Source organism: Peromyscus eremicus, chromosome 15 (genome assembly GCF_949786415.1).
Source record: "Peromyscus eremicus chromosome 15, PerEre_H2_v1, whole genome shotgun sequence".
Classification (NCBI taxonomy): Eukaryota; Metazoa; Chordata; class Mammalia; order Rodentia; family Cricetidae; genus Peromyscus; species Peromyscus eremicus.
Genome location: NC_081431.1, coordinates 32122673 through 33276105, shown reverse-complemented (window position 1 = coordinate 33276105; position 1153433 = coordinate 32122673). Strand labels below are relative to the sequence as shown.

At 40.4% G+C, this 1153433-nt stretch overlaps 7 protein-coding genes, 1 long non-coding RNA gene and 1 pseudogene across 18 annotated transcripts; 5 read left to right on the top strand and 4 right to left on the bottom strand.

Moving 5' to 3' along the window:
- Positions 1-20532: 20532 nt before the first annotated feature.
- LOC131925903 (U2 spliceosomal RNA) lies at positions 20533-20699 on the top strand (annotated as a pseudogene).
- Positions 20700-51323: 30624 nt separating this feature from the next.
- On the top strand, positions 51324-71741 carry Tnfsf4 (TNF superfamily member 4). Its single transcript, XM_059280078.1, has 3 exons — positions 51324-51482; positions 69395-69437; positions 71386-71741. Exons 1-3 carry the CDS (start codon positions 51324-51326, stop codon positions 71739-71741), a joined length of 558 nt encoding a protein of 185 aa, XP_059136061.1.
- A 76680-nt stretch (positions 71742-148421) lies between these two features.
- On the top strand, positions 148422-157556 carry Tnfsf18 (TNF superfamily member 18). The gene is made up of 3 exons (XM_059280138.1): positions 148422-148556; positions 155537-155570; positions 157204-157556. The coding sequence occupies exons 1-3, from the start codon at positions 148422-148424 to the stop codon at positions 157554-157556; spliced, it is 522 nt and encodes a 173-aa protein (XP_059136121.1).
- A 274583-nt stretch (positions 157557-432139) lies between these two features.
- On the bottom strand, positions 432140-439223 carry Faslg (Fas ligand). The gene is made up of 4 exons (XM_059280782.1): positions 438806-439223; positions 438038-438083; positions 433567-433623; positions 432140-432598 (listed from the first exon to the last, which is right to left on the bottom strand). Exons 1-4 carry the CDS (start codon positions 439160-439162, stop codon positions 432204-432206), a joined length of 855 nt encoding a protein of 284 aa, XP_059136765.1. The 5' UTR covers positions 439163-439223; the 3' UTR covers positions 432140-432203.
- Positions 439224-474668: 35445 nt separating this feature from the next.
- On the bottom strand, positions 474669-533601 carry Suco (SUN domain containing ossification factor). Of its 3 annotated transcripts, none has more exons than XM_059281006.1 (24): positions 533279-533601; positions 520945-521056; positions 519358-519468; positions 516764-516918; positions 515251-515388; positions 514703-514853; positions 511385-511508; positions 510490-510614; positions 509940-510007; positions 505587-505694; positions 504132-504237; positions 502047-502067; positions 501788-501843; positions 501232-501323; positions 500454-500519; positions 495112-495180; positions 494043-494133; positions 490309-491466; positions 488841-488928; positions 486200-486304; positions 485048-485202; positions 484539-484630; positions 477401-477456; positions 474669-475862 (listed from the first exon to the last, which is right to left on the bottom strand). In XM_059281006.1, exons 1-24 carry the CDS (start codon positions 533338-533340, stop codon positions 475419-475421), a joined length of 3753 nt encoding a protein of 1250 aa, XP_059136989.1. In that variant the 5' UTR covers positions 533341-533601; the 3' UTR covers positions 474669-475418. The 3 variants fall into 3 exon arrangements, 2 of the variants coding, with proteins under 2 accessions (XP_059136989.1, XP_059136990.1); XR_009383310.1 differs by lacking the exon at positions 474669-475862 and adding an exon at positions 484157-484254 and having other exon boundaries at positions 533279-533456; XM_059281007.1 differs by lacking the exon at positions 502047-502067 and having other exon boundaries at positions 533279-533560.
- Positions 533602-592388: 58787 nt separating this feature from the next.
- C15H1orf105 (chromosome 15 C1orf105 homolog) lies at positions 592389-636402 on the bottom strand. Of its 3 annotated transcripts, XM_059280135.1 has the most exons (8): positions 636188-636400; positions 621631-621716; positions 618462-618549; positions 610559-610633; positions 599770-599837; positions 596321-596385; positions 593294-593435; positions 592401-592528 (listed from the first exon to the last, which is right to left on the bottom strand). In XM_059280135.1, exons 1-8 carry the CDS (start codon positions 636206-636208, stop codon positions 592492-592494), a joined length of 582 nt encoding a protein of 193 aa, XP_059136118.1. In that variant the 5' UTR covers positions 636209-636400; the 3' UTR covers positions 592401-592491. The 3 variants fall into 3 exon arrangements, with proteins under 3 accessions (XP_059136120.1, XP_059136118.1, XP_059136119.1); XM_059280137.1 differs by lacking the exon at positions 610559-610633 and having other exon boundaries at positions 592389-592528; positions 636188-636402; XM_059280136.1 differs by lacking the exon at positions 592401-592528 and having other exon boundaries at positions 593091-593435; positions 636188-636399.
- Pigc (phosphatidylinositol glycan anchor biosynthesis class C) lies at positions 622895-625364 on the top strand. Of its 3 annotated transcripts, none has more exons than XM_059280132.1 (2): positions 622895-623023; positions 623982-625364. In XM_059280132.1, exon 2 carries the CDS (start codon positions 624193-624195, stop codon positions 625084-625086), a length of 894 nt encoding a protein of 297 aa, XP_059136115.1. In that variant the 5' UTR covers positions 622895-623023; positions 623982-624192; the 3' UTR covers positions 625087-625364. The 3 variants fall into 3 exon arrangements, with proteins under 3 accessions (XP_059136115.1, XP_059136116.1, XP_059136117.1); XM_059280133.1 differs by having other exon boundaries at positions 622965-623044; XM_059280134.1 differs by lacking the exon at positions 622895-623023 and adding an exon at positions 623128-623396.
- A 4296-nt stretch (positions 636403-640698) lies between the features above and the next one.
- Dnm3 (dynamin 3) lies at positions 640699-1129798 on the bottom strand. Of its 5 annotated transcripts, none has more exons than XM_059280851.1 (21): positions 1129432-1129798; positions 1052309-1052382; positions 997788-997937; positions 996573-996776; positions 965890-965988; positions 965153-965313; positions 960604-960746; positions 955590-955725; positions 953369-953436; positions 950407-950545; positions 938177-938263; positions 928740-928810; positions 916364-916415; positions 915493-915522; positions 881776-881889; positions 783434-783543; positions 737081-737192; positions 677396-677560; positions 669209-669435; positions 668112-668348; positions 640699-640820 (listed from the first exon to the last, which is right to left on the bottom strand). In XM_059280851.1, the coding sequence occupies exons 1-21, from the start codon at positions 1129590-1129592 to the stop codon at positions 640784-640786; spliced, it is 2577 nt and encodes an 858-aa protein (XP_059136834.1). In that variant the 5' UTR covers positions 1129593-1129798; the 3' UTR covers positions 640699-640783. The 5 variants fall into 5 exon arrangements, with proteins under 5 accessions (XP_059136834.1, XP_059136837.1, XP_059136838.1 ...); XM_059280854.1 differs by lacking the exon at positions 640699-640820 and adding an exon at positions 644457-649973; XM_059280852.1 differs by lacking the exon at positions 640699-640820 and adding an exon at positions 663600-663851.
- On the top strand, positions 685275-726971 carry LOC131925498 (uncharacterized). Its single transcript, XR_009383267.1, has 3 exons — positions 685275-685389; positions 724936-725019; positions 726698-726971. It is a non-coding gene; the product is annotated as an uncharacterized LOC131925498 (long non-coding RNA).
- Positions 1129799-1153433: the final 23635 nt, after the last annotated feature.

Below are 1153433 nucleotides of genomic sequence, written 5' to 3'. Positions count from 1 at the left end.
AGTGTAACTCAGAAGTGAGCTGGTTATTACAGGCATGAGTACTGACATGACTTTTTTTGTTAAGTGGAAAAAAAGTATGTCAGCGCTGTGTTTGATTTGACTGATGACGGGTTTAGCAATGACGGCTTGCTTTGTTCAATTACAGGGAAGACATTTTCTATAAATAGCCTCTGCCTAATCTGAAACATCAACATTTGGAGGAAAATATATGAAAATGTTACAATTAAATGAAGTATTTAAGAATGATTGTTTATTTGTATTTATTTTTAGGACTCCCTTAGAATACTTATATAACTAATACATAAGAATTCTACACACTTCTGGGGTGCTGTGTGAAGTTTTAAAACATGTATACATTGTGCATTCTCAAATCAGGCTAAGAATCAAATATTCACAATTTCAAATATTTACCATTTCTTAGTGGTACAAACATCCCAAACCCTCCTTCTAGATCCTCTTTTGAAACATACAGTACATTATAACTACTATACTTGCCATATGGTTAAATAGAATAATGGAATGCATAATCCTTTCTCCAAGTGGCACAGTTGTATTATTTTATTTGAACAGTATTCATAATGTCTATGTACCACACTATCTTTACGTAGTCATTGGTTGACCATTCAAGTTGTTTCCATTTATTATTCTTTTGAATAGTGCTATGATAAACATGGTAATACAGGTGTTTCTTCAACACACTGGTTTCAGTTTTCCTGGTTATGGACCTGGTAATAGGACTCCTGCATCATACAAACTCTTGCTTTTAATTTTTGAGAACCCTATCATACTGTTTTCTCCAATGACTAATTTACATTCCCACAGATAGAGTGTAAGTATTCCCTTTTCTAATGGTCAAACCAACACTTGTGATCATTTGTCTTTTTGATAATGGCCATTCCTGCTAGATTGAAGTGACAACTAATTGTGTATGAATTGTTAACAGTTATATAGAGCATGTTTCATATCCCTGCTGGCCAGTTTTATGTCTTTTTTTAAATAAAATTTATTTAATTTTATTTTCTGTGCATTAGAGTGAAGGTGTCAGATCTCCCTGGAAGCAGAGTTAGTCAGTTGTGAGCCGCCATGTGGGTGCTGGGAATTGAACCCAGGTCCTCTGGAAGAGCAGTCAGTACTCTTAACCATTAAGCCATCTCTCCAGCCCCATTCAGTTGTATATTCTTTTGGAAAGTGTCTATTTAGGTCGATTGCCTTAAATGTCTATATTTAAATATGTGAATAGTGTGTCATGCATTTTCTCTTCAGGGCCTTTGAAACAAAGTTGTCTAGAATAGTGGGAACCCTAAGGTCCAATCTGTCTATGGATTACCCTTTGCTGATGGAGTCATCATCCCCAAGGCTACAGCCCTTAGATCAGTCTATAGTCAGTGATGTCCCATGTTGGAGTATAAAAGCCCATTTGAAACATGTTGGTCTCATACTAAAGGAAATGACTGTTCACAAAAGAGTAACAGATACAACTAATGAGCATTGGTTAAGCATTGTTGAAAGCCTTTTGGGGGTTATTTCCCAAAAATTAAAAAAAATAAATAAGTGTAATTCTTTTGAGCAGGTTAGGTAGTTGTCGAGTTTTTTACTTCCAACAAAATTCAGGAGCATCAAACTGAGTTCTCATGTGATAGATATTAAAAAGAATTTCTGATGATGACATTCAGTTTAACATATGAAATTTAAAATTGGAATAAAATTCATGAAGAAGCTTGTCTCATTTTACCATAAAATATTATTCATTGAAGAGTAAACGAAGGCCGGGCAGTGGTGGCTCACGCCTTTAATCCCAGCACTCGGGAGGCAGAGCCAGGCGGATCTCTGTGAGTTCGAGGCCAGCCTGGGCTACCAAGTGAGTTCCAGGAAAGGCGCAAAGCTACACAGAGAAACCCTGTCTCGAAAAACCAAAAAAAAAAAAAAAAAAAAAAAAAAAAAAAAGAAAAGAGTAAATGAAGTACCTTTAAAATGCTTCTATCTATTGTATTAGTTACCTTCTTCACTGCTGTGACCAAAATACCTTAGAGAAGGAACTTAAGGAAGTGAGGATTTATTTGGCTCACAGTGTAAGGAGACAGAGTCCATCCTGGCAGAGCACATGTTGGCAGGAGTGTAAAGCAGGGGGCCACATTGTATCCATAGTCAGGAAGCACAGAGAAATGAATGCTGGTGCCCATCAGGCTTTCTCCTTTTGTTCGTTTTGGGACTTTAGCCCATGGGGTTTTGCTTCTCATATCTAACACGGGTCTTTCCTCCTCAGTTAATCTTCTCTGGAAACACCCTCACAGACATACAAGAAAGTATGCATCATTAATGACAATCCAAATTAATCACTATACTATCTGAGTCATGCAATTACAATAAAATTATTACCTTCTCCATTATTGCTAGGAGTTTTAGCTGGTGTCATCCTTGTGGATTCCTGGGGATTTCCCTAGCACCAGGTTTCTCCCTAACCCCCTCATGGCTCCCTCTACCAAGGTATCTCTTTCATTGCTCTCCTTCTCTGTCCCTCCTTCCACTCGGCCCTAATTGTCATCATAGAACCTACATCCAGTAACTGATAGGAGCAGAAGCAGTGATCCACAAGCAAGCCCTGGGCTGAGCTCCTAGACTTCAGTTGAAGAGAGGGAGAAGGGATCACAGGAGCAAGAGAGGTCAAGATCATGATGGGGAAAACCTCAGAGATAGCTGACCCAAGGTGGTGGGAGCTCATGGACTCTGGCCTGTCAGTTGGGGGACATGCATGGGACCGAACAAGGCCCTCTGAACATGGGTGACAGTTATGTGGCTAGATCTGTTTGGGGAGCCCCTGGCAGTGGGACCAGGACTTATCCCAGGTGCATGAAATGGCTTTTTGGAACACATTCCCTAGGGTGGGATACTTTGCTCAGCCTTGACACAGTGGGGAGGGACTTGGTCCTGCCTCAATTTAGTATGCCAGACTTTGTTGACTCCCCAAAAGAGGTCTTACCCTCTCTGAGGAGTGAATGGGGAGTGGGATGGGGGGAGGAGGGGCGGCTGGAGGAAAGGGAGGGGAACTGGGATTGGTATATAAAATGAAAAAAACTTGTTTAAAAATAAATAAATAACATAAATAAACATATAATTTTTTTCATAAAAATTATATTTTATGTATTATTCAATGGATTGCAATATAAATTAACTATCACACAATCTGAGTTGTACAATTACAATATATTTTTTATATATTACTCAAGGAATTGCATACTACTAACAATTACAGTTCAATTCAGAACAAATCTATTTCAAAAGATTTATTTTATTTTTAAGTATGTCTATGGGCATATGTCTGTGTGTGGGTACATGCTTATGAGTATAGGAGTCCATGGAGACCAGGAGAGGGTTCAGACCACCTGGAGCTAGAGTTATAGACATTGGGAACCAAATGTAGGTCATTTGTAAAAATAGTAGTAAAGGCTCTACACTGCAAAGCCATTTCTCCAGGCTTGTAATCCAGGACTACAAATATAAGAAATAGCCAGAGTCCTATAGTTACAGGAAAGAAATAGAAAAGATATCAGAGTCAACATTGAAAGGAAATATGAGTGGGTAAAAACCAAAAGTGTTTTGAATATAAAAAGCATTAGAAAAAAAACCTTAGGGGAAATTGAATGGAAATATGCTTTCAAGGAGAAAAAGAAATGATGTAAAATTTCCAATCACAAAGCAAATACTCGTGTATTTTAAACAATGGGTGACAGTAAAAGTAAACTTAGAGAGTTTCTGACCCAACCGTCACACAAAAGTAACAGTTGCAGCTTTAGTTTAAGATGTCAATATTTATAATGCAGTTGGAGTTACATAATTTCCAATTGTCTTAGTTGATTGCCAATTTGACAGAGCCTACAGTCACCCGAGAAAGGAGTTGAAGTTGAGTGATTGCCCAGATAAGATTAGTCTATGAGCATGTTTGTGGGGAATTATCTTGATTATCAATTGATGTAGGAGGGCCCAGCCCACTGTGGGCAGCATCATTCCCTGAGCAGGTGGTCCTGGTCTGTATAAGAAAACTAGCTAAGCATGGGTCAGTGAGCCATCCAACAGCATTCTTCCAAAGTTCCTTGGCTAGAGGTAATCTGTAGAATAGCAAGTAGTCCTGCCTTCAATTTCCTGCCCTTACTGCTCTCAGTGATTGACTGTGACCAGAGTGCAAGCCAAATAAACCCCCTTTTCCTCTAAGTTGTTTTCAGTTGTTTTATTACAGCAACAGAAATGAACCTAGATCGCCAATTATTTAACTGAAGAAAGCTTTGATTATATAGTTAAATATTTTTGATGAGAGGTTATTTTTTTTAGTCCCTTTAAAGGGGGTGTAAAAACAGAGGTTGGTGACCACTGCCCCAGCTAGGGCTGCTTGCCACATTCTACAGAAAACTTGCAATCATCTAAATTTCATTTTAGAGTGTATAATTTGACATATTAGTTTAGCAAAATATAGTATCTTAGGAAAGGAAAATGATTCCTTTCTTATAATTTTATCTCTAGAAAGGGTTAAATGCGATGGGAGAGAAAATAATCTAGGGAGGGATAAATACCACAAAATTCCTTTTAAAAAAAATCACATGGAAACCTACTACTGTAGAAGGATATATATGCATTTATACATATATGTATATATCTCCATATATATTCTTTAGTTTAGAAATACAGATGCAGCTTTATATTTATAAATATCCTTTAGTTTAAAAATACCAATAGTTATTATATATAATGCATATCTATCATCTATCTATCTATCTATCTATCTATCTATCTATCTATCTATTTTACTTTTGTAAATAGTTGATGGTTGAGTCAGAAACTCTCCAAGTTTACTTTTACTATCACATACTGTTTAGAATATATAAGTATTTGCTTTGTGATTGGAAATTTTACAACATTTCTTTTTCTCCTTGAAAGCATATTTCCATTCAATTTCTCCTGTTTTTTCTAATGCTTTTTATATCCAAAACTTTTGGTTTTTACCTAATAATATTTTCTTTCATGGTTGATATACAGGGAATGGGTTACTACTTTTAGAGTTGCTGGCCAGTGATGTCCTATAGTCCCTCAAATGGTATAGGCTATTGCTAATCATCTTGGTTACCACCTAGAATTTTTTGGTAAGACCATATTGCTGAAAGCATTGTACACTTGAGTCATAGAACATGGAAATATCAAGCTGATACTGACCTAGAAGCTTTAACCCTATTGGATAATTTTTATAGTTTTGGAATGTGTTTGAATGGTACTAGAAAAGAAAAGTGATAATCATTCTTATCCATCAGTGAATCCTGCAAGCTACAATAATGACTAGCTGGCTAAGACATGCCCACTGGGGCAATGTGTCATGAGCATTAGTAACCAAACATTTTTGATCAGATTCAAGTCCCACTCAACAAAATTAAACCTATACCAGGCATCATCATCAGACCAAAAGCTTTTTGATAGACAGATCATAGGCACTAGGGTAAAACACAGAACTTTATTCTGCTAAATGGACATAATATTAAATTGATTCCTAATGATTTACCATTATACCCATAGATTAATGTGTATCTCAATCCTCATCAGAAAAGCTTTGTTTGCAGTATATGGTGGTTAACACAGAGGGCAACAACTGGCCAAGGTACAGAGAATAAGAAACTGAAGAATGGTCAGCCCCAAATGGGACAACTCTACTCCCAAGGCTCAGGAATCATTGTAGAAGGAAATACAGAAAGAGCAAGCCAGAGGCAGAGGATGACTACAATGAGACAGTGTGTACTGAACATAGCAGTGTGGCGGTGTAGTTGGAAGTTTTCCTGTGTCCCAGCCGGCCAATGGTAGGGACAAATCTCTCACACTCACGCCCCCCAAGTAAGCACACAGAGGCTTATATTAATTATAACTGCTTGACCATTAGCTCAGGCTTATTACTGACTAGCTCTTACTCTTAATTTAACCCATAATTCTTATTTATGTTTAGCCATGTGGCTTGGTACCTTTTCTCAGTTCTGTCTTGTCATCTTGCTTCCTCTGTGTCTGGCTGGTGACTCCTGGCTCAGCCCTTCCTCTTCCCAGAATTCTCCTTGTCTACTCACCCCACCTATACTTCTTGCCTGGCTACTGGTCAATCAGCATTTTATTTATCAACCAATCAGAGCAACACATATTCACAGAATACAGAACAACATCCCACAGCATATTGGTACATGTGAATTCGTAGTAGTTATGACAGTGTGTAGAAAACCTGTGAAAGCCCAAGCCAGACCAAATACCAGCACGGAAAATAGAGGTGGGTGTGAAGTCCCATCCCTTAGTCAAGGAGCTATTGGCAATTCATAGCTTCTGGAAGAAGGAGAGTCCATTTTCTCAAGAGTGTAGCCCCTGGTAAGTTGACCACATACTAGTGGAAGGCCACATACCCAAGAATATATGGGGAGCTCCAATTGGACTTGATATGTTTTTTTAAAGTTTGATATATATATATATGTATATATGTATATATGTATATATGATATATGTACGCACACATGCACACACATATATTTCTGTCCTTCAGATATATATGTGTGTGTGTGTGTGTGTGTGTGTGTGTGTGTGTGAGTGTGTGTGTGTGTGTGTATTACATATGTTCTGAAACTCAAGAATAAGGCATTTGTAAAGTCTATTCCCTGGGAGGTACAGAGAGAGAGAGATTCAATAATGTAATCAGGACTCCAGTTGCATAGGATTTTATAATAGACCAGATGTCAACCATTTGAATTTCATTTGGCAGTAGGCAGAGAAAAATGCTACATTTTTAAATAAACAACTTGGATCATGTACCAAATTTGCTTCTGAATATCACATGATAGAAGCTGCCAGATTTCCAGTCTGCATTAATAGGTTTAGAATTATTTTGTTGGAGCTGGGGAAATGAACTTTTGGGTTTGTAATTTGTAATGTTTCTTCTGGATTTTGTGATTGCTATCAGCTGTTCTTTCTTACTTGCAGAAATCTAATAATAATAAAATAAGAACACTGATACAGACCAGGGGAAGTAGTGAGAAATAGGGAGCAATTCCTAAAAGCTATTGCCTTGCTTTCTATTGAGTTTCTATGCCAATAAAATAATCACAAAATTGAAAGGTTTTTTTTTTTTTTTAAAAGAGAAACAGTATTGGGTAGGTAGGAAAGAGGTTTTTGAATCTGGAGGAGTTAGGGGAGAGGGGGTGAATATGTTCAAAACATGTTGTATGAATTTCTCCAAGGAGAGAATAATATTTATTTTAAGTATTTAAATATTTAACATATAAATAAATACTGACAAAGATATTTTTACAAAAGAAAATAATCCTTAAGAGTAAATTTATAGTCTCTGAGGATGATGTCAAAATTTCACAACTCACTGAATTGGCACAATACCCCAGAGAATTGCACTTGATCTTATTTTCAGTACTTTAATTCTCTCACTATGGGATTGGCATTGGTTTCAGTGTAACTTTTCTTTGGGCTTATGTAGCAATATCTGCTCATCAGATATGTGAGTACTAATGTAATAAAAATAATAAAGCAACTAATGTACTCAAAAAACAGATATCCTTTCCACAACAAGGGAATGTTGTTGCAAGTGGTATCTCCTACAGCCAATAAGTAACCCAGAGTGTCTATTGGTCTCCTTTGGATCTTAGATGTTATATAATCCTCAATTGGTTGTGTTGCTCTCATTCACTTAATCCTCCCTACCCCTTAAACACTGCTAGTTTTGAATGATGTACAGAATAAAAGCAAGTGCTGTAAAATTTTAGGCTGCTGTGGATGTTCTGTTCTATAGCCCATATCAAGTAGCAGATCCATTGGTACTTGATGTACCACTGGCACGTTCAAATCCTTTGACAAGTCCCTGTGGATAAATTACATCCCAGATGCTGAGGATTTTGGAACAAGACCATTATATTCTCTTCAGACAAAAGAGGCCTCCAAGAAGTAGTTCTTGGCTTTATATTTGGTCTCAGAAGAGAATAATGGTTAACCACAGGTCACCAAGTAACCACGCAACCTGAGTGTCCTATCATGAACTCAGTGTTATTAGCCTCCTGCCCCCCAAGCCATAAAGTCAGCTACAAGAATTAAGCAGCTCAAATGCCCATGGTCTCTAGCATTACAATAGTTCTCTTCCACCTTTACCCTGGTCTCCCAGGGGAATGCCCTCTGATAAACTGACAGGTTAAGAAAAGACTTGGCCTATTTTAGAGATGCTATCTGCAAGTGGCTGTGGTTGTGTTACAGCCATTTGTAGGGGTAGATCTGAAGGATAACGGTAAAAGGAAATCTCAGCAGGCAGAAGTTTGAGCAGTATAACTTCTTGTTCACTTTACTTTGGAGAACTAGTGGCCAGCCAAATGAGTCCACACCAATTTGTGGGCTGTAGCTTATAGTGTCACCGGGAGGGCAGCAACTGGGATGAACAGGACTAGATGGCTGGAAATTTAGAGTAGGCTTTCATGAATGGGGGAAGCATGAAAATATGTGTATCATGTAAATGTTCACCAAAGAGTTACTTCAACGGAAGACAATTTAGCAATTGAGTATATGGGAAGACTCATCCTTTGGGTACCAGTTAGTCTTTTTCACCAAGCATTCTTTGCTGTCACCCAATGATATCATGAGCAAAGTGGTTCTCACAGTAGAATAGAGATTATCCATGAATTCAGCAACCTGACTTCTGAGCACCGAGGTTGACCCAGTTATGGCTGTTGAGCCACTTTGTCAGCAGCTGAGACCCATTAGCTGCCATAGGGTTTATTTTAGTTGGCTTCTTCCATCATGAAAGAGGTAGCATTTCCTCCTTGCTGGACTAGCCACTAAATAGATCAGATAAGTTGTCTTCTTTGTGTATAATATTTCTGTCTTGGAATTTCCTAGGCGATAAGGACCGTCTCTTTGTGATTCATCATAGACCCTGAGAGTTTAGCAGAATGACTCATGGTGGGACATTTGGTAGTTAGCATTAATGAAATGACTCAGGATACGGATCTGGTCACTCAGAAAAGCCAACCACATAATTAGAGGGATTGGGGCTTTGAGCCACAGTGATACATATTGACCTGGCCTCTAGAAAGCAATGGAGGGAGTTGAGTTCAAACACATGGACTGGACAGTATTCCTATCAGTGTTGCTCATGTATTGAAATTACAATAAAACTCTGGAGCATGGCAAATGGATGGGCTTCACTAATTGGTACTTCTCTGCATGCTGTCGTGCATGAAAGGGCAGGAGAATAATGACAAGTATGTGGGGGAGAGAACAGTAGAGGCTTCAAATCTGGAACCATCCCAGAACTTACCTTGTGCATATAGTTGGTTTTTTTACTCTTTGGTGGGCCTGCCACCCAGCACCCAAATAAATACACAGAGACTTATTCTTACTTATGAATGCCTGGCCTTAGCTTGGCTTGTTTCTAGCCAGTTTTTCTAACTTAAATTAACCCATTTCTCTTTGTCTACATTTTGCCTCTGGGCTTTTTACCTTTCTTTATATATCTTTTCCCCCTTCTTACTCGGTTGCTGGCTGTGTGGCTGTGTGGCTGGCCCCTGGTCTGGTGTCCTTCTTCTTTTCTTGCTCCTCCCTCCTCTTCTCTCTTCTTCTATATATTCTCTCTGCCTGGCAGCTCCGCCTATCCTTTCTCCTGCCTCACTATTGACTGCTCAGCTCTTTATTAGACCAATCAGGTGTTCTAGGCAGACAAAGGGACACAGCTTCACAGAATTAAATAAATGCAACATAAAAGAACTCAACACACTATTGCATCATTAAACAAATATTTCACAGCATAAACAAATGTAACACATCTTAAACTAATATTCCACAACATGTGCATTTCTCTCTTTAATTTGGTCATAAATATTGTAATAATCAATATACTGCTGTCAAGTATTCTAGTAAATTATCCAGCCTGTAGGGATGGTAAGAAATGGCCTTCCCAGAGTTTTCTGGTGGTTAGTCAGAGTAAGGATGGCCTCCACAGTTGACCCCTACACTTGTAGATGGTGCCTACAGGGCTGTGTTTTAACTTGAGAAGTTTGGCCCAGCTTAGGGTAGTTGATGTCCAATTGATTTATTTAAGCATATTGATGGGGTATCATCTAAATCCTTTTCCTTACTGTTCATACGCTGTGTGTCGAAAGCACAATGATGCTGAGAATGGGGGTAGGTCAAGCAGAACAAGATTAATATCAGAATCCCCACCATATGGAACCTATAGCTTTGAGGACTACCTATCCTTAAGTGCATAGAGACTCTTTGAAGCAACGAGACTACATTAACTGTTGAGCTGCAGAATTTCTTTCTGAGGTTTTTGAAGTAGAGATATTGGATGGTATCTCCTCAAATGAGATTAGATTTTAAGAACTCACCACAGCCATGGGGGCAATGAGTTTAATTAACCATAGAAAGGTAGTGGACATCTAAGGGCATTCTATAACTTCTGCTCAACCACCAACAGTTTTAATGTGACCCAATTATAGCATTTGGAATCTGTTAATATATTTAAATCATACTGACACTCTTCTTTGGAAGGTTATGAACTCAAGACGAAGGGATGTGTTTGAGAGCTGTTTTGAGGTAACTGTGTGGCTAAAAGATGGAGCAGAAGGAGTGGCTTGACTGCCTTGAAGATCTATAATAGTTTTTTTGGTTGTTGTAAGTCGTGCTTTTAAGGTGAAGTAATGGGATAAGTGTAAGATGAGAAGTAAGAGACAAGTAGATGATAGGAAGAGATAAGTGGAGGCCTCATTCTAGTCTCTTTTTATTCAAGTTTACTCTTGTTTTCCTGAGTCTAGGTTATAAAGACTTCTGATTTAACCCTCCCTTATCTCTTCCCACTCCCATACGAAATTCATGCGCTGAAGTCCTGACCTTCAATGTGATGGGAACTGTTAAGTATTCTGAGATGGGTCCTTTGGAAGATAATTGGATTTAGAAGAAGAGGTCAAGGTGGAGCCTTCATAATAGGATTAGTGCCTTCCTGACTGACAGACAACAGAGTCCTCATGTGCAGTGTCAGGACACAGCAAGAAGGCACCTACAAGTCTGGAAGAGAGCCCAGGAAGGAAAATAGACAATTAGGTGGCACTTTGATTGCTGTGGGATGTTCTGTATGGCAAATGTGTTGCTCTGATTGGTCAATAAATAAAACACTGATTGGCCAGTGGCTAGGCAGGAAGTACAGGCGGGACTAACAGAGAGGAGAAAAGAAAGAACAGGAAGGCAGAGAGAGACACTGCCAGCTGCCGCCATGACAAACAGCATGTGAAGATGCTGGTAATCCATGAGCCACGTGGCAAGGTATAGATTTATAGAAATGGATTAATTTAGGATATAAGAACAGTTAGCAAGAAGCCTGCCACGGCCATACAGTTTGTAAGCAATATAAGTCTCTGTGTTTACTTGGTTGGGTCTGAGCGGCTGTGGGACTGGGGGGTGACAGAGATTTGTCCTGACTGTGGGCCAGGCAGGAAAACTCTAGCTACATTTGATCTTAGCTTTGCTCCCAGTGTCTGGAGCTGTGAAAATAAATTTCTATTCTTTTTTTTTTTTTAATTTGAGACAAAGTCTTATACTCTACCCTGGGTTGTTCTGGAGTGATGTATCACACTCCAGCCTCAGACATGTAGTGATATTCATGGCTGGGGCTCTGCTAGGATTACAGATGTGATACATTATACCCAGCTAAATTTCTGTCCCTAAGCCAGTGGTATTTCACTTCAGAATCTCAAGCAGACTGAAGTCTGGCCACTGCTGTTTTGGCCAGAATCTGGTAATTGTTTACTAATAAATAGTTTAGGTTGACATTTTTGTCTGTTTTTGGAGGTGGGGACAGAAAGTGACAATCCAAAGTGAAAGTGTGTGAAGAGGACTCGGGAGCAAAGTTTCTCTCTGAGCTTTTCCTCTCTCTCTCTCTCTCTCTCTCTCTCTCTCTCTCTCTCTCTCTCTCTCTCTCTCTCTGAAAAGACATAGAAGTAGAGTTTTTTTTTCCCCAAATCAAGACAGAGAAACCTGCAATCCTGTTCCCCTAAATTATGACACACAGTTTTTCCCCTACCTTTCAGTGAAAGGATTGGCAGTAAAGATAACTTCAGAGCTGCCTTATGTGATTGCACATCATGTATCTCCCACACTCCCCAAAGGACCTGCTCTATACCCGGAAGAAAGGACTGCTCCAGAAAGAAGTCATGAAGAATTGAAACAGAGAGACCTTGCCTGCCATCTGTTACATTCCCCTTTGTCCAGACATCTCCCACGTCTACATGGTTGTCCGTATCTCATTAGCTTATTCATAAAATGGGTGGTTCATCCTGATTCTACAGATCTTCAGCTTGGTTTCCTTTGTCAAGTAAAACTATGGTTGAATAAATTTGCTATGCTTTTCTCTTATTAACCTGCCTTTTGTAACACAGGTACCAGCCACAGCACCCATCATGAAGGCATAAAAGAGATCTCCTTCCTTTCTGCACATACAGAACAGTTCTTTAAGTCTCTGTGGACATGTTGATGGGCACTGTTATCATTCTACTACTCAAACTAAGAGGTTCAGTGCTGGCGTTTGAGACTTCCTTCATCTTTCAAAGATGAGTTATGAGCAGTGGCTTTTCTTTCTCATCTCCAATTTTCTCTTTTTCTTTTAATGAATCTAACAGCATTTCATCAGGGAGCTTCCTGACTTATATTCCCACACTATGTGTTCTCTGGAAGCTTGAAGGGAGATGCTGGGAAGCTGTGGTCAGGGGGGGAAGGGGGAAAATCAGACAGATGATGACAATGATGTATGACAAGGTAAAGCAAAAAAAAAAATATGTTCCTTAGCTATGAGGTTAGGGACTAAACTAATACAGAACTCCAAGAAGTCTCAGTGGGTTCTGGGAAGAACTTGTTGCTCCATTGATAACGTGTCTAATTAGTCAATGCTATGAACTACTTGTCTCCAAACAAAAATCCACTTGCCATCTTACTCTATCTTTTCCACTGAACTTATTAACAAAGGAGTCCAAAGAAGGCCACACCCTCATTATGACAACTGTAAATTTGACAATGCAGTGGTATGGAATAGGAACTAAGCAATAACATCAGAAAAGTAAGCAATGCTTCTCCAGGGGATTGTCAAGAAGGGAAGTAGGTATAAGGAGGCTTGAGCGCCTCCTAGAGGCCGTCAGCAGTAACATTTCTATAAATTAAGTTTATATTATAAAACTTACTTTGCTTACAACTTTCCTACTCCCATTATCCTGTCAAAGCTTATTCACTATGTTGAGGAGCATTAAAAGAATCTGAGAAATAAAAAAGAAAGTGTAAATAAACAACAGAATTTCAAGAAGGAAGGCATAAGGTAGCACTGTAATTATATGTGAATTAGACCTATGCTAAAAACATTGTAATATGGTCCTGCTGACCTCAATTATACACACACACACACACACACACACACACACACACACACACACACACACTGGTTGCATGAAAAAAAAAAAGAACAGAACACAGAGTAGTCTTGTTCCGTATTCTTTGTCCTCCTCGGGACAGTAAAATCAGACTCTCTGGTGATGGGAGAAATGTATTTGATTGTTTGTTCTGGAGAAAGCCTCACTCTACAGCCTAGGTTGCCCAAAATTCATTATGTAGTCCAGGATAGTTTCAAACTCTTAGAAATCCTCCTGCCACAGCATCCCTAGTGCATATTGCAGATGCCATTTTGTAACACTTAGCTGATGCCATTCTTTCTAGATGAGTTCATTCACTGATGTTTCAGGGTCCTTGCTCTTGACCTCCATCCTAAACAGATGGGTTTCAGAGCTGAGTTCTTGTGGTTGGGATGGATGCTACTGCAATGCAGATACAGAATTTGAAGAAAGGTTTGAAGAAATAAACAAAAAATAAAACAAAACAAACAAACAAACAAAAACCAGCACCTGGTGGCTGATCTGTCTGTGAGGAAAGGTAAGGTTTAAATTGAGCAAAATCGAGGAGTTGATAATAACAAAACAAGATAAAACACAATAAGAGAAAAAACACTAAAAGTATTCATAAATGCACAGAAGTAGAGGGATGGAATTTTCTATAGCTGCCTGTAGCTGAGTCCATGGATAGAAGAAATACAAATGTTCAAGGTGCTTCTGAAATTTAGCCCATTGGAAGCTTGTATGAAAAGAAACCCCTTTTCATCTGTGACCTCTCAGACACATTGTAATTGGGATTTAAAAAAAAAAAAACAACTTTTTTTTTTTTTTTTTTTTGAGATAGGGTTTCCCTGTGTGACAGTCCCAGTGTCCTGGAACTCATTTTTTAGACAAGGCTGGCCTCGAACTCACAGAGATCTGCCTGCCTCTGCCTCCCCCAGTACTGAGATTAAAGGAGTGTGCCACCACCACCCAGGATAGTTAGAATTTGTATCAGAAGTATCCATGGAGCTACTCCATGGTGTTCTGTGAAATAACTCCTGCATTTTTTTTCCTTCCTGAAGGAGAGGGTTCAAGCCTAGGGCCTGAGCATGCTAGACAAGTGCTCCATGACGGAGCTTAGCCTGCTGCAGGTTCTTCTAAGCTTAGAGGAGTCTCCTTGCCCTCACTGCTGCTCACTTCTCCCCCTGATGCCCAAGTGCTGTTTTCTATCAGGGTTTGGTGGGGACTGCTTCCAGTGGTCAAGCACACAGCCTGCTCTGTTTGGAAGGGCTGTTTTCCTAACCCGAGCCCATGCTATCTTGTAGCATAGAGAAGATAGTGAGTGCCCTGTGCAAACTAAACAAGCATCCCTCCACCTGGACTCAGGACAAGGCAGCAGCAAGCATCCATTTCATATCCTATAAATAGCTATTCCAAAGGAGAGGGAAATCAGAAACCCAGTTATGGGAGGGCTCTGTATCCATCTGTGTTTATTCAATGATTTCAACAATTATAAATTTTGAATTCCGGGTGAGGTTTCACATACATAACTAATGTATGAAGATGTTTTGATTTTGAAATGAAGCTGTTTAGTCTTAATCCCGTTCTCCTGTAACATATGTGCTTTAAACAATTAAGACAAAATAACTTCAGGAAGATTCGCCCTTTACTTCCTTCCTGTCTTTCTTTCTATCGTAAGAGTGAAGGACTGGAATTATCACAGAGTGGAAACTGGACACGTGGATATTTTGCAAAGTTAAACACGAGACACTGGACCTTGTTATTGAAGCAAGAACTTCAGTAGGGACAGTTTTGTTCCTTTTTTCACAGTGGTGGGCTTTATAAGATGGATTGAATGATACCAAGGCCTTAAACATTGCATCCTCAAAAGTGCTACTGTTGTAATAATCACACCGATGTTATATTCCAGGCACTTCATTATGTCTTTTCCATATATTTCTATTCTAATCCACAGAGTAGTTCTGTGGCATAGAAATTGTTATCAAGGAAAATAAAGCTTAGAAGAGATTAGCTGGTGCAAGGTGCCGTGGCTGTCATTGATACTCAGATCAGATCTTCTCATCATTCTGATCAGATTGCTCAAGGGACCACGTAAGTGAGCCCTTCCAGCTGTGTCCCAATCATCCGATGAGAAGGCACTGAGTACCATCGGTGGAAAGGGGGGAGGGGTTCAAGAAGAAATAAGAGCACACTCCGCCTTCAAGGACTTAAACAGATCAAGTTCCCTTACTTTGTCTTGTAACAAATTCCTTTCAGATCTTTGTTGGGCAACCAGTAAGTAGAAACTATGAAGTGTACAGGGCACCTGCAGTGAAATGGTGGGGATTGCCTCAGGTGAATGCACAATTCTGGGAGCAGAGTCACTGTGTCTTGACCAATTCCACATTTTGATGTTTTAAATACTTCTAGTCTCTATGAGTCTCTGGGCTCCCTTTTTGCTTCCTCCTCAAAGATTTTTCAGAACATAGGTGTTTCAGGATTGGCTGTGGAGCTCCAATGCTGACCACCAGTTTCTATAGGGATCTTGGGTGGAGCCTCAGAATTTACACATCTGACATCTTACCTGTTTATCTGGACAATGCTGGTGTAGGTACTATATGTCAAGAACCCTTATCAGGTCATATGTGCATATTTTTAGCCTTCCTGGTTATGAAATGATTCTTTCTGGTGGGGTTCATAGTAAGCTTAACCTGTCTACAGATGTTTTATCCTAAAGCCCAAGATCTCACCCTACTTTCATACTTTCTATTCTTCCAAAAATATTTTTTGAGATATTTGTTAAGAAACTGTAGATATTAAAATGAATAACCTTATGCTTGGAGGTTTTATGTATCTAAGACAAATTTCTGCTCTTAACCTCTACTTCATATTATCAATATAATCTAATAATTAAAAATGATAATGCTCTAATTTATTTCAAGATGATGAGCTACATTATAAATCAAACTAAAAATATCATCTAAATTTTATTAATGTATAGCTGGAGTTTTCCTGTGTCCACCCAGCCCCTGTAGCTGCTCAGACACAAGTAAACACACAGAGACTTACATTACTTATGAATTGTATGACCATGGCAGGCTTCTTGCTTTCTAGTTCTTATATCTTAAATTAACCCATTTCTATAAATCTATACCTTGCCACATGGCTCATGGCTTACCGGTATCCTTACATCTTGCCTCTTATAGCAGTGGTGGCTGGTGGTGTCTCCTGACTCAGCCTTCTACCTCCCAGAATTCTCTTCTCTGTTTATCCCACCTATACTATACTTCCTGCCTGGCTACTGGCCAATCAGCTTTTTTATTTATCAATCAATCAATCAGAGCAACACATTCACAGCATCCCCAGCATTAATGTGCTATGACTTAGTTAAACAATTCAAAAGTTTTTGTAGAACAACTGAATAAAAACCCTCAATCAACAGACAGAAATGAAATATCTTAATTTACCTGCTTGATGTTATCCAGAGAATAGTTACTGACTATCCATATATGGTTGCATAGATACAAGGTAGTAGCCATATATGGATGTATTGGTCAACTTTTAAAAGTTTAAACTATGATGATGTATGCTCAGTATTCAGCTTTTGGGAATGAATATGTGTATCTAATTTCTTAAGAGTTTTGGTATCATATTGTGGTTATGAGTTATCAGTGTGACCTTTCTCCTTAGCACCATCACTAATATTTAATGTGCTTGCTAAACAGGAAGTATTGTGGCTGTTGTTAATCATGCATTATTTTTTACTTCTCACAGAATCTGTTAAGCAGGTACTGCTGTTATTTCCAATTTGCTAAAGCTGAATACTACAGTGTTGGTGATGAGTTGGTGGTGTTATTGTGAAGGGCAGAAAGTTTTGGTGTCCCAGTGTACAGGCTTGTGCTTTGGGGGAGGGGTTGTCCTTCCAAATGAGTGGGTGGACTCAGATCACAGCCTGGCAGTCACATGTGCTCTGCTCAAGTTTTCCCCCTGACTTTTGTGTCCTCCCACCCGCTGGCATGCAGGATGTGGCATACTGCAACAATGGCATTACAAGAAACAGGACATGTAGTACTACTAAAGACACCAAGAGCATAGTTCTCCCAAAGCAAGGATGGGTATATGGGAAGTTTTTGAGGGAGGAAAGGGAAGGGGGAAATGATGTAATTATGTTATAATCTCAAAAAAAATAATTAAAAATATTTTGGTGACATTAAATGGATATTTTGTATTTCAACCTTTCCCTCAACCTCCCAATTTGATAAGAGGAAAGTAATCAAGACCTCTTTCTTGATATCTAGATCAAATTATCACATTCACACGTTTTCTTCTTGCCTCAAAATCTATCTAAACTTTCATATGTCCCAACCTGAACCTGCTGTGTTCCTACCCTGCAAACAGGTTCAATCCTTAGTCAAGGACTGACAGAGCAATGTGTCAGACTTACTGCTCACTCAGCCACCCGAGACATAGCTCTAAAGTCATTACAAATGACTGAAGAGAACTAAGTTGAAAAAAGAAATCCAAAGGCCGCCCCCACTCCACTTTGAGGACTGTTATATTATGTTATATTATATTATGTTATGTTATGTTATGTTATGTTATGTTATGTTATGTTATGTTATGTTATGTTATATTATATTATATATGACAATAAAAGAGCCATGAGCCATCTGCAACATAGTGACAAATGCTTTAGTTCCAAACAAGGTAAAATTCAAGCTCCCTGCCTCCAAAATGAAAAATTCATCAGCACTCTGGGGTTAGTATTACTATGTAAAAACCTATAGGCACAGATGAATCGCACTTTAGAATCCTTGGCTTAAGCACTAGACATTAAGTCTGGGGCGTTTCTGAACTTTTCAATTTAGACTCCTAACACACCAAAAGATACAAATTCCTAATTTTTTTGTCAAATTTGAAGCAGTTAATATCTAAAAACACATATAAGGAGCCATGAACTTCTAGCATGCTTTCTAAGGAGTCAGTTCCTCTGACATCTGGAAGCAGGGAGAAATTACTGGATTCCTGATTCTACTGAGACACCTTGCTTCACGTTTCCTTTTACAGTTCTGTCTCCGTCCACAGTTACAATGGTCTCTCCTGTGATGGTTTTCTTTATAGAGAGCTAAAGTCTTTCCCGTCAGTTAGACTGACATCAAAGAAGAGCCAACCTTCACACTTGCTTAGTATTTTAACCAGTCCCAAGTGTGTTCAAATTTTCATTTTTCGTCTTTGTTTGCAGAGATGGCAATTGACTCCAGAAATATCATCTCAACTTTTTCTTTCGAGGCCTTGACATTTAGAAAACAGATTCTGGGCTAAGGAGGTGTGCTGGTTAGTTTTATGTAAACTTGACACAACCTAGAGTCCTTTGGGAAGAGGAAACCTCAACTGAGAAAATGCTCCCATAAGGTTGGCCTGTGGGCAAGCCTGTGGTGAATTTTCTTGATGGATTATTGATGTGGGAGAGCCCAACACTGTGGGCGGTACCCCTCCTGGGCTGGTAGTCATGGGTACTTTCAGAAAGCAGGCCGAGCAAGGCAGTAAGCTGCACTTGCTTACGCTTCTGCTTCAGTTCCTGCCTCCAGGTTTCTTCCCAGTTTTGAGTTCCTGTCGTGACTTCCTTTGGTGATGGACTGTTACCTGGAAGCATAAGGTGAAATCAACTCTTTCCTTTCCAAGTTGCTATTGGCCATGTTGTATTATCACAGAATAGAAACTGTAAGACTTGAGTGTGGCTCGGTGGTAGAGTGTTTGCCTAGAAAATAGATTTCCGAGGCCCAACTCATTTTGGAATTGTGGCCCAATTCCTTGACCCTGCAAGAATTTCCCTTTCCAGTCTGGGGTTTATTCCTCCATTATGGTTGCAGTGTTAAAGCCTTGCTGTATAAGGAAGAAAGGAGAAAAGGTAAAGCCTGTACCAAAGGATCAGCTGCCATGGAAAGAACGTGAAGGCTTGCTCTCTGGGGCCAGCACAAGGTGCTGCAAGAAGTCTATGTCATCGTCATCATGCACTTGAAGCTCCACACTATCCAGGTTTTAGCTTTGATCACACACACTGTTTGAAAAATGTCAAGGACCTAATCCCAGACCTCCATTTTTAGTACTTGTTAGAAGTTCTTAGTGTGAGTGTGAATTAGTCTCAGCTTAAGATCCTTCTAGGACAAGCATGATGGCTCACTTAGCAAGAGAACGTGCTTGCCGTGGGAGCCTGACAGCCCGAGCCTGATCACCTGACTCCTATTAAAGAGGGAAGGAGCTTACAAATGTTTACACGGAAATAAAGAAAGGAAACGTTTGATCAGTCCAAGCACGAAAACAATGCATGTGTGATTTTAATGTATCTAATTTAAAACAAGAAAAAGGTAGACACCACTTTTAAACTACTGCACTCTGTGAAGGTTAGTTATTCTTAATGCAAATGATTTCTATCTATAAAACCACTCATGACTGAGCAGTGACTGTTCACACAGGAAACATTTTAAAAAGCTGGTGTTTTGATGAAACTTGGAATGGAACTTCTAAGTCTGTCCACTTAATTCCTCTTACTGCCCAAGCCAAGAGTTCTTTTAAGTTTTGTTTGAATACTCTTGATATAGTACAACTCACGCCAGTCATCATATAGATGGTGTTAAGATCATACCAGCTGTATCTTATCCTATCACGGCTCTTCTAAAGTGATGCAGGCCAGGAAAGACCCACAGGAGCAGAAGTGAGAAGTATGTCTATAAATATGTTACTTCTCTAGACATACACATGTGGCATTTGTATCTCCACAAAATTCTATATTATATCTGTATATATATATATATATTCTATATTACATCTCCACAGTATTCTGTATTACACAATGCAAAGTAACTTAATGTGTACACATATCCTCATGCCACCTGGAAGCTGGAGTCACCTGATCTCTTATGAAAGTTCTAGGTGCTCCCTAGTAGATTTACTGACTCTAGAGCTTATGTTTGGCAGTCACCTTCAGTTCAAAGCTCTTGCTTCAGTATAATTAACTGGGTTTATGAGCTGCAGCACCATCTAGCTAACACTTCTGACCACGTCATACCAGATACAAGACTCAATTCTAAGACATAATAAAGAATCCGTTTCATTTAGAATGTTTTGTCTTATCGCTTCTCGGCCTTTTGGCTAAGATCAAGTGTAGAACGTTTTGTCTGAGTCTCGTATCACTGCTCTGAAGGGACGGATAATTTTCTTTTGCAAATGCATTGTTCTCATACTTGGACTGCTTTAAATGTTTCCTCTTAATTCATTACTATGTAAACATTTGTAAGTTAAGAGGAAGAAGTGACTTTTGTAAGGCTCTTACAAACAAAATGTGCTATCTAGATCATCTGCTCCCAAACTTACGTGTACTGATGTAAATTGGAAGTTGCAAGTGACCACATCCACTTCTGGAAGACATTTCCCAGTGTTTGTCTAGACTCACTTTACTGATCTTACTCTCAGTGATATGATTAAAACTGTTGTGAGTAGAAGTAGAAGAGGAGAAAATCAAAAGAGATATGAATGAGGGAGCCTCCCTAGAGGAAGGTGAAGACAGGGACAGGCAAAGAGTGGGCAGGTCTTGATGTGTCCTGGAATGTGGAGTCAAAGGAGACAAGCCACCACTGTGAACTGGTGGGCGAGGTGTGAGAAAGTAGTGGGAGAAGGCAGTAGTAAAGAGGGGCAAGTCGTAGGGACTCAGGAACATTTTTGTCAGGCGGCAGTTGTGATTTGCTTTCCGTGTTTTGATTCGGGGGTGGATAGCTGCTGATTTAGTTCGGGACTGCCAAAAATGAGGAATGTGTCTCAGTTTCCTATGGTTGCTTCAACAAGTTACCATAAACCCAGTACTTAAAAAGAACACCACGTAGGAACTTTGCCTCGAGTCTCACTGGACTACATCAAAGTGTCTGCAGGGTCTCCTTCTGGAGACTCGGGCCACAGTTATCTGTTTTAACTGCTAGGAGCTGCCCAAGTTCATTGGCTCCTGCCCTTCCTCTGTCTTGAAACCCAGCAATGTTACCTTTCTCTTTCTCAGCATTCTTCTGTAGTTACAGCCCCTTGTGGAGAGATGGTTGATCTTTGGAGACTCACATGATTAGTTTCGCTATCTCCCTATTTCCTTGTGAGGAAATTCATTGTCAAGCAATACCCTCCTATTGTCTACATTTCTCCTGCCTTGTCTAAAGAGGGGAGTCTCCAGATAGGTGAATGGTCCAGGATCTAAGGGCTGACTCAGTTTCTTGGAGTTGAGAGGTAGATGACAAAGCAGGAACAACTGAGGCTTAAGAAGTTTAACCAAGGGATGATTCCAGAATGAGATGAGTGTTTTGACCACTATCATTTTTACATCATTAAAATCGAATCATTCGAATAGCCCTGTAGGGCTATCCTATCACAACAGTCCAATTTTATTTCAAGGTCTGAATGGTACATTTCCCCCCACCCCAATTTAACAACTACTTATTTAACAACAATTTGCTGCATAATAATGTTTCAGTCAACAACAGATCGTACATATGACAGTGGTCCAATAATATTATATTATAGAGTGACATCATAGCAATCACAGCTTGTGTAAGTATACTCTATGATAATCAGACAATAATAAAATAGTGCAAAGACACATTCCTCAGAAAGCATCTTCATCATTAAGCAGTGTTTGTATTTAAAGTTTAGCAAGCACAGAATAGCACAAGCAGGATCATCTTTTTTCCTTTTACTATTTTTCTTTTTCTTTTAGAGATTTTTAAATTTTATACAGATGAATGTTTTGCCTGCATGTATGTATGTATGTATGCACAACTGTGTGCATGCCTTGCCCATGAAGGCGAGAGGAGGGCATTGTGTCCATTAGAACTGGAGTTATAGAAAGTTGTGAGCTGCTGTGTGGGTACTGAGAACCAAAGCCCTGCCCTGCAAGAGCATTCAGTGCTCTTAACTGCTCAGTCATTTCTCCAGCATCAAAGGAGGAACTTATTGTGAAATGATGAGCACAATATGTTATAAAAACTTAACATTTCAAGCACTGCTTTGACATCCTTGAGCCTCATAGGACTCCAAAGGCCTGGCTGTGAGTTTCCATGTCTTTCTCATTTATGCCCTCTGCTCAGGTGAAAGGCTTTCCATTGATGGGTGACAGTATCATGCACACAAAGTGGCAGAATTGAGCCTGGGATGTGCCTGATGCTGTAGTTCATTATTTTGTCCTGTATTTCCACAGGATCTTATAAATCTAGTGCCCTTCCTCTCCTCAAATACTCTATGTCTTAGTTACTGTTTCATTGCTGTGAAGAGATCATGACCAAAACAACTTATAGAAGAAAGCATTTTTTAGGGCTTTGCCTACAGTTTCAGAGGGCTAGCCCATAATCTTCACAGCAGGGAGTGTGGCAGCAGGCAGGCATGGTGCTGGAGAAGTGGTTGGGGCTCACAACTGATGTGCAAGTCTGAAAGAGAGAGGGGGGAGGGAAGGAGAGGGAGAGAGAGAGAAAGAGAGGGGGGAGAGAAGAAGAGGGAGAGGGAGAGGGAGAGAGGGAGAGAGGGAGGGAGGGAGGGAGGGAGACAGAGAGAGAGAGAGAGACAGAGGGAGAGAGAGAGAGAGAGAGAGAGAGAGAGAGAGAGAGAGAGAGAGAGAAAGAGAGAGAGAGAGAGAGAGAGAGAGCGCCCAAATGCAAGACAGGGCATGGTTTAGGCTTTTGAAATACCAAAGGCCACCCCCAGTGATGTACCTTCTCCAATGAGGCCACACCTCCTAATTATTCCCAAGCAGTTCCACTTGCTGGGGGCCAATCATTCAAACATATGAGTCCATGGGGGCTATTCTCATTCAAACTACCACACTGCATTTTCAGATGAGGATACTGAAGTCATCATTTTCATACTTCGTGTACTGGGTTATGACAAAACTGGGACTGGAATCCGAGTGTATGGAATCCTATGCTATGTCTCTCTCTCTTTTCAAAATCAGACTATAACTAATCTATTTATGATGAAAAAAAAGACCAAGTAATTTTTTCCCCTTACTGTATCTCTTAATGTTCCTTTTTCTAACCCTTCCAGGTTCCTTTCATCATGACAGCCTGCAGTATTCCTTGGTTTTGGAAATATTGGTGGTTTCATAGAGAGATCCTCAGGAAACACTCATGACTGGGAGTTTCTAGGCCATTGCAATCTACAAACATTAAAGAACTAAAGGCTGGAGGCTGGATTTGAGGCACTGTAAGGATGTTTCTTACAGATTAACCCAGGGGTAGTACGGTTCTCCAAGAAGATGCTGAGTCTTGGCCATTGGGTTCATGGAAGCTGAGACTCAGAGGTCACTTGGTAGGAACAGTCAAAGGTGATGAAATATACATGGGGCTTGGAAAGATGGCTGAATGGGTGATCAACTCTATATGGATTATATCTGATTTTAAATCTAATTAGTTACATAGGCAAGAAGTTGCTCTTGAGTAGAAATAGAAACATATTAGTGGTGCTTGAAAGCCTCAATAAACCATTCTATATTTTATGTGACTTCTGTTTCCTTTAAGGTGCTGTCAGACACTGGACATTTGTCCTATGTCTTTGTGTCTTAAGGCTCTGGACTCTACTATATTAGAAGAGGTTAAAGTTATCCATCTCATTTTCCATTTGGCCCTATCCTGTGATAGTCTTTTGGGCTGACATGACAGCTTAATTATTATGTAAAAAATCTGATGGCCTTTTTTTTTTTCATCAGGAAAAGTAAATGATACACAAATCCCCGAAGAGAAGAAGTTGCTCTTATCCAGAGAAAAAAATGTGGGAGGAAAACATGGGAAAGAGGATGTGAGTCTGAAATAAGTCATTCCCTCTCCGGAAGGAAGGTTACATGACACAGGGAGCCCCGGGGGAGAGCTGCAAAAGGATCACAATAGAAACTTTCATGGCCAGGTTTTAGTGGGAACAGGCATGGAATAAAATGGCTTCGTTCATGAAGAGAAGTTGACTTACAGAAAGGGGAGTGATCGATTTGCTACCCTTCTAGAAGCTGACTATTGGATTTTCAGACTTGCTGTTGGTGAAGCCTGTTACAGGAGTATTTGACTTAAGCAGATCTATTCTGAAGACGTTGGATGATTTGAGTTTGAATTGCCATGAGTTTGAACTGGCTCTTTGCAGCAGGAGAATGGTAGGATTGATGGATGGTGATGGAGTCTAATGAGATGCATCATAGAATAAACCTGCAATGATATGACTCTCTGATTCCAAAAGAATTAATTAAAAAAGTAAAGCTGAACAGTAAAGCCCTCTAAGATCCTTGTTCTTGTTAATGAGAAAAGGAATACATTACTCTACTTTTTGCACTCTTTTATACAAAGAAGTGTTAAGGTTTGGGCTGGGATGATGGATCAGGTTGTAAAGTGCCTACTGTGTAGGCATGAGGACCTGCATTTAGATTCCCAGAACCCATGTAAAATCCAGGCCATGCATCTGCAACCCCAGTGCGGCTGGAGAGTGACAGAGGAAGACATCTGATGTCAACTTCTGATGTATGCATGCATGTATATAGGCACTGTCATGCATGCAGGTACACCCCCACACAATGTGCATGCACCACAGATACATGTTATAGTTTAGTTGTAAAATGTCTCTACCAGCTCATGTGTTAGAGCCAGTGGTACTGTTTTAAGACATTGTGGAATCTTTAGGAAGTAAGGCTTCATTAAAGAAAATGGGTAGCCTGGAGGCAGGTCTGGAGGTTTATAGACTGCCCCTCCCATTGAGCTTTCTTTCTACTTTGCTAAGATGTGATCGAACTACCATCCCAATACCACAAACAGGCACTCACTCCCATGACTACCTGCCTTCCCCACCAATAAACTGAGCTAGCATATATCCTTCCCTGCCTAAGTTGCTTCTGACAGGTATTTCACACCAATGAGAAAATATGAATAATGCAGAAGATTGGTACAGGGAAGTGGGTCTGTTGCCGTGACAAATCTTACCATGGGGCTGATTTATGGGAGAAAGGTGAAAGAGTTTGGGGCTGCTGCAAGCTGTAGAATCTATAGAACACCCCAAACAGAGCTTAGTGGGCAACTCTGGGGGGATCCAGGAAACCGTAAAGTCAATTAAATGTAGACAGTAAAGGTCAGGCTTGTGAGGTTTCCAGGGAGAACATGGACTTTGTGGGGAGCTGGACTATAGGCTTTCCTGATACATTTGGGGGAAAAAAATCTAATTCTGCCTATGTCCTGATAATTAGAATAAAGCTGGATTCCAAAGCCACTGACTGATTTGTTTGGGGGAGGAAATTTCAGCAGAGCATTCAGGCTGTGGCTTGCTCACTGCATTTCCAGATTCACAATGGAAGAGAACCATTGTTGCTTGTTTTTGCTCTTTTCGGGGGCCGCCACCCAGCTCCCAAATAAATCACACATGGAGGCTAATTCTTAATTATAAATGCCCGGCCTTAGCTTGGCTCATTTCTTGCCAGCTTTTCTTAACTTTAAATTATCCCATCTATCTTTTGCCTCTGGGCTTTTTCCCTTTCTTACTTCTGTATATCTTACTTTCATTCTTACTCTGGTGGTTGGCTGTGTGGCTGTGTGGCTAGCCCCTAGTGACCTCTCTTCTTATTCTCTTGCTCTTTCTTCTCTCTTTCCCTCCAGATTTCTCCTTCTATTTATTATCTCTGTCTGTCAGCCTCTTGCCTTGCTATTGGCTGTTCAGCTCTTTATTAGACCTCAGGTGTTTTAGACAGGCATTGTAAGACAGCTTTATAGAGTTAAACAAATGCAACACATCTTTGCATCATTAAATAGTCCATAGCATAAACAAATGTAACACATCTTAAAATAATATTCTATAACAGAGAACAGTAAGAGGAGCAGAGAGAGGTGAAAATGTGCAATTTTTCAAGGAAAGGATCACAAAGCCAGTAAAACTGAGGGCAGGGTAGATGTAAACAAGGTATTTGTGACTGTTAAAGAGTCAGTGTCCTTGGAAAAAAACCATACACTTTGCACAGGGAGAGTAGGTTCTTCGAAGGCAAGACTCCATCCATCAAATGCTTCATGCTGTAAAACTGAAAACCCATTAGGAAAATACTTGTTTTTAAAGGAAAGTGCCTGAAAAGATACCAATTCCAGCATACTTTGCTGGAAGTGCACATAGTGCATGAACACAGAATGCAAATGTTATGGGTTCATAGAGACTCGCAAGAAGATCTCAGAAAGCCACTGAGGGCAGCCAATGCATATGTGTGAGGGCATGAGGGATACGTCGCTGTGGGAGTACCAGAATATTGCAAATCCCAGGACTGTGAAACATTGCCGACAAAAGCTTCAGGTACTAGGAGTACACTTGATCTCACTCAAAGGGCCAAGTTGTGATAGCTTCAGTACCGAGTGTCCCAAGATAGAACTCATGCTTCAGGGAGCAGAACTGTAGCAAGAGGCTAGCCAAACCTGTTGGAGCTCAGATGATGCCACTACAAGCCCCTCATGCTGAACTTGGAGCTGCCAACTTGGTTTTTTACCCTGATGGATGTTGGTCTAGATTTCATCCTTCCTTTCTTTCCTTTGTCCCTATTCTTCCCTTTTGGCATGGGAATGTTTACTCTGTGCCATCGTATACTGGAAGTATGTCGTCTTTATTTTATTTTGTAGCAGATCACAAGTAAGAGACAAACTCACAACTAAGATTATAAGAACTCTTCAAGTTGACTGCATTTTACTTTATAAGATTAGCTGTTAGCCAGGGGCAGAGAACTATGGTTTGAGTGTGAAGTGTTCCCTGGAAGCTCAAGAATTTGAACACCTAGTCTCCAGCTGGCCGCTGTTTTAGGATGTTGTGCTACCTTAGGGAGGTGGTGTCTAGCTGCAAGGAGTGGGCCATTGGGTCAGGGAGGGAATAGGCATTGAGGTCTACAGCTTGGCCCAAGTTTTCTCTCTGCTTGCCCATCTGCTGTGGTGTGAGCAAGCCACCTTACCATCCCACTGTCACAGACAGGAGCAGCTCCTGTTCTCACAGTGCTGCCATGCCTTTTCCACCATGAAATTTTGACCTAAAATTTATGCTTTCTTCCCTAAATTGTTTCTGTGAGGCGTTTGGTTACAGAGATAAGAAGAGTAACCCACTGAAGGAAGTTTCTGGGAAAAATGAATTTTTACCACTAAAGGATAAGTCTCAAAGCTACAAGAAGTGGGACACATTTTTTTAAAAACTATGTATGTGTGCCTGGGGCATATGAGTGTGTGTGTGCATATGGAGGGTCAGAAGAGGGTGTCAGATCTCTTGGAATTAGAGTTACAGGAGCTGTAAGCTGTCCAGCAGTGGTGCCAGGAATCAAAATCAGGTCCTATGGATGAGCATCAAGCCCTCTTAACCACCGAGTTATTTTTTCAGGCTCCATGGAAGACTTTTTTTTTAACACATATAAATCTAAATTTTGAAATTCCTCTCATTGAGACACTTCTACAAGCACTGTCTACATTCTACTCTGTGGAAGTTTTCTCCTCTTCAAACTAGAAGCTGTTGAAGCTTCATTTTCTAGACTACTGTCTTCAGTAAGGAGGAACACAAATTTGGTTCTGCTGAAGTTTTCAAAAGATCTTTACGGTCTGTTATATAGAAGTGTATTGAATGTTATAGAAATCTTAGAGGTATGCCAGAAAGACACAAGCTTGCACACCACAGACCTGAGTATCCATTCTAGATCTACTTCTTACTAGCTGTTTCTGCCTCAGAAACGTAATGCTTGATGCTCCCTTTCTCCACATTACCCAGGTATTTGTTCACTCACTCCCTAGCTTCCTACTGTATTTGGATCTCCTCATAGCTCTTCTAATTACCTGTTATATCATTTGTTTTGTTGTCTTTTGAGTAGTCTTTTACTGTTTGTTACTATATTAAAATGATGTCTGGTATAGGGCCAATGAATGGCTTAGCGGGTAAAGGAATTTGCCACCAAACCTGACAAGCCCTGGAACCTGCAAGGTGGAAGGAGAGAACTGACTCCTATGGGTTGTCCTCTGACCTTTACACACACACACACACACACACACACACACACACACACACACACGGAATATTCCTTTACATTGTGTGAATATGTCTCTGTGACTGGTTTAAAAAAGAAACTGACTGGCCAATAGCTGGACAGGATAAGGTTGAGCAGGAGAATCAGACTAAGGACACTGGGAAGAAGAAGGGTAGAGTCAGAGGAGTCTTGAGCCAGATGTGGAAGAAGTAATATGAAAAGTTTATAGATGAGGTAAGCAAGCCTTGGACAGCACATAGATAAATAGAAATGGGTCAATTTAAATGGTTAGGGCTAGTTAGTAATAAGCCTGAGCTATTGGCTGAGCATTTATAATTATTATTAGGTCTTTTGTGGTTATTGGGGAGTGGGCTGATAGGACAGAAAAGTCTGCCTACATATGGTGCCCAAATGTCTGGCATTTACATCCACATTAGACCTCAGAAAGCTTTAAAAAGCTAAACACACAAAAACAGAGCCAAACATGACTTCCTAGTCTCACATTTCTCATGCTGACTGTGGCACAGAGAAGCATCTCCCAACTGCTGCCTAAGGGCTTGAGCTGCCAGTGTAAGCTCCACCAGTACACTGCATGGCAGGTTTGGGGTTTTGCTCATGTAGACAGAAAAGCAGACAGATGCTCAGTAAATACAAATCCAGATGGAAAAAACTTCTAAATGGATTACAGTGTGTTTAAAATGTACAAAGCCTTGGGAGAGAGAAGAAAAAGGTATAGACAGTCATTATATATATATATATATATATATATATATATATATATATATAGTTTTAAAATAATAAAGTCCTTAAAAAGGGAATAAAGTAATATAAAAGAAAAAAAACCACATAAAGATGGGAAATACACAGAAAGTCTGGATCCTATATGTTATTGTGTTGTCTTTAGATTTTCTGATTGCTAATGAAGGAACAACAGCTGCTAAAACCCATTGGATTATGAAAACTACTGGATTAAACCAACCTATATATTTTAAAAATATCTTGTTTTCAAAATTGGAGTCAAAAGGTGTGTTGCTTTGGGAGAGAGGTTATGCTTTTATTTCCACAGGAAATGAGAGGTTGTAGATTCATTCCAGGTTAAAGATGACCAGGTTTGATCGGGGAAAACCCTCTGAAATTTCTGACTACAGACATAAAGAAATAAACCTAAAAAAACTACAAAATGGGTAACCTATATTTTACCTGCTCAAACATAAAACCAAAAATCATCTTTGGCTAGCTAGTATACAACACACAATCTGTACTTGTACTAATATAGATATGTATGTTACCTTTAAAAGGTTATGTATTTTCAGAGCAAGAGGACCAGATACCAAGGAAAACAAATGGCCCAGGTGATCCAGGATCTCAAAATGCCTCTGTTACAGTTTCCTCTGAGTTCTGCATCCAGAACAGCTTCAAGGCTGCTGGCTGAGATGGTTCAATCTCACAAACTACTCCAGCCAAGATCTAACAATTATCCTGATTTTTCTCAAGATTCCTCTGAAGATACCAGTGCCCACAAACAATAGGAAATGGTCTAGAGAATGATGCCCACATTCTTAAGAGATAGGGTATGAGTGGGTTTTGGTTATTCAATAGATTATGGATGTTTGTCATTGTTTAGGGTGTTGATTAGAAGTTGTTATTGATCTTAGTTACAAAAAAGCTAAACAAAGGAGTCAAATTCAAAGATCTCTTTCTAAAAGAAGAAGGGGATATATAAAAATGAAAAGATAAAAAGGTAGATTATTGAATATACTTAAAAAAAACTACCAGTCTCAAATATTTCACATTGGTATGGATTTTAGTTTATTGATACAAATTTAAAGTTATTTTTGCCATACTATATGTATGTTTCTACTCTTATTTGGGGGAATTGTGTTTATGTAGCTCATTTAAAAATATATGTATAATTAAGAAATACAGATTAATAGTCATCTATAATAGTGAAACTTATAGTCATGTAGGTATGTTTTTAAGTTCATAAACATATATTTAGATAGACAGATGGTCTTCTAACACTTCAAAGACCTATAGAATATGACATTTAAAATGTTTTAATAACACAAGGCTTTTCTTGACAGTGAGACACAGCTGCTCCTGGCAGTACCAATTTACTTCAAAGCAGATGATGGGCATAGAAGAAACTCCTTTCTTAGAGTTTACTTTCTTTATGGCAAAAGCCCTTGCTTCAATTTCTGACAGTATACTGTTCAAACTGGACCAGCAGGATGAAAAAGAAAGTGACTGCCAAACTTTGCCAAGACAAGATAAGACAGTCCTTCAAAATTCCATGCTTCAAAAATGTCTGTCAGAACTGGGTGGTGGAGATGCAGGTCTTTAATCCCAGCACTCAGGAGGCATAGCCAGATGGATCTCTGTGAGTTCGAGGACAGCCTGGGCTACAGAGCGAGATCCAGGACAGGCATCAAAACAACAAAGGGAAACTCTGTCTTGAAAAAACAAAACAAAACAAAACAAAAAATGTCTGTCAGATATTCTAGAACAAAAGATGGATGCCTCAACATTACAGAAGAACTTCAGGTGACTGTCCAGACATCCAGATGTTTTGTTGTTAAGTAACATTTCACCCTTCTGGAGTATTTGATGAAGTTGAAGACTAGATAGTCATAGTTAAAATTTTCCTTATTTATGATAAAAGGCAAATTAGGTATAAAACTTTAGACTCACAAAGATAAGATAAATAATATATTATTTTTCTCTAATTTTGCCAAATATAAATGGACTGAATATTATAACTGTAATTCTTAATAACTGTTTTTGTTTTATATAATTTTACCATGTTAAGTTAAAAACCTTCCTTTTTAATTAGAAAAAAAAGGTGGAAATGTGGACTATTCCTTTACACTGTGTGATCATATGCTTCTGTGATTGGTTTAATAAAGAAGCTGACTGACCAATAGCTGGACAGGATAAGGTTAGGTAGAAGAAGCAGACTAAGGACATTGGGAAGAAGAAGAGCAGAGTCAGAGGGTTCACAACCCACACATGGAAGAAGCAACATGAAAAGTTCATAGATGAGGTAATGAGTCTCAGGACAGCACATAGATTAATAGAAATGGGTTAATTTAAGTTGCAAGAGCTGGTTAGTAATAAGCCTGAGCTATCAGCTGAGCATTTATAATTAATAGTAAGTCTCTTGTGGTTATTTGAGAGCTACTGCTGGGACACAGAAAAACTCTGTCTACACACATGGCATGTAGATGTCCTCCCAAATAAATAAATTAAACAAATGAATATGAAAAAAGAGTGATACTTGGCATGAAGCAGGTACTAAATACGTATTTATTAAGTTATGATTAAATGAATGAAATAGTCTTAGTAAATTCCTTTGAGGTTATTTTTCCTTGAAGTATTTCATTAGTGACAGAATAGCACATTGTCTACATACACCTAGCACAGTGCTTGCCATATCAAATGTATTTAGGAGTTCCAGCTTTTCTTTCTCTGATGAGAAAAATTTCTTATTCAATATTCATCTAATGAATGCTTTGAGAACCACTGAAAAATAATTAAGTTTGTATCTGATGATAATAAATTTTGAAAAATATCAATGCTTTTAATGAACAAATGTGGCAGCAAGAAAGATAATGAAAATATATGTAGGATATTTTATGTTATGGTTTCTGAGAAGTCTTTGGTTTTCTGATTACTACCTGTAATGGGCAAGGCAAGAAACATGCCAGAGGTCAGGTTGGTTGCCCGGTAAGTCACACATCTAGGGCTAGAGCCCACATGTAGGATTCCTGGTCTGTGCTCTAACCTCCTACACTTCACTTACTTACAGATACAAGTTTCTTTGAACCGATTTCAGAGGACAGAGGCTCAACAGATGGCTGACACCAGTCACCTGCTTTTGTGTTCTCTGCTGTTTTCTAAGTGCCTTCCTATCTCTTCAGCTATAAATATCTCTTCACTTTTGTCACAATAGCCCTTTACTAAGACATTAATAAATAGATGAGTAATTAAACTGCAATAGGGAATTTTTCTTTCTTATTAAATTACATGATCTTTTAAAAATTTTTCTTGGCTTCTAAGCCTAAAATTATGTTGTAGAAAGTAATTGAAAAGAAGGTACATAAATAAAGGAAACACAAAAATGAAAACAATACATCAAAATGCTGGAAACACTTTTGAACCCTTGTCAGATGAGTGACTGAAGTGTGAAAGTACCAACAACCACAGTAAATACAACAAATGTGGAAAGATGAGACCAAAAAAAAATGTGACTGGGGACTATAGTAGAAAATAAGCTCAGTAATGTTAAAAAGTGTGATTTAGAGTCTCACTTTTAATTTTTAGACATGGGTAAACTAAGAAATTTGATTTGTGATATATATTTTTATAATATTTAAAATAATTAGGCATATTTTATATATCAGCTTTATAGACAATTTAAAATAGGGTATATATTACACTCTAGGTTCCAACTAGATTATTTGAGATGAAATCATAATATATATCTTTTAAGGACCTACCCTGTAGGGGCACGGAGGTCTTAGTGCTCACAGAAATGCGCTAGAGGAACCTGGAATGTTAAGCACACAGGGTTGTTCCTTCAAGAGAAGGAATGCAAAAGCTGCTTTCCACCCAAAAGGCTGGAGTGGATGTGTTTCCTAGCCTGGTGACCTTTATGCAATCCGTATGGCCAGAGACCATACCAGACTCTCCCCAAGACCCTTCTCCTTGAACTTGTTTTTTTCAGTTTTATCTGCAAAGAGAGAGTCTATCTTTATGGAAGGTGTCACATGTACTTTGCAAAGAGTTCCCATACTATTGGATGTGTGTGATTTTCATGCCATCATAAAGCTGAAAACTTTGGAAGTATTCTTGTTGAGGTCTGTTTATATATTACATTTAAGATTCTAGTTCTTTCCTTTAATCACGTTCTTTGCCACATGACTGTGACGTTCAAGGTACCATCTTGAAAACAGTGTTTAGTCCTTTGTCAAAGGCTGAACTTGTCACTGCATTGGTTTTGAATTTCCCATTCTCCAGAGCAGTAAGAAACAAATTCAGCATTTACACATAACTCAGTTGTTAAAAGCATTTGGTTGTAGCAGCCTATCACGGAACCTTGACATCATTCTGCTTTTGCTGTCATTGTTGCTATGACAACAAAATGCCCAACATCTCCTTCTGATCTCTAGAAGACCATAGGAGACACACTGGGCAGAATCATGCAGCCGTTGTCAAGCCTCAGCCAATTGGTCCCTAGCTGACATACAAATGCCAGAGTTAATCAACTACCTATTTCTATTGTGTGACTGAAATTTGGTGGTTATTTGCCACCTATCATTGTAGCCATAGGACCTTGACATGCTGTCTAACCCAGTGTCTTCTATTCAGAACATCTGGAGACTGAGGCCAAGAAAAGTCCAAGGATGCAAATTGGTTTTTGATAGATCCAGAAGTAAGATTCAGAGCTTGGGATCGCTACATCTATAGATGCCTTTCTGAGAGAGTCTGAATCACTATGGTAGAATATTTGAGAGATACAATTTAAGAGGAACATTTATTTTAGTTCATAGTTTCTGAAGTCTACATCCACGGTCATGTGGTCCAGATGCATTTAAGCCTGAGTCAAAGCAGAAGCATCTGACAGAAGGTGTGACAGAGAAGAGCTGGTCCCTTCCTGTCACCAAGGAATCAGGAATGAAAAAGACTCAGGAACAAAAGATACTCCCATGGACACATCCTTGGTGATCTGTTTCCTCCAGTCAAGCCTTATCAGCCAATAGCCCATCATTATGACCTCTTCAGTGGGTTAACCCATTGATGAAGGTAGCACTCTAAGATCCAGTCACCCCTCAATACCACCAACAGTTGGGTACCAAATGTTCAACATACGAACTTTTGGGAGGGCTCTTCATTCGTATGTTCAGTAAGTTCCTGGGCCTGATTTTTCTGATATGGTTTTAATATTCCCATGTGCCCACCTGTTTCCAATCTGCTTTGATTAAGTTTATAGGTGGTAACTTCTTTTAAGTGCCTCTTGGTTGGTGCTGGGTGGGGGATGGTGGTTATGTGCACAAGCAAGATGTCCAATTCTGCTTTGTAAAATGAAGTCACTCAGGGCAAGGCACAGCCTAAAGGCCAGTTTCACACATTTACTTTTAAGTGCCTGTTGGTTGGTGCTGGGCAGGTAGTGTTATTTACGTACACTGTATGATATTAAATTCTGCTTTGTAAAATGAAGTCACCCAGGGCAAGGCACAGCTTTCTAAAGGCCAGTTTCACACAATATAGACTAACTTAGGGCAGCAAACAGCCTGACCACCACAACTCTGCTGAGTGCCTTCTTGCCAGAGACAAATCTCTATGGAGATTTGGGGGGTAATTTATGATTTTTTCTATTTTTGATGAAGTTTTCATTCCACCATTAACGTATGAAAATCGAGTGTTGGTGGTATTTGGATGTCAAGAAAAGGAGATGTGTATGCACCTACAATAGTGACTTCTGTTTCTCATTGCTAATTCCTCTTTCACTGTGAGGGTGGAGGAAGGAGATGGCTGTAACAACCTAACCAGTGGTATTTAGCTAACCTTTTGCTGCGGGACCTTCACTTCCCAGTTGTTATGGATAACAAAGACAGGAAAGAACACTGTTCAGAAAGCTGCTTGGCATTCTGTGCAAAGAAACACTACAGCGAGAACAGATAGAAAAGAGAATGGCACTGTTAATGCCCAGTAATGGCAATGAGGACTAATATAGAGATAGGAAGGGAGGACCAGGAGATGATGGGAGAATGGGTCACTTTATTGCAAAGGGGTGCCAAAGAACCTGGTGGACAGAGCGCTTAGGTGGCCATGGGGACAGGTCTGGCTAGAGCTGAGGTTTGGATGGGAAAGCTGTCTTCTGGTCAGGTCCTGTCTCCACCTGCTGCTGCACCATACAGTAAGCACACCCCGGGGTACTCATGACTCTCCACTACAACCTGTGTGTGACAACTCTGGTACTGTTGCCAGCGAGGACCAGCGAGAACCAGAGTCTAAATTTTGTGTAGTGTGCGACTCTGAAGACATCATCCAGCTTTCGTGAACCCCCGTTTCCTCGTTGTTTTGATGTTTTTGATGACTCAATGAGCTACTATATGCAAAGTATTCAGTGGGGTTTTCAAAGAACTCAATAAGAATAGCTCTCATCACTAAGATCTACCCGTGAGTGGATGAGTATTGGGACCAGGGTGGTAGTGTGGGTTAAAAGGGATGAAATGGTGAGGTGGAGAGATGGCTCAGCAGCTGAGGACTCCTATGGCTCTCCTGGAGGAACTGAGTTTGATTTCTAGTACCCACATTCATTGGCTCACAACTGCCTGCAACTCTAGCTTCAGGTGACCAGACATCTCTGCCTTCATGGACATCAGCACTCATTGGCTCATACTGTCTGTCTGTCTGTTTGTCTCTGTCTCTGTCTCTGTCTCTGTCTCTCTCTCTCTCTCTCTCTCTCTCTCTCTCTCTCTCTCTCACACACACACACACACACACACACACACACACACACACACACACACGATAAAATAAAAATAGAATAAAATCTTTAAAAAATGATGATGTGTTTTAGCTTTAGAGGCTTCTGAGTTTATGTTCCATCTATATCACGTCCTCTCTGATTCTCAGTGTAGAGGAAATCACCCCGGGGTTTGGGTTGGGTCATATCCTTGCAGTCACTGCTAAGTTGATGGCGTCCCCCTCAGGCAAACCCCTCTTTCATGTCCTCTTCCTCTGCAGAGGTGTTATGGGATCAACTGCTGGCTCTTTGTGCTGGCTACCCCTTTCCCTCCCTCTGGGGCTTCTCTCTTTCCCCTGGACTCTTGCTGAGACAAGATGCATATGCAATAGAGTCCCTCCCTCTCTTCTTGCTTCTTCTCAATACATGGCTTCTCCTGGTTGTCTGTTTTTAAGAGATGTTTGTAGAAAGGAGAAAAAAAATTCTACACAAGAGGAAACCACAATTTGACGTGATCCTGACCCTCATATTTGAATTAAAGTTAGGGTTGTTTTCTCTTAGCCAGTCCTCCTCATTATTTGTCTTTCCCAATGAATTTCTGAATCCACTTTTACATTCTCTCTCTCTCTCTCTCTCTCTCTCTCTCTCTCTCTCTCTCTCTCTCCCTCCCCTCCCCTATAAAACAACTTTCTTCATTATTTTCTTTAGATTTTTTACATGAATGCTCAATTACTTCTTCTCCAGTAATTCTAGTGTGTGTCTATCTGACATAAAACTAGCCAGCACATGTGTGTATCACCTGGATGCAGTGCCTGAGGAGGCCAGAAGAGACTGTCAGATCCTCTGAAGCTGGAGTTAAAGACAGTTGTGAGCTGCCCTGTGGGTGCTGGGAATCGAACCCAGGTCCTCTGGAGGAGCAGCCAGTGCTTGTTACTGCCGAGCGACCTTTCCAACCTTGAGTTTCTTCTTTTTAAAGGTTCATTCCCACTAAAAAACAAACAAACAAACAAACAAACAAACAAAAGCAAAAACAAACCCGTTCCAGTGAGATGAAAACTCCAGATTGTGAAACAAGTGTAAGTACTTACTAACAGCTGAGTGTCAGGAACTCACAGGCACCTTAGTAGCAACTCTGTGCAGTTAGGCCGAATGTGAAATCGTTGTCCCCACCCTCCTTTCTCTGATGGAAATTAATTTTCTCCTGGGGGAAAGAACTACAAGCCCAAGGTACCAGCACGGTTTGCTTCCGGGAGGCACTTCCCTGGTTTGCAGGTGTCTATGCGTAGCATCTTCACAAAGCTTTTCCTTTGTACACAAAAAAGAGGCCAGGGTGAGGGAGTCGTCATCCTCTTTTCCACATTCACTGATGAGAAAACCAAGGATTTAAAAAGTTAAGTATTTTACCCACTTCCTTCAATGACTCTTCCATTATGGCTGAAAAGCTATGGCAAGCCAGGATTCAAAGAAGTCCTGTTGTGCCAGCATCCCTCACAGACTGAACGAACCAGACATTCCAACCAGAGACTTCGTCTGGATGGAACCAGGAGAAAGCCGGTTGAGACTGGCACAAGGTCTGTGGAAAAGGCACAGGATGGGTAAAAAGGCCTCATGTTTCCAAAGCGCAGCAAGACAACTCCCCATTTCTGTCTGCATAGTCTTGCTTTTGCCCTGCTTCTTCTGATACTTTTCTGTATCAGTTGTTTGTTCTTTCATTTTGATGATAGGCTCTCACACAGCCCAGGCTGGCCCTTAACTCACTTCATAGCTAAGGCTAACCTTGAACTCTGGCTTTCATCTGCTTGCCTCCTAAGTTCTGGGATGCTAGGTGCATACCACCACGCCCGGCTTTTGCTTTCCCTGCCCATTTTGATCATTACATTCTTATTTGACCTTTAAAAGTCATTAAAAAGATGTCACTTGGACGAGTGGCTGACTGGAGGGCTGGTCCTCCTTACTGCTCTTGCCACAGAAAGTACGACAACAGAGAAGGAGGAACAGAACACGCAGCTTCCTTATGCCAGGATGCCCCGTGGTCCGATGGAGGAGGAGGCTGCTGTACCTGTGTGAGCTCAGGGAAGTGTTTCCTTTTTCCTTTTGGATTTCCAGTTTCAAGATTCTTATGACATGACATGAGTGATGATTATAGTGCCTGTGGCTTTTTTTTTTTTCTTCACTGATGCAACTAACTTTCCCTGGGTTCAGTTGGGACTTTTCCTGTTTGCTCATTTCAGACCTGTGCGGTGGAGTTTTCCTATCTTGTCTTTTGCTTTTTATGTTTCCTCTGCTTAGTCAGACTTTATTTCAGGTTTCAATCAGTACCTTCCCCACCCCTGAGAGACCACTTACCACAGGCAATCAGATTCTCATATTGATCTGCAGTCATAACAATGAGAAATAAGCCAAGGACCAGAGGCTAAAGCCAACAGGATGGAGAAAACACATCTAGGTGGTTGGTTTTTTGTTTTTTGTTTTTTAGAGTGATTCCAGGATGGTAACGTTGTTATAGTCTTATCTTTGGAGACGAACTGCTATAATGCAAACACCTTTAAACTTTTTGACAGTTTCATGTGTGTGTGTGTGTGTGTGTGTGTGTGTGTGTGTGATTTTCACCTCCCTCTATTTTCCTCTCTCATCACCTTCCTATTCCTGCCAAGCCCCTTCTTCCCAGAAACTTCTTTTACTTTAATGCTTTTGTTTTGTTTTTTTCTTGTGACCATTGACTTTGATTATAATTGCTTGCCTGAGCATGGTTGGAGCTTATTTAGAAGAGTTTGGTGCACATCTTTAATCCCAACACTCAGGAGAGAGAGGTAGGCAGATCTCTGTGAGTTCAAGGCTATCCTGGCCTACAGATGGAGTTCCAGGACATCGAGGGCTATAAGGAGAAACCCTGTCTTGAAAAACTGGAAAAAAAAAAAAAAAGCGTGGGCAGCTTAATAGTCACTCCACCACTGAAGCAAATGTCATCATAAACTGCTAACAGCACCTCAGGGAAGGGGTGGTGGCTCAGGAGTCCCTCCCCAATCCATGATGGAATGTTCACAGGCCGCATCTTGTGTAGTTCTTGTGCAGGTAATCACAGCTGCTGAATATTCATGACCTTCTCTTGAACATTTCTTATATACTATGTTTTGCATATTGCCTATGCAGTTCCACTTAACTTTCATGCAAACCCTGAACAAACAAATGTTCATTTTTCAGAAGGAGAGAAATTAGGGCCTAGTGAAGTTAGGGAAAAAAGGTCACAGAGATAGTAAACAGTGCCTGGGATTAGAATTAGTGATCCTAACTAACCTTCTGGTACTTTATAAAGGAAAATGTCACACAGGCTGAGTGTGCCAGTAACCACTGCCAAGTTGTGTAAACTCTTTGCTTTTGTTTCCTTGCCTATGAAATGAGCAAAGGAGAGTGGTTCTTGGAAAGCATGGTGTGCGTAAGTGAGATGCACAAAGCTGGCTTCTTTGCCTGCCTGTCTGCCATCTAACCTTGGCTGTGGTACCAACTCAGTTACTCAGCCCAGCCAATTAGAAATGACCTCGATTTTTTTGCTTTTCCTGTGTAATCCAGTTGATCCTGTTGCTCAAGCTCAATGGTCTATTGAATCTGGTCATTTGTGTCCTCTAGTGCCACACCCCAGAAGTTAAGGCATTTCACATCTTGCCTGAATGATGACAGACTCCTCACTCATCTTCCTGTTTTAACCCCTGCCTTACTGTGACTACCTGCCACACACAATCCAGACAGCTAAATTTCTAAAGCTCAAATCTGATGCCAATTCTGTTCTGAAACCACTCCTTCTTTGAAAGCTTCCAGCAACTTTCCATTAAATACGTGATAAACAGGCCCTCCTCATCCTAGCTGCAGATGTCACCTCCTCATGTCGTGCTCACTGTTTACCTTTACTGTGTGTGGTCATTTTGTTTTCTTTAAGCATCCCCCCACTCCTTTTCATTGAGAATAGATTCTCTTCTCATACACTATATCCTGATCATGGTTTCCCCTCCCTTGACTCCTCTCAGTCCTTCCCCATCTCCCCTCCCCTCTGGATCCACTCCCTTTCTGTCTCTCATCAGAAAAGAACAGACTTCTAAGAGATAACAACCTAACAAAACAAACTAAAATACAGTAAGATAAAACAAAAACCATCACATTGAAGTTGGATAAGACAAATCCACAGAAGGAAAAGAGCCCCAAGAGAAGGCACAAGAATCAGAGACCCAATCTTTCACATACTCAGGAGTCCCATAAAAATACTAAAGTGAAAACTATAATGTATATGCAGAGGACCTGGTGCAGACCTGTGTAATGTAGGCCCTGCTCATGCTATTCTCTGTGAGTTCATATGAGGTCTGCTCAGTTGATTTAGAGGACTTCGTTTTCCTGATGTCCTTCATCTCGCCTGGCTCTTACATTCTTTACACTTCTTCTTCCTTAGAGTTCTCTGGGCTCTGAGGGGTAGTATTTGATGGAGATATCCCATTAGAACTATGTGTTCCATAGTCTGTTTCTCTGCTTAATGTCTGTCTGTGCATCTCTGTATTTGGTGCCATCCGCTGCAGGAGGAAGCTTCTCTGATGATGGCTGAATAAGGCACTGATCCATGAGTATAGCAGAATGTCATCTGAAGTCACTGTATTGTTTCCTTCCTTCCTTCCTTCCTTCCTTCCTTCCTTCCTTCCTTCCTCCCTCCCTCCCTCCGTCCCTCCCTTCTTTCTTTCTTTCTTTCTTTCTTTCTTTCTTTCTTTCTTTCTTTCTTTCTTTCTTTCTTTCTTTCCCAGTAGCACTTGGTTTCACCTGAAGTCTCTGGGCTATCTAGTCTCTGATTCTTGGTAACCTAAAAAAATGTTGGGTATGCATTCCATCGCCTTAAGTCAAATCAGACATTGGTTAGTTCCTCCCACAAGCTTTGTGCCACTATTGCCCTAGCAATGGGCAGGACATGTTGTAGCTCAAAGGTTTTGTGGCTGGGTTGGTGTTTACGTTTCTCTTTTAGTAGCCACACAGTGGCTCCCAAACATTGGTAAGTCCAGTTTTAGTGTATCTGATGCCATTTTCTGACCTCCTGGGGCACCAGATACACACATGGTGCACAAACATACATGCAGGCAAAACACCCATACACAGAAGTTTAAATAATAAAACAATTAAATATTTCTTATTGAGCTCTGAATTTTATTTAATCCCTGTAACATGTTCCTTTTTGTAGCAACAGTGGATATGTACACGTCATACCTGACATCAGCTCCTATCCCCTGCCTAGCTCTTCCTCCCAACAGAGAGGGTACAGCTCAAATGCTTTTCTTTTTGTAGGAGGTGATTTGAGGTTAGAAATGGTCTAGTTAATAATCTCAGGCACTCTCTCAGTTTGGATTGTGGTCTATTTGGTCTGTTAAATGCTTCTTACTGCTTAAAACTGTAGCATGAATCATTTTCCTCCATATGTACTAAACCTAATCAATTAGCTTTCATTCCCTTTCTTTCTTCTCAGCAACAAGTAAAGGGCTAAAATATTATTGGAAAATGGCAAGAAATAATATTTTATGTGCTAACTTTATAAAATTCAAACCCCACAGTTTACCCTTATTGAGATGCCATTTGCAGCAACTGGGAAAGGGATCTAATTCACAATAAATAGGAACAGAGAAATAGATCAATGTGGGATACCAAGGCAGTTAGACCACGCAAGGGCCTGAGGACCCAAGAACAATGGTCCAGAGAGAACTTGGGATGAAGGTGACCAGCATTATCCTGGACTGATCTGTAGGGCCCTCAAGCCCTCCCTGTGATGCCCAGAAATACCCAAGGACCATACTACCCTGGGTATGATGGGATCATCTTACTGTGTGGATTAAACCAGAACTGTCCAATACAAATATTACAATGTGCTTTAAGATTTTTAGCAGTCACATAAAAGAGTAAAAAGAAGAAAGTAAAATTAATTTAATAATGTTACACTTACATTAATATACCCCACTTCTTAACATTTTGATATGTGGCCCTGGTCATATGCTGCTGGGCAGCTCTCTAGAAAAGAACAATTCCCATTTGTTCCTTTGCTGATTTTCATGGTATAAACATACTTGCCATAGTCAGCTTCAAGCTAAGATAATGATATGTATGATGATAAATAACAATCATTGAATTCTAATAAGTGGCAGGCTCATATTTGAATTTATGTCTCTCCTCTTCCATCCTTCCTTCCCTCCCTCCCTCTCTCTCTTCCTTCCTTCATTTTATAGTACCTAATGAAAGCTAAGAGGCTAGCTAGTTTGTCCAATGAGAAGCAGTGAAACCGATTTGCACATAAATCTACTGACTTTTGCCAAGTGTCAAGAACAGTGAGGTAGGGTAAAGAAAGGGCTGGTAGCCATGGTGATGGGAGTGCAGAGGCCAGAACACAGAAGCACTGACTAGACAATAATGAAACGATAGCTTGTGATATAATCTAATTGTATTCAGCTATTGAGCTTGGCCGTGGATTGGTACTAGGATGTATGAAGAGGGATGGGGTTTAGAGTTCCTCTAGCAAAAGCAGACAGACACATATGGGCATAGCTCTGACACACAACATCGTGATCTGTGTTTAAAAAAAAAAAAAGCCTTCATCTCTCTCCCCCAGGCTGAGCCTACAGCAGAGGGAAGGTATTGGGGTAGGAAACAAGGTGAGACACAGGGCTGTGGGAAACTGGAACATGGATTTTTATTTATTTATTTATTTATTTATTTATTTATTTTTAGCAGAGTATCCTTCAGGACTTCTGGGTCAGTGAAGCGAAATCTTTCCCAATATTACCAGGCCAAGTTGGGAACCTTGAGTCAATATAGGAGGATAAAAAAAACCCACAAAGGATTATAGCGTAAAGTCGAAAGGAAAAGCCCTTAGCAATTCCCCAGGCCGATTTGCATAAAGCAGCAGGGTACTGATGAGTGTGCATGACTTTTGCAGAGAAGTCACATTCCAGAGACTTCTAGGTACAGCTGAAGGAGACAGAAATGGAGTGGGGAGATAAGCAGTATCATTTTCAAAGAGAAAGAAAAGTATAGCTCATTACTCTCTATTCTCTGTTTCCTTTCCCCCGGCTCAGTCAAGATGTCACTCCACGCTATTCTTGATGACTTATGTCAACACTTTAAAATCGGTAATTTACTCCCCTTCCCCACCCCCGTGCCCCCCTCCCCTGTCCCATGTCATACCCCCACTCCCCTCCCCGCCCCCTCCCTGTCTCACTTAGTTATCCAGTCTTTAGATGAAGGAAAGTGCAAGCAAAAAAGGGAGGGAAAGATTCCCCTGACTTTTGAATTTCAAAGCTCAGGCCTTAAATGGGGGGAGGGGCAAGGGCAGAAAATGTTTGATGAGGGCCTGAGAAGAGAGTTCGGTGGGTAAAGTTCTTACTACATAAGTTTGAGGACCCGAGTTCAAATCCCGAGAACCAACATAAGGGCAGATGTGGTAGTGCAGCTGTCTGTAATCTCCCAGCACTCTTATGGTGAGATGGAAGGCAGAGACAGGAGAATCCCTCTGGGGATGGGCCAGCACATGGGCCAGCCAGCCTGGCAAACACAGTGGTAAATAACAAGAATTGTGTCTCAAGCAAGTAGAAGGTGAGGACCAATACCTGATGGTGTCCTCTGACCTCCTCACGTGCCATGGAACACATGCACCTGCAGCCATATACATGAACACACACACACAAACACACACACACACACACACACACACACACATATGCATATACACACACAGTAATTAAAAATAAGAGAGAAATGTTGGATGAGTAAGTGGAAGGCTTTTCTGCCACTCAGATGAAGTTAAGATGCCTAGATAAAGGTAGATTCCTAAGGAAGTGGGGAGCCCTGTCCCTGATGATGGGGGTGGAGGTGGGGTTTTGCCAAACCCTATGTGTGTTGTAAGATGTACGATTTTGTTCTGGGAGTTTCTAGCAGCCTGTTAGGGATTTGTTTGAGCCTTTACTCATTTCTCTGTCCACCCTCCTACCCTCTACTTGAGGTTAGTGCTTTTCAGATTTCTTATAGTTATACTTGTTTCGAAGAAGCACAGACTCTGGGATTCTGCATTTTCCAACAAGTCCTGGGTGAGCAGACACTGATGGTGGATGGACCACACTCACTGCACTTGTTATACACTTCTACATGTACGGCACAGACATTGCCTCGTGTAAATCCTGCAGCATCTCAGAAGAAAATCCTCCTCTCCGTTTTGAAAATGTGGGAACTAAAAGTGATCAAGGTTCATTGTCCGATTCAATGATCTGCATAAGGATAACAGTGATTGATGACTGGACCCAACGAAAACTCCCTAGGATACTCAGTGCGGGCAGTTAACATTGAAAGGGCCTTCAAGGTTAAAACAAAACAAAACAAAATACCAAACCCAAGTAGCACTGTTATAATCGCCTAGGGACTGATCTATTCAGACATGTTGGTTGGGTTATTACGTTGGTGATTTCATTCTATCCTCAAAATAAGAACAATATTTAAGAAACGAGTTTTTGCCAAAGAAGTTGAAGCTGACAGGATAAAACTTTTCCTCTCATAGAGTGGACATATCAGAAGGGGTAGTAGAGAAATCATGTTATTTTGGCACAATTGTTATAATTTCCAGATGTCAGTCTGTTTGCGGCACTATAAGGACATCATAGAATGTGTGCGTAGTTGTCGAGGGTGAGGATGGCAGCCTGCTCACAGTGGTCATGGTCACAGCAATCACAGAGACAGAACAATAAACACACACAGGCTCGGAGTGAATGCTGCAAAGCCTGGTTCCTGGTAAGTTATGGACAAGGGTATATCTACACCATGGTTTCTCATCCTCAGCATCAGTCACATTTTATGTTGATAATCTTGCAGTGTGTGTGTGTGTGTGTGTGTGTGTGTGTGTGTGTGTGTGTGTGTGCCCCTTGTGGTATGTTTAGCAGCATCCCTAGCTTCTGTACAGTAATGTTTTATGCTCAGTCTCAATGACCAAAAATGCCTTAAATATTGTCAAATTATCTCTCGGGGACAAACCTGTCTATCAGCTTTCTTATGAACTCAACATAAAGTTGCTTTTGCATTTGTTAAATTTAAAGAAGCTTATATTTTGAAGTTCTTATTTTGGTGACATTGTGGCTATATAGAATTGCCAAAAGTTGTTTATTTTATGTCTTAAATAGATACATTTATTGTACACAATTATATTTCTGCATGATAATGTTCTTTAAAAATAAAAGTGTATGTATTATTGGCTAATACACTCACAGTTTTCCTACTCTCTTGGTACTGGACACATATTTTGGATATACAGTTTAAAACGTAATTTTGTGAGCACTAGCAGTTTTATCTAGTTGGTTGTTTTTCATAAGGGGAGGCTGTACGATGGGCTTAGTCCCATACAGGAAAAAATTATTACGACTGTTTTGTACCACTGAATTTTATAATGTATCATCATGCCCTAAAATAGCTGTCAGTGGTCAATTCAAGCTGTAAAAAGAAGCATCAACTAATGCGAAGAATGGAAAGGAAAATTAGCCCCTGAAGAGAAGGGATGAGTGGTTCCGAAACCCAAGTGGAACCCAAGTGGGCCGTCCTTCTGTGAGTTCACGTTTGCATTTGGACTGATGTTGTATGACTGGTTTCAGTGAGCAGCATACATCGCAGGTGCGTTAACCCCAAATCTAAGATCACAGTCCGGCAAGCAGGAGACTTCTATATTTAACAGTGCCATTTCCAGTACTCTTCTCCTCTGCTCCTGTAAATAATGCATTTCAGATCTATAAGCAAGAAACTCAAATTAATTTGACAAATCTTTATAGAAAGCTTATTAGGGCCTTGTGGGAATTCAGTACAACATCCCTGGACTCAGAAATATACAACATCACGAGGAAGACCGAAATAATTTAAGAGAAACAACAGAGTGTAATCAAATCTCCCTACACAGGGTGAAAACACTTCTCTGGGGCCCTGGGAAGAGTTCTTATCACAGAGGCTTAAGGCTTAAATCTCCATTTGCTTCTAGGGAGACTCATAGTTCTGGTTCTGATGAGATCTTTCAGGAATACAGTTTATCATACCCCACTCCGAGTGTTCTGGGTCGGAATTTTTAGGAAGAAATGGGGGGTGTGAATCTTTGTAAAGCTCTTGTAATGACTCTGATGACCAATTAGGCTTTGGGAGCCATGGATGCTAACAACCCTCTACTGAAACCTCAAGCTCCCTCCACAGTGTTCTTCCAAAGTTTTTGTTTGTAAGATTTGTTATATTTTTAATTGTGTGTATGTATGTGTGTTTGTGTGTGAATATGTGCTCTTGAGTGCAGGTACCCTTGGAGGTTAGGAGAGGGTGTTGGGTTCCCTGGAGCTGCAGTTACAAGCATTGTGGGTCACTGGGTATGTTCTGGGAAGAATAGGAAGCCTCTTAATTGCTGAGCTGTCTTTCTGGCCCCATCTTCTAATGTTTTTGTTTAAGTCCGTACGTCATAAGGCATCCCTCTTAGGGAAGTGTGTAGGGTTTTGGTGGTGAGAGATGAAACATAAAGGTATCTGAGGCCGAGTGGATATCAGAAACAGTCAGAAAATGAGGAAGGTGAGTTTGAAGAGGGAACTTAGAGAGACTAAATGTGGAGGTAGAGAATTTCAGCTCGTGTGTGTGTGTGTGTGTGTGTGTGTGTGTGTGTGTGTGTGTGTGTGTTTGCATGTGTTTGAACTTAGGTCATCAGGCTTGGCTGCAACTTCTTTTATCTACGGAGTCATCTCCAAGCCCAGAGAATTTCAACTCTTCATATGATTATGATCTCACTGAGCATAAGAAATAAATGGTTTGGGAATCAATGAGAACGGAAGTAGAGAGAGGGGTTGGATGTTTAATTTAGGAGTTCAACTGAGAAGGAATACAGATTTGGGTCGAAAGCAGTAGGGATGGACCGAGTTAGACAACATGAGTCCAGGAACCACATGCTGGGGACAGACAGCTCTGCAAAGTTGGACTGATCAAGGGTAAAGACAAGCCAATGCTAATTCTAAGATGCAGAGCTTCCTGGGCCGCCAAACCCAGGACATCAGGATCCACAGCAGGTGAAAATACTTAGGGCAAACCTAGTATTTGAAAATGCATTTGACTCCATCATTTCCTATAGATCTTACTCAATCACTCAAGATAGTTCGTTGTAACTCCTTGTGAACGTTCCAAGTGCATGAAGAGCTACTGCAAATACCTCTGCGTTCACTAGTCTCCTTACTTTGGTTTATAATGATATTATTTCTCACTTAAAGAGTTGTGTGAATTGGAACAAGGCAACCTCTCTGGGTTCATGAATTAGAAAATGAGCATTAATCTGCATAGATGCAGCCCTTCAATATTTGGGAAATAGGATATACCACTCTAGGAAGGTAAAAGATGAAGGGGCTTGGAGAGCTGAAACAGAGGTGATATTATAGAGCACGCTTACATTTTCACCTGGCATAGAACACTACCCTGCCATTTGCATTGGACCTATCCAGAGTCCTTATTAAAAAAAAAAAAAAAAAAAGTCTAAAATGTAATTCCCATCACCTTTTACTTAAACCTGTAAGGGTTTCCCTAACTCCTTCAAGGAACATTCTAAAGTCCTTGACATGTAATAAAATTCATTTCAGGAAAGCTTCCCAGGCACTCACCCACCATTCACCTCTCCAGCTGCAGTTCCCTGAATGTACAAGGCACAAGCAAGATTTACTCAGAGTCTAACAGGCTGCTTCTGTCCCCGTGTCTGTCCCTACTTCCTTAGAAGACAAGACTTGTGGTTTCTCTAAGATTTACCCAACTCATCTTATGGAAGCTACTCCCTTTTAAATTTAAATTTCAGTGTAGAATGGTACCCTCCTGCTGCATCCTTCCTCCTTTGGTGACACCTCAGCTCCAACATCTTCCAGGCTGTGGCTATCCTGCCTTCCTATCCGTGACTCTTCTTGAGGATGTGTTTTAGTCATGTGTTTTTCCCCAGCACCAGGATTAAGGCACCTGGTCCAGGCTTACTATGTGGAAAACGATGACGTACATAGATATTTCAAATGGACAAACAAACAAACAAAAACCCCCAAATACCAAAAACCCCAAAACAACAACAAAATCCCCAAACCAAAAAAAAAGCCCCCAAAAGTTTTGCTACTTTCTGAACATGAGATATTCTGTCAGTTTTGAAGTATTTTTATTTTCCATACTTCTCTATAGTTTTGGTTATTTCTATAGGAAGTTAATGTCTATGAGAAGTAATCACTTTGGTTTGTTTTGCTTTCTAGGCTACCATTCAAAGCTAGTTTATTCAGGCAGACATATTTATTTTTGTAAGATGTTTTAAAACACACTGCCCACAGAGTTAGTAATTCATTCAAGTCTTTACAAACATTTCAACTATGTTTTATTAAAATGCGTTTACAAGATGGAGATCCCTGTCCAGTCTTCCCTGAACTGAAATGCCACCAATGATGTAATTGACAGTGGTTTTTAATCAGTGGTGTTCAAACGCTAGAGCAGTCTGTGATGGGCTTTGAGGCACTCACATAGTCTATCAAAATATCTCATCCGGAATTCCCAGCTTGTTTTCTAATATTCTAATATTCTCTCTCTCTCTCTCTCTCTCTCTCTCTCTCTCTCTCTCTCTCTCTCTCTGTGTGTTTATGTGTATGCACTCATGTGTGTACATTTTTGTGTGTTCTCCCTTCCACAAGGGCTGTGAAGAAGCTGAGAGAATGTGGTCAATAAAAAAGAAACAAGTGTAAGATACCACTTACACGTCAGTAAAGATCATAGGAGCCAAATCATAGCAGTATGAGGTCTAGAGGGAGAAACACAGCATGACTGTGCAGCTTCAGGGCTGGCTCAGCTGCCTCTGCTTTCTTGGCCCAAGATACCAAACAGCTCTACAGTTCCCACTGTGTATAAGAAAAAGGTATTTGTTAATTTTTCTTCAGAGGGGCATGATGCTAATGATAAAGGAAGCTACATGCATGGTGTACAGGTTTGTGTTCATAGATGTTTGTTTATTTATTTACTTGTCCTTTTGGCAGTCATTTAAAATATCCCCAAGACTCGGGGGAAATGGTTCGTCAGTAAAGAACCTGCCGTGCAAACATGAGGTCCTGAATTTGATCCCCAGCCTCCATGTAAAAGCTGGTTGGAGTCCCCAGTGCTAGGGAGGTTAAAACAGGAGAATCCTTGCATGTTTGCCAGTCTAATCTAAATGCTAGCTCCTGGTTCAGCAAGAGACCTTTCCTCAGAAACTAAGTTGGAGGGCAACTGAAGAAGACACCTGATGTCCATTGACCTCCACCACTACGTGTATACCCACAAGCTTGTGCCCTCTCCACAACCCCCCACTTGCACACTCCCCCATGCACATGCTCCCCCCACATGCAAATACCTGCACACACACACACACACACACACACACTCACACACTCACACACTCACACACTTACATCTAGCCAGACTATTCCTTATGATTTTCAACATGAATGCACTTTCTACTTTTTCAGCTTGTGTCTAGTTTCTATTAGAGTTTAAGGCTTTTTTCCCCTATCATCTCTTTCAGTCATTGTTTGAAAATAGATGAGTAAAATGTTGCTGGATATAACTATTGTGTATTATGCAAGGCAGGAGTTACACACTGATTTTTCTTTCACCTTTTGTCTTCACACTGTGCCTCACGCACACTTGCTGAGGGAATCTCTGTGGCAGAGTAGCTTATGCGGGACCTCAGTTCCACTTTTGGCTTTAAAACTTGGACGCATGCCTTAGCTCCCAGGATGTTCTCAAATGCAAAGCACCATTATTACAATGAAGGCACCAACTTATTTAAATTATTGACTATTGTGGCAAAGTACTTTCTATTTCCTGCAACTTGTTTTTCTTTTGAATATACCTCATAGCCATGATTTTTTTTAATTGTGAAAAATATGAATTTTCATGTACCTTCTTATATTTTTAGTATTCAGGATATTTTTCTCACACTTCTTTCTTTAATGTCTGTTGAAGTCTCCATGAGAAACCATAAGACACACTTTCCCATAAAAGAGAGAGAGAATTATGTTCAGCATCCCTGTGCTATCTCATATAGCACTGACTTCATATCACATACTCAATATTTTGCCATTTTGGACTTGACATTATTATTTCACATTGTGCATGTCAGTGAGAAAGGGTAATCAATGTCTATTGGAAGGATAAAAAGGATTTTGTTTTTTTTTTTTCAATATATGGATGTTCTGCTTGCATGTATGTGTACTACTTGAATGCCTGGTGCCCATAAAGGTCAGAAAAGGTCATCAGATCCTCTGGAAGTAGAATTACAGGTGGTTTGTGAACCACCATGTAAGAGCAGAGAATTGAACCCCAGGCCTCAGGAAGAACAGCCAGTGCTCTTAACCACTGGGTCATCTCTCCAGCCCTGGGAAAATATTTTTACTTAGCAGGTTCTGAGTCCAGCCAGCACTTCAAAGAAAATAGCAACGCTCAAAGGTTACTTGAATTACTCATGCAGAAATTATGTGTGGGGAAAATATAAAGTGGAGTGAAGGGGTGGGGGGGGGGAAATGACAGAATTTTCTTCTGCTTCTTTTCTGATATTAAGAAAATTAATTATGTGTTTATTGAGTTTCCCTGAAATGAATAAATATGATGGCTGCAAAGTCATTTAACACAGTGTCCGACACACAATAGTTGCTCAATAAATACTAATTTATTTGGTTTAATGTAATGTGCTATGTAACTATAAGATCTCGCCTTTATACCTATCTGCATAATCCTATTTTCCTTTCAGTCCTTTTCATCTCAGGAACAAGCTGCTTGGATTTTATTTCTTATCTGTAAAATGGGCTGGGAGAGTAATTGCATAATAGAGACAAGGATGTCAGGGCAGCACTTTCCTCAAATCTCTTCTGTGGTTTAAAATGTCTTGAGGGATTGATAAGTGAACTGCTTAAAAAAGAAGAAGAAGAAGAAGAAGAAGAAGAAGAAGAAGAAGAAGAAGAAGAAGAAGAAAAGAAAAAGAAAAGGGAAAAAAAGATGATCTTTATCTTTACTGGTGCAATAAAAAAACTTAACTGCAATAAAAAACTTAACAGCACATGTTTGTGACTGTCATTTAGAAGTCACTCAATTCATAACTGGAATGCCACAAAAACAACTCCCTGTTAGCCCAGAGGGAAAAAAAAAAGAAAGAAAGTAAAGGGGAAATTCAGATTAGTCACATAGAAGTTCCCCCGCCTGCAAAATCTGCAGAGTTAAAACTGAGAGAGTCTGGCCCACTCCTTCAATCGCCTTTTGTCTCAGGTTCTGGGACCTTTGTCTATCTTCTGACCCACAGGCTTGGCTTTGCCCTTATCCTCTGTGTGGTAAAGGCCAGTCTTCCCCAGGTTCCCCTTCGCCACATCTGCATCTTCTCTGCACCGGGACCGTGACGATGGAAGGGGAAAGGGTTCAGCCTCTGGATGAGAATCTGGAAAATGGATCAAGGCCAAGGTTCAAGTGGAAGAAGCTATCAATGGTGGTCTCTGGGATTCAGGGAGTGGGGCTACTCCTGTGCCTGGTCTACATCTGCCTGCACCTCTATCCTTCTCCGGTAAGATGCACCAGTGGGTGCTGCTTTTCTTCCAGCTCTTGCTGAATGGCAGTTACAACAGCTGCAGTCACCTGGAAATAATCGAACGCTGAAACTGTTGAGGGCTCTGCCACTGCCGTCAGGTGACTGTAAAGTGTGGTCAGATACCCTTCGGTGTCTCCTTTCCTTCCTATTTCAACAGTAGCAGTGTGAGGGCAGACTGAAGGGCAGAGAGACCCTGCTCTAGACTTTTTTTTTGTCTTTTTCTTTGTAATGCAAAAATCCCAATGTGTCTTGATGAGCTGTCGCCCTGAAGCTTTGGGTCATTGATTTGTCTATTCATCCTGGTGGCTACGTGTCTGATCAAGCGATCAATATAAAAAGGAGATGAGTAACAGTAACGGACCCATTGACTTCCTATCATATGCATCTGCAGATGCTCAAGGGGACCTGGTTTTTTAAAAATCCTGAAGGTGTCAATAGTAAGTCCTTTCCCATCACTACCCTTGTATCTGAAGGGCTGCAACATGTGTGTGCGCTCATTTGTTTGCATACGTGCTCACACACTTGCATCGATAACTTAATCTCGTAGTCTTTTTTTGACAAGCACCCTAAAACCCCATTTTTTTTTATGTCCTTCATTGTAGAAGGTAACTCTCTATAGCCTCCCCTTAACCCCTTGTTGGATCTCATAATTCTTGTTTCCTCAGTGATTGCTTTATGTCAGGAAGTCTTTCCCTGGTGGATGACAGACAAAATGGGACTTATTTTTAAGGGACATGTCAGAGACACAGCTACCTCGAATTAAATCAGGATATGATGAACTGTCCAGGCAAATGCCTGGGCTTGTCTCTGTTTACAGGAAGTGAGATTTTCGGTATATAGAAGCTGGTGGGAGTGTATGTGTTCATGACTGCTGAACCGTGTAGAGTGCTTTTTTGCTTGTGTCTACAAACTCCAGAATATAGCTGGTGTGGTGCTTGGCCAATCAGAGCACCACCATACTGGTCCTCTTTCCTCCATTCCACACAGGACTCTTTCAGGACTCTGGAAGACAAGTAGGCACTTTGGGGAGAAGGTGCCAGGGTAGAGTACTGTGTCCGTGGTCAGATGCCTAAGATGCAGACCGGAATTGGGCTCTTCTGAGAAGAAAGCAAACAGAGTAACCAAAAATAGACCAGCGTTGAATAGGTCAGGGAGTCTTGAGCCTTTTCAAACCGCAGGGCTGTGTGTTTCCTTACTCTGTGGGATGATGAAGACAGGATACAAGGCCCCAGTCAAGGGTAACCAGGCACACAAAGGAACGGGGCAAGGGCAGGGGAGAGTAAAAAGTGAAACACAGGCGTAAACTGCTGGTGTCTGGGGCCTCTGTGGACAGTCTTACCCAGGGCACGGTAAGAATAGGTGTCCTTTCTTCAAGTCACCCAGCAGCTCTGTGGCAGAGGTGGGGAATCAAGCCAAGGCCATATCTCAAGGTCCTTGAGGTGAGCTGCAGTCTAGGAGGGAATTTGTTTCCGATGCTCTTGGCTCAGAATGGAATCAAAAGTAGGAGAGGTACGTTGGACATTGAAGCTGTTTGCTCATGAAATAAGCAACCTGATTGCTCTTGATAGAGATGATCTGGGGGCTTAGTTATTTAGACTTTTTACACTGTTCTAGGACCTGGGAATGCGCTGGATCATTATATTTAATCTCACTTATTAAGGGGAGGAGAGCATGGATAGATGGAAAGCATTTTCTCTGGAGCTTGGTCAAACTGTGTTGACAGAGGAAGAGATGAGAGGGGAGAAGATAACGTCTTTGACCAAGGGACCGGTGAGACTTTGAAATACTAATGTTTGGCGTGGTGGACCAGGTGGTGGGGGATGATGCACTTAAGCCTCTCCTGGGAGACATACATTGTAGTGATGTGTCAGAGGAAACCGAACTGCTCAGCTTATTCTGTACCCAGGAAAGTGGGTTTTTCTGTTGTAGGAGCAAGGTATTTTGAAAAAAAAAAATAATCCTGCCCCCCCCTAATTTCTTAGCTTTACTTTTTAGCCTTAATTTCCTACATTCAAGATTCTGAAGTTACAGCTTCTAAACTCTATCTGGAAGTCATCTTTCTCTTCAAGTTTATTTAGTAATAGTAATTACTGGGTTAAATTTCATTCACATATATGAAAAGCAGTTTTTGTCTTTGGAATGTACTCCCCACCCCTGGCCGAGAGAGAGAGAGAGAGAGAGAGAGAGAGAGAGAGAGAGAGAGAGAGAGAGAGAGAGAGAGAGAGCCCTCACCTACATCTTATAGAGTTCTTGGTTTTCCCACTGGTAACAGGAGATGGCTGTAAGAGATGGACATTGAGGTCTCTTTCAGCTCAGCAGCTAATGAGCATGTCATTTCAAAGAACAGGCCCGAGGACTGAAGGAACTGAAAGGGTGCATTAGCATATTTTTGTGCCTAAATGTACAGCTTTCTTGGCTCTTAAGACTAGCCTGGAAGAAAACCTATTTTCCTGCATATACTTTCTATACTTAATTTATGCTCTCTGTAGTTATTGAAATAACCTATTCTGAGTTCACAAAATACCTTGTTTAGATTGAGGAAAAACACAAAAACTCTAGAACATCAGTCACTTGAGTTATAAAACCAAATGCTGCGGCTGCTGACTCTGCGCACTGGGTATTACCCTGGGGTGCCAGTTAAGGCGCCAGGCTTCAGTCTTACCTGGAACTTTAGCTAGCAAGCAATGGCAGAAGGAAAGCTGGTCTAGGAGGTGAGAATCTTTTTGTTCTTAATGTGGTGTCTGTGGCTGTGTATATGTATATGTATGTGTATGCATATGTATAGGTTTATGTGTGGGTGCTTGTATTTGTGTACATGGCTGTATGTGTGTGGGCAATTGCATGTGGAGGCCAGAGAAGGAACTCAAATGTCACCCTCAGAAATGCCTCCCACTCTCTTTAACAACATCTCTCATTGGTCTGGAGTGCACCAATTAGGCTAGACTGTCTGGTGAGTGGAAGCCAGGGATCCTCCTGGCGTTGCCTTCCCAGCACCAGGATTACAAGCACACACTCTTTTTTTTTTTTTTTTTTTGGTTTTTCGAGACAGGGTTTCTCTGTGTAGCTTTGCGCCTTTCCTGGGACTCACTTGGTAGCCCAGGCTGGCCTCGAACTCACAGAAATCCGCCTGGCTCTGCCTCCCGAGTGCTGGGATTAAAGGCGTGCGCCACCACCGCCCGGCTACAAGCACACACTCTTATGCCTGGCATTTGTATGTGAGTTCTGAGGATTGAATTCAGGTTCTCCTATTTTCTAGGCAAATACTTTATCATCTGAACTATCTCTCCAGCCTGTGAGGAGCTTTGGTAAATTATATCTATATGTTCCAGGGCTGTTGAAGTCTTCCAAGCTCTGTGTTACTTTTATTGTGATTTTTTTTTTGAGTTGAAGACTTTTTCCTTAGCCAATCCCACCTGCTTGTTGCTTGTTCTGCTGGGAAAAGCAGAAGTGGTCTGTGTGAAGGAGAGCCAGAATTAGAATTCAGTTTCTTGGTGATGTTTCATATCATAACTTGAACAGTTTATTTTTGTATTGTTAAATACCGGAAAGAGGAATTTGCCTTAACTCTTCATCTAGAATTAGCTTAATTTAAGTGGCTATATGTACTCTAACATGTGTTTTTCTTAGAAATTAGTCAACCATATACATAAAATAACTTCAAATGAAAGTAGGATTCGCTTTTTCTGAGCAACTCTTTGAGAATTAAAAAAAGGACATCTGGAGTGTTGAATTAATTCCTCATAAAGAATTTTGAGGCTCTGGTGGTGTGTATTAATGAAATGGCCCAAAGACCTTGGGTTTTTGAGTAGGTATTAGCCACAGTCTTTTACAAAAAAACAAAAGCCAAAAGAAGGTAGGTAAACTGCTCATGATCACCTATATACTTAATTAACTAGACAATTTTGACTCCTGTACTAGGATTCTTTTTATCAGGTAAAGCATCCTTACATTCGTTCTGAGTGCTTTTTTGTATAGACCACTGTTTGAACCTTTAGAATAATAATAATAACAAAAAACGGCATTGAAGAATGTTTTTTCTTTTTCTTTAAAACTCTTTGGATTAATGGTCAAGATTTGAGGTGAGGCAAGAAGACAAGAGACTCGGACACTTGCTCAAGGGTCAACAGGTGGGGGTGGGGGGGGAGAAGAGGAGTTGCCTGAGATGTCTGGAAATGTGTGTGGGAAGTCAGAGGAACAAAGGGAAGAGATAACACAATTCAACCGAAGTTAGAGGGAAGACAGACAGGAGGGGTGGGGGAGGATAGACACAACAGCAAATCATTCCACAGGACTGATGCTGAGTGTTCGTAGAGGATGGAGGTAGAAGCTGAAGATCTAGGCAGGCGTGGATGGCAAAGGATCTTAGAAACCATGCTGAGAAACTTGATGTATTCTATTTTATGCCAAAGGGGGCAGTTACTAACACTGATGATTCTCCACATTTTCCTTCTTATATGGGTTCTAAAGATTGGCAATACAGAAATTAACCTAATCTCACCTGGCACTAGGGGGCACCACAGTAAAACTAACTATGCCCTCCTGCCCTCCTTTTTAACCAAATTCATTTAGTAACCTTTGCTGATCTAAGATGAAACCATCTTCTTATGAATCAAGTGCTCACTCACATAGATGAGGAGGAGCATTATTGGGCAATATTATTCTTGTTCATACAGTGATGGTATTTCCTAAACAAGCAATTTAGGTACATGTGTGTTCTGACCCAAGTCTTTAAAATAGAATAGACTAATGTGAATTGTGGGAATTATGCTGAAAAAAATGTTATACACAGTACACATATGGACACAAACACACGCCAACCTATGAATGTGATCTCCCTACTTATCTTTGTTGACCATTGCCTGAAGCTACGAGCACTGAGCAGACCCAGCCTTACCAAGGGGCTAGCAACCTGGCCTTGCTTATTCTTTTCCTCTTGGTAGCAATTACCTCTGTGCCCTATACTCTCAAAGAACATGCCACTTTCTTCCCATTTCAGGGGGTTCGTGTTCATGGAAAACCAGCACTAATCCTTTGTGATCATGTGAGTCAGAGGAACCACAGCAGTGTTATTTTGATTTAACACATAAACAGAAAATGAAGACAACTAAATCCCAAGCTGTGGTATAGCATGCTTCTCTCTCCATAGTCATTAGTGAAATAAACAGAAGAGTCGGTTTGAAATTGGAATCTCTAACATCCTGTGCTTTGCTAGTTTTGATGCTTTTCAAATGAAGGAGCAAAAATACTTCCTTATGCAGAAGTATGGAAGGTTGTCTTAGACTTTAGGGAGAGGTGTTGAAGTATAACGAAGTATGCAGTGAATGGGAACCAGAAGTCTGGCTTGTTCCAGACTTTTAACTTCATGATCCTGAGTAAATTCCCTATACGTCAGTTTAATACTTTTGAAATTGGAACTTGGTTGAGAGGATCACCCATTTGAGTACCAAGCTTCATTAATGCCAAGATTATTATTACTATTCATGGACATATTTACATAAGCACACTGCCACATAATCATTTACTTTGTAGTGGGTGTGTGCACATAAACACAGACATTCAACTACACCTCATAACTCAGCAAACATACCATGTTAAGATTAATCATAGCTTCATAGACTTGATTTCTGTATTGTAAATTTGAGAATTAAAATAATCCACCTTGGAAAGAGTTCTGTCTTCTTCTTCTTCTTCTTCTTCTTCTTCTTCTTCTTCTTCTTCTTCTTCTTCTTCTTCCATAGCTTTCTAATTAAGAGTTGTTTATAGCTGTAGTAGAGAATAAAAGAAGACAGAAAGGGAGAATTTATGAAGCTGTGAAGTGTTATTAGGTTCAGTGTCTGGTTAAATGTGGTTCAAAGAAATTCTACAATTCAGGGTTGGAGAGATGGCTTAGTGGATAAGAGTGCTTAGTGCTATTCTGAAGACGTCATTTGGCTCCCAGCACCCATATCGAGTGTCTCATAGCCCCCCGTGACTCCAGTTTCAGGGGATCTGACACCTTTGTCTGGCCTCTGTGGGCACACGCACATGTCGCACAAAAACTCAGGCAGGCACATCCATATAAATAAATAAACAAGTCATTATTATTTTTTTAAAAAAATCTAGAATTACAGGATTACAATACATGCTATTTCAGTTTTTATTGACTTTCATTCACATTTTCCAGTTCTCTAGAGACTTGGCTGTTGAACGGCAGAAAATTATATCTACAAGAAACATGTGGTCTGGCTCACAATATTGGGAACACTGAAATGACCTGAGTGACTGATTTCTTTTAGATTTCTGGAATGTCCCATAGATGGGTTAATTTATACAACTTTATTTGTCTTTGATAACGGTTTTATTTTTTTGTTTATTTTTAATTTTTGGTTTTGGTTTTTTGAGACAAGGGTTCCTTGTGTAGCTTTGGAGCCTGTCCTGGAACTCCATCTGTAGACCAGGCTGCCTCTGCCTCCAGAGTGCTGGCATTGAAGGTGTGTGCCACAACCGCCTGGCTCTTTGATAATATTTTTAAATATGCCTGCTAACTAACAAAGATAGAAAAAAGAGGCTCTCACATTAATTATTTCCATACTGCTTAATAAATATTATGGATAAAAGCCTTCCTTACAAAGTATAGCATTGTGTTGGTATGAAACAATTGAGGACTCCAGTGAGTTTAAGTGATGTGCACTGAGAGCTGGGCTTCCCTGCAGGCAGCCGCAGCATGAGCCTGGAATCCAGATAAGTAATCAGACGAAGGTTTTAATAGTGACAATTAATATTATGAATTATAAAGAAACATCAATATAGTCCACAAGGGAGGAAAATAAGGCCTTACTGCATTATAAAATAATTTGTAAAACACGTGTTTAATGTCTCTAAGACACCAATTCAAGTAATTAATGTGATGATATGTTGTGTGATTTCTACACTACCTGCAAATACACATTCAACCGTTCAGTGGTTTTTCTGGGGCATCTGCAGTTAGGTATCACAAGCTGGGTGGCGTTAAATGACAGGAATTGATTTTCACAGTCCTGAAGGTAGGAGATGCTGGCAAGGTCATGCTCTCACTGAAGGCTCTAGGCAGGAATCCTTCCTTCCTTCTCTCCCGCTGTGGGTAGCTGCCAAAACTGCTTCTGGTTCTTTGGCTTCCCACCAACCTCTGCCCTCTTCATCACACGGCCATCTTCTTGTCTTTGTAGACCCTCTCTCTTTCTTTGAAGAGCACCAGCCATCCTAGGTTTAGGACCCACCCTAATCCTGTTGATGTCATTTTGACTACTTATATCTGTAAAAACTCTATTTATATCTATTTCCAAATAAGGACACATTCTGAGTTCTAGGCAGACATGCATTTGAAGGGCATGCTGTTCAACCCACTGAAACCATTTATTCATTTTTTTTTCTAAATTAATGTTCCTGGTACATCCGTTTCCTACCAGGCACTGAGGATGACACAACGGTGAACAAGAAAGACATGGTCCTCCTTGTTGTGATAGAGTTGGTAACCCAGTGGGAAAAGAAGGCAGTTAAATGAGAATGGTGGGGCATATGACAAGCACCCGTTAGCCAAGCCGGGCAGAGATATTTAGTAAGGAATTTCTCAGGAAACTACACCTGTTTTGCTTTTCAGTTGAAATTTAAAAAGTGAGGATCTTGTCCTCTTGCATTAGGCAGTTGGTTTCTCTTCTGTTAATTAGTTGAAAAGTTTTAGTTTAAAATGGCATTATCATCACTGTCACTGTTATCCTTCCCCTGCTGCTACAATCTGCTGATTTTACCCTTCACCAACCTCATTTCCCTCAGAGCTCATGCTGAGAGTTCAACCTCATGCAAACAGATCTAGGCACCTCACTGCACCAGGTACCTTGAGTGTTCATTAGTTATCAGAGGGAGCTCTCCTTCTCAGGAGGAAGAGGCCTGCAGCTTTTCTTCCATCAGCAGGGTCTGTTAAGATCTGTGGTCCGGAAGGTCTTCTTGTCACACAATGTTTGGAGATTACTCTTTGGAATTCCATGACATGATTTGATGAACTTCTGCAGTGGTGTTGTATCAGGCACTGCAGTACAGCCATTTTGATTGAGGTTAAACATAGAGATGAGGCTATTAAAAGACAAGGAAGGGAAAGGACTTGTTCTAGACTCAGTACAGAAACCAGGAGACCCCTACTGCTAATCGGATGCCCAGTCCACTCTACTAGGCTGCCTTCTTACGGCAGTGGTCCCTTCTTCTTATATAGTATGCGAGATTAGAAATGGGACACCAGTGGCTTTCCTTATACTCAAAGATGTCCAGGACAGTTTCAACAATCGTGGGCAATGTACAGTGTTCCAAGAGACACCGTCAGCTTTTATGTGACCGCACAGCTGCTGGCTTAGGTCTAGCCGGGTCTGAAAGACGAAGTGCCAGCACAAGTCAGTGAATGTAATTACTGAGTGCCGTTATGTTTGAGACCCAGAAGAAAGTGTGCTGATACAGTGGGTGCATTGTAAAAACGTACCCTTCCAGTTGTTTAACTGTTAAACTAGTGCAAGTATATTTTAGTGGTGACTCTCTCAATCACTAAGGGGAGGTGAGAGGAGTAAGAGAGAAATGTTTTGGTAGATCCCTCTATCAGTGTTACATGAGGAATTCCCCAGCTAATTTGGAGTGGGAAATCCTAGTACAAGAATATCTTGCATTGGATCTCTGCGAGTTCCAGACCAGCCTGGTCTACAGAGCTAGTTCAAGGACAGCCAAGGTTGTTGCATAGAGAAACCCTGTCTCAAAAAACCAAAAAAAAAAAATACTGCTTTTGAGGATACAAAGTATTACTGTATTAGCTCAGTGACACACTTCTTCATGTATTCTTGTGTTCAGGTTGCATGTATATGGACTGTTTTTGTTGTTCGGTTGAATATGTGAGATTACTCCTAGGAACCAGAGACAATGAAACCACAGTTCCTGTCCTCTGGGACAGAGAGTGGTGAGTCCCTCTAGGGACCACAAACAGCCAGCACTAAAGTAGCTGGGCAACAGGAGGGGGAACACTCAGAAGAGGGAGCCTCTAGGTTATCAGCACACTGGGGGAGTGGGGAAGAAGGCAAAGATGAGTTAAGGAGAGGTTGAATGGAAAAGGTGCTGGCAGAGGTAGTCAGGGTAAATGTGAAGAAGATTTTTGGAGGAGAGATTTAATATTCATAAAAAGCTCTGTAAACTTTTTAAAGCAAGGTTTACGAAGTCACTGCCTTTGTCTCTAAGACGATGTAACTTTAGGGATACATTCTTATAAATATTACAGATTTCTTGGCCAAGATTTTGCCTGTTCCTATTCCCAATCTTTTCCCTAAATGAGGTTCTGGGTTGTTTTGATCAGAAGCAGAGCCCACTCTTTGCAACAGGCTGCTTCCGTGAAGTACTCTGTAAATCCTCAAGCAGGGAATTCTACCCTCCTAGTCCACTGCAGTGTGGAAGTGTAAGACGTGCCACTTCTCTGTTTTGAAATGCAGCCTAAGAACTTATTAGGCTGTGCTTTCCTGACCTCTCAGATCTCTTCTGATGGCAGAAGTTCAAGGTGGGAACAGCAACTCTGTCACAGTGAAGGTGGTATGGTGGGCCAAGGGAATATTGTCTCAGATTTCTCAGTCTCCTCAAGTGACTCACAGCTCATTCATGTGCCCCCTCAAGATCTACACATTGTGCCCTGATAGCAAGCTCCACATATTACTGCAGAACCTACTTCCTGGTTTCATATTTGATGAGTAACATTTGCTCCTGGCACAGTTGCCCTCTTCCAGACAAATGCCAGATGAGTATAAGGTCAACAGCATTATGTCACATCCCATTGAGTCAGAATCAGAAGCTCACACTCTCTAAAGATGATCTCTTAAAACATTATCACCTTCCCGGGGACATGGTATGGAGAAGGGCCATGCATTGCATTCTCTCATCTGTGTTATTGAACATGTCAAGGAATTATCTAATTCCAACTCTTCCATGCACCCACTTTGAGCTTGTCTGTGGGGTTGTTATCCCCTTCTCGGACAGGTACACCCAGTCAGAGCCCACATGATGATGCTGTCAATGGGATCTACATTGAAAACCTACAGGGGTTCTGTCTGAGGAGTTACTTTGGAGAACTTCTAGGTATTTTTAAATCTGAGTATTTTGACAGTTATCCCCAAATTCAAAATTTTGATCTTATTTAATAACAAATATAAAACAGTTCAAATCAGTCTTGTACTCCAGATAAATGCTTTCTTGTGAACTCTATTTTTAAAGTATCCTGGAATAAAGAGAAGAGTGACTTCTGTAACTCTGAACTCAGTACCTTTTCCTCCTTAACACGTTCTAAACAGCATTTGTACTCATTTTCCGATTTCTAACTACAGGTAATTGTTCTGTGTCATAGAGTGATTTTAAGCAGGGGTTGGGGGAAGGTGATGGATTTCAACAAGATTATCTCAGTGCAAGGCACTACCAGAAGTTCTCAGTTCATTGTTTCCCCTTTTCTTAACTATACAGAGAATGGTCTCATTGGTAGGTGTTTCCTTCAGCTCATAGTGGAGTGTCTTTTGCTGATTCCAGTCTTCACTCTTTCAAAACCTAGAGCCAGGTGTTTTCTCCTCGTGCTACCAAATCATGAGATGATTGTGTTTGCATTTTCTGGCACTCTATGGAATACATTGCTTGTTAATAGTTCCTAAAGGTTTCATGTAGAGAGACCACTTTTCCGAATGGAATACAAGTCTGCCCAAACCAAGGAGTGTGTATGTTCTACCTTTGTGTTCACAAAGTTGAGTATAATGGCTGTCACATAGCAATAATTTGTTTTTAGTTTTAAAGTACTTTTATTTATTTTTTATCAATTTGCTTTAGCTAACATACAAAGTAAAGCGTTTCACTGCAGCATTTTTATATATTCGCATCATTATGCTTTGCTCTTATTTGCCTCACTCACTGACCTTATCGTCCATCATCCCCACCCTTTGCTGGTCCTTTTCGTCCCCACAAATGGCCCCATGTCTGTTCTCATGTCACAAATATTCCTTTACTGTTCATGCCCTCTTTCACCCCTCTTTTAGACTCTCCTTCCTTTCTCAAGGGCCTCTTCTTTCCTTCCTTTCTTTTTCACTGTGTAGCCCTGGCTGTCCTGGAACTCACTCTGTAGACCAGGCTGCCCTCAAACTCACAGAGATCTACCTGCCTCTGCCTCTTAGGTGCTGGGATTAGAGGCGTGCACCACCACCACCTGGCCCCTTTTTCTATTTTTATGAGCTACACATAAATGGAGATTCCACATTATTAGAGAAAACTTGCAGTATTTGTCTCTCTGGATCTGGCTTATTTCATTTAACACAATGACAAATGAGTGGTTAAAGACAAAGTAGTACATATATAGAATGGAATTTTATTCAGGGATAAAGAAAAACCAAGTTATACTATTTCAGAATGGATATAATCTGATAACATTATGTCAAACAATACTTAATAACTTGCTGCTACTTTTAGCCAAACCACCAAATAATATGATAATCATGCTATTCTTCACTATTGACTAGCTCTCTAGGAACAGCAAGCATTTCTTGAGTACCAGTTTTTACCACAGGGCTTATTGAACAATCTTCTCTCTGGATTTTGGCCTCCAGAAGTCGACAATTTAGTGATTTCCAAACGGTGAGCCTTGGATTCTTGTAGGAATGTACACTCCTGGCTCCACCCAGATTTTTTATTTCTTTCTTTGAGACAGGGTCTCACTATGTAGCCTTAACTTGCCTGGAAGTTGCCCTATAGCCCAGGATGACCAGGATCTCTTACAGAGATCACCTGCCTCTGCCTCTCTGCTGATATTACATGTGCCACCATGCCTGGCAAACCAGACCTTTTGAGTTGGGGTTTTGTGAATAAGTTGAACATCTCTACTTTAGTTTTTCAAAAATTTCCCAGGAGATTCTAATGCACCTTAGCATTTAAGCACCACTAGACTGACAAATCTTCCTATGATGTCATTAGCTGTCCTCAGTGGTGTTGAGGAGAAAGAATGGAATCTGGGTTTTCCCTGGGTGCCATCATGATGAGGTCATTGCCAATCTGCTGTGTGGCAACTTTTCTTCTTCAGTGTTGATGCTGAAGTGGATATAAGAACACAGGCATGGAATATTAATACAATCTTCAAGGCAGTTTCTTTTCATTACATATTTACATGTGCAGGAAATTGATGTCAGGCCTGGTGACAGAGAGCTACATTCTCCAGTTAAGAGGCTGAGACAGGAGGATCAAAGTTCAAGGACATCTTGGGATAGAAAGTAAGTTCTAGGCCAGTCTGGGCAACTTAGTGAGATCCTCTCTTTAAAAAAAAGAAAGAAAGAAAGAAAGAAAGAAAGAAAGAAAGAAAGAAAGAAAGAAAGGAAGAAAGAAAAGAAAGGGCTTATGACTCAGTGGTAGAGCACTTGTCTTATATGGACAAGACCTTGGATTCAGTCTCTAGCAATCTAAACAGGGAAGAATAAGAATAAGAATAAGAATAAGGCCGGGCGGTGGTGGCGCACGCCTTTAATCCCAGCACTCGGGAGGCAGAGGCAGGCGGATCTCTGTGAGTTCGAGGCCAGCCTGGTCTCCAAAGTGAGTTCCAGGAAAGGCGCAAAGCTACACAGAGAAACCTTGTCTCAAAAAACCAAAAAAAAAAAAAAGAATAATAATAATAATAATAATAATAAGAAGAAGAAGAAGAAGAAGGAGAAGAAGAAGAAGAAGAAAAATCATTGGATGATATAATAAAATTTGTAGTGGAATTGGGGACAGGAGTCAAGTCCCTTCACTTTCATGGGCTTTACTTTCTTCCCCCGAGACATTAATTTCAACAGAAGATGGCTTCTTCTGTACCTTTTTGTGCTCCTGAGACAATCCTATTTAAACCCCAGGGCTGTACTCAGTGCTGGATAATTCTGGAGTTTGAGCTTCAATTGTGAGGATGATGAGTAAGGAAACTGTTCTCTAAGCTGTGATTATGTGGAAACCCTCTGGCTTTTCGATATCTCCCAGTTTCCTTGGTGTCTGGATATGCTCTGGGGTTTTTTGTTCTTTTTGGTATTCAGACATGGTATTTAATATGCGGGGGTTGACCAGATGTCTTTGGATTGTTTCTGGAACACTTTCTCATTAGGCCCAGGTCCTTTCTGGGTTACAGATAGAGAACTTGATTCAAGGACTTTGGTAGTTTTGTTTTATTCTTTAATTTATCCTTCCATTTTTTCATAGATCAAACACAATATTAGGGAGAATAAATCATAAAAATGACATTGACCTTGTTTTCTGTGTATCAAGGAATAATATCTGATATTTGTTGACCATTGAAATATTTCCTGTCAAGCTTTGACCATTTGCACATACTATCTCATTCGGCCTAACACCAGCCTTCTGAGACAATAGACTTTTTCTATTTCTACTTCACAGATAAGAAACTGAAAATCAGCAAGCTAAAAGCAATTTTCTAAAGATCACATCAAAATATTCTAAGCAGAGGAGATGAGACTTACAACCATTGAAAACATTATCAGTCAAGAGTGATTTTGTTTTACTATAGGGTTCACTTTTGATATTTTACTTTCTGTATTCTACGGTTTAACTAATGTATAACAACACATATTCCCCCATTATAGCTTAATTATCCCCAAACATCTCCTGTGTTGCCCCTACTCAGCACCCCCCCCCCCCCCAGTTCCTGATCTGGGGCATCCCCAGATCTTTTAGTCTGTATAGACTTGCTTCAACCAGAACATTTTACAGTTGGAATCACACAGAGTGTAGCCTTCTCTGATGATTCTTTAACACAGATATACAAAGTGAAGTTTTCTCCACAGCTTTTCATGGCCAGATGACTCACTTCCTATTAGCTCTGAAGGTAATCGTCTCCTTGTGGCTTCTCCATAGTTTTATCTTCTCCAGAACTTTTGGTTGAATCCAAGTATTGGTGGTTATAACCGCAGCTTCTGTAAGTTTTTGTATGAACAAAGTGTCTTAAAATATTTGGTATGGGGATACAGTTGTCAAGCGTCACGGATTTGATTTGGGCCTGGGCTTGTGATTCTCATGGGCAGAAGCAGATAGGTAGACATTCTAGAAATAGAGAAGAGAATAAGCAGGCATTTCTGAGCATTTGTGTCAGGCAAACTGCTGGGTGGTTAACATTATTTTCCTTAAACCACATTGTTAGTTCTTGGGGCATTCCATTTGCAGTATGAAGCCTTATAGTCATCTATATAAAAGCTGAGAAATGGTTTATATCTTTTCCAAATTCACAAAGCCAGAAAAGCCACAATTTGAACCAAATTTGAGGCCAATTAATCTACTCTTTGTCCTGTCCTATCTGGTTCTTCATCTAAAGGGAAGGGGATTAAAGAAAAGAGTTGATTTAATTATAACATGCAAAAAGGTATATGTAAAGCTTAAGAATGAGGTTGCAGCCAGGCCAAGCATGACATTGGCTTTGGAACTGTGGGGATGTCTCTGAACTTTGTAGGAAGTCTCTGGGCAGTGTGGGAGTGTTTCTGGATATTGTAGGAGTGTTTATGGGAAGTGTGGGAATGTCTCTGAACTTTGTAGGAAGTCTCTGGGCAGTGTGGGAGTGTTTCTGGATATTGTAGGAGTGTTTATGGGAAGTGTGGGAATGTCTCTGGGCAGCTGGCAGCTGGTGCTGAACATCAGGTGTGCAAAATGAGAGCCAAAAGTTCTGGGAGCAGGAAGGATCACCTTTCTCCAGTTAATAAAATTACCAGAATTCACTAAATTGTTGTTTCTAAGAGACTTGCAAGAGATATGCAAATTTCCACTGTAGGCGACCTTTGGGAGAAGGAACAGGATATCCGGGGTTGCAGTAGATCAAACCAATGGAGGAAGTCACATGTGCTCTCCTGGCTGCCTCTCAATAGATAGATATCTCAGTCCCAGAAGATGCCCTTTTGGTCATTGCTATCCCTACAACATCCGGGCAACAAAAAGATAGAAATCAACACACACACACACACACACACACACACACACACACACACACACACACAGAGAGAGAGAGAGAGAGAGAGAGAGAGAGAGAGAGAGAGAGAGAGAGAGAGAGAGAGGAACTTTTTAGAGTCTTTTGCAAAGTCAGTCAAAATAGTTCAAAGTTGACAAGACAATGTCACAAACAGAAAGGTTTTTAGAGGTGTTAGAAGTGTGGCTTGGTGGTAGGACTGGTGAAGCACTTTCCTAGAATATGAGAGGCCCTGGGTTCAATCCCCAGCACCATAAAAAAAAAGACACAGAAAAGAAAGAAATCAACTCACAAGAGCTTTGAGATCAGAGAGCTTGAAGTCAGGCTGTGAATTGGGAAACTTCCTGTTCTCCCCATTTGCGAGTAGCTCATTAACTCAGGGTTGCCACTTCTGTTTTGTTTTTGTGTTTTGAGACATAGTCTTACCATGCAGTTCTGGTTGGCCAGGAACTCACTATGTAGACCAGGATAAGATTTGTCTGCCTCAGCCTCCTGTGCTGAGATTAAAGATGTGTGCCATTACACCGGACTAGTTTTATTTTGTTGGTTTGTTTATTTGTTGTTTGTTTGTTTATTTGTTGTTATTTTCTTTTGGGGGGGGAGTTTACACACACACACACACACACACACACACACACACATATATATATATACCATGGAAAGCTGGTCCTGAAATTGATGCCCGTAGTGTTGTACTGATTTTTAAAGATGACAATCTGATGCTTAAGGAGCTTGTGATACTTAACCTAAGACTATCTGTTACTTGCTTTTCTGGTATGAAAACCCAGAAGGTGCATGTTGTGCTGAGCCCTGGACCACTACATAGACTGATTCAGAAAATGGGTCCTGGTACCAACCAGTCCTAGAGCACAGGGCCATTTATTTGTCTAAAAAATTACAGTGGTGAGGGTAATGGGTCTTTTGGAGGTCTTCTAGAACACTTCCTAAAGCACAAAGAAGCAGCATGCAAGGGGTAGGAGGAGACAAGACTCACATTCCTCCCCAAGTCAACACTTCTCTCCACATGCTCACCACATTGCATCACTGTGTTCTTCAGCCTAGGGACTAGCAGGGCTGGGGAAAGCCCTCCCTCATCCCTCTGCAGCCTGTTGATTTCAGCTCAGGAAGGCCCAGGATCATATTTAAAAGAGAAGTAGGGGATTCCTCATTTGTGTGGGGGAGTCCCCGGTGGAATCCTCTTGACTGAGGCTACTAGTCTGCCAGGAGAGTGGGAAGTAGGGATTCCACTGCTCAGGGCATGAAAATAAATTTCTCCCATGCCTCCGATCAGGACATTCTGCCAAAAATAACCTTGTGGCTGTTGTTCTTGGCGGAAAGAGTGGGCATTTCTTTTTCCTATTTTCTTTGTTAGTAGGGAATACACCATATTGTAGAAAGGATCCCTACTATTCCTGACCTCAGGCTTCTGATTAAATTTTTCAGAGACAACGTCTGTATGTGGCTTCTTGGTGCATTCTTTGAGATATACTCAACGTGCACAGAAATATTTCTGGTTTTTAACAGACATGAATGTTCTCTACATATGGTTCTAAGCCCCTTGGTATTTTCATTTAATAGATCTTACCAAGTCCTGTGCGTTTTTATCTCCAAGCTTCTTCTCCTTACCATTTTACTTCTTACTCTCATGTGCTGACTAGGTTCATGTTAGGTTTTTAAAGCTGTTGATGAGAAGGGAAAGATCCAAGGCTTAAGAATAGCTAATTGGGCCAAGTGGCAGTGATGCACGCCTTTAATCCCAGCACTCGGGAGGCAGAGCCAGGAGGATCTCTGTGAGTTCGAGGCTAGCCTGATCTACAGAGCGAGATCCAGGACAGGCACCAAAACTACACAGAGAAACCCTGTCTCGAAAAACCAAAAACCAAAAACCAAAAACCAAAAACCAAAAACCAAAAACCAACCAAGCAAACAAAAGAATAGCTAATTAGCTGGTGGGATGGCTCGATGGGTACATTCACTGGTACCAACATGACAACCTGAGTTTGAGCTCCTGAAACTATGTAAAGGTGGAAGGAGGGAACTGATTCTACAAAATTGTCCCCTGACATGCACATGTGCCATGGTATGCACATGTGGGGACACACACACACACACACACACACACACACACACACACACACACACACACTACCCCAAATAATACATAAAACTAACTAATGAGAAACTACATCTTTTAAAAAGGGTTCTTGGTGTTTGAGCCTAAGGACCTGATATTGATATGCTGAACTCCCATAATGGAATGAAAGACTGACTCCTGAAAGTTGGCTTCTGACCTCTACACATGCGTGCATGTACATATGCATGCATGTATACACATGCATACATACAAACATGCACACACATACACACACACTTGCACTCACGTGCATGCACACATACTAAATAAGTAAGTAAATAAATGAATGAATAAATAAGCTGGCTATGTTCACACACATTGTGTTTTGAAGGGTTAAAGTAGGTTGTTTAGCCCCTTGAGAACAGGATGTGCTTCCTCCTGTAGAAGAGAAAGCACACAAAAAGCTCCCAGAACTTTCTCCTAGTGTGTTCTGGGAGTCTGTGCCCCTGGTGGATTGATTCTCCGTGAGACTTTCTAATGAGCGCTGCTATTTTAATGGAGAACTGGGGCCCTGTGAATCAACACAGTATCCCAAAGAAGAGTTTGGGGAAATGACATCAGTTTTCAGATGCTTGTGTAATAGAGCAGAATTATCTTTCCCCATCAGAAGAGATGTTATAGCAGGAGAAAAGCAAGGGGTGGGTAGCAAGTCTGGGTCAAATCCTCAAAGAAAACACTACGGTCTTTTGTCAAGTATTTTTTTCTGTGGGCTGCTGTATTCATTTCACCTTTCTTTTTTCTAAATATCCATCTTTTCTCCTTCCTTAGGTGAAGTATCCTCCAATCCAAAGTCTCAGAGCACAAGTTACCAGTAAGTATTACCAAAAGTTACCTTTCTCTAGTTCTTTTGTATATCTGTGTAGTACATGTATGTCTGTGTTTATGAGTGCACGTGTGTGTGTGTGTGTGTGTGTGTGTGTGTGTACGCACGCGCACACATGCAGAGGTTGGCACTGGGTGTCTTCCTTAATTGTGCTTCTGCTTATATTTTGAGACGAGGTATCTCACTGAGTGTCTTCCTTAATTGTGCTTCTGCTTATATTTTGAGACGAGGTATCTCACTGAAACTGGAGCTCACCGATTTAGCCGAACAGGCTGGCCAGCATACTCCAGGGATCCACCTGTCTCTGCCTTCTCAGAGCTGTGATTATAGTCATCACTGTGTCACTGGGCCTGGTATTTTTCTTTTTCTTTTCTTTTCCTTCATTTCTTCATTCCTTCCATTCTTTTTGGTGTGATGAACTGAAATCAGGTCTTCGTCTTGTGCAGCAGACAGCTCACTGACAGAGCCATCTCCAAAGCCTCATATCCATGCTTTTACTAGGCTCTTTTCTTTGGTATCTTAATTTTCCTAGAACACAGGATCTGTCATTTCTCTTAGGCAAGTGTTATATTCTCAAATTGTTGGAGTCTGAATATTTTTTATTTTCAGGGAAAAACGGCATTAGAACCAAAGCAGTTCCTGTCTCTGTACTTAATGTGCCTTTCTTAATCCTCCTAGAAATGTTTTTAGGGTAGCAATTTCATTTTGTTTTCATCTGAGGATTCTAAGGCAGGCTGGCTGTAAGACACCTGCCAGTTCTACTCTGTAACATGATAATACCTTAATGAGAGCTAGGGGATATATATATATATATATATATATATATATATATATATATATATATATATATATATGTGTGTGTGTGTGTGTGTGTGTGTGTGTGTGTGTGTGTGTGTAAAGAAAAACTGATACTTTAATCAAGAGATTATTATCATTTGGGTCCTTAATTTCTACCAAGCATTGGAAGTTTCTGTATGAGTTTTCGAGTATTTATTAAGTTCTCTGAGCTGAACAGGAAGTATATTTTGTCTTAATAAGTCATTCTTATTTTCTATTCAAAGTACAGCTCCTGGGTCTAATACAAAGTAAGAATTATTGAATTAGGGACAGCACTGGGGGCCTGTTAGTTCCTATCACTGAGGAGCATGAGCCAGAGTAGGTGAATAAAATGCAGTTGCTTAGCCCTTCAAGATGCTATTCAGGCTGATGCAGAACTACAAGAAAGTCAGGCTTTGGGCTTGCTTGGGAAAGGCCAGGCACAAAGCCACTAAAGCTGCTACTTGTCCAATTCTCCCTCCTCCTCGTCCTCATCCACCTCTTCCTCTTCTTCCTCCTCCTTTGCTCTGTCTGTGGCACTGACTCTTCCCAAGTTACCTTCCAAGAAATGCTAGTTATAGGAGGTAGAAGGAAGAAGCAAGAAACATAGCTGTTTCCCTGGGCTCTTTCTCCCTGCTCCACGGGACCGAGTCCACTTCCATCCCACAAGCACCCTGTGCTTGGCTGCATTACTAAGCTTCCTTGACTGCTGGCAAAGACCGCTAGTAATGCCATCAGTGAGTCTGGTTCTGGGGGCATGTGGAACATTTGTATTTTGTGCTCAGGTGGGAAGGTGTAGGAAATGGTTAAGTGAAGTTGCTTTGAGTTAAGGTAATAAGGAATGGCAGGACCAAGGCAGTGAAGGTCCTCTTGTTTTTGAAAAAATCAGGGAAAATTGGAACCTGTCTTTCCTGCCACACATCCGAGGTGACAATGGCTATAACCTCTCTACTCTGTCCGTGGGTACAGCAGGTTCCAGATTTTGGTACACCACAATGCTCCCTTGCTTTCCTTCCAAATTCTCCTTCCCTATTAGTTTTTCTTCACCTGATCTAGCTGTGCTGGAAGATTCTTGTCTCATATTTTGCTTAGGAATAATCTTATTTTCAATTCTTTTTAGGATGTGAGAATGGGAGACTATTCATCAGCCTACCCAGGAATGAGTATCAAACCATGGAGGTGAAGAACAACTCAATCGCCATCACCTGTGATGGGCTTTATCTCATCTACACGAAGGGCTCCTTTTTCCAGGAGGTCAAGATCAACCTTCATTTCCGTAAGGGTCGAAGTCCCATCTCTATGCCCATGATGAACAATGGTCAAAGGGTTGACTTCACTGTAGTAGCTTCTTTGGCCTACAAAGATATAGTTTACTTGACTGTAAATGCTCCTGACACTTCCTGTGAAGACCTCCAGATAAATGATGGGGAATTGATTGTTGTCCACCTAACTCCTGGTCGATTCTGTGCCCACTGAAGATCTTACAGTAGTGCTGTGAACCAGGTGCCTCTGTGAATTCCACTCCAAGGGTGGACAGGACACAGGTTTTTTCTTTGGAGAGATGAGTCCATCAAGTTCAACTCTAGGAGACGTGACCAAATGCAGATCCTACCCTACTTCCTCACTCACGGATATTTAAAACCTGTCTTACATGACAGTTGACCGCTCAATCCCATGATTGCCTTGAGCCTACTAAGAGACCTTCTGGGAATGAGAAAATAAATATCTCTTTGAAAAGATTGTCTCTGTTGGTCAGGAGATTATTGTAATAAACGTCTGTCACTGAAAACAGCACTTGATTACTATTTTCTAGACATTGTTTGGCATTGTCAAAAGAAAGAGCAAGGAATGGGGCTATGCATCTGGAAAGGGTGGTGTCCACCAACTAGTAGGAGCTGAAGTGTCCTCTCCAGGGTTACAGTGATCAATGTTTACATGTTGCCTAGATCCCCCTCTCATTTCTTGAGAGCTCAGAAGAAAGATCACCCTGTGGAAGCCAGGACTTGAAGACACTGTTTAAACTATACAGTGCATTCTGGACTTCTGTTCTTACTCTTCTCTCCTGGCCTCCAAACACACCCAACAGAAAACTCCCTTCAAAGAGCTGTCCTGAGGCTATGATATCACTGAAAAACTTCATCAAGGATGTAAAGAAAACCAATAGAGCTTTGTTTCTTCTACAGGGTGGGAGAGATAGTTGACTCCAAAGTTTCTTTTTATTATACAGGATATTAGTGAACTTGATGTGTCAGGATGAGGACTTTTACAGTCTGAGAACTGGTTTGTAAGTTCTCTCTTCCAAAACTTTTATGTAAATTTTTGATAATTTTTTAAATTGTAGTATTTTCTAGCTGTTTTCAATAGAAGACACAATACATCACAACATCTCTAGATGATCCTATGTCTTCGTAAGGATCACGTTGTGCTACAATACAGCCCTTATCTCTTGAACCTCTAGGAAGTTAGAAGTCTATTAATCCTTGTACAAAATGAACTCAGTTATATTTGGATTTTTTTGTCTGATAATTTTATATATTCTCTTAAGCATCTATCTATAACTATTCCCACTCTATTTCAATCTTTTATGAAAAGAAGCTGAATAAAAATGCTACATAAAAGAATTTGCTTATGAGATAACCATGGTGTTACTATTGGAAAGCCTACTGTGGGCCACACATTGGGCTGCATGTGTTACATGAATTACTCAGGGTGATCTTTGTCTTGGTGACTCAGGAGATGTGTGTGTGTGTGTGTGTGTGTGTGTGTGTGTGTGTGTGTGTGTGTGTGTATTTAGTTCTGGTTATTTACTATGCTTTGTAAAGTTGTTGTTATCTAATAAGTAACAGCTGAAAAAGTAATTGTTTATAACTATGGGTTAATATTTAAGAAAATGCATGTTTTGTTTTTGAAGTTTGGGATTTAAGTCTGTATAATTTTATGGACGTGCAGTGCACAGGCCTACTCTAAGCACCACTGTTGTGTTCGTTATTGTTTTGTTGTCTTGAGTGCCATGGTCTTTGCTCTGGAACCTCACTCCCTTGGAGCACACCTGGCCTGCTCCTTTTGTGCTGGCCTCTGATAGGCACTCTGGGATAGTGCTGCCTTGTGCCAGCCTCAATCCCCGGCCTGACTCCATGTATGGTCTGTCTGTGTCTCAGTTCCCTTATCAATTCCTTCAAAGGAATAATTAACCCTGTACTCTACACAGGGAAGAGCTTCATGGAATGACTGTGAAATAGAAGTCAGGAATTCTAAATTTGATTCAGTCACTAAGCAAGTGACCTTGGACAAATGACATTATGTTTCTGCGTTCTGCCTCCCTATATCATCCTGTAACTGAAAGTCATTCGATTATAGGATGATATAGGGCGGGCAGTCTGTTTTTTTTTTTAAATAAAGGTAAAAAAATTGCTTTATTTTTAAGATATGTCTTAACTACACACTGTATTAAGCCAGTTTTGTAATGTCAATCATAATGTGTTCTTAAACTTATGAGGTGGTTTCCTGGTTTTAAGCCATAATTTTGTATTCAGTTCATTCCTGGCTCTCAGAAGAGTATAAATATCAATGTTAACAATATAGATAATAATACTGTTGGTATTTACATGGATAGAATAAAAGACCTTAGAATCTACTGGTGGTTAGAGTGTTGTTTTTCTTTGTGTTTCTTTTCAACATGTCTTGATTAACTAATTCCTCATAAGCACGGAGGATGGGACAAGCTTTCTGACTTCCTATCTGCCTCTGTCCAAGGGACTGTTGAGCTGGAAGTCAGTGACCCTGTTCATGGTTCAAGGGAACCGGCTATGCAGAGTCCTTTCAAGGACATGTGGACCTTCTTTCACATGGGGCTTTTCATCTCGTATCTAGCCCTGGATGATCTGAGAATTAGGTCCCTTCTGCCTGGTAGTAATTATTTGCTGTTTTAAAAGGAGGTCACAAGTATGAGTGGCTTTTGTGACATGGTATGACCACAGGAATCTTGGTGCCACCTTGGTGTTATTAAGTGCTCCCTATCCTCAGCTTCTTTGGTCTCCCTTTCCCCCTTTCTCTTGCCTTTTCTTCTCTCCCCTCTCTTCCCTTCTCTTTATTTTCCTTTCCTCTCTTCCCCTCCCCTCCCCTTTGTCACTCTCTTTTCCCTTCCCTTCTCTTTATTTCCCTTCCCCTTTCCTTCTCTCTCATCCTTTCTCTTCCCCTCCCCTCCTCTCATCTTCCCTCTCCACCCTTTCTTCCCTCAACTTGCCTTTTCTATGCTCTACCTTTCTTGATCTTTACACTCTTTCTCTGTCCACTGCTCTGGCACTGGTGTTGTGTGGAGCTATACCGCCTCCTCCTCTCTCTGTGACAAAGGCCACTGTTAAGAACTTAACAAGCAATGATCCAGCCTATGCATGTGTTATATTTCTTTGTTAGATTGAATTTAGTTCCCAGTATTTAAACACTGAGAAATTTCTCAATGCATTGAACAATAAAACAACAGAATGGTCTTGATTTTCGGCATTCTAGTAACCATCTCCAGTTGGAGAACAGTTTTCCCAAGTTCACCATCCACACTTTGTTCAAAGGTACTCACACCAACTCACTAGCTTCCTAGCTTTGAAGCATTTATATGGCTATATCTACTCTGTGTACTTGCCAGTGCCATTGCTTATATACTAAGAATAGCTAAAGTCATTTTTTTTTAACCCAGATACCTTCCATCCTAATGTCACATGTATGGTTATTATTTTTATTATCAGTAAAACAAAAACAAACCCTCACAGTATTGAGTACTCAATCTATTCTAGGCATTGTATTAGCCATCTTCTGAGACTTGTTTAATTCTGTCCTTCCAATAACTCTTTCAGGTAGGCATTACTGTGATTCCTCTTTTAAATACTTGAGACCCTCAGGTAAACTTGCCCGAAGTCCCACAAACTGAAGACCAAAGACTGCTGACACCAAAGAGCATGTTCTTAACCACTGTACCTCTGGCCTTCATGAGCATCTCTAGTGGATGTAATGAGCACTTCTACACAGCATGTTCACTGTAGAAAAGTATGCCTTCCTAGCTAAGCCCATCCTCCTGGTCCATGGTGTTGACTGAAGGCATCATAATCATTCCTGAATCTACCTCTTCCCTCCTTCGCCCTTTCTTCATTGACTATGGCTTCACTTATTCTCCCTCTTAGTCCTGTTTTATACTATTGTAGTAAGTTCTCACAAGGCCTACTTGTGAGTTCTAGTTTGATACACATTAGTTCATTGAATGAGTAAAATGTATAAACAAAACAAGGTAGAGGATAGAGAACGCGCAGTGTTGAGAATACAGTTTTAAAGACTTATTTACTAGCTAAGTGATTTTGGCAATTTTGTTCTAACCACTCAGAATCATATTTTCCTCCTCTATCAAATGAAGGTATTAATATATGCCTTAGTTAGGGTTTCATTGCTGTGAAGAGATGCCATAACCACAGCAATTCTTACAAAGGAAAACATTTAACTGGGGCTGGCTGACAGGTTCAGAGATTTAGTCCATTATCATCATGGCAGGACATGGTAGCACACAGGCAGACATGGTGCTAGAGTGGTAGCAGAGAGTCCTTCATCTGGATAGGCAGATGTAAGCACCTTCACTTACTTACCTGACCAAGGTCGCCTGATATGGCCACAAATAATAAAACCAGGTTTGGACTGGAGTGGCCACAGCAAGACTGAGGCTGTGACCATTTTACTGAGAGAAATCAGACTTTTTATACCTTTATCAGAAACAAATTACAATGGCATTTGACAGTATCAATACAGCTGTAATTGCCAGGATACAATGATGTTTGCAAGCCATACAAGGTACATGAGATAATGTCTTAAGAACCAATTGTTCTGTCAACTTTCCATACATCTTTGAATACTAAGGAAACATTCAGAGAAACACAAAGCAATGTGAACATTTTACTACTCAAGGGAGTGTGTTGGTCTCTCAGGAACTGGAAGGCATGTTGTGCCCCAGAAGCCACGGACTCTAACCTGAAAAACCTATGACACATGTATCTCAAGGCAGCTAGATCAGGCCAACTCCATGGTCCCCTGCAGGCAGTCAGCAGGAAGAGAGAAACACTGGGTCTGTCTTGGGCATTTAAAACCTCAAAGCCCATCCTCAGTGATGTACTTCCTCCTACAAGGCCACACCAACTCCAACAAGGTCACCTCCTAATAATGCCATTCCCTGGTGACCAAGTATTCAAATCTATGAGCCTATGGGGGTCATTCCTATTCAAACCACCACACATCTTATTTCTGTACTGTTGTGAACATAAGAGAAATTCCTGTATAATGCCTGAAAAAAGTTGGTTTCAATAAATAATATATAAAAATCATCTGTTCTATAAGGCAGTAAAGGTCAAATGGATAGCACAACTCTGGTCTTTGAGAACAGAGAAGTCACTGAAGCATGAATGTTTAGATAAGAGAAGAAGGAAAGAACCTAACGGGAAGGTTCTCGTGTGTGAGGCTCAGAGGTGGGACTTCTCATGGCATGTTCTAGACACAAGGAGTGTGTCCACTATGGTTGTTCCACTTATTCACTCATTCCCTTTTCACTCAGTACCATATTCTTATTTTCTAAAATGAAATTTTGTGTGTGGTCATGATTGGAAATAAGGATTAATTGGGGTGGCTCACCTACAATTCAGTGTTTTTTTTCCATTATCATCATGGTGGGAAGCATGCAGGCAGACATGGTGCTGGAGAAGTAGCTGAGAGTCCTATATCTTGCAGGCAACAGAAAGTCAGCTAAGACACTGGGTGGTATCCTGAGCATAGGAAACCTCAAAACCCATCCTCACAGTGACACACTTCCTCCAGCAAGGCCACACTTATTCCAACCAAACCACACCTCCTAATAGTGCTACTCATTCAAATTACTACAACTGAAGGAATGACCATATCCTATAGTACAACACTGAAAGTTTTCCAGTAGAGTGTTTACTGCAACTGGGGAAAAATTTAAGTTCTTGCCAATATTATGTTTTTCATTTTGACTTAAAATTCCTATGAATATTTTACTTTCTGTCAATTGAAAAGCACTGAGCTATTTTTGCTAGACAAGAAAAAGAAATGGCATGGCAGCCAAGTTCATAATATTTGGCAAAAGATGTTCAGGTCTTACTAAGTTCAGACTGCACGTTTAATACAGACCAGGCTGTGTGGTTTTCAGTAGATTATGTCTTGAATGCTACATAATCCCACAGGATTTCAAACATTCCCATGTACAAATTGCTCAATTCAATATGTCCTGTTAAAAAACTCAGTTCGAGGAAACACTTTGAAAAATTTTGTTCTCATAGTGTCCCCATTACATACTAAGGATGTGGTTGCAGTCTCTCTCAACAAAATTCCTAATAACCCAACATGGTAGTTATTAAAGCCAGTCATTTATTCTATGGTACCAAAGCACGGAAGGATGCCATGAAGTATAAATGTAACCTAGGGAAAAGCTACATGGAGGCTTGCTAATGATTAGTCTTCCACAAGACTCCTAAAAAGCTGGTCCAATGGCGCATCCAGACTTTAGGAAATGGGATGTAGGGTCTTCTAGGTTTGACCAAGTCAGGATGGTAGTTGGGGACAGTAGGTGCAGCACATGAAATAGAGATGGACAAAGTTGCCTGAAGAAGAATCTGAAAATTCAGAATAGTGAAATATTATTCTGAGCCAAGAGAGAAGGATGGTGAAAATTAGGGGACATGGGAAGCAAAAGAGGCCATTTATACCAGAGTCTGGCTGAAGTCTCTTGCCAGCCCCAAATTAAGAACTCCATACGGTTTGCTGTGAAGGTTATCAACACGGAGACAACATCCCTTTTCATGGAGATATTTCTTTCTTTTTTTCATTTTTCTTTGTTAAGAAATTTTCTACTCACCTTACATACCACCCACAGATCCCATCTCCTCCCTCCTCGCACCCCCAGCCCTCCCTCCCAAGCCATCCCACATCCCCACATCCCCAAATCAAGGTCTCCCACAGGGAGTCAGCAGAGCCTGGCACACTAAGCCTAGGCAGGTCCAAGCCCTTTCCCACTGCACCAAGGCACGGGGCTCTTAAAAGCTTGCCCAAGCACCAGAGATGGATTCTGATCTCCCTGTTTGGGTGCCCCCAAACAGTTCACGTATCTGGAGGGCCTAGTCCAGTCCAATGGGGGCTCCACAGCCACTAATCTATAGTTCATGGGCTTCCACCAGTGTGGCCGGTCATCTCTGCCTGTCTTCCCATCATGATCTCGACGTCCCCGCCCCCCGCGCCCCGCCTGCAGAGTTCATTAATATTTTAACACTTATTTCAAATAAGAGTGTTGAAATATTAATGAACTCTGCTTAAGGCCTAAGCCTGACTACTTACTATGCCTTTTGACTTTTCTCAGCTATAAACCTATGGCATTCAGGGAACTCCACAAGAATCCTCGTTTATCGCAAAAGAGTTTTTTAAAAAGTACCCCCCTCCTCCGTGTATGGTTACTGCTGAGACACTGGGGTCTGACTGTCCTTCCCCTGAGCACCTTTCTTCTGATCACTGTGTGAATCTATGTAAATTGCTTCCCGATAATGAACCCCAGCTCTGTTTCACGTTGGCTTGTCCTGAAATCTTTTCTGTGAGAAAGTCAAGGGTTCCTGCTTTACTGTTGGAAGCCTGCGAGAAGAACTCAGCAGGCTGCTGCAGGCAGAAGTGTGGAGCTGTGTGTCCAGCCTACACTCCACCCCGCAGCTGACAATTTCACAGCCCTTGCAAATGTGAAGCCCTGCCGCTGGGGCGTGGGTGAACACAGGCCTACATCCAAGTCTGGTTAACAGGATGGATTGATTTTATTCATCTTGAGGCCTGTCTACAGGAGGAGGTCAGAGTGATATTAGGACCCTAAATTGGAATGGCAAGTGGGTTTCTTTTAGGGAGTCTTACCAAGCCTGAGAAAATGCTTTTTATTTTATATACATTCTCTTTATTGTTGGTAGAGAGAAGATCGTTCACTTTTCTTCCTCATTCATGCTGTCTTGATCTTCTTAGGTTTTTGAGGCTTGAGCTTAGGATAATAATGAGAATAACAAAATTAAAAAGTAGTTAATATAGATTATAAAAATGTGAGCAAGCAATGTCCCCCAAATTAGTGGTCTACTTTATTTAAAACGAGCTAGTTATTAGTAAGGAAATATACTACCTTCATAATTTTAAGATATAGTAACATACCCTGCCTTTGTAACTGGTTTTAAGATACAAATTTCTATAATCTATGACCATTCAAGGCAATTAGAGCTTTTAAACTTGTGAAAACCTTATTCATTATTTTAAATCAATCAGTAGTTAGATAACATAAATTAATTCTCCTATTGTACTATCATTCAGTGAAATTTTATTTCTTTAAGGAAATGGAATTTAGCTATTGGTCTCCTTTTATTCTCAAGATCAAATACGTCTGTGCTATTACATCTATTACCCGTCCTACTCTTAGCGTGCATACAACATTATTCCAGCTGGGTATGGTAACACAAACCTTTAATCCTAGTACTCGGGGAGGCAGAGGCACGTGGATCTCTGTGCGTCTAAGGCAGCCTAGTCTACCAAAAGAGTTCCAGGACAGCCAGGGCTGTTACTCAGAGAACCCTGTCTTGAAAACCATCCCCCTTCAAAAAGCCAATCCTCCCAAAAGATCCCAAAAATTATTCCGTCAAATAAACAGTATTGATAAAATACTAAGTTAGTTTTACTCTGTCATCATTACCATTTTCACGTCCTTAAAGCATGTTCAAACTATTTTAAACTCTTCAACATTTATGCTAACACACTTCTTTTCAATGAGTAATTAATTCTCTTATTTAATGTACAGTTAAACTTCATTTCAGTAGTGGTCGAATACACTGATTATTATTATTATCATTTAGAAAGCAGGTATTTGAAAATTCAAAAATAATTTCATCTATGAATTTTCATCTTCGGGTATGGAATAGATAAGATATCCAGAGTTAGAAACAGTAGATTTCCTAATGCATCCCTTATATAACTAATGGTATTTTATTTATCCACAGACACTTATTTAATTTTTACTTTGTGTTCTGACATGCCAACTGTGCTTTATACTAGAAATATAAAGATGTTATGATAGTTTGTTTTCACTAAGCATTGAATACACTGTCTGTGGTGGTTTGAATAGGAATGGCCCCCATAGACTCATGTGTTTGAATAGTTGGTCCATAGGGATTGGCACTATTAGGAGGTGTGGTCTTTTTGGAATAGGTGTGGCCTTGTTGGAGGAAGTGTGTCATTACTGGGTTGGCTTTGAGGTCATAGATGCTCAAGCTAGGCCTAGTATGACATTTGCTTCTGCTGCCTGCTGATCAAGATGCAGAGCTCTCAGTTCCTTCTCCAGCACCATGTCTGCCTGTACACTGCCATGTTTCCCACCATGATGATAATGGACTAAACCATTGAAACTGTAATTCAGCCCCAGTTAAAAATTTTCCTTTATAAAGGTTTCTGTGGTCAGGCTGAAGAGATGGCTCAGTGGTTAAGAACATTTTTTGCTCTTCCAGAGGATGCAGGTTCAATTCCTAGCACCCACACGGCAGTTCACAACTGTCTGTTACTCCAGTTCCAAGGGATCTGACACCCTCACACAGACACACAGGCAGGTGAGACACCAATGTACATAAAATAAAAATAAATCTTTAAATAAATAAAGTAAATAGAAAAAAATATTCCATGGTCATGGTGTCTCTTCACAGAACTGGAAGCCCTAACTAAGATAGTGCATAACATGAGGTCAAGTAGATAGAAGCTAGGATGATTGATGAAAAGCTGAGTGCTGACAAATGGAAAGAGAGAAGTGGACCTGAAACATACAAGAAATGAAAAGCTTATGGCACTTGGTGATTGATATCTGCATGTAGTAAAAAGAAAAAAGAAGGAATTTATTTGTTCATTCAAAATATTATTTTTAGAGGCACAGAGAAATAGGAGCAAGCTTGCCTTTAAACCCAGCACTTAGGAGGCAGAAGCAGGTGAATTTCTACGAGTCCAAGACCACCCTGGTCTATGTAGGGAGTTCCAGGCCAGCTGGAGCTACACAGTGAGATCCCATTTAAAAAAATAAAAACCATACACACACACAAATATACATCTTGAAAGAAGAACATCGGAATGTTAAGAGAAGAAAGATGAAGTTATCTACTTTAAATTAGGAAGAAGAAAGAGGATGATATTGAAGTGAAGACTTCAGGATGAGAAGAAACCAGCTCTGTGAAACATTGCCAGTGAGGTGGGAGTGGAGAGAAGGGACAGAAGTTCAACACTCCACCTAATACACTGTAGTCAACTTTGGAAGTGAAGACTTGTCATTGTTAGTACTTCTTCATTATTTTCAACTATGCTTATGCATGATTATTAACTGCTGCCTTGCTTCAACTCTCCAATTTCTCTTCCATCTAATATAACATGCAGTGATGATTGGAGTTAGCTTTATAGTTTACAGCATAAATTACAGGATATCAAAGAGTGTCTATAACTCAGCTACGAGGAACAAACACCTTCTGAAGATGGGGTAAGATTCGTGTTTCTTATCTCAAGGGAGAACTAACATGGTTTTGGTTACTTAGGAGACACCTGCATCGGTGAGTAGAAGCATCATTTTACTACTGTGGTGAATTGAAAGTTATATCTAATTAAAGATCTGTGTATTGATGCCAGGGTGACAAATGCAGAAATGTGGTGGTTTTGTGCTAGTAGAAGCTGGCTAAAATGGAAACACTACTCTTAAAGTTATTTCTCTCTGATAGTTATAGGGAGAACTCTGTAGGTGGGTTTTTTCTTCAGGACCACTGGCTCTGCAAATAACCACACAGAGACTTAATATTAATTATAAATGATCAGTCAAAAGCTTAGGCTTGTTACTAACTAGCTTTTACCTCTTAAATTAACTCATATTTTATCTGTATTCTACCCTCTGCCACGTGGTGATACCTCTTCTCAGTACAGCATGATCATCTCCTGCTTCCCCTGCATCTGACTGTTGAACCCTGAGACTTCATCCTTCTTCTTCACAGTGTCCTCCTGGTCTGGTTCTCCAGCCTAATCTCTTCCTACCCATCTATTAGGCAGTCATTTCTTTTATTAAACCAATCAGGAGGTGCCTTGGCCAAGACACATCTTCACAGTGTACAGAAGGATTATTATACAGCAGAACTCTGCATGAGATTGGAAGTATAAAGCAAAGGGCATCCATGTTGTCAGTGTAAAGGTCAATGCCAAGCAAGCTCATTGCTGTTGGCTCATCTTGTTGTGGTGAAGCAACATCTAAACCCAGCTAACTCATCTGGACTCACCTAGCTCACCTGAACCTAGCTGGCTTCATAGCTTCCCTATCTCAATTATCAGCTTCTCCAAGCCATGTCCAGGTGTGTGTATCTTTTCAGTAAAGGAACCTAATTCATTCTGCAAGTCTAAAATGTCTTTAAAGTTGGAAGTTCAATATGGGTTCCAACTTGTCTATGTGGGATCCCGAGTTCAAGAAAAAGTAAGAACACTGAAACTTAAGCAGAGAAGTTTTAATATATATGAAGATATGAATCTTCTAAGACTGAAACCAGTATTATAAATGGAAGATTCTAGAAACTATAATAAAAAATTTGAAACTACACATTGAAAAGACATACTGCATACTGATCCTGAATGGCCAATATGAAGATACGCTAATAAAATTCTCACACAGGGCCTTTAAATAATTCCCAAAACAATGAAATGTCTGGAGGGTGAGTATTCTCATCAATAACAGCTCATCATTAAATAGTAAAATGTTCCTTGTGGAAACCCAGATCCTGCCATGGTGATTATTTTTTCCTTACCAGTAGCATGGAATAGCTCCCTGAGGGCCCGTAATTTTGTCATTTTCCAAAGGTAGTTAGTTCTTAAGCATATATTTGTAAGACAAGCTTCATAAACCACAATTATCTACCCACAAAGAGAGCACTTACATCATTGCTAATTACCTGCTACAACCTCTTTATACATAGGGTACAGTATCTTATGTAAGATGTAAGAAAGTTGTAGCATGCATTCTGAGTTGCACATAGGCCGTAAGCTTACAATTGGAAGACATTTGTGAGTGGAAACAAGCCAGCTAGCCTTAGACTAGATCAAAAGCAGAATTTCCTCTTACTTTGGCAGACCTCCACACTAGTCTAGTGTCAATTGAAAACATAACTCATGTAAAATTTAACAGGAATTTTTCTGGAAGAGAAATGAAATCCCTGGGAGCCTGGAGAAAAAAAAAAAAAAAACTATTCCAAACCAAGCTAAGTCTAGACATGCAGACAATTGTGTCTAGATCCACATGTTACAAGAAGTTCTGGTCTGAACTGACTGTTGTCACCATAGACTTAAGTCAGGAATCTCTCCCAAGTTACAATAAGCCATGCTCTTCAGGGGAGTACTGCCAGAAATTCTCAAGTGAGTAAGTACAATGTGTACCATGACTACCTCAATAACATTCTTTCTTCTCAGCAGCCCATATGAGCATGAGGAAGGGAACAAGGGACAATGATGGAAGTAAAATAAAGAATAAAGCAAGTACAAAGAAGAAAAGAAATCAACAAAAAGTTGATGCAAGTGACTTTAATGAGTACAGATTCACATTGGAGCTTTTTAAAATTTAAGGTGTGGATTGTGGATGGCTCCCCAAAGACCCATGTGTTAAATGCTTATTCCCCACAGTGATGCTATTTTTTTTTGGAACTTTTAGGAGACATGGGGCATCATGGGAGAGTCTAAAGTCATGATGGTGTGTCTAGTTGAAGGGCATCTTAGGGTTTCTATTGCTGTGATGAAACACCATGACCAAAAAATCACGTTGGGGAGGAAAGGGTTTTGGCCTATGCTTCCATATCACTGTTCACCATCTATGGAAGTCAGGACAGGAACTCAAACAGGGCAGGAATCTGGAGGCAGGAGCTGATGCAGAAGCCATGGAGGGGTGCTACTTACTAGCTTGCTCCTCATTACTTGCTCACCCTGCTTTCTTATAGAACCAGGGACCACCAAACCAGGGATGGCCCTATGCACAATGGGCTGGGCACTCCCTATCTATCACTAATTAAGAAAATGCCTTACGGGCTTGCGTACAGCCTGCTTTTATGGAGGTATTTTCTTAATTGAGGTTTCCTTCTCTCAAATGACTCTAGCCTGTGTCAAGTTGACATAAAACTATCTAGCACAGGGGAGAATGGTGGGATCACAGCACTCACTTTGTTTGTTTGTTTTTCCTTCACTTTTCTGCCCCAAAGTGAATGTTTTTGCTTTGTCATGCATTCTTGCCAGCTCCAAAGCAGCAGGACCAACTGAACAAGGGCTGAGACCTCTGAACAGTGAATCAAAGCAACCTTTCTTTTCTATTGATTTAAATTGGCCATTTGTTAACAATGACCAGCCCAACAGTTCAAGGTAACTTATTCAAGCAGGTATTTGTTCAATTTCTTTTAAGATGTGACTAGTCCTTCTAGCTGATCTGGAGAATCTGAGAGATTAGAAAGGTGGCAGAAGGCCAGATGTGGCAGATGTGGCAGTATATGTTTATAATCCTAATACTCAAGAAACAGAGGCAGGAGGATGCAAAGTTCAGTCTGGAATACACAAGAAGATTTAGGTTTTTTTTTTGTTTTTTGTTTTTTGTTTTTTTTTTCAGGTAGCACAATATAGTTGGTAAAAAGGTCCCATGATTTAGTGTGTGTTCAAGTTGGAATTTACCTATACTTTCACTTAGCAACTGAATCCTTTGCTTAATCACTTAATTGTGGGTTTCTTACTAACTGCCAGTCTGTGACATAGTGCAAATAAGAAGAGAGAAGCTTCTAACAGGGTCACTGTGAGGACTCAATGAAACTTTGAGAACAAGTCATAGTTTGTGACATTTTCAGCATTTAATATTTATATTTACTGCTTGTAGAAACCACAGTCTCTACCCTGAAAGAATTTATTTCATACACACCAAAGACATAGGTACTTGTAAAAGAAGTACAGAAAGTTAAAATTTATGGATTTACAAAAAAGGTGATAAAATGAAAAACTCTAAGAGGTACCCCATGCTTCTCATAGTAAAAACCATAGGAAATAAAATGACAGGGATCAAAATGCATACCAGTGTAGAAGAATTTCCTCAGCATAAAGAAAGATGTCAAGAAAAGATAAGACAAATAAATAAAATAAAAGGTCTGCTATATCCAGAACAAAGCTAACCAAATGGCAATAATCTATCCTTAACTGTCACTAACAACATAGAAAGTGTACAGATTCAATTCTCAAATCAACAGAGAAAGGCTGAGTGGATAATAAACCATGCCAAACCAATTCACCACAACACAGCCTTGTGTAACATCTTCAAGAGATTGGTGTTGGCTTTTAGGACACACATATGCTATAAAGATATGTAAAATATATGCTGGGCACTAAAGATATGTGAAATACATGCTGGGCATTGTGGCCTATGCTTTTTAATCCCACGATTCACTTGGGAGGCAGAAGTAGGTGAATATCTGTGAGTTCAAGGCCAGCCTGATCTAGTTAGTGTGTTTCAGGCCAGCCAGGGCCATATAGTGAGACCCTGTCTCAATATACACACACATAGACACACATGGACACACACACACACACACACACACACACACACACACACACACTCATTCATTATAGTGGTAACCAAAAGAGAGGAGTAGATATAATTATATAGAAAAAGTAGACATTAAGTAAAAAACTGAAAAAAAGTTATTATACAATGAAGCTATAGTTATATTTAATAGTTTTGTATTTTAAGTTTATATAAAGGATTTAAGTGATTTGTACATGATCATCATGTTATTAAGAGTATTCCTAACTTAATTACTTACATTGTGATTTAAATATTTCAGACATCAACATATAAAGAGACAAGAATTATACGTAAGATAGGAGCATCTAATAAATAATATAAGCAAATATTAATGTGTTCAGATGGAGAGTTAGACAATAATGCAATAGTAGTACAGACTTTAGCACCTCCCTTTCAGTAATGAATTGATCATCTAGACACAAAATTGAACAGAAACATTGAACCTGAGCTATACTTTAAAACAAAGGGACTAAACCAGTATACACAAGCCATTTTATCTCCAATAGGAGAATACAAGATAGATTGTATTTTAGATATTGGGCCACAAAACAAGGATTTCCCAATTTAAGAAGATAGAAATCAAAGAATGCCTAATCCTAATGATAATGGTATCAAATCTGAAGTGATCTAGCAGGAAGAAAAATGGAAAATAGACAAGTGTGTGCAAATTAAAAGAACATGTTCACGAAAATCCAAATGGGTCAAAGAAGAAATCAGAAGGGAAATTTTAAAAATCTTGAGGCAAATGAAGATAGAAACATAATATAGCAAAGCTTATAGAATGTACCAAAGGCAATTCAATCAATAAAAGGAAAACTTGTAGCTATAAATGCCTATTTTTAAAGAAATGATTTTAATTGAACAATAGACCCACAAAGAATAGAGAAGAATAAGGAAATGACAAGGATCAGAATGAAAATAACTGAAGTACAGACAATACTTCAGTTGTCTGAAGGGCAATAGAAAGGCAATAGAAAGAAACCCGATCCCAGAAAAGGCCCTTTTAGCTGTAGATGTGGATTGGGGAGGAGCCCCTCTAGAGATGTCAGTCTGCAAGTGGAAGCTGGGAATGTGCTGGCCATTGTAAATCTGTATCAAGTCCAGAGATGAAATTGTGACTTCTTGAGCAACCATAGTGTCCCAATCCTATACACACACCTATGTGAAAGAGACTTTTTCGGACAGATCTTCATGCACTGTTCCCATTCTAGCCCATCAGTTACCTGTTTTACACCAAGAGTAGTCTTATTTCTTTTGTGCCATTTTAGGGTAGAGAGGGTGGGCATGGTGGACTTAATTCTTTCTTGTGTTGTGGTATAGTTTTCTTTTTCTTTTTCTCTTCTCTTCTCTTCCCTCTTCTTTTCTTCTTCTCTTCCTCCTCTTCAATTCATCGTCTGTAGCTAGAGTTTTCCTGCCTGGCCCACAGTCAGGACAAATCTGTCACTTGCCAGTCCCACAGCCGCTCAGACCCAACCAAGTAAACACAGAGACCTATATTGTTTAAACTGTTTGGCCTAATGGCTCAGGCTTCTATCTATCTAGCTCTTACATTTTAAATTAATCCATTTCTATAAATCTATAACTTGCCACGTAGCTTGTGGCTTACCGGCATCTTCACATGCTGCTTGTCATGGCGGAGGCAGGCAGTGTCTCTCTCACTCAGCCTTCCACTTCCCAGAATTCTCCTCTCTCCTTGTCCCGCCTATACTTCCTGCCTGGCCACTGGCCAGTGTTTTATTTATATAGAACGATATCCACAGTAATCATCATCATCATCATCATCATCATCATCATCATTGCCATTGCACCAGAGTATGAAATAGCATCCTGGATCTCCAGCTTTGAGCTGGGCAGGTGATTGCAGTCACACCATGACAACACTAGGAATCTGAACTGACTTTTGTTATAGCCACATTACTCTATTTTTTAGTAGTTTAGTGGATACATTATAGACTCTTCCATTTTGTGTAGAATTAGCTCCTCCCCTTCAAATGTTGTAATTAACATCACTTAAAATAAAACTCTGATAAAATATTGAAATCTCAAAGAAAGAAAAAAGTTCGATAAGACTGAGTTGGTGTTTTGAAAATTTTTTTAAAAAGTTGTCAACACTTTAGTTAAACTAATGAAGATTCAGACAAACAAGATGAGCAGTGAAAGAGATGCCATTACCAATGAAACCACAGAAATACAATGGATGATAAACACTTATCGTGAACAATTATACCTACCGCAAGTTGGGTAACATGGTAGAAACAAATACTTAATTCCAAGAACTGATTTATCAAGGCTGAATCATGAAGAAATAGAAAGTGTGAATATACAAATCATGAGTAAGGGGATTGAATCAGTAATAAAATAATCTCATCAGAGAGATGCTCAGGGCTAGATAACTTTACAGATGAATTATATTAAACATTTAAAGAAATATCCTCAGATGCTTCTCAACTTTTCAAAAAAAAAAAAAAAACGATGGGGAAGGAATACTTCAAAAATTATTTGTATATAAGGTCAGCATTATCCCATACCAGAGCCAAAGACACTATAAGGAAAGACAATTACATGTGTGAACAAACAAATGAAAAAAAATTATAACCAAACAAAGTAGTGAATGAGTTTAGCAGTACATTAAAAGAAACATTTGTTAAGATCAAGAGGCATTTACCCTACAGATGCAAGGATGGTTCAGAACACACACACACACACACACACACACACACACACACACACACACACTATCACATTGACAGAGAAGGACAAAAAATACATGAACATCTCAACAGACACAAAATAAAAATGATAATATTAAACATCCCTTTATGATTATAAGAGAGGAAAAAAGGAAGGAAGGAAGGAAGGAAGGAAGGAAGAAAGGAAGGAAAAAAACCTTCAGCTAGGGGCTGGAGAGATGTCTCAGCAGTCAAGAGCACTGTCTGTTCTTCCAGAAGGCCTGGGTTTAATTCCTAGCACCCATGTGGTGGCTTGCAATTGTCTATAACTCCATCTCTAGGGATCTGATGCCATCTTCTGAACTTTGAGGGCACCAGGCTCACATGTGGTGCATAGACATACACATAAGCTAAACACTCATACACATAAAGTTATAATAACAATGTTTTAAACCTTCTACAGCTAAAGAGTATGCAAGGAATACATGTACCTCAACACAATGATATCCATGTATTACAAGCCTGCAGCTTCTTAGCTTGATGCACATGGACAACTGGCCACTGATCTCCAAACACTGTTAACCTGGTGTGGCATGAGAAAGACTAGCTAGCAGTTGCTCTAAAAATCCCTTTCTCCTTCTTTATGATCAGAGTGTGATTTTGTTATGGAAAGCAATCTTGCAGAGGTAAGAAGGTACCTTTCCTGGCATCACTTGCAGAAGTTATGGTCATATGGCCAAGCTAAATTCATGGAGCTAGGAGTCAAAATTTAGAGTGTGGTGCCTAGAAAAGATCTGTAAAGTAGGGCTAACTTTCAAGAGTGTTTGTACTCTGATGCTCCTGTTCTCATTTTTGCCCCCCTCACTGACTAGCAAAGTACTAGAGGAAGCTAACACAGCCAATTTGAGACCTCACCTCGAGATGGCCGTAGGAGAGAAGAGTTAGAAAAGAACACTTGTAGTAACAGCAGCAGAAACAAGACAGGATGTGTGGGAATGCAGGATGTTGTCCATCATGGATCGAGCTTAGACAATGCATGATCTTAGGGGAAAACAATTATTTCATTTAACTGATTGCTTTGGTGATTTCCATTTCCACATCACACACAATCTCTAAGTTGTATTTGTGGCTTTCTGGTCTAGCTGCGGCCTGTCTTTCCAGACACATCTCCCACTATGTCTGCCCACCTTTTGCCCTCGACTGGTAAAGACCTACATCCCAAGCAGAATGGATGACTTTCAGCTCCCCCATCTTTTTGCTCTGATCATTCTGCCTGAAATGTTTTATTCTCTTCAAGTGTCTACTTTTCCTTACAGTCTTGTTGTTTATTCTGGGAAGGCTGTCTTTTTATCCCAATACCCATAATACATGTCTGATATTGATTGTAATTACTAAATCATCTGTCTGCTTCTTCCCTTAGGTCTTAGATATTGTGTCTAAAGTTTTACCTCTAATGTTTAGCAAGAACTTTGGCATTGTAGAGCATTAGGAAATGGGTGGTGACTAGAAAATGACTGAGTAAATGAACAGGAAAAAAAAATCCACGTCAAAGTGAATATGGAGGACTTGTCTTCATGTGTTCTCTCTGACTGTGCTAATTTCCCTGTACAAAGAGGTCAGAGCTCCAAGAAGCAAGTGTTGGCCTTGTGACCTCTCCTGTTCCATAGATGTCAGTGAAGATGGCAAATTTCCATTTTCATCTCTGACTTACCTTTGCCAAAATGCACACTTCACCTTTCCTCCGCTTGCTTTCCTTACCAGGAAAGCCATATGTTGTGGCTTAGAGGTAAAGCTAACTGTAGATGGCTGTTTCTTCAGAGAAAACACTGTCTTTAAGCAAGTTCTGAGGTGTTAGTCTGGCCCGTTTGGGGTTGAGCAATGGATGGGAGGAGTGTGCTGTCAGCCAAATGCTTCCCCAGTGACCAACTCAGTGCATGCTTGACTCTCTTCCTCCCAGTCTTCTCGTTACTCACACTTTCATGTCCCCCTTTTAATCTTTTCTGAAGAAATAACCATTTATTTGCATAAGTTGTCTTATTGTGGGGTCTGTCTTGAGAAATATTAAAATCTGCTTGGAAATAATAAGTGTTGAATCATGCCTTGCCTAGCACCATATCACACCATGTGTACTACTCACTCATTATTCACTTAGCAGCTGTCTGGATTGTCAGATCAACAGTGGCAGTACTGCAGGCTAGGTTTAAGGAACCTTTACGCTGTAGCATCACATGACACCATAATGGCTACTGCTCTTTTTTCTCATCACGTGGGCATTGCACTGTACTCCACACTCACAAGACAGATGGGCACTGGGCAGTGGTGGCGCACGTCTTTGATCTCAGTACTCTGGAGGCAGGGGCAGGTGGCTCTCTGAGTTTGAGGGCCAGCCTGGCCTACAAGAGTGAATTCCAGGACAAGCTACACAAAGAAACTGTCTCTCAAAAAAAAAATGAGAAAGAGAGAGAGAGAGAGAGAGAGAGAAGATAGCCAGTCAGAATAGTACAATAAGACATTTCAAGAGGGAGAGTCCATATATTTATATTTTTCTAGAATACTGTTATAATTATTCCATTACTATTAATTGTTTGTTCCTAGCTGTTCATTGTGCTTAATTTTAAAATTAAATTTTACGAGACTTGCCACAAAACAAAATGCCCACCTTCAACGGTGACCACCAAAGTTGTCAACTTTTAAGAGTGTGTAAAGTTAGTTCTTCATTTCTTTGACTTTATATTCTGACACTGAATAGAAAAAAAAAATCTCCCTTAATTTTGTTTTTAAATGGTATTCAGATAGAGTTCTGAACCTCTAAATAGGGATTTTGAAATTGTGAACGAGAAAAGCTACATTTTTGAGATTTATATAGCCCCTTTGTTGAGCCTTTAGAAAAAATATCCCCCAACAGTTGTATGCTTTTATCTTAATGCTTAATGCCCCAACATGACGAAAACAACTAAAATTCATGGTGTATCTTAATTCTTTTAGGAGCTAGAACAAAAGTTGTCAGAACCACTCAAAAAACTTAAAACTCTTTGCAGATACTCCTGAAGTGGTAAGCTGAAAACAAGGTTTTCCTTTTTTTTTTTTTTAATAAAAAAACTTTTTATTGATTCTCTGTGAATTTCACATCATGCACCCCCATCCCACTCATCTCCCCATCTGCTCACTTCTGCCCTCTGCCCTTGCAACCTCCCCGACAAAACAAAAATTTAAAAGACCAAACAACAACAACAACAAAAATACCAAAACCAAACCAAACCAACCAACCAACCAAACAAACAAAAAAACAAAATTAAAAAAAAAACAAAAACTCAGTGTGGCCCAGTGACTCACACAGTATAGTCCATACATCTCTACTTGTAAGTGTTCATTTTGATGAGTCATTGGTCTAGTTTGAGGCCTCTGGCTTCTGCAACACTATCAAGACTGGGCCCCCACTGGGATTCCTTCCAAATATCTTGTTGTTGCCCTGTATCATGGAGATCCTGTAGTTTTGGATCTGCAGATCTGGCCCGTCCACATGCTCCAGAAGTTTATAGATGAGGTGGATGTTGGGGTGGGTTACTTTGTAGTCCTGGTTTTAGGCCTGGTGGTAGCTGGGTTGGTCAGACCACCAGCTTTCCCTCCTTGTCACCACCCTGGAGAGCTCTCCAGCACTGCCCTTGCTAGCTCACCCAGTGCAGCAGACAGCAAGGGCCAGAACCCCCTCTGCTCTCACACCCTTGGGTCCAGCTCACCCACACTCACACCACCTGGGCCAGTTCTACTGCTTGGCCTGGGCAAGGTACAGGGCCTGCTCGCTGGTTTGCTGCACTTGGTGAGGGGCAGGGCCAGCTCTTCTGTTTTCATGCCCTCTCATCTGCCATATGGTGGAGTAGGGAGGGAGAGATGACCACCACCCTTTCCTGCCCCTCACTGCCTGTGGCAGGTGGGAGAGCTAGTCCTGAGGTCATGAGAGTGAGAGAACTGGCACTGTCTTCCCCATCCCCCCCCCCCCCCCCACACCAACAGCAGGCCCTGCATCTCGCCCAGGCAACACAATAGAGCTGAACCTGTTGGTAGGGGTTCAGGTGAGCTAGCAGGGGGTGGGGATATGGGAGCAGGGGGGCTAATCCCATCCCTTGGCTGCCATATGGTGGCCTGGGTGAGGAAAAATGCCCTCCCTCCCTTCACCCCATACCCCCTGAATCAGGTGGGAGAGCTGGCTCCGGGGTCACCAGACTAGGAGAGCTGGTCCTGACCCTCACTAGCTGCAGCACTTGGGAGAGTGGACATGGCACCTTGTCTGAGCAGCACACTAGAGCTGACTCTGTTGGTAGGGACCTATGGGAGTGAGAGCAGGATGGCTGCTCCTGGGCCCTCACTCGTATGCCATGGGGTGACAAGGGTAAGGGAAACATACCCTCACCCCCAACCCCTTGCCACCACAGTCAGGAGAGTCAGCCTTGGGGACATGAGAACAGTTTTCCTTTTTAAAATATCAGAAATAAGCAATGCACTCAAGTCTTACACCCATGATGCAAACTTAGAAAGGAGAGAAGATGGTGAGGAGATATGGAAGCAGGTGGAGTTGGAAAAGAACAGGCGTGAGTGTCCCACACACAGTCGCTAGCTTTTTATTGCGTGGCAAGCAGTACTGATTTAGACTTTCTATTGTTGCCGTTGTAGCTTCAGAAATCTTATTAACCTAGTATTCTGAGTAGACACTCACACTGATTGCATTAACAAGATAAAGGTTTGTCACTAAAGTCTAAAGGTGGAAGGATTAAAAAAGCAATGAAACTTAATCATGGAGATGAGTGCCTGTGTGCCTATGAGGAGCAATGTGAGTCCTGAGGTGGGACAGTTGTTCCAAGGGGTTGAGGGAGTGAAGAAGGAGATCTGGCTTTGTGCTGCAGGGATGAGCATCGTGTGGCTTACCAGGATGATAAAAGCTGCATCATCTTCATTTTTGGCTCTGTGATTTTGCATACATTGGTACAGTTCCCTGAGCTGTTGTATCTCCACATGTAGAACTTCATGACAGATTTGTAAGGATGAAATAAGATTATCCAAAGGGTATTTTCTTTGTAAATTATGAAATGTTATAGAAATTTAAGATCAAGAGATTATTGATTTGTAGTCATCACTAAGATTGTCATTACACTGGTGAAATGCTGAGAATTATTGGAAGACTAGAAAGTCCTTAGTGTAACCAGTCCACTAAAAATAAAGTGGATTAATCACAGGTAGGAGGAAATAACCATTAAAGCAGAGGTTGTTGGGACCTCTAAGCCCAAAGTTCACTAAGACAAAAGTTCTAAGAAGAGCTTAGAGCTGTGGTTCTCAATCTTCCTAACACTGTGACCCTTTAAGACAGTTCCTCATGTTATGGTGACCCCCAACTGTAAAATTATTTTCGTTGCTGCTTCATAACTGTAATTTTGCTACTGTTAATCATAATGTAAATATCTGTGTTTTCTGATGGTTTTAGGAGAACCCATGAAAGGGTCGTTTGACCCCAAAGGGGTCGTGACCCACAGATTGAGACCCACTGCCTTAGAGGCCTCAACAGGGTGATAAATTTGAGTCTGTGTTTGAGGTAACTAGGGTATTGTGTTAAACAGTAAGGAGTCACTGTACCATGTGTGGATATAGAAATGATAGGCTAATGTTCAGGTGCACATCTGGATCTTACTCCACAGAAATCTGAGGCAAATGAGATTATCCAGAAGACAAGCCCGTCAGGTTCCTTAAGGTGGACAAACACTTATGGAAAACTCACACCATGGAAAAAAGGGGCCAAAGTCAAGAAATAGAACCATTCCCTATGACTAGAAAACTCTAGGCCTGAAGAAACCTTCATATGAAAGAATAAATGGATTTCAGAGGAAAGGGACAATTTATCCTAACCCAGACCTAGGTGAGGATTTAAGTCCCCAAGCTACTGAACTATGAACTACATCAAAAGTTGTACACCTTGCTGCTGCTGAAGACTCATTGCTCATGAATTATGAAGTTGTTATCAGAGAGCTGTGAAAATGTTTGGCAGCTGATACTGATTCTGGAATAGATTTTGGAGTGGGCTGAGATTCTGAGATGAGGGGGTTGTGGGTAAGCACTGAGTTCATACAGCCTTTGGGTAGGCTTCTCATAAACACTACATAGGGGTTCATGCATGCTGAGAAAGTGATAAACCCTTGGTCATATGACTTTGGACTATTTCTTGGAAGTTTTCTATCCAGGGACTATCTATGACTACTACATGATGTGGCACTCACAGAAGATAATGACAAGTATTTTTTTCCTGATGATTTATCCCATTTATTATGATGTATTAAGAATAGGAAGTTGATGGGAATGTCATCTGTATGCTGTAAATGTGTGTTGCTCTGATTTGGTTGATAAATAAAACACTGATTGGTCAGTAGCCAGGCAGGAAGTATAGGCGGGATAAGCAAAGAGAACTCTGGGAAGAGGAAGGTTGAGTCAGTAGCCACTGCCAGCTACCACCATGAGAAGCAAGATGTAAAGATATTGGTAAGCCATGAGCCATGTGGCAAAGTATAGATTTATAGAAATGGGTTAATTTAAGATGTAAGGGCTAGCTAGCAAGAAGCCTGGGCCAATAGGCCATACAGTTTGTAAATAATATAAGCCTCTGTGTGTTTAATTGGGTCCAAGTGGCTGCAGGACTGTCGGGTGAGAGAGATCTGTCCAGGTGGGACACAGGCAAACTTCAGTTACAGGAAGTAGACATAAGAAAGTGTGAGAAATACTCATGGGTGAATTTCTCTCCATTTTATTTCAGCTGCTTTTATAAATAGAATAAATGGCAAATAAGTAACAATATGGTGACAGGAACCCAAGGGCCAGGTGAACAGTACAGACATGAGTCATGGCAGTGGTAGCAAAAGGAGAGGCCATTGTCAGAATTTCTAAGAAAATTTCATGTATGTGGTGAGCCACCATTAACCTTTAGGACTTCCAGGTGATAGAAAAGGTGAAAATATTGTGGCCAGACCTGCAGCTTACAGTCTGTGTGGACTGTGGTCAGGGACACAGCTCCTACTGTGAAGGAGTTGCTAAACCCAGCCCTTCCTTATCAGAGTTTGCTGGCAGGGTGGAGGTGGGGTGGGAGAAAGAAGGCATTTCATTCTGTGGCAGCAGACTGGAAGAGAAGAAATCAGTGTAGGGATTATACTTATTTATCCCCCTTGAATCAGGACATCAGTTATTGAGGCTGGCTAACAACTTCTAAGTAGATGTCTTGATGTCTATCTATTTCTATTCTTGCCTGCTGTACTTTGGATCTGGAATCTCCTTATGTTAATAGTCTACAGCTTAGTGCTGTTGGGAGGTGGTGGAGCCTTTAAAATGTGGAACATGGTAGGAGACCTTATGTCACTGGGGATATGTGTTTGAAGAGGTCCTTCCCTCTGTCTCTCTTTTCGGCTGACTGTGAAGTGACTGCTTTACTTCCTATGGAAGTGAGCTGCTTTATTTCCTATGGACTCACACCATAATGTGCTGCCACAGTTCCATAAGCAATGGGGCCAACCAACCAAAGACCCCTAAACTGAGAGCAAAATAAACTTTTCTCTGCACAAGTTGACCTCATATATTTGTTCCATTAACAGAAAGCTGACTAAAGTGGCACCTTTTGGGGGTAAGGTATTGCTGACATATGGTCCATCAGACTCATACAATTTTGAGATGAGTTATATAAGGAAAGCATGAAGGCAGGTGGTGGTAGTGGCTTGGTTCAAGGGGCAATAGAGGAATCATGTAATGTGTGAGTTTCAAGAAGCAGGCATGGGAAACTCAGACATAGACTTATTTCTCTGGCTTTCTGGAGTTGCTAAAGTTGAATGATCAACTCTTTGTCTGTTTCAACTAACAAGAAGGGCTCTCTTTTTGCAACTGAGAGGCTTAGCTGACATTCTCTGGACTGTAGATAACCTTTGCAGGTCAGGGTTTTACATCTTCATCTCACATGAGTATTGAGTGGATCACATGACATCAATGATCACATGACTCAGTGCAATAGAGTGATCACATATCAGACAAGGCCTGAGTTCATTGTCTCCTTCCACCCCTTTCATTGTTTATTCAGAAAAGACAGTCCTTCTTTGTAAATGGACATTTCCTGTCCTGACTACCTGGTCCCAAATAACTGACTCAGAGGCTGAATGAATTGTAACTGCTCAGCCAATAGCTCAGGCTTGTTATTAGCTAACCCTTATATTTAAATTAACTCATATTTCTATTTATGCTTTGCTATGTGGTGATACCTTCATTAGCATAGCACATTCATCTCCTGCTCCCTCTGCATCTGGCTGGTGACTCCTTCTTGGTTCCCTGAGAGGCTAGTCTCATGGTGGAGGCACATTTACTGCCAGCTCTGTTTATCACCCCAACTCTGGAGAATTTCTGAGTCTATGCCACCAATGAGTAGTATGCCACCCACTTCTCATAAACTCCATTTAAGTGGTATCTCTGAAAAGAACCACCTGGTTTTTGTCACTAACACTGAGCCAGGAAGCTGTCTCTTAAAGGAGCCATGCAAACAGTCCACCAAGAGAAAAGGCAGCTACGAAGAAGCTGTACTTGACTCCATTCTTGTGTGTCTAGAATCCTTTTTTAAGCTTTGTCAGGTTTTATGTGGAAATTTCAGCCCCATGTTGGGTGCCAAATGATGTGTAAATCTAATTAATCTTATCAATAAAAACCAGGAGTCAGATATCAGGGTGAAAATCTGAAAGATCAGAGAAGTAGGGGAGCAGTCACTAGTGACTTCCTACCTCTTCTGGTTCTTGGTTCAAAAGGGCTGAGATACTGTCTCAGCTCTGCCTTACCACTTCCTGTCCCTCTCTTTACAGTCCTCCAAACATCTATGGATAACTAGTGGCTAGCTCCATTCTCTGACTCCAAGCATGCTTTATTTGTTATAGCACAAACAAAATATCACACAACACTTCCCCATTCCTAGATTAAAAACTCTGGAGGAGTCCAAGACTGTGTTACACAGGACACATATCCATTTTGAGTTAATGAATGTATTCAAATCAGTAATGAGAACATTTACTAACAGATTTTAAAATATAGCAGTGGCACACCTCCTCCCCCAATGCCTAGATCAGCCTGCTTCTTCTGGAAGCCTTCTGAGGGGTGGGGACAAGGAAGTTGATTGCTTCTCTGTTTCCCTAACTTCTTTTGTTCTTTCCAAACCTTGATGGACAGAGAGTGTAAAATGGAAAGACGGGAAAAAGTGTCCTGAACAAACCAGATAGGATCTATTTAAGTACTGCAAAATTTTAAAGCAGAAACAGGAAGTTCTTCTGTGGTCCTTCAGAAACTAGGATCCCTTGATCTCTTGGTGTTCATCTCCTTTTTCTTCTCTAATCTGGATGGCCACTTGCTCTTTCCTGGCAATCCAACAGTCATTTCTAGTTTGTTTGTTTGTTTGTTTGTTTTAATGATTTATGATGATTACCCAATGTGACTCCACTTTGATCTTTCCTCTGCAGGATTTCCCTCTTTATTCTTTGCCCTGACAAACTCAAGCAGTAATGTCTGATTTGGACATACAAGCACCTTTCTGGCCCTGCTCCCTGAGCAGTTATGTCATATTTTGAATCAATATTTTCCCTGAACTTCAAACTCCTATGTCTTACAAACTATAGTGGTTATATATCATTCTTTTCCTTGGAAGTCAACACCTCTCCTATGTGTGAGATAAGGAGATAGACATTCCTTTTTCAAACCTCAATGTAAAGGGCAAGCATGTGTCTTGCAAAAAAAAAAAAAGTGCTTTGAAAATACAATGAGTTGAACCCAGCCCATATGCATCAGAAAGGAGCTAGCCAATAGGGATGCACAAGTGGCTAATACATGGTGCTTTCTTCCTGCATAACAGGAATAGCGACACAGATCACTCTATTGGAATGATGTTGGTGGAAGAATAGATTCTCAAAGAATGTGTAATGACATGACCAAGGGAAAGTAACCCATAATAATTCCATGGAAAATGCTTGGGTGTATGATTGACAAGAAAATATGGGAAAATTTGAAACGGAGAGATGATGATATTATGCTAGGAATTTAGCTTGTTGAGGAGGTGGTTTCCCTTCTGCAGCAGCTCTGGTTCGAAATTTCTTATCTTGAGGAAACACCCCAGGTGATATCTGGAAGTCTCATGGCATCAAATATTTGCATATTTTGTTGGCTTCCTGTGTCTGCATAAGTTGTTTGACTGTGAACACCAGTGAACACTGACAAGACTTTTGTTTCTTTTAAAAAATTCCTTCAGGGAAAACAAAAGCCAAGCAGTAGAAATTCTTAATGGGCAGAATTATTTTCTCAGTGAGAAAGCAAGGGCTTTCAGAGGTTGTGTTAGCCTTCATAGGGAAAGAGGCCTCATTACAAATGTCTGTTAGCCAGTGAACCAGAAATGATACAGGGAAGAGAGGCCAGAGGTGATGGTAGAAAATGCTGTGGAGAAATAATGACAGGTGGAACTAAGACAGTATCAGTGTCTGCAACTTTTTGTCAGTGTTTGCAACTGAGAGACACTGTATCTGGAGGGAAAGAAGTGAGGGGGAAGAAAAATCTGGGAAGTAATAAAGAAGTGTCTGGAAAACCTAAAACTGCTTGGAAAATCAGAACGGTAATACAGACCGGGCTGCGCAATAATTCACAGCTTCTATCCTGGCTCCTGTACTGGGGGCAGGGGACAGGAAGGGGAGCTGCAAGTATAGGGTAAAATGGGAACACAATCACCACCATCACCCAGCCTGGGCCGCTGCCCACAGTCCTTTCAAGTTTTTATGTGACCTGCACAGCGAGGTAGCAACTGGGGAAGAAAATCCATCTCAACAGTTCAGTTAAACTCTCAAAGAACTCTTCGAGAAGCCTTTTTGAGAAGGGTCCATTTGTTGAGGACTAACCCCTCTGTGGACTAGAAGACACACAGAAATTACAATTTTGTGTTCCAGTGGGCGGCCTGTGTTGACTTTGATGTGAGGAAAACCAGCCATCCTGTCGGATAGTTTTAGCTGACGGTGTCTTCCAAGAGATTGGAGTGGCAAGGGGAATGCGTGTTAGGGCAGAGAGGAGTGGAAAGTGCCGGTCAGTCATGTTACTGTAGGAAGTTTCCTTTTTTTTTTTTTTTTTTTTTTTTGGTTTTTCGAGACAGGGTTTCTCTGTGTAGCTTTGCGCTGTAGGAAGTTTCGAATGAGACCATTTGGTATTGGATAACCAATTGGAGATATGGATATAAATGTAGGAACGATTAAATAGACAATGAATTTGAGAAAGAGCAAAGGGGAATTATGTGGAAGGGATTGAAGAGAGGAAAGGAAGAGGGGATGGTGTAATTATATTGTAATTTCAAAAATTAAAAATATTATTATTATTATTATTTTTAAGGGGGAAGTATACTTGGAGTGAACAGCTGGCCTACCTCCTCGGCAGCCACTCTCTGGTTTCTGGGGTTTGCATGCTAACCATGACCCCAGGTGCTCAGTCTAGACTCATCTGCTAAAACCATGTCCAGCCTATAAAGTATGCTGAAGTCACTTTTAGAAGGGGTCAATTTAAAAGAAAAAGCCTCTGCTGTGGCCCAATTTAGGGGCGCAGCTGGGTGCACAGAGTCTTGGGGAGAAAGTGAACAGAGCAGGACTCTAAGCATGCAGAAATTAGAGGGCTCCCAGCTGGTTCAGTTGCTTGGGATGTCTTGAGGTCCCCAGGAAACACACCCCTGACATGATCAACAGTCTCTCAACCTGCCCAGTGAGAAACTTCAGGGGAGCTTGCTGGGGCCCTAACTGGTTTGACGACTTGCCCTAAGCTGGAGAAAGCGGAAGCCAGCTGTCTTAGCATCCCATTCTCCTCCTGTACAGGCAGAGGCTTGCAGGACCAGGAACGCTGCACCTCTGGTCCGAGTTCCTGACCAGAATTTAGAGAAGGGGTTCTGCATTAACTAGACTTTGTTCTTTTCTGCTCTCGTTCCCTTTGTCTAGTTTAATTTTATTTTTTTTCTGCATTTTCATATGTTTAACTGTTTTGTTCCTTTATTTCTTTAATTGGATTTTATTGTGACTTCTTTCCTCTCTCATTTTCCCCATATTTTTGTATCATTCTCTGGCATTCTTTTCTCTTTAAAAACCACTTCCGCAGTCTTCTTTGTAAACCCCTTACCTTTCTTTAGTTTTGTATTCTTACTATTTAAAAAAAAAAACTTTTAGCATATATTGCCTCTTTTTAAAATAGGTGCTGTAGTTACAGTTTTTAATGTATTTTTGAATTATTTATATGAGCAGGGTTGAGTATCAAACTTGGCACCTCAAACACTTGGTGGGTATTTCTCCATAGAACTGTTCCCTAAGTCTAGTAGAGAAGAACCTCACTCTTGTATAGAACACATTTTAGTTCTGCTGGAAATCTGGCATATTTTAAGTAACAAGTGAAACTAAAGCAAATAGACCTTAACGTGTATTTAAAAAGTAAGCATCTCAAATAAAAGTACAGAATGAAGTGGAAGTGTTAATAAAAAGTCTTCCTACATAGAAAAGCCCAAGGTTATTGATGGACTCATGCTAATTTCAGCAGATTTTTTTTTTTTTTTTTTTTTTTAGAAAGAACCAACACCACTGTTCAAACAATTCCATACAATATAAAAGAAAAAAAAAACCTTCCAAGTTAATTCTACAAAGCCAGGATATTCTGGGTACTATGCAGTCAAAAAAGAAAAATTAGAAAATTATAGATGGACTCCCTTGATGAACATAGATGCAATAAATAAGTGAATATAATAATAACCAGCAAGCAAATAAAATGCATACAACTCAAATTCAACAACACATTTAGCACAAAGACTCCAAAAATGCACATCAATCTTGAGCAAAACAATGCTTGAAGATAACACAGTATCAGATTTCAAAATATACTCCAGATCCACAGTGGCAAAAACTTTATAGCGTTAGTATAAATAAGCATGTAGATCAATGAAAAAAACTGTCAGAAATTTAGAATGAAGTGGTGACAATAATTAATAATAATTAATTAATAGAAAAATGACATTTCAAACAGTCTTTAATACAGAAGGTATGGATAAAATTGGAGACTTGGCTTTCTTATGCGTAACAGAAGTTTTGTGTGTTGCTATCAAATAGATTAGGTTTGATAAGGTTACAATAGAATATGAAAACATCTATAAGGCACCAGAGATAATAGCTACTACATATTTATGTTCACTAATAGGATTAAAACATGGATGGTAGCAGTATATAGAATTGTATATCTCCAAAAACATACTTTCAGACAGTTATAAAACATATACAAAAACTTGATAAAAAATATAAATACTTTCTGGTATTTGCTAATACCTATTCAGAGCAGATAAATATCTATTGATCCAGACTAACAGAACTCAGAAATTATTCTCTAAAGCTTTTGAGTTGCCATGCTTCAAGAACACCTTAAAGACAGATTACTTATACCTACAAATGCTAAAGGGCTAAAAAGACTTAACTCTTTTCAAATGAATAAGCAAACAAACAAAACAGGGTGTTTGGGGGCTGGTGTTTGGTGGTTAAGAGCACTGACTGCCCTTCCAGAGGTCCTGAGTTCAATTCCCAGCCCACATGGTGGCTCACAACCATCTCTAGTGGGAACTGATGCCTTCTTCTGGCATAAAGTTGTACATGCAGATAGAGCACTCATATACATAAATAAATAAAACTTTATTTTAAAAGAGTGTTTTAACTTCTTAAATAACAAGGTAAGCTGTGTTTATAAAATCTATTGATAGATTTAAGCATATTTTATGATTTGTTTTTTCTCATTTTTCTTTTGAATTAATACCTGAGAGTATGGGGGTGGGGAGTAATTTCTTACTCAAATAACATCTGTTGGGGCAGAAGAGTAAGTAGGGCTTTGGGAAAGAGGCATCAAGACTAACATATGAAGTCAAGTATGATGATGCATACCTTTATGGATCTCTGTGAGTTCGAGGCCAGCCTAGTCTACAGAGTCTAACAGCCAGGGCTGTTACACAGAGAAACCCTGTCTTGAGAAACAAAACAAACAAAAGAGATGAATGTATGAAAGAAGTCAGTTGTCAGAAAGACTACCATTTACACTCGCCCCATCTCCAGGGATCCGTGTAACAAAATAAAGCATGTATGACAAACAGCCAAAAAGGTCTCCCACCAATGCATGTAGTATGTGGTAGGTATGTGACCCACAAAGGCACACCACACTCATGGCTGGGGGCCATTAGAGTTCTAACTTCTTAGGTCTCTGCCTGCTTCCATGCTTGGGAGTGTTCTCTTGCTCCTACAACTATCCATTTGCCTTCCTCTAATTCTTTGTGTTGCAATATAAGAAACTGGGAATCTTAGCAGGCTCCCTCAGGACTCAGACTCGGACCCATGCCTAAACAGTCAGAAGGCCTTTTTGCAGGAGCAGAGCCCTCAGAGACTCTCAACTTCATGGAATAAAGGTGTATAATTATAGGGGTTTTTATGTTACATTTCATGGGATTTGGAGGTAATTTTTATAAGCAGGGTTTCTGGGTCACTTGGATAGTGCATGCTTTGTCTTGCATCCTGTTTCACGTAGTTTCCCAAGTCTCATTCACATCTTAAATCACTGCAGGAATGTGCCTTTGCCTTTTAGGATTGTAATGAGTCAGGGAATCACCTTTAGACATTGGAGTGCCTCTGCACCTGCAACCACTGACTTCAGCTAGCTGTCATCAGCTTGTGAGCAATGATTTCTCCAGCCCTTTTCTTTGCCAAAAGGTTTTCAACAAATGTTAACTCCCTTAGACTTTCTGGACTTTATTCCATTAATTTGAATTTGAGAATTTGAAAAATACGTTTGGGACATTTGGTGGGAAAAATAAAATACAGGTTGTTATATATTTTTTCTTCTGCAAACTGTCCCCTGAGGTTAAAGTGCAGGCTAACTATGTTTGGAATGCAAGAAAGAATCTCAGGAATCAAATGAGAATACACCCATTATCAGCAAATCATCCCTTTTAGGCTTCGAGATTGAGCAAACTTGTGGTGTTTAAAGTTGGGGTGTGGAAAGTTCTACTAGAGAAATTTCCCATTCATTGTTAGCACAGGCCAATACCTGGGAAGCCACTTGGGGAAAAAAAAAAGCACTGGGGTGTGTTCTGTGATGATGACTCTTTCGTTTTCATTCACAAGAACTTGGCTCTGCTCTCACCACATGTAGGCAGTGGTTTATGAGTCTGTGCAAAATATGTAAACAGAGCCAGGAAGCACCACAGACTGCAGCAGAGAAAAGAACAAATATCAGAATGAAATGGAAGCCAACGAGAAAAAGGCCGACATAGAGAAGACAGCTGGGCCTCTCTGTGTCTGTGTCCTAGGATGTTAATCGCTAAAGCTGTTGCTGGAGAATTTCTCTCCAGCTCCCGCCATCAAGTCCCGCCAGTCCCAGAGCCCATTTATAAAATAAACATATAGATTCTTACATTATTTAAACTCTTGGCCATTAGCTCAGGCCTGTTATTGTCTAGCTCTTACTCTTATATTTAGCCCATTTCTATTAATCTTTATTTTGCCATATGGCTCATGGCTTACTGGTACCTTACATCTTCCTTGTACTGATGGCGGCTGGCAGAGTCTCTCTCTCCGCCTTCCACTTCCCAGAATTCTTTTCCTTATCCCGCCTATACTTCCTGCCTAGCCAATGGCCAATCAATGATTTATTTACTGACCAATCAACAACATACTTGACATACAGACCATCCCACAGCAAAAGCCCTCAAATTGGGGCATTTCTTAACATGCAGGTATACCAAGGATCAAGGCTAAGGTAGTCTTGTGAAAAATCAAGATCCAGATTCAAATTTCCATAGAATGTCTTTTAAATATGTTGGGTTGTTCTTTCCCAAAGTCTGCTTTTTTTTTTTTTCTTTTCTCAATGAACCTCTCCTCTCACTTACATCCTGGCAGGAGTGAGGATATTCTAAAAAGAGACATTCTTGCTCTTCCCTTTGGCTATCAGATTATTGAAATAATAGTTACCAAAGAATGGGAATTTCCAAAGGAATCTTACGCTGGGAGAAGGGGCAGGATGAAGCATGGTGTCAGCTAGAGAGGAACTTGTCTCCCAGGAAGAGATTTCACACAGTGCTGACAACTTGTCAGACTACCTACAGGAGAGACAGGGACACAGACATTGATGGCTTGGCTATAACCTTGAACAGGACTGCTTAGTTATGTGTGGATACTTCTTGCCTTCTGTTTACACCTAGACCTCTTGTCAAGACCCCAAAGGTAGACTTGGGTCACTGTATGGCAGGGGATGAAGGAGGGTGAGGAAAGGAAGGCATTGAGGTTAGCATATGAATGAAGCTAGTTCAAAGAAAGACGGGAAACTCTCCCCACCAGGGGCAAGCCCACAGTCTCCAAAATTCAGGAGCAGGATGACACCATGAAGATGACCAATAATGGGTTATGACTCTACTGGATCCACGCACAGCCCCACACCACCCCTTTCTTGCTGGTCTATTACCACCCTCCGAAAGTGCTATTTTAACTGCCTTTGTTTCTGCCACTGTCCATTTGTCCCAGGTTCAGTTCTTTGTCCCAGTAAATGAGAACCTTGCAACCGCAGCAGGTAACTTCGAGCCACACCTGTGAAGACTGAACCTTTTCATCTGCTCCACTTGCAAATGTGACAGTATTGAATAAGTCTCCTTTCTCTGATTTTCACAATTATTTCTCTCTAGTTGGTATGCCAGGGTCCAGGCTCTGATCCAGATCCAGGAACAGACTCTCCCCAGAGGACCACAGTCAGTGAGGGGTGATTCAGAGGATTTGAAACATCAGGATTGGTAAATACTCTTTTAGTTAGGCACCTCTGAGGCTCAGAAAACCACACTGCATTTTGGACTTTGGCACTGAACTCTAAGTTCTCTCTAATCCCCTTCTTCTCCTGCTTTATGTTTTTCTTTGTCCCTCAAAGGACATGGAAGCATTTTCTCTGCATTTCCTCCATCTGCCTAAAGGGAAAGCCTCTAAAAAAGAAATCAATTATCATGTATTCCTTCCTTAGAATTTTACCAGCTAGAGTGGACTGGTTCACTAGGCAGACAACAGCATCACCAGACTATTTATTGCCCATTTTCCTGATGGACTTTCTGAGACAGCTCTTATTATGTAAGAGACCCTTTAGCTACATAAAGCAACTTTCCCCCTGCCTACAAATTTCTTCACATGCTCCTATAATTTCTTGCCATCTTCCCCAAGAAACTCCAAGTCCTATTCTTTTTTTTAACTTTCTTTCTATTTATTCTCTGTGTCTTTCACATTATGCTTCATGATCCCGCCCATCTCCCTACCCCCGCAAAAAAAAAATAATAAAAATAAAATAAAATTTAAGAGAAATAAGGGGAGGGGAGAAAGAAAAAGGAAGAAAGGGAAAATCTTGTTACGAAAGCTGCAGTGTGACACAGTGATTCACACAGTAAACCCTTTTATCCACACATTTTTACATGAATCATTGGTCTGGTTCGAGGCCCCTGGTCTCTGCTGCTACACCGTTGATGCTGGGACCTCACCTGGACTCTTTCTGGACATCCTGTTGCTGCCTTGTGTTGTGGAGATCCTGCAGCCCTGGACCCGCAGGATTTCCCCCTCCCCCCACACTCCAGCAGACCAAGTCCCATTTCTTTAAAAAAAAAAAAAATTATGTGTAGGTCTGTGCATATGCATGTGGGTGTGCACCAAGTCAGAAGATGACATAGGATCTCCTGGAGCTGGAGTTACAAGTGGTTGTCAGCCACTGGACCTTGATTTTAAGGACTGAACTCTAGTCCTCTGAAGAGCAGAGAGCTTGTTAAGCCATTGAACTATCTTTCTACATCATTTTCTACAATCATTCCTTTCCACAGTCTTAAATGCTTAAAATCTTCAAACATATGGTCCCTGGATTCAGATATTTTGTGGGATAATATTCATACTCATTGTGGTGGTTTAAATAAGAATGGCCCCCATAAGCTTATATGTTTGAATGCTTAGTTACCAGGGAGTGTCTCTATTTGAAAGGATTAAAAGGATTTAGAGGTGTGATCTTGGAGGAAGCGCATCATTGGGGGTGGGCTTTGAGCTTTCAAAAGTCCACACCAGGCCCAATGTCTGTCTTTTGTCTGAAGATCAGGATGCAGCTCTCAACTACTTCTCCAGCACCATGCCTACCATACCTGCCACCACAGAACAACAGTAACTAAGGCAGAAGCTGGTACCAGGGGTGGGGTATTGCTGTGATAGGTCTGACTGTGCTGTTGTTCGGAGAAATATGGAAGACTTTGGGACTTTGGAGTAGAAAGGTAGTTGAATACTTTAAGTGGGGCTTAATGGGCCATCCTAGTAGGAACTTGGAAGACATTAGTGCTGAGGGCAATATGGACTATGGTGGCCCGTCTCAAGAAGTTTCAGAGGGGATTAATATTGGAGACCATTTTTGTGATATCTGGCAGAAAATGTGGCTTTTTGCCCTTGTCCTAATAACCACTGTGTCATGTGATGATTAGTGATCACTCTTAAACAGATCTATCTACTTAAGAGAGACAAGTTGCCAAGAGAAGTACAAAATGTAGAATTTGAAGAGAAAAAACACACCAAGAAATGTAAGGTTGGAGCCCATGCTTGTGCTCAAAGAGATCAAACGTTTAAAGAAAGGCCTGATGTGAAATAGAATAAAGGGAGTGGTGCCCTCAGAAAAAGACCTCGCCTAGCTAAGCTTCCAACTTATGAAAGTGATTAAAGGAAAGCTTAAAGCAGCCATAGACAACGCAATGCTTGTGCAAATGTAATTCAGGGAGGGGGGGCCAGGTCCCAGCCCCAGCAAGCAGAAGAACTTGGCAGCTTCAGCCACGTGGTTCTCGTTTTAGAGTCAAGAACTGACACAGGAAAGGAGCTATGGAATCTTCCTCCTTTGTTAAGGAAAGCTGCTGAGGCCAGGCCTATGGGGAATCCCTGCATAGAGGCCCACGGAGGCCATTTCATGAAGCTGTGAAGGGGAAGCTTGGATTGCCTTGGAGACACTAAGATATTGGAGATGCCAGAGCTGTGGGATACCTGCCAAGGAGAACTGTAGGCAGGCTGTGAAACCAGCCCAAGAGAGAGAAGTGTGTCACAGTCAGCAAAGCTGGGAAGGAAGAGTCATCTAGGCTCTTGGACATTGGACATAGAGGGCTGCAGAATTTGGGGTTTGCCTTTATGGCTTTTAGATTTGCTTTGGTCTAGTATTTCCTATGTTCCTTTTGGAATGGTAAGGCATATTCTGTGACACTGTATGTTGGACATATATGATTTGCCTTTTGACATTGATTTTATAGGGAGTTATAATTAAGAGATTGTTGTGAGTCTCAGAAGAGACTTTGGACTTTGAAACAGTCTTAAGACTGAAAACTATGCAGACTTTTGAAATGAAACTGAATGCATTTTTCATTATGATATGGTTTCAAGTCTATAGGGGTCAGAAAGTAGAATGTGGTGGTTTGGATGGGCATCTGCCCAGCATGCCAGCATGTTTCCCTGCACAGGCGGGATGCCCCTGACCAGCCGGGGTCTCCCAGTGCAATATATCAAAACATCTAGTATTTGCAGGATGGCATGGAGCCAGACTCAAGATAATGATCTGAATGAGACGCTCTGTCTGTAGCAGGAACTATAGCCTATTATGACTGCCAGAGGCTGCAGGGTTCCCCCTCAGGATCCTTCACTCAGGAAAAGCAAGATCCTTGACTTCATTGCAGATAGGAATTTTAAGGCAAGTCAGAGTAGAACAAACTTAAGTTTATTAAGTAGAGATAAGAAATAGTGCTTGCTTTAAATTTTAAATATGGAGAGAGAGAGAGAGAGAGAGAGAGAGAGAGAGAGAGAGAGAGAGAGAGAGAATATCAAGAAAAGGAAAATAGTACACACACAACAAATTCTTGAGAGAGAGAATTGCACCTAAGTGTCATTAAGTAGCTAGATATATGATTTTTGTGTTGGCTCTTGAAATTATATTGCTCAATGGATGTAATTTACAACCAGACTCAAAAATTAAGCAAAGTTTAAAAATTAAGAAAATAATATATGAAATGGTTTACTTATTTCTCTCTTTTTTAAAAAATAATTTATTTAACTTTATGTGCATTGGTGTGAAGGTGTCAGAGCTCCTGGAAATGGAGTTACAGACAATTGTGAGCTGCCATGTGGGTGCTGCGAATTGAACCTGGGTCCTCTGGAAAAGCAGCCAGTGCTCCTAACTGCTGAGCCATCTCTCCAGCCCTTACTTATTTCTCTTACCTTAAAAAAAATCCTTCTTGAAAATGATCTTGCAGGTGTGTTGTTCAGGTGTAGGGATGAGAGAGGAGTGTTGATATAGCTGAATTCAAGAGTTACAGGCATTCTGGTCTCAAGGAGAATAGTCCATTTGTTGTGTTTAATGCCCATGTTTGAGCTATAAGACCACTACCACATTTTTTAGCCAGATTTGAAGCAAGCTTTATTAAATACTGGCCAGGATGATAGACACTGGCCAGATCCTTACCGGGAATCCCAGAGTACGGTGTCAAATTATGTTAGGTGCTTATAAAGGCAAACCCCACAAAATTACATACTTCCTGTCTTCATCCAATTGGGAGCAAGCATGCATCCTGACTCTGCCTCCCACCTTTGTGTATTAAATACATCCTGTGCAGATGGGATGACCAACTTTGTTTACTGAAGTGAAAGCATGTGTCTTGTTATCTTACATGAACAACTCCCAGCATTCCAGGAAGCTATCTGTCCTTGGGGGAAGTGGGGTTTACAGGTTGGGGTGTTTTTGTTTTATAGATCTCTTAAGTACAGTAATTAAAACTTAAAACTTAACTTTAGCCCTCACACTAGCTCTAGGGAAAGAAATAAAGTATCTGTAGATAATCTTGGTTTGTAATAGCTGGGTGAAAGTTTTTGATTCTGGGTCAGAAAACACAACATGTGGAGAGAGAGAGAGAGAGAGAGAGAGAGAGAGAGAGAGAGAGAGAGGAGAGAGATGCTGCATTGAGAGGCTTTCCCTTCCTACGTCCTCTTACTCTCTATTTTTCTATCTTACCTCACATTCTCACATTCCGGGGGCGCAGAGAAGGGAGAAGTCAGGCTGATCATACAGTATGGAATGAAAGATATTTGCTCATTTGCCTCATTATGGAGAAGGACTACAAAGAACATGAAGGACGACAGGGCAGGGGTGCAGAAACAGAAGAGATCAGGCTTACTTCACAGGAATGACCATCACGGGAGGCAAGGGAAGCAGGGAGGAGTGGGAAGCTCTGGTATTCAGGAGCAGCAAATACTTTTAAGGTAGTCTGAGGTCTTGAGATGAAGAAAGAGGAAGTCCTAGAGTCTACTCAGTTCTCATTTGTTGCTCATAGCAGTTTGCGCTCTCTGCTCAGATGACTGCAACCTTGCAGTGTGTCTCGGCCAGCTGGGCCAAGTCAGGTGCCAAGTCTGCAGGTGTCATCCAGGCCCTTAATTCCAGGTCCAGAACCAGACCTCATGTGTTCACTTGAGTAATAGGGAGGTAGGGTCTCAACTGCCTACTAAAGGAAGGTGGGAGAATTTAAGACATGTCAACAAGTTTGAGGGGTCATCTGGAGTTCCTAAATCCCCCTAGGAGAGAATTGTCTATCATTGTTGAGGCCAAACCTCCTTCTTTGCTTGGCTGATGGAGCAAGCAGCTGTGGCTCGTCTGGAATGCAGCAAGCCAGGGAAGCAGATGGTTGGTTTCGCTTTTAAAGGCCCCATTAGTATTGGCAGAGAAACTGTCTGAGATAAGATTCCTCTGGGCTTCCACTTCTCAATGATGCAACTGCAGCCGGGAGCTAGGGTGGGTGATGCAAACAACTTGGGCCAGCCCAGGAGGAATCTCTCTGGTGGGCAGTACAGTCAGAGGGGATTTTCTGTTAGTTTGAACAACTGGCCGTCAGCGCTCAGTAGGAGGGGCAAGGCCTGCAGACGTTTGCGGTTTTGAATCCACATCAGAATGGAGACAGCCCCAGGGAGGAAGTCTATGTTTCTGTTCACTTAGCTTAACTGATTTTTAAGGAGTAGAGTGATTCCCACCCCCACTCTGTGGAAGGGACATAGTCTTGACCACCTTAAACAAAGAATGAACTGGCTTGTTCTTGAGCAAGGAAGTGGACCCACTAGATCTGTGCCAATGCCTTGACTTCTCACTGTGTATTTTGGACCCATCTAGAAAATCAGGGAGCTTGCGGCGGCGGCGGCGGCGGTAGCACACAGAACTCAATCCATAACAACCAAATGCCAGCCTGTAAACTGCCTGCCCAGGGACCGAACTGCGAAGGTCCCCAGGAGGAGACACCCTCTTTGTCAATCCAGGACTGCTGACTTCAGCAAAAACGACATTTCCAGGAGTGATGACCGAGTTGTGATGACCGTAGACGCTCATGTTTTCATTTACATAAGTCGAAAGTTACACCCTGCTCATAAAGGAAGACCGTGGTGCTGTACAAACACAAACCAAAGGAGCAACCTGGTTATCATTGGAGTGGAAGCTCTTTACACAGGAGAGGGAGGCGTCTGGTTTGCACACATGCCAAAAGGAGAAGTGATACTATCCTGTGCTCTTTGCATGTCCGAGTAGGAGAGAGAAGGCGGGCAGAGTAGCCAGGCAGAGCAAGAAAGAGGACATAGGAAAGGAAGGAATTCACACCTACTAAATTCTGGATTATGCTGTCATTAACCTGGGTGCTTTCTACAATTTATTTCCTCTGGTTGGTTGAAGAGTCCCAAGAGGGAGGTATTGTTGTGCATATTTTGGAAATGATGATAAAGATTAATCACCCCAGGTCACAGACTTGCAGCTTTTTCTTTCTGTGCACAGTGTGGATTCAGAGGGAAGAATGTCTGTGTAGCTGGTGTGTGGGTTTTGGAGACATGGATGCCTGGCCTCATGTTACAGCAGCAGTAAAGGCCCAGTAAGGGAAGACTTTACTCAAGAGGGTGAAGTCTCTAGTCTGAGTGGAGACCTAATAATTCGGTTGGGCAGGACCAATGGCCTGACCAAAGACTATCTTACTCAGGAAGAGGGGGCACCCCTAGAAGGCAGGTTTACCCTAAGTCATGCTATGGCGGTAGGAGGAATAATTCATCCTTTAATAAGGTAATATGCTTTTTCCTTCCCAGAATTCCTGCCCCCTAGAGCCATCCCTATAAGCTGCCGTGAGATTTGTTGTGTCTGTCCACTTTTCTGAAACTCAGAAAGGTCCAACATTTCTTTGTTCTGTCTCTTTCAGACACTAACTAGAACTCAAACTAACTTATTCTGGTACTTCGGGCTCCCTTATTCCACCTCTAAAGCCCTTCCTCCCCCCATGTGGCTGACCTCCTCCGTGCCAGCTTAACTCAAATGGTATGGCTTTCCCCCTTCTCTCCTCCATTTCACTCCTCTGGACAACTGCTGGGGCACACAGTTTGCCTGCCTGTTCTTGTGCGTTTTTGATCTTTTTTCGGGGGGCCACCACCCAGCTCCCAAATAAATTCACACAAGAAGGCTTATTCTTAATTATTCTAGCCAGCTTTCCTTAACTTAACTTATCCTGTCTACCTTTTGCCTCTGGGCTTTTCCCGTTCTCTTTCTTCTGTATCTTACTCTTATTCTGTGGCTTACTGTGTGTGTAGCTGGGTGTCCGGCCCCTGGAGTCCTCCTCCTTCTCTGGCTGCTTCTTTCTCTCGCTCCTCTCAGATTTCTCCTTCTATATACTCTCTGTCTGCCAGCCCCACCTATCCTTTCTCCTGCCTTGCTATTGGCCGTTCAATTCTTTATTAGACCATCAGGTGTTTGAGAGAGGCACAGTATCACAGCTTCACAGAGTTAAACAAATGCAACATAAACAACCGTAACACACCTTAAAATAATATTCCACAACATCTGCCCTAGGGCGTTTCTCTCTTACATGCTAATAAAATTACCTCATATTTTTTTGTTTGAGTCCATTCTTAAATTCTTTTATTAATGGGACTAAAAGCCTAAAGAGAGACCCTGTGTTTCTCTGGTCTCACTGGCTCCACCAAGAACCGGGCACATGCCTTTTGGGACACTTTTAAAATCTCTCTGTGCTCCATCTTGCAAATGTCGATGAAGAGCATTGCTTGGATAATCTATACAGAGCAAGCATAGTATCTGGAATACTGTATTGCTCTAACATAGTTAATGATTATTCCACAGAGACTGGTGGTGATGGCTGAGGTACCAGCCATGCTCACATTTTCTTGTGCTCTTTTTTCTATTTCCAGATATCTCTTGTAGTTTGAATGTAAAATGCCACCCACAGGTTTGTGTGTTTGAACACTTGGTCACCAGCTGGTAGCACTGCTTTGGAAGATTGTGACACCTTAGGAGATAGAGGAAGTGGGTCACTGAAACCCACCTTGAGGTTTTATAGACTGGTCCCATTTTATGGCCATGCTGTTTGATGGTGGACTCAGTGTGGCCAGTTACCGAACAGCCCTGCCACCATGCCTTCTCCATCACAATGAAACTGTGAATCCAAACAATTCCTTCTTCCTTTTTTTTTTTTTTAAATCAGGGATCAGTCACAGCCACATGACAAAGAACTAATACATCTCTTACAAGTGGATTGAAACACTGTCCCGCACTTTTAAAAACAAGATTATCTGTATATCTCTGGCTGCACACTCTGTTCATTTTACTATGACAATGCATTGCAGTACTCTCTCTACAGAGAATGCAGCCTTTACTCTAGCATGCTTGATTAAAATGGGCTCCATTTTTTTAACCTTTAGCATTGATTTAAAAAGCCACAGCTGTAATATAGATTAATATAAATGGGTTAACTTAAGTTGTAAGAACTAGTTAGTAATAAGCCTGAGCCCTCCTCCATTGATCACTAATTGAGAAAAAGCCTTACAGCTGGATCTCATGGAGGCATTTCCTCAACTGAGGCTCCTTCCTCTATGATGATTCATTCTAGCTTGTGTCAAGTTGACGCACAAATCCAGCCAGTACACACACATATAAAGATTTTACAGGATTCTTGTAAAAACTGATCATCAGAGGTTTTCTGGAGCTTCTTTCATGTTTTACTGCTGTAGGACATTTTCCATTAAAAAGGCATAACTTAGAAAAAAAAGCTTAGGAAAAGGGAAGAAATCTTCTCAGAAAATGGGAAACAAATTCTAAAAATAACATAAATCATAGTTTCATTTTACCCTTCAGACATGATGCAAGCACCATGAAATTTAGGAACTGCTGACACCCATCACATTATTTCTGGATCTTTGCTATTCTTCTTTCTCATCAATGTTTTCTGAAATCCAGGCTCTATGCAAGGCCTCTTGAATGCATCCCTGTGACGAAGTAATCACAGATGTCTCCAAGAAAATCCTAGAGCCACAAGCTCTTCTGAACCTGGAGCATTTTGAGTGAAGTGTGGAGACTATGGAAGAAGAGATAAATATTCAGATTGCTTCCTCAAGGACAGGGGAAGTCAGCTAGATAGAAAGAGGAAGAGGCTGAGGGTCTTTAAGGCAGAAGAAAGGGATGCACTGAGGTCCTCATGGAGGGCCTAGATTAGTGAAACTTGATCATAAGTCCTCGTACGGAGATTCCTCATGCTAAGAGCTGACATAGAAATTTACTTCTGCAAGACAATCATGGCACTTACAAAATATATCAAAAGGGACACAGTGAAGGAGAGGACACAAGGACTGTGAACAGAACATAGGTTCATGTTTAGATGGAAGGGTGAGCAGCACATTTCCATCTAACTAAGATGGCATGTTTTCTTCTAATGTTGATTCCAAATAGATCTTAAAAAAAAAAACCCAGCCCTTTATATTTCTAAGCATTATTTATAAATTACTAAGCTAATATGAATTTGTGGTGATGTTTCACATATGTCAAAATATTTTAACACAAGTCATTTTATTGTTCAGAAAAAGAAGTATTATCAACGGCTCAAAACATTTTCAATTTCTTTCTCTCTCACAGTGTTTTATAGTAACTATAGTAAAAGACTCAAATAATTAATACAGAAGGGGTTTCAACAATAATTTAATGTCTGTTGACAAACATCAATTTTGCCATGTGTCTTGGGAGAAAAAATAAAAAAGAAATGTGTCTTTAGTTAGGGTTCTATTGCTGTGATGAAACACCATGACCAAAAGCAACTTGGGAGGAAAGGCTTTATTTCACTTACACTTCCATATCACAGTTCATCACTGAAGGCAGTCAGGGCAGGAACTCAAACAGGACAGGAACCTGGAGGCAGGAGCTGATGCAGAAGCCACTGAAGAGTGTTACAATTAAGAAAATGCCGTATAGACTTGCCTACAGCTTGATATTTTGGAGGCATTTTCTCAATTGGAGTTCCCTCCTTTCAGATGACTCCAGTTTTTGTCAGGTACTTCCCTGGGCATGGGGGACACAGCAGACAATTTTGATTTGATGGAACTTGCTGTTCCAATGTTGCACAGAAAAAAAAATGATTTAATTAAATACCTTCCAACTTATCTAATAACAGAATAACTTTTTCAAGAGATCTCATTAGCATTCTTCAGAATACACTTTCTGAAATATGAATCTACATTTATCCATACCAGCTTACTAATGGAAAGACTAAAGACAGAGCAAAGCACCATGACAAATGTCCTGAATCATGTAGACTATATTTTTTAAATGATTGCTGACGATCAAAAGGCAATGGAAGTTGGAACTTTATCTTTGAGAAAGAGAGTAGCATGTGATTATGGGAGAATATGAAGAAAATCACAAGAGACAGGCAGTACAGGACACATGGACAATGATGAGATGACCCAGTTTTCTAGATCTTGGCAGGTCTAAACTGATTGACAAATGTTAGACAATGGCATCGGGGAGGAGCAGGCCTGTGTACCATAAAGTAAGATACTTTCTGAGAAATTCAGGTGCCAAGAATTGTAAATTCTCTCTTTCAACTGTTAGATAATTATGTAGAATTATACATGTTCTCTGTAGAATGTTACAAGTGATGGCAACTTTGTGGGGATTTGGGCATAAGCCTAGGTGGATCTTGATAAAATCACTGCCAGGGAAGATTTAGAAATAAATACTTCTCAGAAACAATATCAAAATCAAAAGTCAGGAGTTTTTCATTAAGCACAAACCAACTCCTGTCAATTGGAGCCCATCTCCAATCTCCACACCCTTGACCCTCTGCCACGGTTGACAAACAGTCTCATGTTTGATCAACGCCCCTCTTAGCATCATGCCTCTAAGACAGCTTTTCTGTGGCCATTTCCCTTCCCTCCTCACTTCCTATCAGGCTATCCCATCTACACTCCTTAAAGATAAAGACAAAGTCCTCCTTGTCTTCCTTTTCTTCTTCTGGTAGAATAGAGAACACATACACTGGCCATTTTATCTCATCTCAAGTATCAGTGGCATTACGAATGTTCTCAGTGACATGTAACATTTTATTATCATTCCCCATGTCTGCCCAGAACCTTTTCATTTGAATGTTGCTATAATAGAAAGAAATGCTGATAATATTTCCATAGCCATGTGGGGAATTTTGAGAGCCAAATAAAAGAACGTGTCTGAATATTCTCCAGGGGCTTTTAAAATACCACTCAAATGTTTAGCTGAAATAGGATGAAAATGTACTGACTCTAAATAAAATATTGCTATTTATTTATTCAACACACAAATAAAACTCTTGTTATGTCTTATTAGGCAGAAGAGAGAAAATAAGAATTTCTCCTCCCTACCCCGGAAGCCCTCACTATTCAGACAGAGAGCTCTGTGCATAAACTCTGGGTGAGATTGACAAGTGACATCTTGGGATGTCACAATGATGAAGGTTCTTCCTGGAGGTAATGTGAAGCCTTCCTGGATTAAATATATTAGATGGATCTGGACGGGCTTATCACAGAACAAAGTGAAAAGAACCTATGTGTGGTAGAAGACGTAGTAGTTGTGCCTGGAGAGAAGGCTCAGCAGTTTAGAGCACTTGATGCTCTTTCAGAAGACTCACATTTGGTTCTCAGCACCCCCATGACTGCTCACCACTGCCTCTAACTCCAGTTTGGGGAGAACATAGCAATCATAGGTATAAAATATGAATAAATAAATCTTTAAAAGCAGAAATCTTTTAAAAACAGCAATCTTTAACGTGAAGAGGTAACTACTCTTTGGAGTTTAGAGCTTTGGGGATTCTTTGGAAAGAAAAACAGAGCTAGTGGCAGGGAAAGCAGGCTCAGTTTTGTCCTCAAGCTTGTTTGCTAATGCTTCAGTTCCCTTCTTTCAGCTTTCTGTGTGCTGGGGGATGTCTTTCTGTATGCCGTGATATATGTTGTTCCCATTGGTTAATAGACAAGCTGCTTTGGTCTATGGCAAGGCAGTTTAGAGGCAGGTGGGAAATCCAAGGAGAGAGATGCCAGCCTGCTACCAAAGGAGCAACATGCCAACAGATGGGTAAAGCCATGAAACACGTGGCAAAACATAGATTAATAGAAATGGGTTAATTTAAGATATAAGAGCTAGCTAGCAAGAGGCCTGTCACGGCCATACAGTTTGTAAATAATATTAAGCTTCTGAGTGATTATTTTATAAGCAGCTGCAGGACTGAGGGGCCAGGTGGGACTGGAGAAACCTTCAGGCTACACGGTGTGAATTGAAGTTTCTATCCATGGTTGGCCATTTGCTAGATCCACGCCTATTGAGTAAGGCGGCTCTGGCTCCTCTCTCCTTCAGAAAAGAAAAACTAACAATAACAACCAGGCTAATAACAAACCAGAGGACAAAGGATCACCATTTCACAAAGTCAGGCCATGGTACCATGTGAGTTAACTTAGAACTAGCTTCTGGGGCTGCAGGCCTTGAGACTGCTCAACGCATTGCAATGGTCTGTAGTGCTGCTGGAAATATGTGTTTTTCTTTCTCAATAGTTTCCAGAGATCTAAACTATGGGGGGAGCGGGGAGGTGAATTGAGTCCAGCTGTCTGATCAGGAGGTCATTTGGGAACTATCTCTACAGGAAATGATCAAATTATAAAACACTCTGAGAAAGATAAACCCAGAAAACATTACTCACCAACTTTCTCCAAGCAGGCAACCCTCATCAGTGTTTAGATTTAAAAGAGACGGGGCCCTGGCATTATCTCTTATATCATTAGCTCTAAAGCCCACTGAAAGGGACCTGGTGGGCCGAATCCTGAAAAGGTCCTTGACTAAGGAAGTACTAAACCCAAAGCGAAATCTGGACAGCAAAATAACTTCATTATTAAGAGAACAATCCCAGTATTGATACTTCTTTTTCTTCCTCTTCATTTGTCCTTTGAAGAAGAATTTGTGCCCTAGAAACTAAAGATGAGGACCAGTGAGTTGAGTGTTCTCCTTGTTTACCTGTTGGTTCTTTCCCCCAGACTAGAGTACATGAAGACCTCACTTCATGTGGGAAAATGCCTTGGTCATGGTGCCTCTTCATAGCAACAGAAAATTAGCTAAAGCAGTTATTTTATGTCAAAGGCCAGGTCCTACAACTCATTAGTTAATTTATGCCTTCAAATACTAGATAATATATCAAAAGACAATTTTTTTTTTTGCTTGAGACAGGGTTTTGGCTGGCCCGGTACTTGCTGTGTAGCCTAGGCTGGCCTCAAACTCACAACAATCATGCACTAGTCTCCAAAGTGCTATTAAAGACATGAGTTGGTTGTCAACTTAACTATTTCTGGAATTAACTAAATCTCAAAGTGGCTGGGCACATCTGTGAGGAATTTTTGCTTAGTTAGATCATTTGAAGTGAGAAAATCCACTTCTGATCTGGATCTTTAAGGTGGGAAGACATACCTTTAATCCAGATCTTTTGAGGTCTCTAATCTGGGCCATACCTTCTGCTGGCAGCCTATATAAGGACATAGAAGAAGGAAACTTCACTCTCTGCCTGCTTACTCTTTCTTACCTTGCTAGCAAGCCCATTCTTTCACTGGCATTAGAACTTACGATTTCTACATTCTGGGATATATTGAAGACCAGCTGAGACATCCAGCCTCTTGGATTGAAAAACTACTGGACTCTTGGACCTTCTGTTCACAGGCAGCCATTGTTGAATTAGCTGGACCACATCCTGTAGTTTGTTCTAATAAATTCCCTTTTTATTTATAGAAAGATTCATTCTATAAGTTCTACTACTCTAGAGAATCCAGACAAATACACCCATATTCAAAAGCCATGCTTTAAAATCCCAAACTGGTGTCTGACACTTCTCTAAAGAGGAACTTGTAGAATTTGTAGAGCCAGATTTGGAGATGATGACAATCCAGCCTGAGTTATTGGAGCTTCCAAATTGGCCTTCTTGTTTTAGAGTTTATCACCATCTAATTGAACAGAATCTGAGTCAGTGGCATAGCCCTCACAACCATTTGGATGGAACTCTTTGGCAGAATATGTAATGTTCTGGCAGGAAAAAAGTGACAAAAGATGCCCTAGTGCATGGCATATGTCTGTGTGTGTGGGGCAAGGCTCCCTCTAGGGTGCTGATGCTTACCAGCCTATGATGGAACACTTCAGTATCATCATTATGAGTGGAAGTTTACATTCTGAAGCCACAAGTTCAATTTCAAGAATGAATGGGCCTGTCAACTTTAGAGCACTTCTTGAGAAACAAAGCCCAGAAGTTAGGCTTGAAAGGTTTTATTTCATAAGATTAGGAAAGCAAAAAAGTAATTTTTCTGAGCTGTCTGTCCTCTAAGTAGATTCTGTCTAATTCAACTTTAATTACGGATTTTAAGCCAACAACATTTAAGAACAGCAATGGGAGGCTTCCCAGTTAATATTCTGTTGAGAAACTAATGCAGTAGATCTGGACAGGCCTTGATTCGAGGTTCTTTGAATCTCTATGCAATGCCCAAGGGGAATGGTAATTTGTTTCCTCAGCCAATCTCACTCCTTGTGTCACTTAGTTCCTATTTGCATGCAATGAGAGAGAGAAAGAGAGAGAAAGGCAGAGAGAGAGAGACAGAGAGAGAGAGACAGAGAGAGAGAGAGACAGAGAGAGAGAGAGAGATTTTAGAGTTCTCCTTTAATATTTTATGTCTAATTATAAGCCTCTACATTATTTAAGAACTTCAGGGTCATTGATTAAGTATTATTCCATACCTTATTGGACTCTTTCACCAGGCTAGATGACCATGTCAATCTGTCCTCTCAATGGCTCTGTAGAAAACCTACCTCCTCTTGCCTTCCCAATTGGCAACTTCTGTCATAGTTTTATAAATGTGTCCATCTGAAGAAGTATCCTGTGCTCTTGGTTTGGTACTGACAAGAGATTAATTCAAGAGATTAATTCAGATGTAGGTTGATCTGAGTAAATTTAAAACACATAGATACCTAAAGAAATACATTTAAATATATTTATTCTTTAAATATAGTTCTGGATTATAGAATAAAATTCAATACATATTTTTGAAATATATACAGGTACACACAGATATATATTAGACATATTACAATGAGCTCTCGTGGGATAAATAACATGGAAATAAGAAAGAGAGAGAGAGAGAAATAGAGAGAGAACACAATGACTACCTGTGATTCAAAACAAGATAAAAAATGAGAATGGGGTTGTCTCTTTGGGTCTGGGTTATATCATTCAATATCTTTTTTAGTTCCATCCAATTACCACAAAGTTTGTGATTTCATTTTTCTTTATAGTTGAACAGTATTCCATAGTGTTTACATACTAAATTTCATCATCTGTTCATCAGTTGTAGGACATTTAGGTTGTTTCCACTTCCTAGCTATTGTGAACAAAGCATCAATGAACATGGGTGAGCAAGTATTTGTGGAGGATGCCAAGTCCTTTGGGCATATACCAAGAAGTGGTATAACTTAGTTGTTTATGGATTGATTATTAGCTTTTTGAGAATTCTCCACACTGATTTCCATAGAGGCAGTTACTAACAGCTCTCTAATTGGATTTAAGACCTGCTCAACAAAAGAAAAACCATGCCTGGTACTGGAAACCTAGTAACTACTCAGTGCTAGTGAAGTCATGGGTATTGGAGAGGAATCTACAACTATTAATTTACTAGAGCGGCATGGCCCCTAACAACAATCTTTAAACGTTTGTCCTTATACCAACAGATAAGTGTAGTCTTCACCTCTCAGATGAAGGAAACCTCTTTCAACAGACAGAGAAAACCACAGAAAACCACAACCAATCAAAATGCAGAATTGTGGAGGCCAGTCCTAGTGGATACATCTACAAAGCACTCCCACACTTAAGATGGACATTGTGGGAGATGGGGTGGAAAGAGTGTAAGAGCCAAAGGATCAGGGATTTTGCTGTGAAATGTGTTTTCTAGTAAAGTCAAAAGCTACACCCATAAAGGCTCCCCAACATGATTGCCCAAATGTGAGTTAAACAAGAGCAACACCAGTGACATACCAAAGTGGATTGGGAAAAGCCCAGGAGGCTTTAGTGCTACACAAGGAACTATAAGCAACTAAAGAAAGATGGGAGTAAAAGTGGTCTTCTCCAGGGAAGAGCAAACCATTTGGACACCCAGTACCAAATGGTTGGCCCTGAAAAACATACATGCAAGTAAAACTATATGAACTGAGCAGGTTATATTTAGGAGTGTGTGTGTATGTGTGTATACATATGTGCATGAAATAGCAATTAATGAAAAAAAGAGGCCATGAATTTGAAGGAGAGCAGGGACAGGTATATGAGAAGGTTTGGAGGGTGTAAACTGAAGGGAAAAATATTGTAATTATATTATAATTTCAGAAATAAAAAATAAGAAAGCTTTTATTATATGGGAAGAAGAAATGAGGGATGTGTTATGTAGAGGGGATAATCTAAATTTACTTACTTACTAATTAATCAATCCATTGTTCACAGAGCCTCTACTGTGCATCCAGTACTATGGTGGGCATTAAAGACATGACAGTAAATGACATGCCATTTTTCCCACAATTAATAAATCTTCCTGGGTCAGGAGGAGCAGACAAATCTATATTCTGGACAACTGATGCTGCAGCAAACTCCCTTCTTTGAATCTAATTCTCAACATGCCTGTCTTTGATCACTGTTCATATCAATTTTGTATTTAAATACCACCTATTCCAGCCATTCCAGGGCTATTTATTAAGTATATTTTCTACAGAGTTTTAAAGAATCTTTGGGTATTAACAGAGAGAGGAGTCTGAAGAGAGGCTGACAACTTGTGCAAACTGATAATTTTGACATGTGTTGCAAAAGTTCCATGCTCTATCTTGCTGCCAGACAGTGTCTCACACTCTTTCTAAATACTCTTCATAAAATAGCAAGTCTCTAAGCCCTGATTTGCCTTTTTAGCTTCCGGTGAATATTGTGAGAGGCATACCGTCAAGATTAGCTGGTCATCTGAGCGAGAATGACTCCATTTCAAGAGAACGCCATTTTGTAACCCTCCCACGTATGTTCCTAGTTTCTAGTTCCCAGAATGTTAGGTTCTATTCTCTTGAGTCTCTCCTCACTGCCAAAATGTCAACTTCTCCCCAAACCCTGCCACTCTATACAAACTAGCCAGTGCTCACTATTACTGTGTACCTTTCTGTAGAAGTCAAATTTTGCCTTTTGGATCATGTGGTCATTTCTTACGATGCCAGCCACACGTCTAACAAGAGTAATTCTGCCCACTGAAGGTTAATTCCCTAACCCAATCTACTAATTTGGGTAGTAAGCAACTGTATATTCTACAGCCAAAAGATTTCAAACATATTTTCTTTGTCAAACATCCACCTCATCTATTACGAACTTATGACACTGCCCTTGTATGAAGGCTCCTATGGCAATATTTTACTTCAAATATGTAGTGTTTCCCTCTACACTGTCTTAGGGGCAATTATAGAGCATTCAGCTTAGACTACAAGGATTATAGAGAGGATGGCCAGCAGAAATAATAAAGATAAGGAGCAGTGAGCCAAGGGAAGGTTGTGGGGACAATGGTAAAAGTATCTGAAGCCAAATAGCTTAAGCCAAGATCCAGGGGTGAAAGAATACCACATAAGAACCAAGGGGATAATTTTGTGTTATTATAGAGACTGATCAAGAGTGTGATAAGGTATGAGGAAAAGTCAGCACAAGAGCAGCAGATAAACCAGGGATCAGGACTTACCTGAAGGCAGTAAAGGCGTAGCAATGACCACAGCGTGACTAGTGCAATGAAGACTGAAGGGATCTAGCAGGCCTGAGCATGGCAAACATGGCTCTGACAGGTCTTACCCCTTCCCTCTCCCTTGTAAACCATGAATTCCATCCCTAAAGCTAGCCACCAAAGTGTCTTATTTGGACACTTTCTTATGCCAGACTCATTCCTTAGGCTGACCACCAAGGTACAATTATCAAAGTATTGAAGTCCAGCCATCAAAAGCCCCCCTTTGGCTACCCTAATTAATATGCCCAATCAAAACATACCACTGCATCTTAGTCCATTCTAACACAGACCTCCCCCCCTTTTCCTCTTAAAAATCACACCTCAAGGTCATTTGCTGCTGTTTTCTGCCTGAGTCAGAAATGAGCCACTTTCCTTTCCACCTCCCACTTAGTAAAGGCTCTCTCTGTGAAAATAGGTGTTTGGGTGTGGTTTGTACCTAATCTGGGGACTGGGAGGGAGTCTCCTGCTGTGTTCAGGTCCCTTCAAAAACTTCACTATCAGTCTTCCTTCCCTCTTTTCACCTCTATTTCTCTCTGTCTTCATCTCTGTTTCAGAAGATCATGGTGGCTGTAGTTTATGGACAATGAATAAAAAAAAGCAAGAGTGGAAGTCATTGCTGTAGTCATTTAGGCAATGCCATTAAAACCAGGAAGCAATGTGCCCACAAGATTTATTCAAGATTGTGATGGAGAGAAGAAGTGTGTAAGAAAGTGGAATAAAGAATGAGCTGTTGGGTGGGTTGTAGGTTGAGCAAAGAATATTTTAATGATCAAAATTACAAGGAAGAATTATTTTTATGGTCATTAAATGAATTCAGTTTTAGACATGATGAGTCATGGGATTCCAAAAGGAGATGGTGAGTGGGAAGCTGGATCCATGCACCTGAATTCATCCAATTGTCATCTTGAGGTATAGTTTAGATTTGTCATCTGTGCTTAACAATTACTACTTGGCTAGCAGCACAGTCTTCCCGCCTCTCAAATACTCCAAGTTCAGATTCTTCTAATAGCACAGGTAAGACATTTGTTTTCCTCTGTGAAGAAGACCTGATCCTTCTCTTGAAGAAAACTTTATGAAAAGCATGAGTCTGAGTGCACACAAATAAATATGGCAGCAATTAATTTCTTGGCATGCTGCCATCTTGCAACATGACTAACATAATGTGTTTTGGAGAACCCAACTTTCCCCCTCAACCTTCTATATTTCATAGATTTCCTGAGTGAAGCAACCAGTTTCTGTGGCAACTAGAACTGATTTGTTATTTTGTTAATAAATAAGGGAAATGGGGCTGTGGCATGTGTGATAAAGTGTTGACATCACCAAGGGTGGTTGGTGTCACAAAATTTGCTAGAGTTGATCCTAAGGACTCATAAAGGTTTGATTTTGTGGTTCTTTGAGGAGTTCCCATTAGGACTCAAAGGTACTCGGAATCAGCTGACTCTTCAAGGCTAGTCACATGGTCACAATTCTAGAGCAGGGGTGGCCCACCAATTATTTAGAGAAAGGAAAAATGTGTTTGCAAACTATTTCTTGTAGTTAGAAACAGGAATAAAAAGGCGTTTACTTCCTTTAAATGGTGTGAAATTTATCTCTCTGCTTTTTTTCTTCTTCCTTTTTATCCTTCAGTTGCTTTTGATCACAGTGTGTGGCTTTGGCAGCCATACTTACATTTCTTCTAAGAGGATGTGGAGACCAGATGGTTGGGATCTCTAGAGGTAATAATTGTTACACAATGTATAATCTAGCTTGCCTTCAAAATATGCCCGGAAGTCTGGGAAAAATAGAAGTTATCGTTAAATTATATTAACAATTATCTTCCTTTACTCAATAGTGTCTTTTACATGTCAAAAAGATGAAGAAAACCTACTCCTTCCTTTTTTACATTACTCACTCACCAGTAGGTAATGTGTGATGTTAGTTTTCTGTTACTGTGACAAAATACTGGAGATGATGAGTTTAAAAAAGAAGTTGATTTTGACTCAAAGTTTTAGAGTTTTCAATCTATGGCCAGATGGCCCTCTTGGTTTTGAGCTCATAACAATGGATACATTATGGTGGGACCATATGACACAACTATTCATCTGATAGCCAGAAAACAAAGCGGGGGGGGGGGGAGGCGGTAAGGGAGATGTAAGGTCCACCCCCATTGTTAGAAGACCTCCCATTAAGCTCTGCCTTATGGCCGGGCAGTGGTGGCGGACGCCTTTAATCCCAGCACTGGGGAGGCAGAGGCAGGTGGATCTCTGTGAGTTTGAGGCCAGCCTGGACTACAGAGTGAGTTCCAGGAAAGTGGCAAAGCTACACAGAGCAACCCTGTCTTGAAAAAACAAAACAAAACAAAAACAAAAACTACAACAAAAAAAAATACTAAAAAAAAAAGTTTTGTTATGATTTAACATTTTAGGCATTATTCATCTGCCTCAACAGAGGGTCATTTGATACATTTGGACAGCATTTTAAATTCTTCTGTAAAACCATAATTAAAGATATGATCAGATGTCCTCTGTATGGCAGTCACAGAGGGTCACAGTTCCAAAAACTACTTTACTTTTTTGTGTAGATAAATGGATACTGTCTTTTAAATTTGAAATGAACACTTCAGTAATTATCATATTTGTTTTGCATGGCAGCCAGATATAATTCACAGCCAGATATAGCTCACAAGGACTGCAGCTCTGGTATTTTACATGATGATGCTTACCCCCTTGCTAGATGGTATTCCAGAGACTCTCATCGTAGAAGTAGCACGGCAGCCAGACTGTATATGTTTGCTACTTTTCTTATTACTGAGGTGAACTGGATGGTTGAATATTTTATGTCAACTTGACACAGGCTAAAGTCATCTGAGAGGAGGGAACCTTAATTAAGAAAATGCTTCCAGCTAGGCAGTGGTGGCACACACCTTTAATCCCAGCACTTGGGAGGCAGAGGCAGGCTGATCTCTGGGTTTGAGGCCAACTAGCTCTACAAATCGAGTTCCAGGACAGCTAGGGTTACAACAAGAAGCTCTGTCTTGAACTCCCCTTATCCCTGCCTCAAAAAAAAAAAAAAAAGGAAAAGAAAATGCTTCCATAAGACCAGGTCATAGGCAAGCCTGTACAGCATTTTATTAATCAGTGATTGATGGGGGAGGGCTCAGCCCATTGTGGGTGGTGCCATCCCTGGGCTGGTGGTCCTGGGTTCTATAAGAAAGCAGGCTGAGCAAGTCAGAGGGCAGCAAGCCAGTTAGCAGCACTCTTCCATGGCCTCTACATCTGCTTCTGTCTCCATGTTCCTGCCCTGTTTGAGTTCTTGTGCTGACTTCCGCCAATGATGAACAGGGATACGGAAGTGTAAGCAGAATAAAACCTTTCTTCCCTGACTTGCATTTTGGTTGTGGTATTTCATCACAGCAATAGTAATACTAACCTAAGACATGAGGCAAAAATACCCAACAAAGGCAGTTTAAGGAAGGAGGGGTCTACTGTGGCTCATGGTTTCAGGGGACACAGTCCCTCATGGAGGGGAAGTCACACTGGCAGGAATGTGAGGCAGCTGGTCATATTGTATTCACAGTCAGGAAGCAGAGAGAGAGATGAATGTTGGCATTCCACTTTCTCTGGTATTCCAGCCAGTGGAATGATGCCATCTATACTTAGGACAGGTATTCTGACCTTAATTAACCTACTCTAGAAGCTTCATCAAAGCTATTACCAGAAATTTGTCTCCTTGGTGACTCTAGATCCTGATGGGTTGATGATCAGTATTAACTGTCATACTTATGGCGTCATCTCAGCTCTGCCCCTTGGCACCAGCAAACTTAGCAAGCCCTTTCACCTCTGTGCACCTCCTTACATTTCCTTAAGTACAAAATGGATAGATTTAGCCTATCCATTTGTGAGTATTAAATTAAAACTAACTTCATGGGTACAAATATGAACTCCAGCTTACTTCTTAAAAACAATTATTCATGTGCGTCTGTGCACTCATATATAGGTGTGAAGAGTATTTGCAGGAGTTGAATGTGGGTCCCCAGTCTTGGATGTGATTACAGTAGGAGTCAGTATTACGCAAACATGTTTGTGGCAAAAAGAAAGTCCTATTAAAAGTGACTTCTTAGTCTTGGACTTCCTAGCTTCTAGGACCATAATCCAAATAAACTTTCATTGTTTGTAAATTATCCAGTCTGTGGTGTTCTACTATAATAGTGGAAAATAGAATAAGGCAATCAACATAGTCTTTAACTTATCTATTCATTCCTCTTGTACACATTTAACAGCAGCCACAGTACAGATGGAGATAAAGCATAGTTCTGGTCTCTGAGGGGCTTTCAGCCTAATCCAAAGGCATGGTTAAAGGATAAGTACAGTGCCTCACAGCAGGTGAAAGGCAGGACTGAGCAATACTACAATTACAAGTTGACAACAAACTCAAGAGTTGCTTGGAAGGCATGTCAGCTGTTCAGTTCATCTTGGATGAGTGGATTATTGTCGTCCCTCTTGGGAAGCATGTGCTCCCTGTACTTACTTCTTTGATAGGGTTGTTGTTTTGTAGCAAAGCTTATGTTATTGCACAGCTCAATACACGTTAGGAAACAGACACACTGTGATCACTCAAGATCTACAGTAGTGAGGGCTAGGCCCTGGGTGGATCTCTGGGAGTCCAATTAGCGAGAATGAGGAGGGTTTATATGAGCAAGTATTGTTGAGACCAAGGTTGGATAAAGCACAGGGACAAATAGCCAAACGAATGGAAACACATGAACTATGAACCAATGGCTGAGGGGTCACCAACTGGATCAGGCCCTCTGAATGGGTGAGAAAGTTGATTGGCTTGATCTGTTTGGGAGGCATCCAGGCAGTGGGACCGGGTCCTGTGCTCATTGCATGAGTTGGCTGTTTGAAACCTGGGGCCTATGCAGGATTGCTTGGCTCAGCCTGGGAGGAGGGGACTGGACCTACCTAGACTGAGTCTACCAGGTTGATCTCAGTCCTTGGGGGGAGGCTTTGCCCTGGAGGAGGTGGGAATGGGGGGTGGGCTGGGGAGAATGTGAGAGGGTCGGGAGGGGGGAGAACAAGGGAATCCGTGGCTGATATGTAGAACTGAATTGTATTGCAAAACAAAATTAAAAAAAAAAAAAAAAGATCTACAGTAGTAAGTTCCTGCTAACTAGAAACCACCGCCAGGATACTTCTGGGCTTCTAGTATGGACATGACTAATATGAGTCATGCTGTTTATGTGACAGGCTTAGGCAACACAGTGAGTACACACACTGCTTGCTTCCTTTGCTCAGCCTCACCTTAGCAGTCATAATCTCAGTGGGGAGAAAGAGAGTGAGGCATGATAGTCAGATATGTTGGTCAGTATAGGTAGAATGGGCACCAACATAATACCTATAGATTCAAGCCATGGAAACTAAATCTGGTCTGGTTGCTGCTCTATGATGACCTAGTGTTAGTAAAAAAAAAATGTCCATCCAGTGTTTATTAACTATGAGACAGCCTTGGGTCGACTTTGAATGTTAAGTGATTTTCAAAAAATACTTGCTCCTGGAAGACATATAAATAAGCAGCTGATTTTACTGTGGTGTGCTATGTACTACATGGATAAACATAATGGGATCTGCGAAAACACAGAAGATAGACTGAATTAGGATGACAAGATCAAACTGGTAAGATGGCTCAGCCCATAAAGTTGCTTGTCACCAAGCTTGATGACCTTGGTTTAATCTCTTGCACCCACACAGTAGAAGGAGAGAAGCCACCCTCTACAAGTTGTCCTCTGACTTCCATGTGTGTGCCATGTCAGCTCCCTGCTTCCCACCTAATATAATTTTAAAAAAGTTAAAAGATGGCAAGATTAGAAAGTTGTCACTCTAGAAAGGATTGAATTTCTGAGTGTAGCAGTAGCTGATCATCACAAGGTTAAGAAACAGACACTGAAAAGGCAGCTTTTTTATTTTAATACTTGTCTCTGCCATGGGGCATTCCAGGAAGCAGATTCTAGACTTCCCCTCGGTGGGAGACTCTTACTGAAAGAAGGGAAGAAACACCCTGAGAATCCTTCTCACTACAAATAAGTGTAACATACAATGGCCGAATCCTTTCTGCCACAAAGCAGTGCTGAGCCTCCTCACCATGTTGGGTAGTGACATCACTCAGCGGAAGTGACATTAGGAGGAGAGCAACAGGTAGAGTTTGAACATCCACTTGATACAAACTTTCAACTCACATCTGAATCACTATTATGTCTGGTTTTGAGCCCAAGTAATAAGCTGGAGTATAGAGCAACAGTGAGGAATAATGTGTCTAGAAGTCAGGGTCCACTTGCTCTGTGGGATCTTTGTCACACCACTTAGCACCGATATCTATGGTCCTACTACCCTGAACTTGCCTGATCTCATCTCTTTTGCACCAAAATTTGAGAAACACATGTGAAAGTACTCGATGATGTATTACTTTTTATGCTTCTCAACATTTAAAAATTCTGAAAACAATATATTGCTGTATACATTTATTATAGAGCATATACATATTGATTATTAACTTATAGATTATTTACAATGTGACAATAGTTATTCTAGATTAAGAGAAAATGTCAGGTATGGAGAATATAAAAATGTGGTCATAGATTTGGATATGAAAAGTGTTCGTCATCTTCTTAAACATCTTGTATCTTGGTGACTGATACAGCTGTCACTGTTGACATCTCACAGCTAAGGATATACAAATGGATGTTTTGTTCTAAATGTAAAATTGTAAGCCATACAACTGCCTGTTCCAAGTTTTACAAAGAGGAATGGTGTAGCTGGAAGGCCCTGCAGTCAGAGCAAATCTCTTGCTCTGGTGTCCCACAGCTGCTTGGTCCCAAATAAACACATAGAGGCTTATATTATTTTCAAACTATATGACCTAATGGCTCAGGATTCTCACTAGCTAGCTCTTACATCTTAAATTAACCAATTTCTATAAATATATCCTTTGCCACGTGGCTTGTGGCTTGTCGGTACTTTCACATCTTGCTTCTCCTGGTGGCAGCCAGCAGTGTCTGCCCCATTCTTCCTTCTCCTCTCTCTCCAGCTTGAATGTACTGCCTAACTTTATTCTGCCTCACCATTGGCCAAACAGCTTTATTTATCAACCAATCAGAGCAACCCATATTCACAGCATACAGAAAGATATCACACAGCAGAACAGCCTATCAAATTTCAAGCAACCTCCCTTCTTAATTGATTTCAAACAGCTGGAGTCAGGGAGAAGGGGCCATGGCAGAAAGGGGGAAGGATCAGAACAGCTCTGAAGAAAAACCTTGTGATGGGGCTACCTGGTGTGGTGTGTGAGAACATGGCTCCTCTTCATGCCCTAGTCCAACCTTCCATCTCTGTAGAGACCAGGTCATGTCATAGAGTGAGTAACAGTCATGGTGGATGATTCCTTCAAAGCCTTCAAAAGCTGAGCCTGTGGCAGAGGACTCCTGGAAATATCCCATTGCACATAGAGAATGCAACAATACACTCCCTGGGACTTTCTGATGTTTTCCTGTGGAAGTCAAATGGTTTCCTGTGGAAGGCAGAAGGACCACCCAAAGATGTACAAACCATAACCAAACTATCACTGTAGATAGCCAGAAGGACCCATCAGATTTGATAAATATATGCACTCATAAATTATTACAGACTATTTAGTGGGCCCAATGAACTGTAGGGTGCCTTAAACACTGAAAACATTGTGTGGCTGGTGTCAGAGAGATTCACAGCATGACTCTACTGAACACCTGAAGGTGGATGAGAACAGAATCCTGCCAGCTGCCTGGAGGAACCTAGAAGCAGATTCTTCTCAGTAGCCTCAGTAAGTGGCCATGATGATTGATGAGTTTATGACAGCTTTGTGGGTCTATTAGATTTCTGGCCTATAGAATTATAAGATGGAAACTGTTTCAAACTACTAAGTTTGTAGCAAGTTGTTAGGACAGCAATAGATAGATACACATGCCTTTACCCACTTGGTACAAGACCTAAGACTGCTTACAGGGCAGGGCAAAGGAGTCCCAGTCTTGTAAAGGAACTCTAGATCTCCACTGAGGGCCTGCACTGGTCTAAGTAGTCTCCCCTTCCTACTTCTAATTCTTTACCTGTCTTTCCTGTAGCTGGGGTTGAACAGCTGGCCCCAGGCATGGTTAATATGAGAAAACAAGAAAGTGGGTCACATCCAGACTCCCTGTTTTTCAACGGTTACAGTCTTACACATAGAGGGTGGGGTAAGGGTGAATCAAGAAGGGAAAACTTTGGCAACAGTTGGTGAAAAGTCTCTTTGTGTGTATTGCTGAGACTGTTGCTGAGTTTGAGACTTTAAGTCATAGTTCTATTATAGTTATAAAGAAATAAAACTTGTATGCTTAGAGTGCTTATATACAGGTTATATAATTACACATGATCTCAATTATCCACTGTGCTTTTATATACCGTTAAAATATTTTAAAGAAAGCATATATATATATATATATATATATATATATATATATATAGAGAGAGAGAGAGAGAGAGAGAGAGAGAATTCATTTTGCTTACATAAATGGCTTGTACCTTTTGAGGATGTGGCCTAAGACATAACATTTTCACCATAATTTTCTGGAGTATTTAGAAAAACATCTTGGTCCTTGAAAATCTGAGGAAAATAAATGTTTAAATATATTTTCAATTAATCTTGAATATATTCATACTTATCAATTAGTAGAGCAGGTGTTAGTGCAACACTTTTCAAGTAAGTACTTAATTACTTAACAGAATAGTGGCAGAATTTTAGAAATACAAACTAGATAATCTCTGTGCCTATAATCCCATTATTGGGAAAATGGGGAAGTTAAAGCAATCCTTTACAGCTTTTACATTTTATGGTGAGAAGACCTCAAAAGAGCATCAGAAGAATCTTGAATCCTGTCCTGTCCACCCACACCGCAGACTCAACAACTCTCCAGGGTCTGCTCTATTTGGCCAGTTTCTTCAGAAAAGTGAACACAGACAATAAATAAACACTTAGGAAATGCAGCGACTTTATTGTTTATTTGTCGTCACAGACGTGTGTGTGTGTGTGTGTGTGTGTGTGTGTGTGTGTGTGTGTGTGTGTGTGTGTGTTGAGGAGGGAGTCCATAAGAAAGAAGAATCTAGTTGTAATAGAAAAAGAATAAGTGATAAGTAGCCTGGCAAGTTAAATGCCAAAGGCAGAAAAGCATGGCAAATATTTCACATTTGTGTGTGGATTTATAGTTTATAACATATTTGTTTTATATTTTACAGATAAAGAAGCTAAAATCTAAAGAGGATTTTTTCCCTCATATTCAAGGTCACACATTAACTAGATACTATCAGACTCAGAATTTGAAATCCTTGACCTGTTGGCTGGACTCTTTCTGCCTCACTAAAGTGTTAACTATGAAATACTTCCCCTCTCCCTCCAAGCACAGAGCACAGAGGAACCCTAGCAGCAAAGAAAGTCTACATGTTTATTAGCTTTACGTGACCATGTGAAACAGAGGAAGGCAAGGGCAGGTTGAGGTTGGAACAGGGAAAAGATGGAACTAGGGCACACTTTTCTTCCTCTTAGTTCGTGCATTTCAGAAGTCCATTCTGTCTTCCAGACAAACCATGTACCTTTCCCACTCACAAGAAATACATAATTCCTGCTTTACAACTAAAAATGTCTTGTGTATTGGTTGACCTCAGATCAGCCTGGCCAAGTATTTATTTGGGGTGATCAACTCTTGCTTAGCTGAGAGGACAATTTCAGAGGATGACATTTGTTGTTACTGCTGTGATTAGGTAATGTCGTCACTTCCAATGTAATTATTCAAGCCAGTTTTTGTGTGTTCAGCATATTCCCAACTGACTCTGAAGGTTCCTGGATCATCTGTTAGCCCTATACTCTTACCACCCCATCTCCTTTCTATTTGAATTCTATTTATTTTTTAAAAAGAAATTACTAAAATTAGATCATTCATCTGTTTCTCACAACTCTCCTTGGTTCTACATTTCTTTTTGACAATTCCTAGTTATTCCCTTGGATCAGTGTTTGCCAACAAATTTTGCTGTGGTCGTATTTTACTTGTACTGAAATGTGATTTTAATTGTACGTTAATAAATAAAGTTGCCTGGGGGTCAGAGCTATTAGAGCCATAGCAAGTGCGTGGCGCACGCCTTTAAGGACCTGGAGGGCGGTACATACAGGCAGTGACGAGGCAGTCACGTGTTTGGGTTTACAACCAATGAGAAGGCAGAACAGCTAGACTATATAAAGACATACACACAGGAAGTAGCCCCTTTTCGGAGAGCTCTCTTGGCTGAAGAGGATCGCTGAATCAGGAAGGGTGAGGCTCTTAGCTCTGACCTCTTGGCTTTCTTCTCTGAATCGGCTCTGTGTTTCTTATTTAATAAGACGGTTGGTTACATCTACATTTTGCTATTAGTATTCTTATCCATAAATTAGCACAAAAGGTAACATTTATAATATATGATATTATATAAATACTATCAAGTAAGGGCTTCCATAATGTAAATTGATAGTATTTCTTTTAAGAACAATTGAACATGGCAAAAATTTTGTGCCTGGAAAAAGTTATGCTATTTCTATGGCATTTTGTATCTTCATTGTAATTTAAAACTTGACATGAAATGGCCCCATTTGGAAATTTAAGTCATTTTTAGATTAAGGAGGAAAATGAGAAAGAATACAAAACTGAACACAGAGCCCAAAAAGTTATTTCTGTCTGAAAATTACATTTAATTAATAAGTTTTTCTTTCAAAATAGAGTATTAGCATACCATATTAATAAATGCCCTTTATAAGGATGTTTAACATTGCCAGCTATTTTTTATTTAAAAGTCCTTTCCTAAGTTCAGATATTCATCTACATATCAAGACATAGAGGGAAGAATAGATTTTAGAGTTAAATTGATTTATATTTGATTTTTATCAGTCGTGTGACTTTGGGTAAGTTGTCACAGTTAACCTTGGGTTTTTATGAGTCCTAATGAGACCTGCTTTGTAATAATGCTAAGAATATCAGGTAATCAAAATAGTCCACGAGGTTAAACTTTATATATGGTGCCTGTCAGAGGACATGTCTTTAACACAAAATTCATTTCCGGTTACTAATTCATCATTTTTCAGTCTTCCTTGTTTTTTTGTGATTGACACTAGAAATCACTACTCAATGGCACTGCAACCTGACAGGCTGAATCCTGATAGGGTCCAGGAATTCACAGGAGGAAGAACTGAATGGAGATTTCATGGGATGAGGGACCAGAGCTTCTGGGGATGGAGGAAGCAATGTACGTGTGGGGAGGGGCAATAACTTTACCTGTAGCCAAGGAGATTTCCCTTAGGCTTGCTTGGCAAAGAATGACTTGAAATAATTTGGATCTTATCGTGGCATAACTTTCTCATGTAACTCTTCAGGGGTGTTTGTTCTTTACTCAGTGAGTGGAAACTGCCTGTTGCCTTCAGCTAGCTCCATTTCAAACCAAAGCTACATTCCACAATCGTGCCTGTGATTCAGTGTTTTTTCCACTGCATGTGGGCCTGAAGTTCCCTCTTTAGAGAGGAACATGCTACTGTATGCATAGCTAATCACCAAACTGGATAGACAGATAGTTTGGCTTGAACTCTGGATGCTTGTCCAATTATAATCTGAAATTGAATTACTTAGGAACTCTGAGGAAGTTACATAAGAAAGAAATTCATCATTACAGACTTACATTTTTGATACAAGTTTGGGAAGCTTTCATATAGAAGAAGACTCAGCAATGACTGAGCAATGATTCCTTAAATTTAGAGAATTTTGATTTATTCCTCTATTTTCAAGTAAAATACTTAAAATCATTGTAGTGCTCTATATAATGTACACATATACATACATTAAATGCATTTATGAATTGTGCTCTACATAGTAAGTATGGTATAGTGCTCAACAAATTCATTAATATAAACAGTAGCTGATTGGCTAACCTTCCTGACTTTGTGACTTTGTCTCATCCCAGACATTCCCTCTTTTATAAAACTTCTCATTAGATATTGAGTACTCAGCTCAGCTGTACAGTGCTCCCTGTATTGATCTCATATATGTGTTTCTTTCCCCAGTTGCCAAGAAGAGGAAAACAACAAGAAATTTGTAGAGATTGGCCTTTATCTATTAGCACTGAAGCCTCTAACATTGTATTAGTACAAAGAAGATGTCATGGAATATTACTTTAACTATGTAAAGATGTGATGCATTTGTTTATGCTGCATTTGTTTAATGATGTAAAGGTGTGTTGCTTTTGTTTATAATTTATTTGTTTAACTAGGTAAAAATGTGTTGCTGTTTTACCTTGCCTGCTTAAGTCATCTGGTTGGTCTAATAAAAAGCTGAACAGTCAACAGCTAGGCAGTAGAGGGATAGGAGGGCTGGCAGGCAGAGAGAATAAATAGGAGGAGACTTGAGAGAGAATGAGGGAGAAAGAGAGGGAGACACCTGAGACCAGCCAGTCAGGCAGCCACTGGCCAGCCAGACACAGAAGAAGCAGGAAAAGTAGAACATATAGAACGAAAGAAAGGTAAAAAGCCCTGAAGCAAAACATAGAAGAAGAGAAACAGGTTAAATTAAGTTATAAGAGCTAGTGGGACAAGCATAAAATAAGGCCAAACATTCATAACTAAAAATAAGTCTCCATGTCATGATTTGGGAGCTGGTTGGTGGCCCAAAGGAAAGCCTGCTACAAGAAGGTATTAATTAGTGTTCCTAACGTATTCCTAAATAAATAAGGGTAGTATCATAGTCTCTTGTATTTAGGAATCACAGAAGTACCCAAGTCTTTCTTGTTAATTTAACTTTTCAGTTCAACACCAAACGGTCGAGCTGTGAGTTACAATATGTGAACTGAAATGTAAACAACAATGTCAGTGGATAACCAGGAGAGAAAATGTCTCTGTTTTTATAGAATGTATTTATGAAACCACAACTCAGGGTTGAGCACTGCACAACCTAGAGGACATTGGCTGTTTCTACACTGGAGGACATCTGCTTCTACACTGGAGGACATCTGCTTCTACACTGGTCCTGTTAGGCCATCATTTATAGAGGGAACTTTTAAGATTTTCCTCAGGTGGAGAGGTCAATAGTAAGTTAAGAAAGTAATTTCCCTGAACTCCTTTCCAGAGATGACCAAGGAAAGCCAGGAGAATGGGGTAAAATAATTTGTCAGAAATCTTAAAACCTTTTACTTCAACTAGGTTGACAGGTAAAATACCGAATTTTCTGTGGTAGTGGGCAAAATACAATTTAACAGCAATGGAGATGTATTACAGCATCTAAGGAAGTGTTCATGGCTTCAAGTAGCTTGTGTCACGTCATACTGCAAAATGGGATGATCTATTCTCAGTACAAATTATGAGAAGGAAGCGTTATCTCTCATCAAAGCCTGTTTTAAGAAGTGCTTCTCCCACAGTTAGGATGTTTACACAATGACTGACACAGTGGATTCAGGCTATAGAGTTCAGAGTCAGGAACTTGAAACCTCACACAGCCATTCTAAAAGATTAATAGTAAAGCATAAGGTTAAGAAAAATAAAGATTTCCATGGAAATTGGACAGTAGACATTGTTTCTTAATGCCTGTACTTGGGCAAATAAAATATATACAAGTAGCAAAGAATTTTTGGTAAGAGCTCTAAAAATGTTTACAAGCAAAGATAAAACAAGGAAAGATCATGTGGAGCATAAAAACAACTCTCGCCGGGCGGTGGTGGCGCACGCCTTTAATCCCAGCACTCGGGAGGCAGAGCCAGGTGGATCTCTGTGAGTTCGAGGCCAGCCTGGGCTACCAAGTGAGTCCCAGGAAAGGCGCAAAGTTACACAGAGAAACCCTGTCTCGAAAAACCAAAAAAAAAAAAAAAAAAAAAAAAAAAACCTCTCCAAGTTAAGATATTAAAAAAGTTTGATTGTATCCTGCGGCGCGCCCCGACCAGCGGGGAAGCAAGACACGACTCCAAGATTCTTCCTCTATCACGGTTTTATTGAACGCTGCTCGGTTATGGCTTCTCGGGAGAGCTGGTACGGGAGGAGGGCCCCGGGCGCCGGGGCAAGCTGGCTTATATGCAGGTTCTGGGGGCGGAGCTTGGGCGGTAAGCTGATTGGTCAGTACTATCTGGGGTGATACCACGTCAAGGTTGCATCAGCCTTCGGGCGGGAGAGCGACACGTTAGCATTCGGGATAAACAGGAAACCAGCGCCATCTTGTAATGGCGTTTGAGCCAGCGGACTGCTGCAGTTCCCCCTTTTTGTTTTTGGCAACCCAGAGCTAGGAGTCTCCTCATGATGAGCTTCCTGCTCGATGGGCGAGTGCTGAGTAGGAGGAACAATGATACTCTCTAAACGGGTGCAATGAGCATAGCTCTCCGTGTGCAGGAGCAGTATCATAGGCTTCCTAATCGGGTGCAATGGGCAGAGCCCTCCGAGTGCAAGGACAGCCTACAGTTCCCTCAGCTGGGCCAACCAGATACTTGGGGAACCGCCAGCATCCAGGGCGGCCATAGCATAAGTGTACGCTCTGTACGATTGCGCTTTATCAACCTACAGAGGATCCAACCCAGTATGACTAGACCAATCAAGCCCACTGTTCCCATCGCCCACACCCCAGCCCATTCCTTCACATAAGATGCAGCTGTGACCAAAAAATCAGTAAATTCTCCCAAGGTGGTCAAATGAGCACGCGTCTGATTTAGGGCAGCAATAGAGGCGGTGAAATTCAATTGTAACATTTCAAATTCTCTCTCATAACCCAGGGGTACCCTGCCAGACTTTTGTTGTTATATGCCTGAAACAGGGATCCTAACTTATTCTTGGCTGGTTTAAAAGGTTTACTGTTTAAGCACTGTTTTTGAACTGGAAAATAAAATCAGTGCTATTATAGCTTGAAGTTTGATAGGTGGTAGGATAACAAACTTCATCCTCCAGCCTGCAGATGGTGGAATGAAATTGTGGAAAGAGAGTATCCGTTAAAAACACAGGAGCGGGCACAGGCCAGGCTCGAAGGAAAGCCCAGAATATGTCATCCTGAGTCCAGGCCAGATTCAGGGAGAGGCTGATCATCAGGAAGGTCAGCATGCCTCAGCTGAATGCCAAATGCCAAATGCCGTTTATTGAAAGAGGGAGGAAACCTTAAATACAGGCTTACAGTACAATGGGAGATCCCCGGAGGGCAGAAGTTTGCTACTGAATGTTCTACATTCTTGCATCTAAGCTGTTAACGCCCAATATGCAGGATACACAAACAAGGAACTTCCCTAAAGCATTCAGGAGGGTGGATACTGGCAGGGAATTAGCATAGGGAGGAGATCTGGTCAAGGTCGGCAAGCAGGCAACGGCTTTACTCAATATGGGAGGAGACCAGGGCCCTACAGGTCCCCCCTTTTTACTAAAAAATGAGCTTCTGACTTAGGTTGCGTGGGACGTCAGCAGGTCACCTTACCCGTCATGGAGACACCTGCCCAGGCCCCGCAAGTGCTCTGTCTTAGGTTGGTGAGCGCCCCCCAAGCATTACCCGTCTCTGAATACTCATTATCATACAGGCTCAACCACGTGAGCTGTAGAGTAAACTGTTGCCAAAGATCTCAAAGTGGCGCTGGGCTTGCAATCTGTGCGACCCAGAAAAGACCAACAGTAGTCCTAACCCACCCATAGCCAGGAGGCTAAAGGCGATTGAGCCATTCCCTTCTTAAACGAGCCTTACTGCAAATTGGAGTCCTTGTAAAGTGGTATCCCATAAACAAATGGAACTTGAGTTTAAATAATTTTTACAACTTTTAAATGTATAAATGTAGAATTAAATTTATCATGCCCAATAAAATAAAAGATTAACTAACTGTGGTAGCTACTTTTGCTGCCAGGGTCTCCATTGTGCTAGCTGTAGAACCCAATTATGAAATAGCCATCCCAGAAATAGTAGCAGCAGTGGCCACCACCGCTGTAACAGCAACAACGGTAACAGTGATGTCAGTCTCTTCTGGAGCGTGTTAGCATCATCTGTGTCTAACTGCCATGGTCCACTGGCATGGACACAGCTCCAGGAACACGAACCACCAAGGCCCATTTTTCTTCATCCCAGCACTACTTAGGCTGGCAGGTCTGCAAAAGAACAACTAAGAACCATAAAGAAAACAAAAACAAAAACAGCAAACAAGGAGCAGAACTAATGGTCTCATTAATGGCTACATTCAGGCTCACAAATTTTAAGGTGTCTTCAAAAGAGGCTAGAAGAATTTCAGGAGGCCAATAAATGTTGCACAGAGCCATTCCTGAAAAGTAGGTACTACACCAGCTTGAAGAGGGTTGCAAAATGTGAAAAGGCTTAGCTGGCATGCTACTGTTAACAAATGAAGGTCATTGACCTTCAGAGTTATCCTTAATCTCCAAGGTGTGACACATTCTCAACATTTTTGAAAAAAGGTTACCATACATTACCTTCTGAAGAATCCAACCACATGGCTACACTTCCTAGGCTTACAATAATGTTTGCCAAGGCTGGCTGTATTGGGCTCTCAATCCCCATTGGCATCAGAAGGGGAGAGTTTTTTACGAAGGCCCAATAGGTCTCTGCCATGTTGGGCTTCAGCAGCAGCCACAGGGCACACACAGTGCTCAGGAACCCGAAGAGGAATTTCATTGTCCTGTGGAAAGACACAAACAGATCCCCGGGCCCACGCCAACATCGGATCGGGTCCCCTCTAAGTGCCAGTAGAAAGATCCTTCCATCGCACCAGAGGATGATTTGCAACAGGAGCCCTCCAGTGCTTATCTGCAGCGGATACTCCAGCAGAATCCACCGATAAAAAATTTAAAATATATAAAACAAGGGAAAGAATAGAATGTGGAGAGGAGAGATGAGCCCCTAGCTCCCCCCTTTTTACTTTAGCAATATATGTTTTTAAGGTACGATGGCAGAGTTCTACTATAGCCTGTCCTTGAGGATTAAAAGGAATACCAGTCTTATTAACAATAGAAAAGTCTTGGCAGAATTTTGAAAATCCCGTACTGCTGTAGGCGGGACCATTATCAGTCTTTATGCATTTTGGCACGCCCATGTAAGCAAAAGCATTAAGGCAATGATTCTTTACATCCTTAACCATTTCCCCTGAATGGGCAGAAGCAAAAATTAGAGAAGAATACATATCAATAGACACATGGACATATTGTAATTTTCCAAAGGAAGGCACGTGCGTGACGTCCATCTGCCACACATGATTAGGTAAAAGTCCTCGGGGATTAACTCCCAAATGAGGAACAGGTAAAAATTCAACACAAATAGGACATGATTTAACTATCTGGATGGCTTGTTCCCGGGTTATGCCCGTATGATAACTAAGAGATCCAGCATTAAGATGATAACATTGATGCAACTGAGTAGCCTTATCAAAGGCAGAACAAACTAATGTGACAGCCACACGAGTAATGGCGTCAGCCCTCTGATTACCTTCACTTAGAGGTCCAGGCAATTGAGTGTGAGCTCTAATATGGCCCACATAAAGGTTATGTGAGCGGGACCATATAAGTCCTTGCACTTGCAATAAATATTCATGAATGGGAGAAATGGATGGTATGTAGGCTGTTGTCTCCAAAGGCATAATGGCATGTGCCACATATTGACTATCAGTATAAATATTTACACTCTCATCAGAAAACATCTGTAAAGCAAGCAACAGTCCCTGTACCTCTGCCATTTGGGCAGAAGTGCCCTGAACTTTCATTCTCTTCACTATGTTACCAGAAACTACCACAGCAAAACCATGTGAAGTGCCATCAGTAAATACCACACGGGCCTGAGGAATAGGAGTCATCTGTACTATCTTGGGAAATATAACAGGATGCAATTTAAAAAAAAAATGACACACATCATTGGAGGGGTAGTGAGTATCAAACCGACCCTGCATGGAGCATGTCAATATGGTCCAATCATTATCATTAGCTTGCAACCATGCTATTTGAGACTGGGTGTATGGGGTCACTACAATATCTGGCTCCTTACCAAAAGTTTGAACACTGATCTTGATTCCCTTAAATATAATCTGAGCAATAGCCTGTGGATAAGGAGTGATGTTTTTTGCTGGAGAAGCTGGGGAATGTACCCATAGAATAGAACCTGTTTGCCAAAACGCTCCAGTAGGTGAATGAGAAAAACAAAATATTCATGACCTAAATAATGATAGGGAAAAGATACCTGTACCTTTTCTGGGGCAATCTGTAAATTAGCCAGGCTAAGAACCTCTTGTAATTTAGAAAAGGCATCAAAAACAAGTTTTTTATCTTTAGCAGCCAATAAAATATCATCCATATGAGTCAATCACAATTAAATGCCAATGTTTAGGAATTGCCACAGGAACAGGCAAGCCAGGTTGTGTTGCTCCCATGAGAAGCATGGTTTTATTTACAGCTCTAAGATCCTGTAATAGCCGCCATTTTCCTGACTTCTTGTAGAGGCCAGTTGGGATCTCAGGATTCTTGTGAAATTATAGATATGCCCAGCACCAGAATCCAGTAATCTTTTAATCTCAATCCCATATAATTTTATTTTTAATTTAGGCTGTTTATCATTGATAACTGTTTGTCAAAACACCTTTTTCCTATACTTTCAAAGCCTCCAGTTCTACATATAGGTGCCATTTTGCAATTAAAATAGGAAAGCAATATTAATCGAGCAATTTTATCACCAGCTTCTATTTTCATGGTCCTTTTTACATATACCAATTATAAAAGCATTAAATACAGTCTCTACAGGATTAAGAGGTAACTTTAGGTAATACTTCTGAGTATTTTTATAAAATCTTAAAAAGAGGATCCTTTTTTATAGATTCCAAGTAACATTAATGTAAATTGCCAAATATTAACAATGTGGACCAAACAATTTACTTGTATTTTATTTACTGGAAAAATAATTTTGTAACCTCTTTATCAGTAAGAGATTATTATTTATGGGTTTATCTTAGCAACATTATTTAATAAGTTAACAACCCAATCCATTTCAGGTGTTATACTTCTATAGAATTCTAGAAAGCAACTTAAAGAGCAGAGCCAAATTTTCAGTAATGATCAACAGACAAGAGCATACCTAATATATAGTTCACAATTATGAATTCTGTTCCTTAGTTTATCTACCATGAGAATCCAAACATTTATTAAGACAATCAAAAGAACAGAACATCCTTTATACAATGAATAATTAATATCCCTGGAAATTCAACAGCATTGACTTAGTATTCCATGTCTGACCAAAACCATTTTTCACCAGAAGTTGGGCCCGTTTAAACTTTTAGTGATAGTCCCTCTCCTGGCCTTTGCTTGTTTGCCTGCCCGCGAGTCTGTTCCCCTCATCGGCCTTGTGGCTAAGCCTCCTGCCTGCTGCTCCAGGCTATCTCACACACACCTTCGCCACCATGCTGGGTGCTTGCCCCGCACACGTGCACTCACGTTTAAACTTTCTCTTACTTCCGTGAAGGGACTACCTAATGAGTTATTCCCGCCATAAGGGAAAAACAGAAAAACATTTCCCACGAAGGGATCCTAAATATTGAATTATTCCCATTCTGAGGGAAAGAAATAAAAAACATTTGAACCAAAATTAAGCAAACAGACAGCAAAACTTTAAGCTCTGGGCTTGTTTGCTAGTTCAGCCAGCAGCAATGAGGCCTACCTGCCGATTCTTTGTAATTCAGATGCTGCACTACAGAAAGAGCTCAGAGTTTCAGCTATCCTGAAAATTCTACAATTGGAAAAAGTCTTTTCTTCCTCCATTATCACTTGGAAGAGGCTTTTCTCTTTCCTTCATCCTTCCTCTACAGAGCCCCAATCTTTAGGCCTAGTTTCAAAATTTTTCCCCTTTTTACCGGGAAAATCCTTTTTTCTTGATTAAAATTTTTCTCCCTTTTCTAAGAGGAAATTTCCTTTCCTTCCCTTTTCTCTTTTATTTTCTTTATGTTTAGAATTTTCTTTGCTAGCTTCTGTTTCCTTACCGGTTTCGGACTGACTATCCTGCCATTCTGCCATAGCCTTTCTCCCCTTTGCTACTGCTTCCTGTGCCTTTTCCTCATCCAGACAAGATTTCACCAATCTCCAAAAAGGCAAGGTGGCTTTTCCTAGATCTCGTTTGTGTTCCGCGCGGTGGCAGCGCAGCCAAAAGCAGCACCCAATCACCAAGATAACCCACACAAAAATTATCAACGGGAAAAAGTCCAGCAAAAAGGCAAGATTGGTGTCATAGGCGTCAGTCATACCTTATGAGTACTCACCGTTCCCGTGTGAGGTTCTGAATCTTCGGCCCTCCTCCGAGTCGTTCGCAAGGTCCGAAGTTTCCCGGGTTTCGGCACCAGTTGCGGCGCGCCCCGACCAGCGGGGAAGCAAGACACGACTCCAAGATTCTTCCTCTATCACGGTTTTATTGAACGCTGCTCGGTTATGGCTTCTCGGGAGAGCTGGTACGGGAGGAGGGCCCCGGGCGCCGGGGCAAGCTGGCTTATATGCAGGTTCTGGGGGCGGAGCTTGGGCGGTAAGCTGATTGGTCAGTACTATCTGGGGTGATACCACGTCAAGGTTGCATCAGCCTTCGGGCGGGAGAGCGACACGTTAGCATTCGGGATAAACAGGAAACCAGCGCCATCTTGTAATGGCGTTTGAGCCAGCGGACTGCTGCAGTATCCAGCTATGAATCCTGAAATAAAGGCTTGCCAGGGAAGATGTGCCTTCCTAGTGTGATAATGGCATGACTGCTATCATGGAAACCAACCACTTTCTTAGTGGATTTGAGGCAGGAACTCATGCCTTAGTTCTGTTAATCTCATCAAGAGTCCATGGCAGGGGAAGTCATAGGTCCAACTGAATACCTGATATTGTTTTGCTAAAGGATCACGTTGTTTTACTGCCTTGTAAATACTCATGTTAATACTTACAGATTAGTGCTATGCACAACCTCCATCAGGAAAGTTTCTTACTGTGGCCGACAGCAATTAATATAGGAACCCACAACTGGCCAAGAGTAAGAAATGGTAGGGTCCTAAACAGGGCAGCTACATTATTTTCTCTAGGACTCAAGGAACATCATGGAAGAGGGGATGGAAAGAAAGGAAGAGCCAGAAGATGGGGAAATGTGCAGCAAAAGATGTTCTCTGGATAAACTCACTGCAGATGTGGTTATCTGCACAAGCTTGCATCTGGAGGAGCCCTAAGAGGTCCTACCCCTCCCTGAGGGATTGTTGGGAATGAAAAGTTTTGGGAGCATAGCTGTCATTTTGTTCATTAGTGTTGCCATGATAAATTGTCTTGCTTCAGTAAAATAAACCTTCCACCCACTCTCAGGCATGAAATGCTCATTGACTTTGTGGCCCACACACAACGAGAAGTTATGCAGACAAGAGGAGACTTATGGAGAAATATTCCAGTAAGAAAGAAATTGGGATAAGAAAAGGAAATAGGAAAATGAAAATGATCAAAGTTCATTATATAAATGTATAAAACTGACAAACAATTAAAAAAATAAAAATATAGTTTGAATAAAAATATTCTTTAGACCACCTTGGTTAGGGCTGTAGCTAGTTCTTTAGAAAATATGATCTGAGGATTATTATGAGGAAATTCTGTATAATTTAGAATTATTGTAGATATAATATACACATGTATGTATACATCTGCACATACAGACATACCATATATATATAAAAATATATATATATATATATATATACATATATTTACTTATGAACAGTGAGTTATACACTATCATCTTTGTTTTGATGATGGGTAATCAAACCCAGGGCCTTGTATAGGTTAGGCAAGCACTCTACCACTGACTGGGCTACAATTATTTTTTATAGACTAGACATTTATCAATCTTAATAGTTCTAGCCTTAAAATTCCAAGATTGAAATCCTAATTATTTAATTGTGTCTCTCTCCTCTCCTCTCTCTCCCCTCCTCTCCCCCTTCTCTCCTACTTTCCCCCCTCCTCTCTTTTCCTCTCCCCTCCCCTTTCCTTTCCTTTCTTCCCTTTCTTTTTCTCCCCCTTCTCTCTTCCCTATGTAATTATATCCATTTATTTATCTCAAATGTGCCATATTTGAGAAAATATGATAAGAAAGACTCTACTGTCTAGAGTATCTCCAATCATGTGCATATCATTCCTCACTAAATTCTGACATAGTATATGTTTCTGACTGGGTGTGTGACACCATACACTATCAATGAGAATGAAGTCATAATAAACAGTTGTAAAAGGAGATTGGGCTAAGGACTGTAGACCTGAGTAACACAGGACTAGGGAAGAAGCTGATCATGTATTAATGCTATGTCATAGATATAACACATTTCTCACATTATCTAGTATAGAGAGATACACACAACATGGATGTTCTGGTCCAACAGATGAGGATTCAATCCCTCTTCTACTTGTACGAGCTAATGAATTATCCTCCCAAGTGTCAGTTTTATCATTTTTATAGAAAGAACATTCAACAAAGGGATTCTTGATATTCAAATGGAATGATTATGCACAGAGTAGTTGCCTAATGTATTTTAGTGTTACTTAAATTATTTTAGTGTTATTAATAACTTAACTACAACCACACACACACACACACACACACACACACACACACACACACACACAAAACAAATTGATTCTCAATTTAAGACAGTAATGAGTATAGTTAAATTACTTTGTGGAGTGTATCTTAGATCTTTTCATTTCAACTTGACCAAACATGGAAGGAATTTATTTTATTTTTTTCTGAACATTTTCATTTAATTTCTAACATTTGCAGGTGTCCATGCCTCTTAACATATTCCTTAAGTTTTATTATTCCTTAGAAAAAAAGTGTTTTTCTTCTGCCAAGAGAGCCATTCCTCCTCTGCCTTTTCAACAATTTCAACTTATCTGGATCTGTTTTCTGAAGTACTGTCTTAGATGTAGAATTCATTGGGGTGCAGATTTCCCTGTGTATATAATTTTAATGGGTTTGGGTGGTAAATCCTTTGGTGACTGTATTAAATATTCTTCCAAATCTCCTTGCAAGTAGGGGTATATGGGAGGGGTTGGGTGGATGAAAGGGAAGGGAGAAATGATATAATTATAATCTCAAAAACAAAAGAAAAATAGATTTGCTAGTTGGCTTTAAGTTTTTTTAAAAAATATTATTTCTAACTATCTAAGCCAAAGGAGGTCTTAAATTAGCACAAATCCTGAGTTTGGTACTCATTTGCCTTTGGTGAATCCTGAGGGGCCACAAAATATTCTTTCTGGCTTATGCTAACAAAGTACCAGTTATGACTCAAAACTTGAGAATGTCAAAATCCTTCCCTACTGTCTCCTGTGCTGACTTGAAGTTTCATCATTTCTGAGTCCTGTTTAATGGAAAGACGCCCTGGAGTGTACATTCTTCTCATGATAACTGTGTCAATTTTCTTTAGATACCGCCACAAAGCTAAAATAAGAATAGACCCAAGCCAAATCTCATCCGAAGGTGGATGTAGATTTTACTTGGCCTAGTTCCTCATGTGAATGCATCTCTACTGAAGTGAGTAAGCAGAAGTTCCATCTAACATTTGGACAGGAGACAAGAAAGGAGCTTTAAGAAGGAAAGGGCTCTGCTTCTCAGGGGTGGATTTAAGGTCTCTACTTGTGTCGCACAAGGGCAAGGGGTACAGGATCAAAGTATTCTTCCTCAAGAGTCAGTTTCTCATTCACCCCGGTGTGGTATTATCTAGTAGGTAGTCATAAAAGGTCTGTTGTATTGATGAATTATTCTTGTGTAACCATCTTCCTCAAGAGTAGTTTATTGGTTATGATACAATAGGGTCAAGTTGAAATTTGACAACTCAGTAGGAAAGACTGCCCGAAATAGTGTGACACTAAGACAGATCTGGCTTTGTTACAAAATGCTACGGTTTCTGGGCTAGGATTTCCACTTCATCAGCCATTAGTGGTTTGAGGAACCCCCAATCTCTAGTGACCTTAGCTTCCTTTTCCATAAATGAGGGCATTAAATACGTTTCTGCTTTCAAAAAACTTTTGATCTTCTCTAAGATTAAAAAAAATTCTGTCTCCAAAATACTTTAATTTAATTTAACTTAAATTGAATCATTTCCTATGAAAAATAATAAGAAATATTCATTCTTTTCTAGGGTTTTATAATTGAGTTTATCTCCATACTTCTAAAGAGGGCAGAGACTATACTAACCCTTATGGGATATCTTTTGTAAGACATTTATTTTACTTTTGTACATTTATTTTACTCTTGCAAAACTATTATGAAGTACAAATCCAGGCTCAGAGAAATCCACTAATGTGTTGTACAGCAAGTTAGGGCTGAGCTGTGCTAGGCAATGCTCTCAGGCATGTCTAGATTAAAAGCCCACAAGGTTTCTAGCAAATGATACTGACATTCTAGAAGACAGGTAATAATTTTGTTTTAACAGATAAGGAGGCTAAGGTGCAGAGAACAAGGGACTTCTTCAGTTTTATGCTAAATTGGCATTTTGGTATCATGAGGAATAAAAAAGATCTATATTTGGGAGTGAAGGACAGAATACAAGCTGAGGAAATAACCCTTTAAAGGATAACTATATTTCTATTTGATGCCAGCATTGGAATTTAGTTTCAACATGGCCAAGGTATAAGAAAATTCACCATTGTTTTATTTTCCAAGTTTCCAATATTTACTAAGTTCTTTCAGGCTTTTTAAAAAATTTTTGGATTTATTTTATGTGTATGAATGTTTTGCCCACATATATATGTATGTGCATCATGTGTGTGTCTAGCACCCTCAGAGGTCAGAGAGGGGGTTGAATGCCCCGGAACTGGAGTGATAGATGGTTGGGAGCCACCATATTGTTGCTAGGAACTGAACTTAAGGGCTGAGCCATTTCTCCAGCCCCCAGTTGCATTTTTTTTTCAAGACTATTTCAGGATGAACACATTTTGTAACCCAGAAAATTAATTTTTTTGTGATTATAGCTTTGACTTGATATTTTTAAACTGCTACCAAGGTGTAAGTGTTAGATAAAAACGGTATATATATATATATATATATATAAAGGTACATATGTAAAGTGTGCAATGTGATGACTTCATGAGAACTATATTGTTCAAACCATGCATCCTTGCTTCTTCTGCTCCCTAACTCTCTGTCTTACCCAGTCATAACATCTGCAGTATGATAAAACTTGGTTTTAAGTTTTATTTATTCTTAGAAGAATTTTTCTTTATTGGAGGTAATTTGGAATGCACTGAGCGTCTTACAGCAGCCGAGGCTGGCTGTGCATGCACACAGTACTTCCTCTTGCTTCAGGAAAGACTTTTTTTTCCTCCTGAACTTGCCTCATAGTGGCTTTTTTTTTCCTCCCGTGTTTCTGTTGGCTCTCGGCCTTCCCATTCCTTTGTATTTTTGGCCTGGTGCCATGGTGACTGTCAGAGCTCAGCAGTGTTCCAAAGGAAAACTCCACCTCCCACACCCACAGCTAATTACTATAAAACATGACATTGCATCCCTCATCCATCACTTGTGCATATCTGCTTTCCAGAGCTCTCATCCCTCCAGAGAAAGAGTTCTAGCCTCATGGAGGAAATTCCTTTGAGCCAGCCAAGTCCTCGAGGGGAACAGAGGTTCAGGAAGCCATGGCTCTTATGCATAGTTCCTCTGTTGCTGCTGCTGTTCTACGCCACGGGTGCACTGATCTTTACTTCACTCAAGGTAAGGTGGCAAAGGAACCTGTAGGTGCTAATAATATTATCTAAGGGTTATTTATTGGTTAGTCTGATTATTACCATTGCCACTCTGTATTGCTGGAGGTGGTGGGAAGGAAGTGATCCGAGGGTACAAACAGTGTGAACACCTCCAGTCTTGTAATGACATAGCTCTTGAAACTCATCAGAATGTTTTAAGACAAAAGGCACCAGAGGATACTAATTGTCCACTGTGGGCTTGAGCTAGATGGGACTACATGTTGAAACTGGGCTTTTAAAAGGTGCCTGTGGGGGCTCTTTTTCCCTTCCTGGAACTCCACTAGTACCTTTTTGATAGGCAAAAAAAGAGACCTGAAACATGGTGGTGCTCTTCTTCATGTGATTCCAGACAAGCTGTGGTCTCAATGGGGGAAGAGACACAAAAAGACATTGGAAGTCAGAGCGAAGTGACAGGAAGCAAGCGCATGTGGGAGAGGGAAATGGTGCTGAGCTAGAAGAAAGAAATCCTGCATTCCAGTTCTAGTTAATCCCACTATAACAACTGCACACATTTGAGAAAGTTGGTGACTGTTCTGATTCTAGTACTTTAGGTCTGCAGCATGGTGTTAGGAGAATGGATCCATTTACTTAATGTCCTGCTAGCTATCATTATATTGCTCAATAATTTACCTAATTATAGGACACGACATGTAGCTGTGGCTTAGGAATTCTAAGGTGAGGACAATGACTTTGGGCTGGAGTGACCAGGGAAGGCTTCATGGAGGAAAGAGGAGCACATGTCTGTTTGGGAAGCCCCTGATGGTTATCAGGAATTTCCCAGTGAACTGCAGTCTAAATTGTGGGTCTAGATGGGATCTGCACTGGGAATGTATATAAGTTAGGCTCTTTCTAGAACTTTTTTTTTCTGTTCCAGGAGCTAGGGCTACACAGAGAAACCCTGTCTCAACTCCCCCACCCCCCGCAAAAAAAAAAAAAAAAAAACATTTGAGCAGAAGAAATTAAATATAATTCAAAAGTTAGCCCATTACATTAAGATTCCAAACCTTGGGCAGAATGAAATGATGAATACCTGTGTAAAAAAGGGTTGGAGTAGAGGCACAGGAACGTTTTTCTAGGGAGACCAAGCAGTGATGGTTTGAAAGGTGTGGTTCTATACCAGGAAGGTATTGAGGAAAGATGCAGGAGGAAGTAGTGTGCTGGAGATCCTAGGTTAGCTATTATGTACTGGCTAAAGGTTTACATAGGAGACCGTTATTTTGTAGTCTGTAACTGTATAAATGGATGGATGAGATGCAGAGAGAGTTCTAATCCTAGCCCTACACTTTCAAAGAAGGAACCAAGAGTGAGCTTTCTAAAGCAATGGATGCTGAGCAAAAGAGAAAGGTCTATCAGCACTCTCAAGTGTTTAAAAAAGAGGAAGAATGAGAAACAGCATTGATTTCACACTGCTTTCTCTTCCTGTCAACCTCCTCAAGTTTTATTAGTCAGGTGGCTCTGAAGAGCACTGAGTCTAGGTGTCATAGACTCCTGCATGTGATGAGTGGGGGAGGGAGACTTTTTTTCTGAATGACACCTCTTTTCACAGTCAAACTCAGTTAATTCATGATATTTTGAGCTTTGATTATAGATTATCCCCTCAAAAGAACACACCCCCTTTCAATGAAGTGTTCCACCTCTAAAAATACCTATAAGTATATCCCAAACTTAGGGAAGTAAAAGAGGTTTTGGAGTCTATTTTCCTGCCAGAATGCTTGACAGCTTAGTTACTAAGGAAAAGCCACTGGCCTTCAGTATTAGCCTGAGTATTATGCTTTCCTTATTAGCTACAAATAAATGTCCTGAGCCGAGATATCTGAGTGGATGGCAGATGGTGGGTCATTATGAGGTAGTCACTTCCATCTTCTTATACTTAAGAACTTAGAAGTTTTTATTTTTTTCTCCATTTCATTTTTTCATGCAAATCTCCATTTATAAAAAATCCCTTCTAGATGGTACTATTAAAAGTAAGATAGGAAGCTTAGTTCCTTTCAGATTGGCAGAAATTTTCTTGGGAGAATTTTTTTTCTCTCTTCTAGAAGACATCTCGTCAATAGACTAGGTTCTGAGCTCAAGGAGTTTGGCCAACTCCTCTATGAAAGTAGTTCATGGCAGTTCCCTTGAAGAGTCCAACTATTCAGGAAAGTCCCTTTCTTCAGTGAAATGAAGGATGGAATTCAAGAAGGGAAAATGGAATTTGTACAACTGTATTTGCAAACAAATAGAGTAGTTTGTTTCCAAACAGAGGCAGTTAGGGTTAGTCTGAAATCTGTTTTGGCCAGTTTGAGACAAACCAAGTAATCCAGGCTTAAACCAAAGTGAGGTTAGAAGAGCAACTGACCCATCTAAATAAAAGCAAGCAAAACTAAAGAAAACCCGGAAGGCTTGTGTGCAACTTTTTGGTAACATCACCAGAATTATAAATAGAAACTGCCTCTGTGAGTGGTAGGGGTGAATGAGAGTTTTGAATGAGGCAGTCTGGTTTTGGATCCCAACCTCGCCTCTTATCAGTCATGTGACCTTGGACTGGTGACTTCACCACCATGTCCTCATTTCCTCATCTGCAGAAGGAACATGCTAATTCTCACAGAGTTGCCTTAAGGAATTATGAGGCGGTGAAGCGCCTGACATGTCTGACTCATGGCAGGCTCTGGATAGGTGGTAGCGATTAATATTCATATCACTGTTAGTTAGAAGGTCACAATGAATACAAACTAACAAGGTCAGTTAACACATTCATCCCTTATCTGACCTCATTCCTTCCTCAGTAGAAGACCACATCTTTCAAACAAACTGATGTTTTTCCAGTTAGATTTATAGTTATGACAATAGTTAAAGATGAACCCAGTGGTGTTTTCTAACTCTAAATAGATATAAAAGAAGCTTGCAATAGGCTTTCTGGATGTTTGACTGTCAGTTCATTTTTCTATGGATTTAGATTTTCTGTGTCCTCTTACACATGGTAATAGCTGGAACAAAATCCATGACATTTATGTTTAGATGGCAAATTGTTTCATATATGTGATTGTGTTTTTCTAGTTAGATTACAAACTCCTTGAGAGGCAACAATTATGCATTAAATTTGTCTCTCCTGCTTACAACATTAGTATAATGTTGGGAATATAGGTACTCAAGCCGTTTGTTCAATTCTTTACTATAACCAGCATCGTGATCAAAATAGCTGGTATTTACTGAGCGTGTTCAAGTAGAATGTCCGGAGAAGCCCTTCCCAAGAGTCAGCACAGTTACACAGAATAACAGGTTGAGTGAACTCTGCTATTATTCCCTGGTTAATAGATGAGGAAATGGGTTATGGGAGTCCCTGCTGTGAGCCTATGAGTCATTCTGAATTGAATTTGGACATCTCTTCTAAGAAAAACCAAATGGGATGAAATAATTGCAAGAGTAAAACTAATTTCAGGATATCCATGACTTACAGTTTTTAGATTCATGGCTTCCATCATTTTCTGTTGCACCTCCTTATCAATAAAAACGTTTTTATTATAATTTTCAACATACGTATGCCAAACTACACCATGTACACAAAACAGACACACAAGACAGAAACTCACAACTCTAAAGGTTTAAGATAGATTTTTGAGTCTAAATCTACTTTGTTTTAGCTAAAATGTTGTTTTCTATAATATATTCACATGTGATACAAACATAACAAAATAATCGAGATACTGTTTTTGTGATGCTGGGGTTCAAGTTCAGTGCCTCTACCTCCTTGTCACATTCAAAGCCCCAGTAATTTGAAATTCATTTTATTTTCTTAATTTTAGTTTAACATTTTCTAATATAGCAACTTAAAACTTATTTTCTAATTTATCTTGATTTATGATTTTTGACTATAACAATTGAAAATTACCTTGCAAAGAAGCATAAATAAAAATTTACTATGACATCCTTGTATATTCTTAATTGCCATGACACTCAATTATCACTACCATTTGGTAGGGTAGCTTTTCAAAATTAAAATAATGTTTCGTTCCATCAATACCTTTCTTTTTCTCATTACACAACTAAACTCTAAAGTCTTTAATTATATCTCTTCCCTTACACAAATTCACTCCCTTGCTTCTTTCTCTCATCACTACACTCCAATGTCAAAACCCAGCAGTCAACAGCCTCCAGCACCAATTAAGTCCAACTGTACCGGGTCCAAGAAAAACACAAGGCCGTTTGAGCATTCTTTCTTTATATGCTCATGGCCACTAGCTTCAAGTGGGGGTTCCTTGTTGCTATGGAAATGGTCTGTGCTTCCCCATTCTGTTCATTCTCCTTCACTAGACTACCATACACCCTTGACTCCTCTCTAAACTTTCTGGAACCATTTCCCATTCTCTCTTAGTAGGAGAGAATGCCTGCATTTGTGTTCATACATACAGTTTCCTTCATCTGCATGGATGCATTATCCATGTAATTGCCAAAGCAACCTCTGAAATAGATCCTCTCATGCCTCACCTGCTCAGATCATGGCCGCAGTTCTTGCCTAGTTCTTCTGTACTACCTCTCTTATTCAATTAGAATAGCCCCATCAAATGGCAACAAACAAACTTGCCATCTCCTTCATATTAAAACAAACAAAACCAAAGACAGAACCCAAAACAAAAGAGGGAAAACATCTCTTTGACTTCTCACCCGTATCCAGGTCCCACTCACTTTTACTCTACTCCTGTGTACCAAGTTTTCCATTTTCTCTTAAATTCATCCGAGTGAAACTTGTGCTCATATCATACCATACAAACTATTACACAACTGTTCTGTCAGGAACTCTTGTAGAAACCATGTTTCTAACTCTATCAGTCAAGTCTCTGCCCTTTTCTTTTTGGATCAGTCAGTGACATTTGACACCAACTTATCAATCTCCTCTCCAGAAGACTTTCTTCTCTTGGTTCCCAAATGTCACACACTTCCATTCTTTTCAGACTCACCGATCTTCCTTAGAAAGTTCTTCCTTTGTCTGACCTCTAAATACCAAAGAGTCCCAGTATTCATCTCTATCTACACCCTTGGATTTGATGTTCATATACATTGTCATGTCTGAAAGCAACGAGTCTCAGCACTGTATATGTAACCACCTACTTGATATCTAATAAATACTACAAATTAACACGTTCAAAACTCATGATTGTTTCTCTCTTACTTTATTTCTCTTAGTCTTGCCCATCTTGGCAATTAACTTTATTTTTTCCAGTGGCTACAGTCCCAAATCTGTGTTTCTTCCTATCGTCTCACAACAGTATTCATGTCAGGAACACCAGTTACTTCTTGCTTTCTTTGAAATATAGCCTAGCTTGACCTAAAACCCATGAGCCTCCTGTATTAGCTTCCTAAGTGCTATTATGTCAGGTACACATCACTCTATCAGACCAGTTGGCCCGTTCCCCCTCTGCGAGCACCTTGGTCAGAGGCAATGTGCATTCCCGTTACATGAGTACAGTCCATGCTTAACTGATATCATTGCTTTTGCCTTTCATTCTTTTTAGTCTTTTCCTAGTACAAGAGCTGGACAGTTCCTTTAAAAGGAACATGTATCACTTTCCATATATTTTTTTTTTTTAAAAGTCTTTGGGAGTCCAATTAGCGAGAATGAGGAGGGTTTATATGAGCGAGAATTGTTGAGACCAAGGTCGGATAAAGCACAGAGACAAATAGCCAAACAAATGGAAACACATGAAATATGAACCAGTGGCTGAGGGGTCACCAACTGGATCGGGCCCTCTGAGTGGGTGAGACAGTTGATTGGCCTGATCTGTTTGGGAGGCATCCAGGCAGTGGCACTGGGTCCTGTGCTCATTGCATGAGTCGGCTGTTTGAAACCTGGGGCCTATGCAGGGTCGCTTGGCTCGGCCTGGGAGGAGGGGACTGGACCTACCTGGACTGAGTCCACCAGGTTGATCTCAGTCTGTGGGGAAGGCTTTGCCCTGGAGGAGATTGGAATGGGGGGCGGGCTGGGGGGAAGGTGAGGGGGGCGGGAGGGGGGAGAACAAGGGAATCTGTGCCTGTATGTAGAACTTAATTGTATTGCAAAATAAAAATTAAAAAAAAAAAAAAAGTCTTTTGCGCACCATGCTCCAAGGAAACCAATAATTTTGAGTACCAAAAACTTTGGTGGGTATGGCTTCTTACTTTACTCTCAAGCATTTGACAGCATTTACGTGATTGTATTTGTAAATTAGCCACAACTAATGTCATTTTTCAGCATGTAAGCTGTGGCATGTTGCAGACATTTGAAACAGTTGTATCTGATTCTGAGGGTATCTCAGTTAATGTACAGGGCATGTGATTTTCTAAACATTAAATATTTATAGAGTCAATTTATTGTTATTTTAAGTAAAGAGAAACATAAGCAGAGGTTCCATTATCTTCTTCCCACATGCACCAGATAATCTTGGGAAACCATATGGATATAGAAACTGCTGTTTGTTGTAAACTATAGGGAAAGAACAAAGCTCCAATACTTGCCTTGTGGGTCAGAGTTAGATGACCAGAATGAAACACAAAAGTCCCGAATGAAAGACCCATAAAGAGATCTGCTGTCTTTCTTCTCATTATCAAATCTATCATTCAATGATACCATTTTAAAAATTAAATTAATACTGACCATCATTCTAGTCATGCTTTTCTTTGTCTCCTTACACAGCTAAATTCCAGTGTGTCTAATTATACCCCTTCCCTTGCACCCATATCTCACTTGCTCACTTACTTGCTTCTTCTTACAGTCCCTAAACTCTAATGTCAAAGCTACTGTAAGTCAAATGTAAAGGAGAGAGCCAGTCATCTGTAGAGGGAAGCAGAGAAGTAAGACAGGTGTCTATGTGTGGTGGTCCCCCCCCCCCAACTTTGGAAAGTAGTTTGCTTCAGAAACTTTAAGCTCTAAATAATTCAGTCAAGCAAGTAGCAACTGTGCCATTATCCTGACCAGTTCTTCTTTTCTTTCTACAGCCAACTGCCAAAGACCCCTGCATGGTTAAGTTTGGTGAGTAACCGCCTTTCCTTTTTCTTAGTTTTTGATACAAGAAGGCAGCTGCCAGTGCCCTCAAAAAAGCCTGCACGTCCTTTTGCCCACTTTCACTTATTTTTTTATTATAATCACTAATTCTATATTTGGCCATCAGCCTAGTGAGAGCTGAAGCTTCTAGAGCTGAACCAAATTGACAAGCCCACATCCAGTAACACTCCTGGCAGGCACATTCATCACACTGAAAAACTTGTGCATCTGTATAGAGTAATCAGCTTTTAGTCTGGTAGTTTCTTAAGGATATCTTTCAGATTCCTACCACCTTTCCTCAAAGTACTTCTCACATTTCACAAATTTCTCATATCTAGTAGACCATATGGGAAACATTATTTCTATTAGTACGTGCATAGAAGAGGAGTGGAGAGTTAGAGGAACAGGCACTTCCTCTTAGCTTCTGAGTCATTTTCCTTTATAGTCAGCTGATAGCTGCTCAGAAAACATATGGAAAACAGTGTTGCTGAGTGTTTTAGTTTCATTTCTGTTGCTTCAATAAAGTACCACGACGAAAAGCAGCTTAGGAGAAAAAGGATTTATTTTAGCTCACAAGTGCAGATTATAGTCCATCATTGCAGGGAAATCACAGAAGCAGGAGCTTGAAGCATCTAGTCACATTCACAGTCAAGAGCAGAGAGAAACGAAATGTATACTTGCTTGCTTTCTTATGCTCAATTCCACTTCTCTACTTTCTTCCAGTTCAGAACATCTTGCCTAGGAAATGGCATCAACAATAGCAGGCTGGATTTGCCCACATCTATCGACTTAATTAAGACAATGACAATCCTCTATAGATCAACTCAATATAGACAGTTCTCACTTAGACTCCTTTCCTGGGAGATTCAAGGCTGTGTCAAGTTGACAAGTAAAGCCAACCATCACATTGAGTCTCAGAATATTTTTTAGAATACATTCAAAATATCAGGTATATACATTTTTGATTGGTTGTGTGGCCAAACACATTTTCATTTGTGACTAGACAATTTGTATAATTTAGTTTTTTTACTTTTCCACCTTTTGCTCCAGGTTTTCAAATACCTTGAATTTCAGAGGTTAGGGCATTCTTTGAATGGGTCCCTGATTTTGTATTGAAAGGAATAGAACATACAGTATGTTTGAAATTTCTCCTTGATGTGACAAAAATGATGCTAATGAAGCATCTTTCTTCTATGAAGAAAATTAAAGGAGTATAAAGCAAGAGAGTCACAGGAGAGCAATGTTGAGTGTTGACTGATCAGGGAATGTGTTATTGGTAAGCCACCATAGAGTAAATAGTATTCATATAAGAAAGACATGGGGATGCATGAGTCATGAGCAGTCCTTATTCTGGTCTTTCTGGATTCCTCTCTCCGCTCCCTCCTTTCTTCATTCATATTACCTGAGAAGAGGTACAGAGCCATTAGGACCAGCAACTTTTCTAAAACAGAGAGATGGTTGATTCTCACAATGTATTTAAAATATGGTCTGAGAAAACTAGTATAGGCCAGGTAAAAAATCCACTTGTAGGTAGTAAAGAATGTACTACAGCCAGGTAGAGGATGAAGTAATAATATAAACATGATTTCTTTTTTTACCTTTATTTTTCAATTTCTTATAGAACTATTACCCTCAAAATGGCAAATGACATCTCCTCAACCTCTTTGTGTCACTATGACACCTGACGGGAAGCTGGAGATACTTCAGGATGGCGTGTATTTAATCTACGGTCAAGTGACTCCCGTTGCTAAAGAAGCCATAAAAAACCCTGCTGAGTTTATAGTAGAGCTAGTTAAAAAAGGAAATGTTTTACAATCTGCAACAAATGACTTTCAAATATTAACTATAGGTGGGATTTATGAACTGCATGCCAGAGATACCATATATTTGAAGTTCAACTCTGATGACCATGTTCAGAAAAATAATACATACTGGGGGATCATTTTAATGCCAGAGTTGTCATTCAGCTCCTAGAGATTTAGTTTGGTCTCCTCCTCCTCCTCAGTGTATCCAGAAATGCTGGTGAGTGGGTTGGAGGGGTTGACTATTTGCAATCCATATAGTTTATGAGGGCTTACAAATCAATGCACACAGAACCTCTTGGCATCATAAGATTTTTAACCCTTGTATCTGTCTGAAGAAGACTCAGCGAATGGGCCAGATTCCCTGATGTTGAGTCTAGAAATACATTTTTATAATCCATGATAAAATGAGTATGGGCAGCAGAAGACAGAAACTCTTCCAAAGAATGTCTGTCTAACCCTTGAATCTCTGGGTGGAAAATGAGGTCCTATTTCTATGGGAATCTTACTTGGCTTGCAAAAAGGGTGTTGGGCAGTAGCCTGGCCTTTTTTTCATCATAATTTCCTTGAACTCTTTTACCTTAATCCTTTTATACTCTCACCTTCTGAGAGCCTCCCAATGAAAAGCTGTCAGACTGGTGGGGTGGCCAAGATATGCCAACTACACCCCCCTTGGTTGTGGTATTTTTAGACAATAGAGAACACTATGAAACCTATTGGGACAGAAGTAGAGCTAGCATGGAATGAAATTTATCTAAGAATTTTTCTTGATTTCGTCATTCTCAGGATGCAGGTCCATTCTGAACTTTCACGTAAGCCTTCATTGTTTTTGTATGTATGTGTGTATAAATACTGCAAATAGCAAAATGAGAGTTTGCACTGGTAGTCATTAGATTTAACCCCAGAAATTGGTACTTCTCTGGCTGTATTATGTAATGATTCCAGATTTTTAGTTGGTGTTACCTAATTGGCAGCTACATCGATTTTCCTATACTATACAACTTTATGATGTTAGTGGGGCAGATATTTTTAGAAAAAAAATCAATGAGAACATGGATAGATGGATCATAAGACTCTTACTTCGACTCAGAACTCACAACAAATTGAGTGGGGTTTTGCCATTCACATGGTCTCTGCCTTGAAACTAGTATTTCTACTGTCTCATTATACATCTCTAAAATGGAATAAATTCAACTTTAAAATGGATGCATCACCTTTACCCTAAGGTGGCCAGAATGAAGCTACAAGAAAGCTTTTCTTTACCATCAGACATTTTCCTCTTCTTGCCTGGAGCAAGAAAAGCCAGGATCCTGTTGGAAGAGCATCTCACTGAAGCATGCTGAATTCTCAAAGTAATAAAAAACAGTCTGTTCAAATTTTGGACTCTGTTAAATTTAACCAGCTTTTAAGTTCTTGTTGGAAAGTATTTTAAACCAACTCACAATATTTATGGGTATTTGTGAAAAGCTATATTGTAATTATGTTTTATATAAGGCTAATTTAAAAATATTTTTATTGTATGTAGTAAAAGTACTTATTGTAGGCTAAGCTATTTCTTCTTATTTTTTTATGAATACTTGCTGACTTGCTATAGAGTACAAAGACTCTTGTGTCTGCATATCTTCTCAGGAAATTAAAATTATATCATATGTATTTATAGAAATCTGTTAGTGTTGATATTTGTTGTGTCGCAAGCAGCCCTGTGCTGGCATGGGCTGACATCACTTCATAAAAACTGACATTTAATTTTTTTGAATTGTACAGTCTGAGAATTTTTAAACCATGGAGATCGACAAACACTACCAACCAAAGCATTTCGTTTGGAAAACTGGTTCACTAGGACACCATTATTTTTAAAAGGTGTGTGTATGTGTGTGTATTGTATGTGATGTATGTGATTTGTGTAGGTGTATGCACATATGTGTTGTGGGAGAGCCTGTGTACGTGTGCATGTGCTTGTGGGTGGAACACCGAGTGTCTCCCTTAGCTGCTCTTCACCTTAGTCTTTGCACATGGTCTTTCACTGAAACTAGATCTCATCTATTTGGCTTGGCTGGCCCACCATTTAGTTCTTGGGATCTACTTACTGCTGCTTTACCTAACCACCCACAGGTCTTGGATTACAGATGTGTGCCACTATGTCTGGCTATTACACAGAATTTGGGGATCTGAACTCCAGTCCTTATGCTTACGTAAGAGGCGTGTTTTCAATGAAGCTATTTCTTTGAAACTCAATGATGTCATTCTGTCCCTGCCTCATTCTTAGGACAGTCACGGCAGACAAAATGACAAAATGATACTGCCACACTCCCAGCAAAGGCCCAACAGAATTGTGATATTTTAGAACCAGAAGAGGTTTCTGTACTTCAGACAGAGGGATAGCTACCAACATATAGCATCTGAATTTCTCCCAATGTTATCATTTCAGCCTTTGCTTTCAATGTATACTCAGTTCCTTTTCTGTATTTTAAAACTACAATAAAACGTGTATTTTTAACTGTACTGCAATTGATTTGTCTTTTGTTTATAGTCAAGTTACTGATTTAAATTAGAGCACAGAATTACATCAGAGAAATCCTTACCCATACAGACACATCTTGGCAAGTGTTAGAACTTGCAAAATTGAGAGCCGGGTGCACATAGTGTTGGCCTCAGTTGCCTACACTCATGATGAGTCAGACAGTTCCACTTTCTGACTGCTACCCTTCTCAACTACTCCACCCTGCTCAGACTCACTCATCTAAGACTCAGCTCACACTAATAGCCTTTTGCCTTCTACAATCCCTCATCCAAGCTGTAACAAGTGTTACAGTACTGTGGGTGAACATCTGATTCTATAGATAGTAGTTAGGACAAAAGTGATGCAACCTCATGCACCATTTTAGTAAAGCAAATTCCTTAGATGAAATGTATCTATAGACCTTGGAGATGAAATGCCTGCCTTTTTGTTTTATCCCAATGAGACAACTTCACTGAGGGGGGCATTTTTGTTTATTAGATAGGAGAAGCAGAAATACGACTGATGGGCCAGCAGTTTGAAGATTCCCTTTGAGTAGAAGCAGACACAGAATGCAGATATATTCTAGCATTAACCTACAACTTCATTGGTCATAACCCTCTTGTGAGTCCCACATTTGTTCATGGTACACATGCTTTGCCCCTGAGAGCAGGAATGTGCAGTCCCACTTCAATGCAAAAAGATCTTCTTCTCTACTAATTAGCAGTTGGCCTTTCTCTTCCTAACAGATTTCCTGGGTGGGGTTAAATCATAGCCCACAGTCACCTGCAGTTAGCTTTCTTTGGTGGGGGACAGACACTGATTTTTTGCATATCCCAATTTCAAGAAATTCATTTTAAAGCTCTCTAGGAAGTACCCTGAGTCTTCTTACTAAGCTTATGTTTGGAAAGTTCTGTTGCTCCCTTTCCTTTTGGTAAAAGCAGTGGGTAGTGTCTTATAGTACAGCCTAGACAGCCGTGATGCTGCCGTCACTCTCTGGGCAGGCACTGGAAAGGTCTCTTTATAATTCCTGCATGTTGGAGAGGAAGGGGTTATCTTGGTGTTACTCTAGGATCTCGCCACCAGATCACATTGTGCCAGTTAAAGCCAACTCCTTGAATCCTACTTTAGCATCTGGTTTTACTCTTACGTGTTTAAAAGACATATAGGGGACTCCTAATAAATATAGAAATTCTAAAAGCTCCAAACTATCATCACAGAATCAACCAAACAAAAGCTAAATTAAAAGTCAGAGAGGAACACAAAGTATCGACCAACAAAGTTGGATGTACTAGAACACTATTAAAAACAAACAGAAAACATCACTTTGAATTTCTTGATAGCTAAAGAAAATCAGAGAAGCATTCTTTGTGTGTGTATGTAAACTTTTTTTATTTTTTATATTTTTATTAAGAAAATTTCTACTCACCCTACATACCACCCACAGACCCCACCTCCTCCCTCCTCCCACCCCCAGCCCTCCTTCTCAAGTCATCCCCATGCCCACAACCTCCAAATCAAGGTCTCCCATGGGGAGTCAACAGAGCCCGGCACACTGAGCCAAGGCAGGTCCAAGCCCCTCCCCGCCACACCAAGGCTGTGCAAGGTGCCACACTGCAGGCACCGGGATCCCAAAAGCCTGCCCATGCACCAGGGATGGATCCCGATTCCCCTGCCCAGGTGTCCCCCAAACAGTTCAGGCTAAACAACTGTCTCCTGTATCCAGAGGGCCTAGTCCAGTCCCATGGGGGCTCCACAGCCACTGGGGACACTGAGATCATGATGGGAAGACGTGCAGAGAAGCATTCTTATCTATCCGTGTTTTACTAAGAGAAATTATTTTTTTTCTAGACTTGACATTAAGCGCATGGTACCATGTCCACACTGAATGTCCTAGCCATCAAGATACAGAGTCCTTTCTTCATCCCATTTACACTTATTGGCTTCTGACACCAGTCAACAACTATATGGAGTTCAAAATAGTTGAGTCCAAGACTCAGAAGTATTGGGGAGCATTGTATTGTCTGTAAAAACGCACATGTCATATGCCCCTAAAATCTTGGCAAATGCCTAGCCACAGAGAAATGAAAATTCGATGGATAAAGTATATAAGATTAAAGCAACTTCCTCATGTTTTGGGTACCACATCAGTACAGAAATCTTCAGCTTCAGGTTCAGCATTATTGTTCCCATTCTGCCCTTTTACAGTCCAGGGACACTGTAGAGATAGCACATGTCTCTCTCAGGGCCTCAAAGACCATTTTATTCAGACACATCTGTTCCAGGGAACTGGGATGGTTTAGTTTTCTAGAGTAAAAGACACACGAGTTTTGCAATCTCCTCCTGTTGTCTTTGTATTGTGCCTCTTGGCTGACGGGCTGGTCTCCGAAAGGGAGAAGTTCAGGGTTTGACAGTACCTGCCTAAGTGTCCTTATTATCTGTGTAAGGAACCAATAAGTGGCTCATAACTTTGATTACTAGTTCTAACATAGCATTTCTTGTACACCCCAGATCATGGAGGCCCTCAGCCCCCTTTTCCTCACTGTCTCCCACCCCATCCACTATTATTCTCAAATACTTTCCTCTCTTGTCAAATCGGTCTCAGGAACATAGTTAACACAATTAAGGAGAGGAAACTTGTAGACTCTCTTGTACTAAAAGGAAGTATCCTAATGGTCCACCTTGGCTTGCATCCCTCAAAACAACAAAATCTTATTTTAAACTGGCTGGGCTGGTTGCCCAGAGAAGCAGTCAAGACCCAGTGAATCATTCAGTGACCAGCAAGAACGCTTTTCAGAGTGAGCTCATCATACTCATCCAGGATGACTGGAAACAGCAGGTGAGTCCTCGGGTTCCATAGAAAAGGGCTCCCAGAAGTAAGGCCTGGGAACCAGTTTTCACAGCACTGACACATAGGCTGTATTTATTAGAACTACATCTAAAAAAAACACCACTGCTTTATGAGCACAACACTGAATCTCAACTCAACATTTCTATTTTCCTAGGTATTTCCCCCTAAAGTCAAAGCTTCTAAACAAATAAGCAAAACAAACACAAAACCTAAACTTTACCATGTTCATGAGCCTCAATAACCCATCTCTCATCATAAAAGCAAATGGCCTATATCTTTGGTGAGTCTGAATGGAGGTCTGGGCCTCCAGTATTCATAACCTGATGCTAACTTACAGCTTGAATATTGGCAAGCTAAAGCATACGGACCTTGTCACAGTGAATACCACATTGTCTACCTGTAGTCTATAATCCCTAAATACTTATCTCTGATCAGAGATGTCCCTTCTACTTCAGATTTGCAAATACAACTTACACGGAGGAAAAATGGACACCACAGCTCATTATGCCACTGAGACTCTTAAGGCTGGCCACACCAAGTCTTCACTGTCCTTTGACCTTTGTCTTTTACCCATCTAGCCGATTAGGGAATCACATACATATTTATGTCTCCCAACTCTTTCTTCCCCACCCTCTCTCTCCCTCCTCCCCTCCCTACCCTTAAATAGAATCTGATCTCTTTTCTGTGCCAAAATGATTATTTGAATAAACTTCATAACTAATTTTGTAGTTACACAAGCCTATCACTTATGTGAAGCTACATGCAGTATCAGAGTTAACCTGAAAAATTAAAGAAGTATAGAGCTAATGAACATCTTATATTCTGTTCCCCTCCTCACTAGTTTCCTGAATTCTACAGGTACTCCAAGCTAAACAAGTACTTTAAAGATTCAACGTTAGGATTCATGTATGAGTAAAAGGATGTAAAGTTTGTATTTCTGCGTCTGTGTTACCTCAGTATAATGTTTTCCAGTTACATCCATTTTCTTGCAAATTTCATATTTCTTTATACCTGAATAAAATTTCATTGTGCATACACAGCACAGGGATCTAAAGGGAGGGGGAACAGTAGGACACATGTGGATAGAGGAATAATGGGAAGGGCGGATTAAGTGGGGAGAGGGGCAGGAGGCTAGGGCAGGATCTTTTAAAAAGCTCTATGTAAACCTATTACATTATAATATATATTTCATATAAAATAATCTAATTTGGTTACTGTATCCTACACAGGAGACAGTGCTCCTCTCATAATCCTTATGTTGCCAAATAAGAAGCTCACCCCCAGGTATAGGATAGCTCCCCTTGAGTTGTTCAAGGTGTCCCAGAGACCCCCAAACAATATAGACTGTTGCCATGGTTCTTGGTTGTGATAATCAGAATGTGACCTTATTATCAAGGACACCACACACCTTAGTCACAGGGCATGGAGAAATGAAGTTGATACTGACTAAGAAGCTTCCTTTCTGTTAGAAACTTTTCATAGTACCAGAAGGTGCTACATGGCTGCTAGGTTGTGGGGAGTCACCAATAGCCTTGCCCAGCTGTGAACTCCATGAATTACAGTAAGGATCAACATGGTAAGATGTGACCAGGGGTGAAATAGTGGCATGAATGTTATGGGGGTAACCAACTGCTTTCTGATTGGATTTAAGGCCCATTCTACAGGAGGAAACACATGTCTAATATTATAACTCTGGACAAGTTATGAATCAATGACTGTGGAGCTCATATGCCCCAGGTGTGAACCTACTACTAATATTTTGCTAAATGGACTCAGTATCAAACACTTCTCCAAATTCATGTCTCTATTTCTGCAGATTAGTGAAATTCTCAGACCTCACCAAAGAAGCTTCTTGGTATAGTGGAGAGCAGTTAATGCAGAAACTCTACAACTGGTTAAAGTGCAGAGAACAAGTCCCTGTAGAGTGCTCGGCCACAAAGGGGACATCTATATCAAATTCCCTTCCCTCAAGGCTCTGGAGCCATTGTGGAAGAGAAGCAGAAAGACTGTAAGATCCAGATACTGGGAAGGTCCAAGTTGATTTACTGCCTTCTGGACATGATAGGACTTTGGCACTTATAAACTCACAGCAGCTGTGATTGCCTACATGAGACCCACGCAAAATCAAGCCAATCAATATTCTAGGATGAAAGGGATAGGTGCTCACAAGCCTTCACTCCTCGCTGAGAAGATGCTGACTGTTGATGACTGCTTGGGGAGGGAGAGTCAATTTTCCTTAAGGGTGTGCTTAGATCCATCATGTTCCAGTACATGGCCACACCTGTGAATATATGGGAAGCACAAAATTTACTCCGTGGGTTATTAAAAAAAAAAACAAAGGACACAAGATTGGAAGGGGGTTCACATGTGGGGGAGTGGTTTTGGGAGGACTCAGGAGGATGAGCAGTGAAAACTGATAAAAACTATATTAAAAAGATAATTAATCTGAAATCTCTCACTTAAAAATGCAAAAACTGACACACAGTGATGTTAATGCAATGCAAGAATAAGAATCTTCTCGAATATTATTAAAGACCAGGCTTATTAATATTATTCACAGGGGCCAACAAGAGAAGCTATGACCAGCGAGAATTATTTTTGGGAAATGAATCTAAGTACATCATGCTCTTTGTCCGTTTACCTTATTCCTTATTCCTCTGGGATAAAATCCTATCTACACATCTTCAGTTCTGCTCTTGTGCCTAGCTCCTTTCTTGCCTGATTTCTCTCTATATTTATCCGATGTCTCCTCTAAGTTCTACCTTAATTCTCTCATCTTAATTCTGCTTCATCTAGGTCCTTCTCATCTCGTTCTTACCCATCTGGTACTTCCCCATCTGGCTCTTCCTCATCTTCCATCTCATCCTCGAGTCCTCTAGTCAAAATCCTTCTCTAAGTCTCCTTATAACTCTCAGTTCTCTCCAAGTCTCTGAGGTATTCAGTTATAAACCCAAGCAATAGCAATCCTCCCCTCCAGCCAGGTCACCAGGCTTGAATTTCTACAGGGTCATAAAGGCAGGTAAGAATTTTCATCAGGAAGTGACTGTCAGGCTTTCTTTTGCAACCCAAAAAGGGAGTGGTTAAAGGAGGAGGTCAACTGAGAGCTAATATCAGTTATATCAAAAAGGGAATTTATGTGCTCAATCTAAAAGAAATAAAGCTATCCACCTGACCTAGGAGACAGGCGTTGTTTCCAATAGGGTGTTATCTTGGTTCAGGAGATCATTTGACCTTGGATGCTTGATAGGTATTTTAGATAAATACACTGTTAGGAGTTCTTGGAAGCACACATATCATACAAGAAAATCATTGTAGGAATTGGCTAATATATATACAAAAGCTAAAATATTACCAAGACTTCTTAAGCCATGGCTCGACCTTCAGAAAAGTCCTTGACCTTTCCAAGTAGTAGCTTTTGTGATAGTAGCTGGATTCCATTGCATGTTCCTATGGCTTGCAGCAGAATCTAGATGGCCAAATGCTAGCCCCATTCTTTTTCTACCCGATCATCAAAAAAATGGGTTATAGAAATTAGAGGACTATAATAAGGGAATATCAAATCTTAGGTAATTGGTAAAAGGAGATGTTCAAATTTTATGTAATAAAAAGTAAGAGGTAGGTCTCCAGACAGAGTGTGAGAGGTGTGTTCCCAGGGCCTAGGAAAGGGTATGTGTGGGGATACTGGTCAGGAACCAATGCTGGACAGCAAGGAAGTCAAATCCCAGGAATGATTTTTACTTTGCTACTGAGAAACTTAGTTTTAGATTTTTAAAGCTTGATTTCACCTGTTTTGTGCAGAAAATGGATGGGACATGTAGAGCAAGACTGCTCAAGAGGCCACTAAGATTTCCTAGGAAAAGAATGATCTTTTGTGTCAGAAGTGATGGAGAGGTGGGCAGCTTTGCTATAGATACTACAGAAACAAACCAAACCAAACTGTGGACCTCAAGCAATAAGCAACAGCAAGATGATACCCTCATTTATCACAAAAATGCTTTCATCTTGGATAGCTTTGCTTTAATGATAAATGGATAGAATTATTTTAATTAAAATAATCAGAGACATCTTGAAGTTGTGACAGTTCTCATACCATAGGAAGGTGTTTCCCCAAATCATTATAATATTAAAAAAATCACAATTCAAAATTATTTCAAATACCTTTTCCCTGGGATCCCTTTGCCTTCCATAATCATTAAATCAGAATTAGTGACACTGTTTTTATGTGACTATGAGCTGAATATTTATTCGTATTGTACTACATAGTTGTAAAAACACCCATTTTTCTTAATCTGTTATAATATCCTCTAGAATATATACATACTTTGATTTGCTTTCCAGAGAGTCTAGTTCTTCATATGTGCATGCCACCAAAGCTTTTGGCGTTCCCATTTTCCTATTATTCTACAGGGATTCCAGCTACTGAGTACATTTGCTTGTGCTATGTCAACAAAATTCCTTTTTTTTTTTTCCTTTTTTTTTTGGTTTTTCGAGACAGGGTTTCTCTGTGTAGCTTTGCGCCTTTCCTGGAACTCACTTGGTAGCCTAGGCTGTCCTCGAACTCACAGAGATCCGCCTGGCTCTGCCTCCCGAGTGCTGGGATTAAAGGCGTGCGCCACCACCGCCCGGCTCAAAATTCCTTTCTTGTCGTGGCAAAACTTGTGCTCCAACAGGAAATGTGTGTGGGGTCTGAAATGACTTGTTACTCATGCACTTGTTCTGGTCTTAATATACTACCACTTCCTTTTACGTGTCAAGATTCTTTCAAACATTCTATTTTGAAATCTTGGTGTGACTAAGACCAACTATTTTGTCTGTAACATGAACAATTGTAGAATGGATCATATTTTTTTTGAAAGATTGTCATATACCAGATATTCTGCATTTTTATGTGCAATCCTTTGTATGTTAATTACCTTTCCTGTGGTTTTGACAAAAAACCCAACAAATGTAATTTAAGGAAAGAAGATTGGGGTTGTCAGGGAAGATATGGTATGTGGAGAAGGAGGCAGCTGCTCACATGCACCCTGGTCATAGTCAGGAAGCAGAGAGGAATGAATGTTGTGTTCTGTTTACTTCCTTTTCATTCATCCTAGAACCCAAGCCTAGGGAATAGTGATGCCCACAGTGGTCAGGTCTTCCCACCTCAACTAACCTAATCTAGATAATTCCCCACAAGCATGCTAAAAGGCTTGTCTCCCAGGTGATGCTAGAGTCCATCAAGTTGACAGTTGAGATGAATCACTGATACCCTCACAACAACTTGTTGAAACATCCCAATTTATACGCAGAGGACCCAAAGGAGAGAGATGTTAGATAGCTTGGCTAAATTCACACAACTAGTTAAGAAGCAAAGCCTAAATTTCGTGCTCTAAATTCAGCTCTCATTCTTTTAACCCATCCCTACAAAAAAAAAATCATTAAATTGCCCCTTACAATTGAAAATACAAATAGCATTTACCAATTTTTGTAGCCTTCTAGAAATTCTCTAGTTCTCTCTTATCTCTAACATTTTCTAGGTATTATGACATCTTGGTAAATTTTATTTTTAGCAAGGAGAAAGAATTAAGTAAAGTGAATAGAGGTATGCCCATGCAAAAATCACAGGAGGCCTAGTGTATTCTTATCTCTTAAGTGGGTTACACCAACTAGTCTTGTAGGATTCCATTCAATCAAATGCTTCTATCTTAGATTCTTTTCTTTCTTTTAATTCTCTGGATATCTAGACAGGGTTGGGTATATTTTCAATTGGTTCTGCCTGAGTTTTATACTCATTCTATTATAATTATTTTAGTATATATTTTATATTTATTTTCATGTTTTTTAACTAGACCCTCAATCTCTTAATAGAAAAAAATGTTTTCTTAGTATTAGTGTCAGCATTTGTATGATATTTGATACACAGCTGTTACTTAATAAGTATTACTAAGAGAAACAGAAATAAATGCTAATTAAACTTAGTGGGTCAGACATAGAAAGAAGACATGAAATGAAATAGGGACTTGTTGAAAATAAGGGTTCTAGAAAGAGGAGAGAGTGATGAAAGAGGAGGGTGCAGGAGAAAAATAACTATAATTTATTATGAAAATGTATGAAATTGTCGATTTAAAAATTAAAAAAAGAAAGTAGAGAAATTAATATGGGTTCTGAAGAATTCAAGATTTTACTTTATCATAAATGCTTACATGGCTCTACTATCAAATAAGGACTCAAGTATTTGTTTAATGAGTTTTCTTTAACCAAATAAAGGGAAAAAGCACAGATCATCAGTTCCCTTTCTTAGTACAGATTTCCCCCATTACAAACTTGAATTCATCCTGAACTGTAGCTTGTTGAACTTTCTTCAGAAACTTTGTGTCACTATTTAAAGATTGCCTTCATCATATGTCCTGCCTCCCAGGTTTTTTTATTGGAATGTTTTAGATGGGAGCCCACCAGTAAAGCTATTTGTCTGCTCACCTTTCTCCTCTCTGCATCCTTCTTCCTTAGTCAACTGAGTGATAATCTGCAGAGACTTTCTCAGCACTCTTGATCCTCCCTCTCTCCCTCCCCTCCCAGTTGTACTTGACTGTATTCTTTCAAACTTTTTTTTAGCCATTTATAAAGTCTGCCTTCTACAAAATACAGGAATTGTGACTAGTAACTCTTTCCTGTAGTTACTTTTGTGATAACTATATTGCTTTCCAAATCTACAGGCAACACATGGAGGACCTTAAGGTAAAGGGATGAAGTCCATAAAATACTATGTCTTTCAAGTGATAGGAAATTGTTTATAGATTGGTCTTATCTGAGGCAAAAGCACACACATTGGACTAATGTTACACAATGTGTGCTCATAAGGTCTATGTAAGGTACAGGGCCTCAGGAGCTCCACTGCCTAGGGTGAACCTTAGTACCACATTAGTACTACCTAAGGTGAACCTTGGTACCACCCACATTGGTACTGCTATAGTAATATTAGCTCCATTAGGTCATTCTAAACTTGAAGTCAGCTAAAGCACTCAGATCTTTTTCTCCAAGCCTCTTTATTTTACGCTTATGTAATAATGATATTCATTCTAGTTGCAGGGATTTAACTTTATGCTAGTTAAATCTGAAACTGTTGGTCAGGTAGTACTTATCCAAAGTAGGGTTAGAATTAGCATTTCCAGCTGCTAGCTCAGTTTTCTTTCTTGACATTCTCTGCTACTGAGATTGGAGAGAGAAACCAAATGCTAGCATGGTATTTTGAAGGACCAGAATGAGCTTTAAGTGTGTGAGACAGACAAGTTATCTGGCTTTCATCATCTTTTCTTAATGGAGTGACAATGATTGGTATGCCCCAGGAAAGGTTTTGCTGCTGTAATCCCAAAACTTTAAGCAAATGAGACTATTGATTCCTTTTCCAAGGTCATTGTTAATGTGTCTTCTATTTCATCTTTCCACTTCTGCTTTCACAAGGGAAATAGAGAAGTTTATCTACCAGATGAGAGGAAAGGAAAAACTTTTGCATAAATTCTTGTTCTTTTGAGCTTCTAGGAAAATCAGGGCTCCATTAGGACATGCAATTTCCTTTTATTCCTACTGATTTATGCTTTATAGCCTTGTGGTGGTTTGAAAAAAAAAATGGCTCCCAAAGAGAGTGGCACTGTTAGGAGGTGTGACCTTATTGGACTAGGTGTGGTTTAGTTGGAGGAAGTGTGTCACTGTGGAAGTGGGCTTTGAGGTCTCATATATGTTCAAGCTATATCCAGTAAGACAGACAACTTCTGTTTCCTACAAGATGTAGAACTCTCAGCTACTTCTCCAGTACCATGACTGCCTTCATGCTGCCTTGTTGCACAATGATGATAGTGGACTGAACCTCTGAACTGTAAGCAAGCCCCAATTAAATGTTTTCCTTTATAAGAGTTGCTGTGGTCATGGTGTCTTTTCATAGCAATAGAAACCCTAAGATAAGCCTCCTTCCATTTTATATGCCTTTGGTGATATTCATTCTGCCTTTGATGAATCCAGTTCTCTTAGCACTGATTATCTCTTCTGAGTAATCCTTTCTCATACAATAGCCCTTTCATGTGTGATGGGTGATAATAATCACTCAACCTTTTCTCTCTACACTGAGCATCACACCTGGAATATAGTAGAAATGACAGAAGAGAGTCCCAGAAGTCAGCATTCTGTTTTTTGTCATTTTTTAAACCATGCTTAGTTAATGCCTTTCAATATTGACATTGATATCTATGAAAAGAATATTATAGCATGCTTTTCAATGAATGGTAAGACATTTATTTCTCACAGTTCTAGGAGTGAGCAAGTCTAGATCAAGACACTATTTGCTTCAATGTCTTGTGAGAATGTATTTCTAAGATGGCCATTTTTGCTGTAACATCATGTGGTAAAAGTGGTAAGGCACTCTTTGAGGCCTCTTCTTTAAAAAAATATTATTTTGAAATTAAAATATAATCATATAATCTTCATCCTTTCCTTACCTCCCTCCAACTCTGTGCATGTACTCAACCCTTTGCTCTTTCCCCCAAATTCATGGCCTATTTTTCTTTGGTTATTGATATGTACACACACACATACATATGTACATACCTACATTTTCCTAAATATAGAAATACAACTTGCTTAGTCCATATGTTACTTATATGCATATGGCTTTAGGACTGACCACTCGGTATTGGTAACCAATTGGTGTGCTCTTCCCCAGGGAAGACTATTTCTCCCGCTCTCGGCATCCCTTGGCTGCCTGTAGCTGTCTGTGGTTGAAGTCTTGGGCCTCTTTGTAACATCATTACTCTTTTTATAATTTTTCATTTTTACTTTATTTAATTTTTAATTTTTTTATTTTATAATTTAATTTAATCTTACATATCAGCCATGGATTCTCCTGTCCTCCCCCCTCCTTCCCCCCATTCCCATCTCCTCCAGGGCAAAGACTCCCTTGGGGATTCAGCTCAACCTGGCAGATTCAGTCCAGGTAGGCCCAGTCCCCTCCTCCCAGGCTGAGCAAAGTATCCCTGCATAAGCCCCAGGTTCCAAACAGCCAAGAGACCTACTCTGGTGATAGGGTGGCCGAACACCCTAATTTTTCATTTTTGAAATATTGTAACCTATTCTAGTTTCATTTCTGTTGCTGTAATGAAACATCTTGACCAAAAGCAATTTAGAGGAGGGAAAGGCTTATCTAGTTACAATCCTTTATTTGGGAGAAGTCAAGGCAGGAACACAGGCAGCTAGTCACATGACTCCCATAGTTAAGTGCAGAGAGACATGATCCCATGCTACCTGCTTGCTTCCAGACAGCCTCTTGCACTCTTTACTCTTATACAGTCTTAGACACCATGCCGGTGGAGTGATGCTATCAAGAGTGGGCTGGGTTCATTAACAATCAAGACAGTCCCCCCACAGACATGTCAGCAGGCTAATCTGATCTAAGCAACCCCTAATTGAGACTCCCTTCTCAGGCTGTGTCAGCTGACAGTTAAAACTAACCAGCATACTTCCCAAAGACTTCAGCTTTCTCACACCATAATGTTAGGATGAGGATTTTAATATAGATTTGGGGAAAAAAACAAATAACAGATCATAGCAATAGTTTTGCATTGTAGGAATGTGCCATCATGCATATTCAGTCTCTAGTAAAGATATCTTGGCTGCTTCGTGCTATGAGCCACAAATATATGTAGTAGGAATTCAACTGATATTGGCAAAGCTATTACCTGGAAAAGTTATGGACCTTTCCAGAGGAAAGCCAAAATTCAAAGAGTCTTGGTGATGTTGGCTTTTGGATGTATTAGCTGTATCCTGCAATGAATTTCTTGTGTGCATTTGTAGCTTTCCCATTTGATTTTTTTTCCCCAAGAACTTCTAACAGTGTGATTGATCATTTATTGGGCACAACTTCCCCCTAAACATTTGGGGTAATTGGATAACTTTCCCCAGCTGTGTTTATTCTTCATTAGCATACATCTAGCCAGAGCCATTCTCCATTCTCAGGATAAAAGTATTTCATCTAAGACACTTCCCTACAAACTGCAGATAGGTAAGTATTAGCTCATTTCACCTACAGATAAGAGAAAATAACCACTAACAATTAAATCCTTACCTCCTTACCTTCATCCTCGTTTATTTACACAAGATCCTAATTTAAGAGATTTACTGATTTCATTTTTGGGATGATGTTTTGACCATGGGCTAGTTACTGTGTAAGGCAATTATTTTCCACTGACCCTAGGAGACTACTGATAAGACCAGGAATGATTAGGTGACAAGCTTCATTTCTTGTGCAAATTAAGCTTTTATCCTCCCTCCTTTATCTCAGCCAGGTGCTATTCCTAGATTCTCTTTTAGCAATGAACCCAGAGCGAAAGTGCTTTTACTAACCAAATGCTACATGCTGTGACATAGGTTGCCTAGCAATGAGGTGTGTGTCCCTTGCCCTCCCAGAAAGCGGCTGGGCAGCCCGAGAATTGCTGTTGGTATGTGTATATAAGCTGGATACTTCAGAGATTTGGAGAGACCGAAGATGAGAACGAAGATGGAAAGAACTAAGTTTAGGACAATGAGAGAACAGCAGAAGGGACAGAGAGGAGCTAAGTATGAGAACAGAAAAGAAGCTGTGTAGATGGAATTGACTTAGAAGAATAAAGTGAATGGACTAAAGAGCTCGATGTACTTAGATTCATTTGATACCCCTCAGATTCCTAGGACTCTGGGAGAAATCTCCTCAGGGCAGGCACCTGAGGGGAATTTGGTAGCTTCCAGTTGGGTGATGATGACTAAGCCTGTTACAAATGTTCACATACATTTTTGTGTGAATGTGAGTTTTCAGGTTAGTTGAGTAAAACTCTCTCCCTCTCTCTCTCTCTCTCTCTCTCTCTCTCTCTCTCTCTCTCTCTCTCTCTCTCTGGCATAATGTTTAATATCCTATGATGATTATATGAATCAAAATCAGTATCCATATGTATGTCTAAGATGTGAGTTTTCAGGTTAGCTTAGTAACTCTCAAGTGTTCTCTCTCTGACATACAATTTATATCATAAGATAACTATGGGAACCATAATCAGTATCTGAAAGTATGTCTAAGATGTGTAGACTACAACTGTGTGTAAATGTGATTATAATCACCTGACCCTGCTCATAGCCCAGCTGTTCCACCAAAACTGAAATAAAGTACTCTAGAACAGGCTTAAAGGATCCAGGGAGATCATTTGTTCCTCATCAAAGCTCTACTCTTCCTTGGTGCCTAGAATGGCATTAAATGTTAGGAGCTATGCTAATTCATCAGTTAAAGCATCTTCTCCCTGACCACTCTTTTGGTCATTTTTATTTTATTCATACATAATCATGTTATTCAACCCAAACACTGCAGGGATTTATCTTTAGGCTAGTTTCACATTGCTCATCTTTACTCAATGCAGAAATATGCTGAGTTTTCAGGTTAGCTTAGTAACGCTCTTGAAATTGAAATCAATTTCTAGAAGAGTTTTAAGCTAATCTCAGCGTTGCAGCATCTGTAGATACACTAGTTTACTTTTCATCCTTCACTTATATGTACTTTTCCACTGCAGAACTGGAAGACTCTGTAGCAGGCCAGACCCTGACAGACTTTTAGAATAGAGTCCCAGGGTGTCTGATGCCTCATAATCACTTGAAGCCTAAGAAAAGTCCAATTACTGGCTTTTCTTGTAATGGGGGAAGGGAAGGTAAAACATATGCCATGGCACACATATAGAGGCCAGAGGACAACTTTGTGGAGTCAGAAGTTGAACTTAGGTTACTACATTTGGGTGGTAAGTTCCTTTGCCCATGGAGCCACATTGCCAAATCCAATCACTAGATTTTTGTTGTTAGTGTTTAGTTGGTTGAATAGACAGAAACAAAGTGGTTTACTTCCCTTGCCAGTTCTTATGAGAGTTCTTGCCTTTTGGATGGAAAACTGATAATTTTCAGCATTTTCTATTTTGTTTACCACAATGATGAAAATGTCTGATTCATTAGTTTTCAGGTTCTGAAGTCTTTTGCACCCCCATTTACTGCATATGAGAACTTTCTCTTTTTACAGGAATGAAGAGCATATTGTACTCATCAGAATTTATTTTCTTTCTGTGCTTCTGTAGCATAATGCCAGAGACTGTAGAAAGCAGAATTTTATTTCTCACAGTCTGGGGTTTGGGATGTATAAAAGCAAAGAGGCAATGTCTTATTGGACCTTACTTCGCCCTCATCCAGCAGAAGATGGGGGGAGGGGCAGGATAGAGCAACTCTACTGCCTACCAAGTCCTTTTTGTTCTAGCCTCAATCCATTAGTGTTGGAGGGGCCTTTATGGGCTCCACACTCTCCCAAATCCTCAGCTCCCAACACGCTGGAGACTAAGTGTCTAGTGCATGGATTGTGTGTGTGTGTGTGTGTGTGTGTGTGTGTATGTGTATGTGTACTTTTAGATCACAGTAAGTTTCTTATTGTAGCTCAAGAATATAAGACTCAGTAGCACCTATCTCCATCCCACCTTTTGAAATGGTGACTAACTATAGGAAATGTAAACCACATCTCCAGTTTTGGACAGCAATATTTGACTTTACATCACATATACAATAATGGCTTGATTAAACACATGACAAGCACAGTATCAAACAAAACTCAGTTTCCTCATCCAGAAAGAGAGAGAGAGAGAAAGAGAGAGAGAGAGAGAGAGAGAGAGAGAGAGAGAGAGAGAGAGAGAGAGAGAGAAAGAGAGAGAGAGAGAGAGGGAGAGAGAATTATGGTTATGGTGGTTTTAAGTTTGATATGGATGCTTACTATCTTGGTTGAGTTTTTTTTCTTTTAAAAGTATTTACCATGGAAATAGCTGTAGCCCTAAACATTGGACTTTATTAATAAACTTAGGGACTAAAAATCCTAATATTGATGCCATTGGAACAACCCTGCTAGTAATTGACAAAGTAATGAAACACAAAACTCTTTTTTTTTTTGAGACGGGGTTTCTCTGTGTAGTTTTGGTGCCTGTCCTGAATCTTGCTCTGTAGACTAGGCTGGCCTCGAACTCACAGAGATCCACCTGGCTCTGCCTCCTAAGTGCTGGAATTAAATGCTTGCACCACCACCACCCAGCTTAAAAGACAAAACTTTTAAAGAATATTATCAAAGATCAAATAGCCAGCTGGGAGATGCTCATAGGATGACTTTAGCACTTGGGCTTTGAAAATAGAGACACAGACCTTCTTATGATGCTTCCTGCTTCTCTGAGCATTTACCCAACCTACCCTGTACATCTCATTTAGTCAATCTTTTATGGATTTGTGTCATCGTAAATTCCACTGTTAAAACCATCCTTTACCTTACACTATTCAAACACTGCTAGAGTTTTTTAATCTTAGAAAATATTATTTGACCTCACAATAAACATGCTAGACTTTTCAACTCACTTTTCAGGCTCATTGTTTTGACTTTCTTTCTGTTGTTGTTGTTTGTTTTAGTTTTTTACTTTCTTATCTTTTGATCATGCATGGAGTTCATGTTTAACTTCTATCATCAAACTGAAAAAAGTCAAGCTTACCTTGGACATTGCAAATGGCCTACTCTTACTTCTTCAGGGCAAGGTAGGAGACCGGAAGTGGCTTCTGTGTGACCTGGGGAAAGCAAACAATAAGAGTAAAAGAAAAGTTGACTACATTGCTAAGAGAAAGGAGATAAAGAGCTGTAGAAATTCACAAAATGGGCCTGCAGTGATAGGACAGCTGGCAAGCACATGTTCATGGCCACTAAGCCAAGACTGTAGAAGATTCTGAAAGGAATACTGTACACAGACGGGAAAGAAAGACAGTTTCCATCATGAGAACACAGGAAAGAATGAAGTTCATGAGTGGGACAGGTAAACGAAGTGGGGGGGGGGTCTAAGAAGGAGTTTATCATGCCCCAAACAATAAACAAGCAATCCCTGATAACAAGAGAGGAAATAAATAATAATCCAATCAGCCAGAAAACAGCAATGAAGTTATATGAATTACTAAAATGTCTCCCAATTAGAATTTTAAGTGTAAATGACCTCAACTCACCAATAAAGAGATAGGCTGATCCGGGCGGTGGTGGCTCATGCCTTTAATCCCAGCACTCAGGAGGCAGAGGCAGGCGGATCTTTGTGAGTTTGAGGCCAGCCTGGTCTATAGAGTGAGATCCAGGAAAGGCGCAAAACTACACAGAGAAATCCTGTCTCGAAAAAAATCAGAAAAAAGAGAGAGAGAGAGATAGGCTGGCTGACTAGACTGAAAAACTAGATCTATTGATATTATCTCAAATTTCCTTAAATTTTAATTTTTGTAGGATTAACATGTTTGACTATATTTCTGAAACTCTCCCTGGCTCTTGGTCTTTGAAATAAGTTAAAGGAGAAATTAAAAGAGAGATGTTGAAAATATATCACAAGACAATTGAAAATGTGAACATGACATGAAAAAATTAATTAATACAGAATAATACTTCTAAAAAGGAAGTTTTGAATAATAACTTTGAAGACATTAAAAGGAAGAAAGGTCTCAAGTAAACAACCCTAAGTTATAATCAAGGGGCCAGAAAAAGAAGAAAGCAAGTCCACATATAGGAAAAGAAAATAATAAAAATCAGAGCAGAAACAAAGAACTAGAAAATACTGAATATATCAGTAAATGAAGTTATTCTATTGAAGGACAAAAACCAAACATTTAGATATACTAAGTAAACAGAGAGAGGACCCAAAATCAGAAGTGCAAATAGACATGTTGTGTAGATATTTCTGGGGAAATAGAAAGGCTTGCAAGGGACTGCATGAAAACCTACAGGTCAAACTACAAAACATAAAGAAATGAACAAATTCCTAGAAATACATATGAAGAAATAGAAAATGTGAATAGATGAATCATGTGTATAGATACTGAACCAATGACAAAAATCTTATCAAAGAAAAGCACTGGATTTGGTTACTACATTGGTGAATTGTACCATTTAAACAACTGATACCAATTATTGTCAAATTTCAAAAAGCTGTAGAGAAGAAATACTCATAAACTGATTTTATGAGGTGGAAATACTTAAACTAGTTTTATGACATCTGCACTGTCTGATAGTCAACACAGGAAATGAGTCTAAAAGAAAATATAGTATCACCAATGAACATAGATGGAAAAATCCTCAACAAAATGCTATAAAATTGAATTCAACATCATACTAAAAGGATCATTCACTATTCTCTAGTGGATTTATTCTCAAAATACAGTGACATGAAAAATTCTGTTACAAACACAAATCTGAACAAATGCAAAAAAATAGCATTCAACAAAATTAAACATCTCTTTATAGTATATTAAAAAATTAAGGTAGAAAGGAATGTACTTCAACACAATAAAGGCCTTGTGTGACAAAGTCATACCAGCATCATACTTAACGGTGAAAGGTTAAAAGCTTTGTCTTCAAGATTAGAAATAAGAAAAGAGCAGGATGCTCACCCTTTCCACTTCTATTGAACACAATGTTGGAAATCCTTGTCAACAGAGAAAGCAGAGGCAGACAATAAAGGAAGAACTAGAATAGTCTGTTGTCAAATAACATGATCTTCTATATCAGAAATCTTAGCAACTTCCTGAATTCAGTAAAATTACCAGATATAGAGCTAGTGTTTAAAAATAACAGCTTTTCTGTATATTCAACTATCTCAAAGAGAAATCATGAAAGCAATCCCTTTTAAAATAATAAATAAAATAAAATACTTATGGATAAATTTAACCAAGGAGGTGAAAGATCCACACACTGAAAACAATAAAATACCCATGAGAGAAATGGAAAGAGATGTTAAATAGGAAGACAGTCTATGTTCACAGACTAGAAGAATTAACAATGCTAAACTGTTGATTTTATCCAAATCAATCTACATGTTTGATGCAAACTCTATTAAGTTCACAATAGAAATAGAAGAATAATTCTAAAATTCATACAGAACCACAAAAGACTCAGAATATTGAAAGAATCTTTGCAGGCTGGAGAGATAGCTTAGCCATTAAAGGCTAGGCTCACAACCAAAAATATAAGAATATTGAAAGGATCTTTGCAAAGAGAACAAAGCCTGAGGCATCATGCTACCTAACTTCAAATTATATCACCAAGTTCTAACAATCCAAACAGCATGGAACTGGCAAGCTGGTGGACATATAGACAACGGAACAAGAGATTCTAGAAATAAATTCATATTTACAATTGCATGATTTTCAGTAAAGAAAATAAGAAAATAGAATGGAGAAAGGCAGGTTGCATTAATAAATGTTATCAAGAAAACTGAATAAACACATGTAGAAACAAGAAAGTAGAATCTTATTTTATATCACATTAAAACACAAACTCAAAATAGGTTAGAATTGAAGGAAAAAAACCTATAAAGTTACTACAAGTAAACATGGGAAGAAAATTCCGTGAAATTGTTTGAGAAAAGTTTTATTTTGCTAACTCAGCAAAAGTACCAGTCAACAAAAACAAACATAGCCAAACATGGAATCCTTTCAAATTTGAAGTTTCTGGCAGCAAAGGGAACAATCATAGAACTAAGTTCCTCCTCAGGAATCAAAAGACATTGCACAAGACTGTTGTTGCCTGGTAAGAGGGATGTTGTTTCACAGACCAATGCTGTGAGTGCTGGTAAGGACATGGGTAACTGAACTCTTGGCACACATTTGTAGAAATGTAAAGTTTTACATACACCCAAGCATGGTAGAAAGTTCCTCAAAAAAAAATGAAAAGCAGAACCAACATATAATCCAGGAACCCCACCATTAATTATATATCCCAAAGAAATGAATTCAGTATGTTGATGAGCTATCCTCCCTCTATATCCACTACAGTATTCTTCTTGGTGGCACATACATAGAATCAACCTAAGGATCCTTCAGCAGATGAATGGATAAAGAAAATGTGAAATATATGCAAAGGAGCATTATTCTGCCTGAAAAATGAAGGAATGTTGTTATTTCCAACAACGAATGCTATTGGACCAATAGATACTATGTTTAGTGAAATAAGCCAGATACAGAAAGACACTGCACGACCTCTACTCGTGGCATCTTCAGAACTTTAACTCCCTGAAGTAGTGAGTAGAATGATGACTGCAGGAGACAACAGGAGGAGAGAAAGGAAACTTATTCTGTTAGGGGGAGTAAGTTCAAGAGACCCATTGTACAAGTGACTATAGTTACCATTTACTGTATCCTTGAAAATTGCTGAGGCAGTAAATTTTAGATGTCCTTCATACAAACAAATCATGAACATTTTTAAAAAAATGTATTGAACACCCATCACTTACAAATTTTCTGCTGTCAAATAAAGGTGATCAAGTCACAGGGAATTTGCCCTTAAAGCACATTCCATATACATAGAAAAAATCCATGTTTTATAGTGTGGAATGTGTTTTGAATGACAGGGCAAAAAGAAGAGGTTTGTGCATACTTTGAAGTCATTTAAATAAGCTGTTCCATTGACTTTCTAACAGTAAGTAATGGGGACTGGGGCATTAGCCTGGAACAGTTTTCAATGGGAAGGTGGGACAAGGAGGCAGCTATAGACTGTGAAAATCTGCGGCTGATGTGTCAATAATAACTTGAAACTGGGATTCCCACACAGTATGAACCTCAAGCTTTCCCCATGGGGTTAACACTAGATCTTTTGGAAAACATCTGTCTTCTATTTCATCTGAAGTTTCTTGTCTTTTTCGATATCAATGACACATTCTTTCCATGACACAGGAGCTGTTACAGTATTCCCAGGAAAGCAAACAAAGTCAGCTGATTTATTAGGGCTATTGTTGCATGTGTGGGTTTTTTTTTTTCACTTTTTCTATTGCGTATTAGGGACATTGATGGCAAAATCTGTTCTTTCTTTTTCCTTAGGGAATCCAGAAGACATTATGATTGAAAAGATCTTGCTTAGCAAAGAAATACAAAATGTAACTGCAGGATGGGGTACCTCACCTAAATCCATCAACCATCCATCATTTGCCAGTTGTTAGTTCAAACTCAACACAGGCACTATGTGTTTGTCCCCAAACACGTGCTATATAAATACAGTCTCTGATTCTCATGAACTTTTCTGTTAATAGAAAAAGCACCTGTGTAATGATAAAACAAAAAAGTAGGTATTTCTGTCTAAAATATTTAAAGAGAGGAACAGTGAGCAAGGGCTGGCCCTTCCAAGAGGGAAGTAGAGGTTACATGTTTGAGCACAGTGTATGAGTGATAGTGTGTAGGGGCTGGTAAAGTGTTAAGCAGCAGGAAGCTTGAGGTTCTACTGTGTTCTGAAAGCCAAAGGAGATGTCCATAGTCATTGGCTTCATGAATTTCTTTGTTCTTGACTTCACCATTCTATATCTGTTTACTTCTGGATAATTAATTGCCAATTAACTAAATGTGATGTTGCTAGGTGCTATGTCCTTTTAAATACTGGTATAGAATTACATAAGATTATAGTTAGCTCTTGAGTTGATTATAACAAATACTAAGGTCCACGTAAACAAACAAACAAATATAGTTATAGCCTTGTTGGGAAAAGATGTAAGTAGCTGGGGATGTTCTCTGTTACAAAGTAGTCCTCTAGAGAAAGTCACTTACTTGACAACTTTATTCTGGCTACTTTTCACAGGGGATTTGCCTGTAAAACAGTGTGCAGGATCTTGACAGCTTTTCCGGTGACACACATTTTTATAATCCTCCAGTTCTCCATATGGTTTGAGAATGTCATTGCTCTCTGTTTCTCATGGAAACTATTTCTTCTTTTGGTTTGTGCATTTCATGTTTGGAGGCAGGGAGGTGTGGTGAACTCTTAGCTAAGTTGATTCCATAATCAGTGGTGGAGGGGATAATTTTTAGGATAAATGCCTTGAACGTGGCAAAATTGTACATCTTCATCAGCTCTGGAGTGAGCGAAGAAGAGCTAATGCAATGGTTCTCAACTTCTGGGCTGTGACCCCCTTTCTGTGTTGAGTGATCCTTTCACAGGGGTCACCCAGAAAACACAAATATTCACATTACAATTCATAACAGTAGCAAAACTTTAGTTATGAAGAAACAACTAGATAATTTTATGGTTAGAGGTCACTACAGCATAAGGAACTGGATTGAAAGGTTGCAACACTAGGAAGGTTGAGAACCACTGATCTAATGTGTCTTTTGAGCCTTCCAGCTCTTTCCTTGTCCCACTCCACCCTTCATAAGCATAGAGCCTTTCATTTTGGGTATCACCATCTTCTACTTTTTTAAAGAAATGTCCCCAACTCTTAGCAAAATTGCCTTCTGTGACCAAAGCAGCTAAAGGCTACTTTGAGAAATACCTATTTAATCAAGACATCTAATTCTTTTCAATCTAAAGCAATCTTCAGTCTAAACTAGAGTGTAATGACCCTGACCCAGTAGAGAAGTTATTTCTTTCCCACATGTTTCTTCATGATGTGTTTGTCCTAGAGAGACTTAAGGACAATGCTAGAAGCTCTTCTCTTCTCTTCTACAACATTTTTCCTTTTCGTTTTGTAGTACTGGAGAATAGCTAAAGACTCACTCATACTAGACAAGTGCTCTACCACTGAGCTACACATTCATCCCTCTTTCCATTTGTTGAACATCCAGTATAAATCAGCCACTCCGTTCAACTCCGGGGAATGTGTCTGTTTAGATCAAGTTATGCCTTCCTTACCTGAAGTTCCTCCATATTGCGTAAAAACAGTCTTTGTTTTTTCTCTCAGATTGTGCAACTTTTGACTCCTTCTGAGGATGGAGGATGATGATGGACATGGGATGACACTATCTTAGTTACTTTATTATTGCTGTGATAAAATACCATGATCAAGGCAACTTAAAAAATAAAGCATTTAACTGGACTTATGGTTCTAGAGGGTTAGAGTCTAGGGAAATGGGGCCAAAGAACTCATCAGACACACCAGACCAAGGAAGGGATATAACTCCCTTCCCTAGATCCCATTAAAAGATGGACACCTAGCTTTGTGATGGTAACAACTGCCACCAGCTTCTCATCTCTCCATGCCAAGGCTGACAGGAAGAAAGGGCTCCAGCTCAGCTTGGTCCCCATGGTTGATGTAGCCTACTCAAGTGCTAGTTCTGCCTGTTCCTTTGTCTCTCTCTACATTGGCACTTGGGCTCAGTTCTGACTGCACTCTCAGTTCTGGGGCACTCACGACCACTGCTCTTCTGCTTCTCTGCAGCCCTGGTTAGTTGTTAGCATCAGTAAGACTGTCTACATTTCCATGGGCCTACTTCTGAAAGCTCTTGAACTCTGCTTTGTCCCCTCTACTGTTTACAGCTACTTGACAACCCACATAGACACTCTTAGATGCAGGTATTTACTGTGTGATGGGGTGTGTGTGATCTGAGAATTAATATTGGTAATTAAGACTGGAATCAAAGAATCTGGGCTTGCCTCAGCCAACTTTACCAAGGAAAGCAGAAGTTTCTGGCAAATGGCTGCCATTGGCACCATTGTCTCTTGTAAAGTTACTGTTACTCAATACACTCTGACATTGTAAAAAGACACACATGTGTTTATTATTTTTTTCTGAAATAAAACAATCATAACAGTAGCATAGTGTCTTGTAAAAAAAATCAAACCAAACAAAAAACCCTGCAGTCCAGTCAGAGAAATATATACATAAACCTTGCTTCCAGATTATGTCAGGGTACTAAAGCAGATGTAAATTCATGTTCAAGGGAAAATGGAAAAGATGTGTTACCGAGAAAGACAATTTTCTCTGCCTTGTTCACCGAGGACTTGTTCATCGCCAGGAGGACTGAATGCTGGTTTTGCTACTTTGAAACAGTGAAGTCTTCACTAGAAAGCAGTGCCCCATGCCCCAACCCCCAGTAAGCCTGATGCCAGACCGACTTGGAGTTTGCACAGGTGTCCAGTCTTGCCTTCCCCACTAGCCACATGGGCCTGCTCCTGCCCCGCTTGGTGTGAGCATCTCCTCCTGAAGATGGTGGGATGGGGTGGGGGTGAGAGAGGAGTACAGGGTGGTGAGAGCATCTTTGCCAGCCTTTCTCTGTAGTGCTCCATTATGAAGGAAGACACAGCAGCTGGCTCTCACTGCTCCCTTCTGGCTTCATGAAGCTCCTTGAAGAGTACCCTGAACTAATAATATCAAGGAAGATCCCCGAGCTTCTGCGAATGCATGGCGATGAATAATGAGGGCTGGCTAGGAGGGCGTGGAACTAGATTTCCTAAAGCTTTCATTTTCTCCTAAATCACAAATTGTCACCTTTCTCTTTTCCGTATCCATCTGCTCTGAGTTCTTTGTTTTATGTTTACTTTTTGCAACACTCTCCCTACTTTCTCTCCTCTAAAGTTGGACACTGCCAATGCTCAGATGAATCTTCTTCCCTATGTTCTCTTTATGGCATGATTAATGTCCACCTCCAACCTCATTATCTCTCGATTCTCATTAGATGTTCACATTACTATTTAGAGGCTGCTTTGGATGTCTTTGTCTAAACTTCACAGAAGGGAACTAAGTCACAGAGTTCTTTCCTAGTCATAGCAGAAGGTGCATAGTACTGGTCCTATCAATACTAACTTGATTGACTCTGGAGGGAACAATTAGAATGGGTTGCGGTCTCAGGACTGAGTGAAGATGCAAAGATAACTGAGATGTGGGTAGCTAGCGGTGGAATCTTCAGGGGGAACACCTGCTAACTATGAGTATATATCATGGCTTGTTTACAGGGATTTTGGTAAAGTTCTATTTCATGAGTGTCATAAAAGGAAGAGATCTCTGATAATCAGATAGATGAACCAGGTGATCTTCAAGGGTTCTAGTCAGAGGCAGGTTAACTACCAAAACATGCTGTCACTACCTCCTTGCTCAGCCCTTACTAAGCTCATTCTACCCTTTGCCTTCATTAGCTAGTTCTTGTATCTACAGTACCAGGAGTCATGAGGCAAATATGCTTTATTCGTATGAATACTGCACTGGCTTGCAAAGGAATGGTGTGTGTTTTCTATCTTTTAAAGTTCATAACGCACTTGTGATGTTATTGGAACTCTCTGGGCACATGTGAGAAAAGAAACTTTGGGTGGCTTTGGTACATCATGATGCAATTTTTGATCATGAGACTTTCTTTCCTCAAGGATCCAAAGCACAAAAATCACAAGACAATCAGGAAGTCACATCTGGGGAATAACAGTTATTGCTTTGGTTTAGGTTGAGAGCTATATCAGAGATGAGGGTGTGACCATGTGGACTAACACCATCCCCTGCTTTTTTTCCCCCAATACATAAAGCAATCTGTAGAGAAGTCAAGAGGACATTCTACAAATCCTCTCTCCTTTCCTAAGTGACCATGGGGAGTGCAAAAGTAGAAATACTACAAGTTGTATTCATCAGAGAACAGCCAGGATTAGGACTTCCCAAGAATTTGTGACATTGTGTGGGGCTTTCTGTTACAGCATCTGCAAACAGTTTCATTCAGTAAGACAAGATAAAACCCTAGACTCTGACAAAATTTCCAAGGAAAAGTCCCTTATAATAATAAAAATAATATCAATTAATTGAGAGATTATATTGATAGGGGCTGACTTTAGCACGTTATAGCTTAATCTTCACAGTGGAGCTACAAAATAAATAATATTAGCATCAGCCTACCAATAAGTAAACAGAGACATGGAGTGGGTAAAGGGCTTGTTGAAGGTTGGCTTTCAGCTTCAAAGCCTTCTCAAATAATTGAAATATACATACACGTCTTGAGCTTCTCAAGGGTAGAATCTAAGGCTTCTGTATCTTTGAGACCTTGTATACTATTTAGCTTAAGAAGATTAATTAATTATGTCTTATGACAGGTTAGTGAGGACCTCATCCTCCCACGTGCCCTGCAGGTTTTATAACTATGATGGTGGATGTTTAGGAGCTCATGCTAAGAAGCCAGTAGTTGGATTCAAGGTGGGCAGCAAAGCCATGTACTTCCTTCTTCATATTTCCCTTCCTGGAAGAGTCGAGAGAGAGCTGTAGCTATGCAGCTTCCAAATTACAGTTAATCTGCCTTTCTTAGAGGCCTTGATGCTGGAGCATGTGGCAACTGGTCATGTTGTGTCCACATTCAGAAAACAAGCCAGCTTTGTGGTTTTGTGGTGTCGTACTGGAGCCCACAGAATGCTGCTATCCCCAGTTAGGGTGGTCCTTCCTACTTCACTATCCTAGACTAGAAGCTCCTTTGCAGATACATTCCAAAGTTGTTTCCCAGGTGATGCTAGAGCCTATCAATTTGACAATCAAGGTTAATGGTCACAACCTCACCTACCCTTTACCTTGCTTGGAGATTCATCATCTAGGTGATTCTAGATTTTGTCAAGTTGACAATCATCATCAACTAACTATCACGGCTTCCTAGTCTTTGCCTTACTGGAGATCTGCTGAAGTTACTGTTATAAAATTAGGGTATAGGGTCAGAGACAAGCCAAGTCTCAAGATCAAGTTGAGCTGAATCAGCAAGGTGTGGGACCATATAGACTATAGAGGCAAATGAAAGATGAGGTCCCAATGAATCAGAAGGTGGAAGATAGGCAGAAGGTCCAGATAGATGAATAGGTAGATACATAGATGGTAACTCTAACAGGCTGTATCAGTGGTAGGGATTGAGGTACACTGAAGTCCTTGGGACAGTTGGGACTTTTCTGCCTATCACTGTCAGAGGGTCAGATGATAGGTCAGTAAGGTGTCAGCCTCACAGTGTTAGGTGCTTTCCTCTTTATGGGCTTTATTTGAGGGCGTTGCATCCTTCCCACAGTTTGGTGTGTTAGGTAAGTTCTCAGGCCGGATTTTCCTAGTGTGATTTTAATGTACTAATATGCTCCTACAGTCTCAATTCACTTTGATAACTTTATAGGGTGGCAGCATGTCTACTTTTAGAAATAAGTTATTTGTCATCCCATGCTGGATAGATGGGTTGTTTATATGCCCAATGGAGTGCAGAGTTATCATGTCTTGTGTTCACACTCAAAGTGTAGTGAAATGCTGCTTATAAAATGCCTTTATATCCATAGATAGGTGTAGTCCTCACCCCCATCAAGAAAATGTCTTCGGCAACAGGCAGAGACCACTACAGAAAATTACAAACAATCAAACTGTAGAGTTGTGGAGCCAGTCCCGAGTGATCTGTCTCTAAAACACAGTTGTTGTGTGGACATCTGTGTACAAATGGGACCCAGATGTCATGATTTTAAAAGTTACCCAAAGAAATTTACCTCCTCCCACTCCAACATTTATTTCCTTTTGGTAAAACAAAATCAACAACAAAAGCCCATTTAAACTGAAAAAAAAAAATGGAAGAAATCCAAGAATCGTCCTGAACACTTTCTTTCATTCACACCCTGCAGCCAGTGGCCTGTAAGTCCTTTTATGTTTGCTTGTTTGCCATTGCGTTCGTTATCTAGGCATTCCATTTATGATCTCTTAGCTAGTTTTTCATATTAGCTTCATAACCAACAATCCCTCCCTTATACCTAGCCATTCTCTACACTGACTCCATATGCTTTAGAACATAGACTGTTCCATTGCTTCCGACTCGTTGAAGACTCCTTCATCATGCAGCTGATAAAGTCCAAAGTATATAACACATTTGAACTCACCTGACTTCTTTTGGTTGCAGTATTGGAAATTCATTCCCAGGTCTCTCAAGTAAATCCCACGTATATAACTTGAGTGTCTTGAGACTGATAAAAAAAAAAAATCTGTTTCCTGGCAGAGGGTTTGAATGATGCCTCCTTTTCTTGTTCTTTTTCACTGTTTCCAGCTCATGTTTTCCTGTTTGCTTCATTTGGCAAGCAACTTTTAGGCAGCCACAGGAGCACAGGAGGTAACTACATACAACTACATAATCTGTAGAGGCTATGATTTCAAAAGAACAAAGATCTTCATCTCAGTTTTTCTCGGCAAATCTTAAGAAAGGCTCTGATAGTCCTAGTCTGTAGTATGTATGTACCTTTAATCACCATAGCAAAGTGCTATTCCCTTCAGCTTGGCAGGTTGAGTTACTGTCTACCCACGGAAGCTTGTTGCATAAGACAGCTCATCCAAGATCACAAGGAGTAGGTTAAGGTTTCAAAAGAACAAAGGTCTTTATCTCAGTTTCACTCATCAAATCTTAGGAAAGGCTCTGATGGTCCTAATTTGTGTTATGTGCCTTTAACAAACCACTATGAAAAAGAAATACTCCTTTGACTTGGCAGCTTGAGTTACCGTCTACCCATGGAAACGCGTCATGAATGACAGCTCACTCAAGATCACAAAAAGTAGGCTGCTGATCCAAGATCACAAAAGTAAAGGGAAGTATGGTTGTGCTTTGACTTGAATGGCAAGAGTTATAGGACACATAAACAACATGAGGACACTACCCATAGCATGTTCATCACACCATAGTCGTGGGTAATCCCAGCCTCCCTCATTCCTACTCTGCTCCACCATGGTTGGTTTTAGTGTCTTAGAGTTACTATTGCTATAATGAAACAGCACGATCAAAAGGAAGTTGGAGAAGAAAGGGTTTATTTGGCTTTCACTTCCACATTGTAGTCCACCCCTGAAGAAAGTCATGACAGGAACTCAAGCAGAACTGGAATTTGGGGGGTAAGAGCTGATGCAGAGGCCATGAAGGGGTGCTGCTTACTGGCTTGCTCCTTATGGTTTATTCAGCTTGCTTTCTTAAAGAACCCAGGACCATCAGCCCAGGGATGGCATCCACAGTGCTGGGCCTTTCCCCATCAATCACTAATTAAGAAAATGCCTTACAGCTGGGTCTTATGGGGGCATTTCCTCAATTGAGGTTCCTTTCTTTCAGATAACTCTAGCTTGTGTCAAGTTGGTATAAGAATAGCCAACACAGCTAGTTGTCCTGAAATATGTCATTGACCAAGCTTTATTTCTCTGTAAAAAGTATAGCTAAAACTCCTTCACTGAGAGGTCTTTGTTGACCTCTCTTTGACCTCTTCTTCCCTTGTGCCAATAGGATACACATTCTCTCATTGTTTTGGGTTGTGGTTACTTATTTGTGTGTCAGTTCATTCTTGGTGTGACACTGTTGGATCCCTAAACCACTGGACAGGGCACAGAGTAATTCAACAAATTATTGCACTGATAAATAAATAACTGAGATTTTCAGGAATAGAGATTGTATTAAAGCTTTTAATTGTCCTGGATGTAAGACTCACCCCTCAACTCACTCTTCTATTTCTTCAACCTTCTCCTTGAACACATGCACACATATGTACAACAATCATTCCAGAGGAAATACAGGGCCACCTCTTAAGGACAAAGGATTCATCGTCCTTTCTGGTTGTTCCTTTTGTTTGGATGCAAGCAGAAAGACTTGCAGTTCTTTAAAATCCTTTTACTTTTCTTTTTGGATAAATGCAAGAGTGTGGAGAAAACAGAGGGCTGAAGGGCGTCTGGAATGAAGACAAGGGGGGTTGGATAGAAGGGAGAGGATGAAAGAGAAGAATGGGGTCACAGATAACAATCTCCCATTTTACTTCTGTTCATGGTTGGCTCAATTTGGCTTAACAATGAGAAAGTGGTTCGTGAAAGTCCTTCCACTATGTGCACAGGTAGCACAAAGCTTTTTCCCTGTGATACATAAACAAACCTGGTTTCACCTACTACCACCAAATTCTTCTTACAGAAGGCTGTTCTTGGAAAATGCATTAGTAGACTAAGAATACTTGGGTTTTCCCAATAGCACATGTGAGGTAGAGCTGTAGTTCCTAAGCTCTCTGTATCTATTTAATATCCTGTAATACAGAGAGGATTAATCTTGCTTTAGGTTTTGTATTTAAAGGGTTATATAAAGTCCCCAATGGGTGTGTGAGAAAATATTTTGTAACACGTCGAATACAATATGAGTCATTAATATCACAGAATACTAATGCTAGACCAGGCAACGTGAGGCACTAACATGTCTCCTATGAGGCAATGCTAATAGTGAATACAAATAGCTATATTTTTGAAGTTTCACTATGATTTTTTGTTTTACATGATTCTTGAGCAACTTTATTTTTAAAGAGCAGCAACAAAATTGTGCATACATTTGTTACATTTGTCTACTGAACTTGTGAACAACATAGACCGTTTTTAAGAGAATTTATCAAAATTTGGCCAACAACAGACAAATTTGTTTTATCTAAGAAAAAGAAATGAGGAAAAAACAAAAAAGGAAATAACTTTAGATGCAAGCACAAGATAAGAATGAGTGATAGAGATAGGGAGCTTCGTGCAGATTCAGGGAAGAATATTTGTTAAGCAGGTTGATGAGTGTGGGAGTTAGGCACGGGAGAAAAGGAAGAACTCTTCACACACTTGACCCCTTACATGTTGAGCAGTTTAATTTTTCTCTTTGCTTTCCCTCCTGTTATGTGTAGCAAAGGTGATTTTTTTTTTTAAACGTTGAGAATTAGTAACAAAGAAGGCTGCTGGTCTTGAGATAAAAGTAACCTTACTGTTATGCTTTGGAAGTTCATGTTCCCTCCAAAATTAATGCATCAGAATTTATAAAAGTGTGATAGTATTAAGATTGTAGGTTGTCTAGGTAGTGACGGAGTTAGGTATGAGGTAGAACCATAGTAAATGGCATTAAGGCCTTTGGAAAAGAGTTTTCACATAACACCAGGCTCCCTTTCCCTTCCAATATGTGAGCTTGCAACAACCAGACACTGTTTTGGATGCATCAAACAGACCTTACCAGACACTAATGTTGGAAGATTTGTTATAGTAACATAAACAGTCCAGAACACTTACCTTCCATATTTAGGCTCAAAATAGTTTGAAGGTCTTATGCGTGTATTCTCCCAACTGAAACTCATTTGAACAAAGAGCTGTCAGAGCCTTAATAGCTACAACATTTATTTAAATGTATTTGGCTGTTTTTCCTTTGGTGAATAGCATCCATCCATGCATCTATCTCTTCTGTCTTTACCTCTCTCACACTCAGAGAATGCTGCAAACCATTTCAAAGAATGATGCCTTGTTCTTGCTGCACTCTAGCAGGTGTGGGCAATTAGCATGATAAGGTCCTTTAAAGATTGAGTCATTTACCTTGGTCTTCTTGCCTCAGCTTGGCTGGCCATGACCTAAAGAAACTCTTTCCTCAGACTCACCCCACCCTTTAATGCTTCTGCTGTGGCATTGAGTGAGTGCAACCGAAACACTGCAGGAGTGGAGCGGAAGGGAGTGGAGACAAATTTAAGCACAGAACATAGCAGATTACAGGCGATAGCCCTAAGATAAATATAGCCACTCCCAAATACACCTCCTCATTAATGTCATCAGCACACTTCCCATGTTTCATGGCAGATTGCAACATGGGAGAAGGAGCCATATTTTTCAAATGGTCATGGAAAAGATAATTTTTTCTGTGCTTCTTCACATATAGGGTTCAGAGGTATGGGTGTGCTCGTGCATGACTCCATTATGCTCTTGTGGAGCTACAGCCTAGATGTTGAACTCCACCATTAGAACTGTGAGAACAGAACATGGACTATCTTTTAAGATTCTCTTTTGCTACCTCAAGTTTTCAAACAAGAGGCTGGAAATAGATGAAGTTGGAATCATTATATTGGACTGCTATGAAAAGAAGAGATATGGAGGGCCAACATCTCTGGGATTATACTCACTGTGTATACACTCACCCATGACTTGGTTTTCCTCATCTTTGACAGCACCAAGGTCATGTACAGCTCTTTATGTTTCTAAATCATGAGCCGTGGAGGTGCTAATATAGTAAATGCTGGTTGATGTTGATTATTATTGATATAAATTTGCTTTCAGCAAACCAAAAACTGGGGGTGGAGTGGGATTTAAGGTGTCCCAAATCTTGACTTAGGCCCTGTTAGTTGTCATGCTAAGGTGCATCTGAGCCAGTCAGTTCTTGGAATAGTGGAGGAGAAAGAGTAAAATCCAGCAAGTGACATTTTTTTTTCTTTTAGATTTTTTCATTCTACCAGGCAAATTTTCCATAAATTGCTTTTCATTAGTTCAAACTGGATTCACTAGCAATGGTCACACCCCATTAGTTCTACAGTGCCTTGAAAACTACACAGAACTCATGACTCCCAGTCTTTAAGTAACTGCTCAATGGAAGCAGTTTGTTATGTTGCCACACAGGATCTTAGGTATACTTGTAGGATTCACATAGAATGTCAAAGAGTGACAGGTACCTCCTTCTGGAAAAAGCAATATTATAGGTAAGATTGCTTAACTGTATTGAACTTAGCTATAAAGTTCAGCTATACAGGACCAGCAGCATATCCCAAACCTATATGCTCTTTAGGTTGAAAATGAGGATATGAAATCAACCTGTCACTCAAAAAGCTTCAAGTATCTGTTATGTGGCAAGCACTGTGGTAGGTCATTAGGCTACTGAGATGTTTAATATTGTCTCTGACCTCATAGAGACAGACAGACCAAGAGGTAATGGCAGTAAGATCTGCATGCAGTGACAGGTGGATAAAGTGGCAGAGACTCGAGAGTAAGGTTTCCAGGAAAACTTTACAGAAGGGAAAATATTTGAGCCAGTTTGGGAAAGATAAGTAGAGGTTCCCCAAGTCACCACATGATAGGACAACTGGGAGGTGGTATCGAGAACTTTCCAGGCTTTCCAGGCTGGGGGATGATTAACCATACCTCCATTTTTCTTTATCATGCAGCTGCTCTTCTATACACATCCTCTTTTTCAGAACATTTTCCTTATCAACATTTCCTTTTCAAATACAAAACATTGTATAAAAATATCAGTTCACTGGACTTTTATCTATAAATTAAATTTAAATCCAATGAAAGTTTAATCTGGATCTTTGAGAAACTAAGAAACATTGTTCAAACAGCTTAGAAAGACTATAGTCTCCCATTCAAGTACTAACCAGGCCCAGCTCTGCTTAGCTTCTGAGGTCAGATGAGATCGGATGCATTCAAGAATGAGATCAGGTGCATTCAGGGATGTAATATATAAGAGAAGAATAAAAAAGAAAAGAAAAGAAAGAACAGCTATAGTCACAAAGAATCCAGAACAACAACCCCAGTACAGACAGCCCTGCATAAGCTATAGATTTCATATCCAAAGTTTAGCCACTGTGCACTGGAAAAGACCTTTAAAATTTTTTTATCTGTACTGAAAACGTAAGATTTTGTATTGTAACTATTCCATAAACATACAATGCCAAGTACTTTTACAGTATTCATGTCATATTAGGTCTTGTAAGTGACTTAGAGATTGTTTAAAATAAGAATGTATGTGGCTTATATGTACATATGTACTTTTATATTAAATAATTGAGATTTATATGATAATATTAATATATAATTATATATGACAACTAAATAATATATATTATCATTATATAAAGCACAAATGTGCATACGGCTTATCTAATATATAAAACATATCATATATATATATATATATACACACATAGATAATGTATGAAGAGAGAGAGGAATTTCTACCAACCAAATAAGAGTATAGAATAGAATAAATAATTAAACTTCCATTTTTTTATATTCTTGTGTATTTTTTTGCATCTAGAATAATTTTCTTCGAACTCTGCTTACTTAGCTTATTTAACTTACTTAATGGTCATGTCCAAGAGGAAACCGAAGAGAAGGCAATAAGTAAGCTCAAAAAAACAATCTAAGTACTATTGACATCAATAAAATAGAATGTAATCACCATAGTTATTCAAGGGAAATAAATTTAAGCCAAGAATTAAAACAAATTTTACACTTCCATAAAATAAGGCTATTTCTAGACAAATAGTTTAGTTCACTCCTGGTCACAGAACTTGGTAATCTTCATGGAGACTAAACACAGCCAAGCAGACTAAATTTAATCAGGATTCATGGAATATTTTGCTGTTGGTCAGGAGCATCCTTGGGGTGCTCTCAAGACAACTGGGAAATTCCTCTTAGGACATGACCTCTATCTCCGCTGGATGTAAACTGTATCTGGTCTCTCATTTTTGATACCAAAGCAAAGGAAGCTGACTTTCATCAGTTTAAAATTACATATGTGAGACATGAATTGTTCCACAGCCAATTTTACGAGCAAATAGCAGCTGCTTCTGACAGACGTAAGCAGACACTGATACCCAAGCAAATGGGTTGGCTCCTTCTAGGAAATGTCACAAACAGGATAACAAACATTCCTTTTATCATGATCTTCTACTTCCTCTTTGGTATTTGTTTAATGTCTTGATTAAAACTATGACTACACAAAACTGCCTATTTGGAATAAATTGTAAAATGTCAGAAACATTTGATGAAAGAGCCATTTTACCATAAAGTGTGTGTGTGTGTGTGTGTGTGTGTGTGTGTGTGTGTGTATGTGTGTGTGTGTGTGTGTGTGGTGTGTAAAACAAAACAGACTTCCCATTGCAATTGAAGCAATTAGTGTGTGGCAGAAACATTCATTCTAGAGCTTCCCTTTTTTATCTACAGTGTGTCAAAGAATGGTTGATTCACCAGGCATTGTTCTCAGAGCTGTAAACAAGACCAGCCATGCCTGGGATCTGTTCATGGACAAGAATGTCTAAGTAATTTGATTTTATATACCATTGAGAGAAATTGAGGGAAAGTAATAGTAAGAAAGGAAGAGGAGAGAAGAAGCAAGAGGGGAGAGGTGAGAGAGGGGAAATATGTTTTGATGGTGGTGGCTATCCTGGCTGAAATGACTAGGGCGGACTACTGAGAGCTGGCATTTTTGTTGGACCAGGATGATGAAGCAGGTAGAATGTTCTAAAGAGAAGAAAGCAATGGAATCAGGAAGGAGAATGGCAAGTGTACAGATGCAGTCAGTGTAGCTGAAGCACAGAGAATAAGTTCTAATAAAATTAGTAGAGTAATAAAAGGTAATATCAACAATAGACAAGGGGTATATTATGTAAAACTTACATCTATGAGAAGAGGCGTGGTGGGGAAATGATCTAGTTCATACTTTAAAAATCACTCTGGCTTCTGAGCATGAGGAATAAGAATAGAATCAAGAAGAAAAATTGGAGACATTTGTTTTTACAGCATTCAGTGAATAATCACCCTGGCTAGGACTAAAATCCAACAGCTAGAAGTAGTAAGTTGTGGTTTAAGTGGACGGTTGCTGATGAATTTGAAATAGTGTTTAAGCAGAGGGAAGAAGCCAAGAACGGATTGAATCTGAGATTTTCTATGTTACATGGTAAGCGGAGATGTCAAACAAGCTACCAGGGATGTAAGAGACTGGACGTCTTTGATGACTCAAGAGCTAGAAAAATAACTGTCATTTACCTGAAACTTTCAAGAAATGGGGTGCTCTCATGTATTCATTTTTCTGAAGAATTGAGAATTGGCCAGATACCCATCATGATTTTAGACTCTTCTGAAAATACATCTGTTTTCACATGTCAGGGGGGCTTCATAATCCAATGTAGCATGTGCCTGGTGCATATGAATCTGTCTTATTAATGCTTATTAATTAAGTGATTAATCAAAAAGTTATACTGTTATTCCCTATCTTTTCAATCTTATGGATGCACATCTTTGGGTAAAGGGCATGCTAGGACAATTTCTGCATTATGAAATGACTGTAGCAATATTCCCTTACAGAATTACTTTAAAAAGAATAAATACATATGAACCCCCTGTACATAGTAGGAGGCAATATACAGTAATGTTCATTATAGATTGAATTTTGGACAGGTAGGTTTAGTTACAAGATAATCTCAAAAGTAAAGGCTTCAAAAGTCTCCTTAATCAAAGTGACATTTCAGGAGGAAATACTTAATAGGCTCGCATTTCCTTTTATAATCAATACAATCTGAAGTTTATTCAATCATTGACCCATCAAATAACTGCATTATTGTCCACAAAGCCCAATCCCAACTTTAAAAAATGTATTTATATTAGTCAGAGTTCTTAAAAGAGAAACAGAAATGATAAAATGTCAGTGTGTGATGTGTGAGGTGTACTTTGTGTATGGTGTGTATGCAGTATAATATAGGTATATGATATGCCATGTGCACATGCATGGTGTGGTCTATGTGTGTGATGTGTATGATAAATGATATGTGTGTAGTATGTTCTGTGTCTAAATGTGGTGTGATCCCTGTATGTATATGTCCCTCCCCTCTGTTGTCCATATGATATGGTCTCTGTGTGTACAGTATATATTTTGTGTTATTGTATGTATGTATGGAATGTTCCGTGTATATGCTATGTATGTGTGTATGAGGAAAGAGAGAAAAGTTAGAGCGAATTGTTTTCTGTGGTTGTGAGCATGACGACATAATTTGTGCAGTCTAGGCCAGCAGGCTGGAGAGAAGAGTCAATCTGCGGATCCAATTGAAGGCATTTTGGAGGCAGAATTTCTTCAGGTGGGAGGATGTCAAACCTTTCTTTTAAGATCTTCAACTGATTAAATGAGGAGGCTCACTCGCATTATGGAAGGAGGGACACCAGCTTTACTCAAAATCTGCTAATTTAGATGCTATTCTTATCTAAAAGATGGTAACATCTGGAAAGATGCTTGATCAAACATATTGTAATATAGCATAGCTGAGTTAACACAAAAAGAACATATCACAATATTGGTCCTTATAGTTTACCCAATATAATACTTTTTTATTTTGCACAACAATGTGTTTCTAAAAAGCTCCAGGAAGCCCATGTAAGGGAAAACTCTCAAAGTCGAACAAATTCATTTCATATTTCATTTCTGGGTCTTCCTTTTTAGCCAGAGTGGAATTCTTTGATCTTAGGGGATTTTCCTAACAGTCTAAGCTTTCTCTCTATCTCCTTTTTGTCTTGTCCGTTCCTATATTATCAAATAGTCCTGATGAAATACAAGCGCAAGAAGAGAGACGTGTCTTCTGGGAAGAAAGGAGTCCACAGCCAATGGCTCTGCGTCACAAATGTTGGTGATTATGTTGGAGGAGACAACAGTGCAACCACATCCCAAGCTCCTGCCCAATGCTCTTGTCTCCTAGCAGGCCATGAACTGGGCAACACCACTGATTCACAGCCGAGAAATGGTGGGGGAAGTGAAACTTTCAGTTCTACTGCATGGGTTGGCAGTCGATAGCGGACACATCAGTGACTGAAAGGAATCAGATAATTTAAACCAAATGTATTAAATGATTGGCGAACACCAGAATGAACTCCCCAGCTTATCTATTTTCAAAGCAGCATATTTTTAAAAAATATTTTATTAATTCTTTGAGAATTACAAACATTGTATTTTTATTCTATCACTTCCCCCAACTCCTCCTAGGTCCACCGCACCTTTCATATCTACCCTACTTTGTGTCCTCTTTTCTTTAAACCCACAGGGTCCAACTGTTGCTTCCTATACACTCTTGGGTATGTTCTCATCACTGGAATGTGGTTGACCTAACAGAGGCCACACTCTTAGGAGTCAAAGACGGTAGATGACTGCAACAGGACAGTTTAAAAAGGTGCGTCAGGGAAGTTGCACAGACGAACTCATAGCAGTTGTGAGTTCATGGACAAAACCTGGACAAGTCAAACTAGACAAAATGCCAGCATGGAAAAAGAGGTGGGCATGACGTCCCACTCCTAGCTAAAGAGCTATTGGTAATTGATAGGTTCCGGGAGAGGGAAAATTAGTTTTTTTCAAAGCTGAGAGGAATCTGAGGCTTGTGAGGCATAGTCTTGCTATATTTACTAACTAAAGACTTATAAGCTCAATTATCAACTGTCAATCAACCCAAATTTATTTACTCCACTAATCCTTGGAAGACACAAAGCTCCTGAGAGATTGTGATAAATATTTTAAGGTCAGCAAAAGGTGACTGCTAGTTACCCAGGCATTAAGTACAGGCAAACAAGATTGGTCCATGTGGTAGTTTGAATGAGAATGGCCCTCATAGGCCCATATGTTTGAATCATTGGTCCCCAGTTGGTAGAACTATTTGGAAAGGATTAGGGGATGTGGCCTTGTTGGGGAAAGTATGTCATTTGGGGTGTACTTGGAGGTTTCAAAAGTCTGGAAGCATTCCCAGTGTGGTTTCTCTGTCTCCAATTCATGAATCAAGAAGTAAGCCCTCAGCTGTTCCTATCACCATGTCTTTGTTCTGCCACAATGGACTCTAGCCCTCGGAAATCATAAGCCCCACATTAATGCTTTCTAAGTTACCTTGATAGTGGTGTTTTATCATAGCAATACAAAAGTAATTAAGACACTCTGTGTGTGTCAGTGTGCTAGGGGAGTAGTTTCACTGGAAGGTGGTTTCAAAACATCCTTAGGACACTGTGATTTTTAGTACAGCTGAGGGAAATTCCATTTAATCAGAAAATACTTACTGATGGGCATGGTGGTAGACACCTTTAATCTCACCATTAGGGAGGCAGAAACAGGTCAATTCCTGAGTTTGAGGCTAGCCTAGTTTACATAGTGAGTTCCAGGCCAGCCAGGAAACATAATAAGACCCTGTTTCAAAATATAAACAAGACCTTACTGAGCTGTATACAACATGGACATGAATCACTAATATCTCCAAGTACTGGATAGGTGAGATGGGAGATGGGCAAACCATAGTCTCTATGTTCCTTGCAATTATAGTATAGTAGGAAGAATCAAAACAATACATCTTATAAACCAAAATATAATCAATAACCCAAGAACAGAAACATTCATATTTGTTCAAATTGTCCATGTGAAACTCTAGAGAAAGAAAGTTGAGGCAACCAATATTTATTTACCTTAAAAAAATTTATTCTATTATCTTTGTTCTATTATTACTGTTCTATTGCTGTGAAGAGACACCATGACATGGCAACTCTAATACAAGAAAGCATTTAGTTGAGGCTTGCTTAAAGTTTCAGAGGTTTAGTTCATCATCATCATCATGGTGGGGAACATGGCAGCAGGCAGGAAGTCCTGGTACTGGAGAAGTAGCCAAGAGTTCTATATCCAGATACTCAGGCAGCAGAGAAAGAGAGACTGGGCTTAGCATGGGCTTTTGAAAATTCAAAATCCACCCCCATGACATACTTCCTCCAGCAAGGCCACACCTCCTAATCCCTCTCAAATGGTGCTGTTCCTGATGTAACTAGCACTCAAATATATGAGCCCATAGGGGCCATTCTTATTCAACCCACCACACCTATATCCAGGAATCTTGGTAGTAAACTCAGCTTACTTTGGAAAGAGTCTCCAGCTCTGAGGGAGAAGCCTTCCACACCACTTTTTTTCTGTTCTCAATCTTTCCAGAATTAGGTTTCCAGGAAGACTTTGGAACTCTCGCAGGTGGTAACCAGACAAAGTGATATGCATCTAGCACTGCAAATGTCTTTTGGGGAGACAGCAACATCTCTTCCTTGCAGAAACCCAGAGCTCCAAATGCATACTGAATGTGACTGAATATTCTGTGTATACTTGTTCTTGACTTGAACCCGTCTCTCTCATCTAACGTCTACTCCCTTGATGTGGCCCAGAACAAAGCCAAGAGTTCTTTGCTTAACTGCCCTTCATTTCCTCCTTCCTTCCTCCTCCCTTCCTTCCCTTCTTTTTTACCCTTCTCTCCTTACTACTTTCTGACAAACACTACCAAACTTCTTCACTTTGGCCTATCCCTATGCTAACTTTCAATTTCATTGATCATGGACATAATACCCACTTTTCCTGTATAATCTGGCTTTAGACCAGATTGGTAGCTGACTGCTGCTATACCCCAGCTGCTGATACTACAGCAGTTGTGTTTCTTGGACTCTGCTGGTAGCACCTTGCTGGTAGCATTGTCAGACTACACCTGTTCTTAGTTTATATTCCAGTATAAATTGATTACAAAATTATTTCAGGTGCTTTCTTTTGAGAGGCCCTTAACACTTGCCACAAGTAAAAAAAAAAAAAAAAATCCAGGTTTTTTCCTGACTTGATTCTTTTTCATTCATGTCTATATGATTTAGTTACCTTACTGTTACTCTGATAAAATACTCTAAAGCAACTTAAAGGAGAAAATGTTTGTTTGTTCTGGATCACAGTTTGAGGGTGTAATCCATCACGGTGGGGAAGCCAAGCTCCTACCTGAGCTTGATGCATAGCATCTCATCCTTCCAAAATCAGGGAGTAGAGTGGGATTAATAAACACTACTGCTCAGCTCCCTTTCTCCTTTTAGGCAGTCCAGGATCCTAGGCAGGGTAATGGTACCACCCACAGAGGGCAAGTCTTCCCACCTCAACTTAAACAATCTAGATAAGCTCAGAGACATGCTCTGAGTCCTGTATCCCGAGTCTATCAGATTGATAATTAGCATTAACTATCACACTACCCTATTTCTAAATTCAAGGGAAACTGCCTTTGAACCCTGAACTCTTGTAAGTCATATAAAACAGAGTGTTCAGGTCCAAAGAAGACTGTCTCTATATTAGTACAATTAAAAAATTTGGTGGGATATGTCTTTCCAGGGCCTCTTGCTATTTCCCCTATCATTTCATTCATCCAATCGACCACTCAGTTCTTTATTAAAATGTCAGCGACTGTTCTAGTATAGAGAATATGTCAAGAGTTAGACAGTAATCTCTGCCTTCATGGAGTTTATATCCCTTATAATAAAAGAGGGTGAAAAACAAACACAGCAAATTATATGTTATTAACCATAGTCTTGATTGATAAAAAGAAAGAGAAAGGGACCAAAAAAAAAAAAAAAAAAGAAACAAAACCCAGGTGTGATGAAGCACGCCTTTAATCTCAGCCCTTGGGAGGCACAGGCAGGTGGATCTCTGTGAGTTCAAGGCCGGCCTGGTCTACCGAGCGACGTCTAGGACAGCCAGGGCTATACAGAGAGGCCCTGTCTGAAAAAGAAAAAAAGGAATGAAGAGGTTGGGGACAGAAAGAAGAATAAGAGTTTAATAAATCACTGTATGTCAAAATGCTGAAGTATTAGGAAGAACTGGTCAAAAATATTGAGGAAGAAGGGCCATTGAGGTAGGAGCAAAACAAGAAGTGTGTGGTTTTGGAGGTCAAGGGAATAAGAACTGAGAACTGATTTACCATCACGAAGGCCATTTGTTACTGGACCAGTGTGGTTTTGCTAGTGTGATAGATGGGAAAGCCTATCTGGAGTGATTCAGGAAATAACAGCAAAGCATGTGGGAAAAGTTTAGCATCCCTGGCTGAAAGTGCAAATAAAGACCATGACGAGAAGCCAGTGCACACCACCAGATCAAAATCAACTAAAACAACATTCAGTAAAGGGTTGGCAAGGGTTTAGTGATTCACATTATGTTGCTGGTGACCATGTAAATAAGTAAAATTACATTAGAAAATGACAGTACCTTCCAAAACTTAGCACAACCTCACAGCCAAGGGATTCTACTGCTGCTTTATAACTAACACAAATGAATGCTTACTTATGTACAAATGAACATACACAAGGGGGTTCTGAGAAGCTCTAGTCATAGTGGACCCCAAACTAGAAATAATCCACAAAAGACCAATGAACTGAGGTGTATTTGTTCAATAGAAGACAGAAATGTAAAAGGAAGGGCTATTGATCAACTCAATGACATGGATGCACCTCATAAAAACAGTATTGCATATGAAAATGTAGACAGAAAAGAATGTGTACTGTATGGCTTTATTAATATAGCATTCAAAATCTATGATGGCGGCAGAGTAGGAAATAGATATTTCTCTCCCGGAGATAGCCCCAGGAGGGGCGTGAGGAAGCCTCTCCTGTGAACTAGCATTGTTTGAATCTTAATGGTAGTGCATAAGTGCTCATACTTTAGATCTTCCCAGTTTGTTGGATGCAGGCTATACAGCTATAAACAATTTTGGAAGTGGAATTTGAACAGGTAGTAGGCACAACTCTTTCATTTCCACCTCTAAATCTTAGAATGAAGCTATAAGTACATACAATCTTAGTGTGGGGATGGTGATCCCATCCAACTTCCTCCTGGAAACATCTGTGAGTCATGTTTACCTACAGATGCAGGCTGGGCATGTGGCATCACTTTTCTCAGTGCCTACATGTTTATTTTTGTTCACATTCGACTATGGTAATAGAGCAGTCAAGAAAAAAAATAATGTGAACTTCAGGATTTAAAAAAAAAAAGGAAATGTGTTCCTTGTGGAGATGGGCAACAGTGACTAGCTTCTCTCTGACATTTTAAGAAAAGAAGCACTATCTATGGGTTGAGAAAGTGTGTTTGTGGTAGAGGGCATAGGGGAGGTATCCCAGAGAAGTTTAGATTATTTCAACATGGAGTTTCTGTGCCATGAAAGGAATACAAAGATATTTTAAGTTTGATCATCTTTTAAACATTGTTAGGCAAACTGGCTTAAAGCTAATACACAAAAGAATGACTTGAAGCAGTGTCTGACACCAAATCATCCAGCCCTGCAACTGGTGCTAAGGCTGCCTTTCCTTAAGGAAGCCTTTCCTATATGCTCATTCAGAAGTAGCTAATGATGTGGCATGAGCCAGACACTCCCTCCTTTGAAGCCACGCCAGCTCTCCGAGCTATACCCTTTCCTGCAAAGCAACACATCTTCAGCTCCATGAACTTTCTTTAAGTGGCAATGTAGCAACAACGAACACTGATTTGGTGTTTTAGGGATTTACTCTTAAGCTTTGAATTTCATTATCTTGTCTCCCCGCTCCCTGCCCACCACCACCAAATTCTAGCTTCCCCATCAAAGCTAAATACACAGTTAGAACGCTTGCAGCTGGAGTTTGATCCCCAGCACCTGTGCCAGATGGGCCCACAAATGCCTGTGACCCCAGCTCCAAGGCATCAGGCACTCACTTCTGATGCTTGTGAGTATCAGCACACACATATGAACACACACTCACACAGATGTGTACAGCACACACAAAAGTAAAATTAGTCTTTTTAAAGAAGATTATTTTGGCCTACAGAGATCTACTCAATCAGAAACTCCAGAGTGGGACCAGGAACTTGGGTTTTAACACATCCTCCAGCTGCTTTCCATGCACAATTTGAGAAACATGGCCACAGGGAAGTCACAATGGTACCTTCAGTTCTCAACAGATTTGCTACAGGAAGCCATCTTTAAAGGCACTTCTCAGAGCTCTTCCTGCAGTTCAATTTAATGGTCTAGTCTAGATGTCATTGTCATCATAAATAATACATTTTAAAACTTAAGGATGGGAAATGCTCTTTGGGGTGCTAATGCATGTAGGCATTACATTCCAAGTAGCAGTATTTCCAAGTAGCTAGACACGCTTGTTAGAAAGTTTAGTTCCCATTCAAACACATGATCAATGTGTGGTCCCAATTATTGGAAATGTTAAATAGCTGTTGCCAGTGGATATTCTCTCCCACAACAACACCCTCTGTTTTACAGCCAAATGAAAAACTTCACATCCAACAGTAATCACACCATTTTAACACTCTGGCTTAAAAAATCTTTATGACATTCCCATGCCCACAGGCTGAAGATATCCTCAACATGGATTAGGAAGACTCACACATTCTGACTCTGACCTGCTTCTCTGTCTGTGTATCACACATGAATTATTTGTTTCTGGCCACAGTGGCTTTCTTTCTGTCTGTCTATACACTCTCATTATATTTCCAGATGGATTCTTTGGCATATGTGGCAGTTTGAATGTAATTGGCCCCCATAAGTTCATAGAGAGTGGCACTTTTGGAGGTGTGGCTTTGTTGGAGTGGGTATGGCCTTGTTGGAGGAAGTATGTCACTCTGGGGTGGGCTTTGAGGTTTCCTATGCTCAGGATACCACCTAGTATCTCAGTTGACTTCCTGTTGCCTGCAAGATGTAGGACTCTCAGCTACTTCTCCAGCACCATGTCTGCCTGCTTGCTTCCCACCATGATGATAATGGACTGAACACTGAACTGTAGGTGAGCCACCCCAATTAAATGTTTTACTTTGTAAGAGTTGCTGTGGTCATGCTGTCTTCTCACAGCCATAAAACTCCCAACTAAGAAAGCATGTTTTCTTCCTCTTTGCTTATTTGATTCCTTCCGGTTCATGCTTCAAATCTCAGTTCTGTCATCACCTCAACAAGACATCTTTCTCTGGCTCCTCCTTTACTCCAATGAGTTCACACTCCTCTTGTATGGCTGAAGAACACAGTCCCCTATTCCTAGGAGCACTCTCTCAGGTATACTCCTGAATTGCTCTGTGAACTTCTCTCACTAGAGTTTTCCCCACCATACAATCAGTTCCATATGAGAAAGTTCTGCCTTATCTCCTTAGTGAGTCAGCACAGGGCTTTTCATGTAGTAGCAAGAACTCAGGGACACTTTCATAAGGAACAGATAATGGATGAATGAACAGCAGTTGGGATATTCATACAGGATCTCTCTCTCTGTCTCTGTCTTTCTGTCTCTGTCTCTCCTCTTTCTCTTTCTGTCTCTCTCTTTTTCTCTCTCTCTGTATGTGTGACTGTGTATGTGACTCTGTGTGTATATGAACACATCCAAGGGCACACATGCATAGGCCAGAGGAGGATTTTCAGCTAGGCTGGTGTGGTCACCAATAAGCTCCAATGACTTCCCTGTCTTAGTCTTTAGTCCACCCTAGTCTCAGCCCCACTGGCACTGTGATTACAGGTACACATGGCCACAACCAGTTTTTTATGTGGGTGCTGGGGATCCAAACTCAGACCTTCATGCCTATCTATACACAGCAAGCACTCTTAGCTACTAAGCCATGCCTTCAGCACAGGGACTTCTTAATATTTAAGATCTTGACAGTAATGTGATTTTCATCATAACATCCATATTTCCTCATTTAAGGCCCAGGTAGTATTACATACAAGAAGCAAGACATTCTAAAAGACCATTGTGCCCCTTGAGCTTCTATCCAGTTTGGCATGAGAATGGCTTGAGGAGAGAGATGAAAGTAGAAATCAAGTGTTTTTCTTGGCTTTGACCATCTCCATCAGTGTGTGCATGCTAGCCTTGCTGCAGTGGATTGGCTGTGAAGATTATGTTGCTCTCTGGCACCTGAGAGCAAGCCCTGCCCATCAGTTTCTCTCGATTGAGCTTGTTCTGACAAGCTAACTTTCGCATAGCAAAAGTCTAAGATAGTCAGAAAGTAATGTCTTTAGCCAAAGTAGTTAAGGACATAGGCAGTACTGAGAATGATCATGTCCTGTTTGAAGGGAAAATCATGGATTATCTAAGCTAAGAACAGATTTTTGAGCAGCAATAGTGGTTGGAAAAAAAAGGGGGGTAGGATTCTATTTTTAAAATATTGAGGGGCCAGCAAGGTGGTTCAGCAGGTACAAGTGCTTGCTGCCAAGTCTGATGACCTGAGTTTGATCTCTGAGATTCACATGGCGGAAGGATAGAATCAACTCTCACAAGTTGTCTTCTGACTTGTATATGCTTGTATATGTGCACAACAGTGTGTGTGTGTGTGTGTATGTGTGTGTGTGTGTTCATGTACAGAGAGAAAGAGATTAAAGAATAAATAAATGTGAATATTGAATGAAAATATTTGCACCCAATTACATTTTCTTTTAAAAAGAAGTTAAGTATTCTTAGGTGTAGTCTCAAGTTTGTCTCATAAACATATTTCATTGACTATAATGTTGGAGAGTTTCCTAAACAAAGGAAACACATCATAGAACTAGTGTAAGAGATGAGGAAAAAAGAGTGATCCAATATCTCGGTGATGTTCATTTTATTTAAAATGTCAACTAAAGAAAAAAGGCCAGATGCTAATTCAGCACCAAAATTTAGACAAGATGAATATGAAGGCAAATTAATATTTTTAATGATATGATAAAAAGCACTGATACATTAAGCAATCAATAAAACTACAAGAACATATAAATATAGATCTTTGAAAAAAATAAGAGGAGCTGGGAAGATGGCTCAGGGGGTAAAGTACCAGGCACCGCATACCTGTAATTCCAACACCAAGGAGGCAAGCTAAAAGGATCTCTGGGATTTCCTGGCCAGCCAGTCTAGCCAATTATTGAGCTCCAGGATCAAGGAGAAATCCTGTCTCAAAAAATTCTCAAAAAATAAGATGGAGAAGAATTGAGAAAGACACTCAATATCAACTTCTGCCCTCCAATGTCTGGCTTCCATACATATGTGCACACATGTGCATGGACACCAAGACATACATGACATACACATACAATAAATAAAACACTACTTTTAAAACAGTATATGGGGCTAAAGCATATACTAAGCTTGCAGAGGACTCAAGTTCAACATCTAGCACCCACGTAGGGCAGCTCACAATCACTTGAAACTAGCTTCAGGGGGATGCTGAACTGGGGGCCTCCAAGAGTATGGACACTCATGTGCATATCCATACACAGACACATAATAAAAACAAATTTTCTGTTTTTGTTTTTTTGAGACAGAGTTTCTCTGTGTAACAGCCCTAGCTGTCCTGGAACTCGCTTTGTAAACCAGGCTGGCCTCAAACTCGCAGAGATCTGCCTGTCTCTGCCTCCTGAGTGCTGAGAGTAAAGGCATGCATCACCATGGCTGGCAAAAACAAATCTTTAAGATAACAGAAAAAAGACATTTTGAAATGTATACTTTAGGCAGGAGAGGAGAATAAGGAAATCAGAGGAAGGTATGAGAAATAAAGACTAACTCTTTGAATCATGAAAGGGTAGTGGATGTGATCTGGTAGACACCCAAGGGAGAGGTAGATTTACAAAAGCATTCTATTTTGGAGAATAAATCCCTGATAACCTCACCACAGTTATTTGTCTTCTGGTCATGATAAAATGGAGGAGCCTTGATGGTGTTAGTTGCTCATAGTTAACCACTGTGTCATCAAAAGAAGTTATTGGAAAAATAAGAATTTCTTATAATTTTCCTATTTCAGAGAAGTTCTTGGAAGCCTTCCCAATGCTCAAATGTCAAGACAGGGAGCCAGCTGTCAGAAACAAATGACTAGCCAGGCTAATGAACCTCCCAACTAGTGTCCTGAGTATACTAGACATACTGTCTCACCATGGAGTGGCCTTTTTTACAAAAATGAGTTATGTACAATGTGTAACTAACGTAATTATTAACTAATTGCAAAATTCTGGGCCAAAATAACCTTAGGATTAAAAAAAATCCTGAAAATAAAAACATTAACCTAAATCTTTCAGCACTGGAAATTTATATATTTATTTTTTTCTGTCCATATAGAGAATTGGAGGAGTAGCTTGATGGGAGGGGATTAAATTTCTAGTTTGGATTAGTGTGTAAGTATTAAAACTATTTTCCTTCAACATTCCAGTTCTAAGGGGATGTATCAAAGGTAAAATCTCTCAGGAAGGAATGGTGGTGTATTACATTTGGGGCATTTCTGGAAAAGACAGGCTTCCAAGAGAAATTCCTGATAGTTTCTGAATGGGGTGCTCATTTCCTGGTGTTATCTTGTAATCACTGCCAGAGCTGAAAAGGGGGTAGAAAACCTCAGTTTGTGGGGTCATGAGCCCTCTACACTGAGTCTGGATGACTTAGGCAGGACTGCAGGTCCTATTACCCCTTTTCCTTTCTTTTTTTAATTTAATTTTATTTTATTTTACAATATAATTTAGTTCTACATATCAGCCACGGATTCCCTTGTTCTCCCCCCTCCCGCCCCCTCCCTTCCCCCCAGCCCACCCCCCATTCCCACCAACAGGAAACGAGGCTGAGAGTCGCTGGTGCAGGGGCAGAGCTACCTGCGGTAGCATCTTAGTCCAGGACTTATGAAACAGCAGGACATCGAGGAATATTTGTGAAGGGATGGATGTAGAGGTAGCCTGGGCTGGACCTGTTGCTTTGTGGTTAGGGGGCAGTTCAGCAAAATGCACTTAACATTTTCTGCCAGAAGCTATACTGAGCGCCATGGAAGCCGTTTTGAGATTGCTGGCATATCCCCGTTTCACCCTATTACCCCTTTTCAACAACATCAGTTCCAGGGACAGATGGAGGAGCAAGCTGGAGTGGCGGCGTACTGGAACCCAACACAAGCAATGGGCAGTTCACACTCACAGCGCCTTATTTCTAGGATGCGAATCATCTTTCCCAGCACACATTACCAGCTCTCAAAAGAAAACCAAAACTTTAGAAATGAAAGGAGCCAGAAAAAGGAAGATTAGCATCCACTAATTTCTGTCAAGTATATTTAATATTGAATTCCTCTTAGGTTCTGGGGAAGGGGGCAGTTAAATACATGTAACTTAAAATTAAAAAAAAATATTCACTTTGCATTTTTGAGTGTTTTACCTGAATATTTGTGTGTGCCTGGTGCCCATGGAAGTCACAAGTGGGTGCTAGATCCTCTTGAATTGAAGTTGCCAATGGTTGTCAACTGCCATATGGATGCTGGGAATCAAACCTCCACTAAAACAAGTAATCATTCACTTTCCTGTACCTTTTTCAAGATAATTGTGTGCAGAGAACATTGCTGACCATTATATCTTGCTTACCTAAGCTTTCCTAGGGCATTATAAATGTTTGAATAATTATTCTTTTATACTTTACAGATATATTCAAAATTTTAATTAGTAAAAATGCTACACAACATATATACCCCATGTACAGCTTTTGTGAGCCTACCCATACATGCTCCTAGCCCTCTTAGCCTGCACAGCCAATGAGCCGGAAGTCAAGAGTTGTGCATCTTTGTGATTTAGGCCTCACAGCTTAGCTCTCTGAAATGTTACAGAGTTTGTTGCTTCTCAGTGGGAAATGATCACTTGTAGTTAGTTCCAGAAGGACTTTCAGAGGCTTGAACTCTGGCTCTCTAGAATTCCTGGACTCTAAGCCTATATGAGTTAACATGGAACAGCGTGTTAGCTACTTGTTTGCCATACTGACAAATTCCACTCTTTAATTTTGCTCTTTTATCCTCTTCTTTCAATTATGAAAATCAAAAACAACAAAAAATGAACATACTAAAAAAGAAATAGTTTAATACTACCAGGTTGTTTATACTGTGTAAATATACACTTTCTCTCCCTCCCTCTCTTCTTCGCTTGCTCTCTCCTCCCTCACTCTCACTCTCTCTTTCCCCACCTCTGAATTCCTTTGAAAGTAAATTTCTCATGAAACTTGATCTTCCTTTATTATCTTATCTCAATTATCCCAGTATATTATAAAAATAACATTCCTGTCCATAAACACAGTAGCATGACCCATGCTAAAACAACAGCCGCATCCTCCTAATCTGTCTAATAAATATTCAAGTTGCCGGCCTGCCTTTAAGATAACTTTTGGTTATGATCCAGTCTCCGTTTATTTAGAACAGTCCCACACTATTTGGCAGTGTGGTGTTCTTACGGTGGTCACCCCAGCGTAAGCAGTCAAGTTGCTCTGTAGAGTATCATTCCACCTTCTGGATATTTGGATGGTCTATCTCACAGTGTTGTTTTTATTTCTCGAGATCTAGATTTGCTACTGAGTGGAAGTTGGTACTAAGTAACTGGAAGCCTTCCATCACCCTACCTGTTTTCAAAAGGGAAATTAAGGGCTTAATTCGTTTTGCTAAAGGACGTCTTTTTTCTTCATTATCTTTTTTCCTTTCTCACCAAGTCTCTCCTTCCCAGGCCACTTTCTCCTGCCTCCTCTGCTCTTACTTACACATCCCTGTGCTGAAGACATCTCCCCCTTGTTTGGAGGCTGCTTCCAAATAGGAGAGAAGAGAAGTTCCAGAAGCCTTATTTTCACAAATTTTTCATAAAGATTTTAGATCTTTTACTCCTACACCTAAACTGTCTCTTTATAAAATATCCATGGTTTCCATAAAGGTGAGTCTATGGTTTTAGAGTTTGAGAGCCACTTAACATTTCTTTAGCCCAGCCTGTCTAGGTTTTCATTATTTCGCTCATTTATTCAATAAACTGTGCTCCATGTACACCACTGGTTACAACAGGCAAGAATGATTTAGATTCAGTTCCTTCCCTGGGTGACTTAAAATCTGAGTGGGAAAACATATACACTAATAAGTGCCGTTTCACTCATGAACACTTTCCTAGCTTTCTCATTCTGGATGCACTCGGCTCTTCTACTTCCCTTCATGTTCCCGTGGTACCTGTGTGTGATGAGCATTGTGCTTCTATCGAAGCATTGTGACTGTTAACTTTCACTTTTTCCTACACAACTGAATGTTTCTTGGGTTCTTCAGGCTTCTTCATCATCGTGTCTCCAACACTTAGAATTCTCCTTGAAGCCTGATAGGTGCCAAGTAACGTCTGTTGATGGTGGTTTGTAGCCTGTAGTTTAAGAGGATGGGCCAACTGGTGTAGACATGACGAGAAGGTAGTTTTTTAATTGTGCTAAAGGATGAAGATGGGGGGAATATCACAAGGAGAGGGAACTCCATATTGAACTGCTTATAGATTCCCCCAGAACAAATTGACATTTCAGAAGGCAAAATGGAAGGAATAAATGATCAAAGTACAAGGTAGATTGGAATTGGACTTTAAAGAGTCTTGATTGTTAAACTAAAAGTTTTGGATTTTATCCTATAGGTTATAAAAAGGAAAAAAAAACCAATCCTGTGTGTACACAATTAAAGAACAAAAGATCAAAGGGCATGAATTTGAGAAAGAGCAGGGGTGGGAATGGGGGCACATGGGAGGGGTAGAGGGAGGAAAGGGGAAATGATATAATTACATTTTAATTTTACAAATTTTAAAATGGTGTTATATTGTATGTATGTGTTTATGTTTGGTGTGTATACATACAGATGTATGTGTACATGCATGCACATGTGGGCTTGTGTATGTCATGGTACACGTGTGGAGATCAGAGGACAACTTCTGGAAGTCAGTTCTTTTCTTCCACTTTTATTTGGAGTCCGGGGTTTACATGGCAGACTTCTTTGCCTGCCATGCCATCTCACTGATCTCTCTACTGTGTTTTCTGAGACAGGGTCACTCACTGAACCTGGAGGTCCACAGTTCAGCTAGGTTGCCAAGCCTGGCTTTCTACATGAGGGCTATGGGTGGGAACTCAAGTCTCCATGCTTGTGTGACAAGTTCTTTACTGCCTGAACCATATCCCCAGTCCCCACCCCCACCCCCCAAAAAAAACTTTTGAGCATTAAGAAATAACATTTTTAGAATGATTAATCTTGTATTAGGTAGAATGAAGAAACTCAGTGGCTAAGAAGGAAAACACTAAGACAGCTATACTGACGTATGTATATGCAATGTCTCAGGCCTAGTCAGCCATACTTACTACAGAGGGAGAACAGGGCAGTACTGTTGAGTTTGAGGTTATGGGATGTGGGCACAAGTGCAGTTCCAAAGGCAGTGAGACAAGAGAAATGAGTTACTCCAAACAAAACCATGAGTGAAGAAGGAATTAAGTGTGATCATAAAAAGAGATACAATGATTATTAAAGAGGCTGAAAGGAAAACCAAGTATTCTAAGTACAGGATACAAAAGAAAAAGACAATCAAATTGTAAGCTCTGGCTGTGGTCTAGGCATGAGGAGGAAATAGAGCTGTGAAGATAACTAAACATTAGTTTGCATGTAGCTCCTGAGTTAATAATGTTCTCCACCTACATTGTTGTTTCCATATATACAAGTAGACATATGCGCACATATGCGCACACACACACACACACACACACACACACACACACACACAGAGACAGAGAGAGAGAGAGAGAGAGAGAGAGAGAGAGAGAGAGAGAGAGAGAGAGAGAGGAATTTATTTGTTGTTTAGATCTACCACTGTATTCAGGCTACCATAGTTTCTCTGTATAGCTAAGGGATTGTTAGTCAACTAGTCAGTTACCTCAAAGCAACATACTTTATAAAGGATTGTTAACTGGTTATTCATTTTTCCGCTGGTTGGAGGTGGGTAGGCTCTACCTCCTGTACAAAGACCAAGCTATCTTATTACTTCTCATTACCATTTACCACAGATGAAATTGCAGTTGAAACTCATTGGCAGGTTGATAGGAAGAACATGCTAAGACAGGACTATGAGATGGCGAGAGTATCCTGAAGACACTGGCACATCTCTGCTCAATCAGGGTTAAGCTTCACACTCCACGTCACTAATCCCAACCCAGAAGGGAAGGTGTGTTCCAGAGGAATTTGCTCTGGGCTTTGTTTCCCACAGATCATCACATCAATTCTTTTGGTCCTTGCAGCCACCAGAGATGAGCCACCAATCCTGCGTGGTTCAGAATTTGGGTAAGGAGCGGGCTGGGATGCAAGAGTTTGCCTTGGGAGCCTAAAGCAAGCCTGTAGCTCTCAAATGAGACTAAGAACAGCACTGGCCCTAGTCTCCCCTTTCTGTGAGTTTATGTTTAAATTTTCTGTGAGTGGAAGATGACTGGCCAGGAAACAGTCCTTTAGAAGGCATGTTGCTTTGAAGTAACCAACAAGCTGACTCTCTCTCTTTCTGAGCTTGCAGAACAGGCCCTGGAAGCAATAGTGACCCAAGTAATTAGAACAAGTGAAGAACAATGCTAAACAATTATAGCCCCTGTTTTATTTGATGAATCGATTAACTCATTCATTCATTCATTCATTCGTCTTCCCATCTTTTAAAGATTATTCCAACTACATGTCCAGCATTGTTGCAGGTATTAGAGATATACTAGTCAACAAACACATTTCTTTGCTTTCATATAACGTAACTTCAACAATGAGAAACATTAAATAAATAAGCACACAGGCTAAATGTAGACTATTTTATAAGGTGCTGGGTACCACAGAGAATGAAATGCAGAGGAAGGCTCCAGAGCAAGAAAGAGAAGAAAGGAGGCCGTGAGAATTGCAGTTCATATGGTGATGTTCACAGAGGCACTTTTGCATCAGTCAAAGGTGCTGTACTCAAGGTGGTTTGGAAGGGAACCTTGAAGTACTGTAGCAATAAAGCCAACACAAGCAGTGCTAGCTGCCTGCACAGCTGGTGGCCCTGTCAGAGGAGCAGCAGATGGCAACTGAAGTTCAAGGTGTCAGCCCACCAGGAGGCAAGTCCCTGATGGGTGAATCTGGGTTAGGCAAGGCCTGTAGGGGAATGTCTTTTGCTTCTGCTGTGCCTTTACATGTTTGCTGCTGCTATCTTTCTCTGGTATCTGGCATGGTGTGAATGGATGTGGGGAGATCCCCATTGCCTTTAATATAGCATGTTTATCTCATGGAAACATCCCATTCTACTGGGCACTTTTACCTATAGATTATTATGAAGATGATTCCTTCCTAAGCTGTACTGTCTGATTGATAGTAATAGCATTAGTTTATACAGAGTTTTGATGAATAAAAATAAAACAAGGTAGTGTCACACAGCTAGAACATATGAGTTTCTATTGAGGAGCCATATAGACTGTGACTTAGGTTAATGATTAAGAAAAACAATTGATATAAAAAAACAAAAAACAAAACTATTGATGAGTGGGTTTGCAACCTAAAGGTTTAAAGAGCTGATTGATTCTTTTTAATGTATAAAAGTTTAGGTCTGTGATTCCTTTAAGATTCCTTATAAAATTACCTTTCAAGATAAGTAATAAAGCAATTGGTCCTTTCTTTGTAACCGCAAAATACAACCTGCCCATAAAAGAATACTTTGCTTGCTTACACTGTTAATCTGTAACAAGTTGCTTGGGTATGCATGTATGTAGGTTCTTGGGATAATTTGTTTTTCACCTGTAATACATAAAATGTTTAAACATGTTAAGGGATATGGAAAACATGCTGTTTTTTTACATGTATTCATTGTAATCATTCATTTGAAAAACAGAATGTAACCACACTGTAATTTTTATATTGCCTGAAAGATTTTACTAGGGTATAGAAGCTGTAAGGGAAAGAACAAAGATAGAGTTAAAATGAGTTAGAAGGAAAACAGCAAGAGAGTTACAGGAGAACCTGAAGAGAGACAGAAGGGACATTTCTGGATAGAGACAAGAATGGAAAAGAAGAATAGAGAATAAAGAAGGAAACCACCAATAGAGTGTGAATGCCATTTTCCCTAACCCCTCAGATAGAAAAGTCTAGCATGTGTGGACTCTGTGGATTTCCCTCTGAACCCTGGGCTGCTGCAGCAATAGTGCACCCTGCTGAGGAGGCAGAAAAGATGGCAGGAACTGGATTGACTGAGCATGGCTTCATGTTCAAATATTCTAGTTGAACGTTAAAACAAAAACCCAAATGGAAATTTCTATAAAGAAGCATCTGTTCTGGGATATTTCTTTGGCACTCCAGTGTTCTCTGCTGTTCCATGAAAACCTGCATCCCAAAGATGCAAAGGCAAAAAGTTAGCCCTATGAGAAATAGTTTGAATGGATGCTGCAGTGGGAAAAGCTGGAAGGGAGGGAGGCAGTGGGGTGTGACCATGACCTTCAGGAAAGTGGGAGGAATGGAGCTCCTGCTTTGAAGAAACTAACAGTGCAGGGTGAGGAGGGTGGGCGTCTGTGTCCTGTTTGCCCCAGTGGTTCACTGTCAGTGTGGTTTTTAGGTTTGACATCTTCTAAGCTGGGACAGGAAGAGAGGCTTTATCAGCCTAGGAAGGTAGGCTAGTGACTCTTCACCCAGCTCCCCTGCTCCATCATGCACTTTTCAGCATTTCCCGCTTCATCTAGGGAGTAGATCTGATAGGAGTTCCACTCAGACAGGGTTCCCCTAACCTGGTGCTTCGTCATTCATGCTCTCAGACATTCCAAAACGGAAAGTCCTTAAACTCTCAGGGGGAGAGCCAAGGCAGTTTTCCTAGGGAATGCTTCATATTTCAGTTCTACATCAGTCTTCAAATTCCATTCAGGTGATTGTGCATACCTGCAAATGTAATCCTTGGTCTACATACACTAGTCCCTAGGGGATGATGATTTATGTGCTCACCCTGTGGATTTCCCTGGAAGAAAATAGTAATGAATATCAGAGCTGCAGAGACCTTTCACAATATTCAAGACCTGTTTGAGTTAGCTCTATTGCAGACAAGTCAATGCCTGGCCCACACTAGGCAGACGGGTGTTTACCATGAGGGACAGAAAGTGATGCCAGTTGGGCTGGGTTCTCAGGCAATCTCTGGCAGTACTCCGCTAGTGCTCTTGCTTCTTCCTGATCTCCAACAGATGATAATCCCTCACCCAGGTCTGAAATAACGAGTGCCCAGACTTGCTGAGCCCTGTCCTCATAGTCTCCATTTCTTATGATTCTTCTAACACCTCTGAAGAGCATGTGTCAAAAATCAGACATATCACTTTCTGGAAGATTCCAACCCACCTTTTATCAGTTGGTCTCTGGTCTAGAAATAACTACCAATAGGTTTACAACATGGATAGAGTGTATACAATAACCTAGACTTTCTACATGTGTTTTAATAAATTCAGTAATCTTATATAAAAGTTGCCTGCGAAATGTAAATAAACATCTATTCACCCTCAGTGGGGAACCAATGATAGAGCAATGTAACGATTCCACCTAAGTCTAGCTTGATAAGCCAATGAGTTTATTTGGCCTACTTACAGGAGCATGGGTGACTCCAAACAACCAAATCACCCAAAAGTCCCTCCCCAGCATAGATGATGACTTCCCTCCCTGTGGATACAGAGAGGGCATTCCCACTTCGGTTAACTTCCTACACTCTACACCTTCCCCTCCCAAGACCATGAGCAACTGGGGCAGAGTTACATACAGTCAAGAGGAGGGATGCAGGAGGGAGTGGCTGGAATCTCAGGAGAGAGTAATGGTTCTCTCCTTCTCTGAGGTAATGCCAATAGGTTCTATCCCGAGGGGCCCTTGCGGAGAGTCACAGCCTCTCTGATTAAGATCACAATGTCTGCTATGTGCAGATGGCGGCATTCCATAAGGAACAAGCATAAACATTTAAGATCCTCCTCTTCATATTTTAACTTCTGTTATGTATTTTTCCTGCTTTATTTTGTTTTCATACAGGAACATACAGAACTAAATGTCTTTGTGTGTTTGGCCCATGTTACAATAAGCTGGACACAAAATGCTTATCTGTGTCTTAAAATCTATCCATAGGATCCTCACATGTAAGTTCAGGTCAGTGCCTCTGAATATAGGCAGGAGACTGGGAAGTTCAGTGCTTCTCTGGAAACCTTAACCTCATAGCTCGGATGATCCAGCCTGACAACTGTCACAGTGTTAGTGTAAAACAAGAGGTGACACAGAATCAGTTATAAGGAGACAACTTTTGGTGAAATTATTAAGGCCACTCCACGTAGTTAAAAGGGAGATTTATTTAGTGGCGTAACTTACAAATGAAGGGATAGGTAGGTTGCAGGTTCTGGGAAAGACGCAGTGCAGTCCAGCAGTGTTCTTTGGAGAACTGTGCTCGGTCTACCTCTAGCGTCCAGGGTCCAGGAAACAAGAGAGGGTGGCGTATCCAGATCTCCGGTCTTCAGGGCCCTCTCTTGGCCCCGCCTTGTAGGCGTGATAGTTACCGAAGCCTCAATGGGGGTTGGAACTTCCAGACCAAAGCTGGAACGGCTACCCACTACAGACAATGATGACAAAAATAGCTGAGAGACGCTGTAGAGTAAGTAGGGATGAGGCTTTTACCCCCCTCCCCCAACCTTGTTCACCTCTCCTTGCCAAGACTTCTGAAAATAAAAATATTTCCTTTAAGTTCTCCACATGTGCCCAAATAAACATTTGTGAGGGTTTCCCTTCTATTCATTAGGAAGAAGTTTCATAGGATGGAAGGATCCAAATAATATAAGATAGTCATTAAACATTCAAGTTTGGAATCAGACAACTTCGAATGCAATACTCGCTCTGCCACCAACTGTGTTATTTAGGGCCCTTTCGTCTCTAGGACTTACTTCACCATCTATAAAAATGGGAATGGTACATACACACGTCGGTTCCTGGTGAGGACTTCCATGGATTGAAGTGCACATTGACGCACTCCAGCAAAGCTCAGCTCTATGCTGTTCCTTAGAGGATGATGACAGCTGGGACCTGGTGAGGCAAGGGCCAGGGAAAACAAACATTACCTTGGAGTGATCCAGGTTTGTTTTCACTGCAGGGAAGTAGGACTGCTGGTTACAGCTGCTGGAGAGAGCTCCTCCACGCCCTCAGGTGGGAGGCAGCACAGCGGAAATGATTCACAGCCCCTGCAGGTGAGTAAGGCTGCTGTGGGAAGGGAGACTGTGTGGGAAGGTCTTTGGTCACTTTCCCTGTTTCTCTGCCCTGGTGCAGGATCTGCTCTGGGACTGTAACAATGGCAAGGGTGTCTGTAGTTCTTTGGAAAGGGATAGGGCAAGGTCACAAGGCTGGCCACTTTACACCCAAGGCAATGTTTCTTCAGGTCTAAGACAACCCTGTACAAAACAGACAAGTTCCATACAGCCCTGAGAAGAATGGGAAATGTTTCATCAACGGCTCAGTAATGGAAACATTTAGTTCAAGTTTTAGTATTTGAGCAAATGTCACCTAACATATCACAAAAGTGCATTCCCCCTCTACTAGGCCTTGAAAAGGTCAGCATTCATCCCATCCCCCCAAAAAAATCCGTATTCTTGTGTGTATATGTTTGTGTGTGTATGTGTGTATGTGTGTGCATGTGCACAGGCAACTGTGGAAGCCAAAGGATGGTGTTGGGCTTTTCCTCAAACTCTATGCACCTTATTTTTTCTTATTAATTAAAATTGTTTTTAGACAATTTTGTACCAAAATGAAATGCATACTTGACCAGTCAACTCCTACCTCCCTATCTCCCATTCCTCACTAGAAATCTTTTGTTCACATTCATGTCTATCCCTTCCTTTTCTTTTTTCTTTTTGTGACCAACTGAGATTAACATGGTTGTCTGGGGTCGCATATCAGGTATTTACATTGCAATTCATAACAGTAGCAAAATTACAGTTATGGAGTAGCAACAAAATAATCTTATGGTTGGGGTCACCACAACATGAGGAACTATATTAAAGGGTCACAGCATTAGGAATATTGAAAAACCACTGGTTTAGATGTTCTTTCCTGTGACACCTATGACATCATCATCTCTATGATTATTATGATGGGTCTTATGTTTTATTTGGCTTAAACAAATTTTATACTTGCCACTAAGGTGGAATACTCTCAGCAAAAGTGGTATATTAGCTGATGATGATTATTATTATGATTATGAGGATTATATATTCAAAGGTAATATAGTAGTTTCTCAAATTCCTAGAAAGTAAGATGGGGAAATGAAGCCTTCTTAAGGAAGTTCTTAGGAAAGCAGAAGTCCTGGGAACTAGTTCTGTCTTTTGAAACAGCGGAGAGTGTCATAGTTATCAGTGTGGACTGCTGGGAGTACCTATATCTGTAACATCCATACATGCCCTGTTGAGATCCATCATGTTGACTCAGAAGTTTAAAATAAATAAAACACTAGAGAGAGCACCCAGCACTCTATAATGTAGGTGTTCATGCCACTGGGTAAGGAGGTCAATGACGTGCCATCTCGTTAATGCATGACTACTTTTAGATCATTATATTTTTCCACTCCAAAATTATTTCCCACCTCAGAGCCGTGTATCTCATTTGACAGTTTCAAAACATGGTATCCAAATTCTTTGCTAGTCCCTTTATTGAGAGGTAAGGTCACTGTCCTCTCCTTTCAGTGTGTCTTCTGAGACTGTTGGACTGCTAGAATTCAATGGCTGCCAACCTGCGGCTGTTTCTATGTCTTATCACCTCAGATCTGACTTTTGAAATCTGACCACTGTACATCCCGCAGCTCAGCCAAAGCAGAAGAAAGGCTCAACAATGTTCTGTCTTCAGTTCAAGCTGAGCTCTCACTCAACAGTCAGCACCAACTGGCTACAAAGTGAGCTACTCAAAGGCAGTCCTACATTTCTATTCCAATATACTTTCCTTCTGACCCCAGGAATGTGTGGGGTTTTCCTATATACTAAGCCATTCTCCAATTATCTGTGGACACCATCTAGATTTCCTATAATTTAACATATTTTTGATGGCCAGTTACCTCGAATGTGGTAACCCCACAGGTTAAAGTCTTAGAGTTGGTGGCCCCACAGCCTGGACACCATGTGGTCAGCACAAAATGGACTCGGGTTCTTACTGTTGCAATTAGAAAGAGCTGACTGAAGATTTTCACATCTCCCTCTGCTCCTCCAGATCCTCCAATCCCCCAGTCTCATCCTCACCTCTGCAGCAGAACACCTGCTGCAGCCGCCCTCCCCCATCTCCAGTGGATCACAGAGATCTTCCCCTCTAAACTTCCTCCCCCTCCCCCTTGCTTTTTCCCAAACCACAACTCCAGCAGGTACTCCCTGGGAACCCACAGGCTGCTCTGACAAAGGAATCAAGTATGCTAACTGCAGATCCCCACCCCCCTCCATTCCTCCAAGTCCAATCCCCCAGTCTCATCCTCAGCTCTGTAGCAGACCTTCTGCTGTGGCCTTCCTCACCCTCTGCCCCCATTCCCAGGGGACTAACTAAACAGATTCTGGTGGAACGCCCTGCTTTTCTTCCCCCTGTAAACTCCCTCAGCTGCCCCCCCCAGTGCATCCCCATTCCTAAGTGTCAGCTCCCAATACCCAGAAGCACATTTTGCCTGGAACTCAGTGGCCACACTTATCAGGACGCCAAAAGAATTTCCTACCAGGCAACACACAGCCATCAAACTCTAGTAAGAACCAGAAGAGAAACAGAAATCAAGGAACAAAACTCCTACCTAACAAAGACAAAACCAGATATTAGAACCTAGAATTATAATCTTTGCAACCCCAGATACCTAGGTCCCAGCATAAAAACAATCAATAACAGCCAGGATAATATGTTTTCATTAGAGGCAGCAATCCTACCACAGCAGGCTTTAAATATTGCAACATAGCTGAAGCACAAGAAAAAGACTTTTAAACAGCCTTTATGAATATGATAGAGGTCATTAAAGATGATATGAATAAATCCCTTAAAGAAATCTATGAAAACACAAACAAACAGTGGAAGGAAATGAAGATCATTCAAGACCTGAAAGTGGAAATAGAATCCATAAAGAAAACCCAAACTGAGGGAAATCTGAAAATGAAAAATTTAGGAACTCGAATAGGAACTACAGAGGCAAGCTTCAACAACAAAATATAGGAGATGGAAGAGAAAATATCAGGCACTGAAGACACAAAGAAATGGATATATCTGTTAAAGAAGATGTTAAAAAAGCTTCTGACATAAAACATTCAGGAAATCTGGGGCACTATGCAAAGACCAATTCTAAGAATAATAGGAGTAAAGGAAGGAGAAGAAACCCAGGTCAAAGACATAAAAAATGTTTTCAACAAATAATAGGAGAAAATTTCCCTAACCTAAAAAATGAGACGTTTATCAAGGTACAAGAAGCAGAAAGAACACCAAATAGAGTGGACCAGAAAAGACAGTCCCCATGGCATATAATAATCAACAGTAAATGTACAGAACAAAGAAAAAATATTAAAAGCTTCAAAGGAAAAAGACCAAGTAACATATAAAGATAGATCTATTAGAATTGCACTCGAATTCTCAATAGAGACTCTAAAAGTCAGAAGGCCCTTGACAGATGTGCTGCAGACTCTAAGAGACCACAGATGCTAGCCCAGACTACTATATCCAGGAAATTTTCAACCACCATAGATGGAGAAAGTAAGGTGTTCCATGATTAAAGCAAATTTAGCCATATCTATCTACAAATCCATCCCTTAAGAAGGTGCTAAAAGGAAAAGTCCAACCTAAAGAAGTTAACTACATCCAAGAAAACACAGGGAAATAATCCTATATCAGCAAAATCAAAAGAGAGGAAACACACACACACACACACACACACACACACACACACACACACCCCTACATCACTGCCACCACCATCACTACTACCACCACCACCACCATCACCACCACCACCACCACCACCAACAACAACAACAACAAAACAACAGGAATCAACAATCACTGGTCATTGATATCTCTCAATGTCAATGGCTTGATTCTGCCAATAAAAAGACACAGATTAACAGGATGGATGCAAAAACAGAATTAATCTTTCTGCTATATCCAAAAAACACACCTTAACACCAAGGATAGACATCACCTCAGGGTAAAAGAATTAAGAAAGATACCCAAACAAATGGACCTAAAAAGCAAGCTGGTGTAGCCATTTTATTATCTGACAAAATAGACTTCAAATGAAAACTAATCAGAAGAGATAGGAAAGGATATGACATACTCATCAAAGGAAAAATCTACCAAGAAGACATTGCAATTTTTAACACTTATGCAACAAACACAAGGACAACCAAGTTTATAAAAGAAACACTATTACAGTTTAAATCATATATTGACCCTCACACACACTGATGGTGTGAAACTTCAGTACCCAACTCTTACCAATATACAGGTCATCAAGACAAAAACTAAATAGCAATGCTGGAGCTAACTGATGTTATAAACCAAATGGACCTAACAGATATTTTCAGAACCTGTTACCCAAACACAAACAATATGCCTTCTTCTTAATGACTCATGGAACTTTCTCAAAAACTGACCACATATTTGGACACAAAGAAATTCTCAAAAGATACAAGAACATTGAAATAACATCTTGCATCCTTTCTGACCACCATGGATTAAAGCTGGATATCAACAACAACAGAAAGAACAGAAAGCTTACAAACACATGAAAATTGAGTAACTCTCTATGGAATGAAAAAATGGGGCCAGACAGAAATTCAGAAAGAATTAAAGACCTTCCAGAATAGAATGAAAATGAATACACAACATACTCAATCTTATGGGACACAATGAAGGTAATTCTAAGAGGAGAGTACATAGCACTAAGTGCATACATTAAAAAATTGGAGAGATCTCATACTATCAACTTAACAGCACACATTAAAGCTCTAGAACAAAAAGAAGAAATCACACCCAAAAGTACTAGATGATAAGAAATAATCAAACTCAGGGGTTAAATCAATAAAATAGAAAGAAAAAACAAATACAAAGAATCAATTAAAAAAGAGTTGGTTCTTTGAAAAAATCAATAAGACTGACAAACCCTTATTCAAATTAACTAAAAGACACAGAGGGAGAATATCCAAACTAACAAAATCAAAAATGAAAAGGGGGACATAACAACAGACACTGATGCAATCCAGAGAATTATAAGGACATACTTAAAAAACCTGTACTCCATCAAATTGGAAAATATAAAAGAAATGCATAATTTTCTCTCTCTCTCTCTCTCTCTCTCTCTCTCTCTATATATATATATATATATATACTCTATATATATTATATATGTATATATATTCTATATACATATCACTTACCAAAGTTAAATTAGTTAAATCAAGATTAGATAAGCAATTTAAACAGACCTACAACCCCTAGCAAAAAAGAAGAAGTAATTAAAAGTCTCCCATCCAAAAACAAAACAAAACAAAAAAACCAAAAAACAAACAAACAAAAACCAAAAACCAACCAAACAAACAAAAAAACCCAGGACCAAATGATTTTAGAACAGAATTCTACCAAACTTTCAAAGAACAGTTTACTCCAATACTCCTCAAATTATTTCAAAAAATATAAGCAGAAGGAACATTGCCAAATTCATTTTACAGAGCCACAGATAACCAAAACCACATAAAGACCCAACAAAGAAAGAGAATCACAGACCAATTTCTCTTATGAACATAGGTTTAAAAATTCTCAATAAAAGACGTGCAAACTGAATCCAAGAACACATCAAAAAGATCATCTATTATGATCAAGTAGGCTTCATCTCAGAAATGCGGGGAATGTTCAACATACATAAATTGATAAATATAATCCACCATATAAACAAACTGAAACACAAAAACCACATGATTATCTCATTAGATGCAGAAAAGGCCTTTGACAAAATCACACACCCCCTTCATCATGAAAGTCCTGGGGAGATTAGGGATACAAGAGATATACCTAAACAGAATAAGGTACTTTACAGCAAGCCAATAGCTAACATCAATGTAAATAGAGAGAAACTAAAAACAATTCCACTAAAATCAGGAACAAGGTTGTCAACTCTTTCTGTACCTATTCAGTACAGTACTTGAATTCTTAGCTAGAACAATAAGACAACTGAAGGAGATCAAGGGGAAAGGAAGAAGTCAAGGTATCTTTATTTGCAGAAGATATGATAGTATACATAAGTGATACAAAAAATTCCACCAGGGAACTCCTACAGCTGGTAAATTCTTTCAGCAAAGTAGCTGGATACAAAATTAACTCATAAAAACCAGTAGCCCTTCCATCTATGAAAAACAAACAGACTGAGAAAGAAGTCAGGGGAAAAAAATACCTTTCACAATAGCCTCAAATAATACAAAATATCTTGGGGTAACTCTAACCAAGCAAGTGAAAGTAGAAATTGAGGAAGATATCAGAAAATGGAAAGATCTCCCATACTCATGGACTGGTCAGATTAAAATAGTAAAAATGGCCACTCTACCAAAGGCAATCTACAGATTCAATGCAATCTCCATTAAAATTCCAACACAGATCTTAAAAGGACAATTTTCAGTTTCATATGGAAACAAAAAATCCAGGACAGCTAAAACAATCCTGAATAATAAAAGAACTGCTGATGATATCACCATCCCACTTTCAAGTTGTACTACAAAGCTATAGTAATAAAAACAGCATTGGCTGGGTGGTGGTGGTGCACGCCTTTAATCCCAGCACTTGGAAGGCAGAGGCAGGTGGATCTTTGTGAGTTCGAGGCCAGCCTGGTCTCCAAAGCGAGTTCCAGGAAAGGCACAAAGCTACACAGAGAAATCCTGTCTTGAAAAAACCAAAATAAATAAATAAGTAAATAAATAAATAAATAATAAAATAAAATAAAAACAGCATTGTACTTGCAAAACAAACAAACAAAAACAAAACAAATAAAAAACCCAAAAACCTCCACCACCAAGAGCAAACCAAAAACAAAACAAAACAAAACAAAACAAAACAACCAACAAACAACAACAAAAACTACCACCATCACCACAATAACAACAACAACAACAACAACAAAAACCCAAATATGTTGATGGAATCGAAGACCCAGACTTAAATCCACTCACCTATGGACATCTGCTTTTTTATTTTATTTTTATAAGGAGGCCAGGAAAGCATCTGGAAAAAGGATAGCATCTATAACAAATGGTGTTAGTCAAACTGGCTGGATGCATACAGAAGAATGCAAATAGATCTGTACTCATCATCCTGCACAAAACTCAACTCCAAATGGACCAAAGACCTCAACATAAAACCAGATACACTGAATCTGAAAGAAGAGAAAATGGGAAATTGTCTTGAACACCTTGGCACAGAAAAAGTCTTTCTGAGTAGAACACCATTAGCACAGGCACTAAGATTAACAATGAATAAAATGGGACCTCATGAAACTGAGAAGCTTCTGCATGTCAAAGGACATCTTTCAGACAAAGTGACAACCTATAGAATGGAAAAAGATTTTTACCATCTCCACGTCCAATAGATCAATAATGTCCAAAATATATAACTAAAACAATTAGATATCAAAAAACATCCCAATTAAAAAATAGGATATAGATCTAAACAGGGAATTCTCAAAAGGGGAAACTCAAATGCCCGAGAAACACTTAAAAACATGTTCAACATTCTTAGTCAACAGGAAATGTAAACCAAATTACTTTGAGATTTTATCTTATACGTATCAGAATGGCTGATATCAATGAAACATGTGACAGCTCCTGCTGGCAAGGATGTGGAGTAAGGTGAATACTCATCCATTGCTGGTGGGAGTGCAAACTTGTACAGCTACTATGCAAATCAGTGTGACGGTTCCTCAGGAAGATGGGAACCGATTGACCTTAAGATCCAGCTATACCACTCTTGGGCATATACCCAAGGATGCCTCATCCTACCATAAAGATGCTTGCTTGCTCAATCAGGTTGATTGCTGCTCTATTCATAACAGCCAGAAATTGGAAACAACCTAGATGTCTCGCAACAGAAGAATGGATAAAGATAATGTGGTACGCTTACACAATGAAATATTACTCAGTCATTAAAAAAACTGCATCAAGATATTTGCAGGCAAATGGATGGAACTTGGGAAAAAAATCATCCTGAGCAAGGTATCTGGGACCCAGAAAGACAAATATAATATATATTCACTTACATGTGGGTATTAGCTATTAAGTCAATAATAAACAAACTACAATCTGTAGAACCACAAAGGGTAGATATAAAGTAAGGGACTGAAGTGTACAGACAGAACTCATGAGGAAAGGGAAATAGAACAGATAATTATGAATGATAGGGGTGCTGGAATGGGAGGATCAAGTAGAGAGGGCCAGAGAATTGGGTGAAGGAGGGAATGTGAGGAGCGCCAGCTAAAATTAAGGGACACTTGATGAGAGTAGCATGGAAACCTAAAACAGTAGAAGCTTCCTAAAATATATGCATATTTGAAGGTGATCTAAATGAAATCACCAAATAATGGGGGAGATAGAGCCCCAACTAGCCATCTCTTGTCACCAAATGAAGCTTCCAGTACCAGAATTGGGCTACATTTAGTTGAGTTGTTAGCCAAAGGGGTCCCATGGGGATCCCCAAACAAACCAGGCTGTTGTCAAGACTATAGCTTGCTCTCCACAAACTGACATCAAGGCCCCATTGCTGAAGACAACATCTACTTACCTTATTGAACATGGAAGTTGAGCTGGTGTCAACATAGAGCCTTCACCTCTATGTTCTAGGCCTTTGGTATAGGAAGGTACTCTGCATGCTACCAAAGAAAAATGTGAACACCAAACCAGCCACAAAACCTTTGATCTACAATGCTATCCTGCCTGCATGATCTGCTAGGGCAATGGTGGCACAAAGCTTGTGGGAGTGACCAGCCAATGTCTGATTTCATTTAAGGTCCACTCCATGAGATGGAATCCATACCTGACACTGCTTGGGTGACTGGGGATCTGAGAGTAGATAGCTGACAGCCCTAGGGCAAAACTAATTACTACTGGTCTAAAAAATTAAAAATAAAACATTGTGATAAAATGACTACTGATGATATTTTGCTATACTCATAGATCAGTACCATGCTCAGCCATCAGCAGAGAGGCTTCCTCTGGTGGCAGATGGGAACAAATACAAAAACTCACAGCCAGACAAAAAGAAAGAGAGTGAAGAGACCTTGGAACATTTAGCCCCAAATGGGATGTCTCCATCAAAACCCTCCCTCCAGACCTCAGGGAACCCTGAGGAAGAAGAGGCAGAAAGAGTGTAATATCCAGAGGGGATGGAGGACATCAAGAAGCAAGGCCCTCTAAATCAATATGAGCAACGCTCATATGAACTCACAGAGACTGAAGCAGCATGCACAGGGCATGCATGGGTCTGCACCAGGTCCTCTGTGTATATATTATGGCTTCCAGTTTAGTGTTTTTATGGGATTCCTGAGTGTGTGAATGAGTGGGTCTCTGATTCCTGTGCTTTCTTGTGGGCTCTTTTCTTCTGTTGGCTTGTCTTGTCCAACTTTGATGTGATAGTTTTTTGTTTTATCTTTTATATTTTATTATTATCTCTTAGAGAAGCCTGTTCTTTTCTAATGATACAGTAAAGGAGTTGGAGGGGAGGTAGGGAGGGACTGAGAGTGGATGGGGGAACTGTAGTCAGGATATACTATTTGAGAAAAGAAACTATTTTTCAATAAAAGGGGAAATGATTTAAAAAAAAAAGAGAGAAATAGAAAGCATAGAAGTCAGAGCCTGATAATCAGAATTCAAATTTGTGCTCTGCTGCTTATGAGCCATAGAACCTGGGGCAAGTACCTTTCAGGGTGTGAGAACTCACTTCTGGTTAATTATATTATTTATTTCACAGAATATCTGTGAAATTTAATGAGTTGAAAAGTATATAACAGTGCCACTAATCAGGGATGGATAAACCCCTCTGTCAAGTACCATACAGTACCGTACACTAAATATTTTAGGTTTTATAGGACTAAATATTAAGGTTGATGATTACAGTGAGCAAGCAGACAGGTAATGTATAGACCAATAAGCATGGCTGTGTTTCAATAAAACAGAGAAAGAGAGAGAGAGAGAGAGAGAGAGAGAGAGAGAGAGAGAGAGAGTAGTTTTGGCTCATGAAAATTTGAAAATCCTAGCACTTAGCCAATATCAAAGTCATCTTCATTTCTCTGATTTGTCTTTTCAGATACTCACGTTTTCATACACTTAAGGAAGGAAACAAGACCTGCTATGGTTTATATTTTAAGCATCTGTTGGGTACCAAAAGCTGTGTCAGATTTATGAACAAAGAAGCAAATAGGACTCCTATTTGCCCTTGAGGGTCTTAGGAGATAATGGAAAGTGGCTAATCTTCACAGCTGTGAAGTGGCTTGATGCTATTGATTCCAAAGAGTTACTATGAGACTGAAATACAGTCACGTGTTCCCAATATAGGTGCATTTCCAGCCATGGGGGAGAAATAGTTTTGGACTTCCCTTTTGCTATGAAAACCTATAAAATCAGGCCAATTCTATAAAGAAACTGTTTCCAGACATTGGAAAGCAGCTAGCACAGAGCTCTGAATCTTGGAATAGGGAAAGAGATCATATTTAACTTCAGCTCTTTGCCCAGGACCACTATCCATACATAAAAGCCAAGTGGAAATGCGTTACAGACGTGAACGTAAGTCCTGAAATAAGAACCACCAGAAGAAATAAGAACAAAAAACGTCTAGGCATTAACCTGGGCAACTTTTCTTTTCTTTTTTTTTTTTTTTTTAGATGAAAATAAGATCACAGAAACAAGACTAGAAAGCAGTGTGGATGAATTCAGATGGTGGCCTTCTGCAAATGAAGGAAGCAACAGAATTAAAAGACAACCACGGAACAGCAGGAGATATCTGATTCGCAAGGTGCGTGCATGCGTGTGTGCATGTTTTCCTTCCATAGTTTCACTATTTTTAGGCCTCACATTTTAGTTTTATAGTTTATTTTGTGTTGGTTTTCATAACTAGTAATGAAAAAAGAGGCCATGAATTTGAAGAAAGGAGGGGTGTATGGGAGAGTTTGAAGGGAGGAAAGGGAAGAGAGAAATGTTATAATTAAATTACAATCTGAAAAATAAACAACCAAAGAAAATAAAAGGCTGTTATAGATAACAACAGATGTTCTTCTCACCGCTAACCCAGGAAATACCAATCGTTTGGGAGCTCTGTAAATCAAATACATATCTCTTACTATATAGCTCTATCACTTCCACCTTGGGAGTAGATTCTCCAGATCTCAGCTGATATCACACACATCAGAGACAAACTTTCCCCGCCAAAGCCTGACTACATCGGAGATTTACAAGCTATACGGATAATCGCTACTTTAATCTGCCAGGTTTGAGGTTGCTGTGCACCTAACCTCCCTCTTCAGCTGAATTTACACTTTCACTAGAGGCCAACTTTCTGATTTTTAGGTTGAGAAGCCAAGCCTATGAGTTGTTTGTGGACCATAAACTAGTTCTCCAATTCCCTTATTAAAATAAACATCCTCTGTAGCTTCTCAGACCAGACAATACTGTTGAAAAAGACAACTATTCTCACTTGAAATTGGATTTAGGTGCTAGTGATGAGCATTCCTTGAAATTTAGTTAAATTGACACAGTCTACCCTGGCTTCCTTATGACTTGTTTCTGAACAAAGTAACATTTGTGCTTTATACTTGTTTAGTGTTTAAAAATAAGCAGACAGGGCTTCTTTCCAGTGACTCCTCACAAAGTCAGTAAGGACTAACTAATACTCAACTGGAGAGAAACGGATCTTAAAGCGAGACACGTGGGACATGTCACAAGAGAGTGGTCCTTCTCACCTTATACCTTCCTATTTTCCAGAAACAATTCAAGACAATCCTTTTCTTCTGTTGCTGCCTCTTTCATGGGGGTGGAGATGGAACAGGAAGTGATGGTGTGGACTCACTTTTTCCTTCTTTATTTCGCTCTTTTTGTTTTCTTTCTTATTTTGAGACATGATCTCACTAAGCAGCCCTGGCTGTCCTGGAACTCATGTTGACAAGGCTGGCCTTGAACTCAGAGAAATCTACTTACGTCTGCCTCCTAAGTGCTGGGATCAAAGGTATGCATCACCACACCTGGTGCTCTTGTTTTTTTTTTTTTTACTTAATACGGAAGTGGAGCATGGATTGGAGACCCACAGTCCCCGTGGCCTCTTTTCTGCTCTTGTACTCTTAGGAATCCAGAACAAAGAGTGGTGGCTGTGATTAGAACAGTGACCTAGTCCGCACTTCCTCTTTCTATTCATATCAGGAAAGTAAAATGAAATTATATTTCCTTGTAAAAACAGAAATGGAAATTTTTTTTTTCCCAAATAGAATGAAGGAATCTTGGAGATGTAGAGGACAGCAATTTCAGGCTTTTTTTTTTTTTTTTTTTTTTGTGTAGCCACTGGGTTCTGTGCCAGGGAAGCTTTGTGTTGGGGATAGGAACAAACTGGAAACCACTTGACTTACTTCTACCAGTTCTACTTGGGTTTGAGTATTGACTGTGTCATGGCTTTTGAAAAGATTTTATTGATGAAAAGCTGTCTTATTGTTTGTTGTGCGTACATATTCGTGTATGTACGTGTGTGTGTGTGTGTGTGTGTGTGTGTGTGTGTGTCGTACATACATGCATGTGGAGTCCACAGTTCTTTGTCAAGCATCTTCCTTTATTGTAGTCTACCTTATTTTTGAAGACACAGCCTTTTACTGAACTTTGAGCTCACTGAATAGCTGGACTGGCTAGCCACCAAGCCCCAGGCATCCTCCTGCCTTTGTCTCCCTAGCTCTGGCATGACCAGTACACTCTGCCATGTCTTACTTTTTGTGGGGGCAACAAATCTGAACCCAGGTCCTCTGGCTTGAGTAGCCAACAGTTTAGAGGCTGAGCCACCTCCCAAGCCCCACACTACTGTTTGTAAGAGGCAGGCAGATTATCTATCTCCTTCACTCACTCTTTTTACAGAGGGGGAGATAAAGAGGCAGTAAGATAAATCTGGACTTAGGCCTTTTAACCTCCTTTCTGGTATTCTTTCTTCCCTAAGGTTTCCAGTCTTTTTACTACTCGAGCTGCACATGTTTCACGATTCTGTTAGTCATGAGGAAGCAGGGATTGGGAATTTGTGATGATAGAAACAGCCTTGCTTTACTCTCCTGAGGTGATGTCATTGCTCTTACTTTGTAACCTACTACTCATCGTGAGCTAGAAGCATAATTATCTACTCCATGGTGAACATCCCACATGGGCAGCAAGTGTAAAGAAAGCAGAGTCACTGCGGAGGTCAGGGGCCTATGGAGTCCCCCAAATTCCAGGCACCAGATCCCTGAAGACAATGACAAGTCTATAGCTTTAAAAGTGTGAATGGAAAAGGAGGTGGAAAGATTATAAGATCCAGAGGGGATGGAGGACACAAAGGGAACAAGGCCTTCTACACAACAGGACCAACACACAGATGAACTCACAGACGGTGGCAGCAGGCACAGGGCTGATGGAATCCCAATGCTGAGAGTGGAGATGGACACAAGCCAACATCCCTAGCCCAGAAGCTATCTCCAATTAATAACATAATGGCGTGCAAATGAAAAATTAGCTTTCTCCAACAGAGTCTAACTGGGTATACAAACTATTCTTAAGTACAGGCTTCATGCCCAGTGGTCCATGGCCAATACAAAATGAACTTAATGATTATTTTTGAAATTTTTCTTTGGCTCATAATGCTTTTACCTGGGCATTTTTTCTTTCCATGAAGGTCTTTTGTTTATACATCATGGTTTGTGATTTTGTGTTTTTATGGAATTTCTGTGTTTGCCAATGTCTCTGTGTCTATATGTGTTTCTTGTGCTTTTTCTTTGGCTCTTTGTTTTCTCCTATTCAGATTTATTTTTTTTTAAATTTTTATCCTATTTTATTATTTTATTTTCCTTTTTAAAGATGCCTGTTTGTTTCCTAATGAGAGAGGACAAGAAACTATGTGGAGCTGGATGGGTGTGGAGAAATTGGAGGATGGGGGACCATAATCAGAATATATTAGAATATATTGTATGAAAAACAACTATTTTCAATTTAAAATAAAAGTGTGAATGGGTATCATGACCTGCTAAAGCCATGTCTTTGTGTTTAGTGTATGAAAATATTTTCTTCTATTCCCATCTCTAAGCTGCCTGGAATTGATACCACACTCTTAACTGCATTAACTACTGTGACACTTAATTTACAGTCTTATAGGTGTTGTTTTCTATTTTTTGATGATACAATAGAATGGAAAACTCTTGAAACCTGGGACTAGATTCTGAGAGCCATTACCAAACCTCAAAATGGGACCCATAAATAAGAATGTACTTAGAAAGTGTAGACAATATGTGAGAATTTAAGTATAATGTGGAAGATCCAGCATTTGGAACAATTGATAAAAAATATAGATTTCTATATTCTCCATAGATTTCTTAGGAGGAAAGATATAAACTATGAAAATTCCATATAGCTCTATCAACGACCTAGAGAGCCAACAATGGCCAAGTATAAAATGAAATGAATGACGAAATCTTTGATGATATGCAGAATGAAGATAACTACACATTTGGAGTATGATTGTAAGACATTTGCTATAGATGAGAAAGTGATACCAGAATTCCAACATAATTGTGTAATACAGTTCCAGGACAGAGGCAAAGCAGGACCAGATAGGGAGCCAGAGTAAACAAGTTGCTTGCCAATTCATAACAAGATTTAAAATGAATTGGAGTTTCTGCAGGGCCATTTGAAATCATTCAGGCCCTGGCAAATTTTACTGTGAGGAAGGATACAGTATTGGTTTCAGTGTTAGAAGTTATTTTGAGATGGTTGTTGCTGGAGGAGAGGAGGAAGCAGAGAGGAGAGGTCTTAGACTCTATCCTGCGCTTTTTTGACAGTGAAACATGCAATCTGTTGGTGACAAATCTGTCAGTGTGTCACTTGGCAGCAGTGACAGTGTTGATCTCAGTTGCTTAGGAGCAAAGTGATTAATTCTCCTTGTGTGGGAGGAGGCAAGGAAAAGGGCAAGTTCACATCCTTGGTGAAATAGCAATGTCTATTTTTTTTTCTTAAATCCTAGCATGGAATTAGGTAAATGAAAATAGAAATCACTAGGCGTATTCATAAAGAGGTCTGAAGCAGGGCTTTGTAAAACAAGACATTTGTTCTAAAGTCTTTGGGATTTCTTTTCTTTTTCTTGGCAACAATGTTTTTAAAGGGCCCTGGATACCGAGGCTAGTTAAGTAGTACAGAGAATATATAGGTAGGATGAGTTCAAAGGGAGGTGTAAATACAACATCGCAGAAACCAAGAAAATAGTAACTAGAATTTAGTCTTAAAGGATGGTATTATGAGAATTCCTTCCACAGGGAGATGTGAACAAATGTCTATCCCTCCTTATAAGGCCCCCACAATGAACCAAAGTATGATTTCCCCAGAGTCTAGCCTGGAGGACCAATGAGTCTATTGGGCTTGCTTATAGAGCATGGATGACAAGTTACTTGCAGAAGCATGGGTAGCCCTACAGAAACTGCACCACTGGAAAGTCTCACCCCAGCATGGATGATGTGTGTGTGTGTGGGGGGGGCCTGCAAATGCTAACAGTCAACAGAGAAACCGTCATGTGAGGCAAGAAGGGTATCTGTTTCAACAGGTCTTAGTTAGCCAGTGTTGGTTCAAACCCTAGAGTCTGACCCAGAACAGTTGATTTTTGACATATTTAAGCACAGTGCAACCTTGGAAAAAAGTTTCCTAATGATAATTATCACAACAAAGCTTAAGGTGTGACTACATTTGAACTCCTTAGCAAAGTGCATGTCTTTTGAAAGAATCTGTGACCTCGTCCATTAGAATGAGTTCTATCGACCTAGAAACAAAGCTCAAGAGTCTGGGGGATTCAGGTGAGGCCTAACTCTGCACATAGCAAGAGATCACTGGGCTAATAACAACATCCACTCCCAGCCTTCTGGGATGAAAACAGGTATACATATCCCTTACACTGAGGAGAGGAGCCTGAATGTTTAATATTTCTGGTTTCTCTAGAGCTTATCTGTGAGCACAAAGACCTGTGTCCTCTACTATCTCTAAGCTTTTAAAGAGAAATTAGTGGCTGTAATATAGGCCGTGGTTGAATGCATTGACTTTATGGCTAGTCTAATTAATATGGCAAGCATAAGAGAATTATAAGAATAGCTAACAGAGGACCAAGGAAAGGGGAAAGCCATCTAAACCATAGTGGCAATTCAATGGACATTTGAGAGATTTTTATCTATATATTTATGCAAACTATTAATTTGACCACCAATAGTATGGGAAAAATCTGACACATTAAAGAAACACATGTCAAGAAACTGTTGACAACCAAGATTATGCTTAAGCAACAAATAATACATAGTAGTTCTGTTTTCTAAAACTGTGCTTCTCAATTCACTCATCTCTTGATTAATTTCTGCTAATATTTTTGCTGTAATATTAGTAGTTTATTAATCACAAGACCATCTTTGAGACCTCCCTTTGTATTCCAGTAACCATTCCTGGGATACACAATTAAAAAAAAGATGTTGATTTAACCATCACAAGATCCAATAGATGCAAAGAGCCATCACAATTTCATGGAGAGCTCTCTCAACTCTATTGATTGATTGTCATCCATAGCATTTGCAGGGACCCCCATAATGATGGCTTCCCCATAGATGTATAAATGGCATCTCCCTGCTTCTCAGTCAACCTTCTAGTGTCCATACACTCTAGCATAGTCTCAAAGACCCAAGACCATGTGCACTAGGGCAGAGTCATACATAAGAGGTGCAAGAAGGGGCTGCTGGAATCTCTTCTGAGGGAATATCCACAGCCAGCTAATCCTATCTTGGATGTCTCTTGCAAGTGGCCACAGTTGTTCTGATGAAGATGACTGCTGTTTTGCTTGGAGGATAGCATTCATCCTACAGCAGATGAGAAAGATGCAAATCAAGGAGGAAGGAGGGTAAAAGGAAGGACTTGCCAGGTCAAGGGAAATGGCACACACTAGAAGCAGACAGTATCAGGACACCATCCCTCCCAATTTTAACAGGAAAGAAAATACAGGTTCCAAAACGTTAGCTTATTTATTTAAGGATACACTACTTCTAGGTTAAAATGAAGCTCCTTGATCATAAAGCCTCTCCCAGAGCCCTCTGTCTCAGAAGCTCAGAAGGATGACAGACACACAAGTACCATGTAATAAAAACCTGTGAACTAAGAACCACTTCATTATTTTTCATTTTCATCTAGTTAAATTTTGTGAGATGGGTCCAAAAAGAATCAAAGTGGCTTTCTACAGAAATAATATTTCCTGAACAGATGGAGCTCAATTGACTCACATGGGAGGGATAACCCTCCAAAGAAGGAATAGTGAAATGATGTGGCCTACGATCTGGCAATTAGCTGAGGGAGAAGAGATGTCAAGACAGAAGAAGGAGAGAGACTGAGACCTAGAAAGCTGCTTGGTTACAAAAGGTTCTGAATTAAGTTCATCATCCTCTGAGAGACAGTGCAATTTCCACCTTTGACCTTTAAGAGTCATGTGCTCTGAGTGTTTCAAATCAAGGCAAATGGCCAACCTGGGACAGATCACAGCTGGCCCCGGTGAGGCAGTATCTAAGTTACTTTCAGCTGCCTCTGGCTTTTGTAGAATGAAGCAGGAGATCAGGCAAGTAAGTAGGAAAGAAAAAGACAAGAGAAGAAACTGATCTCTTCGTGGAGTGTAGCTGGAAGTTTTCCTGGCCCCGAGGTTCCATAGCCACTTATAAAATAATCACTCAGAGGCTTATCTTAATTACCAACTGTATGGTCTATGGCAGGCTTCTTGCTAGCTAGCTCTTTCATCTTAAATTAACCCATTTCTATTTATTTATGTATTGCTATGTGTTCCATGGCTTTACCTGCATCCCATTAAATGTTGCTCCTTGGATGGCAGTTCGGCATCTCTCTTCACTCTCCTTTCTCCTCACTATCTCTCTTGGATTTTCCCGCCTGGCACCATCCTGCCCTGCCATAGGCCAATGCAGCTTTATCTATCAACCAATCAGAACAACACATATTTACAGCATACAGAAAGATATCCCACAGCACTTGAGTGTGATTTTCCCAATATCGTTCTGTCTCTGAAGTCTCTTACCCATATCTGTAGTGTCCTGGGCTAGCCTCACAAGTAAATGTATAGTTGACTGCATAGACTGCTTAATTACCCATGAACCTAGGGTTTGATTAGCTCAATCTTCCATGTTAGAAAATTAAAACTGAGTAGGTTGGCTAACTGGTCTATTGATCAATCGATAGATATACAGATAAATACTAGGTGTCAGACAGAGTGACATACTATCTGTATGCTGGCCATGGTTACCCAGGGAAGTGTGTACAGCACCCTAGAAGGTGCTAAAGAAAGAGTAACTGCCTCTTTTGATACCTTTGAGCTGAGGCAGACCAAATTAGACCTAGTTTCCCCAAATTTTCCCCAAACTCTACTAGTTTCTATCAGAAACTTTGTCTCATTGTATTAGCAGCACCTACTTACACAGCAGTCATCCTTAGCAGCCCGAATGTTTGGGACCAGTGACACTATTTTGTCTGGCATTTCTATATCTTTGTGCATAGTAGATGCTCATGAAATACTGAGTATGTAGGTGGGCTAGTGAGCAGCTGGATGGAGAGAAGTCATCAGCTGATATGGTTAAGTGACTCAAATCCGACAGCAGAATGTGCATTAGCCTAAAGATGAAAAAGAACGAATACCAGACTATCAAGGTTTAGTTTCTATGAGATGTCTCGGGGGAGCTGAATGACAATGTGCTTTGGAAATTAAAGGGCTAACTGAAAGAACACTTGGGTTTCAGAGAGGTGTATTCTCAGGGAAGGCAGCTTCCCCATGAGGGTATTTCTATCCTTTCAGTTTTAACTGTAACATTGCTAGAGAACAGATTGAGATATGGGTAGGCCTATGTTCCAGCAAAGGCCAATGAGAGTGGAGAACTGAGCGTTTGGCAAGTCTTTCCTTTGATAACTTCATTATTCAAACTGATAAATGAGTTTTAAATACTGTCTTCTAGAACCTTATGTTCTTTGCTAGTCTGCACCCCTCTTCTCTCCTCCCCTTCCTTCCCCTCCCCTGCTCTCTTTTCCTCCCTCCTCCCTTTCTACTCCTGACTACCTCACCCCCTCCTTCCTGTCTCTCCACCCGTACTTCACTCACGCATCTGTCATCCTCATGTTTAGTGTCTTGGGGGAGAAGCGTGACAGGGTAGAAGGCTGCCAGCAGTTTGTGAGCTTTTGTGCCGGAAATCCTTTATGTCCTCACCACACAGGGGAGCTCGGGTTCATCCAAAAACAACTGAGCAGCAAAATCGGAAGAGGCATCGCCCCTGCACTTGAGAAGTTCCTCCAGGATGGGAGAATGTAGAGAAACACACACACACACACACACACACACACACCACACACACACACACACACACACAAATATGATCACAGGTGAGTGGGTGTGAGGGCACAACGCCCTCCTTCCCCGGGAAAAATGGTGACTAGGAAAGGGACAGGAACCCCTTACCCTGGAACCTGATTGAAGCTTCCACCAGCTAAGAAGCAGTAATTTCAACACAGCTACTAACACTGTGAGGGTTTCTGACAGACAGACTATTCCTTTCATACATAGATACTTTATACTAAAATACAAATGGCCCCAGCTTTATGCCTTAAGACCTTGGGCAGGGCCTCACTCCTTCCTCCAGACAGTTTCTGGGGATCTCAAACAAGAATATTAACTTTGTTTATCGTGAAGGTAGCATACTTTCCCACATCTTATCACCTGTAAGCCTGTCAGGGGACCCTGAGGAACCACTTTGTGATCTCATTTAGATTTCCTATCAACCTTTTGAAGATGCTAACTTCAAAATGCAACAACAACAACAAAAACATCCTGTATATAACTATAGGAAAGACAGTGAGGTAGACTCTCTTAGAGAAGTCACAGTCATGCTTTGTCTTTCTTTCTCAGTGACTTTTTTTTTCTCTCTTAACCAAAACTGTCTTTAAGAAAACCCAACTCCAGGTCAGTGAATAAAAAGTTTACCTCGCAAATACAAGAACCAGATGAGTTCTGGTCCTCTAAATCCATGTAAAACTGAACGTGGTGGTACGTGTCTATTGTCTCAGCACTCCCAAATCCAGATAAGGGGAAGAGTCAGGAGAATCCCAGAAACTTGAAAGACACCAGTGAACAAGGAATCCTATCTCAGACAAAATGGAAGATGAGGACAGAAAGCTGAGACTGCCCTTTGACCTTTACTGTACACATGCCCCCTGGAAGATGAGGACAGAAAGCTGAGACAGGCTGCCCTTTGACCTTTACTGTACACATGCCTCCATGCCCCACATACATGTGCACATGAGCACATTATACACATGTGAATGCACACACATGAGAAAATAAAACATAAAAACATCCCTGCTTCAGATTAGTTAGTACTGAAATTCTTTTCTGTGTCAAAGCTGGGAATCCCACTCTAGCCTAAGTTGAGGCCCCTAAAAGCTTAGGGGACCTCCTCAAATAGCATCATGAGACAGAATGGAACTGTGCCTCCTACTTCTGACTCCCTTGCTGATAACATGTGGACCCCAGAAAAAGGGTATTTCTGAGAGTTAGTTAAGATTCCTGTGTGGTTTAGGGGAGTGGAGTGGATCTGCCCCCATCAGAAGAAAGGGCAGAGTCAGTAGAGACTGACCAGGCAGGCAACTGGACAAGTATCTTACACACTTCATGAAGAGGATTTAAATACCATGGAACACATACTCATAAGTCACTAAAGTTAGAACATACATAAGACATACAGTTTAGGCGATGGATTCACTTTACTATGACACATTTCATTTAATTGATGTGCTAGCTGTCTGGGTATCTGAACTGTAATGCCAGGACCAGTTCAAGGATCTATGAGATTCATCTTTTTGCATGTGCATATATGTGTTCAAATGTGTGCAGCTGTGGGTATGGGTAGGAGTACACATATATGTGTATGTGGAAGAAGGCTTTCACAACTCCATCTTATACACTGAGGCAGAATCTCTCACTTGAACTCAGCGCTTAATGATTGGCTAATCTGGCTACTTAGTTTGTTGCTGGGGGGCGGGGGGGGTCCTTCATCTCCTCTGCCTCCTCAGCACTATGAATACAGGAGAGCTGCCATGAGTACCCAACATTTATGTGGGTTCTGGGGACCCAAGCTTAGATCTTCAGGCTTGTATTTTACCCACCAATCCATTTCTCCAGCCCTGCTGGGACATTTTTTTAAATCAAAGATTATCCTAGGTTCTTTCTTGAGGATGGAAGAGTGAGTAGACAGAAAAACAGATGAACAAATAATTCTAAAGACTCTCAACCATAGTGGGTATTCAGGACATACCAATCGCTTATATTTCATAACTGTTTAGTTAGGATTTTGAGTTCATGAGTTCACTCCAGAAGGAAAACAGGCTTGGTCCAGCTTATGATTCCTTCTTCTTTTGCAAGGGCACTGGCTCAGTTGGGTTTGGGTTGCAAGAATGATCTGGTTCTCGCATCTTTTTTTTTCCAAAGGTTTTTCCTGAGATGTTATTGCAGTCTGGTCCTCTCAGTCCTTAGTCTATTAAAAACATTGCTGAACTGCCGAGTACATCACAGACCTCATCTGAGTCATGGACAGAGGGCATTTTTCTGCTATCTAATCATCCTGGGTCATGAAAAATAACCTCATAAAAACAATTCAAGTATTTCCAGATAGTTTGGAGGGTGATGGGTAGTTAAGACAAACCAGACATAGATCTGCTAGCATTATCTGTTGTTTGCTTACTTATTGTTTTTCTGAAATAAGGCCCTAGGTGTCCTAGGCTGGCCCCAAATTCCCAAAGTACCTAAAGATGATTTTAAACTTCTGATCTTCCCACTTCCATCTCCCAAGTGCTAGGATTCTAGGTGTGCCCTACCACACTGGTTTTATGCAAGGCCGGGGCTTGAACTCGGAATTTTGTCTATGTAGGCAAACGCTCTACCAACTGAGTCACATCTGCAGTCTCAGTTGTTTATCCTTTAATACAACTAATTCAAACTCATTCCTTTTCAGTGAGTCTGACCAGGGAGCTGCTGGCTGACAGTTAAGTGTCTGAAGATGTTTGTCTAAAGGTCAGAGTGTCTTCTTCAGCCTTTTTCCCAAGCCGTTCTGGTTATTACGCATTACCATTCCTAGCCACTTTGCATTGCCAGGGATGTTGGTTCCACAAGCTTCCCAGCAGCCCTTCTTCCCGCCCTGCTGACTGTAACCATGTGTGCAGCTCACAGCGGTGACCCAAGTGAAAGGCTGGGTCAAGTGCAAGGAGTCAGGACATAAGGAATACTGTCACTTGGTGCATGACACCCTGGCTACACTCGGGAGATATGTAAGGGGTCTTCGATGATGAAAATTGCTAGATGATGTCAAGGCTGACATGTTGCTGGCTTTTAAATATATTTTTATTTTTTGAAATTAAGATATATCATCTCTCCCCTTTCTTTTCCTTCCTTCTTCTCATGCATCCCCACTTGTTCATTCTCAAATTCATGGCTTCTATTTCTTTAATTGTTGGGTGGTCTCTCAAATCTTGAAATTGCCAATTTTATTTTCAACCCTACTGCTGTATGTTCCTCCAAGCATAACAGTCATTACTGTCTTATTCAGAACAACTGTGATTACCTCCAAGAAACCATCAGCAAGGTTGGGCCTGTTGACGTTATCTCGTAAAAGAAGGGTGTGAGAGGATCACTAAACACCCACATGAGACTCCAACCACTCCCTTCTGTTCCCCATCTCAGCTGTAGGTAATTCTGTCCCAGTTGCACATGGTCCCAAGATATTCAAAAGTACAAAGAGGTAAAATGGTTCACTGAAGAGAACTCTACGTGAGCAGCTAAGGTGAAGTTGTCATTTGCTCTGGGATGGAATCTTTGAGTGATACAGCTCTTCTGGGATTATTCATGCTCCTGTAAATAATCCTTCACCCATGCTCATCATAATAACTAGTAAGTTATGATAAAAATCACTGGTTTACCAAGTTACACTTGAGCAGAACTGTTAGTTTGATCTGTTGTTGGTGGCTTTCTGGGGAGAACAAACACCTCTCCTAGAGAAATTAACACACCTACAGACTGCCACTGTCCTCTTCATGCCTGTTTCCTTAGTCATGGTGAACTCCTGGAGGATGAGAATGCGCTTTTATTCCTATATCTCTACTATAGAAATCTAAGCCTATATCGATTTGCTGTGTGACTGACTTTTCCTGGATAAATGTAACATACCTCAGATAGGGAACTGATGACAGACCAAAGTACAGATTGTAGCTAGAGAGTTTTTCCACCAAGCCCCCATAGTCCCACAGCCCACTTACAAAATAAACACACAGACGCTTATATTATTTAAACTGTTTGGCCTAATGGCTCAGACTTTTAGTTAGCTGTTCTTATATCTTAAATTAACCCATTTCTATTAATCTATAAGTTGCCATGTGGCTCGTGGCTTATGGGTACCTTACATCTCGCTTTTCATGGCAGTGGATGACAGCGTCTCTCTGCCTCAGCCTTCCACTTCCCAGAATTCTCCTCTCTCCTTGTCCCGCCTATACTTTCTGCCTGGCTACTGGCCAATCAGTGTTTTATTTATTAACCAATCAGAGCAACACATTTAACATACAGAACATCCCACAGCAACAGATATCACCAAAGTCTAACTTAGTGAATCAATGCGCTTTATTGGGGTTATTTACAGAAATATGGGTGAGGGGTTACTGTTAGGAGCACAAAAGACTCAAAGACAGCTGTATCATCAAGGCCCACCCTAGTATGGGTGACAGCTCACAAAAGCTGGGAACCTGGAGCACACTGCACAGCCTGCAGGCAGCTGTGGGAGGGTGTCTTTTCCAGGCGCCTCAGCTAGTCTTTTTTTTGTTTTGTTTTGTTTTGTTTTCTGGGTAATTTGGCTGTTCTCTGTTACTTCTGCACCTGGGCTTTTCTCAAAAGTCTTATGTGTAGCTTGGGTCCCCTCAGAGTGATTCTCAGCCTTTACTACTTATATAACTTTGGGGAACACCAGGGACTAGTGATTCTGATCAGCTTCAGGAACTTCCTAAAGCTATTTTGAGTTTTTTATTTCCTGTATTAATGGAGTTTCCCTATAGATAGGATGGAGTGTTTCACCTCCCTTTAAAACAATTGTTCTCAACCTTTCCTTTAATATAGTTGTTATGTAGTGGTGACCCTCAACCATAAAATTATTTTCATTGTTACTTTAAAACTGCCTGGTCACTGGCCAATCAGTGCTTTATTTATATAGAGCGATATCCACAGCACTGTAATTTTGCTACTGTCATGAATCATAATGTAAATATCTTATAAGCAGGATATATGATATACAACCTTTGTGAAAAGGTCATTTGATCCCCAAAGGGGTTGCGACCCACAGGTTGAGAACTACTGCTCTAAAACATCCTTTTGTTTAATCTCCTTGCTAACATTTGATAAAACAGGCTGCCTCCATCTTTGGTTTAAAAGCCATATTATAGTAATAACAAACTAGGCTCATTTCTGTTTATGATTAAGCCTATGTGTCTCAAAAATTAGAACATGCCCCCACTTATAACTCTAACTACAAATAGTTCTGTACTGCCTGTTCCAGGAAGCAGCAATGATGCCTTTGTTTCAAAAAGTTGTTATGATCACCTTGTTATGACTACGTTATTAGGACCACCTTGTTATGACCACATTTTTATGACTACCTTGTAACCATGTCTTTGATTCAGGAGATTTTTACAACCAATTTGTTATGTTTACATTGTGCTTCTGTAACTCTGCTTACTTGCCTACCAAATCCCTCATTTAGAAACCCTGTACTACTGAGCTATATCTTTCCCATATCTAATTCTGATCTCTTGAACCCTGACTTAGGGAGAGACAGCCTGTGTATACCACAAAAAGCTAGCTTTAATTAATTTGGCCATGATTTGGGTCATCAGTCTTTCTCCTTGAATCTGTGGGATTGACACACCCTGTCTTAAAATATCCTATTGTTTTGTTTTCCCTTTACATCCTTTGTCTTAAGAAGTTTCCCTCCAAAATGGAAGGTTTTAGCCTTAGAGGAAACTGCTACACAGCACAATTGGAAGCTTAATTACCTCCAAAAGTTTTAGCCTTTAACAAATGTTTATTGTGTTAGTTTTTCACCACTGTGACAAAATATCTGACACAGACAATTAACATGAAGAGACACTCGTGTTGATTGTGGTTTCTGAGGCGTCGGTCGTTGGTAGGCTGGTTTCCTTGTCCATTTCAGCACAAAGCATTGCTTCTGCTTAACCACACGGTGTGTAAGGAAATCTACAGCAGTTTTTGTGCAGGTATGCAATGCGTCTGAGTTTTAGGCTAAGTGTTAGTTCAGGAGCAGAAAAGTCTTTAAAAAGTTAAAGTTTATCCAGTAGTAAAGTTATAGTAAACTCTAGCTAACTTATTGCTGAAGAACTATTTTTAAACAAATTTAATGTGGCCTAATTGTACATGTCACTAGTTGACAGTAGTGGATGACAGTGTTCTTCATGGTCACTTACTACTCATTCATTGGCTCAAGAGCGATTTTTCACTCCAGGAAACTTCTTTAAAATTTCCTTTTATACTCTATTTTATGGTGTTTTCTGTAGTTAGATATGCTTACTCTATGCAAATATTTACCACTGTGTTTCAGTATTGCCTATAGTATTCTGAATAGTAGCTGGCTGGGAAGATTGGAAGCCCACGAGCAATGGGCTATAACAGTAGACTAGGGGTGGAGTAGTAGGCTACATCATCTAGCTACATCCATCACTACTGTATAACTCTAGTTTGCCAGTGCTTAAAGAAGATAAGATGTTTTTTCCAGCCTGAGTTCTCTGTACGTAGGATCTAGTTCAAGGACATCTAATTGTATCTCCCCACCATCAGAAATCCGTTCTGTTGTGGACTTGCCCCATGTCCCCTCAGAAATAGATACAAGCCCATTCAGGTCCACCAAATCTGATGCTTTCACCACCTCCAACAGCTATAGATTCTCTCATAGCTTTTTTTGGGAAAGAGCCCGTTTGGGAGACCAGTTCTTACCTTTGAACCATAATGGAAAGATCCCCATGAAAGAAAGGCCAAGGTCCTCAAAAACTTCTATACTATTTAAAACCTTCTACTTCATCTAGAGCACGAACAATTCAATTTTTAATTTATCAAGAGTCTAATTAGTAATTTTTTTGTTGAATGCATTGTTCTTGCTGAGACCAGACCAGTGAGATCCTATGATGTAGCAAAGCAATGTTTTCAGTGACTAGAAACTGGGGAAGGTTGCTGTACAGTTTTTTGAGACTACAATTTTTGGTGACATTCATTTTAGCATTTTTAAAATTCAAAATATAAGCTTTTAAAGATAATTCTTGCACATGAAGAATTAGAGCAACATGAAGCCAGCAATAGCAGCGAATACTATCACCATCAAAACTGGGATTTTCCTAGCTTATGAAAGAATCCTTAAAAAGACACAACCCAAAAGTGATGGGGGACCTCATAATTGTGAGAAGCCAACCAACAGTAGACTGGATAGGCAAAGATGGACAAAACAGTTTTGAAAAACAAATAGGATTTTGTCTTTGTAGTTTTGTTATACATGCTGTTTACTGGAGTGGTCTTCTGGGAAACTTAAAAATCTAAATGGAGAGCCCTGGGTAACTGACAGGTTCTCAAACACAAGTTTTGATTGGATACCATGTGAACTCCCTGCAAAATTCTAAGAGATCTCTAATAAAAACTTGGCTGAGGAAGTGTATATGGGGAGAGGGAACATGTGGGGAAGTAGAGAAAGGAACTGCACTAGAATTTTGAATAAATTCTTTCATTTGCACCTGACTCCAACTCTATTAGTGGTGGGCATTTAAGCCTCCTTAATGGCTTAGAACTCCTAAGTAGAAAAGTTAAATAACTGGTTGCTTAAACCATATCACAGTCAAAGGCCTAGCAAGAAGGCTGCAAGGAGGATAACAGAAATATAAATCCAACTCTTTCATTCTCTAATTCTACACACTGAAATAAAGAGAAAGTTTTGCTGAAGGGATTAGGTTGGGATCATTTGATAGTGTAGTCAGGGATCATTTTAAGTTAGAGTCACATGCTTTCTTTGTAAACAGAATCAATATACTATAGAAACAGGAAGAATAGCTATTGGGGTGAAGTAATTTAAGCTAGGGTCTTAGGTCTCCAAATTATCATGTGTGGAGCATTATCTAACTTGTCTATATATATATATATATATATATATATATATATATATATATATATATATATTCCTTCATACTCAAAGAATAATACCAGTAAATATTGCAGAGGGTAGATTTTAACAGCTGTTAAAATCAAAACACTACATATAAATTTAGATCAAGATATAGAACACAATAACTATTCATTAATGCTTCTACACACACAACATTACAGAAAGTCTTTAGTAGTTTGCCCCAAAGACAACCTCTTCTAAGATACATATTTAGGGGCTATCTATTTTTTAAAGTTATAGATTCCAATATTGCCTTACCCTGAGTTACCTGGTCATCCAACAATTCTTCCTGGGACGCAGGTTTCTCACTGGACACAAACTATTACAAAGAAAGACAATAGCTATGGTGGCCTCTGGGAGGCTAAACAATGGAGACAGGGAACCATCTAGATCATATATAGGCTCTTAAACAGCATGAACACCTTTTGCTTAGGACATTATTTCTTTTTCCTCTTCCTCTCATAAATACTATTCCAGAAAAAGTGCAGCATAATTCTTAGGTAATTGATTTCTATGGGATTGTTAATTCCATGGGTCATTTTGGCAGTGAGTATAAATATTTAGTTAAATGTTTTTATGGGTGTGTCTTGTGAGGGTGCTTTTGCATGAGATCAGTGTCTAAGTTGGTGGGCTAGGTAAAGTAAAGCATTTCTCTAGCATGCCTGATGCAACTGATCTGGTGACATACAGGTCCACACAGAATGAGAAGTCTGGCCTTGCACTAAACAGATGAGATCTTCCTTAGGCTGACCATTTTGAACTTCCATGGTTTGTTAAAGCTCAAAATGAAGCATTGGCTCATCTGGGTCTCCAGCCTGCTGTCTGACATTTTTAGAATTCCTCAGCTTTCACAACTCTTATTCTCTCTTATTCTCTCCAACCTCTCTCTTTCTCTCATTTACAAATTACATTGCTTCTGTTTTATGAAGAATCCTGATACAGTATCAAATTTTAATATGTTTTAAAATCTGTTTTACAATTTGTTCATTTTCAGTGGCAATAGTTGGGAAAGAAAAGTTCCATACTTCCCTGCAGAGCAAATGGTTTTGTTTTCTTATTATTTTTTTTAATTATGTGTATATGTGTGTGGGGGTATGTACACATGGCTGCAGGAGTCCTCTGAGGACTGAAGAAACATCAGATCCTCTGGAGTTTGAGTTACAGGTAGTTTTGAGCTGCCACGTGGGTGCTAAGAACCAAACTCTGGTTCCCTGGAATAGCAACAAGCACTCTTAACCTCCGAACCATCGCTCCACTCCCAGCCTTGTTTTATAAAAAGACAATAAAGTACACGTTGATGTAATACTCTCTTGCCAGATTGTAACATGGGGTGCACACGACTACCCATGTGAGTCTAAGGGGAATGGTTAGAGAAAGGTTTGATTCCTAAGGAATAAAGAATGAATGAAAACTATCTACAGCAGGGATACAAGTTATTTTATGATAGTTTACAACTTCCTAAGATGCTGCTTACTTTCGGTCGAGACCTAACTAGAAGAAGTGTCTGAAAATGTGATGGAACTGTCCAGAAGAAGCAGGCTCCAATAGGATGCGGGTGGGAACTTTTCTTTAAGAATCTTCCTAAAGGAGAAATGATGACATTTCCCTCTAGTGGCTAAAGAGATATGACATCAGTTGAGAATTTAGGAGAACTCGGCAAGATGAGAATGTTTCTGCAAAGAGTAGGACCTGCCGGCTGGCCTTCTTTGCTTGCTCACCCCCACCCCCACAGCCTTCTATTTTCTTCCTACCATTTTCTTTCCTTCCCACCTTCCTTCTTTTTGAACAGAATAGTTGCCAGTCATGTGCTAGATATAATTGCTATGCATACTGATCCCCTGGACCTTGACTCTGTCATTGCACTGGGAAAGGCTGATGAAGAACAAAGGGAAATCTGGATCCAGGAGGACAGTCAGTGTGAAGTGAGAAAGAAGGTGTGAGAGTGTTTTTCTCTCACCTGGATTCCACTGAACACCAGAAGATAACATAATCTGCTTCTGCTCTAGTTCTACCTCTAAAAATATTCTTTTTCTGTCCATTTTGTTTCTGTACATTATTCTCCTCCACTGACACAAAATATAGTTATTTTTCCAAAATGAGTAAGAGTTAGTTTATTCTGAGCCAAATATAAGCAACTATGATCTAAGAATATGTGATTGAAGTTGCCTTCAATGCTATGTTCTTCTGCTGTGGAGGAGGGTACATGAACTTTTAAAGTCATAGAACAAAAGAACAAGTTTGAAGTCAATGTATTTACCAGGTACATTGGTAGGGACATCAGATACTCAGGCCATGTAGGACAGAAAGATATCAACTAAAAGGTTCAGGTATTTTAACAAGCTTAGCTTTAGTGTTGGTTGAGTTAATTGTCTGCTAAGCCTAAAGATAAATTCTAAAAGTTGTACCTAGTAGTCACAGGATATTAGGTCAGCCATAGAGTATGGTGGTAAATGCCTATTGAAGAGACTTAAGACAACCCAAGTTAACTCTGGCCTTCATCTACAGCACCCACCTCTCTGTAATTATGAAGTTCTAGTCAGTCATTCTGCACCATCTTTGACACAGACGGGCTTCTTCAGAGAATACCAGGCCACACCATTAAAACTGACTTCTCTGTGTTAGATTTGCTAATTCTTCTCCTTATTACTCTTCTCATCAGCCATTCTTGCTCTCTTTTAAAACTACATGGTTTGTGTCCAAAAGTAGGGTACTCTCAATACTTGAGTTCAAATACATGGGTTTTAAACACCAACAGCCAATACTGCAACTTTTGGCCTTCAATAATATACACAATGAGCCAAGTGTCCCTGTATAAGTCCCAGGTTTCAAACAGCCAACTCATGCACTGAGTACAGGACCCGGTCCCACTGCCTAGATGCCTCCCAAACAGATCAAGCTAATCAACTGTCTCATTTATCCAGAGGGCCTGATCCAGTTGGGGGCTCCTCAGCTATTGGTTCATAGTTCATGTATTTCCATTCACTTGGCTCAGCCTAGGAGGAGGGGACTGGACCTGCCTGGACTGAATATACCAGGTTGAACTCAATCCTCAGGGGAGTCTTTTCCCTGGAGGAGATGGTAATGGGGGGTGGGCTGGGGGGGAAGGCGGGGGGGGGGGGTCAGGGGAGAACAAGGGTATCCGTGGCTGATATGTAAAATTAAATTATAAAATAAAAATTAAAATAAAATAAATAAATGTAAAAAGAAAAAATATACACAATGATTCAATTTAATTCTAACACCAACAGTCCAAGGTTAGCACAGATTCCACAGCTAAAGCCTTAGTCCTACAAGTCTGCCTTCACTTCAGATGCAAAGCACAAGTTTAGGCCACCCACATTTCCTAGAAAGAGAGGATTCCTGTGAGCGCCCATCCCATATTCAATAATATGCTATAGTTCACACAAGTTAGGAAAAATGCTTTACTAGGTATAGCTAGTTTATTGCAAAAGACCAGTCTTCTCACTTTCCTTTTCTCCCTCTGGTTTTCTTTTTGTTATTTAACTTTCTCCCTCTCCCCTTTCCATGCCTATCAATAAATGAATCCAAAGAAACCAAAATGATTGATAGTCAAAGAACTAAAATTTTAGTTTGAAAGTGAGCAATCAGCTCAAAGAGAATTCAAATGAGCAGATGAGTAACTTCATCCAAGACCCAGATGAGAGGCCCCAACACTTGAATGAGATCATAACTCAACATGATAAAGGCTACATACAACAAACCTGTAGCCAATATCATTCTGAATAGGAAAAAATTGAAACATTTTTTCTAAAATTAGGAATAACATAAGGGTTTCCCCAATTTCCACTCTTATTTAATATGGTGCTTTAAGTCTTAGCCAGAAGAGCAAGGCAAGAGAAAGAAATAAAAATGATACAAATACGAAAGAAAGAAGTGAATTTATTCCTATTTGTGGATCATATGATTCCACATTAAAAAACAAACCAACAAACAAAACCCTAACAGTTCTACCCTTAGATGTGATAATCATTTTCAACAACTAAGAGGCTACAAGAACAACAAAAATAAATAAATAGTTTTTCTGTGTAATAATAAAGAGTTAAGAAAAGAGTTTAAGAAAAATTTCTAAGCCGAGTGGTGGTAGTGCATGCTTTTAATCCCAGCACTTGGGAGGCAGAGACAGGTGGATCTCTGTGAATTTGAATCCAGCCTGGTCTACAGAGTGAGTTCCAGGACAGCCAGGTGTGGTGATATTTTATCTGTGTATCCCAATAAAGTTTATCTGAGGATCAGAGAAAAAAGCCAGCCACTATAGTAAACATAGAAGTCAGGAAATGGTAGCACACGTCTTTAATCCTGTCACTCAGAATGCAGAGATCTGTCTGGATCTCTGTGAGTTCAAGGCCACACTGGGAACAGAGTCAGGCATGGTAGTACATACCTTTAAACCCAGCACTAACCATAAAGGTCTGGAGGTCTGTACAAACAGACAGGAAGTGACAGAGCTGGGCAGGAAGAGGAAGTGATGTAGCTGGTTAGAGAGAGGAAATGAGATGGCAGAATAGAAATGCATATAGGTGTGGGTACACAGGAAGTAGGTCTCTTTGGCTGAGGATTTCCAAGTGGTGAGAACATGGCTGGCTTCTTTCTGCTTTTCTGATCTTTTGGTTTTAACCCCAATATCTGGCTCCAGTTTTTTTTTTATTATTATTAATAAGACCGTTTAGCAATTCATCCACAGCCAGAGTTACACAGAGAAACCCCATCTCGAAAAACCAAACCAAAACAAAATTTTCTAGTTACAATAGCCTCAAAAATAATAAATAAAATACCTAGAAATAAACATAACCAAAGAGGCAAAAGAACTCCAAAAGGGGAAGCTAACATGCCAAGGAAAGAAATTGAAAAGGACTAGAAGGTGAAAAGCCGTCCCATGCTCATGGATTGGTAGAATTAAATTGGCTGCTTATTCTTAGATCCACGGCCAAACCCCAAGCAGAGCTCCAGGAGTCCAGTTGGTGAGAGAAAGGAGGGATTACATGAGCAAGAGATATTGAGACCATGATTGGAAAAAGCACAGGGACAAATAGCCAAATTAGCGGAAACACATGAACTGTGAACCAATAGCTGAGGAGCCTCCAACTGGATCAGGCCCTCTGGATAAGTGAGACAGTTGATTAGCTTGAACTGTTTAGGAGGCCCCCAGGCAGTGGGACTTGGACCTGTCCTTGGTGCAGGAGCTGTTTGTTTTTGAACCTAGGGCCTATGCTGAGACACTCTGCTCAGCCTTGGTGCAGGGAGTGGGGAACTGGACCTGCCTCAGCTGAATCTACCAGGCTGGGCTGACTCCCCAGGGGAGACCTTGCCTTGGAGGAGGTGGGAATGTGGGGTGGATTGTGGGGGAAGGCTGGGGGGTGGGAGAAGGGAGGACAGGGGAATCCGTGGTTGATATGTAAAATTAAATTAATTATAAAATAAAAATATTTATAAAAAATAAATGAAATAAAATGGCTGTATTACCAAAAGCAATTTGCAGATTCAATATAATACTGGCTAAAATTACAATATATTCTTCACATAAATAGTAGGAATAGTCCTACAATTCATATTGAAGCACAATAAACTCCAAATAGTCAAAATAATCTTAAGGGGGAAAAAAGCAAAACTTGGAGGCACCACAGTAATTGATTTCAAATTATATGATATATGGTTAAAAAAAGTCACAAACAGCATAAAACCAGATGTAGAGACCAATGAGATAGAAGATCTGCAAATAAACCCATGCAGCTACATACACAGCCATTGGATTATTGACCAAGAGTGAAAGAAGAAGGAGGTATTGAGCAAAGACTCTTCAACAAGTAGGTCTGGGGAAACTGGATGCCTACATGCAGAAGACTAAAATCAAATCCATTTCTTTAGCTTTATTAAAAAAAAAACAACAACAACTCAAAATGGATCAAGGAATTTAATATTATATTTGATACTTTGGAATAATTCCAAGAAATTTGGAAAAAACACTACAGATGTAGGTATACAATGACTTTCTGAAGAGAATGCCAATAGCTTAGTATGTAATAGCAAGAAGTGAGCTGTCATATATCAAAAGGCTGCGGAAGATGATGTGGGGTTGTATATAACTTAAAAAGCTTTTGCATAGAAAGGAAGCAGTACATGAAGAGGCAGCCTAGAGAATGAGAGAAAGTCTTGGCCAGTTATTCTTCTTGTAGGGGCTTAATATTCAGATAATATAACTAATAAACTATTTCACTAACTTAATGCTATACTAATAAATGTTAAAAGAAGAAACATTCTAATCAATTGGCAAATAGATTGAACAAACAGTTCTTGAAAGAAGCAAGAATGACAAAAAAGTAAAGAACTGTTCAACATCTTTACCTATGAGAAAAATGCAAAAACAACACTACACTGACAGTCTGTCCCTAGTCAGAATGGGCATTATGAAGAAAAGGAACAACAAATGCTGGCATGGATAAAAGAGGTAAAGGAGCAGAGTAACCCTGAACCACTGCTGTGGGAATATAAGTTAATGTAGCTTTTAACATGGTGTAAATCAACAATGGAGTTCCTCCGAAGGTTAAAATTAGAATTACCCTCTGATTGAATTATAGGACTTTGGGAGTATATATCCCAAAGAATGCAAGTCAGCATACAAGAGAAATTTCACACATTCATATTTATTGTGACACTATTCATGGCAGACAAATTATGGAATCAGCTTCTGTGTCATGGATGGATCAATGGAGAGAGAAAAGCTTAGAGATAGGCACAATGGAGGATTATTCAGCTGCAAAGAAGAATGAAATTACCATTGCAGGAGCACAGTGGAAACAGATACCATGTCATTCTAAGTGTAACAAATTGTATTCGGAAAGATAAATATTGCATATTTTCTCTCATATTTATGTTCTGTATTTAATAAAAAAGATGAAATTAAAAGTGGGACTATTTGAAAAGAGGATGAGAACAATGTGAAGTAGGAAGGGTACAAGAGACATTAATGAGGGTGAATATGATCAAAATACATTATTTGTATGAAATGTCATAGCAAACCCATTGCTTTGTACAGCTAATATACACTACAATGAAGAGGAATTACTGAGTGAGAAAGTCTTAAAAATGTAGGTTTTGGTGCTCTGTGTTAGAGCAGTAGGTTTGTCCTAACAATAAGCATCCAGGAGGTTCAGAGGCACATTGATGCTAGAACCGTGTTTCTAGAGATTGAGCAAGCATCTGTATGGACCATTTGCTCACTCAGTGTTGATGGCTATGATTCCTTGATCATGGAAGCTCCCACTTTGTCTCCTGGGTAGTTATGCTGTTTTCTTTCCAGAAAACTTGCCAGCACTCTAGTACCTGGAGAGGTACTTCAAGCAGTCTTTTCTATTCCAGGTGTTCCATGGGGGAGGCCTGATAATTTGCTCTACTTTGGGATAAAGTTTCTTATATCAAACTCATTTGTAGCTAGAGTTTTCCTGCCTTGCCCACAGTCAGGACAAATCTTTGTCACCCGCCAGTCCCACAGCTGCTCAGATCCAACCAAGTAAGCACAGAGACTTACATTGGTTACAAACTGTATGGCCGTGGCATGCTTTTTGCTAACTGTTCTTATAGCTTAAATTAATTCATTTCCATAAATCTATACCTTTGCCACATGGCTCGTGGCTTACCAGGATCTTCACATGCGGCTTGTCATGGTGTTGGCTGGCAGTGTCTCCCTCACCCAGCTTCCTGTTCTCTCAATTCTCCTCTCTGTTAGTCCCGCCTATACTTCCTGCCTGGCCACTGGCCAATCAGTGATTTATTTATTGACCAATCAGCAACACATTTGACATACAGACCATCCCACAGCACTCATTCATTAAGACAAAGACTCATTCAAGAACCTGGATTCCACTTTCTGTACTTGGAAGAACAGATCAAGAGAGTTCTGACAAACAGTCCAAAGATTAATTGTCTAGAGAATTGCCTGCAACACAAATAAGCAGGACATACAAAAAAAACAAAAGCAAAAAAAACAAAAAAAAAAACCACCTCATCTACTTCCTCCAGAGTTGAGCAGGAAACCCTCCTGACCGTCATCTTGCCAACATGTCTTAGCATGGCTCTGACTCACCTCCATTCTCTGCTCTATTTCTAGTATGTACCCATAGCCTGAGCTGATGAAGGCTGCCAAGTGATTGCAATTCCCCTTCTATCCTTACCCTTCATTTCCCAGGCAGCCTGAGATCTGGCAAGTATGGGCTAACAAAATATAAATGTTCCAAATAAGTGGCTGGAAAAAGTGATGTCACAGGCGAAACAAGAACCAAATACATAGGCCAAGCCTGTTTGTCTCTATTTCAGGAAGATGAGAGCCAGCCTCAAAACCAGCCTTCTACATGCACAGAAATCTGCTTCTTGTTGTTGCTGCTGTGGTTGTGTGTATCTGTTGAAATGACCCATATAGGACTAAGACCCAATGATTTTGAAAAGTAATTTTCATTCTTTTATACTATAAAAATCTAAATCTTTTATGCTATACAGATCCTCAAATATCTAAAAATACCTTACTTTGTAGAAACCGCTGCCCAAGAGCCAGTCTGGTTGTCCACTGTCACATGCACCTTTCTTTTGTTTTTGTTTGTTTGTTTTGTTTTGTTTTTTGCTGTTCTTAGGCTACTTTACACAAGCAGGAACCCTGAGAAATCAACCTTTGTCCCTTCCACTCCGCTCACCACTCCACTTTGGAACTTGGAATTGGTTTCGGGGTAAAGAAAGTGTTTGCAAACAGAATAAGTTAGAGGCTATAGTAACAGCTCTACACACAGACCTGGAAAGCAGTCAGACATCCCGGTACCCAGACCACATTCTTGATCTTGGCACAGGTCACATGGATCAGTTAATTTTAAGAAGTCCTGGGTTATCTTTTTAAAAAGAGTCAAATGTGAGAACTACTGGGCCATTGTAGAGAACTATGTTGCCAACATCTGAAAATGGAAAGCCATGGGAGGTTTGATTTCATATGATTATCCTGGAATCCTAGGCTCCTAGCCCTGCCCCTACCCCAGCCAGAGTGGAATTTACCTCGTTGGGATTGCATTTTTCTAGCTGGAATTCATTATTTTAACATTTCCCCATCTAGAATACTTTTGAATTTTGAGTCAACTTGATTTTATCTTTATTCAGCTATTACACAACTGTAACAAACATAGCTCTACTTCAATCACAGCCATCTCTTTTCCATTTCTCACCTGTCACTCTATTTTTTTGTACGTCAGCAATTCTCAGTGCATGTTTCCCTAGACTGTACCACCATCATGACTTGTGAATATATAGAAACACAGATCCCTGCACTCCCTCTACTGAATCTGAAGCTGAAATGGGACCCAGGAATCTGTCTTCCAACAATCTTTCACATGCTTCTAATACATGCTACATGTAGCTAGAGAGCCCCTGCACTGGTTGGGTCTTCCCAAGATAGCAACATATACCAATGTATTGTGAAGCTAACCAGACAATACAGAGACTCTATAAAGGGTGTAGGGAAGGTGTCTGGTGCTGCTGTAACACAGAAGCCACCTTTAGTTCAAATAGCTCCAACCACAGGCAGCATAAGAAGCCAATGGGCTTACTCAAGGGTCCCCAATCGTGAATGACTTTCTGCTGTATTTTCTGCTATCATTTTCTGTTTCCTCTGTGTCCTTGGATTTCCTTTGAGTGAATGACTCCCATTGGGGACTTCCACAAACCGATGTGAACATTGTTCTTCTCATAGGCATCTTATAGTCATAAGACAATCTCTTCTGAGTTGCAAATTGGGATGTGAACAGAGTATCTATAATGTCCTTACCTGGAAGCCAACAAAAAGCACATTTCTGAGAAAGAACAAGAATTTGGCTTCAGTCAAAGATTTTTTTTATTTTAGAGGTCATTGTTATGGTAGTTCTTGTTAACAACTGGCCTACAATAGCATGTACAATGGAGTATTTTGATTTTTAAAAATGCTTTTATTTTTGTATGTTCAACAATAGTCTACTAACCTATATTCTAGATTTCACTTCCCTCCTCCCAGTGTGCTTCCTAGATGAAGCCAAAAGATTTTTTTTCAAAACAAGGAAATTCGTTTTCATTTCTTTTCTTTAACTATCGCTGATGACTTCAAATTGTAATTGAAATAAAAATCAATTACAGACTGAATTCAAGGCAAGTCTGAATATCTTGACAAAAACCAGTCTCAAAATCTTAAAAAAAAAAAAAAAAAGTGGGTGGGACTGGGAAAAGCACATGTATAAAACACACAAGGTCCTTGGTTTGATCCCCACTACTGACAGTGTGCTTGTGTGTGTGTGTGTGTGTGTGTGTGTGTGTGTGTGTGTGTGTGTGAGAGAGAGAGAGAGAGAGAGAGAGAGAGAGAGAGAGAGAGAGAGAGATGAAAGAAACATCACAAATTCCTCTGGGAATCTAAATTTAAATATACATATATGGCATTGAAGCAGGAGAAAGAGCATTTGATAGAAGGATGGGGGAGTGCGGGCCAGCAAGAGAAGGTTCTGAGGGATGACTATGAGAGTAGGCCAATAATATATGTATGAAAGTGTGATGATGAAACCCATTATTTTATATGCCAACTAAAAATATTAGTAATAGAAAATTCACTTGGTTACACTCTTTCCTTGGGGCAAGAAGGCCCTCAAACCACTCAATAATTAGATATGATCTCCTTGAATTAAATCAGTCTCTACTTTTATCTTCAACGAAATGTCTGGAACCTAAAATGCAGCATATTCTGACCCCTCTTTCAAAAAACATCATGAAAGGGTATTTGCAAACTACAGTCATGTTTTCTAATAAATAATTGTAACTTAACAAGTAGGTAAACTTACTTGCCTCCCAAGTGTACATATCTATAAAGTTAAGGAAGAAAACAAAGAAAATTTCCAAGTGAATTTTTTCATTTTAAAAATTTGTGCTAGCCGGGCGGTGGTTGCACACGCCTTTAATCCCAGCACTCGGGAGGCAGAGCCAGGCGGATCTCTGTGAGTTCGAGGCCAGCCTGGGCTACCGAGTGAGTTCCAGGAAAAGGTGCAAAGCTACACAGAGAAACCCTGTCTCGAAAAACCAAAAAAAAAAAAAAAAAAAAAAATTTGTGCTAGAGTTAAGTGGCTTGAGAGATAAGATGACCTAATTTGATACTGTGTGTTACCTAGCTCAAACTCCCATTAAAGTGCCCTTCCCCTTGTAACATCCTTAACAGCTTTTCCTTGCCCATTTTCATCCCATTATTTCAGAAGACAGCCCATGCCATATTTGAAAAGTTTGAATTACTAGCTGATTCTTTCCAATAATGAATTGAAGCCTGCCTTTCTAAAACTTCTGCTGTGTACCTGCAAAGCACTCAGCTATTCACGGTGCCATGTGGCTACTATTCTTTTGATGTTGGTACTGTGCCCAGAGTAATTCATGTTTCTACAGCCATATTGCAACTGACTCATATTTAGAAATAAAAAATCATGTACCAAGATTCTTCCATGTTGGTGTTATCCCAAGTCCTCTGCCAGATTTTATGTGCGGATATACTTTACAATGAGGGAGGATCAATCTAGTTCACTTTGGGATTTTCCCAGTTTATTGAATTAAAAACTAAGCATTACTTTAGGTCTTTGGCTTCTTTTTTTTTTCCAATTCTTTATCAGCAAATTCTCTTATAATATTCTGGTTCTCAGAAAGAGATACCCAGAAACCAACACAAACAACCCCAAGAGCAGCTTCTACAGCTTGTTTCTTCCCGGATTTGAACTCCCAACTCTCATGTCTAGGTGCTAGTTTTCCTACTTACAGTTCTGCCCCGCTTCCATCTAAACAACATACATGCTTTAACCCCACGAGGCAGAATGCACAAACCCCAGAACTTCAGTTCCAGATGACCACGTGTAACTTTGTCAAAACTTTGGGAATTTCCTTCACTTGTTGTAACAGGCACTGACACTTTGACCTTCAAGGCATTTGGTTAGGTTTGTGTTTATCAGTATTAATCCTAAACCTTGGGGCGATCTAACTCACATAAGACCTTTTTTGCTTGACTTTACATTTGCTTCTGGCAAGTGAAGTGGAAAACTGGTCTGAAACTGAAACATTCCTGAGTCAGGAATACACTATGATTATCAGCTTTTCCGATCTGAGACATTAACCTTGGTTGTGTCTGCATCACGTGACACAGTCAGTGCATATGTTCACAGTAACACCGAGACTGAGGTGACAGACTTCCTAAGTCTCCCACACATGCCTACGTGCACAGGACACTCAACATCACTGGGACATATGGGTTAATTCTCTGCTTTACTCACCAAATTCTGGAAGGAACCCGGCAGAGAGCCGTAGTGATAAGGTTCTATCCGTTTTCTGCCCTCATTTCTGAGTCCTTAGCCTCTCTTCCTAGGACTGGAATGCTCCACCTGCACCATGCTTTTTCCATTGTCCACAGCCACTGTGGCAGCATCTGTCTCAGGCTTGCAGCTAAGGCATGACCGTCATTCCCTCCAACAAAACCCATCTGTTTCATGCTTCTGCTCCTCAGGGCCTCAAAATTTTTCTGGAAAAGCCAATGAAGGAAATCCAGCAATGTTAAGCTAAGAACAATAGCGATAGTCTGTTAGGTGATGTTAAGTGGGAGTTAAGCTCCTGCTGTTGCACCCAAATTCACTGGGTTTGAAGAATAGTTCCATCACTTACCAGTGAAACCATAGGCAAATGATAACCTGTAACCCTGTTTCAAAATCAGTGAATTGGAATAATATGTACTTCATAGTGTTGTTAGTAGTTTAAACTTCATGGAAATTCTTCTTAAAATAACTTGGACATAATACAAACACAAGTACTAGGCCAATTATTATTTCTCATCATTACTACCAATAAAGCATTTTATATGTATTATTCAGATGAGTGATGGTAAAAATTCTGGGAATGAAAATATATAAAGATTTCAAAAAGCTAGACATTAAAAAAATGGGTTACAAATCTTAACAGAGAATTCTCAACAGAAGAATCTCAGATGGCTGAAAGACATTTAAGAAATTGCTCAACATCATTAGTCATCAGGGAAATGCAAATCAAAATGACTCTGAGATACCATCTTACACCTGTCAGAATGGCCATGATCAAAAACACTGAAGACAGCTTATGTTAGAGAGGATGTGGAGCAAGGGGAACACTCCTCCACTGTTTGTGGGAATGCAAACTTATACAGCCCCTTTGGAAATCAGTATGGTGGTTTCTCAGAAAATTGGGAATCAATTTACCTCAGGACCCAGCTATACCACTTTTGGGCATATACCCAAGGAATGCTCAATCATACCACAAGGAAACATGCTCAACTATGTTCATAGCAGCTTTATTTGTAATAGTTAGAACCTGGAAACAACCTAGATGCCCCTCAACTGAAGAATGGATAAAGAAAATGTGGCACATATATGTAATGGAGTATTACTCAGCAGTAAAAAACAGTGATATCATGAAATTTGCAGGCAAATGGGATGGAACTAGAAAAAGTCATTCTGAGTGACGTAACCCAGACTCAGAAGGATAAACATGGTATGTACTCATTCATAAGTTGATACTAGATGTAAGGCAAGGGATAACCAGACTACAACCCACAGCTCCAGAGAAGCTAGCTAACAAGGAGGACCCTAAGAGGGACACATAGATAGCCCAGGGAAGGAGAAATAGATGAGATCCACATGAGCAAACTGGGAGTGAGGGTAGGTAATAGAGGGCAAAGAATGGGGGGTGAGAACATAAGGAAATAGGAGGTTCGAGCTGGAACAGGGACAGAGTGGGAGAGCAATGAAAGAGATACCATGATAAATGAAAACATCATGGGAATAAGAAGAGGCAGGGTGCTGGGGAAGTTCCCAGGAATCCACAAGGATGACCCCACCTTGGACTAATGGCAATGGTCAAGAGGGTGCCTGGACTGGTCTACTCCAGTGACCGGATTTGTGAATACCCTAACTGTCATCATAGAGCCTTCATCAAGTTACTGACCTGACAGAAGTGGATGCAGAGATCCACAGCTGGGTGCCAGGTTGAGCTCTGGGAATCTAATTGATGAGAGAAAGGAGGGATTCTGTGGGTAGGGGATGTCGAGATCATGATGGGAAAATGTGAAAAGACCACTAGCCACACTAGTCCTATAGCTGTGGATCCCCCATGGTACTGGACTAGGCCCTCTGGATATGCAAAACAGTTGTTTAGCTTGAACTGTTTGGAGGACCCCCAGGCAGGGAGATCAGGATTCATCCCTGGTGCATGGGCAGACTTTTTGGAGCCCAGTGCCTAGGGTGTGCCACCTTGCACAGCCTTGGTGCAGGGGAGAGGGGCTTGAACCTGCCTCAGCTGAGTGTGCCAGACTCTGCTGACTCCCCATGGAAGACCTTGACTTGGGAGAGGTGGGAATGGCAGGTGAGTTGCGGGGGGGGGGGGGGGGGGGAGGCTGGGGGATGGGAAGAGGGGGGGATCTGTGGTTGTTATGTAAAGTGAATAGAAAATTTCTTAACAATAAAAAAAGGAAGAAATTTCTGAGTGGAGTATAAAACCTACTAATCTCAAGGCATTATATGAGGAAATATATGTGTGTATACATATATATATATATTACATATGCATATAAAATTTTACTTATATTTTTCTTAATGCACAGAGATTTTTTTTTGATCCCCATATTAAAGTAAATGATAAGGGCTGGAGAGGTGACTCATGGGGTAACTGCACCTGCTGCTCTTTCAGAGGACTGGAGTTCAGTTCTCAGCCCTGTGGTGGGTGGCTCACAACTACCTGTAAGTACAACTCAGGGTGCTCTGATGCCCTCCTCTGGCCTCCACTGCACCTTCATACACGTGCATACACACACACACACACACACAATAAATTAAAAATAAGTTAGAAAAAATAATGTTATAAGTAACAACTTAGTAATATTTACAATAATCCATTTTGGTATATATCATATAGTTTAATACAAGATTCAAATATTATTCAAAAGAAAATACTACTAAGCATAGATTTGAATAAGCTATACATGTATCAACATAAGTAGTTACCTTCTCTGAGGTGAAACTGTGATATTTAAATTATTCTCTCTGATTTTGTGGTTTTATATTTTTGATAAATTCTTATATTTATTACTTTATGTAAAAACTCTGACATTGAAAATAAAAATTATTTCCTTGTTTTAAAAAAAATTCTGAGAATGACTGGCTTGATAGTAATTTAGAACTCAGAAAACAATTTTGGAGTTCTTCAGGGCCTATTAATGAGACACATAGTCATCACTTAAGAAAAAGACATCCAAGATAACTAAAGCCAGGGATTCTAGTGATTTTCTACATGTTTTACACATACCACTGGTGTGTGGGGACTTCTGAGGGATATGCAGACACAGAGACAGTCACACTATGTAGCCAGACTGCCCTCAAATTGGCTGTGTGTAGCCTAGGCAGGCCTTGAACTTGCTGTCTCCCCGGGTTCACCCCTCCTAGTTCTGGGATTAGAGATGTGTGCCACTGCACTGTGCTGATAGAGGGGTTTAAGGGACTGAGTTTCCATGTATAGAGTGCCCAAGACAATGCTTACAATAAAGCAGGAGTGCCCTCCTCTATCCTAAAGCTGTAAAAACACCACAGGGAAAGGACAAGGGAACATTTAAAACTCTTGGCGATGGTACTCAGAAGGCAAAGAACTCTTAATAAGCCTTTTGGGGATTTCAAGTCAGGCAGCTTCGAGCTCCTTGGTTTTAGAAGAGATGGCTAGGACTTAATCGGTTTTTCGGTTGGCAGATCATTAGGCGAACTTTCCTTACTCAATATTCTGAGGTAAGCATTGGCACTTCACACCTAAGGAGGATGGTTGTTGGACTGAGTGACACTCTGTTCCCACGCCTAACTGCTTAATTATGCAAGTACAAATTTTCTGACAAAATTGTTATGTCTAAAAACTAAGAATGGGAATGAATTTGGATGCTCAAGATTGTCATATTTTAGCAATGAGGCAGATTCATTCATAGATGCCTAAACTAAATATTATAAAGGAAAACAGTCCTGTTTAAAGCTTTATCCATTACATTACATCCCACAAATTTTATATACATATTTAATCAATAGTTTACTAATTAGTATAGTAATACAGCCTGGGGAAAGTTTCAAATGTTGAAATTTAAATATATATATATATATATATATATATATATATATATATATAGAGAGAGAGAGAGAGAGAGAGAGAGAGATAGATAGATAGATAGATAGATATAGATTTATGTTTGTTACAAACAGTATTATAAGGTAATTAATGTAAGATTTTTAGAATAAAGTAGCTATTTTAGGATAAAATTATGTGGCAATGAGAATATTAATTCAAAGATAAATAATAAAAAATTCAAATAGATATGTTCACTTATTTTAATATGAAAGAGTGTCTAATCATTATGATATTTGGATTCCACTGGATATATTTTTAAATGATTTAAAGTTTGATAGCAATATGTAAAATACGCTGAAATAATATATCTTTCAGTATCTAAACTTATAGCTAAAAACATTAGGCTTAAAGATGTGAGGTGTATTACATCTCACACCTTCAAGGGACTGTGCATATAAAGTGTTTGCAGATGGGTACACTTTCGCATCCTGTTCTTTAGCTGTTAGCAACCACGCTGAGACCAGCAGGTGTTGTGCTGAGGTCAGTGAGTGGCCAGGATTTAAGGTTGCCGGATTTTCCCAGAGAAATTCTGTCACATGTATATGAGGTCTGATGTCATGCCACATAATCTCTTTTCTCTGCCGAGTCTCAACTTCATTCCTCTTGGAAGAGCCCTTGGGACAACTAACCACTGGAAATCTGGAGAACCCCTAGTTTTGTTTTGATGTTTTCCCCCAGAAGACTGAAGTTTAAGACTGAGTTTTCTACTGTTTCTATAATTCCTTCCCTAGCTAGGGAGAAAAACGCCATGCTTGTAGAAAATGTTGCTTACACCCAACTATGAGCACACAGATCAGAGAGAAAGGGTTTGGGAAATCTAATTTAGAAATGATGGGAGATGAGCTCAAGTAGGCAACATGGGACAGTGTGAGGAGGAGGGGCAGGATGGTAGAAGGGGGAAGTAGACTGCAGTTCAGCCCACGGTGCCTTCTTGCATTAGCCATTAGGCAGTTTGCAGTGAGGTAGGGCTGGGGGAAATGAAAGGAGTACAGATATGAGCCTATGAAACTGGGGAAGCTTTCACTGGAGGTTTGAGGAGCTCTGTGGGCTGGCCTCCAATCCTGGTGTGGACGAAATAACTGCAGTGGTTTAAAAGACGCCCTTTGGGCTTGTTTCCAGGTAAGTAGATGCCAGCTGGTAATTGGTTTTATGCATTAATCATTTGTTTGTGGAAAGTCTATGATGTACAGGGCACCAATCAAGACTCTGGGTAAACAGACATGACTTCCTTTGTCTAGGATTTCACAGTTTAGTGGGAGACAGTCATTGAAAGTAAAGAAATAAAAACTACTGAGGGTGTGGACTGCTATAAAGACAAAGGAGAGAGTGCTATGAGATCATGCTAGAGAGTATTTTATGGTACTTAATCAGTGCATAGTTTTTATTTATTTTACTTTATTTTAGTTTTTGAGGACATCATGCTGCCTGGTACCAAAAAGAGTCCTAAAAAGTAAGAGTATAGACATAGTTAAGGCTTGATTATTTTCTAAATTAACTGAGAAGACTGATGGAGGCAACAGGAGAATGGGATTGATTCCCAAAGCCATCCAAGAAACCGTTCATTACCTTCATCACTTACTTCCTGTACACATGTCATGTTCTTGCTTGCATGCAACCTTCTCTTAAGTCTAAACCACAACTAACCTATGCACTATCATTGAAGTGTGAGAAAATATTGTGTGGCCAACATTTTGGAAGAGAGATAGCAGGTATGAATAAATGGGAAAAGCCCAAAGTGCATTTCCTTTTTCTGGGTGGAGGCAGTGGAAAGTCGCCCATGATAAAATACAGAAGTGCCTTCTGCTGGAATGTGCCCTGGGTCCGTTGAGTCATCACATGCTCCGGTGCAGGGATGGACTTTTCTCCCTTACTGTGGTGGGTCCCTGTGACTCACAAATAGAAAATGTTTGAAAGAATGCTGGTACTCATGGAAGAAAAATGTGACTCCCTGGGAAGAGCACAGCTGACAGGAGAATGTGTGCCAATGAGAAAACACCAGATTTATAAATGCAGTTCAAGAGAAAGCAATGGTGTGCGGAGAGAATGTGGCATAGCCACCTCCTGTCACTGGAGTGTGATGTGCTCCTTCTAGGAATTCACCGGTCCCCAAAGACAGGAGACCTTGTAACATTTCTGTAAGGCCAGCATTGGCAAGAGTGAGGTCTGGATAAGCCTTAAAAAATTCCCAACCTACTAACTGAAAACTAGGACAACTTCCAGTTTCCAGGATAAGAAATGAAACATCTCCTCAGCCTGGGGACTTTTAGTCAGTATCCCTGGGAGCCTCTCAGTCAGGAGAAAATTAAAATTTGAGTAAGATCCACAACTACTGGACTGGTGGCCCAGCTGAAGTCTCAGAGAACCCTACAGGAAGCCAGGTGCCTCCTGGGATCTTGGTTATATCTACCAAGACCCAAAGCAGTGAGCCCAAGGGAATGTGGTAGTGCTGGTCAAAGGCTGTGCAGCTGGAGCTAGGAGGAATGGATTCCAAACATCTGCAGAGCTGATACAGGCCTGGAAAGCTGCAGAGACTGGATAACATATCAGTGCAGAATGAGAATCATGTGAGGTTGTGTGGTGATATTGTATCTCCTAATATATTGTGCACCCTAATAAACTTATCTGGGGTCAGAGAACAGAACAACCACTAGACAGACATAGAGGTCAGAAAATGGTGGCACACACACCTTTAATCCTAGCATTCTGGAGGCAGAGCTCCATCCGAATCTCTGTGAGTTCAAAGCCACACTGGAAACAGCCAGGCATGGTGACATACACCTTTAATCCCAGGAAGTAATGGCAGGAAGCAGAAAGGTATACAAGACGTGAGGACCAGGAACTGGTCCTGTTAATATTTTAGGCTTTTAGCAGTAGGTCAGCTGAGATCCATTTGGGTGAAGACTCAGAGGCTTCCAGTTTGAGGAAACAGGATCGGCTGAAAAGTTGGCAAAGTGAGGTTGGCTGTGGTTTGTTCTGTTTCTCTGATCTTTCAGTGTTCACTTCAATACCTGGCTCCGGGTTTGTTTTTTATTAATAAGACCTTTTAAGATTCGTGCTACATCTGGTGCCCAACTTGCCGGGTATAAATTCACAAAAAAGCTACTTGCCTGTGGCCTTGCGGATCCCAGCTTAGGCCCGAGCTGCATGCGGCCAGTTGTGGTGGCACATACTGGTAGGATTTGCTAAAGGAGACAGAAGCAGGAGGATCTTGAGTTCGAGGCCAGACTGGGAGGCTTGCTGAGAAGCTGCGGCCGGGGCTGAGCTACAAACAGTGGCTCTAAGCTACAAGCTGCTTCTCATGTTGATGCTGATGGCAATACTGCTTCTGAGATGAAGGGTTTCCCACTGCTTGTTGAGAGAACAATTGCCAGGACCATAGTGTTACAAGAAAGCATCGGCAAAGGTCAGTTTAGAGAAGTTTGGCAAGATAAATGGGGAGAAATTTCTGTGAAGATATTCTCTTCTAGGGAAGAACGTTTGTGGTTCCAGGAGACAGATATTTATCAGACTGTGATTGCTCCAAACCACAGAGGAGGCACACACACACACACACACACACACACACACACACACACACACACACAAATTCTACAGGGAACCATGACCATGCCTAACAGCAACTTTGAAATTTTCAAAAGACAACATGATTTCACAATCACGATTCTACATGGACTATGATAAAGCCCTTAAGCTGATTAATACCACCCAAAGATCTATTTGGATTACAAACTACTCAGGATAATTTTGAGATGGCTAGCTAAGATGATCCAGATTCATAGACTACTTGAGCAAGGATTTGAGACAAGCCCTGCACTTTCCTGTTAGGCAGAGACTGGACAAATGATACAGCTAACTCTCCCAGGACTTGACACTTAACCCAAAATTTTCATTTCAGGATTCCCTAAAGATGCCTTTGCCTCCAGACAGCAAGAAGTAATTTTAAGAACATAACGCCCACATTCCCAAGAGGTGGGGTGGGTGTTATTTTGGCTGTTTAATGAGTTATGGATGTTGTCATTGTTTACAATCGTTGGTTACAAGTTGTTAATTGTTAATGGTCAAAAAAAAAAAAAAGCTAAACAAAGGAGATTAGATACAGGGTTCTTGTTTAAAAACAGAAAAAGAAAAAAGAGGATATAGAAAAGGGTAGATTACTGAATCTACTCTGAAAAGAAAAAAGGGAAGATATAGAAATGATAAGATCAAAGATAGATTTTTGAATCTACTCAGAAAAGAAAAAAGGGAGAATATGGATATTATAAGATAAAAAGGTAGATTTAAAAAGGAATTGTTTTAAATAGGATAAGTAATGAAATTTCATTACTTATCCTATTTGTCTGAATTTGTCAAATGTTAATGGACTGGACATTGTTAATATATATAATGGAGTTTTTTGTCTGAATCTGTCAAATGTTAAAGGACTAGACATTGTTAATGTAATTCTTGACTGTATATATTGTATATACTTATTGTATATACTTTATCTTATATTAGTTATAAGCATCCTTTATTATTTAGACAAAAAAGGGAAATGTGGTGATATTATGTCCCCCAATATATTGTACACCCTAATAAACTTATCTGGGGTCAGAGAACAGAACAGCCACTAGACAGACATAGAGGTCAGAAAATGGTGGCACACACACATTTAATCCTAGCATTCTGGAGGCAGAGCTCCATCCGGATCTCTGTGAGTTCAAAGCCACACTGGAAACAGCCAGGCATGGTGACACACACCTTTAATCCCAGGAAGTGATGGCAAGAAGCAGAAAGGTATATAAGGTGTGAGGACCAGGAACTAGGTCCTGTTAAGCTTTTGGGCTTTTAGCGGCAGTTCAGCTGAGATCTATTTGGGTGAGGACTCAGAGGCTTCCAGTTTGAAGAAACAGGATCGGCTGAGAAATTGGCAAGGTAGGTTGGCTGTGGCTTGTTCTGTTTCTCTGATCTTTCAGTGTTCACCCCAATACCTGGCTCCGGGTTTGTTTTTTATTAATAAGACCTTTTAAGATTTGTGCTACAAGGTTGTACATTTGTTAATTAGCTACAGTTAACCACTCCACAGTTCATATCCAAAAATATTGTGATGCATGATGAATCCATACAATCTTCACTAATTCAAAATCAACTTATGTGAAATTCAGCATTTAAGTAAAAACAATTGCTGCCAGCATAGAACAAGATTACAGACCCATAATGCAGCTATTTCTAGAAAACAAAATAAAAAACAACCCAAAATATCAAGAGCAAGGTATTCTGTTAATTCAGAACCCTTCACACTTCTCTTCGTACCCACCCATTCACCCATGCACGCATCCATTCATCTATCCATTCACCCATTCAACCATGAATCCCCCCAATTCAACCATCCATCCATCAGTTGATTCATTTGGCAAATGTTAACTAAGCCATTGCTAAGTTTCTACTTGGGGTTTACAAGTTAACAAGAGGGGGTTCCCTTTTTCAAAGAAATAATTGTCATTTTACAATAAACTGTTGTACAATCACATTAGCTCAGGTGCTAAGGGAACTCATGATGGAGTAAGGAGTTGGGATAGGGTGTCTTTAGGGAAGTGTTATACATGCTGATGTGGAGAGAGTAAACATTTGGCAGAGGAGAGAGGAGAAGAAAGAATACTGATAGAATACAAGGATGTGGGCTAGAGAGACAGCCATTGATAATGTGCTTGCATAGCACGGGGACCTGTGTTTGATATCCCCAAACCCATGCATAAAAGCTGGGTATGGCAGCACGTGCCTATAATACAAGCACTAAAGAGGCAGAGATAGGAGAATCCCCAGGGACTTGCTGGTCAGACAGGCTAGCTCCATGTTCAAGGAGAGACCGTGTCTCAAAATATAAGGTGGAGAGCAATTGAGGAAGACATCCAATGTCAGTAACTGGCCTATACACACATACACAGAAACATGCACATGTACTTGTATGCACATAATATGTGTACAAACAAACACACACACATGTATGTATGCACACACATGTTCACAAAGAAAATGAGGATTTCATTCCTAGGTAAGATTCACTCTTGCTGGGCTTGTAGCTCAGTTGGGTTTTTAGTGGGCTCTATAAGAAGCTAGGTACTTCTTGAGTCTTAGGCAGGTGCCCACAGAGAATAGTTTAGCAACCTGAACTTCTCCTTGGCTTGGGCTATGCACATGCCTCTCTTCTAGTACACTTGGAAGCCTGAACCCTTCAACTGAACATACTAAGTCTACATACCTGCACATACTAAATCTACATAATCCTTTCTGCACAATGAAATCATTAATAGCCTAGAACTTCCACTAATAATCAATCTGCACACCTTCCCTACTTTAGCAGTGGAATATGTTTCTCTTCCCATTATCAACCATCAGACTTGGACAGTTTCTATTCAAATGTATTTTCAATACATCTAGGAACAAGAAGGAAGGCCAGTCTGGCCACAATCATTTTTGTACATATGGTCAAAAAAGGAAAACTGTGTCCTCTAAGCAAATTCTTATTTAAAAAAAAAAAAAACAACAACAACCCTATATCTTTTTATGCCTCTGTGTACTTGAGTGTGCCTATGACTAAAATGAGGTACATTACAGGAAGGGACCTTTAGCAAAGATTTACACAACCCCAGCCTCTCAATCTAAACAGAGAACCACCTTTTATACCCCAAGCAAAGGAACGCTGCCTTATCTTGAACCCCTAAAATGAAGTCCCTGACAATAACTGCAGCCCTTGCGGCTCACTGTCAAGAGTGACATCAAATTTGATCTGTATATTGCTTTGAATAAAGTTACCTTGCTAGTTGTGTGGTCTATGTGCCTTTATTTCATTCTGGAAGGAGATACCAGGAACCCTGTCCACACCTTGACCACCACTAACAAGTTTGTAATGTCTACTCAGACCCAAAACAGTGATCCTAGTGGTCCATGGGAATATGTGGTGGCATAGTAACTGTTTTCAGATGGTAACCTGAAATAAAAATAAATTGATGAAACCTGGAGCCAATCCCCAGCTGGTAATGCTTAATCTCTTGTTTTGAAAAAAATGGCATTTATTTAAAAGAGTAATAATGTTAGGTGAATATGAGAATGGAATTAGAATTCCAAGTAGAGTAAATGCTACATGCTATAGTGGGGCCTGGGGGCAGCACAGAGCTCAGTTGGGCAAAATGAGGCAAACAGGATGCTGGGGAGACCCAAGGTAAGTAGAAAGTTAGGGCAAATGCGGGAAAGTACTTTGAGGACCTCCTAAAGTGGCAAATCTTTGGTCTGTGGTGGTCATTGAAAGCAGCAAGGCCTTTGAAGGCCAAACTGATGACAAGGTGGCAACCAGTCTCAAAGAGGATCTTCCAGAACAAATTGAAACTTAAGTTGTGACATGACAAGACTAACATTCCCATATAAGCTGGAGATGAAGGTCATTCAAACAAGCAAAAGCAACCAAAGGAACAAGACGTCTGAGATATTCTTAGGAGTGGAAACTTCCTAAAGTAAGCAGGGAGCAGCCAAAGGTGACCTCTGTAGTGTAGCAGCACTCAGATGCCTGTGAATTCAGCCAGGGTTGTTTATTTCTTAGGTCTGCTTTAGTGATCTCTAATCTCCTAAGAACATCTCCTGACTGTAGGATAGATACTGGTAAAAATGATGGGTGCCCTGAAAAGCACACTCTACAGTTAGATTGTAGATGGTTAACTTTTCCTGAAGGACAAACGGGGACTCTTCCCTCTCTCACCTTGAGAGAGCCCAGCTTTCACCCTGAGCAGACTGTCTTAGACTGCTCCTGGACTTCTTATTGGAGAAGTAGGTGGAAGGTTGGTTTCCCATGATTACCAGGCATGAAACTACTCTGAGGAAGTTCTCTCTTGGTTTTTTAAAAGGAGACAAGGCAGGTAGCAAACCACAGCAAAGAAAAGGATTTGGGACATATTGGGGATTCCCAGCACACCTTCATCACATAGAAAGGGTAGGCTGAGAAACCCATTTGCAATGCCATTCAGAGTAAATATTAAATCAAAATGAGCTATCTAACTGGGGCAAGGTTGAGCTCTTTCCAAGTTCTTCTCCAGGATTTCAGAAAATCATGTTCTTGTTTGCTTTATTTGTTTAAATTTATTTCTTCTATAAGGCAAAGCTATCTGATGGCCAAACCATTTTTAACCATATTAGAGACCTAACACATTTACTGTCTATTTATTCTACAACACAGAACTAAACCAAGGGATAAAAGTGATGAGAGAATGGTAGATTTCAGTCTAGAACACTGCTGAATTCTTGGATAATTAAAAAGGTGTGAAGGAGACTGCTAGATTTATTACATACTGGAAACCACCCATTCTCCCTCTCTGCCCATCAAGAAGGGTTGATGTAAACAAAGGCTGAGCAGATAGATGTTCAGGAAGTCCTTGTGTGTGCCAGGGTGTGGATGCTACTATGGTGAATATTTTAGAACCAGAGAGAATTCTATGAGACAGAAATAATTAAGACTAGGGAGGAACACAGCAACCCTGACTTTAACTGTCAGCAAGTATGATGTGCAGCCGTGCAGGCATAGAGACTCTATGGAAACATGTACATCACTGGGTAAAAAAGAAGTATTTTGTCATATCTTTCCATATCCTGTAAAATCTTTCTATTCCTACATGCTTAAAGTTAATGTTAGAAAGCCATTATTCTGCCAGTCTGATCACAAAAAAATCTATGACTGAAGATTAATTTTTTTTTTTGTTTTGTTTTTTCGAGACAGGGTTTCTCTGTGTAGCTTTGCGCCTTTCCTGGAACTCACTTGGTAGCCCAGGCTGGCCTCGAACTCACAGAGATCCGCCTGGCTCTGCCTCCTGAGTGCTGGGATTAAAGGCGTGCGCTACCACCGCCCGGCCGAAGATTAATTTATTAACTCACATTGTTCCAGTAAGGTAGGAAAACCCACCAACTTGGACTGAATGTACTCCAGTTGGATGTGACTTACTTTTATGACTCACACAACACTGGGTTCTAAAATAAATTGTTGGGTATCTTCCTCAGGATATACTTGAGCACCCGTAAGATGGGGGAATGTCCGCAGAAAGAAAACCTTGAAGGTCCTCTCAATTCCTATCAGTCTATTTTTGAATGTAGCTTACCGAAGAACACAATATTTATACTACATCCTGATTCTCACTTCCTTGATGGAGTCACAGAAATAGATGCTTCCTATTTTGGAAATAAAATGTGTAATAGGGCAGCCAACATCAGAGTGTCTCTGACCGCCTTAGTTTTCTGTAGCAGGCTTTCTCTTGGGCCACCAACCAGCTCCTAAATCATGAAAAGGGGACTTATTATTAATTATGAATTCTCAGCCTTAGCTTAGGCTCCTTTCTTGCTAGCTCTTATAACTAAATTTAACCTGTTTCTCTTCATCTATGTTTTGCCTTGGGGCTTGTTATCTTTCTTTCATTCTGTATACCCTACTTTAACTGCTTCTACTGTGTCTGGCTGGCTGGTGGCTGCCTGGATGCTGGCCTTGCACATCTTCCTCTCTTTCTCCCTCATTCTCTCTTCTCGAGTCTAGATTCCTCCTCCTACTTATTCTCTCTGCCCACCAGCCCCACCTATCCCTCTATTGCCTAGCTATTGACCATTCATCTTTTATTAGACCAATCAGGTGCTTTAGGCAGGCAAGGTAAAACAGCATAATTAAACAACTACAGCATAAACAACGGTAGCACAACTTTACTTGGTTAAAGTAATATTCTCTTCCACAACAATTTTCATTTGTCAATAAGGCTATTTCTTGTTATTGTTCTGACTGGTAACCCCAGCATGGGAAGATAGAAAGCCTTTCTTGTAGTTACTTGCTCTTACTTCCCCAAGGAAGACAGAGTGAACCAGAATTCAGAAAGCCCCATTTCTTTGACAATCAACCTGAAGAGAAGGAAACAGGTTCTCTAAAATGGGCAGTAGAGAGTTGAGTCCAATACCCTAGGAACCCAACTCATTATCAATCCTAATTTTTTCCAGCTTAAATCTTTTCCGCTCTGTAATAAAAACTCCTATCCAAAGAAGTGCTAGAAGAACATTATTCTGTCTTTTCCTTATTCCTATCAGGATATAACATGATCCAACCCCCACCCCCAAAAAATGTTTGGCTGTTTTCTATAATTTTACCATATACTTTGCAAAGAAAATAAAAGTCAATTAAGCATCCATTCCCCAAATTCTCTCACAAACTACATCTATAATTTAAAATTCAGAAGGCACTACTAAAAATTTCCAAATAGACAGTGCATGTTAGGGCAATGTTAGCTTAATTTACATAAAGTAACCTTTTTTTGAAAAGGTTTGTTAAGTAGTTTAAAAATTTGGTAAGTAGACTTCTACATTTTTAAGGCTATGTATTGTCTTAGTGAGCAGCCTACAGAAGTAATGTCTTATATAATCAGAATAATTTCAATATATTTAACCCATGTAAACCACCCTAAATTCCTTTAGGTTTTCCTAAGGGGGAAGGAACATGAATTAGTATTGGGTGAAATTTCTCCTTCCGTCAGATAGATCAGAGAGGTTCTCTCTTTGATGAATTCTTCCCCATGAAGTGGAAATCCATCTCTGCTTTGTCGCTAACCCATGAGAAGTGCAACTGTTATGGGGAGGTAGAAAGTGATGAAGGCTTAATTTGCAAGAATTATGGTGGGAAGGCCTCCTTGTGAGAGAATCACTTCTTCCCAAGGATGGAGGGAAGTTTCTGTCCTAGGGGAACAGGTAATTGGAAAAGAAAAACCAATTTGCTAAGAACCATCTGGCGGTGACCACATGGCTCTGAAGATGTGCAAGTGAAAGGGACTAGAGAGAAGAAGGACCAATTCTTCATAACAACCATGAGTGAATAAGGGAATAGAAAGAGATGACTTCAGAAGGTTTTAGGGAGTTTGACCTATGATTTCCTGAATATATCTTCTAGTATTGCTTTAGAGAAGAAAGGAACATTTTTCTTTCTTTTTTCCCCCATTTATATAAAAACAGATTTTTTTCATATGATATATGCTGATTATGGTTTCCTCTCCTTCTACTCCCAGTTCCTCTCTACCTCCTCTCTGATCCAGATCCATTCCCTTTCTGTCTCTCATTAGAAAACAAATAGGCTTCTAAGGGATTATAATATAATATATGATATAGTATAACAAAAATAATACATCAGAATTGGAAAAAAACAGAAAGAAAATAGTCCAAGAGAAGGCACAAGAATTAGAGACCCAGTCATTCCCACATTCAGGAATTCCATAGAAACACTAAACTGGAAGCCATAATATATACACAAAGGACATGGTGCAGATCCATGCATGCCCTGTGCATGCTGCTCAGTCTGTGTGAGTTCATATGAGCTTTTTTTAATAAAACAGCATGGTTCTGGCACAAAAACAGACACTGATCAATGGGATCAAATTGAAGATCCAGACATAAGTCCACACACCCATGTATATCCAATTTTTTCTGAAGAAGCCAGAAATACACACTAGAAAAAAAAGACAGCATCTTTAATAAATGATGCTGGTCAAGCTAGATGGCCACGTGGAAGAATTCAAATAGACCTATTCTTATCACCCTGCACAAAACTCAAGTCCAGATGAGTCAAAGACCTCAACATAAAACCAGATACATTGAAACTGATAGAGAAAGTATGAAATATACATCCTTGAACTCATTAGCACAGGAGACAACTTCCTGAACAGAACACCATTAGCACAGGCACTAAAATTAACAATTAATGAAAGGAACCTCATGAAACTGAGAAGCTTCTGCATGTCAAAGGACACTGTCAACCAGACAAAGTGGCAGTCCACAGAAAGGAAAAATATTTTTACCAACTCCTCATTTAATAGCAGGCTAATATCCAAACTATATAAAGTACTCAGAAAACTAGATATCAAGAAAACAAATAACACAATTAAAAAGGGGTTCAGATATAAACAGACAATTCTCAAAAAAGGAAGCTCAAATGGCCGAGAAACATTTTAATGCTTAACATTCTTAGTTATCAGAGATATGCAAATCAAAACTACTTTGAGATTTCATCTTACACCTGTCAGGATGGCTAAGATCAGTAAAACAAATGACAGCCTGCAAGGATGTGTAGTAAGGAGAACACTCATGCATTGCTGGTAGGAGTGCAAACTTGTCCAGTCACTACGGAAATTACTGTGGTAGTTCCCCAAGAAGATTGAAACTGACCTATCTCAAGATCCAGCTAGTCCACTCTTGAGTGTGTACCTTGATGCTCTTGAGTGAGTTCATTGATGCTCTATTCATAACAGGAACTTCCTTACAAGATTGTCAATGTTTGTGGAATTGGATGATGATTATCTGTAAGTTACACCTACAGCACTTCACTGTCAGAGCTGGCTGGTCTAATTTCACGCTGATTAAATAATAATTTTTAAACCAAGTCTATTTTTAACAATGGTCAAGGCATTAAAAACACATTTGAAATTCCTGTGCTCAACTGTGGAGCCTCAGCTGCAAGAAAGCCCAGTCTAGGCTTGATGGAGTCCTCTCTAACAGGATGTTGATTGTGAAGCCCATCTTTGTTCCTGTGACTCTGAGTTTTAATTATATTGTTATTTTAAATAAGCAGATAGCCCCTTTCTTTCTTTGTATCTGCTCTCCGATTTAGTACAACTTCTCTTTCCCAAACTCTGGGCACAAGAAAGCCAAAGGACAGGAGAAGAAACATTAGACTGTCCGACCAACATCCCAGATTAACTTTTCTAAAATCTAAAATAGGAATCAGGGCAACCACCTCTCTAAATTATCTTTGATGATGTCATCTAAAATAGCATTATGATAGGAAGGGAAATTATGATCATTAAAATAAGACACAAGTTTCATTTGTGTGAGGATTTAAATATGGTCTGGTATTTGTGTTGCATGTGAAAGTATGGAATCCCTGAAAAGCTAGGTACCTCCCCCAGCTTTCAGGACTGGGTAGTTGGAGTAAAACTTAAGACTTGTCTGCATCTGCTCAGTACATCATGGAGATGACTTTAAAATTCTGTTACATTGCACAAGACTAGTCTGACTTCCTTAATATTTAATACTTCATTTCTAAAATGTTGAAAGGCAGTAACACACCATATTATTACTTAACTTTACTTGTTAGAGTAATGTTAATTTCTATTGAAGAATACACTTGAAAATGTTACTTGCTTGAAATTTCTACTTTTTGTTAAATCTAATCTAGGATAATCTCAAATCATGAGAGCAGAGAAAAAAGTCTAATGCTGCTTAAAAACTTCAAAATAGGGAAGACTTTCCACTGCTTTGTGGAAAGCCACAGTAACACAGACACCAAAGTACACAGAGAGAAAAACCTTTCTGATTAACTTTGATGCAATGATACATGAGTGGATATCAATATACACATTCAAGTTAGGGGCTGGGAATAGAGCTCATGGGCAGAGCATTTGCCTAACATGAATAAAGCTCTCAGCACAGCAAATAAAAATTCAAGTTAAGATATCCACAAATAAAATCCAACAACATATTTTTAAAAGGCCATAGTAAATGAGATTTGTTTTCAGAAAATATGAAATAATTTAAGAAACATATGAGCATAATTGGCTGAGCCAAGTGGTGCACAGCTTTAATCCCAGCACTGAAGCAGAGGCAAGTGGGTCTCTGGGAGTTGATGAGAGGTGGTCTCCACGAAGGGTCAGGAAGGGAGATGCTGGGTTTGAAGTTATGCCCTAAACCATGGCAATTGCTGTGGCCACTGTGCATTTTACCAGTCTCTCTGGACTACTAGGGCATAGGTATTTCCTTTAATTCCAAGGGGTCAGAGAGTCATATGCACACTTTTAACTAATTTTTTTCCCTTTTGAAATGGAATGTTACATAATTTGGACTTACTTTTGTCTTAAAACAGTTGTCTGTATGCCTGAATGTTGGTCCTTCCAATGCCATTACACTTTTATCAGGAGTTACTGGCTTAAATAAAGTTATTCTAGTCCTCAGAATTACGGCTTTAAATTTTAACAACCAAGATCCCAATTGCTTATACCATTAGTAATCCAAACCATCAGACTACATTCACACTTAGTTGATGAATTGTGGATAATAATTCTTGTATTTTTCATGGTTCTCCTCCTGCACAATTTCCCAGACCCTAACACAAATCGGTTAGTGCCCATCAATTGAAAGCCAGAACAGAAAATACAGAGGAAAATTCTGGATTTGCCAAACCAGAGACCTCACACTGCTACATAACTGAAAGAAAGCAATTACAGAATGTGTGTGTGTGTGTGTGTGTGTGTGTGTGTGTGTGTGTGTGTCTGTCTGTCTGTCTGTCTGTATGTATGTATGTATTACATCTACGTGTGTCTATGTGTGGGTGTCTCTGAGTGTGTGTTTGTGTGTATCTGTATGTGTGTTTGTGTGCATCTGTATGTATGTCTGTTTCTGTGTGTGTTTGTGTGTATGTGTATTCAATAACATGAGAAGATTTGTTAAATTCATAAGAGTAATTTTGTCTCTGAAAGATGAAAGTATATTTAAAAGAAGAATCTGAATCTGATTAAAGGGGAGTCATTTATTTACCTAGCTCCTTGTGCTTCTGTCACAGGGCACAGGAGAATTCTTTATGAGGTTTGCCAAAGTGAACCTCTGGAGACAGCTTCTCAGTGTGCTCTCAGACCTCATACCTGCGAGCAGGAAGCGTTTCAAAAACACAAAGGAAGCAACGGTTTGAAAGCGATTACTTGGGCTTGCAGGTAATAGGAAATGACAGTTTCTGAATTCTGGTAACAAATAAATGAACCTTGACCTAGTCAGGCTTTAAGCCATCTTACGTGCATAGGGGGGTGTGGGATGCTGGTGAGGAATGACTTAAGAGCAACATCCAAAGGAACACAGTTAATAGGCGTACTGACCTCCTGTTTCATTTGTGCCTTTATTTTTTTATTAAGAAATTTTTTATTAATTTTTACATAGCAACCACAATCCCCCTCTTCCCTTCTCCTGGGAGGAAGCTAGCCTACTCACCAGAACCTTGGAGATCCAAAAGTCACCGGGGTAGGTAGATCATGTAAGTAGGGATGCCATCACTAAAGTATGCACTACCCTCCTATGCTGCCTGACATCGGTATGCCCCAACTTGTCTTGAAATCTATTGAAGACAATACCTTACCAAAAAAAAAAAATCATGAAAACAGAATTCTGTAGTTCTGAAATACCCTTCACCTCTAAATTATGTATCTCAGCCAATATAGATTAGAAATATACAATTTTATTCAGTGGTAATTGAGATTAGCCAAGCCACTGCAGATATTATTTTAGATTTCTTTGTTCTCATCTATCCCATCTACTCACAACACTTTTTAAAATTAGATTCTTCTCTAGTAAGTTCCATCCTAACTGGATCCTGGAACTTGACCTTTTCCTGCAAAGGTCGACTGTGGTCTTTATTTCCTGGTCTTTGAAGCTGCCATGTTTTAATTTTTAAATTCCTTACTTATTAACTATGATTTTCCCCCTTGGTGAATATAAAATACAAGTGAACATATACATTTAGTTAGGTATATGTCAATTAATTATCCATCAAATTCTTACTCTGTTTCTCTCACAACCCAACTAATCCCATTCAAAACATGTCTTCCTTCAGGGGCCAGACAAACTGCTTGGTACTTCAGGAATCTTATAATATATATGGGCTAAGTAAGGGGCCCAACAACAGAGCAGAACTCTCTAATTCAGTTCATTGTTTTTGACACTGGATTTTCCGATTTTTCTTTCTGATTCTCTATTTTTCACTATGGGTGGTGGCAAGTTCATCGCTTCATCTTATATTTGAAAAATGTCTGAAATCAGTAATGTATAGGACTACATCGTAGCTTTGTTAGTGTTTTTGAATAGATAATGACTGGGTTCACGGTGATGGCATGGGTAGTCTTTTTCTTCCTTGGTAGTGATGGGTTCCAAGTCAAGGCTTTCTAAGAGCTGCCTTTCCCCAACCCCTCCAATCTCTTCTCATGCTTTTGCTCATCCTTCTAATGCCCACATCAGACGCTTCTTTTACACACTCCTTTGACTGCTGAAGCTATTTTTCCTGCAAGAATAAAAAGCCAAAGCAGTGCTTGGAAATATCTTCCAATCCTCCCACCCACATCCCCCATTAGACAGTGACTATGTGCAGAAATAGGAACACCCTTATATAACTCACAGCCCAGAGTATTCTTTGAGATTACACTGAATCCAGTCTTTAGGGAATTTTACTTGAAATTATATCCTTGCGGATGGACTGTCATGCCTCTGGAACCATATGCCCAGAATAAGCCTTGGTCATGGTGTTTTATCACAGCCACAGGAAAGTAACTAATTCAGGCTGTCTCTTGGCCCAACTCCATCAGCCTGAAGCTTTTGCTGGCAGATGTCCCACACTCCTGACATCACCGGCACCCTTTACATATTGGTCCTCAGGGACTTCATCCGTGGTTCCCATTGCCTTTCCTCACTAGTATTTTTCCGGTACCTTAATGTAAGTCTCCGCGACCTCATAACTCTTGTATTCTATGTGCCTATAAAATCAGCACCATATGAACAATCAGATTCTGTTGCTAGCTCAAGATTCACCCCTATCATGGGCTGCAGAGCCACCAAGTGATTGTTTAGTGAAACCTGGGAAAACATTTTCCTTGGTGTCCCTGTTTGAGCGGGGCATTCCTGCAGTGGATGTTTGAGCGGGGCATTCCTGCAGCAGGGTACTCCTTTTTAAATGAAAGCTTTTGGAAAATGGTGCTTACACAGCCTGAAGCCTTGGATCTGGGAGCACTTACCTGAAGGTGCTTTTTATACTGTCAGAGTAAAAAGTATGAGGTTTCTCTTTAATAGGACTCATCTCCTTAAAAATTACAGCAATTTTGCAACACTTACCATGAATATAACTAAAATTTATATTCAAGTTTACATTCCTTTTCCTTACCAAACTAAATGTATTCCCCCTTTTAATTTTTATAAGAAATCTGGCTAAATGTAGTAAGTAGCAATGACACAGCCTAAATTCTATGCTGTCATGAAGTTTCATCTGACAAATTAATTAGCCCATTACTTTTGAACTCAACCTCACTCAAGTTATCAGGACCCAGATAGAACATAGCTAGAGTCTTACAACTGGAATTTTCTTTGGACCACCAACCAGCTCCCAAATGAATACACGGAGACTTATTATTAATTATAAATGCTCAGCCTTAGCCTATGCCTGTACCACTAGCTCTTTTAACTTAATTTAACCTGTTTCTATTCATCTATATTGGCCTCAGGGCTTTTTACCTTTCTTTCATTCTGTATGTCCTATTTTCCTGCTTCCTCCATGTCTGTCTGTCTGGCCCCCGACAGCTCCCTGTCATCTCTTTTTCTTTCTTTCCTTTCTCTCCCAAGCCTAGATTCTTCCTCCTACTTATTCTCTCTGCCCACCAACCCCACCTATCTTTTCTCTACCTAGCTATTGGCCATTCAGCTTTTTATTAGATCCACCAGATTCCTTAGTAAGGCAGGGTAAGACAGCAACACATCTTTACCTAGTTAAACAAATATTTTATTCCATATTTAGAATATCACATGGATTCCTTCTAGTCCAATTTCCAATAAAGACTTGTTTCCTTCTGACTACAGTCTTTACTATTTGCATTTCTACCAGAACTCGGAGCTTCCAGACTCTTATGAGAATTGCCCATTAAAATCTATGTACACTGTTATAGCTCATAGCTAAAAATCCTTCCTGTGCTGGTTAGTTTTATATCAAGACACAGCTATAGTCACCTGAGAGAGGGAACCCCAACTGAGAAAATGCCCCCATAAGATCAGGCTGTAGGCATGCCTGTAGAGTATTTTCTTAATTAATAATTGATGGGGGGAGGGCCCAGCCCATTGTGAGTGGTGCCATCCTTGGGCTGGTGGTCATGGATTCTATAAGCAAGCAGGCTGAGCAAGCCATGAGAAGCAAGCCAGTAAGCAGCACTCCTTCATGGCCTCTGTATCAGCTCCTGTCTCCAGGTTCCTGCCCTGTCTCGGTTCCTGTCCCAGCATCCTTCAGTGATGAACAATGAAATGGAAGGATGAGTGAAATCTTTTCCTCCCCAAGTTGCTTTTTGTCAAGGTGTTTCATCATATCAATAGTAATCTTAACCAGGATACTTCTTAAACACCAGTTCTCGAATCTCTAAGGATCACACAATAGGTCTCTCTGATATTCTTAAGTTTTTTTTGCAATGGTTACTTTTATTGTCTGTGACAAAAAATACCCTAACCACAGTAGTCCTCAACCTTCCTAATGCTGAAACCCTTTAATACAGTTCCTCATGTTGTAGTGACCCCCAGACATAACATTATTTACATTGCTACTTCATAATTGTAATTTTGCTACTGTTATGAATCTTAATATAAATATCTGTGTTTTCTGATGGTCTTAGTTGATCCCAGTGAAAAAGGATCATTCCCAAAGGGGTTACAATCTACAGACTGAGAACCGATGCCCTAACAGAAGAGAGAGGAGAGTTAACACACACACACACACACACACACACACACACACACACACACACACACACGGCTTAGGGAGATACACTCTGCCATGTTTGGGGAAGGATGGCTGCTGAGGTTGCATTGTCCATAGCGACAGGAGCATGAGATAGACACCTCACATCTTAACAGATTGAGAAAGCAGAGAGCTAGACTGGAAGTAGAAGTAGGCTCCACCCTTCCAAAGCCTGGTTCTGGTGACCTGTGTTCTCAGCTAGCCTCACATCTCAAAGGCTCTACAGCCTCCCCAAGTAGTGCTCCATGTAGGGATTACACGTTGAGACACAAGTCTGTGAGAGATATTTCATCTACAACCTCCCCAAAAATGCTACCATGTAGGGATTATGTGTTGAGACACGAGTGTGGTGATATATTGTTTGTAATCTAGGAAATAAAGTTTGCCTGAAGATCAGAGGATAGAACTAGCCACAGAGTTAGCCATAGAGGTCAGGCAGTGGTGGCACACACCTTTAATCCTAACACTCAGGAGGCAGAGGGGAGAGATCTGTCTGGATTTCTGTGAGTTCAAGGCCACACTGGGCTACATAAGATTACTCTAGTCTTTAAGAGGAACAGAGCCAGGCAATGGTGGCACACACCTTTAATCCTAGTACTAGGAAGGTTAAGGCAGGAAGTGATATGACTGGGCAGAGTATGGAGGCCCACAAAGGTTCCTAGTAAGATCTGAGCTTGCTTTACCCAGCAGAGCTGCATTAGAGAATTGCTTGACCACATGCGTGGATACCAGGTGTTTGGAAGGGTCTGCACTTGGCTGTGCTAGGGGGAGGTCTTTTGCTCCACCCCTTGGCATTCTTTTAAAAAGTGCTTTAGAAGAAACAGAAGGGGCTGGTGGACAAGGATCTAGGCCTTCCCCCGGCTACCCTGTGTTTCTATCTATCTCTCTCCCCTCCATATTTCTATCTAAATCTCTTATCCCTCTCTCCTCAAGAGTACCCTGAGGCAGGGGTGGGGGAGTGGGAGCAGGTCTCCCACAGCAGAGAAAGGAATTTAAGGCGGGAGGAGACAGGAACTTGCGCTCTTTCAGGCTGAGGAGTTGGTGAGGTAAGAGGTGGTACCTGTGGTTTGCTTTGCTTCTCTGATCTTTCAGCTTTCACCCTGATATCTGGCTCTGGGTTTTTATTATAAGACCAATTAGGATTCGTGCAACACTTGAGTCTGTGGGAGACATTCCAATTTTAAACCATGACATTAAACCACCAGGAAAATCATCCCAAGTGACTTGACATTTGGTATTCTTTTAAAAATTCTAACTTTCTTAGAGCAGACAATAATAAATAATCAATTTTACATCTTTAGGAACTCAGGCATCAAGCATGTGTAGTTTAGCTATTCAGATATGCAACCAGAACACATACAATTTAATTAATAATATCAGCTTGAATGACAGAATTATTTAGAAACATTGGCATTAATGAACTCTTTCAAAGAGGGATGCACTCAACACTTTTGATTGCCTGAGGCATCACCATGGGGACTCCCTGAACTCTTAGGTTAGTTTCTAAGCTCTGAAGTCCCAACACTATGAAGCACAAGTCAGGAAATTTAGATACATGCTATTATCTAACTTTTAAAAGTAAGAATTTTAGAAAGAAAAGGAATAAATATGCTAAGAAACAATGGTTTTCAACCTTCCTAGTGCTGTGACTCTTTAATACTGTTCCTCATGTTGTGGTGACCCCCATCCATAAAATTATCTTGTTGCTACTTCCTAACATTAATTTTTCTACTGTTATGACTCATAATGTAAATATCTGATAGGCAGGATATCTGATATGGGATCCTTGTGGGGGTTGTGACCCCAAGTTGAGAACCACTGGCTTAGAAGTCATGCACAGGAAATATAGTCATGATTCACTCGGCAGGCAGTACGTTTGGAGTTTTGATTGAGAAAAGGAAGACTAAGACCAATGACTCTGGATGCAGATATATTATTAGGTTGAGTAAGAATGTCCAAAGAACAAGAATGGAATTCCCACGGGATATGAGATTTATGAGTTGACTTGCCTAAAAATTAATGGCAAATTTCCCTCTAGATTTTCTCTATCAAGATTGATTTATTGTGACTAGGTTTCTTGCCCCCAATTTGTTTTAATTAAAATTTTTTTTTCCTAACTGGAGATTAGAGTATTCAAACTTAAGGGACTGAAGAATGAAGACAATGACTCTTAGGTGTTTTGGTTTTATTGTTAAGTGAAATCTACGAAAGTGAACTTGTGGTCCTCTATGACTCCATGTAGAGAAATGATATATTCACTTAACAATATGAGGATGCATTCCCTTTGAATTGGTTATACCCTTTGACCTAACCCTAACTCTTGATTCTTAGTAATATTCATTCTGCTGAATAATTTGGAGAGTCATGCAAAATGTTAACCCATGAAATTATTTTGTGCTGTGTACTGGTATTGCCACATGTGGTTTCATAAAACTTCTACAGATGGTCTATGTATCTCTTCAATACACATACAAAGACTCAATGACTAATGGTGTCTATTAGTGAACATATATCAATAGCAGTGTTAGTCACTGCTTTCTAAAACTAGCTAGCATGCATTCTGAAACCCACGTTAAACAGCAGAGTCTTAAGCTTACCACAGAGGCAGGGTTTTCAAGGCTTCTATAAGGTCAACGTTACATCATGGCATTTAATTTTAATATCAGAGAAACTAAATGGCATGACTTCAGGCTCAACATACTGCTAGTCATTTGTGAAATGTCAAAATATGACTCCCTCTAAATTGAAGCATATCAAACATGATTTAGGGATGATATTAGCTGTGGACATTATAAGCTTTCAGGACAAGCCCCAAAGCTTGAAGCATTAAAAAAGTGATTCATATCTTTATTTTCAAGGCATTCCTAAAACACTTTCACATTCAGCAATTTAAATAAGCATACCTCATAACATATAGAGACATCTTGCAATTATTAATATGATCAAATTCTTACAGTTGCTCCCAGACCTAAATATTTAATTTCTTCATATAAAATGAAACTTTCTTTTTACTATGTTATTTGTCCTAATTTTGTGACCTAAGGTGACATACAATATAAAATGCTCACTGATATATGACTGGGGATAGAATTCAAATGCAAAAAAATTGAAGTCTATTCATGCATTGTTAAAAAGTTCAGGTTTCTTAAATTATGCTTTAGAAGAATTCACAACTGTTATGTTGACAACACACACACACACACACACACACACACACACACACACATCAAAGTCAAAAAGAAAATCATGCCTGTCAATTCTAAAGCACTGATACTACTGGCAAATAAAGCTTATGTGGTCAACATTCATTTAAAACCTCAAGTCCTTTCCTTTATTTATTTTTTCATTTGTCTAACATTTAAAATTTAAAAATAAATAGCAAAATGAATGCTTCATTTTTTCATTCATCTTCTATTTTTCTTTCTGAAGTTTTGATTACCAAAGAGATACTGAATGTCCCTAAACCAGGAACAAATAAGCAAGCAAGGCTGGATAAACATGACAGTATGCAGAAGAGACAATCTAGAAGAGTTAGCCCTTGGTCACCTAGAGTGTGGTCAGCATAGCCTTCCTGCTTTCCCTTCCTCTTTTAAGTAACTGAGGAAATTCTGACAGAAGGACTGGAGAGTACTGCAGAGTTTCACCCACTTATACTAAATCATCATTGTCTTATATTTTGTAGCCATCCAAGGGTCTGTGAGCAACCCTCTACTATTACCTGAAGTCCAAAATCCACTTAGAAAGACAATGATTTCAATAATTGCAATTGCAGCTTCATTTTAGTAACTTATAATGGAAGGAGATAACTGGATTTAGTTAAAATGTTCTTCTATCATACAGTAAACAAGTAGCATATAGTAGAACATATAACTTGAGGTAGGCAGTGCTTGTATAAAGCTAGCCCAGGGTCACAAAGGCCATTCTTAAGAGTTTGGAAGAGTCTCTTGTGGTAAGCAATGCCTTAATACAACCATGTGTGATGGCAGGAGCCCAGAAGAGTATACCATATGGAGTGATTCTCTGTGTCCTGCAACCAAAGCGTGGCATTTTCAGCAATCTAGCTCTGGTGGGCAAATAAGAACAATGACAATAGATTGTATTATTTGGGGGATCTCGGGGTCCTGATCTGGCCAGATTCTCATCAGAAAGTATCAAGCAGGAACTGACCTAGAAACATCTTCCTGTTACTAGCTTTTATCATGTCAGGAGGTGCTATGCAGGTCACTTGGGTAAGAACTGTTTTTATGATCTCACCTAGTAGTGGGCCCTGCATCTTGCTACAATGCTGGCCTACCTGGTACGTTGTGCCCACTGACGCAGCAATGGCACAGGTTTTATTAGGATAAACAATCACTTTCAAGGACATACAGTTTCTTCCAAAATATTACAGGACCTAAGTCAGAGATGGAACAATCTGAATATTACACTATATACTTTAATTCAGCAGAATAATGAGGAGGTGCAATGGAGCACCTGGAAACGGGGGAGAATGAAGACAGGAAAATGCCTGGAAGAATAGAACCACACCAAGAAAGTCAAAAGCCAAAACCATCTCAACAATAATGTTTAGTGGATGTGAAGGCAAGAAAAACATGAATAATAATAAGTAAATTTTAGAGTTGAAACCTAAAAGCTATGTTCTTTCAAGTGTTGTTCAAGTCCAAGCCAAAGTATGTGTGTTGCTGAATGACCAAGAAGTGATAGCTGTAGAAGAAAGATAAAATGACTTTGATGATATCAAATAAACCAGCAGGATGGGATATCCAGAACCAGTTTTGAAGTTAGGGGTGTGTGTGTGTGTGTGTGTGTGTGTGTGTGTGTGTGTGTGTGTGTGTGTGTGTTGGTTGGGGGAATGATCTTTGGGGAAATGGCAATGAAGGAGGGAGAGAGAGGAATCTATTGCACTAATTATGTACTGGTTGCATCTCACAGAGTGAGTGAAAAGCTATTGTGAATACACTAGGAGGGTAGACAACAAGATTGACAGAATGGACCCTCGGAGCTTCAGATGCTGTGGTTGTCAGTCGTGACTTTAGAATAATTTTGTTTGCTACTGCAAGGAAGGACCTGAAGTTGGGTGAAGACTGTAGGCCCAGCTTCCTCAGGCTCCAAAATATAGGCTACAATAGAATAGTGTTTTAAGACAGCTTCAAAGAGCTTGGGGTGGAATAAAAGAGTGGAATACTCAAAAAATGTAGAAAATGTAGGAGAGAGAAAAATAGAGATTTGTTGAAAGCTTGGTGCTTAGAGATAGTGTTAAGCAGATGACTAAAAGATTTTTTAAAATGCCTTTTAAAATCATGAGATTTTCAAAGTCTTTAGAGTATTTATATATAATAGGAAAGTATTTTGTGAATAAATTGTTGGAGTATTTTGGCCCAACATCAGCCTTTGCTCCTATTGCTTTGTACCTGATTTTATTACAGAAGCCCAAGTTTAAAGTTACAAGATATGTCTACAAATCTAAAGCTATGAGATATGGCAAGCTTGTGTATCCACCAAAAGTCCATGCTGGTTTTGTAAAGAGAGAACAAAGTGTTGATTTCTAAAATTCCAGGTTAAAAAAAAAAGATGTTCCGGAAAAAAATGATCTCCTTGGAGGTCCTTTAGGAATTACCACAGAAGCCAGGAAAAGGCTGAGGAGGTGCAGTGATGCTTCAGTCCTCAGCTGCTTGCTTTCATTTATTTTGAATTTAGAATTTCTCCATTAAGGTTTACCTTTTTTTTTAGCATTCCTTAGAAAGAGCCCTCGAAGTAGGGGTGGAATAGAAACAGAACTGTCTTTACAGAGTGTGCAACCCATCTCAGTGGTTCCAAGGTCCTCACAGAAGCAACCTTCTTTGAAGGATGATAAAATTGTCTCAGATCTAAACATACTGAAAATTTTCAAGTACAAAGTCTAGCAGATAATGGGAATTAATCAGATACACATGGAGATGAGGTAATACAGGTGAAAGCCAACAGAAGCAACAAAAAGACCATGAGTGTGGAGATATGAGTCGTCATGCACAACCTTAACACAGTTTTGCTTGCTACTTGTGTGGGTCTGTGCACTTATGTACATGTTCGTGTGTGTGTGTGTGTGTGTGTGTGTGTGTGTGTGTGTAGGGGGAGTGCATGTAGTATGTGCATGTGTGTGAGAAGGCCAGAAGTCAACTTCAGGTGTCCTTCTTCTTCAGGATCCATCCAAGTGGTTTAATTGAGAAAAGATCTCTCACTGACTCGGCACTCATCGAGTGGGCTAGGCTGAGTGGCCCATGAGTTCCTAGGGATTCATCTGTTTCTGCCTCCCCAATTCTGGAATTACAGGTGTATGTCACCATGCCCTGCTGTTTTCATGTGGGTTCTGAGAATGCAATTAATGTCTTTGTGTTTGTAAGGCAAACACTTTACCAACCGAGCTATCCCCGCCTCAACTTGTCATTTTTAAGGACATAGAAAATGTTGAAAAGCTCAGCAAGGATTCAGAATTATTTTCTTCTTTCATTTACATCTTCATCATGTGTTTGTGTGTGGGCAAGTGCACACGACTTCAGTTCCACTTACGGCTGGAGTTACAAGTGAAGTGAGCCTTCTGACATTGGTGCTGGGAACTGAATTTGCGTCCTCTGGAAGAATAGCAACCATTTTTAACTGCTGAGCCAGTTCTCTAGACATGGAATTATTTATTTAAAAGTAATAAGTTAGCAAAAAAGTTTCATAAGTCTTAGACTACTGAGGTCAGCTGGATCTACTTTGTTGAGTTTTGCTTTGTTTAAGCTAACTAGAAGATGAAAGAGGTAACTTACTGAGCTAGGCAGCCTAAGTAGAGTGGACTGTAGTCACCATTAATAGAAATGGAAGGTTGCACTGATGAAATATTTGTCTGAAAGGCTGACTAACATATGTGGTAATTTATCTGACCAATTATTTAAGATGGACTGGCTAGGGTAGGGAGGTTATATGTAAACTTCCAACGATCATATATTTCTGGCCTGAAATTTTTAAAATGAAGCAGGATACTCTTCTACATAGTCCCTACAGGATAAAAAGATCAGGGGACACTGGGGATTTGTGGGAGCAGAGCTGAATGAGGGGAGGCTAGAGTACAAATGGGTGAGCCATGAAACTGCAATACTTTGTCTTTTCAGTGACACTTAAGGACTCTGAAGGGTGGGAGAAGGATCAGGCTCCAAAAGCAAATTCTGTTCACCATGTTTGATATCCCAATGTCACATTTATAATATTTTTAAGTGCAGCTATGGTCCGAATGACTTCATCCCTGTCAAGGCCAGGTTCAACAGGTGAGGAAACAGACACTACTCCGTGACAAGGGAAGCAGTATAGTCACCCTGAATAAAGGAGAGCCAGTGGTAAGAAAAATGCTTTGCGATTTTCTTTCCCTTTGTTTTTTGCTTGTTTAAGGGTCTCTATATGTAGCCCTAGATGTCCTGGAACTTGCTAGGTAGACACAGTCTATCCTCAAACTTATGAAGATTCCCCAGTGCTGGGATTAAAGGCATGTGCCACCACACCTGACTGTTTTACAATTTTCAAATTAATACACTTACAGATATAAATAAAAGGTAAGGGACATTCTGTTACACACTGACAACATTATCTTCCCAGGGAGAGGATTAGTAAGTGATAATGCTTTCTTTACCTGTGCTTGGCTGATTCACAGTGAGTGTGCATTACTCTCAGCAGCAAACTTGGACTAATGTAAAAGCTATGAAGGTTATACAGTTACCATTAAAAAGTTATATCAATACTCTAATAAATTAGCATAGAGAAGAACAGAAAGTGGAAAGTAAAATGTCCAAGTCTATGGACCAACATCATAGCTCTGTTGGGGAAGGAAATCCAACAAAGAATTGACTTCAGTGACTTATTCACAAAATTGTTTTGCAGTTTCACAGCTCACAGATTGTTTTTCACCGGATACATACAGGCTTCTAATGCTGAGTTTCACTTTCAAATGTTAAAGCCACTTTCAGGAAATAAGCACTGCTTGGCCTGTTACCTTTGGTTATAAAAAATAATTACCACTTCAGTTAGCAATGATGAATGCAAAGATACTCTCTGGTCTTTGCACCAAGAACCAATCCTACCAACTGTCCTAGGAACTCTAGAGTTTATGACTCAGTATTTGCAAAGAATTTGATCAGGTGTCCATTACTACTTTAGGTAGGAGCTGATGTCACACCAGTCTTTAAAAACTAATACTATAATAGTCTTAGTTTGTTAGTTCTCTGTGTCTCTGAAAACATTAATATCCTTTATCTACAACTTCACCAAAGGAATGGAACACATATCAAATTAACATATGCAGATCAGTTCTGCAGCGTATTGTGTAGAGACTCCTTTTCTGCTGAAGTGTTTTATTGTGACTTATTTTCTACTGTCCTCCAGTACACAACACACAGGCTGCAGTATCCAAGTGGTTTCCCTCTTAGCTTATGCATCCAAGCTTGGTAGGACTTTCTTCAGGGTCCATCTCAAAGATCATGCCTTTGGCAATCATCTTCCTGTTATACTTTTGCCCATTTCAGCCTTCTCTGCTTAACTGCCTCACAATCACACATTGATGCTGTCCTGGTTAGTTTTCTGTCAACTTGACACAAGCTGGAGTCACTGGAAAGGAGGGAACTTCAGGTGAGAAAATCCCCTCCCTCTCTTAAGATCTGGCTATGAGGCATTTTCTTAATTACTGATTGATGAGGAAGGGCCCACCTCATTATGGGTGGTGTCATCTCTGGGCTGGTGGTCCTGGGTTCTATAAGAAAGCAAGCTGAGTGAGCCATAGGAAGCAAGCCAATAAGCAGCACCCCTCCATGGCCACTGCATCAACTCCTGCCTCAAGGTTCCTGTTCTACTTGAGTTCCTGTCTTGACTTCCTTTGATGAGGAACATAGCCATGGAAGTGAAAGCCAAATAAACCCCCTCTTCCCCAAGTTGCTTTGGTCATGGTGTTTCATCACAGCAATAGAAATCCTGATTAAGACAGGTGTTAGGATATCCCAAACCACATGGACATCCAAAGACAACTTCCTCAGATAAGAGAGCAAGGTGCCCATCTACCAGACATTAACTCTAAGCTTTGTAATTTTAGATCCTGCTAAGTCATTTTGGAAAGCAAATATATGAAAGTCACTTGATCTTATAGCATCACCCTAGAAAACAAATGACTGACCTTCCCATATTTCATTACCCAACTTTCTCTAGACAAATGAATCACTTAAAGAAAATTAACTACAATCTCAAGATGATGAAAACAAAAATCTTTTCAGTACTCTGCCTCTTAATATATATGATTTTTGTGAACTGTAAATTTGTTTCATAGCTTTAATGTTAGAATTCATTTAAAATCTTTTCCTCAGAAGTTATTTGGCTTTGGGATTATTTTTATTACATTTCTTTGTAAGTTTTTAAAGCATTTTTGTTTTAAAGCATAAGTCATTTTATTTAATTAGCTTTTTAATTGAAAGCAGATTTTTCTTATACAATATATTCTGATTATGAGTTCCCTTTCCCCAATGTTTCCAGATCCTCTATACTTCTCCACCCACCCAAATCCACTGTGTATATAAATCACTCATATGTCATTTTAAATTCATTGATGTTGCTTTCAGAAATTACATTTTTTTCCTCTGTCTAAATTATTTAAAAAAATGGTAAAAATCCATTAGAACTGTCTAGCCACTTCCTCACATTCTTTTTTAAACTTAAAAATACACATTTTAAAACCATTTTGTTCATTTTCTGTGATATTTAACTGTAGAAGTAACCGTCTTATTCAATAAGAAACACAGAGCCAATACAGAGATGAAAGCCAAGAGGTCAGAGCAATAGCTAAGAGCTAAAAACCTTACCCTTCACTGTCGCTGTTGCACTATTTCTCCGAAAGAGAGCTATTTCCTGTGTGTCTGTCTTTTTATCATGTTTCTGTTCTGCCTTCTCATTGGTTGTAAACCCAACCACATGACTGCCTCGTCACTGCCTGTCTGTACAGACCTCCAGGTCTTCTATGGTTGGTATTGAGATTAAAGGCATGTGTCTCCATGCTGGCTGTATCCTTGAACACACAGAGATCCTCCTAGCTCTGCCTCCCAAAAGCTGGGATTAAAGGCATGCACCACCACTGCACAGCTTCTGCTAAGGCTTGCTATTAGCTCTGACCCCCAGGCAACTTTATTTATTAACATACAAATAAAATCACATTTCAGTACAAATAAAATATCACCATATTGCTGGGTGGTGGTGGTGGCGGCGGCGGCGGCGGCGGCGGCGGCGGCGGCGGCGCACGCCTTTAATCCCAGCACTTGGGAAGCAGAGCCAGGCGGATCTCTGTGAGTTTGAGGCCAGCCTGGGCTACCAGGTGAGTTCCAGGAAAGGCACAAAGCTACACAGAGAAACCCTGTCTCAAAAAAACAAACAAACAAAAAATCACCATATTTAACTATGCTATCTTGATGTTTTTATGAAAAGAATCAAACCAAAATATTCTTTATTTTTTATTATTAATTAAAACTTTTCATTTATTTCACATCCCTATTACAGTTCCCCTCCCTCCTCTCCTCCTGTCTGACCCTCATCCCCTCTGCTTCCCCCCCACCCCACCGCCATCAACTCTTCCTCCCTTCAGAAAGGAGCAGGCCTCCCATTGGTCATCAACAAAGCATGGGCATGGCATATCAAGTTGAGGCAGGACCAAGCTCCTCCCCGTGCATCAAAGCTGGGTAAGGCAACCTAGCATGGAGAATAGGTTCCCAAAAGCCAGCTTAAGCTCCAGGGACAGATCCTGATCCCACTGCTAGGAGCCCCACAAACAGACCAAGGTACATAACTGTCACACACATGTAGATGGCCTATGTAGGTCCCATGCAGGCTCCCTAGCTGTTGATCCAGAGTCCATGAGCTCCCAGGGGCTCAGGTCAGCAGTCTCTGTGGGTTTCCCCATCATGACCTGACCCCTCCTCCCTTCCTCCCTCTCTTCAATAGGACTTCCAGAGTGGAGCTGAGCCCAGTGCTTGGCTGTGGATCTCCGAATCTCTCTGATGACAATTAGGGTAGTCACCAATCTGATTATAGAAGATGGCAAGTTCAGGTACCCTCTCCACTATTGCTAGTCGTCTTAGCTGGGGTCATCCTGGTGGATTCTGGGAGTTTTCCTGGCACTTGGTTTTACCCTAACCCCAAAATGTAGCCCCCATCAAGACATCCCTTTCCTTATTCTCCCCCTCTGCAACCAAATCTGCCCAACCAGACTCCTCATGTTCCCATCCCATTTTCTGCCTCGCTCCTCCACTACCCCCTCACCCCTCTACCACCACCCCCAGTTTACTCGGGAGATTTCATCTATTTCTCAGGGAAATCCATGCATCCCTCTTTGGGCCCCCCTTGTTACCTAGCCTCTCTGGGACTGCGGATTGTAGCATGTTTATTCTTTACATCTAAAGATCCATTTATGAGTGAGTACATACCATGTTTGTCTTTCTGAGTCTGGGTTACTTCACTCAGAATGACTTTTTCTAGTTCCTCCATTTGCCTGCAAATTTCATGATGTCATTGTTTTTTACAGCTGAGTAATATTCCATTATGTAAATGTACCACATTTTCTTTATCCATTCTTTGGTTGCAGGGCATCTAGGTTGTTTCCAGGTTCTGGCTATTACAAATAAGGCTGCTATGAACATAGTTGAGCAAGTGTCCTTGTAGTATGATTGAGCATCCTTTGGGTATATGCCCAAGGTTGGTATAGCTGGGTCTTGAGGTTGATTGATTCCCAATTTTCTGAGAAACCACCATATCAATTTCCAAAGTGACTGTACAAGTTTGCAATCCTACCAGCAGTAGAGGAGTGTTCCCCTTACTCCACATCCTCTCTAACATGAGCTATCATTAGTTTTTTTGATTTTAGCCATTCTGAAAGGTGTAAGATGGTATCTCAGAGTCTAAAACATTTTTCTTAAGGGAACGTCAAATCCCCAAAAGTAACACATGAATGCCTAAGTTTCTTTTCTCTTGTCAAATATCTTTGAGAAAACTATCATAATTTGAGGTTCTATTTTGACACTGAGCAAAAGAAGAGATTATATGTACTTCCTAAATCTCTTTCATTAATTTGATTTTTTTAAACAATCACAGACACTGGATAATTTGTCTTGATTTCAGTGACTGTTTTCAACCAATTTACATTTAGAAAATTGCCTGCCTTCAATTTATACATCATTTGAATTTTATAACCCACATGCTACAATTTCTACTTGGAGTGTTAAGAAAAGATTTCTCTCCTGTCTCCATGGTCTCATTATTTATGGCATGAAAGGGCTTCATTTGATTTGGTAATGAAACCGATGCTAGTGACAATCTCATCAGAAGGTCTCACTGTAACAATCCTAGAGGCTTGCATGCCTCTTTTTCTGTGGAATGCTAGGAGTTCCTTTACACCAAGGCCTTTTCCACTTGGGACTCCTTTCACCCCAAAATTCTTTTGTGACATCAAGTACATAAAATAGGTATACAAAGTAAACATTGAGTAATAATAACAACTCACAAATAAACTTATTTTTAAAAAAATTCTCTGATCTAAATGTAATCTTACTATTCATTAAAGACTAAAGCAAATATGTGCTACTTGAAGTCGATGTTCTTGTTTATTTCCACAGAAGCATTAAATCTTGGCTGAATATTTGGAACTACAGGAGGCAGAGCATCTTTAATGTTTCAATGTTTTTCAGAGTTGATCAATATTCTGTTTTTACAGTCATCAATGCTGAAAATACCATGCCATACACATATGTAGTGCAAAACTGCAGAAGTTTGCCATTTCAGAACTTACTGGGAATTCTGTGCTAATCTCAAGCTAATAATATTCATTGAACAAATTTTCAAACAGTGACTTTTAAGATTCAACATTCTATGACAATATAATCTAAAAATATACTAACTTGATGATAACACACTGAGGAATGTCAATAGGAAAACACAAAAGTCTTTGTTTTCCATAATTAAATGACTGTATTTATCTAAGAACAAATCAAGCATGTACAGTTAAAACACTGCAATCCATAACATACAATAGCCTCAAGTCTGAGCTGATATGCTTCAGGCAGTGTTTGTTGGCATTGTATGGCATGGGGGTACACACAGGGCAGAGTGCACATTTTATATGTTTAGAACCAAGGCTGCTGTGAAGTTATCCGATGCAACACAGGCAAGTGATTCATTATACACTTAATTCTGAATTACTATGTGACAGTTCAGTTATGACCTATGTGGTATCATGACCTATAATGTAAAACCATGCTTTAAGATATCAGTTTTGCCCTCCCACTTCTTCAGACCTTTAAAAGATTTTTTCCCCATGGGAGTCTACTAGGGATTTCTTTAGCTATTACACACTGTGTAACTATCTTTCTTTATGCATTTCTGTCTTTGTCATACAAAACTAAAGTTAGGAGATAGATGCATGAAATAAGAGACAGTAGGCAAAGAGCTAAACACTATCCTGATTCTCTTCAATGCAAGTACAACCCTGAAGTACAGGAGGTCTGTATTTGTGTTGGTAAAACTTGTGCAGACACAGGAGAACAATATCCTTGGTCCAGGCCCACCTCCATGGAACCCTTCCTCCTCTATATAGGGGCTATTCTGCAGTGTGCTCATTACCCACAGCAATATAGTAATTCTGAAAATGATAACTGGTGTTTCTTGTGCTTTGGGAATACCCTTGTTCCTGGAATCAGGGTGCATGCTAGCACTGGTGGCCTTCTCTTCTACGGCCTACCATCAAGAAGTCAGGTATGGAGGCTATCAGTCTTGGGAAGGAAAGGTCATCCCAGCAGCTTTGCCATACAAAATCTTCCCAATGGACTAGAAAATGAGACTCCAAGATTATGTTGATCAATAACAAAGTCAAACACCAATAGCAAGTAGAATAAAATTGTTACCAAAGCTAGTTCTTAATCAGTAAGCTTCCAGTTCCAAACATATATGATGCCCTTTTATATCACATGGATTGGTTTCTTTACCAACAATTTTATTTTCCTTTCTAGTTATCTAGGGCCTGATTCTATTATGCATGAGTCTATTCCATTTTATCATGGGATTCTCTAAAAGCAGAGCCTGAGAAATGGATTCATGTGTCAATGATTTACTGGGAGGGTCAACTAGGAGTACATAAGTGAGTCAGGGAAGGGAAAGCAGCCAATGAAGGGTGTGCTATTACAAAACAAGACAAGATTAACTGTGGAGAAAGCCTGGGAAATGGTCTGGGAGACATTCTTCAGAGAAGACTTATGGTGTCAAGGAAGCATCTGAGAAGTTTAGACATGAATTTCCTCCAGCTCTTGTATCAGGGTTGTTCCCGGGGGCATGAACAGTCTAATGTATTTGTCTGACACAACCCTGGGCACAGCACCCTTTAATGTCCATTTAAAATGGAATGGGATGTGTGCTAATCTTCTTTGTAAACCTTTTCCATGTTAATTGGGTAACATGTTTCTTTGAATAGAAACTTGAAAGGTATGAACCACCACAGCCTAGAGTGCATCTTCAAAATAGTATCAACTGTTGAGGCCGCCAATCAATATGAACTTTTTTCTTTACAGATAAGATAAACATAACTTTTCTAGGTATTTGGTCACACATTTCCATCATGAAAGATGTTTTTCAAGCATTGGTTTGATTAGATCAGCAGTGGTAGCTAACAGAATTTCTTGGTATGAATGAAAGAAATGAGATGACTTTGTACAACAGTCAACCAGGTTAGCTAATTTCTCTCTCTCTCTCCCTCTCTCTCTCTCTCTCTCTCTCTCTCTCTCTCTCTCTCTCTCTCTGTGTGTGTGTGTGTGTGTGTGTGTGTGTGTGTGTGTGTGTGTGTCTCAATTTCATGGCTTTTAAGGCAAGCAAGAAAGAAAGAGAAAGAGAGAAAGAAAGAAAGAAAGAAAGAGAGGAAGGAAGGAAGGAAGAGAAAGAGAGGAAGGAAGAAAGAAAGAAAGAAAGAAAGAAAGAAAGAAAGAAAGAAAGAAAGAAAGAAAGAAAAGAAAGAGAGAGAGGAAGGAAGAAAGGAAGGAAGGAAGAAAGGAAGAAAGGCTAAAGTGTTCAGTGCGAAAGTGCTAGGTTTGATACCCAAATATAGCAAAAATAAAAATTAACAAATATATAACTATGTTCAAAAACAAAAGGAAATCATTTCTAAAGAATGAGAGGAAGGGCTGAAGAGATGCCTGCTTAGTAAATACCCACTGCTCTTGCAGAGAACTCACTTTCAATTACCAAAACCCACTTCAGATGGTTCACAGCTGCCTGTGACTTCAGCTCTTGTGAAGCCAATGACTTTTTCTGGCATATGTGAACACCTGCACTCATGTGCTCATATACACACAGACACACACATATACACATAACTTCTTAAATAATTTTTTGAGAATATAATGTATTACATCACTTCCTGTTTCCTTCCTTCTGTCCAAATCCTTCCATGTGCCCCCCCTTGCTTTCTTTCAAATTCATGGCCCCTTTGTCTTTGTTTATATAGTAAATACAACAACTAGGCAGAAGATCAATAAGGAGATTGATAGTTTTAAAAAGATAAAGCAACTTTATGTAAGAAATGTGTGTGAACATGTAACACTCCACCCAAGGATAGTAGAATTCATATTCCTCTCCAACATGCATTTTCTGCTGCAGATTTTAATGTATGTAGGTCATAAAATTAGCTCAACAAATTTGAAAAGTGAAATTATGCAATGCATTCTCAGATCAAAATAAAATCAAATTAAAAATAAACAATAATTATCCACAAATAAGTAAAACAAAGTTAACCTCCCAAGTAAATGAATCAAAGAAAAATAACGCAAGTTGAACTAGAAGAAAACATGATCCTACTAAATGTTATAAATGAAAATGAAAACAACATAATTTCCTGTAAGTTTTCTATGAAATAGGAGAAAGGTTGAGGAAAAAATAATTTCCATAAAAATAGATAATGGCAGATGAGAGCAATGAAATCAAAAGTTGGTTCCTTGAAATGATACAAAATTGGCCCACCTTTAGCTAGGGTGGCCGAGAGAAGCAGAAAGATGCTTTTGGTTATTATTATACCAGCTACCAGTTATCAAGGAGGGGGACAATGTTTGCTAATCTTCCAGAAATAAAACAATAGTAAGAGAACACTCTGAAGAACAAATTGGATAACTTAGACAAAATAGGAAAACTTCTAAAAGATACATGTTTCTAAAACTGACTGGTGAAGAAAATTTAAAATCCAAATACATTTATTACAAGTAAAGAAATTCGATTAGCTATTTAGAAACTTTTCATAATGAAAGGCTCAAAGATAGACAATGCCTTTGGTAAATTCTAAGAAGTAATATCAATTCTTTATGAGCTCTTCCAAAAAGTATAATTAGAGAAAGCACTGTAATGTTTTCTATGAGGCCCAAATTACCCTGATGTTCAAACCTGTCATTACAAGAAAGAAAATCAAACACCAATATCTTTATAATACTGGTGCAGAAATTCATAAAAGTACCAGCAAATCAGCAATATTTAAGAAGTGTAATGATACATACCAAGTGTAGATTACCCTGGAAACTCAAGGTTGGCTCAATGTAAAAAACAAAACCAGCTAATGCAAATACACTTGATAGATCTATAGAGTCATATGCTGATGTTTCCCAGCACTGTGTCAGAAGCACGTAAAATCACCAACAGGCTTAAAATTTGCTCTTGGAGTGGAGAAAGGATACTAAATCTAGACTGTGGAAGTGACAGCATAATTCTGTGACTACACTACACTACTGAGTAGTGCTTTCATAAGCAATTCTTTTGATATGCAAATTTTATCTTTTATAAAGACGTCAAAAGATAATAAAACATAAACCATTGATTTGGTCATAGGTAATATTTACTGAAAAATAATGAACAGTTAAGGCATTTAAATGGAATTCTGTACATTTTTATCATCACTCCTGACATCCAAAAGACTGAAGTGAGGTTCCAAAGTCTTAAATTTATTAGCTACTTCTCAGGTCTTTGGAGTTTTAATTTAAATAAATTTATCAAATACACACTGTATATACACACATATACACACATATACTACATGTAATCTAATATATGAGTATATATTAGATAGAGATAGATGAACACATAAAGCACTGTTGAAAAACCTAGATTTAAAGCACATATATAAGAATATCTACTCTTAGCCGGGCGGTGGTGGCGCACGCCTTTAATCCCAGCACTTGGGAGGCAAAGCCAGGCAGATCTCTGTGAGTTCGAGGCCAGCCTGGGCTACCAAGTGAGTTCCAGGAAAGGCACAAAGCTACACAGAGAAACCCTGTCTCGAAAAACCAAAAAAAAAAAAAAAGAATATCTACTCTTAATGTTTATAATTTATGGGCAGTGGTGGTTTACACCTTTAATCCCAGCACTTGGGAGGCAGAGGCAGATAGATCTCTGAGTTCAAGGCCAGCTCAGTTTACAGAGTGAGTTCTAGGACAGTCAGGGCTTCACAGAGAAACCCTGTCTCAAACAAAACAAAACAAAAAAGACCAAAAAATGCCTAAAATGATGATAATTTATTTTACTAAAAACTTCAAATCACATGACTCAACACCATGAGATTTCTGCTTCATTAAATATTGTAATTTATAAATTATCTAAAATTAACATCTATTTAATATATATTCTGTATACCATTTTTATTTTTTAAAATTATCTGCATTAATACCAAGGTCATGACATTAGATGTTTTATTATCTGGATATAGTAAGAAAATGTGAACTGGAGAGCCTCTTGAAAGCCCTGGGAAATTGTTATTCCATTACAATTTCTGTACCTGGAATCATGTATATATGGGTAAAAAATTATGCCCATTAATAGGAAAGCTATGGTCATAGTGGTAGTTTATTACCTGTGAGTAATTGGGGCTTATTTCTTCTGACCCTAACTCCAATGCTCTTTCAAATATCCTCAAGACCAGAATCCACCCTTGTTTAAGAATTGGCCTTCAAAGGAGTCAGGTGGAATAATACATCTGAAACTGTTTTGTAGTTTCCTTGGCCCAGGGAAGGAGAGTACAGTATGGTATTAGGATAGCAATGCCAAGGGGGTGAGGGAATGACCAGTGAGATCCTGCCACACATTCCATAAGCAGCTTGGGTGAGAGATCAGAGCTGGGTTTTATCTGGGATCTGCTACAAAGTCCCTGTGAACTGTGAATCATTCCAACTGTCCAGTACATCATTCAGCAGCAAATCATAAATTTAATTAATTTTCCACTTTCTCCCATGTTTTTAAAATGCTAGTTAAACTCTTTCAGCCTCTGCTTTTCCTTCATTTGTGAACTCCCTAGACAGTCTTAGACCTGTAGCTCTAAGCTCCTTCGTGTTCATTCTACTGCCAGATTGACATTTTTATTGCCTTGTTTCATCTCTAACCAGTCTTTATTTTTCAAATGGCATTTCCTTACATGCTTGAGCATTCTCTTTTCTTGCGTATAGGAAGCACTGGTAAATTTTGTAAACTTTCCTCTCTGCCTTTATCTTCAGTTCCATCAGTGACCACTTGAACTTTGATATTTTTCATGGGCTTCTTCAAAGGATGTTGACACTTTAGTGGGTCTAAGAATAATTCCTGGGCTGTGTACTGGATGAGATATTTTTGCACTGCTGGGATGCTGATAGATCAGTAACAGTTTTTAGAGGCATGAGATCTTAACCTAACCAAGAAATGTCACACTGGATGACTCCCTTGGCAAGGTAGCTATCCTCTAGGGTAGTGAGAAGTTATGTTACTGACCTCACGGCATTTCTACTGAGCTGCAGTTGGAAGAAATGGACTGAAATCAGCATGGCAAATTCTTTTTGCCAGTGGAAATCTACCTGACCTCTCAGTTGAAAAGTTTCTAGCATCCTGACTTTAATTAGTTATTTGCTCTGTTTGATTTAAACCTCAGAGAAGTTGATTTCTCCATCATACCTCCCCCCATCTTGTCTATGTATATGCATGCTGTATTCATGTGTATGTACATGTGTGTTGCTGGCACATGTGTAGAAGATAACATCTGGTGTCCCGCTTTATCACTCTCTGCCTTATACCAAAACATAGGGTTTCTCCCTCAACCTGGAGCTTGTCTTTTAGCTAGGCTGGCTGACTAGCAAGCTCCCAGGATTTACTTGTCTCCTGCCCCAAGTGCTGACAATATAGGCATGTACAACCATGTTTGGCTGTGATTGGGTTCTGGGAATTCTAACTAAGGTTCTAATGCTTGCAAAGGAAATGTTCTTACCCGCTGAGATACCTTCTCAGCCCCTAAGATGAATGGTTTTTTTGTTGTTGTTGTTCAACAATGATGTAATATGTATATTACCTGAATAAATTAACATGATGCAAAATACAGCCAAAACATTTGTGCACATAGGCAAGTTGCCAGTAGATAAGGAAGAGTCCTACTTGTTAGCATTTAGGCATCTGTACTGGCTTGCCCTTAGGCTCCTGACAGGATACACCCTCAGCTGCAGCCACTAAGAGCACCCTGTGTGCATTTGCTATATTTCCTTATAAAAGATGGGCCTTGCCCACCTCTGGTCTCTTTCTCTTCCTTTGCTCTAGTCCCCAGGGACTGTTCTCTGTCCCCTTCTCTGTCCCCTTCTCTGCCCCCTTCTCTGCCCCCTTCTCTGTCTCTTCTCTGCCCCCTTCTCTGTCTCTTCTCTGCCCCTTCTCTGCCCCCTTCTCTGTCTCTTCTCTGCCCCCTTCTCTGTCTCTTCTCTGCCCCTTCTCTGCCCCCTTCTCTGTCTCTTCTCTGCCCCTTCTCTGCCCCCTTCTCTGTCTCTTCTCTGCCCCTTCTCTGCCCCTTCTCTGCCCCCTTCTCTGTCCCTTCTCTGTCCCTTCTCCGTACCATTCTCTGCCCCCTTCTCTGTCCCTTCTCTGCCCCCTTCTCTGCCCCTTCTCTGCCCCCTTCTCTGCCCCTTCTCTGCCCCCTTCTCTGCCCCCTTCTCTGCCTCCTTCTCTGCCCTTCCCCTCAATAAACCTCCCACATGAGCCTGTTGTATGATGTGACTCCTTTATGCCACTTTTAAAATACAACACTACTGCTAACTACTTAACTCAAAACCCTAAAAACATTTTTAATAGTCTCAACATTTATACCAAAACTGTTTTTCCTTGATTCTTGGGTGTGACTAGCAAGCTCAGTATCACAGGTTCAAGGCTGGGGGCTTGACTTATATGTAGAAACTTTTTCTGAAATTAAGGCTAGTGTACATTCCTGAGGTAGAGTAGCGGGGAGTTAGCTACAATTAAAAACTCATAGGCTCTTCTTTCCCAGTTGGAAGGAGCTTAACACAGCCACAATTCTGAAACTGGAACATGGCGTGCTCTGGTTTGTAGGTGTCATTCTATTCCTGCTTAGAGGGGTTTATCTAACTATGTGGGTTCTTCAGTGCCCTCCCCCTCCTTCCTCCAGGTTAATTCCCCATTTGATTCACTGATATCTGCTGTGGGATGTTGTGTATGGCAAATGTGTTGCTCTGATTGGTTGGTAAATAAAACACTGATTGGCCAGTGGTCAGGCAGGAGGAAGTATAGGCGGGACAAGGAGGAGAAAAAAGCTGGGAAGTGAAAGGCTGAGTCAGAGACACTGCCAGCCACCACAATGACAAACAGCATGTGAAGATGCCGGTAAGCCACGAGCCACGTGGCAAGGTATAGATTTATAGAAATGGATTAATTTAAGCTGTAAGAACAGTTAGCAAGAAGCCTGGTATGGCCATACAGTTTGTAACCAATATAAGTCTCTGTATTTACTTGGTTGGGTCTGAGAGGCTGTGGGACTGGCAGGTGAGAGAGATTTGTCCTGACTGTGGGCCAGGCAGGAAAACTCGAGCTACAGATATCAATCCAATTAGCATTCCTCTTCTAGCAGTGCTGATATCTGTAACACTAAGATTCACTTCTAATTTGGAGCTACAATGTCTCCTCTACCTACTCCACTCCTCACATCCAGAACTCCAAATAGTAGTCAAGGGGTGGTCTGCGGTGGCATGTCAGGGGTTCAAAAAGAGGCTTTCAGTAAAGTCTGTCTGATACCCTCAAGGGTCTGCATGATATCTAGAGGAGGTGGCCAGAGATGTTCTGTTCCAACAAGGCCACCATGCCACTCATAAAATCTGACTTGGGTTGTGTACTACTGTTTCATAATGACATTAATATGACAATTTGATGGACAGTTTAAGACCAGGAGGCAACTTGACTCTTTAAGAGTCAAACGAGTTTATGACTCGAGGTGGAACTCTCTCACCTTTTGAAAGCTGTCTTGAGGCTGTTAAGAACCACACAGCATCGGTGTCCCCACTGCCAGCTCATTCAAGGCAAGCCCAGGAATGGTGTGAACTGTCTCACTAAGGCACATTCCTCTGAGAAGCTGCTCAGTGCGGCTTCCCTCAGCATCTGCAGACCCCTAACAAAGTTGAAAATAAGAGAGCTTGTGTGGGTGCAAGCACTCGCTCCTGCCCGCCGGCCATGTTTACCTCCTCTGTACTTCAGGGGAATCACGTCTTTCATTCCACTCTTTAATCCTGGTTTTCTTAGAAAGAAGTATTTTCTAAAGCTAATCAATTGAATGCCATAAATCTGGTCAGTGGTACGACATCATCACAGATCTCAAACTCTAAACCCTGGAGAGACTCTCTTCTCTAGAGCTGACTCTTCCTCTTCAGAAAGACAGTGTAGGGTCAGCAACATATTCAATTGACAGCATCTGTCTCCTTCAGGCAGGTTTCCCTCTCTATCCATGTGGAGGGTTTTGGGGGGGAACAATGTGAAAAGACTCACAGGCATATCAATATCTTCATGCAACATATAAACCCTGGTGAAGAAGGGAGAAGTGGCTGAAACAGGGAGTCCACGAGACTTCATATTGCTGAGGCTATCCTAAATGACAGCAATACATAGGTGCTGGCTGGGCTGGTAAGAAACTCACGCAGAGTGGGAGGGAGAAAGGTTCAACGCACATTAAGATGGTGGGTTTTGTGTCTCGTCTTCCTCACCAAAGTATAGTGCCCTGAAAATGCAAGAACCATATCTTCTGATTCACTCATATATCCCAGGTGCTTGGAAGTGTGCCTGGTATACTAGAGGCTCAAACATTTGTGGGATGAATGAATTAATGAATAATTAATGAATAAAGCTGGTAAAGGTAGTGTTACAAAATATGTTCAGAACCAGAGTCCATGACACCTTGGTTAGCTCCTTTAAGTGCTCTGCCCCATATTTGCATAAATATAGTATTAGATAAATATAGAACATAATATAGAACACACGTGGAATCAGACTTGTCAGGTATAGGTCAGGATGACCAAGTAAAGTAACTGACTTCACTATATTGCATATCCACATTCATTTCTCCTAAATTCTAGTTCAGCCAAAATGTAAGTATCCAGCCTGCCACTGAGGAGCACTTCTGAGTTTACGACCCTGGTTACCTAACTGGCTTAGCACTGTGATCTCAGGTTCTTTGCTTGTAAAGTAGAGCAGATCACTTCATTATGTTGCTGTAAGCATTAAATGAACTAGTTAAGTTAGTGACAATGTCTAGTATGCCATTGTTCTACTTAGTTATTTTCTATTATCACTCTCACTTAATGAGAATAATTCTCATTTCTTAGATTCTGCCTTTATTCTTGGAAATTTCCATCTTTTTTGTGCTATAAATTTTGACATTCTAGTAATGCATGTTGGCCATTTCTCATCATAATATTACAAAGACATAAGTTGCATAAGCTAACAATAAAACAAATTATACATCAAACATTTTTTGACTGATATGGTAATAGCTATTCTCCACAACCTTTTTATAGCAAGAGATACCAACTAAATTCACAGTTATCATAATTTTGAAGCAATGACAGGCATAAATGATACTTTTTCAAGTTACTGGCAACACAATGGAAATATTTGTGATCTCCATTAATGGCACAGTCTCAGCCACTTCAAACACTGTGGTGGTTGATGTCAATAATTAAAGGGAAATCTAAATTTTAGTTAGAATTTGGGGAAAATGAAAGTTTTTCCCCTATTGAGGTTCACAAACAATGGCATGTACAGTCCCTAAACCCAAGTTGAGAACTTATGCTATAGAGCTGTGCTCAGCCACTTTAACAGCTATCCAGAGTAATTTTCCAAACTGTGTATCATGTGTATATATGTACTTCAGAAGTAGATATGAAATATATGTGATTTGACTCCTAGGCAGAAATACACACACACACACACACACACACACACACAATTGTATACAAAAATAATCATTAACATAATGTCTAAAGTTGCAAAAGACCCAAACAGCTCAAATACCCAGCAGTAGCAGTTGAAAATAATTTCATTAATCCACACATTATGAAATACAAGTTGATATTTATTAATAAGAAAAAAGTAAAGATTGAAGATCATCTCTGTACTGATAACGTATATATCATATTCCATCTTGGCTAAAAACACAGTTAATTATATAGAGTTACTGGTTAACAGTGGTTATGAGGGTGGCTGATTATGGGAAACTTCTACTTTCTACCCATTTTGGCAAACATTTTATTTCCTTCTAAGGCTGTATCTCCTATTATAAAAATATAAGAATGTTTATTATGGGATAAAAAGTCAAGCCTAGGCTTTCCTAGAACCCAGAAGCCAATATTTTATAGAATGTGTACAAATCAAACATCTCTAGTGTTACTCGAATGTCTGCGGGTAGTCTGAGAGAGATAACCTCTGGGGATTTTCCCATAATTCCTAGATAAGGATGATACCTGTGGTCCCCAAGCAACAGCCGATGGTTTTGTATTACTCAGATATGAGCTACCATTAATCTCAAAATCTTGTCAACACTTTTGCTCTAAGTCTGCAAATATTTCCTGTTGGTGGGTCTCACCATCTCCACATTCTTCAGAACTGCTGGTCCTTGATGTAAACCAAGGATTCCAACCATGGCCATATGCACATTTCACGTCCTTTCTTCTCCCTGTAGCACTCCTTCCCCAGGCTTAACCCATGCCTGTAATTTGGTCTCTACAAGACCAAATGCCCTTTGAGTCATCTCCACCCATAGTGCTACCATGAGAGAAGAACAGATTTCAGTACAGGGCAACTTTTGTGGGCTTAACAGTGGGAAAGTAAGTAAAAAATGTATGTGCTTTTATTTCCATGTGTAGTAACTTGTTGGTTTATAGCTATGTAGTTCTGTGCCTACCATGCTTCTCTTCAGCTGCATGGACACTTACACCACTCCTCTTTACCCTCAGAATGTCTAACTCTGTTGCTCATTCACAACCATGAACATGTATCCTCCCTCCTGTGGTCCCCAAGTAACAGACTGATGGTTTTGCATTACTCAGATATGAACTACCATTTAATTTCATAGGGACCACTTCTGTGACACTGTGCTCTTGACTTCCTGCCTCTCAGAGAACCCTCCACTCATCTCTTAAATGTCACGGTTCCCTAGAATTCTATTGATGCTCATAAAGCAATGACTCGTAGCATCTCCAAGCTCAACACCCTAAACTCATCATTTTTCTCCCCAAATATTCTTGTTCTCTAGCTTCCATTTCCTATCCCAATTCACGCCATCTTGATTTTCTATTTATCTTGGGCCAAACAGTCATTCTACTAGAAGACTCCTCACAAAGCATCTTGTATCCAATCTATCTTTTGAATCTATAGATTTCACCCCATGATTCTCTTTGATTCAGCTTACCCATTGTTATTGTAATCCGGGGCCTCATTACCTCTCAGTGGGGCAACCGCCTTCTTTACTATTGCCTCTAATTTGGCTACCTTCTATTTACAGGTACCTAGCTATTTCGCTAAAGGCCAAATTTGATTAGGAGCTATGCTTTGTTAAATATCTGTCATTAATACTGATAGGTTTCAGTATACAAATAAAATCCTGCTGCTGCAAGGCCAGTTTTCAGCAGGCCAGAGAAATTGGAGAGGAGATGTGGACAGGCAAACTACTGGACAAACCAACACACTATGGGGACTTTTTCTGAGGAACGCAGCTCGATTCTTCATTTTATTTTTCTTTCTGCTGCTTGCTCTACTCTATTCTGTCTCTGTTCTGTTCTCCTACTGGTTGCTTCACTTTGTCCCAGTTGCTCACCCTGTATATCTTTCCTGACATTATCCTTTGTAGATGAAATTCTAAACGGTCTTATTAAATAAGAAACACAGAGCCAAATGCAGAGTTAAAAGCCCAAAAGATCAGAGCACTAGCTTAAGCCTTTAGCTTACCAGCCGCTGCCATCCTTCCCCTCAGAGAGAGACCCTCTCCTGTGTGACCCGTCTCTTTACTGCCTTTCTGTTCTACCTTCTCATTGGCTTTAAACCCAACCACATGATTTCCTCGTCACTGCCTGTCTATACAGACCTCCAGGTCTCTATGGTTTGTACTGAGATTAAAGGTTCGGGTCACCGCTTGGCTGTGTCCTTGAACACACAGAGACTCTGCCTGCCATGTGATTGGATGTGTGTGCCACCACCGCTGGACTTCTGCTAAATGGCTTGCTTTTAGCTCTGATTCCCAGGCAACTTTATTTATTAATATACAAATAAAATCACATTTCAGCACAAATAAAATATCACCATAATCCTTCTACATCTTTCCTTTTGTATCCCTTTATTTATTCCCTTACAGCTTATATAACTCGGCAAAATCTTTTAAGAAATTTGAAAAATACAATGGGGTTACATTCTGTTTTTCTTCACATGAATGATTACAATGAATAAAAGTAAAAACCAGCATGTTTCCCAATACTCTTACATGATTAAACATTGTACATATTACAAGTGAAAACAAATTATTCCCAAGGACCCACATACATTCATGTCTAAGCAACTTGTTACAGATAACAAAGTATAAGCAAGCAAGGTATTTTTCTCAGCCAGTTCTTTTACTGGCAGGATGCATTTTGCGGTTACAAAAAAAAAAAGAGCAATCATTTTATTATTTATCTCAAAAGGTAATCTTATAAAAATCTTAAAAGAATAACAAATCTAAATTTCTTATATAAAAAAATCAGTCATTTCTACTTTAAATCCTCAGGGTGCATACCCATTTATCAACAGTTTTTTATTAAATCATATCAGGAAACTGAGGGCAAAAATGGTACAAGGAATAATCATTGCCTTTGATCACCAACAATAGCCAGGCTACCTTTGTTCTTGTTCCCTGACCTCAAGGAGTCCTTTGCTCAACTAGTAAAAGTGTACCTTTCTAAACTTTAAATTGTTCCCCAAGATTTTCTACATCAAAGCCTTTGAAAAACCATCTTAACCTAACTTTACTAACAATCTCCATGTCTAAATTCTTTTTAAGGGCGGTGGTTAAATCATTAATCTGCTTCAGCAGCAATGCTTGGAAAAAGTCAATGACTAGTATTGCGAATACCCATAGCACTTCCCAGTGAGGGGCTAGAAACCCCCTTAGAGCTTTTCATAGAACTCATAGATTATGAGGGATGTGTAATAAGTGGAGCTCTGCTCAATAACAGCATGAGGTCCATAGGACACGTAGTCCTTGGGGCTCTGCCCTTCCGGTGTGTTAATGCTGACTGCTGAGTCATATTCCATGAGTTCCAGGGCTGCTTGCTGTTCTTCTCACATGGACCCTGATAAAATCCTTTATTGATCAACCAAGACCATTCATGATTTTATTTCTGTCTCCCTTTCTAGGTTTATTTTCTTGCCATTTCTGCTGCATACTGCTCCATTCACCTTTGTGAAATAATTTACATGTCTATGTTGTCATGCATGAGTCTCTGTACTTGAAGCACCTGATTGCCATGCATATCACCACCATCAGCATACATGTCCACATGCACACACTCGATATGTCTAGCTGATGTGTACCCATCCTTCAAAACTCAAATACAGTGTCACTTACCCACATAGCATTTCTTCATTGTTATCCCTCCTTACCAGTCTGAGTTTAGTTTTCTTTGTACTAGAACTCTCAATGGTACTATGTCACCAGCCTGGTCAGAAGGAGTTCAGAGAAAGATGCCATATCTTATCAGACTGAAGATCACCAACCACTGGTTGCTCAACAAATATGTGTGGAATAAATAAATGGACAGACTGTAATGGAATTTACCTTATGACTTCAATACTGCCTACTCTACCACACAGCTCCCAAACTGGTAATCAGCTAATTTCTCACTTTCTTACATGTTTCCTTCATGCTACTAAAAAAATATAATCTGTGTTAGGTTTTCATCACTATGGCAAAATATCAGAGAAAATTGACTTAATATGAAAAAGTTTCATTCAAAGTTCCAGCACATTGTCTTGGCCCTGCTGCTTTGAGCCTTTGGCAGCATAGCCCATCAGGATGGGAGGACCTGGCTGATGAAGGTAATAAAGAAGCATTAGGAGTTGAGGTAGGGAAAAGGCTGCTTTCCCAATATTCCCTTCTAGAACATATCTCTAATGACAAGTGAGCCTTCACAAATGGGCCTTTGGAAGACACTTGAGATGTAAACCACAACAAAATCTGAGCTCTCCAATCATGAGCCCAGGGATCATGATCCATTCTGCAACTGCCTTTCTTAAATTATTTCTGACTATGGTTCTTAGGGCCCTTGTGCTATAGCCTTATCCTAGCAGGCTTCCTCTCCTCAAGTCTTATACTTCCCAACTTTGGCTTACTGAACTAATGAATCAGTCTTATCTGGGAAACTTGGTTCTCTCCAGAAAGAAGTCAATTCTCTTTCCTATTTATTCTTAACCCAATGATGACTCTATTTGGTGCTAATTGTATTTTATTCCATTGTATTTATTTGCCTTCCTCCTCCATTGGTCTTTAGAGGCTATCCTTCTCTAGTTTCAGCCCATGATAGTCATTTTAATATAGTCATTATAATACTGAATTAAATTACTCAGCTGCTAAATTCTACTTTATTTAGAAAAAATACTGTAAAATTTGAAGCTTTCTAAAACAAATCTCTACCCAAATTCCATATAATGGTCTAGTGGCTTCTAGACAATGGAATATCAAGAAAAACTAACCCAGGAAACTATTACAAACCATATATAAGATAAAGAGTCTATGTATAAACTATGGAATGCTCTCCAACAATTGAATATTCCCCTGAAAATCTGATTAAAAGTTTGACAACGGTATTATATAGACACTGAAGAAGACATGCAAAACTGAATCCAAGGAAACACTCAACATCACTGTTACAATGGAAATGAAAATTGCAAATGAAAATCATGATGAAAAAAATAAATCATCTCATAATAGTTAGAATGGCTGTTACTCTAGATGTGGAGATATGTACTGCTTGCCGCTCTATGAAAAACTGGAAGACAGATATTGATGGGAGGAAGGAGATCTATTCAAGGCTGGCCCTGAGGAGAATAGTGGAACCTTTTCTGTCTCAAATCTCCATCTTCAGGAAGGTCCAGGGGTACAAAGGGCCTACATGAGATACATGAGACAATGCGTGGGAAATCCCTGTGCTTGGGAGTCATCATACACAAAAACATTTCCTTCCTCTTCTCTGGCAAAAACCACACAATAGATTTTGCTTTCCTGCAATTAGTCAGCCAGAACCTGAGGAAAGACCTTCCTTCAGCAAGAAGGGATCAATAATGGGAAGAAAGGGCAATTTCAAATGAACCAATGCTGTAGCTCTGGTACAAGATCTAATGGCTTCTTCATTTTTGGACTTTGCTCATCATAGTGGGAGTGCAGAATAGAGAAAATCTCCTATTTCAGGAGAAGGAAGCATAAAAGAGAAACAGGAAGAAGTCAGTATCCCAAACTTTCCTTCAAGGGCACAGCACCTATGACTGAAGGACCTCCCAAAGCCTTCCCCAACATCAGGATTCTACCACCTCCCACTGTAGCACCACCTCGGGGACCAAGCTACTCAATATCACAAAGATTTATCTACTAGTGCTTCAGGATGGTCAAGAAGGCCGTGGCAGGCTAGTGGGATAGGAAATGTCAAATCTCTTCGTGAACTCAGAGCCAATGGCATAATACAGTACTCAAGGGAGAAAAGAAAGCATCGGATATCCCTGGTTATCTTAAAGCAGCCTTGAGAATGGACCTGTGAAAGGGTATTTTTCTCAGCCTGCCCTGCATTCTTCCATCCACATGGGGAAATTCCAAGGCTCTCTTAGGCCACTGACCAGATGACCACAGTGAATGCAATAGGACTGGGTGGTTCCCTCTGCTGGTGTCAGAAACCCAAGTATCTCTCCAAGAATTACTCAGCTTGCAAATCCCCTTAGTAAATAAAGGGCTTTGGCCTCAGACAATAATGATGCAGATAAACGGAGGTGAAGGTGACAGATGTGGGTAGGGATGAAGTCAACTGATAAAGGGAGGAAAGAGAAACTAGGATGCAGGGAAATCCCCTTCCTGGTCCTGGGTAAGGCTTTTTTTTTTTTTTTTTTTTTTTTTTTTGGTTGTTGCTATAGTATCAGCTTGCCTTAGAGTGTAGTGAGCCTGTCTGCGAGCTTGGGAAGTTACTAACAAAATTTCACAAACTCCTGGGGTGGCCCATTATTACACAGGAAAACAACAGGAAATTCGGTTATCGAAGTTCAGCTATAACCAAGTGATTCAGAATTCCTGCTTTGAATAATCACAAGGAAGAGAACCGATGGCCAAAAGACTTAAGAAGGCTGTTCTAGAGAATCTTCAGACTAAACTTGCTTTGGAAAAATAAATTATTTCCACAGGAAAATGATGGGAATCAACCCACCAGGAGCTTGGAGAAACTAAAACTTCTCATTCATATGAAATGTTAGGAAGCCTAAATCTTTGAAGAATTGTTTCAGGGGTCATTTTGTTTTAAACTTTAGCTCACTTCTACTTTCCTTCTCCATTCCTTAAAAGCCTTAATAATGAATCTGCATTTATGCTATGTGACCTCCTGGTCCACCCCTGTCCACCCTCAGGCAATGGATTTTTTAACCAATAAAGCAAGAAAAAAATCTTAAGAATTAACTAAACCCTTCTTATTTCTCTTCCTGAGAAAAGCAATCCCCAAACCATCAGACGGGAATCTACATGTTGAGATCTCAGGGGACTATCTTAATGCCAGTTGGTGGATCCAATGAATGATGGGGGTGGAGGCTATAATATAGCCCACGAAAGGTAAAGAGAATGTGTCTGCAGAAGTTAGCTTGACTTGGGTGCTGAAGCCAGAACTACATTAGTAAGGATTGTGAACTTAGTAAGGTGATCAGCAAGGAGAGTATCCTTGAAAATATGTGGGCTGAGTATACTCATAGGGAGCCAGGCAGAGGTGAGTCAGGATGTGTCAGAGCCCAGGAAAGACATAGAGGGTAGGGGATGTCAGAGATCAATTGATGGATGAGGAGAGAGTCTGCACAGAAGGAAGACCCAGTTGTGTAACAGAATCCACATGCGTTGAGGAGGGCACCCACAGGAATGGGAATTTCTATACAGGGTGGTCTCAATATGGTGCATCAGGGCAACTTAGACTATACATGAGAAATGCCCCCCCACAAACACATACACACACAGAGTGAGAAAGAAATAAAAAGATAAAAAGTCTGATAAAGATTAAAAATAAACAAAAGAATAGTGGTAATGGTGCATTATGATTTATTGGATAAAACAGAAATCTACAAATTTATGTTGATTAATAAATGTAATTAGAAAATATGAACTTTAGTCAGGAATGGTATTGTTTACATAGTCTCAAAGAATTTTCATATTAACTGTGGGGGGGCCTGCCCCCACTTTTTCCTCCAGGGTACTCTTGAGCAGGGAGAAGTGAGAAATATTTAGATAGAAATATAGAGGAGAGAGACAGATAGAAACACAGGATAGCCTTGGGAGGGCCTGGGTCAAAACTCACCAGTCCCTTCTGTCTCTACTAAAGGGCTTTTATAAGAATGCCAAAGGATGGAGCAAAAGACCTCCCCCTAGCATAGCCAAGTGCAGACCATCCCAAACACCTGGTAACCATGTACATGGTCAAGCCATCCCCTAATGCAGCCCTGCTGTGTGAAGCAAGCTCAGATCTCACTAGGAAACCTCTGTGGGCTCCCATAATTAATTAAATATGAATTACAAAGGGGGAAAGAGTAAGGTTTTAGTGGACAAGCCTGAATGATACACAGGTCCACTTCAGTTCATTAGAAAAGCAAATCCTCAAAAGTAGCAAGGTAAAGAAAGTCAAGGAAGGCTAAAGACAGAGGGGAACTAACTGACTAAATTCAACATGCATTGCAAACTAGAAATTCTTACTGTAAGGGTGTCTGCTGTGTAGCAAGTTCCTCCTCTGAGGTACACACTTCCATCTTGTAGAGAAGCTTGTTAAAACACAGGATGTTCTAAGAAGAGGTGAAGTGTCCTATACTTCAGAGGAGCTCTTCAAGCCCAGAAAGCAAACAACTCAAAGGCTTCAGGAAGTCCCTGAAACTGACCAGATTCGCTAACCACCTCTCTTACCAAGCACATTAAACAGTAAATACTGCTGAGAGATGCTCTCAAATAAGCTAAACTGCCCAGAATACTGTCAGAGCATCTGGGCTGCCTGGAAAAGGCAGAGACCAGCCATACTGCCTAGAAGAGGCTCAGACAATCTGAGCTGCCTAAAAGAGACAGGCTCTAGCCAGGTGAGCTGCCTGCAGTTGTGTGATGCAGTCCAGGTTTCCAGTTTTTTGAGCTGCAGTGGTCTTTAGTGATACAGCTGTCTTTGAGTCATTTCTGCTCCTGTAGGTAACCCCTCACCCATATTCCTGTAAGCAATCCTAGTAAAAGTCATTGGTTCACTATATTGAACTTTGACCCTTGTTCTGGTCTGCCTATCTGGTGTGAGAGATGTTTGTTCACAGATCCACAGTATCATTGTGACAGTTACTGAAACATCAATGGGGATTAAGATGGGTATTAATGTGAATTTTTATTTTAACAAATGTTTTGTGGTGAGGGGTTGGAGACGTGTGTGTGTGTGTGTGTGTGTATGTGTGTGTGTGTGTGTATCCATATATCTATATCTATATCTATCTATCTATCCACAGATATATATATACACACACATATATATATATATATATATATATATATACATGTGCATATATACACACATACACACGTATATACCCATATATATGTGGATTCTAATCATAATGAAATGAATACCTTGAGGTATGGGGAGTATCCCTAAGTTTTATCCCTATACAGTGGGTATACTCATAATCACTTTGTATCAACAAAGGGAATATGGAAACCCCTGGGGGCATTTTCTCTTGATTTAACCATATTCAAAGGTATGGCCTTTCATAACATAGTTGCATGTTTATAGTAAGATTTGCATTAATGTCTAGAAATGACCAGCTTATTTGGAGAGTACCGAGAATTTAAGTATTAACTGATTTATGCAAAATAATAAATCCTTTAAAAATAAACACAATTGTGGAATGCTGACCATTTTCAGTGACATTTTCTAAGTGCATTAGTGGTAAACATTATGTTACCATTTACAACAAAAGCATACCTTAATTATAGGGTTTTTTGTGTGTGTGTGTGTGTGTGTGTGTGTGTGTGTGTGTGTGTGTTTCTTTTCGTTTGTTTGTTTTGAGACAAAGTCTCTCTACCTAGCTCTGGCTTTCTTAGAACTCATATGTAGACCACATTGGCTTCCAACTCATAGAGATCCACCTGTCTCTGTCTCTAGAGTGCTGGAATTAAAGGTGTGTACCACCATGCTCTCCCTGCATATTTTCTTGATTGATAATTGGTGTGGGAGGGACCAGCCCACTATGGGTGGGGTCATACCTAGGCTGTGCACTGAGCTGTATAACAAAAGTAGATGACCATGAGCCTGGAATGAGCCACTATGCAGCATTCCTGTATGATCTGTGCCTTGGGTTCCTGCACTGACCTTATCCTGGCCTCCCTCCATGATGGAGTGTGGTGTGAAATGCAAGCCCAGACCAAAACAAAACAAAAACAAAAACTTTCTTCCTCCAAGTTGCTTTTGGTCAGTGTTTTATCACAGCAACAGAAACCAATCTGGGATACAGCCATTTCAATTTTAGGAAAACCCTATAAAGGCTATATATTTATCTAAAATATCTTTTACCTTAGGTCAATTTCTTCAGAGTATTACAATTTTTTAAATATAAGTTTCAATCAATAAATCAATATCTAATAGTTTTTACTATAACAGTAACATTCATTAACTTGGGTATTTCATAATTAATATTAGAAGTGCACACATTAGTTTGGCACCAGGATTCAGTTCTCAGACCTCTACTGATTTCCTACACTGGATTTTCCACAACGTGGCTTGCAAATATTAGTGTGTTCTGATATCAGTTTAGAAGGTAGTAACCAGTATCTCAAAAATGAAATAAAATTGAAAATGTCAGAGCATAACATTTGTGCACTCAGACTGGGCCTTTGAAAAAATTTTTATCAGGAGGTGTGTGTGTGTGTGTGTGTGTGTGTGTGTGTGTGTGTGTGTGTGTGATTGTGTGTGTGTTGTAAGGTAACATGCATTTCTTACTGTTGTCCAAAAAGTTTAAAAACATTGCTTTAAGGTCTTCTTTCCATGTCATGCTTTTGAATGGCACTGCTATGCTAATGATTTGTAAAGCAAACTTACATCTTCCCAGGAACTTAATATTGCCAAACTCCAGATCTAGCTCTATCCAGCTGCTGAGCTGATACACAAATTTGGATGCTCATCACATTCCTCAAACTAACCTGAGCAAATCTGAAGCCCAGGTTCTTCCCCTCACATGCTCTACCTGCTCCCCTTGCCCTCTTCTCTGGGACAGCAACTATGTATTCTCATTCTGCAATCACCTGTAACGTCTTTGTCCCTCTCCTACTGCATATTCATTGAACCACCAGCCCCACCTGTTCAAACTGTTGCAGGCATCAAGAATCAGACAGTTCACAGAACCCAAACTACTGCTCTTATCCTGTTGTGACTTGATAGCTCATCCAGATTGCTATGATGGCCTCCTTCTTCCTGTGCATTACATGAGGTGGCCCTGTGCAAATATCAGACAGAGCATCTCTTGCCTCTATTTAAAACCCTTTAATGATTCCCTAATATCATGAAAGTGAACCCACAAGTCCTACACAATAAGCTTTGAGTGTTCTTATTCCAAGTAATCCCACGATTATGCCATCATTGTATTCAGTCCTCTGTGAAAAGGCCACCTTACAATAAGCTCTCTCAGTCACAGCATGCATGGTCTCTCGTGACTAGTCAGTGCTCTCCTTACCACCCTTTTCCCTTGGAGATTACACAGCAGGAGAACTAACTGCTTTGCAAAACTTTAACTGCCCAGGGAAACCACAATATCAAAAAGTCATTTTTTTTCGGATATGCTCATCTTGAAACACTCCTTTACTCTCCTGAATAAAATCAGTAGTCTCTTCAGGAGCTGCCTCTTCAGGGAAGCTCTCTGAGAATGTACTCCTACATGCAGGTGCTGTGATTCCCATTAGGGTTTTAAAAAGTAAAAAATGCCTGAGCCATCAAGGAGCTGCAGCCTATGTCTGGTGTGTGTAGTAGATAGAGTGGATATGCAGATAGGGAACTAGTCAATTCTGGAGGGGTGCGCTGGCAAAGAGAAAGTGTTGGGAAGAGCTTCAGTTTATACAGTAAATATTTGATTGAGTTCATATTGTGTGGCAGGCACCGAGGTGGTATTGGGAGGTCAGAAATGAAATGTGTTAGATAGTGTTACTACTCTCACGGGATTTATGATCTGATTGGAGAGTCAGTTAAGCAAGTTTCCACCTCCCTTCACTAGCCCACTCCTCCAGAAATGGCTAGTTCCCCATCTGCATATCCACTCTCTCTACCTCACACACCAGACATAGGCTGCAGCTCCTTGGTGGCTCAGACATTGGTTGTTTTTTTTTTTGTTTTTTTTGTTTTTTTTTTTTAAACCCTAATGGGAATCACAGCACCTGCATGTAGGAGCACATTCTCAGAGAACTTTTCCCAATGAAAGGTGACAACATGGAGAGATGGAAACCTGCTTATCTGACTCTCCCATCAGATCATAAATTCTGTGAGAGTAGTAATACTATCTAACACTTTTCATTCCTGACTTCCCAATACCACCTCAGAGCCTGCCACACAATATGACCTCAATCAAATATTTACAGAATAAATGAAAAGGGATAAAGCTAACAAGACCATAATAGTGTGGTTTCCTCGAGAACAAAGTCGGAAATAGGACTAGGAGAGTGTTATTTATAACGATATCTTACTCACACTCAGAAGCTGTGAAATTGTCACGTTTCTGTAAGAGGAGACAGAAATGAAGAGTTGAAATGGTTAAAGGAATTTTCTTTAGTCAGTGCATCGATCCTCCCCGTCTCTGTGAAGAAGGAATAGAGAGGGAAGACAGAGCCAGGGAACATGGGCAACAGAGTTTGTATTCTGTAGAGAAAGCACTGCTCAACAAAACTGGTTGAACGGTGCTTAACCAAAAACACATGGACAAACTGTCATCTGGGCTGACTCTAAGGCATGCATTCAGATTAGAAACAAATTTAGTATGAATTATCAAAATTACACTAAATGAAATCTCATTCTCTAAGAAGCTATTATTCAACTAATAGGAATAAGTAATGAAGCTGCATGGGAGGCCTGAGTTAGCAGAAGGAAGAGGAGTACATGGCTAGGAGATTAGAGAGAGAGAGAGAGAGAGAGAGAGAGAGAGAGAGAGATGAAATGGGGAAACCCCAAAGAGGTAGGAATCAGGAAGAGACTGGAATCCAGGAAGGGCAGACAAACATCAAAAATTTGAGTCGAAAGAGCTTTTAAACAAGAGCAGGAAATGTTCAACAGCTTAGAAACAATATGAACATTATCAAAAGCAAACCCACAGGGCCTTTCTGCAACTTCAGCACCTCCAGCTGCTAAGCCATTTACTGTAAAAATCCAGAAGTAGGGCAGAAGATCACTGTGTGGGAGTTCCAAACCACACCCTAGAGTCAGGGGGATTACCAGGGGTGAGGGCAGGGACCTGTCCAGGGTTTGAAAGTTTTATCAGAGATGGACAGTGGCAAAGTTGGGGGGGGGGGCGCTGTGTAGAAAGTTGGAACATGGTCTTCATGGTAGGTGTCTGGAGGAGCTCACTGGAATGTTGAAGGAGCTTGTAAGAATAAATAAGAAGCAAAGACATTGTACAGGGAGAAGCTTCATGATCCCGTGGCTTATTAGGCAGAAGAGAAGAGAGGGAAGAGGGTATTTTAGAAGCCGTACCCTGACACCCTGAACAAAGACTCTAATGCAGGAATTATTATGCAAGTGAATGTGTGTGAGTATGCACACATGTACACAAGGGGTAGAGAGAATCATCAGGGGTCTTTAGATTTCACTTTGGTTTTGCTTTGTTTTTCATTTCTATGTATTGTGCACTCACGTTTTGTATGTGCATATGTGCATGTGTGGAAGCCAGAGGAAGGATGTGGGATACTGTAGCTAAAGTTTTCCTGTGTCCCAGCTGGCCGGAGGTCAGGACAAATCTCTCCCATTCATGTCCCCCAAGTAAACACACAGAGACTTATATTAATTATAACTGCTCAGCCATCAGCCAGAACATCCCACAGCAGGATACCCTGTTCTATGGCTCTCAGCCTTATTCCCTGGAGACAGGGTCTCTCACTGAAACTGGAACTGGCCCTTTTTGCTCCAGTAGCCAGCCAGCTATCAATAGTGACCCTCCTGTCACTATCTACTAGAACACAAAAGTTACAGAGGTTATGCCTGGCTTTAAATCAATTAATCAAACAACAACAACAACATGGGTAATGATGGGCACTGGAGATCTGTAATCAGTTCCTCAGGGTTGTACGAAGAGTTTTCTTAGCTCCTGAGTCTGTTCCACAGCCTTGTTATTCAGATTTACATAAAGAAACAAGAGGAGACAGGGTTGGAGACATACCTCTCACAGATCACAGCATCATTTTAAGACTGGATAGAGGGGATCAGAGAGATGACTCAGTCAGTAAAGTACTTGCTATGGCAGCATGAGGACCCAAGTTTGTTCCCTCAGTACCCACATAAAAAATCTGGGTGAGACAGTACACACATGTAATCCTCAGGTTGTGGAGGCAGAGACAGGAGAATCCCTGGGAGTGAGCCCAGGCTCAGTGAGAGACCCTATCTAAAACTTAAGGTGGAAATCAACTGTAGAAGTCACCTGACATCAACCTCTAGCCTCCGCATGCATGCATACGTACACGTGCATACTTTGAACATGTGCAATTTTACATATGTCCCCCCACACACATTAAAAAAAAAACACTAGGTGGAATCCTATAAAAAGTTCCCCAGGGGACCAGTGAATTTATGTGAATTGATGAAGGTTGTATGAAAACATGAACCGCAGAACATCATTTTCTGTTATGAAACTATGATCAAGGTAAAGATAAAGTTTATTATTAGAACCTTTCTGTAAAAGTACAAAGCCTCCCTCTGCCTCCTCTCTATTTCTCTTTCCCCCTCCCTCCTGCCATCCTCTTCCTTTCTTCTTCCCTCCCTCCCTTCTTTCCTTCGTTCCTTCCTTCCTCCATTGCTCCTTACTAAATACTAGCTGTATGCTAAGAGCATAATGAATGAACATGGCTGACATGATTGATGTTTTCAGGGATCTTTGGGGTAAAAGCAAGAGAGAACCAGAGCACCAGGGGAGGGTCAGGCTGCTGTGGTCAAGTCCAGTGAGCTCAATTTGGTCCTTTCCTTTTTTTTTTCCAAGCAAGAAGCCGCTCAGTTCTTGGTTTTCCACTTTCCTCTCTGCTTCCTGAGTGTGTTAGACAACTTTCTATGAAACAGCTGAACTTAACAAGAACTTAAGTAACACAAATAGTTTATAGGTTGGTAAACATTGTGACAAAACTTTAAAAAAAAAAGGTTCCCACTCTGTAATAGAGATGCAATTTAAAACAAATATGAAACACTATTGCATATATTAGTTTAAAATGTTCACTTGACATAGCTATGAATAAAATAATGAATTAGTTTTCCACTTCAGAGAGCCACTTGAGATATAATTATAATCACAGTGATTTTCATACCTCCCATTTTGTCCATGCATCTCAATATAAATAAATGAATAAATAAATAAAATCATAGAGAAAGAGCAGAAATAATACTGTTTGTAAAAGTCAAGAGAACCAGCAACTCCCACAATAAATTAACATAACTAACAGGGCTTGTCAGCTTCCCTTAGACTCCTAGCCAACATTCAGTCTTCACTTCCAGCTCTTCGCATCCATCTTCCAAACAGAGTCCAAAGGAAGAAAATTCGATGCATTCAATTATGGAATCATTTTTCTAACATCAGTCAAAATAGGGCGGCCAGAATGTTCCCTCTTTACAAATGAACTCATCACAGATTGACTCATTTAAATGAGACTCTCTTTTCCCATGCCCCACCTGAGTTTTATATCATTTTATTAGTTATATTTTTTATCTTTTGAGGTTATAATTTGATTATATCATCCCCCTCCCATTTCCTCCCTCCTAACCTTCCCATATATCCCTCCTTGTTCTCTTTCAAATTCATGGCCCCTTTTTTTCATTAATTGTTGTTCCATACACGTATGTATATGTATATACATATGTATTTCTAAACACGTAACCACAATCTGATTGGTCTGTATGTTACTTATACACATATGTTTTCAGGGCCCATCATTTGGTATTGGATAATTAGTTGGTGTGCTCTTCCCTGGGGAAGACTATTTCTCCCACTCTATTTTATAAGAATTCTAGGAAGAGAAAAAGAGCCTATAGAATGATCTTTTGAAATGTCTCCATTTAAATTATTAAAGAGATAAAAATGAAATAGGATTTAGTATTGAGCACAATTTCAGCATGAGCAGCTCCTGGTGAGAGTCACCAGGTCTTGCACGTGGTATGCAGGGCATGCCTGGGATCTGCTCTCCTGGGGTTCTTTCGCAGATAATACTTTAGAGGAAGGTAATAGGTGCTCTGTGTTTTCAAATGGGTTCAAATCCAATTATCATTAGGAAAAAAGGGGGAAAATAATGCTGTCCATAGGATTCTGCATTCTGTACATTTCCCAGATGGGACTGAAGCAGTTCTAAAGACTGACAAGGGCACTCTAGAAGCTTCCAGAGTGTTAGTACTGTACAGAAGTCACTTAAGGAAGCACCAAGATTTTTTTTAAGTTTTTAAGAAAATCGTTTATAAGCTTTAATATATATATATGCATTATATTTATGTATATTATAGTCACCTGATATATATTGTATTTACACTATAAATATATACACATTACATTTTGTTGTCTATTATTTCCAAGTATTTAACATTACTATTACTTGAAATATCTATATAGCTATAATTTTGAAATATCGTGGCACATACAACCATTCTTAATCTGATTCAATGAATGTTCATTATTACTTCATAAAATCGAGATTCTCAAATCTTTCAAAACGTTCTCAGGAAAGAACAGCATTTCCACTCGTACTGAAATACACACAATAAATTACAAGGCTAGACAAGAGGTCAAATGATATTATGTGTAAAAAAATTTTTCAAGCTGAGCATAATGGCACACACCTTTAATCCCAGTACTTGGCAAGGGGTAAGAGGGTGGTGGGGTGGGTGGGGGTGCTGGGCACATCTCTGAGTTTGAGGTCAGCCTGGACTAGTGAGTTTCAGAACAGCCAGAGCTACATAGTGAGATCCTGTCTGAAAACAACATCAACAAAAAATTTTAGTTGTAATATTCTCTACAGAGAAAAACAACAACAACAACAATCTCTGCTTGGAGATTCTGGAATCAGTTTTGTAGAAGACACAATCTTTGTCTTCTCCTTTCGCCCATGGGCTCAATCCTTCAGTACATCTTACAGGTGCCACCTTCAAAATCTAAAGTAGAGGACATAAGAGTGCTTCCCATGTGCATGGCCACTACAGTGCTACAGGAGCCCCAGCCTGCCTTCTCCTCACAGTATCCCTAGAGGCGGGTATCAACACCCAATTACAGATCTGCTCCTCCATCTTACCCTAAGTGCCAATCACCAACTCCCTTCCCTTTCCAACAGGACTCGACACCATCCAGTTCCCTCTCTACCTAGAAGGACACTCTGGATTCATCTCATGGTGTTCCCATCATATCTATTAGACCTTAGTGTTGGCGTCCCTTTTCAGGTAGCCTTTCCCTGGCCTTGCTGCCTGAGTCCCTTCACCCTTCACTCTCACAGCCTTAGAATCTTGCCTCTGCAATACCTCTATTTATTCCTTCATTATCACATTGTCCCTACCCTATTTAATCTCCCTGAAGGACTGGTGTAATCTACCCCTGTTCTCTAAGAATCTAGCAGTTTCTAGGTTAGGGTTAGTGTTAAGTACTTCTGGGATGTATTAATAAGTGGGGGCAGGGGAAAGCCTGTAATAAGTAATGTATTAAACTGAAGTCTTACATGTCAGTCTGGCTTATCAGCTGTTTTGGGGTTAGTATGATTGGGAAAAAAAGTGAAAAGCCAAGAAATACACCAGGAAATAATGCCATCTAGGCTTCACTGTGTGCTGTCACAGGACAAAGACAATGAATGTTGGCTGCTGAGAGCTTCAGGATTTGCCAGGTTATTGACATATTTTAGAAGATGTGAGGGAGAATAGGAGAAAAGTAAGGGATAATGGAAAGAAGGCAGAGGAAAGGGAGAGGGAACAGAGAAGGAAATGCTACTGATTATCAACCATACCCTGCTTAAATGCATTTTGTGTATGTACTCACTTGCTTACTACGACAGTCCACAATGGTGTCTATGGCAGCATAATTAACTATCCTCAAACTTAAAATCCAAAGCAGCTTGTGCCTCACAACTATGTAGTTCAGGGATCTGGGTACCTGGGCTGGGATATCTGCCTCTTCTTCAGGGAGCAGATTTAGTTTCCAGCGGGCAGTTCAACAGGTTGGAGAGGCCAGGATGGCCTCCTTTGCATCCCAGCTACCATGCCAGTGGTGGTTGTAAGGCAGCATCTGAGTCCATCTTCCCATCCACTCAGAATCTCCAGAGGTAGCTCGAGTTCTCAGATGAAAGCTCAGAGCTCCACCCTAAGGAATAATCTGCTTAGTTACCTTAAAGCTAGGTACAAAGCTGGCACGCCGTTGCCTATGAGACATGCTCTTGGTCAAAGCAGTTGTGCCGCAGAACCAGATTCAAAATGAGGAGAAATAGATGGCAGCTCTTGATTGGAAAAATGGCAAAGAATATATGGCTGTCTTCAATCTGCCATATGAAATGACTCCAGGCAAAAAGATACTGGCGTCTTTGGTTTTCAAGATGATTTTTTTATACTTATTAGTGTGTGTGTGTGTATATGTGTGTGTGTATGCATGAAATTTAGTTTTAAAAGATCAAGGTCATATTTTTGGTTGTGGGACCTTGGAGAAATCACATTACCTTACTGAGGCTCTTTAGCTATGAAATAAGGATTATACTAAGTAATAAATAATTCCTCTCATATCTGTGATTCAGAATCTTATTTATTTATTTATTTATTTATTTATTTATTTATTTATTTATTTATTTATTTATTTATTTATTTATTTATTATGGTTTTGGTTTTGGTTTTCTGAGACAGGGTTTCTCTGTGTAGCCCTAGCTGTCTTGGAACTCATTCTGTAGATCAGGCTGGCCTTGAACTCAGAGAGATCTGCCTGCCTCTGCCTCTCGAGTGCTGGGATTAAAGGTGTGTGCCAACACCACCTGGCTCTATGGTTCAGAATCTTAATGATGCTTTTGTGTTGCCAATTCACATTTTCTATGAGACAGATTCTCCTGGTTCGGGTTCCATAGGGCAGTCTTGTCATCTGCTCCAGGTTGGAACATAGCCATCCTTACAGAAGGAAGACTCTTGTGGTTCCCCCTCCATAGCGCGCGCACGCGCGCGCACACACACACACACACACACACACACACACACACACACACACACACACAGAGAGAGAGAGAGAGAGAGAGAGAGAGAGAGAGAGAGAGAGAGAGAGAGAGAGAGGAGAGAGAGAGAGAGAGAGGGAGGGAGGGAGGGAGGGGGGAGTTGTTGTTCGGGGGCACCAGAAGTAAATGTTCTCAAGAATACATGGCATGTGTAGCCTTCACATTATCTCAAAGAACGTATTCCACACAAAACATGCTGGTTTTTCTTGCTTTGCCTTGCAGGAGGCAACTTTGGAGAACCAAACTATCACAGATAAACAGCATCAAACTTTCGTTTTCCAAGGTAGTCACCACAACAAATGCATATTCTTGTCCTGGGCTTCGAAGAGCTCCCCTCACTTCCTCTGTTACTGGCTAAGAGTGGGTTTAGGTTTGACACGCCTTCTCTCTCACTCACAGCTGTGAAGGTAAAGGGTACAAATAGAGAAAGTAAGACTCACAAAGCCATGACTCATTTTTGCATCCTCTGGGTTTTGATCAAATGCCAAGAGATGGCAGGAGATAAATGAGTCTTGGGGTATATGGAAATCAGTAACACCATGGGTGATAATTCAAGTTTCATTATTAATTTTCTTCCTCACAAAACTGTAATGAATTTTAGCACAGCAGGCAAAGGATGCAGTCCTGAGAATTCCTGGGAATAAGGAGAAGTTTCCTTCCCAGCAGCATTTTGTCAGAGACACTAGTGATTTACTGACACACGTGTCATGTTGGAGGCAAGGAAAGAATTGTTCACCACAAAAACCTGGGGTATCAGATCACCTGTGGCAAAGGAATACTACTTATCTAAGAATGTACGAAAGGAGTTTTCTCTTTTAAGGTGCATTTGATTCTTTCCTTCAACGAGAGAAAGAAGAAAACATTTCCTAAATAGAAGTATTGAATGTCTCTGGAACTTAACTAGGATACAGACTGTAAGGGTTGGGGAAGAATCTAGGCTCTCTTTTATATTTTGTTCACTATTAAATTATTTTTAGAGCTATGGTCTCATGTAACCTAAGCTGGCCTGGAATTTGCTCTATATGTGAGGATGACCTTGAACTTCTGATCTTTCTGCCTCAACCTCTCAAGTGCTAGGGTTAGAGGTGTGCACCACCCTGACCCAGTTGTGATACTGGGGATCAAACCCAATATTTCGTGCGTGCTAGGCAAGAATTTTGCCAACTATATCCTCAGCTGCTACCTCTTTTAACAGAAGATCAAACTATGGTTCAAGATAATGAGCTGCCCAAGACAACAAATCTAAAAATAGCCATTCATAAACCAATCAGTATCTTCTTAGTTTCTTCACCTTTCCAGCACCTTCATGCTCCTGACAGTGATGCTCTAAAGATATCTTAATCTCTATCCCTGTGGACCATGATGGTTTGGGACAAAGTGAAAAAGCAATCATCCTTTATATGCATAGTGTTTGGAATATGTCATGTACTTAGTGAGATCTGAGAACTCAATATATAAAAATGAATCTTGAACAAAAAAATAAGATTTATCAACATGTAAAGAAAACCCAAATCAACCAAGCAAACAAAATTCTTAAGAATAGTACCAAGTGGTAAACTAGTCTCTTTGTAGTTCTTGGAGTAAATCTTGCCTCCTCAAAAAATAAGTCCCACATGTACTGAGACTATTTAATTATGTTTCCCTCCTTGACACCAGAGTGCTAGAAATGCTATTACAAAGAATGTATTTGTGCCCAAAACCAAAACATATAATATGAAAATTCTTTTTATGTTGCCTCTGGAGTGTTGAGCTGTGGCAAATGGAGATCTTTTTGTTATTGAAATACAATTGAAATTATATCTCAGCCCCACTGAAATATAATTCACATACAATATAACTGAGTCATCCAAAGTCTATAATTTAGTGGTTCACCATTTTTCCAATACATTTTAAAATATCTTCACACTCTAAGAAACCTCATCTCCTTTCATCGCTGTCTGTCTCCTCTTCCACTCCACCCTGTTCACCAACCTCTGGCAACCACTCACTGTTTTGTCTCTGTAGACGGGGATTTTTCACACACTGTTCAGTCCTTTGTGTCTCACTCTACTATACTAGCAACATTTAGATCGTTGCTTTCAGGATTCATTCATGCGGGCCGCTGAAATGGCTCAGTGGGTAAAAACATCTGCCACCAAGCCTTACCATCTGAGTTTGATTCCCTGGACACACGTGGTGGAAAGAGAGAATTGACTCCAAAAAGTTGTCCTCTGACCTCCACTTGCACACTGTGGTACACGTGTACATACACACAGGCATACACACAACCCAAATAAAATTTAATGTAAAAAAGATTCATCTATGCTATTACATGTACCACTACCTAATTCTCTTTTATGACAAATAATATTCTGAAATATATATATATTTCATAATATATATTATATAATATATATTATATATATAATTTTATTCATATATTCATCAGTTTAGGAGTATTTGGGTTGATTTTGGCTTTTATCAGTAATGCTAATATAGACATTCATGGACATATTTTTGTGAAGATACATTTTTTTGTTTCTCTTGATTACATATCTATAAATGTTGGGTCATTAACAAATGTAGTTTCATGTGTAAATATACAAATTAAGAAAACTGGGACACAGTAATTGAAAGAAGATTGGTCCATTGGATACCACTGCCACGCCTAAAGAGGGACTTCCTCATCTTTCTTGAACTGGCTAAGGCCAGGGACAACGTCTACCATCCCCCTGTTATAGACAGCTCTTACTGGAGAGAGCTGTCCCTATTGTAGACAGATATATTTGTCCCTATTTACACATGTGTACCATTTTCTCATACACTTCTCGCATACAATAAATCTATGGAATGGTTCTGAAAATATATATTTAATGCTGAGAAAACTATAAAATGCAATATGCATATGCATATATACAACACACCTGTTAGACTTCCTCAGACAGTCCTCCAAGAGACCTGAACAATCTGGTTAATATTAACAAACTTATATTCTAAAGTTTCAAACAGAATGATTAATCACTACAATGAACAGATTGTGTTTGAAGTCATGGTTATGAAGCAGTAGAGAAATGATTTATGAGCTATGCTTCATACTGCACTAAAATGTTGTTCAGATTCAAAGTAAACTCAGTGTTTGCATTCCCTATAGAAAAATCTATAAGTTGGCGTTATTTTGTTCCGAACTTGTAGTGGGATTTATAGTGTACGTATCTTTGCCTTCAAGAGTAGTGTGGTCATGTGTTTGACTTAAGTGGTGTTTGATAGCTGCATAGTCTGCACTTGACATATAGCATTGTTTGTCTGGCAAAATGTGAGGTACCTCATAATGGTCTGCTGTATGACACCGTTTCCAGGAACTGACTGTGGTGCTCGGTGGGGACTTTCTGCACCACGGTGTTGGGCTGCACCTCGCCTGTTCTCATCCGTTGTCTTGAAGATGATTCTCCAGATGTGTTACTGAGGTAGCTAGACTGGCAGGAATGTGGTATGGTGACCCTGGGGATGCCAGACAAGATTCTCACTGAACTGTCTCACCAAAAAGTACCTGCTGGTGACAAGTATGTTCTTTGTGTCTCTACTTTCAGAGAGAAATCCAAAACCTTTGTGAACAGTTATTTTCCAGGCTATTTGAGTCTTTCAGGGCTGTTATGCTTAAAGCTTGATAACACAGCTGTAAAGTCAGGAACCTTCCCTTGCAGTGTATCAGTGCCCCAATTGTCAAGCTGAACCATCTCGTCTTTTTTAGAAAATAAAATCTTTATTGATAAATAATACTCACAACATTCAATGTGCCTATTTATACCATTTGATGGGATTTAGTATACCATATTCATAGGCTTATAAAGTCAGTGCCACTTTCAATTTTAATGCCTGGCACCATGATTAGAGCCAAGAACGTGAGGCTACATAGGTTATAAGCCTCAGGAAAGAACCTACTACTATTGTCTTGCTAAATTGACATAGTATCAAACTGCCCTCTAAGTTCATATCTTTATATGATAGATATAAAGATCAGTGCATCCATCACCTCTCATCAGAGAAGCTTCTACTTGCGATCGATAGAAATTAACACAGAAACCACAAGTGGTCATTATGGAGTGTTCAGCCCTGAATTTTATAACATATTTTTTTACAATTTTATACATGTATAAAACATATTGTGATCGTATCTCTCACCCCAGTACCCTCTTATCTCTCTCCCACTCCTGATGACCCCTCTTTTATCCCAATTAGTCCCCATCCTATTTTTATGAATTATTTTTTTGTGCAAGTTCTGTTGTGGTAGCCACAGCCATGAGCGTTCATAATCACAACGGCCATGACATATCGAGAAGACAGTATTTCACAATATTCCTCCTGTCTTCTGAGTCTTGCAATCTTCCCACACTCTCTTCTGCAGTGTTTCATTCCTTAAGCCTTGGACAGTATGACATAGACATCACATTTAGGGCTGAGCACTTAACAGTCACTTGTTCTCAGCACTTTGGCCAGTTAACATGTCTGCATTTACCTCAGCCCACTGTAAAATGAAGCTTCTCTGGCCAAGGCTGAGACAGCACTAGTCTATGACCATAAACATAAATATGTAGAAGGCAGTTTGATGACATGTCCATTTAGCAAACATCAGAAGTAGATTTCCCTAGGTCTTGTGAGCACCCTAGCCATGGTTATAGACAGACAGATTTGACATTTGTAAACTCCTCAGAGGGAGCCCAGATCTCTCCCCTTCTGTTCAGCCATGCTAAAGTTGGGGGCCAGGTGTTGAAATGTGTTCTGTGTTTTCATAGATTCTATATTTGTCTGCAGAGCTTCCATTAATCACAGTTCCTAATTAACAGCTGGAGTTGTCCATACCTCTTCTGGAAAGCAGCCTTTGAAAGTGCACCATAGAAGTCACATTCTAAAGTAGCTAAGCCTGAGTCCATATTCTGCCACCTCTTACAGCTAACTATCACATCCAGGGCCATAAGACAAGCAACTAGAGACTACCAGACCCAAGACTAACCCTTACCCAAGCTAGTCAGTACTGATCTGTTGACTCTGACCTACTTTACTGATTCCGCAGAAAATATAACGAGGACCTCGGGCCTGTTTTCCTCTTGCTTCTAATTCTGCTTGTTGACTGACTTGGATGCCATAAGGTCTTTGTGATGAGTCATGCCTCTTACTTCTAGGAAAATTGTGAGAAACACTAACCTTTCCTTTTAAATGGCATTGGTCCCTTTATGTTGACACTAACCTGTATCAGGAATCTTAAAAGTTCTTATTAATAAAATCAAACCTGAGCCAGGTATTGGGGTGAACTGGAAGATCAGAGAACCAGAACAAGCCACAGCTAACCTCACCTGGCCAACTTCTCAGCTGGTCTTGTTTCCTCAGACTGGAAGCTTCTGTGTCCTCATCCCAATGGCTCTCAGCTGAACTGCTGCTCGAAAGCCTGAAGCTTAACCAGCTAAATGCTTAACCAGCCAAATGCTTCTAGTTTCTGGTCTTCACGCCTTATATACCTTTCTGCTTTCTACCACCACTCCCTGGGATTAAAGGCTCGCTTTCTGGGACTAAAGGCGTGTGTCACCATGCCTGGCTATTTCCAATGTGGTCTTGAACTCACAGAGATCCAGAGGGATTTCTACCTCTGGAGTGCTAGGATTAAAGGCGTGAGTGCCACCATTTTCTAGCCTTTGTATCTAGTGCCTGTTCTGTCTCTGACCCCAGATAAGTTTATTAGGGTGCACAATAGTTTGGGGAACACAATACCACCACACTAACCAGCCAGCTTTATAAACCGAGACTTTGATACCATTGATATTTGACTTTATAAGAAGAAGGATCCTTGGTGACCAACATTAGATTTTTGGTAGATGATAAACCTTTGCTTTGCTCAACAACTGAAACTTGGGGAGGTGATACGTTGTTACTGTAACTTATTGAACCTCACTTTTCAGGATTTTTTTTTAATAATAAGAGGAGGGGATGAATGTGAAGTATGCAATGGTCATGGTACAAAATAGCTGCTCAGAAACCAGTCATTCCTGGGCACTTGCCTTGCAAGTATGAGTTTGGTTTCTAGAACAAATACCAAGTGCAGTGTCACACACTTGTGGGTAGTGCTGAAGGGGAGGAGACTCCTTGGCACTCACTGCTTAGCAAATCTAGCCTAATTGGTGAGCTGCAGGCCAACAAGACTGTTTCAAAGCAGGTGGACAGTGGGGACAGGTGGATCCTGGGGATGACACCTGAGGCTGTCTCCCAGCCTGAACACACCTGCACATAGACATTTACATGTCCACAAAAAAAGTAATCATGATGATGATTAAGATTCAACATCTACTGAAATTAATCTTTGTAAATAAAGCAAATGTAATCCGCCTATGTACTATCCCATCAAGTGAAAACACTAAACAGATTTTTCCATTGAGTATGAAGGAGACAGTCAAGATAATCTGGCCTGAAACAGAGATTGGTACATACAGAAATACACTTTGGCAGTTTGCTCAAAGTCACAGGGAGTTGCCCTTCGGAAAAGCCAGAGGCAAGGCTAAGAATAACTACTTGTTGGGAGGGGCACTGTGCCAGACAGACAGAAAGTGTCGGTGACTTTACCAGGGAATCCATAGTCAAAAGACAAGCACAAACGTTTTAAATTACAGTTATTGCTTTGATGTCCATTTTTTTCCCCATAAGACAGGGCACTCTTTGGCAGACAGACAGAAAATGTTGGTGACTTAACTAGGGAATCAATAACAAAAAGACAAGCACAAATGTTTTAAATTACAGTTATTGTTTGATGTCCATTTTTCCCCATAAGAAATGGCACTCTGTGGCAGACAGAAGATGTTGGTGACTTAACTAGGGAATCCATAATCAAAAGACAAGCACAAATGTTTTAAATTACAGTTAGTGATCTGATGGTCATTATTCCCCCCATAAGACAATCTACACAGCCAGGAAGCAGCAGAATTTACTCATTAGGAAGTAGTTAATGATAGGTAACAGGCTACTTAATTTGTGTAACTCTTCATGGTTTAAACACCCAGCATACACAACATCCCAACAAGAGCCATCTGAAGTACTCAGGGAAACCTTGTGCTAGTAACAGGGAAAAACAGTGGCCTGAACACAATTGCAATTCTGTTCTGCACAATTTTCTGTCATTTGTCTGAGCTCTGTGGACCTCTGTGCCGAATCGGGCCAAATAGCAAGTGGGAAAACAAGACTCACATATGAAACATGAAGAATGTAACCCTGGGGCTTATTCTCTCTCAAAGTGGAGCCTGTGGGTTGGAAGGAAAATACACTCCTTATGCTTTCTTCACTAGTGAGCATGGTTTTTGTCTTGCCAATCTGCATTTACTCTTAGAGATGTCAGATATATTTAATCATCCAGTTGGGACCACAGAACCTACTCATAATCAAATGCCATATTTTCTATTAATTTTCTGATTATAATTTGATTTCCCCCTTCATTTGTTTTTTTCTACCTGGGTGGGGAAAAACTAACCAATCAAAACAAATTATAATATCATGCATTAAAACTTAATATGTTGACTTTTTGTTTACTAGATCAGTTGATTGTGAACATGATTTTTAAAGACCAAAACATAAATCAATGTCAGTGAACTATGACTATGCTAATAAAACTCAGGGGGCATGTTTGGACATTGATGACCACTTTTCAGAAACACCACTGTGTTTTTCTGGTGGAACCACCACATGATATTGCTGGACGATTACGACATTTACTAAGGTTTTAGTGTATTCCAAAAGTAGTTCTTCACCATGAAGTAATTCTTATGAATTATGTTTTCCACATGTCATAGATAAGAAAGCAGAGGAAGAGAATCATTAAGTAACTTCACTAACCCATGATGTGACAAAAACACAATTTTAATCCACACAGTGAGACATCAGAGTCAGTTTTCATGATCACTATGCTAACCTGTTTTCATTCTGTCTCACAAGGATCATAAAATCTCAGCATCTTTCCCCAACCCGAGTGTGTGTGTGTGTGTGTGTGTGTGTGTGTGTGTGTGTGAATTTAGTTTAAAAGCATTAATAGATCTAAAGTGCCAAGAACCAGAGTAATTTACATAACCAAATAAGTAAGTAAACACTAGATGCCCAAGTTTCAATAGGTGACATCTCTCTCTTGTGTGGCTGAGGATGCTGCCTGTGGTTTACAGATTAAACTATGGATATTCTGGGTCCTTAAAGACACACTGCAGCTAACACCTCCTCAGATTTGCTGCTTCTGGCTCTAAGAATAGACCGATGCAGAGCTGAGGCTGAATGAGGCTAGGAAGGAGTCAGGGGACAGTTTACTTTGGTTGGTGCTTAGGAAAAGGAAACAGGTGAACTTAACAAATACCTCCATGTGGCTTAGCAGAAAAACTTTCATAGAATACAGATGTGCTTTGCATTATCTGGATTTCTCTGGGTACATCTAGAATGTGGGAATTTTCAGTTCTGGATTGCTAACCAAAGCATATTCAAACTACCCACAGAGCAAACACAGCAAGAATAGCACCATTTTGCAAATAGGAAAATTGATTAACCATGGAATGAACATCTGTGTATCTATGCCTATGAAAAAGGCAGGGTTGCCCTACAGACAGTTCTTCAAGATGTTTCCTGTAACCTTTGTAGTCTTCTCCATATATGACTGGAGTGTCTAGTGAATTATCCTAGTGTCATTAGATCGCTGGCTTGTCCATCCTTTCTGTGTGTAGTCATGAGATACAAAACATTTCCATAAGGTGTAAGGCACCCATGTCTCCAGTCTCAGCACAAAACAAAGAAGCCATCTTGCCAGTATTTTAAAGACATATTTAGCAATATATTCAATGTACAGCAGTGGTTTAGGGGAAGAAAACAAGCTGAGTGAAAAAAGAGGAGCCCCATGAGACTTTGTATAAAGTAATTGAGCCTGAGCATTTAATAAGTCCAGCTATGCCTACCATCCAAGAAGTGAGCTGCTCTCATTTCAGTCCTGATTCTTGACAGTGTTGAAGAAGGTGTTATCAAACAAGCAATGACTAATAATTGTGGCCACCCATTAATAATTTTCCTGCTGTGTATTTTCTCAAATCTATCATATCTACTTATCTTCCTATCTAACTAGACAATACATAGGACCACTTCCCAGGAATCAGAAGGGCATGGCTCGCAGATAATTGCCCAGCTATATTCTAAAGCCAGATGTGGTGGTGCACACCCATAATCCCAGCACTCAGAGGGCAGGCATACAGAGGGTCAAGACTTTGAGGCCATCCTAGGTGATATAGCGGGACTCTGTAAAAATAAAATCTAGTGTTTACTAATTTATTTATAACTGAATGCCATGGTCGTTGATGGATTCTTTTGCTACTTATACAAGTCATCTAAGCCTTTAAGTGCATACTTAATGTTTTTTTTGTTTGTTTGTTTTTTTGTTTTTCGAGACAGGGTTTCTCTGTGTAGCTTTGTGCCTTTCCTGGAACTCGCTTTGGAGACCAGGCTGGCCTCGAACTCACAGAGACCTGCCTGGCTCTGCCTCCCGAGTGCTGGGATTAAAGGCGTGCGCCACCATTGCCCGGCATACTTAATGTTTTTAAAGACTAGAGTTGGGGGGCTGGAGAGATAGCTCAGTGGTTAAGAGAGCATACTGCTCCTCCAGAGGTCCTAAGTTCAGTTCCCAGCACTCATATCAACTGTACTTATGTGCACAGAGCCACAAACAGACACACATATACACATAATTTTTAAAAATAAAATCTTTAAAAGAAAAAAACTGGAGTTAGAGCTATACAACTTGTAACTGTAATCAAGCCACCTAGTCTTTAATGTAAAATGGAGCATTAAAAGATTTGAAAAAACTGAATGTATTTATGGTAATTTACTTCAAGTAGTCCATGCATTTTTGAAACCACTGTTAACTGTTGCTTTAAAAGAGTTTAGAGTTTAAAAGAGTGTAAGAATACTTGACTAAATCAGTCAACTGGAAAGCAAGATACTTTGAGGAACTGTGAAAGACTTATGCATGAAACTCAGAGGGAAGACCAGATAATCTACTACATGCAAATGAGACTCTGCCACAAGGACCCTGAGAATTTGTAAGAAGGGGTTGTACAACTGTAAAAGAAGAGAGATAAATGCCACAGATTAGACTATAAAAATAACTGTGAAAATATGAGTTGTGCAAGTCACCACTATGACAGCTTTGGTGAGAGATACTTAGAGGGGGCAGCCAAGCACACGTCAACACAACAGGTGGCCATGTTCCAAACGACTATTCGGATCAGCTCAAGCGTGTGCCTTGCTTTGCATAGCTGATATATAAAACTGTAATAAACATGTTTATAGTTAAATATTGGTGCCAAACCACTATTTCTTTAAGATAACTTGCAAGAACTTACTGAATCAAATATGATGTCGTCAAATCCTTAGAGGGTTTATATGAATTTTGTTTGTTTTTTAAACAGGGTCTTATGCAATCTAGTTTGGCCTTGAACCCGATTTGTAGCTGGAGCTAGCCTTGAACTCTTAGTCCTCATGCCTCCACTTCTCCTGTATGCCAGATAAACACCACCGTGCCTGGTTCACTGGGTGCTAGTGACTGAACCCAGAGCTTCACACATGCTGTACTCTATCAACTAAGCTGCATTCTCAGCACGAGTACTGATTTTAAAGGTAAAAGTTTCCGATTTTCTAAACATGAAGATCATATTATTTTAGCTTTTCTAAGTAAAGCTGGATATTTATTGCATGTTTCATGGTTAGTTTCTGCCAATGTGTGCATGTTCCTGTGTATGTGTGTGCATGTATTAGTACATATACACATGTGTATTCAGGCACATGGAGACCAGCAGTCAATTTGAGAATGCCCGGTGTCTTTTCAAGCTCTTCACCTTTTCATTTTACACAGGGCCTCTCATTTTGCCTGATGTTCCCCAGTTGACTATCTGGACAACAAGCCCAGACATGCTCCTGTTTCTGCCTTCTCAGCTCTGGTATTAAATGCACGTGTATGCCACTATAACCACAGGAGTACTTAAGGTATGAACTGAGTGTTTTTTTACTGAACTATTTTACCAGTTGAATTATCTCCCCAGCTTCTAGTTTGGCTTTTCTGACCTATGGAAGTTTTCATACATTCTAAGAATTTTTATTGTATGTATTAGAACATTTATCATGATTAGACCTTTTCATTTGTTCATGAGTGTGGGTGCTTTGCCTGCACGTACGTTTTTGCACCCATGTGTATTCCTGGTGCCAGTGGATGTCAGAAGAGGGCATCAGATTCCCTAGGATTGGAGTTACAGAGGGTTGTGAACCACCATGTGAATACTGGGAATTGAACCCAGGTCCTCTGGAAAAGCAGCCAATGCTTTTAACCTCTGAGCCATCTCTCCAGTCCTGGATTTTTTTAAAACTATCTTAAATAGCTCTTGTATGTTTGAGAAGCAAGTAACTAAGAGTCTGCTTCGATTCCAAACAGCAGATCTATGCCTAGCTGAGCTGCGATACTGATTGGCTCACAGTGGCTTGTCTGGCTGTCTCCAGATTAAAAGTATTACCCACCCACCCCAAGGCTCACACCTCTGAGCCCTTGCCGTTCACTCCTTGCATCTCTTCCTTGAGAAGTCCATGTTCTTTCAATCTTCACAATGCTGAGCTAACAATTCCTAAATCACCATGACTCAATCTACCCTGTAAGCTAGTTCTGTGGTCTTAGTGCCTGATAGAACTGGATTTCATTCATTCATCCAGCTAAAATGTATAGTGCCCTTAAGAACACTCACTAAATATGAAATACTATATCTCAACAAGAACACTCACTAAATATGAAATACTATATCTCAACACCTCAAATTCAAAGATGTTAAAGCCAGAGCTGTCTCTATAAGCCATCCCTCCCTTTGTAACACTCCCCCATCCACACACTTTAAAAATCATACCCCTACTTCCTATTGTATTTTCTCAAAACTCTCTGCCTTCGCTCTGGGTATTATCACCATGCAATCACAGTCGCTGCTAATGTTCCCTCAGGAGGCTCCACTAGAATAAAAATCAACTCTTTCTGTCCCCCACACACACACAGCTGCCATTCCAGTCTGAGACCTCACCTGATGCCTGTCAACCTAGCATCCTTTCCCTCCGCCCTTGCTGATTCTGTCCACTTCCTACTTCTGTTCTCCTTGCTCCCCACGCTACGTCACTCCTCTTGCACTATGGAAATGCCATCTCTCTATTCAGGGATCTCTAGAGCTTCCCTCTGCCCAGGAACGCACTCCATGTCCATCAGCCCCTCATCAGAGTTTCCAATGAGCTGGGCTCCAACCTAACACTCCACCAATCTGCTCAGAAACCTGAAGTTTGCTTGGCTCCCTTTCATCCCTGTCCTCGACACGAGTCTTCTCACTTTGCTCAGCCAAATTCTTTCTAATTATACCCTGTTTCTTTCTACTAGTCCAAACCCAGTGAACTCCTCTTTTTCAGGAAGCCAGTTTTGGCTAAAGAAAATCTTAGTTTTCTCAGCACTAGAGCAGGCTTCACACTGCAGAAGGACTCTGGGCCTCCAACATGTCCAATTCTATATAACAGAACTTTATCAAACATCTGTTATGCACTAAGCCCAGTGCCAGGAACAGGGGTGTAAAATAGAAAATGAATAGATATGACCCCTCCTTTGAAGGAAGACTTGCCTGTTAGAGAAGACACATACAAGCATCTCACGCTATGAACATAAAGGAAGCCCACAAGACAGATATCAGCATGGTTCTGTGAATGTGAAAAAAAAAAAAAGAGAGAGAGCAGTCAGCCCAATAAGAAGCTGAAGGAAAAACTTATAAGAGATGCCATGTGATGAGGATATTGACAGATGAGTTAAAAAACTTTTGAGACAAAGAACATTTGGAAGAGAATTTGAGACAAAGGGCACAAAACAAGTAAAACCAGAGACGAAAACGCGGATGAAGCAGGCGTGAGGAGCAATGAACATCTGAGTGTCATTAGACAATGGTGTAAAACAAGAAGAATGGGTAGAAATGAGGCAAGAAGTGATGAGAAGACAAGCCAAGCAAGTGACATCTGGGAAACGATACTACAAACTTAGCACTCTAATCCGGAACGACTGAAAGTGTCTGAGTAAGGATGTTACATGCTTCGGTTTTGCTTTAGAAGAAGTATTTTCTCTGCAGTGTAGAAAACATTCTTAAGGACTCAAGTCAGGAGGAAGGAGGCTAGAGTAAACAGTGCTCCACGCCAGAAAGGGAAGGGCAGAGCACTGGTGATGGGCACGACTCCAAAGACAGATTCAAAATCATTAGGGGCCCAAACTAATGAACCTTAGTGACCACCCTGATGCCCAAGGCTCAGACAAGTAAGTTTTGCATGAGTCTTCTGTCTGTGGTTTGGGCAACGAGATGGAGATAGTAGCCGTGGTGATTAACAAATATCACATTTTAACCTTTACCTCGTGTGTAATCTTTAGTTTCACATATTCCACAGAGATCTCAAACTTGACATCAATTAAAACTTCCTTCCTCGTTATTCTCTGCACATTGCCTCCTGCGTGCGCCAACAGTCTCCAGACAATATTAGTGATAGGATTCTGCATGTGAAGTATGCAAAGATAAACAAAAACTTTGAGGCAAGGATAGAAAGAACCCTGGGATATACCAGTAGTTAATGGATAGAGAAAATAGAAAAACTCATAAAAGCTGGAAATGAATGGCTAAAGATGTATGAGGGGGCCGGCAAGATGGCTCAGTGGGAAAGGGCCCTTGTAGCCAAGCCTGGTGCCCTGAATTTGATCCCTGGAACCCACATGGTGGGAGGAAGGCAAGAGAGGGAAGAACACTCCAACTGGTTGGTTGTCCAGTGCCAAATGGCCAACCCTGAAAACATACAAATGGTATTATACAAACTGAACAGGTTATTTTTAGGAATATATGTATATACATATACATGCATGCATGCAATAACAGTCAATGAAAAAAAGGCCATGAATTTGAAGAAGAGCAGGGAGGATTATGTGGGAGAGTTTGGAGGGAGGTAAGGGAAGGGAGAAATATAATTAAATTATAATCTCAAAAATGAAACAAAAAAGAATGGACTCCTGATAGCTGTCCTCTGACCTCACACACATGCTGTGGCATACTCCTACCGAACGTGCATGCATATTAAAAACAATAAATGTCAAAAAAAATTATTAAGTAAGAAGGGTGCCAGGAGAGATTACAGTCAGCAAAGTAAGGTGGCGACGCAGATAAAGACTGAGAAAGCCACCTTCAACTCAGCAGTGTGAAATTCACCAATGACATTCAGAAAGTGAGGGTTAACCCCAAGCTGTGAGGAGCTGAATAATACATGGATTACAACCATGACACATAACTCAGCTGAAAAGGGAATTTAGATCGGGTGGAGGTGAGGCAGAGTCGATTCAAGCCAATTCACCAGAACCCAACTCAAGCAGAAGCACACGGTAAACCAGTGGATTCTTAATGAAATCCATCACTGTAATCAGAACAAGTAGCTACAAAGATACAAAGATACAGGTGTCTCTTACACACACACACACACACACACACACACACACACACACACACACAAACCCAGAAGGGAAAGTCTCACGCACTGCCTCTGGGAGAAGTCCAACCACATTTTAACAGAAATATTAGAACAACTGTGTCTGTTCTTGGAAGCCAGAAGCACACAGGACCGGTTCCTCTCTTTCTGCAGGTTCCCCTGAAGTCCTCAAGCCCTCCCTTTAGGGATCTAATCTTTTTGCCTCTAGAGGCTGAGAGCCACTTTTACGAGGTGTCACTGTGCCCCCATGTGGTTGCTCTCGGAAGTAGCAATTTTCCCCTAGAGCTAAGATTCTCACCCTTCCTAATGCTGAGACCCTTGAATCCAGTTTCTCACGTTGTGGTGACCCCTCGATCATAAAATTATTTTTGTTGCTGCCTCAGAACTGTATTTTTACCACTGTGATGAATCTTAGTGTAAGCATCTGTGTTTTCTAATGGTCTGAGGTGATAGGGTCTTCAATACTGGGGTCGCAACCCACAGGTTGAGAACCTCTGACCTAGAAGCAGGCTATTGGTTTGAATTACAGAATTCTACAGCTGAGATTTTAGAAACCTTCCATTTTGCACCGATAAGAGAGTAGCCTTGCTGATTTTTTCAAATTTCTTTTTGTTTTATCCTCCTCGTGGATGCCATATGCAACTATTAGTAATTCCAAGTAAAATGAAAACACATACAAAATCTTATAGTTTTTTTTAAAAATTAGATTTGTTCTTTGACAATTCCATGCATGTGTACAATGCCCTGTGATTACTTTATTCCTGTAGTGTCGCTTACCTGCCTCCAAACCCCATTAACCCTTACCTCTTATAACAACACCCCTTTTGTGACCCGTTCAGTTTCACCAGGGCCATCTGTGTGACCACTGGAAAATCTGCTCATTTTCACTGAAGCCCAGAGGTAGCCTCTACCCTCTGCCTTAAGTTCAGGATGTTGACAGAATGATGTTGAGAGAGGCGAAGCCTTGATCTCGACTTAATCTTCAGCCGCCATCATCCTGGCATGAGAGTAACACAACGTTTGTCTTCATCTGGATTATTACCAAACAACAATTTGACATGTGTGCACATTCAAACGCAATGGGGAAATGGGGATGGAGAATCAGCCTGATGCGATAATTACAATGCGCGTATTGGGAGCTGCGAGACCCAAATACACCAGCACTCAACCCACTCACATCTCAGCCAGCTAGTTAGTACCATGGTAGCCTTGACTATTTGACACATTGTTTGAGTGAAAAATGAAATAATTTTATTTTTTTAAAAAACAATCCTTTAATATCTTTACCACTTTGCTTTTCTCCTTTGATCATAATTTTTCTGATAAGTAACAGATATAATTAAAGAAAATGTGTAGATGCCTTGTGAAGGGAGAAAGGATGAAATCACTCAGAATTTCATAAGCCAACATTAGTGTGTCTCCATGTTTGGAGACTCAATTCTTATAAATGTTTTTATTAAAATATAAGATATTATATATACATCTCTGTATATATATATATATATATATATATATATATATATATGCATACACACATACATATAATCAGGTGTTTCCAATGTCTTTGGGGCATGACAAAGACATTGCACTTAGGAACTTACTTGCAGATGTGTTTATCCTGGCAGTTGATAGTTGCTGGCAGAGGAAATGTCATTTTCCCATTGGGGTAGACATTATTATGTTGCCCATGTTCCAGTAAACAACCTCCCACTCACACAGGGCCAAGAAACCCTAATTAGATTCAATGGGTCACATATCAAAATCAGACGGGAAGTGTCTGCTGAACAGAAAGGGTTCCATCAGGAGTGAGGATGAGAGAAGGGAGTGAGGGACAAAAACTGACTGAGGGAGATTGTTAAGCAATGATCCTACTTCACAGGGCTAATACTCAGATAGTTTACTTCTGCCCCAAACCCTAGAATTCTGTAGCCCCAAATCTCTGATTCTGTAACTAGAATCACTGCTCCAACACATTGTCCAAGTGCCAAGTGCTTCATGGCAGACAGGCTTTCAAATTCTTTTCAAACTACATCCATGTCACTCCATCAGGACTGAGTCAGACAGCACTTGGAAAGTTTTTACTTGCCTTTCTCTTTTTCCTTTTTTTTCTGAATACAACAGACTTGTGTCCATTTTTTTTGCAGGGAGGAAGAACCAAAATATTTTATAAAAAGAATGCAAAGAGAAAAAGTTATCTAATACCCAACCTTTGAAAAATACAAACAGATGCATTGGAAAGGCATTGTTGTACTGTCCAGAAAAAGAGTCTTTCCAAAATATTATACCCGTATCAAAGTCCTCACTCCCAGAGATGGGAACGTAGAGCCTGGCAAACAGCCAGTGAGCCTTTCTGCTCCAAGATGAATAGAAGATATGGCCCTGGAAACAGCCATTCTCTTATTTTTTTAAACAGGAGAAAAAATTAGGGCAGCAGGAGAGCAAGACTCTTAACCATGTGGGTGGTCCTGGTTACCTGCATTCCAGGGTTTGGTCCATAGTAGAGGAGGTTCATAATCAGTTAACCCTGGGGACAGTGAAACTTGCCTAGTGCCTAGTCCCTTCTGAGTTCCTGCATAATACTCATATCAATAGTGTGTGGACACACAATTAAGAAACTCAGTGTGGAGAGAATGTCTCCCTCCAAAGCAACCTTTACTTCCCTTGGAGTATCAGAGAGGAATCAACATCCAACAGACCACCCACTGACTTCACATTAGCAGTAACATTACTGCAGAGGCCAAGGCAGAGCCGTGGACAAGTGGATTAACTGGAAGAAATGGTGGAGACCCCAGGGATTATGGCCAGTGAAAGCCAAAATTAAGCCAGGCCAGCAGATGGGTACTCACAGGTTCTGAACAATTCAGATCAAGGTACCAGCTACCCTGAAACATGCTTTGCCAGCAAGGCAAACAGCAGCCAGAAAAACACAAACATCACATGGTTCTAGAGAACATGGTCCCAAAGCCTCCTTATCAAGATCTCCTTATCAAGATGTATGGAGAGTATATAAAGTAGGAACACAGAAGCAAGGAAAAGTGGTAAGAGAACACCTAGTTTTACTTCCTAGAGAAAGAGCATTACTTAAAGTGATTTTAAATGATCAGATGTAACTAATTTAAAACAGGTTGAAAATATGATTCCCCTCCCCCAATCAACAGATGAGTTTCCCAGAAAAAAAACATAAAGAAGGTTCTAGAGAGAGACATGACTTCCTTAAAGGGTCCAGGAAGAGGTGGCAAATTTCCTGTGTTCATCTCTTTCATTCCTTAAACCTGTTTCTACAGTGAAGGATGTGTTCAAAAGACAAATCCCCCAGAATGGTAGAGCAGGAGAAAAGACCAAAGTAACTTAATGCAGATGCTTTGAAGAGATGGACCACTCATAAGGAACTGGATATTTGAGAGACCCAAACCTCATGGGGACAGTGGACAAACCTGAGGAGAATTAACACCACAGACAGAAAGTTCAGAGTTCTCAGAAACGGGAGGCGCCAGTGTCTCTGGAATTGAAGGTGAGGCGGCCTCTGAGATAAGGGCCGAGTGAGCACTCTTTGAGGGGAGTTTGGAATGCCTGGGTTCCTTCATCCTCGCCACACTTCTTTCTCCACCTTGACATAAAACTCATTCTTTGAAAAGCTAGCACAAAGATTTCTAGATCTCAAGGAACAGCGGCTTCGATGGCGGGTGCAGCAGGCTGACCCAGCAAAGAGGAAAGGGTGCCTAGTGAATGCGGAAGGCGTCGGCTGACTGCTGCCCTCTTCCCTGCTCTGCTCCTGCGGACAGACTGTTACTCTCTGGGAAGAGACGAGAATCTAAGGAAGCAGGCTAATGTGAAGCACTGGGATGCCGGAGATAGGTTTAGAGATGGCTTTTCTAAGACCCTTGCCTCAACTGAGCGGGCCTGTTTTGTTGTGTTGTTTTGTTTTTTGAGACAGTGTATCACATTGAGCCCAGACTGACGTGGAGTTTATTATGCAGTCCAGACCATCCTCAAACTCCTTTTGAGTCTCCTGTTTCAGCTAGGATTTATAGACATGAGCCACCATGCCCAGACTTTAAACTTGAGTGTGAATTATGTTGCTAAGCCAGGTTCAGCCCTTACCTGTCCTTGGCTTATTCTAATCATGTGCTGAGTGCTGTTTGTATGGTCGCCCCGCTTCGCTTCAGTTTAGACTAGCTGAGGGGTCCTTCAGACAGCAGAATCTCTCTTTGCCTGACTCCTAAAGGTTATAAGAAGATGACAAAAGGAAAGAGAAAACACAAAATAGACACTCACTCAACCTCCTTGGTCAGCTGCTCCGAGCCTGTTTCTCAGCTGGGATGTCTATTGCCCACTGATCTCTATCCAGTCCTCTCAGGGGGACTGAAAACTCTCAGGAAAATTAAATCTAGACTGTAGTCTAGAGACTGCTTAATAACTCCTGGGAGAGTCAAGTAATGGACACTGATATGCTTTCAACAGACTGCAGTATCTATACTCATCACTCAGATTCCGAAAGCAAAGATTCACACTGTTTATGGATTCACACACAGAGGATGAGTGACAAAATCAAGTGGTAAAAACAATCAAGACATCCCCACCACTCTGGTACACGGAGCTATAAACATCACTGAAGGCCTAGGTGACGCTCTGGGGAAAAAAAGGATGGAGATGACGCCTGTCTGGGCCTTCTAAATCTTCATATCATGAGGAAGACAGAGGTCTCTGTGTCACATGAACCCAGCTCTGCCATCAAAGGGCTCGCTGGGCACCGATCCGGCTTCCTGACGAGAATGGGAATTTTTTTGTAAGTACGTAGGAAACATCCCTTGAAAACCCCCAAGCAGAATTAGGTGATGAGGGAGGTGAAGGTAATCATAAAGAGTTGGGCTCAGACTGAAAAACCTATAAGCAGTCACCATAAGCTATTTCAGAACATCAGTGTGCCTTGACCTTAACTGTAAAATAAGTACTGTTATGGGCACACACTTGTTCAACCAAGGATATTTGCTTAGCAAGCATCTATTCTGTACCAGATCATTCATTGGCATTTAGGATGCAATAATTAAAATATTTTTAAAGTCCTTGCCTTTGTGGAATTTATAACCCAAATGGATCAGGGAAATAACAAATACATACATAAACAGTAAACATATACAAAAAGTATGCCCTATGGAAGAGCAGAGTCAGGAGGATGGACAGTTGGAAGGGTACAGTTTTTAATTTTCATAGTGGCATTAGAATAAGCTTCAGTGAGAAGAAGACAGTTGAGCAAAGCTTGGAGGAAGACATAACACCATGTGCACACTCCTCTTACTAGGCACCAAGTGGGCCTGAGGCTGTTAGTCTTGGGTACCATGCAACTCTGCCTCTCAGATCTGTTCCCAGACACCAGAAAGATGAATGCAATGGGTCACAGAGTAGAAACTGGCACAGACTCTATGGGCCTTCATTGGCTTTTGAGGACGTCTTGCTGAGCAGGCCTATCCCAGATAGCATATAAATGAGCTATGAAGTCTAGACAAGCTTCTGAGAAGACCACAGAAAGTCAGAGCAGAATCTTTCTCCAGGTTTGTTATTTTTCAAATCATGCATTAAGCCTTCTCTACCCTAGACAGCCTGTCCCAATATGTGTTCTTTAGAACTCTAGACCCAAGACATGCCATACAACAAAAGGAAAGCTAGTGTTTGCAGGCATGTGAGAGGACTTGGCCTGCAGCCCCCACCCCCACAGTGTTGGCACATGGGAATACTCAATAGTGCATATGTGTATTAAATGACTAGCAGAAGGAAATAAATAAAAATATGAAAACAAAACCTCCAAATGTCCTTGTTAACTGTAACCTCGCAGTTGCAGGCCAAGAGAACATTGGCTACCTGACATCGCGGGCTGTAGGGAACTCTGTGATGAGGCATGCCACCACGCACAGAAAGGAAATGGATAGTTCATCCAAGGTCCCTCCCAATCTAACCAAAACACTGAGCTAACGTACAAGATCAAATAAAATGCAGATAGAAAATGTTCTCATGCATGAAAATGCTGGGAGAAAGACACGGAGACCTTGGGACACATTAAAAACAAAACTGAGAAGTTTTACCCTGTGCCTTGGTGTCACAGGGTAACGGGCAGAAACCGAAAGCAACAAGTCTTTATGTTTGATGCATTCTTCTGGGACTCAAAGGCCCTGCAAGATTCTCAAACATTTAAAATAAGAGGTTTCTCACTGTGAAGCTGGGACAAAACAAGTCTGTCAGGCTGTTTAAGGCATCAGGCAGGTTGAGGGACTCACATTAAGACAGAAATACTGAAAAGAAAGGGAAAAGGAAGCCCAACACCCTCCCCCCCATCCCCCCACCCCGGCCGGGGAGTCTGTGAAGTCTGTACTTTCTGCTTGAGTGACGGCAAAGATACATAGCCAGCTCCGACACATTGAAAAATGGGGGAAGTTGACACTAGATGACATTCTCCACTCAAGAAATGAGTAATAATGTCAAAGAGGGGCACAGTCTGCTACCCCTACAAACTTTAGCGTGACACTTCCCCCATAGAAACGGTGAGCCAGCACCAAGTACCAAATGCCACTGAAAACAAATCTGTTACAGTCAGGTCACACTGCTCAGCTGAAGCCCGGGAGGGAGGAGGCCAGCTGAGAAGACGAAAGTCACACCACATCTGCACCTGCAGGACTCTACACAGGCAGGCACCAAGTTGAGTGTCCCCATGTGCCACGCTCTAAGCTAAGCTTCTTTGCCAAATACTTCACCTCCTTTAAATGAACACCCGCGGCGGCCACAAGCAGCTTAGTGTAACATTGAAAGCACTGGAAACCAAAGGGAAGAAAATAGAAGAGATGAACACTATAGATCTGAACACATACGGACTCTCTCTCTCTCTCCTAAATAACTCGTAAAAACAAGGCAACTTCGCAGTAGATATTACAACTCAAGGAAGCATGTCTTACCTGAGTACACCCCAACAAGGAATGGTCATGGCTGCTATCACTTCAGCATTTCCATTTCTGCTCCTGGTTGGAGCCACTGCATAGATCTGGTCACACGTGTTCTTAGTGTGGACAAGTCATCCAAACACAAGGCCCTGTGGGCTGCAAAGCTGGAGCCACTACTTACACTTTTGCGAGATCAGAGATATTTTCACTCGGACCTTATGCAGGGTAATGAGGCCACCCCTTGCTGGATGTCTCCAGCGTAGCCTCTTCCCAGGCCCCAAACTGCACTGCATAAAGAAAGAGACACAAATTTCAGGAGGAGAAAAGGATTCTACTTCCATATTATTCTATTGCCAGGAGTACATAGGTGTTAATCAGTATAGTAAATGGCATTAGTAATATTAGTCTGCCTAAGATGGATAACAAGTCAATCAGAAATTTGATCAAGCTACTCATAATTTTCTTGTGAAGAAGAGACAGAATCCAAGAATGGAGTTTAGGAAGTTATTTCCACTGGGTTGTAGCGCACACCTTTAATCCCAGCACTCGGGAGGCAGAGGCAGGTGGATCTCTGTGAGTTCTAGGCCAGCCTGGTCTACAGAATGAATTCCAGGACAGCCAGGGCTACACAGAGAAACCCTGTCTCAAAAAACCAAAACCAAAACCAAAAAAAAAAATTGGAAAAAAAGATATTATTTCCCCCATTCTGTGTGTGTGTGTGTGTGTGTGTGTGTGTGTGTGTGTGTGTGTGTATCTGTGTGAATTATCCTCAGGTGTGATGTGTCAATGTATAGATCACATACAATTTTCTCACAAGAGAGTCTCTCCCACAATTACCTGCTGCACAGAACAGTTAGAATGAAGGTAACAGATCTATGCTACAGGACACAGGAGGAAACCATTTGTATCCTTAGGTAAGACAGAGACCCCCGAGGAACTGAACAGGTGTCAGGACCAGGTATCCCCAGCTGCCTCCCCTTGACAGCTCTTTGCCATACTTTAATAAATGAACAAGGAAACTGATAACTTCCCTTGATGCTGTCCAAGAGTCGAAGGCCCACTTTCTCTGCCAGCCACTGTAACTCTTTGTCTCAGTTTTCATTCACTTACAGAATTTAACCTCTCTTATATCCTAGACCATCCCTTCAAAGCCCAGTACTATTACCCTTTACTCTTCCTTGTTAGGGTCTCCATCTACTGCTCCTGCTCCATGAATTTCCCATCCTGTCTTGATTTCGTTCACTCATTCTGTGTTCTCACTCACTCAACTCTCCCTTTGTGCTGGTCCCTTCATGGCGTTACCTATATTTATCTTCATTTCTTCTTAACATCTTTCCAACCCTTACCCTTTCTAACCCTTGTACCCGTCTAGATTCTCACTCCTTTGTTCTTTTAAGATGTGCTGTCTTTCTGCCCTTCTTGAATTATATAAGGTTTAACTTCTAAATCCTTACACAGAAAGAAAACACAGCAATTCTGAAACAGCCATTGCTCACATTCTCAGATTTTATCCCAGGCTTTACTGAGGTACATCTGTGGTTTTTATATACAGCCTCTCCTTTTTGTTGCAAACTTTTTCCCTCCAGCTGAAAACTTTCTTCATTCCAGGAGAGGAAGAGGTGTATGCCTTAGCCTCTTAGAGGGACAGTGCTCACAAAATGCTCAACCTTTTCTTCCCTTGTGGTCCCCTGTCTCAAAGGACATCTCTTTGGAAAATAATATTCATTTTATATCACTCTTAGTCTGACATTTAATGACTACTATAAATAATGACTACATTTTTAACATGCATATAATCTTACAAATATTTGTGTATTTATTGGTCCCAGTGACTTAAAAATCAAGGTGAGGAATAGAAGACAGAGATCAATAATGGTTTCAAGACTATTACTTCTGTCTAATAATTGATCAATAAATAGTACTAAAAGTTAGTAGAACTTTGACAGTGTTGTACTGACTCTGCAGGAAACTATAGAGTTAAATTAGATGCAGGAAAGACACAGGGCACTTCAAAAAGAATTCATGCTATGACTTGGATACTATCTAAGTCAGGGCTCATGAGCTAGAAACTCAATTCCTAGTTGGACAGTGACGGGAGACAGTGGGAACTTTAGGGGGGTGGCTATTGAAACTGATTAGATCCCTGGGCATGCCCTTCCAAAGACATTAATGTAGTTTTATAAAGACTCAAGAGAGCAAGCAAGACCACTCTGTGCACTTACACCCTTCCACATACAGCTGCTCCCTTCCAATCCTCTGACATGTACTATAGCCAAGAGAACCCTCATCAAAGCCCAAACAGATGTGTCTACCTAATATTGAACTTTCAACCTCCAAAACTATAGGCTAAATGAAGCCTTTCAATTGACAAGTACCCTCCTTCAGGTATTGTGTTATAGTCACAGAAAACAGAATAATACAACACAAAGCAAGATAATTTCCATGTTTCATTCCAAATCAAATAGAACATATTTGTCTCTTAAGAACAATTATCAAATTTATAAAATTAAACACAGCTTCATGGATCTTGACATATAATATTAGTTTAGGTATACTAAATATTGCATATATGACTGACACATTAATATTTTTTCATATGAAATGAAAATATAGCAGAGAACGCTAAGCTGTGTTTTTCTTTTCCACTCCACATCACTCTAATTAACTGTGCATGATCTCTATTTGTTGAAGTCCTTGTTCTTTTACCTTACCTTTGGCTAAATCTTGAGGAAAGTGTCTGTATCATGTAGGAGGCAAAAAAAAAAAAAGAACTGAAATGTATTGGGTTTTCACAATGGTATAAGCACTCTACTACCTGCTCAACTCATTTTACACTTGTTACAATCCTGGGAAGTACATACTGATGTTTTTAATTTTAGGAATGAGGAACTTGAGCTACAGAAAGTTTAAACATTGTACTTTAGGTCACATCTCCAGGACAGAAAACGAGAGAACTGAAAATCTCAGACGAATCTGATTTTAGTAATCTAGTCTTCACAGGAACGACTCCAATATTAGACATATAACAGTTATTCATAGAATGCATAGCTAATTCAGCTATTATGATAGGCACGGTAGTACCCAACTGTAATCCTAGCACAGGAGGCTGAGATGGGGGTGTCACGAGTTTGAGGTCCACTTGGGATACAAAGTGCAGCACAGTACTGTCCTGTCATTGTCTTCCACATCATCCTGACCTTGATTGGCATGATGGCCACACTAGTGTACTCACTTTTTGAAAATTCACAAATCTAACATATAGTTCTACAAATTTTCTTTCTATAATGAAAATAGAGAAAATATGTTTAGACACTTCTGCTTTGAACTTAGTAATTATCCTTGTAAAGGTGTAAGTACTTATTATAAACTTTAAAACTTCAAATTATAAAAGACTTGTAGCAATTTATCTCAATTAACTGATCAGAGATGCAAAGTCTTTACAGGGACATTCAAGGCAATATTATTTTTAGTATTAAGTCGGAAGTGGCATAGCTGCCCTAGATGAGGAAATTGTGCCTCATTAAAATATGTCCTTTTTTAAAAATAAAGTTGATAAAGTTGAAAATTTATATACATAGTTAGTGGAATATTGTACTTCCAAATATTATAAACATGAAAAATAGTCTTTGTATGTTCATAAAAATATAATCATATGACAAACATTTAATTAAAATATATACACACACACACACACACACACACTGAATATAGGGTGTGCAATAAACAGAAGAATTCTTAGAATAGTGAAAATGCCTTGGTGGTGAATCACAAGTATTTTTCCTGGAGAGTGAAATTATAAGATGTCTTAACTTTTACTCTTACGTTATTCTATGCTTTCTAACTTGAACTCATTTTTGCCCTAAATCCATCTTCTTGTTAGACACTAACACAATACTCCTCAGCAAACTTACTTTATAGTCCTCACACTATGTCACTACTATAGTCAGAAAATATCAGCAAATGCTATGAAAAAGGCATAAAACAGAGGAATGATATTCCAAGTGGTGATAAACTTTTATGTGACAGACTTATTTTATTTCCGTGAATGTTTATGTCCTTTCTAAGTTTTCTTTTATAATCGAGTTGTGGGAGAGAGCTTTGAAATACCAGGAAAGAGCAATGTTCCAGATGATGGTGTAGGAAACACCACATTTTTGCCTCTCCACAGAAGCAAAGACCATAGTAGAGAAAAATGCTGAAATCGACATTTCCAGATCTGTGGAAGTTAACCAAAGTTTTAGGGTTTTCTTTTGTTCCCGAGGCCATCTAGTTTTGTGGCATCTGAATTTGTCCTATTCTCACCTCCTCTTCTAATCCCCATAATAACCTCAAAATTCTACAGTGTTGAAACCAGAGATGCTGTGAGATCAGCAACCTGGCACCCATGGAAGGGACCAGAATAATTTTGGAATGTCCCCCAATCTTCATCCCTAAAGAATCATCACTATTTGACTTGTCTGGCAGATTCCCTAGGAAAACTCTGCTGTGAAGTTTGTGATTTGACTTAACTCAGAGCTCACTCAGTAAGGAAAGCAACGTGGAGGGAGTGGAGTCCTGGTGCATATGGCAGGAACCTAGGTAACTCTGCTAAGTAAAGGAGTCCATCACAAAAGCACACACGTGATTGTTTCTGCTTATACAAAATGTCCAGAACAGGCAAATCCATAGAGACCGAGAGCAGAAGTGTGGTCTCCAGATCTGGGGAGAGCAGTGGATGACTATGAATGGGTGTGGGAGTTCCTGTTGGGGGGTCAAATGGTCTATAATCGGAGTGGTGAAAAAGATGGCATTTTGTCAATATACTAAAACCTACTGAATTGTATATTCTAAAAGGTAAAAGTATCGTGGTATATGAGTATCTCATTAAAGCTATTATTGAGCAACAGATATAGAAGTGTGTAAGAGTATAAAAGGAAAAGTGACCAAATGTGCCTGCCCCCGTGAGTCCCCTCACTGTCCTTTACACCTTCCTTCTTGGCCCTTGGGCTGCTCTCCTTGCCCTTCATCCCACTTCTGACTCCCCTGGTGTTGGTAACCTACTCAGTTCTGAGTACCATGCTGCACTCCTGGCCTTGCACAGAAGACTCATGAGCCATGAAGGAGAGGTGACTTAAAGGGGGCCAGCAGTAAGAAGCAACAGGAGCAGGAGCCTGCACTGAGCTGTTCCCTTGGTGGCTCCCAGAGCTTCCTCTTCATCTGTGATGGAGAAGGACTTGCATAGGGTCTCAGCCCATCTTCTCTCTCAGCTTCCAGAGCCAGAATCCAACCGCTAGATCTGTCAGCATCCACTCCCTTCTCCTTAGGATCTCTCTCTCTCCCCCCTGGTCTCCCTCCAACCTCTCCCCATATCTCTGCCAATTCATCCCCAGGACCCATGCTCCCAGTGCATCCACAGGACCCATGCTCCCAAATTCCAAACTGAGCCTTCCAGCAAGACTGTATGAGTAGCACAAGGTACGTCGTGGGAATAAAGATAATCTCTGTTTTTCCCCTGCAGGATGTACAATGGATAAAAATAACAAGTAGTTTTCTCATCTCTCACCCACTACCCACAACTAACCTGAGTAATACCCGACAATCATTATTAAGCATAAGAAAGTAACCCGAGAATGTGTAGCATCAACATATTGAATAGACTCAGATGCATACTGTACTCAGATGACTACTACTGCAATTCTTTTTTCTATAGAGTGACCTTCTGTCCCACAATTGTGAAAGTTTCCTAAGAACTGAAGAGTTTGACTGTTTCAGAATAATTCAAAGGCAGCTTCTTCCTAAATCCCCCAGGAGTGGGTGTGGTGCTACCTCTAACATCTCATACTTCCAGACTCCAGGCTTCCAGGAACAGAGTGTTGTTTATGGCCAGCAGTAAATACATAGGGCTCACCCTTGTCACCATGGCTTTAAGGTGGAAAGAATAACCGAGCTGACTTCTCACCACAACAGACACAATTTCATAACGTTTTGCTGCCCCAGGATGGGCAGTGGGACCATCTTCATGGGCATGTAGTATGTGCCAGTCACAGAGGCCATGGACTTGGAATGACACTATGCTCTGTTCCCACTGTCCTAAACTGGGTAGCCTTAATTTTCATTTTGCCCTGCAACCAACAAATGAAATAGTCAGTGGGCAGCTAGAACAAGATGAACCGTGCACACAGGCACTGTGGAGATAACTGAGTCGGTAAAGTGCAAGTGAGGCAAGCGTGAGGACTGGTTTCCACACCCCAAACCACGTTAAAAAGCCAGCATGGTCGGTCATGCGAGTTTGTGATCTCAGCATCGAAGACGCAGAGACAGGCAGGGCCTGGAGCTCACTGGCGAGCCAATCTGTTCAGTGTCAACCAGGGAGCTCCAGATTCAGTGAGGGACTCTGTCTCAAAAAATAAGATGCCTGATGTCAACCAACCTCTGGTCTCTGCATACACACCACAACACACAGACACACAGACCACAACACACACATACACCACACACACACACACACCACCACAACACACAAACACACACATGTGCACACACACACACATGTGCACACACATGCACGCACGCACGCGCACACACACAGAGAAGGGTATATAATATGTCTACTTTGCTCTTCCTCCTTCCAAGAGTTTCTCTAGGTTTTGGCTTCTGCTCCTGCTCTGGAGGCTATCAAGGTGGAGGGTGAAGGAAGCTGAGGAGAGTATGTAAGTATCTAGTTTGGGGGTCATGATTTTGAACAATAAAAGGTTTCAGCTTTTCTTTATATCTACCACATCTTCTTTATTCATCCATACACTGATGGACACTTACACTGATTTCTATGCCTTGGTTGTGCATAGTCCCATGATAAACACAGGTGTGCAAGTAGCTCTGTACTGTGCAGTCTTTGATTGACTGCTTTGGGTAATCATAATCAAGATTGGTTGTAGCAGGAATCTTAAAAGTTCTTATTAATAAAATCAAACCTGAGGCCAAGTATTGGGGTGAACATTGGAAGATCAGAAAGACAGAACAAGCCACAGCTAACCTCATCTGGCCAACTTCTCAGCTGGTCTTGTTTCATCAGACTGGAAGCTTCTGTGTCCTCATCCCAATGGCTCTCAGCTGAACTGTGCTACTCAAAACTTAAAAGCTTAACCAGCCAAATGCTTAACCAGCCAAATGCTTCTTGTTCCTGGTTCTCACGCCTTACATATCTTTCTGCCTTCTATCATCACTCCCTGGGATTAAAGCCTCACTTTCTGGGATTAAAGGCATGAGTCACCATGCTTGGCTGTATCCTTGAACACATGGATTTCTGCCTAGCTCTGCCTCCCAAGTGCTGGGATTAAAAGTGTGTGCTACCACTGCCTATCCTCTATGTTTAATATTGTGGCTATTCTGTCTCTGACCCCAGATAAGTTTATTAGGATGCACAATATTTCAGGGAACATAATACCACCACAATTGGTATATCTAGATCCTATAGTAGTTCTATTTTCAAGAACTTCCATACAGATCTCATTGTAGCTGCACTAATCCTAGCAACAGTGTACAAGGATCTCCCCACTCTATATCCTCACCAGCATTTGTTTTGATGACAGCCATTCTGGCTGGCATGAGATAGAAATTCAATGTAGTTATCACTTGCATTTCATTAGTGTTGACCATTTTTTCATTCATTTATTGGCCATTAGTACTTTTTTTGGACAGAGGTTTTTGTTTTGTTTTGTTTAAAGTGTCAGTCATGTAAGGTGAAAGTAATAAGGGAGAAAGAGAATTTACTCCATGCCAGACACTGCATGAAGCATTACACACTTTTTATTTCTCAGAACAAATTTTGAAGTAAAATGCCACTATGACCATAATTTACAAATTTACAAATGTAAATGTAACAGTTGAATAGCTTGTCCCAGGTCTCACATCAAGCAACAAACACAGATTCCATGTCTGACTTAACAGCAAGGTCCATGTGTTTGGACTGCTAGGCTCTCCAGCTGAGTGTACACCATTTTCTAGAGAAACAATTATTGAGTACTGAGTGTTGGCCATTTTATCTTTTAACTCATTCAATCCTTCTGACACTCTGAGATAGATGCTTTTAATATTTCTGTCACATAGATGAGGAAATGGAGAGACACTTCCCAGTCACACTGCTAGGCAATGGTAGAAGTCAGGTTTTAGGGCATTCTTCCCTGCTCCAGATCTCAAGCATAACCATCACTGTATACTCTTTCAATGTATAGAAAACTACCTAGTAGAATATAACCTAAGATCCCTTCTGAGCATAAAGAGACATGGAAAAATTACCAGATTCTTTGTTAAATAGCCCTTGAACTAAATTGACTAGGGAATATAATATTCTGATACCAAACTGTCCTTATGTCATTTCCCAAGATGCACCACTTGGAAACTGATAATCAGCAAATCTCCCCAACCTAGTCATCATAGCCTATCTCCCACATGACTCTTGAAAATTCCCCTGCATCCCATGAAATTATATTGTGAAGATCTTTCTTCATCACTCATTAACAAGGGTCTCTTAGTAGCCATCTTCCTGAGGCTATTAATATGGTACCCTGGACAAATAGCACCCATTCCACACAGGGTGACCAAAGGGTCCTCTTTCACACCACCATGATTCACTATCCTTCCTCAGAACTTGCCTGTTCATCTAAAACAAGAACCATTCACGCAAGAGCCATATGGGGGCCAGTGAGAGGACTTCTGGATGAGCAAGATGGCCTCCACACTTTCCTATACTTTATCAGTCCATCATCCCTAATCAATCCATTCCTCAGTGGGTACCTTCCTCAGGAGTAATCAGTCATGCTCTCTCTCCCAGAGCAGCCTTGGGATTGGAAACTACACACTTGTCTAATGTAGAAATGACTTCAATGTTGGTCTAGAAACATACCAATGAAACACAGGGTTGGGTCACTAATTTCAGACATGCTACTGGATTATTCCACAGGCATTTTTGTGAAGTTTAGAGACAGAGTTTTCCTTGCTGTGGTATAGAAGAAAAGGAAGAATGAAAAGGGGCAGTATTTATTATACCTTTCAATTCTATTAGATGATTGAAAAAATACTTTTGAAGGATATCAGTCAATAATAGTAACTGTTCTGGTCCCCATAATTGGTTGAGTTACTATAATGTAGTACTCAGGGTGACAGTTGTTAAACTTTTCCTACGAAACTCCTAAACCATGCCAATAGAGTATCAACAGGTGTCTAAATTAGTACCAATTCATATTGTGTCTGTTCATTTCTTAGATACATTCTAGCTCCCCCAACCTAGACAATTATCTCTTTGAGGGAAGACACTCTTTCAAAACTCTTCTGCATAGTTTAATGATTTCATAATTCTGATCATTGCCAGGGGTCATGCAAGAGGAACAGCAAGTAGCTTTGGAACTCATAAGACGTGGCTTGGCAGCCAGCAAAACCATGTCAAGTGAGCCTTGGAGAGGCAGAGTCCTGAGGACATGTCCTGAGGACCTCGTGCTGTTATTGAGCATAGCTCTGCTTATCGCCCTCATGGTCATCATGTCTCTCATAATCTATGAGTTGTATGAAAACTCTAAGGGGGTTTCTAGCCCCTCACTGTGTTATGTGTTACTGGTACTTACAGTAATAGTGATTGACTTTTTCCAAGCATTACTGCTGGAGCGAATTAATGATTCAACTACCACACTTAAAAAGAATTTAGACATATATATCGTTAGTAAAGTTAAGATGTTTTTGTTAATGGCTTTGATCTAGAAAATCTTGGGGAACAGTTTAAAGTTTATAAAGGTATACTTTTGATAGCTGAGCAAGGGACTTGTTAGGTCAAGAAAGAAAAACAAAGGCAACCTAGTCATTACTAGCTGATGTGCCTTTCTTGATAGGATGGGTTGGTGATCAAAGACAATGATTAATTTCTAGTGCCCATTTCTACCCTAAGCTTCCTGATATGATTTAATAAAAAACTGTTGATGAGTAGATATGCACCCTGAGGATTTAAAGTAGAAATGACTAGTTGTTTTTCATATATAACAGTTTAGATTTGTGATTCTTCTAAGATTTTTTTTTGTAAGATTACTTTTTGAGATAAATAATAACAGGATTGATCCTTTCTTTGAAATCATAAAATACAGCCTACCAGTAAAAGAACTGGCTAAGAAAAGTATCTTGCTTGCTTACACTTTGTTAGTCTATAACAAGTTGCTTCGACATGAATGTATGTGGATCCTCAGAAATAATGTTTTTCACCTGTAATACATCAAATGTTTAATCATGTAAGAAAATGAGAAACATGCTTTTTCAATGTGTATTCATTGTAATCATTCACTTGAAAATCAGAAGGTAGCCACATTGTAATTTTTACACTGCTTGAAAGATATTACTAGGGTTTATAAGCTGTAAGGGGAAAAATATAAAGATATACAGAAAGGATACATCAGGAAAGTGGTAAAGAAAGAAACAAAGAAGATAGGAAGACCCTGACATGTTGAAGGGGTGTGTGTGTGTATGTGTGTGTGTGTGTGTGTGGTGTGTGTGTGTGTGTGTGTGTGTGTGTGTTTCCCTTTTTCACCAGCCCTAGAAAACTAAGTTTTGCTCCACTCACCAGTCCCAGAAAATTAAGTTTTACTCCCTCAGATAAAAAAGTCAATTGTGCCGGGCGGTAGTGGCACACGCCTTTAATCCCAGCACTCAGGAGGCAGAGCCAGGCAGATCTCTGTGAGTTCGAGGCCAGCCTGGGCTACCAAGTGAGTTCCAGGAAAAGGCGCAAAGCTACACAGAGAAACCCTGTCTCAAAAAACCAAAAAAAAAAAAAAAAAAAAAGTCAATTGTGTGAGTGATTAGTTTGTTGACCCCACACCTCCCCTTCAGTTTCTGAGCTTCCAAAAGCTGGCCTTACAGCAGCAGACCATACTATATGAATCTACCATCAAGGATCACCTAGTTAAAAATAGAATATGCCAAGAGCAATATACCCTCTTTAGAGTGCTTGAGAAAACTCAGTTTTCCCTCACAGTTTTGAGACTATAAGCTTTTGGTTTATTTCAGCTATCCTGAAACAAAACAATATTTGTGTTTGAAGATGATTGTATGAAAAGGGACTTTGACATGAGATTCATCAACTAAGACATTTGCACAAGAATAACAAGTGTAAGCATAAATTAAGGTATAGATACAACTGGAAGGGAGGTACTGGTTGGTTACCTTCCTCAGGGATGCACTTGCATCCTTGAGTTCCTGATGAAGCTGGAGCAGGATACATCTATCACATCCACCCCCGCTAAGCCAAGTAAACTATTAATTACATTTGTACAGAATTTCATTTTCTAGGTTTTTAAATATCCGTTATTAAATCAGAATGGGTTTGTTATGAGTCTCAACATTTAATAATACTAAAATTAATAAATATAACATTAAAAAACTAATTGATCTTTCAACTACCAAAAGTAAAACCCAGATTGTTTCTAAGGCAATATGTTCCTCCATGGCCATCCATCTCACTGACAGCCATTTCTTCTGTCTGTCTGAAGTCCGTAATATCCTGAGTGGGCTTTTGCCCTGACAGCCTCCACGGCATACTGTGTCATTGCATATACCAAACTCTAATCATGGGTTCACTGCAGTGAATCTTCTTGGGTTTGAATCAATATATCTTGTAGGGTTTTTTTTTTTGCATTAGTCATATTTTTTTAAATGTATGTTCTTGTTCTGTATCCAAGGCTGGCCTCAAACTCATGACAATCTCCTCCCACAGCCTCCCAAATGCCAGAATTACAGGCATGAGCCATGCTGCCGACTTTGAGTCAACTGTTTGACTACAGTTCACAATAACTTCTAACTTGCCATTTCCCTCCTATAATGTGAACATTTTATTTTCTCACTTTGTGTTTCAGTGTTTTACTTGTTATTTCCTACTTGATTAGACCAATTTGAATGGGGGTGGGGTGTGATTATGTGATACAACCACCACTTAAGATTTATTTGACTTTTGATTTTTTTTTAATGATTTATTTTTCCTTTTACCAAAAAAAGTGCATTAATTTTGTTTTCCAGTGGTATCATCACATCGTTGTGTTGATTTCCACTCCTCGAGGATCTTTTGAAGATTATTTTCTCTTTAATTGTTGTTGAACATGTATTACATACTGTGTATTCCTAAACACATAAATACAACCTGCTCAGTCTGTCTAATGCTACATTCTCAAAAATTTTTTTAAAAAAGAAAATATAAAAAAGATCACATATATTTTTAAAGTTACTCAAAATCAGACACTGACTCAAGTTCTCAGGGAAAGGAAATGTGTTTGGGAAGCTATCTCAGAACTGTTAAAAAATTTGGAGAACAAAGTAAGAAGGAAAGGTCAGGGAAGGGTGGATCAGCAAATATGTGACTGAGTGTGAGCAACAGGGATCACACTCTCCCTAGGCCTTCTGGGAACTTTGTGGGGCCTGCTCTAAGTCTCTAATTCATGAACACATTTCTCACAGCTCCTGCTTGCTTTGATGATCAACTTCATCAAAGTGATGAAGAACAAGGCCAATGTCACTCAGACACCACAGGAAGATTAGAGCATCATTGTGCCAGGAATACAAAATAAACGTCAGCTCTCACAGGAAAAAGTAGCTGGCAAGAAGTAGCAAAAGAAAAGAAAAATTCTACCAGGTAGACAGACCAACTTTCCCTTCTATAATTAATCAGAAAATGGTAGCAAAGAAAGTAATCAGATGTTAACAAGTCATTAATTGCCTCAGGGAGCATTTACATTTAAAGTCCTTTGCCATAAAATATGCCTGACTTCTGCTTAGACGGCACAAGAGAAGCGGCCACGTGTCCATGGTTTGTAGCCGATGAACAGCTTAGTTGCAAGAACTGAGGTGCTGCCTGCTGGGTTGGATATGTTTCTCCAGCACTATGTACTACCGTCACAACAACTGCATGGGACAAATATTAGAGTCCTAATTTCTGGTAAAACGGAAGCTCAGAAAACTCAAATGAGTCACGTAAGATCACTCAACCAAAGGGCCACACTGGAACCCTAGGCAGTTCAGCTGTCAGGAGCACAGTACTCTGTAAACAAGTCAAACCTCCTACTGGGATGGACGAGAAGACCTCGGGAAGTGGGGAAAGTGATAACTTCCCCTTGGAAGTTCTGTGCTCATGGAGTGACACACCTCTGAGGGACAGATGGATCATCCTAGGCATGGGTTCCATTTCACTAGTGATAAAAGGGAGCCCAAGGGAGTAGGAGAAGAAAGAGCTGGGAATAAACACGGCCTGGGTTCCAAGTCAGAGGGAAAATCTACCTTTAAGACTCCCTCCCAGCCTCTGTGAAGGGATTACAACATACAGGTAAGAACTAGCTCTAAATCCTAATCTGAGCCTCAGGTGGCAAGAAAGTTCCAGATAAGAATGTGAAGGAGTGACACATGAAGGAGGGGTTGGAGAAGGAGCTGAGTCCTTGACAGTTTCCCCTTCGGAAACTATAATGCATTAGGTATGCCCCAAGACAGGTTGGGGAAGGTAGCTTTTCCCCCGAGGCCTGCTGATTACAAAAATCACAATTGTCTGTGGCTATGCCTGGAAAATCACACGTAGGCCTGTACTCAGGAGCTGAACTCCTCAGGAACTTCTACTGGAATCTTGAAATCCAAGCACAATTTTGTTCCCTCTTTACTAGGCTGGGGAATTTCATTTATACACGCAGGAACTATGGTTGCTTTGGGCCCAGGAAGATTTAAACACATTAATTATTGTTCCAGCGGTCACTGAATCTTTTAAAATATTGACACAAGAAAAGGATAGAAGAGAGAGAAAAAAATAACAGAAGTGATTTTTTTTTAGTTTTGAGAATAATAATGTTGACTAGATTAAAATAAATAAAATAAGCAATCACTTTTGAAATGTTAGTGATAGTGCCAGGTACCTATATGTCAATTATAGGGCACCTGTACCAATTCTTAAATGAAAAAGTTCTTACTCAACCTTAGCCTTGCACAATCATATGGGCATGTAAGTGAATTGAATGTATCTGGTATTAATCACTTCCATTCTGATGGGCACACGTGGCCTTTGTGATGACTGTCAACGAGCCAGCGCTTACTAAGAATCATTCCCCAAATATTCCATTTTGAAGAATTGTTTACAGATGAAAACCCTTTTTTATGACCATTGTTAACGATAGGCGGTATCATTGGATATTAATGATTTATTAGATGTAGTAATAAATGGATAGGAAAATCACAAAATTATAGTGAGATGTACAACACATTGATAACCCTGACTTGACGTAAAGTCTAAAGCCTCTAAGCTATGCTCTCTTTATTGGATTGCTTCTGTCTTCCAAAGGCTGCATTAGTCTGGAACCTCTAATTCCTTTCCTCTTACAGATTTTAGTCTTTCCTCAGTCCTTTCTCCAAATCACACTCACGAAAGAATCACAGCCTAAGAATGTCCCCACTGAAGGGGTCCCTGAGAAAGTCACACTTCACTGAAGCCCATGTACATAACAGTGAAGGTTTTTTCATTGTATATTGAAAGCTGGCATGTGTACATGGCCCTCAAGATGGCCAATTAGGGCCAAACTTCCATCCTTCTGATCTCCCAGATTCATCTTACTAGAAGGTAATGAAGGAAGCAAAGGGGGAAAATGTAACAAATCTGTAAGCCCCTTCTATATTACGAAGTCTCTCTTGCTCTGTCTCTCTCATCTATCTCTATCTATCTATCTATCTATCTATCTATCTATCTATCTATCTACCTATCTATCTACCTACCTATCTATCTATCTCCCCCTTTCCCTCTCACTCTCCCTCCTTCGTGTGTGTGTGTGTGTGTGTGTGTGTGTGTGTGTGTGTGTGTGTGTGTGTGTGTATACTACAGAGAGATTAGAAACAACCAAGATGACCTCTGAGGGACATCATGGCATCAATAATGCTGAAGTTCGAATCCGGCTTTGCTCTCTGTCCATACAGGATGGTGAGTCATCCAGCGAGGAGCATCATGTGACGGAAATTACATGTGTGGTAATGAAGAAACAAGAAGGAAATAGTTTGCACAATCCAAGTCAACTCTCATTTCAAAGGGACAATGAAGCGTGGATCCTTTAAAACCTCAGCTTAGCTTCCAGATAAAGGCACGTAGCCATGGAGTGTGTGAAGCGCTCCTCCTAGGGGCTGTGAGACCTTGCATTAAGGCAGCTCTTGCCAAGAAACACTTATGGTGTAAATCTGCTGGGTGTACACTATTCAGATCATAGAAACACATTTGTGAAGCTCACCGTTTGGAAGGAGTCAAGTGCTGTGTGGTCTGCTGTTGCCGGGCCTGGACTTCATCGGCTGGATGGTGCTGCTGTCTGCTGCTCCCCACAGGCAGAAAAGGCTCTCTGTTCCGCCTCTGCACCACCGAGGCCTTCCCTCTGCCCGGTCCACCACTGCCATCTTGCTTCTCTGCTGTTACTGTTTTCCTTCCTTTGAGCCTCCTCTGCTCCCCGAAGCAGCCTTCACACTCTTCCCTCTGCCGACTCACTAAAGGTACAAAGGACAAGTGACACAGCGTCCCCGGAGTCTTCGTCTCGATTGCCTGGTAACAAACAAACAAACTATAAACAATGTGGTCACGTTCCACTCTAGAGAAAGTAGGTCACTTGTGATTTCCAGAAAGATACAAAGATCTGCAGAGGCTTCAACTCAGGATGTTAGAAAGACAACACATAGGGCTAGCCTGACCTGAACAGAAGGCCTGTTTAGTGGGATCTGGGGCTCTAAACAGGCTCCTGAGCATTAGGAGAGAGTATCTGGGATTTGAATTAGAAGATAGCAAATGCTTTAGTGTTGCAGACCTGTTAGGTGCCAGAGATCATTTGATCTACAAGGTTAATATTTACGAAAGGAGAGGCAGAGACCCACAGGCTAAGGGTACCCAAAGTCACCTCACTAGTCCCAGATTGCCTGGCGTTAATGATTCAAAACAGCCATGTTTGAGGTGGTTTGGCTGTTTTCGTCTATTCTTTGCTCAGTTGTTTTGTTTTTTAAATTGCATAGCTTCCGCGGGGAAGAAAGCAAGTTTTAATTACCAGACCAACTGGAAGCCATGTTATCAGGCTCTCCTCTGTCTTATCCCTAGCAACTGGACTTCATTTTTTACCTAGTCCAACCGTTCTTTCCTTTCCATATACATGACCTGCTGATCTTCTCGTTTTAGGTTCTCAATTTAGTGACCCGGAAGTGATTTCCAGTTCTGACCTTGTCCCTAGCACGCCTTGGTTCCCTGCCCAATCCTTCAGCTCAACACATGATACGCCAGGAGCACCTGTTCTCTGTTTTCACTTTCTTGTCTCCGTTCACTCCACAGGGTACCTAGTAACAAATGGAGTGTAATCCCCACTCGCCACCAAGGAGACCCAAGCTTACAGAAATCCTCAAGGAGAACACGTTTGAAGGGGTTCGAGGCTAGCTGATGATAAGGCGTTTTTTGTTGTTGATTTTTCAAGACAGGGTTTCTCCATGTTGTTTTGGAGCCTGTCCTGGATCTTGCTCTATAGACCAGGCTGGCCTCGAATTCACAGAGATCCGCCTGCCTCTGCCTCCCAAGTGCTGGGATTAAAGGCGTGCGCCACCACCTCCCAGTGACACTGCTGTTTGTAATTACATGGTTTATGATGCCAAGAGTTGAGATCCTTTATAACAAGGGCCTCTACCAACTGCTTTAGCCCAAGATTGACTATTAATAACTTTGACTCCAGAGCCAGTGTGATGCAGACACACAGAGGTTTGGGTTCTGCATCCTCAGCAATTGACATTACCCTGAAATGCAGCCATCCAGGCTAAGCCAATAACTCCACACAAGGCAGTCTCTCTGGGGACAGGTGGGGACAGCTGTCTTCTCAACTCTGCAATCTCCACGCCTCACAGATTTGGAATCCCTACTTTACTTGCCTCCTGATATGTAAGCCTCTTGGTTATTTTTCCTTTTCTGAATCCACATCACTGTGGTTACTCTGCCGGCTCTCCTCACCCTCAGTCCCTGAGAATATCCCCACATTTACATTCGATCCGGCCATCTCACTCTTCACACAGACTTTCACTCCTCTGTATCTCTCACTCAGCTATTCCTCACTCTGCCAACTCTTTATCTTAACCAAGGGATCCCTCCACTTTCTCCCAGTTAATCCCATTAGCTGTCACTTCTTTCCTTAGTTGGCACTCTAAAGTACTAAAATGCAACCTACCTTTTTTGGGCAACCTCCTTCATCCCCAGTGGATGAGACAATATCAAATATTTTGCTTGTAGCCCAGAATCCCCCCTTAAACTCTTGTTCTATGTGGCGAAGGGCTCACTGGCCATTTGATTACTGAAGAGTCTATAACCACAAACGGTTCAGCAGCTCTACAAGTGGACCATTTTCTTGATAGACTTTTCTTCTGAAAGGCAATGTGACTTTGGCATCACTTTGGGAGTGGGCTGCTTTCACCCAAGAGTCAAAAGAGTCCCTGTTTTTTTTAAAGATCTAAGCAGAAGAACCAACAATAAAATGTGTTTTGTGGCTGTCTTCCACTATTGGGGATATCCTAAGAAAATATGGACTCAGAGGCAGAATTACTGTTGAGGCCAGTGTGGCACAATTCCAAGACAGCCAGTGCTACACAGTGAAACTCTATTTCAAAATGTGTGTGTGTGTGTGTGTGTGTGTGTGTGTGTGTGTGTGTGTGAATTATCTGATGTGTAGGTTATCATGATATCTGTTATCGTGGTTACTTTTCAGGGATTCAAAGACACATTTTATTGAAAACATTGACTCCTGATTTAGCATGCAGATGTCCAGTGGGCAATTGGAATGAGATGAAACTGTATATAGCATCTCTAGTTTTATCATGTGTTTCTCCTTGGCTGTCTGAACCTTTGGATCAGATTATTACACAGTTCTTTATGTAGACATATTGATAATTTGAGAACTTTTTTTCTGGAGCCATAATATGACCAACTTGCCTTAGGACTCATCTGGTTTCTCTTCTCCCCCATGAAGGCTAAAAATAAACCCCACACAATAGGACAGGAAACACCAGACCATGAAAGGGGTGAGAAGTGGTAGTGCTTGAGTTCCTGGAAGATGGTAACTTACTCCAAGAAAAGGTCTGCTAAGTTCTGCTCCATTACCTTTGGGCTCTCCCTTGTTATTCTCACTATTCCCGAGAGTCCTCCACTTCTTGGAGTGACAAGCTGATTTGCCAATGATACTCCCACTTCTTCATCTTTCAGCCTTTGAGTGAATGTAGGCTGTTGAAGCTCTCTGTTCTGTTCCATTCCCATTAGCTTCGTGATACCAAGAAGAAAAAGATTCCACTGTAGGAGCTTCTTCTACCAAAGGGAACCAACAAATCATTGGTAACACTCTTTTGTATCATCAGTCACCAAATCCTATAGACATTGTTACTATCCAATTTGACTAATTTATTGAGCAAGTATATATTATTAACTATATGCCAGACATCAATCTAAGTGCTTAGGATATAGCATCAAACAAAATAGTCAAAGCATCATGCCCGTGAAACTTAGGTTTTGTAGTGAGCACATAATGTGTGCTCGGGATTGAATTGTGTTCTTACTTACATACTGAAATTCTAACTCTCAGCACTTCATAACATAACTGTATTTGGAGATAGGGTTTTTACAAAGACAAGATAAAGTCCTTAGGGTGGACCCTAACCTAGTATTATTGGTGTATTTATAAGAAGAGAAAATGTGGACTTGAGTACAGAGGAAAGACACAGGGAAAAGCTGACTGTCCATACTTCAAGGAGAGACATCAGAGACAAACCGATCCTGCCAACACACTAATATCAGACTTTTAATTTGCAAAGTATAGAAAATCAATTCATGTTATTCATCCTGTCTATGGTACTGTGTTGTCCCATCCTTGGAAAACAAATAAAATATTTTATTTTGTGCTTTAAAGAAAAGAAAATTATGGAAGGTGAAAGCAATTTTAAAAAGAAAAAAAAAAAAGAGGAGACATGGAAAGTGGTAACCAGGAAAGGGAGCAGTCCAGTGTGTTCCTAGGAAGAAAGGGGCTTTGTGTAGGAAGAATGCTGGAAGGGAGAGGAGACGGAATATGAACTGAGAAGTGGGCCAGATTCCAAAAGGCTTCTTAGATGAAGACAGAGAGTTTGGCCTTTCTGTTGGCATCTCAACCTCAGCACTATTAAATTATTTTTATCAAATAATTCTTTGATGTGAGGGGCTGTCCTGTGTATTACAAGGTGTTAGTAGCCTCCGTGGATTCTGCCTAGGAGACACTGACAGCAGGCCTTGCTCGTCTGTGCCACCTCATGTAACAACATTTGTTGCTGCCAACTGTCACCTGCACACTGAACAGCCTCTGCTTGGGAATCAGTGCCACAGATGAAGCAGAAAAATCACTGAAACAGTAATCAGGCAATCAAATGGTTCCAATTGTGTTCTTTGAATAAATATAACAAGAATGGATTGGGTCAGAGAGAACAAAGGGAGAAGTGGAGAAATCTGGGCAAGGTGCTAAAAACAGAAAAGAGGACAGATTCAAGAAATATGGGTGTTAGGCTCCATAGAAGTTGTGTGTGAGGGGGAGGGAGGGAAGAGTCATGGATTCTCTTCAGTTCATGTTTTAAGCCCCTGGGTGAATGCTAGGGGAGAGAAGCAGGTCTGAAGGATGTTGGAACATCATTCTTTTCCAAACATGGAATTGTCTTTTAAAAAATATTTGCCATTACAGAAGAGATGTAAGTGAGGATGGATATGTGAATCTAATGCCCTAAGGAAACATTAGAACCAGAGATGAAAAACTTGAGAGTCCTCAGTTGTAGATAGAAAGCCACAAAACAGATTACATCATCTAAGAGTAGCATGAAAATAGTAAAATTAATTTTCCTTCACCTACTTCTTTAGTGAATTAGCAGTACATAGCCTTTGCTCATCTTTCTAGTTGAAGTGTTCTCCATTTTTGTCATGCAGAGGATGGCTTTAATACTATGAATATTAGTAGTCTAGCTAATAGAAAAGCCAAACCATTTTTTTCCTGTATGGAGTCTAAAATGAGTACCATGCCTTTAAAAAAAAATCCTAGTATTGCAAAACTGTAGGACTTCACATAATCCCCACAAGGATGGGCCTAGTCACTGTCTCCAATTCTCCTCCAGAGTAACCCACATGCACACTAACTGTGCATTAATGAAGGCTCAGCAACACTATGGAATTACTGAGATACTTACTAAAATACTCAGCATGGACCAGAAGCCAAATTGGGTTTCCCTAAGTCAAGAGCTGGGGCATTAAGTCTACCAAGATGACAAGAAGTCCTGCCTGGCTGACTGTCCCATAGGTTAACCCTGGAACCTCCATAAACTGGTCTCTTCAACAAACAGCAATGATTGTGCAAAAAAAGAGCAGAGTGTACACTCCTTATCCATTTCACAGTCTCCACAGGAGAAAAACCCTGAAGTCTGGATTTGTTTCTTTGAGGTATCACAGATCAAATCAATGTTCTCTTACATACTAGGCAAGTACCCTCCCATTGAATTCCAATTCCACTTTATTTCTGCTTTTAATGCCTACCCTACCTCCTAGGAAGAGGACCCAACTCAGAGAATAACAGACTCTTAAGCATAGATTAACTATTCTTCCCTTAGCAAGAAATATGTGTGAGGTGGGAAGAAATGAGAAAATGCCCCTTGGGTGCTTCCCAAAAAGGATAGAAGGAGAGATGGGGCTTCCCTTTCATGTGAACAAGGGAGAAAAGAGATTTCCCATCAGAATCCACATAAATTTTCTATTGTTAATTTCAGAAACCATCACACTTTCATGCTTGTTACTAATAAACGAAACACAACCATCTTCACTTCGTTTTTCAGCAAGACTGGTGCTACATGATAGGCTGAGGGTGATGGATTTGAGAAAGGTTTAGAGCATCTCAAGATGGACATTTCTCTGAACTAGTGAAGCTGGCTATTTAAAAGGCACTTCTACATATGGTACAGGTCCTAAGAACTGTATCAAGTTAGACTGACTGAACCTATTGTGTTCATCAGCAATCATATCAAGGGTAGCAACAAACCATCAGGAAACATCTGGTCTACCACCTTGCATTATGTGGGGTGCCGAGTGTTAGGGCTTAAAGTTCTGTCTCCATCTTTAAGAAGTAGCCAGAGTCACTGTGGTGTCTTCAGAGGGTTATGACATGACTATTCTTTTTTTTTTTTTTTTTTGAGCTGAGGATCGAACCCAGGGCCTTGTGCTTGCTAGGCAAGCGCTCTACCACTGAGCTAAATCCCCAACCCAACTATTTTTTAACTTATTCCAGTTCTTCTTCTTCTTCTCCTTCTCCTTCTCCTTCTCCTTCTCCTTCTCCTTCTCCTTCTCCTTCTCCTTCTCCTTCTCCTTCTCCTTCTCCTTCTCCTTCTCCTTCTCCTTCTCCTTCTCCTTCTTCTTCTTCTTCTTCTTCTTCTTCTTCTTCTTCTTCTTCTTCTTCTTCTTCTTTCTTCTTCTCCTTCTTGTAATATCCCTCCATTCAGAAGATTATATGTCATGCTCTACAACTTGTGGCTTGCTTTAGACCACTACATAGAAGCAGAATTGATATTTGTCACTTATAAGCAGAAGTTTTAAGAGATAACATGCAGTCACTGGACTCAGTTTCCCTTATCCATGCCCCAAGTAGAAGCTATATTGCCACTCTAGATTCCTCAATGAGGACGTGGAGCAGAAACTCACCTGACCCATAGTGGACATGTAACTTGAATAAAAACTATTACTAGAGTTCAAGTCACTCTTAGTTTTGGGATCATTTGCTACTCAAACATAACTTAGCTAAAAGGATTGATACAGGTGTTGTTACAAATGCCAACCTCGGCTGGGCAGTGGTGGCGCACACCTTTAATCCCAGTACTCGGGAGGCAGAGCCAGGCAGATCTCTGTGAGTTCGAGGCCAGCCTGGTCTACAGAGTGAGATCCAGGACAGGCACCAAAACTACACAGAGAAATTCTGCCTCGGGAAAAAAAAAAAAAAAACCTGCCAACCTCTTTAATAACAAGGACTCAGTAAGCAAGTCTATTTGAAGCAAATTTGTTTAAATGAAGTTATATATATATGACTATTTGGAAATGCAGAAGGAACTTACATGGCATTATATAGGGATGGAAAATTGCCCTGCGTAATAAGTATATCGACTAAGGAAAGTTAGACTATTTCATAATAGTAGATGGATCCCCAAATCTCAGAAGTTCACAAAATAAAAACTCATTTCTCTTCTACACAGATCCAGGGCAGGTTGATCTCTCTTAGATAGCTCACTCCTACATGATGGCTCAGGGCTCAGGATGGCCTCCACTTGTGATGCTACCATGTTTTAATCCTGTACTTCCAGCCTCATGAAGAACACATGGAAAATCTCATGAGAAAGATTTTGTAGCAAGGCCACAAGGTAAGTCATGTGGTCCCATGCTCTCAGTATGTATCTCTCCACTCTCACTCCCAGATGCAAGAAAGGCTGGAGAATAAAATCTTCCTTCAACCAGAAGGAAAGGAAAATGGTTTCATAAGCAATCATATTTTATCTTCCACAGCAATGCTTTTATATGAAGAGGATATGAAAGACAAGGATTAAAAAATATAGTGTTTCCACTTAGGTGGCAGTGGTCACTAGTATAAATCAGAGTATGGACTCCAGTCTTTGAGGTAGAGAAGAGTTAGTAGAATGTAACCAGATCTCAGCCCTGGTAAGCTATTGCCCACAGAATATGTTTGTATGGGGGAACCCAAAGAACTTTCTGTTGGAGACAGCAGGACCAAAGATGGGCATAGAACCACTACAGAAAATAGGGGCTCATGACCACCAACGGCACTACTGCTAGCAGGGACAAATCCTGCTGGGAGATACTCAGGCCTATGGGAGCAGTGGTGTGAGGAAGCAAACTCCAGCTGTTGCTATATTTAGCACCAGAGAAGGGCTGTGTCCTTCTCTGTACCACATAAACTCTGGAATTCTTGGGGAATTTAAGTGGAGAGCTTCAAAAGAAAACAAACAGCTGCCCTAGCAAAGAATTAAGAAACAAACCATACTTCAGTTTTGAATAACAAGTGGGTTGAGCATTTCATTCTGGTTACATAAGGAGGACTATAGGAAAGACTAAGAAAAAGGAGAGAATGCGTGAAATCTGATGCAAAAAAAAAAAAAGCCTAGAGTATACTTTTACTAATTTTATTTTTTTAATTAAATTTTATTTTTAATCACTAAAACTCAATCCTGCAGCAATACAAGGCAGTTTAACTGGCCACAACAGGGCACATTGAAAGATGAATAGTTTGGTATGAGCTGAATCCGTTTTACAACTTCAGAGTCTACAGAACAGAGTAAGATTTCTGTTCTAAATATTAAGAAACAGGAGCGGGCAGAGGATACCCTTCCAGGACGTAATTCAAGTTCTTATGTGACTGCAGGTGTCTGATCAAAGTTCTTACACAAACAGGATCTCTATGTGAGACCGCTCTCAGAGTTCAAATGTGGAACGTCGTTAGAGGCAGAGCAGAAGGTGGGCAGCCAGCCAAGCAGCCACACGACACTGAAACTGATGTTGGGCTCCTCACAGCCTTCCCCACTTGCTCAGCCCACTCAAACACAAAACCAAACAAGGTGCTTCTCACCTGCGGGTTGCCCCTACGCAAACCCCAAGTCCTATCTGATCTAATCTGAGAAGGCCTTTTACACAGAGAACATCGCTCACTTAAACACACCTCCTTCGTGAGAAAAGATGGCTCCTCTACCCCGAAGTATGATTTTCCCTTGGGAACTCTTGAGATTATTTTCTCTCACTAAAAGGGAAGCACCAAGGACTTGTTGAGAAATCCAACTGCTACTTTGTCTATCAAATCAAGTGACCCAAGGGCTCTGTCATAACAGTGATCTAGCAGTAACTCTGGTTCTTTGGCCCAAGATGAATAGTAATTATAGTGTCTTTGATCTCCCCAGTCCCTGAACTATGCTGACATGAGCACCAAAGACCCACAGACTTATTCTTTCTTCTCCAGTATTCAAGGGTCTTCTTCCTCTCTATGGGATGGATGAGCACCTATTTTACTATGAACTCTGTCTTCGAAGTTGCTGCTTACTCAACACAGATAAGAAGACAACCACCTAACTGAAAGGCCCTGCTCTCACCACACAAGTAGCTCCCATGATAGCTCCAAGGCCTTCAGCTATAATGACTGTGGTTCTTCTATCCCTGATGTTACAGATTTTTTTGTTCCAGGTTTGTTCCTAAAAGAAAGGGGGGGTTAGTATTTTTAATTCATGGTGTTTTTGTTTTAGGAGAAAACCCTAAGTTCATTGGAAATTTCTCACATTCAACCATAAAACCAAGAAAATAGTTCAATTCCACTTGTATTATTTATATGTAATTTAGGCCAGAGGTAAATAAAAGGCAAACTTGATCTGAAAATCTTTGATGGTCTTTCTTTTATCCTCCCAACTTCTTAAGGTTTAGGAAATCTTATGGGATAAGGTACGTATTCCCCCAAACTAAGCTATGACTCATTAGAGTGATGTTGTAATTAGATCAACCCAAAAGTGACCCTCCCGATGATTATGAGCAGGCATCTCAGTCACCACAATACTCTACCTCAGCGATGCTCCTTGTCATTCCTCAATGATAACCACTCTCCCTACTTTCTTCCTATTGTATTCCTTTGTCTGAACTCTGTTCAGGAGTACTAATCCTAGGATGTCTGTCTCCAATTTGCCCCAGAGACCCTAATGCAAACACTACCCCTGGTCTATCCTCGTATAGCAGATTTTCTAAAGTAGTATGTAAATCAAACCCTCAGCCATTGTGATTAGTCTTCCTGCACTTGGTGGCAGCCCTGGGCATGAAGGGATGAAGAAGGCACGCTGTATTTGTCAGGCAGGCACACCACTGAGCATCATGGGGTTGGAATGCTCTAGATTACTGCAGAGTACTGACAGTTCTTAGTAAATTAAAATAGTTGGAAAGAACCAAGGAATTCCCCAGCTGGGATCAGGGGCAGCACCTTATGAAGCCTCCTGTGGATTCAGTGAGGCAGGGACAATCTGAGCTTGAAGGAAAGGGAAAAACATGTTTCACTTGGTTGTTTGGTTTTCCCTTCTGACAAGAAGCCAGAATCATTACTTTCAAGAATAAATTGCTGTTCTAAGGCAATTTGTACTTTCTGTGTAGCTCCTTAGACAGCAACAGATCTAACTGTGAAGCAAAAACTTCCAGGAAAAAAAAAAAAAAGAGCTGAAACAACTGCATTATTCAGTATGCAATTAAAATACCTAGAATAATAAACTATAATGGAATATAATGTTGGAAGGAATAATGGTAGTTAGGGTAATTTTACAGTGAAGTTTCAAGTAATTTAGTTCTCCTCATGCCATAGAATTCTTTGTTATATATAAAAACACTCCTACGTTTCAGAAATTTCCCAAGGTCAGAACCTAGAAGAGAACTACATTTTAAAATTATCTATGCAAATTTTAAGCTTGGTAAATAACACAGGGGGAATGTGACCTTAATGCCTTTCAGATATCTTCCTATGCGTCTTCCAGCACAGGAGATCTTGGGGGAAAGGCGCATTTAGGAGGCTGCAGCTCTGCACAGACTCAGGGAACCAATCCCACTCTTTCTTTTATTAATGCAAATATCTAGATGCCATCATTTCCTGAACTGATGGCACAGGGCACAAGAAGAGTTGGAGGGAGGTGGAGGGAAGGTGGCACTGTTGAAGGTTGATAAGACAAACTGGATTTCTCAAGCTTGTGAAATGCCCCAGGAATGATGGTCTTTGTGATCCAACTGAGTCACGCTCCTGTCCCACTCTAGAGTCTTTACAGTGAGGCTCCCGGATTTTGCTTGCCATTGTAGGGTCTCATTTCCTTCACAGCTGAGCTGCCCCAAGCTACGATTCTTGTAGTCCTTCACCACAAGTTTCTTCCACTTAATACAGACCGTCCTACCTTTTGTGTAAGATAAAGGTCATAGTTAAAACCAACGAGTTTCACAAAAACAATAACCTCCTTGTTCCCCACAACTTCTCTCTACCATTCAACCTCCTCAAAGGGGAAACAAATGCAAGAAGGAATCTTGGTTTGAATAGAAATTGATTAAAGCTCTTTTTTTTCCAGTTTCAACACTACTTTTTCTAAACTCTTAGTTTCCAGTGACCTTTTGAATAAAAAAAATAAATGCAGAAATTGCAATAATTGAAAAAAATCTAACTTTAAATGCCATTTAACAATTTTGCCAATTCTTTTTGTTTGTTTGTTTGTTTTATTTTTTTGATAAATTGAGGCTGAAATTCCAGGGAGTCAATACCTCCACATCCAACAGCATAACTCACGAGGGGTACTGCCACCCTTAAAATGCCGAAACAACCATGACTTATAGTCCAGAAACTTCTCCTAAGAGTGTTACTCTATACTTAGAAACCTACTAAAGAAAGTTCAGGAAAGGTGTGCAGCTGTAGATATAATTATCTACAGATAATTATCTATACTACAAATGCATAAGAAAGCTTTCAAATGATTAACCATAATATATATATATGCAAATATATACACATATGTATATAATTATGTACTCTCTCTCACACACACACTTAAATGAAAAATAAAAATAAATCTTTTTTTTTTTTTTAAGGAAAGTTCAGGAAGGATTTTGGAAAAGCTGGGAGACTGTTAGTCACTGCTGTCTTCAAATTTACTACCATCTACACCGCAAAGAAGAGTCCGCGTTCTCCAGGTCTCCTCTGCCGCCTCCTGAGCATCCTGCACCGGCGCCTTGCACTTTTCACTTCCCAGTCCTCTAGGCTGTCCATGTACATGCAGTTGTATCACTTGGTACCCAGAGTCATTCACTTCTCTCCATGTGTTCTACTTTCCGACCAAAACCACTCATTTACTTAGGTGATTTTTTTTCCCCTAAGCAAAACGTGTTTGTTTAACACAGATTTATACCGTACCAAAGGAGGAGAAGGTAAAAATGACTATAGTGGATTTTTTGTTTACTGTTCTTTTTAAATTATATATTTAACAGAGACAGTTGGGGCAGAGAGAGAGAGAGATGGAGAGAGACAGAGACAGTTAGAGAGAGATAGAGAGACAAATAGTCAGAGAATGAACACACAAATATTCTGGAAGAACGCTGCCTGCTGATGTGCTGATAGGCTCCCATGCTCTCTCACTCATTCTCCTTACAGCAGGGTGAGTTTAAAAATCACGTTACAATACTTCCCGGCTTGAAATTCTTTGGAGGCTTTAATAAAGCCAAACACCTTCCCCGAGACACTGCAGACTCTGGCCCTGACCTTCCTCCATGACCTCTGCTTCTGCTCACACTGCTCTACATGCACTGATCTGGTGAGCATTCAACTCTCTCCTTCAGGACTTCACACTTGCTTAGCTCTCTTCATGAGTCCACCTTCTTTTTTGACTGTCTTAACTTCAGCTGTAATGCCTCAGAAGACCCTGAAAGCACAGTCTGAAGCTGTTCACAGTTATTCTCCATTGAGATGGAAATAACAACTTACTGATGCTAAAATACAGATCTGTACCTTTCATAGAAGGGAGTTCGACTCTTGGATTAACCTCGTGTGCCCACCATTACTTCCCATTGTCTGTGTCAAAAATGGTTGTCCTTCTACTACATCAGTTTATTTTCTGACAAATTCCAGAAATATTATAATAAAAAATTGGGTTTGCTTTTCTTATCCATGCCTCAAGAGACCCTACTTTAGTAGGTTCTGTAGCATGAATTTAGTGTTCTGTTTCCACTCCTGGATCTGCTTCAGGAGCCCACCCTTTTTTAATTTTCTTGTTGTTTCTATTCATTTATGTTTCTTTCTCTAGGCTTTGTAAGCTTGTTTATATGCTCTTTGAAAGAAGGCTGGATACCTTTCAAACACTGAAATACAAATTAAATACTATGTCAAATGCAGTTCTTACTAGACCATGTGTCCATGGTCATGAAACTGGTAATGAGCTGACAGGAAGAAAGAAGGAGGACAAAGAAGAGGTTTCCTGTTCTGAGAGCCTATGCCTCATGGTCAGGCTCTCCCCACAGAAAACCTCCAGCAGTTACCAGCCTCCACACCCAAACCCACTCCCACACTGAATTATTTTGTCTTCATTGTCTCACCATTAACCCCATGCCCATTACCCTGAATTCTTTTAGATGGGATATGTCCTTCTTTCTCAGGGCTTGGGGCTCAAGTCTGGACAGTGACCATGTGGGTACCAATTCCAGTGAATCCCATAGGCCAGCAGCTCACATTCTGACTGTGCCAAACCTACCCACACACTATAGGTGGTGCTGAATTTGTGTTAAGTATAGACCTGACTCTCTACGTAGACAATCTTAAGGGAAGATTCCTGACATTGATTTCTTTTGAGTATCTTGAGCATGTCACAATGATGGGGCCATTGTAATTCATCACTGAATACTTCTTAATAGAACGTACTCCTGACTTCAGGGCTCCTGTGATAGTTCGACAGAAGTATTCAAATTAGCAAAGATTAGGGGAGAGAGGGAAGCTGCTGGTCCAATATAATCTCAGTTGAGTCTGTAGGGAAGGCTCACCATGAGACCAGAAAAGACACATGGAACTGAGCACAGAGCACTTGAGAGAGGAAGCCAGGAATGGTGGGGAAGGGGGTTATTGCTCCAGAGGGATGGGTGTTAGCCTCAAAAAAGGAAAACTGGAAATCCAAGAAGAACAGCAAAAGCCATTGGCTATAAATGTGGACCTGGCAGAAGGGAGAAGAAGAAAACAGCATTTGCAGCTTACCAGTGCCAGACAGCCTGCCAAATGCTTTACATATCCCAAGTTTAAGAAGCTAACAATCAGGCTGGGCGGTGGTGGTGCACGCCTTTAATCCCAGCACTCAGGAGGCAGAGCCAGGCAGATCTCTGTGAGTTCGAGGCCAGCCTAGTCTACAGAGTGAGATCCAGGACAGGCACCAAAAACCTACACCTAGAAACCCTGTCTCAAAAAACAAAAAAAGAAGGAGGAGGAGGAGGAGGAGGAGGAGGAGGAGGAGGAGGAGGAGGAGGAGGAGGAGGAGAAGAAGAAGAAGAAGAAGAAGAAGAAGAAGAAGAAGAAGAAGAAGAAGAAGAAGAAGAAGAAGAAAATAATCCCCTGATCCCCTGAAGTCCAGCTGTCCATAAAGGATAGAACTGAGAACTGAGGCCCAGTCTACTTAGCAAGGAGGCTTCAAGTTCATAAATAAATATAAAGGGTTCAGAGAGGGATATGAACAGAAAGAAAAAATGCCTCTTGATAGAAGAACATTTAAAGAAAGGAGTGAGAGACAAGACAGAAAAATTCTGAGGCTGAAAGATTGGGAGCAGTATACCTGTGCAGGGGCTACAAGGATGGGGGCTTCCTAGAAGACACTAAACACTCCCGGAGCATACATATTAATCCACAACAGTTTTAAGTTCAGATACTTACTCTGAGAAATAACTCACCTTGAGCTCTCATACTTACAAGAACTTTGTGTATGTGTGTGTGTGTTTGATACAGGGTCTCACTGTGTAGCTCTGGCTGACCTGGAACTTACTATGTAGAACAGGCTAGCCTCAAATTCAGAGATTTGCCTGCCTCTGCATCTTCAGTGCTGGGACTAACAATGTATGCTAGCAATCCTGAAAATGTAATTTCAAGTTTCCTTGTTTTCTTCTTGTAATGTATTATAATAGAACATTCCCAGGAATGAAAAAAAAAAGTGTCCAACACATCTCATTTTAAGGATGATCCATTAGAAGAATGGGAAGACAAGCCATAGACATGAAGAAAATATTTGCAAAAGCAAGCATGTGATGGAAGAATCATACTCAAAATACATTCCTGCCCTTCAAAAACCTTCAACAATAAAAAAACAACTCAATTTTTTAAATGGGAAAAATGACAATTACATGAAAAGATGTTGATTATCATGTTGTTAGAGAATTTTAAGTTACAATGAGCTACTACTGAACATCACTTGCATAGGAAAAGTCCATTAAGTAGATAACATCCAAAATGGATGAACATGTAAAACAACAGCAAATTTTAATCTTTGCTTATGAAAATGAAAAAGGACACCGACACTTTGGAAGATAGCATGGAATCTCTGAATAAACCCCAAATACTCATATACCATAATCCAGCAATCGCACTCCTGGATGGTTACCCAAATACACTGAAAACTTATGTCCACACAAAAATTTGTGCGTGGCTGTTTATAAATCTTATTCAAAATTGGAAGCAACCAAGATGTCTGACCATGTGTGGATGGATAAAGAAACTAGATTATGTTGATGGAGTAGAATGCTTCCCAGTAATGAAAAGAAGTGAGTATGTTGATGGAGTAGAATGCTTCCCAGTAATGAAAAGAAGTGAACTGTTAAGTCTCATTTTTTTTTTTAATAAAAGAAGGGAAGTTACATGCACATTGCTCAGTGGGGGGGGGGACATCTAAACAGGCTAAAATAGTCTGATTCTAGTCACATGACATCCTGGAAAAGGCAAAACTACAGAGTTGGTAACAATATAATGTGTACCAGGAGTCCAGGAAAGATAAAGGGATGACTAGGTGGACTTAGGGGAATTTCAGTGTGGTACAACCATACTGCATGATACTATATCAGTGAGCATATGACATCATGTATTTCTCAAAAGCCATAAAAATCTATAACAAAAACTACAGTGCTTTGTCACAAATATATTAGCTCACCAGTTACAATAAATATCTCACAACAGTGCAAGACATTATTGATTACAGGAGGGACTGTGTATGTTGAGTTGTGGAGAAAGAGTTACGTATATATACTTTCTCAATTTTTCTATAAACCTAAAATTTCTCTTTAAAAAAGTGAATTAATTTTAAAAGTACTATGCCAAGGTAAATCTTTCTACTAAGCTCAGGAACTAGTCATCTGAGAGTATAGACAAGTATATTTAGCTAAAATATAATCACATCATTTCCCTTCCCTCCCTCAAACATCTCCCATGTCTTCTTTCTCCAGTCCCTCCCATGACGCCCCCCATAATCCCTCTCAAATTCATGACCTCTTCTTCTATGGTTATTGTTGTTATTAATATGCATAAATGCATAGCTATATAAAGACAACCTGCCTTGTCTGTTCAGGGTTGACCTCTTGGGTAAACGTGTACTTGAAGGAAATTTTGCTGAGCTTTGCTTGGCCAAGCTTAATTTCTCTTTGCCCTGAGGCCATCCTTCACTCTTAAGATCAGTCCCATAGATACACATCATTTAAAAATTCTGCTTATGACAAATTCATCATTTTCATATTTATTTAGTTTCCTAATAATTTCTTGCTATTTCTGAGTTAGAGTAAATTTAATTTTAGTAGCATATTTTTAAGGACATAATCATGAGATCAAAGGATGTATTTTCTAAAGATATTAACAAAGAATTACCTTTGAAAATATTCATTTCCTTTTGCCCTTACCCAGAAAAATCTCTCACTGGGCTCCAGGAAGTTGTAGCAGTACCCAAAGAAAAATAACTAAACGCTTAGTGATTCCATAGCTCCAACCAGAAATGCGATTCATTTGAGTCAAATGCCTATTACCCCAGCCCAAGTCACAGAAAAAGAAAATACCTGTAATGTCCATGCTGGAGTATCATCATTTGCTCATTATGACTTTATGTGGTTTCATGAAAGGAGCGGGACAGTCATTGTGTTCCAGTGTTTGCAGAAACAGGAAAGGAAGAAGAGGAAGCAATAGAACCCTTGGAAAGCTACAGATCAAGTGCAGAGAGGATCAGGGGGGCCAGCGGGACATTGGGGAAATTCCTCCAAGTCTGAAAAGCAAACTGAGATGACACCAGGTTATAGTGCATTCAAATCAGCTGGAGCAGGAGGGGACTAGCTGGACTGCTCACTGTGGACTCCCTGACTCATGGTGGTGGTGTGTCCTTCCTGACTTGTGGTGGTGATCTTTGTCCCATGTAAATGTGCTGAAGACAGAAACTGCAAGTCAACTTTCCAATGAGAGGCAAAGCATGATCATTTGGACTGGGGCAATCAACCTCTCCCATGATGCTCATCCATTCCAGGAGGCCCCATGTGAGATCAAGTCTTATTTAGAGTCAAGAGAATAACTAGGCAAAATATTAAGAGCCAGGCAAGGTGACTCATACCTGTCCCCCGGCACTTGGGAGGCAAGGGTGGAGGGTAGCTGTAAGGTTAAAACCAATCTGGTCAACAAATAACTTCAGGCCAGCAAGCTACATAGTAAAACCCTGGAAAGAAAAGGGCCCTGGGGGTGGGGGGACTGGGGGCTGAGGGGTGTCTGGAGGAGAGGAAGAGAGAGAGAAGTGAGAGAAAGAGAGAGGAAGAGAGAAAGAAAGGGGGAAGAGAGAAATGAAAAGATTTGGGGGAGGGAGGAGAGGAGGATGCAAACAATCTCATCGTCAGAATCCTCTCGCTTTGCTTAGTTCCCAAGAACCAGAACAGGCTATGAACAACCAGCCTTGCCACAGCTCCTATGTGCCACACAGGCCCCGGCCCATGCCACTCCGCTAGGGCACTCTCGCTGGCGTAGCTTTCCAAGGCTGGAATTCACTGGACGCACAGGTCCTGTCAGGCATCTCCTCTGAATTCGTTGTTGTTTGTTTTAGAATAAGCAGGTGTGAAGGACTATAATGGTGGAAGAAGACCAAATCACTCAAGCACAGTGACCTTTGTGCTAATGCTGTGACACATGCCTGTCCCTTCAACACACACACACACACACACACACACACACACACACACACACACACACACACACAATGTAAAAAAGAAAAAAGGCAAGAAAATAAATGTAAATTAAAACTTAATTCATGTCCATTTTTACTGAATAAATTTTATTTGGGGACATGTAATGGGACTTTTAAAACTTTCAGTTTTGGGACTAGCAAGCTGGCTTAGTGGGTAAAGGCATTTGCTGCCACACCTGACCACCTAAATTTGATGTCTGTAATCTACACAGTGAAAGGGAGGTATAATTCCCTCAAATTGTCTTCCACCCTCCATACCTGATAGGCAAACACCTAAACACACACACACACACACACACACACACACACACACACACACACACAGAGCACACAAAGCACACAAACAAACAAATGCATGTAATAAAAAATTAAAACTTCCACTTTAGTTAACTAAATAGAATCTTTGGGAACACATGAATTTCTTCAATAAGGAAACACTTTATGGTTAACCTACAGTTATCCACTTTCTGCTTTAATTTTTATTTCTCTCACGTCTCTAGCATTCGGGACTATAAAGCAAATCAATGGTCACTTTTTTCAGATCACCCATCAGCCCCTCCATAATCGCATATATGAACATACATACAGGAATAGATAGCTGGGGGGACTGACTTGAATCAGGACTGATTCCCTAAAAGTCTTACTGTGCCATTCGACTCTTTCTCCCAAAAGTGTAATTTTTCCAAAACTTAATCAATGGGTCTGTTCAGTTGTATGCCAATGAATGGGCGTTTACTTCAAGTGAACTTGAGAATAAAAAGCTACCATATAGGTGTGTGAGAAGCTGGCATGGGTACAGGTCCCACTGGCATAGCATCCCCCACACACATACCTTTTAACACTCTATTGAACATTCTGAAAAATCCCATAGGGCTTTGAGCCTCCCCTACGGCCTGATCCTGTTAGATGTGAGTTTACTGGCATCACCCAGCGCAGAAAGGGCAGAGTCCGTGTGGGAGTAAAAGGAATTAACAAGAGTGATCAGAGTTTGGGGGGCTGAGTAGCCGAAGCTGTGGTTTAACTACCAATTTCAGATCTGAGTTGTTGCCCCCACTGAGAACGAGAAACGTGCTGCTTGGTTGGTGGAGACTGGGTCTCAGGAACTCCCACCAGCACCCTCAAGATCACTAAAGAGGAAATAGCACGGTCATTTTCGTAGGGGCCTTGTTCCAGAGACGGGGCCAGATTTCTCTGTCATTGTCTGGTTCTCGGTGCTTACGTTTTCTTTTCCCCTGTCTGGTTAAACTAACCATCACCAGACTCATGTACTTGACATCTGTCATCTGTTCCCTGGGGGGACATGGAAACTTTAATTTACAGGTATTAATGAGCAAGCCATTCTCCAAGACCAATGATGATTTTACCCACTTAGTAAACCTCCCTTAAAGACTCAGGCCTGTTTGCTTTGCCCTGCCGCTGGATCTCAGGGGGCTCCTTATCACTGTGAAAACAGAGGACACTATATGTTATGTCCTTCGTGCAAACTTCATGCTTTATTCACGTCCGGTCTTTTTGTTCCTTGATCAGGTCTGAGCTCAGTGTTCTTAGGAAAATGAAATGAATAATGGAAGGAGAGAAAGGGAAGGTGGTTGGGAAGAGGGATATTAAAAGGCAATTACTTCATGTTCAAACGTCTATTTCCAAAAGACAAGAATTCAATGCGTGTGTGCTCGCAGTCACTGGAAAGAACCAAAACCTCACTCGGACGCGGTGCGGGAGGCGTAGCAGGTCCACTCTTCCTCAACAGAAGTTAGTCAGACATACCTCCGCCCAAGACTGGGCCTAGCAACATTCCATCATGGATGGAGAGGGGCTCGTCAGGCCCCACCCTTCCCTGAGCAGCTCTGAGCAGCTAATGGTCGCTGGGAAAGGAGGAGTCCTATTCTGCAGCGGTAAGGCCCTGCTGCGTTGTCCTTAGTTGAGTAAGTAACTGCCCACCCGTGCTCATGCAGGCTGGCAGACATCCCTAATTAAATGTAGTGGGGCACCAAAAAACAATTAAAAAAAAAAAAAGACATGAAAGTGGAAGGGGACTTGGTTAGAGGAAGGGTACACAGGAAGGGAAGAGGGACAAAGATGAGGATGGAAAGGAGGTAATAGGATAAAGTAACACAGGCACATACACAGGTATCTATATATGCTGTGTGTGTGTGTGCGTGTGCGTGTGTGTGTATACATATACATATATGTGTGTGTATGTGTGTGTATATATGTATATATATATATAAAATGTGTGTGTATATACATATATATGTATCTGAAATTGTGAAAGAACAATTAACTCTTAAAACCAGACAACGATGTTTGAGAATTCTATAATGTCCTCCTCAAGAGAAAGATCAGGCTGTCTGTCTAGCTTAAAGCCCTAATTGGCCAAAGCTATACATATCAGTCCTCAGAATAAACAAAAATTTAAACCCTGCAAGTTTCACCCACTCAAAAAATATTTATCAAAACTGCATGGGAATGCCTGGAAGGAAGAGACCATCTGGCTGCAGTGAATTACATCGTCACTTGAGGCAAACAGAAGGCTGTGTCCGCTACTGTAGAGTGAGTGAGAGAACAGACTTAGAACCAGCGGGGCCTGGCAGCACTGGCTGCCTGTGCTCATTCGAAGAAAAGACAAAAAAATTAACAGTGGATAAACTGCTGGTTTTAGAAACACTGGAAATTTTATTTGAAGAGGAGATGATAGATAAGGGATCTAAAAGTTACTTTACCGGTAAAACAGACTTACACCCGATCTTTGAAACAAACACTTGAACAAAAATTCAGAAGTCCAAAGCCTTAGTTCTGTGTCAACATCAAATACATGACTTCAACCATATCATTTCAGCTTCTGGACCTCGCTTTCCTTTTCTATTTAAGAGAGCTATGATTCCTGATGTGCCACAGGGTTGGGATTTTAGACGGATAAGATAACATGCTCAAATTTTCAGTAGTTTAAACCCTACATATCTCCTTAGCATTCATTCTCTGTACCTAAACAATAAAAAAACACATGTGTGAATAGAGTTGCGGTATAATAAATTTGGGGCTTAATTTTCTGAGTTAGAAGCAGCTAATTCATCCTTCCGTGTGTGTGTGTGTGTGTGTGTGTGTGTGTGTGTGTGTGTGTGTGTGTGTGTGTGTATGTACTCATGTGTGCATATGCATGTGTTCATGGGAGGGGTACGCACACATACATGCATGTGAAAGCCAGAGAACAACCTCAGGTATCGTATCTCAGGATCTGTCCAGATGTTTTTGAGAGTCTCCCTGGCTTGGAGCTTGCTATGTAAACGAAACTGGCTGGCTAGCAAGTCACAGGTGTGCCTGTCTCCACCGCCCCACTGCTGGGATTACAAGCATGTGCTGTCACACCCAGGATTTTACATGGTTTCTAGGAATCAAACTCAGGTACTCTTAACCTCTGAGCCATCTCTCCAGCCCTCCTCCATATTTTGTATTCCTTACAAATAACGTGTTACTAAGGTTGTGTTATTCAAGATCCACGTATGCTCATCACCACTGAAGTCACATCAGGAATTCAACCCACTGGTTATTGTCTACTGCTCTAATAAGGAAACACATCTATAACCATGTATATTTTGAAAACCATATTTCAATGTAACTGGCTCCTTTGTAATCCTATGTGCTTTGTCCTATACGGGCTTCATCCCATTGCCAACAGGTCTCACACCAGGAGAATCTAGAACCGTGTTTTAAAAAGAAGTTGGACAAGAAGGCAGATCCTGGCCAGCCTGACATCCTTTTAGTGACTATAGTTTTCTAGAGGTCTGGTTTTCTAACCATTTGGTCACTTCCGGCTGCTACTTCGAGATCCCTCTCTAAGTCCCTTTTCCAGATCTGTAATCTAGAGTTCATGCCATTCATGGCAGCCAAGACTCTCAGCTAAAACAATACTTACCAGATGCTTATAAGATGAGTTCAACACTTCCTAGAAAAGGGCTTAAGGGGCTGGCACATGCTGAAACTCATACGTCACATCAGTTTCCTATGTCTCTACTAAATCTAGTCTGTTTTAACAGATGCTACCGTGTAGTTCATAGGAATGGCCAACGATAGGCCTAGCACCTAAAAGTAGTGGGTAATTCTCCTCTGTGAGGTGGAAGCAATTTTTATACCCTTATAAAACACAAAAGCCTTGAATAGCTGAGTGATTATTTACTGTATCGTTCTCCGCTGCTTCCTTAATTTTCTCTTCCCTTCAGCCATGACTTCGAAAGACATCGGTAGCAAAGATGCATCAGGGCTGTAAAATTGGAGAGTTCTTCCATTTGCTCCTTTTCAGAGCCAGGTAGGTTTAACTCTTCAAGAAAGAATGACAGTTCTACCATGACCACGAGGACTCCAAGGAGCAAAGTTAAATTGAAACTCTAGAACAGACATGTGAATAGGCTTCCTCTTAAGTACTTACCATTTCTGCCCGCTGGGAGTCACTGGCCAGAGCGCAGGATGAGAAGGAGCTCAGCATGAAGGAATGCCACAGTGAACTGACAATGCCCGTGAAGGACATGGAAGTGATGGCATGTGTCACAGCATCCCACTGATATGCTTGGGGAAAGGAGGAAGTCACAGCAGCTGCCAAAGGGAATGAAGAATTTTCATGAAAGATCAGTGGTAGGGGACCATGAAAGAGAGCTAGACTCTAAGAAACACCTTCTGTTTATCAGCTGGCTCACACTCAGTAGGCCTCCAAGATTTCTCAGGTCCTGGTCAAATGACTCAGTATCATGAGCTTCCTAATAGGCATGAGACTTAAAGACCTCATAACAGCTAATAATCCTCTTGGAAACGTCTTTATCATGACTAGCTGATTAAATGAAACTCTGAGTCCATTTTAAGACCCTGCAGCAAGAGGATCACTCCCAAAGATGAGTGAAAAGCTCCCAACAGTTTACCTTATTTAAAGCAATTACATGTATGACACCCAGAAACCAGTGACTGTTATAATGGTAAATGCTCTCGTACTCGTGGCCTCTGGTGTTTCTTCTTTCTAGTCACAGTGTCCTTTTGAGCAAGGGTCACTCTTACTCCTATGAGGAGAGTCACTCTGACTCACTTTCTGAAACTGAAAGCATACCGTGTCCACATGAGCAGGGATGCTTACTGTAAAACCACAAAACCACATCAGAATTCTTCAGCTGCTCAGGAAGGAGACAAGGCAGTGGGCTGAACAAACGCATCCTCTCTTCCAGATACCCCACCCCCAGGAGGATTTGTGGGCGTCTTTGTTAACGGAGTCTTGGAGGAAAGAACTATGTCAAGCAAGCAAGTGTAGGCAGGGGCTTTGGCTTTTGGTTACTGCAAACATGAGACCAGCACCCTCCCAAGGGTCCCTGAGGAAGCAGTAAGACTCTGATATCATTGTCTCTTCCCTTTTCTTGACATCTTCTCCAAATACTCATCCCACGTCTAAAATTATGCTGCTTACTTAGTTTGTGCTACGTGGTACGACGGGGTTAGGAAACAGGGCTTTGCTCTGGGCTGGGTATATTCAGGATTCCAATAAGATATTTTAATAATTTTATTCTAAAATGCATGGAGAACTGATGAAACAGGAATCATTTATATTAACAAGAATGATGATTCTGACTCTTTACCCCCCAACTCCCAGTACTTCCTTCCTTTACTGGGGGGGGGGGGGGGAGTAATTTTGGATCTTGTGGTTTCCCAGTTCTCTGCTGCCCCCTGGTGATAACTCACAACCAAACAAGACACTCAGTTACAACTGACTGAATTTCTACCAGGGTTGTCATTATGCCAACACATGGCAATCACTCAAAGACCAGATAGCGGGTGCATGAACACTCTGTGAGCACTCAGCACCCCCAGAGGAAGCCTGGTGGCAAGAATTTACAGGGTGATCCTTACCTCTCTCCCCTTTCCCTTCTCCTTAGCCCAAGTAGTTACTACAGGGTGAGGATGGATGAGCCCAGCTCTTCCCTATGTGTCTCCACGGGGACTACAGAGGGACTCAGAATAAAAGGGTCTAAACCTCTGAAAGAGCTATGGCTAACTCTCCGAGATAAGAGCAGCCAGAAGTCACATTCTGTCCCTGTAATTCTGTCTATAATTGGTCTTGAGAAATGAATCCAAGGCAGGTGTGGTGGTTGACAACGGTAATCCCAACACTCAGGAGGCTGAGAGCAGAGGATTGTGAGCAAGCCTAAGCTACATATCAAGACTCTAAGAGAAAAAAAGAGAGAGAGACCAAAAGAGGGCAATGTCAAAGAAATGAGAGGGTCGATGAGATGGCTCAGTGGGAAAAGGAACTTGCTAACAAGCCTGATAACCTAAGTTTGAGTCCCAGACCTGCATGGTAGAAAGAGAGAGCTGAGTTCTCCAAGGTCAACATGCATCTCATCATACACACACACACATACACACACACACACACACACATACACACACATACACACACACACACACACACACACACACACACACACACCCCAATACATAGACAAATTTAATTTGAAACTTTTAAAGAAATTGCTGATTACTTTTTACTTCTATTAGGCCACATATCTTATATAATCTTCAAAATGTGTGTGAATATTACATATAATTAGGTAAGTATATAATCATGCATCTTATTTATGGGATGTAATGGAATGTTTGGATCCACCACTTAAGTATTGTAGAAAGACTCAGTCAGGCTGATGAATGCATCTATCACCTTGGAGGATGACCCTTATCTTCTCTTCCATCTTCTCCCTCTCCCAATCCTTGTTGCTTGCTACAGAGTCTAGATATGTAAAAACTGGTCCTTTAGCATTTTTGAAAAACACAATACATTCCTACTGTGTGGTACAGCTTGTCACTAAGACTAGAAGTTTACAGTCTTTGACTAACATTGTCCCTTTCCCCATCCCTCCCCAATAACATGTACTTATGTCCTCATTTCACAAGTTGGGACGGCAGTGGGAGATGAAGGTGTACAAAAGCTAAGCCATGTGTCCAAAGGTGACACTGATGCAGGGAAGAGGAGACAGACCCTCAGGAGAAACGGTCCCCTAAGGATTTTGGTCTCCTGACTCTCACTGTGTCGCCCGAAGCACTGAATGCTGGAAAAGAAGAGAAACTTCCCATTGCCCACCAGAACCTACATGCTGTGCCTCTGTGTGCCACAGTTCTAGGTACCCTAGCTCCATCAAAATGGATGCTGAGCTTCTTTGGCCTCAAGAAACATCCTCTTCTTTAATCCGGTACCTATAAAAATGAATAGGAAAACAAAATGTAAATCCAAATTCCCTTCCAGTTCTAACTAATAAAGAAAATAATAATTATTGGAATCAGTGTGTAGGTATGTAAGTAAAATAACCATATTGTAATTATAACCTAAAAGCTTAGAGACTTTTAAAAGCTTTTAAATAAATTTGAAAACTGTGTTTTTAACTTTTATTTTTCTATCATATATTACATCCCAACCGTCCCCTCCCTTTACTCCTCTCAATCCCTCCCCTCCACCTCCCCTCTCCCCTAGATCAACTCCTACTCTGTTTCCCAACCCCCACCCCCAAAAAGCAGACCTTCCAGGGATATCCATCGAACATGGTCTAACAAGATTCAGTAAGACTGGTCACAAACTCTCATATCATGGCAGGACAAGGCAAGTAGGAAGTAAAGGGTCCCAAGTGTAGGGAATTTCCACTCTACTAGGTTTCTACATCGCCCTGCCCCAATGCCTACAATTCCAGCCATCTCTCCCTCTGTCTCTTCCCTCCTGCCTCCGCCCGGGATGTGTGTGAATATTGTTCTTTTATAGAACCAGCTCATTTCTGAGTAAAGTTTTCTGGCACTAACACACTTGCAGGGTCGTCAGATGCTCGCTCACACTGATGTAGCCAAGATGCAAGCAGGACCCTGGGAATGAGTGCTCACAGCCTTAGCTGACCAGACTGAGGACTCCTTCCTAGTGGAAGGTGCGGACACACTAAGCCAGAAGGACCCAGGAAGTACAACTCCCAAAGGTGCTTGTGAGAATTTTTATGCATACAAGAGACAGAATTAGAAAAGGGAGGGTCTTAGCTCTGCATCTCAAACATGGCAAAGACCAGGACAGGACTCACAGGTGACTTTCTGGAATGCAGACCAAGTAACAGCCAAAGAGCCCACTACAACACAACTCAGATGTTTTGAATGGTTTATTTGTTACTTGCTTGCTTTCTTATCTATCTATCTATCTATCTATCTATCTATCTATCTATCTATCTATCTATCTATCTATCATCATCTATCAACCTACCTATCTATCTATCATCTATTTATTTAGTGTGTGTGCATGTGTGCACCTGTGTGTGTATGTGTGTATGTGAATGTATGTGCGCATGCACGTGCTCGCTCAAGCCTGAGGCCAAAAGAAGACATCAGATCCTTTGGTACTGGAGTTACAAGCAGTTGTAAACCTCTTGACATGGGAGCCAAACGCAGGACATTTACAAGAGCGATAAATGCTCTTAACTGCGGAGCCATCTCTCCAGCCTCATTCATCACTTTCTAAACCTTGAAAATGCCTGTGTTTGAAAATCAGGGAAAGTGTAAAGTGCAAAACGAAGCTATAGGACTTCTGAATCTCTGTTGTAACTGTATAGGAAGTTCACTGAGATGTGCAGACTCTGGGATTGGGAAGTACTTGATTGAGTGACTGTGTTCATCTAACTTTATGATTTATTTTTGTTTACAAGTTCTTTACAATAGACTAACTTATAAAAACATTTTACAACTCAGTAAGCTTTACTACAGTTTGTATTTCTGGTTTCTCTTGGAAAATGGGAAGATAGGGTCATGCTGGGCCTGTGTCTTCACCTCATAACGCACTGAGCTCATTCGGGTCCTCCAGAGAGGCTGAGCCTGAAAAGAAGCTAACCTGACCTCTGGCAATCCCTTAGCCTTCCTTTCAGAATTCCAAATCATTTGAGGCTTTGTCCTTGGTGGATAGACCTACAATACCATTGCTACCCTCTGGTTTATATCATGAGTAGTTGTTCTCCTCTTGTTGACTTGGGAACTGTTGACACTCAGAAGGCTCCTCTCATTTATCCTTAGATTCAATCACCCCCACCTTGCTACATCCCTGATAAAGAGCCTTGTCTATACTATAGTAGGTTATCTAAAAAATGCTGACTTTACTGTCTAAGGGTTACTAAACAGGCATTGGCTTCTACTGCCATCTACTGACCAAAAGCAGAATTATGCCTAGAGCCCATTCTAAACTTAACCAATTCATTCAAATTTTCAATTCCTTCCTGTTTAAGCGTTTATTTTGTTGTTGTTGTTATTTTATTATTAGATTATTCATTAATTCTTTCACTCAACTAATGAAGTTCATAGCTTCTTGGTGCATTTTAAATCTTCATGATTTATGCTCATCTTTATTATTTCTTTGTTTGATGTTTAATTTTCCTCGCTTCTATTTTTACAGTTTAATACATTTTAATAAAGTGTGTGTATGTGTGTGTGTGTGTGTGTGTGTGTGTGTGTGTCTGTGTCTATGTCTGTGTCTATGTGTATGTGTGTGTGCTATGGGGTTGGGGCACCTGTGGAGGCCAGAAAGGAACATCAGGTCCCTTAAAACTAGAGTTTCGGGTGCTAGGAACCAAATCCAGGTCCTCTGGCAGAGCCACAAGCCCTTTTAGCCATCTCTTCGGGTCACATTAGTATATTTTAGTAGCAGATTTACAGGAACAGCACAATAGTGTTGGATAGAATGGGGAAAAATGACTATAAATCAATAAAACAAGGATTTAGAGTGTCGATAGGACAATTTTATAACTTGATTGTAGTGGTAATTACATAACCATGCATTTATCAACATTCAGAACAACATATACACAGAGGGAATTTTAATGTATGTAAAGATAAATAGGAGTAAGAAAAAGTGAATGACCATAATATTATTCACTGAGTTTTTTAATTATTAGAGACTATTTGGGTGGACTTGGACATTATCAAATGAAACAATCTATTTTGAATGCATAGCCTCTACAATCCATTTCAGCTCTGAAATTATCTTGTGATATATTTGTTATAAGGGTCCCCATGTGGGAAGACACATCAAAGTCATTGATGGCTTATTTCATCTTTACTGATAACGATGATAAAGAAGACACACTACCTCTTGGGTGGATACAGCAGCTTCGTTAACAGAGCTCCATATCTGCTGTGCTGAGCAGAACCTGTGTAACTACATGCCAAGGAAACCAGCAAGAAGCCCCCATGTGCTATTTTTCCGGTGGTTGCTGGAGGAATCCCTTCTTTTATTTGAATAAAATCTGCAAAGGGTATCAAGTGTCCCTCTGAGGAAGCATCATGTGAACCTGAAACTATTACATACTTGGAGGAGCTTGAAATAGAATAAATCACACTGCACATGTAGCTTTTACATAATTCTTAACAAACTTCTGTCAGTATCCGGTATGAAATATAAGTATGCATTAAACATACTTTCAATCATAAGTAATTTATCATTAACATATTTATTCAAAGGCTAGAAGTAGCTATACATGTATGGAGATAAGAGTTGAGATACCCAGAAACCATGTAAAAACCACATAGGTTTGGAGGTCACCTGGAATCCCAGCACCTGGGAGGCAGAGACAGGGGCTTCGCCAGGTCAAGGGCTGGTTAGACCAGCAGGGGTCGGCCTGCTCTAGGTTCAGCAGGAGACTCTATCTCAGTATATAAAGAGAAGACAGAGGAGACCAACATCAACTTTGGACCTTCACAGATATGTGCATGAATGTACATTAGCATGTGCCCACACACATACATACCACACACATGCAAAATAAAAATAGCATATTTTTTAGTTTTGATATTTTGGCTCAGTAGACCCGTGGAGGGATTCCCAGAAACAAATTTCATAAACTGTAAAAATGAGCTGTGAATGTCATAGAACTCAAGGAATCAGAGCTGAAGCAGACTGCAATGATCATCAGGCTGAAGTATATAAATGTACAGGTCTGAAATCTGAAAGCTGTAAGAAGGAAAATGAGGAGCTTGACATTAGATGAACCAGAACTTCAGGACTCAAGTCAGCTGGGAAGCAGTTTCAAGCATTAATGGCTCAAAGTGAAATCCCAGGACAGCTTTAAGGAAGTTAACCAAGACATTTAGAATATTTCAGAGTGTCAATGTTTAGTTTTAAGTCCAATCAGCAATAACGTTTAACACACTCTACTCTTTATTATAAATACATACCAAAATGTTCTCAGAACTTGAATAAGTTGACCAAAAGTAAGATATATTATCCATCTTCTTCCATTTTAGTTTATTGTTGCTCACACATCTAGAACAGCATGGGGAAGAAGGAGATGCCTGATCTGTACTTGGCACTCAGTTGGGAGACGTACACACATATCCCCTGTGCATTTTACACCAGCAGACGTGTTTGGGTCTAAATTCAAAACAAGAGCAGTGCAGGGCTACGCAGCTACCATAAGGGACTCATGTAATGTAAGTGAGTGCGGGGGGCGGGGGGGGGGACACGACACGGACACACACACACACACACACACACACACACACACCAACTTTATTTTACAAAAGGAAGTTTAACACATTTTTCTAGATAATTAAAATATACCTGAAAAAATAAATCTATCCAATTGTATAGAAAAAACATCACTGAACTCTTCTGGGTACTGTTCAAAAATCAATAGCAGACCAAGAAATAGTTGTGAATGCAAGTAGCTTAAGTGCCGAGTCCCCAACCCTCTTATAAATGTCCATTCAGGCCCCAAGGATACAGGCTCTTCCTATGTCATGGCAACTCCTTCCCACCAGCAGTGGCTTAGATAAGAAAGTCTCCTCAGATTTATCACTCGAACTTGTTTGCTGGTAACCGACCTTTGCTACTAAGGGACAAAACCTCACCAGTATAAAAGCACATGACAACTGTCCGTTAAGCATGACACACAATACCAGAGGACAGCATGAGCTTAGGGCTAGGTGGACCTGGCTTCTGACTGCTTTTCTTTCCATTTATTTCTCTAGTGACTGGCGAAATCTTTTTGCTTTCTTTGAAGTGCCCCATGCAATGCCAGGGATGATACATGCTGCGTCTGATGTCGTAGTAATAGTCCAAACTGGGAATACTGGACGTCAACCTTGTGGGAATACATCGAGAGAATCCACCAAGTGACCTCAAATGCAGAGGAAGTTATTCAAAAGCAGGAGAGTGAACACGCCTGACCCTGGACCACAGGCAGGACTGACAGACAGAACACTCATGTGGCATGTCAGAGTCTTTGAGAGGAGGACTCTAATGAAAACAGGGGTAGCAGCAAATGATTTATCCCTAAATCTCTGCCATCACATCAAGACTACAGAGGTTCCTTACTTAAGATCTATGAAACAAAATGAGATGAAGGCAAGTTTTGTAGGCTTTCTTAGCTGAAAGACACACAATGGTGTGAAAGCCACTCACCATTTCCCCACACAAACATGATTACAGAAGTAACTCGATGTGTCTCCCCGGACTCCCAGCACCTTCTTAGTCTCCCCTCAGCCCTGTTCACCTTAATCTCATCCCCCTAGGAAGCACAGTCAACACATCATTGTATAATCTTAGAGATTTCATTTATGCTTCTACATAAATACATCCATGTATATTTTTATCTTGTATACTTATATATCCGCACTTAAAATGAGAGTGTTTTTATATATTTGGGACTGAAATTGAGTTTTTAAATAATATGCCATAGTCCTGTTTCCAGGTCAGTATTCCTTAATTATTTTTACTTTAGTTTATTATTTTATTGTTTGTTAATTGCCACATCTGGTGATCAAACCCAGGGCCCTGTGTGTGCTATCTTCTACCACTGAGGTGCATCCCCCAAGTCTGTATTTATTTTAGAATTCCTAGATATCCGAGTTTACTCAGCCATTTCTCTATGAAGACACACATCCCATTCTCAGCTTCCTAACCAAGAGTACCAGAGAAAAGGAGGAGAGGACTGAGGGTCCTGACATCCTAGCTCAGGTAGAAGAGAGGGGAGTGCCCTTCCATTAAACGTTCTTTTCTGTAACAACAGGAAAAAAATGTTATTCTATCACTATGAAGCATAGGTGGACTGCCAAGGACCAAAAGGACAATATTCCCACCAAGGGTACTGTGTCTGGATAAAGGACAATATTCCCACCAAGGGTACTGTGTCTGGCTAAAGGACAATATTCCCACCAAGGGTACTGTGTCTGGATAAAGGACAATATTCCCACCAAGGGTACTGTGTCTGGCTAAAGGACAATATTCCCACCAAGGGTACTGTGTCTGGCTACAGGACAATATTCCCACCAAGGGTATTGTGTCTGGATAAAGGACAATATTCCCACCAAGGGTACTGTGTCTGGCTAAAGGACAATATTCCCACCAAGGGTACTGTGTCTGGATAAAGGACAATATTTCCACCAAGGGTACTGTGTCTGGCTAGCATTAAGGACCTACATCTCAGCCACAGGCTGTCTTGGGTATAACAGGGCATGTGGAAAGGCTACTTTTGCTGGCCTTTCTCTTGACCCAGAAACGGAGGGAGCAAGCAAAAGGTGTAGATGTAGAAGCACTTGCCAGACTAGAAGAGATGTACAAAAAAATGTATTAAAAGAAAACACGGTGTAAGGAGAAACAGAGTGTACCTGGTAAATTCAGAGACAGACAGACAAAGAGACACAGAGACAGAGACAGAGAGAAAGACTTGCTCCCCCTGAGAGGGAATCAGTTCTTTAGTAATGGTTAAGAACCATTACTCAGTCTTATGTCTTGTGACATTCCTGCAGGGTTCATAGCAATAAATAAGCAGGCATCTATCTTGCTGTCTCCTTACAGAGTATGTCTTACTGCATCAGCCATCTGTCTTCAGACTGACCATTGAAGGCAAGGGTTGTGGGTCATTAGTAATGAAGCTCTGTATGTTTGTATGAGACATCACAAGTGCTCCAGGTCGATGTCCAAGCCGGGTCTGATTCTTAAAGATTGGGAATTTCCACCTTCATTTGGGGCCCTTTGTCTCTACACTTCGTAAACCTTCTAAGCAACTCAAGTCTTTGTTGTATCATTCTAACATCCAAAGAAGAGCCTCTCTAATGCTTCCTCTTGTTCTCAGTTCACATGAAATTATTTCCAGAAAAGTCTGGGAAGAAAATGCAGGTACTGGTCACAGACTTGGAAGTCCCAGTCCTGATTCCAAAAGAGGAGACGGAGGCAAAGGAGACCACGCACTAGGAAGATGGAGTGGACCCAGTTTGAGAATCTTCTGCCTGTGGTTTTCTATAATCTGCCTGTTGTTTCCCATTCTGTGTCTCCTAAGTGCCCTTTGTCCTCCTGAATCCCCCAAGATGGAGATTTGAGACATAATGTCTCCTCTACGCTTCTCAAGACCAGCTGTGAGTAAAATCTCTCCTCCCTCTAATTTCTGCCTCCTAGGGTTTCCACCAAGCTGGGAGCAAGATAACTATAGATTTCCATGACAATAGGGAGTGTGTACAGAGATAAAGGGTACTCTAGTGCCTTCCCTGCAGGGGCTGTGTACAGAGATATAGGGTACAGAATTTTAGTGCCTTCCCCCAAGGGCTGTGTACAGAGATACAGGGTACAGAATCCTAGTGCTTTCCCTGCAAGGACTGTGGCTGGATGTGCTTCCTCCAATGACAAGTACACGGAACTACTTGGAACCAGAAATCTCAATGTGAAGTTTCACCTGGAGGCTTTTTGTAGTTTTGTTTTGTTTTTTTTAATCACTCAGGCATACCCCTGCTTTGTGACTGGCAGCTCTGGAGTTCTCCCTGACATCAAATCATGCCAATCAGCAACCTCACTGTTATGAAATATAAAAAGCAGGTTAAAACTGCCCCAAACTTCTAGTTTCAGTACTCTGTCCGTTGGTTTCAGGCCCCTACCGAGTGAATGGCATCAAAACAGCAATTAATTCAAGGCCCAGAGGCACTGACCCTGTGGAACACCTGCCTTCCTTGAGGTTAGCACCTAGAAAGCAAGGAAGTGTCATCTCCAAAACCAGAACTGCCTTACTTCCTGACAGTCACCTTGTTGAAGTGCCTGGATTTGTCCCTGTTCCTACTGTGACAGGGATGCCATGAATAAGAATTATTTCCAAGTCAGTGGACGTTTGATACATTAGTCACGCTTTAACACTACCTACTTCCTAAACACACGGTTTGCTTTTGAGAATCTAACTCACATTGGTTCCTACTCCCGAGCTGGGTAGCTCACCTACTTATCAGTCACATCTACCTTTTCAGTAATCCCTGTTCTCCCAGCAATCTCTTTTCTCCTCTTAGTTTATCAGACCATTTTGGTCAACTCTGCATGTTACAGTAAGATTGATGATATTTTTATAAAATTTCCAACCCCAGGAATCAAATCTGATTTTTTCACTAAGCTTCCTAGTGTCAGGAAAACCAACCACTGGCTGTCAGTACAGGCTTCTCTTCAATTCCTCCAGCTCTGAGTCTCCAGGAGGGTGCTCAGCTTGTGAAGCTGTTATGGTATCCTTTAAACATTGATGCCAAGATTGAACTGAGTAATGCCTATAATTGCCACTAGGTAGTATGAGTGAGGCAGAGATACATGCAGTGATGGAAAGGAAAAGAAAAAAGAAGAAAAGGGATGAATGGGTGGATGGTTAGATGGTAGGGTAGATGGGTGAGTGGGTGGATGAATGGGTGAGTGGGTGGGTGGAGGGGTGGGTGGGTGGATGGTTAGATGGGTGGGTAGATGGTTAGGTGGGTGGATGGATGGATGGATGGATGGATGGATGGATGGATGGATGGATATAAGCAAGATTGGCTGCATATTTACCTACTCTTCATAATAGCAATCTATGTGTTGAGCACCACCAGCTTGGTGGGGAGGGAGAATGCTCCCTGAGATTCCCCATCATAGGGTATCCACACATATCCTCCTTATTAAACTGAGGAAAATAAGCCATCAAATTATAAGGCATTGAACGTGGGAGACGAAATCACCCACACATGTGTCTAGTTTTTCTTCCACTTCCACATCTCAGCTTGTGCTTCACTCCAGCTCTGCCATGTTCGTTTAGGTCACCCTGGAAATTTCCAAATTATACACCACCACTTCTTTCTTTGTAATGCAAAGGTGCCCAGGTTCAGCTCAACCTCCCCACAGTCATAGCACAAGTAGATCTAGAATTGAAATCCGAATCTGCATGACTTCCAAGCCTTCTGCTATTTAAATGACCTATTTTATGTGAAGCTTCCTGAGGAACCTAAAAAGAAGGGAGCCACTTTATCTTAAAAACAAAACAAAACAAACAAACAAAAACCAAAAACGGATACTTCAGGATACTTCAGGTCCTATTTCATTCAAATTCCTTTTCTGGTAAGTGGGAAGAAAAAGACTTGATTTATATCTACCAGCAACTCAGCCCAGGGCTGGGACTACAATGACTACAATTCAGCTCTGCAGGTATGTTTAGACATGCCCAGAGGTTTGCAGCTGTGGAAGAGGCCTTACAGGAAAAGGTTGAGAGAAGATAAGTGATGAGTTCCCTGGAGGCAGAACCGGTGGCTTCAGGACACAGAGATCCTGGTGAGTCAGGCTCTCTGCTAAGCCCCTTACAGTGACACCTTTATGGGCACCGGTGCTGGTTGCTGATGGCATCACCGGCATCATTCTCACCCCTTCCCCCTGTAAGAATGCATTTGTTTATGTGGAACTGCCTTTCCTAAGCCCTTAACCAGGAGGTCTATGTGAATGTGCCTCCATCCTCAGATCTAGGAGCTGAATGAGTGTGAATCACGGTGAGAATTAGGGCCTGGGACATAAAGATAAGTTTGCTGAGGGCTTCTTAGAAGGAACACATGCATTGGTTAATTTCTGCACTGCTGTGTCCAAACACCTGACGAAGGCAGCCTAGGGAAAGGAGGGTTTGCTTCACTCACAGTTGGGGGGTCCAGTCTATCATGGAAGAGAAGCCAGGCAGCGGGATGGAGCGGGAGGCAGTTGGCCATGTCTTATTCATGGAACCAGACAAAGGTGAATGTATACACTCAGTTCCCTTGCTCTTTCTTATTCAGTCCTGGACCCCAGTCCACTGGATGGTGCTCCAACATTTAGGGATCTTTCCATCTCAACTGGCCCAAACCAGATACTCCCTCATAGACAGGCCCAGAGGTTTGTCTCCTGGGTCATTCTCGTTCCTGCTGAGGTGACAATATTAACCATCACAAGACACTTCTCTCTCCTACCAGAAGAGAAGGTCCCCTACCTATAAGGATACAAAGTCCAGGGCCACTGTTACTGCTCTGAGACCACGTGGCCCCATGGCAGAGCTAAAACAACATGGATGACATAACCAGAGAGATGCAGAAAAAAATCCAGAGGCCTTGGAGTTTCTGGATCAGACAAGACCTGAAGCTTACTCAGCATAGTTCAGAACTCCACAGACATTTTCTTTAAGTTAGCTGGAGTTAAAGCTTCCATTACTGAGAGCCAAAGGCATCTTGATTGCTGTGTGTAAGTACCAGCATGAGAAAAATTAATATTTAGAAAATATCTTAAGTCAGACAATTTGTAAGAATAAGATATGTCCCGGAACAATCTGACCCTAAAATGCTTTGTTGTTGCTGTTTGCTTGTTTGTTTTGTAACTAGGATCTCCCCTGCCTCCACTCCCTAACTTCTGGGATGTATAGGCATCCACCATCATAGCCAGATTCAAACTGGAACTATAAACCACAAATGATTACTTTCATATTCAAACATCTTTCAAAAAGGAAGCTTCTTATTTATTCCCTGTGGCTTTTAACTAGTTGATGCTTAGCTGTTGCCTGGGGCCTCTCATGCTTCCTATGGAAACTCCCTTAAGCATCCTTTTCCTTGTCACAGGTCCACAGGACTGCAAGATGGTGATGGATTAATGATTTGGGCTCATGAGAATAAGCTGCTCATATTGGATCTCGGGCGTGAACTATTAGGATAATTCAGAACCCAGCGTCTGATCAGGTGACTTCAGTGTTTGCCTGTGGTGCTTAGCAGCAGTCATTCCTGGAACTTTGGTGACTTCACAGAAAATGTTGTCTAGTCATTGACATTGCCCAGCAAAGCAACCAAAGCAAACAGTGTGGCAATGGCCTTGTAAAGACGTTGTTTATATCACATTTGCCAAGAGGGTGAGAGGTTGGTTGATCAGCCAGGGACCACAGCACCATCAGAACACCTGCATGGTGCCAATTCAGAACTACTCCCTTGCCTCTCACAAAGTCCACCTGGAAAAGATCTAAGCAGATTCTCCCCACACACACACACACACACTATACCCAAATCACTCATTGCTCACTTAGCCAAATCCATGGAACAACTGTTCCCTAAGGTAGAACTACTGGTATGATTTAATGAGATGGGGAGGGAGGGAAGAAGGGAAAGAAGGAGGAAGAGTGGAGCAGAGATGGAGAGAGTCATCAGGATGTCTTCCAATGAAAATGTCTTCTCACAAAGTCAAATTACCATAGGGAAGAATTCACTTCTTAGACACTGAACCGCATAGTCTCTGTTTCAGCAATATGTTCTCTCCCCGAGCTTGTTATTCAAGCTTTTTTTTTTTTCATTATCACCCTGACCTTTTGTCTTTCTTCAAAGCCACCTACACCCTATAGGCCCCTTCCCTGCATGTGGCCTCTGCAGCTATGGAATTTGAAAGGTATACCCCAACAGCTGGGCTTTTGATGTGGGCTGGGCTGCTCGGCTTTCTTAGTGCTTTTCAAGCTAACTTCAACTATGTTTTTTAATCAGTCTAACTGGTTTTCTATTTGTTCTTTAGGTCTCCCAGGAGAATGGCAAAACATGATAAGTCTCTGCTGCATTCTTCCGTCACGTGATAGAAAATCTCAGAGGAGAGGAGGGGGTAAGGACAGTGGAGGAAGATGAAAGACAACACCCTAAGTGCCACCAAGTGTATGTCAAGAGGGAGAGAATGACTTCTCTGGGCTTTAGCTATGGCTCTGAAGGTAAAGTCTAAAAGTGTTAGCAGCAATTCAATCCTGAGATCAGTGACTTTCTTTGCAAAGCGGCTGTTACAAAAAGTCCCACCCCTAGCTGAGGAGCTACTGGCCCTGGGGGAGATGTGGCCCCTGCAAAGCTACCTATGCTCCAGTAGATAATCCATAAACATACAAGTGGACTCTGTGGGTTGTTGTTTTAGCCTATGAAATTGAAAGGAAAAAGTGACGGGGGGATAGAGAAGTGGGGGGAAGAGAAGGGCATTTGATCAGAACTCATTTCACGCCTGTATGAAATTCTCAAGCAAAAAAAGAACTTTATCTCTTGGACTATGGGCAAGTCAGCCCATCTCAACAACAGGTTTGTGATACACATCAAAATGACCTGTGTCTTCCAGGGGACCTTCTATGCTGTCCTTGTCTCATGTCTGTCCATAGCCCTACTCTCCTGAAGATGTAACTGGTTATACATAAGACCTGTAGCTGAGGCATCAAGGAGCGAAACTGACATACTGTAGCATGAGTCTTAAAAGTTCTTATTAATAAAATCAAACCCGAGGCAAGTTATTGGGGTGAAATGCTAGTAGATCCGAGAGAATGAGCCACAGCTAACCTCACCTCACCAGATCCTCAGCTGGTTTTGTTTCCTCTGACTGGAGGCCTCTGAGTCCTCATCCAGAATGAATCTCAGCTGAACTGTGTTGCTCCAAAGCCTGAACGCTTAACCAGCCAAATGCTTAACCAGCCAAATGCTTCTAGTTTCTGGTCCTCACGCCTTATATATCTTTCTACCTTCTACAATCACTCCCTGAGATTAAAGGATGCTTTCTGGGATTAAAGGCGTGAATCACCATGCCTGGCTGTTTCCAGTGCAGCCTTGAACTCACAGAGATCCAGTGGGATTTCTGTCTCTGGAATGCTAGGATTAAAGGCGTGTGCTAACATTTTCTAGCCTAAGTATCTTGTGGCTTTTCTGTTCTCTGACCCCCAGATAAGTTTATTAAGGTACACAATATTTTGGGGAACACAATACCACCACAACATACCATAGCTTGTTTCCTTTATCCAATGTGGGAAAATTCCCACAAACACAAAATTAAATTTCCTCAGGCAGAATCTCAAGGTTTGGAATAGGAATTTAAAGGCAAACTAATCAAACGTCTCTTGATAGAACATAAATCTTGATACAACATAAATCTTCACCACTGGCAATAGAATCCACTGCCTTCCAAAGCAAAATATCCTGCACATAAAGAATTGTACTTGGTTGAAAATATTTCTTGAGCTGGAGAGATGCTCAGCAGTTAAAAACCTTTGCTGCTCTTCCAGGGAACCCAGGTTTGATTCCCCACACCCACCTGGCAGCACACAACTGTCTGTAACTCCACTTCCAGGGATCTTACAGCCTCTCTTGGCAGGCAGCAGGCACGTACATGGTACACAGACATACAGGCAGGCAAAACACCCATATACATAAAATACAATTTTTAAATTAGAAATATCTCTCCCTTATACTTAAGTCTGGCTATCTGCAACTTGCACCCAGGGGCCCTAGATTAGCGTCTGGGTCATATGGCTGCAAAACTAGACCCTCTTATGTCAGGGTCCTAAGTCACTGGCAGAGGTCTATAGTTTCTTTCTTCTCATCTGCTGCAGGGTACCCACACTAGCTCCCTAAACACTCTAACTGAGGCTGGGAAGATGGCTCAGTGGGTAAGAGTGCTTGCTGTGAAAGCAAGAGGATCTGTGTTCAAACCCCAAGCACCCATGTAGAGGTGGGACATGGCCACACATGCCTGTAATCTCAGCGCTGAGGGCTGGGGAGAAGTAGATTATGGACACTCACTGATGACCCAGGCTAGCCAAAATGGCAAGCTTTAGATGCAGTAAAAGACCCTGTTCCAGAAAGTATATGGCCGATAGTTAGATACCTGATGTCTTTCTCTACCTCCATACATGTACCTCTCTCTCTCTCTCTCTCTCTCTCTCTCTCTCTCTCTCTCTCTCTCTCTCTCTCTCTTGCACACACGCACGCACATGTGCACACACACACACACACACACACACACACACACACACACACATACCACATACTTCCCACCCCATGCAAACAAAATACACCCTATGTACCTAAGAATTCAAATACCCTCTTGCATCCTGGTTACCCTCCAGTATCATGTCAGTTTGCCCAGAGTATTCCTGCCTGGAACTCACTACAGTAGACACAGAACCCCATGCCTAGTCAAACAAGTGCGGAGAAGGGAAGAGCGCAGAGACCCACAGACTCATTCAGATCTGCCATGTGTAACCGCTCTCTTTCGCTTTTCTCCACAGCCTTGTCTCCCCAGGAAAGTTAAAATTCATACACAGCATAGTCGCATAGTGAAAGTGTCCAGTTGTCCTTGGAAACAGCACACTTCCAGACCAACCAAATCCAGGCACAACGGGCAGTAATGAGCATAGGAGATCAAAGGAAGAAGGTGGCGTTTGGTGATTGGATAAGGCAGACACACATCAACCCTGTCTGACTAAAAGTGACTTGTAACAGGCAGTTGGTAAATGTAGCATTTTTTTCCATGAGACTTGAACATAGAAAGGAAAAGAAGCAACCTGATTGATGTTACCAACTTCCGGGGAATTACTAAAACATGAGCAAATACAAATCTTTGCAGGACAGTTTGGACCCTGGGTACACAGAAGGATGGCTGTTGGTTGACTTCTCGAAGTCTTTTTCAAGCTGTTGAAAACAATGAGTGCAGTAAGCCAAGTTTTAAGATATCCTGTTCTTGGAAGTGATGCTGTGCTGTGAAGTCCACAGCAGAGCAGAAGGTCAGTCAACAGTAGAGACAAGCTCGTTCTCAACACACAGGCTGTCCTGTGAAAGCAGCGAGGACGGTCATTGGGGTGATAGATACAAAGACATTGTCATTCAGAAACAGACCATTCTCCCAAAGTTGGACCTCTTTTCTTTAAATCACAATGGTCCTGAGAGAACTGAGAAAGTAGTGAGGGCCTGAGTTTCATGCTCTCTAGCCATCTTTGAACTTCCATCAATGAACACACTTTCATCATGGAAGATGACAGATTGCAGATGGAGAAATCCAGCCCTGGATCATTTCAAGCGCTCACTTTGTAAGTGAAAGGAAGACAAATGAGAAACTCTACACAACAGTCACTTTCTTTGGCTTCAAAAGAGTAGTAAAAAAAAATCTACAGACTGGAGTTATCTTTTTAATTTTTTTTTGGTATTAGAAGGAGATTGATCATTTCTCTCTTCTCTTTGAATTTTGCACATTTGACTGGTTTCACTTCTATCCTGTTTGACTTTCTGTTAATGTGATGAAATACCACGACCCAAAATAACTCCAAATAGGAAAGCACTTATTTCAGCTTATACCTCACAGTCCATCGCTGAAGGAAACCAGGGCAATAATTCTAAGCAAAACCTAGGCACAGGAACTGAAGCAGACACCAGGGAGGAGCACTGCTTACTGGCTTGCTTTCCACGGCTTGCTCAGCTTACTCTCTTATACAACCTAGGACCCACAATGGGCTGAGGAGAACCACATACACACACACACTCACACACACCCACATACCAATCAGTAATCAAGAAAATACCCTCATAGATTTGACTACAGGCCAATCTGATGGAGTCCATTTCTCAATTAAGGATCCCTTTTTCTGGATAACTCTGTATTGTGTCAATTTGACCAGTACAATTCCCATCTCATTTTGTTTTACTTTATATCTAAGGAAGATTTGGTTGTCATCTGGGGTGTAGAATGTGGCTAGAGAGGGAACTGGGTAGGAAGAGATCCTTTCAGTGTTGTGTGGTTGTTTTTGGAGATGTAAAGAAACATGTGGACTAAAAATTACACGGAGATGTGCCCTGGGTAATTTCTACAGGAGGCAAGGCTGCTTTAGACCTCTCAGCCCAAGTGGCACAGAGTGTCTTCACTGCTAAAAGCAAAACAAAAAGCAGTACAATAGAGGCCATGCTTTTGAAACTGAGTGTATCATTTGAACCATCATTACAGTCTGGCTTTGCCTAGAGAATAATATAAGTATATTTCAATATATAGATTTCTACCTCTGTAGTCTTTTGTCTGAGAATGACTGGCAAAAAATAATAACACTCACAGATTCAATACCAGTAAGAGAGCTTGCTTCTTTGACTTTTATTTATTTATTTATTTATTTATTTATTTATTTATTTATTTATTTATCAATATGATCTCACTCTGTAGTCCAGTGTTGCCTGGAACTCGATATATAGTCCAGGTTGAGTACATGATCCTCCTGCCTCAGCTTCCCAAATATTGGAATTACAGGTCTGTGCCACTACACCTGACCTACCCCTTCTTTTTTGTAGAAGCTGAAGAGGAAAATAGAAAGCCTCATGAGTTAAGTGTGCTCTCCACCATTTCTGCTAACTGAAAATGGGCTAACATAAACATTATCTGACGTTTAGCAAGCTATCAAACTCCCAATTCCTGTACAGTTGGGTATGTGTGGGTAAATTATTTTCTTTTTTGCACACAAAAAGGACTATAGTTACACTCTGTCTTAGCTGGAGTTTTCCCTATTGGAAGGGTCAGGGGTTTGCCTTGAATTAACTTCCAGAGTTAATTCAACTTCCTAAGTTAATTCAAATTCAGTCCCATGGGGAGTCTGGTGGACATTGGCTAAGAGGCCTAGGAATCCCCGTTTAAAACAAATACCATAGGTTGTCCTCAGTCTATGCTTTGACATATACCATTCTAGAAACCAAAAGGGCTCCCTACATTCAACATGAATCAGTTCTAGAAAATCCCTAAGAGTGAAGAGCAACAGTGTCTCATCAACACCAATGAAGACTCCTTGCCCTTTTCCTCCCAGCCACTCCTTGTCTCTCCAGTGTGTTTCTCTCACTTCACTACCCTTTCTGTCTGCCTCTTCTCCACTCTTTCCCACTTTTCATCTTCAGCTACGGTCATGAAAAAGGTAAATGAGAGCAGGAAAAAAAGGCCTGGCTTGTCTTGACTTTCTTAGCACCAGGTAACCGTTTGATGCTGTTCTTCTCCATTTAAGAATTCTTCCATGAGTCTGGTGCTGATGATGCAAAAACCTTACTACACAAATTCATGCCTTTTCCCCATTATCATTGTTTAAAGTACCGAAGTCTCCATAATGAAGCAGATTGGAGATGTAAAAGGAAAGAAAAGCCAAGCTACTTAGTTTTGCTTATTCCTTGTTAGCAGCTCAGGGATGGCTTTATTGGAGAAATAAAGCTAGAGTTCATGGACACCAAGGAAAATCCATTCACCCCTCACTTATTCAAATATTCACAGCTATACTTTTGGTGAAGACGTGAGATAAAGATAAAATAAAATGGATGTTGTTGCTATTAAAGAATTGTTCAAGGGGGCTAGGGGAATGGCTCAGTAGATAAGATCACTTGCTGTAAGCATGAGGACTTGAGTTCAAACCCAGCATCCACACAAAAGCTAGGTGTGGCCGTGTATGTGCCTCAACCCCAACACTGTGGGAGGCAGAGACAAGAGGGTCACTGGGGCTTCTGGCTGCCAGCCTAGCTCCAGGTTCAGTGAGAGACTCTGTCTCAAGGGAGTAAGATGAACAGTGGCCGAGAAGCACACTCAGTGTCCTCCTCTGGCCTAGTTTATGCTTAAAAACACGCATGTACACACACATGTGCACCTACACAAACACAAATAATTGTTTGAGAAACAAAAAAAGCAAGAAGAGAGATAAAAAAAAGGCAGCTGATATTTGAAGTGAATTCCCTCATCACAGCAACTGTGTTTTCCTGTTATCTAAGGCCGATAGCTCTCTATTCATAAGAAAGTCTTAAGTCAATCCATGGCCCATGTCAACACATGGCCATGCCCTAAAACAGGTTCAACTGAGGGTTCTTCTACTCAAAGATGATGCAAAAGAAACACTCAGTGGGCATCATTCTTCAAGCTTTGAAGCTGTTCTTTTTTCAGAATTGCAATATGATCAAATACCTTCTCAAATGCTGAGTGAGCATTGATGTAATGAACTGCAGCTCCTAGCCAACCATGTGATCACAACACACCACACTGTACAGTGTACACTACACTACAGTGTCTGGTGCTGCTATACTGGGTTGACTCCTACAAGCTCTTAACAAAAACAGATGAAGAGGGATTGTTTTACACACTTCTTTCTATCTAAAGCATTCCTTATTAAGGGCTGCCCATAGATCCTAAGAGCTTATTGGTAGATATCAGCAATTCCAAGAACTTAAATTTAAGGAGAAAAAAATACATCTTTATTTTAATTAATATATTGCATTTCTTCATCTTAATGTGGAAATACCATTTTTAAAGGAAGGGCCATGGCATGAGAAAGAATTCTAGCAAAAAATCACATCACTCTAATAAAGCATCAAATCAGATGTTCCAATGAAAATCTTAACATTTGTTAGAATTCTCCGGTGAGAACAACTCAGCATTATATGCTCTTGGATTTTTTTTAACTTCTTTTATTATCTTTTTATTGAAAATATATTCTCCTCTCATACAATACATCCTGACCACAGTTTCCTCTCCCTCCACTCCTCGCAGTTCCCCACTACCTCCCCTCTACCCCCCCCCCCCCCCGTTCACTCCCCCTCTGTTTCCACTTCAGAAAAGAGCAGGCCTCCAAGACATGACAGGCAAACAGGACAAAACAAGATACAATAAGACAAGGTGAAAGCCCTCATATCCAGGCTGGACAAGACAACCCAATAGGAGGAAAGGAGCCAAAGATACGCCCACTCTTACTGTTAGGAGTCCCATAAAAACACCAAACCAACAGCCATAACATGTGTGCAGAAGACCTGATACAAACTCATGCAGGCCCCATGCTTGCTGCTCCAGTCTCTGTGAGCCCTGCTTAGTTGATTCAGAGGGCCATGTTCTACTGGTGTCCTCCATCCCCTCTGATTTCTATGATCTAAAAGCCCCCTTTTCTGCAGGATTTCCCTGATCTCCAGGGGGAGGGATCTCCAATTTAGACTCTCTCCATATAAGGTCTGGCTGTGAGTCTCTGTACTCACTCTTATTTGCTTCCAGAGGAAGCCTCTCTGGTGACCACTGGCCAAAGCACCAACCTACTGAGTATATCAGAATAGCGTTGTGAATCATTTCATTGGTGTGTGTGTGTGTGTGTGCACATGCCAGTTGTATTTGGATCTATCCTAGGTCTCTGGCTATCCAGTCTCCAGTTCCTAGCCATCCAGGCAGTGTAGGGCATGGGCTCTCTCTCATGGTATAGGCCCTCAAGTTAAACCAAACATTGGCTGGACACTCCTACAAGTTCTGTGCCACCAGTGCCCTAGTACATCTTGCAGGCAGGACAGATTGTAAGTGGAGGATTTTGTGGCTGTGTTGGTGTCCAGGTTTCTCTTTCTGTAGCCTGGAGACTACCTTCTCACATCAAAGAGACTAGAACATAGGGTGAAGGCTCCATGCAGGCACCAGATTGACCTTTTGGATTTAAAACCATCATAATGTAAGCAATATCTACCACTGGATCATGGGACATCTTTTCAGATATTGTCCATTTCTTTATTCCTCTCTCATAAGAAAATTCACTAAGTTACATTCTCTCACAAAACCAACATATATATATATATATATATATATATATATATATATATATATTCTCCACTTGCATTTTATAGACCCCCCCTACCAATTAACAAGAAGGATGTTACCTTTTGTATCTTGTTTTGTTTTGATTGTTGTCCAAGTTGTTTGCCTAAAGCTGCCCAGTAAAACCAGTGTTCACTGTGTCCTGATAATATTAACACCAGCATCTCAGTTTGGCTATAAAACTCTCCCTTCCCTACAGTTTCAGTTATATTTTTAATCTCTTGAAAAATCACAGCTTTTAAACCCCTTTAAAAATAGGAAAGGTGAGAATTTTGAAAAAAAATATTTTAACAGCTTTAGGCCATATCAAAGCCACACTATCCAAGCTCTGTCTCTCATTCTGGGAAAGGAAATCAAAGAGTCTCTACTTCCACCATATAACTGCTAGAAGCTTCTAAGTATTCATAAATACTACAGTCCTAATCAGCTACAAGTGAAGAAGGGCTTTTGTACCCAAATATCGCAAGCCATGCCCATCACAAGATTCCACCAAACTTCATAGAAATAACCAGTCCCCATGATAGAAATAACCAGCCCCCGTGGCATTCCGATGATTCAGTTCTCCCAAGCATTAATTAACAGTTATGCAAATATTCCTGAGCCACAGAAGGACTTTGCCTTTTAAGGAGTTACTAATGAAACCAACACCTGATATTTAAAATAAACGTAATTGCTAACCACACTCAACCTTCTTCCTCCCACAGCCATTTGTCTTCTTTATATTCCTCCAGTATCCACATTCACTCACCTAATAGAGCCTCCAGAGACTTCCTGAAGATTTCGAAAGAAAATCAAAGGACTTAAGAGTACAAGAGGGAACTGGGAGTTGGATAGCACCACACCAGGGATGAGCCCATAGAGTCTTTGCCCTCAGAAAGTGCCCACGGTCTCCACCCACCAAGACTTGATTTGGGCCTGACTCACTCGTGTTGAGGGTATATGCTGAGTTTTCATAGTTCCCAGTGAGAATGAGAAGAGCTGAGGTCACTCAGCTCTGCCCTTGACCTCTGGAAGAGCTACAAAATGTTTTACTAAGCAGTTTCCAGAAGGGTGCTCAATGAGTTCCCAGGAAGAACTCTGACCTTTTGGGAACTAAAGCTACACCCACAGTCAACATGAAGCTCAACTTACAGGACCCAAGGTAAGAGGCAAGAAAAAGCTTTCGGGTGGGGCTGGAGAGATGGTGCTTGCTCCTTCTGCAGTGGACCTGAGTTTGGTTCCCAACACCCATGATGGTGTTAGGCCATGATGGCCTATAACTCCAGCTCCAGTGAGTCTGACACCCTCTTCTGGCCTCTTTGGGCACCTGCACTCACATGTACACACACACACACACACACACACACACACACACACACACACACACACACTTTAAAAGAAAAGGCTTTAATGGAGGCTGGAGAGATAGCTCAGTTGGTAAAGTGTTTGCCAGACAAGCCTAAGGACCCGTGTACTGGTGAGGTAGAGAGAGGTACGTCTCTGGCGCTCACGAGACAGCTGACCTGGCCTACTTGGTGAGCACATGGCCAGTGAGAGATCCTTACTCTAAAACCCAAAGACAGACAGCTCCAGAGAGACAATACCTGACGTCATTCTCTGGCCTCCCCACACATGTATATACACTCAGACACACATGCAGGCACACTCAGTTATACATGCACACACACATACATACACACTCAGGCACATTTGCACACACATTCTGACACATGTGCACATATATGCATACACACAAAAAAGTTTTCTACCTACAGAATAGTGAAAAGAGGAGGAGGAGGAAGAAAAAGAAGATGAAGAGGGAAGAAAAAAAAACAAAATTCAGCAGAAGAAAATGCTTGAGTTTTACCTTAGAGTCATATTTTCTCCAAAAAAGAAAGAATATTCAGGAACAAAAGTCGACAGGTGCATCTTATAAATCAGAACACTAAAAACAACAGCAATAGCTCATTCATCAGAAAGACAGTCAACAACTGTGTATCAAACCTCAAAATAGAAACTGAGAATGTTTTGTCACTATATCAAACCTGAACATGTTTCTAGTCATTTTTAAAATATGACTAAATATACATCTACCCTGTAACCCAGAAAGTTTAGATATTTGCCCAAGAAAAGTAAATGTCTATGTCCATAAATATTTATATATAATAAGCATTTATAACAGCCTTCCCACAATAATAAAAAAGCAGAAACAACTCAAATGTCACAGACATAGAATGGAGGGGTGATTATTTTGGTGCCCTTCCATACACTGGAAGGAAAAGAAATGGAGTTCAGGTGTGGAGATCAACACGAATGATGTGTTAGCAGAAAGAGGACAAGTGCCGGAAGAAGAGTGTGCGCTGTTCTGAGTCAGTCAAGGGTGGCCTTTGTGATTAACTAGCTGGAGACCGGGATGAGAGCATTGGAACAACTCACTTCTTCACATCAATGGCTCCTAAACATGGAAACTCTTATTTTTTTTTATTGTAGGCAAATTACAGCAAAAGACAGAGAAACAAAGAAGAAAAATACTAGCGATAGACTTTGTTGGCCAACAGGGAAAGACAGACAGTGAGAGCATGAACAGGTTGATAACAAACGTTATCGGTAAGTGCATGGTATAACAGAATAAGGACATGAGCGAATAAAGGAAGCTCTTATTAGTGCACTCGAAGGCCTTTCTTAAAAGATGGCCTGAGAACAAAACAGTGAGAGAAACAAGCCAGGTAAGAAGCACACCAGTGAGGAGCCACTCCAAGGAACTGGAGCAGCATCCAGTGGTCCCTTGGGGCTGGGAGTGCAGGGGAAGCTGGCACATGATGAAATGGGGGAGGCAGGCAAGATGGGAAGACCAGCAAGCTGGCCAGTGGGGTCCAGAGGATGCTGTTATCCTTGGAGTGAAGGAAGAGAAGATAATACAGTGGAGTGGTACAATTGCACTGATGTCTTAAAGAGGTCACTCTGACGTTCGGGTAAAATGGACTGAAGGGGTCCAAGTGCTTTGTGACCTGGTTTCTCTCTTAATAACTATTAATTAACCTATTTAAAATAGGATTTAATTTTTCAGTGGTGTATATCAATTCTACCCTACCATATCAATCTTATAGTCTTGAGTGGGAAATGGGAAGCAAGGGTAGTTCTCTACTCATTGAAATGGGCGGGGCTTTTACTAGTTTAATTTTATTCCTTAACAGGAAGAGAGAATTACTCAGCAACTCCAGAATGGAATTTGGACAGTAACCAAACACAGCCTTTACTGTTGAGATTAAACAACCTTCTGGAGGGGCTTTCAAAGAAGTAGGGTGAGAAAGAGGTTATCCTAACCTCCCCATCCCTTGCACTGAACTATCCAGAATCAGAGGATGAGGAGAGGACGAGGTACAGACCCACAGCCAGAACACCTGCGTAGGCATCTCACACGTATCTTAAGCATAAAGTGCAGAGGTAAGCAGAGAAGGAAAAGCCCTTTTCTCATCCGTCCTCCCCCACATTCCATTTGCCTCACCTCACAAAGGGGAGGAAGCTCAGTCTACAGGCCGGAGGCGGGGAAACGGGGGGGACACCTGGAAAACACCCATCGTGACTGTAGCTGAGGGGCCCAGATCCCCAACTACCTTATGCACCAAAGACATCACACCTCGGGTTTGTCTGATTGTGCATACATAGGAACAATGGTGGATTCCACCCCCGCGTGGGGTTGCCTGACTAAACAAAAGTAAAAGTTGACAAATAGGGGGAACCGGTGACAGGTTCAGACATCTTCTATCTGCAGTGGAAATCAGTGCTCAGCAGACTTGAGGTGGGGAAGCACCACTCAGGGGAGAGATGAAAAGAAAAGGCTGCTGCTGTGCAGTCTGCTCCAGCCCGTCAGCTGAAGCAGGTGTCCTCTCACTTAGCAACCATGGCTGCCGGAGGGAATGCCCACCTCCCACTCAGGCTTGGTGAGAAACGGAGGATTCCCACCAGGCTTTACAGCATTTGCTTGTTTAAGAGTGTTAATGAAGAACACTTGGAAACAAGAATGGAGTCTAATGAAGCAGGGGAGAAGGACCAGTCAGAGAGAAGCTTCAATAGAGCCACAGTGGAGCCTGAGTCCACACCTCTGCTAAGACAGTGCGTTTCTCAGAATCTGAGGAGCCAGGGCCATCCTCATTTGAATCTATTCTTGTCTGGACACTCTCAATCCAGTGTGAATGAAGCCCTAGCCACAACATCAGCCATTGCTTTTACCACTAAGGTCATCTTCCCATCTCTGTCTCTATCGCTCTCTGCCCACTTCTGTCTCATATATACATAGATATCTTTAAATTTAAATATTTTGTCAAATAAAATAATCTGAAGCCTTATTATTGATTCCCACAGGATACAGAAAATGGAAAAAGTTTTGTCTCTAAATTAAGCCACAAGACTCAGATCCAGTATTTAAATTCAGACCTAGACTAGGTTAAGGCAGAAGTAAATGCTGGATACTGATGGTACATGATCAACCCTAAATACCGTCACACTGTTTCAAGATGGAATGTGGGGTTTTATTTTGCTTCATTGCTGTCATGGGTACAGAAGTGAGCCTGCACTTGCTTTAAAGAAATCACATGTACTATAGGAATCCTGCTGTGTGCTGGCAGAACCACCGTGATTCAGAAATCCAGTGTTGATCATAATAAGTGTTTGTGGGAGTGCATCTCTGTGCTGGACACAGCAACCGGGTACTGGAGACAGGCGAGGAACTCTCCTTGAAGTTGAGTGGGGAAGACACATACAAAATACTCAAATGTATGTGATGAAGAAATTTATGTTGGGCAAAGTACCACATGGGAAAACATTGGGGCCCATGGGTATGTATAAAAAAAAATAGAAAGGAGGGAAGTTAATTAAGCAAAGAGTGTCTGCATGTGTGACTGGGGGTAGGGAGTTACAGGTAAAATGACAGCCTGGAGCAAAGAGGAGACTGCCTTGAGAAAGTGACCATCTCCAGTGCCACTGAGCAAAGAGAGATGAGGCTCCCGGTAAAGCTGCAGGGCAATAGAGACAATGTAGCTACTAGCAGGTAAACTACAATAAGAAGGCGGTACTAAAGCGAGGCATGGTGGCTTATGTGTGTAATGCCTGCACTTAGGAGTCTGAGGCCAGAGGATTGCTAAGAGTCTGAGGCCAGTCAGGACTATGCAGTGAGTTCCAGGTCAGCCTCAACTACAGTGTGAGGCTGTTTTCCAAAATGAATGTGGAACTGAAGTCATGCTAGTGTAAATAGGAAGTCCTAAGCAAAGTCATGAATGGCAGCCGCAGGTGCATGATTATGGAGGGATGTCCCAGAAGCAAAGAGATTGACTCCTGCAGGGTGAGAGTGGATCCAGAGAGCTAGAAATAGGCAAAAGAGGAACCAGGTGGGAACCTGTCCTAGTCGATGGAGAGCATGTAAGAGGCAGACTTGGTACTGACTGGTAAAGAGAAGTAGGAGGTAGGAATGACTGCTATCAATGCAGTCTATTAGTGGAGACCAGTTCCATTGCTACGATTCAGAATGGGGGAGGCTGAGCATGTGAGAGGGATGGGTAGGGGGACCAGAAATTCAGCTTAAGGAGCATTCATTTCGGGCAGTATAAGGGGCAGCAAAGATTGTGTTCTTCTCATTAGTGTGTGTGTGTGTGTGTGTGTGTGTGTGTGTGTGTGTGTGTGTGTAAAAGAGAGAGAAATACTTAAATGAGAAATCTGGGAACTTTATTTACAACACTGTGGTGGTTGAATAGCAATGGCCCCCATAGGCTCATAGGAAGCGGCACTATTAGGAGGTGTGGCCTTGCTGGCGTACTTCACCACTGTTGTAGGAAGTGTGTCACTGGAGACACAGGCTTTGGGGTCTCAGATGCTCGCTAGGCCCAGTGTGGCACTCTCCTCCTGCTGCCTTCAGATCCAGATGTAGAACTCTCGGCCACCTCTCCAGCACCCAGTCTGCCTGCCTCCCACCATGCTTCCTGCCATGGTGACAATGGACTGAAGCTCTGAACTGTAAGCCAGGCCCAATTAAATGTTTTCCTTGCCATGGTCATGGTGTCTCTTCACAGCAACAGAAACTCTAACTAAGGCAAACAATGAGTTTGAGTATCTGGAATAGTTATGCTCATGGAGTCCCCACGACCCACCCATACACCCAGAGCCTTCTGGTTGGTTCTCTGGCTAATACGACTACTGGTTGTGACATGGGGATCTTCAGTGAGTCCCCAGAATAAAACTAAACCTAAAAATGTGTTCTGTTCTGTTGCCTAAACTTTTCCATGTTTATTTCAGGTTGTCTCTCTCCTTAGAAGCCACACTGTCTGCTTACTCTGTTCCCAAAAAGCAGTACAAGCACTTCGGCACAGGGCCTTTCATTGGTCCCAGAATTCAGTTGTACACAGAAGGGAACAAAATAACAGAAATTAATGTGGCTGCTTCACATGTGGATGTTGGTGTGTCACCTGGCATGATTAAGTAACATTATTAAGCTGGGTGGGGTAGCACTCACCAGTAACCCAACTTTTCCAAAGGACAAGGCAGGTAAATCATGAGTTGGAGGCTAGCCTGGGCAACTTCATAAGATCATGCCTCAAAATTTAAAAGGACCTGGGCTGGACCTCATTGGTAGAGCACCTGACCCAGCATTTGGGAGGGCCTGGGCCTGATCCTCAGTACCCCAAAAACAAACAAACAAAAAAATCACACATGTACTCTTAGGGAAAATCTATTTTGTTCATATTCTCTATTAAATATATTAAATATATATACCGAATAGTCATTACATACAGGGTACAAGCCAATGGTCTAGATTGTATTCTCCTTGAAAAGTAAAAAATTCAAAGTAGCCATCCACCATGTGAAAGCATTTCAGGGCTCCAGGGAGCATCCTTTATTATGGATTGCCATGGTTTGGAATTTAATGGTCTTTTCTACATTGAACGGATAGATTCTAGGGTTTGGTTTGGTTTGGTTTTTTAGTTTTTTACTTTCTGTTCAGGACTAGATGAGGAGCACAAAATACATAGATGATAGTATGGGAGGGAAAATCTATCAAACTAAATAAAACATATCCTCTTTTTAAAAAAGTGCTTCTGGACACAGCAGGGCAACTGCACAGCATATAAACTCACAGTAGTTGTGACAGAACGCATGAGACCTATGCGAGCCCAGGCTAGACCAAATCCCATCATAAAGCAGGGAGTTGAACACAAAATGTCCCACCCACTAGCCTTGGAGTTATTAACAACTTTTAGCTGCTGGGAGAGGGAACATTAGTTAGAATGTAGCTCCTGATAACTCAACCATGCCCCAGTGGAAGGCTACACATCCAAAAATATTTGGGCAGTACAAATTGGCTGTGGTGGGAGTGGAGCCACAAAGATGGGCAAGTGTTGTGGAATATTTGTTTAACTAGGCAAAGGTGTGTTACATTTGTTTATGCTGCATTTGTTTAATGATGTAAAGATGTGTTACTTTGCTTGTCTAAGGCACCTGATAGGTCTAATGAAAAGCTGAATGGCCAATAACTAGGTGGGAGAGGGGTAGGTGGGGCTGGCAGGCTGAGAGAGTAAGTAGGAGGAAGAATCTAGGCCAGGGAGAAGAGTGAAGAGAAAGAGGGGGAGACACCCAGGGCCACACAGCTGCCAGCAAGACATGGAGTAGGATATATGAAATTTTAAAAAGATAAAAAGCCCTGGGGTAAAACATCGATGAAGAGAAACAGGTTAAATTAAGTTATAAGAGCTAATGGGCAAGCATAAGATAAGGCCGAGCATTCATAACTAGTATTAAGTCTCCATGTGATGATTTGGGAGTTGGTTGGTGGCCCAAGAGAAAACCTGCTATAGGCAAGTATGGAAGGGGTGTGCATCTGAGAAGAACTGGGAGAGAGATGGTGAATACGATCAAAATACACTGTACAAAATTCTCAAAGGAACTAAATCTATGTAATGGTTTATAATTGACAAAATTCATAAATAGTTACTGTGTAGAATTTGGTGTTTTAAATACATGTTCATTGTAGAATGGCTAAATTAACCATATTTTCTATCCAATGCCTAATAAGAAGGTAATGCCTTTTCTATTTGACTTCAATAATCCTTGATGCGTTCCTGCTTTTGCATAATCTCCTAATTATTGTAAAATGGCAGCAGGACATGTTGAGATGAATCATCCCCAACCCCATGTCTGTTTATCAAGTAGTTCTACGTCTTACCATCTTAACACCTTTGGTCGTTATGAAAATTCTTTAAACCTCAACCAAAGCCCACCTTCAGACAAGACCACAGCACCCTGCCAGGAAACGTCTCTTCTCAAAGAAGGGCTCACATGAAAGCCACCACAGACTCTTCTTTTGTTCAGGGAGCAAAAGAGTTTGACTTCTAGTATAGAATGAGAGCTCTGAAAGACAGAATGCAATGGGGTTCAAGACCTTCAGGATGATTTTGATAAATGACAGCTCCTCACTTTGGGCAAACAGTGCCTGTTTGCCTGTAGTGACATTTTGGAAGGGAACCTAGAGTGTATTTGGAAGGGGCCGGGAAGTGGTCACTAAGAGTGCTAGGGATGCCATGGAGGCTTGGGACAGTGACTGTGAAAGGTCACAATTTGGGGGCTTCTCTTTGCTTGTTTTATTCTGCACACTGTGACTGCATTTCTCTTCTTTGCACACACACACACACACACACACACACACACACACACACACACACACTCGATAATAGTATCTAACCTATGAACAGCCTGAGTGGTTCTGAGCTGGAAAATCCACCAAGTTCCTCGTTTCTTTCTCCTTATACAAAGTTTAAAGGCTACCAAAGTTGAAAGATGGAGCATGCATTTTAATGTATGGAAGCATTTATACATTTGACTCACCTACAAAAACATTTCTTTCTTCTATATCCAGGTTAAACCAGGAAGACAATGCTCATGGCTGAAGATCACACTCTTAAGATTATAGGCAGCCAGTTGTCTGCCAATCCCTTGACCCATCCATCTGAACAGTCACTACACTCCCTGTCTCTTCTGCTCGTGGTGGGTGTGTCTTCCTTGTAAGAACCACCCATAGGATCAAAGGGGTGAGGGCACCCAGTGTTAAGATGACGAACAATTTCTTGTTTCTTCTTAGTGATTTAATATTAAAGGTTCTTTGAGTTGAGACATCACAACATTGACCAAAATGAGATTTCAAAATGATTTGTCCACTTATGACTTGTTCCCAAGCTTCTCTGTCTGTAAAACAGTTGCTCAACTCTGGGGACAGAAGGACCATATATTTGTTCTTGCACAATCCAAGAGCCTTCTGCCTTCATTAAAACCTCTCTGCCAAGTTCATCTTATCCACTTTTTAAGCGCAAGGTCTTAATCCACATCCACATCCAGAAACAGATTACCACCTTGTACCACAGATAATCCCCCTCCTATAATTCGTACTAGAGCTGATTTGGAAGATTATGTGGCACTTAGCAAGGCCAGGACTGCCTTGGTTCTAAATGGATGTGGTTTGCCCAAGGTCACAGTATCAATCAGAACTTACCCTTGACTGGTCCCCATATCTGCACAAATCTTTAAACTGTTTGCTGAATAGATTTCACTTTCTATTCTAGTAACCCATTACAAAGAGCAACAATACAAGAATACAGATATAAAGAAAGAAATTACTCAATCCAGTTAGAATCTTGTGTATATAAAAGTAGTTGGCCATCAGTTCTGAAAACATTTGGGGAAGGATGAGGTTCTGGAAGAGTTGAAGGGACTGTATCTTACTATTCAAAGTTTGATACTCAACAAACAGGATCAGCTTCTTCACCTGGAAGATTACTAGAAATTCAGTCTCAGGATCCACCAAAGGTCTCCTGAGTCTGAAGATGCTGTGCCATGACATCCCCAGGTGAAATATCTGAAGTTCATTGCCTTGGAACATCCCACAGAATGCAAGCTCATTGCTAGTACATACATCGTGGACAAGGAAAATTTGATGAGTAGAAAAGCAAGAAAATTCTTTAGGTTTCCTCTTTATTTAAGACCAAGGATCTGATATCATGAGTGACAATAGGAAATGCGATTTTAAAAATTCTAGGTTAATGTTCCAAATCACTTAAAAATTCAGAAGCACAACTCTGGCCTGAAAGAAATGCATGGCCACTTGCTAATACCTTGTGAAATTATAAACATTAAAAGGACACCATTTAGAATTATCTGGGCATGTGTGGGTTAGTACTGATGTGATGAAACACCATGACTGAAAGCAATTTGGAGAGGAAGGAAGTTATTTGGCTTACACTTCCACATCACTGTTCATCACTGAAGGAAGTTAGGACAGAAACTCAAGCAGGGCAGGAACCTGGAGGCAGGAGCTGATGCAGAGGCCATTGAAGGGTGCCTCTTACTAACTTGCTAACCATGGCTTGTTCAGTCTGCTTTCTTATAGAACCCAGGACCACCAGCCAAAGGATGACACCACCTACAATGGGCTGGGTCCTTCCCCATCAATTACTAATTAAGAAAACGCCTTACAGTTGGGTCTTATGGAGACATTTTCTCAATTGTAGTTTCTTCCTTTCAGGTGACTCTAGCTTAGTCAACTTGACTTAAAATCCCCCAGAACAGTGTGTTTAACAGCACAGACTCTAAGATCAGACTTCCTGACTTCTAAGCTTGTCGGGGTGGTGCGAGCCGTGTTTCCTGAGCCAGTGTGTTTGGCTTCTGTTGTGTTTCAGTTTCCTCTTCTACGCAGCAGAAATAATGGCAACAGAGCTTGTGTGATAGGTTTTTGATGAAGACAAAACAAGGCAATGTTCATTTTAAAAAGAGCGTAGTGCCAAGCATACAGTAAGCACTCGATAAATGTTATTATTTCAACTAATACTGAAATAATATTTTAGTGATGAGATGGAAATGATAGAGAACATTTTAATGGAATATGAAGAACCCACCTAGATAAGCTGGCCAATACAGACCCTTAAAAGAGAGGGCTTTACACAGACACCTAGAGAGTAGGAGTCGCAGGACAATTAATAGGGTCAAGTGGGTGAATAGAAATTCCAGGTGAGTGAGGACCATGCAAGTCTTCATAGTCCAGAAGTTGGTGAATATTTTGTGTATTCATTTTGCATGTTCATAATCAATTGCAAGCCATTGAATTCTTTTAGACAAGAAAAATGGATTGAGCAGAAATGTTTGTTAGGGCTCCCAGTGGGGAAAGTCCCTGGGACACATAAAGATGAATCCACAATCAAAACTGTCATTTGCATAGTCTGATTTGAGGCATATTGCCAGAGTGGAACAATTCTCCATGTCCTCCTACCCTGCATCTGTTCCTAAGAACCTCCCCATTCAGCTCTGCTAGAAGCTGTCACATGCTGGCTTTTTGCATTGACTTCTGTGCTTTCATGGCTGGTTTGTCTGACCTCACAGAGCTCCTGTTACCTCCCTCTGTGATGGAGAGCCTCCTCCTTGGGCAATCACTATGAGCTCTGCACCCTTCTCCCCTTTCTCACCTTTTTGAGGCTGAATATACCCCCTCGAGCTCTGCAATCTAAGTCCTACCAAAAGACCAGCTCATGGGATGTACTCAGCAGATGTTAGCTTGAATGGCAGAACCAGTATTTGTTCACCATTTCTTTTATTACAAACAGTGGGCACCTAATTCCATTTCCACATAGCAGTGAGAGACCCTGAGGCTTACTTCAAGATACTATTTTTTTTTTTAGTGACAATCCTTAGAATAATAAAAAGATGAAGGAAGGAAGGAGAGAAGGAAAGAAAGAAGGGAGGGAGGGAGAAAGGAAGGAAGGAAGGAAGGAGAAAGGAAGAAAGGAAGCATTTTACTAACCAAGGGGACTAGGTGTTTCTTACTTGATAGCTTTTTAATTACTTTGTTTGCTTTACTTTAGTCCAAGCTTATTACCATAGAAACCATGGAAGACTTTTATACAGCACCCATGTTTTCTTTTGCTTAGTTTGGGTTCCCATGGCTCTTTGTAGTTCTTTTCATCTTAGAGAGAGGAAACTAACACAGGAAGAGCTGGCCACACAATGAGTCAGTGATCAGCAGGCTTCCTGTGAGTGAGGTCTCTGCAACTCTGAGGCAGCCACACCCACCCTTGACATCATCCTCACCTTCCCACACTTGCCTCTGCAAATCCTCCAGGGTTCAGCTTCACTTCTTCCTTGTCTTGTCAGCTGATCCTGTGTTCTAGGCCAACTACAGAAAACCAAGGCTGTCCACCCTCTCATTCTGTCCACTTTCGGGTCCTCTCAGATCCACTCACCTCCATATTGCTACTTTCTCCTTCTGCTCCTCTATCCCCACGAAGCCCCTTACCCATGCTCTTTGAAACAAAACCAAAACAAACAAAAAGCAGTCATTCAATCTGGCCCATTAAAGTAATCTTCCAAACTATTAATAACAAATCTGACCTAGCGATTGTTCTAATGGAAAGTTTAGAAAACAAAAGGGAGTTTCAACCAGGGGGAGCCAAAGTTAAATACCCTTCAGCATTCTCTCACCAGGCAGGTGTGTCTGTTTGGTTGGGCCCACCACGCTAGCATGGTCATTGGAAGAGTTGGAGCTCATCTCTACTCAAACTTTCTCCAACCTGAGAAGATGGGACAGAAGATATGAAGACAGTTCCTTACGGGGCAGTTATCCAGATTTGGTTACCTAAAGTTTAAACAATTTGGGTAGCAACTTTCAGAAAACAATGAACACAAAAGAAAAATATATAAGAGTTACATATAAAAGTAAGCATTAGAGTTGGAACAGAAATTATTACAAATTATGCTTTAAAAACAAAAGCTGATCCTAGCACAATTACCATGACATGCCGAACCAGAGCAGTGAGAAACTCCAGTTTATTTCCCAACTCACAGTGACTATGTTCTAGACTTCCTTTCTCTCTTCATTTCCTGCCTCTGTTTTTGGAAAAGTTGCCTGTCCTCCTCTCCCATTTCCTCACCACAGAATCACTTCCTAATCGTAAGTGCTCAGTCTCCATCTACATCCTCTTACTGAAACTGTCTCATATGGACCCAGTGGTTTTGGTCACCTAGTCACATGGCTTCTACTCATTGCTCGGGCTCCTGATCTCTCTTTAGCCCCAGACGTTAATAACCACACTTTCCTTCTCAGAATTCTGTCTGTCATTTGCATGAAAGGGGATATATTGCCACAACTCTCGGGCTGCATAAGCTAATCTTCCTCTTTCACTGGCTTTACTCCATCATCCTCCAGGCCTAGTATAATCCCAGGTTCAATCCTCAGCCTCCAGCTTTTTCCATTCCATGTCCTTCATCTTCTCTCAAACCTTCAAACATCTAGGTAGCCCTAACCATGTATTAATGGCTCTTCCATCTCTCTCACGTGTCAGTCCTGCCAAGTGGACACCACGTGAAAATGCCTTGACTTCAACTCCAGAATTCTCAAAGCCAGACTAGTTGCATCAATTCCCAAACTGAAAGTGGGTATTTCTAAAATTATAGGTATCAGCTTTCTCATAATCAGCTGTCTACTAGGACTCCCCCGTTTTGTTGAAGGTTTCAGCCAAGTCACAGCCTCAACATAAGAAACGGCACCGCCTTCATTCTGTCTTCCTTTCCTGCATTAAACAGTTCATTTTAGTTTGTTCTTCTAGAGGAGGGGAAGTTTCTGTAAAGGGTGGGCTAGAAGGAAGAGCATCTTCAACCCATGGAGTGAGGTTTTATTTAAACCCAGTGTGTCTGTCCCATCTAGACAGGGAGCAGAGGCTCCAGGCCCCATCAAGATAAGTACATTTGTGGTCCATGATGTGACTATGGTTCTGGCACCTAAGAAGAACCGTGGCAATTAAAATGGAAAGTAAACTTTTATGACTAGGGAGGAAGAAAGACAGGAAAGAAGGCAAAAAGGAAGGAAGGGAGGGAGGGAGGAAGGAAGGGAGGAAGAGAGGGAAGGAGGGAGAAAGGAAGGAAGGAAGGAAGGAAGGAAGGAAGGAAGGAAGGAAGGAAGGAAGGAAGGGAGGAAAGAGTGATGGAAGGTAGACTGAGGGCATGACTTGGTCAACAAAGCATTTGCTACATAACCATGAGGACCTAAGTTTATTCCTCAGCACTGCTGAGTATGGCAGTGCACCTTTTTACTCCCAAAGTAGCAAGCTCCATATTCAATAAGAGATCCTGTCTCAAAATATAAGATGGAAAACAAATAAGGAAGATGACCAATGTCAACCTCTAGCCTCAGCAGGTGTATATACAAACATGCACACTCTGACACAAGTATACACAGAAAGAAAGAAAGAAAGAAAGAAAGAAAGAAAGAAAGAAAGAAAGAAAGAAAGAAAGGAAGGGGAAATACAGGGGAAAGGAAGGGAGGGCAAGAGGGAGGGAGGGAAGGGAGAGAGGAAAGGATGGAAGTCAGAAGGAAAACTTTGAAGTTTCAGGGGTGGGACACAAGAGGGGAGAGAAGAAGAGGAGAAGAGGAGAACAGAGAAGGAGACTAGGGAGGAAAAGATAGAACATTAACATAAAACAAGAACCTCCAGTCTTGGTGGAATAAAATGAGATTTTCAATATTTTAAAGGAAAAACAATACATCACTTTGATTGAATATTGAGAAAAGATAGGTAAAAGTGGACAAATTCATCTCTCGGGGAGATATAGAGTGGTTTCTAACCCTGACTGACCTATGAGTCTAGAGAGCTTTTGTTGTAGAGACAGAACTCAGCCAAAAGCTAGAGTGGCAAGTCAAGAGAAGTGGGGGCTACTTTCCTTCAGAATCAGAATAGCAAATCCTACTCTGAATCAGAAATAATGCAAGTTTGTCTTTTATTGGGTTCAGACAATCCACAGTCCATGTGAATTTCTGAGTTTGAAATAATTCAGTAGCATAGACAGAGGATTCTTATAGTAGTCTACATCCTGATTTACACTTTAAAGCTGAAAATCCTCATCACTGAAGATCTACCACCACCACCACTGAGAGTCAAGCATGTCCCACAGAAGCCACCACTACTGCTGAAAGTCAAGCATGTCCAAGAGAAGTCACCACCACTACTGAGAGTCAAGCATGTCCCACAGAAGTCACCACTACTGCTGAAAGTCAACCATGTCCAAGAGAAGTCACCACTACTACTGAGAATCAAGCATGTCCCACAGAAAGATGGTTGGTATGTCAACATCGCCTATGGTTCTGCCTCCAGTCCTCCTTTATTCTATTCATTTTCACTTCATCATTACTATATGATTTTGAGACCTGTATATACAATTCCCTAGTATATGATTTCATGGATATATCCCTCAGTTTTAAAAGTTGCCATCCTATTAACATTTAACAAACTTTCCAAAAGTCAGTGATGGAAAGCATTGATTCTTGGGCTCATGAACCAGCAGGTTGACTGCAGTTCAGCCACCTAGGTTGGACTTGCTTGGGCAGCTCTGTTCTAGGCTGTGGGTGAAGCTCAGATCTCTGTGTGCACATGGGCTATGGAGCACAGATTGAAAGGATATATTCTTTTTTAATTTATTTATTTATTATGTACACATAAGAGGGTGCCAGATCTCATTACAGATGGTTGTGAGCCACCATGTGGGTGCTGGGAATTGAACTCAGGATCTCTGGAAGAGCAGTCGGTGTTCTTAACCTCTGAGCCATCTCTCCAGCCTGGATATATTCTTCTTATAGTAGCAGTTCACCAAGAAGAAATGTGCAATGCTTCTTTTTTTTTAAAAAAAAAAAAAGGAAAAAGAAAACCTATGCAAAATTTCATCTACTTCTCAGTAGACAAACCCAGTCATCCAAACACATCAAAGACTCAAGAAAAATAATTCCTATGGAAGAAAATACTTGCTGAGTGATAGTTTAGTCTCAAACTTGGTGTCTTCAAACCTCTTTTCCTTCTCTTTTTTTCCTTTTATTTAATGACTGTCACAATCACCCATGCAGTAAGAAAGCTTCAGCCTCAGACTTCAGCTTACCTGTAGCAATTACTTATTGCCAAATCTCAGACGTAAATTTTCAACTACCCAGACTTTAGTGATGCAAAGAAAGTTATATTTTTCTAACTCTTCTTCCCACCATCCCAGCCTACTGCTAGCCATTATATCATTCTAAAATGAGGACCTTAGAGTAATCAAGTATGCCTAGATGATGATAAAGGGCTCTTCGCAGAATTTGAAATAATAAACATAGAATAAATAACAAAATTTGCAGAATATTTTAGTCAAGCAAAGATCATCAATGGTTGGAACCATTAGCTCAGAGATTCTCAGCCTTAGTACTACTGACATTTCTTACTCTTGATTTTATTATCTTTCTTCTATAGAAGTAGATATTTTCCCACCTTGGATAAGAAAATCTGATCCTCAACCCTTCCAAATCAATCATAATTGTGCTTAGCATGATTATTGAACCCACTGAGATGAAGACTACTGATAGTCCAAAACCAAAAGTTCTTAATTCAAAATAAGATGTTGACACATGGTCACTAAGAATATGATTCTTTTCACTGTTCAGGAAATAAATGTGCATTGAATGCTACTATGGACCAGCTGTTGGAGATTCAGGGTACAGACCTGGAAAGAAATCATTTCATCCTGGGTGTTTAGAGCCTAATGGAATCATGCTTTTGGGAATATTTCTAGAATAGCCCTTCCCTAAGGCAGAAACCATCCTGGTTCGTTGTGCCAAGGCAAGGGGACTTACAGGTGAGTAGAAGGGGAAAGGGACATGTGTTAAGTAAATGTTATACCACTGAGGCCTGTGCAAAACCCTTCATGAGATGCCCTATTCTTACACTGCTTGCAGCTCTTCCACAAATACTCTATGCTCTAGCTGCTTGTATCGTTTATCAAGAAATGTGTGTGTGTGTGTGTGTGTGTGTGTGTGTGTGTGTGTGTGTTCTGGGGGGAAGGGTTGGCACCACATGACAGAGTTTTTGGAGGTTCAGAGAGCAACCTTTAGGAGTCCCTTCTTGCCTTCCATCTTGAGGAAGGACCTCTTGTTTCTGCCATACTACACACTCCAGATTGTGGTGGTATTGTGTTCCCCGAAATATTGTGCACCCTAACAAACTTATCTGGGGTCAGAGAACAGAACAGCCACTAGATATAGAGGCCAGAAAATGGTGGCACACACACCTTTAATCCTAGCATTCCTAAGGCAGAGATCCATCCGAATCTCTGTGAGTTTAAAGCCACACTGGAAACAGCCAGGCATGGTGACTCACGCCTTTAATCCCAGGAAGTGATGGCAGAAAGCAGGAAGGTATATAAGGCGTGAAAACCAGGAACTAGAGCTGGTTAAGCTTTCAGGCATTTGAGTAGAAATTCAGCTGAGAGCCATTCAGATGAGGCTTCCAGTTTGTGAAAACCAGGAACTAGTGGTTAAGCTTTTAGGCTTTTGAGCAGCACAGTTCAGCTGAGAGGCATCCAGTCTGAGGAACCAGGATCAGCTGAGGAATGGGCAAGGTGAGGTAGCTGTGGCTTGTTCTGCTTTTCTGATCATTCAGTACTCATCCCAATAATTGGCCTTGGGTTTGTTTTTATTAATAAGAACTTTTAAGATTCCTGCTATACCAGATTAGCAGTCTGCCTGAATGACTATCCCTGAGAGGCCTTCCTCCTTGCTCACCAAGGCTGGCCTAAGGGCCTCTTGTTGGTGTTCCTATGGTATTTTGTGTTTATCCCACCCCATAGCATTTGTCCCATGGAATTTTGAATGTGTTTGATATCACCAGCCTACCATTAGTGTGTGAATACATGGAGCATAAGATTTGTTTACTTTACCTCTGTATCTTCACGCCTGGCCCCAAACTTACCACACAGGACATGCTCTAAGAATATTGGTGGTTATTCATTGTTTTCAAAATGAATGTTTTTTCCAGATTAGCACTTACTTAATACAGGTTGAAATCAGAAAGGAAAGTATTGGAGTGATTTAAGGAAAATGCCAACAAGAAGCACTATCTGATGTTCTGAAACGTTGAAATTTCATGGGTGAAATGTAAGCCTCCAATACCACAGCACCCTGCATGTGATCCTCTGAAGATCCCACCCTCCGGAACATACTTCTATTTATTTTCAGTGTGAATTGATGAAAAATACATTCATATTTCTCAAAAGATAAAGCAAATATAAGTGGAAAACTTTCCCTAAGAACACTGGGTTCTCACTGATATCAGAGGAGAAAATTTCATAGTCACAGTCAAAGTTTTGTAGACCATCAAAAGGCAAGATGCCCAGTAGCATAAAAAGCTCCACCTGGACCTTGTAAATGCTTCATTTGGAGAAGAGGGCAGGGGACAAGGGAGAAAGCAGAGTATGTGATGTCAAAAATGTCATCATTATATTGATGCTATTCAAGGCTTGTTCATTGCTTTGCCTTCTCAGATGCTAACCTCTGTTGAGCAGGGATGTTTTGGAGGCAGGCGGATCACCCTTGCTTTCCCCCTTACTGAACGGCTCTACCCCATGAGCTGGTCTACAAACCACTCAACTGTGAAATGCAAGCCATGGCTGCCACACAGGTTGTGGTTAGAAAGTACATAGAATGGCCACGGCTAGAAACCGTGCGGGCACATTACGGTATTTCTCTTCCTCACTGCCTTAGCAATTGCCCCCCCCCCCCAATTCTCTCTCTCTCTCTCTCTCTCTCTCTCTCTCTCTCTCTCTCTCTCTCTCTCTCTCTCTCTCCACAATGTCACCTCAATTCTTAGCCCCACCACCACCACCACCACCCGGTACTAAGTGTTTAAAACAACGAATTTTGCCGGGCAGTGGTAGCGCACACCTTTAATCCAGCACTTGGGAGGCAGAGGCTTGAGGCCAGCCTGGTCTACAGAGAGAGTTCCAGGACAGTCAGGGCTGTTACACAGAGAAACCCTATCTCGAAAAGTCAAACCAAACAAAAACAAAAATAAACAAGCAAACAAAAATCCGAAATTTTGCACCTGTGACCAGAGGACAGAGAATGGTGGGCTGGTGACAGCACCAGCCAGAACGGCAGAGGATGGAGCTGTTTATTCAATAGCCGGGGGTTTCTGGAAACCATCTGGAACCCAGGCTAGCTTGCAGCTGCTTTGGTGCTGTGGTGTGAATCAAGAAGGACTTCCCCTGCTCTCCCCTGCCCTCCCACCATCCACACCAAAGCCTCCAGGAATCTGACGAGCACAGGAGAACAGACCAGGCAGAGTGGAGAGATGAAGGGACCGATCTGAGGGCAAAGCCCCTTCCCACTGGGCCCAGCACCTAATCTAACAGCAACCGTTAGACACGTTTGTAACCTCAGCAATCCGAAAGCCTGAGCTCCTGAGAGAGCAGGATTAGATGGTTTGAGGTCAGGGATATGGAAGCCATGCCCAAGAAAAGAAGAAAATCCAGCATTTAAGTCTAGAATATTTTTAATAAAAGGTCCCTGTAAAGTGACCATGTATAAAATATACATTTTTATGGGTTTCCTGAGTGTGTGAATGAGTGAGTCTGATTCTAGTGCCGTCTCTTGGGCTCTTTTCCTTCTGTTGGTTTGTCTTGTCCAACTTTGATGTGATAATTTTTGGTTTATCTCACATTTTATTTTGTTATATTTTTTAAATGAATGAGTGAATTAGTGAATGAATGAATGAAAACCTAGCCACTAGAAAGGTTAACAACTGAACTGTCACTTATACCTTCTGGGAGAGAGACAATCACTTTTCTCCAATAGAGTGATACTGGGTATATCAACCACTCCAGGACAGGCCTGATGTTCAGGAGTTAGACGACTCCATAGGTTTTGGAATGCTTTTCTTTGGTTACAGTTTTATGTTTTTTGGGGGGTGGTTTTGTTTCCCTGGTTTTGTTGTTATAGTGAGTTTTTGTAGAAAGAACTTAAAGTTGGGTGGGTAGGGATAGGGAGAGGATCTGGAAAGACTTGGAAGAGGGAACAAATATTGTCAAAATATATTCAAATTTTAAAAATGTTTTAAATAATAAAAAACATAATAAAATAAAACTATAAAGACTCTCAATAAAAATATTAAGACCCAAACAAAATCTACATGGAGGCAAATAAAGCCTTTTCCTCGAAGGAAATGAACACAAATGAATACTGGCCATATAGCACATTTTTCATGAAAGATAAATTTTTTTTTTCAAGACAGGGTCTCTCTATGTAGCTTTGGTGCCTGTCCTAGATCTCGCTCTGTAGACCAGGCTGGCCTTGAACTCACAGAGATCCGCCTGGCTCTGCCTCCCAAGTGCTGGGATTAAAGGCATGTACCACCAATGCCTAGCGAAAGATAAAATTTATAGTGCACAGGACATAGATTTTTTTCCCCAACACTTGACAAGCTGATTAGAGAGTCTACAAAGAGAGCAAATAAAAAAATTAATTAGCAGAGACACTCTGAAGGAAAATGTCATAAAGACACAGCTATTAGAGCCAGTAGTCTAGTCATAAGGAGGTCCAGAGAACAGACGGACAGATCTCAGCAGAAAGAGAAACGGAGAATAAGACAGCGCTGTGCTGTCAAAGCAGCAAAAACCCAAAGATGGTGCTGCTGTGCTCAGTCTGGGTTCTGGAAATCTAGTTCACTCCCTCCACCACACCATACCAACACAGATCGTAAAGGCATTGTGGAGCCAAAACACAGCAGAAACTTTATACTGGAAAAAAATGTATAATCATAAAATGAGGTAAGTCTAAGATTGAGTGATGAGAATTTATAAAAGGCAAAAAGAAATGTATTTTTAAAGCTTAAACATTTCTACATGGAAAAAATTAACAGACAGATGACAGGTTTCACGAGACATTTCTATACATTCATATAATGTATTTTGACTGTATTCACATACAGGCTCATTAGGGTTAGGGTTAAGGTTAAGGTTAGGGTTCCTAACTTCAGAGTGTCCTCTCTCCAGAATCATTATCTAGTCTCTTTGGAGGAAATATCTGAAATACTTACAACAGATGTTATATGCTATATTATCTTGCAAAGGGTTTTTATGCACCATTGAAGAAAATGGTGGTGGCACACGCCTTTAATCCCAGCACTCGGGAGGCAGAGCCAGGCAGATCTCTGTGAGTTCGAGGCCAGCATGTTCTACAGAGCGAGATCCAGGAAAGGCACAAAGCTACACAGAGAAACCCTGTCTCGAAAAACAAAAAGAAAACACAACAGCCTAATTTTTAAAAGATAAAATTATGTTGGATAATTCACTGGCAAAAAAACAAAAATAAAAATCCCAACATTCCAAGTATTTTTTAATGTAAATGGTAATAAGGGAACTATGTGAAGTGATACACAGTTTTTAAATAATTTGACAAACCCATCAGGAGTTGTAGTAGACAGTATGTGCTTAGCCCCTTTAATTCTTTCTTTCCTCGGGAAAGACTAGCAGAAATATTGATACATAAACATAATCACTACAACATTTTTTGAAAGAACAAACATTTAAGAACAATCTAAGAACCTTTAAGGAAATGATGGATGGTGCGGTGGACTGTGTACGGTAACTAAGAAGAAAGAAGCTCTGTTTGTGTGGAAAGGAGATATTTTTATTGCTTTTTATTGAGGCACTTGATCTGAGAATCAGAATACAAACAGTTGTGCATCTAGTTGGAGAAACAGACAAATGAGTCTAGGAAATAATTATGGTAAGTGCTACAAAGGAAACAGAGAAAGGGTGGGTGTAATCCTTGATTCATTTCTTTCCAGTGCACCCAACACCCAATCATCAGACCTGAAAGCCCTGCTATCAAAATATGTACCAACATTTTCCACTTCTCTTCCATTCCCCTTCGATGACTCTTGCCATCAGCTTCCCTTAGTCCTATTAATAAATTTGAAACTCCTCATCCCAATTTCCAGAGCACTGCCCCATTGTAACCCTGCTTCCTTCTCCAGCATCCATCTCTTGTCCTCCCAGGAGTCCAGTCATACAGTTCTTCATTCTATTCATCCTACAAATGAAGTACACTCCTGTTTCAGATCCATCGTCTACTGGATTTCAGTAAGAGAGGAGAAAGACACCTCCAGTCGGACAGATGTTTAATGTCACAATGACAGGTAAATACTACTACTTAAACCTTAGGAATGCCCCCCCCAAAGCAAATGGCCAGGTACTGTATAGCCCCCTGCCATCATGGATTGCTTGATCCAAAATGCCAAAAGCAGGCCCACAAAAGGTTTTTTCTGCTCTTGACAATGCTGTCTATCTAATGATTGTATTGGCATTTTATTTTGTTTATGCTATCTTGTAATTGTGCTACTGTGATAGTGTTAGGGATGAAACCCAGGGACTCCTGCAGGCATTCTACCCCTAAGCTACATCTTTATCTCTGCATTGTTCCTTTTAAATGGTACTCCCTTTACTGCAATCACTGGCTTATCTTGAATATATACAGTAAAGGGTTTCATGAGGCATTTCCATATATTCATATAATGTATTTTGACCGTATTCACACACAGGCTCATTAAGGTTAGGGTTAGGGTTAAGGCTAAGGTTAGGGTTCCTAACCTCAGAGTGTCCTCTCTCCAGAATCATTATCTAGTCTCTTTTTTAGCTTATCTTCTATTTTAATCATCAGAATGGAATTTTTTTTTTTTTTTTGGTTTTTCGAGACAGGACTTCTCTGTGTAGCTTTTGTGCCTTTCCTGGATCTCGCTCTGCAGACCAGGCTGGCCTCGAACTCACAAAGTTCCCGAGTGCTGGGATTAAAGGCGTGCGCCACCACCGCCCGGCTCAGAATGGAATTTACCATTGCCTAATAATTTCTAAGTTTGTGTTTATTTTCTTGTTTAGTTTTTTTCTCTCATTTTTCAACCTCATTTAGGATTAAGTTTAACAAGAATTAACTAGAATTTGTGGGTGTACTTAGTAATAAGGGTGCTTGCCTAGCAAGTGCACAGCCCTTCGGTTGCTCCCCAGGACCCAAAAAAATTAATAAAAGAATAATCAACCAACACCACTCTTTTTTTGTTCACCATTCTACCCTCCAAACAATGCTTGATTCCTAGCATGTACATGACAAATGGTTGTTAAATAATTGAATATTGGTAATTATGTGTCCAGATGGCAAACTGATAGTTTGCCTTCAGATCTGAGAAGCCTAGTCTTGAGTTCTATAACTCTGCTACTCTGTGGCCCTGAAAAGTTACTTAATCTCTGTGAATGCCTAGTGGCTTTCTCACAAGATGGAGTCAGTAATTCTTGGCTAAGGTGGCTGTTATGAGGACGACCTAACCTAAATATATGCACATTATATAATTCTTACTCAAAGGGAGGCAATACATTCTTACCATGTACATAATTCATGCTTTGAGGGCAATAATAAGTCTCAAAACAAATGTTCTATCACTTTTAAATTAAAGGTTGATATATTTACCCATTCAGTGAACCATAAATATAAAGAAAAGACATTACTAAGTAAATGTGGATACACTATGTGCTCACCTCAACTCCCTGCTAGAACAGAAGCAATCTTCATATTCATTGGACAGGTTGGAAAAGTTGACTGGCCAGCCTAGTCAGCAACAACAGAGCCCCCAAAACACAACTCTAACAGAACTCTTTGCAGAATCCATCCTTGCTGGTTTCTTCTCATCATCACCCTTCCCAGACCCCTGCAGAAGCCTTCCGAATTTCTTAGAAACCAGAACACAGACACCTAAATGATGCAAAGAGGATGCTGAGGTTGAGATAATTCTTCCATCAGAGCTCACACTTCAGAGTTCTGTTTAACACCTCTGTGTCTCTTTCTCACCATTTAGTTAAAGGGTGTTGTCTCTTCTCAATGAATCTAAGGTGTCTTCAGTCTAAACTTTAATATTTTGGTAAAGGTTTAGGAATCTGAGTTCATCTATTAAGGCCAGAGAAAGTCTCTTTGTAGATCTATGAACTTTCCATGAACCTTCTCTTTCAATGATTGACAATTTCTAGAACTTTCCCTCCCAAAGAATGTATAGACATTTTTCTTCTACAGATTAGAAGTGAAGTAAGAACAGTGTTGGGTTGGAATATGAAGTCTAGAGGAAATGAACCCAAAAGATCTAGTCATGCTCATAGAAGCCTTGGAAACACCAACAAATGGCTCTTGTCTCATTTGCAATGGTTCTTGTCTTGTGTGCCTTACATATTTGAACACTTTAAAAGTTGATAGCATCGAGGGTGTCTTTTACCAAAACTTCACACAGTCTTTGAAGTGGTTCACCCACAGAAAGTGGGGCTGCAATGTGAAAATGAAGAGGTTCTAGTCCCTCTATGACAAGCTCTACTGGAGGAGGGGGATTCCCTTGATAGCTCTCATTTCCCAGTGTGATCCCAGGCTTAATGAAAAGGGCAACTACCATCAAGGATAGCACTACGTTTAAATGTCCTGTTACCCCAATTAAATGTTTAAACATCATCTTTTGAAATTGCATTTTAGGAATGAAAAGACACAGTCATCAGGATAGCAAATCATATCTGCAGGAAAATGAATGCAACTGTAGATCATGTTAGGCAAAATAAGCCAGACTCAGGAAGTCAAATGGACAAGTATAATATTTTATTTCAGATTGAAAACATAGATTTAAGTATATATACCTATTTATGACAAGAGAATAGAAGGGGGAAAGGGGCCAGTAGGAAAGGAGAGAAAGGAACAAGATAAGGTAACAGGAAATTAATATGAGCAAAGTACATGATATGGATGCATGAGTATGCTATGAGTCCTATTATTTTGTATGCTAATCAAAACATGGCTAATCATACTAGACTTTGTATACAATGAGCACAGAATATATCCAGTATCTCAACTAGCACATAGAGAGAATTTGACACAAACCAGTTGCTCTTATATGTATAATGACATACTTAAAAAATAAAAAAAGTTATAAAATAATTTTAAAGACTACAGTTAATGTAAAATTGTATTCTTTTACTTTCATACCTCAAAAGATGATATTTTCCTATCAGTTGCTCATTCAGGTCATTTTTACAGTTGATGAGACTTGTTGTTATAGATCTTATGAAAAAATTAAAGAGCAAGAAATCTTAATTTTCACTGTGCATGTGTGTATAAATACATGGTGTGTGTGTGTATGTGATGTGTGTAGGCACATATGTCACAGCACATATGTGGAGGTCAGAAGATAATTTTGTGGAGCCAGTTTTCTCTTCCCACCCTTATACAGTTCCTGGGGATTAACCTCAGGTCACTAGTCTTGCCTGTTGAGTCATCTCACCTGCCCAAGAATTTATCTAATCATGACTATGAAGAATTGAAAGATATAACTGTCCCACTGATGTCCCTCCAGTAGTCTTTCCAAGTCCTGAAGTGGTTTCTTCTCATTTGGCATCAACAACATTTCTATAGAGGACTAAGAAAGTGGTAGAGTGAAAAAACCTGCACCGACTGAAGAAGTCAGGGTTCCACACTGAGAGAGAGAAGTGGACATGGACATCCACCTCTAGCCAAGAAGCTACCTGCAAATGATACCCACTGGCAAAAGAAAAATCAGTTTTCTCCAGTGGAGTCTCAGTGGGTGTATAATGATCACTTCAGGGCAGCCCCATGCTCAGGAGTAGTTAGACAACATCAAACAATCTCAATGGTATTTTGTGGGCTTTTTTTCTCCTTTTGCTTTGTATGGGCATTTTTTGGTCTTATTAGTCCTTTACTTGTTTATTTTGATGTCTGTTTTGGTGAGGTGATGTGTGTGGGTGTGGGTGTGAGTGGGTGTGGGAGAGAGAGAGAGAGAGAGAGAGAGAGAGAGAGAGAGAGAGAGAGAGAGAGAGAGAGAGAGAGAGAGAGTTGGTTTTATATTTGTTTGCTTGTTTGTTTTAGAGAGAGGGGGTAACATAAAGTTGGGTGGGGAGGGAGGTGGGGAGGATCTTGGAAGAATTCAGGCCAGAGAAAAACACAGTCAAAATATATTGTATGAAAAAAAAATTTTAAATAAAAAAATAGTATTGACTGAAGCACACACACACACACAAAGAATAGGAATCTCACAGTGTTCGTGGGACTTACTTAAAGTCACACACATAGTTAGTCAAGTAGCAGAGACTGGACTCAACCCAGGCCTCTCACCCCGAGTTCAATATCTTCCTTTCTTACCTTGAGACAACTGGGTTGCCATTGACAGCATAGTGGTTCTTCTGGGAGTTCAGATGGAATCAGGGAGTACATAGCTTTCAGGAAGAAGCTAGAGGAAAAACTAAGAACAACACTAAGACCCTGTGATCTCTATCTACAGAGTTACCTTAACTCTGTTTTCTATTGCTACAATACAGTGCCACAGATTGAATAGTTTATAAGGTGAAGAATGGTTCTAAGGGCTGTGAAGTCCATGGGTATAACTATGGGCAGGACATAGTGATGGCATTTGATGACAGTCTTTGTGCTGCTCCATAACTTGGCAGAAAATGAAAGGTCAAGAGCACAGGTTTTAAAAAAGCAAAAACAAAAAACATACTGTACAGATTATTAGTCTAGTCCCGCAGAAAACAAAGTAAAATAAATCCATTCCTGAAGGTTCTGCTTTCATGACCTAGTCACCTCTTGGTAGGTAGGTCCCACATCCCCAAGCTATCACTTCAAGGATCAAGTTTCCAACATCTGAGTCCATATTACACTAGATTGAAACTTAAGACTCAGAGAACATTGTGAAAGAGGGACTAGAAAGAGGGTAAAAGCCAGAAGATCAAGAGAAGGGATGCGAAATGCTATCACCTGGATAAGACATAACCATTGCAACAATATATTCACAATAGCTACAGATGTTTGCACTGGGGCTGCACAAGACTAGGACCATCAACAAAAGTCAAACACAGACAGAGGTGTGCTTCATAGGTCCCTGCCCTTCACTGCAGAACTGTTTGCTGCTGGTAGATTTACTGAGAGGGGGTAGTAATTGCCTTCAGTTGTGTGCCCACTGATGATCCCACCAAGCTCAAATAGATAAAATCTAATTGTTCATGTATATGGCCTGGGTTAAACTAAATGAATCACAAAACAAAATCAAAAGTCATATTTCTTGTTTAGGGACTGGCAGGAGATAAGCGAGAATGGAAAGAAGTAAGAAAGTGTAGGGGGAAAGTAACCAGTATACATTATATACATGCATGAAATGGTCAAAGAATAAAATTAGTCATTAAAAAAACATTTAAAAAAACACTTGTAGAATAAGTGAATGTCATATGCTTACTTTAAATTACCAGAAATTTGAGTGTCTACTCAAGGAGATATTTGTGAGTTTGGAAATGGTGACATCTAATACTCAATCTCAAATGTAGCTTATACTGTATGTATCATAATTATCTATCTATCTATCTATCTATCTATCTATCTATCTATCTATCTATCTCTGCATTACTCTAAACCTTCAGTAAACTTTGTCTGCACACATTATTGTAGGAATTCCTTGAAGGCAATAAATTACTCTACTTTGGGAGTGGCAAGTGCTCTGGGAGAGCATCCACAGCTAGAATTCATGAGAGCCAAGAAACCTGCTAGAAATAGCATTGCCCATTTGTAGAGAAAGGTAATCTCCCTTGACAGTCTTAGAAAGTGTGAAGATTAGAGCTCCTATAGAATGTGAGCATGAGGCTCATGTCATTCTAGAGAATTAGAAGAATGAGTGACTCCACAACTGTGAGGAAACCTCTGAATGGGACAGGATGAAAGTCGTATTGCCTTATTATGAAGATGTGTTTTCAGAAGTATGGAGAACTGTGTCACAGTTTGGCAGATCTGGGGGCAGAGGTGAGCAGGTCAGCATTGAGATGATACTCTGCTGCCTTCTAAGTGAACCATAAGGAAGAAGATGCCTGCTTAGCTTCCTATGTGGCCAAGTCTGGCGGGTTTCTAGGTGAACCCTAAAGGCCCCTGGCTCTACCAAAGGCGGGGTCACTTCTCAGCTGGGCTCACTGCTGAGTACAAATACCCTAAATGATGTGTTCTACCTCCCATTTTCTAGGTCATTTGTAACCAATCACATTAGGTAAGAAAAAGAGCCCCTAAAGTAGAACTTTTACCCAGGCACCTTTAAATATATATAATTTAACACATGGCCTCTGCATTTCTTTTGATAAAGACCAGGGAATGTCTAAGCCTTAGCCCATGAAGGCGAGCATCTACTTTAGTTTTGAGGGGGCCAGGCTTCCCCCTCCATTTTTCTTCTGAAAGTGTCTCAAAATAGACACTCTTCTGATGATGGCCACAGGAGAGCTCTTTCCTGTTCAGCTGTGGTAAGTCAAAACCTACTTCAGAGAACACAAAGCCACCAGTCTGAGGGGCTTAGAAAAGAAGGGGTGTTGTGTGCTGTCAGATGTTAGAAAAGAAAACCTCAAACTATTGAACTAGTGACTTTTCTGTGTAGATCTGTGTTGAACGCTGTGTTTGATCATCTTTCCTTAAGAAACAAGGGGGGATCCCATTTTCAATGAATACATTCAAAATTGTTTGGGTTTTAACACTACTTGTGTTTTAAATTAAAGAAAAACAACTTAAAGTTTCTAAAGGTGTTGTCAGCATCTCTTCACTGGAATTAATACTATACCTGATCTTCACCAAAAGGCCAAGAATAAGAACACTTAAAGTGTAGTGAGCTCTTAATATAACCCAAAGGCACCTTTGAGAGATGGATATGAGAGTAATTCGACTGGTAGATTATAACATCCACCAATCTCAAGAAGCCTCTGCTTCCATACTTACTTCTTCTTTGCTCTAGTGTGATTGTCTAGAAATGCCCATTGACAACAAAAATAAAAATATCCAGAAAATGTCCCATGACCCTTGGAATAGATATCTTTGGTAACTGAGGACAAAATATGAGGGAAAAGATGAAGGGAATTTCACCATAATGACTGGAAAGACAAATCTACAACCAAAAGGCCAAACACCTCCCAGACATTCTCCATGAATGAACCAACCCACTCAAAACAGATGTGAGACAGAAGAGCCTGAAGACAAGAAGTTGATACTTTCTAACCTAAGACTTTGGTTTTCGTCCCTGGTTTATTCAGGAAGCATTTGTTGACTCTTTTAAATGACAGATCGGGCTCTGTTGACTTTCCCTTCTTCCTCCGCTATTTAATTCCTGGAAATGTTGGGTACCTAATAATATCTTTCTTGTATCTAGTGTTAGGCACTGGGGTGTGTTTCAGTTTTCAACTTTTCCTCCCAACTGTGGCTTCAAAAGCCCCATTGGATCATCTATACAAAGTTCTATTAAACATACACATTAAAGAGCCTGCACTAATATTACACACATACCAACTCTTTCCTGCACATCAGAAGGCAAGTGATCCATCAGACTGCAAAGTGAGCTAAGAACAAGAACAAAAAAGATCAACTCCAGGCTTTTTACTGCAAAGCATGTGTCCTTTCCACTTTGCCATGGTTCTTGCCCCAAAGAAGAGTTGCCATCAAATATGTAGATATTTGGGTCACCTTAACATTGGCCATAATGTTGGTAAACAAAACTCAGGGTAATGCGAGGTCCAGAGGAAAGCAACTAGAGAGAAAAAAGAGAAACAGACAAAGATGGGAGAATTTGTCACACAGCTCTACTCACCATTGCAAATTCTTCTCAAAATGCTCCAAAGTCATTATGAATGAAGAAGCCATGGAGAAAAGAAACAATAAGCACATCTCACTGATTTCCAGACACTATATCCTTAACGCTTTTTCTATATACTACAATATAATTTTTATTTGTCTCTCCATTAAGATACACAAAATATATAAATACTGGTTGTATTAAAGGAAATACAGCATCAGTAGCTGATAATAAAAGATTTTTGAAGACTATTAGAGTTTATTGCCAAGAAACATTCAGATATCTACTACCATCAAGTGTAACACATGTTTCTAATATGTACTTCATAATGTTCACATTCTATTTATATGACTCTCTAGAATCTGTCTGTCTTCTCTCTCGTACATACAAACACACACAGACACCATTGCACTGGAGGTACACATGCTGTATAGAGGATGATTTGTGCCACAAACATCTCTCTTAGTTCTCTGTTAGCATCAAAGGTTGGCTCAGAAAACACCGGTTAAAAGTAAAGATGCTGCCAATAGAACATTGGCCTCTTTCAGTCTCTAGCTTATCAGTCAAACCTGGCCCCCTTTCCCATCCCTTGTATATTCAAATCACAACTATATGTGTAAAAGACAGTCTCCTCTGAGGTAGCAAGTAGACCCACCCTGAAAGGCGAGTTTAAAAGTGTCCTCTTCAATGGCTAAAATGCTCTTGGCCATTTAACATCAGACAGTTCCATCTCTGTGCCTCTGCATCACCACATGGCAGCCCAAAGCTTTATGTTCCTCCATCACAGTCCTCCTTCCATCTGGCTCATGATGGAGGCATGAAGGACCACTCCATGGACCTCTGGGAAATGAAGGATAGCTGACCTGTTGAACCTTGTGATCACGAGGTCTTTGTGGCTCATTTAGTCTCAATCTCAATTGGTCTTAAGAAGACTCTCATTCAAGGCAATATTCCCAGTGTCCATAATAAGGAATAATCATAATTCTAAAGTGCTTTTTCTCTTTAAAGCTTATATAGGCCAAAAAAGGTCTTAGATTCCTCAAAACTAATCAGAGAGAGTTGAGATACGTTGACATATAAATGGTCAGCACTGGTAAGATTGAATACTGCCCCCAGATAGCTGCTGTGGCCCCACATCTTGCCAGTAGTGCAGTAGTTCAACATCTTCTCCTCCATTAGCACCAGTTCCCCTGGATACTTAGAGTTCCTCATGAAGACCTTATGGTTTAGGGGCTGATTGTTGCAAGACTGACTCCGGAAGTATACTTTGGAATATACAAAGTACAACCCAGTGTCATTGATCACAAGGCCACCTTTCTTATACTTCATTCCAGAGATCAGAGCAGTTCCATATGTGTCTTCCCACTCCAGAAGGACGGACCTGGAGTTGGGGTTGCCTGTAATAAACCAGAGGGGAACTTTCAGCCAGAAAGTCTCACACATCTGACAAGCTAAGCTTCCAAGGCAAAACTGTGGGCCCTTCCTTAACAAAAGCTCAGAATGTGGCAGCTGATGTAAAACTGACTGAGGAGTCAAAGCATGGTCCATCACTGAGGTTCTTCAGCACCTTTGTCAAACTGCCCACCCCAATGTAATCATCCATGTGATTGGGACGAATTTAGTGTGGGTCTCTGATCAATCTCAGGGAAGGTTGTTAGGATAATTTCAGCTCTCTGGAATAAACATTTTATGATCTAAACTAGATCCATAAAGGAAAGGATCTCCAGAGTTCCACACTGGACAAAGTCTCATGATTAAGTGGTCCACTTCCTTGTTTAGTTTGGATGCCTTGGCCTCTTATTTTGGGTTAATCCCCTTTCCTTTTATTCACACAGCATTATGTACTCACACACAAGTACTCAATAAGTGTTTGTGGACCCAGATGAACTTTTCTAGTCTCCAAGTAATTACAGGAGCCATAGTATAACTCTTCTTGTGATATTTACCTGCATTTTTAATGTTTATTTTTCTAATGGAGGTGCCCATAGTATATTGTACTAAACCACTTCTTCATTTTATAATATAGGCTGAAAGCCCACAAATGCCAAGACTATCTCTTCTTACTCAAAATAGTGCATCAGTCACCATCTGGTGCTCCACTTGGACTTATGCCACAAGTCCCCTTGCGGACTTTGGAATGGTTGAAAAGAGTGTACATTTTATGGGCAAGATCAAGTCATACACAACTTCATAGCATTAGGATTGACAGATTAGGGTCATGAGATCCCAGAGATATGAATGGTCTTGAGTGGTAAACACAACTGTCAATAATACTTTCCAAGAGACTACATGGAAATTGAGCAGTGAGTGGGTCCACATTTTTCCGAAGACTTTCTGTCCCCACCCAGTCCTTCCAGACACAAACCTGTTAAATGGGCCACACACCTCGGCTCTTTTTTTTCAGAGGGTGAACTGGGGTTCTCTGCATCATAGAGAGATAAAAGAGATGTGAAAATTATTATGAAAGATGTCAACTGCTACCTTGATGGGACTCTAAATCCCACCATTTAAATACAAGATTTTCAGAGCATAGGGAGAAATATTCTACTTGATTTTCTCATCAAGAAAATCTAAACTGTCTGACTCATGGTGAGTCTGTATTTCAAAAACAGTTTAAAAGGACAAGATAGAGAAAGACAGATGTATACATAAATTATATTATGATCAAACATTGTGAATACAAACTTGGCTGCACAAAGTAGCCGTTTCAGTTACCCCATTTAGAACTTGCCTTGGCCCCTTTAGGTCGAGATTATTGCCCTAATTATAATTGGCAAACAACATTAGAAGCTGACTGACTATAATGGTGGATGCAGTGAACCCCCCAGGCTGACTGGACACCCTGATTCTGCTGACAGAGTCTAGAAAGGACTACTGATTCTACAGTCTATTCCCAAATTGATTATACTAAGACCTCCTCACCGATCATGAGGTTGTCCACAATTTTACTCCATCATGTGGCCTTAGCCTGAGTTCCTCTTTGCATGGCATCAGCTTTACTCCCCAACTCCATCCCATCGAACACTTGCACACAGCATGAGTCTCATGACCTGATTATGCCCCCTTTTTCCCTGCCCCTGACTTGTGCTCATTCTGTCTTGAATGCCCTTCAGATGAGATCTCTGTGTTAAATTCCTATCAATTCTCTAAGAATCATCTTACACTGCTCTTCCTTTGGGAATCCCTTCCACCCCTTTTGTCAAATATGATCCTTCAACCTTTGAAGCCTAAGATCCCTCTGTCTTTGCCTCTCTTGATAGTTCTGGCTCCTCCCTGCCGGGGCAACTATAAAAATTGTCTTTATTTCCTTCTTGTCCAGGAAAACAGCAGCTCTCTGGAACACTTGATGATCTAAATGAGTACCAATGCTGCTGGGCTTTGGGATCCTGGCCACCAAGTCCTTCCCTAATGTCATTTTACTATCTAGTAAAGTCACAAGAGCATTTAGTATTATTTAGCACAGCATCAGTAAAATAAATTGAAGTCATTAAAATTGACAATATCTTTTCAAAAAAAAAAACACTATTTCTCTAACTTCAAATATTTCAGCTAAGGTAGAAATCTAGTACTGAGCTTCATGAATTCAGCTAACCAATCCATTCAAAAAATATTTATAGGAAGGTATTTGTGAACCTTAGGCTTAGGACTAGACTATAAAACACACACTGGGTGTGAAAATATCCCAGTCTACTGAGAACCTTATCTAAATAATCGTGACCTCTCTAGCACCTAGAACAACAAATCTTGAAAGAAGTGTGAGTGAGCAAGATAGACAAGACTGGACCTCTTGTATACCACAAACCACCCGAGCGGATGACCTGGCTTTCTGCCATGCACTAACAGGAAACGGAGCAAAGAACCACATGTTGCTTATCTTTATATTTCTTATAGAACCTAGTATAATATTACTTTCATAAAATATACTCCTATAATATCTGCTGGATAGGTCCTTGTATTTATCTAGAAATACAAGGAAAGACTTTTTCCTGCCTCGGGCTCTTTGTATGTGCAATGTGGAATGAATGCTCTCTCTCTCTGCTCTATGACCCATACACACAACTCTTCTCTTCAAGAGGCCTCTGATTGACCCCATGTGCATCAGCATAAACACTCTTGGTTTTTTGTTTTTGTTTTTGTTTTTGTTTTTTTTTTTTGGTTTTTCGAGACAGGGTTTCTCTGTGTAGCTTTGCGCCTTTCCTGGATCTCGCTCTGTAGACCAGGCTGGCCTCAAACTCACAAAGATCTGCCTGCCTCTGCCTCCCAAGTGCTGGGATTAAAGGTGTGCGCCACCACCGCCCACCCTGAAAACGCATTTTAAATGGAAGGAAAAAAATCTATAATAGCTATAGTATCTCTCTCAAAAAAAAGCACTTACTATATTGATTTGTTCTTTTCTTAGAAGTTAGAAACATGCATATGTACTTCATAATGAGTATTAAACTAAAAATGGCCTTTGATAACTTGTCTATTTACCTAACAATATAAAGTATGCAATATTCATGGCATTAAAATTTCTACTAGGTGGTCCTAGTAGATATTTTAGTTGTCATTCATGATGTTCTTCTATTAATGTGCCATGGTGTATTCAATTCATCTCCTATTCTGAGGGTTAGGTTTCTTCCAAATTGTTTTATAAGAAAGTGGTGGATAGGGCTGGAGAGATGGCTCAAAAGTTAGGAGTACTAGCTGCTCTTCCAGAGGACGCAAGTTCAATTCCCAGAACCCACATGACAGCTCACAACTGTCTTTAACTCCAGTTCCAGGGGATCTGGCACCCTCACTTAGATATGCATGCAAAATACCAATGAACATTAAAATAAAAATAAATAAATCTTTAAAAAAAAGAAAAAAGCCAGGTGGTGGTGGTGTATACTTTAAAGAAAGGAAGGAAGGAAGGAAGGAAGGAAGGAAGGAAGGAGAAGAAAGAGAGAGAGAGAGAGAAAGAGAGAGAGGAAGAAAGAAAGAAAGGAAGGAAGGAAGAAAGAAAGAAAGAAAGAGAGAGAGAGAGAGAAAGAAAGAAAGAAAGAAAGAAAGAAAGAAAGAAAGAAAGAAAGAAAAAGAAAGAAAGGATGGAAGAAAGGGATGAACACTATATATATAAATGTTTGTCTATACCTCCAACTATTTTCCTAAGAGAATCTTTTAGTGATGGGATTACAAAGCAGACTAATAGTTCAAGCCCTTGGAACAAACTTTCCTAGTGTTTTTCAGGATACCTACAGCAATTTCCATGCATGCTGGATGAAACTTGTGGCAGATATGGCTCTTTTTTTCTCTCACATATTTGAAAATCTTTGTTTTCTTATTTTTGTGAATTTGATAGAAGAAATAAATATCCCTTTCTTTAATCAGCTCCTCTGAGTAGTAAAGTTACTCTTTTGACTTTCTTGTGACACTTTATCAACTTCTGGCCATCTACATTGATATAAAGAAGACAACGATTGGGGTAGGTAGAGCTGACTCATCTGTCCATTTGACCTTTATTCACTAAAATGACTCCATGGAGTGGGTGACGTGTGGGGGGGGGGGTGATCAACACCTGTACACAAGCCACGTTCCACCGACTTTCAAAGTGATTTCACTTTAGAAATCCTGAGAGGTTTCGTTTTTCTAACAAGACATTTCCACTGTGGCTCTGTAATCTGGGCTTTCTGGTACTTAGAGACTTGAATGCAGAGCTGAAAACCAGAGCACACCATGGTGGCCTCTGCAAGAGCATGTATCCTCAGGCAGGAGCTGATTGGTCACTCTCTGAGTAGGAAGCCAGCTCTCCTTAATGGATGGCCACTGTTGCCTGTTGCCTTTCAGCTGCCTTCAAATGTATTAGGATAAAGCTGCTCTATTGCTTTTGCAAAGGCAACTGCTTTGTATCATTTCAGGGCCATTATTGAGAGGTGAGAGTTTCTCTATGAATCAGAAAGCCCTATAGGTAACAAGGCACAGAGGGGGTTGGCTGTTCTCCTGGACGACCCAGTTTCATACCAGGAGGATTGGGTATTGCATCTAATTGGTCCAGTATTTTGTATCTCTTCTGGAAAATGGAAAATAGACCACCTTCTCTATAAGCTCCTTTCCAAATTCATGAACCTGACTCCAAGACAAGCAAAGCAGATCCTGAAATCTCTGTTCAATCTCCTGAAACCATGAGGTTTTATGTTCAAACTGGTCATTTTCCTCTTAGCCTGGATTTAATATGTATATGTGAAGGGGGTGCTTTATCATCAAACTCATCAAGGGCATCTTAAGTCCTCTGTGGGAAAGATGTACAGTCCTATGAACAATGGCTAAACTCTTCCCCAAGCTTTGTATGATATCAGAAGAAACACACTAAATGAATACAATTCATTTACTTCTTAAAATTGTTTTTTGCATCTTACAAAACATTTAAAAAATACAGCTTAATTCTTGAGTAGTCACTTTCAGTTTAAAAAGAAGAGAGGACATCCTAAGAAACACCTGTGTCTGCCTCTACCCCCCTTCTGTCCCGAGGAGTCACAGTCACCACTATGTGAGATGGGACCAAGATACCCAGGGAAAGAGCCAGGGGAAAAAGTCCAGGGCTATCTACATATGTGTCTCTTTCCAAAGTCAAGCCCAAATTCATTTGCATCATATGCAGTGTTCATTGAGATACACGACTATTGAGCAATAAACTGCATCCAATATTTTCGTGTAGTTCACAGAACCAGGCTGAACGCAGAGTCGAAGTTCCCCTGGATCTCTTGCCTAGGAATCCTAAGCCTGAGAACGGAGCAGACTCCCAGGCATCCTCCCAACATTGTTCAGTGTTGAGGACCACTTTAGGGAACTCAAAAGACACACATAAAAGTACTTACGTATTTGCTTTTCGAAAGATGATGCTTTGAGGCTTTGGTTGGTGAGCTAGTGAAAGAGAAAGATTCATACAATGAATGTGGAGTTATTTAAGGCAAACAGGCAGAAAAATCCCCATTAGTCCCTAGAAAGAGAACTCAGATCCTTTGGATCCTGCCTGGCTTAGACTCGGGACACAAAGTGGTATCTGGAGTAGTACTAAGACTGCCAAGTCTTTTCAAACAGATTTAGTCCACACTTCAAAGCAAGATTCAAAATTGTTTTTTCCCCTTGAATTGCTAATTGTGAAGGTGTAGAAGCTCAACACACTCTTGACAACTGAGAAAGGAATAATTATTTGCCTCAGATTCTCTAAAAGATGGAAAGTATTCCCTTTGACCAGTGGTCCTCATGTTGTGGTGACCCCAAACATAAAGTTGTTACTTCATAACTGTAATTTTGCTACTGTTATGAACCATAATGTAAATATCTGATATCCAAGATATCTGATATGCAACCCCTGTGAAGGAGTCATCCAACCACCCCAAGGGGTCGCGACCCACATGTTGAGAACCTCTGCCTTTAAGGCCGTGAGCCTGTTTCTCCAACTATAGAATAGAAATACTATAACAACCCTTTCCTAAAACGGAGGAGATTAAAAAGATCTTTACCATTAAAACAAACAAACTAACAAAAAAAAAAAACAAAACACCCAAATCACTGCAAGCAACACAGTGGCCCACATGCAGCAAAGGGACTTGGGGCCTTAGTAGTCCACGTGCCAGGCTTACCTCACGGAGTTCTGCCAGCTCCTTCTGCAGATGGAAGAGCTGATACATTCCTAACCCCAATCCAACCAAAGCCACCAGAACCATGAAAAATACCACTGGTAGCCATAGGTCTGGGTTGTGCTCATTCCTCTTCTTTAGAGGGGACAGTGGCGGCAGAGGTGGTGGTGGTGGTGGTGGTGGTAGTTGTGACGGAGGTGGTAGCGGTGACGGAGGTGGCGGCGGTGGTCTCCTCTGGTCTGGCCTTCCAGGCACAGAGGATGGACAGGGGAAAACTGACCCTGGAGGAGCCCAAGGAGAAGCGGCACTGCTGTCCACCCAATAAATTTGGGGACACGGATAATTCACGGGCTGCTGCATGGCACCCAGCACCGGGGAAAGCTTGTCTTCTCTCAATCTTGCGGAGACTCTTGGAAGTGTGAAGGGCAGGACTCCTGACGCGGACTGTTCCAGAGAAGGTGAGTTCTCTTTATAAAGTTTCCATAGTCAAGGGAAACACCTCTCTCTCTTTGCGTCTCTGTGAGACACCCACTCACTTTGCACCGAAGCCGAGAAGCCTCAAAAAGCTCTCAGCAACCCCAGGAAGTTTCCGCCCACAAATTTCTGACGAAAAGTCTTCGAAATTCCAATTGGCGTTTCAATGCGGCCCGAGAAGGCTGAGAAGTACCTGCCTGAGGTCCCGTTCAGCAAGTCAGCCCCGGATTCACCTTGAGGACATTAGCTGTTCCTCAGCTGCAAAGAATGAATGTCCCGTGTGGCATTTTGGTGCTGATGCTCTGGGAAAAGACCGTGGAGTTTGGCTAGAGAAGCTATCCTCATGTCTTAGCTTTTGCATGGGTTATTTAATCCCCCGCTGCTGCCCCTTCCCTCAGCTGAATACTACCTCCCAGAGCCTTGCAGATCACCTTCACTACATAGTTGAGAGGGTAAGACCTGCCCCACCCGTTCCACAGATTAGATCAGAGGTTGCAAACCACCGGCCTATGCGTCTTGTGGTACCAACAATGTTGTTTCATTACTTGCCTTTTTCAAAACTGGGATCACACACATTAAAACTACATACTTCGATTCTCTTTGAAAACAGTGGAATATTAGACACCCCGGCCATCTCTGAATGCTAGTTAGCTGCCACCCCAAATTGTCGCACTTGTTCCCAGCTGCCCTGTCCCCACTGTTGCCTCCTATCCCACTGCCCTTGAGAAGTGGCCTTCCAAGCCTCTGCAATCATTTGTCTTTGCAATCCCTGTTATGGTCACCAGATGAAACTTGACATGCCCAACTCAGAAGCGTTTGGGATAAGCAACCAATAATTTTTATGGCAACTGTGCCTTAACCATCCCATAGAACATGCCAAAACTTCATTCAACAATTACATCAAATTGAACTCAATATCTTATGCCTTTCTAAAACTGTCCCTTCTGCCTGGGTTGACTTCCCTCTTCTGGCCACACACACACACAACATTTACGTCTAATAAGCTCTAAGAACTCAGCCTTGGTTCCCCTCATTTTCCCATATAAGCTGTGTAAATCCCAATAAACTCCTATATACCGCCTTTGGGGCAAGCTCTTCTTTTGAAATGTTCTTAGTTTTTATTTCATGCTTTGGGGTGTTTGAGATGGTCATCCTGCCTCTCTCAACTACGCCAAGCCAACACTAAAAGTGTCATTTCCTGGCAACTGCCCCACCCCAGCTGCTAATCCAGCCCCTTTCTCCTGAGGCCACTCTGTGGGCAAGCTCATGCTTCCGGTCATCAGGCCTGGCTTTTTTGTTTTCACCTGAGACACGTTTTTTAATCCTTCCCTCATTCGCTGGTGCTGGTTAGTCTCTCCTTACTTTCCTACCTCCCACTCCCGGCATTCTTCAAAAATCATCATTCTGCCCTTCCATATCTCTCCTTACCCCTCCTTTGTTTCATTTTTTTGCTAGAGGAATCAGAAGCCCATGCCTACCTGTCCTCTACTGCCCTCCAGTCACAGGGAGAGGAGTACCTAGTCAGAAGAGACAAGAGAGAAACCTATGAAAACTGGTTTGGAGTTTGGTAGTACATTACACCCTGGCAAGATGAAGCAAGAAGAAACAACCCTGTGAACAGTCACAGAGACCCATCGCATTGGTACCCAAACCTTAGTAATGAACAGAAATCCTCATTCCAAGTAGATCTTAGCACTGTGGCTCCTGAGGGGAAAACTAACGCATGAGCCACCAGGCCGGTGGCCCCCATGTGCCAGAACCTCAAGTTGAGTTCTCTCAGTCTCCTACTCCTATGATTCCAGGGAATCAGCAGGAAAGTTGACTCAATAGGCTACAGGCTAGAGCTCTGGAAATGACTCAGTGGCAGCAGAGGAGGGGGAGGCATAGTCAGACAACCTGCTGTTTACCTTAACTAGCCTAGAGAAGCCCTCCAAGGCAAACTGCCAAGTAGACAGGACGATTGCACCTGTGAGCCAAGACCACAGTACACTCCAGGTTTGAGTTTACTTATGAGCATGAGCCTACGAGTTCAACTTCTCTAAGTACTTCTAAGATGCTCATTTAGCAGCTCAGTCCTATAGCACAAATTTTAGAAGGTCTTATTAATAAAATCAAACCTGGAGCCGGGTATTGGGGTGAATGCTGGAAGATCAGAGAGGCAGAACAAGCCACAGCCACCTCCCCTTGCCAATTCCTCAGCTGATCCTGTTTCCTCAGACTGGAAGCCTCTGTGTCCTCATCCGGAATGAATCTCAGCTGAACTGCTGCTCAAAAGCCTAAAAGCTTAACCAGACTCTAGTTCCTGGTCCTCACGCCTTATATACCTTTCTGCTTCCTGCCATCACTTCCTGGGATTAAAGGCTCATGTCGCCATGCCTGGCTGTTTCCAGTGTGGCTTTGAACTCACAGAGACCCAGACAGATCTCTGCCTCTAGAGTGCTAGGATTAAAGGTGTGTGCTACCACTGCCTAACCTCTATGTTTAATATTGTGGCTGTTCTGTTCTCTGACCCTAGATAAGTTTATTAGGGTGCACAATATTTTGGGGAACACAATATCACCACAACGTCCCTTGACACCAGCAGCAGTTCCAAGAGGACCATCCTAGCCTCTGCTTTGGTCTTTGCTTTGTAGTATCCACCTTTCTGATTTTTGCCAAGCATTATGAAGCCTATGAGGATAATCTCACTGTCTACTAATTGCCTTCTCTCTGGTTTCTTATGAGTTTGAACATCACTTACATATTTGCTGGGCAATCCATTCTTTTCCTGTTCTGTGTATATTCTGTTTGCCACTTAAAAGTTGTTTATCTCCTCCATACTGATTTGCAGGATCTTCTTATACTTCATGTATATTTTAGATGTAAACCCATAGCTGCTTTCAGACATTGCACATGTCTTCTCCCATACCCATAAAGATTGCACATTTGGGTTTTAATACACCCCAATCTCACTTTTGCTTATGAGTCAGGAGTCTCCATATTTTTGTCTATATGTGTGACATAAAGAACTAAGAGAAATCTATTTAAAAGACAGGAAGATTAATTTGGCTCATTGTTGGGAACTGTGCAGCCTAATTTCAGACCAGTATATGAGTGCTTGTCCAATGGATCTCCAGATAAGGCAAAAGCCCATGGGGACAGTTTCACTTAGCAAGGACCAGTGGACTTTAGGGACAGCACAGAATACTGCTGGGACCATGCAGCCTGCATGCTCTTTTCTCTCTTGTAATATTGATGATTCTTGTGGTGGTTTTAGTATCATTTTGTCAATCATGTATTGGACAGATGTGATCCTTCTGGGAAAACCCATTTTTTTTCCTTGAATATCTTCCCCTAAAATTCTTTGGGAGCTGATGCTTCTCAGGCTTCTTGTCTGGGGATGCCATCTGTCACTTGAGACCCCAGGAGCTGTTCTAATTCAGTGCTGACAGGATCGGAGGCAGATCATCACTATTTCTGTATATAAGTTTTGAATGGGATTGTTGTTCTTGCAAATGTGTACCTATGTCAATCACCTTTTAGTTTTGTAAAGACAGAATGTACCCAGCTCAATATTTGGCCAAACTAGCAAAATGATAAATGTTGTTTTTGGTTTAAAGATTTTTTGAGGTAAAAGTTGTGGGGGGGGGGGGCTGTATTTGACAAACTTGTTTTTGCCGGAGGTTAACATTGGAGGATGGGAAAAACTTGTTTGTTAGTATGGAAAAACATGCTTGTTTTGATGTATAAATAAAGATGGCTGAAGCTATTTGGGGCCGGCCACTTGTGTGAAACTCATCTGGTGGCTGGACACTTCATTTCTTTGCACCGACACCCCTTCCCTGTCTTAGGACCTGAACTCAGGCTGTAGCTGGACCGCAGCAGCTCAGGACTTCAGAGGGTTCAGTGCATGGGTGGTGTAGGTGAACCTCGTGGGTGGCATGGAGCTTATTATAGAGCAAAGCTGATCATCTCATTGGTGGCCAACCAGCACAGGGCCTGCTTTTATAACAAAGCTCTTTCCCACAATTATTCAGTTTGGTCTTCAAGAGGAAGAAGTTTGGTTTTTGTCTTTTTCTAATATGAAAGGGAAAGCTATCAAGAGTAACTTGTTTCTTATTACACCAGACTGAAGGGGGCTGTCAACAGCCTGTGATGACAATAACAATGGGTAGAAATTATCCTTCAGCCCTTTATACCACATGCAACAGTACTGTTGTGACCTCAGAACTATTTGCTTCCCTTCTGCAGCCCATGGATATCATTCAGGGCTGGTCAAGAAAATGGAAGTTACTCTAAGTATGAGGAGCAATGAAAGACTTAATATAATGAAAGGCTGGGTTTAAAAAAGTAATTAAGGCCAGCTTTTAAAACCTTTAAAGGATGGAGGTCTTGTTACAACCAAAAATTCTAGTTCCTAATAGCATTGAGATTGGTGATGGTTAGATGGCCACCCAAAGACCATAGGAAAATACCCGATAGCCTCTGCTATATTCACCTGTCCTCCAGGAACCACTGTGAAGAGTAGGTGCTTCTCCTTTCCATCTTCTAAGCCTCACTCAGTTGTCACTTATCGATGGACTCTAATTAGGGGATCCTTCCTGTAACGGAGAATAGGAATGATAATCATAATCTCTAGACTTTATCTTCCTGGAGGCAGGGTAGGGGCGGGAGTAGAAGGATGGAGATGGTACTGAGCATTAACAAATTGTATGTTGTGCTCTGTGTCTACTTTTTCACCATCACTGAATTCAGAAGTAGATCTTGGCGGATGGGTGAAGGCAAGAGAGTCCCAGGTTGGGAACAGGACCCCTTGATAAGAAATGAGAGTCTTCTGCCACCTCAGGCAGGAATACTATGTGCTCCATGAGCCAAGGACACTGTAGGTGTTAGGAGTCGGTCAGCGGGTGGCTTTACTGTTGGAGCAAGATTACACTGCATTTCTTCCACTAAGGTGGATCATATGATTCTTGAAGTTGCTACTTCTGCAAATTTGAATATGATCTTATCACGGTACTATTTCAAACAGCACATCAGTGGCTTCTCGTTGATCTTAGGATAAAATTTGAACTCTATACTTGTTTGAACTTGTTTACTTCCAAGGCCATGAAGGATCTAGGCTGTAACCACAATACAAGTTGACAGTCAAGCCAAAATTATAGCCCAGAGAGGGTCTAATGTGAGAACAATCATAAGAATATTCAAGACTAGTTCATAAAGCAGTATCTCCAAGTGCCTAAGGGTGAAGAGTCTAGTGCCTATGGAGTAGCAAGGAAATGAGACAGTGTGTGAGGCACCCCTTACAAGTATCTATTAAGGCTGGAAATGTGTGGGTCTTGTGGGCACCTATCGATGGACAATGCCTCACGTACTCCAGGCTGGCCTCACACTCACTATGTATGTAGCCAACAATAAATCTGAACTTCCAATCCTCCTACAGCCACACCCTAAGTGTTGGGATGGCATATGTGGCCACCACACTTGCCTATCTTGAGGGATCTTTTACGGGACTCTTTTGGATGTTTGAACTTCTTTATTTCAAAAACACATGTCACGGTGGGTTTGTGGGAAAGCAAACTCACCAAAAGCTGACTTAAATGTCAAGGTTTTTGCTTTTGTCACCCACTATTTCCTCTGAGTACTTTGCAGATATTGGGCAGGGCACGCAGCTGGATGCTTTGAGAGCCTCCCAGCCTTAGGGGAAATCTCACGAGAAATCACTTTTAAGCACACACTTAATCTGTTTGTTGCCGATTTACTTACTGTCTGTCAGGGACCTTGGAAGAACAGGGAAATGAGAGCCTCTCACAGTGGCTATTTTATAACCCTCCCCAGAGCCCAATGTGAAAATTATCGCCACTGCTGCTGCTTTAGACATAACAGAGACTTGGTGACATAAGCAATAGAAACACTTTTCCTCCCGGTTCGGAAGGCCAGAAGCCCAAGGTCCGATGGCCACAGCAGGCGGGTTCTGAGGCCCCTCTTCTCGCCTTGCCCCGTATTTCACAAAGATGAGAAGATTTCCCCAAGATTCCAAGATCCCACAGGCAGAAAGAATCAGGAAGAAAACATGGCCTGTTTCCTGGTGTCTTTCCACCAAGTTAGAGATGTCTGTAAATGAAAATACACAAGAGTTGGTCTCTGTTCAAGGCCACTCTCATGTGTGTTCAGCACCTAGTACACTCAAGGCACCATGGAGGGTATAAGGACAGGTCAGAGGTCATAGCCCCAGGACCCCGAGACACTGAGTGGTTCATGTTCCTACTATTATCCTCACTCTCTGGACTTCTGCACATTTGTGGTTTGCATGATCAAATATGAATTCAGTGTTCTTTTGAGATGAATTGAGACCAAGAGTGGAAAGAAAGATGTATTTATTCAGTGTCTACTACACACCAGGCAGAGTTCTAGGAACAATCTACACCAACTTTGTTTGATCCTCAAGGAGTCTTCTTAGATAAGTATTATTATCTCCACTTTGCAAATGATTCGGAGAAGGTAAAGAACTCAGGAAATAGTTGAACTTGAGTATGAATTCAGGTCTTTCTGGCAGACCTCTTTGCACCCATTAACTTCATCTTCTCATACCTGTCTCTGCTCACCTGAAGATGCTCACACCCTCTCAGGATGCCCTTCAAAAGTAAGGTTCCCCAAATATTGCTTACTTTCCTTACTGTTACCAAATACTTGACCAGGAGTCACTTAAGGGAAGAAGGCCTTCGGTTTCGTTTGGTTTTGGCTTACAGTTAGATACGGCCCATCCTGGCAGGGATGGCATGGCAGTGGTTGGTCACATTACATCTGCAGTCAGAGAAACACAGACCACACAGAAAGGGGGGCAAGGCTATGAAAGCTCTGCCCCCTCCTCCAGCACATCCCACTTCAGAGGCCCCACAGTCTCACACACCAAGTAACTGGAAATATCTACGTTCTAAACTCAAGCATCTTAGTGGGGGATGTTTCAAGGTGTGAACTTTAGAATCTGTCATCTCTTCGAGGCTGGTTCATAGGACATCCTCAACAGGATCATCCTGAGATCACTGCTCAGCTTTCGGCTGAGGTCAAACGACTTACAGAGCACACTGCTGGCCTGTTCCAACTCTGTAGGTAGAGCTAGAACCAGACTGCAAAGGCAGCTCCACTAGACGGAGTTACCTGAGAGCTGGAAGAAATACAGCTTCCATCGCTGGGTCCCATTGTCATAATCATCAAGGAATGACACACAGAGAGTGAGCTACCCTGTGTAGTCACTGTCCCAGACACTCCACTACCAGGTAAGTTATGGTTTGCCAAGGTTCGGGGCACAGAACCATACAAAAGGTCTCTGAGACCCCTCCTATCTCCAAAGACTATGGTTCCAAGTTGAGGGAGAGGTTGAGTAAAGGATGAGTAGAAGATGGGGTGGATGGAAGGAAAAGAGGCACAAAAGGAAAAAAAATGAGTCATTAAGGGGAGAAAGTTGGAAACTGGAGCCTGGAAGGTAATTGGAGAGGAGAACTCAGTGGGACAGTGGGCATTCCTATCACCTTCCCCACATAGGTGCTTATGAGGCATGATCAGATTCCTGGGTCTCCCTAACCCATAGCACAAAATCACAGCAGTGAATAAGGAGTTTGCCTGCTGCTGCTACTGCATGTCAGTCCTAAAGAGATTTGACGCCTACCCCACCCAAATAGGAACCAAAGTGCAAGGAAAGTAAGCTACACGTGACACAGCCAAGCCCCGCAGGAAAACCACAAAATCCTTTCCTAGCCTCCTCCTGTGTGTTATACCTTAATACACCCTAAGCTAACCATCCAGAAGCATCAGCCCTCAAACAACAAAATAATGGGATGGCATAACCGACCCCCACAGCTGTGAACCTTGGGTGGCATACCCTAACACTCTCTCTCTCCTCTCTCTCTCTCTCTCTCTCTCTCTCTCTCTCTCTCTCTCTCTCTCTCTCTCTCTCTCTCTTTATTTTTTGAAACAGGGTTTCTCTGTGTAGCTTTATGCCTTTCCCGGATCTCGCTCTGTAGACCAGGCTGGCCTCGAACTCACAAAGATCCACCTGCCTCTGCCTCCCGAGTGCTGGGATTAAAGGCGTGCACCACCACCACCCGGCCCTAGCTCTCTCTTTCCTCAGAACTTACTGCACATTCTGTCACTGTCCCCAGGAAGCTCCATGCTGTCTCCTGTGGATGCTGTGGAGGCCAGCTTGCTGTACTTTATTGCCAGCACTAGAAATCCACCAACATTGTCACTACAGAGCTGAACTTGAAACTAATCATACACTCCTAGTCTATTCTCCCTGTTAGGTCTCTTTTTAACACACACTGACCCACCTGATTCCCAGGACAACTGACAGCTGGGTGATGTAGTGCTACTGTAGGCTCAGGCCATCCTATGCATGGGAACCAGTCACACTCCCAGGCAGAGGAAAAGGAGCCTGAAAAAAGATTGTCTTCGTTGTCCATTCTGGTCCAACTTCATACTCAGGTGCTTACCCAGTATCCATTGATGTCTCCAGGCATGGTTGCAAGGTTCTTATGAGTGCTAGATACCGAGCTGCATCCTTTGAATGGACTAGCACATTTCTTAGAATAAAGTAGTGTGGCACGTACTGCAAATGCCCTGCTTGGCAGAAGAGGGGGCAGGTTCCAAAAGATGCAGTAGCTTCTACTGTTACATAGGCAAGTTTCAAATGGCAGTGTCTGGACTCAAACCCAGCCTGGTGGGACGGCTAAATGGGTAGAGGTCCTTGCCAAGCCCGAGGGAATCCCTGGGACCCACATGGTGGAAGGAGAGAACCAACTCCCTCAAGCTGTCATCTGACCCCCACATGTACACCACATGTACACCATGGTACATGTGTCTCCGCCCCCTCCACACACACATATACATACACACAAAATAAAAATAATTTTTTTTGAATGATTCAATTTCTAGTGTCATAGTTTGCTTGCTATTGTTTCCATAGACATCATGATCAAAAGTAACATGGGGAGCAAAGGGTCCATTACATCTTACCATTTAGAAGCCATCGAAGAGGGACGTCAGAGGAGTTCAGCGCAGGAACCTGAAATTAGGGACTCGGTGGAGGCTTTGAAGGACTGATGCTTACTGACTTGTTCCATGGCCTGCTCAGACTGCTTTCTTATGACACCTATGACCTCCTTCCTAGGGATGGTAGCACCCACAGTTGGCTGGGCCCTGCTTCATCAATCACTAATCAAGAAAATGCCCTACAGACCAATCTGATGGATGCATTTTCCCAACTGAAGTTCCTTTTTCTCATATGACCCAAACTTGTGTCAAATTGACAAAATCCCAACCAGAACACAAAACAGCCTGACCGGCTCCGGTGTCCATAACACCGCCATGTAGGAGCAGAATCCTGTTTCCCTGTTTCTCTGGGGCCGTATTCACCTCTTCTTTGCTCTGACACAGGGCCCTTCCTAGTCCTTCAGTCTGCCAAGTGCTGGTCTTCTGCCCCAGAGTCTCCTACCTGTGCTGAGTCTCTGCCACCTACTGCCTGAGTCTGCTGATGCAACATCCTAAGAGACGCCTTGACGCTGTCTCAAAGTACCTCCCTACTGTGTATTCTGTGGCCGTACGGAGGTCAGCCTGCTGGACTTCCCTTGAGCATCAGAAAACCACCTCTGCATTGTAAGTATGGAGGTAAACGTTCGCAACTTATTGTCTACACCTGGTCCACTTTTCCAGGATGGAAACTTTGTAATGCACCCTGAGCCATATTTCCATATTTCCAAGATGATTGCCAGCAGGGTGAGTCAGCGGCTTCATCAAAGATAAGTAACTCTTGAAAACCACCAATCCAACAATGCATTTCCTCCTTTGCCCTCGAATTTCTCACATATCAAAGGTATTTGATCATAAAGATGAGGAGACCTCAGCCCTGGACCCCATCACTCCTTTGACATATATCTCCTAAGGGGATTCGGCAGGGTTTTCTTTTCCTCTGAATTTAGCTCCTCATAGCGCTGCACATTCTTTATTCCTACAACACTGCCTTCACTAGCTCTCCCTCCCTCCCTCCTCTCTCTTCCTCCTCTCCCCCTGCCCCTCCCATATTTCCTTGCACACAGCATGTGGCCTGCCCTGCTTCAAAAATGCCTTCTACCCAGCATCACTCACACAGAAGGGCTGGAGAAAAGCAGGAGGCAGAGAATAAAAATAATAAACCAGTTTCTCTTCCCCCTATCTCTTTTGAATGATTCTCTTTGGGTTCCACCGCAACAGAGTAAAGCAGGAGCAAGCCAGTAGGTTGGGTTACTGAGGAACTGGTCAAAGAGGTGGCAGCAGGCATTTCCTGTGACAGAAGGTTTTGGGGGCAGAAGCTAAGTGGCATGACCTCTCTGTGAAACATCTTTTCTGCATTATATTCTTTCCAGTTCATGGAATTCAGTCATATGTTTATTAATTCATTTACTCACTCATTTTTTTTTTTTGCTATGAAAATACAATGTATCATAGTGCCAAATGTAGGACCTGCTTCTAGATCTCAACCATAAAATCAGCTACTGTATACCCTTCTCATTGTCCAGGTGAAAATCTGAAATGGAACCTTCCCAAACTGTGCCTAGGATTATGGTTAATGCTGTATTGTTCCCAACAGTGAAATGTCTGTGTGCAAAAAGGAGAATATTAAATGTTAAACTTATTGGGTTTTCAGGTCTCTGTGTACAGAGCTCTCCTCTATTTCCTGCCCTTCAGAATTCAAGGGATATTGGATCATTTTTGGTGAGCAGTTGTCTTGGTTACTGTTCTATTGCTGTGAAAAGATACCATGACCAAGGCAACTCTCATAAGGAGAGCACTTAACTGAGGACTTGCTTACAGCATGGCAGCATGCATAGCAGCCTTGGTGCTGGAGAGGTGGATGAAAGCTAGCTACATCTTGATCCACAGGCAAGGGGTGGGGAAGTGGGGAGACTGGGCTTGGCAGGGGCTTTTGAAACCTCAGAGCCCAGTGACCCACCTCTTCCAACAAATTCCTAATCCTTTCAAATAGCACAACTCCTTGGCGACCAAGCTTTCAAATCTATGGGCCTATGGGGGCCATTATCATTCAAACTATCACAGCAGTTCCACTCCACAAGGTCAGCAGACACTGATGGTTAACAGTGCCTCCAAAACCAAATATGGTCTTTCCTGGATCACAGTCTTCTAGAAATACCTCTTGCCCTGAAGGAAGGGTTGTTTGTTACTCACAGACTCACACTCACCTCTCTGAGTCATCTTGACATGTCTTCCTTTTACATTTTTACTTAATCCTTGTAGCACCTAAGCTTCCCTGTCTGTGACTATAGAGGAAGCAAGAAGGTTTGCAACCCAGATTATCACAGTTTTCAAGGATCAATCACAACAATGACAAATAAAACTATTAGAAATGAAATGCAACTACACTGGGGGAAAAAAGTAGTAAGTTTAAAACAAAACTGTAGATGAGAAAACTGAATTTCAAGGGGCAAAAGTGGATTAATTACTCAGACAAATCCAGGTGAAGAGCCTCAAGAGAATTCAAACCTCCAATCTCCCAATACTGGTCAAGGCCACCTTCTGCCCACAGGAATTCCAAGAACCTTGCCTGGCCTGGAGACAAGCCTCAAACTACATGTGATTTTGCTTGCATTCAGAAAATATAGGAAGTAATTCTGTTCAGATAACTGGTTTTAGAAGCTTTCATATGCTCCTTAGTTAACAAGCAGAGATTATACTTCTTATTTCTCTGGACTGAAAAAGAATGAAATGGTTTGCCCTGTTGGTGATTGCTCCAAAAGGAACACGGCCATCTTTTATTAAACCTGCTACTATATGGCAAAGAGAATGTAAGACCCAACTTTAAGAACTCAGCTTTTAAAGATCAGGTGAAGAGAAGTGAATGTTCCTACAGGGAACACTGTTATACTCTTACACATGGAATCCTTATTGAGTGGCTGAACATGTTCATCATGATATAAATTTGTCCTATAACCACCATCCCACCTTTGGTAACAACAGTCTAATTTTCTTTGAAGAACTACCTATCTTCCCCATCTGTTTTTGTGGTCTAGTTGCTGATGACCCAAGATGAACTCCACTCAACTCCAGTCGTGAGCACAGGACCCACTGTGTTCTAATACTATCTGGAACCCTAATCACGTCAAGTACCCTAAGATGGTCCATTATGGGGCTATTTTGGTACCTAGAGTGGGAGTAGCATATACAACAAGGTCTGTGCAACTGGGCTTGTTGATAATGTAGATGCTGAGACTTGAACTACTTCTTTTAACCACCTATCTGGGGAAATATGAAGGCTGTAGCGAGATGGACAGAGAAAGACTCATGGATTTCCTTGGGGAATCAGATTCCCCAATTTGAGAAATCTATTCCTCAGTTTTATAAATTGTGGAAGTCATAACATTTTCTCTTTTTTTGTTTCCAGCATAAGACAATTTGAGTTGGGCTCCTGTGATTTTCAAACAAAAGAGATTCAATACACACCCACAACAAAGACACTGGGGGTGCTTGAACAGATCTCAGTGAAAGGGCGGTGGCGACAGTTTTCTGGGGCAGCTGGCAGGATCTCTGGTAAGTTCCTCAGAAAGTTGTCCCCACCGAAATGGGGGTGCTTGGTCCTAAACAGGAGACCCCCCACTGCAAAGCAGAGCTCCCCAGGAGGAGAAGGCTCATCTCACGTGACATCTTGGCTGACACCTCGTCCTACACCCACCTAACATTCCACTGACTTTTAATTTGAGAATATGAAACTGATCTTGATGAGGCTTTGCTTGGTTGGCTCCCACAATGCTTTCTGGGTCCCTAGAATACAAGTTTTAATTTAGAGGCATTCAAAAATGCCCGAAATTGTAGTTCATCAGGAGATATAGTTTCTGTATCGCTGAAACCTGAGTTTCCTCCATTCGTGAGGAAAATCCTGATCTGAAAGCCCTTCTTGCCTCGTGACTGCCTCCTTCAGCGTTCACCCACCCACAAGCAGGAAAGACTCAACAAAGGCACAACATTGGACCTTCATGGTTTATTATGAATAGGAACTTGACTCTGTGTCCTATTTCTTGGGTGATTTGTGCTAACCATTAGTCCATCCTCTCCAACCACTGTTGAGGCGAGTGGTACAAATTACAGATGAGCCTCTGCAAAGCCAGGTTGCTCACCTCGTTGTCTCACTAACTACTCCTGAGCACCATGTGCCACTGTAGAAATATAATGGAATGCAAACTATCCTATCCTTAGGAAAGTGGGGCAGAAAAGCATTACTGAAGCTTTATCAGAAGCTCTTTGATCATAAAATAGTTACCAAGATCATGGGCAGTCAAGACATGACACACTTCTGAAGTTTATGTCATTAAATGTGCTCGGTGAAAGCCCCTCAGGTTTGAAATGTGACTTTCCTGTGTCAGCATGTGACAACCATAGGACACAAATCCCTCAAGGAGACATGAAGGTGGCCAGAGGCTGAGTCCCGTGGCTCTATCATTGATCACTGAGTGAGTCTAAGATAGACTCTACATCAGCCACTGCAGGAGGCAGAGGGCCAAACCCTTGAGTTCCAGTCCTCCACAGCATTAAAGCCGGAAAGTACCCATGTGCCAGGAACTATTATTATGACTAATTGTGAAGAAACATTCTAAGAAACCAATAAGCTAGTGTTAGTTTAGAGAGAAAAGAGCATATTGGAACAGATCATGGAAGAATGGACAAAGTTGGGAGCTAAAGAAACATTTCATGGAGGAGTTCACATTTGAGACGGTGCTTTTAAAAGATCATAATCTTACTGGGCATGGTGGTACATGTCTTTAATCCCACATGTGGAAAACAGAGGATCTCTGTGAGTTTGAGGCCAACATGGTCTATGAAAGGACCAAGCAGACGCCATAACAGGCTGCTCAGTTTTCTCTCAGAGATCAGGCCTCAATTTCAGTTTCCTGAGACTCGGGCAAGCAGTTTCTGGGAGGGCCATGAACAAAAGACATAGTTCTTGCAGTAGCTCCCTTTCTGTACGTACTCTGACTGCTCAAGGTTCAGCCAGTTGTTTACTGTCTGGGACCCCTCACCAACTTAGAGCTACGTGCATGTGTCAAAGTGAACTTACAAGGCCAGCCAGCCCCCACGGCAGCTCAAGAACAAAGCCTGGGACTTGTCTAGGCCTGCCCAAAAATGATAACTGTAACCCCCAACCAGTAAATTCAAAGGTTACACACCCTCACCCAACCATACGATGCCAAGGCGTGTACCAGCCTGCTTGCAGTTTTTCCCTTTAAAAACCCCTCACCCTGAGAGGACCTGAGAGGTCCTCCTCCACCCGCTGTGTCAAGTGTTGGACACGGACCAAGCCCAGGCTTGCTTGTTATCAATAAACCCCTGTGTGTTTTGCATTGGATATTGACTCTGTGGTGGTCTTGCTTAGGGGTCTCTTGACATGGGCACAACAGTCTACATAACAAGTTCTAGATCAGCTAGGATCACAGAGAGACTCTGTTTTTTTTTTTAAAAAAAATCATAATGTTCATTTAATTGTTTAAACAAACAAGATACTTTGACTTGGTACATTGAAAAGATCATAGGAAGAAAAAAATTAGCCAGAAGTTATAAATCTGATACATCGTTTGAATCCCGACTGCTAAGGTTGCTGGGACTATTTGAATATCCCTGCCAGCCTGGCTTGGCCTCCTCACTTGACTATCCTGTACTACCTGCAACTGCCCTCTTCCAAGGAAAGGTGCATAAAGACACCTTTTGTCCATCATTTCTTTCTTAGCCACCTTTTCAGGCCATAGACATCCCAGGCAGCTAGCAGTCTGTGGCCAGAGGCAACTGCTGTCCTTGAACAGAGTTCAATCCTGGCCATATTCCTTTACAGAGGCTCAAATCAGCTTGAAAGTCAAGGTTTCCAGAGATGAGAGAGATCAGAGGCAGGTCTGCCCACAGTACTCTGTGGTCTAGTTCAAAAGCTCAAGTGTTCCAGCATACGGTGGAACATGTGTGTCCTCCACAGAACAACAGAAATTCAGCTTCATCTTGTTCCATGGAGCGGCAACACATGAGGCCACGGAGCCTCAGCCTCCAGTCTTCTAGAAAACCCAGCTGGTCTCCAGACACCTCAGACTGTTAGGGAGGCTTAACTAGCGGAAACACAGGCAGCCAGAGTCAGACCAAACCACAGTGAGCAGGTCAGACACTGAGCAAAGACAGAGCTGTGCTGGGAGAAGCTTTTGTGTTTGCCTGCTGTGGTAAAAATGCATCCTGTTTGTCTAAGTGGAGGAGTCAATGCGCATATAATTAAGTCCCTATGTTTAGATGTAATGGCCACATGTTTAACATGTTTATGTGCATGGGATATATATGAACATGCATCTGATATCTCTCAACCAGGTGATGGTAACATGGGCTCCACCAATATGCTGGAAATAAGACAATATTTCACCCTCATGAAGAACCTACCCCAAAATGAGGAACATACACAATGTCTCAAGTTGGTTTTCCAAAACACCAAATGTACAGTTCTGTGTTGAGACAACAGAGGAAAGAACTTACTTTTCTTTAGGGAGAAATGAAAGTAGAAAGCAGTTCAGCAGAGTTCTCTCCAAGTAAGCGCTCCCTCCCTGAACATCTTCAGAAAGAAGATATCCTTTTGATCAACAAAGACAGGAAAAGAAATGCAGAAGCCATCAAATTCTTCTTACTCAAATAGGATGCAAGCATTAACTTTAAAAAGTTATATCTATTATGATATATTGCACGGGGGACCCCAGCTGGCCAGGGTATCCCGTGTGTGCAGGGAAACATGCTGGCATGCTGGGCAGATGCAGCAGCAAGCTGGCGGTCGACCCACATCAAGCGGGCATGGCAGCAGGGCGGTGGGTGGACATTCACAACCCAGACACTGCATCCATGCAGAAATGGTTTATTATAATAGAGAGACAAAGAGAAGATAGGAAAGAGGGAGAGGAGAGAGAGAAAGAGAGGAAGAAAGAGAGAGAGTGGGGTTGAGGGGTGCATACCTCCTGGAAGGAAAAATGGAAGAGAGGAAGGGGAGGAGCCTTTCCCCAAAATGAGGCTTTTACATCAGGATGAAGGGCAGTGCCAAGGAGCAGGTCAGAATACTAACATTGGCTTCCAAGCGGTGGGTCAGAATATTAACATTATCCATGGGGAATGAGCAGGAACAGGCACTTGGAAGCAAGAAGAGGGGTCACCAGTTCTACACTGGCAAGATGGAGGCGGAAGACAGAACACATTTCAGTGGGTGGGACAGTGGAGCTCCAGTGCAAGCAAGAAGCAGGAGGCAGACAAGCCACAGGGAAAGGAGGGTCATTCAAGGTAGACAAAGATCATGGCAAAGCTGAAAGGAATGTTCTGCTACTCACCCACTGGAACCCAGCCAAGTTTATTGTTTTCCACGGCACTTGGTGTGATCTGACATTGTAATTTTGTTTGCTGACTGTCTCCCTAACTAGAATATAAGCTCCCTGAATGCTGAGACTGTTTTATTCTATGCTGTATCTATACACCTAGAACATTGCTTGTCACATAGGAAGAAGAGTCAGGAATCACTTGTACAATACGTGCACATGGAGAGGACTGAGAAATGAACCTGAATGAGCAGGTGAGGTAGTTGCCACCGGTCACCAGGGCCTTGTGTGCTATGTTGAGTGTAGGCATCACCTTGGATATGTAAAGCAGTGTTTCCATGCTGGTAACCCATGGGCCAGTCACAGGAGTGTTTTGCTTGACCAATATCATATTTTCACTAGATATTTTATATAGGAACCTAGACCGATGTATTTCCCTTAAAAATTCAGAGGATACAGTACTATGGAGCCGTTAGCCTTGAAGGCAAAGTCCTGTGATGAGTAACAAATGTTCCTTTAACTTGGCCTGTGCTCTCCAGGTCTCCATAGTATGCCCTCATCTGGATTGTCTTGCTTCATGTCCTCCTTATACACACACCACTTTCTCGTTCCTGGTGGACGAACATTGAGCTTGCAACTTCAGGCCTGGATTTAGAGTGTAAGGGTTGAGAATTCCACTGTAATTATGAGTCTCTGAAATTATCTCCTGATGAGCCAGGCCTCCAGGAAGTACTTACGGAATCTGAAGTGTTTCTGTGCACTAACAGACTGTAAGGGAAGCGAGAAGACCAGCTCTTTAGAATCCAACTGTTACAGGAGAGTCTGACTATCCTATGGTCTCCATGCTGTGAGAAGGCCCACTCTAACAATGAAGAGGCCACACAGAGAGTGTGTGATGCCCTGGAGTCCCTAAGTGTTCTCCCATCCATCTGGTGCCAGATGTGGGAAAGCCATGTTTACGCTGGGGTCAATTATTAGCTTCCAAGACAGAAGTCTTCCACCTAATTAGAATACATACAAGCATATGAGATATCTTGAGAACTATTCAGCTGTGGCCATTTGACTTAGGGAATCATGACAAATAATTGTTTTGAACCACTGCATGTGTGTGTCTTGTCACATGGCAATGTACCTACACTCATATTACCACTCATTAGCTATATGCCTCTATGCATTTTTTTCATACAAATAAGGGTCAATCATAATAACACTGACTACAGGTATTATTAAAATTCATATTAGATCATAAATGGAAATATACTTAGCCTTGAAATTAGACCAAGTAGTGTCAATAAATCATAAGTGCTCCATAATTTGATTCTCATTATTATGGTTGTTGACGCTTACCTAGTGGGAAGCATATCTAAGTCCAGCATTCAGAAAATAAAGATAAAGACAGAAGATTCAGGAAGATTAGGCTCAAGGAAAGTGTTATTCATATGGTGTGTATATCTCCATATCTCAAACTCAGGTTTCAGGCAAGGGCTACTCACTCTATTAGTATTCTGTACTAAGACTCCTCTACCAAATCATGATTTCTTAACCCATAATTTATTCAAAACTATGTATGCAACACAAATTGACACAGCATGCAGTATTCTATATGCTGGAGATGTAGCAGTAAATAAAGATACCCACCTCCCATGAAGCTTCCAGTCTGTGTTAGGGAGCAGACATAAAAGGAAATAAAATGTACAGTCTGGTCTATGGTGATACATGTGATGGGGAAAAGTAAATAACGGAGGAGGTGAGCATGGAGTAGAGGGAACCAGACTGTGATTGTAAGTAGGCAAGCTGAGGAAGGCTTTCTCTGTTATAATACAAAGAGGGAAAGGTACCTGGAGCAGAAAGAAATCATCAATTGTACAGACTGGAGAAACAAAATACAAAAGGTTGTGTTTTATATTGTTAGATATATTGGTTACCAGTTACACAATAGGTATGTTTTCCCCCAACGACTCAATAAAGCAAATGTCATGATACATTATCCTTAATCATTTTTATTGTTATCTTTTGAGACCGGGTCTCACTATGTAGCCCAGGCTGGCCTGGAACCTACTACTGTAACCCAAGTTGGTATCAAACTCATAATTCTCTAGTGTCCACCTTGCCAGTGCTGAGATAACAGGTGTATATAACCCTGTCTAGCATTGATTTACTTTTTTATCCTATTGTGCAGTAACTTCTTTGAAATATTTTGGAACAAGGCAAGACAGTGTGTTAATAAGCTTTAATAAGATTAAGTGAGAAACAATTCCAAAACCCCCATATCTGACCACAGTAATTGGTAGTTTTGTTTCTACAAAGTCTACAGTATGTAAGTGCAGAGTTAAGGGGCCATGACCAACTGAGGCCTTGCCATTTGCATTGCTAGTCACTGTAGAGAGAAGAAAAGGTAGAAGTATAGGTTATTTGCTTTTAAATGCTTCTTCTACAAACAAACAAGGTGTCCCTTCTCCTTGTGATTCACTAGCTAGAGCAAGTTAAGGGTAAGTGCATGTGTGAGCCAGCTATGTGCCTAGAATTAAAATGAAATAGATATTGATAAATATTTTAACATGTACCACAGCTAGACATATTGATAAGTAGAGTTGACATGTAGATGATAATTGATCAATAAAACAATAGGTAGGTAGGTAGGTAGGTAGGTAGGTAGGTGGATGGATGGATTGATGGATATACAGAGAGACAGACAAATGTATATAAGAAACGGGGCTTTAGAAATAGCAACAATTTACCATTCAACTAGCCATATCTCAAAAATACTTGAAAACAAAAATGAACATGTACAGACATTTTTCCTTAATGTTATCTTGAAACAATAGTTTAATTCACACAGCATTTGCATCATACTGATATAAGTGATAAAGAGAAGACAAGTATGCAGGAGAATGCATAGGCTACATGCAAACAGTATGTTATTTTATATAAGTGTTAAGGATATGAGAGGTTTGGAACCATTTCTGTTTGGATATTTAGGGATAATTACTCATATTTACTAATTTATATATCTTAATATTATAAAGGATACAGGTTCAGTATCTTTTGAAGAGTCCCTAATGAAAAGCCTCTGATCTGATGGAGGTGGGGACCACCATCTTGTGGGTACATGGGTGGTTTCACCAACCCAGAAACTCTTATGAGTCATGCTACTTAGGAATTTTATGGAGGCTTCACTAATTAAATATGATTCTATCATTGGTGTGTGGTGATTAACTCAATCTCTGAGTTCCACTCTTTCTCAAAGGTCAGTTAGTAGGGGTGAAATTGTAAATGCTCTAGGGCACTTTGGCTTATCTGTTACTAGTTTGCATCCTGAAGCTCTCTATGGGCCTCCAGCATCCAGTATCTTTTTTGCATACAAAAGACATGCTTATCACTCCTGAGAGTCTAAGGATTTGAGGAATTACATGCCATTGGTCAAGAAAAGGTCAAAGATTAATTTTTTTTAACATATCATACTCACCAAGCTCAGACTAATTCTAGACATTAGTGAAAGCGGAGATCAATACCCAAATGATTTTTAATAGGCAGTGTTTGAATGGTCTCTATACAATGTTTTATTTGTTGAGTTGTAGAGATCTATTTTATATCACACATACACACACACACACACACACACACACACACACACACAGAGAGAGAGAGAGAGAGAGAGAGAGAGAGAGAGAGAGAGAGAGAGAGAGAGAGAGAGACTTACAATCCCTCTTCCATAAAGATCAGAGAACTTTTTTTCCCATAATTCATTTGGCAACAAAACACACACTGAATTAATTTGATTCTAGACTCGAGCTTCCAGCAGGTACTGAGACAGGCCCTTAGAAGCTGCTTTTGCTAAAAGGCACTGGCTTATCACTTGAGTAACTAAGAACAGGATGAGAGCCTGGCATCTCTGCCTTCAAATTTGTACCTGTGATGGCACAGAGATAAATTACTATCCTTAACCTTTCCTCTTACATCACTTTGAATTCCAAGAGGACAAAATCTCCCAGGAAAGAGCAATTCCTACATGAGGACAACTGTGGAGAAGATGAGGCTGCACTCTTACTGATCAACAGATTGATAGTTAGTCATTTATGGACCACTTTGCAGACTGATACGAGTCTGCAATGGGCAGGACCACACCCTGACCAGAACTGCTTACCTGTCTGTACCTCCTGTTCTTTAAGCCTAAACCTCATGCAGTAGCCCCCAAAGACTTGGGGGTCATTGGACCCCTTTATGTGTTGCTCTTCCCAATGTGGCCACATTCAACAATTCTCCTTACTTTGCCTTTCACTATTAGCTGTCACTTTGACAGATTGGGGAAGAGCTGCAAAGTCTAACCTGGTGGGGCTCTGAAGCCCAGCTTTTATCTTATGAGCTTTAGTAACAGTGTTTAGACTATTACCCCCACCACTGTATTTATATAATTGTCCAAATGAGAGCATCGATAAAATATTAGCTCGATGAGGTTGGAACTGTGTTATTTATAATGAATTGAACATTTTAATTTCCTCCAAATTCCTAATTTGAAACCACTACTCCTACTTAGATCATAAGAATTACATCCTTATGAATGGAATTAGCCCCTCCTCAGAAGGGGTCCATTCATTAGCTTGCTTTCTGTCATGGAAAGACACAGTATGATGACTCTCATAAATCAGAAACCTTTATCCTAGACTCTCAACTGCTAGAAATGTAAGAAATAGACATTTTGTCTAAGCTGCCCAGTTTATGGTATTTTTTTCTTGGCAGTCTTAGCTAAGAAGTCATTGTTGATCAATCTAAACTCAGAAAGTATCAAAGTAAAAAGAACCTTATTTGAAGCTTTAGTGTCCTCAAGATCCAAATCTGGACACCCTTCAGCTCCCCAGCCCCTCTGGTCTCCATCAGCAAAATTCAGCTAAGATATACAAAGTGATGGCATAGAAAAATAGGCAGATGTTATCATACAAACTCAGCAGAGCCTGTCATCAAGGGGTAGGTGTAGGCACATGGCCAAAGGGACCACTGACCTGATCTACATTTTAGGCAAGCTAATTTATTCTATCTTTAAAATCACTAGAACAAGCAATCTTCCCAAGGGCCCTTGTCCTTTCTGGGTAACTGATAGGCCTGTTTGGATTGACTATTACAGAAGTGGGCAGTGGTATGTATGGATTCACTTCAGAAAGCCTCCTGCTGGACAGCAGCTAGAGAAAATTTAGGACTCTTCGAGCTGGGCTTAGGCATCCATTAATGACCTCCAGGAGGTCACATCTTCTCTCAGGACCAGAGATATGATCTGGGTCCCTTTCCTCTGACTAGTAATTAGAGTCTTAGTCTTACAGCTTGCTTGCTTTTCCAGGCTGCAGGGTATAAGGGAAGGGTCTGGCCACAGTGCCATCGAAGTCTGCTCATATCTGACTTCCTCATGCAAGGAATTATACTTTAGGGTAGCTTTCAATCATTGTTCCAAAGAAAGCAAACCTTAACAACAAAATGTTAAGAACAGGGACAAGTAAATGATAGAGGGTTTAAGACCAACACTGTATAAACATGGAACTGTCATAAAACAAAGGCCCAATGACTCTTGATATGAATCTGGCCCTTCTAGGCAAACTGTAATTGGCATTCCAGATGTCTAGGGTCAAAAGTTGAAGGCAACCAAAGTTCATGTTCCAGGCAGCAGCTGGAGACAAGCATAAAGCTGTGCTTTTGCCATGGCCCTCTGCTTCCATTTTGAAAAGCTCTTTCAGTGTTATTTTTATCTCCATTATTTTCATTTTATTTTCACAGCCTTTCTAAAAGTAAAACACAGAAGCTCATGGGACTGTATGGCTTGAGTCAGAAACTGTGACCTAGGTCATCATAATCTTTCCAGCTATTTCACACACTGAGCCAGCCTCAAAGCCATTATCCTACTTCTTGAAATATAATTCTAGAGGAAACCTTATACCACCACCTTACTAAACCAGTGTGATTCCTAACTGCTTTCTAAATGCTTATCTTTATCCCCAAAGACAAGCATGGCTCTCATTCATCATCAAAGAAGTTTCTCTTTGCAGCTGACAGAGACCATTACAGAAAACCACAACTAGTCAAGTGTAGAAAACAACTGATCCTAGGGACCCATGCTCAGGGAGCATCCCAGAAGAGGGGACAAAACGAATGTAAGAGCCCGCAGACCAGGAAGTCTACAGTGAGATCATGTCTCTAAGAAATGACAGGGGAGTCATACCCATTATACCTCAACAATATGGCTGTTATCATCAAAGGGGGAAGTCTCACATGTCCTACAACTGGTCAGGCCTTAAGCCATATATATACAAGCAACATTAAACAGACTCAACAGTTTGTATTTATGTATCTATACATCTATACATATATGTAACAACAACAAGAACAAGATGCTATAAATTTGTAAGGGAATGAGGGTGTGAGGTATATGGAAGGGTTTGAAGGAAAGAGAAGGGGGGAATGATATGATATTTTAATTTTAGAATGTAAAAATACATTTTTTTAAAGTTCAAATATCCAAAAATAAATATATCTTTAACAAGTTCCTTACCGGGCGATGGTGGAGCATGCTTTAATCCCAGCACTCAGAAGGCAGAGGCAGGGGGACCTCTGTGAGTTCAAGGCCAGCCTGGTCTACAGAGCAAGATCCAGGACAGGCACCAAAACTACATAGAGAAACCTTGTCTCAAAAAACCAAAACATTCCCAAGACTCTAGGAAGACTCTTAGGTATAAGTCCTCATAGTTTCCAAAAGAACATTTTTTTATTCCCAAGGTCCAATGGCACAAAGTACAGATTTCCATCCCTAATGGGAAGAATAGGAGATCCTCGAGGAAAGATCAGACCAAAGCAAGATCAAAACTCAGTGGGAAAACATTATATCCACAGAACCACATCCAGCATTGGGGCACATGTGGATACGATGCTCTGAAGGGTTCAGACAACCTCTCAGCTGTGGTGTTGCCATCTGCAGCCCAGGTGGCCTCTCTCCTGTTAGGGCTTTGCTCTCTGCCTACAGCTTTCCTCAACAGGCATCCATCTCCATTTCCTCACATCAACATCCTAGGAATTCCATCAAATCTTTGGCTCTACTCTCTCAGTCTCACCCATTGCCTTCTCAGGGCATGCCTTGTCGGGATCCTTTACCTGCCACAGATTGCTGTGACTCCCAGGCCTTTCTTTGAAATTTAAGTGGAAGTCTTCATGATCCCATAAGTCATGCATTTTCGTGCCTGCACAACCAGCATAGATGACATCCATCTGCTGCCAGCTCAAGCAGTATCCTGGAATCCCTTGGACGATAGTTACAGTGACCTTTGAGTGTCTGGATGGCTAAACACAAGGTAATGCTCCCCAGGCCAGGTGGCCTCTTGTGAGCAGGTCACACTAATAGTCCCTTCTTCGCAAAGCATAGTGTTTTAAATGAACTTGTAGTACCCTTGAGTCCGTGAAGTCTGGTCAATTCCTAAGATACCGTCAAGGTATCTTTCCTATTGTCCACATGCAAAACACTTGGCTTATTTTTAATTACTCTAATATCTAAAAAACCACGACTTCCTTAACCACAGGTTTACACAGACCCACTCTCTGGCTCCCTCCATCACTCATGCTCAGCTAGCTTTCTTCTATGGTCAAGGTCCACCTGCTGGCATGGTGCCACCAAGTGTTTTGAGCCCTCCCACATCAATCACCAGTCAAGACAATCTCCCAGCAACATGGCTATAGAGCCATCTGATCTGGCAAACCCTCAACTGAGAACCCCTCAGATAAATGGCAGTTTTGTAAAGTTGAGGGCAGAAGGGGGTTCCTTGAGCTCCTTCTGCATGGACTGCTCCAAATGCTCTCTCAACACCTACCCTCTTCAGGCAATGTCTATCATCACTGAATCTATTGCTGCTGAACTCCATCCTTCAAGACACAGTGAAGAGCCTTTTTTTTTTCTGAAAAAATTGCTGTCCCTATGGAGAATTACTCTCCTTGTTCCTCTACTTTTCAATTATAGTACTTGTTGAACATTACATAGTATTATATTAGTGGCTATTTGGTTGCATTATTTTTGTCTAGCCTTCTCTCCAGACTATGAAATTCCTAAAGTTAAAGACTGTGTCTGGTCCATATAACAGGACACTCAAAACCACTCTGCTGCCCTAAAGCATCTTCATTGGCCTTGAGGAAGCCTCTTAAATGCAAATGTAGAAGTTTCAAACAGAAGTTTTAACTAGAAATCCACCAGTTCAGGGATTTGGCTGAATTATACCAATCTTCATATTGTTCTGGAGCTTCAACCTTACTGCTGTAATCAGGAAAAGTATACCAACATATAAGCAAACTGTCATTAAAACACATGACTAAATAGAACACAGGCATGTTTGAAGAGACTGAGGTTAGAACTTTTTTTCCCCCTAAACATGTATTTAGTTTTTGTTTGCAAGTTACAGGATTGTTTTTCTGGAAAGTCATATGTCACATGCATGGGCAAATATGCCTTTGAGGGCTTGTCTGGGAAGTACTCATGGGGGACAGGAGCAGGCCCAGACCAAGACTCGGGTACAATTAAGCCTCAGTTACTCTTCTGTGTCTCCACCATGGAGTAATGTATTACCCAGCATGGCCTGAACCTGCTGGATCACCTGTGGAGCTCTGTATATTAGAGCTGAATTACTGGATTGTGAAAATTAAGCTGATGTATAGAAGAATGTTTTGATATGTGCCAAACAATAAAAGAGCTTTCTCTTGAGCCTCCTTTTTGAGCCAATTGCTAATACTTGGCTGTTATTATACTCCACAGAGTATAGAGAAGGAGCCCGAGACCTATGAAATTGTGGTAAAGTCAGGAACATTATCTCAATTACCAGTGGAAATGTGTGTGTCTATACTTCATCTTGAAGTGTGAAGTGTATAAAGTGAAAGTGACAATACTATAGATAATTCATTTCTTCACATTCAATGTAATGGCTACCTTTTAATTATACTAACTCCTCTTCCATACACATTGTAAAATGGTGATGCAGACTCACAGGACTTTTCAAAATCAGAATTATTTTCTTTGTGAAAATAGTGTATGAATCAGTTTAAAAGAGTTACCATATGACCTAATAAAACTGAGTGAATGAGCACCAGCTCCATTCCTGGTAACATACAGAGATGCACTAAATGTTCATTCAAATAGCAAAAGATGCCTTTAAATGAACATATCTCATAGGGAAGAAAGTTAACACTGCAAAAACACCTAGTTTTTAATTATCTTCTATAACTCCAGCTATCGAGACAATACTGTGTTAAAGCCTGTCTGCACGAGCAGTAAGTACAGCTTTGTATTTCAGCTTGTTCAGTTCAGTTGCTCCAGAACAGAGATGCACAAACCATGTCTAATGAAGCTGGGATGGGGCAACATGTGACACATGCCAACAGTGTTCTGGGATTTTGGTGGGAGATCAGAGACTTGGAGGGGCAGAGGAAAGAGCCCCAGCTCCTGTTCTCTGCTCTGCTTGCTATTGTTAAAGTGGGGCCTCTTTGATTTGATGCATTTTAGCTTCTCAGGCTCCCTCAAGTACATATTCTTTTTCATGTGGGGACTGAGTTATTTTTGTACTTCCTCTCTTTATGCTTCATAAACCCTGATAATGAAGAGTTTGATTCCTTACTGCTGACTACATCCACATCTGGTTGCTGCCTCCTTTTAGAACTTGATAGTCTGGACTTTCTGACCTCTTAGGGTAAGAGATGTCCGCCCTTGCCTGTCAGTTGTGTTCATGTTTTACCTCATTGAACAAAATGTTTCTTTGAAAGGACTTATGCCACAAGTAAATGTTATACATACTCTTAAACATGTTTTTTTTCCTAAATTGGATGTTTTAAATTAAAATTTCACAATTGTAATTCATTACATTAAACCAATGTCCACTTTGTGTGTAAAATGGCGGTGGCACAAGCCTTTAATCCCAGCACTTGGGAGGCAGAGCCAGGTGGATCTCTGTGAGTTCAAGGCCAGGCTGGTCTAAAGAGTGAGATCCAGGACAGGCACCAAAACAGGGAAACCCTATCTTGGAAAAAAAAAATTATCTCAATAAAATTTTTGTTGCCCATAACCAATTCAAAGAAAATTATGCTTTTTCTTCTAAACACTATTGGAAATTATCATTTCAAAGCTTATTTTTTTCAGTGCTGGGTGGATCTCAGGGTTCATACCTCTTGGATGAATGCTTATCACTGAACTACATCCCCAGACCCTGAAACTATTCTTTTGGTTTTCTTTGTTGAGACAAGGTCTCACTTCCTAGTAGAAGTTTGCCTCAACCTCACAATCACTCTGCCTCCACATCTGGGCTGTGATCACTGGAGTGTTCATGTAAGTATTTTTTAGAGGATAGATAATGTGATCTTCTGTTCTAAGCAGTTACTGGTTATAAGCCTAATGTATTTCTGAGCCTAAGCCTCACTGGTTATGACTATAAAATAAAACTTTATGGGGAAAGTTTTGCTGACCTCATGCCAGGAACTGGTACTTACAGTGACACCATCCTTGTCCCTGTGAGGAACTCAGCAGTCCAGCAAGCTAAAATCACAATATTGCCCACAATACTAGAAAGTTTAAAGGAAAGGCTTGCTGCTAACTACTCCCATAATATGAATGTCGGGTTCACTACTGTGTTAAGCAGCATTCCCAGAGTTTGTGTGCCAAGAATGAATATTTTCTGGAGACAAAATGCCAATCTCATATAAGAGCTGGGCTCTCTCCAATTAGGCTGCCTGAAGGAGCAGAGAAAGGCTATGGGTAGTTGTGTTGATTATATTTGGTTGTTAATTGGATCTGGAAAGAACTAAAAGGAAAGCCACTGGGGATTTCCATGATTCCTCATTTATTTTTTTAATTAATTTTTGTTTGTTTTCCAACACAGGGTTTCGCTATGTAATAGCCTTGGCTGTCCTGGAACTCACTCTGTAGACCAGGCTGGTCTCAAACTGAGTGATCCACCTACCTCTGCTTCCTGAGGGCTGGGGTTAAAGGTGTATGCCACCATAACCAGCTCCTCATTTCTTGATTAGATTATTTGAATTGGGAAGACCCACCCTATCTATATATGAGCGGCACCTTATACATACAGTGGCAAACCATAGAAAAGCGAGATAGAAGACTGCTTTTTGTCTGCCTGCCTTCACTCATGTTGGCAACCTCATCTGTTCTGTTGCTGCCGCTGCTGCATTTCCTTCCAGCTTCTTCAAGCTTCTAAGCTTCCAACGCAGACTGAAGACCAGCAGCTCTCCAGAAATCCTCCATGGCTTTAGGACCACGTTTGGACTACTGAGACATCCAGCCTCATGGAGTACGCAACTATGGGTTCTCAGCCTCTCCAGCATAAGTCCACCATTGTTGGACTATCCAAACAGTATCCGTAGGCCAATCTAATTAATTATGTTTTAATATATAGCTAGTCTGTTCCCCTAGTGAAGCCTGACTAACACAGGGGAACTAGATCCTTGGAGCTGGATAGGAATAAGTGACAGGCAGGGACATTTTATTACCTATATCTCCTAGGGAAAAAGAAAAACCCAAAATAAGAGATAAGAAAACCATGAGCTTCCACCAAAAACTCAACAATGTGCATAAGAATCTTTATGTGCATCTTTAAATTCATGGCAGACCCAGATGAGTTGTCTCACCACAGCACCAGGTTAGAAAGTTCTTGTTCACTTTACCTCTCTTTACCCCCACTCCAATCTACAGACGTCTATGACTCACCCGATGAAGGGAGAAAGTAGAGCCCGTTATCCAGGCTCTAACCCATCTCTCTGCCCTGGCATGGGATGGGAGTAGCTCAACCACCATGAAATAGTACTTTGCCTTTTATCTGGGACTGGGTGCTCTTGTACGGTAGTTTGAGACTGTTTTGTAGCTTGTGGTACCCATAGCAACAGTGAGTTCTGACCAAACCTAATACAGAAACACAGGCAGAACTAGTCCCCTGAGAAGCCAGTAGCTGTTTTTCTAGTTCTCTTTATTAACACACTACTTAAATTTATAACATCCCAAGAAACAGCAGTCAAAAGGCAGACCTGTTTTATAGGCCCATACTACTCTCCTTTGGATCCTTTAAGGAGGTCAGCTCACCATTTGTCCTAGAAAAACTCCAAAGCATCCTTTTATGAAAGTTAGGATTTAAGTCTTTAATAGTTATGGAGGTAAGTGATTTCTGACAGGTATCCCCAGTGCATTTCCTAAAACTAGCTATGAAACTACAAATGTGAAAACTATGTGTATAATACATGTATGTAAAGTGTATATATATATATATATATATATATATACATATACACACACACACACACACACACACACACACATATATATATATATGTGTGTGTGTGTGTGTGTGTGTACATATACCTATCTTGGGTTATATATACACACATATATAGTTTTTATGTATATATAGCTGTGGTTTGGAGTAAAATGTCCCCACAGGCTCATGCATTTAAGAACATAGTCTCCAGGCAATGGCACCATTTGGAGAAGCTGTGGAACCTTTATGACATTGATTCTGGCTGATAGAAATGGGCCATCAGGGGTGGATCTTTGAGGGCTATACCCTGCCCCTGATTCTGGTCCCACTCCCTGCTTCCTGGTACATAGCTGTCATGTAAACAAGCCTCCACCACATGCTCTGCCTGCCATAGAACTTCTCTGTGGAACTGTGAGCCAAATAAACTCTTCTTTCCCCAAGTTGCCTCTTTGGTCACATCAACAACAAAAATAACATACCTAAGCATTTTTATTTTGGCTCACAGCTTTGACTTTGAGAAGTCAAAGTCAATAAGAGCTTAAAGCAGCTGGTCACATCACATCTATGGTGAGGAAGAGGGGAACAATGGATGCCTGTGCTCAGCCCACTTTCTCCTTTTTATGCTGTTCAGGATCTCTGCTAGTGAGCAGGTCTTCCCACTTCACATAACCTAAAATAATCCTCCACAGGCAAGTTCAGAGTCCTGTCTCCCAGGATTCTAGATCTGATACTAGATCTCATCAAGTTAAAAATGGAATTAACCATCACAATATGTATATTATATATAAGCCATCACATACATATATACTATATATAAGCCATCACATATATGTATGTATACATACACATGTGCATGTGTGTGTATTTGTGTATGTATGCATATATAACTGAGAATAAACTGTCAGAATGCAAGAATGCACAAACCCATATATCCACATATAGAAAGGAGGGGAGGAGAGACAGGGTCTTATTGCCATCTAGGTGGATAGGAATCATGAAACAATTTATGTAAAGGGAGGACAAAGACTAAAATGTACCTTATAATTCATGTATTATATGCCCCAGGGCTCAGACAGAATACTAGCCAGAAGATAAGATGGGCATCTTTGTTGTGCAGGCTGATTTTTGAGATTTCCAAATTTATTTCTATATCCATTAAACAGAGCGTGTCCCAGGAGATAGTGGACATGAAGTGCATGAGGTACTGCATTCTAGAAAATAGAGCCCCTACAACGAATATAGATAAAAGCAGAGAAAGCAAGCCTGCAGTAATTCCTGAATAATGGAATTAAAAACAATTACATATCCCATTGTTTCAGAATAATCAGTTAATATAGGCAGTAAAGACATTACTGGTTTTGTTTTTATTTTTGTTTTGTATTTCTTGCCTAGGAAAACACTAGGCAAGAATACTGGCTAAACAGTAAAGGCCTTAGAGCTAAACTAAGCCTGATCTTAAGAGAAACAGATTCTAAAAAGTAAGTGAAATGCCAAACATAATATAAATAGGCATGAGAACTGGTTCTGAATGTGCCTTTTTCTCTTACAAGGCAGGGATAAGAGAAATGTCTGACAACCTGTAGAGAAGTAAGGAAAGAGCAGTGTGAAGATGCGGATGCAAATTTTAATGGGGAAAATATGCCCAGAGCAGCACCTTAGCAAACTGTGACATCGATACCAGCATTAAAGCTTTCTATCGAAATAGGAAGAGGGATGATTAGAAAAGTTTCAGAGTCTGCTTACCACATTCCCTCCCACTGAATAGAATTCAGTAAATTGTTTAAGATGATTAAATCAAACCTCTGCCTCACTATTCCCCTATACGATTAAACATTATTCTAAAACATATTGGGGCAGAGAAACAGGGAGATCCCCGAAGTTTGCTTTGTCTGGGGCAATGTCACTGACTTCAGCGTTGAAAGGAGAATATGATTTCCATTCCACAGTTGAGGTGCTCAAACAGGTGTGCTGCTTCCACGCCCACTCTCCCCTTTCTGCCTGAGTTTTTCAGAGTCTCAAGACAACAGAGAAAGGCCACCAGGCTCTGTCAGACTTTACATAAATGACAAATAGATTTCATGTGTTAATCCACTGAGGTTTCAGATTTAATTTGTTATGAAAAGATAGCTTACTCTAGCCAACTAACACAGAGTCAATACACAATAGCAGATTCAAAACCCAAGTTGATTTCTCCAAATAATATGAAGGATGATTTAGTACTGAATAGCCTCTTAGTAAATAATTCATTTCACAAGAGAGATCACAGGAAAAGTGCTAACTTGGTTGATAATCAAAAGATTTTAATAAAATCCATCATGTATTCCAAACTAAGAAAGAACTTTCATCAAAATAATGAAGTATGTTTTTTGTTTGTTTTGCTTTTTGGCAGGGTCTCTCTCTGCAGCCCAGGTTCACCTCAAAGCCACAGCAGTTTTGCTCCACAAGCCTACCCAGGTGCTACAATTCTATCGTGAGCCACTGCACCCAAGTATTAGAGCATCTATCTGAAACTGACTGCTATTATTAATTACAAAGCATTGTAAAATTTCTCATTTATACACAGGAAAATGATGCCTACTAGCATCCCTACTGCTTAGCATTGTTTGTGAAGTCACAGTAAATGTGAAATAAAAGCAAAAGGAATACAGCTGTAAGCATAGTAATGCGGTAAATGTGATGAGGGTAGACTACCTATAAAAGAATCAACAGAGAAAAAAAATGTAATCCAGTAAGGTAAAGTGATAAAAATGTTTAAATAAAACCTGTCTTTTTATCATATTATCAAAAAATTATTGCAAAATATACTGGAAGCACCTCATTCATAATAGCAAAAATAATATAAAAATATGAGAATTGCATATTACAGCAATCCTAAGATAATTACATAGCTTCAAAAGGACTTGAACATTTTGAAATAAACATTTCTCTACATATTGATTTTTATATTTTAATTAAAAGTTCAAAGGGAAGCCATAGTAATTTGACAAAGTAATTCTTAACATAAACATATATAGACTATCACAAACGTTTTTAGAGTTATAATTACACATCAGTCATTAAAATAGTGAGCACAGGAGAATGAATTCTGGGTCAGGCAGAGGCTAAACAGATGGTTCAGCAATTGAGAGCACTAGCAGCTCTTTAAAGGACCCAGGTTTGGTTCATAGCTCACATACTACACAGCTCATGATTACCTATAATTCCAGCACCAGAGGATCCAACACCTCTTCTAGCCTCTGTGTACAATCACACACAACGTGGCATTCACATACACACACACACACACACACACACACACACACACGTGCACGCGTGCGCACATGCACACAAAATAATAAAAGTAAATCTTAAAATCAGAACTAAACCCAATAGATCCTGTTCGTCTCTAAGACAGGGTTCTCAACCTGTGGGTCATGACCCCTTGGGGGGGGAGAGTGAATGACTCTTTCACAGGGGTCACCTAAGACCCTGGGAAAACACATTATAATTCATAACAGTAGCAAAATTACAGTTATGAAGTAGCAACAAAAAGAATTTCATGGTGGGGATCACTACAACATAAACATATTAAGGGGTTAGAGCATTAGGAAAGCTGAGAATCACTGTTCTAAGAGAATGATTTAAACAAAACAGAAACCTAGGTGGGATTTTCTCTGCAAAGAACCCATCTGGTACATGAGCCACACCACACTGGTCACATCAGGCTGTGCCTAGCTGTAGCTACTATGGAAGTATTCATGGATACCATGAAAGCTAGAGAAATGTGGTCTAGGCTGCATACACCCAAGTAGTAGAGGAAGGCAGTTATAAGTACCAGCTAACTGTGACCAGTTGCAGAAACAAGGATTATAATTGAAATTAGTGTTCCTGGTGTTTTTTGTTAAGAATGCATTGGTACAAATACTTGTATTTTCTTTCCTCACTTTATCATGTGATGTTAACATTAAGATTAAAAGCTTATCAATGGTTATCATATTTGAGATACTAAAAGAATGTCCTTAAAGGAACATTGCCACCTATTCTAAATTTATAATGCATTTGTGATTATATGAGGGATAGTTATATTTTGTTAGGTTTAATTATGACCTGGTTAATACATAATACACCTGCAACGGTATGTGGGATAGTTATATCAGTTTAGGTGTAATTATGGCCTTGTTATTGTTTTCATTTGGAAACTAATCATGACATAAGGATATATGATTATGTGTCAAGTTGACAAAGGATTGACTTGTGATGGCTATTCTTGGTTGTCAACTTAACTACATCTGGAATTAACTAAAACTCAAAAATGGAGGGGCATACCTGTGAGGGATTTCTGCTTAATTTGAAGTGGGAAGAGCCACTTCTAGTCTGGATACTTGAGGTGGGAAGACATACTTTTAGTCTGGATCTGGAGGTGGGAAGACACAACTTTAATCCAGATCTTTGGTGGTAGGAAGATCCACCTCTACCCTGGGCCATGCCTTCTGCTGGAATCCTATATAAGGAAATGGAAGAAGGAAGCTTTTGCTCTTTGCCTTTTCGTTTTCACCTCTCTAGCAAGTCCATTCTTTCACTGGCATTAGAGAATCCTCTTCAAGATTCCAGCATATACTGAAGACCAGCTGAGACATCCAGCTTCGAGGACTGAACAACTACTATATTCTTGGACCTTCCATTCACAGACAACCATTGTTGGATTAGCTGGACCACAACCTGCAAGAAATTCCTTTTTATATTTAGAGAGAGACTCATTCGATAAATTGTTACTCTAGAGAATCCTGACTAATATAGTCATGTAAGGTGAATATCTTTATTCTAAAAAACACAAAGTTATTCAAGGTGAAGGGTCATGATTTTCCAATGTCCCAGTACATCTACCAAATATGTCTTACACATATACACATACCACTATGTACCCCTAATATCACATGTATGTAGGTATATGTATATATATGCATACATACATATACACACATATATAAAGAAAACTAAAATATTAACTGGTAAATACAGGTTAGGTAATGGTACATGAATGTTCAACTTTTCCAGTTTCAACATTTCTCAGATTACAGTTGAATAAAAGAATTTCAGGCTTTAAATAACTATTTTGTGAAATATAGTTTAAGAATTATATTGTTTACTGTTTTATGCCTGTTTCTGTGTGCATACGGCACAAGCTAAGCACTGAAACTTGAGATACAGAACTAAAAATGAATGCTGCTGGGGCAGAAGATACGCTGGGTGAGAGAAAGTAGGTGTGACAGCATGAGGGAGAGAATGCTCTATCTCTGCACAAGGTTTGTAAAAGTGATTTAATTCCTCAAATCATACGCATATATAACCCTCAAGAGATACTTTGCTCGAGTTCAGTAAATTTCATTTTAATACCTTATTTAACACTACAAGTAAAGTGAGTTGGCTACCAGGGAATGTTGAAAATCTTTTAGATTTACATAAAGGTTTGAGTATGTCTTGTCTGAACCACTTGGGAGAAGTGTCTATAATTTTGAAGGTTTTGGGATTCTGTTAATTATATATGCTGGGTAGGCATCCTTAGTTCCAAAATTTAAAATCCAAAAGGGCTACAAATCTTCCAAAAACTTGAGCAGTAATTCAAAATTTTAGGATTTTACAGCCCTTGGATTTTGATTGTAGCTTTTTACCAGACACAAGTCTGCTGCTGGCAATAATCCTCACTCATTAAAAGTTTGGGTTTTTGTTGTTTTTTTTTTCCCTCTTATGTGTAGTAATAACCTGGAAGAGAAATAAAACTCAGACTAAAACTTTAATTCTCTGGGTAGATATGCATCTTACGATCATTTTAGTGTTTGAAAAGGTGAACTATGATTATTAGGGAACATGATATTTAAGTGAAAGTATATACTATGGTTGCCTGAAAAGTGAGCAATGCTGTTATATTTAGCCTGAAAGATGGCAAAAAACCCAAACAACAACAACAACAACAAAAAAAAACCCTTAAATCTATGATCAGAGGTTAGTAATAAGTGTGTGCAATCTTTTAAAGGACAGAAGAGCCAGTAATTAATAAAGACACGTGTTCAGATTTATTTGGAAATTCACAGTTTCTAATGGCACTACAGCTCTGTAGTTACATATTTAAAACCCTCTTTTCACAACACACAACAGTGTGACTTCCCACTCTAGCTCGGCTCTCATCTGGACTTCTCTTCAAAGGCCTGCCATACCTTCAGGCCCTGAATGCTCTGAATGGCTAATTGTGCAGACTGAAAGGGGGAAAAATTCATCTCCTAAAACATACTGTTAACCTAAAGCAGCAAGTTAAACAAAAAAGGCTTTAAATAAATCACATTACAAACAATACCAAGAAAGGTATTAGACACATTTAAAAACAATTATTAACAAAAGTGCTCAATAAGTTATAACTTAAATTTTACAACACAAAATGGTCAATTCTCTCTCAAAAAGAAACACATTTCACTTTCACTCATCTCTGTACAACCACACATCAAGAACCAATTTATTCAGACACATTGCCAATTACTTAAGGGACAAAAGGACAAACTAAGACAGATGCTGACACCACATACACATATATCTGCACATTGTAGCCAACAAAAGCGAACATCAAGGAATCATAATCCTGTTAGACTTGACCAATTGAACTGAGTAAGGCCTGACACACTCACTGGCTGCTTCTGTGACTATATACAAAGGCAGTGACTGGACCATGGGAAACCTGGTCTCAGTGAAGTGAACATTTGGAGGATTAGTGTTTACTGTGAACATTTAGAATACAATGTAAAAAAAAAATCATCACAAATAGCTAAGTGTGTTTAAAAGTGAATTTATAATAAATTTGTTTTCAGATACCTGTCATTTCCAAGAAAATATCTTACCATTTCACTGAGTGAGTAACTCAGGAAAAAAATAACCCAATCCAACTAAGTCAAATGAAAGCAAGGGTGAAATCATCACCTTTTATGTAAAAGGACTTTAGAAAATTTCAGCAGGTGTTTATTTCCAGTGAGATTGCTGAGTGACTCTAAGTTGGCAAGTCTTTAGGATTTTTATGCAAATGACCCACACTGTTGAGCTTCAGGCATGGACTACCTTAAAGCCTTGTAGTGTTTGCAACTTCAAAAACCTAACAGAGTTACAAAACAAATCAAATGACAGAAAGTCCTCCCTCCTCTTCCAGTGGCATTATAAATAGACAAAAGGCACATAAATATGGGAAGGTGCAAGAAATAGGAACCAAGCTGAAGGAAGAGGTTTAGGCTTTCATTCCTATCCCACCCAAGGAACACCGGGCTTCCAGATTGCTTCTGTCCCAGTAATTATCTGTGAAAAAACATCTTTATAAAATGTCTATCATCATCCTTATAGGAAGAGATCAGCCTTGTAAAACTGTAGCTTATCAGCCAAGATTGACACAATCCTGTCTCTTTTTTAAAAAGGCAAAAAAACATAATTTCTGAATACTTTCCCCAATATTTTATCCCTCCCCTAAACCCTTCAAATACCACAAGCTGTTCTTCAAAGAACAAAAAAGTCTCCAGTATGAATGTTCAGCTCCTTTTAGATATGTCCCGAGACTGCTGTAACACCAAATGCTCCCACGGTGATCTCCTTGTTTCCTTTGATTATGTCATGCAGGCTCGGCAACGACCCTGACTTAGTCTGTATAAGAGCTTTTATTAACTTTCCTTGGTCTTGGACTTTAGACCGCCTTCGTTTTAAAGCCCTCTTTTCAGTTTTTGTCTTTTGGGTCTGTCCATTGCACAGACTTGTACAAGCTGAAATGCCACAAAAATAGGACTCTTCTGACTGTGATGAAGTTTCTGAGCTTCCCTCGGATGGAGGGCCCTTGTAAGAAGAGTGATAAACTTCTCCCATATTAGAGAAATCTCTCTGGTTCGTAAAGGGCTTTCTTCCTTTTATGTCTCCATTGGCTATAGGGTGCAATGGATCTGCAGGCTTTATTGTCTCAATTTTTTCAGTTTTGTACTTGCAACGTTTCTTCTATAACAGAAATGAAAGGAAGCACAGAAATTACTTTCCTTCTTATTAGATATGAGATATAAAAGAGGAAAGTATTACTGCCTGTGGGAAGTAAAGCAGTTTTATTCTTTCCTCTCCCCCCTGCCTCCTGTTGTGAATAGTATCACTGACATCGCATTTTGTAAATGCTACTCAATTCAGAGTTTCAACTGCTTATAGCCACTTGTGCATAGTTAGGCAGAGATAACTGACATCTGAATACCACCACACGGCATATTGGTTACTTCCTTGTATATTTTATATGTTAACCTTGAAAGGTTTGTTTTTAGCTCCTACATGAGAAAAACCAAGTTTTAGAGATTTAGCTCCCTGTCTAAGTTACAAAACAATACCAAAGGTAGAATCAAATCGTAACCTACTTCACACTAATCAGAAATTCTATTACCTATTGATAATTATTGCTAATCAAATAAATATGTAATTTGAGAGGTTAAAAAGAAAATCAGGCTTTACAGTCAAGGTGGAGGGGAATCCTAAGACACTAACCACTGCCTGCTGTCTAATGAGACACCGAAGTAAACCAGCCTCTGTCAAGCTGTCATTTTTAAGATGGGGGTGTTACCACCAATAGGCTGTTGAGAGGATTACAGGAACAGTGCTTGCACTGTGCCCAGCATCCATCAGAAGCTCAGTAAATAATGACTTTCTCCCAAAGATCAGTACATTTTTTTCACTAAAGGGCTGGATAATAATATTTTAGGCTCTGCAGGCCTCTTAAATGTCTCTTTAGTGTATTCTTGATTTTTACTTTGTAATCCTTAAAAAATGAGAAAGTACTTATTGGCTTCTATATTGTAGAAAATAGGCCAGAGTTTGATGACCTCTCTAGACATTAAACTAACATATGGGAACTGGGAAGACAATTCAGTTAGTAAAGTGCTTGTCCAGTAGGAATGAAGACCTAGGTTTGATCCCAAGTACTGCATAAAACATGGTGATGCACATCTGTAATTGTAGCATCAGAAGGTGCAGAGGATCAAAGTCATTCTCAGGTATGTAGCTGGTTTGAGGCCATCCTGGGATACATAAGACTTTTATCTCAAACAAACAAAAACAAGGAAGAAGAAAAAAAAAGAAAGAAAATTAACATTCTGGTTGGGTATGATAGCTCACATCTCTTATCCCAGCCCTTGGGACATTGAGGCAAAAGGACTGCAGTGAGGTTGATGCCAGCAGGGATACATATTACTGTCCAGGCAAACCTGAGCTACAATGTGAGTGAGAACTTGTCTCAAAAAACAAAAAGCAGGGCCAGCAAGATGGCTTAGCAGGTAAAGGTACTTGGTGCCAAGAACTACAGGGTGGAAATTCTGCAAGTTATCATCTGCCCTTCACACCCTAAATAAATGTAAAAACAAAACCACCCAAACAACTAAAAAAGAAAAACAAAAAATTAAAATAAACATTATGCCAAGAAATACACATTAACATTTTCAGTATCTGTTTTCTTATTTACTACCATACAACTTACAACAGACTTCAAAAGAAAGAGTATTTACCTTTTTCTCTGGAGAGAACTTGAGGGGTTCTACGATGTACAAATCATTTGGGTCTACTGTAAGGAAGGAAAGAGGGTGTAAAATGAAAAGTGGATTATGCTATGACCAAACACCCCAAACAACGTTAGTGACTATTTTATTAATGAAATGGATAATAGGTATCAGGATAACCATTATTTCTACATTGAAAATTAGTTAGCCAGAATGGGCACGGTGGGCTCTGAATTAGGTCAAATTAATGTGAAGGTTGGTCATCAACTCTGAAGAAAACCAACATTCAAGTAAGTATATTTCCATTTTACATTTTGAATTAACAGTATCAACTGATACAGGAAGGGTCCTTCTCTGGGACCAGATCCATTCCCCACCTGATGATAACAGTAAGATTACTGGGTAAGCCATTACCAAGCCTATAGGTAATTCCTAAAAGATGGAGTCAAAAAGGTACATTAATGATGTGTGTCAAGCAGTTGGAATCACATATAGATGCTAGTTAGAAGAACATAAAGAGATTCAGGAGTGCTTTTTTCTAACTTTTTATAGTTCTGATTAAAACTATTAACTCTCGCCGGGAGGTGGTGGCGCACATCTTTAATCCCAGCACTCGGGAGGCAGAGGCAGGTGGATCTCTGTGAGATTGAGGCCAGCCTGGTCTACAGAGCTAGCCCAGGACAGGCTCCAAAGCTACAGAGAAACCCTGTCTCGAAAAACCAAAAAAAATCCAAACAACAAAAACAAACAAAAAAACTATTAACTCTAAAATACAGAAACAGTTTGAACATGTAATACACGTGACCCCATACTCATGAAAAAAACATTCTGACATGATGAGTATATTAGATCTATATATTTATCTCTAAGTTTAAAAAATTCTGTTACTCAGAACACTCCTACCTTTCCCTACAAGCACACATCTCTAAGCAGAGCTATAGAACTTTAGCCCTATTCAACTTGTTAAAACAACTCATAGTCCAACACAGACTAATTTAGTAAACAGCAAATTTATCATAAAACTATACATACTAGAAAAGTATTAACAACATGATCCAATCAATTACAACTTATATTATTATTCCCAAAAAGCTCTTGAAAAAATCACTAAATACATAAAAGTATACGATATTCCTCAAAATAGACATTTCTATCAAACCATTAATCTCCAGTTACTCTTTAAAAACATCACAATGCCTTCCTCTAGGAATGCTGCTGTTAGTCAGATTGACTTCCACACTGTAAACAAACGTGGTAGAAAAAGAAAAAAAGCAAAGCTGCCAAGGACATGACAATCTAATTTTTAAATTATCCCTACAAATAATTTTCAAAGTGGAAAAGCACACAAAGATGAACAAGCAAACAAAGACATAGTACCCCTTGAGCAAGGGCCCACAAACACAATTAAATGAAGATTTACAAATATTCAGGATATTAGGATGATCACAGATTAGTATCATCTAATAGCCATACCACTGTGAAAGGGACTGATCTCAAAAACTGATCTCAAAGACACTACACTTAACTGTGTTTAAATATTAAAAAGTTGGAAAATATCTCAAGAAACACAAAACAAGAAAACCAAACAAGGCTTTTTAACAAAACACAAGGATTTCCTAAGAACAGAAAATGTGGTTAAGTAAAATTTAAAACTCAATGGATGAATTTAGTAACAGATTAGATATAGCTGCAGACTGTGTAGCTTAGAAAATGGATTAGAAAAAAACCAATCACCAAAAATGTATCATAGGGAAGCAAAAGGGGGCTGGATTAAGAGCACACACTGCTCTTGCAGAGGACCTGAGTCGGGTTTCCAGCACCCATGTCAGAAGCTCACAGCTCTGGGGACCTATTGGCCTCCAAGGGTACCTGCATTTACATTCACACAGCCACACATATTTAATTTTAAAAGAAATCTTAAAAAAAAATAAAGACAGAAACTTTACAAGACAAAGAGGATACAGAGAGCTGGATTAATACATTTATGAAATTGGAGACTTAAGACACTGAGGAGTAGGTAATATATATAGGGGACAATTCTCCATTACTCAAAAGATATCTATGTAGAATTTTAAAGAGCCCAACAAACCTAACACAGAATTCAAGAAAAATGAAAACAGTAAGTAGTTCAAGGGGCTGTTGTGGTGGCAGGCAGGTCTGTGAGTCAGAGACCAGCCTGATCTACAGGGAGTTACAGGACAGCCAGGGCTACATGGACAGATCCTGTTTCCAAAAAAAAAAAAAGGAATTCAGAGGTTTAGAGACATAATGACAAATGAAATATGCAGGCAAATTTAAATAAACAATGAATGTAATATGTAAAACCATGAGTTAGAATTAAGTAGAAAAACTAGAATTGACATAAATAAAACATAAAAATGAACATAATAAACAACGAAAGCATGAAGTTAAACAGAATAAGTAAGGACTTGTTAATAAGATCATTGTATTGATTCAGAAAAGAGGTAAAAAAATGCTTCTTTAGACAGGAAATACTTGTACCTTCCTGAAGTGACCAATAAAGGACAATGACTGTATAACTTCCAACCTAAGCGCTGTAATAGGGAAATAAACATCCACTTCATCCTAACAAAAGGCCTCAAGTTAAGATGATGAAGGAGAGTACACTAGACCACCACAACACCAAATGCTCTAAGTATGTGTTAGTACATACTTAGCAAATGGGTAGATTCTTGGAATTGTGACTTAACATTACCAGAAAACTTCATTCCTACAACTTAAGCTAAAGACCCTAAACTACTCTTATAAAGAAAATTCTATACCCATGTAACTTTACTAATTAAAGAGGAAGCTATGATCTATAACTATAGCATATCTCAACAGGATGAAACAGAAGCTTAATAAGAAGACAAGAAAGGACAGAAGCAAGATCTGAAACAGTAAGATGTGAATTCTAGAAATTCTGGTTTTTGAGGGAAAAAAATCAGATGTAATTCTTATCTTATTTATGCATTCTTCAAAAGAGAAGAAATAGACTTCTATAAACAAGCAAAATTGAAGAACTATTATCTGCTTTGCAAGAAGTATTAATATTTCAGAATGAAGAAATAAGAAAAAACAATATTTTTCTTATCGTTAACTGGTTAACAGATAATTATATTCAAATTAATGCCAATATGTTTTTGTATGTGTGTATAAGCTATGTATTATATGTATACACGGAATGAATGATAGCAATAATACAAGTGATGGGAGGCAGGATTTAAGATTACTTTGTTGCTATAACCATACCTGTGAAAGGGTATGGCTTTATTTGAAAAGTGGAGGTAGGTTAGCTGTAAATGTATACTGTAAACAAGCAATCATCAAAGTAACTCTATAAAGAAATTATACTGGATATGCTAACAAAAAGAATCAGATAAAATACTCAATTATAACCAAAAAGAATAGAAATAATATAGAGGGCAGCCGGGCGGTGGTGGCGCACGCCTTTAATCCCAGCACTCGGGAGGCAGAGCCAGGTGGATCTCTGTGAGTTTGAGGCCAGCCTGGGCTACCAAGTGAGTCCCAGGAAAGGCGCAAAGCTACACAGAGAAACCCTGTCTCGAAAAAAAAACAACAACAACAACAACAAAAACAGAAATAATATAGAGGGCAAAAATAAAAGCAAACTCAACAGATGTAAAACAATAATATGGTAATATTTTTAAAATCAGTGGTCTAAATAAACTATTTAAAGGAGACTACCAGTCAGTTGGGCAATGAGATCCAACTATCTATTACCTTTTAAAAAATCATTTACATACAAAAGAAAGAGCAGCCACATTCACTTGAGACAAAGCAGAATTTTGACCTTGAAATAAAAACTGCATAATGACAAGGAGTTCAATATTCCAAGAAGACATACTGGTCATTTAACAACAGGGCATCACAGTATGTAGGCATATGGTCTAGTGATTTTAGACAAGGGTGACTGGACGATTGTCAGTAAGAAATGCATAATCTAGTCAACAAATTGTGCAGAAGAAAATGGACCCTTATGTCATATATACAAAAATTAACACCAAGTAGAATAAAGATCTAAACCTACTAAACCAGGGGAAAAAAAAACAAAGGTTTTAGGGCTCTGGACTTCACAAAGATTTCCTAGATAGGACACTGACAACAAAAGCAAAATGGATAGTGAAAAAGCTATGTGCAGAAAAGAAGAAAATACTTGTAAATAATATATTACATTTGCATTTATATGCTAGTGTATGTGTTTGTATTTGTGTGTGTGTGTATATGTATATAGACATATATATAATGAATTAGCAAATCAAAGCACAGTAAAATAACTCACAGACATTAGAATAGCTATTATTAGAAAAAAAAGCAAAACAATGGAACACTGTTGCTGGGGTTGTAAAGCAGTACAGCAACTATGGAAAATATGGAAATTACTCAAAAAGAAATGAAAAACAACACTGTCACAAGATCTAGTTACCCCTTTTGCAGTCATATATCCAGAAGAACCGACAATAGGATTGTCGAAGTGGTATTTGTACACCCATGCTAACAGCAGCATTACTTAAAACAGCAAAAGACATCAGAAGAGACAGCTTAAAACATCAGAAGGGGGCTGGAGAGATGGCTCAGCGGTTAAGGGCACTGGCTGCTCTTCCAAAAGTCCTGAGTTCAATTCCCAGCAACCACATGGTGGCTCAAAACCATCCGTAATGAGATCTGGCCTGTAGGCAAACATGCAGGTAGAACACTATATACATAATAAATAAATCTTAAAAAACAAAACAAACAAAAAACCATCAGAAGACAGAGAGCTGATGAGATGGCATATTGGGTAAAGGCACCCGAACCAAGGCTGACAAGCTGAGCTTGATTTCCAGGATCCACAAGTCCATGGCAGGAGAGAACTTTGACTCTCAAAGTTGTTCTCAGCCCTCCACATGTGGCTGTTCACAAACGCATATACAGATGAAATAAAATAAAGAGAAAAATGCAAAGAAAATGAGATATTTACACAAAGCAGACAATTATTCAGCTTTAAAAAGGAGGTCTTATTGCATACTATAACATCGATGCACCCTGAAGGTATGTTATATAAAACAAACCATGCATAGAAAGACAAAGACTACATGATTCCATGGATATGCAGTATTTAAAGTAGTTAAATTAAAAGGGACATAAAATACAATAGTATTTAGGAGATGTCAGGTAGAGTGGAGACTGAGGGAGTTATAGATAATAGACATAATTTTCAGATTTCCAAGATGAAAATATTCTGAAGATCTGTTTTACATCAATGTGAACTTATTACTGAATTTCATACTTAAAACATGGTTAAAATGACACATTTTTATGTTGTTGCTTTAAAAAAAAATTTGAGCCAGGCGGTGGTGGTGCACACCTTTAATCCCAGCACTCGGAAGGCAGAGGCAGGCGGATTTCTGTGAGTTCAAGGCCAGCCTGGTCTCCAAAGCAAGTTCCAGGAAAGGCACAAAGCTACACAGAGAAACCCTGTCTCAAAACAAAACAAAAGAAAAACAAAAACAAAAAAACTATTTGACATAGTTCCTTCCAAGCTAAGAAGTGAAACTACGTATAAAATGGGAAAATTCAAGGCAGATTAAGACAAATGCCCTAAGAGTTTTAATTGAAGAAAAATAAAGAAATGAATAATAGAAATCAGGACTGAAGTCAGTTCCTTCCTGCCTATTTCTTTCAACTTTCTTTAAAAGCAAGGATAAGTCAAGACCACATCACTGTTTATAACAGAAGCAATTCTGTTATTAGAAAGAAAGCCTATTCTATTTGTCTTTAAAGAGATAGAGGGAAAGAAAATTTAAAAAATGTATTAGTTCACCTAATTTAAAAGAAGACTAGAACTGATGAAAACAAAAACCATCTGAACTATCTCCCAATTGCATGAATATTAGCTCAAATAAGAAATACATATACACCAATCAGAATGACTGTAAGACCCAAATTATGAAATGATTACTAGGATGTAAAACAACTGGGAAAGTTGGGAAGAAGCCATCCAAAGCTGATGGGAGGTCATCCATAGAACACTCTAGAAAACCATGCTTTGACATTTACTAAAGGTGACACATATGCTATGACCCAGCACTCCCACTTCCATTTCTGTTGGCAGATGCATGTATATGTTGACTTAAAGACATGGAATAGCTTCAAAATGAAAATAGTCCAAAGGCAAATGTGTTAGTGTGCAGCATCTGTACAGTGGGATACTGTACTAGAATTAGAACGAATAAACTATATTAAACAGCATGGTGACTCATAACCATTAGATGTTAAAATACTGGCTACACGGGGAGGGGGAAATGCACAAAGTAGTTTTGGAGGTGTTAAGAGCACACTCCACTTTGTAATTAGGATGTGGATTACACAAGCATACTGAGTTTGTAAAAACTAAGCTTGCACATGAGTGGATTAAGTATGAAAAGCTTACACTAGTGAAACTTAGGAGTCTTATTTGAAGACATAATAATGGAAACATTCTGCTCAATTACTAAAATCCTAAAGAAAGGGAGAACAGCTGTTATTGAGAAAGCACCCGTAAATGAAAAATATAATTAACTGGTTAGTTTACTATTGCTTTAAGGATAAATTTTTAAGTTTCTTAATAAGCACTAATTACAAAGGAACTAAAACAGGAAAATAGTCACTCAGTATACATCTGTTCACCCAAATGTTAGCATGTCTTGAATGAAACCCAATTATAAACTCTGGGGCAAAGAAAGTGCCTCAAAAGTCCTAAACTAGAGACAAAAAGGGTCCTACCTGCACAAGAAGAGGAGGCAGAAAAGCACAGGATGCTATGGGAGCACATTGAGCATTCAGGTTTTCCATAGCTGCTGAACTTTCTCAAACATCCCTTTCTAAAAAGAAATACTTCTAAACAGGAGCATGTGCAAACAAAACTACTCATTGCTAATTAAAACTAAGTCCCCCTCCCCACCCTTTGGGCTTTCAAAGGAACAAAGAGGTTTAAAGTACGAAAATGATAAAGTGGCTTTGACTAGCACAAACACAAAGATAACTTTCATTTTTTTGGTTGCAGATGGTCACAAACACAGCATGTACATTATACTTATGCCAGAAGCCAGTTTCATATTAAATATACATACATTCATACACACATATCATATTCACAGAAATCTACCTTCTTTGCCAGTAAACTGCAGAGATTTGGATCTGATGAGGGGGAATGATGTTCTTCTTTTCAAATTCATGTCATCATAGGAAGAGAAACACCTAGTACATTAAGAAAATGACATAGCATACAATGAGTGTATGGCATCTAACTTACTATATAGCCCATTTAAATGGAGGATATTGAGAACTGCATAACAAATGGAACAAGCCTAAATTAACACGCCACACACTGCTAATGTGAGTAAAAGGAATCTGAAATGGTCATATCTTACAATGTGGGTTCTCTTTCATCTTTGAAGACCACATCTGAATACCTTTCTCAACCAAAATAATTCAAAGGTTTGATGCATTTATTATTGGTTCCTCTCAATTATTCAATATAGCAATCTCCATGTATAGTGACCACTGGTTTCAAGAGGGAATTACTTCATGTCCTTTTATCTGCTCAGCATTTCTTTGAGGGAAAAAAAGTGGTGAAAGAAAGAAGAAAATTGTGAAATATGATGTTAACCTTACCTTTTAGGGCTTGGATACTGATTACTTTTAGGAAGTTTTGAAATGTAATCTCCATCAAATTGAGAAGTGTTTCGACAACGTTGCATACAGAGCATCAGTCCCAAGACAACACATAAAATCAAAGACATAACAAGGTAACTCTGTCGATCTGAAACCTGAAAAGATAAACAATAATAATTATAATAAACTTCTTTAAAGAATATACAGTGGACCCTAAAATTCAGAGAACAAATAATTTTAAATAGTCAATGTGCTCCAAAACCATAATACAGAGCATGCTGCTTGAAAACAAACTATCAGACAATTGTTCTTGTTCTATTTTCTTCCTATCTGATTCTTCCTTGGAAAAATTTTCAACCTATGAAAGAGATGCAGCAGTACAGTAAGCACATTTTATTTATGCCTTAGACCTATGCTCACAACATTTTGTTAACATTTAATTAGTCCTCCCTTCCGCACTCTCTTCCTCAGGGATAAGCATGCTAACACATAGCCTTTCCCATTATATACAACTGAACCATTTCTCAGTTATCAATCCCCTCAGATTCAACCTCAATTCCTTAACTTTGTATACTCAGTACTTCATTAAGGCTCATATTTTAAATATATACTTTTAAATTTATACTTAATTCGACTAACCTCTTATAATTTTCTACTTCTAAAATCCTAGTCCAAGTTAACTTCACCCACGTTACTGCAATTGCCTCCTAACAACTTCCTTTCCTGTTTCTGTTCTTGTTCTTAACAGCCAGTTTTCAACAGGGCAGCAAATGAGGAATTCCTCAACATGTTAAGCATTACTGAGAAGATGTAGATAATGTCTTTACTTAATAATTTCTAATCATTTGCAATGCTCAGAATAAAAATCAAACTAAATTGCTTTTTCCAAAAGACCTGACAAAATTAACATACCTGCCTTATAGGTAAGACTAAATCATGAAAGCCATGTTTTATAAAAGACTATCAAAATGTAGTTCCCAAACAATAAAATAATGCATTTTGGTGTTTTGAAAAAGTTCTATATAAAAGGTTCTATGTAAGTGACAGTTATGTTTGGTTCAAGCTTTGAACTATCATTTTCACAAGCTTGCCCTTCTGATAACCTCCCTAGGGCACCGCCGTGTCTTACAACAGAGGCAGCTGCACAATTACCTCTCGTTTTAATTCTGCTACAGTTGCCGACAAATTTGAAATAAGCTGTGTCATGTTGGTCAGTTGTGCCTGTAGCAAGTGGATCGCTTCAGTTTGCCGCTGATCCTATAACAAAAGATTATCATTTTTTTAATATTTCATCTTGTACATTAACTACATTATAAATTTAAGTAAAATATATAATTTGGAAAAACCACTAAGTTCTTTCAAAATGTATTTTTACAAAGATCTTAATAAATAAATACAAACTTTGATGAAAAGTTTAAAAAAATATAAAACACTTAAGAATCTGGGATTATGTTCAATCCTCTCTTCAAAAAAAGAATTATTTCATCACTCACTGCCAGGATGTAGAATACCGTATAACAGAAGCTAATGCACTTTCCAAATTAATACTGTTTCCATAGGTAAGAACTGTGGATCACCAGTCTCATACCTGCTACCCTCACCAAGTGTTTTTAAAAGCAAAGTAGCCAGTAAAAAGACACGCTGAAACTTCTTTGAAGTAAGTTTCTGGATACAGAGTATTTTAATGTAAAATTAAAAAAAAAAATTTTTCCTTTCACATCAAAATACAATGAATGAACTCAGGATATCACACCTACAAGTTGTTATCTAATAGATGCTATACTCCTACCAATGAAAAGAAGATCATCAAAGTCACCTCTCTGCATTTATTTCAGAAACTTTTATAATCAACATGTCTTTATTTAAATTATCATTCTCAGGCATACTGTATACTAGACAAATGGTACTAAAAATTTATCATTTTCATGCATACTGTATACTACACGAATGGTACTAAAAATTTAACCCTGGCCACACTTTTAATCCCAACACTTGGAAGGCAGAGCCAGGTGGATCTCTGTGAATTCGAGGCCAGCCTGGTCTACACAGCAAGATCCAGGACAGGCACCAAAACTACACAGAGAAACCCTGTCTCGAAAAACAAAAAACAAACAAACAAAAAATTACACCTATTAATGAATCAAAGAAAGGAAGGTAGGTAGGAAGGAAGGAAAGAAGGAAGGAAAGAAGGGAGGGAGGGAGGGAGGAAGGAAGGAAGGAAGGAAGGAAGGAAGGAAGATGTCCAGGAAATTGAAAACTCTAACTTAAGACCTCACAGAAACTACATAAGCAATTATTATTCTAGATCTATGATTTTCAATTTCAGATTCAAAAAGGTTTTAAGTCTCAACTGTGTGTAAGGGAAGAGGGGTGTATAAAACTAACAAAAGGGTTCATTAATGCAAACCTTTAATCTTTTCTAGTATAGTTTACCTTCTTAAAATACTAAGTTAGTGATTTATTATATCACTTCTTTTGAAACTCAACTCACATACACCACTGATTAGCCTGAGATAGTTACAAACACCTAAAGACAAGTCTAAACTGGTTAACACTTCTAATCAACACATTTGAAGATTGTAATATAAGATTACAAGTACTTAAACAGGTCTTTGAGACATAAAATATAGATACTTTATATAAAGAGAGAGAAAATAGAGGTGTTATCAGATTAAAACTCTGATATATAATATTTGTTGGTTGTGGTAGCACACACATCATACTTAAAAGTGTAATACTGAAATTTTTTTTTGAAGACAGAGGAGTGAACTTATTACCAGTCATACTATTATCATTATCTACATCTGGCCAAGGGATAAATAAAAAAGAAGGATCAAAAAGAAATAAAGCTGTTATTTTCTGTAATCAACAAGAGTATTACAGAGAAAAACCACAAAACATTTTGCAATTTTAGAAAGTTGCAAAATTATACACAAAATGTAATATTCAATGTTTAAAAAATATTTTTCTGGATGAGATAATGACACCAATAGCAAGATACCTTCCCAAACATGATATTGTATCCAGCTATCAGAAGAAAACGTGAGTAAGAATTACTTTTTGATACTTACATCCTACCAAAATCAATGGATATTTACATCAAGGGTAACATGTAAATCAGAAGAACCACTATGGAGAATAGCATGAAATTAATCAAAACGTTTTAACAGACTTTCCATATCATCTAGCAATTCACTGCTGGGTATGTAGCCAAAGGAGATAAAAAAATTTCCAGCATTTATAGCAGAATTATTAATAACAGATAAAATATGTGATTAACTCAAGTTGACTTTCAGTGGAACAGACAAAAAAACAAAAAACACTGGTATATTTACATAATGGGATACTATTCAGTCATAAAAAAGAATGAAGTATCATTGTTTATAGCAATGTGGATCAATATGGAGGTTATTACTTCAAGTGAAATAAATCATATAGACAGACATGTGCCAGATATTCTCACTCATTTGTGCAAACTATTAAGTCAACCTACATAGGACAGAAGGTGAAAAAATGAAAAGAAGTTCAATCAAGGGCACAATAGAGTGGGAGAATTTTTTCCATTTCTTCTCTAGCACAGTGGAAAAGTACTGGTTAAAATAATTTGATATATTTGAAACTAGAGAGTACTGACACTGGTTGAAGTGACTTATTACCCTGATTATCCATTACACATTGTACATGAACAGTAATTACAAAACACTCCATAAAGATGTATGCATATCACATTATACTCTAAAAACTATATATATGATAAAATATATATAAAATATATGATAAAGAAGAAACCAACCTGTTCTTCTGCTATTCTTGAAGTATTCTGAAGCTTTACTATTGTTTTATTGAAAGCCTTTTGCATTTCTTCCATTTGTTTTCGGTACCTACAGAGTAAAGAACTGCTTTAAATTCACTTTCTCATTCATTAAGTACTGGAAAAATACTTCTGATTTTGAGATTGGACAACCCACTTTTCTTAAAATGACCTATTGAGGACTGTACAATACAGTAATACATATAAAAAGTATTAACCAATAGATCCTGAACATCAAGTCTATTCTTCTAATTGTTATAAAAAAAATGTAATGTGATTCCTTCAGGATGGAGTACAGTGGGGAAAAGCCAGAAACAAATTCCCCTTTCCGTACCTTACTGACATCTCATTAGCAGCATTTCAACTTAAGAGGGTTAAGAAAAAGTGGTATGTCAAGAACTCTAGGCATCTGGTGCCCAAGTAATGGCAAATGTAGGAGAAAGAAACTCTAGGATAGATATTGGACATTTATAGAATAATGAAACAGAATACAGGCATAAAAAGAAGAAGACTGTGCCTACAGTCTTAATCACTGCCTGAGTGTACTGACACTAAGGAATAAAGAATATAAATTAGGACAAAAGAACTATGATTCTGTGATCTGTATAAAAGTGTGTTGATTATAAATGCTACATATTTTGTCTGATTTTCTCTCATCTTTACATATCTAAACTTTTAAATATCTGGTACAGATGCACTACAAGCCTTAAGGTACTTTTCCCATGTTCTCTCTGGGAATCAGTAAAAACTGCTGAAGTCAAGCAACATACATCTACAGTCCCAGTTAATCAAGAGGTTTGTAAGATCACATAAGCCCTTCAAAAGCTCAAGACTAATCTCAGCAACATAGTAATAACACAAAAATTATAAAGGAGTGAATGAGATACAGAAAATGTATTAGCCTAATAATAATGGCATGTCACTAACTACTTATAAAAAACAAAACAGCTAACAATTCTGGAAAGCTTTGAACACCAAGGGGCTTGCCCTCTTTTTTTTTTTTTTTTTTTTTTTGGTTTTTCAAGACAGGGTTTCTCTGTGTAGCTTTGCACCTTTCCTGGAACTCGCTTTGGAGACCAGGCTGGCCTCAAACTCACAGAGATCCGCCTGCCTCTGCCTCCTGCGTGCTGGGATTAAAGGCATGTGCCACCACTGCCGGGCTAAATAGGAGACTGGACTTTTTTTTTTTTTAAGATTTATTTCTTTATTAGGTACACAGTGTTCTGCCTGCACACCAGAAGAGGGCACCAGATCTCATTACAGACGGTTGTGAGCCACCATATGGTTGCTGGGAATTGAACTCAGGACCTCTGGAAGAGTAACCAGGGCTCTTAACCTCTGAGCCATCTCTCCAGCCCTGCTTGCCCTCTTTTTTCCAGTTAAAATCATGCTTATGACATTACCACACTGTCTTTGTAGATCTTATCAGCTAATGTATATGAAAGCTTACCTTTGACTAAGTTCCTCCAGATAACGGCCACTGAGAGACATGTTAACTTCTAAGGCTTTAATACGATTATTAAGTCTCATAAATACTGACTCCTTTTGATTTGATCCATGTACAAGATTCCCATTACCATATCCCAGATCTGTAGAATTTTGTAATTCAGCATAGAAATCTGTAGCTGTCCTCTGTAACCCTCTTAAAAGGGCATCTTCTGGAGACTGTTCGTCCTCTTTTACTTCAGGCAGTGAAGGATCTATAACCGGAGTCACTATTTGCTTTGGTATATCAGCTATACTCACTCTGGTTTCTCCATCTTCACTATCTGGTACAGTGGCTGTGTTTATAGGTGGTGGTACTGTTTCAGATAGCTTGATGTTGACTTCTGTGGAGGACATGTCTTCTTTCACAGTATTGTCCACTACCTCATTAACTTTACTTGTTTCATAAATAACAGAGGGCTTCTCTATAGAACTAAAGCTCTCAGGCTTTTTTTCCATTTCATCATCAGACTCAACAGAACTCTCTTGGGGCATTACTTGTGATGGTGTAAGTCCTCCCTCATATTTAACAGACTCAGATCCTTCTACTTTAGTCAGTGAATTGATTTCTGGAGTAATTTCGAAGAGAAGAGACTGAGAAAGAGTTTGAGGATGGCTTGGTTCAATTTCAATTGCATCCACTGTGTGATTCATCAAATCACCCTGGTGCACACTACTTAAGTCATCAAGAACAACAGTTTCAGCTTCTCTTTCCATGTTCTCATTGTCCACATCTCCACTGGGAGGCTCCACTACTGAAACCTCTACTGATTCTACAGGAAGTAGTAACGACGGCTGAACTGGCACAAAATCTTTTCCTTTACTCAAAGCAGTTCTGCTGCGTTGTCGATAAAGAGCGATTCTAACTGAGCACCATTTATATATGTACTCCGAGAAACTAGAAATACAACAAACTGAGGTCAGTTCACTACAAAGTATTTGTGTCTCAGACTCAAACCAGGATGACGACTCATCCTCCTGTTCCCCGCTGCCCAAAAGGGTCACTGTGGATGGACTTGCTTCCTCTTCTTCCTCTTGAACCAGTTGTACAATAGGACTCTCTTTTGGAGTATCAGAGGTTGATGGTTCTGTATCATGTGTACCAACTTCATTGATTACATATCTAGAAACACATATACATAATTAGATATCACTTAGTTAGAAATCTAATGTTAAAATAAGCTTAAGGAAAATGTCTTTGCACAACATAAAGGAAGACCAGGATTTCAAAAGTAATGGTGTGTACAAAGCTGTACTCAATTTTCCCCATTTTATATCTTCCCATTTTATTTTTTAAAAATGTATTTAAGTCAGAAATGGCAACACAAAATCCCCTTACCAAGTCAGAAATGGCAACACAAAATCCACTTACCAGATAATCAGATAGATCAAGCCACTGTATTTTACCACATCAAATTAGCTTCCTTTTAATGTTTGACTCTAAAGTGAATACTTCTCTTCCTTGCATGTACAGTGTACCTTTCTTTCTGTAACATTTACTAACTTTTTACAAGGCTTATCACCACTCTTTACAGATTAGAAATTCAGATACCCAAGAGCTAGAACTAGAATCCAGGATTTTAATATCATCTGCAGAAGGCAACTCAAGTTCTCAATGATGTTTCTGTAGATGCTGTGAGGAATTCCCACACAGAAGACTCTCTGCTTTTAAGGAGATACAATCTTAACATCACCAGACAAATACCTGACTACTTTAATAAAAAGTCCTGGCTCATCATAAGCCAACAATGTCATTAAGCCTGTCTCACCATTGGCTCTAGAGTACCAGGTCTGTATGGTTGGGCCTAACTAGGGGGGGAGTAATAGTAGAAAATTACAACGCCCATGGTTCTGTCTGAGATGGACAATTTCTGAGTACAATCTTAAAGAACAAATAAAAAACCTGAAAAACTCAGGAAATATGAATATCAAAATTGAATTATTTTTATATGCAAAATCTACTTAAAAAATTCCTACCAGGAAGTGTTTCTAAGTACAGACTACTGTCACAATGACAAAAGCAAAGACAAAGAGCATTTAAGAAGCAGACTTTCATTTTTGCTGAGAGCAAAATACTAACCAATTAAGATAAAACAATTAAATTACGCTTCTCTAACCAGAAAGAGCTATCTATAGCCATATAGATTCATTTAGTACCTAATTATGTTTTTCACATAGTCAAGGGCACATCACCTACTAGTTACAGAACAAACCATGACAGTAGAAAGGAGCAATGTCTGAAGGAAGGAAGAAGAAAATCAAGCAATCTGGCAAACGGTAAGTTACATACTGTTGTACATACTCTAGTTTGTTACAGCTAAAACACTTAAGCATAGGAAAAGAAAGTAATAGCTTTCCATAACTTCTACTAAGATTGCACACGGAGTCCTGCATTTTTTGTTATCTCACCAAGTGATTGCTCTATAATTATTTAAAAAAATCAAGAGCAAACAAATGAAGAAACCTTAAGTAAAAACTTTGCAATAATATATAATAAAAGTCAATGTGGGAGCTTGTGCTTGTAAGTCCAGTACTTGGGAAAAAGAAACAGGAAGATCTCAAGTTTGGGACCAGGCTGAACTGCATAGGGAGATCATGTCTCAACAACATTCCTTTTCAAATATTCATGTTTGCATGTGTGCACATATAAGTATGTATAAATAAAATTAGCTTGCTTAGTTTGTTTAAAAAAAATGTTAACCAAAGAAGCCTAGTTATAAAATCAAGAGTAGCAATTATACCCCTAGATAATTAGAAATACAAGAATGTCTCTATCATTAATATATATTTTTAGGTACTTTTACAAATCAGTAACATATATGCTATATTTTTCACTCCAATCACCTAATAAATATCTTCAGTCACTTTCAGAATATAAATATCTTAACTCTGCTCTTCAAAGCCAAAAAAATCATTTTTTAATTAGTATGCTGTTTGGGAATTACAGTTCAAAGCATACTCACTGCAATTCTGATTTTCTACTATTGTGAAATAGTTCAAATTCAAATACCCCCTCTACTAGAGTTCCTGGGGGGAAAAAAAGATTTTCAGATTTTACACAATAACCATAACCCATTAGCCAAATTACTGAATTTATTGTCTACTATAGATAGCATATACCTACAAATAATATGTACCTATAATGTAAATGTCTTTGATAAGACCCCCCCCCCAAATTAAGGTATTTTATGTTATGTTATCTATATACATAGCACTGCCCCAAGTGTGCCACTGCAAAAAAATTCAACAAATCAGATTAAGAATGGAAACAACTTAGTTTGCTGGGTGACAAACACAAGTCAAGAACCACCGCTCTAGGCAGTTTGGGTACCTTTTGTGGTTTTCTAGGGACATCATATATACATATACAATGCTTTAACACTTAATAAAAAACAAGCTTTTGAAATCTGTCCTCAAGCCTAGAGTAATCACCTTCAGTGAGGAAATGTTTTTCTTAAGATCCAATGTGTAAAAACAAAGCATAATACCAAAACAACAAATGTGTGGAATGCAGTGTATTTTTAATATACATACACACAAATGAAAAGAAGCAACTGAAGTGTTCTAAGTAGCTGTAGGAATGTCTGCCCTATGATCAGGCTCTCATAAATTACTAAATATATATAATATATATATATATATTACAAGCTCTTTTTTTGTATTCATAAACTCAGCTCTGTTTGTCGCAGTATAACTTACTCAGGTGATGGAACAGGAGTGGAAACACGACTTGATTCAGGCATTTTAGGTGCAGTTGTGGCAGTGGCATTCTCAGATATACTTTTATTTCCTATTTTAAGAAAGATGCCCACATTGAGTTTAATGTTTAAAAGCTGTACCATAAAATATTTTACTGTAACAAATTAAAAAGAGCTTTAGCCTTGTGGGGGGAAAAGACGGACAAATACATTTGCTACTGAGGAGATTTTGCTCTTTTAAATCTAAATTCTCTTAGAAAGACATGACTGCACACGATCACAACTATAAAGAATGAACGTTATTCCTCAACTTATTTGATATTATAAATTTTGCATAATCTTACATAATTAATATGCTTCTAGAACAGAAAGCTATTGGAAAATGAGGAAATAAAATGGGTAATTTTGAAGCTTACCCTTGGAGTAGTGGTTTTTAAAAAAATAAAAGGCACCATTTGTTACTCTTTGCTAATGATATTATTTGTAATTCTCTAAAGAAAAAGCCGACTTACTACATTAGTATTTTTGCTGCACAAAAGGAAAGCTAATATAAAGTACCACTAGGACTTCAAATACTCAGTAGAGATGAGGGCATAGAATTACTACTGTCATAGCAGGAAGGATCAAGTATCAATTCAGTTGGGCAGCACCTGTCATCACCCAGACACTAGTGAGACTGAGATAGGAAGATTGTTAAGTTCAAGGCCAGCCTGGCAACTTTAGACCTAACTCAAAATTTAAAAAAATTTAAAGGCTAGGTATAATGCTCAGTCAAAGATTACTTGTATAACAGATGTGATGTCTTGGGTTGAATGAATTCTACCAGGGCGGCAAGGAGGTGTGTAGAGGGACAGAGATCAATTCATGAACTTTATGCAGATGAAGTTCATTCATTAAAAAAAGAACTTGTGAAGTTCAATTAGCAATGGTTAATGTGGAACTGCTTAGTTCTTTTCAACGGTCTCTCCATTTCTAAATGAAAATTCTATTTTATTGGTTTATTACTTCCTTTTTCTAACTTAAAGGATCCATGAAGTACTATTTTAAAGACCCATAAAATGATTAGGTACCTTCTGTCAAGTCTTCAGTTTTTGCTCCCAGAATATTAGCAGCAATATTCACCATATTTAGAATGGCATCTAAAACAAAATTCAATCAGAAAACAATACCAATATACCTAAACAGTCTTATTAAAATCTTAATATAGTTTTTAAAAAGTCCATAAAGGTCTTTAAGCCTTTTTCTTTTGACTAGTTATCGTTGTATTTCCTATCAAAGTCCAATATAGGACACAGATTTTAGCCAGAGTAAATTGAAATTTTAATGTTCAGAAGGAATTTTAAATGCAATTTTTTAAAAATAAAACTTCCTCCTATCTTTTACTAAATACTGTCTTTAACACATTACAAAATTCAATTATAATTCAACATACAGCCTGGACTGGGACATAGAGGAAATGAGATGATCAAAATTCATATTTCAATTTTTTTAAGGTTCTACAGTTTTTTTAAAAAATCAACTTATATAAACAAAGCAATTTTCTAAATGAGTAAAAATAAAATGGGAAGATTATCCAAAGAAAAGCAGAAATTTCTATTATTAATTTTATACTATCATATTATCATGTATCTATCAGTCACATAAATTTGTAATACACATAATTAAATTTCTTTGATGACTTTTAAAACTAATTAGGCAAAACAATGTTTTGTGGGTTGTATACAGCACCCAATATCTTTGATTGTGTGGATAAGGCAATTTTTTTTAAAAGTTAAAGTCAAAACTAAAGTTAACAGGTAGAACAATTTGCAAAGTTGGTTGTTCTGATTTTTTTTTCCCCCTCAGTGGGGATATTTAGCTAAGAAATAAAGGTGGTACAAACCTCCATTGCTACATAAAGACATCTATGAATACATGAGAAGCACAAAAGAGCAGAATTCCACAAGAATCTGGTGATCAGAGTGGGGAGTCTTCTAATAATGTAACATAACTTCAGAGGAATTTCCCCAGTCTACCTTCAACTATCATTTGAAGTCAATTCTTCACTATCGTGCACTTCTATTAAAGCATTGAGTGGGAGAGGCTATACTGTAAGCCTCCCAAGTTATTTCCATCTTAGACCCCTCATAAAAATCATTCAGAGAGTTTGTATTACACTTTCAGTGAAAACCAAAGATGTGAAAAGAAAAGATCTAAGGGAAGGCACATCAAGAAGGCTGAAAGCCAGCTCAGCACGGTGACACAGACCCATATATGTGTGTAGGGTGGGAAAAAGACTTCTGACTGTTTAGAGAGGACTCCAAGTAGAGTAATTTTAATATGCACATAAGTGTGATTTATCTGAATATGAAACAAAAAACGGACTTTATTTATAATTGTCAGAATAACAAAAGCTGCCACTTTTAAATGTCTTGCCCTTAGATGCGACAAGCTGGTGAACAGAGAAGTACAGCCCTAGTCTTTTACTCAGGCTAAGATGATGCTTCAGTTGAGGTATGACAGGAACAATAACCACCATCGCCTCACAATCCTCCACATCAGGAATGGAAACTCCTGCTTTGAATAAACCTACTTTGAATGCCAATAATACCACACTATTGGACATGATCTTCTACTTACACTGCCACCCAAAGTTCAGTCACAGCTGCCTGATTTACAAAAATCAAATTTTTTAATCTATAGTTTATATTCTCTTGTATTCAAAATAAACTTGTATCTCAGATTTCCAATTTAGGTCATCATTAAAGAATTCAGGGCTGGAGAGATGGCTCAAAGGTTAAGAGCACCGACTGTTCTTCCAGAGGTCCTGAGTTCAATTCCCAGCAACCACATGGTGGCTAACAACCATCTGTAATGAAATCTAGCACCCTCTTCTGTATACATAATAAATAAATAAATAAACAACAACAACAAAAAAGCTACATGAAGAAACCCTGTCTTGAAAAAAAATAAAAAATAAAACAAAACAAAACCAAAAAAAAAAAAGAATTCAATGAACAAACATCTACATTAGCCTGTATAAAGAATTTATTTTACTGTTATTTTGGACTTAATTTTACTAATAGTTTAACAATAAGAAGACACACAGTATTTTACATCTTAAAGACCTATCTGTCATCATTTTAGGGGACTGCTTGGTAACAAAAGCAAATTTTGGAAGATTTCTATTTTCTAGATCATCTAACTAAAAGAAACAATTTCCTTATGTTCAAAGAACATTACTTTTTTCTCTCTCTTTTGGTCTTTTGAGACAAAAGAACTTTGTGAACAGTCTATATTCTGAACGTTCTACACTTAGAGCCAAATGTGGGCAGCTTTAGATCTTTTTAGAAGGACTAGAGCTGTAACATCAAGCACAATCTCAGACTGTATTAATTTTCCCTCATTTCTCTGAGTTGGCAAGTTACACATCCCACATAATTCCTTTAGGAATGAAATACTTGTAGGGACCAAACACCTCTACATTATTGTTGAGTCTCCAGTACTTCAATGGCATTTTGGCTACAGAAAACTAACTCCTGTCTAAGATGCAGAGATGGGGGAGTTTTTGTCTATGCTTCAATATTCCAAGATGAACCAACCCAAACACTACCTTCTATGTGCACTCCGTTCCCTTTGGATAATCATTTCTACTTTCTAAAACGGCAATACAAAATCCACTTACCAAGTAACCTGGTAGCTCAAACCACTGTATTTTACCACATCGAATTTCAAATATATTGACTTAAAAACTGCATTTTCTCCTAAACGTGTATATGAATATATTTGGCAGATATAGAGATTTAAATAAAATGTAAAACATGTATCTAAGAGGAAAGATAAGCTAATAAGAATATCAAGGTAGAGGGCCATATAGTAAATTCACAAGACAAAGCACAAGTGAAACAGGATGCATTAGGGAGAATTCTTATTGATGTAAAGATATGTGTTTTAGTTCAAGAATGTAAGCAAGAGTCACAAGAGCTATCAGAATGGGTGTGCACACACGATGCTCTAAGACAGCCATTTCTCCCTTTTATAATAGTAAAATTGCACAGTATCAAGCATGTCTAGGTATAGACTGAGTATGTATTCTGGTGATGTATACTTCCTATGAATACTAACTATAGGCTAAGCATCCCTATCCCAAAACTGGAAGCCAAAATGCTCCAAAATACACTTTTTGAGCACTAACAATTCCTACTTCCAAAAGCAGAAAATTTAAAATACAACTTCATATGACGGATCATAGTCAAAATTCAGGCATACTACAAATACTGTATAAAATTACCTTCAAGCTATGTGCATAAACTACAAAACAAGAGAATTTCATGCTTAAACTTACATCTCAGCCTCAAGATACCTCATTATGTATATGCCAATATTTTGAAATCCAAATTTTGAAATTAAAATTACAAAATTCTGCTTTATAGACTATATACACAATTTTAAAAAGGGAAAAGTTTGTGTATGTTAGTACACATCTCTAATTTCAATACTTTGGAAGTAGAGGCAGGAGGATGACAAGTTTGAAGAAACCTGGGCTACATAGATTTTGTTTCAAAAATCTAAAGAGTGGGAAGATAACTTAGCACAGTAATAGAGTGCTGGCCTAGCATGGGCAAAGCCCTAGGTCTGCTTTCCAGTACCAAAATGCTGGGTTCCAAATAAGCCCAATTTCAAGCTCATTTAAAACTGCCAAACTTGGATATTCTATTTTTAGACATGGGTTCTTTAGACTAATTCTACACATGTATGCACTCCTTACACTATTAGTTATCCTATCTTAGAGGATGTAACTAAGTCAGGTATGTCATTTCAAAAAGCTATTTTCCATACTACAGAGCAAGTAACATCTCCCTCTCCCTATCATTTCACTATGCAAATTCTTTAAATACCCAGAACACACAAAGGTAAATGAACTGCCTTTCAAGACCGATAAAAGAAAAAAAGTAAAAGTTTTAGCAAGAATCACATTTCTCAAAGAGAAAGAAAGAAAAAGTTGAATATAAAAGTCTATATATAATTAGTTAAAATAGTATATGGTCAAAGAAAAGACTACAAGTAGGGAAATGTCCTACACTGGCATATAACTATGTTTTAATGGCATCTGTGAACTAATCCCATAGTAATAAGAAAAATAAAACCCAGAATATTAACAGGGTTTTCCCTTAGCTAAAACTATGGTAAAAAACTAATTACCTCCTTTCTGGTAACCATCAGAAGCTAAAGATCTTTTAATCTGGTTCTAACTCCATGTAAAGATCTTTTAGTCTGGTTCTAGCTCCATGTATAAAAAGAAAAGAAATAGATGCTTCCTCAGAACGAGTTCATCATTAAGAATAATGACTACTACATAAAACAAACATATACTGAAGAAAATGATACTAAAATTCAGATATATAACATACCATCTTGTTTTTCACCCCTAAAATAATGTTATATCACAGCACTATTTTTATATCAGCAATAAAATAACAATGGATTCTAAGAAAGAATAGTTGTTCAAACCTAAAAAGTCAAAAATGATCAACAGAGGCTAGGGTTTTAGCTGAGGGCTTACAGTGCTTGCCTCACATATGAAAGAAAATAAAATCAACAATTATAAATGAGGTATAATGAACTAATATGTAATGAACATTATATAAATGGGTTCTCCTCTCGCAGGTATTTTTAATATTTTTATTCTCATCCCTTAGAGACTCCTCAAATGTACAATCCTCCATGGAGAAGAGATAAAAAGAGAAAAGGGAAGGTGAAAAGAAAGAGAAGTGACTCAAATCCATATACACGACATATAAACTGTCTATCAAAGTACACATTTACTGATATGAACTCTAGTCATTCAGTTATTAATCTCTAAATATATAGAAAATGCTTAGTTAAGTTTTGTATTAACCGCAAAAATAATGTTCCAGTTGGTAGGATTTTTCTGTAAGTATCTTTAGCTAGCCTATGCCTAGGTTCACACTAGTTTGGAAGAAGAACAAACTAAACCACTAAGTAGGTATCATATTCATTTTTCAGTTGAAAACACCATATTGTATTATTACTATTATTGGCACGTATTGGAAACAGCTTTTATATTTTACAGTTGAACAGAAAACTAGGCATATGCATAGATTACCAAGTCTTCACTCACAAATAATTTACTGGTGTGCTGCTTTCTTAATAATTTTTCCCCCAAGAAATTTATAGCCCTTTCTTCACTACAAAGAGATTGATCCCCTCAAATAAGATTACATATGATGCTTACATTTTCCTCCTTTTCACCTACTATATTTCATTTCCATGAAAATTCCTTTCAAAAGCTAATGCAGGTCAAGATTGGGAGTATAAGCATCTTAAACTACACTGCAACAAATAGCCTGTCAGAAGGAGAGCAAGAGACTGAGACTTTAATAATATAAATAGGAAACCCCCAAGTACTTACTTGTAGCAGAACCAAGAAGATTTTTTGAGGATTTATCCTCCACAGTATTATAATCCAGGGGATAATCTGTTTTAAGAGAGGATAAAAATAATTTTGATGAGAGCTAGTTCTAATAACAGATTTAAAATTCCTGAACTTTGTCAGTCAACTGAAATACAAAACACCATATAGTAAGAATTAATTATAAACCTAAAGCATGTTCACATAAAGAGGTTCAGAAGAACCTTTAACAGGTGTAAATCAAGGAAAATATATGTAATGCTGACCAAAAGTATTAAACACAACGTATTTTTCCAACTTTCAGCAAATGTCTTTGTAGGAAAATGTCAAAAGAAAATCAAACAAAGTAGTCAGGGGATTAAAAACCTCTCCCCTTCTGATTCAAAAGAGCATCTAAAAAACGCAGGTCTTAATGGGATTGTTCCAAGGCTCATGGCAAAGCAAAGGAATCAATATTTACTTCTGCTGTTTTAGTATCTTATTAAGTTGAACAGATTCTTAGGCCCAAGAATTGGGATATACTCATAATTGATAGTGCTGGTGTAACAAAAGAGAGTTCCAGTTACAAAGAACTCACTGATGGGTTTGGAATGCAAGTTCCAAAGCATTCACATTAGAAGATGCATTTAAGAAAAAATTGGCTATTAGAGCTAAAAACAATGAAATAAACTAAAGTGACCACAATTGTTGATTTACATAATCCATGACTCACCCATTACTATTGGATTACCAAACAAAAAATAAAATTATTAATAGTCACCTACTTAAAATCACTTACCATAGTCCTCATCAAATAGTTCTTGACGTTCTGACTGATACTGGGAGTCAGCAATTTCCTCATATTCTTCCACCATGCTAGTACCGAAAACCCTAATAACAATTTCATTACAGGTTTTCATTAACATAGAAGTTACTAAGGCTCAGCACTACACAATACATGAGCAAAAATGTCACAAACACTAATTCTGGTAATGCTTTACAGGCATTAGCTTTTGCACATCAAAATAATGTATTTCTTATATTTATTCATTCACTACTTCATTAATATAAAACAAAGCATTTAGAAATATAATGACCAAAATTTCCTATCAATTTGTGCTTCTATGTATTATCAATACACTAAAATAGAAAGTAAACTAACAGAAATATTTAAAAATAAGGTTTATTTTTCAGACTATCTTGGCATTTTTGCAAAATACATTCAAATGGAGGCTCAATACCTTATATTTCTATAATATTAATTTCACATAAGAGAAAGTTATCTCTTTAATTTAAAATATATAAGTTTTTTTTTAATCACTTGTAAAAACAGGAAATATTTTGTTTTGTATTACCTTATTAGGCTTAAAGGACAAAAGTGCTCTGATCCAAAATGTGATACTAATTCCACCTGAAAAACAGAAGTACATGAACTTGGAAGCCAGCAGGGCATCCATTAGGTTAACAGTATACTCAGTCTTCTCATTATAGCATTTCTAAAAATAAAATCATTTCCCCCAAATCAATACTTGTAAAGCCTCGGGAATTTTTTTTTGCAACACATTAATATGCCATGCTCTGTTATTCAATATTGCAAAAGAGAAGGTTGCTAACCTTTATGTACTTGATGAACATCTGAAGCAAGAGAAAGGAAAAGAAAAAGGAATCAGTTCCAAAGTCTAGGTAACATGCCATAAGTAACTTAAGTATCTGCTCCCATATGATATGAAGTGTAGAAGGCAACCCATTGTAACAGGTAACATTGTAGTACTCCTAATTCTTTGCAGAAATAAAAGTCATAATTTCCATTTTTTTTTTTTTTTGGTTTTTCAAGACAGAGTTTCTCTGTGTAGCTTTGCGCCTTTCCTGGAACTCGCTTTGGAGACCAGGCTGGCCTTGAACTCACAGAGATCCACCTGCCTCTGCCTCCCAAGTGCTGGGATTAAAGGCGTGCGCCACCACCGCCCGGCCATAATTTCCATTTTTTACCATAAAAGCACAATTTGAATATATGTAATAAATTAGCTTTAAGCTGATACAGTGAAAAAAATCTTTAAATCCATTGTAATTGTTTTGTTAGATTAAAAAAGGATTCTAAAACCAATGGTTTCTAGAAACAATCATGTCTTAAGTTAAATATTACAGCCATGTAAAATGCATGCATCTACAGTTTAATGTATATATTAATAAACAAATTAATTATTATGAAGTGTTTCTGGTAGTTATCAAATGTGTTTCAGGGAAAGTATAAATTTTTCATACATAACTAACACAAGTGAAAGATGTTTCATTTACAAAATGCAAGTTTTATTTTTATTATTGTTATTGTTATTGTTATTTTATTTTTGGTTTTTCAAGACAGAGTTTCTCTGTATAGCTTTGTGCCTTTCCTGGATCTCGCTCTGTAGACCAGGCTGGCCTTGAACTCACAAAGATCCACCTGCCTCTGCCTCCCGAGTGCTGGAATTAAAGGTGTGCGCCACCACCACCTGGCCAAAATGCAAGTTTTAAAAAGTAATTTGTATATTTGTATTTAGTTCCTTTAGAGGAACAAAAACCCAGGTAAGAATTTGTGTGTATACATAGCATTCATCACTGTAAGAATCACAAGCAAATGGTTTTTAGACTTGTCTTTACTAAAGAGGGTTTTTCCAAAAAAAAAAAAAAAAAAAATTCATAAACCTTCTATATATATAATTTTTCTCCATAAAAGTAGGGAGTTTTACATGGCAATTTTTATACTAAAAATGCAATTTTTATACTGAAAATATCAACTGCATTTTCAATATAGAACCCAGCACTTTCATACTGAAATTAGGAATACTACAAGTTTACCCATTTGAAGAAATCAATTTAAGTCATGCTTTAAACAGAGAAAGTAAAATCCCAGAAGACAAAATCAAGTAGCTACAAGTTCTTACAATTTAAAGAAGAAAGAACAGAAATTAGAAGCTCTGCAATTCCAAAAGGCCTTATTATTAACATCATGGTACTTTAAGATGTGCCTATTACTTTCTATTAAAGAAAAAAGGGGGTGAGAAAGAGAAGCACAGAAACTTCCACATACTATTTAATTCAACTGAAGAAGAATGTCACTTGGTGAAGGAAGCAATGGGAATATTTATGTGTCCAAATTTTTATCTGAAATTGCTAAATGGGCATAGAATGTTTCACTTGAATATAAAAAGGGACATCATAAATAAATTGACATCAGAATTGAATCAATCATCTAGGAATCAGATTTTTAAAAAATTAAAAACAAATCAGACCTACTTAAAAGATTCCACTGTAGCAATGTTTTAAGTTTCAAAACAGAGTACAATACCAGGTAAATGACAATTTACAGACTCTAAGCATGCTGGGCATGGTGCTGCAAACTGCTGTACTTCAAGACACCTGGTCAGTTAGGCCAGAGTGAGCTATACATGAACTGCCTCAAAACAAAGACAAGACTCAAAAACAAAACATAATTTGGCATTTTATTACAGCCAGAAATAAATTGCTTGGTCTTGATTACCAATAATACAAAAATGCCAGAATGACAGCTGTCTCAAAAAATAATATAGCCTATTAAGAAGTATTTAATTAAATAGTATTATGCTATAAATTTCCTCTTAGTTTCTCTGATTTCTAAACAAGCAGGGTGAATAACTAGAATATTTTCATTATAGGACATAATTCTATATGCATAAAGATTACCTTCACATATTTTGCATACATCTGTTCATCCAGAGGGAAACTCTGGACATTTCGCTCATCTCTACCATGGAAAGTACCCAGCTTAATCCATTTATTCGTGGGATATCTAGAAAACATAAAAATAAATGTATCATGTAGAGTTTTTCTTCTCATGTTAAGCACACTGAATTTTAAAAAAAACAGACCCTTAAGTTACTTTTTTTAAAACTGACATGTTCCACTTCACTAGGAAGGATTATTTGAAAAACCACTTTAACAAACAGAAGACAAGTGGAGACAAAAGAAGGAGCAGAGCAAAGTAACCAAGAGAATCTCACGGAGAAAGAAGATGCCATTATACACAAGCAGTGATGGTGAATGTGATGAAGAAATGCATGAATACGGTACTAACAGAAAGTAGGCTAGAAAAGACACTATTTTACTGCATTTACAGATACCCTATACAGCTAATTCCTTTAAAAGGAAATCTACTATTCAAACTCTAAACCTGTTATTGTTTATAACATTTAAAGAGCTCAAAATACTGAGTTCTCTCTTCTCATCTTTAAAAAATATGCATACTTTAATTTTCAGAGTTAGGTATGGCCATCTAACACACACAATGTTAGGAAGCATGATCTGAAAAAAAGGTTAATATCAAAATAGTAGATGGATTCTCAAGAAATATTGAATATTGCTTTAAAAAGCTGTAAAGATACAATGATGACTTGAAGAAGAGGAAGAAAGACCACTGGAACTCTGATAATCAATGACAGCAGCATAGTGAAGTTACAGTATCCCCTAGGGCAATCACTGGCACACTAATGTACTTATGGAGCAAATAAACACCTCCACTGTCGAGAATAAAATTAAATTCTAATTAAAACTGCTATACTTAAAAAATAAAATATTCTCAGGATGTAAGAAATAAAAAGATGCATATTTTAGTGGCATAAAAATATACAGGAAAAGCTGAAAAGAATATATTACAAGCTAAGAACAATAAGTTTTGGTTACCAAGAACAGAATATAGTTCTTTTTCTAATTTCTTAGATTTTCATTTCTTCTATAATCATGCAAGCAAAAAAAATTTTTAAAACACTTCACCAAAAATAAACATTGTGATATAAATGAAGCATGCTTTTAATAAGTCTTAAAGAACTGCCTGGAAGCAATAAGCATTAATGATTAAAAGTCACATAGTTCTAGATTGGAATCTTGCTTCTCCCAAATAAACAATCATGTGACTTAAGCAAGCTAACCCCCATCTGTGTCTTCAGCTTATAAGGGAGTAACATAACACAGTTGTGTATTTCAAGAGCTAAGATGAATGATTAACAAGAGCCCACAATTAAAATATTACTACAAACTGAAAATAAAAACTAAAATGATGGAAGACAACAGACTGGCATGTGTGTTTAATTTTAATTCTGAAATTCTATCATGGACTCTATAAAAAATAGTTTAAGAATTTACCTGTCACTGATAGAAACCAGAAAGTCTTTGGGAGTAGAAGAAAATAATTCATAATTTGCAATATCAAACTGTTTCACTTGAATTGGTTCACAAAGTTCAATAACAAACCTTTCAAAAGAAAATAAGACAATTATTTACATAAACCAATAAAGCGGTCCATATTAAACATCTGTACAAACTAGACATCCACAAGTTACTACAATGTAACCAAGGAGTAGAGTTTGTAACCCAACTTTATCCATTGGTAAAAATGCCTTGATCAAGACAAGCATTATCTAGTGAGAAGAAAGGAACATTGGTATTTGTGCCTATGATATTCTTAAAATTACCTTTCTTTTAATGAAATGATTTTACTAAAAAAATCCTGTGATGTTACAAACTGGCAAGAATAATCTGATATATAGTTAGTATGAAAGCCTTTGATCCAGCAATATACTCTTAAAAATTATCTGAAGGCAACACTGCTCCAAATGTCCATGTCTGTCTTAATATTAAGCCAAAAAGATTTTAAAAATTATGGTCTTCCCAGACAATGAAGCAACTAATGTCCATTAAGATTAAATCAATGGTTCAATTCCTACCATTTAAAAGACATTTCCTGCCACCAAAAAAAAAAAAAAAAAGGGATGTGAGAGGCCTACTGAGATGATAAGATGTCACATTACAACTACTTAGAAAAAAAGGTAATAAGAGTATGTTTCCACAGACACAAAAATAGAATTGTATATAATATTTGCAGAAAAAACATTTCAAAAAAAAAAAAGACATTCATGGCTAGCATTCCAACCTGTTCTAATCAATTTTTTTCACCAAATGCAATTTCATTTTTTAATTATACTCATTCATTCATTCATTCAGTGTGCATAAGTGTTTGGGCACACCAATGCCATAGTGTATGTACGTGGCAGTTAAGAGGGCAACCTGCAGGAGGGTTAGGTGCCCCTTTCACCATGTTGGCTGTTGACTGAACTCGGGTCACCATGCTTGGCAACAAGTGCTTTATGCACTGATATTGCCAGCCCCAAATAAAATCAAAGATATTAAATTAACAGTGCTTAATCTTAGAGAAAAATAGAGCCAAAGTTCCAGGAGATGGTAAAAACCAATCAGGCTTCAGAGAGAAAGGTCACAAACTAATAGTTGCATAGCTACTAAACAGTGAAGTTAAAATCAAAATATTTATCTGGGGCTAAAGCCTGAATATTTTCTAAACTACCCTGTAAAATCCTTGAAGACTGACTATTTGTGATGAAGAAAAGAAACCCAAAACACAGTATAGAGAAAGAAACTAAAAGCTAATTTCTCCCTTCTCATTTTTTCACACGGAATTTTTCCCTATTTTGAAGATTAAAAACTGTATTAATATATGCTCACTGATATAATTAATGATATCCTAATAACTGTATATCCCCAATAAAAAGTTTCATATTATATAAAATACTAGTAAGCTGGTGACTATACCTTGTCAGGTTTTTTTTGTCAGTCTTTCACTACAACTATTCCTGTTGTATCTCTCATGTTTTCTCAGAGAGAACAATGTATAAATTTAAAAGAATGTTGCATAAAACTATGTTAACAAATCCAATTTCAATATATTCTATTAAGCATCCATAGTCAGGATTTTTTTTTTTTTTTTTGATTTTTTGAGACAGGGTTTCTCTGTGTAATAGCTCTCAAATCTAAAGAATACTTAAAATTCATGATTTAGGCACATTCATGAAAGAGGAAAAGATAAAAGAAGGAATAAATGATGACAAAAGAGATTTTTATGGAGATAAAGGTGGAAGCATAAACATTAGATACTATTTTTAAAAGAAAAGCTCTCTAAGGCAAAAAAAGACAATACTGTAAAAATTTTTACTGTAAAACTTTGAAAATATGAAGGCAAATTTATTTCCACAATATGTAATTTAACAAAAAACTGTTGAGGTTTAAATCTACAGCTCCCACAGTGTAAGATCTTGTTACATACAGGCTAAGCTTTTGAAAGGACACTGGATATAAGGGCTCTAACTTTATCGATAGATTTATCCACTGATGAGCTGAATGAACTATCAGGACATAGGGTCTACTTGAACAAAGTAGGGGTTGTGTTTTACAAGGATATATCTTTTCCCACAGACCTTTCACCTGTCTCTGATTCTTGTCCCTCATGAGGTGAACGGCCTTATCTAACAGACTGACCACAATAATTTGCCAGGCCTCAGGCTCAAAATCCTTGATCCTTGGACTGAAAGTGAAGTGAAAGTAAGTCCTTCCTCCTTCAGCTGTCTTTTTAGGCATTTTGTATTATAGATGAAAAACTGACTTCCACAAAAGCTAATTCAAGAAGAAGCAGAAAACCTAGTCACTTAAAAAAAAGCTTAAAATATTTAGAAATATAAGCTAGACAGAATATAGTATATTCCTATGATCCCAGTGCATAGAAGGAAAAGGCAAGAAGATTTTTGAATATGAAACCAGACTGGGCTAAAAAATAAATTCAGAGCTAGTTTAGGTTACCAACTGAGGCCCTATCAATAAATCGGTTTGTCAGTTGGTATTCACATAATACAGGACACTAATACACAGGCAGCTAACAATACTACTGCTTACCCTGGGAAAATGATTACAAATAATCCAAATATCCACTTAGAGAGGACTCACTAAATCTCAATTAGTAATCAAAAAGAATGAAAAAGTTCTCTAAAAATAAAAAAGGCCCAAATACTTCTAAGCTATAAATATGACATATAATACACTAATTTACATGAAAAGAGATACATGTATTTGCAGTGACACTGAAAATGCAGATTGAACTTTAACAGTGAATGGAAAATGAAAGCTGGAAATTTTTTCTTTTTAAAGAAATTGAAACCACGTGAATTTAATCATTATCATAAACAGTAAACATTTCATTTAAAATTAATAGCTTCCACAAGGGGGATAAGCAGATGAGCCAAACTTTAAAAATTTAATAGTGCATGGGACTAGAGAGATGGCTCAGCAATTTGTAATAAGGCAGATAGTGGTGGTGCACACCTTTAATCCCAGCACTAGGGAGGCAGAAGCAGGCGGATCTCTGAGTTCGAGGCCAGCCTGGTCTACAGACCAAATTCCAGGATAGCTAGGGCTACACAGTGAAACCTGTATCAAGAAACAAAAAATTGTAATAAGTGTATTATTTCCCCTGTATATCTGCTCCCATGTCTATAGTATTCATTAATCAAAGAATTAAAAAGCAGTGAAGCCAAAATAATAGAGTATTTCTTAGATGGTTTTCTCTTCTACATACCTAATTACTACGAGCTGCCAATTTTACCTGTCTAAATGTCTTTCAGATAAATTCCTCTCTTCTGTACTCAAATTGCCAATTATATAGCTCAAGGTCATGACATCAGACCAAGGCTATGACAACAGTCTTCCATCTCATTTCTCTACTTCAACTGCATTTTCTTTTAGGCATTCTTTGAGGACAAGCTTCCTTGAAATGTTAATGAGATAATGTCACTTCTTTAAAATAAATATTAACCTACCTGTCTTTTAAAAAACAAAAAAATTTACAAACTGTTAAACTGGAGAATGCTCAGCAGGGATGTGCTTTTGCCAGGCAAGTTTGAGGACCACTGTTTAGATCCCCAGCACTCAAGTAGAAGCTAGTAAGTGTAATAGCTGCCAGTAATCCCAGAAAATTCGAGGAGAGAGTCAGCTACTTAGACTAATAGAATCAGCAAACTCTGGGTTCAATTGAGAGACCCTGCCTCAATATATAAACTGTAGAATGGTCAAAGAAAACACACTAGGCCTCCATCCACACAGCAAACATGTATGCCCACACACAAGCAAACGGCACTGGTGCGGACACATGCACACTGTCAAATTGAGTACATCCAGCACCAAATGGTCTGACTGCAGTTACACTAATGCTCTGGCCTCATCATCTCACTATTCTAATTTTACCTTTATTTTTGCAACTACTAAACTGCTTAAATATAGTCATCGAGAATAAATATAGTCCTTTTAGAGTACTCTGCCTCCATCATCTACCATTTCCCATGTGTCCTTCAAGATTCAGCCTAAGAATTACCACTTCTAAGACTTTCTCCTTTAGTTATCTCTTTCTAGAAAATTCCTCCAACAGTACTTTTGATCAGGCCTTTCTAGAAAATTCCTCCAACAGTACTTTTGATCAGGCCTGTCACTGTTAGCATTTTTGTTACCTCCTTAAAAGGAAAAGCATTTTGTTCTCAATTCGGAAGTAATAGCAATACTAATCAGTCATAAATACTTATTAAATTATGCAAATATATCAATCTTAACTCAATAAAGATGTACACATATAAAATATACTTTGTAAAATTTTACATTACTTACCAAATTTTAGTGCTGCAAGGATTCAACATATAAAGGTCCATATTTTCTATAAGAATAGCAGATGTGCTCTATTTTGAGACAAAGAAAACATATTAAAGAAAAACAGTTTAAAAATATTTCAATTCTAAAATTTTGTGAGATTTCTGTATTTTAGACTTTTAAAATAAGCTTAAGATGGAATACTTAAGGGGAAAAAATAAATTAACTGACTAAAATTTTCCATTAAGGCTATAGCATTAAATTAGCCTTATATCAACTGTCCTTTTGAAACTTACAATGCCTGTTATTACAAAGGAAAAATAACTTTTTTATGAGCTATTTTAAAAGTTACATTGTGTTATTAAATGATATTTTTAAAGGTGCAATATTATCAACCAATATAACTAAAAACTGACACTATAAAGTATTTAAAAGCATAATCTGGTATTAATTAGTAAAGTTGAAAAATAACTCATATGAAAAGATAGTTAACATCATAACAATGTCTATTTTTAATAAAGTCACTAGTTTCTTATAGTTTCTTTGAAAAGAACATATATACTTTAAGTACCTTGGCTTCTGGATTAGCTGCCAAAATTTTGGCACCACATTCTACTGAGGCATAATTATTTCTATTTTTCTGGACCTTTTTGGTGGCATGTGGACCTCCATTAGAAGATGGATGCAGTGATTGACCTGTAGATAAACCTCATTATAAATATATATATGATGATTATGATTATGAAAATATCCCCCAGTAACACTATGATCTCAAAAGTAACAAGCTACTTTCCAGAAAGGAACAGGTTTTAACTATTAAAAATCTAGCTTTAAAATACATGAGAAATCTCAAGGCACGGTGGCACATGCTTCTAATCCCAGCCATGCAAAAAGGATTGCGATGAATTTGAAGCCAGCTTGTACTTCACAGTTAGCTCAGGGCTGACCAAGGTCACATAGAGACCTTATCTCAAAACTAACAAACTAGAAATTCAAAGTGCTTTAACATATTTGGAATAAACTACAAAAATTCACATTACCTGAGATTTGTCTAAGAACATAAGATGAAAATTTTCCTTGAGAATAAAGCCTTTTTTTTTGGTTTTATTCTTTCTACTTCTAACTCCAACATTAAGAATTCTAAACTCTAAATTAGTATAAAAAAAGTTTAAAACTTTCTGACTAAACTTTCCATGTCCAATTTTTTTTTCCCATAAATTGGGAGTTATAGCATTACTCTTTCTTATTTTACTATCAGTGGATAATCTCTAATAATGGAATTCAATTAAGATTAAAACTGTACACTACCAATAAATGGCAGGTAATCAGCAGCAATGTGGTAAATCTGATGAAGTTTTTAGAAATTTTATTTTATGATTTAAAGAGAAAAAGCAATATTTAAATCACTCCCTCAATAATTGAAACATTAGAAAAAAATGTTAGTAGACTCCCAGTGCTTTCCTTACTTTTTTCTTTTTCTACTTCCATAACTTTCTTCTTCCACTCATCAAACGTTGGTATATCTTCTGGATCTTTGGGACCTGTGACAGGTGTAGGGTCAGTTTCTCCTGGCTTTGTATATTCAGAGCTCTGAAAGAAATGCCAAAAAACCCAAGAAACTTCAATCTTTAAAAAAGATTAATAAATAATGAAGGTAAGCACAAATGTTTCTGTAACACTAAATATTTAAAGTTTAATTTTTTTTTTAACCAAACATTTATTTATTATGTACACAGTATTCTGTTTGCATGCCAGAAGAGGGCATCAGATCTCATAGATGGTTGTGAGCCACCACGTGGGTGCTGGAAATTGAACTCAGGACCTCTGGAAGAGCAGCCAGTACTCTTAACCTCTGAGCCATCTCCCCAGCCTCCCAATAAAGTTAATTTTATAATGAGTACTACTTTAAGATGAAATATTAATTTGCTTAAAAGTTCAAGTTCATATAAAAGAACAAACTTCAAGCACTAAAGAATATACTCCTTCACATGTTAGTGATATAAACACTTTTAAAAATAAAACAAATAGAATGCTGTATCCTAAGCAAATTCTTTACTCACTCAAAAAGAAATCTATCCATCCATCCATCCATCCATCCATCCATGCATCCATATATATAGTATTTGCAGTACAACCACCTTAAAATAAATCTAAGATGTACACATCCACTTATCAAAGGAGTAATTTTAGATGTAGTACAGTTTTTACAAAATCAGTAACAAGTATTACATGCACAAAAATTTTAAAGTAGATTTTAAAATGTTATTTTAAAAGCCCCAAGATTATTATACTTTAAAAGAATAGAAAAAAATGTGTTTATAACTCCTGCTAACAAAAAGACTTTGAAAAAATGGATGAAATACATTTTTAAAAACTTGGTAAACTAGTTATATAAAAATTAAGCCAATAAGCTGCATGAAATAAGCCTCAAGAATGAAATATTTATAATATATTCAACCAACAAATGAATGTATGTAAAGAATGATGGAAAATCAATAAGCAGCAGAAGGAACAGAAGCAATAAATTTAGCAAAAAGAAAATACAATCATAAAAATAATCATGAAAAGCTAAGAAAATCAGAGACACAAAAAAATACCAATCGGAGGTTAAAGTGTGACAATCTACTGAATCATGGGGAATCTATCAGATTGCTGAGGGAATCTTAAAATTAGTATTAGCAAGATGTACATACCCACTAATTCATACTTATGTGCAATGTCAGAAAAATGTACGCATGGTTTTTTTTTTTAATGTGTGTAATTGCATAGTGCAGTACTACTTCTAATATAAGGAAATCAGAAACTTGAATATTCCTCAAATGAATAATTATAACAAAATAATCAAGCAGTAACAAGAGACAAATCTCAAAGTCAACATTGAGTAAAACTCTAAATAAAGACAAGAATGTCAGTACATACTGTTTCAAAGTCCTGAAATGAAAACTTTTAAAATCACTAAATGCATGATAGCATGGTCTGAAGAGAAGCTGTAACCAAGAAAGAGCACACTATCTTCCTTTTTTTTTTAAAAGCAGATTCATTTACTTACCTATTCATTTCATGGCTTAACCATTTGTGTATTACAAAAAAAAAAACTTATGTGCTTATGAACAAAGTCTGTTGAGAGAATTAACTCTGGTAAATAAGTAATTATAAAAATTCACTTGGCTGAGATGGTGAAGCCCCCCTAGACAAACAAAATCAAAAATAACATGTACACATTTTTTTGAGTTCCAGGTAACAAAGTTCCTCTCACCAATTAAGAGATCTAAACAAAACCATAAAATCAATTTCTAATGCACTGTCTACAAATGGAGCCACTTTCTAAAACACTGTGTGTATAATTGTGTCAGTGTCCTGCAAACCTTTTAAATAACAGCAAAGAACTGCTTTCATTGGAAATCAAAGTGGCTTACACAAACTTAACTGGGCAGAATCATTCTGAATTGGATGCTCACATGTTATCTCTGACAGTCTTTCTGGGATACTAATTTGTTCAGACGGTGATTATACATTTAATTAAGATTTTTTTCATCCTTCTGCCTATTAGTACATGCTACAGTCTAAGGTCTTGGGTACTATAGTTGGCTACTAGTTGAGAACAAGTAAATTTAGGACAGAGCTGGCTGCCAAGCTTCAATTCATATTTGATACTGAAAGAGTCCAAAGAAGCCATGTTTAATGTTTGTCTTTTTTACCTATGGGTGTAATATTTGACAAATGAACCTTAACACTCGATATGGTTCCACCGAGAAAATTAAAAGGAGCTCTTTTAAGGTACTGGACTACAGAAAACTGAACTGTGTTTCTAAGAAGCACCACAGACAGACACATCTAATCCTATAAATGGTATAAAGCTCTGAAATATAGGTTAGGAAGTTGAAGTAAAAATTCACTAAAAAGAATAGAACATCCCAAACTAAAAGGAATAAATAAATGTGTGGTTGGCACTTTAAATTACTCTTTCATTCAACCTATTTTGCTTTCAAGTTGATGAAAAGATCTTCATCTCTTTCACTTAGTTTTTTCTTGCCAGAGGGGAACCTAAGTTGCTGGGTAACAGTTCCTCAGGAACTTTTTTACTTGGCTCTTCTCTGCAGTTAAAGTGGATTTCAGAAAGACAACTGCTTCACTGTGCTGAAGTCCCTCTTTATTGTAAGAATAATGTTTCAAGACAGAAGTTTAGCATCTAGTTGCAACTTGCATATAAGTAACAAAAACAAAAATATGCCCTTAAACTATTCTAGCTGAGAAGCATGTATTTGTCCTTACTGAATTAAATGATATTCTTTAATTTAATGGTTGTGTCATCTATTATAGCTCTAAAACATTGCTTAAGTGAGGGCTTTACTTTTTTATTTTTATTTTTTTGGTTTTTGAAGACAGGGTTTCTCTGTGGTGCCTGTCCTGGAACTCACTCTGTAGACCAGGCTGGCCTCGAACTCACAGAGATCCGCGTGGCTCTGCCTCCCAAGTGCTGGGATTAAAGAGTGCGCCACCCCACCAGGCAAGGACTTTACTTATATGACCCCAAACAGTCGATGGTGGGCAGAAAGTCGTGTAATTATATATAAAACCCGAGAGAATCTATACCAGAACACCTATATATGTAAATACTAGTCAGAACATCATAAAGTAACTACTTGCTATATATAGAAGCAGAGTTCTTATCAGTTTTATGCATATCTCTAATTTCATAACAAATATGGTTAGCAACTTTTTTCATGATTCCAGTACTAAAGTGCATTACATAATGGTAGGAGACAGCTAAAGTTATACCTCACCTCATTTTTTAAAGTATCTGAAGCATTCAACGCAGACTTTGGATCATCACCATCTTGTTCACTCACTGAAACTTTTGATTCAAATTCTGATTTTGTTACTTTTTCTTTGCCATGTGAAGACGACACATTCTCTATATGCTGGCCAACAAGGCTATTTAAAAGCAAAAGATATATTTAACATAGTTTTAGCTAGATAACAAGTTTTATACAATCATTATGATTATCATATACAAAGAAAACCTAAACAGAAGCACAAAGCTGAAATTCCAGTCATAAAAACAGAATGAAGTTTGCACCAAAAACACCTTTTTAAAACAATCACACTGCAGTTATTACAGAATCCTATCACAATCAGATGTGGTGGTGCAAGCCTGGAGTCCCAGCATCTGGAAGGCTGAGCCAGGAGGATCCTGTGTTTGAGGCCTGCCTGGGTTACACACTAAGTTCCAGGATATCCTGGGTGGTCTACATAGCAAGATGCAGTCATGATAAAAAACCAAAATGATAACAACAAAAGAATCACACTAAAAACAACTGCTCACACCCACCTTTCAGGCGGACTAACAAAAGCAGGTTGTTCAACTGGAGCGCCTGCATCAGGAGCCTCAGCAGCATCACAATCAGCTTCAGACTGCTCAGGTTCACCTGGCTTGGCTACAGATAAAGTACCAGATGTTTCTATTTCACTAAAAGAGGAAAGAAAAAAAATGATAATCCAGTAATTTAATCAACTGAATCTAAGTTTAAAATGGTAATAGTGGCACTGAAACATAACCTAAGCTTCCAAAAGAAGAATGCTTCGCAGATCTATGGAATGTTTTCAAAAATTATTTTTAAATAGGGCACAATGACACATGCTTTTAATCCCAATACCTAGGAGGCCAAAACAGGAGGACTGAGAAGTCAGGGCCAGCCTGAACTATTTCTCTTAAATCATATACAACCAACTATTGACTGATCTATGAGTGTACCCAGGTCTAAAACAGTACTGAATTTTAAAACACATTAAATCAGTATTTGGTCTGATAAAAATAAGATCTTAAGTTATTTTTCTAAGTGTATCTTCTCTAATATTCGATTTTTGTTCATATTGAATCTACTAATACTGTTGCATACAGCAAAACTACCAATTATCTCAGGCCACTTCGCAGAAGTCTTACTGCACTTTTACCATTTTACTTTAAAAAATGTGACAATATTTTTCCCTGCCTTACTTCTAATTCACAATTAAATAATTTTTAAAAAATGGGAGAATTAAGAACATATTGTTCAGATAAATATTGTTCTGGTATTAAATTGTTTCTGAAATAGTATTTAGTCTTTTCTCCACATGCTTTCTGTTCCCTTTTCCTTAACTAAGCAACATTCATTCCCAAATGATACCATCTTTGTACACAACTTCATCAGTCCAGCCCCTTATATTCTTGAGGAATACAGACATTTAAAACCTGACTTACTACAGTATAAGGGTTTTTTAAAGTGGCAATAAATAACATTTATTAAGTATTCTTTTACATACCTACTATTATCAATTATTATGATAAAGTAAATACATGATGTAATATTAAGAGAGGGGTGTTTGGCTTTGCTTTCTGCACTACAGATGAAGGAACTCAGAAGCACAAACCCACTTGCTAAACTAAGGATAACTTAAGCTTAACTATTCCAAATATTATTAAGTTAGGAAAAGATAGCTGGACACACAAAAACATAACTATTACTGGAATGCTAGTAATACTTAACGGAAATAAACTGACACTTGATTTTTTTTTTAAATAACTACACAGATTATTAAAAAATGCATAATTTCTCCTAAGTAGAACCTGTGCTATATAGAAATTCATGGCCAGGTCATAATCAATTTTATTTTCTCAGCTAAGTAAATAAGCTTACTATTAAGATTACATTCAATACACACAAATAAGACACAGATACTATAAATTGTATCTGCTATCTAGTCCAAATATCAAACGAGTTTATCAAGGTGTCTTATTAAGGAATATTTCTGATTTGTTGTTTTTCCTTCTCTCCTAACCCAACTTCCCCTTCATAATGACTTACTCAAGCTTTGAGACTGGAGTCGTTTCTGAGGTAGATGAGCTGGAACTATTTTCAGTGTTTTCACTGCCCACAACTACACTGGAAGAATCTTCATGTAAATCAACTGTAGGGAGTGCTTCAACCACAGGGAGACTTAACTTTGTCCTTTCCACGTCCTGTTTTTTTAAGATTATATTAAATGTAAAGGTTAATAAACCACTTTTTTGACGGACAAAAGTTTATAGAAAGCTGAAAAATGACTGTATAATGTTCACAATCTAAGAATATTTAGTCTAATGGTAAAGTGCTTAATATACATGACACCTAGAATCCTGGGTTTAATTCTCCAGCACTAAAAAAAGAAAATCACTTAAAAGAAATACTTTTAAAAAAAGATTTATTTATTATGTATACAGTGTTCTACCTAAATGCCAGAAGAGGGCATTAGATCAAATTATAGATGGTTGTGAGCCACCATGTGGTTGCTGGGAATTGAACTCAGGACCTCTGGAAGAGCAGTCAGTGCACTTAACCTCTGAGCCATCTCTCCAGCCCTAAAAGAATACTTTTTACTTACACACACACACACACACACACACAAGAACATTCATTCTACCCTAAGAAATTTATTTCATTTATTATTTATTACTATTCTAATATGTGACCTGTGTATTTTTCATACATCTGCAGACACAGCTTAGCTTGCCCATTCTCCTTTCTTCCTAGTTTGTATCAGGTCCTACAAGTAATCCTACTTCTATTTAATTAATGAATACAAAAACTAAGGAATCCTATGTAAATATATAAAATGTTATGATATAGTACTTTTATCCGTAAAGAATTTATGGAAAAATGTTTATCAATAAATAACAATATAAGATATGTGCAAGTATTACAATGCAATAAAAAATTTTCTTTCAGTCTTGAATGTTCTAGGTCATTCACCCCTCCCAAATAGAAATCGATTATCAGCACTCCCACACCCAGCTATAACAGGATTAGCCAGCCCCTGTCCTTTCTGCTTCCACTATTCTCTATTCAGTCCTTTTTTTTTGGTTTTTCGAGACAGGGTTTCTCTGTGTAGTTTTGGTGCCTATTCTGGATCTCGCTCTATAGACCAGGCTGGCCTCGAACTCACAGAGATCCACCTGGCTCTGCCTCCCAAGTGCTGGGATTAAAGGCATGTGCACCACCGCCTGGCTTCTCTATTCAGTCTTATCACATCTATAATAGCTCAATTGTTATTATGCCTCCCTCTTATTTTCAATTCTAATATAAATGTATTAAATAAGGAAAACGTTCTTTTGACTAATTTTCCCAGCATCTAAAGTTTAACAAAGAATATCAAGTGAGAAGAATTCACATCAAGTTCAAGGAAAGAGAAAAACTATGAACTATTATGGACTAGATGAGGTAGGCCTTGCAAAATAGCTGAGCTGGTATGGAAGCAAAAAGAAGACAGAAGACAGTGCAGCAGGATACAATGCGTGTGATCATTTGGAGAATTAGTAGCAGTGAAATTTTCACAAATAACACTGGTTTGTTCTTTAAGGTAGGAAGTCTTTAGGAAGGACATTATCAAAAACTATATTATTCCAGCATATATTCAAACTTTTCAAAAGTAATTATTTTACATTTTTTTAACCTAAGTCCTTATGCCCTGTCCCTTTAGTACAGTTCCTCAGGTTGTGGTGACCCCCAACCATAACATTATGTTCATGGCTATTTCACAACTGCAGTTTTGCTACGGTTATGGATTTTAATATAAATATCTGATGTAGGATATCTGATGTGACCCCTGTGGAGATCATGACCCACAGGTTGAGAACTGCTGTTCTAGCTGCTTCAACATACTCAAGGCAATAGACAGCATTCTTTTAGTCTATGAATAAATCTTTGGCTAATATTTTCCAAAAGCTAGTAAGATGAAACGCCCTCATACTAAGATGAACATATTTTTTAATCTATAAGATGTTTTGTTTTTTCCTTAATCTTTCTATCTCCAAATCAAATATCCCTAGTTCTTTCAACTACTGTTGCATTAAATGGTTTCCAGATGTATCAGCATTCTACTGGGTTTACAGTATATTTATTCAGGGTTTTAATATCTTCCATTAATTCTGGTGCATAAAATAGAAAACAATACTCAGAATGAAAAAAAGGGGTAAAATATTTTATTTTAATCTATTCTTTTAATTTTATATCCTATATAAATTTAAATATTGATACCAAAAATGATCTGTGTTCTACATACAATTACTGCTGTAAAATAAAGCAGAAAAAAAAATAAAGTCAGAAAAAAATTATGGTACCTAGAAATCAGAAAATATATATTTATAATGAGTCAAACAATAGAATTTAGGAAGAAATAAGTATTTGCATTCACATTTTACTTCTAAGAAAACAGTCATACTTATTATTAAATCTATAATTTTACATTTTCTCAAAATCAGTACTACTATTTCAAAGTAACTAATTTTACATTCTGCTATATGGTACTTTAGAGTGAAGAAAATATAACATCACATAACATGTTGCCCAAACAAATGCATCCAATCCTATGCAAAAAGACTATAAAGTTATATTATTAAAAGCAAGAGCAATATAGAGCTTACTTGTACATCCACAGCATAGTCATCTTTTAATTTATTTTCTTCTGGAGGAATAGGTAAATATGAATCCAATTTTCCTGATAGCTCAGCATTACTAGGTTCCTCTTTTTCATTCTACATTGTGACAAAAAAAAAGACTAGTAAAATTATTTTATTTAAAAAAAATAAATCAGTCACCAAAAACTATCTCCTCCTTTGCTGCAAAACCAGTCTTTGTGAATTTAAGAACCTCATTTGATTATTTAATAAAATCCTATATGAAGCATTATGTATCAGACACAAAGTAAAACTTCCATAATTACATGGAATATACATATCTCATCTCTCTTTTGACATGCTCATTAAAATTTTCTATAACTGTACCTTTAAATATGTTTCCTAGAATACACAGTTCATAAAAGCAAAGCTCATGTTTGCCTTTTTTAAACCTGAGTTTACCTAGCACATACAAAATATCAAAATGTTCACTGAAAAAATTTTTCCCCACTTAATATTTGCTTAATTCATTTTTATAACATTTTAAATTTAGATATCTCATCAAGTAAGAAGTTAGAGACAAGTACTATTGACTGTGGGTAAAAGCTAAAATATTATGTTTTGTTTTAAAGAAACATTTAGACAAATTTTCAAAAGTTTATATCATTCATCCCAGAAATAAATTCTATACAACTCAAAAAATTAAATAATCCAATCCAAATATCATATCTCAAACCTCTAAATATGTAAATAAAAATGTCATAGTACCTATATGTTTAACATGTGTATATATGTATATACATGCAGACACAGCTGAGGAACAACACAAAAGTCCATGAAGGGAAAAATACATCCTCATGTATCTATTTAATATAATGAAAATGTAGCCATTCTGAAGAAATGATCAACATAGAAAGATCATGTGGGTATATCCTTGGAGAAGGAAGGAAATCACTTTGTGGAACATTGTTGTTATCTTAACAGAAATAAAAACATTAATTTGTATTACTCTTTAAATGTATATCTATACCCACAGGAAAACATTTGAGCATTCACAACAATCAGTAAACTATGATTCCTTAGAGGATACAAAGATGATTGTTTTATAGTCAGCCTAAGTTACTTCTATAATTCAAAATACATAAACTTGGAGGCAAAAGACAAATACAAATCAATATTTACCTTTATCATTTGAAATAGTAAAATTATGATTTCAAAACTATTAGGTGTTTTAAATCTATTCAATGTACTTAATTATATCTAAGGAACTACAAAGCCTCCAACTGCAAATTCTCATGCAATACTTATTGCTGATAGTTTTTAATTTATAAGAGTATATTTCTTTGTAGCAATAAAAGACCAATTCTTATTGAATACACAACATTCTTATTCCCTACTGTAGAACATAGTATGCTACCAAAATCTGAAATACAAGCAACAAAAATTAATATACAAATATCTGAGCTATTGTAATGTCAAAATTACCTCAGTAGCTCCTCATAATATAATAAAACAGAAGTCTCCACCAAATTTGTACCCAGTATTTCTCAAGTTACTTTCATTCTAAATTAAGATAGCCTTAGAAAGCAAGACTGTCAATTCCATTTAAGGTACCTTTTTCTGGAACTGTGTGTCTTCACTTCCTAATGCACAACTGTCATCTTGAGAATAATAGGCTGTTGAAGCTGAAGAACTCTCTTTACAGCATACATGCCAACTGGGAAGCCTGTGGACACCCGCCACCAGCAACAAGGAACAACGGAGAAGGGAAATTATTAAAACATAATACTTTTTATGGGCTACAAGCAGAGGCAATAAAAACAAGTTCTTATCCTATCTAATATGCTCAAGAACACAACTTTAGAGTATGAATATCTTAGAAGGAAAAAAGTTAATTGATTCTATTGTTATCACTGCCAAGTAATATATAAATTCTAGAGAGTACAATAAAAACAACTTCACAAAAGCAGCATGTGATAATTATCACAGAAGGTACAGAAAGTTGTCAAAGTTAGCCTCCTGAGAAAGTGTCCAGATGTGAAAGACATGTACAAATATTTAAAGGTAATTCTAAAACCCGCCTCAATTAAAGCATGGAAGTAAAGCTTGTAAACTATTTTTACATAAAGGACATTGATAGACAGAAGTAATAGAAACTGTATAAGCACAAATACTACAGTTTGACAGTATTATGAAATAGAAGCAAAAAAAACTCTCCACAAATATAACAAAGGAGGAATAGAACACCTTATGATTGTTTAGCTCAAAACAAGCAATAAAAATAAATACACAAATATCTCTGAGCTATCTTAATGTCAAAATTATCTCAGGAGTTCCTCCTAAAAATAAAACAGAAATCTCTACCAAATTTGTAGTCTACTATTTCTCAAGTTACTTTCATTCTATAAGACAGTTTAGAAAGCAGACTGTCAAAACTGGTTTAAATATAAATCTATTTCATTTGTAATTTATACCTAGGATCATGACCATTCCCACTAAAAGGCATCTGGATAAACCTACCTAGCTATAAAGATTCTTCAAATGAATAATACACACACACACACACACACACACACACACACACACACACACACATAGTATAGGGAACATATATGCCATATAACCCAAAAAGTTAGCATATCTTTTTTAAAAATATAAAAATAATCTATGTAGTTCTGAAACAAGATCAGCATCACTAATCTACTGTCAATAGTATCAATGCTATGAGGATTAAAAAAAAAAAAGGAAGTATCCCACAACAGGACAATGTGCACAGAGTGAGATGTTGAAATACTCAGCAATACATGAGATGTCTCCATCAAATCCCTTCCCTCAGAGCTAATGGAACCCTTCAGCAGAGAAGATAGAAGGATTGATTGTAAGAGCCAGAAGGGATGAAAGACACCAAGGAAACAAGGCCTTCTAAACACCGGAAAGACTGCCGCACATTTGAACCCCGAGACTGTGGCAGCAAGCACAGGGCCTCCACAGGTCTAAGTCAGATGGGATCCCAGCACTGAGAAGGAAGTGAACACAAGCCAACACAAGTCCCCATCCCTAACCCAGAAGCTATCTCCAATTAATAACCACTCCCAAAGGAAAAATTAGTTTTCTCCAACAGAATCTCACTGGGTATACAAAGCACTCTTAAGGAGAGGCCCCATGCCCATCAGCAGGTAGCCAACACAAATGAACTCAATGGCATTTTTGGAGGTTCCTTGTCTCAGGAACATTAATGGGACATTACCTTTTGTTTTGTTTTGTTTTGTTTTCCTTACAGGTCTTCTGTGTATATATTAATGTCTGGTATCTGGTATTGTGTTTTGCTGGGATTGCTCTGTGTCTGTATATGTGTCTGAATGTGCTTCTTGTGCTTTCTCCGAGAATTGCCTACCTCTGCCTCCTGAGTCCTGGGATTAAAGGAGTACACCACCACCATCCTGTCTTTTTTCTTATGTTTGTTTCATTTTATTCTGGTTTGCTTGTTTTTACTTTATTTTACTATTATTTTTTGGAAGTCTGTCTGTATTCTAATGAAAAAGAGAAAGAAGTGAACTTGAGTGAGTGGGAAGTTGGGAGAGAGTAAAGGGAAGAGAAAACCTTAATCAGAAATACTACATGAAAAAAAAAATCTATTTTCAATTACGAAAAAGGTAGCAAAGTGGAAAAGTAAACAGTAAAATGATTATGAGTTACAAATAATGAGTTTATCTGTATACAGGTGAGTTCACATAATGTAAAATACAAAGGAATTAACTATTACAAGTAAGGTATAAAATATACATTCCTAGTTTTTGTTAGCAATAAATAAAAGATACAAACTTAACATTAAAATTATTAAATCAAACTATTTGAGAATGCCAACATTAGACAACTGCTTTACTTGGAAAAAAATGTCATTTTAACACGACTCAAAGTATTGACATATAAGGAAGATTTGAAAACCACATCCAGAAACTACAAGGGCCAGGCGGTGGTGGCGCACGCCTTTAATCCCAGCACTTGGGAGGCAGAGGCAGGCGGATCTTTGTGAGTTCGAGGCCAGCCTGGTCTACAGAGCGAGATCCAGGAAAGGCGCAAAGCTATACAGAGAAACCCTATCTCGAAAAACAAAAACAAAAAACAAAACAGAAACTACAAGGATGTAGTTTTGAAAAAAATAAAAGTAGGCTAGTAAAGGCAGTTCTAATGCATACAGGGACTGATTAGACCTATATGAAGCTACAATTACAGCAATATTATACTGAGATAAGAGGGCCAAAGGGACTCCATCTTCTATGTCTAAAAAGAGAAGCTTCAGGATGACAGCTAGAAACAAGGAACATAGGGCAACCAGTCTAGACAGAAGGTTATCAGAAGTTCATGGGCCTGATAGAAGGTAAAATTTATGACCTAATTGATCCATCTTTGAAAGTCTGAAATATACACTATAACTAGAAAAATTTGTAATTAAAGAAAAAATAAGCAAATTCAATAAAAACAAGTCAGTATTTCTGGGAAAACGATAGAGAAAAAAATTATTAGATTGTACAACATGAAGCGACTGAGAGTAGCATTTATATAGCCATAACCATATAAGAACTAAATACCTGAACCAAACTACAATGTGACTGTATTTGCAGCATGTAAAGGAATCTAATCATTTACAATATGTAGAAAAGTAGTTGACATTTACACTAAAGAAATTATATCAGCAGGAAAGATTGCTTCTGACACCAAATTCACATCTTATTCTTGATACAGAAATACAGTGTTGGCCATTCATTTAGGGCAGTATGGTTCAAATTAACCGTGAAAAAATACCGGTTGTATTCTTTAACATCACTACTTAAGTTTTTTTCTTTAAAACTACAAAATTCTGTAACGTATTACAAGACTTGTGAGAAATGAGAAATAATACGGAAGCCACTCTGGTTAAACACTGGTGATAAAACAGCAAACTGTCATTTGGCCTCCAGAGTCTTTGCTTAAAAGGTACACTTTTTTCTTTCAAATACTTGGCTTTAAAGAATATATATAATATTATATATATTTTTACTCTTAACCTTATAGTTTGGGGCTCTTAAAAAACTGCTTTGCTTCTGCTTGGTCTCTTAGTAGGTAAGAGCACAATGTATCCCTTCTCCTTTCAGTCTAGCTGAGAAAACTCTATTCTATTGCTGGCTGATAATCAAACCTCTCAATTTAGTAGTTCAGATCATTACTAGTCGTCACTCACATATGACTGCTCTTGGATTTTCTCAGCCACTATACTCCACATATCAAATTCTATTCAACGACTGATGACTAAAGATTGGCCTATAATTTCAATGATCCATCATAAAGAAGCACTGAGAGGGGTTGGGGATTTAGCTCAGTGGTAGAGCGCTTGCCTAGCAAGCGCAAGGCCCTGGGTTCGGTCCTCAGCTCTGGGGGAAAAAAAGAAGCACTGAGCAAGGTAGGCCATGTTTTATATCTTATTCTACCATTACTAATTTTGCCAATAAAATCTGTCCTTTAAGCTACTGGTATTAATAATATTCTGATCCGCCCCTTGAAATCTCACCGCCCTGTGTCCTGATGTAAAAATCTCATTCTAAGGAAAAACTCCTCCCCTTCCTCTCTCTCTCTTCCACTTTTCCTCCCATGAGGTGCGCTCTCTCTCCTCCCTCTCTCTCTCTCTCTCTCCTTCCTCTTCCTCCTCCTCCTCTCTTTCTGTCTCTCTCTTTACTATCTTTCTCTTCATCTCTCTATTATAATAAACTCTCCACATGGATGCAGTATCTGGGTTGTGAATTAACGGCCTATGCCACCATGTTTCCCTGCACATGGGATGCCCTCGCCTCCACCCCTGCAATAATTCATAACAACTGGAAATAACCATACACTAATTATAGTTAAAATGATATATTTTAAGAAATTGTATAAAATGTATTTATCCTATAAAACTCAAACCACAGTGCATTTTCTATAGTAATTTTCAGTTCAAAATACAAAGAGTTCCCAAATAAATTAGTGCCAGGCTAACACTATAGTCTGGGTAAAACAGAAATCTACAAAGAGAACAATAAAAAGTTAAGCTTCAAAAGTAGGTTCAGGACTAAGCCTTCAAATTTTCATCCTAGGCAAACAGGAGCATTTAAAAGAATTTCATTAAGGGACTGACAAAAATCCGAAGTATGGGGCTAAAGAGATGGCTCAGTGGTTAAGAGTATATACTACTCTTGAATACCAAAGTTCAGTTCCCAATACTCAAATTGTGTAGCTTACAACAGCCTCTAACTCAAAGGAATCCCAGGTCCTTTTATGGCCTCCATACACAACTGCATTCACATGCACATACCTACACAGAGACATGCAAACATATACAACATTTGATAAACCCTTTTTAAAAATTAAAATAGAAAGCATAAGGCTACTGTATCCATTAACTTTTTATTATAAGTATTCTTTTTCCTCCAGGCTACCAAACAAATATGCAAGAATGCATGCCTGCCACCTCCCAAACATCTTCTATTTCAACTCCCAAAAGTTTATCAACACTTCCCTCTTAAAAACAAGATATTTCTGTTTTCAACTTCTTCAACCTTATCAGACCCTAATTGTCGACAAAGTGATCTTAAATGTCCTTCCATCTTTGTTTCCAGTTTCCTCCTTCCCATCCTTTTACTGGGTCTCATGTAACTAAGACTGTTCTCTATGGAGCAAAGGCTGGCCTTGAATTCCTAATCCTCCCTCCCGCCAAATGTTAGGATTACAGGAAGGCATAACAGGCCTTCAAGGCTGTCTTTCTTGGTCATCTTTCTTGACTCTTTTTTTTTTTTTTTTTTTTTTTTTTTGGTTTTTCGAGACAGGGTTTCTCTGTGTAGCTTTGGGCCTTTCCTGGAACTCACTCTGTAGCCCAGGCTGGCCTTGAACTTCACAACCTATTACATAACCAGATCATTTACTTCCATAAAATTTATGCTTAATGTACTTAACTTTCTTCATTTCTAAAACCACATTCTTGCTGTGGCAAACTCAATTACTCTGCTTTGATGTATTTGTCCCTATAAGTCTCTCTTCTGACACATCTAACACAACGATGTCAAAAAACAAAAAAAAAACAAAAAAAAACTTCTCAAAACAATTTTCCTTGCTGGATATTTATCATCTAGCTCTTTGGCTTTACTTATAAAATTCACCATAATCTCACAAATGTATCTGCTACTTTTCCTTAAGCTTACGTGTATTACCACTTCTATCCACTCATTATCAATTTACCCACACTCTTTCCCTTGACAATTAATTAAATGCCATCTGCTCACTTTGGGCAGTGAAATGCATACAGACAGATAGAGCCATCATTCATATTAGCAGCATCAGAGCATCTTATTTCAGCTCATGAAGCACCTGTTCACACAGGAGAGTTTATGACTGGCATATACCTAGCAACTCCAGCCCTATTTTTTATATTTAATAACTATGAAACTTAGGTTTCTGAATGATTCATTAGTATTCTAGTCATAGTTCTAGAATGTTGGCTGTATAAAAATAGGTGAGTTTATCTAATCCAGTAACACTAAATTGAATACAAAAACAAAAATACCCATAAATATAGTCTGTTCAATGTAGGAATCCTAAGAAAGTGTACTTTTTTGTTTGCTTTGTCTTTGTTTTTTTGAGACAGTGTTTCTCTGTGTAACAGCTCTGGCTGTTCTAGAACTTGCTCTGTAGACCAGGGTGGCCTTGAACTCACAGAGATCCGCCTGGCTCTGCCTCCAGAGTGCTGGGATTAAAGGCGTGCACCACCAATGCCCACCTAGAAAGTGTATTTTTTAAACAAGTTTAACATTGTTAAATCCTCTCTTGCTTCATCAGATCAAAAAGAAATCTGACTATAAAGAAAGAGGTAAAGACACTAGCCCAAGGACATCAACTGGCATAGAGGCAAAAAAAAAATAAACATAGGAAGGAAAAAAAGAACATAGGCTCACGACTCAAAGCTGAGTTCTGGATCCATCCCATGTTAGTTGCGAGAAAACTTGGCCAAGTTGCTTAATGTCTTCATCTTTAAATGAAGATGTCTATACTAAAAGGCTGTACATTTCACAAGAGTTGTAATGATCATAAAATGATTATCAGGCCTTCTCTACTACTCTAATACAGGTATCGATCTGTATTATGACAAGCAACTTGAACACAGGGCTCAAGTCCCACACTTACACTGTTTCCCTTTATGTCTCAAATATATTGTAGGTAACAAAGTATTATTTTAAATAAATTTGTGAAAAAAATTGTAGAATATTCTAAATTCTAATATATAGCCTTTCCTGTTTTACTCAATAAGCTACCAAAGTCACCAGAGTAAATGAAGCACAACATACATACTACCACTTAATACAAGATACAAAATGAGCTCTGTACCTAAGAACCATGGTAACACTATAAAACATCGACAAATAAAGCTAGCTGTCACTTTTACTTGTATGTAAAATACAAAATCCCTTTAACTAGTAATTCACTATAAAAATAAAGTTATGGGCCTGGGGTGTAGAATATGGTAGAGCACTTGTCTCGCACTTGGGAAGCCCCAAGGTTTTATACCCAACACACAAAAATGGAAGACAGGCCCTTCAAAAGCAAACAAAACCAAAAAAAAAAAAAAAAAAAAAAAAACAAAACAAAACAAAAAAAAAAACTGACTCCATTTATCAAACAAGTATATCCCAAAGGATTATATTTTTATACTGCAAATACTCAAAAGCAATTTCCCATTCCCCTGTGACAGGTAGAATTTTACTTTGCAAAAACACTTCATAATATCGTCTTGAAAACAAAATAGGTAATAGAAGTAAAATTGTGTTTTCTGCTCTATGTGTTATATAGCTGGCACTAAAATCTGCAATGTGTAAATCACTGTTTCAAGTAGGGTGTTTTATGTATTTCCATATCTAGATAAACTATGAAAAATGAGCATATAATGTTCACAGCTGAGGATGACTAGAGAGGGAAAAAAGCAAAGACTTCTCTAAGCTTATTCCTTTTCATTAGAAGTGCAAGAATGTTAATTATATGTAATTTATTTCTCTGCTCAGATTGAGAGAGGTGAAAGAATAATTTACTAGTCATGAACAACAAAATTATGAAATGATAATGTTCAAAGATAAGTAAATATCTTTGTTTTTTTTAATTGTCTGCCAAGCCTATTTTTACTTACATTCTAAAACATCTTCAAATGTCTAATAACCTTAAAGGGCAACATGAGCCACATCTCCAGCTCCTAAAAATAATTCAAAGAACATTATAAAGAATCACTGGCCTTTCTGTGTTTGGACACAGATGCTGTACTACCTTTCCCAGATCTATCACCATTAAAGCAGCCTAGTTTACCCAGTTCATATGAAGGATCTGCACTGTTGATAATGACCCCACACTCCTTATACAAAGGACTTAGCCCTCTTTATAATGACCCCACACTCGTTTCAAACACCAGATGCTACCCTCTGACTATACATATCAGCAAACCTGATTTTTTCCAGTGTTTTTATATTAAGTTTATTTATTTTGAATATCATTTTATTCAGGAAATAGACTCAAAGTCTTTTTTAAAGTCCCCACAGAAGCAGAAAACAAGCAAAAAAATTTCCAGGTAAAAGAATAGGAATTTTCAATTTTTCTATGATTAAAAAAAGAAAACAGCTTACATATAGTTTATGTTTCTTGTTTTTCTGCTCATATATTAACAAAAATAAGAAGCTGGAAAAATTATCAGAGGAAAAAACAAAATTAAGAATACAGAAACAGAATCATAACCCAAGGGGAAAAAATGGGAAAAAAAAAAAACCTCTTCCATCCATGAAAACTAGACTGACATATGTCTCTGGTCAAAAAAGGTCATCATCTTGATTTACTCCCAATGCTCCCCTACTTTATCCCCATTTATGGACTACCACCTCCAAAATCTGTCAGCAAATCAAATCTAATTAAAATATCAATATGGCCTTCATTTGCTCATCCTCTGTCTGGTTATAATCAGAGTTCACCTGCACAATAATCAAATCTCTTTAAACCCTAACAAACATTCCTTTTCAACTCTTCTCCATCCCTACTAAGCACTCTAGATAACCCACAAAATGTTCTCTCTGCTCATAATTCAAGTCTCCCACCTTCAATTATCCACCCTGGAAATCATTAACAGGTGAAAACTGATATCCACAGAAATAACTGACCCAAAGGCATGATTCATTGATAACAGAATGACAGGAAGAATACCCTAAAATACAAATTCTCATTTGATGCTTCTTATGTCTTTTGTAAGTACCTTTATTGTATTTGTCAAACACGTCAAGAGTTGTTTAAATGGCAAGCTCTTGTCACTAGTCTAAATATTAGCTCTTCCAAGATCATCCTTTGAGGCACAGAGAGGAGAGATCTGTTACTATTTAAAAATAAGCCTTTACTAAGATTGATGTATGGATTTATTGATCTTAAGGGCTAGCTGGACACACATCAAAAACTGTAGAACTATAGCCAGAAATCCAAAGGAAGAGTGGAAGTTCACAAGCAGTGGGATTTATCTCAAGCATACCATGATTCACTGCAGTTTACAGGTGTCCAGCTAAGAAGACTGAGGGATTATCTTGTTTTAACTAAATAAACCCTTACAACATGTATTTTTTTCTCAAAAAAACAGCCAAGAAACATAGTATTACAAGCATAAGCCAGTAAGAAAACAGCAAGACTAATCAGTATAAACCATTCTTCATCTACATTTGATATAAAATAATCTAGTCAATCATACAGCTCTCAGTGAAAATTACAACTTTAATGAAAACAAACGGTAATATTAGCAAAATGTTTTTTATCCTTCTTAAATACCTACCTTATGTAACTATATATATACACTAAAATACTGATGTCATATGGGCACATGTATATAACTTACAAATAATTAGACACATTTTAAAGGCACATGCATTAAGTTTTACTAATTAGAGGACACACTCAGAATATCTACTCAAATGCATGGATCACATCTCCCACTTCATTGTGATGATCAACTTCCCTGTGCCAATGATTGACAGTTCTGCATCTCCAGTATCTGAAAATCATACTTTATATTGTAAGAGACTTTGAAGACCTCAACAAATTAAGAGTTCTGAGACATGGCAAGTCTCCTAGATTGACCAAGGATACAGCCAATATAATATGTCCTTATAGGAGAAAGAGGAGGCAGGAAGATGATTCATAAGCAGATGTTGAGGGCCAAAGAAAGAGGTTGAAGTGATGTGAGACAGAAGACAGAATCCAAGCAATCCCTAGAAACTGAAAAAGCCAAAGAAATGAAGTCTCCTGCTCTCCCCACCCCCCAATACCCACCCCCAACCTGGGCCTCCAGAATGAACCAGCCATGCCTCAGTAACTACTCTGACGTAGTGAGATTGATTTTGGACTCCTGCACACACACCCTAGAACTATAAAATAACTATGTGTAAGCCACTGAATTTCTGGTAATTTGTTACAGCGGCAGTAGGAACTGACAAGGGGGCTTCTTAGTCACTATAGTTTCAGTACTAAAAACAAGATGGGCTGCTCACTGTTAAGAGTCACGCTGGGCAGTGATAGCGCACGCATGCCTTTAATCCCAGCACTCGGGAGGCAGAGCCAGGTGGATCTCCGTGAGTTCGAGGCCAGCCTGGTCTATAGAGCGAGATCCAGGACAGGCACCAAAACTACACAGAGAAACCCTGTCTCAAAAAATCAAGAGTCACAATGTTTACTACATAGTAAGCATAAGAAAAACATCTTTGAATGCTTTTATAATGAAATACATAGAATGCTCTTACTGTTTTACGAAGAGTGGCCTATGTGTTATCTCATTTACTTGTAGTAACTTTGATATGAATGGATCAATTGTATCATACTGAGACTCCAATGACTAAAGTTCAAAGGAGTTATGTAACATGCTCAAGCAGACGTATCTAGTAAGTGATGGTACCATATCTGTCTAATAACACAGGCCTTATTTAACCTATAGTGAAAAACCACTGTAATGAGGAGCCTGTATTATAAGCTGCTTAGGTTCAAATCTAAACTTCAGAATGTAGTAGCTAGTTAACCTTAACCATGTTACTCAGTTACAAGCTGTAAAATACAAAAAAGTTAGTAATATCTACCTAAGAGGGCCGTGCTGACAAAGATGCTAAAATGTACACATGCCACATGCTTGGCACAGCTAACAATAAATACTGGCTACCACTGCTGTTCTGTAGCTATGCTACAATTACACCTAGAATACATTGTACTACTTAACCAAGAATTGTGATTAATAGTGTGCAAAAGAAAAAAAATAGCAACCAGAATGAATGCCATGGATAGAATTAGTTTTGCTTTTCTGTTAAGGTAAATCTATAGTACTCTAGACAATTAAAACAAAAACAGAAAGGCTTTGTCACAATCTATCAAATTATGACTGTGTAAGATCAAACTAAAATGCAGTAATATGCAGGGCAGCGGTGGCACCCAGCACTTGTGTGGCAGAGCCAGGAGGATCTCTGTGAGTTCAAGGCCAGCCTGATCTACAGAGTGAGATCCAAGACAGGCACCAAAGCTACACAGAGAAACCCTGTCTCGAAAAACAAAAAAATAAAGTAAAATGCAGTAATAGTAGTAGGGTAAGGGAGAGGGTAAACCCCAGAAACTGATTATAATATGAACATACGACACTCATCTACAAAACAGAAGTGGGTAATAAAATTTGGAGACAATTTCTGAATGAGAGGAGAAAAAAAATGGCCAGTATGAGAAGCTCACCAACTTTAAGAAATTGCTGTCTAATTCTATGCCGTTTTCAGATACCTGTTTCTGTTAAGGAGTATTTAAATGGTTCAGAATGACAAACAGAAGACCAAACATTTTGTTCTCCAATATAATATAGTCCTTCCAGTCATATTTTCTCAGATAGACAAGTGTTTTCTTTTCATCCTCATTAATATATTATTCTATATGAGCAACAACTCTACAACGTCAGAGCCCCTGGATTCCATTCACACCCATCAAAACGGAACTATTGTTAAGTGCTTTGAAGAAAGACGCTAAATAAGAAAATCTGTCTAGATTTTAATATAAAAAAAATCATTCTGACAGAAAAGCCATCGTTTGGTCACCAAATGTCATGACTCTGAAGGAATCCTCCCGGGAATTCCTTCAGAAATAATGGCTTTTCCAAGTACACCTTTAGCAATCCTTTGGCTGACAAGCTATTTCTGCTCCTCGAAAACCAGAGATGTGCTTAAAACGAACTTGAACTCCATAAAGTTTCAGAGACAAAGAACGGAACAGGTCGCAAATGAGTTTACTCTCCCAGTACCAAAGGACGTGACCGAAACCTACCTACGGTAGCTACTACGGCTGTGATCCCTTCTCCATCAAGCTAACCGGAAAAGGACTTCATAAGGCAGGTCCCCGCGAGACCCGTGTCTCAAGAACAGCAGCCCCCAAAGGACCCCTGGTCAGGACCTGTGCAAGAACTGACCCGAAGGACGACTGTTTATACATGACTCTTACCCTCCTGACGACTCACGTTTTCAAAATCACAGGTCCGGAACACATCACACCTGCCTCGCCCATGCCCTTCCCTCTTAATGAAAGCAAGTGACCGACAGTAAAACCGAGTTACTCACTCACCAGCTTTCTGAACACTACCCCAACTGCCCCATCGGCAGCGCGGGAGTCCCTGCGTCCAAAGGCACCAAGGGATGCCCTCTACTCCCTTCTCTCTCTCGGTTGGACTCCGTAAATTCCAAAGCACAACCCGATAATCTCAAGAGGAAGAGCTGGGTGGCCACTGTGTCCCCTGCTTGGGGGGAGGGGGGCAGGAGCACCCGCAAACCCCCCAAAGCCACGAGGACTTGGGGGGTGTGACCCGACCTGCTCCCTCTCCCCTACCACGTCCACGCCAAGTCCCGCGAGGTCGTCCCCTACTCACCAGACGAGAGAGCAGAGAGAGAGGCAGGAGACCAGGGCCAAGGCCCGCCGGTACTTCTTCATCTTCTCCTCCTTCTTCCCCCGGCCAGGAGGCGGCACATCCTCCCCGCAGCAGCCACTGCCGAGGCCAAGATGGAGGAGCCGGAGCAGGAGCGCGAGGATGGGACCGAGAGTCCGAAGGGCTGGGGCGCTAGGGGAGCGGCTCCGCAGCGGCTCGCCTCCCGGCCGGCCTCCCCGAGAGGCCCACGGCAGCGCGGACAGGGACGCTTCACAGGGGCGCTCCGGGGACTGCCGCCGCCGCCGCCGCTGGGTCCGCCCGCTCGCCCGCGCCCGCCTCCTCCGGCCGTCGCCGCCACAGCCTCCCCATCCCCGCCCCGCCCGCTCGAGCCCTCGCTCCGTGCTGCCAGCGACCAACGGCCGCCGCGTACTCGCCACTCAACAGCCAATCGCCGGCCGGGCCCCGACACCTCACACTCCGCTGAGCTGGAAGGAGACGCGTCACCCACGTCCCTCTCCGCTCGCACTCCAGACCGGCCGCAGCGCGGGCCACGCCCCCTCCGCTGACAAAGCTCCCAGACGGCTCCACCGCCTCCCTGCCTACGCAGGCCCCGCCCACTTGCTGGCGTCCGAACAGGAAGTCCTGTGACCCTCGGCCTTCCGCCTTTGAATGGCCCGCCCCTCTTGCTGCGCGCGCCGCCTCCGCGCGCGGCCACCTGGGGGTTGTAGTCCTCCTACCCGAACCCCGCTTTTCTTTCTCCTTAGAAACGGCGGGTTTGATTCTAGAATTTTATAGGATCACTTCTCACCTCCAGACTAACTAGTTTTGTCATTGTTACCTCGAGTTTTCTTCCTTTGAACACAGTCACAGAATGGCCTAGAATGACGGGGGACGGTCAGAATAAAGCCTTACTAACGTAATTGAAAAATCGATTCACCCGAGGCAGTGGGGCTGGCTTATTGAGGTAGATGCTGATTGGAAAGTAGAAAGAGGCGTGTCAAGGTTTCCTCTCATAGGATTGGCTGGGGCTGAGAGACTGAGCTTTTCTTCCACCTAAGTGAGAATTCCTCCCTGCCCGCCAGATTCCTGAGATAATAGAGTTAGACTCAATTTTTGTTGTCTTTATTTGGGGCTTTGGGTTCACTGCTGCGAGACAGGACACTGCTGACGCTCCGCGTCCTAGGGTACCCCGAAAGCAGAGAAAGAGACCTTCTCCACATACTTGCTGTGGACCAGGCAAAAAAAACTCAGTGTTTGAAAGCATCTCTTCAAGTAGCTTTCTGCTCCTGAAAGGCAGCTGTTGGAAGAGACATTTGGTCTCCTCTTGTCTCTGGTGGCACATTTCTTACAGATTCTAGCACTAGTAGAAGCTAGTCGTTACTGATGGATATTTCTCTTTTTTTGGTTTTTCGAGACAAGGTTTCTCTGTGTAGTTTCGGTGCCTGTCCTAGATCTCACTCTGTAGACCAAGCTGGCCTTGAACTCACAGAGATCCGCCTGGCTCTGCCTCCCGAGTGCTGGGACTAAAGGCGTGCACCACCACTGCCCGGCTTGGATATTTCTTTCATTGGGTACAAAATATAAAGGTGCAACTCAATTTGATTGCTCTTACTGCCTTTTCCTACCAGGAGACTGGAAACTACTTTCTGAAGAAATTTTTGTTTAACAAAGTGAAGGAAGGGGACACAGGGTTACTGTCAGTAGTCTGTGCCTCAGGACATAATATAGTTGTTGTTTGTTGTTGTTGTTGGGAGGGGGGCGTTTAAAGTGGTGATACTTATTCATGCCGTCATAGGAAAAAAAGCAAGGAAAATGCCCAATGAACACCCAATTTTGAGACGTGGTGTTTTCCTCAAGAATCTAAAGTGAATGAGTTGTTATATTCCAAGACAACGAAATAACCCACCAAGTAATTCTTGGAAATAATACAACCAAATGTTAGGATATCTACGAAAGATGCTAATGTTGTCCTCAGAAGAGGTCTCTTTAAAAGACTTTTAACTGTCAATTAAATAGTTACCAGTTCGAATCATCTGTTGACGCCATTTTTAGTTATATGATAATAAAAAATTGTTGTCTATTCCCCACTGCAGACCAGCATTTACCTCAAAAACAGAACCAAATTATTAGTATGCAAGTGTTTTTTATGTATTGCTTTGAGACAGTGTTACCATGTAGAGCTGGTTTGTCTTGGACTCTACTTTCTTCCTTCCTTAGCCTCCTGAGTTCTGGGGTCTTCGACATGTACCTCCACTTGCTCCTTGTTTTCTAAATCAAGGAACTATGCTGGTCAGGATAGGGAACTGGTATACCTCTGCTAATAACTCCTGTCCCTCTCATACCAAAACAGCAAGTCAGCTCATTTAAAAAAATTATTTTTATTTGACACACAGTAAGTATGCGTATTTATGGAGTACGCTATGGTATACAATGTATAATGATCAGATAGTGTAATTAAGGTATCTATCACCTAAAAGATGTATCATTTCTTTGTGTTGAGTACAGTCAAAACCCTCTCTACTTGAAAATGTTTTTTTTTCAAGTATTTGAAAAAGTCTGGTGCTGGAGAAATGGCTTGGCAGTTCAGAGTACCTTACTGCTCTTCCAGAGGACCAAGTTTCAGTTCCCAGTACCTACATGGTGGCTCACAACCATCTGTAACTCCAGTTCCAAGGGAACCAATACTCTTTATCCGACCTCTGCAAACACTTGGCACATACATGGTATACATACATATGTTCAAGCAAACACTCATACACATAAAATATTTTTTAAAAAGTCAATGAATTGTAGTCTGCTATAGTTGTCCTACTGTGCCGTAAATAGATGTAATCCCTGTTAGGTCTCAAAACCAGGAAAAAATGGCTAATTCGGTGCTTATTTAACATACCAATGCAGACCTGGCTGCCAGGTTCTCCCAGTATCCCTCAGGGTCCTTCTGGCTGGCATGCCTCACCCTGTAGCAAGTCTTTCTTGTCAGAACCACCAGCCCCAAAAATAATGACATGGAGACTTATTATTAATTATTAAAGCTTGGCCTTTAGCTTAGGCTTGCTCCAAAATAGCTCTTATAATTTAAATTAACCTGTTTCTATTAATCTATGTTTTGCCACGTGGCTTTTACCTCTCTCCCATTCTGTACATCCAAACTGTTCTATATCTCACTGGTGTCTTTTGCTGGCAGATTCTAACCCTGAGTTCCTCTCTGCCTGGAAGTCCTGCCTAACCTCTTCCTGCCTAGCTATTGGCCATTTGGCTTTTTATTAAACCAATCAGAAGGCATCTTGGCAAAGACACATCTTTACAGTGTACAAAAACATTATCTTACAACACTGTCCCTTACCCTAAACTTCTCCAGACCAGGTGCTGGGCTGCCCATTCCTATATAATCCAGCCATTTTTGTTACCCAGCCCATTTGGTCTACCCTTTATCCTCCTGGCCTCTTGATCTCCTGGTCTCCTGATCTCCTGGCTCTCCTCTTTCTCCCTCCCCCACCTCCTCACATGGCTTAGGTCATGTTCACTCTGGACTCTTTCAGATGTCCCTCCCTCTGGCTATGCTCTCCCTTTTGTCTACAATAAACTTTCTCCTCCACTATACCTAGGAACAGTCACGTTCTTCCTTTTTTATTTTTTTCATTCAGTTCCTCTCATCCATGGGTATGCATACCCATACCCATTAACCATTCTCCATTCCTCCCACTCTCTACTCCTGGGATCTCTAAACACTATTCTGTTCTCTTCTTTGAAACGGTCTTAACTTTCATATGTAAGTGAAAATATTTATATATCTATGCCTGATTTATTTACATAACATTCTCCAGCTCTCTCTATGTTGCAACAAATGACAAGATTTCATTCTTTTTACAGTTGAATGGTTTTCCATTGTATAAATTCATTGTCTTTATTCATGAATGGATGACTAGGTTGATTCCATATTTTGGCTATTGTGACTACTGTTGCAATAAGCATGAAAGTATACCCATCTTTCTGACACACAGATTTCAGTTCCTCTTGACATATACCCAAGCAATGGGATAGATATATATATTGGTTTTTGAGAAAGCTTCATACTGTTTTCATGTACCCTAGTTAGGGTTTCTATTGCTATGATAAAATACCACGACCAACAGCATTTTGGTGAAGAAAGGGTTTATCAGTCCATCATAGAAGGAAGTCAGGGCACAAACATCAGTACAAGGACCCAGAGGCAGGAACTAAATCAGATACTGCTTACTGGCCTTCTCATATAGCTTTCTCAGCCTGATTTCTCTTTAGATGTATTTATTTTACTATTTTTGTATGTGTAAGTGTTTTCCCTGTGTGTATGTCTGTATACCAACATGCTTGTCTGGTGCCCATAGAGATGGTGAGTAGCTATCTGGTTGCTGGGAATTGAACCCAGGTTCTTTGCAAGAATAGAAAATGCTCTTATGCACTGGGCCAATCCTCCAGTCTATCAGTCTGCATTCTTATACAACTCAGAACTACCTGCCCAGAGTTGGCATCCCCTACAGTGAACTGGGAATTTTTACATCAATCATTAATTAAGAAAATGCCCTACAGACTTGCCTACATGCAATCTGATGGAGATATTTTCTCAATTGATCTTCCTCTTTCCAGATAACAATAGCTTATGACAAGCTTACACACACACACACACACACACACACACACACACACACACACCAACAACAAAGAAAAACAACCGAACAATTGACTCCTTGTCAACTTGACACACAACCATACCACTATCCAACTGAAACTTTTCTTGTTTATCTTCAAGATCTCATTTTAAGACCAATATCACAGCATAAAACATCCCAGCTTCCAATAGTGCCACAGACTGTCTCACTTTACTTACTTGCTAAGACAGCATGGAACTGTATAAACTTATATTTCCATGAAGAGTTTACAAGAGTTCACATTTTTCTCTGTTCTCTAGCCAGATTTTTTTTGTCTTTTTTTTATAGTAGTCGCACTAACTAGAGTAAGATTATATAATGTTATTTTTTGAATCTGCATTTCCCTAAGAAATAGTGATGGTAATTTTTCATGTAGTTATTGTACATCTTCTTTAGAGAAATGTCTATTGGGTAGTTCTTCACCTATCTTTTAATTGGATTATTTGTTTTGTTGTTTTGTTTTGTTTATTTTTGAAAGAGAATCAGATATAACAAAATCTCTCAATTCAATAAAGTCTTGAACTCCTAACTACTCCTGGTAACTGATGATCCCTGCAGGAACTTGGGTTGTTCTGGAACTTTACAAAGGGCTGTGCTGTACAATGAACAAAAGTTCAGCTGTTCCTAAAAGGTTAACTGCACAGAAACTATGTAGAGCTCAGTCCCACCCCTGATAAAGATCAGAAAGTCTTCCTTGGGGGTAAGAAAGAACAGGCAGATCTCAGAAAAGGAGCCAACACCTTCTGACCATCTCTTTGTCCTTTACCTCACATACAAGTCAGACCTAAGAAGTTCAAGGAATGAACCATTTTGTCTAATTTAAGGAGGTGTTTTTGATTAGCAAACTTTGACATATTTTGATTAACTTGAAACTGTATTTGCTTCTTTTATTGCTAACAAAAATGTTGAGAAGGTCTGTGTCTAAGAAAGCTTTGTACAGTTGTTGCCCAGTGTGATTTGATGCCAACCAATTAGGCCAGAAATTGCTTGGAAATAGGTGAAAAATGCCACAGTATAAAGAACAAACCATTAATAGAAAGGATGAGTGTGGAAATCAGCACCTAAATTTTCATATATGAATAAGTACAACTGAATTCATTGTTTGTTCTCACCTAATTTTCTTCCGTATATACATTTTTTATTTAGTTATTCTTTTTTTTTACTAAAAAAAGTACATTACTTTGTCAATCTACCTTAGCATCATGAATAATTTGGCTATTTGAAGAGGGAAAGGTGGAATTTAGAAGGGACTAAAACAAGAAATTCTATTTCTAGCTAGCTGGGAACTTATTTCTTTTTTAATTGAATGGGGGAATGCTGTATTGTAGAGTCCTGTTTATAATTCAAATAATAAAACCACTTGTATTGAAAAAATTGAGCTTGCAATTGTAATGTATGTTTGTAAATCCTAAAACCCTGGAAACTGAGGCAGGAGGATTATGAGTATGCAATTAGAACTCATACTTTTGTTTTGCAATGCCAACTTTAGACTTCTATCACAAGTTTAACATATGACTGTTTTTAAATGGGTAGGTTTAATAAGCTCAAAGAGGAAGTAACCAGAGGAAATGTGGGTGATGGAGAGGGAGAAATCAATATCCAACTTCTAAAGGAATATGGAGCAATGATGTAAAAGTCAGAAGGTCCAGGTCATGTGTTAATTTTGTGCTTCTCTAACAGAATATTTTAGACTTAATTTTTTAATTGAAGACATTTGTTTTTTTAATTAATTTATTTATTTATTTACTTATTTACTTATTTACTTATTTATTTATTTTTACAGACCTAGAGGCTGAGAAGTCCAAGATCAATGGCTGACTCTAGGGATGACCCAAGGAGGGCTTTCTTGCTGTGTCATAGCTTGACAGAGAAGGAAGGAGGGAGAGATGAAAGATGGAGAGAGGCAGAGAGATTGGGGACGCAATGGAGTGGAGAGGAGGGGAAGGGGGGAGAGAGAGACAAGGAGGTGGAGAGGGGAGAGAGAGAAGAGGGGGGGAGGAAAGGAGAGAGAGGAGAGAGAAGGAGGGAAGGGGGAGAAAGAGAGAGAGAGAGAGAGAGAGAGAGAGAGAGAGAGAGAGAGAGAGAGAGAGAGAGAAAGAGAGAGAAAGAGAGAGAAAGAGAGAGAAAGAGAGAGAAAGAGCGAGCCCTTTATCAGGAATCTGATTTGCAGTAACGGCGTGAAAGGACTCATGAGTGCAGTCTTCCTGACAATCACTGTTGCTGGTTTTTGTTGACCCATTTTGTTTGTTTTTTAAATCCTACACACAGACACTTGTACTAGAGATTAAGTTTCCAACATCTGAACTTTGGGGAGCACATTCAAACCATAGGAACAAGTTTGCAAAGAGGATTAGTTTGGTTGTGGCTCTGGTGGGAATATCTGGCAAGGGCTTTGTAGGCTAAGACGAGAAGTAAGGGGAAGAAAGTAGTAATGATGCTAACGTACTGGAGGTTCTGCTGTGTCCCTCCTGCACAATGAGGTCAGCTAACTGCTTCCTAAAACGTTGCTTCCATCCTGCCCCCGATTTCATTCAAAAACCTCCCATTGACCTTACATGCTTCTCTACTAAAGGCCTGCTTCCTCAGCCTGGCACTCAAGGCCTTCCACAACTCAGCATATCTGATGGTTCAAGATTTATCTACCGTTTTTGTCCTTTCAAGACTCAAATTTCTCACTAAGCAAACTGTTTTCCCTGCCATGAAATACTTGGCCCTTGTAAGACCATTTTATTTAATGTTCATTTGTTTGTGTTCTATCTTCACAAACAGTGCATAAATTTCTTACGAGATCATGCATTTTATAATACAATAATTTTTTTTTACAACGGCATAAAAATCTTTTTTTGCTTAACTATTTGATTTATCTAATCACACTAAATTAATATAATCTGCTCTATTACTGAAATTCTTAGTAGTAAGACATTACTAATTCCTAGAGGCCCTACCCAGCCAACTAGCTCTTCCTCTATTAATGACTACATGGGGCTTTATTTGTATAATATCATTTGATTTGGGTCTGGCTAGATTGTTCTGAGTTCCAGTTACTCTTCTACAACATGGAAAACTAAGATGTTTAAGAAACATTTATTGATCCTTCCTTATGTAAAAAGTACTGAGACAGATAGCTGCTTATAGACAGGGAGTCTTAACATATTTCTGTACAGTAGTCTAGTGACATTGAATCTCAGAAAGTTTATAAAGGCACAAAATGTATAGTTTAACAGAAAAGCCAATCATGGAATACAATCATCAAAATATGAATCCACAATATACTAGTTATGTTTTTGGATTAATGTATAATTAACAGCACCCAGCGGCAGCATATTTCAGGATACCTATAATATACTTAATGTGGTATGAAAACGTCTACTATTTCTATTGGTGACAAAGTTATGTATCCTGCTAGTATTACCACAGCTTGTCACCTATATTCATATAATAAAATGAAAGTGTAAATTTTAGTAAGAAGTTAGTGAAAGTAAAAGTGTAATTACATTTTCATCCAATTTCTTAGAATAGTAAATGATGCTTATGTGTCTCAAATTAAGAAGCTTCAACAGGTTGGGCCACAATTCATCAGAGTGTCAAGAGGTCAATTGTGAGCAGCACTCTTTAGAGAGTAAAAGAAGCCAGGCAGACACGATGGCTCGTGTCACAACATGCACTACCAAAGATGAGGCAAAAGGGTCACCCAAGAGTTTGAGGCCACCTAAGTTCCAAAATGAATTCTGTATCAGCTAGAATTAAAGAATGGAACTCTTTCTCAAAACACAAAACCATTAAAAAGTATAAAATAATCTCTTTTTAAAAAAATCAGCATACGTCTCCATAATGGAGATGATTTTTCTTGGCATTCCTATTTCAGTTGTGCGTGTGTGTGTGTGTGTGTGTGTGTGTGTGTGTGTGTGTGTGTGTTCTGTTTTTTTTTTTTCATGAAACTGGGTTGCAGTGTAAAATATGTCTAAATATGGGTTGCACTCAAAATAATGTGAAAGTATCTTCACTAGGAGAAATGAGATGCATAAGACATGCTGAATAAAGACCAAATGATATTAACAGTTAGTGCCATGAGGTTAAGGGGAAAATGAATTTACTTCTTCTTTGAGGGAAGAAGTAGATGTACATGAGATAGCTCTTAAAAGATGGTATAGGGCTGCAGACACCGTGAAGACAGTAAAGCACATGCTTCAAGCATGAGGGCTGAATCTGACTCCCAGAACCCATGTTTTAAAAAAAGAAATTAGTGGTGAGGCAAGGCTTATCTTCCAGGGAAAGCGGCGCCAGCTGTGTTACTGGAGGCCACTGGCTAGCCAGCCTTGCCTACTTCAGGCCAGTGAGAAATTCTATTTAAAAGAGGGAGAGGGTGACACCTAATGAAGTACACCCAAAGTTGTTCTTTGGCCTACACACACACACACACACACACACACACACACACACACACACAGCAGGGGGTGGGGGGAGGAAGGATTTTCAAAGAGATAAGTATCTACAGGGGACAGTAGGCCCTAGAATGAATACAAGGCAACTTCAATAATGTGTATCACAAGCTTTTTAATTTTAGTCTGCTGGTACTTATTTGATATTGTTGTTTGAAAGAAGTAGTGTGGGTGAACTGTAATACATCATTTATTGTGCACCTTGTAAAAATGACTTTAGGTCATGGGAAAATTTTAAAGATGCAATCTTCTATTAGACTAGACAAGAACATTTAAATTAAAAAAATGTGGCAGTTACAAAGGAATCAAAGTAAGTTAAAGATAATTGAGCTTGGAAAAGCAATACACTCATTGGGCCTGTGTAATTACCTGTACTCACAAGCCCCAGAACACTACAAGAGATGGGTTTTGCTTTTTAATACAAGAGGTTTCAAGGCTGGAAGATCAGGTGAAGGGATCATAAGAATAAAACCTTGCAGCAGGATGGCGACTAAGGAATGAAAGTTCCCTAAAGTGCCCATCTGCTGGTCTGGCAATCCTGCTTTACCCTACTAATAATTCTGGCATAACTAATAACAGTGCCAACCTTTACTCCTGGATATTTTCTGGCTTGCACAATAAGCAATATAGTTATCTTTAACACAGCAGGCATCAGAAAGGAGAACTCCAATTTAGCAATGGCAAAGAGCAAAATTTGATCCAATATGTGGCATAGAATTTTCACAAAATCAGTTCAGGAAATAGGACCAAATTGAGCAGGTTGGGGAATTAAAGGTGTGTGTGTGTGTGTGTGTGTGTGTGTGTGTGTGTGTGTGTGTGTGTGTGTTGTGTGGTGTGTGTGTGTGTGTGTGTGTGTGTGTGTGTGAGAGAGAGAGAGAGAGAGAGAGAGAGAGAGAGAGAGAGAGAGAGAGAGAGAGAGAGAGACACTAATGACAATGGATCTCCTCCCCCACCTACATGCCTAGGCAACTCTGGGGCTCGTGAGATGGCTGAGCAGGTAAAGTTGCTTACTATGTAAGCCTCAGGACCTGAGTTTGACCCCCCGGAACCCATATAAAGGTATAAGGAGGAAAGCTGTCCTCTGACCTCTACATGTGCATGGAAACATCACACCATCTTTCATCAGTAGCAAGACTCATGGTCTATGTTGGAAATTGGAAGAGGCTTATGTAGGGAAATATGACCATTCCAAAGGGGGTGGGGGCGGGGGAGAAGACATGGAGATCTGATGTTTTTCAACCAGTTCATTCTCCAGGGGAGGCTATAGGCAAATATCACACATTGACTCAAAGAGATATCCAATGCGCATATTTAGTGATTTTTAGGTTCACTAGGGCTCTCCCTTCCCAAGCAAATATAAGCTGTGAGGACTACTGAGAAACAATTTAGGACAAGCCAGCTGCCTACACGACTTTCAGGCAAGCTGAGCTGCTAACAAGACTTTCAGACCAGCAGAACTACCTGGAAAGGACACTCTGCCACTGTTGAACTACCTGCAAATTGGGCACTTCTCTCCAAGCTTCCAGGTTTTGTGAGCCATCACCCATGTTGGGGTGAGCTTTTGGTGAAGTTATCATTGAATCATTTCTGCTCTTTAAGGAACTCCAATAAAATTCATTGGTTCACCAAGTTGGGTTTTGGTGATATCCCTAAGTATGTCATTGGTTCCTTTTCTGGGGTGAGTAGATCTTCATTCATATCTTCCCATGAATAGTGGCACACGGCACTCACGTAAAGAGATTCTTCCCCTCAAGGAAACAAACAGACCTAATCACCTTCTGAGGAAACATCTACAAATAATCATCTTGAAGACTAGGATTTCAATATATAAACATGGTATGTAAAACAAAAAAAATCAGACCACTGAAGCAGCCACCTAGAAAACAAACATAATCTGAAAAACAGATATGCATGAAAGATATGTCTGTGAAAAGCAGTTACATACTCATTATAATATAAACGCTGAAAATTCATCAAAATTATGATATAATTACACCAAGAAGGTATGGAATGGAGAAGAGTACAGCTCTCATGAAACTTATTAGTCCACAGAAGGAAAAGCAAATCCTTGGCCTCCACTGAAGTAATACCTACTATTTAAAACAAGGAATAATTAGCTTGCTGTTTAAGACATGGAGTAAATATCAGAGAATTATTGGCCATAAGAGATGAAGGCAGTTGAACAAGGAGAAGTGGTGGGGGTTAGGGAACTTATTTTTCATAATCTTACTGGAAAAATTTGATTCTTGTGTGTATATATAACTGAATTTAGGAAAAATATTTTATGTCATGGTCATTATGACCATTTTATGGGAAAATTAGTTCATATTTTAATGATGTTCTCCATCTTTGTATACCTTTGTACTGAATACATGGGGCACACCATCCTGTTATGGTGTATAAATTTTAGAGTTCTCCTATTCAACCAGTTGACCTCAAAATCTGATAAGAATGTAAGAAAATGTACACACACACACACACACACACACACACACACACACACACATATATATATGTGAGGTGAGCCAGGCAGTGTCACATGCCTTTAATCTCAGCACTCAGGAAGCAAAGGCAGGTAGGTGGATCTCAGAGTTGGAGGCCAGCCTGGTCTACAGAGCAAGTTCTAGGACAGCCAAGGGTACACAGAGAAGCCTTGTCTTGAAAAACAAAAAGCAAACAGACAAAAGTGGAGATGTGAAGTACATGAAGACATTTCCCTAAGGATTCTCTTGTATTTTAGAGCACTAGAATTTTCACTGCCATATGTACTTTAAGAACTTTAAACCTGTAACTTTTGCTCCTCGCCTTAAGTTTCCTTTCTTGCCTGTTATCTGTATGGCCGTCTTCCTGTCATCTGCATGGCCGTCTTACGCAGTCTTTCTAACGGTTAAGTACTTAGCTGGTGACTGAGGAAAACTCACTCTGCTTTAGCAATTTAGTCATTATCACAGTTTGAGGCCTAAGCTGTGAACATCATTGCATGGATCCAGTCATTTCATCTCATCTTTTTTCACAGGAAGATAATGTGGTATTAAAATGTGCCCATCTGTAAGTCGTTAAAGCGTCAGTGTGAAAGGATATTCAAGGTCAACTGGTATTGAGTTACTTTGCAATTTCTCTCCACTGTACAACTGTCACTTACTTACACATAAATGACTCAAACAACTTAGTTGAATTCATTGGGAAAGTCTGTTCCATAGGAAAGCATTAAATATTAATTATCTCTCATCACTAAATAATTGATGAAGAGTAACAACGATGCTCTCAAGAAGGTTGGTGGCTGTTGGTAATACAGTATTTTAATAGGAAGTATTTGCAAGCCAGCTCAAAAGCCAGTTTCTCCAGAAGGTTTTCCCCTCTGACAGAGCTCTCCTTTATAATCCCTCTGCTTTGTGAGCTTCCATACCATGAATCATTACATTCTTACACTCTGATCAGTGCGTCCTCAACTGGAAAGGCAGGGATTGTATGTTATTTCACTTCTATATCCCCACAGGGCTTGGCATTATCCCTGGCACAAAGGGGCATTCAATCAAGCCTATAAGGAGCATGCTAATGATAGCAATCTAGGAAGAGGCATGTTTCTGTGTCTTAAGCTTGTGCGATATAGAGCTAGAGCTTTGTGTTCACTTAAAATGAAGTGAAGAAACACAGCTAAGCAATATAATCCTCATGATGTTGTTTGTGAGCTGGAACATTAAAAGCAGGCTTTTCAGAAACATTTGGCTTTTATTATGATTGCCAGCACTTAGTTCCATCTTCCAAGATAATATTGGAAAGCAAATTACATTCTAAGAAGTTTTAAAGATCCAAGTATTCAGGAGGTGGAGGCAGGAAGACAGCCATAAGTTGAAGGCCGGCTTTAGCTACATAGTGAGTTCCAGGCCAAGTACAGTGTGCGACTATGTGTCAAAAGAAAAGAAAACTGAGAGAAAAATTAAATGTTTATTACTGAATTCCTATTACTAAATGTATAGGAATGAGAAAGAGACGATATCACTAAACAGAACTTAATGTTTGTTTGTTTTTTGTTGTTGTTTTTGAGGTTTTTGTTTGTTTGTTTTTTGTTTTTTGTTTTTGAGACAGGGTTTCTCTGTGTAGCCTTAGCTGTCCTGGAACTCCCTTTGTAGACCAGGCTGGCCTCGAACTGAGACCTGCCTGCCTCTGCCTCCTAAGTGCTGGGATCACAGGCATGCACCACCACTGCCTAGCTCAGACTTAACTTTTAATTAAACATTTTTAATTACCCCACACAGTATTAGATTTTACTGTGACATTTTCAAGAAAATTTGCTTTTGTTGCTTCTCCTCCATCCCCCACCCCTCCTTATCCCCTCTCCCCCTCACCTCTTCCTTTCCACTTCCAAGTCACTTATGTCCACCCTGCCTTGCTTCCTCAAGACCTTGTTTCTCCCTTTTAGAGTAGTTTCCTTTCTAGTCAGAATTTTTGTTGTTGTTGTTTTGTTTTTCAAGATAGGGTTTCACTGTGTAGCTTTGGAGACTGTCCTGGAACTCGCTCTGTAGACCAGGCTGGCCTCGAACTCACCGAGATCTGCCTGGCTCTGCCTCCCGAGTGCTGGGATTAAAGGCTAAAGGCATGCTCCACCACCACCTGGCTCCAGTCAGAATTTAAAGACTTCTTTTTAATTACATGTATGTATATGTGTCTGTGTGAGTACATGCCACATGGGTGAGGGGTCTCACAGAAGCCAGAAGAGGGGGTCAGATCCCCCTGGAAGTGGAACTAGAGGTGGTTGTGCCTGCCTCCAGCCTTGTGGGTGCTGGGAACCAAACTCAGGTCCTCTGGAAGAGCAGTGACTGCTCTCAGCTGTCTCTCCAGCCCCCTCTAGTCAGAATTGAATTTTCAGTCCCAATTTATCTTTTAGATCACTTTAGTTCATTTTAAAATTTGTGTGTTTTTAATTTTACCACTTCCCGGGTCTACTTATACGCTGAGAAATTAAATATGATGTATGTATTTGCGTAACTGCAATTCACTGTGCCTGCCTTTAAATCAAACACAGCTGCTGGAAATATTTTCCTAATTGGGCAAGATATTTTAAATTCTTTTAAATTATACTTCTCTGTAATGTTGTCAACATAGATTGGATCATAAAAGGCTCACAACACATATCGTATTGTCTTTCTTCTTTACATACAATGTTCTTTGTGTTTTTTGCCTCCCTATGATCACAAGGCATTTCTCCTAAATAGAACTTTCCCCAATTTCCCTTACAGTCAAACCCATCTTCACAAGCTGTTTCTTACTATTACACTATAACCATAGGATAAGCAGCTCCAGAAAGAGCTCTGAGTTCTATACCTTAAGATGGGTTTTATCCTTGGCTATGCTTAGAAACTGTTCTAGAACATTCTTCTCCAGCTCCTTGATGCGTTGTTTTTACAAGAGGAAATAAAATATCTCTATTGTACTGCATTCAACGTGTGGCTGTAAGAAACTTGATAAAAAATTATTTCTATCTAGTATAATATTTAAATTCTGTCTCTAATTCTAGTTAATATTTAAATTCTGTCTCATGGACAATTCTTATTTCCATTCTGGCGTGGAAAAGCAGAACATAGTATATGTCACTGTGGGAATTATAACATCTAATGTAACCATGATAATGCCTAGTACATATCATGATATAGATCCCATATAATTATATATTATATCTTATTGTATTATAGTATTTATATCATCTAGCTATTCTACTGGGTCTCTTCCCCTCATCAAGTAAAGTCCTAGGCCAGATTTTTTTGTTGTTGTTGTTTTTTGTTTTTTTGAGACAGAATTTCTCTGTGTAGCTTTGGAACCTGTCCTGGAACTTGTTCTGTAAACAGGCTGGCCTGGAACTCACAGAGATCTTCTGCCTGCCTCTGCCTCCCGAGTGCTGGGATTAAAGGCGTGCGCCGCCGCCGCCGCCGCCGCCGCCGCCGCCGCCGCCGCCGCCGCCGCCACCACCACCACCACCACCACCACTACCACCGCCTGGCAACCTAGGCCAGACTCTTATTTTTCAGTTCACCTATGCTTCTCACAGGTGCATAATAGATGTAGACTGACTGCATGACAGTGAGTTTAAATAAATCAAAGTGTAAGTCATGGAAGCAAGAAGCTCAGGGTAAGAATACCGACACAGTTTTTCCTTGTGTCATCGCTTGGAGAGTGTTCTGTCTTCAGTCTACCGAGATGCAAGTAGCATCACTCATGCTTCTCACTTAGCAGAGGTTAATGGAAGACATTAGGAAGCTCTTCCCACCAAGCCTCTCTCCCTGTGGTCTCACATCCCTTCTTTCTATACTCTTTTTCCAAGCTCTCTCCGTTGACCTTGTTTCTGCCCTTTCTTATGCAAAAGCTTTTTATCTATGTTTATAATATACAACCGAGCATGTCAATGAGACAGACACTCCTGGCAGAGCTTTCTGATGCTGGTCGAAATGTAAATAAAATAAACAGTAGGCCCCAGGCTACAAACTGACCTATTTCAATAATGAAACCGGGACTTTTCTTTAGTAGGGAAGCCAATTATACCACACACACAGTATCACTGAACCTAGGTGCTTTTCCCTGTACTGTGACAGCCCTTGGACGGAACATTTGTGGCCCACCAGACACTATCCAATCAAATATGCATGCACATGCATGCACGTGTGGTCTCTTCTAAAACACAATATTTCAAAAATGCTGAGCTGAAATTTGAGGTCTTGGTGAATTTCTAAGATCAGTTAATAGCTGCAAGATGAGAGCCAAATAGAGCATGTGATAATCACCATGGGAAGGAACCAGTTTAAAAAAGTACTTCTCTGAAACAAGTGGTCACTCCCAGAAGGGGGCATCTTCTTTTCATCTGCTTCCTGTAACTGTTCTCTGCGTTTGTCACCTCTCCTCAAGACCCTTTCTGCCATCCTGACCATCTACTTTCTGCTTCTTGGCCAAGACACACATGTGCACACACAGGATACTCTCCTAAGCCTGGAGACTTCCATCTTCTGCATCCTAACGGTTTCCACGGTGGGGGTTAACTCTTGTCTGATAGTGTATTGCTACAAAGTTCAGAAAAGAAAGGAGGGGATGGAGCAAGCTGAACTCCACAAGCGTGAGGAAGAGACTGGCCTCCAACTGAATCTCCTCCCCCTACTGAAAACAGATTTTTTTTCCCCTCACATAAAATATGCTCACTACAGTTTCCCCTTCCTCTACTCCTCCCACTTCCTCCCCGCCTCCCCTCCTCTCTGGATCCACCCCCTTTCTGTCTCTCATGGTCTTTTTTTTTTTTTAAGATAATTTTTTATTATTATTAAGAGATTTTCCATTCATTTTACATACCAACCACAGATTCCCCTGTCCTCCCTCCTCCCGCCCCCCTCTCTCATGGTCTTAACGGCTAGGTGTATTTCCCTGACAGAGTCAGCATATGTGTGTATAGTGAGTTGAGAAGGACACATAAGCCAAGGCATAGGGACAAAACCCCATTTACTAAAGGTAGAGGAAGAAAATTAATTTACCTTGAGCTATGATTTTGAGAAAAGGTTACCTATATGCCAGAGGGCTATAGAGGGAATGACTGAAAAAAAAATCATTTGTGATTATTATACAAAAGGACCTCAGAACCCTCTTACCTTATCTCCACATCACCACCCCCACTAATTCTGCTCTCCTCCTTGTCCTAGGATGACACCTCTGTGCTCTAGCAAGGAACCAATCCAGATTCCCAGCTTTAATCTTGCAAAATATATTTAATGTCACCTCCTGAGGTCTGACGGATACCTACCATGCTAGAGAAGAACCAGTTTGCCTGACAGATGAATAGTTTGCTTTGCAGAAGAAACTAATCATCTGAAACTCTGAAGGAATCCTCCTCGGAGGTCATCGGAATGCTTAGATGGTATTTCTAATATTCTTTCAACGCCTGCCATCTACTGAGATGAAAGGATACAAAGAAGGGAGAGAGCGGGATCGGAACAGGACATGGGAAAGACAAGAGATGGTGGACCCAGAAAAATGAATGTGGCAAGCCTCGAGCTTTGACTTTATCAGGGACCTGGGAGCCATTTCTCTCTCCTTATACGCATACTCAGATGAATGGTCTTTTGAAGACTCGATCTATAGCATAAGGCAGCCAAATGAACAATGGAAAAGCTACATACCTTTTCTGTCACCATCGATTTGGCAGGCAGCGGTCAATGGATAATTTTTGGTGTGAACTTTCATTCCTTTTTTTTAAAGATGTGTACTTTGGGAGGAGTTGGGGAATGGAAAGCTGTAATCAGAACATATTGTATGAAAAAAATCTATTTTCAATTAAAAACAGTACCTGAATGAGATAGAAGCTGAATTGTGACAAGAATAATTAGCAGGTAAAAATCCAAGAAACATATCCTAGGAAATAAAGCCTGGCCTCAGGCCTTCCTGTTTCAGTTGCTTGAGACACTGAAAACACAGTCAGGAAGCAGATGCTAGCTTCTTCCTTTAGCACCAGAACTGACTGGGCAGAGCGGAGCTAGAGAGAAGTGTTTCTTCCATAGCATGCTTGCTGTGCTCTGAGTATGCTTGGTTGAATATCCAAACACTATCCGAGGCTGCATAAAACAATCACACTACTGAGTGTCACTGTCCTAAAAATGAAGTGGAAAGCCAGGCAGTCCAACCCTTACTGGCGCTTATCAGAAGAGAATTAAGCAATGGACTCCAGACAGCCATGTCCCTGTGAAGGGAATATACAGAAGTGAAATTAGCTTTATTATTACAGCAATGTGCTCGGGTATAATTAATTTTTATGACTCATGTTTATTTTCATTTTGGGTTAAAATTTTCCCTGTTTCTACCCTATGTTTCTTTCAAAGAAGTTTTGTGTTTGCCAAATGAGCATTTCACATGAAGTTGGCAAATGACCCTTGATTTCAACCAGCTTTGCAGAGGAACACTTATCTTCAGGTCCCACATGGCTATGTGACCCTCTGACGTCACTAGTGAGAGTGCTTCTTCCAAGATAAATCTGCTTTCAGACATGTGCTGCTTAAAGCTTTTAGTGAGTAAATAAAGCTCCAAGGGTAGAGAGCTAACCCGCCCCACAGTTCCTGCGATTCGAGCTGGCATGTTTTACTTTCCATGCTTTTCTGCAATGCAGTGAGCTTGCTTACACTACTAAACTCAAATACACACACACACACACACACACACACACACACACACATCACCACCACCACCACCACCATCATCATCATCAACAACAACAACAACAACAACAAAGGGAACAGATGGTTTTATGTCTTGTCCCATGCCAGCTTCAATTATGGATTACTTATTCTCTATTATTTCTGGGCATAGTATGTAATTTTCTGTTCATAAAATCAAAACAATGAAAGAACACTATTCTCTCCACTCTATTGTCATTTGTTATTAAATTCTGGTGCAGCTCTTTTATGAATGCAGAGAGCAGAGTTAGTAGAAGAAACACATTATGCTATCAGGAAAAATAGATGGCCTATGGGCCGCTGAGATGACTTAGCTGCTAAAGGTGCTGGCCTATGGGCCACTGAGATGACTTAGCTGCTAAAGGTGCTGGCCTATGGGCCGCTGAGATGACTTAGCTGCTAAAGGTGCTTGTCCCAAAGGCTGACAACTGGAGTTTGAGGACTGGCACCCACAGTGAAAGGAGAGAACTGACTTCTACAGGTTCTTCTCTAACCTCTACAATGTGCTGTGACACACACACACACACACACACACACACACACATTGTACACACACATACATGCAATAATAATAACAATACTTTAAAATGACAGACTAGAATTTTCAGAACCTAGGCTGGCTACTCACCTCTTATGTGACCTTAGGAAAAGTAGATCTAAGTAGATCAGTGGCTCTCAACCTTCCTAATGCTACAACCCTTTAATCCAGTTCCTCATGTTGTGGTGACCCCAACCATAAGATTATTTCGTTGCTACTTCATAACTGTAATTTTGATACCATTATGAATCATAATGTAAATATCTGATATGCGACCCTTAGGGGTCACATCCCACATGTTGAGAACCACTGGCTTAAAGTCTCTTGGTCTGTAAAATGAGACTAATGAGACTGGCATGGAGTTGGATTCAGACTCACGTGAGGTTATAGCAGCAAACAGCTCAGTACAGAGCAGGCCAATGAACAAAGGCTCAGTATTAATCCACAGGGAGGAAGAGAACAAAACCACTTGAAAGATGTATACAGGCCTAGTTCCATCATAAAATCAGCTCTCCTCATTGAGGAGTGCCTGGTGTGCCGTGCCCAGTACCCTGGAGTCCAACAATAAGTTCCCACTTAGGAGTTTTTCTCAACCATAAATCCTTTCAGTATCTTAGGCTAAGATCTGCATATAAATTAGACATATTATTCTTTATATATCTTTCCTTCCATCCATACACATACTCGAGATCCCCATCTATGATAAAATCCACAATTCTGCTTTACACATAAGAATTCAGTAATTACTTTTTCAAATTCCATTAACAAAGAAAAAAATGTGCTTAAGTCATGTCAATTATGTGAATACTCGTTTTGTTTGGTTTTGCTTTGCTCTTTCTGAGACAGAGTCTCACTCTGTAGTCCAGACTGGGCTGGAACTCAACAACAATCCTCCGGTCTCTGTCTTCTAAGTCATGGGTCTCCAGATGCCAGCTCCCACACTCCCAGCAATACCTTTCTGATATTGAAAGCTGAGAGATACAGAGCGAGAGCCTTTATTTGAAAGTATCTTGATGTCTATACTCTTCCACAGGGCTACAGAGGAAGCAGGTCATCTATTTAATCCGGCGTGGAAGAGGAAATGATAGCACAGAGGTTTGTGTCAGCGATTCCCTCCTCCTCTGCTCACTCATTACAACACTGTAGGTGGGGTTCTCACTGAGATCACCGTGAATAATCCAGATGAAGGCATGTCTGTGCCAAGCAGAGACTTGCTGGCCCAAGGTGAGCTTGCTATGACTTTTCCCTATTGCTTTCTGTGAGAAGGAAGAAGTTAGCTCTTAAATATATACCTGGGGCTGCCCAGAGGTTTTCTTGAGGATATAATCAGCAATGAACTTCGAATCAGACACCACAGTTTATAAAGAAGCCAAACTGGAAACCAGTAACAATTATAACTGAAACCAAATCCTGTTTTTAATTTAGTACCTACAACAATTTAGCCCCGAAATTGAAAAAGAATCTATTATCACTTATGACTTGAAGACTCTTTTAGGTAATTTTCTTTAAAAAAAAAGTTTTTACAATTATTTATTGCGCGCGCGTGCGTGTGTGTGTGTGTGTGTGTGTGTGTGTGTGTGTGTGTGTGTATGCAATGATGTGCATCTGAAGGTCAGAGGACAATTTGTGAGAGTTGCTTCTCTCCTTCCACCAGTGGGGTCTGGAGATTGCACTAAGGTCATCAGGTGTGGTGGCAAGTGCCTTGACCCCATGGAGACACCTCACCAGCCCCATGATTTAATCTTCTAATATCTCTGTGCTTCACTTTCCCCATCGGCAAAACAAGTAACTACATGATTAATGCAGTAGATTTATTGTTCATATCACCAGTCTTCCCAAGACTAGCCACTCCAATCCTGGGGATCCACTGTGTGTTCCCTTTTGCCTAAGCTAGCTCAAGTTCAGATTCTGACCCTTAAAAGAGTTCCAGTTTACAGAACTATTCAGAGACTATCGGCTCCTTAGCAAAAAGGAGCACCGTAAGTTGTCTGCTATAATAGAGGCAGATAATTTTTCGTTGTTAAGTCGGCTTTTATAGAATAATTAGAAATGACAAGTGCATGCTACTGACTCTGCCTGACAGGGCCAGTAACTTACAAGAACAACAGAGCATTTGTTAACCACTGACTTCCTTTTCAAACAATATTATGTCCTAATCATCAAGTCCGGGGACCACTTTCTTCCTCCTCTTGCATTACAAGTTAACTTACTGTGGCAGCCACCAAAGCCCTTTCTGTTCCTTGGGGGAATTTTATCTCACCAATCGCATGTTTCCATCTAACCAAAACTGATCTTTCTGTATCTTCAGCCTCCATCTCCACCACGGCTTTCTCATCGGCTTGAATATTTCTCCTTATCTCTATGTCTTAAAAGAAAAGAAACTTCCTCTAACAACATTCTCCTTATGAAATAAAGATAAAATTATTTCTTTCCTGTTACCCAGATAAACCTCTTTCAAAAGAACAAGTAATCTAGTGAGGCGTTTAACAGATGGAACTCTGAATATGAGCCATATTGATTCTAGTCATACAATGTAGTAAATTAACTTATGTAAATTACTAGTTGGTCTGGATTAAAATTTTGAAATATGTAAAATAATAATTACTATAACAAATATAGAATTAATATTAAATATAAAATTGTTATTATTATAATACTGTCTTGGGGTTTCTACTGCTGTGAAGAAATACTATGACCATGGCAAATTTCATAAGAGGAAAACATTGAATTGGGACTGGCTAACAGTTTAGAGGTTTAGTCCATTGTCATCATGGTGGGAAGTGTGGCAGCATGCAGGCAGACATGGTACTGGAGAAGAACTGAGAGTTTTACAGACAGATCTTAAGACAGCAGGAAGAGAGTGATGCTGGGCCTGGCTTGAACGTCTGAAACCTCAAAGGCTGCCCCCAGTGACACACTTCCTTCAACAAGGCCACAACTACTCCAACAAGGTCACATCTCCTAACAGTGCTCACTGGCCTATGTGGACCATTTTTATTCAAACCACTGCACATACTTAATAGGGCCCCTATAAAAAGGTATGCATGTCAGTGTTTAGTGGAACATTAGGCAAACAACTAATCTCCATAAATACCCTCAACCACATTTTACTATAACTCTGTCTTCACTCTTTGACTGCTTTTTTTCTTTAGCATGTTGCACTCAGCCTTTTCTTCCCTCATTCTTCCCAGATCACCAATTTTATCACTAAACCCAACTCTTCTCAGTTGTTCAAGTGCTGTCTTCAGCATTTAGCCTACTAACTCGGCATCAGTTTTGTGAACCTCACTCTTCCTTTGGCTTCCTGTCTTCTCTTCCTGTCTCTGTTGTTCTGTCTCGTGTCTAGCTTTACTCTATCTGCGCCTCTGGGGACACTTGGTGCCACTGACTCTTGGTTCTTTGCTTCGATTGAGAGTAGGGCATCCTTATCAAGGAAGCCAACTTTTCTTCATTGCTCAAGGACACATGGAATAAAGGACTAAAAGGTGTTTTTTTTTTATTTTAACAAGAATGATAAGTCTTTATTCATTTAACACTCAATCTTATTAGACTTAGTCTTAGACAAAATTATAATTAGGCACTAATAAAAGAAAATTCAGATTTGATAATACATTGACCAAAACTTGACATGCATCTCAATGTTAGCTTTTTGCAAGCTTTTGTTAAGGTCACTTTCACATTCTAATAACTAGTTCTCTTCTTCCACAATGTGGACTCCAGGGATTAGACCCAGGTCATCAGGCTTGGTGGCAAATGCCTGGACCATGTGATCAGAGAACAGTTCCTCATTGAAAAAGAATGCCATAAGTTTTTTCTGTACTAGAGGACAACAGTTTTTACAGCAAAATGAATTCACAGCTTACTTCTTAGTTTATATGGTGACCTGTGATGCCTCTTTGATTATAAACTACCCTGTGGTTTCCCATCCATCTGTTTTTATTTTTTCTAGTCCTCACTACAATTTTATTTTTATCTCACTATAATCTTGACTATTCACACCCTAGAACTTGAATTCACAACAACAAAACCCTCACATCTGCTGGGAATAAAATTCCAGGTGTCTCCAATGTAAGCAAGGCTCTCTATCACACTGGGTGGTCTGCTTTTCCCTTCTATAGAATAGGCCACCTGATACCTCTTGACAAGCGTTAGGATAATAGGTCGGCCTTGGTTCACACATGGCTTCTAACGTTCTTGAATTATCTTGGTCCTGATTCAAGTAGCCAATAAAGCTCTCTTTCATTTCATGGTCTATCTCTATTCCTTCCTGAAACATCTTACAAACAGAAGCTATGCCTTTTCATCTTTGAAGCCTGGTGTCTTTCATGAGATAGACAATGAATGTTTGATGTTCTAGGCAGAAGCAGGGAAATGTGCTTTAGAGATTGTGAACAAAACCTGCTTCTATTATGACGAAGGTGACTGAGCCACTTAGATTCAGAGGCATTCTGAGCCGATGAAACCAGAGTCGACCTCGTCTTTACCTTTCTTCACAGCGGTTCACCAGAGCCAAGTAGCCTCCTTCCTGTCACTTTAGCCTCTCTGAACATGTGCTCTGTGGAATGGGATCCTGGTAACGGACTTGCAATGTTGGGGTAGGAGGAAAAGAATGACTATTTTCAATTCTCATGATCTCATTTGATACTTTATACTTCTTAAACTTTATCCACTTGGGACCCGTTGTCTGTGCATGTGTGTGTGTATCTATACACTTGTGTGCATACAGGGTACATGAGTGTGAGCATATGCATTGAGATCTGTTTCTGCTGGGATTACAAGTCTGCGCCACTTGGCTTTTTCTTAAGGAAAAAAAATGGATTCTAGCAATTGAAGTCATGGGCTTGTTCTGGCAAAGCACACACTTTATCAACTAACTCATCTCCTCAGCCTTGTAAAGCCTTTCACCCAATGGTTTTTATACAGTACCAGGTATATAAAATAGGTATACAAATCAAGGATTTTTCTGAAAATAAATCATAACTAAATTTATGTAACTATATTTAATATAAACCTAGTTCATGTTGGGTGTTCAGAACCAAGGCTGCAATGACATCACAGGAAGCAACAGTGGTGAGTGCCACCAGGGACACCTTGGATTCAGTTCATGTTTGAATTAGTTTTCTCAGCTTTTGCTATTGCCAGATTCTTAGGGATCCCACAACCAGTCAAACCGGAGGTCAAGAAGCTGAGCTTTACACCATTCTGTCAGGTGAGTGGATTAGATACAACACATTCCATCAACAAAGAAACCTAAAGCTTAACCGATCCAGATGTTTATGCAAGATGTTTCTGATAGTGGCTGAAAAAAATATTAGCAATCAGGATTCCTGGATCATATCCCATTATGAATATTTGGAGTTGCCACTGTCATAGTTTTTAGGGTATGGCTCTCCTTACGTCCATGTGTAACAACGGATGTAAAGGGACTTTCTCATATATCACCAGGATACCAGCCCTGCCACTCAGCAAGCAATCTCCCTAGTAAATAGATATGCTGACCTGACAATATTCCCTCTACATCTCAGTAAGTGCTATATAATTTCTCTAAAGCTTTAAGTGGGTTCACTAATGGAAACCTGTTAGTGTCCAAACCCCACAACAGCAATTTGATCCCACAAGCAGGCAACCTCTATGGTTCTGACTTAGAATGCCCATTTTAAAACTACAAATTTCTCAGCTAGACAATTACCCTCCTCCCACTGGACACATAGAAATGTCTTATGTATCTGTTCTTAGTTCCCCTTAACTCTGCCCAGGACATACTGCAGATTCAATGAACGTTGAGTAAGTAAGTGAGTGATTTCAGTCTTCTTCCAACACCTCTGTCCCACAGATCCACCAGGTCAACCACTTTAGCAACTTCAATCCTAGTTTTACCATTGCCTATGATCCTGGAACCCACATATAAGACTATTGTACTCTACTGCAGACAAGCTGTAGGATCCAATGTCAGACTTAGGAACATCAGATTAGAACACCAAGAAGGGTTAATCTGCAACTATGATGATGGCTACGAGTACATGGAAGCCCATTTCTGTTAAGAAAACATGTAAAGCAAGCCACAGGTAACCTGGGGAAGTGTCTACTGAGAAAGAACACAACAGCGCCCTGGCATGAGCTATGAGACTAGTGTGTGCTTTCTGCCCTAGAAGAGCTAGACACTTCTAGTTATTACATTCCCTCCTGCTTTGCACGTGTGTGTGTGTGTGTGTGTGTGTGTGTGTGTGTGTGTATGTGTGTGTGTGTGTGTAAAGGGTGGGGATGAGATTTTCATGAGTTGGGTTAGGGTCTATTCGACCTTGATGTTTATAGAAGTCGGTGTTGGAAATGAGATGCTGTCTTCAGGCACGGTGGGAAATTCAGATTTCATGCAAATCAACACAAGCTTCTTTCTTTTTTTGTAAGAGAAATTTCCCCCAGGAACAAGAAGAAACATCTCTTATTTAACTGCTCACGAAAGAAGCACAGAGAAGAGTCTGGTGCCTTGTGATCTGCCCTGCCCATCTGAGGACCACCACCAGGAAGGTGAGGAGACCTCTGAGAAGCTGGCCATTTGTAGCATGGATTGTGCCTTTCTGAGCCTATGGCCAGGGATGGGGGTGGGGGGATGGGTAAATAACTTCTCCCAGCCTTATCGTTGCCATCAAAAGCAGCCTGTTCTTTCCTCCTACCTCAACAGAGAAACTGTTTCCAGCTTGTTCTGAGTCCAGACCTGCTTTCTAAGCAATCCCTGCTTGGCAAGGAAGTTTAGCTCATGCTAGAATAATTTGTTTACTTTGTAAACAGGTCAACCCATTTGTCTAAACAGACATCAGTGGATTATTAACTCCTGTTAAGACCTTAGTGGGAGTTCCTGGGAGTAAAAACAATTTGTCTAAGTCTATTTTTTCCAGTGGATGCTTGACCTGCTTTTGAACAGCTGTCTTTTGAACAGTGCAGTAATTTCGCCCAATCTAATCATGCTTGCTATAGTCACAGTCAAGTTACAGAATATTCTCTTGCAGGCAGCTTTGAATTATCTTTCCTTTTCAAGCTCAATCAATTCTCCCAAACAGACATCAGAGCCAACAAATATGCATTGAAATTGGTAATGCATTCTCATTACCACGTGTGGCAATTCATTACCATCACCTCAAAAATAATTTCAATGCTTTTAGATGTATTTATTTTGAGTGTTTTGTTTGCATGTATGTATGTGACCATGTGTGTGCTTGATGCCTCATGGAGGAGGTCAGAAGAGGATGTCAGATCCCCTGGAACTGGTGTTATAGATGGTTATGGGATACCATGTGGATGCTAGAAATCGATTTTAATATTTAGGTAGGTCTCATTTGGTTCTGTCTTAGTTTTTTTTACTTAGTTTTTAATTTTTTATGTGCATTGGTGTTTCACCTGCATGTCTGTGTGTGAGAGTCAGATCCCCTGGAACTGGAGTTACAGACAGGTGTGAGCTGCCATGTGGGTGCTGGGAATTGAACCCAGGTCATCTGGAAGAGCAGCCAATGCTCTTAACTGCTGAGCCATCTCTCTAGCCCATGTCTTAGTTCTTAAACACTATGATTTAATTTTAGGCATCATGAGAAACACTTGTGACACTGAAAAAGAATATATAATAAGTCCTTCTTCCCAAGGGATGAGGAAATGACATGACTTTGAACCTATCACAATCAATTCTCTGTAAGAGATAAATATTTGGAGTTTAACAAGATGGCTTTATGTGTTCAGGCATCTGCCACTCAACCTTGGTGACATGAAATCAGTCCCCAGCACCCTACATGTTGGAAGAAGAGAAGTGACTTCCACATGTTGTCTTATGACTGCCACACAGGAACAGTGGCACTTGAGCCACTCACACATAGAATACTTACATAAATAAAATATAATCTTTAAGTTTTTAAAAAGAGATAAACACCTACAGTTATACTGAATAAGAATTGGGACCCTCTGTACACATAACGGCCTTGAGAAGAGGAAGCCTAGAGAGTAAGCACATTTCAGACTAAGTGCTCACTTCAGGGGTGAAGAATCAAGAAACTTCACTGCTTTCTATGGGGTGATGATACTGCTGCCTCTCTGTTCCTGCTTTCCAGAATATCTGAAATGTAACGTGTAACAAAAGTATGAATTGAGGGCCAAGACGGATGGCTCAGCAGTTAAGAGTACTTTTTTGCTCTTGTAGAAAACCCAGAGTCAGGTCCCAGAACCCACATGGTGGTTCACAACATTTCATAACTCCAGTTCAAAGAAGATCCAACATCCTATTCTGAGTTCCAAAGGCACTGCATGCATATGGTGCACTTACATACATGAAGGCAAAACACTCATTCACATAAAAGAAAATATGTTCAATATCTTAAAAAATAAATATGGGTTGAGATCTTTAAATGAAACAAATGCCCACCCCCACTCTGCAAGTACATGATTTTGACATTATTACTTGATCACTTCATCACAGAAAAATTATGCTTGGAGAAGCTTGCTGGTCATTTTGACATTAATTTCCAGCCAACATCTCCTTCCTTAATCTCTCTCTGTACTAATAGATTAGTTAATCTACAGATCCACTGACTCCATGGAACCTCCAGTTGATTAAAGCTTTGAGTATCCCGATCTGAATCTGTGAATCCCTCTGAATCTGTGATTATGTCATAGCCGTGGCATGGTCTTCCTCTTTCTCTTGCTCTATTTTTCTAAATGGAGCCCTATTCTTTTTTTTTTTTTTTCTCTGTGTAGTTTTGGTGCCTGTCCTGGATCTTGCTCTGTAGCCCAGGCTGGCCTCGAACTCACAGAGATCCACCTGGTTCTGCCTCCTGAGTGCTGGGATCAAAGGCATGTGCCACCGACACCAGGCTAGAGCCCTATTCTTAAAGAGAAAGATGACTTTCTCTTCCCTTATTCAGCAAACATCAACAAATAACTGTTGTGAACCTCCATCTACTCAGACCCTGCTGGGACACAGCCCTAGGTCACTGCCCCTGCTTTTAGGAAGCACACGGGCTAATTCTTAATTCAATTCCTAACTAACATAACAAGCACATTTCACAACGTAATCCATTGTCCACATATATTTGTGTATTTTAAAATGTGCGCATATAAAAGTTTCATACTGTAATGTTACGTACAATACGTGTGGTCTTCTAGTAGTATCTTCTCTTTGTTTAGAATGAACCTTCCTGTGACTCTACTATCATTTCACATCAGATAATGTCTCCTACAATTTGAAAAAAATCAGTCTTGCTGAGATACAGGCAGTTGTGTAAATAAGCAATTACACTACGCTATTAGAAGCATGCCCTGTGCTTTCTACTGCCCATCACTGTATCTATGGCACTCAGGTTACCTAGTCAGTGAATGACTTTCTGGTGGTGGACACCCTGATCTGTATCTCTTAATATTCTTTCTCTACTCTCATTCCTGGCGTAGTGTCTTATATAGAAAAATATAATTAACAGATTGTTAACAGAAGCACCAAGATAACTTTACACATTGATTATTTCAGGCATCTGTTATAGCAAAAAAAAGTTGACTAATACAAGAGTTCAAATCTTGACAGTCTCACACCCAGAGACAGAATAAGTCATTCCCTGTTAGTGGCTCGGTTCTTTCCTCCCCTCCCCAACTTTGAAAGTCACTGAAACCCACAAGGTAAATTTTGGCACTTAGGAGAAGCCTCAACTCTTTTTTTTTTTTTTTGGTTTTTCATGGCAGAGTTTCTCTGTGTAGTCCTGGCAATCCCAGAACCAGCTCTGTAGAACAGGCTGGCCTTCAACTCAGAGACTCAGAGACCCGCCTATCTCTGCCACCACCATCTGGCTACCTCAACTAATTCTTGATAATCAATGAAACAAAAACTTCCTTATTTTAACAGACTGTGGAGTTAATGATAGAGACTGGGATCAAATTTATTCCTTGTGTTCTTTCTGTCTAATGTCTAAAGATAGAACTGCCCTTTGGGTCATTATTGGAACATTCTGTGATGGGCATTCAGGTACAGAAGGGAGCATCCCAACCAACCAGTAACAAGATCTCTTAATGAGATCACCTTAAGTGTGCCTAGCTAGCCATAATTGGAGAGAGTTGTGTCTGAGGCTGCATTTTAGCTGGAGGAGTCTTTTTGCCTTTTTTGGCTGGATAGTTCACAGCCCTGTCTGTTCCAAGCCTCGTTCTCTTTGCTGTTCACAAGGAACTGTTAGGCCTGCAGGTCTGTGACTACAAAATTCTGTTTGTTCAACCTTTCGCTTAGCAGGAACACAAAGCCCTACTCTAGTGTACTATCAGGAACTCTCACAGCGGGCATGTGAAAGACTTGCCAAATGCATCTATTTTGCTGGTGTGGAGGAAAATGTCTGTGTCTGCCAGCTTTCTGTTGCTATGACAAAACACCTGAGAAACACCTGCTTTAATACAGGGATTCTTATTTTGGCTCATGATTTCGGGGTTTTCAGCACATGATTATTTGGCCCAGAAGCTCTGGGCCTAAAGTGAGGTAGCTCATCATGGCAGAAGTATATAACAGTGAAAATTTCTCATCTCCACTGGCCAGGAAGTAAAGACTTAGAAAAAGGAGCCAGAGATAAAATGCACCCTTCAGGTTCATGCCTTCAATGACCTACTTTTTCTCTTTTCCCACAATCCCTTGGGTTTCTACCACCTCTTAATTTCCCATTAAGAATCCATAAATGGGGCGGCGGTGGTGCACACCTTTAATCCCAGCACTTGGGAGGCAGAATCAGGTGGATCTCTGTGAGTTAGAGGCCAGCCTGGTCTGCAGAGCGAGATCCAGGACAGGTATCAAAACTACACAGAGAAACCCTGTCACCAAAAAAAAAAAAAAAGTTTTCATAAATGCATCAAACCATTAATGAAGTCAGAAATCTCATGATCCAGTCACCTCCCAAAGGCCGCACCTCTGAACACTGCTGTGGTGGGGACCAAACCTTCAATACATGAGCTGTAGGAGTCACTTAGGGTCTTAACTACAGCAGTCTTACAAATAAAGAACATCTCAATCACTCAGACAATGTTTTTCAGCCTGAAGAGATTGTTCCTCTCTCTCCAGGTCCCTAAACGCAGTCAGCAGTCTCTGGTTACACTGCATTCCGCCTCAGTAAGGTTGGCAATGGCTAGGTTTTGCCTCAGGTCATTTTGAAGCTCATCAACCTGAAAGAGAGCCCATACTTCCAGTTGATTTTGCTAGAGAATGACTTACACTCTCTGGCTACTTCTGTTCAAGAGTCAGAATTGAAAGGATGCATACTACATGCATAGCTGCTCTTGTAATGGAGTGGCTTTGTGGATATTCAACTTCAGAAGGATAGCTGATCTTTGGGATGGAGGTACAACTTCCACAGAGTGGCTAGATGATCTAAAATACCTTTTTACCCCCTTGAAGTTAGACAAGACCCTGTTTCACAGTAACTCAGGAGAGCTAGAAGGACCTGTTTTAGTCCAATCCAACTAAATCTCACCTAAGGTTTATAGAAAATAAAATGACTTAACCATTAGTATGTTAAAGGGCTCTCTCTATTCTATGTGTTCTCTCTCCTAAAGTTAATTTTCTAGTTAGGAGCCATTAACTAAATGTCCCCAGATTCCCATGAGACCCTTTCTATACTACACAGATGGATTCTCCAACAGTTTGCTCCAAAGACTTGACTCGTGCTCTTTGTCATCAGACCATTCTGTGGAGAATTTGTCCTTGGTCTGGTTTCATGATTTAGGGACACTCCCTGACACTTCTGCGGCCTCCCCTCCTACCTGCTTGCTCATTCTCCAGCCTTCACTATCCATGTGGCAGGTAGTATAATTTGAGTTTTACTAGCCAGGGTATATGTTTTTCTTATTCTTCAGTAAGAAGGGATAGTTTCCTTAGTGGTCAGGGTCTGGGCTGAGTGTTTCTAGATTCTTGGCATCTTATTTAAGAATTAAATAAAGGCACTTGTGGATTTCAAAGTAGCAGGGAAACTTTATTCAGAGTGAAGTAATAGTACAGATTAGATAGACTGACAGAAAGCCACATGAGTGAAGGTACTATGATTGTAGTTTAGGGTTTCCTTTTATGGGGTTCAAGAGACAAAGGAATTTGGTTGCAAGAGCTGAGGCAAAAACGTGGGCAACTCACTAACTTGATTGGCAAATTGTTATATAATCTTTTTTCCTGTGCATGTCCTTTTCCATAATACATCTAATTTTAATCATATGAATGTCCAGTTATACATAGGCATGATAAGGTAAATGGGGATTTCCCCTAAAAGTTTACTATGAAGACATAGTTTGCCTTGTGCATAATTTCAAAAGCAGTTTATGGGGTGGAGAGATGGCTCAATGGTTAAGAGCACTAACTGCTCTTCCAGAGAATCTGAGTTTGATTCCAACACCCACACGGTAGCTCACAATCATCTGTAACTAGAGACCCAATGTCATCTTCTGGTCTCTGTGGACACTGTACCCATGTAGCACACAGACATACATGCAGCAAAACACCCATATACATAAAGTAAAAAAAAAAAATCTCAAAAAACTAACTAACCAACCAACCAATGAAACAAACAAAAACCACAGTTCAGGCCGATTGGCCTTCCTACTCCCCTACCTTGAGATAAACACAGTATGACTGAGTAGAATCTAAGTTTGTTGGTCATTAAGGAGAAGAGAAACTTTTCCCATTGTTTAGAGTAAGATGTGCATGCCTGCTGATACAAGTGGGGGTTCTAGGGTGCTAACAGGTAACTGCATGCCTGCTGATATAAGTGGGGGTTCTAGGGTGCTAACAGGTAACTAGATACATTGTTTGGAGTGAAGTGTATACCCATAATACATGGAGATAAGAGCCTCAGGCTGCTAAGTGCATTAAAAGAAGAGGGATGCATTGCATAGTTCAAACCAAGGGGGCCCTAGGTTTCCAACCTATTCCCTATGCTTGTGTCCCTCATATCGAAGCTATATACAACTATTCTTCTTATAAGAGTCTTGTATCTCTCCATCACAATCAGAGGAAACCTCTAGTAATCTCCTGGAAGTGACAAAAAAGGATCCTCCAAGTCTACTTTGTATCAAGGATACACACAAATGCTCCTGCATCACTGAGCATTGAGATGTTGATAGGGCCTTTGGGGGTCCTAGCTTCACTGGTATTTCTTCCAGCAACTAGGAAATTTCCTTAGAACAAAACCTAGATACCTGGAAAGGTGGATTAAGTTTTGACCTTATGGGCACATCATACAGAAGCCTTGGTTCTCTGAAACATTAAGTCACAGATGGAGAACAGATTTGGCAATGAGGCTTTTTTTTTTTTTGTGTGTGTGTGTGTGTGTGTGTTGATTAAGCCACCCTAAAATACACTGAAAACATATAGTTCAAAGGCCAAAGAAGCTAATTTTAAAAATGACCAAATGGATCTGACCCTTAGAAGTGTATCTGTGGGAGTGAGTTGAGCAGAGCCAAGGATGATGAAGCTCACCCACTGGGTAGGTGAGGTAGCCACAGTGTTAGAAAACAATTCTGAGCCGGGCAGTGGTGGGACATGCCTTTAATCCCAGCAGAGGCAGGAGGATCTCTGTGAGTTCGAGGCCAGCCTGGTCTCCAAAGTGAGTTCCAGGAAAGGCGCAAAGCTACACAGAGAAACCCTGTCTCAGAGAAAAAAAAAAAAAAGGAAAAAGAAAGAAAGAAAGAAAACAATTCTGAGAGTCCATAAAGATAGTTACAGAAGTGTCACTATCTCTTTAAGATGAGAGAAGGGGAAAGATGAGCCATGGATGGGAACCAGCTACATAGCTTCCTCAGCACCTTACCATTCCATGGTGTTTCTTCCTCATTCAGCCTGCAACTTCAACATTCCAGAGGACTATGAGAAGCATTGTTGTCTTTAATACTGCTGCGAACCTACCATATTCCTCACATGAGGCACTAGACATTGGCTTGTGTTGACTGGTTAATGCCCACAGATTGTTTGCATCCCATTAAAGATGGATTTAAGGAAATCAAGGCACTGAGAAGTTAAGAGGCTAAGTTTTCCCAAAGGATAAAATTCCCTCAAGTGTTCAGGCTGGTTGACGTCCAGATATGTCCAGGGAAAAGAGAGAGTGGCTGGAAGAAACTGACCAGCAGCACAAGGTGATTGTTCCTTCTATGACCAGACGCTTCTTCTTCTTTTTTTTTTTAAGATTTTTTTTAATTAAGAAATTTTCTATTCACTCCTCATGCTATCCACAGACCCCCCCTCCTCCCTTCTCCCAACCCCCAGCCCTCTTTCCCAAGCCACCCCACATCCCCATATCCCCCAAATCAAGGTCTCCCATGGGGAATCAGCAGAGCCCAGCTTACTGAGCCTAGGCAGGTCCAATCCCCTTCAAACTGCACCAAGGCTGTGCAAGGTGTCACACCACAGGCACTGGATTCCCAGAAGCCTGCCCATAGACCAGGGACAGATCCCGATCCCCCTGCCTGGGTGCCCCCCAAACAATTCGAGCCAAACAACCGTCTTCCATGTCCAGAGGGCCTAGTCCAGTCCCATGGGGGCTCCACAGCCACCAGTCCACAGTTCATGGGCTTCCACTAGTGGACCAGATGCCTCTTGCCACTGGTTCAGCCAAACACTGCCACATCCGTCTTCTGGGTAGAATTTGGCACCTACTGCTTTCCCATTCATCAGGTGACAGTGATACACGCAGACCTTTGCAAGGGAGCATCCAGAGGCAGGTGGCAAAGTCCAGCCTCCCAGGACTGTGACGTCAACCCTGACAGAAGTCTAAATACGAGTGCTCAGGACAGCACTAATAATCCCATTAATTAATAACAAAAAAAGAAAGAAAGGAAGCATGCATCTGGGAGGGAGATGGGGTAGGGGCACTAGGAGGAGTTGGTGGTAGTAGATAGATTTGATCAACATGCATTGTATACATGTATACATTTTCAAGGAAGAAAATGATATTTTAAAAAATGGTGGCATCCAGTCACTGCAGAGCCTCACTGGTCCTGGGAGTTGAGTCAGGCTCTGGTTGTCTTCCTTCTCAAGAGGAAATGAGCACCAAACATGACATTGTGGCTTCAGGGAGGGATATTTCATTTTCTGGCTGACATTTCATCGGTGGAGGCTGGGTAGGCAGGTATAACCTGCTCCACCCTTTCCTGGCACGCAATCAGAGGCTACCCACCAAGTCTTTCCTTCTGGGCATCTTACAAAGGGAGGGAGGATTCTGGTTTTCCCTGGGAGAAGGTGTATCAGAGCCATTATGCTTCTCCCTGGGAGACTTGAAGGCAAATGTCAAAGTTTCCAGAAAGCTGCCAGCTCACCTCCCCTGACACATGCGAGTACTACTGATTAAAGGCAAATTGCCTAAGAGCAAATTGTTCTTAGGTGACATCAGGTCTCCTTGCTTCAGCAGGTGTGTGTTTATGGAAAGCAAGCAATGACTCTTGTGCCCATTTTACAGAAGAGGAACATTGCATCAGCCCTTCCCAGAGGGGCTGACTATTCATGGGGCCTTGATCTCAGGGTAGCTTGCGGTACACAAAGGATCCATGAACCATGATCACTCTGGTTGCTTTTTGAATAGTGGAAATACCAACCATAGATCACTCTTACCACTGGACAATGCAACTCCTCGTCTCTCAGCACTAAGCCACTTCTAAAACTAAATATGTGAAGGAAAAAAATCATATTTTCCTATTTGGTAGTCTAATAAAACTGGTAAGGCCATAAAGGGCTCTTGTAACCTGGACCAAGGTCTGAAGAAAAGCTTCTCACTTGGGAGAGGATTCAAATAAATGGCTCGTTTTTTTACCAGGTCAGACACAGCCCTGGTGAAGTCTCCCGGAAAAGGCTAATAAAAACTAAGGGCTCCTTAAGAGCCAATGGCCAGTGGGGCTTCCCAAAGCAAGACTTGGGGCCGTAGAAGTCACCCCTGTATTCAGCCCCTTTTGATACCTTTACCAAAGTAAAGGGAAGACGGGTTGAAACCAGTTATAAAGCAGTGGAAAAAAAAAAACAGAGAGCCACATTCACCCGTGGAGCCTTGTGTGTAGCTGGCGTGAGGGAACAGAGAGCTGAAAGCCTGGACAAGGACTTCTGGCAATTAGTGTTCCTCAGATTCACCTGGTGACTTGTGAATCCATGGTAGACTTAAACACGGTAGAGCCTGTGTTCCATGTCTTGTAGCTCTATGTGGGGTCTAGGTATAAACATGTCTAACCAGCTCCTGGGATGTTACTAGAGGACACATTTAGAGAACCAGTGTTTACACAAGCCAAAAGGATGGATTCATAAGCCAGAGGGATTCCCTGGCATCTGTTTAGCAACCAAAATTCATTGGTTCCTCTTCAGTTTCTATGTAGAGCAGTGCAGGCACACAGGGGAAAGCTGCTAATTAACAAAGCAGACTCTGGCCGGGCGGTGGTGGCGCACGCCTTTAATCCCAGCACTTGGGAGGCAGAGGCAGGTGGATCTCTGTGAGTTCGAGGCCCACCTGGGCTACAGAGTGAGTTCCAGGAAAGGCGCAAAGCTACACAGAGAAACCCTGTCTCGAAAAACCAAAAAAAAAAAAACAAAAACAAAAAAACGGGCTGGAGAGACGGCTCAGTGGTTGAGAGCAGTGACTGCTCTTCCAGAGGACCGGGGTTCAATTCCCAGCACCCACACAGCAGCTCACAACTGTCTGTAACTCCAGTTCCAGGGGATCTGACACCCTCACACAGACATACATGCAGGTGAAACACCAATGAACATAAAATAAAAATAAATTATTAAAAAAAAAAAAAGAAAGAAAGCTGACTCTGAGACCCAGATACCTAAGTTCACTCTCGGCCTCGTTTTAGCTGCTGTGTGATCCTAATTTCTTAACCTTTGTGTGGCCCATAGTTTTGGGTAAAAATAGTAACCTTTTCTCAGATCTTAATACGGGCGAGTCACAGTACAGGTATTCACTGTTTACTTGTTGATGCCTACATTGACTGTTAGGAACTACTATCCCAATTTATAGTGAGGGAATTCAGAGAGAAAGACACAATAGTAACAAGCACTATAAGATTACTGTGTGGGTTAGAGGATATCATCCATGCTAAACGTTAACCTGAACACCTAAGAATGCCATTTACTTTCTATGTGAACAAGGATCTGAAAGTTTGCTCTCTTAGACTGAAATGTCCAAGGAATTGTCTAAAATGATGACCTATCTTTTTCCTCCTAAAGCCTACGGGAGAAAGCGATCTACTAGACACACCCTTTTGCCCCAGCCCCCCAGATGGGCTCCCTTCTTGCAGACTTTCTGTCTCCACAGAGCTGTGCAGTTCAAAGGGCCACAGGGCATCGTGGGTGGGGCAGAGAGAATGTACTGTGGAGAGAGCTCCTGAAAGCAGGGGTGTGCTTGCGCTTGGTTAAGCTGGGTGTTGGGTATGAGACCTGACATCTCCAGAGAAAGCAAGCCCTTTGCAAATTCACCCACCCAAAAGAAAAGAGAGCTGGGAGAACAGCCAGCCTCAGAACTGCCCCAGCACATTCCTGCGTGACTGACACTTGCTGGTGGCCTTTGTTTGTCCATCAGAGTTGGAAAGCAGCGGGTAGGGACTTGGCCAGTACTTTTTCTGACCTTGGCACTTTTTAAGCTTTCTTTTCATGGATCAGGATAGAGGGCTAACAGTAAGCTTCCCTTAAACTCATTGATATTTAGTCACCACCAGTGAGTTGAGTGACAAGCCGATGATTCAACCTTTAGACCTTTCTAGTTGAAAGTAAAATATTCTGATACAGGAATCATTATTCAGTCCCAACCCATCTATTCTCCTCCCGGTCCTTTCACTCTGGCTGCTGAACCTCCTGTTGGTCCCCCACACTGTGCCTTTGCTTTGGATCAGTGAGCACCTGCCAAGTCCTTGGTATGTTAGAGCTCCTAGACCCTAGTTTCCCTCACCCAACCCCGTCCCCCAGCCAGATGGATTAGGCACCCTGATATTGGTCTCACAGTCCCTGCTTTCTCCCATTGTTTGCTGGTGGTTTGTTTAGCTGTTTTGCTTCTTCCCTTCAGTAAGAAGTGACAAGCTTCCAGTTCTTCTCTGATTTCCCAGTGTCAGGCACAGTGACTTGCTGACAAGCCATCACTAAATCTGACTGGTATTTTCTGCCTGTCCAGCCTGCCTGGGCTATTCTGTTGATGGATCGTGGGACTGTGCATAGGGAAGAATTGATTCCTGTGCTGACAGAGAGCAAAGGAAAAGACAGGAAACACGGGGCCAGTTGGCTTAGTTATGGTAAACACTGGAGTGAGAACATGTTTGCCACACTCCAGCTTAAACTAGGTCTTTATTTCTGGCTGTGTCTTGCCTTCTCCAGATTGCTTGAATGCTTCTGAAGTCTGTTTTCAGAGAGTCCAAAGCGTGACTTTGTCCTCTGATGTACAGGGCAACACATGCCAGCCTGAGCAGGACATTATTTCCTGTTTCTTGAAGAATTCAAAGTCATTTTTTTTGACCTTGAAGGTAAGCTTAAACCCTTGATCTTGACAAATGAGTGTGGATGCATCCTTAAAGGACATTTAGATGTGAAAAATATGGGTGGCACCTACCCTATTTTAGGAGTTTGGCTCTTTCCCGATCATACATAGAGGAAAATAAGAAATGCAGGGTTTCCAAGGATTTCAGGCATCTGATCTCCAATTGGAAGAGGTGCAAGAGGCTATCTTGCCAATCTCTGGCTTAGCTCCTCAGAGGAAAAATAAACTATAAAGTGATTCTATTAACACCATAATCTCTATGACCATTATTCATTTTCAAAAGCCAAGCATTTAATTGATTTTTTAAATTTAAAAAATTTTTTAATTTAATTTTTAGAATTTAATTTAAATTTAAAATTAAAAATCTTAATAAATTCATTGATAATTTAAAGGTAATTATTGATTGATATCATCAATATCAATTATCAATTGATAATTACTAAATATAAATGGAAAAGATGCATATTTTCTACATAAATCATGTCAGCAATAATAACAAAATATATAGGAATCAGAATTAAAAATTCATTAGTGCTGGACAATAGTTATACATGCCTGAAACACCAGCACTGAGGAGGCAGAGGCAGGAGGATCATGGATTCCAGGCGAGCTACATAGAAATACCCTGTCATTAAGGATTTTCTCAAGTAAGGAAAACTTCTAGGATATCTCAAGGAACAGGTGAAAATTATTACATAGTTCTATTTGCTAGGAGGCAGGTTTGACAACATTGTCTTCAGTATCTTGTTACACATTAAACATTTCTCGGTGCTTTACTAAAGGATCTTGACTGTGGAATCATGGGAGGTACAGATAGGCTGAGGCTAACGTTGTAGGCATCATCCAAGTCCCTTGATATAAAACTGTGCCATGAAAACTCCACTTCTACTGATACCAATGATTCTATCAATGTTAAAATAGCATTATAGGAAGCTAATATGTTAAGTGCCTATCATCAAGGCACTGGCTAAGAACCTGGCAAATATGTTGTTCTTTTTAAATACTTGCAGGCTAGGCACTCACAGTGGCTTCATTTTGTAGGTGTAGAAGGTGAGGCTTAGAGAGGTCAAGTCACTTAATGTCATAGAGCCAGCAACAGAAGGAGCCAAGGCACAAAACTAGACCAACCTGATTTATCATATGCTGCTGTTCGCCTCTACCTTGACTACAAGGAGCCAATCCAAGGCAGGAGGGAAGGCAAACATGGTGGGGGGACTCCAGAGAATGAGTTTAGGGGGAACACAGTGGGGAACCGTTAGCAAAGAGAACATGAAGAAAACCAAGTGTATATGTGGAAGACTAGGCTGGGACCTGCCTTACATACCATTCCTGTTGGTGTGGTGGAGTAGGTGCTGGCCTGGCTATCATCTCCTCCCCCCTGACTCCTCCCTGGGCAAAACTCCTACCCTTCAGAGATGGCAGGACCAGAGGGGGAAGTGAGCACATGTGCAGGAGGGGAAACCTGGGCCCCAGTGTAGTCTGCAGCCGGCCCTCCAGGCTGCCGGGCTCTGGGCATGTCCAGGATGTATTAGCGTAAAGGAATCACACTAGGCTGAAAGGTGTCTTGCGAGAACACATGCCATAGAACACATCCTTCCTAAGCATGCCAGAGCAGGAACCCTATTCATTCTAGCACCATGATGAATGGACAAGTTTTTAGTGTTGTTTTAAACTAATGAATGATCTAAATTGCGGGAGAGTGGAAATAATGATCTACTTACCTTTATGTTTATTGTCCTCCCCCTGGCCCCCCCCTCAAAAAAAAGGTCTTGGCATGACACAAATAAGTGTTCAGATAGTTAGAAATAATCCTCTTTGTTTTCAAGCATGTATGCACCATTCTGTGAGTGTACACCTTTCGCACTCTCTCTTTCTGTCTCTCTCTCTTTCTGTGTGTATATACCAGGCTTTTCTTTTGGGCCACCAACCAGCTCCCAAATCATGACATAGAGACTTATTATTAGCTTTGAATGCTTGGCCTAGCTTAGGCACATTTCTGGCTCTTTTTTTTAAAATCAGTATATTTTTTATTTTATAATTAATTTAATTTTACATATCAGCCACGGATTCCCCTGTCCTCCCTCCTCCCGTGCCCCCCTTCCCCCAGTCCACCCCCTATTCCCACCTCCTCCAAGGCAAGGACTCCCCTGGGGATTCAGCTCAGCCTGGTAGATTCAGTTGAGGCAGGTCCAGTCCCCTCCTCCCTTCACGTAGGTTGAGTAAAGTGTCCCAGCATAGGCCCTAGGTTCCAAAAAGCCAGCTCATGAACTAAGGACAGGTTCTGATCCTACTGCCTGGGAGCCTCCTAAATAATTCAAGCTAATCGACTGTCTCACTTATCCAGAGGGCCTGATCCAGTTCCATGGGGGCTCTTCAGCTATTGGTTCATAGTTCATGTGTTTCCACTAGTTTGGCTATTTGTCCCTGTGCTTTTTCCAATCATGGTCTCAATATCTCTTACTCATTTAATCCTTCCTCTCTCTCTCCGATGGACTCCTGGAGCTCCTGGGGCCTGGCTGTGGATCTCTGCATTCGCTTCCATCAGTCATTAGATGAGAGTTCTATCACGACAGTTAGGGTGTTCAGCCATCCGATCACCAGAGTAGGTCAGTTCGAGCTTTCTCTCCACCATTGCCAGTAGTCTATTGTGGAGGTATCTTTGTGGATGGATTTCTGGGGACCTCTCTAGCCTGGCTAGCTCTTTTAACTTAACTTATCTGTTTCTCTTTACCTACATTTTGCCTTGGGGCTTACTACTGTTCTTACTTCTGTATATCTTACTTTCACTGTTTCTCTATGTCTGGCTGGCTTCTGCCTGGCTTCTTGCCCCAGGCATGTCCCTCATTCTCTCCTTCTCTCGCTCTTCCTTCTCCTGAGCCTAAATGTCTCCTCCTATTTATTCTCTCTGCCCGCTAGCCCTGCCTAGCTATTGCCCACTCAGCTCTTTATTAGACCAATCAGGTGCCTTAGACAGGCAAAGTGAAACAAATGCAACACATCTTTATATAGTTAAACAAATGCAGCATAAACAAAAGTAACACACCTTTACACAGTTAAAGCAACATTTTGCAGCATAAACAAATGTACCACATCTTTACATAGTTAAAATAATATTCTACAACATGTGTATTTTCATGTGTGTGTAAAGGCCAGAGGCTGATGTCAAAGTACCGTCCTCTATCTTTCTTCACCTTGTTTTTTTGCAGCAGTTTCTAAAGGTCTCTCTACTTGTCTCTACCTCCCCAGCCCTAGGACTGCAGGTATACTCCCCCTGGCTTTTTACGTGGCTACAGGAATCCAAACTCAGGTCCTCGTGCTTGTAGGGCAAGCAATTTCCCCTTAACACACTCTAGAAGTTTTCTTCCTCTTTTTCTCCTAATATTAATTCTGGATTTTTCGGGGGGAGGCTTTCAAATGCCAAAGAAAGAAACGGGGATTCCCTTGGGTAACTTGGGGCATCTGTTTGTGCTGTGTTACTGGCAGCTTGCAGGAACAGGTTCATAAAGATTTTATGACGGCCACTCATGACTTGTTCATTATAAAATCTTATTCAGAGGTGTGATTTTTGTCTTTAGCTGGCCTTTTGATCCACTTTTGATTTCTAGCCTGTGGTCAGAATGGGAAATACCAAAAAACAAAAAAGAAGGAGAAGAAGCAGCAGCAGAAACAGAAACTGCAGCAGCTTGCTAGTGTTCTGGGACCCCAGCACCCTGCTGGCTGGAGCTCCTCTTGGATTCCTACTTCTGCCCTGAGGTGTTGCCTGACCTTGAACTATCGTGTTTCTAATCACTGTGTAGCATATTGGTGTTTCCACCTGTGGAGGTACTTAAAGGATTACCTGGGGCCCCATAGAATACTTAGGGATGGGAAAGGCAATGAGTATAGTAACCTTGGGCTGCTAGTCAGACAGACAGGCTCTGCATTGTCTAGATCAGGAAAACCCCGGGATCACTTACCTCCAAGCATCCTAAGCTGCTTAGAAGGGCCTGAAATCTTGACTACCCAGACTTTCCTGTAGAGGATCAGACTCAGCCCTATGGGTGCTCACCGGAAATGCAGCAGGATCAGGTAACAACCTCAAAACATAGGTCACTGAAGAATGTGACTCCTGACATTTTCTTACTCAGTGCAGGAGAACTGGAGAAGCAGAAAGGAAGTGTGAGTCCAGGCCCTCACGGGGGTGGAGGAGGCAGGAGGTGGGGAGGCTCCCAAGAGGGTGGAGATGAGATGGAAGCCCAGATTGCTTTTATTTGGGCCTCAGTTTTTTTTTTACTGTACTGATCTTTATAGGATACTTTATTTTTAAGACCCTTCATTTAAAAAGTGCCAAATTTGTGTGGATGCATATGATGAGCTTCCATGTGTGTATATGTGTGTGGGTACATGTGTGTATGTCAGAGTTTATGCCACATGTGTGCCCATAGATGTGGAGGCCTGAGGTCAACATCCAGTTTCTTTGACAATGGCACTCTATTTATTGAGGCATAGTCTCTCAGTTGAACCCAGAATTAACCAATGAGCTAGCCTAGCTGGCCAGCTTGCCTCGGGGATGCACCTGAATCCTGTCTCCTGAATGTTGGGATTACAGGCAGCTGGCATGTCTGCGCAGCTGTTATGTGGAGATCTGACCGCTGGTCTTTATGCTTTCCAGGCGAGTGTTTTATCCACTAAGCCACCTCTCCAGCCCCTGTCCTCTCCTTCTAAAGCCTCCTCATTTTTTAAAACTTTCACATTAAAAGTTTCTAAGAGTCCAAGAATTTGTTTTTTGCAGCACCTCTCGATACTTACTGAAGACATATTGGAGGGGGAAAAAAAGATGCTGTGGGGAAGAGAGAGAAGGAAACGTGCTGGCAGAGTTAGATGAGGGACATGGTGCAGGGGGACACGGTGAGTAAGAGCCTAGGGGAGGGGTCCCTAAGCCGAGCTGATCCTGTTAGGGGAGGGAGACTTTGGGGAGCGGTGATAGCTGAGCTAGTCCATGGACAAGTAGCTATTAGCTAGGTAGGAGGGAAAAGGATATTTCCAGCAGAAGGAAGAGGATGTGTATAGTGATGTAAGAGAAGGCACCTCAAGGAGCATTAAGTGAAGCTGGAGTCCTTTGGGAGCTTGATCAGAGCGACAGGGGTGAGCAGAGGCCATCCTGGAATCCTCCCTGTGGGCTGTGCTTAAGAGCCTGAAGTTCTGGGGGCTAGGTGTAAATTGAGGAGCTACTGAAGTATTTTAAGCAAATATGAGCCTTGTCCGAACTTTGAGAGAACGTTTAAAAATAGTAGTAATAGTAACATAAGTTGGTATTTATTGAGCGCTTCTTATATGCCAGGCAATGTTTTAAGCATTTTCCCTAATAGAAGACATGTGGTCTCACAGAAGCCTTGCCCTAAACCACATAATAGTACTAAGGGATAGGGTCAGGGTACAAACCACATCAACTTCCACCACCAACCTTGCTCACAGCCACTGAACTAGAAACATACCCACATATCTGCATGCCTTCCAGCTTGCTTTCTCAGTAACAGATGCTAATCCCCAGCGCTTACCTCTTCCTGACTGTCTTTCAGTTTTAAGCTAGTGTGTTTGGAAGTTCTCGTGCTTAAACTAGAGCTCTGACTTAGGAATCCCCTCTTCCTCCAGGTTTCAAGTCTGTGTCTGGAGGGCATAGAAAATTCCAAATGAGCTGGACTTCTGTTTCTACCCTTCAGTGACAGTTGTGTGCTCCGTCAAGAAGGCCAGCTCTGCAAGGTACTTTCCTTTGTTTCAATGCTGACTGTGTGTGTGTGTGGGTGGAGGGGGGGGGGCAAAACAGCTTGACCACACAGCTGCCATGACAGGCTTACTGGTTGGCAACACCTGGATTCAGGAAAAAGCCATAAGCTGACACCACCTAGGGATCCACCCAGGGATGAGCCAGGGATGGAGAAGTACCTGACACCCCAAACATTCCAAATGTTAGATAAGGTTAGATAAGATGGCCAGATGCCCTTGAGTCTAGCACACACCTATTTCTCCTTTTTGCTGATATCCCCAGACAAATGTTAGCCAATCAGGGTCCTGAACCCTGGAAATCCCTTCACCCCACCCTCGTCTATGATAAAAATTTTACCCTGCCTGTGCTCGGGGCTCTCTGCTCTCATAGCTGTGTTGGACAGAGAGACCAAAGCTCCAAGCTTGAAATAAAGGCTCTTTGTTTTTACACATGGGATTTGGTCTCTGTGGTGGTCTTTTGGGGGTCCCCATGATTTGGGCCTAACACTGACCTTTGGTAATCTGCTAATGTCCCGAGTTAGGCTCAGTCCCCAGATCCTAGAATAAACCTGTCTTTTTTTTTTTTTTAAATAGGGCAATGAAATGAAAAAATAATTTTATCTCACTTGGAGCCAGTTTTTTTGAAGTTAAATTTCCAGTTAATATGGAGCACAACTCAGAAAAATGAAATCAAGGTTAAATGAAGGCTCATTAAAAGTTAGAAAAGGATTTCTTTTATTCCTGGAGGGCAAATTTCCTGCTGTTAGGAAGCACAGGGCTATCCTTAGCTCCTGAGATACATTCACGGATCTCAAATTTCTTTATTCAGTCACTCAATGATAATTTGCCGAAACACCTGCTGTACGCCAGGTGCCACGTTAGTTAGCGACAGAGGCATGCTCAAGTCTTAGGCGCTCGCTTCCGGCCAAATGGAGAATCTCAAAGTCATTGGTATTCTTTCAATGCAAGTGTGTAATGCTTTCATCTCGCTGAACATTTCCATTTCCCCCAGGCTTGATAACCTGCAGGTAATTTTTTAAATTACATTTTATTTAGTGTGTGTGTGTGTGTGTGTGTGTGTGTGTGTGTGTCCATGAGTGTGTGAGTTGGAGGCAGGGATGTTATTGGTCACACGTGGAGGTTACAGGACAGCTTGCAGGAATCAGTTCTCTCCTTCCACCATGTGGTTCCCAAAGACTGAACTCAGGTCATCAGGATTGGAGGCAAGCGTCTTTACCATTTTGCCAGCCTAACTTGCAGGTAATCTAAAAACACCATTTCCCCTGCAATCCTCCAGTACTAGCTGGCTAGCTACTTTGGTTCTCAAGTGGGGCCACCTGGCTGAGGCAATCTGCCACCAGGTTATCACTTCCTCACTTCCTCCTCCCCCTCCCCTTCACCTTTGACTAACAAATGACAAGGTTTTCTTTGGCTCATATTGTCACAGGTCTATTTGGGAATTATTGAACTGTGGTAACTTTCTTAAGCAGAAGGGAAGCATTTTTGCTTTTAAAGATCTCAATAGAATCACAGTACTTAAAGAACCAGGGACAGAGATATTTCTAAAAGAAATGTCAGTTTTTAGAGAGTCTCTGAAAAGTTTATTTATTACTTGTTCATAATTCGGAGCCATCTGATCTACACACCTACCAGTATGCAGAATGTATACATTCTCTTAGTATACATTAAGAGCTCAGACACAATGCCTGAGGATGAGTTACTGTGGAAATAAAGCTAGAGTGTAAGTCCCTCATTCAGGCTGATACCCCTCTCCAATCAGGCATTTTTATAAAGACTACACTTTCAAAATAGTAACTATAGGGGAGAAAGAAGGGAGTGGACACTGGCAGAGGAAATGGAGTAAGTTGTGATTAGTGTCATAGACCATTCCAGAGCCTCTCTCTCTCACTCCTGGGTGGAGGAGTACATGGAGAGCTACAAGGATGTGAGATTTGCAGTTACTTTCACATGTATCTGTTGAGTACATTCTTTTTCTGGTCTGTATTTCCTTTCTTCCTCTTCTTCTCTCTGCTTAGCACTCATCTTGTTCCCTACTTCGTTCTACTCATCCCCAATAACGTAATACTGACCTCCTTTCCCGTACCCCTAAGAGTTGATAAACCAGTTCCTTGACCTGCACCACAGTCATCACTAACCCCCCAAGTGACAGGTCAACTTCAACTGGAAAGACAGGATGCGCCTTTCATGAAATGAGGGCAGCCTTTTCAAAGGGAGATGCCAATCTCAGCTGATCCTAAACGAGCATCATTCAGACTTTCTGAAGATATCATTTATAGCATTTTTTGCATAGGGCAGTAGCAATGACATCTTTGTTTTACAGGACAAAGCTTTAGTCATCTCTGTCTCATCAGTTTCCCACACAGTGCCAGGCCATGATGAACACTGTAGTACTGACTGCTCAGGCTTGCACAGTTTCATCCAAAACTGTGTGTCTCCCTGCCCACCATCTCACCCCGCAGAGCTCCGGAAGGCTATAGCTGATTGCTTGGTGGTAGGTACATTTTCATGTCCCAGCAGGTGTCTTCTGGTGCTTGAGGCTTGGTACTCAAGTGGCCCCAGACATGGAGGCCACCCTTAGTCAGAACTTCCACCATGTGGCAATAGGATACTTCCCACTTCTAACTTGAAAAAATATTGTCTTAAATCTTTAATTTCTTTCCATTTTTCAAATCACTTATAAGCTATTTCTATTCTCATCCTTTCTCTTTACTTTTTTGATTAATAATTACATAGGTCTCCTAATGGTGACACAGTACTTTCCCTGGAGCAGAATCTTATAAAGGGACATATAAGGTACAGTCATGCAGCAAATATTTATTGGGATCTGTGTATATGGTAGGCACAAAGCAAGAGCTATTTTACGAGAGCCTTTTTGCCTGCTTCACTAGAGCATGAATTCCCCAAGAAAGCATGGTGTAAACTTCACATCAGGAAATTTAATTTTTCTGAGATTAAAATGATTAGCTACCATTCTTATGTTATTTGCTGATTTATTCTCCATTTACTCATTCAACAAATATTTTTTGGGTCAGGTACCATTTGGGCTAGGTTCATAAAACTGAACAAGGTCCTTGTCTTCTATCAAGATAAAAGAAAGAAGCGAGTTAACAATTAACTGAGGACTTCAGGCAGCTTTAATGATAAGTGCTTTGACTAAAACAGATGGACTAAGGAATGGAACATCTGAGGTGGGCGGGCTATTATAAACAAATAGTGACCAAGCGGCTTCTCTGAGGAGACAGGAACAGGTACCTGAGTTATGCAAAGGGATGAGCCATACAAACCTCTAGAGAGCTCATAGTCCTTCTGGACAGTCCTTGGGAATTTCATTGGATGGTCCCTAGGGTTCCTACATAGAAGAATCTAGAGTTTTACACTTCCCATCTAGGTCTTGTTTTACAGTACTTTTTTGTTCCCTCTCAAAATCTGCAACATTTTTTTTAGTTTTTTGAGACAAGGTTTCACTATGTTGCTCTCACTGCCCTGGAACTCACTACTGAATCAGGCTGGCTTCAAAGTCACAGAGGTCCTCCTGCCTTCTGAATTCTGGTATTAAAGTACCACCACTCCTGGCGAGCGTTTGTAATTTCCAGCTACAAAGCCTAGAATTAGCCTAGGAGCTTTCAGAAGGGTCTGCCTATATTCAAGGCTCAGGTATCCAGCAGTTTATGATCATATCTGTAGATGTCAGGAGGACACCTAGCGAAAGCTACCATCCAGGAAGGGTGAGCCTAAGCTGCCAGAAAAAAAGAGTTCTGAACTGTCAGGGAATTAGAGATGGCTCCCTGGAGCACTAAATCAGCACCCTGGTGTTATGGTTGATTTGTTGATGTCTAAAGCCTCCATTCTTTGATCTGGAGCTTTGGAGCGGTCATAATATACACAACGTACTGTTCTCATAATTTAAACACACAAAAGGGAGATCATAGTCCAAACCTCTCCACAATGAAATCTTACGGATGACTGGTGTCTGGCTGTATTAAACATGAAAGGTTTTGGCTTTGACTGTAGCTAGAGGAAGGAGTTTATGGTTTGGGCCATGTAAACCTTTGTTTTGAGAGCTTGGTTTTGCTTCTGCTTGTCATTCTGAGACCACTTCAAATTAAATTGAAGATGTTTGGCCTAGACTAACCATAAACTTTACTCCCCATATGAATGCCAGGCTGGTTTTGTTTTGTTTTGTTTTACTTTTCTTTTGGTTTTGCTAGGACAGTGGTCAGACTTGGGGCCTCGCACCTACTAGGTAGGCACTCTACCAATGAGCTCCATTCTTAGCCATGAGTGACAGCTTGTAATTTCAATTCTCAGATGAGTTTCTCTGTCTCCGTCTGTCTTTGTCTCTGTCTCTGTCTCTGTCTCTGTCTCTCTCTCTCTCTCTCAGTGCCAAAATGGAGATATACAAGATGTTTGTTTTTGTGCTCTGGTGAGTTTTTCTCTTGCATTATGTACATATGTATCCATATATTATGGACATAGAGTTCTGATTTCTTAGCTTTACCTAAGATCTCTTGCTAAATTTCCCATCTTGGGCATTTTTCTTCACTAGCACATAAAATAATATTGCATACTTTAATTGATGGCATGCTAGATTGAGCAATACATCGTATTGATTTGGAAAGTATGGCATTTTAGGTATGAAAAGCAAGATGGGTACATGGAAAGAAAATGCCACAGCAAGGAGAGAAAGTCACTGAAAAGATACAAGGAAGAAGACCATTGTAAGAAGGAGTGAAAATCCGATTTGACTGATACGCATACCAATTACTGGCTGATTTATAGTTGGAATGGGGACTAGTCCGAGGCTCTGGAGACACCAGAAGTGGGAGCCAAGCCAACTGTGATGCCAAGTGGGTCAGGAAGGAGGGAAGCTGATGAGTAAGGGGAAGGGAGCAGGCGAGGAGAGGAATCTAGAAGGCCTAGAGCCAAAGGGCAGGCTCTGCTTCATTCCATCTTGGTTCCTGCTACCTGTGGGCGGGACAAAGGCAGGGAGAGAAGCCCTCATGTGGTGAGCAGACAGGTTTCAGGTTAATGCTGGAGATATGCTTAAAAATGCTATGAACAAGATTTCTAAACCATAAACAAGTCTTTACAAAACTAACTTCAATCAGTCTCTGTGCCTTTTGACCTGAATATATACTTGATGAGTACATTGGATCTTATAAAAGCAGCCTCCTTTTTCTGGAATCTTCCCACCCTACTGGTGCTGGCTTAGGAATTTTTTTTCCCCCCTAAGGCCTAGCTAGAAGCTTACCTTAATAAAACCTTGCCAGTTACATAGTCAGTGTTAATCATATCTGGGAGGGTTCTCAAAGTACCTATACACTGATATGGTGTATGTGTTGTAATGCATGATATATCTCTCTCCTTAAGCTGTCAGCTGCCAGGGAAAAACATTATGTAGAAACCATCTTTGTAGGCCTACCATGAAACATAGTTCTGGTATATCTGAGGAACTCAAATGCTGATGGAATGAGTCAATGAGTGAGTGAGAGCACAGGCTAGACCTCTCTCTCATTGTCCTGTACTGTCTTTATCACAGCACACATTTCATTGCGGCGATCCGTCAACCTACAGTTGACAGTTCAATTGGAGCACAAGCTTCTGAAGGACAGAACATGGTTGTATTCATTATTGTACAATACCAACACACCCAGAGCAATGCCTGTTGCTTAAGAGGGTTTTTGTTTTTTTTTTTTTGGTGAATGCTTCAGGTACAGCCTGGTTGGGATAACTTCTTGTTAAACTCCTCACAAAAACCATACCAAACCAAACCAAACCAAGATCATAGCTAGGCATGGGTGGTTCATGTTCATAATCCAAATCCTTCGGAGACTGAGGCAGAAGGACTATCATGAGTTGGAGGTTAGCCTCGACTACATAGGAATTCCAGGCTAGCCTACACTAAAGAATGACTCTATATAAAAAAAATACCTACACAAGTTCAAGCCAGATGGGGTCCCATCACTGAGATGGGGAGTGGACATGGGGTCCCCCACCCCTAACCAAGAAGCTATCTGCAATTGATACTCACTGGCAGAGGAAAAAAAAATCAGTTTTCTTCAATGGAGTCTCACTGAGTATACCAACCACATGTCATGGTAGGCCCCATGCCCAGGAGTGGTTGGCTATAATAAAAAGAACTAAATGGTATTTTGGTAGACATTTTGTCTCATTTGCCTTCTTGATCTTTCGCTTATTTAAGTCTTGTTTTTTGGGTTTGTGTGCGCGCGCTTGCTTTATTTATTTATTTATTTATTATCTTTTTTTAAGAAAGAAAGGGAAAAACATAAAGCTGAGTGTGTAGGGAAGTGAAGAGGATTTGAGAGGGGAAAATCATGATCAAAATATATTGTGTGACCTGGGTGGTGGTGGCACACACCCTAAATCCCACACCTTTAATCTCGGGAGGCAGAGGCTGACAGATCTCTGTGAGTTTGAGGCCAGCCTAGTCTATAGAGTGAATTCCAAGACAGCCAGGGCTGTTACACAGAGAAACCTTGTCTTGAAAAACTAATATATAGTAAAAATTTTAATTAAAAAAAGAAGAAAAATTGTCACCAAACAAATTTTTCAAACATCACCTTATTGTCAAGTAGTCTACAGATGAAGAGATTAAAAGCCTTGTGCCAGCCCAGAAAGGGAATTGCTAAACATAGGGGACATCATAATTAAGTTCTCTCCAAATACAATTTCAGATCCATCAGGGCAAATAATATTTAAGATGAATGATTTATATTAACTTAGAGTTATGTACCAAGAGCTATATAGTTTGGATCTAGAATTTCCCCCCAACACCCGTGTATTAAGTGAAGTCTTTTCTCTAGGTTGCTGGGACATGGTAGAACCTTTAGCGTTCCTACTTGGAGGAAGTTAGGTCACTGGGCACATGACACTGGAACCCTGGCCCTTCTTTCTCTGTTTCCTGGCTACCATGAGGTGAGCAGTTTTCTATCCACGCTCTGCCTCACCACAGGCAGGACCACTGTGGGATCATAGAGACTTCTGAAACCAGAAGCCAAAATGAATGTTTCTTCCATTGTGTCGGAGCCCAGGTATCAGCCACAGTAATGGAAAGTTAATTCAAAGGTGCTTTATAAAATAGTTATTCCATTTAACCCTCGCAATAATCCGATGAGCGAGGTGCTATATTGCAATCTTGATGTGATGGACGAAGGCATTAAGCTGAAAAGTGGCAGCATGTCGTTGGCCCAAGAGTGTACCATCTCCACTAGAACTTAGCTATCATGAGCACAGAGCCCAAGCTTGTAGCCAGTGTGGCTCACCAGTCCTGAATAGCCTGCTCCTTTGAACGAGATCCAATGCAAGTCCTCCTTAAAATTTGTTTATGGACTTCCAGGAAATCGGCTTGCTTTCCCTATCTCTGCACCCAAGTTAGACAGTACTCTCTAGTGCCCGGTACTGCCTTGATTACAACACTTCTCACATTCATTATGACTGTCTGTTAACTCACCTTTACCATCCAATTAGACCACACACCTCTCAACATTTGTTATTGTGCAATATCAACAGGGCAGTGCCTTCCACATTTGTTTTCGGTGAATGCTGAATTAACTCAGATGGAGGGAAACCCTAGACTAACTCATTGTCCTTTGTGATGACTAGGTCTGCCCCAGAATACCAACTCTTCTTTATTCTCTCCAAGGGTTCCTGAATATTGCAATTGAATGACTTCTTTTATTTATTCTAGAAATTTTACAAGCTGCTTAAAAATCACTAATATATAAAAATAATTAGTAACTTTTAGCTTTAATTCATTTTGTGTACATCCTACTAGTAAAAACTAATCTGTTCAGATTGACTTTTATCATCTTAGATGGTGAACATATGAATAATATTTTAAATATATATGTAAAATATGTTTACATTGAATACAACAACTGTATATTCCTTTTCTATAGATCACGATATGGTCACACTAAGAACTCCCAGGCTTCCTATTTTTCCATTCCCAGACTCCCCTCCTCAGGCAGAATCCATTGTTTTGAACCCTATCCAGACACTTGGCTTTACTACAGGTAAATAGATGTCCATTATTATAAATTCCTGCCCTCCATGGTTCCAAGTACCCCTTGTTATATGTACATTCCTCCACTTGGTTCCAAAGCTTCCTAGGCTGGCTGGTGAAAGACATCATAGCTGACTTTGCCATTCTTTGGCCTCTCTAGCCTCTCTTTCCCCCTCTTAAGCCTTGTCTGTCCTAATGGTAATTATCATGCTAATACCTGGCCTCATCTCACCCCTCCTTACCTTCCCATTCCAAAGACATGAGATATTCTGATGAGCCTGAGTATCTAACAGGCTGAAAGAACAGAGAGGTGTCTGTCTGCAGCAAACATGTGGTATTTCCCACACCGGGAAAAACCAACAAGATGAGGCTTGGCTTGCTTTGGCATGTGGCTGGTTTTATCTCATGGAAAGAAGAGGATTCAAAAGAATGAATTATTCCTTTGGACTTAACTCCAACAGGGATGAGCTGATTGGTTAATATGACATCATAGATGTTATATTGTACCCACAAAATTGCTATTATTCACAACTAGAAAGACAGGGTAGGAGCTCCCGCTAAGTACTCAAAACACACTAAGATCATATTGTAACATCGTGTGAGCCTGGGAAAGTATTTCATCTTTTTAAGATTCAGTTTCCTCATTCATACTATAAGGATAATGATATTATTCTGTAGAGTAATATAAGGATGAAATGTGAATTTACTAACAGTGGTGGATGCATTGTAGGGTATACAATAAACAGCTAATCACTGTTTTGGCATACATGTGTGTGCGTGCATGCGTGCGTGCATACGTGACTGTACCCACATACACATGAGTGTGGAGGCCAGAGATTAGCATCGGCTGTCTTCCTTGACGATTCTCAGTTTTCAACACAGGATCTCTCAGGAAACCTAGGGCTCACCAACTGACTAGGCTGGCTGGCCTGTGAGTCCCAGGGATCCACTTGTCTCCCCCAAACTCCTAGCCAGTGCTGGGGTTACAGACACTTACTATGGGCCAGTGTGAGTGCTGGGGATCAGAACTCAGTATTCATGCTTGCATGGCAGGCATTGGTCCACTGAGTCAGCTCCCAGGCTGCAATAATAACTTTTTTTTTTTAAAACAACCCACCATATGGATTTGATGTTAACTTAAAGGGTCAGATTTCCAAATGTTATATGAAAATACGTTTGCTCCAATGGTCAGAGGTTTCAAACAGAAGTCTTGAGTGCTTTGTTGTATCAATTCTAATAGAACCTTGCTATTGTAGCAGATACTTTTATTCTTTTTATAGATAACAAGGAACAATGCCCCATTAAGGTAATTTGATCAGCTGCACAATTATAAAGTATCAAAACTGTGGTATGATCCTTGTGACTATGTCAAGCCATGATAGGAATGTTATTTCATACCCACTGGAAGCTCTAATTGGTAGTTACATAGGACTTTATAGTCACATGAAGAGGGGTACTACTTAAAGAGATCTTTATCATTATTTGTTTGTGTGTGTGTGTGTGTGTGTGTGTGCGTGTGCTCGTGCACAAGCGATGTGCAGCCAGGGGCATGACACATTGTGTGTGTATGTAGGTCAGAGGACAGCTTTGGAGTGTCAGTTCTCTTTCCACTCTTGGTTCTAGGGACCAAACTTGGGCTGTCAGGCCTGGAGGGCGAGCACTTTAACTCAGTGACTCACATCTCTGTCTCAGTCATAAGCAATACACAACAATTGTCTTGATTTCTTCAACAAATCAATATTATGGAAATAAGTTGAAGCACAGTTCTAGATTAAATGAGGCAAATACACAACGTGTCATTTTAATTTGATTTGAATTTAAAGACAATAGCTGTTGTACAGGACTATCTTCCATGTCAGACATAATAGCATCTTCAGGAGTTCAGCTGGACATGCTTGCAAAAGATCATCACAGCCCAACTTGATGACAGTTAATGTTTCCTCACCGAGGGAAGGACATGGAACCATCAGCTGAGTATGTAGCTACTCCTTCCAACCAGTTGTCTGTAATTCTGCCCTAAGTGCACATGGGGCTAGAGGGAGAGGCTGGCAATGCCTGGAGAGGGTGATCCCTCTATGAAACTATGGGGGAGTCATCATCAAGACTTGGTGCAGATTTTCCAATGTGGCCACTTTAAGGGCACCCTCACTCCTGTCTATAACCCCTCACCCACTGTTCTGGAAGGAAGCTTAGTTAACTCATTGGTTCTCCAGAGTGAATTTTGTGGACTCATACGTAGGTTTATAGTTGGGAGCTTATGAACAGGGAGTAGACACTGTTTACACCTCCCCAAGAAAGGGAAATTTAGCAACACTTGTAATAGTCACATTGAAGAATTTGAATATGGATCAAGGAGAGATAACAACACAGACTGTTTTTATAACTATTAAGTAAGACACGGGTGATATGTGTTAAAGGAATTTGTTTTGGAGTTTTGGAGTTTTGAGTTGTACTACTTAGTGTAAGATGTCAGTGTCTTTAAAATGGTAGCAAGTACTGCAGTTGGAGTAGATGCGACAAAGTGGAGACAAGAGTGGTTCGAGTGGGAGGCTATATGGGTGCTTGTGTGTTATTTCTGCTCCTATGTGTATGTACCTGTTTTTCTATATTTAAACGCAGGTCAAGTACAAGGTCTTTGCGACCCCTGATCTAATGGGAGTGCTGTGCTGTGGTGAGTCATGGGGTTTGGTTTCTGATTCTCCTCTCTTCTACAAATGTACCACAGAGCGAAAGAAAACCAGGTGATCAAATCTGGACTAGTGAATGACAAAGTCCAGATTCAGAAAAATGGAGGCTGTCTGGAATCCTGCTAGAGTGTCTGTAATAAAGGAGAATACAAGTCTGTGCATACAGCTTCAAAAATACATAGCACAAAAGCCAGGCATGGTGGTGCACACCTTTAATCCCAGTACTCGGGAGGCAGAAGCTGGCAGATCTCTGTGAGTTAGAGGCCAGCCTGGTCTACAGAGCTAGTTCCAAGATAGCCAGAGCTACGTAGAGAAACCCTGTCTTGAAAAAAACTATATATATATATATATATATTCAAGCTGGGTATGATATTGCAAGCCTTTAATCCCTGCACTTGGGCGGGAAAGGTAGGCAGATCTCCGTGACTTCTTGGCTGGCCAGTGTTGCACAGTAAGACCCTGTCATAAAACACACACAGTTAGCTGCAGAGGAAAACTTTAAGAACAATTCTCACTAGAATGACAGATCATCTTTATATGGTGGCAAGGCTATGACAGAGAATGAATTAGGGATTTAACCATTGAGAGAAAAGAAATGCAATTTCAGCCCATGTTTCAGAAAGTAGGCCATCTAAAATGAAGGTGCTTGGTTCCCAGAGCCACAGCCTGGGTTTTAGATTTCACTCTGAGCAATGCTGTAGGCAGAGTCCAAGTGGGATGGTTGGAGTCAGATCACTAGCCGTAAAAATGTAACAACAATTAAAAAAAAGCCAACAAAACCAGGCACATATGTGTCAGTGGAATGAAGAATTTTTATGCATTTACCCTAGGGAAGGATGAATGAATAACATCTTGTGAAACATTCTTGTTTAATGGTAAGAAAAAAAAAGTACAGTTGATACAGAGAGACGAGAATTATAAAATGCTGCATAAGCATGAAACATTTGTTATTGGGTGCCAGAACTTGACTTTTAGTGGCAAAACTTCTTGAGGGCCAGAGATAAAATGTATTCTTTGAACCGGACACTTGCCTGAACCTGACAGGACTCAAAGTTTATGTCCAGCTGAGTGTTAGCAAGACGATTATGCAGATAGTTTATTGGGTTTCCAATGTCAAAGCTAGATTAGCTCCTTGGCGCCTTCAAACACGTCTTTTGTTTCCTCCTGTTCTGTTTTTGAGTCAGTGAAACACTGAAGCAGTTCACAATCCAAAGGGAAAGGAAGGGTACAGTTTGCAGAATCCTCTCTGCTGACTTCTGCCCTCTAGCCACTCAGTTTGACTTTCTGGAGCTAACCAAGGCTACCACAATCTCCTTCTAGTTTTTATGCATTTTGTACTTTTTTTTTTTTTTTTTTTTTTTGGTATTTTTCGAGACAGGGTTTCTCTGTGTAGTTTTGGTGCGTGTCCTGGATCTCGCTCTGTAGCCCAGGCTGGCCTTGAACTCACAGAGATCCGCCTGGCTCTGCCTCCTGAGTGCTGGGATTAAAGGCGTGTGCCACTACCACCGGCGCCATTTTGTACTCTTTATGCATTTTTCTTGAGGTAAGAATCTAGGAAATAAGCTTCCCTAACTCTTTCCCCCGAGGTTGGAATCCCACTGGATGGCCCTTACTGCTGAACTAATAATCCAGTAAGATTTCCCTGAAATAGCAGATGCCTGCCTGTGCCTCCCTTGGCTTTTCTGCACTTGGCTGATCAGGTGACTAAAGGCCTTGCCAAAGATGTCACAGAGAACGAATGATAACACCATGTGAGTGAAAATAGCTGTGATTGCTGCTTTGTCTCTGTGCAGACAGCAGGAAGGCTGGTGATACGGAGAGTGTTACTGCTGAAATTGCTGGGGGTTCCTTTGTAATTCACATTCCATGATTTAGTGTGTGTGTGTGTGTGTGTGTGTGTGTGTGTGTGTGTGTGTGTGTGTTTCTCCGAATAAAATTGTAACTTCTTCAAAGACAGAATCCCAACACCTAACCAAGTCTATGTTCAAACTCCCAAATTTATGGATCTTAATTTGTGGTTTTACAGATTGGTTTGTAAATCTTGGAATGAATTTGCTTTTATTTTAAATACACCTCAAGTATGCTGGGTAGCACCTGCAGGAATACAGTACAGCATGAGATGTTGTTGACCTTTTTAGGTTTACACATTTTTTAAAAATAGAACAGAGTTACAATTACATGTATGAGAGAACTGTTTAATGAAGTGCTGGATTGAATCGGTTTTAAGTAGAACATAATTGAAGACATGATTGTCTAGTTTTCTCTAGGGGTTAGGCTATCCTTTTCACTGCCTTCCTCCTCTCCATACTCAAGATTGCACCCACGGCCTCCTGCGTGATAGTCGAGCACCAAATATTTAATGACATCTTGGTTATTTCTCCCTCCCCAGCCTGGGTCTCCCTGACTAGGCTGGGCTGACTGGTCAGCAATCCCCAGGGATCTGCCTGTCCCCACCTTCCCAGCACTAGAATTACAGATTCATGCTGCCACACCTGGGTTTTTTAAGTGGCTTCCTAGGCTTCAACTCCAATCTTTTCAAGGCGAGCACTTTACTGTCTTGCCAAACCCTTTATTTAGACTCTTACTACTTTTCTTTTTAGGCTTATTTATAGGCAGTAATCCCATTGTTCTTCCTTTGTTGGGGAATACCACTCTCATCCCTCTAACACCCCTCCACCTGAACAACTGCACCTGAGTGAGACCTAAACAGGGCACTCTTGAGACTACCTGGAATTATGCATGTTTAAGACAATGAACATGAGCTGTGCCATGTGTAAGACCACTAGGCCAGGAAGTCAGCAAGTTGCTAACAATTTCAGTCAACCTCCCTGCCCCCATTTCTCCTTCTCTCCCTCCCCACCTGATAGTCCTGAGCAAGGGAAACGTACAAGTGACCCTGATGAGAGAAAATAGCTGTAGAAGCCTGTCAGACTTCCCAGAGTTCAAATTGGGACCAGGTGTGACCATGATCTTGCATTATATAAAACGAAACACAATCAAAACTATAACATGGGATTTTTTTTTTTTTGCCAAATACAGCATTTCTTTCCATTTCTAAGGTAAAGGAATTATACAGATTGATGGTTTTTAAATTCCCTGTTGGAGTAAGGGAAAGTAAGAGAGGAGGAATGTGTATGACTAACATCTGTAGACTTTAACTCAATTAAGTTTTTTTTTAAAGCAAAATCAAGCTTTTGCACTGAAATAAAAACATCTGCCCAGCATTATCCATTTTTCAAAAATTAATTTGAACTACATATGACTTTGACCTAGGAATAACATTATACATGAAGACATTGCTTGGCCCATTCATGATAGATTTTTGGATGACACTTAAGAACATTCGGGAGGTAAAATAATAACAAGCTCAGGTTGTTATCCTGCCTCCAAGAGCCCAATTCAGAGAAAACTGAGCCAAGAGGGACACTGTCAACCATTTTCCTCCTACAACATAATGGAAGCCAAGTATGGTATAGGTGAGATACCTATTTTAAATAAGTTTACTTTTTTTTTTTTTTTTTTTTTTTTTTTTTTTTTTTTTTTTTGGTTTTTTGAGACAGGGTTTCTCTGTGTAGCTTTGCGCCTTTCCTGGAGCTCACTTGGTAGCCCAGGCTGGCCTCGAACTCACAGAGATCCGCCTGGCTCTGCCTCCCGAGTGCTGGGATTAAAGGCGTAAATAAGTTTACTATTGGTATAGAACACCATGCAGGATATATGCAGATCTCTTTGCAAGTTTGAACTAAAATGGTAGCAGTGGGTTAGTCATGCATGAAGATATGTTAGAGGCAGACATCCATTACGCTCTAGAATTTGATTACAGGAACAAAGTAATAAGGAAACTCTTCTTGGTTAGCTATTTAACAAAGCTACAGAGGTCATTACTAGTATGCTGAGGCCATAAGAGGTCAGGTTTGGGCCTGAGATTCTTGGAAATTTCATACTAAACCAAAATGCAAATCAGCTAACACTCATATTCAAATCGAAACATGACAGTGCAGTAGGGACCAGACTTCTGTTCTCACTGGGACACTATTTGAGAAAAATTACTAAGTTCATAGGTAGTAAAGGGAAGCTGATGCTAAAAGTTATCAATGTTGAAAACCTAGTACCGCCTTCTCTCTAGATCATCTGCCAAGGAACCATATTACTCTGAGCATGAGTTAAATCACCATGCCATCCCTTTTCATGGAGGTCTTGAGATTCAAGGGTATATATTACTCAGCCTTAAACTCTTAAAGTGTGGACTTGAACCCCTTGGCCTTTGAAGTCCTTTGGGGCTATCAAGTCTATAATTACTTGCATAGCACATACTTTTTTATTCTTCTTACTCAAACATGGTAGAATTTTTCTCAAGACTAAATGATATGTGATAATTTAACCATTCTGATACCTAATGAAACTTTAAAAAATTATTCTATTTTAATTTCTAATATGATAAATATCAATAAATATAACCTCCCTTCTAAAATTCATTAGGGTTCTTAATTGTTGAAGAGTATAAAATATTCCTAAGACCTAATAGTGTTAGAAACATAGGGAGAGGGAGAAAGAGGAAGAAAAAACTGTGGAGAAGGTGAAAGAGAGGGAGAAAAGAAAGAATTGGGGAGAGGAAGAGAGAACACAACAGGGTCCCCTTAGCCTACTCAAGGTATGCCCCCAAATGACGTAACTTCTTTCTTGGCTCCATTTCTTAAAGACACTGCTACCTCCTGGGATTCATATGCTGGTGGCCAAGCCTTCACTCAATATGTGACCATTGTGGGGAGCATTTAAGTTCTAAACTATAGCACTCACGGTCAACATACTGGCCAGGGCCAAGATGCTCTTCTTAATGTGGTTTTGGAGTGCTCTAGATGAGGCCGTCTTTATGAGATTTCAGAAGCATTTTATCTCCTAAGCTACATAATATGCAGATTACCTCCAAAGCTCCAAATAATTGTACATGAGGGAAGTATTTCTCCTAATTCACGAGTGCAGGCACCCCAAGTTCTTTTACTGAAGTATGCATAAACAACAAACAATAACCAAAGAAAGTTTTGTTGTGCTTGTTAAATTGTCTGAAACAACGTTAGAATTCATGGGTACTATTTTTGAAGTTCTTGAACTCCAAAGGCAGTGAAAACAAGAATCATAGCCTGGGGTTGAGGATTTAGCTCAGTGTTAGTGTGCTTGCCTAGCAAGTGCAAGGCCCTGGGTTCGGTCCTCAGCTCCGAATTAAAAAAAAAAAAAAAAAAAAAAAAAAGACAATGAAGCAGGTTTTGTTGTTTTTGTTTGCTTTGGTTTTCTTTGTTTTTGTTGAGTTCAATTTGGACATTGGCTCATTTATTTGAGATCTCGTAATTCCATTCTTCAAAATCAGTTGGCACAGGTTGAGTCTCACAGATTGGTCTAGCATCCACTTAGTCATGGGGTGGGCTTCCACTAGGCAGTTGCTTCCTAAGAAACAGAAGGGCTTTTTTTTATACAAAGCCTCTTGAAACTTGGCTTGGAACAAATATGACCATGGACATAATATTGGCAAGCTTGGGATTATCTTTTGTATTCCACAAACTGTGTACATACAGACCAGCACAGATCTGGAAGCATGCGTTTTCATATAAAAACAACCTCATTATAAAATACAAATGAAGATTGGCTGAACACTTGATCGATTTGCAAGGCAATAAAAGAGGTGACACAAGAAGACAAGGGGTGGGGGCTTAGTCCCTGTGACTGAACACTGCAACAACAATCACGTGTCATTTTCCAGTTATTACATCAGTGTCCCGTTAGCCATGAAATTAACTGACAGAAAAGGGGAGATGTTTTCTCCCTTTTCTTCTTGATTCTTAATAAGATAAGGTTATAGAGGGCTCTAGGCACCATCCCTGGCCCTTTGCCTGAAGGAATGGGCTAAATGACTTTCATGGGAAACCCATGACTTTTAAGGAGAGAATTGTCATTTATTATAACAAGCATTAAAATTCTCAGCAAAATAACACAAGGCACACTTATCATGTTCTGTGTTAATCAATAAATCTTTATATTTATGTAAATTAAACCATTTTATCTTTAGGAGGAAGTGGTAGGAGCTAGACTAGCAGCATGTAGGAAGGAAAAAAATGAATCATCTTTCAGGATGGGAAGGCACCAGTATCAGAACAGTTCGGAGAGGTGGTCTTTTCCCTGACACTTGAGGGGTAATTAGCTCTGACCACTCACTGCTTCACTGTCTTGCTCTTTAGTTTCTTTCTGGGAAGGGAGAGGTGCTGAGTCTCCAGAGGAGTTGTGTAGGCACCTGACAGCAGCCTGTGGAAGACAGCGGTCCTGGGGCCCATAATGGGCAGTCTGTAGCGAATGCTCTCTAGAAGACAGACCAAGAGCAGAAAATAAAGACTTGGACTCTGTTCTTACAAAAACACAACATAACCAAAGGCCGCCAGAGACTCCTCCAGCCTTAGCAAATACTCAAAATTCACATAAGAATTTCTTTTAATAGAACCATCTCATGCCAACAACATTTAAACTTTTCTAAATCTGATCAAAGATGCCAAGTGAAATTTAGAAATAACACCCAAGAGTTAGGAGTATTGCCAATTAAATTTAAATTGGATTTAAAGTATATCTGGAGTTGTACTATTAACTCAAGGGAAAAAAAGGGCTCAATTCTCAGGAGACTGTTCCAGGACACATGTGTCCAGAGTCCTGTTCTTTGAAAAAATAAATAGCCATGATCTCACAAAAAGGCTACAGTAGGAAAAGGATTTAGTATTTCGAAAGGAACTTCAGGTTGTGAATAACCCTAAAATCCTTACCATCCTGACCTCTTCTTCAAACGTGATTTGATTTTTTTTTAAAATGTTTACATTTATCTTTTCCAGAATACACATTGCTTAAAGGAGATACATCATGCGTGCAACAACACTTTCCATTGGAACTAACTGAATGAGTGAGGGAGCTGAAGCTCTGAATTTTCTGAAACAAGTCTGCTTGGTCAAGCCAAATGGGAGCTAACTCAGTTACAGGCTTGAAAGTCTAGAACGCAGTGCAGCCTTATCATTGCAACTAAGAAGCAACAATATTTTGGGTTGACAGACACAAGCAGGTTGAGGACCAGGTTCTAGCTCCCCTTAGTCTCCACTTAGTGCGCTTTGTATTCTGTTCCACTTCTCTGCCAAATGCTAAACACATGTGAGGTGGGCCACATACCACCAGGGCTCATCAGGAATAAGAGCCTGTACTTCTCGGGGAATTGAGACAAAGATGAATGAATCCAACGTAACCTCCATTTTGGATCCCGATAGTAAGGTTTGGCTGAACTGAGGAACATGTTAGAAATCACTGTTTCAGCCTAGAAAATGAATCGGGTAACTGTGGGCAGTGAAGCCCCTGGGATTCTGTGTTCACAGTATGTTTGCATGTGGCTGGCAGCCTAAGCAGTAAGTAGCAAGTACTGAAGTACTGATGTGGCTAAGCTGTATAAGCCACCAGGCTGGGTCTGCCAGCAGCTGTGGCTTTGTCCAGCATAAAGGTTGCTTATATTGTATGGAACAAAACGCTGCTCCAGCTTCTAAAGTGGGAACACAGACACCACACCCACAGAGAAAGACCAGAATCTGGGAAGAGGCATTATTGCTCCTAGGCTACACTTTCCCCCATGTTTGGAGTACACACACAGCGACAAATTCTAGCTCAGAGAGGTCACAGCTGGCATCACATAGAGGTCCACCAATGCTCAGCCCCCTAACCAGTTTTGTACTCACTTTCCCTACAGCTCCATCTCTAAAATTGTTGTCTTAGACTTCTACGTGCAAGTAAATACCATGCTGATCCCATGTACCCTCAGCTAGCTTTTATGTTGTTAACTGAAACATTCCCATGTTTACAAATTGGTGTTGCAAAATAATCTTGCTGAGGAAAGGAGATTATAATTAATCTGTGTGTGTGTGTGTGTGTGTGTGTGTGTGTGTGTGTGTGTGTGTGCATGCACATGTGCATATATGTGTTTTTGGTTCATTCCTTTGCAAGACAAATTTGATAAAAAAATCCAGGTCTAAGAGAAATTCGAAATAAGTATGTCACTAGCACAGATGATGCTGAGACTGATTGGGTGTGCTTATCTCCCAGTGTTCTTTCTCTTGGCGTGGGGAGAATAACTGACCAGAGGACATTGGTGGGGAACTTTCATTGTGTGGATGCTCTTAAGCTTAGGTCTGCATTGCTCGCTTTTGCCTAAACAAAATCGTGAATTAGGTCAACAGTTTGGATATATGAGAAGAAATTCATGGGAACTGGGCCGCCCCCTTTCACTGCAGTGGAGTTGGATTCGCAAACCTTCCATTGTTTTGTGGGATCTCTGTTCTTTCCTTTGGCATCCGCCCAAGATATCCCTTCTGTACTCAACTTTCCTTTCTAGGGGGCTTCTCAGTTCAGTTCCAGTTATGAATTCCTGCAACTTTTATGATAAAATATCAACTTCTGATTTCTGTAACCATAACTTCATTTCTTTTACTGTACAAATCAAATGAAACAAAAGCTTCAGGTAGTCTCAGCTATTTGGGATCCATAGGATAGGGGAAAAAGTCACTAAAGCTGCCCCAAATCTTTAAATCATGTCACCCCAAAGAATGGCTTAGTTGTATATTTGTCAGTCCATTGCCACCCATCTCTAAGGGGTGAGACATAAATCAGTGCTGCAGCCTGGGACACACTACTGCCTTTTTGTGTGTGGTTTATAAGTAGTAATAGAACTCAGAACAGCACTGGGCAGCTTCTGGAGGAAGGCAGGTGTTTTAGGGCTCTTATGGATAAAGATGTGTGGCTTTCAAGTGAGACCATTTCAGGAGTGTTGTGACGCCCTGTCTTCCCACTTTGATCTGTGTCACCAGGAATGCTGAGGAAAGCCTTTCACTTAGTGTGTGTGTCCCATTTCTCTGGAAAGTTCTTTAGCAAGTGGCTTATTAGTCAGAATTATGTGACCTAAAGAGACCTTGGAGAAAACATGACATGAAAACATGTGAGACCCTTGGAGGGGATAGAGTGAGCTGGAGTTAGAAGAAGAAGGAGGAGGAGGAGGCTGTGAAACAATCCCAGCACATCAAAAGATTACACACAAAAGAAAAAAAGGGACAGAGCGTAGAATTTGCTCAGAAAATGTAGACGCTATCATAGAAAGTTAACTTTTCCATTCTCTGGCCCCAAGTAGAGTATGTATTACACCAGAAGTGCTTATTTTAAAAGAAAACGAACCTGTTGGAATGTCATTGCAGGGGTGATCAAACTGCTGGATATCGGGATGATGAAGGAGCATCTCTCTGATTGGAAGAATCAAGAAAACACATTAGTCATTTGGCTAGACCTTAGTGAAAAGGAATTGAAGGGACTCTAGCTAGTCTGGGCCTGGCAAACATGGCTTTGGCAGGCCCTGACTTTCTCCTGCATTCCCTCTGTCTTGCTAAAAAAACCATTGGATTACATTCCTAAAGCTAGCCACCAAGGTCTATTCCCTTACTTGCTCACTTCCTCCTCCTGGGGCTGACTACCAAGGTCCAGCTATCAAAGAATTGAAGTCCAGCAATTAAAGCTCCTTTTGGCTACCCTAATTAAAAAGTCTAATCAAAACAAACCAACTCATAACACGAGGTTTCCCCTTTTCCTTTATAAACTGCAATTTTTCTATGTGCCACATTTGTTTCTGCTCTATCGAGAGGCAGTCCTTTGTCCTTCTGGGACAAATGCTCCTGTCCCTCTCCCTTGTCCCCTTCCCCTTCTCCCTAGCCCTCTGTCTCCTGTCTTTGTCTCTTAGTCCCTGCTCTTTGTCCCTCGGGGGCAAATAAATCTTATTTGTGATAAGAACTTGGTCTTGGGGCTCCCAAGACAAGTTTTCCCTTCAGGAATGTGTCTTTACACACAGAATAAAGGCGTTCTTCACTGCAGCATCTGCTTACCTACCCTCAGGCCCCTTTGCAGCAGGGTGAAAGAATTCATTGTCCAAACCCCACAATTCTCTAGTGCTTTTGCTTGGTAGCATCTTAGTGGGTTGTGACAAAACCTTCATTTTAAAAATATTTTATTCTACTATAAGAACATGTAGAATCTAAAACTAGTAGGGATTAAGGAAATATTTCCCCAATTTCCTTAAAAAGTAAGAAGTCTTCCAAGTCAGTCATTTGCCCCTGAAAAGCAAAACTGAGAAAATGTTTTGGTTGGAGACTGTGACTTCTCCATTTCTCCTGGTAGCCAAGGCTGTGAGGGTGACTCCCCACCCCCACTCCAAATATGTTCAATCCTAAGACATTCTAGATTGGTTTAAACTGTTTAATTCCTTAAGACTTACAAACTGGTAACACTTGATGGGCTAGCCAGCAGTGATTCTCAATCTGTGGGTCATGACCCCTTAAGAGACAGCATATCAGATAACCCTGCATATTAGATATTTTCATTACGATTCATAACAGTAGCAAAATTACAGTCATGAAATAGCAACGAAATAATTTTATGGTTGGGGATTACCCCAATATGAGGAACTATATTAGGGTTGAAGCTTTAGGAAGGTTGAGAACCACTGATAGGCTATCTACACATTTTAATGCGCCTACTTCTACAAAGATCTTCTGCGGTTGTTCTGTTACCAAAATATATGGCTGGTCTAGACAGTTTCTTTAGTTCATTTGTTACTGGAGGGCTCATTGAGATGGAGAAAAAGGAAGGCAAAACCCATCTATGTCCACGCTGTGCAAACAGGAGGCAGTATTTTCAGGAATGAATAGTTTACGATCTGTCTCTTCTACAATTCAGCAAATAAGTATGTGTGCCCCATCCTTTCTTCCTCTCTCCTTCATTCCTTACATTCCTAAAACATTAACTCTTGCAGTGGCTATAGTTAAAATCACTTAAGAAGAGGCAGGGCTGGAGAGAGGGCTTGGTGGTTAAGAGGCTTGGCTCTTCCAGAGGCCCTGAGTTCAATCCCCTGTATTTACACTGGGCAGCTCAGAACCACCTGTAACTATACAGCTCCAGGGCATCTGATGCCTTTCTGGCCTCCACAGGTGCACCCCATGCCCACCCTATGACATACACACATACACAAAAACCAAGATAAAATACATTTTTAAAAGGGGAAAGGAAATTGTTTAGGTGAGGTTCCATTAGCCCTGTGTGCAGAGAGACTTGCAAAGGGTGGAGAAGATTTTATACACAGCAAACAGAGCCAAACCTATATTGTACAGTCACTCTATGTAAGTATCAAACTGAAGTGGTAGGTTTTCTTTCATCATTATGTTGAAAATGAAACCAAAAACAAAGGTTTGAGAGTATTTTAAGATCATTCAATTCTTGGCCACAGTTTAAAGGAATAAGAACCGCTTGCTTAAAATAAAATGATTTAATGATTTTTGGATTAAGTGCTTTACTTAAAGTACAAAACATTCTAAATCAGGGCAACAGGTTTCAAAGTCTCTCTCATAGAAGAATTAGCTTTTGCTCAGAAACCCTTAGTTGAAAGAGTTTCCTATTTACAGTTTGCAAAGAGTATTTATTAGAATTACTTTTATCATGATTAAAAAAATAAAGTATGAGCAAATGTTATTAGTGTTGGAACTTGGACTGCCCGGACACATGTTCCCTCTGTGACCTTTGTGTACCTGAGCCAGCACTGGTACATGATTTCAGTGCACCTGACTTGTGTCATAGTCTGGAACAAAAGGCCATAATGTCAGAAAGGCAATGAGAACATTTGCTTCTGAGCCACATGACAGGAAGACTTGCTAGTTTCTCCCACCTTTCTCTTTATATAAGGGGAAGAATTAGATGTTGCCTTAGCATCATATATCATTATTCTGTAAAGGTGACGCTGTGCTCACATTCTACTATCTATTGCAAAGCATTCAGATCATTGATGCCTTAGCCAGAGTGAGTCCATGTTTGTTGTTGTTGTTTTAATCTTTGCTTGTTTTAGTTAGTGCACCAAACAATGAGTTTCATTATGAAGTTTCATACATGTATAGCATCATATTTGGGCTTGGAGGTTTTTTTAATTGAGGTTTTCATAATGAGAACATTATATGTGTACACAGCCTCCCATCACCCCAACTCCTCCCATGTTCTCCCAAGAGTTTTACAAAATAAAGAAGCAATTCTTCACTGTTGATAGTCAAATACAAGAAAAAAAGTTTAAAAACCCAACTAATCAGAATTTAACTAGATTTTCATTTTTGTTCTATTTGTTGTATCCTGTTGTATTTCTTTCAGCAAACAACAAAATAGAATGGATAAGTAGAATTTAAGTTGGTGAAAGGTGACAGAGGATGTCTTGAACTCAGGGCAAATTTTGTGTCATCTCCTATGTTTTGTGAATTAGATATATGTCATCTATTCAAGAATTGTTATCTGCCCAAGGGCAATGAAGACATTTCCTACCCCACGCCTCATACTGTTTTTTGTTTGTTTGTTTGTTTGTTTTTGATATATATATATATATGTAGAAAGGACGGTTGTGCTACCAGTAACTTAAATAATCATTCAGGTAAAGAAGTAAAATAACTTAATTTAGTCTGATTCCTTGGCTCCAACAGAAGATAAAACCACTATGAAGTTCATTCCCAGGGTATTCTGTTTACTGTCCTTTCAGTCCCAGTCCTGTGTCCCAAACAGACAGGACCAGAACTTAAGTCAGATCCCAGCTTACATCTTTGGCTCACCTGTGATCCACAGAATTCTGGAAGGATGGTTTCTGATGGTCTGGGATTATGAAATTTTTTGGCTGTACCTGAGGAAAAAAAGCCTGATTCAGTACGTTGGCTATAAGTACACTCTGGTCTAAATAATGGGCCTTAGAACCCCTGAGGTGTGTCTGATACGTTCATGTATCCTTTTGCATCTCCTACTCCTACTCTAAGGGCCGCCATCACGGTCTTCCACACACTGCTGGCTCCTGGGGTTTCTCTTCCTCATGGTTTAAGGCCTTCTCTCTCTGAACACTCAGAGGACCTTGCTGCACTCGCTTACTTGATGCTGTCTGCCTTTCCTGATAAACTTGCATCTTCATAAGGAGATGGACTACATCTCCACACTGCTGTGTTTGTTGTATTTCTAGCTCCTAAATTGCCTGTTTAAGACATTTCCAGAATTAGTGAGCAAATGATGTCAATTTGAAGCACATTTGAAAGTGTGTGCCTTTCACACAGGCTAGAATCCGCACAGAGTCACAGCTTCTCTAGTTAGGAAATGCCATGCTCTTGAGCTACCTTACGTTTGATCCCAGCACTCCACGCTGGCTTCCTTAGGAGAGTGCACATTCACTCAGCACCCTTCCACTGGAGATGATCATATATGGCAGAGAGATGGCAATTACAAAAACCTGGGTGCAGGTGTTCCCTCAGCCTACTCACTGAGTGGCTTGGGATTTAAACTAATGACACAATAAAATTACAAAATGTTATGTGTCCAATACCTCTAGCAGTGCCTGAAAATGGAAAAATTCAATGCGGGCTCTACCTGAATGGCCTAGCATTTTTAGTCAGATTGTTCTGAATCACTGGCTGAGGGAAGATGGAGGAGGGAAAAGAAGAACATGATCAGGAGTCAAGGAGTACCTGGGGAAGTGAGAGCAGAATGGCTTCAGTGAGGACGTGGGGGTGGGTGGGTAGGAGAATATGCCAGAAACAGGCCTTGTCTTTTCCTCAAATTTTATCTACAGCTGACTCCAAAGGGAGGGGCAAGGAACTTGCTACCTCCCACAGAGTAGCATGACCCACGTTCTACAGCCCCTCACTCTGGCTGGTAGTATTTTATGCATAATGTAGGGTCTAGGGGCTACACAGAACAAAGCTGCCAATGATGGCATTTTTGTTTCTGAGACAAATTGCATCTGGGTGAATCAATCATTCTTATCCCACATTTATTGATTTTCTTAAACTAAGTGTACAGATTTATGGGCATCATTTGATATGTACATATAGTGTGATATTCAAATCAGAGCAGTTAAATATTTCTCCATCCTTAAAAAAAGTTTTAAAAGGTGGCATACATAATGGTACTAGTTTATTCAGTACAGTGTGCTAGTTTTGAAACTTAACACTATAGTCTCCTAATTATTACTTTGTATTGGGTGTTTTCCAGTTCCTTGCTTCCACTGCACATAAAATAATAGGTTGTCATGAAGTGATGTCATCCCACTGTGCTATAGGCTTATTCTGATAGGACTTCTTATCTCATCTATCCTTTGGTACCCATTATTCAAGCTTACTTTATTCTCTTTCACCCTTCTCAACCTTTAATGATCTCTACTGTATATCCTGACCATCTTTTTAAAAATCTACATATGAGGAAAATAGGTAATATTTGTGTTTCTGCACCTGACTTATGTCATTTAATTAGCACAGTGACATCAGGCTGTTTAAGAAGATACTATTCTTTATGTCACTGAATAATATTCCATTATGCATGTACCACCTGTTCTCTATCCTTTCATTCCCTTATAGGTCTCAAGGTTGGATACATATCTTAGTTACTGTGAACAACATAGTAATCAGCATGCTTGTTCAAATGACTCTTTGATATGCTAATATACTTTCCTTTGGCTACATAGTAGAAGAGGGATAGTTGGGTCACATGGTAGCTCTATTTTGAGTTTTTTGAGGAACCATAATGCTATGCTGTTCTCCATAATGACTAATTCCCATTCTCACCAATATACAAGCATTACCTTTTCTTCACATTTTGCCAGTATTCATTATTTATGGACTACTTGGTAATAACTATTCTCATCAGAACAATATTTGTCTTCACTACTTCCTAGGGTAATAATCCTAGGGAAGTAGAGATTTTTCCCCCCATAATTTGCCCATTATTTGAATTTTTCCCTCCTAGAAGTGACTGCCCATATCCTTTGTTCATTTTGTATTGGATTTTTTATTTAAATGTTAAGTTCCTCACATATTCTAGACATTAGTCCACTGTAAATGAGTAGTTTACAACCCACCCATTCTATAGGTATCTCTTTACTGTGTTTCTTTTGTTGTTCAGATTTTTAGTTTATATATAGTTATATAATCTTTTAAGCTTGTATAGTTACATAATCTCATGCATTTATGTTTGTTTTCTGTTCTTTGGGTGTCTTATACTCCCCTCCAAATCACAGCCTGTATGGCTGTCTTAAGTATCTTTCCTGTTTCCTTCTAGTAGGTCTTTAATCTATTTTCTGTTTGTAATATAAGAGGGGCCACTTTTTTCTCTTCTCCTTGTGAGGACCTGGATTCCTGAGCACTGCTAATAAAGAGGCTGTCTTTTCTCCCAGCACATACTTTTGGCTTTTTTGTTGAGAACCCAATGGCTGCAAAATCATGGGACACTCTGCGCTGTTCACTAGTCTATGTATCTGCTTCATTTCAACATTTTGCTATTCTGGTTACCATAGCTTTGTTGTGTAATTTGAAGTCAGACAACTTTTGTTTTGTTTGTTTGTTTTTTGTTTTTTTGCTTTAAATAATTTGACTATTTGGAGTGCTTTCAGACTTCATATGAATTTTAGATTTTTTTTCTAGTTTTGTTTAGAATGCCATTGGCAATTTGGTGATGATTGTATTGAATATGATGTTTGCTCTGTGTAGAATGGATATTTTAACAGTTTTAATTCTTATAATTAATGACCTCTTTAATTTCATTAATCTTTAAACTAAAAAATTAAATTCTTTAATTTTCATTGTAGATGTCTTTCTTATTGTAGCTATTGTGAATAGAATTCCTTTGATGATTTCTTTTTCAACTATTGTATATTACTATTGCTAACAAAATACTGATTCTGTATGCTAATTTTGCATCCTGAACATTTCCTGACTGTATTAGTTCAAATGGGCTCTTGATGGTCTTTAACTGTCTCTCTCTCTTTACATATATGTAGGTATATACACATGCATATATTTTATGGGTGTATATCTGATACATATACCTAGTACCTTCAAGCAGCAATAATTTAACTTCCTTCTTATCTGTATCCTTTTTCTTATCCAGTTTGTTTGGCTAAAACTTCTAGTGCTGCATTAAGAGCAGCAAGAGTGTGTGCAAAGCTCTTCACTTCGGTATTTCATTGTCAATTATTTTTGTGTTATAGTCTCTAATTCTCTGTCTCTCTCTGTGTCTCTGTCTCTGTCTGTCTGTCTGTCTCTCTCTCTCTCTCTCTCTCTCTCTCTCTCTCTCTCTCTCTCTCTCTCTCTCTCTCTCTGTGCGTGTGTTTGAGATAGGGTTTCTCTATGTAGCACTGACTGTCCTGGAACTCACTCTGTAGACCAGAGATCCATGTCTCTGCCTCTTGAATGCAGGGATTAAAGGTGGGTACCACCACCTCCTGCTGGGATCCTCTGCTAGGGGTAAAGACCTGGGCCACCATCACCTGTCTGTTGTTCCTATTAGTAATTTGGAGGTTGATTTTCTCATTCCTTGAGATACATAATAGATTGTTTATTTGAAATCAGCTCCCCTCCTCATCTAAAAGTATAAGTGCTTATTGGTGTAAACTCCTCTCATACTATTGTTTCTGCTGTATCATATATATATATATATGACATATCTCATATATAGTCATATATACACAATCATACATATATAATATACATACAATCATATATATACAGTCACATATATATGATCTTTTAAAAAATCTACAGATTGGACACATAACAATTTGTAATTTTATTATGTCATGAGTTTAAATCCCAAGTCACTCAGTGAGTAGGCCAAGGGAACACCTGGACCCAGGTTTTTGTAATTGCCATTTCACTGCTGTAGGTATGATCATCTTCAGTGGAAGGATGTTGAGTGAATGTGTACTCTTCTAAGGGAAGCCAGCATGGATTTTGGTTGAAAAGATTTACTCATGTTATTTTATAAAATTCTTCTGATTATTTGTGGGAGACCCCAGAGGTTTCCTAGTGAGAAATTATTCAAGATCAAAGAATCTGAGCTTGCTTTACCCAGCAGGGCTGCATAAGGAGATGATTTGGCCACAAGTGAGGCTACCAGGTGTTTTGAAGAGTCTACACTTGACTGTATGATGTGCGTTAATCTTGCAAGGGGGAGGTCTTTTGCTTCTCTCCTTGGCATATTATAAAAAGCCCTTTTCAAAAAAGGACAAGGCTGTTGGGTATTGATTCAGGCCCTCCTGAAGCTATCCTGTGTTTCTGTCTTTCTTCTTATCTTCTAGGTCTCTCTTTCTATCTTAATTGCTCTCTCCTCCACCTAAGAATCAGAAGGTGGGAGCAGACCCCCACAATTATTTTGACTGTCTTTTAAAAAGTTTAAAAACGTATTATTGCTGTATATGGGTCTGCGCATGTGTCACAGCATGCCTGTGGATGGCAGGGGACAACTTTGTGGCATCAGTTCACGCCTTCCCCTGTATGTGGGTTCTGGGAATCGAACTCAGGGTGCCAGACTTGTGCTGCAGGCACCTTTAACCTTGGTTTGCTTCCTTGTTGGTTTTTCATCATTGTTGACTGAAACAAAAGCTTTGAATATATGAAGTAGCCAACCAGTAATTTACTGCGAAACTAGATCCTCAACCCTGTAAAGTATTTTGCACAATATTTTCTATTTTGTGTGTATGATTCATATGTATACATTTTTATAAACATGGGTGTCTCAAATCCATCTATGTCACCTTTCCTTTCTAGCATTGACTGTCATTGGCTTACTTCTGCGTATTCATGTTGCTTTGATACAACTTGCTGTCAACTGAATAATAAAAACCAAGGCTTCTGACTGCTGAAAACAAAACAAAATGAAACAAAGACCTTGGAGACATCTCACCACCTTGCAATGTCCTTTGTTCTAGTCTGCCATTTTACTGTTCAGAGTGACAAGTTTGATTCTTTATTTCTCTTTTGGGTATTTGCTTTCCCAAGTTATTGTACACTTTCGTATGTTTTTATGATTGTGGCTGCCTTTCTCTTCCTCTGGGCATAGGATGCCCTTACGCATCGTTTGTAATCCCAGTCTGATGGTGATGAATTCCTTACTTCTTGCTGTTCTTGAAGTCTTTATCTCTGAAGGATAGCTTTGCTGAGTATAGTATTTTTTTGTTGTTGTTGATTATTCTTCAGAACTTAGTATATGTCTTTCCATTTCCTCCTGGCTGACAGTGTCCTGCTAAGAAATTTGATATCAGTCTAGTGTACTTTCCCTTAAATATCACTGAGTGTCTTTCTCTTGAAGATTTTAGAAGTTTTGTCAAATACAGTTGGCATATGACATACCACGGTGAAGGTCTTTTCTAGTAATGTGTGTCAGGAGACTTGTGGCCCTTCTCCTGTACCTGGATGGCCACATTCCCCAAGACTAGGAAGTTTTCAGAGATTATTTTACTGAATAGGTTTTCTATGTCTCTTTCTCTTTTCTTGTCTTCCAGATACTCAAAAGTGTGGATATTTGTTCAGTTAATAATGTCCCAAAGGTTTTAGTTTTCATATTTCTTTTTTCCTCCACTTTTTCTGCCTTATTTCCTTCTCTTTCCTCATCTTTTTTTGTCTTTATTGGCTGGGATATTTTATGTTACTTTATTAAAGACATTCATTTTCTGTGTATGTGTGTTTTGCCTTTATGTATGTCTGTGTACCACATGCATGCCTGATGCCCGATGAGGCAAGAAGGCATTAGATCTCCTGAGACTTGAGTTATAGACAGTTGTGAGCTGCCATGTGGGTGCTGGGAATTGAACCCAGGTCATCTGCAGGAGCAGTCAGAGCTCTTAAACACTGAGCCATCACTCCATGGCTGGGATATTTTCACAGATCTGTTTTTAAGTTTAGAAATTATTCTACTTAAGTAGTAGAATAATTTTAGTCCAGTGTTAAGGTTTTGACTACTTTAAAAACTCATCTCATTGAGCTCTTCTTTTCCACAGATCCTCTTAGGTTTGTTTGTTTGGTTGGTTTTTTGAGATAGGGTTTCTCTGTGTAGTTTTGGTGGCTGTCCTGGATCTCACTCTGTAGACCAGGATGGCCTTGAACTCACAGAGATCTGCCTGGCTCTGCCTCTCAAGTGCTGGGACTAAAGGCATGTGCCACCACTGCCGGGACTCCTCTTATTAGTTTTTTAAAAAATATCTCTGCTGAATTTTATGTTCACATCATTCATTGTTTTCCCAATTTCATTCAACTCTATGTATCCTCTTGATATCATTGAGATTTTTTACAGCCACTCTCTTAGGTTCTTCAGCAGGCATTTCATCAGCTTAGTTATTTATCTATTGCTAGAGTATTACTGTGTTCTTTTGGAAGCATCCATTTACCTTGTTTTATGAATATTCATTGTGATTCTATGTCACAATTTGAGTATCTGGCGGTTTGGTTATCTCTACTACTTTTACAAGGCAGCTTTCACACTAAGGGGCCTTCTCTAGAACAGCAGCTCTCAACCATCAGGATGCTGTGACCCTTTAACACAGTTCCTCATGTTGTGGTGACCCCCAACCATAAAATGATTTCCTTGTTACTTCATAACTGTAATTTTGCTGCTGTTGTAATAGTATGTTTAACTGTAATGTGAATAGCTGATATGCAGCCCTCAGAGGGGTCATGACCCCTGGGTTGAGAAGTGCTGTTCTAGAAGATGTGTCAGGCATGCCAGGTTGGCTTTGCTTCTGGCTAGGAACTATGTGTAGTCTCCCTATATATCCCTTGACTGTAATCAAAAGCTTTGAGTACAATGTGTACTATAATGGGGTTCAAGAGAACTGGGGTTGAGGACACTGTGTAGGTGTGGTATACACAACAGTTGGGGTGGCATGTCTCCCTATGTGGTCTTAAAAACTATGGAAGTGGTAGCAACAAGGATGTGGTAGCTCTGTCAGGAACTGCTAGCGTAAGCTCTGTTCCCTTCAAGGGCCTCTGACATTCACTGGTAATAGGGATCATGCAGTACCCGGCCCAAGTCTTGTTGGTGGCATGGGCCCATAAGCAACTGGGCATGGGGGAAGGAAGTGGTAGGTAACAACTCTATTTATTCTTGGCCCTAGTGCAGTAGGGTTCACAAGCAGCTGGCCATAAAGAAGGTAATAGCAGCTGAGTGGTAGTGGTGCACACTTTTAGTCCCAGTACTCAGGAGGCAGAGCCAGGCAGATCTCTGTGAGTTCGAGGCCAGCCTGGTCTACAGAGTGAGTTCCACGACAGGCACCAAAACTACACAGAGAAACCCTGTCTTGAAAAAAACTGAAAAAAAAAAAAAAGGTTAATAGCAGAGTGTCCTAGAATCTTCTTTGTCCAGTGATGGCTGGGGCCCATACCCAGTTATGTACACAGCACTAAGCCTGTTCTCAGTCCCAGACTGAATGGAGGCATGGGCCTATTGGCAGCCACTTGGGATTCAGTAGAAACAAAGGACTACAGCATATTGCCTGCCTCCAAGGGCTGCCAATGCCTTAGGTCTCAGGGGCTAAGACTTTTGTCATCTCAGTTTTTGAGAGTGGCACCCTTGTCCCCCTCCATGGTAAAACATCCATCTCCTTTAGTACAGGGTCTTATACGGGCTTGGTACTGTTGTCACATCGGAATCAAGTTGGTTGTGAGTTCAGGTCCTTGTGCAGGTGTGGCAGAATGCCTGTGAAGTCATCAGAATCGTTCTAATCCCTTGAGTGTGATGAAGTTTGATCACTAGCTCCTTTAACAGGACGGCACCTAGTTATAGCGACTTAGTGACTTGGGCTTGACAGGGAGATGTTTCTTCTCAAAAGTAAAGTGAGTGTGCAGACTTGGGATTGTTCCCCTAACTGGTCTCCAAGCTTGGATCACTATGAAGCTTTCTAATGACCAGGATTGTCAGGGTTTGTATTGATAGATCAATTGATTTATATCTTCTTTGTTTACATTTTTTGTTTACATATAATATATATATATATATATATATATATTATATGAAACAATTGGCTTATCAACAATCACAGGGTTTTCTGATATATTGTGAGAATTGTTTTTCACTATGTTATGAGGGAAAGGCACCCTTCTCATTATTTTGCATATTTATATCCGATTGTCCCAGTGCTTTTTACTGAGATGAATTTATTTCCTGATTTAATTTTGATAGCATCCTTGTAAAAAAAAAAAAAGTCAGTTGTTCTGAAATGCAAGGATTTAATTCTGAAACCTCAGTTTCATTCCAGTGCTCTACACATTTATTCCTGTGTCAATGCCACATCACCCTGACTGCAGCCTCGTAGTGAGTTTTCAAATTAGGCTGTGTGATCCACAAACTTCGTTCTTCTATTTCAAGACTGGTTTGGCTATTTTGCATCTCTTTCATTTTTACATAAAATTTTAGATCTGCTTGTCAGTTTCTGCAAAGAGGCTGTCTGGGTTTTAAGTGGCAGTGTGCCACGTCTATAGATACATTTGGGGAGAATCACCATCTTCATATTAAATGTTCCAATCCATGAAGATGGGCTGCTTTCCACTTATAGGTCTTCCTTAATTACTTTCCATGCTTTAAAAAAACTTTTAGTGTGCTGATCTAATCCTTCTTTCTTTAGTGCATTTTACTCTCCTCTTGATACTGTTGTAAATGAGAATCTTTTCTTAATTTTATTTTGGAATTGTTATTCGTGTATAGAAATAATTTAATATTTGCATATTGATTTTTGTGTTCAGAACCTTTATTATACTAATTTATTAGCTATCATAGGTGTGTGTGTGTGTGTGTGTGTGTGTGTGTGTTTGTATGTGTGTCTTGGGGTGTTCTCTATATAAAATCACATCATCTTTCTTTAAATAGAAATAGTTTTGCTTTTTTCTTTCTAATGTATGGCTCTTATTTGGCAACTGTGACAGGTCATTGAGGTTTTTCTTATTGCCCCAGCAATAAGTACATTACAGTCCTGACTAGGAAGGGTGAGTGTAGACATCGCATCATGTCTGGTCTTAGGGAAATAATCTAGTTTTTGGTCCCCTTAAGCATGATGTTATGTGTGGTTTTGTGGTGGATACCTTTTACTAGGCTGACAAAGTTCTCTTCCACTCCTAGGGGCCTTTACATCCTTCCCTGCCATCTTCATTGAATGAGCTGTTAAGGAAGGATGGGTGACAGAGAAACTCCAGCCACGCAATAGTCCCTTCCCTTGGAGGATACTGTGCAGTTTGAGGCTAGCATTTCAGGCTTGCTTTCTCTCTTTCTGTAGTTTCTCAGCCAGTTCTGACGGCTGCAGGGAAGTGTTCCTAGGCACCGTTGTGTTGGAAGGCTGTTACTCTAGCAGCTGTAGCCAGCAGTGAAGCAATGGGCCCATGGGTCTATTCCTGTCAGGCCCATGCTAGGGCAAAGGTCAGGGAAGAGGTCTTGAGAACAGGAACTTCTCAAGTCCCCAGTGTGCCAGCTGGCCGTGGCCAGCTTAGCCCTGAGGTCAGGGCACTCTAACTGTGATTCCAGGAACAAAAGCAGGAGAAATCCCCGTCCAGGCCACAGTCAATGCTCATGTTGAACACTGGTCCCCGGCATGTGGAAAACCAACAGATAGCAACCTGAAGGCAGCAGCGATTGCCACAGCTTCACCACACACAAATTCACTCAACTCACCTTCACTTATCCCTCAGCTCAGACTTCCTTATCCAGTCGGTCCCTGTACCCTCTCATCCTTTAACCCTTTGTCTTATTATAACCTTAGCCCTGGCATTTTAAGTCCAAGGAGAGTTAGTGGATATCAGGCTTGAAGTGGTCCTTTATCACCTGCACTTAACAGTTAGCTAAATCACCCTTAAACCAAGTCAGATCCCTACTCTAACCCTCATAGCCACGCTACACCAATCCTAATCCTTAAATTAACCTACGTCCTAATTCTGACCTGGGATCTCCCCTAAAACAGGCCTCTTTTCTGTAGCAGCTCCAACATGTGGCAGCACTGTGTCCTTTTCCCTTCCAGATCTCCTGAGAGTCTTCTTTTCCCATAACACTCCTCCTTTCCACTATTTTCCATTACAAAGCATAGTGATCCAGGCCAAGGGACACCTCTGGCTGGCTGAAGCTACTATAGAACCTCTCCCTAGCTCTCTTCTGAGGCTCAGACTGAATTAATGATAAACTCCAAAGTAAACAGCTTATTTCAGAATTGTAATGATGGAGAAGACTTGTGTGTGTGTATGTGCGCGCCGAGTATGTGCGTGCGTGTGCGTGTGTGGATTGTGGAGATGTCATGGTGTGAGAAGAAGCTCCTTATCTTCTGGAATCTCTAAGCATGTAGCTAATGGCAAGCCCCAGAGTGGCTGTTGGGCAACAGCCCATTATTTCAGCTATTCCTCCGCGTTCTTCATCTCTGGTCCACCTACCCTGGTTCACTTTGGGCTCCCTGAAATGGAGAAAGTTGGTTATATCACATCAGTTGATGCTGCTCTCAGGACCCACAGGCTCCTTTGTGAGCTCAGAAAAGGGCCCCATCCCGATTTCTTTTTCAGCGCTCCAGTGGAGGAAGGGGAGTTCTGTACCTGAGAACTTCCTGTCTGTGGCCCCTTTGCCTACCGTTTTCATTTCTCGACACGCGGAGCATAGCTGCTTGTTCCTGGGTGACAGGTTTTCATGCTTGTTCTTTCTGGCCTAAAGGAGACAGAGATGGGTGAGGAGAGGGTAAGATAGATACCGAGGGCAGGAAAGAGCTTAAAAACAGGGAGAGAGGGAAACTTCCTTCCATAAAAAGGAAATGGATATTCTGATTTCAGCACTCTGGAGTGGCTGCTGAATCTGGGATTTGCTGCAGTTTATAGATTCAGGAAGGGCTTAAGCAGGAGGGAGTGACCTCAGACAAGGTGGTGGCCTTGGGGCTGCTGTATGCAGTGACAGAAATGTAAGAACAGCCAGCACAGGGGACTAGAGACTAAAATACTGTAGGATCTCTGCCTTTTAGCCTGTGCACACGTGGCAGAGGGCTGTATTTCCCTACAGGCAGCACATTCCCCCCCATTTTTGAAACAAGTCCCATCAAATGGCCTGAGAACTTCCGAGTCAACGAAGACTTTCCTGTAAGTCTTTCAGCGGGCCCTTCTGTGCATCATGCATTAAGTCGTAGCTGAACTAGAGCTCATATACATGTTGTGAGCCCCCTCCTTTGGTGAAGAAAGGCCGTGCCAACCGGGGCAAAGGAACAGCCAGGAAAAGGAGGATGGGGTACCCTTCTGTCCACTGTAAAGACCACTGTCTTTCTGACTTCATCTCCACTAAATGGGAGAAAGTCTCAGGGAATTTGTCCCCAGAGCAGGGGGCTCTAACACACATCTCTGACAGAGGTTTCCTTAGGAGGTAGGTGAGAACTTGAATCTAAAATTACATTTGGAGATTCTATCTCGTACCTTTTGATGCACACTGACATCAGAGTAATGTGATACACCCACAGAAAGTATAGGACACAGGCAGGAAGGACGCCACAGGGATGAGCAGACAATGACTATCAACTTAAGCTTTCTCCTTCCAGTTGACCCATGTATGCCCTGACTCATTCCTGTTGTCCTGGGAGGTGTGGGAGACGGGAGAGGATGAACACGTCTACCCAGCATGATGAGTGTGCACCGAAGGTGACCTTTGCCACACTGATCTGCAAGTAGTTTCATTCTGAAAGATACATGGCATTCGGAGTTTGAAGACTGAATCCTACTGACGAATACTTAAAATATGCTTCATTTTTTATAGGACATGAGAAAGAATCAACGCAGTACTAATGTTATTGGTTGGCATGTGAGAGCATGAGTGTAAATGGGTAGGTTCAATAATTTAAGACCCAGTATTTATTGTGAGGCCACCATATATGGGGAGGTGCCATATGGGAACATGAATAAGCCAAAGCTCTCAGGAAGATATGAAGATAATACAAATTCACTATTCGTTAGGTACACTCAGGTAGACAAGGCACAGCTCCTCATGTCAAGCTGCTCACCATCCAGCAATCTGAATCCCACAAGCATGACTGTTGCATTAGCTACCTTTCTCTGGGCTGGGACAAAACACCCAACAGAGTGAAGACAGAAAAGCTTTACTCTGGCTTACAATTTCAATCCATTGTGGTGGGGGAGGCAGAGCAGAGCCATTTGTTCCATGACAGTAAGAGAAGATGGCAGCGGGCATGTTCACGTGACAGTGGACCAGCAAGTAGACGGCTCATACAGAACCAAGGGTAGGCGTAATCCTCCGAGTCCAGTCCCAAGTGCTCTTACTTCCAGCTGGGCCTGACTTTCTAAGGCTCCAGACCCTTCTCTATAGGACCCTAAGCTGCAGATGAAGTGCGGAAAACACACTTCCGTGGAGTCACTTCGGGCTCAGACTCTAACCGCGTTGAAGGTGCTATGACAGAAATAACTGCTGGAGGCCCCGTGAAGCCAGCGGGCATTGCTGAGTTCACTGGGAGGAAGGGACAGAGGGGAGGGTCTGAGAAGAGTAAAATGTCAAGAGATGCGTAGAAGGGGAAGGCATCCCAGGCCCAGAAAACAGTATGCAATAACCTGGGAGAAGAACCAAGCAAATCATCCTCTGGAGGTTAGAACATCCTGGTTGCCTGGTGGGAGAAGGGCCTGGGTCAGAAGAGGAGCTGGAGAGTAAGCTCTCTGTGTATGCTCCTTGGCTTTGAGCTGAATCAACCTCTGCCATGTCTTCCCAGGCACTCTGGGGGTGGCCTACTCTATAGCTCAGGCTCCATTTCCCATATTTTTGAGGTCTTGAGACTCAGGTACCTCTCAAAAACTGCCACCCAAAGCATCAATGACACCTCTGGGGCCTTAGAAAGGAGATAAGGGACTACTTCTCAGTGTAGGAATAAAGAAAGCATTCCTAGAAGGGGCACTGATGATGGGCTTGATTGGTAAGAAGACTTGGATGGAAGGTAGCAGGTGTGAGGCAATCCTTGGGCTGGCTCATTTGTAATAGAGGTCTATGTAGATCTCTGTAGTCAGTTGTAGTAGAGGTCTATGTAGATCTCTGTAGTCAGTTGTAGTAGAGGTCTATGTAGATCTCTGTAGTCAGTTGTAGTAGAGGTCTATGTAGATCTCTGTAGTCAGTTGTAGTAGAGGTCTATGTAGATCTCTGTAGTCAGTTGTAGTAGAGGTCTATGTAGATCTCTGTAGTCAGTTGTAGTAGAGGTCTATGTAGATCTCTGTAGTCAGTTGCTTCCACATTTAAGGACTTCTGGGTTCCTCAGAGAATACTACTAGACCCTTTGTGGGTTAGGATCAGAGTTTTGTCACAAGCCAATGGGCAAATATATTAGTGAAATCCTCAAGGCACGGTTAATGCTTATATAGTTCCAGAACAATGGTGGCTAGCATCCTTTGGCATCAAAAGGATAAAAAATATTCTGTAGATTCTTAGTGTGTCCTTGTTAACTCACTATCCTTTAAGACACAGCTTGCCCCCGCCCCACTGCTGTGATAAAATACACTGACCAACGCAACATATGGGTTTCCTCTGTCTCACAGTTCCAAGGTGTAGGCAACCATGGCCGAGAAGTCAAGGTGGCAAGGACTTGACGCAGTTGGGTATTCCGCATTGACAGTCAAGAAGCAAAGTTCAATGAATGCTTGCATGCTAGTGCTCAGTTTGGGACTCCCTCCCCAGGGAATAGTGCCACCCACAATTTACAGGCCTCCCCATCTTTATTAACACAATGGGCAAAGGCCGCTCTTCAAGGTGATTCTAGATTCTGACCAGGTGACAACATTAGCTATCACACTTCTCAGAAAAACTGCTTCCTTGTCCTATCTTTTATCACCCTTTTAGACTGAGTTGGATGCTTATCTCTCTGATTCCATTATAGACTTGGTAAAACTTTCTTTGCAGTTTATGATTTATTCAAAGAATCTCTTTGTTTCTACCACCAGCAAGAACTATGCTTTGCACATTGTGTTTCTCGAGCCCATAGTGGACACATGTGCACAGTTTAACAAATATTGAATAAATGAGTCATGGTATGGAATTTGAATTAACAGATGCAAATATAGACATATACACAAAGATTTCTGTTATAACATTGTATTACACAAATCTTACAGGACATTAGTGTTATATTTTGCATAAGGTGCTGGAGAGAAGCACAGGTTGGGAGCCTGAAGGGCTCTGTTCCAAACCTAGTAGAGCTAGTAGTAGCCAATGGGTGATGTTAGCCAATACGGAAAGTTCTTTGGGCCCCCTAGTCCCTCCTGATGGTAGTCGCTGTGGCCAGAAGGACAGAGCAGATGTGCTAATCCTGCCAACTCAGTGCACGAAGAGCACAAACCACTCTTGGCTGTGCTCCAGCTCAGACTCACAACCAGCCAGTCCCGCTTCCTAGAAGAGCTGCTCTGTCCCTCTTTCTTTGGAGGGTAAGCGGGCTTAGAGTTACAGGAGGCAGCCGCAATAGGCACATCTAAAGGTGATGTAAATCATTTTGGATTCCATGTTCAAGAGGTCACACTTTCTTTCCCAGCCATGGGACCTAGGTCTTTCCAAGCTGTACCATTCCCACCTTTCCCTACGGCTGGCATAGCAGCAGCAGTAATGGACAGAAAACTGGCCAGGCTCACAGCCAAGCTCCTGTGATATCATCTCTCCAGTGAGAGACACTGAACAGTATTGTGTCCCTTATTTCCTAAGCAGCTGTTCTCGAGACAGCAGATAGAAGTAACAGGAAGGTGACAGCAACCTGTAGAAAGTCCAACAGAGGTGTAACCAGGCATCAACCAGTCCCCAGATGTTGAAGACTCCTCTTCATGTTCCACAACTGCAAGATCTTATTTTAGGACAATATTTTCTAAAGGTTCCTAAGAACTGGCTCATTGCCCAAGATTTTGGCTTTCTAAAATGCTTGATAAAGAACTTGATGTTTATTTCATTCTTCCCATGCTTACACACACACACACACACACACACACACACACACACACACACACACACCTGTTTACATAACAAAAACTGAAAATGTAAGTACCAGATGGTGATTTTAAAAATAGACAAGACAAGCTTGATTTCAATATACTGATAATTTGCCTATGTCCTTTCTGCCCTTCACCACATCTACTCCTTTCCCTTGTTCTACTCCTGACTTAGCTGACAGGGACCTTTCTGGTTTCCTTTCTTAACTAACCTAGTGAGGAAACAGTAGCCCAGAAAGCCTAAGACACTTACCTGATAACTCACCCATTTAGTTTCCATGATGGAAATTTTTTGTCTTGTTTTGTTTTTATAAAAGGGTCAAAGACAGATGCTTTTTTCCCCTCAGGGTAAAAGTGGATCTTCAGAGTCTACTTGAGGGCATAACTAGCCCTATACCCTTTAAAGACTGAAAGGGTAGTCAGTTCACTATTCTAGAAAACTCATAGAATTATTACAACTTTCCCCTCTATCTGAAAATATCAATTTCCATCAAAGAATAAGTCCAAAAGTCTCCCTACTATTCATTAGGAAAAATATTAAACATACATAAAAGAACCAAGCATCTACTATCCAGACGTATTAAATGTAAGTTCTGTGACCATAATCATTTTACAACAGTCATTTTTGTTATTCTAAAGTTGTTTTTATAGTTGTATATATTTGATAAATATAAACAGAAAAAGGACTTAGGACTATATGAGGTAGTTTCCTTTGTGGTCATGACTTTCCAAATTTAGAATCAAGGAGAAATAATTAGCTAAAGAGCTTAGCGGTGAGAAAATGGGATTCAACTTTTATTGTTTCCCAGCTGGCCCTCTGATATTGAACAATGCCTTCAGCCAAAGCTTTTTGTCACAGGTCTGCTAAAAGCAAAATAAATAATACTGTCATGTTTAATCTGACTTCATTAGATCGGAAAAGCAAAGTCGGATCAAAGGGAGTGGAGAGCCAATGGGGGAAAGCATTGAGAGAACAGTAATCAGTGTGGAGACTGCAAGTCCTGGCTAGCTCATCCTCAGCCCCACAGGCTGGCAAGGGAGGTTTAGAGCCTCCAGGTGCCCTTCCCCAGGTCACCCATGCACTCCCCCCCCCCAACTCCCCCATGTAGAAAAAGTAACCTTCCTGGCATGAGGTGAAATGCTAGGTGAGAGTGTGGCTGTGAAAATTCTGCCCAGTAATCACTGGAGGGACTGTTTAGGCTTCATTTCTCACCTTCATTCAAAAGCTTTCTCCTGTTATCCATCCCCCCCCCCCCCCCGCCATGGGTACTGTTTTAGACCCTGTCTCTTCATGTTTAGACCCCTCTACTCTGGCTCTCTGCCCCCTTTCCCAGACCCGTATCTGTCTTTGCTCTGTCTGCTTCAGGCACATTTGTACCTGCAGCTGCTGCATGGCCCCTCCAGGGTAAGTGAGGAATGCTACTGTGGAATGTGAGAGTTCAAATTGTGCCCTTTGGCTGCTGATGATGAAGAGGAAGGGAGCCAGGTGTCGGGACCTTTGCACCTATACAGTGTCCAGGGCCTCTGGTTGGTCGTACAATGATTAGCAGTTTCTTGGCAGGTCCCTGGCATAGGGATAAAGAAGGAGATAGAGTGTCCACAAAACATTCCACTCCCTTGAGGCATGACAGTTTCTTTCTGGAAAGGAGCAGCTGCTGAGCTTGTGTTTACCTCGAGGCATATATGTGACAAGGATTCTTAAGCTCATGGTGCCTAACAGAGCAAAGATCCTAGATCCTCAGAGACCCTTCCAACCTACAAGGGTGATTCTCACTCACACAACAGTGGAGGAGCAGACCCTAGTAAGACAAAAAATGAGGGTGAAATCCATGCATTTCTCATTCTCAGGCAGTGCGTTTGGGATTTCTCTTAGGTCTGCCCAGAGACTGGTCTATCGGACCTGCTATTGGTCAGGCTGCTGGAAGCTGTTGCTCCAAACTGCTCTCTAGTGGCCAGCCCCCAGTATTGCAGTCACAAAATGCTAGGTACTGCAAGAAGGAGGCTTCTACCAGTGTTTAGGAATGCCCCCTGCCGCAGCTGAAAGGGGGTGCTTTGGGGTCCTGGTGTCTAGGCTGCCACAGTGCACTGAGATGCAGGACAAACCTCGGGGACAGGCAGTTGGCAGCAGACGAGAGCTTGTCTAATAGTTTAGATTTGGGTGACTGAAAGCGTGACCCTCTGTCAGTCTTTCTTCCCTCTCCCCCTCACCTCGTGCATGTCATTTATAGCAGCCTGGCTTGTTCAGGGTGTGAGGGGCCTCATGTGGTGACTCTTAGCACAGCTTGGACCCAAACACCCCTATGCTGAAACAGGTATGTCTGCTCACAGTTCGTGGCTTTATGGGCTCTCTGTGCTCTGGCTGGGCACAGCAGGCTTGCTCCCCTTCGGAGGAGTGCTGACCCTTGGGTGTTCTTCAAACATTTCCTGCACTCCCAGGCTTCCTATCTTTCTGATATTCCTTCCTTTACCCGAGTCTCTTTTGCTCTTTCTCTAAGCTGGCTCTGGATTATAGGTGTAAACGTGTTACCCTCCCTTTCTCCTCCCCCCTCCCCAACCTGGAGTAACCTTCCCTCCCACCTTCTCAAGCACTTTGTCCCACTCTCTGATGTTTCTGGGACGATCACCACTCCGTCCCATCTAGCCTGCCCCTGTTCCACTTGTGTGGGCTGCAAATGAGTTACTCTTTTCTGTATGTTAGAATAAATAAAAAGGGTTCCGTCAGCATTGCTGACATGAGGGCTCCTAATAATTGTTGCTTAGAGTAACTGAGTGCTCGCTCACTCTGTGTTGGGCACTGGGCCAAGTGCTGTGGGAACTCTCCTCCTTCAGGTACTGCCTAGCAACAGTCCTGAGAATGCCTGCAGTTTTACAAGTGAAGGGATGCCTAATACCACCGGCTGTGTCCCTCCCTCCCTCCCTCCCTCCTTCCTCCCTCCCTCCCTCCCTCTCCAAGTGCAGACAGATCAAGCACCTTAGTTTAGATGCTTCTGTGCCACACAGTGACGCCGGGGGCCACCAGCAACCAGCTGTATTGGATTTTCTGTGAGCTGGTCAGGAAGGGTGGGCTTTTTAAATGGAAGGTCCACAGGTGTAGGGATTTGTTTGGGGGAAGACAGAAGTCATTCATGGGGCCAGGAAGAAGCTGGGGTAGTCTCTAGAAACTAGGGACCATCTAGCTAACCAATGAGATGTTGTCTCTGAAGGGCTTCTGGCAGACTCTTCCATAATCAATTTCTGTTTTCCCTTTTTGGTATTTCTAACATTATTTTTAGTTATGGCATACTGGAGTACTAAAATACTTGAGTCAGGGTAAGCACAAATAAAACCTAGTTTTATTTGTGGTGATACAAATTCATTTAATTAAACAAATAAATATGCATTGGACACTGATGATGCACCAGGCACAGACTCATGTTAAGGGGACAGGAAATACATTCTACATTAGGGATAAAGGAAAAGATATAGTGTCCACAAAATATTCTACTCTCTTGAGGCAAGACAGTAACCAGCAGATTCAATGAAAACGTTCTGAGTACCTGATATATGACATCTGGAACTTGAAGCAGATTTGGCAAATCCATACCCTTCTTGCATAAAGTCAGAACAGCGGCAGAGGAATGATATCTAAGTGACCAAAGCAAAAGGAGGTTAGAATCAGAGTCCTTGGCTTGCAGAGACAGGCCCCAGCTGTTCCAGAGACAAGGCATGGGCACTTGCCCCGCCTCCTGCTCCAATTCTGCTGTTCTGCACAGCTCAGGCCATGGGGCTCGGGCCTTGGAGGTGCTCCCACATACGCTCTGTCCCCTCTCTCTCCCTCCCCCTCCTCTCTTTTTAAACTAACCAACAACAGCCCCAGATGAGACATAAATAAATCAGGGAAAGATTGCCCCTGAAAGCAGGAGCGCACAGAATGAAATGCTCCTTAGGTTCCCTCTTCAAAGGATGGATAAGAAGTCTTTAACAAGATGGAGAACCCATCCTTTCATGCCTGGCTGCCTTTCCTGGAAGTTATGCCCCTGCACACTCAAATTTACCTCTTTCCTCCCACAGACCATCTTTCCCTGGGACATTCTTCCCAGTTATCAATGACATGGAGATATGACAGGGCAATACCACGAATCTCCACAGGATTCCCATTGAAGTTCATTTTAGTTAAAGTATTAGGGGCTGAGGCCTTGGCGTGGGGGTGGGGAGACACTGGGCATGCCCTGCCATCCAAGGGACAGAAATATGAAGTGCTGGTCCTCTGCCAAGAACACCTCTCCCTTTAGCGAGAAGAACTTCATTGTTCATTGTTCATGTGGAAGGAGTGTGACGTTCATCAAGTATTTACTGTTTCATTTCTCTGACACTTCTCTGGGCCCTGGGAAGCAGGGTGGGTGGGGGGGGCGGAGGAGGGGGTGGGCTGATGTGAATTCTTCCATAGGCTTCTCTGTTATGGGAATGGGCTGCCTTGGATTTATTATCCCAAAAGTGACCAGGAAAGGCAAGAAGGCCAGGTTGGTCCTGCTTCAGTACACAATAATCTCTCATTAACAGGACCTCTATGTCCTGAGCAGCTTTGGACAGTGGGTGTGGCTTCACACAGACCGGCCAACCTGGGAGAGTGCTCCTGGAAGGAAGTAGCTTTGTCCAGGCACTTCCCCATCACTTCCTTGGGGGTCTTGCAGGTCTCCCCTCCATCCCCATAGCTGTGTTTCCAGAGCTCCTTTGAAGCTGTGATGTTCTGAGATATATTTCACTAAACATTCCTTTACCCTTTCTAGACCATTCTATTGGTTCTGCTTTGTCCAAGGGCATGGAATACTTTGAGTGCTTTGAACTATCCCCTAAGGGCTTAGGAAAATTATTGCCAAACATTCTAGGACCTGAAACTCCGGACAAGTAAAGAGTTTCTGTCCTTATAAATGGCGAGACATCAATTATCCTCCTTCTGTTCCCAATAAGCTGTGTTCCTGCCCTGTACTCTGAGAGCTGAGGGCACTTCCCAGGTCCTGTCCAGTCACAGTTTGGTGACTTGAGTAGGCTCATTTCTCTAAGCAGAGATTGAGATTGCTACCTCAGTCTTAGAGCATAAGACTGAGAAGAATTTCACTTACTACCTTATGGAACTTCTCATCACTAGCCTAAATGAGGCCAGCAGAGGGGGGAAATGATGGCATCCCTTTTCCCGCTGCTGCCAAAAGACACTCAGGACCGGCCACTGAGAGAACAGGTGCCATGACCGTCCAGCTGGGTGCTAAGCCTGCCTCCCTCAAGCCCTGCTCTGTTCTCTACTCCCCCACCTTTTACCAAAAGGCTTGTATAGGGCACAGGGGAGTTGGAGACATGATGAACATGCACTGGGATGCCTCACCCCTGGGTTCATGGGCAGAGAGTACTGTGGGATGGTGGGGTTAGCTTATTAGATGTCAAACACGAGCAACTGAAAATGTCCAGATTTTAGGAAACCCAGCATATTTGGCCCCCAGACTCGCACATCTGAGGCAACACTGACTCGGGTAGAGGGCAGGATGTCACCTTTGTTCCGTTCTCCCGTTCACTGCCACCTCCATCTGACCAGCCTCATTAGTGGAGCCTCCATCTGATGACTGTCAGCAGCATGTGAGCTTATGACATAAGCCCAATTAAAAAGGTGGTAAGTTGTCATTACTCACGATGACTCTTGAGGTACTGTCAACTCTTAGTAAATATATTACTTGGTTACTTCCTAAGCAAACCTTTGACTTTATTGAACCTCTGATTGCTCATGCCAGATAACACACACACACACACACACACACACACACACACACACACACACACCTGAAAATAGGCACTCGAATGCTTGCTTTGAAAATACACAAACGCTTCCGTCAGCTTGCTGAGAACTGTGTTAAAGTGCAGACAAAGCAAAAGCGTTGTAGGGATACCCCTAACAGAGTCATCTGTTTACAGATTTAAGAATGCACGACAATTCTCAACAGGAAAGGAAACTCTGGGAAAAGTATGCTTTTTCTAGCAACCCTTTCCAGTCCATGACAAGCCTATGAAACTGCTTCTGTGCCCTCCTCGCTTATCCAGATTCCTCACTCCCCTCCCTCCATCATCTAACAATCTACCTACTCCTCCCCCCAGAACAGCGACATCACCACACCTAGAGACCCCTTAATTACTAAGGGGGTGTGGTGCTAATGAAGAACCTAATTCTTTTAAGTGGAAGCTGAAATGTCCCCTACATAAAAATTCTCAGTTTTCAAAACCAGAAATGTGTTCTCTGTTGGCTGGGGGGGCGGGGGAGGGGCGGGAGAGGGCAGGGGGGGGATTTCGGGGGGGGGGGGGAATGGGGGGGCGGCTGATAAAACTGGAAAAGGCTCCAAGTGAGAAACAGCAGCTACTGCTCTCGAAAGATGGGATGCTCTGGTTCTAGACTTTTGAGAGTTAAAATTTGAAGGCTGGGAACTAAAGCAGGGGAGGAAAAGATGGAAGTGTTTTGAGAGATAGTGTCTAGGGTTGAACAGTGGAGGCAGAATAAAAGGTTACGCAGGCCTCATTTCCTCTTGCAAGGCCTTTACACAGCATAAGCTTTGTCTGAGAACTCCAGGGCATTTCTGATTTTTTGTGCACTTGAGTTGATTTCTCCACTGATCACAGTCACCTCTCCCCTTGAGAACACACCCACTGAGATCTTTCTCAAGTGTTTTGTCCTCAGGAGCTGGGTATTACCTTCCAGGGATGCTGAGTACCAAAGGCTTGTTCACCAGGCTGGCCTCACTAAGCCAAGGGACCTTGTCAAATTTTGGAACAAAAGCCTAAAGAGAAAAGGAAAGAGATAATTGTGCAGAGTTTATCACACTTAAGAAAAATAAAGATAAATCTTAAAGGGGGTCACAGGGCTGGAGAGATGGCTCAGTGGTTAAAAGCATTCTCTTCTCTTTGAGAAAACACAAGTTCCGTTTATAACACACACCTATCAGTTCACAACTGCCTGTAACTATAGTTGCAGGGGATCTAGTGCCTTCTTATGGCCTCCACAGGCATCTGCTTTCAGGAGCACATACCTGCACACAGACACATGTGTAGATAAAGTTAAAAATAAAATATTAAAGTGGAATTACAACACTTGACTAGTGCTGGTACTATGATAACCAAAGTGAGCTATTAGCAACCACATAGCAACCAACACTCTACAAAACATTTTTACACCCAAGTCTTTCAACCAACTTTCCCATAAAGTGGCCAAAACCAAATACGTGCCTTCTCTGTTTTACAAACAAAGAATTCAAAGTAAAGATAGTGTGAATTCCTCTAAGTGACACAGTTAATAAATGGGTTCATGCTTCCTGACTTTTGTGTCCACTATATTCTGTATTCTAATATTTTCAGTTCTTTATACTTACATCTCTTTGTAATTTCTGTAATATTTCCGTGAACTCAGCTGAAAATCATCAATCTCTTGCCTCAATCCTCTAGCCATGTTTTCAGACCCAAGGCCCTCCACCCTGTCCTTTCTTAGGTGGCAAAGTCTAGGAAAGAATCGAGCTTTAGGTTTGGAGCCATCCACAATTGGATATTTAATCTAGCTGCAATCAATATCTAGCTGCCTGATTTTGGACAAATATAAACTTATGATCACATCGTCTCTGTGGAGGTCACTGCCCAGAAAGCTCCATGAGATCTGGGATATTTTTTCTCTGTGTAGTTACTGCAGGATCATGAGCGCCAGAAGCCTGGGCTGGCTCCTGTATCTGTAGGAAGGATTGGATGCATGCAAAGTCCCTCAGCTGAGGGCCTGACAATATTACAAGCTCAACAACCGCAGCTGTGATCACTCTTCCACCCGCCCAGAATCTATTCCTGCCTTCTCCTCCCTTTGAACCCCTGAAGGCCCAGGCTCAGAGAACGCCACTTTGAGCAGAACTCCGGGAGAGGAGCAGCCAGTAGAGGGCAGCAGCGACCTCGCGGTGCGGAGTCTCGGGGGGCGGGACGCTTTGGCGATGCAGTGGTGCCGATCCGGAAGTGCTCCTCCACACCGGTACCCTCCAACCCCGCGCTCCGGATATAGAAATCGCTGGCCGGCTGCCCTTCTTACTCGTGCACCCCTAGGAGCTCGGTGCAGGTGGGTTCCGGCATCCATCAGGTCGGGGAGTTGCCGCTGAGCCAAGGCTGGGAGAGGGGCGGCGGGGGCGGGGCGGGCTCACTGGGTGAGTGGCAGCTCAACACCGTACCCTTCCCCGTCCCGTGAGGCGGACCTTTCACATCCAGAAGTTTCTGTGCGTGAGGGCAGAGTCCAGAGTGTCTGGCTTTAAGTAAAAGTCTGTCCTGGCCTCCATGGAATAAAGTCCGGCAGGAAGTTTTTTCTTAAATTTGCTGAATAACCTTCGTGTTTCTGACTCTTGAGTTTTCCCTTTCTGAAAATAGAATGGTTTTTCATGCCGCACTAGAGTTTTGCTGTTTCAGTTAATTAGGATGATAGAGCACTGTAGAGGATGGTAAGCTCAGCTAATGAACAAAGAAGGTTTGAGTTCTTGTTTTGGGCTAAAGCGATAGATATCATACCCTTCTGTATTGTGCAGATATTGTTGTCATGAGACCTATAACTTAACCCGATGCCTTTGGGAACCTGGTAACAGCTATGGATTCTGTCCCTATAAATTTGCATAAGTTGCAAATACAGTCATGCAGAAATAGTGCATGGCTCAGAGGAAGATAACGAGAAGCACAAACTTTGATATTTGACTTTTGTTGGAGTTCTGGCTCCACTCTGTTACCCTGAGATATAAATACCCAACCAATGGGAAACGCAGATGTTTTACTAGGTAAAGTGGGACAGGTACTAACTTGTAAGGTTGTGACAGTTGAAGAAGGTAAGACATTTAGCATTCTGAGTCAGTGATGTCATGCAGGATATCAATTATTAAGATTTTAAAATTTGAAGTGTGATTTTAATGCCTCAAACTATGTCACTATACACAATTGATTTAGGCTTTCAGTAAACTGAGTTGTTTTGATTGTAACAGAGTCCTACGATGACCTTTTCAAGTTTTCATATATTTACAGTTCTCTCTTTTTTTTAGGAATTTAGCTGCGTTGTCCTGCCTCACAGAACAAACTCATATATTGCAGACCTAGCCTGGATTGCAGGCTTTGTAAACAAGGAAACACCTGTAGGGTATCAGCATGGCATTTCCACAGAGGTCTTAATTTGTAACTTTATCGAGAACAAGAATTACTTGGACTTTTTTGAGGGAGATTGAACTGGCCTGGATTTGAGGAGAGGATGAGATAATGTGTGCTCAACGTGTAACTGACACCACAGAAGTCAAGTGGCAGAAGGTTTTATATGAGCGGCAGCCCTTCCCTGATAATTATGTCGACCAAAGATTCCTGGAAGAACTCCGAAAAAACATCTATGCCCGGAAGTACCAATACTGGGCTGTGGTATTTGAGTCCAGCGTGGTGGTACAGCAGCTGTGCAGTGTCTGTGTGTTTGTGGTGATCTGGTGGTACCTGGACGAGGGTCTTCTGGCCCCCCAGTGGCTTTTTGGGACTGGACTGGCATCTTCATTGATTGGGTATGTTTTATTTGATCTCATTGATGGAGGTGATGGACGGAAGAAGAGTGGGCGGACCCGGTGGGCTGACCTGAAGAGTACTCTGGTCTTCATAACTTTCACTTACGGTTTTTCACCAGTGCTAAAGACCCTAACAGAGTCTGTCAGCACTGACACCATCTATGCCATGTCAGTTTTGATGCTGTTAGGCCATCTCATCTTCTTTGATTATGGTGCCAATGCCGCTATTGTATCCAGCACACTGTCCTTGAACATGGCCATCTTTGCTTCTGTTTGCCTGGCCTCACGTCTCCCCCGGTCACTGCACGCCTTCATTATGGTGACATTTGCCATCCAGATTTTTGCGCTGTGGCCCATGTTACAGAAGAAACTGAAGGCATATACCCCACGAAGCTATGTCGGGGTCACTCTGCTTTTTGCATTTTCAGCTTTTGGGGGTCTTTTGTCCATTAGTGGTGTGGGAGCCATACTCTTTGCCCTTCTGCTGATATCCATTTCATGTCTCTGCCCTTACTACCTCATTCGTCTGCAGCTTTTTAAGGAAAATATTCATGGGCCTTGGGATGAAGCTGAAATTAAAGAAGACTTGTCTAGGTTCCTCAGCTAAGCTAGGAACTTTCATTTCATCATTAAGACAAGCCAAAAGATATAGAGCCTAACCAGCATAGCATTAAATAAAGGCAGAGTCCCACCGTTGAAGCAGTGGGATGGTCTGGGTGGTAGACCAGACCAGAGATCAGAAGAAAACATTTAGCCAAAGTGTTCATCCTTCAGTTATTTTGCGACTGAAAAGGCTTTCTGGTGCTGTCATGAATTATTGTCCCTCATGGTTCCTTGTAACAAATGATGTAATGTGGGTTCTGCTTATTAAAAAAGTAACACCTATTGAATTGTCTCATTTTTTTTAAAAAAAGCCCTTATTTACGTGTGTGTGTGTGTGTGTGTGTGTGTGTGTGTGTGTGTGAGAGAGAGAGAGAGAGAGAGAGAGAGAGAGAGAGAGAGAGAGAGAGAGAGAGAGATTGTGTGTTGGTTCTCTTTCCAGTATGCATGTCCCAGGCATTCAACTCAGGCCTTGGCAGCAAATGCCTTTTCCAGCTGAGCCACCACACTGGCCCTGTCTCCTGATTTTTCTGAGAACATAAGACATACAAAAGTGGTATGAAGAGTAGTAGGTGTGTGTGTGTAATCAGTTATCTAGCCTTTTCCGTGTACTGAGGGACACCTTTATATATTTAGAGCCCAGATTTGAGAATCCAGGATGCTGGTACCCATTTTGTTGTCCCATACCTCAGAAGCGTTCAGTCATTTTAGTTCTTAGTGGATTGTACATAGAGCCAATAAAAGAGAGTTATGTGTCATAGAAACAAAATGTTAGAGACATTGAACGAAGTTGGAGAGAGTTCATTGGAAGCAATTAGTCAACAAGAGGTGACATTTACTCTTGAAGGATAGCTGGTGAACGCCCTCAAGAGCCAGATAAGTGATGTTAGCAAGTTTGGAAAACTATGGAGCAAGCAACTGTGTCCAATGAGGGCAGCTGCTGCTGCTCCAAAAATGACTGTTTGCTTCTGATCAGTTTGGGCTTCATACCTGTGGAATTTCCGAGGTGAATATTATAGTAGCTGTGAATCTTGATTTGTAATATGAAATGTGCTTTGTAAGCTGTCTCAAATTTAATCCAGGTTGCAAGAACATTTGCAGGCAAAACATGACTACATATGATGCCACGTCTTTTAGTCGAGGCACAAAGATGGGAATGTGCTAGGGATTTAGAATTACAGAGATCTGGAGGAGGATCTTGAGTAATGAATGGTTCAGCTCTATTGATACAGTCACTTGGGCTCTGTAGCCCATGGTGAGCAATACAGCTTGTCTAAAGATGGGACAAATTGTGAAGTCTTGAGTTAGCTAATTGTTCTCCATTCTCATCTTTAAGAATTGTGGCAATTAGATAAGCTGTGTGTGAAGCGTCTTGAAGAATGCTATTAGGATGCATGGTGCTAGTGCTAAATATCTCAAATGCAAAGTTCTGAAGCCGAAAGTGCTCCCAAATCTGAAAGGTTTTGAGTATCAATGTTATGCCCTGCAAAAATTACAAATTCTATAAATTATACATTATACACAAACCTTCATGTGCAAAATTATCTAAGAAATATAAAACTGTCTTCATACTGTGAATAAGGTGTATATAAAATAAGTAAATTTTGTATTTGGATGAGTCCCATTCTCAAGCTATCTTTTTATGTAAAAATTTCAAAGTCCGAGGAAAGAAAAAATATTTCTGGTTCTAAGCATATTGGATAAAGGACACTGGATGTGTCTTAATAACTGAAATAGGGAACTTTGAAGAGGGCAATGGCACTTAATGAATTAAGTACTTTTCAGAGTGGTTCCAGCTGTGAAAGGATATGTATGGTCCTCTGATTGTTGTAAGTCATTTTAAATTAGAAATAGCAAGAGAGTAGTATACTGTGAAGTAGTGCTTTTTATTTGTCCAATTTTTGTTTTGTTTTTGTTTTTCAAGACAGGGTTTCTCTGTGTAGCTTTGGAGCCTGTCCTGGAACTCACTCTGTAGCCTCCCGAGTGCTGGGATTAAAGGCGTGTGTGCCACCACCGCTCGGCCCTATTTGTCCGACTTTTCATAAATGTCTTGGATAGGATTTTGAACTAATGTCTGCAGCAATTATCCCATTTTTTCTGATGTTTACTGTCATTGGTAAAGATTGTTTCATGACAAAAAGTGGGTGATTGCCCTCCAAGATCACTTATACTGTTTTCCCAAACTGCCCGGTAGAACCTCAAAGCATCCATCCATTGTGATGAATTGCACATTTTGTGCCTTGAAAGTGGCACAAATTATTCTATAGTCCACATCAATGAATTGCGGCAGATGGACGAAGCAAAGAATTGTAAAAAGCTGTGGGTTTTTTTTTTCATGTTTTAATACATTGACTTATCTGAATAGGTTTCCCGTTGTTAAATTTAGGAAATTTACGGCAGTGAACAGAATGCTTCAAAACATTGAACCACCTTGCTGGGCAGTGGTAGTGCACGCCTTTGATCTAAGCACTTGGGAGGGAGAGGCAGGTGGATCTCTGTGAGTTCGAGGCCAGCCTGGTCTACACAGAGAAACCCTGTCTCTTGAAAAAACAAAAACAACAAAACTACAAAAAAAAAAAAAAAAAAGACTGAACCACTTTTAAGAATAGTGTGGTGAATGACCTTGACTCTGTTGTTTCTAGCTCTTTTTTGTGACTTTTATTTGGAGTCACCCAGTACTCAATGTTACTCATATTTGTGGTCCTAGAAGGCCAGTCAGTGTGGAGGGGATGAGGGATGAGGAGTTGTGGGGAAGGTGCAGCAGAGACTGTTTGGATACTAATGGAGCTGTAGGGAGACGGGTACCTGTGGTAGTTTGAATGTAATTGGCCCCATAATCTCAGGGAGTGGCACTATTAGGAGATGTAGCTTTGTTGGAGGAAGTGTGTCACTGTGGGGATGGGCTTTGGGGTTTTCTATGCTTAGGATACCACCCTAAGCAGTTGACTTCCTGTTTACTGCAAGATGTGGGACTCTCAGCTCCTTCTCCAGCACCATGTCTGCCTGCATGCTGCCATGCTCCCCACCATGATGATAATGGACTGAACCTCTGAAACTGTAAGCCAGCCACCTCAATTAAATGTTTTTCTTATAAGAGTTGCCCTGGTTGTGGTGTCTCTTCACAGCAATAGAAACCCCAACTAAGACACTACCACAAGCAGAATCCACAGTGGGTAGCATTGTGCGTTCCAAAGGGACCTAATTCTGTCTGGTGGCAGACAGAAGCACAGGATAAAATGGATTATAAATGACAGGGATTGGGGTCAACGAGAGCTGACTACTTTTGTATTACAGTATCCTGTACTCAGTGGCAAACTCAGGGACTTTCAAGAGATAAGCTAAGTAAGTCACTGTGTTAGGAAACCTCATATACAAGGGAAGTCTAAAGACTGGCAGTAATTTTGAGGTTAAGCTGCAGAGGCTGAGCATGGAGAGTGCTTGTGACAATGCTGGAGGAAAGTGAGGGTCTGCATGGAGAGTATGGCCTGGCCATGGGGATAAGTGGGTTTAGTGATTTGTAGGGAATTTACTAACTTCATGTAGAGAGAAGGAGGAAGAGGAGGTAGGAATACAGGAGAAGTGCAGATATTCTAACATGATCGAACTTGTGTGTCTGTTTAACTCTGCCATGAACTAGCCTGTGAGCACAGGGCATGGAGCAGATAATAACAACGGGATAGGTTACATTTGGGCTTCCTGAGATGTTATATCCAGGCTGGGGATGAGCTCCATATGCTGCACTCAGGGCATACTGGCTCAAAATTCTAAGCATAATTTAGATGGCTACCGAGACAAATAAAACTGCATGCTTTTAGTTTTGGATTTTTTTTTTTTTTTTTTTTTTTTTACAGTTTAGTTGCCCTACAACTAGGCAATAGTGGAATTAAGAACAGGTGACTGAATGACAAATTGAATAACCCAAATGATAGAAATCAAAGGGACAGGAGTCAGCCTTCTGAAAAATGGATTAGACACTAGAACTCAGCCCGGGAGACTCAAAGGAGATGTGAGCATGGCCTATAGCATTACTCGGGGTAGGCTATATAGTTCACTAGTAGAGAAATTACCAAGCATTCCTCAAACTCTGAAAAAAATGTCAGAAAGTAATTTCTTCACTAGACTATGCCTTACAGTAGAGAAAACACTGAAGCTGCATCATTGTAAGTTTGGGCCAAGTGAAAATACAGTTTTACCAAACTTCTACATTTTCTCCAAGAAAATCTCACAGGCCAGCAATATAAATGAACTCTAAAAAGGTTTAGGGAGAATGAAACAAAACGTCATGCTTTATTTTGTTTCTTAATACTGAGAAATCCTGAGCTGTTACCTGTTGCTATTGGGATGATAAAACTAGCCTGTGGCATGCTCATTTGGCTGTGGCTAATGGGAAGTCATGGCTAGAAAATGATTCATTTGACCCCTGTACGGCAGTTTCTGGGAACACAGTGCATCCCTTAAATCCAGTTCTCTAGCCAGTCTCAACTTGAACCACATTGACAGGGTGCAGGCAATATACTAATGATTCACAGGAGAAGAAATTCTGTAGTGTAATTCTGTCTCAACCTGTCCAATGCTCGTTCACATAAAAAGCCGCCTGCTCTTCTACCGTTTCGCTCCTCTGAGCACTGCTTCCTGTCGTTTGTTCTAAGCACAAGGAAGGCTACAGAGGGGAGGTGCCAGTGAGAGCAAGGAGAGGAAGGTGGCCATTTTGCCTACCTTGCTCAAGTGGAGCTGGTCTAGTTTGGGTCTTATTAGTCCGTCAAAGGCTTATGTGTTAAGTGTGTGATCCTACTGGAAAGTGCTAGATCCTTTGGTTACTAAAGGCATGGAAGGACGTGGAGCCTCTAAGAGTATGCCTTTGAAGGGCTGTTGGACCTCACCCTCTCAGCTTCCCAGTGACTCAAGATCAACAGCTGTGCTCCTCCGTGGGCTCCCTGCCATGGTGTGTGGCTACCCCGCAGGCAGAAAGAGCCAACCAGCCATGGGCTGTACCCTCTGAAACCGAGGCAAGAGAATTTCTCTCTCCTTCAGCTTGATCATCCCAGGGATTTTTTTTTTTCTCCCATCCATGTAAGACTAAGTAGCACAGATGTCAGTCAGGCTTTGAAATTGGGGTGGACAGGATCAAGACTTAGAACAGCAGGGGTGGAAAAAAAACCTACTAATTTTGTGCTGTGTGTAGCCGACTTATGCCAAGCAGGGAGCGAGACGACATATGTACGTGTGCAGCAACATAATGGCTCCCCGTGTAAGCATGTTTGGGTCAGTGCTGTGCTGTATGAGTACCTAGGTACTGTGAACTTCGCAGAAAAATTTTTTGGGCAGCTCTGGGTTTATACATTCATGCTGAACATACACGAGGACGCACACAAGGCGATCATTTACGTCTTCCAAGCCAAAGAAAGGCCCAAGGACAAGAAAAAGTAAACAAGTCAGCAGAGGGCATCAGTTACACAATTATGCGGTATTTCAAACCCTTGTGATTCAGGGAAGTAGGCCTGGGGCACAGTGCCCTCTTGTGGAAGTTACAGGTATTCCTTTTTGCAGTAGCGATTGTGGGTTGGAATTCTTACAGACCTGTGAATCATGAAAATAAGGTCGGAGGTCCCTATAAGCTCAGGAAGCAAATAGTAGATGGGGCCTTGATTAATAATAATACCGACATCTTAGAGCACACCACGGTGTGTTGTGTCCCAGTCACCATGCTATGTACTGTGTATACATTATTTTATTCTCTTAACAGCCTGTGAGGCAGATTATTTCTATTTTACAATTTAGGAGACCAAGAATCAGAGTAGGTAGCAGGACATTGTCTAAGGCTATGTGGATGGGTTAGGCCAATGCTCTGCCTTTCTGACAGCTGAGTTGCTTCAAGGGCTAACGGCTGACTAGCAGGTAGCTGTTTTGAATGCTTCAAATCTCCCATCATCCCCTGTACCCTATATTCTCTTCCCCCAATATTAATAGGATACTTAATGCCCACCAAGGCTCTCTCTGCACTTTATACCATTGGTATTTTATGATATTTGCCTTAGGAATTTATTCAGTCAACAAATACTTTTTATGTCCTTACTATATGACAAGTATTATTATATGTGCCTCGGGTATATCTCTAAATTCAGATGCTTAAAGATCCTTAACCTACTCCAGTTTAGCAGGAGGAGCCGGATAACGGATATAAATAGAAGGCAATCTGTGCTGTGAAAACATGAAGGAAGAGGGTTGTGTGTCCTAGAAATCAAGGGCCAAAAGTGACCGCAGGAGGAAAGGGTGACCAGCTGTGATCAGCTGGAATCGAAGGACTAAGAGCATCCCATTGGACCTCCGTGGGAGGAGGTCATATCCTTGAAAGAGTAGGACTTTGGTGGATGGATTAACAATTTATTTGGAGTGAGCTTGAAAATAGAGAAATAGTAGCAGCCAAACTTCTTGGAAGTTTTCAGCCAAGGACTAGTATAGAAAAGGAAGGAGACGTTAATAAAACAATGCTGTGAAGAGTTAGTTCCTGGAGTTAGTATTCCTGAGTAGGTGAGAGGAGATGGGGTCTAATTCTCAAATGAAAGGACAGACGGAAAGAGACTTGAGCTATGGTTACAAGTGAGAAGGTATCATCCAGTAACTGATGGAAGCAGATGCAGAGATCCACAGCTAAGCACTGGGCTGAGCTCCTGGAGTCCAGCCGAAGAGAGGGAGGAGGGATTATATGAGCAAGGGGAGGTCAAGAACATGATGGGGAAACCCACCGAGACAGCTGACCCAAGCTAGTGGGAGCTCATGGATTCTAGACTGACAGCTGGGGAGCCTGCATGGGACCGAACTAGGCCCTCTGAATGTGGGTGACAGTTGTGTGGCTTGTTCTGTTTGTGGGGCCCCTGGCAGTGGGGCTAGGATTTATCCCTGGTGCATGAACTGACTTTTTCGAGCACATTCTCTATGGTGGGATGCCTTTCTCAGCCTTGATGCAGAGGGGAGGGGCTTGGCCCTACCTCAACTTCATATGCTAGGCTTTGTTGACTCCCTGTGGGAGGCCTTACCCTCTCTGAGGAATAGATAGTGGGTGGGGTGGAAGGGAGGTGGAGAGGAGAGGGAGGAGGGAAGGGAGAGGGAACTGTGGTTGATAGGTAAAATGAAAAAAAAATTTTAAATAATAAAAATGAAATGTCTAGCCAGGCGGTGGCATGCCTTTAATCCCAGCACTCGGGAGGTAGAGCCAGGCAGATTTCTGTGAGTTCAAGTCCAGCCTGGTCTACAGAGCAAGATCCAGGACAGGCACCAAAACTACACAGAAAAACCCTGTCTTGAGAAAACCAAACCAAACCAAACCAAACAAAAATAACAAAAAAAAAAAAAAAAAAAAAAAGAGAAATGTCTAAAGTGACCCTAAAAACAAAACAAAACAAGTGGGTAGGTAGGGTGCATGGGCACAGATGTTGGGGAGTAGAAGATGAGGTGAGGAAATTTTTTCCTGACTGCTTTGGTTTTCCATAGAGAATGGAGGAAGCAGTTGCATGAGAATGACACACTGTGAAGGAGCAGAGTATACTGGGAAAGCTGAGGGCACTGGGAGAGCAGGTTATTCTGGTTATCCTGTGATACTTAGTGTTCCTGCAGGGGTTTGAAAAGAGCATAGCCCCCATAGGCTCATGTATTTGAATGCTTGGTCCCAGCTGGTGGACTGTTTAGAAGGATTAGGAGGTACGCCCACGTTGGAGGTGTGTCACAGGGGGATGGGCCTTCAAAAGCTCACTCTATACCCACTCAGTCTTCCCCTCCTCTTCTGCCTGTGACTCCTTCAGCTGCTGCTCCAGAGCCTTTACCTGCCTGCCCGCCCGCCCGCCCGCCTGCCACCATCATGCTTCCCTCCGTGGTGACCATGGACTAGCCCTCTGAGACTGTAAGCCAGCTCCCAATTAGATACTCTTTTATAAGCTGTCTCGGCCATAGTGTTTTGTCACAGCAAGAGAACAGTAGGACAGCTCCTTTGAGTACGGTGGTGATGAATTTAAAATAAAGCTAGATTCCACTTTACACATTTGTTGATATTTTTCAGGTCATGTTCGGTTGCGCAGAGCAAACCAGGGCAGCTAGAGTCTTGGTTTTATCCACAGTGGTAGATTAACCAAATGGCATGCCCTGGAGAGCAAGCTGAACATACTGTGGATTTTGTTGTCTGGGCCGTGAGTTAGGCATTTGGGCACAATGCAACAATTTCAAAACCTTGAGATTCCTGGGAGAAGGGGACAAGGACTGTACAGAAGCATATGGAGGTTACAGTGCAGGGTGGATCTAGGTGTCTAGGGGTTCTGAGGTGGTTGACGTTGACTAGGATTAAGGTAAATGATAGTATCAGTGAGTTCAAGGTAGATAGTGTGCTAAGAGTGTTGGGGTAGGGCTGGCTTCTGGGGCCTTCTCTTCATATTGAAGCAGGTTTGCTCTCAGGGTAGGGAGATGCTGTGATAGTTCACTAACAGGATTCATGGGCTCATTTTCTGGGTGAGGTATTTTGACTAGAGCCCTTTGGGAATAAGCACACAGACTTCCTAAGAACTATGAAAATCAACAGCAGGCAGTGTTTTGTTTTTGTTTTTGTTTTTTTGTTTTGTTTTGTTGTTTGTTTTGTTTTGTTTTTGTTTTTTTTTTTTTTTGAAGGTTCTAGAAACTGATTCTGTCAAGGGAAGAACTTAGCTGAGAGACAAGGTTTGATGAAGAACCGTGAACCACGGGGCCCGGGGAAACACATTCTGACTACCACTGGAAGGGCACAGACAAGCTGAGCATCAGGGAGAGGCACCTTAGAACCGGCAGAAGATCTGCTGGGGCGTGCTTAGGCCAGGCCAATACTTTGGGCTGCCTTTTCGGGCCTCATCTCCCAGGTGCCGTCAATGTTGGTTTACCTTGGGAAACAGCTGCAGTTACTAAACGAACGAGAGGACCGCTTTTCTCCCAGGTGCATTTGCGTGTGGAGCAGGAGGATTGCCGAAAGCTAGAGCTACGAAGCAGCTGTTTCTCAACCGCCTCACATGGGCACACCCCCTCAGGCCTCGCTCCTCTCTCTCATCCCGCAATGGAGATGTAAGAAAGGAGGGGGCTTGGAAAATCAGTTGGTACCTTGCTTCACAGGGCATCCAGGAGCAGCCTGAGGTGTTTCTGCCCTGAGGTTTGCTTTGCCCACACTGGTACTGATTTCCTCAGTGTGGGGGGAAAAAAGACATCTCTTGGGGCCACTTAAAAGCTGCTTCTGCTTTCCCAAGCTTGCTAGCTAGCTGCTCACCACCCCGGAATGGCCTGTAGCCTCATGCTGGGCCCAAGTCACATTTGGACTCTGGTAAGTGAGAACTCTGTGGGCCTCCCACTCTTTTAAAATTACCAAATAAACAGATCCTTAAGGCCCCAGGCAGCCTTTGTGTACATAGCTGAGCATACTTTTTGTGTTTGAAAGAGAAAAAGGCAGACAGAAGAAACTGTCTCTTGGCTCGACCGTGTTCTGTTGCTCTCTACAGTGTTCACTCAGGCGAGAATCAGAAGAAAATACAGTGCCGGAGAGCCCCAAAGACGAGCTTTCAGTGGTGTGTGGCCGTTCAAAATAGTACTTTAAAAAATGTGCATAGGCAGACCCTCCTTGGCGTCTTCTTGGTGACCATCTTTACCTTCTGGGGCATGATGAAGACTTTGTCTCATTTGTTCATGGCTTCACTGAAGTTAACAGGCTGAAAATTGGATCTGATGGAAAGTACCGTGAAGTTGGATTAAAAAGAACGTGGAAGTTGTAGTGTGTAGTCCTCACTCACCAGTAGCCTGCCACCTGTTGATTGCCTTAGCATTTGATCTTAAGGTGTTGACAATATTGAAATGTAATAGTGGCTTGCAGTATTAAGCAACAACAGCCATGAGAACAACAGGTGTGTTCTATGATGTGGAGGCAGCTGGCTGGGCCCGCCCCTCAAGTGGGGGAGGGGACATTTCATGGTGTGGTGGTCTAAATTCAATATGATTTCCTCAGATACAGACTCTAGTTAGACTATGAAGAGCACAGAATTGATTGTGGTTTTAGCCAATTTGGTATGTGCGTGCGCTGTGTGTGCATGTAGAGGCCAAAGCTCAGTGTTAGGTATCTTTCTCAGTCTTCTCACCTTCTTTTAAGGCAGGTCTTCCACTGATCTAGAGCTCACAAGTTGGGTAGACTGACTGGCCAGCAGGTCCCAGGGATATTCCTGTTTCTGCTTCCTTAGCACTGGGATTACAGGATCTTTTATCACGTGGGTTGTGAGGATGTGAAGTGTGGTCATCATGTTTGCGCGGCATCTCTTCCAGCCTGTTTTTAGCAACCTTAGCTTTCTGTGTATTTCATTAAAAAAATGGATTTATAGCTAGGCAAGTTTATCTGAGACTCTCAGGAAACTGGATGAAATAATTCAATATCCATTTCTTGAAATTAACTGTATCATACTTACTTGTTGAGTTTTAAAATACATGTTGGCAAGGACAACATTGTTTTTTCAAGCCATGAGATAAGGAACCTTGGAAGTCTATCACACTCATTAAATTGTCCTTGCCCTTACATGAATTACAGTGCTTTCCCTGTCTTTGTTATGTTTGAACATGAAGTGTCCCCATGTGGGGATCTATTGTCTGGATGTAAGCTGGGATTTGAAGAAGTAATTGGATCTTTCTATTGATCTATTCATTGATAGAGTATCTATCTATTCCTTGATAGTCATAATTTGATGGCCTTATGAGAAGGTGATGAGGACTAGAAGGTGAGGGAGTAGTGGGAGAGGCCATGGAGAGAGAAATGTATGTTGTTACCTGTCCCTTCTTCACTTCCTAGTCTCCAAATTGAAAGATGAAGGTAGGGACAAAGAGTTAATGAGTTAGTTGAAGAAGCGTATCTTATGAAGCATCTACATACTATCAACAGTATATATATATACCAGAAAACCTTAGCATAGTTCAATGCCATTTTGCCTCAACTCAGGCTCAAAATGATGGATTCATCCACACTTGGACTGAAATCCTTTCCTCATTTGTATATATGGTCCCCAAGGTTGACATACATTTATTTAGTGGCGAAACTCCAGAGAGCTATTGGACATTTAAATATTTCCTACCTTTAGCTCTTTTTTATCCATCTCTTAGGTGTTTTCAGTTTTTTGAGCTGTGGACTGCAGAACAATGGCCTCTCTCTGCTGTCAAGAGGAGGCTGCTACAGTGCCTCTTGGTTAGGCACCAAAGCAGGTGGAAGACCCCTTCATAATTTCAATAACAGGATGCTCCCCCCTTTTCCCCAACACTTGAATGATTTAGAATCTTGCAGCATGTATTCTATTAGGAATGAAAAGTTGGGGTTTTGATTGGCTGGCATGAATTCCATTGTCTCCTTGTCAGAAGTCACAATTGGTACCTTCTGGAACATTAGGTCATGGTTGGAGCAAGTGGATTAATGCTCTCAAGATCTCAACTAGCTGCATCAGCACTTAAATCATTAATGGTTTTCCCTAGAAAGATGACCAAGCCTTTTATCATAACAATATGTGATAACTGCTGATTTGGTTATTTTGTAAGCTGCTTTGACTCTGTTACTTCTCTGGTGCTCCTGCTGACTAAGATGTTATTATGAATCCCAGAGACTTCTGATGCATTAAAAAAGGAGTGACTATACAAGGAATACTATAGCTTTAAAAAGAAGTTTTAACTCCTCTTGAGCATCCTGTGTTGTGATTGATCTTGAAGACTGTAGTACCTTTCCTACTCTGTCACACATGGAGGATGCAGGTAGAGGTGGAGACAGAGTTAGTGGATGGTTGATTTAAGAGTATATTATGAAAGAAATAAGAACTATGGACAGAAAACACATGCCAGTGCATTCGCACAGCATTTACTTTTGTTTCATGCCTTTTCCCCTGCCCCTCAGACTCCCTCTTGCTTTTTGTCTAAGAAATGAGATGGAGCACACTTTTCTTCCATTCAGGAGACTAAAGCCATTCCATTCTGGCATAGCTGGAATTTCACTTTCTTCTTGTTCATCGGGTCAGTTCAAATTGTAAATACCCAAATTGTGAAGTAGTAGGTAAAACGAATTCTGTATTTAAGTTTTAGACAGTGAAAAATACCAAGTGTTGGAAAAAACAATCAACTGGAGGAAAACCCCTGCACTGGCAGCCTCACTTTGCTTGGCAAAGGGGTAGAAAATAATTGGAGAATATTGTGTGTTAGTGTTTGGATCCATCTAGTAAGAATATTGTTTTAAAACTCAAGGGGGTGGAAAGATGGCTCAATGTATAAAATATTTGCTGCAGAGACATGAGGTCATATCTCAGCACCCGTGTAAAAAGCCAAGTGCAGCCACATGCTTGCATGTCACCCCAGTGCTGTGTAGAGCAGGGACAGGGGGATCCTTGGGCCTTGCTGGCCAAGTTCAGTGAGAAACCCTGACTCAAAGGAATAAGGTAGATATTGATAGAGCGGGATATTGGGATGTCCTCTGGCCTCTTCGAGTTCCTAAACAGATGTACACTTGCACAACATATATGAGCATGTACATACATACAAACATAAAAACACTATTGGATGAGGACTAAGGTCAAGGCAAAGGCTGTGCCATGGGCATTATTTCACATCAGCTCAGTTGCCCTGGGCTCCAGGAGAACCAGCTGAATGCCTTGCTTTAGAGTCTGAACTTGGTTGCCAGTAACCCTATTCATTATTGACCCTTGGAGACAGCAAAAAGGGATGTGACACAGGATGTGCAACTTGAAACCCGAGAAGCTGGCTTGCATTTTTGAGTGGGGAATTTAATTCTTAAAAATGATTTAAGTGGTTTTCATAGTCCAAAGAAAATGGTTTTAATGAGGGGGTCTTCTTTTAGAATAAGGAGGTCCTGCCCAGATCTTCTTCGTGCCTTCCTTTGCCAGGTCACCCCTGGGTCAAATGTAAACGGGGTTCCAGTGAAGTAAGTGGAACTCAGTGTCCCAGAGAATGATTTGCTCTCTTGATGTGTAGTATTCTATTTTCAACAGTGAAATGAGGCGTTTTCACAAGGGCTCTCATCCGAGACTAGCTGCTTTTCAATTCAAATTCAGCCCACGTAATCTTCAAAACCGAAAATCACAAACTAAAAGCCTTTGGCAAAGCTGCAAAACAATTGGCAGACTGTACCACATTACCTTGAAAGTAAGCATTCTATTTGTATACATTTGGTGGATAGTAAAAAAAGAAAAAAAATCCAAAGCCTAAAATTTCAATATTGGTATTATTTAAAGACTGATGCATTAAAAAGTTTTCTCAGCCCTCAAGCTTCTATTTACCCAGTTTCTCTGGCACTTCACTGACATCCTAAAGAAGCTTGTTGAGGTGGCAACATTCCCATGCTTTATTGCACATGAACTTTAAATGGATGAATTTTCTTTTTACCCCTGAATTTGTCAAATACAATTTGTGAGCTTATATGCTTCAGACCCACAGTTTCTTCTGTAATATTGGCTGTTTTTACTCTTTGCTTTTTGGAGGCCCACCACCCAGCTCCCAAATAAATACATGGAGGCTTATTCTTATGAATGCTCAGCCTAGCTTGGCTTATTTCTAGCCAGCTTTTCTTAACTTAAATTATCCCATCTACCTTTTGCCTCTGGGCTTTTACCTTTCTCTATTTCTGTATATCTTTTCTTTCCTCCTTATTCTGTGTCTGGCTGTGTAGCTGGCCCCTGGCATCCTCCTTTCCTCCTTTTCTCACTCCCCTCTCTCTCCCCTCTCTTTTTCTCCTATTTATTCTCTCTGCCTGCCAGCTCCTCCTATCCCTCTCTTGCCTAGCTATTGGCCATTCAGTTCTTTATTAGATCATCAGGTATTTTAGACAGGCAAAATAACACAGCTTCACAGAGTTACGCAACTGTAACATAAAAGAATACAACACATTTTTGCATCATTAAATATTCATATAAACGAATGTTACACATCTCAAAATAGTATTCCACAACATGTAATATTACATTTTTAAAATTCTTCTTTAATAGCTTTAGGAAAATAATAATAGTAAAATATTTTGGTGCAATAATAACTATTGATAAGATTTCTGGAAGCAGAGTAAAAGGATTGAGGCTTCTGTGTCCTTTCTAGACTCCTAGATATTCATTCTTTTTTATTTTTATTGTTTTGTATTGTGTTGAAAGAAATTTCTATTCACTAGCTTATTGTTCAATTCAGTACACTAACATTCTCTGCCAAATAGCATCTTAAATCACAGTGGTCTAATAATGTAAATCTTTCAGCTCTTTAATATATCAAACTATGCATTTTTCAGGAGCTGTGTGTGGTGGTACATGTTGCTAACCTAAGCACTTGGGTGAGTCGAAACAGGATCAGGAATTCACGACCAGCCTTGGCTACATGAAACCATCTCAGAAATACTCTTATTTATTTACTTTTTACTTTTATTTTCTCAAAGTTTCTCCTCCTTCCACTCTTCCTAGTCTTTTCCCCCACTTGCCCTCTCCCCCAGATCAACTCCTCATCCATTTTCCCTAAAGAAACAAAAACAACCACAAAAAAACCCAAAAAGAACAGGCCCCTCCCAGTGATATCCACCGAATATGGCCTTACAAGATACAATAAAATTGGGCACAAACCCTCATATCAAGGCTGGATGAGGCAACCTAGTAGGAGGAAAAGGGTCCCAAGCACAGGCAAGAGAATCAGACACCTCCCCTTCCCATTGTTGAGAGTCCCAAAAGAACACCAAGCTACACAACCACGAGGTATATGTAGAGGACCTAGCTCAGACCCATATAGGTTCCATGATTGTTGCTTAAGTCCCGGTGAGCCCTGCTTAGTTGATTCCATGGCCTGTGTTCTCATGGTGTCCTCTCCTCAACCCCTCTGGCTCCTATAATCCTTCCTCCCCCTCTTCTTTGGGGTTCCCCAAGCCCTGCCTAATGTTTGGCTGTGGGTCTCTGCATCTACTCCCATCAGTTGCTGGGCGAAGCCTCTCTGATGACAATTGGGCTAGGCACCAATCTATGAGTATAGCAGAGTATCATTAGGAATCATTTCATTGACTTTTTTTTTTTTCCTAGTTGTGTTTGGTTCTATTCTGGGTCTCTGGGCTGACCTGGCAGGACAGATTGTAGGTTGAAGGTTTTGTGGCTGGGTTGATGTCCAGTCCCACTGCTGGGAGCCTTGCCTGGTCATAGAAGATGGCCAGTTTGGGTTCCATATCTCCAATTACTGGGAGACTTCACTAGGGTCACTTCCATAGATTCCAGGGAGTTTCCACTGCCCTGGGTTTCTATATTGTCCCTCAAATGCCCCCCAATTCCAGTCATTTCTCCCAGTGCTCTTTCCTGCCATCCCTTACACCCCCTGCCTGTTCCATCCCCACCTGTTCCCAGTCCCCCACAAAATCAATTTCCCCTTCTTAAAAAAAAAAAAAAGACTAGATAAATGCATTTTTACCTTACCAAGCATTAGCTTAAATAAATTATTTTAATTTGGGTAATTTTTTTTTCTGTAGGAAAAGAAATGAACACATGTAATTTTTTTATATAGAATAAACTTTATTTTTTTAATTAAAGACACATGTCAAAAATAAAAGTTTTTTTTTATATATACATGTGACATAGTGCAAACAAAAGACTTTAAATACCATGGACAGACAGACACGTTGTTGGAAACGAAAGGAGATGACTGAATGACGGGGGTGGGGGTGTGGTTTAGGATGGTCGGCCTGGAACTGCAGGAGGGGGTCTCCTAGTAAAAACAAAACAAAATAATAAAAAAGGAAAACATGTAGAGGAAGAAGACAATGTTTAAGTTATAAAATAAATCCAAGTAATAGCATGCAAAAATATCCCACAAAAGTCTAAAACAAACAAACAAACAAACAAATGAAAAACCCCAAATAAAGCAGTAGGCCAGGCATGCATGCAGAGGAGAAGTGAAAGTACACCACACGGCAAAGTTGGCAGCGGTGGGACTCTCAGGGTACCGGCAGCACGCTAAGGCATTTGCCCATTCAAAAATGCTACCATGTTGCACCATGGAGTTATAAATCCTTGCAATCAAGTAGGTGAATTAGGATCACGTTAAAAGGTACCTTTTAGAGTTGCACATTTGATTTCTAACCCTAATTGTATGACCCCAAATTATTTCCAAACACTTGATGACGTGAATGCTCCCCCCAGGGGGAGAGGAATTGCTATAGAATTCTGTTGATGGAAATTTCAATTTACTACCTTAGTCCTTACGTTATCACATGACTAGTGAAATCTTTTCAAAGTAAGGAAATTAAAAGGTATCAAGATCAAATGAGCAATATCATCCCAACACAGAAAACCTCATGGGTTCATTTACAGTCATGAACTTGTAACTAAGAATCTGAGGTGAATCGTTGTGCAGTATGGCAGCCGAGGATCAAGTCTAGGAAAAATAGCAGGCGAGGGCTGGTTCTTGGTGGCCTCAGGATTTGTAGGAATTCCCCATGTCTTAGAGCAAGGAGCAATGAAAATCCAGATTTATTGGGAAGCAATTCCAGGGTACACAGACGTTGGCTTTCTGTATAGTCTCTGAATTCCCTAGCCTGGCTTGTTTGTTTCTCATCAGGTCATGAATTGTGGAGTCGGGGTGCAGAGCTGGGCTGCTGCTTGGCATCAGCCTCTGGAATTTGAAGCGATTTGCATCTCCAGAAGATGCAGTAACTTCCATGCTGCAAGGGACAGCTTTGTAGCAGACACATGGCAGGCTGAAGGAAGACTGCCCAGGGGCTTCTGGCACAAGTCTGCACTTCAATTCCTGCTTTCTAATGGAGTCACTGAACACTGACTCTGAGGGCACTGTGAGATCATCTCAAACCCTCCTCTCTGTGGGACGTCACCTTGTGCCACCCAGCCGGTTGTCCAGCAACATGCTCACTTCCTTCTTGTTAAGACAACAGTTGAGTCTATAAAAAGCAAAATCCTAAACACTTCCTTTTCTCTTCTTTAAGTCTTCTGTGAGAAGTTAATGGGACCAAATTGACTGGGCTTTTTCTTGAGTGGTGGTTACCTTTCCCAAAGTCCTAGACCAATTTTTCTCCAGTCCAATTTAATCTGGCTACATTAAGGAGGCCTCCCATCTATTTAAATGATGAAAAACTTGTTCTTAGTCCCTAACCTTTCAACTGTGGGGGGTCTGCAAGCCTTGGGCTTTGAGAGATCCCGGTAATGGTATCCCTGGTGTTTTCACGAAGAAAGTGTAATTACATTTCTGTCAGGCTGAATGAGATTTATCACCTGCCTAGCAAACAGAAACTATTTTTGAGTTCTGAAGGGGCTTTAGAACACTTTAATTACCTCAGCATGGTGGGGAGGTGAGCCATTAAACTGAACAGCAGGTCTACAGTGCTGAAGGGACATTCTGTGAGCACATGCCAAAAACACCTTCCCATGGGAGCTAGTTTGGTGTTCCAATCCAGAAACAGGATCAGACATATTATGTTCTAAAATATATTTCACTGACAGCAAGAAAGTTTACTTCAAACACCATGGTGGCATTCCCTCAGACAGCTCCTTTCTTCTCTTCTTCTCTTACCCTGTATCTGACGTTCCTGTTGTTACCAGAAAAGCACCATTGGTAATAACAGCATTCAGTGGACCTGCTAGTTCTACCATGGATCTTGACAGTTTGGGTTTTTGCTATTCCCTTTTCAGAATTTTATATTTATAGAGTGCTTGAAGGCAAGTGCTGAGCAAATGCAGGCTTTGTACAAACCTACAAAAGTACTGGAGTACTGAGGTAACACATTTCAAAGCTCGACAACCTGGTATTCACAGGCATGTATAATGTCAAGATTATACGTTCAGGTTATATTTTCTTAAACGTTCAGAAAAATAACTTCACAGATAAGTTTTTTTTCCCCAAACACAAAGAAAAAGAGATGAAAAAAATCATTAAGAATTATTAGGAAGAATGAATTACATCCTCTCAGCTCTATCCCACTGCCACAATTTAGTCTGATGGTGCCCTTGCCACGGAACAAACTCTTGGACGGTTTTCTTTCTATGTTTTCTCTTTTTTGTAAAATTTCACCAACCTCTGCTTGCTTGCTTTGCCTATCATTTCGGCAACTTACCATCCCACAGCAGAGGGGTGAGCCTAAAGCATGGGGAAGTGAGGAAAGAAGACAACAGGAACGGGGTGTCCTCAGTCCTTCTGTGGTGAAGTTTCATTTTAGATGGACCTGGCTCTCTTCATTCACAACAACCTCACAAGTATATATTCGATGCAATTTTTTTTGAAAGTGGTAGGGAAGAAAGTAAGGCAGGAAATGACAAGGTCGCACCCAAGGTTTAGTAGGAATCAATGCCTGTGCCCACCTCTTCTGCTTTCATGCTCCTGTCTTATGGCATCTCCTTCTAGGGAGCTCAGATACCGTGGTCACAAAGCCACCAGTGCTTCCGGATATCTGTCCTGAGCTGGGACTTCATCTTGCTCTTATGCTTGAACTTGAACACAACTTTTTGTTGGTGTCAGCTTACTCTAAAATAATTATCATGTAGCCGGGTGGTGATGGCACACACCTTTAATCCCAGCACTCGGAAGGCAGAGCCAGGCGGATATCTATGAGTTCAAGGCCAGCCTGGTCTACAGAGTAAGATCCAGGACAGGCACTAAAACTACACAGAGAAACCCTGTCTCGAAAAACAAAAACAAACAAAAACATCACCAATGGCTTTCCCTCTAGCTAATGCCCTCAAAGCAATGTTTCCTAAAGCAGGTTACTTAGAATACTAGTTCTGTGGGGTATTACATGAATGAAACTTTTATGATCAAAAAAGTCTGAAGAGCTTGTGGACATTATCTCTCTCTTAAAGATTCACAGTGTAATTTTACTTTCTTTCTTTCAGTAAAAGATATTTACATTGTAGCCGTCATCTCCCAAAGTATACTGATAAAATGACTCTTGGTCTCTGTATGTGAGCTCATTACAATCTCGGGCAATGTACTTTGGAAGGCTTTGAATTAAGTCAGTAATTTTAGTCATTGCCTCTTGCATATATTCTAATTACTATGCCACTACAGTATGAGAGAGCGCCAAGGAACAACCCAAGTGTGACAGTATCAAGAGTTGGTAAGGGTGGGGGTGAAGTCAGGTTGAGTCTCATGAAACCAGATGCCAGATGCATTTCTCAAAGTGCAATTGAAAGGTTGTGTCAGAAAGATGGGAATCTTGAGAACAAATCAAGCAGAGATTTACAATGATAGAAAGCTACCAAAGAGTGACAATATTGTCCTTTGTGTGTTTTTTTATCTTTTTTTTTTGTAGTAATTTTCATTAGAAATTATTCTGAGTATCTTACCATACATTAGAATCATGTGATTAAAACAAAATGCAAGTGACCAGCCTGATTCTTATCCATGATCTTTCCCAATAGATAGCTTCCGTTGAATGCATGGGTTCTCCACTTGTGGGAAATGTATAGAGAAGGACATTGCAGCTGAAAAGAGCAATCTGTCCAGCTCTGTTTCCCATAATTATATATCCTAGTCATGCATGGAAAATTAAACCAATATCTCTCCCTTCTTACCCCTCCTATTGTATGCATTTTGATGGCATAGTCTAGAAGCATGTGTGGTTAGGGAGCTGTCATCAAAACTCACAACCAAGAGTGTTTATTATCTGGAAACCCAACTGGGGAAAGGATTGTTTGTACCTACTTAACACTTATTTTTATTTTCTAATTACTGGACACATTGCAGTTACATTTCCCTTTTTGTGCCCAGTGAGTAGGTAACATTTATTAGCCAGGTGCTCAGTGTTTGTCTTCAGTTGACCTAACATGTAAATAGACTATCTTTCCTCCTACTCCTTGGGCTTTCCCACAAATACTTCTTTTCCAAGGGCAAACTGTCACATCACTTCCTGGCAAAGGTCATACCATGCCACTGTCTGAGGTTAGAATCCTACAACCTATTATTTCAAATTAGTAGGAATTGTCTCCTCCCACCCCCTTTCTTTGATTTACCTAATTTGCTGTCTGAAAATCTCCTTTTCTCATAACTTAAGGATGGAAATGCAAACTGCTGTCACTCTCCACTTTAGTAATGCTGGACAGATTTAAGTGAAGGGGCAGTAGGAATTTACTTGCAGTGTTACTGAAATGCAGAGACTCAAATGTATACAAGAATGAGGAATTGGGGGTTCCTTCAAATGTAATAATTTATTTCAGGTTCGAAATACAGTTTCACATTTTCACACTAGGTACATGACCTTCAAGGATGATACAGGCTTTAGGAATTTGCTTCAAAAATCCCATTCACAGAATCCATATTAATCCAGCATTAAGAAATCCCAAAAGTGCCAAAAAAAAGACATGTTCATTAAAGAATAAACAGAGAAGACAAGCTTTGACTTTTATATACTCATCATTCATAGAAAAGCAAAAGGGAAATTTGACTCAGAACAGGGAGAGAAGAGGAACATTTACAAGCTCATGAAACAAAAGCTGTGCATAGAAAGTAAAGCCCACAAGGTCATAGTGGTAGGGTTTCTGAGAAATGATTTCCACAGATTGGCAGCAGTCAGTATAAGACAGTGCAGTAATTTTTGTATACTTTGAAAATATTATGAGTAAAGTTTAGGGAGTTTAAAGGTAAAAGCAATAAGGAAATTAATGCCTTGAGCTGAGCCACATGTGAAGCCCTTGACCAGTGGAATGAGAAGTCTCACCAGTATACCAGTACTAGCAGATCTTAAACAGGAGATTCTGAGGTTCCCGTCTCTTGCTCTCATACATATAAATATTCTTACATGTATTTATATATACACAACTAACAATGCATATACTATATATACTTCAAAAATATTGTTAAAGTTTCACATACAGAGCACCACATAATTTAAACACATCAGCTAGACAGACAGCCTAGTATCTAGAAGACAAATAGAGTTATTTAGAAAAGACTAAATGATCTGATGAACTATCCATTATTTCTCTAAAATTGGCTTCATTCACAGGAACTTTGAGTCCACAGCTAGTAGTCCTAGGTGAAATGATGTAAAACTCATGGCTTGAGTCTTACACACAATCATTTCTCACTGAATTAAGACAGTTTGGAGATCTGTTTAGGCTTTATTCTCCATCCTACAGAGATTCCCATCAATTTAAAGTAATTATATAGTTTGCTAAATGCAAAAGGTTTACCTGAAAGAGTAGATAACATACCTCCAAGGAGTTAAGTAACCTGTCCCCTGCATGTTTTACAATTTTGCTCAGAAAGATCCGTCCCTGTCATTATGTTGCTACCTCTCTGTATGCTTTTAACTTTTACTGTAGAGAATAAATGACCACACAGATCAACTTAGCTTCTTAAGTCAACTCAACAATCTTTAAATAACACAGTTCTAACCAGAGACCTTAGAGAAAAGCTTCCAAGTCTTATACTTTTTATCAGAGTATCACCAAAGGGTAATGCCTTTAGGTAGCAGTGCTGTGGGTTTCAATCCTAATGATTATAGACATTACTCTACCTTGTCCTGGTTATCATCACTTTACCTCATCCTAGTTCTCATAAGCTTTGTGCCCCTCAGAATATATACAGTATGAGTTAGAAAATCTTGTGTATCTCATGTAAGTTATGACAAATGAACTACTGTAATCACAGGTTATGGCAGATCTTCCCAACATATATCATACATTAGCACAGTTAAAAATATATTCATATTCTTACATACTGAGCACAGGTTTACACTGATATTTATACTCATACATATATATATAATGCACATATTATCACATTCATGCTTAATGGCATGTTAGCAAGTGCTTTTGAACTTAAAAAGGACATGAAATAGATGTTTACTATGTATACAGTATATTCCTAGAGACATGCAGAGAAAATAAGTACACAGAGAACATCAACACTTGTCACATACTGGTATCAGGTCCCATTTCATATTTTAGAGTTATGGCTACAGTCTAAAAAAATCACAAATTAATCTATGTGGCTACTTAATTCTAAATTCAGAATGCTTATAACACAGAAATTGTTTTATTATGCTTTTGGATAGACTGAGTATGAATCTGCACAAACAGTGAAATTGCCAACAAATAGACCCTACTGCTCTTCTATGCTATAAAACACACCTAAAAGCAATATTCAAGAAGGTTTTCTTAGTAGATGATTTTGGGGAATGTATCTGTTCTAAATCAATACTGTTTCATATTCCATCCACAATTAAGTAAACGGTTATTCCAGTTAGTCAACATGCATGCAAAGTTTAGCATGTGACAGTGAAACTGGATTTACTTAATCAAACAAGTAGTTATTTTTTTTTTCAAATCCTAGAAACACTGGGTTTATTTTTATTATTATGCTAGACAAGATAGAGCTACATCTATTGTGCTGACAACATCAGAATCATCAATCAGGAGGTTGCACAAGAGATTAGAAATGGAATGGGAAATGGAAGGCCCTTTGAGCTTACATTCCCATCCTAAGGCCTGATGTGCATGCCACTCCACAAACTCTACACTCCAGAATGTCACGCTCCACTCACGTTGGTGTCTCCTGTTAGCAGGATGCAAACCCTTCGAACTGCAATAAACTGAAAATATTCTGGAATGCCATTGCTGGAATTCTGGGGTGGGGTGGGGAGGTGGGTGCTGGGTGCCACTGATATAACATGGTAGCAAAGAGAACAAAACTGTCCTGACAGATGGAGACGTTTGGGACAGGGCATCTGTGGATCAAGAAGCAAAAGCCAAAGATGACAAATGCCATTGTTTATGACTGTCTAAGATCAGTGGGAAGAAACTTGGAGAGACAAATCCCCAATTTTCCTTGACATTGGTTTGTGCTGATCTGAGAACACACCAGTGGTTTTCTGCAATATTTTCCTCTAACAGAAGGAAATTTTTGAAATACAGCAAGATACAAAACCACAGTAAGTACATAGTCAAACCCTGACGCATCTAATTCATTAGCTGCCTATTTTTAGAGAACTCAAAGAAGCAAAGGGAATCCTAAACAGGGAGTTTCATGAGAAGACCCCACTCTCCATTAGTTGTTTGATTATGAAGGTTTGCTTAATGTTTTTCCGTTTAGTTGGAACACCGTTTTCAAAGACAATGTTCATCTCGTATGTGAGTTCTGTTCACGGATTTTTTTTCCAATGGGAAAAATGAGAGAAGTGAAGAGTAGTGATATTCTATGTCACTTAAAGTTTGAAAATATCCATTTTGTATGTTTCATGTTCTCTAATTTTTCCAGTTATAAGTGGGATATAGCCCATTAGAGTAAGTTCAATGCAGTGCCATTTAACTTGGATTTTTTTTTTTTTTTAATAATGGTTAAAGTTTTTACGTCATAGTTTCTACCTGCTTCGGGTAGAAACTGCACAGGAAATTAAAATGGAATTCACATACAAATCATGTTTGCTGCCTTCAAAGGGAGACACTGCAGTTAGTAAAACGTGATTTACTTCTGTGAATATGGAATAATGTCATGGGACGCACAATTCAGTGAATGTCTCTGCTGTCTGGGAGCAGTTCGCAGACAGAATTCCAGTTGGCTTCTAGCTGTCTCCTATATGTTAATCATCTGGTTGTAGGTGGTTTAAAACTTAGCCTCAAGGCTGAACTATTAACCTCTAGGCTAGACTGCTCTTGTAAATTTTAGAAATTGTAGAAATTGAAAATTTGTTCTACAGCTCAATATTGCAAAGGCATTTTTGGGAGCAAGCTGGAGCAGGGCATCTGTAAACATGTGAGCTGTACTCTTAAACCATGGGATCTCTGATGAGTTTGCATACAGGGACCACACTTCCAATGCAATTGTGTCATTACATTGCAAGATTTAAGAGAGTCTGGAATGGGTAGAGACATTCTAGTTGTTTTAAAGGGATTCTTGCATAATCACTTGTATGTAAACCATAGGAATCATGTATTAACATACATTTAACTTTGCTCCAGCTGAAATAATAGTCATAATAACTAAATAGAGTTAGATACCCATGTCAAAAAATAACTGTAAAATTAAACATTTTCAATGTCAGCCTTCCTTCATCAGAGCTTACAGAGAGGTAAATATATGAGATAATAAATAGATAATATTTCCGCAGACACTTTAGAATGGTGATATTTTTGCTTCTTCCTTCTGGAAGTAGCCAAATCTATCGACTGATTTTTGGTCATTACCAAACAATTTAGGCATTGTTGCTTGCGCTTCTAACATGAAGCAAAACACACTTGGCACTGGGAGAAGCTCCCCACTTAGAGCAAACCCTGTAGACTTTCCCTTTGCTAACTGCCTCAAGCTCCTGAAAAGCTTCCTTCTTAAACAATCCTAATTTTAAAATCTCGCTTCCTAGCGGGCTTACGGAATAAAGACGGGAAAGAAATCTAAATAGGTAATTATGGAGCAGGCAGTGGCGTCAATAGCAGACAACAGAATCTCTGTCATCCTAAACAGAATGTGGGGGAGAAACTGATGTGGCTCTAAGCTCATTCTTATGTCTGTCAAGAATTGTTATGAGCTGCTTCGTAGACAATTGAGAAAACTCTTCAGATATATGTTGGATAGATAAATGGTACCAAAGTATAGGACTGCTATACAAAACTACCTTGGTCAGTACAACATATTAAGTCTCTCTACAGGTTAGCAGTTTTTCAGTCAAACCCCAAAGGTCTGGCATACCATGAGCAATGAAGATGGGTGATGAATACATTAGTAAAACTGGCTACTTGCCTATGGATGTCCATACATGCGACTACTCATGGTTGACTGCAAAGGTTACAGAATATGTTGCTTTTGCATAAATCATTAGTGATTAATTGCCATGCCAGACACTTCATTTAGTCTAACAGTGAGGATTCTAGTGGACGGATTATAGTGGGGCGAGTTGGCGATGGAGGTGGCCTCCGGCTAGAAAAAGAGAAAGAGACAGGTAAAGAAACAGGTATAATAGCAGAATTATTCTTCAGGACATTGACAAAGAGCCATCATGCGCATGCACATGCAATTCAGGTCAGTAGGAGTGGTCCCAATCTGCAGTGATTCTAAGATTGTCACCTTTGAGTCATCCTTGCATCCTAATTTTCAATGGAAATTGTATATTTTTCATTGTGCAGATCTTTATCAAAACCAAAGAGATTTCTCCCAATACTAATACGAATATAGAATAATTTGAAAGCTACTGTGAAACATACTGCACAGATCTCTGACAGTTGAGCACAGTGGTTATAGAGCAGCAGTTCTCTGTGTGGGTTACAACCCCTTTGGCAAACCTCTATCTCCAAAAATATTTTCATCACAATTCATACTAGTAGCAAAATTACAGTTATGGAGTAGCAATGAAAATAATTTTGTGTTTGGGGGCCACCACAACATGAGGAACTGTATTAAAGAGTTATGGGGCTGGAGAGATAGCTCAGAGGTCAAGAGCACTGACTGCTCTTCTAGAGGTCCTGAGTTCAATTCCCAGCAACCACATGGTGGCTCACAACCATCTGTAATGAGATCTGGTGCCCTCTTCTGGCCTGCAGTCATACATGCTGTATACATAATAAATAAATAAATTTTAAAAAAAAAGACTTATTTAAAAAAAAAAGAGTTATGGCATTAGGAAGGTCGAGAACCACTGTTCTGGAGGCTGAGCTGTGTGGAGGTATGCCTACTCCAGGAACTAATAAAGTGTATTAAGTATCAACAATGGTTTTGAATCTTTGTCTCTGCCAGGATCTTAATTACACTTCTCATTGCTTTTAGCAGTGGTTTCCCCCAGTTCTTATTTTGCTTCTAATCACAGACCATAGAAAATCAGAAATCGAGACTTTTAGAGTTTTCTGCAGTGGTTACGAACAGGCTAGGTGTGAGTACCCATGTAAGTTGCATGAGTGACAGCTGTGTTTGGAGTCCTGCAGGGTTCATCACGATTTGTAGTAATATTAGCCACTATCTAAGGGCCATGGCATTTCTGAAAGCCATCCACATGATTATTGTACTTGAGAAGTTCAACATTATCAAGTCATAGTATTTATTCCTTGAATACATTTACATCATAACTATGTTAATGAGCTTCCTCTGTGTGTGCCATATACGCAGATACCATGGGAATAGTTTTTTATAATTCTCTAATTCAACACATGACCTAAATGGAAATTATTTTACTAATCATCCTAGCTGAGATTGTTTTCAAAAGACCCTCTTTAGAATTGTAGTCATGTTTCTGAACTGGAAATACTTAAGTTGACTGGATTGGATACCCGTTTACTGGGGTGAAGCCCCACAGTTGGAAAAGTTGAAGAGAACAATGATGGGGTGCCTCAAAACCACACCCTGTTTCTTGGTGGTTAGAGCTGGTACTGTCATTGCAAAGGCATTGACACTGACAAACTGTCATTAAGTAACAAACAAAAAACAAAAATCACAAGCTGTAAGATAAAGGTTGAAGCCAAAGGGAAATCAGAGCATAAGAGACATTATTGATTTAGTGGTGAAACCACTGACCACTTATTGATTTAATAGTGAGACTGTACTACTTTAGCATGAAGTCATGGAGAATCCCTTTTTCCTAGTCCTGAAAATTGGCTAGGAAACAACAGTACATTCTAATTTAATGTCTCATACTAGTATTACTATTTAGTAGTGACTAGATTTTTGAAAGGATGCGTAGAGATACTTATTGGCAGAGGAACAAACATAATCAAAGCTAGTTGTTCAGTGAACAAGCCCTTTAGCAGAAAGGTTCTGTGACCACCCGAACTTCTTGGCAGTTCTCCACTGGGAAAAAGCAATTTTCTTTCTACGACTATGCAAAAACAATTTTTCTTTTGTTAATATATTCTTCCGTGTTTGAGATGACCATCCACATTCCTTTTAGCTTACATCCCAAGTCTTGAACCTGCACCAGTGGCTCTTTTGATGGGGAGGTCAGAGGTTATATTTATGTCATGCAGAGCTTAGTGTGGTGTTGCATGTAATTTTGTTCTCAGTGACTTTTTATCTTTCTAGACATTTCTCAGTGAAGTAGGCCTTCTCTGACCTGCATTCCCCTTCCTGATATAGCTGCTTCAATGTTGGATTTCTTAGAGCTGAAGTTACATTAGTTGTGAGCCACCTGATGTGGATATTGGGACAAAACCTGGGTCCTATGGAATGGCAATATGTATTCTCAACCACTGTGCATCTCTCTACCACCCTCCATGTTGTGTGTGTGTGTGTGTGTGTGTGTGTGTGTGTGTGTGTAGGATTGAGAGCTGGAGATTCTTCCTATGCATTATTTTATTATTCAGTTCTTTAGTGTTTGGAATAGTACTAAACAATAGTGTCCCATCTCCAAGGAGTTTGATTACTAAAAACACATCTCCATAGGTTACATTATTTGTCAAACAGTTATGAAATATGGGAGTTGATAGCCAGAATTTAGACTTGAACGGGGGAGACTCTACTAGGGTGTAATAATATGCGGGTTTAGGGGGGTGTCAGGCTATGAATTCAGTGAGACTCAGGATACAGAAGAGCAGATTGGAAACTGTTGTACGAGAACACTATAGGCTAGACAGAGGCTTGTAACCCAGAGAGAAAGGAATGCAATTGAGATCTCCTGACCCTCTTGTTCTTATGTGCCACTCCCCAACACTTCACTGCCTGAGCTCCCAATACATTTAAAGTTCCTGGAGAACAGAGAATGCACATGTTGCTTTACTGTGTATATTCAGCATTTTTTTACACTGAGATTCAGGAGCAGTGAAAAAATATTTTCTAAATAATGGACAAATGAATGAGTGACTGAAAAGTGCCTAAACAAGACATTCATTGCAATTGGAGTCCAAGCTAGGTCAAGGTGATCAGGTCCCATGTGGCCATGTATATAACACTTTGGAGTTAGAGGCTTATATTTGAGAAAATATGTTCATATAGAAAAAGTCCTGGAGCAGAAGTTTAAAAATACATCAAGTATAGCTATAATTGCTTAATTATGTGTTTTTTTTTTCTTATGGAATGTCTGTGGGCTTTGTTTTTCTTATTTGTAACTCAGTCAGAGAATGGAGCCAGGCTTATTCATATATTTGTGCATTGTTCATCAACTACTATGTGGAGGGCATTGTGTCATGTAATTTTAAGAAGCTTGGAATCTACTCTTGAGTGGCAGGGCAAGTGAACTATGATAAACGTGCAAACGGTTTTTACTGTAGCGCTGCATCTTAAATGTGGCACAATGGGGTGAAATTCTATAGTTCGTCACCTGAATACACACTCTGACAACCTTGAAAATGGGACAATGTGGTTACAATAAGGGCAACGGTGATTTGAAATACTACATACCAAGTTTGCAAACAGTAAGGGAATGTAGACCTATGCTGACCAAAAGGGACTAGAAACTAAATGAGTGCCAGAGGGAAGACTTCGATGGTGGGAATGGAGGATGGAAAGAAAACTGAATATTTGGGTGGCAGAGCAGATTCTCATGAATCTCTTCAACCTTGGACCAGGCTTTGGGGGTGGTGGTGGTGGTGAATGATGAACAGTAGTGGGTAGTGGCAGAGAGGAGACTATGTAGATACAAATTTTTGCTAGCTGTCAGGCCTGGTATTCATTTTGTTTACCATACCCCAGAATTTAGCATGATCTTTGGTTCACAGTAAATTGGTTTCTTTCTTTTTTTTTCCAAATGAATAAATTAGGAAAACCTGTTCACTTGTGCACTCATTAGGGATGTCCCTGGGGCCATACACTAAAAAAAATTCTACATAGCCGTGTGGTGAATTAATGACAGAAGAAAAAAAGGAAGGTTAAGATACCGTTATGTTCACTCAAAATGATTAAGACATCTTTGGAATATGTCCAGTTTCAGATTAAAGAAATCCATATATGTGCAATACATGCAATTAAAAAACCCAGAAGAGTCTTGACCCATTTACTCCTTTGGAAGAAGTGAACATTATTTTATTTCTAAAACAATAAGGAAAGTAGACTGTATTGTAAAACACTGCTAGAAAGAAACACCAGACAAATACTAAGATGTGTGCCAACTTCAACACTAAGAAGGTATGTAAGGTCTGCTGTTCAAATTTATTTCATTGGTCCGATTCCTAACCATTCCCATTTCCAAAGACATTCACCTCACAAGACAGTTTGTTTGGGGCAAACTTATTTGTTTTGTACCAAATTTTCCTCAGTTGCTTTGTTAAGCGATGGGCTTCATTAAGTAATCCATTACATTGAAATGGAGCATCTTGTATCATTTAACATTTATTGAAACACTGTGTTGTGTGTGGGCGGTTTATGGTTATGATAGAAGAGCCATGTTTCTGCTTTCAAATCAAAGGGAAAGATGTAAGACTTGAAGTTGTGGCTGCAGGGATGGCCCGTTTACAGGATTTTGGACAATGCAGTTTTTGTAAGAAAGTCCGATGCTCATGCAGGGTGGGTGGCATTTTGGGCAGAAGCTGGCTTCACTGATAAGGTTGAGAAGCCGCCATTTGTTTCCTTCCCTCACTTTATTGTCTTTTAAGAATAGAAGTCTAATTCCATCTGTTCTTCTTTCTGTTATCTGGCCTTGAGTGTTCATGATGTGAGGCCAGTCTTAATGGGTTCAGGGAGACTCCACCAGGACAGACTGCATTGTTCATCAGCTTTGGGGTGGGGTGTGTGTGTGTGTGTGTGTGTTTAGGGAGGCCAGGGGTTGGAGTCTTCCTCAATCACTCTTCACCTTAATTATTTAGACAAGGAGCTCCTGGATTTAGCTAGGCCAGCTGGCCAGTAAGTCCCAGAGATCCTCCTGTCTCCCCTTTCCCAACACTGGAATTATATTCCCAACACACACCCACCATTCTTGAAATTTGTTTTGAAGTGTGGTTGCCGGGTATCCCAAAGTAGGTTCTCGTACTTGCACTGGTAAGCACTTTTTCCTAACGGAGACTTCTCTGCAGCCTCCATCTGAACAGTCTTCTAAACTTCCCATGGGGTGAGCTCCCATCTTACACTTTTTACTATAGCATTCCATGGCACTCGCTTGGGGCACTGTGACAATCTGGAGATCGTGAATGTGAGTGAGTGGGGTGCAGCTGGGTCTAACTCAGGAAGGAGCGTGTCTTTGAGTAAAATGGGAAGGCAACTGTGAGCCAGGCCTTCACATCCTCCTCTGAACGTTTCTTCTATGGGAGCAGTTGCAGGATGCAGGGTTTTAGGTGTCAACATTGTATTGAGTTTGGGTCCTTATTTGGGGAATTTTTAAAATAGGTATTACATATTTAGATGATGCTGGGCTAAACTCAGGAAAATGCTGTGATACTCATGATTTTGTCCAAATTGAAGATATTTTATAGTTTTATTATAAACAACGCTCAGGGTACTTACTCTCTGGCATATTTTTTGCCTCTTGTGGCTTAAGGAATGTCACCAAGCTCATTGTTGTCCAAGAATAGTTTGTAGTAGATGTATGAAAGTATAAAAAATTTGCTGTCTATTTGAAACGCCTAAAGATAATGTGACTCACTACATCTAAGAGGTGACATATAGTTCACCTGTAAGAATAAACACTTGATTTTATATATATAAATATATATTATATATAAATATATATATAATATATAAATATATATATATAATGTATCACTAGGATATAAGAATCAACTTGTGGGACTTGATATGATAACATAAGGACAAAATTGTCCATAATCTTTATTTGGTGACATAAGCATGTACTAACCTTGATAAGTTAGTCTCTGAGGTAAATAGAAATAAAATGTACTTTGTGAAAGTTTATTTAGATTGCTCTATAGATCAGATTTAGGTTTCCCTAACAGGTATGATGTGATATGCCTACAACAACAACAAAAACAACCCAGCTTTTCAATGACTCATTCACATTAACTCTGTCTCAGTTGAAGATGAGGAAAAAGATTCTACAACAACATTGACTCAGATTATTTCAGTAGACTTATTGAAAGAAAGTATTTATATTGGTTTGTAAAATACATTGTGTGGCCCTACTCCTCATACTGGGTCATGGGGAGGTGCTAGGTCTTACCACAACTTGATATGCCATGTTTTGTTGATATTCATGATAAGCATAAACAGGAAGAGTGGATTGGTGGGTGGGAAAAGAGTGGGGTGGGGGTGGACGAGGACTGGGAGAAGAGGGAGGAGAAACTGGCTAGAATGTAAAGTAAATAAATAAATTTATTTAAAGAATAGACTGGGGGGGGCAGCCTCCAAAGCAAATTTTGATTAAGCATTGCAGGTTAATCATTTGCATTCTTTCCTTCCCTGTGTGTACACAAGGTGCTATGTTGACAAGATATGCAAAGAAAGATTGTCACTGTCTGGAGGGCTTTCTTCTTAGGACAGAGCTAGGTTAGCAATGACGGCAGCAGATAAGTGTTCACATAGAGCTGTGCTAGCAGAGTGGAAGGGGCACTTGGAGTGAGTGTGTGTGTGTGTGTAAGAAAAGGACTTCTAGAGCATAGGGAAAGTTGAGGGTCTGGTGTTTCAGGAATAGGAATGGGTGTCTGTAGAGGAAAGGAAGCCAGGAAAGGTACCCATCCTTTAGCACAAGTATCAAGGCACTTGTTTTGCTCCACATCCCAATAAAGTGATGAAACATCTTCGAGAGCTTAGAGGATGTTTAGGTGTAGGAAACGATGATGTTTAAAAGACTAGTTGTGATACTATTTTTTTCTCTGTTGGCCTCTGTACTATATCATTAACAACAGGTAAGTTGAGAGGAAGCAGGGGCTAAAGAAGATGGAAAGAGGCAGACATAAGAACATAGCCTGAGAAAACAGAGGTAGGACCTGGTTTTCTGGACATTTACAGCATATGGCTATTGAATTAAGTCAGGTGGCATTCCTCAGTGAATTCCCTTCCTCCTTTCCTCCTCTTTCTCCTTCTTCCTTACAGTCCTCCTTCTCTCTTTCCCTCCCTCCCCTTCTTTTTCTCCCCTAGAAAGAGACCTCCCAGGACTCTGCTCCATAGAACTCATTCCCATTAATAGTAGAGGAGTAAGAACCTTCCCCATACTCCTCCTTCTCTGCCCTTTCTTTTCCTGGTCCTCACCTCCCTCCTACCTCAGGCTCCAGGAGAGGGAGGATCTGATTTTGCCATCTGGAGGAAGGAAGTGAGGCTCTGAAGTAGGTACCCAGAAGCAGCTATGGGAAGTTTCCACTTCCAGGATGTGCAGTCTCCTGGCATTAGAAGTCATGGAAAAGAAAAAGCAAGAGGAGGGAGGGAAAACACAGCGATCTGCACCTCTGGATGAGACAGTAAACTCACTTCTGCTTTAGGAAAGATGAGCAAGACCTTGGATGTCTTTCAGGTATAGGGATAGGACTTGGGGCCTTAGTTCAGAGAAAGTAACTGGGTAATTGGAAAAGTGAGCAGGCCAATTATTTTTGAAAAATTGCTTTACTGTAAAAAATCTAAATCTGAAGATTTAGAAAAGACCGGGATGCACCAATATTTTACTCTTGCCTGGTGACACCTGGTGAGTCAAAAGGCCAGTTTTAAATGTGCCACACAGTACTTTTCTTGCCCTTTGAGTGGCAAAAATGGAGACAAAGAATTGCCATGTACCCATGGCCTACTCAATAGTGTTCTTAAAAAGTCCAGCAGGGGGAGCTCTAATATGCCTTAGAGCTCAAAATTTAAAAACAAAAGAAAAAAAATTAAAGCAAACAGAAAAACAGAGAGGCATTGTACCTTGTGAGCTGCTATGTCAGTGAACAAATATGTGAAGAAGACCAATTAAATGCTCAGTGAGAGGGCAAATGACAGCATTTTTGTGCATGTGTGCAGAGTGTCCCACAGTCTTTCCTTTCCATGAGCCTGTTGCTGTGAAGCAGTTAAACAGGGCTGAGGCTCTCACAAAAGAGAGCAAAGCTGACTTCTGGGCAAGCTGAGAAGTTATTCTTTCCTTCTGAAAGGATCTTATTGTTTCTAGAGCAGCCTTGAACACTGGCTCAGAAACCACATTTTAAAACAGAATTTTCATTGTTGGTTGAAGGAGCTACTGAAATGCCAAATGGTGGAGTCCCTTACTCAGTGGCTTGTTGGTTTTTTTTTTTTTTCTTCCTTCAAGTCAGAAAAATGCTGTGTTTGTAAAAAATTGGTGCTAAAAGGGCAAGAAATCATAGGTCCCCTGGGCCATGTAAAGAAAGAATTAGAGCTTTCAAACACACACACACACACACACACACACACACACACACACCAATGGCAACACAAAGAGTTTTCTCAGGAAAACATCGAGGGGGGTGTGAACTTAGCAGTAATCAGACTAAGAGTTAGTCTCCATTCTGGACAGTGGTTGGGGATGGAATGGGTAAGTGGCCGTTCAACATGATCAGAACAACTTAAACTAAAGAAAAATGTTCAGTGATCCCTTCTATTCTCTTGCCAATATGAAGTCAAAATTTTTGTTTTACACCTTGATGGTATGCCCACATCTAAAAATTTTTATACAAGCTCCTGCAGAAACTTTAACTAGACCAACTCAGACCAAGAGTCACTAAATAAAGCCAGTCTAGACAGAAAATCTATGGAAACCATATGTCCTTCAGGCATCTGTCTTACAAAGACTGCCATCACCCTGGAGAAATCCTTCACAAAATATGCTCTTAGGAAAACAGTGCTGTACAGCCACATGGAGAAGTGCTTAAGATGACGGCTGGACTTGGAGAAAATAGAGCCAAAATGTTTATAAATGTGAGGGTCTCATTTCCATGCACATCTGTGTGTAAACAGTTTTGAAAGGATGGGCCAAGGTAGCTATCATTTATGTTTCCATTATTCTAGAAGGATCAAAAAAGTTTACAGTTTTCTTCTTCCAGGCTCCTACAGAATGTTAGAGGGATCTCAAAACCGCTCTGTTCTCACCCGCAGAGAGCTGTTTTGAGTAAAATTGTACGTGGATGCGGCTAAAGAACCAGAACATTCTCTTCTGATTATTACCTCATCCTGCTGGCCTGCCAAGCACAGCTAGAAGGCAGGTGTCCACCATAAGTAACTAGCGGAAGACTGTTCTATATAATGATGCGTAGGGCCAGAGTGACAAAGGAAATCGGAGCAGGGATGAATAAAGGAGAGGGGCTGCAAGGGATTTGCAGTAAAGAGGGATGTTCCTAAGCCTTGTTTTTCCAATTCGACACTGTCTTCTGTATGAGAGACAACAGCGCTACCACCCTACTCTCACGGGATTACATTGGAAGATGTGCTTTCATTTTAACTGATGGTATAGATTCTGCAGGGGAAAAAGTAAAATATTCAAATTCCTATGACAAAAATATCATTTCAAATGAAAACTGCAAACAGGCTCCGGAGACCATGAAGCACTTGTAACTTGCAAAGATACCTTGGGGTCTCTCTAGACTATTTTACCAAAATTCCCCATTCTGCAGGGAAGGGGACTTGGGAACAATAGAGTAGGACTGGTAAGTTGCACTGGCATGAGTGTCCCCATGTACAGTCCCTTCACCTAGAAGACTATGAATTAAGAGTATGTACCAAATAGACTCATGGAGAAAAAGGCCGTGAGTTAAAAACAGAGTGAAAGCTGTGAGAGCATAATTGGAAGAAAAAAAGCATCAGCTCAATGTGTGTGTTCAAAAATCATGAACTTTTAAAAGCTAAAGATTCAGACTGGCTTTCAAGTATTAAGTATTAAGATGTTAATAGAGTCATTTAGAGTATTGGAAATATTAAGGCAATGTAAACAATTACATTGCAGGGCAGAACACTAAACACTATATGCAGTGCAGAACACTAACCACTGTACATCATAGACAAACAATTATATCAACATCCACTCATTACAGATTCCTGAACTGAACCATAGAGCATTTCACTATGTTAATCGAAGGCTCCTGATGAGTTACAGGGATTTTTTTCTGAGCGCTGTTATTTATTGGTAGTTCTACAATTTGAAGTTGGCTCTCATGCCGGTGGTTTACATACAGAGCATGGATTTTATTTTGCTTTCAGTCTTAGGTAAGTGGAGGGAAATTCCTGCCATGCTTTGTCTAGTTAACACATTCACTAATGTTTCCTTAATTTTTCACCCCAGAAGCCAATAATTAAGACACTGTAGAACTTGCCTCACATGAAGGTTTATTATTTTAGTTATTAAAATAGTTTCTGACACTATAGGGAATGTTTTTTAAAAGCCAGTGGATATTTGGCTGAGTTTTTGCAGCTTTTCCTTGTGAATGCAATTGTAGTAGCCGAGAGTAGGAATGTCTTGTGGTGTAGGTCCTGGGGCATGATACTTAAAGGGAAACTTTCATTCAGTCTTAAAATTAGCTTTGAGAATAATCACACTATGAACTTAAGAAAATACACATGGTCCAGCATGCATCTTATAAAAGTATCTATTGTCAAGCAAACTACCCAAAGTATTACAAAATGCCTTAAATGTCCTTCTTACTGGGTATTATATGGTGCACTCCTATAATCTGAACACTTGGGAGATGGAGGCAGGAAGATTAGGAATTCAAGGCTAGAGGTGGCCACATAGTAAGTTCAAGAAAAGAGTGGAAAATAAAACAAAATAGCCAAAGTAGGCTTTCTCCTCTCTTTCTGCCACAAGAGATTATTGTATGCTAGATGAAATATACAATAATCACAAGTACTTGCAAATGATATATATTTGTGTTATATTGAGGTATGCAGATGAAGGATATACCTAGACTATGTTGCTTCCAAATATCTAAAACCAAATGCAAGTGTTTACATGGTGGAGGCAAATGGTATATTTGGTTGTAGAATAAGATCATTTCCCAGATTAAACTGAAAGCTACTTGAGGCCTTCTCACACTGCCCACCTTCTTTTTTGGAGGGAATGTAGTAGAAATGAGAGAGGATCTTACTATATAGCTTGTGATGGCCTGAACTCACTATGTAACCCAGGTTGGCTTCAAACTCATGATCCTTCTGCCTCAGCCTCCCAGTTATGGGGCTATAGGTATATGCTGTCATGTCCACCTTTATTTTAGCTTCTCTTAGTTTTCAAATTTTCCATCGAAGTTTGAATATGTTTGTGGTCCAGTATCTATGATGATTTAGTCTTTATTTTCTTCCCGTCAAAGAAACAGGGAAAGGATGGTGCTTATTGATGAATCTCATAGTTACCTGTACATTTATGGGGTTCCTGAAAGAGCAGTGAGGAGCGTTATCATACCTTGTCTCATTTTTCTGGTGTTTAGATCATCCCCGTATGGGCAATTTCCTCTTTCTGAGTAACTGAAATCAAGAGGCTGTGCCCTGCCACACTGATGCTGAGACATGGAGAATTTGGCTAATTACCGTTTTCCCTACTCCCCCCCCCCCCCGGGCCTGTGGACAGAATGAGTTCATGTGATTCGTGTAAACTGATTATTTTGACTGAAAAACAAGAGTGGATATTTCTCAGTGCTTATGGGAATGGTTAAAAAGAAAAAATTGGAGCATTCGGTATTTGTGGTTTTGCCTATCATGTGGCTCTGATGCCTGAAGAGCAGCCAGATGTGGAGAATGAGCCATGCCATGGTTCCTGAAAACCTTGTGGCTTTTGACATTGTCCTGTGTTGGAATTCTATTTTGGGTTAGAGTTGCCATGTGATCCAAACATACAAATACTCAAGTAATGTGGCATCTACAAACGTGTAGTGTCTCTCAGACCCAGAGCCTTCCCAGAAACCCCTATTCTGGCACTGAAAATTCTAGCCTGACCATAAGTGTAATATCCCTTTGGCAACAACATCGGTGAGCCAGATGGAGTCCATTTGGCAACTAAAGGGTGTAAATATCTGTTTAGATTCAGAGGGTCCCCCCAGACAATGCTTACAATATGTTGGCATGAGTAAGCTAAGGAATTCCAGTGTCAGACACTTAAAAATTCTATGTTTAAGCAGCAATAAAAGCATGACAAGCAGGCGAGGCCATCAACCCCTCAGCTAAGTCCTCATCTCCTTTCTTATACTGCTGGAGTTAGGTGTCCCGGGGACGTCCTTAGAGCAAGATGCTGCATTTACATTTTCATCTTTAATTTCCTGGCTGTCTTGCAAGGTTTGTCTAAATCTCACTTTTAATCTCTCATAGTAGCTGCTGAGTTGGAGGAAAAGAAAAAAAAAAAAAACAAAAAAGCCTGTTCTCGTAGTTTGCTGCCTGGCTAAAAGATAGACACGAAAGAGCCACGAAATCATACATCACAGGTTTCTGAAGCCTTTGGAAACTATCTGTTCAGGAGTGTCTGAGTGTGAAGGTTTCTTGAAAACCATCCTTTTCTTACAGTGAGGGGAATGAAAGAACATGTCAGTGAAACTCGAGTCCTAACTGGCTTGTGTGCACCCCTAAGTCTGGCGTGTCTGCTCACACTGGGTGGGGTATTTCTCCCCTTTTTCTGAGCTGACTTCAACTTGTATCTCGGAACGTTCAGCAGATTCCAGCTGGTGACAGTGCTGCTGACTAGCCACAGGGAAAGTCCTCCTCCTCAGCTGAGCATTCTCCCTGGCCAGCGCCTCCTTTACCAGACTCCTGTCTTGGCTGCCTTCCTCTGTCAATCGGGTGAAACCCAGGGCAGAACTGGGCACCCTGAAATGCGAAAGGGCTTGTGCTGCAGTGACTGAGCTTAGTGACTTAGAGCTGTTTGTTACTGACGTGAGCTATGGGAGCAGTTGTGTTTGCTTAGCTGAATGCCTGTCACCGCTGCTGGGCTAACAGCAGCTTAGGGTAGGGTGAGCTGTCTCCCGTCTGCATTTGTGTTATTTGTGGTTTGCATTAGGTAAGTCTTATTTCCCTTTTTTTTTTTTTGCTTTTGCTTTCCTGCAACATAGGCTATGTGGAAAAGATAAGGGGCACAAGAAAAGCAGACAGGCCAACTGATGTCTACCTAGACACTTCCACAAAGTTCACAAATTCTGACCCGTGGGACACTTAATGTGGTGTACATGGGCCTCCCCTAAAGAGACTGCCAATCATCTGATCTGTGGTAGGATGGAAACGTCTGTGTAAAATAGACTACTTTGCTAGACCCAAGGAGGAAACCGCTAAGATAATCTGACTTTCACTTAAACCATATTGAAAACAGGACCTGAAGAGTGAAAACCTTTGACATTAACCATTGCTTCATTACAGCAAAACAGTATGTCGCCATAAGAATTGAAACAGTACACTGGAATAAGAATCGTCATGTAAACAGAATGAGCTTTTGGCGGTGTATATAACAGAGGGCCTTAAATAAAAGTGGACGTTTTCTTAAAGTGAACAGTGAAATTTTAGCTTCATTAAAGTACCATGAGCTCATCATGACATGTTGAACCTGCAGCAAATTATTAATTACATTTGTAGGCTTCAGTACCAAATTTTTTATAATATGTTTGCCTCACAAAATGCCTTGAAAATAAGAACTTGTTATAACAACTCAAAGTTCTGCTCTTAGCAATTATATTTTTTGAATAATGTGGGTTTTTTAAACTTTTAAATCTAGTTGCTAAAAAATAAAATAAAAAAAAAAACCCAGCTCCCTGACAAATCAGAATATCTGATTATAGTTTTTATTTTTTCTTTGAGGAAGGCTAGTGGGGAGAACAGAAAACTCACAGCTGACATCACAAATCACAAGGTGATTTCATCCTTTGTCTAAATGACACTTGGCTGCTAAAAACATCAGTTTTAGAGGGCTGTTCAGGAGAAGAGGGGGTAAGTCAGGATGTTTCCATGTGTGACCGCAGGGGAATGACACCAGGTTAGTCACACGGGTTGCTTAATTTCCATGAAGCCCCACGACTTCAAGGCTCGGCAGCTTCCTCCTTCATGGTACCAAACCTTGATGTGGGAGAGGCAAAGATATAAGAACGATGGGTTTGTGGTTTGTCCTGGCTTGAAATGTAGGGGACTGACTGACAAAAACCCGAAATAAAAGGGATGTTGTATTAACTGTTATGTATAACAACAAATATAATGAATGAAAGAATTGGTATTAGGGTTAGACAATGCAGACCATAGAGATCAAACATTTAAAACTACATTATGATGAAGACCAATTGGCCTTAACTTTTGTAATAGGAGGGTATCTGTCATGTCTTTGGAAAGCAGTTTATACATCTTTCTACATAACTGATTTAGTCCTAAGGCTGCTGAAATGTGGGGCTTCTCTGTGTGCTATCTTAAGTCAAGGAAACCATAGAAGACATCAGTGAGAAACTCTGGGCAAATCTTGATGCTGCCCTGGGGTTGCCCACATACTGTGGGGGCTTTGTCTTTGTCGTGGGACTCACAAAGGACCATGTCTGGATTTCCGTCACCTAGGTGAGCTGAAGTCAAAACCAAATGGAACGGGACCAGGCTTGGCCATTTTTCACAAGAAACCATCAGAGATTGTGAATGACGGTGGGTCAAAGAAAGTATGTCTCTAGTTCAACTTTTCTAAAGGGGAAGGAAGATTGAGTGATGAGGTAAATGAAGTCTGTTCTTCCTTGACTGGGGACCCTTCCTCTCACCCTTATCCCTTTTGACTCTTGCAAAACAGCTTTCTCCAAGGGAAGGGGAGATGACAAATGAGTGAAATGGTGCCAGAGTTAGCTGGTGCCAGGAAACGCACACTCGGATTCAGCTAATTTGTCCTGTTAATGTCAAAGGCTGTAATTTCCAATTAACTAATTTTAAGAAGCAGTAACTGAAAATAGCTATGCTAACTCTGGAGTTGGTGTCTGATGATGATGATTGGGGCCTGCAATTAAAAGAACTGGTGCTCTAAAGAGGTGGTGCTGTCTGCTTGAGACCAGCCTTCGAAACAAAGCCGTGGCTGGTGTGGATTTTCAAACAGGGTTTTGTCCCATCAGAGAACTTGAATGGAGAGAGTCAAGCCCTAGAAAAATGTCCTGAAGATTTGTGTACACTCAGCTTACTAATGACAGAAGCATCCGTGCTAGTGGGTCTCTCTGAGATGCTCCCCAGTTCAGGTGGAATTAATTAAGACAGGCATGCAGTTTGCAGGATTTCCTGCTCTCCCACCAAAAGGCTCCAAACACAGAAACCAGAACCGCTCGAGAAGCTGAGCCAAAAATGACTCCACCACCTTGCCCTCCGCCTCTTCCTTTATATTGAAATGGAAATATACAGGAAAGATGCTGGGTAAAAAGACAGTGGATTCAAGGTTCCTGAGCCATCAAAGGCTTTGATGACCTTGGGATAGGGTGAAAATAAAAGTCACCATCACCAGTTGCCAATTCATTCAAAATATCAGGAGGAAAACTGCCCAGGCACAAGCTAGGGCGGCTGAATCTTTTGCCTCTAGAAGTTCAGTTATTGCCTTTGTAATATTAAAGGCCAGCAGGGAACCCAGAGGGTTACCTTTTGTGCTGTGTTGTTGTGTTGTGAGTTTCTGGTTTCAGGTTGAAAAAAGAGGAAGGTCCCTTAAGAAAAGCAAAGAACTTTGAGGATGGGTGGAACCAGATTTTCTCCTTGAAAAGCACTTTTTATTTTATTTTTTTCCTGGAGATGATAGATAGGGGGCATCTCGATTTTTTTTTTTAAGAGAAAATAGAAGCAAATTACGGAAGGAAGAGAATATATAAACACTAGGGCAAGGTGTTTTAATAAGAGCGCTCTTCATTTTCTCCCTTCCTTTCTGTTTTCCTTTCTCTTTCTTTCTTTTTTTTTGAAATCTTAAACCCCATTTCTGGCTTGCATTTGGTAGGATTCCTGCTCTGGCTTTTATTAAAAACAGACGAGTGTTCAGAATCTTCCATCTAAAGCAAGGCTTTAATAGGCGTCGGGACCCTGACCGGCCTCCAGCTCTGCTCAGGTGACTCCCACCACAGGGATTCCCTCCCAGCCTGCTTTGCTGGCCCTCAATCTTGAGGGCTCAGCACAAAACAACCAGCTTTCTCTCTCTCAATTCAAACTCCTCATTTCTGTTTTAAATTTGGGGTGGTACACAAAGCCAGCTCAAGTTAAGTCTGGCTTTAACTTGAGAGCATTCTAAAAATTTTGAATAGCTCCACTGTTGTCCTACAAATTCCCCGATGAGCGAGGTCTCCTTAAACCTGGTGGCTCCCTCTTCCTGGCAATTCAGAATGACTTAGGGACTCCCACCCTTCTGCCTGTGTGCAAGCTCAAAAATACCAAAGCTAACTCCACCCTGTTTAACAGATCAGTTTAGCATCCGAAGCTGATGTTTCTGAAGAGCACTGGCGAGCTAGCTTATTGGAAACCAAGAAGAAAAGCCGTCAAGCAGGCAGGCAAGACTTGCACACTCATTCTTGAGTGAGGTACCACCACAGGTCCCTCTGGCTCCTTCTCACAGCAAAACAGACAAAACACCAGAGAGTTCCAGCCTCCCTCAGGACTCTGCCTTCCCACTCCCTACCCCATCCCAACCCCCGTTTTTCCTCACAGCCCCCATACCATCCTGGCACAGCGGCAGACGCTTTCCCAGTCAATTTGAGGTTTTCTAAAACAATAAACTTGATCTTGCTTGTAGCAACATTCAATGTTGAAATGCACGTTTTTGATGTGGAAAGGAAATTCTTCTGAGCACTGCGGAGCAGTGGTTGACAAGTAGAGTAGGGCTTTACTTCCCTGAGGGACAGCAGCCTGTCTGTATTTTCAGTGGTCACAACTTGGAGGAGGATACAACTGACAGCTAGTGACTGGAGGCCAGGGATGCTGTTAATCATCCTCAACGCACAGGAGAGCCGCCATAACAGAAATGTCAGACCCTGAGGGCCCCTGGTGCCAGCCCCTCCTGTGGTGGTTGAGCCTGGGCTCTCAAGTCAGGCTGCTGGGGTTTAGAACCAGGTGGAGTGGCACTGGGCAAGCTATTTTACCTTATTGTCTATTTTATTGGATTCATGAACCTTAGATTAAAAGGGTATATGTGAAGCTTTTAGGACAACACTTATATTAAGAGCAAAATAAATATTACTAGAAATTTAGCTCAGTTTCAGATAAATCAGAAGCCTGACAGCATTGTCTCAGCTCAAGATCTGAACAATACTACCATTTTGTTTCCTAGGTGAGGAACTTATATCTTGGAGGTGAATGAGTCACCCAGATCTTATGACTTCAAAGCCAAGTTTTTCTTGCATACTCTTTGTCTACCAGTTTGGGGTTCTCTTTCCTCTGTCCATCACCCCTAAAACCTCAAGGATCAAAATCCAAGCACCACAGTCATAAAGGTGCATTATGGGTGGTGGACAGTACTATGTGTGACAGATGTAGTCAGGTTTTGCTTAATGGGGCATGTGAATATTCTAACCCTCTGAATTAACTTCATGCATGGGATAATTTTGTCTTTACATTCTCTGATTTTGTGGGGTAAAACTCCATAATACCTTACATCCTTTAACAGTGTCAGAAAGAACTGTATAGATGAAGGGAAGAATATAGATTTAACTCAGTATGCTTCAGGTTCCGTTTCTGATTAGTTTATGTTGTTTGACAACTAGACCAGAAAATCTGCTTAGAATTGTCAAAATGATCCCATTGCACAGCAGTCTATCTGATACATAATCCTCAGGTCTACATTACAATCTCTGCAGATTTTAAAACAATTGCAGATTAATTGGCTAGACTATACTTAGTTTACATTAAAGTTAGTGATATTGGAGTCACAGTGCAGAGGGCAGATGGATAAAGTTCCTTCAGTCAACGGTTTTCTAGATTTCTTTGGGTAATGGAGAAGGCAAGATCTTAGCCCATGCACCCCTCATGACCTACACACAGCTTGCCACTACCCAGTCACAGCTGTTTCTTTCAAAACCCTGGGTCAGGCTCTACTACCCGGCTAGTAAAACGCCATTTACTGGGTCCCATTTGCTTTGGTCTCAAAAATGAGACATTCGAATCTGTGCCAGTTGGTAAATGAGAGGATGCGATGTTCACACAGGGTATTTTAACAGGCTTAGGCACCATAATTTTGTCTTGTGCTCACTGCCCCGAGACCACCAGTATGAAAATCGCAAACCTGTAGAATAAGATGTTTTCAAAGGTTTTTGTTTTTTTCAAATGTTGTCTGTTACACCGAGAAAAGAACCAAGGAGGACCGTGGGGAGCTTCTGCAGCACAGCTTAGCTTGCTTACCTTGGAACACTGGGGGGTGCCCTCGTGGGCCTGGAAGGAACTTGCGGAGGGGTTCCGAAGGAGTCACTGCTGTTGGGAAAAGGAGGTAATGGGCCGGGGCGGAATGGGACTGGGGGAGCCCCAGAATGGGGACCTGGAGAGGGAATGGCAGGGGCTGGTCCACGGCCAGATGTGGGCCTCGTGAGGGGAGCACTTAGAGTTGGCCGCCTTTGGGTGGTGGGGCTTGGAGGAGGTGACCTGAGAAAAGAGACAAAGTTTTAATTTATGCACTCTTCTTCATTTTTAATTAATCTTTTCAAAAACAGTTTTGTAATTTCCTGGTTGCTTTTTAAAATTAATTAATTTTTGGCTATATAACTTAGATGTGTGTTATAAGATGTCCATGTACATAAAAGGATAAATGCTGAGATTTTGGTCTCCTTCCTCACTTTCTGGAGACCATCAATAGCAGTTGCTGGTGTTTCTTTTAAACATATAGGTATGTGAATACACACATGTATACAATCTCATACCCTATACTCTCCCTTCTTTTAAGCTTATCTTTCCATTTGGGGAAACTCAACATTATTTTACTCTTTTAATGACTGTGTGGTAGTTTGAAAGAAAATGGCCCCCAAAGGGAGTGGCACTACTAGGTGGTGTGGCCTTGTTGGAGGAAGTGTGTCACTGTGGGGGTGGGCTTTGAGGTCTCTTTTGCTCCATCTTCCCTCAGTGTGACAGACAAACCATTTCCGGTTGCCTTATGATCAAGATGTAGCCAGCATCATGTCTGCTTGCATGCTGCCATGCTCCCCGCAGAGTTCATAATGGACTGAACCTCTCAACTGTAAGTAGCCACCTCAGTAAAATGTTTTCCTTTATAAGAGTTGCCGTGGTCATGGTGTCTCTTCACAGCAATAGAAACCCTAACTAAGACAGACTATCAAGTTTCACTGTCAGGATTCATGAAGCTTCTTCCTGAAGAGAGTTGATGCACTTTGACCCCTCCTGAACTTTTCCCTTTTCTTTTGGATCCGTATTGGCTTGGGAAAGCATCCTCAGAAACGGAGAGTGGACGAGCTCAGTAGAGCTGAGGTGCTGTGGAGCTCCCTCCCTACCTGCGGGAATGTTGGAGCCAGGAGTCATCCACTGGAGGTGGGGCTGGGGTTGACACAGTGGCTGTGTTGATGTCACCAATGATCACAAGGGCTTCTTTCAAGGCTTGGTACATTCGGAGCATCTCATCCCGGCGCTGAGCCTGCTCAGCAGACTCTTCCATCAGAGTGTTTTGGTCCTCAGAAGAATATAGTTGTGCTAGGAGCTCAGAGTTGATGAAGTCTTTAACCTATAAGAAAAATTAAAAACGAGAAGGAATAAACACAGACTCTGTTGTTATAGCCCACAAATGTCTCCCCACCCCTGAGAAAAGGGAAATGCCATAAGACTGTTTTATTTGCCATTGCATTGGTGCACAGAAAAGTCTCCCTTTTGGTCTTTCAAAACAATGATGGTAAGATAACTGAGGAAAGGTCCAGCCTTGCTACCACAAGAGTAGGGCTCATTAGCTGTGGGAAGGTCTCATGAGGTTGTTAGAGGCTACTTGGCTTATACAACAGGAAGGTCCCGTGAGGTAAGCAGCATTATTTTTGATAGAAAATGGTGGTGCAAAGAGAGCTTTGTAGTTCAAGTTTTCTATTCCTCAGTATTCCCATCAAAATCATCAAACATTATTGAAGTTTTTTGGTTTTTTGAGACAAGGTTTCTCTGTTGTTCTCTATCCTGGATCTTGCTCGAACTCACAGAGATCTGCCTGGCTCTGCCTCTCTAATGCTGGGATTAAAAGTGTGCGCCACCACTGCCTGGCACATTATTGAAGTTTTCAAGTTATAGTAAAAGCAAAATTAGCATGTATAAGTGGATATTAAATACTGATTATAATTGCATATATATGAGAACTATACAAGTTGATTGAAAGCAAAATAAAAGAGCTATATTGTATTTTCTAGAGGTTTGCAAGCTAAGTCAGTTAATAAGTCAGTTAATGATGACTGGACATGAGGCTTCATAGATGTAACAGATACATAAACAATGCACAGAAGTCTTGGTTAAACAGTATCTTGTAGCAGGATGGGAATAGAAAGGGTACATAACACAGAAGGAGAGGGGGCCAGTCCCTATGCTTCATCAGATCTAAGCATTAGCCAGCCACTTTAGCTGACATTTTCTCCTTAGTGTCAGGTAATCTATGATAAAATGTCCAGTTATCATTGAATATAAATGCACACCCATACTAAATGTGAGAAAATGAATGTGCAAATCAATGAAGTATATATCCCCAATTCCTTTAAAGATTATATGATTTAATTCACCACATAGTGATGAAATAAAATTAAAACTCCACAGATGCAAAAACAAATTTAGGGACTGTTTCAGTGATGTTTCCAAGGTCATAAGGCTCAATGCTAGTTCAATTTCCTAAAAACATATCACAATATTTAAATGCTTAGAAAAGACAATTTCTTCCTCTTTTTTGTTGTTTTTGTTTTTCAAGACCGTGTTTCTTTGTGTAGCCCTGGCTGTCCTGGAATTTGCTCTATAGACCAGGCTGGCCTCCAACTCAGAGATCTGCCTGCCTCTGCTGGGATTCAAGGTGTGCGCCACACTCTGTTTTCTTACCATCATGCTGGTAATCCAAGGTCTTCTGCATAAGTGTACACTCCACCAATTTAACGTTGATAGTTTAGAGCAGCTAGCAAGTATGATAATTTAAACAAAGAAAAATAAGCCAATTTAAAGTTTTCAGTGCTGTTACTTGAGAAAGCTACATCTTATCTGGATTACTTAGATCTAGATAAAATACTAAAGCGAGAGTATTTGTTTAAGATTTAGAATGATGACAGGACACCATCATGTGCTCAGTTAAGATTCCTGGATTTTTGTAGTTAAGATTGTTACTCAAATGAGAAGATTCTAAAACAGTTTCCTTTTTTTAATGGAATTTTTAAAAATTGAGAACACTGCAAGAGGGCCAAAGGGTAGGGCTGCAGGTAGGTTAGTACCTACAGGTGAAGTCAGTGGGTCACATGGGCCAAGGGGATGGGATGTCTTCCTATGTTCTTTTTTGTGTAGCACTTGAGTATGTAGTTCATACTATTGGAAAAAAGGCAGTCCAGTTTAGCTGGTGTACAATTCTAAGATTAGCATGAGCCATTCACTATTGAATAGAACTTCCAGTCCCAGTCCAAGGCTAGGATCACAGTGGGCTGGGTTGCATGCAGCTCTGTGATGCCATTCCTGTCTGACCTTCATGATTTTCTGGGCAGTCTTTCGATTTGCAAAGATAGACTGACTTAGAATATATGTTGATGAACTTTCAAGATGGTAGATGAAGACAGTTGCTGCCACATCTCAGAACATGAGTTTAATCACTGGGTTTCACGTAATGGATAGAGAACAAGGACTCGGATTCCTTGCAAGTTGTCCTTTGGCAAGAGCACTCTAGCACTTTGGGTGAACACACACATAAAACAGTCCAAATGGGAAGACAAATAACTGATTGACCTCACTACTTGCCCAGAGTGAGCAGATACTTAAGTCGAGTTTGGAGAACTGGTGGATCTTTTTTCTTGAGAGGGGAGGGAAAGGGAGACAGGAGAGAGGACCTCTTTCTTTCTTTCTTTCTTTCTTTCTTTGGTAAAGATTTCAAATATGTAACTAATTCTATTTGTAAGAGCATCAGCTGAATTAGTCTTATTGTGGTGAAATTAACAGTTCCCTGCATATCTTTTGTAAACCAAGAGTGATTCAAACATGGGAGAGATGGAATACATACTGTATTCAGGGGACTGTCTGGAGGGTGTAGGAAATAAATTTGTTCAGTAAGTCTAGGACAAAATATGAGATCTCTGGTACTAATGAAAAATGTTTAAACTTTATCCATTTGGCAGTATGACACCATGAAAGGCTTTTGACAAGTAAGTGAAACAGGTCATTAGAAAAATTAATCTGGTTTTAATTGGAAAAAAATTGCAAGCTCAGTAGTAGAGACAGACCCAATAGGAGGCTATTGCTTATTCATGGAATGATGAGAATTTATCCGTGCCACAGAATGGAAAAGATGGGCACATGTGAGTAACATTTCAAAGGAAAAATCATCTGGTGGCATGAGAAGAGCAAGGAAGAAAAGAACCAGTGAAAGGTGTCTCTAGCATTGATAACGGAAAATCAAACGGCAGCAAGGAAAGACAGATTTTGAAGAAAGGTAGAAAATTTGCCCTTTGGAATATTTCACGGTCTTTGAGGATTTATTCACTTCTAAACACACATGCAGGTACCCATGAAGGCAGAGATTTTTGTATAGACCTTCCATTGTTGGGTGTGTATGCACTTGGATATGAGGTGCAACTTAAAACTCAAAACCAGACTATTTCCCTGGCATCAATCATCAGTTGGGTTGAGCTCTTTTGAAGTTTTACATCAGGCTGGAGTATCACTTAGGAGCTATTAAATAAATTTTTCAAAGATGATCCAAAAATATTTTTAAAGCAGATCTGAATTATGAATCAACAGTTCAATTATGGACTGAAATAATAAGGAGCCCCGCCTGATACTACACACCAAAGCTTACCTGCTGCCCAGTATGCCCTCATTTGGCAATGTTGTGAAGGAATGAGGGCTGGTAATAAGAGGAAAGACACATTGCTATTGTTTTCCCTGTAAGTGGGCTCTGTTGGTTTTGGGGAGACAGAGGCGGGAAACTACAGAGAGCTATTGCAATAGTGTGACTGTCAAGACACGTGCTTAAAGACCCCAAATGGGTTAACATTTTATTTTAGATGTAAGGAAAAGTTTAGGCTGTCTTCTGGGTAGCCTAGCCTTGCCTTTCAATGCTACAACTAGATTTTGGAACAACAAACCCAGTTGATGGGGGTGGGGACATTGGGGGGGGGGTTCCAGACAGTTTAGGGGCTTTCTGAGCCATTTGGGTGTCAGTAGCACATATATTTAAATCAAGGATTCTGCAACACAATTAGAGACCCAGTAGATCTTTCTTAGGTGATAGCATTTGGAAAATACCTCAGAGAACAGAACAGACCAATTATACTTGGACAGGATATTTGGGGCAATATTTATGCTTTTAATTATAACACCTTATAACCTATACATCTTTGTGTGGCTCACAAAAATTCTCACACACAAAATCCCACTCCAGCTCAAACTCTGCAGGCTAAATAAACAGGCATTACCACACCATGTCCCACCGCTCAGTGTAAAGGAATGTGAGGTCATTAAAAATGTTCCACATGGTTTTCCCTCTTCTAACTTTTAACCCTTCCCTAGTCCCCTGGAAGATGTTTGGCTCTTAAACTTTCTTTGTTATGACTGAGCCATTTTAACACCCTCACCAAGAGACAGTTCGGTTGCCTGGGAGATTGTTCCCCTGAAATCTGTCTCCACAGGGTAGTCTCTTAGTGAAACAGGGTGTTATGGCTTCATATGTGTAAACTTTTTCACTGAGTAGTTTCATTTTGTTCATCTGGGGATGTGACACTCAGGTCATTGTCCTCCCTGCCTCCTCCCCAAACCCCCGTGGATTTAGTTCTGCTGGTTTCCTTCTGCAAAATACAACCTCCATGGACTCAATGCCGGACAAAGGAGGTCAGAAAAATGCACATGCTGTGAGGTCCACAGTTCAGAGACAGGCGAAATTTAAGAAAGAGTGGGAGTGTTCCTTGGTGGGACTGAAGGTAGGGGGAGCCTCTTGTGAACATTTTGGGAGTGGGGCAGATGCTGTGTTTGGCCTCTACAAATGGATCATGGTCTAAATGCTGGAATAATGGTTTGGCATTAAGGACATGTTTTGAAACTAGGGCACATGGTACTGCTTTTCCACCGAAGAGCAGATGACCAGGAAGATGGTGGACCTGTGGGGGCCTTGGGGACTCAACAGCACCATTCCAAGTGTGAAGCGCTTCTGGGTTTCATGACCTCAGTGGAGTTTTTGTTTGTTCGGTTGTGTTTTTTTTCCAGAATTCGTAAGAACTTTTAAATGCCACTTTATATTCTGTGAGTTTGTTTGAATGTGAGACACAATGTTTTAAGACATTGTGTCTCATGTTCAAATGAATGCTAATTAAATCTTTGAGTCACAGGACGTATCCCGGCAGATAACCCTGTGGCCATACTGGGTGGGGGGAGAAGCTCTCTGGGTAGGGCTGACCCCAGGCCCCTTGTCAGCTGCTGGAGCAGAGACAGCATCAAACTGAGAAAAAGCCCCTGAGACCCCCCAGCTGTGCAGCCGCGGCAAGTCACTTAACTTTCCTGTGCCTCAGTTCTCCATGTAGAAGATGTGGAAGAGAACACATTTTCAAACAAAAAACGACCCGCCATACATGTTTTAGAATAAAGCTGGCTTCCCTTATTCTGTGGTGGAGCGAGATCTGGGGGAGACGCCATCGTCATGGGCTATTGTGTGTGCTGGTCTTAAAGTCCCGCGCAACTTTGCTGCTCCGACTTTAACTTGGGGCCGCCTGTGATAAAGGCGCTGTTCTTTTGTGCCGCTATTACCTGGTATGTTTAAGTAACGAAACAGCTGCTGGCTTTCAATAGACAAAGGCTTACAGTATGTCTGAGGCCAGGCATTTATGGCCTGGCTTTAAACTTCTTAAACAATTCCATATGGAGAGCTGAGTGGCAGAACACTTAATGTAAACTTTCAAAGGAAACTGCCCACTGAATCCTGAACTTTATGAAAGCTGGCTGAAACATATTCCTTGTCGGGAGGCCAGGCAGCCTTTGAGGGTGAAAGGCCACGGGCCAGGAAGACAGAGAGCGCATCTTCAGCATTTATTCGTTCTGATGGAATACCAGTTTACAGAATAGGTAGAATTTAGACTACTTTTGCTAGATGTGGTTCTATTACTAATTCTCTTGTTTTATCAGTTCAAACTGAATTAAAAACCCCAGCTTCCCTGCATGGTATAGGGCTGTTGATTTATTAGGTCTGTTTCTTTCTACTTAACAGGATACATCTGGAATGAACAGAAAGGCTTGGGCATTGAGATGCCATGAGAGTGTAAGCACATTGTTTTAAGAAGATTTCATTCTCTATTTGAAAATACATATATATATATATATATATATATATATATAAGTTAGAAATATATATTATAGATACAAAATGTTTTTTAGACATAGGAAAAATAGAGGCACAATAATAATACTCAAGAAAAGTCATCATTGTATGTGCCTACCACTCATTCTGGTAGATGGAAAAAACTAAATTTCTCTGAGAAGGTAGCATGTCCTGATAGTTGATTTTCTCCGTGTTCCTCTTAGTCTCTGACCTTGGAGTTCAGGTCTTAATTGAAGTCTCCTTTCCCATGGCTCTTACGTGAGGTCTCTCTCGAGATAACTGGCAGAGCTTGCCCTCCAAGAATAATATTCTGTAGGTGAGTGTTTGCTTGCTTTAATGAAATGCCCAAATTCAGGAATGAAGGGCTGGGGAAACTACAATTATCCGTGTGTGTGTGTTTTCATTTAATGTTTGAGGTGAAAGTAGAAGAGATTTGCAGTAGGATTTTTTTCTTCTTTTTAACTAATTTGTGTCAAGCTACTTCTCAGAGCCACAGACAGGAAGTACGATTTCCTGCGCTGATGATTTAATATAACGCAGAGCAAAGCGGAGCTGGAACCGAAGACAGGACTAATGACTGTCGGGAAACCAGTGGAAAGATAAATGAGCCCTAATCAGGACAATGTTTAAATAAGCAAGTGCCTGATACACCACAGCAACACAACCTGAATTCATTTACGCAAAGTTAAGAGGGTAATTTTCAAGACACACAGACTATTTGTTCAGTACTTCAGATTTGTCTAAATAGCTAGCAGCCACATCTGTCACATTGTCTGATAGTTCTGTGAGGTCCCTTCACATTTCCACTGAAGTTCCAGAAGTGACTGACTTCAGCTCAGCGGGCCTAAGAAGCTGGGCTTTAGGTCAGACAACTGACCCCTGAGCAGCCATTGTGACATTTATAGTTTCTGCTTTTCCAGCTCATTGCTTACCTGCTGTGTAGACTTCAAGGAATCCTGTTTATCTTACTTGGATACACAAAAATAGTCAAATATAAGATTGGTCACCTGAGTGCTCAGGACTTCTTAAAGCAAGGCATATACAATTAGAGGTTATAGACAAGCAGATTGTCATGAAGCCCTTTAGAAATACATTGTGAAACATAGAGAATGATTAATAGTCCTTAAATAGGCAGCCATATTAATTACTTACAGTTGCCACAGTACCTTGGCATACCTATCCTTCCCTCAAGGAAGACACAAACGCACAGCAGCCAACTGGTTCCATTAGGTCAAGAGCCCAAGAACCAGGCTTAGAACCCAGATTTCTCCTGAAGTCTAGTGCAGGGCTCATTTCACTTTCACAGTTTGGTTTTTGACTTCTCACAAGCCATGTTCATAATATATTTAAAACAAAAGATGTCCCGAGAAGGTACATAAAGTGCTTGGTATCCCATTAACAAGATTCAGAAAAGGCCACTTTTCTTGATTAACTATTTTTTCATTTGTACTTTAAAAATTAAACTACCAAAAGAACACAGCCAGACTGCTGCCAACCAAAGAAGGAAAGACCCAGATGAGAGGAATCCACTAATGGCTACACTAGTGGAGCTCTGAAAGATTGTGGTTATAGCACCCTTATCTAAGCCAAGCTGAACTAGGCACAGTGGCTCACACCTGGAACCCCAGCATTGGGGAAACTAAAATAGGAAGGGTCCCCTGAGATCCAGGTCAGCCTGGGCTGCAGAGTGAAACCCTCTCTCAAACAAAAAAAAAAAAACCAACAAAAACAATATGACTGACTGTACAGTCAGGGAATAAGGTAAGAAGTCCTTTCCTAGGTGAAAAGAACATTTCATAGTTTGTAGATGATACAAATGATCATATTGTCATAAACTCTGTGTGTGTAGGAAAAAGTATTATCCTTGGCTTTTGGTCCCAAGGTCGAGTGTAGGCATCTGATTTTCATTGCTAACTTTGCAAGTCCATGAATATGGTATCCTTTGCTCCTTTCTAGAAGAGAGCCAACCAGAAGGAACTTGATGCTGTGGCTGGAAATTCCCTCTATGTTCTTTCTCATTGGTTACCCACTTATAAAGGCAGAACCACACACCCGGGCAGTAAATAATTTGGTTATTCATAAAATGTCTCAGAGACACTCAAGAAAAGGTGATCAGTTTCCAGGTGAGGAAGGGTCAGAGGTTAAAAGGAGGGAGTTTATAGTCACTTACATTATTGATCATCAGATGCATTATTGTTTTTGGAATTAGGTCTCGGATGCATTTGTTGATTATTGACATGTAAGAGTCTACTAGGTTGCGTATGGTCTCCACTTGCCTCTCCAACTGTGGGTCCATGGAAAAGTTTTCTGCTTGGCCATTTTCATCATTTTCATTCTAACAAAAGGGAAACAAAATGTGGATTATGTCATATTCTCTCAGAATAAAAACAATACCAAACATCAAGTGATTGATTTCTGCTTAGATCTGGTTGTCATCCTACTTTGAACTCACCGTGTTTTAGCAAAAGCAAACATTCTGAAGAATAACCAAATAAACAGCACACCTAACAACATACCTTGGGAGAACAACCTACTCTTAAGCCATTGGTAAGCTGCCCAGAGGCCCGAGTCCAAACAGATGATGCAGACGCCAGCCTCTGGGAGTAGTCTCCAGGGATCCTATAGATTAGAATAACCTTGATGTAGTTCTGGCACTGCTGGGTTTGCTCTGGACTGGATCAGCCCAGATTCAAACCTCAATCCCCTAGGACTGGCCAGGAGTCCAAATCCGAGATCTGGAAGATAATTCATTCTTTCATGCACTTGCTGGAATTTGCTGTGTAAATTCACGCGTCTGTCACCACTGCAGAGGACTGGCTCCATTGTGGAAAACCGGCCATTTTAACTTCCAATGTGTTATTCTTTGAATAAAGCAGAACCCTTTCATACACAAAGAATTTATTTGTGCAACATGAGTGGAGCATCTGTTTTCTATACTCTCTGACTTGAGTTAATTAATTTTGGCTTATCCACCCAGAGGCTGGGCTGGAATGGCATCTTCATCATTAAGAGCTGACCTATTGGCTTGGCATTGAAATCAATTTAGAACAAATGGTCTCTATTTCAAGTCAGGTTGAACCATCTAAACCTCAAAACAGCATACAGATATTGTTAGTGGTCTGGCTACTTTCTCATATTTGGAAAGATTTAATTATGAATGTGGGGGGAGGGCGCGATAATTTATTGCTCCTAACATTGGCTTGGAGTACTTTTCTTTGGAAATGTACGTACTTTGATCTGCCAGGTTTTCAATCAGCTCCAGGCCAAAAGCACTGTGCTAAATAACTGGATCTATAAATGACGAGTCTTTTCTTTGAATCGATAAACGTGTATGAAAGCCACGTTTTTAGGTTACAAAACCATCAATAATAAAAAATGTATAAGCATTTCTATATCAGAAGTGTCTCTTTGAAAATGTTAAGGTATTATATGCTCACTCTAAAAATCAGTGGTCCTTTTCTGCCTTGAGAGTGTGATCCCATACTTTGATGTGGGCTAGCAGAATAAGATGGTTTCTAGGGTGGCTGGAATACTCAGAATGTTAGTGATTCTGCTCTTCTTTTTTTTTTTTTTAAAGTGGTCTCAGGTCACTGAAAGAATTAAATCTGGTGTAATAGTTTTCTTTTTTTAAATGAGCTTGTGACAAACTGATGTTTTAGATGAAAAGAGTCTAAGACATTTTTAGTTAAAACCTTATTTAAAATGCATAACTGCTACAACTACACACATCCCTCTGTTAGCTGCAGAAGCCCCCTCTTCCTAGCTTGTGTAAATTCCCCTCATATTTCCAATCTGCTTCACCATTCCCTCTTCAAACAAGCCCCTGCTGTTCTAAGATCTTCCACTGTTTCTTCCTCTGAACTCATTCCTGCACTTACTTATATTATCTACCATTCATCTTAAATCCGTGCCCCCCCCCCCCGCACTAGAGTCCAGGATCATATTCCTTCATTCTTAGCATAGACCTCAGTGTTATCGGAGGAAATGGGAGGTGGTTCATGCTACGAATGGGTTTACCTAAGTCAATGAAACCACCCTAATGCACAAAACATAGACTTTTATGGAGAAAAAGTGTTTTCTATGTAAAGCAACATAAGCCTCCACAGTGATAGTACAATCCAGTTTGTTGCTCTGGCCTACAAGATTCATGGGTTTTGCTATTGTATTTAGCTATTGGTGTGATAGTGTTTCAGTATCAACCTGTTCTCTGTCCCAGAGCCTATTTCAGTATTTGTTGTGTTTTATAGACCATAATAAGCACTTTGTAGAGTAGAGCTGCACCTTAGTGCTGGGAGGTGGGTACAGGGTTATCGTACCCCATAGAGGAGCATGATAGAGCTCTGAAGTCCATTCAACTAATGTAAAATGAGCATGATTTCAAAAACAGGAAGTATAAAATAACTATTACATGAAATAATAAAGAATTTTAAAACTTTCTAGGAAAATGTCATTAAAATACTGTTTTCTCAAGAACCAAATGACTGAACTAAAAGAGGAAAGCTGAATCCCTAAGACACATTGAACCTCCAGGTAAAAAACTGTTATTTGATTTCATATAGAAACTTGGAACCTCCCTATTCCACACTCATTAATTAACATTTAGCCTTGCTTTACATTTGCTTTTGTACTTCTTGAAATCAGAAGCAATAATCAAAGTATCAGAATGAACAACACATACAGGGGTAGTAGAGGAAACACCCCAGGACAGGCTAGGACTTTGTGAAAAGGACCCTGATAGTGCATGGCATAAAACCAAGAATTGGTAAGTGGGATTGCATGACAAGCTTTCTGCACAGAAAAGGAAAAAGTAAAGCAACAGCCTACAAAATAGAAGGAAATTTCTATTAGCTATACATCTGACAAGGGACCAATATCTAGAATCTATAATGAACTAAGAAACTCAAATGCTAAAATACCCCAAATCCTCCAGTCAACTAATGGACAAATGAACAAGATTCTTCTAAAACAATGCAGTATAAGTAACCAGCACACATGGAAAAGTTCCTTAGCATCCAAGAAAGGGAAACCTACACGGAGATAACAGATTACCTCGTCAGAATGGCTCTTCCTAAAACAAAAACCAAAAACCGCAATAAGTGCGGGTGAGGGTGGGGCAGAGGACACTTACACATTGCTGCTGGGAACAAAAATATGCTCTGCGACTATGGAAATCAGGATGAAGTTTCCTCCAAAACAAACAAAAACCCAAACTACCATATCATCCAGCTATGCTACTCCTGGGGGCAGACCCAAAAAGATGTAAGACAGTGTAACACAGAGATACCTACTCAACCATGTTTTCACAGTACTCCTCAGTGCAGCCAAGCTATGGGATCTGCCTTGGTGCCTCTCAACAAGTGAATGCATGAAGAAAATGTAATATACATACATACATGTATCTTTTATTTTACCATAAAGAAGAATCAAATTATGCCTTTTGCAGAAAAATGGATGGAATTGGTGCACCCTATTAAGTGAATAAACCAGACTCAAACAGACCAGTATCATATTCTTTCATGAGGAACTTAGGTTTTACACATAAACACACACACATGAAAATAGAGGAGGGACAATTGAGTAAGAGGAGACTGGGGGACAGGAGAGTAGTCAGGGAGTCAACATGACCAAAGCACGGGATAAATTTGAATAAGAACACCATGGAATCCTTTGATTTGAATGACAAATCATATATGAATTAAAAAGTCAAATTTTGAACATAAGTTAAAAATTCCAAATCAGCCAATGAGACAATTTGAAATCCCTTTAGAAATCTAGTGGACTGTGTCCTCACACAAATCATAACTACTCAGGAAACGCAGTGGACACATTAGGGAAATATGGAATCCAGAATGCAAACTGACTTCGACTTTACACCGAAGCAGGAACTGGCCTCTCTAGTGTGTCTCAGGTGAGTGGGAAGGAGTCTGTAGGTGGGATTCTTTAACCAAACGCTCGCAGCAAGCAGACAGGACACTCCTTTCCTCTGCCCCCGACCTCAGCTCAAATCCTCTTGCCTCTTTCTGGTTGTGTGCTGTGTATGAGTTCGTAGTTTTTTTTTTTGTTTAAATTATAGGATTGCAATTGGATTCTCTGCAGTCAAAGCACCAAAGTGACAGCTGTTTATCATTATCCTCATCAAGGGAATGTAAAATAAAAATAGTAATTTGTCTCTGATCTTTGGGGCAAAAACAGAGTGGTCTGCAAACATTTAACCTTTTATGTGCAGGTTCATTGATGCTGTTTACAAAATGTGAATAATACGGTAGAAACGTTTTCTTCCCTGAAAAACACTGCATGTTTTTTTCTAACAGCTTTTGAGATATCCAATTAAAGCAATGAAAACGACCTTACAAATATGAAGTTTACAAAGTTTCATATAACTTGTGAATAAGTCATACAGTATTTAAGAAACAGACTTTCGTTTTCTTACAAAATTTTAACTAAAGAAATAATTACATCTCTTCTTCCACCACGTGGGTCCCAGTGATTGAACTTGGGCTGTCAGGCTTGGTAGTGAGCACTTTTATCCCTGAGCCACCTCGGTGCCCCCCCAATTTTTAGTAGAAAAGTTGTAAAGTATACTAATTTAAGAGGTGAGGGAGTGAAATGTTAAATGGGGGGGGGGATAATTTTCATTAAATATTGAAGGCTCCATTACAGAACTCTGAGAGTTTGACTGGAACACCTATTTTTCAGGTCTGTCTTATTTTTCTTAGACAAATCTCTAAGATATATCATAGCTTGAGAACCACTGGAACCACCCAGAAAGTAATGTTGAGACCAACCCTTCAAATTGGAGTAATGGATATTAAGTGTCTAAGCAGTAATATGTACATAAAATATATCAAGGCCAGGGACTCACTGCATCTGTTCTCAATAGTGGAGAAAACTGTAGGATAATATCCTATAGATCTATACACGTTTTCCAGATAGCCAACAGTTGCCTTCTCTAAGACACTGAATATGATTATACAGTTCACAACTACTTTAAACAAAGAATAAAAAATATATATGATTAGACTTTTCCTTAGTGAACCCAGTCATCATTATGAAAACTCTGTTACCATGGAAATTCACCTTCAGATTTTTCCAGCCCCACATTATTGGAAATGTTTTCACTGAAAACTTTCCCTACTTCCCGTCATTTGCCTCTTAAGTTATGGCTCTAAAGGTATGTAACCACACTTTTACAAAAGAGTCTGTGGACTATGGTCCAGAAAGTTGAGGAGGGTGGTCTAGGTGTCAGGCGGGCAATGTGACAAGTGTCAATGAATATTTAGTGTGTGGCATGGAACTATGAAAGATATAAAGTGTAAAAGAGACCCACACATGAGCTCCAAGCAGATAGGACATAAAGAAAAACGTGAGCCTGATCGACGGTTGTACTCAGGGGCTCAGGGCACAGAGGACCTTAGGGTATGTTTATAGATGGAGACATTTGATAATGGTCTCGGAACGCCGTGACTGTAGGGGCATGCCCACTGTTATCCCTCTAGTATTTTGCAGGAGCTCACTGAATATTGTGAGCATTTCCTGAGGAGTTGGGTTTTTGTTTCAGAGCCTGAAACAGCTGGTATCACCATGGAGGGAAAAGAAGGTATTCCTTTGCATCCCTAGAACTGAGTAGAGCCCTTATCCATGAACAAGATAAAGAACTATCCACATCCCGCTCCGCATTTGGCTAACCAGAGAGCTTGACTACAACGGAAGGTATCCACAGATTTCAATTGTGGTTGCAGTCAAAACATCTAGCAGCAGGAGGGGCATGCCTCTGCTCACAGCATTCCCCGATGCCAGAGGAAACCCCAGCCCAATCCGACGCAGGTTACCCACTGCACCAACCCTGAACGGCTGGACCAAGCTCTGTCCTGTCGTTTTTATTTCCATTCTTCTTGGACTTTTCAGTTATTTTACCAGAATATTAGTCTTTATTCTCCATGTAATGTTTAACACATTTCTAAGTAACATTATAATAAACATTTTAAAACTATGTGATTAATGTGAAATTAAACTGCTATTAAAATCCTTTGGAATCTTAAAGACTTATTTAATTGAAAACAACAGGAACAAATGATAGCAAGACGTTTTTAACTGAGAAGTGGCTTTGTGCATTTTTCTTAACTTTCTCCAGTCCAAAGCTCCCTGAATATATTTGTTTTTCTGTACTGCCAGCATTGTATCTATGTGTCTAACAAGTACCTTAGATGTTAGCTGAGGTGACTAATGGGAGCAGGGAGGAATAAGGGTAGAGCCTTTTGCCTCATAATGACATTCACTTTTAAAATCACTCAAAATTGATCTTATAAGTAAAAGGTGGAAATGAGGGGGTCTTGGGACAATCTAAAAATCTTATACAACATATCTCGAAGTTCTCTTAGACATATTCCTGTGTAGCCTTTAATCTAGCTCAGTGGTTCTCAGCCTTCTTAATGCTGCAATCCTTTAATACAGTTCCTCATATTGTGGTGACCCCCAACCATAAAATTGTTTTCATTGCTACTTCATAACTGTAATTTTGCTACTGTTATGAATTGTAATGTAAATGTCTGTTTTCTGATGGTCTCAGGCAACCCTGTGAAAGAGTTGTTCGACCCACAGGTTGAGAACCGCTGATCTAGCTGCAAGTCTCTATTGCTTTATGCAACAAATAAGCTCATGGGTATGAAAAATTCATGTCCAGTATTTTTTAAATTTTAATTTGTGTGTGTATGTGCCATATCTGCTGGAGCTAGAGTTTCAAGTGGTTGTGAGCCACCTGGTGTAGGTACTGGTCACCAAACTGCAGACCTCTGGAAGAACAGCAAGTGTTTTTAACTTCTGAGCCTTCTCTCCAGCCCCTCATGTTAAGTATTTTAAGTTGTAAATATTTATTTTGGGGCAATCTCAGTACTTATGAACTGACTTTGCTTGCCATAAATTAACAGCTTTTCATACAAACAATAAATATTTGATACTAAGTGTTAATATGTGCTTTAAGACTTTACTCTCAATATCTTTAAAATTTTCCTATGATTACGCATTTTAGATAAAGTATGATGCATTATGCTCTTCAACACACACACACATTTTGAGACAAGATTATGTTATATAGCCTACAGTGCCCAGGTTTATCTTGAATTCTTGATCTCCCTGCCTTCATCTCTCAAGTATGCCGCTATGCCCAGCTAGCAGACACTAAGAAATGGACATCAGGGTCTATAATTTTGTGCAGTAAAAAGCCAGTCTCATTATAAAGTTTGAAATGAAGAAAAAAATATTCACAAAGTGTAAAAGAAAGCGTGGTAAGTGATGACTGTTTTGTCCTTTAAAATATTTACATGGATGAACAGTAAACTTAAGGAAGTCAAAGTAGGGATATAAAATCTGAATATTAAGAAAGCAGCATGGGAACTCATAATAAATGAACTGTGTAAAATAGCACTGTAACTATGCGATTGATATTACTTGCTGCTTTACTTATAAGGTAGACAATCTTTCAAAGTTCAATGTGCACGAATTTAAGTTTTTGCATACAAAAATTCTAAGTAAAAAGTTTTTTTTTTCTTTTTTTAAAGCAATGCATTGGGCTGGAGAGAAGGTTCAGTAGTTAAGAGCACCAGCTGCTCTTCCAGAGGTCCTGAGTTCAATTCCCAGTAACCTCACGGTGGCTCACAGCCATATATAGTGGGATCTGATGCCCTCTCTGGCACGCAGGCATACATGCCGCTAGAATACTCATATGCATAAAAAAAGCAATGCATTGAAAACACACAATGGTGTGGAGTCAGATTCATGTTTTCCTAGAGTGTAGAAAAGAATGAAAATGCTTCAGTCCTCAATGAAACATGTCTATCACACTCCCCTCCTCCGAGGCTCAGGGAACATCATGGAAGGTGGGACCTAATGACTGTGAGAGCGAGAAGATGTCAAAGACTTCAACAATGGTGTCTTTTAGCCATGAGTGGCCATTACACCCATGAACTCACAACGGCTGTGACTACTTGCCCATGTCCTGCAAAAGATCTAGCCAGTAAACATTCCAACAAGGAGAGGAGGGAGGGGCTTAAGAGGCCCTGCCCACCAGGTGAGGAGCTATTGGCAGTTGGTGACTACTGGGGGAAAGGGAGTTCATTTTCTTCAGGGCTTTGGCCTCTGGTGGGTGGCCGATGCTCTACACCTATGCAGGTATGGCCAGCACCAGTTAGACTCACCTATACGTAAAGAGGACATAAAGTTGAGGGGGTGGGACATTGGAAGAACACTGTCTATATTTGCAAAATTTTCAAATTTTAAAAGTTTTTAAAATCTCATAAAAATGATGAACCCTTTTCAAAAGTTGTATAGCGGGTTCCTGGTAAGCCTAGGCTACATGCTAAGACCACATCTTAGTAGTTGTTGTTGTTATTATTATTATTATTATTATTATTATTTATATTTTCTTTAAGCATGAAGTACTTGAAGAGCATAAGAGAAAAGTATATTGCTTAGTCTCTCTATGTAGTCCTGGCTGTTCTGGAACTTGCTATGTAGCTCCTAGCTTGTTTTTAAAGTAGTTTAGAAGCAGAAAACAGATGGTAACTTCTAAAAAACTACTAATGAGTTTATAATTCTAAATAATTAGTTTTATGAGCAAGATCAAGACTTTTTAAAGAGTAACTGGGTGTCATAGGTGCAAATGCTGGGCTAGGAAGCTAAGTGGGGAGAGTCTTCGTCTAGAATACACAAGGTACATTTGCATCAGATGTGGAGGTGTATCACTGTAATCCTAGTACTTAGGAGGTGGAAGCAGGAGGTTGAGACGTTCAAGGTCATCTTAGTTACATGTCAGTTCAAGGCCACCCTGGCCTATTTGAGGTGCTATCTCAGGAAAAAGAAAAGAACGCAAATCCTGCAAAGAAAACATATACTCACATGTATTTACAGTTAGCTCTAAAGTTTCCTCTTTCTTAAAGCAAAGCTTTAAAAATCCTGTATGTATTATTAATGAATACTATGATTTTCCCTTTTCTAGCTTGTTTATAATACATTCAAATTAAATAAAATGATTTTGAAGTAAAGAGAAATAAAAGATTGGGTAGGTTCATTTAGAAATGTCACTTTTCTTACAAATCAGTCATGCTACATGGTTATAATATACGGGTGTCCAAATGAATGCAAGAGATGTAGCATCCTTCTGACTCATTTTTATTTCAAGCTACCATGCTTCAAGCACTTATGTCTATTATAAAATAGAAAACATTAAACACCTATCTGTAGCAATTCTAAAGTACAACTTTAGAGAAACATACAAGAATCAGGGGGCTGGACTGCCTTGAATGTCCAATCATTTGAGTGAAATTTAGAGTATGAGCAATAGAATCAGACAATCTATCATAGATTTGTCCCTAATTCGTTTTGTGACTTCAGTGAAGTTTACCCTAGGAATTACTTAGCTTCTCTAGGCATTAGTTTCTATGCTGGTGGGAAGGGTTACATTAGCATCGTACACATTTTATGAAACAGAAGAGGTGAGATATAGCCAAGTAATATAGTGAAGGCACTTACTAGAATGCCTACAGAGAGTGAGCATTCAGGAGATGTTAGACATTTTTATCATTTGAGATGAGTGGGGAGAATGCCATGTGTGAAAACACGGTTTGGAAAGTCACTAACATGAAAATCCTAAGGGATCTGCACCTATCTGTCGGGAACTGAGGATGGTCCTAACCACATCCTCCAGCTCCAGGGATAGGGCTAGTAGAGATCGAATTTACAGTACCAGCTGTACTTACCTGGTAGGAGTTAAAGAAGGTCCCCTCTCTAGCCCACAGGCTTGTCACTAGCTGCTGGTGAAACAAATTCCTTAATTCCCTTGGGTTTATCTTGTGGGCCCCAAGGAAGTTTCTATTGATGCCCTATAGCTCCACAACGTGGCTGTCAGTGACCCTAACCTAGCACTATCTACTGTTACACCACAGGAATGGAGGTAGGGGTGGGGGCTCCTTGCCAGCTTACGTTCGTGGGAATGAAGCTGTTAGAAAGTAAAAAGACCTTGTATCATCCATGCTTATCCCTAGAAATCAGGGGAATTTCTCTTATCCATTACCTGTAGCTCCAGAACAGCAGAGAACTCTAGTTCCTCTGGCTTTTTAATCTTGAAGTTGAGGGAAGGACTCCTCTACGTCCTACCTCTTCAAGAGCATGAACCCTAGAGCTATAGGTTCTCAGGGACCAAGGAGGGTTGCCTCCATAGCCCAGGGCCTTGAGAGAGCAGATGCTGCTGCCCTGATATTACCTGCTTATATGTCTTGGTACCTAGAGAAGGTACCATCTGGGTTCTGTTGCTGCAAGTCCAAGCAGTGAATGCAACTGCTCCATATAACACAGGGAAGGTCCCCTGTGTGCCTCATAACTTTACATCTGAAGCTACTGGTGACAAAGACCTGTGCTCATATCAGGGCATCCTGACTGCTGGTAGCACCGGTGTATAGACATCTCCCACATCATTTTAGAGGTCTTGGGGGGAAGTTAGTCTTTACATCCCATGGCTTTATGACTGTGGCTGTCCTTTAGAAAGAATGTAGAAATAAAATCTTTCCTGGATAAACAACTCTAGTGGCAAAAGATTCTGTCTACATGGCCCACTCTGAGGGTCCAGGACAAGTGTCAGTGGACAATACTCTGAGATCTAGTCTAAGAAGAAATTTTTTGAGTCAGAACTGTAACATTTCATGTCATGTAAATCTGGTTTGAGTCATTGACTGAGGCAAGACTCAGTAGTTCCCTGGAAGAAGATTTGGCAAGTGTCCTAGGGTATGGCAGTGGGAAGGTTGCTGATAAACACACAGTGTCTAGAGAATGAACGCACCAATAAATAATAATAATAATAATAATAATAATAATAATAATAATAATACCACCCAGTTTCTGGTTCACAAGTAAAAAACAAAATAGTATCCATTTGTGCCTGAGAGAAAAACACCGGTGAAGACAAACATAGACCTTGGATGAAAGAAGGAAACAATGTTTCAAAGAGGAATAGAAAGCATGCAGGTCTAACTATATTGATATGTGATAAAATAGAATTTAGACCAAAATTAGCCAGAATACACAAGGTTGATTCATACTGATGGAAGGTGTAATCAAGAGGGTAGTACAGTTCTAAACATACACACCAAACATTGGCACACCCAAGAGATATAAATATAAAATATGTATGTATAAAAAGGAATTAAAAACAGGAAAGGAAGGAGTCAATTATCACTGTTTACAGATACTATGATTTTGTACATAAGCCCTAAAGACTGCACCAGAAATCTTAAAACTAATAAATCCTTTCAACAAAGTATAGGATGTAAAACCAACACGCAAAAATGTGTGTCTTTCCTCTACATAAACGAAGTAGCTGAGAGAGAAATCAGGAAGACAGTTCCATTCACAATAGTTTAAAAACCATGCGGGAATAAATAAAACTAAGCAAGTGAATGACCTCTGTACTGAGAAGTTTAAAGCACCAAATAAAGAGTTTAAAGAACACAATAGATGATGGAGAGGCCTCTTGTACTTACGGATGGGCAGAATCAACATTGTGAAATAGTGCCAGTACCAAATCAACCTACAAGTCTCAATGTGGTCTCCACCAAAATTCCATATCATTCTTCATAGAAATAGAAAACTGAAGTTTAAAATTAATGTGGTCATACCAAAGATCCTGGGTTTCCAAAGTAACCCTTAGTAAAAGGAACCATGCTGAAGGAATCCCCTTATCTGACCTCAAGTTATGCTACAGAGTCATAGTAATAAAACTGCATGACACAAACACAGACATGTAGATCAATGGACTAGAATAGAGGATCCAGAATTAAACCCACACAGCTACAGCCACCTAGTTTTGGACAAAGATGAAACACACACACTTTTTTTTTTTTTGAGAAAAGACAGCCTCTTCTACAAAAGTTGCTGAGAAAACTCAAAATTCACTTGTAGAAAATGAAACCAGCTGGGCAGTGGTGGCGTATACCTTTAATCCCAGCACTTGGAAGGCAGAGGCAGGTGGATCTCTGTGAGTTCGAAGCCAGCCTGGTCTACAGAGAGAGAGACCCAGGACAGGCACCAAAACTACACAGAGAAAACCTATCTCAACCCCCCCCTCCACAAAAAAAGAAAGAAACCAGATCCCTAACCTCTCTCTCATCCAGAATAAAAAACAATTAAAATGGATCAAAGATTTTAGTGTGAGATTTGAAAATATGAAACTGGTAGAGAAAAACACTTCAAGATATAGGCATAGGCAAGGAATTTCTGAAAATGATCTCCAGTGACTTGAGAAGTTAAATCGATAATTTGCTAATGAGATTACATGAAGCTTCTATACCAAAAAGGAGATAATCAAATAACAAAATATGAACCTATAGAATGGGACAAAAATTCTTTACTAGCTATATATCCAATAAGATGTTAATATCAAGACTACCTAAATAATACAACTAGCTACTAAAACCCCCAAACAATGAAACTGATAAAGGGACTAATGGCAATGAACAGACAGTTCTCAAAAGATGAAGAATAAGTGACCAAGGAACACAAAAACGTCCAACATCTATTGTCATCAAGGACATGCAGTTAAAGCCACACTGAAATTTCATGTTACCCCAGTCAGAATGTCTGTCATTAAAAAAAAAACAAAAAACAGATAACAGTAAATGTTGGTGTGTATGCCAGGGTGAGGATGTAAACTGGTACTGCCATTGTGGAAATCAGTGTGAGGTTTCCTTAAAAAATAAAAACAAAACTATTATATGACCAGCCACCACCCTGGATAAATACCAAAAGGACTGTAAATTGAACATGCCACAGAGATCCTTACATGTCCATGTTTATTGCAACACTAGTCACAAGAACCAAGTTATTGTATCAGTAGACAGATGAATACAGAATATATGGCATACACTTGGGCTCACAATGCTCCCTCAAGAACCATAGGGTAACAAAAGCCCTAAACTACCAGTCATGAGAAACCTCTCTTGGAGTGGTTGGTCAGAGTGGTCCAAATAAGTCCCCAAACAATATAGGCTATTGTTGGTTACCTTGGATGTCCTCACAGTGGGGTTAAAGGCAAGCCCACATCGCTGAAGACATCACACACAGGACACAGGACTTGGGTTATTTGAGCAGGATCTAACCTGAAAGCCTCCTTCCAGGGATCTAGGTTCCTAGTACCATAAAGTACTATGTAAGTAGCTAAGGGAGAGAAGTGATAAATAGTCCTACCCAGCTGTGACACCTATGAGCCACAATGGCCAGCAAGACAAGATATCCACAAGGGTATAATAGTAGCACTCATATGTTGGTGGTAAGCAACAGCTATCTAAGTGGACTTAAAGCCCACTCAATGGGAGAGAAATCTTGACTGGTATTAGAAACCTAGCCACCAGCTTGGGACTAATGAGGTCATTGATCTTAGAAGAGTCTACTACCATAACTTCAGTAGACCAGCAAAATTCCTTCACTACATTATAAATCTTACCCTTATATTCACAGATATCTATCACTTCATATCAAAGAAATGTCACTTTACAGCAAATAGAGACTGTTAGAAAAATACTACAGCTGGACAAAATGCAAAGATTAATGGGTTGTGAGGAGCCCAGCCCCAATGGATACATATATAGCACAGCATCTGAAACTCTGGTTCAAGGAACAGCAGGGAAGAAGGGGGAAAGATGCCAAGAAGTCTGCTGTGTAACTGCCTCTCTTAGGAAGGTCTTTATAAACAAGACCTGAACAATGATAATATCAATGTACATGCTAATGTGGAAGTGGGGAAGCTCACATGTTCTCACCCATTGAGAACTGCAGGAAACGAATAACTACTGAACTACTGAGAGAGGGAAAATTAACCTCTTCCAGGGATGAGCCTCCTGATTGGCTCATCCAATAGAAAATGTCAGTCCTGAAGCCACATTCACACAAACAACAAAAATGAACTCTGAAGGATACATACACACACGTGTGTGTGTGTGTGTGTGTGTGTGTGTGTGTGTCCTTCTGATTATATGTATATGTATATATCTCAGAGTCCATTATATATATATGTGTGTGTGTGTGTGTGTGTGTATGTGTGTGTATCCTTCTGATTATATGTATATGTATACATCTCAGAGTCCATTATATGTGTGTGTGTGTGTGTGTGTGTGTGTGTGTGTGTGTAAAAATAATAAAGAAAAAGAGGCTATTAATTTGAGGGGGAAATGAGGGGTTGGGAGGAGGGCGAATGGGAGGAGGGAAGGGAAGGGAGAAGTGTTGCTATCATATTTTGATTAAAATGTACATAATAAAATTAGTTAAAATAGATTAACAAATAAAAGTTAAAAAGAATACGTGGCATATATACATGATGGAGCTTTTATTTAGTCATAAAGAATGAAGTTATATAATTTGCTAGAAGATATATATATATATGTATATAATAAAACTGGAGTTTATATTAAGCAAGAGAAGTCAAACTCAGAAAAACAAATATATCTATTTTCTTTAGTTTGTAGATTCTAGATTTTATTCAAACATAAGTTACACACACACACACACACACACACACACACACACACACACACCTTAGAAGCAGAAGGAAAACTGAGGGGAAAGGGAGCCTAACAGGAGGAGTGAGGCAGAGAAAAGGTAGTGCCTGGGGGCGCATATGGTCATCACACATAATGTACTTAACTGGAAATGTCTTCATGAAACTCATAACTATTTCTTTGAATATGCATCAGTAAAAACAACTGCTAAATAGTTCCAAATAGATACTTTTCAAAGAAGTCATACAAAATGGCTGAGTATCTATCTGTCTGTCTGTCTGTCCATCACTTCTCTAATTATTAAAGAAATGCAAGTTACTAGACATTTCATTATGTAATAAGTTATTATAATTTACTCCATGATGGTGTATAAATACCATGTCCCCCTCCCCCCTTTTTAAGTGAAATAATGATTTATCTTATGGATTTCATACTACTTCACCACTGTACTTGGATTTGGCTTGCTGTTTCCTCTGATTATCTTTCAATATACCCTTCCATCTTCTGTATTTCAGATAAGCCACTAATGTCAGAGAGCAGGAAATGATCCCCATTGATCTCATAGAAGCAGTGTAAAGAGAATTTTCTGTTGTACTTGTAAAGTCTCTATTGGTATAAACAGTTTATTGAACATCAGATAATCACCAGAGCTAATCTTTGCTATGTGTTAAACCATTCACATGATACAGGAAAGGCACTAGGTTTCTCAGAAGATTAAAGAGGGGAACAAAGCCCAGGTTTTGCCATCTACTTCGGGAGGAGATTATGAACAGGTCAGAAGCAACATATCTTAAGGATAGTTAGTAAAGACTGCTAAAGGGTCTGGTTGAGTGTAACTGTTTTCTAAGAGAGGAGAGTTGTAGAGGAAACAGTCAAGACTATTATCAAGAAGGTAAGTGAGACTTGATTTGGTTGCCATGGGCCATGCAGATACCATGATACCAGGGTCAAAAATCTTTCTTTTAGGGCATGCAATACATGCAATATGAAGTTCAAAAAGGCTATAGTAGACAAAAGACTAAAGATACCTGACATGATATGAAAAACTAGTGAGAGCTAGTGTACCACTAAGGAAGAGGTAGTTACAAGAGTTTGCATTCTATGCTGTACTCCAGTTATATCAGGACATTGTCTATTCCCAATCAAAGTAGGAACACCACAACCTGTTGCCTTTGGCCATGCTGTCCTTTTAATCCAAATGATCTGTTGTCTAATAGTTACTATAATCTTTCCATTATTCACAACCTGGCCAATGTGACAACCTTCTCTAGTAAGAGAAGCCAGAATTGAACCCTCCTTCCTACATGCTCAGCGTATTCAATTTTTGTTTGTCATGAAAATCTCACATTCTTTTCATGTCACCAACTTTCTAATGGGTCCTTCTTATTGTGTTTTAATGCATTTCATACAGTACCTGACTTAGTCCATTTTCTGTTCCTAAAACCGACTACCACAGTCTGGGCCATTTATAGAGGTTTGCTTAGTTCAATGTTCTAGAGGCTGCACAGTTTAAAGCATGCACCTAGTATCTGGTAGGGGCCTGCTTAGAACATGACAGAAGTCAACAGATGATGTGACAAAGTATACTAGCACAGTCCTTTACCTGGTTTCTTTAAAGGAATAAAGCAACTAGTGCCATCAAGGGCCACAAAAATATCTAGTCTTAATTATCAATGCCACTGACATTTAAATTTGGAGATGAAGTCTCCAACATAGGAACTTTTGGGGCACACATTCAAATAGCAACAGTATCCGATCATATTTATGAGTAGAAGTAGAATTTTTCTTCATAAAGACTTGAAGAATTAGAAGAGAATGGTATGAGAATGCTTAGTGGGACCAGGTATAACAGTATGCATATAAAAGCCCTGTATCTGGGAGTTGAGGCGGGGTAGTCATAAGTTCAAGACCAGACTGAGACCCTAACTTTACCATAAGAGCTGGGACATAGCTTAGTGGTAGAGTACTTGCATAGCATTGTGAATCTCATATGAAGGGGGCTGAGAAAAGAAAAAAAAATGCTGGATGGAAGCATTGATAGTCTATCTGACAGTTTTCTTCTGGTTGGCTTCAATGTGGTTGAAGTTCCTATTCAGAACTAGACTAGATGACCAAGAGATGTGTAGAAGAAGCCAGTGAAGGTTCTGTAAGCACGGGGTACCATGGATTTGGAATCTAGGATATTTTTCTATACTAGGTTTTGGTAGTTAGGATAGAGAAAGCAGACAGTTGTTGATGGCTACAAGGAGCTTCACTGCAAGCTCTAACAAGTACTCAATACGAGAAGGGGAGACATTGTAGAAAGATGCCTCAGGTAGCACTGAGACCCAGGAAGGGTGGGGCACTACCTGAGGACCTACCCTAACTACCTGTCAGACCTGGACCTCAACTTGGCTGCTGAGAGCAGCACAGGGTGATGCTGCAGAAAGCAGCATCCACGGGCCCCATCACAGAGGCTGTGATAATGGTCGGGGTGAAGCCTAGAGCATCTGCATTTTTAAAAAGTGCTCCAGTTTGAGAACCTCTGCAGTAAGGAGACAGACAGCCTGGGAAGGCAAAGAGCTTAAGTTATTGGAGGTTCTACTGAAGATTTTGTATAGGGTGGAATAAAAATTGCTATTTATGATCTTGGGCCAAAAAAAAAAAAAAAAAGTCCTCAGGAAAAAGAAGGGTCTGAGTTAACATAAAAGTTAGGATCTATGGTTTAGGATCCAAATGTGATCTCAGCTAATTTCCACTGAGCAGGCGTCACCATTCCCAGACAGTCAAACTTGGCACTGCGGTAGGCAGATGACTGAACAGAAAAGGAAAAGTCACCAAGCTTTCATCTAAAAAGAAAGCTGCCTTCCCCAGAACAGGTTGTGTGTGTTGGATGGGGGTCTCTCTAAGACCCATTGAGACTGAGGACAAGTGCCAAGAAGACACACAGGGTGCTTAGGAAGTCTCACTTCTCACTGTGGGCCACGTCCAAATCCAGCCGTCCCCATCTCCAGAGGGGACCATGGGAGGGCTCGAGGCAGCTGTGGGATTTCAGCTGTAAAAGTTGGTCACAGCCCTGGTTTTCTTAGTAGCCATTTATGGCTCTTTTTCATAAATCTGGGTAAAATGTTTTTGAATTCCTTTATGCTTCCTGCCAGTACCACCTTTTGAAACTAATGAGTTCCGCAAGTTCATAACCTGCTGTATGAAGTCGATTTCCTTTCGTTTGCCCTGAACTTACTTCACTTGGTTTTAAAGCATACCCTCCTTGCTCTTAAGAAGAAAAAGTAAACAGGATTATGAGAGGAGGGCAGAAAAAGAGCCAGGTGTCACCAGGGACTGCAGTCTACCTTAAATCCACAGCCTAGTTAAAAAGGCTGGAATGCGAGGCCAGGAGGGAGTAGTGTTCCTCAGGACAATGGTTCTCTTCTTCTCCTGCCCAGACCCTCCTAGGGGTCCTGCTTCCTGTTTGGGGTTCTACTGCTTGAATGAAGGGAGAGTTTAAATGTTTAGCAGATATCAAGAAAAACAGTGAAATACCAAAAGCAGAACCCACAGGAAAAATAAGACACACTTGGATTTTTTTTTTTCTTTACAATTAGACGTCTATTTCACATGAGAATACCTAGGACTCTATGTCTAAAAAGGAAGACAGAACTGTCCAATGCTGACAATTATTAGCAAGACCGAAGACAGAAAATGAGGTCTTTTGTTTTCGTTAAATTTCTATTTCTGAAATAATTTGGGGTTTATCTGGCCTTTGAACATGCCTCCCTGGACTGTAAGTGAGGCCAAATGCGTCATTTGTGCAGAAGCATGTCATCATTTTGGTCTAGGTAAAAGGATGAAACATGAAATAAACACCTTAAAAAAGGGTGTCATAATGTTAATATGTGTCATATTTTCAAACTATAAAGTAACATTTTTAAAACCGTGACTTTGTGGGCTGAAGGGTGGGACTGAAGTATCAGTTGCACACTTCCCCCCTCCCCCCTAGTCACAGTATAAAGTTTGTTATAGGAAAGTCTTGCATTTTAACGGCAAATAGGGCAAAGGTTATGTGCGGCAGGAATCTAGCCTTGCAGAACGTGCAGGACGCAGGTTGGGCTATAAAACTGCTCATTAAAATGCTCTGCTCTGAAGCAGAAGTAAATACATGAGCTCAGGGAAGAGAGCCACAGAAACTGTCTAGAAATATTTCCATGAAAGACTGTGAAAACAGTCCTCCCCAGTCATGAGAAATGCACAGTTACTGCTTATACAAATAGTTTCACTTAAAAGACTTTTAAATATCTTCCCTGCAATGCTGGCTTTGACCGTCTGCCAAGAGCTACTTAATGCTATTCATTTTTCTTTTCCTTTTAATTTTTCTGCATAGTCTGTACGATGCACAGAAAGTAAGATGTCTCATACACTAGAAGTTTCTGAAACAGCGTGAGAAGGAGTTTAGTTACTAATTCGCCATCCCAAATCCAGCTGTAAAGCTCCTGAGTTCTGGACTGGTTTCGAATGTCAACCCAAATAATAGAAACGGGGGCGCGGGGGTGGGGGGGTGGGGTGGGGGTGGGGAAAGGCATTTAACAATTGGTAGGGCGATGATTGTGCACACTTTGATATCTTACTGAACAGAAAGTGTAGACGGAGGAATTCAAAGCTAATAATAGTAATGGCTCGCTGGCGAAATAATGAGCGGCAAGAGGACTTCTAAGAAGGCAGCTCGCCCCAGAGCGATTCAGACAGACTTGCTTACACAAGGGCTGGCTGGCTGCTCTAGGAGGCCGCAAGCCAAAACCAACATCAACACCCAGCAGCGCCAGTCGCTCAGAGGGGGCTGTGTAGCCCGATGCTGATGAGGTGCATTGTGGGAATGAATGAGGAGTCAAGACCTCCATCTCCCTTTTAATGTGAATCTTGTGATGCCCCAGACCCTGTCTGAGCCACCAGAGGGGCACCCCGCTGGACTCTGCCTGGGCCTTGTGATTAATGGGAGTGACAGGAGGCCAGGCTCTTCTAGAAAACAGGCAGGAGGTGAAAACAGTAGACAGTGAATCATTAGCTCGGAAAACACCCCCCACTGCTCTATCTGGAGTCTCCATTTCCGTGGTATGTGTTGTGTTGGGATGAGGGACCCAGTGAGGATGTGAGTGTGGAAATTGTTATGTTTTTCTTTTATTTCAAAGAAAGAGTTACAGATGGTTCGATGCCGTTGTTCTCGCTCCAAAACTCGTGTTATCTTACACAGGCAGTCTGGAGTTGTTTGTGAGAACCCGTGAATCAAAGCGAGAGATTCCCAGCTAAAAGTTAGGCTGGATGGCGGGGCACGGGCTGCCTTGGCCTTGGCCAGGTGTGGTGTTGCCGGTTGTTGCTGCTGCTGCTTTCTGAGGTGAGGGGGGCGACTGACTGAGAATCACACGGATATCTGGCTAGAATGAAAACACAGAGCTGTGTTACACTGCTAAACCCAATCTCACATCCTGTGAGGTAGCTTGGACACCACTGAACATATCTTGGCTGCGAAACTCATCCTTTCAGAGTTTGCTACAAAAAAGCATTTCTTCCTTTACCCAGCTGTGAACAAACAAAACAAAACAAAAGCCATGATTCTGCTTTTCTCTCACTCCTAACACATTTCTCTCAGGAATCATGATTTCTTTTACGATGCGAGATTTTTTAAAATGGGTACGGTCCTTTCTAAAGTTGCAGTTCACGTTTTTTACCTTTTCCCATTTCTACTAGCCATTTACTCTGTGACGGGTACATGGATCCCCTTAGTATTGCACGTGCGGTAGTGTGGCGTGCAAGCTCAATGGAATGTATTTGCACATGGAACTCAGTCCGTGGATGGAAGTGTTAAAGAGCTGGCTCCAGACAGGGTGGTCAAGTGGCACAGCAAGGAGGTGGGAAGATGATCAGGCACCAGCCCCAGGGTGTGGCACTGTGGGACTCTGGGCAGCAAGTAACTGCCATGGAAAAGGAAGGAGTTCAAGAACTTACAACCGGCATAGCTGCTCATATGAGCCACTGGCGGACATGAGTCTGGCTCAAGCACTGTCCCCTTTCCACTCCTGAGGGTCCCTCTCGCTCTCTGTGATTGGTGCAATGAATAGCCTCTGCTAGGACTCTCTCAATGTGGGACTTCATGTAGCTTTCTGCTGCAAGTAGAACTCTACCCATGTGCTCCCTTTAGCAGGAAGAACAAGTTAAGATGTACTGATAGGCTAAGGGGTGGGGAAAGGCTGGTGTGCAGTTTTAATCACTGAAGGGTGTTGGTCTGACAGATAGGTGGGGAAACAGACCTATGTCACATGTCAAGATAACTTTAGTTATCCTGGTTTTGTATGAGAGACCTTTCCCAAGATCTCTCTCTCTCTCTCTCTCTCTCTCTCTCTCTCTCTCTCTCTCTCTCTCTCTCTCTCTCTCTCTCTCTGACATGCACACACACACACACACACACACACACTAGTGAGATTTAAAAGCCCCTCATTTTTTATTCCTGAATCCCTGGAAAGGAAACTGTTATTCATGTGCCAAGGAACACAGTAATTCATTATTATTATTTCTTTCTTTCTCCCTGTGTACCCTCCCAATAGGATTAAAAGCAGTCTGGGATGTGGGCAGAAAGCTGAGGGATGAGAGGGAGCCAGAAAAGGATGGCCTTTTCATAGCCTCCACCACACTCATTCAACATTCGGAACCTGGTGCTTCAATAGACTCAACTGCTTCCTTCCTCTTAAGCCTTGACTTGGCTGTCTACTGAAACCATGCGCGAGGTCTTTGGGCAGATCTGGAAGAGGCAGTAAGTCAACAACTGGCCTTTCTGAGAGATGAAGGAGAGGCCAAAGGAAAGTGTGGTAGCTTTGGTTTGTAAACAAGCAAGCAAGCAAACAATGTCCTGGACTAACTGTCTTATCAACGGTCTCCAGAATCAACCCAGAGTTTCTGTGCATCTTTTCACACATGAACGTCTTTCAGAACTCCACCACCAGGGTCAAGCTCAGGAAACTGACATCCTGGCCATCCTGTGCTCAGGATCTGGTTTTGGATGCATAACCAAACATTACCTGTGCGTGTTTAATATGTAGCTATTCCTCAGTGTCTTTTCACCACAATCACACTTGGGAAGATGAGTGATCATTTGTTTCGGTCAGTGCCCCCTGGTTGGAATTTAGTTTCCTTGGTACTAATTTCAAATTGTATAATTGTTTTTTTGTTGTTGAGAAAAATCACACGGATGATGTGTCCTTCTCAGTGCTGTGTCAGGAGACATGTGGTGGCCATCTGTCCTACCACTACCAGAAACTTTGGTGATTTGGTTACAATGGTACTTTCTGAGGTTTCTCCACTATAAAGTTTCTATTTTGACCCTCTTTGACGTATCAGTATCTTACAGGTCATGTTTTGAGAGAGTGAATATCCCATTTCTTATTTGACTTTTGCCTACTCATTTTAACATTCCAATTATTACTGATACTTTGCAAATGGTGATTCTTAAATTTTTTCTCTAAGTTTATGAATTGGATTGTCTTTGGTGACTAGAAGTTTTCCCTTCTACCATTTAATTTTCAGCTGTTTATTTATGTGGATACTAATGCTTATAGCTGCTGGGTCATAATCCACAGTGGTGGCCACCCTGCTAGTGAAGTCATCCCATATCTAGTCACTAGGAACCTCCTTCATGTTTGTCTCCTGTATTCTTTCCCATGTTCCGCTATAAATGTTTGAGCACTTCCTTATTTTCTAGTACTGTGAGATAGTCCAGGCCTGTCTTGTCCTCCTCAGCTCTACCCCTGGAATGTCTCCAAGGACTGTTGGCTTCTTTTATTAGAGACTAAGATAAAATAATCTTATCTTTTCCTGTGAGTCATAGTGAGTACATAGTCCTCCCAGTGGAAAACAAAAAGATAGTAGTATATGCACAGATGTACAGGGAGGAATAAGGACCCTGAACTTGCAGTTTTTAGGTAAACATTTTTACAACCATTCAGTACCAATCTGGGCATGGTGGCAAACATCTGTAACCCAAGCCTCAGGAGGTAGAATCAGGGTGATAGCTGCCAGAGTATCAGGCTGCTCCATGTAGCAAGAGCAAGATGCTTAAACAAAAAAAAACAAGAAATAACTCAGGAAGCATCCAGGAAGGAGGGGGTGGAAGGCATTAAGGAGTCTAGTGATGGGGAGAAGGGCTATGAAAGACCATCTTCTGTGCCTAATGCAGCTAGTACAATCATGAACTCACAGCAGCTAGTTAGTTGCTTGTACTGGGCCTACACACGATAGAGCTGGTCATTCATGGATTGGGAGGGTGTTCGGCGGGGTGGGGGAGGCTCATGGGAAATTATTGGCTATTGATGGATGCTGGGAGAGGGTGAGTCATGTCTTTAGTTTGTGTACCCACTATTGAGCTCACCATGCTCCACTGAACAGTTCCACGCCCATGATCACACAGAGAGCTCTGGTTAAACTCCATGGGTCACAAGACAAACCAAGGGGACATGAAGATGGGAAAAGGACTTCTAGGGAGGAAGCAGGGAGTTGACAGGGGTAGGTGGGGATAAGAGAGGGCAGGGTGTTCTCATATAATGTGTTGTTATCTACGTGTTCCTAGAGTTTTATCATTCACAGACATAATCTGTTCTAAAAAAACTGCCATGTTCGCATTGTCTTCTGATGGTTTAAATAATAAGTATTCTATGCAGAATCACATGATGGGAAAACTATTAAGAATGAATTCTCAAGGATGTTTTCTTTCCATTCAAACTCAGGCTGAGAAAAATAGCTTTCCTCATTCTCTTTATCAGCAAGTGGATTCTTAAATAATTACTTAAATAACTAAATATTAAAAATACACTAGAGCTTCCCTTCCTATCCTTTATGCCTCATATACATTTCCTATATATTTGTCTATATTTTATATTGCACTTGAGTAGATAGATAGATGGATGATACTCGAGTACTATCTACCTACCTACCTACCTGTCACATTCTCACTCTCATGTGAGCTCTCTCTCATTCACACACTCTCTCTCTCACGCATGGAGGATTTTGTTTATCCCACCTCAGAAGAACTATGTTGACTGACAGTTCATCGGTAACTTTAGGTCACTCATAGTGGTATTGCTGACACTGTAAAGCTTGTATAACAGTTCCTCCTGAAGAGAGTTACTGAACATCTATCAGTACACCATTCTATATAACCCATTTCATTTAGAGTCTCTCCAGCTTTTCCATTTATTCAGTTTTAATTTTAATGATTGCCTTTCTATTTCTAAAAGGTCCACCTAACTGTTCATAAATTATGTCTTTAAAATACAGTGCTTCTTATATTTGTGATGGGCAAATTATACCTTTCAATATTCAAGCCAAGTCCAAAGTTTCTCTAGTATTTGTTGTCCTCTGGACTTTCCGGTGATGTATTTTTCAATGTTGGGTTGTGTTTATGTTCAGCTGGGTGGTAGTGGAGTTAGACCTCTTTGTCTGACTTGAGGGTGCACTTTACCAGGGAGCATTTATGCTTCTCCAGTTCCCAGACCCCTTCTAATGTGTGTCCATTTCAAGGCCCTTTCTCAGCTTGGGATTGACTGTGCAAATGGTACAAATCTGAATCCTGAATCATGTGATGGGAAAACTATAAAGAATGAATTCTTGAGGATGTTTTCTTTCCATTTAAACTCAGGCTAAGAAAAATAGCTTTCCTCATTCTCTTTATTGGCAAGTGGATGTTTGCTGATCCATCATTTCCAATGAAGGAGTAGCTCTGTGAAGGCCCTGACTTACAATTTGTCAGCTCCTTCTGTTTGGTGCCTTTTCTGCTCTCACTCTCTAACTATAAGACCCCAAAGCTCTTGGGTATAGAGGTCACAAATGCCCCAGTGTCAGCCATGTCTTCAATGTTGGTTTAACCTTCTGCTTTCTAGATGCTCCATGATTTCTTCACTGGTGGATTTCTCATCTTCTTGAGAGAGAAATTTTCAAGCACACTTCTCACTTTCTCCTTAGCATTTCTATCTGTTCTGAAGTCACAAAAGCTATTTTTCAAACAAAACACTTGCCATACATCAAAGTCCACATTTTTTTGTGAATGAACTATAGTTTAGAATAATAATGACTCTAGTTGATCCTTATTCTTCAGATATTCTAAATAAAAAATCCCAGTAACACAAATAAGCACACACATGAATCTATATACTGAGTACTATATTATAGCCAAAACATTACACTAAGATGTGTTATTGCTATTATGGGGCTACTTCAGAATAGTTATTGATACTTACAAAATGCATTGTAAACCATGAATAAGGAGAATCAGAAGTTGAAATGGAAAGTAATTAATCTCCCCCCAACTTTTTTTTTTTTTAAGATAGGATTTCTCTGTGTAGCTTTGGATGTCCTGGAACTCACTCTGTAGACCAAGATCACCTCGAACTCAGAGATCCACCTGCCTCTGCCTCCCAAGTGCTAGGATTAAAGGCATATGCTACTACTGCCTGGCTATAATTACATCCTAACCACCATTTTCTGGCCAAATTTAATTTAGATCCCATATACTATAGACCTCCAGTTGTCTTTGTGGCCAGTAATCATAGTGTGTGCTTTTTTTATATGAATCTATACTTTGTAAAAGTGTGGGAGGATATACTTTTCATATTTTACCAATGTATGTTGCTTTGATATTTAGATAAACTTTATCATATAATAGATTTATTGTTTGCTAAGAAACTAAGTAAAAACCTAGCATATTTCTTTGAAAGTCATATAAGCTGAAATGTAGATCTCTAAGACTTTAGAGATCAATAACACAATCAGGAAAATTGGAATACTTTTGTCTATAAGAAGAGGAAGAGAAATTCCACTGTAGTCTATGATGATATCAGTGACCACACAATATATTTCAGCTAAGAACTTCTTTGCATACATTTTGACTTTGTCTTTCAACATTAGATTAAGAAATGAATACATCTATGAAGAAAAAAATCTTAGCCTCTTAAATGCATATAATGCTTGCTCTACTATTTTCAATCTGTGAATCTTCTGTTCATTGTGACACAGTGATTCTAAAGATGCCTATGGTTGTCTTCACCTTTTCAGGAGCATGTGGAAATGAAAACAAATTTCAATTATACATCAACAGGGCTCAAATCTATCCATTTTAAGAGAAGCACAAAGGGCATGCACACTTGACAGTGATAAAGTTCAAACAGGAAGGTGTTCTCTAAGCACAGAATTAATTTGAGCATCTTCCAGGCAGGGGAAACTACATATGTCAAGGGACAAAATGGGATGGAATCTGGTGCATGTATGTTTTGGGCAAGTAGAGGTGGCTGCTGGGTAGCATGAGAATCAGGACTGTGGGTAGTAAGGGGAGGTGAGCAGAAATGGTTTGAGATAAGGGGTTGTTCCAGAAATGAAGAGACTCAACCCACATCAAAGGTCTTCTCCACTGTGCTGCCTAAGAAGACACGGAGCATTTTCAGGGAAGTCAAATGGTCAGAGCCCTACTCTGTGCCCTACTCCCTTCCTGCTTCGTCCTCCCTCCTCCCTGCTTTGCTTTCTTGTATTATTAGAAGGTATTTTCAAGACTATTTGATCCACACTGTTTGACTCATTTAAGATTTCTAAAGGATCTGAGTCACCCCAGGCTCAGAGAGGAGACAGGCACATGAGTCCTCAGGTCTGATGAAGAGGCAGGTCCACCAGGAGCTGGAAGCCCAGAGCATGGTTCGCTTCTGGCAGTGTCTTCTGAAGGAGAAAGGCAACACTGTTTTCCTCACTACTGTAACTGAAGTTGAGTCACCTAGAAGAATTCTGTGTATGGCCACAAGAACACACATCCTGATTGGTTAGAGTATTGCGTGAGCTACAATGGAGCACGTGTCCAAGGTGTCCAGCAGCTCCATTGTAGTGCACCTTTAACTGTTTTATGTTTTCAGCATTTGTTTTTGTTTCTCTAGAGATTACGTTGCAGTGAATTTACAGCATCTTTAGTTCAGTAAAGCTCTATGCAAACAACTGGTATGGAAGACTGGACAGGGGGCTGACTAGCTGCCTCATGGCTTGCCTCTCCATTTCTAATTAGTGCTGCTGTGAGAAGGGAAAAAAATGTTCATATTGCAAATACAGCTTTTACTCAGCTTCTGCTTGGGTTACATCCCAATCAACTCGCCATGAGTTCAAATTACGGGGCAAACCTCATAGAATGTGCCTAACTAACAGACATCACAGTTTCCTCTTGTGTGGCTGAGGAGGAGCTGCCTGATGCCACTGCCCAACATCATGGGGGTGTATCCTAGTGCGTACTTCTAGCCTGAGAGAAGCTCCTAATTCAGAATTCCAAGTATGGCTTCTACTGGGTGCATTATTACACTTACACCACAGCCAAGTGGCAAAATGTAACTGTTAGTTGGGAGGCCTGTGTAGCTCACTAAAAGCTATCCAGACTTCATTCACTGGAATGCCCTTTCCATCTTGAATGGATCGGCAGTTTCAAGATCCAGTCTCTCTAGTGTCACAGGCAAGTTCTTGCACAAAGAATAATTGGGAATACTTTGAGAATTTTTACACTCACAGTGAGATTGGTAGGGACAGCTTTAGGTTCAAAAGTGCATCCCTATTGTGCAATGGACTATATGGGATCAACTGGCGAAGTCCGGCATCGCACATCAGATGTACTCTGAGAAGTAATCTTGGACACTCGGGTGATGTATGTCAAAGCTGTGCAAAACCACAATCCGCTAGTGTATATGATACCTTTTGGCAGACTGCTGTACGCTGTATTAGTTTCTTGTGCCTGTGTAGGGATCTGGGAAGCTGGAGGTTTGGAATTTGTCACTTAAGCTCTTCATCCTCAGCTGCCAAGAGGTGGACACATGCTGACCTTTGGTAACACAGTTGGGCCGAGTTCCATACACCGTCCCGCTAAGCATGTGGTCACACAGTTCTGATGAGGACATCCTGTTTCAGGAATGCAGTGTGAGGAAAAAAAACTTCACCACCCTCGACTTGTTTGGGTATTTTCTGTTCCTCTCAGTTCGGCTGAAGCTGGTTTTCCTTTTGCCCGTGGATAAAACAGAAGGGTGTCTTGAAATGCTATGATTACATTTCTCCCCCTTTGGATTTCCCTGGAAAAAAACAGATCCTATTTTCCTGAAAGCACACAGAAACTCCTGAGCTGAGACCTGGTAGCTCAAGTTTCAGCCCAAAGAATGCTTGGAGCTGATGGTGTATGCTAAAGATGCTGACAGATGTTGACCAGCCTCAGGAAGGCGGTCTGGTGAGGGAGTCCCGGGCGACAGACCATGTGGCTTCTTTTTACATGCTAAATTCCTGTTGCCGAACAATTTTGTTTTAAGAGAACCCCTAACATCCACTGTATTAAAATTTTAACAGATATTTGAAGAAAGCCATGAATTCTTCTGAAGCCCAAGGCCTCAGAAAGCACTAAGTCCTCTTTTGCATTTTCTTTGAGACACAAGAAATTGAGCTTGTTATCCCTCTCAAGGGTCAGATAAGGGCCAGACTTCCGGAATGATACTTAAAGCATAATGTGAAATGTGAGTTCTGAGAACCGTTACGGGAATGTAATGCTGGACTTTCGCTATATTTCTGACAGTGGGCTTTCTTTGCCGATATACTACAGCCTGAGTTGGGGGATGGATGACAACACAGGTCTGATCAGAAACAGTGGAATGTTTTAAGTGCTCTACAGGGGTTGAGTGATTTTTCTGGGAGGGTAATAATTCAAAGGATGTCAGTAGATGAAAACGAGCTTCGGCTATCAGAAGGAAAGAGAGGTGAATGACACCTTTGTTTCTGGGAGACTTAGCAGTTCAGGCGGATTCCATTTTGGATCATTCTAGTCAGCCTGTCTACTTTGCTGATGTTTGTTCAGTTGGGAATGATAGAATGATATTTCTCGTTTCCGAGGACTGGTCTGCTCAGTAATGGCCGCTGTGCAGCTAACAGCTGTGCTGCCCACTGACATGCAGATGTAAGGGTTCCCTGCTGTTATGAATCTTGTCTAGGATAAAAGAGAGCAAACCCTGTTTTTACAGGACCCTTTTCTTTTCTCTTTGGTCTTCGCTGGAATTCTAAAGGATTACCTGGAGGCTTTACTGCATAGCTAGGCTCCCAGAATTGCTTTCCTCCAAAGTGAACTATGTCCTTTTTTCTGCTAATGGTAACATAACAGGTAAGCAATCTTCTAAGAGCCCAGATGCTGTAGAAACAATCAAGAGGCATACAATGTGGGTTCCCAAAAAAGAAATTGAATTCTCCAGACTCACTGGTACATTTAATCATTATCACAGAAGTATCCTACAAGAAATAAACACAAAAATGAGATAATCTGGAAGAGTATGAAAGATGTGGCCTCATAATGCTGTTACTGTGCCTGCCACAAAGTCCTGAAGGACCGACTGCCCCTCATCACCCAGATGGAGGAAGATTTCTTACATAGCTTTTGCTTGGTAGCTTTTTTGTTTAAAAAATAAGACGAATTAGCTGAAAAGTAAAATACAGTATGTTTTAAGCCCCTGTTTCTTAGATATATTAAGTGAATACAATGTGGAATAGTTATAGGTGTTTTTAAATCGAGAAATCTGTACCAGATTAGCGTTTCACACGCATCACGTGGGCACACATTACACAATGCACACGTGCTGACTGGGTGTTGCATTTACTTTTCTGCCTCACTCTTTTTTTTTTTTTTTGGCCTTGGGATGTGTTGTCTCCATACAGGGGATTTGTATCTTCTGTGTTTCTGACTCCAGCATTGCAGCAATCCTTTCTCATCATTGTTTTATTAGAGCTTACATAAAACTTCACATAATCATTAGTTCAAAATAATACATCCCAGAGGCCAAAATACCCAAGTCAAACTGACCCAAATAACATATGGATTTTTTAGAGACTCAGAGAGCATTGTAGTAACTTCAACTCAGGGGATAATTGAGAATTAAAAAATATATCTCACTTTATAAAATGGATGGTTAGTAACAGATTGCTATATTCATATCACCTAGATAGAAAAGTCAGACCAGAGTATTTTATAATTATTTTCCCATTAAAGTGAGTTAAAATGATGACAACCAGACCCCAAACTACATCATACCACAACAGTGAACCAAATAAAGATGGCTCACCTTTTCTTAGGCAAAGTAGGAAGGATCTAACTACAAAAATTCTCTATGCCTTAAAAGGGCTAATAGTAGCAGAATCAGTCACTTACTGAGGAAACCTCAGTGCCAGTGACTGAACTAAGAACTTGATTACTTTCTCAATTAAGCTTTTCAAGGGTCCCCGCTATCCCAGTTTGCATGGGATGAAATTTAGACTTCAAAGGAGGCACTGATTTGCTTATTAGGTCTTTGCTACAGGATTTAAAGCTCTCACCATTAAAAAATAAGTAGACTCTAGGGGAGGTAGTGGTAGATGAGTAGGTAAGACATCCATCACCCTCTAGGAAAAAGGTCTAGCAGGAGTGGTGGTATCTGGCTTTCCCAGAAAGGGTTGTGTGTGCAGACAACTCATGTAATACACTTACATTAGTCATTTGTTGACAATGCTGCTAGGAATATAGTAGGTATGGTAGTCCTGGCTGCATTGCTCTAGAATTTCAGCTACCACTTACTTGTTTTATAAGACTAGGTAAATTATTTAAGCTCCCCCAGCACCGGTCTCTGTCACCATGGAATGGAAAAAAGAATGCCAATTAATAAGTATTTGCTGCAGGAGAAGGGTTTTTTTAAATTACCAGCACTATGCCTGGCCTATATTGCAAAATTAACAGAATGTTAGTTGCCTTATTTCTTCTATACCTAAATACATTTCAGTGGGTTTTTCATGTTAAGTAGATTGTGGTTAACTTTGCTTCCAGCTTTTCAAATCTGGCTACTTTTCAGACTTGCATTCACTTCTGTGCACAAACAACTCTGTGCCTGGATATGTGATAAGATTTTGGTGGAATTAAGAGCACAGACATAGGAATAAGAAAGACACAGATCTGGGTATTGGCTTTATTTATGCACTAAATGACTCCACACAGTTCAAAAGATCCTCTGTCAGTGGCTGCGGTGATTTGAATGAGGAAGCTCTCCCACAGGCTCGCATAGGCTCCTGTATTTGAACACTTGGGTTCCTGTTGGAACTGTTTATTCTGGGAGTTTTGGAGCCTTGCTGGAAGAAATACATCACTGGGGTCCAGCTTTGAGAGTCTATAGAGTCACCCCACTTCCAGTGTTCTGTGCGTGGTTGAGACACGGTGTTCTGGCTCCCTGTTCCTGTCAACATCCATGTTGCCATGTTGTCCCTGCCCTGTGGACTCCAGCCCTCTCGACCCGAAAGCCAAAAATAAACTCTGTGTAAGTTGCTCTCAGTTTTCGTATTTTATCACAGAAACAGGGAAGTGACTAATATTTTTTAAGTGACCTGTTTTCCTAGATTCTTCTAATACTTTTCTTTGGTGTTCTGTACTTTTACTCGGCTGTGCCTGGGATACTGATGATAAAGACGATGATGATTCTATCTGGAATTTCTTGAGTTTCATGATTATGTGAATTGAGGAATTTAGAGATACCCTCTCCTAACTCCTTCTCAATGTACTTCTAGAAATGTAAAACTGGTCAAAACCTTTAGTTCATAGTACATCATCATCCCTGGAAGATGAATGGATCATTTTTATTGATTAACATTTTAGTTAGTTAATTTCATAATGTGATTAGTGCATGTGAATTTATTACTCAAAATAAAAAGCTAGGACATTTCAAAATCACCTGATCTGAGTAGGTTGCCATCACATGGTACCATCCAGCAACTAACCTCACTTCTCTCACTTGATATAACTGTCAGTGGGGACAGTCATCATTCCTCTGCTTTCTGGACAGTTTTCTTGTACTTATATGTAGTCTGAATAGTTTTTAATTTCATAATAAAGATATGCTGTATTTTTTACACTTATCTTGATAATTCACTTGTATTATTGAATGTGCTGGAGTCACTTGTCTTGATAAGTCAAAGTACTATTGGGTGTACTGGAGTTGACTCATTTGGAATACTGTATAAAACTCTATCATGCAGATGCTTATAATTTATTCATTCCACAATGGCAAATCAGGCTGCCATTGCTAGCTTCCCACTGTTAGGACAGCCGTCCAGGAAAACGGTCCTAGCTCTTCTCTGAGCACCGTCTTCCACTTTCTCATCTCCTGGAATCCTGACTAAAAATGTGTTAGTTAGGTTGGTGCTTTCTATGTCAGTTAATTCATTTAACCACAGCTTCTTGGTTTACTAATTTTTAAAAAAGATTTAAAACATTTATTATTGCTCCCCACCCCCAAGTGTGTGTGTGTGTGTGTGTGTGTGTGTGTGTGTGTGGACGTGTTTGCCATAGTGCACACGTGTGTGTGGACGTGTTTGCCATAGTGCACACGTGTGTGTGGACGTGTTTGCCATAGTGCACACATGTGTGTGGACATGTTTGCCATAGTGCACATATGTGTGTGGACGTGTTTGCCATAGTGCACACGTGTGTGTGGACGTGTTTGCCATAGTGCACATGTGTGTGTGGACGTGTTTGCCATAGTGCACACGTGGAAGTCAGAGGACAACTTTGTGGAGTCAGTGTCTTCTTCTACTGTTATGTGTGCTCCAGGAATCGAACTCAGGACTCCAGGCTTTTGCACCAGACACTTTTACCTGCTGAGCCGCCTCACTGACTCTGGTTTACGAATTCTTTATTCAGCTGTGTTTTACTAATTTCACTGGCTCTCTTGATGGGATTTTTCACTTCTGTGACCGAACTTCATTTCTAGAAGTTACATTTCCCAAATCTGCTTGATCTTCATTGCTTTTGCTGGTAAGCCTCTTTATTTCTATATATTAAATGTTTTAATTTTATTTTTGTGATTTATATACCCACTACATCTTTAGAGGGCTGATTTCACAGACCATTGTTTCTTATATTCTCAGTGTGGCTCCTTTTTTTTTTTTCCTCTTTACTTTGTTCCTTGTGATGTATTTTCTCTAGAACACTAGGTGAAAAAAGGCCTGGGTGGACCTTGAGAGTTTGGGTTGCTTCTTCTGGTTCTTCTGGAGGTACCACAAACCCAGGAGAATTGGATTTTTCACTGGATCTCATATAGACTAGGCTGGCCTCCAACTTGCTACATAGCTGGGGCTGACCTTGAACTCCTGACCCTCCTACCTCTCCCTCACATGAGATGACACACATATGCCACCCTGCTCAGTTCATAATGAGGTTCTTGACTCACACACTATGGCAAACACGTCCACACACACATGTGCACTATGGCAAACACGTCCACACACACACACGTGGGGGTGGGGAGCAATAATAAATGTTTTAAATCTTTTTTTAAAAATTAGTAAACCGAGAAGCTGTGGTTAAATGAATTAACTGACATAGAAAGCACCAACCTAACTAACACATTTTTAGTCAGGGTAAACGAATCTGACCTTAAACTCAAATGTTGGCTTAAAGGCAGACACTGTTAGCCCCTTCCAGCTAATGCCACAGTTAACACAAGATAATTCTCTTGCCATGTCCTTGCAGATGCTGTATTTGTTTCTAACATGCTCTTAAACCAAGGTGTAGCTTTTTTTTCAAAGGGCAGCCCTGGCAGTCTCTGTAGCACTGGAAGTATCCTGAAATTTATATCTAGTCTAGGGATTCTTTTTAGCAACTATGATGGAGGCCACTTCGTTCAACATTTTAATTATAACTATATGTGACAATCTATCAGGGCATCTGGTCTGCCATTCTGTTGCAAAGAAGAGCCCTATCTTTTCCCATTTAAAACTTCACTCTTTCGATACTTAATGCTCAGTCCTATATCCTGATCGTCTACCCCTGACAAAATGTAAAGGAGACGGATTTTTATTTGCTTCAGTGCCTGCATAGTTCTTAGACTAAAAATCTCTTTGACAAGAGCATATGAGATCCAGTAGGGTTTTCTCTAACTTCTTCCCCTGCAGCCTCCTCCACACACCTTCACAAACATCACACAACTCCAGCCATGTCCCCCAGTTTACTCTGTGCACGCGCTTAGCTGAATTATCGCTTAGACTAGTTCTGTGCTAGGTGTACATTCCCTTTTCATAAGCCCTTCTCCTGAATTTCATATATACTCTTCAACAACATCTTAAATTTCTTTACAGAGCACTTTCTAGACCTCAGCTTTGTTTGTACAGAAAACAATTAGGCATGTCTTAGTGCCTATTTCTAAGACGCATTTCCTGACATAATTATTATACAAGATGGTCTTACATGATATGTTTATTCACCTTTTCTAGTACAATGGGAGGTAATTTCATGCATTATTTCCAGAATAAAACACAGTACTCGGTAAACAGAAGGTACTAACTAAATGTCTGTGCAATTGAGTGAATCAAATAGCACAACTGTGCTTAAAAACTTAGCAATTTGGGGAGTAAGGAATGTGACTCAGTAAAGTCTTGCACAACATGATGACCTAAATTCTACCCCCTAGCACCCATATAAAAAATGGTGGGCATGCTGGTGTGTGCCTGTAATCCCAGCCACGGGTAGTAGAGACAGGAGGATTCCCAGAGCTCGTTGACCAGGTTCTCTAGCAGAATTTAGGAGCTTCAGGTTCAGTGAGAGACCCTGTCTGATAAGGTGGAGAGAGACTGAGGCAGCTGTCCATCACAGATTTCTGGTATACACACACACACACATACACACACACACACACACAGGAGCATAGGGTATAGACCCCTCATGGTAATTGTCCTCAATGTTTGAATCTTCAACCATTAGTATTTTGAAGCAATTCTAGTCTATTTATCCTGAGCTGAGTCTCGTCATAAAAACATTGAGAGAAGGAAACAAATTGCATAGATTCCATTTGGCAAACCCAGGGCTTACAGATCTGACTGTGGTTCAGCCTCTGGCGCCATCAGTTGGGCTCAGAATCAAAAGCTGTGGAAGCTGGCAATTAGCGAGGACTCTAGACCACTCGGTTGGCAATAGCAGGCTTCTTACAGCCACTGGGAAAGTGGGTTCAGAATTGCTGTCTAAAACAACAGCGCTACCTCAGAATGGATGGCTGCAATTATAAGGCCTTTCTCGTGGAGGGAAAACTGTAATTAATATACATATTGAGATATCTGTCAAGGTGTTAATATTTAAATTGCCACGCCTGGCTATTCCCGCGGACCACCTTTGTAGCCCCTCTTCAGTAAGATGAGACTGGAGAGCACCTTCTCTTCCACTCCTAGTGGTAAAAAGGACCTTAACCTAAGCATTGCAACCACCACCGATTCTTGGCAAAAAAGGATACAATTTCCCTTCCATTAATTTCAACAGAGATTAAACCAGGGAGATGCATTTTGCCAGGGCAATGAAAATGTAATTATGTAAGTCACATTCAGAGAATGGAGTTCTTTGAATCTTGCCTGGCCAGGCTGTTTCATTTCTTAAACTTGAGTATTTAATGGAAAGAAATTGGCTACACCAAAGCTACTCAATTTGGCCTCAGACGTGATCACTGACAGACGAAGGCGAAGAAGCTTGAAGAGAAGGGAAGACAAGATGATTGTGCTCCCAACTGACCAGCTGCAGGAAAGTTTATATTTAAACACACACACACACACACACACACACACACACACACACACACACACACGTACATGTGCACGTAGGCACACAGAGAGTGACTCACAAGGAAAGAATTCTTAGGCTTTCTTCAAGGAAACTCAGTAAATAACATGTACCATAAAATGGAGATGGTGTTGTCTGTTTCTCTCGGCTGTTCCAGATCACATAATAAACTCGTGCGTGTGTGTGTGTGTGTGTGTGTGTGTGTGTGTGTGTGTGTGTGTGTTCTGAACACAATTATTCTCCCTGGGAACTCCCCAAACAGCAAGAACTACTGTGGCTTCCTTACAATTTTTGCAGAATATTTTGTGTCTGGGACTTGCATGTGAAAGAAAAATCTTGGAAGGAATATGGAAAGAAGCCTGCTTCCTGTTAGAGCACTGAGGAGTTTCTCGGTCAGTTGCCTCTATGATTCACACTGCACTCCATTTCTCTGAAAGTCAAAGCCGCATATTAAAAGCAATGCTGGCTGGAGTTAATTCTTCCTGCCCTGTCCCTGGGAGAACCAACAACTTTCTGCGTGTTCCACATGACACACAAGAGGAGTGAATGAAAAGTCTCCGCCTGCATCGCTTTACTGGAATATGGTGTAAATCATGCACTTTAAAGGCGATCTGGAGCCCTGTGCTTTTTAAATGTGGGGCAAAACTGACATAATCTATAACGGTTTCAGTTCTGCCCCTTTTAATTAATAAAAGCTTTTGGAATTCTGTTTTTTTGTCTCTAAGAACATCGTGCAATGTTAAAAAAAAAGTAAAAGCTGAGCATAATAAAAATCTGCTCTGACTGATTAAAGAAAGGCTTGTTTTCAGGGAAGAGGGGCAGGCAGACTTTCATATTCCCCAGCCCCTGCCTAGAAAGCTTTGTCCAGGCACCGGGCATCTAACCAGCATGCCTTTAGATTACTTTATGTTAATTAAAATTACGGTTAGTCCCAGAGGTGAAAGTCTGCCTGTGTATGAGGCTTCAAAGGCTATCCACATTACTGGCTACACTCCCTTGCTGTGGGCAGGATTGATCTATGATAAAACTGACCACTTTAAGTTATTACTTCATTACTACAGAGGGTTGGAGTTTTTCTCTCAATGGATAAATGTATTTATAGGCTTCTTTAAGAAGTATCCATTTTTAAATATCCTCTCCTCCCCCTAAAATTAAGATAGGAATAAAAAAAGAAATTTAATGGGATAGAAAAGAATCGACTCCTATCTGAAACATTGCTTTCTATATTACTAACCAGTGACAGATAAAACAAGATGCATCTCTACTTCCATAATATGCTTATGTGCAATTTGTGTGTGTGTGTGTGTGTGTGTGTGTGTGTGTGTGTGTTTGTGTGTAGGTCAGAAGACTACTTTCAGGAGTCAGTTCTCTCCTTTCTTTCTGTGGGTACTGAAATCAAACTCAGGTCCTTAGCCTCAGGAGCAAGTGCCTTTACCCTCTGAGCCAACTTCTGGCCTCACATTTACATTTTAAACTATAGAAATGTTTCAGTGCACTGGTTTAGTGAGAGGAAACCATCCCAGAATCAATGAAAAATGGGTAATATAATTTATTTCCCACTTTGTGTCACTTGTAGATTCACAGTGGGCTCTTGCTGCTGTTTGGATGAGTGCTCCCCAAAAGTCCATGTGCAAAGGCCTGGTCCCTGGGGCCAGAGGTTCTATGGACCTTTAAGAGATGGGGTCCAGTGGGAGGACCTTACGGCTTTGGGGGTAGGACCCTTGAAGGAGATTCCCTTCTCCACCTCTCAGCCCCCCTCCATCCCCCACTCCTCCCTCTCTTCTTTCTCTTACTTTATGAATAGTCTCTCTGACATGTGTTCCCATCATTATTTTCTGCTGACCCAAGCAGAGGTCAAACCAATAGGCTTAAATCTTGGATTTGAACCTATAAACTGTGAGCTAAGTAGTAAGCTTTTTCTCTTTATAAATTAATTACCTCAGGCATTTCATTATAGTGATACGAAGCTATCCGTACAATACGCCATGTTTGTCAGTGGCTAGTATCAGCACAAGCAGCCCAGCAGGTCTCGGGCAGGGGACCAATCAGGGAGACAGGAACAAAGAACACGGGTGACAAGGTGGTTCTTCCCATATGAGGAGAAGCTGTCCACCCATAACGACAATACAGTCCCTGAAGGATGTGTTCTAAGACCTGGTGTGGATATCTGACACCACGGATAGTATCAAATCCCATCTGTGTGATCTCTTCCCAATACACACACACCTATGACATTAATTTATAACACATACAGTGAGAGGTTAACAGTAACTAATGGTAAAAAGAATTATACCAATATACTATAATAAAATTATTTATAGAAGATATTTTCTACTTTTAGATTTTTTTTTCCCTGTAAATGTTTGGACCACGGTTGACAGGTAGCTTCAGTTGCAGGAAGTGAACCTGGAAAGGGGTTGAGGGAGCACTACACAGACATGTGAACCCACATCTGCTTCCATCATTAACACAATTCTCAGAAGATGGGGAAGGAGAGCATTCTTTCCATTTGTATCCTCTGTTCTTCCAATCCTCCTTGGTTCAGGCCTTTACCACCCTCTCTTTTGGATGAATAAAGGTGTCCTGGCTCCCATTAAATTTCTTCTTCATGCAGTTGCTAAATGAACAATCTAAAAGACTGCTCTGACCTCTCCTGGTTTTCTGGCAGCACTATTTTTGCTGACTTAGTAATATGTACCACCATACCTGTCCCAACGAGTCAGGTTTCATCCACTGGGATGCCTGCCCCATCTCCCTGAGCATCAGACATTCCTCCTTCATGAGCTATGGAAACCCAAGTACATCTTTTAACACCTTCTCTTCTAAGTTTGTTGATAGCCCCTAAAGAACAAAAATGGCCAACTTAGTAATCACTATATTCTTACATACAGTAGGCACTCAATAAAAGCTTGTCTAACTGAACTGATGAGGTTAGACAAGCAATAAATGATATAAAACAGGGCAAAGAGAAATGATGCACAGATAATACTAATTTCCAGACTTCCATATTCACCTATCAGAGATTGGGAGTCCCCTGGGAATACCCAGGAAGCATTTTGGATCCTCCAATTGGGGGAAGGTTCAGGAATCTGCCGACCAATAATATGGCTGAGCACCAAGTGTTTGCTGAATGGCTAAGTGCTTCGGTCTCTGATCACAACATGACAAAATCTAAATCAAAAGGTACCAGTCTGATGAAGTAGATGGTCTTTTAGGCCATCATCCCATTGACTCCTAGGCAGGTGTCAGCAGACATGAGTTTTCTAAAGTAATGTAAGCTAACATAAATGTCCTAACAGACTGGTAAAGAGCAATAAGAAACAGACAAGGCCATTTGGATACAAATGTTGAAGAACAGCATTCCCACAAGTCCCTTCCCCCACAGGCGGGTCAGCAAATAGAATGATGCAGTACTCGCAGAAGTCACACTGGAAGCTTAGCTAGACACGGGCTCTGGCGTAATCCCAAAGACAAGAGCGCAACACTTTCAAAAGGAATGACTTAGTACACCAACCACCACCAAATATTTCACAAACGCAGCTTCCCCTTGACTCTCCCTCAAAAGGAGTCAAAATTTATTTCCTATTTAGTAAAACAAAAGACAATAAACAGCATGGCCACACTTGGCATGATAGCAAGTATAGAAACTACCAATGAGAGAAAATGTGAAGATACCTTCTTAAACAGGTTAATATTATTCCATAGAATAATTATAAAATTCATCAGTATGTTGGAAGAAAGAAAACCAGGACTGTTCATCTGCATAGATTAACTTTCTGCTTATTTATGTATATCAAGAGCAGATACAGTTCATTCTACATTTAAAACCATAATGAAGTACTGGTTATACCTTAGGCTCATCAGAAAAATGGCACACAAGTTTCCAGGGTTCTTTAGCACAGAAGTACAAAGAGTTATGGTAATGGCATCTCTGAACAAAACAAACGTACAGAAAGGGGGAGCTGATAGGAGCGCCAGGGGCAGACCCAGTGGCCCAAGGATGCTCTGATCCTGTGCCATGAGAAAATGTCCTAGACCTCCCTAGACCATCCTTTCAGCCTGGGAACAGCCAACCGTCATTTTTAATGAGGAAACTGAAGACTCTCCACAGCCAGTGTCCCAGCTGTGAACAGAGCCCGTTCGGAGGCTCCTGAGCTACTGGCGTGAGGATCTGCTGTTGCTCACAGCTGGCAGGGACTTGGGAGGGACACAAATCAAACAACGAATTTCTGGTCAGTTGGACTTGGCACAGTTCTTACCATCATATTTACTGGGAGCAGTAAAACAAAACAACAACAACAGAAAGGTTTAGATCCAAATGGCCTTGAAACCTTCCTCTATGGGGCAGAAGGCAACTTTTTGTAGCCTACTTTCTGGCTTCTGTTAGTACTTAGAATAGCAGTGTCATAGTTTGCTTCTTGCTGCTGTGGTAAACACCATGACCAAAAGCAACTTGTAGAAAAAAAATGTCGATTTGGCTTATACGTCCATAGTGCAGTCCATCACTGATTGAAGTCAGGGCAAGGACTCAACAGGAACAGAGGCAGGCACCATGGAAGAAAGTTGCTTACTGACTTTTTCTCCATGACTTGCTAAGCTTGCTTTCCTATACAACTCAGGACTACCTGCCCGGTGTGGCACTGCCCACAGTGGGTTGGACATCCTTATATTAATCATTAATCTAAAAAAATGCCCACAGATATGCCCACAGTCTAGTACATGGAGCATTCCTCTTTCCAGGTAACTCTAGTTTGTGTCAAGTTGACAAAAAGGAGCCAGCACAAGTAGTAAGAAAATTAGGATACACTTTTTTTGGTGTGCATTTATGGTTTGTGTATGTGTGTTCATATGTGAGTATGGACGCATGCGGTGCCAGGATGTATCTATGTAAGTCAGAAGACAACTTTGGATATTGGTCCTCACCATTCATACCATGTTGTTCGGTTTTATGTGTGATCTCCAGGCCAATATTCTCATTTCTCTGCCTTCTATCTCCTGGTAGTGCTATATTGTGATCTCTCTCTCTCTCTCTCTCTCTCTCTCTCTCTCTCTCTCTCCTCCCCCTTTCCCCCTCTCCTCCCCCCTCTCTCCCCCTCTCCCCTTCTCCCTCTCTCCCTCTCTCTCCCCCCTCCCCCTCTCCTCCTCCTCTCTCTCTCTCTCTCTCTCTCTCTCACACACACACACACACACACATACACACACATGCACGCACGCACGCACGCACGCACGCACGCTGCTGCGTTTAGCTTTATGTGGGTTCTCAGGATTTGAACTCTAGTCATCAGCATTGTGTAACAAATACTTTACCCACAGAGCCATTACTTCTGTACCTATAACGTGCTTTTAAAAACAGAATAACAATTTTAATATTATTTATAGTTGTTACAAATGTTTGAGGTCACCAGAGCAGCCTCTTTAAGGTATATTACCTCTGGTGATATTCCAGTGAGCTCAAATTGAGAGGAGGTGGAAATACTCAGGACTCTGTACTTTTAATTAGTAATGTGCACATAGTTTATGCAGGGCAAATGGACCTTGGGATACCCTGAGCTAGAGACTCCATGAGCATTTCCCACAGATCACTGACTCCACACAGCAATGAGAGGCAGTGGCGTTCCAAAAAAAAAAAAAAAAAAAAAAAAAAAGGTGCCTGTGGGGTGTCATTTAGTCAAATAATTTTAGGATTAAATTTTTTATACTTTTTTTTATTCTAGTGCCTCTTATTCTTTAACTGCTAATATGCCATGTTGTTCACTAGAAGAGATATACAGAACCCAATGCAACCATGGTTATCAATTAAACTTCCTCCTTAAGTAGGTGTGAACACAATGTACTGTAAAGAGCTCAGGAAGATATAAAGGCAGAGAAGCACTGAAGTGGGAATGTGCAAGTGTGTACGTGGGGATGGTAGGGTATTGGAGAACACTGTGCTAAGGCAGGACTAAGGCACAGAAGCCAGAGCATGAGCCAGCCTGGACGGGAGAGCCAAGCTATTACTTGGCAACAGGAAGCCTCAATGATGCCCATCATGAGTCCTGGGTAAACAGCGCATTTAGAAGCAGGAGATATTTGGAGAATGGGGAGTCAGAGTAACTTTTTGGTCCAAAATCATGTATGGACTTTCAGAGAGCTTCAAAGACATGAAAGTGTGTGTGCGTGCATACACACACTCACACACATATAAACATACACACATGAAAAGTTACTGAAGCAGCCAGTACTGCCCGAGAATTTACTTTGTTCCTGGCACTGTTTTACGTATTTCACAAGCATCGCTCAGTTAAGGCTTTGTGAAGCAGATGTCATCTAGATTTATTTAATTCATGAGGAAAAGGACTCAGCATGAGTCACACAAAGTCACTGAGCTATTCAGTGGTAGAGCTAAGGTTTGAGCTTGGATTGGCTACTTAAATCCACTAGTAGCCTGTTTAGAAGGGTTGGTGGGTGTTTTAATCAGTGTCCTATTTTTGTGGAGAAACACCATGATCGTGGCAACTCTTATAAAGGAAAACATTTGATTGGGGCTGCCTTACAGTTCAGAGGTTTAGTCCATTATCATTATGACAGGGAACATGGTGGCATGCAGGCCAACATGGTACTGGAGAGAAACTGAGAGTTTTACATCCTGATCCACAGGCAGAGAGAGAGTCAGACACTTGGCCTGGCTTGAGCATTTGAAACTACAAAGCCCCATCCCCACAGTGACACACTTCCTCCAACAAGGCCACATCTACTCCAACAAGGCCATGCCTCCTAATAGTACCATTCCCTATGAGCCTGTGGTGGCCATTTCAATCACCACAGTAGGTTTGCAGTTGAAGGAGACAAGCTGAGCAACAGAAACTTTTTTTTTTCATTTTAGAGAAAGACAAATGATTAAACTGGCAAATATTAAATAATAAGATTTAAGAAAATAAGTCAATATACCCTACTGTTAGGTAAGACTGTAGGAGATTGAGTTAGCTACAGCTTTAAGGTAAGGGATTTACTGACATAAATCAAACTCTTGTAATTAGTATTGTTACAGAAATTATGCTATATAAATTATGTATATAATATGTAATTTAAAAAGCCCCAAAATTACTATTCACTTTGAAATTTTCTACTTCTATATGTATATCCTAAGGAAATAATTAGAAATGTAGGTGAGGAGCTATATACAAAGTTGTTCATTTTAAATTTGAATGTGTTAATAAAATAGATAGAAATTGAACTCACACGAGTTTGAGAACTCAGAACTCAAAGCTTCTTCTAGATTAAGTCCTGACATTTTCACTTATTTGATATAAGACCTTTGACTAGTTTACTAACCACATTGAGCCTAAGGGTCTTCATGTCTGAAAGGAGAGACTGATGTTACCTTACACTAGGCATTGCCTTCAGCAGACTTTTGGAATTTTAGGAAGGATAAGTCTTTGCTGTGTGGAGTTAGATATCCTGTGCTTACAGGATGGCCAGCAGGGTCTCTGGGCTCTGTCTACTAGAATAATACCGCCAGTTGTGTTGTGACAATTAACTATGTGTCCACATACTGCCAAATATACCTAGCAGACAATCACTCCTTTATAGTAGCATTGGGAATTGATTTAAGTTAAAGATACTCAGGGGCAAAAGGAAACATTTTTTTTAATGTCCTTAAAAAAAGGACATGTATATATGTATGCATGTTTCTTCTCTACAAAAATATATATCTTTTTATGTGGAAAAGTCAGTAGCAGAAGAGAATAAATGTTCAAGAGTATGAAAGTAAAATAAAACAAACAACAAAACAAACAAACAAAAACAATGTTAAAGCATAGCCCTAAAAACAGCCTGAAGAGATGGACTTGGCAAAGGGGACCATCATCCCAGAGCCAAGAATACAGAGGGAAGGGTGAAGAAACAAAGCGACTCTGAAGATTTCCCTCCACAGGATAATGTTGTTATCCCTGTTTTAGAAAACAATGACAACCAACACACACACACACACACACACACACACACACACGGAATTTCTTATTCCCATGTTATACAATGTATGGACTGAACTAAGAATAAAATGTAATCAGATTTAAGTTCTATGTGCTGAAAACAAAAAAAAACTAGTAACTTACATTGTATTTATGACTATCCATGAATAATGTACTTTTAATATTCTATAAATGAAAAACTTTTCATGTGCATCAGACAACTGGCCTGTGTAATTTCAAGTGAATCAATCATGTTGACCAGGCAAATGTCGGCTTTTTTGTCCTGCCTCAGCATCCCTACTTCTCCTCTCTGATCTCTCCCCGTAACCTTTCTCCTTCATGTTACCACTCAAAACCATCATCTCTGGACTATGTCCAGATCCATAATTCCCAACTCATTTTCCCCTTTATTTATATTAATTCATTAGATTTTCCACAAATATTCCTATTATATCCCAAGTCCTATGTATATAATAAGTTAACAGAACCAGAGGGGGCAGGGCTTGTCTTCCTAGGGTATGAAGGACTGTTAAGAAGACATACACAGACAAGCCAACCCATAAATATTAGCAGCTAGTAGAACAACACACAAATTACTAGCATAGAAAACCCTGTTTTGATCTAAATCTAATACCCACCATTCCCCAACTGGCCCTCAAAATTTAAACACTGCCTTTTTGCTGTGTGGGAGGCCTTCCTACTTGTTAGGCAGTTATAATACACTGTCTTTATTAAATGACCTGTCCCTGAACCACGGCTTCCATTTTATACATCCATGCTGACCACTTGTAGCCTATAAATCTATAATGGTATGAATTTTATACTTGTTTCACTTCTGTAGCCCATCATAATCATAATCCTTTCGGCACTTTGCATGGATTGGAAATGTAAAAGTATTAATAGCTTTCACAAGGCTTGGCTGCTGTAACAGACTTAAGGAATTCTGTTACATTTGAAGGAAATTAAAATATAAAGGCTTTATTTACTTCTGGGCTTGAAAAGTTGGCTTCTGGTTGGGCTGAGCAAATCTATGTAGATGGCTTTATCTGTGGGCCCTGTCTCAATTGTCCAGGCTACGTTAAAGAGACTTAAATAAATGATTGGCAAACAATAGATTCCTTATCATAGCAAGGAAAGTTGTCTGTCTGATGACCCATGCATCCAGCAGCTGAGCCATGTGGAAAATGAAGAATGATGATGCTAGGGTTGGGAAATTAAAAAATGTTTTCTTGATAAAGATTTCGATGTCGGCTGCTGCTTATTGGGTCTATTTTTATAACATGTTCTAATACTCAAATACAGAAAATTCTTAATGATTTGTTCCTCTTTTCATGGAAATACCAATTTTAAAATAGGTTTTTAGTGGAAGCACATAAATGTTACCCAAATTTACGAAAACTTCTTTTCCCCTCATTTAATAGAAGACATATGTTCATGAAAAGTGTTGGTAAAGGAAGTTCCTTGCAACATTCATAGACCTTGACCCTATGATCCTCGCTCAAGTATGTAAGCCTGAGTAGGAAATTCTGTATGGTTAATGTCATACTTTCCAAGACGAACTAACCAAACAAAGGGTGGGCTGTGGGGTGGGGAGGTGGCTCATTGTAAAAGGCTTGCTTTGCAAGCAAGAAAACTTGAGTTCAGATCCGCAGCACCCACGTGAAACGATTACAACTTTGGTATCCCAGCTAAGGGAGGGGGCGTGGAAATGGGTGGAACCCAGGAGCTGCTGGCCAGCCAGTCTAGCCTACCTGCGAGCCTTAGGTTCAGTGGAAGGCTCTGTCTCAAGAATAAGGTGGAGAGAGATTGAGGAGGACACCTAACATTGACCGCTGGCCTTCACAGGTGTGCACACCTGCAAACATGAACACACCACATACACTGTGCACATGTACACTTAAAAAAAAAAAAGGAGGCATACTCTCATATGAAACAGGTACCACTAAAGCATGATGTCCAGTGTGGGCTGCAGTCAGGGTGTGGAGTCTGAACAGACTACAGTTCTTTTACCAATCCTACAGGAACTCATCCAGAAATTCAGCCATGAAATGGCTTCCTGATAATCCTCAGGATGGGGAGTTGGGAACTTTGAACCCTGGAATCTGAGGATTTGAAACAATAACACTATTGAGATCCAAGGCAAGGAGGAGATGTAACTTTTCAGATTCACAAAGGAGTCTTTCACTGCCTGTCAGTGAGGAGAATAACGTATGTGCACAGGCAGGATCAAGGGCTGCAGCCTGCATAATTATTGCCAAATATTTGTAATCAGCACGATTCCACGCCGGTGTCAGCTCTACAGCCTCAGATACACTTCTACCTTTATCTCAGTGTCTATTTCATTTCCACAATCATCTTTGACTTCCCCAAGACAGCCTATTTTCTTAAGAACTTTAATTCTTACGTTACATGTTTTCCTTCCCGGATATTCAGTTTTTAAAAATATTTTTTTTGTTTCTTCTCACCAGCTGCCATTTAAATAACACCCTTTACATTTGTTTATGCATTTTAAAATTCTTTTCTTAAAAAGCTGTGCAAATGACAGGCCAGGTGGTAGTGGCACACGCCTTTAATCCCAGCACTCAGGAGGCAGAGCCTAAGTATATACTGTCTGCATAGAATGCTATTACATAACTAACAGGCTATAGTCTAGTGTAAATGTGAATTTTGTATGTACAGGCAAACCAAAAATCTGTGTAACCCTCCATATTGTGTGCATGTTTTATTGCAGTGGTTGGGACCTGAACCTGTAATATTTCTGAAGAATACCTTTCATGTCTAGTGTTTTATTAGATATACAGTATCTATACATCTTAGAACAGTCTTCCTTTATCCAAAGGGGATTTTTTCAGGAATTTCAGTGAATAGATAATACTAACCTCTTTGCATATGTTTTCCCTAATGCATACAGACCCAGGATAAACTTTATCAAATGCACACAGTGAGAGATTAACAAACTAATAAGGGGATAGAACAATATAACAAAATACCATAATAAAAGTTATGTAAGGTGGTCTCTCACAGCATCTTATTGTGCCTTTGCCTTTACACTTGTGCATGTCTGGAGGCCAGAGGACAACGTCAGCTGTCATCCTCAGAAATACTGTTCTCCTTTTGAGACGGGATCTTTCACTGGCTTGGAACTCATCAACTGGGTCAGGCCGGTTGGCCAACAAAATCCAGGGAACCTCCTGTCTCCTTCCTAACACTTGAATTACTTCCATGCCTGGGCCTTTCTTTGGATTTTGGGGATAAAATTCAGGTCTTCATGCTTATGTGACAAGTATCTTACCAACTGAGCTATCTCCCCAGACCACCCTTTCTACTTAAATGAAGCATTTTAAAACTTTTCTTTGGCATGCCTGATTGTTGTTGGTATTACCGTTCTTATACTTGAACACACTGCAATATCATGACAGTTAACCTGATGGGATGGCTACAAAGTAACTAATGGGAAGTCAGCATATACAGTGTGGATATGCTGGATAAAGGCGTGACTTATGTACCAGGTAGGACAGTGTGGCGTTTTATCTCTGTTTTATCATGCTACATAGAGGTAATTATTTCTAGAATCTTCCACTTAATATTTTTAGATTGCTGTTGCCACAGGTAACTGAAATTGAAGATAATGAGGGACTGAATTATATAGATTTTGAATCAAAATTATTTCTTATACCAAGTGCATCCCTTTTTATTTTCCTTTTTGTCCAGAGGATGAACAATGACTGGGAAAGGTTTTAAACTCACTACCATAGTGGCTGCTGTGTGGTTATTGCATAATTTGATAACTTCACTAAGGTAAATCAGCTAGAGTCATAAATCTACTTTCTAGTTCCAAAAGAAAGCTCTTCACAATGTTACCTTCAAAATCATAGCCAATGATAACATGCTTTTGAAATAGGCATAAAGAACTGCATTTGGGCCCAGCACTTGGGAGGCAGGGCCAGGCAGATCTCTGTGAGTTCAAGGCCAGCCTGGTCTATAGAGTGTGATCCAGGACAGGCACGAAGCTACGCAGAGAAACCCTGTCTTAAAAAAAAAAAAAAAAAAAAAAAAAAAAAGAAAGAAAAGAAAAAGAACTGTATTTTGGATGGAGGTATAGCTAGTTGGCTCAACACTTGACTAACACATCAAGGCCCTGGGATAAATTCCCTGTGTTTACAAGGGGAAAAATGAGATGATTTTATATTCTGAGAAGGGTTAAAGCATCCCATTTAAAAGCAACTATGAATCATACAAAAGATGTCTATAGCAGTATGAGAGAAGATATGTCAAAAGAGCTGATGTCTGAAACATGAGTTCTCATTCACTAGAGAGAAGTCATTTCATCTTGAACACATCAGAGAAAATGAAAATATACTAATAAACACTACTGACCCTTCAGAAGCCCCATTCCATCACCCATGACCTTGTTTCTGAACCACATATCCAGTCTCACATAACTCTAGAGTCTAGTTGGCAAGATCAATACATTCAGAAAAATAGAAAATCTAAATCACTTCTCAAAATGTTCTACTCCCAACTGACTGTCTTCTCCAACTGGTTATGATTAAAGTCAGTGGGCTCAAAATCTAGGCATCAATAATTTTCTTTTAATGTCATTTTGCCAAAGGAAAACCAAAGGTTTTATGGTGTCGCAGTGATTTGAGAGATGAGGTGTTTTCATAGTCACATGGAATTGGAGTAACCCTTAGAGGTCAGTGTGTTTTCAACCCTTCCTTTTAACTTTGATGCTATTCCTATTAATTTATGTATAAAGTTAGTCAACCAGACAGGGACTCTCTGGAAATCCAAAGAAAATATATTATCATGCTCCTCCAAGAAAAGTGTGGAAAATCATATACATTACTTAAAAAAAATAATCCTAATGGAGTCAGTCATTCCCATAACTGCTTAGAGTGTTCTTTTGGTCATGAGTTTCAAATATTCAAGAGGGATGTATCGCATAACACCATCCTTTTGGTTCCTTTAATCAACCAAGGTCACAACACAAGTTATCAATAAGACCCTGCCCGGCCAGGTGGATGGAGTATTCAGTGGCTACAACGGTCTCTCACACATGGTAGAAACAACAACAGGGAGTGAAGTTCTATCATAAGATGGTAAAATGAACCAGCACAGATTCAACATCTGTGCTCTTCAATATCCATCTTGGTGCCATTCGTTTGGCAAAGTCTATCATGGAGAGTGACTGGTAGACATCAGAGGATCACCATTTGGTAATAATTAAATTACCATTTGGTGATAATAAGTAACCACGTTTCCCACAGACAGAGCTGGCCAAGTCCACTAGTCTTGCTGAGAGCATTCAGGAATCATCAGACAAAGTATTTTTAAATGGTGGAAAGCAGGTGCTTGGGTAGGACTTTCTTTTCTTGCACACCAAGGCCCTTTGGGATGTATGAAGTTACTGTATTTCACTGTACTAGAGTACAATACAGATACTGCAAAGTTATAATACTGACTTTGAATATACTATTCAATTGCTCCTTTTCAAATGAAATATAGTCAATCTTACACTTCTCCTGGGGAAGTATGAGACTTCTTTAGTTTAAAAAGACTGAAGTTAGATAAAGTTAATAAATTTTTCATTCAAAGGGTAATAAAAGAAACTTTTTTCTATAATGTATAACTTTTAGAAGCATTAATATTGGGATCCAGGATTCTCTATGTTGTCATTTGTGTTTCTGTACCAACATCATTAAGAAATCAGACACTCTTTGTTATAATATTTTATTTCATACATTTTAGGGTTTTTTCCTACTTTGAATTTGCCAAATTTAACAAGAACATTTAATTAAACTCTTTGATAAAGAAATAAAAATTAAAGTTTACTAAATCTCTGGAAATGTCCCTTTAGAGAAGACATTAAATTATGTAGTATTAAATGGCTTCTCTCTTGGACCAAGCATGAGATTAATTTTCCCCTGAAGACCTCAGATTTGCAGATGGTATTTCTGATTGACATTTGTATTAATACACAAATTGCACAGAAACAAAACAAGCTCTCTGAAACTGTTGCACATTCTATGTGCTGTTTATTCACATTCTCAAAACTGACTCATGTCCTGGACTCTGGCCTTCCTAATGAAGACATGGACTTCTGTGGTCAAGGGCAACTTGTCTAAGGGAAAGAGAGACTCTACCATGAGCAATTTAGAATATCACTATGCCAACAGGTAAACATTTTCCGAAGGAAAAATAAGTAATACTTACGAAAGAAAATTTCCCCAGAATAACTGTGATTTTCTTACAAAAGGAAAATTACCGTTTTTTAGGAACAATAGCAAATGCTGTTCAAAGAGGAATGTACGTGTTAGTGTGTTGTCCTATCGTGTGTCCATAATGTAAGTCTATATGTGTTTCTCTCATAGGAACTGCTGCTCTACATATGGAGCATGGAGGATGAGCTCCCAAACTCTCAGCATGATCTAAAGATGGACAGAGCAAACCTGTCTCTGAGAAAATAAGCATCAGGGTTGCTCTGGATTATATGTGGGCATGGGCATGGGTATGTGCTACACTTACTGCATACAGGGAGATGAGTCCACTGTGCTCATCTAAAGACGTGTTTAGTCAACAGAGTTTGCTTTCCTTGAGATCTGGTTAACATTCCAAATAATAAAATGTCATGCGCTCGGTAAACAATTAGTCTTCTCCAATATGAAATGAGCCATACTTTACAGCTGGCTCTTGTATAGGGCAGGTATGTAGCCGTAGGGACGACTCTGAACAATCATTCCAACATGAGAGGGGAAAAAAGAATCTCATGTTGTCCTTTTGAAGACTCCAGATCTATACTCTGGAGACAGCAGAGCTTGCATGCAGTGTTTTCCATTTACACTGAAATCCTAAGCTACAGGGAAATAGCATACAGATGTGCTGTTTGGGATTGGAGGAGATGCTTTCATGCCAGAGTCTACAGTCAGGAATATGATCACATTTTAGAAGTACTAGCACTGTATTTTTCACAAACTATCACTTATGCATAAACATAAACAATTAAAAATAAGGCATGGGGTAATAAATATCATTAGCTCCAAAGTATCCATTCTTTAGTTACAAATCAAAACATTGAGCACTTGTATTTCTGAGAGCCTCCAACCAATGTTACCTTCAATCAGCAAATGAAGATCCTTCACACTACTCTACCAGATGTTCATGGTGTAAATAGATGGTGACTCTGGAGGCCCTGAGACCCTATAGGGCCTTCAAGCCTATTCTAGTTGGTTTAATGAGCAATAGTTTACAATTTTTGAGGTGTGTGTGTGTGTGTGTGTGTGTGTGTGTGTGTGTGTGTGTGTAGGACTAGGTATATGTGCGTGTGGAGGGGCATACGTACATGTCTATGTGTACATGTGAAAGTCCAAGGACAACTTTGGATATAATTCCTCAGGTGCCATCCATTTTAGTTTTTGAGACAGAGCCTCCCATTGGCCTATTCTCAACAAGTAAGCTAGGCCCCTTGCCAGAAAGCCCCAGGGAGCTGCCTGTCTCTATGTCCCTAGTGCTGGAATTACAAGTACGCTCCACCATGTCCAACTTTTTACATGGGTGCTGGGGATTGAATTCAGGTCTTTGTGCTTGCGTAGTAGACACTTTACTGGCCGAGCTGTCCTCCTCCAGCCCCAATTTTTAAATTTTAATCATTACTTGCATTTAATGAGTTGAAAAATCAGTAAACTGTATCCACTGTAGCTTTTATGATCCAGAAGAGCTTGCTGAAGCTAGACACGACAAATGAGTGACTTTTGCAACAGGATTTTTTTTTTTTTCTGGAGAGAGAGAGAGAGAGAGAGAGTGTGTGTGTGTGTGTGTGTGTGTGTGTGTGTGTGTGTGTGTGTAGGGGGGATAATTTTATCAACACTTAAGTCATCCATGAGCTGCCCGAGAAAGACAAATCATGAATGCTTCTCCTGTGGGCAGAGTTAGCGCCACCCCCAGTGTCCGCAGCTGGCTCCCTATTAGTGTACCCACAATTAACCCGGGGTGTGAGCGACTTTCAGAGTGCTTAGGTTGCTTGCTGGTTGTTTTGTTTTCAGATTAACACAACACACGACGTTCTAGATAGAGATTCGATGTGAGGCAAATAATCCAGATAGAATACTTAACAGTTCAAGAACTGAAATACCATAAGAATTAAAACATGGGTTTCACATCTTGTCCAAATATTTGTCACTAAGTACTGCAGTATTAGCTAGAAATACTATCTTTCATTTTTGTGGGAAAAGCCTTTAATATATATTTTTTAAGTTACCTGCTTTTCCCCCCCTAAAGTGTACTATAAATGATGCACGTGCACCTCTTTCCTTCTTCACAAATGCTGATCTCGTACATTTCTGGCAATATTTTAACTTTATTAAATATTATTGCCTGGGTCATGAGCAGTTATATCAGTGTATAAATTTATGAAGTGACACATTTTTTAGTGCCACCCATCTATGTCAATTTACTCCATAATAACACATTCCATCAAATTAAACTGCAAAATATCTCCCACATTTGTTTTACATTCTATACATATGGCTTATGAATAGCAAAATTTTGATGAATTCCAGCTGCTTTAAATATGCAGGCCAACTCTTATATAACAGATTCTTTTCAATTCTTATTGTATTCACTGAGGCCCGTTTTAAGTGGGCCACCTGGTAGAATAAAGAACCAATGTATGCAGGAAAACCCAGCAAAATAAAACAAAAATCACTCTGCCTAACTTAAGGCCACTTTCCCCATCTATACTGTTCTTATGTTTCTGAATAAGAGGGAGATAACCCTAATCTTTTGGAAAAGTTACATTAAAATTTAACCAAGTTAGCAGCTCTACAAAGCACCAATTGCTCATTTATCTATTGTAATAAGATCATTAAAATAACTTGCACCATTCTCGTGTGCTGCCCATTTTCATAAACATAATGCAGAGTTTGGTCTCCTTGCAGGATCGGCACATTCTTCCCACTTCCATGCAGCTGGAATTCATCAAGGATGTAGGAGCCAAGTCAAATGTTGACCCCACCCTCCTCCATCCATTTCAAGGCACCTTCAAAGCCAGTGCATGGGTCTAGTTCAGTTTTGCCAACAAAGCCTGCTACACTGCTATTTAAGTCTCCAGTTTGGGGGTTTTATAACTGCATATTGACATGCACACTTTGATTTGGGGTCAGAAACTTCAGTTGTCCCGAGTTTTATCAGGCGAGCATACCCTTTTGTGACAAAATCCTCCTCATTCAACCTTGTTGCCTTTGCTCTCGGAGTTGGCCCCTTTCTTTTGAGCAAGCTCTCTGACATGCCCCATAACCAGCTCTGAAAACACATTGTTATTTCCTTTCCAAAAGGTCAAACAGAGCAGCCGCTGTAGCCATCCACACACATCGCCCCCAACATTTGCATGCCCCATATAATCCCTGTACGACAGCAGAAGGGGGCCATTCCAACGTGCACAGAATCACTCTTGTCAAGACACATGCAGTAGGTGGGGGTTGGGGAGACAGCAGAGCTCCAAGAAGGCAGAAAACTTACTTTGTTGCTTCCCTGTGCATGCAGCCACAAGGAAGGAAAAAAAAAAAGGAGAGAGAAACATGTTAAACACAGATTTAGTTTAAAATTACGAGGTTTTTCTTGCTAGATCAGAATCCAAATGAATAAGTGAGCTCCTCGCTGACATGCCATTGTGTATATCCAGAGCTCACGCACAAGTCAAAGAATCCACGAAGGGTAAGTGAAATCATAAGTTGACAAGAGCGAACCCCCCCCCCCTCTTTCTACTCAGAATACTTGGGGTATGGGAACCAAGCCAGAAAGAATCGGTTTGAATTGGTAATAAGTGAACCACTAGCATAAAAGGCAGAGAAGTTAGCGTGCTTGCTGGCCTGCCTTTCCTGACAGCCCCTCCTCCAACAGGCCGAGCAGTGGAAAATTTCATCAGCCAGTACGTTTTTTAAACAAGCACTGCATCCTTCGTTTCAAAGAAGGTGGAATTAAAATTTAAAAAAAAAAAAAAGGAAGCAAGTGCTGAGGAAAGGAATGGGTGGTTTGGGGTAATGGAGGAAGCAGAGCAAGTTACAGCCTCCGTCTGGGCCGTTCTATTCTTTGGTAAGTTACGAGTTTGTGTCTTGGGTTGGCATGGGAAGTCAAGACTGTATAGCAGGGCCTCAGCCAAAATAAACACGAGTCCTCATTCAATAAAATGGATCTGGAAAGGTTAGTCACAAAAATGTAGACATTTCTAAAAGCAACAACTGTGTGTGGAGACAGGGCAGCCAGTGGCGAGTGGCAGCCAATGACTCTCCTGTTGCAAACTGAAGCTGTGAGCGTATGATTTACATCAAACAATTTAACTCACATCTGGCCTAAAAAAATAAAACGGTGATTCATGACTCCCAGAGCAGCCCGAGTCCTCGCAAGGTCAGATCCTGTGGGGGAGATGTGATGGGATGTGAGCCTGGAACAGATCTGAGCTCTCCTCTCGGGGGTCGAGGAAAAAAATGTCTCACTGAGATGTGAGGTTGCAGAGAGCTATGAGAGAAGTGTGTGGATCAGAGGGGAAGACTGGGAACAGGAATGGACCAGCTTAGAGAGCTGGCATTTCCATTTAGGTTGAAGATGTGAAGGGGGAAAAATACACAAAGAAATATTCTGGGAGAGTGGGAAGGCAATGATCCCGGGAGAGGCTTTTCCTGAGCTCGGTGCCAGGTGGTGACCTTGAGGAAACCATCTCTTCCGGGGATCACTGCAGCCATCATATTTAACAAGGAAAATATAAAGGCACTGATAAAATCATGTAGAGTAGTTTCTTAAGCATTGTGGGTTGTCACAGTACCGTTATTAACACACCAACTTATCAGACACATAAATAATGACAAGAATGAATGAAGGAAAAAGTAAACAAAACAAAGCCTGAAGGAATCCTTCCTGAAGATGATGCCAACCTTTCAAAAAGGCAGTAAGGGCCCCACTGGGAATTTTACTATGAGTAGAAGACTATTTTAGAGAATAATAGGACCCTGGCTCTCCTAAGAAGAGCAATATTGCTGAAAATACCTCAGACAGATGGAGTTTATTGCATTCCACAGCAGAGCAGCTTTTGATCTAGCAAACTGGTTTCAGGAATTCAACCAAGTATTCCTACACACTAGGGAATGACTAGCTTCCCCACTCAGTGGCAGATGGTTCAACGTGTAGCAGCAACAATGATGTAACTGTGTAGGATGCCCTGGTCCTAAATAAAAGAAACACAGAAGTGGAGGATGTGGTGTGCTTGGCCGGTTACTATTTCATTCAGTTAGCTCCCAATCATCTATTTGGTGAGGGGCATGGCAGTCCTGGATGGTGGATGATGTTTTAGAATGTTCTCCACTACTCTAGTTGACAACAGTGTATGTTTAAACCCTTGAAAGTATTTTTCCACAAAACGGTGAATAGGACCTTTGGAATTGGACACACAGCTGCACAAGGTTCTGGGAGAAGCACTGCTGGGAAAAAAAAAGCCATGTGGAGTGGGGTGTTAGATCTTCCCACTCCTCCACAGACCGTTGAATGACAGTGTATGAGTGGCCATCACATTTGTAAATGTTTGTGGAAGTCCATGGCCATTCCTCTTCTTCCTACTTGGGAAGACACAGGGACCCTTTCTTTTAACTATTTTTTTGACACAGAGGAAAGTCACTGTAGCATCTTCTAAAAATAACTTATTTCTGAGGTGCCAAAAGGACCTTAGTGGAAGATGGTTTCATCCCACAAGGGGGTCGAAAAACATTGGTTAGAGCTGCAGAGTCCCCAGTTCACGGGGAGAGCTGGCCGTCAGAGGTTTTTCACCTTCTACCATCATGTTAAGCTTCTGAAGAAGCAGTCCACGCTGGTTCACACTGGAGAATATATAACAGAAACCTCTATACAGAAACTGTGTGCGTGTGTGCGTGCGTGTGTGTGTGTGTGTGTGTGTGTGTGTGTGTGTGCGCGCGCGTTTTGCAGGGAATAGGAACCTCTTAAAATGCTCAGAGGTTTCTTACTTAACTGACTTTGCACCAAATCATTTCCAGGGCAAGCCTGGATCTCACATTGCCTTTTTCCCATGGCTGGAGGGCCAGCTTCTAAGAGCAGGCATGAGGCTATTGGGTTGTCTGACAGATCCTAGGCTAAGCTCTGCCCTCCTGACTCAACCTTGAAGGTTGGCCTGCCCCCCAGGTATTCTCAGGACTCCCTCTGAACAACTAGTCTTCCTAGACAATGGTGAGAAAGTTCTCTGACACAGTCAAATCCACTAACAATTTCCAAAGAAAATTTAATCGTAAAATTGAGAATTGCAGCTTTGTACGTACATCCAGGATGCCAAAGAATAATAAAGGCTATGCAGCCATGAGCATAGTCACCAGCTGAAGGCATGTAGCTTGCTGTAATGTACCAGAACCCTCTCTCTGAGGAAGGTGCTGTTTGGAGCTTAGAAAAGTATAAATGACTGGAGAGTTAGTTAGTCAAGGTGCTAAGTCACAGGGCAGTGTCAGGATTTAAACAAAGAATGGATTTGCTTCCATGTCTACCCCATTTCACTGCACAGTTCATGTTTCAAATAATTTGAATTTGGAATTCCTTAATGTCATATTGAAAGCCAACAATATTGTGCCCAAAAGTCGTGTTTATCAGATCATGCTCCTCAGATCAATTCACATGTATTTATAATTAAATTTATGAGAAAAGGTTTATGCACATGTTGGTAAAATAGTCTTTTGAGAGTTTTAATAAATTCCTAACCACTAGTACATACACACAATTTGTATCTTATTCTGAACAGTTAACTAGACACTCCACTAAAAACATCTTTATTTTGAAACTGTATAAAGTCCTGTATTCTTAGCATCATACAGTTTTATAGTGGTTATAACTTCAATTTAATAGCCAAGGAAGTAGAATTACAAGAAATAGGGGCAGAGGAAAGAAGGCCTTGTTGGCAAAGTACCGGCCACATTCTCATGAAGACCTAAGTTCAGATGCCTAGAATTTGTGTAAAGCCTTGGTGTGATGGTGCAGGCCTGTGATTACAGTGATGGAGATGTGGAGACAGGAGGATTCCTAGGTCTGGCCGAGCCAGCTAGTCTAGGTGAGGTAAGCTCCAAAGAAGAAAACATGATTAGAAAAGGAAAGGAATGCCAAAAGGAGGATACATTTTCAAAAAGAAAATCCCCAGAGACATGATTTAGGAGACAAGAAACAAGGTCACAAAACATTTTGATATGAGTGACAGAAAATCAACTATTACATGGAGACAACAGAAACTAGAGTGGTGATATTATTTAAAATGGACACATAAAATCGTAACAAACTAATTGGCCTCAAACATCATTTTATTCAAACTGAGTGATAGGGAGTTATCTAAATGATATCAAAATTATACACATGCTTGAAAAATGATGGAAATAGAAACTTTTTTTCCAGGATGGGGAGACAGATGACTCAGGCATAAACACTTGCCTCGCAACCATGAGGATCTGAGTTCAGATCCCTCAGAATTCAAATAAACAACCAGGCATGGTGGTACACATGTCTGTTACCTAGCAAGTCAAGACAGAGGGCAGATATAGACAGATCCCTGGAGGCTCACAGCCAGCTAGCCTGGTCCAATTGGTGAATTTCCAGGCCAATGAGCAACCCTGTCTTAAGCAAAAGGAGGGAGGCATCTGAGTTCCAGCTACCCCATGTTGTCCTCTGACCTACACACACACCGTGTGCATACATACATGCACACCATATACAGATACATGCTCACAAATGTACATATCCAGCCACCCACATATCACCCCTCCCCCCAACACACACAGCTTATAAATAAGGATTTCCTCCCCAGTCAAATAGAGGCATCTGTATAGAAAGCAGAGCTATTTTTCTACCAGGAAAGTAACTGACTGGTTTGTTAGTGACTCAGTGGTTTGTTGCCATGAAAGCAAAACATAATATTCTGTAGTTCTAAAATTTTGCTTAATGATATCAGTCTTTAGGTGAATCTGATTTTATAATTTCTACATTAGGAAGAACTACCGAAAGCTATCACTTCTAGGTATAATCGAGTATGTTCACATACGAAATCTGTAGCTGAACACCTGACTTGATGGATCTCAACAGTTGGCCGCCATCAGACATCAAGTGCCAGGCAACTGTTTGAACAGGACCTGAGGGACTGCACAGCACACACAAAACACCAACACTGTTCTTGAAGAAAACTGAGAAAAGCAACAGTTGGTACATACTTCCAACTTAAACTTCCTGTTTTGTTTTTTGATGTGCAGTCAATATCTACTCGTCTCCATCTCCTAAGTGATTGGCCCAAGTATGTGCTCGTAAGCACATGAAGATTCCACCCAAAGAGTCAAAACAAACTGTGTAGCACAACTCTAAATTTGCCTAAAGTGGAGTATTAGAATAAAACATAGAAGATATTTCTTAGATTGCCTTCTTGTCGTATAACTATGGATGAGCCCATGAATATATAGATTTATAAAAGTAATTTTTAAAAGTTTTATAAAAGCTCATGGGCACATAAATACTTTTTCTTTTCTATGACAGCTTTTCCCCTAACAAACATACATCACATAATTTCTCTAATTATTTCACTTAAAAAAGTATAATTTACAAAGTCATGATCTAAAACATACTTAGATGTAAGAAAAATATACACATAGACATACAAACACATATACATTGATATACTACTAAGTATACCTGGAAATTAGAAAACAGAAAAAAAAAACCCACAATCTCACTAGGCTATAATATATACAGTGTGTGTGTGTGTGTGTGTGTGTGTGTGTGTGTGTGTATGTGTGTGCGTGTGTGCACATGTGTGTATGTGTATACGTTCATGTGTGTGTTCCTGTATGTTTGTATAGGTCAGAGGTTGGTGTCGAGTGTCTTCAATGATGGCTTTCAACCTTATTTTTGAGACAAGGTCTCTCACTGAACCTGAACCTTGCGAATTTGGCTAGACTGGCTAGCAAGAAAGACCCTGGGGTTTTCCCTTCTTTAACTCCTAACACTGGAATTCCAGGTGTAAAACACTAAGGCCTTTTATGTGGATTCTGGGGATTCAAATTTGGATCCATGTGTTTATACAATGGGAGTTTTACTAACTGGACAATCTTCCTGGGCCCTTGTATAATAACCTTCACTGGTTGCCAAAAGTAGTGGTTAATAATGAAAATGATAATGATCTTAATTATTTTTATACATGAAAATAAGAGTGCTCCTTTATGCATGTGTCATTTTGTGTTTTCTGTGCATTATCTTACTGCATTGCTGACCACTCTACAGAGGACTTACCATCATGCATTTTAATAAAAATCTCTATGTAAACAGTATGTACTACAATCAATGTGCATGGAAATGTAATGATTTGCAATCTAGATAAGTGTCACCTGGAATTTTGAAAAGAGTACTGATATGAAAGCCTTGAGGGGAGGATATGCCTGTGGGAATCTGTATGCACACACATGAAAGAAGTTGGTCAACAATATAGAAAATGAGACAGACATACACCTGGATACCTTACCGTCGAGAACGGATCATATTTAACTTCTCTTTAGAGGGCATAGAGCATGTTTGGAAGATTAATTGCTTTAGGTATTAGCTAGAGAGGTTTAGAATGGAGAGGGGTCTATGCTTGAGCCAAAATATGAGGGGGACACATTTTTGTACAAATCTCAATGCTGTCCTTGAAACTTCAGTTCCAGTGTGACGCCATGAACATGAAGCTCCCCACACCTTAAGTGTTCCAATTATCCTTCATTTCAGCCATATGTCAGATTTTGTCTTGAAAAGACTTGTATCCTACCCAAGTCTAGAAGGGATCCCACTGTGCATGATGAGTCATAGACACAGACAGAGAACCAAGTAGGCACTGTGAGGGGCATGCTGCATTTAACTCCTCAGGGATGAATCTTAGCAGGTTAGTTCTGAGAAGAGACATGGATTCATGGCAAGATTTAGGGAGCAGCATGTGGGTGGAGAGGAATGGAAAAGAAAGGGAGGGAGACAAAGAGAGGGAAGGAGAGGAGGAGGAGGACGAGAAAAGGAGGGAGGGAGAGAGGGAAATGTGAAAGGCTGGCACACTATGTTAGTTGGTGTGAGCAGACAATGAAGGGACTTCTGAAGTCTAATTTTAGAGATGTCTGTGTAACATTACATTCTGTAAAGAGCACAAAGACAAGGCCTGTTTATTAACTTGAAGGAGAGAAGTGTCTCCCAGACACTTGAAGTACATTAATAAAGATAAGTGGGAAGAGCTATGTATTTTTTTCTGTTCTTCACACTCTTAGTGACATTACCCAGAGCCTGAATCAGACATAACTAGGGATACAAGTAATACTGACACAGTAGAAGAAGCCTTTATAAAAATAAGTAGGCTTTAAAATATAAATATAAAATATTATTATGATGAATGATAGTACACTAGTTTTATATCAGCTATGGGATAATGTATAGAAGATATCAAATTTTTAATAGAATTAAAATCTTCCTAAAAGCACACTATGTTGAAGCAGAATGGGATATTTTCTTTAGCAAATGTACCGAGTAGCTTTTGGAGAAATCTGATGGAGAAAAAAAAAGCATCAAAAATAACAATTTAAAAAGAATAAGGCAACATCAGTAAAAAGAGGCCAAATTGAGTAAAAAAAAAAAAAGGGGTAGTTGTTTTGCTAACTTACAGAAATGAATGCATTTTCTTCAATGTGGTGTGCAATGATTTTTTTAGATAAGAAATATATTCAACTTACTAAAGATTTATCTGGATAGACCCCAGCTCTTAGCAGAGATGCTTTCCAGCTGTCCACATCCTCCTGGGAATCACAGGCCAACTCCAGGAAACGATAGTCTTTGTATACATTCCTGGAGTTAAAAAAAAATACATGCATTTAGCTAAGAACCAAATTCAAAATGATCTCAGATCTCTGCAGACACCGATGACCATTCCAAAGGTTAGTTCCTTGAAAACCGCTAGATTCGAGCACAAACCTCTCACTGTATTTTAAAATAACAAGCCAGCTCTGATGTGTACTTCTCACAGGATTCTTTTTAATAAATCATACAGTGAAGATCTCACAGTTATTTACAGTGCTAAGATTTAAACCGAAGAGCTTGTAGAAAGAGGACATTAATTTGTAAGTACAATTACAATCTTTCTCTTGGTCCAAGAGTGCTGAGGAAGGAGCTCCATGGTAGGACACTTACCTAGCACGAGTGAGACCCTGTGCTCAATTCCTAGCTCCACGAAAACACAGACAAAGGAAACACTGGGGATATGTGCTGATGGGCAGCTGTGCTCTGGAGAAAGCACTTGCCACTGTCCAATAATTAGGTCAGTTTTCTTACTAAATAGCTTATAAAACTTGGGAAAGTACAGTAATAATCCTATAAATCTAAAAACAAAACAAAAAGTCTATGACTTGGCTGTAGTCAGAGAACAGATGTCCCTCTGGGTGTGAAAAGCCTGGTCACCAGTACTGACAGGTGAGGTGCCTTTGGGTGTCATCATAACTAGTACAATGCTGGAGTTTTATATTTTCTTCCAGATAATAAAACAATGCATAGTATGTAATAAATACCAACATTTTAAATTTGAAACAGACAAAAGAACAAGAATAAGGATAAGCATTCAGGTTCCACTACTTATAGATAATCTTGTTTTCTTATAATTTTCTATTCTGAACATTTTTGGTACAGTTGAGGTTCCCTCTCTCCTTTCTTCTCTAACACTCTTTTAGTCCCATGGTGCTGGGGTCTCCCGAATGCTGGGGTCTCCTGAATGCTCGGGTCTCCCGAACGCTGGGGTCTTCTGCTGCAAGTGGGCTACACTTTCACCAATAGTCTCTCCTGGGCTCTCTTCACAGTGTCAAATCTCAACTCTTGCACGACCCCTTCAACCCAGGCCTTCAGCTGCTACCGAGGCTAGACCTTCACCCGTGGCTTGCCTTGGCTTCTCACAGTGCCGAGTCTCAGCGGCTCTCCATGACACCTTCATGCCTTTAAGCCAGTACCTCCTGGGAGACCCTTACACCACCAAGTTCAGCTGTCAGCACAAGGTACAACCCTGACCACCTCCAGAACACAGCTTCTGTGTGCTGACCCTGAGGAAACACTTCAGTGATGCTGGATTCTTCTTAATCACCACCTTTTCTCAGCTCCAGCTGATCAGCATCAATTATCCCAGTAAAGCGAAGGTTTCACTAGTCTCCTGTTAACCACAGCTGATTCTTCAGCCCCAGCCAACAAGAACCACAGGTTCTTAATTTAACTATCAAAAGGTCCCAATGAAGACTTTAACCCCTCTAAAACAGCACTTCTCAGCCTGTGATTACATATCAGACATCCTGCGTGTCAGATATCTATACAGTAGATTCATACAGTAGCAAAGTTACAGCTATGGAGTAGCAACAAAATAATGTTATGGTTGGGGGTCACTGCACCATGAGGAACTGTATTAAAGTGTCACAGCATCAGGAAGGTTGAGAACCACTGCTCTAAAACTTCACAAGTCAGGCCTCCAACATCTGTATTGCTTTCAGCACCATCCCCTAATCTTCCAGGCCAGGTTTAAACAACAGCTCACCAGGGTTTGAAAACTCAATGGCTTGTCTAGCCCAAAGTTCCAAAGTCCTTCTACAGTCCTCCCCCAAACAACCTGGTCAGGTGTATCACAGCAATACCCCACAATCCTGCTACCAATTTCTGTCATAGGATTTCTATAACTGTGATGAAACACCATGACCAAAAGCAACTTGGGGAGGAAGGGGTTTATTTCACTTACACTCCAGGCAACAGTTCATCATCAGAAGTACTTAGGTCAGGAACCTGGAGACAGAGCTGATCCAGAAGCCACGGAAGAACACATATTCCCTATGGCTTGCTCAGCCTGCTATCTTATAGACCCCAGGACTCACAGCCCAGGGATAGCCCCACCCACAATGGTCTGGGCCCTTCCCTATCAATCACTAATTACGAAAATGCACTGCAGGCTTGCCCACAGCTTGATCTCATGGAGGCAATTTCTCAGCTGAGGTGCCCTCCTCTCAGATGACTCTAGCTTGTGTCAAGTTGACATAAAACTATCCGGCACATGCTCTATTAATTTTATGTCCCTCTTTTTCACTAACTGTTGCATCAAGGTCATTTATATGCATTAAAGTCGTTATAAACAGAAAGTATGATGGTATAGCATTCATCAGTACAAATGTACAATGATTTACTTAACCTGCTAATGTAATGAAATACTTTCATTTTTGCTTTGCCATCAGAAATGGCATGTTGCCCATGACTGTCGCATTTACCGCTATTGCTTTTTTGAAGAAGACTTCTCTAGTTACAGGATGAAAATTTATGGTCATTTGATGGACACTTAGGGATATGACTGTCATGTTTTCAGAACAAAAAAAAACATAGTTCAATTTTGATGGATAATAGCAGCGCTTTTCTTTCCTGCTAACTCTTGTTTGACATGTTTTCATTTGGGCCTAACAGCCCCCATTTCCACTGACCCCAGAAGGCCTCGTGTTTGCATCTTCTGTCTAGAGTCATACTACCTATTGGCTTCTCCACTTGAGTGTCTCAAAGAAACAAAGAGCCACATGAACCACTGAGCTGGTGACTTCCAGCTCGGCTTTCCTCCACTCTTCCTATTCCAGGCAGCTGTGGTGTAACCCAGATCTGAGGCAGAAATTTTTGATATCTCCACCCACTTTTGATATCTTCTATATCACATTTCCATTTTTAGCACCAAGGAGTACTTTGCTTTGCGAGTGGCCACCCACCTGTCATCAGCTGTCCTTGGAACTGTTACATCAGCCTCCTCATTGGTCTCCCAGCATCGCTCTGCCCCATTCATTTGTTCTATGCACTCAATCCTTACGGCCTTCTGAAAATATGGCTTGGCTATTTTACTCTAACGATCATATACATTTAGGAATAAAGACTACAGGTAGTGTCTTAGGGTTGTATTCCTGTGAAGAGACACCACAACCACAGCAACTCTTCTAGAGGAAAGCATTTAATTGGGACTGGCTTACAGTTAAGAAGGTTAGTCCATCGTCATCATGGTGGGAAGTATGGCAGCACACAGGAAGACATGGTACTAGACTAGGAGCTGAGAGTTCTACATTTGGATCCTGGATCAGCAGGAAAAGCTAGTAAGCTAGCTTCAGCTTCTGAAACCTCAAAGCCTGCCCCAGTGACGTACTTCTTCCAGCAAGGCCACACCTCCTTCAGCAAGGCCACACCTCCTTCAGCAAGGCCACACCTCCTTCAACAAGGCCACACCTCCTAATAGTGCCAACTCCTGAGCCCATGGTGGCCATTTTCATTCACACCATCACAGGTGATAGGCTGGCTCACAAAGCCTGACTTCCAGCTGATAGTTGCCTTCATTCGTCTTTCATACTTTGTTCTTCCTTCTCCAGCTACCATGCCTCTTTAGGTTTCTGGAAAGTATCAGATGTGCTGGGCCTACTAATGTACCTGCACACACTGCTTTCTGCCCAGCTCTCTGTGCACAGCACTTGCTCTTTCCCAGTGTCTCAGCTCAGCCACTGTGTCCACAGACATCACTTCCAGGACACCCCTACCAGGTCAGCTCCTCTTTCATGCATTTTCACACTCTTCCTCAACTTTATTTCCTTCCCATCTCTTATCAAAGTTCTGATTTCAGAATTAAATATTTTTTTCTCTTCTCTGTCCTCTACTCTTTCCTTCCACGCTGCTTCCCTCCTCTCTGTAATCATTTATACACACCCTGTCTTGGTTATTTATTATGCCGAACATCTGTTTTTCCATTCAGCTGGCACACATCATGAAGACAGTGACTGCGCCATGTTTATGCTCATCATTACATTTCCCAGAGGATTTTGAAAAAATAGTGACTTAATTTTACTCCGTTTCCTTTCCACTTTCCACTCAGGTGAAATATATCCTCTTTTCTCAAGTCAAGCCAATATTAGGATTGGTGCATGGGCAGTAGAATGGCATGTGAGTGAGATAATTTTCGTATTCTAGGCTGGACAAGAGCTTTGTGCCCACAGGAATGCTCCAGGACATGCAGCATGGAGCAGACCATTCAGAGTACTGTCCCTTAATGATGGCAGAACTGTACAGTGTGCCTTATCCTTGGCTCCTAAGGAGCCAGGCTTGGGGAGCAAGATTTCTCTATGCCAATGCAGAAGAAAGTCTCCCACCCTGTGTCTCTGTAGATAAATGGTACACGGACTATTTCTCATCCTTGATGACTGAGATGTTGTCTCTGACTTTCCATGTTCATGAGAACAGTTCACTACAAGCACCCACAGCTGAACTTATGCCACAGTGAACAAATGAAAACAAAGGCACAAGAAGATCTACCAGCCAGAGAGAGAAAGAATGGAGGAAGCTATGGGAAGGAAGACTTCGGGAAAGCAGAAAACGGAACAATAACAAGGACTCGACAAGGTACATGGACAGATTTCCTGGTTGAGATGATTCATCTCTGTTGAGATTAGCATTTGTAGTTTTGAAGATTTAGTGATGGAAACGACCTAAATGTCCCTCAACTGATGAATGGACAATGAACATTTGGTATATATGCACAGTGGAATACCATTCAAAGAACAATGAAAACATGAAACTTGTGGGGAAATGGACAGAACTAGAAAATATACTGAGGTAACCCAGATCCAGAAAGCCAAACACCACAGTTTCTCTTATTGGTGGATCCTATCTATGCATCTTTAGAGGTGAATATATCACTTGGAGTAACTGAAGATACCAGGAAAGCAAAAAGGGACCAGGAGGTGGGGGTGGCAAGCTCTAGAGATAGAAAGAGTAGGATACAGGTGCTGTGAAGGGCAGAAATGGAAAAGATGGGCTGGAAGACTTACCTGGAAGATGGGGAAGGGAGTGCAACATCGAGGGAGAAGAAGGGAGGCAGGATAAATAACACTTAGGATGTTTGGGAAAAATTTATATTACACACATTTACAAAAATCAGCAAATAGTTAGATGACAACACACACACACAATACCAGACTTGACAAGCTTTAAAAATCACATTCTTTGCTCACAAACAAATGATTGTAGGAAGAAGAGGGAGAAGAGAAGAAAGAGGAATGAGTTTCTAAAGAAAAGTACAAACCAGGCATGGTAGCGCACACCTTTAATCCCAGCACTTGGGAAGCAGAGGCAGGTGGATCTCTGTGAGTTCGAGGCCAGGCTGGTCTATAGAACAAGTTCTAGGACAGCCAGAGCCACACAGAGAAACCCTGTCTTGGAAAAAAAAGTTAAAAAAGCAAACTTGAACTGTATACTCATGGATAGCCCTTATATCACAAACAAAGCAAGAATATGACTTACATAGAGGGTAATAAAATCTAAATACTTCCCGTCTACACAGGGGAACAGTGCAAAAGATGTTGGAAACTGCGTGGCCCTAAATATCTTACTATTTGGGAAAGAAAGAGGGGAAGGAAAAGTCAGTGTTTCTCTGTGGAAATCTTAGAAGATGGAGGAATCAAAGCAGATGATTCATGTAGATTAAGATGACTGATGAAGCAGACAATAAAAATGACACAAAGGACAGACACATCCACGGGTGTTTTACCCTTCCCAGTTGTTATTACACATAATCCTAAATACGGGGGAAATGGGAGAAAAAGGTGCGCAATTCCCAAAGAAAAGAGGAAGGGTCCACAGCTACAAATACAGAACAAACTGAAAAAAAATATTGAAACCAGATGTTATATGCAACCTAATAGTGAGATATCAGAGTACGAAAGAAATTAACAACATCCTAGTAATCTTCATTATCCAAATTTACTCAGAATCTGACTATGCAAAAACATAAGAAAACACATAGGAAAGGCCAGTGAGATGGCGCAGAGGGTAAAGGCACTTACTGATCAGCTTGGTGACCCAAGGTCAAACCCACATGGTGGAAGGAGAAAGATGACTGCAAAAAGGTGTCTTCCAACCTTCACATGCACACCATGGCAGGCACATGCCCCCTCCCCACATGCACATACATACATAAAATAAAAATTTAAAAACCACAGCACTATGATTAAATGTGTCACTTTGTTTAAAGGCCATTACTAAATTCAGGATACACAAAAATCAACTGATTTTCACAATACTAATAATAATGTAGAAACTGAAATGGCAAAAGTAGGAGTAAAGCCTTTGAAATGTGTAGAAATACTTAATTTGGTTACATGGCACCCAATGCTGTGATAAGGTGGCCAGTAGGTGTAGACATTGGACAGATAGTTAATACCCAGAAGCACTGAATAGCATCTTTAAATAACTCTGTGAATTTTGTAACTTAATAGTGACTTTCCATAAAATCCTTAAAATTTTCTTCATTGAAAAGGTTGACCACCTTTAGTCTAAATGATGCTCTGTAGTGGGTAGCCATTCCAGCTTTGATCTGGAAGTTCCAACCCCCTTTGAGGCTTTGGTAACTGTCATGCCTACAAGGTGGGGCCAAGGGAGGACCCTGAAGACTCAAGATCCGGATGCGCCGGCTCTCTTGGTTCCTGGACCCTGAATGCTGGAGGTAGACTGAGCACAGTTCTCCAGAAAAAACCGCCAGACTGTGCCATGCCTTTCCCAGACTCTGTAAACTATCCATTCACTTGTAAGTTACCCCACAAAATAAACCTCCCTTTTAACTATGTGGAGTGGCCTTAATAATTTCACCAATAACGCTCTTTGTCTTAAAATCATTATTGATAGTATAAAATAGAACCCAACATTTTATTATACATCACTTCAATGGCTTCTCACTTTTATTTGCATTTACCGAACTTCCCCATCTTCTCTCTCTCTCTCCCTCCCTCCCTCCCCCCATCTCTCTCTCTCTCTCTCTCTCTCTCTCTCTCTCTCTCTCTCTCTCTCTCTCTCTCTCTCTCACTCTCTCTCTTGGCTTTTCCCCAATTTTTATCTATTTTGTTTTTCAAAGCACCTATTTGTTGAGAAGTCCCCAGAGTATAGTTGGATTTCATTTTTCACCCCAAGCTGAACATTGTCACCTCTGATTAGGAAAGTCTCTGCGATGTTTAGTTCTTGCCATGACTGGCTGTCTACTCACAGTCTTGCCATGCTGAGACACATGTTGCTTACAAAAAATCTTTAGTATTTCCTTTGTTTATGTTGAGAAATAAACTGCTGTTTGGGCTTTGACATTTTCAGCAGTTCCCAGTTCTAGGCATAATTGATCATCTTTCAGCCTGCACATCACCCTTGAGTTCATTTTTGTATATGGGATGCTCAGTAATAAGACAAACCCCCTTGGGGGCTGGAGGGAGATGCTCAGCTGTTAAGAGCATTGCCTGCTCTTCCAGAGGACCTGGGTTTGATTTCCAGCTTCCAGAAAGTGGCCCACAAATGTGTGTAACTCCAGTTCCAGGGGATCTAGCGCCCCCTTCTGGCCTCTGTGGGCACCAGGCACACAAGTGGTGCACAGACGTACATGTAGGCAAAACACCCATACACATAAACTAAAACTACAAAATAAAATAATAACCCCTGACTTATTGAGGCATTCTGAGGCTGCCACTTTACCCCACAACACTGGCTGATTTGCCTAAAAGCATTGACCTAGATTATTTAGGCACTGCTCTTGCGTCTTTTAAGATTTGACTTTGTTTTTACTTCTGTGTTTGTTTTTTTCCATTTAAGCAATTATTTGGGAGGAACTTCGTATTTATTGTCTTTATCTTGAGTAAATATTTATTGTCAGGACTTCCTCATTTGGAACATTGTCCTCAGACTCATTTCTGACTTGGCTTCACAACACAGCTGGATGTCTGGATTCTGGTGGGTACACACCTGCTCTCTCCAGGTGATATAGCAGTGATGCTGTAGAGGCTTCTTTGGGTCATCCTTGCTATCACAGATGGGTCACCAGTACATATTTTAATTCAGTTTAGCTTATGAATTTTACAAGCAGTTGACTGATAGCTCTAGTATTTTTGACTTTTGAGGTACAACAATGGATAGAGAAAAACCTGATTTTTTTTTTTTTTTTTTTTTTACCATTTTGTGAGAGAAGCTACTCTACTGGATCTCTGTGGCAACCCTGAAAATTGTGTCCAAGAGCTGTTATCACAGATGAGGAAACAGATTCAGAGAGAGCTGGTGGACTTTCCCCAGATCACAAGCCAGATAAACAGTAGAACCAGGGCCTCCCTTAGCCCTTGGCATATGACCCCTATACGATGACTGAATGAGTGAAATAATACACTAATGGTTGAAAACACAATGGAACAAACTTGGACAGTGCTTATGTTTAAACTCATGTTTTCCATTTTTGACTAGATTCTTGACTTTTATAGAAAACACAGGATATAAAACTTTGAAGAGAGAAGCTACAAGGAGTAGAATGAGTAATTTTAAATAAGTTGGGATAGAGTTCGAGGAAATCTATCCGTTTACAAGGATAAAAACCCATTGTTGGAGACTTAGAAAGGCTACCCCTTTGCTCAGAAGCAGAGAAGGTGGTAGATTATTATTACTTTTAGATGATCTAATTCAATCTCTGCCCTTTCTTTACTTCTGACTGCTGCTACTTCTTTCATTCGGAGCTATTTCCACCACACAGCAAGGACTCCTTTGAGGTGTAAAGGTATGGGGTGGGCAAAGCTGGGCCTCCTCTTGAGGGCCCTTGGCCAGCTGGAAGACGGGAGAAGCGGAGTGGGTCCAGACTTTCCACATTCTCTGTGCAGCTCTGAGGAACCCAGCTTTGGAGCCATCCCACTGACCTTTCTCAGAGGATTTTCTTTCAGGGGTTCTTCACATGGAAAATCTTATTTTTTCCCCCTTAAAGGACAGCCAAATTCTTGAGAGGGAAAATAATTATCTGGTTGAAACATTAGAAGAAGGTCAAAGGCTTCTGGTGGCTTTGGCAGCATTGTTCCTACCCATTTCTGAAGCCTCATCTTAGGCTGTGTCTAGACAGCCAAGGAGAGTTGGACACAGGTCTGAAACACTGAGCTGGGCTGATTTACTGGAAGGCTCATAAATTCTGCCCAGGAAGCTTCCAGGTTCTCACCACACGCTGTAGCTGCAGAGATAACCCACAGCAATTTGTACTGACTGCATTTTTTTGTTTAGTCTATTTCGGCTGCAATCATGCAGATATGAGCTTCTGAACGATTCCACTCTGCAACCAAGTCATGTGTTTTACAGTTTGAAGGACTGAAAGTTTTCACGATGCTGAGAAGGAAGGAGAGCGAGTCTCACCCCCTTAAGTAAAAGGCTTCTAAGTGCTTTGCTTGAAGTAAACAGACTGCAGGATGAGCTCATGCTTTGATTTGATGTGAAAACATTTTCTTACATGTCAAAAGAGTGCTTTCAGCTGTTAAAAATATGAAGTTAATTCCCTTATTTCTTTTTTCATGTCTCTTCAAACATCTGATACCAGCTATTAAACAATTAAGAATGATACTTCAAGATAATATCTTAACAAACTCCTTTTTGTCATTATTGAATTGTTTGATAAAGTAGATGGTTTTAGGAGGGGAATTTGAATTTGCTGGGCCTCAAGCTCTACAGATAACTCCAGCATTCAGCACACATCATCAAATTGGTCCCCAGGCTGGCTGCATAGTCTGCCACAGAGAGGATCTGAGGACAGCTTCTTCCTTGCCACCATTCAAAACCATTCCTTCTGGTACCTATGATCTGAAAGGTCATTCATGATGTCTAGCTTGACGAATTGGCAATTCTTAGCTTCTAAAGAAATCAAACCATATTGTCATATGTTTATTACTTATTTTTCATCTTAACTAAGTGTTCATAAGCTATGCAGTACATGACTTCTTTAAACCGTAGATTCATCTAGTGAATTTAAGACAGGTTTAATTTATTATTAAAAATCTTGACTTAAGATGGGCATGACAACGTAAGATGTGTAATATCAGCACATGGGAAACTGAGGCAGGAGGTTCGAAAGTTTGAGGCCAGTCAGGGCTACACCGTGAGACCATGACTAAAAAACTTCATGGCTTTATAAACATATCTTGCAAATTTTGTATGCCAGGAAAATGTGTGTGTATGTGTATGTGTGTGCATGCGTGCCTGCCTGTGTGTGTGTGTGTGTGTGTGTGTGTGTGTGCGCGCGCGCGTGCATCCCAAGCCTTCCAGTCTCCAAGCAAACCCTTTAGCCAGTACCTTCAAACATTTTGCATCTGTATTTTCTAGACAGTACAGCATCCTTCTTGGTTCAATGTATTTGCTACATTTTATGTATACATTTTCTGACAGTGAGATGCATGCAACTATCACAAACTTTTCAATGAAATATTATACACATGCAGTAAAGGAGATTGGTGGATGTTGGGGCCATTTTTCATGACAGTACACTTTTCTTAATACAGGCTTAGTAAACATAGTAATAAATAATAGAGTAGAATATAGCAAGGGCCATGAACATCAGTTAATAATCTAGTCTGCACCATTCATCTTTGTGGTGTGTGTGTGTGTGTGTGTGTGTGTGTGTGTGTGTGTGTGCGCATGTGTACTTGCTCATGTCTGTGGAGATCAGAGGTTCACATCAGGTGTTTTCCTCTGTTACTCTCCCCCTTATTTTTGAAACATGGTCTCTCACTGAGCCTGGAGCTTACCATTTAGGCTAGACGGACTGGCCAGCAAGCTCCTAGGGTCTACATGTCTATCTGTCTCCATGCTTCCAAGTGCTGTGGGTAAAGATATGGTGCTGGGGATGTGGACTGTGGTCCTTGTGCTTGTATAGTAAGCATACCTATGGAGACATCTCCCCAGCCAAGCTCCATTCATCTCACATGGCATTACATATAGCAACCTCTCTGAATCTCAGTTTACTTATTAATAAGATGTGGCTATTGTCCTTTTCAGGTAACTATGAGAAAAAAAAAAGATTATGTATCTCAAGACCTTACTTAACACAACATCCAGCATGTGATAAACACACAGGCAAAAATAAAAAAAGAATTAAAAATTAATGTGGATTTTTATGGCTGTCTTTGGAGCTTTAACATGTGACTTCCTACAAAACCAGGCTTTTAAACATAAGACTATGATTTACAATTGTTAACTTATTTAATATAGTTAGTTTAGACCCATTATTTCCTTTTTTTTTTTTTTTTTTGGTTTTTTGAGACAGGGTTTCTCTGTGTAGCTTTGCGCCTTTTCCTGGAACTCACTTGGTAGCCCAGGCTGGCCTCGAACTCACAGAGATCCGCCTGGCTCTGCCTCCCGAGTGCTGGGATTAAAGGCGTGCCACCACCGCCTGGCGACCCATTATTTCCTTTTATAAAGGTATTTTAGTTTTTATTCTGGCAGAAATGTATTTATAATTTTCCTGGTTTTTCTTCATCTGCATACTTACAATGACATAAATATTCCCATGGTATCAACCTAGTCATTGGTGATTATAGCAAAGATTTAAAAGACAATGCAAAAGGTCCTAGAGTCACATGTTCCCTTAAGCAGTTGTTGCATTAGCTTTTCCAGGTGAGATCTCAACCAAGATTGTTTCCCCCAGGGAGGGCACAATGTCAGACAGAAGTAACCCAAGTCTAATGTAGCTTTTCTTGCCTGGAATCCCCAGTGCACCCCTCCTTGTTCACACTTAGCTGATTATCTTGCTTCATCCCTCATGAGGAATGCACAAGTCATCAATAAAATTGATCAACATCCTTCCCAAGAAATCCATCATATTTTCATTTGCAGCTGCGGACTCTATCTCTTAACAGAGTTTGAATAATGAAATGGCCAAACCATCAGCTTGTGCTCTGAGTCCCATGTCTTCTAATGGCTAACGCCTTATATGACCTTTCTTCCTATAATCATTTACTCTATCTGCACTGAACAGTTTCTTCCTTTGTACTCCTTAATCACTAGTATGACACATTCACATGCCTTAAAGATAACCACCTTAAAACATGTTCGTATTCTCTCCCACCTCCACTCCTAAGAACTGTCCCATTTAGACCAAATTTATAGCAAAGATCCCTGAATACTTTCCTCCATTCTCTCCCTTTATTTCTTCCCCAGTGTTGACCCCACCCCGCTGCCACTGCCAGGAGTAAAATGATACTGCTCCTCTGCAACAAAGCTCTCATCCAAGTCATGGATTTATCTACATCTATCTATCTATCTATATCTGTATCTGTATTTGTCTATATCTGTATCTATCTATATGCCAAAGCGAGTGCCAACCCTCTGATTTCCTGTTGCCTGGCTTTACCACAGCAACTGGCATTTTGGTCACTGCCTCTCTCTTCAAGGACTGTTTTCTCAAGACTCCCGTGACTCACATTTTCAGGACTCCACCTTCCTCCTCCCTGATAATACCTCTGGAATCTCTTCTGCTGTTTCCCTGCCTTTTTTTGATTGATAAATTTGGAGACCTCCAGAACTCTACCACAGGTCAGCCTTTCTCTATCTACCCATTCTTCCAATGTGACCAGAGCCTGTGTGGCCATAAACAACACTGGCATGTGGGGAACTCCAATTCTCCACATGGATGCAGATGCCATGCTGTTCTTCTCTCCTCTGGGTGACAGCTCTGTACTCTTCTTTACATTTTCCCACACTCCACACAGAAGCCACAGTGACTCTCTGAGCATGGTCAGACTGTGAGTAGAACAGAAGATCCAGGCTCCTTGCTACAGTATCTATCCTCTTACCTTATTCCCTCCACTCTTTCCTTGCTCCCTTTGCCTCGTCCACACTAGCCTTGTCTTTTTCAGTTTCTTGCAGGATTCCACAGGTACTATTGATTTTTCTGGGCATGACACTCTGTCTCATTATCCGTCCCTGTAACTCATTCCTGTCTCTCAGAAAGGCCACCTACTGACCTTCCCCAACAATTCTCAGTTTTTTCACTATTGTTTTTCTTTGTAGCATTTATCTATATCAGTGACACAAAGGTCTTAATTACTATCAATTAAGAACTAAAGTGTGCTATCAATAATGTAAATTTAATAAGCTAGGGCCAATATATATTTTTTTAATTTTACAGAGAACAGTCCCCATCCCACATATCGATGGTAACAACATAACAGTACAGTAAAGTGAGAAATCATAATAAAAAGTTAAACAGAAAAGTACCACCAATCCATTTTAATTAAAGTATAGGCAGATGTCGACTCAAAATGATAATTACACACTATTTACTAAACAAACAAAATAACATTACACTTGGATTGAAACTCAGTACATGACACCAAACTCTAGCCAGGAACAAAATTCATAATCATGTATATCTTATTAAAAAATAGAAAACAACAACAAAAGGCTACACTGGAAGCACTGAAGTTAATGAGTTAGAAAATTATAAAACTATACAAGAATAATATAGGGTTTTGTTATAAAATCAGGAATTAATTATGAAAACCAAACATGTCCTAGGTAAACTTAAGAGCTTGTTCTTGGATGAATCAGACAACGAAACAACACTATGATGTAAAAGATGAGAAAATAAACAAAATCAGAAATGAGACATACAATTCAACAGAGGATTCAGAGATGCCAAGTCTACTTTTATGATAGTAAATTTATAAGCATCAATTATGTCAATTAAGGGCACTAGTTCTAAGAACTACACATAAATTAAAATAATAAAATCATAAGAAATTAAATTTAGAGTATAAATTGGGAAAATTTTATTCAAAACACTTCTTGTCTCAGTTTTACGTCTTTTCAACAACCCCCTTCCATATATATAGGAAAAGTTCTTTTATGCACCAATTCTTAGAAGTGTGGCAGGACAGAAGGACAGGGAGAGACTGAGGGGACATGAGAGTGAATTCTGGACTTGCCTTTGTCTTTCCTGCTGACTGAGATGTAAGAAGCGTCAGTAAAATTGGTAAAGCCAAAATTGCCTAAAGATATAATGGGTATTTTCCTAAGGACACATTAAATGATAATATGATTTCATTTTTGAAAGAGTATCTCACTATGTAGCCCCAGCAAACCTATAACTTGCTATGTAGAACAAGCTGGCTTTGAACTCATGCTTCAGGACCCACAACAGCTCCCCTTTAGCCCAGTGTGACATCATGCCTCATCTGAACCACAAGGGAAACCTCATCTTCTGCACTTGCTCCACCCCTACTCTATTTTGCGCCTCAGCCCACCACGTTGTTCCCCACCAGTGACTTCTCATAGTATTAGGGTGAAGACAATAAACAATCTTTGTGTGGCTTGTGGGGTCATTGGTACCTGGGGTCACAGTCTGCTTCCACACACTCTTCTAATGTTAAGTTTAACTGTCCCTAGGTTCTCAAAATGGAAAGATCACTCTGTTGTGAATTCTTGTACAAGCTGTAATTACCAGTTGTAATTAAGTGACTGTTTTTGCTGTTTAATGTTCCTCATTATATCCTATATATCCTGGAAGCGGGGAACATATTTATCTTGTTGATGGAGCTGAAGTATACCATCATTGCTCAGGAAGTAACTTCCATTCATAAATGACCGACTGAAGTACACCATCATTGCTCAGGAAGTAACTTCCATTCATAAATGACCGACTGAAGTACACCATCATTGCTCAGGAAGTAACTTCCATTCATAAATGACCGACTGAAGTACACCATCATTGCTCAGGAAGTAACTTCCATTCATAAATGACCGACTGAAGTACACCATCATTGCTCAGGAAGTAACTTCCATTCATAAATGACCGACTGAAGTACACCATCATTGCTCAGGAAGTAACTTCCATTCATCTATGACCAACTGAAGTGATCACTGAAGCTTGAGTTGGCTCAGCCTTTTCCCCTTCTAACATATTTTCCTCACTATCACCCATAAAGATCAATTCCACAGTTTTACAGCAGAGGCTCTCTGTGTGCCTTTGTCTAAAAGCATCATGATTCATTCATTGTCTTTGAGACAAGTCTCTTTGGTATAAGAGATTTGATATATAACTAGTGCTATACCTTTTTTCCTTGATATTAGTGACAAATAAAAGTCAAAGAGGACAAATAAATACAACATCTTAAATAAAAAAATTTAAAAAAAATCAAACTTGTGGAAAAGGCTTTGCAATAGGAAAGCCTTACAAATCACATTTACTGTAAGGGTAGCCACAGTGTCAGCTGAGTAACCCTGGCCCTGGCCTGCTCTGGGTGCCATTGCCATGAGTGCCTGCCAGTGCCAGTGTTGGTCACAGTCATTGCTGAAGAACTGGGAGCGTGGGTCTCGTTTGTAACTAAGGGTCAAAGAGTAGGTAGGTTTTACAGTTTAACTGGTAAAAATTCTCACGATAGAAAATGCTTAATACCCGAGAATATTCTCCCTCAAACTCAAACGCTAATCTGATGTCCTGAGAAGGTACCAAAATAAAAATAGAAAAGTTGGGAGTGGCTAATGAGTGGGAACTTGATCCTCTGGCCCTGTTTCCTTGGTCTTCATTGTTTCCTCTCCTCAAGAGGCGGGAGGCTGGCTGATTTGATTGGTGACTTATAAGGAGCCGTTGAGCAAGCTGTGCCTGCAGGGCACAAGCATTCTCTCCCATTCCCAGATGTCCTGGTGAGTTCTGTCCTCTGGTGGAGCTTGCGGTTGCTCAGCTGTGGTTGGGATTACTGAGAGCTGAAGTATGAACCAGAAGTTTGGCCTCAGTACTCAAGCCATTTGTCTCATGCCGTATCTGTTCGCTTCCTGTATACTGCCTCTAGAACGAAATAGCAACGATTTTCGCCAGAGAGGGAAGTCAAGGATGCGGTGAAGTGGTCTCCCTAAACCCCACATGTGAGACAGGGCATTAGTTGTTTTAGAAGGGTTAAAGATGAAGCAACAGGAGGCCTTGGTGAAAATGCCCAGGAGGCAGCTGGAGATGTGGGGCTGGTGTCTCAGGCTAATAAACAATAACCACACGGCATGTGGTTGTGACGCTGGGTGCCATGTGAATTTGTTTATTTTATTTTAATACAGCTTATTAGCTTTGTTAAGTTATTTCCCCATAGGAGGACAAGCCAAACAGCCACTGGTCATGTGTCTGCTTGGGCATAACCAACAGCAGGCAAATTAGCCAATATTACAATATCATTAAAAAAAAGTTGTTGTTGCAATCCAAACTTTATTTAGCCCAGAGCAACGAGAGACATTAGAAGGGAATAAAGGCAACTGGTGAAGAAAGCAGAGAAGGAACCACAATTATTCTCAGTCTGCCTCATTTATTAGGTCATAAAAGGTTGCGGTAATGGCCCGCTTAAGCTGAGCATTTTTAGAATCTGAGGAATAAATACAGAGTGGCCATGGGCTCATGCCAGCCATGTTTTATCACGTTAGGAAAAAGTGCAGTGTAGGCTGGGCTTGCCTGCCCCCCTCCCTTCCACATTTGCTATTCTTGAGGATGGCTCTTTGTGCCACCTTTTGTTTGAGTTAATGGCTAAATAATAACAGTGACTATTATGTAAACATAAAATATGACTCATTAAAAACTTCTAAAGAATGAGAATTATGAAGAACCACCAACCAAAGGGAAGCATCATGTCTCCTAACCAGTGTCCTATAGATCAAGAGGCCATTACACAAAATAAAGCAAAGCCAATCCCAAGATGATTGACAGTCGGCTTTATTTTTCACTCCCAAACACCTAGAAAGAATTAGGCCCATGGCCCCATCGAGTCACATGCAGTTTGGCTCTGCTATACCTCACTGTGAACTTGACACACGGAAGACACAAACCTGTGTAGGCCTCAAAGTCTCTTCACACATGTCAGTCAGTTTGCTGTGAACAGTTGAGTCAAACTAGGTCTCCAGGAAGCCTGGCTATTTAGTAACTTTTGTGGTGGGGAGAACTCACTTTGTGTACCAGTTTTTAATATAATGGGGTGAGGCTGAGTCTAAAAACAAACAAACACACAACAATAACAAAGAAACTCAGAGAAACCATCCTCTTAATTAAAAAAAAGAAACAAACAAGCATTTCCATGGTAAGTGTGTTTTGCATGAATGAATGATATTTAGGCAAACAGAAGGTGGTAATGGTGGTGATGTTCTGTGGTAGGAGCTCTGTGGCAAGTCTTTTATTCTTTTAGACCTTTGCATGTACTATTCACTCCTTCCCCTGACCTCACCATTTGGCAAGCCTCTACCCATCCTCACAGTAACTCCTCAAATTTCCTTGCCTGAGTCTTTTTCAGTCAGCATTAATTGCATTAATTATTCCCTCTTCTGTATTCCTTTGATGCCTTGCTCATACATCTCTTGAGTTGAACTACCTTCTGCTTAGGCCATCTTTATCCCTCAAGTTGGCAAACATATGAGCAAAGGTAGAATTTACATAAAGTTATGGATGAAATATCCATTGTGAACTAATAAAAGCAGTAGCAGCTCATGTCTTTAGCCTGGAAATTTCTATCAAAAGGCTCTTCCATACTAGGTGTCTTTGTAAAAAATAATAATAGGAGGATGCATTGTGTATCTAATAACATGACATGTTCTATATAATGGATGTTATGTTATTTATCTCTTGATTAATTTAATAAAGATTTGTTGAGAAGTTGGGCACCAGATTATTATCATGCTAGGTTGAGGGATACCTGTTGATTAAGAGAGACAAGACCCCTGTTCTCATGAATCTTATATAACGGCTTTATATAGAGGCACTGTAGTGGATGGAATGCTGACATTAATTATTTAGATTTTTACTGTCAAGGTACCAAGTAAATCCCAATGACATTTCCCTCTTCCTCCTAAGATGAGACAAAAACCAGACATCTGTTTTATTCCAGTAAACTTCATCATTTCAACAATTACTCAAAAGACTGAAAATAATTCATAACCTAGATAAAGGACTTCTTCACAAAGCCCCTAGTGTTTTTCTAAAAATTGTTTTTTAAATATGTACACTACAAAGAAGTCTTTGACTAGGCAGCTGTTTCAAAACACAATGATTTCATGTCTTAAGACTAACTTTCAAATTGAGATGTCTTTGCCTTCCAGGAAAATCCAGCAGCTGCAAGAGTGTCTCACTCTCTTTCTTTCACATTTTACTGGACTTAATTTTAAGTGAAAAAAATATATATATAAAATAGAAAATTGTATGCAACACAGAACAAAATTGTTGCAAAATAAGCAACAGCACATTTTTAACCACAAGGAAAACACAAAGGAAACCTCTTGTAAAATTCAGCCAAGGAAAGAAACGACATAGCACTTTCCTAATGACACTAAATTTATTCCTGCCAAGCTTGGACAAGGACCCTCCCAAATCTTACACTGACTCCGATTTCTACAGGAATGAGGATACTCGAGGAGAGACTGAAAAGGCTTCAGGAAGCAGCATAGAGAACCAGTTCAAGTTAAGAGTGCAAATCATCTCTGGCTTGGTGTCTACACAGGCAAAGTCCCAATCACAGTGACGAGTTCAGGACTCCAAGTGACAAGGTAATACTCCTGAGTGAGAGCAATGGAAGGGCCTTGAGGTGACCTAAGTGGTGGAAGTTGATTCTAAAAGACCATGGAGAGGTGTGTCTCTGTGATAACAGCAGGACATGTGAATATCCACTTGTAGAATGAAAATAGATCCATCTCTTACTCTGTTCAAAAGCTGATTCAAAATGGTCCAAAGGTCTGAACGTAAGCCCTGAAATCTTAAAAGTGCCAATGGAAATCCTTCAAGACAGGCACCATATTTTTTAAATAAAACTTGAACACAGTAGGGCATATTACCAAGAGCCAACACACAGGATTGCTTGCAACGAAAATGTTACCCCACAGCATGGGATACGATTACCAGAATGAAGAGACAGCCGACAGAATGCAAGAAAATCTTTGCCAGCTATGTATCTGACAAGCAAGTGACTCATGAATATATAAATAACTAAAAAAACCCCACCAAAACATAAAATCAATTAATATGAATTTTAAGTCATCAAAAAAGTACTACAAATGGCTGATAAACACATGAAAAAAACATTCACTATTATTAGCAATAAAGAAAATGTAAGTCTAAAGTACAAGATCTTCCCCTAATCAGAATGGCTGTTATCAAGGAAACTATTAATTACAATGCTGGTCAGGATGGGGACAGGGGGAGAAATCTTTATACTGTTGCTATGTATATAAATTAGCTGAGCCATTGTAGAAGTCAGCAAAAACATGCCTCATAACAAAAGGCAAAGAAACAAAAAAACCCCTAAAACTAGAACCGTGATGTGATCCTGCTGTACCACTCTTGGGTATGTACCTGAAGGAATCTAATCAACACACAGTAGAGCAAGCTGTGGCACCATTTATGATAGTTGAGTTATAAACACAGCCTAGGTGTGTCTATATGAATATATAAAGAAATACATATAATGTAACATACAACAGAGTATTATTCAGCCAAAAGAGACAAATCTATGACATTTTCAGGAAAGTAGATGGAATTATATATTGATATACTAAGCCAGAAAACACTGCACATTTTCTATTGCCTGTTATAGCCACATTTTAAAATGTCATATAAGTAGAAAGGAGAGAGAGACAGCAACAGAGGGGAGGGGAACAAGTGAGTCGAAGGGGAGGTAAACATGGTCTAAGCACATTGTATACGTGTGTGAAAATGCCATAATGAAACCCCTATTTAATAGAAATAATATATGCTATGAATGTAGCCGGCAAAGCACTATTTATGGCCCAATGGAGCCTCTTGCAGTTTAGCCATTGACCTTGATGGAAAATGCAGGGGGAAAGTAGCAATGGGCAATGTGATATGATGAAGATATTGACAACATTGAGCATCTGATAATTACATTAGAAAATAATCAGTGGTTAGCAAGGATCTATGGTGGCTGAAGCCTGAGAAGGAAGACTATGGGGAGGAAACTGAGGAGGTCATAAAAATCAGGTCAATCACAGCTGAGACCTGGATCTGGACGCAGTCCTAACTGCTGTGCAAAGGCCTGGGAAGGAAGGCTGTCTTGATTCTCTCCTGAATTAGGGCAGATGTGAGTCTTTACTTGGGTTTCTGTTACAAGACAAGAAAGATTACCTATAGAAGAGGGTGTGAAGGTACACATCTATAATCCCAGCACTGGGGAGGCTGAGGGAGGAAGACATGGACTTTTAAGAGCAACCTCAAAATCTCCTACTGGCATTAGTATCATAGAGGTCTAAAAATGGATGCTTCCTGATGAAATCAGAGGAATTTTTGATATGAGGAGTGAATGAATGGTTGGATCCCATCTGGAATGTCCTTATCCACTATCAAAATTTTCACCAGCCAGTTAACTAAGTACCTGGTTGTTTCTGGTAATTTCATCCTCTTAAGTCTTGTGAGCTTTAGGTTTCAGAATCAGTGTGATATAGTGGAAAGAACACACTTTGGCATCAGTTCAAACCCTCTCCATACTTGTTAACTATGTGCCAATTAGTCTGTGAGTATGGATGAAATTTCTCAAGTTCTCAGAAACTCACTATTAGGTAGTGATATGTTATCCATAAGAGTTGTTATAAGGATTTGAAATAATAGATGCAAAGAATTTAGCATGCTGTCCGGCAATGGGTATTGTTAAAGTGCAAACAACATTCTGGAGAAATACTAACTCACAAGGCGTGGTTTCTACAGGCCTTAACTGAAGAGTAAAGAGGTAGGCAGGAAGAGCACTAAAGAAAAGCAATGGATATACCCACACACAAATGTTAGGTCCTTTCTGCTTTTCCCCAAGCTTGGCTAAAACGTGGAGATAAAGTGTCTTGGAAGCAAACAGGCTAGCTCATCCTCTTGTTAACATTTTATATATGGTCTGGCTGACAGGAGAAGTGTTACACCTCTTGGTCTCTTTCCATTTTGACATTATATAGTTCTGAAGCTTTAAATCAAAGAACCTGGATCACCAAAAAGTATTTTTATGTTTCAAGATATCAACAAGAGAGAAGTATAATATTGTCAAGTACAGATGCTCACATGAGGAACAGAACTTCAAATGATGGAGTTTGGTCTGCCAACCAGTATGAATCATTAAGAAAATCCAGGGGACTGGAGAGATGGCTCGATGGTTAAGAGTACTGAATGCTCTTTGAGAGCAACCGGGTTCAATTCCCAGCACTCACATGGCAGCTCACAACTGTCTGTACCTCCAGTTCTGTGGCAAAACACCAATGCACATAAAAATTAAGGGAAAAAATGAAGAAGAAAATCTAGGCCAAGCTCTAGAGGTCCAGTCGAAGAGAGGGAAGAGGGATTCTACAAGCTAGGGACATCAAGATCTTGATGGGGAAATCTACAGAGACAACTGAACCAAGCTAGTGGGAACTCAAGAACTTTAGACCAACAGCTGTGGAGCCTCCATGGGACCGGACTAGGCCCTCTGCATAAGGGAGACAGTTGAGTAGGTTGGTCTGTTTAAGGAGCCCCTGGTAGTGGGATCAGGATCTATCCCTGGTGCATGAGCAGGCTTTATGGAGCCCATTACCTATGGTGGGACACCTTGTGCAGCCTTGATGCAGTGGGGAGGGGCTAGGACCTGCCTCAACTGAGTGTACCAGGCTTTGCTGACTCCCCATGGGAGGCCTTACCTTTTCAGAAGAGGGGATGTGGGTTGGGTTGGGGGGATATGCATGGGAGGAGTGGGAGGAGGGATGAGAGGGGTATCTGTGGTTGGTATGTAAAATCAATAAAAAAATCTTAATAAAGAAAAAAGAGGGGTTGGGGATTTAGCTCAGTGGTAGAGCACTTGCCTAGCAAGCACAAGGCCCTGGGTTCAGTCCACAGCTCCAGAAAAAAAAAGAAAAAGAAAAAGAAAAAGAAAAAATAACGGTGACTCGTAACTGGGAGAAAAGGCAGATAATAGAAATAATAAAGAAGATGAAATTGGCAGCCAAAGATGACATTAAAGCATATATTATGATTTTTTAAATGTGAAAAAAAAAGAAAATCCTAAAATGGCCTTTGCTGCTAAAGATCTAAAATCTAATAGTTACTTATAACTATTCTCTACAAAATAATCCGTGGTGCTAAATGATATGATATGTCAACAGTTTGGGCTGTGAAGGAGTTTGTAGGGGCAAAGAGCTGACGTAGGAGTGTGCAGCCTTCCAACCCAGTTTAACATGCTTCCAACACATGTCCGTTAAGGAAGATGGGGACCCTGGCTCTCATGTCACATCATGTCTATTGGGAAAGGCGTTTTCTGGAGATTCTCTTCTTGAGACTGGCATCATGGTAGTTAATTTGTGAGCTTTGTAGGAAAGAAACCAATTTCAAATGGCTGGTTCTGGAATGCATCCCATTTCTATCTCTTAAGAACATTTCATCAAACTCCCAGGCTTCTCTTGAGTGTCTCAGCTTCCTACATTCCAGTTCACACTATATTTCATTAAAAACACATTCTCTATAGAGCTGTCGGCCCCTTCTGAAAACCTAGCTAGGCTCCCAATCCCGTAGCTTTAAATTTTCCCATACTGTCATACTGTGGTCTTACTCTTCCAATTGTCACCCCCCAACAATCACTATATTCATTTGTAATAATTTTCAATTTTAATAGATTCTTTCCATAACAGCCAAACTTGCTATTTCCCAAATTCACTTTTTTTTTTAACCTAGCCATGGCTTCCCCTACTCCAAACTCCAGAGCTCTTAACTTAATTGCTGAAGTTCAGCCTGAACTATTCCTTCTAGATCTGCCTCTCTTCCTCTTTGTCTCATTCCCTCTTCCTCATTATGTGTACATAAAACATAGATACTGTTAATATTCATAATTTTGAGCTTCGATGACTTTCCTTATATGATTTCATGGATATTTTCTTGTTACCTATTATTAACCAGGATATCTTTTGGAATGACGTATTGAACATTTAACACACATATGTATGTAAAAGTGTGAAGTACTATATAAGTATTCACTACTGTCTTTAAGAAATATCATCACACAACATAGCTTATCTTTTAAAAAATGTTGGCAGAAACTTAAGATTAAGAGGGTAAAATCCATTAAGAAGCTACTCCAAGATAGCAATGTTTATTTCTGCATCTGTTTATTTATTCTTGAGTAGCTACTACATTTTAAGCACTGCACCAGGCACTGATATAAGAATGAAGAAACAAAATGGCATCAAAGTATTAGTAAGTACTCAGTGTTATGAATAATGTAGAGTAAGAGAACATAATGTTGGGGATTCTTACTAGCGACACTTGAAAAGAGACATGGATTGAAGGGAGAGGGTACAAGCCATGAAGGTTTTAAGAAAGAATGTTCCTGACAATTAGAAAAGTCTGCAGACAGAGGCAAGTCAGCATATCCAGGAAAGAAAGGGGGAAGGTGCCCCCGGAGTAGGGAGAAACACGCAGTTAGTTAGAACTGAGCTCAGAGAAGCAGATGGAGGAGGCATGTAGCATGTGAGGATGAGTTGGCTTTTGTGTGGAGCTTGGTGCAGAGACCTGGCAGGGATTTAAGCAGAGAGCTGTGTGATAACAGAGAGCAGTGTGTCACGTGCATTCTGGAAGCATCTCTGTGATTGCTGCATGAAAAGCATCGTGATTGCAGAGTGCAGAGAACAGAGAAAGCACTCGGCTAGAGAGGAGTAGAATGAGGTAGAGGGGATGAAAAGACAAAGTTGATTACTAAGCAAACACTTGAAAGGACAGCCAGCACACATTTATGAGCAACTGACTGTGGAATGTGAAGAAAAGAGTGGACTCAAGAAGGACCTGGATATATTTGGTCTGAGTAACTCAAAGAATGCAGGAGAACTATATCTAGGTGTGGAATCCAGGGTTCAGAGTTAAACTGGGCTAAATAGGTAGGAAATAGGATACAGATTTAATGCATAGGAGCAAGAAACTTAGATCCCGAGACATCTCATATATTACACCATGGATACCAATACACTATCAGAGCTAGCTGGGTTTATGTGAGACCACTGGCACTCTGATGTAGGGCGAATAGTCTCTTAGTGTTTCTATGACAACACTGCTCACAAGGGTATATGAGATCCAACTTAGAGCTAAGACCAACAGCGACAATGAAAATGTCCAAGCACATGTGTTTGCTAGTTAACTTCTGCTGATGTGGGAATTATTTGAGAGCAGACATGTATTCACTAGCAGACTCTACGTATGCCCATATGTAAAACCCCATGAGCTGGGTAGAATATTCTACGACCTTCTCAGCTAAACACTTTTTAAGTTTGTATATTGCAAACGTATAAGCTTTTACTACAAACATTATATATTAAGAAGGACATTAAAATATCCCCTATCAGCTTTCAACACCATGCGAGGCCCAAGCCTTTTCACAAAGAAATTGTACCTTCTTAAGGTGACGAAGCCCCTAACCTTTCATAACATCCCTTCATTTCCTCACAAAAGGGAGGAAAGTGACCTACCATCTGGCATGGTAATGTTTATAAAACTAGATTGCTAGTGAAAATAAGCAAAGCAAATTTTAGCAACAGAGAGAAAAAAAGAAATAGGAAAAGGAAAAGCTGGCCTGACTCCATGGGTTAAGCAGAGGCAGACTGATCTCATTTCCTGGGAAAAGTCACAGTGACAACAGAGACTACCAGGGAAAGAACATTTTAACCTCCAAATTAAAGCGATCCCTGTGGTCTGCTGGGTTCCCCTCTAGTCAGCATGTGCTGGCTTTATTATAGAAACATTGCAGGACTTGAAAGGCGGGAAGTCAGTGTTCAGCGGGGACACAGGCTTAGACGGCATGCTTATGCAACAAGTCACATGCTGTGACTCATGACTGTCACTGAAGGCAGGGTACAGGAGGGCTGTTCATGAGGAAAAGGGCTAGTGAATCACAGACACTCCTGTGGCTTGTGGGAGAGTGAGTGGTGTGGTGAGCACCACCCTGAAGGCAACTCAGAACAGTAAGGTCTGCTATAGATCATAATCTATAGTCAATACTTAGCATCTGTAATTTTTTTTTACTAGAAATATTGACTTTGGAAAAAGCAATATTTCATATGGAAGGAAAATAGGTTGTACACTATTCATTATGAACCCCTTGTCCATTTTAATTCTTTAGTTCTTTGAATGAGCTACAAAATTGTATAATTCTACATCAGTCTAGGGATCACTATTATATTCTACATCTGAGAGATAAAATGGCAATATCAGGGAAGGTCAAGAGGTTTTCCTTGGCATCAGTCTCTCAGCTCAGAAATGCTTTGCTTCAGTAGCAGGCCGTCTTGGACTCCAATCATCATTTCATACAAACTGCATGGTGATATCTATACCACCTCCCAGCCCAATGTAATCTAAGTCCATAATCAGCAGAACTTCAGTATGGCCTCTATTTTTATCTGAGGTAAGTTTTCTCCTAGTCGTTTACAATCTCGTGTGTGTGTGTGTGTGTGTGTGTGTGTGTGTGTGTGTGTGTGTGTGTAGGGGTGGTAAACCACCATCAATTGATCCAGTGACATTAGCATGTTAAGAACACCTCGTCTTTTCAGAATGAGTTCAGAATGAGCCATTCTAATTTTTCTGTTAAGAACACAAAAAGGAATTCTCTTATTTTATTGATTATCTCTGATGACCTTATGTAGGATCTCTTTTGATTATTATTAATTATTTTGCAATTGACTGGGAAATCTTTAATGCTCCATGTCCTGCGTTGGAAAATACAGGTTTTTGTTTTTGTTTTTGTGTTTGTACAAAACTAGGGTTTTTCTATTCTTGATGTTGTCTATCTGACCACATCAGCACATTACTTAGATTCTCTTAGGACTACCCTGTGGAGACTCCAGAGTCCTTTTCACACACCACACTTGACCAGCATCCAAGGCTCTATAAAAAGAGTTTGGATCACTCTCCACAAAACTCACAGGGCATCTCATGTTTTCCTCTTTGCAATCACTCTGCAATTTTCCTAATTACTACGAAAGTCCCGTGAAATCTTCGAGGCACTGTTTTCACTACCCACGTGAGTCTGAGCTGCAAAGCTGCTGCTGTTTGTGTGATGTATTTCTGATTATTTACACAGATGTTAAGACTGGGTCTGAGCACTAGGATTCTAGGAAATTGGGAACTTAAGCAACCTCATTTGTTATAGTACATCACTGACAGGCAGATCCCTCTCTTTCCAGTCCACTACAAGCCATAAATGCAGAGGGAAAAGAGCATTTACTGGCTATATTATGCCCGACTGCATAGCCGAAAATATAAGTGGTAAGTCAGTCAAGTTCTCAGATGTGGGATAATTTTCACCTCCAACCTATTTATTTTCTCCAAGATAATTTCCAAACCATTTAAAAAAAAAAAGAAATGTTTTTAGTTTGAAATACCCCCCAGAAGCTCATGCTTTAAATGTCTGTTCCTTGCTGGTGACACCATTTTTGAAGGCTGTGGAACCTTTAAGAAGTGGGGACAGGCTGACGGAGGACTGTGGAGGCTTCTCCAGCTTTTGGTGTCTGCCTCTCTTTCTCTGGTTCCTGGTCTGTCAGGGTAAGCGAACATCCTCCCACCCACGGCCCGACTGCTGTGAACTGAGTTTTCCAACTTGTGTTCATTTGCCATGATGACTCAACCCTCTGAAACTGTGAGCCAACCCTCCCCGACCCCAAGTTGTTTCTGTTGTGTGTTACGACCACAGCAAGGCAAATGTAGCTAATACAACAACGGATTCTTCAAATTCCATAACAAATCAGATTTACTGAGAAACTTTTGCCAGGACCTAAAAATCTTGAGCCTGGAGTTGTCCCACGGCTGCTCTTTGCCGTCATATGTGTGGAGCTTCCCAAACAGCTTGCAGAATAGTAAGGCACGCTTTCTCACGAAAGAAACTATTGCCTTTCAACTTATTTTTAGTTTTCATAGTCTTTGTTATAACTGACACCAGTGTATCAGATATGGAATGAGATTCTGCACTTCTAATTTGGGAAATACTTTGACCATTTGGTTCATATGAAGAATCCCAGGGACAAGTGGAAAGTATTGATAACAATAATGATGATGACACACTCAAGCATGGCCTCTCCTGGAAGCCAATTGGAAGTGGGTGTACACACACACACCATTCATACATACAAATGCATATCACAAGACATTTTCTGTGATTAATACAATCTCTGTGTTGCAAAACATAAAGGAATTACAACAAAATTTATGTGTAAATCTTATCAAATAGAATTTGAAATATAGTACATTATAATAATATATTTCTGGCTTCACCTAGATTAGGAAACATTAGCAAAATAAGCTATAAAAATTGTGGTGAACTAGTTTTGAGTTAAAACAGGTTCATATTTTCAAGTGAGTGTGTGCCATAAAATTTACACAAGTCAGAACCACAGTAAGGACTAATTGCTCACTCTATTTTTCCCAGACAGCCCTGGTATATCATGTGCTATCCTAAATAATTATTAATAGTGTACTAGTTATTTTTAAGAGTAAAGATAAGTTATGATCATGCCCCCCCCTTGATGATGTGCTAGATAACTCATTCTCACAATGTTCTTGTGAGAGAGGCTGACTAGCTCACGAGTTGCCTATTCCATTTTTGAAAGGCTCTAATAAAAAATAAAATAATAACACACTTATTGTCTGAATGATCATAAGCCCCTTTATGATAGAGAACTGGTTCTTTCTTTTCTGACTCTTTTTTTTTTTAACACATCACTAACTCAGCTCTCTGGAACAATCATAAAGAAGGTGGACCCTTCATCACCATTGGACAACTTTCAGGACTTCCATAATTTATGCCAGGGTAAACATAAAATGGTTCAAGGAAATATCCATTGAGAAGTGTGTAGAAAATGTAAACTGCAGTAGTAGATGATTGGCATAACACACAGTACATGGTCTCATAGGAGGCAGGTGTCCCCGAGAACAGCACCAACAGCTGCTTTCTCTGCTCCATTGCCTTGACTGTGCTCTCTGGATTTCCTTGAGTTGGAAATCAGTGTTTGCTTCCAAGAGTTTCAGACCAGCCAAGCTCTGGAGAGGAAACACTAGGTGTTCCATGATAAGACATCAGTAGGGTGAGATGGGTCTAGAACAGGAATGCTGAGATATTAGCAACTGCACCTTTCTTATTTTGTTCTCATTCATGAAGGGGCTTGACATTATTACAACAGTAAAATGCAAGTGTTTTCCATGGATCATAAGAAGATGAAATTCAGTTGAAAATAACTACTGATAAAATAATTTTAGTGACAAACTATGAGAATTAGTGTTATTATTCTATGGTCATGTAGGTGAGAATTTCACTTAAAGCAGAGGTGCAATTAAATCTGATTTCATTATACTCTTTAGCTCTACCCAATAATTTAACATAATTCTGTCTGTTATAGGAAGATACAGTATCTTATTTGAGTGATTCTACCTGTGAAGCCCACACTACTGTAACTAGTGCATCTAGCTCATTTGTGCACGTAGAAGGTCATAGTGGCTAAGGACAGTTAACCTCAACTGGGCAGTGTGGTTTACAAATTCAGCCTTATATTTGTGACAACCAATGTCAGAGCAATCCATCATGTCCCAGAACTGCTTGCCTATTTGTCTAAAATGAGGTGAGTACAAACTTGAGAATTAGTTCTTAGAAACTTCTTATGGTAATTTGACGCCTCTATGACATTCATGCCATGATCAGTGGACTAGTCACATTGGTAGGGTGTAGACCAGTTTGGGTGTTTTAACCTCATAGGTGAGTTTATGCACTTCAAAATACATACTTGCGTGTACAGTAGGACCACAAGTATTGAAAATTATAAGAAAACTATCGTTTACCACATGAAGTTTGAAAATGTAGGACTTTAGGGCAACTATCATAAATTCTAGATGATTTTTATGTATAATGAAGGATATTAACCAAATAACCATATATATATATAGATATATACATATATCTATATCTATATATATGGAATGTATAAGTCCATTCAATAAGAGCTCAATATTTCCTGTCTTTCATGACTCATCAGACTTATCAGAGTAGAGGAAAAGGAAGGAGAGGAAAAAGCAGAGAGGAAAAGAGAGGGGGAGGATGGAGGAAAGGAGAGGGAAATGGGGGGATGAAGAAGGGAGGGGAAGATAGACATGACATCTTTGCCCTTTCCTGCTGAGGTAGTGTCTCACTGGGATTCAGGCCTGTTTCCTTTCCCTGTGGATGGAATTCAAGTCCAGGGAATGCAATCTTCTTGGTGATGAGCAGCCATCATTACTATAGCCGCATCTTTACTCCCCCACATCCTTTTCAACACACTAGCATCCTTTTGACAATTTCTCCCCCTCACACCCACCTTCATCTGTACCACAACTCAAAGAGAAATGGTAAATGAGAGAGAAAACAAATGCTCTGTAACATCTATCATCGTTTGGTTCTTTGGTCTGGGGATGAGTGGGGGGGGGGCTGAATGGCAGCTTTTGGTTGCTAAGACAAACCCCTCTATGACCTTGCCTGAAATGAATTTGACCTTCCAGATGTGTTTCATCTTCACCATGTGCTTTAAGACAGCATGTTGGGGACATATTGAAGTCCAATTTGGTAACCAATGCATTCTTAATTTTTCAAAACCAAGAGAAATAAAACCAGACCAACTTATGCAATAGGTTTCATGTCCCCTAAAGACATGAAAATAATTGTTAAACTGATGTGACACCTCTAATTCATTGTGTCATGTATTGCCTAAGTGCCACCTCATAGTAAGGCAAAGTAACAGTCCTTTGACTCTTCCAGGACTTTCCAAAGCCTTTTCAAGGGTTTTCAAGGTCAAGGGAATTTTCATCAGATTAGCTTGGTTTTTCACTTTCATCTTGTTTAAGTATACAAGGGTATTTTCTAAAAGTTATATGTCATCACTTGACTAATCAATGGGAAGTCAACTTCCATACTCTCAGGTGGTCTAGACTTTGTAATGGCAGGCATTGTTAGAGACTGACTCATTTGTCCTCTCTATTTCTGCTGTTTTTCACAGCTACTTTTATTGTACTCTCCATGACTTTCATACTTTGTTATCATCTAAGAAATCATGGGAAATTCTACAAGTTCCCTTGTGCATTTGTTCTTGTCTTGTTTTTGCATTACTTCAACTTAAAATTCCCACTCTTTAAATTTTTATAAAAATCGCTTGTTTCTTATTTTTTAAAGATGCCTCAATGATTTAAAAATAGGAAGATAATGTAAAGACTAATTTTCTCTACCCTGGATGACCACAGCTTCCCCCAATGATGCTGAAAAGAAGGAGACCAAGTCACCTAAAGTATCTCTACTTCTGAAGAGAAAAGAATATAATACGAAAGCAAGAGGACTAACCCACCAGTCTAAAACTAAGACCAAGGTTACCTTGTGAATCTCTTGGATTCACAAAGCCTTTAATTTACCTTGCCTTATGCAACTGAATATCACTATATACTACCCGTTAAATGCTAGGATCACTTTGAAACCAATCATTAACCATCATTTTATAAAGCAATCAGATATTGCAGAAACAGCCATGTCATCTGAATGGCAAATGTGCCTTGTTAGAGCTTGGCAAAGTAGAAATGGAAGTGCTATCTAGGGAAGCAGCTTAAGAGATAGGCCAGAGGAATGAATGGAGCCCAAGGCTGCCCACTGCAACCGACATCCCGAGGAAGCGTTGTCAGGTGGCTAAGAGTCTGCTGGATCAAGAAGAAAAAAAGCCAATAGGAAGAAGTCGTCATCACTTTCTAATTGGTTCACTTGAAAGTGAACCAATCCGAAGGGCCAGCGTTTATTCTGCTTGTCGTTGTCTGGTGTCAGTACTAACAATGCTGGAAGATCTCTATGGATGAGAAAGCTCATCAAAACTCACAAATCCTACATTCAAAGTGTAGATTTTAAAAAAATTGATGCCTTATTGTACAACAAATATAGTAACATTGACGCTGCAAAGCATTGGATGCTGGAGCATGAATCAAGGCGTATCACAGAGCTGTCCCAGTTTTGCTTACGGATATTCTGAGGAAAAGTTTACCACTATCAAATCAATAGATTAAATTGGAATATATCAACATATTCCTGATAATAATTCAGTTAAGTTAGGGTATGAAATCATATGTGTAGACTGATATGTTAATCTGTCCTATAGATTAAATTTGATGTTAAATTTCACAAAATGGGTCATGTGTATAAGCACTCCTGCACTCCAGTTGTCCCCTGGAAGGTACCTGTGGGACTCAACTGAACTAGCTGCTTTACTGGTAAGATCCCAGTTTTGTTTGAAATACTAGCAGTCCATCCATGGTTTTTAAAACTCAAATTTGGGACAGGCAGTCATTATTTTAAAAATAAACAAAAAGAGCCTGTCTTCTGAAGGAAAATGCCCAACACCATCTGTGGCTGGTGATAAGATGTGGCATTAAAACATTGAAAACCTGATAGCTGCCACCACAGCTTGACAGCTTCCCTGATACCGGTGAGATTGGTCGTGGTAAGAATGAATACAGTTCTTAAATACAGTATAGCACAATGTATAAACACTTGGAAGGCATTTATAAACGGGTGTGCCAGTGTTTTCCAAGGGACAGCTGTGTATGAAATTAGAAAATCCCTCCAAAGTGAAGCCCCCACTTAGACTGCACAGTAGATGATGGATGCAGCCAGCACAGCAGAGTTAACTGAGGGAATCTCAAACTCCAGTGCTCCTAACTTGGGAAAGTACTACTTGTTGAGTTTTGGTGCAGTATCAAAGTGGAAAACCCACAATTATCTGGAAAAGTTATTAAAATACTCTTTCACTTTCCAAGTATAGATTTATATCAAGCCAGATTTTCTCCATATATTTCAACCAAAACAACATATTGTAACAGATTGAAAGCAGAATCAGATACAAGAATCCAGCTGTGTTACATTAAGCCACACATTAAAGAGGTTTCCAGGATTGTAAAAACAATGCCACTTTTCTCACTAATTTTAAAAGTATTTTTCCATTAAAAACATACTATTTGTGTTAACATGAAATGGCTACTCTTAAGCGAATTAATAAGTATTTTAAATTTTTATCATTTTTATTTCCTAATAATGGCTCTAACTGATGGCAAGCTGACAGATGTTTGTCAACTGACTTGCTGAGGTTAGCATCTACCAAGTCTGCTGAGTAATGTTCCTACTATGTGCAAAAGTCAATTTCAAGTGACAATGTGAAGTCAGTAGGCTCACAAAGTTCCCGATACAAGTCATAAAATATACACAAAAGCTTTCTGGGGTCATTAATAAATTTTGAGTGAGAAAGAGTGCCCAAACCAAAAACTGAGGAGTTATTGATACAGATCTTATTTTTAATCTTCCCATAAGCATCAAACACACTGAGAGATCTAAATGAGTTTACTGGTATAAAACACACACACATACACACTGGACACAAACACATACACATACCACACACATGTGTACACACACCACACACATACACATGTACCACACATACACACTACACACACATATACACCACACACATGTGTACACACATGCACATATACAGACTTAGACACACACACTGCAAGCACTTAATATTCTCTAAAGCAAAACCATTTTATAGTATTCAAAAGACTCCAGTTTATTATCTAATTGTATAAACCCCACATCAGTCATACTTAGGCCTGTAAACAACTTTAGTGAGATACGGATTTAACATAGACACTGAAAGTAAAGGCAGTGAGATCTGAATAATGAAAACTACCCTTCACTGTCATATTTTGGGGCAATGTCTTCCTGAATATACAGAACCCTTTCCCTAGAATCCAAGAAATAAACACAGGCAGTTTCAAGATCAGAAAAAGAAAAGAAAGGGGGAAACACTCACTACAGCTAGACTTTGTAAATATTTTCTTTATGAAACCATGCATCTGCTTGGAGTTAACACAAAGTGTGACTAACATTTTCTACCAAAGTGTGTGCCATGTCAGTTCCCTTTGCTGGGGCTTTCTGTGTTAATTAAAATTAATTACACATGCCAGGAGTTTCCCCAGAATGCAGCAAACTGAAGTCAAATACTATCATTTAAGCAAGATATATGGTTGGGAGTTCCATAGCTTTTTTTTTTTTCTCAGAAGGTATGGCCTCCAAGAACATTCTTTCTGAATATGTTGACATTACCATAAAGTAGCTGACAGAAAATAAAATAGAGTACATATGAAATGTTAAGTCATGGAAGAGAATTCTGCCTTACAAATCGCTGTTTTTAAAGTTGGACTTACAATGAGCTTATGGGTCACCCAGTGATTCTCACACAGGCTTGCGTATCCAAGTATGACTCTGAATTAAAGCCTGTTTATTCTTTCCACACTGAAGAGTCCTGGGCAAGTGTCTGCTTTAGTAATGCAGGGCAGTATATGGTCACACTGGTGATGTGAGGAAACATTGTGTCTGCCCGTGAGGGCTGTGGACCCATTACTCATTTGCCAATGGATTTTAATAGCAGCAGGCTTGAAGATTCATCCTTTTTTGGACTTTTTATTCTTATCCTACTGTTTGATACCATTTTATTCTGTTTGACAGGCAGACTGTTTAACAGTGTTCTGCAGGTCATCCCTAAAAGCTTGATTATTCCAATTGTCACTAAAATATGCCCTGAGTTGGGGGCGGGGGCTTCCGAGACAGCCAAAGGACTTGGGGTATGTAAAAAATTTCTTCAGGTTAGACCTAGCTAGGGAACTTTTCAAATCCTACCATTCACTTCTGAAGAAACTCTTTGCTCAGAGCACTGACTCAAACACCTGACCCCTCGGTCACCTCTCTGGTGGCCTCAGTCTGGGGATGCCACACTGCCTGATGGAAGCTCCTACACACAAGATCTTGTAAAGCTCCCCTTTTTGGAAATAACCAGAATGAATTCTATTTCAAATAAAAGCCTAAGAGAAGCCAGTTCAGACCTTGACCCCCTTCCCTTTCCTTTAGAATGACTCATGAGTCTTCAAGAAGAAAAAGCTAAATCTTTAATACAGAAATCCAATCTTATTTATGAACAGTCAGTCACATGTTTAAAGATTGATCCTTCATACCAATCTCTTTCAAGGTCAGATGATCCTCTGCTGGACTTTTTCTTGTAGTTTCTGGTGACATGGGCCCGTGTCAAGGCTGTGTTTTAGACCACTCATATATTGTTCTGTAGCGTGTGTACAAGTAGTGATTGTTGCCCTATCATTAATAAACATTGGCTGGTGCTGTTTTATGCTTCCTGAGTGGAGGCACTCTCCAGTCCCAAGCCACAGTACTTGTTTGAAGAAGATAGTGGGGGTGTAAGAGGGGGTTGCCCATCAGAAAATCATTCTGGGAAGCAGGTGGGGAGAGGGCTATGCATTCTGAAACCCTAGAAGAAAAGCGACTTGCTGTGTAGGACATCATGTTGGGGCTCATGCATGATAGCCTTTGGACAAAAACCCTCTGAACAGCAGAGCCTTAGACACTTTGACCCAAATCCCCAGCAGCTTAAGACACAACTCCATTCTAAGTCCTTGAGAGAAAGGGACTGTTTCTAAATTGCTGATTGATTCTATCAATTCTTTTGTTTCAAACACTAAAGGCTGTGGAGGAAAACAATGCTCAGTTCCCTAGAAAAATACATACAAGACTACACATAGGTGTCTCAGGCACGAAGAATCCTTCCAAAGCATTTTGATGACATTTCAGAAAGCCCTAAAGCACAAACTTACTATTCTCCCTGCCAGTTTTAAAGGCAGAAACAGTTATCCAAGTAGAAGATCATGCTCCTATTTCATTTCAGACTTTAATTTGAAAACCAATAAGAGAAGAATTTAAATTGATTGCTTCAAGCCACAGACATTTCACACTCAAGCAATTATGGAGCTTCTCATAAGAATTTATTATAGCTGTGAAATCAATTGTCACTGGCTTGGTTCACAAAAGTATCATCAGATCATATTTGATTTTTGTCTTAGGATAGTTGGTGAATGAAATAAATCAAGGGGGCAGTTAATTTTGGTTCTCTAACTACATCTCTCTCAGGGCTCCCTTTTGAAAATCCCTTCCCCCCACCTCTGCAGCACCTAGGATTTCCTAATGATGCAATTTCACAACCAGAATCACTCCTAAAGAGAATGAATTCTTACGGTAGCCAAAGCTGCGAAACTCTCATGATGCACAGGACCAGAGTGCACTTGAACACAGCTGTGCTGCAGTGTGGGGCTGACCAAACCATATGGCTTGGGGGTATAAAATGGTCATTCACTGATTTGCCACACATCTAACTCCCCAGCAAGAGAAAATATAGTTTATCTTTCTAAGGTTGAGTGAAATCAATGTTGCCATTCACAACATTCACAACCAGACAGTCGGCAAAGACCTCTGACCCATGTGAATTTGACGGTCACAGCAGAGAGTAGAAGGGAAAATCCAGAATGAGAGAATGAAAATTCTGTGTTTTGGATCCCCTTCAAAATTAAAAATAAAATAAAATAAAATGAAACCTCAGGACTGGGAGTATATCTCAGTGGTACAGAGCACTTGCCTAACATGTACAAGGCCCTGGGTTCAATTCCCAGCACTGTGGGAGTGGGACAGGAAAACCTTAGGTTTGGTACCTGATTAGATGTAAATGAGAAATTTTTATATTACATTATCTAGATGTTAATATTTACAGAGAATTTTTGAATAAAGGAAGTAAAATGATCAGAACAGGACTGAGACAATTTATGTCTATACCGTGAAGATTTTTTTAAAGGGCACTATCTTGGGATTTTGTTCTGATTTGAACATCAGTTATATGGTATGTACTGATAATGCCCAAGTTCTTACTTTAAAGGAAAGATTTCCCTTTATCTTCAAACTATTATACCCCCTATCAGAGTACAAGGATACCCCCTGTGAGAGTGCAAAGCAGTATTTCGGTTTTCAGTGTCCTAAGCCTGTGGTTCTGTCTGGGCTTTTAGACTGACTGAAAGAATCCTTCTTTATTAGCAAGTGGTAACATTTGTATCCTCTCTATATAACAGGAGAGGACTTCACGCTATCGAACTCTCAAACGGCCAGGAACTGCACTGAGCACTAAGAGCAAATCAGTACTCCAGGTAAGCAGCCTCTCCGTGGACTGTAGCCACGTGATGAAGGGTGCTTCTAAACCTGGACAATATTTTAATTACATTCTCATGTCGTTTGTCTTAAAATCAGAAAGAAGTGCCACCTGTTAAAATGTCTACTCAGGCTCTCCAGCTCTTAAACACACGGCTGACATTTCTTGTAGGGTCACTGCTGACACCTGACTACTGCCAATGTGCTAGTATTCTCTCCTGGAGGGGTCGTCACAGGTCAGATGGTCTCACGCTTGGTGTGTGTGTGCATGTTTGTGTGTGTGTGTGTTCATATATTCCAAGGGTGTGTGTGTGTGTGTGTGTGTGTGTGTGTGTGTGTGTGTGTGTGTGTGTATTCATATATTCCAAGCCAGGGAAATACCATGAAGTTATAGAAAGAGTACAAAGAACTATATGGGTCTTTATAACACGTACATTCTTTATATCATTGATAGTTATTAAGAGTTTCTACTCAAACTAATGCACTGTTTCTTCCACCAGATACTTGTAGTTAGAGAGGATTACAAGCATCCCTACTGGAAGGATGACCCACCTGCCCACCCTCCGTGGGGAAAGTATGGTAACACACCATCTCATTTCTCAGTGTGGGTTTCTGGGATGGCTACAGAATGAATTTTCATCTGACTCAGAAAACTTATCTTCAATCAGACCATGAACAATAAACAACACTCGGAAGCAGAAATCAGTGCCTAAGCATCGTTTCAGGAACAGCAGAATAAAAACCATTTCACCAGGGGCCTTGCATCCCTACACAGTCATAACTGCACAGAGCTCCTGTGTAACATTTCACTTCTAATCCAGAGGAAGTGTGATGCATGCAGACCTGCTAAAGTTTCATCAACTGTGAGCATCTGCCATCCTGACCTAGAGAAGTGCCACAGCTTCCTTTCTAACAGAGACATGGCATTCAACCACATTCAGGTGAAACATAACCTTTTAGAGCACGCATTGTGAACCATTCTCTGCACGGCATGTTCATTTAATTTAGCATTTTCCCAAGCAACTTAAACATGAAGCATGTCTTAATATAGAAACACAGCCATAAAGGTCTATAATGGGTAAACCTGACCCCAACGTCATTTTCAACTAACAAGTGGAAAAATACCCCATCCAACAATGAGAATAAAGGGCTATTCTTTTCGGAACACCTAAAGAGCATGCAGGAACTACAGGACAGCGTTCTTTGACATTTATTGGGTGTCAGCAACAAGCTGGGACAAAGTGGAGCAGTGAGACATCCTAAAAAATCACTTTCTATAGGAAAAGGGGGGAGGAATCAAATGGAAATAGTTGGTGTTATTAACAAACCATATCCTGAACCAGAGCTACAAAGCAGTGTCAAAGAAAGAACGCCTTATTTGAAAAGAAAACAAAACTCGACAACCCCAAGGAGTGTGCAGAAAATACCGTGGGGCTGCCCTACCACCCCCTTAGACAGAAACAGATCTCAGATGGCTATCAGAGCTGGCATACCTGGGTCCAAATGGGCCTTAGCATGACCTTCAAGCTGAAGGCCTGCCTGGGGAGGGTGAAGCCCAGCACAGTGAGGCCATTATGCAGACACACTTCCCCTGAAAGGAAGCATGGCATTCCTAGCAAATTCAAATGGAACAAAACCCGAGGGAACATTCCAATCCATGGTTTAGACCACGCCACAATGAAGGTTAGGAATCCTCTCCCTGAGATTGAACTTGTGATGTATGGCAAGGCAATAAATGTGAGAACAGAATACTATGAGGGGTCAGGTGGGTCTGCACCCCAGGTATTGAAGATGTCATCTTTGAAAGAGCCAGAACATGGCTGGGAACTGCATATTCTTACCTGCAGCTTAGGTGGAATAATTCAGCCTGGATGTGAAGCTTGCTCTTCTCAAGCCCTGGAGTCGTTGTGACTAGTAACAAATCCTTCCATTCATAAAACTCTTAGCACTGGAGCCCTGTTTAGAATGGCTCTAAAATCTGGTCACTAGACTCATAAAGATCATATTAATTCCCTATGACACTTAAGGCTTTTTAAAAAGGGAGGGTAAATGTATCGATTCCCACCCACCTAATGATGCGGAACCACAGAGAAACTGTTTTAAACTTTATAGTGGAGAGCTGAAATAGCAAGGGAATGAGCTAGCAATCGCGCTGCAACATGAACAGTAAGGGCTAAAGTGGGTTTTCAGGAACTGTGTAGCAGGAAGGCAGGCCAGTTCCACACAGGGCTTTAAAAAGGAGACTATAAACGCATTCCATGGACATGTGTAAGACCCGAGAGCAAACTGCAGGGCCTGAACAAGAAATGAAAAACTTTCCAGTGTTTTTCTTCATGGAAAAGTCTAGTTAAAGACATCTATGGGATTCCAGTGCACTCCCCACAGTTGACATTTAAACTACAGTATCTGAAGTGGCTAGGAGATACTGAATCTGGGGTATGGTTCTGGCTCTGTGATCATCTACCTCTTAAGATGTTAGATCTTTAACCTATGAGGAGAAGAGGACAAACAAGATTATTTCTAAAGCCCCAGGAAACTCTAGCAAGTCATGATACTTTAGCATCCCTACTCTGTTACCAGCTTTGACAATCCCACAGGAACTCCTAACTGTGAGCCTTCTGTGTGTCTGTTCTTATGGAAGACAGGAGTGAAAAATATAAAACAAGAGAGACACTTAGAAGATCTTTCTCTTAATTAACCAAGTTACCTGTCTAGAGTGGTGGTTCTCAACCCTCCCAATGCTGCGACCCTTTAGTACAGTTCTTCATGTTGTGGTGACCCCTAACCATAAAATTTTTTTTTGTTGCTACTTGATAACTGTAATTTTGCTACTGTTATGATTCCACATCTGTTTTCTGATGGTCTTAGGCGACCCCCATGAAAGGGTTGTGTGACCCCCAAAGGAGTTGTGACCCACAGGTTGAGAACCGCTGATCTAAAGATAAAGAAAGAGAACACTGCCATTACTGTAATGTCTTCTTTCAGAAGAAAGCAAACTTAGCAATAGAGCCTCGGCATCAATACGAGTGGGAAAAGATGACTGAGGAGCAGCTAAGTTACCTACGAAGTTGGACTTCGATAAATACACAAATACATGGCTTCTTCTTTACTTGGAGCATCAAAGCCCATATGCTTACAAGGTAAGCCCAAGTTGATAAACCCTACAGAAACAAAAGGGAAATGCTTATGCTTTTCACTTGTGCTTCCCTTTGCTTTGAATTTATCTTCTCTAGAAAAGGTGGGCAACAGATTAGGCAGCATTTCCCATCAATCGCTTTGACCTATGCTACTTTCTCTTTGGGAGAGTCTTTTCTGTTTCCTCGACATGCATTCATGATATGAGCCACTGAAAGGCCGCCTACTATAGTGCTAACCGTATTGACTTGTGGGTCTATCCTGTGCTTCTTGTTACTTCAGCCCTGCAGGGTAACCACTAGAGAGGAGTACACACCATGACTTACTCTGTTAAGTGTGGCCAGACACACTGTAGTCTATTGTTTCATGCACTATAGTTTCTTAACCAGACTACATTTTTCTTCCTGTTTTCTTTATGTATTTATTGACCAGTAGAAAATGGATCTATAGGACACTCACTGACAATTGCAAATGTCATCAAAACACAATCACACCCTCTGTTTCATTTAGAGTACTCATACAGAGATGCATGGACAACAATGAAGAACTGATTAGCAGACACTTTTGAATGGGTAACAGAATAGAATCGGAAGAGATGAGAGAGTGAGGGGCTGATCATCTTCCCTAGTGGTCTGTACATATCTTGCGGCCCAGACTGGCCTTCCATGTTACTACAACCCTTATCCCTAGCAGAAGTCAGGGACGCAGTTTTTTTTGTTTTTTTTGTTTTTTTTGTTTTTTTTTTTTTTGTTTTTCGAGACAGGGTTTCTCTGTGTAGCTTTGCGCCTTTCCTGGAACTCGCTTTGGAGACCAGGCTGGCCTCGAACTCACAGAGATCCACCTGGCTCTGCCTCCCGAGTGCTGGGATTAAAGGCGTGCGCCACCACCGCCCGGCAAGGGACGCAGTTTTGTGTTTCTATGACCTTATGATAATGAAAAACTCATCATCTCAACCAACGTGAGTGAATGAAAATTTTAAAACCCCTTTCCCATAAGATATGTAAAATTTTAAAGCATTATTAAATCTAAGCCCTTTCCAAAATGAAAAAAGAAAGAAAACAAAAACTATCAAACAAAACCCTAACATCTCCATAGCACTACCCCACCAAAAGGAAAACAAGACTTTTTCCAGTTTTGCTGTTGGATGACATCCATTTCAGAGATCCAAAGGTGGTCAATGTCCTCAAAAGAACAGGGAACAGTACCTTAGAACTTATATGAAAGTCAAGACCCTCCAAAGGTCAATCCTTAGGTAAAAATGAATTGGAGAAAAAAAAATGAGTCCCTACCAAAGAAAAAGAACTGGCAAGTTACTGTGGTCTGAGCAAAACTGAGTCAATTAAACTGGAATGGTACCAAAGAGTGAACTACAACAAAACACAAAGATAAGCAGCACATGAATGGGGGGGGGAGAAGGAGTGTCAATTCACAGGGGAAAGACAAACATTCTCTAGCATGTATCTACACGGGATTTATAAAGGAAACAAGAAAGGGAAGAATGATATGGAATAGTACTTTAACTGTGCCAAGGTGTGTTACAGTTATTTCTACTGCCTTTGTTAATGACGGAAGAATGTGTGCTTAATTATGTAAAGATGTGTTGCATTTGTTTCACCTTGCCTGCCTCAGGCAACTGATTGGTCTAACAAGGAGCTGAGCAGACAATAGCTAGGCAGAGAAAGGATAGGCGGGGCTGGCAGGCAGAGAGAATAAACAGGAGGAGAAGTCTAGGCTCAAGAAGAAGGAGACAAGAAGAGGAGGAGGAGAGAAGGAGGGAGAGGCCTGGGGCCAGAAGCCAAGCATCCACCAGCCAGCCAGTCATAGAGAAAGCAGAAAAAGAAGCTATGCAGGCAGAAAGAAAAGAAGGTAAAAAGCCCCAAGCTGAAAGGTAGATAAAGAGAAACAGGTTAATTTAAGAGAGCTAGCCAGAAAGGTGCCTGTGCTAGGCCGAGCATTCAAAACTAGTAAGTCTCTGTGTCATGATATTGGAGCTGGTTGGTGGCCCCCCCAAAAAAAGCCTGGTACAAGAAAAGAGACAACAAACTTAAAATCTCAGAGTTTTGAAAAGTCCTGAGCCCTCAGAATTAAGAAGTACAATGACTCTCAAGCAGGAAACACAAAACAACATACATTTATACAAACAAATTATATTTAAATTTCAGAATACTAAAGATAAAAATGATCTGGTAGGGAATGGTCTTGAAAAGGAACTGGTAGGAAAATGCAGATTAGCTTTAAAATGGGACAAGAGAAGGACTGACAGGTAGCCTCTCCAGAGCAAGCCTGAAGTAGGTCCTAGAGGAGGAAGACCTTCAGCATAAGGGATAGAACGAAGGTCGCTTTGTAGTTTACTGTCCAGTGAAAGCCCTACTCAAAAACGAGGTCAAAATGAAAACATTTTAAAGGAAACAAACAGGAACCTGAAGATTTTAACTAAGAAGGATTTAACTGTGAGGATTTCTTTGGGACGGACTTCAGTGTGGAGAACAAACCAAAAGGAAAGATAGGTTTAACGCAAGAAGAAAGGTGAGCAATCTTAGTAATCCTGTCAGTAAGTCTACACACTCATCATATGCATGTTTGTGGTTTATTCTATTGCCTTGAGTAGTGGAAAAACTAAGGCGGAATTCAAATACTGGCAACAACAATGTGGAAATCAGAGAGGGTTATTGGAATCACAATGTCTCAGTTTATTTTTGAAAGGTTAGAAAGACTAACTTACAACTTTAAGATAAATAGTAATGTCACAGTATTAAAAATGTAAAAAGAATAGATACAGTGTATAACTACCAAACTTGAGAAGAATAAACCAAGAGGTCAGGAAGTGTGTGTGTGTGGGTACCATATAGAAAGACACAACGAAGATTAAAAATGACACTCAAATTAAATTCAAATAATTCAGTGATGATTACAAAATACATATGGGCTAAAGTCACTAACCCCCACCCTAAAGATTTCATATTAGCTTTGAGATAAAGACACCTAGGAATATGCTACTAAAAGAGAAACACTGAAGATTAACAGAGGTTGCTCACAAAGGAAGCACAAAGGCATATGGAGAAAGAATTAACCAGAAGACATACTACATTGACACAATACAAAGCAAATTTTAAGAAAAAAGCCCATTGAGAGAAATGAAAGACTATTACAACACTGCTCTTTAAGATCACTAGGGATTCTGTTTGTTAAGACTTGATTTGATTTTCATTATGTGTATGTGCATATGTGTATCTCTGTGTGTGAATTTGTACATGAGTGCAGTGCCCACAGAGGCTAGAGTGTGCTGGCAGATCCCCCAGAGGTAGAGTCACAGGCACTTGTGAGGTATTTGATATGGGTGTTGGGAACCAAACTTGGGTTCACCACAAGAGCAGTAGATACTCTTAGGCACTGGGCCTTCTCTCTCACCGGAGGAGAGATACAAAAGCATAGACTATCCTCAAAAAACAAACCAGCAATGGGCAGACCTGCTAGAATACTCAAATCCACAACAAAGAGGTTGTGAACATAGTTGTTTGTAACTTTTTAACTGTCTCCCTTGCCAGTCCCCTCTGGGAAGTAATCTACATTCAAGGTTGTTGTTGTTGTTGTTGTTTCCTGTTTCATTCACAGTAATATTTTAAAGCCTAGAGAAATACAATCCACAGTAGCTGTCTTATACCCTTGTTGAGGGTTTGAATTAGTCAAGATGACAACAGGATAGGGACAACATAGATCAGATAATGCAATCAACAAGCATGACCCAGAAACCTGCACCTCTAACTAGTGAAGACATGCTCTCAAACATGCATGAAGTACTTATGAAAATTCAGAATGTTCCAGACCACATTCTCTGACCACAATACAATTAAGTTAGAAACAAACAACAACAAAACAGCAAAATTCTATGCATTGTGAAACGTAAAACACATTTCTGAATAACTCAAAGGGAAGAGAAAAACACGGAGAAGACTTAGTGGCAGAATTGAATGCTGATGAAAATATTATAGCCAATATTTGTGGAAGCAGCCGAAGACAGTAAGGGTACAAGCTGATGAGCTACACATCCAAATGAGGACTGACGAAGTAAACACGAAGAAGATATATGGCACGAAATGAAAAAGAAATTATTGAAGTAGAAAAAAATGTACACAATAAAGAATAAAAAGTCAAAAGCTGTTTCTTTGAAAGTAACTCAAAACTCTGACAAGTGGAGTGAAAGGAGGTACAGTTTGATATTAGAGATAAAGATGCCAAATCTTAGATCCATCAGAGATGTTAAAAATGAGAAAACAATAAGATACTTAGCGCTAACTTATTTGAAAATAAATGGATTGGAGAATTTCGTAGAAAAAATATAATTTACATAAACTGATTCAAATAAAACATAGACGATCTCTACAGTGTGCAATCATTAAATAGCTTAAGTCAGAGTTAGCTGTCTACTTGCCAAAAACACCTTTTGGTATTGGTGGTTCGTTAGCCCCAGTCCCCAGCTGAAGGGTTATTGACAGTTGATAACTTCTGGGGGAAGGACAGCCAGGTATTTTTAGAAGTGAGGCCCCAGTAGATTAATCATGCTCCAGTGAATGGCCCCATGCCCATTTGTATATAGGCAGCTCAAAATAAATTTGGTGGGTTATAAAAAATTACACAAAATTGGTAAGAGGTGGGGAGATAGGGGATGGATCTGGGAGGAGTTGGGGAGGTAATAGGGGAATATAATCAAAATACACTGTTCACTTATATGAAATTCTCAAATACTTAATAAAAATATCTTTTAAAAACACCTTCCAGGCTAGATGATTTTAGCAGTGACTTCTACCAAAAAGCCAATTAACAGTTAATCCCAGATTTAAACAAAATGTTCCAAAGAACAATTAGGGTTTAGTGCCATGTGATTTTATGAAGCTACGAACCTTGCTACTCAAACCTGCCAAGGGCTGTACACAAAGGGCATTTGTTGCTCAGTCTTTCTTGTGAACATAATTGCAAACCTTCAATAAAATACTAACAATTTTAAGTCAGGAATTCATGGCACATATGTTCCGCCATGCCTGTAGGAGATCAAGGATGATGATTCATTGTTAGAAAACCTAACAGTGTGTTTCATCATACAAGCAGATGATAGGGGGAAAAAAGCAAGTAGTCTTGAAGGTGGAGATATTGACAAAATTAATCAGCTTGCCTTGATTTGAGAGTGTACACAGAAACCTTAGGACTGAGGAATACAAAGAATGCTCCTCATCTGATATCAGGTATTTTTCTAAAAGGACTTAAATGTAAAACCTTTCCAATAATTCTCTTTGGAATCAGAAACAGGATAGGGACACCCACTTATGATCAACACTGTCCTGATAGACCTGGGCAGACAAAAACCATTCAAAGGGCTCAAGATGTCAAAGGAGAAGATGTTGGCCAATAAGCTGCTTGGGGCATCCGTGTCCTGGCAGAAGTCCCTGGGGAGTGGCAGAATTCAGTATCTTTTTGAGAATTTAAAGGTTCCAGATCTAGGTTTTCTAAAACCTAGACTATTACTTTGGTGACTCTCATACTTTCTAATACCCACAGTTGTATCTCTTTAATAACTAACCCTTTTGGATAGGGCATTACAATATGCTTGACTTCCAGTCTGGTGGAACTCTCACAGAGCACACAGGTATAATGACTTTGGGATCTTCACATTCTCTGAAGCCCCAAAAGAGCCCTGAGCAGTCCCGAGCTCTGCCCGAGGATCATTGCTGCACCAATAAGTCTTTCTATTCATTATCATTTTCAGTGGTATTTTTTTTCTTTCACAGAAGCTACTTTCAAATAACACCAAGTCCTCCAAAGGGGGGAAAATCCCACTTCAATATTTCACTGGAGAGTGGTGTTTAATTTTCTTTCCCCTTGATTCTTTAAATGGTTTGCTCTTGTGGTTTTTCCAAGTATTTTTGTATTCTGAGTCACTCTGAGCAACTGACTGGGAATTTAGGAAGAAGTCTCCTTTTGCTGTTTTGATTAACTGTGTGATTGACCCTGGGCTCGTCACTGAACCTAATCAAGTAACTTCATTTATTGCTAAATAAAGATGAAATGCAGCCAGGAAACATGGGTTAGAATTAGACCCTGCCACCTGGTGACTCACTTCTCATTAACTTACACAAATTAGATTTTTCCTGTAACATTTCCATTTGAGGGAAAATTTAGAAAAAAAACCCACCCCCTTTATTGTTTTTGTTTGACTATAGTCCATTTCCATCTGTTCATTGTTTAATTCCACTGTTTAGTTTTAGTGAACAGCCATAGCACCAAGTGATGGCTGATGGGTAGTACTAAGTCAAGCTTTGATGCTCTCTGGCAGCAACAGAAGAGAGAATAGAAAAATACCATGAGGAATATGCAAGAAAGGAGAAGTAGACCAAAGGCCTGATTCAGCTCCCACCTCTGGGCTCAGCTCTGAGCTGTGTGATCTTAAGAAAGTCAAAGGAACATTGAGACTATGCTTTCTGACTTACAAAATAGTCATCCACTACCCTCCATTTTTTTTTTAGCTTCTGTACAGTCGTTTTAAAACCTCATTCCCCAGAAAAAACAAAAACAAAACAATAAAAATCCCAAAAAACAAAAACAGAAACCAAACCAAAAAATAACAACAAAATAAAACAAACAAACAAACAAACAAACAAAGCCCACAGTGAGGATTAGTAAGTTTGTAGACAAGAAACCCAGATCAGGAGGACCATAAGATAATAAAATGCAGCTTTAAGAAATGATTTGGCAAGATTTCAGCGCCTACTGGAAAACCAGGAAATAAAACAGAATTTGAAGATCATTCCAACTCTGTGTTTTAATCTTTTGAAGCTATAACCCATAGTAGATGTTAAAAATACAAAACCAGCCTAAGGAAAACTGGTGCAGTGGAACTTGCCTGTAATTCCAACACTTGGGGGAGGTGGAGGCAGGAGGATTAGGAGTTCAAGGCCATCCTTGGCTACAGAATGAACTCCAGGCTAGCCTGAGCTACCTAAGATCCTGACTGGGGAAAAAAAATGTGAGAGAAAAATTTTTAACACAAAAGCGGCTTCACTGTCTTACCTTTGTTCTGTGTTAAAGAGTGCAAAGATGTGCTTGCTGGACATGAAGCCCTTCTCCACATCCCGGACTTTCAGGTTGTCCAGTGGAAGCATGTATTTCTTTTCTTTTTCCTGTTATTCAGGGGTGAGAGAGAAAGAGAGGACTTTAATAAAAGATCACACCAATGGCAACACACCTCCTAAATTGGCTACCACTTGATAATGCTTGATTACATTACCTTGACACCAACAAACACTACTTTTACACCAGCTACCAAGGAATACAAGTTATCTGAGATGGGAGAGTCCAGGGATTCTCAACACATGGGTTGAAAGCCTGGGGTGGGGGAGGGGTACATACGGGAAAGACTCTGAGATGGAGAGAACACATGCTCCTCTATCCTTGCCCCCTCATGTGGGTCCCTTAGATGTTTTGAAATGTTAGTTTGATATTAAGAATTTAGCCATCTGTTAATATTTAACAAAAATGTTCTGGTCCTAATTCAATGAGAAATGCCAGATGGATTTCATTTCCCATTTTCTTTGCAGCCTAAGCAGTTTTGATAGCCAACATTGGCAGGGGGGTGTGGAAGCCCAAGGACCCTGGTATGAAATACCCCATAAACTGAGATAAAACACAGAAAACCATTCCCTCATTTGGGTCTAACTTTATGTCATGTAGGTACACAAAAGGATTCTTTTACACAACTCATAGAATTTTTTAGCTCACTGGGGAAGAAAAACCCATTAGGACTATATTCATATTAATTAACCCAAGTTCTCTTTTAAAACAGATAATTCTTTATAAAGAATATGGATATTGGAAAGGTAAGGTTTGCAAGTGTGACCAAACCATGTTGGTGAAACACACCAAATGCCAGAGTTATTAAGAAACACTTTTAAAGACTGGCCCAGGGACAATGTATAAATAAATGCTTATCAACCCCTATAACAGGTAAGAGGCAAATGCTCAGCATCGGAAGCCTGGTAAAAACCTATTACCAGGTCACATTAGCATCAATTGCTAAACAGTGGTCCTCAGTATGAGGAGGAACTAGACCCCTGAGTAGTGGAGCACTTACTCATAGCTCTAATTCTAGCACACATCTATGGTTGCCTATGGGAACCAGGCCCCCCACATCCATGTTGGCTGGGGGCTTCGCTGCTCCTCCTGCAGCATACAGGCTGCTGGAGAGCTCATGGCTCAGGAGCACAGTCTGTGCAGTGTTGGCTTGGGAAAAACTGAGCAGAGTACATCAGAGGGGCCCCTTCCCCCTAAAAACAAAACAAAACAAAACAAAACAAAACAAAACAAAACAAGCCTCCATACTTAACTACAAAAAGACAGTGGAAAGAAAAGGCTGTAAACGTTGAAGGAAGCTGGTTGGAAAACAAAATGGCCGCTCTGGCAAACAAAGCCTTCAAAGCAATGAAAAAAGATAAAAGAAACTCAGCAGGGGTGCAGGAGGCCTAGGAAAAACATGCAGGAGCGGAGCACTGTGAGCCCATTTCAATATTTCCTGTATAAAAGTAATAATTTATTCATAAATGCACGGATATGCTAAATAGCAAAATATATTACTCAAGTAAATGAGGTAACAGAGCCGAGTCCAACTTACTTAAAACACTTGTCAAACTATTTTAGGGCAGAATTCTAAGAGGCCGGACTAGATTCAATAAAACCCTCTCCAATACATAATCAAATGAAAATGCTTAAGACCCAGAGAACATTTTTTTTTTTTTAAATTGGATGGTTTTCAATGCCCTAAATTCAAGCAGCTGGGTTTTTTTAATGCACCATCCTATTCAACCTTTTGAAATGATGGATTGGCCTTTTTAATAGGAAATCTGCATTTCATTGTAAAGATGGAACACAATGTCCTTGGCTTGTGTTCTATAGAAGCAGGCCCCCCTTTGTACTGCATTCTTCTGAGAAGACTGACAGTCTAGCAAGTTTACATCAGCTATTCGACACTGGGGAAAACGTTCAGATGCAGACAGGGAGGTGGAAAAAGTACAGTCTTCCCTCCCAAAGAAGAAGAATTAAATGCCATATTTATCTAAGGTTTTTGAGGACATGGTGCTTCATTATTTCATAATCACAAGTTTTAAGACCGAAAAAGAAGACAGTTTCTTTAGACTGACTTGGGTAATTAAATTGTAAGTAAAACAAAATTAAACAGAGCAGCAGCAACATCAAGGAACGAAGCAATACATCATGGGTTCGTCTGAAAATTCTGGTGGTTCGGGGTCCGGGTTAAACAACAACAAAAATCTTGAATCTCAAAGAGCTTAAACAAAAAGGCTAGGGAAAGAGATATAGAACGATAATTTCTAAAATGTAGTGAGACTTAGCACCAACTTAATTAAGAAACTTGCTAAGTAGCCTGTCAGTTCTAATAACCCACTGTCCAACATGATCACCACCAGCCACTGGCAGCTATGAAACTACTGGAAATGTAGCTAGTTAAATTGGGATATGTGTAAATATAAGGCAGACGCCTGATTCCAAAGATTTAGTATGAAGCAATAAGAATTTATTTTTTTAAAAAAATTATTCATATGGGTGCTCTGGATGCATGTATGTCTGTGCATCACATGCATACCATGGAGGCCAGATGCAGGCATCAGATCCCGGGAACTATGGTTATAGGTGGTTGTGAGCCACACTGCAGGTGCTGGGAACTAAACCCGGGTCCTCTAGAAGACCAGACAGTGCTCTTCGCTAATGAACCCTCTCTCCAGCTCACCAGTAATAATTTTAATCAACAATCTCACTAGTGTTTTTAACAAATGAAAATTGTATGGTCTCATCAATATTTTATGTTAATTTTCAGTTACAATTATATGAATATTTTGGGGCACTATTAAACCTAATTTCTCCTGCCTATTTTATTTTCTTTTGAAGGTACAAAGGACATGTGGCTTTCATGGGATTTCTATTAACAGCACTCAGCCTCATGCACTCATCATCTCCTTCCTTACTTCCATTTACTCAAGGAGTCTCTCTGACTGACAGAATATTCTTTCTTAAGCTCAGCCTTTCTGGTGTGTTTTCTTCTTTCACCTCCTTCATCACACAGCTTGAAGTTGTTTGATACTTTGCATGCTGTTCCAGGTCTCTGGTATCTACATCACCGGGGTGAGAATTTAGTTCTTCGAAGATTTCAATGGCTTTCCATTATTTATGTAAGAATATTGACTAAACACACTAATGTGTTATCTTCAAACAGCTACAAATTGGCCCCATCCTAATTTATCAAAATTTCCCTTACTTTCTTTAAGAAATCTTCATTTTCAGCCCCGTGTAATGAATGTCTGTAATCCCACCATTTGGGAAGCAGAGGCAAGAGTATCCGTGAAAATTTGAGATCAGCCAGCTCTATACTGTGACTTCCAGGCTAACTGGGACTGCATAGCAAGACCCTGTGTCAATGACCACAAATAACGACAAATTCCATCATGAAATTCGCCTTCCCCAAGACTACACAACCTAAGTTACCCTTTCAACCAAGATGTTTACAGTCCACATCAAGCCCCACTCTGTGAAGTTTTCTTAGCCGATAGCTATGTCTGTCACCCCCCATCTCTCCTGTTTTAGTGGATACAATGGGTGTTATTTATTCCATTCATTTCAATCTAGTATATCTTATATGAGATGCCTTCATTTTATAAGTGCATTATGTTAAAAGTTAGTGTGAAGATTTGTTTAGAACTCAGACTATCCAACCTATTATACTATTCAAATGGGCTCCTTTTGCAAAGAAAAATGAAGTAGAGAATACTTTTGCTGTAAAAGGGACTTAAACTTTTGATAATATAAATGCTATTATTGTGCATACATTTTGAGGTAGAAGCATATATAAAATTCTAGAGATTCATTTAATGTCATTCTTTTTTTTTTTTTTTTTTTTTGGTTTTTCGAGACAGGGTTTCTCTGTGTAGCTTTGCGCCTTTCCTGGAACTCACTTGGTAGCCCAGGCTGGCCTCGAACTCACAGAGATCCGCCTGGCTCTGCCTCCCGAGTGCTGGGATTAAAGGCGTGCGCCACCATCGCCCAGCTTAATGTCATTCTTAAAGGAACTTGTTGCATATTTTCAAAAGCTTCTAGGACCTGTCATTTTGGTGACATCATTCTTTTCTTCATACTTAAACAGTACTTTTTTCTTATCTCAATACAAGAAGATCGCTAGCATTATTTACATGTGGTATCCTGGATGAGAGAGATGATTTGTTCAAAGAGAAAAGGAACATAAGAGACTTAGTGTTCTTTCCCAGTAACTGGGCAAAAGCCAGGAGAAATAGTATACATCTAAAGGAGTGCATCTCCTGTTTAGAGAGAGTGACCTGAGATGCAAGTAAGTGAATGATGAGTAGTAGCAGAGGCATCATAAGGGAAGAGAGGTGGGGATTGTAGGATGGCCATACTGTGTGGTCCTTGAACTCGAAATCAGAGTTTTCCAGTGCCCAGTTGTGGCCTTAGCTAGTAAAGCACCATTTAGTTGGTTGCTAGAAGGGGACATAGTGGGTATAAGTAGAGGATTCGGTATGTGAAAGAATAGTTCCTATGTATGCAAAGTGTTAGGAAGTGTATATTCACTTAGCAATTTATATAAACTGAGTTTTATAACTTGTAAAATTGTATGTAAGTGGCCTTAGTTCAATTTTCTTATGATAAGACAACAAAACTCTTCCAGGAGACTGGGGACTATGAGTTCTTTCTCACTCCTATCCAGTGCCTAGCAAAGCACTGAACACAAGTTCCATAGTATGTATCATAAATATCATCACATTGATTTTAAAATGCTGGTTTTAAAGCAAGTGTTGAGTTTTGACAGTCACACATATTTACGAATTAAGTAAAAAAATCTACTTTTAAAAAATGCTATAAGGTGTGGTTTTAGCTTCTTGGTGTTTTGACAAAATACCTGACCTGAAATGAGTTGAAGAGAAGGGTTTTGTGTGGGCTTATGGCTTTGGAGGTGCTAGCCCTTTGCTTCTCCCTTCATTTTGTTTTGACTCGCAGGCTGTATTCAGGGTGGGTCTCCCCCTTGCCCCTTGGTAAACCCTCCCAGACACTCCCAGAAGCATGTCTTTCTAATCATCTGGATGTTTCTCAATCCCGCAGTTGGGAATCAAGACTAAACACAGAAGCCTAACTGATTGGCATGGCTTTTGACCACTAGACCTATACAAAGTTTAGATCGACAGGCCGTGTTTATTTCTTTGTTTATCTTTGTATTGCTTTGATTTGCTAGTGATGCTTCCTTTTCTGAAAGGAAACAAGTATCTGAGGCACTGAAGAGACCGTTTGAGACCAGCTCCCCCACAAAGCCAACTCCGATTACAGAATGGTATACACTTCTTTTTTTAGCTCTCAAACTTCCCACATTTTTTTGCAGAATATCTAGAATATAATTTTTTGGTGTTTATATTGCCTCTTCAAGTAGATTGAAGCCCCTTGAGGACAAGGACCATGCTATGTTTATGTCTAGCAGCTATCACATTGTTGCTTGTTAAGATGTTGCTTAACATTTAATTGTTGGTGATAAATCACAAATAAGATTCCAACATAGTTGATCTACTTATATTGGCTACCCACTGCACTTATACCATTATGTTAAAATATATCTAGCCAATGTGATATAAAAACTTGTTTTTCATGCTTCAAAGATTGAATTTTAAGTGGCTTTATGGTATTTTAGGCATATATAATTTATTAGATTAAATTTCTCCAATCTAGACCAATATACTTAACTTGATTCACGTAAGTCTTAGTACTTTTGCACATGACACTCCAAATACACTCAATAACAATTCAAAAACAAAGCATACAAGGACTCTGTTCTTAAGAAATGCTAGCACTCTAGATGAGTGCAAAGAAAAGGTTTTGTCACCAATGTCCAATATATTAATTGATTTAAGAGTGGAGAAACCCTGACTATGGCAGAGCTGGTATCATGAGAAAATCCATCCTTTCTTCTCATCTAATTCTGATGTTGACTCCCAGGCAGGCTCATGAAATGCATCTAGAACACACACACATCGCTTAGATTTCTACACACTTCCTTTGCAGTCTGGCCTACCTGCCAGTCTAATTCTGCAGTTTACAGGTAGAGCTCTTCCCCTGCTCCTTAGCTGCCAGAAACTTGCTTGGACTCTTCTCTTCAGGTCTTCCACATGAGGTAGCTCTATGTAGCTGGCTATGATCTCTGACTATGTAAATCCATACCCCCCCGCCACCAGAACCTCAGAGACAATTCCCTGCACCCTCCAATTCAAGCTACTCTTGTTATACCCTGCCCATCTGATTGGACGCTATGATGTACTTGCTAAAAGCTCACAAGGGCATAACGTGCTCTGAGGGAGGAGAAGCCAGGCTGCTGACAGGTCTGCTGCCCTCAGGCCTTCCTCAACTGCTTCCATGATTCCTTGTATCTAAGTCTGACCTCTTCACAGCACTAGCATCCGTGACCTCTACTATACATGTTGTATCTCTGTCTTATTTTCTAAGTCTCCAAATGCTTCGTTGAAGTGTGTGTATGGTCTTCCTTTAACTAGAACATAAACTCCTGTGGGGCGGAGCAAAGCCTTGCTGCTATTGTTTTCATCATTGTCTGTATCCTTCCTCTCCATTTCTCGGGCTTTGCTGCTATGCCATTCACTCTTCGAGGAAAAAAAGAAAGCATCTCCTCGTTAGTGCTGGCAACGTAGTAGACATCCAGCAGACACTTGCCGGTTGAACATGTAAGAAGTCGCCTCAGGGCTGGCCCAGTGCTTAGCCTAGATTAGGGACTCAGAGATGATGACTGACTTATAAAACAATCAAAGGACCAAAGGAAGACAAAGAGGCTATAAAAATATTGAAGATTCCAAAATGCTGGTTTCACATGCTGTTGAAAACCAGAATCTGGTGTTTATTGCTATTGAAGAAGTTACAACTATAGAGATGTACATATGCAGTGCACGATATAAACTGCTCATTTTTTATATGGATTTTAATTCCTTGTTTTAATCAGAGCTACACTTTGAATGGTAAGGAACATCTGTCCACCAGGGGGTTGCTGAGTGAACTTCTTCAGATTTATTCTCCAGAGCTAAAGAAACTACCCATGAAAAATGAATGGAGTCTCCTAATAGGCCATGGAACTGCCACAGTGTCTAGGCTGTCAGCTTTTGGGGAAATTGGGTAAGCCCCTGTACTTACTCAGGCTCTGGGATGGAACCGCACATGGCATATCTTCACTGGTATGACAAAGAAAGCCGGCAACTCTGGTCACCTCCCACCATAACTGGACAAGATGCTTCATTCTTGGCTTCAGAATCTGCCTCAGTTTCTACTTCCTCCAAGCAGTCTGCCTGGCCATCCTGAAATGCAACCTTCAGACTGGTGGAGCCCTGGTTCTGCATTTCACCATGGGGACCCTTTCCTGGAAATTCAATCTAGCCTCTATAATTTCTTCTCTTTTATAATTGTCCACAGATCAATTTATTCCTTTAATAATTTTTTTTTCTATTTAAAGTAGCCAGAGAAGATTCTAGTGTTAGCAAGCAAGCATTCTGAAAATACACTAGCAGTATCTAGTCAATTTCCATTTTTGTGCCTTAGTAAAGAGACAGTAAAGCAAATCAATAACATTAATCAATAACCCTTCACAAGTAACAACAGTTTACATGAAGCACATGCTAACGTGTATGTGCACCATATGCTTACACAGACTTGAGTTTCCTACACTTTGCACTCAGAGTCTTTGCATACTTATTGAATTTGAGATTTGAAGTTCAAGGTATGAGTAAGAGGGATAGTACTTGAGCAGCCATGCAAGAAAACCAAAGGCAACAAATGTGAATAAGAAAGGGAGAAAATGCCTAACGTCTATAAGGACTGGGCTAGCCTCCAGCAGTGGTGGACCTTGTGAGTTAAATTTTCATTAAAGCCAAGCTAAATAGCATGCTTAGGGTCTTGTATTTTTTCAGTTACTAGGAAGGAACATTTTTTTACTCAGCATGGCACCACATGCTCCAAGCCCTTTAAATTATCATATTTCCAATGTTTGATGGTTACATTTTCTTCATTTCTCTCTGTGTTCTAAGGCAAGGCAATTTATATTTTTTTTTTAAAAAAAGAAACTTTTAAGTTTGGAACAGTGATGGGCTTACTAGAAAAAGTACATGACATGATACAGATTCCTGGCATTAAAATGCAAAGACAAATATTCTTCAATGCTGACTATTGTGGGTGTATGTTAAATCACATGTGAATATAAAAGAGGCCACAAAAGCTGAAATTATGCTCACTCTGTAGCAGCTCACAGTAGGAATTAATCATACAGCATTCTTCATGCACAGTCCTTTGGGTACTTGTATTAAATGAAAGTGTTATTTTGGCTGAGTGCACCATACATTTGTAAAAGTGCAGCTTTAATAAAAGTGCTCTGTTTACAAATCCAGCAGAATTTTTTTCTTAACTTCTCTGAGAAAATGTGGGTCAGGAAGGCATAGTACAAATAAAATCTTCCTGATGATTCCCAGAACTCAGTAGATGAATGGTTTGAAATTTCCCTCCATCATTTGTCACCACGCTGCAAACAAAAATCAAAGCTTCCTTTCCCCTTCTCCCCTATCATTTCAGCAAAGAAACACTAGAAAAAGCAGGGGGATACTAAGGAGAAAAGCAAGGGGGGCAACCCAATTAGCGAAGTCTCTTTAAGTGCTTTGTGGCGGCGATTGAACTGTTCTGGGTTTATCCGTCTGCTTTCTGGTCTGCTGATATTAACATAATTTGAAGCGATGTTTTCTGAGAGGGAAAAGTAGAGCTGAGTGAGCCCCACATCCTTTTTCCTTGGCAAGGGAGTCAATAGCCCTTCTCCCAGGGAGTGTAGACTCATGGACAGGGGTAGAGGGACCCCTGTAAGTGCCTTCTGAGATCCAGCCCTGGACTTTAGGTGACATTTGGCTGGATGATGCTAAGACAGCTGGTCGACCATGCACTAATACTGGATTAAGCATGTCTCCACAAAGAACAGGCTTTGAACAAGGGGACAAGAACCACAGTGCTTCTCCTTCGTCAACCCTAATGATGACGGCTAGTCTACCCACCACTTTTTGAGTGAGGGGACTGAAACACACACACACACACACACACACACACACACACACACACACATACACACACACACACACACACACACACACACACACACACACACACACACATTCCAAATAAAACCCCAGGAAAGAACAGAAGCAAGGTGGGGCTACAAGCAGAAGAAGTGCAAAGCTCCATTCCTCTGGAGGAACCAGTGCTCTTTGCTTCTCATGCATGCTCATGTGGGTCAATCCATCCTCACTTTCTAAGGGACAAATACACAGAAAGGGGATTCTCATGAGGGACAGAGCAAAGAAGAAATGACCCATGGTTTGTAGTTAGGACATGAGGGGTTCACACAGAAGCTCTGACGCCAGCTGTACAACAAACGGCCTTGCCTTTGAGTGGTTTGGAGCAGGGCTTAGCGCCTGCTTTGGTTGTGAAGCTCTCAGAGCATGACCAGGAGGAAAGTGCCAACTCGGTCCTCACCGAACTGAGACTGCCATGCCTCTGCTGGCATCCTAGGAAGATTGCTTCTGCTTTGGTTTCACCATATACCCAATATACGATATACCAATCCCTAGAAAGAAGGAAAACAAACAAACACAACTTTCTGAAAACGAAGAGACGGCAGATGGGAGGGCATTTCCATCCTTTGAGCAGGAGCCCTTGTAGCCTTCTCCAGGACTCGTGTCTAATTCGTACCGACGGGGAATCGAACCTGTGTTCAATTTTTGCTGCAAATTATCTGCTTCATTTAAGAAGCAGGGTTGGTAAAACGCTGAGTTGCTGGGTTCAGAAATAGATCCCAGGAAGAATGGGGGATACCAGGATTTGAGACACGAGGTTCAGCCCTAAAAAAAAAGAAGAGAATGAGGGGAACCGAGGAAGAGGATGGGGATGGAGAAACATGGGGTGCCAAGAGGAGAAAAGAGTGTTTCTCATCTAGAAGTTTTCAAGAGCCTCGTGGCAGGAAGACTGGAAGGGTGGGGAAGCAGCAAAACGTCATCTTCACATGAGGTTTCAGAACAGAGAATTTAGTAGATAGGACAAGACCCAGGACAGCCCTAAAAGGGGACAACGCGAATATAAATGCTGACATTTAGCCTGCTTACGCCCCTTTTCTCTCCTTCCCCCATCCTCTTCCTCTATGTGGCTCTTGCTAAAAAGTTAGACAATCCCTGGACTAGAACCAGTAGAACTTGAGAGGGGGAGAGGTGTGAGAAAAAAAAGAAGGAAAGCTCCAGTGTGTCTCCTCTGCACCAGAGTCATGGCCCACCTGCTTCCCCTTATTCCAGCCTATCACCTTCCCACCCCCACCCCTGCCCCAGCCTCCCACTCCCATGGGCACCCCGCTCCTACTCCCCACCCCTGCCCCAGCCTCCCACCTCCACCCCGTCCCTACTCCCCACCCCTGCCCCAGCCTCCCACTCCCATCTGCACCCCGCTCCTACTCCCCCACCCCTGCCCCAGACTCCCACTCCCATGGGCACCCCACCCCTACTCCCCCACCCCTGCCCCAGACTCCCACTCCCACCTGCACCCCGCCCCTACTCCCCCACCCCTGCCCCAGCCTCCCACTCCCATCGGCACCCCACCCCTACCCCCCCCACCCCTGGTGCCTGTACCTCTTTGTCGCTGGCCTTGCTTTGCCGTCACATTTATTTACTTACACATCCGTCTCACCTCCCTGGCGGTGAGTATGTGAGTGAGTAACAGCTCACTCTCTTACCATACTCATAGCACTCAGGCATTGTTTGGAACACATGCTATGTGACTACTGAATAACATCAAATTTCTTCTGAATCAAATGTCCATTTTTTAATTTAAAAATCTATATTTTGTGGCCATCTGTTCCTTACTGTGATCTATGTGTGATGTTGGTATTGGAATAAGCCTCAATTATAAATCCTGACAGGAAACTATGATTTATACAGGTATTCTTATAGAGACAGCTGTGTGCATATTTATTTTCTGTGAACTCACAACTACCTGTGATGGCTTTAATGTGAGTGTCCTGCATGTGCTTGAACACCCAGTCTCTAATGGTGGGGCAGTTTGGAAAGGTTATAGAACCTTTCAGAGTTAAGGCCTGGCTGAGGGGAGTGGACTGTGCGCGCAGGCCTTGGGTAACCGCCAGGCCCCCTTCCCACTCTGTCCAAACTCGACTTTCTGATCCCTGACAATATAAACAAGCCACCTCATGTTCCCACTGCCACAGCCAAAACCTGCCCTTGCCGCCATATTGTGCCTGCCCTGAGGGACTATATCCCTTGAACCTGAGGCGGAATGCATCCTTCCTCCCTAGGCTGTTTCTGTCGAGGACTCTGTCAGAGTTAAGTATTTCATGCACCTTTCATCTTTTGGAGAGCATGATTGGAGAAAGAAAAGCTAAAGAGAGACGTGACAGTAGAGCATTGTGTTGTGGGATAACAATGAAGAGAACAGGACTTAGAATGGCACTGAGGACAGTTGACTTGAGTGAGGGTAGATGGCGAGAAAAAAAAGACCTCCAGAGTAGACTTCTATGCTTTCAGCTTAAAGGAAGGGTCTATTACAAAGGCAAAGATGTGGGCATGTGGGCGTGTGGGCAGAGTTCTGTTTCAGAAAGTCAGCAAAGGAGATGAAGCCAAGAATAGAGTTCGGAGCAGAGGATGTAATTGTAGCATCATATTATAACAATGGCGTATATAGATAGATGGTGTTGAATGCCGGTGGGACAGATGAGTTAAGAGGGTGTGAGAGGCAGAAGGGGAAAGGGCCTAGGTCACTCCAACCTTTACAGGTGTGAGAGAAGAGGGAGGGAGTAGAGAAGGAGGCAGAGGCAGCAGAGTGAGAAGGAGGAGGAACATGAAACATTATGGAAGCCAAGATGGTGAATGTTCCAGTGACGTCTACCGAACGCGGTAAGATGTGGATTAAAAGGTAAGCACTGCACACACTAGGGTGGAGAGTTTCGAACACTGTCAGCAGCGCTTTGTGGAGGACAGAACCTTCGTGGAATGGGTTAAATGGGTTGAACAGGGAACAAAACCATAGAGGAACACAACTGTCAGGGGAAGGAGAGACACACCGGGTTCTCTAACCAGTGAGCTCCACTTAGAAAGAAACCGCGTAAGAAACAATATTCGCTTGAACAGTCTCATTTTTTTCTTTCTTTTTATGTATTCTTTGTGTCTTTCACATCATGCATCTCCATCCCATTCATTTCCCCATCCCTTTGTATCCACCTTCTGCCTTTGCAACCTCCCACCAACAAAATAAAATTTAAGAGGAAAAAAAAAAGGGAAGGAAAAACAGTCTCATCATCAGTAAACTCTTTATCTATATATCTTTACTTGCAAGTGTTCATTGCAGAGTCATTGGTCTAGTTTGAGGCCCCTGGTTTCTGCTACAGTATCAGTGCTGGGCCCTCACTGGGACTCTTCTGGGTTGTCCTGCTGTTGCCCTGTGCTGTGGACATCCTGCAGCTTTGGGTCTGCAGGACTGGTCCCTTCATGTGTTCTGCAGATCACAGATAGGGTGTATATTGGGATGTGCCAACTCATAACCCTGGTTCTGGGCCTGGGTAGTTGCAGGGTTGGTCAGCCCGACAGCTCTCTCTTGTCCTCACCACCAGAGTGAGCTCTCTCTCCTGCATTGCCCTGGGGAGCTCACCCCTTGCAGAGATAAGCGAGGGGCGGCGCCTGTTCTCCTGCTTTCATGCCCTCTCTCATATCTACACCTTCAGCATCAGCTTTACCGTGCTGCCCAGGGGAGGTGTAGGGGCCACTCTCCTAAGAGCTGCAGCTGACAAGGGGCAGGACCAGCTCTCCCACCTGCCTCTGGCCCGGGACTGGTGGTGGGGGTAGGGGGTAGGGAGGGATGAGAGGATGGGGGTGTGGGGGTGTGGGGGTAGAGCATCTCTCCCGGCCCATGCCACCACATGACAGATGAGTAATGGAGACAGCTGTCCCATGCTCACAACATTGCCAATGGGGTTGGCTCTAGAACAGTCTAATTTTACTAAAATAAACGTGAATACACTGATTTTTTCCCCCCTTCCCAAAGAGCACATGCTCAATGGCAGCAAGTATAGAAAGTCTGAGTCACCAGTACACAGGATTTCGTGCAAAGTAATGGCTCCCCGGAAGCAGTACACAGACTGGAAGTGCTGACCTGTTGTGGGGAGGAGGGAGGAAGCTACAGTTTTAGAAGAATTCTCAAAGTGACTGTGGTGAACAGTGACATGCTGAACTTCTGCCCTGGGAGGCAGAGTGGGCAGTGAGCTAATGGAATTCCACAGGTGTCTTCTTGTGCCTGTGATTTCATCCAGTGGAGAAAACAGCATTTTATGATTGTGAACCAGTCAGGAACTTTGTCTCCACAAAATAATAGCTCCTGGTCATTTTCACGGAGGACAGAGCATAGTGTGCCCGAAGTTCCCAGAACATAAGCCTGTCAAAGAACATTGTGGCAGTACCATCACCTGCTATAGCCAATCAGGAAGTAGCATTTGCAACTTCACCTATTGAGGGAATTGACAGACCAAACTTAGGGAACGCTCCAGATCAATACTAGTTTTCTCTGAATGGTAAAATGTTGAAGGGCTTTAAAATCTTCTACTCCAGACTTTTCCTATAAAATCTTCATTTAGAATATCTTTTTATTCTGGGAAACGTGAATTTGGTAAATCTTCTAATGTTCAAACAAGTGAGCAATCTGGTTCCTGTGATTATGAAGTCTTCTCTTCTCTTTTTAAACCTGTCTATCCTGGCTTCAAAATAACATTCTTACCTCTTTCTTTTCGTTATTGTAAGTTTCCCTGAGGGCTGGGTATGTTGGCTAGTTTTACATCAACTTGACACAGGCTGAGAGGAGGATGCTTCAATTAAAAAAATGCCTCCATAAGATCAGGCCGTAGGCAACCCTATAGAGCATTTTCTTAATTAGTGATTGATGAGGGTGGGCCCAGCCCATTGTGGGTGATGCCATCCCTGGGCTGGTGGTCCTGGAATCTATAAGAAAGCAGGCTGGCAAGCCATGAGGAGCAAGCCAGTAAACAGCACTCCTTCATGGCCTCTGCATTAGCTCCTGTCTTCAGGTCCCTGCCCTGTTTGAGTTCCTGTCCTGACTCCCTTTAATGTTGAACAGCAATATAAAAGTATAAGTCAAATAAACCATTTTCTCCCTCAAGTTGCTTTGGTCATAGTAATTCATCACAGCAAGAGAAACCCTAAGACACTAGAATAAAAAAAAATTCTTAAAATTGCATGAAAACTCATCTCTCTTGTGTTAATGCATTTTTTGTAGGAAAGTATAGCATTCATAGGAGATGGGCTAGAGGCAGAAAACATGACCACTGGTAGATGAAGAGTTTAGAGATTCTATCAAAACACTCAACATGTGCAGAGGTCACGTTACACATGTGTTGAGGTGGCTAGACAGAGACACACAACACCAAAGACAAGAGCAGGAAGTAATGGGAGAGAACATCAAATCAGACAAGCACAAGTCAAAGGTCTGTTCTTGGCCATACTGCAGCCCATTTCCATGATCTAAATGTCTTGTGCCTTCGCTGAAATGGGTTGTCCCTGTTAGAAACAGAAGGGATCCTAGGCCCTCCCAGTTACCAGGGTTTCTCTGGATGTACTTCAAGGGCTCACACAGAAACTGCAGAGCCCTGGAGAGAAAGGGCTGAACCCTGGGCTCCACCTTGCTTTACCCAAAGCAACCCTAGTGTTGTGTATTTATTGCGATGAGATTCCATGGGAGACTGTGAGTGAATGAAGGGTTCTAATGACTACAAACACACAAGGAGAGAGAGAGAAAAGTTTAGAAAACTTCAAATTGAGCTGATGCTGGAGTTCCTTATAGCTTTAAGTTCTTGTTCTGAAATTAATCTATGCCTCAAAATATATGTCTGTAGGCAATGAAAATGCAGTCTGCCCTGAAGAGAATTTCCAAGTTGCTACACATCAATCATGAGGAATCTGCTGCTAACATGTGGCAAATTCTTTTGTTATTATTGTTGTTTCCCTCCAGTTAATTTACCATCTGCCTCGTCCTCATCAAAACATTAATTTTAGCTTAATCCCCTTTCTTCCTCTCTGGTGGTAAAAGGACCTGACTTACTTTGAAATAAAGCAGAATACAGTTATGCTTTCATATGCGGGGTGGTTTCCATTTGATTATTATAGAGCTCCAGAATACCAAAAATAAATTTGGTGATTAAGCTCTCCTCTGAGATTCAAAGTCAATAAACTATTTTCAAATAAAATGTACTAAAATTCATTAAATACATTGAGGAATTACTGTATACAAGGGGCAGAGCAAGATGTGGTCTAGTGAATGAAACTGGGCAAGACTCAGCTCACAAAGTTGTCTACACTCTTCAATCAGAAGGCAAGTTATCCTATGGGAGTCCAAAAGACAGAGAGGCACCATCAGCCTGAAAAGAGATGAGAAAAGGCCTTAAAGGTTGAGGAACTTTGGTAGGTATGGTAGAGGGGAGAGGGTACTTCTGGTGATGAGAATGCTCAACTAAGGAGTTTAGCTGTAATCCGAAAAGCAACAAAGTAGTCGGAGAATATGTGTGATTTATGGGGATTAAATCTTTAAATTAAAAACTTAAAGTTGCATTAAAATTAAAATATTGCCTAAACAGGAGACAGCACAGACTCAAAGATGAGTAGGCAACAGAAGTGCAGGATGCTCCAATGGCCCAGACAAAAAGTGATGAGTAGGCTAATGGCAGTGGAGATATCAAGGGTATGGTTGACGGGAGTTACACTTGGAGCTGACTTCCAAGAACTTAAGAGAATGGCCACAGGTAGATAAAAGACCAGGCAGGAAGCTATTATAATAGTCTGGGAGGAAGATGGTGGTAGCTTAGGCTAAGGTCATTGGAGAGTAGATGAAGTTATGTTTGTCTGAAAACCATGTCGAAGATAAAACTGGTAGGAGTTGAGTGACAGGTGATGTGGAGATGATGCCACTGAGATAGGCAAGAACAGATGCAGGTAAGTCACGTGTTCAGTGAGAGCCATGGATTTTAAAAGGTGGTACAGTAATCATTAAGAGGGGACTCTGTTTGAAATACTTTGAATGTGTGATATTTTGAGAGGAAATTTCAATGGATGAAAAGGATTGTAACATCAATGGGCAAACATGGTAAGCTATATGGGAATTTTTCACATCAAAAGAGGAACTAGCACAGGCCTCCATCAGGGAGGTCACTTGGTTATGTCTCACAGATAATTATACAGAAAACAAATCTGACACTTAATGTGAAAGAATGGGAAATACAAACTCATCTCTACTGACTTTGTTTGTGGACTAGTTCTCAATGAACAAGTGATACCTCTCTTGAGATTTTGGCCAGAGGTATTTTCTCTTCATCACATGTTTCAATGTTTAGAACTCTGTAATGTTCTATTTAGTTCAAGTGGTTGGAAGTTGGTTCTTTGGCGCCATTGCCAATAATACAGTTCAACAAAACAAACCCCTAAATAGGGCTTAGTTTTCCTCTTTTTAAACATATCTGATTCTCAGCCCAAACCAAGATACAATTGCTGTGTCTTATGTGGGAGACAAGTGTAACAGACTGATCACCACTAAAATGACTTCAACCAGTAGACTCCATGTCCTTCTCCTAACCTGTTTCTCTGCTCAGTTGCCCACAGTGCTCCTCACCACCTCTATTACTTATAGGCACTTTCTCTGAACCACATCTCTGTCCCTTCACCAATGGCTTGCTACATTCTCTTTTCTTTCCAGGAACTGAGCCAGGGAGTTTATGTTGTTAACCAGCAATTAAGCAAATTTGAGAAAATCTGTGCAGGGTTTCTTCGGGGAACCCTGTTCCCCTCATGACGAAGCTGAGAGAAAAACAAGCTGCTTCATAGTCCTTTTACCCCGTTCACCTCGACTAAATTTGCAAATCACTCTTCCCTGTGCGGCTGCTACATAAGCTTTCAGATGAAACAAGAAGCCAGTTGCTCAGGATGTTTGGAAATCATTGATGTTGGGCCCATTGCTTCTCGGGCTTTCTACTTCAGTAATAGATTCACGATCTGTTTAGAATTCCTTGGGTACTTGATGATCCAGAATTGAAGAGCCCTAAAGAGCACTTCACCTTCTATGTGGTGAAGCCCATTTTATGTGATGAGCAAAGCTTACAAAATCCCTGCTTTCATCTTGCTTTCTAATGGTAGGTATAAATAATGAATATGTAATTTTTTAAAGTATTAGAAAGTTTTCAGTGCTACAGAGAAACATAAATCATGAAATGGAGGCTGCAAAGCCACACAGAGGCTGTGTGTTTATATACTCGTATCTGCTTGCTGAATTAGGCATGTGCTCATGAATGCACATAACTTTAAGTAGTAAAGGAAACTCTCATGATTGGGGGAAGACTTAAGAAAGGCAAAGAGGTAAGTAATGCAGAGATCAGAAGTAAAAGCATTTTCTAGATATAGAAAACGACAGGTGTTTCACTAGCCTTAGTAGAATAAATGTGTGAATACATAGGCATTCCCTGATGTCAGAGACCAAATATGGACCATGGAAAAGTATTAGCTAGGCCAGAGAACAAGCCCCTGCCCCAAACCAGATGCCCCCAAAGATAAACATAGCATAGCATAGCATAGCAACAGAACAATGGGCCCTGACCAGTGACCTTACCATCTAGCAGCCTCACGACTTGCACTTAGCCCTTCACCTGTACGTCCCCCTTCACCTGCACGTAGGGCAGTAGGGCACATTGTGCACCCCTTCCCTCCTTCCCTCCCCCTCCCATGCTATATAAGCCTTGCTGAGGAGAATAAAATTTGCAGCTTGATCAGAACACACTGTCTTGCTGTCTTCTCTCATGTCTCCCATCCCTCTCATTCTCTCCCACAGGTGGGTCGCCCCCGTTGACACCCTGCTGGCCGGGGCACCCTACCAAAGTAATTCTGTTCTGAGTGGCATCCTTCCATTCCCATTGTTACTGTAACCGTCATTTGCTTTCCCTGGGACACCTGCCTACCCATGACTTTATTACCAATGTATCTAAGCAGTTAAGGAGATGGACAGCCAGAGAAACCTAAAGTCTTGGTACTACTGTGGAGCCCCTCAGAACTAGAGAACAGGTATTCTAATTCCAGACTCCAGTTCTTTTGATTAATAAGATTTTTACTATGTAGATAAGAAGTCTAATTGAATATTGCTCTTGCACTCACAGTTCCCTACTGAATAAATGTGTTTATGTCGTAATAATACCAGCAGTTTCTGCCACAATAAAGACTTTTCCTCTGAAACTATTAGTAAGTTTCCACTACTTCCACATAGGCCTCTGAGGGTAAAAATAAAGAAATAAGAGGAGAGAACGAAAACGAAGGGGGTGGGGGGCAGATACATGGAGTATGACATCATTCAATAAACTCTCAAATAAGCCCATACCTCTCTGAACCTTTGTTCGTTCCAATATGCTATAACAATATTTCCAAATTCCCACCAATTCTGAAGTGGAAGGGAATATGCACTTGAGTCACTGATATGGCTCACCGGGGAAAGGTGCCTTCTGCCAAACCTAATGACCTGAGTTCAATTCCCAGGACCTAGTGGTGGAAGCAGAGAACCAACTCCCACAAGATGTCTTCTGCCCTCCACATACCCATGCTGCATCACACACACACACACACACACACACACACACACACACACACACTCAAATAAAATGTAATAACAAATGTTTCAACCAAGTGTTTACTTTTCTTCTCTTCCATGACACAATATCATCAACACATGAATGAAACATTCACTGCTGTCGTCCAGTGATGAGATCCCAGTGATGATGCTGTGATAACTCCATGTTTGCTGCTTCAATACAATATCCTCTTGAATTTCAGACCCAGATTCCACCTGGCTATCCCATCTAGCCTCATGACTAGATGGTAACATTTGGTAACACAATCCCTGTTTTCTCTACCATTTGATCTTCCCCAAGAAGCCCTGCTGTTTCTGACATCTGTTCCATCCACATCTGCTTCTGTAAATCGAGATAAGGACAGTGTTTTCAAGAAATCTCAACTCATCAGTCAACTAACTTGCCCTGCCACCTGTTAGACATTTCTCTGCCCCTTTCCTCTGTGCAACACTGACTCAAAGGACTGGTTGTTGTATCCACCAGAGGATTCCCCCCAACCCCATTCTCTGTGTATCTTCCTGTTAACATCTCACATATTGTATTTATTCTCGATATATCTGGCCAATTTCAATTCACATTGAAATAATTTTGCATGTAGCTCCCACGCCATGATTTCTGATCTACCAAAGCCTAGCATTTTCAAAAAAACTCCTTCCATCTACTAACCCTCAACAGCTCAGCCCTGGGGTTAAACCTATAATCTGGGTGTTTGAAGAGACTGTACAGCTGCTATCGCTGCTAAGACGAGTCTAAAGCAAACAATGACCTCATCATATCTGCTCATGCCCTTAAGAGAGTGAATCTGGATTAGGGCCCCCTTGAAGACCACCTGTGAGATTAGTTAGCCTGATACTTTGGGACCCTGCCCCGATGAGTCATGCTTCACTCACTCCATATATTTCACTCCTAATCTAGAAAAAAAGAAGTTAACTTTATACCGAACATCTGTAAAACACTGCCTGCTCGTGTGTATTTTCTCACGGTCTTCTGTATTGAGAGTAAAGATTAAACATCGATTTCCTATGTCAAATGCTCCTTTATTTCAGCCACCAAGGGAGTGGTGGCAAACATCTGAACAGCTTCTTGTTTTCAAGGCTGTGTTCCTTAACTGCTTGGTGGAACTCCCACTGTCGCTCCACGCCTTTCTTCCCTTTCCACTGGCCTTGGGTGGGTTTAGATCTTGGGGCGCCACTGGGGAGAATCCAATTGCTCCCACTCCCTGCCCCCAGATTGCCAGGTCCATCACCTCCACGCACAAGGAACGCTTACTTTCTCTTAGCTGGAAAATGGCTATCACTCTGTTTTCTGCTCCTAATTCTAGGAGCAGAAAAAAAGTGCTTACACTTTGTGCACATTATATTTTCACTTACAAGCTTCTTTTCCATGTTGGAATTCTTGAGGATTCTATTCCATTGCCAAAGACTTAAGACAGATTGGTTGAGTTGGTTTTTAAAACCAGTCATGCATGCATATGATAACAGTTCAAAGCAAAGAGGACAAGAGCCTGTTCCTTCTTCAGTCTGACACTCTGTGCCTAAGAGAAAACTTGTTGCAATTTCTCTGGTCTTCTGGTCCACAACTCTGTATAACAATTTTTTTCTGACCTAATTACTTTAGATGTAACTACTGAGTTACTCTATTAAAGAGGAAGTTTTAGCTCACTCACAATGCCTCTTACAGTACCTCCTCTCCCACTAATTAAGAGTTATAGGACCCCAAATTCTTCCTCTAAAATCTTGGAAATATGCATGCTTGTGAATTCAAAATGTTTTCAGAATTTACAAAGGTAATATTATTTGTGTACCCCGCCACCACCCAGGTAAGTGGTTTGTCAGTAAATCCTTGCTTAAAAAAAAAAAAAAGTTGTCTTCTTGGACTTACTCCAGATCCACATGTGACATTATACTTAGCCAAAATGTGGAGAAGGGATTGTAAGTGACTCGGTGGCTCAGCCTCTATTCATAGTCTTACTCTGATACTTTTAATGTTGCCAACATAACAACATGCACTCCCTTTTACACTAAAAACATTCTTCATTTCACATAATCAAAACTCAAACCACACAATAATTTAGCTTATCTCAGTCCCACTGTTGAATTCTGACCAGTCTCTATCCACATCTGTTTTCTACTCACTGTCACAAGAGTTTGGTGAAGTTTGTTACTAGTTTGTGAACCTGTTTTTACTTATTTATCTGTTTGAGACAAGGTTTCACTGTGTAGCTCTGGCTGGCCTAGAACTTACTATGTAGCTCAGACTGGCCCAGAACTCACAGAGATCCACCTACTTTTGCCTCCTGAGTTCTGGAATAAAAGGTCCATACTACTATGCCCAGCTGTTTATTTTGAGACAGGGTTTCATTATGTAGCCCAGGCTGACCTTGAACTCATGATCCTCCTGTCTTGGCATCCTCAGGGCTAGCACTACAAGTGTGGGACCACTATACCCTGCTGCGTTGCCTTCTCATTTTTCTTCTACATAATGGCCCCTTGAGGTCCCTCCCTGTAATGGAATGCTACTGAGATTGTGTCCATAGAAGTGACTTAGAAACTGGGGGTATTTCCAGAGCTCTCACACATGCAGGAGACATTTCAGTTAGTAGCTATACGACTCCACAATTTCAGTAGGAATAAAAATAGTCTGGAAACAGTCTGTACCTCATTATCTAAAAGTGTCAAAAAATTACAAGATGTTATTTACTACAAAACTAGCTTGAGATTGTTTAGGAAAGATATGGTTGTTGGCTGTTCACATGTAAAACATGATTACAAGATCCAAAGGCAAACAGTTCACCCCTTTTAAAGACATACAGTGATTCCTCCACCAACATCCTACACGTCTTCACAGAGTTTTGTCTATTTCTCCCAGTCTCTTTCCCATCCCTTTGAATGGAGACTCCACTCTAGACATATGGAAGTCAACCAACAGAGTTCACTTGAAATGCCGGGAGCAAAAAATACAAGGCAGACTAGAACAGCATCATTTATTAGAAAATTGAGTTACATTTTCAGAAATAATTTTGGCCAGAAGAAGGAAAAATAAAGAATGGGAGTAGAAAGGACAAGTCATTTCATAAGAGGTTCTAGGCAAAAGAAAACAACGGTACCATGCCAAGAATCTACCTGCCAGCTCCTCTCTCCCCTAGCCCATTTGGAGTTGTACCCCATTACATCATCACTGACTTATACACAAAAGAGGCTATGAGGGACTTTAAAGTATATTAGAGGGCAGAGGACTAAATGTGAGTGCCTGGCCTTCCCAGACACCACCCCAGCACATGGTTCCCTGAACCACACTGGGTCTGCCTTTCTGCAGGCAACTCTTTCTCTGAGATCTTCTTCAAGACACTGGTCATAGCCAGGGAGGAATCTGTGGATGTTCCAAAGCTCAGAAACAATCCAGGGGACAGTGATGATGGTAGAGCTTGTGGCCTCAGGAGACTGGGATAATCAGAACTTTCCAAGTACCATGGGTTCTAGTGCTATGGGCTGTAATTAGAGTTAGAACAGTTTTTCTAAGAAATGTCCCATTTCTATTGTAATAAATAATCAGAAATGCATCACTTCAATAAAAGATGGTTCTTGTGAAGCTTGGGATGATCCAGTGAAGAAAATCAGAAATTATAGGTTGTTCAAAACTAAAATCAAATTTTAATGTCTTCTGCAGAATTTGCTGCTATAGTAATCATCTAAATATGTATCTAAATAGCCATAAATATCAAGGAGCAAATATTTTGCCTTATCTTGACCATGGAATCATACCACAAACAAAGGTCACAGATAGATTCAACAATTTCTTTGAGCGGTTGAAACTTGATATTAAAAGTTATGCATATATGCATAGTATGTGTACATGCACGTATACACATATGTGTGGATAAACATGCATAAAATGTGTCTGCTTTCCCACACTACCTTATTCTTCTTTAAATTTGTCATAGAAAAGCTTTGGTGTTTGTAGAAGTAAGAAGTGTGTTATATTTTTATAAGGAGCAAATTCCATTTATAGGAAACAAATCTTAGAAAGAATCTATCATTTTTCTCTGATTTCCTCGCGTGTGTTGGAGAAACTGTAACCTTCTGAAGCTGGAGACTAGCAAGTGGTTTTCAGTTTCAGAAGTAATCCTGATAAATGGAAGCTTTTTGTCTAGTCATGCCACTAGTACCCATAACAAATGGAGAAGCCAGGGTTCTGGTTTTGCTCTCTTTCAATGGGAAGGTGGGGCTTTCAGGACTGCCCACTAGTTAATGTGGTGTTCAGTCACCACTCAGATCATTTCTGTGACAGTCACTGATAAGAAAGTCAAAGCACTTCAATTTTACACACAGTTCTCTAAACACTTCTAAGGGTAGGTTGTAGAAAGTGTGCATGAGTATCCTGTGGGAACCATCCCTTTGAATGGAGACTCCACTTTAGACATTGACTACCTAACAGAGTGGGAAACTATTTGGGGATGAGGTCAGAAATTCTCCATCTAGTTTAATAAGTAAACCTCTTGATTTTCCTCACAGTGTTTTGTGGCTCTGATTTTGTTGATGGGGCATTTGAAAAGGAAGCCCTCCAGCTTCACACTCCCACCAAGCCTAGGCCCACAGCTTTCTTGAAAAAGGAAGTATTAGATGTTAATTACCAATTGGCTTATACATAGGCTAGAGATGATGATTCAAAGGCATACTCAGCCAATGCTATCGAAGGCTAGGCATCTGCTGTGGGCTTCTCCACCTAAGGGAAAGTCAACTGGCTCATTTTACAAGCAGTTATGGAGACTAACTCTTAGCTACAGCAAGAGAAGATGGCCACATATTGATCCCAACTGATGGATATGGACAATTTAAAGATGCACTTTGCAGTCTTACTCATCTTAAAATGTTGTTTCTGCTCTTACTCTGTGCCATTTGTTTTTACTTAACTCATTCTTTAATCTTCCGAACTTTGTTTTGGCATAATTACCATCCTAATTTTCAACCTTTGGATTATTTCTTAATCAGAAACACACATATTTAATAGAGACAGGCAGGTGAAAACATCCTTGAGCTCATGCCATCCTCTGAGTTCATTCATATTCGGAAACCATATGTTTCCCAGCAGGCATACCCCATTCTATTGTCTGTGCCTAAGAACCCTGGGCCATATGCATATACTACTTATTACTAAGAATTTGGATGGCAACTTCAGAGAACATGTACCAGGTGCAATATTCTAGAGGACATTATTATTTCATGTGTCCTAAAGGGCAAATGATTCCAAGTTCTATTCACAACTACAATAGATATAGGCCATGACTGACTGGCCAGGCAATCATTATCACTTAAAGAGTCTACACATATTGACCAATATTGTTGTTAGAACTACTACTAAAATGTTTATTAGTTATCTTCAGTTTTATATGGCTGTACTGCTGTTTGATCTATAGCTGCATCTGAAATTTCTGAATGAATTGTTTAACAAACTGGCAACGCTGCCCTAACTCATCTCAACAAAGGCAAATCTTTCAGAAAAGGGTCAGTTACTCAGGCACCCCATGCCATAAATCTCCTCTTTGCCTTTTGTCTTCTGGATACATTCATATGAGAGAGGCAGACAAAGTCTTCTTGGCTTAGAGTAGTAGTAGTCAGGAAGCATATTTCTCAATCTGATGGACTTCTACATTTAAATATTCTCTATAGGTTTTATATTAGGTTACCAGGAAATTCTAAAGTACATTTCTTTTCTTTTCTTTCTTTTTTTTTTGTTATTTGTTTTTGAGACAGGGTTTCTCTGTGCAACTTTGGAGCCTATCCTGTAATTCACTCTGTAGCCCAGGCTGGCCTCGAACTCACGGAAATCTGCCTGCCTCTGCCTCTCCCAAGTGCTGGGATTAAAGGTGTGTGCCACCACCGCCTGGCTCTAAAGTACGTTTCTAAAGTATTTAGACATAAATCAAAAGTCAAATGAAATTTAGGAAAAAATATCTTTGAGTAATCTCTAATTTGAATCATTCCAATGAGGCAATGCAACAAGCAGGTAATAGCTTTTGCTTTTGAATAATTCTCATTAGATACATGGTGTCAAGGAAGGGCCAAGCATTCAAAAAAGACTTCTTGATTAAAGGAACAGGTGAAATTCTTTTTACAATAAAACTCTGTTTGTGCCAAATTGTGATAGGACAGGTGTGCTTACTTAATAGTTTCTGTTTTAATTCAATATGCTTGCAGAATCTAAAGGTGTTTAATTTCTTTGGTGCCACGTTCTCCTTAACAATGAGTTTTTAATTGTTCTGTATTTTTAAGGTTTTGTCAAAGCATCTGGAAATGTATAGCTTCCAGAACTTGCAAAAGCTGAATGTCCCCATGTATCCAGTATACAGACGAAGACCAGGACAACATCAGTAGTACCTAAACAGCACGCCCCTTGAGCTCCTGGGTCACTATATAACCCAGGCTGGTCTTAAACTCAGCATGCTGGGATTGCACATCAGTGCCACCACACCTGACTTCCCTTTTAACAGTGCCCTTTGACTAGTTGTTGGTGTTTCTACAAAACAATGGCTGCTGAAGCAGGTGTTTCATGAAGGCTGGCCTGTACTTTCTGGCTCCACTGCCCTAAAGCATATGGTTTACGTGAACAGCCTCCCTCTAAAAGGAAATCCTTGCCTTGCCCTGGTGGTGGCTTTCTTTTTATTTTTATTTTATGTGCATTCATGTTTTGCCTGCATGTATATCTGTGTGAGGTTGCCAGATCCCCTGGAACTAGAGTTTCAGACACTTGTGAGCTGCCATGTAGGTGCAGGGAACTGAATCTGTGTCTTCTGGAAGAACAGCCAGTGTTCCTAATCACTGAGTCATCTCTCCAGGCCCTGGTGGTGGCTTTCTTGTATTGGGGGAGCACTAGTAAGTGGAAAGGATAATAGATAAGGAGAGAAGGTACAGGGGTGGACTTGGCCAGCTGTAAAACCCATTTTAGGGATCAGATTCTCTTCCTCTCCATAGCTCTTTATCCCTGGGAAACTTAGCTCCTTTTTTTTTTTTTTTTTGGTCCTTGATTTCCTTATTTAGGAGAAAGATGGTGACTGACTGTAGAATTTCTATGGGTTGGTGCAATGCTGGGATGTCTCACTCTCAGATGGCAGCATGCATGACAGGCAAGCACGAAGGAGGCTAAGGTGGGTTCTCTTTCAGACAGTCTGACAAGGGGACACTTTCTCATTTCTGTTTCAGAATGCCATGCCAGGTATGAATTAGAATTTTATGAACATCTGTGCTAATGAAAGAACATCAGTTTGTAGTGTTAAAGGAACAACTTCTAAAGCCAGAATGTAAATCCATTTTTGCCTCCTTTCTGGACCCCTTGGACAACCCAATGCAAAAGGCTTGATCTCCTTAAACAGCATCCTTGACCTTGTCCCACAGCAACCCGCATGGCATTCACTATCTACCACACAAGCCATGGACTGCCCGGGAAATGGGATGCTCACAAGTGGCCACATCATTTCTGAGATAAGCCCGACTCTGAGACGAGGAACCACTTCACTCCTCTGCAAAGCCATGTTCCATCACATGAAGCATGTCCAGGGACTGCACAGCAGCAAGAGACACATTGCAACTCTAGTGAAGAACTTCGGAGCTCCTGACAAATAGCTCATGTGACTCAGGGCAGGAAGAATTTCCAGCAGCAGTGGCCGGCCTGGATGGGCTGTCTAGCTGAGATGAGACAGATAGCGGTCACCACGCTGCTTGCCAACTTCCAGCAAGGATGTGGAAACTGCTAGGGAAGGGAGACTTTAAAATTGCATAATCGTTCCTGATTCTGCGGTTTGACTGTTCTGTCTTCAATGCACTTATCCTCCCTTATTCACCAGGAAGTCTGGCTCTGCTACACTTATGTGAGTTGGATATGTCATTGCCTACTAGCTAGAAGTCCACTCCTGTAATACCACACAGTGAAGAGATCCACAAAAGAAGCTGAATAATTAGATCTAAAACCCAATGAGCCTTCAAGCCCCCTCCCCATCTTCTAAAACATCATCGGCGGAAGTCAGACATACACAGGCTTTGCTTTCTGGCTCCCACCTGCCTGATAAAAGCCATGTCACATTTATCCTTCAGCTTTCTGTCAGCATCTTCAGCAGCAAGACTGCACAGAACTCAGTTTTTAGGACTCAGTATCAATTGTGTGTGTGTAATCGCCATGGATGGAAGGATTTGTTTTCTCTTTTACATTCACATGACCCATATCTTTTTAAAATAATGGTTTAAACTAGACACTGTATATCAAAATCGGAGTGGCAACTTCCTCCAGTCATACTCACTCCGCATGAAGTTAAGGATGTCATAAAAAATAAGAGCATCAGTTAGCTGCTTTTTCCCCCTTCTAGTTTGAAAAGGGTAAAAAAAAAAAATTCTTTCAGACAGTCATCAATTTCACCATGGCGGACACTTCTGCAAAACACATTAAGGAGCCCAGGCCTGTGGAGAAGGCCATGCACATATTTTGGGCCGCCTCCAAGATTATCAGACTTTTTCCAGACGTCCAGGAGGGACGTGAGTGTGACAGAGATCCTGCTTGGTGCCTTGAAACGCATCAGAGAGGGAAAACTTTCGGAGGTTTAGTTTCAGCTGGATTTCGTTTCTTAGACAGCCGCATTGCCCTGGGTATGGAAAAAGCTAGTAACTATGGAGCGATGACAGTCTGAAAGGGTCCGTCTTTGTGTCCTTGGCCCTTCTTCTGAAACCCTAATCAGTTAAGATACTGCTGCGTTTCCCACATGGGTTTTTTTTTTTTTTCTCTTCCATAGAGGGAGTAGATTCTGTCCTACCTCAGATGCTGAAGTCACTGAAAGAATGATGATATTCTTTTCAGTGCTTGGAAACAATAAAAATACATGGCTATGGCTGCTCATTTTTGTTTTCTTACACTAGCAACCTTCAATCTGTCCACTGTTGGGCTCTGAGGAAGGGGGATGGCTGAAATCGCTGGGTGTAAGAGTGCTCTAGAACCATTCCCTTCTTTATTCTGTGTAGCTCTAAGCCCTCCCCTCCCTTTGGGTATGTCTGTGCTTAAAACTGAAGTCTGCATGTAGAAACTGATGGACTTGGTATCTTAAAGGAGAAGCTAATGTGTGTTGCAGCCTTAGAATTATCACAGACAGACATTGCCTGCTTCCTTCCTTCACAGAGGCAAAACTTGCTTTTCAGATACATTTTGCCTTTTATAAATCTAATTCATTGCACATATGAAAAATTAAATGAAAGACAGGGATTCCCCCTGCCTAGTATTTTTGCTTCATATTATGTCATGATTCCGTTTATAATCTTTCTACTGACTCATATATTACTTTATATTTTCTTATCCTTCTATTGGCTTAATATTCCCTTTTTGCTCTTTGGCCACCCTAGGCTCTGGCTTCTTCCTGTTTCCCAGTTCACACAGCACCTGGAGGTGGAAGAGCTGTGCTTCCCAGACTCCATTCATCACTCCCAAGACTTCCTGAGCCACTGAAAGTTAGTGGTCCGCTGGGGAGAAAAATGCCACTCACTCTCCTAATCTTACTGATTCTGACATTTCTTTGTTTAGGACCTAAAGAGAAAGAGGAGCCTGCTCTCTGTGTGTCTATGTCCCTTCCTCCCTCTTCCACCTCTCTCTCTCTCTCTCTCTCTCTCTCTCTCTCTCTCTCTCTCTCTCTCTCTCACACACACACACACACACACACACACACACACACACACACCCTCTTGGATGTCATTTAAAGGAAAACTAGTTTGAAAACAGCACCATTAATTTAGGAATCTAAAGGACTGGATTGTGCTGCCCTGAGAAAAATCACCAAATTTTCCTAAGCCCAGTCTCCTCATCGGCAAACACAGGATTAATGCCTGCCATGCTGAACTCACATTTTTACAACAAGAACCAAATAAGATAGTCTGTGGCAAGAAGATTCTCAGTTAACATCAGCAAAAATGTTACAAGTAATTGTGTTTGGCAGAGAGTTTATACTAAAGTATTCCTACCTCATCCGAGGTATCATTTTTCATGGTTTTGGTTATTTGCCATAAACTACAGTCCAAAAACATTAAATGGAAAATTCCAGAAACAATCAATTTAAAAGTTTCAAACTGCATGCCATTTTAAACAGCACAATGAGATCATGCACTGAATTTGTTCATCCTGTCTTCCCAGGATGTCAATCATCCTTTTCTCGGAGTATCCATACGGTAGATACTACCTGTTAGTGACTCTGTTATGAGTCATCTTGGTCATCAGATAACTGTTGAGGTACCACAGTGCTTGTGCTCAGTGGTGCTTATGTAATCCCCTATCACCATTACATCCACCACCCTCCTTGTCATGCAGGCCTCACATCACTACACGTCATCACAAGGAGACAGATAAATAAATTAAATATGATACTTTGATAGAGAAAAGCCAGAGTCATGCATCTTTTGTTATGGCAGATGGTTGCGATTATTACTGTTAATCGCTTATCGTGCTTATTTTATAAACTAGATTATTGTTGATATGTGCGCATAGAATGAAAAGCACAGTACACACACACACAAAAATAAAAAAAAACAACAACACAGTACACATAGGATTTGAAGCCATATGCAATTTCAGGCTTCTACTGAGAGTCTTAGAATATGTCCCCTGAAGGTGAAAGTGACTACTATATTGTAGTGTTACCTATAGTATTATTATCATATAATTATTATTCTTAAAATGGCCAACCCTGAACAATGATTATACAGTCTATATATTTTTGATGGTTGTATCTTACTATATATAATGTAAAGCCTTCTTAAAATTAACTATATAAATCCATTTTTGCAAGTGTGTGTGTGTGTGTGTATGTGTACATGTGTGTGTGGTGTCCATATGTGTATATTCACATGTGTGTGGACAAGGATGTGTATGGTTGTGGAGGCTTGAGATGGACACTGGATATATTTTTCAGTCCCTCTCACCATATTATTGAAACAGGTAGTGAATCTAGTGCTTTTCAGTTCAGCCAGCCACTAGGTGGATTGCTCTGGGGGTCCTCTGTCTCTGCTTCCTAAATGATGGGATTACTGGTAGACCGCCATGCTTGCCCACTTGGCATTTGCTTGAGTACTGGAGTTCTGAACTTTGGTCCTTACACTCGCACAGCTAGGGATTTACCCACTGTGCCATCTCCCCAGCCTCTATAAATCTATTTGCCATTTAAATCTGGATATAATTAATGGTATAATGGGAGTGGGGGAAGGAGGCCTGGGAAACGTTAAGATTAAAAATCAACAGACTGTTTGAAATGTCCTATAATGTTGGGTGGCTTGCTGGTTATATGAGGTATATTATGATTTGATTATGGTTTGTCATCCGAAACTCAGATTGCAAATTGATTGACATTGTAATGATATTGAAAGCTAGGCTCTCTATGAGTGATTAGGAATTAATAATACCTTTCTCTTAGGACTGGAGAGCAGGTTGTTATAAAGTGAAAGTGTGCCTCACACTCTGTGTCTTCCACTTATAACCTCTCCATGAGTTGAATCAGTCTGAGTCCCTCACTGGGAACTACAGATGCTGATACCATGCTTTTGGACTTCCCAACCTCTAGAACTATGAACTAAAATACAACTCTGCTGTTCATAAATCATCAGTGTCTGGAATTCTGTTATAGTGCTAGGCAGCGGACTGAGATAAGATGGTATGAGTTTCCCAGAGCTGCATTTGTTGATGGGCATGAATTGAGACACAGAAGTCTCTGCCCTGCTTTAGCACACATAGAAAAAGTCACCATAACCTCCTTTAAGTCAGTCAAGGGACAGCTAGTCTACTCCATGACACTCACTCACTCTCTCTCTCTCTCTCTCTCTCTCTCTCTCTCTCTCTCTCTCTCTTTCTCTGTGTGTGTGTGTGTATGTGTGTGTGAGAGAGAGACAGAGACAGACAGACAAACAGACAGAGAAACAGAGGTAGAGAGACAGAGAAAGAGACAGACAGATAGAGAAACAGAGGTAGAGAGACAGAGACAGAGACAGAGAGACAGAGAAACAGAGAGAGACAGAGACAGAATGAGTAGGTGTTACCTGGCACCCAAGTATGGGCCTGTGATGTGCAGAAGCCAAAAAAGGGCCATTGGGAGCTGAAATTTAGGCATTGGCAGGATGCTGACTTGTTATATTGCTGCTGGGATCCAAACTCCAGGCCTCTTGACTGTGCAACAAGTGCTCTTAATCACTGACCCATCTCTCCAGCTCTGTAAGGTAGTCCTTGAGATCCACTGACTTGCTCTGGGTGAATGGGAATGGCCGGCACTAAGTAGAGTTGAGAAGTCACCAGGATTTGCTGTGCTGACCTATGTACTTTTTGTATGGCTGCTGTCACAAAGCACCCCAGACTAGGTGGCCTCAGTGACAGAGATTTATTTCCCCATAATTCTGAAAACTGAAAATCTAAGATCAAGGTGCTGGCAGCTTTGGTCTTCCTTGAAGCCTCTTTCCCTAGCCTGAAGGCAGCCATCTCACTGAGCTCTCAATGTTCTTTCCGCCGTGTGTCTAAATTTCCCCTCCTCATGACGATATCAGTCAATGGACTATGTCTCCTCTTAGCCTCACTTTAATATTATCGCCACTTGAAATACCATCTCTAATTATAGTTATACTTAGAGGTGCTAAGGGCTAAGGCTTTGCCATACCTGGTTGGGGATATGGCATGGTATAGCCTCTATCAGATCCTTTTCTCCATTCTCTATTCTATTATTTCTTTCATCAGTTACTTCTTTTCTACTCGGGTCACATGATTCAATACATTCTCTCTGTTGTGTGGATCTGTGTCCTCATTACTTCAAAATACAGCTACAAACACAGGTAATCATGCACAAACGCACAAGTGCCTTTAAGTCTGTGCTATGACCTGAAATGTGATGTTATCATGGTTTCTGTGACCCAAGGCTTGACAGTCTGAGAAACAGAGGGGACACACACAGAATCTTGTCCTTTGGGTGAACATAAGACAATAAACGGTGACAAGATGGTTTATTTGCTAAGATTCTCCAGAAAGACAGAGCCAATAGGGCATGGCTACATGGAGAGATTTATTTTAAGGCATTGGCTCACTTGATTGTAGGGACTGTTCAAAATTTGCATACTAGGCCAAAAAGCCCAGATCTAGGAAGAGCTGATCTTCCCCTGAACTGTCAACGGGGTCAGGAAAGTCTACCCTCACTATGGAATGCACCTCAAGTTTGCTGATTTAAAAGCTAATCTCATCCCAGCACTCGGGAGGCAGAGCCAGGCGGATCTCTGTGAGTTCGAGGCCAGCCTGGTCTCCAAAGCGAGTTCCAGGAAAGGTGCAAAGCTACACAGAGAAACCCTGTCTCGGAAAAAAAAAAAAAAAAAAAAAGCTAATCTCATCTAAAACGCATCTAACAGTGACATTTAGACTCATGTTTGATGAGCTATCTGAGGATGGGGGCCTGACATCAGTGATGTATTGTCTTGATAGTGTCACATGAAGGCTGATGTTGGCAAAAGCCTAGGACTGACACAACTGTTTCTCCCTGGAAGCCTCACGACTTCCAGCTTCCTCTCTTCTCATTCTCAACAAGTTGCAAATTATGGAGCTACTCTCAATCAGAATGAAATATTTTTGTGTTTGATTTTATCTTAATAAATAAATAGTAAGTTCTTTGGACCTTCACACCTATTTCTATGTAAAACTACACTTAGAAAGCTCACGATATAACTCTGAATGGAAATACAGAGTTCATCTACTTGATAGACTTGTTACACTTGAAAAGGTGCTAATGCTCTTTGCAGCCTCTAAATTGATCAATGTAACATTCAAAATCAGTGCTGAGATTCTGCATTGTATATTTATGGATTATACACTAATAATGGTGAGTTTTAGCTCTAGAAATCCTACTCTAAATCTTGTATTTCTGAGTAAGAGCCTCAATATTGTTTCGAAGAAAGGATAAGAGGCTATTCAAGCAAAACCATCTAAGACAATTTGTATGCTCCAAGTCATCATCCATGCCATTTACTCTTAAAAACAAAGACAAAATAACCTACTTAGCTACCAAATTTAAAGTTACAGTCAATAAAGCATTGCACATCTGAAAGTCAAATCTAAATATTTTTCTCCTACATAAGAAGAAGTTTAAGTATATTTAAATAAAGTCCTATCAAATCATTTGATTTGAAAGTAGCAGATCCAAGAGTATCTTCAGCTATTATGGAGTTTCCTAAATTGATTCCTTGACCTACTTATCAAGATTCATTTCAGCCGGGCGGTGGTGGCGCACGCCTTTAATCCCAGCACTCAGGAGGCAGAGGCAGGCGGATCTCTGTGAGTTCGAGGCCAGCCTGGTCTACAAAGTGAGTTCCAGGAAAGGCACAAAGCTACACAGAGAAACCCTGTCTCGGAAAACCAAAAAAAAAAAAAAAAAAAGATTCATTTCAATGCATTACAAGGGAAGTATGTACATAGTGAGCAGAAGTTAATTTTTGCATTATCTACATCAGGGTCATGGAGTCAACTTCATATATAGTACTGGTCTCTCTGATGCATTAGTAATTTGACTAAGGGATGTAAGCAAGATACTTCTCCTTCCTCTAGAACATTCACCAAGACTCAAAGGACAATAGCATAAGCAAACACGTAGCTAGACAGAAGAAGCTTCTGCTCTTCGTGTATCCCGAGCATCTGCCAGGCATTGTGATATGCTAGCAGTGCATGATGAAAAAAGGGAAATGCATCAATAATAAAAAAGTTGGGATACAGGAAGAGAGAAAATTAAGCTGGAGAACGTGAGGAGGCAGAACAAAGTACCTGGAAAATAAGTGTAATGAAGTTATGTCAGGTCAGCAATGTCAAGGTGTAGGCTACGTTCCTCTGGAAGTCAGCAGGACCCTTTCTGGGACCCACCTGAAAGGCCAATATGAAGATTACTTCATATGATGCTGATGCAGTCATTAGCTGTCTTTTTCATTGGGGGAACATTTCTATGTATGATGCAGAAGATCAGGCAGATAAAACTGCAGGCATCTGAACACTTGAAAGGTGTTCAAGACAGCAGTGGCGCCAGCCTGAAGCCTTCAATTGCACATATTTGTGGTAAAAGGGGAGATGGAGATTCCACCTAAGCAGACCCTACAGGAAGCAGGAAAAGATATTAATTTTTAACAAACACCCTTTTAACTTTCTATACAATGAAAAGGGTGATGCACACAAAATGCCTTTGCACCCTGAACCACAATGGCTGCTTCAAAGAGGAACAGTTGTGTAACTAAGTTGTTACTCTTCCTTTTTTTATACAGGGTCCCAGGTATCCCAGACTTTCCTCAAACTCATTATCCTTCAACAGCTAACCAGGCTTCCTCCACCTCCCTAGTGAGTGCTGAGACTGAAGATATGCACCACACTACCTGATGTCTATTAGATATCTATCTGTTAAGGCCATTAACTGAAGGGTTTCAGAAGCCTGCAGGTTACTCCAGTAATGCTTAAGAAAGGAATATCAATTAGATTCTATTGGAACAAACAGAATCCAAGTCTGAGAGTGCAGAAAAAAATGTTAGTTTAATCTCCACATCCATTCTAGAAGCCTGTATCAATCCTTTCTATCTATTATTGACACTATTAGGTATTTTCTTTTTGAAGCTAAATAATACAGTTTATATTATTTGTAACAGCTTTAAAAAACAGGTTTCTAGAAGAAACAGTATCGCTAAAAACAATAAATTTCTATATATGTTTTAAATTTCAAAATAAATTTGTAAAAATATTATAAAGTTTCTTCAACACAACTCAATAGCACTGAAAAAAAGGCAATACATATGGTCCTTGTCAAAATGTCCCTTGTGCTGGGAGATGTTACACACTGCTAAAGCCTTTTTAAATATCTCACGAGTCAACATCTGAGACTGGCATGGTCATTTCCCTGTTGGTAGAGAACTAAGAAAGACAAATATGATGGTTCTTATCAGAAGACTGGTAAGATGTCAAAGACAGAAGCCTTCAGCACTTAGGGGACAAACCACAACACTGCTTGATTTGAAATTGCCTCATGTCAGATTTACTTATTATCAAATATGTATTTAATGATAACTGAAGACTTGTTGCATGATATCTTACTTGACACAGATCAATGGCTTTTATGGCCATTAAAAATGTAATGTACAGTTTTACCCAATTCATGGTTACAGAATTCAAAACCCAAGTTGATCTTGCAGATATCATACATTACATAAACAAACAACAGAGCAATTAAACTTGGGTTAGAATTTACCCATTGTACCTTACAGTGTTACAATTAAGGAATTACACACATTTTATTCTAGCACCAACCCACTTAAAACACTGCTAAATATTTTAAGGCACATAGCAATGGTCTCTTATTACCTACTCTAAAAAGAGAATTATACAAAAGCAAACTTCACCGACTATAGCAAAAAATTCCAGATAAATAATGTGATAAATTATATGAGAAATAATACACAAACCAATGTCACAAAGAAATTGCGCTGTTTACTGTAATCACCACAAATTTTAAAAATAGATTCACATAGCACTGAACACATGCAAAATGTCTGGGATCAGATGTCATGTAAAAAAACTTGCTGCCACTGCCACTAAGAGCAATTCCTTCAAAACCTGCCTGGGTGACCAAAAACCACTCCTCGACCCAAACTTGTCAGCACAATGTTTATGCTTCAGTTTCTCTGACCAAAAGAGCCTGAACACACCAATGAAATGCAATGCCGAGCCTCGGCGGATGTAGCACTTGAGGACTCACGAGTAATCTAAACACAAGGTCTGCAGAGAGCAGCTTGTGGCTCATCCTTTGGGAACATAAGGTACCTCAATTACACAATAGCACTTAACAGAACAGAGCAGAGATTAAAACGACCCTCCTGCGCATTCTTTGTCCTAAACATAATATTTAATCATAGCCAAAGACTAAGCAGAAGCTTAAATTGTAAGTCTAACTTCCTGTTTTGTAATTTTTAATGATCAGTTCACCCTGGTAGAGTTTGGGTTGTATGGTTATCGTGTCTATGTGTCCATTCAGGTGTGTTCTGTTTTATGCAACAGATAATTTCCAGACATTGAGAAAGAGGTGACTCGCATGTTTATAAGTCTATGATTACTGCACTTTGGATAAAACTCACTCTTCTGTAACATTAGATTTTCCTTCTCTGTTGTCTGTCAGCCTACTCTTAAACAATAGAAATAAAATACAGAACTAAACTGGTTGGAAGAAATTACTTAATTCCTTATAAAGTATAAAAGGTTTTCTGGACAGCTATGGTCCCCCTCACAATTGGAAGGATACATGAAGAGGATTGCAAGTTTGAAGCCAGCCTGAGAAACATAGTAAGAACCTATCCTAAATTAACAAGAAAAAAGTTTTTTATAAGTTAAAAATTTATGATACAAATAATCTCATATTCTCTGTGTTACAGTTGTGCTGTTTCCTGTGTATTTATGTCCAGTTGATACATTGGAAAACTGATTTCATTCAACATTCAATGACATATCCTAGTCATGGTGTTAAATTGTAAGGATGTAAAGTTTGAAAACATGATCTGTACCTGCAGGAAGAGTTTAGTAGAAGAAAAATATACTAAGTATAAAGTATGAATATGGCATATAAAAATAGATAAATTCTTTAGAAATAGAACATTTGAAAGATGGATTAAACAGTTCTTTGGAAGAGACAATCTATTAAAACTTGCATAAAGAGAAAGCAGTCATTTTAGTAGGCCCATTTTTATTAAATTGAATCAATAGTAAACATCCTTCAAGAATAAAGCAATAGGCATACATGGCTTCATTGGTGAGTTTTTTTTTTTTTTGGGGGGGGGGGTTTCGAGACAGGGTTTCTCTGTGTAGCTTTGCACCTTTCCTGGAACTCACTTGGTAGCCCAAGCTGGCCTCGAACTCACAGAGATCCGCCTGGTTCTGCCTCCTGAGTGCTGGGATTAAAGGCGTGCGCCACCACCGCCCGGCCAATTGGTGAGTTTTGATAAAGAAGAAATTGCACTTATTCTTTGTAATCTTTTCCAGAAAATGAAAGCAATGATACATTCCAAACTTACAAGAATATTTTTACTCTAAACGCAAAACCAATAAAGTCATTAAAAGAAATGAAAATTAAAGACCAATATGACTCACTAACATGGATAAAAAATCTGAACTACATATCAGTAAGTCACATATAACAATGTATAACAAGAATTGGAGTGCAGAGCCAGGCAGATCTCTTTGAGTTCAAGGCCAGCCTGGTCTACAGAGTGAGATCCAGGACAGGCACCAAAACTACACAGAGAAACTCTGTCTCAAAAACAAAACAAAACAAAACAAAACAAACAAACAAAAGACCAAGCATGATTTAGTCTAGATAAATAAGGCTAGTTCAATATTTTAAAAAAGAGTTAATGAACCCCTTCAGATTAACAATCTAAAACTCAAACTAAAATATCATAATTTTATTAGCAGAGACAGAAAAAGCAATTAATAAAATCTAAAATTAATGATACAAAAACATCCCTCTGAAAACTATGTATAAAAAAAACTTCTTAAGCTCAATAACGAACATCTACAAACATCTAAAGCTGACGTCACAGTTGATGGTTAAAAAAAAACAAAACAAAACAAAAAACACTAGATTATTTTCCCTAAGACTAGAAACAATACAAGGGTGTCCCCTCTCACATCTGCTATTCAGCATCGTTCTAGAAATTCTAGGTAACACAATATGATAAGAAAAAGGAAATAAAAGTGTGTGTGTGTGTGTGTGTGTGTGTGTGTGTGTGTGTGTGTGTGAGAGAGAGAGAGAGAGAGAGAGAGAGAGAGTTTGTATAAATAAACTGCATTTGTTTACAAGAAACATAATTGTCTAAGTAGAAAACTCAAAGATCAATATGATGAAAAACAAACTCCTGAAACTAGTATGTCATTAAATCAAATTTGTAATATAGCAAGAAGGTCTATAATCTAAAGCCAGTGTATCCTTATGTCAGTAATAAATGTGAAGCTAAAACATCATGCCATTTACATTAGCACCAAAAAAGAAGAAAATTGGAACCAATTTAACAAACTTGGCTCAAGCTCTATATGAAGAAAAGCAGCTGGTAGAAGGAAATAACAGAAAGATAAATGAAGATTTCCAGTTTGTAGAGAGCAAAGCTGCACTGTATTCAGCTGTCAATATGTCACTACATGATTTCCAGGTTTTCAAGGTAATCACTCAAAGCACAGAAGGTTGTTCTGTAGATATTGACAAATTGTTTTAAAAACATAGAAAGACAAAAACAACCAGAATAGTCAACACAAATAAATACTGAAGAACAGAAGAACTGACACTACTTAAAAGGTTTCTAGAAAGCTGGAGAAAATAAGATGACGTGGCAAAACAACAGCCCCAGAAATGGGCCACAGAAATTGCTAAATGATCATTAACAAATACAGTCCAGTGTGGGAACCTATAGTTACTTTGATAAATACTGTTGAAATAGACCTCCAAATGCAAGAGGGGAGGGAGAGCTGTATGCAGCCTTAACTTACACTTTTCTTATTTTTAAAGAAGGATTTATTTTTATTTTGTGTGTATTGGTATTTTGCCTGCATGTATTTCTATGCTCCATGTGTATGTCTGGTGCCTGTAGAGGCCAGAAGAAGGTGTCAGATTCCTTAAAACTGGAGTTACAGACAGTTTTGAACTGCCATGTGGGTACCAACAGTCAAACCCAGGTCCTCTGTGAGAGCAGCAAATGCTCTTGCCTGCTGAACCAACTTTCCAACCCCTGACTAACATTCTTCATAAAAAAATAACTCAAAATGGGTCATTGATGCAAGACAGAAAATCTTTGTAAATAAATGAAAAAAAAAACCCTAGGAAACAAATCCAGGAGAACATGGGTTTGATGATAACTACTTAAATACAGCGGTAACAATCACAATCCATGAATTAAAAGTAACTGGTGTTAGACTTCATTTCATTAAAACCTCGGCTCTGTGAAATGCCATTCTCTTAGTTACTTTTCTACTGCTGTGCTGGAATTCCCTGGCAAAAGCAACTTAAGAATTGAAGAGTTTATTTGAGTCACAATTTAGTGTACAATTCATCGTGGTGCGGAAGTCTGGGCAGCAGGAGCTTGAAGTACCTGGCCACACATTATATCCATAGGCAGGAAGGAGGAAGCAATAAACTTTCACACTCAGCTTACTTTTTCCTTTTTAAACTGTCCAGGACCCCAACCTAGGGAATGATGCCACCCACAGTGGACAGGTCTTCCCATTCAATGAACCAATTCAAGAAAAGCCCTCACAGGCATGAGTTACCTAAGGCTAACTTAACCAGAACAGTCCCTCATAAGTGTACACAGAAGCATGTTTCCTAAGTAATTCTAGATTTTGCCAAGTTAAAAATTATGATCAACCATCACAATCACCTCTAGACCCAGGAGAAAATGTTTGGAAAATGCAAATATAATAAAGGACAGGTATCTGAATATATATAAAGAACTACTTATTTTAACAATACAAAAATCAAACAACTAAATCCCATATTTTTTTAAAAAGTGACACCTATTTGATCTCCTCCAAGGCTCAGGAAGCATCTCAGAAGGAGCAGAAAGAACATAGGAGGCGAAGAAAGCAGGAAAGTGCTGTGGTGCACAGACTCCAGAGCATGACATGCCAGTATACTCTTGACCTCTGAGTGCCTGTGATTACCTGCACAAGACTTGCACAAAATTGTTCCTGTCAATATCCAATCATGGGCAGGAGTTTACAAGGCGTCACTGCTCCCTGAGAATTTAGTTCCAGCTAATGGATGGGGGAGAGACATTTTCTTCAGTGGTATAAACCACTGACAAGAATAGCCATACTCTTATAAACAACACCTTATCTGTGCTTCTATAAGCAATTCTAATGAAATTCTTTGGGTCATTGGAAAATATTTAAAGATATGAAAGTTGAAGGGGGGACTAGTTGGGAATAGGAGAGGGATCAATGGGATGAGAGGATAACAAAAGAGGGGTGGGAGAAATATGATTATACATATTATAAATATTTTATAATTTATATATAAATACATTATATATGCATAAAATGTCTTAATGAACCTATTACATAAAATTAATATATTAATTAAAAAGACAAAGGCTTGAATGAAGGTATGAGCAGATACTTCATACAAGAAAGTAACAAAATGGTATGTGAGCCTATGAATGGATCTCAACATTATATATCACTGTGGGAACTGCCAATTAAAGCAAGGTACCACTACAATAAGAGACCAGGATCCACCAGTGAAAATGACAAAGAGCTGAAAAACTGATAACACCGAAGAGGCAAAGACAGAGGGAACTACAAGAATTCACAGTCCTTTCTGCTGGGGATGTAAGATGGCACAGCCACTTCTGAAGACAGTCTGGCAGTTTCTGACAAAGCTAAATGATGTCTTACCATAAAATCTAGCCATTGTGCTCCTCCATATTTATCCAAATGAGTTCAAACCTTATGTTCACACAAAAACATGCATACAAATGTTTATAGCAACTTTTTTTTTCATAATTGCTCAAATACAGAGAGCAAACCAGATGCCCTTGTACAGGGAAATGTATAAATAAACTGTGGTTCATGTAGAGAGTGGAATGTTATTCATCAATGAAAAAGAAAGAGGCTGCTAAGCCACAAAAATACGTGGTGGAATTTTAGATGCAATGTTTTTAAGTGAAAGAAGTCAGTCTGGCTCCATACCATATCACTCCAATTACACGACATTCTGGAAAGGCAAAAACGATAAAGAATAAAAAGAGCAGTACTTGTCAAGGGTTTAGATGGGGAAAGAAAGTCAAGAAAGGATGGGTGCATTTGAGACCAGTGAAATTATTCCATGTGATAGATACTGTATGGTAGTTGTGTGACCCCATGCACCAACAGTAAACCACGGACTTTAGTTAAATATAATAACGGTTGTTAATAGCATAGTTGATGATAGCAGTGTATTGGTATTAGCTCATCGGTTGTGATAATAATATGAACTATTAAAAATGGAAACAGTTGTGCACAATGAGTTCTCTAGTACCCACTTGAGTTTTCTATAGACTAAAACTGTTGAAAAAGTCTAATAAGTTTATATAAACATATATTTCAGTGCTGATTTATTTAAAACTGATTTGGATGTGTAGTAGTGTGGGTATATGAGGTGTATGCACACATTTACACATATCTGTACAGATTGTGTGTGTGTGTGTGTGTGTGTGTGTGTGTGTGTGTGTGTGATGATCAGAGGTTGACACTGTGTGCCTTCCTCAGTCCCTCTCCACTTTAATCACCAAGGCAGGTGTTCTTGCTGAACCCAGAGCTCCCCAGTTTAGCAACTGTAGCTAGCCATCTTGCTCAAATGATCTAGTCTCCACCTCTAGAAAACTGTCCAATGGGGGTTACAAGTGGGCAGTTCCACAACCTGGCTAATGATCCAAACTCTGGCCTTCACTTTTGGGCAACAAGTGGTTCATCTACTGAGCCATAGCCTCACTCGGCACTAGAATATATTTTAAATTTTATTTGTTTTAAACTTTATTATAAAAATCATTACAGATAAACCACATCATATGCCAAAATTAACCAGGCCAAAAGACTACACAGCTCAATAAACTATAGAGTTAGTGTAGAGATTTGGAATGGAAGCTATGGGGCTTCACATTGGCTTATATGCTTTGAGTATTGAATGTACTTCCATACACTTATCTACCACCAAAAATGAAAAATCCATGGCAGAGTTAGAACTGGAAAAGTATAGACTTTTAAAAGGCTGATCAACTCTTGGGGAGAAGAGGAAAGGGACTCAAGACACAGCGAAAGCAACAAGGGTCTCCTGAGTAATTTTGAAGGGTGAGCTAGTTTTCCACGCAATCCAAATTAACCGCTAAAGTTAACTGAATATTCTATAGCTAAGCAAATGTTTAAGGACTATTTTTGCAGGAGAATCTGGAAGCATAAGAAAAAGCACCCCAACTTTGAAGACGTGACTCTCGTATCTGGTAATGGGAGGAACTCAATAAAACAAAAATATGACAGATGCTGGCACCAGACACATTTTTACCTCCTGTACCCCAACCCACATCATCTATTAGTTGATGGGCTCTAAGCAAGTTGCTTAGTCTTTTCATGTATTGTCTTTCTCATGTGTGAAGCTATTAGTTTATGCCTCAGATTGTAATGGTAAGTTCATTTAGGTGAAATGCTTAGACACTGCCCAATACCTAGCAAGTGCCATAAGAATACAAGATATTATCACTGCTATTATCTGTATTAACTACTAGCTGTGACTGGAAGAAGTCCTCTGTGCCTTCTGAGCCTCCGTTTAGGTCATTATTGCTTGGGATGATGAGGAGTTAGTAAAAGAATTCATGGCAGGCTGTGTGTCTCAGCATCTAACCTTCAAGGTTAGTGGCTGCTATTCTAAGCATTAGGCTACATTAGTATGTGGTGGTGAGAATGCAGTGGATTCTGAAGATGGGTAGGATTTTCCTGCATCGAAGTCAGGAAGAAAAGGATACCTACTGAAGCTTCCCTGACGCCTGAGAGCAGGGCCAGAGGAGAGCAGGGCCAGAGCAGAGCAGGGCCAGAGGAGAATGCATTATGCTGCACAGATGTTTCCTCTCTACAAGGTCACCTGGCCAAGGGGAGTGACTTCACACACAGAGACAAGCTGGATGTGCGGCTTTCAGAACTTAGAGACATATATCCTGTGAGACTAGGGTTTATAACCACGGTCCATGGACAGTCCTGGGTGCCAAGGACCTTAGGAAGTCATTTTTCAAATGTACCCAGTTTTCCGAGAAAAAAAGAAAAAGTCTGTAACTCTCATGATGTTACATTCCAAAATCTACAAGCTACAGGTGTCAATGGAGTACACTTTAGGGTGGGCAAAAGGTTTCTTCAAGACTTTTTAGACAATTGATTTTTATTCATTTTGCCACAGATAGAGGGCAAGAAGTCTCTTGGAGGAACAAGAAACAGCAACTTTCAGTCCAGAAGAGGCAGATACCTATGTCCCAGGCCTCTCATGAACAGCAAGACCCTGTGCTAGCCCTATATGTCACCTTCAAGGGGGAGATCATTTTACTGTTTCCCTCCCCAAATAGGAGAAAATATGCTCCATTCTACCTGCACTTGGTATTGCCTTAAAGGCTTAGGCAAGTAGAAACTGTATTTCATCACCACAAAGCTAAAAAAAATCTGACACAAGGTCAACCCAAAGTCCACATTCCCAAACCCTTGCTCAGCTCTCTAGGTCACGCTGCCTTTCTGGTTTATATCTCCACATTTCTTGGAATTCGTAACCGACATTTAAATTAACTCTTGTGCACTCTGCACTTTGAGGTAAAGTTGGTTGTAAGCAAAAACAACTTCAAATGTCTGTAGCCCTTGCTCCTCTTGGACCCTGAGCACCCAAAGACCTTCTATCATTCCCCAAATTCTGGAATGTCTTCCCAGAAAAGTGAACTCAAATGGCATTTCTGTCTATTCCTATTTTTATTGTCACTACTGATTAATGATATTTAGTTTCTTGCTTCTCATGCTTTTTTTAATTAAATTTTATTAAGCAGCAAAGCCAATTATAAAACAATGTAAAATTTAACAACTGTTTACAATAAGACTGCTTGGAATTAAAGAACAATTTTTATGTAAGGATGGGCCAAATTCCTCAGACTAGGGGAAAAAAAGAATCAAAATATGTCTAAGACATTTCTAAAAGCTTATTATCATAGTGGAACTAATCAATAAACCTCTCCACATTATTTTATTTCCAGTTTCAAAACAAGCTGTAAAATCAACTTAGTCAACTTGATTAAATTACTTAGCAGTCTTTCTTATCTAGCTACAGTGCAGTGCTTGCAATATATTTACACTAGAATCTCCTGAAATAGCTAAACAATTACAGAACTCCAAAAGAATGATTCCTAAGTACACCAGTCCATTAAAAGCCCTTTGTTCAAGCCAGGTTGCTATATAATTCTCAATACAGTGTGACCTCGCTTTCCTTAGAGACCCTTTTGGAATTTGGCTCTCATTTCAGCTTTCTCTCTGCCAAGCATATAGAATGAATTAGGTGAAACCTTGTTCCGAACTCACCCCACCCACAGCGGTTCCAATGGAGAGCCGAGTGTTTTAAATCCACAGCTCAACGTAAATGCAAAATGGTTCTTCCCAACCCAAGTTTCTCTTCCTTTTGTCTTGTATGTCCTCCTTTTTTTCTGTTCCTTCTGATTCAACTTCCCAGTGAGAGACTACAGCGGAAACAGGTGTAGACATGTAAGTGCAAGTTGGCAGTCTTCATTTGCATTATTCACACACCAAGAGGAGGTCCTTTCAATCTTGTCCCCCACAAGCATAAGGTCATGTGAAGAGCTACCTACAATTCCATGTTAGCTTTGGTCCCAAAGCCCCTGGAGGTAGAAGGCAGATGTTACTCCTCTAGGAAGCAGGACACTGCACACAGAGATCTGCCCCACGTGTAGACTGACAAAGCTTCCAGACTCTTCTTTCTGCTCCCTTGTCCCCTCCGTTCTTTCGCCACCTCTGCTTCTATTGTAGACACTTAGCACTCTCTGGCTGGTCTGCATTCTGTTGTTGAGAGGCAAGCAACTCATGGATTCATTTGCTGTAAGATCTTGAGTGTGCAAAGGAAAGATGATGGAATCTATGCAGGTTCCCAGAGAGATCACATCTCATCTCCACGGTGTGTTTTCTCATCAAGTGATTAGAAAGAGTTATGGAGAAAGGAATTTGGATTCTCTATTTGCCAAATGGGGGACAGTAAAGATTGTGGAAGATACATATTAAGTCCAAAGCCTAAACCCTGTACTCCATAAATTCTAGGTTGATTTCTCCTTCATCCTCACTCAATCCTCCCTTGCACTTTCCAAAATAACCTATCTTTTAAAACTGACAACATGAGAAGAGAAACGTCTGAAAGAACCAATGAAATTCATTTTAGAAGGTGGTTCAGACCTATGATCTGGCTTTGCTTTCCCCATTTTGCTATTTAATGATGGGGTTGAGAGCAATTATTTAAAGGGGGGAAAGAAAATGCTTTAACTTCTAAACAAAACAAACTCTGGGTTCCTCTCTTTTAAATCTCCACCTTCCCAACTGCAGAAACACCACGACTCCTTTGCAGATGGGATCTATTCCATCCGGTGGACGTGTCTTAGAAAAGCTATGAAATCTGGATAGTTGGAAAGATATTAACCCTTTTCACCAAGTAACAATTATTACTTGTTTAATAATTTCATCTGTGAGATGTAAATTCAGACATGTGTAAGTCCCACGAGCCTGTGCTTGGGATTGTTTGAGTTCTTAGTCCTTAATGTCCTTGATGCAAAGATTCCCAAAGTTATATGTGTGTTGCCTACTTCACCATTGCCTGCTTTTTGCGGAAAGCACCATCTCTTTCAACCCTTAATTTAATCTATATTTATGTCTATACCCATAGTAGATTTCGGTATCTCTCCTTAAACTCAGCATCCCCTTGTCCTCTGCAAGGATGCTGGAAGTGAGCACAATGTTCTGTAAGGGTACATTTTTCTGTCTATGAGGAAATAATTGTCTAAGTAGAATTTTACATGTACACACACACACACACACACACACACACACACACACACACACATTGTGGGGAGGGCAAGAAGATTTAAAAATGCCTAGCAACTTTTCTGTTCTAATGGTTGACATTAACTCTAAATATCTAACAATGTTCCTGCATAGGCCAGTAGTAATGGTGTCCTGATGTGTGAACACTCCTTCCAACTGAGAGATTCCTAAGTCATGATATTGCTTTCCTATGTATGACTTCTTGAAATATAAATTATTCTCCTTGATCTTTACAAGGCATCTTTTAAAAACCTCTCTGAGCTATGGAATGATTCCAAGCAGTTCTTGTTCATGTTTTTTTCTCATTAAATGACTGTGAGTTCACATAGACCAGGGGCTGGGGTAAAATTAGCTTTGCATTCCCAGCACTTGGCACTGTGCCATTTTTGGAACCTTCTGCATTCCAGGCAATACGTATGTCTCTCTGGAGTCAGTAGTGAACAATGAGAGTAAAGCCCCGGCCTCCTGGGGCTCACACTAAGGACCAGATGGCCAGATACATAAGTGATTACATTTTGGAATCAGCGTTCCAAGGGAAAAATCAGAAAATGCCATGGGGAGTGCAACGGGAGAGCTCTGACTTCTGACTAAAAGGGGAATTCTGAAAATCTCAGAAAAAATGTTCCAACTGTGTTATATCTTAGAATTGAGGGCATGTAGGCCCTCGGTGGGAAAGAGTCGGCCTGGATGAAGCAGTGGGGAAAGGGCTAGGTCGTGGGAGTCAAGTTCAAGACGACATTGAGTCCCCATGCAGCTACAGCTCCTGGTACATTTTAAGCAAGAGAGTAACAATGTCTGCCTTATCCGTTGAAGACTGCCCTGGGAGCGGCTTAGGAGAAAGCTCAGAAGGTAAGGGTTGAGGACAGTGAGAACCCCTTGCTGCAGTAAACACTGTTCACTCTGAGCTTGTGACTGGGGACACGAAGGGTAGTGGGCCCGAGACACGCATCTTAAGTGGGCCTGAGATATTTATCTTTTTTCCCCTCTGGTTTTTTTCTTTCTTTCTTTCTTTTTTAAATTAAGAAATTTTTCACGTATCTTAAGAAAGAACTGACGAGACTTGAGAAACTATTGAAAAGTATAAAATGAAGAAAGGACAGAAGATTGCTCCTAGGCAATGATGAACCCACAGATGAAGGTGGGTTCTCAAAGGCAAAGCTAGAGGAAGGGTTGATTCTGAAGAGTGGAAGGAGTAGGTGCTTGTGAACAATGGATGCAGGAGTATGCAGGCTTTCATACCTTTCAGGTGATCAGAGAGCAATATCAATCATAGTTTACAAGGGAAAGTTAAGGGACCACAAGTCAAACCACATGGTACAACTGAGCCAATGGCCCAGACGTAGCTATTATTACTATGGCTGCTGTTTGATTATTAGTAATGCTAATACATCCCATTGTTAACTCCTTAACATGAAAACATATGACTGTATTTACCAAATACATAATTTTAAGCATCCAACGTCTTCTCAGGTAACAGAACAGACACTTCCTTTACTGGAAAGGCCCATAATGTTTTGTTGCATTTGGGTTTTGAGACCCAGAATTTCTATATATTCCATAAGCTACCACACAAATAATTTTAAGTATTTTCTTATTAAATATTTATTTATGAGACTAATATTTAATTTATACTACTGATTTTTAAGCTAAATACTGTGGAGTGTTTTCAATATTAAAGAATTACATGTTCATATGGTGCATAAAAATATATTTAAATTTTCCAGAATTATTTGTGTTTGAAATATAAATTGCAATGGACCAGCTATAAGCACTCATAGGCCGACCCTGTGACAATACACCATGGTCTGCCCCTATCTATAACTGAAATATATCTCTCTTGAGGAGTATATGGAGACAATGGAGAGGAGAATAATAGAAACAATACAGAAATGGTGCTATTCATCATAGTGTATATGTGTATGTACATATATTCATATTCACATTCACAAGCATATATACACACATATGAATAAATGTCTACACACACACAATCATCTCATGTTCTCTAGGCCCATTCCTTTCTGCTCTGGGTACCAGCCACAGGACACTGCCTTTCCCCAGCAAGTTTTCTGATGTAAAAACATTTCCCCTTTTCTAGTTCTTGGTAAAGGAACTAAGAAAATGGACTATGATACCAAAGTTAAGCTTTAAATTAATACTTGCTCAGTTAGAGGGATGATAGAGCCTCAACTCTTATTCCCAAAATGCAGTTGGGATAGACTTCCAATATTAATTGATGCCTTATGATAGCAATCAGCCACCAACTGTGGGACCATCGGCAATCAGGACTCGTAAACCTTCCTTAAACAAGATGAAACACTGGACATTCAAAATTCTCTATTTTGTTTCGCTAGGTTGGAAATGTGGCTCAGTTGGCGAGTGTTTGCCTGGTGTGCACAAAGCTCTGGGTCTGAACCTTCTTAGCAACACATGAGCCAGCTGTGAGGTTGGGGAGGATGATTAACATACCACAGATCTAATCTTAGGACTCTTGGCTAAGGGGGCCTAGGATTTTAATTCCTAGGGGAAGTTTAGGGGACAGCACATGCAGAGAGGGGTACAGACACTCTTGTCAGGGGCCAGTCATATGCTTATGAACACTTTTAAAGTAGGTCCATGATTGTTCAATTTCTGTTGATTTTCGTTCACATGTACAGCAAGAGAAAAGCAAGTTTTTATAGTTTCTCACAATCCATGATAGACACCTAAAGTAGTTCCACGCACCCAAGGACAACATCACTTTTTTATGCTTTATCCGCTGAGCTTCTTAAAGAGACATTTCTTCTCTTCCTGTTTCTATCTCCATTGACTGGCTGGAGGCTCCATTAAAGACTTCTTCAAAAGATCCCTCGTTTGTCTTCCCTTTGACTGGCGTCACTGTTCACCTTGAAGACCTTTTCCACACGACATAAGTTAATGTTACTCGCTTCTGGGGGTTAAGATGTTGTCGTCCATGACAATCAAAAACTCAAGAAAGGAACACCTTTGTCTGCTATCATGAGATGGGGGGCCTCAACTTGGGATGACAGCTGCCAAGAACAGCCACAAGGCAGCCCGATTCGTCAGGACCCTGAGTTAATTAGGAAACAAAGGCACTGGGAACACACACACACTCAGGACTGGCCTGGCTTTGCTTATTCGGTTTCAGGCAGAAACCACAACTTCTTTCAAATAACCCCAGTTTATTTTTGAGGGGGGAAAAAAAATCCTGTCCTCAGACAGGATGTGGAGGAGGAGTTAAGGGGTGATGTTTTACACATGCACATCTGGAAACGGTCCAATTATTTCCCTTAAACATTTCCCCAGTTGTTTTCATTTTGCTGCTTGCTTTGGCATTCATAAATTTGTGAGATTAATTGTGTGTCAGCAGTCTGCAGGCCTGGAGCTGGGCACCGCTTCTGCAGAAAGACAGCTACAAAACTCCTCTGTGGAGAAATAAATTCACTTAAAAAAAAAAAAAAAAGGAAAAAGGAAAAAAAAGCACAGGCCTACAGTTCACTCCTGTTTAATATTGTTGCATTGATGGTGGACATGAGAAGTACTGTCTTTACATACACCCAGCTAGGGAAGCCTTTGTGTGTGTGTGTGTGTGTGTGTGTGTGTGTGTGTGTGTGTGTGTGTGTGTGTTTCAAGCACAAGAAAGGATTTATCAAAAGCTGTAATAGACTCCAGGGCCGGACATTTGTGTTTATTGTTTCCATCTGATAACTCTGAGAAGTGTAAGACATTGCACTCTCCTGGAAACAAGCCAACAATTAAAATTGCTTTTGTTAAAGGAAACAAACGGAGCTGAGAGGTGGTGGAAAGGCGACCTTGTTTTAAGCTGTATTTTGAGAAGTCTCCTACACTTAAAAAACACAGCTATATAAAGTGAGAAACTCGATACCTGCTGTCTAGGTGTGGAGACCTCTCAGCCTAGTCTATGAAGCCAGTAAGGGTTCAAGCTGTTTCCCTTAGAGCCCAGAAAGGTGCCTACACTTGCTAGATGCCCTGGAAATGCCATCTGACAACAGAAAGACTGTTCTGTAAATGTAGCTAAGCAGACAGTCTCGTCTCAGTTGATACTGTTTGCATCAACGGCTGAGAAGCACGTCTGCTGTGTGCTGCGCTGTTTCTAAAGGAAGACTTACATGCTCATGTATACACATAGCTGAGCATTCTAGACTCAAGTGTGAGAACTGAGGACATCACCATGAGAAGAAAACTGGGCTTCTCCTCTAACCCTCTGCACAAACCCAAAAACATGCAGCTATTGGAAAAGTGTTGCTCATTCCTCTGGGAAATAATTATGATTCAAATAGATGGTATGCTAGCTCTGCAGACCAAGGAAGAAAGAAACTTTTCATAATCTCCTATGTTTCTTGAAGTGTGCTATGTGATGGGAATTTTTACTTAAATCAAACCATAGTCTAGCATTGAACTCTAAGAAACATGTTACCACATTATACAACCCACTGTCCTTAGACAGTTCAACTCTCAGAATCTTTTCTCAAGTACATACATTTGAAGGCTGCTGATTATAAAAATAATAATAATAATAATCTCACAACATCCATTGGCCTTGGCTTTGTCTTCTGCAAGATGAGGTAAGTAATGTCAGCTCTATGGACTCCTTGAGATGATAGTATGGGTTAAATGAGTGATGGAAAGGATGTCAAAGTAACAAGGAAATTACAAATGATAAACAAATGCCAGAAGGACTCCATGGAACAATGCAGTCACCTTACAGTCTACCCACGGCTCCACGCTGAAGAGCCAGGGTACAAAGGAAAAGCTTGTTCCTCATCTAAATTACTTTGCTAATCTTGAGACTAACTGGAATTACCCTAACAAATCCACTCAGTCTAGACTGATTCCTAGTGGCAAAGACCACGTGTTCATGCCAAAGTCGGACAAGACAGGAACAGAAGCAACAAGACAGCAAAATAACACAGCTCTGACTCTGACACATGATATGATTTTTGTAACATATTCACAGATACAATTATGCTTTATCTGACCAATTCACTTTTTTTTCTTGCCTGAGCTGATTATCTACCAATGGTGGAGTTCTTTTCACAGACTGAATCCCTTGCTACATAGGCCTGTAGCCAACAATCTTACTAACCATTCAGAGCCCTAGTTTCATTATGTATAAGATGGTTATGACTCCTGCTCTGACCAAGTCATTGTGAGGATTAGAGGCAAAATGTGAAGAAAAATTTCTCCTATAGTGGTCACCCTGGAGTTACTTACTGTTCATACCTGAAAGCTTACTGAATTCACATTTCCCAAACTAAACTGGGAAAGCATATCCAGAATTAAATAAGGTTTCAAGTGTTCTACATGAATGATAAAACAGTGAATCACCAAAACACACACATTTCTGTAATTATTACCTCTGCACATACATTTCTTTGAAATCACCTATGCGTTACACAGACTGAAATCCACCAGTGCAGAAGATGCCAGTGACCCCTTAAATCCAGCAGCTGCAGTTTTATTTTAATAAAGTAATTCTTCCAATCATGTTAACAATGGTTGTATTAACATTCTACTAAGATCCTTTAGCTTTCATGTTCATCTCAATTATTTGCTTAGGGTTTAGGAACAAAGCTGTGAGGGAACCAATATTTTGAATCTAGTGTCTGATTTTAAGAGGAGAAAACTGTCAAAATGATGTGCCAGCATTAGTTAGAAAATTACAGATTCTAACTCATCATTCGAGACCCAAAGGTCATGAGTGACAATTAGGCAGAAGGCCACAGAATGACTACTATTAATAAAAGATTTGAGGACACTTTGTGAGAGTGAGTTCATCAAGTTCATCACCTAGCGGCCCTTCCACAGTCCAGACTGACAGCTACTGTTTGAGTCCTGGCTTTACAAATGACCCTTCTGGAAACTCAGCATAGTCCCTGTGTCTGCAGATAGAAGGAAAACACTATTTCTACTTTGTTTTATGAACTGAGACAGAAAGTGATGTAGTCAAGACCCTGGAGGAGGAATAATGACTTCAATTCTACTGAGTCTACCTCATCTGTGAAGGTGACTGCTCTACCCTATACGGTCCCACATCTGTCCTTCCCATCACAATGACAGGGAATCCTGAAGAACACTGACAAGCAACTAATGGAAAAACCCAGTGAATTAATCTTACTTCTGCTCATTAATATCTCTAGCAATTTATTTGAAGTTGAAATAGGAAGGGTATACACACACACACACACACATACACACACACACACACATACACACACACACACACACACACACACACACACACACACACCACTGTGTGTCTCTCTCTCCTCTGCCTCCTCTTCCTTCTTTTTCTCCCTTCTGATTCTTCACCATCAGGGCATGCATGAACTCAGTATTTTGCTTCCCTAACTGCTTCATCATTATTAATTTCTATCACTCTCTTCAGAGATTTCAATGTAATAATCAACCTCTTCAGTAGATGTACGCATGTGTAAACATACTCACTGTCTCAGGACCTCATACAGACCCTCACAAGCAATAAAATAATCAATGAGTGCTTATAACTGACTCCCCATGGCAATGTCAATCTGTGGGTACTATCTCCATGTTTAGGCTCATGTATTTTTTTAAAGCAGTGTTTTGGACTAGAAATTGGGTTGATTTTATTCTTATCTGACTATCTTACTCACCGAGTACACTGAGAAACACAAGAAAAAAACAAAAAACAGATCCAACAAAGCTAATTGTGGTATTCAGTAAAGGGCAATGCTGAGGACCAGTGCACCCTCTGGGAAAATCCACTGGAGGCGATGCTCTCAGAGACAATGTCTCACGGGCACCCACACCACAGAACATTCTCCTTTTTTCCAGAGTGCTGTAGCACATTTAGAACCAAGGCATATTGTACTTTCAAATGTGCAATTAAGGAATTTTAACAGTATATCCCCTACTCTGCCCATCTCACCCCTTAGTTTTATTTTTTAACTTAAGGCTCCATAGGACAGATAGTGAAACACTTTATTATAAACTTCCTTCTGAGTATTTGTACTCATTCATCTCAATGTCAAAAAGAATATGAAAAAATCTTAAAATGTGTTCCTTCCATGGATAAATACTCCATTATCTGCATCATATTTTTTCTCTCAAACTTAAAACACGTCATATTCAAAATTTTAATTTCTTTTGAGTCTATTCAGTTACCAAGTTCAAGTCCTATGGAAGTAGGGTATTTTGTTTTTGGTTAGTTGGTTGATTAGGTTTTATTTTATTTTATTTTTTTTTTCCTGTGTGGTTTTTATTCAGTTGTTTCTGGTCTGTTTCTTTATTTGTTTGTTTTGTTTTGTTTGGCAGTGGTTAGAATCAAACCCACACATTGTAGGCAAGATTTCAACCACTGAAACCCACCCCAGCACCCTGCTGTGTTTCCTTTGTAGGCTTATCTAGTCTCCTTCTCTTCCTATCTCACAGTCCCACAGCAGACTGCCATTGTTAAGGCAAATATTACTATCAGGAATATCACTGTACCCATTTTATTCTCCACAATCTCTCTGCCTGTAATATGCTCAGGTGGACAGACCTTTCCATTGGGAGCCAGTCATTTCCTAGATCAAATACTCTGAAGGGTTCCCTGTGGAGAACTCAAGTCAGTCCAGCATTCAAAGCCTGTATTACCTATTCCCAGCCTATCTTTTAAACTATGTAGTGGTGTTAGTTTCCCATCGCTGCTGTAACAAATGACCATATACTCAGTGGCTGAAAGCAATACAAATTTATAACTCTCACGTTCTAGAGATAATAAGCTTAAAAGAAGGTCAGCAGAGTTAGATTCTGTTTAGAGGTGCTGAGACAGAATCTATTTCCTCCCTTTTCTGGCTTCTAGAAGCTACCTCTGTGGCTCCTTCCTCTATTTCAAAAATCTAGCAGAGTAATATTTTTTTCTCCTTCCTGACTTCTGCTTCAGTTCTTACACTTTCTAAACTTACTGCTTCTCTCTTAAAGGACCCCACGGTGACAAATGCCCACTTGGAAATCCTGCACTTAATCTTACAGCATGGACAGCCATGCTTGCCATGTAAGAAGTTGGTTTCCAAGGATCAGAGTTTAAGCATCTCTGGGAGGGCTGGAGAGGATGCTATGTAGCCAACTGCATTCTTCCAAACCAACCCTGATAAAACATGGAAGGAGATTATAGAAGGATGTGGGCAGCCCACTGCAACCCTGTCTTCAATCTTCTCCCAGCCTTATGCATACTTTGATTCATCTGGTTAGACCTTCTAAGTTTCATTTATTAGCCGACTATATACCGCATGTGATAAAGCAAGTTTAGTTCATGTTGACAGTGTGGTTCAGTACATGCTGGTATTTCCTGTAGGATTCTTTCGGTGCTTGAATGCTTGAGAGTTTTCATAACCAAATGTTCACAGAAAATTGCATCTCAGCTCCCATCTCCTCCTTCCACATTACTAGATATGTAGGATTGTCTGTCTTCTTGTGTTTATTTGGTGCCCAACTTCAACTAGAAGGGCCTTTCTGAAGTCGTGGAAATTAAACATGTCCAGTGGCTCTTCTATCGGATACACTCCATCATCAGGAGAAGAGGATTGTGTCTTACACTGTCTGTGTCTCCATGGTAAGCTATGTCTGTGAGTGGTCAGCACTGCTAACGTGTAAGTCATGATCAGTAGGGCCAAGAGCTCTGAACTCTGCTTCCCCCATTCTATCAGTTTATTTGGAATCACCTTGGAAAAGCAAAGAAGCAAAGCACACTGTGCCCGGTGGACGGAAGGGGGCTGCTGTTTACAGGTCTGTCCCTGACTCGCAGTCTGAGTCTGCGACTCTTGCTTTTTGCCAGACATAGGAGTACATTTCTGCAGACCCTACCACACCCTTCACCTGATCTCCTGTGAGGATAACAAAGATGTGAAAAGCACCTGACTAAACCTGGAAGAGAATGTGACAACAAAACAGACTATTGCTACGAGTTGAAATCTCCGTACGTGTCTCAGTATGTTATGTGCTTTCATGAATTTAACTTAGTCCATATTGAATATGACACACAAAAAAATAAAGCCAGTATGTCCACAGCCTAAGGGCAATTCTACTATTTGTTCTTCAGAGATATAAAGCCACTTAGATAAATTATTGGAATCATTTTGTAATATGATTTACAGTAAACTTTTTTTTTCAAAAAAAAAAATTTTTTTTTGAGACAGGGTTTCTCTGTGTAGTTTTGGTGCCTGTCCTGGATCTCGCTCTGTAGCCCAGGCTGGCCCTGAACTCACAGAGATCTGCCTGGCTCTGCCTCCCGAGTGCTGGGATTAAAGGCATGCGCCACTACTGCCCCACCGACAGTGAACTCTTAAAAGTTACTTTCATGTTAGAGAATAAAACTGAAACATGGTTAATACCCTTCACTCATTTATAAAGACACAAAAGAAAAAACTGTTGTGGTCAGGACCATTCGTGGACTAGTTTGCCAGCCCCCCCCCCCCCCCTTTAAACACAGCCCTCTCTGATGTGAGGCAAATGAACACGGAATGCGAAAACTGTAAGAAGAGGAAACGTTCAGGTCGACCCCAGCTCTCAGTATAACACTGGGGCATTTGTCCACAAGTGTTGGCCAAGGAAGATAGAACACCATGGTGTAACCTGTCAGTCTTTCCTAAACCAAACAGCAAAAATCAAGAGCTGGCAGCCAAATCTTAGATATTGCCAAGGAAAAAGTGGGTCTGGGTCTGAAATCTTCTGTGATTACTTGTGGACATGTTTACTTCAAAGCAGAGCGTATTCACAAAGAACCCACAGTTATGTGGGAGACATAAGCCCTGTATTTAAACTTCACCTTACACCCCATTAATTCACGTTCCCTTCCTGGAGTGATGGACTGAAGCTAAGAAAAAAGAAAAGTTTTTTTGAGCAACTACAATAGTTTAAAGAAACAGCCTTTTAACATTCAAAAGTATAATCACCTCCACTTTCCAGTGAGCACATTGTGGGAAAATACGTGCCATTTTTAAGTATTTCTAAATCAATGAAATTGGAAGATTTAGATGTCTTTTTTTTTTCTTGGAAATACTATAATCTCAAAATCTGCTCCATTGTGATTTCAAGTTGCGCACTGAAGATGCTGACTCCCTTCCAGTCAGGTGGCCTTTAAATTAGAGTGTCAGGCTGCTGGCATGTCGACCACATCTTTATGTTCAGTTTGTAAATACAAAATTATAAGCCTAGTAAAATTAACCATTAATAAACCTTGGGAAGGAAAGACATGAATGCTAAGAGGCATTTAAACTGTTCCTACTAATCTTTAAGACTTTCAATCACAAGTAAATCTAACTGTAAACTTATTCCTCCACACACATTTCTTTTTCCTGGCCCCACTACCTAGCTGAAGATTACCTTAAACTTCTGTTCAGCCCGCCTCCATTTCCCACTTGCTTAGATTACAGGGATATATCATCATGTCTTTGGTATACCAGGCAAGTGCCATTCCAGCCGAGCTACATCTCCACCCTTTCATTCCCTTTTTAAGTTACCCCAAGCCACCGAATTAGGCTTTCCTTTAGTTTAAGGATTTAAAGCTTTGGGGGTGATGCTTAAGTCATATGCTCCTACAACCATGGCCTGTAACAGTCTGTCAATTCTGTAACGTCAGTTCTCTCCATCTTCTCCACCTTCTCTGTTGCCACTTTCATGCTTCCCACCCAACTGGGCTGATTGCTCACACAGAAAGGCATGTCATTTGACGACCTCTAACTCCAATCGTCCTCTGGTAGTTAGTTTCACATCACAATGTATCTTCCTCCTTATCTTAATTTGTGGGGAGTTGTACCTGTCTCTATTAGTTACAAGACCCACCAAGTTAGCATAAGGCTGCCAGGCATCAATACAAGAGTATATATTTGCAGAAGTTAAAAAATAAAAAAGGAAGGCTTGCAGGTGCCAGTGTGCAGTGTTTAGGCTTCTTGGCTAGGCAGAAACTGCTCAGGTATGAACCATTTATCTGAAGACTGAGTTTCCACTCTTCAGCAGGCTCTCCACCTCGTTCCTTTTATAGGACAGACACATTACCCACAGTTCTTCTCACAGTACCCTGCTTATTCCTTCCACAGTCACTCTTCCAATAAACCGCAAGCACTAATTTCTCACTATATTTTAGCATAAGTGCAGATCTCTGAGCACAGCAGAGTACGTGTGATCCTGGGCCCGTATCATACAGATTTCTAGTATCTGGAACATAGCTCCTTGCCACCCTTCCCAGCCTTTATCTACAATGGCTACCATAAAGACTCAAACATTGTAATTAAAGCTAGGATGTAACTAAGTATACAGAAGACCCTGAGTTAGATCTCAAAGAAGCAAGCAATGAATGAAGAAAGGAAAGAAAGGAGAGAGAGAGAGAGAGAGAGAGAGAGAGAGAGAGAGAGAGAGAGAGAGAGAGAGAGAGAACATGGGAGACAGGGAGGGAGGGAAACTGTTAAGGAGGGAGAGAGAACTTCTATTTACAGGATTTTAAGGCCCTATCCTGTATACTTTATCAAGAGAAATCAATTCTACTCAAAATGACCAAACAGTAAATACTGGTTAAAGCAATCTAACAAATACTGTCATATAGACCCCAGTGTCTTTGAGTGTACAGATTTTTTTTCCTTTCACATCTCCTTCCTAAGCATACTTAGAAAAAAAGAAGAAATGCAGTTATATACTGATAGACCCACAAAGGATTTCTTCATACACTGAAACATCTAGCATTTGGTTATGAGCTTTGACATTTAAACAGAAAGTGAAAATTCTTCAGAAGAAGAGCTAAAGTAATGCAGAATTTAACTATCACAACAAAACATGTCACCATTTCAGAAACTTACATCCATTTCAAGGAACAGCTTACTCAAACTCATCCATTCGGTAAGAGGAATATTATAAGCCTATGTCTATAACTGCAAATATTCTCTTCCAAGGAGACCAAGTTTATTTATGAAGCTTTCTCTAAAATCATACTAGATCTTCCCAAAGCTCCTCTCTAGCCTCAAGCTTAAGGACTTGTGTTATCCGGTGTATTTTTAAGGAGAATTGTATCAAAGCTCAGTGGAATTTCTGGTCATATTTAGGGAAATCAAAAGCCAAAAAAAAAAATCAGAAAATAGCTTAACCATTTGAATGCTATGTATCTGTAGGCAAAATGCTGTTTTTCCTAAGACTTGAAGCCCAGCTTAGAGGAAGAAAAGATTATGAATTCATTGAAAATGAAACATTTTTTTTCTCCTGAAAAATAGCAAGCAATTGGGGTTACAGCTTGTAAGCCTAGACTTGAGGAGCAAATAAAGAACTGCTGGACTCTGGAAGTGCCTGAGCTCAGCTCACTCAGCTTGAAGAACTGTAAAAGACCCTTCTTTTGAAATGTGTCCTGGAGCTAGAGGCATAGCTCTGTGTTAAAGGGCATGCTTAACACACAGTGCTTAGCCCTGGATTCAGTCTCCTGCACAACATATAAATAAAAGTATCAGGAGTGAGGAAAATGCAACTCAGTGTTGAATTTCATCCTGAACAGATGGCAGAAGCAGGGAGGGATGCTCCTATAACAAGGGTGCATGGTTGCTCCTATAACAGAGGTGCATGTGGTTGCTCCTATAACAGGGGTGCATGTGGTTGCTCCTATAACATAGGTGCATGTGGTAACAATAAAGGAGCAAGTCCTAATGTGAAACCTGAACTGTGTGAAGCTACATGAATAATTGCTTTAAAGAAAATAGTTAATGTGTGCAGCCAAAGACTACTATCCACTATCCTTGGCTTTTTAATCAGTCACTTATCAGCATTCTCACCTTTGAAAGCTTAGATACAAAAGAATGATGGTCAGCTCAAAATGTGGGCAGAGCTTCATCTCTTAGAACAATAGCCTGGAGTTGTTTGTGAATTCTTTTACCTATGATTTTTGCTATTCATCGTGTAGACTCCAAAAATCTCAACCTAAATTTAAAAAGTCTACAAGTATGCATCAGTGCTGTTCCTACAAGAAAGATGACGGTCCAAGGGTCTTGTGTCACCTGGAGTTAGCCAGGGACATCTTGTCAACTTAAGGCCTGGCATAGGGCTTCCTGTACAGAGGCTGTCTATGGGGGCAAAGAAGGCAAGATGGGCTGTTGTATTTTAACTAAGTGGCGCCTCCCAGGGATCCCATGCTCTTCGATTGCTTAGTGGAGACAGGCCAGGGCATGTGGCTGCTTATGAGCATTTCTAATCATTCCGGCACCCTGTGGTAATCCAGACACAAACTTGGAGAGCTTCCAGAGGGCTGTTCTCAATCAGGCAATTGTCTTGATAATAGAACAATTGCATACTCAGCCCTATTTAAAGCATCCACCCTCCCATGACCACTGAACCTTTTGTTTCAATCTACAGGGTCCCTTTTATCTTCACTGTTAACACACACAGGAAGAAAAGATGGGTCATAATGAAGAGGCAGTGTACCTCTCTATTTTTTCATTATAGTGTGGTTAGCATTGAAAGCAAAGTAAATACAGGAGGTTGTGTCAAAAAACTGATAACTCACAGGCATCCATTCACTCATAACCAAGCATTGGCCAATGGAGCCACCACTGTGAATCGTTGCAGGGTGAACTATATGATCCGGGTACTCCCAGACATCAGAGGATACTTGTGATATTGTGAAAGGAAGCAAAGCTGTACTACTCCTGTTCAGGGAGATGGCATAATCACTATGAAACATAAAGAGTGTAATTACTGCCGGAAAAGGAATGTCCATGCTTTGCCTTTGTAGCCTTTTATCTAAAGAGCCTAAACCCTCAAAGCATCAGGGATTAATCTCCACTTGGCAGGAAATTGCACTGCAGAATGATGAGCTATCAAGGCAGAGTTTAAAGACATGAATCTCTCTACTTCAAGTTCTTGGTGTGATGCTTGGGAGCAAAGTCGTCTACGTGGTTGTAGCTGGATTTCAATTTCCAACACACTGGTTTTGATCAATTCTCCGAAGGCAAACTTACGTAGCTGTTTATTTCAAGTAATTAAGTGGAAGACACCAGTTATGTAATTAAAAAAATGATCATACATTTTCCTTGTTGTTGTGTTTAAAAGTCCTTTCCCATCTGCATAGATCTGAGAACTGACTTCTGGGAGGTGTAAATCTTCGCTGTCACTTTTAGCCTTGGGCTTCCCCTTTTGCCATTTCAGAACTTTAGAGCAAAAAAGGCAAGAACAGGAGCAGAAAACATAAAGCAGGAAGGTCTATTTTTCTATTATCTCTGACAAAACTGTAAGATACTGCAGTGACTAAGTGAGGAGAGATATTGGGTATGAGAAGAAACTATTTACATCAACTCCACAGATGTTTATTAGGCATACAAGGATTATCTAGATGTCTTGCCTGTGCTTGGATAGATACTTGGGAGTCAAAAATGGATCCTTGCCTTCAAGGCACTCTATTCTAACTCATCTGTACCTCCATACCCACTGCTGGAGATAAGAGAGCTGGCAGGACATCATTGGTCCTGGAATTTGAAACCCTTGTAGAACCTACACTAGTGACTGTCATGTAGCTCATGAAATCGGAGTAAAGCATATGTGAATCGTGTGTCATGAGACACTTCAGTGATTTGAAAATACACTGATTAAAGCAGGAGAAAGAATACAAAATCAACAGAATGTAATTTGCAAGCATTTTGCTTAAAAGCTAATAAGCCATTTAGTTGAGAGCCTCAGCCATAAGGATCCCACCAATTAACCACAGCCTTCCACTGCAGCTTGGTTTTGCTTTATTTTTTAAGCATTTGACTTATTCAGCTCACATATATTTTGCATTCCTGTTCTAAGTCTATTTTTAGGCTCTATTCTAAGTCCTGTGAATACAAGGAGAGAAGAACAAGTGTTAGTCTCCAAAGACATTGTATCTGGAGAGGACAGGAAAGTATCCAACAATACATGTTATCTCTAAGTAAGAGCAGAAAGGACAGGATGCCATGGAACCAGGGAAACGTCGAAGCTGCCCAGAGGGAAACAAGGCAGTCCTCCTTAGGACATCATTGCTTGGACTGGAGATATGGCTTATCACAATCAATCACTACTCTTCCATAGGTCCTGACTCCAGTTCCCAGCACCCACTTTCAGCAGCTAATAGCCACTTGTAATTCCATCCAGTTCCAAGTGTTCCAACACCTCCTTCTGGTCTCTGTGGGCACCTTCACACTTGTGGCACACACATGACATACACTCCCTCAGGTATGCATACATACCCATAAATAAAAAATAAGAACAAATCTTTTATTAAAGCAGTCTTTGTGCTGTTCTTCCTATTCCAAGCTCTCAGCACAATGTCTGGTGTAAAAAAGGATGACTGATGAAACTTTGTGGAACCAAGAAGTATTTTAAGCAATGTGAAAAATTCAAACAGTATACACGTTCTTAACTTTGAGCAGCTCAAAAATTCTAGAAGAAAAGCTACAGACACAAAATCGAGAGATGAAGGGATAAAGATAATGTGGCACAAACATACAAAAGAATTTGCTATTTTCAGGAAAATAGAAGGAACTAGATATTGTTATATTAAGTGAAATAAGGCAGATTCAGATAAATATCATATTTTCTCTAATAAGCAGAATCTAGACATATATATATATATATATATATATATATATATATATATATATATATATATATATGTATGTATGTATCACCCGGCAATAGTAGAGGAGGAGATCTAAAAGGGAAGGGGAAGAGAGAATAAGAGAAGGTAATGAGGGAAGGGAGAACATCACAAATTTTCTCTGATGTGCAGAATATCAAGAAAACAGAAAGAATACTATTTTGGGGAGGAAGGAGACCATCAGGAGGGGAGAAGAGGAGTCAGGAGGGTCTTAAGGGAATCGAGAGCAAGGCACAATGATACATATGTGAAAATGTCATAGTGACTAAGAAAATAAGGGGTTCCAATAAATACTGAAGGCTTATTCGCAGTATTGGCTATAAGAATATTACACGCACTAAAATGTGATGTACATGGAAGGCTTTATGCAATATTTGCTTTAAGAATACAGAAGAGGCGGGCGGTGGTGGCGCACGCCTTTAATCCCAGCACTCGGGAGGCAGAGCCAAGAGGATCTCTGTGAGTTCGAGGGCAGCCTGGGCTACCAAGTGAGTTCCAGGAAAAAGGCGCAAAGCTACACAGAGAAACCCTGTCTTGAAAAACCAAAAAAAAAAAAAAAAAAAAAAAGAATACAGAAGAGCCGGGCGGTGGTGGCGCATGCCTTTAATCTTTAATCTCAGCATTCGGGAGGCAGAGCCAGGTGGATCTCTGTGAGTTCGAGGCCAGCCTGGGCTACCAAGTGAGTTCCAGGAAAGGCGCAAAGCTACACAGAGAAACCCTGTCTCAAAAAACCAAAAAAAAAAAAAAAAACAGAAGAATAAGATACTGCTTGGCCTAGAGTTGGACATCCATTTGTAGGCTGGAGAGGAGAGAGGCAAGCTGGACATCTGCAGCAGAGCAATGGTAACCTACACTGGAAAGGTAGGATGGGTCTCTATTTACGAGATTTTTAAACTCAAAGTTAATGAATTCAAACTGTGTTTTATAAATTATAGCAAGTCAGTAAAATTTTAGGGTAATGTAGTAATATCAAGGTTGTATTTGTGTGTGTATTAAATATGTAAAAAATCATTATTCCCTTTTCCCACTTCATGCATTTATGTGGTGTGTGGTATATGCACGTGAGTGTATGGGTGTGTATACCCGTGTGTGTGTGTGTGTGTGTGTGTGTGTGTGTGTGTGTGTGTGTGTGTGTGTATGTGTGTGTGTGTAGAAGCCAGAGTAGGATGCTGGCTATCTTCCTCTATAGCTCTTTGACTTTCTGACTTGAGACAGGGATTCCTTGTCTCTGCCCGAATACTGAGCTTACAGCATGTGCAGCCCTGTCTGACTTTTTGACATAGGTGTTTGAGATTCAGACTCAAGTCTTCATGCTCACATAGCAAGTGCTCTTACCCACTGAGCCATTTCCCTAGCTCCATTTTCCACTTAAAAAACAAACAAACAAAACTTATCCAAGCTTTACTGAAGCATTAGAAAAACAATACAGAGAATTTCTGTTCACCCAATAAAGCTGTATTTTTGAAAGATTAATGGAGTCAAAGAAGAGTTGGGTCTGTAACACACATACTTTAACCAAATTCACTCAGATTGCTTCTATAGATAGACTTAAAGTGGACAATTACCGAAACTAGATCTGGAGAAAAATCTCGTAAACTTGGCTAAAATGACAGGGTTGCCTTTGTGCCAAGTACTCAGCCTCGGGACAGCGATACATGTGACATTCGGACAAGTGTGATGGGTTTGCACTTCAGGCTTTCAAACAAGAGCCTAGCAAGGCTGCAGCAGCTCATCTACTTCTGAAGGTCTCAGAGTCACCAGGCTGTTGCCCTCAGGAGAGAGACACCTTCTAGGCCATCCCCCACCTTCCTCACACAGTGAGTCTGTACTTAACCCCTGTAGGAAAGTGACCGTGGTTGGTAGGTTGGATCACTCCTACCACAGGGATTAACAGGGAAAGACCAGTTCTCCAGTATGAGGTTCTTCCTCTGGGATACACCTTTAGGAAGGCTCATGACCCCTAAGACCCAACACATTCCTTTCCTGATTCTTTCTAACATCTAGCTGAAGTGTGCAAAGACTCAAGCATTCAGGAAACACACCAGCCTGGAACAGGCCTCAGGACCTCAGAAGCTGCTATCCAGATAGCTGGTCTACCCCAGCCAGTCAAGCTTCTTTGTATGAAGGTGTAGCATGGTGATTATAATGGATATTGTATCATATATTTGAAATTGGTGGAAGGAATGCAGAGTAAATATGCTTTTTTCCTTCATTCAATTGCCTTCACGGGTTTTTCAAATGTACACATATGTATACATGCTTGTTACTGGGGAGATGGAGGGTCCTTCACCAGCTTTTAAACATATAGATATGTACCCATGTGTAATACTGGGGAGATGGACGGTCCTTCTTTGAATTTATATTTTAGTGGCTACACATTTTACTTTAATTTTATATACATATATATATGAGTACTGCAATTACATCAGTATCCTATCCTCCCTCTAACCCCTCCTAAGTTTCTCTCTCACCCCCTCTCAAATTCATGGCTTCTTATTTTTAAATTATTATTGTTACACACACACACACACACACACACACACACACACACACACACCCCATAGGTTTATAAATTTATAAACCAGCTGAGTCCCTGTAGTGTTGCACATATGTGTATGTGTTTAGGACTGACCAGTTGGAATCGGGTACCTCTAGACCAAAAGCTACAGGCTACTAATGGCTGCTGAGAGAGAACTGGACCAAGTATTTTTAGGATGCACAGAGAAAGCAATTGTGTGAGGTGGATACCTTGTTTCACATATGTATCCAGACATTAGATTATATGTCATAAATTAATAGAATTTTTTCCAATACAGATAAAATTCAATAATATGGGGAGGGGGTCAAGGACACCTACTTTCATAAGTAGTAGAATTCTGCCAAATATTAATTATCTATGTGACTTGAAATGCATATAGGTGCCTGTATTGATTAAATATTTTAAAAATATTTAAGAATATTCCTGTACCTGTTACTGAAGTCACCTTGTATGAAGCCTCAAATCAACAGGAAGTATAAAACTTGAGTATAAAACATGTAATGACTTGAGCACAACTCAAACCTATTGGGAAAAATAATCCTGGGAAACCTGATTTTTATTCCAGTTCTTAAAAAAAAGGATTTACAAGGTAATTTTCTGTATAAAACAAAATGAGCCATTAAGAACCTTTAATATGATCCTGTATTAAAATGAGAAGTCTATTCTCACTTCAAAATCCAGGAAAAACCAAAAGGTATGCAAGGAAAACCCTTCTTTATCACCTCTAATTAATATTTTTGAAGCCGCTGAAATCCATGAGGAAGCCATCTCGCCCTCTTCTTCTCAAATATGCTTTGTGTGTTTGTTCCTGAGCAAGCATCACCATGGCAACGTCTTACATGAAGCTACCTAACATTAATCAAGAGGTCAGGATTTATTGCCAAGGGTTTGGAAGGCAGGCCTCGTGAATATTATTTGACCAAAAAATTATGTGGAATGGTTTTTGACCTTGTAAATCATGAATTCTTTAAGGGAAATCTCAAAGTTGACAAAATAACAGCTATGCGGTTGTATTATACCAGGTTTGAAGTATTTTCAGTTTGGTAAACTCCATATATGAATTCACAAACAGAACAGATTTTAGGCAGAACATTAAGCACTGTTTTTCAATGAGAACAATAGCAAAGATTGCCATGTTTCCCACCACTATAAAAACATTTGCTAACAGAGGTCCCACGCCTAATGTATACTTGTGGAAATGTTTTCAAGTACACAAAGCCATGAGGTTTAACAAAAATGACAGATGAATTTCACAATTCCCCTGTAAATATACTTTAGCTAAACTGTGGCCTCCCACGAATCATGCATTTAGAAAATAAGATAGCACATCACCCAAGCCTGAAGGGGAAATCTTTTTTTTTTTTTTTCCCCAAAGATAATCAGCACAAGTCTACAACTGGAGAGAGAGAGGATCTCCTGGAGTGTAGCCACGATTGACTCCAAGGCATTCTTCTTTTGCTCAGTCTTTCTCTGAGAGCAATTTACACTAATTCACTTTGCTTGCTCCTCTTTGGAAGATAAACTGTGCCAAACACTCTCCTTACTCTGAAATCTAATGCCGTTAATAGCAGTTAGGTCAATATTGAGTTTCCTTCCCAGTCAAAACAACACCTTCTTTCTCAACCTACCTTGGTGCTCCTCCCCCTACCACACACACCCCAGATTCTGGATTCAGAGCCATCTTATTGCTCATTTGTGATACCCCTTTTCAATTTCATAGCTCTCTTAAAATGTGGATGCAGAAATGGGGTCATAGCTCATTAACTAAATATAGCCAATCCCAGGCAGGGAGGAATCATTACTTTTAATTTTATTATATCTTCACCCTATTCCAGAAACAATCTATATATTTATCTGGTATCTCAATTACATAATTTTTTTAGTTTTTGAAAATTTCACATGAGTACTGTATTGACATCATCCCCACTCCTCCCTCTGCCATTTCCAACTCCTCTGTGTCCTCCACTCCCCCTTATATTCACGGCCCCTTCTTTAATCACTGTTGCATATATATGCACAGAAATACAGTTAGAAATTATATTGGTTTATGATACAGGTTTAGAATACAGTCAGAAATTATATCAGTCTAGGAAAATGGCAGCAGTAGATTGTATTCTAGGGCCTATGACTTCTCCTGTCACAAATACTTGACTGGGTTTACAATACCAGGCATGAGCTCCCTCCAATTAAGTGGGCCTTATATCCAAGTAGTTAGCTGTTGGTTACCCCCAAGATAATATGGCCACTATTGCATCACTGGGGATATATTAGCAGACTGACCATTGTTATGGTTCACAGACTTTAGACCTGTTGTGACGAACTTTCGAAAAAATCCTTAAAATTCCATAATGTTGTAGTTTGTTCTTGTTTATTTTCTCACTTGTTTTGCTTTGTTTTAGGTGCTGGTGAAGAAGCCACCAGTTCACGCCAGGTGAGTGTAGGTCAGCACAATGCTGAAGTTAAGCTGAGAAGTGGGCACCCAGGTCTTGCTTTGCTTTCCTTTGCCATGTGCCTTCCTTGTGGTCCTGAACTGTATTCTATTTCCTAGTTGTTACTGGAAAGATGAGTAGCACAGAGTATTTAGATCATACAGTAGGCTGGTGTCACTGCCTCATTAATCAGGCAGAGACTAGAAGACTGACTTTGAAGTAGGTCATCAAATTGAGTGCAGAAAAGACTAGGCAAGCCAAAGTAAATCATATTGTTCTAAGTGCCTTGCCTACTACTAGGCTACTAGTTAGGATGTTTTAAGTAACTCACACTTCACAGTGCAAAATGAACTAATAACTTCACACGGTACTTGAGTGAAAATCTATTAGGCATTAGCTGGTGTGCTCCATCTATTTCCTGGAGACCCACAGAAAACCCAGTAACTGAAGGAGCATGGGCATTGTCAAATTCATGCTATGAAATAATAGTAAGGCCAGGACCAGAACTGAATGTGTCCTAAAATTCTACCCTGTAGTCTGATGATCATGTCATTTATTTCTTAAAATGGATCTCACGACAGTCAACATAACACTGAGTCTCATTCACTTAGCACAGAGAAACATGTTCACATATATGACAATGTGTGTGTGTGTTTGTGTGTGCATATGTGTGTAAGTGTATATGTGTGTATGTGTGTGTCTATGTGTGTTGTTGTTGCTGTTTATATGTGTGGCATATGCACATTCAAGTGTATGTGGAGTGGGGTATGTCCATGCATGTGGAAGTCAGAGCAGCATAGTGCATGCCTTCTGTCACTCCCTTCCTTATATTTTGCAACAGGGTCTCTCACTGAACTGGAAGCTATAGGTGTAGTTTTCCTGTCCTGACTGCCTGTTCCCAAATAACTGACTTGGAGACTTAATATAAATTATAAATGCTCCGCCAATAGCTCAGACTTGTTACTAACTAGTTTATTACAACTTAACCCATTTCTATTAATCTATGTGTTGCCCTGAGGCTCATGGCTTTTTACCTCTATCCCATTTTGTATGTCCTACTTGTTCTCCGTCTGGCTGGCAACTCCTCTGACTCCACCCTTCTCCTTCCCAGCACTCTCAGTTTTGTTTTCCCGCCTAACCTTATTCTGCTCAGCTATTGGCCAGTCAGCTTGTTTCTTAAACCAATCACAGAGACAAATCTTCACAGTGTACACAGGGATTGTTCCACAGCAGGAAGCTCACCAATGGTAGTCTAAGATGGCTGGTCAGTGAGCCCTTGGGATCCACCCACCTCTACCTTCCATTGTGGATGTCATACTCACACACAGTCTTGCCCAGCTCTTTAACAAGAGTGCTAGGGATTTGAACTCAGGTTCTTATGCTTGTAGAGCAAGCACCCTCACCCTCTGAGTCATCTCCACAGACTCACATTTGCTAAATTCCTACGTTGGACCAATCCATGTGAAATATGAGTTCAGTTCTATGTTGATCAGGCTATAACCCCTGGGTGTACTTTGGATAACAAGCCTTTGTGAAATGAACTTACTATAGAAGAAACAATGGCAAACATCATTTTGTGCTGCAAACCGATTTCTAAGTGACAGTGCTTCTTCAAAAGAGTGCATGGTGAAAACAGTGTGAGCCAATGGGGCATTTGAAAGTAGCAGATCTAACTGGACTGGCAGGGTGTGTTGGTTCTTTTCTGTAGATGCCCTTTTCATCCACCCATCCCTTTTTTTGAATGGTGTGACAGTGAATACAAAGTTAGAGGCAAGATGGTGCTGATGAGTCCCAAGTTGCAAAGTTAAGTTTCTGATGGTATGTGTGACCATGTAGGTAGCTTGACTCATTTGTTCTCCTGCTTTATAGCATATATGTAAGTTTGTTTTATTTATTTATAGGATCTATATGTACATATATAATATAAAGATATAAATGCATTTGTATGAATATGTAAATAATAAATAATTTATGTAAAAATAACTAAATGAAATAAAAACTATACAAATTACTTATTAATGATATATGTGTAAGTTATTTATCATTATTAAGGATGGTACTATGTATAAAGCTTGATCACAAGCATAAAGATAGATCTACTAGGGCTGGGTGGCAGTGGCGCATGCCTTTAATCCCCAGCACTTGGGAGGCAGAGTCAGGCAGATCTTTGTGAGTTTGAGGCCAGCGAGATCCAGGACAAGCACCAAAACTACACAGAGAAACCCTGTCTTAAAAAACAAACCAAACCAAACAAACAAATAAACAAACAAAAAGATATACCTACTAGGACTGGGTCACTGATAGCATTGTTCATACAATATTTGGCAAGGAAGATGGCTGGCAAGCCCCTAGCCAAGGCTGACGAAAGCTAGCTACTGACACAGGTACAAAGACCACAGATGACCAAAGGGGACCTAGGGCTCATTATAATACCCAAAGTGCCAAAATACACACCCTCGGGTGGAGATTGAAGAAGCTAATGACCCATGAAGCTGTGTGTAGAACTACATGTAACAGACAGAGCACACACAGTAAAGCCAGTGCCGTGCAAATGAGCCCCAGAGCCCCATGCTGTGTGACATAAAAGCCTTGCCTTCTACACAGCATAGCCCTTGGAGCTGCTCAACTCTCCCCCTGCTCTAGCCACTGCCTCCCTTGAAAGTGGATCTTTTCCTAATCTCCTAATACCCCTGCTTTTGGTCCTTCGTGTCAAATGTGTAACTGCTTGTTCCAAGCCACCGGAACCTGGAAGCTTTGCAAAGGTGCCCATCAAAGCCCTGACACCACTGAGAGGAAGGCTATGCTTATGATTTTATGAATGAAGATACAGAGTGAATGAAGCATAGTTAGACTGCTTACCAACGCCACCGCTGGGAACCAAGTCTTCCAAATACAAGGCACAGCACCCTCTGCATCTCCCCTTATCCTCACCACAAATTACTGCCTGAGTACTGCAAAGAATAAATGGATCGTGTACAACCTTTCAAAAATAATTGGAGGCAATTAGCTTTAGATGTTATCATCCTCGTATCAGAAGAAAGAAAAGGAAGATGGCACAGAGAAAAAGAGGGGGAGAGAGTAGGGTGAAGAAGAGGAGGAGAGAAAGGGGAGAGGAGACAGACAGGAGAGGAACAAGGGGAAGGGAGGGAGGGAAGGGGGGCTACGGAAAAAAAGAGAGAAATAAAGACTACATTATAACAGACATTAACCAATATTGGGGAAATAAACAGAAAGCCCAAAGCTTGGCTCTAGTATCTTCCTAGATATTATTAGCCAATAAAAACATTCTTAAAGATCTAGAACATTAAACTGAGACTACGAAAACCAATTGAATAAACTTAAAGAGAATTTCAAGTGTCTAAAAGCCCATGTTCCGTGTGGCAGACTGGCTGAGGTTGCACACCATAGGTTAGGGCTAGATCTGGGTCACTAGTTGTCTGTGGCAAGAGTAACAACAGTGGAAAGACACTGGGCTGATGGCCATACCATACGCACTAGTTGTCAAAGGTTTGCAGAATCAACAGCAGTCTCTATTGGTTCCCTGCCTGTCTGATCATCGAATATCTTGAAAACCATTGCTGAAGCTAGCACTTATGAATGTTGAGAATGTGCCAGGACCGTATGGACAGCCTTTACAGATTAATCTAAAATACTAGGTTATTTTTTTCCCTATCCCTAGAAGAGATGGTCTGAAAATAACCAAAAACACCATCACCATAGCCACTCAATGACGTGAAAGCTCTCATTTTATGATAAAAAGTCAGAGGTGACAAGCAAAACTCTCCAGGTAACACAGCACAGCCGGGGGTAGATGATTGACCCAGGCAGGACCTTCCTGGCTCAAAGCACAGTATTCGTCCTTGACCACTTCCCTCCGCTCTCTGGTGACAACCACCACACAGGACAACCACACAACAGCCTCAGAAACTGGCTAGCTCTGTTTAAGTGGATAGAAGAATACTTTGAGAGAAGCACAAACATTTCTGTAAATTCCCTTTCATCCCAAGATCAATTAACGTCGTTGTCTTTCTTCCTAACGATTGTGCTTGCCTGTGGGCCACCTCTGTCAAACTCTCTGAAGACAGGCTCCCTCACCGGCTTTTCCTGCTACATTTGATGTTTGTGATGTGAACAAAAGAAGGGATGAATGAAAGAACAGATGACAAGAGGTGCATTTTTGGAATCCTAAGAAAAAAATGACACTTTCCAAGGATATCAGGCCCCTGGACTATGAATCTAGGCTTGGACAAATGGAGTATTATTAAGTGTGGCCAGTTAAGAGCTTTCAGATTAAAAGTTAAAATAGGTGAAAACATTTTAAATAAGAGTACATGAAATAAACCTTAATTAACTCAATGTCTTTTCTCTACCATAAAGTGGGACAGAAAATCAATTTATGGAAGGAAAGCTTAAATCTACTTAAGTATATAATCAACTTAATTTTATAATCTGCTCCATCTCACTAGCTTTCTCAAAGCACAAGACCTCCTGAATTCAGAAACACGTGCCTATCAATCCTCAGCATGGGCCTGGATGACCCAATCCTGTTTATTTAAAGCAACAACAGCAGCAGCAAAAAACCCCAATTGTCTGAGTGGTTCTCATGCTTCAAATGCTCACATTTTTGTTGCTCATAATACATTTTATCTTACTGGGGCTTACTCTGCTTTAAATGTCAACCTCATAACGGAAACTGCAAAAGAGTCATTACATGGTAAACTTAAAAGGGGAAAAATACAACCTTTCAGAATATTTTTCTGAAAAATCAAAACAGTTCAACCATTTTCCTCCAACCTACTCCACCCATATGACGTTTTCATATACAAAGTTTTAAATAGCTATATTAAAATACTAGATTAATTTTTTCCCTATCCCTAGAAAGGATAGTCTAAAAGTAACCAAAAACAGCAGCAGCAGCAACAAACCCCCCCCCCATCCCCAAAAAAACAAACAAAACATGTTTTCTTGCTTCCTCCTTCTCAAAACAGTGTCTGCCTACCCCAGCCTGGAAGCAGACCTTTGTCTTCAGTTTTAATGTCAGCAGAAGCAAACGTTAAGCTGCATGACCGCACATCAACAGGAAACAAGATGACTCATTGGTCCACGGAGATATCTAAGCTGAGAAGACTCAGCATGCTTTCTCCCTTCTCAGAGGATCCTATGTGATGGATTAAGTTTCCCAAACTCCAAAATACATTTACGATATAGGATTTTAACATTTACTCCCCTGGCCATTCCCTCTGGCTTTAAACAGCTTGTTTATCTTCTTCCAGCAAGTACAAAACGCTATGCCGAAATGGGAACCAGATTTCTCTACGCAGCGAACTCCGTGTGGTTTCCACATTTCTCCTAGCGTCCATCTCCCAGCAGACGTTCATCTAAAAAATTCCTCCGTGAGTGATTTGTAAGGAAGCTGGCATCTGCAGCATCCTGTGGCCCCTTCTCAGCACACTCCCAACTGCACTACAAACTCCCCATGCAACTGTGCTATTCTGTAGTCGCAAAGCCCTTTATAAAGGAAAAGGAAAGAAAAGATGGAATTGTGTAATCTAAAAAAGTGATTTTTAATGACCTTAATTCTTAAGAATTCCCTTTTTTCTGTGCATTTTCTCATGCAGGAAAATCTCATATTAACTAATAGGTGTTTATTCACAGATACCATTTGGGAACCACTGTGGAGCACACATAGACATCGCAGCCACCCCTACCATCTAGGAACATAAGATAAAATTGGAAAGATTAGATATAAAAGCCTGAGCAGGTTTTTGTTTGTTTGTTTTGTTTTTGTTTTTTTAACAAAGCAGTCTAAGAGGATTCTGAACAGTACAAACAACAAATACGTGAAAGAGATGTCAGATTTAAGTGACATACCTGGAAATATTTGCAAAGTTCTTTAGATCTATCACAAGGCTGGTTTAAAATAAAAGAGTATAATCACAATACACCCTCCCATTCTCTCTCCTCCTTTGAAGAGACATAAACATACACACACACACACACACACACACACACACACACACACACACACATACACATGCCCACTCGCACACACTCCACAGAGGCAGGAGGTGGAGAGGGAGAGAGGAAGGAGGGGGTGCATAGAGGAATTACTATATTACTGTAAGGGGCACAAGGGAGTAAAAACAGTTTAATATCATTTGGGAGTTATTTGTTTTTAAACAATGCATAGGAAGTGTTACATTTATCTGACTAAAAATAACACGAAACACAAAATCTTGGACAGTCTAACATGTACTTTTACTGGCAAGTTCACTTCATGTTTTAAAGAAGAAACCAAGTGAGGAGGGGGCTGGAGAGAAGAGAGACGAACTATAGAAAGGATCAAACAAGGCTAGAAACATGAGAAGGGAAGACAAAACATGGAAAGGAAAAGAAAGGAACGGAACAGTAACTTCTTCTACTGACTGCCTTCTGATCACATGACTGAACGTAGCTATAGCTTGAATATGTAATGTTTGAACACAAGGTCCCAGCTTCAGGTACTCTTTTTAATACCTAGGGCCTAACTGGTTGATGAAGGCCACTCAGGAAGGGCAGATCCTGAGGACTACAACCCAGCCTCACTTCTAGCCCTCTAGCTAGCTGCCTATTGGAATGTGAACAGCCACCTCGTGTTCCCACCCTTATAGCTGCAAGCCATCAGGCCCTCTCGGTCAAAGTAGAGTGTATCCAAACTAAACCATCCTTCCCTGAAGTTAGCTCTGCCAGGTATATGGTTCCAGTAACGACATGAAAGTACCTAACATACACAGCATGGAAAATTGACACAATCACTGCCTGTAGACAAAATGTTACTCTTCCACAGAAGTTACTGAGAAGCACCATCATGACTGCTTAGCTACTGTGAGAGCTACTTCAGGGTTCATTTATCTGTCTTCAGGCCTTCCAACCCCCTCTGGACTTGACAGATGGCAAAATGGCAGAGCTGACTTCAAGTGATGAGTTCTGTCCTTCCATATCTCCCAGTTAAATTCCAGAAAGCAAGAGCTTCATTTAACCTCAAAGAAGTAGGAGCTATTCAACAGACACGAACTTTTAAGGCCAAGCAGCCAAGGATACACACATGGGGATCATTGTTGCTCTAGGCACTGACTGATCTGGCCTCTGGATTTTCCCTGAGACGGTTCATTCAAAACTTCTACTTCACAGTAGGGTACAAATAAAGTCTACAGTTTGAAAACCTTACACAGTTAAAAGAGTGTTTAACTAGCCTTCCAGCTCCACTTCTGTAAGCATTTGTACACATGAGAAAACTCATTGAAACCCTCACAGACTAACTATGAAGGGGACGACGGAACAGGAGCAGTGTGAGAGCAGCAATTTTAAATGGCAAATTCATAGTCTGTAACCGTGGTGTTTTCACACACAGAGCACACACACTGAAAATGATGGAGCAGAGGAATGCAACAAATGCAGCCTTCCTTGCAGTTCATCCACAGGTACAACGTGTAATCTAAATAAAAGCAAGCAGCAGTCGACCAGTTGGACTCAGCATTGGCTCAAATGGGGTCCAAGTTAACCAGTATTACTGCTGTGGGGTGGCCTCTATCAGCTAGTAATGATGTGAAGGCTCACGAGGAACAGAGTTAAAGTTGATTTATAAAACAGAGGACAAGAATTACTGGGAAATCAACTTCAATTAGCTTTCTTATTCTTTGATGAAGACTTTATAAAAAACAAAACATCTAACTTTTCAAAAAGAAGCAACAATTTGAAATTCTGTGCTAAAACTTTGTAGCCTGGAATCGTGAGGAAAGGAACATCCACTGTCCTCAAAATGTTTCCCCCTACACCAAAAGAACCATATATCACTTATATTCACTTATTTTCTCTTCATAGAAAGCTTGGAAACAAACTCATAACAACCATGAGTTTCTCAATAATAACTCCAAAAGATTCTCAAAAATACCAGAGAAAGCAAGGTGAATCCCAAGCACCCACAAGTTGGACACACACACACACACACACACACACACACACACACACACACACACACACACTGGCACTGAAGAAAAAAATAATTCCATAGCAATCATAATCCATTCAATGAAATCGAATGTTAGCTCGTCCATCAAAAATTAAAATGCAAAAGGAAACGGAGGAAATTAGATTAGAGGGCAAAGGACCAAAGTGAGTGCTCACCAAACAAACAAAAAAAAACCAATAGTGCAAGTGTACGTGTGCAATGCTTGGTGGTAACTCCACTGTGTAGAAACCCATGTGCTTACATTGTTGCATTTGTAGGCGACAAGGTACAGGCCTGAGATCCCAGCCCCTAGGAAACAGAGGATCAGGGTTTGAAATCAGCTTTCTACCTTGTTTCAAAAATTAAAACACTGTTACATTTACAAAATTCAAATGTTGCTTTTTATCTAAGTTTCTGTTGTTAACCTTCAACTCCTGCAGCAAAGCTCTCATCAGTACAACCAAAAGCAAGAGGATGAGATATGCACACCCTGAGATTAGCATCGAAGACCACTGCACATGCTTCACCCTTAAAAGTATTATAATCTCAAAACACGAAAGACATTGTTTTAGGGAGGCAGAGGCAGGGGGATCTCTGGGTTCAAGACCAGCCTGGTCTACAGAGAGAGAGTTCCAGGGCAGCTAGGACCACACAGAGAAACTCTGTCTCAGAAAACCAAAAAGAAAAGGTACTGAAAAAGAAAAGGTTTTACTTTGATACTGATTGTTTTCACACAGAGATGTTGCTATGCCCAGAATAGCATACATACATATAACCACACAAATATGTATACATATACTGACAGTTATACAAATACATATATATCTTATAAAGATATGTGATTAATACTCATAGTATATATAGATAGTTCATTATATATATGTATATTCACCATATATACATAGTATATATACACATATGCATATATATGCATACATATACATACATACATATCTTAAGGGCATATAATCTCAGGAGGAAGGCTGTTACTTTTTTTTTTTTTTTTTTTTAAGGATTCTCCAAAACATCATCTATGGACCCAATTTCCATACAGCATTTTTAACATAGTATATATACATACACACATATATGCATGTATGTATATGTGTATATACATATATACACACACGTATCTTAATGGCATATAAACTCAGGAGGAAAGCTATTACTTTTATTATTTTTTTTAAGGATTCTCCAAAACATCATCTAATGGAACCAATTTCCCTACAGCCTTTTTGAGATAACTGTTATCTTTCTTTGAGAATGAAGCATGGTCTTGTATCTAGGCTTGTTTTATGCACTGATGTTGTAGTCACCCTTTGAGACTATAAACACTGGAAGGAATCAGCTTTTCTTTTGGGGCCATACTCGCTGTTGCTGTCCTGGGTCTTCAGAGTTGCCCTGGGCTCAGTGACAGGGTGAACTAGGTGACTGCTGCATCCTCACAGCAGAAGTTTGCCTGCATGAAGCCTGATTCTGGGCTGGACCCTGATATGAGTTCTGCTCACACATTAATTCAATTTCTCCTCAAAGAAACAACAACAGTAAAAACATGCACATTTGAGGAAGCCAGAGCTCAGAACAGTTCAACAATGTGCCAAGGCGGCATGATCAACGGCATAGCTGGGATTCGAGCCCACACGGTCCGGCTCTGCACCCTCCTCCCTCCGCACTACTTCCTGAAGCCTCCACCCCCTTATCTGCAGCCACAGAGAACTCTGCCTTTCAAGGATATTGGATTAAATTTCACCGTGTGTGGGAAACACTAGAAAGAGCCTGGCATAAAATAAATTCACAAACCAAAGCATTAAAGAAACAAAATAAATCTCTAAATATGAAAGTGGGGTGCTTTCTTTTCTTTCTACTTTCAGGCTGATGCCCTGAACATCAATGAAGTAACATGATCTGACTCCATATGGCATTCTGAAGCCATTTTCGGTGGATTAATGTTCTAATAATTTAATGGTTTCTAAAGATACATGCCTAATATACATTTAAAACACAGAAATTATCTGTCAACATGATGCAGTCTGTATGCCAAGCGATTTTTAGGGGTATGCTATGCAAATTACTATGGTGTATATATAAAAAAATTTTATTATGGACTAGTGAGTACATGGAAATTTAAATAAGTTCTCTGGAGATTGAACAGAATTAAGAAGTCAGGTAAAGCATCTATTGTGCACACAACTAAATAGATTTATGTTGGCTCAAATCCTTTTAGAAATGTATACAGTTTGTGTTTCCCATTTTGCATATGTTAGAAGATCATAAATCCCAAAGACAACACACCATGTAGTGTATAAATGATAAACACACTTGTATGACTGTCCATTACTGAAAGATGTGGCACTGCTAAAGTGAGTCACTACACTTTCAGGGATCCTGGGTAAAGAAGGATTCACATGTTCTTTTCCTTGTAGCCAGTGTGTTTCTCACGCATTCCCATTAACAGATGACGATTTTACCCCTGGCAAAAAAAGGGTTCTTTTGAGTGTCTATGAGATGCACACATGGATCCCCCCACCAGGGGACTGGAGAAATGGTTCAGTGGGTAAGAGTACTTGCTAGGCAAGCCTTGAGACCTGAGTTCAAATCTTCAATATCCCTGCAAAATGCTAGGAAGGGCTGCCATGTCTGGAACTCCTGCACTGGGAGGCAGAGATAGAAAGGTAGATCCTGAGAGTTCACTGGCCAGCCAGCCTAGCTGAAATAAGGAGCCTTCAGTCCAATAAGAGACCCTGTCTCAAAACAGTGATGTAGAGAGACACCCACAGTTTTGCCTTGGCTTCTGCATGCATATGCTGGGGTGTGCATACCCTCATACTCAGGTACACAACACACACACACACACACACACACACACACACACACACACACACACACACAATTAAAAGGATCCTTCCCCTTTAGGTTATCATACATGAGTAGCCCTAAGCAAACAAAATACTGATACCAAAAATATCAAGGATCAATATTCTCAAAATATACACGACCCAAGGACACCACACTTCTCTTGTCCAAGTAAGCCAGTATTCATCCTGAAACCTTATTTTAACATGGGACTTCAAGGAGACCTCATAGCACACAGCATCCTCATGCTACTCCTTAGTTCTAGAGGTTTGGAGCAGGCAGCAGATTGCATCCCTAGTAGACTCTCATTTGTAATCTGCCTGAGAAGGCCAGCAACAGGTTTTCAAGACAGAGCTTCAGATTTACTGGCGTTCTGAATCACGTATTTACCTTCGTGTGACTGGTTTCCAGACAGCCCGGTCTTTCCAGGTTTGCCTGCCGGATGTATTGTGTTACTGGGATATCGAAATGGCCGCTGTGCACGCCAGTAGTTAGTAGAGCTCAAAGATGTAACATTATCTCTCTCAATTGATTTGAGGAAAGAATGTTCATAAAATATAGACTGCTTTTGGTTAGGGGTTGATTTCTAAATAAACAGACCCAGCAATGGAAATTCTAGAAAGGGGCTGAACAAAACATGCATTCATGAATGTATGCCTTAAAATCAGCTCACAGCCTTAGCCTTTTGTAAGCATTCCAGAGACTGTAGATTCGGCCGCATGAAGTTTATGATGGATAGCTGTTCTGATTTCACTTAGTTTTCAGTCACTCATGGAAACACTTAACTCTCCTGAATAGGCTGTATTTTCTTAGAGACTGGTGTGCTTCTCAGCTTGCCAAGGTGCTTGGGGGCAGTGATGAGCGGGCAGTCATTTGTTTGGGAGTCAGACAAAGGAAGAAGAGGAAAGAGCCTTGCTACAACAAATGTCCCTTGGGCCCTAACACAATACAAAATGCTAGCGATCCAAGGACTGTAGAGCCTCCAACTCCCTCCCTGCAAAGCGCTAATTTGCACAACATAAAGTGGGTTAAGTGGGGCTATCATCCCTAATTCCCAATGAACTGAGGTCAACCAGATTTTTATCTCGGCCTACAAACTGAAAAGGAAACACCAGAGCTTGGTTCAACCCTGCTTTTAACACAAGGTTGGTATGGCCGATGGCTGCACAGGATGCTTCCAGCAACAGGAGGACTGGAAGGTCAAAAATAAGCAAGGAAATATGGTTGCTCCCATGTTCATATATATTCCAAAAAAAAAAACAGGGCCATGTAGTTCATAGCTATAGTACCTACGCATACACAAATACTGAAATTGTAGTATGCTTTTTCTTACGTTATTGTCATGGAAAAGGTCTGATCAGAAACCATGTTCATACTCCACAGCTTATGCTTGCCTAGCATGGGGCTGGTCAGGCCAAACATTGAAATGATGTCCCTACCTTCACCTAGCTCATGCTGTATCTTGGTGGAGAGGAGTACATGAAGTAGCCAAGAGTTGAGTAAATGCCTATGACAGAGCAGCACACAGCTGACATTTTAATAGTATGGAACGTAAAAGTTCAAAAATTTGGTGAGATATGCTGTTTGTATGAAGTGGAAAAAAATCTGAGTTCTGCTCTAGAATTTCCTGTGATCAGAAAACAGTCTACTTATCTGAGTTTTGATTGGACCATCAAAGAATACTAATATAGATACTTCATGGTTATAATGAGGAACTCATACATGTTATGTGAAGGGATTTTTGTAGCCTGTATGGAAACTATAAGGTGGCCACTGAGAAGACAGTGGAAGGAATCACACCACCAACTTGGGAAGGCAGACAGTGTGAGGAGGTGTGAAGGGAGGATGATGAACTGCCATTTTCATGTCTCTATTAGAGCTCATTGTCATTGAGCTGGAGCTGTAGTGCAAAGGAAGAACATTTACCTGACATGCTTGAGGCTGTAGGTTCGATCCCCTTTGCTAGCGCATACACAGATTCTCTAATAAAATAATTTAAGCTATATCCATACATAGTTAAGGCATGCATATCTAGATAACACACCCATACACACACACACACACACACACACACACACACACACACACACACAACTGTGAACTAGTAACTCTGTTCTGTTGCAAATACAGGGACATAAGGGATGTAACTCTCAGTCCTACTTTCAATACAAGGATTTCAAAAGTTATTAAAATTAGCCAATCTTTAGAATGACAATCAATTGAAGGGGTGCTTCTGCAACATTTTTAAATGGCATAAATTTCATAGTCCTTCAAAGTGACCTACAGAGGTGGCCAATCCCTCTGATAAATGGCTTTTGAAATTAACAAGTTCAATGATGGGTGCTAAAGTGTCCAGCAGAAGGCCAATATAAAGGACCCACTTTGCCATCTAGGGCCACATACACCTCAGGGATTCAACTGGTAATTTTACAAGCACAGAAAAGTCCTCAAGCCAATCGCAAAGCGGGGCTAAGGACTTCCTACAACAGAGTGACAGCCTTTTCTGACTCAAGGAGATCACTGACATTCACAAACATTGCTAACACACGGGAGGGTGAAAAGGGGCAGCACACCAAGCTTTTTCCCTTTCTGGGCCGAGTCCATCATGCTGGTCAAGCACACGAGTAGGTAAGAACAAATGGTCCCCTCGGCCATCTACACATCTACAGCAAAGACAACTCGAAAACAACAGGTCGACTGGAAGCTCAAGGAGATGGGGAACATAGCTGCAAGAATTTCTGGAGAAAATCACTTATGAGGCTTTAAAAAGCCTCAAGTAGAGCATAAGTGTAAGGCCATCCATGGAAACGTTATCAACTATTTAGTGTAGGTAGAACCACTCACTGAGAGGGACAGGCTGTGTGAATCAAGATGAGATAAGGGAGCAGTCTGATGAGAACCACATTTCACAAAAAACTTCCAAGTTGTGCTCCATTGACAGAAACTGAAGTGAGCAGAAGGCCTTTGCTATGTGTAGCAGAAACAGGCCTAAACCAGAATGATGACTTCCCAGGGACCACTTCTCACCAGCTCATGCCTACTGTAGGACTTAGTGTGACAGACACATTGAGAAGGAGAGAGCATCCTCCTTTAATCAGACCATTAGACCACGCTTAGCCACACTTCTGTCATTTCCAGTAAATATACAGCAGCGATGAGGGAAAAGGCGACTGAGTATGCTGGGCTCCCCTAAACGCTCTCAAACGGGCCCTAAAGAAGAAGGACGGAGGCGAGAGGAGACCGTTAGGAAGTAACTCCACTTGTTTGCATTGATGACTTAATCCTATGGATGCACACCTGGTGTAAATAGCTTTGCTCTTTCATTAGCTTCGAGATAATACACTCTTACTTAATCTTCTTTGCAAGGTATCCAGGGCTTGTAACCCCTTTTGAAGCCTGAGTGGTTTGTCAATTTAAAAGAAACCGTGTTATGAAAAAAATGAATACATTATGGCAGTTCTCGCTTGAAGCATTTTGAAACAGTCAGCCCAATAGAGTTTTCTCCTAAAAAGTATCGCAGAAGGCAGGTACAAATTAATTGTTCTGGCTCTAATTCTTAGAACAATGCAGTCCAGTTAGGGAAATTAAATTCAGAAAATGCCCCACATTGTGATTGCTACAAGGCCAACTGATACAGCTCTTATTTGAGGCAAAAATCTACCATCAATCAGAATCCTATGGCAAGAAAGTTAGAGGAGTTCATATTCGCAACATTCAACAGCATACATAATTGGAAACAGTTGACAACTGGGAAGGAGAACTAGATGCCAGTGAGCTGATGGCTAGTAACGTGGTCCAGCTTTGCTTGGCCAGTTTCAACAGATTTACTTAACCAGAGATAAAAGTCGTCATCAGAATACCATGTAAACAAAACAAAAGTATTAAGACAGAATCGGGAGGAACCAGCAGGATAAAACAATACTGTACGTAACAGCACGGCTCGACCAGGGGAGGTTTTTAGCAGAGAGCTGTGGGCGCTTGGAATCTAAAGTTTAACGTTTCCTTAGGTAAAGCTATAGAACGGCATGCACAGAGCCAGCCAAAAGAGCTGAGGGAGACGAGGAAGGCCACATGTGGAACTAATTACTCATGGAGAGGCCATGACAAAGAGCATTTCTCCAGACTCTTCATGGGGGCTTCACTTTCAGGAAGTCGCTGTAATTACTGCTCAAGTCTAGAGCAGCCTGCAAGCTGCTGACAAGTCCAGCAGAGGAAGACGAGGAGGAGGAGGAGGAGGAGGAGGAGGAGGAGGAGGAGGAGGAGGAGGAGGAGGAGAAAAAGAAACGGGGGGGGGGAACCCCAACTTATCTGACCTTACTGAGGAGTGAAACACAAGAAAACAGTATCACAGAAAAGTTAAAAATAAAAAAAAAAAAGCCTCTGAATTTGCCTGCCTGACAGCGTTCAACTTTCTGTTTACTGTTTTATCTCCCCTCTATCTTCAAATTACTTCTCCAGCCTGGATCAGACAGCAAATTTGTACCTTCTACTCTTAATTCACTTTCGGTTGGCCACAGCAGAACTGTACATCTTGACTTTTTTTTTTTTTTTTTTTTTTTTTTTTTTACAGCTTTTCCATACTGGGGCCCACTTCCTGCCCAGTTGAGGAAAAAAATCTGGCCTGAAGATGAAATGACTGCTTAACATTACACGAAAACATCTGGTACCATTTTATGCACAGACCCATGTCTGAGAGCAGGCGATTCTAGCGGTCTCTCCAGCGGCACAGCGCATACCCAAACCTCCCCAGGGTGACATCATCCCATATATGGACTCTCCAGCCCAGCCCTCCCCCTTTTCCTGGTCCTAAATTCATTGCCAGTTCCCTAGTCTGCTGCAAATGTGCCACGTCAAGACTGGAAATCACAGCCCTTGAGTGTGTCTCAGTCAATGCAGCAGACAGAATTCAGGGGGGAAGCCGAATAAGCCCTGGTGCAGGAAGACAGGCTCTCCCCAGCCCCGGGACAGGATTTTTCACACAGCGATGGAAGCTTCTGGAGATCCTGCTCCGTCGCCCCAGTGTTCAGACTACCTGTTCAGGACAATGCCGTTGTACAGTAGTCTGCACATTGGTTAGACTGGGCAAGGGCCAGCAACGCCATGGACGGCTGGGGACAAAATGTGCTGTTTCCAAGGAGAGGACGGCTGGGTGCTCTTTTGTTGAATCTCATATCCAGTGTTTCTCTTCGCAGGTTTTGCAAACTAGGGACCAAGAAGCCCTCAGGGACTCTGCCAGGGGAAAGGACTGCTGGAGGGAAGACCAGCGGGTAAGGCCTCGGGGACTGCTCACCTGGTCTGTGATTGGGGGACTAGATAGGGATCCTATCATCTGTGTGAACATGCGGGAGACACTAGGCTGCATGTGTGATGGATACCCATGAATTTAACTTTGAAAAGAGCAATGTTATGTGGTAAATAGTGACTTTCTGTATGTTTTTTTTTTAAGTCTAAATATTGATTGTTCAATTGCTTTCTTAAATTTAAAGGTCTTCCACTTCAAAATGAAAGATGAAAAATACCTCACTCTAGATAACTAACAATAACTGAAGGAGACTTAGTTTTGAATGGTTGGAACGGATAATTCCGAGACTTAAACTCGGGTATGAATGAGAGCTATGCGTGCAACCTCTAACACCCCAGGAGTGAATGCATTTTGCTCTAAACAGGGAAAAAAAAAACAAAACAAAAAAACAAAAACCCTGCAATTTTCAAAACCCTTCTATGAACAGGGAGCTTTGCTAAGTATTTACTTATATATAGAAACAGCTGAAATAATAGTACCTAACATTAAAAGAAGAGGCGGCAAAGTTTTTGCCACCAGACAATGCAGATGGCCTTAGCCAAAGATGAGTGCCAACCCACAACTTAACTGAGTCAGCAACTCAACAGGCCAGGGGAACAGCACTCTATCTTTAGCTGGGTAACTGGACGCAATGAAATTATTCTTTTAAAATCCAAGAACGGTTGATGCTTGCTGGTCAGCTGAGCCCTCTGGCCCCTATTTTACAAGGCTCTCACTTGTCCTGGCCTTTGAAATGATAAGACACTTTGTCTAGAAAGACACCCTGATAAAGCAGGAATTTGTAAACGAAGGCAAAAGTTTTCTTTGGTCAGTTTCCAGCTGTCCTGGAGGTGAAGGAGGGGGTGGGATGGGGGTTGGGGGAGGTGGGAGGCAAGAAAACTCTCTGGAGCTGAATGAAAGAGAAAATAAAGAAGAGTCTGCTCTGCGTTGCTAAGTGAGCTGGGGTATTTGTGTTGAGCGTCAGAGGTGGCTCCCTTAAAGAAACTTCTGGGAAAAAAAATGCTGGTGCCTTACCCAGAAACTCTCACCTTTCATTTATTTCTACCCCTAAAAAATTTCATTCTACGTTCTATGGGATGAAAATATCCCCTGCTCTCTGAGCTTTTGGTGAAAAATGAATATTATCTCTTTTGTTCTTTAAGTCTGAATTCTTGTCTAAGTTTCACATTCTACAATAATCCAAAGATGAACACAAATTCTCTTTAGTAAAACATTTTTATTATATAGTTGTACCTCTGAGATTCCCTAAAAATTTTTTATTTTTTAAAATTATACTTCAGATCATCCCCAAACTGGTATATTGGACATAAAAGATTTCTGATGTATTATGGTAATTAACTAAGATAAACGACAAGGGAAATTTAGCTGTTTTCCACTCAGGGAAAACAGAAAAGGAGTCATTTCATTTTTCTGTTGGGAGTTGAAGAATTCTGTCTTAATTCTTTCTAATAGAAGAGTTGAGGTTAAAAAAAAATCTCTCACTTCTTTTACATAGAAAACTGAAACCACTGCTAGTTAATTTATGGAAGTTTGTTTGTTTCAGGAAACATACTTTCCTAGCTAAAGAGGGCACTAAATAAGGCAGACAACAAACACTTGGGCCATAGGGATTTCTCCAAATTTAAGGGTATATTTTACTCTAGAAATTGTTGAATTGCATGGCTTGCTTTTATTTAATATGTATTTAATTTAAAATTTTCGCTTCATATTAAATGTCTTTTCTTGTTTCAAAGAGAATAACCTTTCTCTACAGGTTGCTTACCTACTTTCTCCCAGGGGACAATTTTTAGTCTGAAGATAGGAAGGGCCTAAGGGAGACTCTGGCGTAAGTTCAGCAGTAAAAGTAAGAATTTCTTTGTAAATCCAGGAGTCCCTGTCTATACTTGGTGGAGTCCTAAAGAGCCATTTTCAAGGCGAATTTTAAGTAAAAGAAGGTTAGTAGTACTTAATTTTAAATTGTATGACTTAAATTAAAAATCCAAAGGAAAGTCTATTGGATAACTCTCTGCTGACTGAAGGCAGGGTATAAAGTCTGCCTGCTGGTGCATACATCACCACTTACACATTATCATAAAACTGCCACATGCTTCCCAAGTAATTAGAATAATGTATAATTTTATTCTGATATTACTTCCAAAGGACATACATAAATATTTTAGGGATCGTGGAATCTAGTGCAGAAGAAAGTAGTCAGCAGTGAACATCTTCAACTGGACATTATGGTAAGTCCAAATATGAAGAATGAAATGTTGTACGTGTTCACAAAAAAATTAAATTTCTTGCAGGGTCTGTCCAAATTTCACTTTAGTGAAAATTACATCCTTATTTCTTCTTTCAGAGAGTGAATGACTGATAAGCTAGAATAGGTACGAAGTCAAAGGAACTTTTTTCAACCATCTAAGAGAAAGGAAATTGTGAGCTACAGCCTCATTGCCATCAATTTACCTACTTAAATTCTCAAAACAATTTTTTTAAAGCCATAGATCTCAAAATCAAAGAAAGTTCGCTTGTACTGGGACAAAGTCTCTGATCACTCTCCTACAGTTAGTTAATAGGCTTATGCTCCTTCCTGCTTGCCATTGAGCCTTGGAGAATACATTAATGTTTTTAAGTGACCAAAATATACTATCTCCCCTACCTTTTTGACCACCCAAGTATTTTACTCTATGGAAAAAAGAAAACTTAGGCATAAAAATATACTTAGACATGAAAGGGTTTTTGTTTTTATTTTTCTCTTGGTTGGAATCTTTAGCTGATATGGGAAATAAAAAGAAAATACAGTTTGTTTTCCAAGTTTAAAAAAAAAAATCACTCATCCATAAATGTCCACGGTCACTAAAGAAAGTTGAAGCTCCCAGTGACTTTCTAAGGGAACTGCTCTTTGAAATCAACTTTTTCTTTTATCTCCACAAAATAGCCCACCCTTTACCGTGATGCCCAAGTACTAGCTAGAGACCATCACATAGAGATCCCAGCTAAAACAACTGGAGGCAGAAACCCTCAGTGGAGCGTGCAGCCTTTTCATTCCAGAGCTGCTTACTTCTGTGTCCTGCAGATTATGTGGATGTAAATATTTAGTGTCTTTTCAAAGGACTTTTATTGAGAATTTTTTTTATCGGTTGTACTAAATAGAGATAATGAAGTAAACTAAGGAAAACAGTTAAATCTTTACTTTGGATCTTCTGCGTTCTCGTGATAGCCAGTGTGCTAGAGTTGCTGTGGTTCACGTTTACTGCTGGAGATTTCGAAGATAATTCTTTTCTTACGTTTCTGTCTTGAGACACGGCATCATCAACGACTTAAGCACCACATGCAATGACAGTTACATAATAATGTTTTCATACTTTAGACTAAGACTTTATGTGATAATCAAGGAAGCATGGCTTGGGACACAGGGTGGGGGGGATCTTGTATATTCTGTCTTTAATTTTTTAACAAGCTTGGAGAAGTTTCAGCATAGCTATAAATTATGCCTGTGCCTCATATTTACTACAACCATGTTCTCTTTAACCTATCAAGAAATAAATTGTCCCCAAATCTCATGAATAAAATAATCATTCCCTCCTCATTTGGATTTATTTTTCTCTGTAGAAAAAAAAATGGTTATATTTCAGGCTCAAATATTTTGGATATCATGGTATAAATAAAACTGTTTCATACTAAAGGATACCACATGGACTCACATTTCTTTTCATTTTTTTCAGGTTACATGCATTATTCCTTTAATTGAGCTAAGTAAACTGGATCAAATTATTTATGGGAGAGGGGAGAGTGATACAGAATTATAATAACTTTTAATTGCTACCAGTATATTCTTTGTAAGTGAATCATTCTATAATGATTTTCTGTTGCTTTGAATGAAACAACAAACCAGATAGCATTTCAAGGTCTTCCCTTTTTGCATACTTGACTTCATAATTATTTTAATAGCAGCCAAGCACCTCTGCTCTGAAGTGTTGGACAGAAGCACACATTTATTTTCTTGAAATGAAATAATTCCAGATACGAGTGCACTCATCAACTCTCCGTTTAAAAGATACCATATCTAGGGACAGAAAAACAAACTCAGATTTGTAGTAAACTGTTCTTTTTCCCATTCTATAAAAAGTATTTTACTGCCCATAAAACTTCTATTTGCTATTTCTTTTTTAGAATTTCTAATTAAAGGTAAATAATAAAGTTTTTGTTTTCTTTAAATTAATATCTAATGTATACTACTTAGATATTTTTACTTTATTTTTAAAGAAATTTCACTTTTTAGACTTTGAACTCTTCAACTATTTTGTGTTTAAAATGACAGAGAAGTTGTTAAATATCTCTACGTATGCATATTGACAAAGAATATTAAAGTAGCCAGAATTCTTGACTCAGCAGGATTGCAGTTTACATTGGTATGCTTAACTCCACTGATTCAGATTTTCATTTTGGATATGAGGTGAACTTTCCTTTTCTGGGTTTAAGGTTCTACTCTAACATGATGTTTATTAACAATGTCAAAAACACGTTCTAAGTACTACTGTGGGTAAGAACATTCTAGATGTTTTGATTCATGGCATTACCCTGCTGGTTAATCAAGAGGAAGGCAAGTTTATACACTGTCTTTTGTTTGATTTTCATATGGATACCTCAAAAGGAAAATAAAAGTTTCAAATAAATTCCTATTGCTTGTAGATACATATTTATCTCCAAAGTCTGTTGGCTGGGTTGCCAGACACATAATAATATGGAAATGACTGCTGTTATTGTGTAGGTGACAATGTTCTTTTTCATGGGTGAGATTAAGGTGCCTATCTGCTAGGAGAAATGTGTGTAAGGACAGTCTTATCTTTAACTTTACTATTAAGATATGCAGAGTTTTGTGAAGAGGACAATCATCTGGTTCAATTACTCTGAACTCTGACTGCATGAGGGCCGGTAACAATAGGAACTGGATTTAAAAAAAAAAAACAATTATGTTAACTTTTTCCCTTAAAATCATGTCTTTCTGTCTTTGACAATCATCCCTGTTAGTGCATTGGATCAAATGTATGAGGATACTTTCTGAATAAAGTCAAATGTCTAACTGCTTTTTAGCTCCATAATGTTTTAATGTTTAATTCTATTGTGTGTTTTTTTTTCCTTTCCCCTTACCCCCCAAATCACCCAAATCTGGAAAACAGGCTGATTGTGTCTGTCCATGAGCAAAGGAAACCTGAAGGACTCAAGGGCCTGGCTGGACAGAGTTGTCATGTGTCTGCCTGTCTACACTTGCTGTGCAGAACATCCGCTCACCTGTACAGCAGGCACAGACAGGCAGTCACATGACAACCCAGCCTGAATGACAACCAGCCATTGAAAAAGAGCAGCCCTCACACCATAGCATCTCCACCAAGAGCTGCAGCCACAGTGAGGGGTGGGGGCCTGGGGTTTAAACTGTTGCTTATTACAAACTCGTGTGTAACCTTTTCGTTTTGATTCACATATTAAAACCCACCCAAAATAAAGTGAGTGGTGCCTATGAAACATAATAAAACCCATTTCTGAAAATGCTCCTGTGTTTACATAGTCCTCTTTTCCTGCTGTCACACCCTTGACATTTACTATATACGTCGTTGCCGCCTCCCCAAATTGATAATATAAAAGTCAATTCAACAAAACCATTTAACTTCAGTTTGATGTTTGTCCAGGAATAAATTATTCTGCCAGTTCTCATGTATAAGTGATTGTTTTATATACTATTACTTTTAAATGGGGTAGGGGGGGAGATGAAAGGTAAAGTCAGGAAACACACACATACACCCACTCAGAGAGAGAGAGAGAGAGAGAGAGAGAGAGAGAGAGAGAGAGAGAGAGAGAGAGAGGATATAAAAAAGAGTAACAATATATATTCTGGAGGATCAAGTATTTTAAGTTAAGAAACCGCCAGCCAGTCTGGACGGTGTAAAATGTATTTTAAAATATTTCCAAGTGATTTTTCACACATATTCAAATAATTGTTTGTCTTCTTTTGATAAGGATATTGAAGCATCGGTATTTCCAGGTGCCATGGCATGCACAGATTAGTTATCATGTTATGGCTTAACTAAGAAAGAGTTTGTTCTACAGCCACAGGGATGAAATATATAGGCTGATCGATTTGTTTGGAATCCACGCTTCCATTCATGTAAACCTTCACACTCGTGAGATATTCAGGCAAGTTCATATTTTTAAAAGGACAAAGGGAGTTGTTGCTAGGCCTGCATGACATATTTTGCCCTAACTTTTGAGGAAATATCAAACTCCATGTACTGACGTGAACTGGAGAAGTGATCAGGGCTGGCTTTGTATATGACCATTTCAAACACATAAGGATAAAATGCAGGGAGACGGGGAAATTTAGAAAATTCTTCTACTCTGACCTGCTTTACTAAAAGCATTTTACCTTTCAATATTTTACTTTTAACTTTTTCTTATATTTAATCAAGCTTTAATATTGTAACCTGAGGCTACCCCAAAACCATTTTGTAATGATCAGAATAATTAAACATCTCAAGCAAACTGTTTTTCATTCAGGCATTCCATTTTTAAAATGTAAGATTTAACCTTAAGGCTAGGAGCCTACAGTTTCCAAATTTTCTAAATTTTATGGTATTTATTTTAAACCCAACACTATACTTTCTTTAAGAGAGAAAAATAAACCTGAGTCATAGGCAAAACTATGACATGAAAATATGAACAAAGTTAAATGTCTTGTATGTAAACAACCTGGACTCACAAAAATACATCTTGTATTAAAAAATCTGTTTCTCCTCTACAAGACTCATGAAGAAATTACAGGGGTTTTGCTTTAGAGGAAACTCCCATGACCACCCAGTAGAATGTTGAATGATACTCCACAAAATGTCAAGTATAAACAGGAAGTATAAACTGTTCCTGGAGCAATTTGCATAGTCCCACCCAACTTTAAATGCATTAGACAAAATGCAGTAGGCACTATAAGAGTTCTCCTGAGCAATTATTCTTTTGTGCCCTTCTAGGACAGGAATGTACCCTACTCAGGGTGGCACAGGGTCCCGGTCGGAACATGAAGGAACTGGGGGTTAACAGAGATATTCCAAAGTGAGGCACTTCAGGATAATGTTTCAAATAGTTTTTCCATAAATAAAAAGTTACCCTAAAAAACATTTCTGACCTTCTTTCAAAAGTCTTGACTGTTTTATGTACATTTTAAATTTATAAAACAAGGCACACTTGAGTTTTTTTCTTCTGGGGAAAGGGTAATATAAAGAATGTGGATGTTCCAGAATTTGCTTTTGGAAACAACAAATAGTAGGAGGGGGTTTGTAGTTAAAATGTATTTTTAATAAATTTGAAATAGCACTGGCCATTATAGTTTATTAAATAACACTTATTTTATTTCCTAAATCATAAATCTTCAGATAATACCAGAATGTGGAAATAATCAAGCTCATATTAAAAAGCACAATATAAGTTACTATCTATACGTGGGAAAAAAATACAACTAAGAAGTTGAAGATTTTTAAGTTATATAAGGTGGTGTTTGATATTTATTTGGACTTCTAAAAATAAAAATACCCAAGTTCGAGCTAAGTAAACGATTTTGACAAGGAGTATGCAGAGTGTTCAGGGGGCAGAGGCTGACCTCCTCCATCACAGGGGACCTGCTCCTCCAGCTGTGCAGCTCTGCACAATCTAGAAAGTGTAAGTGAGAAGGCAAAGGGCTGCAGATCCCTGGGTCTTTGGTCTCCTGACTTTGAACAGCCAGGCCTACAGCTGTCACTTGCCTTCCTAGTTTCAATGTCCTATTTGTCATCTGTTAGACCCACACAATAAAAGTGACGCTAAGTAAATATCCCTATAAGGGAATTGTATAATCTCCTTATCAAGCTCTCCAAACATTTCAGCCCACAAAAATGAGGCCTGTAATTTCTTAAGAGTCCAAAGAATGTCCTGTCTCAATGCAGATTTAGATTTCCTTCAGTCAAGCAAGGTTAGTCCATTTCTGCTGGAAATGCTGTGTCCCCTGACTCAACTTTCCACCGCCATGACAATCTATATGCTGGGCCAGATGTAGAATAAGTACTGGCAACCAGCCTCGCCTGTGAATGAGCAGATGCTTCTCTTCGGTTAGTTTAACTCTGGGAAGACTTACAAAACTCAGATGTACATTATGTTTACCACTTTCATGTTGATATTAAGAAAAGTGAAATTTTTTTCCTTGAGTCAAATTATCCTTTTCTTTTAAAATGTATACCCTAGAAACATTTTTAAAGGAAGTCTGTCATTAGAGTACTAGTATAAAGTTATCAGAACTAATTTTTTTTTACTTAGTGTTTGTTATATTCTCTTATCTTGACTAAATTCCCCTAAGAATTTATATGTGAAAACTAATCATGAGAAACTGTTTTTGTTCAAATGATCTCAAGTCCAGGAAGCCATGTTTGTATAGTCAGGAGACCAAAACCCACTAACCAATTATGAAAACTAACAAAATTCTCTAATTCAATAATTCCCTTTGCCCCTTGATAATCCTATCACATGATGAAATTCCCCTGTAGCTAGTGACTCACTCACTGTCTCAGACCTTCATTAATAAGTATCTTACCTATTCTTTCCATTGTTGGAACTGTTGGCAGCATCAAGTGAACCAGACAGCAGCCCCTGGGTGCACAGTGCTCACCGTCCTTATGTGTCAAGCTGCCCTGCACCTTTTACCTGAAACATCACTTAGATCCTATCTACCAATTTCCACCAATTCGGGCCAGCCTAGGATGCCATGGCCTCTCATGCAACCATGGTAACAACTTTCTAACCCCCTCAGTCCAATTTTGTTCTCTTCCAATCAGTTCTTCCCAAGAGAACCAAAGTGCTCTCTCTGTCTGTCTCTCTGTCTCTGTCTCTGTCTCTGTCTCTCTCTATATATATATATATATGTATATATATACACATATATATATTTAAAAATTGTCTAATCATGTGACCTCTAGTTCAAAAACTTGAAAGGCTCCTTTTACTGTGAAATTGAAGTCTTTCATTTAGAGTTACTTTTTCTTTTATATCAATCACTCTGGCCCAACTATGCCCCAGGACACTAGCATGCCTTTTTCTGATCACTCAACTTAAAGACCCTGCATCCTGTGACTGCTTTACCTAAGACACTGTTTATATCAAACACATCACTGGCTTGACTTTTCATAGACTCTAATCAGCACTGGGTAAGCTTTCTAGTTTGTTTATATGTTTTCTTTATTCAGACTGTCCCTCAAAAGGGCAGGCACCATGGACTCTTTGTTAATCATTTTATCCTGAGTGACCAGAGCAATGACTCACATATAACAAGGCTTCCAAATTTATACTTGTTGGGAAATGCTCAGGTGCAGAAGGACATGACACTAACACGTCACAGCTAGCTAAGTCCCTGATCTCTTAAGTCTCTAATGTGGGGAATGAGATAAAGCACTCACTTAGTCTTTCCCTGGAACACTGCAAGTACTCCACAATGGTACTCATAATGATGGTAATGATCATTAGAAAACTCCAGAAAAGGGAAGCAAGCCGGATGTTCAGCAGGTGTGACAACAATAGGAGCTTTGTTTTACCATTACCAACATAACTTTGGAGTGTCTTCTTCTCTGGAAGCCACTTGGTATTTGATTTTGTCAAACATTTTGACCATTTTTACTGGACTAGTGTTGACATATAAATATATATAATATAAAGATACATAATATAGAGTATATATGCTCATAATACATATAAAGAATTTCAAATGGGATATTCCAGATTGACACCATTAAAGGGAAAAATAACCAGGTAAAGAGAAAGACAGAAGTTAGTGTGCTGCTTTGGGGATGGACCACAAGAAGCTAAAGCTACCAAAGGCACACCAAAATGGGATGTCCACTCGTAAAACTGCTGTAGAGGGGGGCATAGAATACTCTGCATAACATTGTTTAAAATGCTGTATTTCTCCTGAGAGTATTCCACAAAGATAAATAACATAACCAACTTTATGTTATTCTTTTAATAGAAGTCAAAGAGCTATGTGCTAATCATCTCAGATCACAAATCTTCACATTTGAGCTCTGACCTCACCCTAATAAGTAGCTGCAATTAACCCTGCAGGCCTTGCCATGCACACACTAGCAGTGGGACACAGGGAAGACAGGCCGTAAACAACTAATAAAAACGTGTGCATGACGATGCGCATAGGAAATTTCAGGTCTGGGGTTCTCCTACATGATCTAGAAGTTCAAGACTTGAGGAAATCCTCTAGGAATGACTTAGAAACCGTGGAACTCTGAAAGGTGACTTTGTCCTTTCACAGTGCACAGAGCTCCAGAGACAGAGTAATGTCAGAGAATAAGATATCACTAATCGATAAACTCTGTCAACTGTAACACTACTTTAGAATAACTCCATGAAGATAAGATGGTGACATTATGTTGCCTGGAACCTTTCTATCAGCGGCATGTGTATGCCATGAGTGTACCATTGCTGTATTGTACTGTTAGAGTACAGGTTCAAAACTATCAGTGGATTCTTGGGGTGGGGGCTCATGCATTCAATGAAACTCAAGAACAGGGTGTGTGTATCTATTCTGAGTTGGGAGAAAAATAGAAAACTGCTGAGAACAAAACTTCTACAATCATGCTAACTATAACTTAAAATCATCACTTCAATTATCATGGACTTGCCACGCCAGCTTGGAAATGACCCAGTTTGATAATATCATTTCTAATTCTTGGTTAAGACATAGGAGGACCTTTAGGCTAGAGGGAGGCCACATGGATGTGGTGACATTGTATCCCCCAATATTTTGTGTACCCTAATAAACTTATCTGGAGTCAGAGGACAGAACAACCACTAGATAAACATAGAGGTCAGAAAATGGTGGCGCGCGCGCGCACACACACACGCCTTTAACTCTATCACTCGGGAGGCAGAGATCCATTCAGATCTCTGTGAGTTCAATGCCGCACTGGAAACAGCCATGGTGACACACATCTTTAATCCCAGGAAGTGATGGCAGAAAGCAGAAAGGTATACAAGGCCTGAGGACCAGGAACCAGGGGCTTTTAAGCTGTTAGGCTTTTAGCAGCAGTTCAGCTGAGATCATTTCAGATGAGGACTCAGGGGCTTCCAGTCTGAGGAAACAGGATCAGCTGAGAAGTTGGCCAGGTGAGGTTAGTTGTGGCTTGTTCTGTCTCTCTGATCTTTTAGAATTTACCCCAATAGCTGGCACTGAGGGTTTTTTTTTATTATTATTAATAAGACCGTTTAAGATTTGTGTTACAATGGAAAGTCTCACTGAACAAATGGGATGCAAGTTTCCTTTATGACCTGAGCCTTGCCATTCTTCATTAAGAAAACCCAGATCCCATATACCTGGTGTCATGACATGAAATAATCAAAACGAACTGGGAAGCAGATGACGTATTAGCCAAAGAATGACATTACATATTCAGTGAGACTGTAGTGATACTTTCAGTAGCATGAATAAACGCACTAGTATGGTAGCATACTTGCTCACATATGATTCATGAAGGCCCTGTGAAATCCCTCTGAAGTAGTTGGATCAGCGATGGTCCATTTGCTCAGTTAGAAGGCTGAGGCCGAGAAGAGTGGAATGGCTTGACCCAGTACAGTCAGCGCAAAAAAACCCCACACCCCCAGTCCAGGCCTATTCACAACACCAGATCTACACAACCATCTGTTCCCTTAGCGTCATCCTGAAAAACAGCCTTGAACCTGTTCCTTAACCATGGGTATATTTCTTAAGCCATCTGTCTTTACTAGAAACCTGTTGAAAACAGGTTTATATGTAAATAAATATATGTTATGTACACCGTATATATTCACAGGACGTAATCTATTCATTAAGTGGTCATTTAGGTGGTAATGAAAACACATACTTGCCTGATTACAAAAGAAAGAAAGATGATGATAAGAACGTGTGGTACCACGCACCTGTTTGAAATTTAATATAAATTATCATTAAACAAATTAACAAATCTACAGCTAATTCAAGGATCTTTCCCTTGTCACAGTTCTTTGACAAAATAATAATAATAATAATAATAATAATAATAATAATAATTTTTTCTGCATCGGGTTTCTACAGTATGTCAGTGCTGGTGTACATGTAGGGGCAGTCTAAGCACTCCACTCAACAAATTAGCTCCACAGTTAAGGTAGAACTATACCTTATTTTCACACAGGCATATTCTAGATGTGGGAGATTGTTTTAAAGGTTGTCAACCTGTAGTTGAACAATGGCAGCAGGCCCCTTGGGAGCCTAAGCATCATTTATAACAGTGATGCCTACAGATGAGTGTCATGCAGATTCATACACCCGTGGTGTGTTGTGCAGCCCCACACTCCTCATACTTCCTGCGCGAACCCAGTCTCTTAGCTTTCTTCCTACTCCAGCTCCCAACAGACCCTACCACTTGTTTATTCTTTCTCAAAGAGCAAGGACCAGTGCTATCTCCTCTTTTTTGCCCTGACTGCACATTCAGACACGGCCTTCAGAGGAAGGCAGCTATAGTTAGGGATGTCAATGGAGCAGGGGAGAGAAGGACAGTGGTGGCTGCCAGGGAGTAGTAGGGTGAGAACAAGGGGTGCTAGAGAGGGCTCTGCTCCACCAAGGCCAACAACTTGGAGATGGTCATCATCCTTGAGTCAGGCATTCCTAACATGAAAACTTCCCATCATTTTTCTGGGCAGAACTCTGAATGAGTAACAGTAGCCAATGTCTAAAGTGGGTTGTGTGCAGCCTCTCTATTTGAACTAGCAGTGTTCCTCACTAACCAGGGTAAGTCATCATCATCATCTCTGACCTTGGTCTGTTATGGCTCCCTAGCTGGTCTCCTTTCTATTCTTGCCACCCGGTGGGAGCCCAAATTACTCAGGGTCAGAGAATCTGAGCTTGCTTTACCCAGCAGGACTGTATAATAGGATGATTTGGCCAGGGATGTGTTTATCAGGTATTTGTAAGGGTCTACACTTGGCTGTATGGTGTGCTCTGATCTCGCAAGGGGGAGATCTTTTGTCTCTTCCCTTGATATATTATAAAAAGCCCTTTTTAATAAAGCTGTGGGCGACTGGGTATTGACCCAGGACCCTCCCAAAGCTATCCCATTTCTCTGTTTTTCTACCTGATATTTCTTAATTCTTCTCTCTTCCACCCAAGAACCCTTCAATAGGTGGGAGCAAGTCAGAGCTGGACTCCCACAGACTCCCACACCACCAACCTCTGCCTTTCAAGAGTACCGTGACTATCACACACAGCTCCACAGAGATCCTTCTAAACCACAAACCTGATCATGTCTCACCATGTCAGAGTGCTTTAGAGGTGTTCAGTTATCCTTGGAATAAAATCCAAATAATTGGGGTGACTGATCAAGCCCCTAGCCCCCTGGCATCTTTGTCCCTCACTATACCTACATTCTTGGTCACAAGCTTCCTGGCAGTTTCCAGCTCTGAGACTTTTGCATTTATCATGCCTTCTGCTGGATTGCTATTCAACTAATTCTTCTCCACAGCTTATCACTCCTGTCTCTACTCCAATATGATGTTTTTCTTATTCTAAAGGCTGGTCCCTGACATCTTCTCCATCCTTGCTCTGTTTCATTCTCTCCAGAGCACTGGGTACTTGACATTATACTATGCATCTGAGCCTTTGTTTGAAAGGCCATTCACATTCTTCTTCAATGTCCTTCTACATACACCTTTAGTAAATTGTCCACTGGACACAGACAATATTGATGCACATGTTTATTTCCTGTTTGTGGAAATCGAGCATTCTTGAGAGAGCATCAGCTGCAGCGGTTTTTGTAGTGGTCTTGAGTCCTTAGAGGTGAAGAGGACGAGTCCAATGATGTGACTCCCTGGGCTCTTAAGGTTTCTTCCTTCCCTCCCCAGAGCATCAGATGCCTCACTACCCTGCCAGGATTGACACAGCAGCCAGAGAGCCAGCCCTACAGCTACCCCGCACAAGCAATGGCTCCCTAGATCTCTCAGGGGCATATGGCAGCCAGAACTGGAAACAGGTCAATTCCAAGTCACTTGAAAATTATCCTGGTGAATCCTTTGTGAGGTAAGGTGGACTTTGACAACCCTGAGTACCTTTGGGACTTTCAGAGCCCAGCATCCTGGATTCTAATTTCAACCTTGCTACCAACTCTCTTGTGACCTTTGGAAGCTGGTTACCTGATGATGGACATGATGTGGCTTTTATAAGATAAACCAAACCATGTTGAAACAACTTTCCAAAACAGTGGTTTGCATTGATGATGGAGGTGATGTTTGCTAGTTTTAGTATTCCCATCTCCAAATATGAATAGTAAGAGTACCTTTCCCCAAGTTCTAGTGTGGGCCAGTCTGTTAACATGCAGCAAACACTGGCTGCCATTAGGACAACTCCTAAGGAAAACCTTCTGCTTCCCCTTGTGTTTCTGGGAAAGGTGCAAAGACTGGTAATGTATGTAAATATATGAAAATGAACATCTAAATATTCAAGGAGAAATGTGTCTACAGTGTAACTAAGCAGCAAAGAAGATATTTACTCTCTTTTACATACAGGGGAGTGTCTTGGAGCTTATGCCATGATCTTTAAACTAGAGCTTCCCACTGAATGACAGGATGCCTCACCAGTCACAGGAGAGAAACTGTCACTAATACACAGATTCTTAAAACACCTTTCTTAGTCCCTGTTTTGTTACTGAGAAGAGACACCATGACCAAGGCAACTCTTATAAAGAAAGCATTTAATTGGGGGCTGGCTTACAGTTTCAGAGGTTTAGTCCATTATCATCATGACGGGAAGTACAGCAGAACACAGGCAGGCACTGGAACAGTAGCTAAGAGCTATATCCTGATTTATAGGCTGGGAGAACAAGCCTGAGCCTGAGCCTGAACCTGAATGAGCTTTTGAAACCTCAAAGCTCACCCCCAGTGACACATTTCCTCCAACAAGGCCACACCTACTCCAGTAAGGCCACACCTCCCAATTCTCATCCTTTCAAGTAGTGCCACTCCCTGGTGACTAAACATTCAAATAGTTGAGCCTGTGGGGGCCATTCTTATTCAAACCACCAAAATAACCAATATCACTTTTCACAGAGGTTGGTGACATGAAAATTTGAAAATAACGTTTTGAATAGCATATTTGTTCTAATATTTCTGTAGAATTTGGGTTTCCTTATCACAGAATCTTTAATGGGAATCAACCCATCATGCCAAATTTTTCAACACATTGTCACATAGAAGACATGAAGAAATGAAAAGAACCCTGAGCCACAAACCTTTCCTTCCAAGAAGTGTCAAAGGCATCTTCTGATGCTTTCACAAGCTGTCAGACTACAGGAGGACAGGCTTTGAACTCTGACACACATGTCTTTTGCAGTCAATAAGACTGGGATGATCTCACCTGCTCATGGTCCGGCTATCAAAGGACGTTCTTATATAACATTTGTGTGCTGTGTTACAAATACCAATGACTTCACTGGTCAGAACACAGCTATTACAATTTCCAAAACAGAGCTCAATTTCAATCCATATCCTCCCGAATCGAGCTTGAAGAATTTACAGCAGCTTAATGGCTCTTTAAGACTAATGTGACTTTTCTGTGCTTTTACAGCTCTCAGATTTACAATAAGTAGTAAGTCGCAGGGTGACATTATTAATGTTGAACATGAGCCAGAATACCACAATTATCATCATTTATGTTTTTACAGAGATCTCAAATTCTCAAAGAAGAAAATGTGTGTAATGACCTGGTACTAACATGAAGAGCAGCAAGCTCACCGTTCTCTAAGCCTTTCATTGGAGGCGGATGCTGCAGCCAACAATTCCACACCACCTCACTCACAGCAGTGCCTTATCCATTTCACTTGTAGTACCTTACGTCTTTTTAATACATTATTTAATGAGCATTGCTTCTGTTGTACCAGTGTCTTAATATTAACATAAGGAAGGCAGTTTCCAATTCCTGACCCATAAATTCACTTCTCTGGGCCAGCAACATGGGACTATACAAAAGAAATAAGCAGGAGAGGAAATTTAATGGGAACATTGTAAAACTAAAGATCTGTAAGAAAAAAAAAAAAAAGAAAAGCAAGGCTTCTTTAGAACAACCTTTACAGACAGAGCTCACTGCAAAAGAGGTACTGGCGTCCGGAACTGTGCATCGCAATAACATCAGTTAATTTCACATTAGAAACACTTCAGGGAACTGTCACTCTCAATGGCTTACCTCATCATCTTTATACCAGCACAAGCTTTCTGCAGTGAGGACGAACCAGTAGCCCTTCGAGCCTCCTTTCATGATCCCAATGTTGCTGACGGTCAGCCAGCCCTTACGAATCACCTGCAAGAAAGCAGACATCAGCAGAACCATTGAGCATCCGTAAGTGGGGAGCAGGGGTCTCGGACGAACGAAAAACAAGGTATAAATTGCAGTAGGAACAGCATTGCCCGCCCCCCACACACTCAGCTTCCACTGAGCTGTTGGAGAGAGTATTATCTTCCAAACATCTAGATGACCAGGGGAGGTCTTGCCCATTGGTGACTAAAAGAAAAACCTTGGACTCATAGGGATGGCAGAAGCCGAGTTGACTGAGACAGACAAGAATGAAACGAAGCAGCCTGACTGACTGCACCCAGCCTATTTATGGCAGTCCTGCTACAATTAAAACTCATTCTGTTGATTGATTGGATAGACTCTCCAGGCCCACTGCTTCCGGGGTACTGGTATATTTGTCTGCCTGGCTTGAAGCTCATTAAAACTTGGAGCAGACACTGGTCAGCAAATGGCAAAAAAACCAGAAACTCAGGCCAACCAATTAGATCCTTGTTAACGGGCCTGAATCAGGCTGATTGAGAAGGAAAGCTGAAATGATGAACACTGGAGTTTGGGGCCTTTGAATGGTCTTGATTTATCCACCTCCTTTGGGTTGTTATTTATCATAGAGCAAAATGTGCAGCATCTTAGAAAAATCCTTCAATGGCTTTCAAATTCTACAATGTTAACAACTGGGGGACAAGTTTGACAGAACTTAAAAGGGGCATTTAAGGGAAAAATGCCTTTTTCCTCACAGTGGTTATAAAGTTAATTTATTCCACACATGGAATAGTTTCCCATATCCTCGATGCTAGATGGTTTTATTACCTCAGAACCAGAAGTGAAGTTCTATATGGTTTTACATTATCCTAAAGTTTAAAATGTATCCTATTTCAAAAACATCCACTGTCCTAGACCTCCAAAAATATTTTTTTAATTTCTTGTTGAATGACTATTGGTTCCTGAAGATAGATGAAAATGCTCTATATTTCTGTTAAATTTTCTGTTGAAGTTTAAGAAAGGCCATAGGAAAATTATGAAATACACCCAAGTTCTCGCTGCTGATTTTTCAAAATTCTCTCCATATTTGCAGTCCAGAACATACGATTCCTTTTCAGCATCCCCACTGTCCATTCGCCTTCCTCAAGGCCTTGTTGATTCTACATATCCCCAAAGAGCATCCCACCTGGGCCCAGGCCAAGGTGGTTTCTCAGCCCCTCCTTCTTATGCTACACTATAGAAAGAAGTTGACAATGTACCTCAAAGTACAATTCCTACCAGACACAGAGTCACTCAAGTGCTTTCTGAAAACCACAAAGGCCTAGGCCAGGCATTCTCTGAGTAAATCAGAACACATACACACGAAGTCCAGAGACCTATATTTTAATATATTACCAAGGGGACCCTTTCTCATACTGCAGTTTGAAGACCATGGAACATATCCACACAACACATACAATTAAAACTGTCTTCCTTAGAGCAAATGATCATGGCGAGGTTTCAGTAAAACAGATTTTTAAAAAATCTGATGAACTAGGTGACCCGATTTCTGAATCACTTTCCAGGTCCTATTTCAGCACTTCTTCTCTGGGCAAGTCTATCATGCCCTTCCAAGTACCCTCTTCATTGGTAAGCATCTCTTACTGTATGATTATATTGAAACTACATCTCTCTGGATCTGCCTTTCCTGCTGAATTATAGGACCCCCAAGGATACAATAGAATCATGGTGCTACTTTCATTTTAAACTTTAAAAAAAAAAAAAGATTCTTTAAAGAAGAAAGCATTCATGGAAGGAAATCCATGGCCCAGCTTGTTGGAGCCAGCCTGCTGTATAAGTAGGTAAAGTAGTAATTTATTATTATAGACCTGGAAGAGTTCTTCTATATCCAAAGACACTGAATAAAGTGAAATAATTGGTGTGCTTTCCACTGATGAATTTTAGGCCCTGGTAGAATGACATAGTGTTAGTTTGTGTTCCACAGAAGAAAAAAAAAAGGTTAATTTATGGCTGCCATGTGCATTCTCTCTCTCTGTCTCTCTCTCTCTCTCTCTCTCTCTCTTTTTCTTTCTCTCTCTGAAATTCTTTTAAAAAGAAAAGGTGAAGTCTAGAAAAATAGGTGGGTTGAAATTGAAGTGAATGCTAGATTTTTACTATCTCACTTTTCTGGAAATACAAGAAAGAAATTCCGGGTATATATCTTCAATATAAGTATACTTATTTTTTTAAATTCTTGAACTGGCCAGATGGCTCAGTGGGTAAAGGCACTTGCTTCCAGATAACTGGTATATGGAGAAAGCCAATTCTTGTAATTTAATTTGTCCTCTGGTCTCTGCTTATGCACATGAATAAATACAAGTGATATTTTAAAAATTATGTGTATGTCTATTGTATTCACCAATTATATCAAAAGTACTTAAAAATAAATTTGAGACTATGTTGTGGCAATAAGAAACATTTTTAACTATCTCAAAAACTTTGTGTGAGATATATATCAGTTCCCTAATACTGATAGCTTTATTGCTGACCTCTTGGATACCAAGTTCAAGGATATTAGCTTCAACGTGTATATTAGATGTTAATAAATCTGAGCTTTTTTTTCTTTTCTAGCTACATATAAGTAGATGCTCCGCTATATCCAGCATTCCAATGGATCTAGAATGCTCCCTTGAACAGACAGAGCACGTTTGGTTTATTTGTTAATTTTTAAGGGCCTTTTACAAGCTAACAAGGATTACATTAATGCCATAGTCTTGGCATTGTTCTTAGTTTTTATTTTGAAACAAGTCTCACTAAACTACCAAGCTAGCCTTGAACTCACTCTATAGACAAGGTAGCCTTTGAAACTGAGAGCTTCCTGCCTTTGTCCTAAACACTCTGAATTATAGGCCTGTCCCACAAGGCCTACTTAAACTAGGTTTTATAAGCTGTTGTAACAGTCCAAATGAGAAATAACTAGTGTGAAAATTAAACTCAGGATGTAAAAGTAAAAAAAAAAAAAAAAAGAACTTAATCTACTGGAGAAATATCTAGAGAGTAAAATGAACAGGACAGACAGACCTGCAACTGGATGAAGGGAAATTTGGAATGGTGTCAGTTAGCAGCCAATAATCACTAGCCACAGACAGGATTCCAATTCCAATGATTAGTTTGAATGAGTGTGTGACAGCAAAATGCACTCTAAATTTCTAAGCTTTAAATAGGAATTGAAAATACCTGATTAACACTCAAATGCTTATAAAGAAATGACACTTTGCATAAATTAGGTTTCATAAAATCGATTTCTAATGACCTCATCTGTTTTGTTTTACAGTTTAATGTGGCTACTAGAAAACATAGGGATTTGGTTATGGTGTTTTGGAATGGTTCTGAAACGCTTGCCTCCACCATCTTCCAGAGCCAACCATTGTAAAATTCAGAAAGAACAGAGGAAGGGGACCCAATTTCAGAAAGGAGGGTGTTAGTGAGCTCATTCAAGACCGTGTTGAATTTGAGGTACTTGTAGAAGACACATATGGGGGACCCTCTGGAGAAAAGGGGAGAAGTTAAGGCTGAACCTACAGACTCGAAAGTCCTTCCTACACACATCAGCAACAGTTCACAGCAGTGGCTCAGGGTGGAATTATGTAGGAACACCAATATTTAAAAGGTGGTCAAAAAGGGCTGAAACAAAATCAGAAATACAGGCCTTAAGGTCATAGACGTCAAGGCAAGTGGAATCTCAGATTTACCAAGTTCAGTATAAAGGAGGGCACTGAATGGACTTTAGCTCTGCCGGTCTCGGTGTGGTGGTGGGTGAGAAGCGAAAGCTCACTGAGATGAAAAGAACAAAGAGTCAAAATGGACAAAACAGCTGAAGAGAGATCTTCCCAGATGAGTTAAACCCAGCATCGGGCATGGGGTCCAGAGGATGGGGGCAGGGCATGGTTTCGTGCTCTTCATGGCGGCAACTATGTGACAGAAAATAATTAGCAGTGAGTAAGGGGTTGGTAGTGCTGGACAGATGTAAAGAACAAGGAAGATGGGAGTAGGGGAGAGGAAGAGCTGGGAGAGGGACTGGCCTTGAGTTGGGCTGCCTTACTTTGTGAGCCTCCGGGGAGGGTGAAAGACAGGGACAGATAGTCAAGGTTCATGTAGGTTCTTCCTGCAGGAGACAGGCAAAGTCTAGGAAGCTTATGATCTTTTTCTTCAGTAAAGAAGAGTCTAGGTCGTCAGCAGGGGAGTGAGGACAAGAGGTTGAAAGGAAGGTCTCGAGAGGTGGAGTAGCCCTGGGACACTCAGTCACAGAGTGAGACTGAGCAGGCTAGAGGTAGTTCAGAAAGCAGGGTAAAAGCTGGGTGTGAAGAAACCGATCTGCAGGGACACAGTCAGCACTGCTGTGTCCCAGAGGCTCTGTGTGGACCTAACACAGAAGATGAGACGCTAGACCTGACTGGACCCAGAGTGCTGAACCTCTGTGCAAAAAGATCTAAGTACATTCAAAACTTGGGACAATGTGGGTTATCAATCATCACACAAAACAGCTCTGGTGGAGACATCAGGCCTGGGGTGGGGTGGGGGAACCAACAGAGACATAGAAAATGAAGAGACAAAGAAAAGACCTGGAGAATCCAGTGAGGTATATAGCACAGTGGTTCTCAACCTGTGGGTCGTGACCTCTTTGGTAAACCTCTCTATCTTCAAAAATATGATCCATAACAGTAGCAAAATTACAGTTACGAAGTAGCAACAAAAATAATTTTATGTTTAGGGGTCACTACAACATGAAGAACCATATTAAGGGGTTGCAACATTAGGGAGGGTGAAAGCCACTGATGTCGCAGAAGGCAGGAACAGCTTAGAGCTGTAAGATGATGTGAAGCAATAAACTGCCTGCTGTTGCTGGCACTATCGGACTCATCACTCAAGCATGCACCACTATTTCCAGACACATGCGATGTTATGGCTGAAACAGTGTTTACTAAACATTGTTTAGTCTGGTGGATATTGTCATTTGAGCTCCTTGAAAACGAACAGCGAAAATGAGAGTGGTAGAGCACTTGCCCAGCACGTCTAAGTCACACTGGGTCCAATCCCCAGCAACACACACACACACACACACACACACACACACACACACACACACACTGCAAAGCCATGACACAATAATAAATAAGATGGATTCAATACTATCTTTCTGACATGATGATCATTTGCATCCCGACAAGCTTTCTGAATTGGAGAGAAGCACAAGAGGATTCAAGCTGCCAGCAGGTACACATGGCCCTGTCACTCCTTGTGAGAAATTTGTGGCACTGTCCTCAGCACTCAACACTGACAGCAAGCACTTCAGAGAAGCTCGAGGTTTGTCCTTTGCATAGGGAAGGGAACACATTGTTTACCAACACATGCCAATCGGCATAGAATGGGAATTTAGAAAATTCTTTGCTGCGTTGTTTTTCACTAGGAATTGAGGGTAATGCCAGGGATCAAGGTGGACTGACTCTGGAAAAGATCCTGTTTAAATGGGTGGAGCAGTTGGGTATGGTGATTCATCTCCATCATCCCACCGCTCAGGAGGCTGAGGCAGAAGATATTCACAGACTCAAGGTCAGCTGTGGGGTGAGGGAGATCCTGCTTCAAACCATAAACAAAAACAAGCAGAAAAGGTGGGAACATAAGGGGTACACATACAAAGAGGAAATCAAAAAGAAGGAAAAAAAGCTAAGGAAATAAAGGAGAAAGGGAGAAAAAGAAAGAGAATTTGAATAGAATAAGAAGAAAATAGGATTAACATCCTTATGTCGAAAAAGATAAAATGTGAGATATTCCTTTTGTAGTCACACTTGAGGTTGCAAAAAAGAACCTATCAGCATTCAGCACACTAGCCACCTAAGTCTCTCAGTGTCTGAGCATCAAATCTTGCTTTATGTAACCAAGCAAACAAGAGCGAGCATCCCTGTAATTACAAGACTACAAGGGACCTTGCAGTGGAAAGGGCAGGTTCTCACTTGTTTGGCTGGAGAAAACGCCCCCCCAGCACCTCCCCCCGCCCCCCCCCCCCCGCCCCGCCCTTTTAAATTTACTACTCCAAGTATCACCGAAGCTGCTTTTGGCAAATGTAGAAACTTTGAAAACAACCAAAGATCAGCAGTCAAGAGACTGGACCACTCTCACCGCTGCCCCTCATGGAAGCCTACCCTAAGAGAGTTCTACTGGGATTCCTCCAGACAAACCCTGCCTGTTAGGGGCCGAAATTCAGAGCCCAGCTTCTGGCCAGTGCACTGGAGGATAAAAGGAGTACAATCTCAGGGAGAAAAAAAAGCACACGTGGAAGCGTTCCAGTGCGGTCAAGGCCTTGGATTTTATTTGTGAACAAGCAGTTTTGACCTTGGCCTTGCTTATGGAAGACCGCGCAAGCTTTCTCTTTCTGTTTCCAGCCAGGCAGCTGCCTTTTACTGCCGCAGCTTGAGAAGCGATTGCAGAGCACCGACCGGGTGTTTTGATAGTTTGGCCTCAGTGGATTGTAAAAGCTCCTACACAGCCTTTCTCCACAGATGAGTACCTGCTTCTAAGAACAGTCCACACTCTTCAGGGCCTATCTGGCCACATGCTGGAGGCTGCAGAGAACCGGCCAAGCTGCAGGTCAAACCACTCACCCTGTTGGTTTGGGAGAAGTTATGGCTGCATGGACAGGCGTCCTCAGCATAGACAGCTTGTCCTTGTCCCGAATCTGACCCACAGAGATATTTTCAGCAGGTGTGCCTGGGGCAAGGGTTTGATAATCGTGAAAAGTGTTTTCCCATGTACAGGCACATGGGCTGCAGGATGTGAAACTGGATTCACCATGTTGATACCGAATGATATCTGAGAATTATGGATACACAGAATACTCCTTAGGGGCTAACCCTGTCTATTAAGGCCAGGCCTGGGTAGGAGGGATTATATCAGCCATTCTTTTGTTTGTTTGAGACAGGGTTCCTTCGTGTAACAGTCCTAACTCACTCTGTAAACCAGGCTGGTCTCAAACTCTCAGAGTCTCTGCCCCTGGATTAAAGGCCTGAGCCACCACTACCCAGGGTTTTTTTTTTTTTTTTTTTTTTCCAGCCATTCTTAATGGTAGTTTGTTCTGCTATGACGAACTGCTGTCACCACAAGCCCGAGGCTGTAAGGCTACTTGGTCTTGGAACAGAACCACCAGAATCATGAGCCAAGAAACCTTTCTCTTGCGATAGCTTTACTGCTTTTGGTATTTCGTTATAGTAATGGAAAGCCGAATAACTTAATGAGGAGCAGGAGGACATTTCAGTTTCAAATGCCGAGGAAAAACAAGTTTGTTGTGGAGACCCGTTCAGTGGAGAGCTGCTGAAGAGAGGCCACCTGGCCAAGAGAAGCCCCTTGGCTGAGGCTGCCTGGAGACGAGGAATTTGACAGAGGATTTTAATTCACTGTTCTCCAAGCACTTGGGTTTTGTAAACTCCTTTTGGAATATAATCTTTTGGCTTTAATTCTGGAAATTTTCAGAGTAGGAGGGAGTTTATAGTCACATCCAGGACATGTCTATGTGGTTGACATTTTATTACTGATGTGTAACATCTTTTAACACATCGATGATGTCATTTGATTATTGCTGAATCTCTGACAGGTCATGAAAAGAAACTGGTTGAATATAATTTGAAACAAGATATAGAAAAAGGGATAAACATCCAACCTTGAGCACAGAGCAGCCTCAGAGTGATTTTTACCAGTGTGCTGTTTTGAATTATTCCAGAGTCTTTTGTACACTAGTAGTTTGAGGAGAATGCCCGTGGGAGCCATGCTTAGCTTTGGAAGAGCGGTTACAAGACTAGTAAACTCTTGGCCTCCTCCTTAAAGGAACCAGTGCCACCGGTAACTCTCCAGCTTGATGGTTCAAGCCAACGAAACAGAAGGTAGGAGCAGTTTCAGGAAAACCACTAAGAGTTGAGGGGTAGGAGAACCAGCTGCTTTTCACTTGCTGTTCCCACTAGCAAACTGGAAGAGATGAACAGGGAAGTGTGGTCCACACCTTCCTCTTCCTCATCTTTGCCCATGTTATCTGTAGAAAATGCCACTGTGGGCGACAAGTTCAATAGAGGAGGAAATTGTCCAAAGACACGTCTCACTTAAGGGTCACTTGAGCAGCGTTTCCTAGATACCCATAGATGAAGCAGACACTGTACAGGGTGCCTTGAAGTGGGGACCACACCAAGGGGCCCCTGGCCCAGGAAAGTCCTAACAGTGGCTGACAGACCTGTTATGAAAATGAGATGTCAATGTCTGATGGACTAACCTTACAAGTGAGGTAAAGAGGCAGGGAAAAGGAGAGCTTGAGGCAAAGTGTGTGTAAAAAGGCTTAACAGCTTAATTAGGATGGAACATCGAGTCTCTGAGGAAATGTCCTTTTGCTCAAAACTGGAGCATCTGCCATCACTCTGAAGGACTTGGCTGTATGACGCTTGTATGTTTGGGTGTCCCTTCCTGGCTTTAACTTTCTAGGAAGTCGGAGTATAACTTTCACCCCATTTCTAGGAACCCAAGGACAGCAGCAACAGCCAGCCTTTAGTCTGTGCCAGCAACTGTGCTAACAGGGCCGCACATACGCTGACATTTCTTCTAATCCACAGGATGATCTTATGAGGGAGATAATACTTTCCTTCTGTGGCAGAGGAAGAGACCGAGCTCTGCTTCCTTCCTCATTGCCAAGTCCATGCTACTAACCAGCTACTAACCAGGAGGCCTCCCTTGCAGGGCCTGTATCCTGTGTGCCATTTTGCTCCACCGCTACGGGGCCTCCATCCCTCCACTCACTCTGCCCTGCAGAGGCATCTGATGCTCCTGCCCAGTTTCCCAGGGCATGAAGGTGATTTTCACGGCTCTGAGGCTCCTTCGACTCTTGCACTATCTAGTTTCATAAAGCCACTGCTGGAGACGTTCTTCCCTTTCTCTTGCACTGAGGAGCGCATCTAGGCAGCGTTTCTGCCCCAGGCACTGCTGTTTTGAAAACGTTTCTTCTCAGGGTTTACTCACCTAAACCTCACCGAGATCTGGGCCATTAACCATGATGAAAAGCAGGGTTCCACTTTCTTTCACGTTTTTTCCCTGTGTATCTTTTCCATGTGCAGAGCTCCCTTTGAAGTTGCTGGGCCCTCCATGTGGAAGAGATTGCACATGATACAAAACAGAATGGGATCCAAGTCTGGCATCTATTGCCCTACGTTCAAGGACAAAACTACATATACACAAAGGAGAGGGGATACTCCACAATTAGCAAGGCCTGAGTAAAGTGTAGACATTTTACTAAAAACAGTCCAGAAAAGATACATATCAACTTAGCAGATAGGAACTTATTTAATAGTTAACCTGTTATCATCACCTTATATGTGTTAGAATGTACATGGCACTCAAGAATAAGCTGAAATAATAACAATGAAATAGGAAAACAGGCCCGGTTCTTGACCCTGATGGAGCTTTAAGATAAATGAGGGAAGAGAAATTGAGCGAAGACTCATGCAGACTAAAGACACACTTGTCACTGGTGCATGAAAACAATGGTGATCGTATGGAGTACCAGAAAAGACATGCTTGAGGTTTTTAGAATACAGGTTATAACTGAAAGGAGTTGGGAGAACATAGAGGTTGGGGTGGCACACAGTATGGCTAGGAAGCAAAAAGCAGCCGCATGCAGGATGAGCCTGCAAAGAAGGCCAGCCATGCTCGGCTCTGCAACTCAGGGGAAGAAATTTGGTTCGTATCTCTTGAGGTGTTTTTAAAGTAAAGCAGTCGTGTAAGATTTACTTCACATAAAAGCTCCCTTTTCAGCCCCAGTTTGGGGAAGAGATTAGGGAAAAGAAGCAAGGAGGCGAGCGGGGTGACTGCTACAGAGCCCCGAGTAACAGACAGTGATAACTTTGACAGGCCCACTGAAGTGGACACATGGGGATGCAGACAGATCAGAGGAATGCTTAGGAAGAAAAATTAGTATGGCAGTGATAAATTAGATATGCAAGATGAGAGAGAGTGGAGTGTCAAGGATGACTCCCAGAGTCTCCGTTTTTGAAACTGAGCAGACGCAGGAGGCACGTTCATAGAGAGTGAGAGGAATGTGTGTTTAGGGAAGAGATGAGTCAAAAGTTCTGTCTGGACATGTCACAGGAGGAATGTGCAAAATGGACCCCTGACTGTAAAAGCAGCCCAGAGCAGTTCTACAGACCTGTGAATTGTTGATTTGTGGATGGGACTGAAGCTGTGGGTGTAGGGGGAAATAGAGAGAGAGTCTGGACAAGAAGATGACCCGGGTCTGTGCCTTAAGGACAGGCAGCATGCTAGGCCGAAAGGATGAACCAGAGGCTGGGGGGAGAGGCATGGCTGGAAGGGTGAGAGAAGAAAGAGAATACTGCACATGCCAAAGCCACCAGAAGAAAATGCTTTACAAAGAGGATCAAAAACTCCAATGTCACCGTGAGGGAAAGTAAAATTAAAAGTAAACATTTTCATTGGTTTGGGTAACACAGAAGCTACCAAAGAGATAACATTTAGCCTAGTAGGGCATCAACCTGGGCAATCCAAAAGGTCACTGGAGCTAAGGGTACAAGGGTACTTACTGGAGGCTCCTGCTGAATCTGGCCTTATCATTTAATTTCTGCATAGAGAGAGAAGATTCTGAGGCAGGCCTTTAGTGTCTCCGAAGGCAGTGAGGACACATTAGAACTGATATAAAAGCATTCAGCACAAGAACTGTGTGTTCTGCTGTCATGTTGATCAAGCCACACTAGCCAATGTTTCTGTGTCCTGATGGGTAAGGGAGCAGGCAGCCATTAGGGTAAGCATTAGAGATGAAGTTTGCCCACACTATTGTGATTGCAGACAATGAATTAATTCCTTCCCAACATCCTCTGGATGCAAAAATCAAATCTCCTAACCACCCCCCCACCTCTGCCTTTTCCTTTTTTAAACGTAGTTCTTTAAGAGTTTGGTACAACCTGTTTTGATCACATTGTGGGTTTTAAAGAAGTTCCCTGGAAGTTGTGGTCCCTGCAGGCAAGGAACAAGATTAGCTGTCTGTCATTCGGGTGGAAGTCAGACATTAATTTATTAGTATTAAGTAATGAGAATTGACCAACAAAGCCCAAGTGCTGGGTTGTCAGTACAGCTCCAAAAATCTCCTTATCCTACAGTACCTCTGAAGAATACAGAACTCTCAGGAGACTCTCGATGTATCCAAGATTAAATGACTACTAGCAGCCATACCTTCCTGCATACCACCCATTCACAATGACCCCCTACCATCATGAATCCTGGTGCTCCACGGAAAATACATGGGTTAATCCAGTATGGGATTCTGGCTTTTCATTTCTTTCAACATATGATCAGAGACCTTAGTTTCTCACATTTTAGGTGGTTGATTGTTCTGTGAATTGTGTCAGTGTAGGCTGTGAAAACATCTATAGCATAAAAGCCAATAGTTTTCCATTGCTAGGGGCTTCTTCTTAGGTAAAACTGCAGAGGTGATCTTTATCTGCTTGATCACACCATTCACATAAGACCCAGGCCCTAGGGCAGTGGTTCTCAACCTTCCTAATGCAGATCCTCATGTTGTGGTGACCTCCAACCCTAAACTTATTTCTTTGCTACTTCCTAACTGTGATTTTGCTACTGTTATGAATTGTAATGTAAATATCTGATAAGCAACCCAAGGTTGTGACCCACAGGTTGAGAAGCACTGTCCCAGGGTGCCATTTAAGAGCTCCCTGGAGCAGGGCCACCATTGCGCATGTCTGATCTAGCTCTTTCCACCCTGGCATGCTAGGAAAAAGAGCACACATCCCAACACCCCCTTTGCCTTCTACTGTAGACATCTTGTAGTGTTCTTTAAGGAGTTTTCTGCTACTAACTATAAGAGGATAAAATGATGTGCTGCCTTCCTGTGAGTAACCTATTACCCTTTCCTCCTGTTCAAGTTCATATTAGCTTACTGTTTGGGCTTTTAAATACCAAGCAAACATGGTACCTGTGAGACTTAGGATCACCCAAATAGCATTGTACATATGGAGGAAATTTTAGTCACTCAATGCTCTAAAACTGACAGAGCTTTGGCCTCAGGAGAGACGAGGAAGTGGTAGATGGGATTAAGCCAGGATTACATAGGAATGTCTTAATATTAGAAACGCACATTCAGACAGATATAAAAGTCAATTTAAACTAAACAAATTCTACAGCTCCTATAAAGCTTTACCATCTCTCCCTAAGAATACAGTGCTCATTAATATATAAAAATGATCATGGGAATGGCATACAACATTTAATACAAATTAGTCCAGTCTGAAAGACTGATATTCAACCGACAGAATCAGTGTGTGCCAGCCCTTCAGAAGGGAAGACCTGTGGAGTCAAGATACCAGCTAGAGATAGAAGATACCCCCAGGCATCGAACTGATGGCCTTTGAAATCATTACTGTATGAACAGATTATTTGTGCTTCCCCTTTAGTCTGGAAGTTTCTATAATGAAATCCTATTTCAGCAGAGACCTAAAGTTGAAGAAATCTTTTTTTTTTTTTTTTGTGAGTGCATGTATGTGTACCTTGTGCAGGCCTGGTATCTGCAGAGGTCAGAATGGGGTGTCAGATCTCCAGAACAGGGGTTACAGGCAGTTGTAAGCACCATATGGGTGCTGGAAACTGAACCTGGGTCCTTAGGAAGAACATCAGATGTTCTTAACCACTGAGCCGTCTCTCCAGCTCCAGCTGAAGAATTTTAAAACATAAACTGTGTGGATACTGTGGGGAGGAGAGGGGGTAGGGAGGAAATAACAGGTATCAAACCCCTGAGGTGGGAACATCAAGAAAGCCCACTGCGTGCATTGTCATTAGTGGGAGAAGACACAATAGCTAAAGGAATCAGAGCAGCAGACGTGGACCAGATCAGGAGGAAACTGATAAGACTTAAATGCCATTGGAAGAGCTTTCGACTTCTTGGTAAGATGGTGAGCTGTTTTGGATTTTGTTCGGGTTTTCATAATCTTAGCAAATACCTGAGGAAACAGAATAAGGGAAGAAAGACTTATTTGGGCTTATGGTTTGGGAGACGTTGGTCCACACTTCTCTTGCACTTGGTTTATGAAGAGTTCAGTCCATGGTTCTTTTGTGCTCTGCCAAACAGCATGGCTTCTGGAGCATATGTGGGGAAAGGCTGCTTACCTCACAGTGACCAGTAGGCTGAGCTGAGTAGCAAGAAGAGAGGCCAGGATAGATATATGAGAGGTGCCCTTCAAAGTCACACCCCCACTAACCATTTTTTTTCCAACTAGGCCCCATTGTCTGGAGTTAGACCAACTTCCAACAATCTACCCTGATTGTGAATGTATATCCATGAGTATCCACTGATTAGATTAGGGCCCGAATAATTGAGTGGTCTGGAGCATGCTTTAATATCTGGGAACAGTCTACTCCGATTGTGAATAGATCCATGAGTATCTACTGATTAGATTAGAGCCCGAATAATTGAGTGGTCTGGGGCATGCTTTACTGTCTGTGACCCTTAGTCTAATTAAGTAAATAAACTTATCCAGATGGAAATAATTAAAGAGAGTGAACAGGGAAGTGTGGCCTCAAATGGTTTGACAGTGACTTCTGGAGGCTGAGGAGATGGCTCAGTCCACAAAGGGTTTGTCATTCAAGCATAGGGAACTGAGGTCAACCCCTAGAGCCCATGTGGAAAAGGCACACACTTGTGATTCCACAATGGGGATGCAGAGCCAGGCAACTAAGTCCCTGAGGCTGCTGGGCCAGGCAGCCTAGCCTACTCAGTGAGCACCAGGCAAGCCTCAAAAACCAGGGTAGATGGGGACCTAAGGAATGAATAGCAGCAGAAACTTATTTTAGGCCTGTATGTGCATGTGTGTACACATAATTAAGAACAAGTAAGCACACACATAATTCAATAAGGGAACCTTTCTCTGGCTGCTGTACTGAGAGATAGTTAAAAGTGCAGCGAGAGATACAGAAAGACACATAACCCAGATGCTTCAAGCAAGGCAGAATTAATGGGCTGACTGAGAAGTGATCAGCTGCAGGCATAATGGCATTTATTTCAAGGGGACTGTGGTGTGAAGAGGGTATAATGAATGATAGGTCTCCTGCAGACTGGATCCCCTGCCCTGTGAGTACAGGAACACTGTCCAATAACTCTTTTGATTCCCAGCACAAAATATGAATCTAGATCTAACTTACCATGGCTATAGATAGATTGAATATTACAGAAAAGCGTATTTTTCATGTGTGCACAAACTCAAGGTGAACATTTGTTTCTCTCATTTGTAGACTCTGTTGTGAGGATAAAAACCATTTTGATAATAATTATTTTGTTAATGTATCTTAAATATTTTTATCCCTAAACAATATTTGTGACAATTTTTTTCTAGTTTCTAGCCTCCAGGTAAACAAAAGTTTATAAGATGTAAAATGAAGTCTTTGACTGACTCCAAGATGTCCATGGCTTCCAAAGTATCCTCAGACTCGTACCTAATCCAACTATGTCACAGTGAGACCAGATCTCTGGGCCTCTCACACCTGGCTCTATCACTTAGGGCAAGATCTTCTTGGGGCCTCAATCTCCTCATCCATTCATGAAGATGGTAGTATCTACTTCAGAGGACAAATGGGAAAACAGAGCATTCAACACCACATGTCTCCTTACTCCATGATGAGACATAATACCACTCAGTGTTAGTAGAAAGGACCGAGTACTAAAGTATGAAGGAGAGAAAACCCGACCCATGAGCAACATTCTTGCCACATCGCTGTGTGGGGAAGACAGATAAATACACAGTCTTAGAAATTCTGGCACTAAACAAATCTTTGCTAGGAGCATGAAACTGGCAAGAAGCAATCATCTAACTAAAAAACTAAGAACCACACTAAAAAAAGGAATGCAACTAAAAAACTAAGAACCACACTAAAAAAAGGAATGGTACAGGACGTGGGCTAATCCCTTTTTGCCTCTTTTCTGCTGTGCTTCTCAACCCCAGCCATTTCTGTGTCTAGAAAGCCTGGGGGTTTTTTTGTTTTTGTTTTTGTTTTTCTGCTCTTGCCCTTGCCTTCTGGCAGGATTGTTTCCTCCCCAGGTTGCAGACTGTCCTCTCACTTGGAACCTGCCTTACAGTACTCCTCTTCAAAGAGGTCCTTCCGTTCCCTCTTCCCAATGCGTCCCGCAACTTCATTCTTCCTGTGACCACCTTCCACCCTTTCCCATGCTCGTCTTCTTGTTCCTGTGCTGTCTTGACCATCACTAGACTATAACCATCCTGAGGATAAGAACTAATCTGCATTATTGCTACTCTACCCCCAGAGCTGTGCCTGGCCTTAATTCGAGGAAGAATGAAGGAGATGAAGAGTGAGCAGACACTGAAACTCCTCCGCAAGGCTAGGCCTTTTGCCTTCTCACTTCAGGTCAGTTACCAACAGGAGGACCCAGAAGATACTGATGCCTGATACAGACCAGCCAGGAAATTCAAATATGATTGAGGATACTCAAAAGATAATCCACCAATGACTCCATGTGACCCAGGCAGCACTGGACAAATATTTGTAAAAGCTTTGGGCATTTTTGTCAGTTAACTTTGATAAAGAAGCTTAAAATTTAATCTTCAGAAAAATGGACGTTATGAATTTTGCTAAAGATATTTGATCTTCAACTATTAAAAAATGAACTCAGGGAGCAGAAAGAGATGATTATAGTATGTCTCCTTGAAGAATTACTGCAAAAACTCAAAGAAGTGATCCACGGAAGTTTGTGGGTTCAAATCCAAGCTTTACCACATACTATAAGGATCACCTTGGACAAGTCATCCAACTTCTGCAAACCTTGGCTAACCTCAGTCATAGAGTTGTTGCCAACCAGACCTTCTGATTATTGTGAGAATTAAAGAAAATATAAGTGGAAAAAAGCTTGGAGTAGGACTTTATATAATAAGTTCTTAATACATATTAGCTGCTATCATTATCTGTCAAAATGGGGATGAAGCTATGTGACTCTGTGCAGCTATCAGAAGAATAAAGCGCAGACGTGCTGCCACATAAGAAAAAGACCATTTAATAAGCTGAAGCTATTGCTATGAGTGTGATTATTTGAAATAAAATATTCTAGAGAATGATGGGTACACACAAAACTATGTGGGACAGTTCTAGGTAATGTAACCATCTAAGAAAAAAAAAAAAAACAAAAGAACCCACCTCTGGCATGATTGCCATGGATAGGAAAGCAGTTCAGTAGCCATGTGGCTCTTTTCTCTCTGAATATTTATTGTGTTCATTGAATTTTGCACGTGCATCTTGTTTCTGGCTTACTTGTAGTCAACATTTGTTAGACATTGACTAGAGAGAGTTTTATGCTAGACGCATAAAATGGCAACAACTTTCCTTAGCCTAACAGAGCCCATGGGTTCTGCAGGAAATGGACATTTACAACTAAATACGTAAGAGAAGGGTGAGAAAAACATGTTTCTTTGGGAACATAGAGTGTAGATTGAATACAGTATAGAAGTCAGTTAGGGTACTCTCAGAGACAAGCTATTTAAGGTGAAGGAAATGAAGAGGAGCTATTCAGGTAGAAACGAAAATGATGATGCTCCAGACATGAGAACAGACACAGAAAAAAAAAATCCCAAGAGAAAAAGATCCTAGAACAGTGGTTCTCAACCTCCCTCGTGATGTGACCCTTTAATACAGTTCCCCATGGTGTGGTGACCGCTGACCATAACATTACTTTCATTGCTACTTCCTAACTGTAATTGTGCTACTGTTATGAATGGTAATGTAAATATCTGATTTGCAGGATATCTGACATGGGACCCCTGTGGGGGGATTGTGACCCACACGTTGAGAACCAATGGCCTAGACCATTGGCTAATTTGTCCAAAGACCAGTGTTTTCAGAGCACAGAAAGCACTGGAGTGGCAGGGCAAAGAGAGAAGAGGAAGTGGGCAGGACTGAGGGCCATGGATATCAGAATTTGGACTTTATCCTAAGTATTAAGTGTTTGGGGACTGTCATAAGCTGGGAGGGGCGTGTTCTCATTCATACTCACACTAAAACAAAATGAGGAAAACACACCAAGTATTTCCCCTGTTTGTAATTTCAGCAACAACGAGTTTCAGGGGAGAGCTGGGCTTCTGGTTAAAGTCAGTCTTTTCCTTACTTATGGATTTTAATTACCCATGTTCTTCCTGACCTCCATAATCATGGCTAATTGAAATTTGGCTCTAACTCAAGGGAATCCATGAAGAAACCTAATAAGGTATGTAGCAGATGAAATTGTGATTTCTATTGGAAACTGAAGCCCCTGTAAGTAACAGGCATTTTGATTTCTGTGGGAAATGGAGAGGTCCTGGCAAATATCAGTCATCCAGAGCAGCTCTTTGTTAATCCCCTAAACCGGTTGCAGATGTTGGCTCAAACAGCCAGGATTTTGCATCTGTAATTTTAAAATTGTCTCATATTTCTAAAACTTGACTCCACATGCACCGGAAATCACTGACATGAATTATGAACCCCAGGAAGAGAAGAAACACAAGAAACGCCAGAAGTGATAGGAGATAATATTCCGAGTGGCCGGGCTGTGTGTACAGGATGAGTGAGTGATGACACCGTTCCTTCCTCCATTACACGGACCCTGTGAGCAGACTTCTGGAAGTGGATGTACCAAACAAGAGGAAGTCGTTTATACATGGCTGGGTTCTCAAAAACAAATGCCCCATTTCCCCTTCCCCTCCTCCACTTCACAACAGGTCAACAGGAAGGCCAGAGTGCTGGAAAAAGGGAAAGGCTTCTGAAGCGAGAAAAAAGTTACTAAGAACGTAATTGTACACTAAAAATTCCTTACTTTAATGAAGAAAGTCAATCTTTAGTAGAATAGGGAAGGAAATAATAAAACATCCTATTACTAACCCAATATTTTAGTTCTTTTTCATAACAAAAAAGTATCATGAGAGACTCTGAACTTAAAGAATGTATATTGTCTTGTAAACAAAAATAAACAGGGGCCATTTAAGTAACTTAAATCGTGATGTGATACTATTATTACTTGTCTTGCTTGGGCTCATTTTTCATGTATTTCTGTGCCCCGCTTCCAAGGCTGCACTCCAGCCAGCCAGGCAATCTCAGCGGCAGCAGATATAGTAATGTGTCCATAGGGGCCATTCATCACAGGCGCTGGGTAAATAACTTCACCAGAATGGAGGGCAAAACCTTCAGCCGATTACTTAGGAAAGAGGGAGTTTGGGGCCCGGCTTCAGGGAACCAAGATGTGATTATGAACTCAGTGTGCTCATTTCCTGAATGGGGGACATTCATCCTGGAGAGTTTAGCCTCACGGAATCCCACGAGAGTGGAGAGGGGTTGGTTTCTGAATCAAAGAAATCCCGAAGTAATTTTGAGGTTAAGCATTTCATTTCTTCATTTAACTGAAGCTCTACATATTTACATTTTGTTCAAAAGATTATCTATAAGTTACTTCTTTTCTAAACTCCATAATTTAAAAATGTATACTGCTAGGAAATAAAGCCACTTTGGTCTTTCTGCATTTAAATCTCAGAGCAGCATTAACTCTTGAGCTACTCAGACTACTCTAAGGGGGGTCACAGTCTCGCTGCACCACACACATGACCCGCCCCACAAAAGAAACATGATCCCAATCTCACAGAAACTATGAGGGACATGTCCATTGCAAATATTTGGAAGGAGGTGAGGAGAGGCTTTGTGAAGGGCTTATAGCACATGGAACTCTAGACTAATTCACGGAACTACCATATGGGGGACCTACAAGCCATTGTTTTCTGTTAGGATCCTTGTATTAGAAAACAAGATTTAGGCCAGGCGGTGGTGGCGCACGCCTTTAATCCCAGCACTTGGGAGGCAGAAGCAGGCGGATCTCTGTGTGTTCGAGGCCAGCCTGGTCTCCAAAGCGAGTTCCAGGAAAGGCGCAAAGCTACACAGAGAAACCCTGTCTCAAAAAAAAAAAAAAAAAACAAAAAACAAAAAACAAAAAAACAAAAAAAACAAAAAAAAAACAAAGAAACAAGATTTATGTTTCTACAACCATTTATACTAACCGCCATTAATGTATTGATATTTAGGTACCTGGACAGAGAGTGACCCGGGGACAGAGACTGCTCAGGGCTGTGACACCCCAGTGAAGCTAAGACCGGAGCATAGGTAAACAAGATGCCCTCCTCTGCCTGACTATTGTGGTTTTTGCATGAACCTCCTTTTCTATGAATGCATAGGGGAGGATTCTCTAATTGAAATAAATCAAGGGCTGAACTAAAAAATGCCTCTGTTGATGCTTCCAAGTTAAACTTTCTGATACAGGAAAGGTGTCAATGATGCTATTGTACCAGAGGAGAGAAATCCATGCTCCAGGGGAAGAAAGTGCAATTTGCCTCAGTAGTGGTGAATTTGGGAAATAGTTACGATTGGTGGGTTTGATTTGAATGTGGGAAGCAATGATTAAAAATGAACACAAGAGCTCTACTGAAAACACAGGTAAGAATGCCTCATTTTTGCTGACTTTCACTTTCACTGTTGGGATGAGCCAGTGGCCTCCTGCCCAAGAGACTTTCCAGTAGAGAGCATGGATGTCATCACTAAGGAATATCCCAGGGCTCCCTTATAGTCAATGATGCTTGACAGTTTGCCTTTTTCTAATCCCTTAAATTAGTACAGTAAAAGGACTGGGGTCCTCTAATAATTATGAAGTTGGCGTTGATGGGAAGTATTCTCAGCCCACGAACTGGTGGGGAGGCTCCCAGCCGGCCAACAGCTGAAAGTTGCTTGGCTTCCTTCTCTTCCCATCAGTGAAGAGCCTGAAATCTCTGGTCTTTGTACAGCAGGAGTATCGACTGGTTCCTTCTCACCCAACACACCAACCAGCCACTGTCTCATCTAGCAAACCATGAGCTTCTGAAAATTTCCCTTTCTGTGAGAATTTTAATACCATTACATATGCTTTTTTTCTGAAAATGACAATTTTAGTTCAACAGCAAAATATACTGGTCTGAAATTGGATACTAAGAGAATGAATTCAATTTCTAGATATTTTCTTTGCCCCAGTAGCCAGAGGGCTTACATCAGAAAAATACAGATACCTGATAAAAAAAAGTATTGGTAGATGAAGCCAGAGAGTTTGCTCAGGATGGAAGAACATGATCTTATGAATGGAATTCAAGCATCATTTCTGGTGGAGACTCTCAAGCATGGAGGAATGCCTGTATCATCATCATATACGTTTTAAAATCAAACTCCAAAATCAAAACTAAGACTAATAGATTAAAAGCACTTTCATTAAAAGTCTAAAAACACTTAATAAAATCCATTACTGTTTTATGTTATTCCAAAAAGAATAATATATCAAAGTAAAAACAGAAGATACAAATGCACAATTAAAAAATTGAAATTATCTGAAAAAAGCTACTAGAGAATCCTATAATCCTACTAATATAGAAAGCCCTCCTTCAATATTTTCATACAGCAATAATTAGGAAACATAATTCAAAACATTCCACTTACAATTATATTTTCAGAAAGAAATGTGAATGTACCTATATTAAGGAAAACTAGAAAATACAATTAATAGAATAAACCATTATCTGATTGGAAAGAGGAACAACATAAGAACAAGAGAGGCTTTGTCATGGTTAATTCATACACTTTACAAATATGTAGTTGCAATTTAAATAATGTTCTCCTTGGAATATAAAATTTTAATCTTCAATTAAAAGAATGAGCAATTTACAAAAGGAAAAAGTATGTTTGAAAAAGAATGGTAGTGAAAGGCAATGGTGGCATGTATTAGAGAGAGAGAGAGAGAGAGAGAGAGAGAGAGAGAGAGAGAGAGAGAGAGAGCGCTGAAATAATTAAAAAGCATGTCTCTATATAAAAATCAGCAGGTGGAGGGACACAATAAACAACCTAAGCAAAGATTTCAGGTTAAAAGGCTCATCCTTGACTGAGAACAAGAATTCTGCTACTTTGCTACTGTTCTGCTTAAGGTAGCACTTTTCTAAATATCATTTATATGACTCATAAAACAAAACAAAACAAAAAAAGACGGCTCCTGCTTCCAGGGTTGCTGATAAACTGTATGTGTTGATGTAAGAAGCATACTTCAGGCAATGGCCAGCCAAAGACAAAGTGTTTAAGAAGTGTGAGTTGGAGTTAGTTGTGGTGACATAAACTGAAATCCCCAGTGCTCCAGAGGCTTAGTAAAGGATTGGGAACCCCAACAGTATCCTGAGCTACATAGTAAGTTCCAGGCCAGTGTGTGTTCTGATCACTGCACTATCACAGATGAAATCATTATATTAACAAGAGTATTGCAAACCAGTGATAACATAGTATAGATCATGTACATTTACTCACTTAGAATCAAGTAATAAATAGCAGTAGAAATTGAGTTACATGCGACAACCATATCCCCTTTACAACAGCCTCTTAGAGACAGATTCATTAATCATGTCCCTTGAGCAAAAGAGGAAAAAGAGAAATAATGATGCTAGGTGACACCTGTGGCTGGTGAGGGGCAGAGCCATATGCTGAAGCCTGGCAGTCAGGCTGCAGGATCCATGCTCATAACCTCCAAGTTCTGATCTGTATGCTGTGCCCCACTTTGTACCATGTGCTGTGATGAACCCTTCCTAAGTAGACTCAGAGACAGATGCCAAGAGTGACGTCATGAACTTGGGGGAGGGGAAGAATATGATCAAAATACATTTAAATTTAAAAATAGTTTTAAATAATAAAACATTTTGAAATGCTATAAGCATGTGGGTGAGTGATTTATTGCTCTTGAGGTAGAGGCTTCCTTCCTAAAGAGAAATGCTGTGGAAGAATTGAGAGAAAAAGAGCAACACAAAACTAGATTCCAAAGAAGTGGCATAGAGGCAGCCAGCACATGGGAAGTATTAGGGAAGTAAAAAAAAAAAAAAAAAAAAAAATGGTTCCGTGACAAAGAATGGAGTAGATGGGAGATGCAGCTTCACATTTTCTACAGCCTAAGATGATAGGTACAGTTGAAATCAAGTACTCCAAAATAGTATGTCTGAATGCTTTCAACACAAAGAAAGGATGCCTCTTAGAAGGCATGTGTACCAATTACACAAATCTGATCATTATACATTGTGTACATAAGTTTGAATTTCAGGTTGTACCTCATGGATACTTTACTATGCAACAAACACAAATATTATGTCTTTTATAAATTTTAAAAAGAAAAAGAATAGCAGATATCACTCTAATTTTAAAAACTTTATCAAAATATTACAAAAGCTAAAAACATACTAGTCAATAAAAGAAAATTGTTAATAAGTATAACGAAAGGTCAAAAAATAGAATATAAAAATTAAGTTATGAAGCTGGGTGGTGGTGGTGCATGCCTTTAATCCCAGCACTTGGGAGGCAGAGTCAGGCGGATCTCTGTGAGTTCGAGGCCAGCCTGGTCTACAGATTGAGAGCCAGGACAGGCACCAAAACTACACAGAGAAACCCTGTCTCAAAAAGCCAAAAAAAAAAAGGCCGGGCGGTGGTGGCGCACGCCTTTAATCCCAGCACTCGGGAGGCAGAGGCAGGCGGATCTCTGTGAGTTCGAGGCCAGCCTGGGCTACCAAGTGAGTTCCAGGAAAGGCGCAAAGCTACACAGAGAGACCCTGTCTCAAAAAAAAAAAACAAAAAAAAAACAAAAAAAAAAAAAACCAAAAACAAAAACAAAAAAAATAAGTTATGAAGTAAAAGTATTAATTTCAAGGAACATAAGGAAAGACAAGAATGGTTCATACTGAAGAGAATACTCATTGTCAGTAAAAGTGAAATACTTCTCATAGCTTAAGAGAGCAAAAACGTGACCCAGCCAAAAAAAATGTTTTCCACACACCTAAGTACAAGTCTAGAAAAATACTATGCAAAAAAACACAAGCAAGACAAAATATATATTTCTTCAATTGTCTAAGCAAACTTAATACCTTTTATTTTACAACAAACAAGTCTAAAAGTTAAAGAGGCAGAAAATGCTTCCTCTCTTTATAACACATGAAAAATATCCAATATTTTTTGAAAACCTAAAAGTCAATATGAAAATGGTACACAGTGTCCCTCAGAAAGACAAAGGACACACCAGACACTTTAAAAACCAGAAGATCCAAATCCTTTCCAAACACAAAAATGAAAAGCTGCTTCATAACCAGCAATAAGTGAAACACAAGTTGAAACAGCAATGTATTATTCTTCTCATCAGACTATCAACACTTTCATAAAGTCTCCTTATATATTCGGAGCCAGGGGGCTAGATCCTTGTATGCATATTGCAGTTGGTCTATTGGCTGGTGCAGCAGTTTTGGAAGGATGGCAACCCCACAATGGAAACAGTGCCAAAGCCTACTTCATGGTAGTGAGGATGGAAGTACGACCATCCAGACACAACGGAACAGCAGTGAACGCTGGGAGGACCAGAAAGAGGACCACAGGCATTCCTGATGGATGGACTCGGAAGCAGCAAGGAATGGGTGGTGTAAGGGGAACAAGGCATTGGCTTGGGCCTGTGATGGACCAATCAGAAAGAGATAAACAGCAGCAGAGAGTTTCTTCACCACACTGCTGGCTGAGTTGGCATAAAGTAGAAGTTTCTCTGAGATCTGGAGTCATGGTTAAACAAGCTGTCGCTAGAACAAGGACTTATTACTCTGGGATCAAACAATGGATATAATCCCAATGACCATAAACACTCAAAGGGTCACAAATGGGAAGATCTTAAGAAGCCACTATTGATGCAGAAGAATGCTTGGGTCTGAAAACCACAATTAATAAAATGGCTTCTTTAGTGGTAGATGCTTAAAAAAAAATTAAATGTTATCAAAGTTCCAGGAAAAGTTTGAACCATTCAGGCATTTACCTCACCAGAAATCACATACACCTCAACCTGCAGATGAAAAAACCAAGAGGCCGTGAGATGAAGGGAGGAAAAAAAAGACAGGGAGGGAAAAGGAGGAACAGGGAGTAGTGAGTGGCAACTGAGACACAGGCGGAAGGAACCAGGAGATACTTAGCTTAGCCTGCTGTTCTTTGCCCCGGTGAAGCTAGACCAGACCTCCACTACCCAAACTACAGCCCAGGGGTAGGCTGGATCTTGTCTGCTCAAGTTTTCAAGACAATATGAATATATAAGATGCTCTCTTACTTATTTGTGATCTGTAAGTCCTCAATTAAGACATAAATTGAAGCTGGGCGGTGGTGGTACATGCCTTTAATTCCAGCACTAGGGAGGCAGAGGCAAGTAGATCTGTGAGTTCGAGGCCAGCCTGTTCTACAGAGTAGTTCCAGGACAGCCAGAGCTACACATAGAAACCCTGCCTTGAAAAAACAAAACAAAACAAAAAACAACCAAACAAACAAAAGACACAAATTGATTCTAGAAGTATAGTAAATATATTTTTGCTCCTCTGGAGAAATACATTATTGGTATATAGCAAGTCATGTTCCAAACAAAATTCTAAGTTTAAAAAACACAGACCCACACAATGAGCCATCCTTCTAATGAGTATGGCCTCATGGTCTCCATTCTCTATTCTTAACAAGGTAAATATTTTCTTATCTTATAAGGTAAGGTATTGGCTGGCCCCTTTGAAATAATTTATAGAGTTAGGAATAAAGATTGACATATATATCACTTAAAGCCATTGTTTTCAGGATCTAATGGCATTACTATAAGAAAAGTATCAGAAACAAAACTAACCACAAATGAATATAAATGATGACATGAAGTAGTTGAGACTGTGAAGTGTGATTCTTGTTGCAATTTATAAACTATTGGAAGCCGTGGAAGACTGTGATTAATAGAAGGCTTATAATCACTTGTTCCTGCACGTCCATTGCTGCTCTACTCACATCAGCTAGGGAATGGAAACAGCCTAGATGCCCATTAACTGAGAAAGAGATAATGAAAAGGTGGTACATTTACACAGTGGATTATTAACCAGCTATTAAGGAAAATGAAATTATGAAATTCATAGGTAAATGGTTGGAGCTAAAACAGTCATCCTGAGTGAGGTGACCCAGACCTAGGAAGACAAATGTCACATATCCTCTTTCATGTGTGGATGTTACTTTTCAGCTTTAAATACATGTGTTCAATTGGGAATACTCAGAAAGGTTAGAAAACTAGCAAGGGACCATGGGGAAAGAGGGAGTAGTTCAAGGAAGAGAAAGATGGAATATAGTGATATAAAGAGGGAAGGGAGAATAATGAAACAGAAATGATCAAATGTGGGGGTTGGAGGGCAGGATAAATGGAGGACTATGGGGAAAAGTAACTAATACTAAAAGCCATATATAAACCTACTACCATAGAACTGTCCTAAATATATACATATACACTTATATAAAAAAGAGGCTAAATGGACTCACCCTATTACAGGAGATCAAGACCCCAACAAGACACCCCATGCTAGCAAATAATCACAGCACCAGAAATGAGCTACCTCTTTCTTGTTGTTGGTCAATGGGTCCCACAGATTCCCCCAAATATTATAGAATATTGCCAATGCTCTTCGTTATCCTCCAGAATTTCATGGTAAGACCCTGTTTCTGGAGACACTGTATACTTGAGTGACAAAACGTGAAGAAATCAAGGAGGTACTGACCTAGAGACTTCACCTCTACTGGCTAACTTTCATAGTCTTAGAGGTGTTGTTTGCACACTACCAAAAAAGAAATCATCAATCTCACCCAGCTGTGACTCCTGGGAGCAACAATAATAACTGGTCTGACAAGATGTGTCTACTGAGACAACAGTGGTATGAATGTAGGTTATGAAAGTAACCAACCACTTTCTGTTGGGCTGTAAGGTACATTTCATGAGATGGAACCCACACCTGACACTGTTAATACGACCAAGAAACTGTGGCTAGACAGGTCATGGGCCCTAGTGGAGAACCTGCCATTACTACTCTGCTAGTGATTATAATATTTTATCCATAGACCAGTGTATCTCTCAAGCACCATCAGAAAAGCTTCTTGTTGTAGGAGATGCAGCCAACACAGAAAACAACAACTGGTCGACTTGCAAAGAATAAGAAACTAGACAGTTAAAAAATGGGACATTCATAACACATTCCTTACACCAAGACTTGGGCATCTTCACGGAAGTGGGGTGAGAAAAACCAGAAGAGCCAGAAGTAGTGGATGACGTCAAGGAAACAGTGTTTTCTGGACACAACAAGACAGTTGCACATATGAACCCACGTGTGGCAGCATGCACAAGACCTGCACAAGCTCAAGCTGGACAAGATATCACAGCATGGAGGGGAGAGGAGGAAGTCAGTACAAAGTCCCTCCATGAGCTGCGGAGCCTTGGTCACTTGATCACTCCTGGGAAATAGAGTATCAGTTTTCTTTAATGGTGTGATGCCTAGTAGGTTGACGACACTACAGGACAGGCCCTGTTCCCAGGAGTAGTCAAGCAATGCAAATTGGACTCCATGGGTTTTAGAAGAAAACTCAATGTTAGGTGGTTAGAAAAGTGGGGCTGGATTGGGAGGAGTTGAGGGAGGGAGTAAATATGATCTAAACGTATTGTATGAAACTCTCAAAATAGTGATTGAAGTATTACTTGAAAAATAGCAATATTTTATTTCATGTCTTCATGGCTAATATAGTATCTTACTTCAATTATATTATTTATATTAATTATAAGTAATATAATATCTTACTTCTGTACCATTAATAAATTTTATATGTTCTTTCATGTAAATCCTAAAGATAGACATTAAAAAAAATTAAATTTCTTTTTTTGTTTTTTGGCTTTTTCAAGACAGGATTTCTCTGAATAGCCCTGACTATCCTGGAACTCATTTTCTAGACCAGACCAGGCTGGCCTCAAAATCAGAGATCTGCCTGCCTCTGCCTTTGAGTGCTAGGTTTACATTTCTTTTTCAAAATAGTAAGCCTATAATCAAATGACCGGGATCTGAATCCTAGAGACATCACTGATAATTTGTATGACCCAGCATGTAACTCTGTCTCAGCATGCCTCAACATCTTTCCGGGTAATAAAGTAAAGGAGTGCCTATCTTGGGGGGAATTAACAAGCCAACACACACACACACACACACACACACACACACACACACACACACACACACACACATACAGCCCTACCCCTAGGCTTACTATCTACTATCATCTCATTTAATATTTACAAGAACCTGGGAGGCAGCTACTACTGCTACTTCTTTCAGAGTACATGCTTGACACCAGTGGGTTTGAACCAGGAGCTCCTGCTTACACAGTGACCTCACACTTTTGTAACTAAAGAATGATCAGAAAATGTTGCTTCTCACCCTTGCACTGGTCAATAGTATTATTTTTAAAGGAAATGGGAAGTAGGGGATAGAATTCTGATAATAGATTGGAAAAATTATTAATTTAATCCATTAGTTAGCCATGGATTTTAATAAGGTGGAACGGAACTAACCATTGTTAGAGACTTTAAAAAAGTTAACGTGTGCAAGCACCCCCTAATCCAAATGGAATTGTTCAGATGAGCACACTCAAAAAGCCCCTATCATCGTGGGGTGCACATCTTGTCATAGCTGAACTCGCTTCTTTGAACAGCAGCTCTGAGTTTCAGATGAGAAGATCCATCCCCACTTCCAGGCCCTGTGACGAGGTGGCCTGTGTCCTAGGATGCCCTCACACATCCAGGCCTAGGCCTATAAGTATATCTTGTGATCTAGCCCCAGAGGTTGGTTGCACATGAGCACACTATTCAGGAGTCTAAACAGGGTAAAACTTCAGAGACTTTTCTGAAAATCCCAGGTTCCTTTATTCCTGCTGTTGGGTAGGGAATACCCTGAGTGATAATTGCAGTCACTTTCAGGGCCCTACAGTGGAGCCAAACAGCAAAAGAATGGAGTCAGAAAATGTGGCAGGAGCCAGCTTGGGCCATGAATTAAACAATCCACAATTCTACTACCACTTTATTCCAATGATACACATTAATAAACTCACTTTTTCAGAGTCTTTTAAGTTGAGTTTCCTGACATTTACACCTGAAAGAATCTAAACTGATATAAATATTGGTACCAGGAAATCAGCTAAGGGTCAGGTTAAAGGGGGTTAAAATGAGGAAAAGTCTGCAAGGAACACTCCATCTTCAGCTAGGGAGCTGACAATCTTCCGTTTGGAGCAGTAGTGAGCACACTGATATAAAATACATAATCAACAAGCCTGAGCCTCTGAGGTACCACATGGGGCCCACACAAGCACCTGCTCTCCTCCTGCCTCAGGAAGATGTCTTTGCATTTGCACAGCTGCAGAAGAATACAGTCTGGGGACCACGAGCACATCAGGAACTTTTCTGTCCTACACTGTGGAGGCTAAAGTGTGAAATATTCATCATTTAAATGTCAATCATTCCTCTTTTCCCCTAACATATTAAAGTCTAGAAAATCGCATCCCCACTTCTCTTCAGCTACCCACATCTTAAGACAAACAAGACTTCACGCCTCTCCTTAGCAATCCTATGTGCTCCCTCTCTGGTTCCTGCACTCTTTTATTCAGGTAACAACTTCAGACATTCAAGTGGCATTCAAAACCATCGTCCATTCAGTAACTTCAATCCCACACCTCACTGCTTCCCCTTTACTCCTAGGACATATTTTCTCTGACTTCAGTGAAACCTCCAGTGTCCCAGGCAATCGATTTCCTTTCAATTTTCTGTCAACATCATCTGTTTTTTCTTTTTCCTCAGCACAAACTCCAATGTACCTTCCCGCTTCTCTTATCATTTGGTGAGCCCAAATGACAGTGCCCTGGTCAGCAGAATATGAAGTGACATGTCATTAAAATTTCCTTCACTCAGACTTCTATTTCTTTCCCATTTGACAGAAGAAATGAGAAGACTCTCAAATCTGGCCATGTTATAGTTTCAACATGAAATGTCCCTTGGAACCTCTAAGGTCAAGGCCTGATTGCCAGCTGATCAGTTTTTGGGGAACCACTGGACCATGAGAGTTCTGACTTGGTTGGTAGATTAATGTGTAATAAGGAATTAATAATTTGATAACTTTAGTAGGTAACTGGACATGTGTGCTTGATGCTCTTGGAAAGGCGTATCCTCTACCTGGCTCTTCCTCAGTCTCAGCTTCCTGGTCACTGAAAGGTGAGCAACTCAGCTTTACTACACCTTCTCCGTCACGATGTTCTGGCTCAGGACCATGAGAAACAGTGAAGCCAGTAAAGCATGGACTGAAACCATGAGTCAAAGTAATACTTGCTTCCTTAAGTTGTCCCTCTTGAGCATCTTGTCACAGAGACAGTCTTTATTATGAAAGTGGGATGGCCATCTTCATGACTTCTTGGGGCTGTCACAGCACACTGAATTAGGCTTTAATTGTAATCATCTGCTAAGATTATTCAGGTTGTTTGCTACTTAGTCAATGTTTCCTGGTTTGTACAGAGTTCAAGCCACTCACATTAAGCAGTGCATTACTATAACTTCTCTCTTGGCAAAACTGCAATGCAGTTTCCTCTTGACTTTCTACACTGACCCTGGAAAAATCTTAGCTCATAACAGTCCAGTTTTAAGTATTTTCAACTTTATGTCAGCTTTCAAGTATAGACTAAAAGAGCAGTCCTTAAGGCCAGTAGGGCTGCTGATATTGATAAGTCTCAGATGACGTCTAGCCCTGCCTACCACCTGATGACTTTCTCTAAGCTTCCTGAGATCCCCCCAAACATCCACTGTCATTGACTGTCCTTGGAATGTTCTCTCCGGGAGAAGAACTAGATTACAATGATTGCCAGTCTCTAGCTGAAGATGGAGTGAAGATGGCGCATTCCTTCTCCTCAATGTTGTCTTCCATTCTGTTCCTCTCCAGGTTGTCCAACCTTTCCCACCACCTCTCCATCTTCTTTTCAGTTCCCTGTGTGTTCCAGTCCTTTCTCCATCATCCTTTGAACCCTATATTTCTTCCTATGTCATCACCCTGTAGAGCTAATCTCACCTCTCCCATGATTTTAGTAACTACTTTATATACCAACAACTGTAAAACATGTCCCTCGATTCTACATGACTCTTGAACCCCAAGCCACAATGATGTCTAATAGGCACAAACAACTCCTACGTTCCTTTCCCACCCTCTCTAACATGCTCTTTTCTTGCCTTCCCTTTGTCAGTGGATCCCATCAGCCAGAAGCCTGGGAGGGCTAATCACTCCTCCAGTAACTATTTATAACCACTCCTAAAAATGGTTTGAATGTTTTCCTTCCTCAATATATTTTCTGATACCAATATTTGCATTTTTAACACAAGTTACATCAAAACACCATTAATTTCTGGGTCTGACTTGCACTCTTCAAAACCATTCTCTAGACTTCCTTGATATAAAAATCAGTTAGTATCCCTTCCCTATTGGAAGTCTACCAAGGACTCTCTGTACCTTTGAAGAAGGTCTCTGTCTCGTCTCAGAGACACATCCATCCAATCTCCAACTGATATGCTCACTCTGGCTTCCCATGTTGTCAATCTAGTCTCACACTGAACAGAGCCACCACACTTTGAGTCTGAATCAAAATCTAACCTTCAATGCTCCTTTCCTGTGCCCAAATCAGAAGTCTGAGAGCAATGGAGTCTTGAACTCTCTTCCCAGCATCCAGTTCATCACAGTGCTTGTGAAATTCTTCCCATTTAATCAAATTCTTGAATTTATCAGCATCTCCACTAACTCAGAAATATCCACAATTTCTTATCAAAAACACCCAACTAATCTCCTCTTTATATCTTGTCCACCCTTCACAGCCTCCTTCCATTCCACAAGCATCAGGATGCTTCTAAAATGTTCGTGTGACTGTGCTTAAAAATCATTGTCTGTTCTCAGCAAACAACGATACTTTGATGGAACTCTGATCCTCATAACAGTGGACAAAATGTCATTAGAAAAACGTGAACCATAAAATGAGACAGTGTGAGACTCTGAGGAGGGAGGGTAATCAGACATACATGACAGGACAAGGCTAGCCTCTTGCAGAAGTGGTTTTTCAGTAAGACTTGAGTGAGCAGAAGTATCTAGAATTTAGTACAGAGCATGTACTGCTTACTTACCAACATCCCCAACATCTTACATCTTACTCCTCTAAGCATTACCACAGGTTTTGGCACATTTAGATTTTAAATACATGTCTGATAAGTACAGAGATGGATGAAGTTCCCGTTTAAATTGTGCAAAAGCCCAACTTTATATAAATTTCATGATTATAATTTTTTTTGTGTTACATGCTGGCATCGATTTGTAGGTCTACTAAAATGTCAAGGCAGATAAAAATGAGTAGGGTAGGATTGATCCTGTGTTGTTTCTGATGTATAGTTATTACCAAGTTTGCCTCATACCCTGGAACTCTGAGAGGACTGCAGGATGAATGTATCACTTGAGGACACTGAGGGACCTTTCAGCCTTATCATACATGTAGCTGCCGTTGGAAGGCTGGAATCTAAGGTCCTTGGCTCTGCACCTTTTCATGGGCAAAACTGTTTTTATACAGATCCAAACAGACATAAAATACCCAGATTCATAAATAAAACAACTTTAATTGTGATAGTGTACTTCTAAGAAACTATAGAAGATCCTCTTGAATATACCTTCTTGTGTTATAAATGGCTGAATTTGATTCTGGAAAATAAGTTATTGAGATGCATTAGCTAATAGTTACAAATTGAGATTATTTCTTTTAATGGATAGCAAAATCTGAGCTGAAACAAGAGGATTTACCACTTTCATTTAGCCTACCTGCTCTGTCTATTAACTCGTCTCACTACATAAACAGGCTGTGCTGGATGACAGGATGCTACCTCTGATCCCACAGAATGTTGGGTCCTGCATGACACAGGATATGTAGTACTTTTCTAAAGCTTTAGAAATAAAATAATTCTGGCTTTCAAGGCTTGAGTGACCCCAAGAGTTTGGAGTACTATTTTCCAATATGCACCTAATTCTGTTACCGTGGATTACAAAACCTCTATAATGTGTGGGATTTGATGTTCCTGGCAAAAGTGCAGTCATGGAAACACAGCTATGATCTTAGCATTTAGAGTCTCTAATTGAGAACAACGCCATACTTCCTCTCAGATCTAATATAAATTAGGTGCCTGCACCATCACACTATTGCATTTCCTAGCTGTAGCTTCTGACCTGTGGAATTTTTTTTTTTTTTTGAGACAGGGTTTCTCTGTGCATCCCTGGCTGTCCTGTATCTCACTATGAAGACCAGGCTAGCCTTGAAATCAGAGATCCACCTGCCCCTGCCTTCCAAGTGCTGGGATTAAAGGCATGTGCCACTACCACTACCCAGGGAGAAAACTTTTATAGGTAAACCCATGCCACACTAAGCCACAATCTAGACATTATGGGCATTGGAATAATTGGTTGTAACTTCTAATTTTCCAAATACTTCATCATCCTTATAACTTCTATAACTTTCTCATACTTCCTACATTTTCATCTAAAAGTTCCAAGTAGCACATACCTTCTGGAAGCAAGGTTTTTACTCTTTCTAGGGTATGTGTGTCTTGGACTTGGCTGTGGAAGCATCCTTATACATATTATTTCAGACTTTCACAACCACCCTATAGAGATTCACTTTTTGATTCATTCTGTATCCCAGTTGGACTGGATTTCACTATGTAGCCCCAGCTGGTATTGAACTTGTGACAATCCTTCTGTCTCATCCTCCCACAAGCCTCTCCACATGATTTTACAGGGTTGTATTCTGTTCTTCCCATCACACATCTGAGCAAACTTGGGATCATTTTGTATAAAGCTCCATGGCTACTAATGGGCATGATTAAAGTTGAACTCATGAATACCTAGATCCAAAGCCTGTATTTTCCAGTCTCATTCTCAACCTGTGCAGTTGGGAGGACAAGCCTATTTCCTTCATAGTGCAAATGAGAACACAGTTTCTTTCTAAATCTTCCTGTAAATGTTTTATCATGCCTTTATACTTCTGTGAAACATAGAGATACTCTCTAATAGTAAAAGATTCAACTCTGCAGCCATATAAAAAACAATGTAATTTTGCTTTGGGATTTTTATTCTTAAAAAATACAAATGATTCGAATTGGGTAAGCTTACAAATAAATATATTAAAGTCAGATAATCAATGTTCACCCACCTTTTAGAAGCATCATGTACATTTATTGAAAACATTATTGTACAGGGGAAAGAGAAAAGCTTATGTCTCAGATCAACAAAGCAGAAAATGATAGAGGCAGAGACCGTTAATGATTTTAATGATTTTAAGGCCCATTAAAATTAGAGAAATATCAAAGCACCCACCAAGTTAAGGGTTTATTATTACAGCATTGTAGGGTTTACTAGTTCATACCTTTCAATCACAGCAAGTTATTAGCAGTGAAGGAAAACCCTCCAAAGAGGAGTTTTGTTTCAGTGATATGGTGTTATGAACAAGACAACCTAAGTTTAAAAAAAAAATTAGTAGCAAGCGCTAGTTGAGTTAATCAGTTAAAGACAAACTGTGCCCTTGGGAAGCTAAATAAAAAAAGCAACAGTAAAGCTTACAGAACTTAGCTCGTACAATTTGCCTTGAAGGCGGAAGATTGGTTCCCTGAAATAGCAAAGAATTATATGCTTTAGTTCAGAAAAAAAAAGTTTTAAGATAAAGTCTGTTATTACCTCTTCTCCTTTCAAAACAATGGGAAAAAAATCATCTAGAGCAGAAGTTTCAATTTGTTCAATAATTGTACCTCTGTGGTTTCTTTTTTTTTTTTTTTAAAAAAAAAGCTTTTAAAAAATCATCATTGTTTTGAGTTGAAAAGAAATAACAAGGCAAATATTCATTATCACATAAAACATAGAAGAAACAGCAAACTGCCGGAGTTAATACAATCTCTGCAGAGCACTATTAGTCAGATAGCAGGCCAGCCCCAAAACTCAAAAAACTCAAGTGATCAGATCACCTTAGCAATTAACATCATCGTCAACCAGTAGAAATTTGGCATGGCACAGGTTAATCCAACACTGCCGTATTTCTGAGCTGTCCCTTCACTGTTACCAAGCTGTGCAAACGTGTGAACTAGCCAGCAGCACTCCGAAGCTCATGCATCTACTCACCATATTTTTAACCTTGAGCTACCTCAGATTCAATGTTAAATCAAGTTCGGTGGTAACAGAAGCAAGCAAAAGAGGACAGAAGGAGTCTAATGCAGAGTGCACAGCAAGTAGCAGGGGTTACTTAAAGTGAGGTGGTAGGGTTAACTGCAAAAATAGCCAAAACAAAGTACAAAGTTCGCTCCAAAAACTTGAAAAGCAAAAAATAAAACAAAAAGCTGCATCTTAAAGCAAAAACTACATATGATTAATTTGCATTCAAAAAAAACCGTCAGTCAAGCAGTTTAGTTCCAATGCTTTGGGGCATGCATGCACTGGGTCTCTTACATGGTTCCTACCTGATTTCCAATTGTGCTTTTCTTGTGAACCTGACTGCTCCTCTGCTGAGCACTGAGAAAAGCAAAGGAGAGCAGCACTGAAGAAAGGCAAGATTTTTTTTCTGAACAAGTAACAGATACAAAAATACATTACATGTTTAAAACTCAAGGAAGAGGTAATAGCAGCAACCCAGGTCCATCTAATTCTGGAAGATAAAACAACCCAGTGGGATTTCTTGCAGCAATTAGCAACCAGAAAAAAAAACCCAAAAACAAACACAAAAACAAAAACCTATAATAACTCCATATGGAAAAAAACTATATTAATAACAATGGGTTGTTGGGGATACTTCTCCTGGTGTGTAAAATAACGGGAATGGGCATCAAATTAATGCTTATAGAGTGACATATTTCTGTGACATATAGATTATTTTTCTGCTCAGTACCCTCTACTTCCTTCAGCACTGTTCTACTCAGAGGCCAAAGCCAAAGTCCTTGCTGTAGATTTCCAGGCCCTACTCAACTTACGCCCACTCTCTGCCACTTTGACGAATATCCTCTTCTCTTCAGCTTACTCACTGGTGAAGTCCAGTCAGCATGGCCTCTGCCAGAGCCACCCAGCACAGCCCTACACAAGAGGCTTCATGCTAGCTTACTGCTCTAAAGGTATTTCTCCTATGCTTCTGCAAAGCTCCTAATGTCTCTTCAAGGGTTGGCCCAAACTTTTCTTTTCAGTGAGGTCTAAGCGGCCTACTATTGTAACCGCTATTGTTCCCTTCAGGAACCTCCTGTGTCCTCTTCTGCGTGTCATTGTGATATTTTACCTTCCAGCCTGCTGTAGTTTGTTTGTGTCTGTTTATCCACACCCTTCCACATCAAGCTGGAAGCACCCTGCAAGCGAGGCTTATGTTTGCTTTGCTTAATGCTCTCTCCCGGGGGCTCTGGGAGGACCTATCACAAACTTGGCAGCAGAAGGAATCTATTGAATGAAAAGTTCCATGAGCCTGTGTTGTTATACTCTCCACTTCACAGTGAGCCAGAAAGAAGGGTTAAAGTCAGTTATCACTCTTAACAACTTAGCCCCAGAGCCTACACTAGTAAGTATGATGTTATTCTAGCTCTCAGAAGAACAAAGGCTTCTGCTTTCTGGATCCATAGAACTGTCATAAGAAAACACAACTCATCTTGAGTATTCTGGCAAGACAATCGATGCCATACCCTCTGTTAGTTCATCTAAAGTTTATAGTTGCTGTTTCAGAGAACAGTGGAATGGTCTGAAAGACAGAAGAGGTAGACTACAGCCATAAGCTGTCCGCTTAAAGTGATTAGATGTTATGGTTTGGTGGCAAGATAGAAATCAAAACCCCACTTAGAACAGTTGTTCAAAACAGCAGTTTTTGAAATCTCCCCTGATGTATTTAAGCTGCTTGCCTCCACTCGAGCTCATAAAAACCACACAGTGCACTCAGCTGAGGCGGGGCAGTGAAAGGTAACACTGCATTTTTGGTCACTGGAGATATTTTGTGTGTATTTTTGTTTTTCATTATTAATTTACCAATTTCAGTTTCTTTCTTGCCTTTGGCTTAGTTTTATAATTTTTAGCTAAATGCCCAATTCCCTTCATTTCTCTTCAACCATTCCTTTGAGGAATCTCAGCCCACAGTTGTCAGTGTTTTGTAAGCAAGGATGTAAAAGTAGGCTTGAGTCTCTCTGTGGCTAGGATCCCATGCACCCACACTGCCCTCTGGCTGCCCACCAAGCCTGGCACATTGAGTGTCTCAAATACTGCTCCCCCTGAACTTCAGTCTCTCCCTCCTACAATGTCTCTCCAAAGTCACCTTCCCAGAGGCACCCTGGGCTTGTCCAGCTTCTAGGAATAAGCAGGAAAATGTCTACTGCAATGTGAATGTCCCTTGGTTGTGGCTATATTCCAATATATGATTTTGCTTTAAGGGGACAGACCTCTAATTAGTATAATCATTCTGAAACTACAACAGACACAGAAGTGAGCATTTTTTTCTTTATAAACTCCTGTGGACTTTATGTTACGTGGAGAAAAGAATCAGAACCCAGCTTTGGGCAGAGCTTGACCCCATTGGCCACAGCTTCTCACTGGCAAAGTGTGGGAGTGTGAATTGTTAGGGGTGGGGGTGATGTGGACAGAGGAGGAAGGTGGACTGAATGAGTTGTTGCTTAGGGTCAGGGTTTTGTCTGTCTGGGTGGTAAGTTTTGGTTTCCATGTGGGGTTTTCTGCCATGTTAGAGATGGAACCGAAGACCTCCTACATGCTCGGCAAGGATGCTTCCACTGAAATACTCGAACACCCTTCTTAGGCTCCTGAGTTGCTGCATTCCTGTTGGTGCTTATCAGCAATATTAGATAAAGGGCATTTCCACTAACAGGGTTTCTGTAGGGAACAATGTTTGTTTACCATCTGCCACTCACACAGTCACACAGGAGAAACAGATTTATTTTATGACTCAATCTAAAATACTAGGGTTAGAATAAACACTAACTATCCTTACTTTGTACCTAATGAATACCTTTTTTTCATCAGCTGCCTCCATAAATTCAAACATATGGCTGGTAATTATGTACTCAGGTTGACACAGTTGTTCCATAAATAATAAAAAGGTAAGCTATTTAATTAAAATACATTCATTATCATAACTCTTGATAACTTAATTACTGAATTATTTAAGAATGTATTCATGATAAAAACATGTGAAGAATTTAAGTTAATTTGAGTCCTTGGATATATTCTTGGATATGGATGCTTAACTGGTCATCACAGCTATTTTATAAAATATGCTCATACACAATATTTTAATTTGACATAAATTAAACATTTTAGTGCAGCAACCTTGAAGAAGAAGTAGACATGAATAAGGTATGGTCTTTTTAACCAAAAGCACTAGTTCAAGTGAAGAATATATGTATGTGTTATATGTTTAACATGTGTGTATATATGTAATATATATGTATATATGTAATAAATATTATTATTACATATATGTATATACAAAATACAACAAATAAAGGATAAGCTTTATTAAAACAAGAGGATTATTAGAAAGAAAAAAAGAGTGCTGTTTTCTGACTTGGGATAAAGTTACCTCAGCTTTTATTATGTCTATGAATGGTTGTTGCTAATCCTATAATTCTCCTATTACATACAAGTCACTGTGGAAGGTTTTGCTAGATTCTACAGCACAAAACCATATTGAGTTTATTGCATTGTGCTTGAGAAATGATTTTTAAAGTAAATAATAAGAAATTGAATTTTTTTTATAAAAATTAAGAGCCCATTAGAAGCCATCGAAACAAAAAGAAAGCTATAATCTCACTTCTTCTTTTCTGTTCTCCTCTGTGGGCAACACAAAGACTGAAGTATCAGGAGAGTGTGTCTAGGAGCTGTGTGACCATTTATCAACTAAGTCCTATACATGATGATTGCTTGCCGTGTTCAGAGACATGGAGCATTGTTTCAGTCTGCAGTTCTTAGATTTTTATGAAAACTTAAAATGTAAATTTTAACACAAGAAGACATGCATCCACTGTATCCCACAAAAATAATGTTAACAAAGTCAGGGTGCAGGGAAATGAGGACTCAGGGGAAGCTGCAGGTAAAACTTCTATGGTGTAATCATGGACTCAGTTTGTAAATCACCTTAAAATTCCTCTAGACCAATAACCATATGTTGGGGCCAGTTACAGAGAATTTGGCCATCAAAAGATAGCAGATAGTATGACCAAAGAATTGTTTTTATAAATATTACTTCCCCAAAATGGACAGTATTGACTCTGAAGGAAGAGAAGGGGCAGCCAGCCGGTTCAGCTTCTTCAGATGTTGGAGTCCTCCTCAGCGTTCAAAGTCAAATCAGCTTCAGTTTATGACCTCTGCCTTCTGAGAAGCCTCCAGTTCTCTCTCCTTGCCACGAACCCCCAAAGCATTCAGTCTGTGCCCATACTGTATAAACAGGCCAGTGTTACAAGAAGGTCTTTATTGCCTCTGCAACAGGGTCTGCTCTTTGATAGCATATGGCATACTGTATGTGTCTTACCACTTCTAACACTTTTACCATCGATAGTACCAAACACAAAGTTTATGGTAGTTTCTTAAGAAATACATTTTAAAGCATTAATGTATTTATTTATTTATTTATTTATTTATTTATTTATTTATTTATTTATTGGGGGAGGCATGTGCCTGCCACTGAGCATGTGTGGTGGTCAGAGGACAATCTGTAGAAGTCATTTCTCTCCTTTCATCATGTAGTCCCAGGGATTGAATTTGGTTGTCAGGCTTAGCAGTAAGCACCATTTCCTACTGAGCCATCTTGCCAGCTTCTTAAGAAATATTTTTGGGATTTTGTTTTTATGCCATGGTTATGTATAATCAAACAATCAATGTTTAGCTGCAAAAGAAATTTAAATGCTCTGAAGACACATAGTATAGGCATGTAGTAAAGCAACAATAATCTTTATTTGGGGACTACAAAATGCTCAAACTTGCTGGAATATAAAGTTGGGGGGTAGACTAGAGGGGGCTGATGACAATGTAACAAACTGAAGATATAAGTAGAAGACAGAAATAGAAGACTTTGCAAATTTTGCTAATTAATTCAGACTTTATCCTAAAAGCAGTGGAGAATCCCAGAGAGGATGAAAAAGGCCAGGCCAGGAGCAGGGACCCAGTTAATAGAAGAATAACCTGGGTAAGGCAGTGATGACAGAAGGAAGTAGTCAAACTCAGAAACACTGCATGGAGATAAAATCCAGATCAACTTGACAAGGATGGAGAGAGAAGTAGATAGAGAATAAGGACAGGATGACATCACATTTCCAGTTTGAGCAACTGTGAGTTCCCATCCATGGAGAAGGAGAACAAGGGAAGAAGTGGAGATTATGACATGGAAAGGCACTCATGGGATGCTGGGTTAACCCTTCTCTTGAACACATAAGCAGAGCATGCAGGAGGAAGCTTCACAACAGGCATAGTTCAGGAAAAAGATCCCAGAATGCAGGTCTGGATTCAGAGTCTTCTGACAAAGTTGGTAATTGAACATCAGTACCAGTGAGTTTGGTCAGGGATAGTGCATTGAATAACAAAGAAAGTGATCTAGGGAAGAAATAAGGCAGAGGATGAACAGTCCCTAAATGGCTGAAAAAGAAAGGCTGTAGTAGAGAGTGTGTGGAGGGGGCATAAAGGCCCAGAGCTCTTCAATAAGGAGTAGTACCCAATGGTGTCAAATGACAGACTCAGAACTGTCCTGGACAAGAGTAGTCATTAATAGAGTGATGTGGCAGAGACCAGACTGGAGGGGGTTAAAAAGTGAAAGATAAAAGAAAAACAAGAGGAGAAGGTACAGAGACTCTTCAGTCAACTTAAAGGTGCTCAGGTACAGTGAGGACATGGAGAGCTCATGAGAAGCTTGGGCTCTGAAGCTAAGTCAGGGCATGCATGTAACCCTGGCCTGTTTCTTTTGATAATAAAAAAAAGAAATGGAAATAGAAGAAACTTCAGCAATGCATAGACTCGTGGGTGGAGCTGAGGCAGCAGAGAGCCTTTCTCTATAGTCTAGTGGCAGGGCTTGGGCTCATTTAGGGGTAACTAAGAGACCTAATTTCCCTTTCTCTCCTGTAGCTACCTTTATAGGATATCATCAAGCTATCATCAAAGTAGGACTCACTGATGAAGGATGCCATACCAGTAGCCAAATTCAGTGTACTGTAAAGCTGGGCTATCCAATTCAGTAGCTGGTGGGCAGGTATGATGATTAAATTTACACTTTAATTTCTCTTTTTTATTAGCTATCTTAGCAGCACATTTCAACTGCTCAATAGCCACATGTAGCTAGTGGGTACTGTAGCGATCAGCACGTGATAAGTGTGTCTGTCATTTCTAAGCTTCTTGGGCACATTTTTTGTTGTGGGGGTGAAGAAGCTCTAGCAGAGTGCTCTTTCATGTTACCCTCATGGGAGGCCCAGGACTGCAACTTACCATATGTAAGTCTGGTTCTATCCAATCAGATTGAATCAAAAAGGGGTGACGGATTTCTAACGGATCTTCAGTGAGTTTCTGGAGAAATATTATGTGTGAAAATCTTACAGGACTAAGAGGGAGTCAACCAAAGAAGGCTCATTAATCCCTAAGATTCACTTTAAGAATAAAGACAGAGTTCTTAAAAAGAATAGAGTTGATGTGGGGTGCCCAGACACAACTGATCCATCTATAACACAACTCCTACATCTAAGACTCAGGGGAAATAGCAGCAGTTCAGCAACATTGAGGGATGGGTGTGGATAACAACCAAAGGACCAGGATACCTGGTACCAGATAGTGTTTCCTAGACATCACAGAAAAGTTGCACACAGGAAATCTCAATAGTATGGTTGCCTGAATAAGATCTACATGATGACAAGACCAGTTGCCATGCCAACTACCTGAATGAGAGCAAACTCATCTAAGCCCTGACCCTAGATGAAGTGCTAATCAGTGGATGCTGAAAGAGGGAAAATAATTTTTTCTGGGAATAATCCCCCTAATAGGTGATTCAATCCCAACTGGCCACTCCTAAATGCATGTATATAAGAGTAACACTAAATGTACTTATAAGAGTGTGCGTGTGTGTGAGTGCGTGTACGTGCGTGCATGCGTGCATATGTGTGTGTGTGTGTGTGTGTGTGTGTGTGTGTGTGGTGTATGGTTTATGTGTGTGTAAAACAATTGAAGAGGTCATGAATCTGAAAGGGAGTAGGGGAGCATAGGATGAGTTGGAAAGGAGAGAGGTTGGAGTAGAAACAATATACAGTACTCATATGATTCTCAAAAACTATAAAAAAATTTAAATAAAAAAGCAGGTTTAAGACTAGAAATTCACTTATCTTAATATGATGCTTGTAACATTGGACTTTATAACTCACTTGAATGGTTGATGCTTTTTTTATTTTAAAAAATTATTTATTTTGTTTTGGGGGATAATATAAATTCATCATTTCCCCCTTCCCTTGCCTACCTCCAAACCCACCTATATACATTCTCTTTGCATTCTTGCAAACTCATGACCTCTTTTTAAATGAATTGTTGTCACATACATGTGTGTATATGTATATATATAAGCATATATATTCATAAATACATACATACAACCTGCTCAATGTGTATAGTGTTACTTGTATGCATGTTCTCAGGGCTGACCATTCGGTATTGGATAATCAGTTGGTGTGCTTTTCTCTGGGGAAGACTATTTCTCCCACCCTCAACATTCTTTATGCTAAAGTGCATGAGTGATATTTTTCATGTTTTCCAAGTTTCCAAACTTAAGAGTTCTACTGATAACTACCCCAGTCAGTGACCAAACATTCAAACATTTTATTACTCAACCTGTGTGTAAGTACCCCCCAAAGTCTTTTATACTCTGATAGCCAAGTTTTGGCTGCAAAAGAGAGAGGACACGTTGTGTAAAGAGTAGGACCAAGGAACATCATTACCCTAGAAGTTAATTTTGTTATAAGGAAACATAAAAGAAGAATGTAAAGGAAGGACCTTGCCCTGCTGGCTCTGGCATTTAGTGGGAGGTTTAAACTCACTGCCTTTGATAAGTGGTAACAGAGGCATTCCACAGGATCAGGAAAGAGACACAGTGAGCGTCACAACCCCCAGCATTTTCACGGTACTCACATAACAAGACGTGAAATAAGCTCACTGTATCATTTCAAGTGTGAGAAAACAGGTGTTCGGATCTCCTCAGCAGATGAAAAGCTAAACTGACCCTGGGGTCTGAGGCTTACAGTGGGAAGATGTGCTTTTAATGGGCCATGTCGAGAGCCTTATTTTTCCTAAACCACTAACTGCATAAATCTCAGGGACTCGGGAGGCAATTTGTGTCTAAGAATCAATGCAAGAAGGGCACAAGAATTTGAACTTCCAGACTTCCTAAGACATTCAGCTAAGGCGTTTGCCCCTGTGTTCCAACAGTGTGACTACTGAGAACATGGGGGCATGAACTAATGAACAACTGGCCCAGTTCTGATTTTCTCAAATAGCAAAGATTAGGTAGATGACCTAACAAAATATAATTTAGGGGACTGTTTTTTCATTGAGGAAGAAGGACAAATTGAATCTCTTAAGTCATAAGGAAAGTTGATGTTTTCATCTGAAATGCTGAACTTTACATTCAGAAATTATATTGTTATAGTTGAAATACCAAGCATTTGGAAGCCAGGAAATACCAAAGCCAGCCTTCAGCAGAACATACTGAGGCTTATTGTACATGGCACATATTTTATGGTCCATGTTTAACAGACAGCTGTGAAGTTGAAAAGGAAGCCCCTTGGACTCAAAGGAGAGAATAGGTTCTGTAGCTGAAAGAACCCTGGGATGTCCTGAACGTTACTCTAAAAATAAAGATTCTGTTCATCTAATTCTAGCATGTGTTCTTTCCTTAAAAATAAACACACAAACATAAAAAAAAACTTTTAGGGCAAAAAGTCAGCTGCACTGCAAACATTTCATGTATCTGCACACATCACCATCCCACAAACCCGAGAGCTTGTACACTCTTGTGACAACTCACTAAAACTCTTATGAACCAAGAGCCTATTTTCTTCAATGCTAGACCTTCATTTTCTATCTTTGGCACTAAGAAATACTTACATAATTGTCTTCAAATATGGCTTGACTTTTCTTCCTTGATGGAAACAGCATTCCTGCCAACTTTAAAATTTATAGCTACGACCATATTTTTTTAATTTTTAAAAGCACAGAAAATACCACAATCCTTCAAAGTGATTTTGAAATGAACATTTCTTCATCTTCATAATTACCCCCACGTCACACTGAAATGTACTCAGCATACAAATGGAAAGAACATTTACCTTTGATTCTTAGTGCAAAACATTATCTTTGATGGGGTTACTAGAAAATGAGGGACGGAATAAACAGAGGCTAAATTTGATCAATGCGTGCTGTATGCATACATTGAAGCAGCATGCTGAGAGCCATTAATATGTACAGTTAATACATATTAATGAAAAATTAAGTATTGTCTTTGGGATAATGAAATTAGCAACTAAAATATTCTAGAGGCAATCATACGTAAGTTATTATAAATTGTAGCAGAAAGTAAAACAGTGGGGGTGAGGGAGACAGTTCAGTGGGTATGAATGTTTGCTATGCAAGCAGGGGACTTCAGTTCAAATCCTCAGCCACCACTCAAAACACCACTCACGGCTATAAGTGCTGGTAATCCCAGCATTGGGAGCTGAAAACAGATGGGCCCCTGGAACTCAGTGGCCACCAGCCTAGCAGAAATGGTGAACTTCCAGTTTAGAGACTGTGCCCTAAAAGGAGAGGCACAGAATCATAGAAGACAACCAACATCTTCCTCTGGCCTTACATATGTATGCATAGGTCCACACACACTATGCACCACATATGTACATATGCAAATACAAATGTACTACATACCACACACACACACTAAAAAAGAACTGGGAGTCTTGTGATCAAGGTCTTTTGTTTTTATGTATGGAAAGGGAAGGAAGAAGGGAAGGAGAGGGGAATGAGACAGACAGAAAAGTAGAGGGAGAGGAGACAGAGAGACAGATAGAGACAGAGACAGAGAGACTAATCCTAACAGACTATACCATAGTTTTCTAACACATTTCCAACTAGTCTCTAATTTTATTGATTTATTTTCTGACACTTCTCAGAGGAACATAAAACAGGGAGTATTCCTTGTCCTGTTTGTTAAACCAGTAAACAAAAATGACCCAGTAGCTGCTGGCTTCCAGACTAGTTCTTTAAAAGAAAGTTTGGGGGAAGAGAAGTTCCCACTCTTCTAGGAAAGTTTTAACAGCACGACTCCTCCTCAACACAATAAAGTCTATCTCACTGGAAAACAGGAGCTGTCTCCTGGGTCAAAGGCTGTATCTAAAAGTTCTACATTTGAAAATTTTCTTTGAAAACCTAGAAATTAATCCAATAATATAGCCCTACAGCTTCTGAGGAAAACAAAAATACTGAAATTTATTGGAAAAAGAAATAAACTCTAGCCTATAAAAAGACAGAAAACAAAAGATCAGAGAGGGGTAGATAGACAAACAGTCAGACAGACAGAGAGAAAGGTAGATATTGATCTGGGACAAAGGAACACAGCTGGGCAGGGTTTCACACACCTGTAAACTCAGCACTGGTGACACAGAGGCAGGAAAATCAAGAGTTCAAGGCGATCCTTGGCTACATAAAGAGTTAAAGGCTAGCATGGTTATACATGAAACCTGTCTCAGGAAAAAAGTAGAGTGTTCAGTAAAATTGAAATTGTAACAATGGTTCTGTGATAAGTTTAAGCCTTGAATCCTTCCAAAAGGCATTGGGCTTTTGCTCCATCTCCTTGACTTGGGGTGTGCCTTGCAGTAGCACAGTAGCCTTCTTTTCATTTTTGACACACTGCATCTAGCTTATACACAGAGCTGCCATGTGTTTATAAGATTCTAACTGGCATTTGTCCATCACAAAAATCAACTTTGAAGGCAGCATTCCTGTTATTTCTAATAATGTAAAGACAAGTTCATCTTTTAAACTCCTCAGAGAAGCCAATGAGACAAATAAAGAGCTTACCTATCACTTGTTAGACAGCCTTCTGAAAGGCAGATCATAATTTCTTTGTCTTTATTTCTCCTCTATAGAAACTATAATAGGACTGCCTGGAGTTCATTGACTATCAGGAGAAGTGTAAGAAATTCTCAGAGCTCCTTCTAAACCAAGGAGGAAGAGATACACATTAGAGGTCAAGTTATGTTGCAGAATGAAATGAACAGAAAATGGGAAGGGCCGTGGGACCAAGAGGGAGAGGACAGATCTACAGGAAAGGCTCATACAGCAGATGCCTATCTGGAGGTAAGAGTGGTCAGTGTAGCTGAAGGACAACTGGGCAAGGGAACATGTTTATCACAGAGCTCTGAGAAGTTAATACATAGCACATTGATGGGAATGGCCAGGAAACACTAATGCACCTCTCAACAGTAAGAGCCACTGGATGAAAAATAGACTGATATCATTACTTCAGCCATGACAGCTACAGCCTCAATCAGATGAGATGGTTTTCTTTGGGTAATTGAGATTCTCCTGCCTAAAACATGCCTATAAATCTCTTGGGCCACTATTTAGTTTAGATCACATGGTCTGTGTATATTTCTTCCAAGTCTGAGTAAAATAAAATAAATTGGGTTGATTTTTGGTGTGTCTTATTTTTGTTGTCCCTGTCCTTGAACATACAGTCCAAGTAAAAGCACATAAGCTTTCTATTTTATATTTAATATAAAACAGGCACTGTTTTATACTCTTTAGATTATAACGGCTTGCTTGCCATGTTAGAACTAGGATCATGATTCTTCAAACATAATAAATACTGGCACCATTAACAAGAAAGAAAAAAAAATAGTGAATTCAGAATCTTAAAATGTGGCATAAAGAATAACTATTTGTATATATGACCTGTGAAGAATAGTAATATATAAACAAGTATATGTAAATCATATTCATTCTATAAAAAGGAGTATCCCAACAGTCCACATCTAAATTTTAAAAGTATGTTACTGTTGCTGTTTTAAGTCCTCCTCATTCTGGTGTAGAGAAGTCCAAACAGCTTAATATTTTGAATCTTACAAGTGGTTTTTTTTATTTTATTTATATGTCTTTATTATTTATTGCCTTTTGAGACAGACTCTCACTCTGTAGCTCAAGCTGGCTAGAATTCAATTCACAACAACCCTCCTGACTTAGCCTCCCAAATGCTATCGATTACAAATATGAACCACCACATCCACCTGGAATTGTATTTGGTATTTCAAATTAATTGAAGAAAGAATATTACCCTGAACTTTAATGTGCAATTATTGTTGTTCCTCTATCGGAGTTCAAGTACAAACTAAAGATCATCTTTCAAAAATATGATGAAAGCCGGGTGGTGGTGGTGCACGCCTTTAATCCCAGCACCCGGGAGGCAGAGTCAGGCGGATCTCTGTGAGTTTGAGGCCAGCCTGGTCTACAGAGCAAGATCCAGGACAGGCACCAAAACTACACAGAGAAACCCTGTCTCGAAAAACTGTGTGTGTGTGTGTGTGTGTGTGTGTGTGTGTGTGTGTGTGTGTGTATTGAGTATTAAAGACACATGACTTTGTGCTCTGCACAAGAAACCCAACTACCATCCTTTATCAAGAGAATAGTAAATTTCCCTGCTCCACGACTATGGGGCTCTAAAGTAGATGGACTCAGAATTATCCTGACCCAGACTGTCCTGTCTAAAGGTGGTAGAGCTGTGGTAGAAACTGATAACGTATGTTTTCATGAAGCAGCAGTAAGAATGCATAGGCAATCAGTTATCTCACGTACTTTGCAAAGCCGATGAAGTCTTCATGGTTGGTGTTAATGTACGAGACTTGAATGTCAATCAACAGCAGGACCTGGAAGACAAACGGCATCACTGTCATGACAACCCATCTTCAAAATTCTCAAATGTTCAATTCAATAATCGCCAATGCTGTTTTTTGGTATTTGGTTTTTAAAGTGATTTTTATTGAAATAACAAATAATTTTTCTCTTTTTGAGTCCTTTGCACTCTAAATTTATAAGTTAAAATCCTCCATGGTAGGTAAGTCCAAGTATCACATGAAGAGAATAGCATTGTATTTCATAGACATATGAACTGCTTGCTGTCATTGAACAAAACCTAGGATTATTCTGTTCCTCTAAAGCAGAGGCCATGTTCTAAGGAAAGGCAAGCATATAAGCAATATTACCCCTGAGTTTTCTTCACTTTTTCCATACTTTTCTTCTTAAGCACCCTCTAGGTAATAGAAATATTTCATCTATCAACTCAGAAAGAGAATACATAAAGAAATACAGAACCTGCTTCAAATGAGTCAAGTTCATTACCTGACTAAAACTTCAGCCAAAGCTCAGTCAAAGCACCGTCTCAACAAAGGATGCTCCCCTGGCGTTTCTGCCTGGATAGCTCGTTATTAAAGTCCACCATTGTACACTGCCTCGTTTCTTGTACTTGAGATGGAGGACCTTCGGCATATTCTGCACAGAGCTCCCTCTTCGGTGCCTTGCAGTTGCCCAGGGCCTGGACTAGTGTGTTGAATGACATAGTTGTTGGTGAGATCTATGGAGGGATGGATTGAACAATGTCCGAGGCTACGGTGGGGAACCAAGGGACCTGAGTGAGTCAAGAAGGGGGTGGAGCAAGCAGAAATTGCCAGAAAAAGGCTTTATTCTGGAGATTTTCAAACAGAAACTTCTCTTACTGTGTTTCTTTTTGTTCCTTTAACTGCACAATGTCCTTTTTCAGATACTGAGACTTGGTGACAAGTTAAAAAAAAAAAGAAAGAAAAAAGAAATTAAGAAACTCCTACACTTTCATTTTTTGACCCCTTATTTAGAAAAGAAAGAGGAAGAAGAAGAGGAAAGTGAGGAGGCGAGGGGAGAAATGCCTCACATAGCCCAGGCTAGCCTTATACTCACTGTGGACATAAGAATGATCTTAAACTCCCGACCTCTATCCCTCCATATCTGGTGCTGAGAAAGTGAAAGGATGAGAAAAAAAATATACTGTTTTCTTTTCCATCCCCCACATGCAACCTGGCCATTTTCCTAGATAAAATTTAATTTTATCTCTTGAATAATACTGAGGAATTATTATTTTTAATTTAGCTATAGTGTTACCTCTATTCTCCTACCAATCAAGTCAGATTCTCTTAAACATTATATTCCCAGACTCATTTGCCAACATTCCATATCTATGCAGTATAATGTTTAAGTACAAATAAATTGTTCTGGCATAAAGAGTAAAATATCCACATAATTGCCAGCGTAACCCACAGCTATGATGAGCACCCTGGACACAGACACTCATTAAGTTGGACTGTGGTGTAGGAAAACAGTGAAAAAAATAAAAGCTATGGCTGTTCTCATTCATATTCCTGGAAATTGGGAGTCTGTGTTCACCCTAGGAAAACGGCCAGGTTGCATGTGGGGGATGAAAAAGAAAACAGTACATTTTTTTCGCATTTTTTCACTTTCTCAGAGTTTCTCCCTGTGGTCTTACCCAGTCACTGAATATTTAGTTGAAGAAAAATAAATTTACCACTTATAGCAGCAGCAACTCACAAACTCACAAAACTTCTTTTTTGACATGTAATTAGGCATATAGAAACATCTAGAAGAATAGCTGGTACATATGATATTCTAAAAACCTTTAAGAACAAAACTTACAGATTTATGAGTTTACGAGTTTTCATGTTTAATTTTGAGGATTCCTTTTCTACCCTCAATATTTCCTGAGCAGGGGTGGTTAATAATTTTTTTAAAAAAATTAAAGAAAGCAAATGGTAGGAATGTCTCAAGGTATTTTAGAGGCATGGAGAGTTGAGAAAATAGGCCAGTGTCTGATGAGCTGTATCAAAAGCACAAGGCTCAAGACAGCATGTAGTCCAGAATTCAAATGGGACATCTATCCAAAATGACATAATTACATTTCTAAAACATGTTTTTCCTCCTATGCTACACAGGTCCAAACCAGGAGTGACCACAAGCTTCTAGGAAGTGGTGAATAACTGTCAGGCACTGGGATCATTACTTAAAAAAGGAAGACCTAAAACTGGACAGATGGCTCAGTGGTTAAGAATACTTGCTGCATAATCATGAAGACTGGTATTTGGATCCCAGTACCCAGATATAAGATGAGGCATTTATCATATGCCTGTAACCCCAGCTTCAAGAGAGACGTAGACAGGGCGATCACTGGAGCTTGTTGGCTTCCAGCCTAGCCAAGAAAGCACTAGCCTAGTGGTTCTCAACCTTCCTAATGCTGAGACTCTTTAATACAATTCCTTATATTATGGTGACCCACAATCATAAAATTATTTTTGTTGCTATTTCATAACTGTAATTTTGCTACTGTTATGAGTCATAATGTAAATATTTTTGGAGACAGAGGTTTGCCAAAGGCGTTGAGACCTACAGGTTGAGAACCACTGCATTAGCCTCATATTCAGAGAGACTCTGCCTCAAAATAACAATTGGAAAGTGATACATAAGAAAACCCAATGTTCTTCTCTGGTCTCTAAACACATGTGTGTGTGTGTGTGTGTGTGTGTGTGTGTGTGTGTGTGTGTGTGTGTCTGTGTCTGTGTGTGTCTGTGTCTGTGTGTATGTATGTATGTATGTATACACACATATATACTAACATATGTGCATATACACTCACACACAAATAAATAAATACTTTAAAGAAAAAAGGGAGACACCTATCCCATCTCTAATCCCCCACTTGGAGAACAGATTAATCAGTACATCAAAGACATAGCTGGAAGACTCCTCTGAAGTCAGAAAAGGCCATTATTTCCCATCTCTGCTGTGCCCCAACGAATGAACAGCAGCTCAAGTTAATGCTATGGTTTTAATCTGAAATGCTCCCCATCTCATGGTGCTTTTGGGGAAGTTCTGGAACCTTCCTGTAGAGCCTAGCTGGCAGAAGTCAGTAGGGTGGACCCTGGAAAGTTACAACCAGCCCTGGTTCCCGGTTCACCCCTTGGTTCCTGGTTTGTCAGCACGTGACCAGATCCTATCACGTGCTCCTGCCACAATGATCTGTGATGTTTCCCCATATCTTCCCACCATGATGGACTGAAATCCTCTGAAGCTGTGAATCGATGTAAGCATTTTCTCCTTAGGTTGTTTATGTTGGCTATTGTGGTCACAGCAATGCCAAAGAAACTAATACCAGAAGGCTGTACTAGAGAAGTAGGGTTGTTATGACTCAACTGACCATGTAGTTCCTGGGCCTTTGGAAGTGGTTTACAGGAGGAATTTGAAAATTTGGAGACATGGGTTAGAGAAACCCTAGAGTTTTTCACATTGCACAATTATTATACTCTGGCAAAGGATTTGTCTATGTTTGGCCTGTGTCTTGAAATTTTTAAGGCTGAATTCAAAAGTAAAGAATTGGTTATTTGGTGAGGGAACTTCAAGACAGCATTGAAGTCAGGCAGGTGGTATGGTTTACTGCTGGCTGCTTTTAGTAAGATTCGCAGTAAGCATCAGGAGCAAACTATGTGGGAAAATGCTGTTTGGGAAGGAAAACGAGCTCATTTGCTTTGTCAGACAAAGAGCTGTAGCTTTTAAAGAATTTGGAGCCATTAAAGAAAATCCAAGCACTCTGCACAAGATAACAGGAGTTCCCCAAGAATATTTCAGATATTGGGCAGATTCTACCCATTATAGACCCTAGGTACAAAACTTCAAACCCACTTAAGAGACTTCTCCTTGGTAAGTAAGTGCCTCTAGAGCACCCTGCTCACATATGAAAGTGCTTCCCAGGTTCAGCGCCTAGGCAATCAAAGGTCACTACAGCCACAGCCAAGAGGACTGACACTGTTCAGATGCAAAGCACAACTTGGCATTGTCCATGAAGTGCCTGATTTGCAAGCATGCAGAACACAAGACTTATGGGGTCACAGAGGCTTCCACTAATACTCCAAGGAAAAGCCCACAAGACCCGACATCATGTACCAGGGTCTGATTCCTTGAAGGAATACCCTAACACAACAGAAAGACGTGAGCATGATGACTAAGTTACAGTGGGAACTGCAGGATGTTGGAGATATCAGGAATGTGGGTCAGTTGTTTAACTTTGGAACCTGCAGAGACAGGAATGGAGCCACCCAGGAGAAAAGCTAATATGTAACAAAAATGGTAAGACTGTGAGGACAGGGCTGCTGAGCACATTGGAGCTCAGATGATGCCGTTATATTCCCTAAATGCTGGAAATCTTCTCTTCTGGGTTTTAGTCTCAGTTTAGTCCAATTTTTCCTTACTGCCCTCCCTCTTCCTGCTATTTTACTCTGTACCATTATGTATTAGAAATATGTAACTTTCTTTTTTTTATTTTACAGAAGTTAACAGCTAAGAGACTGCCTTGAGTCTAAGTAGAGACTCTAACAGACTTTTAAGCAATGTTAGAATGTAAAGACTTCAGAAAGCTTATGGTTTGATCAAGTGCACTTTTCTTTATGACAAGCCATGAGCCTTTCTTTGGTGGTATGGGTATGGTTTGTAGTTTGAATTTTAAATGTCTCCCTGGCTTATGTTTTGAAGGCTTGTTCCCCACATGATGGTGGCATTGTGGAAGACTGAACTTTGTGAGGTGGATCCGAGCTGGAGGAAGTATGTCACTAGGGGACAGTCTTTGAAGATTATAACCACCTGTTGTACGGGACTATCCTCTGAGCTGAACTACTGCATTGTCAGGATTTAGGCTATGCCTGCTCACCAAAGATCATCACAGCTGGGCTTGTTGACTATTGGCACTCCTTCTTAGAAGGGGATGGGGAGGTTCATGGCACCCCTACCTGAATATCCTCCCAACCTTCCCTATGGAAGGTATGGGCAGTTCTGCCCCAATTCCACATGGCTTTGCAGTCTCTGAGAAGGGCTAGAGGATATATTTAGGGACAGGTGAAGGGAAGGGACTCCATCTATACAACTGTGGAGGAGTCACCGTCCATGCTAGGTACAGACCTCCTATAGTGGCTGCTTTAAGGTCAGCCATTCTCCTGCCTAAAGCTGCTCGCCTCTTCCTCTGTAAGGAACCCTAGCAAACTCACTGGCTCTGCAGAGTGAACTGTAGTGGAATGGCAGCTTGGTTTGTCATTGGGACTGTAGGAGGAAGGAATACAAAATAACACTTCCCTCCCTTGAGTTATTTCTGTCGGGTACTATGTTCACGGTGATGCAAAGGTAAGTAACTAATTGGAACAAAGAGTCGTGCCTGGATTTCATCCTTATAAAATGTCCATGAGTTAACTATCACTGCTTATCCTAAAGGTATGTGTGTGTATATACACACACACACATATATATACATATATCCTAAAGGTGTGTGTGTGTATATATATATATATACACACACACACACACACACACATATATACACATATATCTTAAAGGTGTGTATATATATATATACACACATATATCCTAAAGGTGTGTGTGTATATATATATATATATATATATATATATATATATATACACACACACATATATATATATACACATATATCCTAAAGGTGTGTGTGTACACACACACACACACACACACACACACACACACACACACACATATATATATATATACATATGCAAGTTGGAACACTGAAATAATTCAGCAGGTAAGGACACTTGCATCAAGCCTGATGACCTGAGTTTGACCTTTATAACACACATGATGGAGAGAACTGACCTCCAAACATATGTCATGACAAACATGTACCTACACACACACACATACACACACACACACACACACACACACACACACACACGATAAATATTTTTTTTTACGATAAATATTTTTAAAGAATGAAAATAACTTACAAAATGTTACCTAGAATGTAAGAGTTAAAGCTTGAATTTGAAGCTCAGGCAGTCTAAGCTAAGAGTGCACTATCTTAATACCAATTAAAGTTCCAGTGGTACAATGAGCTAGCCTGGCATACTTCACAATTATGTAGGGATTCACCCTGACTCAACCATAGCCTTTTTGGATTGTAATCACTATGACTGCCTCCAAGTAGCCCTAGACCACACCCACTCCCTTCACACAGCCTCTCAGCATGCTATAAAAGATAACACTATTGGGCTTCTAGGAGTGTTAGGACCTGACCCTGATGCCAGGACTGTGCCTGACTCTTAGACATTAGCATGACATAAAATAGGCATATCCCAGGCAGAAGTGATGTCTTCTGTCCTGGTGACTTTAGAAGCGTATGTCTTCTGATGCAAATCCTGGGGTCCGCCTTATGCTACTACAAGCCAGGACTCCACTTCAGTCAGAACGGTAGTATGAACTTAAGTCCATGGAGCCACTGATCTGTCTGCTTACTCTCCAGTTCCATGACCCTTGGTTCTTGGACACAGGGGCCTAGTTGTTCCAGATCTAATGCTAAATTGAATATGTCATTTTATCAAAACAAGAGAAAAATGAAAGAATGAAAAACTCAACATGAAAATATCAACACCTGACCTATATAGGGCCCAGTGATGGTAAAACAACATACTACTTTTTCCCCAATATTAGTTTTACTCAGGATCTCTATGAGTTAATCTTATATGCCATCATTCGAGTGCTACAGGATAAAAACCCAAGTCAAAGCGTCTTGTTCATTTAAGATCAAATGTACAGTTGATTTTTTTGAGACCAGGTCTGTGATAGGTAGTTTTCACTGTCAACTTGACATAACCTAGTACCACCCAGAGAGAGTCTCAATGAGGGATTGCATATACCAGGTTGGCCTGTGGCCATATCTGTAAGGGACTTTTTTTTTCTTGGTTACTTGAGGTGGAAAAACCTACCCTGAGTGTGGCCATTTCACAGTCAGGGCCCTGATCAGTTTGGTGAAAGTGAGCAAAGAAGAGCCACACATTCCTTCCTCTCTGTTCTTGACTGTGGGTATGATGTAAGAAGCTGCTTCGAATCCCTGCTACCTTGAGTGTTGTGTGGTGATGGAACGGTAAGCCAAAAGAAATCCTTTCTCTCCTAAGCTGTCTTTTGTCAGGGAGATGTTATCACAGCAATGAAAATAAAACTGGACAGGGTTTCATGGAGCGCGGCCTAGCCTTGAAATGGCTACGTAACAGAGAATGAACCTGAATTCCTAATCCTCCTGCCTCTACTTCCTAAGTGCTGCAATTACAGGATTTGGTAGAACTGGCTTGTACTGGTCCAGCAGCAGCCAAGACATTAGATGGGGAGAGGGAACCTCTAGCTTGGGACTATATGTCTGAGATTCCTGGCTTCGTTTCACTGGCTCGTGAGTTAATGCTGGCTAGGTTACAATACCTCTTTTCTCTACTTTGGGCTGCTATCCAAGATTGTAAAAGCTGGAAAATAAGTGGAAATTATAAATGGTGGGCAATTAATTTTCAAAGTACACTGATAAAAAAGTAGTAACAATCAGTTCCGAGCTCAAGCAGAGAAAATGGTTTTTACTGGGGTTCCTCACAAATGCCCCAGCCTGCCAAGCCTCTGGGACTGTCTCTTCACTTCCTGCTTCCTCTCCCATCTGCACACTTACGTTATACAAGCTGTGTGTGTCTCTCTCTCTTACTGTGGTTTCTACTCTCTATTTTTTCTCTTCTCTTCCTCTTCATTTTTTCTCCTTCCTCATTCCAACCCATCTGACAATCTTAAAATCTTGGAGTACTAACTTATGGACGCACTCAGAGACCATATAGAACAACAGCCCAATCCTGCCCATGAAAAAAAACCAACAGTCCTAAGAAGTGATTTTCACAAGAACACACTGTTACTTGGGAGAGAACGCATGGCCCAAATCCAGTATTCTCTCTGCACGATGCTTGCAGCTGTGGCGTGGAAGAGCATTTGAAAGCCTTAGTATTTTCCATTATCGTGTTGATAAGTAACTAAGAAAAAGCCATTTTGACAGGAGAATTTGCTATCCTTTTCTCAAATAAAGTATCCTCCCTTAAAAATTATCTTTCCAAGTCAGAGTGCTAGGGTTTAAAGATGGATTCAAGGTCATTCCTTACAAGCCAAGTGAATTTGCAAGGTAGTTCTGAATGTTTAAAATATTAGTTTCTAAACATCTTTCTTCAATGTAGATTTCACAGGCAAGTTCATAGAAATATGTTTAGAATTTTTTTAATATCCTGGAGTTCATGTACAAATCCATTAATAGATGAGAAATCCATCTAAAAGGAAAAAATGTGGTGTGTTTCTGGTTCAATGGTTGTCAACGAGCAGTGTGTATATGCTGGAATGGTAACAGGATAGTCATGGAAGGTTGAAAGGACAGCACTTTCTATGTGGAAGGCGGGCTGTTCCTGGTTGTTGATCTGTTCACTGAGACAGGATCTTACACTGTAGCTCAGGCTGGCCTCCGTGGACTTTTGGCAATCCTCCTGCCTCTGCTTCTCAAGTGCAGAGATGCAGGTGTGAGCCCCCATACTTGGCTCTGGATTTGTATTGTTGGTTTTAAATTTTAGACTTCTGGATCCTTGCGTAAGACTTTGGTATAGTAGTAACATATATATAATTCATAAAAAGTAAAAGCAAGCATGATGTTGCTATGTGCTTTACTGTTTTGTCATTGAGGACTAGGCAACAACCAGATACCTTTGTGGTGATATATTGTGTATCACATCAAGCTTGCCTGAGGATCAGAGGACAGAGCCAGCCACTAGATTAAACATAGAGGCCAGGCAGTGGTGGCACACACCTTTAATCCTAGCATCTCTGTGAGTTCAAAGCCACCCTGAACTACATGAGATTGATTCAGTCTAGGAGAGAAACAGAGCCAGACAGTGGTGGCACACACCTTTAATCCCAGTATTTGGGAGTCACATACTTTTAATCCCAGCACTTGAGATCTCATGCCTTTGCTACCAGTATTTGGGAAGCACACATGCCATTAATCCCAGCACTAGGAAGGAAGTGAAATGGGCTAGGCAGAGAAAGGCATATAAGATGTGAGGAAACAGGAACTAGAAGCCTTTTCAGCCGAGGACTCACAGGCTTTCAGTCAGGGGATTTGTGGAGATAGGATCTCGCCTTCCATTCTGCCTGAGGATTCCATAGTGGTGAGAAGTTTCTCTAGTGGCTTGTTCCTTTGTCTCTCTGATCTTTCAGCATTTACCCCAATATCTGTCTCTGGGTTTTTATTAAAAGACCACTTAGGATTCATGCCACACACCTTGGTAAAATCCTTCCACAAAGGCACTGCCACCAGGAAAACCTTCACTCACCTGGTCCTTGGTCTTCCCTTCTCGCTCACGGATGTGGTTAGCAACAATCCTTTCTGTTTCCTCACAAAGTCTGGGGAAGTTAGCCAGCTGTCAAGAAAACATGTCCAGGCATTAATGTTACACAAAGGTGTACCATAGAAACAGAGCAGAGGTGCGTGATGCTATTACAAAGGCTGTTCCTTCTGAGAGCAAAAGAGAAACTTGAGTTTCTACAGGAGATTAACCCCAGCAGCACCTGTCAACTAGGGGGAGATGCCTCAAACCCAAGACAGTGGTTCTCTGGAAATAAAGCAGAAACCCAGTGTCCTGGCTAGTTTATTGTCAACTTGACAGAAGTTGGAGTTATTTGGGAAGAGGGACTCTCAATTAAGAAAATGCCTCCATAACATTTGCCTGTAGACAAGTCAGGAGTGCCTTTTCTTAATGAGTGATTGACGGGAGAGGGTCCTGCCCATTGTTGGCTGTGCTGCCCCTGGGTAGGTACCCCTGAGCTGTATAAGAAAGCAGGCTGAACAAGCCACAAGGAGCAATCCACAAGCACTCCTTGTGGTGTATGTTTTAATTCCTGCCTTTAGGTTCCTGCCTTAAGCTCCTGCCCTGACTTCCTTTGATGATGGGCTGTGATGTAGAAGTGTAAGTTGAAACAGACCCTTCCTCTCCAAGTTGCTTTTGGTCATGGTGTTTTATCACAGCCATAGAAACCCTAACTAAGACACCAGGTAGATGCGTCGTTGAGGCTTGTCAGGACTTTCTGGCTAATGAAAAAAATCAGAGAGGAAATAATAGTAGCTTTGACAGAAATGGCAACAGTGGAAATAGAAGAGAATGGGCACACCCCTGGCTAATTCCAAGAAAATGACTAATTCCAATTATAAGAAAACATGTACACATTAATAATAACAAAATAACATAATATAAAGAGCAAATAGTGGCCATTAGAAAATGTTTTTAATTAATATATTTATGTAAGTTTATATGTATATACGCATGCCTACGTGACTATATGTGCTTGTGCATGGAAGGGTATGTCACACCTGTGCACGTGTGTGTACATGCACAGGCTAGAAGAGGGTGTTGGATTCTTTCTCTATCGCTCTCTGCCTGTTTCTCTGAAGCAGGTTCTCTCCCTGAAGCTGAGGCTTACTCTTGGCTAGGCTGGAAGCCTGCAAACCCCAGCCCTCAGAGCTGGGGTTTCAAACATTTGCAGAGATACCCAGCTTGTTACCTAGGTATCGGGATCCAATTTGCAGTCCTCCTGATTGTATAGCAAACATTCTTAACTGTTGATCCATTTCCCCAACCCCTCAAATCACATTCTCATAATGTTTAATGACACGATGTTCACAATGTGATATAAGGGAAGGAAACTGAGCAGCTGCATAGATAATGTTCTGATGCCAAAACACCACCCTGAATCCTCAGATACATGGCCCCAAGAACCTTACAAATTCCTAGGCTCTTGAATAACATTTCCTCAAGCTTGCAAGAAGTTAGGAAAAGGCCTCCCTGAGAGATGCTGCTTGAAGTCACCTGGGGTCATTATGCACACTGACAGTTTGTATATTGCATATTTGTTTCCCAGAAAGATAAAAGTCCCAGTCTTTTATGGAGCCATCTCAAGAACAAGATCACCCAAACTCTTAATGGTACAAGTCTACTATCTGTGAAAAGAGAAAGCTGAACATACACAGTACAATATGAATAGTACTAACTCTTTCAACTATGCATAAGTTTATTCCTCTGAAGAGGTTTCTATAGTGGAGTATTTTTATACCACTATCAAAAAATAGAGAAAACTAACTGCTTTCATAACTCATAAGCACTTGCTGTATATGCATGAAGACCCAAGTTAACCTTCCAGAACCATGTTTAAGAAAAGAAATCCAGGGATGGCAGCAAATGTCTATAATCCCATTCCTGGGAAGGTTGGGAAAGGAGGGTCCCTGAGGCTCACTGGCCAGCAAGGCCAGCCTGCATGACAAGTCCCAGGCCAATAAGAGATCCGGTCTCAAAAAGCAAGGTGGGCAGTACCTGAGGTTGTCATCTGGCCTCTACGTTCATGTATACCATATATACATGAACACACACACACACACACACACACACACACACACACACACACACATCTTTCTAGGCTTGTTTTACCCCCTGAGCTCAATTTTACCATGAAAGCAGCCTGTAGTTTTATACCAACAGCTGAAACAAAAGTCAACAGACTAAATTCTAAGGGAAACGAAAAACAACAAAATCCCTGACCTCACATGAGTGTGTTGGGGGGCATGAATTAGAGACAACACCAGGCAGTGCAAGTCATAAGCATCACTAAAAGTCATCAATGAAATGCATATATTTGCTATGTGCCTGATCTGCAAAGGGTTCCAGGGGCATAAAATTAAAAAATGTTGGTTTTCATTGTGTGTTTACACATGTGGTGCTTAATTCTTATGATGCACACAGGAAAGGGGGCATCAAAGTCCTTCTGACATTCAAAAGGAATTCTGATGAGGCTCTGTACCCTCCACCTCATCAGCTCATTTAGTAGGAATTGCTGGGTATTTATGCAGTCCTCCTTTCTGCTCTCAAACACACTCTATCCTGATTGCCAGCTCTGTGTCCGCCTCACTTCCATATCTCTTAAGGTGCAATTACAATTTCCATAATCATTTAAGTCATTATAACTCTCAAGGTCTTTTGCTCTGGCATTCAATTAAAAGCCTACATTGCAAAGAATTCTAATCGTGTCTGCCTAAATAATGCTGATCTAAAAAGCACCACATTTAGACTTTAATTCCCCATTAATTACTTATATTCTGTAAATTATTCATAAGAGATCAGTGAAGGAAGACTTTGCTACCAGTGATAGACACTTTATATTCCTTGATTTCTATCACATCACTTGCTAGGCAATTTCCATCCACTGGCCGCTATCAGAGCACCTGATGTTGAATCTTACAGTGTAGAAGGCTGGTTAATTATGTAAATATACAGTCACACAAGAAGAATGTTCTCAAAAAGCAAGAGAGAGAAAGCATGGAGAAATCAACAGTTAAACCTTCCGTAAGAATGCCTCTTGGGATTGAATGCCCTCACAATGAGACTGAAACTTTCAGTCACACTACACATTGATTAAATGGCAAATTACTGCCAAATACCTTCTTGTTTAAATCACTTTACTCTTCTTAAATAATGAAGCTTCAATGAAGAAATAATACAACTTTTTTTCAGAATCCAATCCTTGAATGTTTGATTCTGAGAAAATTTTAATGATACACATTCTGAGAGAAAGTTGCGTTGTAATAAAAAAAATACAAAACTACATCTTAATTATGTCCAATAGTTTAAGTGTTATTTGGGGTTGTGTATACTTATTTTGGGGAACCTTGATACAAAAATTTTAGTATGAACCACATTTTTCTCTGGGGGTAAAAGAAACACTTGAAAGATATTTCCATTCAATAAAACAAAAATTACACACTTATAAAATTTACTAAACATTAATTAATCAGATCATAAAAGCCAGGCAATTCAGTTTCTCCTGGGATAAGCATGAGCCAACCAAGGATTCTGTGGCCTCAAGAGTAACTTTTGGGGTAATTAATCACTGTTCATGGACCTGTAGCAGGGATCCCAGAGAAAACAGACCAGGGCTAGAACAGTTTCTTTCATCTATTAGACCTGACTGTGAGTCTCGCTGACCACAGATATGGGCTCTTTATTTGTTCATCTAATAGCTATAAACTTTCAGATGTTGGCCACTTGTTACAAACTAACCAGCAATTATAACTGCACTGCTCATGAAAACATTTAAAATTTATTTCATTCATGTGAATTAAGCGTGCTGCCCTCAAGAGTCTCTAGAAATCCTTTGCTTGTGTTTGGCACCTTGTTGGATTTATACAGGAGATGAGAAAATGGTCGTCCCTGAAGAAAGGAGAACTACATTCACCCACGTTCACAAAAGATTGGAAATGGGGAGCGATTTTAGTGCAGAGCTGTCAGAAAATGGTGAGGCTCCTCTTCAGAGCACAGAAGTCGTCTCTGTTTTGGCATTTGGGGACGCTACAGAGCTAGTAGGGTAGGGAAAGAAGCCAGCTCCTGGCTGGAGGGGCTTGGATAAAGTGACTACAGAGCAAGAAATGTGTCAGCTGCCCTCCTCCAAGTGGGCAAATTCCAAATCTCTAAACCTCAAATACTTTCTTCAACTAGAGGGAGAAATGATGAGGTGTAGGATGGAAAAACTTTTAAACAGAAATAAAGAGAACTTTCGTGTTATTCAGCAAATGCTAAGAAATTCAAATTTCAAAGTCCAACCTTGGCTGGAATAAAGCTTTACTGTTGTCAGTAAAGGCACGCTTGGTTTCTTGAGGAATGCAGAAGACATTCAAACAGGTTGGGGGCGGAGGGGTTGACACTGTCTCCAGACAGTACCTGAAGGTCTTTCTTAGTCAGGGTTTTATCTCCCATCATCCCGAGTTTATCTTTGGTAGACACATTAATGAGCAGTTAAGTTGGGAAAAGAAGCTAAGCAGAAGGTAGGAGGAAAAGCTAAGCATTGGGCCTGGATTTCCTACAGTGTCCAATAAAAGCTTTAGACGATAACCAGCCTGATTTAGAGAAACTGAAACTGGGGTCTTTTACCCAGAGTGAAAGTCCATCACCAAGGAGCCACTGAACCTTTCCGATGCTTTATGACTTTTCCTTTTACCCCACTTCAGCCATGTTGACTGTCACCTGCTACATCAATAACATGTGATTTCTTTATCCTACCAATGGAGCGTCCAAAACTGCTATTGGGGATGAAAAGGATGGCTGTGGGTTGCAAACAGAACTGAGCTCAACAAAGCAAGTCCCCGCTGTCAGAGCTTATATTCTCAGGGTCCCTTCACTGTCTAACAACGAGAGACATACGAGTCCAGTTCACACAGTCACGTGTGCTGGAAGGAAAAGGAGGGGTAAGATGAAGACTAGGGAGCCTCCTGGGTGTTTAGAGATGGAAAAACTGTGAAACTGTAACTAGAAAATTCCAGAAAGACTCTGATCACATGGCCTTTGAACACCTGGTGGAAGTAAATGTTTGACTTTTTTGTAGCTACTTCAGTGCACAGAAAGGAATGCAAAGTCCCCACCGCCATGTCTCTTCGGCCTGCTGAAGGACACTAGTGCAACTGGAATGGAGAGGAGAGAAGGGAGGTGAGCTTAGGAGAGAAGGGAGGTGAGACAAAACGGGGGCAAGATCATGGCGGGTGTTGAAAAGCACGGTCAGGACTTCAGATTCTCTTCTTTAGTTTCTATGGACTCTGGACCATATATTAACTGACCTAACATGCCACAAAATTGAGCATTTCCAAACAGCACTTTTGAATGCAAAGTTCTTCTTTGGGTTTCTTATGGCCAACTAAGGTGTCTTTTTTCTTCTTGAAAAAAAAATTCTAAGCAGTGAAGAAAAGAATCAATTAATTGGTAGCATGGTGATCCAAGAATGTGGTTTCCCAAAAGGCCAATAAATGGCGCAGTTGCTAAACTGTGGTAAAAAAAACAAGTTGTTCCTCTCTGTGCTTCCTGCAAAGAACTTCAGGACCTTGTGCCAGAGAAGAGGAGGGAAAGGCAGGCGGATGAAAACTGATGCCCACCAGAAAAATTCCAAAGTTGAGATGTCGCTGGAGAGAAGCCAATCGGCTCATAAAGCCCTAATGTCCTTGCCTTGTTATCCTGTGCTGCAGAGACAACAGTGAGAAAATATCTGAGAAGAAATACATTCTCCAGAGTTAAAAAATCTAGCTTCGTGCAGTGTTGTCTGAACATACACAAACCCCATATGTTTTAACCTAATGTGTGTTTATATGGCACAAGGAAAAAAATATTAAAAGATTTTACACATAAAGCAATCAACATGAGGAGGTATAAATGAAAACAATGCTTTAAGTATATGTGTGTACAGGTATGTGAAACTATAATCGAGCTAAAATAACTATATATTTTATATGGCCTGGAGCAGTCTTGTTTTACTCTTATAATTATGGTGAAAGTATTAATAGTACTCCCTTTAACTCTCAAGAATGTCCTGCCCTGGACAATAAATTATATAGTCACTTTCTCAATGCCTCATGTTCAAAGGGGTCAAATAATGAAGTGTTAGCATATGTAACATTAATTAGGATTTTTTCTGAAAAAAAATTTAATTTTAATTATACTAGTTTTAAAATGAGAGGTTAATGGTAGACTTAAGGCCAAAAACACTGAGCATCAAAATAAAGCATAAAGAATGACAGATGTTTGGATGAAAACCTGTCCAGATGTCTTCATTTTCAAAGAAATGACTAAAACACTCTTTCGAAACCAAGTACATATTTCTTTAGCATCAAGGAACTTAAGAACATGTAAATTTTTAATAAGTATTTATACAGTGCCTCTCCTGGGGGTTTAGTCATCGCAAGCGGTTCTAGGGTTTGGGAGATAAAAGGCAAAGCTCTTTGTTATAAATAAACTTATAATCATCAGCAAGAGGAGGGACTCACATGAGCAAATGAACACATACAGATTCCCACACCCTAGCTCAGGCATGATGAGAGAAACAGACATAGGTTAGCAACTGAAGCGTGGAGACAGGAGTAAGGAAAGGGGCCAGGAAAGGACTCGCAGAGGCCCTCCAGGAAAGCATTCAGGAAATGATGAAGAGTGTGCTGGACCTTTATAAAGCAGGAAGGACTGAGGAAGACAGGAGAGGAAAAGCAGACATTTGAGACAAAGAGAATCACATGTACAAATGCCAAAGACATGAAAAGTCTTGGGGGTGGGGGGGTGGGGGCGGATGGCGGCCATAACAAGTAAGGGACAACGAACATAGAGGAACAAGTACTTAGAAATTAGATGGCGAAGTGCAAACCTAAGTGACTTAAACTTTATGCTCAAGGCTTGAAAGGGCATTAATTTTAATAAAACAAACAAAATATAGGTCTGAATTTTAGAAAGGCTACTTTGATAGCGTAGAGGAGGGTGAATTTGAGGGTACTGAGGTTAGAGGTCAAAGGATCAGGAGACCACTAGAGGAATCTTTAGAACCTAAGAGAGGACGTAACGTAGTTGTAGTAGTTGGAGGACAGTGTATTGGTTTGCGTCTGTAATGTCTCCCATAGACTCTGTCTGGAGCCATCAGGCCTTAGTTTTTAGCATTAGTAGGAAGGCTAGGGATCTGTGAAGCAACAGGGCCTGACTAGAGGAATTACATTGTTAGAGATGGATCTCTCAAGGTTACATGTGCCACGGGTTCTAGTCATGGTTTCTGTTTCATGATTTATGAAATATGAACAGTTGGCTCATATACCCCCCCACCACCACGCATCTTCTCAGCCAGAAAAAAAAACAAACTGGATTTTCTCTAAAACCATGAGCTAAATGAAACTTTTCCTCACTAAACTACTGATACAGACCATTTTAAAAGGCTTGGTATGGAGGTGTCAATTTGGGAATCATCAATATTTCAAGGTTTAAAGGGTAGTTGATGATAAGAGACATAATCGGCCAACTAAAACTACAGCAAGAAAAGAAGGATGTCCATAATCAAGCTCAGTAGGATCCCAGGGTTTACAGGGAGGCAAAGATGGACAGCAACTGAGAACAAGAGTGGGAGTGCTCAAAGATGGAAGAGAGTGAGTGAGAGAGAAGCATGGCCACTTCAAAACAAGAGTGACTTTCAAGAGGAGTAAGAGTGTCCAAAAGTTATGGCAGACAGGCCCCAGTTGACCTTGGCCGTGAGTATCTTCAGAAAGTGGTGGAGTGAAAGCCAGATGGAGGTTGAAAAATTAACTGGAGGAGAGAAGGACAGAAGACAGGCTTGAGGTGGAGTTTTTCTTGGTTATAGGTATGTGCTGGCCTTGTTAATGTGACAGAGAATGTGACTGTACAGAAAACCAAAGACTCCTAAGAGCAAGTTTTCCTAGGAAGTGAGAGTGGAAGTATGAATGTTAGCCTTGACCAGGGCCAGTATCTTATCAGAGAGAAAGATAAGGCAGGGGGGTGCTCTGAGTACAGGAAAGCTTGGGGGGGTTGGAAACAAGAAGCCAATCTCCTGGTTTATGGCCCCCACGAGATTATCATGTAAAGGTGAAGAACAGAGTATTCAATTTAGCATCCCTATATGGAGAATATGAGGAGTCACTAATTGGAATCCAATGGAGTATTATTGAGTAGCATTAAGATTACATTAAGATACAAGCCTCAGTACATTGTGTCACCCATCCAACAAAAGGGCACATGGTTTCCAAGCTTCTTGGGAACTCAGGATAAAGACAAATGTTCACTTTCACCATCCTTTGAGTTTCAACTGGTAGAAACATTAAATCAGGCAGAAATTAAGTAACTGATCAACAAATCAAAGGTGTCTTACTCACCCAACTCTCTCTCCAACACAGTGGGCTCTTTGATTTAACTACTCTCGTGTTTTTGAATGTAGGTCTCAGAGGCAAATATTCTCTGAGCTCTTCCATTAATTCTTAAATGGCCTTTTTAAAAATCTAAGGAAAGTTCAGGGGATGGCCTGTGTTCTGCATGCCATAGATTTAGGGATTGCATCTTCTAAGACATCTGTCTGTGATGCCAAGGACCACAGGAAGTTAGGTGAGTGTAACCCCAGCAGGGACTGAATGGGGAGTCTCAGGAAGCAATGGCATCAAAGAACAGTAGCTGTTGGCTGTTAGACATGAGCTCTGCACAGACAAAGACTGAAGGTTAATTGAAAATGAAGAAGAAAAATGTAAGCCAGCTGCTGTGGAATAATCATTACATGTACTGTGTAAATTTTTCTGTGATTGGTTCAATAAAGAAGCTGACTGGTCAATAGCTGGACAGGATAAGGTTAGATGGGAAAATCAGACTAAGAACACTGGGAAGAAGAAGGGCAGAGTCAGGAGAGTTGCCAGGAGATGGAGAGGGAGCAAGGTGTGCTGGAGGACAGGTAAAGCCATGAGCCATGTGATAACACATAGATTAATAGAAATGGGTTAATTTAAGTTGTAAAAGCTAGTTAGTAATAAGGCTGAGCTAGCAGCCAAGCATTTACAATTAATATTAAGTATCTGTGTTGAATATTTGAGAACTGGTGGGTGAGAAAGAGAAGCCTGCCTACAGCTTGCTTCTAAAAATCCTGATGCTTCCTGGGAGGAAACAGGGACTGGTTGTGACAGCAGGAAGATTGGGGGAGTGTCCTAATACCACTTGGGACTACATGGAAGGCTTTTTCAGGAGAATGGTAGAATCATGTTTGGAACCCATGACAAGAGAAGTAGGCCAACAAGAGAAGTTGTGCCTAATCTCAGGCCACTCAATATTTCTTTAGGTTTGTACCAATAAATTTCCATCCATGAACAAATCTCTAGGGCAGACAACCTTGGGGAGAAATCTAGGCTTTCTTTGTTTCATTTTATTTTATTTAAAGCAAAATATAGAATGTTCCAAGAAGACAGCAAAAATATACAAGAGATTGATCCAAAACTTGTAATAGAAAGGGAGGTTCCAAATCGGGGGAGCAAGAATAGGAGCCAGAAAGTATCTGGGCACAAACTGACTCCTCCCAGGCTTACTGTCGCTTTTCCAGTAAGTCAGACAAAATGGAAAATGATAAAAATAAATAAATAAATAAAAATAAAAAGATTCATACATACCATAAACACTTTCTATAACTGAAAACATAAATGTACACACATGTGCCAATCTTTTGATGTCAGGCCAGGGCCCGCTCTCTGCATATGGATCCACTGATTAGAGTTATGCCTTTTCTGTCTTACATAAACCACATCCTTCATCTACGATTTCCAGTTTTGCTTTCTTTAAAGGGAGGGAGAACGTGAATACACTTGTTAAATACGCTGAATGCAGAAACTCTACATTTTTATAAGCACTCAGCCAACTGCATGCACTGTTTTACTATTATCCTGTCCATACCTTACCAGTAGCACAGTGTTCACAGCTAACAATTTAGCAAGGCTTTGCAAAGCCTTCAACTCAATTTTCAGAGAAACCAAACCATTTTTTTCCTTTTGCATTTGATCAGTTTATACTCTGTGAAATCAAGTTGGGTGAATAGGTTTAAGGATCAGTGCAATTTCATTGCTCTTTGTTCATAGACGCAGGAGTACACAGCACACCTAAAGGAAAGCCTTTGCACAGACCACATCTGTGTGCTGAAGCTGGCAATCTGGGTGGCTAACACAGGGGGCAATACTAGTTAATCCTACAGGTCGGTTAAAGAGCCAATCACAAGTTCTTTAGATGCACAGGCAACAAGACAGGGAGCCCAGAGTGTGGCGTATTAACTGGCTTCCAACCCATGGAATGCTGGTGTTCAAAAGATGGTTTTCTTCCCCATGCACTTCTGCCCCACCCCATCCTTGACTCCTTATCCCTTGGGGCTCTTGCTGTTTGTGTGGAAAGAGAGACCTGGACAACAAGGCTCACAGAAGAACTGTAGGAATTCCACAGGTGGGTTCTCGGCTTCTAGTTACTTCTAGATACCATGTTACTTCCCTTGCTTCCTATCGTTCAGAATTTAGGGCCACAAGTCCCACTTGCTTGCCTTGTTCCCTATGCACAGATCTTCTTCATCTGAGCTTCTCTTCCAGGAGACTGGGACCAACACCCACACCCTGCCTACCAATTGCTGCCAGTAACCACACATAAAGCAAAGAGCAACAAAAACAAAAACATGTTTTCCAGAAATGCTCATGTTCCCAGAATCAACTGTCATGGATTAGGCCTGCTTTCCCCTAAATACTACCACAACTCTCCTTTCCAATACAAAAGACTTCTTTAAATGTTTTGTGGTAGGGCACACCTTTAATCCAAGTACTTAGGAGGCAAAGGTAGGTGGATCCCTGCAAGTTCGAGGCCAGCTTGGTCTACATAGTGAGTTCTAGGCTAGCCAGGGCTACACAGAGAGACCCTGTGTAAAAAAAGATAAATAAATAAATTAATAAAAAATAAAATTTAAAAAAAAGAAAAAGAAACAATAAACAAATACAAATATGCTTAACTTTTAAAATTTATAAATGTGTGTGCACACACATGCATGTATGTGGGTACCTATAGAAGCCAGAAGAAGGCTTTAGATCGCCCGAGCCAGAATTACAGGCAGTCATGAGCTACCACATGTGGGTAGTAGGAACTGAACTCCAGTCCTCTGCCAGCGCAATGAGTGCTCTTAACTGCTAAGCCATCGTTCCAGCTTCCCCCTAAAGTATTCTTTTATGGTCTTAGCAATTTAGTATATTTTCTTCATATTCTTCAGTGAGATGTTACTCAAACTGGGAACTCTCTCCCCGAGGACTCTCCTCTATAGATTTAATATATATTCAAAGCACAGAATATAGGTTGCTGTGGAAATGGCCACTTACTGTGATTAATCAATGTGTTAGGTGTCCATAGGACTTCAGGCATCACTCTGTTTAGTCCTCACTGTATGATCTCAGGCATCATACTTACTCCCTCCAACTTATGAATTTATGTGTGACATGGGAAGGTGGCTATGTTCCCCAGTATACTACCAGGCCACTCTAATATGTGACACAGGCTTATGCCAATAATAACACCACGACAGTGAGGACTAAATGGAATGATGCCTGAAGTCTCTGGACACCTAACATCATGCTGCTGTAAATACACAAAACAAGTACAAAACCACAAAAACACACAGGGGCACGGCACATTTGAAACATCTTTGCATTTGGATTGGAAGGTGCATACAGAGAGAAGTCAGAAGTAATGTTTGAATCTGGGTTACTGGGCCTCAGAGGCCTCTTAACCAATACATAACATTGTTTGTTTTCAGAAGGCCAGGCTAAAGTGGAATTATCAATAATTTAAAAGATTCTTTTACTGATACACACAGTGTCAATGATGCCCTTATCTAGCAATTATCTTCAACCACAGACCATAGGGATTTGTTTATAGCATTCATCTAATTATCCTAAAGTGATGTTTATCTGTTGCAGACAACAAGGAAAGGGATTAGATGGCTAAAATGTACTCATTCTGAACTAAGCAAAGGTATTTCGGGCATGATGGAAGGCAATGCTCTGCCCACTGCAAAAGCAGCTTCCACCTCAATCTGTCAGTCTTTCCCCTTGCACAGACACAGAATGGCTTCAGTGAGGTGGAGTTAGGGAGAGCCTTACAGAGGGATAAGAAAGGTGAATGAAGCAAGGAGACACTCGCTGGCAAGTTTAATAATCCGAACTTACTTTCTTGGTACACTTCTTCACAGTGTTGATCAATTCCTGCATTACCAGGTCCACGCTCTTCAAGGAAGGCCCCTTCAGCTTTACTATCTGCTTTTTGACTATTGCCTCAAATGCCATGTCTGGAGTAAACAGCCCTGTCCTGAATGTGAGAAAGAGAGCAGCAGATTAGATTTCAGCAGCTGAGTAGTAGCCAGTAGCCCTAAAACACGTTTAAATTGACTTTGACTTAAATGAAGCATGCAATAGACCAGGTGTAAAAGGTATATAGGTGGCTGAGGAGACAGATCAGTCATTAAAATACTGGCCTTGCAAGCATGAGTTTGATTCCCAACACCCATACACAAAAAGACAGGACTGTGGTACAAGCCTGTGATCCCAGAGGAGGAAAGATAAATATGAAATGATCTCTGGGCTCACTGTGCATCTTCCATAGCCTGCTTGGAAAGCTTAAGGCTGATAAGAGATCCTGTTTCAAAAATGAGGTGGATGGCTCCTGAAGGACAACTGAAGTCTCCGTGTACAAGTGCACACACTTACATGTGCAACTGTATACCTCCCACCCTGACACATATATACACACACATGCACACACACACACATATGCACACACACAACACAAGCACAATAGAGAGAGATAAACATGCATATATCCATAACACAAAATATATATAGTATCTAGTTCTATATATGGCACCTTTATATATAGTTTATATGTGGATTTTGAGACAGAGTTTCTCTGTGTAGCCCTGGCTGGCCTGGAATTTACTCTGTAGACCAGGCTGGCTTCAAACTCAGAGATCTTCCTGCCGCTGCCTCCCAAGTTCTGGGATTAAAGGCATGCGCCAACACTGCCCAGCTTGAAAGAAGAACAGTCTCCAAGTGGACGCTGTACTATTATCTTTAATAATCCTAAAACCCAAGATCCCACCTAAGAGCAATGCCCAGGTACTGAGAAGAGCAGGACTTCTCAGTATGTGCCAAATGCTGGGCTCAATGCCCTGCACCGCACATAAGACAGCCAAGCATGTTTTCATAACTTACAAAGTAATGGTAATGGTCATTTGTCTCAATTCATTATTTCAAAACAACAAAAAGGAATGTAACTAGGCAGGCCTCTATAACAGCACGTTCCCTGTCTGAATTTTTTTCAAAAAAAAAAATAATATGTGTCTGTGCAGAAAACTACAGACATTATTCTTGATATTACTTACCTAAAAATGTCATGTAACAATTATTTTCATATATCATTAAGGTATTGTGAGTAATCTAGAGATGACTTGGTGCACAGGGAGGTTGCTGTGTGTATGTTATATTCAAGTAGTGTGCTGTTTTATAAGAGAATGTGCTTCTGTAGATTGGGCTATCTGGGGGGAGGGTGTCTAAAACCAACACCCAGGAGATTACAAGGGTGATGTACTAAGTTTCCATTACCATCCCAAAAGGATTTCAAAAGTAGCTCTCTCCTAACATGTGAGCTGCCCATGTACATAGTGAGGCAGTGGGGCCCCAGAGTCAACTCTATCCATGAGGCTGTGTTAGCATTCAGGCCTGCCCGTGGCCCACCCAGTGCCCTGACAATGTCATCCTGTGTAAAGTCCCCTTTAAGAAAAAAAAAAAAAACCTCCTCTCTCTCTCTCTCTCTCTCTCTCTCTCTCTCTCTCTCTCTCTCTCTCTCTCTCTCTCTTTCTCTCAATCTTAATTCAATCCCAGCGCCTAAGAAGCTAGTGCCTTTAATCCCAGTATGGTAAACATGTAGAGACAGGAGGGTCCCTCTTAGAATCTGTTCCCAATATAATTTCATCCTGGCCCTGTGGCAGAAGCTGAGCCACAACTGGCCACCAACAGGAGGACCCCTTCCTTCACTTAAGGTAATCCATGAACCATGAACCAACAGCTTAAAGAGGACTGGCTTATACTCAGGACATTTCTATTCAACACGTACTTGTCAAATCATGTTTAGTTTACTATACATGAGCTCAAGAAATTTTTTAAATAAATGATATCATAGTTCTAGACTACATTTCTGTGGACTGAATGCATGTTTCCCCTAAGAGTCATATGTTGAAAGCCTGTATACTTGATATCACCACATTAGGATTTAGGGCCTTTGGGAAGAAACTAGCTCATAAGGGTGGGGCTCTCATGAGTGAGATTAGTGTCTAATAGGAAGAGAGGAGAGAGCTTGATTGTTCTATTCAACCACATAAGAGCATGTGAGATCTGAGTAGTATACGGATTGGAATAAGGGCCTCACCAGACCACGCCATGCTGGGCAACATCTTGTGCTGTCAGCCTCCAGAACTGAGAGACAAATTTTGTTGTTGATAAGCTACCCAGTCTGTGATGATTTGCTATATAAGCCTAAAAATACTAAACTATAAAAGTAACAGAATAATCGTACTCTGAATAAGGCAGAATTCAGCTTCTAGCTCACTCCAGCCCACATTCTGTGCTCCTCATGTCGCTCCACTCTCCTAACCACACTACCCACAACAGCCCAAACGCAAAAGGCCCAGCTCCATTAAGACTGGCTGCGCTTTGTCATCTCTATGGCTGGACTCACACTACTCCTCCATCCTCAACAACCCTGCATTCTAACCTTCCACCCTCTCAGGTCCACTGTATAAGCTCTTCACATGCATGTATGCACACATCTGCATTCGTGTACACACACACACACACACACACACACACACACACACACACATCTACTCAGAAATTAGTAGAAGACTCAATTCGTATCGTGAGGAGTACAGACCATAGATATAGAAAGGTTTTTATTATTATTATTTAAAAAACTTTCTCTGGCAATAGAAAATTATCGCTGAGTTAAAACCAAGATTTCCTCTTCTGATTTCTACTTCTCTACTTTCCTCCATTCTGATGATGAAAAACTGCTAGCCATTTGGAAGTGCTCATTTTCCTTGGTAGATTGAAGACAGGGAAAACGTGAATCACTTGCCTGATACCATGTATGTTTTTGATTGCATAGCTTATTTCTCTTCTCAATTCTTTCTCATTGAACTCCATCTGCAGATGCAAAATGAACCACAGTTATGATACTTAATTCCTTTGGATAATATTATTGAATAGTATAGAATGAGGGTAACTTGACTTCGTTATTAATAAATGGATACTCATGTCTTTTGTAAGCTATATCCAGATGGTTAAAACATCTGTTTATATGGAGTTCAAGGCCACATGGAACACTGGGGATTTCCGAGTTCCAGTGGAGCGGAGATTTTAACTCTATTATATATGAGGGGTGCTGTGCATAAAGAATACCTCCTGGACATAAACCCAGCCACTCATTTGAAACACAGAATTCCTTTTTGCTGAATGTAGTAAAGTAGAGGCCACAGGAGAACACAAATATGAGAGTATGTCTTGATGGGTGGCAACGGCACAGCTGTCTTTTCTCCCTGGCCATTTTAACCACCTGACTGTAAGACCTCTTTATAAAAGGAAATTAATAATACCTCATCAAGCCAAAACAGGATGCACTGCAGTATAAATATTTCCCAGAAGTCTTAGGCACAACAAATCTACTTGGAAGTAGGATCAAAGTGTCAGGGAGCTTAGTCCCAGAAGGCACATCCAGAGAGCAGCAGGTTCAGCTTTGACAGGGATGTAGCCATTCCAGCCTCACTCTCTGTCCATTTCCTCCCTCACACTCCTCATCTCAGAACAATGGCTTGCCTTAAGTCTCCATCGTATGCTGTGGCTTCACAGCTCAGAGCCTTTATCATTCCTCCTTTAATATCATTAACATGTCCACCCCGCCCCCTCCTCTTACTGCTTAGCTAGCTACTCATCCTTCCAAACTCAGCTCAGAAGTCTGGCTCCTTTGAGTGCTTGGGCTGGGATTCATGTCTGTGGGTGGTGTTTCCATAGCACTCTGTGCTGAAGTTTGTCACTTTACTTAGCACATTTTAATAGAACTATCTATTTACCCACCTACTTCCCACACCAATACACAAACATCCACCTCCTCACATGTGAGACAAGTGGCACAGTCCCTATGCTACTGAGCTGCATTATTGAGCAATCAAGCCGAGCAAACCCAAACAACTCATGTTTCATACCCACACACTGACAGTTTTTCTTAGTTCCCTGGTCTGATGGGCATCATCACTCAGTCCATGGCAAAAGCCAAAACTTGGGGAGTAATTTTGAACCTTCTGGTTTCTGTCTCTTGAATCGATCCATGCCTATCAACCTTACCTCTAAAATCAGTCATCCATTTCTCTCCATTCCCTGTTACATCATTTTTACTGAGAAACATCATTTTACATTCCAGATCTCCCTTGCACAAGATCCCTTCCAAGGTCATGTGCCTAATTATATGTTTGTAATTTTGCTTTCCTCCTTTTTAAGGGACCCCTGAGATTATAGGAGTTTCAGGCATAAAAAAAATGGATCATCACCTGTAGCTAGGCCCTCTTCCTTAACATATCTAATGCTTATCCATTGGTGACCCAGCAGGCATAGTGTTCTTTGGGGATCATCAACCCAATCAAGTCACATACCCCTGTGTAAAATCCTCCTATGGCTTTCCATTGTTAAATGTGAACCCTTCACTGAAACTAGGAAAGCCCTGGATCAACTGGGCACTTCCTTCCTCTCTAAATTTTCATCTTTCCTCTCACCTAGCTCTCTACCTGCCGAGTCTGCTCTTCGCTATCATACTTATTCCTGTTCTGTGGCTTCACAGGAGGACACAGCGTCTTCCCTGAGTCAATCTCTCCCCAGAGATCTTCATAGCACTGACCTTCTAATGCTGTCCTTCTCTCAGAGAGAACCATCTAAACAGCCCATGAAAAGGCACTTTCACATCATGCTACCATAATAACACTTGACATTTTCTTAATTTGTCTATTTTTCCATTTTCTGTGTTTCCACAATAGACAAATTAGACCCTTCTCTATCTTGATCCCTAGAACTTGGGCCCACAGGAGAGTCTCAGAAATACTTTAAATTAGAAAACTGATAAATGTTGTGGAAAAACTCAAGCATTATTTCTTGAGTAATCTATATGACCTCACTAAAATCAGAAAAGAATATTTTGAGTACAAAGGATTTTATTCCAAGAACGTTATTGGTCCCAACACATCATATTACATCAGAAGAGCTGCAAAAGAGAATTTGGAAATGACATAGAGCAAAGGGAGAAAAGAACAAACCTTCACTATCTCAAAGGGAAAGCGTTCGTGGAAAATGCGATTGATTTTAGCACCGCCAGAGAGCTCTAGTGTATCGACTTGGTCCCCCGACCCTTCGATTCTCTTCTCAAAGTCCACAGCGAACTGCTGGACCATCCTAGAGTTGAGAAAGAGAAATAAGCCTGAGTTAAAGTCAGTTAAAGTTCCCTCGCTCTCCTGTTGTTCTTGCCTGATTCTACAGAGGGGATAGCTTAGACTCCTTTTCTGGTGTTCTTAGTGGCACCTACTGGTCAAGTCGAGAAGGCCATTACAAGACCACAAGTTGCTGAGATTTATTTTAGACATTTTCACTAGAGTAAATATTTTAAATATCTTTCTCTTTAAGTGTGTTCTGTTCATTGTGGTTATAGCATGAAATGGTATTTAAGGAACACTTGAATTAAAAATTAAAGTTATGTAATAAATCTTAAATAGAATAGCCAAGTGAGCATCTACTCCTGTGACATCACACTGGCCCACTCACAGCTCCTGCCACTCAAACCCCTCACAGGGCATTGGCTCCTTTTCTCCTTCCAACTATGGAAACCTCAGTCTTTCTCCCTCATCCTCTAAATTTGTGCTGGGTTGTCTAAGGGTGGCCAGAACATCAAAAGTTACCATATACAATTTTCTGCACCTTCAGATGCCATGATTCATAGGAGTACCTTGCCCACACATGCAACTGTGTGCTGGGCATGTATTTTCTTTCTTAGCTGTCTTGGATCAACACATCTAAAACATGAACCACTTAACTTCTCTCAGTCCTGAGCCTGCTGATTCTCATGCCTTGGCTCCGGCCTCAGCAACTTCTTTTTAGATACTAGAGCACCTCTAGATTCCGTTCTGATTCTAGAATTCTGTTCAGGTCAGACCTTACACTGCCATAGTCATACAAACCTGTCATCACAGACTCCTCCACAACTAGCTCTGACTTGCTTTTCTGTAGATTCCCACAGTTGGGTTTAATCTGTTATCTAGGATTCTTCATGCTATGGCCCTGGCTGTTCTCGAGGCCTGTCTCTTGCCCATCCACATATACCTTCTAATTCAAACACAAAGAATATACTGGCCAGTTCACAAATGTACCATGCCCCTGTGTTTTTGTTCTTGTTTGGGGGCATTTACAGCACTATTGACTCCATTCCCTGCCTGGCTAATTTCCTTCTGTTCTAAAGACTCAGCTCAAGCAGTCTTTCAAGAAACCCCTCATGATCAGTGGTCCTCAGCTACCACCATCACCTACTACTGCCTAGATGAAGGGGTCTTCTTCTTCTTCAGCCTACTTCTACAAAATACTTTAACAGATCACATCACCACTATTTGTTTTCCTGTCAGTCACTCCCCTGAGGACAAGGGCTCACACTCAGTTTATCTCTACATGAGCAACATATAAGAAATGCTTAATAACTATTTGTGCTATGAAGTAATTAATTATCTTAGACTAACTGGTTAAAATAAAAGAGAAAGAAGAAAAGTATTCCATTTGTGATAACTTAGGTTTAGACATTCTAATTCTGACATACTAGAGCTACTACTTTCAAATTCAAAATCTAATAGAAAAATATTTTCTAATCTTCTGAAACTTGTATATTTTTATTGTAACTTGTATCTTTTTATTGTCAATAAATTTATTGGCTATAATGGGTTAAAGTAATTACAAATGACTTAGCCATGTTCCGGTGTCAGCTAATGTTTTTAGTGGTTTTTGTTAAACATCTGTAAAGTTGTGGCATATGCTGTAAAACACTAGAAATTTTTTACAAACTTCCATCTCCGTCACTTCTTCCCATACCCTCCAGTTGGTGGTATTGAAATAAGCTTCACTCTATTCTCTTACTCTACTCCTTAAACCTAACACACTCTCCTCATACTTCAGGGCATTGAGCATTCACTTCCCCTGAGAAGTAATACTTCTCCTCGCATATACCTGACTCCTCTTCTGGGCTCCAACATTCTCTCCTTATGATAAATAGAATTAGTAGAGTCTAACACAATCCATCATTTACATATATGTCTTCATGACCCTCTTCTCGAGTACAAAGGTTCCCATTCACTGCTGACGCCATGGTAGGTAATGCAGAGCCAGAGTCTGAGTAGAGTGCATGGAAGAATGGCAGGAGGAAGGAATGAAGGGGCATGTTGGGAAAGGCAGGAGCACAAGAAGAAGATGAACCAACAGTCTAGTCAACGATCTAATGGTGAAATAGTCTTCAGTCAAGACCCATGAAGTCACAGAGGCAAAGACCAGTCTTTACATCCTAGCTTCAGATGGATGTTGAGATAATAATGTATGACCTCAATATAAATGTATTTCTTTTCTATGTAACTTGAAGAATTTTATGAGTTTAACCAAAGTCAAGAAGACATAGATAGATGTGGGAAGAATTCTACTCTTAATTTTTTTTCTTCTTTGGTACAGTATTATTTTTAAGTGAAATATAATATGATTTAATTAAGATGCCACTAAAATATTTTAAATATTTAGAAATATCTTCACTTAAAAAACAGAATTAAATATCCTTTTGTGGCCATCACTGGAACAACAAACACCAAAATGAGTTCAATACCTTTGTGATATCTTGCTTAATATCACAAACAATATCTTACTTCTGACCAAAGCAAAAACTACAGAATGCATTTCAAAGCATCCCCTCACATTTGAAGAAAGATTATGTCTCCCCCTCCCAAAGAGCTGAGACAGTAGTACAGTGCCAGATCTATGCCCATCTGAGTGGATGCTGAAGTTCAAGGTGTAGGAGGACACCATAGAAGAAATCAGATTAGCAAAGTAGACCAGGTTTACAGGAAGAAATATGTCACTTACACTGGATGAGTACAGCAGGAAAGTTCTAATGGCATCGCTGTCCATGTGGGCACTCACCCCAGAAGGAGTTTATTGCCATGCTAAAGCTGGACAACCATGGCAAAAAAGAATTGCTAGAACAGAAAGTCAAATCTCACCCACCACATAGGGAAGAAATCAAACAAGTATAAGGATGAAACTATTGTGAGGTGTAGAGGGTAAGAGGTCCTTGTGTACACAGATAAGCACTGGAGAATCCAGGAAAGTTAAACACTCAGGCTTGTCTCTTCAAAGGAAGGAGATGTTTGAATGCTGGGAAAGAATGTAGTTTATGACTGGTGATCTTTTGCTATCTGTAGGGCCAGGCTTTACTGGAATCCCCCAGAATATTATGTTTGTTTATCCCAGGCTTTTCTCCTCTAAACCTTGAGCATTGCTTCTCAGTCAATAAAACCCATCCTTATGAGAGATATCACTTGTACTTTATAACGGCCTAAGTATTTCTATGTTATCTTAGGTCCAGGCCAGTCCTGACTCCCACAGCATTATGTTTACCTCAGTCATTCTCCCTAGACCCTTATCTTGAGCATTGCTCCTGAGTCATCAGAACTGATCTTTATGGAAGATGCCATATGTACTTTGTAAAGAGTTTCAATGTAAACATGTCTTAAGCTTTGTTGTACACTTGGGACTGAGCTAATTGTCATCAGGAAACTTTTTCCCAAAATTGTGCTGTGCTTAAATATGGCTAAAGTAAACCACCTGGCGTCAGACTCCAGAATTTTGGCCCAGCACCAACTTACTAAGTAGTGTTGAATCAAGTTTCATCCTTGTCTCTCCTCACTGCTGACTGTGAAGCATATTGGGACCACCCCATACACAGCGAAGATGCAGGAAGAAATGAAGTTTACATACTAAAGATTGGTTACGTGAAAAATAAGGGAATTAATTTTGCTTTGAGGTGCAAGCAATAAAGATGCCACAAAATGGGCCAGGGAAGTGGTTTAGTTGGTAAAATGTTTGCTACACGAGTAAGAGTAGTGGGGGAGATAGGAGAGTCTCTTTGGCTTGCTGGACAACTAGTCTAGCTAAATTGATGAGCTCTGGGTTCTGTGACAGATCCTGTCTCAAAAAAATTAAGATGGGCAGCAATCAAAGAAGACATCCAATGTTGACCTCTGATCTACACTAACACACCCTCACACACATTCATGCCCCCCCACATACATATACAATACACACAAATATACGTAAGGAGAAAGAGAGAGAGAGAGAGAGAGAGAGAGAGAGAGAGAGAGAGAGAGAGAGAGAGAGAACTATAAGAGGCATCAACTATCATCATTGACAGGCAATGTAGGTGTATAGGAATACTAAGCAGCAGTCTTCCAACTGAGACAGACCTAGTGTAACTTGAAGCACAAGAAAAAGGGACAATTGAGGTCAAGAGGGGTCAACAGAGAGATGAAAGGAGAGAGTGTTCTCTAGCAACTCTGCTATCCTACTATCCTACCCTACCAACCCAGGAAGTTCATGAAGGAGTAAAAGTCCTACAGGAGTTTTTATGCTTGAAGTTTAAACAGCCATATTAAAATCATTACCAGAAAGAAAAATAAGCAACTGATGCCTTTTTTTTTTTTTTTGGAGCTGAGGATCGAACCCAGGGCCTTGCGCTTGCTAGGCAAGCGCTCTACCACTGAGCTAAATCCCCAACCCAAAATGGCTCAGCCATTAAAGGCTAGGCTCACAACCAAAAATATAAAAAAAAAGCAATTGAAATGTGGCCTTATTCTCTATAGTTTTTAATTAATATTTTGTTCTCATTCTACTGAAGTATACACACAGGCAAATCACATGAGAACTTGAAATAAAGATAACCAAGTGGCATCTACAGATTCAGTTCTAAAATATAAATGAGATGCTCATCTCTACCTACTTCTGAGGCAAAGGGAGAAAAACTCTCCTGAAGTATCACTGCTAGTTTTACCCCCTGACTGAATCCATGCAGATGGACAACTGGTTAAACTTATAACAACAGTAAAATCCACAAGTGTTCCTTGAGAAAACGGAATGATTCAAGGGGCACTGTATAGAACCTCATGTGCGCTGCTTGCTGCTTCTAGAAATCAGCACAACCAACAGATGGAGGCAAAGCAAACGGCTTCAAATGAGCAAAGAGAGGGAGAGGTGACCCACTGCAGCAGAGCTTTTGTCTTCCTCGTGGGGTCCTCCGGTTTGAAGTTTTTGAAGGCTTCGACTTCATGTTCGATGGAGAGCAACTGTCCCTGGAGTTTGTTCCTGAAGTTGGGTAGGGTATCTCGAATATGGTTGGTAAGTTGCTAAATAAAACACAGCAAACACAGACACGTGTGTAAGAGTGCAGATCAGCTCATGACAAACTTCAGCCTCCGCTGTCACCCTGGTCATCGCCCCTCAGAACTCACATGCACATTTGCAATGGACTGCGTCAGCGGAGATGACAAAGCAGTGTCCTCTCTTCCCCACTGCCTTTTGGAGATGCTCAAAAGTCCTTCAATTAGTTACTCACTTGGGTTATCTTTTTTTCTTTGTCCTCCCACACCCTGCTACAATGTACCTGAAATTACTAGTGGGACTGCACTATACCACGTCAGCATTGGGGTAATTTAGATTGCTGTACACAGAAAGGAACATTTAACACCTTTAATCCCAGCACTCGGGAGGCAGAGGCAGGCAGATCTCTGAGTTGGAGGCCAGCCTGGTCTACAGAGCAAGTTCCAGGACAGCTAGGACTACACAAAGAAACCCTGTCTCAAAAGAGTACATATGTATTAGAGACATCTCGGGCACTACCTGATGTTTTTCTTACCAACTGGATGAGCATCCTGATGGTGCACAGGTGGTCAAAGGTGCTACAGGGAGCTGCCAGCTGCTAACTTTCTCTGCACTCTGGGTCTCAGGCAAGCTCCTTCAATTTCCTCCATCTCCCAGGGCCATCTAGCTCTGACTGGTCACATTTATGCCTTCAAGGAGGTGGCTTTAAAAGGTCCATGACTAAGCAAGGGATATCTCCCTGCCACTGACATCCCTACCCAGTCATTTGATTGGCAATGCCTCTGCCATCAGTTTGCACCTCAAATTCAGTAGGACAAATGCTTCCAGAAGAATCTATCCAATGGTATATGTTTAATTAAAGGCAAACTTGAGCAAGAAACACAAGTGCCAGTTTTCTGTCACGTGTTCTTTCTACAGTGAGGCTTTAAAAATCTGAATTAAAAGAAACCAAGATTCTTGACCCACTGAAGTAACATATTGGTAATAAAAACAAAGAGGCAGAAAAACACAGGAAAAATGACAAACAATTGAAAGCAAGGGAAAAAGAAAAATAAGTGAATACTAATAAGAATAAATATGTCGCTGGGTGGCAGTGGCACATGCCTTTAATCCCAGCACTCAGGAGGCAGAGCCAGGCAGATCTCTGTGAATTCGAGGCCAGCCTGGTCTACAGAGTGAGTTCCAGGACAGGCACCAAAATTACACAGAGAAACCCTATCTCAAAAAACAAAAAATAAATAAGTAAGTAAGTCAAGACTAACTGAATTATTTTAACATGTCTTTTTGTTTATCTCAGGTTATTTGAATGAATATAAGCATTCAATTAACCCATGGTCACCTAATTGTCAGCGGTTGGTGGCTCCATCACTCACTACTAACAAATATGAAATGTCTTGGTTCCTGGACAGGTACTGCTGCTGTGGCCATGAAGGAGCAAACAATAGAATGAAGAGAAGTGCATTCCCAGTACCAATGTCATCAAAGACAAGGACCTAAACCTAATAACAGCAATGGTGAACAACAGCAGTCGCCTGATGCCACGTGGGCTGTCAGAAAATAGGAACACTTGCCTCTGTTTGTGCTCAATGAACATCTCAATAGTAGAGCGACATTGGATCCCCTCTTGACTTTCTAAAACAGGTTTCTCCTTGACTTCCATAACCCCAGCTCCTCTAATTTTTCCGAATCATTTTCCAGGTGCCTCCCGCAACTCCTGTAACAATCCTTCTCACCAGACAGATAACACTGAAATTTTCAACAATGGATCCTATACCTCTTCTCAGCTCAGTAAATGTTCTATCTTAAGGTATCTCATTCTGTCTGTGGATTTGGTAAATATTCAAACAACTGTTCCTGCTAACAGGTTATCTCCAAACAGGACTCCCTATACATTCTGTGGGCAGATGCATTTAGCCATCTCCTGGATCTATAAATGACACCCAGCTTCAACACAGCCAAATGAACTACCTGACAGCTACAGTTTGGACCTGTGGTGTTCTCAAGCACCCACATGTTAAAAGCTTGGTCACCAACCTGTGCAACTGTCGGAAGGTTGTTAGGACAGTGAGGACATATGGCTAGTGGGAAGAAATCAGATTGCTAGAAGCATGCCCTTGAAAGACATTGAGACATTGATCCTTCATTTCCTTCCTAGACACCAGGAAGTGAGCAGCCTTTTCTTCCATGAGCTTCCAGCATGATGTACTGTGTTGCCACGGGTCCAACACAATAGAATAAAGTGACCATGGACTGAAATCTCTGAACCCATGAGCCAAAATAAATCTCCTTTCCTTGTAAGTTGTTATTTTATCATATCAATGAAAGGCAACTAACACACTCATCTTCTCCTACAGGTCTCCAACATCTTAACAGGCTGGGACCATGGGAGTTAACCTAGTTGCTCATCAAAGAGTTCTCCATCACCCATCACAAGCTCATCTTGAGTTCTCAGTTCTCATCAACATTTCTCAACTCTACTAGCCCTAACAAAGACCAAACTACCCTATTTTTTCCACTTTACTCTTAACTGATCTCCCCAATTTTAATCCTAACTGGTCTACAATTAATCTTCCTGCCTGTGGTTTACAAATGCTTTTTAACTCACCAATCTGACCCTTTTATTACCTTTATCAGGGATCTTTTGAAGAAATCTCTCTCCTCAGGATAATAGCAAAAATCCTTTATTTCTGCTTGTGAACATTAGTGGCCCTAGCTTTGGTCACCTTTCCAACTTTATCTCTCACTATCCACACACCCTTTTCCACATCTTCCAGCCACAGTAGTATTCCTCTCAGTCCCTCAAAAAAAAATCCACCATTTTCCATTCTGCAATACCAGCTATCTCTCAGAGTCACAGGTATACATCGCACCACTGATGAAGTTATCCCGATTTCTAACACAGAGTGAATATATGTGAAGCAACAGAGAGCGATTATATAGGAAAGGAAAGATCTTCAGTTCACAATCCAGTCAAATTCCATTCAACATGAATTCAGTGATGTCCAAACTTGGTGATCACCTGTAATCTAAATGGCTAATCATGCCCTTCTGGTTTTCTACTACTCAAAACCTACTTTATTTCTAACATATGTCCAATTGTATTAGTGAACTTCCCCTAGGATATTTTTCAATCTTTTTATCATTTTTTTAGGCCAATACAGATATGAAGACAGCAACCTAGAAAGTGTGACCAGCACTGGCTTCATTGGTAGAATATTGTAGTTCTTGCATGACTGGCTTGTGTTGCTCTTTAAAATGAATTGGTGTCTTCTTCTTGTTGTTGTTTTTGTTTTTTGAGACAAGGTTTCTCTGTGTTGTTTTGGTGCCTGTCCTGGATCTTGCTCTGTAGATCAGGCTGGCCTCAAACTCACAGAGATCTGCCTGGCTCTGCCTCCTAAGTGCTGGGATGGCTGAATTGGTGTCTTAAGTGATTGAGTCAAATGCTGCCTTGTGGCTTCTAAATGTTCATTTGCCCTTAATTAAAATGCATAAATTTATGGTAGTCTATTACATCACTTAAAAGTATACTACTGATCTTTATTTTCTACAACTTACTCCGTTGTTTCACCCAAGTGCTTTAGATACAGTATCAGCTGCTGTTACCATGACAACCTTCACTGATTCCTTCATTGGGCCAACATTAGGACGTTTGTGACTACCTGACTCATTGACAGATTATAGACATAGAGAACAGTCCATATAGAAATTATTAGGATATTTGTGACAGAAGCTACTCACAATATAAAGTCAGTACAATGGAAAGTCAAGAAGGAAGCCTCTATCCTATGACCACCCATGCTTGCCACAACGTTCAGCTCCCATATGGAAAGAAGATATGTAAGTAAGTCTACTGAGGACTTATGGAAAAGGTGTATGTGATTTATGGGAGATGGTAGGCTGAACACCAACTCCAATTCTATTTATTTTGAGTGAGTGTGTTATATGGAAAAGGTGTTTTGGATTAGTGGAAATCAATGATTACTTCATCAAGATTTATTGTTTCAATATTTTAAATTAAGAAACCAATAAAGATTTAGCAAAACCATAAAAAAGTTAATGGAAAAATCTAACCTAACCATCACAGCTTGGCATTTGAAACAGATCCGAAGAGACTACCTTGTCAGAGCTGCATAAGTCTAACTTGAGATACTATGTATTGTGAGTGTTCATGCTCACACATGTGTCTCCTGTTCTAAATCTCTTGCTTGCTGTTCCTAAATCAGTAAGTGTTTTTGCTTTGAATACTGTCAACAATATTGAGGTGAATTCAATTCAATGAAAAAGGTAATTGTGTGGGTCTAAATATCAACTTTTAAAATTATCAAAAGCAGAATGTCTTATCTGGGAAAAAATAATTTTAAAATAAGAAATGTTAATTCTAATAATCTACACATTTCATAATTGTACTTACTGCTTGAAAGAATAATTTTACCTGATTCAGGACCTTCTGGAGGTGGGGGGTCCCCATACGATCAGCAATATGTCTATAAGCCGGGTGAGAAAGAAAAAATTTCCTTTCTGCCAACATGGCCGCCTTAATGTCCTTCTTCCCATCTATGTCCTTCTGGCTTCTGTTGACCACCCCTACGTAGCCTGAAATGAAACACAAACCTATGGGATTTGGTACATTTCCTGTTATTTATTCTTGAGAAACTTCAAGGCTCTCTAACAGGCAAAATTAATTTTAAGGCCTAAAGACTGAGTCTCCTTACAACATTTAATCCAAGAACTCACTATCCAATAAATGCCACTGGTTTGGCTATTGATAAATTGTTGAAATCAACAGAATAATATCCCTCACCTTTTAAAGCTCTATATGCTTTAAGAAGCTATATCTCAACAATAGTATCATGTAGCAGGCAAGTAAATATCTGACTTAAAACAGGATGGTGTATATTTATGTAGCCTATGATGAATATTTATAACCTTCCTTCAAGCTCCTTCCTTCCCCTGTTTTCCTGTTCCTGTTATTTTAAGAAATAGTTCTCCTTTTGAAACGTTCCTTAATACAACACTCGGGAACATTGTGCCATTCCCTATAAAGTATAGCTAATAATAAATCACTCCCTTATAACAGAGGAAGCAGTAAAGCCAAGCTTCCCTGTGGCTCGCCAGTCATGTCTCTGCCATATTATAAAAGGCAGGCCTGTAGAAACCACAGTTCATTACCCCTTCGAAGAGGCAGCAGCTTGTTCTCCAGCACATCCCTGGCATCAGTTCCTTCATCCATGAGATCCAGCTTTGTGATAACACCAATGGTCCTCAGACCTGTATCATAAACAAACACAATTGTCACTACACAGTTTGCAGGGGAAAAAAAACTAACCAATTCAAGGGGCAAGGTATCTTAACACTAAAGGGAAGGCTCATATTCCAGGCCCTTTTCCTGTTTCTCTCTAGCTTCCTTTGCTTCTTGTTTACTATCACACCAGTCTGCTGATTACCTATATAATAAGTAAAAGGGTTACAAACCTACTTATTCATGAGATACTTTTCCAACCAAGAGAGAAAAGCAGGTATATCACAAAAATACTTCTAAATACAGCCATGTTTCACTTAACCATGGGAACATAGTCTGAGAAATGTGTTATGTATAGAATTCATCACTGTGCAATGTAATCATTACAGAGTATGTTTATATAAAGTAAGTGGCACAAGGCAGTGTCTCAATGGGGCCTCCTGATGTAAACAAGAGATGTAATCAACAGGAGATATGTAATATTGCAGCCAGTCTAAGACAGAATAAGTTTTTATGGTTGACATAAAACATGTGTATAGAGGTGTTCATGTTCATGTGTGTACATGCATGTGGACATCCAAAACAACCTCAGGTGTTGCTCCTCAGGCACCATTGACCCTCCCTTTTCTTCTTTATCAATAAGTTCTATTGTTAGCCTAGAACTATCTAAGTAGGCTAAACTAGTCAGTTGGTCAGCAAGTCCCAGGGTCCATCCATTTCTGATTTCTCAGCACTGAGATTGCAAGCATGCAACACCACGTTCAACTTTTTGCCTGTGAGTTCTGGAGCTCAAACTCAGGAACGGTGAGGCAAGGCAAGCACTCTACCAACTGAATTGTAACCCAGCCCCTTGACACTTTTTATGAATAGAAAAAGAAATAAAATAGCTCTTAGTAAATAAATCAGTAACGCGGTCATCTATTACCATTACAAAGTTTCTAGCACATACGTAATTGAATATGTGATACCCTCCTAGCCCTGACAGAGGAGTGGGCAGTCTCACAACAGCATCACTACAAACATGAAGAAGGAGTTTCACCGTGGTGTTGTGAAGGCTATGACATCACTGGGCTTTAGGAATTTTTAAGTTCCATAATGATCTCAGGAGACCACCGTTTTATATATATATATGCAGCCTACCATTAATAGAAATGTTATATAGCATTGTAGCTCTATGAGTTACACACAGCAAACATATTGAAAGGCATAAAATTTCACTATTTTTATTAATATCCTTGAAGAAAAAGAAGTCTTTGGATTCATGAAAGAATCAAACACCACAGAAACACTCAGACAAAGTAGAGCAGAGATGAAAATGTAAGTAGAAAGGTCAAAGATGACGTTGATGAATCCTTCTGGAAAACAATAGAAAAATATCTTTAAAAACCAGATAAATAACTGTGAAGATACAAAGTCTGAAAAAAATGGTGTCCTGGAGAGAAAAGCCCATGCAGAAATGTTCAGGGGTTAAGAAGATCCTATTCAAGAAAATGTTTCCAAAGTGAAAGATATGAATTTATAAGTTGAATGAACTCAGCAAGTGCCAGCACGCAGTGAAAACATGTGCAATTTGTCATGTCAGCGTAAGATTTCAAACCACTAGAAACAGAATGTTCCAAAAATTCTGCCAGAGGAGACTAAATAGGAAGCCGCATGAAGATGGTTGGGAGGCGTGGCCACCTTGGCATTCCCAGAAGCAAATTGGAAACCCAAAAGCAACAGAGAAATTGTTTCAAAATTTTGAAGGAAAAAATATTTAACCTAGAATTCTAATTTATCAATAAGTGTGACAGTAGAAAAATCTGACTATTGACTTGCTAAATCCCAGAATATTTAAACTCCTTTTGTCTTTTAGGTGCCTTGTAAAGTATACAAAACGGGGGTGCAATTTAAAGAAAAAATGAAAACCAGGATCTGTGCGGGGTCTTCAGCAGTAAGGTTGCACCCCTTTTTCTGGAAGGCACCAAGGCCAATGGTGGTAGCCTATATTGGCTTTTTGGGGGATCAGAGGGGTCTCTTGGACTCCCCCAAACAATAAGTCAAAGGTTTCCCATGCTTGTCATTGAGGTTTTGTTAGATAGTCTATAGTTTGGGGGAGGAGCATTGTCCCCGCTTCAACTTCAGTTATATATGTGTGTGTGTGTGTGTGTGTGTGTGTGTGTGTGTGTGTGTGTGTGTATTATATTATATGTAATTTTAAATAAATATAAAATATTTCCCTATGACTTTTTCAAACATTCTTAGTGCAACTTATCCCTCCTCTTCCCCTCTCCAACTGTGTTTAGAATCAAATATGTGTGTGTGTGTGTGTGTGTGTGTGTGTGTGTGTGTGTGTGTGTGCATGTAGGTATAAGAGAGTGATGTGAGGACTTCTAAGTTTTCTTCCTCCACATTACAAAGTCAAATAAAAATTCAATAATTTTAAGTGTCAAGAAGTAGCAGTATAACTATATTATAGAGAGACAGAGAGACAAGTACCAAATGCAATAGCTACAAGGGTTGAAAGTGGGTACCTCAGGAAACAGGGAATCAGGGACCAGGAGGGATGGAATCAAAAGATTTTATCAAAAGGTAAAATGTCTTTTGATAAGTGTCTTTTACCGTTACCAAATGACTTATACATGCACATATATATATACATATATATCTTAAAGTCAGTCTATACATGTATGTGTATATATACATATATGCATACATATATATGTGGGGGAGAGAGAGATCTTAAATGTGTATGTGTATATGACTTTAAGGAATGTATATACATATAGTTTTAGTTTTTAAAAGCTGGTTAAAAAGTATCTCTTTCCTACTCCTGCATCTCTGAAAAGGCAGCCACGTCCTCACTTAGTGAGGTAGAGTACCAGAAATGGAAAAGAGGCTATTTTCTTTCTCTTCACATGTGGTTCCACAAATAGGCGGCTTAAAATAATCAATGAATGAACTCCTGCTGGCAGACTCAAGACCTGCATTGATGGATCTCAAAAAGCCATTGTCAGACAAGATTTCAAAGGCTTTCGAGGCACGCCCCTGGGAATTTAAAGACCTGCATAAAACAGAACACATTGTTGATCCCTGATCCTGTGCCAGTCTCATTAAGAACTCAAAACGAAAACCATATGAGATGGGTGCTATTATTTTCTCAATTATACAGGTTGAGGAAAAGTGAGAGGAAAAATACACTTGCCTAAGGGGTCACAGCCTGGACACATGGAGCTAGAGTTTGGTGGTGCTAAATCCAACAACCTCATTCCATTTTTAATCCCACTAATTTTCTGCATCCCAATTCTTAGATTCTCTAAGTAATTAGCTATGTTACTTGACAGCTTAGTCATAACATCTAGTCCCACTTGTCTATAGAACTAGGGGTTGGCTACAAGTCAGAATTCTGGAGATGGGAGTGATTTCCAGATTTAGAAGAGGTATCTTTAGAGATGAAGGAAGAGCAGGTTGCAGGTTAAGACACTCCTGATCCTCTTGATAAAAGACTAAGTGCAGAGCTGATAACATTTTCACTTTTGTGTTTCTGTGGTGCTTTTCTCCAATAAAGAACAGGCATGGTGCTGAGAACCAGTGAGTCCTGGGAATGACCTTGAGAAGACATAGATGCTTCCAAAATCTGATGCTTATGGAGACAGGAAGTTGAGTGCACTGACTAAGGAACAGACTTCTCACTCCTTCTCATCTCTGGGGTGTTCATTTCTTCATTAGCAGGAAACTGCATCTGCCAGTTGGGCAGCCACACACCACAGCGCCCTGCTGCCCAGGAGTAGTTATTAGCAACGCTCGTTGCAACTCTTAAAAGATGGGCTTTCTGAAGAGGTTTTATAGGCACTCCAGCTCATCACAAAAAGGGAGACAATAGCGACTATGGAATCTAAATGAGAGTAGCAAGAGTCTAGTCTGGCAGGTAAACATCTCAATCCATCTCCACAACACGTAAAAATATAAACGAGCAAAGCCAGAAAGAAACCCCTCACACATCTGTCAGATGGAAGATCACAGTGAAAGATGCTGCCAAAAATTTCTGGCAAGACAAGTGAAGAAAAAACAATCCCATTTTACAAAAGTAGAAACTTAGAACCAGAAAACTCACTGGCAATCAGTCTCAGAGTAGGGAAACCTAGTTTGTGCTTCCAAAAAGCAATCTTTAGGGCATTACAGGGAATGTTATAGTTATCCAAGGACAGTGAGGTGTGGTTTCCCAGCTGATGGTGTTACAGATGAGTAAACTAATGCTCCGTGTTGAGGCAGGAAAAGCTAAATACTGCTAGATGGACTTCAGTGTGGAAACCATGAGAGTTAAGAGCAAGACACCACCACATTGTGTGCAATTACGTGTGCATGCGTGTGTGTGTGTGTGTGTGTGTGTGTGTGTGTTGCTTTGAGGAGCTCAAGGCAGTTCTTACATAAGAATCACCTGTGGCGGTGAGAGGGGCGGGGCAACTAATTTGAAGTCTGCCCAACAGCCGGTCCTCTTAACAGGGTATCTCTTTCTTCTCGGTTTGCTGTCATCAGCTACACGGACAAAGGCAACTTAAGGGAGGGTGGGTTTATCTCGAGGTACAGATTATCATGTGGGGAAGACAAGGCAGCAGGAGCTTGAAGCAGCTGTTGCGTGCACCTAACAGTCAGAAGCAACAAGTGTGCATGCAACCAACCAATGCTCAGCCTGATTCCACCATGTTATATGGTCCAGAATCTCTAAGGAACAGCCCCACCCACAATCAAGACAGGTCTCCCACATCAATTGACATAACCAAAATAGTCCCTTATAGGCATGTCCAGATGACTCCAGATCCTGTCGACTTGATAGATTATAAACATCATTATAAACATCACACATAGTGCGCCCCCAGGAGAAGCTGTCAATAGGGACGTAATCCTCAGGGGACTTTTCAGGGCCAAACAAATCAATCGAAAGAAAATGTTCAATTCAAGGAAAATGTTTAATTCTAGCCTGTTTTAGACATCTCTGCTCACCTAAGAATGTGGAGGAAAAGGATATGAAACACTTACAAAATCCAGAGGCATGGGCTTACTAAAATAGTGACCTAATCACTGTCTATAATAGAATATTTTCTCTCACTCAATACTTTACCCAATGTGTTATGGAAGGCCTATTTGTCATTTCCTACACACAGTAGTATATCTTGTCTGGTTAATGAGGAAAAAAAACTACAGGGCATAACAAGAGACAAGAAAAAAATACCACAGTTTCAAGAGGCACAACAAGCATCAGAACCAGACTCAGATATGGCAGAGATGCTCAACTTAAGAGACTTAGAATTGTTTTTAAATGAGATTATTTCACCAAGGACTGCAATGAATGGTACACACCCTGTGAGAACAGATGAGCAGAAAGGGGCAAGTGCTGAAAAAAAGAATCCAGGAGAAATGCTGAAGGCAAAAAGCACTATAGCCAGGCAGTGGTGGCACACACCTTTAATCCCAGCACTCAGGAGGCAGAGGCAGGTGAATCTCTGAGTTTGAGGCCAGCCTGGTCTACAGAGCAAGTTCTAGGACAACCAGAACAATACAGAGAAACCCTGTCTTGGGGGCAAAAAAAAACCAAAACACTGTAATAGAGTAATAGAAATGAAATAGAAATTACAAGGTACTCAAGTTACTCATAACAAAATACAGTGTTATTTAAAAGTAGACTTGAATTAGTTGTGTGTATTGCTAAATCTAGAGCAAACACTCAAAAGATAAAATACAACAGAGATGCTAAGAAAGTAGAGAAAACTGAATCATATAAAATTCTCAATTAAAAACAAAAAGGGCAGAAAAGGAATAGACAAAATATAAAAAAAAGACAAGGACAATACATAGGAGACATTAATTTAAAGGTAGCTATTAATCCAGTGATATCAGTAATCACATTAAATGTCAATAGCTTAATTGCCTTTAATGTGATTGCAACTAAAAGATAGAGGTTATCACAGTGGGCCAAAAAATAGTCTGAGTATGGTGGTACACACCTCTAATCCCACCACTTGGGAGACTAGGTAAGAGGACTGTGAGTTCTAGGCAAGCCTAGACTACATAGTAAGTTCAAGGTAGCCTGAGATACACATTGAGATCATGTCTCAAAAGAAAATCAAGGGCAAGGGACAGAGCTCATTGGTAGAATACTTGCCAATATGTACAATGCTCAGATTCAATCCCCAGCACAAAAGGTAAGTCAATTATATGTCACCTACAGTAAAGCCCACTTTAAGCAGAAGGACATATATAAATTAAAAGAAAATGAATAGAAAAAGATATTTCATGCTAGCATTCATCAAAAGAGTTGGAATATCTTTATTAATTTCAGACATATAAAAGTTCTTCCCAGCAAAAACCAGTGTCAAGAGAGTGGTAAGACAAGTACAGATAGGAAGGAAATATTATATATATATATATATATATATATATATATATATATATATATATATATGGCAAAGGAGTGTTTCTCAAAATACACAGAGAACTAATGATATACAAAAGAACTGTTCTGGGAGAAATAAAAACCTTCTAATTCAATAATATGGACATTGGGAAGGAAACACCTTGAGTAAAATACCAGAACAGGTGCCTCAAGAAGAGAGAAGCAGATGGTGGGTAGACATTTAAAAGATGCTCAACAAATCTACATTGCTAAATTGTCCCAGGCAGAGGCAAATACCTGAGAGAAACACGGTCTAGGAGGATTGATTTGGTGTCCAATTTTGGCAGACCCCATGGCTTTAGTCCTCATAGAAGACAGACTGTCATGGCAATGAGGGTGTGATGGAAGAGAACTGGCTATATTGTGGTAGCCGGGAAGTGAGAGAAGGATAGGATAGAGCCAGGACAAGGTACAAAGTGTAGTCCTTGCTCCCAGTGATCTGTCTCCAACTAGGCCCCACACCCTGAAGGGTCACCACCTCCTCTTCCAAACCATTCAACATGTGAACCTATGGGGAATTTTCCATTCAGACCATACCAGCATCATATGTCATTAAGAAGCAGCAATTAAAACACCAATTAAGTAACAGTATTCCCCTATCAGAATGGCCAAAACCACAAAAGTGGCAACATCAATGTTCTGTGAGAAACTAGAGGTTGGAAAATCTCACACATTGCTAGTAGGAATACAAAAATGATATAGCCATTTGGTAGGAGGAAAAAAGAAACACCACACTCAAAAAGATCAAATTTGTAATCACATCAGTCCCATTCCTTACCAATGTCTACAACTTGACTAATTCTGATCTCTAGTAAAACCTAATTGTAATATATCTTCTGCCTAGCTATTGACCATTCAGCTTTTTATTAAAAACCAGTCACAGTGATACATCTTCACACAACATCCAATGACTTTCTTTTTCCCTCAGGACCACTAATCTTTACCTCCCTATCTTCACAACGCCACTCACTTCAGCTTCACTACGCCTTGCCTTCTTGATCACCTCTAGGTATCCTTCAAAATTCATGTCAGGCCTACCCACAGTCCTTAATCAGACACTCGCAAATATAATTCATGGCTCATTCTCTTTGCCTTCAAAATTCTCAAATACACTGAAATTGCAACTCTACACCACCAAGAGTATGCTTATATTATGTCATCCATGAACTATATATAATATGTATATGTTAAGTCATTAACATAGGTGGCAAGCACAGTGAGAATTTAGTTTATAAGCCAAATAAATGAATGAAAATGCAAAGTTATGTTTTTATCAGGATCATACAGAAGTTGAAACACAGATTCTAGAGAAGTTCTGTGATAACAATCTCCCATGCTAGCTACTGTCAATACACACTGATTTATTACAAGGATGCTACCATTTCTTCCATTTATGTGTGCTACTAAACTGTAAGTAGTGTGATTCTTTTCATCTAATTAAGAAGTGGAACCACACCAAGCCACAGACAACATTATCAGTTGCTAGGAAATCAGTCTGGAACACAGTGCACAGTGATACAATAACAATAAAAATAGTCATTATAGAAGTAATACAAAAATGTACACAGCAAGATTAAAAATACTTATTAAATTAGATGCACTTCAGTTAATTCATGGTTTAGGTTTGGGTGGGGTTGGGGAGAAATAAATGTAGTTCTTTCTATTTGGCAATGTTTATGAAATATTTTATTTCTAAAAGCACCCAGTGATGAATAGGAAGAGTTTAATCTATTTTTTTCTATAAGTTTTCCATGGGTTTAATTTCCTATTACTTCTAAATCTGCTGAAAACAGTTTTCATTTTCAAAGTCATCAGTTGATATTATTTCATATGTTACTAAATAAAATGTTAAGTACATAGTATAAAATATTAAAAATTCATGATGGCAGTACAGAGTCTATCTTATTCTGGTTCCGTAGAGATTCTATCTTATTCTGGTTCCCTAGGATAGTCCAGAGACAAGCCAAGTATTTGGAAATTGTAATGTCTGTGAAAGGAGGAGAAATGTATTAGAAGAGAGGAAAGGGAAAAGAGAAAGAACAGAGAACTGAAAGGGTTGGTTTAAAAACAAGAAAATCTGTGTACAAAGTGTTTCTTTCAGAGATGTTATACTCCAAAACAGAACTGAGGCATGAAAAAGAAAAATGATCCACATGCTCCTAAACCTCCTGCTGTGTGTCAGCTGAACACACTTCCTTCTTTTCCACTGGCATGGGGCTAAATTAAATTTCCAAGTCTCATTTACAAATGAGTAGCAATGTGCCTCATGTTGTTCCTGTGATTAAGACTGAGCTAAAGGAATATAAACAGAACTGGCATATACCACTTTTAGAGTTGGTATATATAATTTCCCACATCTGTTCCTAAATGTTCTTTTGCCTTTGTCTTGCTGAATAGAATCATAATAGGTCACTAGGTCTTTAGGGTGGCAAGATGGAAGGAGCCTGGATCTCTGAATGACATGAAGAAAAACAACTTGTCTGGGATGACGGTACTAACACCAGAGTCCGGTACTAACGCCTGAGTCCATTTACTACTGTACATTGGTGTACATTGGTGTCCTCTTTGAAGAGGAGAGTTGTCATAATGAATACCTGACATTGGAAAGTTAAGTGGCAGAGAAACAAATACTTCAGGTTCATTAGAAAGCTGATCTGTGTTGTACAATGATTGTAGGCTAGGTACAAATGGTAACCTGTACCCATAGGAAAGATGTACATATAGGAAAGATGCAGAGTGTTCATTTGTCTTGACTGTTCCTTGCCACTAAAACAAAAAAATTCAAAAATATATTAGCTCATACAAGACATTTATCATTTGTAAATAGAAATAAGAGATTTATTTTTAGAATAAATTTATAGATTTAAAGAAATCTATAAATTCGTGTCTGTTGGTTTTTTAAAAGTTCACGTGTTCTTATGAGTCAAACAGTAGAAGAAAATGAAAGTCAATTAAGAATTTTTCACTAAGCAAATCATCAGTAATTTCTGCCTCAAGCTATACAAGAATAATGGAATTCAGACATACCCTTCTTTGGTGAATATGTAGTGTGTGTGTGTGTGTGTGTGTGTGTGTGTGTGTGTGTATGTGTGTGTGTGTATGTGTGTGTAGTGGTCATGTCTATGGGTGCACATTCTATGGGGTGTACATGCACATCTATTCACATGCATGTAGAAATCATAGGTTGATTCCATCACTCTCCATCTTTGAGGTTGTATCTCTCACTTGAACCCAGAATTAGCTGATTCAGCTAATCTAGCTAGCTGGACTTCTCCAAGTATCTCCTGCCTCTACCCCTGCCCCATTGCTGGGATTATGGATAGGCTATCTATCACACCCATCCAACATTTATGTAGCTACCAGAGGTCTCATCTCTGGTCCTCAAGCCATAAAGTTCATGGCAAGCACTTTATTCACTGAACTGTATCTCTGCAGCCTTAGACACACATCTCTTTCCTAAACTCTAGGAAACTGGACATGCATTCATATGAAAACTGCTTCTGATAATGAGTAACATGTTTCACAGGACTGTGATAGTGAGAGAATAAAAACTGAATGACTACACAGTTACTTCCTGCTTGGTGGCTCTTTCCAGACTGTGAGTAGGACACCATCCAAGGAGACATCATGTTTAATTCAGGAGACACAGGCTAGCATTTGAGGACACTGAGACATTAGACTTTACAGAATAATACACCAGATAAGAAGGAGCCAACAAGAGGGGAAAGCTCCAGAAATTTTCACGAGGGTTCTTTGAGTCTCTGTAAATAGCAGTACACATTAGGTAAAACTCCATTTTGGCTAGCAGGCAAAAGAAAACATCTAGGATACTCTAAGCCAAATAACTCCCAGAGCCTTCATAGGAATGGGAGTCATTTAAGATTCTATTAGCAAACACAGAGAAACCCTGTGGAAGATGAGATGCTAGAGAAACCAGACGGTCAAACCCAGGAAACACTACTGCAGACCAACCCTTTGAAAACATGAAAAACACACATTTAAAAAAAAAAACTGATCTTCAGGAAATGTAGCTACTTTCTAATACAAAATCCAGCACACTTTTAAAGAACACAATGACATTCAAAACTCAAGTAAAGTAAAATTCAAAATATCTGATGTTTAAGGCTAGAGAGATGGCTCAGTGCTTTAAAGTGTTTGCTGCTCATACAGAGGACCCACATTTAGGTTCCAGCACCCATATCAGGCAGTTCACAATTCCCTGTAACTCTAGCCCTAGAAGATCCAAGGCCCTCTTCTGGCCACTGTAGGCACTATACTCATGTGCACATACTCCTACACAGACACACATATATACACTTATTTTTTTAAACTAAATCTTTAAAAGAAATAAATCATACATAAATTTGTATCAGAAAGCTTTCTATATAATTCCAAATTATTTGGAAATTAGGGAATAGGTCTTGAAATAACCATGGATTATAAAAGAAGACACAAAGAAAGTTTAGAATATAGACAGTCCTCAACTTAACTATGGTTCAAATTAGAATGTTAAAAAAAAACATTTATTTATTTGTGTATACTTGTGTCTATGTATTTTGACATGTGCATGCATACACATTGCATGTGGAGGTCACAGAAAAACTTTCAGGGGTTGCTGAGGGGATATCTTTCTGTATGCTGTGAATATATGTTGTTCCCATTGGTTAATAAATAAACTGCTTTGGCCTATAGCAAGGCAGCTAAGAGGCAGGCGAGAAATCCAAGGAGAGAGACAGGAAAGAGAAAGGCAGAGTCTGGGGAGAGACGCTACCTGCCACCCAAGGAACAACATGCCAGCAGTCCAGTAAGCCACAGAGCACATGGCAAAACATAGACTAATGGAGATTGGTTAATTTAAGATATAAAAACTAGCTAGCAAGAGCCTGCCATAGACCATACAGTTTGTAAATAATATTAAGCCTCTGCGTGATTATTTTATAAGTGGCTGAGGGACCCCCCCAGGGCTGGGCAGGACTAAAGAAACAAGAGACCATGGAGGGTGGGGTGGCGGGGGGAGGGGGACAGGTGAGACTGGAGAAAACTTCCAGCTATAAGGGGTCATTTCTCTCCTTTCTCCATGTAGGTCCCAGGGACCCCAGGGTCATTAGGCTGGGCAGCAAATGTTTTTACCCACTGAATCATCTCATCAACCGAAGGATGTTTGGACTCTATGATGATACAAAGCAGGACACATTCAGTAGAACCCATATTCTGAATTTTATATTTGATCCTTTTCTGCACAGGATGTCTGTGGTACAATTGCTGTGGATATCATTCTGTATAAATAAAACACTGATTGGCCAGTGGCCAGGCAGGAAGTATAGGCGGGACAAGGAGAGAGGAGAATTCTGGGAAGTGGAAAGCTGAGTCAGGGAGACACTGCCAGCCGTGCCATGACAAGCAGCATGTAAAGATGCCGGTAAGCCACGAGCCACGTGGCAAGGTATAGATTTATAGAAATGGATTAATTTAAGATATAAGGACAGTTAGCAAGAAGCCTGCCACTGCCATACAGTTTGTAAGCAATATAAGTCTCTGTGTTTACTTGGTTGGGTCTGAGCAGCTGTGGGAATGGCGGGTGAGAGAGATTTGTCCTGACTGTGGGCAAGGCAGGAAAACTCTAGCTACATACAATATATAGTTTTATGATACTAAGCAATGACAGAAATCTACAGCTCATAGTCAGGAAGCAAACAATTAGTTCTCAGCAGTATACTGTGATACTAAGCCATGCTGTTCCAAATATTAAATATGTTGGTGGTATTTTAAATTTCTATGGGATTTTCAACTTGTGCCAGCTTATCAGCACATAGCTTTATCATAAGTAAAGGATCATCCACACTCTGAATAAAATAAAAGCTCACCATATCAAAACATCCATTACATAGCTACACTAAAGCTTAGAAGATTCCAAATGCTATTGCCAACTAAGAAAGATTTCAAATCAACAATCTAAGTTTCTATATCAGGAAATTAGAGGATAACCAATGAAATCCAAAATAAGAAGTATAAGTATTAATAATAATAGTGGAAGTTGATGGAATAGGCTATAAATGAGTAATAGAAACAGTAAATTAAACCAAAGGCTCGTTCTTTGAAAAGATTTGTAACACTGTCTATTTTTACTCTTTAACTCAACTTTTACTGGAGCCCTCAGCCAAAGCAAGAAGGACAAATCAAATATATACAGTTGTGAGGAAAAGAGTTCGTTTGTTTATTTGCTGTTTGTTTGTTTGACATAGGTAAAAGAAAAATTTCACACACAGCATGATTCTATATGTAGAATGTTTCAAGGAACCAACAAAATCTATGAGAGCTAAAAAAAAAAGTTTATTAAAATCACAGATTACAAAAATAAGAGCAAGCTACAAAAATAACTCATAGTCTTATATACTACTGGTATGCAATAGTGCTATCCAACAAAACTTCTTATAATGATGAAAAATGCTCCCCAAGTGTGAAACTTCCTAAGACAAATGCTATTAGCCATGTGAAACTGGGTGCCGACAGTACAGCAATGCCATGGAGAAACTAATTTTGAACTTTTATTTACTTTAAACTCATTTAAATTTGAATCACCTCATGTGGATAGAGGATAACATTCAGGATGGTAGAAGCTATAGATTTAATGTCATTCCAAACAAAAACTCAGTAAGTTTTTTTTTCGTAGAAACTGAAAAACTGATTAAAATTTCAGATGAAAGTATAGCATATCTATTATAAGCAATAGTATATATGTGTGCATATATATAAACTCTGTTTCAAGTCTTGCTATAAAACTTTACTGATCACAACTGCACAAAACAAGCACAGGAATTGGAACAGACAAATGGAATAAAGCAGTGAGTCTGGAATTATAGATAATAATAATAATAATAATCCACCAATAAATTATCAAATATGTAAGACACAAATATGCATATATGTGGTGGTATTTGTAATCTAAGAAATAAAGCTTGCCTGAAGATCAGAGGACAGAGCCAGCCACAGAGTTAAACATAGAGGTCAGGCAGTGGTGGCACACATCTTTAATCCTAGCACTCGGGAGGCAGAGATCTGTCTAGATCTCTGAGTTCAAAGCCACATTGGGCTACATGAGATTGATCCAATCTCGAAGAGAAACAGAGCCAGGCAGTGGTGGTACACACCTTTAATCCCAGTACTTGGGAATCACACACCATTAATCCCAACACTAGGAAGGTTGAGATAGGAAGTGAAATGGCTGGGCAGAGAAAGGCATATAAAAAGGGAGGAGACAGGAACTCAGGCCCTTTCACCTGAGGACTCAGAGGCATTCAGTCTGAGGATTCATAGAGACAGGATTGGCTGAGGACTTGGCAAGGTGAGAAGTGGCTGTGGCTTGTTTCCTCTGATCTTTCAGCATTTACTCTATTATCTGACCCTGGGTTTTTATTATAAGACTATTTAGGATTCATGCAACACATATACATATATAATTGACTCTGGATGATGATATGCATGTAATTCAAGGGAAAAGGGGTAATCTGTTTAATATGAATGGTCCTAAGACTGAGTCTCTGATCTTTCACTACACACACACACACACACACACACACACACACACACACACACACAGGATATCACGGACCTAAATTTAAGCTAAAACTATAAAACTTCTAGAGGAAAAGCAAAGAAGAAAAATCTCTGTAAACTTAGAGAAGATTCAAGGAAGTGTGCACTGCATAAGGAAAACTGGTAAACTGAACATCAAAATCAAAATTTGCTCTTCTAGAGCTAAGGTTCAAAAATATAAAACAGTAAGCTACAGAGTGAGAGAACACATTCAAATGTATAATGAAAGATTTCCACCAAATGTATTTTGAAAACCTTGTAACAATTCTAAGAAGACAACACTTTAATTTAAAATAGACAAAGGCGTTAGGAGTGTAGCTCAGGGAGAGAGAACTTGCTTAGAAAATGTGTGGTTTATCCCTAGCACAGTGCAATAAATAAGTAGGCAAAAGAGAGAAACAAGTTAAGTAGGCAAAAGGCTCAAATAGACATTTCATAAAAAAGTAAATACACGTGACGAACAATGACACAGAGTGACTCTCAGCATGGCACACCAGAGAAAAGCAAGACAGCACCACCACAGGGGCATTCAAACAACAGCAACTAAACCCAGCAAGGGCAAATGTCAGCCAGCATGTGGAAGATGCAACCTCTACCTGGGTATCCGTGTAGTGAGACTCTTCAGATGTTAATGTGTGTTCATGCAGGAATCCCTTTCCTTGGTTCTTTTCCCAAGTGGAATAAGATGTGTGAACACAGAAACGCTGTACATTGATAGTCATGCCAGCTTTACTTGTGAGCATCCAGAACCGGAAATAGCCTGAAGCTGTATTCACAGGCAAGTGCATCAACAAAACATGGCACATACACGGGGCAACACAACTCAACAACTCGGAAACATAAACAACAGAAGCCTGCAGCAGTGTGAATGGATCTCAAGAGAAAGCCATACGTAAGGAGTGCTGATGTACGACTCCACTTGGATGGAACGCTAGGAAGACAGATGGACAGATTTACAAGGACAGAAAGTTGTTTCCACAGTTTCCTGGGGCCAAGAGTGGGGTGTGCTGGTTGAGACTGATGTTAGCAACTTTTGTGGGTGATGGAAATGTTCTCTAGCTCAGTTGTGGTGGACAGACCATGGGCACACTGCTGTTAAAACACATTGGACTTCACACTTACAATGTATACCGCCCTGTGTGAGGCGCTGGTCTGCGGTAGCCTCAGTTAACCCCGACAAGTTGAGAGAAAGAAAGAGAAATGGGGCGATAGAGGTATTTCATTTGTATCAAAGGAACAAAGAAGTAAAACAGATTTAAGAGCTAAGTCCAGGAGAAACCTCTAGGCACTGTTGTTTACGTGTAGAAGTAACTAGAAGCAGATAGTCAAGAAACAAAGAGCCTGCCTAAAAAGCCTTCAAAGAGACTTAAAACCTCATTTAATGGCCCAAGTGTGTATGAGAAGTAGGCAAGTATTGACAGCTACCCTTCTCTCAAGAAGGGCAAGAGCCACCATTTCTGCTTCAGCTACATCATGAAGGAAAATGAGCAAGGAAAAGACTCCGGGAATTTTTTTTTTATTATTTTTTAATGCACAAGTACACATAGCTATTAAGTGGGAGAGCCAAACTTCAAACTCTGGCAGCACGGCTCCTCAGTTAGTTCGATTAACCACTGGCTCTGCTTTCAAATGCAATTCTTGTATTGTTACAGTTTCGTTCGTGTAAATCCTTATTAAGGCAAAGTTTCCTGGGAATGTCTGCTGTCTCACAGAACAGCTTGTGATTTTGTTCCAGCACGCTGCTGCTTCCTGGCCTCGCCAATCATTGTCACTGTCCTTCCTAAACCATCTTTACCGTCACCAAAGGACTCCAACACATTGTGTTCTGGTCTGAATAACAACTCTCACTTCCCTCTTGCCTTCATTCAACCCCAATACTTTTCTTTTGTGCCTCGCAGGAGACAGTGTGGTCCTCAGATGCCACAAAGCACTGGATCGAGAAAAGAGTTGATGTTGAAAATTATTCAGTGTTTCTTCAAGCCAAAGTCTTTCTGATGCAAAGAAAAGCACTTTGGTGTTTTGCTTGGTGCTAAACATCATCTGGTCATGGCACCTACTACTCCTCTTCCTTGCTGCCATCTATGAAATGTCTCCAGAGTCACCAACACACACACACACACACACACACACACACACACACACACACACACACACACACACTTACTGAGGGTTTTAGCATCCTCATGTTCCTCACCACACTTAGTTCCACCACTATCCAGGCAGGGTTGATATGTATGAAGATGATGATGTGTACAGATCTCTGACTGTTTCATTCTTTGAGGCCTTTTCACTCAACAGTTCATCTGCATGCCCTTTAGGCAGTTCCCCCTTCCACAGCCACATCCTACACTGGTATAACCTGGAATTGTCTTACCTGTAAATCAAAAGTGTTAACATTCGACTATCTAACCACAGTGCCTAGTTTCAAGTTCCTGTGCTTTTTATAGAAATGCATTGTTTTTTTGTCCACTCTCATCCAGAACCTCAGCCCTCAAATACTTCATTTCCCTAAAACTTTCCAGGTCTTTGTTTGTTTGTTTGTTTGGGGTTTTTTTAGCTTCAATTCCCTCGTTTCTTCCAAAGACTTACAATCCACCTCTCAAACTAATTTGAAAATATCTTCAGTTCTTTTGCCTACACTGTCATCCTTCTAACCAATCTGGCAAAATCCTGCCCCTAAAGCTAGCCAAATATTTCCCCTCAACCCTCCTGCTCCTGAGTGTTGAAGGGAACTGTTGAAGTTTGGTGCAGATGAATTCTGCATTCCACAGCAGCTGTTCAACATAGTGCTCCTCAGATATCTACACTACTGAAGCTTGGTGCAGATGAATTCAATCTTCCACAGTATCTGTTCAACACAGTTCTCCTCAGTTGTCTACACTCCCATCCTCTGGACCCATCATCAACCCCAATTCTAAGCACATAGCCTTTCCAGATATCTACAATAAGAGTTTGGGGGGGGTCTAGCTGTATACATACTCTCTTGCTTCACTCAACTCTGTTGGGGGAAAAAATGAGTTTTACTATCCACAGTATACAGCAAGCACTTAAGAAATCTTGGAAAGATAGAAAAGAGTGAGCAAGATGAGAGGGAGGGAGGGAAGGGAAGGGGGAAGGATAGGAAAGAGGTCTGGAAAACCAGGGCAGGAAAATTCAGATGTTATAGACGCTTAGAGGAGTTGTGGGGTTTCGCTTGTTTGGTTGATGGGTTTGGGTCATGTTTTATTTATACTGACTGCTAAGAACCAACTACATGGATCTACTTTGGTTGTATATTTAATAGATGGCTTGCATAGTGTTTTCATAGAAACATTTAAAAGAGTTTTGTTATTAATAGAAATGTTAAAAACACATGCTTCTATCAGAATCTAAGAGTAAGGTGTAATTGCACAGGCAACTATTAGCTCACTCACTCGCTCGCTCGCTCACTCTCTCTCTGTCTCTGTCTGTCTCTCTGTCTCTCTGTCTCTCTGTCTCTCTGTCTCTCTCTCTCTCTCTCTCTCTCTCTCTCTCTCTCTCTCTCTCTCTCGGTCTTTCTCTACTGTGTGTGTGTGCGTGCACGCGTATTTGCAGTCCTGGTGTTTGAACCTATGGCCTCAGACAAGCTAAGCATCCATTCTCACTAAGCAATAACACCAGCTCTCTTCTTACTTCTTCTGTGTTGTTCTTTTCCTTGTCATTTTCAGATAAGGTCTCCCCCAGCTGGCCTTCAGTTCATCCTGTCACCCAGGTGGGTCTTGAACTTATGATCCTCCTGCATGAGCCTCCAATCAGTCAGGCTTACTGGCCTGTGCAACCAGGACCAGTTTTAGTTTTATTTTTTATTTGAATTTTGAAAAAAAAAAAGAAAGAAAGCCTTGATGGCACAGTATTCTGTAATGCTAAGATCACCTTAATTGTCTTCAGTTTGCAGAGTAACGCAACACATCTACACATTAAAGATAAGTTCTGAGAAAATATTCACATTACTAATTTGCAATTAAATCAACCAAAAAGAGGAGGAATATATTTTAAGCTTGTTTCCTTTTAGTCTTGTCTTTGAACAGTGTTTCTTTTCCCACATTAAGTTTCTGGATTCTGACTCCACAGAACAGTTCACATGTCTTTACAGTGACCCCTAGTGGCAAAGCAATGGATGTGCTGCGTTAGTAACCCACATCTTCCTGGCCTTCTCTACCAACAAGTTCCATTAACAGCACATTTACATTGTCAACGTGCCTTCACTATTTGCTTCTCTGTTCTTATTTTTAAAATAATCCAAATCTCTCACTGTCTCTCTGTCTCTCTCTCTGACTCTCTGTCTCTCTGTGTATCTCTCTGTGTCTCTGTCTCTGTCTCTGTCTCTCTCTCTCTCACACACACACACACACACACACACATGTTCTCAAACTCCAGATATATTCATGTTTTATGACTATAGCCATTAGATATATTCATGTTTTATGACCATGGTCATCTTATTTCCCCAACCAAAATAGAATATGCACAAAATATACATTATTTAAATTTTTTTCTGATGAAAACTTTACTATGATATGTCTTAGCTTGCTTTCTGTTGTGGTGAAACACTGACCAAAAGGAATTTGGAGGAGCAAAGTATTTATTTCAGCTTACAGGTTACAGTCCGTAATCAAGAAAAGCCAGGGCAAGGAACTCAAGACAGGAGCTTGAAACACAAACCACAGAGGAACATTGCTTACTGGCTTGCTCTCAGGCTCAGGTGGAGCTGCCTTTCTTAGACATCCCAGGTCTACCTGCCCAGATGGGGTACTACCTACAGTGGGCTGGGCCCATTGGGTGTGTATGTATGTATGTATTCGTGTTTGTTTGTTTGTTGTTGTTGTTTTTAGTCAATATTTTTATTTTCTTTGCGTGCATGTCTGCCACATATGGAACTTGAACTAGGGTTCCAGGCAGTTGTGGACTTCCTGACATAGGAGCTAGGATCTGAACCTAGAGGCCCATTTTAAAAAGTTACAAAAATAAGACAATATGTACACAAATGCTTTTTTAAGATTTCCCCCCTCTGTTTTTTGTTTTTTGTTTTTTTTGTTGTTGTTGTTGTTGTTTTTGTTTTTTGAGACAGGGTTTATCTGTGTAGCCTTGTCTGTCCTGGAACTCATTCTGTAGACCAGGCTGACCTCAGACTCAGAGATCCACCTGTTTTGAGTCCTGGGATTAAAGTGGGCCCTCCTATATTACCTGGCAATCAAGAAAATGCCACACAGACACATTGGCAGGCCAATCTGATGGAGGCAGTTCCTAGGTTGAGGCTTCCTGTTCTCAAGTGTGCCAAGTTGACACAGAAGACCAGCCATCACACATGCAGCTCTAAATAATGTCCAAATTCCTTTGTTTCTTCACCTTTATTTTTCATTTTATCATTGTTGTGCATGTGAATGTGCGTGTGCGTGTGCGTGTGTGTGTGTGTGTGTGTGTGTGTGTGTGTGTATGTGGTGCGTGTGCTATGGAATGCAAATGGAGGGTGGGAAGACAGCTCCTGAGAGGTGGTTCTCTCAGTTCATCTTGCATTTGAAAAACACCCATCGAGCAATCTTGCTGGCCTTTCAAGTTGCTTTTGAAGAGACTGGGATGAAAGTTCTTCACTGCTCTTAGTCATGTCTGTTTATGCAAGAGATGATCTAGCTCTTTGAAAATTGGCTGACTGATAACATCAGATTTAACAAATTTATCTGAATTGTATAGGCATAAAATCCAAATAACATGAAATAAAGTACCTGCAATGTAAAGTAGTAGCATGCATTAAAATGTCATATGACTCTGACTTTGGAGTCTAACAATAATATAATCCATCTACTTCCTATGAAAGTTCACATGAGAATGTAGGGCCTTATGTTTTTTGTGCCCTTGATGTCTACAGAGCAGACACCTGATTTTTTTCCTTGTTCAAGCCTAGTCAATGCTTAGTGTAAAAGGATGAATAAGTGAACAGAAGTGTTGTGGACCATCTTTTTAAAACCAGAAATCGTTTTATTTTAGCCAATATTCTTAGCACTTTCTTCATCTGTAAAAGAAAAAATCTGGGCCGGGCGGTGGTGGCGCACGCCTTTAATCTCAGTACTCGGGAGGCAGAGGCAGGCGGATTTCTGTGAGTTCGAGGCCAGCCTGGGCTACCAAGTGAGTTCCAGGAAAGGCGCAAAGCTACACAGAGAAACCCTGTCTCGAAAAACCCAAAAAAAAAAAAAAATCTGACTTTATAGTTTTCAATCATGTTAGAAATAAGCTCAAAAGTGATTTCTTAAAATGAAAATATGTTACATACATTATTTCTCCTTAAAAAGCAATACATCCTCATACCTATTAATTTAATAGTGTTATTAATTGATATATATTACTATAATTATTTAATATTCTTTGTTTCTTTTTCCTTTATTTTTGAAGTTGCAATATAATTACTTCATTTCTCCCTTCCACTTCCTCCCTTCAAAGCCTTCCATATACCCTTCCTTGCTCTCTTTCAAATTCATGGTCTCTTTTTTTTTTTCCAATATTTCACCACATATATTTCTGCTTGTGCAGTCTAGTCTGAGAATGCCATGTAAATGGGTCACTGTGAAATGCAGCAATCGAGTTATTCTCCGATCAAAATAAGAACAAACCAGTATGATCTCACTTTTATTAACTTCTTTTGAAGGTTTACAGCAGTTAAAGTATTTTTGCTTCTATGTATGAAGGTTAAAAAAATCATTTTTTTCATAAAATACATTATTGTTACATGCAAATATGTATGCAAATATGTTTATATATGTGTTCATATATGTATATATAAACATTATAGTTCCTAAATATAAGCCCAGACTGTATGATGTTATTTGTATGGATGTTTTTGCGGCTGATAAATTGGTATTGGATAACCAATTATTGTGCTTCTCCTGGGGAAGATGAGTTCTTCCACTTTCAATATTCCTTAGTTGCCTGTGGTTCTTTGTGTTGAAGTCTCATGGGATTTCCTCTGTAAAGTTTGGCATGTCTAGTGTCTACATGCCTACAATTTGATCATATAATTAAGGCAAAGTTTCAAGATAAAGATGGGAATCCAATTTTGAGGAAAGAATAGATGCAGAAACAAATGCAGAGCCAGAAGAATAGGTTTTCTGCTGGGAGCGTTCCCACGTTTGCTGTTTATAAATATATTCATTTTACCATGAGAGTCGATTGAGTTCCCAGATGTGGGAAGTTTCTTCTCAACTTAGCACTCTAAGGTTCTCTCCGATGAGACAGCAGAGGGGCTGGGTGCTAAGTATGCTGAAGGCCATATCAGCTCACAAGACCCATGGCCTTCAACTTTCACCAAATTAGAGAGGAAGACAGTAAAAAGGAAAAAAGAAAGAGAGTGAGGGGGGAGGAAAGAAGGAAGGAAGGAAGGAGGAAAAAAGGGGGAGGGAGGGAAAGAGGGAAGGAGAAGGAGACAGATAAGGGCATACCTCCATAAACCAAGCAAAACTAGCCTCCTGCTTAGCTAAGTAAGGTCAATTCTTGCCCAATTCACAAATTATCTCAAGAGAAAACGGCTCCCTCTTTGCCAGCCAGAGGTCTAACATTCTTCATGTGCTGATTTTATATTCCAGGAAGATGTGTAGCCATGCTCAATTCAGAAATGAAATTCATTTGTTTGTGAAATAAATCACCATGAAAGGAGTTTCCAGACCCATCTACCTCTCCATAAGGCCTTTGAACAGCCCTCTAGAGAGATGACAAGCTTGCTAGGTGATGCTAAAATACTGCTGTGCTCCAAAGATAAAAAGGCACAGCAACAGTCTTCCTGAATAATGAACTTGTGTTCAAGTAATAAATCGGTACCACCACAAAACATGGTGTCTCTTTATGATGAATTGCCCCATTTAAGGTATAGCTGAATCTATAAAACATTGATGCCCACTGTGAGCAGAAACACGCACTGAACAGAAGGGAAAACATAGTGTCACTATTATACAACCATTAAAACGTATCAGAGAGGTGGCCCTTAAGTCATCACAAACAAACTTAATGTGATTTTTAAAAGCATCTCCCTACTAAGCAATCTTTGAGCCTCCCTCATCTGTGTCCACATCTCACCTTCCAGAGTGTTAAGATGGAAAAGCCAAACAATCTTCTCCTGTAACCAGGACTTGCACAGGTACACTGTGTCTCATCCCCACTTCCCTAAGTCAAGCATTTCCCTTGTCTATTTATTCTGTCTTTATCGTCTCTGCATTTACCCCATCGCTGTCTCTCTTGTCAATCAACACACAGGGATGTTGTAACATCTCCTATCTTTCAAATTTCAAATTTCACCACCATTGCTGCTGGACTCTTCCTCCTGTGTACAGCAAAAGTGGAAAATGCTAACTATAGTCCCTGTCTCTGCTTCCTCGTGTTTAACATTTCTTGAACCCTAAGGATGTTTTCTTACCAAACCCTTCTTGTCAATATCACCAAGGACTTTTATGTGCCAAATGCAATGACCAATTCTCCAGTCCATTAGCGGAGAACCTAAAATTCTAGCATACGTACCAAGATTAGAGATAGAGATGACATAGGCCATTTCAATATTGCTTTCTTTCCATTTACTACTAAATTCTCTAAACCTATCAGTGGGAGTGAATAGAGAGTAAAGAAGGCCACTCACACATGGAATCATTCCATAGCACTCTGGGTAGCTTAGATCCAAGGTTGAACATGGATTATGAAGACTTGGCTAGAGAAGAGAAGCAAGACTTGGCTAAAGAAGAGAAGCAAAGAAATATGGTACTTGCCTTTTTATGTCTTTTGGGTGAATGTAGGCCACTTCATTATATCATAAAAGAAATGCCACTACCCTGTGGCTACCAGCACCCATGTTCTACTTCTACTGTGTTATTGGGCTTCCTCACAGTTTCTGAGCTGTAGACCTGGTTGACCTACCTACATATCACACTCCTTAACTTTGCTATAGAATTTGGCAAAATCAACAACATCATCCTTCTTATAGATCTCTTTGTCTAAGCTTCTAGAATATGCTGTCTACAAGGCCCTCTGCCACTTCTCCATGACTTCTGTGTCTCTCCTGTCACTTGAGGTCTTCCATGCTCCTTCTCTGGCCCTCGTCTATTCTTTATATATACATTCATATCCTAAATGATCACATCTGAAAGCTCAAGACGTTAGATGTTACCTGAATGGCCCCTTAGGCCTATCATAACAAATGGGTGGCTTAAAACAACAGGAATCTGTTGTCCTGAAATTCTGGAAAACGCAAGTCAAAAGTCAAGATGCCAGCTGTGCCACATTCTTTCCAAAGTCTCTAAGTCTCCAGGGAAGAGTCTTTCCTTGTCGGTTTCCAACTTTTTACAGTTTCAGTCATTCTTTTGCTGTGGCAACATAACTCCATCCCATCTCCATCTCCATCTCCATCTGACCTTCTTCCCTGCCTCTCAGTGTCCCAAATATCCTTCTCTTGGTCTCCATAAGGATGTACATCACTGCCTTTTGGGGCCTACCCTAAACCCAAGATTGTCTCAAGATCCTTAATTACACCAAAAATATGCATACTACTTATCATATTTTCTTCCAAATGTGTGTCTGATTTGAACATAATAGTGCACATGATTTATAATTAACTTCTCAACATAAACTTGCTGACCAATTATATATTTGAATATCCTTCAGTCATACTTTGATAAAAAAAAATTGGCCTCTCTGTGTCAAATAGTCTTAATTTAGTATAAAGTATAACTGTCTAAAATAGACTACCTTTCAAAAAAACTGTATAATTTTGTGCCTTGGTTGATATAATTCTAGTTCAGATATCCTTGAATAAAGAAAAGTCCCTTGTGGTCTAAATAGGTCAACATTTTTAGTTAGCCAAGAGCAAATTTTTAGAAAAGATATATATGGCACAGTGAGGAGAGAGAACTTCCATAGCCCAGCAAACCAACCCCGAGGGCCAACAGGGGAACAGATGTCACAACTAGGCTGTCCTCACCATGTAACTCAGAGGCTTTCGCATGGAAAGCTTCTGGCTATTGCAACTGTGAAGAATGAAGGATGTCCGTGGGAATGCTGGAGTAAATACCTTTGAAAAGGCCATTTTTCCTGAAGTACTAAGAAAGAACATTGCCAAAAATGCCAGAATCAGCTTTTTCAAAGCTCACTAATTAAAGACAGGCTTGCAATGATCTGAAGGGCATTTATCCCAGAAAAACAGATGAATCTCAATTAAAAACAACAGGCTGGGTGGTGTATCAACCTGCCCTGGTGCCATCCCTGGCTCCCTGCTTTGTATTAGTCTTGAAAACCAAAACCTCCACCACCAGAGTGAAAACTGGCATCTTGGTGAGCCTGAATGAGACAGATGGGGCAGGAAGTACCAAAAATACAATTTCAAAACAATTGCTATTATTTAACCTGCAGAACAATTCCCTAACATTTGCCATCCGTGTAGCTATCCCTTATTTAACCTGACTCAGAGCCTACTTGGCGTGGAAGGCCTCTGTCCCCAGGGAGCATTTGTCAAAAACAATCAGTGGCCATTATTTAACACTGTAGCTGCTTCAGGCAGTGAGGACAAGTGGGGCAAAGAAGCAGCTAACCAAAAACTTGCAGTTTGGGATGAGGGGCTCACAGGGGCCTTTTAAAATGTTTATACATAGTCAGAACAGAAATGGAAAAACCCTAATTTCCACCTATCTGGGCTCTGCATTAGCAGGAAGTGAAGGGAAAGGTGGGGCTGTAAGGTTGGAGCGCTGATGCTGTATACAGGGAGGCCTCCAGTAAAAGCCAGCATATAAGGCATTGCTGATATAAGGCAATTGCTGTAGAGTCATTAGCCATCTGTGAAGGGAACTGAGCAAGACTGGAGCGGCTGCATACATCAGAGAATGTTGGTTCAGGAAAAATACTAACCAAACAAGTAACATCTGCAAAAAAAAAAAATCTCAGGGAGTGGGGGGCTGCAGGATCTGACCCCCAGTGCTGCCCAATTACATTACTCAAAGATCTCATCCTCAACAACAAAAATACACATGAAGAAATTATGACTCATACACATGAAAATAACCAGCTAATAGAGATTATTTCTGAAGACATCCAGACATTAATATTAACGAACACTGGTTTAAATTTGTTCAAAGGACAAAGGGAGTCATATTTGGAGAACTGACAGAAAGCATGGTAATGTGTTTTGCCAAATATGGAGCATCAGTAGAGGGATTGTGTGTGTGTGTGTGTGTGTGTGTGTATGTGTGTGTGTGTGTGTGTGTGTACGTGTGTGTGTGTGTGTGTGTAGCTGGGAATTGAAACCAAGGCCTAATGTCTGCTGGTCAAGTTCTCTCCTCCTGATCTAAACCTCGGGCAGAACACGTGGAGAGGGCCTAATGGCGGGGACACTGCATAGCCTATATTAAAAGGATGTATTTGTGCTTCATTCTTTAGGAGGGAATCTATGTGTAAACATTAATAATGGTTTGTTCACGAAAAATTAATCTTCATCCTAGATGTCATCCAAATGACTGGCTAAGGAGAAACTGCAAGACTCAGTGGCCTTGGTGTCTGTGAACCAGCATCATCACCCCATCGTCTCCCATCACCACCACCTACACCAAGCTAGGTTGAGAGGTGAAACAGAGAAAAGAGCCAGCACAGTGAATCTCAGAGGCAAGAGTGAGTGGCCACCTGACCGGAGGGGTGGACCTAAACTTTGGAATGACTTTCCTTGTATCCTCTGTCTATATGATCTGCTGTCTAAAGATGAGACAGAAGACAGATATTTTAGATGCTAATCCATTGTCTTCTCTTTTCACTCTCTGAAAATAAAAAACAAAAGCACAAATTAAAAATTTAATTCTTGGTTTTTGCCTATCTGATAAGCAGCAGGGCCACTTAAGAGGAATCAAATAGAAGCTCTGGCTATAAAATTTCTGAATAATTGCCGGGCGGTGGTGGCGCACACCTTTAATCCCAGCACTCGGGAGGCAGAGCCAGGCGGATCTCTGTGAGTTCGAGGCCAGCCTGGTCTACAGAGCAAGATCCAGGAAAGGCGCAAAGCTACACAGAGAAACCCTGTCTCGAAAAACCAAAAAAAAAAAATTTCTGAATAATTATAGTAAAAAAAATCACCACAGAGATTCAATAGCCAATGTGAACAGACTAAAGAATCAACAAACATGAATATGGGTCACCTGAGATTGCTCCTCCCAGTCTGAAGAAAAGAATGGAGAAAGATGAAAAATGAAGAAAGAAAGAAAGAAAGAAAGAAAGAAAGAAAGAAAGAAAGAAAGAAAGAAAGAAAGAAAGAAAGAAAGAAAATAATGAAGAAAGAGAGTCAGAGACTGTGGGCATTATCAACCACACCACCAACAGATGTGTAATGGAGTCTCAAAGGAAATGAAGAAAAAAGTGAGGGGAATAGCTGAAGAAATGTCTAAAGAATTTCTAAAAGTTAATAGAAAATATTTATCTACACATCCAAGAGGCTCAGAAAACTTCAAGTAAACTCCATAACATCCATAACTAGACACATAAAATCAATCTATGTCTTACGGTTCCTAATGCTGTGATGAAACAGCACGCCACAGGCAAATTAGAGAGGAAAGGGTTTATTTGGCTTGTGCTTCCACATCACTGTTCATGGCTGAAGGAAGCCGGGCAGGAACTCCAACAGGGCAGGAACACGAAGGCATGGAAGAGCGCTGCTTACTGGCTTGCTCAACCTGCTTTCTATAGAATCCAGGAGCACCAGGCACCACCTACAGTGGGATGGACCCTCCCATCAATCACTAATTAAGAAAATGCCCTACTGGCTTGTCTACAGGCACAACTCATGAGGGCATTAAGGTTCCCTCCTCTCCATTATGTCATGTTGACATAAAACCAGTCAGCACCACCTATCAGAGACAAAGAGAGTCTCATGAAAATAGCAAAACATACCTAGTATGTTTATTGACTCTTAGAAGAAGCACAGCTGAGTTTTGACAACAGAGTTAGGAAGGCAGTGGGATAAATCATGGTTATGGAATAATAAAAAAAAAAGTCAACTGAGAATTCTCTTTCAAAGTAAAAAAGTGAGACACTCCCAAATAAACAAAATAAGAGTGAATCTCTTACTAGAAGACCTGACACCTCAGTACATTCTAGACCTTCGAGAAGATACTAACTCAAATCCTCACAACAAAATAAATGAAAAATATAGCTACTAATTGGATAGGCAATAGAAGTTTGTTTCATTGCTTATTTGTAACACTTTTCCCATATCTTATTTGAAAGACACCATAAAAAGGAATAGGTATATATTTATGTTGGTGGGCATGTAATGCACAACGTCTTGAAGTGCCTAGAAAAGACCAGCATTGTTAGTAAAAAGCAGCGAAGTTCAGTGTACTGTTAAAATTAAGTTGACATTGATCCAAACAAAGTTGCTATAATTTAATGTTAAGAGTATTCTTAGAGCAATCACTAAGAAAATAACTTCAAACACCGGTAAATAAATAACAAGGAACTGGAGTGATGCCCTGGAAACTGGATTGTGACATAAAGGAAGACATTTCACAGCATCAAGACATAGGAGACAATATAGAAAAACAAAACGACAAACATAGATTCAAGGCTATGAGTAGTGACACCAAATTTAAATAAGTTAAACACTCCAGTCAAAAGGCAGACATTAACGAAGTGGATTTTATTATTCCTTCAAGGGCTCATGGATCAGCCAGAAAGAATGGAAGGGTTGGAAGATAGGCAGAAGTGCTTGACAACGTCTTCTTCTAAGCACAATGCAGTCATGGCAGCCATGAACGCACAGCAGCACCAATAGTAAGCCATGGATTGGACAAAGTTTAGAGGGTTCCTAACATCACTGCTGAAATGTTGGCATGTGACAGACTATGAGAGAGGAAGAGGCTCAGTATCTAGTCCTCAGTCCACTGGTGAGTCCCCCAGGCTTCAGTGGCGAGGCCCCAAACCATGGTTACACAGACAACCCAGGCTAAACTTGGTAGGACTTAAAACAGAAGGTCATGAATATGGGAAAGAGATTTGTAGGGACCAAGGGGAACTTGCAGGGACAGGAGGGGCAGACATGTTTAACATATTAATAAGCTAAATTTGTGATCCAACTATATACTATCTACAATAGACACATTTGGTTCCAAAATGACTAAAACAATTGAATGTGAAGAATGGAGAGTTAAACATCGGCCACATGAGAACTGGGGGACACAAATATGAAACAAGATAAAGTTTCTAGAGGACATTACACGATGATAAAAGGCAATCCATCAAGAAGAAATAACTATTATAAATACATCTAAAAACATAGCAAACCCCTGGTGGCGGGGGGGGGGGGCTAGCATAGCTAAAGGAAAATATAGATAATTCAACACTAATGGAGGCATTACTGCCATCCTTTTAATAAGAGAACACCATACACAAGGTCCAGAAGAAAAGAGTAAATCTAAAACTCAACTAGACCTAACAAACGTTTGCAGAGCATGGAACCCAACAACAGCGCAAGGAACACATAATTCATCATTGTATTTTCTTTTACTAGCTTTTTGTGAGGTCTTGAGGATGACAGCAAGACAATTCAGACTTACCACCACCTGTACAGAGTCTAGATGAGAAAAGAAGGGGTTTCTAGAAGGCGAAGTCAGGGTAGAATGAAGGAGGAGTCAGGGACTAGGTATGACTTCCTCTTCACTCCTGCAGGAAGCATTGTCCAGACTGACTACATGTGGGTTTCGCAGAAGGTAATGGCACTACAGTCAGTGAAAGTCAACACTGGAAGGACTGTCTGTGCCCTAACTACACAGCCATAGCCTTGCCTCTTGGAGACAAAAGGCTGTGGACAGGCGTGGTATGGTATCATTTTAATAGGTGCATTACAGTCTGTATCTACAATCTGACTCTCCTGGGGCACTGGTGTGGGTCTGTTTCTGGGCACTGATAGCCTTCATCTGCATTGTTCTAAGCTCTCATCTCAAGGTACTGAAGAAACAAATAGAAGCAAACCAATTATTATTTCAGAACTTGAAAAAAGGTCCAGAATTGGATAACCGGGAGCATAGATAGAGCTGAAAATAAGAGAACTGGCTCATTCAGGACATTGGGAGAGCTCCAAAGCTTTCCTCCTTCTCACATAATGCACAGGTACCCTTCCCCAATCTCAGCAGAGTACTTAAGATTGCTTTAGAAGAAGCTGAGTTGATCGTCTTCAGACTCAGACCTTAGCTGATGTCATATGAAATCAGAGAGATTAATTAAAGTCTATATATTACACTTAGTGGTGAGAACTACTTCCCTTCCACCCTACCACTGTGCTCTTCCTCTTGGCTTCAAATACATTGGGCATATGGCCTACCCTAGACCATCTCAAAAAAAAATATCCATTCTATCAGCTCACAAATTCTACCAGCAAAAATGGCCAGGTCATAGCCTGATTGCTGAAGGTAAAGCCTACTGACCAATGTATCCCAATCCTGCGTATGCATCAGTGTTCCACTCTCATCAATGGACAAGTAACAGAAAGTCATCACACATTTGAGAGAGGTCTTTAGTATCCAAGACAGAGACCAAGGCAACCAGAAAGCAATGCACTCTGAGATTAAATGCATTATAAAAGAAGAATCTGAAAAGTTCTAATTACAATCCTTAATCATTGCACTCAGGAAACCAAGAGCAGCCTGCTATTTGTAAAACAAAAATAACATTAATAAAATAAGAAAATGCTCTCAGAACTTCAAAAACTCTATCATAAATGAAGAATTAATTAGAGGAGAGAATCTAGTTGAATCAATCATGCAAATGTGTAGAACAAAAAAAGACCGAGAAATGTATGTAGAAGAGAAACAGTCCAAAGGAGAGAATAAGAAATAGTAAGGATTAAAAACAAAGGGAATAAATGAATGGGGAAAGTTAATCGTAACAAAAGCTAGAAGTCCTAGAGTTGAGAGAATTGAGGACCATGCACTTCCATGCTAAAAGCACACATCTGAGAGTCTTTGATTATTTCTTTACACACACACACACACACACACACACACACACACACACACCAGGGTGTGCCAATAAGGTCTTTGAAGAAAGATCATTTCTCGACTCAGAGAAAGGGAAAATTAAAACATCATAAAGGAGAGATGTTTCTGGATTCTGACATGCAAATAACAAGAAAAAATCCCTGATTTTATAGTATATATCAGATAAATACAAACTACTTAATCTGTTATGCTGTTTTTTTTTTAACTTTTCCTATTTCCAAGAAATAGTAAACAAAAGACAGTAGAAAGTGTTCTAATTGAGACATTTGGGTACCTCCTATAATAACTAAGTAAATGGAATTCTGCTATTGCAGAAATTTATTTTATTAACCTTTAAAAATAAGCACTCAATGAGATTTGAAAGTGTCTATGTTCTTGGATTTCACTTAATGTTATTTTTAATTATGTGGCACTTGACTGTATTCCTTAGTTTGGCCCCTGAACTATAAAATATTTATGTACACTAACCTTGTGGAATTTTGTGAAATCAAGTCATGAGAGTTTGGACTACCTGTAAATATGACCCACACTGTCACCATCCTGCCACGATTCTTCCTCATCATCGTGGCCACACACTCACCTTGAGGATCAACTTCCTTAGCTAGCTTCAGTGCATCCGAGTTCGCAAGATCAGTGTTAGCTGGGGTGACAGCCAAAATCAGACAGTTCTCCCTTGTGATGAACTGCATAATCATATCTCTGATCTGATACTCAATGTCTGGTGGCTGGTCTCCCACGGGCACTTTCGTTATTCCCGGTAAGTCGATTAGCGTTAGATTTAACACTGTGTGGGAAAGAATGGGAGAGTCATACAGATACCTTCAGTCCAAATGATACCCACAAGGTTGTCTAAAAGACATCCTAGGTGGCTGCATCATCTGCCACTTAGCTCAGCTTTACGTGTTGTGTATGTGAATGACTCCATCACAAGTGAGGAGAAGGAAAAGCATGGAATACAAAATGGGTTTGCTAGTTTTCTCTATTTTTACATGACTGAGCTAAGCCAAATGATCGTCTTAACATAATCTGAAAGGCATTGATTTACATGCCTACCAGTTTGCTGAGAGAGCTGTCATCCCCTGACTGTCATAACTAGGCAGCTATAATTAAAACACCGAACAATGCATGCATATGCTGTCTGCCAGTCTTGTGCATCGCCTTCAAGTGGTATAAAAATTCTCAGGGTAACAGTTGCCCTTCCTCTTTGAAAGCATCGTATGTTGTTCACAGAAGGTTAGCCACTTAGCCTGTGGGGAAGCTGTGGGCCATTCGCAGTGCTTTGAGTGGAGTGAGTGGGCTGTACACGTGTCAGTGGCAAGGCGACTCCAGTTCAACTCAACTACTGTCTCCCAGGGGTAGGTATCAAGTCCCTAGGAATTTATTATGACTGTCTAGGGATAAGAGTCACACTTGGTTCCTCAGAAATAAAATAAATAGAAATACAAAATAATTACAGGGAGATCAACACGGGAGGACTCAACCACATACCTCTAAAAATTTTTGGCAAAGATTAAAGATAATAATAATAATAACAAAGTAAGTTTTCATGTGCCCATTTTCTGATTTCTGAGAGTTCATATTTTTTAAAAAAAGGAATTTTTCTCAATTCCCAAGTCAATTACAATGTTATCACTCCCCTCCTGCCGCTCTCTAAATAGCTCTTTGAACTCCACCACCGGCAGCATGACCCAAACATCCCAGAGACCCACACTGTTTGCTTGTTGTCCAATGAATGTGAATTTGTCTAATGAAAAATTCTTGAGAAGAATCTTTCGAATCTGAACATTGCACTTACCATGTGGAGAATAGACTCGTAGGTTGATGGGTATGGAGGAGATGCCCTTATTCATTCCTGTTACTCGGTCTGTTTCTGCTTCAATCTCATGGCGAACTTCATCAAAATCTGTAAATTTTTTCCCTTTGCAATGTAGAAACTCAGCATATTCTAAAACAAACAAAAAACCAAAGAAATGCATGCATTTGTGTCAGGATTACATCAAGGAAACAATATCTTATTTAAGAACAAATAAAATTACCAATGTTCCTCAGCTACCAAAACAACTCAGCAGTTACCAAGACTGATGATTCTCTAAAAATGTCAAATTTGCTAAATTCCAGATAAGAATTAAGTCCTTAAGCCATCAAGCCTACCAAAGGATAAAAAATAATTGTGGCTGCCTAAATGATAAAACAAAAAATAAGTGGCACCCTGTTATTAAAGATTGTAGGTCTGGGGCACATAGGCCCATCTACTAACACTGTGCTGTTGACACCTCCTTTTGCAACATCACCATTTCATTAGGATGGAATGCTAGTTACACACTGCATCTTCAGAAGCTAGGGAACTTGGAAATAGTATTTGCTCAATTCTTTTTCAATGCAGTGTTTTAGATTTAGCAACATACTATTCAAAATATCATATCAACTTGTATAAGTAGAAATTTTCTCAAGAAAAAAAATAGATGCAATATTAGATCAAAAGTATTTGCCTGCAGTCAAAAATTACTATATAGGCAGAAGAAATAATCCTAAAATAACTACATAAATAACACAAAAAAGTGGAGAGGTTGTTTGGTTGATTGGTTGGCATTATTTATTCCCTTTCTTTTCCTTTTTTTTTTTTTTTTTTTTTTTTTGAGGCAATGTCTGGCTATATAATCCAGGCTGGTCTGGAACTTGCTATATATCCCAAGTTGGTCTCAAACTCCTGTCTTGGCCTCCTAAGCAGTGGAATTACATGGCCTCCCAACCGCTATACTATCAATTTTGATACTCACTTCTATAGATATCTATGAAACCAAAACTTTACAATAGTCACAATAGTAAACAATTTGGGACAGATGTTTTTATTTCTCCAAGCTGAAGAACTGCTCCATCAAACATACAACAAGGATGAGCCTCTTGCTCCCAATGGATAGTTGAGAAAAGGACTGGCAGCTTTTCTATATTCCTCACTGTGGACATTGAAAATTCAACCAATAAAATCGGCCAAAGCCAAGGGGCACATTGTTTTAGAGTGCGGCCCCTCTGCATCAAGCACCTTAGCATTGACTTGAGGAGCCACAGATTATATCACAAAGTTAACACAGGCTTCGTGGAGGAGGTATCGGTCAGCACTCTAAATGCTAGAACATGCAGAGATAGAGAAGTGGAAAAGGATTAGAAATGGAGTAGGAAGAGAGTACTGAAGGATGGGGAGAATTTCATGCCATACAGAAAGAAAGAAGAAATCAGAATCTTAACTATGTCAACAAATCCCTGGCAGAAATCTCTGCTTGAACCCATTCACTGATGGTGAACTAAAGATTTGACCTCTGATTTGAGGGTTTAAAAATCAGTTTTAATTGGAAAATAATTCTTTATGCTGACAGAAAATCAGCTTCCTTATCTTGTTCCATTGTTTCAGCCATTGCCTTCTAGTACTGCACAAACAATGGTCAACCAATGAAAGGACCAGGGATTAATCTGAGTGTCCACACGCAGAGGTCACCTCCTTCCCGGGACTCTCATCACCTGCCCTCTCTGACCACTGCTCCAGTCTTCTGCCAGCAGACAAGCATCTCCCAGCTCCACCCCGGCTATGGGAGTGAAAAGGACAAAGACGCCTGAAGTGGACTGGAGTTCTGCTTCAAGGCACCAATGTTCTGAAAGGACCAAGCTTTCCAAATGTCAGAGTGTGACAGTCACAGACGAGCAGAATTGCCATCTTTCCTATCGGGATGTACAGGCACGATTTCTCTCTTCTTCTTAGGTTCTCCACATAATAACCAGTCCCACTCTCTGCAACATCCTAAGCTAACTCTGACGGCTCATCCCTTCGATACTGGTGTACACACAGTATTAGTTCATCAGGCTTCAGGGATCTGCCCTAGAGAGATCACCTCAATATCTGGCCTGGTTTTCCTAGTTTTGCTCTACCACCTGTCTTTGGTATCAGAATATAATTCATCAGAATGGGCCTTCATTTCATTATCAATGCAACTTGCAGGAATGTGAGGATTCAATGTACAGGGGAAAAAAGAAAAAGAAAGACAAGAAAAATGGATCTCAAAAAAATAAATAAAAATTAATATTAGAAAGGGCTCAGGATCTAGTTCAATGATGTATAGATGTTGAGCACAGGCAAGGACCTGAAGTTGATCCCCAAACACAGTGGAGAGGTGGAGAGGAAGTAAGTTAAAAAGAAATAAAACTGTTAATTTCCAGGTCAATATTGTCCACTGAAAATGGCTGGGTGAGTGCTTGGCCCTAAATGGGAAAACTGAGTCACACTCACTAAGACCAAGGGTACATCACGGGAAAGGGGAAGGAAAGCTGGAGGACTGGGAAGTTCTTAAAAACCACTCTCTTCTGGATATGACATGGCTGAGGGAATCATGAAACAGCAGTGTGGCAACTGTACAAGACCAACGTATAGAAGTAAGACATGAAACACAGGGACTAGTTGAGAAGAATGGTGTCCTTAGGGGTGTGAGGGGACAAAAGAGAGCAAAAGGGATTGAATGTGTTTATAACACATTATGTAACTGTGTCAAATTGTCAACATTAAATTAATAAAAATTTAATGACAAAAAAAATTGAGTAGCACAAATTGGGGTTTCCTTTGTTGCCACTAGATGGCACCTACTTGCTGTCTCTGCAGGGACCTAACTGATGTCCTTCAGGAAGGTTGTAAAGCCAATTAGATTTAAATTAGCTCCTGGACTCCTGGAACTTGGAGAGTCTACGTGTGCAGGATCATCAGAAACCTCTTTGTCTCACAAATGGATTTGGAGTTGTCTTTATTTATTTAGTTATTTGACGAATCTTCATCGAAATCTACTTGTAGAAACTAGGATTTAATAGAGGGAAAGAGAAGTCTTGTGACTCACAAAGTTGATATCTAATGAAGTTACATAGTAACAATGCGCGCATGCCAGATGATAAGGGTCACAGCGACAATAAAATAATAGGGGGCACTAGATATTGGGGGGGGATTCTGGAGTCATGTTTTGTTTGCTTGAGTAAGGCTTCTTCGATGTGATAAAAAGAAAAAGAAAGTCTCTGAACAAAGACTGAAGAAGAGGAAGGAGCAAGGTATCTCTGTGTATACGAGCGTGGGGACAGAGTGCCTGGAGGCAGAGCATGCTGGGCTTGAGGAGGAAGAATGAGAAGGACAATATGGCCGAGATAGGGACAGGTTGGAAGATCGAAAGCCATTTTAAGTACTTCTGTTCTCACCCCAAGTGATACAGTAGACTACAGAGGGAGGGGGTTAGGAAGAAAATGTGATGTGATTGAAATGATTGTTAACACTGGCTACTGTGTTGGGACAGACAAATGGGGATCTAGAGGAAGCTAATGCTAGAATAATCCAAGTCATAGTTGAAGGGGCTTGGAGTAGAGGCACCCAAGTGAAGTGTTGAGAAATGGGTGAACTCTAATATACTTAGAAGGAAAAATAAACAGGATCTACTGATGGGTTTAAGCGGGGGCTGCGGGAGGAGGATGCCAACAGTAGCTTCACAGGGTTCAACCTCAGTAATCAGAATCGTTTCTGAAGTAGAAGAGACTAAAAGGAAGAGGTTGTGGTGAGATGAGGAAGGAGGCAGGAGTCAGGAGTTGGGGTGGGGACTCACTGAGTGGTACACCCGTCCCGCACAGTCTCTCACCTACACTCACACACCAAATGCTGCTGTTTAATCTAGTGTATGTCGACTCTGCTAACTTCCCAGAAGATGGCAGTCAAGTGCTTGCAGGGGGAAAAAAGTGGCTTTTTCTAATGAGCACAGAAATGCCTCTGGGGCTACAGTCCTGGAGTCTTTCACACAGGGAGAAGTCTGAGCTGGATAAATATGTATTTGGAACTCATAACATTCAGGTAAGCAGTGAGAGAGTTAGGAAAGGCTCAGAGCACTGGGCCCAGATGTGGTAATCAGGAAACGAGGTGGAGTGGTCAGAGAAAACTCTGGAGAGGCGAGCTTAAGTCCAGTATGGAGTATGTCCTGAAGGAAGTAGATCTTCCACTCAGCCCTTCAGAGAGTCGGTAAGTGGAGAAAGGTAAGGAAGAAAGGATGGCGGAATTAGGATCATAGGAAACTGAGAAGCCAGTTAATAATAGAGACCGATGATTAGCAACACTTTTAAAGAATTTTGTTATAAAAGAGAGAGAGAGGCCTGGCAGGTCTACTGAGGAAGCATGTGAAGTCAAGAGAGCTCCTTGTAATACAAGCAAACTCACAGCGTGTAAGTCAGCATTACAGGAGATGGGACAATGTAAGAGTGCGAGGTGACAGACACTGAAGCCATGTCTTAGGGAGGAGACAACTGGAGGCCAGGAAAAAAAAGACAAACCCATCTGTGAAAGAACCAGAAGAGGCTGGAGTGACAGTGATAGGAGGGTGCGACACCCACCAGGAGGGTGAGGACTTGTCATACTTGTCTGAAGTCAATGGCTTTAAAAACATTCCTGGGGCCAGCAATAAGGCTCAGTGCCACCGAGGCTGACAACCTGAGTTTGATCCTGGAATTCACAAGGGAGAAGGAGAGAGCCTACTCCCACAAATTATCCTCTGACCTACACACACACTCACACACACACACACACACACACACACACACACGCACGCACGCACACACACACACGCACGCGCGCACACATGCACGCGCGCACACATACACACACGCACGCACTAATAAATAAATGTTAAAATTTTTTTTTCCTTTTTAATGGACTAGAGAGATGGCTCAGTGGTTAAGAACACATATTGCTCTTGCAGAGGACCAGGGTTCAATTCCCAGCATACATATGGCAACTCAACTATCTGTAACTACAGTTGCAAAGGATATAGCGCCCTCTTCTGGCGTTAACAGGCATTGATGTTGTACATACATACATGCAAAGAATAAAAACAAATCCTAAATATTAAATAAACTAAATTTAAAAAATAAATAATTCTACATATATTGGTTATTGTTTGTACAATAATACTATTTCTACAACAGCATAAATTGCTAAAAGAGAGAGAAAGAAAGACAGTGAGTGAGCACACACGTACCAGCCACCCATAGAAGGATTCTAAATGAGTAAAAGAAAATAACCACAGCAAGGATGTACATTTGGACTTAACCTGTATCTAGCTCTGGGCTCAGATCTGCCTAGGAAACTGGTGGGGTGGGGGTTACAACACACTTAATTTTTCTATGGAGCCAAATCTTACAGGATGGAAAGAATTGATGCTTAACTGTTTGGAATATTCAGTTAAGGCCAGCAAAGCTGATCTGTCAGAAAGAAGCTATCTATAATACATCCTCTACTTCCATCGGAGACTCACAGGTCGGCATCCCTTCACATCTAACCATATGGTGAGGACTGTCAGACACATGTCCCACTTTCTCACTAGAAAAAAACATGGTTCCCATAACTGCAGTTCATAGCCATGGGCTTAGAATGCTCAACAGCTGAGTTCCTCCAGCAGCAAATCAAGTTGCCCAGTGCTGTTAAGGGATGTCTGCGCCCAGCAGGTAGAGCTTATGTGAGTAGAGAGCAGAGGCAGTGTGAACGTTTCTGTTCACACTTGACCACTGGCGTCAGGAAGGGGGAACTTCAGCCCAAGAAAACATCACAATTCCCAAGAAAACTCTGGTGAGTAATGCAAAGTCTCAAATGTTTACCTCCCTGTTGTCCAAAATACAAGTATATGAAAAGCTCAGAGAGGGTTATCACAAAACTATTGCACTACTCAGGGAAAGAAGGTTCATATGAGTACAGGCATGAAAACAATTCTAATGCTGACTAAGAGAAACTCCATAGAACAGGTTTTTGAGCCACTGAATAGTGAGACTTAAAGCACCTGGCAAAAAGCTTGTCTTCTGTGACTCTTGTATACAATGGTAAACTATTTTGCTTGAAAGACTAACAAGGCACAATCTCATTTTACGATTTTGTGATGCATTCACTCTCAAAGAAGCACAGTTTCCAGTGATGAGCTCTCTTGCTACATCCCCAGTGTTCTTTTCACTCCAAAGGCTGTTCCACGAAACGGTCTTTTTCTCCAACAATGCCAGGATCGATCTGAACAGACAGTGCATTCAGTATCTTAACCAATGGGCTGACGTAAAAGATGAAGGCTATGTGCACATCAGCCTGAAAGCCTGGGAACGCATCATGAAATTCTAATTGGGGGCAGTATAACCTGTCTTACAAAAGTCCTCACAGCATCTCCAGTTGCACAGAGCAGAACCCTTCATTTTAAATGCCTTTTCTGTTTTCTGAATGTTAGAGCAGCCTGTACTGAAGCAACGATAAGATGCACTTTAGAGCAAAAAATAATGATGATGACGATGATTAATAATAGTAATAATGGGAAGAGTATTCTTAAAAACAGAGCTATGGCTCTTTTAGTTTTAGTTCCCTGTACAACAATTAGCACTGTCCTTTTGACTGAAAATGAAAAAAACAAACTATGCCAGGTTAAACAACTGACAAATTGTGTGGGGGAAGATGAGGCGGCTTACGCCTGGGCATCGTTCCAATCATCTGAGAAAAGCACAGCATGACCATAAGAATTTCAATGTTTCCAATATGCCCCTTCCGCTGGGAAAACATGTGTATGTTTCAATTACTCAAGGTTAACTAGAAAGCAGCAGTTATGAAGAACCAGCCTACAATCTCTCATCAACCTTTATTCTGAGAGCTATGGTCCTTGGTATTTTAGTTTTGAAATATTCTGGGGGGCGGGAGGAGGGAAGAGGGGACTCTCTGATTGGTGTGTAAAATGAAAAAAAATTCTTAATAAAAATGAAAAAAAGAGAAACATTCTGATAATGCAGTTTGATGAGCAAAGGGCTCCCGTGAAAACAGAATGTGTGCGTCACGTAAGCTAGAAACATTCACAACAACAATTAGCTTGGGTTTCTGGACGTACAAGTACCTTTGTATGACTATACTTTCAAACATATTTCCTCAAAGGCAGAGGCTACCTTGTATGCCTCTGTCCTTCCCTAGTGCCTAGTATAGTTAATGAACACCTGCAGAATTCCTCCTCCTTTAAAGGAAGCTGCTTTGCATATACCATCGAGGAATGGCAGTTTTAAAAAGCAATGTTTTTAACCAGGCGTGAAGGTAATGGGCTAGAATGGTGGGTTAATTAGATGCGTAGGACCCAGATCCTAAGCAGAACTCAATTGTATTGCTAAGGTAAACAAAGGAAAGTTTAGCATGGGGCAGGGGTGGGGGGGGAGTCTAAAGATGCTGGGGAAAGAAAGAAAGAAAGAAAGAAAGAAAGAAAGAAAGAAAGAAAGAAAGAAAGGAAGGAAGGAAGGAAGGAAGGAAGGAAGGAAGGAAGGAAGACCTCAGAGAATCATTAATGGGTGAAAAGTAAAGTTCCCAATAGAGGGGTTTAAAATACTGGTGCAGGGCCGGAGTAAGGAGAGCCAAGCTTTCATAGAAGATCAGTCTCAACCAAGCAAGAATCAGGAACCAGACACAGAGATTAGTATCCAGAGCCTACTACTATTAGGAGGCAAGTAGGAAACTGAAACAGAACTCAAGACCCCAAGTGAACCAGATGGTACCAAGGAGAAAACCAAGATGTGAATTCAGTCGTCAGAGGTAAGGCTGAACTAAAACCAGGTGAACAGCACTCAGGTTCAAGATTAATAGTAATGCCACCTCAGTGCTCAACAGTGACCTTGCCAGCTGTATTTCCTAAAGGCTAGCTGGTTCTAGAGCCTGGGTGGGGTGGAGCCAGCATGTCTGGGCTCAGTGTCTCTGCAGAACTGGCATGGTGCTGGTGTAGGAGACCAAGAACAGCACTTCACAGAAATAAAGACAGGTAAGGGACTGCTGTGGGATATTCTTTTCTCAATTATGCAGTTACAAGCTAATAATAAGCAACTTATTCTTATGTAGGTGGGGTTAGTGATACAACCTCCCCGCCCCCTGCCGCCGCCGCCGCCGCCGCCGCCAAGGAAGCTTTAAAAATGTAACAGAAATCATGTAATAGAAATTCCTATTTCTATTATTTGTGAAAAACTCATGCACTAAATCATATTCCAAATACTAAAATCAGAAGCAGTACATCAAGAAATATGATGATTATTGCAAGCTTCAACAGCATCTGACAGGACTGTCCCTCTGTTCCCCAAGACATCTTTTTCTTCTGACTTTATTTATTTATTTTTTAAGTGTTTTTTTATTTATTTATTATGTATACAGTATCCTGTTTAAATGTATGCCTGAAGGCCAGAAGAGGGAGCCAGATCTCATTACAGATGGTTGTGAGCCACTATGTGGTTGCTGGGAATTGAACTCAGGGCCTCTGGAAGAACAGCCAGTGCTGTTAACCTCTGAGCCATTGCTCCAGCCCTTCTCCTGACTTTATTATTCCCACTCTGCCTGCTTGGCGACTAATCCAGATCACTGTCCATAGCGCACATTTTTCTGTGCTTCATACTTTTAGAAGTCAGCGTCCCTGCTTCCCTCTTGAACTTCTTCTTACCTTTGTTATCACTATCCTTCCACTAGGTGATTTCGTCTAATCTCAGAGCCTTGAAAATGTATACATGACATGCACATGCACAGACAAATGTGTGTGTACTTGTATGGATATATATGTATATGTGTGTGTCCTAAATTCATTTCTCCAGTCTCAGCTCTCACTTGACCGCCATTCTTTTCTGTGTCTAATTTTAAGGTTGGCATTTTCTTTTGGACTAATAGATTTCTCAGAGTCACCCCACATAAAACTCAATTCTTGGCTCCCATTGCCCCAACCTCTCATCATTCATGAGTTCCTCTCCAGCCGACATCTGAATGTGTCCACATCTGAGTCAGTTCCAGAGTCATGCTTGCATTCCTTCCTTTTCCTCAGCTCTCTCCCAAGCACTTCCTCATATTCCACTGCTACCAAGCTTCTAAGCTGACTCCTCCTCCATCTTGGACTGCCATACAGGCCACCTGATGCTCTTCCTGAATCCCACTCCTCTTCCACCCAGTCCATTCTCAACTCAGCATCTGGAGATCAGGGATGCTCTACAAGATGCTCTTCCCCAGGAATGTTCTTCCTCCAGACCTATGCACATGTGGGTCCTTAGCATCATTTGTTCCTCATCCAAAATGTTAATTCTTTAGACAGGCTTCCCTGACCAGGCTAAATGAAGTCACACTCCATCCCATTATCCAACTTATTCTCTTGGTACACATGGTCATTATGTGAAGTAGTGTTGTTTGTTTCTGTTCACTTTTATTGGGTGTCTTCATCTACTACAATATAAGCTCCATGAGAACTAGAAACATTATTGGTCTTATCTGCGCTTTTTCCCCAGTGACACCAATGAAATACACCTATTGTGTAATCGTAGATATTTGTTGAACTGATGGATAAACAGAGTAAAAACGGTGAGTCAATCAATAAATGTGGGACAATGCTTGAGGTTTGTAAGTGGAAAAACAATCTCAAATTTGGCTTCTGGTATATTGATATTGAGTTATTCCTTTTTTAAATATCCGGGTAGACTTTTAAATAATCAGTTAAAAATAAGAGTTGGTATTTTTCATGCGTCCTTCTTAGGGTCCTCCTTGTTAGCTAACTTCTCTGGAGCTGTGGGTTGCAGTCTGGTTATCCTTTGCTTTACATCTAGTATCCACCTATGAGTGAGTACATACCATGTTTGTCTTTCTGAGTCTGGATTACCTCACTCAGGATGTTATTTTCTAGTTCCATCCATTTACCTGCAAATTCATGATGTCATTGTTTTTTATAGCTGAGTAATACTCCATTGTGTATATGTACCCCATTTTCTTTATCGATTCTTTGGTTGAGGGGCATTAGGCTGTTTCCAGGTTCTGGATATTACAAATAATGCTGCTATGAACATAGTTGAGCAACTATCCTTGTGGTATGATTGAGCATGCCTTGGGTATATGCCCAAGAGTAGTATCACCCTGGGAAGGAGAAATAGATGAGACCTCTGGAGTAAACTGGGGATGAGGGGGTGCAATAGAGGGGAGGGGATGGGGGATGAGAACATGAGGGAATGGGATAATCGAGCTGGGGGAGGGACAGAGTGGGAGAGCAATGAAAGAGATATCTTGATAGAGAGAAACATTGTGGGGTTAGGGAGAAACCTGGTGCTAGGGAAATTCCCAGGAATCTGCAAGGATGACCCCAGATTAGACTACTAGCAATAGTGGAGAGGGTGCCTGAATTGGCAGTAATCAGATTGGTGAATACCCTGTCATCATAGAGCCTTCATTCAGTAACTGATGGAAGCAGATGCAGAGATCCATAGCCAAGCACCAGGCTGAGCTCTGGGAATCCAGTAGAAGAGAAGGAAGAGGGATAATATGAGCAAAGGGGTCAAGATCATGATGGAGAAATCTATAAAGACGATTTAACCAAGTTCATGATAACTCACAAACTTTAGACCAACAGCTATGGAGCCCTCATGGGACCAGACTAGGCCCTCTGCATGTGGGAGACAGTTGTGTAGCTTGGTCTGTTTGAGGGGTCCCTGGCAGTGGGATCAGGATCTATCCCTGGTGCATGATCTGGCTTTTTGGAGCCCATTCCCTATGGTGGGATGCCTTGCTCAGCCTTGATGTGGCGGGGGGGGGGGGGGGGGGGGGGGAGGATTGATCCTGCCTCAAATGAATGTACTAGGCTTTGCTGACTCCCCACGGGAGGCCTTACCCTTTCAGAGGAGAGGATTGAGGGGGAAGGCTGGGGGAACAGGAGGAGGGATGAGAGGGGGATCTATGGTTGGTATGTAAAATTAATAAAAAAATTTCTTAAATAAAAAAAAACAACAACAACAAAAAGAGTTGGCATTTTAGCCCAAGAGCCATAACTGTGAGAGCCACAGACTAACTGAAGCCACAGGGTGGTGAAGGTTGTCAAAGGACGGGTATGAAATGGCACCAGAAGAGCCTTGGGCAGGTGACCTTCAAGGTCAGGTAGAAGATAATGTGCCCGCAAAGCTGATAGAGAGGCCAAATGGGACAACATGCATTATTTGTCACCATGGGAGTCTGAAAAACAGAGTAAACTGCAGGAAGAAAATATTCAGTAGTACTAAAAGATACTGAAAAGAGAGAATCAGTTCTATTACTACTGGAATTGATAGAAGTAGGTATGCGATATATAGTCTCCAGTAACAATAGTGCTCTATGTGTAATCTAAGCACTTATTGATATTTCGATGACTTTTGTGATAAAATACTTTGTCTAATTCTTGCTTTTTATTTCCTTGTGTCTCTTCCCTTGTTGCCAGATTTATAGCCATGGGTTCTTGCAGTTTGCATTTTTAAGAGTTAACTGTTTTTATTTTCTGCACAGTGAGTGATTTGCTTGCATGTGGGTAAGTGCACCATGGAAATGTAATGCCTACAGAGACCAGAAGAGAACATTGGGTCCCCTGGAATTGGAATTAAAGAAGGTCTCAAGTCATCATATGGGTGCTGGGAACCAAACCCCAGTCCTCTGCAAGAGCAGTGCTCTTAATTACTGAGCCATTCCTCAAGCAATAATGCTTTGGTTTTTAAGCCCTATTCCCATTTTAACTCCATTTTACTCTACATAGAGAAAGCTAACACAAGGCATGTGACCTGAGTCTAAAATAGGACCAGCAGAGCACAAAGGAAGGGTGATGTCCCCAGACTCATGAGGTGTAGAACGCAGACTGTGTTGTGTCTATTCTGGCTCCCTGTGGATCCTTCCTCTTCTTCCTGATCATCAGTTAAATTTCAAAACTGAAAACATCAAGAGGAAGGTTCGGAGGGACTGAGTTATTCCAGCCCCATCCACGGATGCCCGAATGTGCCAATTCAGAAGCAGCAAATGATTCAATGCAGCTCCTTAATAATGCAGAGATTAATGTGCTGAGTAAAGATTTGGGGAGTGATTAAAAGTGAAATAAGGCTGTCCTGAAAATGTCAGATTTTTAGACAGAAAATATGATAGAAATTATAATGTTTGTAAAGTGAAAGAATCAGCTCACCACAAAATCCTAGATGCAAGAAATCAAGTTAATGAATGAGATCAAGTAGTCATCAACCAGAGCTACAAGTTTATAATTATGTAATCAAAATTACTTTCAAAGAAAATGAGGTAGAGTGTGCACCATTGGAATACAGATATTGACATAGTCTTACCATGGAGCCCTAGCTGGAACTCAGAGATTCACCTCTCTGCTCCCTGAGTACTAGAATTAAAGGAATGCACCACCATGCCTAGAAGTTGCCTCTCTCTCTCTCTCAATCTCTCTCTCTCTCTCTCTCTCTCTCTCTCTCTCTCTCTCTCTCTCTCTCTCTCATGCTTCTATTTTTCTATTTTGTACACAAGTTGACAGCATTCCATCCAAATGACTAAAGATCTTCAGTATACTTAATAATATCCTCAAATATCTTCAGGACAAATTTCTGGAAGTTATTGCTAGCCGAAAACACAGCCAACTTGATTTCTGTGAATGGTGTGAGGTTGTTGGTAGAAGTTCATTTTTTTAATGTAAATGTCTTTTTTCTGTTTTATTTTTCAAATGTGTTGAAAAGATTACCATATCTCCACTCAATTGCCTTTGTTCCTTCATTGCACAGCAGTTAGCTAAGTCTATGTAAGTATGTTTTAACTCTATTCCCTTAACCTACAATCTGTCTGCAAATGTCATGCTACTGATTATTATAGCTTTATTAGTCTTGAAATCAAATGTTAATTCTTCAGTTTTACTGTCGCTTTACCATTTCAGCTATTTTGCATTTTCAAATGAATTTTAGAATCATCCTCTCCGTTTTTATAAAACAGTTTTTACCCATAAGGACACTCAGAAAAGATTTTTAAAACTATCCTAGTCTGGGGAAGTAGCTCCATTGGTAGAGCATGCTGGCTTAGCGTGTATGAAGCTCTGAGTTTAGCTGTAGCCACCACATAAATGGTGTGGTGACACGTGCCTATGATACTAGCACTTGAAAGGTGGAAGCAGGAAGATCAGAATGTCAAAATTATCATTAGCTACATAGAGAATTTGAGGCTAGCCTGTGCTACATGAGACTCTGCTTCCCAAAGAAAATCTAGAGATTCTTATACTTCCTCTCAACTCTGTCTCAATAGAGCCATTACTTCAGTATTGTTGGGGTCTTACAAATATATATATATATGTATGTATACATCATCAATTGCCCCATATACTATGTAGCTAGTCAAGGTAAAAATATCTTGATAATGAGAGGACATATTTTTGTTAAAAAAACTCCAAAAGAATAAAAATATTCTATCTTGTAAATTCTTGAGCATATTTGAAATTGATTGAATAAAATTAAAATGCAAAAATATTATTTTGACAAGTGTCTGTTTCATAAATGGCAAAATTATCCATGACTCAAATCACAAATCCTACTGAACCATTTCTTGAAAGGTTTTGTTAAACAAAAGGAAAAGCTAAGTATTGGCAAAGAATAAAGAAAGCTCAGTGGGACCTCTCCATTAATACACAAAATATCTAAACAGAAATAAATAAATTTATAACATGATAAAGTCTCCCTTACATGGCTGTTGGGGCTTTTTATTGATCTTGGTTTGTTTTGTTGGTTTTGTTATTCTTTTTATTCCCAGGCATTCTTGTAAAAACACCCGTACTTAGCAAAACCATCTATGTTGTAGCACCAGGTCAGAGGGTGCTGTAGCACCAGCGAAGCACCAGCAAGGGAAAGCAAATTGAAGTCATGATCTGACATTCAGCGTTGCTGGTTTCCAATCCAGCTTGTGTGGACAGTTGACCTGAGCTATAGCAGCCACCAGTTTTCTTGATGAAAATTTAGTAGAAAATCTGTAAGTTTACTCACCTCCTTTAAAGGAAGTTCCAGCATGGAAAGCAATCCATAACTTTTGCAAAATATGAAAAATTATGGGAGTTGGAAAAAAAAAGGATGAAGAGAAGGGAACTGAACTTGGAAAGTCTTTAGAAACGGTCTTGGGCTGGAATGAGTGCTCAGTACACAGACAGCTCTTGCAGATGATCCAAGTTTGGGTCCCAACACCCACATCAGGCAGCTCACAAATGCCTGTATTTCCGGCTCCAAAGGATCTGACACGCCCTCCAGCCTCTGCAGGAACCTGCACGAGGCTCACACACTTACACATATATTCATACTTAAAAACAAAATATTTTAATGTGTATCCTCTGGGCAATAATAAAAAAAGAAGCTTGGTAACAATACAATAACTGTCCAGTCATCTAAATATGTCATCATACGAAAAATTCTTTGGACATACACTCTATTCCTTAATGACCGTTATTTAATATTGGCATTGTCTTTCTCCCAACTGTAAGTTGACACATACATAAATCATTCCTAAACAGAAGTAGGTTCTCCTATCTCATAGAGTCAGTCAAGCCTGTATTGTATTCTACAGTGGCTCTGGCTCTACAGTCAACCTGATGATTTGAATGCTCCTTCTTCATCATGTAACCTGGGAAGTCATTTCAACTTCTGCAGGGCTCAGTTCCCCTTTGGAAAACTGATGTCTCTTTTCCTGGGCTGTTGTGAGGACAAGAGAACATCCATGTCTGCTTCAGTCACCGAAGTTACCCAGTGACAAGTAACATGACCTCACCAAATTTTTACCACATCAACAATAAATAAGTAAAGACATTTAAAAAGTCCCTCATTTTAAGAGGAAACTGAAAGCACACATGTAATAATGTAGATAGCAAATGCTTTGATCTCAGGGAGGTTACAGGAGTTGTCTCCGAGCACAGGTTCAAGAGAGTGGTCCAAGATTTAAAGGCAGACATTCTGGTTCTCAGGCATAAGACAATCATCTCCACATGCCCTGAACTTCACTTCTCCATGCTCCTCCATCCTTAGCTTCCAGTTTTCACCTCTTCACAGCTCAGTTCTCCACTGTTGCTTCTTTCCATCCACCTTTCCTCCCTCAAACCAGCGCATTTACCGATGTGAAGGAGGCACATGTCCTAGTCTCTATACCATGTCACATTTCTAGGATCACGAATGACTGAGTCAAGACCATGGCACCTTTCACCACACACACACAAAAGTACAAACTTGCATTTACTCAAAACTTGGCCAATAATTTCAGGGTCTTTGCAGAAAATGTCATTCCAAGGGCTTCCCTGCAAGAACATAATCATTATCATGGTTATAATCTGTGCCTACCCAAATCCAATGTAGCAAAGGTCCACTTATATATCATCTTCATTAAAACCCTTTCATCATCCCACTATGGAGAATGCTTTTCTGTTCTTAATTTTTTAGGGTTTCGTGAATATACTATTTTTGTGATTATATAGGTAGGAACAACCTCAAAAATCCTGTTATAGCCAGTGTTCTCATTTTATAGATAAGGAAATTAAATCTAGGAGGCTAAGTAACAAGTTCAAAAATATTGAAGATAATATGCTTACCCATTCCACAGACAGGCGGCCAATACTATAATATGTGTCCAGAGAATCAGAACTGTATTTGCTACAGTTTCAAGTCAGCATTCCTTCTGCATCCAGGAATGACTAAAAGAGCAGATGGGAGAGTGCTTCCAAGTGAAAACTCAGCTGTCTGCTGTTTTTCAAAGACTCTGACATCTTGGTGCATTGAACTTTGTTTTCTCATTTGATATGAAATGACACTCTGGAGCAAAACATTTCCTAAAAGTTTCCTTTAGGAGTGGCCGCTTCAATGGCCTTTCCATGTGCTTTCTCCTCGCCGTCTGGACCAATTGGCCATAGACTAACTAGAGACTCCCATGAGCACATTATGGCTGTCTCCAGTAAGAAGTTTAACATCACAAAAATATACCCAGTCTTCCAAACCCTGTTCTGCCATTTTGACATGGTTTTGAATTTTTTGATGAGCAGGGAGGCCTTCAATCATATACTACACTCCTTAGGTTTTCAGAATTCAGACTGTCTCCCATGCTGTAACAGAATATTCCTTCTAACTGACCACTGAGATTTCTAGCCATATGAAAATCTGTAACTACTAAGAAAGTACAACTATGGGAGCACAAACAATTCTATGGCACTGGAGAACTCAGCCAGGTTGAACTAAGAATACAAATCCATAGCAATTAAACAATAGATTTAAATATAGCTCAAGAAAAATAAAACCACTGCTGTAACTGACAGGTGAATGGTATAGTGTGGTGTTTTATGTGGGTTTCCAAAGTGGAGAGGTCCCTCAAAGCTGAAATGGTCTATACAGAATTTATGGGAGTGAAAGAGTCAGGACTAGACGCACGAAGATATACAGAACCGGGGAGAGCCAAAATAAGAAGTTAGGTGTGGTAACTCGTGCCTGTAATCCAGCACTCGGGAAGCTGAGGCAAAAGGATTGGGAGTTCAATACTAGTCTGGTCTACACAGACGAAATCACCTCAGTATAAAAGGGGAGAGTGCCACAAAGAGAAAAGAGAACATTCAGTATTACAAGTCAGTTGTTAATAAAATCATAAAGACAAATCGCAAGTGAATTGGGGCTAACCAAGTAGGCAAATCACAGTATCAAATAAAAACTGTGTGTGTGTGTGTGTGTGTGTGTGTGTGTGTGTGGAACGCATAAATGAAGGCACAAAGCATTGGGGGGGGGGGTAAGAGATGGAACGGACCCCTCTTCACTCATCAATGTTATGAGATAATGCACATAAATCAATATCTCCCATTTTGTACAAGAATGTAAAAAATCGAGGCCATTATTTCTAAATGATCAACATAAAAGAACTAGCTGGAGTTTGATGAGCACTTCATTTGATTGCTAGAAGCTGTTATGAAAAAGTTTTCTACAGGGAAAAAAAAAACCTGAATCGTGACAAAAGCTGCCTGATTCCTCTTTGTTAGTGTCTTCAAAGAAGAAATTGAAGAGCTAATTGAGGGTCATTAATAAACAATGATAAGGGAAAGTCAGAAAGAATGGTAGCTATATACACATATATGCGGCATTGCCCTTCACAGCCCCAGTGTGAATACTTCTGATTTTAAATGCAGTCATTACATAAGATCGAGAGCACTGCATGCAAAAATTCATATTCATCCCAAAGATAATTCAGAGGGTGATTACACAACTCACCAAAAATTGTTCCACTGATCACATTCAAAGCAAATATGAATATTTTATATGTTTTATTTCATGCACGTTTTCTTTTTTTTTCTTTTTCTTGAGATAGGATATCACATTATAGCTCAGCTAGCCTGTATCTCACTATGTAACCCAGGCTGGTCTTAAACTCATGGCAATCCCCCTGCCTCAGGCTCCTGAGTACTAGGATCGTGGACGTGAGCTGCCACGCCTAGCTCTCTACATTAATTCTTTCACTTTTATCTGCATTGTTTTAAGCTGAGTTTACTCTTGTGCTTCCTTTCTGTTTCTCCAGTTTCCTCCAGGTTCTTTTTCTCCTGTGCAGCCTCTCCTTTCTCTCCAGGAACCATCAATCCTTTGTCAGCAAGGATCATCACTCCAAATGTCAGGGTAGCTGATGTGCGGGCTAGCCTGACGAGGAGTGCTCTGAGCCGAGCAGTGCATCCCCGAGAACTTGGTTTACTTGCAGATGGTTACTGACTTGGGAATCTGCATCCAGGGCATTAAGATCAGCATTACTCTCCACATTTATAAGCATGGATAACAAAAATTCAATACTCTTTTGTGGCCATCAGCCCTGCACCCAGCCCCATGGTGGTTTAGCTTGGGCTCACCTACATACCCCACTATTATATCACCAGAATGCCACACGCTGCTTCCTTAAAGTGATATCTTTCAGTGGCTTTTAGGATATGTGTACCCTTGATGTTTCAAGGATGTTCAAAGCGAACATGAAAATTTGAACTCTTGATTTGCATGATTTTTGTAGGGTTTTCTGGGTCAAGAGAGTAACCAACCTTTCAAAGATCACATCAGGCTGCTTAAAGGAAAAGCCCTATACACATATTCTTTTTAAAATGTTATATAAGCCATGGAGTAACTTGCCATACATGGTCTCGTGTCAATATCCACAAAAATCCTGGGGTATTTTTTTTTTTTTTTTTTTTTTGGTTTTTCGAGACAGGGTTTCTCTGTGTAGCTTTGCGCCTTTCCTAGAACTCACTTGGTAGCCCAGGCTGGCCTCGAACTCACAGAGATCCGCCTGGCTCTGCCTTCTGAGTGTTGGGATTAAAGGCGTGCGCCACCACTGTGCGGCTTCTGGGGTATTCTTATCCTGGCTAAGCTATAACTTCTGTGTGCCCCAGTTTCCTCCTATAGAAAATGAGCATAGTGGTGACATCTCAGATAGCTGACAATGTCAATGCTTTCCAAAAGCATTATCTTGGTTTTTGTTTCTTGTTCCTACAGTAAAATACTTTGACAAAAGCAACTTAAAGGATAAAGGTTAATTTTTGCCCAAAGGTGCAGTCTGTCATGCTGAGGAAGTCAAGGTTGCATGAGCTTAGAGAACCAATCGCATTGCATTCACAATCAGAAACAGAGAGCAATGAATGCAAGATTGCTGCTCAGTTCCCCTTCTCCATCTCCATAGTTCCATCACCAGCTTGGGGAATGGAAACACCCACAATGAGAAGTCTTCCCAGCTCACATAAAGCAATCAAGATAATCCCCCAAAGGTGTGCCCAGAGAACCATCTCCCAGGTGATCCTAGATTCTGTCATAATTCTACCCTTTGTCAACTTGACACCCAAACACATCACTTTGAAGCCATAACCTAATACCCTTTGTCCCCACAGGATCATTACCATAGATGATAATGAATTTCAGATGAATTAAGACCAACTTTACAAGTTCCCACAATCTTCAACAATTCCAACACTTTGAAAGTTCAGTGTCTCTTAACTGTGAGCTCTTATGCAACCAAAAACTAGCTACATATTCCCAACATACAACAGCAAAAGTAAACATTCATATTTGAAAATAGAAAAATCAAAGAATGGCATGAAATTATCAGAACTAAGCAGAACCAATCTTTAGTAGGATAAATATCAAATTCTGCAGCTCTATATCCAGCATCTGGGCTCCCAACATGGATAACCCTACATGTCCAACCCTACCCATCTAGCCCTCAATATATAGATTTCCTCCTAGACCAGCTCAACTCCTTCTCAAAGCTCTCCTTGGAGGGTGTCCCATGTCCTACCATCTCCACTATCCCAGAATCTTGACTGCAACTAGGCTTCACCTTCACTGCTTTATGCAATGGTTTCCCAGGGTCTCTTTACAAGGACCATGGCAGACATTGCCTGGTTTCAACTACTTGAATCTCATGAATATCCAATGGCTTCTAAACCAGTACCTTATAGGCATCACTATCAAGATGGAATCCTCCTCCCTTAGGCAACAGATACAGCTGCTTCTATTTGTTCAAATTGGGTAAATACTTTCCTAAGCTGTTGCTTTCAAGGAGCAAGGAACCCCACAGCCTAGGCTTTCTTCCTTTAGATGAAGTTGGGTCTTCACTACTCGGAGCCTCGAGTGGGTGAGATTTTACCTTCAGGGCACTTTTCCTATTGTCCATGAAGCACAAGGAATTTGTGCTCAGTGGTGCTGTTTTCTTTAACAATTACAGTTGCTTTCTCAGCACTAAATGACTGCTCTCCTGTCTTGAAATTTCCTCTGCCAACCAAGTTAATCCATTATCTTTCAACTTCACTAACGTTTTCAAGATGTGGCCAAACTGGAGCCATATTCTTGCCTAAATTATCACATGAATGGCCCCTACCACAGTTTCTGATTAGAATCCATGTTGCTTTCTGAAACCTTGTGAGCCAAACATCCACTATCTGTATTCTCTCAACATTATTGTCTCTCAAGGTAAACACAAGAATGGCCCATTAAGCTCTGCTTCTAACATGTTTGGGCATTTCTAACCCAAAATACTAAACTCTTCCACATTTCAGCTGCAAAACCTTTCCAAAGGCCTAAGAACCACATGATCAGCTTTATCATAGCAATGGCTATGATAAGAGAAATTAGTTTCTTTTCTAGTTGCTGTGATAAAATACTCAGACAATAGCACCTTAGGAGAAAAGGTGATTTATATCAACTCACAGTTCAAGTTACAGTCAACCATGATGGGAAAATCAAAGAAATATGAACTTGCAGCAGCTGGTCCCATCATAGTCACAGTAAGAAATAGAGAGGAATGAATGTATGCTTGCTGCCTAATACCCTTTTGCAATTTATACAGGCCAGGATCAAAGTCAGAGAATGATATAATCCACAATAGGCAGGTCTTCCCACCTCAGACCAATCACAATCATCTCCTAAAGGCATGCCCAGGGACTCATCACCCAGTTGACTCTGGAGTCTATCAAGCTGACAATAAACATTAACCATTATAATTTGAAGTGCTCATTATATGTGGTCTTCCCTTTATTGTTCTTTAATAATTATGAGTTTATTATTGGATTGCCTAAAACATATTCTGAGATATGATTTATGCTGTGCTTCAAAGCAATTCATATAAAAGTAAAATTAGGAGTAGAATGTAAAAAAAAATACTATTTTAAATACATTCTTATTTGTTTCTTCCCAAATCTGTGACTTTGCAAAAGTCATATTGACTTCCATAATTACCAACTCTTGACTTTTATGGTAAGTTTAAAATGACTAAGAATCTGTTATATGCCAAGCTTTTATTCATGGACATACATTATTACATAAATAGATGTTATTATCCTGGGTAAGCCACACATTTTCTACTCTTCAGTTTCTTCTATATATTATGAGAATAATAATAAAAATAATAATCTGCCTTGGGACTGTTGTGAGAATTGGGTAAGTCAACATAGACAAAGAGCTTAGGTGAGCACCAAGTAAACATGTAAAAACTAGCTACTTGGGGCTGGAGAGATAGTTGAGTGGTTAAGAGCACTGGCTGCTCTTCCAGAGGACCCAGATTCAATTCCCAGCATCCACATGGTTGCTCACAACTATCTGTAACTCCAGTTTCAGGAGCTCTGATGACCTTACACAGACATCCCGAAGGTAAAACACCAATACACATGAAATAAAAATACATAAAATCACTTTTAAAAAAGCTAGCTACTATATAAAGCTAACTATTAAGGATAAAAGCTGTCACAGCTTTTCTAGAAACAAAGAATTAAAGATTCAAATGAAGGTAGACTCAGACATTCCTACAACCATCAGCTATATCCACTGTAATTCTCACTTGGGCAACATAACACTGTATAATTTTGCTCCAGGTATTTGAGATTTCCCTTGATATATTGACTATTTATTTGTTCTGATGAGAAAAGTCATAACAATAAATGTAATCCTATTTTTCCACAGCATAGCTCAGAAAATAAATTAACATAAGAATGGCATTCCTTCCACTACCACTATTAAAAAAAACAACAACCTTGCAACCAACATTTTTAGTGACAGAAAGAAAAAAAGCTCTGTGTTTCTCTGACCACAAAATCATCTTTTTTAGAAGCATCAATATCAGAAAAAGATATATTGAACTGACAATTGAGAAACTGTCACATGTTTAACACATGTATAGCACTCAAAATTCTTTGATTTCCATTGTGCCTTATTGTACTATTGCTGTGAAAGACACCATGACCAAGGCAACTCTTACAAAAGAAATCATTTAATTGGGGCTTGCTTATAGTTTCAGAGAGTTAGTCCATGATCATCATGATGGGAAGCAGACAGGCATAGTGCTAGAGCAGTAGCTGAGAGCTTTATATCCTGATCTGCAGGCAGAGAGACACTAGTTCTGGTGTGGACTTTTGAAATCTCAAAGCCCACCCATGGTGACACACATCCTCCAACAAGGCTACACTTCCTAATCTTTCTCCAACAGTTCATCAACTCGGGGCCAAGCATGCAAATATATAAGACTATGGAGGCCATTCTCATTCAAACCACTACACACTGCCTTGTACAATCTTCAAAACCCTTGCATGGCAAATGACAGCAAGAATAAGTGGTTTCTGTATAAAGTCACCGAAGTACACACAGGAATAAACTTGAGAATGGGTCATTCAACCATGCCAAGCTTCATCTTCATAGAAGAGTATTTGAGTTACAGGGGAGATCTTCATATGTGGCTGGCACCATGTCTAGAATCAGCAGAGCAAATACATAAGAACCAATTTTTCTATCTTTTGAACCCTCTCAACTTCTCTGAGAATACAATAAGAGGCTCAGAGAAAGGTGACATTTGTGAAACCCAGGCATCTCTGCTCATATAGGGGCAGGACAGGGAGATGATGCTCAATGACAAATCTTCCAAAGGGCCTCCACTCATGCAGCTGAGAGACAATAAAGCTAGAAAAAGCATCAGCCCATAGTAACAGCCTATCCACATCTGCAGCATTAAGGTACATAGTCATACAGGAAAAGAAGTCATCCTAAAGACACTTAAACCTTGTTCAGGAAGTCCACTTGAAAGAGCAATGAGACTTCCTATCTGTATAGATTGGTTGGTCAATGAAACATCCTAAGAAATATACATCTTCCCACATTTCCTGACATAGATTCTGAAATCCTTTGTGTTTTATGACTCTTAGCGATGAGAGGAACATGTGGTGTTACTCCCAACAATCCCTTTTTATTATATATTCTGGAGAGGAAACTTTATTAATGGAGCCCTAGGAATTTCAAGATGGATCTGGAGATTGATCACCAATGGCCAGTGATTAATCAATAGTACCAATGGAACAAAACCTCCACCATAATGCTAATGAAAGGGGTCACAGGACTCCCAAATTGGAGAACTCATCCACATGCCGGAAGGGTATAGCATGTCAGCTTCACAGGGACGATAACTCCTGAGCATTGGCCTGTGTGTCTCCTCTTCCAGCTGCTTACCCCAATCATTTGTATCTTTCATAATCACCAGTAAACTTAAATAAAATCTTCCCCTGAATTTTATGAACACTTAGGGAAAAATCATTAAACCTCAAGAAGTTGTGTAAATATTCAATGTGTAGCCAGATCATGTCACCTGAAACCCAATACTTGAGATTGGCATCAGAACTGAGGGCAGTCTTGTAAGATGGAGGCTTTAACCCTGGAGTTCATTGTAATCCCAGGTCATGTCAGTATAGAATTAAATTATAGACCACCAAATTGGTGTCTACAGAGAATTGAAAATGGCTTGGCATGCGAAATATACACATTTGGTGTCAAAAGTGTTGTGAGCTCCTATCTCCCTCTTAGGAAGCCTGGAGAAATATTTTGGGGAACATACTACCCTTTTCCTAATCATCTTTTTTTTCTCCCTTAATACTGATGGTTCGATCTGTGTTAAAATTTTTTCATATACTTCAACGTTACCTTGTTAAAGAAAAGTACAATGATGCCGGACAGTGTTGGCGCACGCCTTTAATCCCAGCACTTGGGAGGCAGAGCCAGGTGAATCTCTGTGAGTTTGAGGCCAGACTGGTCTACAGAGCGAGATCCAGGACAGGCACCAAAACTATACAGAAAAACTCTGTCTCAAAAAACCAAAAAAAGGAAGGAAGGAAGGAAGGAAGGAAGGAAGGAAGGAAAGGAAAGGAAAGGAAAGGAAAGGAAAGGAAAGGAAAGGAAAGGAAAGGAAAGGAAAGGAAAGGAAAGGAAAGGAAAGGAAAGGAAAGGAAAGGAAAGGAAAGGAAAGGAAAGGAAAGGAAAGGAAAGGAAAGGAAAGGAAAGGAAAGGAAAGGAAAGGAAAGGAAAGGAAAGGAAAGGAAAGGAAAGGAAAGGAAAGGAAAGAGAGAGAGAGAAAGAAAGAAAGAAAGAAAGAAAGAAAGAAAGAAAGAAAGAAAGAAAGAACAACGGAAACAGAAATATTTTCCACTAACTGGAAAAAACAGAGGTAACTCATGCCTAGGTGCCACAGTGCAGCTTCCCAAGGATGAGAACTCATTGAAGAAGCAAGTAAGATAAGACCTCTCTTTCCTTCATGAATCCTGCTTATCATTCTCACTGCCTACACTTAAAACATGTTCAGAAGTGCAAAGTGCAGTTCCTAGTCACTTGGCATAATGTGATGAATCAAAGTATTCTAAATAAACAACTTTGAAGAAAATATCTTTTATATTTTAGGGAAGTTTTGCTAGTACAATAATATACTATATATATATATATATATATATATATGATTTCTACGTTTATAGTATTGGCTTACTATATGCCTATGACTGATGATTTCGATCACTTTTAGGCTCACAGAAAAACTGAAGGGTAAGTATAGAGGTTTACCATATAATTCCAGCCCCAACATATGCATCAACATAGTGGTAGACCTGCTGTAATTGGTGAGCCTACACTGCTACAGCATTATCACTCAAAGTCCTTGTTTTATTTGTCGCTTACTCTTGCTAGTCTATCCTCTGAGAGCAACTGACAGGCAAGTAGAGGAGGATTGGGTCTGGGTGACCTACTGGTAGGTCTTGTGCTATAGTTGCTTTTCTGTTTGTTTGTTTGTTTGTTTGTTTTAGCAGATCTTTAGGAGAACACTACTGATCACACAGCTCATCTCTTCTCCCTTGTACCACTCTGCCTTTGTTGCGCTCCCTTAGCTCAACTCTAGAACCCACTTTCTCTGATATTAACCCATAAGTCTGAATGCTCTATGGAAACATAATAGTGGAGCCCATTTTTTATACTCATCAATAGTTTTTCAACCCTGGTACTAGCTGTCAGTCATATGTGGTCTCTGGTCATTTTCCTGATCCTTAGTAGCTACTCCAAGTCTCCACTACTTCTGACTCAACTTTGTCTTCATACTCACCCTCAATAGAAATTTACTTTGTGAAGACCCTCTTGACAAGCATCTAGGATGCTACTTTTTAACTTACCGATCTTTCTCTCACCTTCAAATGTAACTACTGTCTCACTCAAACGTTCCTTATTTCTTCAGAGAACTGTATATACTGTTTATGTTTCAGATCAAAAGAACTGATTTCAGTATATGTCTTCTTGGAACCTGCAGAAGCAAAGTTTCTCAATCCCTCCTGTATCTTAATTTTTTCTCCCTCTCTTAATTCATTCATTATCCTGGAAAATATACTGCCTCATCACTATCTGAAAAAATGTAGTCCCTTCACCTAATCACATACTAGCTATCACTTATAATTAATGATTACATGTGTTTCTGGGGCTAAATCACAATCAGAGTGGGTTAAGACAGTAGAAATTTTATTTTATTATTTACAATCCTGTAATCTAGTACTCCAAAATTAAGATGTTGGCAAGGCCATCTTTTCTTTGAAGGCTCTAGAGAAGAATATGCCCTAGGCCATCCTCAGCTGTGGGTGATTGCCAGCAATCCTCACTGTTCCTTGTCTTAAGAATTCTTCACTCCAGTCTCTGCCTCTCCTGTCACACGGCATTCTCCCTGTGTGCCATGTCCAAAGTTTCCTCCCATCACAAGGGAACCAGTCTCTGTGTTTGGACCTGAGTTGATTCTTCATCTTATCTCCATAAATGGGTACATGGACTGTAGCAGGAATCTTAGAAAGTCTTATTAATAAAAACAAACCTGTGGCAGGTATTGGGGTAAACACTGGAAGATCAGAGAGACAGAACAAGCCACAGCTAACCTCACCTGGCCAACTTCTCGGCTGATCTTGTTTCCTCAGACTGGAAGCCTCTATGTCCTCATATCCAAATGGCTCTCAGCTGAACTGTGCTGCTCAAAACCTAAAAGCTTAACCAGCCAAATGCTTAACCAGCCAAACGCTTCTAGTTTCTGGTCCTCACGCCTTATATACCTTTCTGTTTTCTACCATCACTCCCTGGGATTAAAGGCTGGTTTTCTGGGATTAAAGGCGTGAGTCACCATGCTTGGCTGTATCCTTGAACACAGAAATCCTTGGATTTCTGCCTCTGGAATGCTAGGATTAAAGGCGTGTGCTACCACTGCCTATCCTAAGTATCTAGTGGCTTTTCTGTTCTCTGACCCCAGATAAGTTTATTAGGGTACACAATATTTTGGGGAACACAATACCACCACACATGGATACATTCTGAGTTTGCAAAATTGTGACTTTGAGAAAACACTATTCAACTCGGTGTGCTCACTTCCTGCCAACACCCTACAGCTTCTGCACCAAGTGATCCACATCCTTTGCCATCTCCACTTCTTCCTCTGTATCCACTGCTTAGGAACAGAGTTGGCTAAGGTCAGCACACACCTAACCCCAAGCTTCTTCTTACTAAGTGGCCTGGCTGTATCTGGCACTGATATTCAGCCCTCCCTCACCAAGATCTACCCTCAGCTTCCTACATGCCATTCTTGCTTTTCATACTTCAGTGCGCAGTCACCTTGAGATCTTCCTCTTGCAATGATTGCTTTGAATCATTCTTTAGAGATTTTGATCCACTTAAGAGTTTGAAAGACAACTGTGTATGACTTACAAATCTGAAAGTTGAGTCTAGATTTTTATTCATTTGCTGTATGCACTCCAAGCACCCCATCCATCATTTTCCATGAATAAACCTTCAGTTTTCTTTATTTATTTGAACTAAGCATCACTGATCTAAGAACCCAAGCCAGAAGCCTAGGAGCAGCTTATCCTTGTTCCTACTTACATTTGTTTTCATTTTAGTGTATTTAATAATACAGAAGAATATATTGACATGCACAAAAGATAATAGTAAAATCAACCCCAGGAACCCATTACAAGAACCAGGAACATCCAATTCATTTCATCCCCACTTATATGTCTTTTCCTGTATTCCTCTCCTCCCGAAAGTTAATGATTGTCCTTTGTTTTCTGATTTCCCTTTTTATATTGGCTTATAACATACATAGGTTTATATACACAGGTATCTATAAGCCATATATCATCTCGTTTTGCTTATTTTGGAGCTCTATAAAAATGAAGGAACTCACCTGGGACCTACTCTAAGTCAACACTCAAAATTTTGTTTCTAAGATTCATCCATATTGATATATATGGCTACCGTTCACTAGTTTGAGTGCCATTATAATATTATACCATGATAATTAACTAGCAAACTTATTTTCAAAATATATATATATTGAAAATATTAGGATAAACTATATAAAGTAAACCTAACAAACAATACATAACATAGATATACTTATCTGATTTTACTTCCTTAAGATTTCTTGCCTGCCTTGTAAATCCCTCCAACGAACATTCAGCCTGAAAAGCTCTCATCACCTCTCATCAGGCATCTTACTTCATAGCTGCATCCTGAGTCACTCTGTTCAATCCATTCTCCCATCACCATCACAGCAATCCATCGACATGGAGAGATGCCAGCATCACCCCCTCGCTCTAACAGCTTTGATAAGCCCCCTTTGCAGGTGGACTGTTCATTATGCTCCCATCTCATGTTCACCAAGACACTAAGTAAATCTCATTGGTGTCTTCCCTCCAGGTTTTTACCTGAACTTATTTCCAGTAATACCACCTCTTTCTCCTTTCTTTGTTCTTCCAAATACACAGATAACACACACACACACACACACACACACACACACACACACACACACACACGTATCTTGATATGGCCAGCTGCTGCTCATTAAGACTCAGCATAGGCTCTTCAACACAGAATTTTCCACTAACTCTGCCCATGGCACTCATCTGTATATCATGTATCCCTCCCATAACAGTCCCAACACAGAGGTAATTAGTTACGGCTCTGGGAAGAGAAACAAGTATAAGTATATGAGTGTAGATGATAGCTTTATGATTTTATTGGCCACACTGCACTGTTTTGCCTCTGACTTCCTTGCCAGTCCATGGGTCCCTATGAGGCTGAAATTACCTCATATTCGTCCCTGCCTTCCTCTGTCTGATGGAGCTTGAAACAAAGAATGTGACATATGTCATATTGGGTGATTATTCTGTATATCCATGAAAAAAAAAGGTAGTTTTATCTTGTTTTGTAAATACATAGTAATAAAATATTGTAAAATACAGTTTTGAATGGCTTCAACGTCATTAACCAGTTCAATTATCCAATATATCTGTGCAGGCAGTACATGGATGATGCCTAATTCTCTGGCTAAATGATAACATTTCTCCAACAGCTCACTCAAAAGAGAATAAGAAAAAAGAGCCTGTTCATCCGGAGCTACATGGTAGAAGGGTGTATCATACAGTAGTACCTTTCTATGTGCTTCAACTCTGTGTTAACATCCTAAGCCAAGTATTTTTAAATGGGCTAATCAACGTAAGCTGTTCTGACAGGATAGCCCTACTTTCACATTGTGGTGAAATTTTATTAGGAAGTTAAACATCCCTAATTTAAATACAACTTTTTAGCATCAAGTCACTATAATTCATTAATTCTCCACTGAGAATATATTTTTAGCTTTCTCAGGAAAACTTGCATAACAATGTGCTGCCCCAGTTTCTCAATTCTACTTCTCCTGCTTGAAATGCCAGCACACGAAAGCATGTTTTCATTAAAAACTCATCTGTCTTCTGGCAGCATTTCCCACTGGTATGGTTTAGAATGTTCTGGACTTGATATGCACAACTAGGCCCCTTGCAGGAATGAACAAGCATCCTCACGGAAACAGAATGTGATCAGATAGAAGACGTCACTGCCTCCTGAGGGGACTGCACATTAGCCTTAAGCAGTAGAGTCAATTAAGAGCACTAAGGTTGACACTTCACCATCTGAATGTGACTTTATTTTCATTTCAACATCGCAGGTTATACTAGGTTACCCAGAAATCAAAGAACAAGCCTGTGAGAATGGACAAGGCCTCCCTGCTACTCCAGAAAACCATGGCCCTATTCTGACACTAGTGTTTGCTATCTGACCCCAATAATTTGGACAAAGATGGTAAGATTGTTAAAACCATAGGAGAGGTGCTGCAACCAGATTGGAAAAGAAAATCGGGACCTAAAGTCAACACAGTGGGTTGAGATCTGCAGTTAACCCTAACGAAAGACATTTACTATGATCATCCTTCTCGTCAATAAATAAGATCAGTAAAGGAACCAGGCAAAGTCCAAAAGTGAAAAAAAAAATGTCAACAATGGTTGACTACAAACTTATTTATTATTCAATAATAAAATATCACTATCTAAAAATTCATGTGATCTAAGACTGCACTAATGACAGGTTCGTGTCCAGACCTCAAGCTTCAACAGTCCACTGGGCTGTGCTGGGTGGAGACTACACACTTGTTGCGGTGCTGAATGTTCCAATTCAATTGCTTCATTGAAAAGTTTGTGAGTGCCTAGAGTATTGTTCCTTGATGTCAAAATGGAAATTAAATCCTGTTAAGATAGCAAAATGGCAATCAACTCTATTGAAAATTGTCAATGACAACAATAATGGGAAACTAAGTCTACATCCCACACATTCCTACTACAAATTAAAACAAAAAACATAATGAGTGTTTATCTGTATCTTTTTTTTGAAGCTTTTGAGCATATTTATAATTTTCCTTTTGAATTCTTTGTCTGGAATTTTGCTTAAGCTGTTCTCATTGGACTCCATTACTATGGGATATGAGACTGGTGATCTTTGGAAAAGACACGGCAACTTGGTTTTTCATGGTGCCTGTACTTTTGCAACGACACTTCTGCATCTTTCATTGGCTGTACCTTCTGATGTAATTTTCAGATCCATCTATGTTGTGTGGACTATGCTTGCCATTAATCCAGCTTGGCTGTTTTGGGGTCTATAGTAAAATAATCTTTTTGTACACTGTGAAGATGTGTTGCTCTCATTGGTTTAATAAAGAGCTAATTGGCCAATAGCTAGGCAGGAAGAAATTAGATGGACTTGCAGACAGGGACACAGTACTGGGATGAAGAAGGGCAGAGTCACCAGGAGATGTGGGGAGAAGCAAGGTGAACATGCCACACTGAGGAAAGGTACCAAGCCATGTGGTAGAATGTAGATAAGAATTATGGGTTAATTGAAGTTGTAAGAGCTAGTTAGTAACAAGCATCAGCTGAGCGATTATAATTAATAATAAGTCTCTGTGTGGTTATTTGGGAGCTGGCTGGTGGGACAGAATATTCTGCCTACAGAGGTCATCCAATTGATGGTTGAAATTTAGTCTTAGGGTCACTCAGTACTGACTCCATATTCATTCTTACCCTCTTCACAATAGCCAAGAAATGGAATCAGCCTAGCTATCTGCCAGCTGATGAATGGATAATTAAAAAAATGTATATTTACACCAAGGAATTCTATTCAGCACTATAGAAAAATGAAATTACAAAATGTTCAGTAAAACAGATGCTCAAGTTGGAACAAGATGTCAATAGAGGCCAGGTAGCAAACAAGTATCCATGAGAGGTGTGGGGGAGGGCTCTGGAGGGAGTGGCATAGGGAAACACATGTGATGTGATGGTAGAAACGGAGTGTACTAGTGAAGAAACATTTAAAGGGGAATGGGAGTAGGAAATTTGGGAAACTGAGGGTGGGGGAGAGTCAACTAAAACCAAAGATGCCCCATGTAGGCTCTGGATTCGAACACTTGGTCCCCAGTTGGTGGCACTGTGGGGAAGGGGATTATAGAACCTTTAAGAGAAGCAGCTTTGCTGGAGGCAGTAGACACTGGGGATGGGCTTGGAGGATGTATAGTCTCACCCCCACTTCCTGTTCTAGTTTCAGTGTGCTGATAAAATGTTATTGGTCAGCTACCTGCTCTGCTGCCCACTGTCATGCCTTTTTACCATCATGGACCCTTGGTCTGAAACTGTAAGACAAACTAAACCCTAAACTCTTTTTTCTGTAATTTGTTTTTGGTCATGGTATTTTATCACAGCAATAGAAAAGTAATACAGTGTGTGTGTGTGTGTGTGTGTGTGTGTGTGTGTGTGTGTGTGTTTATACATGTATATGTGTATGTGTGCATGCATGTGTGTGTATGTGTGCAGGAGTGGAGGTCAGAGAACACCACCATGGAGCCAACTCTCTCCTTCCACCTTTCCATAGGTTCCAGGGATCAAACTCAGGCCACTAGACTCGCACAGCAAATGAATTTACTCACTAAGCCATTCTACTCACTGGCCTCCAAAAAACTATTTTCTATTAATATTTTAGTTGACATAATAATTATTATATGTATTTATGGGATAGAGTATGATTGATACATGTATATAATATATAATAAGGGTATTTAGCATTCCATTTTCTTAAGCATTAATTTTTCATAAGAATTCTAAAATTTTTCTACTTTTTAATTTGTTTAACTTTATTTTATGTGCATTGGTGTAAAGGTGTCAGATTCCCTAGAACTGGAGTTACAGACAGTTGTGAACTGCCATGTGGGTGCTGGGAACTGAACTTGGGTCCTCTGGAAGAGCAACCAGTGTTCTTAACCACTGAGCTATCTCTCTAGGCTCTCTTCTATTTTTTTATGAAGCATACAATAAATTGTTGTGAATTACACTCGCCATGAGGTGATGTAAAGCATTAGAACTTATATTCCTCTAATGTAACTCTGTTTTGCTGCCCATTTTCTGTCCTTCCTCTGTACTCTCTCCCCTCACATGGGAATTTTTAAGTAGTTAGAATTTAAGCATTTTAAAGCTTTGAAGTCCTTCTTGCCCCAGAATAGACTATTATGTAAATGTCTAGAATTATCATCACTTCTTACCAAAGTCATGATATAATAACTACCTCTCTGAATGGAGATACTGAAACAATGTAAGAAGGAGAGGGCTTTATTCAGATGTTGGCAATAAAATCAGTGCTATTAATGATGAGAAATATAAATTACCAGCTCGCTAAGAAAAGAATCTTTCTTTAAACACACAAATGCACTTCTTAATCCCCTCATAGAGAGCCCCTTGATTCTCACAGCAGCAGAGGAGCCATGGAAGTCGTCCAGGGATTCACACCAAAAGGCAACGGTCCTCACAACGGCCAAAAAGTTTATTAAATTTCGTGGATAATTTTCATGGCATTGAATTTTGTGGGATATAAATTTCCACTCTATTTGTACTCGTGAAAGCTTAACCTGGGAATTTCTGCGTAAGATCTCAAATTCAGACTTCAGTGGAGATGGGAACAGGCCCATTCATTCGCTGAAGACACATGGTCTCCAGGGTTTGTTTGTCTCTTCCCAGGAGCCATACTCTAGGGCTTGAAATACAAATATAAACAAGGCATGGCTCTTAAATTCAGGAAACTCACAGCAATAAAATAACCAGATCAACCCCTCAGCACCAAGCTGTGGGGCAGTGCAGCCGGTGTGCCAAGGGCAGAAGCCTGTGCCAAGGGCAGAAGCCTGTGCCAAGGGTGGAAGCACAGGCAGTCCAAGGGTAGGAAGCTGTCCCACAAGACCGACAGGAGAAATGCACCTGACCTGCAGCTGCCTTCACAAGAAAACATCTGGAAGGAAGGGTGATAAAAGAATTCTGGACCAAAAGCTAAGCTGATAAATGCTGTATTCTAGAAGCAAGTTTGGGCTGGGTCGGCAATGCACCTCAGTTGGTACAGTACTGGCCATGCATACACAAGGCTCCGGGTTGAATCCCTGGCACCACTTCAAAGAAGAGATAAGTAAGCACCAACTATGCTATCACTGGCCAAGGTCACACAATAAATCAGCAAAACCATGTTCTTATATTCATTTGCTAGCTAAGCAAAACAAAAAACAAAAAACCCCTGCCTCTTCAGAAACATGCTTATGCAGGAGCATAGTTTCTTACAAATAAATCTCTTAGAGACTAGGGATGCTTTTGCCAAACATTAGCATAGTTAGGAACAGAAAGGCAAGTACATGATAAATACAGTCTTTATTATGCAAAGCATTGCAGTAAACTATTGCAAAGTCTGACTTTTATTTCAATACTTCTGCTACTTGATAACCCAATAAGTGCCAAGTCACATTCATGCACAGTGCTAGGGACAGGAGAGTGTCAATATTTTTCTGCCTTCAGATAAAAAAGCATGAGCTCTAACTACATAATCCCCACGTCTTACATGAAGGGTGTAATATCAGTCAACAGCACCATTAGAACTCAGAACTCAACACCAATTCCACTAAGAAATATAAAGCTGGTTGATTCACAACATCAGAAAGAAATGTAACCTTAACCAGACAGTGGTGGTGCATGCCTCTAATCCCAGCACTCGGGAGGCAGAGGCAGGTGGATCTCTGTGAGTTCAAGACCAGCCTGGTCTACAGAACGAGTTCCAGGACAGGCTCCAAAGCTACACAGAGAAATCTTGTCTCAAAAAAAAAAAAAAAAGAAAGAAAGAAAGAAAGAAAGAAATGTAACCTTAGCAAAATATGTATGAGAAGAGACACACAGAGAGAGACAGAAGGATTGACAGATTTCCCCATGTTTCTGTGGAACCCAGAGCAGAGAAATCAAAGCATGTTGAGTGGCATAGCCCATCCCCCTTCCTCCATTCATCTCCTAGGAGAAATAGAGAAAACAGCGGCAGCTGCGTGTGACTGAGCTACAAACTGACGGTGTTAGACAGAAGGATGTATGACATTTTAATGGCTTTACTGGGATATGATTGATATGGAACAAAATGCACATATTTCAAGTGCACAACTTAACAAGTGCATACATCTACACACCCTCTCACCATAATCAAGATGGAAAAACACGCTCAGCACCCCCCACAGCTTCCCCGCCCTCCCTAGCAGTCCTCTCTTCCTTCAGAACGGCTCCCTACACTTCCCCAACCCAGCGATGTGCTTTTTCCCACTATGGCAGCTCCCTTCTTGCTTCCTGACCCATACACCTAAATAAATTACACAATTAAGGAAGTCACATAACGGCACTTTTCTCAGAACTCTTGAATGTCTGAATACTAGGAAGTAGAATGGTTTTTGTAATTCACTTGTAGCTTACAAATCCTTGACCTTAGGACTTCCTCGACCTGGATGCTGTTTCAACCAACAAGCGTTGTCCGGGGCTTTGGACAGACTGCCATTTTGGAATCTGGCTCCTTCAGGAAATGCCTGTTTGGGGAGCTATGTCAACAGGGCCCTAGTGACAGGCCGTAGCTGTTTTCCTTGGCAGTGCTTCTTTCGATTACTCTCTTATCAGTGAAGAGCTGCCTTCCTTTCTGTCTCTGACATGATCGGACCCGTCATCTGTTCATCTGGGAGCTGATCCACACAGTGTGGGCATTTTCACCCATGGATCTGTCATCTCATCTTTCCATCCTTCCACACCCAGAATGCTGAACAAGTGTGTGTATGCACGTGTGTGTGCATGTGTGTGTGATGGGTGTATGTGTGCGTGTGTACGTGTGTATGTGTGTGTGCATGTGTGTGTGTGTGATGGTTACATTTTGGCATTCTTACCCCAGATCACTCCTCCAACACCTTAGTGTTAACTTCTACTTGCCTTATCCATTATAAATTAGTTCCTTGATTAAAAATTTAGTGGAGTGGCTTGCTCTGTCAGATCTTACACAATTTGGCAAAGAATCTTTTGTATTTGTATCACGAACTAATACTTTTCAAAGTGTTTTCAAATGTGTTATTTCACTTCTCTAAAATGCGAGTTTGTCTCATCACCTGTCAAACAGACCTAATCTTTCCCTGTTCACAGCAGGGCGAGTACTCCAAAGCTCAGAAATAATTCATAAAGCAGACTGAAGAGAGAAGAGATGGAATTACCTGGAGGTGCCAACCTCGGCTAGAAGCAGGACTGTAGTCACCTGGGAGGTGTGATTTAAAGAGCATGGAAAAGCCTCTACAAATTAAGAACCAGCAACAGGCAAAGGCCACACAAATGTGGAACTGCCTCCTTCCTGATGAGGAGCTCACTCCGCTGGAAGAGATTAACTAACCTCTGTGCCCGTAAGGAAGGCCTCTCATCTTGTTCTACCGAAATGCAAAGGCCTTTAAACCATCTCAGTCACCTGCTTCTGAGTGTAGATACACTTATCAGATGCCCTTAGGAAGGCTTTCAAGGTAGAAAATATAAACCCAGGCACCTGAGAGACAGGAAGAGACTGAGTAAAAAAAAAACAGTAGCAGAAATGACTGGTCAGGGTCAGAGGAAACAAATTTATTTGCTCAATCAATTCATGGTCTTACTTTACAGAGACTTTGACGTTCTTTATAAGTATTAAGGGAATCTATTGTTATTCATAGTCTTAACATTATTACTGATAAGTTTTGAATCTAAAGTCAAATAAAGTATGCTGTGCAGTACTGAATTTTCTCAGCCTGTCGTGAGATGTTAAAAAATGTTAAACTATGTATAAAATATCTAATCCATATTAACTTAGAAATCTTGATGAATTATGTGCATCCCCTTTTTTAATGTATATAGACACAAAATCTGCCAGAGGAAATTAACCAATGGTCGCATAGCAGCTATGTGGATGAATGCCTGAACACACACACATACAGAGACACACACACATATACATAGATGTACACACACAGAAAAACAGAGAGAGAGAGAGAGAGAGAGAGAGAGAGAGAGAAACACAAATACACACAAGCACACACACACACAGAGAAAGACACATACACAAAGAGACTTACCCAAGAGACACATACACAGAGAGATATAGACACATACAGAAAGAGATAAACATAGTGACATACATAGACACAGACAGAAGGACAGTCCTATGGTTTAAAACTCGAACTCAACTTCAGAATCCAAAAGAGTTTGAGTTTTCATCAACAGAAACCAAGGAGAAGAGCAGAGACGCAACAGGAGGACTTAAAGCCTCCACACAACACAAAGAGACATGCTAACATGGAAGGGGAAAATCTCCCAGGGCCCAGACCCAACACAAAGACCCAAAGGCATAGAAGGAATGCAGGGAGTGTGAGAAATAGTCTTCCTCAGAAAAGATTGGTTAGCCAATACCAAGTGGTCAGCCCTGAAATCATATACATACAGTTAACAGCATATGGACTAAGCAGGTTGCATTTATAAATTTAGGAGTGTGTGTGTGTGTGTGTGTGTGTGTGTGTGTGTGTGTGTGTGTGTGTTGAGACAGTCTCACTATACAGCCCAAACTCACAGCAATCCTCCTGCCTCATCCTCCCAAGTACTGGGATTACAGTCATAAGGCATCACACCTGGCTTCTTATCTTATTTCTAAAAGCTGCCACTGCATGTCATCTCAGCTGTCCACCAGCTGAAGCAGATACGCAATAACCGTCCACCAAACTTCCTAACATGGAGCACATTTTTACACACACTTCTCACAAGCTCATAATGATGTTCTCACCCTCCCAAAAGTTCACGGAGAGAGGATTATCAATCAGCACTAGTTCAGCACAGCTCCCAGACCGCAGATGGCTCTTACGAGGTCTACAGGGACCTTCCCTTGCTTCCTCAACTACCACATAACTGCTTCTTTGGTTATTTAAAGGTCCTTAAGATAATTTAATTTTTAATTTAAAATTATGGATCTAAACCACATATTTATGTGATGTGTTTATACTTTTAAACACGTACTCTTGAGGTGTTCTCAGCTGCAGTTTTCTCTAAAAATCCAACTTCGACTCCAATTAGAAAAGTTGAGAGTAAGGCATGTATTTCAGGACTAAAACAGCCTAAGGAGCTGTACCGGTGACCCTTTATTCCTTTCTACTGCCTCTGTTATTACTGTTGAAGACCAATATTGGGATGGCCTTTCCAACAGCCAAACTCTGGTAAAGTAAGCAAAAATCAACGATTCTGATGAGTTCTCAAGACTGACTGTCCACCTGACACACGTTACCATTTGGAGGCAGCCATCCCCATCCATGAACTAGCAAAGGTGGGTTTTTAGATTGCCCAAGCTCAACAACTACAAACCCAAGTCCATTCTCAGCTCAAAGGCCCTCCTATCTCATCTCTCTGTCACCTAAAGGTGTCTGGGCTCCACACGCTGTGGTAGCTCAGAAGCATCAGGGTTGTTTTGTGTGAGATAGGGAGATGGCCCAGTGGGTAAAGGGCTTGCTGTGCAATTGTGAGAACTCAGTTTGAGTACCCAGCACTTACTTTAAAAGCTGGTCATGGTGGCACATGCCTGTAACCCAGCATAGGAGGCAGAGGCAAAAGGATTCCAGAGGCCCATTGGCCAGCCAGTCTAGCCAAGTAGTGAGTTTACAGAGAGAAAGAGAGCTTATCACACATATGGACACACACACACACACACACACACACACACACACACACACACACATACACTGTTTTGTTTTGAGTTTTGGGTTTGTTTTTAGTTTTTGTTTTAGCAATTCTGATACTTTTAACTTGAATAAAATGCCTCACACATTTGGTATTCTATGATTTTTTTGTTGTTGTTGTTTTAGTACAATCTATGAGAGCAGAGAGATGGAGGAAGAAAAGCAAAGAAGAGATAGAAACAACTCAAGACCTCCACTCAAGTTCACTCTGTGGTTATCTTCACCATCACAGCTGCAGAGCAATGCCCCCAACTGATCCTGGCAATATTTTCATGAGCCAGAGTGAAGACAAGCAATCTTCAATGTGTACATTAACAAATAGGGTTAAAGGTTAACCCAGCCTCATCTCTACTTCTACCCATGACAGAATATCAGAAATAAGATTCATCCTCTCATCCTAAACACCAAAGAAAAAAACAGATTTATGAAAGACTTATGTTCAAACAGCAGACAACAGCAAAGCAAGAGAGTAATTCCTGGGAGAAACAGGCAATTTCGCAGCTTCGACTGTCCCAGCATATTCCAGGGAGGATCTCAGCAATCTCACAGCAAATGGAGGGAGAACCAACCAGATCTCAGTGATCCTGCAAAGTGGAAGAAACAGAACTCTGACTTCAAAGAAACCAGGATGTCAGAGTTTTTGTGAAGCAAAGTGCTGAGGAGAAAGGAGCTACTCCAAAAGAAAGCTCTAGAGACTGGTACCTAGACGAGATCCTGAGTACTAGCATGTGAGAATGCTGCCAATACCATGGAGAGAATGGGAGAATGAAGCCCCGGGTTCAGAGCAGGCTCAGGGTGGTCCACGACACCATAAACCAAAGGGAAACATCTCTGCTAACTGGGGTGTCCATCAAGGTCAATCAAGTCAAACTTGCTCCAAAAAGCTTCAAAAATGTAATAACAAAATCCCAAATTATTAAAACAAACTCCAAAACAATATAAAATGTGCAATGCCCAGTAGCCAATTAAAATTGCCAGGCATGCAAAGAAGGAAAATATGACCTATAATCAGAATAAAATCCAATCAGTGGGAAATACAAAAAGCACAGAGGAAGGAATTATCAGCTATCTATCCACAATGCGCACACACACACACACACACACACACACACACACACACACACACACTCATATACATGGAGGTATTACAGGATGTAAGGACATTTTGTTCAATAATAAACTGCATATATGATGAACCTCTCATCAATATGGCTTTCTTTAGGACCTGTTACTAGAAGCTTGTTGTGCTCTTTAGGAAATGTCATGTTATCTTGTTTCCTTGTATTTCTTGCGTTCCTATGCTGAGATCGGAACATCTGGTGGGTCAATTATCTCTAGCACATAGGCACTGATAGACAAGTACAACTTGAACTCACTCATAAGTGGAATATAAAGGCAGTGGCAGCATAGAGCTTGAATGTGGAATGGTTATTACCAGGGGCTGGGGAGAGGAGAGAAGTGGACAGATAAATACACATCGGTGGGGCTAAGTCACACTGAGACAGGGTAGTATGAACATAGATAATATGTATGCACACACTGTCTCAAAAAGGCAAACAAAGGATACTGAATATTTCACCATGGACAGGTGGTAGATGATTAGTGAAATAGGTTATGTTTAACCTGATTTAAACACTACACTATATACTTGTCAAAACCCCACATGAGACCCACTAATATATATATATATATAATTTTCTGTAAGTTTAAAATATATTACAGCAGAATGACTGGACACACTTTGAGAACACTTCTTAGCATGGGAGAGTGGAAGGAAATTCAAATTTCACAGTCCATCAAGCTCCCTGGGACGTAACCACACCCTTCAGTTTGCACACAGTCTACAGACTAGTTGTGTGGTTGCATTGGAGGTCATGAGCTACAAAACCTAAAATCTGAGTGCTTATTGGAAAGATCTGGCAACACTTGTTTTCAACACATTTTTCTTTAAAAAAAAATCAATAGTATATTTATGGGACAACTATTTCTCCATGTTAGCCAAAAAACAGCAATCAACCCAAACATTTTAATCTTATACTAATAACATATGAGATGGAAATTTCATATCATATAGGCCACACTGGTCTCTGTGGATTTCCTCAGTGGTCCAGGTATATGCCCATTTTGGCACTCTGCAATAGCTCTAATCTCTTTGTGAATTTCATTCATCAAGGGAGCCACCGGAATCATCCTCAGTTTCTCAAAGATTTTTGTGACATTGAAATATTGCATTAAAATGCAACACAGCCCCTTAACCCCACCTTTTATTACTCCACATCACTTAACATTCTATAACATACCACATGAATTACTCAGTCCTCTTTATGTCAATCTATCTTGGAGTCAAGGTTGCTTACTTTGATTGTTAGGCACCATACATACAAGCCACCAGTAATATTTGCAAATGAATGAATGCATGAATGAAAGAAACTTTCAGTCAATATCTAATGCTAATATTTCTCCTTAGATGGGCACAATTATTTTATAATTAAAGTTGTATTGGTTGTATAAGCTTTTCATTTTGCTCATTTCTTTGCCCAAAGGTTTGCAGTATATCTCCAACACTACCGCCTGAACAAACAGAATTTAGTACAGATGAGGCTTAACTCTGCTCTCTACCTTAGGATGGTGACTTCAGATGCTTCTTGCTTGATTTTACTCTATTTTAAATGTGTAATATGTCTTTCTAGACTTCGGATGTTGGAACAGCATTTCAGACATCTTGTCCCGACAGAAATAAACATCATAATAAACAGCCATGCCACCTTTGATAGATGACCTCTGCATGTACATGTAAATTCTTATCCTGCCTCAGTTCAAACATATTAATAATATGAATATCTCTTAAAAGAAACATGTGAATAACTCACCTCCTCAAATAAAGAAAAACAAAATACAAGCTATTAAAAAATGTGTGTGTTTATATATTCAGGCTTTTCTCAAGCCACAGAAACTCAGCTTTATTATATGCATACTTACTAGTCACTATTCCTGGAGATAATTAGAAAAACACACAACACTGGCATGGAAATAGGAAATGTGTGTGGATTAGCGAGGGATTCATTCAACAGAATCATTTTCCTTCCTAATTAGTATGATAGCAAAACAAAGGCTGCGTAAAGTGAAGCTTCTGTGAACAAGGACATTGGTGTCATGGTCATGGTCTCTGCTATTGAAGAGCAGACACCCTAGCAGAATGAGACACAGATACACCAGTTCACAACAGGCCAAGATCAACCCTGTGACAGACAGCCAAGTCCAAGGTCAGGACAGGACACAGAGAGAAGAGCTGGCTTTCCAAGGACTGTGCTCCAGGCCACATCACTGAATAGTCACCTCCCTTGTTCTTGCTCACTTTACTGTCTCCATATACCTGTCTTCGTTGGGCAGATAACGTCTTGATGTTACCCCGTAGCTTTTACCTTCTGTCATCATATTATCCAAAAAGTATTTAGGGATGTGCTAACCACTGAAGGGGTCAACCTTAGTGTCCCAAAGATAAAAATGAACATCCAAGCCACCCATGCTAAACTCATTCGATATCCATTTGTGAATACTTAGCCACCCTCTATTTAAACATTTTCTCCCCTGTTGAACACTATAGTAATTGGTATAAGGACTATGTCTTATGCATAGCTCTGCGCCACCTGGGAAATATCTTTCAAATGAGTAAAGGAAATCCATAAACATTTGCCTAGCTTGTTAATTCATTTGCCTCTATGAATGTCTGGCTTTCTTGCAGGTCATGCAGAGGACCTGAGTTCAGTTCCCAGCACCCACATCAGTTAGCTAACAACTGCCTTTAACTCTAGCTTCTGGGCATCCAACACCTCTGAACTCTGCAGGTACCCACACAAGTATACATGCCCACACAGGGATATACATATATACACACAATTTCAAATAAATCATTAAAATAATACTAAGCAATTTAGGCAAATTTTCAAGATTATACCCTTGTTTTTTACTTTTTTATTTCATGTATATATGTTCTCTCTCTCTCTCTCTCTCTCTCTCTCTCTCTCTCTCTCTCTCTCTCTCTGTGTGTGTGTGTGTGTGTGTGTGTATGTGTGTATGCATATGTGTACCCCAGGTCTGGTACCTGTGGTGGTCAGAAGGGGACAAGGGATCCCCTGGAACTGGTGTTACAGACAGATAAGAGAGTCCCCTTAAAGTCTAACATAGATATCGATAGACATACACAGAGCAAAATCAAAACATTAAAATAGTATAATAATGAAAAGAGATATATGTTATTATGAGGAGTTAAATACACTGTATACATAATAAGAAAAAATTTCTAAAGAAGGAGATCAAAGGAGATAGATTAAATGGAAATTGTAGTTGGCATGCATTAGGTTGAAGAGCCACCCCAGGCCTGAGTCTTAGATTGCTTTTGACACACATAACAAAGAAACAGATTCTTCCTAAGTCCTTTTAAAAAATTACCTATAAAGTACTACAGAACCCCAAGTTCCTGCAGAACAGGAATCTAAGTGAAAGACACAATTCCATCTAGTGCATAACTTAAGCAGAGTACTAAAAGAAAAAACACATTCCTTTGAATATCAACCAAGATGATAGCCATAGGGAAACAACTGAAAAAGATAAGGAGGACATAATCTAGAAACTTCTCTGCTCTGTGGCATACTACAGCCATTAAAAAACTGTTTTGTGGATGGATGGATGGATGGACAGACGGATGGATGGATGGATGGATGGATGGATGGATGGATGGATGGATGGGTGGGTGGATGGATGAATGGATGGGTAGATGGATGGATGGATGGATGAAAGGATGGGTGGATGAATGGATGGATAGGTGGGTGGGTGGGTGGGTGGATGGAAAGACATAAAGATAAAAAATATCAAACGGGGCTAGGAATGTAGCTCAGTTGGTAGAGTGATTGCCTAGCATGTAGGAAAACCTGGTTTTGATCCCCAGCACTGACACATACCAGGCTTGCTGATTCATACCTTCAATCCTATTACTGGGAAGATGGAGACAGAAGGATCAGAAGTTCAAAGTCACCCTTGGCTACATAGTGAGTTCAAGGTCAACCTAGACTACAAGAGACCTTGTCTAAAAAAAATTTTTTTATAAATAAATTGAGAAAGTGATGAGCAAAAACTCCCATCAGGTGTGCAGGAGACTGTTGATGTTAAACTAACATAATTACTTTAAAACTACTTAAAGTGAATTTAGTTCATTTTGAAAAATTAAGCATCTGCACTTAGTGCCAAGCCATCTGGTAAATCTACAGGGTAACTAAGCTATGGTCTATTCCCTATGACATTCAGGCAGTCTAAAACCAAGAGAGAATACCATTCAACGGGAGGTGAAATTACTCATCTTGCCCTGCTGGTCCCCTGACCACTAATCGGTGCTTCCGAGGGAACAGGATGCAAGCTGTGACAAAGCCAACACCTGGAGGAACGAAAGGCCAGGAAAACACATTTCTGGCTTCCCAACCTATCCAGCAAAAGCAAACCCAGAGGCCCTGTGGGCTGTGATCTCTGTGACTTGAGACACAAGAAAAAATAATGAAGAAGGGTAGTGGGGGAGGGGAGGGATAGGGAGTGTAGATGCAGCTATGGTGGAAAACAAGTCTATGCACTTGCTCTCTATAAGAGTAAATACCATGCCTCTTCTTTCATACTTCTCTCATACATATCAACACCTTGACAGCTCATCTTTTAGACCTCTGTGATGCTGATTGTTCCAAGACAACCCAGTTTTCAATAAAGAGCAGAAAAAAAGAGGATAAAAAGAAAAAGAAATTCCTAAAATGAAGCTGCTTATACCTTCTCCCCTTTAAGCTGATGGGATTTGGGAGTAAACAATACATGGACCAAAGAGGGCTTCATAAAAACATAACTTCTGAGTGGAAACTAGACAGCTGGAAACTTCAATACTTTCTCCTAAAAGAGAATAGGGGAAGAAGACAGAAAAAATCATCACCAATTCAAGGCACCTTCCACCTCACAATGATGAGCAGCTAGCCTACCAAAGTGTACAATCCCTTTCTTTTCTTTAGAGAAGAATACCTAAATGATTACCCCTAACAGGAAATGCATTGTGTGTTGAAGGACAGTCTTCTTGCTACAAAGAATGAGATCTAGGTCTGTTTCTTCACAATAGCTCCTTGGCTTTTCTGAAAATCTTGACAAATGCTACTACGGACTTTATATTAGAAGGCACGTGGCTTCTAGAAATTCTCAGACTGCTAATGGATAAGCAAAGCAATGCTAATGCCCAGAAAATGGGGAACAAAATAAAGTGTGTAAGAACAACAGTTTTGGAACACTAAGAAGGGAGGATTGGAAGAAGGGAGGAGGAAGGGAGAGGGAGGAGTATAGTGTTAATTCACAGGATGATCTCAAGTACAGAATAAAGTCTACTTGAATTTCTTGAGTTGATGCAAATATTAAGGGTAATGACAGGAAAGATGCAGTCAAACCAGATTTAAAGTGTATCTGAGTAAGAGTCCTAGATAGCACCAACTCTCATAAACAAGGTATATAAGATTCTACGAAAGAGCGCAGAGAGATGGCCCAGTAGTCAAGAGTATGAGCTGTTCTTTCAGATGACTAGAGTTAAGTCCACAGCACAGCCACCTATAACTCCAGATCTAGGGGATCCAACACCCTCTTCCGGCCTCTGAGGGTACCTGCATACATGTAGCATACACTCACATAATCATAAATAAAAATAAAGGTTTAAAATATAAATAAATAAATGTAAATAAAACAAATAAAAATAAAAGATTCCATGAAAGAGAATTATTTTGACTGTAGTGAAATAGGTTATAAATATGAGAATATTCTGACAAGCATAAGTATAGTAAGTGTGCACATTCTTGTTCACTTAGTGAGCATGTTTTCCCATTAGAAACCTTTGGAAATTTATTTATTTTCACTGTATCCAATATTCAAAGAAAATACCCCAAAGCACTCTCCAAAAGATGAACACCTTTGACTCCTCTACGCCAGTGGGTCTCAATTTCTTTTTGAAAATCCAACTATTATTCCCAGTGTTTAATTCCCCTACCAGATATTTTCTGGTTTATTTTTCCCTAGTTACATTTCCCAGAATTAAAATTTCATACTTGATGTCCATGTGATACTCCAAGGAGCTAGAGGGAGAGTCCGGACTTCTAAGAAGAAAACAGGCAGATCCCAGCTCAGAGGGGTGAGTGGATGAGAACTAGCTGCGAGTTCCACCATGGCTTTCTTTCAGCTCTGCATTTATTCCTACAAGTTCAATCAGCTCCACAGCAGCTCAACTTGGGACTTTCAGGATTTCAACCTCTGATAGTCTATTGAAACCCTTCGTCTCCTGAAATGCTGGGCCAGGGGGCTGGTGCCTAAACCGTATGTTCAGGGAGCAGGAGAATTCCCACTTCAGCACAGAATTAGTGTCTGCCACACTACTGCATGGGCATAAATTACCATGCGGATTCCAGGACCAAACATAGAGACTTTTTTAAAGAGAATGCTATGTCATGTCCCAACCAAATGATCCTATTAAAAGGTACAGGAAAAGACACCTAAGAAAAGAAAAGGCAACAACACTAAGAGATTGGGCGAAACTGCCAGGAGTCTTGGAATGTGCTTCTAAACACCCTACAATGGCTGTTTAAAATACAGCTCCCTGAGCCATACCCAGACCTAGTGACCAAAGCTCTGAGCATCTTGAAGACACTCCCCAGGGCATCTGTGCACACTGGATTTTAAAAATGACAACAGTCGGGGGAATTTAAACTATGCGTCTGTGACCTGTACTTCACACGAAGTTCAGCAGAGCCAGTGGGCAGCCCAACAAGGTCAGAGCTGCAGTTAAGAAAGAATGTTCTCTAAAGGCACCATAATTTTTACCATGAGGTTAATTTGTTACTGAGAAAACAAGTTGTCCATTGCAGAAGCAGGCTGTCTTGTTCTGAAATGCCAGCTTTCATCTAACTCAGATAACTGAACAAAAAGTGAGAAATGAAGTTTTAAAATGTTTTCAGTGTTATCATCCCACTATTTCTTTTTTTTAAGACTTATTTATTATGTATACAGAAGAGGGTGCCAGATCTCATTGCGGATGGTTGTGAGCCACCATGTGGGTGCTGGGAATTGAACTCGGGACCTCTGGAAGAGCAGTCGGTGCTCTTAACCTCTGAGCCATCTCTCCAGCCCCCATCCCACTATTTCTACTATGCGTGTTTAATTTATGAAACTAGAAAAACTCATGATCACTGCTACAAATCAAGGCTGAAAGTCTGGCTGGTCTAGTGACATCTTCAAGCAACCTATGAGAGGCTGAGCTTTGACTCTAGACATAATGACTCCCTTGGCAATCCCCACAAACCCATCTTACTCAGTACTGCCCTGACTCACAGTACTCTCTGGCTCAAAGGGGGACTCCTGCCTGAGAGCAAAAGGGGGTGACTCACCTTCCCACAGCTGCCTGCTGCTCCTAGACCCTCTGCCTGAACTGTCTCCACATCATCTTGTCAGTTAGCTGGTGCCTCTGATACAGCTTGCTTGCTTGCTTGCTTGCTTGTTTGCTTCCTTCCTTCCTTCCTTCCTTCCTTCCTTCCTTCCTTCCTTCCTTCTTCTCTTCCTTCCTTCCTTTCTTTTTCTTCCTTACTTCCTTTTTTCTTTGAAATGAGGTTTCTTTGTGTAGCCTTGGCTACCCTGGAACTAGCTCTGTAGACCAGGCTGGCCTCGAACTCACAGAGATATGCCTGCCTCTGCCTCTGCATCACCACTGCCCCTCTTACCAGCTATCTGCCCTTGTTAAAATGATGGTGTACAGCAGCTCCAAACAACAATCCAAAATACTGACTTGTACCCATTCTCTGACAAATTACAAGCCATGTACAACTTATTCTAACAAGAATGCAGCTCTGGTTTGTTTTCTGTTGCTAGGATAAAACACTAATCAAAACTACCTTGGGAGAAGAAAGGGTTTATTTGGCTTTAGTTTATGTCTATCATCGAGGAAAGCCACCACAGGAACTCAAAGCAGAGACCACAGAGGTCAGAGCTGCAGTTAAGAAAGAATGTTCTCAGAAGCGCACATTAACTGGCTTGCTCCCTCTGGCTTGCTCAGCTAGCTTTCTTATAAAACCCAGATCCACATGCCTAGGGATGGCACCGCCTATAGTGGGCTGGGCTCCCTACGTTAGTTAAGGTGAACAAGACAATTCCTCAGGTATAGCTCCCAACTAGGTGATTCAAGTTAGTGGCAAAATGGCATTAAAACCAGCTGTCATGAGCATATTTTATTTTGTACAGCACCTGTGGTTTGAAGATGGTGGGTCAACTTTTGATGGATTCATGTTTAAAGTATATAAAAACTGAAAGCATCCAGAAGGCCTTTCACAAAGGAAAGAATATTTCTATGTTATAAGCTTTTCATCTTTCTTATACTAATGTTGAACTAAAGCAGAAGAAACAATTTAACAGCATTTTGAGAGATATTTTTCATAGAAAGGTCCTCAGGCAGTCATTTATCCCTATGAACTATAGCATTTACTTTTTCAAGGCCTGAACAGAGCCTTTAACACAGAATGACTTGGATTCTGATATCTTTAAAGGCCACTTTCTGCTTCAGGTTGGGGCAGGGAATTTTATTTCCAAATGTCTCATTCTGAAAGCAAAGACACTAGACTATGTTTTATGTTCTCGGTTGTTCTTAGGATCTGACATGTGAGTGTGCCAGCAAACAGTGAGATCAGGATTGAGATGGGGTGAAGCAGCAGGACACGGGTCAATGCTCACTAGCTAGCTCCCTAGGAAAAGCCCTAGTTTGTAGCATTGGCCAATTTTGATCCAGTTTTGCAGGGCACTGAAAAGTGGCCAATTGTCTCTCTTGCCCCTGACATGGAAGTCCTTACCTGACACTGACCAATGTCCTGCCAGGTTCTCAGCCTCCCAAATCACACCTTCAGAAATACTCCTACAGCGTTCTACAGTGACCTGTCACTTCACTTCACCTTTATTAATAAAGGACAGGCTGCCCTTTTTCTTCCTTTCTTCACATATTATATGAACTCGTGGAATGCTCTTCTGTGCTAAGAATTATGTGTCCTGAAACAAATGATGTATAGTAAGGTTTGTGGCTCTCATTAGTTGTTTGGGTTACGACTACTACAGCAAGGGGTGGAGACAGGAAGTCAAATGTTACTAAATGTATAACATGTTGGAAACCAGATAGAACTTAGAAATTAGCTAAAAGAGCTCCACATTTGCATAGTTATATTTTTCACATAAATCACCCTACTAAATATCCAGTATGTTCTAGAATACAAAAGCAAGCAATAAAATCTCTGTGCTTTTACTTTTGCATTGTATATGTTTTATGAACATACGTGAGTTGTACATGAGGAGCATTTTCATTATGGCATTTGTTAAATCTGTGTTAACAGCATCATATTGATACTCATAATCAGAATACCAGCCCACACTATGGTCATAAAGAAACTGCTGAACTTTACTGAGTCTCTTTTTCCAAAGTGGGAATCAAAGTTCTACCTCAGGAAACTCTTGCAAAGATTAAGCGAAAAATATCAAAATGTTCAGTGCTGAAAAGGCTTGGAAAACAAAGAGCTAGTCATTAATGCAGTTTTCTCTTATTTATTTATTCATTCATTTATTTGTCTTACATCTCAGCCACAGTTTCCCTTCCCTCCTCTCCTCCCATTCCTTCTCCTACCCCCTCTGTTCCCACCCCCAAATCCACTCCTCCGTTTCTGTTTAGGAAATGGCAGGTCTCCTATGGTATCAACAAAACATGGCACATCAAGTTTCAGGAAGACTAAATACCTCCTCATTTATTAAGGCTGGGCAAGGAGACCCAGTATGAGGAGTAGGCTCCCAAAAGCAGTAAAAGAGTCAGAGACAACCCCTGTTCCCACTGTTAGGAGTTCCACAGGAAGACCAAACTACACAACTGTAACATATATGCAGAGTGTCTACATCAGTCCCATGCAGGCTTCCTGTTGCCCATGCAGACTCTGTGAGCCCCTATGAGCCCAGATTAGTTGATTCTATGAGTTTTCTTGTGATGTCCTTGACCCCTCTGGCTCCTACAATCCTTTCTCCCCTTCTTCTGCAGGATTTACAGAGAGCTCCACCTCATATTAATACAGTTTTCTACATAGCATGTGTCCTGAGCATGCCAGTTCTTTCTAAGAGTTTCCATAATAGTATTTTTTATATTGCTGCGTTAGGATGATAAGCACAGATGACTCAGGATATTCCCAATATGCTCTGGCATTTCATATCATTGGCCAGAGGGGCCGTGACAATCTGAGCAGCAACCTTGCCAGGCTCTCCCCACCTGTGTCTGCTGTTTCAGCACCAAACTCAAGAGCTGTGGAAAGCAAGGTCAGCATCCTTCTTTACTTGGAAACACTAAAATCTATCATTGCAGTCTTAAGAATGTCAAAACCCAATGGAAGAAAGTCAAAAGAGACAAAGGAGTCATTGGATGCTGGTCAGCCTACTGTTCATTTGGTGACTTGGCAGCAATAGATGAATAGGGAAAGAAGTGTAAATAAATCTGTGGAATTCATTCAGTGGGCAAAGAGCCATAACTGAGTGTAAGGTAGGAATGAAAAGATGGTGAAACATGACGGGATGGTCATATGTGTCATTAAATGTTTGTCTCAATGAGTGATTAAATGGGACCCAGCAAACCATATCTCTACTCAGCAGGTTTAAAATAGCTTTTTAAACTAGGAATAAGATATTCCCTGCCAGGACAAGCAGTAAATAATATATACACAGTTAGACATCAGAGGTGTTTTTGTCACAAGTAAGAGTGATATGTGGTTGAAAAGAACGAAGTAATAACTAAGGTAAATAGGAAGAGAAGATTTTGATTGCCAACAAAACCCTCTTCCTGATGAAAACAAAGGCATACAAAAGGATCACAGAAGAAGTCTCTGAACTCATATCCCAAGCGCAGACTTGTCTGCCCCTCTCCCCTCTCCCCACCCCCACGCCCCCCACTGCAGAAGGAGTTTTTCCGTATTGCACACAGGTAGAGGAGTTTTCTTAGCCCACTCCCTCGCTAACCCTCAGCCATGCTATCAGTGGCCTCTACTTAAAGTTCTGATCCTCCTGGCATGTTCTCATTAAATGCCTCTGACCTATAATGTAGCTGTCCCCATCAGCTCTCTTCTGTTTAACTATTGCAGCAGCGCTGGAGTCTTCTCTCCATTTCCTGCTACCCATGTCACTCACTCACCCCCACACCTATTGGTCCCCATGTTAAACATAAAGCACATAGGCATCTCTCACCTTGTAACCACCTGACTTCTACTTCTCACACAATGGTCCGCATGTCTTGAGTGCCCGTTCTCTTTCCCTTCGCTTTCTATTCTCCTCCTGCTGCTCCTTCTCCTCCTCTTCCTCTTGCTCCTTCTCCTTCTCCTCTTTCTCCCACTCCCCTTTAACTTACTTATTGTTTTGTTTTGTTTCTTCTTATGTTTATTAAGCTAGAATCTCAATATGTAGCCATGACTGAACTAGAGGTCACTACATAGATTAAGCTGGCCTCAAACTTGCAGCCCTCCTCCTGCCTCTGCCTCCTGAGTGCTAGTTGGTGTAGAAGTAACCAACCGTCTTATTAAATAAAAAACACAGAACCAATGCAAGAAAGCCAAGAGGTCAGAGCTAAGAGCTAAAACCTTACCCTTCCTCCTGCGGTGGTCCTACCTCTCTGAACCAGAGCTACTTCCTGTGTTAAAGTCTTTATATAGAGTTTCTGCTCTGCCTTCTCATTGGTTGTAAACCCAACCACATGACTGCCTCGTCATGGCCTGTCTGTATAGACCTCCAGGTTTTCTGATTGGTATTGAGATTAAAGGTATGTGTATCCAATACTGGCTGTATCCCTGAACACACAGAGACTTACCTAGCTCTGCCTACCAAGTTCTGGGATTACAAGCGTACGCTACCACTGCCCTGCTTTCCTATGGCTTGCTAATAGCTCTGACCCCCGAGCAACTTTATTTATTAACATATAAATAACATTTTAATACAAATAAAATATCACCATAAGTTGGTTCCATTTCTTGTTCATTCTGTGAACTTATTTTTATTTATTTTTGTTTCTTTTCACTCAATGGTAAGCTCCACAGTAAGAGTGAAGTTTGCTTGGTGGCACACAGAATTCTTTAAGAAGTATTTGTAAAAAGGAAGAAAAAGAAGAGGGAGAAAAAGAAAGAGGAGGAGGAGAAGAAAAAGGAGCACAGTAAGTAAGAAGAAGCTCCACAGTAAGAGTGAAGTTTGCTTGGTGGCACACAGAATTCTTTAAGAAGCATTTGTAAAAAGGAAGAAAAAGAAGAGGAAGAAGAAGAGATACAAAAGAAAAAGAAGCTGGGCGGTGGTGGCGCACGCCTTTAATCCCAGCACTCGGGAGGCAGAGCCAGGCGGATCTCTGTGAGTTCGAGGCCAGCCTGGGCTACCAAGTGAGTCCCAGGAAAGGCGCAAAGCTACACAGAGAAACCCTGTCTCGAAAAACCAAAAAAAAAAAAAAAAAAAAAAAAAAAAAAAAGAAGTGTGGTACAACTCTGTTGTGGTTCCATCTGAATATGAGCTGTTTTTAGTTGGAAGGCTTTCCAATCTCCATATTTGTTAGAGGTCTCCTCTTGATTTAACTATTTTGGTTAGGATGAAATAATTAAAGAAGAGAGATCATGAATCTGAAGATGGACATAAGAGAACTTGGAAGGGAGAGAGGAAGGGATGGAAATGATTTAAATATAGAACTCATGTAAAGTTATCAAAATATTAAATTAAAAATATAATAAAAATAAATCTTCAAAATAAAGTATAATAAAATTATCTGTTATATTGATCTATGCTTTCTATTTTCTAGTCTTGTTTATGTTGTATATTTTTTAAAAAGTATTTGTTGAATGAACCATTCAAGAGGAACCTGTATTTAAATAACTGGTCTTGGTTACAACATGAAGTCACAAGCAAATCAACAGTGAGCACACACCCAAATTTGCTTCCTTCCAGCTTTTTGTTTTGTTTTGTTTTAATTTTTATTAAAGTTTTTCTTTGATGATTTCATACATACATATAATGTGTTAGGATTACTCTTGCCTTCTGATCCTTTCGCATCCTTCCCATCCTGTTATTCTCCCCTTTTCTCTGTGAGTCCCTCTCCCACATTCATATTGCTTTGTTTCGCACTGAATTCAACTAGGACCATCTATCTGTATGGCCATAGGTTGAGAACTATCCACTGGAGCCTGGTGGACTCACCAGTGTGTACAATTTCAGAAAATCACTGTGCTCACCCAGAATCCATCAGTAACCAATGATCCAGTAGTGAACAGTAGGACCCCATGCACCCTTCCCAAATCCATGATTGACTATTGACAGCCTCAGTCTTGTGCAAGCTCAGTACTGGCAGCCATAGTTGCTGTAATATCATGATTGTGATGGCTGTGTCAGGCCCCAAAACGAAGCATTTTTCCATCCCTTTCCTCTGTATTCTAGCTTCTCCACTCTGTCTGCTCCCTTTTAGAGATGGTCCCTCAACCTTAGAGAGGGTGATGCAGATGTTCTGTTTAGGACTGAGCAGTTAAACTCTACTTATTCTCAGCACTTTGAGCTCCAGAAGTCTCTGCATTCACCACCATTCATTGGTAAGTGAAGCTTTTCTGATTAAGGCTGAGAGCAGCAATTGTCTATGGGTACAAATATAGATGTTTAGAGGGCAGACTGGCACTGTATCAATCTAGACAGTACTAAGCTCCTGACTTGGGCCTAAGGCCCCCTCGGCCATGGGTTTAGACTGGGTCTACAGTATCAAGTATGAATTCCCTCCTATCAAGTTAGCCTTAAATCCAATCAGAGGAAGAGTGTGATGACTGGTTACCCCCAGAACAGTCATGCAGCTACTGCACCATTCTGGTATGATAATGGGAGTTAGAATCAGCCTAGACATTCATCAGTGATGATAAAAATGTGCTTCATATACACAACATAATCCTACTCAGCTGGAGAGACAGGGTTTTTCACAGAACAAGAAGCTGGATACTCAGCAATCTCGTGAGATTTTCCTGATTCTGTCCCCCAGGTCTGATTACAATCACATGCAGCCATGCTCAGTGTTATGTGGGTGCTATGGATTTGAACTCAGGTCCTCCTCCTTCAGACCAAACACTCCTACTCACTGAGCCATTTCCCCAACCCCTGTTTCCAGTTTCTTTTGTGAAAATTATTTCTGAGTGGTGTACTCTTTTTGATGCTAATGTAAATGGAACTGGTTTTTAAATTTCATTTTTAGATTCCTCATTGCAAGTGGACATAATTATAATTGAATTTGTCATACTGATCTTGAACGTTGCAACCTCTGGAATGGATTTACTAGTTCTAATAGCCTATTAATGGATTCCTTCATGTTTTCCATATGTATCATCAACCATCTGCAAATAGACATTTTGCTTCATCCTTTCCAATCTAGAAGTCTTTTTTTTTCTTTGTCTTGGTAAATTTCCTTGACTAAAACTTCCAAGACAATGTCAAATAGAATTGATAAGAGCAAACATACTTACCTTAGTCAGCTTAGAACAACGGTTCTCAACCTGTGGGTTACGACCCTTCAGGCAAGCCTCTATTTCCAACAATATTTAAATTACAATTGATAGCAGTAGCAAAATTATAGTTATAAGTAGCAATGAAAACCATTTTATGGCTGGGGGTCACCACAATATGAAGAACTATATTAAAGGGTCACAGCATTAGGAAGGTTGAGAAGCACTGCCTTACAGAGAAAGCATTCCTTTTGTGTAGGTTTGCTAATAAAGGAGTTTTCATATCTCTGTTAGGCTGAGGAAGCACCCTTTAATTTCTACTTTACTACAACTTTTCTGCATGAATGTGCAATGCCTTAGCTGAGCCTACTGAAATGATCCTGTGGGGTTTGCTGTTTTTTAAGTCTAATTACATTAATTAATTGCATTACATTAATTGATTTTCAGGAGTTAAAAAAAAATCTCACATTTCTTGGATAAAACAAGATAATTCTAGATTCATGCAGAATATAGAATTCAAGGTAGCTAAAATGGTCTTAAAAACAACAAACTAGCCGGGCGGTGGTGGCGCACGCCTTTAATCCCAGCACAGAGCCAGGTGGATCTCTGTGAGTTCGAGGCCAGCCTGGGCTACCAAGTGAGTCCCAGGAAAGGCGCAACGCTACACAGAGAAACCCTGTCTCGAAAAACCAAAAAAAAAAAAAAAAACAACAAACTAGGGGGCTGGAGAGATGGCTCAGAGGTTAAGAGCACTGACCGCTCTTCCAGAGGTCCTGAGTTCAATTCCCAGCAACCACATGGTGGCTCACAACCACCTGTAATGAGGTCTGGTGCCCTCTTCTGACCTGCAGTCATACATGCTGTATACACAATAAATAAATAAATCTTTAAAAAAAAAACAAACAAACTAGAAATGTCACTTTCTAAATTTACAAAAATAATACTAGCACAGAGCAAAGATGGTATTGGTACAAAAGTAGAAATAGCAATCAATTAATCAGAACTGAGAATCCAAATGTAGATACAGCAAATAAAATTTTTATGGGGATTTTAAGAACATATGAGGCATAAAGAATAGTCTTTTAGACAAATGGTGTGCAACAGTTGGTTGTCTATGAGTAGAAACTGGATCATTACAGAATATTTTCATTTTAATTATATGCGTGTGTGTGGGGGTGTGAGTATGTACGTGTGAGTACAGTATCCACAAAGGTCGGGAGAGGGTATTGGAGCCCCTGGACTTGAAGGTACAAGTGGTTGGAGCCACCTGATGTGGGTGCCAGGAACTAAACTCAGGTCTTCTCAAAGAGGAGGAAGTGCTTTTAAAAACTGAGCTATCTCTCTAGTTCCCTAAATGGTTAATTTTATGACAAAATAGTCACACACATAATATACGTACACGCAGAAAGAGTACACACAAAAGGAGCATTCATGATAATCTGATACTATGAACTTATATAGATGGATTACAATAAGCAAGTATCTTTTTGGCCTAGGAAAATAGTGTTAAAATTTTATATGCATGCAAGACTTCCTTTCAATGTAATCAAAGGGATCAAAGAATAATGGACAGGAGAGCATTCTAGAGAGAAATGCAGGCAGTTGCTTATACCAGAGTGGCTGTAGAAGTGGTTTTGTTGCTACATCTAGTGCCCAGGAATGAAAATGACAATCGCCATGGGGTGCGCACATCCCCACAGTAAAGTCTTCACTAATTACCTGCTTTAGAGGTGACAAGCTGGAGTACAAGAGGTCGTCTGGTTACGATGCCTGAGCCTCGAGGAAGAAAGTCCCTGAAAGCAAACAAGAAATAATAGATGAAGGCATTGTGGGATTTTAAGTTGGGCTCCATGGTAATTCTTCTAATCTCCAGTCTTTCAATGTTTTCCCTGTCTGAAGAAAACTAGATCCATCTATGAAAGAGGTATTTACAAAGTTCAGAGAGAAAGCTTATGTCAGCAACTGATCTGTTATTGCATAATATCCTCACTAAAGTGTACCACTCTTTTACCTAGGTAGGGTTAATAAAGGCTTGCCTAAGTTTCTGCATGTTGCCCATTCATTTTCACTTTCAGAGAAATTACATTAATTTTAAAAATGGTCTGATGCTGAAATTAATCCCAGAACTTCTGAAAACTGCAAAATCAGTATTGGCTTCAACATCAATATTAACACCATCAAATGCTGGCCATTATGAAGAGGGTGAATTAAACTGTATTTTCTAAGTACCCTGAAATTGTTCATCAATAAAAAGACTGACAAAATGTGGTCTCAAATGGAAGCAACTATTATATCATAGAAATTAACACTAGTGGGAGCTGGAGAGATGGCCCAATGGTTAAGAGCACTGGCTGTTCTTCTAGAGGACTGGGGTTCAATTCCCAGCACTCACATGGCAGCTTGCAACTGTCTGTCACTCCAGTTCCAGGGGACCTAACACCTATGGCAAAACACCAGTGCATATAAAGTAAAAATAAATAAATAAATAAAATAGAAATTAACACTAGGAAAAAAATATTGCAATTTGAGTTTTTCTTATTGTTCCTATTAAGTAGGAGATTCTTGAGAAAGATCATGTTGAGAATGACATGTTAACATAGAATACACCACATTAATAAACCTGCAGCAAAGAGAGCATTGCATTAAATTACATAGGCAGCATCACATGCATCATTATTGATTCTACAATGTCAAAGACTTCATAACCACCTGCATCAGAGCCTTTTGTCTGTGTTGGTGTTTTGTTTGAATGCTGTTATGTACTGGGGATTGAACTCGGAGCTTCAGATATATCGTGTAAGCACTCTCCCACTGAGCTATATATGTCTGCATCCTTCTTTTCACTTCTTATTTTGAGATAGGGTTTCATTAAGTTCTCATACTGAACTTGAACTCACTCTATAGCCCAGACAGGCCTTGAAATTGCCATCCTCTGGCCTCAGGCCTTGCCTACAGTTTTTATGCAGCTTTAGAATGTCCCATAACTGAAGAAAGAATGTTACAGAATTCTATTCAAAATAAACTGACTCAATGACTCAGTCTTTCTCAAAAATGAAGTTTAAGGACCATCTAAAAGTTAGAACTCCAGACACCCATGACCCAGCCTCAATGGTGTGTACTCCTAGTACTTGGGCGAAGAAGTGTAACTCCCAGGAGATCCTAACGTTGGCCAGGGTTTGCTCAACAACTCCACGGGCACACTGGTATGTGGAAGACACAGAGTCTTCAGAAAAAGCTTCAACACAATGAGTTTCAGTGCACAATGACTTATGAAATGGACAAAGGTCAGAGGAAGTGTTCCAAAGCACAAGCCATCAGAGACACTGATACTCTTAGTGGAGAGTCATGAAGATAAAATTAAGCTAATTTTCTTTTATAACTGTTGTTTTGCAAGTACTAAAATATATTCTAAAAGAGCTCATCATAATGAACAGTCCCTAAACTAAGCTAATGACATATTCCTTAGCCCCAAGTTGAAGTTACTATATGCTGCTGAAATACAGGAAAATGAAAAAGATGTTTGTGTTTGAACTAAAAAAAATGCCATTTGAAATAAATAGTATTTTTTATTAATAAAAAAATACATTGACTACACATAGTAGTACACATGTATATCCAAGAAAGGTGAGGCAGGAGAATCTTGAATTCAAGGCCAGCTGAGCTGCACAGGGAGACTCTGCCTCAAACAAAGAAACAAAAGCACAGAACAGAGCATCTGTGTTCTATGCCTACAACCAGAAGGGAAGAAGTTCATTTGAAAGTCAAAATGAATGAAGGGAAAACAAGACACCAGAGTAGAACGCTGAAAAAAAAAAAAATCCGTGTTTCTGTGAATGAAGTTTTAAGCTTTACAGATGCCAAAGAGAAATGCCTGAATACTGCTAGTTAAAAACTGAAATTTTCTTCAATAAAAGAGGAATAGAGGGAAAGAAGGAGGATGGATGAGATGTTGACTTTATACCCTCACACAGGATCCTATTTCTCCTTATGTTTGTGGCTGAACTTTTGCAGGATTAGACTTAGCAGCAACTCTACTGGAAATAATTGGCGTAAAATAGAGTGTATATAACACTTTCAACAACTAACAGTTTTCAGGTATCTGGATGAAGTAAACTCACTGATATACTAATGCTTTTCTCTTCTTTTTAATCAATCAAGCCTGATATTACATTATGAGGCATAAGTGGATTCAGACATCCAGCCTGCTTCTTACTCACAGCCCTGTCTCTGATATGTACTCTCACCAACCATGAAGACATTGGGTAACCAAATCTGTCTAACTGGAATCCTCTCCTGTTTCACAGGAGCCTCTGATGTGTAATAAACCACCAGAGAAAAATCTCTCTCTAATAAAGAAGTGGGTGGTCAATCCAGCACCCTGAAAATGCATCTCATTCTGATGACCCAGCAAAATTAAAACCATATGCCCAGAACCTTCCTGTTGTGTGAGCTGAGGATATCAAAAGAAAGACAGGGAATACTTTTTTCAATACCAGCTCCACCATTGCACAGGCAAAATTTTCTCTAAATGTGTTTAAGTAATTCTAACTACAAACCAGATCATATGGCTTAAATGAAATGAAGCATATGACAGCCCATCAAAAACCCAAGTACAATAAAAATTCACATCCATATTGTCATAATTATTGCTACATTATGGCCATAATGTGTTCCCCCTAATATTGTAGCATTCTCTTGCAAAATGCCCTAAATCTCTATTTATAAAATGTTATCACTTTATGAATTGAATTTGAGCTAAGGCACCACGGGCCCCCATTTGAACTACCCTCTTGGTGCAGACCAGCTGCAGTGGTTTGGAACACTCGGTTTGTTATCCCTGCCTCCATCCAAACCAAGGCAGGCACTGACACAAACAATCTTGAATAATTCATTAGCCACTGAGTGCAATCATCCACTTGATTTTCCTTTTTTTTCTGTGCAATAGACAGTTGGCTTTTTGTGTCTCATAAGCATGTCTTATGGGAAGATGAGTTTACCACATTAAAGTAGAGGAGCTAATGGCTGTACCTTTAGTAGTACTTTTAATTTAATGCAAGTATTTTCTTTATTATAGTCTAATATACACATATGGAGAGATAAGAGGTGCCAGAGACCCATATAAACCACACATACACACATCAATCAAGCACCAGTCTATCCAGTATTTGCATATGTTTTTTCACAGTAAGTCCATGCTTTTCTTACTTTCATTATTCCTAAGAAAAAAGTTTAAAAAAAAATTCCATCATCCTATATAAAGAACAGAATTATAGCATTTCTTACCAGCCTTTTCAGAAATTTAGTTGCCAAGAAATATTATTTTTTTTTCCAATGGGTAATGGTTGGACTTGGAAGCCCCAAAAGGAGACCACAGCTACTGTCTGCAGGAAACTTACACAAGTTTTCCTTCTTGACATCAAATAAGTATAGAGATGGGTTCCTTCAACAGAGAGGTAAGTGACCACTAACCAGATTGTCTGTTTAATAAGTAAATGTCTAGCACCTTTTTAGCACTAAACATGTAGTTATAACTTATACGCTCCTAATTCCTGTAGCTGATTCCATGATACGTAAGCTTGGTCTTGAAGGAGAACTACATAGAATTGACGAGACTAAGCACGGCAGGTACTATAGATAAGCTCTGCACGGAGTACAGGAGCAACACAGAGCAGCTACTATCTATTCTGTTTGCATGACATAATTTCAGAGAGGAAACATGAAATAGGAGGCATTCCACAGTTTAATTCAAAGGCCTGGGAAACCAGTGTAGAATTGAACAGTAAGTAACTATAAATATTGATGGTCAGAAGGAGACAGAAAAGGAAGTGGACCACAGAATGTTCCTTAGGGCTGTGTGTGCTTGTTTCCATGAAAGTAACAGAGACTGGGGGAGGGGGTTAAGTTATCAGATATGCATTACAGAAAAGAATAGAGAATGTTGAAAAGGGGAGAGATGTAATATTAGGAAAATAGACATTGGCCAATCTTCAAGATGATAACGGGAGTTAGGTCCAAGACAGTAATGATAGGAAGAAAAACTAAATGGCAGGATTTAATGGCTGCTTTAATGTGGAATATAGGGTTGTGGAAAAGTTATGATAAATCTCACAGTGGTCTACCAATCAAGACACAAGATTCAGGAAGAGAAAGGTTTGGTTATAGATAATATTACCATCTACCACCTCTCTTTCTCTCATGCTCTTGCTCAGTATCATATTATATTATATTATATTATATTATATTATATTATATTATATTATATTATATTATATTATATTATATTATTATATTACATTATATTATATTAAACTATATTTTTAAAATCACACCATATGATACACAATGCATACATCTGTAACTCTAGCACTTGGGAGGCCAAGGACGGATAATTATGGGTTCAAGGTCAGCTTAGGATATGTAGTGTGCAGTGAGACCTTGACTCAAAATTAACAGATAATAATAATAATAATAATAATAATAATAATCACACTAACTTCTCAGATTTCTCTACTTTGATGTCTTGAATCAATATCACAACAATTCAACTCATTATCACCCAACATATTTTTCCTTCTTCATTTCTGGTTATACCCCAGCATCATCTGAATCCATATACATCTGGAAAAGCAGTACTTGGAAGCCAGACTCCCTCCATAGGCCTCTGTCACCTGCTCCAAATCGGTCACTAAGTCTTGCTGCTATGCCTTTTTGGCATTTCTTCAATCATCCTTTCTTCTTTTAATCACTACAGGTAACCAACAAGTAGACTACAATAATCTCTTAAGTAATTTCTCTGAACCCAGTTGAGCACTGTCCAAGCCAGCCTTGAATTCAGCATAAATCCCATATCATCATTTCCAGGTTTTCAGTCATTGCATTGTCTTCAGAATGAAAACCAAATCTGAGCATCACATACGAAATGTTTTCTCTCTTAATACTTCCTTAAAGACATCGCAGGTAGAGGGCTCCTTGCCTTTCATTTAACCTTCTATTTCAACAAATATGCAAGACATGCTGACTAATCTAAAAAGCAGAGGAGCTATAGAAGGAAATAATGCAGGGAAAAAATCTCTGCCTTCTCTCAGAAACTCCTGTGCACTTGTCCCCTCGGCCTTGGTGCAGAGCAGAAAGAGGCAGAGATAGAAGCAAACACAAGCAGATTAGTACTAAACACTACCTACTCTGTCCGAGAAGCACTGAGGTCCTGAACCTAATTCCACCACTGAACACAATGTGCTGGTAAATGCTTCTGTGTTGGCGTGCCTGAATCCAGGAGCCTTGCCAACCACTACAATGTCACTTCAACTGTAGGAAGTAATAACGCCAAGAGCCACAGATATTTTTGGAAAATTTCCACTGCAGTTTCCATCCCCCACATACGTTACCGACCACGTTAAGGATGTTAGCACTTTTTTACTTGTAAAAGATCACATGTTGCTGATGCTAGTTACTGTATGAAGTGCCAATTATCAACATCACTGCACTTGGAAAACATGAGAATACAACTACTGAAAGAATGCTGCTTTTCTGTATCCAAAAAACAATATTCATCCACAAAACTCAAAATTTCTAAGTGATACATCTTCATCAACCCAATTAATCATGAGTCGATAGTTCCCACTGAAGCATGTAGAATGTCAAGTTTCCGTATCCAAGATCTAGGAACCGAATGAAGACAGTCCTCAGCTTACAAATACTATGCTTTACCCACCAGAGTACTGTCATTCAGAAAAATGGCTTAGTTACGAATTTTTAGCACCAGACTAGCAAGTCTTAGTTCAAAACGGAAATGCACCACGTTTTCCCCAAACCTCACATCGTACCTTACTCTGTTTAGCTAATGTGAAAATAAATGGCAGGAGAGACCGCTAAGCAGGCTGCTAGCTGCCTAGCCAATGCCCATTTTTCTTTTCTTATTAACACAACCCAAATTTCCCTGGGGATGGCAACATGCCTAACTTTGATAAATCAGTCGGCCAGGATCCCCCAGACGGCCTTGCAAACCCGGTGCCCCTCACTGTGTTCTGCACAGTAAGAAGTCTTTGGAGACTGCTGAGTGACATCACATGGTTCCTGTAACGGAGTCTGAGTCGCCCAGACATGCTCTTTGCCCTTCCTCTTCTTTCTTCTTCCTGTCGGTTATCTGTGATTGCAGTGCGACAGTAATCATATCCGTGAGGCGAGGCAGGACGATGCTGTAGATAGAAGCCACGTGCCCCAAAGCAGAGAAAACACATCAGAAAGAACCTGCGATGGTGATAACATTACAAGTCAGGGGGACCAACCTGACACTTCCCAGGCAGGAGAGGGAGTGAGAGATGCTTTGCTTTTGGCTAGTGTTTGTAATTCGCTTTGCATTGCAACCTCGCTATGAAAACATTATTTGATTTTTCCCCTGTCAAAAAATTCCCTTTTAAAATTGGATGTCATAGATTTAGGTGTATCAGCAGATTTGGTGTACACATTTGTTACTTAAACTTAAATGGAAGATTCCTCCAGAAACCAGTTTTACCTCCTTGGAGGACATACCAGGCCTATTAATAATATTTTATAGGCTAGCAAATAAGAGAACTCAGAATACTCAGCATGCATGTCTTTCAGCCATGTTTTTCTGCAGACTTTCCAAAAGAGATGAACACAGAGAGAACAAAGTCCCGTGACTTATGCCTCAAACTCGATGCATTTCCTTCCCAAGACTGAAAAGATGGACAGGGCCAATTGAAACTCTCACCAGCCTATACTGTAGGCAGGGAACAGGCTACTGCCCTTTTCCATGAAGCTGCACCAGGTCTCAAGCCTCTGTATTTCCACACAGCAATGGTTAGAAAAGGCCCATCTGGAGCAGACCAAACCAGACAATGAGAAGACACAAGGCACAAGGACTTTTTTTTTTAAGTTTTTATTGATAATTTTTTATTGATTCTTTGGAAATTTCACATCATGTACCCCAATCCCACTCATTTCCCAATCCCTCCATATCTACCCTTCACCTTTGGAGCACCCCCAGAAAAGAAAATTTAAAAAATAAAAATATTAATTAAAAAGAAACCCTTTGCTCCTCCGTCTTTCCTGCCTCTCCATCACCTCTTCATTTGTCCAGTTGGCGCTGGGAGCTGCAGTGTGTCACACAGTATGTGCCCTTTTGTCCAAACAGCTTTACCTGCAACTGTCCACTGCAATGAAGTGTTGATCTGGTTCAAGGCCTCTGGCTTTTGGTACACCATCAATACAGGAGCCTCATTAAACCTCCTCTGGGGTATCCTACTATTGCCCCAAGTCATGGAGATCCTGCAGCTCTGGTTCCACAGAACCAGTCCCTTCACATGCTCCAGCAAGTCATAGATAGGGTAGATGTTGGGGTGGGCCAACTCAAAGCCTGGATGTGGGCCTGAGTGGTAGCTGAGTTGGTCAGTCAGGGCCTCCACTGGGACCACTCTCCTCATGAGTGGCCAAGCAAGCTCTCCTGTGCCCATGCCACCAGGGTCAGCTCTCCTGAACTCATGTTGAGGGGTGGAGCCAGTGCTCTCAGGTTGGGCAGGGTCAGCTCTCCTGCTATAGCAGCCAGCAAGGGGCAGGACAAGATCTCCCAGGGCAAGTGAAGGGCCCCCGGGTCGGCTCAGCACGGCCCGCAGATTCCAACATGCATGATTCACATGGGCCCCAGTGGTAACATAGGCCATGGGTATCAACACAAACCCCAGCTGCAGTAGGACCACTGACCCAGACATAACCCTGGGCAGCTCGGGTCCCAATGTCACCATGGTCCTAGGTGGCAGTGCATGCCACTCAGGTGAGTATGGCCCTGATGCAGCATGGCCCTCAGACACCAACATGGCTTCAGATGACAGCCCATTCCCTGGGCATCTACATGTCCTTCAGTGGTAACAGGAGCCATGGATATCTATACAGACCTTGGCTGTGGTTAGGCTGTGAACCAAACATGGCCCTGGGCAGCTCAGGCCTAATGATACCATGGCCCTAGGTGGCAGTGCACGTCACCCAGATCTGTATGGCCCCAGCTGCTACATGGCCCTCAGACACCAACATGGCCACAGGTAGGCAGCCCAGAACCCAGGATCCATGTGATCTTTTGTGGCAACACAGGCTACAGACATCCACACAGACCCTGGCTGTGGTAGGACCATGGACCCAGACAAGGTCCTCAGCAGCAGCCAAGGTCAGACATCACCATGGCCCAGGGTAGCAGCATGGGCCACTCAGATCAGCACGGCACAGTAAAAGCATGGCTCTTAGATCCAACATGGCCACAGGTGGCCACACAGACCCCAGGCATCTGCTTGGCCTTCAGTGGTAACAGGACCCATGAACATCCATACAGACCCTTACTGTGGTAGAGCTACGGACCCAGACATGGCCCTTGGCAGTAGCCCAGACCCAAACATCACTATGGCCACAGGTGGCAGCACAGGCCACTGATATCAGCCTCTTCCTCAACCGTCTTCACTTCTTCATTTCTGTCTCTCTCCACAGCATATGAACCACTCTGCTTTTCTCTCCCGTTTCTCCACCATATAATTGCTCACCATAATGGCGCCAGATGGGCCTGTAGGTGTCTGTCTTCCACTTGCCCTGACCAAGCAGGGCGGGGCAGCCTGTCACACAAGGACATTGACACAGTGACTAGGGCAAGGCTGGTGAAGATAGCCCACTACTTTTCCCTCCCTGCAAAGGCTTCATGGCCCAGTATCTGCCCTTGGTCCTGGAGGTCTATCACTGGTTTCTTGTCACAAGACTAGAAGGGGGAGGGGTGCCAGTAGTGTGTATTTTTGTTTCTTGCTTCTCTAAGATGTTAAGAGAAAAAATGACATATACAAAAGAAAAGCCAAGATAATACAGGTCAATTTCACCATTAAAACCCAGAACAGAGCACCACAGGATGGAACACACACCCTGTTTATTTAAAAAGAACAAAAATGACTTTCCAATTTACCTGGGAGTCCTCAGATGCAGCCCCACCTCTGTCTCTCAAGTAATTTCAGGCTGCTTTGATGCCTCAGTGTTGGCGCCTACCACAGAAGCCCTTCTCCAATGCCCCTTTCTTCAGCAGATTCTCTCTCCCACAAAGAATATTTCCAGATGTGCCAGTATAACCAGATGCTCTTCCTCTTTGTTCTCAAGGTTCCAAGACCCCCTATCAAATCCCTCCCTAGACAAGCTAGGACAGGACTATCTATATTTGGCATAGCACCTGCCATAGACTTGACAAACCAATAAACTCCATGCTTCAGAAATTAAAACTGGTGAATTCACTAGAGAGAAAAACTTTATGGGATAAGTTGATAAATAAATAAAATTAAAAATAGCTGTTTTGAATCAACTGAATGGGACTCATGGGGGCTTGCAGAGATCAGGGAGCCTGTGAGGGTCTAACCTAGGTCCTCTGTGTAGATGTAGGGTATCCTGGTGATCTTGTGGGATTCCTGGCAGTGGGGGCGGGGGCTGTCGCTGACTCTTTTGCCTACTTGTGGGACACTTTTCCTCCTACTGGCTTGCCTCATCCAGCCTTGAGGTGATGGTAGTACCTGGTGGTCTTGTTATGGCTTGGTAGGCAATGTTTGGTGCATGTCCCTGGGAGACCTGCTCTTTTCTGAGAGGAGGCAGAGGGGGGTTGATCTGGGAGAGAGAGGAGATAGGGGATGGGAGGAGAAGAAGGAGAGGAAACTACAGTCAGGATGTAATATATGAGAGAAGAATACATATCTGCTTCATGTATATTGTATTAGTCAGGCATTTCCTGACCATGACAGATGTCTGGGAGAAAGGACTCTAAGAGAGAAAGGATTATTTTCATTCATGGTTTTGGTACATAGATAATTGGATCCACTGCTTTGGGCCTCAGATAAAGCAGGGTATCACGGTAGAAAGGCTGTGATGGAGCAGAGCTGCTCCTTATAGCAGAAGAGTATGTTGTGATCATGGGCTTCCTCTTTCTTCCTCTTTAGTCTCTCTGGACCACACATGTACTGATGTCAAACACATACATGGCAGGTCTTCATTCCTTGGTGGTTAATCACAGTATGAACTCTCTCAGACTCTCCCAGAGGAGCACTTAACAGTCTCCCAGGTATCTCTCAATCCAATGAAGTTGACGATAATAATCACTTATATACTCTATTAATTATTTTCTTTCCTTAAAAGTACTTATTTTATATATTTACTTTTCCTTCATAATCTTCTATTACTTACTGGTATTTTAAGGAAGGAAAGAGTAAAAGAGAAGAAAAAAAACACTCAATATCTAATAGATGATGATGATGGTCGTGGTGGTGGTGGTGGTGGTGGTGGTGGTGGTGGTGGTGATGTGTGTGTGTGTAGGAGAGATAATTATAAGTATTTTGCTATTTTTCATTCTAAATTATTCATGAAACTGTGTTCCAAATGAAAGTTTATGGGAACTATTACTAATATCTTCAAATTCTAAAGTGTATTAATGGTAGCTCATAGAACATACCAGAATAAGAAGAGGTCAATAAATTCTTTCTGGCTACCTAATAAATAAGTGTAAGGAGTGAAGTTCAAGTCCCTACTCAGGCAGATTCCAAGTGGACGTAGCAGCTCACCCATAACTGCAGCCTTGGAAGACAGAGAGAAACTCTCTGGAGCAAGCTGGCTGGAGAGACTAGCCAAATTAGTGAGCTCCAGTTTTGACTAAGAGAACCTGCCTCAGGGAATTAGGTCAAAGAATGATTGAGGAAGATTTTTTTATACCAACCTCAGGCCTCCAAATTCACAAACAAACATATATATATTAAAGGGAGCAGGCAAAAGTACCTTGGCCTAAGAACTGCCATTTTCACTTCAGACTCCATTTTACCTGTAGGGTGAAATAAAGTTCAGGTTCCCAAGCCCTGGGGGAGCTGGGAACTTTCCAATGGCTGACCGATCTCCTCCCTAAACCATAGGGAGAGTCATTATGCATCTTTAGTTATCTAGAAACATTATGTCTGTTCCTAACAACAGAAGGAACAAATGAATGTGATTGGGAGAACTGAAAGGCTTGCATTGTATGTTGGTTGGCAATGATGGAGAACACAAGGAAAGTCTCTAATCTTTAACTTCTGATTGGTGAAAATTGTAACTGTAGCTTGGCAACAAATATTTGTTATTTTTGTGTTTATAAATCCCACTTCTGCCCCTGCTTGGGGCTGTCAGGAGAAACAGGGCTCCAAGTCCTTGTCCTGCAGCCCTGATCGATCAGTGACCTGCCTATGTGGTGATTAATAAAATCTTTGGAACCCTTAAATGTTGTCTGTCTTTTTCCTTGTGGCACATAATGGGCTAGGTATAACAATATGTACATGCGCACAAACTTATATGAGTACTCATACGTATATGACACAGGTGCACATATGCACACACAGAACAAGAAAGAAGAAAACAAGAACAAGAAAAATAAGAAGAAAAACAAGAAGAAGAAAGAATAAAAGCTTATGCTGAGTACATCTGAAACAACACGTGGTATCAAACATGTCAGTATTTCTGTAGCTAAACATGGCTGCTCACTAAGAGGTAAGCACAGACCTAATAGCCCTGTGATACTGAGGTGATGTTTGCCAATAAATGAGTTCTGGCTAATGTAAGTTTTACTAAATGAGTTACAAAAATAATATTTGGTTTTCCCAGCACTCTGCATATTTGAAATTGTAGAAGATATTGAAGTACTTATCGTAACACTTAACAACAAGAGGTCAGAAAATGTTACCTCTTTTTTTTTTTTTTTTTTTTTTTTGGTTTTACAAGAAAGAGTTTCTCTGTGTAGCCCTGGCTGTCCTGTAACTTGCTCTGTAGACCAGGCTGTCCTTGAACTCACAAAGATCTGTCTGCCTCTGTCTCCCTCCCAAGTACTGGAATTAAAGGCATGGGCCACCACCACCCATTGAAAATATTAACACTTTGGCTGTGGATCTCTCCAGGAGTCCAGTAGAAGAGAAAGAAGAGGGATTCTGTGAGCAAGGGCATCAAGATCATGATAGGGAAACCTACAGAGACAACCAAACCAAACTAGCGGGTATTCATGAAATTTAGATCAACAACCTGCGTGAGACTAGACTAGGTAGGCCCTCTGCATAGCGAGACAGTTGTGTACCTTGATCTGCTTACGGGCCCCCTGACAGGAGGATCAGAATCCATCCCTGGTGCATGAGCAGGCCTTTCGGAGCCCACTACCTATGATGGGACACCTCACACAGCCTTGAGGCAGGGGGAGGGGCTTGGACCAGCCTCTACTAAATGTACCTATCTATGGGAGAGGCCTTGCCTTCTTGTAGAAGGGAAGGGGGCGGGTGGATTGGGAGGGGGAGGCTAGAGGGGCAGGAGGAGGGAAGAGGGGGATCTTTGATTGGTATGCAAAATGAATAAAAAACTGTTTTAATTAAAAAAAGAAAATGTTAACTCTTATCATCACAGCCATCATTGTTTTTAGAAGCACAGTAAATTATCTTGATATTTTTTAGTAATTAATTCTTTGGTCATATTCTTAAAATGGATATCTCTCCAAATCAACAAATGGTGATAATCTCTTGTTAGCCATAGGCATTTGGGTAAAAGGTAAGTTGCATCCAATTAGTTGCACTGTGTGTAAATTGTGGGTTGTGTGAAAGGAAAATCGATCAAAATAATACCTAGACCTTTCACGTTTTCACCTGCATCCATGAGAGTCACTAGCTATCTAAAGACTTCAGTTCCTGAGAACTCTCTAGATTGTTCTATTACCTTCCACAAAAAAAGGGTTAATTCAAATATGAAATGATCTCGAAAACCAGCAAAAGACTCAGCACACATTCCAACCACAGTGTGCTCAATTCAAATACAGAATGAACAGAACCCCCTGGTATCCAGAGTATTCCACACGCATGCAGCAAGTGTTATTTCTAGCCACTTAAAAGCACCATTGCAAAGAGCTCAAATTCTTAGAACAGAAAAGATCCCCGTTCCCATGAGGAGAGCTATTTATTAGCCCTTTAATGGTCTCCTTTCATTGCCTTTCCACTGACGCATCTCTAATTGTTCCAATTATAATTTCAAGTCAAATAAAACCCGTAATGGTAAAAGTGTGTAGATCAATGTGTGCATTGTGATGAGGTCTGCAACAGCATAAACCACACACACAAGTGCAGGACAGCACAGATCTGGACAGGCAATATCACAACAGAGAGGGAGGAGGTGGTGTGGAAAAGGCACTGGGCAAGGAGTCAGCATGTGCGCCAGCTGTGAGCTCACCACACCCTGTAATCTGTAAGGGACCCAGTTTCTACATCTCTAAAATGTAAGGGCAGGAGGGCTGTCTTCTGATGCTCCTGTCAATTCTAACATTCTTTCAGCCTCTAAGGCTAGCCATCAGTCAAGATGCTCAGGGGCTAAATGTACTTTAAGCAATCTTGTGGCTTCCTCCTACTGACTTTGTGTTTTCTGTGCTCAAAAAAAATAAATAAATAAAAATGTTTTTTTAAGTTTACTGTGCATTTATATAGGGTAATGAATTCACATTGTATTACTTCAAAATCATGAAGCACAAATTATTTTTTCAACCTCTGAGTGCTTTTCTCCACTGTTAGTATTCAGTATCTCTGGAGGAAAACAAACACCAACTGACTGAAAACGATAACTCCTGAAATTTGGTAGAGAAGACAAGAAGAAACCTTCTGATCCAGTATACGGGAGGAAATATTCCTCACTCAAGAACTCTAATATTAACAAATAGGATCAACAAAATGGAAGAGTGTTAAAATAGCTACTATCTATGCAGTTTAATCGCCTTTGTTATGACTGCAAATATGCAATTCTCGTCAGAAGTCACACGTCAGTACCTCAGAAAGCATAAATGAATTCCCACTCACCACTCTCCATGACTCATTTTCAAGAAGTTAGCACATAAGATTCATATCTTATCCTCTGAGTTCATAGAATTTGAAGAGCAATCTCTCCCATACCTTTTAAAATTGCGGTTGTAAGCAGTAGGTAAATTATGAAACCAATTTTTATGGATCATGACCAATATATTTTTATAATGCAAAGGAAAGGAGCAGAATGCAACCAGAAATACATAAGCACGTCACACATAGACATGCTATGTATTTTGTAGAACTTTAGTCTCCATTTTATATCCCAACCCATGGGGTGGGGGGCAGGTCACAATGGATATAAAGGGGATATTATGGAGACAGAAAGAGCTAAATGGGGTGGAGGTGGGAGGGCAGATAGAGACAGGAATATAAGGAGGGGTAACTACCACTTAAGACCTTTTGAAAAAGTCCTGTAGAAACCTATGATCCCACATGTATTATTCATAATAATAATAATAATAATAATAATAATAATAACAACAACAACAACTCTGGCAAACCTCACTCCTTCCACTTGTGAATGAATATACATTGTGGCATTTTACATCTATCCCAATTTTGTATTTCAACGTAAAAAAGTTACCCCTGAAGAAAGAGGCAGAGAATTTGAGAGTTTCAATAGTGATTCAAGGTAAGCATTGATGAAAACACAAGATTTGAGTGATGAAAGGGAGGACTGGCAGATTAGCATGCAGATCCTGGGGGGTGGGGGGTGTCCCTGGGCATGTTGGAAAAGATGAAAAGAAACTGGGGAGTCTTCCACTTGCTCATTGCATTATTGCAAAATGTGAAAGGTTTTAATGCATTTCAACTTTTTTAAAAAAAGTAAATTGAGAACTATATTAGATTCTTCAAGTTAAAGTAAATTACTAGTGAGAATTTTTTGCTAAAGTTACTTAATCTGGTTCATCCCGGTCATAATAGTAATTTGTAGTGGGACATAAAGAATAGGTCTCAAGTGTAAGAAAGAAACTGTGGGCCTTTGTGATAAGTCCAAGTTAAAGAGTTATTTAATAAGGAAGAACTTTAAATGTGTTTTGAAACAAAGTGTGACTGAACTACAATTATAAATAGCTTACTAACATTTGATGAGCATTTCTTCAGCATGTCTGAACACCAGAGATAGAGAGAAGTTAACCACTCTGACAGCTCCTTCCCTTAAAAAACAGAGTCATGTGCATCAGTCCTTCCCATCCTGAGATCTTATTCCACCTCCATCAGTCATGGGCTTCTTAGAACTTAAAATTCTGCCCTCCCAACAGTCTGCTGGATTTTCAGCCATGAGACCGCAATACTCCGGGTGCCCACCCCCCTCACCATCCTCTTATCTTCGGGTTCAGTCCTATCTATCTAGGCTTTTTGCCCTATGATTTAAAAAGATGTAGTTGTTTCTCTCTCCACGTTGAATCCACTCGATACCTCCCTTGCCACTGGGAATGAGAGGATGACAATTGTCTGACAGTCATTGCATTAGATAAAGTCTTCCTCCTAATTTTTAAGAACCTTCCCCTAAATCCAAGTTCACACTAAGGAAATGATAAATAGATTGTTTTCTTCCACACCACAAATAGCCTCAGCTCTCTCAAACACTTCTTCTATGCACCAAATTCCTCTGCTCCATGATCATTTCCAATGAAGCCCTAAAACCTTAAGTTCCTTCTCTTTAATGGAAGTGATTTAATGCAGTTCACACAGCCAGCCTGATTTAATCAGGGCAGGCCTTTCTGCACTTGGCCAATTAAGAAGTGAGAATTATTTTTAGACTCTATAGTCACTGCTTATACAAAAGAGAGACATGAATTTTGAATGATAAGTAAGCATTTTCCAGTTTGTCAGGCAAGGCTGAGAACATTCTGGAATGAATGTTTAAAGACTGGGGAGCTACGAAAGAGACATATATGCGCTTTATCATGTACATGTGCATATGTAAGAATGTATGTATGTATATGAGGTTATAAACTACCCCACTAGAGTTAAGATATATGAAATACCACATCATTTTGTTTTGCAATTTTAATTCAATTTATACTTAAGGCCAAGATTCAGTCTTGTGAGGAAGAAGTCTAGGATTAGATTCTTTGACCTCTATGGTTATGTTAGAACCTGGAGGATGTTAGAATGAAGAAGAAGTAAATCTTGTTTGTGGGAGTGTGGCGGCCCCCACTGAGGATGCTCCTTGTCTGTATCCTAGGGCTCCGTTAGAGGTGACTTAGTTCCATTGATGATATCCTCTGCTTCTCCTCTCTTGGCTATGAGGATCTTCCCCAGGCAAGCAGCTCCCCTTAATACCCACATAGCCATTACCACTTCAGAACCCTCCAGGCACCTCTTCAAGAGAGCTCCAGCTTCAGTTACCCCCCCCCCTACACACACACACACACACACACACACACACACACACACACACACACGCACAAGGCTGTGCCAGAACAAGAGGACATCGTGTCAGATGAAATAAGCCAGGCACAGAAAGAATAACACTGCATGCTCTCACTCAAGCATTCACTGTCCAAACTGGGAGTAAAATAATAACTGAAGTCTTTGATCAATTAAAAAAAAAAAAACCCTCTTCTTTTCAGCAAAGATTATCACTCCTGAACACATTTCTACAGCATCAACAACAGTGCAGGCTATTACTTTGATTTGAAGCCATTGTCTGGAGTTCAGACTCCACCTTATGAAGGACAAAAGCCTTTCTCAAGGCAGGAATTCAGGGTCTTGGAAGGTTTCAAGGCTAGTCCTTCCTGAGTATCAGCAGAGCTACCACCGCTCACTCGGGAGCACCTTTACTTTCGTTTCACAGAAGTTTAATTCTGTTCATTGGCAATTACCAAAGAACAACTAAAATATTCATTCCTTTTCAATGGCGAAAGAAGCTCCATGGGGCTCTCATATTTGATTTTAAATTGTAGACACTGAAGGGAAATGACATTATGCTTTAGAATAAAAAATGATGAATATTTGCTACTCCCCAGTTAACATTGTTTTGTTTGGCAGCATCAGAATATAGTCTGGAATAGGGTTTATTATTTTAAATGTATTGTTTTATTAATTCATTACTTATTTATAGTATATTTATTATCTATTAGTTTATTAGTGGCTTTATTATTAAAACTCTGACTACTTACTTACAAAGCTTCTTATCATCCCATAGAACAGTACTGACTAAAGATGCACTATGGAAATATGGGCTTCAAGTGACGTCTAGACAGTTTGGCATCCTCTGCATCTGTAAATGGGTTTACAGCACCTGTCATTCATCATAGTTCTCTATCTGCCAACAATCTACATAAGGAGCACCAAGACTCAGGCGTCCTGCAAACAAATGAAAGGGAGACCTTTGGGGCAGCTAGCAGCCAGTACTTCCTTGTTCGCATTATTTAAATGTGGTATGCCAAGTAGTTAAACATTCCTTGATAGAATCTTCACTTGAAATGCCAATTACTGAATGATGATAAAACATAGGGATATCTTCCATGGCTATTAAAAAGGGGCCTGATAATCCTGTGCAAATTATGGGATATTACCTTATTATGAGTAATACTATCATTGTATTCCCTTTGGAGGCATTTCCCAACCTTTCTGCCTCTTTTTATGTTGTCTTTATTTTGGGTATCACTTCTCCCAGGCATCAGCATGTCTGTCTTTAACCACACTTTTCTTCCTCACTCCTGGTCATCAGCTGCTCTCTGGTGATGAGTATGGCCTCTAAGAATTATTTAGAAGTGACCGGACTCTGGCAAGTAGCCTGAATTTCTCTCTTGACAAGCATCAATCACCAAGACTCTGCATGCATACATCATACATAATAAATACATCATTCCCTTTCTGCCTCTCAGGGCTGTCTTCTTGGGTTATAAGAAATATTGCATATGTAAAAACAATTTCTGTGGCATAATGCATAATGTTCTGTTTAAATTACAGAAAGTTTGGCTTTCTCGGTTGTAGCTAGGTAAAATATGACTGTAATAATGCCAACTTCCTGTGGACTCTAGACATTCCAAAGCATTTATGATGCACACATTTTATCAATATTAGTTCTCTGGGTTCTAAAGGAGTTAGGGATAATGGTTCTTACTACTTCCCTGTCAAAAGCAGGAAAAGATTGGAAAGAGTCAAGGGACTCGTTCTACACAACAGCTCATTAGTACAGAGTTCAGGCCGGAGCCTGACATCCAGATTCCCAATCCCTCAGTTTTTCTAAGAAAGAACGCCTTTCAAAGAAGTACCTCCCATTGCAGCTTCTTCCCTAGGGATTCCCATTCCCAGCAAAGAGTATGCCCTCGTTGCCTTAAGGGAGATATGTCAGGGCTTTCCCCTTCTATTACATTGAGGGGGATCTTTTCCATTAGGAAAAAGTATTTATGCGAATCATTAATTACACTAGAGAGAAGAAAGCTGGGGTGGGAAGGACCTTACACATTCACTTGGGAAAAAAAGTCAGGGCTCAGAACCAAGCCCTTGGCTCACACTGTAGCATTCATAGAGATGTAGCCCCATTCAAGCATAGCCTATGAACTGCTATATTTAGAGGTAGTGTCTCCCTCAGAGGCCTTTGAGAGATCTCGGTTCAGTTACTCATCTGTGCTCAAAATCTCAGTCCCCAACACCAACTCTCTGGGAGCTTCCTCCAGCCAGCCAGTTGCAAACTCTGACTCTCTTCCCCATTTCCAACCTTTTCTCTTCAGTGGTTCTTATTTTATTATTATGTTTTAATGTTCCAGCTTTCCAACTTTAGAGACTAATCAGCTTAACAAATGCAGCACCATCTCTCCATCCTTGCAGCTGGGACTCCTGCACCAGCTACCGCTCCACCTCCCTGAGCTCTAACCCTCCAAACCCGCAAGCTGCCATCGCCAAAATCACTAATGACCCTATTAAATTTTTTAATTTAAAAGAACTAGGATTTATCTCACTTCCTTAAGCAATATCTGAAGTCACTGGCACTTTTCCTCCAGTCTTTTTCCTCCTCCTCAGTGTCCTCAATTGTCCCTTCCTTCCTTCCTTCCTTCTAGCACTTTCTGTCAGCTATCTGCATTGTCTCCCTTATCCACTCCCTGTCCATGGTTACTATTCATGAATCTGCAGCCCCAACCTCCCAGACTTCTACATATTACATCACTGTGTACTGCTTCACTTTCTGATGCAGTGATGAGACATACTACCCAAAAGCAACTTAGGGGGAGTGAGGATTTCTTTCAGTTTACAGTGTACAGTCCATTGATGAGGGAAGTCAGTGCAGGAGCTTGAGACAGGAACCTAGAGGCAGGAACTGAAGCAGAGAGCATGGAGGAGTGCTGCTTCCTGGCTGACTTTGGGATGCTTGAAAAACTGGCTTTTTTTATACAACCCAGGACCTGCCTAGGGACGGCACCACCCACCTCAGACTGGCCCCTCCAGTGTCAATCATTAATCAAAGAAAATATTCCACAGACTTGCCCACAGGCCAATCTGATGGAGGCAATTACTCAACTGTGGTTCCCTTTTTCTTGGTAACTATCTTGTGGCAAGTTGACAAAAACTGTCCAGCACACACCATATCACAGGCATCCACACTGTCCAGATCTCAACACATTCTTCCCTCTCTGAGTCTATTCCTCCTCGTTTGCTTGCTGTGGTTATGAATGGCACCCCAACCACTCAATACATCAAGAGCCTGAGACTCAGCCTTGAGCTTCCTCCTAATGCTTACTGTGGTCTCCTAATGTATCTATTGCCACTTCTCCATTTGCACCCTCCACTCTTTGCTATCTACTGGACTTCTCACAGCTCCTGCATCTGCCATCTCCTGTGTCCCTGCCTTTGTACCCACAGCCACCACTATATCAAGTACCTTCCCGCCAGCTCACTTTTGTTTTGAGACAGCCGCAGCCTCAGTCCCCACAAAGACATTTCTTATCCACCTAAGATGGCCTGCAATGTCCCAATGCTGCACACCCACAGTGTTATAGAAATCTTTACTATGCATTTCTTGTTTATTTTCCCAACTCCACTATCAACTCTCAAGGAATAGAAGCCACATGTACTTCATTCTAGGTTTTCCAAATCCTAATAAACTTCCTGCTGCAACATAAATTGATGTTTGTTGTTGTTGTTGTTGTTTGTTTGTTTTGTTTTCATGAATGAGCAAATCAAGCCTCAGTAGCATCCATTGTCCACACTGTGGTGCTCCCTGCCATCTGGCACACTACTTATCGCTTCATTCAAACATTGTTTCACTTAGGAAAGCTGCCCTGATTCCATCCCCACTCTCATTTTTCTAATCTCTCCTGTGACAATTAACCCAATCACAAAGTAGTCAAGGAAATGCAAGTGCTTGCTTTCCTACTGCTATTGTACTGGGGACACGTGAAGAAAGGGGAAATGCATCTTTCACTCCCCGGGGAACCAGCACTTTCCTCACCTAAGACTCTTTAGGAAGGTGCATTCACATTTGGAAGAAAAGAAAAGCAGCACACAGCATAAATCTCCCTTCCATTGGAACAGGGCAGCATCCCACAATAGAGCTTTCAAAAGGCCTTCCAGATCCCTGTGTGATGTTGCTCATGAGCCATCACATGGCAGCGCTGAGGAAAACGCCCCTGCACCAGGCAGGACAAAACAGAGATGAAGCCCGCCTGCTGTGTTCCTGCTGACTCTACTCAGGCAAAGCCCCTGCTCTCAGCTGGGTGAGAAGCCAGCCCGCTGTACAGCTAGTCATGTACCCCTGGAAAGAGCTGGGACCCCAGCAGGGGAGTACAGTCCTCTAAAGGTGGCCATGCTCTGCCAGCTCCCATTAGCTTCAAATACCACTCATGGCCCTTTCTCCTCAAGAGACAAAAGCATAGCCTCCTGCCCAATTAGCACTAAAATGAAATTGCTATTGGAAGCAAAACAGACATCCAAAAGGAGAGTCCTGTCACTCAAACCAAGAATAAGTAATCATTAAGAAAGAGGAAAATGAATGATTCTCAAGGAAATGCTTCCAGTGAAGTGAAAATGCAAGTTGACAAATCCAAATGTACAATGTGATATTGCAGTACACAGGTAGATGATAGATGGATAGAGGACATAAATATACACACAGCCATATACAAACACACAAGCACATACATGCACACACGCCTTTAAACCATATACCATTACGGTCTTACACAACAGAACATCAAAATGTTACAGATGGTTAAATTTCAGGTGATTGGATTATAGCTGACTTGCTTTTGCTTGTATTTTATACATTGTTTTCCAAATGTTCTTTTACAGCCATGTATTTTTAAGAATAATAGTTTTTAAGTAAATCAGTAGTCTCCTGAAGAGATCCTCAGTCTGTAGGTCTTCATCAGTATATTTCATTTTTGTTTATATACTGATGGCTCACAATAATTCGTATGTGAGTCTCACTTATACTTAGGAGAGGGTCTATAAGAGTTCTAGAACAGAAGATCAGCAGTGCGACTTTGATATTGATATATTTCAGATATTGAATTTAAGGCTCCAGAAACTATGTTCAAGATGAAAATGAGAATGAGGATTATTTGAAGTTTTTTTCCTATCAAGCAGCCGTCTAAGGCAAAGTCAGATAACCAAGAAGAAATGTTAATGCCAGCCAATCAGGGCGAAGATCACATTTTTATTCTCCTTGTCTATAAAATGTAGAAAAGTCAGATTGTTAACATTAGATGAAATTCTTAACAGAAGCAACATAATTTCCAGATATTTGTCATATGCCATGGACCCATGACCTGACCTAAGCAGATGCTGGAGGGGTGATCCCTCTTCTACCCAAGTCCTGAAAATGTTACAGACAATAAATGATAACTTCAGTAGAAAAGATTCCATAGAAATGGAAGTATTCATCCAAAGGAAAATGAACCTACAAGCTCAATTAGTCCTTTATGACAGTATTTGGTGAACAAAAAAAAATAACAATTACAAATTGAACATTTGATTGTACTTTTCTGATTAGTCTAGTTGATTTCACCAGCCAACAGGAACAGAAACAGTATACAGCACCCGGGTAGAGTACGGATGGAGACAGATCAGGAAAGGAACAGAGAGGGGTAGAACTCGCTACTAAATATCTTCAGAAAGCCCAGTGCTACTGAGATATGCTGACTTTTATGTCTTCTCATGAATGAATGGGATGAGTTGGAAAGATTTATGTTGGTTTGTTTCTTTTTAGTTCATTTAGCAAGTATCTGAGTCAGAGTTTCTGTTGCTGTGATATGGTAAAACACCATGACCAAAAGCAACTTAGAGAGGAAAGGTTTTATTTCAGCTTACAGTTCTACATCACAGTCCATCACTGAAGGAAATCAAGACAGGAACTCAACAGGGGAGGAACCTGGAGACAGGAGCTGATACAGAGGCCGTGGAGGAGTGTTGTTCTTCATTGTTTTTTCAGCCTGCTTTCTTATAGCATTCAAGACCACCAGCCCAAAGGGTGGTACCATGAACAGTAAGCTGGGCCCTTCCACATCAATCATCTCTCAAGAAGATGCACCACAGGCTAGCCCACAGGCTACTCTGGTAAAGACATTTTCTGAATTGAGGTTCCTTCTTCTAAAATGACTCTAGCTTGTTAGCAGGCTTTCTTTGGGCCACCAACCAGTTCCCAAATCATGACATGGAGACTTATTAGTATGAATGCTCAACCTTAGCTTAGGCTTACTTCTTGCTAGCTCTTAAAACTTATTTTAATGTATTTCTTTTCATCTATGTTTTGCCTCAGGGCTTTTTAACCCTTCTTTCATTATGTATGTCCTATTCCATGTCTGGCTGGTGGCTTGCCTGGCCCTGAGCATCTCCTTCTTTTTCTTCCTCATTCTCTCCTCTCTTTCTCTTCTCTCTCCCCTCCTACTTATTCTCTCTGCCCACCAGCCCCGCCTATCCCTCTATTGCCTAGCTATTGGCCATTCATCTTTTATTAGACCAATCAGGTGCTTTAGGCAGACAAGATAAAACAGCAACACATCTTTACATAATTAAACAAATGCAGCATAAACACATGTAATACATCTTGACATAGTTAAAGTAATATTCTACAACACTAGCTTGTTTCAAGTTGACATAAAACTACCCAGCACAGTCAACATCCATTCACTAAGGCATAGCATATACTAATCTTGGTTTTCAACCAAAGAAGTAATTCTCCACAGCATTTTCCTGATCTCAAATCAAAAGGCTGATAAGGGATAGACATGATTATCCATCACTGTCATACCCCTGACATTTGTTCTGCTTATTAAAGGTCTAGCCTAGAATAGCTGAGGTCAGTTAGGAAAAAAGGCTTCAAGTAAAAGTGGATTCAAAAAAAGATATGTAAACTGACCCATAAAATTCAGCAAATTAGGAGCCATGAATCCTGAGAGCATATTAGTCATCCAAAAACTGGCTGACATTGGGATCAAAGCCCAAGGTGGTAAATTTGAGGTTCTAGATTGTAATACAAGTCACACATGCAAAGGATGACACAAAAAATATGCTTGTTGGATGAAGAAACATAACCCTATTTAATGTAGATATGGCTGGCTAGAAGTTCACTTTAAAAGGACTCAAGAAATTTAAGGTCTTCAGAGGCTCAAAACTGGAGTAGAAGAAGGAATTCATTAAGGCACAAAGGAGAGAGGCCACCCTAGAAAACAAAGTTTCACTCTGTTAACTACAAGTTTCTAATTCACAGTTCAGAGTGCCAGACAGTCCACCACAGGTCAGATATATTTGAAATAACATGTACTCTACTTTGAAAATGCAAATAATCTGGAGAGCATGAAGGAATGTGACTTTTAAAGTAAGTGTTTTATCAGAAAAAAAAATTGCAGGAATTTTTGACAGAGCGATCATTAAGTATGTAAAATGTAACTACACAATTGAGATTTTGAGATGTTTATAAATGTAAAAGTTTTAGCTATTTGTTCCTATATGTCAGTGGTTCTCAACCTTTCCTAATGCTGCGACCCTTTAATACAGTTCCTCATATTGTGATGACCCCTAACCATAAAGTTATTTTGTTGCTACTTTATAACTGTAATTTTGCTATTGTTAGAAAGCATAATGTAAATATTTTATATACAGAATATCTGATATGCAACCCCCCAAAGAGATCAGGACCCATAGGTAGAGAACTGCTGCTATGTGTAAATAAACCATTGGCTTAGTCCTCAAGTTATGCTCTATGAAATTGCTAGGTCAAAAGTATTCAGTAATAGGGGTAGTGACTCTGTAATCACAAATACATGGCAATGTATTATCAAAATCTACAACGCTTTAGAGTACTTTAATATAGACAATTTTTATAAAGTCCTTAAGGATATCAGAGGATCCTAGAATATAATGTAAAATATAAAAAAAAGCTAAAACAATCTAAATTTATTACAAATACATGAAACAACCTCACCGAAGGGAATTGAGGGTAAGAGAATTCTGGTAAAGTAAATGGAAAGGACTAAAATCTGAGTCCCGAGGCAAAGTTGCTGTATGCCAGTTGATAAAGCCATCACATCTGAAGGTACAAGTTCACGTTTCTGAGCTTCGTGTGTCTATGTGAGGATAAATAAATTAAGGAACTAAATAAAATAGTGACCTGTAGAAGCCAAGCTTGTCACTGCCGGAATGGGGAGTTTCAGGTAAGGAAGAAGAGATGGCTAGAATTACTGATGTTCTAATAGATTAGATTTGGAGGCAAGAGTATCAAGTGATGATTAGCTTAATTAGCATAGATACAGATGCTCTCTCTCTCTCTCTCTCTCTCTCTCTCTCTCTCTCTCTCTCTCTCTCTCTCTGTCACATACACACACACACACACACACACACACACACACACACACACACACACTTCCTTGAAGTCAGCTGAGAGGACCCAGGAGCAGCTGCATGACAGTAGCAATGAATACACTATCACCCAGGTCTAAACTCAAATTGAGGCTTCATAACAAGACAGCTAATTCCAGAACCAGCACAGGAAATATAAAAGATGCTTCGGGAACATCTCGGAGAGACAGAAAGTTAGGGAGTGCTCAAAACATACACACATGTGCACACAGATTGATGGGAATATATCAAAGGGGGCAGGCAAGAGCTCCCAAAGGACCACATTGAACACCAAAATTAAAGAGCACCAGACTACGGCCTGAAGCATGCAGTGAATGTCAGTGAGTCTGTGTTGATATAAATCACTAGATAAATGAATAGGGAGAACAAATAGATCTTTCCTGAGGATTTAGTATACATAGATAAAATCACCTCCAAGGAAGTGGAGCATAAATAACTCCCTCCTCCTTAAGATTGTGTTGAACATTATGAGTGGCTTCCCCCACAGCACCCAGTGTCGAGAAGGAGAAACTCAACAATCACTTTCTCAGCCAGGCAGTGATGCCAGGCATCCTCAGTGGCAGGCCATGCCAACAGTGTGAACCTTGGATAAGATGTGATTAGTGTGGCCACTTAATTTATTTCCCTCTGCAGTCCTTCTCCTCCCCTAAATATTGTCCTCATGAGACACACACACACACACACACACACACACACACACACAAATAAATAAATAAATAAATAAACAAATAAACAAATAAATAAATAAAAACCTCAGTTAAGAGACCTTCTCCAAGGTATCTAAATGAGGCTCCCCAAACTGCCAAAAGATCTCCCCAAACAAGGTATGTCTGAGAAACTGTCACATCTAAGAGCAGCTGAAAGGGATGATAAAAATGCAATGTGGTCTCCTGGATATGATGCTGGAACAGAGAAAGGCAGGAGGTTAAATCTATGGAAATCTCCATAAATATGCACTTGGACTCATGAAAATGCATTGAGTGGTCCATTCCTACTCTGGTGCAAAATACTAAGAATCAGTGAGCCAGGTGTGAGGAATAGGACTCAGTTTGCTCCTTGCCCTTTTTCTATTAATCTAAAACTGTTCTGAAAAGAATTTGTTGAAAAGACGACCCAGGAAGAGATAAGGATTAAGCTACCACAATGGCTGCCAAGTTTACTTCTGATACCATGTCCTTAGGTGGGAGTCTCGGACCCGGTGTGGGTGTCATTGTGGCCTTTTCACCTGATGGCCTCCCTGTCTTCAGTAGGCTGTACCCACCCAAGAACAGCTTTGTTGCAAAAAACATGGAAGGCCTGGTTATAACCAGGGATGATGTCAGCATGTCTGCAAGCCCAGCATTTGGGGACTGGGGCAGGATTCTGAATTCACAGCTGGCCTCAGCAACAGGAGACCACATCTCAAAAATTAGTTTTATAATTAGAAGGCAACTATGTGGGAAAAATTTCAGAAGCCAGGCTTTCTTCTTTTTTTAAATTAAAATATAATCACATTGTCTGTCCTCCTTTTCTTTTCTCCCTCCAAGACCTCTCTCCCCTCCTACTTACTCTTAAATTCCTGACCTCTTTTTCTCCCATTATTATTGTTACATATATTACGTATATTTGTATAAATACATAATTTGCATAAATACAGCCTGATGAATCCATTTAATGTTGCTTGTATGTATGCGATTTCAAGGCTGACCACTTGGTTGGTATTGGATAGCCAATTAAAGGTCTCCTCCCTGGGGACGCCTAATTCTCCTGCTCTCAGCATTCCTTAGCTGCCTGTAGTTCTTTGTCTCTGGGTGGGGCCCTGAGAGATTTCCTCCTTCCACACTGACCTGCCTGCTAGTGTTACATCCGGCACAAGTCCCGCACCTAAGGCCCCAGGAATATCTCTGAAAACAGTGGAAAGGCCATCAGAGCCAGAGGACAAGGACGTCTGTGGGGAGATTGCATCTCCTAGAAAAGACCAGCTTTCTCAACAGCCAAGAAGGGCTGTGTGGCCTGTGCTGTCTTCCCTGGGGTCCTGTTGTAGAATTGCTTACAGTGTTGCTGCTGACATTAATCTCTAGTAATGAAGGTCACACATACAAAACTGAACATTGTTATTATTCTACTGTCATGGACTATATCATTTTCATTATTCCCAACCACAGCCGTAGGGGCAGTACTCAAATGACCAACTTAAGGATATCTTTCCCCAATGTAAGTCGCTTTCAAGCTAATTACACTGACATCCAAGACTTCCTATGAATTCCTTTTTCCATTCAGAGAGTCGAGGATTAGGTGTCAACTACCCTCTTGTAAATACCTTCTGTTAAATTCACAATTAGAAATTGACTTTACTTGGGAAGTTTTAATTCAAGTTCCCATAAATTTGATCATGTTTTAGCTCTAGGAAAGCATCTGGTTGTTTTCTAGGAAAATGAACTAATTGGCTTTTTTGTTTTGGTTTGGTTTGATTTTTTCCTGTTGGCCGGAAATGCTGCTTCTACATAGATTTACAGAATAAGCATGTCTCGCAAGAACGGAGAAAGCTTGAAAAAGCTAGGTCTTAAAATACAACCAGAAAACAGATTCGCTATGAAAGTTATTCTTGGCCCCTTCCCACAGTACAGTGAACAAGCTGAGGTTTAAAGTGTAGAGAGTGACTCCCAGGCAGGCTCTACGGGAAAGTCAGTGTTCATCTGCCCACTGGTCTCCTTGACCTCTGAGTGGCAGACCCCAAGATCATCCTTTGACTACTAATCCTGTGGTAAATAAAGGGAATTCCTCTAGAGGCTGGGGCATGTATACTCTCTTCCCCAACTTTCTTACACCCCAATTCTTAGCATTCTGGGTGTCACCACAGATCTGAAGGTCTAACTTCAAAGTTCAAACCAGAGCAACTCAAAATGAGTTTGCATTATGCTAGTAGGCTTTCTGTTACTACAATAAACGCCATGACCAAGATCAACATGGGGAGGAAAGGGTCTACTTCAGCTTATAGGTTAGTCTATCAGAGAAAAAAAGCCAAGGCAGAAGTCAAGGCTTGACACAGAAGCCAGAGTGCAGCTTACTGGCTTGCTCAGTTAGCTTTCTTAGACAACCCAGGCCTCCTCAAGCTAGATAATGCCTCAGTTGAGGATCCCTCTTCCCAGGCGACTCTGGCTTGTATCAAGTTGACAGCTGAAGCTAACAGTGACACAGGACACCCTCACATCCATGAGGCACATCAGCTACATTAAATACGGAATCTATTAACACCTTTACAGACAATGCCTGTCTTTCAGCCTTTTTAGTTAGTCCTGATGAATGGTCAGCCAATCTCTACTAATCTATTTCTAATAAAGAATCATTTTTTAAAGACCTTTCCATCTTCCCTAGCCAATGGCCTTATCTCCTTCTGTCTTCCATGAAGAAACTTAGTCCAAAGCTTTGAAAAGAAAACCAAGAGCTTTTTCTTTTCTCCCTTGTTTTAACTTGTTCATAATTGTCTATCTTAACCTTCTCACCAACTTCACTAATTCTGGTGCAGGCCCCCAGCACTATACGGTTTAAATTATTTTTCTGTCAGCATGGAGGAATAGTTACCTATTCTTCGTTTTATATAAATGTTACTCTTGCATTTTTCCTTAGACGCCCCCTCCTTGGTATTTCGTATACTTCTCACACATTTTGTGCTCAGAAAATTATTTAAATAAATACATTGGTTTTCTTTTTTAAGTTAACTTTCTTGGTCATAAAACTTTCTCTCCCATTTAGATCATCCATAAGTAAATTATCAGACAGATTTCCTGGGTTTACTGTACATTAGTCATACAAAACAATGTGATTTCTTGTGACATTTTCATACTTATATAGAATGGACTTTGATTACATTCACCCTAGACTTTCATTTTTTTATTATAAACAATCCTCACTACTCACAGCCTACTAAAATACCTACTTTTCCCCTAACCTTCAAATGACTTTTTTAAAAAATATGCCCAGGAGTGTGGTGATATTTTAATTGTACTAAAATGTGATTTTATTTGTATGTTAATAAATAAAGTTTGCCTGGAGATCAGAGGTCATATTGAGTTAGGAACAGAAGTCAGGCGGTGGTAGTCCATTCCCTTAATCCAATCACATGGCAGGCAGAGTCTCTGTGTGGTCAAGGACACAACCAACCGTGGTGACAGGAACCTTTAATCCCAGTACCAACCATAGAGACCTGGAGGTCTGTATAGACAGGCAGTGATGAGGAAGTCATGTGACTGGGCTCAGAGCCAATGAGAAGGCAGAACAGGAAGGCAATAAAAACACGAGATAGACAGAAAGAAGCTCTCTCGTGTGGGAAACTACGGCTTGGTGGTAAGCTAAAGGGTAGTCAGTGGCTCTTCGCTATTTCTCTGATCTCTTTGGCTATTACCCCTGTATTTGGATCTGCGTTTCTTTTTTACTATGACTGTTTAGAATTTTGTCTACAGAGGAGCCATCAAGATGACTTTGCAGCAAGGGTACTTGTCACCAGGCCCAATGACCTGAGTTTGATCCCTGGGACCCAAATGATGGAGAGAACAAGCTCCTGCAAATTCCCTCTGATCTCCACAGGTTCATTGTGCTATAATCATGCTCACACTGATTTTCTTTATTAAAACAGACTCTAATGTGGCCGCTTCTCCCGAGAATTCCTCCTAAGACAACATCACCAAGATAATTTTGTTAGCTCCTAGAAGATAAAGAAGTGTGATTCTCTCCACGTTTGAAGAATGTCACTGCCAGATGCTCTGGCTTTGTGCTAACTCCCCATCCATACAGCACTCCTATGTTATCGCATTTGATCCTCACGGTATCTGACAAGTTTGCAAAGACTAGCGTTATTACCCCCAATGCTGAAAGCAGCTAAATGAACTACTCCAGGTCAGAAGGCCAAGTAAAAGGATAGTGGGGGCTCTTCTCCCACCTTTTCAATAGACCACCTCCTTCTGTTAGCAGAATTAGATGTCCAGCTGAGGTCAGGATGCTAGACAATTCCACCACCATCATTTCTTGTACCTGCACCAGCTCTGTAGACAGTGGGAACCCTTTTAAGTGTTTCAAAAAGCTGCAGAGCTTGTTGTCTAGAAAATGATATTATTTCTTCTCTCTCTGGCAGAATAAATTTCACTTGACCTTGGCTTCATGCCTACTTCCACTTTGTTTCCATTGCACAATCCTGAGATCTGGCTTCTAAACTCTATTGTAAATATAATGTTGCCCTTCTTATTTTTCTCCACACTTCACAAGCAAATTTTTTTAGTGATACAGCAAAACAAAATTTACTATTACTTACCTTTTCCTAGACATTGACTATATCATAACAAACAAATTGATTTCCAACCATAGGTAACAGATGAAGAGAAATATCAAAGACGAGAAATGAAAACTTTTAAGTAGGAGGCAAATGGCATGGCTGTAAGAGTATGAAAATATAAGACAGGTGCAGAGACAATAACAGAACCCCAGGCCTTCCTGACTTTCTAAAAATCAACTCACCTTACCTATGTTCCTAAGGGCCTACCCATCTCTGCTGAGAAAAAGCCAATGGGGAAGAGAACTACATGTCAGGTGATACCTGAAAAATAGTTAAGGTTTAAATAAATGAACAAAGAATCAAATAGGTCCCAAATTTTTTCCAAAACTGGATGATGTGCATGCATATTTATACCTATATAGGCTTCCCAAATGCTAATTATTAAAGAAATGTTAAAATAGACTGTCTCCAAAACAAAAATAAATGAAAGGTTTATCTTTCTTGATAATATTTTATCTTGCTTCAAAGCTACTAGATATTACAGAAGAATTTGTTACTATTATTTAAAGGGACTAGTTATTTTTTTCTCTTGACTTTTCAAATTTTTTGTTTAATTTATTGTTGTTATAGAGGTGGGTGCATATTCCTCGGCAAGTATGTGGAGGTCAGAGAAAAACGGAAATTGGTTCTCTCCTTCTACCTTTACGTGGGTCCAGGGATCAGATTTATATCAACAGGCCTTATAGCCAACTGAGGCATCTCATGAACCCAGTTTATCTCTTTATATGACTACCTCAAATCATCAGAAGGAATCCATAAAGAAAGGGACTATTTCCTACTTTGTTGCAGAATATTTGTTTAACTATGCAAAGATGTATTGCATTTGTTTAACTATGTAAAGATGTGTTGCATTTGTTTAATTATGTAAAGATGTGTTGCTCTTTTACCTTGCCTGCCTAAGGTACCTGATTGGTCTGATAAAAAGCTGAATGGCCAATAGCAAGGAAGGAGGTATAGGCGGAACTTTTGGGAAGAGAGAGTAAGTAGAAGGAGGAATTCAGGCTCAAGGAAAAAAGAAAAGGAGATTCCAGGGAGACACCAGGGGCCAGCCAGATACATGGAGGAAGCACAAAAGTAAGACATACAGAATGAAAAAAAGATAAAAAGCTCTGAGACAAAATGTAGATGAATAGAAACAGATTAAATTAAGTTAAAAGAGATAGTGGAACAAGCCTAAGATAAAGCTAAACATTCATAACTAATAAGTCTCTGTATGTTTATTTGGGAGCAAGTTGGTAGCCCAAAGAAAATTCCAACTACACTACTTTGATACTCTAGCAAGACAAATAACCTGTAAAAAGATGCTAAGAATGGGTTTCATAGCTTATGCATCCATGAAAACTATAAAAACAAAATCACATATTATATACAAAACAATAAAAAAATAATATCCTCAGAATACATAATCCACAGAAAAAGCACAGACACCTTATGTATTCAGAAGGAATACTCATTTGTTCATAAGTATGGTCTTAGGTTCTGGTCCTAGTCACTGACTACTGTGTGACCTTGGACATGAGATCTTTCACATCATCCTTTTTAAATAAAAGACCAGATTCATGACTGCTGAAGTTTTCCTACCTTTATAACCCATGACTTTATGGATAAGAGCAAGCATTTCTTGAGAGATTCTGGCCCGAATCTCTACTGAGGCTGTTTCAAATTCTGCAGAAGGTTTGAAACATCTATCAGGTAACTAGATTTTCCCTTCACAGAGCAATGGTATCTCTGATAATTAAACTACCTGACAAATTGGCCTTCTTCTGTCCTTGTACTTAATGATAATGGTAGTCCCCAATCACATATCACATTAACGTACAGTTCTGTGATAAGCAAAGGGAAATGATGTTCCACAAAGAGATGTGCAGGGACTCTTTCAGACATTAAACACACAAGAAGAAGAAAAACAAAGACAATTCTAGGTGAAAAAAAAAACCTCACTTTCAGAGATCTGCATGCATCTGGAGTAATGCCTACAGTGTACTCATTAATCAAATGCCGTGGAAGCAAAATCACTAAGCATGTATTCATTACCAATGACCTCGACACTTAACACTTGGGCTATAAAGGGTAAGTCTTCTAGTTCCATTCCATCTTCCATCAAAGTCAAACCACAGCCAACCAATCATAAGCTGTGAGTCTACTCTTCCATTATCACTCTAAAAGAGTAATGTAAATAACAAACGCAAAGGTCCTTTACCAAGATAATGATTCCAGACAGATTCTTTGAACAGGGGTGGTGGAGGGACAAGAAAACAATGTGTAAAGTGTGTGTTAACTGCAATCCCACCACTACCTGTCCATTTTCTTTTATGGGCTCTACCTTCAAGGTTCCCATCAGACTCTTGAAACTAAGCCCCTTGTTGTATTTCTCCAGCCAGTACCCTGTGCCAGCCCCTCGTTATCCATCTCTATACTGTGCCCTGCACATTAAGTTAACATCTGACTTAATGATTAAATTCACGTGGACCTGGTACTGATATTGGGACCTATTTATGGAAATCTTAACAACTCTGTAATTTCTTAAAAGGCCTTGAGCCCACTTTTTCTTCCCATACATTAACAACCAGCATTTCCATTTATAATCAAACAAAGCGTGTAAAGCCAAATGCACTCACCCTGAAACCTGGTGAGATAAATGTACATGCAGTACTTTTTTACTCATTATATTCATTCTCACCTTAGCAAAACATCCAACATACAAGTTGAAACAAATCATTCTCTGGAAAAATGCCAGCACTCTCCATAGTTGGTAGGAACCTTGATCAGGGCCTCCCAACCTTTGCAGCTCAGGATACAGTGGCCTTTCACACACGCCATTTTTCCATCCAAATCCCAGTTCTACCCTGCTCTTTCGGGGACATCAGGGCAAGGTTGGATACTCTGTAATGAAATTCATGCTCCATCCCTTTCCTAGCAGCCCCATTGAGCACCAGCTACTCCTCACACTGACAGTGTGCACCTTTAGGAGAAACACCGTGGCACACTCATGTCCTGAAAGCAGCTTGAGGCTGTTTAGAGAGATAACTGTGAGGTCTGGACAGTCACAGTTTGTGAGGAGCCTGAACTCTAGATGGGTACCTATCCTGGCACAAACTTGACCCCCGCCCCCCCCAGGACGTAGCCACATGAGGAGGCACAAGACAAGAGTAAGGCACTCTAAAACACCATGACAGAAGTCCAAACGTTATACTGTTCCTGGTCATGTGACATTTCACAATGACTTCTTCAGAGGTCTTGACTTCAAGGATAGGGACCAGGTCAAACACAACTGTGTGCTCTCTCCCTACTTATCTCAGAAAAAAAAAATAATAAATAGGGGCCTCATGGGGGAAGAAAATGAAGATAGAATGTAATAGTTAGAGTAGGTATGTTCCTGACTAGGACATGGAAATGGTTATAGTATTCTAAGCAATCTCCTGGTTTTTTAACTGAGGGTTATATCCAGGTCCTCATTAGAGACTTTTCTCATCTGCAGGTAAGAGTAAAGCATCTTCTAACTGAGCACACCTAGAGCATTCCATTAGTGCCTTCACTGTGCACCAGAGATTGCCCAATCCAGTGGGAAGTTGGGGAGGGGGTGCTAAAGAAATCCAGATAACAGTCAACATTTCCATGGCATCAATCCTATGTCAAACACTATGAGAAGGACAAGGAGATGGGTCAGATATGACCCTGACATCAGTTATATTGTCAGAATGACTATTTGTTCACTCTTCCCTGTATCCTTTGCTAGGGCCCTCCCACGCTGACTCTAGGCTTGGCCACATCATCTTTCTCTGGACAAACGGGAAGGAGCAAATGTGTCAGAAGCAGAAACATGAAAAGTTGTTGGACTGTAGAGATTTCACCCTCTTGGTGGTCTTTGGAGCCCTGTTGGCATCACATGACATATTCAGGCTAAAACAGGAGGAAGGGAGAGCTTAAGTGAGCTGTCCCAGTCATCTGCCAGGCACCCAGCTGACCCAGCAGCTGTGCATGTGAGTGATTCTCAGCAGGACTCAGCTGAACTCTGTTGAGCCCAGCCTCAACTGCTGATCACACAGAATCAGGAGTCAATTAATGACCACTACATTTGGGGTAGGTTGTCACAAGGCAAACAGTTCTAACAGACAGAAAATGTAAAGCCTTCAGGGAAGCCACTTGGTGAGTAATTAATACCAAGTAATTAGTGTGAGGGAAGTAATAACAGCCTAAAGAGAAAGAACTCATGGAAGGATAAACAGAGCGTCACAGAGACGATGATGCTGTGTTCTGGGATGAAGAACTACTCCAAGAGGAAACCAACTTAACCAACCTCTTCTGCTCTCATCCTTGCTGCAAGTCTCCAAAGGGCACAATGGGACCAAACAGAAGTTTATTCCCCACTGGAAGAGTGAGCTATTCCTTTCATCAGAAGCCCTCGCTCTCTCCCGGAGTCCAAGAAGTTTATCAGCACCGGAACCAGGCAAAACCTTGAAGATGCAGCCAAGTCGTAGAACTGCTTAACTCAACAGCCCTCAGGATCCTGTGATCCCACAGCAGTCAGGCTGAGAAAGTGACAGTCCACTGACAGTACAGATAATGTGACAGGCACAATGAGCAGGACAGCGACATCATTAGAGGACAATAAACCTGTACCTAGAGAGAAGCCCCCAAACTCAAACTGAGAAATAACCTTCACTTCACACACACACACACACACACACACACACACACACACACACACGCCTCTTTAACTACGGTTTATCATCAAGTCTACTACAAGTCTTTATGTGTTTAAAACATGTGCTTGTATAATTTTAAGGAAGGTATTGAATGGTAGTTATCGAGTAAAAATATTCATCCTTACAATGTTATTTTTTGGTAGAACATAGATGTTCACTGATAAGAATATTTATTTTACACCAATTTAACTGTGATTAAAAAATGGAAATCTCAGTCAAGCAGTGGTGGTACATACCTTTAAACCCAGCATTTGGGAGGCAGAGGCAGGTGGATCTCTGTGAGTTCGATGCCAGCCTGGTCTACAAAGCAAATTCCAGGACTGTTACACAGAGAAACTCTGTCTTGGGGGTAAGAAAAAAAAAAGGAAACCTAGCCTGGCAGTGGTGGTGCACACCTCTAATCCCAGCACTCGAGAGGCAGGGGTAGGCAGATCTCTGAATTCAAGGCTAGCCTGGTCTACAGAGTGAGTTCTAGGAAAGCAAGGACCACACAGAGAAACCCTGACTCAAAAATAAAACTCAAAAATAAATAAAGGAAACCTACAAAAAAAAACCATGTTGTGGAATATTATTTTAACTATGTAAAGGTGTGTTTCATTTGTTTATGTTGCATTTGTTTAATTATAATAAAGATATATTACTATCTTACCTTGCCTGACTAAGGCACCTGATTGGTCTAATAAAAAACTGAATGACCAATAGCTAGGCAGTAGAGGGATACGTGGGGCTGGAGGGCAGAGAGAATAAGTAGGAGGAGGAATCTAGGCTCCTGGAGAAGAGAAAGAGGAGACACCCTGGGCCAGCCAGCCAGGCAGCCACCAGCCAACCAGACACAGAAGAAGCAGGAAAAGTAGGACCTATAGAATGAAAGAAAGGTAAAAAAGCCCTGAGGCAAAATGTAGATAAAAAGAAACAGGTTAAGTTAATTTATAAAAGCTAAGGGGATATACATAAGATAAAGCCAAGCATTCATAACTAACATTAAGTCTCCATGTCTTTATTTGGGAGGTGGTTGGCAACCCAAAAGAAAGCCTGCTACAAAAATATGCTTTCAAAGAAAAACTGGAGTCAGAAGTTGAATTAATAAGTATACATACAGAATAAACCCAACTGTCTGACACAAAGTTGAGTGTAGGGAACGGACAGGAGATCTGGGTGGGGTTGGGAAAGGGAATGAATATGCCCAATGGTCATTCTCAAAGAACTAATTAAAGCATTTAAATATATACCAACTTCAGGGAAGAAAAGACTAAGGAATTAATATTGAAGTGTTAGCCAACAGGACAGCAAAACAATGTGTGGCTATGGCTACCTTAGGCAAGAGCAAGGATTATCTGAAAAATATTATTGAGATAAAAAGTAAGTTTTGAACACAGACTTCACATCTATGTGGTTACACAAGACAACATAGCTGTTCTTAGAAAACGCATGCTGACATGGTTACCAGGAAAGGGCGTGGTACTGTTCACTGATTCTCAAGTGGTCGGAGCCCAAGAGGACAGAGATGGATTAGCAAAGATATTGTAACAAACCAGGGTTTGTTTCAATGCTGTTCTCAAGAACTTCGGGCAATTTGAAATTATCTCAAAATAAAACTGAAAATAGTTTTAATTTGGTAAGAATCCATTTTAAGGGGTTGGGAATTTAGCTCAGTGGTAGAGCGCTTGCCTAGCAAGCGCAAGGCCCTGGGTTCAGTCCTCAGCTCTGAGAAAGAAAAAAAAAAGAATCCATTTTAAGAAGAAATCTTCACGAATTATTATAAATGAACCATTTTGAAGATTTGGGTCTGAAATGTTCTAGAACGTTTTTTGTACTGGTTAACTAAACCTTCTTGAGGAGACTTAAGTAAGACAAATCCTTTCTCAAATCCTGTTTCTCCACTATGTTTCTGGGCTGAGGCTGGGATCTCTCCCCATCAGCAGCCCCTAGAGGTCAAAGGTGCTTGTGGCATGCTGGGGTGTGATCTTGAGTGCTGATATTCACAGTTCATTCTGCATGGACCTGTCCATACATGCGGCAGGGAACCCAGAATAATACTTCACTAATGATCTCATCCGGCCTCTCCAGCTGTCTAGCTCTGGCTGTATGATGCCACTTGTGCCTTGGCCTGGCCCTTCTGCCTAGAATCAGAGAACTTCAATCCTAAAACTTTACCTAGTTATGACTGACAGCCATACCCTTCAGGCCTTCTACACTGGTCTTCCAGGAAAAGACAAAACTAAGCAGAACAATCCTTCTTCTCAGTAACATCATTCACTGTCTGTTTTTTTGCCATTCAAGCTACTGAAAGGACAGAGGGCATCTCAAGTCTAGATTACATTATATTTAATGTATATTCAAAATCACAATCATAACAAAGAATTTTAATGATATTCAGAGTGTCACATCGTAAATTTCATCTTTCTGTAAGTAGTTATTCATGGTTCTGTGCAAGAAATCAGTGAAGTATACAATTGTTTCACATCTAATTGATGAAAATGGCAGATGGGCAGATTTACAGAACATGACCAAACCTTTATTATGACACAAAAGAGATGAGTCATGGAACAGTACCACAAGTGCCCTTGCTAAAGTGAGTATACTTATGTCTGAGATTTGGGGTATGCACCAGCAAAATTAATCTTATCCACAACCAAAACTACTTTACAATAAATTACAAGCTTATCATAAGTCTATTGAAATTCAGAAGAAAAATAAAAAGCACGTAACATTCTTTGGGGTTTTATTTGTTTTATTGTTTTTGCTTTACTATATATTTTGGAGAGATTTTTGAATAGATATCTTAGTTGAAAAACTTACAGAGAAAATGCACATTAGCCATTTCTTTTAATAAAAGTATTATGAGCTCCTTGGATTTAAAAAATTAATATAACTAAGCAAAAAAACTACCCATTAATTGTCAATGTGAATATTTTATCTTAGACCTTTCCAGACATGTTTACCCACATGTTTTCATAAAAATATTGCCACACTCTACATACGGTTTTGTAGCTTGTGTTGCTAACTTAGCTGTATAATGCTGTTCCTTGGCAATAAACAACACCTCTTCACCATCAGGTTTACAGGCTGCAGATTAGACTATTTTTGAGATGTTCCAAATGTTTGACATTTTGCTTGCTTCTGTTTTCCTCTAACATACACAACTCTATTAATAAATACACAGATATTGGTGGTTGTTTTCTAGAACCGACTTTCCAATGCTCTTTTGATACACACACACGAGAGTGTCCCACAGTAGGCACATCTGGACACCCACTAACAGCTTCCCTCTAGCCTTTTGGCAACAATTCTCAACCTGCTATATTGCAGCTGGAATAGGACCATAACACATGGCACAATAAATCATTTTTTCTCTGTAATTTTTTTATATAGGAAATCCTATAAAATATACAATGGGCTCATGTTATTCTATTTAGTAAATTATGTTCATAAAGAAAAACAAAATATTGTCCCACTGGCATACATTAAGTACTTATTGTTGATATCAACTTTCCTAAATAAAGGAGAGTTTTGTCCATAACTAATTTACATATGCATAGAGTAATGAAATGCTTATCTTGCTCAACAGAACAGACTACAGAAAACTCTTCTAGGGTACTTAGGAACTACTCAGAGGGGCTAGAGAGATAGCCTCAGCAGCTAATAATATTTATTGCTTTTTCAGAGGACCAGGGTTCAGTATCCAGCACCCAAGGGGTTGTTCACAACTGTGGTGGTTTGAATGAAAATGGACCCCATAGGCCCATGGGAAGTGGCATAATTAGAATGTGTGGCCTTGTTGGAGTAGGTGTGGCTTTGTTGGAGGAAGTGTGTCACTGGGGGTTGGCTTTGCAGTCTCAGGTGCTCAAGCCAGGCCCAGTGTCTCACTCTCTTCCTGCTGTCTGCCAATGCAGGTATAGACTCTCAGCTACCTCTTCAACACCATATCTGCCTGCATGCTGCCATGTTTCTCACCATGATGACAATGGACTAAACCTCTGAACTGTAAGCCAGTCTCAATTAAGTGCTTTCCTTTGTAAGAATTGCTATGACCATGGTGTCTCTTCACAGGAATAGAAACCCTAACTAAGACAGATAACTATCCATAACTCCTGTTTGAGGTTATCTGATGCCCTTTTCTGATTTCCATGGGCACCAGGCATGAGTATGGCATACACACATACATGCAGGCAAAACACTCATACACATAAATAAAAAATAACTCTATAAAAAATTTTGCACATGAGTACTACTCTTGCAGAGAACCTGGATTCAAGTCCCAGCATCCATATAGTACAGGGAGTTGGGAGCTCAACACCACTTTTAACTGCATCTCCAGGGGATCTGACTCCCTCCTCTGGATTCTATAGGTACATGCACTCATGTGCACATACTCATATGCAGACACACATACACATTTATAAATAATAAATCTTAAAAAAACTAACCTAATCAAGTGTTTTGATTGATCTGAAAAGAGGCTTAAAGGTATCTAGTTTTCCCACTTTCCATCTTAAACTAAAAAAGCAAATGGGTGGTATGGCCAGAGTCGCAGTAAGTCAATTTATTCAACAGATTACAGAAAATCACATAGACTTCAGGTCTCAGCCTTGCCATGAAGCACCTGCATGACCTCTGTTGAGGAGCACACAGGACTTGTACAGGAAGCAGCTGATTTCCTGCTCAGTTACAGTGCTGATATTCTAAGTGCCATCCCATTGCTAGTCCCCATCTGCTTATTCATCCATTTATCCAAATATTGAGCACTCTCTATGTACCAAGCCCTGGTCTAGGTGCTGAGACAATGAATATGACAAAGGCCCAGTATAGAGCTTACGTTGTAATAAAGCACACAGGTATACACACACACACACACACACACACACACACACACACACACACACACGGCTGTAATAATCCCTTTGAGAATATTAAAGCTAGTCCACAGAACGAAGTCCCAGAGAAATGATAACTACAATTTTAGCCAAAAATAATTCTTGATCTTCCTCCCAGGTAATGGAATGAATGAATTTTTCATCTATAGGGAAGACATTCAATGCATGTCCTCAAAAATCAGGGTGTTTAACAGGAAGGCATGTGTACCTCACATCCTTGGTTTCTCTGGTTTATTCTGCCTTTATGACTTTGGATCAGCCTAGTTGTCTTGACTATGTGCACCATAAAGGGGAAATTTTATTTTATGAAACACTCAGGAATATGATAGCTAAACTTCATAGACTATGAATTCATTACCTACTGAACTAATACTGCTTATGCTTCATTTATTCTCCTTACTGTTCTTGGTTCAAGAAAAAAAAATCTCATTTAAATGCACTAGCATATAATCAGTGGGGAAAGTTTAATTTCAAAGATAGCCAAGTGTAAAGAGAAGACATATGGAATTTGGACCGTAAGTACATAAAAATACCTGAGCTATTCCAGCTGGCACAGCTGACTGTGTAATTACTGGTTGCTAGATGCTCTTCTGGAGACTTAGATAACAAACAAAAACAAAATCTATCTTAAGACCTACTAGGAGGGCTGGAGAAACATCCCAGTGATAAAGCAGCTCTCTAGAGTTTATAAGGCTTCGGGTTCAATCCCGGCATGAAAAAACTCTAATTGGAGACCTTTGTAACACAGTAATTGTATAACTGAAAATAGTTCCCTTCACTTAGCCAAATTCTAAGTGTATTTTCTGGCCATCAAAGGGAAGGACACAAGAGCAAAGTGCCTTGAAGCAAACTTTCTTATCAGACTATCTTTGGACCAACAGCCCACAAATAATGACCAGGAGACTTATCATTAATTATGAAAGCTTGGCCTTAGCTTAGGCTTTTTCTCAATCAGCTCTTAAAACTTAATTAGCCCATATTTTTTTAATCTACGTTCAGCCACATGGCTCGGTTACCTCTTAGCACAGCACATCCAGCTTGCTCTGAGTCTGCTGGCAAAATTCCACACCTAGATTCCTCCTCCCAGTTTTTCTTTCTCTCTGGCCAGAAATCCTACCTATACCTCCTGCCTAGTTATTGGCTGTTCAGGTTTTTATTACACCAATCATAGCAATACGTTTTCACGTAGTGTACAAAAATCCCACAACAGTGTCTCATCTTCTGTTTCAGTCTCTCTACTTACCTTCTTATACTACAGAGTCTAGACCACTAAAATGTTCTTTTCCCAGACTCCCTTGTAACTAGCATTCTTGATGCAATTTAGGCCTCACCAAAGATACACTGCCATGAGAGAAAATTGCAATTTAGGCTTCACCATTCGAGGCATTTCCAGGAGATTTGGATTTAGAGACACATTAAGTGAGAGGAAAGAGGCACTCAAGGCATCAGTGATGTGGACACAGCAGCCGTGAGAGTGCTCTAAAGTGCATAGTGCTCACAGCAGTGATGCCTCAGTCACAGCTAACATAGAACATTCCAGAAGACCACTGCTGCCTCCCGGCTCCTAGTTGTGGCTCAAGTGGAGCCATCTTTAAGCTGGCAGTTGTCATACAGGTTTCCTGGATCCCCAGCTTCTTGAAGATGACAAAGGCATCAGTTCCTCCAGCCCTAAAATGTCTTTCTGAGAGCCACATCTGGAGGCCCAGCCTAAAATCTGATCTTCTTTTTAAATAATTAGATTAGTAGTTATATTAGTAATTAGTGATTAGTAAACACCTAATTCCTTGTGAGACATTTTTATTTTTATTCTATTTTTTTCTTGAATAGCTATAGCATTCCTTATTGTCTTAATTCAGTTTCTATCGTTGTGATGAAACACCATGTCCAAAAAGCAAGTTGGAGAGGAAAGGGTTTATTTGGCTTACACTTCCACATTGCTGTTTATTACTAAAGGAAGTCAGAACAGGCACTCAAGTGGGGCGGGAAGCTGGAGGCAGGAGCAGATGCAGGAGCCATGGAAGAGTGCTGCTTACTGGCTTGCTTTCCATGGCTTCCTTAGCCGGCTTTCTTATAGAACCCAGGACCAGTCCAAGGATGGTGCCACCCACCATGGGCTGGATCCTCCCCCATTGGTCACTAACTGAGAAAATGCCTTTCAGCTGGAAGCATATTCTTATTGAGGCTCCTTCTTCTCTGATGACTCTAACCTATGTCAAGTTGACATACACCTGTACACCTATTATCTGCAAATGAACTTTGAGTAATGCATTATGAAAACAATTACTTGGAAACATTAAACTAATTGAATACTTCTGTGCCTTCAAATACTCAGAGCAATCTAAAGTGGTCCTGATGAAAGTACATTATGTAGTCAATTCTTAGCTCTTTCCTCTAAACCAGCAGCTCCCAACCTGTGGATAATGACCCCTTTGGAGGCACATATCAGATTTTCTGCATATCACGTATTTATATTACAATTCATAACAATAACAAACTTACATTTATAAAATAACCAAAAAATATAACAAAAAATTTTATGGTTGGGGGTCACCACAACACAAGGAACCATATTAAAGGGTCACAGCATTAAGAAGGTTGAGAAGCACTGCTCTAAATAGTAGCAGAAGGAATTCTAGATTGTGGAACACAGATACTAAACACTGAAATCATTTTTCACTCAAACCTACGATGATTTAAGACTTGAGAACTAAAGCAGGGAGAAAATATTTGGCCTCCATCCCTCACTTCTTTAAGCAACTAAAGCAGTATCTTTCATTTGGTAGAGTAGGAAGAGAATGGATAATTCAAGTCAGTAGGTAAACCAAAGCTATGTTTGTCTGAACCAGGACTAGGAAGTTAAATTATGAAGATGTTCCAGAAAATTAAAGCTAGTAACACAAAAGCCATTCACTTTACTCCAGAACTATACACACTTAGCAGAAGATAGGGGATTCAGGGCTGGAATTTTACAAACATGTTATAAGAGCTGGAATGCTGGAATAACTTTTCATTATGTCAGAGATCCAATCAGATGCAGAATTTCCTCTGAATATTTCTTCCTATGTGTTTGTGTTTCCTATTAAAATATAGAGAAAGAAAACCTGACCTTAAATAGGAGAAATATATTCATCAAGATTATAGGATCTGCTTGAGCAAGGTCCAAACAATATCAAAGCATTTCTGGGACCAAATCTGACTGCCTGGTCAAACTAATAAATCTTTGCAGATATATAAAATTGTGATATAAAAAACAAAATGGTGCTGGGGTGATGACTCAGCTTGTAAAGTGTTGACCTTGCAAGCATAAAGACCTAAGTTAGATACCCCAAAACCTACAGTAAAAGCTGAGCATGGTGTCATGGGCTTGTAATCCCTGTACTGGAGAATCAAAGACAGGCAAGATCCCCAGGACTCACTGGCCAGCCAGCCTAGCCTACTTGGAGAGTTACAGATTAATGAGGGATCCTGTCTCAAAAAGAAAGGTGGATAGAACCTGAGAAATGAGAAGCCAAGTTATCCTTTGGCCTACACAGGGGGAGGGGGAGCAAAGGGGAGGCAACAAAGAAAGCCATGGCCATGTTGTGCTTCGAGGATGAATGGAAAAATCTGGGTTTACCACTGTGTAGAAAAGCAGTGGACCAGGTAAGGTTTGCCTCTACTCTATCACAGCATGTCTCTTCTCTACCTCTTGAGAAAACAACAGTTCAGCAGACACTTCTACCAGAAGTGGGTTAGGTGTTTGAAGAAATTGAGTTAGTTACATCTTTTCATGAATAAATTCCCAGTCTACTCAAGGGATAAGAGGTCAGTGTCTCAACAGATTGAGTTTTTCCCCAACATTAAAAAAAAAAATTAAAGGATTTAAAATTAATGTTTCTGGATTATTCAATTTGTGAATAGCCCTTCATTAATTACCATGGAGAAATACAAAAGAATAGAAAATAAGGCTCCTGTCCCTGAGGAATATGATTTAAAGGAAAAAACATCTCTTTTTTGTTTCCAATTTGTATTAAAAAGAATTTCATTAAACCTTCACAAACTGTCATTGATTCTCATTTTGGGAGCTTGTTGGATATCTTATCTTTAGTACTCATTCCTTTGTTCTTCTTCATAATTCCACATGGCATATTCTTAGATGAAATTGTTACTTTATCTTCCCAATTCTCTCAGAGCAGTATTAGCCAACCAAAGGCAGTATGATGAGTCACAGCGACCGGACTGAGCACCCCTGCCCTGAGTGCTGTGAGTCTCGGTGAGTAATCAAGACAACGGTGCTTAGTACATGCAGATATTCTCAAAACAACGCCCACTCTCCCTTGCAGCCTGTTCACAATCATAACACTCAGTCATGATCCAAGCCAGGCAGATATGAATGAGGCGATTCACAGTTTTCTAATCTGAATTCTTTGGTTCGGTAGCTAAAGGTCAAGGAATTGGGTTAATAAGAGCATACCACTGGGGTGGCAGCAGAGCAGGGCTGGGGCTGGGTAGAAATCAAAGGCAGAGACATTTTCACTCTCCATGGCAAACAGGAGTCATGGCAACAATGCTTTCAGGCCTCATTACCCTGTTTTTGTAATTTTCAGGAACTTGATTATTTAGTTCACAGTTTATACCTACATCATTTTTTTTTTATTTTGGCTTCATCTTTTAACTAGTTCATACCTACATCACTTTTATTTTTAGCAACATCTTTTAACTAGTTCACTGGTAAGCTCCACCTCTTCCAAGAATAAAAATGGGGGCTGGAGAGAAGTTTAGCAGTTAGGGTCACTTGCTGGTTCTCCAGAGGACCTCAGGTTCAATTCCTATCACCCACATATATGGTAGCTGACAATATTTGTAACTCCAACTCCAGGGGATCTGGATACCTATTTTGGGGGGCTTCTATGGGCACCAGATGTGCACATGGTACACATACATGCATGCAGGCAACATACTCATACACATAAAATAAATCTAAAAACAAAATTTAAGGAGTAAAAATGGGAAGGAGATTACAGGTAAAATTCAAGGTCACCCAATTTCACCTCATTTAACTTGCCAAAATGTGATTTACATATAATACTTTGAGAACACACTTGTCTTGATCAGTGTTCTATTGCTGTGATACATAACCACAGCAACTCTTAGAAAGGAAAACATTTCATTGAGGCTGGCTTACAGTTTCAGAGTCCATGATCATGGTGAGAAGCATGGCAGCCAGCAGGCAGTCTATGTGCTGGAGAAGGAGCTGAGAGTTCTACATCTTGATCCTCAGGCAGCAGCAGAAGACTGCCACACTAGGCCTAGCTTGAGCATAGGAAACCTCAAAGCCAACACTCTCAGTGACACACTTCCTCCAACAAGGGCACACATCCTAATAGTGCCACACCCTATGGGTCAAGCATTCACACACATGAGTCTATGCAGGATGGGGGCCATTCCTATGCAAACCACCTTACCACCTAAATAAAAGCTTGTCTGTGTTGTGGAAGAGAAGAGTGGCTACAATTCTAGTTATTTTCATTCATTTCTTTGGATTTAGGGCCTAGAGCAAAGCAAAGTTCTGTGGTTTAGGTTTGAAGACTAACTTTCTGTCACAAAGTAGTGCATTCCTGAACTCCTGTTAAATGAAAAGTATTCTTCAGACTCTAACTCAACTGTGATATATTCTGTCACTTTCCTGGCCTTTCCTTGCCCCTCTGCAATGCTTTGTCATGTCTCTCAAATTTTCCCAGCACACCTTATCATATACCTTTGCAGATAAGTTATCAGTGGGCTCCAGGACTCAGAGGCCAAAGCTTAGACCTGTCTATTGCCTGGCAGCCAGTAGGGGCTTAGCAATTGTCACATAAATTGAAGAAATCAAGAATTCACCAACTATTAACTGCATAGGATCTATCTCCCTACAGAAAAGAACTTCAAATGCTCTCTTTGGCAGAGAAAAATAAACCAAACAACACTAAGTTTTAACAAAAGGGAGGGATTGGGGTATATAATTTATACAGTCTCTGAAATACCAGTAGGGCAATGGTTGTAGGAAGTGGAACAGAAATCCGTGGTGAAGTTGTGGGGCCAGGAATGCTAAAAAAAAAAAAAAAAAAAAAAAAAAAAAACAAAAAAAAAACCGGGGTTGGGGATTTAGCTCAGTGGTAAGCACAAGGCCCTGGGTTTGGTCCTTGGCTCCGGGGGTGGGGGGTGGGGGTGGGGGGTGGAATACTGAATTAAAATTTAAAAAAAATAAAACAACACCCTGCAGCCCTGTGCACTGAACAGGTACCCATATCCCACAGGGTTTTCTGATGTTTTGTTGCATATTCATATAGGGCAAATGAGCTAAGCTGTAGTCTAACTCTGTTTTATGAATAAATACCAAGGATTTCAGCAATATATTGAATTTCCTAGGAATGCAACAATCATATAGATTGAGAGAAAACTGTACTTTGTTTTGTCTGGAACACTATGAAGAACTGTTGAACATGTTGGAAAAAATCTGGTTCCTGACACACATGCCCTTTGGGGATTTGAATTGCCAAAATAGCATGCCTATTCTTGAGGCTCTAGGGGGCAAGCAACAAGTACTTAGCTGTACACAGTGTCTCTTGCTTCTGCGCGCGCGCGTGCGTGTGTGTGTGTGTGTGTGTGTGTGTGTGTGTGTGTGTGTGTGTGTTAGTTCCTCCACCCCCCGGCCCCTACACCCCCCACACCCCCATCCCACCCAACCCTCTCTCTCTGCTGCTGTACTTCTGACAATGTCCTCTGAAATTTTCTGACTTAGCACATTTAAGCGCATTTAGAATCCGGCTTACCACATAATCATCTAAAAAGTCCAGACTTTCTCTGGTGTCTCCGAGTGTTTATTTAAGCCATTCCTTTCCCAGACACACCTTATACCTTTCTATCTGCCCAACTCCCATCACTTCTAGGGCCACCTCAGATGCCCCTTGTTTCAAGAACTCCCCTGGGCACCACCCCCCAAAGTGGATGATTTCCTGTTGGACTGCCTGCACCGTATTAAGCTCCTGGGGTGCCTGGTTATGTTCAGATTAGCGTTTTACTTCCATAGCTTTGTGCTGTTTGCAGCACATCATTATTTCATACTTTATCTTTCCCCAAAGAATATAACTTTTGAGTGCAGGGAACATTCTATCTATGCTGGTTTTGACATGCAATCTATTTTGCAAAATGATATGATTATGATACGTGTTCAACTAAAGATCATGCCTTGACTTTAAATTTCAAAGAACAAGGGTTAGCCCTTTCCAGAGAAGACAGTAATACAGCAGACTTCAGAGGTCCCAAAAAAGCAAGATTCCCCACTTTAACACGAATCTTAAAATATCACCACACCCCAGTCATCAGACCACAATGAAAACATACACACATTAGTTTTATATCTGGTTTCACATGTAAACCTACTTTCAATAGTGTTCTTCTTGTTTGGATTTATTATTTTATTTTATGTGTACAAGTATTGCCTGCATAAATGTCTGTGCACTACATGCATGCCTGGTGCCATGGAGTTTAGAAGAAGGCATTGGGTGCCCTGGAACTAAGTTATAGGTGTTTATAAGCCACTGTGTAGGTACTGGGAACTGAACCCAGGTCCTCTTCAAGAGCAGTGAGTGCTCATAACCTCAAGGCCATTTCTCCAGCCCTCTTTTTTCATAGATATTTCTATTTTATGTGTATAAATGTTTGGCCTGCATGTACATATGTGTACCATGTGTGTGCCCATTGTCCTTAAAGTCCATAAGGAGTTATCGGATCCCCTAGAAATGGAATTACAGACAGTTGCAAATCATTCTGTGGGTGCTAGGAATTGAACCCACATCCTCTGCAAAAGCAGCTAGTGCTTTTAACCACTAAGCCATCTCTTCAGCCCTGCCTCCCCGCGCCCCCCCCCCACCCCGAATAATGTGTTTTTAATTAAGATGTAGACAGAGCCCATGAAATGAGGAAACAATTTTACTTTAAATTAGTCAGGACTCTAAAGAGCAATCTATGCCAAGCAGATATCATTATTTAATAATATTTTCAGAGTGACAAATGTAAAACCAGAGGAACTGGTATGTAAGTAACTTATGGCTAATTCTGCAGCTTGCTCTCCAGGGACATCTGTGTTACCTGCACTAGCTCTATACTTCCAGTAGTTCCTGACAATGCTCCCAACTGCAGCCCTACAACACAAAGATCTAGTGGATGGAGGAAGTATCTAACATAATAAACTGTAATTAAAGCTATGGGTATGCTTGGACTTTCTATAGTTAAAAATTAACTCGAGTCTGCCCACAGCTTAGTCTCCACCTTTAGCTCAAGAAAGGTTAAAGTGAGAGTAATTGGTAACAGTCGATTTCTGTCTAAAGGTAGCAGGAAGTGTCCATTGCCTTTAAGTATACTTTTAATTTTGAAACAGTAGTAAGACAGAGTAGAGAATTATTTTAGCAGCGATAACCCAGCATCATATCTCAATGAAAACCAACAATCATCAGTCACAACTTGGTATGTTTGTGATTAAATGAATGGGAAAAGAGAAAATGAATAGCCAGAAATACTCGGATCAAGAATTCCTCATGGGAACAAAACAAAACAAACAAAATACAATATGATTTAGAGGAAGAATTCCATAGTAAAATCAGCACCATTTGACAGCTGGTAGTGACAGGTTTCATTTCCTGGTTCCATCATAAAGACATGCCTCTGAATGAAGGCAACCCACACACTGGAAATCTCAGGACATCTGAACTCTGCTAAGGCTCTACATGGCCAAGCTGGGAGGCAGCAGGAGACAGGACCTGAGGACTGAGGAGGCAGCACCAGATGGTAAGGGCAAAGGAAATGGCGCCTAGGCTACATGCCAAGGGTGTTCATACACCTTCAGTCAGGGAGGAAAAAAATGATTTCTACTTCAAAACATTCAAAAGTACTTTTTGCCAAAACACTAAACTATATGATATTCAAAAACCATACCCGCCCCAAAAAAAAAGGACATTGGAGTGGATTCAGCCCCAAAATGGTAGTTTGCAAAATTGTATAAAGCTATCTTTCATTCCTTCTCTTCCACGAGATAGAAAATCAAAATCTTAGTTTTTCAATGGAGAGAAGCTACCCCTTGCTGGATGCAGCAAGCCTGAGTTGCCAAGAAACACTTAGAAGAGAGCTAGCTGTCCTTCCTCTGTGCTGGAAGAGTTGCCTACCCTGTGCCATTTCTAACTCAGTCACACATGGCTGAGGAGATGCCATCCGAAATGGGTCTAGCATTCCAAACAGAATTGTCATGAAACTTTCTTGCTTAAAAACTTCCACTCATTCATGCAATGCGCACACTGCAGTATTGAGGATGAAAACAGGAAAAATCACTTGGCCTGATACCAAGTGCTGTTGGGGGGGGTTGGTTTCCACCATGGGCCCGAGGGAGGCACACAGAAAATGGATGGCTGGCATGCCCGAAGCTGCCAGGACACCCTTCCTGGGTGGATGGAACCCAGGGTACAGGGGAGAACTTAAATAGTCAACCCTAAGAAATTCCATCACTTAAGAAATGACCCTCCTCTTGCTGAAGCAGTAAATCCTCCTGTGAGATGAGCTTCACCAATGAAATTCTTCACAGTCTGGCAGAACTGGGTAACAAAACAGATATTATTACATTTGAACTGAAGGGTAATGCATAAAAGTTAGTCGATGTGAGAAAATCCTGGAAATAATCTATTTCATTTTTATCTTATAGTTACATAATCTATAAAATCTGAGAGCTCTCCCAATATATATAAAAATAAAATTTCCAATGTTAAAAAAAGCATTATGTCTTAGTTTAAGCGACAGTTATTTTCTTTTTTAACTGAGTATTAAACAATGTGTATCCTAAAATTGTGGTATCATTGATAGATAAATATGACAAGTTATGACAAATATAAATATATTAATCAAATGTGTGACATGTGACTAAAAGAACTACATGTAGAAGTCAAACCCACAGGGCTGGAGAGATGGCTCAGAAGTTAAGAGCACTGGCTGCTCTTCCAGAGGACCCGGGTTCAATTCCCAGCACCCACCTGGCAGCTCACAACTTTCTATGACTCCAAGATCCAACACCCTCACACATACATACATATATACATACAGATAAAACACCAATAAAATAAAAATAATTTTAAAAAAAGTCAAACCCACATGTAGCAAATATTCTGGTGCCCAAGTATATAGGTCTGAACCTCCTGGTAACATTGAAATCAGACGCTAAATATGATACATTCATTATTCCCAGGTGAAATTAGATTTGTGTATAATGGACTAACCAGAAACACATTGAATTTTTTTAATTAATCACCTTCCAAGTGGGTACAAGTTTGGTCTAAAGCTGCTCACACCTTCCCCATCAGTCCCTCTGCTCCTTGGGGAGGCCTGACCACAAGATCCATCTCCCATCATCACCCAGCCACCCCCAGCTCTTCTTCTGTCCCTGGTGTGTGGAGTTCCGGGTGAGGTAAAGGTTATACTCCCTGTCCAGGTACACATATCACTTAAAAGTCCGGGGACTGGAGAGCTGACTGAAACTCTTAAGAGCACTGGAAAGAGAGTGTGTTTTAAGCAACAGTGTGCTGGCTTGTCACCACTGTTAGAAAACGCAGGCACCTCTTATCAGAAGGAAGGGCTGGGGGGAGGGGGGTTGGAGCCATGGTCAAGTGAGCCTGTTGCTTTAGGTTCTGTGGTAAGAAAGGGAACACCCAGCAGGGGAAGGCCTCACCTTGTGCCATCCAGGAGGCCAGGAGAAAGACAGAAAAGAGTGGACTCACAATCCCTCCTTCCAGGACATGTTTCCAGGGGCCTGGCTCCCTGCTATGGGCCCCACATTCCAAGGGTTCCACTACCTCTCAGCAGTAAGTCTCCAACACCTGAGCTTTTGGGGGGATATGTATCCAAGCCATGCAGTTCATATCTAGGACATCCACAGTGCTAGCTGAAAAGTACAGGTGGGGGATTTTTAAAAAATGAAAAAAGTCATGTCAAGCTGGTAAAACAGATGAGAAAGAAATATTTCATTTCAACTAACCAATTCCTCCAAATACACTGTGAGATCTTTGGACAGGTTTTTTGTATTGTTTTGTTTTTTGTTTTTTCTCATCCTTGGACCTTAAGCACACAGCAAACACTGGATAAAAGTTCAGTGGAATGGATGAAAATTGGAGGAACGGGAAAAGCAAAAGCATTCTAGGTGGGGAAGAAATCCGGTGAGGAATGTCATACAGAATTAGGAAAACCCAGCCTGGTGGTGGTGGCGCACACCTTTAATCCCAGCTCTCAGGAGGCAGAGCCAGGCGGATCTCTGTGAGTTCGAGGCCAGCCTGGGCTACAGAGTGAGTTCCAGGAAAGGTGCAAAGCTACACAGAGAAACCCTGTCTCGAAAAACCAAAAAAAAAAAAAAAAAAAAAAGAATTAGGAAACCCCAAGAATGTTTCGAGGACCCTTACCAGCGCTGTGTGAACAGGAGCAGTGGATGCCCTAGAAAGCAGCTGGTGGCCAGACCATAGCAAGCTTTACATCTCATGCTAAGAAGTTAGGGTTTCGTATGCAGGGAAAGAAAATGCTCAGAGCGGTGCTTGACGGGATCTGCGGTAGGAGAGATGAGCAAAATACAAAAGTGGAATCCAGCTACATGCACAGGAAACAGGAAATTACTTATTGGGGAAGATGGTGATTCTATTAGTAAAATTATGAGCGTTTACACTAAAATCTCAATAGTCATCTGAAACACTCGAAGGACAGCCACACTCAAGATCGCAGTCACCTGGCCCCACCTGAGCCCTGGTGAGGGGTGAGGTCACGGAGAACAGAAACCCTTGCTCTTCCTTACTGACCTGCAGAGGAGACTGGGAACAGAATGAGGTAACCATGTTCCACTTTTCACCTGCCTACCAGAGCATTTACTTGTGTTCACCGCTGCTGTTATTATGACGGCTGCCATGTTTGGGAGGTTGTCTATTCTCCTTCTCTTGGTCTTTCTTCAGTTACTAATTTATCCTGGTCCTACTTCTTCACTTCTATTTTCCTTCATCACTTCACTTCATGCACCCATAAGCAGTTGTTGAAAACACATCAGTGAAAATGGTGTGTGAGGTGCCATCTCAAATCCTTCGCATAAAGTAGGCCATACATTTTAATTTTAAAATAGGGGCTAAGGGGACAAACTCATTCACAGAGAGCATACTAGCAGCTCTAAGGAGCTGGGTTCAATCCCCAACACCAAAAAAAAAAAGGATAAGATGGTTTCTCCCAGTTAATTAAACCCCCTAGATTTTTAAAGACACATTTTTAGAAATTAAAGTCTCTCTAACTTAATTAGACAAAACAATAAGAAGACATTCCTGGCAAACATTCGATTTACACTCAGTTCTTAAGCAGAGGAGCTACCGAATAAACAACACAATGGCCGTGCCATAAGCAGCCCCTTTAACAGAGGTGTCTGTTAGACGAATATACTGCGACCTCTTTGTGCTTCCCGTGGTGCGAGCTTAATACTGAGGGACTTTTCTCAGCGCAGGGGCTTCCACTAAACACACGATGCCTCCACAAGTCCCAACTGTTCGTAGACAACCGGGAGTTTGTCTGCCAGCTTGGCAAGTATCATCCTGAGCTCCGTCAGCTTGTTTTAACCAGTTACTGGGCCTTGTTTCCCCTCACTGGCACTGGTCCTCAGCGCCCAGGATGATTGAGACCCAGATGAGGAAGGCACAGGGCAGATCTCAATCATTTCCTTCCACATCAAATGTGCCCTCCATTTGCCACTCACAGATCCAAAGCAGGAAACCAAAGGCCTTTGGTTACAGGTTTTCATCATTTGTCTTAAATGTTGTAGGAAGAATATGCAACGTTTTAAGTAGAATTGGTATTCTTGCAGGGAGGGACGTGCAAATTTTTGTGTCAGTATTGTTTTTAACCTATCATTCGTTAAGGACTATAGATACTGTACACTTACTTGGGGGGCCTGAGAGGGGAATTAAGATAGTGTATATTCTCTCTATTCTGCAAACCCCAGAAGCTACAACAGTACAAGAGCCTGTGACTTCTTGAGCCCTTGGCTTCTTGCACACATAACAGTACATCTCCACATGATTCTGCATTCCAACAGTGCATCCCTTTGACAGGGCCCTAAGTAAACCTCCTGTCTTGGGGACTACATTTAGTCTTACCTGTGGACTTCCTGAAAGCTTCCCAGAAACGTCCATAGCTGTTTCTTGAAAGGTAAGTAGAGTTAGCCAGACAAAGGGGAATACATTCTCTGAACTCCAATTCAAGGAGAACGAACACCATAGCGAACAGGAGGAATGGCAGGAATGGAATGTGGACAAAGAGGCAGATGGTAGACCATGCAGGAAACAGGAAGTCATGTTGAGAAGACGCGGATGGGGGCTGTAGAGCAGCTTGATAAAACCTTTATGATGTTGGTCTGGACTGACAACTTGAGGAAATTCGGACCCAGCGAGAGACACATTTCTGAGCATGTTTACGGTGGTATTTCCGGAGGGGAGAAGCCCTGCCTGGCTGGCACCTTCCACCAGGCATCCCAGATAGAAAGAGGTCCATGAGAAGAGCAGTGGCACCTGCTTGCCTTCGCTTTCTCCTAAGCAAGTATGTCTGTCACTGTAGTGGCCAGACTTTGCTAACATCAGACTTAGCTTCCCCAGCTGCCCAACATGGACTAAAGATCAGTGGCTTTCCAAGGAGTTCTAGGCCTTCAGTACTAGGTCAAGACTGCAGAGGCATCCAGCCCCTCGGACTAAGCAGCTACTGGGTTTTTGTCTCTCCAGTGTTCAGAAAGCCCATGTTGGAGTGCCCAGCCTTGACTGTGATTGTGTAATGAACTCAATCTAGTAAACCCTCTCATACATATATGAGTATGTATCCCACGTATATGTGGATCTCTAATCTCTCTCTCTCTCTCTCTCTCTCTCTCTCTCTCTCTCTCTCTCTCTCTCTCTCTCTCTCTCTCTCTCACACACACACACACACACACACACACACACACACACAGTCTCTTCCTCTGTAGAAGCCTGCCTAACACAATCTACATTCCAGAAAGCCTATTGAATGATTGTTGACTTATAAAAGGAACAATTTCACATATATTTTCAATAGTTTTCTCTATGATTCACATTTCCATTTCCTTGGACATCATTGCATACTTTGATCTTTACCATTTTCTCCTTCCCTGTCACCTGCTCAAACTGAAACTTCTCTGCCCCCCACCACACACACACACACACACACACACACACACACACACACACACAAAATGCACACACCTCTGATCCTCAACAACCTATGTCATTCAGGTACCATGGGTGAGGTATCCCTCCATGGAACCCCTGGATTGCATTTCACCACACATCCTGCTCTCTCTGCCACCTTTCCTTCCTACATCATTCATGTCTTCTCTTTCTGGATCATTCTCACTAGCAAGAAAGCACCTCCTACCAAATAAAGGACCCTCCACAAATTTTTATGCTCCTAAGAGCAATTTGTAAGGATTTCCATTTTCACTGATCCTTACCAACATGTATCATTGTTCATCATCTTTGTTATGGCTATCCTAGTAGATACAAAATATTATTTCATCATGGGTTTGATATGAATTTTCCTAATGAGTGATCCTTTTCATACACACATTAGCATATGTATTATTTGGGGAATTTGTGTGTTCAAGTCTTTTGCCATTTTTTAGTTGTGTTATTTCTCTTTTCATCGGTTGAGTTATAAGGTCCTTGTATATCCAGAATATAGCCCCTCACCAAATATGTGGTTTTCTGGTTTTCCCCCATCTCTTGCTTCTTTTCATGTTCTTGGTAGGGCCTTTCTCTTTGGTTGGGTTTTTGTTTTGGTCATCTTCTGAGACACATTTTTTTAAATATTGATTAAAAAATTTAAATATTTTATTTAAATTAAATATTAATTTAACTACTGTTTTCACTTATTTCACATTGTGCTTTTGGTGTTACAATTAACAAACTATTAACAAAAAAGATGTCACCATGATTCAGACTTGTGCTTTCTTCTAAATGTGTCATAGTTTTAGCTCATGTTTGTCTTTGATCCATTTTGAGTTAACTTCTATATGTAGTGTAAGACAGAGAAGCAAATTCACTCTTTTCTATTTTAATATCCTGTTGATCCAGCTCCACTTGCTAAATTGTCTACTCTTTTTCCCTCTCCCCCCCCCACTGAATTATCTTGTATTCTTGTCAAAAATCAATTGACCACACATGTCATTGCTCATTTCTGGACTCCAAAGTATATTCCTATTCCATTCTTTGGCTGTCTATTCAATGCCAGGTATGCTCTGCTTTGTGGTGGTTTTTTAACTGGGCTGTGTGAGTCCACCAACTTGTTTTGGTTTTTTGTTTTCAAAATTGTTTGGGCTATTTTGAATCCTGGCAATACCATATGAATTTTAAGAGCAGCTTGTCAATTTCTGCAGAAATTGGCATTTCTTATAGTATATTGTCTTGAATCTGCAAGCCAATTTGGGGTGCTCTTGCAATGATGTTTATGTCTCCCAAATAACAAAGGTATGATATTTCTCCATTTAATGTGTTCTGTAATTTCTATAAGTGATGTGTAGGGTATAGAGTGTGAAGATTGTAAAAAAAAAAAAAAAAAAAAAAAAGATTTGACAGATTTACAACAACTAATAAATATCTTCAGTTAAAGGGGGTCCCAGACTCCCCTTTATAATCACCCACATGTAATCCAGGTTATGACATGCCCAAGCTCATACTCTGGATGGATGAATGTCATTCTTTCCATCTTAGGAAATGGCAACAGTCTCCTAATCACAATCTAAAACCCTGAGAATTTTTATTCTTCTCTGGTTTGGTCTGGGGTTGGTTGTTTGTTTCTTTGTTTTGGGTTTTGGGGGAGTGGGGGAGTTTTGAGACAGAGTCTCATTATGTATCACTGGCTGACCTAGCACTTGATATGTATTTCCTATAACTCAGAGATCCAACTGCCTCTGCCTCCTGAGTACTGGGATTAAAGGCATATACCATTCCACCACGTCCAGCATATTCTTCTCTTTTTATCTAATTTATAAGCCAGTCATAATACCTCTATTTCCAAAACTTGTATAGAATCTTTATATTTCTCTCCATTTCCACCATTACTCCATGACAGAAGATAGGGTTATACAGTCGCCTAGACAACTACAAAAGAATCCCAGTCCATCCGTCTGCCGAAACCTGTTTTCCTCACAGCATCTACTGCACTGCTGGTAGAAGGGGAACAAGAGAACTCATGGAAGTAATTTTGGATATTCTAACATTCTAATAATTACAAAAAGGAAAGTAAAATTAAACTTAACAACACACACACGTATATATATCTTTTCATAATTTGGCATGTGTTTTTAATGCATAGTACTTCTCAATCAACATGCTTGCATTTCATCAGAAATCCTTGATTGACATTGAAAGTTTATAAAGCCTGAAGTTGGAAAAGCAGTGCTTTTAACTGCAGGCTTGAAGTAATTAAAATTACATACAATTGCAATTCCAGTTTCTCCGGCATATTAATTACAGTGGCACCTTGGGGTACACAGCTGCTCCTGTCTTCAACAGCACCTACCTAGTGTGTCCTTTCTAAAATGTAAATCAGATTATGTCATTGCCCTGATTAAAATCCTCCCTTCTGTGCTTATCACAGGGCTCTGGATAAACGCTAAACCTATTTTGGGCACCAATAAAGCCTACCTAACTTCCTTCTGCCACATTTCCCTGTCATGTTTCTCCCTCCTCTCTGGCAATGGTGACAGAGACTTAAGTTTCACCAACACTCACTTCTGAGACACCACAGAAACTTGCCGCATAGTGTTCCTTCTGAGGGGAACAAACCTTACTCCTCAATATTCTCATGACTGAGTCCTCATCATCCAGCTAAAGTGTCACCTGGATGTAGCTTTCCTGGCATAGCTCTATGTTTCTTTCTCTCGTGCTCTTACTTTATCCCAGTCATTGTTGTCATGACATCTAGGCTAATTCTTCAGTGTCCATTTACTTGATAATTCTGGGTCTCTGGTTAGACAGAAAACACCGTGATGAAAAAGATTGTGTTCCTGTTTTCTTATTTGTGTCTTTCTGGTGCTTAAGACAGGGCCCAAAGCTCAGGGGATGCTCAAATGACCATATCATGTGCTGCTAAGAAGCCAAATGTGATATAGTCTGAAACCTCTCCATTCTATTTATTGGTTAATTCACTCAGTATTTATTTAGAGGTTTGCAGGTGCTGGAAGTGAAAATAAACAAATACAAGAGTTTCTGCCCCTAGGGAATTTAAATTTTAGTAGTAAAAGCAATAATGATAATTTGATGCAATATAGTAAGTACAACATTGAGGGAACATGGAGAGAACTCTGGATGCCCAGGAGAGAGACAAATAACCTACAGAACAGCATGTGGGAGGCAACTGAGGCTTCCTAGAGGAAAAGAGAGTCCAGTTAAAGATGAGGAAAAATTGGCAAGGACCGTAATACTATTGCTATAAAGAGGTCTACATGAATGACAGCAAAGAAACCGGTGAGTGCGTGCAGGGTGAGACTAATCAAGACTAACAGCAGATAACTTGAGAGGCAGGGCCATTCCTGGCCTTGTGCTACACACCAAGAAACATGGGAGACAAACTGACACTGGGAGCTGAAGTTTTCTGATGGCAGTGTCACTTAATTTGAATTGCTTACTGTGTCACTTTATTTTTCACAACTACGAAAAAAATGTCTGGTACAAATCAGTGTCATGGAGGAAAGGTTTGTCTTGGATCACATTTACAGAGTTTCTGTCCATGTCACATGGCCCCATTGCTTTGGGATCTGTATAAAGGCAACACGCCCTAGCAAAAGCAATAAATAAATAAATAAATAAATAAATAAATAAATCTGTTCATCTCATGATGATCAGGAAGCAGACAAAAGGAGGTCCTAATATACCCTGTGGTAGTTTGAATGTGATTGCTTCCCTGTGCTGGCTAGTTTCTGTGTCAATTTGGCCCAAGCTACAGTAATCTGAGAGGAGAGAATCTTGTGGTGGTTTGAAAAAAAAAATGACCCCCAAAGGTCATTAGGAGGTGTGGCTTTGTTAGAGTAGGTGTGGCCTTTTGGAGGAAGTGTGTCACTGTGGGTGTGGGCTTTAAGGTCTCCTTTGCTCAACCTTCACTAGGTGTGACACTCAGACTACTTCCTGTTACCTTCAAGTCAAAATGTAGGACTCTCAGCTACTTCTCCAGCACCATGTCTGCCTGCACAGCACCATGTCACACCATGATGATAATGGACTAAACCCCTGAAAATGTAAGCTACCCCAATTAAATGCTTTTCCTTTACAAGAGTTGCCATGGTCATGGTGTCTCTTCATGGCCACAGAACCCTAACTAAGACAAACCTCAATTAAGAAAATGCCTCCATAGGATAGGGCTGTAGGCAAGACTGTACAGCGTTTTCTTAATTAGTGATTGATATGGGAGGGCCCAGACCCTTGTGGGTGGTACCACCCTGGGCTGGTGGTCCTGGGTTCTATAATAAAGCAGACTGAGCAAGCTATGAGGAGCAAGCCAGTGAGCAGCACCCTCCATGGCCTCTGCATCAGCTCCTTTCTCCAGGTTCCTGCCCAGTTGAGTTCCTATCTTGGCTTCCCTCAATAGACTGTGACTCAGATATATAAGCAAAATAAACCCCTTACTTCTGAAGTTGCTTTTGGTCATGGTGTTTCATTACAGCAATAGTAACTAACCCTAACTAAGATGCCCTACCCCCATAGGCTCATATGTTTGAATACTTGGTCCCCAGTAGGTGGAACCATTTGGGAAGGATTAGGAGATATGGCCTTATTATGTCACAGGATCAGGTTTTGGGGCTTCAAACACCTCCCACCATTGCCATATGCTCTGTCTCCTGCTTGCAATTCAAGGTGTGAGCTCCCAGCTGCTCCTGCCATCATGCCTTCACTCTGCCATCATGGACTCTAACCTTCTGGAACCATGAGCCCAATTAAATGCTTTCTTTTGTAAGTTGCCTCATTGATGTCATTGTAACACAGCGATAGAAAAGTAACTAATACATATCCCCATCCAAGGTTTGCCACCAATGACTCAGTTTTATGAGGCCTCGCCTCATAAAGTTTCCATCTCCCAATAGTGGACAGGCTGACCACTAAAACTTTTAACACATGGGCCTTTACAGGATACTCCAGACCTAAACTATGGCACATTTCAATCTCATCATAACTGTGTGGAGGCTAGATTGGATGATTACAAATAGAGAAGGTGTTATGAGTCTATAGCTATAGTGCAGAAGGTCAATGATGATCACTTTAACTCAGTGATTGTAGGAACTCATAATTAAGCACAGACATGATTGGAAATCAAGTGTGGATGATCAGTGACCCTAATAAGGGCATTTTCCATGTAATAACAGGAGAGAAGAACACACTGCATTGCCTCTGCATGGCTGCAGAAATAATGGAGTGGTGGAAATGGTGGTTAGCAGCTCCCATACCTGGCTGTTTATCAGAAGCTCTTCCAAAGAGAGCTTTGGAAAAGTACAACTTGCTCACAGGCTTAGTTCCAGAGCCAGTGTATAAGCTTCTATGAGGGGAACCCAGGAACCTTTCACTGGTAAGTTCTTTGAGTAAATCTTACACATATAGTCATGTACTGGCTTTGGGGGAGAGGGACCTGGGATGGACCATCTTTTAAGTAATACTTTTCCCTGTCATTCAAATCTATGTGGTTCCTGAGTTCAGAGTGAAGGCCGTAAAGGGAGGTAAAGTTTAGTCAACTGAAACAGGCAGAGGCTAAAATGGTAAACTCGTGGGTATGTCTGTATCACTCAGGAAAAAGGAGAGGGAAATACAGGTGAGAGAAGGGATGACTCTATAGAACATTATAAGAGCTTTAGTTTGTCAAAAGCAAGAGCTGATGGAGCAATTTTCTTTTCCTAGGTGAAAAACTAAAGTTCTTCCTGAAAGCCAGGAAAGATCCTCATCTCAGTACCAATCCATCTAAGTCACATCACCAATTTAACTAGGGAAAACTCAATAAAAATTAAGCAGCTGCATTAGTCTGCTCAGGCTTCCATAACAAAATGCCACAGGCACAGTGGCTTAAACAACACTCATTTATTTCTACTATTGAGGAGGCTAGAAATCCAAGAGCAAGGCTGTCGTGCATCCTGGCTTGTAGATGGCTTCTTCCTTCTGGAGCTCACATAACTTGTCTTCTCATGCCCACTGAGGTAAAGGAAGTCTTCGGTGCCTCTTCTTTTAAGGCAGCAGTTCCCAATGTGTGGGTCATGACCCTGTTAGGGGTCGAACAACCCTTTCACAAGGGTCACCTAGGACTATCAGCGTATCAGATATTTACATTACAATTTGTAACAGTAGCAAAATTACAGTTATGAAGTAGCAACAAAAATAATTTTGTGGTTGGGGGTCACCACAACATGAGGAACTGTATTAGGGATCATAGCATTAGGAAGATTGAGAACCACAGTTTTAAGGTCACTAGTTCCTTTAGCACAAGACCCCATGTGTATGACCTCTTAATTACTTCCTTATGGACCAGTCTCCAACACAGTCACACTGGAGATTCTGACTTCAACATCTGAGCTTTAGGGGATCCAAACATCCGGTCTATAACAGTACCTTGTTCAAGGTACAAGATACTGTGCAGAATGCTAATAAATGGTTTTCAATCCACCTCAGTGCACCAGAATGATATTAAGCCAACAAATGGAAACATTCAACTACTGAGCAATGTGGGGATGGGGACTATAAATTTTAAGAATGTTGGAGGCCATAATCAGTATAGCCAGGGTGGTTAGATGGGGTGCTTCATGGATGACCCTGAACATGTAATAAGAGAAAAATATTTGTTTATCTTGTACTACTGGGATCAACCTCATGTATGCTAGGCAAGCACCCAGCCGTGGTCTTTCTTTCTTTACATTTTGAGACAGGGAAAGTTTTGACTCACTATGTAACCCAGGCTGGCCTTGGCTATGTAATTCCCCTTTCCATTGTTTTCCAAATTGCTGGGATTATTGGCCTATGCCATGGGGCCCAACTACAGTGAAGGATTTGATTAGTTGGAAGTAGCAGGAGGATGTGTTTCTTCCTCCTGCATATGTACTTACATGTGTAAATTACACTAACATTCCTCCAGGGACCCATGCTGTGGATATCATTCTGTATAAATAAAACACTGATTGGCCAGTGGCCAGGCAGGAAGTATAAGCGGGACAAGGAGGAGAAGAATTCTGGGAAGTGGAAGGCTGAGTCAGAGAGACACTGCCAGCCGCCGTGATGACTAGCAGCATGTGAAGATGCTGGTAAGCCACGAGCCACGTGGCAAGGTATAGATTTATAGAAATGGATTAATTCAAGATATAAGAACAGTTAGCAAGAAGCCTGCCACAGCCGTACAGTTTGTAAGCAATATAAGTCTCTGTGTTTACTTGGTTGGGTCTGAGCAGCTGTGGGACTGGTGGGTGTCAGAGATTTGTCCTGACTGTGGGCCAGGAAGGAAAACTCTAGCTACAGACCCAGACAAAGTTTAAAATTATTTAGGATTCCTCTCTCCGATTTGTCTTCATTTAACATGGGTAATCACAGACTCTATCTCTGAAATGATCTTTTTTCTGTTTCTACTTAGAAAAAAAAATGCAAGCTCACATCTCCATCACCACTCTATCAGTCATTTTTTCTCAGTGTCCCTGGTATCTCCTTCATCTATGCACACTACAGCCAGTGTGTGGTCATCTTAACCTCTCTTAAACCCTGCTCCACAGCATCCCTCATCAATGTTCAGAGTTCTCACCATTGGGTTAAGTACTGGCTTCTCATCTTAGCAGCCCAACATAGGACTCAATTCTTTCTGCCAGGTAGCTCCCATCATTCCCCATCTAAGCCAAATGGGAAGTTCTCTATTCCATGAAAACATTCTTACCTAGTACCTTTGAGCCCATCTTAGTTTATCAGATTCACACTCTTTAATGGACATTTTAAGTCACAGCCCTTTTCATGAAATCTTTCATAGATTCCACACAGAAATGTGCTCTTGTTTATTATCTACAGTACTGAAGGTCTGAAGGCACCAAAGTCCTCCTGCACCCCTGGACTCATCAATAGCAATCCTAAATGCTGTGTACTTTACAGTGTAGATATGAAGTATATACCAAAAGATTTAGGCCTTGGTGTAATGTTCAGAGGTGGGGACTGGGGGAAGTGCTTGGGTCATAGGGCCTTGGTCTAACCAATGAGTTAACCCATTGGTAGACTGATGATAGAATAGACTATTGGGAGGTGATGGAAACTGAGGAAGGTGGGAACTGACTAAGGAAGTCTATCTCTGCTGGGGGCGGGGGCGGGGGATGCCTCTGAAGGGTGTTGCTTGTCCCCAGTGCCCTCCATTTCCCATTTCCTAGCTACTAACAGGTCAGCAGCCTCATATGTCACATGCTCCCCCCTCCCCCCACCTGCCATGTTTGTTCTGCCTCTCCAAAGGTCCACCACAACGGAGCTAGCTGACTGTGGACTGAATCCTTGACGACTTGAGTCAGAACAAAGTCTCTCCTCCTTTAACTTTGTTTGCTCAGGTGTTTTGTTAGAGCGACAAACATTACCACGATGTGACAGACACTACATAAGTGCTTTACATGTATTTCCTAATTTAACTGTCCATGAGTCGAGTGCTGAGACAGGCGAAATGAAATAACTTCCTAAGGCCATGGAGCGACCAAGAAGCAGAGGTGCCATGTAACCCCAGGCAGCCTGGCTTCACAAACCACATGTTCCTCTCTTCAGCACTCTTCAGATCTTTAGACACAATCTATGTCAACTCCATGAAAGAAAACGTACATTTTAAAACTGCCTTTCCATCCCCAAAACAACGTATTTCATAAAGTAGACGTCACATTCGGCTTGACAATCTGAATTCCTTCTGGTTATGAGATATCACATTCTCCTAAAGCCATGTTTATACCTCCATGGTCAGAAATGACTTGTGTGAGCACAAAACAGAGGAGAAGAGAGAGAAATACTGAGTGGGAAAAGTGGCAGGCAAAAGCCAGAGGAGTCAAAGAAAACTCAAGTAGAGATGTTAAGGATGCAGGGTGGGGGCATTAGCTTCAAGTTCTGAGAAGAGGAAACACCAAAGCTGTGCTTTGGAAGTTTCTACCTGAGACCAGCAACAGTGTAGTGGAATAGACGGGTGAGGCCAGAGCAAGCAGGATGCTGCCAGCCACCCAAGTGTGAGATGAGGAGAGCCTTCACCAGAACTGTTGAGATGGGGATAAAGAAGAAGAGGTGCACTGAAGGGTGTTTTGATATGGTTTTTATACAGCATTTCAATGTAGCCCAGGATGACCTCAAACTCACTGTGTAGCAGAGGATGACCTTGAACTGTTGGTTCTCCTGTCTCTACCTCCCAAGTGCAGGGATGACAGGCATGTGCCACCACACGTGTGCCATTTTTTTGCTGGGGGATTGAACTCGGGGCTTCATGCATATCAGACAAGCACTCTACTAAGACACATCCCTAAACCCAGAAGGTATTCTGAATGAAGAAATCAGATATGAGATTTAGGAAGAAGACTCTGAAAACAGAGTAAATCAGGTTTCTACACAGGTACATACCTAAAAGAAGTGGAAGTTAAGATGTAGGATGCTTGAGAGAGCAAGTCCGATGGAGTGAGATGGCTCAGCAGGGAAATAAACTTGCCACTGAGCCTGAGGACCTGAGTTCCATCCCTGGGACTCGGATGGTGGGGGGAGAGAGCCAACTCAATCAATCTGTTCTCTAATCTACCTACACATGCACACATACATACACACACACTCACACACATGCACACTTGCACATACACACTCACACATACATACACATAAATACATAAGAATTTACGAAAATGTTTTAACATCAATTCTTTTTTCCAGTAATACAGTTCACCTCTGTGACAGTGTTATCTATAGCTGCTTCCTTCAAAGAACTGTACCATAAATAATTCTGTTTTCTCTTCCATACACTAAGAGCTACTTTTTTTTTGAGTACCTAAAAGAATAGACTCAGGGAGGTCTTAGCACTTTTATGTATCTGTTATCTATCTAGATGAGAGCTACTTTTTTTTTTTGAGTACCTAAAAGAATAGACTCAGGGAGGTCTTAGCACTTTTATGTATCTGTTATCTATCTAGATGAAGCCCAATATATATATATATATATATATATATATATATATATATATATATATAATTAAATAAAATATGATAGGTCAGTGTGTTGGTGATAGTACAAATCCTCCTAAGAGCTGTATATATATAAATGTATGTGTGTGTGTGTGTGTGTGTGTATATATATACATACATTTTTTAAGTTGGAGTCCTCCCTGAAACCCATTAAGCTCAGTCACATAATCATCAAAGTACTTTTTGCCCAGTCTTCCTCCCAGTTGTCCCATGCCTAGCAGCCAATGACTCTGCAATCTCCTGTCCCCTGTGGGTACAGCACTGCCTAGACTTCTTTAACTGCTAGAGTGAACAGTCGTCCTTCTGTGAAGTTTAAATCTTTCTTCCCGTAATTTCAAACCATTTGTTCCAATTTCATCTTCTAGAGATGTTCGGCATCAAACTAAGACATCCTGCCAACAACAACTGTTTATTGACAAATCCTCCCAAGAGCTGATAGGTCGGTGTGTTGGTCACAGTACAAACCCTCCTGAGGGCTGATAGGTCTGTGTGTTGGTCACAGTACAAACCCTCCTGAGGGCTGATAGGTCGGTGTGTTGGTCACAGTGCAAACCCTCCTAAGAGCTGATAGGTCGGTGTGTTGGTCACAGTACAAACCCTCCTGAGGGCTGATAGGTCGGTGTGTTGGTCACAGTACAAACCCTCCTGAGGGCTGATAGGTCGGTGTGTTGGTCACAGTGCAAACCCTCCTGAGGGCTGATAGGTCGGTGTGTTGGTCACAGTACAAACCCTCCTGAGGGCTGATAGGTCGGTGTGTTGGTCACAGTCTTTATTCTATGACCAAACACTTGACAAAGGCAATGAGGAAAGAAAGACTTACGTGGGTTCATGGTTTGGGGCTACAGGCCATCTTGACAAGGAAGGTGTGGGGGCAAGCGCATGAGGCAGCTGGGCACACTGTGTCTACAGCCAGGAAGCCTGGAGAGATGGATGCTTATATTTCCCCTCACCTCCTCTTCTTCATTCAGTCTGGGGCCCGAGTCCATAGAACAGTGTCTCTGGTCCCTCCTTAGTTAAGCATCTCTGAAAACAATATCTTCGACATACCCAGAAGCTTGTCTCTTAGGCGATTCTAAATCCTATCAATCTGGATAATAAAGGTTACCACTACCACTACACGTGTTTTCCCCCATGATACCTGTGCCACACATATCAGATTCTACTGAGTAGCAAATTTTTGAAGAGGTGACTGCACTCAGAGAGCCTCCCACAGTTCTGGCACACGGTGGACTCTTAAAGAAGGGACTCAGCCAACAAACAAACCCATCTGCCAGCAGTTTTCAAACGGAACTCAGCTGCTTTTGTCAGCTACCTACAAACAAGTTTATTAAACTCTCTCTGCCCTCAAAATTAAATTTCACATAATGAGAATATAAACTCAGGGCTGGGGAAGTGGCTCCACCAGGAAAGCACTTGCCAGACAAGCATGAGGAACTGAGTGTAGATGTCTGTAAACATAGCGCTGGGGAAGTGGAGGCCGGAGGATGCCTGGAGCTCATTGGCTAGCCAGTCAAACCAGGGAGCTCTAGGTTCTAGGAAAGACCCTCATTCAAAAATTAAGATGGAAAGCAATGAAGGAAGACACTGGATATTGATCTTCAGTCTTCTCGCATGTGTACACACATGCACATGTGAATAGTACACAAAAACATAAGCCCAGAAGTAATCTGGCAGACATGAAGACAAGTGAGACATCTTGAGGGGCCTCAGTGGACAAAGGGCAATTTTTATTGCATATTCTTTTAGAATGGCTGAATTTTACTGCGTACACATTTAACTTTTTCAATTAAATGGCAGTTAATTTTAAAAACTCATACTAAAATGATCTCCATTTTAATTCATTCTCATAGGATAGTATGATACAATGGAAATTGTGCCTACTATAATGAAAAGGTAAGTTCAATCATTTAAATGCAGAATCAGCAAAGGATTAGAAGAGTATAAATTTAAAATGGTACAGACACATTCAACAGCTTTAAAAACCAGGGTGAAGACTAATGCTGCCTAGGATATATTTACAAATATGTCATTGCCACCTGAGATGTAACTGAGTGCCTTATTTAAAGCTATCACAACCAACTACTTTGACACCATGGCCCATGAATAGGTTGTAACCTTTGTGGTTAAAGTTTATTGTCAACAGGATCTGAAGTTACCCAGGAGACAAGCATCCAGGTATACCTATGAGGGATCATCTTGATGGCTCTAATTGAGGTGAGAAGATACACCCTCGAAATAGAAGACACCACCCCCTGAGCTTGTGTGCTGGACTGCATGAAAAGAAGGCTAGCTGGGCAGTGGTTACAATGTGACCAGGTTCCAAAAGCTCCCATAGCCATGACTTCCCCAGGATCATGCAGCTAATGCACTCATCTAGTTCCTGCTGTATGCCAGCATTGCATTGTATGTATATTAAAAAAAAAAAAAAAAAAAAAAACAGGTATACAAGAAGCTGCAAATAATTGGGAAAATAGACAGGAAACCAGTCACATAGTAAGAACTCTGCAGAGGCACCCAAGGTAGGCACTTGATGTCAGAGGTAGCTGAGGAAGACAAGCCAGCAGCGGAAGGCACCACCATGCTACTGCAGCTCACCAGGGACATTCCTTCAACATTTACAGGGGACGGACCTCCCGCCAGTACAAACCAAATCCACAAACTGACTTAGAAATGTTCCTAATTCTTACAGCAGTTAGACTTCTGACAGGGCTAGAAAGATGGCTCAGTGGGTTTGAGCACTTGCCACTCGTGTGTGTGTGTGTGTGTGTGTGTGTGTGTGTGTGTGCCCGCACAAACATTTGAAAAGAAAATATACCCTAAAAATGATATGCTTCATATAACAGAATCAAATGCCTTCCTTAAAACCTATTCTCTGGCCAGCAAGATGACTCAGTGGGCAAAGGGCCATGCTACCAACCCTCACGAGCTGAGTTCCAGCTCTGGAAACCGCATGGTGGAAGGTGAGAACCAACTGCACAAGTTGTCCTCCGACCTCTGTGGTGTGACTACCAACACACACTTATGCACACAAAATAAATGATTTTTAAAGTAACAAGTCTAGTCTCTAAAACGGCTGAGAATGGCTGCAAAATCCATTCTATTATTTCTGTTACTAATTCGATTACTTCATTGTCTCCAGGATTCACCAAAGGACTCCTTGTGTGTCAATTGGATAGTTTTCTTTTATAAATTAAATTAACAAAATATGCTTTACTGCCCTCTCAGGGATCTTGTCAAGATTAATGAATTAATTAAAATGTGCTTTGAAACTGCTGGAATGGAAAAGTAATTTAATTCAGTTTATGTATAAGTGTCTATTGAAAAACATTATATTGTGATAGTGCTGAATGTGAACAACTTTCTCTCAGGAAGTCCCAAACACGACTTTTTAGTGGGATCTAAAAGTATATTTTGATGCAACTATAATTTTGTAACATTCACACACACACATACACACACACAAAAAAAAAGACTACAAATACACATGATCATTCCTACATTTTCTTTTATTTTGGGTGGGTTGGTTTTTGCTTTGGTTTTTGTTGACTTGGTTTTGGTTTTGCTTTCTATTGAATTTTGTTTTGTTTTGTTTTTGAGACAGGACCTCACACTCACCATCTTCCCCAGGCACATGAAACTCATGGCAAACCTCCTGCCTCAGTTTCCCAAACAATGAGTTTATAGGAGTGAGCAGCCATGCTTGGCTTACTTTTTCAATGTTCAAAAAACACCTAGTCTAAATAAATGATTTAATCATAGTGCCATCATTTATTGAATGTATCTTTTGGGCCAGATACAAGGCACCATCTCAGAATTCATACACACACACACACACACACACACACACACACACACACACACACACACATCAAAAGTTAAGTCAGATATTTAAACTAAATCCCAAGATGGCTAACTCCGTTATGATATTAGTGAGAGTCAGAGATGGGACTGGGACTCCAGTCAACCAAGCACAAGCCCTATCACCATGTGATGACTCCTTCTCAAAAGCTGCTTTCCAGATCACTCTAAAAAGACACAAACCACAAGCAAGATTGGTCACTGTGCTAGACAAGACAGTTTTATATCAACTTAAACACAAGCTAAAGTTATGAGAGGAGGGAACTTCAATTAAGAAAATATCTCCATCAGATGAGTTGTAGGCAAGCCTGTAAGGTATTTTTTTAACTACTGGCTGTGATGTAGGGCTCTGCCCATTGTCAGTGGTGTCATCCCTGGGCAGGTGGTCCTGGGTTCTATAAGAAAGCAGGCTGGGCAAGCCATGATGAACAAGCCAGTAAGGAGCACTCCTCCAAGGCCTCTGCATCAGCTCCTGTCTCCAGGTTCCTGCCCTGTTTGAGTTCCTGTCCTGACTTCCTACAATGATGAATAATGCTGTGGAAGTGTAAGCCAAGTAAACCCTTTCCTCCCCAAGTTGCTTTGGTAATGGTATTTAATTGCAGGAATGGAAACTCCATCTAAGACACTCACCCATCAAATTACTTATTTAAGTGGATCTGTCTTTTTTATCCAAGTCACTGAAACAATAGACAAAGGGGTGCTTCAGAAACTCCATTTCTGATATGCCTATATATGCACCCATAGCTCTATCATTTCCTTGAAGCAGGACATGACATACTGTCACAAGGAATCACTGATGTACATACACTTTCAGCACCCAGAAACAGCGATCTCTGCAAAATCAAGGATTTAAAACAATATTGACGCTTGTTAAAACTATTGAGATTACTTATATAATAACATTGACAGACCTTAATGCCACTCAATTCCCTCAAAGACTGCAAACACAATCAAGGCAAGAATGTGAACCAGGCAAACTGAAGGATGTATATTTGCTACCCAAAAGTATTTTTTATCTAAAAACCCACTCATTTCTTTAAGTAGTGACCTTTTCAGCTCTATTATTTATATACAGTGTTTCGGAAGCATGACTTGGTATAAAGAAAACCCTGTTGATTGTGACAGGCTCAGCTTGCTAGCTGATGCCCACCTAGATGACAACATGCAGTGTATCATTTGATCTTCTAAATCTCACACTTTATTCAGGGGTACACCATCTCAGAAAATTATCTTGTCTAACTCTGAGAAGAACTCTGCTCCTCGTCTTCATCTACCATCCTGTGTGGAAAAAAAAAACAAAAACAAAAACAAACCATGCACTGTCAGTGGTGGTGTGCTAGCAAGAAGAGTAATTCAGGGGAGTGTCAAGGAGAAGGCCTGGTCCGGTACTGCAGAGGAATGGGAAAAGGAGGAGGCAGGGTGGGGCGGGAGGGAGATGATCCAAAACAATGGGGGCGGGAGAGGAGACAATGAAAACCAAGGCAAAGATACAAGTTCTGAACATCAAGTTCCAAAGCCTGCTCTCTAACTTTTCCTGACCTTGGACAAATCTCCTGGAGTATCCTAATGTAACTCCAGGAAATGAGTGACAGTTAAACCAGAGGGAAGTTTCCTACATCAATCTTTTGTGATGCCAAAGTCCTTGCTTCTGGTAAAGGAAGAAAAGATAAATTATGCATAGCCACACATGTGCAAAATGCTACTCGTGCACTATTAATAAACACTCTCAATTTGTTGAAAATAGTTTCTGAAAAATACATTTATTTATTTATTTATTTATTTATTTATTTATTTATTTATTAAGATAGGGTCTCACTATGTAGTTCTGGGTAATCTGGAACTCCATATGGAGACTAGCTGACCTCAAACTCACAAAGATCCATCTGCCTCTGCCTCTGGAGTGCATGTATACTGCTGGGTGTGTACCGCCACGCAGTACGACCAACTCTAAAACCAACCTCTCCTCTTCCCTCTCACACTAAATGCTTCATTCTGAAATGAGAAAATGGAATTCCTCTTTATTATTAGTGCCTTGGAGGTAGGTGTGTGTGTGTGTGTGTGTGTGTGTGTGTGTGTGTGTGTGTGTGTTATCATCTCCTTGCACGTATTAGGCAAATGCTCTATCATTGAGATCCTCCCCTGAACCCTGTCACATTTTTAATCTCTCCAGTGCCTTCTCTTTTTACTCCTCTTATTTTGGGCCCTCTGTAATGTACAGTATCTCTTTGTGATTAAAAAGTCAGTCTAAATTCAATGGCTTGTTGTCAAGCCAGACACTGAGACACAGATCATCACCTCCCTGCCTTGACATTGATACTTCAGTACACATAGCCTTGAGCTAAAATGACATGGGTAATCCATATATTTTCTACTTTCCACTTAAATCCTGGATCAATTTCAGAGCTGCAGCTTTGGGAGGGCTGTTTTAAAAAGTGATATGCTATAACTTTTTAACCCAATTGACAACAGCTTTCCTCTTATATATTCATTTGAAAGTTACGATCTCATAGTTCATCCTGTCAGTTCTCATATTTTAATTTCATTTATTATTAGTATGGGGGGAATACCATGTGCCATGGCACATGTGTGGACTCAGAGAGCAGATTTATGTGGGTTCCATGGGTACTCAGGTCATCAAGCTAGCAGAGCAAGTGCCTTTCCCTATTGAGGCATCTTACTGGCTTGACAGTTCTCTCCATATATATACATACATACATACACACACACACATACATCAGCTTCTGGGTGTTTCATATGCCCACTATACTTAGAATTCAATAAATAGATGTTCATTGATGTTACCTCTATATTTCTCAAGAATTCCAATAAGAGTCGTGTCCAAGGTTACATCAAGGTTTGGCAGCTTACTAGCCATGTGGTCTACACTAATAGCTTGCTTCTCTGCCTCTGAGTTTTATCCCCGATGGCGTTTGTATGTGAAAACCATAAGAACTGAGAGATATGGAGACTACATAGCAGAGTCCGGGCCTATACACACAGTAAGGCCTAAACTAATGTTGGCCTGCTCTTCCCTCTATTATTGAAACGTGTGTTTAGTATGTCATAATCCTTTTGGGTTTTTACATCAATGTTAATAGGATGAGAAATTGCAATGTAGGCTTAGATTGGGGAAATGGAAAAACTCTGTCCATGTAGACTATTAGATTATTCTATACAGTGCATTATTAACTTTCAGCTCTTTTAATTTGGCTCTGGAAGAGAGAAAAAGTCCCCTTTTCTAGCTGCCTTTGATCCTCTTAAAAGTAAATAAGACCGCCGGGCGGTGGTGGCGCATGCCTTTAATCCCAGCACTTGGGAGGCAGAGCCAGGCGGATCTCTGTGAGTTCGAGGCCAGCCTGGGCTACCAAGTGAGTTCCAGGAAAAGGCGCAAAGCTACACAGAGAAACCCTGTCTCGAAAAACAAAAAAAAGAAAAAAAAAAAAAAGTAAATAAGACCACCATAATGAGTAAAGCCTCATAATTTAACTCTGCTTAAGAGTAGCCACAGAAAAGGCCAGGTCTAAGTAAAGCCTCCCAGCCTCATGCTGCTCTGGTGTGGGCGGGGTTTGTCTCAGAAGCTTGGCTTCCATTGGCAGTGGTAAGGGGTGGGAGAAGTGTTAGGAGGTAGGCCTTGGCAGAGATGATTGAGATCATTGGGGTCTTTGATCTCTGAAGTAGTTAATGCACTTTTGTGGGACTTTGGTGAATTCTCAAGATGGCTGTTATATGAGAAAAACATTTCCCTCCGCTCCTCTTTCTCTCTCAGGCTTTCCTTCTTGCCATGAGACCTGTACCTCTTTCATACACACTCCACCATAAAGCCATCTTCCATGAAGCCCTCACCAGAACCAGACAGTGCTGTTTGAGCCTCCAGCCTCTAAAACTTTAAGTTAAATAAACCTCGTTTCTTTATAAAATTACTCAGTCCCCACAATTTTGTTATAGCAATAGAAAGCATAATAATATATAAATCAAATATTATATTTCATTAATAGAGAACTCAAAATCCTATGTTCTTACGTGCCTAAATGCTATTTCCATCCCTCTGACATTATGGAAGACTGCCTGCTTTGCTATTTTAACAAAATCCTTCCACTCGATACAAACATACTCTGGTTTACTAAGTTTTAACCTTATTCACAATTAGAGGTGAATAAGGTAGTGGTGGTGGTTTGTGGGACAAGTGTTGAGAAAGAGTTTCACACGAGAGCCCAGGTTGCCTGGCACTCACAACATCTCAGCATCCTGAATGCATTGTAGGCATGAGACACTATGCCTGCCCCAACTTCATTCTTTTGTTTATTATTATTTGTATATATGTATAAGTGGAGGGGTTCTATGCATATAAACGTGTGTGGGTCCATACCAGAGGTGGGCAGCCTCATCTCTTGCTCTCTCTCTTATTTTTTGAGATGAGGTCTCTCACTGAACCGGAAACTTGCAGTTCTGACTAGGCTGGCTGGCTATCAAGTTCCCGGGATCCACCTGTTTCTGGGGTTACAGTCACCCAAGGCCATACCTAAGTTATTGTGAGCCCTGAGGATCCAGACTCAGGTTCTCACCCTTGCACAGCAAACACTCTTAGTCACTGAACCATCTCCTCAGGCCCCCAGCTTCATTCTTTAAAATGTTAAAAGCATTTTTATATTGGTTAATCATGAATAAATCCAAAACAAAGATATTCTGTCAAAGTCAGTTCACTTATCCATATTTCTTTTCAGACATTACTGGTATTTACATAAGGAATGATGTTGATGTGGTGAATAAATTCTACTAATTGTGAACCAATGATAGCCGTAAAAGGCATTATATAACGCTGATTCAGCACAGATATCTTCATAATTTCAGGTTCCACCAACTCATTAGATAAAGAACAGTTCATATTTTTCATATTTTACTGAATAATTCCTTGGAAATTTCTAAGCATAATTTTCAATAGGTATCACATTTTAATTATCAGCATCCATTAACCTAATAATTATAATCTTAAGAGCCATTTCTTTTTAAAAAATCCAGTAACTTACTTTGCTATTTTAACAAAATCCTTCCACTCAATACAAACGTACTCTGGTTTACTAAGTTTTAACCTTATTCACAATTAGAGGACTCTTACTCAGTTTTAAACATGTTAATGAAATCTGTCAAAGGAGTTAAGAGTAGGTTAGTGCTTGAGCCATATAAATTTTAGATTAAATTATCTGGCCATATCCAATAACATCATCAAATGGCTCACAGTTTCCCTCAAACTGGATAACCAAAGTCTTTATAAACCTTGTAAGGAAATAGATAAATATTATTGAGAAATTTCCACACTGAAACAAACTCCCATAAGTACAGTCAGTGTTTAAAAATCTTTTATCTGGCTTCCATTAACCACAAAATCTTTTCTACTTGTTCAGAACTGGAGGTCTGTTTACCACCCAGACTGGAACACAATAACATAAAATCTTCCGCCTATATAATTAGCATTGAACAACTAATGCTGCTAACAAGTGTATCATTAAAAACATTTGCACATTAGCAGCTAGTACAGTTTTCACTTAGCACCTCAATAAACAAGTTGTGCGCACTCTAAACACATACTTAAGGGAACAACACATTTATGTTTCAGAGTTATCTTCAGGAATGTCTAATAGAGTAAATAAAAATTTGTGTCTTTTAATCAATACTTCTAAGAGAGTAGATGTACACAATATAATAGGAATAGAATTATCAATATAGCAGTTTCTTGCTCATAAGCCCATTGTTATAAGACCAATAAGAAAAATGCTGAAAATATTAACCAAAAGGTGTGATAAACCTCCACGTGGTAAGACAGTCCAGCACACAGGTTTTAAAGACTGCATTAAAGAGCTCTAACACCTCAGGTTGAACAGAAGTTTTTACATTAACTGAAATTAGCCGTGAGTGACTTGTTCAAGCTCATTGCATTTTAATTTTCTATTAAGTAAAATGAAATGAATGAGCCCAGCTACCTCTTTGGAGTTTTATGAGGATTAAATGAGATTATCCATATAAAAGGACCCAAGATAATATCCAACGTGTAGCAATCACTCAATAAATATTAGCCATTGTTTTCGCCCTTACTGACCTCTAAACATACATGTTTAGAGCCGAGTCTCAGGATCTTTTCTCTTTATGCAGGTGGCTTAGGCCTCTAAGCCCAGTTACTCAGCAGCTGACAGAGGACTATCACAAGTTCAATGCCTGCCTAGGATACAGAGTAATTCAAGTCTTCTTACTTAAATTAAAAAAAAAAAAAAAAAAGTTGAGAGACATGGGTTGGAAATACAGCTGGGTGGGGGAGCACCTTCCTGGCCCCGAGTTCATCTGAAAGGGAGGGGCAAGGAAGTCCATATAAATACATAAATAAGAAAGCAGCTGACTAAATTCATTTCTTCCATTCACAAACTAGACAAATGGACAGATTCGAGCCTGGTAGTGAACCCCTATCTTCCTTCAATCCATGGGCTTCACTTTCTGTGTATTAGACCCACAGACCTTAAGCAGTTTCTCAATGCCAGCATATAGGCTCGCCTTCAATCAAAACAATCTAGCTACTCACACTATATCACATTAATATGCAAATGTGTCACCTCAGCAAGAAAATCACAAACAAGGAGTTCATTCATGATACATTTTATTCATGATACACTCAAACTTATCACCCCAAAGTTGGTTTTACACATAGTTAAATAAACACATTCACATCCAAACGCATTCAATGGTATTTAAAAAAATCAACATAAGCAAATTATTTTCAAGGGAAAGATATGGTTAGCTACTAAAGAGGTATTGTTAAGTGGTAAATAAATCAATAAATGAATGCAACAGTAATTGAAGAGAACAAGCTGAATTCAGAAGCAAACAGTTCACGCAAATGAGGACCCTGGTGTTAGATTATACACTGTCACTACACAATTGGTCAAGCATTAAAATGAAAACAGCTCTGAGCAGAGGAGAAATACTGCATTTTAAAGAACTTTATGTTGGTTATAAAATTCCTGGTTAATAAAAAGTTAAGAGGTTGCAATGAAACATAAATACTTTTTTCCCCCCACCCTGGGCTGATTCACTTCTGAAACTGAAAAGATTTTTTTCCCTTAGGTTGAGTTATAATTAGAAATTAGATTCTTCAATAATTCAATGACAGAAATCTTTATTAAAGTCAAATGACCTTCTAATTAAGTTTCTTCCTGAATATGTAAGCTATGCTAGACAGGTGCTACTGTGCAGCTTATAAAGGCTTACTTAATGAGCATATTCTTCTATGCTTATTATTTTCTTCATCATTCCAACAGTCACCACTAGTAAAACTTCATAAAGTACAGCAAATTACTGATGCACTCTGGTAAATGCTCTGATTTTTATAGTCCCTATTTTTCACTTCATTATAGAAAAATGTTCACAAATATATTACTCTACTGTATCTCCCTTTTCAATCTCATGACAAAAAAATATACAGCTAGCAAAGGGAATGCACACACTTGCATTATACCATAGCATTAAGAAGACTGTTCGGTTTTTCAAACCTAGAGAGCAGAACTGAGATATGTGCAGAGAATTTACACTGAGTTCAAAGGCACTGACCAAAATATACTTATATGCTCATCCAAGTAAATTATAAGGAAGGTGCATGGAAACATGGCTGTTGCATTGAAACGCAATTTTAATCTTCAAGGATTTTTTTTAGAATAAATATCATTAAGTCCTCGCCTTAGACCAGAAATCTGGAATGACGTAGACAAAATGTTTTGCTATCGCTTTTCTTATTGAGCAAAATGAATTATAAAAACAAGGGAAAAATGACTAAGGAGTCTAACTACCCAAGGATAGCAGCCAGTTGCCAGCAATTCCACTTTTTATCTTTCTAGTTCATACTGAAACAAGAAAAATGAAGAGTATCTCCTGAGAGGTGGCGCATCATCAGAGAAAAAAGAAAACGCACTTTGTGATGCTCACACCCAAAAATGTGGGAATAGTCAGCGTTACAGTTTACACATTGCCAAGCAATGAAAGAAAGAAGAGGATGGAGGACCGCAGCAAGAACCCTCTGCCTCACAAGTCGTTCTCCAGCCAAATAAAAGAATAAAATGCAATTCCAGTTGCCCCCTCCAGCCCGCTGTCTTCACTGCTGCACATTCTACCTGGTTTACTACTGGAAAACAGATTTCAGCCTTCGTAGTGCGCTCCTCACGCAAGGCCGTTAGGGTAACTAATCCTTCCTGAATTGCTCACCGAAAGAAACGCAGATTCCCGACTTAAAACGGTAATAATTCTCTATTTGTTTTTTAATTGGGAGACACGAAGAAAGCCACAATTTGGGTTCTGTATGTTAGCTTGAAGACCAGTTGGATAAATAAGAGCTTAGGGAACGCAAGAGGATGCTGGGGGGGAGGGGGCCCACAGACAGAGTGCGAGAAAGATGCTGGTCAGTTCTGAGATGATGCAGGAATGACACGGCACCTGAACATCACAAGTCCACGGTCACCCCCGGAGGTCTCGGGTTTTCAGTCATGCCTGAGCAGTGGAATGGGTGAACACTCAAACACACCACCGTTTATTCTTCTGCTCCCTGGGCGAATGGTGGTAGGCAAGCGTCTCCGGATAAGCCTTCGCCACAGGGATTTCTGGGTCCACACACCCCGCCTCCCCAGCTCGGGGCAGACGATGACTGTCTCAAACAGTAGAGAGATCGGAAAGCCAGGGCGAGGGGAAAAGAACCGAGGAGGAGGGGTAAATCCCCACAGCCGAGCTGAGAGCCTCGGGGAGGGTGACAGGAAAGGGAGGAGGACGTTGAGACCAGGGGACTGGAAAGCACCGAGCTGCGCATCCAGGCTGCCAGGAGCTGGCGCGCACCGAGCCAGCGAGGGAAGTCGATCCTGGGGCGGACCCCGACTCCCCCACCCTTGGTGGGGAGGAAATGGCTTTGTATGGCAGGATGAAAGGCAGACAGGGGGGTCACCACGGGGTGGAGGATGCGGCGACGAAGGATGCCCAGAGCAGGGAGGACCTCGCCTGCTCCAGGGACACTACTGCTCTGCCCCCCCAATCCGCCGCAGCCTCTAGTCCACCCTCGGGCTCCCCAGACCGTTCCACGTTCCAACGGCCTGGAGCAGGGGCGCCCCCACGGCCGCGCCCCCACCGCGCTCCCAGTGCGCTCACCTGCCCACGAAGTTCTCGAGCACCGAGCTCTTGCCGGCGCTCTGGCCGCCCACTACGGCGATCTGCGGCAGCTCCAGCAGACAGCTCTGTCCCAGCGCCGAGAAGGCGTCCTGCAGACGGTTCACCAGCGGGATCAGCTCCTCCATCTCCCGGTTCCCCATCTTGCCTGCGCGGCCAACTGCCCCACAGGTCTCCGCTCGACTCTGTGACCTGGCAGGCAGCCCGGGCCTCGGGGCGCTTGCTTGTCGGGGTGGTTGCTGCACGGGGCTCAGATAGCTAAGTCCCCGCACAGACGTCGGATCCCAGCCGCCTGCTGCTAGGCTCCTGACAGCTAACGGCCCACAACGCGCTTGCGCAGGCTAGAAAGGCGAGAGAGGCGTGGCCTAGTTCTATATGGTTACGCCCACACCACGCCCCTCATCTGCTCCTCCCTAGAGTTTCCAACCTACTGCCCTGGCCAGGCGCGCATGCACTGCCTCCCAGCTGCGGCCAGATGTCACCGCCTAGGCTAAAGGGCAGAGTTACTGCACTTGATCAAGGAATAGCCTAAAATCACTCCCAACTGGCATTGCTGGTCCTTTTCAAGGAGCTACCCCGACAAAGACCAGCTGAAGGCACTACCATTAGCTAACAACCGAACATTGTCATCAGCTGCACCATGCACCACCACCACCACCATCACCACCACCAGCATTTCATTGCACCAGAATACGTTTCCCAAATGGAAATCTCATGTTTCACACCCTACTCCAGAACCCCAGATTGCTGTGGGAGGTAGAGATAAGCTAGCCTTTTGGAGTCAATTCTTCCTCCATTGGAGAACTGGGTTATTTAACCTTACTGAAGTACTCATCTTTACTGGCCTGTGTTCCTCAGCCTCCTGTAAGCTGACGTGAGTTCCTTGAACTCTCTGTTCCCTACCCCTTCAATCTACCATACCCATTAGGGCCCTTGCCTTAGCCAGCTGTCCATTTAGCTTCTGGACAGGACAAAGAGATTGGCTGTGAAGTACATCAATAACCACGCAGTCTGCACTTGTTCTGTTAAATTTAGCACACCGAGAAGATTCTGTTCTCGGTGGTGGATATACAAAGATAAATAGCCATGCTTCTTCACTTCCTTACAGCAGTTCTCTTTCCTGTGCATTTTGAACATTGACAGGATTTAATGTGCGGTATTTTCTTGTCTTACACATACTCCATCTGAAGATTGTCCAGTGACTTTAAGTAACATAAAGGTTGGAGACTACATAGAAATCTCTGTTGCATCTCCAACATCCTGGGGTCTTCACTGTAACTTAGGCTTCATCTTCACACTATTGCCCCTCTGGAATTCCATGCAAGGAGTCTGACCCTGCCTCACATTACCTAGCCTTAGTGGTTCTCTGGAAGTGTGGCGTAAGATTTCATGACTTTCTCCGTCTTGCAATTTTTATGTCTGCCAAACCAGGACCACATAGACTACAGTGCCACATCTAGGATGGAGCATGGCTCCTTTGGACCACTGTTGCAGCAACCTCTGCGCTGACTCTGAGGAAACATTTCTCTAGGCAATTGCTTTCCAGGAGCTGGTGGCAGAGAAGTCTATTGCTATATTTAACGAGGCAATTCCACATAATTTATCTGGTAATCAAGAGAGGTTTATTTCTGGGATAACTTACAGTCAATAGGGATTGGTTACAGGATCCAGGAGAGATGAGGTACCATCCAACGGAGAACTCAGGCTTGGTCTCCCATCCAGATTCCAGGACCACGAGGTATCCAGAAGAGCAAGCATGTATGTACCTTAAGGGGCTCCCTCTCAGCCATGCCCTAAGGGCAGGTCAGCCCCAGGGGCAGGTCATAGGCAGGTGTGGCAGTTACCTGCCGTCACTCTAGGGACAGTGTTTCAAGGTCAAAGCTGGAACAGCTACCCACTACAGAAATCTGTGGCAGAAGTGGATGGAGGCTGGTCACATTGCATCCGCAGTCAGAAAGCAGGGAGAAATAAATGCTGGTCAGCTAGCTTTTTCCTTTCTATGCAGCCAGAAATACCAAATGTGGAATAGTCCCACCTTAATCTAACCTAAGTAATCTTTTATAGACACACCCAGAGGTTTGTTTACATAGTGATTCCAGATCCTGCCAAGTTGACAGTCAATATTAACCATGACAAGTCTAGCCTCCCAATGTGGCTGTATTTGATCTAAAGTTATTGAGGTTAAATGAAGTCATGATGGTGGAACTCTGGTTTGAAAGAACTAGTGTTCCTATAATAAAAAAACACCAGAGCCCCAGCTCCATCTGCCAAGTGAAGACACAGCTAGAGGACAGTCAGTCTTCCAGGCAGAAAGATAGCCCTCACCAGGACAGACTAGCAGACATCTAGCTAGCCCCAAGAACTTTGGAGAATAAATGTCTTTTTAAGCTATGCAGACAATGGAATTTTGTTATACAGCTCAAACTTACTACAGACGCAGGGTTTATTTAGAGGAATATGAGATGAAAATCAAGGAGCAATGCTTCCATCTGCAGAGGGTCATGGATAGTGTCTGACAAGACATGGTCTTTACTGGGCTCCTGCTGCACTCCACTACATGCTGTGTAGACTAAAGCTGAGTACACTAGTCCTTGTCCAAAGTCTTCTGAGCTCTAATGTGGAAGACAATGCTACTAGGCATTAGGAAGACATTAGCCAGGCAGTGGTGGCGCACACCTTTGGTCCCAACACTCCGCAGGCAGAGTCAGGCAGATCTTTGTGAATTCAAGCCCAGCCTGTTCTACAGAGAATTCCAGGACAGCCAGGGCTACACAGAGAAAGAAACCCTGTCTTGAAAAACAGAAACAGGGCCGGGCGGTGGTGGCGCACGCCTTTAATCCCAGCACTCGGGAGGCAGAGGCAGGCGGATCTCTGTGAGTTCGAGGCCAGCCTGGGCTACCAAGTAAGTTCCAGGAGAGGCGCAAAGCTACACAGAGAAACCCTGTCTCGAAAAACAAAAACAAAAAAAAAAACCAGAAACAAAGAAGGAAGAGGAGGAGGGAGAGGAAGAAGAGGAAGGAGAAGAGAAGGAAGAAGAGAAAGAAATTTAAAAAAAGAAAATACATCAACCATTAGAAACCTCAAGTCAGTCCTGTTCATTTAGTTTAAGAAGCCATTCAGAATTGCTCTTGCCAACTGCTTTCTTTCTTTACTTCCCTTTTCTAGATTATTCTGCAGAAACTCAGCACCAAGAAAGCCTGAATGCACACAGAAATAGCCAAGGTCCTTCAGAGGTGTAGATTTCTACTCATTAATTAGTCTGGATAAAACAGGAAACAGAATATGACAGAGAAAAGCAGATGGGACAAACAGACAGAAAGACAACCTCTGCCTTTCCAATCTACATGAAAGTTAAAGAGTGAGTCTGGTCAATGCCCAGTTTCTTGAATATATCAGTCACCTCAACCCTGTCAACAGCAGTGATGGATGCCAGGCTTCACTCCCTGGCTCTCACGTTCATGTCCACACTACCTTCCTGGTAGTTCCTAAAGGTCCAAAGCCTCTTTCAGCCTCGGTGTGTAAGAAGTTAGAACTTTGATAAGCCCATCAGAACATTGATACATAAGCGAGTGTTTTACTTCATGGTCATTCTAAGAGATAACCTTAATGCAGGAATGCCACACAACATGAGAGGAACTCTTTTAAAATTAATATGACATCCCCCTCCCCAAATCACACTCCATGAGATACAGTCACACTTCATCTTAGATAAACAGAATTTTCTCCACTCTGATCATCTACCTTATTCCTAGGACTTAGTTCCTCATCGCCTGGCTATTTCCAAAATTAAATCTATAAATAATAAACACATGTGTATATACCAACATGTATTTTAAATATGCTGCAGGATGAAAGCATGCCCTAAGAGAATTTTTTCAGTAATGAAAATATGCCTAGAAAAATATTTAAACTCTCAAAAATCTAGGAATTCGTGTTCTTTAAAATCCATCACATTATTACAAAGCCACATCTTGTTTATTTCCCACAGTGCACAGCACAGTATTCAATAAATTTTTATGAAGCAAAGCTGAACCAAAATTGTAAGCATTTGCCATGCTATTTGTTTAGTAACTGGGTAATAACACTACTGCTCTGAATACTATTTGGGATTTATTCAGGCCCTTCTCTTCTTTCTCCAAAGGTTTTTCCCTTGTTTGGATTTTAGACCTTCCTAAAAATCAGTGTCACTGTGGAAGCCTTTTCGGTCTTGTTAAACAGGATGAGCAATTTAAACAGGCAGACTCTCCAAACTGCAGTGTCTGTATGACACTGACATCATCTTTTCTCTTCTGTGGGCTGGTGAGAAGCTAAGGTCTCCCTACCTCATTGCCCATGCTCCTCATCTACTGCCAGGCATCAAAACAACTGTAGAAGAACTCCTCCAGACTCCTGATCCAATGGCTTCTGTCCATTTAAGATCTGACAGATGGATACTCACCAGTCGTCTCCTCCAAACATGGTTAAACTCACACACACACACACACACACACACACGCACGCACGCACGCACGCACACACGCAGGGTAGAAAACTGGTGAGCGAGCTTACAGCAAAGAAAGAAAGGTCAGCGAGAACCCTCTGTATCTCATATGACTTAACATGCCATTCGTGCTTCCTTCTACCAAGCAGCTCTACCTATGTTCACCTAGAATCACTCAGGATACCTTTGAAAGGAAAGCTATTCAGTGCTTTAAATCTCACTTGTTGAACTGTATCTTTACAATTTACAATTGAATTGTTAAACTGACCTCCCTGTAAACACTGGCGAGTGTGTGTGTGTGTGTGTTAAGCTAGAAAGGCTCATTTAAAATTACATTTATGAAATTTTCAAGGATACAGAGAGATGATTAAAATGGTAAATGAGTCTCTCTCTGTTCCCCCAGACCCAATCCCTCAGTCTCACCCCTAGCACTGCAAAAGAACACCAGCTGTAGCCTCCCTTCCCCCGCTGCCCACATCTATTGTGGATCTCACAGACCATCCCCTCCTAACCTACTGCCCCCAACTCATCACTGTATCCCGGCCCCCAAAACCAGCAGGCATCCCCTGCTAAACTACAGGCCATGACTGCCAGAAAACCAGGTAGGCTGCTGGCAGACCTTCTCCTCTCTCTCTTCCTCCAGACCCAATCCCCACGTCTCATCACCAGTTCTGCAGAAGAATATCCACAGCAGCCTTCCCTGCACCCTGCTCCCATCTCCTGTGAATCCCAGAGCTCTTCCCCTTCTAATCAAAAGAAAGGAAGCTCATGCACAAGTACGGGGACGGACACACCACCACCACCACCACCACCACCACCACCACCACCACCCATCCATATTGTTTTACAGTTTAGGTGTTTAATTTTTAATTTTTTTTGCTTTGTTTTTGTTTTTTGTTTGTTTTTTGTTTTGTTTCTCGAGACAGGGTTTCTCTGTGTAGCTTTGCGCCTTTCCTGGAACTCACTCTGTAGCCTAGGCCGGCCTCGAACTCACAGAGATCCACCTGGCTCTGCCTCCCGAGTGCTGGGATTTAAGGGGTGCACCATCACCGCCCGGCTAGGTGTTTCATTTTTATTGGTAACCCATAACCTATTCTGTGTGGGAGTCAACCACTCTGTTTCATACGTTCTTCCTACAGATGAGCAATTGGATTATTTTATTTGGAAGACTCTTACAAATTCAGTATCTGTGCATTTCCTGAATAAGTCACTCTGATGAAAATATGTCTTCACCTATCCTCTGTACATGATAAGGAATGAAATAGATTATTTTTTCAAAAACTTTTCCTCTTAAGAAATTATGAGCCAGGGCAGTGGTGGTGCACGCCTTAAATCCCAGCACTCAGGAGGCAGAGCCAGGTGGATCTCTGTGAGTTCAAGGCCAGCCTGGTCTACAGAGCGAGATCCAGGACAGGCACCAAAACTATACAGAGAAACCCTGTCTCGAAAAACCAAAGAGAAAAAAATATATATATGAATCAGTTTGATTTTATATGAGAGGATAATGAAGAGTAAATCCTTTAAAGAATTTACTATCTTGGTAAAAGTAAAAGAAGCAGGTTTGTGGTGCTAGGTGAGGTTGATAGGCATAAGAATAAGGAAGACATGAATCCACACACCTATGGACACCTGATTTTTTATAAAGAAGCCAGAAATACACACTGAAAAAGAAAGACAGCATCTTCAACAAATGGTGCTGGTCATGCTGGATCTGTGCATGTAGAAGAACACAAATAGATCCATATTTATTGCCCTGTACAAAACTCAAGTCCAAGTGGATCAAAGACCTCAACCTAAAGCCAGACATACAGAACCTGATAGAAGACAAAGTAGGGAATATCCTTGAACACATTGGCACAGGAGACAATTTTCCAAACAGAACACCACTAACACAGGCACTAAGATCAACAATTAATAATGAGACCTCATGAAACTGAAATGTTTCTATAAGGCAAAGGCCACTGTCAATCAGACAAAGCAGCAGCCTACAAAATGGGAAAAATTTTTTACCAACTCCATATCTGATAGGAGACTAATATACAAAATATATAAAGAACTCAAAAAACTAGATAACTCAAGAAAACAAATAACTCAATTTAAAAATAGTTTACAGATCTAAACAGAGAATTATCAGTAGAGGAATCTTAAATGGCTGAGAAATGCTTACAGAGATGTTCATCATCCTTAGTCATTTGGGAAATGCAAATCAAAACTACTTTGAGATTCCATCTTTACACCTATCAGAATGGCTAAGATGAGTCACACAAGTGACATTTCTTGCAGGCAAGGATGTGAAACAAGGGGAACACCCTCCACTGCTGGTGAAAGTGCAAACTTGTACAGCCACTGTGGAAATCAATATGGAGGTTCCTTAGAAAACTGGAAATTGATCTACCTCAAGACCCAGCTATACCACTCTTGGGCATATGCCCAAAGGACCCTCCATCCTACCACAAGAATACTTTCTCAGCCATGTTCATTGCTGCTTGTTCATAAGCCAGAAACTGGAAACAACCTAGATGTCCCCAACTGAAAAATGGATAAAGAAAATGTGGTACATTTACACAATGGAGTATTACTCAGCTGTTTAAAAGAAGTGATATCATGAAATTTGCAGGCAGATGGATGGAACTAGAAAAAAATCACCATGAGTGAGGTAACCTATATCCAGAAAGACAAATATGGTATATATTCACTTATAAGTGGATATTAGCCATTAAGTAAATTATAAGCTACACTCAGTAGACCCAGAAAATTTAGGTAAATAAGAGGGGTCTATGAGTGACATATAGATCTCGATTAGAGGGGGAATTAGAATAGATTTTACAGGCAAACTGGAGGCTTTGGGGACAGGAGGGGGAATCAGGTTAGGGAGATCAGGTCAGGGAGAGATGAGGTGGAGGATGAGAGTGAGGAGAGAGACACTTGGAATTGGGGTGGAGTGGGGGCATTTTCAATGTGGTATGAAAACCTAACTCAATGGAAACTTTCTGTAATCTGTGAAGGTGATCCTAAAGAGAGGTCCCAGCAATGGAGGACATGGAATCTCAACTGGACATCTCTTGTAGCCAGTCGAGGTTTCCATTAGTGGGACTAGGTTGCATTCAATTGAGTTGTTGGTCAATGGGGTCCCATGGAAATCCCCCCCCCAAAAAAAAATAGGCTCTTGCTAAGACAAAGGGTTGCTCTCTGAAAACTGACAGTGTGACCTTATTGCCAAGGACAACACCCACTCAAACTCATTGAACATAGAGAAGTTGAGCTGGTGCCTACATGGAGCCTTTACCCCTGCATTCTAGTTTGGTGTGAGAAGGTACTCTGCAGGCTACCAAAAGAGAGATATGGACACCAAGGCAGCCACAAAACCTTTGACCTACAATCTGTCATGCCTGTAAAATATGCTACGGCAAGGGTGGCACAGAACTTGTGACTCAGAGTAGCCAACTAATGTCTGATTTGACTTAAGGCCCACTCCAAGAGAAGGAACCCATACCCGCCACTGCTTAGGGGAGCAAGAACCAGAGACTAGATAGCCCAGAGACCGAAGGTAAAACCAAACATGACTGGTCTTAAATAAATAAATAAATAATAACATATTATGATGACATTCTGCCATCCTCGTAGATCTGCCTTATCCAGTCACCATCAGAGAGGCTTCTCCAGCAGCAGATGGGAACGGATGCAGAAACCCACAGCCAGACATTATGCAGAGAAAGAGTCTAAATTGGAAGTCCCCACCAAATCCCTCCTCTCAGAACTCAGGGAATCTCATGGAAGAGGAGGCAGAAAAAGTGTAAGTATCAGAGGGGATAGTGGACACCAGGAAAACAGGCCCTCTGAATCAACTAAGCAGGGTGTATATGAGCTCACAGAGACTGAAGCAGCATGCACAGGGCCTGTATGGATCTACACCAGGTCTTCTGAGTATATATTACAGCTACTAGCTTAATATATTTATGGGACTCCTGACTATGAGAACAAGTTGATCTCTGACTCCTGTGCCTGCTCTTGGGACTCTTCTCTTCTTGGGTTGCCATGTCCAACTTTGATATGATAGTTTTTGTTTCATCTTATTATATTTTATTTTGTCGTGTTTGGTTGTTATCTTTTAGAAGCCGGTTCTTTCCTAAGGAGAGACAGAAAGGGTGCAGACATGGATGAGAGGGGAGATGGGGAGGAAATGGGAGGAGTACAGGGAGGGGAAACCATATTCAGGATATGAGAAAAGAATCTACTTTCAATAAAAGAAAAAAATCGAAAACAACAACCCCTCAATTTGTTCCCCACGACTCAAAAGCAGCACAGCTTTCCTTGAATTTCCACCATGCTCCGAGAAAGCTTTATCCTAACTTTGTATTGCAAAGTTCTCATAGGAAGAAAAAGTACATTCTGGTATCTTCATGGGGTACAATCAGGGCAAAAGTCTAACAGCAGTGCACTTAGAGTGCAAATCTAAGCAGCTGGGCCAGTCCACTGGACGTAAAGGCACTGGGTATGGCAATGGCCAATTTTACATCCACTGAGCCGAAAGTTTCAAATCAGTAGAGATGAACTTCACTATTTTACAGTTTCCCATGATGCAGATTGTAGCACGAATCTTAAAGAGTCTTATTAATAAAAGCAAAGCCAATTATTGGGGTGAACGCTGGAAGATCAGAGAAGCAGAACAAGCCACAACTTCCTCACCTCGAAAGTTCCTCAGCTGATCCTGTTTCCTCAGACTGGAAACTTCTGTGTCCTCATCCCAATGGCTCTCAGCTGAACTGCTGCTCGAAAGCCTGAAGCTTAACCAGCTGAACAAGCAGTAGTAATCCCTTTGACCCAGGTAGCAGCACATGTCACCAACATGATGAGAAGAAGCTTGTAGCTCGGAGCAGCAGCCACTGCCTCCATGGTCCCACTGCCACTGCCAGGCTGAAGCTTCTCCTTAGCAAGCCTCCTAGCCTGGCCTTAAACTCAGGATCCTCCTGCCTCTGCCTCCTTCAGTAAATCCTACCAGTGTGCGCCACCACAACTGGCAAAGTGTAGCTCGGGCCTGAGCTGGGGCCCACAAGGCCACAGGCAAGCAGCTTTTTCATGAATTCGTACCACAAACGTTGGGCGCCAGATGTAGCACGAATCTTAAAGAGTCTTATTAATAAAAACAAACCTGGGGCCAGTTATTGGGGTGAATGCTGGAAGATCAGAGAAGCAGAACAAGCCACAACTTCCTCACCTCAAAAGTTCCTCAGCTGATTCTGTTTCCTCAGACTGGAAACTTCTGTGTCCTCATCCCAATGGCTCTCAGCTGAACTGCTGCTCGAAAGCCTGAAGCTTAACCAGCTAAAAGCTTCTAGTTTCTGGTCTTCACGCCTTATAAACCTTTCTGTTATCTGCCATCACTCCCTGGGATTAAAGGCTCACTTTCTGGGATTAAAGGCATGAGTCACCATGCCTGGCTGTTTCCAATGTGGCCTTGAACTCACAGAGATCCAGAGGGATTTCTGCCTCTGGAATGCTAGGATTAAAGGTGTGTGCTACCACTGCCTATCCTCTATATTTAATATTGTGGCTGTCCTGTTCTCTGACCCCAGATAAGTTTATTAGCGTGCACAGTATTTTGGAAAACACAATACCACCACAGCAGATAAATATTATTAACTCTCCAATTAGCTCAGTGAATAAACACATCCCACAAGTTATTTTGATCTGGATTCTGTGGATTCTGCTTGTTAGTGTATGATTCAGACAAGATTATATTACAATGTTCTTCTCCATTCACTTTTTTCCCTGTGGTTTTAATAAGACAAAAAGATATTAAATCTACCATTCTCAAACTGTAAACTTTATGTTTAAAATATTGAAATTATCTTGAAATAATTTAAGTATTGTGTGAAAACCTTGTATTTTGAACGTGTAGACCATTAGCTTCATGCTCATCAAAGAGATTTTCACTGACAGGACAATCATTTCTTGGCATCTGAAGGCAACTCCTTCCGGGACTCCCCAGGAATGCCAAAATCTATAGATACTCAGATTCTGTGCGTAAGATGGAACAGTATTTTTATACTACATAAAAAACCCTACATAAACCTTTTGGTATACTTTAAATTATCTCTATGTTACCTGCAATATCCAATACAAAGAAAATGGCAGGCAAGTAATTGTTTGGAAATAATGACAAAGCAATCTGTACAGTATTAATGTGGGGAATTTAACAAGGCAACTCCACATAGTTAAAAAGGAAGTTTATTTTGGGGTAACTTACAGCCAGTAAAGGGGTTGGTTACAGGTTCTGGGAGAGGTGAGATGCAATCCAGTGGGGTTCTCTGGAGAACTCTGGCTCAGTCTGCCATCCAGCATTCAGGATCACAAGGAACCAAGAGGCCCAGCACATCTGGATCTCGGGTCTTAAGGGCTCCCCTCTCGGCCCCACCCCAGGGGCAGGTCATAGGTAGGTGTGGCAGTTAACACTAAGGGTAGTACTTCCAGGTCAAAGCTGGAACAGCTACCCACTACACAGTGTATTGAGCACAGAAGAAACCAAAGTTGGCTTGAATGTGTACTCCACGTCAGCAGCAATATTGACAATGACTGGCTGATTTCACAGAAGCAGTTTCTGTAGACATAGAGGGTCAATTCTCTTATGCTATGAATTAAGTTGTTTGATCTATTTCTCTAATGAAACTATAAGCTTTATGAGAGTGAAATAACTCACCTTTGTTCTGTTTGTTTTATTTATTTACTTAATAAAGTCCTATTTTACTTTTGGACTTCAATAACTGAATGCTAGTTGAATACATACATTTTGAAAGGTTCATAAATGTTCACATAAAATAAAGAATAAAAATAGAATAAAAATAAAATTAATAGAACTATAAAATCTGATGAACTTGATTTTTATTTAAAAGATCTGACTTTGGAGATGATTTTATACATTTCATGTTATCTTTATCTTCACAATATGAGTAATATATAAAATAAATCTTTGTCATAGGTGAAAAAAATGTTAAATGAAAAAGGAGATAAAGTCGTGTTTTTAATGTGTGTATAAAACACTGCATTTAAGGCTGTGCAGTGGTGGCACACGCCTTTAATCCCAGCACTTGGGAGGCAGAGCCAGGCGGATCTCTGTGAGTTTGAGGCCCGCCTGGTCTACAGAGCGAGATCCAGGACAGACACTGAAGCTACACAGAGAAACACTGTCTCAAAAATAAATAAATAAATAAACACTGCATTTAGAAAACAGAAATAAATGTACAAGTAGAATTGTCTATGAGATAATGTGGAAGGAATTTTATTGTCCTTTTCCTTTTATTCCTTAGACTTTCTACCTTTTATAATTTAGAAAGTTTGATTGAGCCATAATTGGCTCATAACAGAAGCTTCAAAGGAGAAGTGTTATATGAAGTCAAAATAACTCCGCAAATAGAATCAGGAGAGTACACACACTCCTCTCCTCCAGACCTTTGCTGCTGGTAAGTTGGGACATTTCTTTCTGACTCAAAGAATAGAAAGCTACACGCTCAAGCCCCCACAGTCACATGGACTGTTGTCGTTAAGCAAGATTCATTCATCTCACTAAACTGCAAACTGCAAACATGTGTATTTCATATAAAGCATAAGCACATGAACTGCATTTTGTTTGCTTAAATCGTATCATAATCTATGTCATCAATAAACCATATGCAAAATGCTGTAATTTGTATGAACCAATTACATAACATTCTTTAAAAAAGCAGAACTATTCTATAGTGACAGCAAGCCATCTGGGGCAAAGAGTAGGGACAGTAGATTGACTACTACTACAGTGACTACAAGAGGACACATGGAAATTACATCTTCACTATAGTGATGATACTGTGGTTACAAACATTTGTCAAAATTCATTGAACTATACACTTTGAATGGTATATTTTATTTTGTGTAAAGTTCACTTTAACAAAAATAAATACTCTATAGCATTTATGATATGCTCTTGTATGGCATGTAATGGTAATACATGGGTTGACAGTATCAATCTGAGGCAATCTTGATAATGAACAGCTAAAATTATACTATTTGGAGAGTCTAATATAAAAATGCACCTATCTTCCAAAAGATTATGATGACTTTGAAATTCTACCAGTACTGAGCTGTGCCTATTGAATTTTTGAGCATTAAATTCCCAGAAAAACATCATTTGGAAAGGAGAGTTAAGTTCTCAAACATCGTCTAATTTCTCTAGGAAGAAATAACTTTGGAGCAGTGCCAGCTATGGAAGTCGGTGAGCAAACAGGGGTATGTGAAGGCAGGGATATCCTGGATGACCCAGAGTGAGAGTGTCCTCGGATGAGCACTGGCTGTTTCCTAAGATCTCCTCTGTTCCATTTCAGAGGCAAAATGTTGGAGAAACTCATTCCTGCACTCATACATGAGGGCCCGCTGAATTCAACTCCTCCATCCTAGACCTCTTGCCAAGGTTGGTGGCGAAGCGCGATAACCACTTCTCTGTGCTTCTTCACATCCACCAACTACTTTTCCGTGTCATTAGGTCAACTCAATGACCCTTGTGTGTCACTAATAAAGGGAGGTACTCTTAGCATTCCTGTTTCACAGATGGGAAAATAGAGAGCTCAGAGTTGGAAGGAAACACTGCACTGTGAAGAACTCCCAGAGACACTCCCTCGGGGAAACCCTGAACCTAGTAAAGGACCACACCTACATTTAGCCACCTTTGATGGAGAGTTGAAAGTGCAGAGCAAATTATTGTGCTGAAAATAGGAATAAGGGGCAGGTTTTATCTTTCCATAAATTATTTCAATTTCCATGACTTGGAATTAGGATGCTGAGACTCACCCGTTCTTACTTGTTGTATGTGTTGCTCTCCTAGACCTTAATTTCACCTACAAAATTGGTACACTAACATTCTTAATTCCTAGAGCTATTGAGATATCAAATAAATAATGAATACCAAAATGGTCTGTTTAGTGCAGGTTATTAAACTACTATTTATTGTTAATAATCCAAATCTATACAGGAATTATAAATATATTTTATCAATTATCAAAAGTATTTTTCCTATGCTAATTATAATAATTTTTACTCTTCTTTAAAATTTGTTTATTTTACAGCCAGCCTGGTCTACAAAGCTAGTTCCAAGACAGCCAAAGCTACATAGAGAAACTCTGTCTCACACACACACACACACACACACACACACACAAAAAAAAAAAAAAAACCTATTTTAGTTTGCATATGTTTTCCTAAGCATATGTATACGCATCACATACATGCAGGTGCCCATGGAGATCAGAGGAGTGCACTGGATGTCCTGGAACTGGAGTTATAGGCAGTTGTGAGCCACATGGGGTGGGTGCTGGGAACCACAGTGGATCCTCTGAAAGAGCAGCAAGCACTTTTAACCATTAAACCATTCTCTCTGGCCCTTCAGTTATTTTTGCTTGAGACAGAGTCTCACTGGCCTGGAACTCACTATGCAGACCAGGCTGGCCTTGAACTCCTATAGATCTACCTGCCTCTGCCTCTCTCTACTGTTTCCCTCAGCATCATGGCCCTCCTCCTATCAGCCTTTTATTTTATTTATTTGCCTTGGGAAAGTGTTTGCAGATCTAAGAAGTAGTCTTTTAGCAAGTTTGCTAACTCATTGTGACAAGCCACCAACCCAAATCTTCCTAAATGTTACCACTACACAACTATTAGCTGCAGCAGTTATCCTGCCTGATAGAAGAGTCTCCATTGTCCTCTTTATGGCCCTCAAAATCTCCTTACTCTAGAGTTACTCCAAGAAATTATTTTGTTTTCTCTTTTTCTTTGTCCCCAAAGTACTTTATTGTAGTAGTATAAATGCTGGCAGCTAAGTGCTGAGAATATAGGGAGAGGAAATTCATATAAAAAGTAATAGGCATGTTTGACTCCATCTTTACAATTTATTTTATATGAAAGCTGTCAAAAATATTTATTGCCGAAGAGATAGGTTGTGAAAAACAAAAACTGAACTTAGGAGACTGAGTCCCCAGCTCCAGTGGTAGATAACTCTGACTCCATTAGGCAATCCTACCCCCATCCCCCATCCCACCCCTATCCCCTGACCCACATTACACCCTGCTACAGAAAAAGAACTGGTTGCGTATATACATTCTACCAGCAGCTTTTCACGTTATAACAATACACTCAACGCAGGGTATTTGCAAGGAAATGGTGATGTAGCACGCAGTTCCAAGGGCTCGAAGCCCAAGGTTGAGTGGTGTCCCATTGTTTTGGCTTCTGGTGATGGTAAGGGAGAGTGGCAATTCTGGCAAGAAAATGTATAGGAGCAAGTGGTCCTATCTCCAACAGTATAGGATGGGAAAGGCCTTTCCATAACAGCCTTCTTAAGAACTAATGAGAGTCCATAAGAACTACATCATGTCCTCAGTGACCTACAAACACACGGGCGTGCACATTCATTGACAGACTCACTTTCAAGCTATTGATATCTGCAAATTGACAGCTCCTGAAGCAAGTCAGCAGCAAGAAGACAAGTATGTTTCCTGTGATCTGCTTGTTTCAGATAGCCTGTCTATCTCTCCTTATGTGTTTTCTCCCCAAGAGAATCTCCAAACAGCCCAAGATGTTGCTCTCCACAAACTGACAGCAAGGCTCCATTGCTGAAGACAACACCTATACAACTCACTCAGCTGGTGACTACATGGAGCCTTCACCTCTATGCTCCAGCATCTTTGGTATAGGAAGGTACTCTGTGGACTACCAAAGGAGACATGTAAACACCAAATCAGCCACAAATCCTTTATTTCCAATGGTGTACTGCCTGCAAGATTTACTAGGACAATGGTGGCACAAAGCTTGTGAGGTAACCAACCAATAACTGATTTGACTTAAGGCCCACTCCACAAGATATAACCCTAACTTGACACTGCTTGGGTGACCAAGAACCTGAGACTAGATAGCCCGGAGACCTAGAAGAAAACCAAATAATACTGATCTAAAAAAAAAAATGTAATTGTAGTAATAAAATGACTCCTAATGACATTCTGCTATACTCATAGATCATTACCTTGTTCAGTTATCATCAGAGAAGCTTCCTCCTACAGCAGATGGGAACAAATATAGAGACCTACAACCAGTAGAAAGTAAGAGACCTTGGGACATTCAGCCATAAATTAGATATCTCCATCAAATTCCTCCCTCAGAGCTCAGGGAACTCAGACAGAGTTCTGAAAGGTGAAAGAGTGTAATAGCCAGAGGTGGAAGACACCAAGAAAACAAGCCCTCTAAATTAACATGAGCAAAGCTCATATGAACTCACAGAGACTGAAGCAGAGTGCACAGGGCCTATACAAGTCTGCACCAGGTCCTCTGCATATATATTATGGCTTCCTATTTAGTGATTTTTAAGAGATTCCTGAGTGAATGAACAAGTGGGTCTCTGATTCTTCTGCCTCCTCTTGGGCTCTTTTCCTTCTGTTGGTTTGTCTTGCACAACTCCGAGGTGATGGTTTTGATTTTATCTTATTATATTTTGTTTTTTTTTTAAATGAATGAATAAATGAATGAGTGAAAACCTAACCACTAGGGTAAAGGTTAACACTGAACTGTCACTTACAGTACCTACTGAGATAGGGAAAATCAGTTTTCTCCAATAGAGTGACATTAGGTATTATCAACCACTCCAGTACAGGCCTCATGTTCAGGAGTAGTAACAAACTCCACAGTATTTTTGTGTGCTTTTATTTGGTTAGAGTTTGATAAATTTTTTTTCTCTTTAGGCATGGTTTTGTTGTTTTCTTGTTTTAGGGGGATTTTGTTTTTGCATTGGGTTTTTGTTTGTTTGTTTTTTTGTTTTTTGAGAAAGAACTTAAAGTTGGGTGAGTAGGGAGGGGGAAAGGATCTGGAAGGACTTGGTGGGGAGAGAATAAGGTCAAATTATATTTAAATTTTAAAGTTACTTTAAATAACAAAAAATATAATCGTTTAAAAAATGTGTTTTCTTTCTTTTTTTTTTTTTTTTTTTCTATGCCTTTTAAAGACCTGTTTCTGAGGGTAGTTCAGAAGCTGGAATGTTGGTTTGACCCTCTATCCATTGATATAATTTCCCTAACTATAGGAGCTGGGAACTGCAGTAAGATGAGAGAGTTCCCTGTGGCCACCATGTCTTCTATCCAATAGAAATGAGCTTTTCAAAGATGTGTATTTCCTACTCCCAAAGATGCCGCCCAGTGTCTTGATCTGAACAGGGAGAAAATTAGAAAACTCTCTTTCTGAGCAGCCAGCCCTAGACTGCCTGATGATAGATACGTTTAATCCTGTAGTGTTAGATATTACTTTCTCCCATGAGATCTGGGAACTAGCTCAATTTTAACGTGAACTGGGACACACGCGCCACAGGAAAACAGTTGACTGGAAAGCAAGAGAAAGAATTTTCTCACACCACAATCAATAATCCCCACCTTACCCACAAAGCCTTTGTCATTGTCCTAAAGTCTTGTAACATGAATCTTAAATGGTCTTATAATTAAAAACCCAGAGCCAGATATTGGGGTGAAAGCTGAAAGATCAGAGAAGCAGAACAGCCAGCCACTAGCTTACCTCTACAAAATCCTCAGCCTCAAGAGAGCAAGTTCCTGTTTCCTCATGTCTTATATACCTTTCTGTGTCCTTCCATATTACTTCCCGGTATTAAAGGCATGTGTCACCACTGCCTGGTTCTGTTTCTCTCATGTAGCCAAGTGTGGCCTTGAACTCACAGAGATCCAAACAGATCTCTCCCTCCTGAGTGATAGGATTAAAGATGTGTGCCACCATTGCCTGACCTCTATGTCTAATTTAGTGGCTGGCTCTGTCCTCTGATCCCCAGTTAAGCTTTATTGGGGTACACAATATATCACCACAAAGCCTTGCTAAGGGTCTGTCATAAGGGTCTGTATCTGCTCCCCCCACTTCTGTACTCCAGAACCCCCTCCACTGTGCCCTCTGCACCCTGTACTACATGAGAATGTGATCCCAGCACTTGGGAGGCTTAGACGGGAAGATTACCATGAGACCAAGGTCAGTCTAGGATACAGAGCAAAACCATGTCAAAGGAAAGAAGGGAGAAAGGGAGAGAAGAAGAGAGGGAGAGAAGGAGAGAGGGAGAGGGGAGGAAAGGAGAGGGGAGCAGAGGAGAGGAGAGCGGAGGGGAGAGAAGGGAATTACTTTTATGCTCAGCTTTTCTGTAAAGTCAGTAGAAACTTGGTTCTGCCCTGAACTTGTTTCTGCCGGGGAGTCTCAAGTAGCACCTGTTACCTCTCCCCTGCCTCTTAGGCTACTAGGCCAGATCTGCTGCGAGTATGCATCATGCCTCCCACTGCTGCTTGCAGCCCATCCTCACTCCCTTCCCCTAAAATTTCACAGCTTTGAATCTGCAGCGCCTGCCTATCTCTCCCCATCCCTGCCTCTTCTTGTCGCACCTATCTGCCAACCCCTTGGTCACTCTCCTTGTGTTTCAGAGATTTTTAGCTCACGATTCACTGCTACTCTCTAAGAAAATGCCTCTGAATTCTTGGTGATTTCAGTTCCATATTGATGATCCACTAAACACTGCCTGCATTAGTCTTTGGTGTGCTCCCTCCAGTGATTTCATGTTAACTTCTACCTCAGCTAGTCTTCTCAGGGTCAATCTTTGGTCCTTGTCTCTTCCAAGATATGCAACCATTAATCATCTCAGACACCTCATACTCAGCTCTCAATCTGCTCTTTCCAGTTCATTCCCTCCAGTCCCCTCTGCATCAAATCCTTCAACCACTAGGACCTGCTCCATTAATTCTACCACTGACTCTTTGTCCTTCACCATTCATGCCCTCTCTTTCCTCATCCTATTTAAGTGCCACGGTCTATAATTATGAAAATTCTCTTGCACACATCCTCAACTTCTTGTTTCTTCCTCAGTTTTTCAGCCCAGATGCACAATCATGCATGCTGACAGGAACTGCTTAGAGTGAAGAATTCGGAACTTCAAATGGACCTAGAACTACTGTAGTCCCGTGCCCATGCACTCTCCTAGATGATAACTTCCTATTTTTCCTCTCTCCTCAAGCCTCCAGGGTCTCTTACTTCACCCTTCTTGTCAAATGATAAAAAACAGAAACAGTCAGAAGATAAATTCTGCAGCTCCCATTGTCTCAAACACTTCTATCTCACATTCTCCTTTTGGTCTGGTGTTTCTGCAAGTGGACCACCCCAGCTTGTAAGGCTAACCCCTCCATATGTGCAGCTACATCCTTCTCCCCATCAGTTTTCCTTCCTGTTGGACTGTTCCACCACATACAAGCATACCATCTTCCCTCCAGCATATCGTCTATCACTTTCTTTCCTGTCAAGATTAATGGAAATCATTCTCCCAGCTGCTGAAGCCAAAACACACAAGGTCATTCTTTGGTTTGGTTTGTTTTTGTTTTTTTGTTTTTTTTTTGGGGGGGGGTATTTTTGTTTTCAATAGACACTTTATCTTCAATGATATAAATGAAAGTTCATTGATAACATAAACTTTACTTCAATAAACTTTTTCAAGCCCAAAGGATGAGGCCTGTCAGTTGTAATTTAAATTTTGCCTCAAGTATTGCAAACTCCATCCATGTCAACACTGGAATTTTCAACTTGCACATGGATAAACTCTGATCAGTGACCAAATCTGAAAAGCAAGTACACACTTCTGTCCTCTAAAAAGTCCTTCAACACATCCCATGTGCTCACTCTTACGTTTTATTTACTTAGACGCCTGCTGCCTGTCGGTGCTAAAAGATGACTGACCTAGTAGTTTTCTCAAATACGTTTAGAGAAAATCATATTGAAAGACTTACATTTTTCAAAATCCTTAGATTTAGAATTGATTGATTTGGACACATTTTTTTAGGCCAAACGGGGCCAGGGATGCTCTCAGTGACTTCAGCCAGAGGAGTCTCTAGTGAGGAGGTAAGCTAATGTATGCATTTAAGAAGGCAGCCGTTCTATACTCTTTTTAAAGTTTTCTAGTAACTTCCCTACTCCTTTTTTTTTTTTTTTAAGTTTACCCATTTACTGGATGAAAATATGGGGTCCAAGTTTGATGATATTGGCATGACTGCCATGGCTAACAACGATAATTCAAGTAACTAACCTGATTTTTTTTTTTCTTTTTCCTTGTTTTCTGTTGTTCTTACAGCAGTAGGGTCCAAGCTGGCTTAAACTTTCCACGAAACCAAGGTTGACCTTGAACTCTTTAGCTCCACCTCCCAAGTAGCAGGTTACAAGTTGTGCACTACCAGGTTAACTTGAATTTGTAACTGAAGTTTTTTAAATAATATTTGCCTATAGATATCCGTAAGAGGCAGCAGGCTTGCCTGGCACGCAGCAAGGCTCTGGACTGAACATCCAGTACCACAATGGACGTATAAAATAGCCTTGCTCTTAAAGATGGGTATTTTTGAAAGACCTTTTATCGGGACCCTACCAAAAAAAAAAAAATGGTGTTTTCATCTCCCCCTTGGGGTGCATGCAAAATTTAAAAATGTTTAAACCACATACACACACAAACTACAGACTACATGTTTTTTCTTAGAGAGACGGGTTATTTTTTTAAGTATGGGTTTGCTAAAAGTTAATCTTACATGCTTGGAATTTTTAAATTATTTCTAGTATTAATAATTATGCATTTCTATTCTTTCACAAGTTAAAATATTAAGAAAAAAATCTTTACAAAGCATCATTTTGGCTACTGCATTGGGTGTAGTTACTGGAAGGATTAAGGTGGACATATGTTCTTCCATATTCTTTCAGCTGTAAAAATATTCATCTTAGAAACAAATATAGGAAAGTAACAAACACTGGGTTTGCACAATGAGTGGGAACTTCAGGCCACACAGACCTGAAGTTACAGTTGCACTCAGTGGGACTTTTCTGGAAGTCTAGAGTCTACAGTGGGGTAAATACATCTTTCTTCTTTCCTCAAAGGTTTCAGCCAGCTGAGGTGGAAAGCTGAACATGTTAGCTGGCCTTAACGTTTGCTTTCCAATACTTTTTCTTGATCTCACTCTCTAACTCCATACATTCCAGGCTGCTCAGTGGATTTGTGATGAGCTTACAAAATAAAGGGAATTTTCTTGCTCATTTGCCTGAAATCTTGGCTCAAGTTCTTTTTAAACAAAATAATAAGCTCCAAAAAATGCCCACAAGTTCAGCTGCTAAAACTCCTTTAAAGATCTTCTAGCCAGTGGCCCTAAGGTTTGGGCCTTCCTGAGGCCTGTGCATCCAGATCTACATGGTTCTCTTTCTTGACTTTTCTTTCTTTCACACCAAATGTTCAGCCCACCAAGGAATCTTGCTGATTCTCCTTTCAAAATCTGGTTGCTTCTCAGCTGTTCTGTGACTACACATGGACCTGGGCAAATCGCATCTAGTGTCTAGATTATGACAATGATCTCCTACCTGGCCTCCCTACATCCACCTTTACTACCCAGTGCATTAACCAAAGTGATGCTTATAAACATAACCTCTCTCCACAGACCTCCAGTGTTTGCCTCACTCACTCAGACTAAATGCCAAAGTCAACCCAAAGACTGGCGAAGCCATTCTCTGTTCCTCTCTGACTGTCTCCAGCCTTTCAATTTGCTACAGCCATGCCCTTTCCTTCTTTTTCCTGTGAAACGCTAGAACATTCTTCCCAAGGCTTTCACTGCTCCTTCCTCTTCATGAAACAGTCTTCCTTCAGATAGACATGACGGTCATGAGCCCTGCGCTCTCATGGCCCTCTTATGGTTTTACTTTTCCCAAAAAATTAGTTTCTGGGGGATATTTTATTTAACCCCTCAACTTAAAACTGTACTATAATGGATACTTACTATTCTTCCTTGTTTTCTTTTTCTTTATAACACTCATCTTCTACACAACTTTAAGCTTTTGTCTCTTCCCTATAAATACTGTAAAGAAACCAAAAGAAAAGTGTTTGGTTCGTATCTATACTACCAGTGCCTAGCAGTTTATCACATAACAGACATTCACATTTTTGTTGGATACTCTTAACACCCCAGCCAGGTGATCTATATCATCTTGAATAGCAGCTATGCTCACCATTTTACTACCAACACAGTCTAGATTATTTTGTACCTACCCCATCTAGCAGTACCACAAGCTTCTTAGTGACCAATCATAGTTCCCTGACTTCAGCCCACAGCACAAATCATACAGATGGGCTTCTACATTGTCTTGGTTTCCTCTCCTGTTGCTGTGATAAAAAATACTCTGACCAAAGCAATTTTAGAGAGAAAGGACTTACTTGGCTCAGAATTCCAGGTCACAGTCCATCACAACAGGGAAATCAAAGGGGACAAGAACCTGAAGCAACTGGTCACATCATACTCACCATCAAGAGTAGAGAGCAAGCAGTACGTGGATGCCAGTGCTCAGTTAGCTCTCTTCACTTACATAATCCAGGTCTCCCTTCCTAGAAAATGATGTTGCCTGCCAATGAGTAGATCTGCCCACTTCAGTTAACCCAGTTAAAAAAAAATCCCTCACCAGTATGTTCTCAGGCCAACCTAATCTAGACAATTCTTCACTGAAACTCCCCCAGATGGTTCCAAATTTGTCAACTCTACAAGCTAAACTAACCACATTGCATGGCTATGTAACTGATCTGTGCTGTAGTTATTAACCTGAGCACCAAGCCTTCCTGAAATAACCCAAGAGACAATAAAATGGTTTTGTATTAAGACACTAGGTTTTGGTGCCACTTATTACATAGCAAAAGCCTGTTGAGTCATTCTTATAACATGGCTTTTAGAAATTATGAATAATTCTCTTCTTAGTAAGTTAGACATTCAAAACTGCCCCGTAGTGATTTAGTTATCAATAAAATAGATTAATCTTTATCAGTCAAGTAGGCCACTTACGTAGCAGATGTATAGATCGTAAAATACACAGCACCCTATAAGCAGTAAAAAGGTACTGTTTGCTTGCATAATAGTACAGGAACAGTGAGTGGTTGCCTTAAGATTTCTATTGTTATGATAAAACAACAATTTGGGGAAGAAAGGTTCAGCTTATGACTCTCAGGTCACACTCCATCACTTAGGGAAGTTAGGGTAAGAGCCCAAGACAGGAATCTGGAGGCAGGAGATGATGCAGAGGCCATGAAGGAATGCCACTAACTGGCTTGTCCTTCCTATCTTGCTCAGTCTGTTTCCTCATATGCCCCAGAACAACCTGCCTAGGGAATGATAGCACCCACAGTAGGCTGGACCATCCTACACATCAACCATTCATAAAGAAAGCGTCACACAAGCTTGCCTCCAACCCAGTCTTTTTTTTTTTTTTTAAGATTTATTTATTATGTATACAGTGTTCTGTCTGCATATACACCTGCAGGTCAGAAGAGGGCATCTGATCTCTTTATGGATGGTTGTGAGCCACCATGTGGTTGCTGGGAATTGAACTCATGACCTCTGGAAGAACAGCCAGTGCTCTTAACCTCTGAGCCATCTCTCCAGCCCTCCAACCCAGTCTTATGGAGGTATTTTCTTAGCAGAGGTTCCCTCTTCTCAGATGACTTTAACTTGTGTCAAACTGAAAACAATAAACAAACAAACAAACAAAAAACTACCCATCACTGTGATTTTCTTCCATGTAACATGCAGTCCAATCTAACAGATACACAGAATCTTCAACATGTAGATTCCAAAGTCACCGTGAAAGTTTTCTCTATTCTCACTAACCAAATGAGGAAATGAGCATTCAGGAGCACACATAGACAGCCTGCAAGACTGTAGATTGCACCAATGGATTCACAAAGAATGGAAAGATCCACTTAGGAAACATGAAGACAGGAAACTATAGAGAAAGGGAAATAATGATGTCTCTGTCCAGCTAAAGATGATGACCATATCTGGAAAGATTTTGGAACTCATTAACAGAAATGCACCATTTAAGCATTGCAAGTGGATTCATTTGGTGATTATCTGTCGATCTCATTTATTCTCTGGCAAATGTTTGGTCTTATATGATGCAAAGAGGAGATAGAGGACAATAGAGAGAGCAGGTATGAAGAACCCTCATAGCTTTCCACATGGAAACTATCAACCCTCCTCCCAGTCTACATCCCCTACCACAATAACAATTTTAACGCCATATTACTTCCAGGAACAGTAGTGAGTCTGACAGTTTCCATCCACTCACATACCTCCCAGCCTACCAGATGACTCCAGCTAAGCCCTAAGTAACTAGTAATTAACTCAGGGAACATTTAGTATGATTGATTGATTGACAGGGGTCATAAAACTATCAGTTTTGATAATGGAATTGAAATTTCCATTGTATGAAGATTTAGCTTTGGCTCTCAAAAGCATTTCAGAATGTTCTCAACTATTAGGGGGAAAAAGGTTAATTATTAGGGAAGATGCGTGGACATAAGGAAAATGTGACTACCAGGAAAAGTCTCATTGGGGTCTCACAGGAGACCTCACTTCAGTGCAGCACCTCAATGCTGTTTAGTCTCTGAATCCAACTAAACCCAACA

Coding starts and splice junctions, on each gene's coding strand:
- Tnfsf4 (XM_059280078.1), top strand. CDS start 51,324: ATGGAAGGGGAAAGGGTTCAGCCTCTGGATGAGAATCTGGAAAATGGA. Junction 51,483..69,394: donor TGCACCTCTATCCTTCTCCG/GTAAGATGCACC, acceptor CTCCTTCCTTAG/GTGAAGTATCCTCCAATCCA. Junction 69,438..71,385: donor TCTCAGAGCACAAGTTACCA/GTAAGTATTACC, acceptor AATTCTTTTTAG/GATGTGAGAATGGGAGACTA.
- Tnfsf18 (XM_059280138.1), top strand. CDS start 148,422: ATGGAGGAAATTCCTTTGAGCCAGCCAAGTCCTCGAGGGGAACAGAGG. Junction 148,557..155,536: donor TGATCTTTACTTCACTCAAG/GTAAGGTGGCAA, acceptor TTCTTTCTACAG/CCAACTGCCAAAGACCCCTG. Junction 155,571..157,203: donor CCCCTGCATGGTTAAGTTTG/GTGAGTAACCGC, acceptor AATTTCTTATAG/AACTATTACCCTCAAAATGG.
- Faslg (XM_059280782.1), bottom strand. CDS start 439,162: ATGCAGCAGCCCGTGAATTATCCGTGTCCCCAAATTTATTGGGTGGAC. Junction 438,084..438,805: donor AGCTGGCAGAACTCCGTGAG/GTAAGCCTGGCA, acceptor CTCTTTCACTAG/CTCACCAACCAAAGCCTCAA. Junction 432,599..433,566: donor GTGTGTGGCCCATTTAACAG/GTTTGTGTCTGG, acceptor GGTTTATTACAG/GCAACCCCAACTCCAGGTCC.
- Suco (XM_059281006.1), bottom strand. CDS start 533,340: ATGAAGAAGTACCGGCGGGCCTTGGCCCTGGTCTCCTGCCTCTCTCTC. Junction 504,238..505,586: donor CTGGTTTCTATCAGTGACAG/GTAAATTCTTAA, acceptor TATGTTTTCTAG/ATATCCCACGAATAAATGGA. Junction 500,520..501,231: donor ACTATTTGATGAGGACTATG/GTAAGTGATTTT, acceptor CTCTTAAAACAG/ATTATCCCCTGGATTATAAT.
- Pigc (XM_059280132.1), top strand. CDS start 624,193: ATGTGTGCTCAACGTGTAACTGACACCACAGAAGTCAAGTGGCAGAAG.
- C15H1orf105 (XM_059280135.1), bottom strand. CDS start 636,208: ATGGATAAAAAAGAGCTAAAG. Junction 599,838..610,558: donor CGTGTCGAGAAATGAAAACG/GTAGGCAAAGGG, acceptor TTTTTTCCTCAG/GTACAGCCAAAAAATTTCAT. Junction 592,529..593,293: donor AAGAGCAAGACAGTGAAGCA/GTGAGTGGTCAG, acceptor TCTGTTTCTTAG/GAAGCAACTGCCTAGTGGAA.
- Dnm3 (XM_059280854.1), bottom strand. CDS start 1,129,592: ATGGGGAACCGGGAGATGGAGGAGCTGATCCCGCTGGTGAACCGTCTG. Junction 965,314..965,889: donor GCTGCTGCCTCTTCGAAGGG/GTAATGAACTGT, acceptor GTTTCATTTCAG/GCTACGTAGGGGTGGTCAAC. Junction 649,974..668,111: donor GCACCCCCCAGTGTTCCAAG/GTAAGCAAGCTA, acceptor CTCTTTTTCTAG/CCGGAGGCCACCTCCATCGC.